General features: G+C 38.5%; 22 protein-coding genes, 1 long non-coding RNA gene and 12 other non-coding genes across 69 annotated transcripts in view; 22 read left to right on the forward strand and 13 right to left on the reverse strand.

Moving 5' to 3' along the window:
• Window positions 1-48,186: 48,186 nt before the first annotated feature.
• LOC127456752 (uncharacterized) lies at window positions 48,187-50,160 on the reverse strand. Its single transcript, XR_007899881.1, has 4 exons — window positions 50,079-50,160; window positions 49,657-49,718; window positions 49,392-49,456; window positions 48,187-49,142 (listed from the first exon to the last, which is right to left on the reverse strand). It is a non-coding gene; the product is annotated as an uncharacterized LOC127456752 (long non-coding RNA).
• LOC127410493 (small nucleolar RNA SNORA26) lies at window positions 49,211-49,332 on the reverse strand. Its single transcript, XR_007892137.1, has one exon. It is a non-coding gene; the product is annotated as a small nucleolar RNA SNORA26 (small nucleolar RNA).
• A 1,430-nt stretch (window positions 50,161-51,590) lies between the features above and the next one.
• LOC127456748 (ubiquitin carboxyl-terminal hydrolase 46) lies at window positions 51,591-84,484 on the forward strand. Its single transcript, XM_051725301.1, has 9 exons — window positions 51,591-51,920; window positions 66,017-66,097; window positions 68,575-68,788; window positions 71,793-72,034; window positions 75,222-75,298; window positions 77,609-77,692; window positions 77,783-77,980; window positions 78,349-78,427; window positions 78,551-84,484. Exons 1-9 carry the CDS (start codon window positions 51,885-51,887, stop codon window positions 78,650-78,652), a joined length of 1,113 nt encoding a protein of 370 aa, XP_051581261.1. The 5' UTR covers window positions 51,591-51,884; the 3' UTR covers window positions 78,653-84,484.
• A 49,768-nt stretch (window positions 84,485-134,252) lies between these two features.
• Window positions 134,253-142,747, reverse strand: LOC127456747 (mitochondria-eating protein-like). Its single transcript, XM_051725300.1, is given in 13 exon segments — window positions 134,253-134,309; window positions 134,602-134,673; window positions 135,140-135,215; window positions 135,217-135,249; window positions 135,909-136,084; window positions 137,090-137,248; window positions 137,640-137,862; window positions 138,513-138,638; window positions 138,814-138,909; window positions 139,112-139,230; window positions 139,829-139,944; window positions 140,782-140,887; window positions 142,625-142,747. Coding segments are annotated over 13 exon segments (1,446 nt in total). The 5' UTR covers window positions 142,712-142,747.
• A 4,332-nt stretch (window positions 142,748-147,079) lies between these two features.
• Window positions 147,080-157,547, forward strand: LOC127456749 (beta-sarcoglycan-like). Of its 2 annotated transcripts, none has more exons than XM_051725302.1 (6): window positions 147,080-147,106; window positions 150,523-150,732; window positions 151,521-151,706; window positions 151,824-152,015; window positions 154,199-154,330; window positions 154,481-157,547. In XM_051725302.1, exons 1-6 carry the CDS (start codon window positions 147,092-147,094, stop codon window positions 154,688-154,690), a joined length of 945 nt encoding a protein of 314 aa, XP_051581262.1. In that variant the 5' UTR covers window positions 147,080-147,091; the 3' UTR covers window positions 154,691-157,547. The 2 variants fall into 2 exon arrangements, with proteins under 2 accessions (XP_051581262.1, XP_051581264.1); XM_051725304.1 differs by lacking the exon at window positions 147,080-147,106 and adding an exon at window positions 149,265-149,343.
• Window positions 157,548-171,172: 13,625 nt separating this feature from the next.
• Window positions 171,173-187,762, reverse strand: LOC127456750 (DCN1-like protein 4). 3 transcript variants are annotated; one of them, XM_051725306.1, is made up of 11 exons: window positions 187,636-187,762; window positions 184,919-184,989; window positions 182,920-182,959; window positions 180,794-180,881; window positions 178,943-179,031; window positions 177,202-177,272; window positions 177,025-177,116; window positions 176,782-176,890; window positions 174,944-175,078; window positions 173,938-174,040; window positions 171,173-173,794 (listed from the first exon to the last, which is right to left on the reverse strand). In XM_051725306.1, exons 1-11 carry the CDS (start codon window positions 187,652-187,654, stop codon window positions 173,739-173,741), a joined length of 873 nt encoding a protein of 290 aa, XP_051581266.1. In that variant the 5' UTR covers window positions 187,655-187,762; the 3' UTR covers window positions 171,173-173,738. The 3 variants fall into 3 exon arrangements, with proteins under 3 accessions (XP_051581266.1, XP_051581267.1, XP_051581265.1); XM_051725307.1 differs by having other exon boundaries at window positions 182,920-183,006; window positions 187,636-187,676; XM_051725305.1 differs by having other exon boundaries at window positions 174,944-175,048; window positions 187,636-187,669.
• A 3,164-nt stretch (window positions 187,763-190,926) lies between these two features.
• LOC127410496 (U5 spliceosomal RNA) lies at window positions 190,927-191,042 on the forward strand. The gene has a single exon (XR_007892140.1). It is a non-coding gene; the product is annotated as a U5 spliceosomal RNA (small nuclear RNA).
• Window positions 191,043-194,582: 3,540 nt separating this feature from the next.
• On the forward strand, window positions 194,583-194,698 carry LOC127410497 (U5 spliceosomal RNA). Its single transcript, XR_007892141.1, has one exon. It is a non-coding gene; the product is annotated as a U5 spliceosomal RNA (small nuclear RNA).
• Window positions 194,699-198,237: 3,539 nt separating this feature from the next.
• On the forward strand, window positions 198,238-198,353 carry LOC127410498 (U5 spliceosomal RNA). Its single transcript, XR_007892142.1, has one exon. It is a non-coding gene; the product is annotated as a U5 spliceosomal RNA (small nuclear RNA).
• Window positions 198,354-201,892: 3,539 nt separating this feature from the next.
• Window positions 201,893-202,008, forward strand: LOC127410499 (U5 spliceosomal RNA). The gene has a single exon (XR_007892143.1). It is a non-coding gene; the product is annotated as a U5 spliceosomal RNA (small nuclear RNA).
• A 3,537-nt stretch (window positions 202,009-205,545) lies between these two features.
• Window positions 205,546-205,661, forward strand: LOC127410500 (U5 spliceosomal RNA). The gene has a single exon (XR_007892144.1). It is a non-coding gene; the product is annotated as a U5 spliceosomal RNA (small nuclear RNA).
• Window positions 205,662-209,199: 3,538 nt separating this feature from the next.
• LOC127410501 (U5 spliceosomal RNA) lies at window positions 209,200-209,315 on the forward strand. Its single transcript, XR_007892145.1, has one exon. It is a non-coding gene; the product is annotated as a U5 spliceosomal RNA (small nuclear RNA).
• A 3,540-nt stretch (window positions 209,316-212,855) lies between these two features.
• LOC127410502 (U5 spliceosomal RNA) lies at window positions 212,856-212,971 on the forward strand. The gene has a single exon (XR_007892146.1). It is a non-coding gene; the product is annotated as a U5 spliceosomal RNA (small nuclear RNA).
• Window positions 212,972-216,509: 3,538 nt separating this feature from the next.
• On the forward strand, window positions 216,510-216,625 carry LOC127410503 (U5 spliceosomal RNA). Its single transcript, XR_007892147.1, has one exon. It is a non-coding gene; the product is annotated as a U5 spliceosomal RNA (small nuclear RNA).
• Window positions 216,626-220,165: 3,540 nt separating this feature from the next.
• LOC127410484 (U5 spliceosomal RNA) lies at window positions 220,166-220,281 on the forward strand. Its single transcript, XR_007892128.1, has one exon. It is a non-coding gene; the product is annotated as a U5 spliceosomal RNA (small nuclear RNA).
• Window positions 220,282-223,821: 3,540 nt separating this feature from the next.
• Window positions 223,822-223,937, forward strand: LOC127410485 (U5 spliceosomal RNA). The gene has a single exon (XR_007892129.1). It is a non-coding gene; the product is annotated as a U5 spliceosomal RNA (small nuclear RNA).
• A 3,540-nt stretch (window positions 223,938-227,477) lies between these two features.
• On the forward strand, window positions 227,478-227,593 carry LOC127410486 (U5 spliceosomal RNA). The gene has a single exon (XR_007892130.1). It is a non-coding gene; the product is annotated as a U5 spliceosomal RNA (small nuclear RNA).
• Window positions 227,594-230,650: 3,057 nt separating this feature from the next.
• On the forward strand, window positions 230,651-236,845 carry LOC127409948 (OCIA domain-containing protein 2-like). The gene is made up of 7 exons (XM_051644940.1): window positions 230,651-231,383; window positions 231,964-232,038; window positions 233,957-234,008; window positions 234,054-234,058; window positions 234,897-235,035; window positions 235,412-235,497; window positions 235,709-236,845. Exons 1-6 carry the CDS (start codon window positions 231,194-231,196, stop codon window positions 235,437-235,439), a joined length of 489 nt encoding a protein of 162 aa, XP_051500900.1. The 5' UTR covers window positions 230,651-231,193; the 3' UTR covers window positions 235,440-235,497; window positions 235,709-236,845.
• A 139-nt stretch (window positions 236,846-236,984) lies between these two features.
• Window positions 236,985-244,231, reverse strand: LOC127456756 (OCIA domain-containing protein 1-like). Of its 2 annotated transcripts, XM_051725326.1 has the most exons (8): window positions 244,006-244,230; window positions 243,773-243,857; window positions 243,622-243,675; window positions 242,213-242,260; window positions 241,117-241,249; window positions 240,415-240,644; window positions 239,491-239,643; window positions 236,985-237,750 (listed from the first exon to the last, which is right to left on the reverse strand). In XM_051725326.1, exons 1-8 carry the CDS (start codon window positions 244,063-244,065, stop codon window positions 237,713-237,715), a joined length of 801 nt encoding a protein of 266 aa, XP_051581286.1. In that variant the 5' UTR covers window positions 244,066-244,230; the 3' UTR covers window positions 236,985-237,712. The 2 variants fall into 2 exon arrangements, with proteins under 2 accessions (XP_051581286.1, XP_051581287.1); XM_051725327.1 differs by lacking the exons at window positions 236,985-237,750; window positions 239,491-239,643 and adding an exon at window positions 239,685-239,821 and having other exon boundaries at window positions 244,006-244,231.
• A 502-nt stretch (window positions 244,232-244,733) lies between these two features.
• On the forward strand, window positions 244,734-451,248 carry LOC127456755 (protein furry homolog-like). 9 transcript variants are annotated; one of them, XM_051725323.1, is made up of 63 exons: window positions 244,734-245,331; window positions 268,041-268,114; window positions 319,579-319,793; window positions 324,186-324,239; window positions 326,697-326,836; window positions 327,295-327,391; window positions 327,614-327,693; window positions 328,061-328,141; window positions 332,972-333,140; window positions 345,513-345,605; window positions 346,094-346,192; window positions 346,911-347,012; window positions 350,440-350,484; window positions 352,358-352,461; window positions 358,513-358,621; window positions 358,934-359,020; window positions 359,145-359,316; window positions 360,845-360,977; window positions 362,001-362,108; window positions 362,479-362,716; window positions 364,446-364,610; window positions 364,729-364,815; window positions 365,414-365,682; window positions 373,512-373,725; window positions 375,035-375,159; window positions 375,319-375,376; window positions 375,520-375,611; window positions 377,383-377,555; window positions 377,744-377,904; window positions 377,991-378,101; window positions 381,331-381,485; window positions 381,597-381,696; window positions 381,817-381,985; window positions 382,372-382,640; window positions 383,005-383,145; window positions 383,353-383,521; window positions 383,638-383,722; window positions 383,889-384,001; window positions 385,018-385,168; window positions 385,471-385,574; window positions 386,475-386,657; window positions 386,921-387,116; window positions 392,136-392,257; window positions 394,356-394,543; window positions 394,627-394,721; window positions 398,213-398,859; window positions 399,264-399,532; window positions 399,738-399,878; window positions 402,567-402,767; window positions 402,970-403,131; window positions 404,427-404,501; window positions 404,593-404,769; window positions 408,970-409,164; window positions 410,857-411,039; window positions 426,513-426,898; window positions 433,029-433,236; window positions 434,055-434,204; window positions 434,990-435,088; window positions 436,717-436,785; window positions 442,375-442,392; window positions 445,471-445,581; window positions 447,618-447,811; window positions 449,230-451,248. In XM_051725323.1, exons 3-63 carry the CDS (start codon window positions 319,674-319,676, stop codon window positions 449,507-449,509), a joined length of 9,291 nt encoding a protein of 3,096 aa, XP_051581283.1. In that variant the 5' UTR covers window positions 244,734-245,331; window positions 268,041-268,114; window positions 319,579-319,673; the 3' UTR covers window positions 449,510-451,248. The 9 variants fall into 9 exon arrangements, with proteins under 9 accessions (XP_051581283.1, XP_051581284.1, XP_051581278.1 ...); XM_051725324.1 differs by lacking the exons at window positions 244,734-245,331; window positions 268,041-268,114 and adding an exon at window positions 286,017-287,183; XM_051725318.1 differs by lacking the exons at window positions 244,734-245,331; window positions 268,041-268,114 and adding an exon at window positions 289,662-290,395 and having other exon boundaries at window positions 408,970-409,125.
• Window positions 451,249-454,211: 2,963 nt separating this feature from the next.
• On the reverse strand, window positions 454,212-463,454 carry LOC127410177 (sodium/bile acid cotransporter 4-like). Its single transcript, XM_051645286.1, has 7 exons — window positions 462,750-463,454; window positions 460,939-461,149; window positions 459,613-460,086; window positions 455,969-456,547; window positions 455,001-455,093; window positions 454,788-454,862; window positions 454,212-454,623 (listed from the first exon to the last, which is right to left on the reverse strand). The coding sequence occupies exons 1-7, from the start codon at window positions 463,307-463,309 to the stop codon at window positions 454,480-454,482; spliced, it is 2,136 nt and encodes a 711-aa protein (XP_051501246.1). The 5' UTR covers window positions 463,310-463,454; the 3' UTR covers window positions 454,212-454,479.
• Window positions 463,455-465,985: 2,531 nt separating this feature from the next.
• si:dkey-90m5.4 (leucine-rich alpha-2-glycoprotein) lies at window positions 465,986-469,121 on the forward strand. The gene is made up of 3 exons (XM_051645045.1): window positions 465,986-466,142; window positions 467,744-468,101; window positions 468,260-469,121. Exons 2-3 carry the CDS (start codon window positions 467,768-467,770, stop codon window positions 468,907-468,909), a joined length of 984 nt encoding a protein of 327 aa, XP_051501005.1. The 5' UTR covers window positions 465,986-466,142; window positions 467,744-467,767; the 3' UTR covers window positions 468,910-469,121.
• A 576-nt stretch (window positions 469,122-469,697) lies between these two features.
• On the reverse strand, window positions 469,698-514,829 carry LOC127410041 (SLAIN motif-containing protein 2-like). 4 transcript variants are annotated; one of them, XM_051645041.1, is made up of 10 exons: window positions 514,131-514,829; window positions 501,959-502,101; window positions 482,538-482,708; window positions 480,810-480,980; window positions 480,086-480,427; window positions 478,126-478,266; window positions 476,495-476,575; window positions 475,534-475,572; window positions 473,009-473,216; window positions 469,698-471,276 (listed from the first exon to the last, which is right to left on the reverse strand). In XM_051645041.1, the coding sequence occupies exons 1-10, from the start codon at window positions 514,604-514,606 to the stop codon at window positions 471,210-471,212; spliced, it is 1,839 nt and encodes a 612-aa protein (XP_051501001.1). In that variant the 5' UTR covers window positions 514,607-514,829; the 3' UTR covers window positions 469,698-471,209. The 4 variants fall into 4 exon arrangements, with proteins under 4 accessions (XP_051501001.1, XP_051501003.1, XP_051501002.1 ...); XM_051645043.1 differs by lacking the exon at window positions 476,495-476,575; XM_051645042.1 differs by lacking the exon at window positions 475,534-475,572.
• Window positions 514,830-516,027: 1,198 nt separating this feature from the next.
• On the reverse strand, window positions 516,028-538,277 carry LOC127410238 (anaphase-promoting complex subunit 4-like). Of its 2 annotated transcripts, none has more exons than XM_051645398.1 (29): window positions 538,125-538,277; window positions 537,403-537,520; window positions 537,107-537,212; window positions 536,851-536,983; window positions 536,449-536,523; window positions 534,908-534,934; window positions 534,687-534,731; window positions 534,516-534,600; window positions 534,303-534,410; window positions 533,784-533,867; window positions 533,601-533,687; window positions 533,352-533,416; window positions 528,462-528,504; window positions 528,270-528,346; window positions 528,094-528,194; window positions 527,785-527,836; window positions 527,637-527,692; window positions 527,496-527,542; window positions 526,188-526,244; window positions 526,039-526,095; window positions 525,853-525,946; window positions 525,319-525,416; window positions 524,706-524,767; window positions 521,595-521,633; window positions 521,354-521,455; window positions 521,134-521,229; window positions 520,842-521,009; window positions 520,461-520,584; window positions 516,028-517,166 (listed from the first exon to the last, which is right to left on the reverse strand). In XM_051645398.1, exons 2-29 carry the CDS (start codon window positions 537,508-537,510, stop codon window positions 516,921-516,923), a joined length of 2,442 nt encoding a protein of 813 aa, XP_051501358.1. In that variant the 5' UTR covers window positions 537,511-537,520; window positions 538,125-538,277; the 3' UTR covers window positions 516,028-516,920. The 2 variants fall into 2 exon arrangements, with proteins under 2 accessions (XP_051501358.1, XP_051501357.1); XM_051645397.1 differs by having other exon boundaries at window positions 534,908-534,962; window positions 536,447-536,523.
• Window positions 538,278-544,628: 6,351 nt separating this feature from the next.
• LOC127410002 (palladin-like) lies at window positions 544,629-701,978 on the forward strand. Of its 5 annotated transcripts, XM_051644972.1 has the most exons (23): window positions 544,629-544,860; window positions 548,639-549,568; window positions 599,566-599,741; window positions 601,709-601,775; window positions 604,990-605,107; window positions 605,829-605,897; window positions 611,959-612,100; window positions 614,467-614,490; window positions 615,225-615,344; window positions 620,713-621,094; window positions 624,181-624,216; window positions 667,498-668,154; window positions 669,552-669,684; window positions 670,555-670,656; window positions 673,271-673,309; window positions 682,126-682,344; window positions 683,922-684,071; window positions 685,805-685,893; window positions 687,627-687,759; window positions 692,716-692,923; window positions 695,759-695,924; window positions 696,410-696,543; window positions 699,845-701,978. In XM_051644972.1, the coding sequence occupies exons 2-23, from the start codon at window positions 548,640-548,642 to the stop codon at window positions 700,003-700,005; spliced, it is 4,254 nt and encodes a 1,417-aa protein (XP_051500932.1). In that variant the 5' UTR covers window positions 544,629-544,860; window position 548,639; the 3' UTR covers window positions 700,006-701,978. The 5 variants fall into 5 exon arrangements, with proteins under 5 accessions (XP_051500932.1, XP_051500935.1, XP_051500934.1 ...); XM_051644975.1 differs by lacking the exon at window positions 673,271-673,309; XM_051644974.1 differs by lacking the exon at window positions 624,181-624,216 and having other exon boundaries at window positions 544,630-544,860.
• On the reverse strand, window positions 701,046-705,990 carry cbr4 (carbonyl reductase 4). Of its 2 annotated transcripts, none has more exons than XM_051644979.1 (6): window positions 705,863-705,990; window positions 704,692-704,843; window positions 703,658-703,778; window positions 703,333-703,466; window positions 702,837-702,971; window positions 701,046-702,707 (listed from the first exon to the last, which is right to left on the reverse strand). In XM_051644979.1, the coding sequence occupies exons 2-6, from the start codon at window positions 704,834-704,836 to the stop codon at window positions 702,529-702,531; spliced, it is 714 nt and encodes a 237-aa protein (XP_051500939.1). In that variant the 5' UTR covers window positions 704,837-704,843; window positions 705,863-705,990; the 3' UTR covers window positions 701,046-702,528. The 2 variants fall into 2 exon arrangements, with proteins under 2 accessions (XP_051500939.1, XP_051500940.1); XM_051644980.1 differs by having other exon boundaries at window positions 705,909-705,976.
• Window positions 705,991-712,026: 6,036 nt separating this feature from the next.
• On the reverse strand, window positions 712,027-720,095 carry LOC127409949 (polyadenylate-binding protein 1-like). Its single transcript, XM_051644941.1, has 16 exons — window positions 719,930-720,095; window positions 719,379-719,572; window positions 719,158-719,273; window positions 718,224-718,287; window positions 718,031-718,126; window positions 717,695-717,946; window positions 716,573-716,663; window positions 716,299-716,399; window positions 713,878-714,021; window positions 713,580-713,664; window positions 713,289-713,389; window positions 713,018-713,102; window positions 712,769-712,921; window positions 712,638-712,678; window positions 712,315-712,386; window positions 712,027-712,053 (listed from the first exon to the last, which is right to left on the reverse strand). The coding sequence occupies exons 1-16, from the start codon at window positions 720,093-720,095 to the stop codon at window positions 712,027-712,029; spliced, it is 1,788 nt and encodes a 595-aa protein (XP_051500901.1).
• Window positions 720,096-723,123: 3,028 nt separating this feature from the next.
• Window positions 723,124-773,554, forward strand: LOC127410307 (serine/threonine-protein kinase Nek1-like). Of its 2 annotated transcripts, XM_051645502.1 has the most exons (36): window positions 723,124-723,165; window positions 724,169-724,311; window positions 725,308-725,404; window positions 726,750-726,847; window positions 727,087-727,170; window positions 727,285-727,352; window positions 727,436-727,522; window positions 728,066-728,120; window positions 729,180-729,380; window positions 729,523-729,595; window positions 730,691-730,845; window positions 731,062-731,127; window positions 733,895-733,954; window positions 734,334-734,381; window positions 734,480-734,560; window positions 734,694-734,935; window positions 738,042-738,167; window positions 739,907-740,009; window positions 740,734-740,820; window positions 741,480-741,563; window positions 741,728-741,805; window positions 742,113-742,208; window positions 742,303-742,482; window positions 742,592-742,657; window positions 744,371-744,620; window positions 744,741-744,881; window positions 745,405-745,575; window positions 745,695-745,910; window positions 746,098-746,203; window positions 756,694-756,770; window positions 756,994-757,202; window positions 767,366-767,505; window positions 767,605-767,948; window positions 769,400-769,533; window positions 770,020-770,152; window positions 772,616-773,554. In XM_051645502.1, the coding sequence occupies exons 2-36, from the start codon at window positions 724,195-724,197 to the stop codon at window positions 772,627-772,629; spliced, it is 4,287 nt and encodes a 1,428-aa protein (XP_051501462.1). In that variant the 5' UTR covers window positions 723,124-723,165; window positions 724,169-724,194; the 3' UTR covers window positions 772,630-773,554. The 2 variants fall into 2 exon arrangements, with proteins under 2 accessions (XP_051501462.1, XP_051501463.1); XM_051645503.1 differs by lacking the exon at window positions 731,062-731,127.
• A 9,138-nt stretch (window positions 773,555-782,692) lies between these two features.
• LOC127409844 (E3 ubiquitin-protein ligase SH3RF1) lies at window positions 782,693-898,516 on the forward strand. 2 transcript variants are annotated; one of them, XM_051644729.1, is made up of 12 exons: window positions 782,693-782,976; window positions 786,809-787,368; window positions 858,522-858,797; window positions 860,083-860,178; window positions 864,963-865,274; window positions 877,310-877,420; window positions 887,899-888,029; window positions 888,813-888,983; window positions 891,359-891,642; window positions 891,803-892,131; window positions 896,117-896,475; window positions 897,665-898,516. In XM_051644729.1, exons 2-12 carry the CDS (start codon window positions 786,943-786,945, stop codon window positions 897,831-897,833), a joined length of 2,664 nt encoding a protein of 887 aa, XP_051500689.1. In that variant the 5' UTR covers window positions 782,693-782,976; window positions 786,809-786,942; the 3' UTR covers window positions 897,834-898,516. The 2 variants fall into 2 exon arrangements, with proteins under 2 accessions (XP_051500689.1, XP_051500690.1); XM_051644730.1 differs by lacking the exon at window positions 877,310-877,420.
• Window positions 898,517-904,805: 6,289 nt separating this feature from the next.
• Window positions 904,806-915,587, forward strand: LOC127409846 (glycoprotein integral membrane protein 1-like). The gene is made up of 8 exons (XM_051644734.1): window positions 904,806-904,972; window positions 905,258-905,320; window positions 905,437-905,536; window positions 905,719-905,876; window positions 906,405-906,564; window positions 913,393-913,601; window positions 913,889-914,052; window positions 914,180-915,587. The coding sequence occupies exons 1-8, from the start codon at window positions 904,883-904,885 to the stop codon at window positions 914,295-914,297; spliced, it is 1,062 nt and encodes a 353-aa protein (XP_051500694.1). The 5' UTR covers window positions 904,806-904,882; the 3' UTR covers window positions 914,298-915,587.
• A 57-nt stretch (window positions 915,588-915,644) lies between these two features.
• LOC127409845 (katanin p60 ATPase-containing subunit A1-like) lies at window positions 915,645-931,253 on the reverse strand. 3 transcript variants are annotated; one of them, XM_051644733.1, is made up of 11 exons: window positions 931,083-931,253; window positions 930,521-930,592; window positions 930,232-930,374; window positions 927,058-927,244; window positions 926,447-926,562; window positions 926,214-926,319; window positions 924,153-924,311; window positions 923,887-924,013; window positions 923,631-923,762; window positions 916,934-917,060; window positions 915,645-916,603 (listed from the first exon to the last, which is right to left on the reverse strand). In XM_051644733.1, the coding sequence occupies exons 3-11, from the start codon at window positions 930,327-930,329 to the stop codon at window positions 916,405-916,407; spliced, it is 1,251 nt and encodes a 416-aa protein (XP_051500693.1). In that variant the 5' UTR covers window positions 930,330-930,374; window positions 930,521-930,592; window positions 931,083-931,253; the 3' UTR covers window positions 915,645-916,404. The 3 variants fall into 3 exon arrangements, with proteins under 3 accessions (XP_051500693.1, XP_051500691.1, XP_051500692.1); XM_051644731.1 differs by having other exon boundaries at window positions 930,521-930,683; XM_051644732.1 differs by having other exon boundaries at window positions 930,521-930,722.
• Window positions 931,254-934,121: 2,868 nt separating this feature from the next.
• On the reverse strand, window positions 934,122-1,016,217 carry mdn1 (midasin AAA ATPase 1). 8 transcript variants are annotated; one of them, XM_051725180.1, is made up of 102 exons: window positions 1,015,952-1,016,217; window positions 1,015,398-1,015,624; window positions 1,014,292-1,014,516; window positions 1,013,942-1,014,049; window positions 1,013,626-1,013,818; window positions 1,013,273-1,013,482; window positions 1,011,799-1,011,930; window positions 1,011,534-1,011,637; window positions 1,010,936-1,011,050; window positions 1,010,100-1,010,275; window positions 1,006,191-1,006,272; window positions 1,005,882-1,005,977; window positions 1,005,452-1,005,564; window positions 1,004,363-1,004,511; window positions 1,004,204-1,004,264; window positions 1,003,848-1,004,059; window positions 1,003,070-1,003,170; window positions 1,002,347-1,002,491; window positions 1,000,903-1,000,999; window positions 1,000,689-1,000,802; window positions 998,045-998,192; window positions 997,248-997,355; window positions 996,928-997,079; window positions 996,012-996,190; window positions 989,748-989,956; window positions 989,435-989,581; window positions 988,967-989,108; window positions 988,709-988,843; window positions 987,725-987,863; window positions 986,818-986,956; window positions 985,803-985,933; window positions 984,082-984,220; window positions 983,762-983,891; window positions 983,053-983,310; window positions 982,065-982,262; window positions 981,591-981,799; window positions 981,230-981,352; window positions 980,899-981,096; window positions 980,413-980,520; window positions 980,111-980,299; window positions 977,884-977,973; window positions 977,486-977,749; window positions 976,010-976,274; window positions 975,716-975,875; window positions 975,375-975,491; window positions 974,735-974,943; window positions 974,421-974,569; window positions 973,663-973,862; window positions 973,346-973,572; window positions 973,112-973,225; window positions 972,363-972,492; window positions 972,170-972,276; window positions 971,450-971,583; window positions 971,194-971,354; window positions 970,733-970,853; window positions 970,270-970,507; window positions 969,676-969,904; window positions 969,326-969,452; window positions 968,857-969,021; window positions 968,444-968,658; window positions 967,884-968,271; window positions 961,961-962,073; window positions 961,210-961,873; window positions 960,389-960,550; window positions 959,877-960,159; window positions 959,434-959,672; window positions 959,180-959,275; window positions 958,952-959,046; window positions 958,469-958,605; window positions 958,158-958,313; window positions 957,712-957,821; window positions 957,529-957,602; window positions 957,173-957,356; window positions 956,788-956,941; window positions 956,277-956,423; window positions 956,038-956,164; window positions 955,849-955,954; window positions 955,567-955,682; window positions 951,521-951,934; window positions 950,827-951,050; window positions 946,270-946,407; window positions 946,004-946,182; window positions 945,615-945,776; window positions 945,083-945,220; window positions 944,776-944,914; window positions 944,502-944,677; window positions 944,181-944,306; window positions 943,931-944,066; window positions 942,540-942,853; window positions 941,939-942,094; window positions 941,738-941,839; window positions 941,043-941,241; window positions 940,615-940,782; window positions 940,363-940,520; window positions 939,468-939,557; window positions 938,430-938,545; window positions 938,106-938,280; window positions 937,853-937,926; window positions 937,558-937,672; window positions 935,758-935,824; window positions 935,480-935,622; window positions 934,122-935,355 (listed from the first exon to the last, which is right to left on the reverse strand). In XM_051725180.1, the coding sequence occupies exons 1-102, from the start codon at window positions 1,016,045-1,016,047 to the stop codon at window positions 935,170-935,172; spliced, it is 16,605 nt and encodes a 5,534-aa protein (XP_051581140.1). In that variant the 5' UTR covers window positions 1,016,048-1,016,217; the 3' UTR covers window positions 934,122-935,169. The 8 variants fall into 8 exon arrangements, with proteins under 8 accessions (XP_051581140.1, XP_051581145.1, XP_051581146.1 ...); XM_051725185.1 differs by having other exon boundaries at window positions 958,158-958,310; window positions 958,481-958,605; window positions 970,291-970,507; window positions 1,003,070-1,003,173; XM_051725186.1 differs by having other exon boundaries at window positions 958,481-958,605; window positions 970,291-970,507; window positions 1,003,070-1,003,173.
• A 689-nt stretch (window positions 1,016,218-1,016,906) lies between these two features.
• casp8ap2 (caspase 8 associated protein 2) lies at window positions 1,016,907-1,030,223 on the forward strand. Of its 2 annotated transcripts, none has more exons than XM_051725188.1 (10): window positions 1,016,907-1,017,132; window positions 1,017,477-1,017,542; window positions 1,017,744-1,017,824; window positions 1,018,285-1,018,388; window positions 1,022,619-1,022,693; window positions 1,022,804-1,022,919; window positions 1,023,032-1,025,994; window positions 1,026,208-1,028,725; window positions 1,028,839-1,028,938; window positions 1,029,021-1,030,223. In XM_051725188.1, exons 2-10 carry the CDS (start codon window positions 1,017,488-1,017,490, stop codon window positions 1,029,081-1,029,083), a joined length of 6,075 nt encoding a protein of 2,024 aa, XP_051581148.1. In that variant the 5' UTR covers window positions 1,016,907-1,017,132; window positions 1,017,477-1,017,487; the 3' UTR covers window positions 1,029,084-1,030,223. The 2 variants fall into 2 exon arrangements, with proteins under 2 accessions (XP_051581148.1, XP_051581147.1); XM_051725187.1 differs by having other exon boundaries at window positions 1,016,907-1,017,116.
• Window positions 1,030,224-1,033,840: 3,617 nt separating this feature from the next.
• Window positions 1,033,841-1,037,191, forward strand: gja10b (gap junction protein alpha 10 b). The gene is made up of 3 exons (XM_051725195.1): window positions 1,033,841-1,033,954; window positions 1,034,573-1,036,008; window positions 1,036,899-1,037,191. Exons 2-3 carry the CDS (start codon window positions 1,034,590-1,034,592, stop codon window positions 1,036,935-1,036,937), a joined length of 1,458 nt encoding a protein of 485 aa, XP_051581155.1. The 5' UTR covers window positions 1,033,841-1,033,954; window positions 1,034,573-1,034,589; the 3' UTR covers window positions 1,036,938-1,037,191.
• A 5,135-nt stretch (window positions 1,037,192-1,042,326) lies between these two features.
• LOC127456698 (transcription regulator protein BACH2-like) overlaps window positions 1,042,327-1,153,433 on the reverse strand; it is a 170,555-nt gene continuing 59,448 nt past the window's right edge. For both annotated transcript variants that reach the window (XM_051725190.1, XM_051725189.1), the window contains 4 exons: window positions 1,103,342-1,103,596; window positions 1,067,634-1,069,127; window positions 1,055,145-1,055,351; window positions 1,042,327-1,048,600 (listed from right to left, as the gene is read on the reverse strand). In XM_051725190.1, coding sequence (XP_051581150.1) covers window positions 1,048,121-1,048,600; window positions 1,055,145-1,055,351; window positions 1,067,634-1,069,127; window positions 1,103,342-1,103,584 — 2,424 coding nt within the window. In that variant the 5' untranslated portion in view covers window positions 1,103,585-1,103,596 and the 3' untranslated portion in view covers window positions 1,042,327-1,048,120. The remainder of the gene's footprint in view (window positions 1,048,601-1,055,144; window positions 1,055,352-1,067,633; window positions 1,069,128-1,103,341; window positions 1,103,597-1,153,433) is intronic.

A 1,153,433-nucleotide genomic window follows, 5' to 3' on the forward strand; every position in this document is an offset into this window, starting at 1 on the left:
TAAACTCAGTTTTTCACAATTCTTGACATTTAATCGTAGAAACATTCCCTGTCTTAGCTCAGTTAGGATTGTCCATTTGGAAGACCAATTTGCAACGAGCTTTAACTTGCTGGCTGATGTCTTGAGATGTTGCTTCAATATATCCACATAATTTTCCTTCCTCATGATGCCATCTATTTTGTGAAGTGCACCAGTCCCTCCTGCACCATGCTTCATGGTTGGGATGGTGTTTTTTGGCTTGCAAGCCTCACCCTTTTTCCTCCAAACAAAACGATGGTGATTATGGCCAAACAGTTACATTCTTGTTTCATCAGACCAGAAGACATTTCTTAAAGTAAGATCTTTGTCCCCATGTGCACTTGCAAACTGTAGTCTGGCTTTTTTTATGGTGGTTTTGGAGCAGTGGCTTCTTCCTTACTGAGCAGCCTTTCAGTTGATGTCAATATGGGACTTGTTTTACTGTGGATATAGATACTTTACCTGTTTCCTCCAGCATCTTCACAAGATCCTTTGTTATTGTTCTGGGATTGATTTGCACTTTTTGCACCAAACTACGTTCATATCTAGGAGACAGAATGCGTCTCCTTCCTGAGCAGTATGATGGCTACTTGCTCCCATGGTGTTTATATTTGCATACTATTGTTTGTACAGATGAATGTGGTACCTTCAGGTGTTTGGAAATTGCTCCCAAGGATGAACCAGACTTGTGGAGGTCCACAATTTTTTTCGGAGGTCTTGGCTGATTTCTTTTGATTTTCCCATGATGTCAAGCAAAGAGGCACCGAGTTTGAAGGTAGGCCTTAAAATACATCCACAGGTACACTTCCAATTGACTCCAATTAGCCTATCAGAAGCTAATTGGCTAATTGCCTAAAGGCTTGACATAATTTTCTGGAATTAAGGTACAGTTAACTTAGTGTATGTAAACTTCTGACCCACTGGAATTGTGATATAGTAAATGAAAAGTGAAACAACCTGTCTGTAAACAACTGTTTGAAAAATTACTCGTGTCATGCAAAGTAGATGTCCTAAACAACTTTCCAAATCTATAGTTTGCTAATATTAAATCTATGGAGTGGTTAAAAATGTGTTTTAATTACTTCAACCTAAGTGTATGTAAGTGTTGTAACTTCAACTGTGTGTGTGTGTGTGTGTATATATATATATATATATATATATATATATATATATATATATATATATATATATATATATATATATATAATGTATATACTGTATATTTATACTGTACACACACACACACATATATATGTGTTTGTGTGTGTGTGTTCAAAAAGCAGTACAAAACCATAATTACTAAAAAATAATTTGACAAAAAGATCTAATGCAATATCTTGGGATATTATATGCAATATGAGAGATTTAATAACAATCTTAGTTGGCCGGTCATTTTTGACCAGAAACACAAAAGGTGTTAGCACAAAACAAACACAACACAAGGGTTAAATAATATCAATAATCAGGGCTGGGAGGGTTACTTTTTAAATGTATTCCACTACAGATTACAGAATACATGCTGTAAAATGTAATTTGTAACGTATTCCGTTAGATTACTCAAGGTCAGTAATGTATTCTAAATACTTTGGATTACTTCTTCAGCACTGGTAGATTTTTTCACTTGTTTTGACTATAAAAACTCAGTAAGACAAAATAGACATGTTAAAAACCTAAATATCTTATGCAGTGTTGTCTCTAAAACAAGATTAATCAAATTTATCTTGTTTTAAGGATTTTTTTATATTTTTACAGGACACCAATACAAAAATTATTGTCAAGAATATGATTTTTGACCTAATATCAAACATCTTACTAGAAAAAAGGAAATTATGATCCAACGTGAATTTTCTTGATAAAAAAATATGATCGCATCATTTATATGAGTAAATGTTTTCCATCTGAAAGGACTAAATATTAAATGACACAAATGACAATAAAATGCAAAGTAATCTCTTCAGTAATCAAAATACTTTTTGAATGTATTCTAATTACCAATGATTTAAATTGTAACTGTAGTGGAATACAGTTACTTATATTTTGTATTTTAAATACATAATCCCGTTACATGTATTCCGTTACTCCCCAACCCTGTCAATAATAAAATAAGAGTACAAATAATAAAGGTTTATGTTTATCTATTTAGTTACAAAAAAAATCTAGGTGTTTTCGCCTGTTGCAATGGATATTTCTTTTATAATATCACATAAGAATGTACATGCATGATAGGTACATTGTGTATTATGTAATATTGTGCCTGTTATACAGTACTTTCAGTATGTGTGTTTTTCCCTTAATCTCTGTATTCTTCAAAATGGCATGATTACCATAATAAAACACAGCACATTGTGGTAGCTCACTGTACATACAGTAGATTGGCCATTGTAGGGCTTTACCGGTTGTTTAGATCAGTGTTACTATCAGAAATAATTAATAATTATTTCTGTAGTTATTAATTAATATTTAAATTAATTAATTGGATCTAACTCATTAAAACCTCGTATGGGGCTCCAGTAAATGTAGTGTGCTACATTTAGGAGCAAGTTTGGTTATTAACAATAATTAATACATTATCAAAGATAATTATTAATTATTAAAATCAATAGAACATTGATGAGAATCAATGTTAGCTTTTTAAAATCCTTTAAATCAACAATTATCAAAGATAATCGTTAATTGTTAACATCGATGAAACATTAATTAAAATTAACACTAGCTTATTGATCATTCAAATTCAATCATCAAGGATAATTATCAATTATTAAAAATCAATAGAATATTAATAAGGATTAACATTGACGGGGCACCACCCTGGAATTAGGGACTAATAACCAAATAGTAAAACAGTCTCAATATTAGATTGTTTTCTTAGGAAAATCGACATCCGAAGAATATCGATTTTCGGGAAAAAAAACAATGAATGAAGGTTTGAATCCGAGCACTGACATCCCGTCAGCATGACACAGGCGTATGCAAAACAAACCAAAACACTTCTCTTTGTAATATAAACAAAGTTTATTTATGCAGTAATATCAATTAATAATTAATACAATGCAGTCAATAAACTTCCGATTTACAACTACAAACTAAACAATGATATGATTAGATATGGAAATAAAATAATCCTATAACACATAAGGTGTGTGTGTGTGTGTGTGTGTGTGGTTAGTACAAGAGAGAGTGAGAGAGAGATGATTAAGTGACAGCCCTAAAGCCGATTTCGCCATAGTGGGAGAGAAAGCAGCTGTCAGTTTATCACTCAGAGACGCGGTGGACAGCTCGTAAACAGTCCCGCATTATTTGACTCTTTAATGGATAAACTCAGTTGCTGTCTCACCCGCGATGATTTGGTTGGACCACAATACAGCAAAACAAATTCGTGATAATTAATACCCTGAGTATTAATAATGAGCGGACATGGTGGTCCATAAACTGTACAAGGAAAAAACCTTGAAACACAAGAATAACACACTATAATATTCTATCTCTGCCCAGACGTAAACCTCTTACTTGAATCGCATGAGGACACAGGTAGAATGTGTTTTCCTCCGTCCTTTAACTCTGACCCGGTTCCTTGAGGCTCGGGTGATGACGGGAGGCCGTTTCCTCACTCTGTCGGCGGGCGGTACGGCTGTTGATTCTCAGCGGGCTGGCGGAGAACTCAGAAATGTCGACTTGATTGAAGATGGAAGAGAAATCTTTAATCTCTTCACTTCTGTAGGCAAACGGATGAAGATGCGAATTGCTTGGCGGTCTCCTTCGGATCCGTTAGAGTGTTCGGTTGAACACAGAGTAATCTCAACTCGTCCAGCGAGATGGAGATTGTATGGCCACAGTTTCAAGTCGGACGTTACTTCCTTGTGCCACGAGGTTGCACCTGAGAGCAGCAAAGAGCTACGTCTATATTCGGTGAACAAAGTCGCTGGAAGTGACTCATGAAACATTTCAGAGGTATTTCAACTCCTGATGATGTCATGTTTGAGGGACGTTCTGTTGTGTGCCTCATCCAATAGGAGTTGAGAGTTCGATCCTTTAGTGAGCAAGGCTTCATGGATTTGTAGTCTGTTTTGGACTCCCTTTGTTTGATTTTGGCACAATTTTTATCAGTAAAATTTACGACTTAGAAGGTGGGGGCTTGAGTTAGGTTTTTACGACTGTATTAGGCCTGCCTTTGTCTTCTATCTGAATACATGAGGCCCAACACCATCACACAATAGTAAAAATGTTTGACATGCAATTTTAACCAGTGTTTACATGAAGCACAGTTATAAGACTCAGTGTCCAGCCAAAGGATTTGTTATTGCATTTATCTTGGGGAGTATTCTTTGTCTTCATCCAGTTCACCAAGAGACAGAGCAGAAGCATATCTTTCTTGTATATTTAGTACAGTGTGTTTAAGTGATGGTAAACATTATAAATAGAGGAACTGTAAAGTATATACTGTCAGTCTGTTGTTTATATGGCCAGCATGTATTGAAGTGCTTGGGCATCACAGAGAAGTATTTAATCTTTGTGTGTGCCTGGTCTGTTTTGGTGTCTTCAGCATGTTCTGACTTGTCTTGGTCTATCAGTAGTAGAAGTAGGGGGAGTGTGAGAGTGTTTGTTATTAGGGGGATACTTATTGACATCTCTCAAAGACCACGTTGACCGTTGACCCCCAAAAACGTATACGTGCAACTACACCCATTCTGAGTATAATCATCCATACAGACTTGAAAACAGCAATTATAGTGAAATCATTAGACGTCATTTACAGCAATTAGTCATATGTAAAGTGCACAGGCCTGCTCATTCATGATGCTTTTGAGATAGCCCCTCTGTTAGCGGGAGGGCTGTGTGTTTGTGTGTGCCGTGCTCATGAAATTTAATGTCTGACTCCATGAGAATAATTAAGACACTGTTTCTCCTCCTGAAGTCTCCCTGATGTTTGATCTTGCTGTGTGTGTGCGTACATGTTTTATGTCACTGTGCTGTAGTGTAACCATCTATTTGAACACTTCAGCTGCATTCATAATGAATATTTTCTCTCCCCTCCTAAACCTCCTCGACTGTTTGTGTATGTATTATTAAAAGGGCAAGGCTATCTTACTGTAAGTGTGCACCAATAACATCTTCCTAGGCCTGTTTTGTAACAGATAATTTTTGTCATTGGCCCCGAGTAACCCTCATGATTTCACCATTCTCTCTCTCTGTGTGTTTGTGTCACTTTCTCAAAACTCTCCTCGACCCCCCCCCCATCTGTTTTTCGTCCACACTCATGCGTTAGCCTGTGCAGGTATCCTGGCAGTGGGCCCTGTGTGATTATGAGCTGGTATGTATATATGATAAGAGGTATGATGACAGGAGGCCTTTGCTGAAATATGAAACTGATGGTGCTGATTCGTCAACAGACAGGCCCTTGCAAGCAATGGGCCGTTAACACAGAGAAACACAAAAACACCTTACCAGCTCTGTTAACCACATCAGAGTCACTTAAATTAGTGTATGGTATGTGGTTTAATGGGTGTAGGGCATGAAAAGGAAACTGTTACAACTATGTGAGTGTGTGCCTGTGTGCATGGATACATTACTAAAATGACTGAAAGCATCACTCCTGTCTTTGTCCATGCAAGAAAAACAGACTTTTTTGTCTTTTAACATTAAGCACTATATATTTTGGCCAAATAACCATGTTAATGCCATGGTACTTTTAGGTACTTTTTTTTGTTAGTGATGGAGCAGAAACAAACTTGTACATAAAATGTTCCTTGACACTGAATTGAATCCATTTTTAGCACTTTTAACCCTTGTGTTGTGCTAACACCTTTTGTGTTCCCGGGCCAAAATGAGCGGCCCATTAAGGTTGTTATTAAATCTCTCGTATTGCATTAGATCTTTTTGTCAACTTCTATTTTAGTAATTATGACTAAAATCTTTTTTGAACATATTTAATATATATATATATATATATATATATATATATATTACAAATTAAAGCTTAGAATCTGGGCAATGCATATAGCTGATCCTACCAATTCTGAAATAATGCTGACAAATTAGAACTGTTTTGTTCTCATAATTTGTAAATTTGTAAACAGCAATTATATTCAGAATTGGTAAAAGCATAAAAAAAAAGATGTGCTACATATTGTTGGAAAGGTCAGTTAGCAAAATGCAATGAGCAAATTAGTTTCACTCAGAGGCCAAACTGCAGTGAATATTAGTGTATGAAATTCCCACTGGCATGCATAAATAAAATAAACAGAAATGTCTTTTGTCAAGATTTTTTCCTTGTTACTTCCTGAAACATACATATAACATAGAAAATGACATATCGTACCTTACAGCAAATGATCTCAATTCAAACAAACCCAAACACAACATGATATGGTAAGTAGATCTTAAAATATTCCTCAAATAGTGTACATGGAAAGACAATGCACAAAAGTGCGTTCAACACACGTTTGTGTGTGTGTGTGTGTGTGTGGGTGGGTAGGTGGGTTTGGGTGGTTTACGAGGACATTTTTTTTAGGTTACAAACTGGTAGTTACAAGGGTATTATGCTATAAATGTGGTTTATGAGGACATTTCTAGTGTCCCCATAATTCAAATCGCTTAAATATATTAAACTATGTTTTTTTGAAAATGTAAAAATGCAGAACGTTTTTTGTGAGGGTTAGATTTAGGGGTAGGTTTAGGGTTAGGGGACAGAATCTATAGTTCGTACAGTATAAAAATCATTATTTCTATGGAGAGTCCTCATAAGGATAGCCGCACCAAATTTGTGTGTGTGCGTGCGCACATGTCAGAGGACTTTTCACATCCACATATGTGCTCATCTAAAGGATTGGGATGCTCCTTAACACTTAATATTTCTGTATTTTGTAGGCTAATTTTTGACCGGGAACACAACAGGTTTTACAAAGTAAAATAAACTCAATAAAATGTAAAGAAAATGGCCCAATGTTTTTTGTGTGTTTTCAGATACCATATGTGAACAAACAGAGTCAAAGAATTTTATCACAATTGGATTAAGTAAAAAAAAAATGACCGGAACACAACATAAGGGTTAAAACCAATGCTCAACATTACGAATGCACAACTGCTTCTTTAAACCTAAAACAAGGGTTAAAATTTTGAGATTTTCATCCAGACACTTTTCTCCAGAAGTGTGAGTGCATGTAGTTAATCTAACAGATTTGCAGAATCTACATCTCACTTCTGTGCCGAAATTCCCACTCTTGTAGCACTGTGTTCTAACAAGATCTTTTCTATGATGCTAATGTTAGCATCAGCTCTCCACTCACTGTCAACGTTAATAAGCTTGTGTTAACTGTTACTATGTTGTCTGATTACAAAAGGCCCAGGTGCAGCACAACAGGAAGTGTCAAAGCACTCGTCAAAGGTGAGGAGAGAGTGCGATGTTAAATTATTTAACATGTTGTTGTGGACGCATCCAATCAGGCCTTTCATCTAATTGACACCTGGTTAGCATAGTGTGTGGTGGACATGAACCAATGTTGTCAAGTGTATTTGCCAGATGGGATTATGTGCAAGATCTCAAGATAATGTGAGAATAAATATTTAGAGTTTTTCAAATCCCATTTTTCTTATTAGAAGGTATTATTTTAATTTGAAGAGTAGTCTATACTGGAGCAGAAACAAAACTAGTTTTTAAAGGACTAGTTCACCCAATATGAGAATTCTGTCATAATTTACTCATTTTAATATCACTAACATCAAACTCCTCGGTTTTTGAGACAGAACGTCATAGTGTCAAACCTGTGCCGCAGTCGCCATGTTTAATTTGGCAGCTGGAAACGGGAGTTGATCAATTATATGATTTGAGAGTGAATAAAAACTTCTGTCTGTTCATCATACAAAGTGATCAAATGGCTTCAGAAGACTTGAAACATAATGCACGAGTCGTATTAATTACTTTAACTGAGTTTGTATGGTATTATTTTGTCCTTTTTAGAGCTTGACAGCCCAGAGTTTTTATTTGTATTTTTTTTATTTCACGTAAGAAAGAAAGTCACGGGTTTGGAGCAACACTAGGGGGACTAAATAATGACAACTGTCTTTTTTTTAAACTTTTCCTTTAATAACTGATTTCCTTTTTTGTGCTGCTGAAGTCAGACGTTATACTGCTAAAGATGATTCACTCTATAGTACTATTATTCCACTTCTTAGAGAACTACAAGTTCTAGTGACTGTCTCTTTCTCTCTTTCTCTCTGTCATTCAAAAAGAACAGAGAGATATGGTGAAAAAGGTAGCAGACACTTGACATGAAGAATCCACATCAAGACAGGCCCAGTTGCCAGGAGATGAGAAGGGAGGTGTCACTACCTGTCCTGGTCAGGGGCGGATCTACCAGGGTGGCAAAAAAAGCATTTCCACCCCAGCATAAGTATCCAAATTTATTAAATATAAATGTAAGTATATTATCATTGATTGTGACATTGTGTAGGGGTTTATTCATGTCAAAATGCCTAAACTCTCACTGAACACACAAATGACTACAGACCCATTGATTGATTACAGCAGCAACCAATCCTGTGATTGTTTACAGTAGCAGCCAATCACAGCATCGACCAATTACTTACCTACTGTTGCAGTGCGTGTACAGTGTTTGGGCTCTCACGGGTTGATGAGCCTATTTCCTCAACAACAATGACCACATGGACAAATATGTGGAAAAAAGAGTTAAAAGATTAATTTCTTAGTTCTTTCAAAGTATTCACTGAATGATTATTAGATACATCGCTGACAGTTATGGGTTGAGATGGGTGAGATGTGTCCTCACCACTTTTGAAATAGCTTTCGTCAGGTATGTGTATAATCCAGATGAAACATCTCCAAATCTTGAGTTGGAGTTTCTATTTCATCTGTGTGTGTTTCAACTGACGATCAGTGTTGGGGGTAACGTGATAAAAGTAATGTGTGTTACGTAATCAGATTACTTTTTCATGAAAATCACAGCAAGAGTTAAGAAATGTGTTCTCATAAGGCAACATTTTGTCAAAAATTTAACATTCAGGTAAGTGATACTTTGTTTCTCGTGATTGATTCATGTAGGCTGCATTTAAAAGTGTGTAAACACACAATTTCATGATGCACAGGCATAAGCCAGAGACAGGGTTGGGAGGGTTACTTTTAATGTAATCCATTACGAATGACTAATTACTTAACAATAAATATAATCAGGAATGTAATACAATTACAGAAATGTGAAAGTAATGTTATTAGATTACTTTTCATTACTTTTGGATTACCACATGGGCACATATGTAAATAAAGTCAAGATCAAACCAAGATAATCTCTAAAAATTTAAATTATGCCTTGAATGCAAACATAACATGTTTGAGTAATATTATGAGTACTATTGTAGCTGTTATTATATCTAAAGAAAAGAAACATGGACACTGCACCCTATCAAGAAAAGAGAAAATTAGCTGTTAATGTTGAACAACTCAGTATTTTTAAAGAAATCAGGCGAGTCTGCTACAGAAAAAGAACATTTATCATAAAGCAAATATAATCAGAACAGATGCACTCAATTATGTCTTGGTTAACATTAAACTAAATCTGACAGGATATACCTCAGATTCAAAAACATTACAAAGTGTAATTCTACCATGTATTGCAGTTAGTGTGTATAGGCAATTGTAATTTGCACTATTCATTAACTTCAGACTGTATTCAATACGTATATCAGAGATTATCATTATCATCATCGTCATTGTTATTATTGTCATAATTAAATGCTGGAGAGTGTCTTTCCTCTGCTTGCTCATGATCCAGTCAAACATCACCAGCTTACAATTTATGGCTGATTTCTATGTTTATATTTATGTTTAAGGAGGATTTTAATGGGGGAAAAAAGGTTTGATTCCAAAGAGAAAACAAAATCTAGTTTTAAAGAATAGATCAAAACAGATTAAAACATTTAGTGAGTCTTTTCAATTACTTATTCCTAATTACTATAAGTGTTGAACATGTTACATTTGCCAGAATGTCTCCCTCACCCAGACATTTGAACTGTTCTCAACAATAATTTAACAAAATCAGATAAATTCTTAATTGAACTTTCTTTCCAAAGAACTTAAAACACATTTTCAATTAATTTGATATTTATTTGTACAATTTGGATTTGTTAATAATGATTAGGGATGCAAAATCATGAGAGGTCAAAAAGGAGAGGAAGTCATAGCAGGTTTTCAATTTTTTCAGTTTTTTTTTGTATTGTTGTTGTATTCAAAACTTTTTTTCTTAAATTATTAAGGTTTAAGTACCATTCACCTGGGGGAGGGGTCATTTTTACAGCTTCAGTATGGAACGGAACAACATACAGGACTTCCTGGCTAATATAGTACAGTTCGCATTTGCAACCATGTAAACCAGGGGATTTTTATGCCGCACCAGCAATGATGCGCAAATCGTGTCAGAATTGGCAGCTATTCCGGCTCTCGCCAAATGATGAGGGCCACGGATTTCTATGAGCACTAAGGCTAACTCATTTTGACCCATTTTAATATTAGCTAATTTTAGCTAACCTTACTAATGTGATTTCTGTGTGGCTCTTATTACTGTCACGTTTAATGTGTTTTTGTTCATGTTTTGTGTTCATGTCTTTTATTTTGGGAGTCTAGTTCCCATTCTGTAGTCATGTGTTTCCTGGTCATGTGATGTCCTGTTTCCCTCCATGTTCATGTGTCTTGTTTTCATTGGTTTATTGTCTTGTTAACTCGTTATTAGTTCTAGTTTGTCATTGGTTTAAGTTTATTAGTCTTGTTATCTTGTTTATAGTTCTGTCTGTTCATTGGTTGTCTTGTTACCCTTGTCCATGTATTTAAACCCTCATGTTTGCCTTTGTCAGTTATTGTTAATGTAACATTGTTTAATTGTTGTCTAGTCTAGTCTAGTCTAGTCACGTCAAGTCCATGTTTATGTTTTTGTTTATGGTTTTTGGATTTCACGTTTACAAATAAACTGCACTTGGGTTCTTCACATCATTTTCGTCTTCGTCTGCCTGTCATTGCCAAGCTACATGACAGAATACCTGACCCACACTATGGACCCAGCAGTTCAGCTCATGCAACTACGTCAGGGGAATCATCCCCTGGAGGAATACGTAGAAGACTTCTGCGCTTTGGCCAACCAAGTTGGGTTTAATGGGATCACCCTCAAACACTTCTCCCGGGCAGGCTTGAATAAGCCGGTGTTCTCTCTGATGCCTGGCGGTCGGAGTACCTTCAGTCTGTCGCAATACATCGACCTCGCCCTGCGGATGAGTGGTTCTTCTTTCACTGTAGGATAGACTGATGAGGAACTATGCACTCCTACAGTGGTCGCAGAGCCAAAGTTCCCCGTCATGGCCACCGAGTCTGCACCATCTTCTGCCCCGGATCCTGAGTCTAGTCCATGCCATAGCCACACCTTGGCCTGCTCCATGCCATGTCACAGCCACGCCTCGGCCTGCTCCATGCCATGTCACAGCCACGCCTCGGCCTGCTCCATGCCATGTCACAGTCATGCCTCAGTCTGATCCACAGTCCAGGCCCGCCTCTGTTCCACGGTCCAGGCCCACGCCTGCCACGTTCCACAAGCCAGCGTCCATGCCTGCCACGGCCAACGAGCCAACACCTGCGCCTGCCACGGCCAACGAGCCAATGACCGCGCCTGCCACGGCCATCGAGCCAATGCCTGCGCCTGCCATGGCCAACGAGCCAGCGCCCGCACCCGTGCATGCCACGGCCAATGAGCCAGAGCCCACGCCTGCCACAGCCAACTAGCCAGTGTTGCAAGCCTCATCCGTCCCAGAGCCAGCGTTGCAAGCCTCGTCCGTCTCAGAGTCAGCGTTGCAAGCCTCGTCCCTCCCAGAACCAGCGTTGCAATCCTCAGTGGCCACGTTATACCATGTTGCCATTCCTACCTCGTCATGCCATGTTACCATATCTGCCATGTCAAGTGGCCCTGCCTTGGTCCTCCGAGCTTCCAGCTCCACCCTGGCCCTTTGAGCCTTCGGCTTCTCTCCGGGTTACCAGTTTTTTAGTTTCGCCCCTCGAACCTCTCACGGCTCCATCTTCCATGGCTCAGCCCCTCGAGCCTCTCATGGCTCCACATTCCACTGGCTCCATGCCCTGTTTTCGCCAGGCCATGCTCCACGCCTCACACCCTATCTCGCCAGGCCACGTCTCAACACGTCCATGTTTATGTTTTTGTTTATGGTTTTTGGACTTCACATTTATAAATAAACATTTTATAAACTGCACTTGGGTTCTTCACATCATCATCGTCTTCGTCTGCCTGTCATTGCCAAGCTACGTGACAATTACCTTCAGATTCACAGGTCCTTGGATAATGAGAGCATCTTCACACCTGGAAGGCATAAATTCCACTAAACCTTAATGTTGTTTCGCTTTTCTCTTTTAAAGTGCGAATTATGTTGAAATTTCCAAGAAAATAATGCATGTTCTAAGTGGCATGCAAATTCCACTCGCCAATTCTCATTGGCCTTTTCTCAAATATCAGAGGTGTTTGGGGCTCCCAAGCTCGACCCCTAATGTCACTACATCGACACAACTTTGAGTGAGTGACAGATAGGGAACGTCTTTGTTACTGTTGTAACCTCTGTTCCCTAATGGAGGGAACGAGACATTGTGTCCACTAGTGTCACTACATCGACACAACGTCGAGTGAGTGACAGATAGGGAATTTGTAATCCTGACTGTAATCCCAGTATTTTGAAAATGTAACTGTAATCTGATTACGATGGGTTTTTATGTAACTTTAACAGATTACAGTTACCTAATTTTTGTATCCTGATTACCTAACACTGTTACAAGTGATCCGTTACTCCCCAAGCCTGGCCGGAGAAGTATTCCCATGGCATGATTATACAGTTAAATACAACATGGAATGATCGCTGACTGTTTGTGCATCCAAATTGCTTTGTTTTAAAGCTGCCCTTAACTACTTATTTAGGATCATTTAACATGCAGCATTCGGTTGAGAGAAAAGCAATTGATTCGGTAAACGTGTTTAGGCAGAGGGGTTATAAGACTAGTCTTCCACTGGCCACGACATGATATACAGGGTGAAAACTCGCTCAGTTCACTGACTTATACAGCCAAACTGCTCCGTGTTAGAGCTCCCAATAACTGGGAGAATGGGATGAGAAAAGCTGACTCTGGGTCAACGTACTACATGGTTTGTGTACGCAGACAAAATGTCTTAATTTCTTAAAATATTCTACATTTTTGTTGTATAATAAACAAGTAATTTGATTCGTGAAACATAAAGATTTGAAGACATTTTGGTAGCATTAAAAATTATTCCATTCAAGTTGTATCAACACACGCATTTGCAGTTGTATGTGATCAACCAGTGGCGTCTGTATGCACCGTGGATCAGCTCAAAACAAGCGTGCATTGAGAAAAATATTAATTTATTCATCAGACTTATTCCTTGAATATGTGAGGTTGGCATTCCCCACTGAATTTTATCCTGACTTTTGAAAAACATCTCAAGTTGACTCTGGCATTGTCGATGGGCACCGCATATGATGACATATATGATGCAGGTTCAGATGTTGAATTTTGCTGCTTTAGGTGGTTATTCTTAATTATTCATGTTGGCTGCCATGTCAGTGGAAAAGCAAATCATGCATATTCCAGTTTTTGAGATCTGTTTGTTTAGTATGTTGTTTTGACATGAGTATTGTACAGTAGCTAGCATGACCTGTAATGTCTCTACATATCTCTTGTATTTGTATTGAATGCACAGCAGAAGAGAGAGTGGCGGTGAGAAAAAAGTAACGCAAAAGTAACGTAATGCTTTACTTTCCATAAAAAGTAACTTTTTAATTAATTTAGTTACTTTGTTTAAGGAGTAACACAATATTCTAACGTGTTATTTTTAAAAGTAATGTTACCCAACACTGCTGGCGATCCGGTGCTGGAATGTGTTATTTTGAATGTTATGATAAGTGTTTGTTGCAGCTGTTATCAGTATCGTTTAGTGTCAGCAGTTTTTCTGCAGCTCTTTTCCGTGTACCCCATTGTGATGGCCTTCTTGACCGTATTGTTTGTGTGTATGTAGTGTGTGTGTGTTTGTGTATGTTGTCTTTTTCTCTTTCTCTCCCTCTCTCTTAATTACTCTCAGGTGTGGGGTAACCAGGTGAGCTGATTGTTGATGGGGCGCACAGGTGAACCGTGTGTTTCCTCCCTCTCCACCTTTTTCACAGGCAGCGAAATTAGCCATTATGCTTAGCGCGTTCTTCCAATGCGGATGCTACAGACTTCCACTTTGCAACTTATTCCCATTACTGAGTACTGAAATATAACTAACAAAAGTCAAAAACGGAAGAAGTCTGTGTTTACTTAACGTAAATCACTTTCTCACTAATGTCTGCGTATGGTCATTAGGTTCTGATGGCAATTCCGAATAGATGAGAACACAATCACACACACATTTGCATGGTAAAGTTACTGGACTCTAGCGCTCTCTGCACACACCTTGTATGTGTGTGTGTGAAAGAGAGAGAGACACAGACATACAACACGCAGAGAGAGAGAGAATCCACGAATATGATGCGCTAGTTTTCATTGCGATTCTTGTTGTGCACTCCAATATGAAAACAGAATTCCTGACATTTAGGGAATCTAGAAATCTGACCGGATGCTTTATTAAGGTTCAAAAAAGAGGACATGTCTGTGAAAAGAGGGTGTATAGTCATCATAGGTTCCATTTAAAAATCTTCCGATTTATGGCATTAGTTCTGCATTTAACAAGTTCTCACACACTCTGCCAACAACTCTGTCTCTAAACAAGCACGACATGAGATATGAACCTCGTAAAGATGATTAATAAAAAAAACAACAACAAGGTGCTTGGTTTAAATGTTTTTCATCTTTGTTATCTTCCAAAATGATGGACATCATTTGGAATGATCTGTCATATTTAAAAAAAAATAGGCAAGTGACAGAGAATTAGTTTAAAGCAACCTCTGATAATTACATGTGGTTTGACTCGAAATGTTTCAGCATTGGCAGCTTTTGGGGGGCTTATTGTTGTGACATTCATTTTACAGTAGTTTTTAAGCCACCTGTAGTTGTTATAACGCCCTATAACAACACATATTCATCCAGACCCTTAGCTGCTCACCATCACCAACATTAGTCTAGCTGATAACAACAACTAAGCAGAAGTGTGGAGCATCCGAGAGGAAGTCTCTCGCCATAATGGAGCCACCCATGGATAAGGTCAGGAAAAAGGTGCATATAAACTGAGTGTTTCATGGCTGGGTTGTGTGATGGGAGACGGTTGTTCGTTAACTTTGTCATCTCATTCACAGGCACTCAGGCGCATTCCAGGTTCTCGCTGCTGAAGCGGAGAGTTTGTGGTTGTCGCTGTCTGAATTTCGGTGTTCGCTGTTTTTCATATACAGAACTATCAATAAATGTGTCTGTGTTTCCGCTACTCTCATCTCCCCGCATCTGTTATTGCATTTTACATTATTAAGTGTAACACCCATCCACTGACGAACAGATGCAGTCTTCAATAAGAGTTATATTTGGGCAAATTAGAATCCATAACCTCTAAAAACTAAAGGCAAAAAGTTACCACTAGATCAATCAGTCATTTTCTTAATCAAAGTGCTGAACTATGTATTCATCTACTGATTAACAAAATCCCAAGACTGATGGATGCATATGTAGAAATGAAATTACCATATAATGTGAAATATTTATTTGGGTGCTTGAATCAGTCATTAAGTATGACTGTTGATCAAAACACGTAATTTAAAAGAATCTTTTACGGTGCATAACATAATTGCACTGCCCCCCACAGTACAAATTTCTGTACAGTTTTCACATTCAAATTGATTATTCCAGCTGTTACAAAGGTGATAGGCCTACAAGACTTTATTAGCAGAATAACATGGGATATGCATGCATTTTCCATCCATGTACATTTAACAAAGGTGGTGACGTTTAGTTCAGATTGCCAGTTCTATGAAGCATAGGAACATTTAGAATTTATTGATGTGTTTAATAGACAATGTCTTGGTGCTCTGGAGATAGAAATGTTGTTACTTATTTTTTTATTATGCAAAAATATAAAAAAAAAAAAAAAATTTATGTTGGCAAATCAGTATAAAAATGGTTACTATATGGTTCTTGTGGAAATGCAGTTGTATCTCAAATTCATGAATTTTTATAATTTGATAGTGACTCCAATTAATGAACTAGTACTTGTTGCAATGAAGCTTGGTACCTTAATCCATAAGAACTACACATGGGTGCTTGCTTTAGTGTTGCCACCCCCTCATAGTCTGCATGCCACCTTGCTGCCCCATAAAAAAAATTCTAGACCCGCCCCTGGTCCTGGTGGAAGGCCAGGTCAGTAGTGGGGTAACAGAGCCTCTCTGTAGGGAGCCAATCAGTGAACCTGGGGAGGTCAGAGTGGTACGGACATGTATTAGATATGAAGAGAAACAGTATGGAATGTGAAATAAATGTAGCCACAGAATAAGAGGGTTTTAGCATTCTAGGTTATGTATATGAGGTGTTGAAAGGATCTGGAGTCCACTTGACAAACTGGAATGACCTGATTCCCACCTGCCCCTAATTCTGATTTACACACACTCTCCTTCTCCCTCGCATTAAAGGAATAGTTCACCCAAAAATTACTCATACATTTATACCGTCTTTGACTCATATGTCATTCTCTCTTCTGTGGAACATAAACAAAGGTATACTCATAGATGTATGATGTATCCATACAATGCAAGTCAATGGGGTCCAAAACTTCTAAGCTCCAAAAAGGAAATAAAGGCATCGAGTGGTTTAATCCAAGTGTGTAGAGCTCCCTGCGTATGCGTCAAGCACGAGGCAGTGTTACTGAGCTTCTCTCATAAACGCTCAGAGGAGACATCTGTTAAATTTTGTTCTGTTCCTGACTGAAAACCATTCGTATCTCTTCAGAAGACATGGATTAAAAAACTAAAGTTATATGGATTAACTTTATGTTGCCTTTATGTCCTTTTTGGAGGTATGTTGATCAATGTTACTAAATGGTAAGGTTAGCCTCAGTCACAAGTTACTTTCATTGTATGAAAAAAAAAAAAAAGGTTCAGTTTTTAGCAATTCTAACATTTTGCCTTTTGTGTTCCATGAAAGAAAGAATCTCATAGGGGTTTAGAACCTCATAAAATAAGATTTGTTGGTATAACCTAATGTATGAATCAGGTTGATTCAGTGATGTTAAATAATATTTTTGACTTGAATCAAACCAGTTAATTTAGATGTTTACACATGAAGCAAAAATTATTTATTTCAGTTACTGTCAAAGTTATAAATGGAGTTTAAAACATTACACTATTGTACATGATGTAGTTTAGCATATCATTACATTAGCAATTAGCATTAAGCTCATCAGAGCACTATGTAAAGCTGAAGATGTTGCTGTTGTCATTTTTGTTGTTGATAATGGATCACTGTCAGAACAAACATTTTGTCAGGCAACTGAACCGCTTTTCCCACAAAACTTCCTATAAGAAAGCCTAAGATCAGCAGATAACTCTATTCTTCCACACTGTTTACCTCACTCACAAGACCGTTAGCATCTCTACAGCTTTTGGAAATTCTTTCACCTACTTCTTTTTCCCCTCCACTCTGACAAAGGATGAGAGATAGTTTTTTCTCATTGAAATGTTAACACTCAAACATGTTTACTCTATTTGCATTTGTCTGCATGTCAACACACTGGAGCAGGCTGAGGATTTGAGGAGAGAAAAGTAGGGAGGGTGGGGCTGCTCTTGTTGCTTTCTGAATTACAGTGCTCCACAAAACACACACACACACTCAAACACACTCTGAGGAATGTGCCCCAGGCTTGTACAGTATTGTGTCCTGGGAGCTCAGCAGGACAGTACTGCATTCACATACCTGAACAGAGCTGAAGCGTAAGACAGATTGGGCTAATAGCACTTACCAAATTTTATAGGATTCACTCAGCCTCTTCAGTACGTGTTACACACTTTGCAAAACCAGAGTTAGAATGTTTTTGTTTTGTTTTTTTATCTGTGGCATGCCTTCATTTATTTGAGAGAGCTTGTGCTGATTTAAGAGTGTGCATGACTGTTGCCTTATTACATTCAAGTGTTAACCAAAAGTCATTGAACATCTGGGATTCAAATTTGAATTTAAACCTGGAAATTTTATTGATGGTGTAAAATTTATAGGAAATATTGAAGATTCTGTTCTATTAACAGTATATCACTGATAGTACAAGTACATCACCCAGATGTCTATTTAATGTGTGTTTACATCTGGAAGACATTTTTTTTTTATTATTATCCCTTTTTTGGAATGCCCAATTCCCAATGTACTCTTAAGTTCTCATGGTGGCATAGTGACTCACCTCAGTCTGGGTGGCAGAGGACAAATCTCAGATGCCTCTGTGTCTGAGACCATCAACACATGCATCTTATCACATGGCTTGTTGAGTGCTTTACCATGGAGACATAGTGCCTGTAGAGGCTTCATGCCATCCATGCACAACTCACCATGTGCCCCACCGAGAGCAAACCACCAAGAGCAAACCACATTATAGCGACCACAAGGAGGTTACCCCATGTGTTATCCCTAGCAACCGGGCCAATTTGGTTGCTTAGGAGGCCTGGCTGGAGTCACTCAGTACACCCTAGGATTCAAACTTGCAACTCCAGGGGTGGTAGTCAGCGTCTTAACTCACTGAGCTACCCAGGCCCCCTGGAACACATATTTTTAACATTGTTTGCTCATCTGCAATATGTCTAAAGACATATGTCAATAAGTATGTCTTGGATGTCAATAAGACATTCAGCAGATGTCTCTGAGACATTTATATTTGTAAATCTAATCTTTTAAAGATGTTCAGCAGATGAAGATTGTGACGCTTTCCAGATGAAAAGCTCTAAAGCAGTGTGCTATCTGGGATGTCACTAATCAAATAAGCAAATCTGTGACATTGAGCATATTAACTTCCTTTTACAAAAGATCAGATATCCTTGCATCCATTGAAGCACACAAGATGCTCCTTGGAACATTCTCATGCTGGGGTAACATGGATCATCAGGTTTTGCACAAACTTGTGGCCAGCTCAAGTGTATGCAGTCATTAAAGGAATATTTTGGGTTCAATACAAGTTAAGATCAATCAACATAATTTGTGGTATAATGTTGATAACCACAAAAATTTAAAAACCAAGGTTACAGTGAGGAACTTACAATAGAAGTGAATGGGGACCCCTTTGGGATGGTTTAAAGAACAATATTCTGAGCCATGGCACAGTGGGCTGTGCTGCGGTGCTCTGGACCTATAAGAGCTGTTTGCTCACGGGGACCCAGGTTTGAGTCTGACCTGAGTCATATCGTGATCCAACTCTCCCATTCCTACTTTCCTGTCATACTCTACTGTCCTATAAATACCAAAAAGTGAAAGATATGTGAAGCTTAAAATTTTATAAAAGCACTTACATTAATTCTGTTAAAAAGTGTGCATTATTTAAAAATCATGGCAACAAAGTTGTAAAATTGTATAATACAGTATAATATATAATATAATAATATAAAAAGGTAATTTCATGTAATTAGCATTTTTATCACACTAAAATCATGTTAACGTGAATATTGTTTTCGTCTTGTGTCTATACTTTTGAAATTATTTTAACATTTACAGATTGGCCCATTTCACTTCCATTGTAAGTGCCTCACTGTAACAACCCAGAACTTGTACTGAACCTGGAATATTTCCTTCAAGCAAATATGAGACATACCAAATACTAAGAAATTCTGAAATTTTCCTTTTACTCATATTGCTATGCTGAATAAAGAATTTGTTTAAATAGAAGCATTTTCACTAGGGATCTCAGATTTTTAACCCCACTACCTGTATATATTTCAAAGGAACAACATGCATAATCTACAGTGCATTTGTTATTACTTTCGAGTTCTGTGCATGCTTAACTGTGTGTGTTCTGGGAGTGAGAGACTTAAGTGTTAAACACTGGGATTATCTTGTTTTCTTCCTCTTTGAAGGGTTTGCCTCAGCATGTGAGTGGATGGCATATGAAATGGATTTTCCAAGAAAATGACAGAAAAATGTGCTTCCATTGAGGAATTACACACTCATCCCTGTAAATTATAAGAAAATTCCGGAAAGATTTACAATTGCTCAGTGGAAATTCGCATTAGCACTAAGTCAGAAATACATAAACAAACAATAGTCAAACACTCGTGCCAGTAATCACAAAAATTCTTGTATAAAAACATTCAAGCCTTTTCACGATGACACGATGCACGTGTGCATACTAAAGCAGAAATGTTATCGTTCTTTAATAGTCGTGACTTGCCCTTTATTGGTGCTTAAAAGCTGAAAACACAGCACTTTAAATGAGCTTGTTTTGCTTATTTGGAAGTTGAGCTTGAAATAATTAGCTCCGCAATCAGAGACATTCACAAAGACAAAAGAGCAGAGGCTGAAAACATTCTTCAGTGCTGCTTGAATTAGATGCATACAAAGGATAATATGCCAGTAATCATCCATAAAGAATGTTGTTAACACTTCTGAGGTAAAAATATAAAGCGTGGATAATTTTCTGTGATTCTAATTTAACTACCAATTTAAGGCATTTTGTGCACGAGAATCCTGATTGGCATCAACTACTTTAACCATGAGAGCTCTGTTTTCATCATATCAACCAGTGGCGTAGATTTGGTTTGAACATTGGGGGGTTGCAGCATGAGGCATTTACATGTTTCCATTGATCATGGTATAAATAATGGGGGGGTTGTACTTGCTTGTTTTGATTATTGAGGGGGGAGGGGGGTTACCTCCCCCCCCGGAATCTACGGCCCTTATATCAACCATGATAGTGTTGTGAATAATGGTCAAAGGTTATCTGCATGGTACACATTAAGATACAATCAGAGACAGTAGATTGTGCCGATGAGCCACACATTCACATGTTCATTTGGTCGCACCGAGTGTACGCACTTTCTATTTTGTTGTTCTTTCATTATTATTCTCTCTTTGCATTTCCTTGTAAATTAAAATACTGAAAAGGATGCTCCACACACCCACATCTTGACATACACACATATGCATATGGCCCGCTCAGCTTTTGAAACTCATATTTGAGTGATGTTCTGTGTCAGACACCCTTGTCATTTGGTTCAGCCTTCAAGAGTTGATCATCAAGTCTTTTTACTACTCCGGCTACACCTACACTGCCTATAGTTACGCCACTGGTCACACTCTAAATTCAGCCACAGAATCAGGACAGGTGTAATTGGGCTCATGCAGTCACTTTTACTGTGTGTGTGACACAGAAAGCCATTGACCTGTGAATTATACACATGGGAAAAAGGGTTATGTACCAGTCTCTCAGAGTCTCTGTGTGTACTATATGTGTGTGTTATGTACCCCTGTGCCACTCTGAGGTCAACACTTTATTCTGAGCTGCACGTAAAAGTCTGAGACTGATCTCAGTGTGAATTTGGCGACAGTAGGTTGAAAGTTCTTCAGATGAAATCCGTCTGTGCTTATTGAAATTCAAACTACTGCTCCCAGTGGCCGACGCTGGAAATGTTGTTGAATGTATGGGCACGTGTCAGTTCCAGTTTCCGGAGGCAACAAGGAGTTGTGCCAAAAGTGAGTTGTAAAGTGAGTTGTTTTTATTTGTAAATTATTTAATACAGTCAACAGGATGCATGTTTTATGGGCTGTTAATCTAATTTTGTGTGATTAATTAACTAAAAATTACGCATTAAAAATGTACACAGTTAACCCCAAAGCTCATTTGTAAAAATTATCAGTTGCGAATTTGCGGCAATTTTGCCACGAACTCTTGATTTTCGAAAGGGTGATATGGGGGGGGGGGCATATATTTAAAAGAATATTCAGTGTTCAATAGAAGTTAAGATCAATCGACAGCATTTGTGAAATAATGTTGATGATAACCACAATTATTATTATTATTATTATTATTATTTTTTTGGTTAGTTACAGTGAGGCACCTACAATGGAAGTGAATGGGGCTAATAATGGATCATTTTAAGACAGAAATGTGAAGCTTATAATTTTATAAAATCACTTACATTAATTCTTCTGTTAAAACTCATGTAATATTTGAGCTGTAAAGTTGTTTAAATCATCATTTTTACAGTCTTTTAGGGTTTGTTGACTACATCATCATGGCAAAAAAGTAAAATTGTCTATAACTTTACACAGAAAAGGTTAGTAAGTGATTTTATTACACTGTGTTAACACACATATGGTTTACATTTTCTGGCTATACTTTTTAAATAGTGAGTATTTTAAAGTTTACGAATTGTCCCCATTCACTGCCATTGTAAGTCTCACTGGAACCCAGATTCTAGATTTTTTTAAAGAAAAGGAGGAGCAAGTCAAAATTAATTTGTGTGATAATCAACATCATGCCACAAATGCTGTCGATTGATCTTAACTTGTATTGAACCCGGAATATTCCTTTAATTCTAAAAATACTGTATATGTAGATATATATTCTACATACTGTAAATTTTGCATTTATAATTATTTGAATTACTGTGTATGTAATGTAATTCATTAGATTAAAAAAAATTAAATTGACAGCTCTAATATTTTACTAACCCTACGCTAGAACCTAAACCCTAAACCTAATTACCAGTTGAGTAAAATTTTTATCTTAGAGGGAAAATGCAACCTCCAAATCTTGCTCATCATTGATTAGGCGATCACAATTACTTCCTGGTTTCCTTAGGACCAGAACCCGTGTCTCTGAGTGTCACTTCTTCCCAATCTGTTAACACAAGATCTCCTTCCCCTGAGTGTTAACCCATAACCAGACTACATTTCCCAGAACCCCCTCCTTCCCACCATTGACTCTCACACCTGATTGCCATTCATTCATCAAACTCTCTGTGTATATAATCCCCGCTCAAACTTCACTTCATTGCGAAGTCTTGCCAATTCACCCGTTGTCTTGCATTTCTGAATGTTATCGTTATCTATTGCCTGCCTGTGTTTGATTATTGCCTGTTCCTTGGATTACCCCTTTGTTTACCGACTTTGATTTGTTACTTTGTTTGGATTGCTTACCTGGTTTTGACCTTTGCCTGTTTAACTACGATTGCATTCAACTCTGCACATGGATCTTCACTCGGTGTCTGCCTCTGACTCGTTACACTGAGGCAGCTCGCACAACACGTTATAAGGTGTACTGAAAGTTAAAAACATTTAAATTGATGCAAAGATGTCTGATGGGACATGGCGCTTGTCAATAACTTGGCAGAATGGAGTCAATGTAAGGGTACTGAAACATTAAGTAGCAACATGTGTGATTATGTTGTTATAAGTATATTTAAGTCAGAAGTTATATTGACAAAGTAGGACCAAATACCATTGAAGTACCTTGGTGTACCATGTAAACACCATGGTATATGACCGTGGTAATCATTCAGCACCATGGTATAGATTAAACACCATGGTATTTATCATTTGTAACCACCACCACAGTACTTCCGTAATTGAAGTTTTCAGATGAATGTGTATTTGCACACATTAGACATGTACTGTGTGTGTAATCACGTTTCAGATACTGTTCTTGTGAGTTATGTCTGTGTAAGTGTTTCTTCATCCTTCTTCATGACTGCCTCCGATCTGTGAGAAAGTGTGAGTGTGCACGCATTTGTATGTGTGGATGTGTGTTTGAGTTCATGAGCATTATACTAATTTCTGTCTTCTGTGTGCATGAGAGAGTGTCTGGAAGAATCTTGTCTGTCAGACATGAAAGACACTGTAGAGGCTGCACAAAATCAGGAGCCTCCTCACTGTGAGACATAAATCAGTCTCTGCACATTGTTTAAACCACACAAAAAAAGACACTTTAGCTAAAAAGTCTGTCGTGATCATGCATATGTATGATTCATTTCTCACAAATGGACTTCCACAGACTTTCCAAGTATTGACATCCTCTTGTGTGTCCTTTTGGTTTATGTGAACATATTGTGAACAGTCACAAAGTGCAGTGCACTTAGTCACCTCTGGAACTTTGGTTTGGGGGGGGCACAATATAAGCTTTTCCAGATGAACATGAGGTGTGTACTGTGTGTATTGATTGTGAAAGAATACTCAAAGGATCATAGTCTGAGATCACAGAAGGGAAATGAATTAAGATTTTTAAAGTATTTATTTTGTGATTTAAACAGGCTATTAGTCATTTCATGCGTTTTGTTTGCTGTTTAATTGGGTATGCACATTAGATTTACACTTGACTACTAAAATGTACCTCTAACAAACAGATATAAATCTTCTCTTCTATAGGGTTGCCACCCATCCCATAAAATACGGGATCGTCCGTATGAAATTATAGGTATAGGGTGTGGTAAGGGACTGACTGAAAATTTCAGCCAGCACAAGATTTATAGTGAAAAAATTAGTTACATTCTGGTCTGTTTCTCACCCAAAACCAATCATATCACTTCAAAAGACATGGATTAAACCAACTGTTTTATATTCTGTGTCACTCTGTAATGTTCTGTGTGCTATCACCAAAAAAAATTCCTTGTGTACGTGAGCACACTTGGCAATAATGCTCATTCTGATTCTGATTCAGTCATATGGATTACCTTCATGCTGCCTTTATGTCCTTTTTTGGAGCGTAAAAGTTTGGACCCCATTGACTTGCATTGTATGGACAAAAACATCATATAATTTTCAAAAAAATCAACCATGTGAGAGAGCATGGATTCAGCACTCTGTGTTTTGAGTGATCAGATTTCTATCCCTTTCAATTGCGTCTTTGTGGGCTTTTTACACTTGGTCTTTATATGATCGATTCGTAAAAATGCATGAAGTAACCAATTGTCAATACCCTCTTCTTTTGGAACCATTTTTGTTTGAAAGGAAAATATTTTCTTCCCTTAGGATAACATCTATCTTGTTTTCCACGATAATGGAAGTAAGTCTAATTTCCCAATATGTTACTCCATATACCATGTTACGTAAATGTAATTACATGTTATTCACTTACCTAAATTGTTGAACAGGCTCAAAAACTAAATCACAAGCAAAACTGTTTCTTTTTTTACTCTAATAGTGATGTTGGGTACAGCTTTTAAACACAAACATGCTTAAAATGTCTTCATTCACTCAGAATTGGCCGTGGTAAAGAAGCTACAGTACATCTGAACACTTAATGACTCACTGAGTCTCTGAGAGTTTCCATTAGTCAATCTGTCTTCATTTTACTTAATTGCAGGGCACATCCCAGCTGCTCCCTGTGGGTCTTTGTGTTTACTCACCTACTAACTCAAATTAAACTCAACTAAGGATGTTTATCAACATCTCTCTTCGCTAAGGTCATGTGCACTTGTCAAGCTCTTTAAGATGAATTTTGCCTCATTTTTCTTGTCTTAATGTGGGTGGCAGAGAGTGAAGACAGACAAAGTATGATTGTTGTTGACAAGCCTCTGAGAAACATTTATTTGAAATAAATGAATATAAGGTGAGAAAATTGTCACTGGGGCAAATGTGCAACAGTAAGTGGTGTGGGGTCTTCTTTGTGTCTGGGAAGGTAATGATGGGGCAATGTAGTGGGTCGGTAGGTTTGGTATTTGGTATGCCCCCCTTTTTCATGAATGACTGCACACACTCGGGCAGGCATGGACTCCACAAGTTTGTGCAAAACCTGATGATCCATGTTATCCAGAATGATTTGAGAATGTTAGTTGATTAGTGACTTAAATAGTGCAGAATCTTAAAGGTAAAGTTCACCCAAAAAGGAAAATTCTCATCATTTACTCACCCTCATGCCATCCCAGATGTGTGTGACTTTCTTTCTTCAGCAGAACATAAACTAAGATATTTAGAAGAATACTTTAGCTCTGTAGGTCCATACAATGCAAGTGAATGGTGACCAAAATTTTGAAGTTTCAAAAAGCACATAAAGGCCGCTTAAATGTAATCCATACGATTCCAGTGGTTTAATCAATGTCTTCTGAAGCAATCCAATCAGTTTTAAGTGGGAACAGACCAAAATATAACTCCTTTTTCACTGTACATCTTGACATCTGCAGTCTCTATGGTGATCATGATTTCAAGCTCACTTTCTAGCGCCATTTAGCACTCTGCGCATGCTTCCTCGAGCTTGAAATCATGATCGTGCCTAGAGACTGCAATGGCCAGTTGTTCAGTGAAAAAGGAGCAGTGACGGGCAGTAGCTTCGCTAAAAATAGTGAAGCTACATTTCTGAATAGCGAGGTGGTAGCTTTGCTAGTTTTTAAATCAAGTAGCTTTTCAGTAGCAAAGCTATATTTTTTATTAGGGAGAGGCATAGCTTTGACAAAAGCTACACCGCTACATCATACATCACACCATTTACTATCGCCAGTTTTGAATCAGAAATAAAGATGTCCAACTCGCAAATGATTCACTCATCATGTTATAGCAAAGTGGTCTGAATCGGTTTGCAATTAAATCATAATGACTCAGAAAGCTCACGTGCATGCTGCTGAATCATTTGGTGTGCACTCTCTCTTGCCAACAGTTTCACAGAATATTTTAAAATACGAAAAATAAAGATAACGCTGGTTGCAGTGGATCTACAATAAATGGAAACCAAACCTGCAAATGCGTCCTAATGTTTGCCAGTGATGAAGAAGGTCTTTCTTAAGTGCAACATCTGTACAGCTTGAATGGCACTGAAGGTAAAGCTTTTACCACCAAAAGAGTATCAAAACACTTAATACACAAAAACACCTAAAAAAGTACCATGGCATTACCATGTTTTTTGGACATTTACCATTACCTAGGAGCACCATGTTAATACAGTTGTATACGAATAAGGTAGTCATATAGTGAAGTACCATAGTAGTACCATGGTATTCTTTGAATTACTTTGAAGCACTATATACATTCAATTGTAGATGAATGTAGTAATCATATATCAAATTACCATGGTAGTACCATGGTATTCTTTGAAGTAATTGAAGCACAATATAAATACAGAGTAGTACATAAATACGGTAATTGTATTTCAAAGTACCATGGTATTACCATCTGATACCATCAGATAGCACATTTTTATTGCCCAGATGTGCTCAAACACACAAGAAATCTGGCCTCTGATCAGAAGCTTCCAATACATACAGAAATACAACAGCAAGACACAGAATTACAAGATAAGATGAATAGTATACTGTATGTACGCACAGTTTTTATATAGAAATGTGCAAATGAAATTATGTTTAAATGGATATGGGTTTGTTGAGGTAGTAGTATAAATATGAAAAATAACGTATTAATTTTGATTTTTCATATTGAACACATGGATTTCTAGCGGTAGTAGTATAAATATGAAGAAAAAAAATAAAAAATACAGATTTTTCATTTTGAACACATGGGTTTGTATAGGTAGCATGCATAAATATGCATGTATTTATATTGCATCATACAGCATACTTGTACACTCTATTGCACTATATTGTACTATACTATGCTGTACCATGGCTTTGATAAACATTATGTGAAAAAGTATTTTAGATGCTTTGTCTATGACAGTATGCTCTGTGCATCTGGTTGAAAAAAATATGAAGTAGCTTAAACTTTTTGCGTGTAGCTTGTAGTGTAACTTGCTACTTTTTCTGAAATGTAGCTTTTAGTTTAGCTTAACTATTTTTTATGTTGAGTAGTTGGTAGCTTAGCTAGCTACATTTTTGAGTAGCTTGCCCAACACTGAAAAGGAGTTACATTTTGGTCTGTTCCCAGATAGCACAGGTACATCTCCAAGATGTCTGTTTTGGAGCATTTCATCTGGAAAGCACTGCATTCTAATTATCTTGCTAAACACCTTAAATAATGCACACAAATAATGTTTGTAAATACAATTTTGCTTCAAAATTTTGGTCACCATTGTCTTGCATTGTATGGAACTACAGAGTTGAGATATTCTTATAAAAATCTTTGTTTGTGTTCTGCAGATGAAAGAAAGTCAAACACATCTGGGATGGCATAAGGGCGAGTAAATGATGAGAAAATTCTCCTTTTGGGGTTAACTATCCCTTTAAATATTTCTTATTCATTTTACATTATAACATCTATTTGTTATACATTTTTTTAAATCCTAAAACTTTCTGTTTATTTCCAGGTTTAACTTAGATTTTAAATCCCAGATTTTCAATGTGGACTTTTGAAACCCACTGTCTATGGCAGAGCTCTAGGAAAAACATATGTGTTACTCCCATTTTAGTGCTCAGAAGAGCTGGCCACAGAGCCACAGCCTGACGGCAATCAATTTGATGATAAATTAAGTTATTTCAGTGCATATAGACCTTGTTGTCATAGTTCATTGAACTGTACATTAGACTGAATCTATCCATCAACCTGAATCACTTTGCTACAGTTCTCCAAAAACACTTCTATAAACTCAGTTTGCTTAAAAAACTGATACAATCATTTTCCAAGGCAGTCTTTTATCTGAATGATGAGCTCTTGGTAAGCAGTACATAAACTGATCTCTATGTCCTCTATCTTATGAAGAAAAAAGAACACATTTCAGAAGCCCATAGTGTGCTCAAAACTGAGGAGCATGTGTGGGAAGAGGGTGGTGAACGAGACTCAACAGACGTTAGGGATTATTCAGGATTTTGTTTATGTAGGCATTCATACCAGACAATATAATTTACTGTGAGCAAGTCAGCAGACAGCTGCAGTCGCACTAACGGGTTCTACACATGTTGACTAGACAGACAAATGTAAACTCTCTCTCGCACACAGTGTTCATAAACCTCATTCACACTGGGCTCTGATCCCGGGATATTGGCGGGATCAATGCCGGGGAGCCTTCTGTGTGAACAAAAGCCAGTGCTGGAATGCCCAAAAATTTTATCCTGGGATCAGTCCCTAGTAAACATTGCCAGGGTCAATCCCTGGACGTGTCTGTGTTTGTGCCCCGCTCTCCCCCCTGCAACATCCGTGAACATCATTCCACAGAATTTGCGAAGAGGAAAATCTGTATTGAAAATACAGTAGGTAGGCTAAAGACCCCTTACATCAACACACTCTCATGGTGAAATTGTCAGGACCTGTACGACTTTTCTAAATTTGGCTAATTCGTATGATATTGTGCGACTGTACTCGTTTGAATTCGTCACTGGACATTGTTTCCATCTAATACGTGACAATTAGTTGCTTCTGTCACACACAACAGCTTCCTATCATGTTTACAAATTCTACTGATTGGTTAAGTTTAGATAAGGTGTTTGGGTAATGGCATAATATTAATAAGCATGTCCTTAATGTCTCGTGCCCGGAACTTGAGCTTACTTCCGCATTAGACATCAGGGAATTTGCACGTGATGAAGTCGTACGAGTTTATGCGCACAACAATGTGCAAGACCATACGAAATAGCCAACTCGTAAATTATTTATGACTTTTCATGAGATCGGGTTGAAACACAACCAGATGCACTTTTATCAGTTTTAAAATGACTCAATATAGCTTTTTACTAACTCGTCACAGCACTTACAACCTTACGACAGGCCAACTGTTTGTTTGTACATTTATAAGGTTAAGAAAATAAAGGGCAAGAACATAAAGATACAGAAAATTAATTTATTGCTATTTTCCAAAACATTAGGTTCCCAATTATACATTTCTGTTTTTCTCCAAAAAAATAGCTTTTATTTTACATTTTACAGCTTGTAGAAATCATGATCGAAAAGTTTGCATTTGTCTCGATGCTTCTCAATGCTTAATCGCAGCACAACATACAATGTGTATATTACTAATATGTTTTATTTGTAAAGTTTAAAAAGTGCTTAAGGCATACAGAAACAAATGGCAGTGCTAGTCCAAAAAAAAGAAAAATGCCAACAAATAAACGGCAAATGAATAATCATTTTTGATTGTAATAAATGCTAATTTCTGAAGAAAAAAATATAGAATTACCATGTCGGTTTATTTAGTTTTCTTTATTTTTAGGAAGGTAGTCCCGTTTAGAATCAAACTAAATTACAAACGCGATTACTGAATCAAATGCACAACTTAACTGTTGCAGGGCAGTATCATTAAAAATTATTCGGTTTTTTTAATTATTTTTTTTAATATATATAATTGTTCTATTATTTAATATTAATAAGACTACAGTGCACCTTAATACTGTGATTTATTATTATTTTTTTGTTATATTTTTATTTATTTTTTTGACAGTTAATTTCACTTTCAATCTTTATTGTTCTTGGGAGGCATTTCAGTTGGTAGACAGCAGCCAATAACACAAAAACAATTAACATCGAACAAAACAAAAATTATCTTATGAACTATTTATAAAAGTAGGCCTAACTGCCGGAATAAAATCAATAAAATTGTCTATCATGAAAATCTCATACAGGGAAAAGGGACAATTAAATTAACCATCAGTTTAGTTGTACCGTATGTGAATGAACAAATTTTGCAGTCCCAGAACAGTTGCCGGAATGACTTTTCCCCGGAATAATACCGGAATCTCTGTGTGAAAGGGCCTACCAGAGACACATGCAGACAGACACGCCATTACAGTAAAAACAATCAGAGCACAAGCTGTCCATTTAAACACTCACTTCCTAAGTCATCCTACAAAACACAGTTCAGTATTTGGAAACACTTTATACTTATCTGTAGTGTTGTATCAAATCGAATTTATAAGATGACTCTTATCAAAGTCAAATTTACATTAACATCAGTTCTTTTACCTTAACAAATTACAGGTTTGTGAGACTTTTTTCATTTATTTGGTGCTGTGTACATTTAGTAAGTACACTAGACCATTGGTTCTCAACACAGGGTCATGACCTAAAAATGGGTTGCAGGTTTGTTCTGATAGCGCCGTGAGCACAGCAAACAATGCTTCATGCAAAAAATAATATAAATAATACAAAAAGCAAATAAAAAAACTTTGTCCCCTTTATTAGCTTCTGCTCTTGTTTATGCATTTTAAAAATTAAAAACTTTCCTATTAAGTCTATATTATGTTAATATTTATTTGTTTCAAACATTTTATATATACAGCATATTTTGCATATGCTGGGCCTATGAAGTTTATAGTAATGTTGAATTACATGTTTGATTTTAAGGACGTTTTTGTTGACTTTTTTAAACAATTCTTCCACTTGATGTCTGATTTGAAATCTGGATCCTGAAATGGTTTATGAAAACAGAAAGTCAGGCACACACACACACACACACACACACACACACATTCAATATATCATAACAACTCACATTTTAACACCTCATTCACAAACCCTCTTCCTCCTTTCAGCATGAGTGTGGCATTGACGTCGATGCAATGCCTGAGATTTATGTGTGTCTCTGTCTGGATTCCCAAGGTCACTCTCTGAATGGGTGTTTGCTCGTGTATACAGTGTGTGTGTGTCATCGGAAGTGTGCTGTGCGTAGGTGAGTGGTTGAACAGTGTAAGCCCCTGGTGCAAATAAAACGCTTACAAACATACCTCCATGCATTGAGCGGTCGCATACAGGATCTCATGCAGTTACGTCACTTAATGACTTAATCTGACCTTACATCACATTATAGAAACCATCGTTAGTATGATGCCTACAATTTCCCCAGATCTGTGTTTTAAAGTGCCAATTTCATAGTTATGTTATGAGATCAGTGTTAAATTGAAAATACCATTAAAGGAATATTTAGAGTTTAATACAAGTTAAGCTCAATCGACAGCATTTGTGGCATAATGTTGATTACCACAAATATTTATTTTGACTAAATATCTGGGTTACAGTGAGGCACTTACAATGGAAGTGAATGGGGCCAATCCGTAAACATTAAAATACTCACTCTTTCAAAAGTATAGCCACAAGACATAAACACTGTGTTAACATGATTTTAGTGCGATAAAATCACTTACTAACCTGTGTAACATTACAGCCAATTTTACAACTTAATTGCCATGATGATGTCAACAAACCCAAAAACCCTATAATGACTGTAAAAACTATGATTTAAACAACTTTACAGCTCAAGTAATACATTGTGTCATGTGTATTTTGTTGATTCATGTTTTTCATGTCTTTTATTTTGAAAGTTATTTCCTGTTTCATGCCATGTGTCCCTAGTCATGTGATTTCATGTTTTCCCTCCATGTTCATGTGTCTTGTTTTCATTGGTTTATTGTCTCGTTATCTTGTTTTCAGTTCTGTTTGTTCATTGGTTATCTTTGTCATGTGTTCTCCCATGTCCATGTATTTAAGCCCTCATGTTTTCCCATTGTGTTTTGTCAGGTATTGTTGAATGTAACTTTAGTCATTGTTTATAGTCAAGTCAAGTTTATGTTCATGTTTATAGTTAGGGTTTATTGGTTCTCACTTTACGTAAATAAAATTGCACTTGGGTTCTTCTATTCATCGTCATCGTCTTCTTCATTGCCAGCGCCAGCCACTTGTTACAGAATACCTGACCTACAATGAACCCAGCAATCCAGCTCCTCCACCTACGTCAGGGGAATTATCCCTGGAGGACTATGTGGAGAATTTTTGCGATCTGGCCTGCCAGGTGGATTTTAATGAGGTGGCCCTCAAGGACTGTTTCTGATTTGGACTGAATGGGCCCATCTCTTTTCTGATGCCAGGCAGTCAGTGTACCCACAGCCTGGCTCAGTATATCGACCTCGCCCTGCAGATTATTGGTTCCACGTTCACTGTCAGGGAGGTGGATGCCGAGCCAGAGTTCCACGTCATGGCCGCCGAGCCAGAGTTCCACGTCATGGCCGCCGAGCCAGAGTTCCTCGTCATGGTCGTTGAACTAGCACCATCTTTTGCTCCTGATCCTGAGCCTGCTCCGCGCCACGTCACGGCCACGCCTGAGCCTGCTCCGCGCCACGTCACGGCCACGCCTGAGCCTGCTCCGCGCCACGTCACGGCCACGCCTGAGCCTGCTCCGCTCCACGTCACGGCCACGCCTGAGCCTGCCCCTAGCCACGTCACGGCCACGCCTGAGCCTGCCCCACGTCACTGCCACCCTTAGTTCTCCTGAGTAGGCAAGGGGAACTATCAACCCTCCGACCCCGCCTGGACCCTCCAAGCCCTGGACTCCGCCTTGGCCTGTTGGTCCCTTGACATTGCCTCAGTTCTGCGTTCCCTCAGCTCCACTGCAGTCCTTCAACCTGTCGGCTTTGCCGGGGTCCGTTTGCTTAGTCCGTTAATGCATCTACAGAAATGAATCCAAAATCGTACATTCAAAAGAAAAAGGAGCAGAGAAAGAGCGGGAGGTAGTCAACAATTTATGAGTTTTTTGAAGAAGAAAAGTGAGCCATACCTGTCAACGTAGCTACTTGGGTGAATATTTGTTTGATATTCATGTAAACATCGTCCAAAATCGACACTTGGCACACACCAAATGCAATATTTTTTTATTTTTATTTTTTATTTTTTTGCTTTTGATGAGAAAATAAAAGGGAAATATTCACCAGGTGATGGGTAACATTGTTAGCAACTGCATCATTACACACTTGGCTTTTCATTAAACAGTGAACAACAATGAGATACTTGCTTAATAAAGTGACATGCACAATTCAAATCAAACTGTCAATATCTGCTGCTACTCACACATCTACTGTATAAACATATTTTACTTAAGTGCAAAATTTACCATCATATGTTTATCTATGTAGCCTAACTGTTTTTTTTTTTTCCAGAACTCCATGAGAGTCATGTGAAATTTTCCTCACATTTAGCCACCAAAAGAATATGTGAGGAACAAAATCTGTTGTTGTGTTTAGATGTCGTTGTCTATTTAAAGACACAGTACAGATTTAGCATGTGTTCTGAGTATCAATGTAAATAATTTTAAATAGAACAATTTATGCATTTAAACAATAAACATGTAACACATATAAATGCAAAATAATAAATGCAGTTTCCAGACATTTATTGATGGAATATACAGAATTTGACAACTTTTCAAAAGCTAAAATGCAACCAATATGATTAAAAAAAATTATATTTTAGATCCCCTAACCTCACCCCTTCGCCTAAGCTTAACAGATTTTCAACAATATAATTTATTTTATTTTATTTTTTTTTACTGTTAGCTGCTTTTATTTATTTATGCTACTGGTCATTGTGTTTGTTGTCACTTTCAGTTATTTGTCATGTAGCAATAACTCAAATCTCATCTTTTTACTTTGTGATGTGTTTGATGATTGTCACCATCATTTTGATTTGCATGTAAAGTGTTGAGTCTCCTTGACATTGACAAACTTAAGTATGAATATTATAGAGGGATCAGATGTTGGTCTTTAATCATCATCTGGCCAGTTACCATCAAATGGCAGGTTATTTTACCTGTCACCTGTATTTTCCCTAATTACTTTTATGGTTATCATAAAAAGTTGAACTACGAAAGTAATTTACGGGATCTGACTGTTACAGTATGTACACTGAGCATTAAATAAAGATTTAAATTTAGATATGTTCCAGACAAAAAGCGATCACACAGCATTGGAAGACCTGGAATATAGCGCACGAATGGAGGATTACTTTTATGATCATTTTTGTGGTGCTTTTCTCATTTTTTTTTTTTTTTTTTTTTTCACAACTTGGACTATCTAAAAACTCCCTTTGTGTCTAACGGAAAAATAATCAAAAATAGAAAATAAGGTTCTTCATGATGTACAGTACCTTTATAGAAAAGTGCTGCCTGTGAAGTCATTGACTTCCTGGTTTGTTGCCTTAGGTTAAAGACAGAGCCTCAGTCTCAGATAATGATGTAGAGAAAGCAGGGGCCAGTTGCACCAGATATACGTAAGTTACAACTTAGCCTAGTTGTGGCGTAAATGGGCACTAAGTCACAATTTACACACTACGAAATATTTGAGCATTGCACCATTAAACTTAGGTAGAACGTAACCCTATGCATGAACTAAATATTTATGGAAGACTATGACCAGGAGCAATGGTTGGAATAAAAAAGCATACTGATATTTTATGACATCAATGAGCTCATGTTTTGCGTGACAGGCTTCAATCCATTCGACATACAGTATGATGTTGACATTTATGAGACAGAATACTTACTTTTAAGGGGCTCTTCAGCATGAAACCGATCTAATGGTGCCATTTTCAGGATGCATTGCCCGGTGACAAGTTTCAACACATTCCAAATATTTATAGGATATTAAAATGAATAAATGTCTATTTTTCCAGCCTGCTGTATTTATATTTATTTATCACCCCTTAATTATTTTAGATACCAGTCCCTATATATTGTTATTTACACAGGGCAAATATACTATTTCTCAAATCTACTTTTATTACGTATCATATTTTAATGGGGATATAATTTATTACAGCTGACAATTACGTGAGAAAACAAGGTTTGAACATCAACCGTCACAAGATCAAATTGAAGTTCACAGCTTTTTAACACTTCTGTGTACAAATTTGAAGGCTGTTTATTGGATAAATACAGGAAAACATCATATTATGTGACTACGCATTACTTTATGGAGAGCTTATGACCTACTAGTTAAGTCATGCCTTAAGAACAGGTTGTGCAACCAAATGAAGCACTGACTTAGTCACAAAATAACTAGTAGTTACTAAGCCCTTAGTGTGAACTTTATGTCCCAACTTACGTGAGACCTTACGTACAGCTGGTACAACCCTACCTAGGAGTGAGCAGGGAGGAAAGGGGAGCAAACAGAGAAATCAAGGGTGAGACATAAGTCAAAAAGTGAATTTGTAAAAGTGTGTTGTATAATAAAAAGTTTCTTGTTAAAGCATGTTGTGAGGGCATAGGAAACGAGCCGCTACAGCCACCGCAAATACTTTTAAAAACCAGCTGTGTGTCCCATTAAAATTGGTCATTGTGCATTGTGCATGGGCTAGTCACAGGCAGTATAGACTGTACCTTCCAGTGACTGGATTACTCAAACAGCATGTAATAAGATGGGAGTATAAAAAGAGAAACATAAAAGAGGACAACACAATACTGAGGAAAGGGAATACATTGCTCAGTCTTTCATAAGAGTAGATTTGCAGTGAAAGAGAATCTGACAAAAAGTGGGACAAACAGACAGACATCTTGACCTCAACTGTTTATTCAAAAACACTTGAAAGGATTCATATTCAACAAATGATGGCACAATTAGCTGGTATAAGAGCAAGAAATGGGGCAGGCAGAGGCGAGATTGAACGAGAAGAGATGATTGCTAGAGAAAGGAGGTCATAGCCAACTGTAAGTGGGTTATGAAAAACACATGCATTTAGATTCTCATCAGGACTATATACTGTACAGTGAGATCCAAAAGTCTTAAACCACATTGAAAATTGGGAGTTTTCTTTTTCTTTAAACCTGGAAATAAGAAGCTCAGTGGTTAGCACTGTTGCCTCACACCAAGAAGGTCTTGGGTTTGAGTCCTGGTTCAACTGGGTCTGGGTGCTCTGAGATATTTTTTTCCCCATTGTGGTAGAAGAAAAAAAGGAAGGGATGTTAAATGGTGCATGGGATGAAAAGGATGGAGAAAGAACACTGAGATAAGATGGAAGGATTTATCACAATTTCTTATAAATCAGTGTCACATTAATGCATTTCAATGTAAATACACACATGTCAACACTTAAAAGTATTTCATTGTTTATGTTTTTGACATGTGAAAGTTGGTCACAAGTCCATCTGTGAGGGACTGGAGCACAATTAATCACTTAACTGTGTGACTAAGCAAATTGTGAGATGTAAACACTAGCATACACTATTGGTAGTGGCCAATATTACCGTTTATCATTGAGTTATAAGGTGGTTTGATCCACTTTGGGCACACTTCTGTGAAAAGCATCCCATAGACACATTTGTTTATATAATGATAATCATTAAAGTTCTGTTAATCTTTTTAGGCCACAAAAAGTCAAACTTCATTATGCATGCCAACACACAGACCCAGAATCAATTGGCATTTCTGCATTCACAACACAAAAAGCAGGTACCAGCTTTATTTTTAACACTCAAATTGCTGAGGCTCACACACAGAGCCAATCTTTACAACTTCCTCTGTCACCACCTGAACCCACATACATGTACACACATACACACTTTTAGTGTGAGATTGTCAGTGTGAACTCCTTTGCCCTTGTACACACTGTACTCTTTGTTAAATGGTTGCTATGGCAGCCATCTGTGACTCTCAGGTGACTGAAACTTGTCACATTTCAGGTTCACTATGAGAATTATGCACTTCTCTTGATCCTTTAATCCCTATCTTTATCTCTTCCCCAGCCTCCTTATTCTCTTACTTTTATTGGAGTTTTATAAGGTTTAATTTGTCCAAGACTGGAGAAATTGTTCACTTAAAAAATGAAAAGTCTGTCATTATTTACTCACTCTCATGTTGTTCAAACACCAAACTCTGACTTTCTTTCTTCCATTAAATACAAAAGGAGATAGGCAGAATGTTAGCCTCAGTCACCATTCACTTTCATTGCAACTTTTTCTGTACAATTAAAGTTAATGGTGATTGGAAATTGGAGAATGCTTTGAGCAAGGAAGGAAAATTGCTGTTGCTCCACTCCACTACACTCAGAGTAACTCAAAGTTTCTGAGTAACCAAGATGAAACGTAATAATGTATATGCAGGGTTGGGCTGTAACTGAATACATGTAACGGAATTAAAGTTTTTAACTTTAACAGAGTTAAATAAAGTAACTGTATTCAGCCCCCATTATGTTTTCAAGCACCTGTATTCAGAATACAGCTACTTTTTACAACTTTTTTTTACTATTTTAGAATACTTTTAGAATACTTCTCTCATAATGACTACAAAAAACTTCTTGTCAATCAAGTGAGAAACTTGTCACAGCTACAGCACATAAGCAGTGTTGCCAGGGTTTCATGACAAATTGGGCTAATTTGAAATCACAGTCGCGGGTGTGACAGGTTCTTTAACTTTCTTCATGAAGGAGGAAGCGGGAGACAAGTAAACAATCCACGTAAGCTTTTATTTTCCACACTTTTCAGTCTACACACAAAGGGTTTTGCTTTTCAGCAACAAAGCACACTCTGCTGTGTGCGTCTCTCAATCCCCCCTCTGGCGGTTTGGACTGCCCTTTTATCCCCCTCCAGCTCTCACTGCAACACAGAACAGCCGTTAGAGACAATTTACCATAGGTGTCAATCCTTGCCGTTCTCCCTCTCCGCTTTCCACAGACATCGCTGAGCCACACCCAGATCACCACAGCGGGTTAAAATTATAGCATCGTGGGTTGTGGTTTTTGGGATACTTTAAAAATGGACCGCGGTCACTAAAAAGTTTGATGGTAGACACTAGATAATGAAAATACGTCTTAGTCATGTATAATGATTCCGGGATTTAATATCTGGCAACCGCACCGGAATGATGTTGTCTTAATCAGTGCGCTGTCAGCTGTGCACCAGAATCAATACAGTCACATTTTTACACAAATACTTCATTTGAGTGCATGATACATTGTTTCCCATAGTTGTAGTTGCTGTGTTAATATATTTATTTAACATACTGTTTCATACAAAGTGATTCAAAAATTCTTTTTTAATTGACTATTAAAATGAAAGGAGCAAAAGAATTAAAAGCACCTAAAAAATAAAAGTGTCAGTAATAAAAGAAGTAGAAAATACAAAGAATAAATAGGCCTAACTATGGAAGCAAGCCTAGTAAAAATCATTCATATTCTACATTGTTGTCACAGGAACTCACTGTGTTGCATGTCTCATTTCTGCAAGTGGCATCTACTTATCATCTCGAAAATATGGTAAATTTGCAATTTTTTTTATCCAATTTTGTCTCAAAATGTATTAATCTTTGTCAGTCCAATCAAATAATGGACTCACTTAGATGTTAATAGTGGAGATGTAGAGGTTCAGATGAGATAATAATGACATATCACACATAATTCTTCCAATTGTTTCTAGCCTTTATCAATATAAGTATTCTTGTATTCTGAATCCGTAAATTATTATGTGATGTAACAGAATATATTACTGAATACATTTAAGACAGAGTATTTAGTATTAGGCCCAGAATACTTTTTAAAATATTCTGCCCAACCCTGTTAATATGTAATTTTTTTGTGGCAACCACTCGTATACATGGCAAAATCTACTAAAAACATAGCAAGACTTTCATATATCTTCTCTTTAGGGTGTAGGAGTCTGGTATGTAGTACACACAGCACAATACTGTTGTTTCATAACTGATATTGTACAGGTTCTTGTGTCAACTTACAGGCACATGCATGAATACATTAGAATACTGCTGGCAAATGTCCCTTGAATTACACAAAACTAAATAAGCACACTCTCTCTCTCTCTCTACCTCATTCATTGTTTCATTGCATCAGTTTGATGGTTGATGTCACAACAGTCATGAATTCATGCATACACAAATACACAGTGTGTTAATAGTGTCAGGTCACACAACAGGGTACATTCAGATGAATTCCAGACAGTTCTTGGGAACACTTTGTCTCTTGGTCAAAATACACACACACCTCAGAGCTACACTGGATTTGACCAGACTAATCTCACAGTGAAACTGGAAACAGTACGTTGACTGTTCTTTCGCTAAAATAGGTCTGTGCCTACCGAAATTCAAAACACTGCCCTCAGTGGCCAAAGCGGTAAGTGTTGTTGGGTGTATGGGCACATGTGAGGTCCATTTTCTCAGTGAAATGTTCATGGAGGGGAGGAATGCATATGTTATAAGCTGTACCCCCCAAACCGAACCATCAGTGAAATAAAAATGTAGTGTTAGAGGGAATAACACAAACTCCAAATCATACCCAGCACTAATTATGAACACAATTACTTCTTGGTTTGCTTCCAGTCACACTACATGGGAAGGTAAACACTGAGAGCCAATGCTAAAATGTCTGATAAGAGATGGCACTTGTCAGTGAGTCGGCATAATGTGGCCAATCCTAGGGTACAGGAACTGTCGTGTTTATTTGACATGTGTCAGTTCTCTCATTTTCACGTCTCTCTTTGCTTCTTCTTTTTCTTTTGATTTGATTTATTGCATACCTTACCTACTTTGTTTCCACCGCATTTTATTTATTTGTTCCAACAAACACTTGTGTATACTCTGAACTTAGTTTTAGATTGTAACATGTTTCATTAAATAAATATCTAAAGACAGCCTCAAATGTAGAAAGATTTATAAAGTGAATTTTTAAAGTGATAAATTACTTTAAAGAATAGTTCACCCAAAAATTAAAATTATCTCACCATGAGCTCACCCTCATGCCATCCCATATGTGTATGACTTTCTTTCTTTTGAACACAAACAAATATTTTAAGAAGAATATTGTGAGATGGGTGCCAACATTTTGATGATCCAAAAAGCACATAAAGGCAGCACAAAAGTATTACTCATGACTCCAGTGTTTAAATCTATATCTTCTGAAGTGATATGATAGGTGTGGGTGAGAAACAGGTCAATATTTAAGTCTGTGAAATGTGAATCACTAAAAACACAAGAACAAAGTGAAAGTTGAATTGAAGATTGACTGAGCAGGGAGGAGAATTTATACAAGAAATACACTTAAATATTTATCTGTTTCTCACCCACACCTATCATATCGCTTCTGAAGACATAGATTTAATCACTGGAGTCATATGGATTACTTTTATGCTGACTTATGTGATTTTTAGAGCTTCAAAAGTTTGGCCATCATTCACTTGCATTTTATGGACCTACAGAACTGAGATATTCTTCTAAAAATCTTCCTTTGTGTTCTGCTGAAGAAAGAAAGTCATACACATATGGGATGGCATAAGGGTGAGTAAATGATGAGGTAATTTTCATTTTTGGGTAAACTATTCCTTTAAGACCCCACGCAATGCACTGGACTTTTGTCTTTTACAGTGTTGCTCTTCTTGGAAAACCGACCAAAAATGTTGATGATGCATCTTACACTCATGGGTGAATCCAAATTTTTGTCCAATAACATGCTTTTTAGAATGAGAATGGTCATCCACTAATACCACTTCTGGCAAACAAAAGTAAGTATAGCTAATAATGTTTCAAAGCTGTGATGTAAACTAAAGGCTATTCACTTTTTTTAAATAGGACTTCAATATGTTCTGCACTTAAAAGTCCTGTTTATTAAGGAAATACATCAACACAGGAGAGAACACTGCACTTGTCAAGTAATTTCATGGAGTCTTTAACATTAACCCCTTTTGTCTTGATCACAGTGTACCTTACGGATAATTAATTAATCAGGATAATCTCTATTAAAAGACATTACTAATTGCAAAGTTTAAATAAAGTTTACATTTGGGAGTTTACATCTAACACCCAGCTATTGTCAACTGTTATACACATACAAAACAGACTGCTTTAAAATGACCCTAAACAATGTCAAATCTCATCCTATATCTAAATGTTTGCTCAGCCCAAAATCTGGCTGTAAGTGACTTTAATTTCATCAGAGGTTTTTAAACACCATGGCATCAAGCATAGGTCTGATTTTGCATCAATTGGAGACAATTAGCCTGATAAATGTGCTTGTGGTATGCAGTTATTTAAGCTATTCAGCCACTTACACATATGTTGTACACACATACTGTACAGTATACAGTACGTACAAGAAGGACGTGTTTAACATTTTGTAGAACAAATGCACAGGCTACACTGGACAAACAAACTGTTTTGAGAACATTTTGGAACATCCTCATTTGGAAAAACGGTCCATACATAAATGAAAAAGTGATTTTAAAATTTTTAATAATGCAAAACAAAGGCAGGTTTAAGTGGTTTACAAGGATTTTTTTTCTTTTTTTGGTTACAGACTGGTAATGACAAGGGTATTATGCTATAAATGTGGTTTATGAGGACATTTCTAGTGTCCCCATAATTCAAATCGCTTAAAAAACATAATAAACTATATTTTACTGAAAATGTAAAAATGCAGAACGTTTTTTGTGAGGGTTAGGGGATAGAATCTATAGTTCGTACAGTATAAAAATCATTATGTCTATGGAGAGCCCCGCCCCAGACTCGAAGCACATGCGGGTTGCCAGAATGTTGACACGCAAATTAGCCAACTCATTATCCGTTTTAAAGGATTTCTGGGCTTTAATCTGTCTCTATCTGTCTCCATCTCCAATATTTATCCTTGTTTTACTATGCCTCTGGTCATGGTGGTTTTTAGACGAATGACGAGGCTTTTTAGGTCAGGTGGAATCTGTTATTTCTGATCCAGTACGTTTGCTGGCTCCCATGGCTGCAGCACACAGTGTTGTTTGCCTGCAAACTTTTCCAAATCTGGCAACCCAGCGGTGTTGGAATACTATTGGTGAGTGGGCAGTGGGCGGGATCACACAGGCCATACACAAACAGAAATTCCGGCCCGGAATGGAAACTTCAAAGTAGAATATACCGGCTGTAGCATTGTTATCGGAGAAGCCAGTATTTCAACTTAGCATGTTTCCTAATTCTCTAATGACATATATACATTTATATTCTGTTTACAACTATTTTAATCACATTTAAGCCTCTAAAAATTAATTTTTCTTTAATATTGAACTTCCATGTGTAATAATATGAGCTGTCACTGTTAGAATATCAACTACACATTTTAACACAAATTATTAACAAGTTGAAACCTACAAATTAAGCAGAATTACACGTATAACAATTAAACGCTTGTATTATGAAAAAGTCCAGTGTGTCATCGCTGTCTGAATGTGATCTGCCAGGTCCAATTTACCTTTAATATTTTGAGTGACAGAAAAAACACCTCACTAGCATTTTCACGAAGTAAAGTGGTGCTGTAGGTTCACACCATCAACTCTTGGTGAAAAATATTTTTTGTGCTCCCACATGTAATCCATTTTGATCGACTCTTCTTAGTAGCGTCAATATAAACAGGAAGTTAGATGACAAAATTCGGAAGAGAGGAGCGTGGAAAAGAGGCAGGGCTAAATGAGAGGATAAACTCAAAAAAAAAAAAATCAGAATCCTAGATTGTTCAATTGTATTTGATTGTGACTAATAAGGCAAACAGTAAAAAGATGTGTGATTCTGAAAGTATTTGTTAATAATCCACAAAGCTGGAGTGTTCAATGTCCCCAGCAGGACCCAAATCTCTCATGAATCAGTGCAGTTGCCACTTAAGTCTGCTGCTTTGAACAATCAGCGTCTGTGAGAAGGTACAGATCGTAAAATCAGAATCACATGTTCAACATACACAAAGTCAGTAGTCTGTAATGAAGTGATTGACAGAGGTTGCTAAACTCCTGCATACTGGACCTTTTGAAACTCATACTTTCTATGGCCAGACACTTTAAAAGACTTGGGTCTATCGTGAGTTAAAACTTACATTAAAGCTGTTTTCACACTTGGTTTGATTGCTTTGTCTAAACATAAGTTTGATTCTACTACCTCCCCATTGCTGGTTTCTCATTTCACATTGTACCACGGTACCTTTGCATCATCAACATGGATGATGTACCTTGAGTACCAGTCACAGCTGTTTAGTATTGCTAGGTAACATCTCAAGACAATAAGACGCCAGTTTCACTGTTTTATTCTTGTTTTTGACTCTTTAGATTTATTACTAAAACTTTACATGCATAGAATGACAAAACATAAGGACATGGGAACTCGACATGTACCCTTACATCGATCCCATTCTGCTATGTTACTTACAAGCGGCATCTCCCATCAGACATTTTTGCATCAATTCAAATGTGTTTAGGGGACAGTAGAGTAAAATGAGCCAATTTTTTACAAAAATCTTTTGTGAAAAAGTCACTCCTTTAGGTCCTCTTTTAATTGAAAACATTATAAACAGAACAGTTAGTTATTAGAACATATTTGTTACAGAAATACCAGTCGCTCAACTTCCCCCAGGATGTTCGGTTCATTTTGCCCAATAGTGTCAATGACGATTTTGGGAAAAAGCACCTAGCTTAGTACTTCAGGACTAATATTGTGTTAATCAAATAATGGATATTTAAAAAACAAACAAATGGGGCCACTATGTTTGATTGCTCATATCTTAAAAATTCATAAAGACGTTTGCACGATTTTTGGCGTACTTCTACGACTTTTTGTAAGCAACAAAATTACGTTAGCAAACAAAGCAGTTTAAAGAACAATATGGCAGCTATCCACACACATAGTATGGCTAGTACAACCTCTGGTAGTCCCAGAACAGATAAAGTGTTTGTTTATGTCTGACTGAGATCCATTGAGTGAGAAAAAAGAAAAAAAGAAAGAAAAAAAAAAACATTCTGAGAAAAGTAGAAGGAATATACATAATTCAGTCTTTGTTTCATCACTGACCTGGAAAAGGTCAAAGAGTTTTTACTCGGTTTACCAGCAGACTTCAAAGAGGATGAAAAAACTGTGGGTTGCATTGTATGATGATCAAGCAACCATCATTTATGTGAGAGCAACACAAAGAGACATATAGAAGGAGTTGAGAGAGGGAAAGGGGAAGCATATGAGTGTTTCTGTATATGGGATATTGAGAGAGTTTTATTTATATGATAGGTGAGAGATCGCACTGCTTTCTGCACTTCTCAGATGTAAGCATACATGGTGTCGCACCCCTTGGTGATGGGTAGTTGTTTGTCACTGCTGTGTGAGTGTGTGTTATCATAACATCCTGTTGTTCCCCTCACCTGAAAAATGTCAAGCCCTGAAAACCTCTTTCCCTGGAACAGTTCTCTCTGCCAAAAAGCATGCAGCTCTGCCTGAATGTGACCCGTCCCTTCCAACTTTAAACCACACATCTGGGTCACATCAAAGCAATGGACCTAGAAGACAGCCGGCTGGCGCTCTGTCCTGTCCAATTATATTCCTGGTAACATGGCCCTACTCCTCTCCACAACATCCCCCCCAACCCTGTTAGACAAATCTAGACCCGTTTCATGGCAAAGAAATAGAGCACAATCTTCTTTGCAGACTTTTGGGTTTGAATCTTGTGCCGTAGTTGAATAGAGTGCAAATCTACATAAATAATGTACAAAGAACTATGGAATTTATTTGAGTTCACTGATGTCAAATTTTAATTTCCTTCCAGTGAAGTGCTGAATTGGCAAATAATAATAATAATTTGAGCAATATTCATAATATTTAGATGAGCAAAATGGCTTCATTCAAAATTGTGATCCAATAGTTAGTCCTGCCAGTTGAAAACAAAAAGTACCCATATGGAGTGCACAGTGTCTACAGACTTCTTGATTGTTTTTTCACAACACTTATGTCCTTCCTTAAATGGACATTTTCACACCTAGTTTGTTTGAGCACTCTAAAGAGTCTGATATGAGTCTGAATGATATAATGTGTACATGTAAACAACCCAAATTATCTCAGACCCCCCTAAAAGGTCCCATAAATGAACCGAACTAAGACCACTTCGGGAAATAAACTCTCCCTTTAATCTTCGGGTGTTCTTTTTGAAAATCTTTTAACATCTCCATTATCGTAGTGCTTGAAATACAATTTCCTCGTTCTCCTTTTTTTGGCCTGTTCCTTTAATGAGAATGAAATTTTTCATGATGCAGAAAAAATGTAACTAATGAACCAATCTGTATAATGGAGTTAGTAATCACCCCTGTGCCAGTAAATTGCACTGCACTTGGCAGAATGTTACTGTAGATAACCAAATTAGAGCATCATTTAGTTAAGCTTCCTCTCTTAACATCAAGGTTTCTGTAATGATGTTTAGCCAGAGCTATCAAAATTTAACAATCCTCTTTAGAACTATATAAATGCACCATGTTGCTTTTATAACTACATTTATTGAACAAGAAATCCATATTTCTACAGCATATGGAGCTATGGAGTTTCAAGAATCTTGTTCATACTGATAGAGATTTAGGTTTATTTTTAGAGCTTACAGAGTGAAAAATCTTAAAATTACCATTCAGCTTGCCATCTATGTTTCATGTGCTTCTCATATTTAGCACTAGCCAATTGAACACTCTAAAACAAAAGGGGAGGGCACTGTGCAGAAAGGACAGACCTATATGGCCATGTGTTGGAGTGCTCTGTTGAACAACATAATGACAGGCGTTGTTTCCATGTGCGGTAAAGGTGAGCTGTTGTGCTATAAAGCTGTGGGGCCCCATGTTTTGTAACCGACCGCTGTTCAGAGAGAATTCTTTAGAAATGTATTAATTCACTCAATACTCTTATTGGGGGCTCTTATTTGAGAATTTCTGTTACTGTAACAAATAAATAATTAACAAACTTTTAAGACACAAATACAACTGACAGACATCGAAAACACATAGCACATAAAACAACAGAGGTATAGAGAAATAATACTGTTCTACCACTAAGTGCTGCCTGTACCGGACTGACAGCGAAAGACGTTTCACTGACCACTGCCTGCATCTCTTAAGTCAATTTAGGATAGACAAATGACTATAAAGTAATCATTAGTCTTAAAATGTAATCCTTATCCTTAAACCTGCCTTAACAATTTGAAAATGTATATAAAATCATGATTATTACACATTATGTATTCAACTAGATAATATTTGTCATACAGAATGTACATTAAGGAATTATTTTCATCTCAATAGCAGTGAGTTACAGAGGTTTGGCACCATGACACTAAATGATTGCCCACCCATTGAGAAAGTCAGAATCTAGGGGTAGCAAGTTTGGAATATGAGGACCTACAAAAAGGTGTTTACGGTGAGGGGAAAGCTCTCAGATAATGCAAAGCTACTGAATCCTTTTAAGGTTGAGAGGTACCTTAGTGGATATGAGAAGAGACAGGCAGCAAACCATGACGTGCTGTTCATTGCCACGCGTGCCACATGCGCTGCTGATACAGTTCTACTCAGCAGTCATTGAGTCTGTCCTCTGTACTTCAATATCTGTCTGGTTTGGTTCAGCTACGAAATTGGATATCAGAAGATTACAAAGGACAGTTCGAACCGCTGAGAGGATTATTGGTTGCCCCCTGCCCCCCTTCAAGAACTACACACTTCCAGAATGAGGAAAAAGGCTGGAAAAATCACTCTGGACCCCACTCATCCTGCCCACTACCTTTTTGAACTGTTGCCTTCTGGCCGACGCTTCAGAGCTCTGAGCACCAGAACCGTCAGCCACAGGAACAGTTTTTTCCCTCAGACTATGCATCTCATGAACAGTTAAAACTGCCCCATTGAGCAATAATTAATGTGCAATATACAGCTTAGTCTTTTTATATTATCCAACACATCCAACCTCTTCTGCCATTACATTCCCTTGCACTGTATATAACCGATTTGTATTTAGATTTGCACTACGTATGTGTATATATATATATATATATATATATATATATATATAAAAAAAAAATGTACATATGTATATTGTCTGTGTATTCTATATATACTTTATATTTTTTTTAATTCATTTTTTAAAAGTCTTTTTGCTGTTTTATATTGTTGTGTACTGGAAGCTGCTGTCACCAAGACAAATTCCTTGTATGTGTAAGCATACTTGGCAATAAAGCTCATTCTGATACTGGCATCTCATTCTAAACTTCCCCAGAATTGACTGCAATTTTTAACACTTGTTAAGAGACTCCTCAGCTATTAAACAACCTTCTGCCCATTTAAACAGCTTTCATGACTTAATTTTGTTGATTCTTGCAGGAGCTGTGGCTTCCTCTTCCAAGAAATAAAATGCTCCGAGCCTGCAGCAAATACAGATCATGTATCATAGGTAAGATTTACTACCTACATTAATTTCCTTTGTTGGAGAGAGGCTCATGAGCAACAACCAACCAACCAAATTATTACGAGTTGGCTCAATCATGTTAAATCTTACCAGTTCGTTCATATGAATTCTAGACGTGCAAATAGTCGGTGTAATGCAGAAGGAAAAGTTCCGCGTGTCAGATATTGTGTACATGCTTATTAATTTTATGCCCCAACCCAAAACTAAACCTAACCAGAGTATGTATGGATGATTCAGAGTGTAGAGTAAGTTTTTTTTTTTTAGAAGACGAGGGCGAGTAATCTGATTGGCTGTTGCAAAAGTTCCAACTCATACAATTTCGCCAACACATATGAATCTGTGCGATTTCTCCGTGAGAGCCTGTTGGCCATGACGGTCTCATGTGTTCAAGACAAATAATGCAAATAATGACAAAGGCAAAGTATCTTTATTGATTGGTAACCAGCAATACATAACTTTATGCATTATTTATAATCGAAACTGCATCAGTCAATGACAATACAATTAGCATTTTTCAAGCTATAACATTGGATAATTGCAGCAACACATTTACTCTGGGATCAAGGTTTGGCTGGTTAGCCCCTGCTGGTAGACATCATAAGTACACATACAGGTAAAAAGCATGTTTCTCCATTGGATGGCCATGCAAAAGTGGCCAGAGTACTTTAACCAACACTACATATTTAATATGAAACAGGAGTTTTAATATAGTGTGATCAGTCTTTTATAGTGATTGGCCTAAATGGTCTCTGGAAGTGCCCATAAAGTAAAAATGGCAGCATCCAGGTCACGCAACTCCCGGGCGGTTGTGTCTAGAAGGGATCGCTCTCTCGTCAATTTCTCATGCATGCACATTCTGTTAAGATGTTTTCACCTGTGCTTTTTTTGACAAGAGAGGGATCCCTTCTAGACACGACCCTCTCGGGCTGCACATGCCAGCCAAGCAACTGCCATTAAGATGAAAGGGACTAACACACAGCTCTCTGTAGGTATTTTAGACTTATTGTCCCAGAGATAATGCTGTCATAAATAGTATCTGTAAAAACAAGTGGGTAAAACTTTACTACAATTTTAATTCAGACAAGTCATGTCACATTTTGCTGAAGTTGGTATGTAACTATTTTATAGGAATGTGTCTTGTGACAGGATCCAGGCACAGAGAAAGGACCTCTGACCACGGTTTTAGCAAGGGGTTGCTGTACCCCCCTTTTATGGCCACTTGAGACACTGACAGCCTCCAGTGGACAAAGCATAGAAGGGATCATGCCACCAGCAGTCTAGTTGTAAGAACTCAGGGATGCTTTGATTCAGATAGACACCATATACTGACATTAACTGCTTACCTAATGCCTGTGGTTCTGTTTCTCCATCTTTGCAAAAAATAAAATATAAGACTTTGAGTGATGATCTTAAACTTGATATGGTTAAATGTTACAAAAATTGTTTCTCACGACAGGATCCGAAGCAAGGAATATACAGCCAATACTTCAGGTTTTTGAGAGAATTCTTCTTCCCCCCCTGTGTTAGTCATTCAAGTCATAGCAGGTCTTGAATGGGCAAAAAAGGGGGCAACTAAAAAAATAAAAAATAAAAAAAAAAAATAAAAAAAAATCACTTACAGGTAATAGTTAGAGAATGACTCCTCCGCATTACTCTGTCCTCGAGGCCTTACAAACAACTGAGCCTAGACATGAAGAAAAAAATATAAGAAGAAACAAATTCCAACATCTCCAAAAATGAGCAGAATTTAGCATGCACACTACATTTAAGTATTCTTTGACAGTCTCTGGAGTTAAAAAGACTGAAAAAGTGTTGTCTTTTGTTAGTCAGAGGAAGCACATGGCTGTTACTTAAATACATTTAACTAGAACCGGACTTCCTTACCTATGCAACTAAGACATAGTAATTGATGAGCCTCTCTTCAGTCGGGGGATCAGATGGCCAATCTATAACATGAAAAATAACAAAAGGTTTAAGCTGCACCAGCAGGCAGACAGGCCGCACATTTACCAAGTGCAGACCGGATCTCGCGCCATACATGGATTTTCTACACTACATTTAAACAACAATAATCATGAAACGCATAAACGCAACTACATTCTTTTATTACACAAACTGTTTGACGCTCAGAAAAGTTTTAATACCTTCCTATTAAAGTACAGCAATCGTTTCAGCACACTTAACAGGTCACGCACATACAGCATGGTTTGTACATTTAAATCTTGCTGTTTCAATAAAACAAGCGAAGAACAGTCTAACTCATATTTAAGAAATAAATAAGCAGATATCTAATCATACACACTCACCAGCACCAATGTTGCGCCCGCTCATGCTGCTTGCGTCTAATCGGTAGATCTGTGCTGAAGAGAATGACCACGTGTGTGATCACAGTGAGGAATCCTGGGATATTTAAAGAGAGCCTCTAGCGGTAGAGAAGAGCCCATTGAACAAAGGGGCCTCCGTTTGTTCCTGAGAGGCAGCAGATGCCCAAACCCCGTCCCCACCCTAATGCTAACAATATGGAGCCTGGAAGGCTGACTACCCTTCAAGGAACAACGAGAGGCACCTTTCTTCCATCGCGTAGAGGGAGATGAGATACAGCTTTAAAAATTAAATAAAGTAACGTTCACATACTATTGGGTTGAAAGGCTAAATCTTATCAACATGCTCAGTTTTAGAAATGGGCGTTTATGCGCTTTAAATGTGGATTATAAAAGTATAAAATATGATTTTTCTAGAGTGATCAGAGTTTAATTTGTGGTCAATAATATTGTTATTTTTTATTTTAATTATTTATTTATTTTTGCAAAATGTTACATAAATAAATTGAGATGTAAAAAAATAAAAGAAATTCACAACATTCCAAAATCAGTTGATGGGTTAATATGCGTAACAAAAATGCACGACAATTATGCTATTTTTGAGTCTTCTTTGAAGATTAACCCCATGTGTTTTCTTTTTGTTTTAATTGTAATTTATGCCATATTTATTTGTATTTATTATATGTTCTTGCTGCTGCTCAGCTTCTTTGTTACTTTGTCATGAACTTTTGTAATTGTAAGGCCTGTTTTTGTTTGACCAAAAAAAGAGTAATTTATAAGGACACATTTTTATTGTGCATTACATAAACAGAGAACAGTTTGCATTGCATCGGAAATTTACAAGAAAAAGGGATAATAATAATAATAATAATAATAATAATAATAATAATAATAATAAAAATGAAAATAGGGCAAGCATCAAAGTTAATCAAAATGAATAACAAATGCTCAGTCAAAAAGAAAAACAAGGTCATAATACTGCAGAAACTTGTTATTCTTTCCATTATGTATGAGTGTAAGAGATTGTACAATATATTTCAATTAAAATGACTTCTAATCTGGGTAAAGAATCAAGAGATCTGCGATTTTTTTAAATGAATTAAGTATTTACACTGCAAGACAAAATAAAAATAAAAATACAACGTGTTCACAGCATGATTATTGATGATCTTTTAATGATAATATTGAAAAGAACACATTACTGACTCGGATTTCAAGCAGTGGACATAGTGTTATTTATGTTCATAAATGTATGGATGGAATGCACAGGAGTAAATCATAAAACTAGACAATGAATAATTTTTATTGTTTGTGTCCGTCATGCTTTATTATAGGTTGTGAATGTGACGTGAACTCATGTTTCCTCATTCCATTGGCTACAACGAAACCTCGAGCGAATGTGTTTCTTCGTTCATTGGTGAATCAATCTGTCAATCAAGCCGCGCAGTGTTTCGTGTCGTAACACTAAATTCACCAATCCCGTCTCGATGGGCGGGGTTTAACCGCTAATCCAGGATGTTAGTTTGTCGTCTAGTATGTGCATCTAGCAACGATGTTTACAATAAAAATATTAGGCATTGGTATTCTTCGTTACAGTGACCATGAACAAAACAACTAGATGACCACGGTAGACGTTTATTTCTCTCATTTGTTGCACTTTGAATGAGCAGCGGGGATTGAATGGTCACTGATTGCTGTCCTCGGTTAGGATTGCAGTTTGGCCTGTCAGTGCGTCTATTACAATCATGCTTATTTCATAACAATGGCAGTGAAGGGCACCTTATAAACTAAATGACTGTCAGAAATATCGCCTCCATTTGTAATATGGTAAGTATGAATGTGTGGCTAGTGCGCTGGCTAGCTCTTACGTGATGATGATGATGATGATGATGATGATGATGATGATGATGATGATGATGATGGTGGTGGTGGTGGTGGTATTTGTTGTTTGTTGTTTGTGTTCACTCACAGTCAGGTGCATGACCTCTCCTTTATGAGCTGATGTAGACATTAATCGCCCTTGTATTAATACGTCTATCATCACTAGACATATTTACGTGCTCAAATAATAAACTTGAGGTGATAGTGTAAGAAAAAACTGATCTCTGTTTAAAAGGAAAGGCTAGCAGTATAAGTGATGCCCTCCTTGTGTTGTGATAGCTTACTTTACTCTTTACGTTATGTATCTGAGGTGTAAATCTTTTATTATTATTATTATTATTATTATTATTATTATTATTTTAATCATATTTAAGAGAAATCACAATCTCAGGGACAAAAAATAGGGGTAATCTGTGTTTAAAGGGTCTCTTTAAATTGTGATCACTGAAAGGTAAGTGGGATGATTCCAGAAATGACAATGTGTAGTTGTGCACTTTACATAATATATCAGAAATTCTCATTATTTATTTGTTGATAATTTTATAATAAACATCTGCCCTTAACATTATAACTGATCTTACATTTAACAATGCTTTTCAAACCTTGCTCAGCACAGAACTAGAAAAACATAGGTGACACATTTATGTTACAATTTGTGTTAAATATAACTGTAATTTTAGTGCTTTTCATGCTTGACCAATTTCTGTTTTCTTTATATACAAAAATGTTTCTACACTTTTGTGCTTAGTGCCTCTGTATGACCCTTTTGCCATTTTGAGGGCTTATCATGTAGGCTATTAGGAACAGAATTTTTTTATGTAATAGGACAGTGCAGTGCTTCAGTTTCTTTGAAGCATTTTTGTGGGATATCTGTCATTGCCTGAATATTTCAGTGCCTGAAACTGGCCTAAGGTCTCACATCCATGTCCACTGTTCATCCTCAGATAACTACAGGTGGCATGTAAATCAGGACTAGATGTGGTTCGCAATATATTATGAATAGTGAATTATTGCCAGCGTGAAGGGACTCAGACTTAACGTCTGACTGCTGTTTAGTGCTGGTTATGTAACCAATGGACAGACAGGGTTCATTTGTTCATCGTTTTGTGTTTGGGGCCACATTTTGTAGTGACTCATTGACCACAGTACTACACAAGCTAATGAAATGTGCTCCTTTATGTCTTCCATGTAGAGTCCTGCTTAAATTACATTATTAATGTGTGTTTGGTGGTGTGCACAGCTGCAGACCTGTATTTCAGTTTGAGAACAAACATCAATTGCCTATCCTAAAGTTTGAGAACATGCATTTATTACCTGTGCTTCAGTTTGAGAACATGTTTATTACCTGTGCTTCAGTTTGAGAATATGCGTTTATTACCTGTGCTTCAGTTTAAGAACATGTTTATTACCTGTGGTTCAGTTTGAGAACATGCAGCTTCTACTTGTGCTTCATTTTGAGAATATGCATCTATTACCTGTGCTTCAGTTTGAGAACATGCGTTTATTACCTGTGCTTAAGTTTTTAAACATGCATCTATCACCTGTGCTTCAGTTTGAGAACATTTATAAATTGCCTTTGCTTCAGTTTGAGAACATGTTTATTACCTGTGCTTTAGTTTGAGAACATGCATTTATTACCTGTGCTTTAGTTTGAAAACATGCGTTTATTACCTGTGCTTTAGTTTGAGAACATGCGTTTATTACCTGTGCTTTAGTTTTGGAACATACGTCTATTGTCTGTGCTTTAGTTTGAGAACATGCGTTTATTACCTGTGCTTTAGTTTTGGAACATACGTCTATTGTCTGTGCTTCAGTTTGAGAACATATGTTTATTACCTGTGCTTCAGTTTGAGAGCATGCAGCTAACATATATCTATTACCTGTGCTTCAGTTTGAGAATATGCATTTTTTTTTACCTGTGCTTCATTTTGAGAATACGTGGCTATTATCTGCGCTTTAGCTTTAGAACATGCATTTATTACCTGTGCTTCGGTTTGAGAACATGTGTTTATTACCTTTGCTTCATTTTGAGAATATGCATCTATTACCTGTGCTTCAGTTTGAGAATATGCATGTATTACCTGTGCTTCAGTTTGAGAACATGCATTTATTACCTGTGCTTCAGTTTTAGAACATGTGTTTATTTCCTGTGCTTTAGTTTGGGAACATACAGGTGCATCTCAATAAATTAGAATGTCGTGGAAAAGTTCATTTATTTCAGTAATTCAACTCAAATTGTGAAACTCGTGTATTAAATAAATTCAATGCACACAGACTGAAGTAGTTTAAGTCTTTGGTTCTTTTAATTGTGATGATTTTGGCTCACATTTAACAAAAACCCACCAATTCACTATCTCAAAAAATTAGAATACATCATAAGACCAATAAAAAAACATTTTTAGTGAATTGTTGGCCTTCTGGAAAGTATGTTCATTTACTGTATATGTACTCAATACTTGGTAGGGGCTCCTTTTGCTTTAATTACTGCCTCAATTCGGCGTGGCATGGAGGTGATCAGTTTGTGGCACTGCTGAGGTGGTATGGAAGCCCAGGTTTCTTTGACAGTGGCCTTCAGCTCATCTGCATTTTTTGGTCTCTTGTTTCTCATTTTCCTCTTGACAATACCCCATAGATTCTCTATGGGGTTCAGGTCTGGTGAGTTTGCTGGCCAGTCAAGCACACCAACACCATGGTCATTTAACCAACTTTTGGTGCTTTTGGCAGTGTGGGCAGGTGCCAAATCCTGCTGGAAAATGAAATCAGCATCTTTAAAAAGCTGGTCAGCAGAAGGAAGCATGAAGTGCTCCAAAATGTCTTGGTAAACGGGTGCAGTGACTTTGGTTTTCAAAAAACACAATGGACCAACACCAGCAGATGACACTGCACCCCAAATCATCACAGACTGTGGAAATTTAACACTGTGTCAAGCAACTTGGGCTATGAGCTTCTCCACCCTTCCTCCAGACTCTAGGACCTTGGTTTCCAAATAAAATACAAAACTTGCTCTCATCTGAAAAGAGGATTTTGGAACACTGGGCAATAGTCCAGTTCTTCTTCTCCTTAGCCCAGGTAAGACGCCTCTGACATTGTCTGTGGTTCAGGAGTGGCTTAACAAGAGGAATACGACAACTGTAGCCAAATTCCTTGACATGTCTGTGTGTGGTGGCTCTTGATGCCTTGACCCCAGCCTCAGTCCATTCCTTGTGAAGTTCACCCAAATTCTTGAATCGATTTTGCTTGACAATCATAAGGCTGCGGTTCTCTTGGTTGGTTGTGCATCTTTTTCTTCCACACTTTTTCCTTCCACTCAACTTTCTGTTAACATGCTTGGATACAGCACTCTGTGAACAGCCAGCTTCTTTGGCAATGAATGTTTGTGACTTACCCTCCTTGTGAAGGGTGTCAATGATTGTCTTCTGGACAACTGTCAGATCAGCAGTCTTCCCCATGATTGTGTAGCCTAGTGAACCAAACTGAGAGACCATTTTGAAGGCTCAGGAAACCTTTGCAGGTGTTTTGAGTTGATTAGCTGATTGGCATGTCACCATATTCTAATTTGTTGAGATAGTGAATTGGTGGGTTTTTGTTAAATGTGAGCCAAAATCATCACAATTAAAAGAACCAAAGACTTAAACTACTTCAGTCTGTGTGCATTGAATTTATTTAATACACGAGTTTCACAATTTGAGTTGAATTACTGAAATAAATTAACTTTTCCACGACATTCTAATTTATTGAGATGCACCTGTATGTCTATTATCTGTGCTTCAGTTTAGAACATGTGTTTATTACCTGTGCTTTAGTTTGGGAACATACATCTATTATCTGTGCTTCAATTTTAGAACATGCATTTATTACCTGTGCTTTAGTTTGGGAACATACGTCTATTATCTGTGCTTCAGTTTTACGTCTATTATCTGTGCTTCAGTTTTAGAACATGCGTTTATTACCTGTGCTTTAGTTTGGGAACATACGTCTATTATCTGTGCTTCAGTTTTAGAACATGCGTTTATTACCTGTGCTTTAGTTTGGGAACATACGTCTATTATCTGTGCTTCAGTTTGAGAACATGCATTTATTACCTGTGCTTTAGTTTGGGAACATACGTCTATTATCTGTGCTTCAGTTTTAGAACATGCATTTATTACCTGTGCTTTAGTTTGGGAACATACGTCTATTATCTGTGCTTCAGTTTGAGAACATGTGTTTATTACCTGTGCTTTAGTTTGGGAACATACGTCTATTATCTGTGCTTCAGTTTTAGAACATGCGTTTATTACCTGTGCTTTAGTTTGGGAACAAACGTCTATTATCTGTGCTTCAGTTTGAGAACATGCATTTATTACCTGTGCTTTAGTTTGGGAACATGCGTTTATTACCTGTGATTTAGTTTGGGAAGATAAGTCTATCATCTGTGCTTCAGTTTTAGAACATGCGTTTATTACCTGTGCTTTAATTTGGGAACATACGTCTATTATCTGTGCTTCAGTTTGAGAACATGTGTTTATTACCTGTGCTTTAGTTTGGGAACATACGTCTATTATCTGTGCTTCAGTTTTAGAACATGCGTTTATTACCTGTGCTTTAGTTTGGGAACATACGTCTATTATCTGTGCTTCAGTTTGAGAACATTTATCAAATGCCTTTGCTTCAGTTTGAGAACATGCGTTTATTACCTGTGATTTAGTTTGGGAAGATAAGTCTATCATCTGTGCTTCAGTTTTAGAACATGTGTTTATTACCTGTGCTTTAGTTTGGGAACATACGTCTATTTTCTGTGCTTCAGTTTGAGAACATGTGTTTATTACCTGTGCTTTAGTTTGGGAACATACGTCTATTATCTGTGCTTCAGTTTTAGAACATGTGTTTATTACCTGTGCTTTAGTTTGGGAACATGCGTTTATTACCTGTGCTTCATTTTGAGAACATTTATCAAATGCCTTTGCTTCAGTTTGAGAACATGTGTTTATTACCTGTGATTTAGTTTGGGAAGATAAGTCTATCATCTGTGCTTCAGTTTTAGAACATGTGTTTATTACCTGTGCTTTAGTTTGGAAACATATGTCTATTATCTGTGCTTCAGTTTGAGAACATGTGTTTATTACCTGTGCTTTAGTTTGGGAACATACGTCTATTACCTGTGCTTCAGTTTTAGAACATGTGTTTATTACCTGTGCTTTAGTTTGGAAACATATGTCTATTATCTGTGCTTCAGTTTTAGAACATGTGTTTATTACCTGTGCTTTAGTTTGGGAACATACGTCTATTACCTGTGCTTCAGTTTTAGAACATGCGTTTATTTCCTGTGCTTCATTCTGAGAACATTTATCAATTGCCTTTGCTTCAGTTTGAGAACATATGTTTATTACCTGTGCTTCAGTTTGAGAACATGTGTTTATTACCTGTGCTTTAGTTTGGGAACATACTTCTATTGTCTGTGCTTAGTTTAGAACATGCATTTTTTACCTGTGCTTCAGTTTGAGAACATGTGTTTATTACCTGTGATTTAGTTTGGGAACATACGTCTATTATCTGTGCTTCAGTTTGAGAACATGCGTTTATTACCTGTGCTTTAGTTTGGGAACATACGTCTATTATCTGTGTTTCAGTTTTAGAACATGCGTTTATTACCTGTGCTTTAGTTTGGGAACATACGTCTATTATCTGTGTTTCAGTTTTAGAACATGCGTTTATTTCCTGTGCTTCAGTTTGAGAACATGTTTATTACCTGTGCTTCAGTTTGAGAACATACGTTTATTACTTGTGCTTCAGTTTGAGAACATACGTTTATTACCTGTGCTTCATTTTGAGAACATTTATCAATTGCCTCTGCTTCAGTTTGAGAACATGTTTATTACCTGTGCTTCAGTTTGAGAACATACGTTTATTACCTGTGCTTCAGTCTGAGAACATTTATCAATTGCCTCTGATTCAGTTTGAGAATATGCATCTATTACCTGTGTTCAGTTTGAGAAAATGCGTTTATTACCTGTGCTTCATTTTGATAACTTACATCTTTTACCTGTGCTTTAGTTTTAGAACATGTTTATTACCTGTGCTTCAGTTTGAGAACATGCATTTATTACATACCTGTGCTTCAGTTTGATAAACATGCATTTTTTTTACCTGTGCTTCAGTTTGAGAACATTAATTTATTACCTGTGCTTCTGTTTGAGAATGAGAATATGCGTGTCACATGATGCCATGCAAGGGGCAGACGTGTGAGCGATGAGCTCTGCGCACTTTGCTAAATTTTTAATTATTTGCATGTTATAATCTGGTGAAATTTGATACACCCAGTTACACATTTGCTCTTTGATGCAAAACATGTCAAAGAAGTCAAAATCCTCGGGCTCTGGAGACATTATAAGACACTTACGTGTTCAGGATGAAAGCCCCGACAGGCCTACAGACCATGGACTCGATTTGGATGGTGCGGTGGGAGAAGGAATACAGGGTCAGTTGTCCAACATGTCGGTGATGTTGACGAAGACTCTTGCTGACTTGGAGGATCTCGCTGTAATACGTCGATCGATTACGGCAATGGAAATAAAATTCTCTGAGCTAGTTACAAGAGTGACTGATGGTGAGAGACGAATCGATTTTTTGGAGTCATCAGAGAGGGAATTAACCGCTAATCCACCCGCGACCAAAGTTGATTTAGAACATCTCCTTGAAAAGCTTGAAGATCTTGAGAATAGAAGCCACAGGAATAACGTTCGAATTGTTGGAATTCCTGAGCATGAGGAGGGCAGAGATATGGTGAAATTCCTAAACGAGTTTTTCCCGAGTCTGCTTGACATAACAGGCCACAAGCTGGAAATCGAGCGAGCTCACAGATTTGCTGAGGGAGACAGGCCCCGACCGATTCTGGCCAGATTTCTGAGATCATCCGATAAAGATCTTGTGTTGCACCAGGCGAGGAGCAAAGGAAAGCTTTCTTGGAAGAACCATAATATTTTCTTGTTCCTGGACTTTGCGAGTTCGACAAGAGAGAAACGCGATCAGTTCAAGGAATGTAAGAAACTCTTACATCAGTGAAAGATCTCGTTTGCTCTGATGTTTCCGGCCAAACTGAGAATAGAAACGAAGGTCGGTCGCAAAGTATTTACATGTCCCAAACAGGCAATGTCTTTTATTGAATCAATGGGTGAGTAAACCGTTGGATGTTTCTCATGTGAGTGGGTCGACTCGCTGTACTTACTCTTGAGGAAGCTGGGCGACATTTGGTTTTTTTGCGTTGGCTCCGCCGTGCGGCTGGAGCTTGTTTTGTGAATAACACTTTTCCTTAAAGAATTTATTGCAATCTTTTGCATTGATGGAAGATTATTTAGGCATGGAAGTTCCCGGCCAGTTTGAGAGTGGACACTACGGATGACCGCAAAATATCTACATGCTCACACAAAGGATGTCTTTTATAAAGTTGATGGATTATGTAAGTCATGGTATATACATTTATGCGGCCTCCGAGTGAATTGACTCGACCATCTGGGGAACCGGGATGCCGGTTTTGTTTCTTTTTGTGTTGGCTCCGGCTAGCGGCTGGAGCTTGTTCTGTTGAAAAACACTCCTTTGGAACAGCTGTGGATTAATCTGTTCGTTCTTCATGCTTATTCCTCCTGCTGGCTGTAGTTTGAGTTTTTTTTACGGGACATTGGAATGATTACATCATCCGCTGAACTCATAACAGCCGGCTCACTGAAAATTCGTCTGTCTGTCCGAGGAATCTGAACGGTTTTATATCAGCTGGAATTTGTTTTGTGGATGATCACACCTTTGAGACAGTTCTGTGAATGAATCTACATGTTCTTTGTGTTCATTCTTCCTATTGGCTGGGTTTATTTTACAAAGTGTTTTCTGTTATGTAATTTTGCCTCACAAATTTGTGAGGCAGAATTGAGCAATCCGATGGCAAAGTTGTCGCGGGGGCTCGTGAGCGTTCATGGACCTTTTGAGTTTAGAGGGATTGTTGCCGGTTGGCGCTTTCGTGCGCGGGGTTAATGCGCACGTTTTTCTTTTTTCTGTTTGTTTTGTTCGGGGGGAAGTTCAGGGCTTGATTGTTTCACTAATGGGGAATGTGGTCTGTATAATTTTGTTTTTGACACACAGTTTATTTTTTCTACTATATCAAAATGTCAAATGTTAATATAAGTGTACTATCTCTCTCCACATGGAATGTAAATGGGTTGGGGCACCTCATAAAAAGAAGGAAGGTTTTTTCTTTTCTTAAACGTAAGAAATATGATATAGCGTTTCTTCAAGAAACACATCTCTCCCTGCAGGAAGCTGAAAAAATTGGGAAGATATGGGGTGGACATGTTTTTTTTAGTGCTGGCTCAAGTAAGAGCAAGGGAGTCATTATATTGGTAAATAAAAATGTACAATTCAAATGTCTCAAACAGACTAAAGATAAATTAGGGAGAGTCATTATTGTTTTAGCTGAAATTCAAGGGCAAAGGTTAATTTTGGTTAATATTTATGCACCTAACGCTGATGATCAGGGCTTTTTTATAGATCTTGAAGGGATGCTGCAAGCCGCTGGCACCCCTCATGATATAATATTGGGAGGAGACTTTAATCTTTTGATGGACTCAGTCCTTGATCACAGTGAAGCAAAAGTGTGTAAAGCCCCTAGAGCAACATTGACGCTTCACAGGATGTGTAAAAATCTTGGTCTTACGGATATTTGGAGACATTTGAACCATCTGGTAGGGACTGTAAATGTTTTTCACCAGACCATAAGATTTATTCTAGAATAGATTTTTTTTTTTAATATCCAAATCCCTCATTTCATCTGTTGTGGATTGCTCAATTGGAATTATCTTAGTCTCAGATCGTGCCCTGGTGAGTTTAGAGGTGTTGCCACATATAGAGAAAAAGAAATCATATAGCTGGTGCCTTAATGTGTCCCTTTTTCAAAATCCTGATTTCCTACAAATGTTAAAGACTGAAATCAGTGTTTATATGGAGACCAACTGGTCCTCAGTATCCTTTGTGAGTGTGGTTTGGGAGGCACTTAAGGCAGTTCTTAGGGGTCGGATCATATCGTATGCCTCATTCACCAAAAAATCCAAAGCACAAGAACTTGTGGAGTTGGAAGGAAATATTAAAAGTGCCGAGGCAGAGCTGAAGTGCCGAATGTTATCTGATGGCCTCAGAGAATTGACCCGATTGAAATATAGATATAATACTATTTTGTCATGGAAAGTGGAGTTTTGGTTATTCAGGGCAAGACAGTCATACTTTGAGTCGGGTGACAAAGCAGGGAAGCTTTTGGCTAGATATATAAAGCAGAGAGAGTCTCTTTCTGTCATTCCCTCAGTGAAATCTGCTGGTGGTGAAATTTTTACCTCAGCCATTGATATTAATAATGCTTTTAAAGAATTCTATCTTGATCTCAATAGTTCCAAGTCTTCGTCTACTGATGAAGATATTAGAAACTTTATGGAACCATTAGATCTTCCTAAATTGACGATTGAGCAAAAAAACTCTCTTGATTCTGAGATAACCTTGGAGGAGCTTGACGAGGTAATTAAGTCCCTACCTACTGCCAAGGCTCTGGGGCCAGATGGTTTTGCAGCAGAATTTTTTAGATCCTATGCTACAGAACTGGCTCCACTTTTGTTAGAAGTTTATTCTGAATCATTAAAGAAGGGAAAGCTTCTGCCAACCATGACACAAGCCTGGATCAGTCTGATTCTTAAAAAGGACAAAGATCCAAGCGAGTGTAAGAGTTACCATCCAATCTCCCTGATCCAATTAGATGTAAAAATATTGTAAACAATTTTGGCTAACTGATTAAGTAAGGTTATGACATCTCTTATACATATAGATGAGGTAGGATTTATTCGGGGCCGTAGCTCTTCTGATAACATTAGGCGTTTCATCAATATCATGTGGTCAGTAGCGAATGATCAATCTCCGGTCACTGCCAACTCACTTGATGCTGAAAAGGCATTTGATATGGTAGAATGGGATTATCTTTTTAAGATTTTGGAAATATATGGGTTCGGGAGTACATTTATTGGTTGGATTAAGTTACTTTATAGACACCCTGTAGCAGCGGTGCAAAAAAATTGATTAATTTCAGATTTTTTTACTCTGGATAGGGGCACTCAGCAGGGCTGCCCTCTTTCCCCTTTATTGTTCTGTCTTGCCCTGGAACCATTAGCAGCCGCGATAAGAAAGGAGGATGATTTTCCAGGGGTGGTGGCGGGAGGTGTGGCGCATAAGCTTCTGCTTTACGCAGATGATATTTTATTATTTGTCTCTGACCCCACTAGATCTATGCCTTGCCTCCACAGAATTATTAATTCCTTTTCCAAGTTCTCAGGATACAAAGTCAATTGGTCTAAATCCGAAGCTTTGGCTTTGACAGCGTACTGTCCAGTAACGGCTTTTCAGCCGGGCGCCTTCCAATGGCCCAAACAGAGCATTAAGTATTTGGGGATTTTATTCCCAGCAAATTTGTCTGATTTAGTTAGTGTTAATTTTGACCCTTTAATAAAAAGATTTTCGAGCGATGTGGGCAGGTGGGCTTCATTACATTTATCTATGATTGGAAGGTTAACGTTATCAAAATGAATTGTATTCCAAAATGTAACTACCTGCTACAGTCTCTCCCTGTAGATGTCCCCCTCTCTTATTTCAAGCAATTTGATAGCATAGCGAAGTCCTTCATTTGGAATGGTAAACGTCCCAGATTGCATTTTAATAAGTTACATAGGCCGATAGACAAAGGTGGGCTAGGCCTACCCAAGATTTTATTTTATTATTATGCGTTGAGTCTCAGACATTTGGCTCACTGGTCACTTCTACCTGAGAGAGCCCCTCCATGGTTATTAAACAAGCAGTTCTTGCCCCTATTTCGCCATTACAAAGCATCTCTATCAAACTAATCGGAAAAGTTAAGTTACACCCCGTTATTTCGCATTTACATTCGGTATGGACTAAAGTGTCCAGATTGTTTAAATTGGGCACTTATTTAAATGTTGCCTCGAGTATATGGCAGAACCCAAGATTACGTATTGGCAAGTCCCCTTTCTGCTGGCCAGAGTGGATTGTGAGGGGGGTTGCTACACTCGGTGACCTATATGAAAGTGGAGTGTTGAGATCGTTTGAAAACTTGGTCCAACATTTTGGGATCCCCAGACCTCAGTTTTATAGATATTTACAATTGCGCCACCTGCTTTGTACTATTTTTGGCAGTAGCACACATCCCCCTAAGGAGGCAGATGCTTTGGGTGAGGTGATTGCGGCTTTTGGAAAAGGTCATGAGGCATCAGTGTACTACTCCCTGTTAATTCAGAGTCTGGGGGACGGAGCCTTAACTTCTATTAAGAGATGATGGGAGAAAGATTTGAATTTGGTATTGGAGGATGGAGTGTGGACTAAGATTCTGAAAAATGTCAAGTCTGTATCTAGAGATGCAAAGGTTCGCCTTATTCAGTTCAAGATTTTACATAGATTCTATTGGACCCCCTCTAGACTGTATAGGCTTGGTCTTAAAGACACACCCACCTACTGGCGATGCCAATCGGAGGATGGAGATATAACCCATGTTTTTGGGGGGTGCGTTGAGATCCAGGGGTTTTGGTTGAGAGTTCAGAGTTTTGTATGTGAGGTCTTAGGCACTCGGGTTTCATTTTGCCCCAGACTCTGTATTTTGGGAGATGGGGCAGAAATTAATGTGGAGAATAAACATGTGGAGGATTGGGTCCTGACCTGTGTAATGGTCGCCAGGCGGGTGATTTTGAGGGGTTGGAAGTCGGTTGGAGCACCCCCGTTTCAGGAGTGGTGCTCGGAGATGGGGAGAGTGGCCTCAGAGGAGGGGTCTTATAGAAGACTGGAAATCCGGATCTGTTTGTGGGAAAATGGGGTGGATATTTAGCATTCTTGGAGGGTTCTCGGGTGGAATAGTGGAGAGAGAGGGGTAATTGTCAGTGTGTGTGATTTTTATATTTGTATATATATGTATTTTTTATTATTATTATGATTATTTTTCTCTTTTTTCCTCTTTTAGTTGTTTGGTTTTTGAATTCTTTTATATGTGTTCATCTAAGACCACAGGGATGTTTGTTGAGGATTGAGGTGGGGTTGGGGAGGAGGAGGGGTGGTAGTGGGTGTTAAAAGTTGATTTTGTGTATTTATAATTATGTTGTGTTTTAATAAATAAAAATGTTAATCATAAAAAAAAAAAAAAAAAAAAAAAAGATTATCAACACATGACATAAAAAAAACAAAATTAAAAAAAGAGAATGAGAATATGCATATATTTCTTGTGCTTTATTTTGAAAATATGCATCTATTACCTGTACTTCAGTTTGAAAACATGTGTCTATTACCTGTGTCTCAGTTAATGAAAATGTATCAACCTGTGCTTCAGTCTGAGAACATGCATCTATTAGGCTACCTGTGCTTTAGTTTGAGAACATACTTTTGTTACCTGTGCTTCAGTTTGAGAAAATACATCTGTAACCTGTGCTTCAGTTTGGCAACCAATGTTTGTGTGTACTTGTATGCAATGCATACACATCTGTGTGCTTTAGCAAGTTTCTGAGTCTTAGTGGAAACAAAGACAGGCTATTTGGCAATTGTAAATGAAGAGAAAATGACCCCTATTTCAAGTCAAATGTTGCCAAAGGTACCTTCACATTATTTAGACAATATAATGGCTCTTAATTTTTTCAAAGCCTTTGAGCTCAGAGGATTTGATATCCCTAACGAATGAATGCAGTGCATTACTTGCCCATTATTAATTATTATGGCCTAAAAACCTTTAAGCTCTGAAGTCTCTGTTAGACAATGCTGTATTTATATTTAAAGTGAATGGGTAGCAAAGATTTCTTAGTACTAGAAATAAAGGTCTTAGTGGATTCATATTTCTTTGAGAAAAAAAAATAGATTTCTGCCTAGGGTCAATAATACTAAAATAGACAATGCACAGACTCAGAGTGCGGCTATTTCCCATCTTTCAGTTGTCAGTCATGCTCCTGACTCCCCTGGCTTGTGACTTTGATCTTTGTCTCAGACCTGAATTGTCTAACGGGATCAAATTGTGGTGGGTGTAGTCATTCTTTACCTGTTCTGTTCATTCCAGAGTTATCAGAAGATACTAGAGTTGTAAAGATAAGTTGAGTCTAAAAAGATGTTCACAGTTCTTTGCTAAATATTCTGGATACATTTGAATAGATAAAGAATGAATAAAGGATTGAATATGAAGACAAAACAGATGTTTTATACAGTAGATGTGGCTTATATTTTATGATGAGCAAATCCACAATTTTATCATCTGTCATTGATTTTGACATTACTAGAAACAAAAAGCTCAAACCAAACTCGTCTCTTAAGTCGAGGTGAAACTCTGAACTTGTCCTGGTGATTTAGTTACACTCTGTAATGAATTCTTATCTAGCAACACATCCTGGTTAGTTCTATTCATTAGTAAGGCTTTGCATACAACGGCTCTTCCTGCCTCAGAGCTCTGTTACAACTTCAGTGTTCTGTCACTCAGCTGTTGTTAAATGGAACCTTCACTAAAACACTTGATACTTTGAGAGTATCAGTTTAAATGGAATTGACTCCAAAATTATACCTGACTGCCCACCGAGTTGACCTAGTTACTATGAAATGTCCACTCATTTGTGTCCAACCATTTTTAGACAACATTTGGCTGTGATCTGTTTGTTAATATTATTATTATTATTTTTTTATTTTTTTCACAGAGCTGAGCAGTGATGAGCTTAATCTGATATTTTTTTGGGGAATCTATTTTAAACAAACTTGGGAAAATCAGTTGTTTAATGAGTGCAGAAAAGCCAAAAAAGCATTCTTTGGCCTGGTAGACAGACAGTCTCTATCAGCATGGTTAGGCTGAAAGACGAATTACTGTTTTATTTCCTCCTAGTCCCAATGAAGGTGAAAAATATGTTAAAGAGCCAGTGTGCACACATTGTCTTTGAAAAATGAGAATGAATATTTCATATCAAATGAAAGTTGATAAAATGGAAAATGTGTTATGACCTTTCATTCTCTCCTCTCAGGGCACCAATGCCTCTGCTCTGGAGAAAGACATTGGTCCAGAGCAGTTCCCCATTAATGAACACTACTTTGGATTGGTCAATGTAAGTATCACACAATGCCAGACCAGCCCTTATACAGACACGTGTTTACACAAGAGCCATTGTGATGAACATTGTACCTCTGAGGAATGAGAAAGGGTTAGAGAACAAATTATAATGTAAACATAGTAAGGGGTTGTTCAGACCAAACATGTTCTTGTAAACATGCTAAAAAAAGCTAGACACAGTGCTCTGAATAGTACAGAACACGTGTCTCAAGATGCATTTTTAAAAGTCTTATTTTAACTTGACACGGCATCTAAAAAAACACTAACCTCCTGCGCAAGATGCTGAAAAAACAGTGAGACACAGTGCAATGGTCAATGATGTTAGTCTAATGCATGTTTACATAGAGAAACAATTGAAAAACAGTGCAGATGGATGTAAAAACATCTAATACTGCAATGAAACATTGAGTAGCTTGGTTTTCTCATTTGCGTGCTAATGATAATGCCATGTTGTATTGCTTACTTTTATTATCTTACATTATTTATTGCAATCTTCAGGGACACCGCAAGATTAAAAAAAAAATAAACAGCTAAAATGTTTGAAATTTGAGCTGGCGAAAAGATTGAAAAGTTTACAATTTTGGCTATCCACTTTGTTTGCTGTTTTCAAGAGAACTGAGTGGTTTATTTGTAGTCATATGTAAAATACATTAACATTTGATTTTTACTGCGGGACAGGTCAGCTTGACAAAGCCAAATTTATTCCGACAGCCATTAGCTGCAGCTGTTATGAATATGAATAACATGTTACTGTTCAGTCTTACAAAGCTGAAACTTTCAGGTCATGCAACCTTTTGTTTTCAGTTCTAGAAGAATGGCAATAATCAGGTTGCAGGTGTAACAGTTGGTTATATCTCAATTAATCATCAGGAGATCTTATAACGGATACCACATAAGTCACATTTAGTGAAATTGTGCGGCATAATTATGTCTCTTTTGTGACTTATTTAAATGCTGCCTGATCTAATGAGTTTATTTTTGAGGGGGAATAACTGCTTTCAGTTTAATAAAGGATTTTAAGACCTGTCATCACAAGGTGACAATAAAAGAACTCATTAAAAGAAAAGTTACTTTATGAGACATTTGATTATAACCAAATCTAATTGTGGTGTTTTTTTGTGGAATTCAAATAGCCCACGATAAGCAGTGATGTCATCAGTGGTATGGCATAGTAGTTAGCACATGTGCTCCGACAAATTAGCTGCTTTTCCACCAATCAAGCCAAACAGTTCTCATTGCGAAACCATGACAATCCTAGCCAGTTGGCATGGTCACGTTGTCATTTTCCACTGTGGTGCTGCGAAATCAGTATTAGAACATACTTCACATATATGTCAGTTGGCGACAGCATGAGAGGTAAACATTGGCGCGAGTGCAATGTGGAGGATGATCACATATTCCAATTTTTAGGACTGGACATACAGAATGGAAAAAGTTGGAAAAAGGACATTTATTGAATAAATTAAATGAGTAATATATTAATATATATGAGTTTTAATGAGCTATTTAGCACAGTCTTCTTCCCTGATGAAAAAGGCATGTAGAAGTACTGTACTAGTTAAACCATAATCATACAATCATGAAAGTACACTAAACATCCACAAAACATACATCTTTATTAACTTCACCCAAATATTAGAGAACTTGGCCAGCTACCTGTATCTAGAAACAATTGAGTTACCTTGGCGTTCATGAAATGAACCCTTTTAGCTTGGATTGGCCCACCCGGCCTGCCGAGAAAAAAATGATAATCAAAATATTAATAACTACAGTCTTGACCAACAGAATAGGTATCGTTTTAAAGTTTAGCTGTAGTCTACAATGCATGTAGGCATTATGACCAAAACTAAACAAGTGCTTTGAAATTTTCAGACAAATCAGAAGTGTTCTTTTTGATAATTTATTAAACATTTTGCATTGTACATATTATTGTAATCGGTAAAAACATCAAACTGATCAAATAGCCATGTGTCAAATGTTGTTAGAAAGCCCTCAAAGAGTAGAAAACAACCAGCCTATTTGTTTTACTTACAGACACAAGTATAGCGAGTAATATCTTATAATTTCACAAAATAAACAGATTATAAAATATCACATACCTTACTTAGAGGAGGGGATTCCTGTTAAAACAAGCCCACACACAACTTAATTGGATGCATAAGATCATTTGATAATCCACTCGAAGCACAATTGATTTAACCCTTTGATTTGCTTTAAACATTGAGTAGGGAGTTGTTCTGTGTCTTCCTTGATCATAAATGTCTTGTATAGCTCCACATTTGAAAGTGATCTCGGTGTTTGACCTATGATTGTTTCTTCACTGGCATGCATCAAGCATGCAGTTTTCCAGATCTTATCTCTCATTTTCATAGATCAGTTTTAATTGCATCCCAAGTTTACTTTGATTGTTTCCAGATCAAGCATTGATTAGCACAACCAAAATGTATTTATCTCTTGTGTCTCTTTCTCTAGTTTGGGAACACATGTTACTGTAACTCAGTGCTCCAGGCTCTGTATTTCTGCCGGCCATTCAGGGAGAATGTGTTGGCATATAAAGTTCAACAGAAGAAGAAGGAGAACCTTCTTACCTGTCTGGCTGACCTCTTCCACAGCATTGCAACGCAGAAGAAGAAGGTTGGCGTGATCCCTCCCAAGAAGTTCATCTCACGTCTGCGGAAGGAGAATGGTGAGTGAACACAGAAGCTTGACCTGCCACCAAACTCGCCTAACTCAATGAATGCCACAACCGTTATACTGTTTCTTCATATACAGTCAAACTGGGATCTTTTATAGACTTTAATCAGTGTAGGTCAGGAAAGTTGACTAGTCGTCCAACAAATGACAAGGCAATTTATGAGTTCTAATTCAATTTCATAGCACTAATTTATCTAGATTTATTAGTTTTAATAGTTTTTGTAGCTTTGCTTAAAAAGGGATAAATTAAGAGATGCAATTTCTTGGAAAAGGCTTTAACTTGCTGTCTCGGTTATGCTTAATCCATTTTTGTAGACCATTTTTTGTGAGAACTATGATACTTTTGTGTTATAAAACATAAATATTTAGCCTCTTTATTTGTTGATATCTGTTAGCACTTCTGCATTCATTCATTGCTGTTTATAACCATTTAATGGTCTAGGTGCACATGCTGTTGGATGTCTTTGTCAGTTGCGTTGTGTCTCAGTGTCTCACACATAGCTGTTTTTAGCACTTATGTGAACGTCCCCTTAGAATTGCATCTAATCAGGGTCTGATGGACATGGTTCTATACAGCCTAATTAAACAGGGCTTCTTAAAGGCCAACTAGTCGATTAGTTGTTCAGATAACCTACCAATTATTAGATTTTGAAAATATGCAACTTTGTACATCCCTCAGTTCTGTGAAGCATGGAAGTAGTGTTTAGAGAAAAGTGTTTAATATGTCGTATTGTTTCAAGGTCTGAGGTCACATGTAATTTTCATAAACCATGTTTTCTTGAGTTTATTGTGTCCTTGGAGATTTTCTGAAAGACATATTTGCAATGTTTTGTTGGCAGAACAATTGACCCCCAAGTACACAACAGTAAGATATATTGAACGAACTGTACTTCTATCCCTCACAGGCTTGTTTCTATTCATGTCAAATTAAAGGTAGTGTTTACTGTGACTAAGCCATCTGTTTTGTGCTAATTTGTCAATTCACTCAAAACGTAAGTGTCCAAAAGGGTCGGGGCCACTGTATTTGTGAAAATGTACAATCTGTCTTCTCCATGTTTCTAATTCAGCATCTTATGCAAAAGCTAAGAGTGATAGTAAAAATATAAGCATGTTATCATGCACTCATAGTAGACTGTCAGGACTGCAAGCGCTTTAGACTATATGAAAAACCAACCTGTCCACACTAACAGTAAGCCTCTGTGTAATATGCTGAATGAGAAGCAGGTGGAAGAGATCAGGTGTGTGTGTGTGTGTGTGTGTGTGTGTATCAGTGTGGGTTGTGAGGGAGGGATAATATGTTGTATAAAAGGGGATTTGTTCTTGTGTCTCATTCCAGAATGCTCTTGTAATGAATTAACAATACAGACCTTTATCAGAGAGAATTTGCTTCACCAGCTACACACGCTCACACACACAATTGCCTATATGATTGCACATGCTATGGCATGTTCACACATTCCCATGTGTGTGTCTATGTGTTAATTAGAGCTCTTCTCAGTTTATTTATTCACTCTATATATTTTGCGGACAAACATGCACCCTCAGAGAAAGTAATTATATATTCATGATGTCATAACAGACTTTGAAAGCTGACATTTAAAGCTAGCTTCTTTAATTGCTGTAATTGTTTCTCCTTTTTATTTCACAGCACTTGTTTATTGAATTATTGTGTTAGAAATGGACATGAAATGGTCTTCATATCAGGTTCAAATGTTTCTGTGAGCTCTAGAAACAATCATTGGATAATTAAATTTTTATAATTGCATCACAACCATTTCTGCGATTTTCTAGATTGTAAAATATATATATGTGTATATATATATATATATATATATATATATATATATATATATATATATATCCTGTTAAATTTATGTTGAACAATTGCACCTGTGGTTGGCAGCTTTTCAGACATTATAAAATAACCATAGATGGCGTTTTAGTGCCTGTTTACACTCACGGAGCACTATGGTCTGCTGATGTAGCCTCTCCGCCTCAAGATTCAACGTGTTGTGCATTCTGAGATTCTATTCTGCGTACTACAATTGTACAGAGTGGTTATCCGAGTTACCGTAGCCTTTCTGTCAGCTCAAACCAGTCTGGCCATTCTTCGTTGACTTCTATCATCAACAAGGCATTTCCGTCCACAGAACTTTTGGCACCATTCGAAGTAAATTCTAGATACTGTTGTGCGTGAAAATACCAGGAGATCAGCAGTTACAGAAATACTCAAACCAGCCTGTCTGGCACCAACAGTTATGCCAGGGTTGAAATCACTGAGATCAAATTTTTTTCCCCATTCTGATGGTTGATGTGAACATTAAGTGAAGCCTGTGACCCGTATATGCATGATTTTATGCATTGCACTGCTGCCACATGATTGGCTGTTTAGATAATTTCATAAATAAGTAGGTGTACAGGTGTTCCTAATAAAGTGCTCAGTGAGTAAAGTTACATTTCACTAGCTGATGTAATGTTAATATACCAATCTGCTGGAATAATTTAATCTGCTTTGTACCTTAAAATACTTATAATCACCAAAATAATATAGGTGGTACAATAGAACAATGAAAAAAAAATGGTGATAAAAATTGGCTTTCCCTGAACAATGGCTAGCTATTTTGTTTCCCTGAACAATATATTGCTATAAACATTATCCAGACAATATAAAAATGCATGATAGATTATCTTAATGTATATGACTGATAACAAAAATAAGAAATTTTTTTAATAAAAATCAGTAAATCTTGTAATTATTTACTAACAGTACTATTTTGCTGTAAAAGTACATGTATTGTCTTGGTATAATATAGATATTTACCAGACACTTTCACTATATTTTATAATAAACCTTATATGGTATGGTAACTTAGAGTTATCTAATTAAAAGTTTTTTTTTTAACTGTTTTTATTTTTATTTTATTTTATTTTTTATTTTTATTTTTTTATAAAAATGTTTTTAAAGCTAACATTACGCTCTCTGGCTCCTTCTACAGACTTGTTTGATAACTACATGCAGCAGGATGCTCATGAGTTCCTTAACTACCTGCTGAACACAGTGGCTGACATCCTGCAAGAAGAGAAGAAACAAGAGAAACAGAATGGACGGCTGAAGAACAACGGCACTGCCATTGCCACGGACACCGAGCCAGAACAGAACAAGATCGAGCCCACCTGGGTTTACGATATCTTCCAGGGCACACTGACCAATGAGACGCGCTGTCTTAACTGTGAGACGGTATGAGATGTTACTTAATACATAAATGCAAACCTTGATGTTTATCATTTTTCAAAGAAATAAGGGCAAATATTTATCTATATGTGATTATACAATTATTTAAAATAAACATTACTTATTATTTATTGTTATAAAAAAATATATACAGGTGCATCTCAATAAATTAGAATGTCATGGAAAAGTTCATGTATTTCAGTAATTCAACTCAAATTGTGAAACTCGTGTATTAAATAAATTCGATGCACACAGACTGAAGTAGTTTATGTCTTTGATTCTTTTAATTATGATGATTTTGGCTCACATTTAACAAAAACCCACCAATTCACTATCTCAAAAAATTAGAATACATCATAAGACCAATAAAAAAAAAACATTTTTAGTGAATTGTTGGCCTTCTGGAAAGTATTTTCATTTACTGTATATGTACTCAATACTTGGTAGGGGCTCCTTTTGCTTTAATTACTGCCTCAATTCGGCGTGGCATGGAGGTGATCAGTTTGTGGCACTGCTGAGGTGGTATGGAAGCCCAGGTTTCTTTGACAGTGGCCTTCAGCTCATCTGCATTTTTTGGTCTCTTGTTTCTCATTTTCCTCTTGACAATACCCCATAGATTCTCTATGGGGTTCAGGTCAGGTGAGTTTGCTGGCCAGTCAAGCACACCAACACCATGGTCATTTAACCAACTTTTGGTGCTTTTGGCAGTGTGAGCAGGTGCCAAATCCTGCTGGAAAATAAAATCAGCATCTTTAAAAAGCTGGTCAGCAGAAGGAAGCATGAAGTGCTCCAAAATTTATTGGTAAACGGGTGCAGTGACTTTGGTTTTCAAAAAACACAATGGACCAACACCAGCAGATGACATTGCACCCCAAATCATCACAGACTGTGGAAACTTAACACTGGACTTCAAGCAACTTGGGCTATGAGCTTCTCCACCCTTCCTCCAGACTCTAGGACCTTGGTTTCCAAATGAAATACAAAACGTGCTCTCATCTGAAAAGAGGACTTTGGACCACTGGGCAACAGTCCAGTTCTTCTTCTCCTTAGCCCAGGTAAGACGCTTCTGACGTTGTCTGTGGTTCAGGAGTGGCTTAACAAGAGGAATACGACAACTGTAGCCAAATTCCTTGACCTGTCTGTGTGTGGTGGCTCTTGATGCCTTGACCCCAGCCTCAGTCCATTCCTTGTGAAGTTCACCCAAATTCTTGAATCGATTTTGCTTGACAATCCTCATAAGGCTGCGGTTCTCTCGGTTGGTTGTGTGTCTTTTTCTTCCACACTTTTTCCTTCCACTCAACTTTCTGTTAACATGTTTGGATACGGCAATGAATGTTTGTGGCTTACCCTCCTTGTGAAGGGTGTCAATGATTGTCTTCTGGACAACTGTCAGATCAGCAGTCTTCCCCATGATTGTGTAGCCTAGTGAACCAAACTGAGAGACCATTTTGAAGGCTCAGGAAACCTTTGCAGGTGTTTTGAGTTGATTAGCTGATTGGCATGTCACCATATTCTAATTTTTTGAGATAGTGAATTGGTGGGTTTTTGTTAAATGTAAGCCAAAATCATCACAATTAAAAGAACCAAAGACTTAAACTACTTCAGTCTGTGTGCATTGAATTTATTTAATACACGAGTTTCACAATTTTAGTTGAATTACTGAAATAAATGAACTTTTCCACGACATTCTAATTTATTGAGATGCACCTGTATACAGCTCTGGAAAAAATTAAGAGACCACTGCAAATGTATCAGTTTCTCTGGATTTACTATTTATAGGGATGTGTTTGAGTAAAATGATCATTTTTGTTTTATTCTATAAAGTACTGAAAACATTTCTCCCAAATTCCAAATAAAAATATTGTCATTTAGAGCATTTATTTGCAGAAAATGACAACTGGTCAAAATAAGAAAAAAGATGCAGTGTTTCAGACCTCGAATAATGCAAAGAAAACAAGTTCATATTCATTTTTAAACAACACAGTACAAATGTTTTAACTTAGGAAGAGTTCAGAAATCAGTATTTGGTGGAATAACCCTGATTTTCAGTTACAGCTTTTATGCATCTTGGCATGCTCTCTACCAGTCTTTCACATTGCTGTTGGGTGACTTTTTGCCACTCCTGGTGCAAAAATTCAAGCAGGTCAGCTTTGTTTGATGGCCTGTGACCATCCATCTTCCTCTTGATCACATTCCAGAGGTTTTCAGTGGGGTTCAGGTCTGGAGATTGGGCTGGCCATGACAGGGTCTTGATTCGGTGGTCCTCCGTCCACACCTTGATTGACATGGCTGTGTGGCATGGAGCATTGTCCTGCTGGAAAAACCAATGTTGGGGAGTTGGGGAACATTGTCAGAGCATAAGGAAGGAATTACTTGCTTTGTCGATTAAGGAAAATACAAATGCATGGCCTCTGTGGGCTTCTATACAGTATGTGCCACTATGAACTTGAAATATCTGTAGGCTGCTTCTCACAGCTCTAGTTCCATACTGAATAAATCAATGAACATTCGGAGGGACTCCAGTTGAAACTGTCTATTTATTTAGCTCCGATTCAAAAATTCTCTAGCTTTTTCACAGCAGATTTTTGAGTTTGCCTTCGATCAGGAGTGTAGAACTAACAATGATCAGGGCACTCTTTAGAAAGTCTTGATCAAAGGATTTGTTTTTTTTTGTTTTTTGACAAAAGCACCAGGATAAGTGCTCTTATGCATCTATCTTCCCTGTTTATTAACCTACTTTCTACTTGCATTAATACACTGTCTCACTGCGGTCAACTACACCGGAGTGCTAATACACCGCTGTGCACACAATAACACCTCTGCATTTTCATGTCCTGTCATATGAGTGAAAGCCCAATCAAAGGCAGAGATAGTCAGTTCACCAGAGTGCAGCCCGTTCACCTTAAACAGTTGAGTCTGCCTATAGAAGGGGGTCATCTACATGCCTTGATAAACATCTCTAAAGAGATGAGTTCCTGGTAACTCTAGAAAATGCTTGGCTCTTGAAGTACGATTATCTCTGTATGGAGGGAGATCACTGGTCTGAAGAGGTTTGTGAGCAGGGAATAGGAGTGCTTACGTGTTTGTGTGCTTGCATTGGTTCTTGTTCTGAAATTGCTTACGCAGGCTTTCCTTTCATTTCAATTATGTGTAAAGTGCTTTGTGAACTCACATCCCCTCTAATTTTCTACAGGTCAGTAGCAAGGATGAAGACTTCTTGGATCTGTCTGTTGATGTTGAGCAGAATACTTCAATAACACACTGTCTCAGGTACACATACTAAAGTAAACACACAAAATAACATAACAATAAGCATGCATCCCACTGTAAATGGGTCTTTCTTCAACTACTTCAACTTTTATTATGTCGCAGCAGTTGGTTTTTATTAAAACTTAATAGATTTAAAATGTTGTCTTTTTGCTATATGACCGTGATATTAACCCTGTCTTGGAAACGTTTTACCAAGCCTTTATCATTTATTTTTTTCTTCTTTTCAAATCCCTTTTATGTATAGATTTGATTATTTTACCCTTTTCACAGAGCCATACTTTAAATCTTAAAATACAAAAACTCATCATAAAATATTAATCTAAGAAAAGTGTGTAATAAACATAAAACATATACGTAAATATTTATTGTGAAAATTATTTCTATCACTTAAAGCTGAAGTTTATGACTTTTTTGATGTTAAAATACTTTCTCCTATCCCAGCTTAAAATGCAGAGGCAACTATTAGTAAGCCTTTCGTAGGTTAATTTTCTCGAAAACTGTAAACACTGTCTCTGTGGCGCTATAAAATTCCTCTCTTTGTTTTGAGCGACCTGTCCAGCTTGACACAACAGCATTAACCACATTTACATGGAATTAAGACAACGGTTTATTACAGGGTTTTTGCTGAAAGCAACATTCTTAAACGTCACATAAATGAGAACACAGTATTCCTTACGCTGTTTAAGGGATTAAGAGAAAGCGGTTTAACACACCTGGGTTTTCCCCAGAGAATGCAACTTATGTGGCCACATAAACGCATAAGCGGTGTTCTTTTTTATTTTTGTATTTTTTTTTATTCTTTTTCTCCCAATTTGGAATGCCCAATTCCCAATGTGCTTTTAAGTCCTCGTGGTCGCGTAGTGATTCGCCTCAGTCCGGGTGGTGGAGGACGAATCCCAGTTGCCTCCGCGTCTGAGACCGTCAACCCGCACATCTTATCACGTGGCTTGTTGAGCGCATTGCCACGGAGACATAACGCGTATGGAGGCTTCACGCCATCCACTGCAGCAACCACGTTCAACTCACCACGCGCCCCACTGAGAACGAACCACATTATAGTGACCATGAGGAGTTTCCCCATGTGACTTTACCCTCCCTAGCAACCAGGCCAATTTGGTTGCTTAGGAGACCTGGCTGGAGTCACTCAGCACGCCCTGGGATTCTAACTAGCGAGCTAGTGAACTCCAGGGGTGGTAGCCAGCGTATTTTACAACTGAGCTACCCAGGCCCCCCCATAAACGGTGTTCTTACCGGTTTTTGAAGAGTGCGCATTTGCTTGGAACAGAACGGAAAACTTGACGTCATAGGTTGGAGCCATATATCATATCAACAAGTCAACACAGTGGAAAGAATTCAACATTTCTGGGAGTACAGTATCGTCTACTGTCCCTCATGTCTGCTTATATGCGCTGAAGTACATTTGGGGAATTCTAGAGTTTGATGTAAAAGGGAAACCCCACTATTACAGCGCAATTCTGCTGCAGGTGGCGATGGAAAGTTAAAGGGTTAGTTCACCCAAAAATGAAAATTCTCTCATCATTTACTCACCCTCATATACAGTATCCCAAGTGTGTATGACTTTCTATCTTCATCAGAACACATTTTCAAAGAAAAATAGAAAAATATTGTGGCTCATTAGGTCCTTAAAATGCAAGTGGATGGTGATACATCCTTTAAAGCTCCAAAAAGAACAGACAGTCAGCATAAACATCATCCATACAACTCCACTGGTTAAATTAATGTTTTCTAAAGCGAAATGATCACTTTTGGTGCAAAAAAGATCAGTAATTAAGTACTTTGTAACTATAAATCATCGCTTCGCTTTTTGAGTGAACCATCCATTTAAAGAAACAAACACAGCAACTACTCTGGAATATCTGGGAATAAAGCGAAGCAACAGAGAATAAAATAGCCAAGTCTTCCTCGGATGCCATGTTTTTTTATCACTAGGAAATTACATAGCTGTGGTGAAAACTTCTTAGTGACCGAGCCACATGTATACAGGTGTAAAGAGAAAGGCGATAATGTGCATATACATGTATCCGCCGATTTTGAGTCTTAAGCAGCTTTCTTGCAATAAAAGTCTTTCTGGCGTCCATGTAAATGATGTCATTGACTAAACCAGTGGTGTGAGTTGGGGGCGGGACTGTCTGTTTGTTCGATCAACGGTGTATGTAAATAAATAAGAGATAGCAATAACCAACAAAAAATGACAAAAATTGCCCATAGTTAATGTAATGTTTTTGCCTTTTCATATGTTTTATGATTTATGATAGTCATTGTGATTATTTTGTCAAATGGCTTTTACAGGGGCTTTAGTAATACAGAGACCCTGTGCAGTGAATATAAATACTACTGTGAGACGTGCTGTAGCAAACAAGAGGCCCAGAAACGGTCAGTATAAGGAGATGTGTGTTTGATATGTCTGGTACAAGTGAATGCGTGCCAAGGATTTGCTTGTAATCCTGTGTGTATGTGTTTCAGTATGCGTGTAAAGAAGCTGCCCATGATCTTGGCTCTTCATCTGAAGCGGTTTAAGTACATGGAGCAGCTGCATCGGTACACTAAACTGAGCTATCGTGTGGTTTTTCCACTGGAGCTCCGCCTATTCAACACCTCCGGAGACGCTGTCAATCTCGACCGCATGTATGACCTAGTCGCTGTGGTGGTCCACTGTGGAAGGTATGTGAACTGTCAAACAGACACATCTGCAACGTAAATAAAATTTGTATGTCATTTAGGTACATAATGTCATTTGTTTTATAAAAATGTATCATATAAACAATTTGAGTCATAACACACTGTGGTATGCACTATGATGAGGTTGAGAAAGTTTATGTAGATTCAAGTTTATGTAAACATTTTTTTTTCTTTAGAATAGATTAAACTGTTGAATTGTACAGAATAAGACATGGGGCATTTCTTAATAAAATGAATAGGGTCAATTTTGATTTCATGTTATGTTTAAAGACTTGACTAGACTTTTATGAATGCATAAATTTTTTGTGACTGTGTGTGCGTGCGTGCGTGCCTGCATGTGTGTGTGTTAGTGGCCCAAACAGAGGGCATTACATCACCATTGTAAAGAGTCATGGCTTCTGGCTGCTGTTTGATGATGACATTGTAGAGGTATGCAACTTTATGTTATATGTAGACAGAATATAAACTATTTTGCACATAGACCATATCGTTTCTCTTTGCTTCTCTCTCACACAATCTCTTTCTCTGTCCATCCTTTCCTTTCTCTCACAGAAAATTGACGCACAGGCGATAGAGGAGTTCTACGGTTTGACCTCTGATATTTCCAAGAACTCAGAGTCGGGATATATTCTGTTCTATCAGTCCAGAGAATGAAGGAGTTGAGGGAGAAAAGGCAAAGAAAAGAGAGAAGAGAGGGTCAGAAAATGAAGGTTTTGATATTCACTAGATTCCGTTCCCACATCCCTCCCCCATTCCTCATCACAAACTCAGGGTCTCCAGCTGAGACTGAGTGCCAAAAGTCCTCTGTTACCCTTTTGCCAATGCTACATCTCCTGGGAGTTCCATTCTCCCAGCTTTGCTGCACTGTGGGAATGTACATCTTCAAGTCTGACCCTTACGTCAGTCACCTGCATCTGGAAGGCACTTTATAGACAAACACAATAAGTAACACTAAAGCAACACAACAAAAACCACAACATATTCAACTTGAAGGAATCAAAAAGCTGCAAAAGGATCAAAGGAAACAATGTTTCTCATAGACTGTTTTGAGTCCTGGTACTTTACCAAGAGTGGCTGTTTCTGTCCATTCAGTGCCCAGGAAAGTGCCTCTCACCCTGGGTATCTGAAACTAGGATTTCTCTCTCGATCCCTGTCTTATAAGGTCAGGGAACCCATTTAGGGTCATTTTAGAGGTTTTTGTACTGTGATGCACACCCATCTGTCTCAGTCTCAACTCTTAGAGAGACTCCTACCTACCCTCAGTTGCCAGCCAGTCAGCACATCCTAGTTCAGTCATAGTCACCGGGCTGTGTGACAATTTGCTTTGGATTTAGGTATGTTGTGGGAATGAGAATTTGGACTCCAAGCAGTCTGTTACACAAATGAGTGTTTGTGGGTACATTTCTGATGCAAAGATTTAAAGGTGTGCGTGTGTTTGTGGTCCACCGATATAGATTTTTTAATAGCTGATACCGATATTTAGACAGCAGGGTGGCCAATATAATGCCAATATAAATAAATACAAATTAAAGGTTCACTCAGTACTTTTTTCCTCATTAAAAAAACATTTACAGTGGCAAGAAAAAGTATGTTAACCCATTGGTATTAGCTATTTTTCTGCATTATTTGGTCATAAAATGTGATCTCATCTTCATCAAAATGTGCTTAAGATAAAAACAGACAAACAATTATAATCTTTCATGTCTTTATGAAAAAGTAAGTGAACCCTTGGATTTCATAAATGGTTGATCCTCCTTTTGGCAGTAATAACCTCAACCAAGTGTTTCCGGTAGCTGCAGATTAGACCTGCACAACGTTCATAAGGAATTTTGGACCAATCTTTACAGAACTGCTTCAACTCAGTCATATTCTTAAAGTGGTCGCATACCGGGCGAGAAGTGCCATGCAGCGTTGCGTCTAGGACACAGCACAGGTATCAAACACAGGACACCTCGATGCGGTTCAGGTGGCAGACAGTACACACAAAAGTTACCAAGGTTTTTCCCTTTTTCAAGAATGAACAAGGCTAGAGTAAACTATATATGTCCATTGATAATGATTTGGGTCGAATTTAATGGAAAATATGCGAGTTGAGCTCCGTGGCATGGCAGAAATTTGAACTGCCTCCGTAGTCGTAGGTGGGCGTACATTCAGAAAACAGTTGCTTCGAATTTTAGAACACGCAATGTCGTCCACCAGACGTGTCCAGTGTGCGACCCCCTTTAGGATGTTTGGTCAGAACAGCTCTCTTGAGCTCATTCCACAGCATCTCTATTGGATTAAGGTCTGGGCTCTTGATGGAAAGCAGCAGCATGCTTCATTGTGTCCTGCCATGGACACCATGCCTGTTTAATATATTCCGTATAGTAGACTCATTAACAGAGATGTTAGCCAGTTCCAATGATGCCTTCAAGTCTTAGCTGTCACTGTAGGGTTCCTTTTACCGCAATGAGCATTCTGCTTTGTGCCCATTGAGTCACCTTGGCTGGACGGCCACTTCTAGGGAGAGTAGCCACAGTATTAAATAAGTCTCCATTTATAGACAAATAGTCTAACTTTGGACAGATGAATATCTTAGCTCTTCGAGATAACTTTGCAACCTGGTCCACGTAAGCAGATGCTGCTTGTAAATAGCAAACTCAAAATGTTTGAGTGCTTTTATAAGTCAAAGTAGCTCTAACCCACACCTCCAATCTCATTTCATTAATTTGATGCAAAGTTTGCATCAGTAACCTTATAAAAGCTGTTTTATTCTACATGGAGAAGGTCCCCTCATGGGGGCTGCAATGTTGAGATCACATGACCAGCCGAATACTACTGGCTTAATCTCAGTAACCACCTTGATATTGGACACTTCCCCTCATGGATTAAATTAATCATTGCCAACTGTGATTGTTGATTTCTACAATTGCATTGGTAACTGAAAACTATTGTGTTTGAAGGATGTTGCATCCACACCCCTAAGTGTCAGTGTAAGTCCAAGATGACATAAACAACATAAAAACGTGAATTACTGAGTGCACCTTTAATGATAACAAATAAGAATTAAAATTGAATTTAACTGTTCACTTTTTTTTACACAACATTTACTTATATTCACTAAAAAATATTGAAAAACAGAAAATGTGCTTTGACAAGGCTGTCGGTCGATATGTAATCTCAGAATGGCAAAATATCAGCCCATTAATTGGCCTGGCTGATATGTTGGTCTATCACTGGTGTGTGTGTGTGTGTGTGTGTGTGTGTGTGTGTGTGTGTGTGTGTGTGTGTGTCTGCATTTAGACTTTGAAATGGCTTTGCTTTTCATTCAGAAGTAGAAGCAGTCATGTAACCATGTAGCGGGTTTGAAGCAAAGTTTTTTCAAGGCAAGTCAGTCCACTAGGCCGCCATCTTTGGACTTGTGTGTGTGTGTGGTTAGTCTAGCTTTACCATTTTGTAGTACACCCAGTCTTGTGTGCCTAAATCTGCCTAGCCCAACTGATGTCTTCTGAGTTAGACATGAGTCAGTGTGCTTTTGTCCCATCTAAACGATAGTGTACATGGTCACTGAACTGTCACCTTTCGTTCAAGCTTGATAATGCAGTATAATAGGATTCAATTAATTTTTGTTAAAAATGTAGCCTGACCTGGTATGTATATTTCTGTATTGGGTAGCAGTACAGAACAGTGGCCAGACTCAGGGCCATCACTAAAATTCACCGGCCTGAGATAAACTTCTATGTGTGGACACCTTGTTCCCTCAGCCCAATGAGTAGGCTATACCCTTTCAGTATGTTTACAAACACTTTAAAAGTTCAATTTCAGTTTGACTAAAACAATAGAAATACCTAGTCTTTTAAAAAAAGTCATGTAAATGCTTGATTGAAATTGTACCAGTCCAAATTTTGGTGAAGTTGGACTAACAGACCTATAGTAGATAATGCATCTTTAGCTTGGTCTCGTTCAGAATGTATACACATTATTGCACCACAATTGGCCTCGCCATTGCTCGCATGCTCCGAAAGAGAGAGGGGGTGCGTGATTTGTATTTAACCCACTGTATTTGTCCTCTTTCTTTAAAAATTCTATTAAGCATTGGGTCATGTATACTTGGACCAGACAGATGAAGACTGTAACTCAACTACGCAAAAACCAGCTGAAGCTCTTTTATAACTGTGCATGTAAGCGTACTGACTGAGGACCTTAGTGGGGCCCCCATATCATAGGGCCCGGGACAATGTTCTTGATAGTTTCCCCTTGCAGTGGCTCTGCCAAACTTCCGCTCTGTTCATTTGTTAGAAGCAAGGTGACATGACATGACATTTTAGCATTACTGTAAGGTAATTTACAATAATTTGAGATCAGTTTTGCAGTGTCTTTTTAATAGGGTTTTGGTAGGAGAAACTTGAATTAAAACAGCAGCAGCCCTCAGATCACTGTAATGTGTTCTGTAAAGTTCAGCTTCACTGAATCTGATAGGACTTGCTGTTACAATAAGAACATGCGCACAATTCTTTCAACTTTGTGAAATGAATGCATTTATTTGAGAGGGCTTTTACTAAGAAAGTAAAGATAGTCCCCCATCTGAGATCATTATCTGAAACATTTGGGAACCTTAAGCCTGAGAATCCCGATTTGAAATTAATTCCATATTTTAACATGTTGGTTTTTTTTTTTTAAACATGAAAGAGAGTGGCTTTAATCTGTTACAGAAGGGAGTCGCAATACAAGTGCAATACAGGGAAAAGATGGACATTCCATGTCGTGATGATCTCATTTTAAACTGATGTTTCTACACGTTTTTTTAAACCAAGCTCTAGTCATAGAAACACTAACAAAGAAACACTTGATACTCCCATTCATTCATCGTAGCTTTTTAAAGACCATGCTAATGTTTTTTTACCTGGTCTCATAGAATCACGTTACTATACCTATATTTTTGCAAAAGTATTTTTACAAAACAATGACCTTTATTCACTTTCACACAAGTCACGAGTAAAAGTGCAAATCATCAGTTCATAAACACTTACTTTTACCCCTGTTCCTCACACAATGCTATCTTATGAAAATTAAACACTTTAGTGCATGACTTGTAAGTTGACATTTTAACGTCTGCATTACTTAAACAACTACATTTATAAGCTTGTTCACGTGCAATCAAATTGTGCGGTTGCTCAACTGATAAAAATTAACACTTGCGATGCAAGGACTGGGGTACGAGTCATGAAGAACACAACACATTCAGCACATAATCGTAGAATGAATGGTTTGAAAATAAGAGCCTGATTAACAATTTGAGGTTTTATGACGATACATGGAGGTATCAAGATTTGATATTCATCCACATTTGCTCAAGAGCCCGATCCATTTGTAGTACCACACTCCTCTAGCACATGGTTTATTACATTGTAACAATGGTGTAATTATATGTTAATGACACACTACATGCAATATGTGTAACAACACAATGTAAGACTGACTATGCAGTGTTTGTGTTAACCTTATTTGTTCTGTTGTTGCTTGACAGACGCTGACTGATTAATTGGTAATTATTATAATTTATTTTGGTTTTTGTTTAATCAAACAAACAGAAATGTGCCAAAATCTTTCCTTCAAACTGGAACACAAAAGAGATCTCTCGAAGCAAAGTTTCATTTTAATAGTGCTTCATGAAACTATACATAAATATTATGTAGACAAAGGGTGAATTCAGGTTTAGTGGAAGCTTGTAAATTAGGAAACGTACATTTTGAAGTGTATAGCATAGCGGAAATCTTTAGCTATTTAAAATGGTATTGTGTGAGGGGTGAAACCATTTGGAATCAGATTTTAAAACAATGGCAATGACAAATGATCAGAAAGTGTCACACTTCACCACTATTGATTAGAAAGACATTTTATTTTTAAAAGACTAGATTAATCTATAAACAATAACCCATTATATGCATGGGGAGGTCAAGTTTGCAAATGAAGATATAAAACCCTTAATGAAAGTGTTTGTCAGAAATGGTATTGTTTGAATATTATTTACAAACTTGGATCATTTTTAAGTAAATTCTATAGAATTAGCTGCTTCTATGGCAAATGCTCTGTTGAGGTGTTAAAGAAGTACTGTATCTAAGTATGCTTAATACTGTGAATTAAATCCCCACACATGTACATAAACATCTTGATGCGTTAAGTGGTTAATGAACCTATTAAATTGTCACTTTACACCGTTAATACAGTTCCACACCTTGTATGCAAAAACTCACCTGTCTGTTTTGTCCTCTTCCAATGTGTGTGTATTTTTTTAGGTCCAAAAAAAGAGATGTATAATGATGCGTGTATGTTTGCGTGTCTGAGAGAGAAAAATACCAGGACTCAAACTCTATTGGAAAGTGTGATAACTGTAAGTGCACTTTATCATAGCAGAACCAAAAAGGTTTCTTGTAGGAACTGGAATCCTTACTGAGATTCTTTTGGTTTATTTTCCTCTCCTCAATAAATAAAAACGCAACTTTACCAGCTGTGGCTCAGCAGTGCTTTTTATTATTCATTTGTTTGTTTTTCCTCTGTGTTCTTCCTTTAATTATTCTCCTGCTCTTTGTTGCAGGTTCGCATATTATTAATTTTCTTAATTAGTGTGTACAAAAACACAAAGGGCCTTGGGCAGAGAATGAGAGAGGGAGAAGAATAGACTCATCAAGAGATTGAAATGATGGGAAATGAGGAGTCTGATTTACAAGAAGCCCCTATATGTACCTAAAAAGATAATGCATCAACAGCAACAACTGTTTTAGGGATGACTTTAGGAAGATGTGTGACTTCCTTTGTGTATTTGTATGTGTGAAAGAACAAGGGAGATGTTTGATGTCTTTACACTCATAAAACATAACACCTGTGACAGTGAGTCGGAGAGAAGAATAATGTTCTAAAAAATCATTTACTTTTTGTTATTTATTTGTGGTTTGTAAGACCTCATCAGATGCGTGTGCATGTATGCATAATAGTATGTGCGTCACATACTGATTATCATGAAAAGAGTGATGAGAGGTGTGTTGAGGGAAAAGGGTGTCCTGAAAAGACTTCCTGGTAGCACATCTATTGCTTTTATAATCAGATTTATTCCTTTTATAATAAGTGTGTTTTTAGAGCATAGCATTATCACCTACAGTAACATTAATTTATATCACTGTTTGATGAAGGGATGTTCTCATCCAAAGGTGGGATGCACATAATTTTTTGAGGAAGCACCAATGGCAGTCCTGGCTCACTTGGTTGTATAGGTGAGATACATTATAATATACAGTAGGTGAAAAATGCAACAGTGTTGTGTCTTACACTGAAAAAAAAAAAGGATGACTTTGGAGTTTTCAATCTCCACTTTCACCTTCACATTCAAACACATCTGGGATGGCATGAAGGTGAGTAAATTATAAGATAATTTTCATTTTGGGGTAACTATCCCTAACATATCACTACTGTATAGTTATGTAATATTCACTGTGATGATAATAATAATAATTAAATAATAGATGTATTATATTTAAGCACTACCTCACATCTGTGATACTGATACTTGTGCAGCACTTTATTTGACAAAAATAGCTTCAATATAAATAAACGAGGACTGAAAAGGAAGTATCGTTACTCGTACTTGTTCCCAAAATTTTTTTACTGGGACATCCCTACTCTTTTTGTTACACAGGAAAAAGTCATGCGGGTTTTGAGCGACACATGGGAAAGAATTTTCAGTTTAAAGCAAATGACTTGGGAAGGTAACTTGATTGGACTGACCAAATTTAGATATGTGAATGAGTGAATTCTGCCACAGCAATTTAAACAAACACTGTTTTAACCTACAATAATTATGCAACATAATTATCAAAGATAAGCAAATAAGTTGCATTCAAAATCCACTTTTGGCTCAGAAATTTCTGAATAGGCTTGACAATTCTGTTCTCATTTGTCCATCATTTGCTGGGTTTCCATCCAAAATGTTTTGCATGTTTTAAGTGCATTTCTAAAAATTTGACTTTACAAATTGTTGCGCATTTCACTTCACTACATAATGTGCATTATCATGAGGGAGCCGCCTCGTCAGTGGCGTGTCCAGGATTTTATACACAGGGTGGCAAACGGGAGGCAAGAGCAGAATAAGGGGTGTCAACACACCACTTAAACATATATATATATATATATATATATATATATATATATATAGCTTTATTGCAGTTGCACTGTCAGGATTAACAGCTATAATGAGTTGAAGAGCCCTTGCATTCCAAATTGGAAGAGAAAAAGGGGAGAAAGATAAAAAATTACTAATATAAAAAAGTTTGCTAGATTTACGCTGCTAAATAAGGCGGAAACATGTCATCACAGTCTGTGAAAAAGGTCTATAAATCAGCCATTCCGCAAAATTGTTCAAAACGGGTTTAGGGGAGTGTTTATAGTCGATTGTACTATCAGAATTTGGCATATTTAAATTTTCTTGTTAGTGCCTTACCATTATGTATGTATGTGCCATGGTATGTATATTGTGGTTGTGTCAGACTCTGCCAGTGTCTCATTTGAGTAACAGCAAAAAAGGAGATTTTAATAAATTCTAAAAACTTGGAAACTTAGCATTATAGCAGTATCCACCTTTTTCCTATGTCCTGTGATGCTTAGCACGAAATATGGGTGTTACTTCCGTTTACAAGTAAACACAGCTTTTGTTGCGGTGTTGGGATTTTGAGGACAGCGTGTCTGATTTCATGACGACCTATATCAATTACTATATCAGTGTGTTACTGAACAATAATAAACTAAAAAAAAAGTCATAAAGACAAAGAAAGCGATGCAGTTGAGATTTAAGGTCTAAGCACAAACGCAACATTTCGAGCAAAATGATCTGTTGTTTTAGTTACTTGAGTACCTGTGTTAGTCGAGCTTCAGATGTGTGTGATTGTCATCTTGTCACCCTACATGTTAAAATCAGACAGACACACTGAGGAAGAGCTGTGAAGTTCTCATCCTTGGGTATGTAATCGCTTTTTCAAGTTTTCCGATCGGACAGTTATTTCCTTTTAATCCACACATAGGTTTAAACTTTTGTTCAGCAGGTGACTGACAGGTGAGAGGTGGTGCTTCGCTGCTGTCTGGGACGCATCAGGACACCGTTTTAAACTTCAAATGCGATGTAGTTTTTGACTACCTCTGTATGTGTTTCTGTGATCCAATCACAAAAATTTTGCACCCGTTTACAACTATACTTAGTGCTAACCATTTGCAATCGGATCATCCGAAACGCGTCTTATTACCAGGGTCTTAAAATGACTGCAGCCAGAGCTAGGGAATGCTTTAGAACGGCTTCCGGTTGAAGTCCCACCCAGTAAGACCCCCAAGAAAAAGGTGGATACAAAAAGTGATAATTTAATGGTTGAAATTGGGGTGGCAAGTGGGATGGCAAAGCTTCTAGTTATGGTGGCAGCTACCACCCCATGCCACCCTTGTGGCCACGCCCCTTCGCCTCGTCATGATGGAGCAGCTGAATGACTTCTCCCTGCTTTGGGAACAGTTTTATTTGCAATATTGGAGCAAGTATCTCATTTTATTACGTACATCCACGAGACATCGCAGAATAAGTGTAATATCTGATATAATGTGGGCTGAAATAGCTGCAATGCCCACACACCGCCAGTTTTCGCATACCTGGGAGCGCCTGCTCTCAAAACTGGCGGATTGTGAGGACCCACTTTATCGACCAGCTGTGTGTTAAACACTTCCGAATGAAAACCATTTCCATCACCTTAATGCACATTTTAATTAATGCGAAACTCTAAAAAATCCACCTCCTCCTAGCACATAAAATTTTAAGTGAATTTAAGAAGTTTATTTGCATATCAAGTTTTTCATTCAGGATTCTTATGCACAATTTCAAAATGCACACAAAAATAGTTGGATGAAAACCCACCCATTCTTAGTGTTTCTCCACCTGCTGTTCTAACTGTCTATATTTGACCTTCATTCATGTCAGTGTCTTTATTCATAATCACCTCTGGCTCATTCCAGAAACTGGAAACACTTTCCACACTATGTGTGTCTTTGTGTGACTGCACATCTTCATAACATTGTATAAAAGTCTATCCTTGGGTCACCCTTGTCTGTCTCTTTGTCTGTGTATATGTGTAAGCATCTGTTTGTACTTGAAGCATCCAAGCACCTGAAGAAATGTAGCCTTGTAGTGGGTTTTATATGACCCAGACTTGGTCCACAGCTGTCATGTTGACAGATGAAATCGTTCATCAATTGAGCAGCCACTGTGACCTTTATTTGACCATTAAGAATGGTGGAAAAACATTTTCAAGAACCTAACCAAACTGAAAATAAGCATACAACATAATTGATACTCAACAGGGAATTTTATACATCCGTAACATGACCATCTTAGTCCCTGTTGTCTCTCCATTATGTCATTAAATGAGTAACATGACTCAGTGCAGTGTTGGTACAGAATCTTGGTCACACTGTAGCAATCCAACTCTTCATTTTTATAATCTTCATTGAAATTTACCAGAAGTCTATCGCTTTAGGTATGCATTGTAAAGCAATTAATTTGTTTGATAATAAGGAAAGATATGGAATATTACTTTGATAATACACTCTTTAAAAAAAAAATTGTTTTTTTTTTAAGAACTAGAGAATTAAAAGTTTTTTTGGGGAACTTAAAAAGTTTCTCCTGTGATATCAGGCTGTAAAACCCTTTTAACCTTGTATTGTGTCAGATGCCGTTTTGTTTAGACAGACACTGCAACACTGGACTTCAATAAGGGTCCACCATACATTTGTAATTACCATAATTACGGTATAGTCAGTAGTTTCTGGCTGTGTCTGAGATTAGGCACTGAAGCCTGACTGAGAGTCCAAAGAGTTCAGGGACTGCAGTGACGTACGAACAAGTGTTTCAGAGAAGTTAAAGGTTGATGACACAAAGAATGCTTTATCATCCTCTGTCTTGTTTGTTGTGTTCTTTTCCGTCCTATATTAATGAGTTTGTAAGGTTGCCTGGATCTTTTAGGCTGTTACACACAAGGCCATAACCACCATAAGCATTAGCAACGTTTCCAGTATCAGGCCAGTGTGAGACAGTGCTATCGACTGGTCAGCCGGGGCCAATAGCCACGGACTTCAAGCTGCGAGACCAAAATCGATCTGCATTCCCACTTTTGGGCCAATAGCCCTGCAGCATTGCCCTAAAATCCGCCCTTAATACACAGCCATGGTGCCAATGTCACACACCCCGTCCATTTCACAAGTGAGAGGGAAACTCAAGCTGAAGTATCAGACTCTGGAGTATAGTAATCCCTCGAAATGAACATGATGAAGACTGAAGCTGCCATTTGTTTGCTTATTTTGGCCTTTGCTTGTTGGAAAGCAAGACCTGACTCAGCTAAACTCTGCCTTTGACATTGACTCCACCTTAAACCCCATTTGGCCTTCGTTGGCCCAAGGGTAATCTGCGGGCCAGGGCACTTGGCCTTTGGCACCGAGGAAGCCCTATGAAGCCCCGGAAGTGACAGTGGGAATACACCCTCATTTGGCCGATAGCGGAAATTTCCGAAAGTTCATGTACCCTAAAATCAACCCCATTCTGCTGAATTCCTCACAAGCATCATATCACATCAGACATTTTGCATAATTTTAACTGTGGTCACCTTTTCCTCTAGTGCAATTGTCAGCGCATTGTGCGAGAAACCTCCAAGGTACGGGTTCTGGTCCCATGGGAACCAGGAAGTAATCATAAACAATAGTGAGCATGATTCGGAGGTTGCATTTTCCCACTAAGATTAAATTTTTACTCCACTGATGCATAGATTTAGGGTTGGGGTTTGGGTTTGGGACTAGGGTTAATAAAAATACATTCCTGTTGACTGTATTACATAATAAAAAATATATATATAGAACTTGCCTTTGGCACAACTCTGTGGACGTTTCACGCAGAAACTGGAGCTCACACGTGCACATATGTTCAACAACACTTCAAGCATCGGCCACTGGGAGCCAGTGATTTGGTAAGCACAGACCGATTTCAGCAGCAACACTTTTGAGCTACTGTTGCCAGATTTAGTCTTTAGTATGTTGTCTTCAATATTTGGTTTTATGCTTGGTTACATATGATGCAGATGAATAGACAGACTGTTTCAAAACACTACTGTTTGATTAGAGGTTTTGAAACTAAATAGGCTTCACGAACATTAATCATCAATAATGCAGTGTAGACATTGACCTGACTGTTCCCATCACATTCACTTTGAGAAATCATTACACACTGCATATACAGCGAGTAACCTGCCTATAGAACAAAAGTGTCCATTTAACAAAAGTGTCCATTTAACATTAATACTTGTAGGGAGAGAGAGAGAGGGGGAGAGAGAGAGAGAAAGAGAAGGGGTGTTTGATCAGAGGAAAGGTCTAGTGTTGGCTGAGTACAGATCAAGGAAATGTGTATGGCAGTACAACTGTGGTACATGGAAATTTAATTGGAGGTTTTTAATTCTGTGTCCTTTTGTGTGTGTTTCTTGGCATAGGAGTCTCGCAGTCTAACTGAAATCAATTATAAAGTTCTGGGACCTCTTTGGTTTGGGAGAGCTTGTATTTGTGTGTCTTTGAGTGAGTAAATGTGCAAACTGGGCAATGTGCAAAATGTGCAAAGTAAATGTGCAAACATTCATTAAAGATGAGCAGATTGAATTTTTGTGTAAATCATTCAAAAAGCCCTTCTGACATAAATTGTCAGATTTATGAAAGTTTTCGTATTTTCAAAACGTTAGTTGGTAAGAACAAAAGTTACACCTGCACCTGACTACGTGTAAATCATGCTTAAACATCCGAACGTGTTGTGTTCTTGAAGGCAAACTGTCATGATTACGTTTTGATAGAATTTAAATTAAATAAGTAATGAAAAAGTTAATATTAAATGAGTTTAACCGAATAACATAAATTAGTCAAAAAGAAGAAAAAAAAAAAGCTTTCTTTTCTTTTTAAAACCATAGCCTGTACTTATTTAGAAACATTTCTTTGCTGCTTCCATTTATTTTTTCAAAGTATAGTTTTTTTCCCCCAACTCTGCTTATCGTTTTTCCAGCAGAAGTGCTTGATTAAATGCTTGAAATAATTAATACCCTCTAACGTGACTGGTTGGGAAGGTTTTTTTTAAATTATTATTTGATATGAGTTTTATCATTTAGATTTCATAATTTAGTATTGGCATTGGTAAATCACGTTCAGTTGATAATGTATGGTCAGTGCTAATGCTGTTAATCCCATAAATAAACACATCGTGGGCAGGTGCCTACACAATACAATGGATAAAAAAATAGAAAAAACCTGCACACTGTTGTATAGCTTACAAATCAAATATCTTACAGAGTTTCATTCAAAGAACTTCTTCAGCTATTCTATTAATTTCTCTAAAGATTCTTCCAGTTACAAGTATATCACTGTTACCATCATGATTTACATGAGAAGTTCCACAAATGAGGCTGGTGAGGTGCTGCGAACTGAACCAGAGAAGGTTAAGGGTGGTGGACATCCTCCTCCCGGCATGAACTGAACATTTTTTAGTCATGTCAAAAATTATTTTTCAACTGTTTGTCTCACAAACGAGCGTCATATGATAGCAAAGACATGCAATGACAGTAGTCCTCACTGTCTTTGAGACTCTATTGTGCTTGCTAAATAAAAATTTATGATGTGAATGCACTTCATTCATAAAAAAGATTTCATCACTGTTCCGCATAGATGTTAAAAGCATTTACATGCGAGCCTGGTGCCTTCCTTATATTGCGTTTTCATGGCCGTGGATTATGATAATTGTGAATGAATGTGCACATGGCCCCTCTTTACAAATGTTTGGAATTCACTATCATATACACATTTACTAACAAAACTGGGGAGTGCAAAGCAAGTGTTTGTGAATCCAGTGGAAAGTTTTCAGGAAGGTCCATTTTACATGCAAATTACTCAGAATTTACACATATTTTAATGAAAGTTTAATGAATGAGGCCCAATATCAGGGTTAATCTGTTTATAAATATCTGTGTATGTTACTGCTGTGGTTTTTCCAATGAAACATTCTCAAAAACACCTCAAATGAAGACCTGCAGTTCCAGACCAATGACTCTGCTCTCTACAGTACATACTTAATTTTGTACTCATGCACCAGGGGATCATGCGCTAGATGAGAAACTGCCATTGAAATAAATGTGAATACTAACAGATAGCTTTCTCCAGGTATTCTAGAAGTCCTTGAGTCAGATCATCACACACAAGCATCACAACAAAGATCAGAAAGCAGACATTAAACAATATCATAGTCACGAATGTTCCACTGTAATGTAAATAGTCTTTGAACTTTAATTTCATAGTAACACTGTACTGATAAGCAATCAATGTTCATACCAGAACCATGTGGCTTGTAGGAAGTGCTGAACATTCCGGTAGCAATTTTTTGGCATTTGTGGTCCTGGTTCCCAGAAGCATACCAAAAAAAAAAAAAAAAAAAGAACAAAAAAAAAAAAGGAATTGGCTTTTAAACTTTACAAAGTGCATTTTTGTGAGGACTTTGAAATCCAGAGTAGCAACTCTGCCTTATAACATTGAGGGTAACAGAATACTGAAACTGATTTATAAGAATTCATTGTCTAGACTCTTTTTCTTTTATATGTGTGTACACAAAATGTCTTGGTTACTTAAACCTGAGACTATTTCCAGTTTCCAAAATTGCAAATGATGTGTACTGGAATTATACAAATGAAAATTTTATTTTTCAATTAATGAACAGAAAGTTACAGAATGTGAAAATTCTCATCAGTAAAACATTCCATATTATTGATTTCGATTAGTTTAATTCTTGTGTGGAGAATTATGGTGTGTAAGGTAAGCTGTGGCCAGTCTTACATAACTTTAGTTATCTTTTTTCATTCAGTTTTAATATTTTTCTATGTAGCAATTGTTTTGGAAGGCACAGACTGACTTTATCACTGTACTTTGAAGATAAAAGTGTATTTACAATGTTTCTATGAGAATGCCCTCTCTTTTCCCAGAGTTAAGTGTACTTTGGAACTGCTATTGTAGTTCCCATCCATTTTTAGGGTGCAATCAATGTTTAATGTGTTAATGTATTATGTAATACTGTCTACTGCTTCAACTGTTTTCAGCCATCTTATGCCAATTGTTGTTATTGGCTCTTACTGACACCCACTGAAATCGCAGTCTTATGTGTTTCTTTATAATGGTCAGCATGAGCCACCTACAGACCTTTAACACAGGTAATGACATTCTCACAGGAATGTTCAGACCTCATCTGTTTTTAATAGGGGCCAAGCACTGAAGGTGCTGTGGCACCTATTGTTTTCGTTAGTATTATTATTAGGGGCCAAGTACCGAAGGTATGTAGCCCCTATTGTATCCATTAGTATTATTATTAGGGGCCAAGCACCAAAGGTTGAAATGTTACATCAATACAAAGTTGATCATGGTGACTTTTGTGCTTCGCTGTGAAAAAACTTCTTACCATAATATGTTCCTTTTTGGTGACTGTTAGCCAGCGGTTGAGTGGAGCAGCGTTTACAGACATGAAATGTCAAACGGAAGGTTCCCCGTTTGATACGCACCTTGCAAGTCATGCATTAGAAATGTGTGAAGTTCTGGAGATTTTTGTATTGTGCGTACTGAATGGAGACTGGGCTTTTTCCAATCAAATGCTGATTTGCATCTTTGTTGAAAAGTTACATGAATATAAAGTTGATCATTGTAAAAGCTGTGCTCGGCTGTGATTCCTCTAAGCTTGGTATGTCCCTTTGATGACTGGCAATGTTGTGGCTGTGTGGTGCAATAGATAGCACACTGAACTGTGGAATGGAAAGTCGTGGGTTCAAATATGTCTGGGGGCAATGTTATCTATGCTTGCTCTGTGAGATCTTTGGGTTGTGCAGTGGTTGCCATGCTGGTGCTTGGACCTGTAATTGCTGCTTGCAGGTATATTATTTAATCTGCTGTTCTTCAGGTGAAAACACCTCAAAGCTTCTTTAGACATCTAATCTGCTCTGTATCTGCACAGGCAGGTATGTGGCACTAATGAGCCGCACTGTCTGGCCTTCTAATGAACAGCAATTAGTGTTGTCTGTTGAAATGGAACTGCAGACACCAGGGCTCATTCTGGAGAACTTTGGATTTATTATTCAGGACAAGAAAATAGCATGACCCATGAGGCACTGTAATTCACTGAAGCTTACCAGTTTGGACAGGTTTTTAAAACAGATGCCTTTCAAAAAATTTTGATATATATATAAAACATCGCCGCAGGGCTTGATGAGACTGCATCAGTTGCATCGCCCTAAGGATGGCCCTGTCTGAATTTGATATTATATCTAAATACATTTTTCAGTAGGTATTTAGCATGCCCTTTTTTCCCAAAGGAACGTACAGCACAATTATTACAGGTACAATCCCCCTGCAAAGATCTGGGCTATATACAGTATATTTAAAGGGATACAGTAGTTTACCCAAACATTAAAATACTGCAATCAATTAATCACCCTCTTGTTGTTCCAACCACATGTGACTTTCTTTCTTCCTTGGAACACAAAAGGGGATGTTAAGAGGAATGTTAGGGACTGAAAGCTTCAGTCCCTGTTTACTTGTACTGTATGGGGGGAAAAAGAGCATTGCGAACAATCTTCATATTTTCTCCTGTTGTGTCACAGAAGAAAACAATTACATGAGGATGAGTAAATGATGATAGAATTTTCATTTCATTAAAAATTATAATCTTAAAACTATAATGAATGGCTTGGCTGTTAATTGTTCATCATTTGATGATTCACACATATTGTCATGCTTAGAAGCTAATTATAATAATTTACAACTTAAAAGTTCCCACTAATGATTTACTATAAACAGCCCTCATCAGTCACGACTGCATAATTACATTTATTTCGGTCATTAAGGTCAGTGAATCACATATATTGCAGACTTTCTCTGAATGCATTCCAACCAAATACAGCTCTTCAGTTTATTTCACTATTATAAGCCAGTGTGATCATTTGTAGCACGCATCATCATTGCTGCAGTCATATGTCTTATCTCTGCACCTTGTATGGAATGCTTAGTTCTGGATCAGGAAGCATTCAGTCCTGACTCATGGCTATTTCTGTGCCACTAAAACATACACAAACATAACCCAGGTCTCAGCAGTGATGTGGGGAATAAGGCTTTATATAGCTTATAAGCTCATGGTTGTTGGCTCAAAATTCTTCTTAACTTCCTCTGAACACACACTATTGAAAATATTTACTCTAAAGCTGTCATTTCCGATTGTCCTTAAACACTGAACTTGCTCTTGTTTGGTATCTCTTCTCCTGGTGTTTCCGTTGGCTAATAAGCGCCATCTAGGAGGATACATTGTGTAATTTGCTTATTTTTATCCTTAATGTTTACATAGATTACTAAATTTGATTATTTCATATTTAGGTGATTTGTGCATGTGTATCTGTGTTCTGATCAGTGTGTTTGAATTTATAATGAGAGAAATCGCCCTATCTGCTTAAAGCAACCTACTAAGTTGGCCTTGCACACACACAGCTAAAGTAACTTTTTTTTGCTATTTTTATCACCCTCTGTTGATTTTAGGTCACCATTGCAGCTTTTGTGCATTTGGGAGATACTACAGATCTTATTAGTTTAAGCATTTATTGTGGATAGTTCACCCAAAAATTAAAAATTTCACATAATTTTCTCACCCTGCTACAATATCAGATGTGTAGGACTTTCTTCTGCTGAACACAAATGAAGATTTTTATAAGAATATCTTAGCTCTGTAGGTCCATACAATGCAAGTGAATGGGTACCAAAAGTTTGAATCTCCAAAAGGAAAAAAAGGCAGCATAAAAGTAATCCACATGACTCCAGTGTTTAAATACATATTTTCAGAAGTGATATAATAGGTGTGGGTAAGAAACAGATCAATATTAAAGTCCTTTTTTACTCCAATTTCACTTTCAAAATCTTCTTCTTTTGTTTTTTGGTGATTTGCATTCTTCGTGCATATCGTCACCTACTGGGCAGGGAGGAGAATTTATAGTAAAAAAAAAAAGACTTTAATATTGATCTGTTTCTCACCCGCACCTACAATATCTCTTCTGAAGATATTGATTTAACCACTGGAGTCTTAAGCTGCATTTATCCTTGCGCCTGGCACCACAGCGCGACTTGACGCACACAGCAGTTGCACTCTTCTCCAAATGACAGAGGGCAGTGCAAAGGAAATATCAGCTAATCCAGCAAGAAACCGCAGTGAATAAGTGCTTTGCTGAACTTTACATGTACCTAGCCAGGTATTATCATAATAGTTCATATTCGCTTGTCATATGCAAGAGGTGAACAAAACAAAAACACTTAAGAACCATTTATAAGCTATTTACACTGTCTGTCTGTCTGTGGCTAAACTCAAGTACTAAGTTTACCGTTAAGATAATAGTTTTACATTTTAGAGCCTAGTCAAGATGATGACTATCTATAACTTTTCATTTAAACACATGTAATAAAATATTGTTTATTTTACACAGTATAAAATAACCAGGAGCTCTTCAGTTATATTAATGAAACCAAACCTTAATGAATTGTTTAGGCCTTTTTATTCAGTGTACAGTACAAAAGGTAGTGGATAAATAGACTTGGTTGTCTTTCTAAACAAGAACAACTAAGGAGCTGCAAAAGGTCAAGTAAAAATGCAGTTCAGTTCACAACAAATCATTTGTGAAGTGAAAAAAAATTCAAATAACATAAGGTTGCTCTGGCCTCTTACTCTCTTAGAGGACAAATCACAGCAATACCTAACCACAACTAGACACTTCAAGTAAATAACAAACTAACTGACTCACTAGACAAGAAACACATTGAATTTAAAGGAGGTGGCCAGCACCATATATATATACAGAAGGGAAAATTAACAAACACAATATTACACAAACACTGAAAACACATGTCCTGGCAACAACATTATATAAATTAACCAAAGCAGAGCTATGGATATAATTTTGGTTAACGTAAACAACATTCTGCTATATTAAATCACATTTACTCAAGATTCCAACTTCCTCAGTGTTCCCTCCAGAAATTTACTGTTGGTCTATTCCATCTACCCTTACAATTTCCTATAAAACAGTTCAATTTCCTGTCCATCCAAATATAATGAAATAACCACAGCAGGTACCAAACATTTTAAATCAAGATATAACAGATTTAGAGTCTTTTCTATAGGTATTTTAGTCAATATAAATTAAAATGTGTTAATCAGGTTTTAGTAACATTTTAGTCTAAATGAATTTTAACTGGTTTTAATATTGTTTTCCTTTAAGCTAGATAACTAAGCCCATGCACTGACTCCGTATAATGGCAAATAAAGATGGTAAACCAAACCAATGGTGTACTGTTCTTTCATTTATTGACAAGTCCAGATATAAAACTATAGAACCTATGTGCGGCCTAAATCATGGCAGTCACACACAGACACATCTGCCCTGCCCCTTTCCTCAAATTCATCCAATGGGATTTAAGCACTAGACATGCACAATGCAAAATGTTACAAAAATTGCCATGTGCACAGCTGCTGAAACAGAGCTTTACGGAGGCTAAGCAAACACCTCAATGACATTACTTCGTGCATGCAAACCCGAGCAAACAAGCGGCTGAATTGAGTATAAAACAGGCTTTATGGGTTACTTGTAAGCTGCCTTTATGTATTTTTCCTCTTTTGCATTCACACTCACAAAAGTTAATTCCAAACCTGGCATCAGTTGTGTTTTTAAAGGGGCCATGACATGCATCTTTATGACATTATGACCTCATGACCCCTTTAAAGGAGTGGTGAGTAGTGATACAATTAGTCAGACAGCATCAGTCACCTCCATTATAATTAGCTGTGTCATAAATACATAACTGTAGGTAGAACAGGATAGGGGAGGGTTGATAGTAGCCCAATCCTCTGTTTTATCCTAACAGGTATTTCATTGGTAATTCAAAGATTATGGAAATAACTTGTTCCATTCAATGAAAGTGAATGATATCTGAGGTAAGGTTAACATTCTGCCCAGGGGTGGAAAGAGTACTGAAAAATAATAATCAATTAAAAGTACTGTTACTTCTTAAAAAAATGTAGTTTGAGTAGAGTAAAAGTACCTGTCCTAAAAACAACTCAAGTAAGAGTAAAAGAGTAGCTCATTTATAAGTACTCATGAGTATTGAATGCAGAGTTGCGAAAGCTATGCCCCTTTATAATAAAAACTCGATGCTGCAATTTAAAAATGTAGCACACATACCGTAATTTACATTCACTTTTATGGCTGTTTGCCAGAAAGAATAAAAATATAGGTATTTTATAGGTGTTTGTGATTGAAAACTTTTAAAATACATCACTTATCTATGATACTGTAAACACTACATGAATCGGATTTAAAAAATAAATAAAAGGGCAACATGATTACAGAAATGAAAAGATGAAAAAGTTATTTTCAATATCATAATGTATGAAACAATTACATTAAAATCAGTTTATGTGTAGGGTCTAACCTACCTTAATTTTCCTTAATGCCGACTGAGAGAGTTATTGTTGCGCATAAAACATGTTCAAAACAATGCAAGGAATGCAAAAAAAAAAACACTGAAAAAGCAGGGTCACTTGGTGCATTATGTCCCGCACAATAGAGGCGGTAAAGCAGTTCTTTGGTATAGGGGTCTCATCAGGCTTTAAAGGAAAAATTCACACAAAAATGAAAATTCTCTTATCATTTAGTCACCCTTATGCCATCCCAGATGTGTTTGACTTTCTTTTTCAGCAGAAAACAGTTTGTGTCAGAAACAGATCAATATTTAAGTCAATTTTTATAAATTCTCCTCCCTGCTCAGTCAATCTCCACTTTAACTTTCTTCTTCTTTTGTTTTTGGTGATTCACATTCTTCATGCATATCGTCATCTACTGGGCAGGGAGAAGAATTTCTAGCAAAAATTGACAAATATTGATCTGTTTCTCACCCACACCTATCATATAACTTCTGAAGTCATGGATTTAACCGCTGGAGTCATATGGATTACTTTTGTGCTGCATTTATGTGCTTTTTGCAGCGTCAAAATTTTGGCATCCATTCACTTGCATTGTATGGACCTACAGAGCTGAAATATTCTTCTAAAAATCTTGATTTGTGTTCTGCTGAAGAGAGAAAGTCATACACATCTGGGATTTCATGAGGGTGAGTAAATGATAAGAGAATTTTCATTTTTGAGTGAACTATTTCTTTAAGTAGCACATGGACCACATTGTCCTCCTTTTGAGATACAATGTTCCACATTGATTTAGTTCTTGTATCTTTTAAGCCCAGAAATTTTTTCTCAAGTTTTGTTCTCATTCTCATGCATGATGCACAATTTTCTGAAGTTTGTGACTGGTGGAATGTTCTGCCTGAAGTATTGCTCTACAAAGGTTGATACTTTTCTATCAGGCATTAGAAAAAACTTGATAAAGGCTAAGCATAATTATAAATTATTTTATTATCTCTACTATCCTGATAATTTATTATACAAATTAACACACTCTCTACATCAGGGGTCAGTATTATTAAAAAAAAAACAACATTATTAAAAAATATTATTGTGAAAAATGTCACTGTTACTCAAGTTATTCCACCAAAAGTAGTGAGAGCTTTTCTCGTTTCCTTGTTATTGTTGTTTGATTAATAGCCTTTTTATGACATAGCTTCTACACAGTGCTCAATTCGGTTACATGTACACTTCAAGTCCAACATTTTGATGCAAATACGCTTTTTGTCCCACTGTTTACGTTCACTTTAGACCAAATCGACTGCGTTTACATTAATGCCTCACCAAGACGGGCACTGGTGGAATTATAAAGTGTATTTGACCATTTAGGAGCATACCCGCATTAGCGCACAAACATTAGCCGCCTGTCAATCAAACAGCATGCAGCTACAGACGTCAGGAAATAAAAAGTCAATCCTTTATATTTTATCTAGATCAACCAACCAGTGGTTGTCTTGCTAACACAATCAATGTAATGAACACCCCTGGTCTAGATGTAGAACATAGGCTAAGTATAGAAAATTACTCAAAAGTTTATCATTGATATCAAGGACATCTCTCTCTCTCTTTTTTTTTTTTCAGGAAAACATCAAGATTGTTTTATCGCCCAGCCCTATTGATAACATTGCCTTAATCTCTCACATCAACCCAATAATCTCAGTGATAGATAGCTAAATTACAGGCTACATTATAGATACACAGAATCTAGTAAGCAGAAATATGAAATTTACCTCGATATGTTTTTTTAAATTAGAGGCAGGATTAACGCTGATATCTGTCTTGAGCAAGTTAAACTCACATGACACAGTCAAGCAACTGGACTTTTTCACTGCGAAAATCCCTTTCAGGTGCAGCCGTGATGTTCAGGTGTTGAAAATGTTTTTGAGGCATCCTCCACACAGTGTTGCCAACTAGTTTCAATGGAAAGTAGCTAAAGCCTGCTCGAAAAGTCACTAAATGTCGCTAGATGACATCATACGCTAATTATCATATTCGTGACGTCATTGCGTCTCATTTGCATTTTGCATAGTGTCCGCCCTTTACATGTGTTTGCTTCTCTGTGCTTACCGTACATACTGTTATACACTATTAATTCCCTATATCTATCAATCACTCAGAGAGAAAGTTAGAAGCGACAGAAACTTTATCTTTTCTGTCACACAGCCATATTTAAAAAAAAACTATGTGCATGTTTACAAAAAAAAAAACTATGTGCATGTTTAAAAAAAAAGAAAAAAAACTGTGCATATTTACAAAAAAATTAAATTAAACTCTTTAAATTTAAAGCAAAAGGGGAGCAAACAATACAGATTCGTGATTGGTCCTTGACAATGCTGTTTGCACATGCACAGCTCATTCACGTCTATGTCAGCTGCCGTGCGGTCAACTGATTGTGCTGCTCCACCTTCTCACCTCTCTCTCTGTCAGTCTCACTGAACAGAGAAGACGCAGAAAGAGGTGTGCCTCCGAGTCCGGGCAGAAAAGCAAGACCATGCGCTCGCGGGGAAGTACTGGCGACTTTCTTCTACGGAAGGTAGCTAAGGTTTGTCCAAAAAGTCGCTAGATTTGTTGCTAGGCTCTTTTTTGAATAAAAGTCGCTAAAGAGTTCTGAAAAGTCGCTAAATCTAGCGACAAAGTCGCTAAGTTGGCAACACTGCCTCCACATCCATAACAGTTGACGCCCCGATCTACAGCTGCCGTTCAAGTTTTTTATGTGGGATTTGATTTGACGGGAGTCACGAGACTCTCTCTAGCCAATCATGTTGATGGAGAAAAATAAAATCAGGACAAGGAAGTAGCGATCACAGACGGTGGGAAAATAGCGCATTAAAAGTACAGTTACAGCACTTAAAATGTAATTAAATTTAGCTGTTTAAGAGAGGCTTTAAAGGAAATAACCATCTGATCAGATATTTTTAAAAAGCGGATACATTCACAATCACAAGAGCTTCAAGGATCTTCTGTGTCTGATATCAACACAGATGAGAAGCACGAACACCTGAAGCTCCTTTAATACAGGTAATCCACTAAAATAATGGATAATTCTGCTTGACATTTTGCATTTGTATTTAGTACATTTGTACATTTCAAATGCATCTGGGAGAAATATTGCACTGTTTTTTTTTTTCGCGCTTTATCTTTTCTGACTTTGTTGTGCTTTAATATCATGGAGTAACACACTGACATAGTAATTGATAGATGTCCTCATGAAACAGAGACCCTCCCCTCCAAATCCAATCACAAGTGGTCACAGGAGACATATTTAAGTGACCAGGTGTAATCAGCCATGTGTCTCACCAAACCACATGTGATCAAATCACCCGAAACTCATCTTAATACCATGTGGAAATGGGGCCTTATACAGATTTGTAACAACATGAGGGTGAATAATCATAACCACGTTAAATTTGGGGTGAAACTTAAAGTTTAAAATACAGCTTTAAAAGTGTATTTCCAAACTTATTCATTTTAATTCATGTATTGTATATTGCAGAGAGTGACATGGTCATTGTTATTTTCTGAAGAGCTGTGTCCAGCTTTTTAGCAGTGAGTTTTAGCAGTGTAAACTAGAGGAAACATAATAGTATCCCAGAGGCAGTGAGGCTAAGAGAGTTTTGGCAGAATCATTTACTATTTCATCTTTAAGTCACAGGAAATGGATGTGACCCTAAATGAGGCCAAAAAAATACGTATATACAGAGACCCATAAAACTGAACTAGTTAATAAGGAATGAATTAATTCGCTGCTGGCACTGTCATTTCTAACAGTGTATGTTTGAGTGTTTTGTGGAAGAACTTAGACGGCAATGTGAACACCTTCCTGGGTGTTAACAATCTGTGATACTTGATATTTAACGAAAACACATTGTGAAACTCATTGTGAAAACACAATGAAAACACATTCATTGACGAATTGCACAGATTTGTTTTAACGGCCTATTGGGTTGTCATAGCAACACTGGATCTTGCAGCCTTGTAAGTGTTCTGTGTTTTTCTGAACTTAGGTTCAGCTCTTTCCTAAACTGAGCCAGAGAAAACAGGACCCCACCCATCAGTGTGATTTTGTTTATGCACTGGGCCTGCTGCTGCACTGAAGGACAAGGTCAAAATCTGATCTGGGATCAGATCCAGTCAAATGAACTTTAACAGCCCCTGAGAGCCTTAAAGGGATAGTTCACCCAAAAATGAAAATTTTGTCATCATTGAGTCACCCTCGTTTAATTCCAAACCTGTATGATTTTCTTTCTTCTGGGGAACACAAAAGATGTTAGCTAGAATGTTAGGGACTGACAGCCCCAGGTAATCTGGTGGTTTCTAGGGCTTGATAAGTGGTTGTTTACTAGCAAAACAGAGTCAAAACAGCCTACCCCAAAGTCATTTTGATATTCTGACCCAGGACCGGTCCGTCCTTCGGCCCCGACATGCCTGGGCGGGGGCCAGCAAGGCGTGAACACATGCAAAGGAAATGAACAAGTCATAAGATTTAGACCACTTCAGGAGGTGGTTTGAGATGCATTCCGTTCGAAACTGGTCAAGTCTAAATGCATCTGGCTGTTCAAGTCACATATGTAAACTTTACCCAGCCCAAACAGCGCTACATCAGCGTAGGAAAAAAGCGAAACAGCTGTCACTGAATATTTGCTTAGGGCTTGCGTCGCACAGTAAATAATAACAAAGAAAGAGACGAATACATGTTGTAGGAAAGACAGAACTTGTTTCCTCATTTATTTGATGCGGATCGCTGAGCGCATGATGCGTCTCACCTACGAGAACCCCTGAGGGGTAAAACAGACAGACACAGATCCATACACAGACACATGCACACTGGGCAAATTCACTTGGAATCAAATAATAAAGAACATCTTTTAAATTCACTGTCCGGAATTAGCATAATCAAAGAAGTGAACTCTGTTTTATTTGCATATAGCGTGGGAATTGAAGATCAGATTTATATCCGTTTGGCGGAGATACACTGATGTCGCCAAGTGTAAATGGAATGAGCTTTTTCAATCGTTTAGCAATCCGATAAGTAAAAACGCATGAAGTGACCAAGTGTAAATAGGCCCATAGAAACATTGATGACTTTTATTTTGAAATTTTCCGCAGTCCAGTGGTTTCTATTGCGCACATATTCGGAACAGTGTGCAAAACGCATGGATACTATCATTTAATATACAAATCACAACGAAGGTGAAAACTAAAAACAACATATTAAGTATAAAATGAGCTCTGAATAATCACAAAAAGACAAATAACTGAAAGTTACAATGAATAATATAACAGCAGTGATCTAAAATCAGCAAGAAGTAAAGCTAGCAGTACACACTAATCTGAATATTTTATTCATAATGCAAAGCATTACTGCAGCATGGCTTTTATACCAGTATTATTAGACACAGATTGCACACCTTGCTCCCTAATGCACATGCCTGACAGAAAAGCAGGAAATAAGCTATGAAAAATATTGATTTGTGGCTTTTTGAGTCTTTGAGGCTTATTTTGTGTAAAGGATAACGGAAACAGTGCTTGTCAAATTATTAGGGCTTTTCAAATTTTCTCAAGAATAATCTTCTGGGGAGGGAATTCATACACTGTCGATATAAAGATGCAAAAAACTAGAACTTAAACTTAGCTTGATTACTGAGGAAGCCATTTGTGGCTATAATTCCACCCTGCTTATAATTGCCACTAATGTGCCATCACAGCTAGATTGACTTAATACTTTGACAAGGAATATTTTCTTATTTAGTATAATGTATTTATGATATGTAAATATTGTTAGGTAATATATTAATCAGGAAGTTAGACTGCTCTATTGAACTTACTAGTTGACAACATAATGCACAATAACTGCATAGGATTGTCCATTTAGTGGATTTTTTAATGAAAACTTTGTGGACTTCTGCGAAGTTAAAACTTCAAGTTTACTACTGTAAGTCTACTAAGGTCAGGGCTCCCATGGAAATGGAAAATCAGGAAATTACAGGGAATTTCAAAGTTTTTCTCCAGTATCCATAAACACTCAAAGTCATGAAAAGGACTTGACAAATTAATGGTTCAAAAGATGTGGGAACCCTGTTAGGCTAGAACTATGAATTTCATATTGTTGCATCTGCTACTGAGCATGCCAATTGGAGAAGCAATTTGTCATGAGGGAAATACCTGTAGTCCCTTCCACTTGAATTTATGTGTGACTGGTCAAAGCAAGGCAGCTTATAAGGACATGTAACTAATTGTTGTTTAGAATTAATATGGTTTTAGCTTTTAGTTTTTATTTAGTTTTTAGTTTTTCTAACGATTTCTTGCTGTAAAAAGTTGTTTTTGTCACCATCAAAGTTATTATACCTTGTACCAAACATTATATTTATGCTCAGCTAAATTTAAAATGCAAGCTTGTTGAACTTGGGTATACTTATAGAAATAACTTATATTTCTGAGTTGTTAGACTTAATTTATTTGGTTAACTGAATGCACAGATTATCTTAAATTGTTAAAGGTATGCAAAAAAAGTATCCTAGCATTTCTTGTAAAAATGCCCTAACCGCATAAAAAACATAGACAAGGCATGTAATCTTGTATTTATTGGATTTATCCAATAAATACATCTGTCAAAGCATTTCCAACTGTTTTTTGTTAAGATGTAGAAACACAATGTAGCCACTCTATTAAGCTGCCAAGGGAAAGTTCCTCATTGACATCATATCCACCTTTTCACTCATAACTGTGTGAAAGCACTCATATGAATTGAATGAAACAAATCATAAAAATTGTTTCACCGCTGTTCAAAAGCTCCTCAGATCACATCATTTATATGGATAAATGTTTTCCACCTGAATAGACTAAATATTAAATAAAAAAAATTACAGCAAAGTAATCTCTTCAGTTATCAAAATACTTTTTGAATGTAACTGTATTCTAATTACCAATTATTTAAATTGTAACTGTAGTGGAATACAGTTACTAATATTTTGTATTTTAAATACATAATCCCATTTCATGTATTCTGTTACTCCCCAACCCTGCAAACTATGACGGTAAACCAATGCAAGGGAATAGAGTGTATATTATTACAAAACTGAATACAACTTTGTATTGGCAGTACAACTGAGTTATGCAAAACTTCAAGGCTCTGAGTTGACCATGAGCTTGTGAGCATCAGAGCTAATATAACTGTTTGTTTCTTTAATGGCCATGCACAGACAGCACACACATAAACAAAATGAAAAGACAGAATGATAATTGGATTACTGATAAAAAGAAAAACTTGAATGAAAGCAAAGAAGTAAATCTACCTATCAAATGTACATCAAGTACCTTTAAAATCTTCAAAACATAATAATTGATACCCCCTGTTAAAAAGACCTGCATAGATTGTCCCCAGCACATGTTGTTTTGGATGCTGGTGTTTTAAAATGGTTAAACTATAAAATAAGTTTCACCAGCTAAGCTTTACTGGTCTACCACTTAGACCAACATCAGACCAGCAAAAACTAGGATGGGCCAACCTAAGCGGGTCTATAGCAGAGCCTATTAAACGCATCAAAACACATACAAGGACATATGTATAAATGCAAAGGTGCCAGCACAGTACACAGCTGAAGATATGAATTCTCTTAACAGGCCATTCATCTTGGTGACATACACACACATGGAGTCTGCAGCTAAGAAAACAGGCAATATGTCTCCCTTTGCCTGCATTTGCAGTCTTTAAATGTTTTGTTGTTCGACAATCTTTTAACTAGGAGACTTTATTGAACTAAATCAGAGTTTAATAGGCATTTTTCATCATGTTTTCTAGTTTTTAAGCCTACCAAAAGACAGTACTCTAAACCCCCATGTAAAACAGAACATACTACCTTGCGACCTCAACAGTTCTAGGAATGCAGACACTCAGTGAGCAGAAAAATATGCAATCAAACACAGATATACAAACGTACCTTGACACATAAAAACACACATGGTATCGCTTATTTCTCGGTAATATGTATTTTGGACACCTGGCTCTTTGGACCTCCAACAATGTGTTCCACAGATCAACAGATCAACAGATCATACATGAATTCTGTTTCTAAACAAACATACAAACACATTCTGTTACATACAGTAGGCCCTAAAAGTATTTGGACACTTAAGTCATATTTAAAAATGTATGAATGCCATAGCATTGCATATAAAAAAAATCTAACCAAATAGCATCTGAAAACAAATGATGCTAAGAATTAATGCTGCATTCAAGTGCTATTGAAATGATCCTACTTCCAACTTTTGAAGTGGCTCTTATGAGTAAGTTATGGTCAAGTGATTTGTTGTTGGAAAAAAAAAATGAACATGGATGACATCAGTTTCATTCTTGCATATTTCTTGGGGAACTTTTATTTTGAAACCATTCAACATGTTAGTCAGATTGCCTTGCTGACTGTAGTGTTCTTTTGGGTTTAGCTCGCACAATTAGTTGCTGCAGAGTTAGACAGAGACTCACAACGTGTCTGGCATTCCACATGTGGCATTTATTTGCATATCACCGTCAGTCTCACGTGAAATTGCAGTTAGCAAACTTTTCACTGTCAGCTGAATAAACAAAAATAACTTAAAAAAAGAGCAACAGATATATGAAATCTCCCGTGCCCCGCAGACATGCTTGTGTTCTCTAGTAGACTGAGTGCTCAATGAAAAAGCAAACAGTAAAGAGTGCGCTGCTCTTAAAGTGGCAGTACCAAATTCTACCTGTTACATGACGATAATGAAATTTTGGTCAAATACATGCTATTTTCTGTGTAAAAGTTGTTGTTTTTTTTTTTTTTTTTACAATATGCATCAAATGCCTTACAAAAAATCTAGAGTTCTGACAAACTTGCAGGCAACTTGCTGCAAATTTACATGTGAAAATAATGAGTGGCGAATTGCTGCAAGATTGCAGAAAGTTTACAGAAGATTTGTCAGAACTCTTGATTTTTGTAAGGGAAGTTACTGATGTATGCAAAAGATTATGACCAAAATGGGAAACGGCAACAATATATCTGCATTTAGGAAAATGAATAAAACCATTATTCACTACAGAAACCATATTGAAAGTTTACATCTCCTTTTCGGAAACTTGGGTATCAAAATTATCTCAGAGTTTCTTAGTTGTGATTACGACTTTGGGGGCTGTTCATGTGCAAGTAGGAAATTTGTATAATTGCAATAGCATGTGAAGGCAGCATAGTTTATTTTTCTAACCTCAAGTATACTAAGTTTGAACAATATTTACTGTTTTATCATTTAAAATCTAACAAACTTCTTTTTGAGGAATATTTAGCTTGAAATGTGTGTTTGTGCTATATTTCTTTACAATAAATTACACTTGGTTTGATATTTTGTTATATAAGGCAAAGGCATGCATACTGTACATTTTAATGGAATATTCCGGGTTCAATACAAGTTGAGCTAAATTGACAGCCTTTGTGTCATAACATTGATTACCACAAAATATAATTTCGAAGCAAAAACGTCTCCGGTTACACATGTAACCTCGGTTCCCGGAGATGAAGGGAACGAGACATTGTGGCAAACTCTATGGGGAATTCCTTCTCCAACAACTAGTTGAAGCCCTTATACAATAATGGCAATGGTGATTAAGCCCTGCCCCTTTAGGCGCACATTTGGCATATATAAGCAGGTGAGGAATCACCATTTCTTCAGAATTTTGACTGAGGGACAAGAGCGCTCTTACCTTGAAACTCTGAAGCAGTAGTGCGGCCAGTTTTCTCATGTCTCGTTCCCTTCATCTCTGCGAACCGAGGTTACATGTGTAACCGAAGTCGTTCCTTTTCGATTCAGTTCACTCAACATTGCGACAAATGCTATGGGGAACGAGTCCCATCACACCGCACTACCTAACGTTATACCCCAGAGGGGTATATATATATATATATATATATATATATATATATATATATATATATATATATATATATATATATATATATATATAGTCACAGGCCAACAGGACTTTGACTTATTAAGACATGCCTTCAAGTGTTTAAATTAATGAATAACTCCACATGGTTAAAACCAGATGGAAACTTGATCTCAACCTGGGAACCTGCATGAATCATAAATACACACAGTATAAATTTAATCCCTTCACAACCAGAGGTTGGGAAAGAAGGTTGTGTTATTCCTTTAATGAAAGTGCTTGTTACTTTTAAGGATAATTTCAACAACAGCTTACATACATGCGGTTGTATTAAAATTATAGCAGTTAGTCTGCCCATAATAATGGGGCTCAAGCTCACCTGTTGGGTGTTGAAACAATAAGTACTCTAGACAGAGAGGACCTGTTAAGATCAGGTTGTAAAAGCTTGTGAGTGCCTTGAGCACCAGGTTTAAATCCCAAATTGGGACTGTAGCAGGGAAAGGGGGGTTTAGGCACCTTACTCCTTGAGGAACTGAAAAATTAGAACATGTCTGCCAATGGAGGAGCCAGCCTCCGGGTCATGTTACGCCAACATAGTCGCTACATAGACCTTAAGCATCAGTGAGGTGAGATCTGCATCCGCCCGCTCTTGAAGGAACGTGTGGATCTCTGCTATGGAGCAATTCACTGGGTTTTCACCACGTGAAGATTGGCAGTTTGTAAACACATGCCACTTAGCGTGTAGATGCATCTCATGGACAGTGCTCTAGCCTGCAGAATGGCATCCAACCCTAGTGGGGCAAGCGATTTATGTAAGCCACCACTGTCATGTTGTCTGATTGAATCAGAATGTGGTGATTCACTACCTCGGACATCTAATATTTCAAGGTGGCTGAAGTGCCAGATGCCAAAAGTCGCACAATGTGCCTCAGCCTGCGCTGGACGTATCCATGATTACCACCGTCCAGAAGACCTGACCCAGCATGATGCTCTTAAAAGGTTGGAGCTGTCCATGGTGCTAGAGCAGCTAGACAGTGATGAGTTATGCCAATTCGCATGCGCCCTTGACGCCAGGCATGCCGTGGTACATGATGTTTGAGCAAGAGCTGGAGAGGTCTTATATGTAAAAGACCTAACAATGTGATGACGGATGTTGCCACCATGAAACCCAGCACTTTGAATGACTTCAGTGGAAGTGATTTCCCCAGTTTGAACTGAGATAGATACTGAAGAATGGTCTGGATGACTTGTTTGTGAGATATGCACGCATGCTCACAGAGTCGAGTCAGTCCCCTTAAAAGAAGCTCTATTGGCTGGGGGAAAGTGTGCTTTTCGCCCAGTTTGACGTTGAGTCCCAGGCTGTACAAATGGCAGAGTTGTAAATTTTCTTGCTTGCACATCAGAGCCTCTAATCAGGCTATTAATAACCAATCATAGAGGTAGTTCAAAATGCGCACGCCGCTCAGCTTCAATGGAGCGAGCGCTGCATCAATACACTTTGCAAATGCAGGGAGCTAGGGAACATCTCTGAACTGATAAACTGTTCCCTCGAACGCAAATCTCAAAAATAGCCTGTGATGAGGTGCAACTTGTACATGAAAGTACGCATCGCCTAGATCTATTGACGCAAACCAGCCCGAGGGCGAATGTGCAATAAGATCTGTTTCTGAGATACCATTTTGAATGGGAGCTTTGCGAGCGTGCGATTCAAGCGTCTCAGATTTTAAATGGGCTGAAGCCTGCCGTGTTACTCCGGAACAATACTGTAGAGCCACAGTTCAGAACAATCTCTATCGCATTTTTTGATTTATGCTATATATTTTTATGAACACAATCACACAGCAACAACATATATGGGACCTAACTGTGAACATCGGCAGGGGAGGGGGAGTGAACAGTGTGAATGTGTTTGCATCTCGATCAGGTGCAATGAACATTTTCTCTTTTGTGTAAGAACATTCTGAAGTGAACATAACACACAGAAATACATTTGTCTACTGTGATGTTATGCCTGATAACACGTAATTTTGGTTCCAGGGTTATGTGTTGCTACCCGGACACTTTAGGGGGGAACACAAGTAGTGCCGTGACTGTACACCAGTTGAAATGGAGCTGAATTGATAACAAGATTCTCCGCCATGCTACGAAAACATAACATGGCATCACAAATAGGGATTGGTGAGCACTGAAGAGTCCGAAAAGAGACTGTTCATGAATAAATGGCCAGCGATATCAGACCCACGGAGAGCGAGACCTGCACGGAGAGCTACATGGGCAATCACGTGTGAACCACCGAGGAAGTGAGCGCAGTCAGCCGGGTGCAGGAGAAGCAGTGCACGGATGCATGTAAAAGCAATTTGGGGAGTCTGCGTTGAAACTAAGTAATGATTTATCATCATGGAAAAGTAAAATCCACCATCACCTATTCAGCTCAGTGGTAATCTGGCTGATAACTGGAAATGTTTTAAGCAAAGATTCAACATTTATTTTGCTGCAAGCAGTGCAGGAAGGGAAGATGAGAAACTACAGCCCTCTATCTTTTTGCACTTAAACGGTGAAGATGAAGTGGACATCTATAATCAACTCGACGATGCAAATGTAACACTAACTGTTCTTATGGAAAGATTTGTGGAATACTTTGTGCCAAAATGAAATGTCACATTTGAGAGATACAAGTTTTTCTCTGCTGACCAGAAACAAGGAGTGAGTTTTGACCAGTACCTTGCTGAATTGCACACACTGAGTAAGACTTGTGAATTTGGAGATTTAAGAGATTCACTAGTGAGAGACAGAGTAGTTTGTGGGATTCTCGATTATAATCTCAGAGAAAGATTGTTACGTGAGTCAGCACTGACACTGGAGAAAGCAATCAATATGTGTAGAGCAATTTAAATAACTTGTGCACAAGCTAAGGGACTGCAGAGAGGAGCGGTGCACAAAACAATTCACAAAGCAACAAAGAGTGAAAATGCCAAAAAGTAAATGCGACAGATGCGGAGGCGCACACTTGCCAAAATCATGTCCAGCTTATGGAAAAATATGCAACAGCTGTGTGAAAAAGAATCATTATGCCAAGTGTTGCATAGCTGGCACAGCAAAGAAAAAAGTACATGCAGCTGAAGAACAGCCTGAGGAATTCTTCGTTGATACAGTACAGACTAGCACATCAGACAGAGCTGAATGGATTGTACTGTTGACCGTAAATGAGACAATAATTCCATTCAAATTAGATACAGGTGCACAAGTTAATCTTTTGTCTATGGCTGACTACAAAACCCTGAAAGTCAAAAGTAAAATACATCCAGCAAAAATAAAAGTAACAGGATACACAGGTGAGAATGTCCCTGTCAAAGGAAGCTGCCTGGTGACACTGAAACACAAAGGACAGATGTTAAAAATCACAGATAATGATTGTGGTAAAAAAGTGTCCAGCCAATTCTAGGACTGAGCACGTGTGAAAAGCTTGATATGGTGAGGAGAGTGCTTATAGTGACATCACAAGCAGAAACAAATGAAACTTCATTTATGGAAGAGTACAACGATGTGTTTGAAGGACTCGGATGCCTGCCTGGGGAGCACAAAATAAGTGTTGATGACACGGTGACTCCTGTTGTACATGCATGCAGAAAAGTTCCATTTGTTTTGCGAGAAAAGCTCAAAGAGGAATTAGCCCGCATGGAGAAGTTGAAGGTCATAAAGAAAATTGACGAACCAACAGATTGGGTGAGTTCACTTTTCATTGTACTCAAGAAAAGCCTTGAGAATATGTCTTGACCCAAAGGATCTCAACAGGGCCATAAAGTGTGAACATTTCAAACTGCCTACAAAAGAAGAGATAATGTCTCAGTTTTCTAGAGCAAAGTGGTTCAGTAAGCTAGATGCATCGTCTAGGTTTTGGCAAATGAAACTGGATGAGGCAAGCTCAAAACTGTGTACCTTCAATACTCCAGAAAGCAGATATCATTTTCTCCGTCTTCCATATGGCATTTTGTCGGCACCAGAAGTTTACCACAAAACAATCCACATGATCTTTGAGCACTTACCAGGTGTAGAGACTATGATGGATGATATAATTGTGTGGGGTTCAAACCATCAGGAACATGATGCACGACTGAGACAGGTCCTGGAGCTAACGAGACATTCCAATCTGAAACTGAACAGAGATAAATGTGAGTTTGCAGTCTAGATCCTAACTTTCGCAGGAGATGTTCTGTCTGAGGAAGGCGTTAGGCCAGACCCAAGAAAAACCTCAGCAATAGTCAACATGGAATGGCCTCAAAATAAAGAGGAAGTGAGAAGATCCCTTGGAATGGTTACTTACCTGGCCAAATTCATTCCCCAAATGTCAACACACTCAGCTCCACTCAGATGTCTCCTGGAGCAAAAGAATGAATGGGTGTGGTCTCATGAGCAAGAGGCATCTTTCAAAATCTGAAGTGCATCATATGATCCACAAAAGAGCACTAGGATTTCAGCAGATGCCTCACGATATGGCTTAGGTGCTTTGCTGTTACAGCAACATGGTGGGAGTTGGCAGTAGTGGCTTACGCTTCACAAGCCTTGACAAGTGCGGAATCCAATTATGCACAAATTGAGAAGGAACTTTTGGCTAGTACATATGCCTGTGAAAGATTCCATCAGTATGTGTACGGACAGACTTTTGAGCTGGAAACAGATCACAAGCCACTTTTGTCGATAATGTCCAAAGCCTTAAATGATTGTCCCATTAGAATCCAATGCATGCTCATCAGACTCCAAAAATATGATGTCAAAATTATCTACACACCAGGAAAATTAATGTTCGCGGCAGATACACTTTGAAGTGCTGTTGAAAAGCATGAAAGATCAGACAATGAGAAAAGTGCAGACATACAAGCATATGTTGACATAATTGTAGTTTCATTGCCTGTGTCCCAAGAGAGAACAGAGCAGATGAGAAAAACAACTGAGATGGATGGAACAATGAAGAAACTGAAAGGGATCATACTGAAAGGCTGGCCAGAGAATAAAAGCGACCTTCCAAAACAAGTGCTTTCAGTAGTTAATGACATTGTTTTCAAAGGAAACAAGTTTGTAATTCCAGCATTAATGCGTAAAGAGATGCTAGAGAAAATTAATGAGGGTCATTTAGGAGAGGAGAGCATGTGAGGTGATGTATTGGCCAAAAATGAACCATGACATCAGACAGAATACAGCATCTTGTGAAATATGCCTCACATACAGATCTAAGCAACAAGCAGAGCTGCTCATACAGTGCCTGATCGTCCATACCAAAAGGTCGGAGTGGACTTGTTCGACTGCAGTGGTAAGAGCCACATTGTTACACTCCAGGTAACATCCAGCCAAGCTGTCATTGCATTCCTAAAAGCAGTCTTTGCAAGAGAGTTCCCTGCGAGGTGTTTTCTAACAACGGTCCTCAATTCTCAAGTTGAGAGTTCAGTTCATTTGTGAAAGAGTGGGGATTTCAACACACCACATCAAGCCCAAATTACCCAAGGTCTAATGGGCTGGCAGAGAGTTCTGTAAATATCATGAACGCTCTCATGAAAAAGAATCATGATGGAAAAGAGAACTTCCACAGGAGTCTAATGATTTACAGGAGTGCTCCACTGCAAAATGTGTTGTTTCCAGCCCAGATGTTGATGGGTCGAAGGATACGCACTAATGTACTTATCCATCGGGATTTGTTGACACCAGCAGAAGCAAACAAAATCAAAGTTACAAAACAAAGTTATAAAGAATAACAAAAATGGCAGTACAACAAGAAAGTGAAAAATCTGCAAAAACTCAAGCCAGGAGATACAGTTCGAATTATAAATCATGCAACAGGCACATGGGCTCAACAGTGTTGTGTAGAGAGAGAACTGATTCCGCGTTCATACAAGATCCAAACAGACCATGGTACAACTCTGAGAAGGAACTGTGTGGACTTGAGACTGTTGAGACCACAAGTGACAGTTCAAGAAACAGATCCAAAACCAAATGATCCAGGGATGTCTGATGCTTCCAATAATGAACAAGCTGATGACAGTTCAGTGGACTATACAGGCTCAGATCTGACCAAAGAGGTCACTGTTTCCCCTGGAAGGTATTGCAGACCAAAACGTACTGTTAGGCCTCCTGAAAGGCTTATTGAGATTTGTTGAAGGTGTTAAGGATTGGAAAAAAAAAAAGAAAGAAAAGAGAGAAAGAAAAGTTGATTATAAAAATGTAACGATGGCTGGCACTGACGATGACGATGAAATGAAGAACCCAAGTGCAATTTATTAAACAAAAGTGATATCCAAGAACCATTAACTATAAACATGAACTAAACAAAACATAAACATGAACTTGACTTCACTTGACTTGACATAGACTTAAACTTGACTTAGACTTAGCATGACTAGACATGACAACGTTATCAAACACACAATACTTCACCAAGGACAATGGAAAACATGAGGGTTTAAATACATGGACATGAGAGAACAAACCAATGAACAAACAGAACTCTAACAAGATAATTAAACAATAAACCAATGAAAACAAGACACATGAACATGGAGGGTAAACAAGACATCACATGACTAGGGACACATGACAAGAATGGGGCATGGGACCAGGGCAGAGTCAATGGAAGGTGTGGCTCTGAGAGTCTCGAGGGGTGGATCTGTGGAAGATGGGGTTGTGAGAGACTTAAGGGGTGGAGCCATGGAAAGCAGAGCCGTGAGAGACTTGAAGGGTGACACCATGGAACTTGGTGCCCAGAGAGTAGCCGAAGACTTGAGGGCCAGGGTGGAGCTGATGGCAGGGAGGACCAAGGCGGTGCTGGAGGCTCAGAGGAGCAAGGCGGAGCTGGGGGATCGGAAGACTGAGGCGGAGCCGGTGGGACTGAGGACCAAGGTAGAGCCGTAGGGAAGGAGGTCCCCGGTCAAGCCGATGGATCGGAGGGATGTGGTGCAGCCAGAGGATCGGAGAGCCAAGATGGAGCCAGGTGACTGACAGACCAAGGAGAAGTCAGAGGGATGAGGGACCCCGGCAAAGCCGACAGGCTGAAGGACTGCAGTGGAGCCGAGGGAACGCAGAGCTGAGGCAATGTTGAGGGACCGACAGGCCAAGGCGGATTCCAGGGCTCGGAGGGTCCAGGCGGGGTCGGAGGGTTGAGAGTTCCCCTTGCCTGCTCAGGAGAACTAAGGGTGGGTACAAGGGCGGGAACCATCTCCAGGTCCTACTGCTCAGATGTGGCCATGACATGGTGTGGAACAGACTCAGGCATAGCTGTGACATGGCATGGAGCAGGCTCAGGCGTGACTGTGACATGGCATGGAGCAGGCTCAGGCGTGGCTGTGATGTGGCATGGAGCAGGCTCAGGCGTGGCTGTGACGTGGCATGGAGCAGGCTCAGGTGTGGCTGTGACGTGGCATGGAGCAGGCTCAGGTGTTGCTGTGACGTGGCATGGAGCAGGCTGAGGCATTGCTGTGACGTGGCATGAAGCAGGCTGAGGATTCGAGGCAAAAGATGGCGCTAGCTCAGCGACCATGACAAGGAACTCTGGCTTGGCAGCCATGACATGAAACTCTGGCTCGGCGGCCATGACGTGAAACTCTGACTTGCCGGCCATGTCTTGGACCTCTGGCTCGGTGGCCATGTCACAGCCACGCCTGAGCCTGCTCCATGTCACGTCACAGCCACGCCTGAGTCTGTTTCATGTCACTTCCATGACTCTGTCATGGCACGAGTCAGCTTGAGTCGACGGCTGTTTTTTTAACCACGCTTTTCTGACTCTAAGGCCAACGCTTTATGAGGCGAGTTAACATGCAAGCCAGATCTCCGGGAAGAATGGCACTTACCTTTGAGACGCAGTTTTTGATCGGCTAGGCTGCAGGTTTATACAGACGAGAACTTTCCAGCTCGACTGGAGGGGACCACTGTAAACCGAGCTCCTCAACCTCCTGTGAGAGAACGTGAATTAGCTCTTTATCAGTGGCATGCTCCTCACCCTCACTGGGGGAAGGGACGGTAACATCCTCCTTGGACCACTCGCTCATATTTGATGCTGCGAAGGACATGACGTCAATCTCATCGTCAGAACCGCCAAACGTGATATACTGTACTGGTGAGGACACTACATTGGTAGATCGAGGGGCTCGAAGGGCCTGTGCCTCCTCGAGTTCATCCATCTCAACCTCACGGCCCGCTGTGCCTCCTGCATGTGATACCACAGCATCTAACAGAGGAGGCGGGTGGGAGGGTGTGGGAGGCGGGATCGTCCCTCAGAACAAGGGTGATTCTTGACCGAAGCGTCCAGAGACTTATGCTCTCACAGTGAGGGCAGTCTGTCTCCATGAGAGCTGCTACGGCATGAGCGCTGCCCAGGCAGCGAATGCATCTCTAATGTTCATCTGACGGCATGACGTGCCACACGCATACGGAACATTTGCAGAATGACATCTTGAAAAAGACACGCTGCATGCAAGCGGCTCTTTTTTTATATATATTAATACATATATATGAAAAGGATACAATATCACCTGCCCGAACGCTGTGGAAGTGGGTGATTTCGCACCTGCTTATATAGGCCAACTGCACACTTAAAGGCGGAGCTTAATCACCATTGCCAATTACAAGATTGCCATTATTGTATAAGGGATTAAATTAGTCGTCAGAGAAGTTATTCCCCTTAGCGTTTGTAGCAATGTTGAGTGAACTGAATCGAAAGGGAATCTGGGTTACAGTGAAGCACTTACAATGGAAGTGAATGGGGCCAATCCATAAACGTTAAAATACACACTATTTCAAAATTATAGCCACAATATGTAAACATTGTGAGTGTTAACATGACTTTAGAGTGATAAAATCGCTTACTACCCTTTTCTGTACCCTTTTCTGTACCTTAAAACGTTTATAAAATGACAAAAAAAATAATAATACATGAGTTTTAACAGAAAAATGAATGTGTGTTTAATAACATTTTAAGCTTTACATTTCTGCTTTTAATCCCTCCAAAATTGGCCCCATTCACTTCCTTGTAAGTGCCCCACTGTAACCTCGATTTATGCTTTTTTAAAAGAAAAGTCGAAATTTATTTTTGCGTTAATCATCATTATGCCACAAATGCTGTTTATCAAGCTTAACTTGTATTGAACCTAGAATATTCCTTTAAGTGTGGCTTAAGTGTAAAAATACTTTTTGGGCAACTGTACATTCTTTTAAACACTCTTTGTCATAATACACCTAACTTTACAGACTCACAATTTTGCAACCATTCTGATCTCAAAAATAGTTCTCCAACAGCAGGTAACCATATAGAGCTATGTGTTCCTTTTCAAAGACCTCAGTGATATGACCAAACTCTGCGAGCATTGACTGTAACAATTGGCCGTGAGTTTCCAGTGTGGAGACCATCAGCGTAAGCCATGCGAACAGAAACATAAATTTTGCAAGTGTCCTTCGGGAGCACTGTAATCGTGACAAACCTACATGTGATCTTTGCCATCAGCCTCAACCAACTGCCTCCAGTTCCTATTGAATTCTATTTCCAGCAATAGAGCTCTTGTGGGTTGTTTGTCTGAAGGCTAACTCTTAAGCAGCAGTGGCTTTATTCAACCCCTACTTGAGCCAAAAACAATCGCACACTAAGGCTGTGAGTATGCTCAATACTGTACTTATCATCTCAAAATATTCATTAAGATGTCACAGAAGCCCTCCATTACAAACACACTGCTTTCAAACGGTTCATCTAAAGTTATATATTTATCCATCTAGAAGATATATAGTGCAAAGAACTGTATTTATGGCTGTGATCTGGATCTGCACTCAAGGCTGGAGTTCTGGATGGTGTACTGATACTGATTTAGGACCAGTCTTCCCAATTTTATTGTCAGCTGTGCACATTTATATGGCCTGAATGAAATCTGATCTTAGATCAGCAATTCAACCAAATTACCTGTCCTGCAGACAGTATAGAGATCAATAGTATGTGTTAATGAGTGTGGGTATATATTGAGCTATAGGTTGGAATACTTCAGGTATAGTGTCCAGGCAATAGTTTGAGTTCTTGAATTAGTTTAAAAAGGATTGATGAAGAGATAGGAATGGGATTGTTTTGGAGATGGCCAAAGAGCGCAGCATTGCAGGGGAGTTGGAAAGAGGCAAGGATTTATAACCCTCTCCTTTTTGCCTAACCGCAGATGTCAGCTGTGTGTGTGTGTTGTGTCAGATTTGTGTTTGTATGTGAGGGATATTAGCTTACACTAATCATTCTGGTGTTGTGCTTGGTATCTCTGTATTATCCCTAAAATGCATATCCTAATTGCTATCCTAAAATCAAAAATGACCCGGCTGTATGTAATCATCTTTCAAACACAAATTGGATTGTGTTGATTTGCATCAGTTTGAAGAAAATAAAATATGTTGCCTCTTTATAGTTACAGAATCTGCAAAATCTTTGCTGAATGTACTTGAGGAGTGTTTGGTGTCTAACTCAGTTTAGTCAGAAACTGTCACTGGATCTGACAGGAAATGACACAGGAAATGTCCTAAATGTGGTTTAATATCTACACTTGCTATTTAGCAATAGTTCAATAGATGAATTGCCATGAATGAAAAGCCTGATGCAAATTGGATAGGAAGTTAAGCATGTTTGTCAGCCAAAGCTTATTACTCATGTTTGAGTTCTCCAAGAGAACTGTCAGGGTATATATAAGGACATTAAAGAAAGATAAATTACACAGGAGAGAAGCTACTGCTGAGATATTACACGGTAGGTTTCCATGTGTTTCCATGTGTGTCTGTGTGTTTGGCATAGTATTGGAACGGTGACTCATGAAGTCTCTGATATGGTGTGAGGCTGCCATCAAGAGTTGGCATTTGGAACTGCAGCAAGTGCTTTGCATGTTTTCACTGAAATAAGCAAATGATTTCTGGATAAACCCACAGAGTGGAAACATTTCTCCAACGACCCTCTGATGTTCCCAAAACGCCTTGCTCTCACTCCACTGTGGAACATAAATAACCTCACAGATGGGCTCCCAGTCCTGCTATAAAGAAATGCCTTTAGCCTGATTCTGCTCCAGAGAACTGTATGTCTGAATATCTTTGTGTGTGTGTGTGTGTGTGTGTGTGTCTGATTGAGTGAGTGTAACTGAAAAAGCTATACGGAAAGAACTGCATTTATGCTTGTGGAGCTTTCTTTGCCTAATGTTCCTGCAGGTCAACCAGTAGGCACCAGTGATTCTGGTCAAATTAATCTTTAATGCATAAGTTGCCTAAGGTATTTGCAAAATAAAGAAATTTAAATAAATAAATACATTTGTAAATTGAAACACTTTATAAAATTAGCCTTCATCATGCTGAATTCTACAGGTCTCAGATGGGTGTTGTCCTATTACATTCCTAATTGTGTTTTTCACTCATCTCTGCCTATACTGAGTGGGGATCATGAACATACTGATCTGTTTTACACATGGTTGAGTGCTCAGCCTTACAAAGTATCCACCTTTTTCCTAAATGCGGAAGTGTTCCACAATTCATAACTGAAGCCTGTTTTCATTTTTCTGATCTCCAGTGTTTTCGCTCAGATCAGCATATTTTCTTTCATGGATAATGTGATTTTTAGAGTATTAAATATGTAAAAATTGTCCAAAAAAAAAGCATGTGGCTCCATAGTGCCAATACTTCAGTGAATGTCAATGGCTTTCTTTTGACAGTGCCTCACTAGTTAAAGTTTAAGGAGTGGGTGGATGGCGTGAAGCTGTGGACCGAGGTGAGTTACATAGATATCATTAACTACTTCGAGTTGTTATTACAGCCAACAGCTGCACAAGATAAATGCATTTTCACTCTAACTAACACGTAAAATGGCTGTTGTTCTCCACCTGGAAAGCTTGTATTAGTAGTTTTTACATTGCTTCTTATGGAGACCGGAACCAGAAATCAGTCCAGCTGCAAACAGAATCATCATGGCGGCACCCAGTGGTTAGTCAGGAAAACAGTGGATACTCTTTTGACCGCACACCCATACTATCCAACTTTTTTCTGGGGGTGTTACTGGGAAACCGATGTGGGTGTGACTTCCTCCGATTGTCTTTTTATAGCATTCGCTAGCTTCAGCTGCAGTCTTTTTAGACCTTGTTTACTACTGGTATTAAGGCGTGTTTTGGATGATCTGATCGCAAATGTCAGCGCTACATATAGTTGTAAATGGGGTGCAAAACGTTTCGTGATTGGATCACAAAAAAAGCACATACAGAGGTAGTAAAAAATGCATGTGACCACATCACATTTGAGGTGTAAACGGCATCCTGAATGATGCATCCCGGACAGCAGCGAAGCACCACCTCTCAATCAACTGCTGCGCCAAACAAAAGTTTCAACTTACGTGTAGATTTAAAAGGAAATAACCATCCGATCGGACAACTTCAAAAAGCGATTACATACCCAAGGAGGAGAACTTCACGGCTCTTCCTCAGTGTGTGTCTGTCTGATGTCAACATGTGACAAGATGACAAGCACACACATCTGAAGCTGAAATAACAGAGGTACTCAACTAAAACAACAGATAATTTTGCTCAGTGTTACGTTTGTGCTTTGGTTACATTTCAACTGCATCTGGGAGAAACAGCACGTGGCTTTGTTTGTGCTTTTTTGTCTTTTTGACACTTTTGCAGTTATTATCATTCCGTAACACACTGACATAGTGATTGATGTGTGTTATCATGAAATTAGACCCTCTCCTAGAAATCACAACACCGCAATGAATGAATGGATGTATGGCGCAACAACAACTGTGTTTACTTCATAATGGAATTAACGGCCATATTTCGCACTATGCGTCACGGGACGTAGGATAAAGGTGGAAACGGTCACATTCAACACGTGCACTTAGACTGCTTTGTGATACTCTTTTAGTACAGTCAACACCAGAAGATGTGCACATATGCGTATTGTCTGCGTCTCCAGAATAACTGGGCTGCACATGCAACAGTAGGCTACAGGCATACTGTGCTGATGACGAAATTTGCACCACTCCAACTGTGTGCGAGACGTAGCAGCTAGCGGAAAACCAAAGTATATTTTAGCCTTTAGAGGTTATTAGGTTCCAGTACCGGTCCTAGCCTTTTTTTTGGGGACCCTAAGCAAAAATGTGTGTGGTGACCCCCGTCAGTATGTTCATAACACTACTTATAATGTCTTTGACAATGTGGGGGGCCCTTGGCAGATCGGGGGCCCTAAGCAACTTGCTTAGTTTGCTTATAGGGAGGACCAGCACTGTTAGGTTCAGTAACTGATACAAGAATTTTCTGGCAAATTTTTGTTTCAAATCTACCTCTTGTCTTGTCCCATTGTCTCACTCTGACACATTCTCTCTCTCTCTCTCTCTCTCTCTCTCTCTCTCTCTCTCTCTCTCGTGTGTAGTGTAAATGAAAGCTCATAATCTCTAACCTTTACAATAAGAAAACCAAAACAAGTTCATGCATTCTCACAGTTCCCATGTTGGGAAAAACAGGCATGAGACAGTGGAACAAACCACAACCCTAAAATTAGCAACAGCAGCCACCACATGAAGTTTAGCCTTGCTATCCTAAATTTAATAGGGCTGTTTATTATGAGGCCATAAAGTGCTTAGAACTGTCATTTGTAATAAATGCTTAACCAATACTTGTGTGGTTTGCTGTGACTAGTGCAAGAGCATTACCATTAAAATCCCTTGATTCTTTTATGTGGATGACCAAAGTAAAACCAAGAACATAAAATAAACAGAAATACAAAACATTCGCTCACTATCACCCTTTTGTGCTGCATTGTAATAGCTCATTAGTCATGTGGTTTTAGCTTCTTTTTTTTTTTCTTCTTTTTTTTTACTTTTTCTTCAGCATAGCACATAATATACATGTACTTGTGCTTAAATGCATTTAAATTCCAATAAAATCTGCAAGTGTTATTTCATCTGTGTGAAATGAACTTGGAACTGTAATGTGCTTCTATTAGCCATTACATCATTTTACTCTCTACTGCCAAATACTTTCCCTTTTTACTAGAAAAATACCCTACTGTACCTACTGCTGCTAAGTACTACACCTTTACTGTTTGGTACTGAAAAAAAACACTCTTCTGGACTACTGAATAAGCCAAGTGAAAATCAGTGCAGCTGGCCCATAAAGTCTTGAAGCTGTAACTGTCAGTGGGCTCTGACTGCGACCATATAACTATGTGAATTGATTTGAAAGTGATGGAGCCTGTTATGTCTGCACTGCACCCCCTTCCAGAGTGACCACATTTACCACTACATCCTCTTTGTAATCTGTACCCAGTCTAAGTAACCATAAAATTTGATCTCTTCTCCTCTCCACTCCTCTCTTCTTCTCTCCATCTACCATTATTCGCATTCCATGTGTTGAAGTGTAATTGCCATAGAAAGAGAGTTGAGGAACACTAACTGTGACAGGTTCTTTAACTCTCTTCGTAAAGGAGGAAACGGGAGCCGGATAAACAATCCAAGTAAGCCTTTATTTTCCACACTTTTCAGTCTACACACAATCACTCTGCTGTGTGCGTCTCTCTCTCCTCCAGCAGTTTGGACTTGAACTCTTTTAACCCCCTCTCACTGCAACACAAAACAGCTGTTAGAGGTGATTTCCCACAGGTGTCAATCCTTACCGCTCTTCCTCTCCCAGCCTCACTCTCCACAGACGTCGCTCGGCCATGCCCAGATCACCACACTAACAAAGCCTTGTGCTCTGATTTCCGTGCAAGTTTCAAATCAGCCTGTTCACTAAAAAGCCTCTTGAGTGCTGTAAAGCAAAGAGACTAACACCTGGAAGGTCTCCGCTGCAGCATTGCTCACTAGCTCACCACTGTTTTACCCATCACCATTATTTTCCATATGTTTCTTATAAGGGCAGCAGTGAGGGACCAATGCAGGTTGTGTGGTCAGTGGCTGAGTACCTGGGCGTGCACTACTCATATGTCCCAATAAGCTGACAGCTGACAGCAGAGCACATGATATCCCCACAATATGTAGTATGGAAATTATGAAGAAAAATGTTTAACAAATCAAAACAATCTTATATTTTAGCTTTTTATAAACAACCACTATTTGCCTAGATACAGCTTTGCACACTCTAGACATTATTTTTCTCAGCCGACTTCATTAGGGGGCCACATGGGATGCTTTTCAAACAGTATTAAAGAAGTTACCAATTTTTTCTGTTTTTTCCTTCACTGTCCAGTCCAAATCATCCAAAATAAATATATATAAAATTACTGATTCAATTACAGTTTTTCTGAATTGCTAAACCCCATTCTCTGAACCAAATGCTCAGTGGCCTAAACCCATTTGTCAAATCAATCACTCTTTTGGCAAAATCTAAAACAAGTTCAGGTAGTTAGACACCATTTGCAAATCTCATCCACTCTTTTTGCAAAACTCTAAACACATTCTCACTCACTAAAACACATTTCACACTGTGATGCACTTGTAAACACGAGTGGCAAAAGTTAAACACAACTACAACACAGTTGTCATCGTTTACACACAACGACTCAAAATTGTTCACACTTGTTTCTAACGATGTGATCAAACCAATTGTACAAAATACACTAAGCACGAAGATGTGATGCTGAGGCAGAATTATGTAATCTCTCATTGACTTTGATTTTGCAGTTGCACAACATTTTTGAGTGAGTGTACTGTAATGTGCTTTTCATTTAGAGTTTTCTTTGTTCTTTGGGGGGTTGTAGTTGGACTACTCTATTTTTACAGTATGCAAGTGCTGAATACACAGACATTCAATACTGTATTACTTCCAGTACTTACAGTATACAATATAGTCACTGTACTGAGTTGTGATTACTAAAATGTGTTTACTATTTACAATTCAAAACAATTCTGTAACTACATGCCCTGGATGCTGTGTACTCCATTTTCTGATATAGTGTCCAATGAATACTCTGTAATATTTATATACTGACTGGCTGTGTATATGATCTGAAAGCATTGTTTGATTTTGAGCACAGATTAAATGTTTTTGAGGCGATTGTCTGATTTTTCCTGAAGAGTCAGGGGTTTTGTGAATGTAGTTTGAAGATTCGGTTTTGTGTTTAAAGTTGTGATCAAATGGGTGAAGGTATAAGAAATGTATCTTTGCAATTGTGAAAAACTGTAATAGGTTTGTACTGAAATTCATACTGTATGTAGGTACAACTTGAATGCCCATATGTCTAAAAGGTCTTTAAGTTCATGAATAACACAATTTCCTTTTTTGAAAGTGTTTCTAAAATTTTTAAGTCTTATCTCTTTCCATTCCCTCTCCATCCATTTCCCCTCTTCTTCTCTGACATTCACTTCTTTAATTTATTTTAAATTGCCCTGTCAGTGTTATTTTCTCTTTACCCAACTAAACCCTTTCTTTTCTAATAAAAGAGGACCATGGTGCCTTTTATTTCAAAATGAAAGGTTTTTACGTGGGCCAGTTCCTGATCTGGATCCATCATGGTTTCTCTCATTGCAGATTGGCCGTTTATTAGAGTCTAAAACACTGTGCATGTGTGACTTTTCCATTAAATCATGTCCCATCTGACTCCACATGAGGTGCATTGGACAGATTTTTTTGTTCCGTTCCGAAACATTACTATTTCAGCATATTTGACTTTTTTACGATGTGCAAACACAGGCTAGAAACATGGCCCCCTTCCCCTGGCACACTATACACTGCTAAATTTAGCTCAATTTCATACCAAAATATTTATTTTGAGTGATAACCCAGCTATAATCAAATTATTATTATTTTTTTAATTATTATTATTGATTTTTTTTGTTGCCATTTTCATATTTTCAAATTCCTCCACAGATGAAGCCAAGCTGGTCAGCTCTAACTATATCCCACTTCGTTTGAGTGAGGAACTGGCCACTGTGAGGTGTGACAAATGAAAAGAAGAAACATTCCTATAAATGTCACGGCTGGTTGACAGAGCTCTTTTTGTTACTGCCCCGTTTTCACTTTATAGAAACCGTCAAACAGCTTCAAAGCTTTTCAGATCATGAACAATTGGATGGGGCAACATTTCTAGAGAAAAGGAGGTGGCTAAATGAACACTAAGGTCTTGTGAAAACTAGCAGATGTGTAATGGCAATGCAGAGAAAAGTTTCACCATGTGGACAGAGAAAGACATTGACCTTCGCTAAGAAGAAGGAAGATGTCTTTGTCTTGGTGGAGAGGTTGGACCGGATAGTTGTCATGTCACGGATAATTGGGTTTTTGATCCCTGAGTCTTGTGTAGCACAAATAATGTTCTTGCAGCCAAGGTATGTTGGCTTATGTTTGATATAACCACATTGACCGCTTGAGAGCAGCCCAGTGCACTCTTCTTTGAAATGATTTTTGTCTCTAATACATTCACACACTCTCTTCTACACACTCATACCTACATGTTGTCATTTCTCCTGTTAGTCATAAACTCTAGCTGAGTTGTTAACTCAGTAGAATTTTGCACCAGATGGAATTAAGGGGCCATGAAAAAGCTTGAGAGACTTTGTTCTATGTAAGTGTGTGTGTGTGTGTGTGTTATTGAGTATTATGTGCCCAGACATGCTGTATGTAACACGCAAAAGCATTTAATCATTAATAAACTTCTTTCTCTATTCTTTCATCAGACAAAAATCATAACTTTTGAACTAAGATGCATTTATAATAAATTTATAATTTATAATGTAGCGTTCCCTCACAATAGCTTTATTCATTCCTTAAGAAAATTAACAGGAAACATAGTTTAACTATGCTATTTGTAGTAAAACCATAACCAAAAAACTTACCATAGTTTTGCAACAGTCACCATATTTTCACTATGATATTTGCGGTAAAACCATAATAATAATAGTAACTCCAGGGATGGCATCTTTTACCACTGAGCTACCCAGGCCCCCGTGTTTTTGTTTTTTGGCAGAATGGTTATATCTGGTATTACTACAAATATCATGGTTAAAATGTAAAACCATGGTAAATTGTGTGGTTACTATGGTTTTATTACAAATACCACAGTTAATTTTTGTAAGGGGTAGATAAAGCTATTGCAAAGAAACTCAAAATAATCATCAGGGAAGTAGACAATTTCCCTCCTTATCACTCTTCAACTTTAGTTGCTCTGTTTTTTTTTTTTTTTTTTTTTTTAATATTGTCCTCTTTCTCGCACTGTATCATTTTGACTGATTCCTTTCTCTTTCCCTCCTCCCTTCGTGATTTTTATATTGCATGTGATTTATATTGTGAGGTGCGGTCACCCGTAACCCCGTCTGTGTGTGTAGTGATAAAAGGATTTGTTAATAATGGACTGTGGAGTTCAGCACAGATTTCTCAGGGGGATGGCACACCAGCTCCCCATGTGTGTGTGATCACCTGAACAGCCCTCACCTAACAGAGGAGACTCCAGGGGAAAGATTTTAATCTTACAAAACATTGAAATGTGACATGTAACATACAGAAATGTTGGACATTTACAAACCTTTCAAGAATAAACTGTGGTCTGGAGCATCTAACAGCTACATTTCCCCATGTCTGTTCTTTGTCTTATGTCAGCAGACAGATTCTGTTCCTTACTCATTGTAGTCAAAAGTATTCAGATACATGGTACAATACCTGCCAAGAATAAAAACATAACATAAAATCAATCTCTGCTGGTATTACAATGCAAAATCCTAGTTACAGTTTTTCTGAATTGCTAAAACACATTTCTTGAAACCTTCACACATTTTCTCACAACTTCAAACACAAAACCAAATCTTCAAACTACATTCACAAAACCCCTGACTCTTCTGGCAAAATCAAACAATCGCCTCAAAACCATTTAATCTGTTCTCAAAATCAAGCAATGCTTTCAGATCATATACACAGCAAGTCAAAATATAAACACTACAGAGCATTCATTAGACACTACATCAAAAAATGGAGAACACAGCGTCTAGGGCATGTTTTTTTTTTTATTATTATTATTATTGTATTGTATATAGTAAGTGCATTTTGCAATTACTGTCAAAAAAAGTATAGTAATCACAACTTACAGTAGTACAGTGACTATATTGTATACTGTAAGTACTGGAAGTAATACAGTATTGAATGTCTGTGTATTCAGCACTTGCATACTGTAAAAATAGAGTAGTCCAACTACAACCCCCCCAAAGAACAAAGAAAACTCTAAATGAAAAGCACATTACAGTGCACTCAAAAATGTTGTGCAACTGCAAAATCAAAGTCAATGAGAGATTCATTCTGCTTCCGCGTCATGTTTTTACATCATTAGAAACAAGTGTGAACAATTTTGAGTCGTTGTGTGTAAACTATGACAACTGTGTTGCAGTTATGTTTAACTTTTCGTGTTTACAAGTGCATCACAGTGCGAAATGTGTTTTAGTGAGTGAGAATGTGTTTAGAGTTTTGCAAAAAGAGTGACTGATTTGACAAATGGGTTTAGGCCACTGAGCATTTGGTTCAGAGAATGGGGTTTAGTGTTTTAGCAATTCAGAAAAACTGTAATATGCATGTAATTGTTTTTATAGCAATAGACAAAAAGACTGAATATAATTAATCTGATAGACTGATGGGTCTGGCCATGCCAGCAAACCTACAAATAGCCAGTGCTGGGTAGATTACTTCTGAATTGTAATCTGGTACTGATTACAAATTAAATGACTAAAATTGCAGTCAGTAACTAATTCTTTGGATTACATTTTTAAGGTAATCTAATTTTATTGCTTTTAGATTACTTCTGACCTAATTCTGTTTTTATTTAATGTCACATTTTACGCATATTTAATTAGGATAAGCTTAAACCATTTTGACAAAATGTTGCTTAAATGTAAAATAAAAAAGGAAAAAAACGTACTTAATGGATCAAATTATGAGAACTGATAAGATTTTTTGTTGTGTTGTACTCCGTTTCAGAGTGAATTAAAAAAGGCACTTAACTTACATTTACAGCACTAATGCAGTTGGTTCTGCCTTTATGTGTGAAATGTGTTCCTAATAAAGTGTCGACATGGTCTTCTGCTGTTGTAGCCCATCCACCTCAAGGTTCGACATGTTGTGCATACTGAGATGCTATTCTACGCACTACAATTGTACAGAGTGGTTATCTGAGTTACCGTAGCCTTTCTGTCAGCTCAAACCAGTCTGGCCATTCTCTGCTGACCTCTCTTATCAACAAGGCATTTTCGTCCACAGAACTGCTGCTCACTGGATGTTCTTTGTTTTTGGCACCATTCTGAGTAACTCTAGAGACCATAGTGCATGAGATCAGCAGTTACAGAAATACTCAAATCAGCCCGTCTGGCACCAACAATCATGCCATGGTCAAAATCACTGAGATCAAATTTTTTTCCCAGATTGGTTGACGTGAACATTAACTGAAGCTCCTGACCCGTATCTGCTTGATTTTATGTATTGCACTGCTGCCACACAGTTTGCTGATTAGATAATCACATGAAAAAGTAGGTGTACAGGTGTTCCTAATAAAGTGCTCAGTGAGTGTAGATTCACTGTAAACTGCCTACATTAAAAAAATGTTTTTTTTTAAAAAATAAAATAAAAAAATGTACTTCTTAGCAATAAGAACATCCTTAAAGTAAAATGTCTTTTTAAAAAAAGTAGTAACTTTTGGCAGTCCAAATCACAGCTGTAATTTCTTCCAGTTAATTTGTCAGAAATGTCAGACTAAAAATGAAAGAGGAAGTCAAGCAAATTGCATTGTGGAATACAGTATTGCACACAGTTTGCTCTGTTGTATACTGCACATTTTGGCAAATAGGTTATGTGGATGTTCATGTATACAGAAGATTTGCATACTGGGCACTGTATACACACTATATACTGCAGAAATACTAAGAGTTGCATGGTAGTATACTATTCTGAACATCGCCACAGTCTATGCAATCAGAGTTTGAAACTGATAGTAATTGTCTCGAGCCTGATAACATAAGTTAGAATAGCTTGTGTCTGCTTTAAAACACTTGTTCTGTGCCCTTTCACTCACCCTGCATCCCTAATGAAGCATTAATCCATCTATCCTACTGCAATTATCTTTCTCTAAAGCCTCCCTCTAGGCAAAAAGCCCAGGAGTTGTTGTCAAGCTTTGCTAATTAGCTTGACTGTGCAGTTCTGCTCATTAGCATGTGTAAATTTGCTGGTGTTAATTAGCAGTCGTGTATATTGCTTCCACATAAATGCTAGGATCACTGTCAGGACTTAATGAACTTGTTGTCATGGCATGCCATGAAAATTGCCCAGTATCCTGCACACATGCTTGCACACGGCTATCAGCTCAGTAAAACAAGTCTGAACTTTTTGTAAGATACACCTCATGACATGTTGTAAAGTGATTGTTGGATTATATATTGTTTCTACAGATTTATACTGTCTGTTTTCTTTTTCATGTTTAAAGTATCTTTCTCTCTCTCTCTCTCTCTCTCTCTCTCTCTCTCTCTCTCTCTCTCTATCACTAAATCTGAGGATGAGCCTCTAATTTAATTACATACATTTGTACACATTCATCTGTAACTAACTGATGGGCCTTGAACTTGGCAACTTAAGAGCAAACCTCAAACTTTCACTCCCTCTCCACCCTTCTCTCTCTCTCTCTCTCTAACACAGCCTATTATTTGTCTCCTAGATTATTTAGGGCCCATTCTGTAAACTTCGCTCTCAGGGTCCAAATGCTGACCTTGTGAGCCTCACAAACCTAGAGCAAGATTGTCACATAGTGTCTCAGCATGATTTCTGTAAATCATGTTGTCCCCTGTGCTTTATTCAAACCAATCGCTCTTCAAAATGTTTACTTTTTTGTTCCACAGAGCAAAGAATGTCATACGGTTTATGAATAACCTGAGAATTGTCATTATTAGATGACAATTATTACTATTTCTTTAATGTCTTCCTCAGTTTATCAAAGCAAATGTGATTCTGAATTCTTAAGGTATGTATTTATGCATGTTGGCTATACACACTCACTGAGCACTTTATTAGGAACATTGTGTTCCTAATAAAGTGCCCGACATGGTCTTCTGCTGTTGTAGCCCATCCGCCTCAATGTTCGACATGTTGTGCATTCTGAGATATTATTCTGCTCAGTTGTACAGAGTGGTTATCCGAGTTACCGTAGCCTTTCTGTCAGCTCGACCCAGTCTGGCCATTCTCTGTTGACCTCTCTCATCAACAACGCATTTCTGTCCGCAGAACTGCTGCTCACTGGATGTTTTTTGTTTTTGGCACCATTCTAAGTAAACTCTGGAGACTGTAGTGCGTGAAAATCCCAGGAGATCAGCAGTTACAGAAATATTCAAACTATCCCATCTGGCACCAACAATCATGCCACATTCGAGATCACATTTTTTTCCCATTCTGATGGTTGATGTGAACATTAATTGAAGCTCCTGACCCGTATCTGAATGATTTTATGCATTGCACTGCTGCCACATTACTGGCTGATTAGATAATCACATGAATAAGTAGGTGTACAAGTGTTCCTAATAAAGTGCTCAGTGAGTGTACTGCATTCATATAAATAGCCAGCATTATATTAAAGAATTATATAGCCTTCTGTAGGTCTGCTGGGAGGTCTCAGATCTCAGCCTCCTTTAATATGAGCAGAGAAGACAGACACAGAAAAGAGTTCAGGTCAGGCAGCAACTGGGCTCGAAATAACACCTAGTCAGGGTATTTCTAGGAAATGGAGCAAAATACAGCATTTGTTTATTTCAGGAAAATTATAGTCTAATAGCCTCTGAGTATGAGATCATGCTGCGCCTGCATGTATTCCCTGCTTTATAATTTGCCAGTATGACTTGGCCTTGCAGTCATTCTGCAATTACAGTGCTCTATTCTCTCTTCTTGGCTCTCCATATGACAGCAGGACGTTATCCGATACCATAACAACTATATGATGCAGCTTTTATTTTATTAGCAGCATGTCTCCGTAGCTGACACGTTGAAGCTGCTGTCCTGTAATCACAGGGCCTACCAAACAATTTATCTTATTCCATGATTCTACTTTAGAAACTCTGCATCTCCATGATCAGAAATAAATGGCTAGATGCTTTTTAGAGTCCTTACCATATAGAGGACAACGTTTCTTTTTCTCCTATAGAGAAATCTAGTCAAATTAATAAGCTGTTCAGCACCTTTGCTTTGTTACATGTACATAAAACAGACACATGTACAACTTTAGCTCAGAAACCTTGTGGTGTCTGTGGTGCAGTATAAAATTAACTTTGTCTTTCTGTACATGTCATTGTTACATGCCTTATATGATCATAACAAAATGTAGGATCCTATATAGACCCTTTATCTATGATGAAAATACAAATGAGCACTGCTTGATTCGTAACTACACGTTCTTCAGAAATGTACGAATACTGTATACTCAAAAATATTATTTTTAATCAATTAAAAAAAAAAAAGATTGTTGAAAATGTATATAATGTGTGTGTGTTTGTATTTTCATAAGCAAGACACTCGTATAACTTTATCCTCTTCTGTTAGGTGGAATGTGAGTGACCCCTAGTGGTGATAATTGGAAGTGTGCACAGATAAAATAAAGTTCAGGTGTCTTTCAAGCTTTGAACTCAAGTATTGAGGTCATTAATGTCACTTTTATGTAAATTTGACTTTCTTAATGCATCCCATTACTACTTCTCAAGGAGGACTGAGTATGTGAAACAGAACTAAGTATGTGACACATACACAGAAAAAGAACCACCTTGGATTTGCTAGCATAGCAGACTATAACATTAAAAAGGCACTATTAGAGATTTAAGAAAATGTATTAATACATGGGATGTATTCAAAAATTATTCAAAATCCTTGAATTTTTATTTTTTATTTTTTATTTTTTATTTTTATTTATTTTTTTTACTGTATATGTTTGTTTCTTTGTACTCTATTGAAATGCCTGTTGAATCTGATATTTTTTTTAGATGACTGTGAAAGTTAGCTAATCTTACTTTGCACAACCAACATGCTTTAGTTCTACTAATGATTCAGCCTAACACATTTTGTGTTTAAACCCCATTTTAATTAATGATATGAGATAACAAAATCAACTTTAAATATAAAAAAAGTACTCTCATTAACAAAGATTTCATTAGAATGTTAAAAGTAGGGAAGTAGGCTGAGCACCGTAAAACCATACAGTGAAACTGAGGATTTGTACGGCTGTGTTCTCCATTGCACAATCCATTCTTTAGTACTGAAGTAAACTCACACATTTAGCACCAATATAAGGAGATAATAAAACTGACAGTACCAAAATAATGGCCTTAAAGGGATAGTTCACCCAAAACTGAAAATTCTCTCATCATTTACTCACCCTCATACCATTCCATGTGTGACTTTTTGTCTTGTGTAGAACACAAATGAAGATTTTTAGAAGATCTCTCTGTTGGTCCTTACAATGCAAGTGAATGGGTTCCAGAATTTTGAAGCTCAAAAAAGCAAATGAAGGCAGCATAAAAGTAATCCATAAGACTCCAGTGGTTAACTCTAAATCTTCAAAAGCAATATCATAAGTGTGTGTGAGAAACAGATAAATATTTAAGTATTTTTTTCTATAAATTCTCCTCCCTGCCCAGTAGGTGGCAATATGTGCAAAGAATGTGAATCGCCCAAAAAAAAAAAAAAAAGTGAAAGTGGAAATTGATAGTAAAAAAGGCTTAAATGTTTCTCGGTTTTTTCAACCACACCTTTCATTTCGCTTCAGAAGGCATGGATTTAACCACTGGAGTCTAATGGATTACATTTATGCTGCCTTCATTTGCTTTTTGTACCTTCAAAGTTCTGACCACCATCCACTTGCATTGTATGGATCTACAGAGCTGAGAAATTCTTCTAAACATTTTCATTTGTGTTCAGCAGAAGAAAGCAAATCATACACATCTGGGATGATATGAGGGTGAGTAAATGATGAGAGAATTTTCATTTGTGGGTGAACAATCCCTGTAAACTGACCATGCATATAATACAGTCTTGTAAAAGATCTACATATTGTTTAAAAAAAATTTAGTACTGTTATTCATGAACTAAATAGATGTAACAATTAATGAAAATTCAGTATATACACACTTTCCTTAAAGCACTGATAGAGTAAGGACAGAAATAAAGATATCATTGCAAGGTGTGACTTTTTCAAGACTAAAAATAATTTATCTAGTTGATAATCCTACTTTAAAGAAAACTAAATCTGAGTCGCATAAATATGTGAAAACACAAAAAACTCTGCATACTAATACAAACAGAAAGTATAGCACCTTACAGGGCTTGTCCAGTTATCATACAGACAAACGAAGCACCTTAGCAAGCACAGTTGCTCCTGTTGTGTAATGTGTTAATATTTAGATGTCTCCACTTTGAGTCATAGATTATTATAATGCATATTCATGGTGCTGCTCTTACTACACATTAAAGTTTAGCTGGCCAATCATTTGAGCCCCTGCAAAGTGCCATTGCCACAAAATATGGGAGTCCACTCATGAAATGTTAGGGTGGAGGTTATTCTTCTTGTAAACTGTGCTTTATATTTCCATTATAAATGACTCAGTTTTCAATAAGTACAGAGTCATTTCTCAAGATATTTTTTCCCTTTTTGTATTGCATACACCACATTAAAAAAAAATAATATTTTAAAGCTGAAAAATATGTTATGTTGTAATTATTCTGTAGATAACATATAATGCTGCTTTTAAGCAAGTTTGGTCCTTTTCCAGTGTAAAAAGTGGGGAGGTCAGATGTAACATTTTAAAGTAGACTACTTGAGAGACGTCCAGGAGAGGGACTTCGACTATGACTGGGCATCTGACAGAGAAACGGAGAGAGAGAGAAGGCTTAAAAGTCACCCACAAAGCAACAGTTTACAAAAACACTCTAATGGAGAATTTATTTAGAACAGAAATTTAAGGAAGAATTTGTAAAGAAATGATACTAACCCTCAGACTCAATGAGGAAGCATGTGTAAGAGTAATATGAAGAAAACTTAACTAATAGACAATAATAAATTAATGATTAATTGTGGACTATGTATTTATTGTTTTCCTGGTTAACTTTTGGAAAGGTTCACTGGAAGTTTTCAGTCAACATAGAAACTCACAAATGACAGGGTGGGGCTTCCTGAGCGAGATTGAGAACGAACAGGACTGGAGCAACAGCTCCGGCTTCTCCACTAGAGAAAAATACATTCACACAAATACAGTATAATGTACAAGTAATTAAATGAAGCTCATTAAAATGCATTAACAACACTTTCTACAGACAATCTGCCTTAAAAGAATCGTTCACCCAAAAATAAATATTCTATCATCATTTACTCACCCTCATGTTGTTCCAAACCTGTATGACTTTCTGTCTTCCATGGAACATAAAAGGAGATTTTAGCATCAGTCACCATTATACTTTCAATGTATGGAAAAAAGATTCAATAAAAGTGAACGGTGACTGTCATTCTGCCTAACGAAAGTAAGTCGGAACAATGGAACAACATGAGGGTGAGTGAATGATGAATGAAAACAATTTGTTTGGGGGGTGAACTATCACTTTAATAATTTTCTTCCAATCCTATCAAGTATGTGTGTGTCGTGACTTGTGCGAATGCTATTTCGATTGATTTTCTCTGAATGGCTTCCACATACCAGAGCTCCTCTCCTAGTGACGGCTTCTCCCTTCAGTATGACAGTGTTGCCCTCCACCAGTGCAGGCCACACGTGGTGCTGTAAACTCAGAGTCAAAACTCCGCCTGTACCTGAGAGTGAGAGAAAGAGTGTGTAAGGTTAAGCCACTCAGCCATTGATTTTTGAGAACAAATGTACTTTTGTGTGTCTCAATTTGTTCTGTTATTGTGGAACATTCATGAAGATCTCATTGTAATACACATCTTAGTATGCTAGATGTTAGTTTTAGAATTAGAATCACTTTTATTCGCCAGGAAGTGTCAGGTCCAGGATTTTGTTCAGGTTATATTTTGTTCAACATTAAAAACAAGTGTCCAGTTTCGACAAATGCTTAAAGTGATAAGTCCTCCAAAATTAAAATATTGTCATGATTTACTAACCCTCATATTGTTGAATTTTAGCCTGTCACATAGGAAAAATGATGCAATGAAAGTGAATAGTGACAGAGGCTGTCATTCTGCCTAACATCTTCTTTTGTGTTCCACAGAAGAAAGAAAGTCCTACAAGTTTGGCACAACATCAGGGTAAGTAAATGATGACAGAATTTTAATTACTGGGTGAACTATTATTTACATAACTTACAGGCAGTTATACAAGGTCAAAACAAATACAGTGAAACAAGGAGACATTACAGTATAATAATGTACAGTATGCACAATACTTTTAGATGATATATTGCTTCTGTTTTTGCTTTGAATGTGTGTGCATGTGATTGTTGAACTCTGCTGACTTCACATCACTGTAGAGTTCTCCATCCGAGCTGAAGGCCAGGTCTAGTGGTGGGTCCAGAGTTTGCATGGCAAAGGCTATTCGACACGCTTCCCTAACGAAGCTGCTGATCAGAACAAAGTCCACCTCCGGAGGGAAAGAGATGCGTGGGTTCACGTTCATCGCATTGATCACGTCCTAAGACATGGAAATTGGACAATTAAATTATGCATCACTCAACATTAGTAAAGGAAACTATTTTCAAATATACAGAGAACATTTCTGGGGCAAAGAAAACAGTTTTGAAATTGTAGAAAAAGAGAGGGGATATAGATTAGATAAAGATAGATATAAAAAAAACATTTATGAAAAGCAAGCATCCATTCAGTTGTTTATTAAAGAAATAGTTCACCCAAAACTGAAAATTCTCTTATCATTTACTCACCCTCATGTCATCCCAGATGTGTATGACTTACTTTTTTCTGCTGAACACAAAGATTTTTAGAAGAATATTTCAGGTCTGTAGGTCTATACAATGCAAGTGAATGGGTACCAAAATTTTGAAGCTCTAAAATACACATAAAGGCAGCATAAAAGTAATCCATAAGACTCCAGCGGTTAAATCCATATCTTATATGATAGGTGCAGGTGAGAAACAGATCAATATTTAAGTCCCTGCCCAGTAGGTGGCAATATGCAAGAAGAATGCAAATTGCCAAAAACAAAATTAGAATGTGAAAGTGAAAGTGGAGATTGATAGTAAAAAAGGATTTAAACTGATCTGTTTCTCACCCAAATTCATCATATTGCTTTTAAAGATATAGATTTAACCACTGGAGTCGTATGGATTACTTTTATGCTGCTTTTATGTCTTTTTGGAGCTTCAAAATGTTGGTACCCATTCACGTGCATTGCATGGACCTACAGAGCTGAGAAATTCTTCTAAAAATCTTTGTTCGTGTTCTGCAGAAGTCATACACATCTGGGATGGCATGAAAGTTTTTCATTTATAGGTGAACTATCCCTTTAATAATTTAAAATCTACCATATATATTTTGAAATGTTCAATTTGAAATGAAGATCAAATGAAGTTTTGTGAGGTGTATGAGATAAGGGATTATTTAGTTACTCTTAGATAAAGACTTTATCAACTCTTAACTAAAAAGGTTGCAGTGTTTGCTGCAGTGGAGGTGTCATACATACATTAACACTGGTCTGCACATCATACAGGTCCAGATTTCTCACTATGTAATCCACCACTGCATCCTCCAGGCTCTCAGGACCAATGTGAGTGGAGGAAAGTGTCTTTCTCACACGTATTTTAAATTGCCGATAGGCCAGTTTAGCAGCCTGGAATGATTCCTATTGGAGAAAACAAAAAACTAGTTACAATACAACATCTTCCCTGCTGATTAGACAGTACAACGAATATAACATTACATCAAAAGTATTTTTTTCCTCATTTGACATTTAAGAGAGGAAATATTTTGATATGGTAACAATAATTTAACTCTTGTAAATTTTAATCAGAAGATATATTGTTTTGTAGTCAAGAAAATTCTGAAAAATGTTGTCTGATCTTGGTCCAGGTTACTTCAAATAGTATACCTATGAAGTATGTTGTTTAATATGTTTTATGAGGTTTTAAAGAAGGGTCATAGCATTCTTCCTGTCACAGGGCTGATAATGTATAACCAGATTATTATCAGTATTCTTAAGTACAACAGCAGTATTCTGCTGTAGGTATTCTTACTATAACAGCAATGAAAATGATCTTCTGGACTGTTTCCAGGTCATCTATGTACTTGCGCAGGAGACTCTGGGATTCCAGCCTCTCTGTGGCATACAGGTCTGAGAAACGGGAGACCAAGCGGGCATACCGGGAGGAGCTGGTGAGCTGGGCGCGTGTAGGAGACACAGGGCTATCAGAGCGACTCCGGTGGAGAAGAGGACTAGGTGAACGGCTCCTGATCAATCTGTACATGAGAAACAGTAAGCTTTGAGAAGGGGAACAGAAGAAGCTACATAGAAATTTACAAGCATTTGAACCTTAGATTTATTATTCAAAGGAATATTCTGGGTTTAGTAAGCTCAACCAACAGCATTTGTGGCATAATGTTGACTACTACAAAAATTATTTCAACTCATCCTTGTTTTCTTTAAAAAAGCAAAAATCGAGGTCACAGTGAGACAGTTACAATGGAAGTGAATGGGGCCAATTTTTGGAGGGTTTAAAAGACAGAAATGTGAAGCTTAAAGTTTTATAAAAGCACTTACACAAATTCTTCAGTCAGAACTTGTGAATTATTTGAGCTCTAAAGTTGTTCAAATAATTGTCGGTTTTGGGTTTTATAGCTTACGGCGCTTCGTCATCATGGCAACGAAGATGTAAAATCAGATTTAATGTTTACAGATTGGCCCCATTCACTTCCATTGTGCCAACTGTAACACTGAATTTTGCTTTTGTTAAAGAAAAGTAGGAACAAGTCAAAATTCATTCTTGTGGCAATTAACATTATGCCACAAATGCTGTCGATTGAGCTTAACTTGTATTGAATCCGAATATTTCTTTCATGAATATTTAAGAACAACACCTTTTAACTGTGTGTGTACATGGCAAACATACCGCTCCTGGAGCACGGTTTTCTCAGCAGTGAGGAAAGAGACCTCATCTTGCAGGATTCTGAGCTGCCTCTCATAGTCATCCAGCTTTCTCTTATACATATCAACCTGATTTTGAGCTGCTTGCAACCTGTCACACACACATTTCCATAATTAAGCCAACATCTGAATATTTAATTCCCTAAAATTTCACCTTCTGGTATACAAATGAACACTCAATATGACTCATACAGCACCACTGTCCATGAGTCAAATAAACAAACATTTACAGTAAATAAGAATTTAGACAACTACTTTTGACTCACTCTGCCTTTAGATGAAGTATTTCATCCTCTGTGGCCAACAGGGTGGTTGCTGATTTATTCTTTGTGGAATCCAGTTCAATCTGAGTGTCAGCAAGCCTTGGAATAAATAAATATCACAGTAAATTGTTTCTGATTTATTCGTATGGAGTATAGAATTGACTCTTTGGGTAAGTCAATCTTTCCACAGTAAGATCAGGTCTAGTAGGATCTAGGTTATTAGTGAATAGAATTTCATATTAACATGCTTGTTTTTGAGTCCTGTTTCAATGTATAGAATTTTAATCTGATTGTTACTGACTCGTGTTTAACTGAATCCAACTTGATACGTGTGGAGCACAGCTGATCTTCTATTTTCTGCATGTCACTCTCATGAGCAGAGGACAGTTCACGAATCTTCCGATCTTTTTCCACAGACTCCTAATCAGCCAACACAGAAATGCACATACATTCATGCAAGTATGGCTAGTGTGACTCAGAATCATAAACTATGTTCAGAATGGAATATTAGTTTACTACTTAATAAATACAGTGCAACAATAAATGTTTCAAACAATAGTAGGCTACATTGTTGTCACATGACCATACTTATATTGCATGTGAGTGGCGTTCAGTTATCACCAAACAAATACGTTTATTTTGCATGTTTGATTTAATATTGTGTAAAAAAAATTAGCAGTCCGAAAAAAAAAAAAGGGGGTAAATAAAAACCATGGCTACAATTACTTCTGGTTTATTCATCACCCTGAAACGGAAGGTGATCTATTGTCTACTGCACATACTGACAAATGCAGTAGGTCATCCATGTATTCCATGCATATAGAAAATATCATACTGTGCTAAGCATACTATATACATAGCAAGAATAGTTTGTTAGTATGCTATTCAGGACATAGCCATTATTTCACTCATGAACATAACTGTGCTTTGATATTAAACAAAACACACAAAGTCAGTTGCTAAAGTGTGGAACAAGTGGTAAAGAAAACTGCAGAAAATTCTGGCATAACCCACTGACCTGAATGAGGCTGAGGCTGGTATCTGTTGAGACGGATGAAGCTGCTATGGTGAAGCAGGAGCCAAGCCATGGTAAGAGGCGAGATTTCAGTGTTTCAACCCCTGTATAATGTCCCCCTGAAGTAGAGAAATGACAGAGAATCTGCTTTTGATCATGTACATTTTATGCATTTGGCAGATGCTTTTATCCAAAGCGACTTACAGAGTATACCTTTATCCAAAGGTATACATTTTATCAGTTTGTGTGTTTCCTGGGAAAACTATTATTGACATTACATACAGTATGTTATACTTTTTTTCTTAAACAGACAGTGAGAAGTAAAGAACATATGGCAGGATTGAAGTGCCTGATGCTTATATGTGACATGATTATTTCATGAGTTTGCATGTCCACCTAGCCCATGAAGTGGAAATGGTAAACAGACTGTTAATGGTAAAAAAAAATGTGGCTTGCTGTCCGTAAAGGAGGGGCTCGAGCATAAGGGTCTTGGGCATGCGGCTCGGCTCGAGCTCCAAGTCCCCCCCACCCCAGGACTACTTAACTAAAATAGGTTAAGGTTAATAGTCAAGGAGGAGTAGTGGTGGTGGAGGGATGCCGGAAGAATCGTCACGGGAGTAAGGTAAGCGGATTCTTATATGTGCTTGCATGATGATTGACGGGACTAGCTTGAGAAGCTCCTCCCGAACTTTTGTTTAGAACCCCATTTAGTTCACACAATCTGGTATGGAGAATGTCAGAATTGTATTTCATGTAGTATGGGAATAATAGTGAAAAGTATATACTGTACATACAGTCAAGCATCATAGACACCTGCTCTTGGAAAGTCACAGGGAAGACGTAGAATAAATATCATATAGAAGACTGGAGGTAGGAACAGGAAATTCAGCCAGTGATATGGTAAAGGTGAATGAGACATTAATGAGAGAAAAGAAGGGGGTAGAACAGTTTGTTACCCTCTTGTGCTGTAAGGTTGTGTATGGTAAACAATTGACCCTGAATTTCAGAAGTGAGCTCCACCAGCTCACAGCAGCGATTCAGGTTCTGGTCACAAGAGAACACCTGTTAGAAAAGATGAACAAAAAAATTATTATCGTTTTTGTTTTAGGAATAGTTCTCCCAGTAGTTGAAAATAAATGAAAAACATTCTGGTTTGGATCAAAAAGAGGGTGAGTAAATGATTACAGAATTTTTATTTTGGGTGAATTATACCGTTACACATTTAATGCATGCCTATTTTATAACTGCTTGGTTACATTATTAAAGATCATAGATAGGTAATAGTGTCATTTTCTTTTCTTTTCTTTTATTTGTGCCTCACTGTGACCTAGATTTTTCTTCCTTTCATTTTTTTTAAGAAAACTTTGAAATAATTTTTTGTAGTAGTCAACATTATGCCACAAATGCTTCCATAAATCATATTTTTATGATTATTTCATATCTATATAAGTTTGCTATTACAGGATATGTAAGACAAATGAGTAATATATTTGTAAAAATAAATACTATATCACGTTTTCTTTTTGTGTGTGTGTGTGACAATGGTGATTTCAGTATTGCATATGCATGTACATATACAGTATATATTATACATGCTATTTCTTAATCAAGGTGGTGCTGATGTGTCAAAGATTTACTTGTTTTACATTTAACATTGCTATTAGAAAAAGAAGCAACATGGAAGTAAACTATAGCAAGTGTAACACATGAACAGTATGAGATGACTATTTTCATTTGAGTGTACTACTGAAATTATGTAAGTTGTGCATCTATTGACTCAATAAGTGCCTGAGAAAATACTTATGGGTACCTTATGTGTTACGTGTAGCTCAGTATGTGTTTGACAGCCAGTTGAGTCTCGTGAAATTTCAGTGTGCAAGTAATGAATCCTGTTCTAGATTTTTTGCATCATCTCTTAATATATGAAAAATAAAACATCAAAATATATCAGAATATATTCTATTCTATTATGTTCCAATTGTCTTGAAAAAGTGACACTATCTGGGCATTTTGTAGATCCATTTGTGATAGATATACTGCCTGGTCTCTAAAGACCCGAGTTTGTTAATGTTTGGCGAAACACCCATGCAGCTCCACAAAAGCAGCACCTTCAGAAAAGCCCCACAACTGATCAGGCAGCATGAAAAACATTTTTTTTTTTTTTTTTTTATCATTACAATAAATGCATTGCCTATTCTGGCTAATTATTAAACAAACACAACTTAATTTAATTAACAAATATGTGTGGGGTTTACGTCTCAAATATTTGAGAACATAAATTCCACGAGTTCCATTCCCATTCAGTGCCATTTCAGAAAACAAGCATGACGGGAGCGCGTGCGTTTGCTTCAGCCTATCAGCACTGCCCAGAAATGGAGTCGGCGATGTCCCGACAACTAGCATCCATAGAAACCAAACTTTGCAGCTAAATCTATGCAATAAAACAAATATTCCAACGTATAACTATTGCTACATAGAAGCACAGGACACTACTGTGCGTTTAAATTCTCTTAGCAACTTCTGGCACAACTGTACATATCCAGTTTATGTTGATTATGTGTACTTTGTGCAAAACTCCAGTCACAAGCCAGATACACTTAAATAGTTTATACATGTAGTAAAAAACAAGGCCAGACAGTCTCCAATAACACGATCTAGAAATGACTTCATCTTACATTTGTACACGTGATAGCATACACAGGAACACAAACTAGGATATTATAGTAAACTGACAGTAAACTGCAATACTATGGTGGTTGAACAACGATTCAAGGGCAGTTTGAATATTTGATGACTTACAGAGTAGTCTTTGTACCAGGCTTCCAGTTTGTCCTGCAAAACAGTGTAGGGAGATGTGTTCACCAGTCTTCGTAAAGTGTCAGCCATTGCTGCAGTCTACTCGCTTAATCCCTCTGCTTCATGACATCCCAGTGCAGTTAATCGTTTTGTATTTATACTTGTATTAAAATCCCACCATTCACACCCTTGACTTTACTGAAACCATGGCGCTTTTAGTTGTAGCAACGGTGTTGGTTTATATAGGTTTCTCAGTTTGAGGAAATATAGCTTAATGTGGGCAGCCTGAGATGGAACTATAAACCTACAAGCTTCTCTTTTTCTATACTTGGCCTCTTATTATGTTACTCCAGTTTCTCTATCTGAAGGTGATCCTCATTTCTTAGTGATGAAATCTCACACTGTCAAGCCACACAAGTGAGTGTCACATGTCAAGTGGAGGAAGATCTTTATTTACACTCACTCAAAGAACAGGTCTGTTGGGTTTATCAGTTCTGATTATCCATTAATTAACTCTGTCACGTGACATATCTCTTTTTCTGTTACAAGCCATTGAGCAATGATCACAAATTAAAGTCGATGAATAGAGATTATTTTATGCATACATTGTAGCTATTACATCACAGATAGATGAAAGATTACCAAAAATATAATACAATTCAAAAAGAGGACAGTTTGCTTAATATTTGTTATATACAACAGTTATTTCTGGTATTCATATTTTCACTATTTTTATCACTCCACTTATCTGTGTTCGTGGCTTTCTGAATAATGGTGGAGATTTTATTGTGATTTCATCCACTGATTCATTCAGTGACCATTTTTGGAGATTGCATATTTACACCAGTAGGTGGCGATAAATTAGTCTCCTCTATGTTATGAGTGAGTCATTCAATCATTGACTCAACTGATTCCTTAAAAAACACCCCCCGCAAAATAAAATAAAAAAGACAGTTGTTCACCCCCGCAACAATAGAAGTGAAAGAGAACAATTCTAAAACACTGGGTGTGCCTCAATCATCTCCCTAGTTCAGATCAAGGGAGGGCACTGATCCGGAAGTTGGCCATTTCTAGGGCTGTCCCAATTGCAAATTTGTTCTAGTGCACTGAAATGGTCGCTTCCTAAAAATTCCCACAATGCACTGTAAAAACCAGGGAGCATCGTTGCTAACTATGTTCCCTTACTGGAAACATTGTTGTGACTTCTTAAGTCTTCCAAGTCATGAGAAGACATGCACAAGTGTGACTATGAAGACAAAGCCTTATTTTCTCTTTAAAGGAGATGTTTTTGCAATATCTTTCATCCATAACGTGTATGGAAGGGAAACAATCTCTTAAACTTTAGAGTTGTTAGAAGAAAGTTGAAAATACTCTCCTTTATATTTTTATTTCTTTATTTATGTCAAATGTAATTTATTTACAATTTTTTACTTGCATGTTGAACTGTTGTATAAAAGCAATATCACACTTGCAGTCATGCTGCTGTTCCGTATTTCAGCATGGCTGTGCAATAATCAGAGCCATGTTGATATCTGGAACAACAGCACGATTGCGAGTGTGGTAGCCTGTTGCTTTTTTAATAAAAATAAAAATAAACCACAATATCTTGGGAACAAAATTAAAAGAAAAGTTATCATAAAGGAGACCACATGTGATTGTCAAATAAATAAATAAATGAATGGACCTTTCTTTATTTGTACTTTCCTTATTCACCTTATTCAGACCCGCCCCTTTTCCGCACTCCACTCTTCCTGATTTTGTCATCTAACTTCCTGTTTGTATTGAGAAGAGTCAATTAAAATGGATTACATGTGGGTGCACAGAAAGTATTTTTCACCAAGAGTTGATGGTGTGAACCTACAGCACCCCTTTACTACATGAAAATGCTAGTGAGGTGTTTTTTTCTGTCACTCTAAATGTTACAGAATTAATACAATTGTACTTTTTAAAATTAACTTGTCACCCTACATTTTTAGAGGCTGAATTGTGATTAAAATGGTTGTAAATGGAGAATAAAATAAAACTTACACTTTCAGGTGTGTATAAATATAGTGTCACCCCTCCCCCGTCCGGTTTAACGCTAAAAAAAATCTGCTCAATTTAACTATAATGCAATGGGTGAAGGACATGATAGGATAGTCAGAGGTGTCTTACAGAGATATTTTTAATGACTTTTACGTTGTTTCTTGGAGTTTTAATGAGCACAGGGCCACATCAGTATGTCCTTGAAGTAGGATCTTGTGTATTTATGACTCTTGTTTTAAAATTGCTTTCTTGTTTCCAGTTGTTATGACATCCCCTGAACACTTAAATACTCATGCTAGCTTTTGACAACTCTATAACCTGTAAATCCACTTCTCTAGCTAATTACACTTTGACATCAACACCATAGATTTCTATATAGCAACCGCTAGAACGGAAGTTCCGAGACAATATTTTCAAGATGGTTGTGCGCTAGATTCTCTGGTGCATAAGGTGAATATGGCAAGTCAGTAGGGATGGGCGGATCGATACTAAAGTATCAATACTTCCGATACTGATGTGGTATCAAGAATATCGATCCTCACATAAAAATAACGATTCTTAAGTTTGTTTGTTTTTTTGTTTTTTTTTAAGTAGTGATCTTATTATTTAGATAACATGAATATGAATGCATCTCATTAGCTTCAAAGTGGGAAAAATGTTTTATTATATTAGCGAATATTTGCATGGCACCGGAACTGTTTTTTCTTCTGCTCATCTTGACCCGCAGAAATGTTGAAATACACCAGCAGACAGCGCGCTCACTCTTTCAGGCATAGTGCTCGATCAAAGAGGGAGCAGTGCTTTCCTGAAGTAATGACAGAAAAACAGCATCTGGAGTTATTCACACTAAGTAATGACAAACCTAAACATGACATGTATTATAATGGACTTGTGTGACCATTTTTACAGGTTTTTTTTTTTTTAATTCAGAGTTGTTAAAACATTGATAATGATATTTAATCCTCGTTAATAAATGATACCCTTATGAAAACTACCCATGGATTTACTGTAGTAATATTGTATTAGTAACCACGAATGTAGTAACCATGTTTTTCTTCTTCTTCTTCTTTTTGGCAGTAATCAAGGTTTTGATACAATTAATCATGGTTTTACTACAGCATTACTGTAGTATCCATATAGTAACTTGGTTTTAGTAATAGTATCAATATAATAATAACTATGGTTAATTTTGAGGTTTTATATGTGGCTTATACTAATTTTGAAAGGGTAAACAAAATAGCCTAATCGTTTTCTGTTTAGGCCTATAAATATATATAAAAAATGTAAGTGAATAATTTAAGTTACTAATTTTATCCAAAGAATTCGTAAAAATACAATTTAACAGAGGTATCGGTATTGGTATCGATATCGGCGATATTGGTATCACCCATCCCTACAAGTCAGTCTATTAGGTATGGGCGAATCGATCCTAAAGTAACCATTCTTCCGATACTGATGTTGTATAAAAAATATCGATCCTCACACAAAAATATCGATTCGATCGATTTTTTTTTAACTAGAGATATTATTATTTGGTCCCATGAACATGCACAATAATCCTAAGATTAAAAGTGAAATATTAGCAAATACTTGTGCAGGATGGGAACTATTTCTTCTTCCGCTCATCTTAACATACCTGCTGAAAGACACAAGCAGACAAGCGATTGCGACATCACAAGGCTCATTCAAACAAGAGGGATCAGTGCCTTGTAGAGAGGTAAGGAAAGAAAATCAGAGAATTCACACTATATAACATATCTAAAGGTGACATGTTTTATTTCTTATAATTGTGTGTAATTGTTGTTAATAAGTAAAAAAAAAAAAAATTGTTAACCATGGTTTTACTAAAGTAATATTGTAGTAACCATGGTTAATTGTGTGGTAACTATGGTTTAACTAATAAAACCATGGTTAATTTTTGTAAGGGTAAACAAAACAGAAGTCTAATAATTTTCTGTTTAGGCTCACAAATGTAAATAATAATAATAAATAAATAATGACCTGAATTATGACTAAAAATTATATTTTAAATTACCCATTTTATCACAAGAAATCGCAAAAAATAAATAAATAAAATTGTATAAGTATTGGTATCGGTATCGACGATATTGGACTTGAAATGACTGGTATCGGATCGAAAAGGAAATAAGTGGTATCGCCCATCACTACAGTCTATTTGATTCACAACTGACGCTTTATAGCAAAGGAACAAACCATCCAACAAATCCGTGCCCTCTGAAAGTAACCCACCTTCTTCTTAAACAGTGGCCCCTATTCTTTAGAAAAACAAATGTTCAGTATAATTATGTTTAAACTGTATAATCTACATGAAGGTTTCGTTGTTTATGATTATTGTTGGGATAACGGTTTTCCCGCAGTGGTGCGGTCCTCCGGCTGTGTGAAGCTGTCAAAGGCAGAACTGTGGTTGGGGAGAGGGAGGGCAACATGGCGTCGGAGCAGGTCTGTTTTGAATGTGAATTGTAAATATTTCCTCCTCTGCATTGCTTTTTAACCCATTCTTAGCGTTAAAACGCGTCATAAGTAATAACGAAAAACTGCACCTTTGTTACGATATCTATGGCATGCCAGTGAATGCGATAGATGAATATTGATGCGCGATTTATGTCCAGTGCGTTTATGGAAATAATGACTCATTATTGGTTTCATCTACTGTTGGTTGAAAAGACTAAATGGCGATACTTTAGTATTTCAAATAAAATAAAAAGTATTTTCTGCGCTAATACGTATGTTCTCATTGCTCAGGAAGGAGTTTGCGTGTCGTTTATTTTTAGGTATGCATGCAGACAGACGGACTCGTGTCCCACACACACACATTCCTGAGACAGCAACACTATCTTTCTTATTTAGCAGATTAATTCCAAAAGAAGATCAATTTGGTTGTGGAAACCCTGTGGAAATAGTGATAAATTGTTGTGATAGACTGATGTGTGACAGAAACATGTGCCTCTTAATAACCTTAAATGTAGTTATTTGAAAATTACTAGATGAAACCTCAGAAGTGACATGAATTTGAAATCGGTAGGTTGAGCACTATATGGTCACTTTGGATAAACGTGTCTGCTAAACGAATAAATGTAAATGTAATTCCAAATTAAATATTCCAAATACTCTTCAAAAGCAGATACACTGAAAAAAATTATTTTGTTGTGAAGTAAATATAGCAGAAAATATTAAGTACTTTCTATATTGAATACGTTATTTTAATCGTGAACTTGAAAATATTAAGTAAATTCTACATGTCTACTAAATTCAAACATGTAAAAATTAATGCTCTAGCTTATAAGTAAACATTATTATCTTTACAATGCACCCTAAAGTAAAAAACTTTGTCATATTTATTTGCTAATTTGAGTAAATTTCACAGGTAAATGAAATAAGTAAATTTGACTAGACTTATGAAGCTGGTGTTCCCAGCATGCACCGGCTTGAATAATTAATGAGCTTGCATAGTTTCACTGTTTGCAAGTTGATTTACACCGTTTTTATGATTGATTTTGTTGTCACGTTTAGGAACCCAGTATTGTCCATACATGAATTAAAAAAAAAAGAAATCTGTTGATCATTGTGTTTTGTGCTCTGCGTGCACAGCTCTGTAAGTTCCCATTGCCATTAAAGCAAGGTGATGTTGTCTAATAGACTACACGTGTTAAACTTCCCTGTGGAAGGCTTTCGTGTGGTACATGACTAAGTATGTTTAAAAAAAGCATTGAAATGGTAGTACAGTTATAAAAGCATGGCTTAATTCAGTGCTATATTTACTTGAAACAGAGTTTTGCAAAGTAAATTTTACTTGAGAATTTCTAATCAAACCACCATTAATTGTGTAAAGCCTTAAGTTGAAAATACGATCTGTTAAATTCACTAACAATTTCTGTGTGGGAATAGTTTCCGAGATTTTTTTAAGTTTCACTGTAGAAATGCTTTGGCTTAGACACTATAATAAATAGTGGCCTCAAAAAGTACATACCTGACATACTTAAAAATGTATATATGTCGTTGCTTTAAGGTAGCAAAATATTTAACCAAGTGGTATTTGTTTTAAAGAAAGCAAAAAAAATAAATAATAATAATACTAATAATTTGTATAAATAAATTCACAAAATGAGGTTTGTTAGTTTTTAAAATATAAAACAATTGATATACCTTCTGGTAAAAAATAACATTATTTTCTTGGGAATAGCTAGCTAGCTTATGACAAAACGTCTAGTATCATTTATTTGCAGATACCACTTGGTTTGAAATTTTGCTATATAACACAATTATAATACATTGCCTGGCCAAAAAAAAGTTGCATACTCTAATATTTTGTTGAACCGCCTTTAGCTTTGATTACGGCGTACATTCGTCATGGCATTGTTTCAACAACCTTATGCAACGTCACAGCATTAATTTCCATACAGAGCTGCATACATTTTTGGCAGAGATCTTGTTTTGATAAAGGGCGAGTCGAACCACTCCAAAAGTCTTCTCCAGCACATCCCAAAGACTTTCAGTGGGGTTAAGGTCAGGACTCTGTGGTGGCCAATTCATGTGTGAAAATGATTCCTCATACACTCTGAACAACTCTTCATAGTTTGAACCTGATGAATCTTGGCGTTGTCATCCTGGAATATGCCCGTGCCGTCAGGGAAGAAAAAATCTATTGATGGGATAACCTGGTCATTCAGTACATTCAGGTAGTCAGCTGACTTCATTTTATTGCCGCATAATGTTAATGAGCCTAGACCTGAGCAATTGAAGTAACCCCAGATCATAACACTGCCTCCAGAGGCTTGTACAGTGGGCACTATGCGTGACAGGTGCATCGCTTCATGTGCTTCCCTTCTTACCCTGATGCACCCATCGCTTTGGAATAGCGTAAATCTGGACTCATCAGACCACATGACCTTTTTCCATTGCTCCACAGTCCAATCTTTATGCTCCCTAGCAAATTTAAGTTGTTTTTTTAGATTAGCCTCATTAACAAGTGGCTTTCTTGTGGCCACACAGCTGTTTAGTCCCAATTCTGTAAGATCTCGTCGCATTGTGCGTGTGGAAATGCTCTTACTTTCACTATTAAACACAGCCATGAGTTCTACTGTTGATTTTTTCGATGTGACTTCACCATGCGTTTTAGTGATCTCTGATCATTTGAGATTTTTTTCCGACCACATTTCTTCCACGAAACTGATTGTTAACCATCTATCCTTCCAGGTTTTAATAATGCATTGGACAGTTCTTAACCCAATTCCAGTGATTTCAGCAATCTCCTTAGTTGATTTCTTTCCTTGATGCAGGCCAATAATTTGCACCTTCTGAAACACAGTAACATCTTTTCCACAACCACGGGATACATCTTCCGACATGGTTGTTTAAGAAATGAGAAGCTACACACTGCATCAGTTAGGGTTAAAAGGATTGTTGCCAGCTGTAACATATTAATCACTGCAATAATGATCCAATCATAGGCTCTTAAGTACCTGCTTATTTGAATCCAAACGGTGACTTTTTTTTTTGCCAGGCAGTGTAATATTATATAATATTATAATAATATATTTTAAGTATGTAGTAAGTATTATATAATAATAATTATAATAATTATAATATTTTAAGTGTGGCTTAAATACTTATGGGGGCTCTGTAATACATAATGCATTCTGGCATAACTAGACATTAAACCCAACCACACAACTCAATACTGACAGAAGAAGGTAAAAAAAATGTCAGGTTAGAAAACCATAGAAGTAAAGATGAGTATTGGCATATTTTGAAGGTGTTTCTTGATGGTACGTCTAATGACAGACCTCTTGCAGCAGTTATGCACTGTCCTGCAATAATTGTAATATTCTAATCTCGCTTTTTCTTTGTTTCCTCAGGAAATCTTAAATGCGCCAGTGAAGAAGTCCATGAGGGAGAAAGCTATAGAGCGCAGGACCGCAAATAAAGAGCACAACAGTAATTTTAAGGCTGGATATGTTCCTATTGAGGAGGAGAGGCTCCACAAGACAGGACTGAGGGGTCGTAAGGGCATCATTGCCATCGGCATTGTCATCCTACTTTTTCTGCTTGCTCTCATTAACCTCATTGTGAGTTTATTGATTGATTTTTTTTTTTTTAATGTCAAGTCATTTTTATTTGTATAGGGCTTTTCACAACATACATTGTTTTAAAGCAACTTTACAGAAAACTATGCTGTAACAGAAAATTATGCTATAATGTCTGTAATGTCTTAAAGTCCTTATTGAGCAGTTTAAATGAAGATGTGATTGAATCAAAAAATAATTATTTAAATGTGAATATATGATACTGTAGGAAATACTATGACATTATACAGAATGCGTTTCATACATCTCTACTATTCACTTGAGCACAGAAATGAAAAGTGAGACCACATTGAGTGTCATGGATTTTTTCATCTAAATTTGGAAATAAAATGAAAGTTTTGCATTTCATTTGCAAAACAGGTCACTAATCAAATGTAAGCAAATTTGTGACATTGACCTTGTTAACTCCTTTGTACTGAAGGTCAGATTTCATTGCTTCCATTGATGCACACAAGATGCTCTTTGAAACATTCTCAAATCATGCTGAGATAACATGCTGTATATCATCAGGTTTTTTAAGTTCATGCCAGTGCGAGTGAATTCTGTCACTAAATCAAAAGGGGGACAAAGCAAATACTAAGAAATTCTGAAATTCATTGAGACAGCTTTTCACTCCAGATTTTATGCTAACATTATTTGTAATGTAAATTAAAAATGTATAAAAGAGAAGAATTTTCATTGGTGGTCTCACTATAAATTTTTACACCTGTAGCTAAGCATAAACAATGTGCATTGTAAATATATATGTTCTCTCCCTCTGTCATCTAAAGATAACACTGGTGATATGGACGGTGATACGGATAGGTCCTGGAGGTTGCGAAAGTATGGAGTTTCATGAGAGTGGGCTGCTACGCTTCAAACAGAAAGCTGATATGGGAGTGGTCCACCCGCTGCACAAGAGCACGGTGGGCGGCAGGAAGGACCAGGACCTTATCATCACAGGCAACAATAACCCAGTCAGTTAACATAGTGTCTGACTCTGTCTATGTGTTGAACATTATTGTCAAATCTTTATGGTCTGTGTGATTGTGAGAAAAGATGTTTTGATTTTGACTGTTGTGTGTGAGTTACAGGTGGTGTTCCAACAGGGCAACACAAAGCTGAGCGTAGAGGAAGACAAGACGTCTATCGTTAGCGACTTGGGCATCTCCTTCACTGATCCCCGCACTCAGACCACTTTCTTCAGCACAGATTTTGACAACCATGAGTTCCACCTGCCCAAAGAGGTCAAAGTTCTCAACGTGAAGAAAGCTTCTACTGAGAGGGTGAGTGTTTCCACCCAACCTCAGGGGTCTGTTAGACAAACTACTTGTGGTGATTTTGATTTATCTCAGTGACTCAGTGATTCTTTTGAATCCGTTCACCAAAACGATTTGTTCAGATTCATTCATTGATTTGTTCATTGACCGTTCCTGCAAATTACACCTTTGTGCCTGTATATGGTGCCAAATAACTGTCTTTTATGCTTGGAATGGTATTTGCATTGAACCAAAAGCAGTCATTCACAAACTGAACAAGTCTAATTATTTTTTATTAAAATTTGTGTGTCAACAAACATACTAGAGACTTGCATCATAAGCGTTTCCCCACAAATGACAACAAAGCATATCTATCATATTCTGAACCTGGTGAGCACGATTTTTATCAAGCTATACAAAAAAGACAACAATACTAGTCTACAGAATAATTATGAGTTTCAATAACATCAATATGCCATTGTAATGTGTGGTTATCACTCACTTTTATTCATTTCATCCAGCCCCTTTTCTTGTTGAACGAGCTGAACGAAGGACTTGCAGCTCCTCCTCTCGTTCAGTCAGTCAGCAGATGACTGATTCATTCATTTCACGAACAAGTTTACCAGGACATTCAGTTAGTTTATGAACAAGATGTTTTGTCTTGTTCAGACTCAAATGATGATTACTAGTTCAGTAAAGGGTGTATTCGTTCAGCAGGTCGAACCAATGATATGATCCTCATAGCCAGCACTCAAATACTATTGGCTCGCACTAAAGTCAGTCTTTAAAAGCAGGTCAAAGCAACACAAAAATAATTTGCATGTCTACTCATGTCTAAGTTAAACACCAAAACCATTTTCAGAACAAATGGCAGGTCTTATTTTTCCTATATTTTGTCAAATGCTGGGCTAAACTTTTATAAAGACAGTTATCCAGACTAAATATCTTACACTGTGCACCAAAGCACACACACCATTTCCATTTGTAATTCATGTTATTTTAACTGTTTGGACTTCAGTCATTTTTACACATTCATAAATTGGGGGTTATGTTTTGTGCACCTCACCGCTTTCTCTCCTTGTTGAATGCGATTGACTCACATGGCGAACTGAATGAACGTCATGAACGAACGAGATGACCGAGCCATTCATTTTGTTCACGAACGAGTATACCAGTACATATAGTTCGTTCATGAACAAGACGTCTCATCTCGTTCAGACTCAAACCACCGACTTAACTGGTTCAGTGAAGGGCGTATTCGTTCAGCGGGTGAAACCAATTATATGCTCCTTCACAGCCCGCACTCGAATGCTATTGGCTCATGCTATAGTCAGTCTTTACAGGCATGAAAAGCAGTAGAGCTCTTTGGCTTCAAAAGGGAGAAACATCAGTGAACGAGAAATAAGGCACATCTTTTCCATGAACACTTGACCATGCACTTATATTTTAAAAAATTCTGATGCAATTGAAACTTTGTAATGCAGTACTTTTCATACTACTGTCTCCTAAAGATGAATCGCTTATGATGTATTATTCCTCGTTTGTAAGTTGCTTTGGATAAAAACATCTGCCAAATGAATAAATGTATGTATAAGTCATATATAAAAAATTCGTTCAAAAGACCAATTCGTTCACGAACAACACATCACTAAGACAAACTGAGCAATATAGTGAGGTTGATATTGCTTTTATATAACAAGAAGTTAGACTTGAGTAACTTACATTTTAACTTACGTGTTTGTTCCGCATCAATAGTATTTCCAAACGAATTCAAACCAGGATCAACCATTGCGTGTCTCAGAGCAATGCACAAAATGGCAGCCCTCTGGAATGCCAGAAACACAGACAAGTGGAGTGATACAAACAGTGAAGTGTCCCAGTTCTGTTGTACTAAAAATCAGCACTCTTGGAATGCTGCCAATAAAATTAAAAGACCGGTTCTAAGTGTTATATAATTGCTGTTATATAGGAAGAAATCTGAATAATTTAGTATGCTATTACAGTGCCTGATAGGTACCAGTAATGTTACCTAATCACATTGCATAAATACCTTGCTTCTTGCTAAACTCTCGACATCAGTGTTGACTCGAATGTCAGAACAACTCTTACAGTCTTGATATATTTGATATATGATAGCCTTAGTCAGTTTCTTTTGATTAGACACATAAAAGAGGTGTATATGGATAGTGACTCAGTGCCATCTTTTGCAGATCACCAGCAATGCGTCCTCTGACCTCACTATTAAAGGAGATGGCAAAGCCATTATTCGTGGCAATGAGGGCGTGTACATCATGGGCAAAACCGTGGAGTTCAGCGTGGGTGGGGGCATTGAGCTGAAAGCCGTAAGTTGTTAAAAAAGATTAATGACTCATTAGTCTGATAAGTTATTGGGATAATGTGAATGGATGAAAAATATTTCTTTATTTTATTTCAAATAACTTTAAAAAATGTTTTTAAAGTGATGTTTATTTTGTTTGTCTTTTTGTTTCCAGGAAAACAGCATTATCCTGAATGGCTCAGTGATGTTCAGTCCTTCACGTATACCAAACTCCTCTCTAGGGGGAGACCTGTACTTCAACGAGGGTCTGGAGAGGTATAAACTTTGCATGTGTGCAGATGGGACCCTGTTCAGAGTGCAGGTCAAATACTCCAACATGGGCTGCCAAACCTCTGATAACCCTTGTGGAGCAGCACACCTATAAAAGAGGGATGAATACCACAGGACAACGCATGCACATGCTCATTCACAACATCTTTATATGTGCAGTTGATCATTTAGAGTGAAATGCCAAAAGCTACTATGAAGATAATCTGTTTTTTTTTTTTTTTGGTATATGCAAGTGCACTCACACCACCATCCTCAGAGAAAAACTGGACAACAGTTATAATATTAATATATACAAGAGGAAAAAAACACTGTATACCCTCACACAACTATCGTCTCACTTTATTGGAGGTCTCAGAAACACACACACCTCTACAATGATAATCAGTCTGCTATAACCATAAACCCGGCCCAGCACAAACAGTCCAGTTTTCTTTTATGTAATAGCTTGGCCGAGAGTTCCTGTGCATTATCATTGGCTCATCTCAGTGTTTTACTGCCTTTAAGCTGCCTACCCTTCACTGCATGTGCTTTTATATAGTGTATCACAGCACAGTAATTTAGTCCTGTAATATTCTGAGCAGTATTACTACACACTTTTACGATCCCCTCCTTTCATTAATAACCATCAAATGGGCACATAAAGAGAGGAATGTTGTTTGATTGGTGTGGTTGTTTGCACTGCCTGCTACTTGTGTTGATGCCGATGTCCTGCACCATGTTAGAATATTCAAACCAGTCTTGATAGATTTTTTTTTTTTTTTTTTTTTTTTTTTTGTAAATGTATTTGCATATACAGTATCCTGTATGAGAGCAGCTTTGAATGAATTTTTCGCTCTGATCTGTTCAACAGGACTCCAATTTTACACCGGACATCAAGTGGCTACCCAACAAAGTATCAAAAAATGTTATTGAACAAAAGTAAACAAAATGTATTTAAAATTCAACATTGAAATATATTCATATGACAAAGAACTGCATAGGCCCAACAATAAAAACAAAAATTATCCCGGGTTTAATACAAGTTAAGCTCAATCGACAGCATTCTTGGCATAATGTTGATCACCAAAAAAACAAATTTGACTCATCCCTCCTTTTCTTTTAAAAAAGGAAAAATCAAGGTTACAGTGAGGTTCTTACAATGGAAGTGAATGGGGCCAGTTTCTTGAGGATTTAAAGGCAGAAATGTGAAGGTTATAATTTTATAAAACCTCTTACATTAATTCTTCTGTTAAAACTCATGTATCATTTGAGCTGTAACAAGAAAGTTGTTTAAATCGTCACTTTAGGGTTTTGGGGGTTGTTAACATTACATCATCATGGCAACAAAGTTGTAAATTTGGCTATAATTTTACATACATAACTATACTTACATTTACATGTATAACTCTACTTTTGAATCAGTGAGTATTTTAATGTTTACAGATTGGCCCCATTCACTGCCTTTGTAAGTGCCTCACTGGAAGCCAGATTTTTGCTTTTTTTTTTAAAGGAGGGACGAGTAGAAATTATTTTTTGTGGTAATCAATATTATGCCACAAATGCTGCCGATTGTGCTTAACTTGTATTGAACCCAGAATATTCCTTAAGCATGACATACTTTAGGCTGAATAGGACAACCTATTCCAGCCTTTTTAGACAGTATTACATTATTTTAATATTCTAAATGGCTTACGGTATATTATGAAAGTTGTTTTTATCACATATGTTTACTTGTCATGATTTTAGCCTTCTGCCTTTCAAAAAAACATATGCATTTCATATTTAGTCTCTTCACAGAATCAGCACAGCCAACTGGTTTCAACCCACAAGTAATTTCATAAAAACAGTAGATAGTGATACATCACTCATGGCACATATTTTCATGGATTGTATAATAGCGCCCAGTTACTGTTACCTTATTAGAGTGCCATGGATTAATACGATTTTCTTTTTTTTTAATAACATGTTCGGAGGTGTGTACCAATAGCATATCTTTTGATAAGATAAAAACGGGAAACATATATGATATACACTCACTGAGCACTTTATTAAAAACACTGTGGTCTTCTGCTATTGTAGCCCATCCGCCTCAAGGTTCGATGTGTTGTGCATTCTGACATGCTATTCTGCTCACTACAATTGTACAGAGTGGTTATCTGAGTTACCGTAGCCTTTCTATCAGCTCGAACCAGTCTGGCCATTCTTTGTTGACCTTTCTCATCAACAAGACTTTTCTGTCCACAGCACAGCCGCTCACTGTATGTTTTTTGTTTTTGGCACCATTCTGAGTAAATTCTAGGGACTGTTGTGCATGAAAATCCCAGGAGATCAGCAGTTACATAAATACTCAAATCAGCCCGTCTGGCACCAACAGTCATCACTAAGATAACATTTTCCCCCATCCTGATGGTAGATGTGAACATTAACTGAAGCTCCTGACCCATATCTGCATGATTTTTTGCATTGCACTGCTGCCACATGATTGGCTGATTAGATAATCGCATGAATAAGTAGGTAAACAGGTGTACCTAATAAAGTGATCAGTGAGTGTGTATATATATATGAGTTATCTCAGTGTGATATTTTGTGCAATATAACCTTTACTTGGCCTGGTTCATCTGGGTACATGTGTGGTATTTATTTTTGCCTTTTTTTAATTGTTATTTCTGAACTAAGTATTGTTGTTACGTTCCAACTTAATCATTACTAAAGATCACCTGTGCTTAAGAGACAAATGTCAGATGTGACTTTAGTCTTTCAAACACTGCAATGGAGTAGTATGTTGTGTTGTAAATCTCTGTATCTGATCTCTAATGATATGTTCACCTATCATATCTTTTAGGGAGCCTCTGTATTGTCAGAAGTTTGTCAGAATTCTTGTTTTGAAAGAAAGAGAAAATCAATGCTTTCATATTGCAATTGTTAATAAAGAGAAATGCAGATTTTGTTTGAAAAAATTATGTGTTTTATGGTTGCTTTGGACTGTCAGACAAACATTCAGATCCTTCATAAAGATAACAAATATTAAGCATATTTTGCCATTGCAAACTTTATCATGTGGCCACTGAGATAAGATATTAATTTGCTTGTCAAGTATTAAGTAAATGATTGGATGACAACTGAAATCACTCAAAGAGCAAATCATATCTTTTTTTTTTTCTCCTTTTTTTCATTTAGTCAACATAACAATTAACATGAACATTTCATGTTTTGTTTTAAAAATATATATATATTGTTACATGAAAATGTCATTTTCTGTCATTAAAATTCTTGGGAGGGAGAAACCTAGGTAAGACATTAACTGAGGCAAGTGAGTGATTGTGGATAGATTTGTGTGTGTGTGTGTGTTGTGTCTCAGGTGCCATAACACTATTCAGACTTTGATCTTAGGGAAGTTGGAGTTAAAGTAAAATAATTTCATGGTCACTTTCAGTGTATTGTTGGTAATTACCCAGAGCTACAGTCACAAGATTACCTGAGCGGAGCATTGCTGTCATAGAAAGGTTAGTTTTGAACTAATACTTCACCCATACTCATAAACATAAACTTTTCACTTACATTTTCCCTTGAGCTTGGTCAAGTATAGAATTGTGGTTTAATATTTTATAGTTTGTACCATTCCACATCTTTAAATGTTTGTATGCTTACTGATTCTTTGGTGCAGTAAAAGTAATGGATTTCAGTCGAGAGAATTTCACCACTTATGTTTAAAGGAATAGTTCGCTCATAAATGAATATTCTGACATAAATTACTCACCCTTATGTTGTTCCATACCTATATGACCTTCTTTCAAATGTTGAACAGAAAAGGAGATTTTTATAAATATCCTGGTCCATCTTTGTTTTGTGTATGTTGTCGCAAGAACTTTTGTGTTGTTTAAAGCTAAAAACAAAGCAAGTTCTCGTGTAATCAAACATGCCACTGTGAATGAGTTTTTCTCATGCACTCATGAACACGCAACAGACGTCAAGATTTTCACTAATAAATTACTTAAATATCGGTTTGATTCACTAAAACCTATTGTTTGCCTTCAGAAGACTTGATGACATACAAGTCACATGGACTACTTTATATTACTAAAGACGGCCCTTGGTGTTCCACATAAGAAAGTTATACAGGTTTTTATGAGGGTGAGTAAATTATGCCTATAATTTTCATAATTGTTTGAACTATTTCTTTAAAAATGTTTTAATGTTCAGTAAAAAGTTTGTCTTTTGTACCATACAGCAGTGACCATAATATTCTGTCACAAACAGTATCATTACTCTCATTTTAAAACTTCCATTGTCTCTTGTTGTGTTCAGGGCTGACTATAATGTCAGCATTCAGGTCAGTGGTTGGTGTGGCCGTGTTCCTTCTCCAACTCTGGGGCACAAACTCTTTCCCCACTTCCCATGGCTGTCCTGTTCCCTGCCTGTGCCATCGAGGTCCTCTCATTAACTGTTCCTCTTTGGGCCTAACCTTGGCTCCTACACGTATCCCAGCAACTGCAGTTTCCTTGAACATATCCAATAATGCCCTGCGTACATTGACTCCTCTCAGTTCAGGTCATGTGAAGTTGAAGGGATTCCTGCACCTCTGGGTGGGAAGTAATGCTTTGCAGAGTCTGTCTCTTTTTTTGAGGAAGGAACGGTCAGGCACTAGGACCCTGTCAAGTGGAGAGAAGGAATGTATGTCCTGGGCACCTGACCTTCAGTTACTGTCTGCTGAAAGAAACCATTTAAAAAATCTTCCAAGAGGTATGTGCACCAGTAGAATTTTTGCAAACATACTAACATGTTACATTTTACCTTCCAGCGTTAGTAATGAGTACGCAACAATGTAAAAGGTGGTAACCTGCAATTATTACCTTAAAGTATTGTTCTGTGTTCAATACAAGTTAAGCTCAATCAACAGCATTTATGGCATAATGATTACCACAAAAAATAATCCCTTGTTTATTTTAAAAGCAAAAATTACAGTTTCAGTGAGGCACCTACAATGGAAGTGAATGTGAACTTTGCTCTGTGCGATTATGGGATTTTCTGAGATGTTAGATTCTATTTAAACTAGTCAGATGTTCCACCCTCAGAAAGTTAAAAATTCACCTGTGACATAATCACGAGGAATGGGCGCTGGCATTCCAGTGCCTCATAACAGGCTGTAAAAGGGTAATAATGGTCTAAAACACATTCCAGAGTAATTTATTATGGCCTTGTATTTTGACCAACCTGCAAATTTAAAGGGACTATGTTCCCTTAGGCTTGATTATAAACGAAGCACTTGAATAATGTTTTAAATTGTGTTCTTTGTTTTAAGTTAAAAGCTTTAGCAGATCCCAATCCAGGAGCCTTCAGGCAGCCTTTGAGCACTGTGAGTTAGGAAAGATGACGGTGTCTCAGTGTTTTTCAGCTCTTTATAATTCAGAGCATGATTCTTTTTGTCTCCCTGATAAACCTCTGTCCAGCAGTCTCTAAGGTCTCAGCTCAACAGTCAATATGTTTCTTAAAATATGCTAAATAATTCTCCATTTCTCTTCTCTGACATGCATACCACAGCTTTTACTGTTACAGTTTTATGGTACAAGCCTTCCACTTTGAATGACAAGATTTTTGGATGTATTAGTTTTGCACACACACCCAAATCTTTCTAAAGCAATTTGTGTATGAATAGACCTAACATTATCTTGATCAACTACTTCATGTTTTCTGGATGATACTGTAACATGAACGCATTCAAGCAGTTTTAACAGTGTCCTGCATTGGTGGAACATGCTATAATTTATCTAAAAGTTTTTGTTTTTGTTTTATTTCCCCAATTTTTCTATAATTTTATACCTGCAGTATTAATGATCTTATAATAGTGGAATTACATGGAATACAGTATTTGCACTTATTTAAAATTAGACCGGTGTAGACAGGGTGTTATATGGAGTTAATATGCAATGATGTATAGAAGCACTGATCACCCTGAAACTGACCATAACCATAACAAACAAGCCCACGAAATCATTATCACCACAACTTACCGCAATGTGTTTTCTTAAGTTGGATCCATAATTCCGTATGCTGAAATTTCCGCTTGTTTTAGTATTAAATGAAAGCATCACATAACGTAATTCTTTTTTACTGTTTGGAGTGAAGAAAGTGTTTGTTTTTTAGCGCTTGCTGCTGCGGAGCTGTAAAGTTCCGGGTGTCGTAAAAGTCCAATTAAAAAAATCTCACAATAAATTACACATTTATTAACACTTATTGAATTAAAACCATAATGTAATGACAGTAATGTCCCCCATTGTAACAAAGTAATAGTATGTTTTTTTTTTCATTACAAATTTACTTGAGTAAGAGTCAAAAGTACCCACAATTAAACCTACTATTAAAAGTACATTATCTCCAAAAAAGTTACTCTCAAGTAAATGTAACTAAATTTCACTGAGTAAATGTAGCGCATTACTACCCACCTTTGTCTTTGTAAGGTGTTACTATGGCAAAAAATATATTGGCCCAACCAGATAGGTACAGCTGAGATATAAGTCTGGGTGCAGGGAAACACTTGACTTGTGTGGGACAATCACCATCCCGAGCCTGGCAAAGCTTGACCTCAAACAATTAAAACCACTTGGAGGTTTATCTTTCTGCTTTGTGAGACCCTCCCATAAGACATCTTATCAGTCAATCTGATAACACCTATCCCATTTCACAGTTTCTTTTCAGCCATCCATTTTTTTTTTTCCATTTTCCTTTTGATGCATTATCTTGTTTTGGATTTTGGCCAAGGATATAGTATACATAGAAACTTTCTGTACAGGCCATATACAGTAGGTATTATGACAATATCTGAGCATGGCACAAACAAATTACACTGATTAAAATGTTTCTGATTTTGCAGTCTAATAAAAAAAGAAATTTTTATGCAACTCCCTAACCCCAAATGTGTGCACTGATATTTTACTAGAAGGTCTATTAGTGTATGGTTGTTAATCATTGCATCATATGTTTACCTTGTCATGAATATTCTTCCATCAGGACTGGGCTGCGTGAAGTCTCTACAGATTCTTCAGCTATCTTATAACCAGATATCTGAGCTAGTCCATGCTGACCTCGCCAACTGCACTCATCTGAAAGAGCTCCATCTCCAGCATAACCTCATCAGAAGCATTCACCCACATGCCTTTATAGACCTAAAACAGCTCCAGGTAAAACCACTTCAAAACTGTTACACTTCTTTATGTTTCATTTTAATATCCATCACATGGTATTGTCCTCTTTTCCATGAGTAAATCATTATGAGCTAAAAGTAATTTGTTAAACATGTCTGGGAGTTTGCTCAACCCCTAGTGGGGTATTACAATTGGCTCAGGGTCTTTTCCAACATGCAAACTGGTCTGACCAAACAAGTCCAAGATAAGCATAAATAATCTTTTCCCCATAATTATTAAAATGCTTCACATAAACAACTGGCCCTCTAAATCAATAAATAAATATTTCTCTGTCGTGCACACATGCACACATACACTTATGGAAAAAAGGAAAACACAGGGCAAAAGAAAAAACAAACAGCAATGAATAATGTCATTATGTAGATTGTGACAGCTATTATTGGTCAGCAGGGTTGTGAGGGTTACTTTTGAAATGTATTCCACTACAGATTACAGAATACATGCTGTAAAATGTCATTTGTAACGTATTCCGTTAGATTACTCAAGGTCAGTAATGTATTATAACTACTTTGGATTACTTCTTCAGCACTGGTAGATTTTTTCACTTGATCTGACTATAAAAACTCTGCCAGTACAGTAAGACAAAATACACGTTAAAAATACATTCTCTGAAAAACCTAAATATCTTATGGAGTGTTGTTTCTAAAACAAAATTAAATCAAATTGATCTTGTTTTAAGGATTTTTAGATATTTTTACAGGAAAACAATACAGAAATTATTATCAAGAATATGATTTTTGCCCTAATATCAAAGGTCTTACTAGAAAAAAAGAAATTATGTTCCAACGTGAATTTTCTTTGATAAAAAAATATGATTGTGCCTGGTAACATGTGGATGTAAAATGGCTAGAAATAGCATTTTATCTTAGCATAAATCTGACAGTTTACACAAGGTTTATTTCTATTTCTTCTGCTCCAAACTTACTTCAAACTTCTCTGTCTGCTCGTATGAATGTAACACATCATAAGAAAGTGTTTCACCGCTGTTCAAATGCACTTTGGATCGCATAATTTATATGTATAAATGTTTTCTATCTGAAAAGCCTAAATATTAAACGAAACAAATGACAATAAAATGCAAAGTAATCTCTTCAGTGATCAAAATACTTTTTGAATGTAACTGTATTCTAATTACCAATGATTTAAATTGTAACTGTAGTGGAATACAGTTACTTATATTTTGTATTTTAAATACGTCATCCCGTTACATGTATTCCGTTACTCCCAAACCCTATTGGTCAGTTATACTTTGTGCTATGGGGATATAATATGTGCTATTATAATAAGTGGACATGGCAACACTGTTTTCCAAGAACCCTCTTTTGACAGTTTATAATTGGTAATCGCTATAGACTTTGTAGTTATGGCATATATCAAAACATCTAGACAAGTTACCATAAAAATGTACATCTTAACTAAAGCTTTACTTAATTTTTGAACAAACATTATCTTTGACTTACTATTCCATCTAGGTCCTTGATCTGAGCTATAACCTCCTGGCCACCATACCTGTCCCTGCCTACCAGTCTCTGAGGAACCTGAATGCCTTGGTGGATGTCTCCTTCAACAAATGGATGTGTGACTGCAACTTACAGACCTTGAGAAGATGGATAGTCTTTGATACTGAAGTGGGTGATGCTTCCTGGCAAGTGGTGTGTGCTTCTCCACTAGAACATGCTGGAAAAGATCTGATTCATCTGAAGGACTCAGATCTCACTTGTCCAACACATGAATACAGCACATCTGCTCACTATCAGAATATGATTGTGGATGAAGGGATGCAGATATTAATTTCCTGCTGTAATGGCAGTCAAGGTGTTATTTCTAATTTTATGTATTCTATGTCTCTTAAAAGGATAGTTCCCAAAACAATTAAAAAAAAAAAATACATTCTGTCATCATTTAAATCACCCTCATGTTGTTACAAATGGGCAACTATCCCTTAAGTATACAACCACATTTTTACTCCTAAAACTCCTAAAACTTGTGCAAACAATTTAAGCTCTGATCTACATTTGGTGATAAATTCCCTGTTGTTGTTTTTTTATTTTATGCCAGATTACATGCAGTTTCACTGGTGGACTCCGCACGGCCAAGTTACAGATAATCAACCAGAGCTTCTAATTAAGGACATCACAGAGGAGTATGCAGGACTTTACATATGTGTTTCAGATCTCCAATGGAAGCACATCTCAGTTTTTGATCTACATGTCAACAAAAAAGGCAGTGAATCAAGACAACGTAGGGAAGCACCAGCTATCACAGATTATAGTACTAGGCAAGATGGGAATACGAATGTGCAAAGGAAAGATGGTTTTGTAAAGCAGGAGACAAGGTCTGAGTCAGATTTTATCCTTGCTGTCTGCCTCTCTGTCATCATCACATTCATTGTAGCTTTTATCCTTGGTGTTCTTTTGAGACCACTGCTGGATAAATTATGGAACAGAATACGACCCAAGAGGCACTCTACTCCTCCAACAGCCTCTAGAGCTTCTTCCACTGGACCCCAAATATATGTGAATGAGGGGTATTCTGATCAGAATGACCAAGAACAAGAAGTGAGAGTCAGTTCGAGAGTTACATTTGGTGGAATCACAGAAGTGGAGGAACAAGGGAATAATGTGCCTTATTATGTCACTGTAGAAGATAATGGTTCAGATGGTTCCTCTGAAAGCAACACTGAGGTTGAGCTTACATATGAGAACATACAGAAAAAGAATGGGAGACAGAATTCCCCTGAGGTGGAGAAGCACAGAGGAAGAGCAGACAGCAGAAGTAGCGCACTACAGGAGAGCGAAGTTAATGCTTTAGTAATTAATGCTAAGACATTGGCATCCAGCTCAACGGAAAAGAGACCATATGCTCAAAATACAGAAGTCAAGGACTTTAAACCAATTCCAGATGCAGATGACATCCAATTAAAGAGAAGCAGTAGTTCATCAGAATCATCACACTCAAGACAAAGCCAGGAAATTAACTTTTCTAAGAAAATAAGGGAATCTGCTGAACAAAGCATTGACCCTCCTACTGTCAATTTATCTGCAATTGAAACAAATAAAAAGGCTATAATATCAAGATTTACAAAAGAGCCGTTTTCAGACTGGTTAACCAGGCTGACAGAACAGAATGTTGATGATTTGGATCCAGAATTGTGGAATGACAGCGGAGAGAGCTTTTCTTTCAATGAAGGGTCTGAAAGATCAAGTATTCAAGATCTCTCCAGCTCTGTATTAGTACAACCATTGAAATATGATGACACATGGAGGCAACACAAACCCGAATCACCCTCTGACAAAATAAACTTAGATAAATCATTTGGTAAAGAAGTTTATGTTGATAGTGTACAGCAGATTGAGCTCTCTGACATACTAAGCTCTAATTCAAGTGAATGTGGTGATAGTGAAGGTGGACCAAACAATTATACAATAAACCCAGTGTTGGAGGAAGAATCAGAGATCCTTACTGAATCAGATACAGGAAATGGTGCCGACCTTGCCACTCTTAACAGATTCAGTACTCTTGAAGATGTCACTATAAATGAAAACTCACAACAGGGTGCTGGCATTCTTATCAAACAAGAGACCATCACCTTGGACCCTTATGACATCCATTTGACTTTTACTCATGGAGACAGTGTTGATGAGGGGATGCTTATTGATGACCCAAAGAGCAAGAGTGAAGATGTGAATGAATCCTCTGTGAACATATCAGGAAAGAATCGCAGTCATGAGGGGCTTCCACTATACCATGTCCATCCTGTCTATAGGACAAATCAAAATAGAGACCATGATACTGATAGATTAAGTACTGACAGTTCCAGTGAAGATGAAGAGCAATTTACAGAGTACCCAAGAAAATTAAATATTAAAATAGAACCTGGGATAAATACAGAATCCATCACATCAAGCAAAAACTTAGACAATGTCCTCGACCTTGACTTTGACAACTCCTCTAGCAGCACAGATGTATCTGAGGAGAAACGTACCAAAGGTAAAACTGGTCTAAGAGCGTTAAGTGCTCTATTGTTTAACAGACACGAAAATGAAGCAGATGACAGGAATGTTCAATCACAAGTCCAAACTGGGACAACAACTAATTCAGATGTTGGAAGAACTGTAGGATTTCTTGGTCCAACTTTCAACAGGCAGTCAAAGTTACCTGAGGAAAGGGTCCAACAAACTACTAATGAGAAGAGTTTCTTTGGCTGTATTGGGCTGTCTTTTGATCAGTTGCCAAGACCTAAAAAATCAATTTTGTTTACAATCTCTGATTCTCAATCACCAAACCAATTATCATCTCTTCCCTCAATAGATACAGGAAATGCCCATAAGGAAAAGGCAGAATCTGAATCAAGAAGAACAAGTCTCAGCTCTTCATCTGAGGAAAGTAGTCTCAGTGCAAAAAATGAGGAGAACATTTTATTTGGACAGAGTTTATCCCTTAATGAACTACCAAAAGTGAAGAGGTACATTCACTTCTCACATTCTGATCCTCATCCTAAAGTCCAATTGCCATCTCCTCCACTAACCAAAGATCCTCAAGTCCAATTGCCATCTCCTCCACTGTCCAAAAAGGTAGTTACACCTGACTTTATAGCAACCACCGAGTCCAGGAGATCCAGTTCCTCATCAGAAGATGACACCAAACAAACCACTGAAGTTGAAAATTTCTTTGGGCAAGTGGATGTTTCTTATGATGGATTTCAGAAACTAAAAAGATACATTGAATTCTCACACACTGAACCTTATTCCACAACACAGCCTTTGAACAAACCCGAATCAAGGTCAAGAACGTCATCTGAAGATGAAATCAAACCCACATCTAAAGAAGACAATTTCTTCGAGAAGATAGGTGTATCTCTTGATAGAGTGCCAAAGGTGAAGAGACACATTCAATTTAATCAGCCTGAATCTTACTTTCCAACTTTATCATTTTCACCTCATTCAGCCATGAAACTTGAGGTGGAGACATGTTCAAGTACACCTATCAGGTCTGATGTCAAACCTGATCCTAAGGACAACAATTTATTTGGGCAAATAAGCATGTGTCTTGATAAAGTGCAGAAGGTTAAACGATCAATTCAGTTTACACAGTCCAAACCTCATTCTCCAACTCTGCCATCATTTTCTTCTACCTCAACAAAGAGGAATGTAACACCTGAGATAACCGAAGATAACACTAACACATCCCCTGTACAGGAAGAAGACAACTTCTTCAGGAAAATAGGGGTATCTTCTAATGGAGTTTCAAATGTAAAAAGATACATTGCATTTAAAGAGTTTGATCCTTCTTCCACAACTCTGTTAGTAACCAGCCCTGCAACTAATGTTGAGGCCACATCTGAGGGGAAAAAAAATTCTATGCATTCCAGCACCTCTAAAGATAATGTCAGATCTCAGAATGATGGTGATACTTTCTTTGATAAAATTGGTGTATCTTTTGATGGTGTACCAAAGGTAATGCAATATCTTCAGTTTAAGGGACCTGAACCTCAACCACACCAAACTCAGTCCACATTTCTTTCTTCAACCTCAGGGGTAGTTATACCTGGGATAGTGGCAACTGAGTTCAGAGGAACCAGTTCATCATTTGAGAATCATGGCAATTCTACAGCAAAGGAAAATGAGTTCTTTGGAGAACTAGGTATCTCTCTTGATAGAGTACCACAATTAAAGAGATTTCTTCAATTTAAACAACCTATTTCTCGTCTCCCAGTTGATCCTCCCACCACTTCTTCAAATACACTACATGGTACACCTGAGGAGCAAATTAAAACAGAATCAACAAGACTGACCACTTCATTTGAGGATAATGTCACAACTACTGAGAAAGACAATTTCTTTGTCCAACTAGGAGTACCAAAAGTTGATAGAGTCCCAAAAGTTAAGAAATATATTAATTTCACACTGCCTGAAAGTCAATTCCCTGCTCAGTCGACAACTGCTCTCTTAGCTCAAAGAGTTGGCATATCTGCAGTAGCTAAAGAAACAAGGAGATTAAGCAGTTCATCTGAAGATGTTGAACCATCTTCTACTTCTAATTATAAATTAATTGGAAGAACAGGTGAATATCTTAACAAAATCCCAAAAGTAAAGAGCTACATTAAGTTTACACAGTCTGAATCATCTTCTTTGACTCCGTCACCTTGTACACCTTCAAACACAGAAAAATCCATAAAGGTGACAGAAAAAGAATTAAAGGGATCCAGAACATTAATTGGAGATCATGTACAACTGGCAACCTCAGACAACCAAACAGTATCAAGAAGACTGGCCACTTCAACTGAGGATGCTGTCACAATAACTGTTAACAAAGACAGTTTGTTTGGGCAAACAGGAGTATCTCTTGACAGAGTACCAAAGTTTAAGCGATATATTAATTTCACACAGCATGAAAGTCATTCTCTGACAAGTGCACTTACAGCTCAAAGAGTTGGCATGTCTGAGGTAGTTCAAGAAACAAAGAGATCGAGCAGTTCATCATCTGAAGATGATGTTAAAGCAAGTACTACTGATAATAATATAATTGAAGAACCAGGTGAATTTCTTAATAGCATTCCGAAAGTAAAAGGGTACATTCAATTCTCACAATCTCAACCTTCAGTAGGTCTGTCACCATTTTCTCCTTCAAGCACAGGAAAATCCATAAAGGTGATAGAAACAGAACTGAGGGAATCCAGAACATTAATTGAAGATGATGTACAACCAGCAACTAGAGAGAACCAAACAGAATCAAGGAGCTTGAGCACTTCATCTGAAGATGAAGACAAATTATTTGGTCAAATAGGAGCATCTTTTAACAGAGTACCAAAATTTAAGAGATATATTAATTTCACACAGCCTGAAAGTGAATCCCCTGCTCAGTCATCAGCTGATCTCTCATCTCAAAGAGTCAGCATATCTGGGGTATCTAAAGAAACAAGGAGATCAATTAGTTCAACTGAAGAAGATGTTAAACCATTTACTAATGATAGAAATACCATTGAAGAACCAGGTGAATCTCTTGACAAAATCTCAAAAGTAAAGAGATACATTAAGTTTAAACAATTTGAACCTTATTCTCCTGCTATGTCAACATTTACTCCTTTAAGCACATTAAAACCCATAAAGTTGACAGAAACAGAATTGAGCAGATCCAACACAATAATTGAAGATGATGTACAACCAGAAAACAGGGAGAACCAAACAGAATCAAGAAAACTGAGCTCTTCATCAGAGGATGACACCACACTAACTGCTAAGCAAGACAATTTCTTTGGGCAAACAGGAACATCTCTCAACAGAGTACCAAAAGTTAAGAGATATATCAATTTTACACCGACTGAAGGCCATTCCCCTGCTCAGTCAACAAGTGCTCTTTCAACTAAAAAAGTCAGCATATCTGGGGTAGCTAAAGAAACATGGAGATACAGCACTTCATCTGATGAAGATGTTAAACAAAGCAGTAATGATGACAATATCTTTAGAGATGTATCTCTTGACGAAAGCTCAAAGGTAAAGAGATACATTGCATTCTCAAAGTCTGAACCATATTCTCAAACTCTATCACAAGCTGAATCAACTCTTCCAACTCTGCAACAATCTCAAAGGTTAAACACACAACATCTTGGTCCAGTGGTAAAAACAGAACCTTGTTCCTTACCTGAACATGTTCAACCCCAAAATTTTGAAAATAATTTCTATGCACAGATGGACACCTCTTTCAATCAACTGCCGAAGGTAAAAAGATATGTTGAGTTCAAACAGCGTGAGCTTCACCTCCCAGTTAAGTCTTCAGTTATGGAGGTATCACCTGTCTTAATGAAAAAAGGGTCTGCTTCAGTAATAAAGACTGAATCTGAATCATGGAGGTCTGAATTTAGTTACAAAGACAACATTATGACAAGAGAGTCTATAGACAGATCGGTAGAACAGACTGGCCTAAAACCAGAATTGAGGGAATTGATGTCAGGTTTAAGTTCCTTGACCAGTGACAACAAAAATGTTGTTGGAGATCTGGTTATGGACGTACCACGAGCCCATCCACAAACACCCCCACCTTCCCTCGAGCAGGATGCCAGAGAGTATCTGAGAGACAATTCTCAAGTCCGTCAGAGGCAAGAACGAAGACGATTACTCCAGCAAAGAAGAAAGGCATTGGACGAATTCAGCATTGGTTCCCTATCTTCTTCGACACAAGAGGGTGACAAGCAGGACAGTAACTCACTTGTGGATTATGGAGGAGCAACATCATTCCACACAGAACACACTTACAGCAATGTCAATACAGGGAATACTGTAACTTCTAGATGCACAGATGTAGCCGAAGTCCCAGGATTACAGGGCCTTAAAACTAGGGATATCTCACCACTCGGATCAAAGTCAGCAACTCCTAAGTATAAAGAGTTTTTAATTTAGATCAAGAGGCATATTTTGACTTGTAATTTTGACAATGTTATGATCCTTTTAAAATATAGTCTTTGTCAGCTTGTGGAACTAATGGGAGGTTACTGACATAGTATTGTAAATACAAATGTAATATAGCTGTGAACATAACCTAAAGTTTTCATAATATAAGCTCAGTACTCTTTGTATTAAGTATTCAAAACGAAGTATGAATTTTTATAATAAGAATGTGTTGTATAAAAATGTAATCACTTTCTGTTGATTTTAGCTATATGAAGTAGCAAAAATAAAAACCCAAAGGCTATTAATTGTATGATGTAATATTATGATGTCACATAGAATGCCATAATAGCTGTTAACAAGGCAATAAACTAATCTTTAAAAAAAAAACTGTTTAATCACAAAGGGGCATCTGTACCCAATTAAATTGTCTTCCATTGCAGACAGACCTCATAGTAAAATCAGTGACAGGAGGTCAAAAGGTTTGTCCACTCAAATCGGTCTATGCTTTTCCCCAGTGGCTGAAGCTAGAACTACGGTGTAGAGCTAAGGTGTGTGCATACACAACAGTACTGAAAGCAAAACTGCTCTTTCACTTACTTCTTTGAATAGAAGTGATGTGAAAGGCACAGCGCGTCTGATTTTTTGGCAACATTTGAGTAGTAATTACATTAATATAGTCCTAACCCTAATGGTGCTGAGAACAAAACAGCATTATTTCACTTACTTTGAATGGATATGAAGTGACATTTTCAGGGCATCTACATTGGGTCCATCAGGTCCAACTTTAGGTGGTAAAACCTTCAGAACTAACAAAGCGATTCCCAGCATTTTTCATCAGGATTCAGCTGTCCACTGAATCCTGATGGCTTCTATTGACTACTAAACTCCACCATAAACTGCCTTTATATAACAGCTTCAAAACAAACTTGAGCATGACCCCAGGATAGTTGTTAGCCCCAGTTTTCCCTTTTTCACAATATACAATTCGGAACAGATCAAAATGACTCCACATTTTGTTAATAAACCCCTTTATATATACTGAATGTAGAGGTTACAGTGAAAACAAACACATATACACACATCCATACATATATACAGTCAAATGAGAATGCTCAACCCTCTGCATTACACACTCCCCCAACTAAAGCAACAGTCAGAACATAGGGGAACTCTAACAGTTCAGACCCTCAAATTTTAAGCAACTATCTCCCACAGGCACAAACAGGTGCAAATGAATGAGACTATGACAAGTGTCGATAGACACTTTACAAATGGATTCTGGCCAGCATGCACATTGCACAACATACATAGACGGCTTAGGTCTCAGATACTTTTCTGCACTTCGTATGTAAATTATTGAGAGCAACCTTCATCCCTCGGCTAAACATCAGCAAACAGATTCTTAAAACAGAACAAAAAATATCTTATAATCAGGTATAAACAATACTGTTACTCAACATAAGCTCTTTAATAAAGGTTGATAATGATTTTGCCTCTACTTTAATTCCTCGTTTTATGAACAGATAACAAAATTCCTCATTAAATTACTGAAGTGCTGCATTCACTCATAACTCATGATCAAGTGGTAGTTTAGCACTTGGTGGAGATGGTGGACGAGGAAATGCAGAGAAGAACATCTCAACAGATGAGGTTACATGTGTTTTTAAGCTCTAAATACCATCACACGATCATATTTTTCATGAAGCGTTAAGACTGCATGACCGCAGATACCCAAATTAAGCAAAAAAAAAAAAAAAAAAAAAATCCACTTCTACAAATACCTGTACAAAACAAAGGAAACAAACAGAAAAACCTCATTCATTCACAAGATGGCTCTAATTGCAGAATGCATGCATGCATTTTTTGCATTGGTCAGATGACAAGTTAGCTTCACGCCATAGCCATTGACAAAACTTAACAGTTTTACAAACATAACTAGAATGTTTAGTTGCTAGGCATTGGTCTGCATGGATTAAGATATACGGAAGAGGGTGCGGCCAAAGGTGTGTTTAGGGCAGGATACCTGTTATGTATTTTGTCGCAATTTATCACAGAAATATTGCACTGTTAAAAGTGCAATGTAAGAGCTGTCTCTCTTTCTTGTCTCTGTTCTATCACTTAGCCCTTTCATTTTCACCCTATGGCATGTACAGTATAGTTACATTGCTAGGGTTTGCTCATGAACTATGCAACAAAATCAGATGTATGAAGAAGTGATATAGTGAATGTACTCTGTAGTCCCTTCTCACACACACTCCTTGGCAAGATGGCCAGATCTATAAAAACAGTCTTGTGAGCCAGGAAAAGAATACTGGGCTCTACGCTCCATTTACGGTAGATTTTAAAAGGGAAGACATAAAAATTCAGTATATAAGGATATCTTACACCTGATCACATTTCAAACTTAGTGATTAGTTATCACACCAAGTAACCATCTTGATGCAAATTCCCACGCCATTTCAGATAAAAGGCCAAAGGTTCAGAGCAGAGAAGACAGGATGGACTACAACATGTAGATGTAGTTTACGTACTGGCACTGTCTAATTTCCATCGCATATTTGTAAGCCTCTGCAGGGATATTTAATGCCTAGTATATTTATGTGCTGTATTTCAACAGAGTATTTCAGTACACTGTTAATACATGTGGATACTCTGGCAAAAGTATGAAATAAGTACAGCTCCATTTTTCATGTTATGAGCAGTAAAGCTCTTCTCTTATCTCATAATCAATATGAAGACTTTAAGTGGTGGGATACTGATAAAACACCACATGAAGTACTTCTCTGTTGTAGCAGAATGTCAATGACACTCTTTCATGTGACATGCTTTATTAAGTGGCAACAAAATGCACTGAGACAATGCATTGTGCAAAAATAAAAGCTGGCAAAGGTCACTGTATAACTACAGTAACATGCTCAGACTGTCATCATCCTTCAACACAGAAACCAACAGTATTTGAACCACATCAGCAGTGACACTGTAGGCCACTTACATAAACCTTTGACATGAACCAAAAAAAGGAGACTTAGTAATAAGTCAAAGAACTTCAGTAAAGGCTAAGCAGGCAAGCTTTCTTTCTCTTCCTTCCAGGCCAAAATTACTTATGATTTCCGAGAAGATGGGAGCTTTTATCTACCCTGCCTTGTGGAGAATCATAATTCATCCTCCTTATAAGGGCCAATTGAAACATTCACAGCAATATGAAACATCACAGTGGGGTGGGAGGGCAGCACTGAGGCTGGCCGTGTGCTTAACCACAATGCATTGCGGGCTAAGGGGGTATTAGGTGGAGTTGATGAGGTGCTGTTTCTCCAACACACAACCACCAGTAACCCTCCTATGGCCCTGGCTGTAAGAGCAACATACAACATGTGCACTGATAATTACATTCTATGCAATCACTCATACACTCTGTCCTCGCCGCCAGGGGCCACCATCAGTTTGTCCCAAGACACTTCAGTTTTGATTTGTACTTTGTTTTCTAGATGTTTGTTTCAAGGCTGTTTCTGTCAGTATTGTCATGGTGATTGTTGGAATTCATTTCTACTTGGTGGTGGTGGGTGTGGAGAAGTTGTCGCTATGACATCTCTCTGTCTTTATACCATTCCACAAACTCATCCAACAGCACTGGCCCTGAGTGGAAAGATGGAGAGAGGAATGAGTGAAGAGGTAAATCTGATGTACTTCCTGATGCCACATAAAACGATGATGGGTGTCTTAATTTTGGAAGTAATACAAGGTATACAGACATGTTAAGTGTGGGTGCTTGTACTCACAGGCCCCATCCTCATCATAGTTACTGAGATCAAGGTTAATAGTCCTACTGAATTCTAGAACATTGCACCATTGGTCTTTATTTATGACCTTATATTTAGATTGCTGCATGGGGAAAAAAGAATAGATAAAAAATCATTGTCAAAGATAATATAGGGCAATCAATCTGTATGTACTATTTAGCTAAAACATATAAGTGGACATTTCCAAAGTGCAAATATCTATATACACAACCAGTCAAAAGTTGACACACCTGACTAAATTTATGGTTCTTATGATCTTAAAAACCTTCTGATCTAAAGGCTTAAGCTTATACACTTTGATTTAGATTTATAGACAAAAATACAATTGTTATGATTTTTTGCGATTTGGAATTACAAAAAATAAATGCATACATGAGAACTCAATAGTTCAATAGTGTTTGAAAAGCATCTAGGTGGAACCTCATGAAGTTGAGAATGTGCAGAGAGCTATAATCAAGATAAAGTTTAGCTACTTTGAAGAGGCTAAAATATAAGATAGTTCTGATTTGTTTTACATTATTGTAACTGAATAATTCCCATACTTCAATGTTTGTTATTTCAGTTGAGTTTTGATGACTTCACTAAAGACCTTATTCACATTAGCGGCATCTGTGATTTTTGACGGGAATGATAATAAGGCTGTGAGGGATATACGCACAGTCTCTTTAATGGATTCTATATCTTTCCAAGAAATTTCAGTAGACAAAAAATCTCCAGATAAAATGCGTTATGGAAAAATATATGTGATCTAGGAGCTTTTGGATAGCTTTATACAGTGCATGTCATTGAAGAGATGGTTAGTCAATCCCTCACAGCTTCAATTTCATTCCTATCAAAATCAAAGAAGGCACTACAGTGAATAAGGTCTAATTTAGTAAAATGTGTAAAATAGTAATAAAGTATGACTGTGTGTTCAAATGTTTGTCTGGTAGTGAAAATAATTACAATGACATTGATAGAACATTGTAAAGATTAGAATATTTACTTCTAGAAACTGGTTAAACACTGGAAACAGTGGCCAGGTCTTCCCAAGTAGAAGTCCCAGCATGCACTTGGCAGTATTCAAGTCTAAACTCCTCTGATCCTTCTCCTGCAAGGAGGGGGAGGGGCAAATTGCAGTCTAAACAATTTGAAAACAAATTCAGAGTTGCAAGAAGCGCAATAAAACTATTCTGTTGGCAATATGGTGGGGTAACAATCTGCAAGTAACCCATGGAAAACAAGGCCAAAGAAATTCCATATGGCCATTATGGTCTAGGCCAGTTGTTCTCAACATTTTTGACTCCAAGGCCCCCCACTGCCCAAGACAACATTCAAAGCCCCCAATTTTTTAAACAAAAACAGTTGTTGAAGGGAGTTGTTGAATTAAAATAAAGAGTTTATAGTTTACATGCTGTATCTTGATTTTTAGCACTTATTTAGCATTTTACATGAAGTGGGCTGAGGCCCCCAGTGGGTCACGGCCCCCTGGTTGAGAACCACTGGTCTAGGCACTTAAGCCCAGGCTGCTCTTGGAGGACTGTTTCAGAAATTAGTGCACTCTGTACTCTAGTTTAAAACCAAAGCTGTTTTAGCTCAAACATATATTAATACAACTGAGGGCAGATAACACAATTCCCCACACCTGAACACAGACGAACATGCTCATATCAAACTGTCTATCATGTGATTGCATAGGGCTTTAGAATACAACAGCCATATTTGGGTCAATTTAAAAAAAATATATAATTGTAATTGATAGAGACACTATAAAGCTTTAAAAAAGGGCCCAAAAGTATAATAAAATAGGCCACGTGACTCAGACGACAGGTTTGTAAAAACATTTTTCTGAAACTTAAGTCATTTTTCATCTTATAAAAAAATCTTGATGTCCATTGCACATTCATGAGCACTATGAGAGAAGTTCTTCAACAATGGCCTGGGTGTTCCCGTGAGAATTTGTTGTTTAGTGCTAAACAACAAATTTTCATTTTTGAGTGAACTATTTCTTTAACCCCAGTTGCTCCTGGAGGACTGTTCCAGAAATTAGAGCACTCTAGTTTTAAAACCACTTTCATAGCAGTCTTAGCTCAAACATACATAAATATAAACAACTAAGGGAAGACATGATTATTGTCCCAAAACCTACATAGCCATGCTCATATCAAACTGTCTATCATGCTATTGCCTAAGGCTTTGAAATACAACAGCAATGTGACTAATTCCAGCAGGATATACAGTAAACGGTGCTTCACAGTTGCTCTGTGTCAATTCTTTAAAAGCGAAGATACCCTGGGTATAAAACTGGATTTGTAATCTCAAATAATTTGTCAAACAGCCATGAAATATGGTAACACTGCAGGAGAATGGATTAAGTGGCCTATACAAGATGAGCCCAGACATTACCAACTGTATTTTATCTAGACAGGATGAATGTAATGTTATCCATTCAAGGTTGCTACAAGCTATTTATTTGTACTCTACTTTATCAGCCCTATCGAATTGCTTCTGTAAGATCCTCACTCAGCAAAGCTCTATTCACTGCACAATTCATATGAAGAGGGCAAAAAACAAAAACAAAAAAAGACACTGGACAAGAGATACATCTGCTGAAACAACCCAAAATAGCAGCAGTCTCAAGTCCTTGTCTGCGGTGAGTGAAGGAGTGTGATGAAGACGGCATGCATGCAGGGGACAAAAAAAAAGGATCCAGATGCACACCCATAGGCAATCATTTAGTAGTGATATGTTTTGTTCTGGATGTACTGAAAGAAGACAGGGAGCTAATAGAGCAGATGATGCTTAGTAGTCATCAATTAACCAACTTAATGGGTATTCGCTCACCCTGGCAAAGTCGAAGGCATATCGGTAAATGAGCTTGAAACTGGTGGCATCGTTGAGGACAGACCTCAGGTAGTCTAGAGAGTTCCTGAGTTTTTCAGTAGAGTCACACCTGTAAAGGACAGAAGAAGGGGGAAACTGAAAGCTGGGACAGGAAGAGCATGAAAGTAAGAGTAAAACTACATGTGTGGTTCACAGAGGATGGGATGTTGTGTATATACGAGGTCCATGTTTAGGAAGACGTACTGCAATGAGCCCATTCCCTTGAGCCACTCCTGTAAAGTGAAGTAACCCATACTTTGAGCATCAAGCTTCCAGGCTAATACCAGCATTACAACCTGCATACATACATACATACATACATGAAAATTACCACTGATGAGATATTTCATCTGAAATTGCAAAATCAGATCAGGTTCTTACATTCTCTGGCTCCACTCCAATGTCTTCACAGAATTTCTCCATGCCCTCTGGTCCAACCACGTCATCACACCCTGAAACATGCAAACAATTATGTATAGAACTTCACTGGGATCGCTGGATCTCATCACATTTTCATGACATGGAAATTGTATCAAAATAGCATTTTGATACACTGTAATATTTGTGTTAATGTTCGCTGATACTTAGTAGCGTAGATGCAGCATTATGAAACGTTACCGATGTCATTGTAAAAATGCTTGATTCCTAATCAACCACGATTTATTTATTCTGGGATTGAAAGTGTCAAATTACAAGGGATTATTGAGATAAAGTGAGTAATATTTGGCTGGTCATATGATCTCAACATGGCGGCACTCATAAATGGGCACCCAGCACCCTTTGAAGAATAAAGCAGCTTTTTCTCTAAAACTGACATAACTAGAATCTTTTTTTTTTAGATACAATTTTTTTATTGATTCATCTGTTAAACAAAGAAAAGCAAAACATATACAAACAGAATCAATATACCCATATATATGGTTCCAGGGCAAGACAGAACAATAATGGGGAAAGAGGGTAACCCTGCCGGGTGCCCCTATCCAGAGTAAAATAATCTGAAATTAATCTATTTGTTTGTACCGCCGCTACCGGGTGTCTATAAAGTAACTTAATCCATCCAATAAAAGTATTCCCGAACCCATATATTTCCAAAATCTTAAAAAGATAATCCCATTCTACCATATCAAAAGCCTTTTCGGCATCAGGTGAGATGGCAGTGACCGGAGTCTGATCATTCGCCAGTGACCACATGATATTGATGAAACGCCTAATGATATCAGAAGAGCTGCGGCCCCTAATAAACCCCACCTGATCTATATGTATAAGAGATGTCATAACTTTACTAAATCGGTTAGCCAAAATTTTTGACAATATTTTTTACGTCTAGCTGGATTAGGGAAATTGGATGGTAACACTTACACTCGCTTGGATCTTTGTCCTTTTTAAGAATCAGACTGATCCAGGCTTGTGTCATGGTTGATGGAAGCTTTCCATTCTTTAATGATTCAGTATAAACTTCTAACAAATGTAGAGCCAGTTCTGTAGCATAAGATCTAAAAAACTCAGCGGCAAAGCAATCTGGCCCTGGAGCCTTGCCTGTAGGCAAGGCCTTAATTACATCGCCAAGCTCCTTCAAGTTTATCTCAGAATGAAGATAATCTTTTTGCTCAATCGTCTGTTTAGGGAGTTCTAATGGTTCCACAAAATTTCTAATATCTTCATCAGTAGACGAAGACGTTGAACTATAGAGATCAAGATAGAATTCATAACTAGAATCTTCATCTCATGTGAGTGTTCATCATTTTCAATATATTTCAAATACCATTTTCTTGCTAAATGTTTAGACATTAGAAAAACAATTACTGACTGCACCTTTAAAATCTGTCAAACTACTCAATCTGCATACTGCAAATTCATTTGAGATGTTTCTAAAGCCACAGGGATGGAATTCTGAATGCAAAAAAAAAACAAAAAAAAACAAAACAAAACAAAAAAATCTAAAATTTGGATTTGACATTATTCAATACCTTCTAGACACTTGATAAAGTCAGATTCTATCAAATGATCATCTTATTATGCCGTTTAAAACATTTCCAATGACATTTAAAATTAAGTTTATGATACACATCTGCAATAGTCCATAACACAAAACTCAATATGACTTACAATGTTGCCCCCATACCTGCATATTCGTAGAACCACTCTAGACATCTCTTGCTAGAAAAAGCCTCAGCTTCCTGGATTTGCAATGTCTCCTGTTTTCTGTAAACACTGAATGAATAGACAGGAGTAAGTGGAGGCCATTTGGATACACATAGACATACTGGACATACACATGTAAACACATGTTTATATATACACGTATACACATTAAATAATGCATGCACATACTGCATCTGATACAAACAAGAACAGACAATTAATTAATTTAACATAATTATGTTGTTGCATACCATGTATACATTGGATATACATTGTTATTTTTAATCATCTAATCATTTGGAAACGTTTTGAATGTGACTTTTTTTATATCAAGGTGCTATGGGAAATCAAACTAAATTTAAATAAATTAACACTATTTCTATCCAGCTAGTTATAATATTCTGTCTGAACATGAATATAGCACCTTACTGAGGCTGCTTTTAATGAAAATGTTTGTTTCTAGTCCTTAACAGATTTTTTTTTTTTAGGCTCATAATGATTAAGTTATCTATATGAATAACTGAAGGCAAAGATAGCAGGTTTGTTTCCTAATATGACATCAAAAATCATTAGAACAAAACATAGATTACAAAGGAAGACAACTTTGCTCATAATTTATTTTCATTCTTGGAGGTCCCAACTTTATAACCCTTTATTGTACATTCTAAATGCTTTTATGTTTACCATAGTTCTTCCCTTGTGGCATTTGTAATGTCATTAAGACAGTTAAGACCATGGATGCCTCATTACTGTGGTAATGAGAAAAATACAATAATATACATAATAAAAATGAGAGATCATTTAATATGAAATTCCTGTTACTGTGATAAATTTTAGTAAGGGTGATGATGTGTGGTTTAAAAATCCTTTATTTTGGCGTATGGCACAGTGTTGTAGCCGTTTTCCTCGTCATTGGTGTAAAGAATGTCGGGGTTGTCGAGACGTTTGAGAGGTCTGACTTACTTCATTGCGCTTTAAAGTAAAAACTTCTCAGTAGAATTCAAATGGGGCATGTAGGTTTTGTGGTCTGCGCCACGATATCGACAGAAGCTGGATTGAGTCGCGCGAATGATCCGCTCTGCTTTCCGATCTCATATCGAGTGAAGCCAGGTAGACGCGTGTGCACCGGCTTGATCCAGAGATAGCGCAGAGCAGGTCATTGGAGTGAGTGATTCTGCAACGGCTTGAACAACACTTGCGTTAAACTAATCGCAAATACATCTTTCAAATGAGAAGCATATTTAGCGCTTATGAAGCATCGAACGCGAGATGAACATCACTGAATTTGCTTCAGATGGCCCAAAATTTCACTTGGATGGCCAAAAAATTTATTGCACAATGAAATGTTAAGCTAGTTGTACAACTTTGGGATACTGTTTAAATATTAATATTAATATTACATTGCGTTCCTTCAGATAAATACAGAACTTCCTGACTGATCTGATTTGACAGGTACCTAGTTTAGCTGTCAATCAAAGATTGGGCGGATATATGCCCTTTTGCAGAGTCGTTTGTGCCCATTTCCATATAGTAATACTTTACAATGCATCCACCATGCACAGAGGAGCTTATTCCATTTTTTATGTATATTTTTTTTTAAATATAGATGTAATATAAAATCATTTTCTATATTTATTGTATTATATGTACACTGTACAGAGTTGACTGTCTGGTTGTTAATGCACTTACATTTCCAATACAGGTTTAATAAAACACCTACTTGGCTACCTATCTATCTTTTTATCTATGTAATTAGTGGTGAGTGTTTGGATGAATCAGAATGAAAGGCTGGAGAGATGTCTGAATAGAGTGGTGAATGTTTGGGACGTACTTATCCTGCCGGCTCTTCTTGGCAGACAGGTCATCTCCAGCAGTGGGCCTCCTCTTTTTCCTGGGAGGCATGGCTCTGGAACAGCAGGCTGGAAAAGGGACAGAGAATGCAGCCCAAAAAAAAACAAAAAAAAAAAAAGGTTCCTTCCCTGAAACCTACAACCCCAATTCCGACAAAGTTGGGACAGTATGAAAAATGCTAATAAAAACAAAAAGGAGTGATCTGTAAATTATAATCACCCTTTGCTATTTAGAGAGCTCTACAACTACACATTATATGAAGTTTTACCTTGTGAATTTCAATGTTTTTTTCAAAATGTACAGTAATTTCAAATCAGATGATTGCAACACAAGTTGGGACAGTCGAGTGTTTACCACTGTGAAACATCACCATTTCTTCTTATAACACTTATAAAGCATTTGGGCACTGAAGAAACAAGTTTAAGTTTAGAAAGAGGAATTTTCCCCCAATCATCCATTATGTAGGTCTTTAGCTGCACAATTGTACGGAGTCTTCATTGCCGCATTGTGCACTTCATAATGCACCACACATTCTCAATTGGAGATGGTCAGGACTGCAGGCAAATCTAACACTCTCTGCTTATTCGGCCAGTATGTTGTTTGAAGTCGTCCTGCTGAAAATTCCAGGACATCCCAGGAAAAGACAGTGCTGGATGGCAGTATATGTTGCTCCAAAATTTGTACATATCTGTTTGCATTCATTGTGTTCTCACAGATGTGTGAGTTACCCATGTCATGGGCACTGACACACCCCTGGCTCATACAGACACTGGCTTTTGGACCTGACGCTAATAACAGCTTAGATGGTCCTTTTCCTCTTTGGCCTGGATAACACGACGGCTGTGTTTTTCAAAACCGTTTTGAAATGTGGACTCTTCGGACCAAAAAACACAGTTCCACTGTTCTACTTTCCATCTAAGATGAGACCGAGCCCAGAGAAGTCGGCAGCACTTCTGGACAGTGCTGATGAAAGTCTCAACTTTCATCTGTGGATGCAGCGGCGAATGGTGTTGACTAACAAAGGTTTACTAAAGTTATCCCAACCCCATGTTCATGATATACATTAGAGATGAATGACGTTTTGTAAGACCGTGACGTCTGAGGGATCAGAAATCACGCGGATTCAAAAGTGGTTTTCGTCTTGCCCTTCACACACCGAGATTTTACCATATTCCTTGAATCTTTTAATTATATTGTGCACCATAGAGGGTGAAATGCCCCAAATCCTTCCAATTTGTCTTTGGGGAACATTGTTCTCAAATTAATGGATTATTTGCAGAAGCATCTGTTGGCAAATTGACAAGTCTCGAATGATCCTTGCTTTTGAAGGTCTAGGCTGTTTTTGGTGGCTCCTTATATACTATGGCCTCACCTGTTTAACATCTCCTGTTTCACACTGCTTTGTTATTTTAACTTGTCAAATTGTTATTAGTCTTAAATTGCCTGTCTTAACTTTTTTGGAGAGTGTTGCAAACATCCGATTTGAAATTACTGTAAAACATTTTTTTTATGAAATTCACAAGGTAAAACTATGTGTATAATGTGTAGTTGTAGTGTTTTCAATTTAGCAATGGGTGAACATAATTTACAAATCACTACTTTTTGTTTTTATTAGCATTTTTCATACTGTCCTAACTTTGTCGGAATTGGGGTTGTAGTTTAAGCAGTGCGTCCTCATTTAATTTGCATGAGAAGTCCTGCAAGCTCAGCAGAACCCTCATAAACCATTAACACAGAAGGCCAAGGAGTCTAAATTCCACAGGGGACAAACATGAGGATTATGATAAAGAGAAAAACTACATACACATTTATAAGTACATCATATACACAACACACAGAAACAACACATAGCCAGACTTGTGATTAGAGCTAGAAATCCATGTAACAAATGTGCTTACTCAGGTAAGATTGGGCAATAACAAACATTCAATAAAATGTCTTGTTGTTGTTAAATTGGGACAAAATCTCACATTAACCTGGAAGATATAGGGCTTATTACTTATTGCATCGCACCTGGTTTAGCCTAAATAAAATCTTGATATTTAGAATTTGCATAATATGTGTTCATAAGTGTTATGGAGATATGGTTAGACTTGAGGTCACTACCTGTGCCGTGAGACTCTGGACCGACGTCTTCTGTCAGGTTCTATGGTGAGAAGGAAACTGCATTTAAGATCCACCCTCACTCTTTCTCTTACAATCAAACAACATTCTGCAGTAAAATAGTAGCCATTACCACCATGAAAAGAAGAAAGTAAGTGCATGTATGAAGTAGGTGGCTGGGTGTTTTATTTTCCTAAGCCCGTAACCTTTACAGAATCTTTTTTCAAAGATTGGTGGAGATTTCTGGAAATAATCTAATGTAGAGCATAATTCTGTGGGAATCAAGGTTATGAGGTTAGTTACAACCAGTAGTGTAGTCTAGGGCAGGGGTGTCAAACTTGGTTCCTGGAGGGCCACAGTCCAGTAGAGTTTAGCTCCAACCCTAATTAAACACACCTGAAGCAGCTAATCAAGGTCTTCAGGAGTGCTTGAAGATCACAAGGAGGCATTTTGGAGCAGGGCTGGAACTAAACTCTGCAGTGCTGCGGCCTTCCAGGAACTGAGTTTGACACCCCTGGTCTAGGGCATACACATATGCCCACCTATCTTTCTTAGGATTTTGCTTATGACCACATGAAATAAGTGATGATACGTATGGCCGCCAGAAAAACGAGTAGTCTTTTGAACCAGAACTTTTTCAATCTACTAACGCAATGCCGCAGCATTGTTGAGTGAATTGTGTATGTGTGTGTGTGTGTGTATATATATATATCACACATTTTTATATATATTATATATATATATATATATATATATATATATACACACACACACACACACACACACACACACACACATTTAAGTTTAACTTATGCAATTCAACTTTGTGAAAATACTGCATGTTATTGTACCCCTGCTAGTTTTTGATGTTTTTTTTGTTTTGTTTTTTTGCCTTTTACTGCTGTCGGTGGTGCCTTTTTCTCATGATATCAAATCATTTCAATTTATATTTCTAAGTAGGAAAACAATTTCCCTATACACAGAAAAGAACATAATAGTACACATATAAAACAAACAGCCATTAATTTTTATGTAGGCTATACAGTATATGTAATACAAGATAACGTGTTAACGTGAACATTATTACACTCAAATTAACTACAATGCTTAACAGTTTATTGCATATTATGAATTAGTTTATTAGTTAGAGTAATAATAAAGTATTAACAATTTTCATAGTAGCCTAATAAAAGGAACATTTGGGTCTTTCATAAATTCACAGTATGCCCACCTCTTCAGACACTACTACACCACTGGTTACAGCATTTCAAAGGTGAAGTCTGTAGATAGTCACAATGCTGTTGAGTGTCCGAACATCTCATTTACCCACACAATGCCATTCTACTGATATGGGAAATGCTGGCCAGTACTGTGCATTAATCTCAATTTAATATACACAACAACTGGCCTTTAACCATGGGATTTATTACAATATATGATAATATTCAGACAACAAAAATTCATATTTGCAAGACAGCTATATTCTTGCATGTGATCCGATAGAAGTTAAATCAAACCTGACAAGGGTCAGACGTCATCTACCAACTGTTCCTATTTTTTGCTTCGAAATGTCCTATTTTAAGACAGTTAAACACATACAAACAAATCTTTGTCCAAGAGCTTTTGCTTCATATCATAATAAATTAAAAATCTCCATTTGCTGGATTCATCTTCAACAATGATTTTCAGCTAACATATCTGGAATTTCAGTGCGTTTTCTAACCAGTTCACTTAATTAACATTGGTAAACTTCTTTATGGACCTGTCAACTGAAAACAAACATGTTTTGGAAGGTAATATGAGTACGAGTACAACTGAATAATATGTTGACCTTTTGGGGGTTAGGTTGCCTTCCTGCCTTAATCACGCTGATATAAAAGAACCAATCTTAAAATGATAAGCTTATAATGAAAACACGGAGGGCACAAGCCTCACCTGTATTAAAGCTCTTGGCTGTGAATGTTGTGAATGTTAAGTGCAAACAAATGGAGGCCTTATTTACCAGCCTGTGCAGAGTGTGGTAGATCTTGTGGATACTGGCCAGTGTTGACAAGTGGGAGTTCAGTTGGAAATCTGTAAGAGAGAAATTAAATAAACATATTTCAATTCTGTCAGTCATTACTAGGCTTCTGGGCTGTATAGGGGTTTCTACATGTTGTATGTGTTTTTTATGTTGAAGCTATTGAGGCTATGGGAAAAAAGCATTTGCTCCAGTCAGCCTGTGGAGTGAAGGAAATATGAGATGACATAAGATACTGAAGCATTTATAATAGGCTAATAATACTGCATGTGCACACGGACACATAGATTTTAACTGCTCTGTGTGTCTTCATTATGAGTAAAGCTGGCTAATAACATAGTCGTCCATAATCTTTATATTACCAAATACAGTTTTGTCATTAAAGAATTATTCCGGGTTCAATACAAGTTAAAGTCAATCAACAGCATTTGTGGCATCATGGTGATTACCACAATATCAAAATATTTTGACTTGTCCCTCATTTTCTTTAAAAATAAAAAATCTGGGTTCCAGTGAGACACTTACAATGAAAGTGAATAGGGCCAATCAGTAAACGTTAAAATACTCACTGATTCAAAAGTATAGCCACAAAACGTAAACAATATGCGTGTTAACATGATTTTAATGTGATAAAATCACTTACTAACCTTTTCTGTCTAAAGTTATATCCAATTTTACAACTTCGTTGCCATGCTGACTTAACGCTGTAAACCTTAAAACGATCAGGGAAAGAATTATTTTTAAAACTTTTTGTTTAAACTTTTTGCTTCCCATTTCTGCCTTTAAAGGAACATTCAGAGTTCAATACACGTTAAGCTCATTCAGACAGTATTTGTGGCATAATGTTGATTTACCACAAAGATTCATTTTGACTCATCTATCTTTTTCATTACAAAAAGCAAAAATCTCCATTACAGTGAGGCACTTACAATGGAAGTGAATGGAGCCAATCTGTAAGCGTTATAATACTCACTGTTTCAAAAGTATAGACACAAGATGTAAACAATATTCATGTTCACATGATTTTAGTGTGATACAATCGCTTGCTAAGCTTTTCTGTCTAAAGTTATATCCAATTTTACAACTTTGTTGCCTTAACATCATAAGCCCTTAAATGACCGTAAAAACGATGATTTAAACAACTTTACAGCTCTAATAATAGACGAGTTTTAACAGAAGATTTAATGTAAGTAATTTATAAAAGTATAAGCTTCACATTTCTGCCTTTAAACCCTCCAAAAACTGGCCCCATTCACTTCCACTGTAAGTGCCTCACTGTAACCTCAATTTTTACTTAAATCAAATTTAAAAATTATTTTATTTATTTATTTATTTATTGTGGTAATCAATTTATGCCACAAATGCTGTAGATTGAACTTAATTTGTACTGAACCCGGAATATTCCTTTAAAACTATGTGTCTGGTCTCATCACATGGTTAAGAGTTACGCATTTATCGAGAAACTACAGTTGAGTTTCACGGAGAAATGACGTATGCTTGTTTTCTTTCGCACATTTCCACGATCCAAAATCAAGTATGTTGCAGCAAGCCTTAGTGTATATGAGCAATGTGTTAGCAGATAAGCCTCCGAACCAACATAAATTAAAATGCGATGAAAGATATCTGATTTAAAGAATGTCCGGAATCTAATCAAGACATAAAATGAGACGTTTTGTGAACCTATGACGCAGTTGTTAGGAATGCCAGCAAATATTTTTAAGAAACCGTATTACTGGAATTTTAACCAGTTTCGTTCATTCGCAGCTCTTTGTTGCCTCCTATTTAAATTATGATCTGCAGACCGGATTTGCCACATTGATATCATTTCATTTCGGTATACACGCACAACTTCCAACGACTTTAAAAAGTATGTGGAGAGTCTATGACTTCTGGGGAATGTAGTCTAATTGACATACAACACGCCTGCGTTTGCCATTGAAAAGGTTCGATTGAATAAACCACATTTCCCAGAATTCCCCAAATCATCATTTCAGTCGGTACTCTCTGACACTCACCTCAACTGATGAATGCAGCCCAAATGGTGCAAAAAAGATTTCTCGTTTTGATTCAAGTAATTTTTTCCACAATAATATGCAGTTGATCTTTAAGAGATGCGTACAGTAATGCGCCGCACCATACCCGACGCGTTTGCAAGCACTAAAAATTTACACAACTGCGTCACAATTTTCACCCCCTGTCATTTTCCGCAGTTTTCTCGAAAAAGACACCTTTAGCTCTAAAAACAATAACCGTAGACATGCTCTTCGGTGGGTTTGCATTACTCGTTCGAGTTGTAAGGAGATGGTTGTCTTTAAAATTGTTTGGGTATTAAAGGTAATTAGTGTGCAAGTGTATTGTGTAAATAGGATCAGATACCTTGCTCAGATTGTTTTCACTAAGTGCGTAAATACTCAAGCAAAGAAGGCTACAAATGCAAAGCTTGCGATATTCCTTGCAAGGTCGCTGTCGCTTGCAAGCGTACAAGACATCGGGGTAAAAACACAAAGAGAGAAAGCTCAGAGTCAATCTGATGATCTGTATGCTCGGGTAACGGCTACTTTACTAACAAAATGCATCAATATAGCGAATCTTACATCTTAAAAGATGTCACGGCGACTTGTAAGGGTGCAGCAAGTTCGCAATTGTAAGCGTAGGTCGACAGAATACGAATAGCAGTTAAAATTTTATATTATACTTACTTGACGCATCTGAGTGCATTTTTAAGAAACACACACAACTGTATTTGTGTGAGTCTGCAGACCGGCCAGTGGGCGGGAGATGTCAATATTTTACATGCCCACAAATGATTTAGGTGGACGAAAAATTTAGCTTCCACGCCCATTCATGTCAATGATTAGTCGGGAGCACTGTCAAATAAACTGCGCAAGAAATGCAGTATATATCCCGCCTTTCTATCAACGTGATTGGTTGAGGCTCGATCATAGCCCCTCCCCTCAAAGCATATGATTGGCTGAGGAATATGTCCACACCCAACAGTTAGGATAGTTTCCTCGTGCATAGAAGAAAGCCATCCCACGATGGCACGCTATTGGTTTAGCTGTGCACCACTGAGCAAGTTGGGTTTGCTATACAATGGTGAGAACACAGTGAAAAACATTACTTTTGTTTGTGTAAGCCGTATGCGTTACTGTCCTCCTAAACATTTCTATGAAAAGTTGCAAAAGTAGGTTATAAACAGCGCACAGAGACAAAACGATATTTATATTTGCCATCCTCGAGGGAAAGCCAATAGGTAGTTTTGCATTGTTTCAGATGCTGTCGTGATGTCAGTTTATATATATATATATATATATATATATATGCATTTTCATTGTTCTGATAGAACCTCTTTTACCATTTACAAAAGCAACACAGCCTTACCTATATAGGGTAGAATGCTTATGTAAACAAAAATACCACAAAGCATGCTCAGGGTAATTTAGAAAAGTGGTCTGGTCTTTGTTTTAAACAAATGCTGAACCCTGTCATTGCTGTTATGATAATTCCTACTCTACACTGATTTTAAGCAAGTACCTGTAAGATGCAACCTGATCAGCCCTTACAGAGCCTGGGCTGATCTCTCAGAATGCATCACTATCTCAAGCCAGTTTATCAACATCTTTCTTCAGACCATTAATTCTCCCACATTTACCAGTGTGCAATATACAAGACGTCCCTGAGTCTTGCTGAAATTATTAGGATGTTAACACCTTGTTAACATGATCATACCTCTTGAGTCAAATGGTTTTCAGCATTGTAGTTGAGAATAATATTTTAATTTAATATAAGTAATACCCAGATATTTTAGAGTGGTGCATTAATTAATATGAACAGTCATCATATAATTGTTAATTTTATTAAGTACTCAGGAGATTTAGGATATCAGATGAAAAATGAGAAGGAAAAAAAAAGGTAAAAGGCAACTTACTATTAATCATAAGTTAAGGTAAGGTAAAGTTATATTAATTTTGGCTTTATACAACATTGATGTTAGTGTAAAAAAATAAATAAGCAAACTGATTTGCCATTTTATAACATCTCAAGTATTCTATTAACAAATTAACTTCCAATGTAATTGGATCAGTCAACGTGAGCCCACATTTTTCATAACAAATATATTCCCTTCCCCCCAAAATAATGTTCAGCAACAGGGGGTGGGGCTTTTACCCCAAATACTATCCTTTCTCTTATTGGGCAGTTATTACTTTATTATTATTATTATTTAATCAACTTGAACAAAACTGAAAATGACAAATAAGTATTTTTTTCTAAAAAAATAAATATGATAATTTCATTAGCTACATTTTAAAAATAATTAAATATTAGAGCAAATTACCTCAAAATCAAACTTTAGACATCGCATGCAACGATCTCATGGATCGGGAATATTTTTCAGTGTAAAGTAACATACAGGTGTTTATTGTGGTAGTTTTTATTTTTTATTGCTGTTAGCTTATTTTAGGAGAAAACAAAATAAGTGATTTTAGCCCCGTTTAACCTGCTCATGGGCTTATGAGTTTTTAAGTCCGTTTCTTTAACCATAAATTGCACGTAACTACACCCTGTAACTATAATATTGTAATACTAGCGTTACAAATATATATGTCTGAATTATACGTTGCTTGTAAAGCAACAATCCGTCATTTCAGAAGGTTACGGAATCTACCAGCAGGAGCGTACAAATCCATGCAAACAAACCAAGAGAGCACAGCCAAACTTTCTACGCCTCGCTATGGTGGCAATCTACTTCTTGGGAGAAATACAAAAATAACATGCGTTTTTAACATGCAACTCTTGTTCTCAGTAGTCAAGACCATCCTAGTACACTTACAAAGAGACTTCTACGGTGAGTTGCTAGTGCTCCACTGTGGGGTTGTGTTGTGATGGGGCAGCCGGTGATATTTGTTTGTTTACTGGAATAGTCGATGTTTATGGTGAGATGGTGATGAGCTTTTCTAACATCGGATGAATTATCGTGATTGTTTTTAAGTTTATTTTTCTCCTACGCTCTCTTTCTAGATTTATTTCTTACTTTTTGCTTATATTCAAACATTACTAACATTACTAAGTTGGTAAATGTTTTAGAGTTTGTAGAGACTACATAGTTTAAAATACAGAGACCATTTAATTAGCATCTATAAATAGAAGAGTTTCGCATAATATATATTACTATATAATGAGACACATTTATCCCACTGCTGCCAATTGGCCATAAGGTGACGCTAGATTTATCACTGACGAAAAGGACCAATCCTGATTTCTCTGAAATGTTATTTTATTGAGTAAACGAATGAAACCGAAGCTGCGTAACAAGCTATTCATTTTATTAGTTTGTGTCGTTTTTGCTTAGAGGGCATAATAATGACGATGCTTATAGTAGAGTTGTTTAGTTACCTGTGTTTATTTGCATGAGCTGAAAGAAATGGATATTTGGGTTGCATTGTTTCTGTATACGATTCCATTTTGTGTTCTGTTTTTCTGTCTTTCCGATCCTGCAAACAGTGGTGATGAAAAACAGTAAACGAAACGTCATAGAATACTATACCATAGAAATGGAAAATGAGAGAAAACAGAAATAAGAGAGAAAGAAAGTGCCTTTGGTTGTTCCTTGCTGGGTAGTCAGCCTTCAAGGCTCCGTATGGTTAGGATTAGGGTGGGGGCGGGATTAGGGCGTCTGGTGCCTGCCAGGAACAAACTGAGGCCCCTTTGCACAATGGGCGAGAAAGAGAGAGAATCACGTGACATTGGGGGAGGGGCTCTGTTACAGTTGTGAGCTCCCATAATGCATTGCTTGCTCAACTTACTTGTACATATTATGCAGTGTTTATATATTTATATTCATCTTAAATTTAAATCCTCATTGCTCTATGTGTTTCTTGCAGTGTACTGATTTGGTTGGTGTTATTTGCCAACTGCCACTATGTAGTAACCGTCAGTGGTGTTTGTGTCTCCATTGGTCTTAAAGTGATCCTGCCCCTTTATCATTTAGTTCACTCATGTTTCACCTCATATCGCATAAATCTTTCGCCTTTTACTAAAGATTTCCGTGGGGAGGAATGCAATGAGTATATTGTAATTTTTTGATGCCCTACTTTATTGTGGGGCTGATGAACTTGTAAAGGGAAGAACTAATAAGTGAATATGTTGATAAGAATGTGTCATTATAGTTAAAGTGAGCACTTCACGTGCGTTGCAGCAGTACTTAACAACAATTAATCCTAAAGCTGGCTGGCTTCCTTTTTTTTGTGTTTTTACGTGAATTCTTTAGAATTGTTAGTTTAGGACCATTGGAGCTACATGTTGTACTGGGAATACATTCCTGAGCATTTAGTAGTAAGAACAGAGTAAGAATCTGTATTCTGTCATTTTGTTAATTTTTAGTTTTTTAATGACAGTGGGGGCTCATTCCAAGTTACAGCAGTTTTATTATTGTAATAACTTACTGTAGTACTATATGGTATTTACTGTATTTATACTGTATTTTCATTAATGGGTAATTACATTGTAAGGGCTAGGCTGAAAGAGAGTTCTGCATATTTGAAAGTATGGGAGAAACTTTGATAACTTCAAACTGCACCCTGGATTATTCCACAAGTAATGTCATGTAGACAGTGTGTCTATAAAGCCACCCAAATGCATTGATTTTTAACCAAAAGGTATTCTGGTTTATTTTAGTAATAGGTTTTATAAATCCTCAATACTGAACTGGTGAGTCTGTCAATTGATCATGGCATTGCATGTGTATAGGCTAATGCTGTCTGACCAATTGAACATTTTTTATGAAATGCAATATATATATTTATGGAAAGAAATTGTTACTTTTATTCACCAAAGTGGCATTCAACTGATCACAATATATAGTCAGGACATTAATAACGTGAAACATTACTATTGCAATTCTTCCCATAAGGCCTGCGCCCCCGAGTCTTCTCTTTACTGTTGTACATGAAACTGATGTTGAGCGGGTAGAATTCAATGAAGCTGTCAGCTGAGGACATGTGAGTCTTCAATTTCTCAAACTAGAGACTCTGATGTACTTATCCTCTTGTTTAGTTGTACATCTTGGCCTTCCACATCTCTTTCTGTCCTTGTTAGAGCCAGTTGTCCTTTGTCTTTAAAGACTTCAGTGTACACCTTTGTATGAAATCTTCATTTTTTTTAAATTTTTTTTGGCAATTTCAAGCATTGTATAGCCTTAATTCCTCAAAACAATGATTGACTGACGAGTTTCTAGAGAAAGCTGTTTCTTTTTTGCCATTTTTGACCTAATATTGACCTTAAGACATGCCAGTCTATTGCATACTGTGGCAACTCAAAAACAAACACAAAGACAACGTTAAGCTTCATTTAACGAACCAAATAGCTTTCAACTGTGTTTGATATAATGGCAAGTGATTTTTTAGTACCAAATTAGCAATTTAGCATGATTACGCAAGGATAAGGTGTTGGAGTGATGGCTGCTGGAAATGGAGTCTGTCTAGATTTGGCCAAAAATGACTTTTTTCAAATAGTGATGGTGCTGTTTTTTACACCAGTAATGTCCTGACTATACTTTGTGATCAGTTGAATGCCACTTTGGTGAATTAAAGTACCAATTTCCTTGCGAATCAGCAAAATCTGTACATTATTTCAAACTTTTGGCCGCCAGTGTATATGTATACTGTATATATTTCTTTCTCTTTTTTTAAGCTTAAATCACAATATACCTGAACTGCCATGGACTATTAGTGCAATTGTCTGGAATAGTATCTTTATTTTGAAACAAAGATGAATTCACTATGAAACAAGCAATCTGTTATCAGTGTTAACATGTACTGTAAACTGTGACTGACATTTATGACTGCTGAAATAGCTATAGGTTATTCAAAAGTTACACTCCAAAAAATTTTTTTGCTGCTTGTTCAGTTTAGTTAATTAAAATGAACTAAAGCAACACAATTCTAGAAAATTTTGTCACAACTTGATTTCATTGCGTTCTGTCTATTTAAATTTGATTTAAATCCATTTGAGTTGGGACTGTATGAACACTTTTTGTGGTGTTAATGTGGCGTTGATTAAACTGGACAGGGGATTTCCATTTCCTAGCATGCTTTTCATGGGACGCCATAAGGAGAGTAAGTGTTCAAATTAAGTGTTATTGTTTGTGTTTTTGTGCAAGATGAATAAATGTGGGGTAGTTGTTTGTGTTTAATGCTTTGTTATGTTGAGATTTAGAAGAGTTTCTGATATGTTGGAGTTTTGGGGGCTACCATTACGGTGAACAGTGGAGCTTGAGCTAACGATGAGGACAGGTAGCTGTTGCATAGTAATTTGATTGCTAACTTGTTGAGCAAATGCTGTGTTAACTAAAGCATAGTTGTTAATGTGTAGAAGGGATGTCATGTATGATTTGAATTGTGTTTTGAGTATGCAGCACGATCTCCAATTAAGGCTCTTTTTGGGGCATGTGTTGTTTTCAGAGAATCACGTTATTGATGACGAATGAAGCCTCATTTTCTGTCCAATCTCGTGCGAACTTCGCTTTACGTGTCGGAATGTTTGAATCCAGACCTTGGTGTGTGACAAGGAGCTTGTATATACAAGCGATAACACCTCATCCACGCTGAGACATTTTATAGCTTTGCATGAGAATGCACGCAATCCTGAGGTTGTAGAAAACTACCCTCTCCTCCAAGTTTGTTTATAATGTTGGCTGCGCTATCAAAATTTCACGGAATATATTTGATTAAAAAAAAAAGAAAAGAAAATAAGAAATTAGCAGCAGATCCTTCAAGTCCTGTAAGTTGCGAGGTGGAGCCACCGTGGATCTGACTTGTTGGTCCAGCACATCCCACAGACGCTCAGTCGGATTGAGATCTGAGGAATTTGGAGGCCAGGGCAACACCTTGAACTCTTCATCATGTTCCTCAAACCATTCCCGAACAATGTGTGCAGTGTGGCAGGGCACATTATCCTGCTGAAAGGGTCCACTGCCATCAGAGAATTCCATTGCCATGAAGGGGTGTCAAATTGACGTCCACATGAATGGCCGGTCCCAGGGTTTCCCAGCAGAACATTGCCCAGAGCATCACACCTCTTCCTCCGGCTTGTCGTTTTTCTACAGTGCATCCTGGTGCCATCACTTCCCCAGGTAAATGGCGCACACGTACACGGCCGTCCAAGTGATGTAAAAGAAAATGGAACTCATCGGACCAGGCAACCTTCTTACACTGCTCCAAGGTCCAGTTCTGACGCTTGTAGGAGCTTTCGACGGTGGACAGGGGTCATCATGGGCACTCTGACCATCCAATCCATATGGTTAGGATTAGGGTGGGGGCGGGATTAGGGCGTCTGGTGCCTGCCAGGAACAAACTGAGGCCCCTTTGCACAATGGGCGAGAAAGAGAGAGAATCACGTGACATTGGGGGAGGGGCTCTGTTACAGTTGTGAGCTCCCATAATGCATTGCTTGCTCAACTTACTTGTACATATTATGCAGTGTTTATATATTTATATTCATCTTAAATTTAAATCCTCATTGCTCTATGTGTTTCTTGCAGTGTACTGATTTGGTTGGTGTTATTTGCCAACTGCCACTATGTAGTAACCGTCAGTGGTGTTTGTGTCTCCATTGGTCTTAAAGTGATCCTGCCCCTTTATCATTTAGTTCACTCATGTTTCACCTCATATCGCATAAATCTTTCGCCTTTTACTAAAGATTTCCGTGGGGAGGAATGCAATGAGTATATTGTAATTTTTTGATGCCCTACTTTATTGTGGGGCTGATGAACTTGTAAAGGGAAGAACTAATAAGTGAATATATTGATAAGAATGTGTCATTATAGTTAAAGTGAGCACTTCACGTGCGTTGCAGCAGTACTTAACAACAATTAATCCTAAAGCTGGCTGGCTTCCTTTTTTTGTGTTTTTACGTGAATTCTTTGGAATTGTTAGTTTAGGACCATTGGAGCTACATGTTGTACTGGGAATACATTCCTGAGCATTTAGTAGTAAGAACAGAGTAAGAATCTGTATTCTGTCATTTTGTTAATTTTTAGTTTTTTAATGACAGTGGGGGCTCATTCCAAGTTACAGCAGTTTTATTATTGTAATAACTTACTGTAGTACTATATGGTATTTACTGTATTTATACTGTATTTTCATTAATGGGTAATTACATTGTAAGGGCTAGGCTGAAAGAGAGTTCTGCATATTTGAAAGTATGGGAGAAACTTTGATAACTTCAAACTGCACCCTGGATTATTCCACAAGTAATGTCATGTAGACAGTGTGTCTATAAAGCCACCCAAATGCATTGATTTTTAACCAAAAGGTATTCTGGTTTATTTTAGTAATAGGTTTTATAAATCCTCAATACTGAACTGGTGAGTCTGTCAATTGATCATGGCATTGCATGTGTATAGGCTAATGCTGTCTGACCAATTGAACATTTTTTATGAAATGCAATATATATATTTATGGAAAGAAATTGTTACTTTTATTCACCAAAGTGGCATTCAACTGATCACAATATATAGTCAGGACATTAATAACGTGAAACATTACTATTGCAATTCTTCCCATAAGGCCTGCGCCCCCGAGTCTTCTCTTTACTGTTGTACATGAAACTGATGTTGAGCGGGTAGAATTCAATGAAGCTGTCAGCTGAGGACATGTGAGTCTTCAATTTCTCAAACTAGAGACTCTGATGTACTTATCCTCTTGTTTAGTTGTACATCTTGGCCTTCCACATCTCTTTCTGTCCTTGTTAGAGCCAGTTGTCCTTTGTCTTTAAAGACTTCAGTGTACACCTTTGTATGAAATCTTCATTTTTTTTAAATTTTTTTTGGCAATTTCAAGCATTGTATAGCCTTAATTCCTCAAAACAATGATTGACTGACGAGTTTCTAGAGAAAGCTGTTTCTTTTTTGCCATTTTTGACCTAATATTGACCTTAAGACATGCCAGTCTATTGCATACTGTGGCAACTCAAAAACAAACACAAAGACAACGTTAAGCTTCATTTAACGAACCAAATAGCTTTCAACTGTGTTTGATATAATGGCAAGTGATTTTTTAGTACCAAATTAGCAATTTAGCATGATTACGCAAGGATAAGGTGTTGGAGTGATGGCTGCTGGAAATGGAGTCTGTCTAGATTTGGCCAAAAATGACTTTTTTCAAATAGTGATGGTGCTGTTTTTTACACCAGTAATGTCCTGACTATACTTTGTGATCAGTTGAATGCCACTTTGGTGAATTAAAGTACCAATTTCCTTGCGAATCAGCAAAATCTGTACATTATTTCAAACTTTTGGCCGCCAGTGTATATGTATACTGTATATATTTCTTTCTCTTTTTTTAAGCTTAAATCACAATATACCTGAACTGCCATGGACTATTAGTGCAATTGTCTGGAATAGTATCTTTATTTTGAAACAAAGATGAATTCACTATGAAACAAGCAATCTGTTATCAGTGTTAACATGTACTGTAAACTGTGACTGACATTTATGACTGCTGAAATAGCTATAGGTTATTCAAAAGTTACACTCCAAAAAATTTTTTTGCTGCTTGTTCAGTTTAGTTAATTAAAATGAACTAAAGCAACACAATTCTAGAAAATTTTGTCACAACTTGATTTCATTGCGTTCTGTCTATTTAAATTTGATTTAAATCCATTTGAGTTGGGACTGTATGAACACTTTTTGTGGTGTTAATGTGGCGTTGATTAAACTGGACAGGGGATTTCCATTTCCTAGCATGCTTTTCATGGGACGCCATAAGGAGAGTAAGTGTTCAAATTAAGTGTTATTGTTTGTGTTTTTGTGCAAGATGAATAAATGTGGGGTAGTTGTTTGTGTTTAATGCTTTGTTATGTTGAGATTTAGAAGAGTTTCTGATATGTTGGAGTTTTGGGGGCTACCATTACGGTGAACAGTGGAGCTTGAGCTAACGATGAGGACAGGTAGCTGTTGCATAGTAATTTGATTGCTAACTTGTTGAGCAAATGCTGTGTTAACTAAAGCATAGTTGTTAATGTGTAGAAGGGATGTCATGTATGATTTGAATTGTGTTTTGAGTATGCAGCACGATCTCCAATTAAGGCTCTTTTTGGGGCATGTGTTGTTTTCAGAGAATCACGTTATTGATGACGAATGAAGCCTCATTTTCTGTCCAATCTCGTGCGAACTTCGCTTTACGTGTCGGAATGTTTGAATCCAGACCTTGGTGTGTGACAAGGAGCTTGTATATACAAGCGATAACACCTCATCCACGCTGAGACATTTTATAGCTTTGCATGAGAATGCACGCAATCCTGAGGTTGTAGAAAACTACCCTCTCCTCCAAGTTTGTTTATAATGTTGGCTGCGCTATCAAAATTTCACGGAATATATTTGATTAAAAAAAAAAGAAAAGAAAATAAGATATTAGCAGCAGATCCTTCAAGTCCTGTAAGTTGCGAGGTGGAGCCACCGTGGATCTGACTTGTTGGTCCAGCACATCCCACAGACGCTCAGTCGGATTGAGATCTGAGGAATTTGGAGGCCAGGGCAACACCTTGAACTCTTCATCATGTTCCTCAAACCATTCCCGAACAATGTGTGCAGTGTGGCAGGGCACATTATCCTGCTGAAAGGGTCCACTGCCATCAGAGAATTCCATTGCCATGAAGGGGTGTCAAATTGACGTCCACATGAATGGCCGGTCCCAGGGTTTCCCAGCAGAACATTGCCCAGAGCATCACACCTCTTCCTCCGGCTTGTCGTTTTTCTACAGTGCATCCTGGTGCCATCACTTCCCCAGGTAAATGGCGCACACGTACACGGCCGTCCAAGTGATGTAAAAGAAAATGGAACTCATCGGACCAGGCAACCTTCTTACACTGCTCCAAGGTCCAGTTCTGACGCTTGTAGGAGCTTTCGACGGTGGACAGGGGTCATCATGGGCACTCTGACCATCCAATCCATATGGTTAGGATTAGGGTGGGGGCGGGATTAGGGCGTCTGGTGCCTGCCAGGAACAAACTGAGGCCCCTTTGCACAATGGGCGAGAAAGAGAGAGAATCACGTGACATTGGGGGAGGGGCTCTGTTACAGTTGTGAGCTCCCATAATGCATTGCTTGCTCAACTTACTTGTACATATTATGCAGTGTTTATATATTTATATTCATCTTAAATTTAAATCCTCATTGCTCTATGTGTTTCTTGCAGTGTACTGATTTGGTTGGTGTTATTTGCCAACTGCCACTATGTAGTAACCGTCAGTGGTGTTTGTGTCTCCATTGGTCTTAAAGTGATCCTGCCCCTTTATCATTTAGTTCACTCATGTTTCACCTCATATCGCATAAATCTTTCGCCTTTTACTAAAGATTTCCGTGGGGAGGAATGCAATGAGTATATTGTAATTTTTTGATGCCCTACTTTATTGTGGGGCTGATGAACTTGTAAAGGGAAGAACTAATAAGTGAATATGTTGATAAGAATGTGTCATTATAGTTAAAGTGAGCACTTCACGTGCGTTGCAGCAGTACTTAACAACAATTAATCCTAAAGCTGGCTGGCTTCCTTTTTTTTGTGTTTTTACGTGAATTCTTTAGAATTGTTAGTTTAGGACCATTGGAGCTACATGTTGTACTGGGAATACATTCCTGAGCATTTAGTAGTAAGAACAGAGTAAGAATCTGTATTCTGTCATTTTGTTAATTTTTAGTTTTTTAATGACAGTGGGGGCTCATTCCAAGTTACAGCAGTTTTATTATTGTAATAACTTACTGTAGTACTATATGGTATTTACTGTATTTATACTGTATTTTCATTAATGGGTAATTACATTGTAAGGGCTAGGCTGAAAGAGAGTTCTGCATATTTGAAAGTATGGGAGAAACTTTGATAACTTCAAACTGCACCCTGGATTATTCCACAAGTAATGTCATGTAGACAGTGTGTCTATAAAGCCACCCAAATGCATTGATTTTTAACCAAAAGGTATTCTGGTTTATTTTAGTAATAGGTTTTATAAATCCTCAATACTGAACTGGTGAGTCTGTCAATTGATCATGGCATTGCATGTGTATAGGCTAATGCTGTCTGACCAATTGAACATTTTTTATGAAATGCAATATATATATTTATGGAAAGAAATTGTTACTTTTATTCACCAAAGTGGCATTCAACTGATCACAATATATAGTCAGGACATTAATAACGTGAAACATTACTATTGCAATTCTTCCCATAAGGCCTGCGCCCCCGAGTCTTCTCTTTACTGTTGTACATGAAACTGATGTTGAGCGGGTAGAATTCAATGAAGCTGTCAGCTGAGGACATGTGAGTCTTCAATTTCTCAAACTAGAGACTCTGATGTACTTATCCTCTTGTTTAGTTGTACATCTTGGCCTTCCACATCTCTTTCTGTCCTTGTTAGAGCCAGTTGTCCTTTGTCTTTAAAGACTTCAGTGTACAACTTTGTATGAAATCTTCATTTTTTGAAAAATTTTTTTGGCAATTTCAAGCATTGTATAGCCTTAATTCCTCAAAACAATGATTGACTGACGAGTTTCTAGAGAAAGCTGTTTCTTTTTTGCCATTTTTGACCTAATATTGACCTTAAGACATGCCAGTCTATTGCATACTGTGGCAACTCAAAAACAAACACAAAGACAACGTTAAGCTTCATTTAACGAACCAAATAGCTTTCAACTGTGTTTGATATAATGGCAAGTGATTTTTTAGTACCAAATTAGCAATTTAGCATGATTACGCAAGGATAAGGTGTTGGAGTGATGGCTGCTGGAAATGGAGTCTGTCTAGATTTGGCCAAAAATGACTTTTTCAAATAGTGATGGTGCTGTTTTTTACACCAGTAATGTCCTGACTATACTTTGTGATCAGTTGAATGCCACTTTGGTGAATTAAAGTACCAATTTCCTTGCGAATCAGCAAAATCTGTACATTATTTCAAACTTTTGGCCGCCAGTGTATATGTATACTGTATATATTTCTTTCTCTTTTTTTAAGCTTAAATCACAATATACCTGAACTGCCATGGACTATTAGTGCAATTGTCTGGAATAGTATCTTTATTTTGAAACAAAGATGAATTCACTATGAAACAAGCAATCTGTTATCAGTGTTAACATGTACTGTAAACTGTGACTGACATTTATGACTGCTGAAATAGCTATAGGTTATTCAAAAGTTACACTCCAAAAAATTTTTTTGCTGCTTGTTCAGTTTAGTTAATTAAAATGAACTAAAGCAACACAATTCTAGAAAATTTTGTCACAACTTGATTTCATTGCGTTCTGTCTATTTAAATTTGATTTAAATCCATTTGAGTTGGGACTGTATGAACACTTTTTGTGGTGTTAATGTGGCGTTGATTAAACTGGACAGGGGATTTCCATTTCCTAGCATGCTTTTCATGGGACGCCATAAGGAGAGTAAGTGTTCAAATTAAGTGTTATTGTTTGTGTTTTTGTGCAAGATGAATAAATGTGGGGTAGTTGTTTGTGTTTAATGCTTTGTTATGTTGAGATTTAGAAGAGTTTCTGATATGTTGGAGTTTTGGGGGCTACCATTACGGTGAACAGTGGAGCTTGAGCTAACGATGAGGACAGGTAGCTGTTGCATAGTAATTTGATTGCTAACTTGTTGAGCAAATGCTGTGTTAACTAAAGCATAGTTGTTAATGTGTAGAAGGGATGTCATGTATGATTTGAATTGTGTTTTGAGTATGCAGCACGATCTCCAATTAAGGCTCTTTTTGGGGCATGTGTTGTTTTCAGAGAATCACGTTATTGATGACGAATGAAGCCTCATTTTCTGTCCAATCTCGTGCGAACTTCGCTTTACGTGTCGGAATGTTTGAATCCAGACCTTGGTGTGTGACAAGGAGCTTGTATATACAAGCGATAACACCTCATCCACGCTGAGACATTTTATAGCTTTGCATGAGAATGCACGCAATCCTGAGGTTGTAGAAAACTACCCTCTCCTCCAAGTTTGTTTATAATGTTGGCTGCGCTATCAAAATTTCACGGAATATATTTGATTAAAAAAAAAAGAAAAGAAAATAAGATATTAGCAGCAGATCCTTCAAGTCCTGTAAGTTGCGAGGTGGAGCCACCGTGGATCTGACTTGTTGGTCCAGCACATCCCACAGACGCTCAGTCGGATTGAGATCTGAGGAATTTGGAGGCCAGGGCAACACCTTGAACTCTTCATCATGTTCCTCAAACCATTCCCGAACAATGTGTGCAGTGTGGCAGGGCACATTATCCTGCTGAAAGGGTCCACTGCCATCAGAGAATTCCATTGCCATGAAGGGGTGTCAAATTGACGTCCACATGAATGGCCGGTCCCAGGGTTTCCCAGCAGAACATTGCCCAGAGCATCACACCTCTTCCTCCGGCTTGTCGTTTTTCTACAGTGCATCCTGGTGCCATCACTTCCCCAGGTAAATGGCGCACACGTACACGGCCGTCCAAGTGATGTAAAAGAAAATGGAACTCATCGGACCAGGCAACCTTCTTACACTGCTCCAAGGTCCAGTTCTGACGCTTGTAGGAGCTTTCGACGGTGGACAGGGGTCATCATGGGCACTCTGACCATCCAATCCATATGGTTAGGATTAGGGTGGGGGCGGGATTAGGGCGTCTGGTGCCTGCCAGGAACAAACTGAGGCCCCTTTGCACAATGGGCGAGAAAGAGAGAGAATCACGTGACATTGGGGGAGGGGCTCTGTTACAGTTGTGAGCTCCCATAATGCATTGCTTGCTCAACTTACTTGTACATATTATGCAGTGTTTATATATTTATAGTCATCTTAAATTTAAATCCTCATTGCTCTATGTGTTTCTTGCAGTGTACTGATTTGGTTGGTGTTATTTGCCAACTGCCACTATGTAGTAACCGTCAGTGGTGTTTGTGTCTCCATTGGTCTTAAAGTGATCCTGCCCCTTTATCATTTAGTTCACTCATGTTTCACCTCATATCGCATAAATCTTTCGCCTTTTACTAAAGATTTCCGTGGGGAGGAATGCAATGAGTATATTGTAATTTTTTGATGCCCTACTTTATTGTGGGGCTGATGAACTTGTAAAGGGAAGAACTAATAAGTGAATATATTGATAAGAATGTGTTATTATAGTTAAAATGAGCACTTCACGTGCGTTGCAGCAGTACTTAACAATTAATCCTAAAGCTGGCTGGCTTCCTTTTTTTTGTGTTTTTACGTGAATTCTTTAGAATTGTTAGTTTAGGACCATTGGAGCTACATGTTGTACTGGGAATACATTCCTGAGCATTTAGTAGTAAGAACAGAGTAAGAATCTGTATTCTGTCATTTTGTTAATTTTTAGTTTTTTAATGACAGTGGGGGCTCATTCCAAGTTACAGCAGTTTTATTATTGTAATAACTTACTGTAGTACTATATGGTATTTACTGTATTTATACTGTATTTTCATTAATGGGTAATTACATTGTAAGGGCTAGGCTGAAAGAGAGTTCTGCATATTTGAAAGTATGGGAGAAACTTTGATAACTTCAAACTGCACCCTGGATTATTCCACAAGTAATGTCATGTAGACAGTGTGTCTATAAAGCCACCCAAATGCATTGATTTTTAACCAAAAGGTATTCTGGTTTATTTTAGTAATAGGTTTTATAAATCCTCAATACTGAACTGGTGAGTCTGTCAATTGATCATGGCATTGCATGTGTATAGGCTAATGCTGTCTGACCAATTGAACATTTTTTATGAAATGCAATATATATATTTATGGAAAGAAATTGTTACTTTTATTCACCAAAGTGGCATTCAACTGATCACAATATATAGTCAGGACATTAATAACGTGAAACATTACTATTGCAATTCTTCCCATAAGGCCTGCGCCCCCGAGTCTTCTCTTTACTGTTGTACATGAAACTGATGTTGAGCGGGTAGAATTCAATGAAGCTGTCAGCTGAGGACATGTGAGTCTTCAATTTCTCAAACTAGAGACTCTGATGTACTTATCCTCTTGTTTAGTTGTACATCTTGGCCTTCCACATCTCTTTCTGTCCTTGTTAGAGCCAGTTGTCCTTTGTCTTTAAAGACTTCAGTGTACACCTTTGTATGAAATCTTCATTTTTTTTAAATTTTTTTTGGCAATTTCAAGCATTGTATAGCCTTAATTCCTCAAAACAATGATTGACTGACGAGTTTCTAGAGAAAGCTGTTTCTTTTTTGCCATTTTTGACCTAATATTGACCTTAAGACATGCCAGTCTATTGCATACTGTGGCAACTCAAAAACAAACACAAAGACAACGTTAAGCTTCATTTAACGAACCAAATAGCTTTCAACTGTGTTTGATATAATGGCAAGTGATTTTTTAGTACCAAATTAGCAATTTAGCATGATTACGCAAGGATAAGGTGTTGGAGTGATGGCTGCTGGAAATGGAGTCTGTCTAGATTTGGCCAAAAATGACTTTTTTCAAATAGTGATGGTGCTGTTTTTTACACCAGTAATGTCCTGACTATACTTTGTGATCAGTTGAATGCCACTTTGGTGAATTAAAGTACCAATTTCCTTGCGAATCAGCAAAATCTGTACATTATTTCAAACTTTTGGCCGCCAGTGTATATGTATACTGTATATATTTCTTTCTCTTTTTTTAAGCTTAAATCACAATATACCTGAACTGCCATGGACTATTAGTGCAATTGTCTGGAATAGTATCTTTATTTTGAAACAAAGATGAATTCACTATGAAACAAGCAATCTGTTATCAGTGTTAACATGTACTGTAAACTGTGACTGACATTTATGACTGCTGAAATAGCTATAGGTTATTCAAAAGTTACACTCCAAAAAATTTTTTTGCTGCTTGTTCAGTTTAGTTAATTAAAATGAACTAAAGCAACACAATTCTAGAAAATTTTGTCACAACTTGATTTCATTGCGTTCTGTCTATTTAAATTTGATTTAAATCCATTTGAGTTGGGACTGTATGAACACTTTTTGTGGTGTTAATGTGGCGTTGATTAAACTGGACAGGGGATTTCCATTTCCTAGCATGCTTTTCATGGGACGCCATAAGGAGAGTAAGTGTTCAAATTAAGTGTTATTGTTTGTGTTTTTGTGCAAGATGAATAAATGTGGGGTAGTTGTTTGTGTTTAATGCTTTGTTATGTTGAGATTTAGAAGAGTTTCTGATATGTTGGAGTTTTGGGGGCTACCATTACGGTGAACAGTGGAGCTTGAGCTAACGATGAGGACAGGTAGCTGTTGCATAGTAATTTGATTGCTAACTTGTTGAGCAAATGCTGTGTTAACTAAAGCATAGTTGTTAATGTGTAGAAGGGATGTCATGTATGATTTGAATTGTGTTTTGAGTATGCAGCACGATCTCCAATTAAGGCTCTTTTTGGGGCATGTGTTGTTTTCAGAGAATCACGTTATTGATGACGAATGAAGCCTCATTTTCTGTCCAATCTCGTGCGAACTTCGCTTTACGTGTCGGAATGTTTGAATCCAGACCTTGGTGTGTGACAAGGAGCTTGTATATACAAGCGATAACACCTCATCCACGCTGAGACATTTTATAGCTTTGCATGAGAATGCACGCAATCCTGAGGTTGTAGAAAACTACCCTCTCCTCCAAGTTTGTTTATAATGTTGGCTGCGCTATCAAAATTTCACGGAATATATTTGATTAAAAAAAAAAGAAAAGAAAATAAGAAATTAGCAGCAGATCCTTCAAGTCCTGTAAGTTGCGAGGTGGAGCCACCGTGGATCTGACTTGTTGGTCCAGCACATCCCACAGACGCTCAGTCGGATTGAGATCTGAGGAATTTGGAGGCCAGGGCAACACCTTGAACTCTTCATCATGTTCCTCAAACCATTCCCGAACAATGTGTGCAGTGTGGCAGGGCACATTATCCTGCTGAAAGGGTCCACTGCCATCAGAGAATTCCATTGCCATGAAGGGGTGTCAAATTGACGTCCACATGAATGGCCGGTCCCAGGGTTTCCCAGCAGAACATTGCCCAGAGCATCACACCTCTTCCTCCGGCTTGTCGTTTTTCTACAGTGCATCCTGGTGCCATCACTTCCCCAGGTAAATGGCGCACACGTACACGGCCGTCCAAGTGATGTAAAAGAAAATGGAACTCATCGGACCAGGCAACCTTCTTACACTGCTCCAAGGTCCAGTTCTGACGCTTGTAGGAGCTTTCGACGGTGGACAGGGGTCATCATGGGCACTCTGACCATCCAATCCATATGGTTAGGATTAGGGTGGGGGCGGGATTAGGGCGTCTGGTGCCTGCCAGGAACAAACTGAGGCCCCTTTGCACAATGGGCGAGAAAGAGAGAGAATCACGTGACATTGGGGGAGGGGCTCTGTTACAGTTGTGAGCTCCCATAATGCATTGCTTGCTCAACTTACTTGTACATATTATGCAGTGTTTATATATTTATATTCATCTTAAATTTAAATCCTCATTGCTCTATGTGTTTCTTGCAGTGTACTGATTTGGTTGGTGTTATTTGCCAACTGCCACTATGTAGTAACCGTCAGTGGTGTTTGTGTCTCCATTGGTCTTAAAGTGATCCTGCCCCTTTATCATTTAGTTCACTCATGTTTCACCTCATATCGCATAAATCTTTCGCCTTTTACTAAAGATTTCCGTGGGGAGGAATGCAATGAGTATATTGTAATTTTTTGATGCCCTACTTTATTGTGGGGCTGATGAACTTGTAAAGGGAAGAACTAATAAGTGAATATGTTGATAAGAATGTGTCATTATAGTTAAAGTGAGCACTTCACGTGCGTTGCAGCAGTACTTAACAACAATTAATCCTAAAGCTGGCTGGCTTCCTTTTTTTTGTGTTTTTACGTGAATTCTTTAGAATTGTTAGTTTAGGACCATTGGAGCTACATGTTGTACTGGGAATACATTCCTGAGCATTTAGTAGTAAGAACAGAGTAAGAATCTGTATTCTGTCATTTTGTTAATTTTTAGTTTTTTAATGACAGTGGGGGCTCATTCCAAGTTACAGCAGTTTTATTATTGTAATAACTTACTATAGTACTATATGGTATTTACTGTATTTATACTGTATTTTCATTAATGGGTAATTACATTGTAAGGGCTAGGCTGAAAGAGAGTTCTGCATATTTGAAAGTATGGGAGAAACTTTGATAACTTCAAACTGCACCCTGGATTATTCCACAAGTAATGTCATGTAGACAGTGTGTCTATAAAGCCACCCAAATGCATTGATTTTTAACCAAAAGGTATTCTGGTTTATTTTAGTAATAGGTTTTATAAATCCTCAATACTGAACTGGTGAGTCTGTCAATTGATCATGGCATTGCATGTGTATAGGCTAATGCTGTCTGACCAATTGAACATTTTTTATGAAATGCAATATATATATTTATGGAAAGAAATTGTTACTTTTATTCACCAAAGTGGCATTCAACTGATCACAATATATAGTCAGGACATTAATAACGTGAAACATTACTATTGCAATTCTTCCCATAAGGCCTGCGCCCCGAGTCTTCTCTTTACTGTTGTACATGAAACTGATGTTGAGCGGGTAGAATTCAATGAAGCTGTCAGCTGAGGACATGTGAGTCTTCAATTTCTCAAACTAGAGACTCTGATGTACTTATCCTCTTGTTTAGTTGTACATCTTGGCCTTCCACATCTCTTTCTGTCCTTGTTAGAGCCAGTTGTCCTTTGTCTTTAAAGACTTCAGTGTACACCTTTGTATGAAATCTTCATTTTTTTTTTAAATTTTTTGGCAGTTTCAAGCATTGTATAGCCTTAATTCCTCAAAACAATGATTGACTGACGAGTTTCTAGAGAAAGCTGTTTCTTTTTTGCCATTTTTGACCTAATATTGACCTTAAGACATGCCAGTCTATTGCATACTGTGGCAACTCAAAAACAAACACAAAGACAACGTTAAGCTTCATTTAACGAACCAAATAGCTTTCAACTGTGTTTGATATAATGGCAAGTGATTTTTTAGTACCAAATTAGCAATTTAGCATGATTACGCAAGGATAAGGTGTTGGAGTGATGGCTGCTGGAAATGGAGTCTGTCTAGATTTGGCCAAAAATGACTTTTTTCAAATAGTGATGGTGCTGTTTTTTACACCAGTAATGTCCTGACAATACTTTGTGATCAGTTGAATGCCACTTTGGTGAATTAAAGTACCAATTTCCTTGCGAATCAGCAAAATCTGTACATTATTTCAAACTTTTGGCCGCCAGTGTATATGTATACTGTATATATTTCTTTCTCTTTTTTAAGCTTAAATCACAATATACCTGAACTGCCATGGACTATTAGTGCAATTGTCTGGAATAGTATCTTTATTTTGAAACAAAGATGAATTCACTATGAAACAAGCAATCTGTTATCAGTGTTAACATGTACTGTAAACTGTGACTGACATTTATGACTGCTGAAATAGCTATAGGTTATTCAAAAGTTACACTCCAAAAAATTTTTTTGCTGCTTGTTCAGTTTAGTTAATTAAAATGAACTAAAGCAACACAATTCTAGAAAATTTTGTCACAACTTGATTTCATTGCGTTCTGTCTATTTAAATTTGATTTAAATCCATTTGAGTTGGGACTGTATGAACACTTTTTGTGGTGTTAATGTGGCGTTGATTAAACTGGACAGGGGATTTCCATTTCCTAGCATGCTTTTCATGGGACGCCATAAGGAGAGTAAGTGTTCAAATTAAGTGTTATTGTTTGTGTTTTTGTGCAAGATGAATAAATGTGGGGTAGTTGTTTGTGTTTAATGCTTTGTTATGTTGAGATTTAGAAGAGTTTCTGATATGTTGGAGTTTTGGGGGCTACCATTACGGTGAACAGTGGAGCTTGAGCTAACGATGAGGACAGGTAGCTGTTGCATAGTAATTTGATTGCTAACTTGTTGAGCAAATGCTGTGTTAACTAAAGCATAGTTGTTAATGTGTAGAAGGGATGTCATGTATGATTTGAATTGTGTTTTGAGTATGCAGCACGATCTCCAATTAAGGCTCTTTTTGGGGCATGTGTTGTTTTCAGAGAATCACGTTATTGATGACGAATGAAGCCTCATTTTCTGTCCAATCTCGTGCGAACTTCGCTTTACGTGTCGGAATGTTTGAATCCAGACCTTGGTGTGTGACAAGGAGCTTGTATATACAAGCGATAACACCTCATCCACGCTGAGACATTTTATAGCTTTGCATGAGAATGCACGCAATCCTGAGGTTGTAGAAAACTACCCTCTCCTCCAAGTTTGTTTATAATGTTGGCTGCGCTATCAAAATTTCACGGAATATATTTGATTAAAAAAAAAAGAAAAGAAAATAAGAAATTAGCAGCAGATCCTTCAAGTCCTGTAAGTTGCGAGGTGGAGCCACCGTGGATCTGACTTGTTGGTCCAGCACATCCCACAGACGCTCAGTCGGATTGAGATCTGAGGAATTTGGAGGCCAGGGCAACACCTTGAACTCTTCATCATGTTCCTCAAACCATTCCCGAACAATGTGTGCAGTGTGGCAGGGCACATTATCCTGCTGAAAGGGTCCACTGCCATCAGAGAATTCCATTGCCATGAAGGGGTGTCAAATTGACGTCCACATGAATGGCCGGTCCCAGGGTTTCCCAGCAGAACATTGCCCAGAGCATCACACCTCTTCCTCCGGCTTGTCGTTTTTCTACAGTGCATCCTGGTGCCATCACTTCCCCAGGTAAATGGCGCACACGTACACGGCCGTCCAAGTGATGTAAAAGAAAATGGAACTCATCGGACCAGGCAACCTTCTTACACTGCTCCAAGGTCCAGTTCTGACGCTTGTAGGAGCTTTCGACGGTGGACAGGGGTCATCATGGGCACTCTGACCATCCAATCCATATGGTTAGGATTAGGGTGGGGGCGGGATTAGGGCGTCTGGTGCCTGCCAGGAACAAACTGAGGCCCCTTTGCACAATGGGCGAGAAAGAGAGAGAATCACGTGACATTGGGGGAGGGGCTCTGTTACAGTTGTGAGCTCCCATAATGCATTGCTTGCTCAACTTACTTGTACATATTATGCAGTGTTTATATATTTATATTCATCTTAAATTTAAATCCTCATTGCTCTATGTGTTTCTTGCAGTGTACTGATTTGGTTGGTGTTATTTGCCAACTGCCACTATGTAGTAACCGTCAGTGGTGTTTGTGTCTCCATTGGTCTTAAAGTGATCCTGCCCCTTTATCATTTAGTTCACTCATGTTTCACCTCATATCGCATAAATCTTTCGCCTTTTACTAAAGATTTCCGTGGGGAGGAATGCAATGAGTATATTGTAATTTTTTGATGCCCTACTTTATTGTGGGGCTGATGAACTTGTAAAGGGAAGAACTAATAAGTGAATATGTTGATAAGAATGTGTCATTATAGTTAAAGTGAGCACTTCACGTGCGTTGCAGCAGTACTTAACAACAATTAATCCTAAAGCTGGCTGGCTTCCTTTTTTTTGTGTTTTTACGTGAATTCTTTAGAATTGTTAGTTTAGGACCATTGGAGCTACATGTTGTACTGGGAATACATTCCTGAGCATTTAGTAGTAAGAACAGAGTAAGAATCTGTATTCTGTCATTTTGTTAATTTTTAGTTTTTTAATGACAGTGGGGGCTCATTCCAAGTTACAGCAGTTTTATTATTGTAATAACTTACTATAGTACTATATGGTATTTACTGTATTTATACTGTATTTTCATTAATGGGTAATTACATTGTAAGGGCTAGGCTGAAAGAGAGTTCTGCATATTTGAAAGTATGGGAGAAACTTTGATAACTTCAAACTGCACCCTGGATTATTCCACAAGTAATGTCATGTAGACAGTGTGTCTATAAAGCCACCCAAATGCATTGATTTTTAACCAAAAGGTATTCTGGTTTATTTTAGTAATAGGTTTTATAAATCCTCAATACTGAACTGGTGAGTCTGTCAATTGATCATGGCATTGCATGTGTATAGGCTAATGCTGTCTGACCAATTGAACATTTTTTATGAAATGCAATATATATATTTATGGAAAGAAATTGTTACTTTTATTCACCAAAGTGGCATTCAACTGATCACAATATATAGTCAGGACATTAATAACGTGAAACATTACTATTGCAATTCTTCCCATAAGGCCTGCGCCCCCGAGTCTTCTCTTTACTGTTGTACATGAAACTGATGTTGAGCGGGTAGAATTCAATGAAGCTGTCAGCTGAGGACATGTGAGTCTTCAATTTCTCAAACTAGAGACTCTGATGTACTTATCCTCTTGTTTAGTTGTACATCTTGGCCTTCCACATCTCTTTCTGTCCTTGTTAGAGCCAGTTGTCCTTTGTCTTTAAAGACTTCAGTGTACACCTTTGTATGAAATCTTCATTTTTTTTTTAAATTTTTTGGCAGTTTCAAGCATTGTATAGCCTTAATTCCTCAAAACAATGATTGACTGACGAGTTTCTAGAGAAAGCTGTTTCTTTTTTGCCATTTTTGACCTAATATTGACCTTAAGACATGCCAGTCTATTGCATACTGTGGCAACTCAAAAACAAACACAAAGACAACGTTAAGCTTCATTTAACGAACCAAATAGCTTTCAACTGTGTTTGATATAATGGCAAGTGATTTTTTAGTACCAAATTAGCAATTTAGCATGATTACGCAAGGATAAGGTGTTGGAGTGATGGCTGCTGGAAATGGAGTCTGTCTAGATTTGGCCAAAAATGACTTTTTTCAAATAGTGATGGTGCTGTTTTTTACACCAGTAATGTCCTGACAATACTTTGTGATCAGTTGAATGCCACTTTGGTGAATTAAAGTACCAATTTCCTTGCGAATCAGCAAAATCTGTACATTATTTCAAACTTTTGGCCGCCAGTGTATATGTATACTGTATATATTTCTTTCTCTTTTTTTAAGCTTAAATCACAATATACCTGAACTGCCATGGACTATTAGTGCAATTGTCTGGAATAGTATCTTTATTTTGAAACAAAGATGAATTCACTATGAAACAAGCAATCTGTTATCAGTGTTAACATGTACTGTAAACTGTGACTGACATTTATGACTGCTGAAATAGCTATAGGTTATTCAAAAGTTACACTCCAAAAAATTTTTTTGCTGCTTGTTCAGTTTAGTTAATTAAAATGAACTAAAGCAACACAATTCTAGAAAATTTTGTCACAACTTGATTTCATTGCGTTCTGTCTATTTAAATTTGATTTAAATCCATTTGAGTTGGGACTGTATGAACACTTTTTGTGGTGTTAATGTGGCGTTGATTAAACTGGACAGGGGATTTCCATTTCCTAGCATGCTTTTCATGGGACGCCATAAGGAGAGTAAGTGTTCAAATTAAGTGTTATTGTTTGTGTTTTTGTGCAAGATGAATAAATGTGGGGTAGTTGTTTGTGTTTAATGCTTTGTTATGTTGAGATTTAGAAGAGTTTCTGATATGTTGGAGTTTTGGGGGCTACCATTACGGTGAACAGTGGAGCTTGAGCTAACGATGAGGACAGGTAGCTGTTGCATAGTAATTTGATTGCTAACTTGTTGAGCAAATGCTGTGTTAACTAAAGCATAGTTGTTAATGTGTAGAAGGGATGTCATGTATGATTTGAATTGTGTTTTGAGTATGCAGCACGATCTCCAATTAAGGCTCTTTTTGGGGCATGTGTTGTTTTCAGAGAATCACGTTATTGATGACGAATGAAGCCTCATTTTCTGTCCAATCTCGTGCGAACTTCGCTTTACGTGTCGGAATGTTTGAATCCAGACCTTGGTGTGTGACAAGGAGCTTGTATATACAAGCGATAACACCTCATCCACGCTGAGACATTTTATAGCTTTGCATGAGAATGCACGCAATCCTGAGGTTGTAGAAAACTACCCTCTCCTCCAAGTTTGTTTATAATGTTGGCTGCGCTATCAAAATTTCACGGAATATATTTGATTAAAAAAAAAAGAAAAGAAAATAAGAAATTAGCAGCAGATCCTTCAAGTCCTGTAAGTTGCGAGGTGGAGCCACCGTGGATCTGACTTGTTGGTCCAGCACATCCCACAGACGCTCAGTCGGATTGAGATCTGAGGAATTTGGAGGCCAGGGCAACACCTTGAACTCTTCATCATGTTCCTCAAACCATTCCCGAACAATGTGTGCAGTGTGGCAGGGCACATTATCCTGCTGAAAGGGTCCACTGCCATCAGAGAATTCCATTGCCATGAAGGGGTGTCAAATTGACGTCCACATGAATGGCCGGTCCCAGGGTTTCCCAGCAGAACATTGCCCAGAGCATCACACCTCTTCCTCCGGCTTGTCGTTTTTCTACAGTGCATCCTGGTGCCATCACTTCCCCAGGTAAATGGCGCACACGTACACGGCCGTCCAAGTGATGTAAAAGAAAATGGAACTCATCGGACCAGGCAACCTTCTTACACTGCTCCAAGGTCCAGTTCTGACGCTTGTAGGAGCTTTCGACGGTGGACAGGGGTCATCATGGGCACTCTGACCATCCAATCCATATGGTTAGGATTAGGGTGGGGGCGGGATTAGGGCGTCTGGTGCCTGCCAGGAACAAACTGAGGCCCCTTTGCACAATGGGCGAGAAAGAGAGAGAATCACGTGACATTGGGGGAGGGGCTCTGTTACAGTTGTGAGCTCCCATAATGCATTGCTTGCTCAACTTACTTGTACATATTATGCAGTGTTTATATATTTATATTCATCTTAAATTTAAATCCTCATTGCTCTATGTGTTTCTTGCAGTGTACTGATTTGGTTGGTGTTATTTGCCAACTGCCACTATGTAGTAACCGTCAGTGGTGTTTGTGTCTCCATTGGTCTTAAAGTGATCCTGCCCCTTTATCATTTAGTTCACTCATGTTTCACCTCATATCGCATAAATCTTTCGCCTTTTACTAAAGATTTCCGTGGGGAGGAATGCAATGAGTATATTGTAATTTTTTGATGCCCTACTTTATTGTGGGGCTGATGAACTTGTAAAGGGAAGAACTAATAAGTGAATATATTGATAAGAATGTGTCATTATAGTTAAAGTGAGCACTTCACGTGCGTTGCAGCAGTACTTAACAACAATTAATCCTAAAGCTGGCTGGCTTCCTTTTTTTGTGTTTTTACGTGAATTCTTTAGATTTGTTAGTTTAGGACCATTGGAGCTACATGTTGTACTGGGAATACATTCCTGAGCATTTAGTAGTAAGAACAGAGTAAGAATCTGTATTCTGTCATTTTGTTAATTTTTAGTTTTTTAATGACAGTGGGGGCTCATTCCAAGTTACAGCAGTTTTATTATTGTAATAACTTACTATAGTACTATATGGTATTTACTGTATTTATACTGTATTTTCATTAATGGGTAATTACATTGTAAGGGCTAGGCTGAAAGAGAGTTCTGCATATTTGAAAGTATGGGAGAAACTTTGATAACTTCAAACTGCACCCTGGATTATTCCACAAGTAATGTCATGTAGACAGTGTGTCTATAAAGCCACCCAAATGCATTGATTTTTAACCAAAAGGTATTCTGGTTTATTTTAGTAATAGGTTTTATAAATCCTCAATACTGAACTGGTGAGTCTGTCAATTGATCATGGCATTGCATGTGTATAGGCTAATGCTGTCTGACCAATTGAACATTTTTTATGAAATGCAATATATATATTTATGGAAAGAAATTGTTACTTTTATTCACCAAAGTGGCATTCAACTGATCACAATATATAGTCAGGACATTAATAACGTGAAACATTACTATTGCAATTCTTCCCATAAGGCCTGCGCCCCCGAGTCTTCTCTTTACTGTTGTACATGAAACTGATGTTGAGCGGGTAGAATTCAATGAAGCTGTCAGCTGAGGACATGTGAGTCTTCAATTTCTCAAACTAGAGACTCTGATGTACTTATCCTCTTGTTTAGTTGTACATCTTGGCCTTCCACATCTCTTTCTGTCCTTGTTAGAGCCAGTTGTCCTTTGTCTTTAAAGACTTCAGTGTACACCTTTGTATGAAATCTTCATTTTTTTTAAAATTTTTTTGGCAATTTCAAGCATTGTATAGCCTTAATTCCTCAAAACAATGATTGACTGACGAGTTTCTAGAGAAAGCTGTTTCTTTTTTGCCATTTTTGACCTAATATTGACCTTAAGACATGCCAGTCTATTGCATACTGTGGCAACTCAAAAACAAACACAAAGACAACGTTAAGCTTCATTTAACGAACCAAATAGCTTTCAACTGTGTTTGATATAATGGCAAGTGATTTTTTAGTACCAAATTAGCAATTTAGCATGATTACGCAAGGATAAGGTGTTGGAGTGATGGCTGCTGGAAATGGAGTCTGTCTAGATTTGGCCAAAAATGACTTTTTTCAAATAGTGATGGTGCTGTTTTTTACACCAGTAATGTCCTGACTATACTTTGTGATCAGTTGAATGCCACTTTGGTGAATTAAAGTACCAATTTCCTTGCGAATCAGCAAAATCTGTACATTATTTCAAACTTTTGGCCGCCAGTGTATATGTATACTGTATATATTTCTTTCTCTTTTTTAAGCTTAAATCACAATATACCTGAACTGCCATGGACTATTAGTGCAATTGTCTGGAATAGTATCTTTATTTTGAAACAAAGATGAATTCACTATGAAACAAGCAATCTGTTATCAGTGTTAACATGTACTGTAAACTGTGACTGACATTTATGACTGCTGAAATAGCTATAGGTTATTCAAAAGTTACACTCCAAAAAATTTTTTTGCTGCTTGTTCAGTTTAGTTAATTAAAATGAACTAAAGCAACACAATTCTAGAAAATTTTGTCACAACTTGATTTCATTGCGTTCTGTCTATTTAAATTTGATTTAAATCCATTTGAGTTGGGACTGTATGAACACTTTTTGTGGTGTTAATGTGGCGTTGATTAAACTGGACAGGGGATTTCCATTTCCTAGCATGCTTTTCATGGGACGCCATAAGGAGAGTAAGTGTTCAAATTAAGTGTTATTGTTTGTGTTTTTGTGCAAGATGAATAAATGTGGGGTAGTTGTTTGTGTTTAATGCTTTGTTATGTTGAGATTTAGAAGAGTTTCTGATATGTTGGAGTTTTGGGGGCTACCATTACGGTGAACAGTGGAGCTTGAGCTAACGATGAGGACAGGTAGCTGTTGCATAGTAATTTGATTGCTAACTTGTTGAGCAAATGCTGTGTTAACTAAAGCATAGTTGTTAATGTGTAGAAGGGATGTCATGTATGATTTGAATTGTGTTTTGAGTATGCAGCACGATCTCCAATTAAGGCTCTTTTTGGGGCATGTGTTGTTTTCAGAGAATCACGTTATTGATGACGAATGAAGCCTCATTTTCTGTCCAATCTCGTGCGAACTTCGCTTTACGTGTCGGAATGTTTGAATCCAGACCTTGGTGTGTGACAAGGAGCTTGTATATACAAGCGATAACACCTCATCCACGCTGAGACATTTTATAGCTTTGCATGAGAATGCACGCAATCCTGAGGTTGTAGAAAACTACCCTCTCCTCCAAGTTTGTTTATAATGTTGGCTGCGCTATCAAAATTTCACGGAATATATTTGATTAAAAAAAAAAGAAAAGAAAATAAGAAATTAGCAGCAGATCCTTCAAGTCCTGTAAGTTGCGAGGTGGAGCCACCGTGGATCTGACTTGTTGGTCCAGCACATCCCACAGACGCTCAGTCGGATTGAGATCTGAGGAATTTGGAGGCCAGGGCAACACCTTGAACTCTTCATCATGTTCCTCAAACCATTCCCGAACAATGTGTGCAGTGTGGCAGGGCACATTATCCTGCTGAAAGGGTCCACTGCCATCAGAGAATTCCATTGCCATGAAGGGGTGTCAAATTGACGTCCACATGAATGGCCGGTCCCAGGGTTTCCCAGCAGAACATTGCCCAGAGCATCACACCTCTTCCTCCGGCTTGTCGTTTTTCTACAGTGCATCCTGGTGCCATCACTTCCCCAGGTAAATGGCGCACACGTACACGGCCGTCCAAGTGATGTAAAAGAAAATGGAACTCATCGGACCAGGCAACCTTCTTACACTGCTCCAAGGTCCAGTTCTGACGCTTGTAGGAGCTTTCGACGGTGGACAGGGGTCATCATGGGCACTCTGACCATCCAATCCATATGGTTAGGATTAGGGTGGGGGCGGGATTAGGGCGTCTGGTGCCTGCCAGGAACAAACTGAGGCCCCTTTGCACAATGGGCGAGAAAGAGAGAGAATCACGTGACATTGGGGGAGGGGCTCTGTTACAGTTGTGAGCTCCCATAATGCATTGCTTGCTCAACTTACTTGTACATATTATGCAGTGTTTATATATTTATATTCATCTTAAATTTAAATCCTCATTGCTCTATGTGTTTCTTGCAGTGTACTGATTTGGTTGGTGTTATTTGCCAACTGCCACTATGTAGTAACCGTCAGTGGTGTTTGTGTCTCCATTGGTCTTAAAGTGATCCTGCCCCTTTATCATTTAGTTCACTCATGTTTCACCTCATATCGCATAAATCTTTCGCCTTTTACTAAAGATTTCCGTGGGGAGGAATGCAATGAGTATATTGTAATTTTTTGATGCCCTACTTTATTGTGGGGCTGATGAACTTGTAAAGGGAAGAACTAATAAGTGAATATGTTGATAAGAATGTGTCATTATAGTTAAAGTGAGCACTTCACGTGCGTTGCAGCAGTACTTAACAACAATTAATCCTAAAGCTGGCTGGCTTCCTTTTTTTTGTGTTTTTACGTGAATTCTTTAGAATTGTTAGTTTAGGACCATTGGAGCTACATGTTGTACTGGGAATACATTCCTGAGCATTTAGTAGTAAGAACAGAGTAAGAATCTGTATTCTGTCATTTTGTTAATTTTTAGTTTTTTAATGACAGTGGGGGCTCATTCCAAGTTACAGCAGTTTTATTATTGTAATAACTTACTATAGTACTATATGGTATTTACTGTATTTATACTGTATTTTCATTAATGGGTAATTACATTGTAAGGGCTAGGCTGAAAGAGAGTTCTGCATATTTGAAAGTATGGGAGAAACTTTGATAACTTCAAACTGCACCCTGGATTATTCCACAAGTAATGTCATGTAGACAGTGTGTCTATAAAGCCACCCAAATGCATTGATTTTTAACCAAAAGGTATTCTGGTTTATTTTAGTAATAGGTTTTATAAATCCTCAATACTGAACTGGTGAGTCTGTCAATTGATCATGGCATTGCATGTGTATAGGCTAATGCTGTCTGACCAATTGAACATTTTTTATGAAATGCAATATATATATTTATGGAAAGAAATTGTTACTTTTATTCACCAAAGTGGCATTCAACTGATCACAATATATAGTCAGGACATTAATAACGTGAAACATTACTATTGCAATTCTTCCCATAAGGCCTGCGCCCCCGAGTCTTCTCTTTACTGTTGTACATGAAACTGATGTTGAGCGGGTAGAATTCAATGAAGCTGTCAGCTGAGGACATGTGAGTCTTCAATTTCTCAAACTAGAGACTCTGATGTACTTATCCTCTTGTTTAGTTGTACATCTTGGCCTTCCACATCTCTTTCTGTCCTTGTTAGAGCCAGTTGTCCTTTGTCTTTAAAGACTTCAGTGTACACCTTTGTATGAAATCTTCATTTTTTTTAAAATTTTTTTGGCAATTTCAAGCATTGTATAGCCTTAATTCCTCAAAACAATGATTGACTGACGAGTTTCTAGAGAAAGCTGTTTCTTTTTTGCCATTTTTGACCTAATATTGACCTTAAGACATGCCAGTCTATTGCATACTGTGGCAACTCAAAAACAAACACAAAGACAACGTTAAGCTTCATTTAACGAACCAAATAGCTTTCAACTGTGTTTGATATAATGGCAAGTGATTTTTTAGTACCAAATTAGCAATTTAGCATGATTACGCAAGGATAAGGTGTTGGAGTGATGGCTGCTGGAAATGGAGTCTGTCTAGATTTGGCCAAAAATGACTTTTTTCAAATAGTGATGGTGCTGTTTTTTACACCAGTAATGTCCTGACTATACTTTGTGATCAGTTGAATGCCACTTTGGTGAATTAAAGTACCAATTTCCTTGCGAATCAGCAAAATCTGTACATTATTTCAAACTTTTGGCCGCCAGTGTATATGTATACTGTATATATTTCTTTCTCTTTTTTTAAGCTTAAATCACAATATACCTGAACTGCCATGGACTATTAGTGCAATTGTCTGGAATAGTATCTTTATTTTGAAACAAAGATGAATTCACTATGAAACAAGCAATCTGTTATCAGTGTTAACATGTACTGTAAACTGTGACTGACATTTATGACTGCTGAAATAGCTATAGGTTATTCAAAAGTTACACTCCAAAAAATTTTTTTGCTGCTTGTTCAGTTTAGTTAATTAAAATGAACTAAAGCAACACAATTCTAGAAAATTTTGTCACAACTTGATTTCATTGCGTTCTGTCTATTTAAATTTGATTTAAATCCATTTGAGTTGGGACTGTATGAACACTTTTTGTGGTGTTAATGTGGCGTTGATTAAACTGGACAGGGGATTTCCATTTCCTAGCATGCTTTTCATGGGACGCCATAAGGAGAGTAAGTGTTCAAATTAAGTGTTATTGTTTGTGTTTTTGTGCAAGATGAATAAATGTGGGGTAGTTGTTTGTGTTTAATGCTTTGTTATGTTGAGATTTAGAAGAGTTTCTGATATGTTGGAGTTTTGGGGGCTACCATTACGGTGAACAGTGGAGCTTGAGCTAACGATGAGGACAGGTAGCTGTTGCATAGTAATTTGATTGCTAACTTGTTGAGCAAATGCTGTGTTAACTAAAGCATAGTTGTTAATGTGTAGAAGGGATGTCATGTATGATTTGAATTGTGTTTTGAGTATGCAGCACGATCTCCAATTAAGGCTCTTTTTGGGGCATGTGTTGTTTTCAGAGAATCACGTTATTGATGACGAATGAAGCCTCATTTTCTGTCCAATCTCGTGCGAACTTCGCTTTACGTGTCGGAATGTTTGAATCCAGACCTTGGTGTGTGACAAGGAGCTTGTATATACAAGCGATAACACCTCATCCACGCTGAGACATTTTATAGCTTTGCATGAGAATGCACGCAATCCTGAGGTTGTAGAAAACTACCCTCTCCTCCAAGTTTGTTTATAATGTTGGCTGCGCTATCAAAATTTCACGGAATATATTTGATTAAAAAAAAAAGAAAAGAAAATAAGAAATTAGCAGCAGATCCTTCAAGTCCTGTAAGTTGCGAGGTGGAGCCACCGTGGATCTGACTTGTTGGTCCAGCACATCCCACAGACGCTCAGTCGGATTGAGATCTGAGGAATTTGGAGGCCAGGGCAACACCTTGAACTCTTCATCATGTTCCTCAAACCATTCCCGAACAATGTGTGCAGTGTGGCAGGGCACATTATCCTGCTGAAAGGGTCCACTGCCATCAGAGAATTCCATTGCCATGAAGGGGTGTCAAATTGACGTCCACATGAATGGCCGGTCCCAGGGTTTCCCAGCAGAACATTGCCCAGAGCATCACACCTCTTCCTCCGGCTTGTCGTTTTTCTACAGTGCATCCTGGTGCCATCACTTCCCCAGGTAAATGGCGCACACGTACACGGCCGTCCAAGTGATGTAAAAGAAAATGGAACTCATCGGACCAGGCAACCTTCTTACACTGCTCCAAGGTCCAGTTCTGACGCTTGTAGGAGCTTTCGACGGTGGACAGGGGTCATCATGGGCACTCTGACCATCCAATCCATATGGTTAGGATTAGGGTGGGGGCGGGATTAGGGCGTCTGGTGCCTGCCAGGAACAAACTGAGGCCCCTTTGCACAATGGGCGAGAAAGAGAGAGAATCACGTGACATTGGGGGAGGGGCTCTGTTACAGTTGTGAGCTCCCATAATGCATTGCTTGCTCAACTTACTTGTACATATTATGCAGTGTTTATATATTTATATTCATCTTAAATTTAAATCCTCATTGCTCTATGTGTTTCTTGCAGTGTACTGATTTGGTTGGTGTTATTTGCCAACTGCCACTATGTAGTAACCGTCAGTGGTGTTTGTGTCTCCATTGGTCTTAAAGTGATCCTGCCCCTTTATCATTTAGTTCACTCATGTTTCACCTCATATCGCATAAATCTTTCGCCTTTTACTAAAGATTTCCGTGGGGAGGAATGCAATGAGTATATTGTAATTTTTTGATGCCCTACTTTATTGTGGGGCTGATGAACTTGTAAAGGGAAGAACTAATAAGTGAATATGTTGATAAGAATGTGTCATTATAGTTAAAGTGAGCACTTCACGTGCGTTGCAGCAGTACTTAACAACAATTAATCCTAAAGCTGGCTGGCTTCCTTTTTTTTGTGTTTTTACGTGAATTCTTTAGAATTGTTAGTTTAGGACCATTGGAGCTACATGTTGTACTGGGAATACATTCCTGAGCATTTAGTAGTAAGAACAGAGTAAGAATCTGTATTCTGTCATTTTGTTAATTTTTAGTTTTTTAATGACAGTGGGGGCTCATTCCAAGTTACAGCAGTTTTATTATTGTAATAACTTACTATAGTACTATATGGTATTTACTGTATTTATACTGTATTTTCATTAATGGGTAATTACATTGTAAGGGCTAGGCTGAAAGAGAGTTCTGCATATTTGAAAGTATGGGAGAAACTTTGATAACTTCAAACTGCACCCTGGATTATTCCACAAGTAATGTCATGTAGACAGTGTGTCTATAAAGCCACCCAAATGCATTGATTTTTAACCAAAAGGTATTCTGGTTTATTTTAGTAATAGGTTTTATAAATCCTCAATACTGAACTGGTGAGTCTGTCAATTGATCATGGCATTGCATGTGTATAGGCTAATGCTGTCTGACCAATTGAACATTTTTTATGAAATGCAATATATATATTTATGGAAAGAAATTGTTACTTTTATTCACCAAAGTGGCATTCAACTGATCACAATATATAGTCAGGACATTAATAACGTGAAACATTACTATTGCAATTCTTCCCATAAGGCCTGCGCCCCCGAGTCTTCTCTTTACTGTTGTACATGAAACTGATGTTGAGCGGGTAGAATTCAATGAAGCTGTCAGCTGAGGACATGTGAGTCTTCAATTTCTCAAACTAGAGACTCTGATGTACTTATCCTCTTGTTTAGTTGTACATCTTGGCCTTCCACATCTCTTTCTGTCCTTGTTAGAGCCAGTTGTCCTTTGTCTTTAAAGACTTCAGTGTACACCTTTGTATGAAATCTTCATTTTTTTTAAATTTTTTTTGGCAATTTCAAGCATTGTATAGCCTTAATTCCTCAAAACAATGATTGACTGACGAGTTTCTAGAGAAAGCTGTTTCTTTTTTGCCATTTTTGACCTAATATTGACCTTAAGACATGCCAGTCTATTGCATACTGTGGCAACTCAAAAACAAACACAAAGACAACGTTAAGCTTCATTTAACGAACCAAATAGCTTTCAACTGTGTTTGATATAATGGCAAGTGATTTTTTAGTACCAAATTAGCAATTTAGCATGATTACGCAAGGATAAGGTGTTGGAGTGATGGCTGCTGGAAATGGAGTCTGTCTAGATTTGGCCAAAAATGACTTTTTTCAAATAGTGATGGTGCTGTTTTTTACACCAGTAATGTCCTGACTATACTTTGTGATCAGTTGAATGCCACTTTGGTGAATTAAAGTACCAATTTCCTTGCGAATCAGCAAAATCTGTACATTATTTCAAACTTTTGGCCGCCAGTGTATATGTATACTGTATATATTTCTTTCTCTTTTTTTAAGCTTAAATCACAATATACCTGAACTGCCATGGACTATTAGTGCAATTGTCTGGAATAGTATCTTTATTTTGAAACAAAGATGAATTCACTATGAAACAAGCAATCTGTTATCAGTGTTAACATGTACTGTAAACTGTGACTGACATTTATGACTGCTGAAATAGCTATAGGTTATTCAAAAGTTACACTCCAAAAAATTTTTTTGCTGCTTGTTCAGTTTAGTTAATTAAAATGAACTAAAGCAACACAATTCTAGAAAATTTTGTCACAACTTGATTTCATTGCGTTCTGTCTATTTAAATTTGATTTAAATCCATTTGAGTTGGGACTGTATGAACACTTTTTGTGGTGTTAATGTGGCGTTGATTAAACTGGACAGGGGATTTCCATTTCCTAGCATGCTTTTCATGGGACGCCATAAGGAGAGTAAGTGTTCAAATTAAGTGTTATTGTTTGTGTTTTTGTGCAAGATGAATAAATGTGGGGTAGTTGTTTGTGTTTAATGCTTTGTTATGTTGAGATTTAGAAGAGTTTCTGATATGTTGGAGTTTTGGGGGCTACCATTACGGTGAACAGTGGAGCTTGAGCTAACGATGAGGACAGGTAGCTGTTGCATAGTAATTTGATTGCTAACTTGTTGAGCAAATGCTGTGTTAACTAAAGCATAGTTGTTAATGTGTAGAAGGGATGTCATGTATGATTTGAATTGTGTTTTGAGTATGCAGCACGATCTCCAATTAAGGCTCTTTTTGGGGCATGTGTTGTTTTCAGAGAATCACGTTATTGATGACGAATGAAGCCTCATTTTCTGTCCAATCTCGTGCGAACTTCGCTTTACGTGTCGGAATGTTTGAATCCAGACCTTGGTGTGTGACAAGGAGCTTGTATATACAAGCGATAACACCTCATCCACGCTGAGACATTTTATAGCTTTGCATGAGAATGCACGCAATCCTGAGGTTGTAGAAAACTACCCTCTCCTCCAAGTTTGTTTATAATGTTGGCTGCGCTATCAAAATTTCACGGAATATATTTGATTAAAAAAAAAAGAAAAGAAAATAAGAAATTAGCAGCAGATCCTTCAAGTCCTGTAAGTTGCGAGGTGGAGCCACCGTGGATCTGACTTGTTGGTCCAGCACATCCCACAGACGCTCAGTCGGATTGAGATCTGAGGAATTTGGAGGCCAGGGCAACACCTTGAACTCTTCATCATGTTCCTCAAACCATTCCCGAACAATGTGTGCAGTGTGGCAGGGCACATTATCCTGCTGAAAGGGTCCACTGCCATCAGAGAATTCCATTGCCATGAAGGGGTGTCAAATTGACGTCCACATGAATGGCCGGTCCCAGGGTTTCCCAGCAGAACATTGCCCAGAGCATCACACCTCTTCCTCCGGCTTGTCGTTTTTCTACAGTGCATCCTGGTGCCATCACTTCCCCAGGTAAATGGCGCACACGTACACGGCCGTCCAAGTGATGTAAAAGAAAATGGAACTCATCGGACCAGGCAACCTTCTTACACTGCTCCAAGGTCCAGTTCTGACGCTTGTAGGAGCTTTCGACGGTGGACAGGGGTCATCATGGGCACTCTGACCATCCAATCCATATGGTTAGGATTAGGGTGGGGGCGGGATTAGGGCGTCTGGTGCCTGCCAGGAACAAACTGAGGCCCCTTTGCACAATGGGCGAGAAAGAGAGAGAATCACGTGACATTGGGGGAGGGGCTCTGTTACAGTTGTGAGCTCCCATAATGCATTGCTTGCTCAACTTACTTGTACATATTATGCAGTGTTTATATATTTATATTCATCTTAAATTTAAATCCTCATTGCTCTATGTGTTTCTTGCAGTGTACTGATTTGGTTGGTGTTATTTGCCAACTGCCACTATGTAGTAACCGTCAGTGGTGTTTGTGTCTCCATTGGTCTTAAAGTGATCCTGCCCCTTTATCATTTAGTTCACTCATGTTTCACCTCATATCGCATAAATCTTTCGCCTTTTACTAAAGATTTCCGTGGGGAGGAATGCAATGAGTATATTGTAATTTTTTGATGCCCTACTTTATTGTGGGGCTGATGAACTTGTAAAGGGAAGAACTAATAAGTGAATATATTGATAAGAATGTGTCATTATAGTTAAAGTGAGCACTTCACGTGCGTTGCAGCAGTACTTAACAACAATTAATCCTAAAGCTGGCTGGCTTCCTTTTTTTTGTGTTTTTACGTGAATTCTTTAGAATTGTTAGTTTAAGACCATTGGAGCTACATGTTGTACTGGGAATACATTCCTGAGCATTTAGTAGTAAGAACAGAGTAAGAATCTGTATTCTGTCATTTTGTTAATTTTTAGTTTTTTAATGACAGTGGGGGCTCATTCCAAGTTACAGCAGTTTTATTATTGTAATAACTTACTGTAGTACTATATGGTATTTACTGTATTTATACTGTATTTTCATTAATGGGTAATTACATTGTAAGGGCTAGGCTGAAAGAGAGTTCTGCATATTTGAAAGTATGGGAGAAACTTTGATAACTTCAAACTGCACCCTGGATTATTCCACAAGTAATGTCATGTAGACAGTGTGTCTATAAAGCCACCCAAATGCATTGATTTTTAACCAAAAGGTATTCTGGTTTATTTTAGTAATAGGTTTTATAAATCCTCAATACTGAACTGGTGAGTCTGTCAATTGATCATGGCATTGCATGTGTATAGGCTAATGCTGTCTGACCAATTGAACATTTTTTATGAAATGCAATATATATATTTATGGAAAGAAATTGTTACTTTTATTCACCAAAGTGGCATTCAACTGATCACAATATATAGTCAGGACATTAATAACGTGAAACATTACTATTGCAATTCTTCCCATAAGGCCTGCGCCCCCGAGTCTTCTCTTTACTGTTGTACATGAAACTGATGTTGAGCGGGTAGAATTCAATGAAGCTGTCAGCTGAGGACATGTGAGTCTTCAATTTCTCAAACTAGAGACTCTGATGTACTTATCCTCTTGTTTAGTTGTACATCTTGGCCTTCCACATCTCTTTCTGTCCTTGTTAGAGCCAGTTGTCCTTTGTCTTTAAAGACTTCAGTGTACACCTTTGTATGAAATCTTCATTTTTTTTAAATTTTTTTTGGCAATTTCAAGCATTGTATAGCCTTAATTCCTCAAAACAATGATTGACTGACGAGTTTCTAGAGAAAGCTGTTTCTTTTTTGCCATTTTTGACCTAATATTGACCTTAAGACATGCCAGTCTATTGCATACTGTGGCAACTCAAAAACAAACACAAAGACAACGTTAAGCTTCATTTAACGAACCAAATAGCTTTCAACTGTGTTTGATATAATGGCAAGTGATTTTTTAGTACCAAATTAGCAATTTAGCATGATTACGCAAGGATAAGGTGTTGGAGTGATGGCTGCTGGAAATGGAGTCTGTCTAGATTTGGCCAAAAATGACTTTTTTCAAATAGTGATGGTGCTGTTTTTTACACCAGTAATGTCCTGACTATACTTTGTGATCAGTTGAATGCCACTTTGGTGAATTAAAGTACCAATTTCCTTGCGAATCAGCAAAATCTGTACATTATTTCAAACTTTTGGCCGCCAGTGTATATGTATACTGTATATATTTCTTTCTCTTTTTTTAAGCTTAAATCACAATATACCTGAACTGCCATGGACTATTAGTGCAATTGTCTGGAATAGTATCTTTATTTTGAAACAAAGATGAATTCACTATGAAACAAGCAATCTGTTATCAGTGTTAACATGTACTGTAAACTGTGACTGACATTTATGACTGCTGAAATAGCTATAGGTTATTCAAAAGTTACACTCCAAAAAATTTTTTTGCTGCTTGTTCAGTTTAGTTAATTAAAATGAACTAAAGCAACACAATTCTAGAAAATTTTGTCACAACTTGATTTCATTGCGTTCTGTCTATTTAAATTTGATTTAAATCCATTTGAGTTGGGACTGTATGAACACTTTTTGTGGTGTTAATGTGGCGTTGATTAAACTGGACAGGGGATTTCCATTTCCTAGCATGCTTTTCATGGGACGCCATAAGGAGAGTAAGTGTTCAAATTAAGTGTTATTGTTTGTGTTTTTGTGCAAGATGAATAAATGTGGGGTAGTTGTTTGTGTTTAATGCTTTGTTATGTTGAGATTTAGAAGAGTTTCTGATATGTTGGAGTTTTGGGGGCTACCATTACGGTGAACAGTGGAGCTTGAGCTAACGATGAGGACAGGTAGCTGTTGCATAGTAATTTGATTGCTAACTTGTTGAGCAAATGCTGTGTTAACTAAAGCATAGTTGTTAATGTGTAGAAGGGATGTCATGTATGATTTGAATTGTGTTTTGAGTATGCAGCACGATCTCCAATTAAGGCTCTTTTTGGGGCATGTGTTGTTTTCAGAGAATCACGTTATTGATGACGAATGAAGCCTCATTTTCTGTCCAATCTCGTGCGAACTTCGCTTTACGTGTCGGAATGTTTGAATCCAGACCTTGGTGTGTGACAAGGAGCTTGTATATACAAGCGATAACACCTCATCCACGCTGAGACATTTTATAGCTTTGCATGAGAATGCACGCAATCCTGAGGTTGTAGAAAACTACCCTCTCCTCCAAGTTTGTTTATAATGTTGGCTGCGCTATCAAAATTTCACGGAATATATTTGATTAAAAAAAAAAGAAAAGAAAATAAGAAATTAGCAGCAGATCCTTCAAGTCCTGTAAGTTGCGAGGTGGAGCCACCGTGGATCTGACTTGTTGGTCCAGCACATCCCACAGACGCTCAGTCGGATTGAGATCTGAGGAATTTGGAGGCCAGGGCAACACCTTGAACTCTTCATCATGTTCCTCAAACCATTCCCGAACAATGTGTGCAGTGTGGCAGGGCACATTATCCTGCTGAAAGGGTCCACTGCCATCAGAGAATTCCATTGCCATGAAGGGGTGTCAAATTGACGTCCACATGAATGGCCGGTCCCAGGGTTTCCCAGCAGAACATTGCCCAGAGCATCACACCTCTTCCTCCGGCTTGTCGTTTTTCTACAGTGCATCCTGGTGCCATCACTTCCCCAGGTAAATGGCGCACACGTACACGGCCGTCCAAGTGATGTAAAAGAAAATGGAACTCATCGGACCAGGCAACCTTCTTACACTGCTCCAAGGTCCAGTTCTGACGCTTGTAGGAGCTTTCGACGGTGGACAGGGGTCATCATGGGCACTCTGACCATCCAATCCATATGGTTAGGATTAGGGTGGGGGCGGGATTAGGGCGTCTGGTGCCTGCCAGGAACAAACTGAGGCCCCTTTGCACAATGGGCGAGAAAGAGAGAGAATCACGTGACATTGGGGGAGGGGCTCTGTTACAGTTGTGAGCTCCCATAATGCATTGCTTGCTCAACTTACTTGTACATATTATGCAGTGTTTATATATTTATATTCATCTTAAATTTAAATCCTCATTGCTCTATGTGTTTCTTGCAGTGTACTGATTTGGTTGGTGTTATTTGCCAACTGCCACTATGTAGTAACCGTCAGTGGTGTTTGTGTCTCCATTGGTCTTAAAGTGATCCTGCCCCTTTATCATTTAGTTCACTCATGTTTCACCTCATATCGCATAAATCTTTCGCCTTTTACTAAAGATTTCCGTGGGGAGGAATGCAATGAGTATATTGTAATTTTTTGATGCCCTACTTTATTGTGGGGCTGATGAACTTGTAAAGGGAAGAACTAATAAGTGAATATGTTGATAAGAATGTGTCATTATAGTTAAAGTGAGCACTTCACGTGCGTTGCAGCAGTACTTAACAACAATTAATCCTAAAGCTGGCTGGCTTCCTTTTTTTTGTGTTTTTACGTGAATTCTTTAGAATTGTTAGTTTAGGACCATTGGAGCTACATGTTGTACTGGGAATACATTCCTGAGCATTTAGTAGTAAGAACAGAGTAAGAATCTGTATTCTGTCATTTTGTTAATTTTTAGTTTTTTAATGACAGTGGGGGCTCATTCCAAGTTACAGCAGTTTTATTATTGTAATAACTTACTATAGTACTATATGGTATTTACTGTATTTATACTGTATTTTCATTAATGGGTAATTACATTGTAAGGGCTAGGCTGAAAGAGAGTTCTGCATATTTGAAAGTATGGGAGAAACTTTGATAACTTCAAACTGCACCCTGGATTATTCCACAAGTAATGTCATGTAGACAGTGTGTCTATAAAGCCACCCAAATGCATTGATTTTTAACCAAAAGGTATTCTGGTTTATTTTAGTAATAGGTTTTATAAATCCTCAATACTGAACTGGTGAGTCTGTCAATTGATCATGGCATTGCATGTGTATAGGCTAATGCTGTCTGACCAATTGAACATTTTTTATGAAATGCAATATATATATTTATGGAAAGAAATTGTTACTTTTATTCACCAAAGTGGCATTCAACTGATCACAATATATAGTCAGGACATTAATAATGTGAAAAATTACTATTACAATTTGAAAAAAATAAAATATGTCAGAGCTTCTTAAATTATTTCAAAGAGTTCTCATCAAAAAATCCTCCACATACAGCAGTGACCGCTTTGCAGATCCTTGGCATTCTAGCTGTCACTTTGTCCAGATACTCAGGTGACATTTCACCCCACGCTTCCTGTAGCACTTGCCATAGATGTGGCTGTCTTGTCGGGCACTTCTCACGCACCTTACAGTCTAGCTGATCCACAAAAGCTCAATGTGGTTAAGATCCATAACACTCTTTTCCAATTATCTGTTGTCCAATGTCTGTGTTTCTTTGCCCACTCTAACCTTTTCTTTTTGTATTTCTGTTTCAAAAGTGGCTTTTTCTTTGCTTTTCTTCTCATAAGGCCTGCACCCCTGAGTTTTCTCTTTACTGTTGTACATGAAACTGGTGTTGAGCGGGTAGAATTCAATGAAGCTGTCAGCTGAGGACATGTGAGTCTTCAATTTCTCAAACTAGAGACTCTGATGTACTTATCCTCTTGTTTAGTTGTACATCTGGCCTTCCACATCTCTTTCTGAAAATGGAACTCATTGGACCAGGCAACCTTCTTACACTGCTCCAAGGTCCAGTTCTGATACTCACGTGCCCATTGTAGGAGTTTTTGACGGTGGACAGGGTCATCATGTGCATCAAGTTCGGACCAGATGGGATAGCCTTAGTTGCCTTCGTTCATTGATGATCCTTTACGCCCAACACCCTATTGCCAGTTTGTGGTTTGTCACTTCTCGGACCACTGTCAGTAGGTCCTCTCCACTGCTGACCTGGAGCACCCTACAAATATTTGCCGTTTCATAGATGCGCTGACCCAGTCATCTAGCCATATCAATTTGGCCCTGGTTAAAGTCTCTCCGGTCTTTACTCCTGCCCATTTCTCCTGCTTTCAACACATTGACTACGAGAACTGATTGTTGGCTTATTGTTGGTTCTGGTTCTACCCAGACCTTGAGACCTGGCCTTGTTAAGAGATGATCAACGTTATTTGCTTCACCTGTGAATGGTATTTGTGTATATATATGGTCTAATGATATATATATATATATCACTGATTTTTGAGATAAGGGACAAAACATGTTTAAAATCTGAGTTTTTATTTTTAATTCTAAATTAATTTGAAATGGATATATTTGTAGACAAAGGTCTCAGCTAACGAACGATGACGCTTTTTTCTTTTTCTGAAAATTGACATTTATTCACTTCATATCTTGCATCTTACTGTCATTTGTGTCAACTCTGTCAGACACACCAAAAGCATGCTATTTTAATTTGATTCATCCCACAAGTGTAAAGTCTTTAATTGTCTAATAATATTGTTCAGTAAAGGAGTTAAGTGATAAAATACATTCAATATTTTTTTTATGTTTTCATACTATTCTGAAAATTCTGACTGAGTTGACCAAATGTAATATTTTTCCATCTTAACCATGTGTTGTACACTGGAGCCATTTTTTTTTTCACTCAGTTGAAGATGCCTCTATAAACTAAACTAAAATGCCAAAATTGATCCCACAATTTTAACAGAAATTATAATAATGAGAATGACAAGTTGAAGCTGTGACTGCAGAGACTTATACATTGTTTGTTTAAAATATGAAAAATATCAAATGTACCAGACCACTTGTCCTACTGTTGCATCCACCATGAGCAGGAAGTGGGAAAGGGGTACTCAGAGTTAAAGCTGTCCAGGACATTTTCTGATTTATTCAGGATTTAAAAAAAAAAAAAAATCTGACGGAGTTGACGCAAAGTGAGGACACAAATTTGATAGGCAGTTTTTTTATGGAAAATATCATTTAAAGTTTTCTTAATGTATTGTTTGATATCTTACAGATCCCTACCTTTCATTTGATATTTATATTTATGAATTTGTTGCATTTTTAAACACTTTGTTTAGCAGTTTAACATTGTGACCTCTTGCTGAGGACAGGTTAAGTTACATGTGCAAGTACAAGTATAGAGCATGTATTTAAAAAATTCTAATGAAATTCTTTTAAAATATAAGAAAAAAAAAAAAATGCCCTGAGTACACACATTTCCTTTAGATTTAACTTTCAGTATTTTTATTGTTATGAATTTCTTGATTTTTAAAATAAAGATATCTTTTGTATGTAAGACATGTTTTGTCCCTTATCTCAAGAATCAGTGAGATGTGTATATATATATATATTATACACACACGGTATATATATTTAGCAATTTACTTTCTCTGCTGGGTGAATATGTTTAAAGACCCCGTGAAATCAAAATAAAGTTTTGCTGCTTTTTTAGAGACTGCAATGCAAGATGTACAGTGAAAAAGGAGTTACATTTTGGTCTGTTCAGAACCAATACCAACTGGATCGCTTCAGAAAACATTGATTAAACCACTGGAGTCTGATGCATTATGTTTATGCTGACTTTATCTCCTTTTTGGAGCTTCAAAGGCCTTATCACCATTCACTTGCATTGTATGGACCTACAGAGCTGAGAAATTCTTCCAACAACCTTTAAGATGATTTCATATTTTATGAACGCAGTTCCAACGTAATGACACATTTATTTCAATTATACATATTCAACTGAGTCTGTTTATATGCCGGTAATTTGCATGACAAGCATGACATTGCATTTGGGGTGCATGCAGCCCTCTGTACTACAGGACATCACAGCACTTCCCCACCAATGGGAGGGGCATGTATGAAGTAAATGAATGGAAGGTGGAGCCCTAATAACTCTAAAGACAAACAGTAAAAAGAGTGAAAAAGCACCTAGAAGACGACAAAAGCAGAACAGACAGCTAGAAAGAAATGAATGAAAAAGACATGACCACAGAAACAAATCAAAGTACAGGTGGAGGAATGGAGGACGTAAAGCACGGCCAAGCTCAGTGGAAGGTAGCAGAGTGTGTATTGGAAATTGCGAGGAAGACGTGGGTGTTGACTGTTAAGGGAAGTTTGTCTTTCAAAGAGACTGCAGTTAATGCAGATTCAATACAATGTGAGTAGTTTTGCTCATCTGCTAAATTCTATTCTGTGAGCTGCAAACTTTTATATAACTTAGGCTATAACTTTTTACTACAGTGAAAAGAAAAAGATGCCTTGATCTTTAGTATTAACATTTATGTGCATCTTAAAGAGGATATGCATTCTGTTCTATTTTAAATGCAGCATTTTATTTGAGTGTTTGTTCAGAGAAAGGTTCATATGGCTGATACCATGCAGACTGTAACAATGTTCACCTCACTTCCTGTTATACTGATTGCAGATGGCTTTCATCATGCCTCCATCTACTCTACGTTCTCCGTGTTTACAATGAGATATGGTTTTACTAGATAAATTATGATTTGTTGTTGTGGATTTTAGATACTTTTTAAATGTGTTCAGATATTCAAATTGTTTTTTATAACCTGCCACCTGGTTTCCAAGTAGCACATGGTGATTGTTTAACGTATTGAAACAACTGTTTGATGGATGGGAGCAATTTCCCAAAACTCTTCAAGTATCTCCAAAGGACAGGAGTATTCAGGACCACTGTTCTGTGACCTGCTTGTTATTATAGCAATTTCAATGCCCCATAGCTGATCCACACTTTCCCAGGGACGATTTAAAGCAGATATGGAAGGAATGCCAGAATGAGAGCTTCTGGTATCAAGGTAAGCAAAGCCACAGAAATATAAGAACATGTTTCATTTTCTATCGCTGTAAACAAGATTGAATATGGTGTTTTTGTCTGTTTTTTGTTCTGTTAAAAAAAAAAAGTGTTTGACTTTACAGCTCTTGTGTTCAAAATGTTTTAGTGATTTGTTTGCATTAACTTTCAAATTATCAGGGGTTCCCACGGTCATGTAAAAGCAGGCCAAATCAGGGAATTTTATAATAGGCATTTCCAGGCCTTAAAAGGTCATAGAAATGAGGTAAACATTAAAGGAATAGTTAAGATCAATCGAGAGCATTTGTGGCATAATGTAGATTACCACAAATTTAAATTTTGAAATTTAAATTTTCTTTAAATAAAAGCTAAAATCTGGTTTCCAGTGAGGCACTTACAATGGAAGTGTATGTGGCCAATCCGTAAACATTAAAATACTAATTGTTTTAAAAGTATAGCCACAAGATGTAAACATTATGCATTTTTAACATTTTAGTGCTTCCTAACCATTTCTGTGTAAAGTTGCAACCAATTTTACAACTTCGTTGCCATGACGATGTCAATAAACCCTAAAACGACTGTAAACATTATTTAAACAAATTTACAGCTCAAATAATACATTCGTTTTAACAGAAGAATTAATTGTAAGTGTTTTTATAAAACTGCAAGCTTCACATTTCTGCCTTTTAAACCCTCCAAAAATTGTCCCCATTCACTTCCATTGTAAGTGCCTCACTGTAACTTAGATTTTTGATTTTTTTTTTAAAGAAAAGGATGGAAGTGTCTAAGGTATTTTTTGTGGTAATCAACATTATGCCACAAATGCTGTCGACTGAATTTAACTTGTACTGAACCCGGAATATTCATTTAAAAAGTCATGGAAATTTTTTATATTAAATGTGCATTTTTCAATTTATGCTATGATAGAACATTTAATTACTTACAAATTGTCCTTTGTGAGTGCGGCCTCTATACATTCTTTAAAAATCCTAATCCAGTAATCTAAGGCAGTGTTTCTAAATCCTGTCCTGGACTATCACCAACACCACATTTTGGATGTCTCCCTTATTTGACACACTCAATTCAGATTAAGGAGGATTCTACTAATGAGCTAATTAGTAGAATCAGGTGTCTTTGGTAAGGGAGAGGGAGACATCCAAAATGTGTAGTGTTAGTGGTACTCTAGGAAAGGATTGAGAAACACTGATCGAAGTGATTAGAAAAACAGTGAAAAAATCATGGAAATTCATTGGTCAAAAGGTGTGAGAACCCTGAAATGTGTATTTGGGATAAAAAATGTCTAGGAAAACAAGGTTTTCCCCAGAATGATCTTCACAGGTAGTTTGCTTTGGTGAAAGGGACTTGATAGATATGTAGTCCTACATAAATGTTCAAGAAAGTCCCCCCCCCCAAATCAGTAGCTCCATTATTATCTACAGCTTATGTTTTGAACTGGAATTTGGCTTTACAGTAGCACTGTGTTTGTGTTGGGTGAAAGAGCTAGATGATGGCAGCTGTCTTTAGTGGTGTAGGGTGGTGGGTATGGGCAGTCTCCTTTTCCGCCATCAGTACTATATAACTATTATAACATTACCTTATCTGTTTAGGTGCTGTAGAGTAAGGGAAGAAATAATTCATTCAGAGCTTCATTCTTTTAGATTTGAAACGGGGAAGAATTCACAAATACTTCTTGTCTTACTTAATGTTTTTAGATTCAGTGCAAACCTCTGAATCTGACTTTACTAAACCAAAAACAAGTGTTAGGCTGATCATCAGTAGTGTTTAAAGGGGCTTCCATGTGCATTTCTCTTCATGTGATGAAACAGTTACGTATAAAGTGTACTGTGTTAATGTCTAAGTTTTGTAGGAGTTATAATGAATAGCTTTTAAGTTTTGACATGTTGTGTTAAATGTTCCCACAGCTCTGCCACTCTCTGTTGGGAGCATGACTGTGACGTGGCCTCATATACAATGGTAGGATTCTGCATACAAATTTATTCTTGGAGTTTTTTTTTTAAGTTTGAGTGCTAAAGTGCTTAAGAGTGTAATGTGACAATAGTCTAGTAGGGATACTTGAGGACTAAAACAATTGTGCTTTAACGAATAGTTCACCCAAAAATGAAGATTCTGTTATTATTTACTCACCATCATGCCATCCCAGATGTGTATGACTTTCTTTATGCTGCAGAACACAAAGATTTTTAGAAGAATATTTCAGCTCTGTAGGTCCTCACAATGTAAGTGAATGGGTACCACAAATTTTAATCCATATGACTCAAGTGTTTAAATTAATATCTTCAGAAGCGATATAAGTGTGGGTGAGAAATCAGTATTTAATTCCTTTTTTACTATCAATCTCAACTTTAACTTTCACATTCTTCTTCTGGGCAGGGAGGAGAATTTAGAGTAAAAAAGACTTATATGATCAGTGCTGATAATATATCGTGAGCGATCGAGAGTTTAAAAAGTCTGCTTCCCCTAAGCAATCAGACTTTTGAACTCTTGATTGCTCACAATATATATATCAGCACTGCACTTTATTAGCCTCAGACTGGACTCACATTTAATATTTCTCAGCTGAATATCAACACAACACATCATATTTATTTCCACTGATTACATTTTATTGTATACGGTCTTATTTTGTGTATACTGTATATTGTATATTATTAGGTGTATATTGTATATTTGTGTTGTGTAACAGATGTGTAAACTGTGTTATATGTAAATCAGATGTTTATGTAATTGTCATACTGCTATGTTGCTTGGAACTGCACCCAAGACTTTCACCCACTTGTGTATGTGGTTGAGTGACAATAAAGGGATTTGATTTGATTTGATTTGTTTCTCACCCACTTGTAGGTTATGCAGTAGGCAAAGCTTCCTACGTCGGGACTTGCAGAGAAAAGTTCAATAAACTGGGACCTGAGTTCACCAAAGCGTTTTGTTCAGATTTTGGGCCTCCTGGATTTGGAGCCGGTGGCTTTGGACCTGGGCATAGGTAAGAATTCATGCATACAGTTCTCCTAGTTTAAAGCTTGTGTTGCCACAAGCATCACTAAACCACAGAACCACAAAAATAATGATTTGGGGTTTCCCAACACACCCCCGTCTGCCATTGAGAGGACAAAATGTTAGTCCCACCCTAATCTCATGCGATTGTTTGAGCCAATCTTGTTGTCGGGATGCTCAAACAAACAGAGCAATATTTTGATCAACCTACAAATGCATTTGCATATTAAGCTGGGATAGGAAAAATATATATTTTAAAATCAAAATTTAAAATTCAAAACTTTAGTTTTAATGAGGATTTTTGCATGTAGGGAACAGAATTGATTTTTTTTTTCATATGAGAATTAATGTTCCCTTTTATACAGACACTGTATCCATGTGTGTGAAAAGTGAAAACAGCAGGAAGCACAGGCAGCGACAACAGCGCCTGATGCTCCCACTCAGAGCTGAGGTAAAAAACACACTACTTGCTCAAACACACCCATATATGCACACACTAATTCATATCAATCAGCACCTGTAGATCTACACTATAAACCACACCTACCGACACCTATTTATCTACATGCTAAGCGACACTAACCAAACTCTGCTTATTGAAGAGGACTCAAAATACTCTCTTATCTAGGCTAAAGTTAAATCTATTCATGTTTCTTTTACAGAGTCTTTAGAATCAGGAGGACACATCTCATTACCCCACATACATGCTTCATGTTATTGTAAGAATTTTTTTAATAAAAATAAATTGAATCTGAAATGTTTAGCTCCTTTGGAAATGATGCAACCATCTTGAATGTGAACAAACTAATCACCAGGGGGCGCCAAGACACTACAAAAAGCAGCTACACAATGTGGACAATTTAACCTTTGAAATAAGAGCAAAATGCTGCTTCAATTGAAATGAAATGCCTGGGGGGAAAAAAAAATCTACATTGGAAATTATGGAGCCATCGATGTGGCAAATACCAGTAATAATTTAGCGGTATAGTGTATATTACTACATGGGCTGGATTTCAGGAAGGCTGTGAGATTATGTAGTAAAGTGTCTCATGTTTGGCACACAAGCACAATGTCAAATCTGGTATAAATGTTAAATAACAATGACATTTACACAACATTGTCTGTTGTTTATAATATAGAGATGGAGTGAATGTTTCGCTTAAATCTTATGGCATTAATCAGATGGTTTTTAATTACAGGTGGAGGGTTTCATTCGTTCATACATAATATTGTACTGAATAAAGGGATAGTTCACCCAAAAATTAAAACTCATAATTTACTTACCCTCATGCCATCCCAGACGTGCATGACTTTCTTTTTTCTGCTGAACACAAACATAGATTTTTAGGAGAATATTTAAGCTCTGTTGGTCCTTACAATGCAAGTAAATGGATACAAAACTTTGAAGCTCCAAAAAAGACAAAGGCAGCATAAAAGTAATCCATAAAACTCCAGTGGTTTAAATCCATTTCTTCAGAAGCGATATGATTGGTGTGGGTGAGAAATGGATCAATATTTATGTCCTTTTTTTTTTTTACTATCAATCTCCACTTTAACTTTTTTCTTCTTTTGTTTTTGGCAATTCACATTCTGCATGCACATCGCCACCTACTGGGCAGGGAGGAGAATTTATAGTGAAAAAAGGACTTAATTATTAATCTGTTTCTCACTCAAACCCATCATATCGCTTCATAAGAAATGGATGAATCCACTGGAGTCATATGGATTACTTTTGTGCTGACTTTGTTCTTTTTGGAGCTTTTGTGAGTTATTGATAATAACATTTTCATTTTTGGGGGAACTATTCCTTTAAGTCATGGAGCTGACATTTTTTAAAGAGTAGTTTTTTTTGTTTTGTTTTGACACTATGGTTGGTTGTTGGTATATGGTAGAATGAATTATTCTTTATATTTACATGTTGGAAAACAGAGCAGCAAATGAATAACAGGCTTTATTTGAAATGTTTGGGTTCAACATTTAAATTCAAAGAATATCTTGTGTAGCAGGGTTAGCAAACATGATCCAGAGAATGAAACTGAAGTTGTATTTAAAAAGGAAACATCTGCCATTAAAACTCAGTACAAGCATATCCTTACCTATTATTGCCGGCTTAAAGGGCGTATTACTGTAGCATCAGTGATGTCATCATTATCGTGGTGCCAAGTTCAAACATTTCTACCGTCATAACATGACTGTTTACCTGGGCACAGTTTGTTTTTTGTTGTGCTCAACTTTCAGCGGAGAAGCAATCTTACTGCAGTTATTTACTACACATACATTTTCTGGGTTTATGGTAAGTAATCTTAATTTTAAAATGATTAATTATTCCTAACAAACAAAGCATTTCCCAATCAATAAAAAAACTGATACTTTGTTCAAATTATTTCTTAAATCCACTTACAACAAGAAGAAATTAAGATAAACATTGTTTTCAAACTACTACATGTATAAACAAAAACAAAGAGAGTAAATTTTTTTATTCTAACGAATTTGCATTTATTCCCAAAACTTTGCTCCTTACAGTACATTCGCCTTCAATTCAGAATCTGATTGTGGATTTTGGCGTGATCTGGCAGAATGAGTCTTGAACAAACTCCACAGAAGTCATTATTCAGATCGTGATGTCTCACTGAACTCCTTTGGACAGTTGATCCTCCAGTTCATGCTTACTCATCCCAAGCATCTCCATACATATTCTTTTTAACTGAAGAGGTGAAAAGGGCACAAAAAAAAAAAAAGATTCTATAAAGATGTCAGGTTTGCCGATTACAATATAAGCAGGACACTGAGGTGATGTAATAAAATAATTATTTAATGATTCTTACAAATGCCTAATCATTACACAATGCTTCCACTGGCGTCTTCACTTGACTATTTGAGTTTATCATCAGGCATAGTTTATCTAGTATATTCTCCATCTTCCTGATAACATAAGGGCATGGATTTCATACTACTTCATACTAAGTGGAAATATCCTCTCCTACTGTACATTTACTATACATGGCTTATGTGGAGCTGGTCTCGTTATAAATGGAAGATAGTTAAAGGCAGCAGGTTAGAACCCACATACTGAAAGTTACTTTAATCTACTCATTATCATTGTGTAATTGACGTAGTAACTTAGTCTCATGTTGCCCCAGTTTATTGGCTACAAAGCATTTGGTTGATAAAGTAATCAAATATGGATGCTAGGCTTTTTATATTTAATCACAATCTTTGGGGATATAAACAAGTTAAATATCCACCTTTTTCCTGACTTCTCCATGGGTGGTGCCATTACGGCAAGACACTTCCCTCTCGGATGCTCCACACTTCCGCTTAGTTGTTATCAGCTAGACTAACGTTACAGGTGATGGCGAGCAGCTAAGGGTCTGGATGAATATGTGCTGTTACAGGGTGTTATAACAACTACAGGTGGCTTACAAACTACTGTAAAATGAATGTCACAACAATAAGCCCCCCAAAAGCTGCCAATGCTGAAACATTTCAAGTCCAGATGTAATTATCAGAGGTTGCTTTAAACTAATTCTCTGTCACTTGCCTATTTTTAAAAATATGATAGATCATTCCAAATGATGTCCATAATTTTGGGAGATAACAAAGATGAAAAACATTTAAACCAAGCACCTTGTTGTTGTTTTTTTTTTTAATTAAATCATCTTTACAAGGTTCATATCTCATGTCGTGCTGAGAGTGTATGTGAATGAGGTAGAGACAGAGTCGTTGTTGGTAGAGTGTGTGAGAACTTGTTAAATGCAGAAATAATGCCATAAATCGGAAGATTTTTTTAAATGGAACCTATGATGACTATACACCCTCTTTTCACGGACATGTCCTCTTTTTCTAACCTTAATAAACTGTTCGGTCAGATTTCTAGATTCCCTAAATGTCCGGAATTTTGCTGTTTTCATATTGAAGTGCTCAACAAGAAACGCAATGAAAACTAGCGCATCATATTCGTGGATTCTCTCTCTCTCTGTGTGTTGTATGTCTGTGTCTCTCTCTCTTTCACACACACACATACAAGGTGTGTGCAGAGAGCGCTAGAGTCCAGTAACTTTACCATGCAAATGTGTGTGTGATTGTGTTCTCATCTATTCGGGATTGCCATCGAAACCTAATGACCATACGCAGACATTAGTGAGAAAGGGGTTTACATTAAGTAAACACAGACTGACTGTTGTTAGTGATATTTCAGTGCTTGGTAATGGGAATAAGTTGCGAAGTGGAAGTCTGTTGCATCCACATTGTACGAACGCGCCAAGCATAATGGATAATTTCACTGCCAGTGAAAAAGGTGGATTTAACAACATAAACTACAAGTTTATTTACTTCTACTTCAAATTTTAGAATTTCAAAGAGCCAAATGTGTTCTTTGGAGGTCTCAAATTATTATGGCTATAGACCAGTTAAAAATGCAGTGAAATCAGTTACTGATGCTCACCTTCCTTCTTAGATACTGGGACATCCGTTTGTGGTTTCAGCAGTGTTTCAGCTTTCTGCGTGAGAGTGACCTCGTAGTTCTCTCTGTTCTTACTACGCAGTTCCTCGTACAACACAGCCTTCTTCTTGGGCACATCTTCATCATAAGGTGGAGCTTTGGGATAAATGCAAACTACTGATTAAAAGATGTACCAATTAGATTCTAGTGTATTTATTTAAAGGAATATTCCGGGTTCAATACAAGTTAAGCTCAATCGACAGCATTCGTGGCATAATGTTGATTACCACTTGTTCCTCCTTTTTTTGGTTAAAATCTTGGTTACAGCGAGGCACTGAAAATAGAAGAGAATGGGGTCCATTTTTGGAGGTTTTAAAAAGCAGAAATTTGAAGCTTATCATTTTATAAAACCCTAACATTCATTCTTCTGTTAAAAGTAATGTATTATTTGAGCTGTTTGTTGTTTAAATCTTCATTTTTGCAGTCATTTCAGGGTCACTTTTGCAACAAAGTTGTAAAATTGTCTATAACTTTACACAGAAAAAGTTAGTAAGCAATTTTAATCACACCAAAATCATGTTAACATGCATATTGTTTACGTCTTGTGGCTATACTTTTAAAATAGTATTTTAACGTTTACGGATTGGCCCCATTCACTTCAATTATAAGTGCCTCACTGGAACTCAGATTTGTGCTTTTTTTAAAGAAAAGGTGGAACAAGTCTGATTTTTAAATTTTTTTTTATGGTAATCAATATTATGCCTCAAATGCTATCGACTGAGCTTAACTTGTATTGAACCCGGAATATTCCTTTAATATGACTCATTACCAGTGTTAGCAAGTGAACACAAAAGAAATACACAGAAGTTCAGATTTTGGCCATGAAATGTGACTGTTGTTCCGGTCTTTGTGTATGGGTGGCAGTACCTTGAGGATTAATGTCATCCCTGATGCCTATAGGTCCAGAATCACTGAATCCAGAGCTAAAAGGGGTAGGGTCATATGACTGGGAGGGGCTGCTGTATGGATAGTCACTTGTGTAACTACTGTGACTCTCTGGCATAGAACTGGATTCTGTCACAGGTTGGAACACTGACGTAGAAGCAGACTGTTGAGATTCTGATAGGTTTGGATCTGCGAACTCTGATTGGTTTAACCTTTTAAAACAAACACAGCAGACACAAGAATACTGTTATAATTTACATGTACTGCAAGTGTATTATGTATCATGAACAATATTTCAATAGGTGTCTTATTACTTGGCTTACAATATGCAAGACTAATAATTATAATTTTATTTATTTATCACACATATAGTGAAATTCTTTTTTTCACATATCCCAGCTAAGCTGGGGTCAGAGTGCAGTGTCAGCCATGATATGGTGCCCCTGGAGCAGATAGGGTCAAGGGCCTTGCTCAAGGGCCCAACAGTGGTAACTTGGCAGTGCTGGGGCTTGAACCCCTGACCTTCTGATCAGTAACCCAGAGCCTTAGCTGCTGAGCCACCACTGCCCCTAAACTTATATTAATGTACTGTTATTTGAAAATGTATCTTCAGATAAGAAACTGAAAATAATATACACAAAGTATGAAATGATGTTTGCATGCAGTTTGAAAAGATGTGCTTACTCAGAAGGCACGGGATGCAGATGTCCCTGTCGCAGTGCCTCTCCAAGTGGGGAGTTCTCCAGTTTCATAAACTTTTCTTGACACGCTCTCATGTAAGACATTTTTCCACTGATGTATCCCACTATGCCAGCAACTACAAAAAGGTTATATACATTTAGAGGTGCTTTGAAAAATGCCCTCCATTTTCTCAAATATGGCCTTGATATTAGCTGTCTTTAAATCTCTATAACATTAACGCTTGCCCGTGTCAGAATCCAAAATTACTTAATTTTTTTTTCTCCCCTTTTCTCCCCAATTTGGAATGCCCAATTCCCAATGCGCTCTAAATCCTCGTGGTGGCGTAGTGACTCGCCTCAATCCGGGTGGTGGAGGACGAATCTCAGTTGCCTCTGCGTCTGAGACCGTCAATCCGCACATCTTATTACATGGCTTGTTGAGCGCATTACCGCGGAGACATGGAGGCCCACGCTATTCTCTGCAGCATCCACGCACAACTCACCACGCGACCCACCGAGAGCGAGAACCACATTATAGTAACCACGAGGAGGTTACCCCGTGTGACTCTACCCACCCTAGCAACCGGCCCAATTTGGTTGCTCAGGAGACCTGGCTGGAGTTACTCAGCACACCCTGGATTTGAACTCGCGACTCCAGGGGTGGTAGTCAGCGTCAATACTCGCTGATTTACCCAGGCTCTTTGAATTGACCTTTTTCAAAAAGGGGCAATAACTGATTTTCGGGAGCATTTTTTTTCTAAACATTTTAAAAAATATACTGTCATTTTTGTATTCAAATATTTAACTTCAATCAATTCATGAACATAAGTTCTCAATCTAAATATTTAGATTGAGAATACATTACCTACTACCCACAAAATTAAATCAAATAATATTTTATGTGATGTATATAACTAAGTTTAGAACAGAATATTAAGAACTATATCAGATGTTATAACACAAAAACAGACTAATTAATAACGGGGGCATTTTTTTGCACCCACATTTTCAATTTCAGGGGCATTTTTGTTACTTTTGGTTGCATTTTTGCCCCAAGCGCCCCTTAGTTTCTGATGCTGGTGCTTGTTCTTGATACTCACTGGCAATTTTGGGAAGGGAGCCAAATCGGGGTGATGGAGAAAGCATTCCTGCGGACAAATAATTATAAAACGATAACATTATATTGATCTCAGTAGGGAAATTTTAGCTGCAGTAGTTGCTCATGGTAAATAGCAGGTACAACAGGCTCAAAAAAAAAAAAAAAAAAAGAGCTAGGAACAAAATGGGATGGTGAGACAACAAATTCACAAAAGAATAGAGTTAACATCCTTAAAACATCACTTCTACACAAAGCTGAAGTATGTAATTTCTGCACCGCTAGAGCCACCGAAAGGAATTCCAAAAATTAATGTTTTCAAAACAGCTTTCTGAATATGCCGCCTATCTGCTGTCGTTCAAACCATCAGATAGTCCCGCCACCAACTCATGCCATAGGTTGAGTAATGTTGTCTGGGCGCACAAAACAAACAGGAACTTATATAGCGCACAGTGTTTACAGTTTTCGAGAAAATTTACCTATGAATGGCTTACTTATAGTTGTTTCTGGATATTAAGCTGGGATAGTAGAAAGTACTTTAACACTGAGAAAGTTACATCAGCTCTAAAAACCAAAATAAGTTGACTTTACTCAATTGATACAGTAAACTCGTTCCCTCAATTTAATTGAGTAATGGCATCTCCAAAACTTGTGTAATTAATCTGATATGAAATGAACTTAACTATTTAAGTAAAGGTGACTAGATGCAAGTAGACTAAACTCAGATTTGCTATTTCAATACTGTTGTTTCTACTTAATAATTTTAATTGAACTGACTCTAATTTAGATCATACAATAACAGCACAAATAAAAGGTATAATTAATTTGAGATGAATCTTAAAATAAACTTCTTTCCACAGAAATGCATATATGCCTGAACTTCAGTTGCACATGCACAAGGAGAACTGAGATAGAGTTAACATGGTCCAACTTGACCAAAGAGCACACAGAACACACGGATGGTGACATAACATGAAACAACTATTTGCAACAAAACATAAATAATACAGCAAGAGTAAAAACACCTATGAAATCTGAAACTATTTAAATGCTCCCATGTGTTCCCTTTGACCAAGGAAACACAATTAAATAAGCACAAGGGATTATGGGTATTCCCCATAGCCTCAGTTTTGTATTACATCGTTTAAATTATTAACACTTAAATTCTTAAGTCTATGGATTTTTAAAACAAATAAGTTAAAGAAGCATAGGTATCTGAGTTATGAGCCCAAACTTGACATTTTAAGTAATGTTAAATTAAAACAACTTGATTTTTCCAGTAATGAAGACAAAAGGGTTTACAGTGATATTCTTTCATATTTTTTACATTAGTGAGTGATCTGTAGTAGAGTCCCTGCTGTCTGCTGGATACAGTAAACCATCTGAATGCCAGTCAAAAGGACTTGACCTCACCTTTAGATACCAACACCTGAGTGACTGTGACTGCAATGGCAGAAAATGGCAAGGCTGCAAATACATGAGAGATATGCATTACACTGGCACATAATCAGACGATACATGGCAAACTAAACAATATAGTTATTTCATATAGAACAGTACTCACATCTATACCAGAAGCTTTCTGAATTGCATTCTCTGAAGATACGCCTCTCTTCCTCATTGGGAATATATGCAGCCCCTAAAGGACCCTGAAAAGACAAAACTGTACTTGACAAAGCTCTACGAAAGTTCCTGAGACAAAAACACATTACACATGGAAGTATTACTGCATAAGAAAGAGCAGCAAGGGACAGAATGTGAAGTTTATAAATACTGTCAGGTGAATTAACTGCCTACCTTACTGGATCCATGTGGGACTTGAGCAGCCGGAGTGAATCCAGACGATGCTTGCGACATGACTAATTCAAGAAGCACAATGCGATTACAGAAACAATAACGTGTTTGCAGTAGCCATGAGATTCTAGAGTAACCTGCCAATCGACACACTTTATTACATGACCTCCAGTCGACTCTTATCAGCAAAAAACGCTAACCCGGAAGTGCAGGCGTAAAGTCGGAAGCCACAGTGAAAAGTCTTCCAATTCGACTATCCTGGATGAGAGATTTTATGATATATTTCTTAATTAATATAAACATGTTTTTTGTTGGAAAAACATAATAATAATAATAATAATAATAATAATAGTAAAAAAAATGTCCCTGCGCTTTAAACACGGAAAAATCCTTATAAAATATTACAGAAAAAGAAAAGAAAGTCCCAAATGCAAAGGGTTTAGAAAGACATTCATTGATAAATATTAATTTTTAAGTGCACTTTGTTATTATAGATTGCATATTTGATTAATGCAACTGTAGAACATATATAAATATCAATGTGCCTTTTCGTTGAATAAATATACCTGAATAAATACAATTATTGTATTCTGAACAGAGTAGAGAAAAGTAGATAAGGATTAGATTGAAATGAAGAAAAGCAGTAATTTATCAATGATTGGAACTTCTTCCGAGAACGCATAACTTTATATTATTATGTCCCTTTTAAGGCACTTTTAATGTGACATCAATAGCCACTGGATTGCATCATCTATCGAACAACACTCGCAATTAAAAACTAAACCACATAAACAATCAAATCTAGACGCGCCTGAAAACATATTTACTCATTTTATCGTGTATTTTGACAAACAGAGGCAAGCTCTCACAGAACCACATCCTTTCAGCCAATCCAGTAGCTGTCTGTATTGATTGATGGCAAAGTTTGCCAATAGAATGGATCCACAGTAAGCGTGTGAATACTGTGCACCAATCGCATCGAGCGAGGGGCGGGGTTTAGCACTGCAATCTTGACATCGCGGCTCGCCAGCAGAAGAGCGGATTGCCAAAGCCGTTAGCTAGCGCTGCACCAATCTGATGGACAGGGAGGCGGGCACGTTGTCATTCGTCGACTTTTTAGGTGTTTTACGAAAAAAAGACCAAGAAAATCATATACAACATCGCGAAAACATGACCAGGCGAGATGAAAGTTAGAGATAAACGGATGTAAGATGTTGTTTTTGTAAAGCTGGAGTCGGTCCCATCATCTTTTGGAAAGAAGAATCAGCGGATTTCAGTGCTAGCGCGAGCAGGCTAACTACGAGGACAAGCGCAGCTGCTTGATAAAAGGTAAGAAGGGCCGTTTTCTGTTTGAATGACGTAAAATTACCAACGTTTCTTTAGAATGAGGGAGCCAGCTTTCACTTTAAACGCTCACCGGCTGTCTTACCACATGTACTTTCCCATCTTAGGATATTATCAGTCTTGATAGGCACTAGGCAGTTACGTTGATCTGCATTTAAAGCGAAGATGAGTGCGTTCGGTGGCTGTCACGAAATCTAGTGAGCTGTCTACCTAAACAGCGTTTTGGGACATCAAGATCTGATGTAATAAACGTACACGAGTTAACCAGCACAAATGAAGCTCAAGTCTGCATGCACAGGCCACTGTGTGACTTTTTATGGAGTGTTTAGCGTTTTGGGAGCTAACATGAGGCAGTCCTGTGTTTAATCAACCAGAAAAAAAAAGGAAAACATGAGAAATTGCAATTTTGTGCAACCTGTATGAAATCTTGGGAGGGAGAAAGTTACAAACCTTCAGCCATAGTATGAAGAACTGCTATTAGTTACAAGATGTTATTATGCTGGGTTTAAAACCCACTAAGTCGTTTTCATTATATTATTTTCTGGGTTCAGTATAAGTTAAACTCAGTTGACAGCATTTGTGGCATAATGTTGATTACAGTAAAAATTACGGTTCCATTCATTCATTCATTCATTCATTCAAACAAACAAAAACAATTTTTGGTTACAGTAAGGCAGTTGCAATGTAAGTGAATGGGCCCTGTACATAAACGTTTAAACACACACTGTTTCAAAAGTATAGCCACATGACATAAACATGTTCATTTGATTTTAGTGTGATAAAATTGCTTGCTGGAATGACAGAGTTTACTGGCATTATACCATCATGACAACAAAATTGTAACATTGGCTATAACTTTACACTGTTAAGGTTAGTAAGCGATTTTTATCACACTAAAATAATGTTAACACGTATAATTTTCATGTCTTGTAGCTCTACTTTAAATTAATGAGTATTTTACCATTTATAGACTGGACCCATTCACCTCTATTGGAAGTTAAGTTCGGTTTTGGCTACTTTTTGTTTTATAAACTAGGGACGAGTTGACTTTTTTTTTGTGGTAATCATCATTCTGCCTCAAATGCTGGCAATTGAACTTAACTTGTATTATTAACCTAGGAACATTCCTTTAGTATACAATCTAATCTCCTCTTGTTTGAAATCATCAGATCATCATACAATGTCTTTTTCTTGCATTTATTTCCTTCAGTGGAAAAGCAAGGGACTGTAGTAATTACTGAAACTGTGAGTGATGTATTAATCTGCAGACTTTGTTTTGTTAACCCAGACAACAACTCTTTTTCCTCTATCCTGCCTGTCTAATAAAATCTGCAGATTGAAAGGTTCACTATCGTTTACTGTGTATCCTATGCAAACATGCATGAGTCATAAATGATGGTAACAACTCAAGCTCCAACCTTTCAGCATTTGCTAAGTGTGAGAGCATCATGCAGAAAAGAGTTCACACTCCTGATCTGAGCTCGTAACTGTGGGCTTTTGAAAGGAGTGTGCACTCTTTTCTGCATACTAGTCAAATGTGGTTTGTGGAGAGACAGATGCAAGGGATTATTGCTTTGCTGTTGAATTCTGGAACTTTCCTCTCTGCAGGTGGGATTTAACTCCAAAATATTAATTAGTGATGCACAGATGTAGACATTTTGGCGGATGCAGATTGTTATTATTGTAGTAAAAAAAGAAGAAGAAAAAACTGTTCAAATCTACAATTTTGTGAAATCAAGCATCAAAACAGTGCGCCATAGATTGGTTTCTGTTTAATACGTTTTTTTACCTGGCATAGAGAAAGAATGTACTGTTTGAATTGGGAAAAAAGTAAAGAAAAAGTAATGATATTAACTACTTCTGATCAGATAAATGTCCATAATTTAAAAAAACTGCCAATATTGGCACATGGGCAATTCTGTAGAAATACAATACAATGGGAAAATAAAGTTTTAAGCAAAGGAACAAAAACACTTAAATTGTTCATTTTGGTTTCTATTTACTGTATTATAGTGCTATAATGAATCTTTTTAGGAATTTGCATTGTTTATTCTTATGAGTGGTGCACCATTTCTAAAACAACATTTCAAACAGGCATATGGGAATGAAAGGACTGTTCATTTTTACTTTTAACAATAATAATTTTCTCTAAAAGACAAGGAAATGTCTGACAAATGTATACAATTTGTCATAACAGCGCTTCTTTTTAAAATGATTAGAGCCACATTTAAGGTCTAATTTATATAATATAATTTATATCACTCAAACAATATTTATTAAAATAGGTTGATACTTTCTGTGTAAAGCTAACTTATGTCGATGTGATCGAAGGGATAGTTCTCCAAAAAATGAAAATTCTCATCATTTACCCACCCGCCATCCCAGAAGTGTATGACTTTCTTTCTTGTGCAGGACACAAAGATTTTAGAAGAATTTCTCAACTCTGTAGGTCCATACAATGCAAGTGAATGGTGGCCAGAACTTTGAAGGTCCAAAAAGTAGCATAAAAGTAATCGACGCAACTCCAGTGTTAAATCAATGTCTTCAGAAGAAATATGATAGGTGCGGTGGGTGAGAAACAGATAAATATTTAAGTAATTTTTTACTATAAATCTCCACTTTCATTTTTATACCACTTCTTTTGTTTTTGGCGATTTGTATTCTTTGTGTAGATTGCCACCTACTGGGCAGGGAGGAGAATTCATAGTAAAAAAGGACTTGAATATAGATTTTTCATTTTTGGGAGACAGTTTGTTAAGTATGATTAACAAGTGGTTTCCCTTCCTTACTTTAAACACCCATAATACAGATGGATATCAATGGGAGGATCATGGAACAAGAGATGTCATGTCCATAATGGTGTTTCAAGGTTCGATAGGGTTCAAGTCCAGGCTCTGGCTGGACCACTCAAGGACATTCACAGAGTTGTCCCTAAGCCACTCTTGCATTGTCCTGGCTGTGTGCTTAGGGTCATTTTCCTGTTGGAAGGTGAACCTTCGGCCCAGTCTGAGGTCCTGAGCGCTCTGAACCAGGTTTTCATTAAAGATATCTCTTTATTTTGCTGCGCTCAGCTTTCCATCAACCCTGATTAAAGTAGTTCAAGATGGCACCGAGTATGACTGCTACATTGTGAGCTCTGACCTAATATTGCAGTTTTTTGTTTGTTTTTTCTACATTTCTTATGTTTTTTGTTTTGGATGTTGTCTGCCTTATTGTCTACTATGACAAACATGTTTGGACATTGGTTCTGCAATAGCACACTGAAAACCAGACTTTAAATACCTCAATGCCGACCCACTGTTTTCAAACATGCCAGCGGAGCCCTTTGTCTGGGCAGCCCGGCCGGAAAAGGGGAAGGAGAGCCGGCGTTCTCATCAGACTAAGACGTCATGCAAATTAACCTCCACTACCCAGTATTCTACTGGCAAATGTTTAGTCTCTGGACAACAAGCTCTGTGAACTGAGAGTGCGGATCTCTTTCCAACAAGAGACGAGGGACTGCTGCATTATCTGCCTTACAGAAACTTGGATGTCTGCAGAGATTCCAGAGTCAGCCATCAAACCCGCTCTCTTTGCACCGAGCGGACAGAGTGAAAGACCTCTCAGGTAAAAGCAGAGGAGGTGGTGTATGTTTTATGATCAACAAATCCTGGTGTGATCAACATGCCAGAATCTGGCCATAATCTTAAGATTGCATGATCGTCCCCTTCAACACAACTGGTAGTGTCAGATTCCTGCTTAAATATTTCAAGAATTATTTTCTAGTAAATTTTTCAGAAGTGTCCTGGTGACAATACTGTGCTCTTTGCATTAATAGCCTTGTAAGTTGTCCAATTTAAGATGTGTTCTCTGTAGAGCTGCCAAAATTATCGCTTTAGTGCATGCAATTCATTTAAAATGTTTAACGCTTATATTTTTCTTACTAGTGATTAATATACATTTTCCAATTTTCACATTAGATTCTGATGTTTTATTCAGCTCCATGTTCTGATGACTGGTTGGAGTAGGGCGGAAACTTTTTGATGTGTCTGGGGTGATTACACTGACGCACATACCTCGTAATTGTTTTGCACAAAACAAACCCTTATGGCACTTGTGATAAGCCACTGTGGTGATGGGGGCGTGGTCGTGTGTCTGTATGCGGGTTGTAATTATCTCTAACACCTGAAAGGATCTTGTTATAGTGATGGCAGAGGGAGACTTAAAAGCCGCACCAGCGCATCAGTTCGGGAGAAAGAGAGGGACCAGAGAGAAACTCTTGATGTGTGTGTACACCCAGTTGAGTGACTTGTTTATGTGTGATTATTTGGCCACTGAGTGCCCTTTTTATTTGAGGTTTGTGAACGAAGCTGAAGAGTAATAAAGTATTCACGTTAACTGTTTTCGCTGCCTCCCTCCTCCTCCATTTGCCCTGAGAATACTATCACTGTTACAGCCACGTTCACACGACCCGCTGGAGTGAAGCATCAGCATTTCTCCAGTGTTGCTTTCCAGACAATTCGGTTGAAGTATCATTACGTGGACAGCGCAAGTGCTCAAAGCAAAATGTTCTCTGCAAATGCTTTTCAGTTGGAGTTCAAAGGGGCAAATCATGAAAATGCAGCTTCACTATTGCTGTAGCAAAATGTATAGCCACTATTAATATTTTGGGGGATGAGGGTTTAAGAGATTTAATGTGCATTGCAATGAAATTGCAAACTACAGGGACTAGATATTTCAATTTGTCAACCTCCCACTTAGACTTTGGGAAATGTTTAATGTCATTTGAATTGGTGATATTTTAGTGCATTTCTATCTTTATACTGTGGAAGGCTTTGTCTGGAAAATGTTTAAACATTTTTGTTACATATTGATTTCTAAGAAGGAACTAAATGCATTTTGACAGAAAATAACTATATATTGAGTCAAATATCAGCACTTTCAAAATCTGTGATTTAATTGTGATTTAAATATTTTAATCAAGTGACCGCACTAGTTCTCAGTAATTGCCTCCTAACTGGAACTAATACCCCTTGGTAATTAGTCCCACATAAATGAAAGAGATATACAGAGCAATTATCCCGTGGGATCGTTTTGTCATTTAGGAGGGAGGGGAAAGGGATTAATTGGTTTGTGACTCTCCGTGTCTAATCATGCATCCTAATTTAAAAATTTGCCTGAGGTTCCAGTTTTTTAACACCCTCTTAAACACACTCTTTTTATTTACTACATTATTCAAGACGTAATCACAACAGAGGCTGTTGCTTATCTCCCAAGAACAGTATAGTTTACATTACAGGTGTATTGCATCTTATTCTGTCTCTCGTTTACCTTTAACCTACATGTTTGGATGGCATGTTGTGAAATGTTTTCTACACTTTTCCTGATTGTTTTTTCTTCAGAATCTCATGTCTTTACTTGTTTTATGAAAGGGTGAAAGAAAAATTCAAACAGTGAGGGCTTGTGATTTTTGTCACAAAAAATGGTGACTTGAAGGAATGGTGCCGGTCAGTCTGGTGTAGGTGGCAAACTAATGTACATGTGGGCATTTTGGAACTCAGACCGCACAGAGCTGGATTTTACCACAGATAAAGAGGGCATTTTTGTCCTATCTCTCTTTTTTTATTTTTTTATTTTTTATTTTTTTTCAATTCCGATTAAATAGTCTGACATATTTTTACCCCTGGCCTCTTATGCCCTTTAGGGGTATTGTGTAGTTGAACATTTGCACAGTGAACTGACAGACTCATGAATCCAGCAGTCCTTTAAGTGTTGTGGATGACGATCATAACCGCATTTTCCATATACCTACTTTGCTGAGAGTTAGCTTGTCATTGTGACAGGGCAGATCTGTTTTCAACTGACTCTCTGAGATTGCCAATAAAATGAACGCAGCATTCTTCTAGATTAAAGACTGAAATAGTTTGGACCGTAACAAGATCAAATTGAAGTTCACAGCTTTCTGACACTTCTGTGTCAAATTTGAAGGCTGTTTATTGGATCCGTACAGGTAAATGTCATATTATGCGACTACTCATTACTTTACGGAGAGTTTACGACCTACTAGTTAAGTCTTGCCTTAAAAGGTGGTGCAACCAAATTGAGCACCGACTTAGTTACAAACTAACTAGTAGTTACTAAGCCCTTAGTGTGAACTTTACGTCCCAATTTACATAAGACCTTACGCACAGCTGGTGCAACCCTACCCAGATCACTGCTTAGAGGTGAACTCTATCTGTCGAACTCCCATCCATACATGCACAAGAATGGGGAAGAACAAGGTCTCACAAGCAAATCAAAACAGGCCTGTCTGTTTCCAAAGAGTTGAAAGATCAAGAAGTGTTTGAATCAGTCTTTCCTACACCGCTGCAAAAAAGTTGATGTGCGCTTGCCGTCCGACTTGGGAAAAAGGCTGGGTGCGAAGTAATGAATAACTCAACTTTCTCATGTTGTCCTGTATTGGTTGGACTCAAACAACAATGATAAAGCAAGATGTTGCGGGGCAACTCTCGTTTTACAAGTAGCCCTCTCCCCACTGCAAAAACAGAGTGCGAGCTAAAAGCTGATGAGCAAGCTGATTCTTAGCGAACTAGAGCGCTTCTGTTAATGCTTTAAAAATTGCTTGTGCTCGTTGAGGACTCCAACCACCCCCCACTGCTAACACAAAATCCTGTAAGAAACACTGGTTTGTATGATTGAGACATGCACATACAAAGAGATGTGACTGAACATGTGAGATGAGACAGGTATATTATAGGCATTTCCTTTATTTCTTAATGCAGTGAGCACATTTCTCACTATTGGTTCAGTTGCCTCTTTAATTAGACAGCAGAAGTAGAAAGTCACTAAATTATTAAAGAGAGAGAGGTGGAAGAGGATCAGGACATATTGCATGCCAGACTTCAACCTGCATCATCCATACGAGCACCACAAACTACAATGAGAATGTGCACTAAAGACTATGCTATAGTTCCATCGGTATGGGCACATTTTCCACAAACTACAAGACAAATCAAATGTTTGGCATTCCCACCTCATCAGGGAAAAACTATTACATAAAACATCCATGGGAGCAGTTTTAATTCTCAAACTGAACCTTTTTCCTCAAATGATAGATAATAGAAATGAGCTCATCCATTATAATGCCAGAACTTTTCTTGCACACAGCACCCTTAATGAATATACAAAAGAGTTCCAGAGAACATAAAACACTAAACTCACGCTTCCCATAAGAGCTGATAAGAAAATGGGTTAAATTTGATGACTAATGTTCAGACACACATGCAAAACACAACACTGTTCACTAAGGCCAAGCTGGTACATGAAATAAAGTGGACAGCTAGGTCATCACTCTGACCTTCGACCCTGAAACTCTCTCTAAACCAAGATTAAACTTTTGCTTTTTCTCAAATACGGTACAGCTACTTTTTACCTAGGGACTTTTGCATCTTTTAGGATTACAGATGCAAAAATAAATACAAACAAAAATCATCTACAGCGACATAGAGATTAAGGGTTGGTCGCAGCTGTTGACTGTATTAGTGAGAAAAGCTTTCTTTTCTGCTATTATCTGTCCTCTGTAAATCTCCCTTTTTTTCTCTCATATGCTGAGAGGAGTTAAGAGTAATCCCTTGACCTTGTCTTAAAGGGATAGTTCACCCAAAATGTATGTTATTATTTATGACTAGGGCGAGGTAAAAATATAGATTTTCTGATGCATTGCGAATTTCATTTGAATGATCTTGATACTGATTCCAAGATCAATATTTTACTCTATGCAGCAAATCACTCGCAAATGTGACAAACTTTTGCACTATGCAACAAAAAATTGGCTGGTAAATTCTCAGATTTCTCTCACCAGTGTTTGAGCAGTATAGTGGTGAAAAACCAAGATCCTTTTATTGCATGTTGAGTAAATGTTTTCAGGCTTCAGACACCTCTCTATTAGAATCTTTACACACTTCTCATGAGCAGAAGTTTCCAGCTCATTGACATTCTTTGGTTTCTGTGCTGCCACTGCTTCCTTAAAATCCCAACAAAGATTTTCAATGGGATTTTAATGATGGACTGAAAGGGCCATTCAAGGACGTTCCACCACCCATCCCTGAACCAGATTTTGGACAACTCGGATGAATCCTTGGTGTTATTGTCTTGCTGGAAAGTCCAGTGATCACTGAGCTTGAATTTACACACTGAAGGCATCACATTTTTGCCAAAATGGCATGATACCTGAAAGAATCCATGGCATCAGTCACATGGTCAGGATAGCCATTTCCTGCAGCCGCAAAACACCCCCATAACAGGACTGACCCATGAGCTTAAATTTACACACTGAAGGCATCACATTTTTGTCAAAATGGCCTGATATCTGAAAGAATCCATGGCGTCAGTCACATTGTCAGGATAGCCATTTCCTGCAGCCGAAATACACCCCCATAACAGGACTGATCCACCTCCATGCTTGACCATGGTGATGGTGTCATTCTTGTCATCACCTTGTCATCTTACTCCAGACATACTGCTGACCCATGGGTCTAAAATGAATTTTCAGTTTAGTGTCATACATCCTTTAAACCCTCTTCCAGGACTCCACAGGTCTTTTCAAATTCCTTGAATATTCAAGTCAACATTTCCCTTGAAGTTTTGCTTTCTTCCACACCCAAGAAGGTAACTGTTATTCCATATTTAAAAAATGTATGAATGGTGCTGCCAACTTTGTCTATTGGAAATTGAAGTGCCTTGGTAATGTACTTTTAGCCATGGCCTTTCTTGTGTAATGAAGTAACCTCCAATATTAGTTTTTGTGACAGATTATATTTAATTGCATTTTTTTTGCATAGAAATACATTTTTGCTTACAACACTAAACTTAAATTGTAAAACTTAAGTGCCATTTGTAGAGTGATGGCTTAATTTTGTTTTAAAACAGTTACTTGTGTTGTCTTACACATTTAAGAAACTGCTGTGTACAGTAGGGGTTGAATAATTATGACATGGCTGTATTTTTAAATAATCCTGCTATTTAGAAGTATTAGTTTATATATTCACACTATGACTTTGAATATGTCACTCAACTGATATAGATGTAATCTTTAAAAATTCTGGGTCATCAGAAAAGCTTACTTTTGTAAATCCTTACTGTCTTGGGGTATTGAATAATTTTGATTGCAGTTGTGTATTACCATAGGCTATTACTATTATCATAATGATAATTTTGCAACATACAAATAAAGGCTAAAGAGTAAACTTGTTCAAGAACCATTTCTGGGGCTGTACTGAATTATGACACACACGACAATTCACCTGTAGTCCCAATGTCGTTATTGTAAGTTGCATGTTATTTGCGTATGCATCCTGAGATAGTCTGTGATCCTATGCAGCGTTCTCATAGACAGCACCATTCTTACAAACTGCTCCCAGATAACTTGCAGAGGAAAAAATGTGAGAACTCACAATATGCGCGTGTTCGGCAAGACACATCCGCACTGCGTGTGTTGGCGTCGAGCGCAAATTAACTTCTGAACAAACAAAACAAATCAGACACGTGCATCGCCGGCATGTCTTTTGTCTGTTCTTCAGAATATAATCAGGTGTGTTTCCTCAAGCACGCGTCTTTGTGTCGCATCATTTCTGGTCTACAGTGGTGGGTAAATATACGAAATTACCCGCCACTGCGCGTGAATACCCTGGCTGTTAAATTATATATTTATGGCATCCAGCAGTATGATGAGCCTTTTTACAGCTAAACTATTTATTAAAGGTGCTATATGTAAGATTTACAACAATCGTTTGAAATGGGTACTGCAGTCCAAATTCAAAATATTGGAGTTGTCTGCCCCACCCCAGACTCGAAGCTCATGCGGGTTGCCAGAATGATGACACGCAAGCCAACTCAGCATCCGTTTTAAAGGATTTCTGGGCTTTAAGCTGTCTCCATCTTCCAAAGGCATGTCAAATATTTATCCTTATTTTACTACGCCTCTGGTCATGGTAGTTTTTAGAGAATGACGAGGCTTTTTAGGTCAGATCTGTTATCTCTGATCCAGTTCGTTTGCTGGCTTCCATGGCTGCAGCACGCAGTGTTGTTTGCCTGCAAACTTGTTCAAATCTAGCAACCCGGTGGTGTCGAAATGATCAACACCAAGAATCGCGATTTGTAACAATATTTTTTTTACCCCAGCCCTATTAAAAGAGTGATCTGATTGCCTCTTAAGGGGCCACATTTGTTGTATTTTATGACTTGATTTGAACTTGTAATGTTCAGATTAACAGTTTTTGATTTCACATATTTGAATATAGAAAAACAAAACATATATACACAGAATCAACAGTAACCCCCACCCTGGCCCCCAACAACATCCCAGTGGTCGTACATGATAGACACACACACACACACAAAATAATAATAATAATAATCGCACATCCATAAACATCAGATATCCGCCCCATTTCTCCACAAACAAGTTAAACTTCCACAGTCTTGTAAATGACCGTTCTTCAAAGAACGCCACCCTCCCCATCTCCGAGCACCACTCCTGAAAAGAGTGTGCTCCAGCTGACCTCCATCCCCTTAAAAGTATCTGTCTGGCGATCATGAAACTGGTTAAGACCCAACTCTTTATGTGTCTATTCTCAACATCGATGACCGCCCCATTGCCCTAAATACAGTCTGGGGCAGAATGATACCCGGGTGCTCAATACATCACACACAAAACTCTGAACCTTCAACCAAAACTCCTGGATCTTAACACACCCCCAAAAGACATGTGTTATGTCTCCATCCTCTGATTGGCATCACCAGCAGGTGGGTGTGTCTTTAAGACCAAGCCTATACAATCTAGAGGGGGTCCAGTAGAATCGATGTAAAATCTTGAATTGCATAAAAAACTGAGATCTGGGGATCCCAAAATGTTGAACCAAATTTTCGAAGGATCTCAACACTCCACTCTCATATAAGTCACTGAGTGTAGTAACCCCCCCTCACAATCCACTCAGACCAGCAGAAGGGGGACTTATTAATACATAATTTGAGGTTCAGCCATAAGCTCGAGGCAACGTTTAGATAAATATCCGAATTAAACACTCTGGACACTTTTGTCCATACCGAGTGCAAATGCAAGATAACGGGGTGTAATTTAACTTCTCCGGTTAGTTTGATAGAAAGGCTTTGCAATGGCAAAATAGGGGCAAGAATGCCCTGTTCAATACAAAACCAGGGAGGGGCTCTTTCAGGTAGAAGCGACCAATGAGCCAAATGTCTGAGACCGAACACATAATAATAAAACAAAATCTTGGGTAGGCCTAGCCCACCTTTGTCAGTCGGCCTATGCAGCTTACTGAAATGAAATCTGGGACGTTTCCCATTCCAAATGAAGGACTTCGCCATGCTGTCAATTGGCTTGAAATAAGAGAGGGGGACATCTACAGGGAGAGATTGTAGCAGGTAGTTGAATTTTGGAATACAATTCATTTTAATAACATTAACCTTCCCAATCATAGATAAATGTAATGAAGCCCACCTGCCCACATCGCTCGAAAAACTTTTTATTAAAGGGTCAAAATTAACTCTGACTAAATCAGACAAATTTGCTCGGAATAAAATACCCAAATACTTAATGCCCTGTTTGGGCCACTGGAAGGCGCCCGGCTGGAAAGCCGTTGCTGGGCAGTACGCTGTCAGAGCCAAAGTTTCGGATTTAGACCAATTGACTGTGTATCCTGAGAACTTAGAAAAGGAATGAATAATTCTTTGGAGGCAAGGCATAGATCTAGTAGGGTCGGAGACAAATAATAAAATATAATCTACATAAAGTAGAAGCTTATGCGCCATTCCTCCCACCATCACCCCTGGAAAATCATCCTCCTTTCTTATCGCAGCTGCTAATGGTTCCAGGGCAAGACAGGAACAATAATGGGGATAGAGGGCAACCCTGCCGAGTGCCCCTATTCAAAGTAAAATAATCTGAAATTAATCCATTTGATTGTACCGGCGCTACAGGGTGTCTATAAAGTAACTTAATCCAACCAATAAATGTACTCCCGAACCTGTATATTTCCAAAATCTTAAAAAGATAATCCCATTCTACCATATCAAATGCCTTTTCAGCGTCAAGTGAGATGGTAGTGATTGGAGTCTGATAATTCGCCACTGACCACATGATATTGATGAAACGCCTAATGTTGTCAGAAGAGCTGCAGCTCCTAATAAACCCCACCTGATCTATATGTATAAGAGATGTCATAACTTTACTTAATCGGTTAGCCAAAATTTTTGACAATTTTTACATCTAGCTGGATCAGGGAAATTGGACGGTAACTCTTACACTCGCTTTGTCCTTGGATCTTTGTCCTTTTTAAGAATCAGACTGATCCGGGCTTCTGTCATGGTTTTCAGGTGTATTTTGTTGATTCATGTCTTTTATTTTGAAAAGTTTAGTTCCTGTTCTCTTGTCATGTGATTTCTGTCTTCCCTCCATGTTCATGTGTCATGTTTTCATTGGTTTATTGTTTAATTATCTTGTTATCAGTTCTGTTTGTTCATTGGTTTATGTTCTCCCATGTCTTGTATTTAAGCCCTCATGTTTTCATTGTCTAGTTGTCAAGTATTGAATGTGATGGATGTGAATGTTGTCAAGTCATAGTCATAGTCATAGTCATAGTCAAGTCATAGTCAAGTCTAGTTTATGTCAAGTTCATGTTTTTGTTAAATCACGTTTTTGGTTAGGGTTTTTAGATTTCACGTTTACTTAATAAACTGCACTTGGGTTCTTCATCTCATCATCGTCTTCGTCATTGCCATCATTGTCAGCAGTTCCAGCCAACAACGTTACAGAATACTTGACCAACCATGAACCCAGCAGTTTGGCTTCTGCGCCTACATCAGGGGAATCGTCCCCTGGAGGACTATGTTGAGGACTTCTGCGGTCTAGCCAGCCAGGTGGACTTTAATGAGGTTGCCCTCAAAGACTGTTTTAGATGTGGACTGAATGAGTCCATTTCTTTTTTGATGCCTGGCGGTCGCAGTTCCCTCAGCCTGGCTCAATATATTGACCTCACCCTACTGTTAATTGTTTCCCTGTTCACTGTGGGGGAGGCGGATGCCGAGCCAGAGGGCCACGTCACAGCAACGCCTCAGCCTGCTCCATGCCACGTCACAGCAACGCCTCAGCCTGCTCCATGCCACGTCACCGCAACGCCTCAGCCTGCTCCATGCCATGTCACAGCCACACCTGACCAGTGGGACCTGGAGATGGTTCCCACCCTTATACCCACCCTTAGTTCTCCTGAGCAGGCAAGGGGAAGTTTTGGCCCTCCGATCCCACCTGGACCCTCCGAGCCCTGGACTTCACCTTGGCCTGTTGGTCCCTCGACATTGCCTCAGCTCGGCGTTCCCTCGGCTCCACTACGGTCCTTCAGCCCTCGTCCCTCCGGCTCCTCCTTGGTCTGTCGGTCACCTGGCTCTGCTTTGGCTCTCCGATCCTCTGGCTGCGCCTCGTCCCTTCGATCTGTCAGCTTCACCGGGGACCTCTTTCCCTACGGCTCCACCTTGGTCCTCAGTCCCACCGGCTCCACCTCAGTCTTCCGATTCCTCAGCTCCACCTTGCTCCTCCGAGCTTCCAGCACCGCCTTGGTCCTCCCTGCCATCGGCTCCACCCTGGCCCTTCGAGTCTTCGGCTACTCTCCGGGCACCAAGTTCCATGGCTCCGCCCCTCGAGCCTCTCACGGCTCCGCCCCTCGAGCCTCTCACGGCTCCGCCTTCCATGGCTCCGCCCCTCGAGCCTCTCACGGCTCCGCCTTCCATGGCTCCGCCCCTCGAGCCTCTCACGGCTCCGCCTTCCATGGCTCCGCCCCTCGAGCCTCTCATGGCTCCACCCCCCACAGACTTTGCCTTGGTCCCATGCCCCTTGCCCTTTCTCGCCATGCCACGCCCCACACCTCAAGACAACCCCCCCAGCTCCCTACAGAACTTTGAATTTATGTCATGTTTTACGTATTTTGTTTATGTGTTGGGGTGTCAGGAGCCACCCCTTAGTGGGGGGGGGATATGTCAGGTGTATTTTGTTGATTCATGTCTTTTATTTTGAAAAGTTTAGTTCCTGTTCCCTTGTCATGTGATGTCATGTCTTCCCTCCATGTTCATGTGTCATGTTTTCATTGGTTTATTGTTTAATTCTTGTTATCAGTTCTGTTTGTTCATTAGTTTATGTTCTCCCATGTCTTGTATTTAAGCCCTCATGTTTTCATTGTCTAGTTGTCAAGTATTGAATGTGATGGATGTGAATGTTGTCAAGTCATAGTCAAGTCTAGTTTATGTCAAGTTTATGTTTTTGTTAAATCACGTTTTTGGTTAGGGTTTTTGGATTTCACGTTTACTTAATAAACTGCACTTGGGTTCTTCATCTCATCATCGTCTTCGTCATTGCCATCATTGTCAGCAGTTCCAGCCAACAACGTTACACATGGTTGGTGGAAGCTTTCCATTCTTTAATGATTCCGTATAAACTTCTGACAAAAGTGGAGCCAATTCTGTAGCATAAGATCAAAAAAATTCAGCAGCAAAACTGTCTGGACCCGGAGCTTTGCCTGAAGGCAAGGCTTTAATTACCTCGTCAGGCTCCTCCAAGATTATTTCAGAATCAAGAGAATTTTTTTGCTCAGTCGTCAATTTAGGGAGTTCTAATGGTTCCACAAATTTTCTAATATCTTCATCAGTAGACGAAGACGTGGAACTATAGAGATCAAGATAGAATACTTTAAAAGCATTATTAATATCAATGGCTGACATAAATATTTCACCACCAGCAGATTTCACTGAGGGAATGGTAGAAAGAGACTCTCTCTGTTTTATATATCTTGCCAGAAGCTTCCCTGCTTTGTCCCCTGACTCAAAGTATGACTGTCTTGCCCTGAACAAACAAAACTCCACTTTCTGCGACAAAATAGTATTATATCTGTATTTCAATCGGGTCTATTCTCTGAGGCCATCAGACGACATTTGGCGCATCAGGATTTTTTGGTGAATGAGGCATATTGTATGATCCGACCCCTAAGAACTGCCTTAAGTACCTCCCAAGCCATGCCCACAGAGGTTACTGAGGACCAGTTGGTCCCCATATAAACATTGATTTCAGTCTTTAACGTTTGTTGGAAATCAAGATTTTGCAAAGGGATAATCCTTTCTCCGTATGTGGCAACATCTCTAAACTCACCAGGGCATGATCTGAGACTTGAGATGTTTCCAACTGAGCAGTCAACAACAGATGAAATGAGGGATTTAGATATATATATATAAAAAAATCTATTCTAGAATAAATCTTATGAACTGATGAAAAAAATTATAGTCCCTACCAGATGGGTTCAAATGTCGGCAAATATCTCTAAGACCAAGATTTTTACACATCCTGTGAAGCATCAGTGTTGCTCTAGGGGGCTTACACACTTTTGCTTCACTATGATCAAAGATTGAGTCCATCAATAAATTAAAGTCTCCTCCCAATATTATATCATGAGGGGTGCCAGCGATTTACAACATCCCTTCAAGATCTATAAAAAAGTCCTTATCCTCAGCGTTAGGTGCGTAAATATGAGCCAAAATCAACCTTTGCCCTTGAATGTCTGCTAAAACAATAATGACTCTTCCTATTTTATCTTTAATCTGTTTGAGAAATTTGAATTGTAGATGTTTATTTATCAATATAATGACTCCCCTGCTCTTACTTGAACCAACACTAAAGAAAACATGTCCACCCCATATCTTCCCAAATTTTTCAGCTTCCTGCAGGGAAAGTTGCGTTTCTTGAAGAAAGACTATATCATTTTTCTTACGCTTAAGAAAATAAATAACCTTCCTTCTTTTTATGGGGTGCCCCAATCCATTCACATTCCATGTGGAGAGAGATAATCCACTCATATTAACAGTTGACATATTGATATAATAAAAAATTGTGTGTCAAAAGCAAGATTATACAGGCCACATTCCCCATTAATGCAACAATCAAACCCCGAACTTCCCCCCTGAACAAAACAAACAGAAAAAAGAAAAAGGTGCGCATTAACCCCGCGCACTACAGCACCAACCGGCGTCAATCCCTCTAAACTCAGAAGGTCCATGTATGCCTACGAGAGCCATTGCGACAACTTTGCCATCGGATTGCTCAAGTCCGGTGCTTCTGCACAAATTTTGTGAAGCAAAATTACATAACAGAAAATACTTTGTAAAACAGACCCCAGCCAACAGGCAGAATAAACACAAAGAACATGTATATTCATACACAGAACTGTCTTGAAGGTGTGTTCCTCCACAAAACAAACTCCAGCTGATATAAAGCCGTTCAGTTTCCTCGGACAGACAAACAATTGTTCAGTGAGCCGGCTGTTATGAGTGCAGCAGATGACATAATCATTCTTATGTCCCTTCAAAATACTCCACAAAACAAACTCCAGCCAACAGGAGGCATAAGCACAAAGAATTATCAGATTGATCCACAGCTGACCCGAAGCAGTGTTATTCCACAAAACAAGCTCCAGCTGCTAGGCAGAGCCAGCACATAAAGAAACAAAACAGGCATCCCGGTTCCTCGGATGATCAAGAGTCAAATTCACTCGGAGGCCACGTAAAAAAATACACCATGACTTACTCAGTCCATCAACTTTATAAAAGACGTCCTTTATGTGAGCATGTAGATATTTTGTGGTCATCCATAGTGTCCATTCTCAATCTGGCCGAGAACTTCAGTGTAAAAGCGATCTTCCGTCAATGCAAAAGTTTCTTGGAGTGTCATGCCACAAAACAAACTCCAGTCGCTAGGTAGAGCCAACGCAGAAAGAAACAAAAAATGGCGCCCAGCTTCCTTAGTCGAGACACTGAACAGCGAGTCAGATCACTCACATAAGAAATGCCCAATGGTTTACTCACCCATAGTTTGTATGAAGGCCAGTGCCTTTTTGGGGCATAAAAATACTTTGCTGTCGTCTTTGGTGTCTATTCTCCGTTTGGCCAGAAACATCAGTGCAAAAGCAATCTTCTGTTGATGTAAGAGTTTCTTATATTCCTTGAACCAATCGTGTTTCTCTTGTCGAATTCGCAAAATCAGGGAACAAGAAAATATTGTGATTCTTCCAAGAAAGCTTTCCTTTGCTCCTCACCTCGCGTAACACAAGATCTTTATCGGATGATCTCAGAAATTTGGCCAGAATTGATCGGGCCTGTGTCCCTCAGCAGATCTGCGAGCCTTGACTCTGTGAGCTCGCTTGATTTCCAGCTTATGGCCTGTTATGTCGAGCAGACTCCGGAAGCCGCTCGCACATCTGCTTCTCGCATGGCATCACGTGACCTCCGCTTTGTCCCCCAACTCAAACTGTCTTGCCCTGAATAGCCAAAACTCCACCACCTGTGGCAAAATAGTATTATATCTGTATTTCAGTCAGGTCAGTTCTCTGAGCCATCAGGCGACATTCGGCCTCTGCACTTTTAATATTCCCTTCAACTCTACGAGTTCTTGTGCTTTGGATTTTTTGATGAATGAGGCATGCTGTATGATCCGACCCCTAAGAACTGCCTTAAGTACCTCCCAAGCCATGCCCACAGAGGATACTGAGGACCAGTTGGTCACCATCTAAACATTGATTTCAGCCTTTAACATTTGTTGGAAATCAGGATTTTGCAAAAGGGATACATTAAAGTGCCAACTATATGATTTCTTTTTCTCCAAATGTGGCAACACCTCTAAACACATCAGGGCGTGATCTGAGACTAAGATGTTTCCAATTGAGCAATCAACAACAGATGAAATGAGGGACTTGGATATAAAAAAAAAAACTATTCTAGAATAAATCTTATGGACTGATAAAAAAGAATGTATAGTCCCTACCAGATGGGTTAAGAAGTCTCCAAATATCTGTAAGACCAAGATTTTTACACATCCTGAGGGGGCTTACACACTTTTGCTTCACTTTGATCAAGGACTGAGTCCATCAAAAGAGTAAAGTCTCCTCCCAATATTATATCTTGAGGGGTGCCAGCGGCTTGCAACATCCCTTCAAGATCTATAAAAAAGCCCTGTTCATCAGCGTTAGGTGCGTATATATTAACCAAAATCAACCGTTGCCCCTGAATTTCTGCTAAAACAATAATGACTCTTCCTAATTTATCTTTAATCTGTTTGAGACATTTGAATTGTAGATGTTTACTTATCATTGTAATGACTCCCCTGCTCTTACTTGAGCCAGCACTAAAAAAAACATGCCCACTCCATATCTTCCCAAATTTGGACGCTGGATTTCCTCTCCCAACGTGCCGTCCAAATTGAGTCCCAGTTCGCAGGGCTGCCAGAGGTTTTGGCTTGAGCACGTAAGTGTCTTTTAATGTCTCCAGAGCCTGAAGATTTTGAATTCTTTGACAAATTGTCTTCATAGAACAATTATGGAACAGAGTGTATCGAATCTCACCGGTTTATGACATAAAAAGTATTAAAAACTAGCAAAGTGCGCAGAGCTCGCCGTTCAAACGTCTGAACCTTGCATGGCATCACGTGACTCCTGAACTTAATGTTAAACTTTTTCTTCAGGCCTTTTTTGCTTCTGTACCTTTCAGACTTCTTTATGTAAATGTCCCCTTGTTATGATTCTCCTCTCATCCTCTCCTGATATGGCCCCTTTAAAATCCTTTGTCAGATACAAGCACCATGTTCCAGAAAAGTATAATGTGGTTGGGTGCCTGATCTAGTACTCAAATGAAGAGCTTAAGGGCCCAGAGTAATCAAACTGTGTGGTCTTTTTATGTCACTGTACACTTTGCTTTCTCTGTGTTAGGCTATGGGCTGTGCTGTTTGTGTGTTTTGTATTCTTTAATTTAGCTCAGCTCTGGACAGACACACTTTCCTCTGTTACTGCTTGGCTTTGGGCCTTGGGCCCTTGGCCTTGCCAAAGAAATCAAGCCCCTCCTTGTCCTGGGAAAGTAGTTCTTTTGTGTGTCTGTGTGTACTATTGGGTTTATTATCACACAAAGACTGTCTCAACGTCTTGTCAGCTTTAGTGTGAGACCTGTGAATGCTCATGTGAGTATGTTTAGGGCTCTCAGACATGAAGCGCTTTCTAAATGTGAATGTACACGTGACGGTGACATCCGATAGGAGTGTGTGTGTTGTGAGAGAGAGAGAGAGAGAGATTCTTTTGAAGGTGAATATTTAGTTCTTTTTTGTGGCTGTTTTGGTGTAACAGGATGTTAGATTTGCATCTCGTGTGACTAAAGAAGAGAAAGAATGGTTGTGAATATATGTCATTGCACTCAGCTGGCAAGTGCTACTGCAGACCGCCTCTCTCTCTCTGTGTGTGTGTGTGTGTGTGTGTGTGTGTGTGTGTGTGTGTGTCCACAAGCCGGTGAACCTAAGTTCTCACAGGGGTTGGGCAGTATTGCTGTAAAATATCTTTTAATTTTAGCCTTTTGATGATATTCAATATATTATCACTACCAATTTGTGTACAGTTGATTGTATAAGTTTGCATCCCCCTTGCAGAATCTGAAAGATGTTAAAATGAAAAAAGAGGGCTCATAAAAATTGCATTTGTGCATTAAGTACTGCCCTGATTAATCAATTTGAAATAACATATGTTTACCACAAGATAAAATAACTGAATTTACACAAATGATCCTATTCAAAAGTTTATATCATCTTGCTTCTTAATATGAATTTTGTTAAGAATTATCGATTCAGAATTGAAGTTTGTGTCTTAAAAGGATAGTCCACCCAAAAATGAAAATTCCCTCATCATTTACTCATCCTTATGCCATCCCAGATGTGTATGACTTTTTCTTCAGCAGAACATAAAGAATTTTGGAAGAATATTTCAGCTCTGTAGGTCCATACAATGCAAGTGAATGGGTGACAAATTTTTGAAGCTCCAAAAAGCACATATAGCCATCATAAAAGTGATCCATATGACTCTATTGGATTAATAAATGTCTTCTGAATTGAAGTGCTAGGTGTGTGTGTGAGAAATAGAACTTAGTAAAAAAGTTCGCTTACAGCCAGCTGTGGTTTGCATTAGAGGTCTGCACGGGCCTTAACATGAAAATGAAATGAAACCTGAACCCGACTCTACCCGGCCCGAATGATACCATCCAATTTTAAGCCCAAACCTGAAATTGCTTACTATCTAATTTCTTCTCCTAGTAAGTACTGTTCCAATAGGCTATATTTTTTGTAACCATATAGGCAACATTCGTAACAGTACAGAAACAGTAAACATACAGTTTTAACAAGGCACGGCATCTCCTTAATACACTAGATTAGGGCTAAAACTAACGATTATTAGAACTATTATTCAACTATTCTGCGATTATTGCAACGATTAATCATTAGCTCTTAACCGATTATTCAGCTTGTGCCCCGACTTAAAAGGTTTTATTAAATGTGCTTACTAACAATAGAGAACAAAATCATTTTTAAAAATACCTCTAAATGACATTCACTGAATTAAATTGAATGTTTAATTCAGTAAAGAAATTCACTGCAAAAAAATCATTGTTATCAAGTTTTTTTGACTTGTTTTCCATTTAAAATTGTCTAAAAATCCTTAAAACAAGATACATTTACTTGAGAAGCAACATATAAAATAATTAGACTTGCTTTATTTGAATGTATCTTAAATAAGTGTATTTTGTATATAAGTGTATATTTTCACTTTGTTCTACTTCTGCGAGTGCAGTAAAGACAAAATATACTTATTCAAGATCTATTCTCTAAAAGAAAGTCTAGATATCTTACATGCTGCTTCTCAGGAGAGTGCATCTTTTTTAAAAGGATTTTTAGATATTTTAAAATATTTGGATTTTTTATATTATATTCAACATTCTCAGATAACAATTTGTTCTTCTGCTTTATAGCTGCTAAAGTAAATGTACATTGTTTTAAAGGAGTTTTAGATATTTATATTGAAAAAGAAGCCAAAACAAAAACAAATCAAAAATTTATTTTGTTTCAGTGTGTAATGGGGTGAAGACTACACTCTCTCACCTTTCTGTTCACTTCAATCCATCTTTAACTCACAATAAAACAAACTCTCTCTTATTAATAAAGCTGTGTATTGCCAATTTTCTTCACGATAAGAAATGCACAGACACACACATTATGAATAATATTATCAATAAGTCGCAAGCCATCATGTTACATGAGATGCTGTGTGACCTCGACCCTTGTAAAAAATATTTTTAATATTGATCTTCTTACACCTAGCGTTTTGCTTCAGAAGACATTAATTATTCCACGAGTCATGCGGATTACTTTTATGATGGCTATATGTGCTTTAAAAATGTGGTACCCATTCACTTGAATTGAATGGTCCTACAGAGCTGAAATATTCTTCTAAAAATCTTCATTTTTGTTCTGCTGAAGAAAGTCCTACACATCTGAGATGGCATGAGTAAATGATGAGAGAATTTTCATATTTGTGTGAGCTATTCCTTTAAGGTTCTTAAACTCTTGAGTTGCGAAACAAGTACAATTTTTGAAACTAACCTAATCTAGTGACACAATCTTTAGAAATCTTAAATCCAAAAAAAGGTGCATAAAAAAGATCGCAATATTCGTGATGGTGCTAATTTTATGTCGCCAGCAAAATCATTGAAAATATTTTTAGAATGGGGCCGTTCCCATCAAACGCATCCTAAAAAAGATAGATGGAGCACAATACTTAATACCTGTGGCTCAGTTGGTAGAGCATGCCACTAGCAATGCCAAGATAATGGGTTCAGTTCCCTGGGAACACACACAAAACTGTTACTAAACCTCTGCCAAATGCGTAAACGTAAATACTCTTGCACGAGATTAACGCTGCAACAGTCTAGCGCATGTTTACACAAGAAAGCAATTGACAAACAGCGTAAACGGATGGACTGACAGTTGCTAATGCAGGCCGCCTTCTCTGATTGTCTGCCTATTTGTGTATATGTTTGTCTGTGGGGATTCTCCACTAGCACATAATGTGCTTTTCCTCTCTGTCTGTCTTCTTCTGTCTTCTAAAGCCTGAGTCGTTCATCTTGGATTTGCTCTGTGGTCCATGTTTGGCTCATTTGATGTGCAGTGTAAATATGCTTCATTATCCGCCCCTGTGATTGAGCCACAGTGTCATTGAGTGCTGCAGGAGCCCTGAGTAGTAATTATAGCTAATTACAGGTAGACACAGGTAGTCCGCCTAACACTTAACACTACTATAAATAAGTCTTTGGCAGCATCTGTGGTTTTTGTTTTAGCTGCAGCGGAACTTTCTGCGCTTGTGTGGGTGGGGAATAGTGTAACTGAGTTTACGTAACTGCCTCTTGGACGAATAGTTGAATGACTGGGTGGAGAAAGGGAGGGAGGGGTAATCTGTAGTTTACTTCCCAGGACGAGACCCTGTAATCCTGCCTCATGCTCAGTCAGATGCCACCAGACCTGCTTTGGGCAGCCCATCACCCTCCATCTTTACAGAACAATCTGAAATCACATATTCATAATGTTTATTTACTATGAGAGAAAAAGTTGTGGGTGCATTGCATCCATTTTCACATGTCTAAGATTGCTGAAATAACAAAACTTGTGTAGTATGACACTTTTTATGTTTAGAGGGAGGACTTTATTTCTAAGCTCTTGATGCTGGTTGATTGATTTACCTGAGTATTGATGGACATGTTTGATTTGCTGCCTAATGAACACATGAAACTGTTCTTTTTTTCCTCAGATTGATGTGACCTGATCCTCATGACCTGCTGCTTAGTTTGACACAACCCCCTCCCTAAACTCTATGGCCCTCGGGTATGTCTGCCACACCTTTTATTTTGCCCCTGGCTGGTTTTGTGTCTACTGAAAGTATTTTAGTTGACTTGAGATGCTGTTAACCTTGTATTTCACATTGATTGCTGTGATGTTGCCAAGTAAGACTTTTGTTGGTCTAACCCTTTCCATATCCCTAAAATCTGTTTCTGATGGTTGATCAATTGGTGCCTTGTTAATCCAAGAACATGGCCTGCTTGGCAAAATAACAGTTAGACCCTTTCACATTACTTCTAAAACTATAAATATTATTTACCCCAACTACATATTGATATCCCATAACTAAGCATAAAAAAGCACATGATTCAACAACAGAGCTTGAAATAGGATATGCAGTTGGTTGCATGCTGAGAGATTTTGCAGATGCTGGCTTGAGTTAAGCCAAATCATGTTGAGTAAAGTCAAATTTGCAGGATGATGGTTACATCATATTGCTTTACAAACTGCTTCATCATAAAGACACAGTCATCTGACTCAGTGCAGATTTTTGTATTGTATTGTGTTAAGGACAAGAATGTGTTTCTTTGTGATCAATGATCAAAGAAGAACGGTAGCCAGAGAGCAGTGGATCTGAAGTCATCAGTCAGATCAAGCTTTGGTGGTTGTAGCATGAAGATTGATGGTTAGGTTGCTACAATAAAGATCTGCAGGGTTGATCCTAATTAGTTGCGACCTATGAACTTTAAAGTTATTGGGGTCCCTTATCCCAAACCAACCAGCTCAGAGGTGAATTGCAACATTAAAGGCTTTGTTTTTAGGCAAAAAATTATTTGAAAATCTGACAAAAAGACAAAAGTACAAGTCTGTGTGCTTACTGGCTTTCCTGAGGGCACGGACTACAATCCCATGAAGCATTGCGAATGACGTAATCGAATATAAAACTATGGAAATATATAAAACTATTGATTTTAAGTTGTTGACTACAAGTATAGAAACAATATTGTTAATGGCGAAATATTCTAATATACACAAATATTTAAGTAGTTTATATATTTATTATTATATATGTATAAGTGGGGTTCCTGTAGCTCAACTAGTAGAGCATGGTGCTAGCAATGACAAGATCATGGGTAAGATTCCCAGGAAACACAAAAAACTGTTACAATGTATAACTTGAATGCACTGTAAGTCGCTTTGGATGCCAAATGCATAAATGTAAGTTTCAGAGTGCAGGGAGACCAACTCATTTGCGTTATTCTGAGTGCGCCATGAGAGTGGGTGATTACTTCCGGGCTTATTTCGCTGGCTTTGTTTGTTGCGGCTCTGTGATTGGTTAAGCTTTCTCTGCTGGTCTATGGGTAATGTTGTTGTTTACCATGAATTCTGCTATTAAAATCGATTTTTAAATAATGAAGTTGAAATAACGGAGACAGATTGATTCAGCAGAAGCATATACCATCAATGAACAACCTCTGAGCTCATGGTAGGTCTGTCTTTAAAGGTTTTTTTTTTTTTTTTTTAAATAGTTTCATTGTCTTCCCTGAGGCCCACTGATAATGTTAAAGATTTTTTTTCTCTCACTAAAACAGTCATAATTTTGTAATATATGATAATTTCCCACCCTGTCTTTGACCATCTTTCTGAAAAGCTTGATTTTTGCCTCAGCTCCTCCTATAAACTTCAACGTAAATGCCCTCTGTTATGATTGGCTAACAGCGTGCAGTCCCTTGAATTCAGCCATTTTTGAAACTCAGTCGGAAGAGAATAAACAAGCACCAAAACATTAGAAATGTACATTTCACGGTTTACACAATGCACATCCATCACATTGCATCTGAATATATTACACTATTCATCTGAAGCACAACTGTTAAAGAGCACCTATTATTGTTTTTCAAATATTACCTTTCATGTAGTGTGTTATATAGCTGTTTGTGAATGTAAAAAAAGTCTGCAAAGTTTCAAAAATCAAAGTGCATGAAATATGGAGTTATTGACACCCAGAAGAAAGAACCGATTCTGAACACCTGAAACGAGTTGTTAGTAATTCCAGACTTCCTTCCTATGTAATTTGGTAACAAAAAACCCGCCTCTGGTCTGTTTACATGTACAGCCAGTGCAGGGTGTTAGCCTCTACTAACCAGCTAAATCACATTATTGTCAAACTACAAATAAACTTACACAGAGAAACATCCTGTTCTCATCGTGCTTACGATGATGGTTCGGGTTGATCTTCCGATGTATCACTATTGGACTTGGGCTCAAATTGGTAAGGTAAAACAGAAATCTTTTCAGACAGAGCTGAAACTCGGATATGGTAGTTATGGTGTTAGTTATGGTGTTGTGATTGGTCTACGTGCTTTAAGCGGTAGACCAATCACAACAGACTGGGACATCTGACCAATCAGAGCAGATTAGGCTCTCTGAAAGGAGGAGTTTAGAATGAATCCTTTAGAACAGATCATTGAACGAGTAGTTTTTGACACTGGGCAAAAAAGGTAATGCTGCAAATTAAAGTGTTTTTTGACCTTGGATGCATGTAAATCTATTGTATGAGACCTTTAAAACAAAATTAGGCACGTTTAAAAATCATAATAGGTGCACTTTAACACACACACTGTCTACACCGGACGCTATATTCGATGCTTTCTACCATGGAAGTGTCCATTGCGGCACGCAACTCCAACAGTAAACAAACAGGTGTCCCGTTCCATTTTGTGCTGGTGCTACTTCTGCCAAAAACACAAAAAGAAACATTTCAGAAAGTTCGTGTCAACGCGCCCAGTGTAGACAATCTCACACTGTAGTGTTTTTAACTGCTCCATATCCTTCAATGACAATTCCTTCGGTTTATGACTGCTTCACAAGACACACATTCAGTTTATCATCCTGCTTTGAGGTGCACATCTCCGGAAACAAATCAAAACACTCAAAGTTGTCCATCTAGTGTGTGTTTACATATACCAACAATTAAAAATAGCACTGATAGGCGAACGAACAGTTTGTTGAGCAGTTTAAGCAACAAAACAACAGGAGCCACAGCAGCTGATGAAACGCATCTTCTCTTCAAAGTTGAAACTTGACACAGTGTCTTTCAAAAGTGTGCCAGAGAGATGACAACAGTCAAAGACGTCTGTGTAGTACATGTTTGTATACAAAAATAATTCAAAATAGTCCAGATGGGTCCCCTTTTGTGTTCAGGAGTAGTTAGGCCACAGACAGTAGGCCTTTTGTCCTTCTCTCTTTCTCTGTTTATGAGCCAAGTGAGCAAAAGTGGGTGGGGCCATGGGTGCAATGATTTAAAAAAAAGGCATTGATGTTGTTGCTGTAGAGGCCGTCTTGAATTGAGTACCCCAAGTGACGTAGGGAAGTTGCGGAGTAGAGAATGGGGTGTTTTGACAGCTTGGTTTCAATAAATGCTTTTATTTCATTGAGGATTAAGTTTTGAGTTCTGGAATTTACAGTATGTTTTTATAGTAGAATGACCTCTTATATGTCAAAGTATCAAGGAAAATGTTATTCCTCATGACATGACCCCTTTTAAAGGGTTATAAGTTACTTTGAAAATCAATTTGTCTATGGAAGAAATGAATGGAATTTTTACTTCCGGAGCCAGACTTTTGTGCTCTATAGAGCGTAACATTGCCCACCCACTTTTGCAGCTGTTTCTGTTCCGGAAGTATTTTTCTCATTCACTTTTTCCACGGGGAATTCATAAAATCCTTCATAAAAAGTTCACTGCTGAGCTTGTTTGGCACGCTTTGATGCTATTCTCTTGATTGGTGGATCTTTCTTGTCAGGATAATGGGTAGTGTAGTTCTTCACCAGAAATTCTGCTATTAAACACATTTTTTAAAAATTAAGTTGAAATAATGTGGGTTGATATCTTAGCATATACCATCAATTAACAACGTTGGAAATCACGGGAGGTCTGTAAATCAATTAATAAAGACTGATAATTGGTATTATTAAAATATTGACAATGCATAATGTTTTTATTGTTTATATTATTTACTTATTAAAATGTGTAAAAAAGCAGAAACAAAAATGGTTCAAGACAGAACATTATGATCTGCCCCCAGAATACCAGATCAGTGCCATTTAAAAAGCCAGTTTGGTGCAACTTTAAAGCTACACGATATAACTTTTGGCCTTCTAGTGGTCAAAAAAATAAAACTGCATGCGTCTTGCGGAAGAAATTTTTTTTGGTTGTGCTTCGGCTCTTCTCCTCTGTGCGGATTAATGTTCGAGTGGTTCGAGGCACCGGTTTACAGATGGATACAGCACATCTTATCAGAGCGAATGGACAAATAAATAACGAAAGAAAGGAAAAGACGGATATCCGAAAATATGTCATCTGAGCAGATAAGTGCCATATTTTATGCTGTTGTTTTGACTTATTGGAAACATTGATGTTTTGAAATAAATGACATTACAAAAGTTAGGCAATGTTCGTTAACATTAGACATCACGATTGTTAGTTTGAGAAGGTCAAACGTTGTAAAGTTTTTATAACTGCAGGATATTCTGGCCAAATAGACCATGGTAGTAACTAGGGTTGCAGCGGTATACCGGTTTCACAGTATACCACGGTATGAAAATTTACGGTTATCATACCATGTACAGTTGCTTATCTACGGTATTGAGAAAAAATGCAACCGGATGGAGAATCTCACCAGTGTGTGCATATCTCCTTTCCTCCTCGTCTACCTGTCAGACTCATCAACTTGCGCCACACACACACACACACATGCAGTGGAGAAAATGAGAGAAGCGAGGCGAGGGGGTCTGACAAAAGTGAGTGTGTGTGTGAGTTAAAGCAGTGTTTCTCAGCTGGTGGGTTGCAGGTCTATTCGGACTGGGTCGCGTACAGCAGGAAAAGAACAATGCCATGGTTCTCCCATTGAAGATATTTCGTCATCGGCCCAAGTGATAGCCTATTTAGGACTCCCGAGGCAGATTTAATGATAATCTCGCAATCAGCTAAAGGCTTCTCATCTGCACTTTCGCACGAGTGTAACGGAACCAGCTCGCGCTAATGATCTGCTCTTCTCTCTGATGCATGCGTGCAACAACCTGGCTTCAAAACTGACCTCAAAACTGATGTGACCAATTTCAGTTCTAGTGAGACTTTTCTAGTTTAAAGCGTTAAGGAGGAAGTCGAACCTCTCAAACAGTAGGCAGCCCTGACATGCCAAACAGCACTGAGGAGGAAAAGAGCAACACTGTGCTATGCGCAAATGTTTTTTATTTTTTTCATTATACATCATCACCTCTACAAAACTGTTTCATGATTTTACATGAGTAAAAGTAACTGTTTCATATGAAATAATCTAAAGGTAGAATCTATTAGACCTCATTTCATAAATAATATAACTTGTTATTATTATTACTATTATTCAAGACTAGCTACACTGACCTAACCATGGTAATGAAGAGCCTTTCCTCCTGTGTAATGTGTATGTTCTGTTTGAATTATGTTTGAAATTATTAACATGGGATAATAATGGGCTCATATAAGTAAATTTACTCTTCAATTTGTAAAAGGGGGGCAGAGAAAACATCCTTTAGATTTTGTTGTTGACATCAACAACAAAAATAATGTCACTTGATGCATGTCCTTGTACTTGAAAACCATGAACAAAACTATGCAACATAAAAGGAAATGCGACCCAGGATACATTAAATACAGGTTATGTTTTTACTATGGCGGGTCGCCACTTGATCTCCAATGTAAAATCTGGGTCCTGAAGCAAAACCTGTTGAGAACCACTGAGTTAAAGGTACAGACAGGAGCAGTCTGGCTGCGCTGTTGCGCACCTACAGCATATGTTAATTATTAATAATCACAGGACATTACTTTAAAAGCTCACACAGCTGGTGTTATTTTTCATTTAACATGTAAACTAACATGCTTTAGTTATATAACATGTTGTAGTTAAATGCAATTTTTTTTTATCATGTTTATAATTCGGTTTATTATTATAATTCTGTTAGCTTTCTTATTTATTCTATTTATTTTCAAAAGGGAGACTTTTTTTTACACATCAATAAAAAAAAAAGGTTTCAAGTTTCAATTATAATAAAGTGTTTGTTCAACCAAAAAAAACCTTCTGTTTTCACTCCTTTTAAGGGTCATTGTAACTGATAATAATAATTGTGTAATACCTTATACCGTGATACCGTGAAACAATGATATATTCTGAGACTGTTTATCGTACCATGAAAATCTCATACCGTTGCAACCCTAGTAGTAACTAATTTATATATTTTCATTGTTATCAACCAGTGGTCAACATCATTTCAAGACTCGCATGTCCTTGGCAAGCCTAGGACTAAAAAATGTATTTATATAAATTATTGCCATTATAAAGAGAAATACACACGTGTGCTAGCAAGTGAAAAGTTCTGCACCAATTACAGTAAAATATTGTATTTCACTACACGTCTGTGTGTGTGTGTGTGTGTGTGTGTGTGATTTACACAACAATACATAAACCATATCAATAAAATATCTCACCTGTTGAGGAAGAAAAAATCCATCTCTGGGTGGCTTTTAAATCCTTTCAGTTGTCACCACCTCTGAAAAGCCAAGCTGATGTTGATTCGGGTTTTATTACGGACTCTGTCGCTTTCACTTTTTGCTTGTAGACTCTGCTCTGTTCAGGGTTTCTTTGTTTTTACAACCGCTGATTTCGGGGAGGTTTGCCGTTTTGAATGATCCATGGTCAATTTTTCTCATTCGTTGTGACAACAAACTTTCAGCTTCACGCTACTCCCCCACCATATATGCGCTACAGTAGCCGGAGCTTATTTTCTTTGTGTGCAGATATGACGTCAGCACGCACAGGTGAATGACATATGTATGTAATTTCCCGCGAAATCTGTCCCAACATTTCTAAAATATAAATGATTATTATAGGAGTGGTGGTGGTGTAGTGGGCTAAAGCACATAACTGGTAACCAGAAGGTTGCTGGATTGATCCCCACAGCCACCACCATTGTGTCCTTGAGCAAGGCACTTAACTCCAGGTTGCTCCAGGGGGATTGTCCCTGTAATAAGTACACTGTAAGTCGCTTTGGATAAAAGCGTCTGCCAAATGCCTAAATGTAATTGTAGGTTTATCAAAGTGTATTTGGGTAAAGACATGGTTTGGTAGATGGTTTTTTGTTGCACTCTCTTATTAATAACAGTTAACAAAAAAAGTTACATAGTGTAGCTTTAAATGTAGTTGGACACCCCTGTGAGATGTGTATATTTACACAGAAACTGTAGTTAGAGTTCTCATCAGACTCAACTCTGTAGGATGTTTCACCACTAGATTAGCCCTGAGTCAGCCAGTGAAGTAAGTTTGTTTAGAGTGTTGAATTAAGACCCTGAGAGAGGAGAGAGCAACAGTTTCCTTTTGTGAGATGTTGCACTTGTGAAAGCCATTTAACAGACTAATGATTGTCAGTTGTGTGCTTCCAAAATGGTTATGGTCTTGTTTAGTGTGTATTTGAATGTGCATGTTCCATTTGGTGAAGGGGTTTCATGGCTTGAGTAGTTCAGTTAATCTGACATAAATCACTTTGGGGTTAAGTGGATGTACCGGTCTAACAAGTTCGATCCTTGACCTCAAATATGTGAGTGCTTTTTGCATTCTTAACTGATGACGGCTCTGGCCCCATTAGAAAAATGTGTCAATCAAACCCAAAACCAACAGGGCTCAACAATAAGGATTTCTGGCTCAGCTGAAAGAGTAGATTTTACTTTTCCTGCAAATGTTTTCACTCACCTTGCCACAGAAAAAAGATTATAATTTATTATTTTTAATTATTTTAAAATGTATTAAAAATATTTTTATCAATTAAGTTTTTTATGTTAGAAATATATTTTAAGTTTTCTTTACCAATGCAAAAACAAACTACAACAACACATTTTTCCTGCTGGTCTGATTGGGCAGGTAGTTCAGATTTTTACTTGCCCTACCAATATTTTTACTGGCCCCACCACATATGAAAAAGTTATTTTTAGTAATGTGTTAGCCAGCTAGATAACTTTACCTTGATGAAATATTTGAATTGCCAGAATTCAGAACAACAATATTTGTTGTAACCAAATGTTACGTTTGTAAGGCATAACATACAATAAATGTAAAAATGTAGTGATCACACAGCCCTGGCCCGATCTCCGTTAATTGGCTCAAAGGAGACTCACACTGGCCCTAGGACATCGGGCCATTCTTATTTATCCCTAAGACCATGAACAGATCAGCAGGTGATCAAAAGGGAAATGGATGGAGTGTGTAAATAAAGCAGAAACTGAAAGAATTGTTAGATAACATTTTGGGTTGTTTGAGCTGCTGAAAAGAGCATCATGTGAAAAACCGTGGCTATGCAACACCGGAAACACGAATGAGGGACAATCTGCAATGACACAGCATTTCAGCAAATGCCTGTTTCCTAAGAAAAGAGATTGTGAGCAGAGATGTGTGCTAATACAATGAAAGGACTCGCCTCTGTGGTTTAGATTTTAGTTTGGATCACTGGACAGAATCTGGACAGAATCATCGTGCTTTTTGAAGACTTGTCCTGAACCAATTAGATAGCCAGTGCTGCTGTTCCTCTCTGACGTTAAAGTGCTGATTCAAGGCCAGTTTCATTCTCCATTTACCTTGTGAGCTGGTTTTCCTGTTTTGCCCATGTGGGTCTTTGTGTTGCTGTAAGAGAGCAGTGTTGAACATTGTTCCTGCTGTTTCCCTTCTGACATTCCTCTGCTGATTTGAATCAGGGAGCGTACTAGGGCTAAACGATTTGGACAAAAAAATGTAATTACGAGTGTTTTGAAAAATATTGCAATTGCGATTTGAACTGTGATAGGATTATAAACATTTAAAAAAACCTTGTAAGCATTTCCTTTTGACCAAGAAAGACTCGCACTTGAGTTTATTTTAGTGAACCAGACTAAAATAAAAAAACAAATTTACATTACCTTCACATTGTATCTGTTGTCTGTGTACCTGTTTTATCAATTTTGTGAAAGGGTCTGAGCCCACTTTTCATCATTATTTTTTGGAACCCAATAAAACTTTTTATGGAAACATATTTTTATTACTATAATTATTATTATTGCTGTTGTTGTAAAACAGTACCATATTTATGTAATCATTTCTTAACTTGCATGCAGTATTGCTATACATTTATATTTGGCAGACGCTTTTATCCAAGCGACTTACAGTGCCCTTATTACAGGGACAATCCCCCTGGAGCAACCTGGAGTTAAGTGCCTTGCTCAAGGATACAATGGTGGTGGCTGTGGGAATTGAACCAACAACCTTTTGCTTACTAGTTCAGTGCTGTAGTCCACTACACCACTACACGGTCCGGTTAAACCTTTAAGCCTTTAGTTTAGCCAAAGCTTTTATTCTAAAGACATTTATTTGGCAATGGCCTTGTTATTCTGAGAAATGTTGTCATCCACTCTTCTGTCCAAAAAAACCCGGTGTTATGAGGTTTCTTCAGATTCAGATAGTAACTTTTACGCCTGTTTTACACCGCACGCCGAAGAAGGACAGAAGCAGTGCATATTTTTTTGCCGTCTATGTTAACAAATGGGTGCATATACATCGGAATCAGAAGAAGCACGTCAGACCGTGGCAGAAGCATTAAAATGAAAGTGCTCTGTTAATGGACGTCATGAAAATGAGTTGACACAAAAAAGCAGATATTGCACAATTAAGCATACATTTGTAGTCTAGTGTGTTTTTATTTGAATTACAGCTCATAGGGAAACTAAAAAAAGAAATGACACAAAAGTAAAAGGTAATTATTTTAATCATTTAGCTTAAGCAGACATACAGTTTTATAATGAAAAACTACAGTTTACTATAAGTCATTTTCTTAAACAAACAAAATGTAACTGCCCTTTTATATACTATTACTTTGAGAGCCGGTCTAAAGGGTTAACAGCAATACCCATATACTGCCGAGTGTGCTACCAAATGTAAACAAATGCACGCAACAGAACGTGTAGTCAGTAAATTCAGAACTTATCTCAGTCTTGTATTGAAAGAAATTTGAATTGAAGTGCTCTATTGCCCTCAGCTTTTTATAAGGATTAATTAACAAAGGTCAAAACGTGTACCTGTCTGTTGGTGAAGACGGTGAGTTAACATATTGGAATTGCACCCATTTTGTGAGGAAAGTACTCGGCACTTAAACGTTTTGGCTGGTGTTTGAACAAAGAGATGTCTCTATTCAGTGGTTGTGCATAATTACTTTTTTCTGACAATATTATTAAGCTATATTATTAAGTGTGATCGAGCCAAACCGAGGGATAAAATCATCCTCTGTTGTGCAAACAACATTCAGGCTCATCGTACTCCCCTTCCACTAAATAATGATGTTTGAAAATGAGCAGAGCTTATTGAGTTGGGTGTCACTCCATGAAATAATTCTATAAGACCGCATTAGATAACATCAACATAATGTAAATAAGATTTCATGATGATCAAGCAATAGCTCACTCCTGATAACCATTTTATAACTTTAATTTCTGTATAGAGTGTATCAGTTTCTGCAGCAGAATCGCTGATGGTGTAAAAGCACACTCTTTGTTTGCTGCGAAATTGTCGTGACGCACTGCTTCGGTTCAGCTCACGCACTGCTTTGGCATGCAACGGAAAACAGGCGTTAGCAGACATGCTTATTTTGAATTATGCAAATCTGCAATTTGTAATTCTGGAGCGCTGTAAGGGTGCTTTCACACTTGTTTCGATTGCTTGGACTGAACCCGAGTTCGTTCCCTCCCTCTGCCCCCACTGGTCTCTGTTCACATCATATTATTTGAGTCCAAACTGTGGTCTGATTGCGTTATCAACGTGAGTCCAAGTGGGCAACTGCTTACCACTGTAACTAGGTAACAACACAAGAAGACGTCAGCTTCACTGTGTTAAGTGAAGTATTAAAATTTGCCTCTGGATTTACCACCAAAACTTTACATGCACAGAACAACACGTGTTTGTCTGCCAAAGATGCACTGAATGAGCAGTAATGTGATAAATGTTAGTGTTTGTCTGCTGCGAGCCCACAGATGCGTTGCAAGTAGGGTTGCTCCGATACCAAAATTTTGGCTTCGGTACGATACCACCCGTGGTACCTCGGTATCGATACTAACTCGATACTTGTGCAACAAATTAAAAAAACCTCGGATTTTTGAAGAAATTACACATTATTTGTATTATACATTATTGACAAAAAATCTGCATAAAGCCTTATAGATACAAATTATGCCTTTTCTGCTTTAATTCTTCTGGATTCCATGTTGTGTTTTAATTAAATGTTATGATCAAATTGTATGTAATCAAATACATACCGTACAGCTTAAATCAAATGAAAATATAATACTTTTCAACTAACAGTACTGTGCAAATGTTTTAGGCACATAAGAAGGTTATTTATATCTTCAGCTATAGTGTGTCAATAGGAAATATACATTTTAAACTCCCTAACATTCCTTTTGCAAATAGAAAAGATTAGAATAGACGTTTTGGTTAAAAAAAAATAAATAAAAAAAATAAAAATAAAAAGATGCGCAACAGAGCTTTACAGTATTATTGAAAACATTAAATGAAAACAATCTGATTACCTGAGGCAAAAGGCTGCCATGGCTGAATCACAACAAGCTGATATTCAGTACACTTGATTATGTGATATTGCTTACAGATAATAATAATAATACTAATAATATAACCATTTAATATTATATTATTGTTACTATAATTATTATTGTGACTGCTTTGAATATTACACTTTTATACAGTAGTAATATTTTTCTGTCATAATGTCTTCAATTTCACGCAATCAGTTGAATAGAGCTCTCATTTCAGCAGAACTTTTATTTTGTAAGATCTTCCTGTATAAGCTTCCTGCAACTCGCGAGCTGAAATCTCCGAGCTGCAACGGAAAAAGAGTTCATTTGAGAGTTCACAGCCGTTTATATACCAAACAAACTGATCTGTGGCTACTATTGGACACACTGCATGAAAGTGTGTCCAGTAGTATTAGTAGTTTGTGTTGTTGTGTGTGTGTCCGTGTGTGTGTCCGTGTCCGTGTCCGTGTCCGTGTCCGTGTCCGTGTGTGTGTGTGTGTGTGGAGGAGATGACAGGGCAGAGAGGCGCCTCTTATACTGTGATGCGCAGCGCATGTGACTGTATATTATTTAATTAAATAACATCCTTCTGCTGTTTAATGATCACACTTGGTCATATAGAGGCTTTATTATTATTATTTTCAAATGGTCTTTGATTTCATCTCCAAACTAAAGTTACATTACATTTTGCTAATGGCAGCATACTTTAATATGGTACCGAAATTAACAACATGATGGTTTCGTACCGTTTAAATTTTTTTGGTATCGCGATATTTTGTTAGTACCGGTATACCACACAACCCTAGTTGCAAGAGATGTGAAGAATATGAGCTGCTCTTTGAAGGCGATTTATTTGGACACAAGCAGGTATGACAAATGCATTATGCCATTACAACTGCGATCACAAAGATGCAAATTATACGTAATCAGTAGCGGTTCACTTCTATGATTTAAGATGATTGAGTGCATATCAGCAGTGAACCGTACTAGAGGTCGACTGATAGCGGGTTTTGCCAATACGATAACTAAGTTTGGAAGACAGGCCGATAGCCGATTAATCGGCAGATAGTTTTTAAAATGTATATGAATGAAAACTTTCCACTCAATGTAAAATAATGCTGAACTTTAGTAAGTATCACTTGCAGTGGCAATACTTTATACATTTCTCCCACACTGGAACCTTCTTCAAAGCCTTTGCCATCTGAAACTAATGAAAATATTCATTAAAATATTACAGGTCAAATGTGTTAGTTGTTCAGCAGTAACATAAAGCACTGCCTTACAAAGCCAAATAGCGCCTGCTTCATCATGTATCATATTCCTCATATTCGATATGTTTCGTCACTACTGACAATATATATTATTTTATTTTATTGTCATATTAAATATATGAATGAATACAAGCAAGGGACAAAGAAAAAGGGATAGAAATAAAATCAACTCAAGTCTCATCTTTTTAAAGGTAATTTTAGAATGGCATTGTATAAATGATATGTGCCCTCACATGAAAACATTGTATTATTTAACAGTGTACCCTCTCATGAATATAAAATTTATATTTTACCCTGCTGTAACGTTTTGTTTTATGTACATAACTATGTAATAAAATTAGGAAGCTTGGACAGAAGGTAAATTTGTCAGAACAGAGAAAAGTTTGGGAAACTTTATAGTAAAAAAAAATATAAAACTATAAAACTGTTCCTGTGCACGTGTTTTAACGCAATGTAATTTGCTAGTGCTTGGTCTTCTGAAGCAAGCAAATGGCCGAGCAAAAGCAACAACTCAGGCAGCATATTCATATAAGTTTGACATTAATGATTAATTTACTACTGATAATCAACTTATAAATCTGCTTCGCAACAAAACCTCTTTGGAGTGCTCATGTTTATTATCTGACTGGAACATATTGGACGCCCCTTAACCCTGGAAAAAAAATCTCAACAGATCTGCACGAATTCATAAGTGTTAAATTATTATCAAACCACCTTTGGTTGTCTTAAATTACTGATTTATTATTCCATGACAGTAATAATAATGCTCATGGTATACATACCTCGGCTTTTCTCTGTCAATGTTTTTATTTATTCCAAATAAACGAGCCTTGTCACATTGCACAAAAAACTCCATGAGTCAATGTTGTTTTTTATTTCACCTCTAGAGGGTGCCATTATATTGTTGGACCAAGGACATTAGACGATAGAACTCTCCAGCACCGGCCATGCAGAAATGAAACCAAAAATAACTATGGGAAATTATCAGAGTTTACTTTTTCCGATAGCCGATAGTTAAAAAAATGCAACTATCGGCCCCGATTAATCGGTTAGTCAGATATATCAGTCGACCTCTAAACCGTACTGAAGTTCACATGAACCGTACCCCAGACCACCTTTTCCAGCAGACTCGGGTGCTGTTTGATGGAGCACACCCGAGTTCGGAAAACAGCATTTACAGAACAATCCACCTGGAGCAACCTGGAGTTAAGTGCTTGCTCAAGGACACAATGTTGGTGGCTGTGGGGATGAACCGGCAACCTTCTGCTTACAATTTCTGTGCTTTTAGCCCACTATGCCACCACCACTCTTGCTAACAGGAGTTTGAATGTATGGTTGCAGTCAAAGGTTGTGCTTTTTGCCAATTCATCATTGAGATTGGCAGAGTTTTAGTGCCATCAGATATGGGAGGACCAGTGGTTTGTGTTTATATGTCTGTTATAGTGAAGTGTGCTGGGAAATAATGACTTTGTGACTTTTCAGAGAAATGTGTGGTTGTTCCACGTCACTGTCTAGTAATGACCATAATGCCACCCGCTTCAAGTCCAGTCTGGCTTACATTGTGTGGTCTGACCTGTGTCGGCAACAGACAAATTGTGAAAATCTTGCATTAATAGACTTTGTATGATATTTATTTTTTTTTTTTGTGCACTTTGCAAACCCTTGCAGGGCAACGTATATGCGTTATGCTTATACATGTAATTTTGTTTCACGTGCCATTCACACCAATAACAGTTGATGAACTCTGGGATTTTCTTCTGGGATGGGATGGTTTTCCTAATTGAATCCATCAATATCCATCCGAGAATGACCTGTAGTGTTGATTGTTGTCATTGCTTTTGGGCACCCCATAGGGCAGGCTTGTAAAGACATTTATGAGCACACGCACGTTTACTAGCCTACAGTATATAAATGTTTTCATATAAAGCTATAAATTATATTTACCATAGACCAACCCAAACCCACACCTTATCCCTACATCTGTAATAAAACTAAGCACATTTAGAATAAAAACAAAACAAAAAACAATATTTGCTTCATTTATGACTGACTTGTCCAGTTGAGGACATCCCACATTGTCCCCCAAGCGTGATTTTGCCAGATGTAGCTATAGGGTTATACGATGCCAAAACGTCCCTGGCTGAAATGTTTTGATTTTGTTGATACTTTTTCTTAAGAAAGATAAAAATAAATAATGAAGAAAACCATAACTATTAATATGGAACCAAAATATGCCATGAATCAAGATTTACTGAGTAATCCATTATTTAGAGGGGGATCAAAATGAAACAAAAAAATTTTGCTTATGATTTTATAGCAATACTACAGGTAAAAAAAAATAAAATAAAAAAAAACTTATAAAGGTGGCAGTGTCATTATTATTTATTTATTTTTATCCAAAATGGGACAAAACACTTTTTTGTTGTTTTTCCAAGTGCCTATATTCTAACTCCAGAAGTATTAAATATGTCTTAATATCCTTTTAGTTTCTGGTTCTGAACAAACCTTTAAGGCTCTACACGATATAATCCCAGAGATATGGGCCTCTAAATATGGCTCCATCTATAAATTGTTACATTTGAACTGTTTTCAATGGTCAAAAACCAAATGTGGGTCACATGATATGAAGCTATTTTTTTCTTGTCCATCAAAACAAAGGTCTGAAGTACAACCAATTTCAAAACTAGAAATGTATTTGCATAAAAACAATAATGTCTTTTTATAAGATACACTATCATAAAAAATAAATAAACACACACACACACACACACACACACACACACAGTTGGCTCAGTCTAAACTTTTTCCCAGTCTGAACTCATTTTCTTGCTACTTAAAGCATGTAACATTATTCATTAGTTGGTCAGTAAATATTAAAGTGTATTTTTGCCAGAAATGGGTAACACATTGGTAACATGAAATACGAATAGAATGAATTTGGTCCACTGATAACAATCTCTGTGTGTATATTTTGTCTGCTCACACATTGAGGAATTGAAACTGTAAGATGGTTGGCCTGACATGTTCACACAGTACTTAAGGGTGTGTGCATTTCCTGTGAATCATTTGTGCACACTTGTCTGCTCTGCCGCTCTGTGTAAGTTATGAAATGCATGGGTCTTGTGAACGAATGAGTTTATATTGGGTCATAGGAACAAGAATCTTTCTGTATGGCTCGGAGGTAATTTAATTCTACTTAAGCTGTTATTTGCCCTCCAGGTTGCATTGTGGTAGTTCATTTACTGTTTCAGATAATACTGGGTCCTATAATTATATACCTTTTAGAGGTTTTTATTTTATTTTATTAAAATTAAATAGCTGGCTGAATTCGTAGTGTGAAACGTTATATCAGAAACCATGGTTCTTTGGACATGGTACTAGAGGTGTGAATCTTCACTGGCCTCACGATTCAATTTGATTACGATTCAGAGGGTAACAATTCAATTACAATGTGATTCTCAATGCATCAAGATGCATCTTGTCCTCCAGTTTTGTTTTATCAATAGGCAAGGCAAGTTTATTAATCTAGCACATTCCATTCACAATGGTAATTCAAAGTGCTTTACGTAAAAATAAAAATGCAAGACACAATTCATTTTAAACCAATTAACAACAAGAAATAAGAGTACAAAGTAATCATATATATATATATATATATATATATATATATATATATATATATATATATATATATATATATATATATATTTTATTTTCTTTTATTTTTTTTGTAATTATTATTATTTGTTAAATAAAATACATACAACCAGATAGACTTGAACTTTTTATTTTCCCTTTCAGCTTTTTAATTTTTTTTCTTCAAAAAATCAGAACAAGTCTCATTACATAAATACTATTAAATACAACTGTTTATAAATAAGTATTATTAATTTTTATTTAATAGTATTTAATTATTAATTAAAATTAATCTATGACAAGCCGGTTAGGGTTAGGCTCATTTCTATTTTTAACCATAACCACAACAAGAAGTTGGGCCAGGATGAGATATCTGCTTCTGTGTGAGTGCAGATGTCAGCTTCTCCTCTCCTCACCAGCACAGGTGATAGTAAAGCGGTTTAAATAACAGGGTTGTTGCTTTAGAAATTTGGCAAGCTTCTCGTATGCACTGCTCCATCTGTTTGTTCTGCAAGTAGAAGTCTCAGGTCACATGACCCCGTCGCAAATGCTACATTGGATTTCAAACCCGAGTCTTCAGGTGTGCGCACTGTCCAGATGAATGAGAGAATGGCAATGAGCAACAGCCAAAGAAATGGGGAGAGCGCAATAGGGAAAAGGCATTGGAAAGCAGGAGACAAAAAATAATTAGAAGATAAAAACATTACACACATCTCCTGACCCGCTGTCTGATCATTATTTTCAGCAGTTTTATTCCAATCTTTCATATTGTTTGTTGACGTGTTATCACAAATATATTCTCCCGTAGTTAGTGCATGGGATTGTGAATGAATTTCGGGATCATAGTTTCATTCGGGTACGAATGGTTGTGTGGTTGATACACCTAGTCTGCAAACAGCTGTGTTTGTGCACTTGGATTTAGTTTATGCATGTCTAACGGGTGTATTTGTTTCTAGCATCTCACTCTGTCTCTGGCGTGCCACTGCACTGCCATGGTTAAAATAAACTCCGAATCGATTTTGAATGTTTTGAGAATTGATTCGGAATTATTGTAGAAAGAATCGCGTTGCATCGCTGAAATAATTTCTTCCCATCCCATCCCTTACAACTACCATGGTAATTTTCTTCTTGGACATTATTGGTGGGTGGTTTGACCAAAATCTTATATCATGATTAGGGTTGCAACGGTATGAGATTTTCATGGTACGATAACCGTCTCAGAATATATCACGGTATACGGTATTACACAATTATTATTATCAGTTACAATGACCCTTAAAGGAGTGAAAACGGAAGGTTTTTTTTGTTTGTTTGTTTTTTTTTTTTTTTTTTTTTTGGTTGAACAAACGCTTTATTATAATTGAAACTTGAAACCTTTTTTTTTATTGATGTGTAAAAAAAAGTCTCCCTTTTGAAAATAAATAGAATAAATAAGAAAGCTAACAGAATTATAATAATAAACTGAATTATAAACATGATAAAAAAATAGCATGTAACTATAACATTTTATATAACTAAAGCATGTTAGTTTACATGTTAAATGAAAAATAACATCAGCTGTGTGAGCTTTTAAAGTAATGTCCTGTGATTATTAATAATTAACATATACTGTAGTCTCCACCCTTTTACAAACTGAAGAGCAAATTTACTTATATGAGCCCATTATTATCCCGTTTGTTTCCTAATTTCAAACATAATTCATACAGAACATACACATTACACAGGAGGAAAGGCTCTTCATTACCATGGTTAGGTCAGTGTAGCTAGTCTTGAATAATAGTAATAATAATAACAAGTTATATTATTTATGAAAAAATAAAATACTAGCTGAAACACATCTTGAAACTTTACAACTGCCACTGTTGATATAAAATGAGGTCTAATAGATTCTACCTTTAGATTATTTCATATGAAACAGTTACTTTTACTCATGTAAAATCATGAAACAGTTTTGTAGAGGTGATGATGTATAATGAAAAAAATAAAAAACATTTGCGCATAGCACAGTGTTGCTCTTTTCCTCCTCAGTGCTGTTTGGCATGTCAGGGCTGCCTACTGTTTGAGAGGTTCGACTTCCTCCTTAACGCTTTAAACTAGAAAAGTCTCACTAGAACTGAAATTGGTCACATCAGTTTTGAGGTCTGCGTTCTGCAATATCAAGGGAAGCCAGGTTGTTGCACGCATGCATCAGAGAGAAGAGCAGATCATTAGCACGAGCTGGTTCCGTTACACTCGTGCGAAAGTGCAGATGAGAAGCCTTTAGCTGATTGCGAGACTATCATTAAATCTGCCTTGGGAGTCCTAAATAGGCTATCACTTGGGCGGCCTCCGAAATATCTTCAATGGGAGAACCATGGCATTGTTCTTTCCCTGCTGTCCGCGACCCAGTCCGAATAGACCTGCAACCCACCAGTTGAGAAACACTGCTTTAACTCACACACACACTCACTTAAGTCAGACCCCCTTGCCTTGCTTGTCTCTGACATTTTCTCCGCTGCATGTGTGTGTGTGTGTGGTGCAAGTTGACGAGTCTGACAGGTAGACGAGGAGGAAAGGAGATGCGCACGTGCAGGTAAGATTCTCCGTCTGGTTGCATTTTTTTATGTATACCGTAAATAAGCAAATGTACATGGTATGATAACCATCAATTTTCATACCGTGGTATACCATGAAATGGGTATACCACTGCAACCCTAATCATGATATGAGTTATTTTATATCACAATAATGATGTATCTCACGATATAGTAAATGTTTTTGGAAAATCAATAAAAAGTGGTTATTATATGAAAATAGCCATATTGTACTGCCTATTTTTGGTGAATGCAGTCAGGGAATTAAATATTTCCTCATATATAATTTTCTATTTATTTGGAACTTGACAATAGTAAAAAGAAAAAGAAAACACAACTTGGTTTAAAAAAAATTGGTTAAATCATTATTACCATATTGCTAAATTTCACATTATGGCACTTTTCAGTGTGATATGTTGTTGACCTGTATTATTATAATGATAAGACTTTTCTCAAGAATCTCAAAATCTTCCCAAAGCAATGCAACAAAGAAAACAATCCATAAGTTAAAAAAAATCTTAAGTTACAAAAATAAAGACTTACACCACAATTATGTAAAGACTTCTTGCAAAAAAATAAATATTAAATAAATATACACTTTTTGCTAATAAAATAAAAAAATAAAAATATCTGTGTCTGTCTCTCGATCTATCGATTGATCGAATTAATGAAGAGTGCATCATTTGGCTTTCATAATATTTTGTGAGTGCTTCATTTGAGGAGGTAAAACAAATAGCTTGTATTAGGAGTGATTATCATCGTGCGACACAGATATTTACATATCACGATATACACGATATTGCAAAATCTCTATCAGTTGACACTATATATCATCGCCACGATATATATCGTCATATCGCCCTGTCTTATTGGACATGTCATGTACCATAATAGTATCTTGTTCTTTGAAGTACCTGGACCAACACAAACATCTCCACTGATTTACCTCAGGACACCTTAAGATTGTCCAGATGATCTATTTCTCTTGTCCATCTGCTGTACCTTTGCCCATTTGACAGTTATGTACTTTATATGTCGAAATAGTCTTTATATGAGTGTGTTTGTGTTTACACACTTGTATGTGTCAGTATCTCACATTTGAAGTGTTTGTATCAATGAGCAGCCAAGCAGAACCAACAAACCATTTAAACTAGTGTTGTCAAAAGTACCGAAAGTTGATACCAAAATAAAAAAGATGTAACGATACCAGTGTTTCTGTAGTACCGAGCACCAACTCTATCCGGTACCAACGCGCAGCTGACACACGAGAGCTTAAAATGCTCACATGCTTAATTTGAACACGTGCTCTGTTACTCCTTTTACACTGAAATGGACAATGAGTCAAATTAAAATTGTGACATGTCCTAGAGTGATTTATTAAACCGCTAAAGGCTGCATACTTTAAATAAATCAGACCGCTCGTCCACTAGAACATGTTGCGAACTGTTTGTCCGGAAAAGAGAAGCCTCCGGCAAAAAACACTCATCATAATAAAAGCATGATTCAAAAGTAAATCTAGATGCCTCAGTTGAAGAAATTGAATAAAAATATACTACAACTGTAGAGTAAAATGTAATATTCACTGTAATAATAATAATAATAATAATATTAATAATATATCAAAATATCACAAGCAAGACAGCTGGCAAAAAAAAAGCAATGACATTCAAGTTTTTTCACAAGTATTTTCACTTGTTAAAAGTTTTAAGAATTTATTGATTAGACACCATTTTGAGGATGAAATTAAACTAATTATTAAACTATAATTATTACAATAATTAGCAAATAATTAAAAATAACTAAACTTATATGTTCAATAGCACATTATCATAATTAGCATATTTTTGCGGTGGTATCTAAATTGGTATTGAAAACCTCGAAATTTCACTGGTATCGGTACCGGCTACTGAAATTTTGGTATCGTGACAACACTAATTTAAACTAATTCATCCATTACACTGATGCAAAGTGGAAGTGAAACAGGCTCTCCAGATGCGTGGTTGAGAAACAACTTTTTGATCGTCTGTTTGACATCATAACTTCTGAGCTATTTTTTGTCCTACAGGAAGGGAATTTATGGTTAATATTATGTGTGATGTGAAGAGTAGCTCTAGTTTTCTGCCTGATAAAACTTATCTGAGTGCACCAACGTGCTGAAGGCCTTGCCTTCTTACTTTTTTTTTTTTGTACACTCCCTCACCATCACTGAGAAACGAGTCTTTCTTTCTCTTTCTGTCCCTCTCCCTCCCTCCCTCCCTTCTGAGAGGAGAAAAGTCTGGGTGTGGCCATGAGTAGCTGTGTTTTGATTGGCTGCTCTCTCAGGCATATGTTATCTCCTGTTGGACACGTTCTATCTCCGCCCAGATAACGCTTGGCAGTCAACCTGAAAGACCCCACCCGCTGTCATCAAATAATCACATCAAAGTGATTTTTACGCTTGTCTTTTCTTGTTCTGTCCATAATACATGAACCAACAGGTAGTGAGGTAGGTCTCTTGTTGTAATACGGCTCCGTATTTGAAGCGGATTTAACTTTTGGGTTGTTTTGGAAGAGCTTGCACACAGCTGGACTGTGGCATGTGGAATACAGGCAGGTGGAAGTACACTCTACAGTCTCCAGCTGCTGGAACTGCAGGTGCTTGCTTGTACCTCATTCCATTGGAGTTGAACAGTAGCATTTGTCTTCTTGGATCACACAGCCGACAGCTACTGCACTACAGCTGAAGAGCACTGCGATCATATGCACTTCATCTTTTTATTCTTGGTTCTTTGCATATATGGACAATTTTAGTTATAACTGACACGACAAAGAGTAACTTGTGGTGAAGTCAGTGTTTGACAGGCCGTGGTTTTGCCTGGGTGGAGGAGTAGTTCTGCAGTCGGTCGTCTGTCCGGTAACACACGGCCTTATTCTTGAGAGGTGATGGTGGGTGGCAGAGCCGTCACTGTGCGCCCGCGCAGGCCCATGGAGTGAAAGTGTCGAAGTGCAAAAATGGAATTCCTGAAGAGCCTCGTTCCCACGGTCATCTCCGGGGATGGCGGGCTGCTGGCAACAGACTCTGGGGGAGTGTGGCCGCGGGAGACCGGCCCTCGCTTACTGAGGATGAGACGTTTGGGGCTGCAGTCTTTTGCACAAGCCAATGAAGAGGAACAAGACGGATCCAGTCCGACCATCCGACCGGCCGTCCGTCTTCAACGGCATCGTGCCAAAGGTACTGACACAAAAGAGGAAGGGACTGGAATTCAAACAGGATTTTAACAATAGTGCAGAGAGGGTTGTTTGTTTAGGAGGTGTGTGTGTGTGTGTGTGTGTGTGTGTGTGATTGCAACTTTTTTGATAATAGTAAGGTGCTATTATAAGATAATTCGCAGACAAAAGTAAACAAACAAATATTTTATGTAATCGGATACTGTTTGCAAAGTATTAAATTGGAGCCCAGCATTAATGTCAGTCAACAGATGGACTAAAAGGAGAATTTATCAAATATCAGTTGTTACAATATCAGAATGCTTTTACATTTATAAATAAATTGAGTGACAATAGATGATTTAGAAACAACTGGCATGCAAGAAGACAACCTGAGGAATAGTTTTTGACAAGTTATGGGTTAATGTGTCATGTGACAGTGTTTACTCTGCAATGCACCTGGTAACAAAAAAACTTTATTAGGACCAATAAAATGGTCCTAATAAAATGCGAGATGTGGTCTTCTGCTGTTGTAGCCCATCTGCTTCAAGGTTCGACGTGTTGTGCATTCTGAGATGCTATTCTGCGCACTACAATTGTACAAAGTGGTTATCCGAGTTACCATAGCCTTTCTGTCAGCTCGACCCAGTCTGTCCATTCTCTGTTGACATCTCTTATCAACAACGCATTTCTGTCCGCAGAACTGCTGATCACTGGATGTTTTTTTTGTTTTTGGCACCATTCTGAGTAAACTCTAGAGACTGTTGAGTGCAAAAATCCCAGGAGATCAGCAGGTACAGAAATACTCAAACCAGCCCGAATAGCACCAACAATCATGCCACGATTGAAATCACTGAGTTCAAATGTTTTCCCCATTCTGGTGGCTGATGCGGACATTAACTGAAGCTCCTGACCTGTATCTGCATGATTTTTTTGCATTGCACTGCTGCCACACAAATGACTGATTAGATAATTGCATGAATAAGTAGGTGTACAGGTGTTCCTAATAAAGCGCTCAGTGATTTTAGGTTTCTATTGTAGTTTCTATAAAGAGATATTTGCCCACTGGGCACTAAAATTGCCATATTTAAATCTTCTTTTTACAGGAAAAGTACAATTAAATAGGAAAAGAACTGCACAGTATGTTTCTATGAAAGATTGTGCAAATAATTTTAATGTAGACATTTTTGGGAAAAATCTGTGCATAAATGGGCTATACTGTAAAAGATACAAATAACACATTATCTAATTCACAAGCATCTAATGTAATGCAACTAATAAACATACCACCACTCTTTTTTCAGAACATTCGGTCTCACCTCTTTTTCCTCCTTTCTTTGTGAACGTGTATCTGAAGCAGATCTGTGCTTATATTTAATAGCTAAATTATTTCATGCTTTAAGACTCTTTCATGACCTTTTTTTGGCATTGAACCAGAACAACATTGTTTTGTAACATGACTATGATGATGAATGTGTCTCAAAACAATGTTTTACACATGAAGACAAAATATCTGAGGTGCTAACATACAGTATATGCAGAACAAGGAGGAGGATGCCAAAGTGTTCATGCAAATGATTACTGTAGAAAATACTGTGGTCTTTATAGAGTCAATTTGAAATGAAATTGACCCTTTAAGTTCCTGGTTTTATTGTGAACGATTCGTCAGTGCATGTTATTTCAAACTGACATCACAAACCCCTCTTTAATTAATCCCCTCCAAACCCGTGTCATATTGAGACCACTTTCACAATCCAGTTAATTCCCAATGGTTAAAACCAAGTCCCGCCCAATATACTGTTTTATAACGTTGCATTGCGAAAGTAAAATTGGTTGTGAACTATCATGTTTCATGTTGACTTTAATGCTATACAGGCTGTGGTACTGGCAGAGAAATCAAGATTGACCCTTGACTGGGCCTTTATGAAAGCTAAAGAAGCCATTTTTGTTTTGAAGAGAGACCATGCTTGCTTAGGATGGATCATATGGCTCTGCATTTAATCGGGGAATACATGCATTCTACAATGTTTGTAGACATGCTCATGGCTTGGCTGCATTTGTGTCTAAACATATTTAAATTTCAGTAGGATATCTCCCCTTCCATTTTGCAGGGTCATACAGGGATAAATGAGGATCTTTGTGTGTCATTCATGGGTGATACAGCTCCGACCACTCTTCTTGGTATGTCAGCTCTTGGGTTACAGGAAAACAGTGTGGGGAGTGTGATCTTGCATCACCGCATGTGACTCTGCATTCAAAATGCAAATTGACCACCACGCATTCAAATATGACGGAAAACACTAGCGCAAGTGGATCGAGAGTTTTTTCTGTATCCTTCGATGGTTGAACACAGAGCTTCTCTCAGTATGCTGATGAGTGAAAATACAGTCGGTGTATGTGTGTGTTTTTACACTGCAGCCGAACCACACCTCGTTATTCCCAAATTGATGAGTCTTGAGTGTGCGAGCGAGAATTTGAGTTTTAAATGTACCTGCCGGGACACGCTCATGTTTCTAAGTGTGTGTATGTGTGTGTAAACCTCCATTCTCCACCCAGTCTATCTTATTGAAAGTGCGCTTCTGATATAGTCTGTACTAGGACTGGGTGGTATGATGGTATATAATGTGCAAAGGTAGAAATGTGGCAACCAGTATGGTTTGTGCTATTTCGTATATACGTAGCACGAATAAGTCCATCACAATCAGAAAACTTTAGTTGACTCCTTAAACTGCTGCAGTGGATGCTTCCACTGTAGACAGCTTTGTTGATTGTAATGGGAGCGACTTAGTTTTGATGCATTGTGCCATGTTGCACACATCTTTGCTGCCAAGCAATGCTGCCTGCGACTTGAAGCGTTGATGTAGAGCTGAACTAATGTGCGGTCATACCGTCGACCACAGTTGTGCAACTGTGCAAATATTTTATGATGCCTTCAAATATGGCTCATCCAGTCGTATTTACGATGTATTATGGTTTTCAGTCAATAGTTATATAATGTAAAATTCCTTTCATTTTTAAAGTAAAACATTATGGAGTTTAGAGCTGCATGATTCTGAATAAATTGAGAATCAAATTTTTTTTTGCTTAGAATAAAGATCATGATTCTCATGATTCTGAAGAAAAGTGCTTATTTCAGTGATTAACAAAACCTGGACATAAGGGTGCTAAACAAAGTAACATGTAATTACTAGAGGTTCTGACAAAATGTTCTCTGCTTCAGTCTATGCAAAAATACAATAAAATTGTAAATCAAATATATAAATTTAAAATGCCCTAAGTCCACAAGAGGGCACAACGAATACATTATAAACCAAACAGCACCTTGTTATTATTGAAAAAGAATAATAATCCTGTTAAAAAAAACTGCAAAAAAAAAAAAAAATTTTTCTAACATGCTAAGTAAAAAGCAAAACGAGCATAAAAAAGCTTCATTAACAGTTCTCTGTTAACTTCGTGTTGTGCTGGTAAGCAAATATGCAATAAAACACTATTATTTTACAATAGTTTTTTTTAAAATAAATAATAACAATTTAAATTAAAATGAGGCCTTCAGTGTTTCTCTTGTATAACTTGCTTCAAGCTTGTAAATGAATTAAATAGAGAACAGAGTAAACAGTGCTTTAAGTTTTTCAGCAACAGTAGCAATTAAATGTTTAAAATTTTATATAAAACATTAAAAAAAGTAATTTTAATGCAAAATGAAACTACTTAAATATTTGACACTCTTTCCTTTGTGATAGATATACATTTATACTGATTTGATGCAATAAGAATGCATGAATGCCTATAACAGACAGCATGCAGCTTATATACATTTAGAGATCGCACAGATCTAAAATTTTGAATTTGTCCCGTCTGCTTATACATTAACGACTGTTTGCTTTATCTCGTCAAGACAGTGCAGATTTAATCCGTCTGTTTTCACTGGTAATTCATGAATAGCTGTGTTTACATTAATATCACCTAAAGAGGGGTATTTTGATTAAGAACTGAGCAGAGTCTTGTGCAGGAGCGCTGCATTCATCACAAGGCAAAAGTGCATGGTCATGTGAGTGTTTGAAAGCAGCCGACTGTGATCAAACAGAGCACGGGTAGTGAATTTAGTCAGATCTTGGTAATGCCTTTATTTTTTTAGCATCGGTGGCTATTAAAATATCAGAATGGGGAAACATTTTGATCTCAGTGATTTCAACCATGGAATGATTGTTGATGCCAGTCAGGCTGGTTGGAGTATTTCTGTAACTGCTGATTTCCTGGGATTTTCACGCACAACAGTCTCTAGAGTTTACTCAGAATGGTGCCAAAAACAAAAAAACATCCAGTGAGTGGCAGTTCTGCAGACGGAAATGGCTTGTTTATACTATCAGAGGGTGTGATAGTGTCTCAGCTGACTCAGTCAGTGCTGATCAGAGGTGCAATCATTGGAAATATTAGGCTAGCACAACCACCGTCCCTCTCTCTCCAACACACTAGGTTTCACCAATTTGCAATAATGTCTCTCTCCCTGCAGATTGAGTGTTTGTTGCACTGTTGCTGACAGGTGTGCTTGTTCCTGACAAGTTGTGTGGTGTCCTGCAGTCTCTAGCTTGCACTGCTGATTCAGAGTTGTGATTCAGCTGAAATGTTTCTGTTACAGAAAGCAGTGTAGTCTCATGGCTAGGTCAGGTTTTCTAGCACATAACACACATAGGTGTAATGGTTGAAATTTCTCACGTTTCAGTTTGTATCTTGGTTCTGTGGTCTGTGGTTATATAAAGTATAAATACTTTACAATAATGAAATAATATATCATTTTGTTTCACATTGCGTTAATAAGAATATATTTTTTGCATTGCGGTAATGAGAATTAGTGGGTAAAATCTGCATAAATGTCATGAAAGTAATTTCACAATGGAAGAAATCTTAATTGCCCTAAACATAGGCTTAATTTTCCCTATGTAAAATACTGTACAATTTATTTAAAGTTTTAATTAAATTTCAGAGGTGCAGTTAGATATGAGATAAACTACAGTTCAAACTTTAATGCTAAACATGGGTAGCAAAAGTATGGTTAACTTTTTTTTTAATGGTAACCATTTCACTAGTAGCACAACATAAACATTTACTTGTTAATGATTTTAACAAATTCCATACAAGTTTGAGGACAGTAAGTCCAAGTTTTGGTGTAGCTTTCCAGGCCAACTCTTTTTACTCTGTTGTCTGCACTTTTGCAATTTTGCAACGTGGGAGTTTCAGTTTAAAAGTTGCAATGTACAAGGGAACCTGCTTTGCTCTGTTCGCTAAAACCTTCAGCCAATAGTACAACCTCAGATAGAATTACTGTTCATATCGATCAGTCTCTCTTTTCCCTCTCCTCTTTACTTCTCTCTCCATTGCTCCCCCTCTCACTGCCTTTTGTTCCTTTTTTGGCTCTCCTTTTCCCCATGCTGGGTGCTGTAATGCACAGTACAGGAAATGCACTCTCACCGCGGCCTCATGGGATTGCAGGCCCTTCCACCGACTGTCTGTCTATCAGTGTCTATGCCCTACTCACTGTCCAAAAGCACTTACAGTTTCTCTCCTCCTGTGACATCAGCAGCTGATCCCTGAATAGAGTGCTTGTTTAATCTTCCTATCAGGTGTTTGTGTTAGATTTGAAAAGGGGTGTGTTTCTGATCTGGATCAGAATCCGGATTTAGTTACTGTTTGTGACTAACCATGCAGTTACCTTATATTAAATTACTTTTTTGACAGTTGTACCTTAATGACAATCGAACAACATTCCTGTTTTGATTAGCAGGATCCCACTGTTTACCTTGAATTTAGTGTGTGTGTGTGTGTGTGTGTGAGAGAGAGAGAGAGAGAGAGAGAGAGAGTGAGTGAGAGATAGCAGTCTTTGTAGGCCTGAACGATTAATATAATTATATTTTCAATTACGATTTTGGCGTACGATTATGAAAACCAGATAAAACTATTATTGTGCTGCATTCTGTTTCGCAATGAAACACCCCGGCGTTACATCTATAAAGCATCCTTTATTAAAGTTCAAATAAGAACTGGGAAGAGATTGAATCTTCTCCTGGCTGATGCACACTGGTGCGGGGACGCTCGTCACTCGCGCGCGTTTGCTGCAGCTGGATTATAATGTGATGGCTCGTGATGTAGTGAATCATAATATACTGTATGTGTCACGTTCACTGTGTGTATCTTATCATGAAGAAAGTAGGCGATATGCAGCTCTATTAAGAAGAAAGTGTTTTTTTGTGTGAGTTAAAGATGGATCGAAGTGAACATAAAAGGTGAGAGAGTGTAGTCTTTGCCCAATATACACGGGAACAAAATACATTTTTGACAATTTTTTTGGCTTGTTTTCCAAAATAATATCTAAAATTCCTTTAAAACAATGTACATTTACTTTAGGAGCTATACTGCAGAAGAAAAAATTGTTATCGGAGAATGTTGAATACAATATTTAATCAGGGCTCGACATTAACGCTGGTCCTTGACAAGTGGATTTTTGAAGGGGCAAGTGAAAGAGAATTTTACTTGCCCGACCGGACAAGCAGACTGATTAAAACGTCAATAATGGAAAAATAACTGGCTATATTTGTGATGGCCTAGGCCTGTGTCACTTATTAGAATGTTCATATTCTTATTCTGCTGTTGAAAGTAATCCAGAGCACGTAATTTTATAATTCACAAGCGATCTAGTAACAGCTGTGCTCTGTTTGATTGACAGGCAGCGTATGTGTGTGTGCTGAACATGCGCGTGTTCCAAAAATACTCACGCTAATGCGCGTCTGAATGGTCAAATACATTTAAAAAATTCCGCCAAAATGCGCATCTTGGTGAGGTATTCATGTAAACACAGAAAGTGATGTCTGAAGTAAACGTAAACAGCGGAGAAAAATGTATTTGTATTAAAATGTCAGACTTGTAAGTGTAAGCTAATAGACCGGCTGCTGTCTAGTGTGTCATTATAATAATCAAACAACCATAACAAGAAAACGAATAAACACTCACTGCTCTTGATTGGGTAACTTTAGTAGCTTTAAAAAGTATTAATGTATTATAAAGTGAAGACCAGTAGTAGATTTATGTTGCATTTCATTTTGAATGTTTCCTTGAATACTTGATAGCCTACTGCTGTTAAAAACTTTTAAAGCTTTTAAAAAAGGCACTGAATTTTTTAATTTTTATTATTTGTTCCATTATGTTGAATCTATTTCTATTCATTGCTGTTTTTTTATTGCTATTTTATAACTGACTGTTTACTAGTCTTGAATGATTACTTAAGAACTTGAAAACATTCTTCCATAATTAACATATTAATTATTTTTATTATTTGTTGTGGTTTTGAAGCTGGTAATGAGAATTGTCAAATTTTACAACCGACTACTGAAATTTTGGTATTGTGATAATGTATAGCCTTTATTGTACATGGTAGATCGTGCTGCAATAACATGATGAAAAAGTAGATCTCTTTCCATAGAACTATGAGCACCCCTGCTGTAAATGATGCCGATGGAGGCTTTCCTTTATTTGACTACCATACGTAACATAAAATAATTATCATAGGACAATAGCCTCCTCCCCTACCCAGTGCAGTTTACATTTAAGGTTAAAGGAAATCCACTGTTAAAAAGACAAGTTTTTTATTTTATTTTTTAAGTTCATTAAATGCATAATGTGACAAAGTCGATTATCGTGTTAAATAATCGTGATTATGATTTTTGCCATAATCGAGCAGCCCGAAGTCTTCAACCAATCATATGATTCTGGACGTACTTATTTGAATGGGTGTGGCGCATATAAGATCGGCCAGGCCTAGCTTACACGAAAATGAAGAGATGTGCTTTTTTTTTTTCAACATTACATTGCAGACAATACTGGCCTGAATGTGTTGACTTTGTAAGTTAGAAGATGGCATTAGCCTAATTGGGAATGCTTTTTGACGAGTCAGAACATTCTTAAGCACTGTACAGCTTTCTCATCCCTTTCACTGTAACATCGCTTTGCTCTGTTGTCATTCACATGTTCACAGATCAGTCCATAGTGCAGTACATGAGAAAGACAGTGATGTCACTTTCACAGGAAGTCTTCAAGTAAAGAGCCAGTCACCTTTTAGATATAGACATCGCCTGTCATTTAACCCAAGAACGTGCATGCGCATTAGCTAGACCAGCCTAAACAATTTCATTTTTTTAGTGTGTTCTGAGCTAAAGAAGCTAAATGTATGATTACCATTACCATTGTTGTTAGATTTTAACCTTGTGTGACATTGAATTTTGGCTTTGCTATTTGCAATGCATAATTTAATTTAATTTCAACCGACTGAATCTTGTTCACAAGACCCTAGACTGTCATTTAAGGGTTAAACTTCTGGGGCACCGAGTCACGTGACACAACAGCATGAAGCGCTACTACGAACGCAGAGCCAACAAAAGTGCCTCAGTAAGAAACCTCTAAGTTTTTTATTGAAACCTGCTTGGGTGTAAAGAGTAGCGTCTCCAGTTGCCTTTGATATGGCGATTTATAAATGTATTTTTCAAGTGTTAGCACGCTAATAAACATGATGTCCACATATGTGGATTTTGGGACATTATTCCCTCAAAAGTTGATAAAAACACGCTAGTTATTTTGAATAACTTTCAACATAAACACATCTGTGGGTCATTTTTAATATAATTGTTATTTTATTTTATCACTGTACAATACGGTTCTATTCATTAACATTAGTAAACGCATTCCTATATTCACTGTGCATTTTCTCATTGAGAATCAATGGGTTTATCCAAAAGCTGAAAATGTTTGCTTTCAGAGGCTTTATATAGGTTTAGGATAAAAATAAGGTGCATTTCAAACTGTTCTGAGACCTGTTCAGACAGACAGCACACTGAAGGTTAAGTCATTCACTGAATGGGGAGCAAGGGGGAATAGCTCTCTATTAAGCCAAGTGCATTCACTCCTAAAATCCAACCAAAAGTTCAGTTTCAGGCTGTAGATGATGTTTGGACTACTCAACATGTTTGGAAGACATGGTACAAAGGTAATCAGTACATGGATTCAGAATTTATCATGTATAATTTTTAGTGCTGTCAGTCGATTTATAATTTTTTATTGCAAATAATCGCACAATTTTTTTTGTAGTTAATCACGATTAATTGCAGATTTTGAAAGTGCTGAAATTTGGACACTATATATACTTATTGTCCTGTCAAAGTTCATTTTTTTTCCATCTTAAAGAAAACAAATCAGTATGTAACAATATAATGTTTAACATTTTCCAAACAGTTTCCATAGTACAAAGATAGAATTGCACTAAAGTAGCACCAATTCAAGTAACATAAAACACTTCCCAAAGTCAAAGTGGGAGTTTGACTGATTGAAAGAACTAGTCCCCACATAGGTTTTATATTAATTGAAATGGGCCTTAAATCTCTTAAACTCTCATCCTCCACACTATTAATCTGTCAATAGACGGTGGCTATCCGCTTTCTTATAGCAAACCTGAAGCTGCGTTCATGATTCACATAAGGACGGCAACGCCAGTGGCGCTTTGATATCCACAAGATCGTTTGTAAACAAAAACGGCTCATTCTGTGTTTTGTGATAGTTCAGAGTTGATAAGCTTCTGTGGTAATTAAAATGCACCTTACACAAGTTGGAAAAATACTTGATTTTTATTACAAGTTCCATCTGGGCTTGTTTTGTACATCAAATAGCGTTACGAGCTTCTTTCTTCATCATTTTATCACAGAAGTGCTGTTGTGTGTGTGTGTGTGTATGCAGAGATTCTTTTATTTATTTAGAAAACAACCTCCACGGCTCTATCATAGTTGAGATCGTAACGGTGAACTATCGTGTTACCATAGAATGTCCATGGCTTGTAGGCTCACCTTGGTAGAAGGGCGCTGTTGTGTGTCTGTGGCGTGTGCATCAGTGTAATGACTCCGGGTGGAAAGATTACAAAGATTCCGCCTTCAAACCAGTGTTTATGCTGCCGTATTAACGGTAAATGCGTTAATTGCGATTAAGAAAAATTAACGAGACTTCTGAGAGTATAAGGAAAGTCGGGACTCAGGTGGCTGCTCCCGGGTCCTAATGCCTGCCGAATACAATCTGTCAGTGCGACTTATACAGAGATGCAACTTAACTGTTTTTTTTTTCTCTCTCTCCGAACAACGTAATTTTGACCAAGTGCGACATATTCTGGTGCGACTTTATTTCTGGAAAATACGGTATATCATAAATATATATTAAACTGCCAGTAATTTTAGCAAGGCACCTTAATACCGTGATACTGCGGTATTTTTTTGTGAAGGATATCGTACCGTGAACATTTCATACCGTTACACCCCTCATAGTGACTGAGGTTAACAGTCTACCTGAACTATCCCTTTAATGTCCCTTTTAATTTATATGAAATAAAATCCATTGTTGTAACTAAACATAATGTGACAGTTTTGTTATTTATTGTCATTTTGGTTACTTATTCGGTTATGCCTCATAATTGTTACTCTCCATTATTCATAAGTTCATACAGTAATGCCCGACCAGCTCAGATCAGTCCATCCGTGAGTGTAACTGCATATAATGTGTTTGTTTGTGCATGTGCGTTTGTTTATGTTAGTGTGAGAGTGGAAACTCTGTGCTCCAGTCTTCACAATATTGGCCTTTGTACCCAGTGTTGTTTACAATGCTGCCTTCTCGCTTTGCATAATTCCTGCAGGGAGAGACAGTCAAGTGATGGATAGAGAGGCTGAAGGAGAGAGAGAGAGAGGAGGGGGAGAAAGAGAGATTGAGTGGTATCAGTGGAATCTGTGTGCACTCTTTTATCTTGTCTCAGACCTCTGGTCAGATAATGTCATGCACTAGCCTAATTGCTTTGTGATCGGAGGTCACAGGCCTTCGGAGATGGAGGAAGGTTATTTCATTAAGTGTAGGAAGTAAAATGAATGCATATATAAATTCAAAATATCAAGACGAGGATCTAAAATATCAATGCAATATTGTTAAAGAACTTTGTAGGCACAAGGCCGCAGATAATCACAGCCGTGCTGATATTCAGTACAACAGCACTCTTGTTTGTGTGATATTGGTTTTATACAACAGTTTTATAAAAAAAAAAAAAAAAAAAAAGTTAATATTGAGTCATTTACTTTTTGGACACAATATAGCCAGTTATTTTATTAACAGACTAGTGGAATGATACAAAAAGTGTTCTAGTGCTGTTAGTTATCAGCACTACTGGAGCACCACTTGTCCAATTGATTTAGAGGACTGGAACTAATTGCTGTCTTATATATGATGTATGATTGTATCAACTCAGCCCTAGTTATTTCAGAGGTTTCAAATATCGTCTAAATGATCCATGGAGATTTCTGCCTACCCAGACTGTTGTCTTTCGCCCAATTCCCTTGAGAACTAATGCATTAGTAAGCAATTCAAATGCTGATCAAGCTATATGCCTATATTTTGTTTTATAAAAGATGTGTCATTACAAAAGTATGAGTAGCTTGTGCTGATTGCTTATAATAATATCAGATCAGAGTTTGCATCAGCTCCTTAAGTCTGTGATCTCACAGTACTGCTCTCTCATTCTTCAATTAATAAACCCAGACTACCACACCCTCTTCTGCAAGCAGGGCATCGGTTACCTCATAGGTCAAGCATCACTCACTCCAGCTGTGTGTGTGGATGTCAGTGCGTCAGTGCAAATTGCAGGGGTATGAGTATTCTAAACGTTCACTGCCTGCGTAATGCTTATACGTTTTTAGCTTGGGGAAAATTTTGGTATTTTTAGACAGATGGTTTCCTCTTTGGAGTTAAACTGAATGAAGTGTGTGTGTGTAGGGTCAGGTTTAGGTTAATGGGTAGAGGAGAGAAAATATTATTAGCCCAGTATAAAAACAATAGAAGTTAATGGAAAGTCCCCACTATTATAGAAAAACGTGTGTGTGCACATAGTTTGCTATAGTTTGTGGAGTTTTGCCCCAAACGTAGGCATATTGTCTTTGATACTTGTATCACTTCTGTCTCGCACTCCTCCTCTAGATTCCTTTCTCTTTCTTTCTCCCTCCCTTTCTCACATTACTGCAGTAATTGGTGACAAGGGCTGGGCGATATGGCTACAAAAATTATACCTCAGTATTTTTCAGCCTGTTAATGTTTTTCTACATATTTCTTGATAATTATGTATTTGCTCTGAAATGGATCAGTTTTTTATTTATTTTTTTTTTCAGAGGAACCATACCTTCATCTAAACAGCCATTGTAGCCAAGTAGATTCAATATTTTAAAGGTGTTGAATAAAAATCTATTTAAAAATTTGCATTTTACCCTACAGTTTTCACTAAATGGGAGAATGAGATTTAATCATTTCCACAGATTTGCTCTTTTATATTTAACTTTTACTGTATATACAATGATGCATAGTAGCTTAATAAAAAGCATTATTTACCTTCATATATTTTTACTAAAACATATTTTTGTGAATGAACAAGGTGTGCAAAAACTACTAGTACTATATATATATTAAAGTAATATATTTCTGTCCTATTTACTTCACCTGGACCTTTTTATTTTGATGCTGATTGTGCAGTGTGTAGTTAAAAATGTCCCGCATCTGGTGAAACACTGTCATCTCCTTTGCTGTTATACTCTACTTTTATTAGAACTTGTATACCGATTTCTAATGTTTGGAATTGCGTGAATGCTTGAACATGCAGTACTTTTTCTTTTGCAGCTTTATAATCACATATGACAGTATTGCCATTTTTATGTTATTTTCATTAAGGGAATATATCCAGGGATCAATACAAGTTCAGCACAACCAACATCATTTGTGGCATAATGTTGATTACCTCAAAAAATTGACTTGTCTCTCCTTTTCTTTAAAAAGCAAAATGGAGGTTAAAGTGAGGCACTTACAATGGAAGTGAATTGGGCAAATTTTTGGAGGGTTTAAAGGTGGAAATTTTAAGCTTATAATTTGATAAAAGTACTTACATTAATTCTTCTGTAAAAACTTGTCGTATTTACGGTCATTTTAGGGTTTACGCCGTATACCGCAATAGCAACAAAGTTGTAAAATGTAATATAACTTCACACAGAAAAGGTTAGTAAGTGATTTTCTCACACTTAAATCGTTAACACGCATATTGTGTACGACTTGTGGCTACACTTTTGAAACTGAGTATTTTAACGTTTACGTATTGGCCCCATTCTCTTCCATTGTAAGTGCCTCACCGGAAACCAGATTTTAGCTTTTTTTAAGAAAAGAATGGATGTCAAAATAAATTTTTGTGGAAATCAAAATTATGCCACAAATGATGTTGATTGAATATTCCTTTCATTGTGTAGCCCTGAAGGATCGTGAAATTAATATACTGATGCACTCTTTATAAAACTAAATGGCCAAATAAAAACTATATATGTATTTTATTTAATTTTTTTCTCCCCAATTTGGAATGCTCAATTCCCAATGTGCTCCAAGTCCTCTTGGTGGCGTAGTGACTCAATCCGGGTGGCAGAGGACGAATCTCAGTTGCCTCTGTGTCTGAGACCGTCAATCCACGCATCTTATCATGAGGCTTGTTGAGCGTGTTACCGTGGAGACACAGCGCATGTGGAGGCTTCACACTATTCTCTGTGGGAGTCACGCACAGCTTACCACGCGCCCCACTGAGAGCGAGAACCACATTATAGTGACTACGAGGAGGTTACCCCATGTGACTCTACCCTCCCTAGCAACCGTGCCAATTTGGTTGCTTAGGACACATGGCTGGAGTCACTCAGCACGCACTGGATTCGAACTCGCGACTCCAGGGGTGGTAGTCAGCGTCTTTACTTGCTGAGCTACCCAGGCCCCCATATAAAAACTACATTAAAATCATCGCAATATTCACAATATTGCTTAATTGTATATCGTCAGCAAAATCATTGTGATTTATATTGTGAATATACAATATATCGGCCAGCTCTATTGGTGACACCTCGTTACTGTTGTAGAAGGTACAGGAAGTATGTATTTTGACGAGTTTCTGAAGAGAAGGATGGAGAAGGAGAGGAAAGAGTGAAAAAGAGCCAAGCAATAGCCATAATGACATGTATTTGAAGCACTGGATAGCAGCCAGAGCAGACGAGCAGTGTGTTGATGACATCACCATCCCCTTCTTCTATTCTGCCATTGAAACAAACCCTCTCTTCACAGAATGAGATAATGAAAGAGAGAGGGTGAAAGAGAGAGAGAGAGAAAGAGAGAGCGCGCGCGCAAGTACTATCAACCAATAGGGAGTCGATATGAGTGTATGGGGTGGGCTCTAGGACCCAACACAGACAGGAAGAGTCACACCAGCGTTGCTGCTCTCTGCTGGGAGTCCTTCCTCACCATTCCCTCTTTCACTCACATGCTCACACATTCCCGGAACAAAGTTTTCCTGTGTGATCCAAGAGCGGCATTCCGGGCTGGATGGATTGGATAATATTCCCGCATGCCTTTGGAATTCCTTCCTGAGGATGCAGTGTCGTCTTGTTTTTGTTTACTCTTTATTCCCTTGTCTCAGTTCATCTTGGAGCTTTTACTCTTTGGAACCTTATGGGCCTTTTTGAGCTATGCAGCTTATCTGAGCGTGTGTATATGTGTGCGTGAAAGCACATGTGAATGTTGGTGTGCATTTGGCAGCATGTGCTTCTCCACAGAGGCTAAAACTTTTCCTGCTTGCAGGCAAGACGGTAAACGCGGGTGAGTGCAACGGACATTTGGAGCGAAGAGCCAGCGGGACTGGCCGAAGTAACCAGTGCCTTATTTTTACCCACAGTCTTCTGGTGGCATCATGCTGAGTCTGCAGGATTCTGTGTTCTTTGAGATCAGCATCAAGTCTCTGCTCAAGTCCTGGAGTGGAAACTGTGAGTAATGCTCTTCGTCAAAGACACAGTGTGCTTTGTGATGATGATATACTATAGCTTGGATGTCAGGCAAGATAGTCCATGGTGGTTAGTTAGAGTTCATTAAAGTGCGCCATTGTCCTGCTGGCTGCGACTGGCCTTCATACACGCCCTCTTCTCTGCGTAAATGCAGACTAGTGCTGCTCAACATTAGTGAATGTTGGTAGTTGCTGAAATTAGCTACTGCATATTTGCCTCTATTAGGATGTGCGTGATCAGAGCACAGCAAGTTCACTCTTAGAGGCATATATACACATGCAAGGGGTATTGAAGTGTTTACAAATAAACTCACACATTACTATTCTAGGCACATGTAAAGAAATACATTTTGTAGTGCCTGGAAGTGCCTTGTTCATTATATAGTAGAAAATCAAAGAAGGTGCTCTTGGGTTGGGTTTTTAAACAGTCATTGAACATAGAAAAATGTTGAACATAGTCCAAGGCACTTCAGATACAAATGTAAAAAATGCTTAATTTAAATTTGATTAATTTAATAAGCCAAAAGTAAAAAATAAATAGTGATAGGTCCCCCTTTAGATTTTAGATTTAGGGTGCATCTCAATCAGCTTCCTAGTTCAGTAGTCAGGGCACTAGAGATACACGGTATACCGATACTAACGAAATATCGTAATACCAAAAATATAAAACGGTTTGAAATCATCTTGTTAATTTCGGTACCATACTACAGTTTATTGCTATTAGCAAAAATTTACGGGATGTGACTTTTTTTTTTTTTAGATTAAATCAATGACAATTTGGCATTTAATCAAATTCAAATCTCGAAATGGCCAGGTGTGATTATTAACAGCCAAAGGATGTATTTTAATTAAATAATGTACAGTCTACATGCACTGCGCTCTTTAGAATGGACTAAAGGTGCCACTGTGATGAGTCGAGAGATCATACGTGATGCTAAATGTGTGTTTAGTGTATGAGCGGCTGTGAACACTCACATAAACTCCGGTGCAGCTCTGATATTTCAGCTCTCGAGTATTTCAACATTTTATTTGGAATGGAGAGCTTATTAAAAACAACTGCAAAACAGAAAGAACTCAAAGATCTGCCAAAATAAAAACTCTGTTAAACTGGATGCATCAAATTGAAGACATGACAACCGTGAAATATTACTACTGTATATAAAAAATATATATTCAGTGTACTAGCAATAATACTACTAATACTAATAATGGTTGAATTATAATAATAAAAATAATAATAATAATATGTAAGCAATATCCCAAAAGCAAATGTACTGAATATCAGCAGGCTAAGAAGCACGGACACTGGGAAGCTCTGTTGTGCAGCATTTTATTTGATCAAAAGTAAAATAGCAATTTTTGTTGACAATTTATTAATATGTTTTCATTTAATTAAAACTTGAAGTATGCATTTGATTAAACACTGTTTTGATGACAATATATAATTAAAACATGAAATCCAGAAAAATTTAAAAGATTCATATCAGCATTTCCATGCTTCTAACCAATATGCAGATGGTTTTAATTTTGTCAATAACTGGCCGATAAATATTGGCAACCGATACATCTGTGCATGCCTAATTTATAATGCAACCCAAGTAATTGATATAACAATAGTGAATTATGTAACTGTCTCAGAGTCTGGCAGATTTGATCTGGTTTGATAAAAATGGTCTTGCTGTGTGTATATGGTTATAGTGAAATAAGTAAAATTATAAGATAAAAGTTTTCTGTTCTCACCTCTTTTGAACTTGTCGTTACACTGCTTAAAGGTGAACTTTTATAAGACAGTGCCTCAACTTTCCATTCCCATGAGTCCAGTCTTTGGCACCTATGCTGCTTTGGAGTGCCAACACCTCTAAGTTCTGTGGATATGATTATTTCTGGATTGTGCATTTAAATTCACAATTTTGACCAAGTGTGTGGTCGCACTACTACTACTCTGTGTTTGAATAGGCGGAATTGTAGATCTAACGACCCTTAGATAAAATATACCATTATTTTTTGTTCTTCCAGTCAAAATTTGTGCTGCAAAAACTATGACAGCTGTAACTAAGCAATTCTGGCAAGTGACCCATGGTATAAACAGGATAACCAACGGCTAGTTGCACATTAAACAGTTTTAAATGCAAATTCGTGTCGGGTGGTTCTTCGCCTCCATGTCGTAGATTTTAAAAAGATTTTTACAGCACACCTAGCTGTGGATTATCCCTTACATATTACACACATTCAGCTGCATTATATTACAGAATATATACAAATCAGTACAAATCATTCACGGGTCACACGGTACTTGAGCCATACTTTATATACATTGTTATACATGACATTCATGAGACTCGCACTACATTTACCAGCAGATAATTCCTAAAGATGTAGCCTAATTAACAAACCAACTGTGAGCAGACAATTTTTCACCTTGCATTTCTCACAGATGTCTGAGCAATCCCTGAGCAGCCATCAGTCCTCTTGCTGGACTTGAGCACTTTGAGATACAGAGGATTAATTGCAGGGTGTAGATGGAGTTCTTTGTGGATCAGTTTTCTGTAGAGATGCATTGAATGGGAGAAATGTGCCTCAGATCCAGCTGCAATTAGTAGCCAATTCTGCTTTTGACAACATAAAGGTGATGTTTTCAGCTAGGATGTTCTGAAACTTACTACTGTGGTTGTGGAGATGCACACTAGCTTCTTTGAGGTGGAAAGAACAAAAACAGATTCAAAGTTCAGCTTTTAAGAACACATTCCATTAGGCTTTTCTTATTAAAGTGAGTTTACTTGTATGAAAATTAGTCGTTTAATGGGTATCTAGACATATAGGGGTTCATTGCCATTTTGTGCTCTCTGAATCTGAGGTGCCTGCAGTGGGTGAAGGCCTGTTCATCTTTCTCTGCCGTGCAGATGTAAGAGATGATAAATCTTTAGCTGGTATGGAGAGATCCTTTCAATTGAAAATGTAATGTAGCAACATAGTTCATGTTGACTAGGGTTAGCAACAGTTGAAGTCAGAAGTTTACAAACACTTAGGTTAAAGTCATTAAAACTTGTTTTTTTAACCGTTCCACAGATTTCATTTTAGCATACTATAGTTTTGGCAAGTCGTTTAGGACATCTACTTTGTGCATGACACAAGTAATTTTTCCAACAATTGTTTACAGACAGACTGTTTCACTTTTAATTGACTATATCACAATTCCAGTGGGTCAGATGTTTACATACAATAAGTTAACTGTGCCTTTAAGCTGCTTGGAAAATTCCAGAAAATGATGTCAAACCTTTAGGCAATTAGCTTCTGATAGGCTAATTGGAGTCAACTGGAGGTGAACCTGTGGATGTATTTTAAGGCCTACTTTCAAACTCGGTGCCTCTTTGCTTGACATCATGGGAAAATCAAAAGAAATCAGCCAAGACCTCAAAAAAATTTTGGACCTCCACAAGTCTGGTTCATCCTTGGGAGCAATTTCCAAATGCCTGAATATACCACGTTCATATATACAAACAATAGTATGCAAGTATAAACACCATGGGATCACACAGCCATCATACCGCTCAGGAAGGAGACGCATTCTGTCTCCTAGAGATGAACGTAGTTTGGTGCGAAAAGTGCAAATCAATCCCAGAACAACAACAAAGGACCTTATGAAGATGCAGGAAGAAACAGGTAGACAAGTATCTATATCCACAGTAAAACGAGTCCTATATCAATATAACCTGAAAGGCTGCTCAGCAAGGAAGAAGTCACGGCTCCAAAACTGCCATAAAAAAGCCAGACTACAGTTTGCAAGTGCACATGGGGACAAAGATCTTACTTTTTTGGAGAAATGTCTTCTGGTTTGATGAAACAAAATGGCCATAGTTATATTTGGAGGAAAAAGGGTGAGACTTGCAAGCCGAAGATCACCATCCCAACCGTGCAACATGGGGGTGGCAGCATCATGTTGTGGGGGTGCTTTGCTGCAGGAGGGACTAGTGCACTTAACAAAATAGATGGCATCATGAGGAAGGAAAATTATGTGGATATATTGAAGCAACATCTCAAGACATCAGCCGGGAAGTTAAAGCTCAGTCGCAAATATGTCTTCCAAATGGACAATGACCCCAAGCATACCTCCAAAGTTGTGGCAAAATAGCTTAAGGACGAAAAGTCAAGGTATTGGAGTGGCCATCACAAAGCCCAGACCTCAATCCGATAGAAAATTTGTGGGCAGAACTGAAAAGGTGTGTGCGAGCAAGGAGACCTACAAACCTGACTTGGTTACACCAGTTCTGTCTGGAGGAATGGGCCAAAATTCCAGCAACTTAATGTGAGAAGCTTGTGGAAGGCTACCCAAAACATTTAACCCAAGTTAAACAATTTAAAGGCAATGCTACCAAATACTAACAAAGTGTATATAAACTTCTGACCCACTGGGAATGTGATGAAAGAAATAAAAGCTGAAATAAATCATTCTCTACTATTATTCTGACATTTCACATTCTTAAAATAAAGTAGTGATCCTAACTGACCTAAGACAGGGAATGTTTTCTACGATTAAATGTAAGGAATTGTGAAAAACCAAGTTTAAATGTATTTGGCTAAGGTGTATGTAAACTTCTGACTTCAACTTTAGCTCATCAACAGCCAGTAATGTCCTGCACAGTTGGAGAAATGTCACTTGAGGTTGGCATGCAACAGTAAGTCTGTTTCGCTTTTGCTCCCTCCTCTCTCTAATCTTGTGTGTTGTTGCCAATTCCTTTGCGTTGGGCCTCTCTGTTCAAACAATGAGGAGTGAGACCTAGTTTCAAGAGCTGACAACATCCGACTTAACCAGTAGACTCTTATTTCTTCTTCTGCCCTGTCTCTGGTTGGAGGTCAAAGACATAACTTTACATGTATGAATAACGGCTAAAGCTGCGTAAATGAGAAAAGTGCGGATAAATCCAGATAAATATGTGTGGGTCGGAGCATTGGTTCTGGAGAGAGATTCTGAGTAAAGGAATCTGGGCATGTTGAGACACTGCAGAAATAATGTTGACACTTTATAAAAGCCATAACAGATTAATCTCTCTCTCTTTTAAACACAAACACAGCCCGCCTTTAATCTCTGTCATGCGTGAAGCAGGTGGAAGCCCACCACAGTGAATCAAGGGGAAGTTTTGTTTGAAGTTTTTTTTTTTTTTTTTAATAGTTACTATGAGAGGAAAAGAAGCAATCACTAATTCTCAGCTATTATATTTATTTTTTCTTATGGTCTTTCTCTGTCTGACAGATTCGGTTACATTTTGCTTTATTAGGCCTGAGACATTCTGTTCTGCAAATACATGAACGCATGCATTTATAATAAGGATGCAACGATATGAAACTTTTTGGCCGATACTGATCTAATAAAAACCCATAGGCTGATTAAGATACCGATATTTTGCCATACCTTATTTTGTCTTTTTTTTTTTTTTTTTTTTTTTTGGAATTATGCTTTGAAAATGTACAAAGAGGTACAAAAGCTTTTCTCTGTTCTAACAATAAATAATTTCTGTTGAACACATGACAGGTCAACATTTTTAAGAGAGCCACAATTAAAGATAAATAAATATGATAACATGATGGTTGATAGGAAAATTTTTTAGTTTGTTCTTCTGAAAATGTTTTGCACTTCTGTTTTTGCAGTTTAAAACAACAGAACTCACATTTTACATGTATGTACTGTGTATGATAGAACATTACGAATTCATACTAGGCATAAGTTGAGCAATTCCACAGAACTGTCAACCACATAATGGAAAAATAAGACATTACCAAAGGAACAAAACTCCCTTTTAAATTCTGTATTATAGTGGTATAATAGAACATGGATAATGCTATCCAGACCTCTAGAGGGCACCTGAATTTGCATTCTTCTTATTGGACAGGTAAGCTTACATAACTGCGAAGCATGTGAAATATAGTGCCATAAGAATTGATATTGCCTGCTAACGCTGACGAATTGCAAGCTACCTTGCTTCGGAACTTTCAAATAATTTCAACAATCTTTTCTGTATACTAAAAGTCAGGTATACAGGATACATTTAAGCAAATATGCTGGTTCCTTGATCATAGTACAACATATGACACAAAACATACAATAGTGCAACATAACAGTGCAGTGCAACAGTAAACTGTCTGCTATAGTTCGGTAGTATGTAGCTGTATGTGTGTGTCAGTATGCTATGTTAGCTGATAAGTAGTTTTAGTTTAGTCTCAAAGTTTGTAGTAAAATAATCATAACTGTGTAATTTCAATTATGCCACCTCATCTGTCAGCATGAGGCCAGCGAATCACGTTCAGTCTCTTTGTATGTTACGTCATTGTTTTGGATGCTCGCTCGCTTGTGTCCCTATGGTGTGTGTGCACGAGCAACAGGTAGCTGGCTGCAGTTCACTTAACGGCCACAGGTGTCATTAAAAACAAGGGTTTCTGAATCTTACATACTGCACCTTTAATTTAATTATTCATGCAGCATCAATGTATATCATACAAAGTCTGCTGGTTTCAAGCGTTTCGAATGGTTTCCCTCATCATTTAGCCTCTAGATTTGTGCCGTTTTCACAACTGGCATGTCCGTTTATGGCAGTTTTCCGCATTTACTTAAGAACAAGAAAGAATAAAAATTAAATATTACATATTCTTAGGAGTGCCAACCCTTCTACATATTGTGGCTATTATTTCTGGATTGTGCATTTGAAATTACGTTTTTACAAAGTGTGTTGCTAATTAATTATAATAAATCATCGTTTTTCATATCAGCGTTTTCATGCTTCTAACCAATATGCAGATGGTTTTAATTTAGTCAATAACTGGCCGATAAATATTGGCAACCGATACATCTGTGCATGCCTAATTTATAATGCAACCCAAGTAATTGATATAACAATATTGAATTATGTAACTGTCTCAGAGTCTGGCAGATTTGATCTGGTTTGATAAAAATGGTCTTGCTGTGTGTATATGGTTATAGTGAAATAAGTAAAATTATAAGGTAAAAGTTTTCTGGGCTCACCTCTTTGAACTTGTTACACTGCTTAAAGATGAACTTTTATAAGACAGTGCGTCAACTTTCCATTCCCATGAGTCCAGTCTTTGGCACCTATGCTGCGTCACATGCACCCTCACACAGTGCAGGGATCAAGAGAGAGTGTATCGAGATCAGTGATCACCACTGTGTTGGGCTTTAACTAGCTGAGTATAATGTAGATGATGATGTCATTCAGGTAATTTGAGCTCCATGTGTGATCGTTCCGTTCCCTCTTGAACGATCCACATCCCCATGACTGTACGAAAATCATCCTGTATGCATGCCTCATTTTTGCATCTCCCTTATGTATTTACAGCAGCTTAGAGTGAGAGTTTTACCTCACAATATTTTATCTATATTCTAATGTTGAGAATATAGATTTTTAGTTACTAAATTTAGCATTTTTTATTTTTGGGAAGTAAAGATGTTTGGCACCATTTAGAACAATTTTGTGAGCAGACGAAAGATACTCCGGCACTAGGTCAATGAACAATCAGTTATTTCTATAAGATTTCTTTAGTAAAGATGCCCTTACAGGTCCTGCATACAGCTAGACTGCAAGAGTTTTTGTGTAATTCTAAACAATGCTGCTATTCCCTCACGTCTTTTTTTATTTATATATTTATTTATCTATTTTTACTGACACTAACGTACCAATGCTCTAAGTTACTTTCATGTCTCTACAATGAAAAAAAGCAGGAAGTTAAGCACTTTTTGCACAAAGTACTAAGTCCAATGGTGACAATATATAACAGTTTGAATTGCAATGCACTAAACATAAAGAATTGCAATTTTATCGATCTGCGACCCAAAGATCAATGTAGTTTCGTATTTCTAGATCCCTGCTGATTCCCACCCCTACAGGGAATCAGATCTTAAGAACACGTTATCTTTTTCAGAGTATCTGAATGTACCAAGGAACACACACTCCAAGCATGTGACTCCATTCTGTGTGACTTTGCCTCACTCTTAGTCACAAATGTGTGCTATGGGGTTAGCAATGCTGCCCAGTGTGTCACAAATCACCCATCATATAGAGGAATGGAGAGAAGGATAAAGAGGGAGAGAGAGATGGAGGGGTGCCTCACATTGTTCCTATTTTGCTTCATTTGCTTAACCTTTCTGCATCATTTAGTGGAAAGTACAAACAACTTTGGTGTGCCTGTCAGTAGGCCTGCCGACCAATTGGAGGAGGACCCATGGACCATGTTATGCTACCAGCCAATGAAAGCTAGCTGTGTGACATCATAGGGATGGGGAGGCGTTGCGAAACAGAAAATAAAGAGTGAGTGTTCTTACATAGACAAACAAACACACAAACAGCCCTGAGGATGGATTACTGTGTGTCTTCCCTCTCTCAAACTTGCGTGTGTGAATGTTTGTGTTTGTTAGTATTATGATGTGGGAGTTGCTAGGTGTGATCCTGTGTTCCCCTCTGAAAAATCCATTACATTTCACATGGATTTTTTTTTTTTAATTTATCCTCCTATTATTGTTTTAGCTTCTCTGGCCTCTACGTGGTTTCCCCACCAACCTGTGGGAGGCAAGGGTTGGGATTTCCTGAATGGAGATAGACATGTGATATACAGTTTTTCCAGTATTTCTGCATTCAGGATTATATTGTAAATGTTTGTGGTAATCCACAGATGCAGTCCTTTATCTGTACCCTAGAAAGTGAACATATGTGTTTGATAATAAGTTAGGAATGCTCTGAAAGATCGATAGTAAATTATATTCACGTCCTATGACTCGATCGGTGGTCTCGTAATTTGGCCGATTACAAAATCATGTCCCAAAAGAGGCGCAGCTCCGCAGCACCAGTTGTAGAGATGACAAATTGTCAATGCAGTGTTTATCTCATTCCACATGGCAGTTAGTTGTCGTTAAAAAATTGATCACATGTGTGACAATTGTTTTATGTTATTTATTTATCTGCATTATTTTTTTCAACAACTGAAGTACCTTATTTTGTTGTGGATATCCCGATGTGGATACTGAATTTGCACTTTTCATAGAGCTCAATACTTATTAAAATAACATTTTGGTTGCATTTGTGAAATAAAAAATGTAATTAATTGTGTAAAATAGGCACATAATATCGAAAAATCGATCACAGGCCCCTGAATCAAATTTAATTGAAATGTTATTGCGGCAGACATTATGTCGGCAAACATCGAATCACTGACTAAGAGAATCGAAATAATATTGTATCATTATGAATGTTGCAATTTACAGTTCTAATATTTAGATACTATAATGTGATGAATTAAAAATTATGTAAAATATAAATGATAAAATAATGAATAATAATAATTATATGAAATAGTGACATTTATAAATAATCAAAAATGTCACATGAAGTTTAATTGCACCTATGGGTTATAAGTACGACTTCAGTTTTACACTAAGCCTTGTTCTTTATATGGCTATCCATCATAATGTAGAGAATATTTTGTGTAAGCCTAGTTTAAAAATGAATATTTTTGTCTTTGTTTATTTGATTATCAATTAATCCAACCTACAGTATTTTTTTCTGCAAAAACTTGGCAACAACTATGATATTACCAACAGGGAAATTCAGTTAACCATGACATTGAGCAGAAAGCTTACATATTAAAGCAGTATCACACGAGCAAGAGTGCTGTATGTCCAGCTATCAGCACGGCTGTGATTTGGCCGCAGGTAATCACAGCTGTGGTGATAGATTGACAATACAGCACTCTTGTTCATGTGATATTTCTTTTATACAACAGTTCATTGAACAAGTAAATAAATAGGGAAAAATAAACTAAGGACTGTCCCAAAAAAAAAAAACACACTTGTGTGTGTGGAACTGCTTTCTTACGCCACAGTATCTACCATTGCGCCCAAGCCTTCATTCAAAAACCTCATTTTAGAACTCGTAACGACAGCTTGGGCTGTTTCTAACAAGTTATTAGAGAAACAAGGACATGTGTGTGTCTAAAGAGAGGGGAAGATAGAAAGAGAGTCTGAGTATGTGATTACCGACGTCTGTAACAGTGATAAACATTCTACAGCTGTTAGTTTAACTCTGTTCCTCAGCTGTAGTGTGGTAGTCCGCTCCAGTCATTTTTGGACTCACTCCATTGGCATATAATGCAACAAAGGGGGCTGAAGTCAACTGATTTTAGTAATAGACCTGCCTATCTCTATGTAAAAATAAAAATTATGCTGCCACCTTTCTAAGGTTATTTTTTGACCTGTAGTTTTGCTTCAAAATCATACGTGAAATTTGTCATTTTGACACTCCTCTACAAAATAATAGATTACTCACTATATATTGATGTATAACATTTAATATTTTGGCTTTCATCATCATTCATGTTTATCTTCCTTCAGAAAAGTATTAACACAATTAAAAATTTCAGTTGAGGACGTTTCTGAAATTTGGTTGATTTGACATTAAATTAACCAATTCTGTTTGGTGACGCTAGTGCTGAAACTGCATACTTCACCTTTAAATATTTGGAACATTCTAATTAAAAGATCAGAATCACTGTTCCATAATGAATCCTTGAATAAATACTTTTTTTGGCATGCGCTCTTTGCAGGTTATTGAAAGGGTACTCCACCCTGTGTGTGTTAGGAAGCAGGATATGACGCATGGTCGAAATAATGTGTATAGTCCATTTTAAGGCATGCTCAGACCTCAGTTCTCAGTTTTTAAGCCATCAGACAGAACAGCATCGTGCCTCAGACTAAAAAGCTGTCAAGTCAAAACATTGTCAAATCTAAGATCTCATCAGACCAAGTTACGAGGATTAGATGAGAATAAATGAACAGCAAATTCTTAGTATGCGAATGGGGCAATGTCTCTTCAAGACACATTGTTATGGTTTGCCAACTTTTTGGAACCTTCATGCAATTCTAACACTTATTCATGCAAACACACTAAAATTGCATATGTATTTTTATATATTATATAAAAATAATAATATATTATATATATAGTCTTTTAAAAAAATTTGTAATTGCGATTAATAGCAAAATTTTTCAACGTTAATCTGCAATTAATCGCAGATTTTGAAGGGCAATTTAAAAAAAAAAAAATATTGCATGGTTAAATGCTCACGAAAAAGTTTTGTCTTTAGCTGTTTTTTGAAGACAGAGAGGGAGTCTGCTTTACAGATTGAGTTGGGAGGATTGTTCCACCACAGAGGTATAGTGAAGCTGAAAGTCCGGGAAAGTGATTTGGTGCCTCTTTGTATTGGTACCACAAGGTGCTGCTCATTGCAGCCTTATGGTGGGGACGTAGTTTTGCATGAATTATTTTAGGTAAGCCGCCGCAGACCCAGTGACTGTTCTGTATGCCAGCATCAGAGCCTTGAACTTGAGACTTGATGCAACTGGCAGCCAGTGTAGAGAGACAAAGAGGGGTGTAATATGCGCTCTCTTGGGTTTGTTGAAGATCAGATGTGCTGCTGCATTCTGTATCATTTGCAGAGGCCTAGATGCACATGCTGGAAGGCCGGCTAAAAGAGCATTACAGTAGTCCAGTCTAGATATGACGAGACGAGACGAGGAGTCGTCGTGTGACATGATCCGAGAGGAAGGGTCTTCCTAATGTTGTAGAGTGCAAATCTACAAGATCAAGCTGTTTTTTAGATATTGTCGGTGAAATTTATTTGGTTGACAATGATTACCCCTAGGTTTCTGACCGTTTCGGATGGTGTTATTGTGGATGAACCCAGCTGAACGGTAATGTTGTTCTCAACAAGAGGGTTGGCTGGAAAGACGAGGAGCTCGGTCTTCGCCAGGTTGAGTTGAAGGTGGTGATCCTTCATCCAGACTGATATGTCTGCCAGTCAGGCAAAGATCTGAGCAGCCACTGTGGGGTCATCAGGAAAAAATCTGAGGAAAATCACAAAACAACACTTACACTGGCGGCCACAAGTTTGGAATAATGTACATATTTTGCTTTTATGGAAAGAAATTGATACTTTTATTCACCAAAGTGGCATTCAACTGATCACAATGTATAGTCAGGACATTAATAATTTGAAAAATAAAAAATGTTAAGAACCAGAACTTAAACTACTTCAAAGTGTTCTCATCATAAAATCTTCCACGTGCAGCAATGACAACTTTGTAGATCCTTGGCATTTTAGCTGTCAGTTTGTCCAGATACTCGGGTAACATTTCACCCCACGCTTCCTGTAGCACTTGCCATAGATGTGGATGTCTTGTCAGGCACTTCTCACACACCTTACAGTCTAGCTGATCCACAAAAGCTCAATGTGGTTAAGATCCATAACACTCTTTTCCAATTATCTGTTGTCCAATGTCTGTGTTTCTTTGCCCACTCTAACCTTTTCTTTTTGTATTTCTGTTTCAAAAGTGGCTTTTTCTTTGCAATTCTTCCCATAAGGCCTGCACCCCTGAGTCTTCTCTTTACTGTTGTACATGAAACTGATGTTGAGCGGGTAGAATTCAATGAAGCTGTCAGCTGAGGACATGTGAGGCATCTATTTATCAAACTAGAGACTCTGATGTACTTATCCTCTTGTTTAGTTGTACATCTTGGCCTTCCACATCTCTTTCTGTCCTTGTTAGAGCCAGTTGTCCTTTGTCTTTGAAGACTATAGTGTACACCTTTGTATGAAATCTTCAGTTTTTTGGCAATTTCAAGCATTGTATAGCCTTCATTCCTCAAAGCAAAGATTGACTGACGAGTTTCTAGAGAAAGCTGTTTCTTTTTTACCATTTTTGACCTAATATTGACCTTAAGACTATTGCATACTGTGGCAACTCAAAAACAAACACAAAGACAATGTTAAGCTTCATTTAATGAACCAAATAGCTTTCAGCAGTGTTTGATATAATGGCATGTCATTTTCTAGTACCAAATTAGCAATTTAGCATGATTACTCAAGGATAAGGTGTTGGAGTGATGGCTGCTGGAAATGGGGTCTGTCTAGATTTGATCAAAAATGACTTTTTTCAAATAGTGATGGTGCTGTTTTTTACATCAGTAATGTCCTGACTATACTTTGTGATCAGTTGAATGCCACTTTGGTGAATTAAAGTACCTAGTTTCCTTCGACCAGTGTAGCTCACTACTAAATATATGTCATGTCAAACATGTTAAAGATTAGCGAACAGTAACTTAATTTATTCAGTGTACTGAGGCGTCTCCTCCATTGACTTCCATTCAAACAGCCTCTTGGAATCCTGCTGTGTTACGCATTTTTAAGCTACCTTGAAGGCTCGTCCCTGGGGAGAGGATTTATAGAGGGATTTGTTTAGATGCATTCCCATGGATACAGACAAGTTGGTGCAAAACAAATTAAACGAATGCTTTGACAGTTTGAGAAGTTTTGGCACTGTTTTGGTGCAAACGTTCTTATACAAAGTCTCTTACACAAATTCTCCCTCTCAGCCCTGGACGTGTCTGTCTTCACCTATTTTACAAGTTTAAGCATGTGATTTTCCTCTGATTTCGTCTTGTCCTCATTTTGCCTCTAGTCCTTGATCAGTTTCTGTTGTGCATTTAGGAAAGATCGTCGACTCTTCCTTTAAACTAGGGGTGCAGCACTAAATCGACCACACAACATTATCAGTCAATGTTTATCTTCAACCTGCGATCATATTTAAATTCAGGGCGATATATTTGTATTTTTTTACAATGAATGTTGTATGTTGATATTTCACAAAATGTAAACTGTACAATCTAAACTAATTTTAGTGTGGTACATTTTTCTTCATCAAATGGCTTAATGCGTGTACAGGTGTAGCAAGGGGCTTGTAAAAACAAAATATATGCATTCGGATAATAACTGCCGGCAATTTGATTCTGATAGATTTAGATTTTGCTCTGAGATCAAAGTCTCTTTAGACAAGTCGATTCACCTGGTGACCATGTTTGTAAAGCTGGCATTTATTTAATGTAGGTAATAGGCATACATGTAAATATTCTATCTACTTTAATGGGGAAAAAAGAAATCTCCAAAAATAAAAAAATATGTAAAGTTTGTTGAAAGGTGTTTTCCTTAATTGAAAACGGACACTTTTGGAAACGCTCTGTATTATCGCATACATTGAAAAATTGTGACGTTAGGAGACTAAAAACTGAAAGGCAGGACTTCTATTCCTACAGCAGCCATATTGAGCAGTTTCTCCAATTCATTTTGTACACAAAACTGTCTTGTCCTATTCTGTCTTCATCCATGCTGATTTCTGACTTGCTGAAGTTTGTAACCGCTATATTCATATGTAATGCTTCATAACTGACTCTTCTCGCTTTCTCTCTCAACAGCCTCTGTCCCTGTAAGCAACAGCAGTGTGAGTAGGCGAGGAACGTCTCCCTCTGCCCCCCCAAGTTGGGAGAAGTGTAGCATCCATCCCGCCACCATGTCCAGCATCACCATTGACCCCGAGCTCAAGCCTGGGGAGTTTGTCATCAAGAGCCTCTTTGCAGAGTTTGCTGTGCTCGCCGAGAAGAAGATTGAGGTGGTCATGGCCGAACCGCTGGTCAGTCCCATCTAACTGTCTGTGTTTGTAAAGTTTAACATAATATGTAGATAGGGTGATTCTCACAGAAGCTGTCAAGGAAACGTCCTGGTCCTAGTTTACTCCAAAATCAAAATAAACAAATGTTTCATATTAATAAAATGAAGCCTGTTTTTAGTGCCATTAAGATTTTTAAAATTGTGACGTAACAGTAATGCGCATTTTAGCCCCGATTCTCATTACTGCAATGCATAAAAAGATGGTCATTTTGATATTCTCATTACTTCAATGGAAAAAAATAAGCAGGACATTTCCCTGACAGGTATCGGGAGAATTACCCATATACTCGAACTTTCACAACACAAAGACTCCTCCCCATTGCAGCAAAAATGGCTGACTCAGATTTGCCAGTGTTGATGTCATAACCATGATTAAGATATGACTGCCACAGTTTTGCATCAAAGCTTTGTATTTAGCAACTTCGCCTACCCTGATGATCAACTCAAAGGTACAACAGAAAATATTGCCCCTTTAATTCTAGAACATATATTCTGGAAAATACGGTAATTGGTCATAAAATGGGATCTCATCTTCATCAAAGTCACAAGTATAGACAAACACATGTGATTAAGCTAACAACACACAAACAATTATAATCTTTCATGTATTTATTGAACACATTGCTAGGGAGTAAGTGACCCCCTTGGATTTAATAACTGGTCGATCCTCCTTTGGCAGCAATAACCTCAACAAAGCGTTTCCGATAGCCATGGATTAGACCTGCACAACATTCATAAGGAATTCTAGACCATTCTTCCTTGCAGAACTGTTTCAGCTCAGCCATATTCTTAGGATGTCTAGTGTGAACGGCTCTCTTGAGGTCTTTCTAAAGCATCTCTATTGGGTTAATGTCTGGGCTCTGACTGGGCCACTCCAAAAGGTGGATTTTCTTTTTTTGAAGCCATTCTGTAGTTGATGTACTTCAGTGTTTAGTGTTATTGTCTTGCTGCATCACCCAAATTCTACTGATCTTCAGCTGGTGCACAACCACCTTGACATTATCATGTAGGATATCTAATAATAATATCTAATATCTAATAATAAACTTGGGAATACATTTTTCCCCTAGATGATGGCAATCGGTCCAGGCCGCAAAGCAGCCCCAAATCATGATGCTCCCTCCACCGTACTTCACCGTTGGTATGATGTTTTCGTGTTGGAATGCGGTGCCCTTTTTACAACTTACGTATTGCTATGTGTTCTTCCCAAACAATTCTGCCTTAGTTTCATCAGTCCACAAAACATTTTTTCCAGTAGCATTGTGGAGTGTCAAGGTGGTCTTTGGCAAACTTCAGGCACGCAGAAATGTTTTTGTGGGAAAGCAGTGACTTCCTTCGTGGTGTCCTGCCATGGACACCATGCCTGTTTAATGTTTTCTGTATAGTGGACTCATGAACAGAGATTTTAACCAGTTCCAATTATTCCTTACTGTCTTTAGCTGTCACTCTATGGTTCTTTTTTTTTTTTTTTTTTTTTACTGCATTGAGCATTTTGCTGTGTGCCCTTTGGCACATCTTGGCTGGACGACCACTTCTAGGGAGAGTAGCCATGGTACTAAATCATCTCCATTTATAGACAGTTTGTCTAACTGTGGACAGATGAATATCTAAGCTCTTCCAGATAATTTTGTAACCCTTTCCAGCTTTATGCAAAGCAACCATTTTAAATCGTAGGTCTTCTGAGATATGAGATCTCTTTTTTGCGAGACAGGGTCCACGTCAATAGATGGTTCTTGTGAATAGCAAACTTAAAATGTTTAAGTGCTTTGTCAAAGTAGCTCTAACCCACACTTCCAGTCTCGTTTCATTAATTAGATGCCACGTTGGCCAACTCCTGACTCTTAATTAGCTTTTGTTGTCATTAGCCTAGGGGTTCACATACGTTTTCCAACCTACACTGGGAATTTTTGAATGATGTATTCAGTATGTACAAGAACAATTCAATAATTTGTATTACTTTTTTTTAAAATTATTATTTATTTATTTTATCCCCTTTTCTCCCAATTTGGAATGCCCAATTCCCACTACTTAGTAGGTCTTCGTGGTGGCGCGGTTACTCACCTCAATCCGGGTGGCAGAGGACAAGTCTCAGTTGCCTCCGCTTCTGAGACCGTTAATCCGTGCATCTTATCACGTGTCTCATTGTACATGACACCGCGGAGACTCCGCATGTGGAGGCTCATGCTACTATGCACGATCCACGCACAACTTACCACGCGTCCCATTAAGAGCGAGAACCACTAATCGCGACCACGAGGAGGTTACCCCATGTGACTCTACCCTCCCGAGCTATCGGGCCAATTTTGTTGCTTATGAGACCTGGCTGGAGTCACTCAGCACGTCCTGGATTCGAACTCGTGACTCCAGGGGTGGTAGTCAGCGTCAATACTCGCTGAGCTACCCAGGCCCTGATTATTTGTATTATTAATTAAAAATTATTGTGTTTGTTCATTATTATATCTTAGATGAAGATCAAACCAGATTTTAAGACAAATGTATACATAAATGCAGCTAATTCCAGGGGGTTCACATATACTTATTCTTGACACTGTACACTAACACAGTATACACACCAGGGTATGAAATGAACACCCGCCACACTCCAAATGTAGGTACTTTTTATCCAGTGGTGCGTAATTTTGGTCATCTGCCTAACACTGTGGCAGGTGACCTGTAAGACATCTAAGAGTACCATAAGAGAAGAAATGCCTTTAGACAAACAAACTCATACTTGAAGAAACGCACCTGATTGTATTTTGAAGAACAGACTATAGAAAAGCAGTCCGATGCATGTGTCTCTTTCACTGTTTGTTTAGATGTTTAGTGGCACTTTTCACAGCATGAGTGTTTCTCGCTGAACAATCACGTGTGAAGAGTTTTCACTCTTTCTTCTCTGTCAGTCGTCTGGAAACAGTTTGCAGGGATAGTGTCATATATGTGAAGTTGAACGCTGCTTATGATCTCATCCGACCATCTCGGGAGCTCCTTGATTTTAGTTTGCTTTATTTCCAAAGAACAGTCCGTGTTTTACATGCATTGTGAACGCAACTCTACAATATTATGCTGCAACATTGTGACTTCAGGTGAATTGTCATATGTAGTCATTAATTCAATACTGCCTTAGAAATTATACTTGGACAAGAAGTTTTTCTTCATGCTTGTCTACTCTTTAGACTTGACTTGATTCTTGGAATGCTGTCTTCTACTCAGTGAAGCATGTTCCCCTCTCTCTCTATGTGTGTGTTTACACAGTGGTAGATTGAACTCTCTCTCAGTTTACTCAGCGAAAGTTTAAACTGGTAATGACCGTGTCAGGGGGCTGCAGAGGAAAAAAAAACACTCTCTCTTTCTCTTTCTCCCTCTGCTCAGCTCTCTTTTGACTTTCAGCTCTCTGTCTTTGAACTTCTCCATCATAGTAAAGTGTTGGCTCAAATATAAACCAGAAAACAGTGTATTCAAGGTGTCTTCAAGGCATTAACAAGGAGTCGTTAAGTCATTTTACAGTCCATGCTAACAACAAAGTCAGTCTTTAAGAAATGTGCTCAAGATATGTTCATTTGCTCAGGGCCTGAAATTATGTCTGAAAATGTAAAATTTTGGCACAGGTATACTTAGTTTTTCCGCATTCCGGGTCATCTCGCACACAGTCGTGCACCCAGCCTTTCCAGGTGTACTCTTTTAACGTATAAAAGTGTAGCGTGTGTAGAATAACGTGTTCTAAAGCATGTGCACTATGACTGCTTTGTGACAGTCACAACGGTAGACCTCTGTGCCGACGCTGCGCTCGGTAGAGGACTGTTCATATGTGGAGAAAATCTGTGCTGTACGCGGACAGTCCACGCAGACTGTGCTGTTGGCGAAATGTGCGTCACGCATACTGCGCGCGGACAACCCAAGGATACTTTAGCCTTTACACGCTAGTCAGAATTTGTAACTTGCTTTGTTAATATGCCGTTACTTCAAGTTTTCAGTACAGTTTTCACATGTTGTTTAATTCTAAATATTAAACATACTAATCTTTAATATGTTTTATACATGTTTAAATAATTGTATGTTGATTTATACATTCTTCAATTTGGTTAAAGTTTGGTCTGCTACAGTCTGTTACATGTTTTTGTCATTTTGCACATTATAGTCATCTAAAATGTTTGACTAATATTATATGCCATTTTAGTCAGAGTAAAATTGACTAGATTTAATGAATATAACGTGGAAATATTAAATACATTTAAAGGGCATTTTCGTCAAAAGACAAAAATGACGGAAAAAAAAAATGGTTTGAAAATGAACGCTGCAGACAGTAAAATCATATGGTGTGAACCCGGCTTACTGTTTGCGTTTTATGTTGTTTCAGGAGAAGCCCCTGTCCCGCTCGCTGCAAAGAGGAGAAGATGCACAATTTGATCAGGTTAGTTGTGAATGTGTGCTTGAGTACTGGCTCTTACTGAAACACTATCATATTTCATATTTAACAATAGATTCCCATCTGTCGTAGGTGGTGTATCTCCCTACCTCTTTGATTTTATAGGTAACCCCTGCCTCTGTCCTCTTCCTCTCGATCACTCACTCTTTTCTGATTGATGCAGAACTTTTAACAAGAGAGCTGCAGCAAAATGCTTTGTTTAGCAAAATGCAAAGCAATTGAGACATCAACTTGCCATGGATCCAGCAAGTGCCATTAGTGTGTGTGTGTGTGTGTGTGTGTGTGTGAGTGAAACTGAGAGAGAAAGAATGTGTGTGTGTGAGTGTAACAGAAAGAATGTGCTCTGTATGCAGAAAGTCAATGCAATATTTGTCTGTGTGTCTATTCTTTTGAATGAACAGAAGTTTGTGTGTGTGTGTGTGTGTGTGTGTGTGTGTGTGTGTGTGTGTGTGCTGTGTCCTCTGCACGGGGTGGGGGGGGCGTTAGGTAGATCAGTTGCATAACTCTCCTTAGCAACATACATCATGCTGTCCCACACACACTCACCTGACTCAGTCCATGTATACGCAAACACCTCCAATCATTCTCACTTCAGAAACATTCACTTTTTCACTCTGTACATTTTTCTTTTTCCACATTACTAATGCACGCACAGACACACACTGATTTGGATATTGGATTTGCCGGTGCCTAGTTTCAGGAACTGCGTGTTCAGTCAGTGACGTGTTGTGACTGCAGAGAGACTGGCTCTACTGAATCACATCACAGTGAACTATACCACACCTCACTCATCAGCATACGCACATAGCTCAAAACTCACAGATACAGTGTGTGTGTGTGTGTGTGTGTGTGTGTGTGTGTATTTGGTGCTGGGTTACTACAGTGAAAGGCTGAGTAGCCAGTGGATGTATCATCCTACGCCCATCCTGCCCATACTTAGGACAGATCAATACCTCACTGCACTTTAAAGTGCTGCCATCACTCTTCCTTTCTTTTTCTTTTCCTTTTTCACTAATTACTATATTGCCTTGTGTTTATATCTCTCTCATTAAGGTTTTATTTTCTCAGTCCACTCTAATTCTTGAATAACTGCATTATCAAATCAGATTACTCGTTTTTCGCTCATAAGGTCTTGGAGACAACATAAAATGTTATGTCTTTATAGTGTCATGAAACCCCCCTAGTTCAACACTAATCGTTCACACCTCAGACTGAAAAAAAGACTCCTGATATGGGTGTAAAAATGTGGGTCGATTACAGGGGTGGGAAAGGGGGTGGACGGGAGGGGTTCAAGAGCTACTTCAAAAACATAGTCAAAACAGAGATGGCTGAACTTCACATTATGAGTGGAGATGAAAACAAAAGAGTTTTGGAGAACTTTGCTGTATATCAGTCATGGGACAAAAGTGTGAAGACGATAGAGCAGAAGGATTTGTATTATTAATTAAAAATAATTGTGTTTGTTCATTATTGTATCTTAGATGAGAACTTTCTTTTAAGAAAGAAGTGAGAAAAGCACTCATAGCAGACATTACCATCAAAACCAGCACTCCTTTGAGACTTTAATTCATAGATATTTATTTTTACATGGAGTGTTTCGGGTTAATACAAATTAAACTCTATTGACAGCATTTGTGGCAAAATGTTGATTACCACAGAAAATCATTTCAACTCATCCCTCTTTTTCTAAAGATAAAAATCGTGTTCAGTAAAGCTCAATCAATGAAAGTAAACGAGTCCAATGCCAAAACATTAAAGACACATTGTTTTTCAAAATTATAGCTACAATACTTAAACGTAATATGTGTTAACATGACTCCAGTGTGATAAAATCACTTGCTAACCTTGTCTGTGTAAAGTTATCCCGTATTTCAACTCCATAGTCATGACAACATAACGCTGGTAAACCATATAGTCGTAAATCTTGGAAAATTTTGCACGATGAAAGGATACAAAAAAAAAGAGAGACATGACTTTGAGTTTTCGGTCTTCATCATTGTCTTCTGTTTTTAAACAAGCCGTCTTGATATCCTATCCATAACACACAGAGATGACGTGATGGAATCAACGTCCCAAACAACAGCCTCCTCATAAACAGCTGCTTCATGTCTGCAGGCAAGAAATAGTTGTGCCGGTTCGGTTATGGACTGCGGTCCGTTCTGACAGGTGATTTCGATCTCAGCTGTATTTAGTTTAAAAGTCCGCTCTCATGTCTGTTCAGCGAATGCTGTTGTTGGACTCACATTGGCCATGAACCTCTGTCACATCCGTGTGTATTTTAAAACCTTTGCTGTAATTCCAGCTCATGCATGAGGCAGTGCTGTGTTTGGATGGAAGCATTCCTTCTCATGATTAATGTGGAGGATCTAGTGATGTACAATTGTGATTTCATATTGTCTTTAATTCCTTATTAAGCTGTATTAATGTGGTTGTGTGTTACAGTTAATAAGCTCTATGAGCTCTATAGCAGAACACTGTTTGCCTTCGTTGTTGCGGACATTGTTTGACTGGTACAGAAGACAGAGCGGGACAGAGGACGAGTCATACGAATACAGACCTCGCTCCAGCACGAAGTCCAAAGGGTGAGGAAACACAAACATGTATAGAATCTCTGGTTTTCTTAGACTCTGTTTTGTATTTGTCATATTTGAAGTTTCATGGTGTTAAGCTGCACAAAATATGCATGTTTCTTGTGATGCTTCATTTGTCACTATAAACATTTCTGTTATACTAACTTATCTCAGCCATCTCAACATTCAAGAACAATCTAAAAACACATCTGTTCTGAGAGCACTAAACCAATCCACACTAAATACTCTTAATATTTAACAATATGGATTTGTATATATATATATATATATATATAGTCTGTCTTTTTATTCTACGCTAGCTTCTATACTACTCCAGCCACTTTGAGAACTTGGCAGTGCGCTACTGCAGATATTTTTGACTTTTGTACGACAAATTGCTTGCTATGTTCAGATAAAAGCGTCTTCTAAATGACTAAATATTTGCTGTTTATCTTTTAACCTCTCTTTAGAGATGAACAGCATCGGGATAAAGACTACCTACTGGAACGAAGGGACTTAGCCATAGACTTCATTTTTTGTTTAGTTTCAGTGGAAGTTTTGAAACAGGTGAGGTTTGCTTGCTATTGTTTGTTTGTTTGTGTTTGTGTGTGTGTGTGTGTGTGAGAGAGAGAGAAAGAGATAAAGCTTCATTGCTAAGGTGTGGTGTCTCTGAAGACAGAGAGAGCTGTGTTGTGGCATTGCTAACAGAATATCAAGGATCCTGATATCCTAAAGAAAAAAATAGACCCTTACATCTCAGTGATGATAATGCTGAAATGTTTTCTATAGATTCCCCTTCATCCCGTGCCAGACGCCTTATTACAAGAAGTCCTTAACCTGGCATTCAAGCACTTTAAACACAAAGAGGGGTGAGTGCATGTACACAGACACACATCTTTCTATGCAAATTAAATTGTGTACACTGGACTTGTGCACACCTGATGACACACACACACACACACACACACACACACAGTGTAATTCCTAAAACTTCCTATAAAATAACTATTTTTATCGCTTATAAGTAGGAGTTTATGAGCTGTCCAGATCTTAACTGACACAATCATGCCAGATTCAAAACTTTAGAAAGTCTTTAACACACAAACATATGCACATCAAATCAGTTTATTTATGTACAAGTATTATTGTAATGTATCAAAATGTTAATATTCCTTTCTTGATTCTGTGTGGAATTATGTGTGTGACTGATCTTGCTTGCCATGTTTTGTTTGACAGGTACTCAGGCCCCAACACTGGTAATGTGCACATCATCGCTGACCTGTACGCTGAAGTCATAGGAGTCCTTGCCCAATCCAAGTGAGTCCATCCCAGAATCACTCATCTGAGTTTACAGGCATGTTCAAACACAATTTAAAGGTTCACTAAGCAATTTTTTTTTTCATTTAAAGTTTTACGTCAAAAGAATTCAATAGTTCTTCTAAAAAGTTTGTGCAAGTTAATGACATAAAACTTTGTGCATCCATGCTGACAGGTGTCAATATAAGTTCAAAACCATGGTCATTTCGGTTGTTCGGACAAATAAAAACTTGCGAAACATAAACATGAAATTGCTTGTTGCCTCTTATCCAAACACCTCTTATTCTGTCACATTAACTGACCTGGACCTGAAGACAGATTCCTCAATGATTTGCACAGACTCTGAACACGTTTATTGGTACTGTAATTCTCTCCTTACCACACGCTAAGACTCCCTCACAGCAACATGAAACTGTCTGTTTAAGCTGTAATGTAATTTAGCTCAGCGCTGTAATAGACTGGGCATGCAATTGATTTACCACCATGCTCAACCTCCCCTCCAGTACATGATTTAATGTGCTGAGCTACTTTTCCCAAGGAATGTGTTTGAAGAGGCCTTTTTACATAATGTGTTGAAGACATAATGCATTGAGTACGTTTACATGGGCAGTTACAATCGAGCTATCGCAGGTTTTTGCATAGTCGAGCTACAGTCTTCATCTCGCTGTCCAAGTATGTATGATTCCATGCGTAATTGAATAGCCGAAGTCAGCCAACTGAGGTGACCTTTTGAGTCATATTAGCGTGTCAAAGAAGTCAGCTAACTAGCATCTCTGCAGCGAGACGCACACAGCAGAAACAACAATATGGAGAACATTCCAGCCATGTGAATTTCTAACATTACGCTTTTTGATTTTGTTGCAAATCAGATGTACATTTTCCGTTGTGTTTATGGTGATGTCCTAAGACAGAAGACGGTGTAATTTGCTCCTGTATTGTTTAACTATCCAAGCTCTGCTGTGCTTCACTTAGTGCAGGGGTTCTCAACGGGGGCGGTACCCATCCCCCCCCCCCCAATGGGTGTTCAAAGGATGCCAGAGGGCACTGAGAGCAAATTAGTAGAGAGGGGGGCGTTAGGTTACAAATGGGGGGCGTTTATCAGTCATGTTAATCAAATATATCGTCATGTTCCTGTTTGCATTAAAATGTTTATCTAGACTCCATTATACGGGTTGGTATGCATTTGTACCACGGTTCATCTGATTCTGAAGTCTAGCGACGCATCTAGTATCTGGTTTAACAGCGTCAAATAAATAGGTAAAGTCACAACCTCCGCTAATGCAACTGTATGGCTCTGTAGGTGAATACGGCTCAATGGATGGAGCAGCGCGAACGCAAAGCAGGCACATTTTTACTCACAGATCGGTCTCAAGCTCTTAAACGCGCACCTCTGATCATTGCAGCGCTGCGTGAACCAGTGAGAAGCATGGCGCGAGACGTGGAAACTATTTGAATTCGGCACATAATTCTACATGACCACCCTTGAATTTACTATAGTAACACTAACTGTACTTGAGGCAGAAGTAGATTCATAATACCTATTATCATATCACTACTTAGTTCTATTAAATTTGCCGTAGGCTACATTAGGGGAGTGAGGGAATATAATACATTTTTGTTACAACTTTTAAATGTTTACATTTTGTAATTATTGTTTTAACATGTGTTTAGAGTAGGCCTTCTGTTTGTAATTACAAAAATGCCATCATTTGTTTTATAGAAATCATGTTACATCTAACCACAGTAGTGAAGAAGATCCATGTTTCTATGTGCTTGCTTTGGTCTTGTTACAAATACCACCATTAAAACTATAAAAATAAACTTAATAAAATAAATAAAAATACATTTTTATTTTCATAAGGGAAAATGTTAGTACACTATTTTTCTTTAGATGAAATAGAAATGTGTAAATCCTAAAAAAATAAAAATAAAAAAAAAATTATTTTGTTTGCCTTCAGAAATTCCAAGAGATGACTCATTTGAATCAATGAGAACCTGATAAAAGGGGTTCCAACTCAGTCACATTGTTTGAATAATTTAGTCATAAATTAGGTGGTAACTTTTTACTATAGATGTTATAGATAACCTTACTGTTGTTGATACCAGTAAATTTACATCTATATCCAACTCAAAATCAATGCTGTAATGTAGAATGAGCATTTCAGTGGGACAAAATATGCTATATTATTGGTCTTTTCACTTATTTTTGAAATAAACAATACAACTTTTATTATTAGTTTCTGTCTTCGCATTTTAATTTTATTTGCCCCAGATATAGCCCTCCATCTGCTTAAATAATAAAAAATAAAAAAAATGCAAGGTTTGGTCTCACATTCATAATGCGTAAGCCTGCTGAATTTATTAACAAAACTTTAAAATTATGCAATGCATCGAAGTTGCATCGAGCAGGCAATGAAGGGGGTTGGGGGGTTGAGAACCACTAACAAGGTTGAGAACCACTGACTTAGCACCTTCAATAAGGATAGTATCCTTATAAACTCTGTGTAAAGTGTAATAATAACATTTAGACTGAGGTGAGATATCGGGAATAAATTGACTAGGGCTGGGCGATATGGCAAAAAAAGAAAATCTTGATTTTTATCAATGTTATGGACGTTTCACGATTAGTTTATTTTTATTTTTTTTCACTTTTTAATGTTCTCCAACATGATTCAAAATGCATGTTCTTTATTAGAATGCAAGGCAACCTGGTTAGAGAAACCCAAGTTCTTTTCATTGTAGGAAAGAAAGGTGTGCAAGAAAAATGTACAAATGCACCACAGGGGGAGGTTGTCAACATAGTGTAAATGTAAAATAAATTAAAATCTATTACATCCATATGTTCAGAAATAATATAATAAAATGAGAAAACTTGCAAAATACATCTTAGCCAGTGTAGGTATTCATTTTATCTAAACCAAGTCTTTTTAGAAAGTTATCTGGAATCAATATCTATAAATTACCAAGTTTATCTAGTAAGTACTCATTGTATATCAAACCATTTGTGTGTATATTCATAAACCCCTGCAGATAGAGACGTGCCCTCTAGCGGTTCATGCTGAGCAGTGCAGCAATATGAAATAATTCCTCCTAATTCAACTCGCAGAGTTTGTCAAAATGATCGCTTGCCAGATGTTGGCTATAGATGCAGTACACTTGAAACAGTCACAGAACAAAGCAATAATTAGCGATCTGTCTGAATCATCATGGTAAAAGGAGTGGATGTTTGATTTTCCTGTAAATAGTCTATTCATATAATTTGAAATGAAGTGCCCGAAACTGTCACTTAACTAATGTTTTTTTTTTTTTTTTTTTTTTATGGGTAAAAAGAAAAGAAAGGAGACCGTTCATCAACATGCGCATGCTGAGGACAGTTATGGTCTTTAAGCCGGTTTATACATGCATGATCGTATACACTGGGGAATATTACTGCTGTATTTTATATCAGTCTCAGTGTTATCAACCTGTCACGCCACACACGTGCAGCTGATCAGATCGGGAGCAGCATTAAGCCAAGTGCAGTGAATTCTCTTCTTTATTCAACCTTTGGTGGATTTACAACATATCTAAGTATAGTGTTGGCAATGTTTTTATGCAAAATCTCTATTTTAAAAAATTAATTAAAAATCGTGTCAAAACGCAAATTTGAATGAATCAGAAAAACCGCCCAGCCCTAAAATAGACAATTAAGAATGTCACTGAAAACTTTAATGGTGTCACTGGACCTGTAATTTGCTTCCTGCTGCATATTCAATAAATATCATGCTTTCTGCCTTATTCTATTAATGTAATCCACATGAGATAAGTAAAAGAAGCTGTTATAACCACTTGATGATAATTGAAAATAAGATGTATGCAGTAGATAATGTGTAATTTGTAATGTTTACATTCTGCATTCATGGTGCTAATGCTAATACTAGCATGCTTACCTTGACCATAATATGCACCTTTTACCCTATTTTATTGCATTTTATGATGGAATTTGTCAAGTAGTTCACGTAAAAACATGAAACATTTTTTTATACTTGTTTTTAAAGAGAGACATCTGATGCTACTGCAAAGATGATTGTTGGGTGATATGGGTGTTACTACAGCAGACAAATAAGATGATTGGTCAATGGGCAGAAAACAGTCAAAATAACAATAATTAGAGCCACATCATTGTGTCACAGGTGTGAACGGGACCTTTGTGTTGTTGCTGCTATCCTTCTCTGCTTTGTGTTGCATTCGACTTCTGGGTCAAATACACGTTGCACGGCACCTCTCTCTTTTTTTTTTTTTTTTTTTTTTTTTTTTTTTTTGGAGCATGCGCATAATGCTGATGCTGATTGTGGTCCAATTATGGTGTATACATGCTGAACGAAGCCAAGCTACAATCACATTATCTAGGTATGTTAGTTCAATTTTGCAAAAACTGGACTGGTACGATTTCAGTCGGACAACAATGCACTCACGATAGAGATGGCTGAACATCAAAACGTATGAGGAAATATAAGCAAAGAGTAATTTACATGACTCTATATTTAATATTAATATAGTGTTCTTTTTTCTTTTTCTTTTTTTTTATTTATTTATTTATTTTTTTTTTGCTCCACCAAAGAAAATTGTTCCAAAAGAAACCAAAGCAGGATAAACTGTTGCCTTTTGCCAAACATCACACAGACTTGGGGGCCTTTCAGGCCGAACGCATCAAACAGAGAGAAGTGGAGTGATCCAAACAGAAATATCAGCACTCTTGGAACGTCCCTTGTCTTTTCAAAATAGAGGGCCAGAACTAAATGTTGTAAAATAATTATTCATTTTGTTTTTTTATATGTTATGTGTATGCAGGTTCCAGGCGGTGCGCAAGAAGTTCATCACAGAGCTAAAGGAACTGAGGCAGAAAGAGCAAAGTCCTCATGTGGTGCAGAGCATCATCAGCCTCATCATGGGCATGAAGTTCTTCAGAGTCAAAATGTACCCCGTCGAAGACTTTGAGGCTTCTTTCCAGTTCATGCAGGTTCAGACACATAAACTGACACATTCTTTTGGTTCCCTTTCTAACACTCGTTCGGTATCTCACTAAGGGAATGCCCCAGGCATGACCGATTATGGAAGCACCAATGACACAACGTCTGTCAAGCGTGAGAGACCAATTGCTGCAGCTTTTAAGGAGTCCCACTTCCCTCATATAAACCACAGGGACTGGTTGCTGCCTCATTTTCGCTCTCTTTGCCGTGATACTTTTTTGGAAGCAGCCCTCTGTTGCACTAGGATTTATTGTTCAATGGTTTGACGAAGAAGCCACTGGTAATGTCCAAACGCAATATATTTTTCTGCGAACTTGTGGACTGGCAATTATTTGTATATAGCTGAGTGAACTAATGCACCACGATGAGTTTATCTCTGCTATTGTACTCTCTGCACTTATTGCGTTGCTCACCACGCTTCAGATAGAAGGAAAATAAGAGTTATTCGTGGCTTGTTGTTTTTTCTGTATACGTTTTCACGTTGTGGTGGGCTTACCTCAGAAATATGGCAACCAAAGAGCCAGAGAGTTCAGGTGGGAAAGGCTGCCCTCCCCGCTTATGTGCATGTGGCGCGTGGATCTCCACAAAAGATTCTCATCTGCATTGCATCTCATGCCTGGGGGCTAAACACACTCAGGCTGCATTTTCCAGCCCGGAGGGTTTCCCACATTGTTCATCCTTCTCAACCAAGGTTTGGGAGAGTAGGTTGTGGGTCACAGTCGTGGGCAAAAAGGACCCGTGTCTCTCTTCTCAGGCCAGAGATGAGTCAGCGGAGCATCACAGGCCCCGTCATGTGTTGAAATGATGGACAATGTGTCTCCAGTCCTTCCCCCACTGTTCAAGGACACATTGGTGGGAGAAGATGATGACAAAGATATAATTTTGCCCATGGATCAGTCCCGGCAGCAGAGCACGCAGGAGGAGTGCTCTCCATCTCTGGTGCAGTCCAAGTTGGATTTGTTTGAGGTCTGTCGCAGAGCCACGGCTAAGCTCTCGATCGCCTGGCCGTCGCAGCCAGTGGGTACTGGAGCTGAAAGGGACTTGTACAATGGCAAGAGGCTCCCATCTTGCCTCCCTCCAGTGAAACAGTGTCTCCCAGCCGTCCCGGCCTGTGTGGCGGAAATTAGGTGATATTGGGATAAGTCTTTTTCTCACCGTTTGCCGGTCAAAGGGTTCTTGAGGCTCGACATGCAGGGGATGGGGAACATGGGTATTTCCCTCCCCAGTGGAATTATCGGTTACCAATCACCTGGACCCGGGCCGTCAAGTTGTTTTCTCCACCACGTGGGCCGTGCTGCCAGGGAAGACGGAGCTTCCAGAAGATATACAAGTCTTCAGCACTTGCAGTTCGAGCCCTTAACGCAACGTCCCTCTTGACGGCTTATCAAGCCGAGCTGTTAGAGGAGATCGGATGACAGCTCGACTCTGGATCTCCCAACCTCACTCTGGGAGGAGATCTGCATTATCGCAGACTTGCGTATGTCTCACGGCACGGTTCAAAGCTGCGGGAGAAGCATGGGTTTGGCGGTGGTAGGTAAGAGAGCCCTATGACTGAACTTGTCAGGGCTCTCTGACAAAGAGAAATTTGAGTTTTTGGACACTCCATAGATCAGAAGGCCATGTTTGGCGCCACCATTATGGCTTATGCGCCAGCAGTGCAACCTGAGGAGAAAGGAGGGAGAGGTGTTTGAGGAATGTCTCCTACGATGGCCGCCGGCTCGTCCTTATCAGCCAAGTCGGACCGGTTTCAGTTCCTCTAGAAAGGGAGGACTCCCACCCAACACCGCTCCAGCAACTGGGAAATGCGGCCCAGCAACCCAAGCTGGGCCATTCAAAGCCAAAATTGTTTTTTGCAGTGGCCGCGGCGAGACACCGCCCTTCTAACCACCAGGGGCATAAGAAGAGGCGGGATGACCTGAGGCGTTTGTTCGCCTTGAGGAGGGGCATGGAGACAGCACCACGGGTTTCTCTCATCGGGCCCCTCATGTGATCAGGGACTATCTCCCTCCTGTGGGGAAACTGAGCCGGATGCCGGAAGTTGGACATTTTCCTGTGTTCAAAACAGACGGTTCAGTTTAATTCCCAAGTGTGTGCGGGGCGATAACACATGTTCCCAAGTTGCCCCCCGCAAATGTTCTCCTCCCTCCACCTGCGGAGTACATTCTGAGGGCGAAAGCGGAAGTTCACAAGCATTCATGGTATGTTTCAAAAAAATTCTCTGGCGCATCCAGGCAGAGTGCTGAGGGCGCAGAGTTGTGTGAAAAGAAAAACAGACATAAAAATAAAACAAAAAACCATGATTATGACTCCCAGTTTAGAGCCACATTCCCTCTCTTTGCCACTAGAGGGTGTTGTCTCACCACTAGTGAGCAAAGGGTACAGACGGAGCGCTGGCGCGCATGCGCAGTTCATCCTTGGAATACAGTAGAAAGGGGTTACAGGCTTCAATTTGCCGTAAAACCACCTCTTTTCAATGGAGTGTTTATGTCAGTGGTGCAAGGGAGTCGGCTCTGATTTTAGAAGAGGAAATATCCTCTTTACTGAGCAAGGGAGTGATAAAAACAATACCGTTGGAAGAACGCCATCAGGGTTTTTATTCCTGGTATTTTGTCATTCCAAAAAGAGGGGGAGGTCTCCGTCCAATTCTTGATTTATGGATCCTCAACAAACATCTCAGAAAGTACAAGTTCAAAATGCTCACGCTCAGAACTTTGTCTCATTCCATTCATCACAGAGACTGGTTTATGTCAGTAGATCTCCAAGACCCGTATTTTCACACAGACATTTTTCCTGCTCACAGGAAATATCTCATGTTTGCTTATCAGGACAGAGCCAACGAGTCTGAGAATATTCCTTTCGGTCTTTCTCTCTAGAATCTCGGGTATTTTCCAAATGTGCGGAATCGGCTCTGACACCCCTAAGGAATGCGGGGATCAGAGTGTCGGCTTATCTAGACGATCTGCTCGTTTGTGGACTGTCTCAGCAGCAAGCGGCGAGAGATACAAACACATTGGTGACAAATTTGGAGAGCTTGGGATTCAGAATAAACCAAGCAAAGGGCTGTCTTATTCCCTCGCAAGTGATAATTAATCTAGGTCTCAGGCTGAACTCCATTCAGCCTCGAGTGTTCCTTTCGGAGGAACGCATAGAGGCGTTTTGCACCTGCATTTTCAAAGGGGGAGATTGGTTTCTCTCAGGACATGTCTCTGGCTGTTGGGATGGATGGCTTCATCAGTGGCCGTGATTCTCCTGGGCTTGTTGAGAATGAGGGAATTTCAGAACTGCACAGCGCCACTGCATCTGGGCCATCAGCGTCGTCTCAGTCGCAGAGTGATCGTCTCATCAGAATGCATGAATGCCCTCCGTCATTGGAGAGCCACGTCTTTTCTCAGGACAGGGTGCCCATTGTGTCCGATTTTAATGAGAAAAGTGGTGACAACGGATGCTTCTCTCACAGGCTGGGGCACTATGTTCGAGGGCAAAACAGTGAGAGGTTTTTGGACTCCCGCACTGAGGGAAAAGCACATACATTTTCTGGAGTTGCTGACGGTGTTTCTAGCTCTCAGACATTTTGTGTTTTTTCTCAGGAATCACCAAGTGTTGATCAGGACAGACAACACAACGGTGATAGCCTATATAAATCGGCAAGGGGGAGCTTGCGCCAGCTTCACAGCTTGGCAGAGAAACTGATTGTGTAGAGCAACGTGAACCTATTACCATTGCGAGCAACACATGTTCCAGGCGTAATGAACGTGAGTGGATTTGCTGTCCAGAGGGAATCCTCTGTATGGAGAATGGAGGCTTTACCCTCAAGTGACGAGCCTCATCTGGCAGAGATTTGGACAGGCAGCCGTAGATTCTTCACATTGCGATAAGACTAGACCGGCCACCATGCGATCTGTCTGTGGTCCTGAATGCGCTGTCTCTGCTCCCGTCAGAACCACTAGAGGGTATTATGTTAAAGCTGTGCTCTTTAAAGACAGCTTTGTTACTTGCTCTCATGACTGCTAAACGAGTAAGTGAATTGCATGCTTTATCAGTTCATTCCTCGTGTATGTGGTTTGCTCAGGGAGGTAAAAAAGTAACCCTTAGACCAAACCCGGCATTTGTGCTAAGGTGAGTGACTCCTCGAGCGCGTGCCAGTCGGTAGACTTGTTGGCTTTTCACCCACCACCTTTTTCCTCCACAGAGGAGGAGAGGATGCATTGTTTGTGCCCAGTACGTGCTTTGACGGCATAGTGCAAAAGACAAGAGCCTGAAGGGAGTAGCTAGCTCTTATAGGGTAAACCTATTTCTCGCCAGCGCCTCTCTCATTGGGAGGTGGACACGGTTGTGCTATGCTAGAATAGCTCTAATTGGCAACCTCCAGAGGGTTTATTGGCTCACTCCACTAGGTGTATGGCCACGTCCTGGGCTCTGTTCAAGGGCATTTCAGTTCAAGACATTTGTGCTGCAGCGAGTTGGTCATCTCTTCACACTTCTTAGGTTTTACAGACTGGATGTTACAGAGCCTTCAGTGGCTCACTCTTTGAGGCGGGAATGCAGCATACTGTACATTAAGCACACACATATATACAGTTGGCTATATAGTAGCAGATCCACATTCTTATGATTCTGATTTAATTTCTTGTATAACGAAGAAAATGATTCAGTTCAATTGTTAGGTTGTGTGTTTTCTCTGCTTGTGTTGTCTGTTTCAGCCAGCATATCTGCAATTCTGGAGTTATCTATATCCCTTAGTGAGATACCGAATGAATGTTAGAAAGAGAACTTTAGGTTACTTGCGTAATCCCGGTTCTCTGATAACATGAAGTGAGGTACCTCACATCATCGCCCTCCTTGCAGTTCGCACAGAGAGATATGCGGAGAATGAGGCAGCAACAGGTAGCTGTGGTTTATATTAGGGAGGTGGGACTCCTTATAAGCTGTAGCGATTGGTCTGCCAATCTTGACAGACATTGTGTCATTGGTGATTCCACAATCGGTTACTCCTGGGGCGTTCCCTTAGTGAGATACCTCACTTAATGTTATCAGAGAACCGGGGTTACTCAAGTAACCTAAAAGTTTGTAAAAAGCTAAGGAAGTTTGGTGTTTCATGATGTTGATGTGTGTCCACTTAAAGGATGTCTTCATAGGAATAGTTCACCCAGAAAATGAAAATTCTGCCATATTTATATACCTTCATGTTGTTCTGAGCCCCTATGCCGACTACTTAAGCCATACGATAGTTTTGTGTGAGGAACAGACTGAAATTCAAGTCATTGTTCACTCTCAAATAAAATCATTCATGCAAATTATTATGCAACTTGACAGCCCGTAGTCACCATGAAATAGATGTGTGTAAAGATTCTTCAAAATTCTCCCTATGTGTTCCATGGAAAAACACGGAAACTGTACGAGTTTGGAACGACATAAGGCTGTGTAAATAATGACAGAATTGTAATTTTTCTGTGAACTATTCCTTTTAATATATATTTTTTTGAATTTAATTTTTTTTATTGATTTGTAGGCATATAACACAAAAAAGCACAACATATATATTTTGAATCAACATTTAACATTTAACCCCCACTTTTGCCCCTCCCCAATCACCAACCCCACCCTGACCCCCAACAAACACCCCTGTGGTCACAAATAAGAATATACACAAAAAAAAAAAAAAAAAAGAAAATTTCCCCATTTCCTATCAAACAAATCCCGAACCCCCAGCCTTCTGCTTGACACCTCCTCGAAAGCTGCCACCCTCCCCATCTCTGCACACCATTCCAGAAATGAGGGCGCTCCATCCGACTTCCATCCCCTTAAAATAATCTGCCTGCCAATCATAATACTGGTCAGAACCCAATTTTTTATGTGTTTATCCCCAAAATTTATGACCGCCCCAGTGCCCAAAATACAGAGTCTGGGGCAAAATTAAATCTGAGTGCCCAAAACGTCACTTATAAAACTCTGAACCTTCAACCAAAATTCTTGGATCTTAACACACCCCCAAAAAACATGGGTTGTGTCTCCATCTGATTGGCATCGCCAGCAGGTGGGTGTATCTTTAAGACCAAGCCTATACAATCTAGAGGGGGTCCAATAGAATCTATGTAAAATCTTGAATTGCATAAGGCGAACCCTTGCATCTCTAGATGCAGACTTGACATGTTTTAGAATCCTAGCCCATACTCCCTCGTCCAATACCAAGTTTAAATCTTTCTCCCATAATCTCTTGATAGAAGTTAAAGCTCTGACCCCCAGACTCTGAATTAGCAGGGAGTAATACACTGATGCCTCATGACCTTTTCCAAAAGCAGTAATGACCTCTCCCAGATGGGGGTGTGAGCTACCCCCAAAAACAATACAGAGCAGGTGGCGCAGCTGTAAATACCTACAGAACTTAGATCTGGGAATCCCAACATGTTGAACCAAATTTTCAAAAGATCTTAACACTCCACTCTCAAATAGGTCACCGAGTGTAGAAACCCCCCTCACAATCCACTCTGACCAGCAGAAAGGGGACTTATTATTACACAATTTAGGGTTCAGCCATATGCTTGAGGCAACATTTAAATAAATGTCCGAATTAAACACTCTGGACACTTTTGTCCATACCGAGTGCAAATGCGAGATAACGGTGTAACGTAACTTCTCCGGTTAGTTTGATAGAAAGGCTTTGCAATGGCAAAATAGGGACAAGAACTTCCTGTTCAATACAAAACCAGGGAGGAGCTCTCTCAGGTGGAAGTGACCAATGAGACAAATATCTGAAACCGAATACATAATAATAAAACAAAATATTGGGTAGGCCTAGCCCACCTTTGTCATACGGCCTGTGTAACTTATTAAAATGTAATCTAGGATGCTTACCATTCCAAATGAAGGACTTCGCTATGCTATCAAATTGCTTGAAATAAGAGAGGGGGACATCTACAGGGAGAGATTGTAGCAGGTAGTTACATTTTGGAATACAATTCATTTTAATAACATTAACCTTCCCAATCATAGATAAATGTAATGAAGCCCACCTGCCCATATTACTCGAAAACCTTTTTATTAAGGGGTCAAAATTAAATCAAAAACTAAATCACACAAATTTGCTGGGTTTAAAATGCCCAAATACTTAATGCCCTGTTTGGGCCACTGGAAGGCACCCAGCTGGAAAGCCGTTACTGGGCAGTACGCTGTCAGAGCCAAAGCTTTGGATTTAGACCAATTGACTCTGTATCCCGAGAATTTAGAAATGGAATGAATAATTCTGTGGAGGCAAGGCATAGATCTAATGGGGTTGAAGACAAATAATAAAATATCATCTGCGTAAAGCAAAAGCTTATGCGCCATACCTCCCGCCACCACCCCTGGAAAATCATCCTCCTTTCTCATCTCGGCTGCTAATGGTTCCAGGGCAAGACAGAACAATAATGGGGAAAGAGGGCAACCCTGCTAGGTGCCCCTGTCCAGAGTAAAATAATCTGAAATTAATCCATTTGTTTGTACCGCCGCTACCGGGTGTCCATAAAGTAACTTAATCTATCCAATAAAAGTATTCCTGAACCAGTACATTTCCAAAATCTTAAAAAGATAATCCCATTCTTCCATATCAAACGCCTTTTCGCCGTCAAGTGAGACGGCAGCGACCGGAGTCTGATCATTCGCCACCGACCACATGATATTGATAAAACGCTTAATGCTATCAGAAGAACTGCGGCCCCGAATAAACCCCACCTGATCTATATGTATAAGAGATGTCATAACTTAATCGGTTAGCCAGAATTTTTGACAATATTTTACGTCTAGCTGGATCAGGGAAATTGGACGGTAACTCTTACACTCGCTTAGATCTTTGTCCTTTTTAAGAATCAAACTGATCCCCACCAGCAGATTTCACTGAGGGAATGATAGAAAAAGACTCTCTCTGCTTTATTTATCAAGCCAAAAGCTTACCTGCTTTGTCCCCCGACTCAAAGTATGACTCTTGCCCTGATTAGCCATAACTCCACCTTCCGTGACAAAATAGTATTATATCTATATTTCAATCGTGTAAATTCTCTGAGGCCATCAGATGACATTCGGCGCTTCAGCTCTGCCTCGGCACTTTTAATATTCCCTTCCAGCTCCATGAGTTCTCGTGCTTTGGATTTTTTGATGAATGAGGCATACTGTATGACCCCTGAGAACCACCTTAAATGCCTCCCAAGCCACACCCACAGAGGATACTGAGGATCAGTTGGTCTCCATATAAACATTGATTTCAGCCTTTAACATTTGTTGGAATTCAGGATTATGTGAAAGGGATACATTAAGGCACCAACTATATGATTTATTTTTCTCCATATGTGGCAACATCTTTAAACTCACCAGGGTGTGATCTGAGAATAAGATGTTTCAAACTGATCAATCAACAACAGATGAAATGAGGGACTTTGATATACAGTTTTGCTCAAAAGTTTGCATACCCTGGCAGAAATTGTGAAATTTTGGCATTGATTTTGAAAATATGACTGATCATGCAAAAAAACTCTTTTATTTAAGGATAGTGATCATATGAAGCCATTTATTATCACATAGTTTTTTTGGCTCCTTTTTAAATCATAATGGTAACAGAAATCACCCAAATGGCCCTGATCAAAAGTTTACACACCCTTGAACGTTTGGCCTTGTTACAGACACACAAGGTGACACACAAACGTGGATGCACAGAGCAGGCTAGATACTGAGCCATGGGGAGCAGAAAAGAACCGTCAAAAGACCTGTGTAACAAGGTAATGGAACTTTATAAAGATGGAAAAGGATATAAAAATATATCCAAAGCCTTGAAAATGCCAGTCAGTACTGTTCAATCACTTATTAATAAGTGGAAAATTCGAGGATCTCTTGATACCAAGCCAAGGTCAGGTAGACCAAGAAAGATTTCAGCCACAACTGCCAGAAGAATTGTTCAGGATACAAAGAAAAACACACAGGTAACCTCAGGAGAAATACGGGCTGCTCTGGAAAAAAGACGGTGTGGTTGTTTCAAGGAGCAAAATACGACGATACTTGAACAAAAATGAGCTGCATGGCCGAGTTGCCAGAAAGAAGCCAATGCCACAAAAAAGCCCTGTTACAATATACCTGACAAAACCTTGACATGCCTCACAGCTTCTGGCACACTGTAATTTGGAGTGACAAGACCAAAATAGAGCTTTATGGTCAAAACCATAAGCACTATGTTTGGAGAGGGGTCAACAAGTATTGTGCTCCTTTGTATTTCTCCTGAGGTTACCTGTGGGATTTTCTTTGTATCCCGAACAATTCTTCTGGCAGTTGTGGCTGAAATTGGCTTGGTATCAAGAGAGCCCTGAATTTTCCACTTCTTAATAAGTGATTGAACAGTACTGACTGGCATTTTCAAGGCTTAGGATATATTTTTATATCCTTTTCCATCTTTATAAAGTTCCATTACCTTGTTACACAGGTCTTTTGACAGTAATTTTCTGCTCGCCATGGCTCAGTATGTAGCCTGCTCAGTGCATCCACGTTAGAGCTAACAAACTCATTGACTGTTTATACACAGACATTAATTGCAATTTAAAAAGCCACAGGTGTGGTAAATTAACCCTTAATTGCCATTTAAACCTGTGTGTGTCAACTTGTGTGTCTGTAACATGGCCAAACATTCAAGGGTATGTAAACTTTTGATCAGGGCCATTTAGGTGATTTCTGTTATTATGATTTAAAAAGGAGCCAAACAACTATGTGATTATAAAAGGCTTCATATGATCACTATCCTTAAATAAAAGACATGCATGATTTTTTTTGCATGATCAGTCATATTTTCAAAATCAATGCCAAAATGTCACAATTTCTGCCAAAAAAAAAAAAATCTATTCTAGAATAAATCTTATGGACTGATGAAAAGAATGTATAGTCCCTACCAGATGGGTTCAAAAGTCTCCAAATATCTGTAAGACCAAGATTTTTACACATCCTTTGAAGCTTCAATGTTGCTCTAGGGGGCTTACACACTTTTGCTTCACTATGATCAAGGATTGAGTCCATCAATAGATTAAAGTGTCCTCCCAATATTATGTCATGAGGGGTGCTAGCGGCTTGCAACATGCCTTCAAGATCTATAAAAAAGCCCTGTTCATCAGCTTTAGGTGTGTAAATATTACCCAAAATCAACCTTTGCCCCTGAATTTCTGCTAAACAAATAATGACTTCCTACTTTGTCTTTACTCTGTTTGAGACATTTGAATTGTAAATGTTTACTTATCAATGTAATGACTCCCCTGCTCTTACTTGAGCCAGCACAAAAGAAAACATGCCCACCCCTTATCTTCACAAATTTTTCAGCTTCCTGCGGGGAAAGATGCTTTTTTTGAAGAAACACTATATCATATTTCTTACGTTTAAGAAAAGTAATAACCTTCCTTTTTATGGGGTGCCCCAACCCATTCACATTTCACGTGGAGAGATACAATCCACTCATATTAACATTTGACATTTTGACATATTAGAAAAAATAGATTGTGTCCAAAATTAAATTATAAAGACCACATTCCAACATTAGTGCAACAGTCAAACACCAAACTCCCCCCCCCCCGAACAAACAAACAGAAAAAAGGAAAACGTGCGCATTAACCCCGTGCACAACAGCGCCAATCGGCGTCCATCCCTCTAAACTCAAACAGTCCATGTACGCCTACGAGAGCCCCCGAACCAATAGGAGGCATAAGCACAAAGAACGTGCAGATTCATCCACAACAGTGTCCGAAGGAGTGTTACTACACATAACAAACTTTAGCCGCTAGGCGGAACCAACACAAAAAGAAACAAAAAAGGCACCCAGTTTCCTCGGACGATCAAGTGGATGTTCAATGAGTCAGGCCGCAAGTATTACACAATGACTTACTCCGTTGACTTTATGAAGGACATCGCTTGTTGGTGACATGTAAATACTTCGCAGCCATCCTTAGCATCTATTCTCAATTTGGCCTGGAACATCAGTGCAAAAGTGACCTTCCATTGATGTAAGAGATTATTGCATTCCTTGAATCAATCACGTTTCTCTCTTGTCGAATTCGCAAAGTCTGCGAACAAGAAAATGATTTGGTTCTTCCAAGAAAGCCTTCCTTTACTCCTTGCCTCATGTAACATGAGATTTTTTTTTCATGAGAATTTGTCCAGAATTGATCGGCACCTGTCTCCCTCAGCGTATTGCTGAGCTGGAACTCGTATGAGCTCGCTCGATTTCCAGCTTATGGCCTGTTATGTTGAGCAGACTCGGAAAGAGTTCGTCAAGCAATTTCACCATATTCTAACCCTCTGCTCACTCAGGAATTCCAACAATTCGGATGTTGTTCCGCTGGTTACGATTCTCCATATCTTCCAACTTTTCCCAAAAGCACTCCAAGTCCACCTTGGTCGCTAGCAGATTAGCAGCTAATTCCCTCTCCGATGACTCCAGATAATCGATCCATTCCTCAACATCCGCCACTCTTGTAACCATCTCAGTGAATTTCGTCTCCATGGCAGTGATCGATCGACGTATTACAGCAAGCTCCTCCAAATCAGCAACGACCGTCGTCAGCATTGCTGACACGTTCATCAATTGTCACTGAATTTCCTTCACCTCATTGGCCAAATCGATTCCCGGGCTTGCGGCCTGCTGCAGGTGGGCATCAGCTTGAGCACATAAGTGTCTTTTAATGTCTCCAGAGCCCGAGGATTTTGAATTCTTTGACATATTGTCTTCCTAGAACAGTTAAGAATCAGGGTGTATCGAGTCTCACCGGTTTATGACACAAAAAGTATTAAAACTAGCAAAGTGCACAGAGCTCGCCGTTCACAGGTCCGAACCTCGCATGGCGCCACTCGACTCTGTTCCTTTAATATTAGACACTAGAGATGTTCTCTGGTGTTACATTATCACTGTGTTGGGGGTCAATAAGTATGTGAGTCTCGCCGCCTCTATTGTCAGTCAGACAGTGCTTCTTTTGTTTTATTTGTGAGCTCTCTGTAATCATGCCTCATAAAATCTCTTGAGTAACAGTTTCAGTGAGTTGGCCCTACCTTTGCCAACAGGACTATGTGAAGCAATATCTTTACATTAAGCCTGTAATAGGCAGTAAAATCCTGTACTCAATATGTGCTGCATTTAACAAGCACCGTAATCCAGAAATTTTTATTGCGCCAGTAGTTGCAAAGAGATGCTGTATTTTATATTGGCCCTCATATCTCTCCAGCCACTGTCGTACAAGAGCTTTAGTAGTGTCACATCCTTTTTAATTTTCATATACTGTAAACGTACGCATTTCTTCTAAGTTCTTTGTGCTAAGATTATCATGTAATTGATTAAATGTCTTGTTTTGTGTGTGTATGTGTTGGCGAGACAGGAATGTGCTCAGTATTTCCTGGAGGTGAAGGATAAAGATATCAAACATGCACTGGCTGGCCTGTTTGTTGAGATCCTCATCCCTGTAGCTGCTGTAAGTACTGCAGAAATCTCCATTCCTACAGATCATATAATATAATTCATTCTTGTGCTCCAATCTTTCCTTTTAGATAGATTTCACATGCATAAGGCAAGAATTTGTTTATATGCGATCTGGTTAAATTGCAGTATTGCCACATGTAGTCTGATTCAAATTAGCCTGATTTTTCAATATTGCAACACAAAATGCAGAACATTTCACTACTTGCACCAGTCCAGATATTAACTGGTGCCATGGAACAATGCATTTGTAAAAAATCAGTTGACAGGCTCATTGACTCTTCTGCAGCCTTCATGATGGTACATGTCCTCCAGAGGATTGAGCTGGAGCTTGTGGAATGATTTGATACAGAAACACAATTTAAAATATATTCCGTTTTGCATTAAAGACCAGATGAATAGCTGAATAGCTCTGAGTGATTTGTGTGTTGTGTGTAGCTCAGCACAAGGACTCATATGTTTGAGCTTGTGTGTGTTGGTTAGGCGGTGAAGAATGAAGTGAATGTTCCCTGCCTGAAGAACTTCGTGGAGATGCTCTACCAGACGACCTTTGACCTCAGCTCAAGGAAGAAGCACTCACTGGTACAGTCTTTTCTGCTTAAATGTGCACTTTCCCACAGTACTCTGTAGTCTAGATCATTCTCCCACCCAACAGGCCTATATTTAATACCCATATAGGAATGTCACAAGTACCTGTGCTTTGTTACCAAGTCGACACTAAAATGAAATAAATGTAACAATGGCAGTCTTTCTACAGTATCAGTAGTACAGTGCACCCACTCATTCAAGAGTGCTGCCTGACTGACAGGCAGCTGCTTTCAAACGCTCATGCATATTTGTGAGCATGCTTTATGAAGAGCATTCATGCTTCGCTGTTATGTGAGGTTGTCTGTTATGTTGCCAGTATTAATCAAACAAAAATAATAATAAAAAGACAATCACACTGCTTCTAATTTACTTTGTTCTTTATATGGTTTGTTTATTTGAATAATTATGAGAGAAACTTTCAGTGTTTAAGTGAGAAACACTTCAAGGATACAAATTGTTTTAATTTGTTAATATTTGTACTCGCATTTAACTTAAAAAAAAATGTTGTTTATTCGTATGTTCATTTTTCTATGATATTGAAATTGGTATTGATAACCTTGAAATTTCACTGGTATTGGTATCGACTACTGAAATTTTGGTATTGTAACAAACCTTAACTCATATGTTGAATAAAACACGATCTTTTTTTATTTTATCTTTGATTATACTATTTCTTTAAACTTTTTTTACTTGTCCCTTTGTCTCTATCCAGGCATTGTATCCATTGGTGACGTGTCTGCTGTGTGTTAGTCAGAAGCAGTTCTTCCTCAATAACTGGCACATCTTTCTTCAGAACTGCCTTTCACACCTAAAGGTACGTGTGCTTTCAGTGCAGTAAAATAACGAAGAATGATTTCCATAATATAGTCATGTGCAGTAAGTAAACTACTGGAGCTGACACACATAGCTTTGCACAATGAAATGTTAAAAATAATAATAATAATAATAATAATAATAATGTAGCTATACAAATGACTAAATTTGTATCAAATTTTGTTTGGGTGTTTAAGTTTGAAGAAAAAAAAAAAAACTGTATGATGTTGCTCCATACAGATTCTAGAGGCAGATTAAGGAAAGAAATTCATCATCCACTCTTTGCTAAATCAAACCTCAGAAACCTGTCTTTATGTTCGTATCTATGTTATTTTTCAATCATTACGTTTACATGCACAGTTATAATCAAGCTACAGCAGGTTTTTGGATAGTCAAGCTTCAGTTTTCATCTAAGTATGCTTGACACAGTGCATATAAAGTTTGAAGGACATCTAAATGCTACAATCACATTATCTAGGTCTGATAGTCAGACTTCGCAAAAAACGAACTGGTACAATTTCAGCCGAACCAAAGCATTTACTTGACATTTTAAAAAGATGAATTATCGTTTTAGTCTTACTGAACTTACTTTTAAAGGAATAGTTCAACCAAAAATGTTATTATGTTATTTTTCCGTCCCAGAATTTTTCTTCTGAAGAACACAAACAAGATTTTTAGAAGAATATCTCAGCTCTGCAATGTTCATACAATGCAAGAGAATGGTGACCAACATTTCGAAGCTCCAAAAAACACATAAAGGCAGCATAGAAGTAATCTATATGACTTCCGTGTTTTAATTCATGTATTTTGAAGCGATCTAATCAGTTTTAGGTGAGAAGAGACCAAAATATGACTCCTTTTTTACAATAAATCTTGACATCAGCAGTCTCCTTGGTGATCATGATTTCAAGCTCGATTAGACTTCCTATAGTGCCATCTAGCACTCTGCGAATGCGTCAAGCGCTAGAAAGTGTAATTGAGCTTGAAATCATGATCATACCTAGAGACTGCAATGGCAAGATGTCCAGTGAAAAAGGAGTTACATTTTGGTCTGTTCTCACCCAAGATCTATTAGATCGCTTCAGAAGACATGGATTAAATCACTTGAGTCTTATGGATTACTTATGTGTTTTTCAGGGTTTTGGTCACCATTCATTGTATTGACATACAGTGATGAGAAATTTTTCTAAAAAACTTTGTGTTCAGCAGAAGAAAAAAAGTCATACACATCTGGGAAGACATAAGGGTGAGTAAATGTTGACATAATTTTCATTTTAGAGTGAACTATTCCTTTCAACTGCATGTAAACGAACTGACTGTCATTGGTTCAACTACCAAGATGATATCCTTTTTTGGTTTTCCCAACTCCCCTTACAAAAAGATTGTTTTTACCTCCAACCGTTGCAAATGTATCATGTAAATCTTGTGGATTGATCTGTAAAGCTTTTGGGGTATTTGATTTCTGATGATTCACTTCGGTGGTGGAGATTCAATGAATGTGTGATCAAACTTGAATACCTCCCTGCGGTACCAGTTAAGTTCTGTTCTCATCATTTATCCAGATCAGAAATGGATGAGAATCGAACTGTAGTGTGAATCTTGCACCTTATCCACTTTAGACTGGCTCTTACACTTTTTTCACAATGTCTGTTGAGCAATTGAGGAACAGAAGTGAAGTTTTCTTCCATGGCCTGGTATAATGTCTTAAGCCCATTTTGGCCAGGTTTATGAGATTTGTAGTCTCAGTGGCAGACAATTCCTCTCCTGATAGATACATGGTCTCCTGCTTGTCTGTCTGCTCCCCTGTCTGTTCTAACCCTCCTTCATTTAATCGTTCCTGGCCAGAAGACCTTAGTCAGATTACATGCCATATTTACTTTGATAACAAACAAATCGTGGCTGCGAGGGACCGATGTGCAGTCCGTTTCAAATGCCATTCTGTTATGTATCGATCAATGAAACATTTAACTACTTTAATGTTAATTTTTTATGTTTTTTGTCCACTAGAAACTTTTGAAAATACAAATTGTTATTGTTTTGTATATTTTAATAATAGAAGCCCAGGTAGACAACAGTATGACATATTGAACAGACTGTACTTCCAAACTTCCTAGCCACCTATTCATTTGCATCAAATTTAATAGAATCAACTAAATCAATTTAGCATCAAATTAAGTATGGTGTCAACCTAAACTAAGGTCCAAATGAACCTTAATCAGGGTAGACACCATATTCAGTTAGATGTTAATGAAAACAAGGCTGTGTGACGTGCGAGGGATAGACGTCTACTAAATGGATTGTATTGTGGTAGCTGATGCAAATTTGAAAATATATCTTTCCAAAAAATGTTCAGGTAAAAAAAAAACAAATCCAGAAAACATAGGTTGTGACACAGGACCTTAAAACACATTCAATGTTTCTGTGTAATCATGTGCTAGATGGACGTTTTTGACCGTTGGGACACATGCGGGTGTTTTTTGTGCATCTCGCACAGGGGCGCCACGTTTTTTTAGACGCCATTTCAAGTAAAAAAGAACTTAAACTTTTAAAAGTGCATCTCAAGACACATGCACTCTGTTCTATTTGTTGTGTTGCATCTAGCTTCTTTTTTGCGCAAAAATGTTCGGTCTGAACGGCCCTTAAGACAATGGGCAAATTCCAGTTGAAAGTGATCTTCCCTATGCCCTACTCACTTCGAAAGACAGAACTCTTGATGTGTGCACTTTGAAGGGAGCATGGCATTACAATTTAAACGTAACATTCACTAAAAGCCTTGTGAAAGGGCCCTTTGTGAAAAAATTAACTAACTTTTTTTTGGAATGACCTTTCGAGTGCCGTTCCCTTCCCGAAGTGCCCTTCAAGGGTGCAAAAATGCTGTTTGGAAAATGCTCAGTATTACCTACTGAACTAGACTATACTTCTATCCCTTACAGCCTCATTTAAATTAGTGTAAAATTAAATATAGCATCTACCCTTAAGGTCTATTCTGACTAAAGTCTTCACAATCTCAGTCTTTTGCTTGTAATCATCTATTCACACCCACTAATCCTGCCTCATATTTGTTTATTAATGTAAGTCCTGCTGTTTGTCCGCTCATGCAACATCACCTTTCTATAAATTAAAATTAAGTTTATTTAAAAAAAAAAAAAAATCTTTATAGAAGCATTTGTCTTATGGGACATTTTTATTCCTTAGTGAAGTATGGATAAATGTTAAAATACTTGTGCTGATTCTGTAGAGAATCTGACACCAAGTGTTACATCCAATAAGCCCTGCGCTTTTGTTTTGCATGTTGTAGTACATACCACATAGCTGAAGCTTTGTTTTATTCTTCAAGTTTGTCTTTTTCTAACCTGCATGTCTTCCCCACCACCATCACCCCGTCTTTTGTCATTTTTTTGTTTCTCTTGCACGTTTATTGACTCCAGATGCCGTCAAACAACAGCATCCGTAAGCAGATTGAGACCCTACAGGTGAGTTTACATGGCTACCTCAGCGGAGCTAGCCCTGCCTCTGAAAGGGTCATGTGATTGACCTGTGTTCCATGCTGGCTTCTTCAGCTGGTCTTTACTTCCTGAGTCATTGGCTTCTGACATCTTGCATAGAAAAAAAAAATGCTAAATAGAATCTTTACTGTCCTGCCACCCACAAGAATTTAAACAAGAACTAACTTTCTCAGCAAATCACCCAAGTTAAATATGTAGTCTTTGTCTAAGCCATGATCTTTTAATCTAGGGCTTGCATTTCTACTCATATTTCAAATCGACTAGTTCTCAAGAAAAATAGTTGACTAGTTTTGGCGGGTCAATGTTTACCTTATGAAAATGACTTGCAGTAGTCTGTGCGACTTCAGCATACTTTGCTTCTTTTATGGACAGAGTATATCCGCGCAGCTGAGATGATGTGGATGAGAAATGAAAGTATGCATATCTCCATTGCCACATTCATGCTGTATGCACAAATCATGAAAAAAAAAAAGCATTAGCCTTCTGTTGACCCTTGATTAGTTTCAGGGCAGTTTTAGTGAGGGCTTTTCGTCTGAAGGTTGATTTTTTTCATGAACACTCCAAATGTGTTTTCACTTGTGTAAATAACTATATTTGCACGCAGATACACTGACATACAGTTTGTGGATTGAGGAATTTTCCTCCTTTTGCCATATAGAACAAGTGCAATTGAACTGATGCAATTTACAACTTGTTGACACAGAGCAAATGCGTCAATTAGTGGCAGAGCTAATTAACTAGTTAAGTGGTATGTGCAACCCCTACTTTGATCTTCCTGCGTAGAAGTTTGAAGACTATAAAATGTTATCAAGTTTTGTTGCGTTTATACTTTTGTTTTTCAAATATTTTAAATATACCTGTAGGCTCTTTAGGTCCGACAAGAACATATACTCTATATAATCCCAGATGCTGTTGGATTTTATCTTTTGGCTTTTGTTTTTTAAAGTATGGTTAATCTAGAAAGATTCACTTTAAAGATCCTATACAAAGTGCTCCCTTTCTCGTTTGATGTAAGCTATACTGCATGCAACCATATCACCCCCTATGGCGAGTGCTGGTCATTACACCCTGTACTGTTGAAGGCTCTCTGGTGCAGACTGATTAGGTGTGTGTGTGTGTGAGAGAGAGAGAGAGAGAGAGAGAGAGAGAGAGAGAGAGAGAGAGAAAGACTGAGTACTTAAAGAATGTGAGAGACAACTGCTAGGTAAGTGACTCGATTTGGACAAGCTGTGATGTGATAATCATAGATTCATTAGCACAGATATTTAATGAATCCCCTTTCATCATCCATTGCCTCTAATCAGATGATTTATAAGTCACCTCTCTGTGCATCAATGCTCTTAAAGCAGAAATAACAGCTCTTATTGGCTTGTGAGTCCAGTGAATCATACTCCTCATTAGCTTACTTGTGATTACCTCTGTTATGAGCAGTAATCAAACTATTGATCACCCATCATGATATACATGCAGGAGCTCTTCATGGCTGAATCTGGCATGAATATTTCCACATTTGATTAAATCTTATTTAGATTTTTCTTTGTAAAGCTGCTTTAGAATAATATGTATTGTACTTCGTATTATCTATGTATTGTGTGTATTGCTCTGTAATTACATTTTAGTTTTGATTGTTTAGGAGGATGCAAATTTAATTTCTGATACGTTACTTTGAAAATGAGGCATAAGTATCAAATTCATCAACAATAAATGCATCCCAAAATTGTTCTTTTTGAGTAAGTGGGTCTTCAAGGGCTTGTGCCATGGGTTTCTGTTTTCTGAATGTTGTTTGTATGTTTTCCAGTTTAAAAAAAAAATAAAAAAAATGTTGTGCCCTTCTTTCTAGAACAAAGACCCCAAAATGTCTCGTGTAGCACTAGAATCTCTCTACAGGCTGCTTTGGGTTTACATCATCAGGATCAAGTGTGAGAGCAACACAACCACGCAGAGGTACAACTCACCCTTATATATACACACACATGTAAAGGCTGATTTATACTTTTGTGTCGAACCTACGCCTTAGCCTGACGTGCACCTCTCCAAAAATACACATTGCATCGATGCAGACCTCAACAGCTGTGATTGGTCTGCTTTGTAACCAGATTGTCCCCCAGGATGATAAAAAGATATTTGAGGTTGCATCACAATTTTCTCCCAAGATTATTTTAAGATCTTTGCATAATATCACATTGTAGTTGGACTTGTGAGCATTGTTTTAATCGGGAACATCTACTGTTTACGTTTCATGAAGTTACAAGTGAAAACGTGACAAAAGATGCACTGCCTGGCCAAAGAAAAAGTTGCATACTCTAATATTTCGTTGAACTGCCTTTAGCTTTGATTACGGCGCACTTTCGTCGTGGCATTGTTTCGACAACCTTATGCAACGTCACAACATTTATTTTCATCCAGAGTTCATTTTTGGTCGAGATTTTGTATTGATGACAGTAGAGTCGAACCACTCCGTAAAGTCTTCTCCAGCACATCAGTAAGACTTTCAATGGGGTTAAAGTCAGGACTAGGTGGTGGCCAATTCATGTGTAAAAATGATTCCTCATGCTCTCTGAACCACTTTTTCATAATTTTAACCCGATGAATCTTGGCATTGTCGTCCTGGAATATGCCCGTGTCATCAGGGAAGAAAAAATCCATTGATGTGATAACCTGGTCATTCAGTACATTCATGTAGTCAGCTGACTTCATCTTATTGCCGCATAACGTTGCTGAACCTAAACCTGAGCAATTGAAGTAACCCCAGATTATAATACTGCCTCCAGAGGCTTTTACAGTGGGCACTATGCCTGACGGGTGCATCGCTTCATTCGCTTCCCTTCTTATCCTGACACGCACATCACTTTGGAATAGGGTAAATCTGGACTCATCAGACCACATTACCTTTTTCCATTGCCCCACAGTCCAATCTTTATGCTCCCTAGCAAATTGAAGTAATTTTTTCCAATTAGCCTCACTAACAACTGGCTTTCTTGTGCCCACAAAAGTGTTGGGTAACGGTACTTTTAAAAGTAACTTGTTAGGATATTGTGTTACTCCTTTAAAAAGTTACTAAATAAATTAAAAGGTTTTTTGCGTTATTTTTGCGTTACTCTTTTTTTCTTACTGCCACTCTCTTTTCTGCTATGCTATGCATTCCATACAAATAAGCCATGCATAGCCATGCATTACATACAAGGGATATAACAGGTCATGCTAGCTACTATAAAACACTCATGTCAAAACAACATACTAAACAAAAAGATATTTAGAAAGTCTACAATCAGTAGGTCTTCACATCATATTTATAATAAAGACTCAATTACTGGAATATGCATGATTTGTTTTTCCATCGACATGGCAGCCAGCGTGAATAATGAATAATAACCACTGTCTTACCTAATGCAACAAAATTCAACATCTGAACCTGTATCATATATGTCATCATATGCGGTGCCCATTGACAATGCCAGAGCCAACTTGAGAAGTTTTCAGAAGTCAAGATATAAATTCTGTGGGGACTGCCAACCTAACATGTTCAAGGTATAAGTCTGATGAATAAATGAATATTAATCTCAGTGCAAGCTTGTTTTGAGTATCCACGGTGCGTACTGCGTACAGCCTACTTCAATTGCGCATGTTGATACAACTTTAATGGAATCGTTTTTAATGCTACCAAAATGTCATAAAACCTGTATGTTTCACGAATCACATTACTTGTTTAGTATTAAACAAAAATGTAGAATATTTTAAGAAATTATGACATTTTGTCTGCGTATACAAGCCATGTAGTACGTTGCTCGCAGCCGCTGATCCAGAGTCAGCTTTGCTCATCCCATTCTCCCAGTTTCAGGGATCTCTAACACAGAGCAGTCTGGCTACATAAGTCAGTGAATTGAGTGAGTATTTCACCCTGTTTATCACGCCGTGGCCAGTGGAAGGCTAGTCTTATAATCCCTCTGCCTAAATGCGTTTACTGATTTATTTTTTTATTTTTTTTTTTTTTTTTTTAAATGTTTTACATTTTTTTTTTTTTATACAGCGTGTATTTACGCGTGAATCAGTCACGTTTTACTCAAATGTTAAATGCTTTAACACGGAGCAATTTGGATGCAGACTGATCCTATAGCAGTAGTTACGGGCAGCTTTAAAACAGAGCAATTCGGATGCACAAAAAGTTAGCGATCATTCCACGTTGTATGTAACTGCATAATCATGCCGTGGCCACTGGAAGACTTCTCCCGGCTTATGCCTGTGCTATATTATACCATGAAAATGTTTTTTTACACACTTTTAAATGCAGCGTACGTGAATCAATCGCGAGAATCAAAGTTTCACTTACCCGAATATTATATACACTATATTGCCAAAAGTATTCGTTCATCTGCCTTTAGACGCATATGAACTTAAGTGACATACCATTCTTAATCCATAGGGTTTAATATGACGTCGGCCCACCCTTTGCAGCTATAACAGCTTCAACTTTTCTGGGAAGGCTTTCCACAAGGTTTAGGAGTGTGTTTATGGGAATTCTTGACCATTCTTCCAGAAGCGCATTTGTGAGGTCAGACACTGATGTTGGACGAGAAGGCCTGGCTCGCAGTCTTCGCTCTAATTCATCCCAAAGGTGCTCTATCGGGTTGAGGTGAGGACTCTGTGCAGGCCAGTCAAGTTCTTCCACACCAAACTCGCTCATCCATGTCTTTATGGACCTTGCTTTGTGCACTGGTGCGCAGTCATGTTGGAACAGGAAGGGGCCATCCCCAAACTGTTCCCACAAAGTTGGGAGCATGGAATTGTCCAAAATCTCTTGGTACGCTGAAGCATTCAGAGTTCCTTTCACTGGAACTAAGGAGCCAAGCCCAGCTCCTGAAAAACAGCCCCACACCATAATCCCCCCTCCACCAAACTTCACAGTTGGCACAATGCAGTCAGACAAGTACCGTTCTCCAGGCAACCGCCAAACCCAGACTCATCCATCAGATTGCCAGATGGAGAAGCATGATTCGTCACTCCAGAGAACGCGTCTCCACTGCTCTAGAGTCCAGTGGCGGCGTGCTTTACACCACTGCATCCGACGCTTTGCATTGCACTTGGTGATGTATGACTTGGATGCAGCTGTTCGGCCATGGAAACCCATTCTATGAAGCTCTCTACGCACTGTTCTTGAGCTAATCTGAAGGCCACATGAACTTTGGAGGTCTGTAGCGATTGACTCTGCAGAAAGTTGACGACCTCCGCTGACCCCGCTCTGTCATTTTACGTGGCTGAGTTGCTGTCATTCCCAATCGCTTCCACTTTGTTATAATACCACTGACAGTTGACTGTGGAATATTTAGTAGTGAGGAAATGTCACGTCTGGACTTGTTGCACAGGTGGCATCCTATCACAATACCACGCTGGAATTCACTGAGCTCCTGAGAGCGGCCCATTCTTTCACAAATGTTTGTAGAAGCAGTCTGCATGCCTAGGTGCTTCATTTTATACACCTGTGGCCATGGAAGTGATTGGAACACCTGAATTAAATTATTTGGATGGGTAAGCGAATACTTTTGGCAATATAGTGTATATATTTTTTTTACAAAATGTTGCCTTATGAGGACACATTTCTTAACTCTTGCTGTGATTGTCGTGACAACGGCAAAGTTTATGACGGCTGCACATGTAAGCTCCAGTGCACAACAAACCAACTGCTGCAAATGATGACTACAGCTGGATTCTACTGAAGCATTGAGATTTACATTCCTTTACCAGCAATCTTTTGCCGTTTTTAAAACATAAATCTCTTAAAACATAAATCTCATAAATCTCAGTGTGCGCTAAAAGAAGACTTGTTGTGTTCTGTCCATTACTGATAAGCATGGCTCATACTCTCTAGAACTACAATACCCATCATGCGCACACATACTACAAATTCATTGTGCATCTCTGGTAATCAAACCTAACACTCTCTAGAACTACAATGCCCTCTAGAACTAATGATGCACTATGTCTCCTTCCTGAAGTTTTCACACTTTTACTCCAGATTTATCACAATACGGGGAAAGGAGAGGTGAACAAAAGCAGTATTTTGACAGTATTATGTTAATAATCATATTTCACAAGTTAATAAAACAGAACATTTCTAATTTGTCGGCAAATTAAAAAGACCTTGTTTAGAGTTTGTTATATTGCCTATATGCTTTGTAAAGTCCGGCTTATTAGCTTTAAAATGACACACAATATGTGTTGGTCAGGATCAAGAGAGTAGTTAGTTAATTTTTTTGTAAATTTTTTTTTGCAGCAGGGAGGGTCACAAGTGTGGCAAAATATTTATGTATTATTATTTAAGTGACTCAAGAGCAAACATACAGTATTTGTTTTATTTTTTCTCTCTCTCTGCATGGCAGACAGTATGTATAATAAAAAGCATGTACCAAAATCTCAACATGTTCACATACTTTGAACTTGGTTTTAATGCTACAGTAATTTAATCAATACTTTTGAATTCACAAATTCCTTTGCTTTTGTTTATTTAAAAAATGTATAATTATTTCAGAAATGCAAGCCACTGTGTTGGCAGCTATGCGGAGCCCACCACGTAGGTTCGGAAGCATAAACCGGCCTGAAGACACGCAACCCTCTATTGGCACTTTTCCACTGCATGTTACGGTTCGACTCGACTCTGCTCTGCTCGCTTTACTTTTCTGAGCTTGCTTTTCCACTGCAGTTTAGTGCCGCCTCAACGTGGATTGGATTATAGGCTGATTGTCATAGTTGCGCCGCCTCTACTGCCGTGACATCATCTTAAACGTGACACAAACATTACTGACCATAAACAATAACACAACTGCTAGCTGTTAGCTACTAGCTCATTGTGCTGCATAAAGCAGTTGTTGCATGGTGATTTTATACAAGTGTAACAGTTAAATTGGCCTGGTTGTTTCAGAAGCAAGCTTTCCAGTAGCTGGTCAACTAAATAAAGTGAAGCTTCAAGCAGAATATAGAGTTAATGTAACAAAAGGTACCATCCTCCATCATGGACTCCAACAACGGCGTGGCCGAGTCCAGGGCACTCTCACTCCCATTGCTCGCCGGTCTATTGCCATAGATAGCATCCATTTGGTCGAAACCACTTCCACTTTCTTCTGTTTGAACCACTCCGGCTGTTGTGGTCCTTGATGGTTCTGTAGTTTTTTTTTTTTTTTACTTTTCCCTACACTGTTGGTAGGTCCGGTGTGGCCAACAGCTGAGACACTTCCTGAAAGACTTTTTCGTTTCGCGTCGTTTCGTTCGTCGCTAACGAGAGGAATGTCTGCACCTCGTTTATTGACCACGGCGTGGTTTTGTGCACATCCATTTCTTTTTACAATTCGAAAGTTGCGTGAACAAATGATATTGCTGCCGCTGTTGCTAACTTTAAAACTAGTGGGTTGATGTCCGTGTCGCAAATCCAGTGACACTGGTAGTGAAGATTCTCTCTGACCAATCAGTGATCTGCAGGATTTTGACGTCACATTTAGTATCGACTCGGCTCGCTTGGAACCTTGACCGAGGTGGTACTAAAAAAATTATCAGGTACCAGGTACTATCCACAGTGGAAAACCCCCAAAAAGCAAGCAGAGTTGAGTTGAGCTGTACCGTGCAGTGGAAAAGCCCCATATCACACAGATATACAAATATGCAGTGGCCACAGAGTAAAAATGTATGCATTTCATTACATTAGACAGCCAAGTGGCATCTGCAAATGATTAAAGCATCTAGAAATGATTCTAGGGCTTTTCTCTGAGCTAACTTTCATGAGACATTTTTGCAGTGACATATGAAGGTAGTTCCCCTCAAGTTCACATAGGTTTCCTAGAAAAGTAACAACAGGTGTAGTTTATCACATTAACTAAGGACAAGTTCCACAAAGTTTGACAACCAGAAAGTGTCCAAACACTTTTTTTAAACCTAACAAACTACTTTTTTGTAATGTTTTGGTATTGGTTATGAATAAAACACCCTCACAACATCCCTTTTCTTTCACAGTCGTCTCCTCAGTATTGTAACAGCACTTTTCCCGAAGGGCTCTCGCAGCGTGGTGCCCAGGGACACGCCCCTCAACATCTTCGTCAAGATCATTCAGTTTATCGCTCAGGTAAAAATCCACTCTGAAGATTCAAGACACAGTTCAGAAGAGCTTTACTCTTTTTAATTCCAGTTAGAATAGTTCGGGTTTCTGTTGAAAGCCGCAGTGTATAATTTTTGTGCCGACTTTTCAAGACAATACTGTCTACTTTCTACTATACTGTGATATAGTACACTGTGTGACTGTACCATAAATAAAATTAAAAAGAGAAATGAACATTTAGGAGTATGGTTTTGGTTTTTCACACTGGTTGGTATTACAGTTTTTTTGGCTTTATTAAGTGACTAGGTGTCATGTTTTTTTTTCTCTCTCTCCCTGTAGGAAAGGCTGGACTTTGCCATGAAAGAGATCATCTATGACCTGCTGTGTGTGGGCAAGTCCCACAAGACCTTTACCATTAATCCAGAGGTGTGGGAAAACACATGCTCACTCTCCCAGATCAACAGCCATGAAGATTTACTCTGCTCTTCTTCCCTATAATGTGCACTGAAGAAACATAGAAGCTAATGATCTCTCTGTCTGTCTCTCTCAGAGGATGAATATTGGTCTGCGGGCCTTCCTGGTGATTGCCGACAGCCTACAACAGAAAGATGGCGAGCCGCCCATGCCTACTACAGGCGTCATCTTACCCTCAGGCAACACACTGCGGGTCAAAAAAATCTTCCTTAACACCACCCTCACAGACGAGGAAGCCAAGGTCATCGGTACAGACCCTACAACTTCCTTCACAGCTCTCCTAATGAGGATGACCATTAAAGAAATAGTTCACCCAAAAATTAGAATTCTTTCATCACCCCCATGTCATTCTAGACAGTATGCTTTTATTTTTTTCCTTGCAACATAAAAAGAGAAATTTCAAACTCCTCCTTTGATAGGTCATATTCACCACAGCTTGAATCGAGAACCAGTTCACTGAAACAAACCAGCTCAAAAGAACCATTCCATGAATCGGATGGATTAAATTTGAAAGTTCTTAATTCACGACTCAATCAATGTGTTAGAGAGTTACAAGCTCACTGAAGGGCAAGATTATCTGCAAATAACAACTTAAATTTGTGTCTGTTCCTCAAACAAAGCTGTTGTATGGCTTTAGAAAACTTGAATATAGCACACTAGTTGTATATCATTGTGTGACCCCGCGTACACATGCGTGGACGTTGTATTTTGGCTTCGCTATATGCAACGCATAATTTGAATTCATTTAAACTGAGTGATGTCAGTTCCGGAGACTCTGTACTGTCAGTAAAGGGTTAAACATTTGATGCACAGAGTCATGTGACAACAACATGGCGCTGACCACAGTGGAGTTTGTCTTGGAAGAAATGGCAACAAAACTGCATCTGTTAAGAAACCTAATTAAGATTTTACATTGAAACCTGTTTGAGTCAAAAGATTAGAGTCTCTAGTTTCATCCGAAATATGCAATTTTTTTTATTTTAGCAATTTATTGCAAAACGCCAAACTGCTAAACACAATGACCACTATAGAGTACAACAGCACAAGGTTTTCATTAGAAATCCTGTATTTACTGGGCATTTTCACATTGAGAATCAATGGGTTCATCCATAAGCTGAAAAAAGTTGCTTTCAGAGGCTTTATATGGAGTTAGGATGAAAATAAGGTGTATTTCGAACTGTTCTGAGACCAGTGCAGGCAGACAGCACACTGGAGGTTAAGTCATTCACTAAATAGGGAGCAAGGGAGCATCCTATAGCTCTCTGTGCATTTAAGTGCATTAAATCCAAACTTCCTATCAAAAGTTCAGTTTCCGGCAGTTTTAGGATCACTGTCAAAACATTCAGCAAACCACCTCTTTGAGCTTTTAGCATAAATGAAACTTTGGCTGCCCAATCAGTACCTTTAAAGTTTTGTGCATTTAACTTTAAGTTGAAGAGTTTGAAATAATTTGGGAATGTCATTGTGGTCCATTCACTGCTGTTCATTTGTTATCTGTGTGGACATCTGTGGTCTTCTGGCATTGTCAGATCTCCTCCAGAATATTTGTGCTTTTCACAGTAATTCTCTGTGGAAAGTTTTTTGATAGCTTGTTTTGCTTTTCAATTGAAACGCATTGCATGCCTGCCTATAAGTTTAGATAGTGGTGTTTTTATCTGGACTCATTGTTCAATTGTTGAGGAAATGCCTCTGTTTGAAGACCGTTGTAACTTTTTTCATGCAAGTTTCTATTTCTCGTGTGAACTAAGCTGTTCTGTTTGTGGTGTGTGTGTGCAGGTATGTCTCTGTATTACCCTCAGGTCAGGAAGGCCCTGGATAACATCCTCAGGCACTTGGATAAAGAGGTAGGACGATCCATGAGCATGACCAATGTTCAGATGTCCAATAAAGAGCCAGAGGACATGATCACGTGAGTTTGATGAACATTTGTTGACGTACATAAGATTTAAGTGAATATTTACAGCTGAAGTGTGTAATTTCTGCGGCAGTTGCATAACCAAATGGAATTGCAAAAATAATGACTTGTTTTACCGGTTTCACTCCATCTGATATTGGTTGGAGAAATGTATAGTCCTGCCCCCAAACTCACGGCACTTTAGCCATTAGCTGGGTTTGCATCAAAATGTTTCTAAATTAAGCACATTATAAAAAAATTGACTAAAGAAAATTAGAATCGTTGCGTGTTTCCATCCATTACATCATGGGCATTATCTTGAGGGTGCTGCCTTGTCATGATGGAGCAGCTGCCCTTTTTTCAGAGAGAGTTTTATTTGCAGGATTGGAGCAAGTGTACCTTGCTTTATTAATTGCTGCCAGGAGACGCCACAGTATGAGTGTAATATCTGATATAATGAGGGCTGAAATGGATGTGATGCCCACACGCCGCCAGCCTCCACATATCAGGGAGCGCCCACTGACTGTGGCGGATTGTGAAGACACTTTAAAGATCAGCTGTGGGTTAAACATTTCTGTATGTACTATGTAAAGGGATATGTTTGAATAATTTTGTACCAATTTCGTTGGGCTAGTCACATCAAGCTATTGCCAATTATAACACGTGCACGAATGGACAAAACACGTCATCGTTTTGCAAATAAACTGTTTCCATCACTTTAATGTGCATTTGAACTGATGTGAAACTCTAGAACTCTTAGCGCATTCATTTTGAATTTGAGAGTTTATTCCCATATCGAGTGTTTCCATTCCATTCCATTTCTTATGCGCAATTTCAAAATGCACATAAAACTACTTGGATGGAAATCCAGATAACATAGCTTTGTCGAGATGGATGGGATGCTAAAACCAACAGGAATGTTTTGATAGTGCCACAGAACCACAATGTTTACACTTTTAAATTATTATTTTTTTGCCTACATTGCTTTCATCTTGTGTGCATTATAAGTTTAATATGTATATGTTTGTGCTACTTTAGTGGGGAGCGTAAACCGAAGATCGATCTGTTCCGGACATGTGTAGCTGCCGTTCCCAGACTGATCCCAGATGGCATGAGCAGACAGGATCTCATCGAGCTGCTGGCCAAGTAATGACTTCTGACCCTCACGGCAACCCTCATCCATCAATTTTCAACCTCAAATTCACTAGTCCTGTTGCTTGTAAAGGATGATTACATCTATACTTATTAATCATTCACAGTTCAGCAGAGAACTAGACTAAACTAGTATAACATACTTATTTCCAAACTTCCTTTGTAATAACCACAATCTGTGTCAGACTTACTTTTGAAGTCATAATGACATGTATTTTTGACTCTTATATCACTGTGATGCTCGGTTGGCCTCTCTGTGGTTATTAGTGATGCATGACAGATGCTGTTATGATGATGATCTTAAATAGTGTTTATTTATTTCATTTATATACAAAGACTCTCCCTCTTTCTCTCATCCTTCCAGACTGACCATCCATATGGATGAGGAGCTGCGTGGGCTGGCGTTCACCACTCTGCAGGCTCTAATGGTGGATTTCCCAGACTGGAGAGAGGATGTATTGTCTGGCTTTGTGTATTTCATTGTGAGGGAGGTGACTGATGTTCACCCAACTCTACTGGACAATGCTGTCAAGATGCTACTGCAGCTTATCATACAGTGGAGACAGGCAGTGCAGAGCAACAACCGCAGCCATGATTCACAGGTGTGTGTGTGTGTGTGTGTGTGTGTGTGTGTATCAGGGGACTGTTAAGTACACTACCAGTCAAAGGTTAGGACATACCTACAAAATCTTTATCATTGCTATTTTTCACACTTTAGAATAATGGTAAACTCATCAAAGCTATAAAATAACACAAATGGAAGTATGGGAATTTAGTGACCAAAAAGTGTTAAACATATCAAAACTATATTATATTTTAGCTTCTTCCAAGTAGCTTTTTAACAGTATCAAAGAAACACATGTTGCCTTCTTTTTCTACAGTGTCTGGTCCAACTCATGCATTTAAATAATTTTAAATTAATAGTTACAAATTAAGTTTTGTAAAGAGATTCATAGCATGTAGGAACAATTTATATTAACTATTTCAAGGCCTTTAATCATAAATCTTTATAGGTTTTTAAAGGTTTTAAAATTCTGTTATCATTTACTCATTCTCATGTTGTTACAAACCTGTATGACTTTCTATCTTCCACAGACACACAAAAGGAGATCCTAGGCAAAATGTTAGAGACTGACAGCCTCAGTCACCATTCACCTTTATTGCACCTTTTTTCCATTCAAAGAAAGCAAATTGTGACTGAGGCTTACATTCTGCTTAACATTTTCTTTTTGTGTTCTATGAACAAAGAAAGTCATACAGGTCTGGCACAACATGAGGGTGAGGAAATGATAATAACATTTTCATTTTTGGTTGAGCTATCGCTTTAAGATCACGAGAAACATATATTCAGTCAAGTGCATCCAAACTTTTGACTGGTAGTGTACTTTGCAAATGATTTATTTCCGTCTTATATTAGGCCTGTCTTTTACAGTTCATTAGAACATATATACATGGATCAGCCACAACATTACACAAGTATCAAACCACCTGCCTAATATTGTGTCGGTCTCCCTTGTGCCACCAAAACAGCACCATCCCGCATCTCAGAATAGAATTCTGAGTTGATATTCTTCTCACCACAATTGTACAGAGCGGTTATCTGAGTTACCTTAGACTTTGTCAGTTCAAACCAATTTGGCCATTCTCTGCATTTCCATCCACAGAACTGCGCTCACTTGATGTTTTTTTGTTTTTGGCACCATTCTGAGTAAATTCTAGAGACTGCTGTGCATGAAAATCCCAGGAGATCAGCAGTTACAGAAATACTCAAACCAGCCCGTCTGACACCAACAATCATTCATGCGATTATCTAATCAGCCAATCGTGTGGCTGCAGTGCATAAAATCATGCAGATACGGGTCAGAAACTTCAGTTAATGTTCGCATCAACCATCAGAATGGGGAAAAAATGTGATCTCAGTGATTTGGCATGATTGTTGGTGCCAGATGGGATGGGCTGGTTTGAGTATTTCTATAATTGCTGATCTCCTGGGATTTTCACGCACAACAGTCTCTAGAATTTACTCCGAATGGTGCCAAAAACAACAACAAAAAACATCCAGTGAGCAGCAGATCTGTGGACGGAAATGCCTTGTTGTTGAGAGAGGTCAACAGAATGGCCAGACTGGATTGAACTGACAAAGTCTACGGTAACTCAGAGAACCGCTCTGTACAATTGTGGTGAGAAGAATATCATCTCAGAATGCTATTCTGAGATGCGGGTTGGCACTGTTTTGGTGGCACGAGGGGGACCTACACAATATTAGTCAGGTGGTTTTAATGTTGTGGCTGATCGGTGTATACATATTTTATTTTATTTTTCTTCTGGCAGGGTCCCTCTCTCCCTCTGGAGCGATCTCCACTCTGGACGGTTCTGCATGTGGTAGAGGGTCTGGCTCTGGTCGTGCTGTGCAGCTGTCGACCTGCAACACGTAGACTTGCTGTCAATGTCCTCAAAGAGGTCCGGTCACTGCACATGGCCCTTGGCATCGCTAAGGTAACCAGAACCTCAGATTAACCCCTTGTTCACCTACATAATGTGACCTTCTTCATATTCAATGGTTTCTGTTGATTTACTCTCTCTCTCTCTCTCTCTCTCTCTCTCTCTCTCTCAGGGAGATGAGGAGTTGGCTATAGATGTGATGGACAGATTGAGTGCTTCAGTCCTCGAGAGCTTTATTCACCTTACTGGGGCTGATCAGGTGAGGCTAATCCCCACCAGTTTTAACAGGAATAGTTCACCCAAAAATGCAAATTGTGTCATTATGTACTTACCCTCATATTGTTCCAAACATGTATGATTTTCTCTTTTCTATGGAACACAAAAAGTATAATTTTTGAAGAATATCCTGTCTGCTCTTTTCCTTATAATAAAAGTGAATGGGGACTGTTTCTGCTAAGCTCCAGTATGATAGAAAAGCACCATAGAAGTATCATAAAAGTGGTCCATATGTTTTGTGTGCTATATTTTAAGTCTTCTAAAGCCATATGATAGCTTTGTCTGAGAAGAGACTAAAATTTCAGTTTTTATTCACTGATAATAATTACTGGGAAAAAAAAAAAATTATCAATAGCTGATGTTTTGCTAGTGAGCATTAAAACAGTGGTCTAAAATAGTGCTCCACCAACTAGACCAGCACTTACCAGCATAAACCAGCATGGAATTTTTATGCTGGTCTAAGATGATCATTTCAACAGGGAATGCTTAGAAACTTTCTGTCCAACACCAATAAAAAACTATTTAGTCTCAATTTCCTTGTTAGTAATCAGTGTTATTATTTTTCTCCCTCTTTCCTATAGACAAATCTGATGTACTGTCCGAGTGGAATAGACCTTCAGACTCTGGCAGAGTGGAGCTCCTCTCCCATTAGCCACCAGTTTGATGTGGTAAGCCCCTCCCACATCTGGGTGTTTGCCCATGTAACACAAGGTCAGGATCCCTGGGTCATCAGCCTGTCCAGTTACCTGCGGCTAGAGAACCTGCCCAAGCACTGTCCCACTGCATTGAGCTACGCCTGGGTCTTTGCCTCCACCCGTCTGCAGCTGCTCTCCCCACAAGTCGACATAAAGTATGTTTTCAAATTCCAATGAATTGGTTTGAATTTGGCAAAGTAAAAAAAAAATTAAATAAAATATTTGGAGATTGCTAGCTTTTAGTCCATTTCCGTAAGCTTTGAGGCCATCTGTCTGCTAGTTGACAAAGTTGAAAAATTGCATTAAAAATTTACTCTCTTTCTCTTCTGGGAAAGTGGCCCAAAAATATTGATGACTTATCTTGCAACAACTCATTTTGTCCAATAAAATGGTCTCTAGAATTAGAATGTCCTATCCCCTAATACCATCTACTTCTGACTAGCAATAGCAAGTGGCAAATAATTTTCAAGGCTGTGACTATAACTTTAGGTTAACCCCGGTTCTCTGATATAAGGAGTGAGGTATCTCACTATGGGAATTTTTCTCAGGCATATCCGACACTGGAAGCAATGACACCACGTCTGTCAGCTGACAGACCAATCACCTCTCTGTATAAGACACCGCCACAGGTCTCTTCATTCTCCGCATATTTCTTCTCCGTGCAACTGCAAGGAAGGAAGTGTGGTGAGATACCTCACTCCTGTTATCAGAGAACCAGGGTTAGCATGAGTAACCTAAAGTTCTCTTTTAAAATTCGTTCGGTATCTCACTATGGGATATAGCCAATTCCCGTATTGCAGATATGCTGTCCGAAGCAGACATCAACCAACTTCTAATGTCCAACGTACACCCACCTAATCAATTTGCAAAGAATGGATGGGGGGGGGGAGAACAAAATAACACACTTGTGCTTCACTGTGTTATTGTTGATTTGTGTGTGTATATTTTTACACATCGGCAGATTGACTACCCACACCAAGGACTGAATGAGCCAATGAAGGCTCTGTAACATCCAGTCAGTAGAATTGGACAAAAGTGTGAGGCGACGCCCAGTTTGCAGCCTCACAAATGTCCTGGACTGAAATGCCTTAAACAGCACCCACGAGGTAGCCATGCTTCTGGTAGAATTAGCTCTCAAGCCCTCGGGAGGTTGCAACCCCCGACTATTATAACTTAATATTATAGCTTCCACTACCCAATGCGACAGGTGCTGTCGTGATATGGGTCTGCCTTTATGAGAATCAGCCCAAGAAATTATTACTTTTCCTCAATGCCTTAGTTCTCTCCACGTACAAATGTAGAGTATGAACTAGACACAGACAATTAAGCCGTTCGTCCTCCGATGAGGGAAACGGCTGTGGGTGAAAAGCCAGCAAGTCTACCGGCTTACAACTGAGTGCGGAGTCGCTCACCTTAGGCACAAAGGCTGGATTCGTTTTAAGAGACACTTTCGACAAATCCACCGCAAAGCGCATACAAGAGTGATGTACCGACAAAGCATGGAGTTCACTAACTCGTTTCGTGGTCGTCAGAGCCAGTAAGAAAGCTGCCTTTAGTGAAAGGAGCTTTAATTCCATACTTTTAACTGGCTCAAAAGGAGGCTGAGAAAGCACGTTCAGAAGCATGGACAGATCCCATGACAGAACTAGGGGTTTTGGCACCCTGTTCAAATGCCGAGTGCCCCTCATAAACCTCTAACACTTCTTAGAGTTGGAAGGATTAAACTCAGTGGGGGAAACGTGTAAAGTAGCACGTATGGCCACGGATGCGTTAGAGCATTCACACCCATAGATGCACCATCTCTCACCAGAGAGAAGAACAGAGGGCAATGAGCGTTTTCGTGTGATGCGCAGACATCTACAGCAGCTCGCCCGTATCTCTCCCACAGCTGACTCAGCACCTGAGTGTAAAGCTTCCACTGTTCGTACAGAGGATTTCCCTTGGACGGGAGATCCGCCCCCATATTCATCACTCCTGGAACATGCGTTGCCCACAATGAAAGCGCGCACCACTCCACAAAATCAGCTTTTGTGCCAAGCTGTGAAGTCGCTGTGAATGCGTGCCCCCTTGTCTGTTTATGTATGCCACTGTTGTCATGTTGTCCGATCTGACAGGAACTTTACAAAGTGCTTCAATGCTAGAAACACTGTCAGTAAAGTTTATGTATGCGTTGCGTAGTGACGCGGGCCAAACCCCATTCACTATTCTGCCTTAGCACACCATGCCCCAATCTGTGAGTGAAGTGTCTGTCGTCACCACTTTCCTCAGAGAAACCGCCCCCAAAGGGATTCCCCCCTCTGACGTCACGGTTGGCCTCATATCGGAATTGACCGCATTTTTACTCGGTCTTGTCTCGGTCTCAGACAAAGAGGACTCTAGATTTTATTTCAAAACTGGTCAAGACCACAACTGCGGGGATATCACTGAATTGCCTGTGCATTGTCTGATTTATTTGTAAACATCATTACTGTGATTGGATGTAAAACTTCCTGCTTCAAATGCGAGCAATAACTTGACTCATTTCTAATTTGAAATTTGTGTTACTGTTAAAGGCTGTCACCCCTCCCCGCCCCCTTCACACGCACTCCAAGTAAATGCGGGAGACAGGAGAAGAAACTGTGGCTGTCTGAGAGATGTCAGCCACATCTTCTGTAATACAATCTGGCTACCAGTGTTTCCCAATCACTGTGCCCACTAGTGTGCCATGAATGATTGTCAGGTGGAAAAATATTAGTTGTTTTCCGGTATTTTAGTGAAGGCATAGAGACGGTAGAAGAGTTTTAAAGTTGCCGATTCAGTATATTTTCCATTACAAAGTATTTTATGCAACCAGTTTAAATATTTTGTCCATCATAACATTATTGTTCTAACAAACTCTAGTCTGCTGTCAAACGCAACTCCTCACATGCCAACAAAATTATGCTTCATCATCACACTTGTAGTAAAAACATTCAGTCACTGAACCGAATGAATGAATAGAATACAACAGGTGTATTGTTTTAATCAAAGACTAAAAGCTGTTTACTTGTGCACAGCATAGAGTTACAGATGTTATGAACAGATGTGGCTTAATTGTCACGTTTCTCTCATGAAACATAAAAAGAATATGAGAAACTGTTGCATACGATTACTAAAAGCAAATTCTCCTGCTTTAAGTCCAAAAACACAGTGATTCGATGTATAGATTCTTAGGTATTGTAATCTTCACGGAGCGCGTTTGACATCTGAATCAGTGAATGGAGGCCGGGCAGCTGCTCTCGGGTCCTAGTGCCTGCTGGATCCAGCCTCTGTCAGTGCGACTTGTGTTTTTTTCTCTTTATCAACAACGCGACTTTGACCCTGTGCAACTTATAGTCAGGTGCGACATTATTTCCCTAAAATACAGTAAATAAATACAAAATAATATATTTATTTGCTGTGCCGTTGCAATAATTAATTTGCAAGAACAAATCTACAAATTGGAAAAGACACAAATTTGTTGGTTTTTCATTATCCAATTAGCGCTCTTGGCATCTGTGACCTCATTAAACAGCGTATCTATGTTACTTGTGTTACTTGCATAGCCGAATTTCAAACATTACGAGTTCACGCTACCAAGACAGACAGAAAACATGGACAAGTTCTTGAAAAGGGAAACTATCGACGATGGTTATGTGGGATAGTAGTGTGCCATGGGATTTTTCTTAATTCTAAAAATTGTGCCATGGCAGAAAAAAGTTTGGGAAACACTGACCTAAACCACAAAGAGTTCATCTACTAAAAAGCGTCCAAAAGAAAACTTTCTGAAAAATTCTGCAATGCAATGCTCACCGAGATGGCTGGGACCACGTTAAACTTTTATCGGCACTTAGAAAGGAAACATAAAGAAAGGTAAGCTAAGTGTAAGTGATGCTAGCAAAGCTAGCTAGCTAACGTTAGCAATCTGCCTCTTGCTGCATTCCATTCAACTCGGAAAGTCGGATTTTCTAACTCCCTTCTGGGAAAAGTGCAATGGAATGACACTTGAAGTCGTAATTACAACTTGGAAGTCATGCGAAAATTTTAAACTCTGATTTCGCCGAGATGCAGGTGCGTGACATCACACAATCTTGTCGGCACCCAGGAAGATGTACAAAATAAGTGATAAACATTCACTTTTATTAAATAATATCGATGAGTCAAAGTTCCTACATTTACATGATTTAACGAGTATTAGCTATACATACTGGCTACCTATGTATTTACTGTTTTTTAGGGTGTTAGTTTCAGTTGCTTGCCAGTTATTTGCCACCTAGCTAGGTGAGCAAGCTACCCAATTTAGTTAACATATATTGAGGGATGTAGCTAATGCCGTGTTAACTTTGTGAGATATCGAGGGGACAGGGCATGTAGTGACAAATTGGTGTTCCCAAGTTACATTTTTGCTTGTGACAAACAATGTCGAGACAGGCCAAATAAAGCTATGTAGCTAATGTATATAAAGTTACATTACATCAACGTTAGCTAATGTCAGCTCCGACATAAACGCTACACGCCGCGGTAATGCTCCCTCACTTGGGTGAGTGAGCTAGAGATGTGACAGCAGAGAGTGGAGACTGAGTAATGGGCCTCCACTTATATGAAAAATTTACATTTTAAATAGGCTGCTTTGCGTTTATGTATGGCATTCTTTGTTCTATTTTCTAGATTTAGCTATGTGGTTAGCAAATTGCACACATTTATACAAGGCTTGTTGTTGGTTCAAAAACAACAAAAAACGTACTATATTGTTTAAGAAAAGACAGAGAAAAGTGAAGACTTAAGTATTGAATAATTGTTTGATATATTCTGTACTTGATGGTTTCTAGGGGAAGAGTCATCCAGAAAACCTGATGCGATACTTGCACAAAATTTTTATTGTTTTAGGTGGATTGTAAAACTTGGAAAAAGAGTGCTGAATAAAGATGGTTAAGTTGATTTCAGCTCCTTAGTGTTTGCTTGAATTTGTTTGCTCATTGAAAACAAAGGAAAATTCACACATAAAATTCACCTCTGCAATGCCTTTTGATTATTTTATCAAGACATTTCTCATGGTACACTGATACACATACACACACACACACACACGGCAATAAAATATTTGTTTTCTGTGGGTGTTTTTATGGGAATGTGGATCTTTCAGATCAATTTGAGGAGTGCCTATGGTTTGCGTGTTCCACATTTTATTGTGTGTCATGCAGTGTGGGACTCGCACTGGTCTGGTCTTGGTCTTGACTCGGTCTCGCCCTGCCTTGTTCACTCTGGTCTTGGTCTTGACTTGGTCTCGGTTTAGGTGGTCTTGACTACAACACTGACTCTGAGACCCATTAATCTCAGCGCCGTTAGCGCTGCTTCCACATACTTGCTGAACACTCGGTGCCAATGACAGTCAGATAGGTGCCATCAAAAATTCGTAGGCTACTCCCTGATAAGTGACGGATTAATGCCAATGTGAAAATATGTATCTTTCAGATTGACTGATGTGAACCCGTCTCTGGGATGAACAGATTGAGTGTTTTGAGCGTGAGCATTTTTAATTTGTACCTTCTGAGGTGTTAGTTGAGGTTCCGCAAATCCAGAATGAGAGAATCCTCCCCCTCTCTTGTGGATGACGAAATACCTGGAGTAAAAACCCTGACGGCTGTCCTCCGCCGGCACCACCCTTATAGCTCTTTTGCTCAGCAAATTGGCTATTTCTTCCTCCAAAATCTGAGCTGACTCCCCTTCTGCTGTTGACAATAACACCTGGTTGAAGAGAGATGGTTTTACAGCGAATTGCAGGCGATAACCCCTTTCTATTGTAGACAAAACCCAGGGGTGGACTGCGCACCAACTTTCTGCGTGAGCAGAGCTGGGGATTGTAGCTCTAAATTGGACATTATTCGGGAGCTTTACCGGGTCCTGAATCCAGATTGCCCACCTCTATAATGCGTTGGGAACCCAGAACGTGATGGCTGTGGAGCTCGAGACTTTTCGGGGAAGGCAATTTTCAAGCGCCTCCCCATCTTTCTTCCTTGAATCGCATTGTTGTCGCATCGTAGAAATTGTAGCCCTGAAAAGGGCTTTCGGTTCCACCGGGGCATCCAGGAAGTCAGTCTTCTCTCTCTTTCAGGCAAACCCAACAAAACCAACCAAAGAGCCCGTTCGGCCGTGATGTCGAGACCCATGCTGTGGCCGCAGCTCTGGTGTCTCCTCTTGACATGCGCAGGTTGAAATCCGCAATGACTCAGATCTACTCCCACAATGCTGCGTCTGGCGCCCCGGCATAAATTTTCTGCCCCATCTCCTATATCAGCTCTGCCTGATACGCTGTGAGGAGCGAGGTGGCATTAAGAGCCCTTACTGCTAAGGCTGAAGATCGGTAGGTCTTCTGATAAATGAAGGCTGACAATCTCTCCATCCATCCCGGCAGTGATGGGGGAGCTGACGAAAAGGCCGCCCAATGATTGAGGTGGAGGTGAATTGCCACCTATGCCTCGACCGGAGGGGCGCTGGACATCCCTAGATCATCCGTCCTGTACACATCCAGCCTAGAGAAATTTTTAACAGGCACTCTGTGAGCACTCTGTGAGAACTGCTTGTCATAAAACTCTGTGAGCACTCTGTGAGAACTGCTTGTCACAAAATGTTGCATCTCTGTGACGCACGCTGGGACGGCAGGAATCAATTGTTTTACCAGGGCAGCACAAGACGGCAGCCATTTACCTTCATACAGGTCAGTCTCTGCACCCTGACCTGCCTGCTGTGACGGCCAGTCAATGGAGAGTTTGGCTGCCGCACGTCTACACATTTCAATCATGTCCAGCTCTCCCTGGACAAGAGGGGAAAGCATCCATTGCGCTGGCTGGCCGAGAATGAGCAGGGAGAATAGCATCATCCTCATCCTCCTTGCCATCGTCCTCCAAAAGGCGATCATCATTATAATCCTCTTCCTCTTCTTTCCTGTCCCCCGCCAAAGAGGCAGATTCAAAGAGGGGAGGCAGATCGGTAGAAACTTCCTCCAATAAATCACCCCAGCTGCGCTGTTCCTGTGGCTGGGGTGGGGGGTCTTTCTCAGCTAGCGGCTGAGGATAAACAGGGATCCACATTATTTGATGCCGCGACCCACACCCTCCTTTCCAAAACTCACCATATGAACCGGGAACAGCGCGGGTAGCACTCTGGATTAGCGAGTGCAGCCTGCGCATATCTGACCCCAAGACAGACGATACAGAGTGGGTAGGAATCCTAGGGTGAAATCATAGATTCACATGGACAGGAGGGATCCTTTCCCTTTGCCCCACCGCTCGATGAGCTCACAGTCGCCATTACAGAATCCTGAGCTCAAGAACACAGAGCCAGTTCACCACAACGTGCCACTCAATTCTGTGTTATTCTGCAGATTTCTCCTTAATGTGATAAGACCAGCCGATATGCCACACCACAATGACGTGCAGGAGAGTGTAGAAGCTATAACCGCTTTTAACTCTACCGAACCCATCTTGACGCGCTGGTTTACGCCCACTCCGACAGTGAATATATTCGCAAAAGAAAAAATCACGCTCTGCAACGTACCTGAACGGCTCGTCTAACTAATTGTTTAGGAACCACTCCTTGTGAGTCCTGCTGAGGATAGCTTCCAGTAATCTTCACAGAGAAGAGAACGAGAATGAAGAAGAGACCTGTGGCGGTGTCTTATATAGGGAGTTGGGTTTCCCTTATCACTGCTGTGATTGGTCTGTCAGCTGACAGACGTGGTGTCATTGCTTCCAGTGTCGGATATGCCTGAATCAAATTCCCATTGTGAGAAACCGAACGAATGTTAGAAAGAGAACTTAAGGCTATTGGCTAGTTTAAAAAAGAATCATGTTTTAATAGGAAATACTTATACACAGAAATGTAAACTGGATTTAGTTTATATGTTCGGTTTTGTATTTTTGCATGCCAGATTATGTGGTGTACCTTCATTATGTACTTTAAGTTTCCTGTGCTACCTTTGAACTTGCAGCAGTCCAATCAATGCTAAGAAGGTGAACAGCATGAGCAGCAGCAGTGACTCATACGTGGGGCTTTGGAGAAACTACCTGATCCTCTGCTGCAGTTCTGTCACCTCTTCCTCATCTTCCTCATCCTCTTCCTCTTCGGCCTCTGGCTCTGTCCGCTGCTCCCCGCCTGATACGCTGGCATCCACTCCAGACAGCATATACAGTTATGACTCAAAGGTAAGAGGTCATCACCCTATTGTCATAACACCCTACCATCTAATGTCAAATGCTGTCATTTGTATCATTAAAGAAATAGTTCACCCAAAAATAAAAATTATCTTATCATTTACTCACCCTCATGCCGTCCCAGATGTATATGACTTACCGGTACTTTACTCTGCTGAACACAAGCTAATATTTTTAGAAGAATATCTGAGCTCTGTTGGTCCATTCAGTGCAAGTAAATGGTGGCCAGAAGTTTGAAGCTCAAAAAAAGCACATAAAGGCAGCATAAAAGTAATCCATACTCTAGTGGTTAAATCCATATCTTCAGAAGTGATATGATAGGTGTGGGTGAGAAACAGGACTTCAATATGTAAGTCCTTTTGTACTCTCTGCCTAGTAGGTGGCGATTTGCATGAAGAATGAGAATTGCCAAAAACAAAAGAAGAATGTGAAAGGGAATGTGGAGATTTATAGTAAAAAAGGACTAAAATATTTATCTGTTTCTCACCCAGACTTATCATATCGAGTCTTATGTATTACTTTTATCCTGCCTTTATATGCTTTTTGGACCTTCAAAGTTCTGGCCACCATTCATTTGCATTGTGTGGACCTACAGAGCTGATATATTTTTCTAAATGTCTTTGTTTGCATTCAGCAGAAAAAGAAAGTCATACACATCTGAGATGGCATGAGGGTGAGTAACGATAAGATCATTTTAATTTTTGGGTGAACTATACCTTTTAAATTATGTTTTTGAAAGACCCAATTAAATAAATACTGGAGATTTTAGTCCATATCTGTTAGCATCTATATGCTATTGTACTCCTAACCATTCACAAAACTCTTTTTAAGTAGATATATGTATTTAAAATTTGGTCTTTCTCTTCCGGGAAATTGAACCAAAAACATTGATGACTCGTCTTGCTTTACGCAGATTTGTGTCCAATCAAATGCTCTTTAGGATGAGCATGTGTCTCCCCTAATACTACCTGCAACTTACTAACAAGGATCAAATCAAGTTTCATGCCTGTGACTTAACTAAAGTCTATTGGCTATAAAAAAAAAATAAAAAAAAAGGCCTTTGAAATGTCCCACCCAAACTTCCTGTTTCTATTAGAAACATGTCACCACAGGAAAGAAAACTCCAATCACTGTGTGAATTCATGGGGTCTTTTACATCTTAGAGTGCTGACTATGTTAAATATTTGTCCATTGCCAGATTTGGGACATGACATTTTGAATGATTTGACTTGATAAAGAATTTTTCTGTGAAATAAACAAGTTTGTATGAATGTATCTATGTGTGTGTTTGTTTGTGTAGATTATTAGCATTCCGTCCCCTTCCTCCTTGTTCAAGCATGTGGTTCCTATGATGCGCTCTGAGAGCATGGACATTACTGAATCTCTTGTCCTGGGTCTTGGCCGGACCAACCCCATTGCCTTCAGGTGTGTCTTTGTGTGTCTCTTCATTCTTTAATGTCTTTTAAGGCTTGTTTTTTTCCGCAGATGTATTTGAGCATTTTAGATTACTTTAATTTATCCTTATTTGTTTGTGTTTCTGTATGTGTGTGTAATTGAGCTTTAATGCAATGGTATATGTTACAGAGAGCTGTTGGAGGAGTTAAACCCCATCATCAAAGAGGCGCTCGAGAGAAGGCCAGAGGTGAGTTGACTCTTGACCCCAGTGTTGCACTTCACTTATGGATCAATGTGTGGCCTACCTGAACAGTTACACATGTTTATGCCCATCTATTCGTAATAAATTAACAGTTTCATAAATCATGTCTTTGTTTTTCATTCATGCAGAACATGAAGCGACGCCGGCGTCGTGACGTTCTCCGAGTCCAGCTGGTCCGGATTTTTGAGCTACTGGCCGATTCTGGAGTCATTAGTCAGATGTAAGTCGCACACATGACACCTCATCGTCTCAAACAAACACTGAAGGAACCCCACAGTCAAAGTCAAGCTGCTAAAACTTACACTGGAACAGAGTAAGAAATTCTAGATTGTTCCAAACATATTGATGCATTTCATGAAGAGAGGTAACTTTGAGGTTACGCTTTACAATAGGGTTGTATACGCAGTTGTAAACATGAAATAACATTGAACAATACCTTTATAACATTTTGCATTTATACATACATTGGTGGCCAAAAGTTTGAAATAATGTACAGATTTTGCTGTTTCGGAAGGAAATTGGTACTTTAATTCACCAAAGTGGCATTCAACTGATCACAAAGTATAGTCAGGACATTACTGATGTAAAAAACAGCACCATCACTGTTTGAAAAAAGTCATTTTTGATCAAATCTAGACAGACCCCATTTCCAGCAGCCATCACTCCAACACCTTATCCTTGAGTAATCATGCTAAATTGCTAATTTGATACTAGAAAATTACATGCCATTATATCAAACACAGTTGAAAGCTATTTGGTTCGTTAAATGAAGCTTAACATTGTCTTTGTGTTTGTTTTTGAGTTGCCACAGTATGCAATAGACTGACATGTCTTAAGGTCAATATTAGGTCAAAAATGGCAAAAAAGAAACAGCTTTCTCTAGAAACTTGTCAGTCAATCATTGTTTTGAGGAATTAAGGCTATACAATGCTTGAAATTGCCAAAAAAATTTTTTAAAAAATGAAGATTTCATACAAAGGTGTACACTAAAGTCTTTAAAGACAAAGGACAACTGGCTCTAACAAGGACAGAAAGAGATGTGGAAGGCCAAGATGTACAACTAAACAAGAGGATAAGTACATCAGAGTCTATAGTTTGAGAAACAGATGCCTCAAATGTCCTCAGCTGACAGCTTCATTGAATTCTACCCGCTCAACACCAGTTTCATGTACAACAGTAAAGAGAAGACTCGGGGGTGCAGGCCTTATGGGAAGAATTGCAAAGAAAAAGCCACTTTTGAAACAGAAAAACAAAAAGAAAAGGTTAGAGTGCGCAACGAAACACAGACATTGGACAACAGATAATTGAAAAAGAGTGTTATGGATCTTAACCCCATTGAGCTTTTGTGGGATCAGCTAGACTGTAAGGTGCGTGAGAAGTGCCCGACAAGACAGCCACATCTATGGCAAGTGCTACAGGAAGCGTGGGGTGAAATGTCACCTGAGTATCTGGACAAACTGACAGCTAGAATGCCAAGGATCTGCAAAGTTGTCATTGCTGCACAAGGAAGATTTTTTTATAAGAACTCTTTGAAGTAATTTAAGAAGTTCTGAATTTTTTTTTCAAATTGTAATAGTAATTTTTCACATTATTAATGTCCTGACTATACATTGTGATCAGTTGAATGCCACTTTGGTGAATAAAAGTAACAATTTCTTTCCATAAGAGCAAAATCTGTACATTATTCCAAACTTTTGGCCGCAGTTGTAAATACTATTCTTTTAGTAAGTTGCTTACATTAACATTAGTTAATGCATAATATACTGACAAATATTAGCATACTTAATTATACAAAATTAACATTAACCAAGATTAATAAATCCTGTTAATATTGTTCATGGTTGCTTCATACAGTAATGCTATTATATTGATTAATATTATTTTATTGTAAAGTGTTACCAAACTTTGTGGACAGAGCAGAGATGCACCCACATACCAATGTTTAATTGTTCACGGTTGTAAGTAAAGCAATTTGTGCATTGTGTGTGCAGTGCAAGTGGTGGTTTGGACGGCGAGTCTCACTCTCTGAACAGCACTTTACTGGAGTATGTGGATCTGACCCGACAGCTTCTTGAGGCAGAGAATGACAAAGACTCAGACACACTGAAAGACTTCCGCTGTCACTTCAGTGCCTTGGTGGCCAACATCATACAGAATGTACCAGGTACATGGAAGGCCTTTATATTTTTTTTAATTTTTTTTTTCAATTAAAGTTGGAGTATGTAATTACTGCAGCACTAATGGTACTAATCGAAATTGCAAACATTTCCAATAGGTTTCTGTTGGAACACCCTGTATTAGGACACAGTTTTGTTAATACAGCTGATCTCATGATTGTTTGTGTTTCTCCAGTGCACCAGAGGAGAAGTATCTTCCCTCAGCAGTCTCTGAGACACAGTTTGTTCATGCTCTTCAGTCACTGGGCTGGACCCTTCAGCATTATGTTCACACCACTTGACCGATACAGCGACCGCAACATGCAGATCAACAGATACCAATACTGCGCACTGAAGGTACATGCACACACAGCACACTTTCACACTTCACTTAAGCACACATATCATACAGTCTGAATTTGGAATGTAATGTGTTTCCATAGGCCATGTCTGCAGTGCTGTGTTGTGGACCGGTTGCTGATAACGTTGGTCTGTCTCCTGATGGATATTTGTACAAGTGGCTGGACAACATCCTAGACTCTCAAGACCGCAAGGTAACAACACTTTACTTACAAATGCACAAATAGATTGAAGAGACTTTTACATATTAAGTAGGTTGAAAGTATCAAACTCTAGATCTTTATATTTCAAATAGGGCTGGGAAATTCAACGTGTTAATATCTGTGATTAATATTTGACTGTTTAACGCATAAAAAAATAAATTAAAAAAAGATCCCTGAAACTTCACTAATGTTTTTCTCAATTTTCTTTGGCTAAAATTGGCATACACGCTCGACTCGACTGCACATCCTAGCACTGAAACTGATTGTTTGGTGCAGTGCATGCTTATTCATTTTGCACGATGCATGTCTGGGGCATAAAAAGCACAGGAGCAGATTTACAGTACTGAGGATAGAGACTTCAGTGGGAGAGATACGGGTTAGCTGCCTTTTGGTCTCTCACTTCCCACAACCGCTGTCAAAAGCGAAACCGTGAGAGAGAGACCCAGCGTGCGTGCGATAGAATTTGAACGGCAGCCAGAAAAAATAATAGTTTTGAGATTTAAAACTTCAGCTAATTAAACTTCAGCATTCAATTTGGTTTATATCTGTATGAATAGTGCTTATAATGCATTGGCAATTTACTCCATGCATCTTGGTTGCTTAGGAGACCTGGCTGGAGTCACTCAGCACGCCCTGGATTTGAACTCGCGACTCCAGGGGTGGTAGTCGGCGTCAATACTCGCTGAGCTACCCAGGCACCCAGCAATTTACTCTTAAGTTTATCTTTGCTTGAAATGAATTGAATCTGCCCATTTGATCCTAATATTTTTTTTAAAAGTCCAATAAAAAAAACACTAGAAGATTTTGCCAAAATTTTAATTGCAGCCTATCTACTGATTTTATGGCACGTATACCTACACTTGTATCAAAGATTTAGACCTGTACAAATTTATAATTTAACTCTATACTCAAAAAACGTAACATTTTAACATGTTTATATTTAAGTAATTACCAGTAAAAATAAATGATGACAAACAGTAGGTTACTGTTCGCAACCCCGGTTCTCTGAAACATCGAGTGGAGAGATCCACCTATGGGAAGGGCATCCGTACCTGACCTCTGCAGAAGCATCCAGTTTCACCAAGTCTGGCTAGGCAGACAGAAGTGCGTGTCCTATCGTAGGTAAGGCCCGCCCCTACCTGGGTGCAAGAGGCGGCCTTGTCCCTCGTGGGTGAGCTCTGAGGATGCACTCCCTTGGATTCATCTGCCAAAATAATAGCTTCCACAAGCCAATGTGAGAGACGTTGCTTAGAACTGGGATTCCCCGTGTGAGGGGAGCCCAAGAGATGAAGAGCTGATCGCTCTTCCGAAAAGTACTAGTCATATCCATGTACACCCGAAGGGCACACACAGGACACAGAGCATTCAGCCTCTGATCCTCCGCAGAGGAGAATGGAGGAGGGTGAAAAGCAGAAAGCTTCATTACCTCACAGGTGAACGCTGTGAAGCATTTAGGCATAAATGTCGGGTTGGGCCTAAGGAAAACCTTAAACCGCCAAAACCGCCACTAAGAGAGAATTTAGTGCACGAGGAATGAACAGAGAGTTCATGCAAATCACTGACATGTTTAGCAGATGCCAAGGCCAGGAGCAAAGCTGTCTTAAAAGACAGCAGTTTTAGGGAAATGCTTCCCAGGGGCTCAAAAGGCTGTTGAGATGGAGCCTCCAGCACCATGGAAAGGTTTCGCTCAGGAACAGTTCTCCTAGTAACTGGGAGTGAACAGAGGGCACCCTTCATACATCTACGTATGAGGGGGTGCCGCCCCGCCACTGTGCCTTCAAACCCAACATGACAAGCAGAAATAGCTGCCAGGTAGACCTTAATTGTGGAAAAAGTCTTGCCCTTATCCATAAGGTCTTGTAAAAAACACAAAATATCAGAGACTGAACACTGATATGATGTGGAACGGCGCCCATCATACCACCCTTCGAACACTCACCAATTACGTATAGGGAACGTGTGGAGGGGGCCCTAGCATTCTGTATAGTGGCAACCACATGTGGGGGGAACCCCATCGTGCTCAAATTTGCCCTCTCACAGGCCAAGCCCAGAGAGCCACCCTGTCCGGGTGAGGGTTGTAAATCTCCCTGTTCACTTGAGACAGGAGGTCTGTACGTAACGGGAGAGGCCACGGCTTGGCATGCCAAAGAGGAATTATCTTTGCCAGCCACGGAGCCTTGGGCCACCTGGGTGCTATCAAAATGAGGGACAGGCTCTTCTCATGGTGGGGGCTATGCGTAGAGCAGCACTTTGGGCCACGGATGGGCTAGTGCGTCCATGCCGGTTGCCTGACCGAATCTCTCCCACAGCACGAAAGTCCAATAATCCAGCTGAGCTGAGAGTGAAAACAGAAGTCACGAGAAGCAAATGTCAACTGAGAAACAGCAGCGCTTGCAGGTGCTTGTATGCACCCAGGTAAGGGGCGGGCCTTACCTGGCATAGGACACGCGCTTCTGTCTGTCTAGCCAGACTTGGTGCAATTGGATGATTCTGCAGAGATCAGGTAAGCATGCCCTACCCATAGGTGGATCTCGAACACGAGATGATGAAAGAGAACCAATTTCTTGCAAGTCCTTTGTAACAACTTATAAAGTAAATATATTTATTATTATATTTTAATGTTTTTATTTTATTTTTTTATGTACGATGTGCCATGATTAATCGTGATTAATCAAAGAAAACTGTGCGATTAATTGGTTAAATTTTAGTAATCGATTCACAGCCCTAATTTCTAACAGAGGTCGACAAATTTATCAGATTTATTTATTTTTGCAGATTAACTGGTACCAGTATGGGTAAAAATGAATGCAGATTGTGAGCTCATACATTTAAAAAAAAGAAGTCCCTAGTGTATTTCAGGCTATATAGTAATTTTTCTACTAATTTATTGTATTTTTTTCCCTTTTTTATTTATTTATTTTTGGTTGCGCACTTGCGCCGTAAACTACACCTGGGATTTTTGTTGATTTTGAACATTTTCATATATTTTGTAGTCTCTATGGGTCGCCGTCACAGGCATACAGATCTATATAAGCATTAAGTATTTATTTTTTATCACATTCAATATATACAATTTTAAAACTGTTGGCAGATTATTCAGAAACCAGCTTCTTTTTTCCCACTTTAGTTATCATCTCTGCAAAATCCCTTACCAATGAAATTTAAAAAAGAGGAGGTGAGACTTATTAACTGTGATATGCATGGATGTTTGTGTGCTCAGGTGCATCAGCTTGGCTGTGAGGCAGTGATGTTGTTGTTAGAGCTGAATCCAGATCAGAGCAATCTGATGTTCTGGGCTGTGGATCGCTGCTACACCGGCTCACGCAGGGTCGCTGCAGGCTGCTTCAGAGCCATCGCTAATGTCTTTCACAACAAGTACGCACCACAACGTTCCTGTGATTAATGGCAAAAAGTTTTTTGTATTTATGTCAATCTGTCGGTTTAAATGTATATTAATAGATTTCTTCTGTTTGTTCTCTTTTGCAGGGATTATCAGTTTGACACTGTGGTTCTGCTGAATCTTATTCTGTTTAAGGCTGCAGACTCTTCCAGAGACATCTATGAGGTCGCCATGCAGCTACTGCAGGTGAATAAATAAACTAAGTTTCGCATATCCAGACATTTGATTAGAGGCTGTCAATGGATATCAAATATTAATTGAATTAATTACATGATATTCATTAACTAAAATATGCCTATATGTTAGATGCTGGAGCCAAAACTGTTCCGTTACGCCCATAAACTGGAGATCCAGCGTGCTGATGGGGTCTTGTCTCCAGCCTCCCCCCTTCCTCACCTGTACTCTGTGTCCTACTACCAGCTCAGTGAAGAACTGGCACGGACTTACCCTGAACTCACTTTGCCCATCTTTTCAGGTACAAATACAGCAGATAACGGTTAACAGAAAACCTGGAAATATCAGGACTTTTTTTTAAATCGTGATTTCCAGGTCTGGAAAAGTCTTGGAAATTAAAAAACATGGAAAACCATGGAAATTCCTATAGTGAATATACTGTAATATTCCTTGCTGTGCTCGGCTCTAAAATATTTCATAGACAAGAAATGGCTATTTTTGAGTGTAATCTCTGCAGAATGAAAAATCCTTCAAACAACTGGAAATGGCAAATGTGGATTGTTCAAGGTCAAAAAGAGTTGAAACCCTGACATATGCTATGTTCAGCATTGCATACCACCTTAGCCATTCTGTTCAGATGAGATTTCCACCAGTGTTTGAGTTAAATGAGACAGCTTCTCATTACAGAGGTGAGTCAGAGAATCCAGACAGCGCACCCTGGTGGCCGACAGGTGATGCTGCATTACCTCCTGCCCTGGATGAACAATGTGGAACTGGTGGACTTCAAGCCTTCAGCACGGCGTCAGGAGGAGCCTTCAACCACAGAGGAAGAGGATGATGCCCATGAGCGAGAGATGATGATGGTGAACAGCCGGCGTTGGTTGAGAGGAGAGGGCTGGGGCTCTCCACATGCCACTACCATGATTCTGAATAACCTCATGTTCATGACTGCAAAGGTAAACATATACATGCAATCTGTGTATTAACTGTGGTACAGAGTTTCTAAGGTCATGACCATTTATTTTTTTGAGTCGAGATTTTCTTTGCGAAGCAGATTGTGTTTGTTTGCAAAACACTCTTTTTGTTTGTTTCGTTTTAGCACGAAATTAGCTTTATACTTTTACTTTAATTCCAAGCATACTGTAGGTGCCTGACATACTAATGGAAAAATGCCCCCATGACGCTCTATAAAATTGATTTTAACTCATAGTAGTAATCATGAACCATGGGAAAAGTGATGGAAATTCATAGGTCAATATGTGTGGGATCCCTGATGGTACTAAGAAGATCCAACCTTGACTTCATTACTTTTTTTTGCAGTATGGAGATGAGTTTGCATGGTCAGAGATAGAGAACGTCTGGACCACTTTAGCTGACAGCTGGCCCAAAAATCTCAAGATTATCCTGCACTTCCTCATCAGCATGTCTGGAGTGAACAGTGAACCAAGTCTCCTGCCTTATGTGAGTGATGCCTATCCCAGCCAATCAGACAAAAGATACCCATTGCCTGAGCAGATTGACTGCTATTGAGATTTTAGTTATATTACTTGACATTGGTGCTATTACTTAAACTTTCTTTGCATTATTATTTCATTGTTGCAGGAAAAAATCTGTGCTGCTGTGTTTCTTAATGTGTAGTTAATGTACTGTTTTTCAAACGTTTTGCAGGTGAAGCGTGTAGTGGTTTATCTGGGCAGGGATAAGACGATGCAGCTGCTAGAGGAGTTAATGTATGAGCTGGAGCTGACAGACCCTGTATGCTCAGCTGTTACTCACATGGATAACCCACCCTACTACCGCATCACTTCCTCTTACAAGATCCCCTCTGTTACGTCAGGTATATATACCTTTAACCACTCTGATTATGTTTCTCAACATTACCAGGTGTAAAGGTGAAATGTGTACATTTTCATTCTGACTGTCAGTGTGTTTTAAATGTTTGCCTCTTATCAGGAACAACATCCAGTAGTAACACTATGGTCCCTGGACCTGATGGACACCATGACAGCAAACTCAAAGATCCCAACATGGAGGACAAGTAAGAGTTCAACAATACGTAGATACACACACACACACACACACACATACTGTATTTTTCCTCTTAAACACAAGCTCTCACATACTTGGTCTCCAGCACATTTTGTGGCCATCATACACTTTTATAATTTAAAAATGAAACCAAAACTTTCTGTATGTGTGTGCAGTTACACTCATTTGGACATCTACAGTGGTCTGAATAGTAATCTGAACAGACAGCACCATCGACTGGAATCCCGTTACAGTAGCAGCTCAGGTGGATCCTACGAGGAGGAGAAGAGTGAGTACATTAACATCACACACCAACTGATGATCCCTTCCTCATTTACATGAACCAATACCATATCTGCCAACACTCCCGATTTTACCGGGTTTCTCCCGTTTTTATACCCGTCCTCCCACTGTATTCGCAATTTACAATTTCTCCCGATAAACTCACGATTTTCCGCATCCACACTTTGCTCATGACACGAGAATGTATTAGACCTTTAGGTTGACTGCCACCCGTCCCATAAAATACGGGATCATCCCGTATTTAAATATGAAATGATGCATCCTATATCAAATTATACTATTTGTTCCGTAAACTGGTCAGATGGCATCAAGGCGAAATTGTTCAAGATTGTTAATTTAACACTGAAATACATGTTCCATACGGTGGATAAGGGGTCGTCTGAAAAGTCCACACATTGTGCTGAAACGTGCTAATACTGCATAGGGTGTGTTAACCGACTGTCTGAAAAGTCCACACATAAAACTAAAACTATGGATTTTTTTTTATTAAAAAACAGAAGTTTCAATATACAGTATGTTCAATAAGGTGTACAAAATTACACAGATCCAACAATGTATGAATACGATCACTGAGTCATAAAGACAAGAAGTACAGGTGAAGGAATCTTTTTTTTTTAATTAAAATACATTAAAAAAAAACGTAATAATGCATATAAACCAACACAGATGTATACATAAATAAGATACATAATTGAAGAAATATTAAGTCATGGGTCAGAGAAGTTCTCAGCATACAAGAAAGAATGTAAACTCTTTACACAGACACATATACATTTACGTTTCTGTAGTTCACTCCGTGTTCCAAACCTGGAAGTGTGAAAAGGGTCTATAAGAGATAAGTCAACACTGGAAAGAAAACTGCACCCATCAAGCAATTTCATGGAGTCTTGAACACACAGTTCCGCAATGACGACCCAAGTCATGATAATGTGGTGTTTAGTTCATGTGTTTTTCTCTTACAGTACATGCATTCAAAAATGAACCTGTTGTTTCTCTCTGTAGGTGACTCAATGCCCGTTTACGCTAATTGGCGTCTGAAGGTTATGGACCATAACCGGCCTGAGCCCCTCCCTTTACCCCCCACTGGTGGCTGCTGGTCACCACTGTTAGATTACCTGCCTGAGACCACCACACCTGGAGTCTCCCTGCACAGGTGACAAACGTACTCAGTGTGACTTAAATGAGGAATTCTTCACACTTTTGTCCTCTTTAAAACTAAACTCAGACCACTTATGTGGACCAAAAAGTGAACAGATTGAAAAATGACTTTATCTTTAAACTCACACATCAGTGTGCTTTCAAGTGGTCTGACATCATTGGGGGCCTTCACGTATAAGCCAAACTTCTTCTGAACGGCTCTCAGACCACTGAAACAAACCACGTGTGAGGATCGGTGTTGTTGTTCTCCTCAATCTTTGACCGCTGCATGAAGCTCATCTCATGAACTCTTTACAGGTGTAACATTGCTGTGATCTTGCTGACTGACCTCATTGTAGACCATGGGGTCAAAGTGGAATGGAGCGCATACCTTCACCTGCTTCTGCATGCCATCTTTTTAGGTAAAAACTCACCTGTACACTATCTAAACCAGTGGTTCCCAAAGTGTGAGGCGCGCCTCCCAAGAGGGCACTGTATTGGAGGTGCGGGAAGATGGTGGGATTGGAGAAGTCCATTTAAAAAAAAACTAGCTGTATTATTATTATTATTATTATTATAAGCGAAACTTTTGAAGCATGCTTCCAATCCAATTGAGTGTCAATTGTGCAACTTATTGATATATTTCAGCTGGATTGTTAAGTCTCTAGAGGACAGAGAATCTCAGTGAAGAGAGATGGCTGCCATGACAGTTTGTTTTGTTGTTTCACATTTTAAAATATTAAATCCACTGTTAAATCCTCTGCTTTTGTGAGAACAGGGTTTTTCCTGCATCGAAAATATTTTGGCGGCCGCCAAAGCGAAATTTCGGGCTGCCGAAGCAAATTCTATGATATTCAAATTCATTTTGCTTTTGCCGTTTTATAAGTGCTAAATATGCTTCTCATCCTGAACGTGGATGAGTGCGGGATTCTTAAAGACTGGTTTCAAGTGAGTGTTGTACGATCCACTGAGAATCACATGCGAGACGCGCTCTGCTCTATCCTACTGTATCTCTGAAGCACGCAGGAGCAGGTGCGTGCCACAGCATCAACCAGCTTCACTCGATATGTGAGCTCCGGTGACAAGATAGCGCAGAGCGGATCACATGACCGTCTCATTAAACTGGGCTTCTCTCAATATCATGGCACAGACGACAAAATTTATGCGACCCATTTGAATTCTTCATGAGAATTTTCTATTTTAAAGCGCTAAGGAGCAATTCAGCCGTTTCAAACGGAAACCACTGATCTAAACCATCACCGTTGAAAAAGAAGTTCATTGTACAGTATGGCTTCTAATGCTGTGTGTATTTGTGTGTGTAGGTTTAGATCATCAGCACCCAGAGGTCTATGAGCACTGCAAGCGTTTACTGCTCCACCTGCTGGTCGTACAGGGAACCAACAGCAGCGTCCAGTCACTGGCATCTGTACTGCTGCGGAACCGTGAGCTTAACGAGCCCAGGGTTCTGACAGTAAAACCTGCTCTTCAAGATTTTAACCTCACAGGTACATAAAAAACAATCAGATAGTCAAGGGATAGTCTTTTCCCCTGGGAAATTCAACAAAAAAGGACTCCACAATTTTGAAAGCGCCATTGTATTTTAGTTATTTGGTCCACTTAGAAATGTTAAAATGCTAAAGGTTACATTTAGAGTAACAGTCATAACAAGATGACGGTCGGTCATTGACATTGGTCTTGAAATAACATATATGTGCATCCCTAGTTGTAAACTAAGAATAATGTAAAAGTGTGTTTCTTTATCTCTTAGGGGTCACTGAGCTGATGCCAGACCACCAGTCATCTCCAATGACGGACTCTGGCCTAAGCTCCAGCTCCACATCATCTAGCATCAGTCTGGGCAGCTCAGCACTTCCTTTGCTGCCCCAAACCCTTCTCAGTGAGGTGGACCTGTCTGCAGAGCAAGATGAGAAGGTCAAGAACCTCATAGAGTTCATCAGCTCAAGGTGAGGGTTTACTACAGGAAAGAACAACAAATTGTTTCTTTCTGCTTTTCTTTTACATTTTAAATGTGCTCACTACGGCACACAGTAATGTGCAGTCCTTTAATCAATTCTCATTCCAAATATTTGTATTTGCTGGAGGGGTTCTGGAAAAGAATTGATGTATTGTGGTGGAATAGCCCAATGGTAAAAGATTTGAGCTGGTAACTGAAAGGTTGTTAGTTCGAAGCCTTGTCGAACCCTAGGTTACTTCAGGAATATTGACCCTGTAATAACATGTAATGGAAAACCCGGAAATGTCAGTGAATTTTAAAACTGGGATTGTCATGGAAAGAAAAAAAATAAAGAAATATTTTTTTTTTTAAATGACTATATAATTTTTTTCTAGCTCAGCTCTAAAATATTTCATCAGCTATAAATTGCTCTCTTTGAGTGCAATCTATATAAAAATGTTATTATTTTTTTAAACCCTTTTCAGATTTTTTTTATTCAGAAGTCATGGAAAAGTCATGGGAATTAATTTAGTCAAAAGGTGTGATAATCCTGTAATAAGTGTACTCTGTTGCTTTGGATAAAACTTAAACTTAAAAAAAAAAATTAAGGACAATTTATAATTCAATTTTACAACGTTTAAATGTACTCAACTAAAAACTAACTCCAACATGATTTAAATAACTCGTTCTTTATTAGAATGCAAGGAAATCTGGTTAGAGAAATTATTTTCATTATAAGCGTGCAAGAAAAATTTACAAAAAAACACTGCACCACATGAGAAATTGTAAACAGTGTAAAAGTAAAATAAATCAAAATCTAATAAACCCAGATATTGAGAAATAATAGTAAAAAATAAGAAAAAGGCAAAATACTACTTAGCCAATGTACAGTAGGTATTCATTTTTATCTAAACCAAGTCTATCTAGAAAGTTATCTAGAAATCAATATCTATAAATTATCAAGTTTATCTAGAAAGTACTCATTGTATATCAAACAATTTGTATGTATAATCATAAACCCCTGCAGATAGAGTCCAGGGCATGTGGCGCCCTCTTGCGGTTCATGCTGAGCAGCGCATCAAGATGAAATTATTTATTACAATTCAACTCGCAAAGTATGTCAAAATGATCGCTTGCCAAATGTTGGCTATAGATACACTACACTTGAAACACGTCACAGAACAAAGCAATAATTAGTGATCTATCTGAATCATCTAATGCTAATTATGGGTATTTAAAGAAAAGAAAGAAGATCGGCCAGTTATGGTCTTAAGCCGGTGTATACATGCATGAAGTTGAGCTACAATCACATTGTACAATTGTACTGGGAATATTACCAGTGTCTTTAATATTATTCTCCATGTTGTTAACCTGTTACATTCATTTGGAGCGCCCACACGTGTGGAGCAGATCACATTGGAGGCGGCATCCAGCCAAGCACTATAAACATTTGTCTCTTCCTTATTCAGCCATTGGTGGATTGACAACGTATCTAACTATACAGTGTTTGCTTATATTTTTAAGCAAAACCTTGATTCCTCGATTAAAACAAAAATAAAAAAAAGTCAAAACGTAAATTTAAATTAATCGAAAAAATTGGCCAGCCCTATATTAGGGCACAAAAATTTCCTAAATAGTGTTGATAATTCTTTTCTTTCTTTTTTTCTCCCCTTTCTCCCCAATTTGGAATGCCCAATTCCCAATGCGCTCTAAGTCCTCGTGGTAGCGTAGTGACTCGCCTCAATCCGGGTGGCGGAGGACAAATCTCAGTTGCCTCCATGTCTGAGACCGTCAATCCGTGCATTTTATCACGTGGCTTGTTGAGCGCGTTACCGCGGAGACGTAGCGTGTGCAGAGGCCCACGCTATTCTCCGCGGCATCCACGCACAACTCACCACGCACCCCACCAACAGCGAGAACCACATTATAGTGACCACGAGGAGGTTAACCCAGTGTGACTTTACACACCCTAGCAACCGGGCCAATTGGTTGCTTAGGAAGCCTGACTGGAGTAGTGTTGATTATTCTTTAAATTTCTAGAATAGAATCGTTCACAAAAAAAAAACCTTGACCCTTTAAATGGGGCTGGGTAAAAATATAGATTTTCCAGTCTTTTTTGAACGACCTGATATTGATTTTTTTAAATCCCTAGATCGATAGAACACTTAAAAGCCCTAGAACATCTTTTTTAACTCTATACGGCCAACGCTCTATAATGTGAGTAAATCACTTGCATATGCAAACATTTTGCGCTATGTGACTTAAACATTTCTGTTTATCCAATGGATATAAATTCTCCGATTTCACTCACCAGTGTTTGAGCAGTATAGTAGTTAAGAAGTTCAGCACTGAGATCCTTTTACTGTGTGTTGAGAGTAAAAGTTTGATTTCACTCATTCTGTGTAATGTTTCCAAAGATGAAATCCACGCAATCCATTCATTGAAAAATATCTCTTTTAATATCCTTTTTGTTCTTTATAGTCAGTTGTTCATCATAAACAAAAGAGAAAACATTTAATTCAAATCACACATAGCACAGATGTGGTAAAGAAGCCTTTAGAATCCACTCTTGTTAATATGCACCAGAACACTTCTGTGGGAGGCTCGCTGATATGCTGCTGTTTTTAAAGAGACTGCTGCAATCGCTGCTGGAGTCCTATTCTTAAAGAGTACCATTTTAGCACTTGTTCTACTTATCAATGTACAGTTGAAGTCAGAAGTTTACATACACCTTAGCCAAATGCATTTAAACTCAGTTTTTCTCAATTCCTGACATTTAATCGTAGAAAACATTCCCTTTCTTAGGTCAGTTAGGATCACTACTTTATTTTAAGATTGTGAAATGTCAGAATAATAGATGATGAATAGAGAATGATTTATTTCAGCTTTAATTTCTTTCATCACATTCCCAGTGGGTCAGAAGTTTACATACACTTTTTTAGTATTTGGTAGCATTGCCTTTACATTGTTTAACTTGGGTCAAACATTTTGGATAGCTTTCCACAAGCTTCTCACAATAAGTTGCTGGAATTTTGGCCCATTCCTCCAGACAGAACTGGTGTAACTGAGTCAGGTTTGTAGGCCTCCTTGCTCGCACATGCTTTTTTAGTTCAGCCCACAAATTTTCTATCGGATTGAGGTCAGGGCTTTGTGATGGCCACTTTAATACCTTGACTTTGTTGTCCTTAAGCCATTTTGCCACAACTTTGGAGGTATGCTTGGGGTCATTGTCCATTTGGAAGACCCATTTGCGACCGAGCTTTAACTTCCTGGCTGATGTCTTGAGATGCTGCTTCAATATATCCACAAAAATTTCCTTCCTCATGATGCCATCTATTTTGTAAAGTGCACCAGTCTCTCCTGCAGCAAGCCACCCCCATGCTTCATGGATGGGATGGTGTTCTTCAGCTTGCAAGCCTCACCCTTTTTGCTCCAAACATAACGATGGTCATTATGGCCAAACAGTTACATTTTTGTTTCATCAGACCAGAGGAAATTTCTCCAAAAAGTAAGGTCTTTGTCCCCATGTGCACTTGCAAACTGTAATCTGGCTTTTTTATGGTGGTTTTGGAGCAGTGGCTTCTTCCTTGCTGAGCAGCCTTACAGGTTATGTCAATAAAGGACTTGTTTTTACTGTGGATATAGATACTTGTCTACCTGTTTCCTCCAGCATCTTCACAAGTTCCTTTGCTGTTGTTCTGGGATTGATTTGCACTTTTCGTGCCAAACTATGTTCATCTCTAGGAGACAGAATGTGTCTCCTTCCTGAGCGGTATGATGGCTGCATGGTCCCATGGTGTTTATACTTGCGTACTATTATTTGTACAGATAAATGTAGTACCTTCAGGCATTTGAAAATTGCTCCCAAGGATGAACCAGACTTGTGGAGGTCTTGGCTGATTTCTTTTGATTTTCCCATGATGTCAAGCAAAGAGGCACTGAGTTTGAAGGTAGGCCTTAAAATACATCCACAGGTACACCTCCAGTTGACTCCAGTTAGCCAATTAGCCTATCAGATGCTAATTGGCTAATTGCCTAAAGGCTTGACATCATTTTCTGGAATTTTCCAAGCAGCTTAAAGGCAGTGTTAACTTAGTGTATGTAAACTTCTGACCCACTGGAATTGTGACATAGTCAATTAAAAGTGTAACAATCTGTCTGTAAACAATTGTTGGAAAAATTAGTCATGTCATGCACAAAGTAGATGTCCTAAACAACTTTCCAAAACTATAGTTTGCTAATATGAAATCTGTGGAGTAGTTAAAAAATGTTTTAATGACTTCAACCTAAGTGTATGTAAACTTCTGACTTCAACCGTAAATACTTGTAAATAGTACAAATTATGCATGTAAATGATAAACATGTAACAATATGCAATATATGCAATTTCAAGGCATTGTATTTATTGATGGAAAGCATTGAATTTAAAAAAAAAAAAAAAAAAAAGCTAAAATGTGACAATGAAAATGAATAAAAAATAAATAAAATAAAAATCTGATTTTTGCAATATACCAAGTTAGACGGTTCACTGTATAATAATGAGAAATCTTTTTTTTCATATGTAAGCAAAATGGACATAACTGAAGTATACCTGAATGAATCAGTGTCTAATCAAATCAAGAGCTTGTGAATCGGAATTGAACTGGGAAAACTGTATCAATACCCAGCCCTACCTTTTAAATAATGTGTGTTTTGTGTTTTAGATACCAAACATAATTGTTTTTGTCAAGTTTCCCTGGAAACATATTTAATATATTTTTATTTTTAAGTTATTGTATTTTTTCCTCTGCCTGCAGCCATGTCTAACAAGAAAGGGTATTGTTGTCTTGCATGTGTGTGTGTGTGTGTGTGCTCAGTCTGATCTCTGTGTGTTTCAGAATGTTTGGTTTAGAGTGTGTTAATAAATAATGGTTGTTCAATAGATAGCTTGAGACGTGTGAGCCTGTTTTGCCTTGTTTTGTTCTGCGTTTGACATTTCCTGTTATGTCACTTTCTATCTCTTAACTCCCTCTGATTGGTTGGCCTTTAGGAAGCGGGGTCCACTGTGGAACCATGAAGATGTCTCTCCTAAAAACCCCAATATCAAGAGTGCTGATCAGCTTAGTGTATTCCTCCGTCATGTTGTCAATGTCTTCAAACAGACACCATCAGGTAAGAGGAAGTATTTTACATTGCAAAAGCTAATTTGTTCAAACGCTTGTTCTTGTGTTCTGTCCGTTTTATATATTTTTTTAATTGACGTATGGGCGCCTTTGACTGTTGCGCTACTTGCTGTATTTTAAGTGTCTCGCACCATGAGTACCTCCTTTTTAAGACATATAAAATTATACTCAACTTTTGATATGCAGTAGATCAATGTCAGTTTTAAAACAGTGGTGTAAAGGATCTCTGTTCGTCTGGGAAAGGAGGACACCGGATCCACATTCAACAAGATTTTTAATTAGACAAAGGCTGAACTGAAAGCGTAATATCACAGACGTCGACACACAGCTCTGTGTCTCTCTCTCTCTCTCTCTCTCTCTCTCTCTCTCTCTCTCTGGCATCCCTGGCTCTTCCCTCATCTCCCTTCCATTGATTAGGCAACTCCGCACCGAGCGTGCATTCTCATGGCGCAGCCACGCCCTCCTCCTCATCACACTCCTCCACCGCCCGGTTCAGGCCGGGTTGCCATCCGGATTGGCTTACAAATTTCTGGAGGGGAGACACTGCCCTTCCGGCCATTCCACCACCTGATGGTCTTCCCTGCCTCCTGAGAATCTAAGAGAGACGAGGGGGAGAGAGAAAGGGCGAGCGGGAGAGAGAGAGAGAAAAGAAAACGCTCTTCTTCGGTTCCCGCGGGCACGCTGCCCACCCGGTCCTTAGCCGCTCCCTTGCCTCCTGGCAGACGGCAGCGAGCCCTCCATCCCCTGGTGGACAGCAACGGCTCCTCCTCTTCCTGCCGGACAGCAGCGCTTCCTCCGGCTCCTGGCTGACAGCAGCGACGACGACGACTCCTGGCAGACAGCAGCGGCGGGTTCTCCCGGACAGCATGCCCTTCCTCCTTTCCTGGGTGTTGGCACCAATGTATAAGATCTCTGTTCGTCTGGGATAGGAGGACTTTGGGGCCGGTACCACATTCATCAAGACTTTAATTAGACAAATGCTGAACTGAAATCCTAACATCACAGACGTCGACATACACACACAGCTCCGTGTGTCTCTCTCTCTCTGGCATCCCTGGCTCTTCCCTTATCTCCCTCCCGCTGAATAAGCAACTCAGCACTGGGCGTGCATCCTCCCGGCCCGGCCACGCTCTCCTCCTTGTCACACTCCTCCACCGCCCAATTCAGGCCGGGATGCCATCCAGACTGGCTTACTCCCCTACACCCAATCTCTGGAGGGGAGATGCTGCTATTCCGGCAGGTCCGCCAACCGATGGCTCTTCTTCGGCTCCCATGGGCACGCCGCCCACCCAGTCCTCAGCTGCTCCTCTGCCCCCTGGTGGATGACAGCCACTCCTCGGACCCCTGGCGGATGGCAGCGGTTCCTCCGCCTCCCGGCAGATGGCAGCGGGTCCTCCGTCCCCTGGCGGACGGCAACGGCTCCTCCGCTTCCTGGCGGATGGCAGTGGCGACTCCGTCCCCTGGCGGAAGGCAACGGCTCCTCCTCCTGGCAGACGGCAGCGGCTGCTCCGTCTCCTGGTGGACTGCAGCGGCAAATTCTCCCGGACAGAGTGCCCGTCCTCCTTTCCCGGGTTTCGGCACCAATGTAAAGGATCTCTGTTCGTCTGGGAAAGGAGGACGCGGGAGCCGGATCCACATTCAACAAGACTTTAATAAGACAAACGCTGAACTGAAAGCATAACATCACAGACATCAACATACACACACATCTCTGTGTCTCTCGCTCTCTCTATTTCTCTCTCTCTGTTGTTCCTGGCTCTTCCCTTATCTCCCTCCCGCTGATTAGGCAACTCAGCGCCGGGCGTGCATCCTCACGGCCTGGCCACGCCCCCACAAATGGATTATATTGGTACTTTATCAAAGGTGTATAGAAGTTAGTGCATCTATAAAGATGCCTTCTATGTTCAGTCCAGTTGAATAATGCAAAAACACCACCTAATACTCTCTGCATAGTCACTGCATTATATAGGCAACCAGCATCTTCTGTATGATGGAGTACATGAAGGAATACTTAATTTTTCACGTCTTTTTCAAGTGTGGTTTTGATTGGTTCTTCTGATGCATGTTCCCTCTGTTTTTTTTATCAGGAGTTCAGTTGGTGCAGGAGTTGAGTGAAGTTGCTCTGCAGACCGCTCTGTCCTGCTCATCACGGCACTATGCTGGTCGCTCTTTTCAGATCTTCAGAGCACTGAAACAGCCACTCGTGGCCTCCACCTTGTCAGATGTGCTGTCTCGTCTGGTAGAGACTGTGGGAGATCCAGGAGAAGAGGCTCAGGTATGCTAGAAATATTTTACTGTTGTAGAAGTACCGATAGGACCGCAACAGTCATAATCAAACATTTCATCTTTCCCTCTCAGGGTTTCGTTATCGAGTTGCTTTTAACTCTAGAGGCTGGGATAGACACTCTGGCTGAAACAATGAAGAACTACGACCTGCTCACTGCACTCTCACAGTAAGACATACTCTTACACAATGTGGCCAAATATAATACAAGCAGAAAACTATATATATATAGTTTGTGAACCCTTTGGAATTATCTGCATTTATGTATAAATTTGTCTTAAAATCTGGTTTGATCTAATTTAATGAACAAACACAATCTGTTTCAACTACTAACAAATTATTGCATTGTTCTTGTACATATTAAATACATAATTCAAACATTGACGGTGTAGGTTGGAAAAAGTATATCCCTAGGCTAATGAAGTAACCACAGGTAATTTGAGTCAGGAGTTGGCAAACTCGGCATCCAATTAATGAAATGAGATTGGAGGTGGGGGTTAGAGCTACTTTGACTTATAAAAAGCACTCAAACATTTTGAGTTTGCTATTCACAAGAAGCATCTGCTGATGTGGACCATGCCTGGCAAAAAAGAGATCTCAGAAGACCTACGATCAAGAATTGTTGCTTTACATAAAGCTTGAAAGGGTTACAAAGTTATCTTGAAGAGTTTAGATACAGGGACTAAAAATTGTTCAAGGATAGAAAACGTTATTTTTAAATGCTGGTAGCCGGTTATAATTGGTCATTTCGTGCCGATATTTTTTCATGAAACCAAAGGCCGAATGGTTTATAACAGTTAATTTTTTTTTGTAGTTTATAACTACATGCTGCCAGTAAAAATGAAACATGTGCTTTGATCCTGAAGGAAACCGCTGCATCACACATTTCTTTGCATAGTTTTCCGTTTTGGATGTTGCATTCTGTGAATGAAGACCTTTTTAACAACTATGTATAATTACTACATATACATGCACGGTTAATCCAGATATAAGGAAAATATAAAGGTAAAAAGCATATTTCTTAGTTCTTTTTAATGTTAGATATGATGCATAAATGCAGATTTGATGCTGCCGGGTTTTGATTGAGAAGCAGATCTGTAATTACAATTATACTTAACTGTTAATTAACTGTATGCTTGTTATGATTTCTCTCCTGATAAATCCACCTCACAGGGAAAATAAAATATTGCTTATTTTTGCTTATTTTGGTGAGGCAAATGACTTATTGGGAATTTGTTTTCCCAGACCAGGTTGCTTGTTTCTGTTGCGAGATCTGACAACATGGCAACTGGTATTTCATCCATCCTTAGCGCAGAGTACTGTCATTTTAAAAAAGAACATTATTAACTGTTTTTTTATTTTGTTGTAAACGGTAATCATTTGGAAAGGAGGCTGTGGAACTTCTGAACCAGAACAGAAAAGTAAGGTTTTATTTCAGAACGAACCGAAATGAAAAACATTTAGTTTTTAGTCACTGTTTAGATATTAATCTGTCCATAGTTAGACAAATTGCCTATAAATGGATACGATTTAGTACTATGGCTATTCTCCCTAGAAGTGGCCGTCTAGCCAGGATGACTCCAATGGCACACCACAGAATGGTCAATGAGGTAAAAAAGAACCATGGAGGGACAGCTAAAGACTTGAAGGAATCATTGGAACTGGTTAACAACTATGGAAAACATTAAAAAAGCATGGTGTCCATAGTAGGACACCACAAAGGAAGCCACTGCTTTCCAACAAAAACATTGCTTGCATGCCTGAAGTTTGCCAGAGACCACCTTAACACTCCATAACGTTACTGGGAAAATGTTTTGTGGACTGATGAAACTAAGGTTGACCAGTTATTATATCCAGGAGTTCACTTACTTTTTTCACAGCACTGTGAATGTTTAATGGGATGTGTTCAATAAAGACATGAAAGATTATAATTGTTTGTGTGTTATAAGCTTAAGCGTATTGTTTTTGTCTATACTTCGATGAAGATTAGGTCACATTTTGACCAATTAATGCAGAAAACCAGCTAATTCCAAAGGGTTCATATACATTTTCTAGCTACTGTTTATCAAGTTTTATACAAGTTAAGCTCAATCAACAGCATTTGTGGTATAATATTGATTACAGTTTTCCCACAGTCATGGAAAACCTGGAAATATCAGGGAATTTAAAAATTTTGTTTTCCAGGCCTTGAAAAGTCATGGAAATTAATACAATCATGAAAAGTCATGAAAAAATCATGGATTTTTTTTTATTTTTTATAGTTAATATATTTTTATTTCTTATGCTTTGTCCTAAAATATTTAACTGGGGTGTTACATTGCACTGGATTAAAAACACACGGTGAAGAGTTTAAAATATATCATTTTATTTAGAATACCTGACCAATTAGAGACAATGACGTGCCGCTAATCCCCTCCCATTTTAGGATTCACATTTTAAGGCTAATTGTCATTTACCCGCTTATTTCAGTAAAGTGTGTCTCCCTTTGCTAATTTTCACGTGAGCTACTTTACCATGTACAGTTTTTTCAGCTAAGTTTAGCATGCCAGGAAAGTGCACCTTAAACAATGCCTGGCTCAGCATGGCCAGGAATGAAAATGCCTGGCAAAGGATCGGGATCCTGCACGGGCAGCGTGCAAATTATGTTGCAAGTCTTTTGATATTTCTAATATGGGGGAGGTGTCTTGAGCAGCCATATGAGGAGCAAAAAAACACCAACGTGCAGGAACTGCTCAAGCTACAGTATCTTCAATTATTATTTTAGCACTAGCTGTACAGAGGAAACCTCTACTGCAGAAAAAGTCACTAACCCTGCAGTAAAGATGTAAAAGCCTATTTCAGATATAATTCTGAAAAATGATGCGCTAACTGCCAAAGTACTTTGGGCACTAAAAGTATATTGCCTCCGAATTTATGGGTCATTCATCTGCCACTGATATCATCAGTATTTTGATTATCAGTATTTCGATATTGATTGTGATTTGGGTGCCATGTTCAGAATGAAAGGCTAAATGTTTGGGCATGGAAATTAGCTTTCATGTCATGGAAGTCATGGAAATTTGTTGATTACCACAAAAAATATAACTTGTTCCTCATTTATTTAAAAAAATAAAAAATGAAATGAATGAAGCCAGTCCATAAACATTAGGATACACATTGTTATAGAAGTATAGCCAAAAGACCTTAACATTATACGTGTTAACATCATTTTAGTGTGATAAAATCGCTTACTGACCTTATCAGTGGTTCGTTGCCAGATGAAACAATGCTAGTAACACGTAACACAGTAGAGTCATTTTAACACGTATAATGTTTACGTCTTGTGGCTATACTTTTGAAACAGTTTGTATTTTAATGTTTAAAATTCACTTTTACTTTAATTGTAAGTGCCTTTCTGTAACTGTAATTTTTAAATAAAGGAGGGACATGTTGCTATTTTCTGTGCTACCCAATATATTGTCCTACAGATACTGTCGATTGAGCTTAACTTGTATTGAATCCAGAACATTGCTTTAAACTTGCTTATTCCACGATTTTTTTTTTTTTACCACCCACCCCTAATACTGCATTACTTAATACACATTATTTACCTAAACATGGATGATTACTTGTTTGATTACACAAAATAATCTTCTGAGGCTCTGTCTCTATCTCCTTTAGGGCCTCCCATGACCCTTTGCAGGGCACCAAGTTTGCCAACAATAGGAAAAGTACTGGTCAGCTGAATCTCAGCAGTGGAGGTTTCTTGCATGCCAATTACAGCCCCGCTCGCAGCAACTCTCTCCGTGCCAGTCTCATGGGTGAGCGCCTTGGAGACCGTCGCCGTAGCAATACCCTCGATGTGGCTGACCGCTTGGGCGGCAGCCACAGCAACTTAGCCCGCACACGCAGCTTGTCATCGTTACGAGAAGGTGGTGTTCATGGCAATGGAGGAGGAGGAGTTGGAAGTGGACCTGGAGGAGGATCTGGGTCTGGTGAGGTGGTGCCACCTACCGACCCTACCAACCTGCTGGCAACGGTGTTCTGGATCGCTGCATCGCTGCTAGAGTCAGATTATGAGTTTGAGTACTTGTTGGCGCTCAGGCTGCTGAACCGGCTGCTGGCCCAGATGCCCCTGGAGAAGGCAGACAGCAGGGAGAAGCTGGAGAGAGTGCAGACCAAGCTAAAGTGGTACAACTTCCCTGGCCTGCTGACACTCTTCCTGAAGGGCTTCACTTCAGCTGCAACACAGGAGCTCACTATTCACCTCCTCAGTAAACTCATCACTGTGTCCCGACACACACTTATAGACCCCTCACAGCTAGCAGGTGTGCCTATGGTTTTGGGAATGTTTGAACCTTTTATTTCCTTAAATGAATAGTTCTCCCCAAAATGAGAATTTTCTCATCATTTACCCACTCTTATGCCATCATTAACTCGTATGACTTTCTTTCTTCTGCGGAACACAAACAAAGCTATTTTAATGGATGATCAAATATCGTCATTTGAACAGATACCTTTCTTTGTGTTCCTCAGATGCAAGAAAGTCATAAATGATGAGAGAATTATAATTTTTGGGTGAACTACTGTGTATACCTTTTAATATAATTTTGTCTGTTTGAACAGTCTAAGTAGAACAAACTTAAATACAGTGAATATTGCTTGTTGCTGTTTTCGCTTATGTATTTAAAAATACTCTGTCCGTCATCCTTTTCATGTCATTTCTTGTTAGGTTTCCCTCTAAATATCCTGTGCCTGCTTCCGCACTTGGTCCAGCACTTTGATAACCCCACGGCTTTCTGTAAGGAGACTGCCGACCGTATTGCCAAAGTGTGTGCTGAGGAGAAGTCAGCCACACTGGCCAACCTAGCACATATGATGAGCCTGTACTCAACTCACAGCTACTCGCGAGACAGCACCAACTGGATCAACGTGGTGTGTCGCTATTTGCACGACTCCTTCTCGGAAATCACCTTTAACCTGGTTACATACCTAGCTGAGGTGAGATGATGCCCATTTATTGAATAACTGTACATTTTTATAACAATTATGAATGTCAGTTCAAAATCTTTGCTTTTAAATTAAATGTCTTACATTTGGCCAGTTTAAGTAATAGCAACAAGCAACAAGAGTAATTGTAAGGTTGTAGACATTGTAATGTTTCAGAGTATATAATCTGTTGACCTTTTGATCTCTTATGTTTTAGTTATTGGAGAAGGGACTGAACAGCATGCAGCAGTCTTTACTGCAGATCATCTACAGTCTGCTGAGTCACATTGATCTGTCTGCTGCACCTGTCAAGCAGTTCAACCTGGAAATCATGAAGATCATAGGCAAATATGTGCAGGTAAATGTAAACCACATTGTGTGCCTGAAATATTTTTATAAACATTCTACTGTTGTCAACACTTAAAATATCAGTCCCTCTAATGATGTATTTTAGCATGCCTGTGAATGCAGAGTAGTCTGTGAATCAGTGTATCATTCGTTCATTTCATATTCAATTAGGAATTCAAAATCAGAAAAACAAATAATGACTTGTTTTTCATAATTTCGATTTAACGCACAAGTTAAAAATAGGAAATTGGCAAAATAGCCACGGGACACTGTGTGTTTTGATTAGTTGGTTTCACTAATATATGGCTTGAATATTTGATTCGCTCATGTGGATGGACCTGAAACGCCCCTTTCTTTTGATTGGTCAGCTTGCACCGTTGTCTTCCTCAATGCTGTGAGACAGAATAAAAGTTCTCTGCTGTTTAATTGTTCAGATTAATTCATCTCAGTTTATTAATTTCTTTATCATTTATTCTCCAAAGCTCGCCACGTTTATTGCACACAAAACTGCCGCGTATATGACCCAGTAGGTAAAGGCTACCCATATTCCCATTCAAAAACATGGATGTCGGAATGATCTGAGCTTGAAATTAGTACTCTTCGCTGCCATGCAAATACTTATTGTCTTATATTAAATATTAAATATAATAATATCTTCCCATGTATTTGTTATTATTATTATTATTAATCATTTTTTATTTACTGTTGTAGCTGTTATAATTCACTGGCATGAAAGCTCATCTGTCTTGGATGCACCCTACTTTAAGTCTGTATATTCCCTGAACCGCGTCTTGCTTTGTTAATTTCACTGCAGTATGTAAAAATGAAAATAAACCAATTATTTCCTTACTCTTTGATTTCTCATTTCAAAAACGCAGTATACACTGATGTCAATTTAAAACGCTTATTTAAAGCAATCAAACTATAGCTGCCTTAGACTAATTACAGTATTAGACAAAAGGTGTCCCGACTGTAAGTCTACTGTGACGCGGTACATGACTTGTAAAATCTGGACTGTCCCCAGATTTAAAGTGACGTCTGTTCACCCTAACTGTGAATGCCAGCCAGTTCTCCAATGCAGTGTGGACCACCAGTGCCCAACTGATCAACTGCACTGCATGGTACCACTTATAAATGAATAAAACAAGAAGGATAACTGTGAGAAGACATTTGGCATACAGAGCAAGGGATTAATTTTAATAAACACTTAATGTGTGTGTGTGTGTATCGGTTTTATCAATTGCTTCACGTGTAAATGATTGTCCTAATGCTGAATCGCATGAAGACGAAACCCTGTCTGCATTCAGTGAACAATTTACGGTTATGTGTAGGCACTGTGTCTGACTACTTGATGAGAGAGATAGCTCAGCTGCAATAAACGTGGCAAGTTTTGGAGAATAAATGGTAAAGAATTTAATAATAAAGCTAGGGTGTGCAATCTTTTCCAGAAACATTTTTTGTTATACTGGTTGAAAGTCTCTTCACATCCTGATAGCAGTCAATAATTTAAGTGGTCTAAATGTAAAACAAAATATATATATCTTCTGTGGAAGGGACAAGACTAAAAAATGATCGACCAATCATTGCATTCGGTCCGAATGTAATGATAGGATGTCCTTCCTGTCTGTCAATCTATATTTGCATACCGCCGTGCAACTTGTTCGCGCAGACAATCACACGTCATCAGCGCGGGTTCCTTGATGCTGTGCAGAGCGAGCGCGAGAATGGAAGGCGAACCGCAGCTACCTTATGTTTCTCCTGAACCACCAGTAAAAGGAAACAAGAAAAGAAAGACCGTGTTAGAAACTTCTACAATGAAAAAAACGTCTAGATCAAGAGCGTGCTAAAAGCAGAATTAACTCTGTTCTGTGTGTTCACGTGTGATAGAGGAGGCGTGGCTTTGGAGACACCTCTGAAGCGAGGGCGGGCTCTATGCTTTCAAAGCTAGCTTGCTAACTGCTAGCCTCTCTGGATTACACACCCTAACTTGAGACAAATTTATATGAACAATTAAACAGCAGAGAACTTTTATTCTGTCTCACAGCATTGAGGAAGTCAACGGTGCAGGCTGACCAATCAGAAGAAAGGGGCGTTTCAGGTCCACCCACATGTGCAAATCAAATATTCAAGCCATATATTAGTGAAATCAAAAAATCAAACCGCGCAGTGTCCCATGGCTATTTTTCCAATTTCCTATTTTTAATTAGAGCATTAAATTTAAATTACAAAAAAAACAAGTAATTATTAGTTTTATATATATATATATATATATATATATATATATATATATATATATATATATATATATTTACAAACAAATAGAGATTTGTTTTGTAAACGAATAATGAAATAAGTAGTTTTTTTTGTTTTTTCTGATTTTGAATTCCTAATTGAATATGAAATGAACGGATACACGGATTTCTGTATATGTGTATTTGAATTCCTTTATCCTTTATTCCTCACATGCCTGTTGTGTTTAAAGTGATAGAGAGAGGACTTTGGTAGTGTGTGTGTTTGTGTGTATGAAAGGCCTGAGGGCTGTTAGCTTTGTGACACACTTTTGAGGAACTATGAGCTGGATCATTGCTTTCCTCCTCTGTGGTCTTTATTGAAGCTTTTCATCTGAAGATAACGTCAAGATAAAAGGGTGAGGGGTGGAGTAAAAATGGCTCAAGTATTTTGTTGTGTGTTTACACAGAGTCCGTACTGGAAGGAGGCTCAGAACATTCTGAAGTTGGTGGTCTCTCGCTCAGCAAGTCTGGTGGTTCCTGATGAGGTGCAGCGCTCCTACAGCACAGAGTCGACCAGCTTGCCGGAGATTGCATTCACTCGCATTTTCAACAATTCATCTAAAGAACTGCCGGGGAAAACGCTGGACTTCCACTTTGACATCTCAGAGGTGCTCCGTTTGCTGTCCTCCTTGACATTTCCGTAGCGATCGGAATGTTCATCTTCAGACACTTTTTATTTAAACCCCTTTACATATCTTTGTTTTTTTTTTCTTTTTAATATGCTGTATTTCTATAAACGTCACAACTTTGTATGAATGACTCTTTAATTCCCTTTACTTTTTTTTTTTTTTTTTAACCTGTGACCCACAGACACCTATCATAGGTCATAAGTATGGAGACCAACGCGGTGCAGCAGGGCGTAATGGAAAACCACAGGCCATTGCTGTGACAAGAAGCACCTCCTCCACTTCCTCTGGGTCCAACTCAAACGGACTTGTGCCAGTCAGCTGGAAGAGACCCCAACTCTCACAGGTATAGTCACTTATTGTTTACAGTGTGTTTTTAAAGACCCCATTAGACCATACATTTTTAATGTATGCATACATGCTAAAGTTTATTTTTTTTTTATTTATTTTTTTTTTGGGGGGGGCTGTGAATTGATTGAAAAATAATTAACTAATAAAATGAATTAATCACAAATTTTTCTTTGATTAATTGCTATTAATCATGGTACATTAAAACTAACATTAAAATCAAATCAGATATATTTATTTTATACTTTGTCTCAAAGAACTTGCGAGAAATTGATTAGTCATCATTTATTTTTATTATTTTATTATGTTAAAATTGTTAATTAGACACATTTTTACAGGTATAAATCTTTGATACAAGTATATGTATAGGCCTACATGCCATAAAATCTGTGGGCATGCTGTAATTAAAGTTTGGCCAAATCTTCTGGAGTGTTCCAGTGGACTTTTTTTTTTTTTTTTTTTTAAATAGGATCAAATGGACAGATTTAATTTATATCAAGCTTTATTGGCAAGATAAACTTAAGTGTACTGTACATTGCCAATGCATTTTTAGACACTTTGCATACAGATATAAAACAAATTTAATACTGGAATTTAATTTGCTAACTTTAAAATCTAAAAACTATTATTTTCTCTGGCTGCTAAGTTTCTATCGTGCACACGCTGGGTCTCTCTCTCGTGCGGTTTCGCTTTTGACACTGGTTCAGTGTCGACTGTGGGCGAACATTTCCGAGCTAACATTTCCAAGCATTGTAAAGAGATACGGCAGCTTGCCCGTATCGGTCCAACACCTGGCTCACCACTTGCGGGTGAAGTCTCCATTCTCCGTACAGTAAATTATGCCTGGGACATGCGTGGCATGTAATGAATAAGTGTGCACTGCTCCACACAATCGGTTTCTGTGCTAGGACGTGCAATAGAGTCGAGTGTGTACCTCGAAATTTATATATGCCAATTTTAGCTACAGGAAGTGGGGAAAAAGATTAGTGAAGTTTCAGGAAGTGGAAACAAAAAAGGATGCTGCATTAATTGCGTTATTTTTTATTTTTTTTAATGCATTAAACAGTCAACTAATAATCGCAGAAATACATTTTTTGAGTAATTTCTCAGCCCTAGTATTTGTTTAATCAACTTTTAAGAAAACACTTGTATAGAAATGGCTTAAAACCTAATGGGCATGGACTAAAGACCACAAACCTACACTCTTCTTTAATCTGGAATAAGATTTGGAATAAGAACATTTAATTATTGAGCACTGGTTTCAAATGCAGTCCTTTTGTTATCTGCTTGCAGAGGAGAACTCGGGAGAAACTGATGAATGTCCTGTCTCTGTGTGGCCCTGAGTCCGGCCTACCCAAAAACCCATCTGTATGTTTCTCTTTATATATTAAAAAAAAATGTTTTGTGTTGCACAATTTGGCTTATTCGATACATTGGCTAATTCCACCTTTGTTTCTAGGTGGTGTTTTCGTCAAATGAGGATTTGGATGCAGGTGACCAGCAGACCAGCCTGATCCCCACTGTAGAAGAAGTGACACGGGAGGAGGAATTGCAAGCAGAAGATGCAGGAAGTGAACAGCAGTTTGGTGTCTTCAAGGACTTTGACTTCCTGGATGTTGAGTTGGAGGATGCAGAGGTGAGGGCCAAGGATTTGGTTGGAATAAACTTCTCCAAGTTCTTCTGCACTGATGCTTTAGGTTTAGCATATTTCCTCATAAAAATACTCCTGAGATCATGTTACAAATATGCCAGAATTCAGAATTTGTTTCAGGCTTTTCAAAGCTACAGTCATGTTTTGCGGTATCATCCTTAACAAAAATATGAACAGAGAGAAATGTGTGTATGTCTCTTTACTGTCTGTCTGTGAATCTCCACATTATCTCACTGTCTTCACTCCCTAACACTTTTGTTATCTTTTCCTCCTCTCTTGCGTCCAGGAGCTTCAGGTAAGTTTTAAGCAGAGCTCAGGGTCAGTAAACCCAGAGAAGCTGAGTATTCTTATTCTCAGTGACTGATTGGCCTCTCGTCATTCCTTTGAAAATATGTACCCATTCATAAGTTTCACAAAACCCTTGAGGATTTTTATTTTTTTTTTTTTTTTTATGATAATTGAAGCTAATGAGTCCATGTCACAGTTATATAGTTGGTGCATGGATGGTGCAAATGCATTTTAATTTATTCTGCTTTTGCTTATTCTTTGGGTTAGTTTAAGCTTACTGCACATTATGGCTCTGTTCTAAAACCTAGTGAGCTTCCTACGCAGGCAGTATTTTAAGCCATCATAGACACTCTTAACACAGAGGCTGTTTCAAAAGTAGATACCTTACTTAAGCCACATTCTAAGGCAGCATTGCATGTGTCTTTTTTGGAGAAGGCAATCTTATAATGCTCTGCAACAAGCTCAGTAATCAAAATCCATTCAAGATGGTGAGAGAAATAGGAAAATATTCATTATAAATACAGTTATAATTGATTCAATATAAAAAAAAATTGCAAATGGATCATTTTACCTAATATTTGTATGTGCCGAGTGTTTTTGTGCCACATTAGCTTAGCAACATAATGTCAAACTCTTTTTGGGATCCATTTCAGTCAGGTTTCTGCCTTATGCCGGCATCACACTAGCTGACAACTCAATTTTGTCCGAGGGTGTCACACCTAACGACTGTTTCGCAGAGATCTTGCACTCTTCAATCGGAGGTCTGTCACACTAGCCAATTCAGAATGGTGGAGGGGTCACAGACATACCGAATCCCTCTGACTTCCTCTCCAAGTCCCTGTCACATGGAGCTCGCTGAAATAACAAGAGTACCAAAACAATTGTAATAGATTGAATTAGGATGCAATAGAGTAACTTTACCCTGTGAATGTGTGTGACTATATTTATCCATACAGGGATTCCCGTAGAAAGCGTTTATACATTCACAGCTTTCAGTGAGTAAAGGATTTGCATTCAAATAAAACAAACTGTTCTGCCTCCACTTTCTGATTTTTATTTAAAGTAGGAGAATCACAGAAAAACACTTGGGACACAATCACAAAGGATTACAATCTGTGTTTGAGGTATGTGGTTAAGTGTGGTCACTTGATAAGACCACAAGAGCCCATTGACTGAACAGTTTGTATTTTTTTAGTTTAATGTTCCAGTTGCTGGAACCATTATCTCAGCGAGGAGTCCAGTCAGTCAAAATATTAACGACCTCCCACAGGCAGATGCAAATGCAAGCTCCAACTCCATCTGACTGGCCGACGTTTAGTTAAATGAAGTTTTTGACTGAAAATCAGAGCAAAAATCAGCTAGTTTGATGATGGCTTTAGAAGACAGTAGACAGCAAGACAGCTCACTAGACTTTGAAACAGAGCGTAGGTGTCCATTCAGAAGTCCCATATTTACCTTTGAGTTTTGTGAGATTTATTTTCAATTCAGTTACCGTACTTTCCGGAAATAAAATCGCACCTGAATACAGATTGCACCTGGTCAAAATCACGTTCTTGAGAGGAAAAGAAACAGAAGTCGCCTTTCTAATTAAATCGCACTGACAGAGGTTACATGCGGCTGCCATTAGGACCCTGGGTAAGGTTGCACCAGCTGTGCGTAAGTTCTCACGTAAGATGGGACGTAAAGTTCACACTAAGGGCTTAGTAACTGCTAGTTAATTTGTAACTAAGTCAGTGCTTAATTTGGTTGCACCACCTGTTCTTAAGGCAAGACTTAACTAGTAGGTCATAAGCTCTCCGAAAGGTAATGCGTAGTCGCATAATATGACGTTTACCTGTATTGATCCAATAAACAGCCTTCAAATTTGTACACAGAAGTGTTAAAAAGTCATCAGCTTCAATTTGATCTTGTTACGGTTGATGTTCAAACCTTGTCTGCTCACGTAACTGTCAGCTGTAATAAATTATATCCCCATTAAAATATGATACGTAATAAAAGTAGATTTGATAAATAATATATTTGCCCTGTGTAAATAACAGAATTATAGGAACTGTATCTAAAATAATTAAGGGGTGGTAAATAAATACTAATACAACAGGCTGGATAAACAGACATTTATTCATTTTAATATCACATATATATATATATATATATATATATATTGAACGTGTTGAAATTTGACACTGGGCAATGCACCCTGAAAACTGCACTGTTAGATCGGTTTCATGCTGAAGAGACGCTAAAGTAAAAAAAAATTCTCTCTCTCGTTAATGTCAACATCATAATGTATGTTGAAAGGATTGATGCCTGTCACGCAAAGCATGAGCTCATTGATGTCAAAAAATATCAGTCTGCTTTTTTATTCCAGGCTTCCGTAGATATTTAGTTTATACGTATGGTTACGTTCTACCGACGTTTAATGGTACAATGCTCAAATATTTAGTAGTGCATAAATTGTGACTTTTTGCCCGTTTTTGCCACAACTAGGCTAAGTTGTAACTTATACACAGCTGGTGCAACCGGCCCCTGGAGCAGCCCCCAGACTTTCCTTTAGCCGCTCAGTAGCATGTTAAGACGCACTCCGTGAAGATTACCATAAGATCTACACATCGTATCATGCATTATCTGTCCTTGTTTTAATCAGGAGCATTTGCTTTAAGTAATCATGTGTAACAGTTTTTCATATTCTGTTTGTTTCATGAAAAAGCACAACAAATAAGCCACATCTGTTTATAACATACGTAACTCTATGCTGTATACAAATAAACAGCTTTTAGTCTGTGAGTAAAACAATATGCCTGTTGTATTCTATACATTCATTATCATTCAAGTTAGCGACTGTCTATCTGTGGATATTTCTGATATTTGCAACCCTCTTTGCTATGCACTGATTATCTGGTTCACTGACTGAATGTTTTTACTACGAGTGTGATGAAACGTCATTTTCTGGAGATGCAAAGAGTTGCGTTTGACAGCGGTCTAGAGTTTGTTAGAAAAATAATGTTATGATGGCACAGAATATTTAAACTGGTTGCATGAAGTACTTTGTAAAGGCAAAATGCTCTGTATGGGCTACTTTAAAACTAAGTTACTCATGTAACACTAGTTCTCTGATAACAGGAGTGAGGTATCATACTTTGAAAATCATCTAGGGGTGTGACCAATCCTGAAACCACCAATAACACCGCAGATGTCAGTTGACAGACCAATGACAGCGGTGATCAGGGAGTCCCGCCTCAATAAGTCACTGCAATAGGTTCCTTCTTTATTCTCCACATATCTCTTTTCTGTGCAGCTGCAAAGAGGGAAGTGTGGTGAGATAGCTCACTCCTGTTATCCGAGAACCGGGGTTATGTGTTTGCTGATATGCTTTCCGAAGCAGGCTTGTCAACCAACAAGTTGTGGCAGACCTAACATAAAAACACCTTTTCTTTTCACTTTTTTTCTTTCTTCACATGGGCAAATTTACTGATCACGCTAAGGATTGAATGAGCCAATGCAGGCTCCATAACATCCAGTATATAAAATAAAAAAGGCTTTGGCCAGCTGACATCAATTATGTGTAAATTATGTAAATAAGTTGCTTCGGACTATAAGTCACAGGACCATTCAGATGATGGAAAAAAAAAAAAAAAAAAAAACTTATATTCCGGAAAATACAGTACATCAATAAGTTTTGGTGCTTTTACAAAATAGAACATAAAGCATCTTGAAATGGTCCTCCTTGTGTCATTTATTCCATTTTACCCAACTTCATTGTTCTCTGTGGGTGTGTGTATTGTATTGTGTTTTGAGTGCAACTTCTCCTTCTGTATAATGCAATTATCAAAGCCTGTGTAGTTCAGGGTTGATCTGTTTTACTCTGCTCTTATTGAATTTCTCTTGGTCCACCTACAGGGGGAGAGCATGGACAACTTCAACTGGGGTGTGCGGCGTCGCTCTCTGGACAGCATTGACAAAGGTGACATCCCGTCCTTACAGGACTGCCAGTACTCTGGCAGCACGCCCAGCCTCATCCAACCGGAGGACACCGATGAGTCATCTGAGGAGGAGGTACTGAGCGCTAGCCAGATTCTCACCCACTCCAACCTTGTAAGTCCCCTCTCCTCTGGGCCCCCTCCCCACAGGGGGCTCCGGCATGGTGTGTCTGTGTGCCAAATTGTGCTTAGACGCTGCAGCGGCCTTCGTAAGTGGGGTTAGATGCTTGCTTTCTGCTCATAACCCGCACTTCTTTAGACAAGTGCCCTCCACACTTCTCCCTGCCGCCAAGCCAACTGTTGATTTTTAGACCTCCAACCCCCTCTGCCCCTTTTTTTCCATTTTGATTCCCTTTTTTTATTCATTGGGGTAAGTAATGATAATAAAAATAAACTTTGTTTTATGTAGCGCCTTTTTTTAGATGCTTTACATAGAAAAAAAAAGAATGAAATATAAGAATAAAAAGAATAAAGAAAAGACAATATAAACATGCATATCAATATAAAGAACACAAAATAGTATGTAATACAAAAATAGATTAAAAAGTAAAAGCTTTCCTAAAATAATATGTTTTAAGGTAAGATTTAAATGTGCTAAGTGTCTGTAAGGTGATGGAGACCAATCAGTTTTATTTCTTTGTTTCTATCTTTTGGTGGAGAGTTACTTTCTGACCTGTTTTCCAATCAGAGTAATGTAATACAAGGGTTTAGTTATCTTGTGTGCTTGCACTAACTTTGCCAGGATTATGTAGATCTGTGGTTCTCAACTGGATTTGCTTCAGGTCCCAGATTTTACACTGGGTATCAAGTGGTGACCCAATGCCAAAATTGTTCATCGTACAGAAGTAAACAAAAATGTCTTTAAAATTAAGCATTAAATTGTATAATATTAAATAATTTAAAAAAAACACAAGTTGAGAACCACTGATTTAGACACTTGATAGCATGATCTTTATTACTGAAACTGCTTTGTATTGTTTTTTCTACATGAATGTTTCAACATGAGCTTAATATTTCTCTATTCTAAGCCTCTAATAAAAACCCTTTCGCTTGCTATGAGACATGAGCTACTAAGCAGAGCTAAAAAAAAAATAAATAAATAAAATGATCCTTTAACGCTGCTGAGTGAAAGTCATCTTCCTTTTTTGTCTTTTTTTTTTAATGTCCTTTTCCTTCCACTTTGTACTCTGTGAATATGTCTAAAGTATCTCTGCTGAAAGTTGAATGTTATTAGTCTTGCCAGACTCACGTTATTCTAAAGGCATGCTGCATGATGTCATAATATAAGAGGAATGAAATGCAAATATACAGACATCATGAACTATTGATCAGTAGAGCTTGCATGTGGTATAACACTTAGTTTGAAAAGTTCAGGGCAGATATTAGTCATTCAAAGCAGATGCAACATGATGATGTTTTAAAAAAATAGTTCACCCCAAAATGAAAATGTAGATGTCGTTTACTCACCCTCAAGTTGCTCCAAAAAATGTTCTTAAAAATGTAATGACTACTTCTGTGGAACACAAAATGGTGAATTTCTGAAGGATATCCTGGCCACTTGTTTCCACATAATGAAAGGACTGATGACAAAAACACCATAAAAGTAATATGGACCACTTTTCTGGTGCTGCTTTGTTGTTGTTTTGGAGCCTGACAGCCCCAGTCCTCATTCACTTTTATTACATGGAAAAATGTTGAGTTGAGGGAAAGTTGTTTCAATGAGTAAATTATGTCTGAATTCACCCCAAAATGAAAATTCTTTAATGTTTGATCTTTTTCTAAATGATTTATTTTCCTCTTTACGCAGCTTAACAGTGATTCCGCTACTGATGACGCTATATCCAATCACATGGACTCTCTCCAGCAGTCCCAGGAGTCCTCCAGTAGTGTCCTGACTGAAGAGGCCACACCCACTCCACCCCTGCCCCTCCTTGACAGCCCCACCCCTGAGACCGCCCACTCTGACAGCAATAGCAGCCAGCTGCCTGAGGTGGGATCAATCAGGAGTCTTGATAAATTATGGTGCACGGGTGCTTTTTAGCCATTGCTTTTTGCTGTTTTCTCTTCTGTTGAGTTAGCTGGTACTGTTTTCTTGCCTAAAATTCCTCCCATCGTCCAGTGGTGTCCCACTGCTTTAGCTTTATAAATGCACACTAAATGATACTAGTGTTTCCAAGTGTTGCATTTTAGATACTGGGCACTGTCACATCTCTTTGTCCTCCAATTGTTTCCTACAGTGTAAAAGCATCATGCCTTTTTCTTTTCCTCTTTCTCTTGGTGTTGCTTTGTGGGATGACTACCAACATTGACATTAGATAATGATTGACTGCTATGCGGGTGGGGCTTGCTTGCTTAATGTGTGATTTGGGGAGAGATTATCATCAGGGACAAACATACACCTCAGGCCTGCTGTGCTAGAACTACCTCATTTGGTCCCCGAAATGTTGAAAAACAAAGAGGTTAACACGAAGACTACTTGCTGCTATCTGGACCTGCAACCTTATTGTGAGTATAAGTGAAGACTATCCCACCATTGCTTAGGGTTTAAAAGGCAGTATCCTCAGACATGGGTTTTATGTGGATTTTCTTCATTTTTGACCCCTTTGAATTACATCATCCCTGGCTGTTTTTCTATTGGCTGATTAAAGCCATAGATATCAGATGATCAGTTTCCAGTGTCCATTTGCCAGCCATCAATGTTACTCCAAAAAGCATCTGGAACAAGTTCCAGAAATGTAAAATGTTATCGGGAGTGCCTGTAAATACAGTCAGGGATGAGGATAAATAGCATGTTAAAAAAAGAACACTCATGTATATTGATATTGTCCTTTTAAATGCCTTTTATAGGGGTGATTCGTCCAAAAATCATTTACCCATTCTCGTGTTCCAAACCTGTATTATTTTTTTTTTTCACAAAATGAGAACATTTTGAAAGAATGTGCACACTGCTTATTTTCTATAAAGTGAAAACACAGAGACCATGGTCTGTCAAGCTCCAAAAATGTAAAAGAAAAAGAAAAAACTTGTGTGCTATATTCCAAGCCTTCTGGAGCCATACAATACCATTATGTGATGAACAGATCGAATTTTAATGTATTTACAGATAACTTACAGATAATGCTCTTTTTTCATTAGCATTTCCACATATTTAAACTTGGTGCATACTTTCTGTTATGAGACAACCAAGAACCAATGCTGTTTGGTAGGGGTGTGTAAAAATATCGATTTTCCGATGCATCGCGATCATCATTTGATCAATCTCGATATTGATTCTTAAATCCCAAGATCGATCTTTTACTCTATGCGCAACCCTCTACTACAATGAGAGGAAATTACTTGCATTTGCAATAAAATTTTGCGGTATGCGACTGAAAAGTATAAACTTAGCAAATGGCTGGTAAATGTTTACATTTCACTCACCAGTGTTTGTGTAGTGTAGTGGTGGACTGCATGTTGAGAGTAAAAGTTACCCGTGTAATGCGTGTCCCAAGATGACATCCACGCAACCCATTGAATAGTGTCTTTTTTTAATACCCTTTCAGTCCTCTACAGTCAGTTGTTGATCAAGAAAAGAAAAAGAAATGTTTAATTCTAATCACACATGAGATAAAGCCATTCGATCCTCTCTCATTAACATGCGTTCATTTAATGATGCTCTTTACAGAAATGCAGTTTTTTGTTAGTTTTAGCACGTGTTCAACAAATCAATGTAAATATGCTTAAATAGTACATTTTATGCAATTAAACAACAATCAAGTAACAACTAATAATATATTAAATATATCTTATTTATTGATTGAATACATGGATTTGTTCATTTTTAGAAAGCCAAAATGTGTCCAAAATGATGAAAAACGAATAAAATATAATTAAAATTGATATTTTAGAAATGTAACTAGTAAGAAGGTCCCCTGTATAATTAACAGCATTAGCTAGGAGAGAATTATTTTCAAATGTAAGTAAAAGGAACATTATAACTGAAAAATACCCATATGGATCTATATCAAATTGAATCGAATCGAAATGGGAAATCTGTATCAATACCCAGCCCTACTGTTTGGTGTCATTGACGTCAAACCTGATGCAATGCTTCAAGTTTGAAGATGCGCAAGTGACGTTTGAGAGTTATAGCAAAAAAATCATTATCATTATTAAAATGTCGGTTTGTTGCTCACACAAAGCTATTATAAGGCTTCAGAAAACTTTGATTATAGCACACAAGTTGTATGGACCACTTTTATGGTAGTTGTAATATTTTGCTGTACTTTTTGGAGCTTCACAGAGCCCCTAGTCGCTATACTGTATGCTTTCATTGTATGGAAATGAGCAGCATGAAGATTCTCCCAATTTTGTTTTTTACAGAAACAACAAAAGCGCACAGGTTTGGAACAATGTGAAGGTGAATAAATAACAGCAAAATTTTTAATTGAAGAGCATCCAAAAGTAATTAAGCAAAAAAAAAGTGGCACAGCCTGACTGAGAGAGAACATTTGAGACCACTAACAGGCTTGAGCCAGCTCTAACATGTTACTAACAGCTAAGTGGTGATATTAGCAAAATTGTATTTTATTCCATTTGATTGCTGTTTAAATGCAAAACACTGGTACACTCCAGAAATGTCTTTAAAGATTTTACCACAGGTCAACCTTTGTACAACCAATATTGCTCAGATGATTCTCAATGAAAGTAAAATGGTGTGTGTTCCCTGGTCACCATTCATAGAAGAACAGCCCTCACATTGATGTTAATGAATGAATAACTTCTGATCAATACTAGGGATGGGCATGAGTAGTCGAGTACTCGGAAGTGACCACAATGATTGATCATGAAAATGATTATTGATAATGATCATGCTTGATGTGACTTTTCACTAAATTCGAAATTCGGTGATAACTATACAAACGTGTAAAAAAGAGGGGCCTTATTTTTAATTTTGAGATTGATTGTCATGAATTTTAGAGGTACCTTTTGGTCTAAGTCATCACAACAACAAACTCCAACACAGCACACAGTGATTATTTTGTTGTTGTTGTCCGTGATAGAGACAGCGCTTAAAAGCTCACCAGTGTTTAAAAGTTTCATACTTTATTGAAATCGAAGAACGAATGGGTGTGACATCATTTTGAACTAAATCTGTCCAAAACAAAGATGTTTTTCAGTTTTCTCAGTAGTTCATAACAGCTCGCCAGCCAGACTTTCAGAAAAACTGTGTACCGGCTGCTAAACACCTTCTAACTGCCATTGGTCCATGTCATCGGGAGGTGTGACCTAGAGCTCAACCTAACGCTAATTCCAGTTAGGTTGTTCAGTCAGTTAAGACCAGTACAAACATGAACACACCAGTATGCAGAGTTATTAGCGAGCTGGTGCAAACTTACAACTGTTTAATTGTTCGCGTAGTGACATTTTCCATGACATTTTTTTCACACATTTGCCCAAAGTGAGAGATGCCTCTTATCATCATTCTTTTGTCTTTATTCTGGCCATTAACACTTTTATACACACTTTTATACATCTTTGCTGTAGTATCAGTGTCATCATAAATTACAATAACAGAATGTAACCGGTGAATATTATGGTCACATATAGCATGTTAGCACATTAGCGCCATGAATTCAGAATGTAAACATAAATAAAATTACACATTATCTACTGCATATTACTTTAAATCATCATCAAGTGGTTAAAACAGCTACTTTTACTGGTCTCATGTGAATTCTACTCATAGAATGAGGCATGAAGGCATTGGTGACAAATTTTATTGTCACATTAGTTAAGGTCTTACATGTAGCGTTCTCATATTTAAATGCATCTATAAACGCCTCCCCCAGTGGTGGACCGGTGTCTGAATGTTTGCAAACAGTATACCATTGCTCAGCTGTTTCAACTTCTTTATGGTTTGGAGGGAAAGGGCTGGGAATCCATTCTAAAAAGAATAGATTTTTTTTTACATTTTACGCAATTTGTACATTAAAGTTAATCTATTAAAAAACAAAAAAATAAATAAGGCTACATTTAAATACACATTATGAAAAATATTTGCCTTGTATGAAATAAAGTTGTACAAGAATAGCTAAAACCTTCCAACTGAAGTTTTTTTTTGGACATTTCAATGTACTAAAGGTAGTGGACAATTGCAAACTATGCATAATATAATCCTCTATCTAAACAAGAAGTGATGAGGGGTAAAAGGCAATTTTGCTGTAGGTGAAATAGTGCTTTAAACATTATTTGCGGTAGTTCTTCGAAATATAGATGCATCTGCTCAGCCAACCTTCCCTTAAAGTCATCCAGTGGCATTGAAGCATTGCACACTGGGAATTGCATATGAACACATATTTATTTTTACAATAGATATAATTTTTCAAACAACTGTTTACAGACAGATTGTTTCACTTTTAATTAACTATATCACAATTCCAGTGGGTCAGAAGTTTACATACACTAAGTTAACTGTGCCTTTAAGCAGCTTGGAAAATGATGTCAAGCCTTTAGACAATTAGCTTCTGATAGGAGGTGTACTGAATTGGAGGTGTGCCTGTGGATGTATTTTAAGGCCTACCTTCAAACGCAGTGCTTCTTTGCTTGACATCATGGGAAAATCAAAAGAAATCAGCCAAGACCTCAGAAAAAAAAATTTGTGGACCTCCACAAGTCTGGTTCATCCTTGGGAGCAATTTCCAAACGCCTGATGGTACCATGTTCATCTGTACAAACAATAGTACACAAGTATAAATACCATGGGACAATGCAGCCATCGTACCGCATAGGAAGGAGGTGAATTCTGTCTCCTAAAGATGAACTTAATTTGGTGTGAAAAGTGCAAATCAATCCCGGAACAGCAGCAAAGGACCGTGTGAAGATGCTGGAGGAAACAGGCAGACAAGAATCTATATCCACAGTAAATGAGTCCTATGTCGACATAACCTGAAAGGCTGCTCAGCAAGGAAGAAGCCACTGCTCCAAAACTGCCATAAAAAAGCCAGCCTATAAACCTGACACAGTTACACCAGTTCTGTCTGGAGGAATGGGCCAAACTTCCAGAAACTTATTGTGAGAAGTCTGTATAAGGCTACCCAAAACATTTGACAAGATTTAAACTATTTAAAGGCAATGCTACCAAATACTAACTAAGTGTCCGTAAACTTCTGACCCACTGGGAATGTGATGAAAGAAATTAAAGCTGAAATAAATCATTCTCTCTTCTATTATTCTGACATTTCAAATTATTAAAATAAAGTAGTGATCCTAACTGACATAAGACAGGGAATGTTTTCTACGATTAAATGTCAGGAATTGAGAAAAACTGAGTTTAAACATATTTGGCTAAGGTGTATGTAAACTTCTGACTTCAACTGTACAGCAACAGAAAAAAAAAATGTGGATCTCCACAAGTCTGGTTCATTCTTGGGAGCAATTTTCAAACACCTGAAAGTACCACGTTCATCTGTACAAATAATAGTATGCAAGTATAAACACCATGGGACCACACAGCCATCATACCGCTCAGGAAGGAGACTCATTCCGTGTCCTAGAGATGAATGTAGTTTGGTGCAAAAAGTGCAAATCAATCCCAGAACAACAGCAAAGGACCTTGTGAAGATGCTGGAGGAAACAGGTAGACAAGTATCTATATCTACAGTGAAACGAAATAACCTGAAAGGCTACTCAGCAAAGAAGACGCCACTGCTCCAAAGCCGCCATAAAAAAGTCAGACTTCAGTTTACAGGCGCACATGGGGACAAAGATCTTACTTTTTGGAGAAATGTCCTCTGGTCTGATGAAACAAAAATGTAACTGTTTGGCCATAATGACCATCGTTATGTTTGGAGGAAAAAGGGTGAGGCTTGCAAGCCGAAGAACACCATCCCAACTGTGAAGCATGGGGGTGGCAGCATCATGTTGTGGGGGTGCTTTGCTGCTGGAGGGACTGGTGCACTTTACAAAATAGATGGCATCATGAGGAAGGAAAATTATGTGGATATTTTAAAGCAAGATCTCAAGGCATCAGTCAGGAAGTTGGTAAGAAGCCTGGTCACAAATGGGTCTTCCAATGGATAATGACCCCAAGCATACCTACAAAGTTGTGGCAAAATGGCTCAAGGACAACAAAGTCAAGGTATTGGAGTGGCCATCACAAAGCCCTGACCTCAATCCGATTTGTGGGCAGAACTGAAAAAGCATGTATGAGCAAGGACCTGACTCAGTTACACCAGTTCTGTCTGGAGGAATGGGCCAAAATTCCAGCAACTTATTGTGAGAAGCTTGTGGAAGGCTACCCAAAACAGCTGATCCAAGTTAAACAATTTAAAGGCAATGCTAACAAATACAAAGTGTATGTAAACTTCTGACCCACTAGGAATGTGATGAAAGAAATAAAAGCTGAAATAAATCATTCTCTCTCCTATTATTCTGACATTTCACATTCTTAAAATAAAGTAGTGATCCTAACTGACCCTAATCAGTACTTCCTCAATCCAGCCAAGACCAGTCTAATGCATTCATACCTCAAGAGCAGCTCAAGGGCATCTCCCCTGTCAATGTCCTGCTCTTAGCGTAATGAGTCCAGATAAAACCATCAATTGTCTTACTCATCTGCTTGGCCAACATTTAAAAGCTTTCTGTAATACTGCATCTACTTTGGCTCCACGCCACCCTCCCTTCTTCTGTTAATGCATTAGACTCATAAATAGATGAAGGAAGAGGTAGAAAAAAAGAACTCAAGTTCGACGAATTAGATGTTGTTTTTTTCTTGGTTGCCTTCTAAAGTAGGTTTGAATAAAACACGAGTCTAAAACAGAACAGTTTGTTCCCAGAGCCGTGTTTTACTATCACTCACCTAGTTTGTTGAAACTTCATATGTGATTTATCTTAAAGATCATGAGTTCAGCTTTTATTTGGCATTGAGCTCCATTGTCAACTTTTGCTTAATTTTTGTTATCTTCAAGAGTTCGAACCTTTAATTTTAAGCAACTAATGCTAAACCACATATTTTCAAAATCAACTAGCCTGTGGGTTACCTGATTGGTTGACTAAGGGGCTGTTCAGACTGTATGTGTCCTTGTGCTTTAAGCAAGACACAGCACAATTAATACAATAGAACATAGGTGTCTTGAGACATGTTTTTAAAAGTTGGAATTCTTTTTAATTTGAAATTAAAAAGAAAAAAGCACTAAAACACTACTCAAATATTGCAATTAGATTTTCCTTTGTGTTTTTGCCTGCCATGGACAACAATGAAACCATTTCTCTCACCAAAATCTTGCCGTTACAACTACGATTAATTGGTTGGTACTGTTGATGCATGACATTGTTAAAGGAATAGTTTACCCAAAAAGAACATTTAAATAATTTTATGTGATTATATCTCTCAAGAAGATTTGGAATGTATGTTCTATTTCCTTTCGTTTCAGACCGCCAGAGGCAGTACTGAAAGCACTGGTGGAAAACTCTTGCGCTTTGACCGAGAATTGTATTAGAAAGTTGTCACCCCGTGGCTTTAGCTATAAAAACCCCTGAACACATCAGCTGTGCGACTGACAGTTCTGGAATCCTCTGCAGAGGATTTTCTGCCTTCTTCGAGTATCACTATGTCTAAGCATAAACTTCAGCATGACAAAAGGAATAAAAAAACTAAATCTTCTGATTTAGCACACAAAGTGGAGCAGCTGTCTTCTGCTGTAGAATTTTTACTGCCACTCCTGGCTAGATCTCAGCCTACAACAGACGAGCAGGACAAAGTGGAGACTGAATCATGCATGCCATCGTCACCAGCTATGCATGCAGAACAGGAGTTAGATGCAATGTCAGTGGCTGCCTCTGACTCGCTTTTTGGCGCAAATCCGGTTGCAACCTCAGCGATTGGTGAGTCTACCTGTGGCCCAGTCAAACCACTCTGACTGTAATAATGTGTCTGACAAATTGGGTGGGTCATGTTTAGTGGTAACGTCCTTGGAGGGAACGTTGAAAGCGATGCTCGCCCATATTTATCTGGACCCCCCACAACCAGCAGTGGGCTTTGAGAATGTTTTTCTGCATCGTGCACAAAGAGCCTCCTTTATGATGCCTCTGTGCCGTGATTTTTACATCCGTATTGGTGTCTGCATTACATAGTTAATCAAAGGCCACACGTCCTGATCAACTGGCCCACACACTGGCTGTAATGCAGAACCTGGAGGCAGTGGGTCTTGGCAGCATGCCACATGTAGAACCCAGTGTTGCGGTGCTCATCATGTCTCCTGATGAGGCACTCTGTGAGAATGTGTGCTACCCCAACGTCGAGTGCAGACGCACAGATAAACTACTGTCACGGGCATACAACTCTACAGCATGACTTGGTTATGTTTCTAATTCTTTGGCGCACATGCTTGTTGTGTTGCACTCCTCCCTGAATGCAACATCATCTGACCCTTTAGTGATGTATCTGACTGAACTTGCGTTGTAGGCGATGGGTGTAATTGCCAACCACTGCGGGACAGCTTTGGGCACTCTAGTGCAAGCATGGCGCCAGGTTTGGTTGGCCCAATCCCCTTTGCCAGAGGTCTGTCGGAACAACTTGAGACGGTTGCCACTAGTACCTGGTCGAATCTTCGGACCAGCAGCACAGGAATCTCTGTATTGGCGTGTTTCGGTCTCAGAGACTCGTTCCTATCATGTAGGGACAGCTTCACGCCACAGGGCACCTACAGCGACCCTGTTGCTCGCTATCAGAATATTGGTGAAAAACCTACATTTAAGCCTCCTCATCAGTTTTGCCGTTGGAGCCCCCAACCTCCACCACCTCCTGTCAGACGTGGTGGCACCTTAATAGCTGTGCATTAGTCTCGCATACGACACCAAGGTCCCCATCGTCGCCCCCCATCTATGCAGACATGCGCAGACAGGAGTGCTGTCATGGTAAGGTCAACTGTGGGCTGTTTTATGGAGAGTCAGCTGGCTCATTGGGGATCAATAACAACAAACTAGTGGCTGCTGACTACCCTCTCAAGAGGCTATCATATACAGTTTCACTGTCGACCCTCTGTACACACTGGCGTGAGACCCACAGTAGTTCATGATCCATGCCAGGTAGACGCCATTGCACACGAAGTTCAGGTGTTGCAAAAGGAGCCATAGAACTTGTCAACCCCCAAGTTCATCCCAGGGGATTCTTTTCCCCTTATTTTCTGATCACAATGAAAGACGGCAGGTTTCGGCCGATCTTAGATTTAAGGAATTTAAATAGTTTTTTTTTAAAGTTCCTGCCATACCAAATGTTGCACACGGCAGATGTTTTCCTGGCCGTTATGCCTCAAGATTGGTTTGTGACGATAAATTTAAGGGGCACCTGCATTCATATTCCAATTGTTCCGGAACACAGGCGATTCCTTCAGTTTTCATTTATGGGTCAAATATTTCAGTTTAGATTTCTCCCATTTGACCTTTCTCTGGCACCAAAGGTGTTTTCGAAGTGCATCCAGGCTGCACTGGAACGACTTCACAGGAACTGCATGAGAATGTTGCCGTACCTGTACAAATAGCTTGTCTGTGCAGTATCACCACAGCAGGCAATGGATCAAATTTGCCAGTTGCTGTACCATATTACGACTTTGAGGTTCACAGTGAATTGGGACAAATGCAGGCTTGTCCCAACTCAGTCTACCCATTTTATAGGTCTGACACTCAACTCTCCCACGATGCTGGGATCCCCCACACTGGAGAGGGTATGTTCAATTCTGACAGTGGTGACGCGTTTTCGGGTGGGCCACTCTCAACGCTATATTACTTTAATGAGGCTCTTAGGGAGGCTCACAGTGGCAGCTGCAGTGGTGCCACTGGGATTACTATGGCTGAGACCATTCAAAAGCTGGCTTATTCAGAAGCAGCTGTGTCCAGTGCGGGACAAATATGCAAGGGTCAAAATCACACAGCGTTGCATTCAGGCCCTGGCTCCATGGTCACGGAAGCAGTTCCTCCTCAAAGCAGTTCCACTGGGTCCTCCACCTTCACGGTGGGAGGTAATAAGGACTGATGCCAGTCTTCTCAGATGGTGTGGAGTCTGGTGCTGGAGAGGAGTTAATGGCACTTGGAGCGGGGCTTTGTGCACAGCACATATAAACGTTCTGGAATTGACTGAAGTGTTTCTCACTCTACTCCATTTTCAGACAGTGCTCAGGGACAAGCATGTCTTGGTGTGCACGGACAACGTGGCAACAGTTTTTTACATCAATCTTCAGGGGGGCACAAGGTCACAGAGCGCATTTCAAGTAGCTCGCAATCTGCTGATATGGTCTAAAGCAAACCTTTTTTCCATTGGAGCGGTTTACCTGCCCGGTCGACTCATCCATGCCGCGGATGCACTCTCACGTGGCAGGATGTTACAGGGAGATTGGAAACTACACCCGGAGATGGTGCAAATGATATGGCAGACTTTGTGCTGTGTGCACGACTGTGGCCACTGTCTGCATTTAGTTGCTCCTCAATGGCCTGCGAGGCCATGGTTTCAGACCCTCCTGTCATTGTTAGCAGGGCCACCTTGTCCTCTACCCAGCAGATCAGATCTGCTGACTCAGTTGGAGAGGAGATTTTGGCAACCTCACCCAGACCGGTTGAAATCGTGGGTGTGGCCACCGGGTCCACCAAGCCTCTCTTGGAGTGTTCACAGGGGGCCAGGGACACTGTTTTCTGTAGAACCCAGGATCTACAAAAAAATTGTATGCTAGTAATTGGAAGGTGTTGTGTGACTGGTGCACCGACCATGCTGCTGATCCACTACACTGTTCTGTAGGACGGATTTGAGATTTTCTGAGGTGAACGGTGTCTCACTTGGATCTGACCGGTTAGTTGTGGCCTTTTTGAAAGGGGCTAATCTTCTGTGCCATCCATGAGGTGTGCGAAGCCCAATGTGGAGCTTGAGTGTAGTGCTCAATTCCTTATGTCATGCACCATTTGAGCCTATAATAGACTCTGATGTTAAATGGTTGTCTTTGAAGACTGCATTCCTCTTAGCCATTACAACTGCAAAGTGTGTGAGTAAGCTCCACGCATAATCAGTTAGCCCTCCCTGTTTGTGCTGGGAGCCTGATTTTAATAATGTTTCATTGTGGCGCAGTCCAGCATTTTTACCATAGACATTGTCTCCACAATTTATGAATCTGCCCATGTGTTGGCTGCTCTGCTGCCAGATAAGGCTGACATGCAGGTTGAGCTATGTCCAGTTAGGTCTTTGAAGGTTTATATTGACAGGACAGCAGCCTGGCACAAGACTGACCAATTGTTAGTTTGCTTTAGTGATGCATGCAAAGGGATTGCACTATCCAAGCAGAGACTAGCGCACTGGGTGACACAGGTTTTTTTTTCTCATGCATACGAGTCTTCAGGGCGTCCTGTCCCCTCATCTATTCACTGTCACTCTACGTATGCTCTCGCAACATCTTGGGCAGCGCTCAGAGGTGTATCGCTCTCTGAAATTTGTGCAGCAGCAACATGGGCTTCAGCCTGCACTTTTCTCGTTTCTACAGACTGAATGTGATTCCCCTGCCAGCAGTGTGTGCTGCTGTGCTCTCTACCTGCACTGATGCATTGCATGGGGATTCCTCGTGACTGCATTGGTATTCGTCTTCCACTAGTGCTTTCAGTACTGCCTCTAGCGGTCTGGAACGAAAGGAAATAGAACGCTGGTTACATATGTAACTGTGGTTCTATGACTGAGTGGAAGACCGCCAGAGTCTCTGGTCACTCGGAATTCGCGAGAATGATCTAGAGATCGAGCTGACGTGTTAAGGGGTTACACGTCATGTGTCACGGGGTGACAACTTTCTAATTCGATTCTCAGTCAAAGTGCAAGAGTTGTCCACTAGTGCTTTCAGTACTGCCTCTGGCGGTCTTCCACTCAGTCATAGAACCACAGTTACATACGTAACTAGCCTTTCTATGTGTGTGCAAATTTTTATTTTCATTTATTTATTTATTTATTTTGGTCATTTTTTTAATCTAGATGTTGTTTATGCATAGTGCTATTTTTTTCATAAGAATACGAGGTTTGAAGGTTGAACTTAAATGCAAAATTTCAAGTAATCGATTACTTTTTTATTTTTTATAATGTGTTAGAGTACTCAACTACAACATTATTCGAAATGCCCATCCCTTATTTGCACATGAACAACCTCTCAAGTCGTAATTACGACTGGGAATTGAGAGGATTTGTAAACTTTTAACATGGTAGAGAACAGGACGGTTTCTGAAATTAATAAAAGATTTTATTAAATTTTCTAAATGCAAATATCTTGTTATCGCCGTTTCGGTCATATACATTTATGTATATTAGTAACCATTTGATGCATATTGTATGTTATTTTCACACAGTAGCATGTATTTGACAAAAAAATTCAATATCATCAGCAAGAATTAACCTTGCGTCATCCATGATTCATTTTCATTCCGACAACGAAGCACTTGAATGTGACTTTCTCATAGTAAAGACTTCAGAAGTGGGAAGTAGGATCATTCACAAGTAGACCTAACTAATCAACTAGTTGGTTGTTGGATTGACAAGTCGACCATCATGAGCCATCCCTACTTATGATAAAATAACTTTTTGTGCTCTGTCCATTGTTATTAAAGCCTCAAAGTAGAAGACAAAATCAGTCATTCCTACATATTGAATTACTTGATTGTTAAAACTGTTGCTCAGTGTGTGACTTTGTTTTAGAAAATATTGTTGCAAGTCCTGTGGAGTCCTGATTGTCAAGGGTTTAATTCATTTTAAAAATGTTTCTCGTGAGTTTGATTGATTTTATGGTCAGTCGCTATTTAGCTCAGTGCTCACATCTGATTTATGAATGGACATATAGTGCTTCCATTTAATAGTTCCTCTGATGTCACAGCATTATTCAACTGCAGATCACATTTGCGTTGTAAGTGAATGGTGAAGAATTAGCCTTATGCCATTTATTGATTTTCCTTTCTTATTAGGAGCACTGAGCACATATAGCAGGGCCATTTTGAGAGTGGCGGTGTTTAAGAGTTCCTTGGTGATCTTAACTCTAAGTGTAACGTTATGACTGGCCACCTGGTTTAAATGTGGGCTCAAATATACTGTCGTATTTCTATAGCCACTGATAAGAGCCATGCAGAGAACATGTTTTGACAACGAAGTAGCTTCTTTGTTCTTCATTATTTGTGACGTTAAGCTGAGATTCTGTTTTTGTTCAATTATTAGTGAATAAAGATCTCACAACGCTGATATTTTCTTTCCATGTGCAGTGGGGTTTTAAAGTCTGAGTCTACTTGTGAAAATGCTTCTTTTTTGTTTACAATGTAGTGTGTGTGTGTGTGTATATATATATATATATATATATATATATATATATATATACACACACACATATATAATAGGTTATATACAGGTGCATCTCAATAAATTAGAATGTCGTGGAAAAGTTCATTTATTTCAGTAATTCAACTCAAATTGTGAAACTCGTGTATTAAATAAATTCAATGCACACAGACTGAAGTAGTTTAAGTCTTTGGTTCTTTTAATTGTGATGATTTTGGCTCACATTTAACAAAAACCCACCAATTCACTATCTCAAAAAATTAGAATATTTTGACATGCCAATCAGCTAATCAACTCAAAACACCTGCAAAGGTTTCCTGAGCCTTTAAAATGGTCTCTTAGTTTGGTTCACTAGGCTACACAATCATAGGGAAGACTGCTGATCTGACAGTTGTCCAGAAGACAATCATTGACACCCTTCACAAGGAGGGTAAGCCATAAACATTCATTGCCAAAGAAGCTGGCTGTTCACAGAGTGCTGTATCCAAGCATGTTAACAGAAAGTTGAGTGGAAGGAAAAAGTGTGGAAGAAAAAGATGCACAACCAACCGAGAGAACCGCAGCCTTATGATTGTCCAGCAAAATCGATTCAAGAATTTGGGTGAACTTCACAAGGAATGGACTGAGGCTGGGGTCAAGGCATCAAGAGGCACCACACACAAACATGTCAAGGAATTTGGCTACAGTTGTCGTATTCCTCTTGTTAAGCCACTCCTGAACCACAGACAACGTCAGAGGGCTAAGGAGAAGAAGAACTGGACTGTTGCCCAGTGTTCCAAAGCCCTCTTTTCAGATGAGAGCAAGTTTTGTATTTCATTTGGAAACCAAGGTCCTAGAGTCTGGAGGAAGGGTGGAGAAGCTCATAGCCCAAGTTGCTTGAAGTCCAGTGTTAAGTTTCCACAGTCTGTGATGATTTGGGGTGCGATGTCATCTGCTGGTGTTGGTCCATTGTGTTTTTTGAAAACCAAAGTCACTGCACCCGTTTACCAAGAAATTTTGGAGCACTTCATGCTTCCTTCTGCTGACCAGCTTTTTAAAGATGCTGATTTCATTTTCCAGCAGGATTTGGCACCTGCCCACACTGCCAAAAGCACCAAAAGTTGGTTAAATGACCAAGGTGTTGGTGTGCTTGACTGGCCAGCAAACTTACCAGACCTGAACCCCATAGAAAATCTATGGGGTATTGTCAAGAGGAAAATGAGAATGAAGAGACCAAAAAATGCAGATGAGCTGAAGGCCACTGTCAAAGAAACCTGGGCTTCCATACCACCTCAGCAGTGCCAAAACTGATCACCTCAATGCCATGCCGAATTGAGGCAGTAATTAAAGCAAAAGAAGCCCCTACCAAGTATTGAGTACATATACAGTCAATGAACATACTTTCCAGAAGGCCAACAATTCACTAAAAATGTTTTTTTTATTGGTCTTATGATGTATTCTAATTTTTTGAGATAGTGAATTGGTGGGTTTTTGTTAAATGTGAGCCAAAATCATCACAATTAAAAGAACCAAAGACTTAAACTACTTCAGTCTGTGTGCATTGAATTTATTTAATACACGAGTTTCACAATTTGAGTTGAATTACTGAAATAAATGAACTTTTCCACGACATTCTAATTTATTGAGATGCACCTGTATAATATTATCAAAATAAAAATTTTAGTGAAAAGTTACATTGAAAAATTAAAGCAATTAGTTTAATAGTTCAATAATGGAACCACATGTAAACAATATGAGGGTGAGTACATGATAATTTAATTCACTTTTTTGGGGGGATGATGATCCATGTTATCCCAACATGATTTGATAATGTTCCACACAGCATCTTGTGTGCTTTAAAAGAAATCTGACATTTCATACAAAGGAGCTCACATGGTCAATGTCAAAAATGTACTTATTTCAAATTCTGCACTATTTCTGGTTCAGTAATCAAATATTTCTTATTTACTTTATGATAAAACATTTCTTTTTTGTATTTTTCTGAACCCAACATGTTTATTTACAGGTTTAAAATAGATCTTGAATCCAAGATATTCAATGTTGACTTAAGCTTTTTTAACCACACTGTATATATTGCCCCCAAAATACGTTTTACCCTTTTGACCCAGCTCCTGACTGCCCTCTGTTGTTGATGTTCAAATGTGCAGGATGCCAGTGTAACTGCAGCAGATGAGTTGAGCAGTAGTGTCAGTGAGGATACGGGGTTTGGCAGTGCCCCTCCTCTACCCTCAGACCCCACTGAGTTGTGCCACATACCTGACTCCCAGGACCCCACCGATGACCTGGATCCTGCCCCCCCTCCACCGCTGGCCGTGGACAGCCCGCCTGGATCCCTCTTTGAGGAGGACTCAGTGTTGCCGCCACCCATCATAGACTCAGCTCTGGGCTCAATGTGTGAGGAGGAGACGTTTCTGCCCCTGCATGCTCTGGACTCGGCCCCTGATTCAGTCTGTGAGGAGGACGTGACACTAGCTCTGAAAGAGCTAGATGAGAGGTGTGAGGAAGAGGAGGCCGATTTTTCCAGCATGTCCAGGTTGGTCAGTGATTTGGTTTTGCAACCTGTTACCCTTCCTTCAGATTTGGGTAACCAGTGGAAATCATCCAAGTGGTAAAATGTTATGCAAGTCAGCCACAGCTCCATTCCAAAACTTAGGAGATCTACCTTGCTGTCTACTGCCTACCTTCTGAGGCAGCATCCTAATAAAATGGAACCTTATAACTGATCTGAAAAACTCTTTATAGGCAACAACTCAGTTAATGGTCACTCATATGCACCACACAAATGGCACTTTTCATATGAAGCAAATAGCAGCCTCAAGTCAAAATATAGTTTGACATTAACATGTTGCCAAGCAACCAACATGAAACTCCATTCATAAAAGACATACAATATCACACACAAATATTGGAAAAAATAAGACATTTTTAATTCGATGGAATTATACCATGTGGCTGTTGAATATTTGATTCTGATTGGTTGATGGATGTTCTAAGGCATGGGTGTCAAACTCGGTTCCTGGAGGGCCACAGTCCAGCAGAATTTAGATCCAACCCTAATTAAACACCTGAAGCAGCTAATCAAGGTCTTCAGATGTGCTTGAAGATGAAAATGAGGCATTTTGGAGCAGGGCTGGAACTAAACTCTGCAGGGCTGTGGCCCTCCAGGAACTGAGTTTGACACCCCTGTTCTAAGGTGTGCAGTTATTTTTCAGTAAATGCACAGCTAGTGTAGAAGTAGTTCCAGGTCTTGACAGCATAACAGTTCCATATTACTTCGCCAAATTATATGTTATTTCGAAGAGCTGTATAATCTACCACAACAAAATAACGAAATAAAAAAAAAAAGACATTGGCTCGGATAAGAATGACAGTCAATTTCTATAATATCTTCAATTTATTTCAATTTCTGTGGAAAGCACCCTTGCGCTCCCTCTTTCTTTTTTGCTCTCACCCATAGACACTCATGGGCGACACACAGAGCCTTGATGTCAATGCACTAGTGTTGTCAAAAGTACCGGTACTTTGATACCATGTTGATACTAAGTCGTTTCTGCAGTACCGGTAGTACTCTACCCGCTACCAGCGTGCAGTACGACTGACACATGACTGCTTTAAAATGCTCATTTTGAGCGTGTGCTCTGTTACTCCTTACACTGAAATTGACAGTTTATCAAATTAAAATCGTGACATCCTAGCATGATTAATTAAACTGCTAAAGGCTGCAATCTTAGTGTGGAAGAGCTGTTTACTTTGTATAAATCCGACAGCTCAAACACTGGAAACTCCACAGACATTGTGAATCATTCAGGACACGTTGTATCAGATGACAGAGCAGAGCACTAATCTACTGTGAACCACGCAGCACATGTACACTATATATTTATATAATTATATCACAGCATTTGTACTTTAATCTCAACTCAACTTTATTTATATAGCATTTAAAACAATATAGTTCACCAAAGTGCTTCACAGTAATAAAATTTAAAACATAACATTTCAAAATGACCACATACACAAACACCAGTAATCTAAAACACAAACACTACAAAACTGTGTCCTACATTTCATTTGTCAGACTCAAAAGCTAGTGTAAAGATATGAGAATTCAGGCCTGACTTAAAAGTCTTCACACTGGGCCGTGACGTGAACTATTTATCCGGAAAAGTGAAGCTTATGGCAAAAAATACACGGAATAAAAGCATGTTTCAAAATATAAGCTAGAGCCCAGAAATTGAAGAATACTGTATAGTTAAATGTAATATTCACTGTAATTATAATAATAATAGTAATAATTAAGCAATTTATCAAGCAAAACTGCTGTTGAATAAAAGTTTGGCAAAAAAATGCAATGACATGTTGAAAAGTTCTATTTTCACTTGTTAAAATTTTATGAATTAATTGATTAGACACCATTTTGATGATGAAATTAAATTCAACTCTAAAACATGGAGTTCTGGAAAATAAGAATGATAATAACAAAAAGGAAAACATGATTTGGTAAAGAATAAAACAGATTTCAGTAGAGCGCTACTTAAAAACAATTAAGCAATGCATCCTTGATTGAGAAACACTTGAAGGAAACATACATTTCTTTTAATTTATTATTTACATTGAAATGTAACTTTATAAATAGGCTAAACGGATGTTCAATAGCACATTTTCATATTAGCATATTTATGCTGTGATACCGAAATTGATATTGATAACCATGAAATTTCCCTGGTATCGGTACTGACTACTGAAATTTTGGGACTGTGACAACACTACAATGCACCCCCGTGACTTAAGTCACTTTTTCAACTGAAAAGCTTCATACTAGAATGGCAACATTACCAGCCTGCTGCTGAGAAGTGTAGTTAAACTAAGTGCTTTGTGATTTGAAGAGAGCTGCAACAGACACAGGTAAAGAAACGCCCGAGCACTCACTTGCTCTCTCTCTCTCTCACACACACACACACTCACACTTATTACTCCAATAAGTGCTTAAAACCACCAGAAGCCTCTGTTTCTAGTTCTAAAGTGATGCTTTTGAAGGCTTGGGCTGTATCAAAGCAAGACGCTGAATCCATGCCATAAAAAAAAAATAGTTCTACTGATAAGAGTGCTTTAGGGACAAAAAGCTGAAATAATCTCAATTTGGCAACAGGCTGCTGAGGGCAGTGAATGCAGTAAGAATTTCATTTCTTATTTACAAATAATTCTTCCTCAAAAGTACTAAATCATTAATGGAACCGTTAAGTTGGATCGGAACCAGAATTGTTCAATTCTTCACGATTCCCATCCCAGTTTATAATCAAACCAGTTCCTCCTCCTGCTTTTTACCATTTTACCATCTATGATATCTTAAAATTCTGTGTAGGTAGCCAGCTTTCTAGGACCATAGCTAAGAAGTGTAGAATATAATTAAAATAGCAAAAATTATCAACAAAAAAAGATATGCCTCAGAATTCGTTTTTTAGCTATTAAATATGCAAACATGTTAATCAGCTTAAATTGGTTTTATCTTACCAAAAATAATTGTATTTACCCTAAATGTGTTATGTAAATGTATTCCATCTGGGAATAAATGTTTTATTTTAATCAGATTGTTTGTACAGAATGCCCCTTTTATATATAAGATGACTTGCTATTTGGTTGCACAACTGCTAACCAGATGGCCGATTTCTGGCAGGAGCTCTGGCTACCCCTGGATACGAAGGGCTATTAACTGTAAATAGGTTAGGAATATTCATCTCTCTCTTTGATGCACACATGTAAATGTATGCATGCATGTAAATGTATTCTGCCTTTTCAGTCCTGTAATATAAATGAAAGCTCTATCCTTTTGAAGTTTTACAATTTACTTTAAGGGATAGTTCACCCCAAAAAATTAAAACATTTCTGACATAATTTACTCACCCTTATGTTGTTACAAACATATTTAAAGGTGCGGTAAGCAATTTCAGCCTTTTTGCTGACCTCTGCCAATAAATTAGGCAGCCCTCGTCACTTCAACCACAAAGCTCTCTCTCCAACCCCCCCCCCCTCCAAAAACATGTCAGCAAACCTGAACGTGCACAATTGTTGATGAGCAGAGAGCATTTCTGAAAAAGCATGGCAGTGATATCTGTCAGGTAGTATGGCAATTGAGTGACATTCCATAAATGTTAAAGGTCTCAAACAATACAATATCAGAAAACCAGTCAGATGTTTACCTACACCTTTGCCAAATACATTTAAACTCAGTTTTTCTCAATTCCTGACATTTAATCGTAGAAAACATTCCCTGTCTTAGATCTGTTAGGATCACTATTTTAAGAATTTGAAATGTCAGAATAATAGTAGAGAATGATTTATTTCAGTTTTTTTTTTTTTATTTATTTTTATTTCAGTCTTTCATCACATTCCCAGTGGGTCAGAAGTTTACATACACTTTTTTAGTATTTGGTAGCATTGCCTTTACATTGTTTAGCTTGGGTCAAACTTTTTGGGTAGCCTTCCACAAGCTTCTCACAATAAGTTGCTGGAATTTTGGCCCATTCCTCCAGACAGGACTGGTGTAACTGAGACAGGTTTATAGGCCTCCTTGCTCGCACATGCTTTTTCAGTTCTGCCCACAAATTTTCCATTTTTGGAAAAAAGCCATTTTGCCACAACTTTGGAGGTATGCTTGGGGTCATTGTCCATTTGGAAGACTCATTTGCGACTGAGCTTTAACTTCCTGGCTGATGTCTTGAGATTTTGCTTCAATATATCCACATAATTTTCCTTCCGCATGATGCCATCTATTTTGTGAAGTGCACCAGTCCCTCCTGCAGCAAAGTACCCCCACAACATGATGCTGCCACCCCCATGCTTCACAGTTGGGATGGTGTTCTTCGGCTTGCAAGCCTCACTCAACCTTTTTCCTCCAAACATAATGAAAGTCATTATGGCCAGACAGTTCAATTTTTGTTTCATCAGACCAAAGGACATTTCTCCAAAAAGTAGGATCTTTGTCCCTTTGTGCACTTGCAAACTGTAATCTGGCTTTTTATGGTGGTTTTGGAGCAGTGGCTTCTTCCTTGCTGAGCAGCCTTTCAGGTTATGTCAGTATAGGACTCGTTTTATTGTGTATTTAGATACTTGTCTACCTGTTTCCTCCAGCATCTTCACAAGGTCCTTTGCTGTTGTTCTGGGATTGATTAACACTTTTCGCACTAAACTACGTTCATCTCTAGGAGACAGAATGCGTCTCCTCCTTGAGCGGTGTGATGGCTGCGTGGTCCCATGGTGTTTATACTTGCGTACAATTGTTTGTACAGATGAACGTAGTAACTTCAGGCGTTTGGAAATTGCTCCCAAGGATGAACCAGACTTGTGGAGGTCTACAGTTTTTTTTTCTGAGGTCTTGGCTGATTTCTTATGATTTTCCCATGATGTCAAGCAAAGAGGCACTGAGTTTGAAGGTAGGCCTTAAAATACATCCACAGGTACACTTCCAATTGCCTATCAGAAGCTAATTGGCTAATTGCATAAAGTCTTGACATAATTTTCTGGAATTTTCCCAAGCTGCTTAAAGGCACAGTTAACTTATTGTATGTAAACTTCTGACCCACTGGAATTGTGATATAGTCAATTAAAAGTGAAACAATCTGTCTGTAAACAGTTGTTGGAAAAATTACTCGTGTCATGCACAAAGATGTCCTAAACGACTTGAGTGGTTAAAAAATTAGTTTTAATGACTTCAACCTAAGTGCATGTAAACTTCTGACTTCAACTATATTTATCAACTATGTGGATGTGTTGCTTGTGTTCTGCTGTGAGTAATTAGTATGAGGTTCACTAGAACAGTGTTTGGTGATCTCATTTGGCAGCAGTCGTGCTTTAGCCTGGAACAAGATCAATGCTTTGAAGGTTAGCCACCTATACGCAAGTACATGACATAACAGCAAGAAGTGCTCCAACAACTCACTTTATTCATTCTTATACACAGACACACATACACTCATTTCCTCTGCAGTGCTTCATCCTTTAAGCCTCTTCCATTAACGATTAATACAAATTATAGACAATGATTCAACAGAGGGGCTCTAATTAGATTTTTGCTCATGCACAGCATGATGAGGGTTTTTCCTTGCTCTCGCCAGCATCTTGAGATCCATTTAACAGAAATGGAGTCTGCAGCCATGTGTTTGTGGGAACTGTTCATATGCGCAGCAGTATTGCCAAGCTTTGCAGTGAGTGGGGGAGGGCGAGAGAGGGAAAAACAGAGAGCGTCACAAATGCAGCGGGAGAATTCAGGCTAGCACGTGAGCTGAAGAGCGGGAGAGAGAACAGGAGCATCAGAGCAGAAAGAGTGAGGATGAAGATGAAGGCCGTGTCCTCCACATCTTTCAGCAGCTCTAGTCTCAGATTCTTCTATTCGGTCTGCTTTATCAAGCTCTTCGGTGCTACAGGCCTGTAAGTGTGTGCTTGTCTTTATGTCCTGGAGCTGTTTTGCTGTGCCTTTGTAGTAGATTCAGACTGTAACAACACTGCAGTATAGGACATCTGCAGAGAGAGAGGGGGGAGGGAGAGCTGAGAGAAGGAACAGCATGTTTCTGTTTACATTTTGTCTTTCCTGGATGATGTAATGCTGTGGTACTCTCCTCTCTTTACGGTATGTAGCTGAGGTTTGCTCTTTCCATATCTGTTTACAGTCAAGATGAGGGTGATGCAGATGGATTTCCTGAACTCCAGGCCTCACCACCTCCGTCGCCCTTTCTCTCTGCTATTTTGGCAGCATTTCAGCCCGTAGCCTATGAAGACGAGGAGGACGCCTGGCGTTGCCATGTCAACCAGATGTTGTCAGATTCGGATGGGTCGTGTGCTGTGTACACTTTCCACGTGTTCTCGCGACTATTCCAGGTGAGAGGAAATGAGTGCGTTTTCAACTATGGTTGTCAATCAGTTACTAGATATACTGATTGATTCATCAATACAATCACAAATAATCACATAAATAAATTTTGTAAAGAAAAGCCCAAATGAAGAAAGCTCATTATATATAAGACATTACATTACTGTGGCTGATGATAGAAACATTGAGTAGACATTACAAAATGTGGCTTTAGTATTTTGTTGTTTTTTATATCATTAAGCAAAAGCCTATCACTGGCCTACAGACCACAGCAGTCCATTTTGTAATGAAGTTTGTCAATCTGTCCAAAGGTAGACTTAAAGGGATAGTTCATCCAATAATGAAAATTCTCTCATCATTTACTCTCCCTCATGCCATTCCAGATGTGTATGACTGACTTACTTCTGCTGAACGCAAACAAAGATTTTTAGAAGAATATCTCAGCTCTGTATGTCCATACAATGCAAGTAAATGGTGACCAAAATTTAAGTCCTTTTTTACAATCAATCCCCACTTTCACATTCTTTATTTGTTTTTGGCAATTTGCATTCTTCATGTACCTACTGGCCAGGAATGAGAATTTTTAGAAAAAAAGGACTTAATTATTGATCTGTTTCTCACCCACACTTATCATATCGCTTCTGAAGAAATGGATTAAACCACTGGAGTCTTATGGATTACTTTTATGCTGCCTTCATGTGCTTTTAGGAGCTTCAAAATTGTGGTACACATTCACTTGCATTGTGAAGGGTGTGAAGAAGAGGAGGCAATTTTTTCCAGCATGTCCAGGTTGGTTTGTGATTTTTCCATGCATCTCTGTCTTTAGCACATTCAGAGGAAATTTGATTCGATTACCCATGCCTCTGTACGCTTCCTTGGGGAGGGGCTTCAACGAATGGGAAACCAGTTCCTGAGCTCTCTAGAGGTCATGACCTCCTGCTCACAATGCCCTACAGTTCTACTGGATGCTGAAACTGTGAGTTTACCGCCCTCCACTCTGGACTCAATGTACACTTCCTCTGCACCTCATACTTGTATAACTGCTCTCGAATCAAGACTTTTTAAGATTGTTTATTGATGTTTAGTTTAGTTTAGATGCAATTATAACTACAAAGATTATATCCATGTCAAATCATTTATCTGCATGTGTGATAGTATGACATTATAATAATTTAAAATGATGGTAGATAGGGCCTTGATAGGGCCTGGGTAGCTCAGCGGGTTTTGACGCTGACTACCACCCCTGGAGTCACGAGTTCGAATCCAGGGCGTGCTGAGTGACTCCAGCCAGGTCCCCTAGCAACCAGGCCAATTTGGTTGCTAGGGAACCTGGCTGGAGTCACTCAGCACGCCCTGGATTCGAACTCGCGACTCCAGGGGTGGTAGAGGGTAGAGTCACATGGGGTAACCTCCTCGTGGTCGCTATAATGTGGTTCTCGCTCTCGGTGGGGCGCGTGGTGAGTTGTGCGTGGATGCCTCTGAGAATAGCGTGAAGCCTGCACACACGCTATGTCTCCGCGGTAACGCACTCAACAAGCCACGTGATAAGATGTGCAGATTGATGGTTTCAGACATGGAGGCAACTGGGATTCGTCCTCCGCCACCCGGATTGAGGCGTTTCACTACGCCACCACGAGGACTTAGAGCGCATTGGGAATTGGGCATTCCAAATTGGGGAGAAAAATAAAAAAAAAAAATAAAAAAAATTATGGTAGATAATGTAGCTCATTTGTTTATGAACTGTTTGTTTGTGTATTACAGCTGGTCTCCTGTGGGCTCTTGGAAACACTGAAGTTCAGTGTTTTGGAGTTACAGGAGCATCTGGACACTTACAACTGCAAGAGAGAAGCAGCTGAACAGGTGAGATCACTGCCCATACCTCACTGGCTACCCCTGTTACAAACCATGGCCATTTGCTAACATCAGTCAGACATCAGACACATTAAAAATAAATATATTATACATACACTTTGTATATAAAGCAGTTACTTCCACGATTTAAATTCTAGCTATGTGGTTGCTAGGTCCTTCTGGGTTGTTGCTTGGGCATTGCTTGGTGGCTGCTTTCCGGCCCAAGTCAAAAGAGTCTGCCCCCTAATATAGATGAATGGATAGTATATAATATCTAAACTATAATAATAACTTTTGTAGGCTATATCATTCTGGCTGACATGGAAGGTCAATTTACAGCCTCAGAATTTTGTGTGCAGTTCATTAGCAATGTGTTTTCTAAACAGCCTGCCTCAAACGTTCTTGAGGTAGGGTTATGTAATGGAGAAGAGAGGGAGGCTTAGACAGCAGAGGAGAATAAGCTGACAGTGCATGCACATAAAGTGCTCCCTGACATCTCTTTGCAGTTATTGTTATGGTTAGTTATTAAATCATATCAGGACATTAGTTGATTCAGCCAGCGTTAGCTTCCGTTAGCACCCATCTAGAATCTATGGCAGCCAATTTCCATGCACAGTAACTAAGAATAGCCTGATGGAGTTCCTAAATCAGTTAGCTGGGTGGACAGCCTACAGGAAGGGGAGTAGAGGGGGCAGATGGGAGAGTGGATGACTAGGGGACAGTAATTGGATGAGACACAAGCACTGCCTCGAGAGCACTGTGTCCCGACCCCCTATGTACTTAAGCAGACCCTCTTTAATTTGCCAAGGAGCCCACTGTTATTAAATTTACCTCTCGCACACAAGCGCACACTCTCTCATTTACACTATTTGTCTTTCTCTCTCCATTTGTTTCACTCTCATAGAAACGGCATGTGTCTTTACCCCCCAATCTCCCATAACATCAGCATCTACCTACTTGTTTATATTGTAATATGTTGTAGATTATTGTAAGAGTGCACATTTTATTTCCTTTATTTGTCTGAATGAGCAGCTGGAAGCAGTGAAGCACTTACATTTTAAAATAAGAGTCCCCGGTGTATTTCAGCCTTTAAAGTTAAAAGTTCTGCGCTATGAGTCAAATCTTTTTATTATTATTATTATTATTTTGTTTTATTTTTTTTTTTTTTGGTCCTGGTAATTGGTATTTTGGTTGCACCATAAACTGCATCTAAATTTTACTCAATTTGGACTCTTGTAGCCTCTGCCTGGCCCATCACAGGAAGGAAAGACTAAAAACATTTAATATAAGCTATCAATTTTAAAAACTATTGGCAGATTAATTGCCTTTCAACACATTATCGTATCAGCAAAATCCAATATTAGTCGACCTCTAATTTGTATTAACCAATTTTAATGTGATATATATATGTGAAAAACACGTGAGTATTTTAAACTTTTTTTAGATCTGGTATGGGGATACAGATAATTTTATCTGTTCAGGTCTTGAAAAAGGTCTTAAAAGTCTTCAATTTGATTTTAAAAACTCTGCACATGCCGTTCGCACTCATTCACACACAAACATAAACCTCTACAGTTCTCTGCTATTATGGAATAGTGTGATTTAAAAGTGTGTTTCATCTCCCCTTCCCCCTGCAGTGGTTGGAGAACTGCAGAAAGACCTTTGGTGATAAAGATAGCAACCTGCGACCCAACACTCAAGCTCAGGTATGAACAAATAACACACTTGTGCTTCACTGTGTTATTGTTGATTTTTGTGTGGTTTTATATTTTTTACACATCAGCAGATTGACTACCCACACCAAGGACTGAATGAGTCATAGGCGGCTCTGTTACATCCAGTCTATAAAATCGGACAAAAGTGTGAGGCGATGCCCAACTCGCAGCTGCACAAATGTCCTGGACTGAAATGCCTTTAAACAGTGCACATGAGATAGCCATGCCTCTGTTAGAATGAGCTCTCGTGCCCTCCGGAGGTCGCAACCCCATGCTATTATAACTTAATTTAATAACCTTTACTACCCAATAAGAAAGTTGCTGTCATGATATGGGTCTGCCCTTAAAAGAATCAGACCAAGAAGATAAAAAGCTGATTACTCTTCCTCAATGCCTATGTTCTTTCCACATACAAACATAGAGTACGAACTGGACACAAACAGTGAAGCCGCTCGTCATCTGGCGACGGAAAACGTGGCGGGTGAAAAGTTAGCAAATCCACCGGCTTACAGCTGAGCGCAGAGTCGCTCACCTTAAGCACATAGGCTGGATTCGTTTTAAGAGACACTCTCGATAAATCCTCAGCAAAGCGCATACAAGGGTGATGAACTGACAAAGCATGTAGTTCACTAACCTGCTTTGCAGTTGTTAAGGCCAATAATAAAGCTGCCTTTAGCGAAAGGAGCTTTAATTCTGTACTTTCAACTGGCTCAAAGGGAGGCTGAGAAAGCGCATTCAGGACCACGGACAGATCCAATGACGGAACCAGTCGCTTTGACTCTCTGTTCAAAGGTCTTACACCCCTCATAAACCTGCAAACAAGCGGGTGTTGACCCATTGTATTCGAGTCAGTCCTCACATGACAAGCCGATATGGCAACGAGATAAACCTTGATGGTAGAAAAGGCCCTGCCTTTTTCTAAAACTTCCTGCAGAATACAAAAAACATCTGCCACTGAACATAAAAATGGAACAGTGTTTCTGTGTGCACACCACTGCTCAAACACAGCCCATTTCCGATCATACACGGAGCTCGTTGAAGCAGCTCTCGTGCTCTGAATAATTTCAATCACCCTGGGGGGTAAACCTGTGACACTCAAATTTAGTCTCTCACAGGCCAGGCCCAAAGAGCTACTCTAACCGGGGCGGGGTGAAATATTTCCCCCCGCGCTTGTGACAGGAGATCCCTGCGCAATGGGAGCTGCCAAGGCTGGGCGCACAAAAGTTTAATTATCTCCGCCTGCTACAGTTTCCCCGGTCAGTTCAGGGCAATCAGTATGACTGAATGGCTGCATTCTCTTACTCTTTTTGAGTGGGAATGATCAGACTCGGTGGAGGAAATGCGTAAAGTAGCGCATTTGGCCAGGGATGCGCTAGAGCATCCACACCCATATGAGCACCATCTCTCACCAGAGAGAAGAACAGAGGGCAATGAGCATTTTTGTGCGATGCGAAGAGATCTACGGCAGCTCTTTGTCTCGTTTATTTTGAATCCCAGATTCGGTAAATGAGACACCAGCATTCTCTTATCTATCTCTGCTTGCTGCTGTGACGGCACGCTGAGCAGTAGATCATCTAGATAAGCAGACACTCTGAGACCCGTTAGTCTCAGCGGCATTAGCACTGCCTCCACACACTTGCTGAAGACTCTCTGTCTATTGAGAATCTGAAAGGCACTGTCAAAAACAAGTTATTCCCTGATAGGCAAATCTTAGGAATTTTCTGTGTAAGGTAGATACCAACATGAAAATACCCGTCCCTCAGATCAGCTGATGTAAACCAGTCCCTGGGACGAATAAACTGAGAGAGTGTTTCGAGCTTGAGCATTTTGAACTTGTACCTTCTGAGGAATTTGTTCAGATTTTGCAAATCCAGAATGGGATGGAAAACTCCTCCTCTCTTGGGGATAACAAAATACCTGGAGTGAAAACCCTGACGACTGTCCTCCAGCGGCACAATCCTTATTGCTCTTTTGCTCAGCAAATTTGCTATTTCCTCCTCTAAAATTCGAGCTGAGTCCCCCTCCGCTGTTGACATTAACACACTGTTGGTGGTTTTACAGTGAATTGCAGCTGATAACCCCGTTTTATCGTAGACAAAACCCAGGGATGAACTGCGCATGTGCACTAACTTTCTGCGTGAAAAGAGAGGGTCATGCTGAAGCTTTCGCTCACCGATGGTGCTGCGGCACCATCTTGCGGTGGAGCTGGGGATTGTAGCTCTTTTGGTATCATTTTGTGATTATTATAAATTTTTTTTTTTTTTTTTTATTTCACACACTGCTGTTCCCTTGGCCCACTGCCTGGATGCACAGATGAGATTTTTATTTTGTAACAGGTTTTTGTGTAAATTTTCCTCCTCTGTTTTCTGATGCCATGGGTGGAGAGGGGGATGCAAACTGAGAGGCACTGGGGGAACTATTGCCAACACTCTCATTAAATTGTTTGTGCATGAATCTTGTAACACAAAACTTGGTTTGATTCCCCTTCCGAGTCCTCTTGGCTGGAGGGGTGCAAAACAAACTCACTTCTTGAGGGAGGAGTGGAACAAAGACTCTGCGAGTGCTGTTCACCCACTCCATGTCCTGAACCAGAACACGAAAGAAGGAAAGAAGCATTGCTTCTCGGCTGGGGCTGTTTCGGGTGTGCTTCTTCCTGCCCTGACTGCTGGGGCAGTGGGGGAGGCCTGGTCTGGGTTCTAAAACCAGATTTTCCACCTCTAAAGTGGTTTGTGAACCCGGAATGTGATGGTTGCGGTGGGTGAGCAGTGGATTTTCGGGGAAGGCAGGTCTAAAAGGCTTACCCATCTTTTTTCCTTAAATCACACTGCTGCCGCATTATGGACACTGTAGCCCCGAAATGGGCTTTCGGATCCACTGGGGCATCGAGGCGATACATAGTGGGTGGGAATCCTTTGGCAAGATCATAGATCCACAAGTGCACGGACAGAAGGGATCCTTCCCCTTCGCTCCGCTGCTCGGTGAGCTCACAGTTGCCATAATTCCTTACATTTATATAGTGCTTTTCTAGGCACTCAAAGTGCTTTACATAGTATGGGGGAATCTTCTCAAACACCACCAGTGTGCAGCATCCACCTGGATGAAGCGACGGCAGCCAAAAAGCGCCAGTACGCTCACCAGCTATTGGTGGAGAGGAGAGAGTAGAGTTATAGAGCCAATTAATTGGGATTATTAGGAGACCATGATTGAGAAGGGCTAATGGGGGAAATTTGGCCTGAACACTGGGGTTACACCTCTACTCTTTACAAGAAATGTCCTGGGATTTTTAATGACCACAGAGTGTCAGGACCTCTTTACAGTATAGTGTCCCCATCACTATACTGGGGCATTAGGATCCACACAGACCACAGGATAAGCACCCCCTGCTGGCCTCCCTAATTCCTCTTCTAGTAGCAACCTTAGTTTTCCTCAGGAGGTCTCCCATCCAGGTACTGGCCAGGCTCAACCCTGCTTAGCTATAGTGGGCAACCAGGCAAGAGCTGCAGGGTGATATGGCTGCTGCCATGACAGAACCCAAACTCAAGAACACAGAAGCAGTTCACCACAACGTGCCACTTGATTCTGTGTTAATCCTCTTAATGTGTCAAGACCGGCCGATCTGCCACACCACCACAACGTGCCGTAGAGGTAGAAGCTATAACAGCTCGAAACTCTGCAGAAAAAACACAAACCCGCCTTGATGTGCTAGTTCACGCCACCTGGAGAAAACAGTATAAATACAACAGAAAATATATTCGTTTTGACAGTGAAAAGCCTGTTAAGCGACCACTTCTTACAAGTTCAGCTGAGGATAGCTTCCAATGATCTTCACGGGGAAGAGAACGAGAATGAAGTAGGCACCTATGACCGTGGTTTATATAGGGAGGTGGGACTCCCTCATCACTGCTGTGATTGGTCTGTCAACTGACAGACTGGGTGTACTGGTGCTTTCAGGATCGGCCACGCTCGAGGCATTACCCATAGTGAGATACCGAAGGAATGTTAGAAAGGGAACTGAAGTGAAGATTTTTATAAGCACATTTCAGTTCTTTTTGTCCATGCAATGCAAGTAAACAGATGCCATTGGGCTGCTGGCTATTTGACAGTCCAAAAGGCATATTTAGGCAGCATAAAAGTAATCCACACGACACCAATTGATCAATTAATGTCTTCTTGTCCTTAATTAATGTCCATTTGGATCGTCAAATAGTCAGCAGTCTAATGGCACCCATTCACTTCATTGTATAGATAAAAAGAGCTGAAATGTGCTTATAAAAATTTTCACTTCGGTTCTGCTGCAGAAGGAAGTCATACACATCTGGGATGGCTTAAAGGTTGGTAAATAATGAGAGGATTTTCATTTTTGGGTGAACTGACCCTTTAAATGAGAGAACATGCATCAGCTTTATGCTCTCCATCTCTCCTTCCAGTTTTAGTTCTAATAGTTATTTTTGTCTTGTTCACTTACTACTGTCCCTGTGTGCGGCACTCTTTATTTTCTCCCAGTTTTAGTGCATGATAGCAACCCTACTGACATCAAAGACAAAATTATTGTTTTAAAAACATTTTAAAGGAATAGTTCACCTAAAAATGAAAATTCGATCATCATTTACTTAGCCTTGTGTTTTTTAGACCTGTATGACTGTTCCTTCCATGGGACACAAAAGGAGATGTAAGGCAGAATGTTAGCCTCAATCACCATTCAGTTTCATTGCTTATTTTATTTTCCATACAATGAAAGTGAATAGTGACTAAGGCTGTCATTCTGCCTAACATCTATTGTGTTGCATGGAAGTCAAACAGTTTTGGAACAATAGGAATGTTCCTAAATGATGACAGAATTTTCATTTTTGGGTAAACTATGCCTTTAAGCTGAACAGATTGAGCTGATACATTGTTTCCTGCAAATGTCAATTATTTTTCTAGTCTTGCTTATTTTAGATGTCAATCTAAACTCTTCCAATGTTCTGTTGGTTTCTCAACTGATCCCTTGATTATAATTACTAAAATATGTTCATAAAATAAAAGCTAAACTGCAACTTTCAAAACTTTGGCTGTTAATTAATAACTGTTCATTAATAAACCAAAATGCAATAAATTTGAAAATGCTATTAAAATAAAAACAAATTTGATAAGCAAAACTATAGTAATCTAGGATGTCAGAGCACTAAAGTCAGATTTTGTAATGATGTCATCTTCTGTTTCAGCCTCACAGGACAGTTAATATTCCTACTTTTACATTAGGCTCTCTTACTGCAACTTAAATTTTTTTCACCTCTTTTACTCTCTTAAATGTTTTTAAAGATTTTTGCAAATCTTTGGGTGTCTTACATATGTTTGAGTTTACATAAAAACAGTGAAAGCATATTTGAAGTTATTTATTTTCCTAAAATTCATTGCATGTGACTGCAATCTTTTTGTCATTTTTAATTACCAATGAACTGCATTATTTCTCTTTCCATCACTCTTATGGTGGTCTTGGGGTGTTATGAACTCACTAATTTTTGGTCTTTCTCTTATTTCCTCTTTCCTTTTTTTTTTTTTTTTTTTTTTTTTTTGTGACCTGCTGTCGTTCTTGCTTAGCAAATGGAAATGCTAGCAGTAAGTGGCTTATCATATTTTCAAGCCTTCCGCAGTCCTTTCAATTCAGCCACACACACTAAACATTAATCCATTCTATACTGATTTGAGCGAGTGTTTATCTGTACCATCATTCTAAACCAATCAGAATTCAGAACAAAGCATACATCTTATCTCCTAACACTGCTAAAGACTTATTCATGATCATTCATCATTACTTTATGCTTCATTAATGGCTCGGATTTAAATGAATTCAGTGTACTTATGGGTTTAACTTTGCTACCTAAATGCTAGGGCTTGGCGATACAGCTAAAAACAATTTTTATCTCAATAATTTTTAGCCTTTTGACGATAATTTATGTATTTGCTCTAAAAACGTTTTTTTTTTTTTTTTTTTTTTTTTTTGATTACTAAATATATTTTATACTAAAACGTTTTAATTAGGACTGTCGATTTTATGTAAAAAAATAAAATTTAAAAATGTAGATCATATGTACAGAAATCAACAATTAAAAATAGCATAGACGGAATAGCATAATCGTGTCCTGTTAGAACACGATTAGGGTTTCCAACTGTTCCATATGAAATACGTATGGGACGCTGTTTGTCCCATATTTTAGCGTATCGTGAATTGTGTGAGATATTGTCTGTGTTAAAGGTTACATGTACATGACACTTGACAGAAGCGGTCATGAAAAAGATAAGTGAAAATCAGTGCACGTTTTCTATCAGAAGCAGGATAATTTTATCAAACACAAAGCATTCGAGTGCATGACCATTGTTTCTCACCATCGTGATTACAAAAACACCAGTAATTCACAATATGACATTACATTGCATATGTCAGTGCTCGTTCTAGAAGAGAGACTAACTCTAATCTGATGCTAAATGACGGTGAGAAAAACAACAGCATTTTAAATACAAAAGTACAATACAGTACAGGTTTAGTTAAAACACCCTTGAGATGAACAATGTTTACTGCCAAAACAATGACACTGTAATCAAAGGAGAAATACACTATTTCATGTTAAGTATTTTCTCTCCCATAAAAATTCATTATAATGCATGGTTGTTTAAAACACTATTTAGACTTGTACTGAGACAGTGGCCGTGGAAAGGCAAATGTATTTATTTTTTTGTGATATACACTCACCTAGCATTTTATTAGGAACATCATGGACATGTTATGCATTCTGAGATGCTATTCTGCTCACTACAGTTGTGCAGAGTGGTTATTTGAGTTACCGTAGCCTTTCTGTCAGCTCGAACAAGTTTGGCCATTCTCTGTTGACCTCTCTCATCAACAAAGCATTTCTGTCCGCAGAACTCCCGCTCAGTGGATGTTTTTTGTTTTTGGCACCATTCTGAGTAAACTCTAGAGATTGTAGTGCATGAAAATCCCAGGAGATCAGTAGTTACAGAAATACTCAAACCATCCCATCTGGCACCAACTATCATGCCACGGTTGAAATCATTGAAATCACATTTTTTTCCCTATTCTGATGGTTGATGTGAACAATAACTGAAGCTCCTGACCCGTATATGCATGATTATATGCATTTCACTGCTGCCACTCAATTGGCTGATTAGATAATCGCATGAATACGTAGGTGTACAGGCATACCTAATAAAGTGGTCGGTAAGTGTATATACTACTATCTACAAACTGATGAGCCCAATTTTAAACAGAAAGCTGGTTCCTAAAGGGAACGGAAAAGGCTTAAACTTAATTATGGGGAAGAAAACGCTTGACAAAAAAATATTGTCTTTATCCATTGAGTGCATAAGTGCTCTAGTTGGACCTCTTTAACCGTTGCACAGTGTCTCTCACTGGTGCCCTGCTGTAAAAAAAAAATAAAAAAAGAGTCCTGGAATGTCCTGTATTTGACACGATAAATTGACAAACTCAATTGCAAAATGGATTGCTGTTAACTGTAAGCTTATGTTAAAAAACATATAAATATTGTCTGCAACAATAATACAATATATTTCAATTCCGAATGTAATATATATACTTGTTATTACATAATAACATATATTATTATTTATTTTATTAAGTTATCTTTATTTGTGGGCCTTTCTCAAATAGCAAATATTGATACTATATATGCGATTAATTTGATTAATTAATCATCATGCATTGATTAATAAAAATCAATACAAATAATCTAATTTTAATATATGAAAACTCTGCACTGACTTCAGTGAACATTTTTTATTGATGATGCAAACAAATTGTTGAATCTGAGTTTTAATCAATTCAGTGAAATGGACAGTTTGAACTGGTTCATGGAAATACTATGCTGTTTTTGCTACTGAAGTTCAGAGACACTATTTAAAAATCAGTCTTAACATTCTAATACTCACGAGTCACTCTACAAGGTGTCGCAAAATTAGTCTGGGATGCTATTTTCAAAAACTGCGCTTTAAAACATAACGATATTCACAATGTTTCTTAGTTTTCTCACCAGCAAAATCATTGCGAATATATTATGAATATTCAATATATCGCCCAGCCCTACTAAATGGTAATTTGCTAACAGGTTTTTTGCATATGCTTTTCAAAAAATGTATGACACATGTATTATGCATTCAGTGTGTGAGTGGAGTGCGTTCATGGACATCTGAGCGGAGGATGGATGAAAAGGAGTTGCTTAGATTCTTTGTTCCTGTCATGTTGCATGCCATCCTGCCATTCTGTCTGGCCCCCCTGATCTCTCCTGACATCATATTGTGTATCACTCCAGTCCATTCTATTTAGTTGCTGATCTGAAGCTTTCCAAAAGCAAAGAGTGGAAGCACAGGGATTATCACTTTCATTCAGGGGTTCGTTCAGATTTGGGAACCATACAAGGGCCATTCTGCACCATCTCTGGCATTTAGATGGGCACAACAGGGTGTAACCCTTATAACCCCTCCTATCCATTCCAAAGCCAAGATATTCATGCATTCATCTGCCCATCCCTCCATTTATTATCCATCTGGCTGTCCGTTCATCTGATCATGTCATGCCATTACTGACAGTGCAGATGATTAAATCTGACGTTGTTAAGATAATGGTGTAATGATCTTTCTCTATCTCTGTCTCTCTCTGTCTAGGAGCTGGAGTTGTGTAGAAGGTTGTATAAACTCCATTTCCAGATTCTGCTGCTCTTTCAGGCCTACTGCAAACTCATAAGCAGGGTGGACACTATCAAGAGAGAGGCAGAGGTCTGTATATCTCCTTTTACTTGCATCATAATTGTCTTTCATATAGTTGGAGAGTACGATTAATTTGCGTGTAAATGTCACAATTACAATTCACGCAAACAGGAAATAGATTCAATTTGTGCAATTCATTGTGTTTAGTCAGCACACGGTTGCATTTGTAGGCCTGTCAGCAGCACTGAACACACAACACTACACTACACACCAGGGTTGAAAATCAACCAGGCCAGCTGTCAGATACTGTATCTTTATTAGGAAAAAAAAATGAAATGCTTTCATCAAGGTAAAAAATGCCCCTGAAAATTAACTCCAGGGGGCAAGACAGACTTGGACACACAGATCTCTGGATACATAGAAGATTTTCTCTCGGACAGTGTGTGTGTGTGTGTGTGTGTGTGTGTGTGTGTGTGTGTGTGTGTCTGTATAGATTCATATAAAGATCTGTCAGTGCATAATGCTCTTAGTGCAGTGTAACTTCATTAAGCTCACTGAGAGAGACTGATATGCTGAACACAGACCAGAGCAAAGCCATTCAGTCTATCGTCCATCAATACTAAACCCACTTATACTTTATAGACTGTACACACAGGCATAGACTTCCTCTGACATACACCGATCAGCCACAACATTAAAACCACCTGCCTAATATCATGTAGGTCCCCCTCGTGCCACCAAAACAGCTCTGACCTGTCGAGGCATGGACTCCACAAGATCTCTGAAGGTGTTCTGTGGTATCTGGCACCAAGACGTTAGAAGCAGATCATTTAAGTTCTGTAAGTTGCGAGGTGGGTCCTCCATGGATCGGACTTGTTGGTCCAGCACATCCCATAGATGCTCAGTCGGAATGAGATCTGGGGAATTTGGAGGCCAAGTCAACACTTTGAACTCTTTGTCATGTTCCTCAAACCATTCCTGAACAATTTTTGCAGTGTGGCAGGGCGCATTATCATGCTGAAAGAGGCCATTGCCATCAGGGAATACACTTGCCATGAAGGGATGTACGTGGTCTGCAACAATCTTTAGGTAGGTGGTACGTGTCAAAGTAACATCCACATGAATGCCAGGACACAAGGTTTCCTGGCAGAACATTGCCCAGAGCATCACACTGCCTCCACTGGCCTGCCTTCTTCCCATAGTGCATCCTGCTGCCATCTCTTCCCCAGGTAAACGACAAACCCGGACATCCACATGATCTAAAAGAAAACGTGATTCATCAGATCAGGCCACCTACTTCCATTGCTCCATGGTCCAGTTTTGACACTCACGTGCCCATTGTAGGTGCTTTCGGCGGTGGGCAGGGGTCAGCATGGGCACTCTGATCGGTCTGCGGCTATGCAGCCCCATACACAGCAATGCACTATGTGTTCTGACACCTTTCTATCGTGGCCAGCATTAAGTTCTTCAGCAGTTTGTGCTACAGTAGCTCTTCTGTGGGATAAGACCAGACGGGCTAGCCTTCGCTCCTCACACGCATCATTGAGCCTTGGGCGCCCATGACCCTATTGCCGGTTCACCGGTTGTCTTTCCTTGGAACCGTTTTTGTAGGTACTAACCACTGCATACCAGGAACACCCCACAAGACCTGCTGTTTTGGAGATGCTCTGACCCAGTCATCTAGCCATCACAATTTGGCCCTTGTCAAAGTCGCTCAGATCCTTACGCTTGCCCATTCTTCCTGCTTCCAACACATGAAATTAAAGAACTGACTGTTCACTTGCTGCCTAATGTATCCCACCTCTTGACAGGTGCCATTGTAACGAGATAATCAATGTTATTCGCTTCACCTGTCAGCGGTTTTAATGTTGTGGCTGATCAGTGTGTGCATGTACTGAAATGCTTGTAATCACAAATGTATAGCCAAATATTGGTATAATTTTGGGCTTGTGTACTGAAATGCTTGTATGCACAAATGTTTAGCCAGATATTGTTATACTGTTGGGCTTGTGTATTGTCAGTTTAGTCACTTTTCAGGAGTGATTTAACTTTAATTGAATCAAAATATTGTCTGATTTAAAATCATGACACACTGTGCTTCTCAGGTGACTAACATGTCAGAGGAGCTGGCCATACTAGAGAGCTGTCTGAAGGAGGCGGAGTCAGGAGATGATGGACAGGAGGGAGTGGTGGATTTTGAGGTGGACCAGTCGAGCACAGAGACAGCCATCCACTCACTCATCGAGAGTCTTAGAGTACGCGACTTCCGCACAGCCATTGCTCAAGTGAAAGCCTTCAGGTAAGCATACATAACTTTGACTCACTCACTCATTAAAAATATATACTATAGGTTGACCAATATTGGATTTTGCCGATAACTAAGGTGTTGGAAGAAAGCCGATAACCAATTAATTGTCCGTTAGTTTTTAAAATAAATATTTAATGTGTTATAAAATGTTCTTAGTCTTTCCTGTACTTTTGTCATTTATTTTTGACAATAACCGATAGTTCCAAAGCAACTATCAGTGTGATTAATCAGCAGAAACAAGTAATTGGTCAACCTCTAATATACAGTGGCAAGATTTACCTGCATTTATGTATAAATTTGTCTTAAAATCTGGTTTAATATTCATCTAAGATTGGATCCCATTTAACCTTTTTTCTAACACTGCTTTCTGGAATACTTGATTCTGAGTGGTCAATATGGCATTCTTTGGTCAAATATATTTGATCATTGTCCCTGGCAACTGATTTCCAACATAGCTGTGCTAGTTTCATGTCTCTCCTAGCATTCTATGGTCCCTTTTTTATCAAAAATCATTTAAACTCAAATCAGTATTTAATGTCTATTTATTATCTTGTTTGGTAAGTAGCCATGTAATAAGCAGGATAATGAATGAATGTTACATTTATATAGCGCTTTTCTGACATTACACTCAAAGCACTTTACACAGTGAACAGGGGACTCTCCTCAACCACCACCAGTGTGCAGCATCCACGTGGATGATGCAACAGCAGCCATAGTGCACCAGTACGCTCACCAGACACCAGCTATTTGTGGAGAGGAGAGTTATAGAGCCAATTAGTGGATGGGGATTATTAGGAGACCGTGATTGAGAAGGGCCAATGGGGGGGAGAATTTGGCCAGGAGACTGGGGTTACACCCCTACTCTTTACAAGAAGTGCTCTAGAATTTTTAATGACCACAGAGAGTCAGGACCTCAGTTTAACGTCTCATCCGAAGGACGGTGCCTTTTTATAGTATAGTGTCCCCGTCACTATACTGGGGCATTAGGACCCACACAGACCACATGGTGAGCACCCCCTGTTGGCCTCCCTAATACCTCTTCCAGCAGCAACCTTAGTTTTCCCCAGGAGGTCTCCCATCCAGGTACTGACTAGGCTCAACCCTGCTTAGCTTCAGTGGCAACCGGTCTTGAGCTACAGGGTGAAATGGCTGCTGGCTAATAATCAAGTCGTCCGGTCATTATTCCAAAATAACCCCCCTCAGGGTGATTCAAGACTTTTTTGATTTGCATCAGGGTCTTGATCACCCTAATAATAATGACCGTCTGACTTTACGTTACCCCTTTTAATTTACCTATTTAGTTTTGCATAAATCTGGTGTTTGTGTACTTCTCAGTCTTCTCTGTTACCTCCATTAACCCTTCTACTCTCTCACCTTCTCTTTCTTTTACTGTCACTAATTTCCCTCAGGTGCCTGTGGCCTAATGACATATTTGGCAGCGAGAAGGACGATGCTGTGCAGACACTGCTGCACATTTATTTCAGGCACCAGAGTCTGGGTCAGACGGGCTGTTTGGCCGTGGTCGGCCCCAGCAGGGATCTTTCTCAGGCCAGCACACGCCTCATGGAGCTCAACCTCCAGATTCGTGAAGCTCTCTGCCAGGCTCAGACACACCAGACACACATCCTTTCCCCAACCCCCACACCCCACATCCAATCACAAAACACTGTTCTCAGCACTGGACTGTGAGAGGTTCAACAGATCCAGACTGGGTCAGAGTGGGAGAGCAAGAACTGAACTCTCTTCCTTGGCCCAGAAAGAGGCCGGGGGTGTAGAAAGGGTTTGGGGATCCATGTAGACTTCACCTCAAAGGGCTAAAGAATGTGTGGACATTAGTTACTCAAAACTTAAGGACGTCCCCTTTTTTCACCCTCCCTTTAGTCTCCTTTCTCAGAAATAGTTCAACTCAACCAAATGTCAAGCTGCAGTCATGCGAAAAAGTACGAAGGACGGAATTGGTCAAGAACCATTCGTAGGAGGGACACTGGGCGATAATGATGCTAAATTTGATGCTTTTTGGCGGAATGACCTATGACCTCTGTGTGGTGTCCTTAGAAGAATCGGTATCCATCTGCCCCACTATGCACTGGGGTTTGGTGACCTGGAACATTATTGGAATCATAGGCATTGCGTTCATGGTGTAGAACGGCTGGATTGGCAAGAGATTTGTCAATCACAAAGAGACAAAGTTTTCAAAAGCATGCTTGAAAGAGAAAAGCCTGCAACAAATATTTTTTTGAGAAATTTATTTTTTAACAGTCTTAGGTTGTAAATGTTAAGATATTTAACATGTAATTGTAAGCTGGGGGCTGTACCCTCTGTGTAAAGAGAGGTTTATCTGTTTAACTTTATTGACCTTTTTTGGGACGAACTTTAAGCTTTCACTGGGATGCTCTTACAAACCCCTTAATCTATTACCAAATAAGTAGCTGCCTGTAGAAAACCATAGTCTCTTGTGTAAGTGTGTGCGAAGAAGTGTGTGTGAGTGTTTGACATAGTCTGATATTTGCACACACGATCTCTCTCAAACATGCACGTTAACAAATTGAGATGCACAGGTGAAGTGCAAACTGGCTGAAACTCATGGAAATATCAATAACTTATTTTACTCTGTATAAATTTTAGAAAATGTATAGTGTAAAAGCAGTATTTTTCCCTTGTACATTTGTGTAATGCACTGTTCAATCAGAGAGAGTTCAGTATAGAGTAAAGACTAATGCAAAAAATAGATAGTTGAATAGCTTGTAAGTCACTGACTACCCTCTCCTTTATAATAATATGCCACCTTAATCTTCTACATTTTCCAAAAAAATTTGCTAGGCTGAGGTCAGAGGTCAGTCATCTGTTCTTTCCTCTGTGACGGTTTCCGTTTCGCTCAGCTGAGCTTTGCCATATGCATTCCTTTAATACCCACTGTGATCTCCATGTTGGCCCAAAGTCCCCCACAGAGGCCACACTCGAGCCCCTGGTGTGGGGAAACTGGGGCTTTGTGTTTGTCCATGTTGGCTCTGTCTTATCCCTACACTCAGGGCTGCACTGAGGGTTTGTGGGCTCTGCGATGCTTCTGAAAGGCACTGCGCTTTGCTTGCTGAGCTCCAAGGGTGGTGGAGCAATGGGGGGGGGGGGGGGAGTGGGTGTAACGTTTAATTTTACATGGCACATTGAAAAATAACATATGTTCACTGTATTCATTCCTCTCAGAGAACTCTTCTGTTGCTTATTTGGTACATTTTGAATGCTGTTCTTAATTATTTAATGGATATATTATTTACCTGGAAGAAAATACATAGTTTTTATCTAGAGGTGCATTATCAGATTTTTTTTTTTCCCCCCTCACATTTCTTTCTGGTTTGTCTTTGTTGGTTATCTGATTTACCCTGTACTGTTAAATAAAAACCTGATAAGCAACACTGTCTTTTGTCAGTTAATTAGTTTTACTCAATTGTTTGTTGTAGATAATAGGGCTGGGTATTGATACAGATTTCTCTATTCGATTCCTATTCACAAGCTCTTGATTCAATATCAATTCATATGGGTGTATAAAAGAGACATTATTCAATGACAAATAGGTCACGTGGATAATTTTAGACACAGAGTCAAACCAAACTTGCTCTCAACACACAGTGAAAGGATCTCTGAATAATTCACCACTATACTACACAATCACTGGTGAGTGAAATCTTAACATTTACCAGCCAGTTGCCAAATATACTGTATACATTTTAGTCGTATATTGCGAAATTTGGTTGCAAATGTGAGCGATTTCCTCATTACAGTGAGGGGATAAAGTGAACAACATTTATCTCGTTACAATGGCACCTGTCAAGAGGTGGGATACATTAGGCAGCAAGTGAAGTCAGTTCTTGAATTTCATGTGTTGGAAGCAAGAAAAATGGGCAAGTGTAAGGATCTAAGCGACTTTGACAAGGGCCAAATTGTGATGGCTAGACGACTGGGTTAGAGCATCTCCAAAACGGCAGGTCTTGTGGGGTGTTCCCAGTATGCAGTGGTTAGTACCTACAAAAAGTGGTCCAAGGAAGGTAAACCGGTGACAGGCTCATTGATGCACGTGGGGAGCGAAGGCTTGTCCGTCTGGTCCGATCCCACAGAAGAGCTACTGTAGCACAAATTGCTGAAGAACTTAATGCTGGCCATGATAGAAAGGTGTCGGAACACACAGTGCATTGCTGTGTATGGGGCTGCGTAGCCGCAGACCGGTCAGAGTGCCCATGCTGATCCCTGTCCACCGCCGAAAGTGCCTACATTGGGCATGTGAGCATCAGAACTGGACCATGGAGCAATGGAAGAAGGTGGCCTGGTCTGATGAATCACATTTTCTTTTAGATCATGTGGACTGCCGGGTGTGTGCGCGTCATTTACCTGGGGAAGAGATGGTAGCAGAATGCACTATGGGAAGAAGGCAGGCCGGGGGAGGCAGTGTGATGCTCTGGGCAATGTTCTGCCGGGAAATCTTGGGTCCTGGCATTCATGTGGATGTCAATTTGACACGTGTCACCTCAACTTCCTAAAGATTATTGCAGACCACATACATCCCTTCATGGCAACGATATTCCCTGATGGCAGTGTCCTCCTCCAGAAGGATAATGCGCCCTGCCCCATTGCAAAAATTACACCAGAATAGTTTGAGGAACATGACAAAGAGTTCAAGGTGTTGAATTGGCCTCCAAATTCCCCAGACCTCAATCCAACTGAGCATCTATGGGATGTGCTGGACCAAAAAGTCTGATCCATGGAGGCCCCACCTCGCAACTTACAGGACTTGAAGGATATGCTGCTAACATGCCAGATACCACAGGACACTTTCAGAGGTCTTCTGGAGTTCATGCCTGTCAGAGCTGTTTTGGCAGCACGAGGGGGACCTACATGATATTAGGCAGGTGGTTTTAATGTTGTGGCTGATCAGTGGAGTAAAAATATTGGGTTCAAGAACCGAAATCGTTCAAATGAAGATCAGGATGCACGGGAAAATAGATTTTTTTCACCCATTCCTTGTAGTGTTTTATACAATATGCATTAGGAAGAAATAATCTTATTTCTGTTATAGGTTTTGTAGTAGTCAGTGTTTATCTTTGTCTGGCAAACTACACACAGGAGGTATATTTTGCATTCATTGTTATTTTTTTATGGCCCATAATTAGTGACAAAAGACTACTACTGTGAAAATATCTTGGACATTTTCTTCAGCTGTTTCTAATCTTAAACTTGAAAGTGTTAATTACTTTTGCAATTGTTCATCTGAAGTATCCTCTTATTTAATCAGGAAGACTAACCCACACCTGTAATGCAGCCAACAATCTCAATTGAAATATGAAATGCATTTAGGCAAATTTTGCATTAGCTTCATAATTGATAGGTTAGGAATATACTACATTAAACTTAAGTTTAAATATATACACAGAATACCTGGATGACCTTTATGTGCAGTCATGGGAGCTTACTGTATCCTGCAACGCACTCCATTTCCAGTGTGAAGGATAAACCTGAACTAACCTCTACTGCAATTGACAGCTTTTTCTTGATTATTTGATGTTGACATTCTTTAAAATCAAACATTTCAAAGATAATAACTGGACTTAAATTTAACATGCAATGTGATAGTCATGACACTTTTATATGGTTTAAAACTGTGGAATAAGGACGTCACTTACCATTTAAAAGACAGTATACATACAATAGTCAGCAAGCATGAAGGCGGTATTTCATTTCAATGCAAACCTCAAACTACACACAAGATTGTCATTTTCTGGAAAACCAAGCTGGAGTGTGACAATGGTTCACAACCAGATTTGAGGACGCAAGGTGTTCTTGTTAGGGTGTAAGGAAAACATCCCTTTGCCCTTCCAGTGAAAGGGACCGTTCACCCAAAAAAACTACTTTACTCACCCTCATGCAATCCCAGATGTGTAGGACTTTCTTCTACAAATGAAAATTTCTAGAATATCTCAGTTGATCCTCACAATGCAAGTGAATGGGTACCAAACTTTTGAAGCTCCAAAAAGGACATAAAAGGCATCATAAATGTAATCCATACAACTCATGGTTAAATCCATATCTTCAAAAGCTATACAAGTGGGTGAGAAATGGATCAATATTCAAGTCCTTTTACTCCCTGCACAGTAGGCTGCAATATGCACAAATGCAAAAATCACCATAAGGGACTGTGACGGGGATTTATAGTTAAAATTGATCAGTTTCTCACCCACACTATCACTTTTGAAAATATGGATTTAACCATAAGTTGCACAGTAAGGATAACTTTTATGCTGCCTTTGTGCTCTTTGGATCCAAGTTTTGGTCACCATTTACTTGCATTGGAAGGACCTACAGAGCTGAAGTATTCTAAAAATCTTTGTTTGGGTTCAGTAGAAGTAATATCTGGTATTCACACGCATCAGCCTTCACTTCATACAAAACCCATGATGTACTGCCCTCCACACAAAAGACTCATGGCTTCAGATGTGCTAGTAATTGCCATTTTATTTCTTTTCAGAACTGGTACCTTCAGTTTAAGTGCAAATTAAAGCAAACAAAAAGTAAATGAGACTGGTGACCGATGGGCCGGTTTCATCAGTGCAGTCTAGGAGCAAAGACTACAGAAGTGGACATTCCAGCTAGGCAACAACCAAGTCAAAGATGTGCTAGATGATGTATTTGAAGCTGAATGTGCTGTCACAGGAGAGCCGCTTGCCTTTGCAGCGGCCACAGAGATCCTGCCGGTGAGGTCTTTTTGGGTCCACATGACGTGATGTTACAGAACACGTGCAGCGGGTCTTCTTGCAAGTCTGAAAGAGATGGAGTTTTGTAATGATTTGTTACTGCAGAGGCACAACGGAAAATTAGCTCTATGGTTCTCAAACTGGCTACTTTTACAGTTTTGCTAAGACAAAGCTAAATTTGTCTAACACAAACTAGGTGGGGTAAATTGGGTCTAGAAGGGCTGGTTTACCTGACAGGTTATGTCCTCAACGCGGTATGGATTAAATGACTTCTGACATGTTCTGCAAAACTGCTTGAAATACACCTGTAAATGAGACCATACAGGTTGAATCACTTTTTAAAGTGGGCATTTACAACACTTCAGATTATATGGAGAAAAACAATCCGCATTTAAAGCTTAAATGCATTACATGGCTTGATCTGCAAGGGTGACATCAAATACCTTGTTTGTGCCTTGGACGCACCACACATAAGCACTTTCCCAGCGCAGGTTGCAGTCTTTGCAGTGATAGTAGCCGTACTTCTGCTCCAGAAACTGCATTAAAAGAAAAGATGTTAGGCATTATGTTAGTCGGTCACCATTAGGGTTGCCACCTTGGCCCTGTAAAATTCCTGGACACCTGAACAATGATAAAAAAAAATTGCTGGCCATCATACAAGAAATAAAACACTTATGATTGTGTACACCTTGTTTGATATGGAAATTACTGCATATAGCATAATTCAAACAACAATACTCCTATTTTAGCCTATTTTTAAGACACGCTCACCAATTTCATATTGTTCCATTAAAATGAGTAATTGACAATTAAATTAATTTGATACATTTGTAAGTCACATTCAATTTGATGGAAAGTATGAAACCAAAATGAAAAGGCCTTTTCCCTTCATTTTTTTGAGTGTTGGCCATTATTAATGTTCTGGAAAACATGTCCAAAAGAGGTAAAGCATTATAGTAATTGTTCATAAGTGAACAATTAGAATTCTGAACAAACTAGTTCATTCAAATTCATCCAAATTTCTTAAGATTCATGAGAATGCGTTTGACTCTCCTCCTTACATAGTGTGCTTATAATCAGTGGTTCACATGTGAGAATGGGTCCGGAAAATACTGAAATTCCGGGACACTTTAGGTCCTGAAATGGGAATTACATTTTTCCAGACAGATGGCCAAAATCCAGGACGAGCCTGGAAAATCCTGGACAGGTGGCAACCCTAGTCACTTTTCACTTTCATTGCATCAATTTGTCATGCAATGAAAGGGATTGGTGACTGAGATAAACAATCTTTTGTTCCACGAAGTCAGCCATACGGGTTAGGAACAACATGAGGATGAGTAAATGACAATGTTCATTTTTGGGCGAACTATCCCTTTAAGAACGCTTTTCACGAGAACCGATAATTTCTCACCTGAAATCTTACTCGAGCCTTGAATTTTGGTTCGTCTTGTCCGGTTTTTACAGGCTCACATCGGTTTCCCTCATTCGTTTCTGTCTGTTTTGCATCTTCATTTTTCTCGGGACTAAGCGTTTTCTTGGACTTCTCTTCGTTCACGTCTCTCTCAGGACTTTCAACCTTCTCAGCACTGTCCACCTTCTCCGAGTCCTCAGGCTCCGTATCCTCTTCGTCGTCGTCCTTAATGAGAGACACTAGTCTCCTGGACGCGACAGGAGAATATACGGCTTGAATGCGCGGGAACCGGACGCCTCCGCTGACAGGGCTCCCGGGTGTCTGGACCTCCTGTCGCCTCTGGCGCAGGGCCTCGCGCTTCTGGGCCAAAAGTGTGCGCGGACCCAGAGAGCACTGGACGGACGCGTCGGTCTTCGGGTTGACTTGCACGCTGATGTCTTTAGTGTTGGCTTTTCTCAGACGCGGGGTGAGGTTCGGGTTGATCTGAGACAGAATGGACTTCAGCTGCGCCCTGTCGTGGTTGTCGAAGTAGGTCTCACCCTCCCCGTAATTGGCAAAGTAAGCTTTCTGTCTCCAGCCCTTGAATTTGGGATATTTGTAGGAATAAGGGTTGTAAGAGGAGTAAATATAGTTGTCGACTGTCTCGTTACCATACCTAGCCATTTTTCGCTTAGCCAATTGTGGCAACGGACTGTAGCAGTTTAAATAGGCAAAGGAAAGCAAATTAAGGTCAGGTGTGTAATTAGGTGCAATTAAGAGTTGACTGAAAAATTCCGAATATTCTGGGTTCAATACAAGTTAAGCTCAATCGACAACATTTGTGGAAGCTGATTACCACAAATATTTATTTTTACTTGCCCATCCTTTTCTTTAAAAAAAGCAAAAAATTCTGGGTTACAGTGAGGCACTTACAATGAAAGTGAATGGGACCAATCAGTAAACATTAAACTACTCACTGTTTCAAAAGTATAGCCACAAGACATAACTAATGTGTTTGTTAAAATGATTTTAGTGCGAAAAAATCACCTACTAACCTTTTCTGTGTAAAGTTATAGCCAATTTTACAATTTTGTTGACAATGTAATGTCAACAAACCCTAAAATGACTGTAAAAATGACTATTTAAACAACGTTACAGCTCAAATAATACATGAGTTTTATAGTCAGGAGTTCTCTTTTAGAGAAGAAATAATGTAAGTGCTTTTATAAAATTATACGCTTCACATCTCTGCCTTTAAATCATCCAAAAATTGGCCCCATTCACTTCCATTGTAAGTGCCTCACTGTGACCTCGATTTTTTTTTTATTTTTATTTTTTTTTTAAGAAAACAAGGGGACAAGTCGAAATAGTTTTTTGTGGTAATCAACATTATGCCACAAACACTGTCGATTGAGCTTAATTTGTATTGAACCTGGAATATTCCTTCAAGGATTATTCACACCAAACGGCATTTTTGCGTCCCTCTACGGTAGTTTTCCCGATTGTTTTTGTGGAGCATTTTTGGGAATCATAAGCGCGTGTCGAGTCAGCTAACGTTCTCTAAAAGTTCTTTCAAACGTATGAACAAACGTTCTTGCAATAACGTTAATAGAACGTTCTTTCAACGTTTTTTGTCTTTGATAAACGTTCTCAAAATGCTACCATGATATTTTTTTTATCATACATCGTTAGTGGAACGTTCTTTAAAAATTCCAACATTTTAAAACTTTTTCCAGAAAGTTCCTATAACCAAGAAAAAAAATGTCTTCGTTGTCCGTTTTGAATGTTCACAGAAAACATACAATTTTACTTTATGTAGATACCCATAAATGCTGTCTACATAGGCGGCACACTATAGGTTTCACAACCCAGTCACAGTCTGGCAATTATATCACAATATATTACAAACATTTCTTCAAGAAAGCAAAAAATAATAATCTAAGATGCTTGTTGTAAACATTTATTAATCTCGCAGGCGTATATATGTATATATTCTAATAAACAAACAATATTTATATTTCGAATACATAAGTATTGCATGTTTGGTTATTATCAGAGGGAAATTATCAAATTATAATATTTTTGTAGAATCAATATATCTATTATATTGCCATAGGCTCTTCACCTCCTTTTTTTTCCAAAACCATATCTCACACTGGCATGCTCTTGTAGTCTTTGGTATTTGCCACATCATGTTTTCAAAGCAATGTTAAACTCCATCATTTCCCCAGTTTTGGAACCAAAAAGAGACTGACAGTGGGTTAAGAGTGCAATATAAGACGAAATTAGTCCTGGCATCCTCTGGGTGCACATTAACACAATCAAATAAGCCAGTGTAATCCTTTTACTGAGGTAAGAGCAGGATTCATTTACAGACAGCAGCATCAATCTATATTAATGGTTTATGATTTGCAGACTTCTGTGACACTCTCAAAGTGTCTTTCACTGTTACATGTTTTATTTTTTTTTAATTAATTAATGAATGACGAAATTAATGAAGGGTCATTCCATGTCAGCTCAACCAGAGGTCTCTGGCTCAATTTTGTTTTAGATTAAAAAAAAAAAAATTACTGGTAAAAGATGAACATAAATGATGATGAAAGCAAAAATATTAAATTCCATGGATCAATATTTGCTGATTATTCCATTATTTTGTAGAGGGGGATGAAAATGACAATTTTCCCTTGTGATTTTGAAGCAAAATTATAGGTAAAAAACCATATATATATATATAAAGTGGCAGCATCATAATTGTATTTTATTATTTTTTTACTATCACTAAAATCAGTTGACTCCAGCATCCTTTTTTGCATTATATGTTATATGACACTTTTGTATATTGGACTATTTTTTTTTTTTTTTTTTTATTTATTTATATATATTTTTTTGTGAATACATAAAGATGCATTTCTAGTTTCAACATTAATTGTACTTCAGACCTTTGATCTGTTGGACAAGAAAAACTAGCCCATTTATCAGGGATTTAACCATAAATGCCTTTTTAAAAAAAGGGTTTTTCACCATTTTTTGACACACCGCTGGCTTATAATGCAACAAGGGGAGCTAAAATATCACATATAGCCATCTATGTGTAAAAATAAAATAATGCTGGACACCTTTCTACGATTTTTAATTAATTTTTTTAATTTATTTTTTATTTTTTGACCTGTAGTTTAAAAAAGAGATCGTTACTAAGCTATTTTGTGTCTAAAGACCTATTACCATTCTGTTTATAATTATTTGAGAAATCTTTCCCAGCATTTGCTTTTAAATTTGGCATTATAATTTATACTGATGTAAGAAAATGCCATTGAATGGTAGGCCTACTAGCTGCATATTTCTAATCTGCATGAACATCAAGTTTACCATCTTGGTAATATCTGACTTGGATCCTTAACTTTAATATTGCTGTGTGATGGCATGACATTAGTTTCCATTATGACAATCTTGCATTATTTTTTGGCACATATTAGTTAGAATGCTGTGAGTGAGTAGTTAGAAATTCAACAGTGAGTGATGACATGAATAATTCTTAATGTAAATACATATCACACAGGTTCATTGTACATAGTGAGTACCAAGTCAGTTGTTTTTGCCCCTTATACAGGCGTGGGGCTTCCAACAACACCCTGTGACTCTAGCATGATGACATTGGGGTCGCTCACTGTTACTGCACCATACGTTGAATCAAACGGCACATCTTCTTCCTTCATTCTTTTGTAGCTTATGTTTGTGTCATCATCATCATCCTCCGTTAGGTCCTGTTTATGTAATACCTCCTTCCTGTACATGCGGTAAACCAGAACGAAGATGCCAGCCTCGGCTGCCTGGAAGAGCGCATAGAGCAGAGGAAACATATACATGCCTCCCATCAGCTGTGGCGGGAATGCCAGCTTCAAGATGGCAGTGCAGAGCTGCACATTCTGGCAGCCAGTCTCTAAAGACACTGTCCTTCGGCTGTTGGGAGGGAGATCAAAGAGCTTTGCCAGGCCATATCCTGATGCATAGCCGGCCATGGGCATGAACACTGCCACCAGGTAGACTGAGGCAGGGATGGTGGCCAGCAGCTCTGGTCCCAGCATAGTTCCAGTCATGATAAAAAGCATCAACAGAGTGACCAGGAGAGACCACAAAGACACCTGGAGCAGAGGCACAAAGCACAGGTAAACACAGCGACCTTCCAAAACACCCAGTACATTGTTAGACATAACCCTGGTCAAGAGGAACTGGTGAGACAATTACTTTGGTTACAAGACTGAGCTGGCATCAGTTAGCTGTAAAGGGTTTGCACTATTAAAGCCACCATATATGGCTACAGTGGGAGCAATTACTGTGACATATATATTTATGACCTGGGGAATTCATTCTGAAAGTAGTGAGAAGCAAAGAGAGTCACATGATGAAACAGTATCATATAAAACACAGCATATATAAGAGAAAAAGAGGAACAGTGACAATTCAGCAGCCTACTTTTATCCACTCAAAAGCATCACTCCGTCACACACATCTAGAACCTCCTCCTTTATCTCTTTATCACAAACTCTCTCTCTCACCCCCACCCCTCCTGCCTTACTCTATCTCACAGTCACCACTGTGCCGTTACCAGGCTGTTCTAAGATAAGCTCAACTGAATGGAGGAACCCATGCGTGCATGTGATGTCACCTTGCCCTAAGCAGTCTGGTCTTCTTTTAATGGCCGGACATTGTGAACATTAACGTCGTTGGAAAGAAAACATATGCGGCCCATAACAACCAGTGATATTTGATGTAAAAACCTAAATAATTTTATATATGCTTGTTTTATTATGATGAAGCTATTCCACTTAAGGCCTACCAGAATATAGTGAATCCTTCAAATCAAGTCAACTTGCATTTTTTTTCTTTTTCCTAAAAATTAAAACATTAATGACATGGCTGTGACACTACCCAAGTGCACTCAAAATGTAAACACTGATCACATTTTTTTTCTTGGTAAAGTTTCTTTGAGTTACCTTAAGGATGATGTCGGCCGCTCGAGTGTATCTGTGTCTAAGCCAGACCCCGAGTCCGATGGGAATAAGCGTGCTGCAGAGGGTGAGAATGATCGCACCAAAGGGGAGCAGGTTTACAACGGGCGTGTTGATCCACGCACGACTGTACATCCACAGACACAGAGGCATGAGCACGAGTGCTAGGAGAGTGGACGAGATGGTCATGATGATACTGGAAAACAAAACCAACCAGAAGCAATATATTACCAAAGACAGTCAAGAAAGAGATATTTTTCAGATTTTAACTGACCTTTAATTAGGTATTATGAACTTCATTATAGGTCCTTTTTGTTGACATCAGTGCATTATGTATCATTAACTAGCAATGAGTTTGTTCATGTTAATTCATAATGCAGTAACGAATGTCAACATATACAACTTTTCATGTTAAATATGTATTGCAGTGTATGTAAAAATTGACCAAGATTAATACAGTAAATGCTGTAAAAGTGTTGATCATTGACAGTTCATGTTTACTTCCCAGCTATCAATTTTTGGTTCCTAGAACGTCTCAGATTGTTCCCACAACAGACATTCTAACGTTCTTTTTTGGTTAGCAAGGACTGTTCTCTTTAGGTTTGGAGAATGTTCCCCTAACATTCTCTTAACCTATATATTCCGGTTTCCTTTCATGCTATACCTCAGTAACAGTGTTGGGTGTAATCCAATTACAAAGTAACTAGTTACTGTAATCTAATTACTTTTAGTCAAAAAAGTAGTGTAATGCATTACATTTTAAATTCTTGTAATCTGATTACATTTACTCTCTTTCAAATAATTTAATTACTTTTAAGTACACTATAGGGTTATGCTTATTTCTAATATACACCGATCAGTCACAACATTAAAAGCACCTGCCTAATATTGTGTAGGTCCCCCTCATGCCACCAAAATAGCGACAACCCGCATCACAGAATAGCATTCTGAGATGATATTCTTCTCACCACAATTGTACAGAGCGGTTATCTGAGTTACTGTAGACTTTGTCAGTTCAAACCAGTCTGGCCATTCTCTGATGATCTCTCTTATCAACAAGGCATTTCTGTCCACAAAACTGCCACTCACTGGATGTTTTTTGTTTTTGGCACCATTTGGAGTAAATTCTAGAGACTGTTGTGTGTGAAAATCTCAGGAGATCAGCAGTTATAGAAATACTCAAACCAGCCTCTCTGGCACCAACAATCATCCATGCAATTATCTAATCAGCCAATCATGTTGCAGCAGTGCAGTGCATAAAATCATGCAGATATGGGTCAGGAGCTTCAGTTAATGTTCACATCAACCATCAGAATGGAGAAAAAATTATTTGGATCTCAATGATTTGGAGCGTGGCATGATTGTTGGTGCCAGAACGGTAGATATTGGTTCGCCAAAAAATAATCAAATGGAAACCATAAGCTAATGTTGGGAGAACGTTCTGTCTTTGCTGGGTCAAGGTAAATTCAATCTTATTGTAAAGTGTTACCACTCAGTTCACTATGCAAACCTCAGTGCTAGATGCTTTGATGAAATGAGCCTTCGTTTATATGCAAGTCATTATTCCACACTGTAAAAATAAATACAAAAATGAAAACTCGTATTGGCTCTAATCTCTGTGCATTTTTACAAGAATGTTGCGTAAAAAGTTTGCATCTTTTATTTGCTGGGTCTATTGAACATATTCTCACAATATCTTTAACATTAAATGTATTATATATATATATATATATATATATATATATATATATATATATATATATACCAATTGGATGTAGAGTTCAACATACAGCTACCTGAGGTTCATGTCTCCGTTGACCAACAGTGACATGATGTTGGACAGGTTGCCCCCGGGGCAGCAGCCGCACAGCAGTACAGCCATAGCGGCCACATCGTTTAGGGAGAAGGCCAGAGCCAGGAGGAAGGCAATCAGGGGCATGATAACAAACTGGCACACCAGCGCCAGCAGAACTCCTATGGGTCTGCGAATGTGCTCGCCAATCTGACTGATCTCCACTGTGCAGCCAAGCCCAAGCATAGTGAAGCACAGGACAAATCCAACAAACACGTTAATTCCGTGACTCAAGGGCGAGTCCCAGAACGCGATGATCAAGTGAGTGGGCTCTTCGGATGGGGAGAATGGTCCGGCCAGTAGCCCCGCTGGAGTCAAGGCAGTCCTGAGGGTGTTGACCACCACAGACAACGGCTCTTCTGTGGCGCGCAACCCAGCCATAGAAGGGCTCTCATAGACGCCGCTACGATCCTCGGAGAAATTAACGACATCATTCGTGAAGTTATGAAGTTGGCTGAGCGTGGCGGTGGACGCATCGGTGCTCGGCACTCTGGAGGTCTCCATCGCATCTCCGGGGGACTGGAGCTCTCCAAAGGATCCTTCAGTCTCCGCTGGTGTCCCCTCCCTGAAACGAGATACGCGTGCAGCAGCGCGATCCCCTAGAGGCGCAGGATCATTTTAATTCTGTCACCAGTGACTGCAGGGGCGAGGCCTCCAGCGCTCTGAGCGCACGGTGGCACCGGGAGGGGTTTGCCAGTATTGCGCACGTCATGAAATGCCATTTAGAGGCGCCATCCACCCAGATTGGCTAAGAAGCTGACCAACACGAAACAGATAACCAAAGACATGGAGTTAAGTTCTCCTTGTCACAGGTATAGGTTGTCAAATATGAAATACAATTTACTTGTTTGATAGCCTATTTAGATGGCAAACAACCTGTTCACATTTATAACATGCGATTTTCACTAACTGCATAGGCAATATAATAATTAGCTTATACAAAAATGAGACATTTAGTTTAAAATAGTTTTAGAGGAATTATACCATGTCATGACACTGCATAATACTGAATGTCAACTAAACATTGCCTCAATACGCAGCGTAATTGCTGTTGAAAAAAAATGTATCCATAAAAAAAAAGAATGTGTGTGTGGGGTGGGGAGATCTTCTGGAAAACAAAAAGCCTACTTTTAGACAGGAAAAATTCATTCATTATAATGTGCGAAAAGATGAATAAAATGGAAGTTGCTCCCAAATTCACTCCTTTTACTCTGTATAGGTCTCCCAGTTTAATATCCACACTTTCGTGTTTTGTTTCGCATCTTACATGTCTTGTGCTGAAATGTTTGCAGTATTGTCATTGGATAAACCACTTCTGCTCACCAGTTGCAAACCAGAGATATCTACATTAGCCTATCAGTGTGCAGATTATCACTGTAAACACTAATGCTCAAAATAATTTATTGTTGGTTAGGGAAAAATTAAATCAGACAAATTAGTTCAGATAAATTAACCTTGATGACTATTAAGAACTTTCTCTTTCTTTTGAGTTCAAGAAACTGATAACCTGAATTGTTTTGTTGTTTTGAGTTAAATTAACTTTGTCTCTTTAAATTTACAGGAACTGTAACAGAAACTGGGCAGGGGATTTCTATTTCCCAGCATGCTTTGCATGGTACTTGAGTAAAGAGAGTACATTTTAATGTGTTATAATGTGTTTTTGTGCAAGATAAATGTGGGGGTGAGGCAGAATTGTTAGTGTTTTATGTTTTGTTGTGTTATAGAAGAGTTTCTGTTATGTTTTGGGGGGTTACTGTTATGGTGAATATGTTAAGGAAGTTATATATGTCTTAGCTCATTAAGTAATTAATGTGCTAATCAAAGCATAGTGTTACCAATTAGTGTGCATTCAGCATGTTAGCATTCTAGCTAGTTAACTTTTCTCTAATGGAAATATTTAAATTAAGATTACCTGGTGATTTTAAGATCAGCTAAGGAGCTAAATTCAAAGTTAAGCGTCATTAGAATTTATGAGTTAGCCTTCTCAATATTTCAAGTTAAAGGAATAGTTCACCCAAATATTGAAATCATTAACTCATGTCATTCCAGATGTGTATGACTTGCTTTCTTCTGCTGAACACACACCAATATTTTTAGAAGAATATCACAGCTCTGTAGGTCCATACAATTCAAGTGAATGGTGACAAACATTTTCAAGCTCCAAAATGCACAAAAAGGCAGCATAAAAGTAATCCAAAAGACTCCAGTGGTGAAATCTATATCTTCAGAAGCAATATGATAGGTGTGGGTGAGTCCTTTTGTACTATAAATCTACCTTTTCACTTTCTCATTCTTATTTTGTTTTTGGCAATTCACATTCTTTGTGCATATCGCCACCTACTGGCAGGGAGGAAAATATATATTGAAAAAGGACTTAAATATTGACCTGTTTCTCACCCACACCTATCATATCGCTTCTGAAGACATAGATTAAGCCACTGAAGTCTTATGGATTACTTTTATGCTGCCTTTATGTGCATTTTGGAGCTTCAAAATGTTAGTATCCATTCACTTGCATTGTATGGATCTACAGAGCTGAGATATTCTTCTAAAAATCTTTGTTCATGTTCTGCAGAAGAAAGAAAGTCACACATCTGGGATGGCGAATTTTCATTTTTGGGTGAACTATCCCTTTAAGAGCAATGAACATGCATGTGTAGTACAAATTAAATCTGAAAGTTCTAACATAAACTTGGGAGTTTATTAAGTTAAAAAAATAATAATAATGTAATTGATTGCCTCATTTTTTATTTATTTTTTTCTGCAAACTTAGGGTTGTAGCCTAAAAACTGATTCTGTTCAAATTGCCTTTAAATATGGTGTTTGGTGTTAATTTTTTTTACAGTCCTCTTAAATAAAGGCCTCTATTTGTTTAGGGCATTTGTTGTGTAACCTCTTGTGCATTGTGCAAGGCTGATGGTGGTGCAGCCAAAACATAAATCATTTACATGTATTGATCTAATACTGGATTGTTATGAAGAGTTAGGTATAAACATTTTCTTCTTTTTACACACAGATATGATGTTTCAGCCACAAATACATCCTTATTTGTCCCCCCCCCCATTTGTTGTTGTTGTTTTTTTGTTTTTGTTTATTCAATATAACAGCAAGTGTAACACCCCTGCATTTCAGACCAAGCTGTTTCAAATCATTTTCTTTTAAGAAAAGTATTCTGTACTTTCGCCCTCTGTGATTTGACGTGAACTGCTCTCTCTCTCTCATTATTTACATAAGTGACCACTGTTCAACTTTCCAGTAAAGAGTGCTGGAGTAACACACAAGTGATTTAGCAACATTTTCGAATAACTCGACATCTTAAAGTCCATAAAATTATAAGGTAAGGAGTCTTATTTTATGTTTTAGCTATTAAAATTGATAGTTCAACCCAGAAATATAATTATGTTCTCATTTTCTCACCATCATGTTATTACAAACCATTTCATTCTTATGAGGAACACAAAATGATAAGTTAGGCAGAATGTTATGCAACTGACAACCAGTCTCCATTCACTTCCACTGTAACTTTTCTCCATAAAATGAAAGTGAATGGTGACTGAGCCTGTCATTCTGCCTACAGGGCCGTTCACACCGAATTCGTTTTTGGGTCCGTCCGCGCTGCTTTTCCTAATTATTTTCCTATATAAAGTATGCGTGAGACGGAAGTCTCGTTGTTTTTGCTGCATCTCGCGCCCGACACCTTTTATAGACGCCCTGTCTCTAGACACCTGCATACTCTATAGCGCAAAGACGCGTTTAGTATGAACAGACCTTAATAGGGTACAACGAGGCTAAAGGCACCCCGGGGCAAAAGGCACATTTGATTTTAGTTTCTCCCAAAACAACAAAAACTACCACAGTACTTTCCTTAACACCTATATGCCACTTTACTCTGCAGAATTATTCCTGATCCATGAGATCATTGTGTGCAATGGCGTGTTTGATTTTGATGTAATTTGAGCTAATATTTAATCATTTTTAAAATGTTGTAAATTTTTGTAGCTAATGAGAATTCCTGAAATTATCACATTTATTTGTACTTATTTGTCATTTTCAGTTTTGTTCAATAAGTGAAAGGATAATATTTGGGGTAAAAAGCCCTCTTGTTGCAGGGGCTAAAAACCTATAAAACACTGAATGAAAAATGTTGACTGACTCACATTGACTGATCCAATCACAGTGGAGATTATTATTGTTTATAGAATACTTGAGATGTTCTGAAATGCCAAAAGTGATTGAAATTAACAGGAAATGTTTAACCATTTTCTGAAGTGGTTACTAATTATTATCTTAATGTGTTACTCAAAAAATGCAACTTTTGGTCTCAAAATGTGTCTATTTGCATTTGAAAAATGTTGCCCTATACCGCTATTGTTACACAATATCACTATAACCCCCCTAGGGGCCTTTTATGCCAAGTGAAAAGCCTCCCTCGCCACTTTTTTTTAAAAAATTTTTTAAAGAATTTTAATCAAAACAACTTTTCATTATTATTTCTTTTCACACAAATGATGTTGCTCCATCAATATTTAATAATAATAAAAAAGTAATAATTTTTCAACGTTGATACATTTTGTGACCAGAAAAAAAGCACAGTTTCCTTAAGGTGTGCCTTTAGCCCGGTTGTACCCTTGCAGGTTTAAAGGTCATATAGGGTCAGGAAATGGCTACAGATTTTTATTTATTTATTTTTTTATGAACTATCCCTTAAATCATTCAAGACCAGTGACGGATAGAAAAACAACATGACCTGGTGAGACTTTACAGGTCAAACTACATGTGATTTTTAACTTTCTACTTCTAAACAAGTGGGCTCTATCCATTAAATTGTCTTCTTGGAATAAAGATCTCTTCAAAAAGAAAAGCAGACAGAAACTCTATAGCTACTCGAAATAAACCAACAGCATATTTGATCAAATTCCATTACAAATTTCTATACAGTATCGCTCTGAACAGCTTGTGAAGATGAATTCCTGGCTCATGCTCGCGCTCGCGGTGATGGTAGTCTTCTGTTGCCATGACGCCCTCTCGTGTCCAAAGCGATGCACGTGCCACTTCAGCACCAAAACAACTGAGGTTGTGTGCCCTGATGCTGGCCTCTCTCGTTTCCCTGGAGATGGTCTCCCAGGCAACACCACCTCCTTAACCATCCAGTTCACCAACCTCAGCGTGCTGACGTCTCAAGACCTGGCAGCCATCCCACTCCTGGAGGAGCTGCACCTGCCCGGCAACAAACTGAGCAGCTTACCAGCAGATCTTCTGAAGGGCCTTCCTCACCTACACACCATAGACCTCACAGGTGAGTGTATATCATACAGGGGGACAAAACAAATACTAAGACATTCTGAAATTCATCTAAAATGTTCAATTCAATCTAATTTTTATTTGTGCAAAATAGAAGAATTTTCACAAGTGAAATACACTGTATTTTCTAACTTTTCTCCAAAATCTGCTCAGATAATGAACTGCGGGAGATTCCCCCACGTATTTTCCATTATGCTCCACTTCTTAACCTGGTGCTAAAAGACAACCGCATCTCCAGCATCCATCCAGACTGGTTGCCCAACAACAGCAGTCTCACTTGGTTAGACTTGTCAGGAAACCATCTTATAAAATTCCCAATGGCCCAACTCCAGAGTCTGAGTCACCTAAAAGTTCTGCATCTCTCGCAGAATAAACTTGAGGAGCTTCCAGTTGGGTGTCTAGATGCTCACTCTGCTCTAGAGAGACTTCATTTGGAGCAGAACAAAATCCTGTCCCTGGATGTAAAGACCTTTAGCCACACTGCTAACCTGACTCACCTTTTCCTGCAGAAAAATAAACTGGAGAGCATCCCACCCACTGTTTTCCAGGGACTCGACCGCTTGGAGTATATTGACCTCAGTGACAACAGGCTGCAGTTTCTGCCCCCTGGCACATTAGATATTAATAGCAGTTGGGTGGAGCTGAACTTTAACCCCTGGCATTGTGATGCTAAAATAGAGTACCTGTGGAAGAAACTGAGCACGGAGTCCTTACAGTCGGAGCCCAAATGTACTTCACCAGAGAACCTGAAAGACCGTACCATTGCGACACTTACCCGCAAAGAAATGGGCCTGCCAGAGTAAGGGGAATCTGAAATGAAATGGTTAGGAAAATGTGAGGAAATACAAATGTTTAAAAGAGTAGAGATCAACTGATAAAAAAGAAGGGACAGTAGACTTTCATAACAACGCACCACATTGGATGTTTATGGTCAAAGCATACCGTGTAACAATTGTTTTTTGTAAACGCTAGCAAGGTATTATACTTTGCAAATAAAACAAAATTTAAGAACGTTGCTAACTGCACACAATTGTGACAAGTTACTTAGCAATTATTTACTTAAAGCTGAAGTGTGGAATTTCTGCACCGCGAGCGCCAGCGAACGGAATTCAAAACAGCTTTCTCAATACGCCCCCCGTCTGCCGTTGGTCAAACCAAGATTTAGCCCCGCCCCCAGCTCACGCCATTGGTTGAGTAACGTTGTTGGGCGGGTCTAAGCGGGTTCCTTAAAAACAGACCGAGTTCACAGTGTTTCGAGAAAATTTACATATGAATGGCTTACTAATAGTTGACTCTGCATATTAAGCTAGAATATGATAAAGCATTTTAACACAGAAAAAGTTAGATATTTAAGCTTTATTTTTTTAAATTAAGACCATCTAATGCTTCTAAAATATAGTTCATATAGTGCAGATAGTTCAAGATAATGATAAATCCACTTTGAACAGTTTTGGTTTGAAATTTTGAACCAAGATCTCTAAATAAATTACATTTTTAAAGGACAACTACAGCCTCAAATGCAACATATTTCTATGGCCAGCAGTGATGTCCTCATTTCAATAAACTATGGGAACACATAAAAGACCACACACCAGTTTTCAGCTTTTATTTGAAATGTGATTTAACGCAGGGGAAACCGAGCATCATGTTTGTGGAGATATAAAAGCCTTTACCAAAAACAATCCACAAAATGTCATGTCATGTATTCATGACCATACTAAGCTCAAGCATCCCACTAACTCTATATCTCACCACACTGAGGCATCTCACCATTTAATAAATAAGCCTCTTATCAGAGCATTTAGTCATAAATATCCAGGGATTTTTATAACGTACTTCTGTTACAAAAAGCATATAAATGTTATCAAAGCAATTACAAAATCAAACTAAAATTGAGCAAGAAATGCAAAAAACCCTGAAGTAACTAACTGGCAAAATAAAGCAATTGGCACAAACCAAAAAAGAACAGTTGTAGCAATCACAGAATTTGATCAATTATAGGCACTCTTTTTTTCTTTTCTTTTTTTTTTAAACAAACTTGCACAGTCTCACATGTATGCTAGTGTGCATGCGGGATGTCATTACCATGTGTTCAGGTGGCACTGCCTTTTATCAGTTTCACTCAGAGAATGACAACAAATTACATGACCAGGTATTTTCCCAAATTAACAGTACATAACCACACTGCACTTTACCCACTGAGACAATATCACTGGGACATGAACAGATTGACTTTTGAACAAAATTTGACAATAACAACAGTTCATCTAATTCAGTTATTCTCAAGCCTGTATATTAGTTAGGACATACAAACACAAATTGGGAAATTGGCCTTGAACATCTTACTGATCTCTGTCTCAGCCTCATGACTGTCTCCTTGAGAAAAAGCATAATTTCTACAGTATATTCGAGGACTCAAACTAAACACATTTGTTCGCAAATTCTAAAACGTGTCCAACATTGTTCAGACATCAAAAGTGCTTTGGAAACTTAGCTTTGCAATTGAGGTTCAATAATGACATTCAGAAAGAAAAAGAAAAAGAAATGTGTGCTCATACATTTATAGAACACAATACTGTGTGAATACTCTTTGAAAGAAATATTTTAAATAATGATTTCAAATAAATAAGTCACATAGATATGAAAGACATTCTGACAGAATGCAATTGCCACATTGGTGACTGTATCGGCAAAGAAAAATCATTCCGACTTGAGTTTAAAGGCCAAATGTTCAAGTCAATTTGCAACATACAAGAGATTGCCACTAATCTGTTACAGAGAAAATTATTCAGTTGTCTCATTTCTTCTGTGGTGGGGTGGTTTGCAAGCAGGATTGATGATGATTCGAAGCTGTTTGCAATACAGGTGCTGTTTGGTAGGTAAGGGTGCACCGAGTGGCCGAATCCAAGTCTGTTTCTTTGGCATTCTGTGGTGTCCAGCCTGCCTTCCACATCTATGAATATCAACTCTGATGTCAACTGGAAGAGGGTATAATCAGTTGTTTGGAAGAATGAGTCTCTTTATTTGTGGGGGTTATAGTCATATCTCAATAAAGTGCCAGGTTGTACTGAAAGCCAGTTTGTGCTGTTGGTTCTGGGCATGCTCAGTAGCAGCCCTCTCTCCAGCTCTCATCTCTGATACCACTGTATGTCCTTGGAGCTGGAAGAGACCTTCAGAACAAACAACATAATTAGTATACACACTTCACATAAATTTACTATGTACATTCTGCATGGATTCTTATTCTATTAGAAGTCATTATAATCATACTTATAGGAATAGTTATCCCAAAAATGATCATAATTTACTCACGGTCATGTTCCAAACCTGTATGGCTTTCTTTCCAATGCGAAACACAAAAGGAGATGTTTCCATGAATATCTCTGTCCATCTTTTCAATACAATATGGACATTATGGGCTTTATTTTCATGAGTCTGCAAAGTGCAGCACAAAGCACTACGACCGTGAGCTACATCTTAGAATTAGCGCTCTCACAAAAACTGGATAGGTGCAATTTTCGTGCCAGTGCAAAGTGCAAGTGGGCGTGGGTGGGAGTGTTTGCGCTATCTTTGGGTATAAGTATGCAAACTGTTGGTGTACTGTATGTTAATGAAGTGGTGCAAAGCGCAATTAGTGCAATGACCTATTTCTCAGGAAACAAATGAAGACTTTTCAAAAGGTGGTCTTAATCTCAGCATAAAATCCAAACTTTGCACTAGCAGGTGGCAATAAAGTCCATGTCCAAACTGAAGTGAAACATCAAATTATGTCCATGACGATCAGTGTTGAAGCCGTTTTATGAAACAAATATTTATGAGATTTGTATTAAAATATCTTTAGTTCATTTTTTTTTCAATTATTATTATGTTTATATTTACAATTGTGTTTATGATCTAATTTATATTGGTATTTTTCCACCAGTTGTCGTAGAGTGATTTTGAAGTCACAGCAAAAGGGGCTGGTGGAAGAAGTTGGAGAGGGTAAAATGTTTGGATTTGGTATGATTTTTTTTTTTTCATGTTTCAATTACATTATTTTCATCAAAATCGTGAAAAAAAAAGTGACGTTTGTTCCGATACAATCACTGTTAATACTAGCAGTATGTCAGTAGATGATGAAAATGATTAATAGTACTTACATTCTCTATAATTTAATGGATCATACATCCAAATTCTGACAAGAATCACATTTTCCATATAAAAGGAGCATGTCACTGTCATAGAAATGCCTGACATTCAACACTGATGCAGCTAATGCACAAAAGAATGTAAGTCCATATTTTAATTCTTCGTATTCATTGCATACAGTCCATTTACACTACCAACTTCTTATGAATGTGCTTTCTTTGTTTATATCGTTGGTGCTTGACAGGGAATGGACTATATCATTTTGGCAGATGGTGCCAGAAAAGAACCTCAGAGTTAACTTGCACTTGATCCAGCCCATTAGTGCTTTGCATGCACAATTTCACCAAACGCGCACCTAGACTTCACGCATGCTTGCACGAAAATAACAAAACTTCATGGCCATGCCTACTGACTTTGTGTGTATGACTAGTGGCATAGCGCTGCGCTTAGCGCTAGTAAAATAGGACCCAAAGATTTACATTTCGGGTTGAAATATGATGCACAAGCCGCATGGGCTACTTTTATGATCCTTTTGGGTCCTTTTTTAAGCTTTAAAGTGAGGCATTATCCTCTGCCCTTGTACTGAAATGACAGACTGAGATATTCATCAAGACATCTAATTTCTTGTTATGCACAAGAAAGAGAGTTTGGAGTGAATAAATTATGACAGAATTTTCATTTTGGGTGAAGTATACTTGAAATTAAGTAAAAAAATATAACAATACATTAAACAATAAAACAGAGAGAAAGGGTGTCACGTCGTCCTGTGTGTACCTGCGCACAGGCTGGACCAGTTTGCTGCGAGGCACCGGTAAACCCCCTCCTGTGCTAGCAGTGGGGCGGGGCAGGCCACTGCGGGGTGGGGCCATAGAGCGTGTGGGCGTGGCTGTGCCTGAACCATGATTAGACATGACCTTCATGGGCTGCCGGAGAGCCAGGGGAGATGGGGCAGCGGGAGTCCGCAACTTACTGGATGAGGGCACTACAGACAGCAAGAATGACACATGGAATAAGAAGTCAGGGAAAGGAATAAAGGCAAAAGACAGAATAAAAAAGGGGATGCCACATTAAAATATGAACTGAAACATTACAGACATTTCATAAAGGTACTGATGCATATTACAGACTGAATAAAGAACCCAGAAGTGCTTTTATTCAGTAGTTTGTTTTCTGTCTGTAAACTACCTGATGCAAGCCATTCAAGGGATCACAATCACAGGTTAATGGGAATAGGGTTTAAATGGCAAACAAAGTCTTTTGATCGGGATGCAACCCTGAATACCAAACCGATGCAATTAGAGAAGTACAATTCATTTCATGAAGCTACTTAAACATCATCATAATGAAACAAACACAGTCCTATGTAACATGTAGAGGAACTAGGGCTGGGTATTGATACAGATTTCCCGATTCGTTTCTGATTCATATGCTCTCAATTCGATTCGATATCGACTCATATGGGTATATGTCAATTAGAATGTTCCTTTTGCTCACATATAAAATAAATTCTCTCCCAGCTAATACTGTTAATTATACAGCGGACCTTCTAACTAGGTACATTACGAAAATTAAAATTGTACTAATTATATTTAATTTATCATTATTTTGGTCACATTTTATCTTTTTAAATTGAACAAATCCATATAATATTATATGTTATAAATTATATATTTTACATGTTTTTTTGTTTAATTGCATAATTTGTACTACTGTATTTACATTGATTTAATGAACACGTGCCAAACCCGGTATTGTCTCTTTAAGAAAACCGGCATTTCTGTAGATGAGCGCATGTTAACGAGAGCGACTCCAACGGCTTTATCTCATCTGTCCTACACGTGATTAGCATTAAATGTTTCCTTTTTATTGTTTTTGATCAACATCTGACTGTAGAGAACAACAAATGTTTTGAAGAGGCATTATTCTCCAGCCAGGTCTCCCAAGCAACCAAGTTGGCCTGGTTGCTATGGAGGGTACAGTCACATGGGTTAACCTCCTCACGGTTGCTATAATGTGGTTCTCGCTCTCGGTGGGGCGCGTGGTGAGTTGTGCGTGGATGCCACGGAGAATAGCGTGAAGCCTCCACACACGCTACATCTCCGCGGTAACACGCTCAACAAGCCACGTGATAAGATGCGTGGACTGACAGTCTCAGACGTGGAGGCAACTGAGATTCGTCCTCCGCCACCCGGATTGAGGCGAGTCACTACGCCACCATGAGGACTTAGAGCGCATTGGTAATTGGGCATTCCAAATTGGGGAGAAAAAAAACCAAAACAAAAAACAAAAGAGGCATTATTCACTGACAAATGGGTCACATGGATCTCATTTTTGGACACACATTTCATGGAACAACTTTTACTCTTAACACACAGTGAAAGGATCTCACTGCTGAGTACTTCACCAATATACTACACAATTACTGGTGAGTGAATGTAAACATTTATCAGCCAGCTGCCAAATATATACATTTTAGTCACATAGCATGAAATTTGGTTGCAAATGTGAGCGATTTCCTCTCAGTGAGCGTGTTTGGTCAAGTAAACGCAATAAACGGCATTCCTTTATCAGTGTAAGGTCATAAACTGCCTAAGAATAAACCGGTCGACACGGGTAGATTTTAGCCCATTACGCCGATTTCGTGTGGCATGCAAGTAAACACCTTTACAGAGTGTTCTCACCAGCTTATCATATGTGCGCACATGTTGAGCACGTCTCTTCACGGTTTGACGTCAAAAGCAGAGAATAACGCGATTATTTCAAATCTCATGTACACACGGTTTTCTTTGTCAGATTTTTTTTTTTAATTAAGCAGATTTTTGGGAGTAATCAGCGTATTGGTGTGCATGTAAACAAGCTCATTGTAGTGGAGGGTTGTACTTGGGAGTAAAAGATCGATCTTGGGATGTAAAAATCGATATCGAGATTATTCAAATGAACATCTTGACACATCCGGAAATCAATATTATTACCCACCCCTAAAAGGAACTTTAGCATTATGAATGTACCACAATCACAGGGATCAACAGAATGCTCACTTGCATTACTGATAATCAACACAAAGTTGATATTAAAAATGAAACACAATAATTTGCAAAACATAAATGAACAAAGAATGGATGGATTAAAACAGCCTTGATTACAGTAGTTGTTTAGAATAATTCTTCACAATACTCAAGTCAAATATGGCCCCCTGCTTGCAAAAATGTGCAAAAAAAAAAAAGTACAAACACAATCCATCATTCACGCACAACAAATATCACTGTAGTGAAAAAACTGCATCATCAGTGTATACTCACTGAAATCTCCTTCCTCTCCAAAGCAACACGAGAGAGGAACTGGGTAAAAGATGGAAAACAGAAGTTGAGTTTGTATCCACTCACTTCGCTGAACAATTCATAGCCAAAAAGTTGTCAAATGGCTCAGGACTTGTGCCAGCATGTATTTATTTTTTGCAGTTACCTTTGCAAATGATTTAAATAATTAGAGTAATAAATAAAAGAATCAAATATCTGGACGACATGGCACATATGCACGAAGATCCCTCAAAAAGTGTTCAGAGGATCATTTGTAAGGCACCTCAACAGCATCTAACTATACAATACTTCAAAGAAACAGAGAGAGTAACTTTAAATCTAAAATATACAACACAATGATCAAATCCACAACTGTTGAACAGAGTCAGTACTGAAACTCAAACAGGCACCACTTGTGTCTGTCCACTGCAGATGTATTGCAAGAGATGAGTGCGAGCTTCTTGCTGAAAGCACATTCTCTTGGTGGAGGCAGTGAGAAATGCATTTCTGTATATAATAATGGGAAAATTAAACTTCATCAAAAGCAGTTCCCTTCCTTCCGCAATTTAGAATGCAAATAGAGTGCAACCGTCAGCTTCCGGAAGTAAAAGTCCCATCCATTTTCTCCAAAGAGAATATGATGTATAAACCTTTCCAGACAGACCTACCAGGTTTATAAGCAATGATATATGCTTCCATAGAATAAACAAGTCAGTGCATGATTTCAACTCCATTTTTAAAAACATTGTTTAATTGTCAGAATTTTCGAAGTACTACACTACCCATACCAACACTGATAAAGTCAGTTCAGAAAACAGCTTTTACACAAAGCAATCTTGGTCTTGGGTTCATACAAAAAGAACCCCAAATATTTCCAAGAACATCTTGTATCATTCTCCTTTACTCTTAACATATGAAAAGGTCATATAGGCTTGGTGTCTGGATGTCCCAATCAGTTCATTACCTCGTAGAGACGTAGGGCTCTGCAGTCTCTCTTTTGGTTTTGGGGAGGAGCGAGCAGGCGCTGAGAGCCTTTGGTGCCGCGCTGAGATGAGAAACAAGCACATATTATGTGTTGATCCAGGCTAACTTGAACTCAGCCACCACCTCCACCTGCAGGCCTCCAACACTTAACCGCAAACCAGAACTGATTCAGAATCAGTATTAATCTAAAAGTTTAGGGTATGCTAAAAGATGGCCAGCCAGGGTCGGGTTTAATTAAAGGCAGAGACAGCCATTCTTCAGAACACCACTTCTAACCAGCCGCCAGAGGGCAACACAGCCAAGAGAAAAAATTAGACCCTGTGAGAAGGAAAGATGGGAGGAAGCACTTAGCAAAGAGTGGATCTAATTATGTCCAGACAACCAGCACCTCAGCCAAAGATAAAGTGGGTGAGAAAGACAGAGGCAGAGAGAAGGGAAGAGAGCATGCTAAGCAGGAAAGAAATGAAAAATGTTGACAAGGGGAAAAGTCTATATCCTTAAACTCTGGAATTCTGCTTCCATTCAAAGACACAATGTGTAAAATCACTTAAGCAAGCTGATGGGGAGTCTTGGCCTGTGCTGTTTAAGAGATTAATGCTGGCCTTTACTCTCAGGCACTGAATGCAATATCTATTATAATCTATTAAACATTCCAGCGACTCCACCCTCTCACGAGACTTGGACTGGATAAGGTAATAATTGAAAAGAAGAAGGCCTCGTTAGGTCCTTATTCATTTTACTTACATGGATAAAATTTCCTTCAGTGAAGACGATCATACAGGTGTAACAGCATATGATAAACGTAATCTAAATGGCTTTTATCACATAAACTATCATCTTTCTGTGCCACATTAAATATGGCTTCAAGATCCAACATCTAAAGCATTCCTAATAAAACATTATTTATAAACAATTAAGTCACCTCTTCATAATAATTTACAAGCGCTTTGTTTGGAAAATAAGTCATGCAAAATTAGTCAGAATGCCAAGATGCCAAAGGTGCAGTTAGAATGTGAATTTGTGTCAAAGCACAGAATCCCAATCCCTTTAACATTTATGCACAGAATAACATTTGTGATTAATATTACATGCAACGGAATCCAATGAACGGTGTGTGTGCGCATCTTCTAAAGTACCATGTATGTGAGGGAAGCTGATGTATATAAAAGTCTGTGGACTTTTATTTTTACTCAATATCAATATTTTAGGTTGAAATTTATATTATCACACAAGGAAGTTCATATCTTAAGTCCTGAAACTGGTCAGCATTTAGATTGTGCTTTTTAAACACCTTTTCTGCCTTCGCTAGTTTATTCAATTAGTTCAGCAAAATAATTTTTACAAAAACTCGAAGTCTTTGAGGTTATAAAAGTTGTGCATAATAATATTATAAAGTCAAATGCTATTTACATTTTTTTAGATGGATACCATGTTACACCGCAACTTCTCAAAAAGTATTTTAAGTCAAACGCGTGTTTATGTGGATGCACGGTTTATGGACAGTTAGAAGCTCTGCATGAACATATATGTGTTGAATGCATGGATGGGAGTGTGAATACTCACTAATGAACTGACTGGTATGTGTGTGTGTGTGTGTGCTTGTACACTCACTGGCAGATTGACTCTGGTGTCTGGGTGACCCTCCATTTGGCACTTGCAGGTTTGACTCACAGCTCCTGCTGTTCTTCACCGGCTCTGCAGTTGGACCAGAGCTGGTTCGTGTGAGGTTAGGGAGACTCCGCCTCAACTTTTCTGTATGTGCACAAACACACAAAGGATGGAGGAAACCATAAATTAAAGTGTAATGATTGTCTTAAAGGGATAGTTCACCCAAAAATGAAAGTTCTTTCATCATTTACTTGCTCACTTTCATGTCATCCCAGATGTGTATGACTTTGTTTCTTCTGCTGAACACAAACTAAGATTTTTAGAACAATATTTCAGCTCTGTAGGTCCATATAATTCAAGTGAATGTTGACCAAAATTTGAAGATCCAAAAAGCACATAAAGGCAGCATAAAAGTAATCCACATGACTTCAGTGGTTAAATCCATATATTCAGAAACTATATAAGTGTGTGTGAGAAACAGATCAATAATTAAGTCCTTTTTTACTGTAAATCTCCACTTCCACATTCTTTTATTTTTGGCAATTCGCATTCTGCGTGCACATACCCAGATACTAGGCAGGAAGGAGAATTTACACTGATCAGTCACAACATTAAAACCACCTGCCTAATATTGTGTAGGTCCCCCTCGTGCCGCCAAAACAGCGACAACCCGCATCACAGAATAGCATTCTGAGATGATATTCTTCTCACCACAATTGTACAGAGCGGTTATCTGAGTTACCGTAGACTTTGTCAGTTCGAACCAGTCTGGCCATTCTGTTGACCTCTCTCATCAAGAAGATGTTTCCGTCCACAGAACTGCCGCTCACTGGATGTTTTTTGTTTTTGGCACCATTTGGAGTAAATTCTAGAGACTGTTGTGTGTGAAAATCTCAGGAGATCAGCAGTTACAGAAATACTCAAACCAGCCTGTCTGGCACCAACATTCATCCATGCAATAATCTAATCAGCCAATCGTGTGGCAGCAGTGCAGTGCATAAAATCATGCAGATACAGGTCAGGAGCTTCAGTTAATGTTCACATCAACCATCAGAATGGGGAAAAAATGTGATCTCAGTGATTTGGACAGTGGCATGATTGTTGGTGCCAGACGGGCTGGTTTGAGTATTTCTGTAACTGCTGATCTCCTGGGATTTTCATGCACAACAGTCTCTAGAATTTACTCCGAACGGTGCCAAAAACAAAAAACATCCAGTGAGCGGCAGTTCTGTGGACGGAAACACCTTGTTGATGAGAGAGGTCAACAGAGAATGGCCAGACTGGTTCGAACTAACAAAGTCTAACTCAGATAACCGCTCTGTACAATTGTGGTGTAGAAGAATAGCATTTCAGAATGCTATTATTTTGGTGGCACGAGGGAGACCGACACAATATTAGGCAGGTGGTTTTAATGTTGTGGCTGATTGGTGTATAGTAAGAAAGGACTTACATATTGATCTGTTTCTCACCCACCTATCATAACGATAAGATATGGATTTAACCACTGGAGTCTTATGGATTACTTTTATTATGTTTTTTTGGAGCTTCCAAATTTTGGTACCTATTCACTTGCATTGTATGGACCAACAGAGCTAAAATATTCCTCTAAAAATCTTTGTTTGCGTTCAGTAGAAGAAAGAAAGTCGTACACAACCGAGATGGCATGAGGGTGAGTAAATGATGAGAGAATTAAAATTTTGGGGTGAACTATACCTTTAAAATAAAATATATTTCTAGCATTGTTATTTTTCCCCTAATAAAAACAGAAGTAATCTGGGTAGTTGATGCATTACATGTCTAAGAAATTTTATTTTGAAATATAAAAATTTTAGGTTAAACCTCATGTAAATATTTACTGAAAAATTTACATCTTAGGTCCTGTACTAGTTGCTATCTCAATTTCAAAATTTTTAAACATCAACTTTTCAACTACACGTATCCATTTACAGAAATTTACTTCTACCTTCATTCTTAATGGCATTGGACTGGGAGTCATGGCCCTGCAGAGAGTGTCGGGGCTGCTGAAGGCGGCTCATGATTGGTTGGGGAGATCCACGGCTGTACTCTAATGAGCGGACGGGTGAGCGAGAACGGGGTGAGTTCCTGGGGGAGACGTGAGGGGAATGCCGAGGGGAGGGGCTAAAGCGGTTGACAGGCGTGTGAAAGGCATGGTGGACTGCGTCCTCGTCATCCTCCAGGCTCTGTGCGTCCAGCTCTTGATCACTCAATGTTCCCCGTCGCAACGATTGGCATGAGGAACCGGAGCTACGACGAGACGCTGTTGCAGCGTATTCTTGTCTTAAACCTATATGGAGGGAAAAATAGATAATATTGAAATTTACAAGACTTTAAATCGAAGAGTTTATAATAATAGTACATCATGATAGTTTTTAATCGCTGTAGTCTGATTATTTAGTCGTTCTTGTGTCAAAAACCTGACATGAAACAATTTTAAATGAACTCTGCATATTGGTTATCGGACACTTCCAGTATAATTTTTAGTAGTATCAGACGTAAAACAACAATATTGTCCAATCTCTAGTTATCAACCTTTTGAGCACCTTGATAATCAAATTTGTAATAATAACTGCTTTTATCAGACTAAAAGGTGATATGAATTATCCAAGCAACACGAAATCAAAGCTCTATAAAAAAATGACTTCTACAGAAAAGACAACTTCACTCACTCTCCTCCTGCATGCGGGCGAGTATCTGCACGTCTGTGACGTCATTGAGTTTATATGTGGTGGACGAACCAACAGAGTCTTCGTCCATCTCTGATGTGCTTAACTCACTATCTACTGAGGACTGAGGGCTCACTGCCTGAGCATTTCTGTCAGCTGATCCACGCTGCTGACCTACACACATACACACAAAATAACAAAGAAGAAACACATTAAATGCATCAACACTAATAAATAATAGAGAACGGGAATAGTTGATCATTTTCAAATAGATAATCATAGGTAGATCTATAAAACCCTGGATAGCTATCTTGCGTTACAGCTGAAGTCATATGGGTTAAGTTTGGAATTGCACACTAGGGCTGTCAACAGAGCTGAGTAACCAAATTAGAATTTTTCCCTGAAATATCACAAAAATGTGAATAATATTCAAATTCTAACGACATTATTTCAGGTGGGGGGGAAAATCTACAAGCCATCTGATTTTTAAATTGACGTTGTCTCCTATGTCAACAAGAGTGCACAACAAATCAATATAAACCAATCTCTGTCCTGTTATAGTGGCTGTTTATTGCAAAGAACATATCTGGCTGTTAACAAATGTGCATAAATTGATAGTCAAATAATGTACCCCGTTCATTTTCTCAAATATTAAGTAAAAAGAGAAAAGAAACGCTTCAATAGACAGTTCTAAGTTAACTTAGTTTTGCACAGTAGCCTATACTGGTGCCATAGTACTAACACGGATACAAGCATCATAAACCCACAGTTAATTGCAGTTGTATTTACATACCTAATGCTTATGGACCGAGGTGCTGATAAAAGAGCAAGGCATAGTCAAGATACAACCGCAAAAGACCTCCACCTCTTAGGGTCTTTCCCTTTTTTGTTATGCAAGCATGCGCTAGATGGACGTCTTTGACCATTATGTGGTGTCTCACTATTTTTTCAGCGGTTTGTGCAGTATTAATGCATATTTTTTTAGATGCTGTGTCAATTTAAAAGGAAATTCAACCTTTAAAACACTTCTCAAAACACCACGCATTATGTTATTTGATTTAGCCCAGGAATTCAAGTCATCATCTGTGCTTGGCACACATTCAAAATTCAAATGCTCATTTTAGCATTCGAATGTGCATTTTTATAATAAATTCGAAGAATATTCGAATTTTAATTTGACAGCTTTACTACACATACTATTCTTAATATTGCTGCAGCATACAGTATGTATACTATGCACAATATGCAAATTTTCTTTAAGCATAAAACAGAGTACATTACACAGAATACTGTTTCACACAATGCAATGTGCTCAACTTGACCTTTAATTTGTAGTGCAATTGATGAACCGGATGTAATAGAGCAATTTTTAACATCTCTTTCTTGACCCATTATTTACCATAAATCACACTACCAAGTATGAAGACATTTCTACAGTGTTGGGCAAGCTACTCAAAAAATGTAGCTAGCTAAGCTACCAACTACAACAGAAAAAAATAGTTAAGCTAAACTAATCACTGCATTTCTATACAAAATAGAATAAAAATACTATCATCTGCAAGTTTTATCGTGGAATGATGCCTACTTTTTTTTACTTTTGTTTTGTAGTAATAGTAAGCAGTATACTGTATAATTTGTAGTGTGCATACTGTGCACAGTATTCAGTGAGTAGTAAGCTTGTATTCCATTCCGAACATGGCCACAGAGTTTAGAAGTAGAGGAGGACTTTACCTGCACTGCCAGGCAGAACTAGTTGCTTGACGATAGGCACTCTAGATGGAGTGGCTGAAGGGGAGTTGAAGCCACTGCTGTAGGGACTGTTTGCTGCGTTTGTGCTGTACGGGCTTCCGTAGCCTACTTGAGGACTGTAGGAACTGTTATACAGACTTCTCCGCTTATTTGCTACAAGAGAAACATAAACATAGTAAAGGCATTAATGAACTTCCCATTGAATGTAATGTGCAAGCATATCTTTTTCTTGTCTTGTTACTTTTAACAGACACCCTTCATTAAAGAGGAACAAATGCCTGTGTGTGCAGATGTACTCAATAAGGTTTGCTTAATATTATTCATCTCTGTGGGTCTATTTAAGCATATGGCATTGCCAATACAAAGTATCCTGCCAGAGTGCAGTTCATTTCAGACAATACAGTCCATTCACAGTCTAAGACAGAGTAAGAGGACAATGCTTCACTATCAGATTCATACACGCAAACACACACACACACACACACACACACACACACACACACACACACACACACACACAAGCCTTACTTAGACATTTAGTGGAGGGAAACGCCATTAACATCCAGTCATTTCTCTCAAACATAGAGACTTAATGTAGCCATTGAGTCTGTATTAAAGTTGCAGTTGCAGATGCAGTTGTCTATGATTCATACGGTCACGCTCTTGTTCCAGCTACAGTAGTGATGCTGGTACACTGCTCAGGCTTCTGTGAACACCAGTAGCTAGAGAATCTAAACTCCATTAGTTTAATATCAGCCAAAAAAGAGACTGTACTGTCTCAGGAGCAGAGAGCATAAATACTGTAGAACACACTTCACCTCTTCTCCTTGTGGATACACTATCACATGATGGCTGGTTCACTGACTTGTTTGTGTGTGTGTAAGAGAGAGAGAGGACTGGACGATAATATACTGCATCTATAATCTAAATATTTTTCAGCCTTTTTATATATTTAATATCTCAATATTCATCTGTTCTGAAATGACTGATGTTGCTTATTTAGCAAAAAAAAAAAATCATTGCGATTATATCAAGTCAATTACATTTTATATATTGTCCAGCCCTAGTTTGTGTGTGTTTATGCAGCTGGACACTCAAGAGGTCATTACAGCACTTTTCCCCAGCCCTCCTACTCTTTCCGTGCATGCATCCTCCCTTCTCTCTCTCTTCACAAATGACTTTCTTTTCCTACCATCACTCAGTGTGTGCTTTATTCAGGGAAACAACAACATGGCCTCTAAACTCACAGTTCAACCACTGAACTGTTAACACAACACCATCAGCCATGCTTACACGCATACATGCACAAAAAAATAGCCATTAAACTCATACACAGGGACAAAATAATGGGAGTATACACATTTGCATGTGTTGTGATAAATTTGTGAGAATGACTGGTCTTCAAAATAATAATGTCGATAGGGGTCAATACTCTAGATTAGCTGCTGTTACTTTAGTCAAGACTATCAAAGCTCTGATGAAACTCTGAAATCTCATTCACATATGCATATATTAAACAATGACACATCAAGACATGTCGTGCCAGGTTTGGCTTCAATGATGCCCATTGGTTCCAATGTGTCTCGCAACCAATTGCATCACAGCAAGTTTGAATATGTGGAAGACCGAATAATGAGACCTACCTATGACTTAAATTTCAGTCTGTTTCTCACTCAAAGCAATCATATGGCTTCAGAAGACTTGGACTATAGCGCAGAAGTAATATGGACTACAGTTATGGTGCTTTTTTGTCTCTCTTATAGCTGATGGAACAGATTGTTACATCCCAGAATCACATCCAGTTCCTTAAATGGATGTTGGGATGTGAAAACTCAATGTGGCATGTCAGCAGTGGCTTCCCTTCAGCTCATCGGTATGCAAAACATTCCAGGAGATCACCTCTGACCATCAGGTTACTGACAGCTCTGTGTGTGTGTGTGTGTGTGTGTGTGTGTGTGTGTGTGTGTATGTGTGGTGATGTGGGCATGGCCGATTGACGTCTGTGGAGAGCGAGGCCGGGAGAGGAAGAATGGTAAGGATTGACACCTGTGGGAAATTCTCTCTAACAGCTGTTTGTGTTTACAGTGAGAGCTGGAGAGAGATGAAGGAGCAGCCAGAGCCGCAGTAGAGGAGAGAGAGCCCAGTTGACAAGCTGTACTGTGTGTTGGGCATTTGCCGTGCTGAAAATCTGTTTATTTGTTTGCCATCTTTGATTTATTGGAAGTTTTTGTTATTTTCATTATTGCTGCTAAGCGAACGTTTTTTGTTATTTTCATTATTGCTGCTAAGCGAACGTTTTTTGTTTAAATAAAATAGTTTTTCCTGTGTTGGAATCGCCGACTCCCGCTTCCTCATTCCCTGGAGCTAAGGGATTTGTTACAATGTGTTAAAAGTGAAGCCAGGAGGAAGGACTGCCCTTATTCAGCAGGGACAAATGAAATCAGGATTGACACAAAGTGCCTGGATATGTGATGTTGAAAGAGCCATAAACCAGGACATTAGCATCAAGGACATTTAGTATGATATGTCTAGAGTCCTATGATTTCCACAATGTGGAAAACAGACAGAATCGCAGAATCCAGTCATAAAAATGGAATTAACTATAAAACACGAAATTTGACATTTGGGATAAAATGAATGAATGAATGCACAGTTAATTAAACTAAAACCACGATATATTCCTAGTGTGATGATTAAAACACAAAAAGCTGCAATATAATGCAATACATATACAGTCGGAATGTGTGAAGCCAGCCGCTCATTCACTAACAAGCATCATGAGCATCAAGCGTGCTGTGTATGTAATAAATGACAGAGAGCAGTACACTTATCAACTGTGAAGAGCCCAGCATATGCAGATTATATAGTTATAGAATTAACTCACAGCCTTTTGCAGATTAATCAGCATAGTATGCCATATACCAAACTGCTTATTCATGGGTGTGAAGCTGTCATCAAACATACAGTTGAAGTCAGAAGTTTACATACACCTTAGCCAAATACATTTAAATTCCTGACATTTAATCGTAGAAAACATTCCCTGTCTTAGGTCAGTTAGGATCACTACTTTATTTTAAGAATGTGAAATGTCAGGATAATAGTTGAGAGAATTATTTATTTCAGCTTTTATATCTTTCATCACATTCCCAGTGGGTCAGAAGTTTACATACACATTTAGTATTTGGTATCATTGCCTTTAAATTGTTTAACTTGGGTCAAATGTTTTGGGTAGCCTTCCACAAGCTTCTCACAATAAGTTGCTGGAATTTTGGCCCATTCCTCCAGACAGAACTGGTGTAACTGAGTCAGGTTTGTAGGCCTCCTTGCTCGCACATGCTTTTTCAGTTCTGCCCACAAATTTTCTGTTGGAATGAGGTCTGGGCTTTGTGATGGCCACTCCAATACCTTGACTTTGTTGTCCTTATGCCATTTTGCCACAACTTTGGAGATATGCTTGGGATCATTGTCCATTTGGAAGATCCATTTGCGACCGAGCTTTAACTTCCTGGCTGATGCCTTGAGATGTTGCTTCAATATATCCACATAATTTTCCTTCCTCATGATGCCATCTATTTTGTGAAGTGCACCAGTCCCTCCTGCAGAAAAGCACCCCCACAACATGATGCTGCCATCCCCATGCTTCATGATTGGGATGGTGTTCTTCGGCTTGCAAGCCTCACTCTTTTTCCTCCAAACATAACGATGGTCATTATGGCCAAACAGTTACATTTTTGATTCATCAGACCAGAGGACATTTCTCTAAAAAGATCTTTGTCCCAGTGTGCACTTAAAAACTGTAGTCTGGCTTTTTTATGGCGGTTTTGGAGCAGTGGCTTCTTTCTTGCTGAGCAGCCTTTCAGGTTATATCGATATAGGACTCGTTTTACTGTGGATATAGATACTTGTCTACCTGTTTCTATATTATCATCACAAGGTCCTTTGCTGTTGTTCTGGGATTGATTTGAACTTTTCGCACCAAACTACATTCATCTCTAGGAGATGCGACTCCTTCCTGAGCGGTATGATGACTGCATGGTCCCATGGTGTTTATACTTGCGTACTATTGTTTGTACAGACGAATGTGGTACCTTCAGGTGTTTGGAAATTGCTCCCAAGGATGAACCAGACTTGTGGAGGTCCACAATTTTTTTTCTGAGGTCCTGGCTGATTTCTTTTGATTTTCCCATGATGTCAAGCAATGAGGCACTGAGTTTGAAGGTAGGCCTTAAAATACATCCACAGGTACACCAATTCAGTACACCTCCTATCAGAAGCTAATTGGCTAAATGTCTAAAGGCTTGACATCATTTTCTGGAATTTTCCAAGCTGTTTAAAGGCACAGTTAACTTAGTTTATGTGAACTTCTGACCCATTGGAATTGTGATATAGTCAATTAAAAGTGAAACAATCTGTCTGTAAACAATTGTTGGAAAAATTACTTGTGTCATGCACAAAATAGATGTCCTAAACGACTTGCGAAAACTATAGTTTGCTAATATTAAATCTGTGGAGTGGTTAAAAAATGAGTTCTAATGACTTCAACCTAAGTGTATGTAAACTTCTGACTTCAAATGTACAAACGGAAAGTGCTTAATTCGATTTTCCGCCAAAATAAAATCTCCATTTAACTAGATGCATGAAATGGAAAAAGAATTGACAGAAATATATTACTAGAAGTAAAATGTAACATTCAATGTAGTAATAACAATAAAAATAATAATATATAATTAATAATTACATTATATTTAGGCAACATCTCTCAAGTAAGTGTGCTGTTGTACTGATTAAAGGTTTTCATCAATGCTTTCATTAATACTGTGATGCTTTGCTGTGGAAAAAAAATAAAACTGATTTCATAGGGCCCTATATGTCAACCCAACAGATAAAACACAAACTACAAGCAGACTAGACATATGGGGTGAAGGACTGTTAATATATAAAAACATGGGCACACAAATTGTGTCATATGAGTGTTTTGCAGTGTCTTCAACAAACAGAAATAGACTTGTCGTTAAAACCTTTCCTGAAACAATGTAGCTCACAAGTCAGACTATTGGCTAAGTCTGGTCAATATTGTAATTTATTGTAGCCTAAAACTGCTGACTTGGACAGGAAGAGTCAACCAGACTGACATAAAGTGACCAACCACAGCTGCTACCATAGTAATAACATAATAACAGACTGACATCATTAAGTGGTAACTCATTCAAATAATGGCATAGTAGTTTCTGAAAAAAGTTGTGGAGATGAAACCAAAGAAATTAGTGGAAAATACAGCGCATTCAGAAAGTATTCAAACCCCTTCATTTTATTCACATTTTGTTATGTTGCAGCCTTATGCTAAAATGCTTTAAATTCATTTTTTTTCCCACAACAATCTACACGCCATACCCCATAACGACAAAGCAAAAACCAGATTTTTGATAACTTTGCAAATTTAAAAAAGAGAGTAAAAAACTGAAATATCACATTGACATAAGTATTCAGACCCTTTGCTATGACATTTGAAATTTAGCTCAGGTGCATCCCATTTCTCTGGATCATGTCTGAGATGTTTCTACACTTTGACTGGAGTCCACCTGTGGCAAATTCAATTGATTGGGCATGCTTTATATAGACACCTTTTTATGTAAGGTCTCACAGCTGAAAATGCATTTCAGAGCAAAAATCAAGCCATAAGGTCAAAAGGAACTGCCTTCAGAATTCAGAGACAGGATTGTGTCGAGGCACAGATCTGGGGAAGGCTACAAAAAAATGTCAGCTGCATTGAAGGTTCCCAAGAGCACAGTGTCTTCCATAATCCTTAAATGGAAGTTTGGAACAACCAGGACTCTTTCTAGAGCTGGCTGCCCAGCCAAACTGAGCAAGCAGGGGAGAAGGGCCTTAGTAAGAGAGGTCACTCTGGTTGAGCTCCAGAGATCATGTATGGAGATGGGAGAAACTTGCAGAAGGACAACAATAACTGCAACACTCCACCGATCTGGGTGTTATGGCAAGAGTGGCCAGACGGAAGCCTCTCCTCAGTGCAAGAATTTGCAAAAAAAGCACCTAAAGGACTCTGACTGTGAGAAACAAGATTATCTGGTCTGATGAAACAAAGATTTAACTGTTTGGCCTCAATTCCAAGCATCATGTCTGGAGGAAACCAGGCACTGCTCATCAACTGCGCAATACCATCCCAACGGTGAAGCATGGTGGTGGTAGCATCATGCTGTGGGGGTGTTTTTCAGCGGCAGGTACTGGGGGACTGGTCAGGGTTGAAGAAAAGCTGAACGCAGCGCCCAGACATGAGACCAATCGAACATCTCTGGAGAGACCTGAAAATGGCTGTCCACCAACGGTCTCCATCCAACCTGACAGAGCTTGAGAGGATCTGCAGAGAAGAATGGCCAAAATCCAGGTGTGCAAAGCTTGTCGCATCATACCCAAAAAGACTTGAGGCTGTAATCGCTGCCAAAGGTGCTTCAACTAAGTACAGGGTTAAGGGTCTAAAGTTAACAAAAATCTTTTTTTTTCTTTGTCATTATAGGATATTGGAGTGTCTGCACGGGCCTTAAAATGAAACCCGAACCCGACCCGTACCTATGACCGTGTGGCCCAACCCTAACTGGCCCAAACGATACCGTCAGATTATAAACCTGAACCTGACCCGAACCCGAAATCGCTCACTATCTTTATAATTTCTTCTCCAAGCAAGTACTGTTGCAATAGGCTATATTTATGTAAGCATACAGGCAACATTAGAAACAGTATTGAAACAATAAACATACAGTTTTAACAAGGCACGGCAGCCCCTCAATACACTAGAGCAGAACGGAAAAAAGCACTGACTCTATTTTTTGCTTGGTGCAGAACAATCTGAAATAATAATAATATGAAACAATGCAACAATCCCCTCTTTAGAGCCTGAATTTGTTTAGAACGTTGAATCTTTGTGACATCTGCGCTAAAAAAAACAATCTAGACGCAGTGCAAAGAATGAAACCGAGCGCAGGTGTCTCGACATGCGTTTTTGAATATTTTAATTTATTTTTAACTTGACACGGTGTTTAAACAGCCCTGGTCCTGCGCGAGACTCTGAAGAAACAGTGAGACATGCCACAACAGTCAAAGACATTCGTCCAGCATGTTTACATAGGAAAACAATGGGAAAACAGAACAGACGCGCACAAAAACATATTTGGTGTGAACAGCCCCTAACTCGTCCGTTCGTGTGAGTGAGAGTGCGTGCGTGAAACAAGTTTGAATAAGACTGTATTTTTTCTGTAATTACAAACCCGAACCCGACCCCGAACCTGAAGTCCTACTTGAAAAACTGACCAAACCCAGCCCGAAACCCGTCGGGTTCTTGGTCCCGTCCGGTTACAGACCTCTAGTCTGAATACTTTATGAATGCATTGTGTGTGTTCACTATTAGGGATGTGATGAACGACTAATTTCACTGACATTTCAATGGAAATTTTGAAGTCAATTAGTCTAAAAAGAAACCAGTCTTCAGAAAACAGTATAAAAAAAATAAAATAAAAAAAGTGTTTATGCGACCCATTTAAAATACTTAATCTATTTCAAATCCGAAGTTATTCCACTGAAAAGGGGTATTTATCTGCAACGTGCTCCCTTGCATTATGATCATTGTACATTAAATAAAGAACATGACACGCAATCACTGAATCAACGTTAGTGAATATTTAACAGGCATATTTATTGAAATCACTTGAATGAATAGTGCAGGACTCACCACGTAAAAGTTACTTAACATATTAAAACAGTCAGTACATTCTTGAAAATAATTAACAGGTAGACTAAGCCAAATCTACGAGAGAGAAAAAAAATGCACTGAAAATGTGTGCGTGATGCAGTCGTCCATTAGCCATTGATCTAATATGACAGCTATTAACCAATAACAGTTACGATGTAAAAAAATAAATAATAATAATTAGGCATAGGATAGAAAAAATAGGCCTGTGATGTAGCCTACAATAAACCTAATGTATTCTAAACAGGGCGTGCACACAGAATAAAAGATAGTATAACCTGTTAAGGAGTCGGCACTTCGTTGAAAATAAACAGTAATTTTTTTCCTTAGGGGTGAAACATTACAAACATTGATTTGAAGCAAACAAGTATTTTTTATAGTATAGGGAATTAACTACAACAATTCTACAAAGGATTAAGAATAATGTAATAGAATTAAAAATGGAAAAATATAAAACTATTGATTTAAAGTTGTTAATTATAAGTATAGAAATAATACATTTTAAGTTAATTACAAAATATTCATAAACATCCATGTGATAATCTAATCAGCCAATCTTGTGGCAGCAGTGCAGTGCATAAAATCATGCAAATATGGTTCAGGAGCTTCAGTTAATGTTCACATACATCATCAGAATGGGGAAAAATGTGATCTCAGTGATTTGGACCGTGGCATGATTGTTGATGCCAGTCGGGCTGGTTTGAATATTTCTGTAACTGCTGATCTCCTGGGATTTTCACACTCAAAAGTCTCTAGAATTTACTATGAATGGTGCCAAAAACAAAAAAACATCCAGTAAGTGGCAGTTCTGTGGACAGAAATGCCTTGTTGATGAGAGAGGACAATAGAAAATGGCCAGACTGGTTCGAAGTGACCAAGTCTACGGTAACTCAGATAACCGCTCTGTACAATTGTGGTGAGAAGAATAGCATCATAGAATGCTATTTGGAAATGCGGGTTGGTGCTTATTTGACAGTACGAGGACCGACACAATATTAGTCAGCTGGTTTTAATGTTGTGGCTGATCGGTGTATCTGTCTATATATTTCATTCATTCATTCATACATTCATACACACACACACACACACACAAATATATATATAAAATATATAAATATATAAATATATATATATATATATATATATATATATATATATATATATATATATATATATATATATATATATTATATGTTTAAGTAGTTTGAGAGTCTAGGGAGACATCCTGAGAGTGCTAAGCTCTTCTGGTGCACTTTTCCACGATTCTCTGATTGGTGGATCCTTCTCTGCAGTATCATGGAAAGTGTAATTACACTTACATTCACCAAAATTTCTGCTATTAAATGCGATTTAAAAAAAAAAATGGCTGATGGCTTCAGCAGAAGCATATACCATTGATTAACAATTTTGGAGCTCAAGGTCATTTTGTCTTTAAAGCTTTAAAAGTTATTAGTGTTGTCAAAAGTACCGGTACTTCGGTACCAAGTCGGTACTAAAATAAAAAAGATGTAACTATACTAGTGTTTCTGCAGTACCGGAAGTACCGAGCACCAACTCTGTCCGGAACCAGCGCGCAGTATGACTGACACACAACTGCTTTAAAATGCTCACAGTCTTATTTTGAACGCATGCTCTGTTACTCCTTTTACACTGAAATGGACAATTAATCAAACTAAAATCGTGACATGTCCTAGTGTGATTTATTAAACCACTGAAGGCTGCAATCTTAGCGTGGATGAGCTGCGTACTTTAAATAAATCTCCACAGACATTGAGAACCATTCACGTTGTTTGAGATGACAAAGCAGAACTCTAATCCACTGTGAACTACACAACACATATAGACTACATAGTTATATAATTAAATCACAGCATGTGTGCTTTAATCTCAACTCAACTTTATTTATATAGCATTTAAAACAACATAGTTCACCAAAGTGCTTCACAGTAATAAAATTTAAAACATAACATTTCAAAATGACCACACACACAAACACCAGTAATCTAAAACACAAACACTACAAAACTGTGTCCTACATTTCATTTGTCAGACTCAAAGGCCAGTGTAAAGATATGAGAATTCGACATGACTTGAGTCTTCAGTGTTCACACTGGGCCCTGTCGGAAAAGTGAAGCTTCCGGCAAAAAACACACATCATAATAAAAGCACAATTCAAAATAAAAGCTAGATGCTTGAAATTAAAGAAATTAAAAAATGGAATAAATGTATATTATATTTGTATAGTAAAATGTAATATTCTCTGTAATAATAATAATAATAATAATAGTAATAACAACAATTAATCGATTTATCACAAGCAAGACAAAAAATGCAATGACAAGTTCTATTTTCATTTATCAAAAGTTTTTTCTCCCAATTTGGAATGCCCAATTCCCACTACTTAGTAGGTCCTCATGGTGGTTGCTCATCTCAATCCAGGTGGCGGAGGACAAGCCCCAGTCGTCTCTGCTTCTGAGACAGTCAATCTGCGCATCTCATCACGTGGCTCGCTGTGCATGACACCGCAGAGACTCCCAGCATGTGGAGGCTCATGCTACTCTCCGCGATCCACACACAACTTACCACGTGCCCCATTGAGAGCGAGAACCCCTAATTGTGACCACAAGGAGGTTACCCCATGTGGCTCTACCCTCCCTAGCAACCAGGACAATTTGGTTGCTTAGGAGACCTGGCTGGAGTCACTCGGCACGCCCTGGATTTGAACTCGCGAGGGTGAAAGTCCACTTATTAAAAGTTTTTATAATTAACTAATAAAAAAATGTTAAAGGGAATTTTACTTCCGGAACCAGACGGTTGTGCTCTATTATGATGAAATTAATATCTCATATTAATAAAACTTCATCTCACTTCACCTACACCCAGACATGCTGTCCCATATAAAACCACCAATGCCCAGGCATTCTGCTATAAATACAACGCAAGTACCCTAGCACTGTTCCATAGTAACCTACCGATTCATGGCCATATGGTCCCATATAAGCCATTTATATCAGAGCATGCTGTCTGTTTTCCAATTTTATCCATGCAAGCAGCATCCAAGCCAGAACAGAAATACCACTAGTCTTTTCCATATTTAACAATATCATTAACTCCACATATGCAGCTGAAGCAAGCCAATGGCCAATCTGTTCCAGTCCATCCGATGGTTTGGCTCATCCAAAGCTTTCTCTCCACCGGCAATACTTTGCATGGAGTAAGAATATTACTGGTTTTGTGAAATAGAAACATATACATCTACAGAAATAGAGAAACATAGAGGGTAATGAAGTGGTTGCACTTAAGAGAATCACTTTTGAAGGACTAAAAAGATCCTTCAAAAACTGTACTATTCTTCTTGGCATGGAAAATATAGGCTAATAAGACAGTGGGGCTCATTACAGGATAAGGGTCCTGGGCTTTAACATCTAATGACCACTGTATGTCAAGCATGACCCATTTTGAAGGGGGGGACAGAGAGAAAACCCCATAGTAATGAAAGGACAGAGCAACATTCAGTTGAAGTCAGAAGTTTACATACAACTTATCCAAATAAATTTAATCTCAGTTTTTCACAAGCCCTGACATTTAATCGTAGAAAAAAATTGCCTGTCTTAGGTCAGTTAGGATCACTACTTTATTTTAGAAATGTGAAATGTCAGGATAATAGTAGATATTATTAAAACATTATTAAAAAAGTAGAATAATTTATTTCAGCTTTTATTTCTTTCCTCACATTCCCACTGGGTAAGAAGTTTACATACATTTTGTTATTATTTGGTAGCATTGCCTTTTAGTTGTTTAACTTGGATCAAACATTTTGGTTAGCCTTCTACAAGCTTCTCACAATAAGTTGCTGGAATTTTGGCCCATTCCTCCAGACAGGACTGGTGTAACTGAGTCAGGTTTGTAAGCCTCCTTGCTCGCACATGCTTTTTCAGTTCTGCCCACAAATTTCGGAACACTAGGTAATCGGACTGAGGTCAGGGCTTTGTGATGGCCACTCCAGTACCTTGACTTTGTTGTCCTCAAGCCATTTTGCCACAACTTTGGAGGTATGCTTGGGATCATTGTCCATTTGGAAGACCCATTGCGACCGAGCTTTAACTTCCTGGCTGATGTCTTGAGATGTTGCTTCAATATATCCACATAATTTTCCTTCCTCATGATGCCATCTATTTTGTGAAGTGCACCAGTCCCTCCTGCAGCAAAGCACCCCCACAACATGATGCTGTCACCCCAATGCTTCACGGTTGGGATGGTGTTCTTTGGCTTGCAAGCCTCACTCTTTTTCCTCCAAACATAACGATGGTCATTATGACCAAACAGTTACATTTTTGTTTCATTAGACCAGAGGACATTTATCCAAAAAGAAATCCCCATGTGCACTTAACTGTAGTCTAGCTTTTTTATGGCAGTTTTGGAGCATTGGCTTCTTCCTTGCTGAGTAGCCTTTCAGGTTATATTGATATATCTTGTTCTGAAATTGAGTTGCACTTTTCGCACCAAACTACGTTCATCTCTAGGAGACAAATTGCATCTCCTTCCTGAGTGGTATGATGGCTGTGTGGTCCCATGGTGTTTATACTTGCATACTATTGTTTGTACAGATGAACGTGGTACATTAAGGTGTTTGGAAATTGCTCCCAAGGATGAACCAGACTCCACAATTTTTGTTTCTGAGGTCTTGGCTAATTTCTTTTGATTTTCCCATGATGTCAAGCAAAGAGGCACTGAGTTTGAAGGTAGGCCTTAAAATACATCCACAGGTACACCTCCAATAGCCTATCAGTGGCTAATTGGCTAACTGCCTAAAGGCTTGACATAATTTTCTGGAATTTTCCCAAGCTGCTTAAAGGCACAGTTAACTTAGTGTATGTAAACTTCTGACCCACTGGAATTGTGATATAGTCAATTAAAAGTGTAACAATCTGTCTGTAAACAACTGTTGGAAAAGTTACTCATGTCATGCACAAAGTAGATGTCCTAAACGACTTGCCAAAAGTATAGTTTGCTAATATGAAATCTGTGGAGTGAATTAAAGAATTAAAGAACTCCAACTGAACCATATAAATAACACTAATAACTAAGAGCAATTCACATGAGTAGCCATAGAAGACACAGTGACAAAGACAGACAGACAAAAAAAAAAAAAAAAAAGAAAAAAAGAGACTATGAAGAACAAAGGAAAGTACAGAGTATGAATGCAAGGATACACAGAGACTAGAGCCCGACTGATATGGGATTTTTGCAGCGTGAAGCATTTACATGGGGGAGGGGGGGGTTGTACTTGCTTGTTTTGATTATTGGGGTTAGGGTTAGGAATCTACGCCCTGCATGGAGAGTGATGTTGAAAGTAAACAAGATAAAACTGAGCTGTAGATGAAAAAACAGAGGGGGAAAAAAATGATATATCAAAACGGAAACAGAGTCCTCCCAAGTGTCTAACAGGATTGAGATTAATTTGTGAATTTCACTGCAGGGGCAAGATAAGTTTAAAGAGAAAGAGTGAAAATTCTTGGCTAAGGGGAATGCAAAAGTATGCAAAACCTGAGAGAATCTGAGAACTTGCACAAAAAATATTTGTATAAACAATTAATATTGGCAAGGATGTTTTAGTTTTGTCAGTGGAGTATGTGATCCAAAGTCCAAATCCTAAGAAAACCTCCTATCAAACCCCTGTGACTCCCTTTGTTCTCATGAGTTATGCAACCATGGCAATGACTTCAACCTTCTGGGATTGTTTGCATTTCTGAGGAAAATGTGAAGCCCTGGGATGGGTTACCATGGCTAGAAAAAAACAGACACAGCACAAAGCAGACACACTGCAATATATCTGCCGTCTAAATATTTTACAAAGCAAAGGAGAACACAGTTATAAACTTTAGAATAGAAGCATCCAGCTCAAAGCTAACTCTGTGGCTCCGTTACAAAACCTGGTGAGATGCAATGTTATCTGCTGCCTAGTAAGGCAGCATCCTAACTGAAATGGAATCTCATAAGTTAGCAATTTGGAACGCTCTACATAGGCAGTAACTCAGTGTGTCACACAAACAAATGTTGGGGGAAGTAATCAATTTTTCATTGAATTACACTTTTTTGTTTTGTTTTTTGTTTAATCAATACCTTTCGGTACTCAATGAATTGTAAGTATATTTATAATCAACATTTTTCTTGCTGTGTCCATCATCTTGGATGTTTTTTTTGTTTTTTTTTACTGGGCTTGTCACAATGTAGGAAGGTATCTTAGAAGGTATTTTACCTTATGGAACAATCTTAGCATCAGTAGTATGTCTATGATGCCTTAAAATCTGGTCTACGTAGGCAGCTCACCAAGTTTTGAGTCTCTATTAGTTTAAAACAGTAACAGTTTATAAGTTGATGTGATAGAACTTCATAAGTGTTGCAGTAGTGCAATGCATAAAATTGTGCAGATATGGGTCAGGAGCTTCAGTTAATGTTCACATCAACCATCAGAATGGGGAAAAAATGTGATCTTGGTGAATTGGAGCATTGCATGATTGTTGGTGCCAGACCTGCTGGTTAGAGTTTTTCTGTAACTGCTGATCTCCTGGGATTTTCACACACAACATTCTCTAGGATTTACTCAGAATGGTGCCAAAACAAGAAACATCCAGCGAGTACAAACTTTGAGACTAAACTAAAACTACTTATCAGCTAACATAGCATAATGATTCACACATACAGCTACATACTACCGAACTATAGCAGACAGTTTACTGTTGCACTGCACTGTTATGTTGCACTATTGTATGTTTTGTATGTCATATGTTGTACTACGAATAAGAAACCAGCATATTTGCTTAAATTGATCCTGTATACCTGACTTTTAGTATAAAGAGAAGATCGTTGAAATTATTTGAAAGTTACGAAGCACTTTACATTACATGGTTATGTAAGCTTACCTGTCCAATAAGAAGAATGCCAATTCAGGGTCAGTTTTGATCCCCAAAACCGAACGAAGGTCCCTCCAAGAATCAAATGCCCTGCCGATGATCACTCTAGTTTTCACTTGTCCACGATCACGTTCCCACTTAGCCAGACGGGATTCAGTAGATACTCTTTTTTTTTTTTTTGGCTTACTCTGAGTTTGTGTAGGAGTCGGTGTTGTGCTGGGAGCCAGCCGTTTGCTGGATTCCATCTCTAAGATAACATTACCTAGTGTTGCAGTTTGTCACTGTTGAATAGCGGAAGCACTGAGGCAAGGCTCTCGGGAGCGCGCATAAACGTCACATCCTTTGATTTTCCCGGCAAAATTGACCCGCTCCCTTCGCATGAAAATCAGTCTACAGGCTTTAATAGGCAACCTAGGAAGTCTGGGAAGGGCTCATTTTTTAAGTTGCGTTACAAGCCGTTCACACATTGGCAAAAAAACAATTGTTACTTATTGCACCTTTAAAGACTGGAAAAATATAGACTGGTCTGATGAATCTCGATTTTTGCTGAGGTACACAGATGGTAGGCCCACTGCAGCCTCAGCTTTCTGCAGCGATGGTGCTGAAAGCCCTTATGTGGGCATGTTTTATGCGAATTACTAACTTGAGGCACACACTCCATTTAGAATAATCCATATTCTTTAACATTAGAAAGAAAGAAAAACAATTTTGTATGTGTACATACGCACCCAATGCTTATCTCATGGAAAGTTCTCGTAAGAACTTTACCTGTGCGTATAACTACGCAAAATGCATGCAGTTATAAGTGAATGAGACCCATCATGCTTAGTATTTATTACGTCGTATGGTCTGTAACTGCACCGTGGTTCCAGTAGTCACTGGATTTCACTCACTTTCCTCCCACACAGGAAATAAATGACAATAAACCAACTCTGACTTAAGAGCTTATAAGAGTGCTGAGTCAGGCCAAAAGTTCAACAGACTCTTCAGCCTACTATGCGGAATTCATTAATCTGTGCAAACATGCTTCTTTCTTACATACTCTCTCTTTCTCTCTCTCTCTTGCACACACACACACACACACATTTATGCACTCTGCAGTAATAACCAGTTCTGAAAAGGGCAACAATAAACACACACTGAGAAACAAGCACTGAGAGAGAGACAAAAGGAGCTAAAAGGTGTGTCCAATAGGATGGAGATTTGACATGCATCCCACACGCCTGCACTGGCTCTCTTCACTGTCTTGGCAAAGGCTCTAGGGAACCAGCGATGACTCAGGTAACTTGGAAACCATGCTACACACCCTGCACAGTCAGCATGGGGTGTATGTCCGCTAGCAATAGGTTTGTATGAGATTTACACAGGATAGGAGGTGAATGAGATCTTTTGTTGCTTTATCAAAACACAATGAAATTCTTTTATCATCATCTCAATCAATGTCTTCTGCAGGTTGTTTGTACTCTAAGTCATAACTGAATAATAATAACTGAAACCCTTCCACTTATATTGGAAATGTGACATGGAAACGATCAAAGGATGAAATTCTGCTGTATGCACTATGATGATATTACAATTCCATTTAGAACAATGACATCATACACCCATCTGTCTCACACAATGTCAAGTATGATTCACGCCTGGACCTGTTCCAAATGGTAATCAAAGGCTGACACTGCAGATTGGATCTTTTAATGGAAAACTCTGATCTATGATCTGGGAGTTATCTGTAATGTCACTCAAGATGATGCCAGTTTAGAAAGCAAAGTCAAGTGTAGGAGAATGCCAAGAATTATCTCTGATAAAAGTAATAAAGTCACTTACTCCACAGTATAAGACATTTGTGTGCCACATAGTGTGTGTTGTGAAAGTCTCGGTTAGGTGGTCACATGTCAGTATGGTGGAGCGTGGACAGTCTGTCTCCTTCTATAGAGAGTTGCTCAATTTAAGGCATGTCACATGGGCATACCTGACTAAAAACAGCAATAGCCCTACAAATAAGACTACAAGTGAAACCTGTCATAACTCTTCTCTACCTACAATTAGAGGAGAGACAGACAGATGTGTACACACACACAAATGTAGAGGCTCTCAAAAGCCCAGTGAACATTCTAGGCCTCATGTTGAAAACATATTCACACATGGTAACAGACTGATCACAGCAAGGAAGGGGGATGAGAGAGAATCAGAGCCAAAATGGAGCTTAGTGGATAGGTAGAGGGCAAAAGAGAGAAAATTGAGGTCAGAGGAAAGGAAGAACTGAGATTGAAAAGAGGAAGCAATGAGTTTGAATAAAATCAGCACAGATAGAGAGCCATGACACGTAGTATAAAAGTGGAAGCTTATGAAAAGGTTCAACTAGGTTCAACTCACTAGTCCTGTTCATTCAGATTTTTGCTTGCCATGCCAATATTTAACACAAATATTGAAAAATAATATTTTTAAGAAACATTATAAAGGTGTCAGGAAATATATATTTCTTTCTCAAAAAAAAAAATTTAAAAAAAAAAAAAAATATATATATATATATATATATATATATATATATATATATATATATATATATATATATATATATATACAGGTGCATCTCAATAAATTAGAATGTCGTGGAAAAGTTCATTTATTTCAGTAATTCAACTCAAATTGTGAAACTCGTGTATTAAATAAATTCAATGCACACAGACTGAAGTAGTTTAAGTCTTTGGTTCTTTTAATTGTGATGATTTTGGCTCACATTTAACAAAAACCCACCAATTCACTATCTCAACAAATTAGAATACATCATAAGACCAATAAAAAAAACATTTTTAGTGAATTGTTGGCCTTCTGGAAAGTATGTTCATTTACTGTATATGTACTCAATACTTGGTAGGGGCTCCTTTTGCTTTAATTACTGCCTCAATTCGGCGTGGCATGGAGGTGATCAGTTTGTGGCACTGCTGAGGTGGTATGGAAGCCCAGGTTTCTTTGACAGTGGCCTTCAGCTCATCTGCATTTTTTGGTCTCTTGTTTCTCATTTTCCTCTTGACAATACCCCATAGATTCTCTATGGGGTTCAGGTCTGGTGAGTTTGCTGGCCAGCCAAGCACACCAACACCATGGTCATTTAACCAACTTTTGGTGCTTTTGGCAGTGTGGGCAGGTGCCAAATCCTGCTGGAAAATGAAATCAGCATCTTTAAAAAGCTGGTCAGCAGAAGGAAGCATGAAGTGCTCCAAAAGTTCTTGGTAAACGGGTGCAGTGACTTTGGTTTTCAAAAAACACAATGGACCAACACCAGCAGATGACATTGCACCCCAAATCATCACAGACTGTGGAAACTTAACACTGGACTTCAAGCAACTTGGGCTATGAGCTTCTCCACCCTTCCTCCAGACTCTAGGACCTTGGTTTCCAAATGAAATACAAAACTTGCTCTCATCTGAAAAGAGGACTTTGGACCACTGGGCAACAGTCCAGTTCTTCTTCTCCTTAGCCCAGGTAAGATGCCTCTGATGTTGTCTGTGGTTCAGGAGTGGCTTAACAAGAGGAATACAACAACTGTAGCCAAATTCCTTGACACATCTGTGTGTGGTGGCTCTTGATGCCTTGACCCCAGCCTCAGTCCATTCCTTGTGAAGTTCACCCAAATTCTTGAATCGATTTTGCTTGACAATCCTCATAAGGCTGCGGTTCTCTCGGTTGGTTGTGCATCTTTTTCTTCCACACTTTTTCCTTCCACTCAACTTTCTGTTAACATGCTTGGATACAGCACTCTGTGAACAGCCAGCTTCTTTGGCAATGAATGTTTGTGGCTTACCCTCCTTGTGAAGGGTGTCAATGATTGTCTTCTGGACAACTGTCAGATCAGCAGTCTTCCCCATGATTGTGTAGCCTAGTGAACCAAACTGAGAGACCATTTTGAAGGCTCAGGAAACCTTTGCAGGTGTTTTGAGTTGATTAGCTGATTGGCATGTCACTATATTCTAATTTTTTGAGATAGTGAATTGGTGGGTTTTTGTTAAATGTGAGCCAAAATCATCACAATTAAAAGAACCAAAGACTTAAACTACTTCAGTCTGTGTGCACTGAATTTATTTAATACACGAGTTTCACAATTTGAGTTGAATTACTCAAATAAATGAACTTTTCCACGACATTCTAATTTATTGAGATGCACCTGTATATTTGTACAACTGTAATTTAACAGATGTAATATACATCAAATACTTTTGCTGGAAAATTACTGCATATGGTCTAGTGGAAAACATTACTGATGCCATGTCCACACTAAAATGTTTTTGTTCGAAAACTCAGTTTTCTGTTTCCTAACGTCATCATTTTCCAAAGTGTGTGGTACTAGATTGTGTTTTCGAAAGTATCAAAAGCATCCTCGCTGGAGGAAAACTCCAATCCAGTGTGGATGAGATCCGTACACACATCAATGCACTTTCAACCGGAAAATTGTGGCCGTGGCCAGATTTCTTTATCATTTTCAACCCATTCTAACTAATTCTTCAAAACAGTCACACATTTTCAACAAAACTCAAAACCTCATTTATGCCAGGCAACTTGATAACTTTACCTTAAGTTACACATTTATATCAGCAGAATTCCCAAAACAACAATATTCAAAACATCACAGCAAATCAAATGTTTAAGTTTTGCAAGACAGAGTAATAAAAGTTGGTAGAATGGAAGAGCAGAAATAAAAAAAAAAAAGAATAAAATAATTTGTGTGTGCTTGGTACCTGACATGGTAAGGTCGAGTCTGTGTAAGAGAGATCGTTTGGCAGACTCCATATCAGGACTGGGGTTATCCAGAGCCTGTCTGCACCACACAATGGGACTCAAGGCTTTCTGCAGAGGACTGTTCAACTTTGCCTCATACAACCTGCAGAAACAGAAGCCAGAGGTCAGTCACATGGAATAAACATGCTCTCATCACAAATTATGCACACAAACATTTAATTAAGAAACATGCTGAGTAGAGACGCACCGATGTATCAGATGCCAATATTTATCGGCCAATTGTGGACCAAATTAAAACCATCGACATATAATAAGCATGAAAACACCGATATGAAAAACCAATGGTTTATTTATAATGAACTAGTAACACACTTTGTAAAAAATCCAGAAATAATAGGCTAATAGCTACAATATGTAGAAGTAGGGTTGGCACTAGGGCTGGGCGATAAAACGATCTCCAAATTTTTCGGAAAAAAATAATTTTCGATATCGATGATAAACTTTAGAGTAATTTTCGATAGTTAGTCTATGTTCTACATTTAGACGATAGAATCAGGTAGGTCTTGCTAAAAATGCGAGCAGTTTGGCAAAGTTATAAACACAACTAGCTAATAATATCACTGTAATGAAATCAGTCTTTTTGGAAGATTTAGCAGGCAGCCCTACTGTCATGTAAACCAGCAATGAGGCTCGGTAGCTGCTAGCTAGCAGCTAGCTATCTGGCTAATTTAACATCATTGTGTACGAACAAGACAACATTGACAATGCAGTACAGCGATATCGACTGAACACAACAACTCCGACTTCAACACCACTGCTGTTTAAGTACTATTTAGTTAAACATTTTTTCATGATCCATAGCACTGTCACAGGCAAGAAAGTTTTTCTTCTTCTTGTGACGTTTATTGGCGGTTGGCAATCTAGCTTATGGTGCATTACCAGCACATACTGAACTGGACTGTGGAGCATCACAAGAAAGTCTTTCAGTGGAGTCAAACGTCAGCTGAAGAGGATGAAATTGGCTAAATTTAATTAAGAGGTTACACACCTTATGTAGGATTAAATCCTAAACTGAGTATACAGTTGAAGTCAGACGTTTACATACACTTAGGCTGAAGTCATTAAAACTCATCTGTTAACCATTCAAATTAGAAAACTATAGTTCTGGCAATCTACTTTGTGCATGACACAAGTAATTTTTCCAACAATTGTTTACAGACAGATTGTTTCACTTTTAATTGACTATATCACAATTCCAGTGGGTCAGACGTTTACATACAATAAGTTAACTGTGCCTTTAAGCTGCTTGGACAATTCCGGAAAATGATGTCATGCCTTTAGGCAATTAGCCAATGTGACTCCAATTAGCCTATTGGAGGTGTACCTGTGGATGTATTTTAAGGCCTACCTTCAAACTCAGTGCTTCTTTGCTTGACATCATGGGAAAATCAAAAGAAATCAGCCAAGACCTCAGAAAAAGAATTGAGGACCTCCACAAGTCTGGTTCATCCTTGGGAGCAATTTCTATACACCTGAAGGTACTACGTTCATCTGTACAAACAACAGTATGCAAGTATAAACACCATGGGACCACACAGCCATCATACTGCTCAGGAAGGAGACGCATCTCCTAGAGATGAATGTAGTTTGGTGCGAAAAGTGAAAATCAATCACAGAACAACAGCAAAAGACCTTGTGAAGATGCTGGAGGAAACAGGTATACAAGTATCTATATTCACAGTAAAACGAGTCCTGTATCGACATAACCTGAAAGGCTGCTCAGCAAGGAAGAAGCCACTGCTCAAAACCGCCATAAAAAAGCCAGACTACAGTTTGCAAGTGCACATGGGGACAAAGATCTTACTTTTTGGAGAAATGTCTTCTGGTCTGATGGAACAAAAATTAAACTGTTTGGCCATAATGAGCATCGTTACGTTTGGAGGAAAAAGGGTGAGGCTTGCAAGCCAAAGAACACCATCCCAACCGTGAAGCATGGTGCAGGAGGGACTGGTGCACTTCACAAAATAGATGGCATCATGAGGACGGAAAATTATGTGGATATATTGAAGCAATATCTCAAGACATCAGCCAGGAAGTTAAAGCTCGGTCGCAAATGGGTCTTCCAAATGGACAATGATCCCAAGCATACCTCCACAGTTGTGGCAAAATGGCTTAAGGATAACAAAGTCAAGGTATTGGAGTGGCCATCATAAAGCCCTGACCTCAGTCCGATAGAAAATTTGTGGGCAGAACTGAAAAAGCATGTGCGAGCAAGGAGGCCTATAAACCTGACTCAGTTACACCAGTCCTGTCTGGAGGAATGGGCCAAAATTCCAGCAACTTATTGTGAGAAGCTTGTGGAAGGCTAACCAAAATGTTTGACCCAAGTTAAAAAATTAAAAGGCAATGCTACCAAATAAAAAATTTTATGTAAACTTCTTACCCACCGGGAATGTGATGAAAGAAATTAAAGCTGAAATAAATTATTCTCTCTACTATTATCCTGATATTTCTAAAATAAAGTAGTGATCCTAACTGACCTAAGACAGGCAATTTTTTCTACGATTAAATGTCAGGACTTGTGAAAAACTGAGTTTAAATGTATTTGGCTAAGGTGTATGTAAACTTCTGACTTCAACTGTACTTTAAAGGTAGCTTACCCTTTGGAGTTTACTTGTAAACAAACAAGATATGTTTAATTCATTCTTGAGGTCTAACAAACATGTGAAATGCAGTTTTGCCCCATTAATAGCATGAAATACATATCGGGATAAATATAATTATCGAATGATATATTATATATTACAAAAATATTGTGATAATTTTTTTGGCCATATCGCACAGCCCTAGTTGGCACTCCTAAGAACATGTAACTAGAGGTAGACTGATATATCGGTTTTACCGATTAATCGGTGCCGATAGTTGCTTTTTGGAACTTTCAGTTATCGGCAAAAATCTATGGCAATAGTTGCTGATGTTTTTCCTCTGTGGCCGGCGCTAGAGGATTCTACTTTATGGGCTCAGTCAGAGTATTTCTTTATGTGCTCTAAAAGTGACTATAGATTGCTCTCATTTTAATGAATGAAGCTTCACAAGTCATTTACATTTACAGTCATTTCTACTCAGATCTCAGAGTAGCTGGAGTAGTATAGAAGCTACCGCAGAAGAAAGAGACACACGAGAAAAGTTTGTTTTATATAATTAAAAAGAAAAAACATTATCTTCAAGTTATGTGCTTGCAGTGTTACCAGCGTTATTTGTTATAATGGGAGAGATCCAATATTCCCGACCTTTCTACTGAGGAAATAATTTTAAGCATCTAAACTACGATACCCTTTCATCACCTCTTTTGCGTAAGCGCGCTCAGTATCAACAACACATCTGGATAAGTCACTTCCGGTAAATCAGATTCCATTTGATGTTCTTTGAGAAAATTTGTTGACTCAGTGTCATATTTAAAGGAACTGGTATTGACACCACATGGTTTATTTTCAGTTTTTGCACATATCTTGTTTGTTCTGTTTTAACTAGACTAAATGTACACGCTAGTCATTTTATTTTGACAGTTCTGGGTCATAAAAGTGCAGCTATCAGAAATACTTCAGGGCAAGACAAGCGCAGCAGCGTTCTTAATCCTTTGTTATTGTTTATGTCCTTGAAATGGTCTTTGTTAAATGTGGTATTGATAGACCAAAAATTTTCAGTGCATCCCTAATGCTGAGTGAAGTTTTAAGATGCCTTGGTTGGTGGTGGCCTATTCAGCAATACACCTTTTCCCTTAAATAAAAGCTGGCCTTCTGCCAAATGACCCAATAAAGTTTCTCTAATCCTCAGGGTAAGGTGTAAACTGCAATCTGTACACAGCTCTTTCATATTGTGCAAGCCAAAGCACTTTGCTTAGTCATTGAGACCTGAATTAATCGGGCTGCATGAAAGCACTGTTTAGATCAGCTGATCAAGGAGTTTGTTTACTATCTGGTAAATATGGGGCCAAATGATTATGACTAAAGTATTTTAGTCATTTATTTTTTAGCACCAAGAGGACAATATAATCAGTCTGCTTGTGGAAATTAAAGTTGTGTCTTTTGTTGATTCATGTACATCCCTTCATCCATCCTAACTGGTATGATTGTAAACTTGGCAATATTTCTGTAAATCAAATGGATTGCTGAAACACACCAGTTAGAGTTTAAAATGATTCAAGGTATGTATGTTAAATGCTTCTAAAGGCAAGACAGTTCAGAACTGGCAACTGTCAGAGACCATATAAGAAATGCATGAGAAATATAAGAGAGAGAGAGAGAGAGAGAGAGCGGGAGGCGGGGGGGGGGGGGGGGGGGGGTAAGAGACAAGATAACAGACAGAACAGCGGCACTGCATAAGTCTTGATTTCTGCTGACCTCAGACAAAAGCAGCTGTTGTTGTGGATCACATCACAGCAAGAAGTGAAGTGGTCAACAAAGTTTTTTACTGCCACAATAAAGAAAACTATATTATAATGTCTTTCAAGTCTATGTTGAACTTGACACAGCGTCCTAAAAACACAGTGCTTAGAGGTGCTGAAAACTAGTGACACAACTAAAGTGAGACGCTCCAAAAGTGTCCGCCTGACAGACGAGTAAAACAACAATTAAAAATAGAGCAGAGGGATGTAGGCCAATAATAGGGTTATGTTCAATGATATAGAAATAAAACAAAATATTTTGTATTGTCTAAATGCTTTACTTGACTGCTGCCACAATATAGATGAATAAGATATCATTTGAATTTTCTGAATTATAGCCTAATATTTAATATATATATATATAATTATTTTAAATTATATATTAAATATATTATATATTTATGTGAGGGCCTTTCGTATTCATGATTAAAATTAATTGACTGACAGTTCTTAAAAAATAAATTAAAAAAAAGTACAGCTCAGGGGCTGTGAAAACAATTACCAATAAAAAATAGTAATGTAGCAGGCATGCATGTTATGCTTCTTTGATTTAAAACTGCAATATGAAAGATTTTTTGGTTAAAAATTAACAAATTGCCATTATTGATAGAGTACATAAACAATCAGTGTTCAAACACTGTCCTTACCTCACCCCGACTCACTATGGTAAGCCTATAAAAATGATTTGTATTTTAAGCAAATCGGGTCCGATTTGGCGCAAAATCACTGGCTTATGACGTACATCCTTGCGTTATTACGTCATGTCCGTGAACATAGGAAAAAAGAACCAGCTGTCTCCTTCCCATGTAAACAGTAGATGGCGGTAATGCACTGTTTTAGTTTGCGAGTAGCCGTTAAAAAGAAGAAAGAAATGGGGGCCTGGGTAGCTCAGCGAGTATTGATGCTGACTACCACCCCTGGAGTCACGAGTTCGAATCCAGGGCGTGCTGAGTGACTCAAGCCAGGTCTCCTAAGCAACCAAATTGGCCCGGTTGCTAGGGAGGGTAGAGTCACATGGGGTAACCTCCTAATGTGTGGTTCTCACTCTCGGTGGGGCGTGTGGCGAGTTGTGCGTGGATGCCGCGGAGAATAGCGTGGGCCTCCACAGTAATGCGCTCAACAAGCCACGTGATAAGATGCGCGGATTGACGGTCTCAGAAGCGGAGATTTGAGATTTGTCCTCAGTCACCCAGATTGAGGCGAGTCACTATGCCACCACGAGGACTTAGAACGCATTGGGAATTGGGCATTCCAAATTGGGGAGTAAAAGGGGAGAACAAAGAAGTTCAGTCAGTCACACTCACACAGTTCCAGACAGCATCGCAACAATCTGGATGGATGTTTATCTATTATCTGTTTGGCGAAGTTGTTTACTAGTTTTAATGCTTGGATATTTTTTCTGGTAGGGTTGTTGAAGCTTATATTGCTTGTCATGCTTGTATGAATCGAACATTACTCGTGTGTTAAGCGATCACAATGTATCTACGTTGTCGGGGGAAGTTACTGTGACATGTTTACTAATATTTATGACTTCTGAAATTGACTTCTTGTAACTGTTATATTGCATTTTAAGCATATTTTTTCATGTTTAATAAAGTATATTTTATCCCCATCATTATTTAATCCTTGTTTTATGTTTTTAGTTTACTGTGTTATTGTGAGCACTGCACAGACATACTATTTTAGTATTACGGTTCACTTGCATTATCAACTGAAGCTGTACAATATAATATAACAACAATTAATGTATAAATACGTAATGTACATATGTTAATTCACTCATATTTAATTCAATAACTGTAGATACAGTTATACCCTACCTTGCACATATTTTACCACTTGCACATGTACATATGTCATTCTATGTTATATGTCCTATTTTTTTTATTTATTTTGTATGTCTATTTATACTCTAACCTTGTTTTATATTCTGTGTCTCAATGTAATGTTCTGTGTGCACTTGCTTGTTTCTCATATTACCAAAACAAATTCCTTGTGTACGTGAGCACACTTGGCAATAAAACTCATTCTGATTCTGATTCTAATAAAGTCTTCCAATGAACTCGTATCAGCCATATCACGAGTATCACCTCTTAAATTGATAAGTGTAGTACAATACAGTGTTTCCTGCACCGCTATTTTGCTGCTGTTGTTTTTGACAACCGTTTCTGCTTAAAATCGGAACTCATTTAGTATCTCTGGAGTGCGGGGTTTTGGAAAGAGGGGGCGTGGCTTATCCAACAGCTCAGTTTGTGGGAATTCTAGAATGGCTAGAATTGCTTACAACCCAGATTTTTGCTTTTTTTTTTTTTTTTGCTTTTTTTTTTTTTTTAAAGAAAAAGAGGGACACGTCAAAATTAATTGTTGTGGTAATCAACATTATGTCTGAAATGCTGTTGATTCAGCTTAACTTGTACTGAAACCAGAATATTCCTATAAACTTCTATCATATACCTACCATCTGCAAATATGCGGATATCTCATTTAAACAGATTTCATTCACAAAACTTGTGCAAATACAATGTTTTCTTCCTGTACAGCGCTCATATATCTTCCTCTGAGAAACCTATTCGATCAGCCTGGATCAAAACTCTGACTCACAAATGTTTCATGACCGTCAGTTCTAACACTGGATAGTCCCTCTTACAAAGAGAGAAAAAGAGAGGAGAATATGCATTTCTTGTGGCAAGCTATTCTCCTGAGAAGCGAAAGAAACTGCTATAAAAGCAGCATTCACATTTCAAAGTCAAACCATAGATCTGATTTTGGATTACTGTGCACTGACTGATCATGTCAAAGGTTCATTGATTTAACACAATTATAAACACATTATCTTGTTATCTTGTCAGCATATTTGCTTACAGAATGCCCTGAAAAGGGATTGATAAGCCTGAGACCCATATGAATCCTTTGTGTGACCTTAAACAACACCACTAAATCCTTTATAAAACAAGCAAACACCATATGCTCTTATCCTTTCAAAACCACGACTAAGAAAATTAAATCAATTACATACACTCTTTGCTGTAATTACTTCTGATCTTTTAGGTTTGATAAGTTTGTTATAGTTCTACCAACTGTAATGAGTAAATCTAATTATATTTTTAGTGCTATAACAGATGATTTTTTGGGGGTTTTTTTACTAAAGTGAGCTCATTCATCTGCTGGAGTCCAGCTGTTGCAGGGATTTCCCAGCGTTGTGCTACCACTACAAAGTATCCGACCAAACAGGATTGAGTGTCAGGATTACAGCATTCTGAGAGGAAAGTCTGAGTACATTGACCTAAGCCACAGAATCTCTCAGACACGTATTAAAGCAAACACAAACAATGGATTACACACTGACAATCAATCCAGCCAAAACATTATGATGCTCATCATGTTCATAAGCATACACCGACTGTATCTGCAAGCACAATAAGAAACAGAAGCCACATCCCAGATAAGTGAGCAAAATTCTATATATATGGACCACAATATATATTCAACTACTACATTAACCCATTATTTTGAAAATAACTGAGGCACACAAGCAGTTGACAAGTACACATTTACTGATGCTGTGTTATCAGTCATAGTGAATTTTAGGATTTTTGTCATTTTAGTGTTGTCTGTTTTTTAAGCATTTGTCACCCTGAGCCAACTTTCAATTGTCTTGAGCTTTTAGTCAAATGTTTGTGTGATTTAAAATAAATCAGCAATGATATACAATGCAGTATGTACATCTAGTGGAGCTGATCTCCTTGAGCCTGTCTGAGGCCTACACAAGACAGATGCAAATGCCTAATTTGTGTGTGATTTAAATGACAATGTTGAAATATGACACCATGGCTGTCATTCAGAAAAGAAAAAGTCCAGGATATATGTACCCCAAATTAATACAGTATAAATAATAAATAAATATATATATATATATATATATATATATATATATATATATATATATTGTCTACAGTTTTGCCCATTAAGATTTTCTGCATTGTGATATTATTTTCAGGGCACTTAAAGGAATATTCAGGTTTTAATACAAGTTAAGCTCAATCGACAGAATTTGTGGCTTAATGTTGATTACCAAAAAAAATTATTTTGAGTTGCCCCTCCTTTTCTTTAAAAAAAAAGCAAAAATTGAGGTTACAGTGAAGTACTTACAACGGAAGTGAATGGGGCCAATCAGTAAATGTTAAAATCCTCACTCATTCAAAAGTATAGCCACAATACATAAACATATTAACATGATTTTAGTGATAAAAACGCTCACTAAACTTTTCGATGTAAAGTTATAGCCAAATTTACAACTTTGCTGCTATGACAATATAATGCCAAAAAACCCTAAAACGACTGTAAAAATTACAATTTAAACAATGTTACAGCTCAAATAATACACGAGTTTTAACAGAAGAATTAATGCGTGCTTTTTTAATTATAAGCTTCACATTTCTGCCGTTAATGGTGCACTCAGTAATTTTTTACTCATTAAAAAGTTCTCATATTCTCATAAACTCATATTTTGCAATATACTGCATGTAGGAAATCAATGAAGTGAAACTCACATGAAGTGAAAGTGAAGACTCCAGTCATATCAGTAACCTTATATTCTACATGGAGAGGGTCCGCACATGGGGGCTGCCATGTTAGAATCACATGACCAGCAGAATACTACTCGCTTAATCTCAGTAACTGTCCTGTTATTTGATGCTTTCACTCATTGATTAAAGTACTCATGGCTGACTGCGAATACTACATTTCTACAATGGCATCTGAAACTTAAAACTATTGATTTTAAATTATGCTGTATCCACGCCTCTAGGTGTCAGTTGCTGGGTTTCCATCCAAAATGTTTTGCATTTAAGCATTTAAAAAAAATGCAAATTGTTGCACGTTTCCATCCACTACATAATGTGCATTATCATGATGGAGCAGCTTAATAACCTCTCCCTGCTTTGGGGACAATTTTATTTGCAAGATTGGAGAAAGTATCTAATTTTATTAAATGCATCCATGAGATAAAGCAGAATAAGTGCAATATCTGATATAATGTGGGCTGAAATAGCTGCAATGCCCACACACCACCAGTCTCCGCATACCTGGGAGCGCCTGCTCTCAAAACTGTTCTGGCGGATTGTGAGGACCCACTTTATCGTCCAGCTGTGCTTTAAACACTTCCGATTGACAAGCGCTATGTTCAAAGAATTGTGCGCAGACCTTTATGTGGGCTAGTCACATCAAGCTATCGCACACTCATAACATGTACGAATAGTCAAAACACGTCATTGTTTTGTGAATAAACCATCACCTTAATGCGCATTTTAATTAATGTGAAACTCTAGAAAATCCACCTCCTCCTAGTGCATTAAAATTTAAGCGAATTTAGAAAGTTTATTAGCATATCAAGCGTTTCCATTCAGGATTTCTTATGCACAATTTCAAAATGCACATAAAAATAGTTGGATGGAAGCCCAGCTACTGTAAGTTCAAGATGACACAAAGGCAAAAGTTACTGAGTGCACCTTTAAACCCTCCAAAACTTGGCCCCATTCACTTCCATTGTAAGTGCCTCACTGTAACCTCCATTTCTACTTTTTTTTTTTTTTAAAGAAAAAGACGAACGAGTCAAAAATATATATTTTTTGGGTAATTAACTTTGCCACAAATGCTGTCGGTTGAGCTTAACTTGTACTGAACCCGGAATATCCTTTAACATTTTACCCCCAATTTCCACTACCGTAATGCATCCAAACGTTTTACTTTTCCAAACGTTTTTTTTTTTTTTTTACTGTATTGCCGTACAGTAAAAAATATGCCAATTTTCATTAAAAACATGAAAGGCAGTACCATGGGAGTACTAATATAATGATGATTAGCATTAAGTTTTTTGTAATTATATTTTGCATACAGAAAATGAAGACTACATTTAGGACCATTAAGATTTTTTGCATTGTGACATTATGTTCAGGACACTTAGGCACATTTTACCCACAGTTCTCATTACTGTAAGGACCCCAGATGTTTTACTTTTACTATTCCCATTGTTTTCAATGATGATTCTCATTACCGTAACGAGCCAGACTTTTACTTTTACTATTCGCACTGTTTTCAATGATGATTCTCATTACCGTAATGAGTCCGGACGTTTTACTTTTACTATTCGCACTGTTTTCAATGATGATTCTCATTACCGTAACGAGTCCGGACGTTTTACTTTTACTATTCCCACTGTTTTCAATGATGATTCTCATAACCGTAATAAGTCCGGACGTTTTACTTTTACTATTCGCACTGTTTTCAATGATGACTCTCATTACCGTAACGAGTCCGGACGTTTTACTTTTACTATTCGCACTGTTTTCAATTATGATTCTCATTACCGTAACGAGTCCGGACGTTTTACTTTTACTATTCCCACTGTTTTCAATGATGACTCTCATTACCGTAACGAGTCCAGACATTTTAATTTTACTATTCCCATTGTTTTTAATGATGATTCTCATTAACATAAGTCATATTTTTTTTCTGTATTACAGAAAAAATATGTTATACAACGATTCTTGTAATTAAAATGAGAATATTGAAATAATGTAATGAGAATAATGTCACAAATTAAAAAAAAAAAACAATAAATAAAAAAAAACCTTAAACGGACATTAAAATAGGCTTCATTTTCTATACCACAAATTTATTTACAATCTTTACTAAATTGATTTATCATCAATCCTTTTCTTTAAAAAAAAAAAAAATCTCGGTATCAGTAAGTCACTTACAATGAAAGTGAATGGGGCCAATCGGTAAATGTTAAAATACTCACTGATTCAAAAGTATAGCCACGAGACGTAAACAATATGCGTGTTCTCATCATTTTAGTGTGAGAAAATTGCTTACTAACCTTTTCTGTGTAAAGTTATATGCAATTTTACACCTTCGTTTCCATGACAACGAAACATGTAAACACTGTAAGTCCGCTAAAACGACGATTTTAACTTAACTTTAAAGCTCAAAATATATATGAACTTTAACGGAAGAATTAATGCAAGTACTTTTATAAAATTATCAGCTTCACATTTCTGCCTTTAAATCCTCAAGAAATTGGCCCCATTCACTTCCATTGTAAGAACCTCACTACAACCCAGAATGTTTTTTTTTTTTTTTTTTTAAAGAGGAGAAGCAAATCGAAATAATTTTTTGCGTTAATCAACATTTCAACAGCTGAGCTTAACTTGTACTGAACTCAGAATATTCCTTTAGGCCCAACTGAAGGGCTGATGAAAATGATCTACAAATCAGAAACAACTGCAGGACAGGCCGTGGCGTGATGCCAACCGAATCATTCCAGTCAGCAAACTGTTGCTTGCAGCAACACATAAACTGTGTTCCCAGAACGAGCCAGTGATGTGATTCGATTCGCAGCTCACTTGGTTTGGAGACACAGCCTTTGACAGACAGACGTTAGGCACTAATCACATTGAACAGAGATGACAACCGGATGACCATCAGTGACAATCGTTCTGCAGTCTACAGATCGAACATGCTCAAACTAACACCAGCCCTTAGCCAAAGGGGCAGTGGAGCTTATACAATGCAGTAACAATGCATCAAGCACATTCCTCCAAAGACTCGTCATTCTCTGTGGCGTCTACACACAGCTGCGCTCGCCTGTCAAACAGTGAAACGCATGAAGGGTGTGTGAGGTTATTCCTCTGATCAGCGTCCAACAGCCGTCTGCCTGTACTCACCAGCTGTCTTCATCTTCGTTCAGGCAATCCATGTCCTCCAGATCGAGGATCTCCACCTCGTCCAGCACCGAAGTTTCCCCGTCCGCGATATAATCCAGCGAATCGTTGTAATATGACGTGACACTCGTGTTGGAGGTGGCACAAGAAGCGCTGTCACTGTCATATCCCCCTCCGTAACTGCTGCCGTGATATGACCGTCTGGGGCTCAGCCGCGAGTTCTCCAAAAGCCCACCAAAACCTCTCGATCCGCCGAACCCCACCCCAGTGAACCCGGCGAGCCCCGCCGCTGCCTCTCCCGGAGAATCGTACCCGGCGCTCACGGGTCTGGGGTTACCCGACATTCCGCCGGAGAAAGAAGAAGAAAGGAGGCTGGATCGGCTCCGGAGCTGCTCATTCTGCTGCTCGAGTTTCTTCACCAAGTCTTGGAGCTTCCGCACCTCCAAGTCCGCGTTTATGTTTGAGTTAATATCCTCCATGATAGAGCCACAGCCGGTTGTGTCCGTTAGATTTGATCAACTGTCACCAAAGTCAACAAGTTAGCGAGCCGTTGTCGGAACGTCTTTAAAGGGTGCACTGTCAACGCCACGGCTCGAAAGTTACTAAGCTTATCGTCGTCATCTTCTCCGGGCATTCGTGCACACCGTCGGCTCCGTCGCCATCTTTACTGTCCGTCAGAGTCGCAAAGTGGGATATCTTTGAGAAGCGAGAGGTGCGAGACGTCATCACGTGTTTCAGCGGGGACGAGCACGTTTTGGGAGCGACCCTTCCCAAGAGCGCGCATGTTTTAACTCCGATAACCCCTACGATATATACAAACAAACATCTAGTTACTTTTGATTAATGAAAGATTGTTGTCTGAAAGATGGTAAAACTCTTCAGAACAACACTCTTGTTACCCTTATACAACCATATAAGGTATAGGATAAAAAAAGGTGACTATTTGCATGTTGAACGATTGCATCTAAAGGCTGTTCCTGAGATGCATGTTGAAATACTCCATTGTCTCGATTTTCTTATTTCCTTTTCTGTTATAAAAATAAAAATTACACTTTAAATTGTTTCCTGTTTATGACAAAAGCAGTACATTTACATTTCAGGCCATTCAAGATGTGTATGACTTTCTTCTTCAGAACACAAAGATTTTTAGAGGAATATTTCTGCTCTGTAGGTCCATACAATGTAAGTGAATGGTGGCTAGAACTTGGAAGCCCCAAAAGCACAAAGGCAGCATAAAAGTAATCCATACAACACCAGTGGTTAAATCCATATCTTATATGATAGGTGTGGATGAGAAACAGATAAATATTTAAGTCCTTTTTTACTATAAATTATCCTCCCTGCCCAGTAGGTGGCGATATGCACAAAGAATGTGAATCGCCAAAAGCAAAAGAAGAAGAAAGTGAAAGTGGAGGTTTATAGTTAAAAAAAAGGATTTAAATATTGATCTGTTTCTCACCCATACCAATCATATCGCTTCTGAAGACAATTAACTACTGGAGTCATATGGATTACTTTTATGCTGCCTTTGTGCTTTTTGGTGGCATGTTCTGGCCACCATTCACTTCCATTGTATGGACCTACAGAGCTGAGATATTCTTCTAAAAATCTTCATTTATATTCTGCAGAAGAAAGAAAGTCATACACATCTGGGATGGCAATTTTCATTTTTAGGTGAACTATCCCTTTAAAAAAAATTGGTCAAGTTCATAGAAATGTAATCTTTGTGTCCATGGTGGTTTCACATATGTTTGAAAAACATTTCAAACAGCATTTTCTAAAAAAAATAAAATAAAAAAAAATGTAGTTTAATTTTTAATAAAAAGGTTTAATGTCAAGTGGTTTAACCATCAAGTAAAAGGTATTAAAATTCTTTACTTGCACCTTCAATACACGTCATGAGAATACATACAGTAGCTTAATCACAAATTTCAGAAAAAGTTTTCAAACATTTTTCAAGGCTAAACAAATTATATATATATATATATATATATATATATATATTTCTTAGGGTTACTAAGAACTGTGGCTTAAAATAAATAAATAAAATAAAAAATAAACTTTTTTTTTTTTTTTTTTTTGCCACTTAAAAACAGACGGATACACCACTGACATTTTTGGATTTAACCTCTAATTAGGATTTATGCCCCAGCACCGAGGGACAAATCTGGATTAGGACTGGATTAAAACCTGAAAGTGTTAGCTCTGTCCTACTCCCTACTCTAGGAATGTCCATCTTGCTAGGTGACAGAAGACAGAAAGAAAAGTTGTTATTGCCCTAAACTTTGCAGGCCCTGTCCCCCACTCAGACTCTCAGCCAGCCCAGGGACCCCCCATATAAAAAATCTATTTTTCCACTAACACTTTATTATATCTTTCAATAAGAACATTAATGACCTGTTGCAAGTGGTATATATGTAAATGATGTAATATTGTTCATCTACAAAATTCACAATGACTATTCTAACTATTTGAAAGAATATTTATATATAATGTTTTATATATTTTCACCAAGGACCCCCTGCAGTACCTTTAGACCCCTGGCCCTAGGGAGACACCTACACATTGAAGTTTGGATTAATACAAAGGGATTACAACCCTACTCACTCATGTAATAAGCTTATTATAAAGTAAATCCATTTATTTACAAATGAGAATGTGAAATGTTCATTAGATTTTTTTATCACAATATATTGTTTTTTAGTACATAAAGTACATGACCAAAACTGGTGATCATGAAGTGATTGAGTTTGTAGAAGAGTGCATAGTTCAGGTGTCAGATATGATTCATGTTCAAAGTGAATCTGACACTGCAGTGTCATCCAGAATGCCTCCTGACCCTTGCCCTGTCACCTGAGAACCTTCAGCCCCGCCCCCTGCATCTCCTCCTTCCCCAGTGTCACTCTGATTGGTTAATGTATCCTCAAGTCTATCCTGGTGTAAGCTCATTTCCTGTGACTCATCAGCACGCTCTTCCTCCTCCTCTTCCTCCTCTGCATCCATTTCAAACACACGTACATGCCTCAGATTGGCACTCAGCTGATGAGACAAGAGAAGAGACATCATTTACATATGCTACACGACAGCTGTAGGAGTGTTGCATTATTGTTGCTCATAATATTGAATGGTTTTTTTTTTGTAACTTCACTGGGTCATGTTTTGGGCATAACAGGTGTAGGTGAGCACACAGGAAGAATAAATCAGGTGTTTTTTGACTGGGGAAGCACACCAATTTTGCTTGAACTAGGAGGTGAAATGTCAGTTTTGAACTTTGAGTCAAGTTTTAAATAAAGAAACTGAAACTATAACAAAAGGAATGTAATTTATCTGAAGTCAAAAGCCAGGAATATACCAGTCACTACAACAGCCTTGTTGAATCCTTGATTTTGATTGGTTGGCAGACACTTAAAAGTGCTGATTAACTGCATGGCTTTAAAATACAGAAGTTCCAGGTTTGTTGAGCGCATTGCATTCTTTCTCGGTAAAAGCGGCATGGACTGTTGGAAGCTGTGTGGGCTGTGTGATAATTGGTTGCATAAGAAATGTCTTGAGATAAAAAAAAAACATTATATAGACATGTACAGGTACATGTGGTATCAGCAGAATAACTTCATGCTATTAAATAATTTAGAACTGATGCACCCCGAAGGTGGTTATGGTAAAGTTACATTAGGCTATTGTCCAAAAAATAAATAAACAAATAAAATTCAATGGTCTGATGTTCATTATTACTTTTGTAAAAAATAAAACATGAAATAAAATAGTTGTACATATATTTCCATATCTTTAAAACAGTTTTCAGTCACTTCTCATTAAACTCTTCAACTCTGCGGACCCAACGGCAGGTCCAAAAGGGGGTGCTATGTCGTGAAAAAACATTATAGTCTCCGAATACATAAGTCAGGCATGTGTGGTATCATTTGAAAGCTTAAAATCTGAAAAATATGATATTTGTAAGACATCAAATACAAACGTCTCTTTTATGCACCAATCACTGCTGCAATAAGCCCCAAACAGCAAAAAACTTGATATCTGCTTTTACCTTAGGCAGTTTTCTAAAACATTTGCCATTTTTTACTTGTCTGTGAGCTTGCATGTGTGAAAAGCATGCTAAACAAATCACTGGAAATATATGTAATGTTAGACATCTTTGCAAAAAGGAGGATCGCAGCTTTCTAATGACACCTAAAGTGGTGGGGGTGGGGCATGAACTGAAAATTAGACTGAATGTCTATGGACAAGCACATCCGTGAGGACTAAAATGTGCTAGAGCACCACCTACATTTCAGATCGGCATTTTGTGACGGAAAGTGATAGAGAGAAAAAATGTCTTGTACTTGCTGCGATCTAGTGGAATAAAATAAGACTTTCTGGAGGGAGATGGTGTGAACAGAACCAGAATTACATGCTTACAAATTTAGGACCACAAAAAAAAGATTTATATACAGTTGTGCTCAAAAGTTTGCATACTCTTGGAGAATTGGTAATATATGTACCATTTTAAAATAAAACATGAGTGAGCAGGCAAAACACATTTCTTTTATTTCTTATGGGATTCATATTCAACTGTAGGTTATAACAGAATGGCACAATCATAAAACAAAACATGGCAACAAGGAAAAAAATGAAATGACCCCTTTTCAAAAGTCTGCATACCCTTAGTTCTTAATACTGTGTATTGCCCCCTTTAGCATCAATGACAGTGTGCAGTCTTTTGTAATAGTTGTCTATGAGGCCCCAAATACTTGCAGGTGGTATAGCTGCCCATTCGTCTTGGCAAAATGCCTCCAGGTCATGCAAAGTCTTTGGTTGTCTTGCATGAAGCGCACGTTTGAGATCTCCCCAGAGTGGCTCGATGATATTAAGGTCAGGAGACTGTGATGGCCACTCCAGAAGCTTCACCTTTTTCTGCTGTAACCACTGGAGGGTCAACTTGGCCTTGTGCTTAGGGTCATTGCCATGCTGGAAAGTCCAAGAGCGTCCCATGCGCAGCTTTCGTGCAGAAGAATGCAAATTGTCTGCGAATATTTTCTGATAACATGCTGCATTCATCTTGCCATCAATTTTCACAAGACTCCCCGTGCCTTTAGAGCTCACACACCCCCAAAACATCAGTGAGCCACCACCATGCTTCACAGTGGGGATGGTATTCTTTTCACTATAGGCCTTGTTGACCCCTCTCCAAACATAGCGCTTGTGGTTTTGACCATAAAGCTCTATTTTGGTCTCGTCACTCCAAATTACAGTGTGCCAGAAGCTGTGAGGCGTGTCAAGGTGTTGTCGGGCATATTGCAAACCGGGCTTTTTTGTGGCATTGGCACAGTAAAGGCTTCTTTCTGGCAACTTGACCATGCAGCTCATTTTTGTTCAAGTATCGTTGTATTTTGCTCCTTGAAACAACCACACTGTCTTTTTCCAGAGCAGCCTGTATTTCTCCTGAGGTTACCTGTGGGTTTTTCTTTGTATCCCGAACAGTTCTTCTGGCAGTTGTGGCTGAAATCTTTCTTGGTCTACCTGACCTTGGCTTGGTATCAAGAGATCCCTGAATTTTCCACTTCTTAATAAGTGATTGAACAGTACTGACTGGCATTTTCAAGGCTTTGGATATATTTTTATATCCTTTTCCATCTTTATAAATTTCCATTACCTTGATACGCAGGTCTTTTGACAGTTCTTTTCTGCTCCCCATGGCTCAGTATCTAGCCTGCTCAGTGCATCCACGTGAGAGCTAACAAACTCATTGACTATTTATACACAGACACTAATTGCAATTTAAAAAGCCACAGGTGTGGGAAATTAACCTTTAATTGCCATTTAAACCTGTGTGTGTCACCTTGTGTGTCTGTAACAAGGTCAAACATTCAAGGGTATGTAAACTTTTGATCAGGGCCATTTGGGTGATTTCTGTTATCATTATGATTTAAAAAGGAGCCAAACAACTATGTGATAATAAATGGCTTCATATGATCACTATCCTCAAATAAAAGACAGTTTTTTTGCATGATCAGTCATATTTTCAAAATCAATGCCAAAATTTCTGCCAGGATATGCAAACTTTTATATATTCATCATAAGACTGTAAACATATACAATATTATTTATGAATAATTGGAGTCTTTTTTTTTTTTTTTGGTGGGGTTTCTGAAAAATCTGACCAATTTTTTGCACTTAGTCCACAGTATGTGTAAATGGTGAGCTTTAAAATTTCAGTGTGAAAAACTGCAGACAGCAGCCCAAAAATGCCCCAGAGCTAAAGAAGTAAAATTAAACTGATACATAAAGATTCAAGTATTTGGAAATGATCAATGACGCACTGAAGGCTGTCACTCTTACCAGACAGGCCACTTTGCGAATCCCATTAACAACCACAAACTGAGCTTTAATGTTCTCCAGATCTCTGCTCTGGCTTCCCCAGGTCAGAACCTGGACAGGGATCCCTTTAGTCTGCTGCTCCAGTCTGAGAGAGAGAGAGAGAGAGAGAGAGAGAGAGAGAGAGAGAGAGAGAGAGAGAGAGAGAGAGAGACAGACAGACAGACAGACAGACAGACAGACAGACACACACACACCAAAGAACACATGTCAAGAGAGCTCTTATTCAGGACCACCAATGTTCACATTGGCAAGCATTGACATTATTACATAGTTTATTTTGTTCAAGCTAAAGATGAGATTCAACAGGTTGCTGATTGGTGTAAATCAATAGATAAGCTGCACCTGAGCATAAGGTCCCAGGAGAACTCCTCCTCCCAGCATAAAGCAGAGTTAAGAGGAAGCTGAACAAGGACACGCATCTTATTCTCATCATCTTCCAGACTTCGCAATATCACGGTCAATGTTTCATCATCATAGAAACAGGCATCAAGGCAACCATACATGGAGTCACTAAAATAGCAATTGTACTGCCATTAAAATAGTGATGCACACACACTAACAGAAATGCATAGTCAAAGATTAAAAACATGGCAATATGTTTTTTTTTTCCTCAACAGGAATCAGATGGACTTACACAGAATTTGATGCTGGCACTTCATCATCTATACTGGATATACTAGAACTGAGAGGAGAGCTGATGTTAAGGGCCACCAGACCATTAGGCACAGACCTAAAATGCACAAATACACACAAATTATTATACATGTCAACTTTACAAAATATGTTTCTTTTTACATCAATAAAGAGAAGTTAAAAAGACAAACTCCAAGCATAAAAGAGCGACGTATGTATACCTGCTAGGGTCTGTTGCTCTCCTTAATATATAGATTTTAGAGGGAGAGATTTCTGGCATGCAGAATACTACATAATGCATACCAGCCTTCTTATCATTCCACCTGCATTGAAAACATTGTTATGATCATAACACTGTTTAGAAATATTATCTGTATTCCATGTGTACTTTATAATAATTCTAACAAATAACAAAACCACCTTCTTTATTTAGAGTTTTACAGATATAACTAAATCACTTACAGTGATGGCAGCTCAAACAGCCTTTGTGTATTTTCAGAGCTATCAAAAATATAATGAAAATAAAGAAATCATCAATATCAACAGTCAGAGATAATATAAACCTTGATTCAGTTAATCAAAAGTATGACAACTGCTGTCAGGATTGCTGCAGAGTTTTTAAAAATCAAATTTAAGACTTTTTAAGACCTTTTTAAAGACCTGAACAAATAAAATTATACTGTATTTTCAGAACAAACCCACACAATCACAAAATAAATCATGTACCACAGACTCTTTTACTAAAGTTGTTGCACACATTCAACAAGGCTACTTATCAGCAAAACAGGGTATGTGTAAGTTTAAGTACTCAAGACTCAAAACTCCATGGAAGAATTATATTTAATCATAGATCATATTAAAATTAGTTTGTGCACAATCAAAACATGTGAATTACAGGTTGACCAAGACAGGTGATAACAGATTAATCTGCCTATAGTTTCTAAAATAGACTGAATGTTAAATGTGTTAAAAAGTGTACTTGGTCTTGACTTTATATAACAGGGCAGCTCAGACAGAGGCTACAAAAGTCCAAATTGAATAAAATCCCAGATGCAGTTTATTGTGCAACCAAAATACCAATAATAGGGTTTCCACTCTTTTCAGGGCACAATTTTCCAGGACATTTTATGTGCCCAACAACTGTAATATTTAAGCAAAAATAGATGTGTCCATTTACATCGAGCTTTTATTTTGGCATTTCTGTGTGTTTTTGACTGTAGTTTCTCACCTCCAGATAAGCAGTTTGCTACATGGCCCAGTGTGATTATTGATTACTGTAAAGCTGTGATTTAATTAAATGCACAGTCTGTATGTGTTGCGCACTTCAGAGTGCTCTGCTCTCTGTTAACTCACGCACACAAGAGTGCGCATGATGAATCATGATGTGGTGTTTTCAGTGTATGAGCAGCCAGCTTCACACATTTATTTTGAAGCGCGCATCACCCACAGATTATACATTTATTAAATTAAATCACAGAACTTTGCAGTTTAAGGACCACACTAGGACATATCACAATTTTTATTTTATTAACTGTGCATACAAACATTCATTTCCATCCAAAAATATCATATTCCATGACATTTTTATGACTAGATTCCGTGATTCCGTCTGTGTATTCTGCATACTACATGTAGTAACCGCAATATAAGCAGACTTTGATCACTGAATTATTAAAAATGTTTTCAAATCCCAAGGTTCCCAACCACACTACCAACTCAGTGTGAATTTGTTTAAAAAAACAAAAACAGTGGTCCGACCATCATCGTTGTCTGAAGTTTATAACTCAAATGTTTTTGTGGTTAACACAACAGCAATGTTGAAACGAAAAATCTTATTTTGTTCTATATCAATACTTAAACCATTATGTTGGAGCAGAGCAAAGATGACAGCAGATGAGCAGAGAAAATATGTGACAGGGATCCGTTCATGTCAGTTGGCCACTTACGTTACACAATGTGCAGCCGCCGGCAGTGACAGAATTAGACAAATTTGTGTACTTGACACCTATACCAAGTCCCGATTGTTACCATGTTTTTTTTTTGTTTTTTTTACATGTAACAAAAAACTTGTCTGCAACACATTCAAACAGTTCTATTATACTAAAATATTTTCAAGGGCAAATCATTATTTTCCAGGCCATTTAGGTAATTATATTTTCATGACTGGAAAACTACACTGCAAAATTCCAGGTTATCCAGGTTTTTCAGGATGTGTGGGAACCCTACAATAATAACCAGAAAAAAAAAAAAAAAAGATCTGGAGATTAACACGGGACTTTTAACTATAAACAAGCTCGAAATTCACAGGGGACTCTTATGTTGAAATGTCTTTGCTCCCAGCTGATCAGGCAAACAGATGAGGGAAATAAAATATGCACCCTTACAATCACCTACAGTGTATTACAATATAAACACTATAAAGTAAACATTATCATATAACAAATATGAGCAGTAATAATGATGTACATCATCAGCAATCACTTGTCTTAAATGTCTGGTACTCACTGACAGTGAAACGCTCTGGAACCCCTGAAAACACTGAATCATGAGCTGCCCATGTGCTTCGAGAATGAGCAACAGTTTACGTATTCACTTTAAAGCATGCAGCACATACAGAATATTTATTTATTTAATTACATTTTACAGTTAAATAATCACATTACGCCATCTTAAAATTCCTGTCTTTCCATCCCCAAATTGTAAGACCTCTTTAAAGGGATGGTTCACCCAAAAATGAAAATTGTCTCATCAGTTACTCACCCTGATCCCATCCCTGATGTGTATGACTTACTTTCTTCTGCTGAACACAAACCAAGATTTTTGGAAGAATATATCCATAGGTCCATACAATGCAAGTGAATGGTGGGCAGAACTTTGAAGCTCCAAAAATCACATAAAGGCAGTAAAAAATAATCCATATTAAATTAATATCTTGAGAAGTTTAGGTTTGGGTGAAAAACAGATCACTATTTAAATCAATTTTTACCATAAATCTCTACTTTTACTTTCACATTTTGAAAGTGAAAGTGGAGATTTATGGTAAAAAAAAAAAAAAGGATATAAATATTGATCCGTTTCTTTCCCACACCTATCATATTGCTTCTCAAGATATGGATTTAACCACTTGAGTCATATGAGATACTTTTATGCTGCCTTTATGTGATTTTTAGAGCTTGAAAGTTCTGGTCACCATTCACTTGCATTGTATGGACCAACAGAGCTGAGATATACTTCTAAAAACCTTTGTTTGTGTTCAGCAGAAGAAAGAAAGTCATACACATCAGGGATGGCATGAAATTGACTAAATGATTACAGAATTTTCATTTTTTGGTGAACTATCCGTTTAAATGATATTTAAGACTTTTGTTATACCATTTAAGATACTTAAGATTTGTATGACCTTAAATTTTAGAAAACTGAATTCAAAACTTTTTAAGACATTTTAAGGACCTGTGGGGACCTTGTATGTTATTTGCAGTACTTAAATGACAGTATGTTCGCTATGACTCAAAGTGGTTATAGGTGGTTCTGTTTCAGACCGTTTCTTGATTTACCATGTGTATCATGGATTACCTCTCAGGCACAGCGTACAGCTTTAAACACACGGCTTGTTTTACTGAACGTCCAATGACCTCCTGAAACACAAACACATAGGCATATGGTCAGGAATCAGACGTATTATTACTATGAGAAGAGTGGCCAGCAGAAAGGGTAAAGCATTACAGTTAATGTAGGAAATGTTTCTGTTATATTAAATTGAGAGATGTGATAGGAAACATCATATTAATGGATAGAGTATCTGTGTGAGAAGGTAAGTTAGAGCCTCCCTGGATGGAGAGATCAAAGTATTCATCAATGTTGTGAAAGGTTGTATATTTTTGAGGGCAAGATTGTGTTTGTATATTACAGAGAGCAGAGAAGATTTAAGCAGATAGCTCTTTGTTGTGGACTCATATTGCAGCTCATGTGTTTTACAACTCTTATGTCTGTCTACAACTCATACAAACACAAAAACACTGACTCAGCAAACACAAACTTACCCAATCCATAATAAAAGGCTGAAAACAGCTCAAGTTTTGTCACTCCAAATTATACGGTTTCAAAACAGAACATGAGTAAAATTGAGTTTGTTTACATTATGTGTCCAACATCAGAGACAGAGAAAGTTTGTGTGATAGAGACTCACAGCTGGTTTCTGTAAGCACAGATCAATGGTGCCTTCCATCATTCTCTTGACAAAGTGCAGAGACTTCTGTGGGTATGTGGGGAAGAGCAGTGGACTGTCTGCAAAAATAAGTAACAAACTAGTAATTACATTTTGTTCTATTCAAAAAGGGCACAAAGGTAGCATAAAGGTAATCCATAAGACTCCAGTGGTTTAATCCATGTCGTCTGAAGCGATCCGATCAGTTTTAAATAAGAACAAACAAAATTATAACAAATTTTTCACTATAAATCTTGACAACTGCAGTCTCCTTGGTGATCATGACTTCAAGCTTGAATAAACTTCTTAGCACCTGACGCATGCATCAAGAGCTAGAAAGCATAATCGAACTTGAAATCATGATCATGCCAAGAGACTGCAATGTCAAGATTTTTATTGAGAAAGGAGTTACATTTTGGTCTGTTCTCACACTAAATCGATCAGATCTCTTCAGAAGACATGGATTAAACCACTGAAGATTTATGGATTACCTGGGATAAGTTGTTGTGACTTTACCTTTCAGGTGAATGCTCTGCTTAACAAATGTCACCCATTGGTTGCCCTCCATGTTGGGTGGAGACACCAAGTCTTCATCTTCATCCTTCAAGTACTACAAGAAATCGATCAAGCATGTTACAAAATGAGGAAAAGAATTTGCACTTCTGTGCAAAACCCCACTATTATGATTATGAAGGCCCTCACCTGTCCGACACGCTCAACGTTAAAATACTTCCCTTTCCGATCAAATAGCTCTTCATTCTGGAATGGGTAAAGAATGCAAGAAGATTAGCTTTAGAGGGGCTCCGCAAATGTTTTTTTAATGTTAAATTATGAGTCTGTCATTCACTCACAGCACTGAAATGCTCAGACAGGAAGTCAGCCACAAAAGCCAGATCCTTCTGAGTCATCTGAAATAAACCACACTAACATTATTTACAGCAGAAATATGACTCATATCAATGGTAAATCTCTCCATTATAGTAGAATCAAAACATGAAAGAAGATGCATCTCTTGTGTGAGCACTTGAATAGAGGTCGATTAAATAGTGGATTTTGGCGATACGAGGTGGTGGAAAAGTCCGATAACCGATTAATCGGCTGATAAAGTTTTTAAAATCAATTTATAGAATGCTAAAAAACTTTCTTAGACTTTCCTTACAGTGACTGGAACAGACATTGAGGCTACAAAAGTCCAAAATGAATAAAATCCCAGATGCATTTTATTGTGCAACCAAAATCCCAATAATAACCAGAAGAAAATGAAGATTTGGAGCATAACGCGGGACAATGAACAATGAATACACATACTTTTTTCGGGACTAATTTTGAAATGACAGAGACTTGGTTCCATTACAATGCTCTATATTTGAGTATTTACCAAATTAAGTTTTTTATACGTTTTTTATATCCTATATATATTCACCAGATTATATATGTGTATATATTTTACCAGATGAGGTTTTTAATTATTATTCATAATTATTATTATCGTCGGAGACACGATGTATGTGCGGACGTGGCACATTTCCATATTGTCGCATTGTTTTTTTCAAGCCATCGCTTCAATTTAGAACACTTGATTTATCAAAACAACAAAATTAGCATTGAAGTGAGGATAAAAATATGAATGAATATTGTTATTCAGTTGAGATAACTGTAGAATCCTCCAGCCCCGGACACAGAATAAAAACAAAACAAAAACAACCTATCTGCAACTATCGGCATAGATTTTTGCCGATAACTGATAGTTCCAAAAAGCAACTATTGGCACCAATTAATCGGTAAAACCGATATATTTCCTCTACATTTGACCCAATCATACTAATGCACTAACTATCTTCTTCTAAAAAACATTCTCATCCATTCTTTCACCACTGTCTCTCACTTTCCTCTCTACTTGTACTTTTCTGAGCAATCTGAAACTTTGTACTACAGTACTTCTCATATTACTGTCTCTTGAGGATGAATCGCTTATGCTGTATTCCTCTTTTGTAAGTGGCTTTGGATAAAAGCATCTGCTAAATAAATAAATGTAAATGTATAATGAATGAGAGAGTATAATTATTTGCATGACTAAATCTCCCACAATCACCATTTTCTTCACCCACAATCTATCACTCTTCATGTCTGTCAATTTCTGATTCATGACACTTTCTCACCTTGTTAAGCTCAGAAGGAACATGATCTTCTGACATTCGAAGCATTGCTGTGAAAAAGCAAAAACTGTGACATTACAAAACATATGCACATTGCACACAGTTAATCTGAAAGCTAATGCTCATCCAAAAGCCACATCTTACCAACATACAGCCAACGGAAAAAAGCTTTAAAGTTCTTCATACTCTTATCAATGACTCTAAAATCAAGACAATAAATTGAGAGGAGTTTAATTATGAAATGTACAGACAATCAAACCCTCCAATGTGGATATAATAAGATTAAACTTACTGTAAAAGTTCACTTGCCTTCAGGGTGAAAGAGCCCACTGCTACAATAGCATCTATAGAGACACATAAAGATAGCTGACATGGAATACTTTTTAGAATCTATTTTGCGGTGTGACATACCCCATCTAAAACTTGTACTAATTTTAAACTTTTTTTAAATGACAGAAAAAGCATAATTATATCTTTTAATAATTGCAATTAAATTGATCAAGTAGAATGACAACTGAGGGAATATTACACCTGCAAGGGATAAATAAATGTCTCAGATTAATCAGGAGTGATAAGAGTATACAAATAGTCAGACTTTTACCCTCGATGACCAAAGGATCCAGGCCAAGAGGCTGAAACTTCTGCTTCCAGAGTGCCATCCCTTTGACCTCACTCAGATGATACAGCAGAGCCTCTGAACCACTGTGTGCACATCGAGACATTCAATGTACATGCATTGATCTAATGTTAGTTAAAGGGCTATTGAATTATACATACCTCTGTAAGTGACTGATAACAAGTTTCTGGATACTTGAGTAGGAAGAATCAATAGACTGGCCCAACATTTTCAAACCCTAAGCAGTTAAAAAATACTTTTATAACAAAATAAATTAGTCATACTTGTGTGACTAATGACAGAAGCTACTGCAATAAATACAGTGAGCCAATGCTAATTCCAGATATATTTACCTTGACTGTGAGTTGATTCATGAGCAGAGCCTGAAGTTCAGGGCTGAAAGAAAAAGACGGAATTATATGTTCAGTAAGTTCACAATTTTAAAACGCTTTAACTGTCACTACAAGGACTACTAAAGGGAAAATCATTTTTCCTATAAAACCTTCTCATTGTGGGTTAAAGACTCATTAACAGTTATCTGTTAAGGCAGATTCTTGCACTTTGTTTTTCCTTCTGACCTTTTTTGAAAACAGATTGACAATTAGTTGAGATGTATTGAGCTCTATGTAATATTGTCAAGTCAAGTCATTTTTATTTGTATAGCGCTTTTCACAACACACATCGTTTCAAAGCAGCTTTACAGGAAACCATGCATTAACAAAAACAAAAAATGAAACTAATATCTATAGGGTCTTAGAGTGATCATTGTGTAGTTTGATTAAATATGAATGTAAATTGTGTATACAAATTAAATAGTTAAATAATAATTGAATTTAGAACCCCTGTGAGCAAGAAGAAGGCGACTGTGGCAAGGAACACAAAACTCCATAAGATGTTGGTTAATGGAGAAAAATAACCTTGGGGGAAATCAGGCTCACTGTGGGGGCCAGTTCCCCTCTGGCTAACATCATGAATATAATGCCAATACATGAATATAAACACCAATATTATTTGTGTGCAGTGCAAGTCATATTGTGAGGATGTCTTTTAGCTTCTGCTCTCCCTTCAAAGTGAAAGTTCTAAAGACCCAAACAAGATTTGAAGAAGTGTCCTGCTTAATTACACTGAGGGTGAGGATTTGATTATCATGTGTCAAAAATGAGCAAAATCAGAGCTGGGCCTGAGTCACAGACATTGTTCTTGTTTTTTCTTCTTTTAATCAGCTACAAAACTATACTCTACCAATCAATTGAGAAAACTGTTAAAAGGATCATGCTTAAGGTCATCTGGTGCCCTCCGCTGGACATTTAGAGTAAACACAAACATCAGTAGATTTAGGGCCCTATTTTTCAGAGCACTACTTTTTAAATGAAAAAAATTTAAATCGTTAATTACTCACCCTCATCCCATCCCAGATGTGTATGACTTAATTTCTTCTATAGAACACAAACAAAGAATTTTTAGAAGAATATCTCAGCTCTGTAGTTCCACACAATGAAAGTGAATGGTGACCAAAACTTTGAAACTTCAAAAAGCACATAAAGGCAGCATAAAAATAATCCATAATACTCAAATGGTTTAATTCATGTCTTCTCAAGTGATCCAATTGTTTTTGGGTGAGAACAGACCAAAATATTACTCCTTTTCATTATAAATCTTGACATCATCAGTCTCCTTGGCAGTCATGATTTCAAGCTTGATTACACTTCCGAGCTCTGCGCATGCGTCAAGCACTAGGAAGTGTAATCGAGCTTGATCACTTTATCATGACCGTGCCTTGAGATTGCAATGGCAACAAGTACAGTGAAAAAGGAGTTATATTTTGGTCTGTTCTCACCCAAAATCGATTAGAATGCTTCAGAAGACATGGATTACTTTTATGCTGCCATTTTGTGTTTTTTTTTTTAACTTCAAAGTTCTGGTCACCATTTACTTGCATTGTATGGACCTACAGAACTGAGATATTCTTCTCAAAAATCTTCGTTAGTGTTCTGTAGAAGAAAGAGTCATACACATCTGGGGTGGCATGAGGGTAAGTAAATTATCCCTTTAAGTGCAGCGCTATGCGATATGTCATATGCGCCAAGTCATTAGGCATTGTCATTACAATTTTATATTTTCGTGCAAGCATGTGCTAAGTCTAGGCGCAAGTGGGTTGGCGAAATCACACGCAAAAAGCACTAATGGGCTGGGTCAAGTGCAATTTAATTCTGAGGTTCTTCTCCACAACCCTACATAGGACAAGCGGCTATAGACGATGGATGGATGGACATTGATCTACTGACACACAAATCATGTCTGGTATTAAAATTGATCGATAGCTCTTGGATTCCATCTGCTGGTGGAATCCCTAAACTGCAAATGCAGGAACTGAGATTAGACTGACGCTGAAAATAGAAGTGGTTCTCAGACATCTTAGCCCAATGACCTATTTCTCAGGAAAATAGCAAACTTTGCACCAGTCCATTAACATACAATACACCTACAGTTTACATGCATATACCCACAAATAGCGCAACCACTTCCACCCACGCCTACTTGCGCTGGCACGAAATTTGTGTTTAGAATTTTAGTGAGCTCAATAAAATTAGATAAGACGCAGAGCACAGTTATTGCGCGTAGCGCTGCAACTAGTGCGGTCACGAAAATAGAGCTCTTAATCATAGTTGCATTAAAACAGGGATTCTCAACGGGGGCGATACCGCCCCCAAGTGGGCGTTCAAAGGATGCCAGTGGGCGCAGAGAGCAAATTAGTAGAGAGGGGGGCGTTAGGTTACAAATGGGGGGCGTTTATCAGTCATGTTAATCAAATCTATCATCAAGTTCCTGTTTGCATTAAAATGTTTATCTAGACTCCATTATACGGGTTGGTATGCATTTGTACCACGGTTCATCTGCTTCTGAAGTCTAGCGATGCATCTGAAGTATCTGGTTTAGCAGCATCAAATAGATAGATGAAGTCACAACCTCTGAAAAATGGATGGAGCAGCGTGAGCACAAAGCAGGTGTGTTTTTACTCACAGACCGGTCTCAAGCTCTTAAACGTGCACCTCTGATCATTGCAGCACTGTGAGAACCAGTGAGAAGCACGCGCGAGACGTGGAAACTATTTGAATTCAGCACCTGATTCTACATGACCACCCTTGAATTTACTATAGTAAATAAGGGAATGAAGTAGGGGGCGTTCATCAAAAGAAGGTTGAGAACCACTGCATTAAAACAATGACAATGACAGAATGATGCAATTGCACCTTTAAATTTGCCTCAAACACTCTTTCCCTAATGGCTTATCGTGAGCACTACCCTACCACCGTGATAGGTCAGAAAGCACATGTACTTTTCAAAAAGAAGAGATCCAAACATCTTTTAAGTAGAGCTGTGAGAATTAACACGTTAACGCATGTGATTAATTAAAAATGTTTAAAGCATTCATTTTTCTTAATCGCGATTAACGCATTTATCATTAATACGCCAGCATAAACACTTGTTTGAAGGGCGGAACCTTTGTAATGTGTCCGCCCGGAGTCATTACACTGATGCACACTTCACAACACACACACACACACACACACACACACACACACACACACACACACACACACACACACACACACGGCTGTCTCTTGTTTGGAAGGATGCATCCTTTGAAGGCTGCAGTATACTAAGTGTCCTCCTTTAACAAGTCTCGTTTAAACGAGACGGCCTTCATAGGACGAACGGAAACGGAATGTAACATGGTTGCTATGACAGCACACCACTCTTTAACAAGCGCGAGCGCTTTGAGTGAGAAGGGAACAAAGTCCCTTTAGAAGGGAATGCATGAGGTACATTTTAGGAGAGTTATAATGATGTAAAGAGAAAAGAAAATAGATTTTACAGGTGTACTACTTCTAATACTTTATTTTAATTATATATTAATATAATTATACATATTATATACTCTGCACCCATCTACTGAGGTACTTCAACTTGGGAATTAACATTACTTGTGTTTGAACATCATATTTACGGGCAAATTGGCGTTATTTTTTTTAGACATTTCCGTTGAAGCAAAGAATTGTGGGTTGTGAGTGCCCATGAAGGATACACCTCATGCATCCTCCAAATTCCTGTGAAAGAAGGTCGCATTTGAAGGCTGCATTCGAAGTGTCCTACTCGCTTTTATGAAATAAGACAGCCTCAATGACGTATGCGGCCGACAAATGCGACCTCTGGAGGACGCATCCTTCCAAACGAGACACAGCCACACACACACACATACACCAGAGCCCTTCTACCAAGGTGAGCCTACAAGCTTAGCATAAAAAAGCATAACGTGCGGTCCCATAGACATTCTATGGGCGGTACTCTCGTAACACACTAGTTAACCATTATGCTCCCTCCTATGATAGAGCCGCGGAGGTTGTTATCTTAGTAAATAAAAAAATCTCTGCACACACACACACACACACACACACACACACACACACACACACACACACACACACAAAACAGCGCTTCTGTGATAAAATGATGAAGAAATGAGCTCGTAATGCTATTTGATTTACACAACAAGCCCAGATGGGACTTGTGATAGAAATCAAGTATTTTTCCGCCTGTGTAAGGCGCATTTTAATTACCACAGAAGCTTAACAACTCTGAACTACCACAAAACACAGAATGAGCTGTTTTTGATTGTAAACGATCTTCATGTGGATTTCAAAGCACCGCTAGCGTTGCCGTCCTTATGTGAATCATGAACACAGCTTCATGATTGCTGTAACAAAGCGGATAGCCACAGTCTACAGGCACATTAATGTTTTGGAGTATTTGAGTTTAAGAGATTAAATGTGCATTGCAATGAATATGCAACCTATATGGGGACTAGTTCTTTCAATTAGTCAAACTCCCACTTTGACTTTGGGAAATGTTTTATGTTACTTGAATTGGTGCTACTTTAGTGCAATTCTGTCTTTGTACTATGGAAGCTTTGTTTGGAAAATGTTAAATAAGCATTATATTGTTACAAATTGTTTTGTTTTCTTTCTTAAGATGGAAAAAATGCATTTTGACAGGAAAAGAAGTATATATAGTGTCAAGTTTCAGCACTTTCAAAATCTGCAAATAATCACGATTAACTACAAAAAATTAAGCAATTAATCACGATTAAAAAATGTAATCGACTGACAGCACTACTAAGATGTTTTGAAGATAAAGTATGTTCTTAGTGTTCCTGTAAAGGGTTTTTAATATGAATTGTGTACCTTGCATGACCCCACAGCAGTAGCTCCAGAAACTCATCCTGAACCTGAGTGCTTGTGTTCTTTTCCTGTGAAACAACATGTCCCATTCAGTTCAGCCAGAAAATAATACAAAGTCTTGAATGCCTCATAATAAACTAAAGAACAAAAAGAGCCTATTACAATGGCTTCCCAGAAGCTTTTAAGGGTCTCATTCATTGAATATTTTATGTTTGCCTGCTTGTGATTGGCTACAGTGTGATGACATCTAACCTGGACAAACTTAGTGAGGCGGAGGTCCATCTGCGTAAGAATCTCCTCCCATGCTTCACACATACAGGTGAGAGAGAGACGCAGGTACTAAAAGAAACAGAAACCAAAAGATAGACGGAAATGTTTGTTCTGTGCATCTACTGACAGGGCAACTGCAAAACTCAGGAGCTTGAAAACCCTCACCTGTAGCAATGTTGAAATATGTGTAAACTTGCGTGCCATCTTGGTCAACTCAGGCAGACACGAAGAAAGCAGCCCAGTGTCCAGCTGCAACAGACAATCCACTGATATTACACTGATTTATGCCACATGATGTAGAGATGCCACATGTAATCTGGTCTTAGTCTGGTCATCAACCAGTTTGCACTTTGTTTATTTGCAATCTGTTACTACTGCAAATCACAGGCTGCAACAAAAACCACCTTCAATAAATAAGAGTCACATACATTTATATAGGACTCATTGAAAAATGGGATATGATTACAAAGAGGATATTTCTTGCAGTTTAGGTGGTACGGTTTCTGGGTGCATGGATTAACCCGTTACATACAGTAAGCGGCCACTGTACACATTAAATTGAACAATCGAACCAAAGAGAAGATATGGTTTTGTAGTAATAGAGAGAGCCCAATGCTGATAGTGAAAAGCATTTAGATAGAAATGATAAGAAATAAATCTGAGGTTTCCATGTCAACAGCTCACCTGTATGTAATGAATCTCAGGATTGTCTTCTGTGGATCTGATCTCTGTAATAACAGAGAGGGACTTGAGGTCACTGGACAGTCCAAGACTACGGCAGGTCCCTGAGATCTGAGAGAGACATTTAAAATAAATCATTTTAAATAACTGTCAGAGAGGGAGGGAGAGTGTATTTGTGAGTGTCTTGATAAAAAGCATGTTTAGATCACATCTTACCCCACCCAGCGTGGCAATCTTATATAGGCCATACGCATACAGCTCTACAAACCCAGATGGCCCACCCACCACGAGAATATTGAGCCTGCAATGCAAATGTAACACATCAATCAAAATACATCATCAGGAAAGTCTCAGGCTTACCCAGTCTTAGAGCATTAGAGCACTGACCTCACGTCCCCCAAAAGGGTTGTGACTTCATCTGATTTCTCTTCACTGCATGAGAGAACACAAAACATAAGGAAAAACCAGAGCATACAAAGCCACACAGTCAATGACACGCACAGTCACATAGCCAGTCACACACATGCAGACTGTCAATCAATAAGTGAAGATTTTGACAAAGAAAAACATACATAATCAACGATTAAGCATATAAAATGTAATCTTACCTAAATATCTTTGATGTTGTGCTGTAGCTGAACACACACACACACACAAAAGGAAACCCATAAAAACAATTGGAAAATGTGAAAAGCTTGTCAAGAAAAAAGGCAGGGAAAAAAATGGGTCAGGCATTGTTCTCAGGCATATAAATCAGAGCTTTCTCAAAGCACGTAACTGGTGTTAAATTAACCTCGTCAACGAGATCTCTGTCAATCACTGAGGAAAACGTTCGTTGACCAAGGGTTTTTTGATTTCCTGCAAAATGAACCGGTTTTATTTTAGGGGATAAAGGGATAGTTCAACCAAAAATGAAAATTAACTCATAATTTCATGCCATCCAAGATGCATTTGACTTTTTTTCTTCTGCAGAACACAAATGAATATTTTTAGAAAAATATCTCAGCTCTGTGGGTCCTTACAATGAAAGTGAATAGTGAACAGACCTTTGAAGCTCCAAAAATCACATAAAAGCAGCCTAAAAGTGATCCATATGACACCAGTGGTTTAATATATGTCTTCTGAAGCGATTTAACCACTTTGGGTAAGAAACAGATCAATACTTCAATCCATTTTTACTATAAATCTCAACTTTCATTTTCACTTTCAGAATGTGAAAGTGAAGATTTATAGTAAAAAAGGACTTACACATAGAAGACGGATTTAACCACTGGAGTCTTATGGATTACTTTTATGCTGCCTTTATGTGCTTTTTGGAGCTGGAAAGGTCACCATTAACTTGCATTGTATGGACCTACAGAGCTGAAATAGAAAAATCTTCTAAAAATCTTCTTTTGTATTCTGCAGAATAAAGAACACAAAAGTCATACACATCTGGGATGGCATTAGGGTGAGTAAAATATGAGAGAATTTGTATTTTTTGGTGAACTATCCCTTTAATTATCACACTCAAACACTTACTATTTATACCTGAGATTATTATCTATATCGACAACATAAAAGTCATTTTACAACTTACATTTGCACAGACAATGAAGCGAATTAACTGGTGTACTTGAACTAAGTTAAGCGCTAGTCATGATATGCGTAACTTGTGTTGTGAATATGCAGTTTCCGTAAAAGATGTGCTACATGCAATGCAATATCCTGATCTGGCTAAACACACAAAATTATTAAGTCTCTAAAGCATAAAGAATTCAGAATACAGTAGGCTAACTTCTAAAGAGTAGTTAATACATAAGTATATTCATTATATGCGATTATTTCAGGAGCTCAGGTTTTAACAACAAAGAATGTTTTGCAGGATTTTGTATGTAGCTTCTCTTATATGTTTGATACATGTTTAAATGAAGAAAATGTTTTTTCTAAATATTTGAATATTTGATTAAAGTTTCTGGTCTGTTGCACACATTTTTGTCATTTTGCACATTATCATCAACTAAAAGAGTTTGCATTTAATTTTAATTTAGTTTAATATAGTTAACAGAATATTGACTACTTTTAAAGGACATTTTCATCAAAAAACTAAAACTATGACTAAGCAGAAAACTGTGTAAAAATTAACACTGCAAGTAACAAAGTCTCTCACTTTTTGGGAAGAGTTGGTAACTTTGGAAGGAAACGGCTGGACTCATCCTCTGACTCGCTGAATGAGGACAATGTGCTAGAGAAAAAATAAACAGGTTCAAACTAAGTCACTTACAGAGAAACAACACAGATCCTCTCTGGGAATGGGGCAGTGGTGGCTCAGCGGTCAGAAGGTTGGGGGTTCAAACCCCAGCACGACCAAGATGCCACTGTTGGGCCCTTGAGCAAGGCCCTTGACCCTATCTGCTCCAGGGGTGCCGTATCATGGCTGACCCTGCACTCTGACCCCAGCTTAGCTGGGATATGTGAAAAAAAGAATTTCACTGTATATGTGCAAATGTATAATGTGTTATAAATAAATATAATTAAATTATAATTACATAAAATTTAAAAGCACACACACCTGCTGTCATCTTGCACCTCCATCCAGTGCATGCAGGACGCGGGGTATTGCACTGGGAACATGTGGAGGATCTCTGCCTTCTCTGCATCACACAGCACCACCTGCTTCACGTCTCCCACACTGAATGCCAGGACTGTTGACAACAACCAAATGTTATAAAATGTCATGTTGTAATGCATCTTGCATACAGGTACCTTAATGCACATAGTACACATTATGCTTTATATACAGCAGTCATAATATTAATTCAATATACTTTTCCCATCAGGTCTCCAGGCCAGTGATGTGATCTCTTTTCCTGTGTTCTCATTGGGTGGTAAACTCCAAACACGCTGGAAGTTGGCAAGGCGATGCAGGAGAAGCTGTAATGACAGATTAGTCTAACGATTCTCCTTCACACTGTTACAGGTGAATGGTTGCAATGTCCTGTTGCATAGTTTCACATAATAGTGTGTTTTAATTGCAAAGAAGACCCAATACATCCTTATGAGAAATTATATTACATAGTGACATATAAAACACCATATAAAGCAAATTAAGTAAGATCCCAACCTCTCCTGCAGTGTTAGCCAGGGCAATCAGATCTCTCTTCGGAGACCAGGCCATGTACAGAATTGGATTTGGGAGCTGTTTCTCCCCGACCTGACGAAAAGCAGGCATTGCTGAAACCCTACGGTGGAAAAGAGGCCAGTTAGTACAGATTAAATGCTAATCAACTCATATCAGAGTCTTACAAATCACTGATCACAGACTGGTGCCATCTGCTGGACATAAGTGACAACTAAGATAATAAGAGACACTTTTAATGTTAACACTTTACAATAAGTTTATATTTGCTAACATTAGTTAGCTACATAAGTTAACATAAGCCAACACTGCACAACACTTTTACAACATTTATTCATCTTGGTTCATGCAAATTCCACTATATATTAGCACATTAGTTAATGCATTATGAACTTTTATGAACAATTGTATATTCATAAATTTACATTAATCAAGATTAGTACATGCAACAACAACAAAAACACACTGTTTAATGTTAGTTAATTATATATAATTAATTTGCTAATGTCAACGAATGGACCCTTATTGTAAAGTGTTACCCTTTAATGTACTACAGCAGTTTACAAAACCGACTTAGTGAATTTCACCAGAAAGACACACATTAAGTGTTACAACAGCATGTATAACTACTGTATAAGAGTACATGTAAGCGTAATACTGCGATGCTGCACATTAGCCAGATTTTGTGCAAGGATCTGTGCACTTACTAGACAGATAGCGACTGACGATAAACTCTACAATCCAGTTCTTCTTCTTAATTCCTCTCTAGCGTATAAAGAAACAGATTTATTACATCTCTAGACCCACACTTTAACTCTGAACAGATGCATGTTCATAAAGCGCATGCTACAAAACAACCGTCTGACCAATGAGAAATCACTCTGACACGCCAATGAAATGATGACTACGGAAACGCCCATGAGACAAAACACTTACCAAAAACGCGAAACGACTTTCTAAATCAGCCGTGAGAAACATCCAACTGCCCCAAAAGCTATTTTTAGGAGGCATTTACTGTATAAAAAAAAAAAAATATAAAATACATAAATATATAAACAACAAGCTAACGTTTCATTGGGTTTAAATGCTATAACAGCAGATATATTGTTCAAAATGACGGGGAAAAAAACTAAAACTAACTTTACTTTTAAACATTTGGACACTTTTTAGCTGTCAAACATTAGTGGGATATGTACATATGTACAGGGATGAACTACACCTGTGGTTGCTCTGCTTGTAGGGTTGCCAACTTTTGAAGTTTCAAAATAAGGGTGGGTTGATATCACAGCCCCTAACCACATCCTCCACAGTTTTAGAAATAAATGCATTGAGGTAATATGCGTTATTAATAACAATTGTATATCCTTTCTTATATGCTAAAATGAGAACTTTCCTGACCCATGACTTATAAAAAAAATAAAAAATACATCATTTATATGTTAAAAAAAGACAATTATTTGTCTTCTTTATCTTATGTATACATTTTGGATGGTTTATACATATTTTGTATTATTATTATTTGTTAATTTTTTACTTTCACCTGTACTTGTCTTTATGATTGTATTCATGCATTGTTTGATCTTATTGAACATTTTATATAGAAAAAACTCCACAGTTTTACCACCATTTGTGGACTTTTCAGACCACCTTAACCACCGTAGCCAAATTTTCCAATTTATATCAATGTTAAATTAGCAATCTGGAACGATTTCACCGTGACGCCATCTGACCAGCTTAAATACGGGACAAATATACGGGACGCATCATTTTATCTTTAAATACAGGATGATCCCGTATTTTACGGGACGGGTGGCAACCCTATCTGCTTGGTCAACTAAAGTGAGCTTGAATTACTTCACTCATTACACCCATTGTGACCTGTTGGTTAAAAGTATTTGCAAAAAACAAAAAACAAAAAACAAAAAAACAAAAAATGGCTAAGAAAACCTCTGAGAAAAGGTCTAGCTTTGTTTTGCTCTGGAAACTCAATGCAGCGTGCTTGAAATTTAATTGGCAATGAAAAAGAGTGTGCTGTGCATGGGGGTTTTAGCTGTGTTTTTATTTATGTATAGATTAGAGTTTTTTTTTTATTTTATTTCTTTAAGCATAATCTCTTATAGTTGAGTACAATAAACTTTATTTGTCCCTGTCTGGAGAAATTGCAGTGTTGCAGCAGCCAAAATAGTTATAGAAATATTCTGGGTTCAATACAAGTTGAGCTCAATTGACAGAATTTGTGGCATAATGTTGATAACCACAAAAAATAATTTTGACTCATCCTTCCTTTTCTTTAAAAAAAGCAAAAATCGAAGTTACAGTGAAACACTTACAATGGAAGTGAATGGGTTAAATTTTTGGATTGTTTAAAAGCAGAAATGTGAAGCTTATACTTTATAAAAGCACCTATATTAATACTTCTATTAAAACTTTTGTATTATTTGAGCTGTAAAGTTGTGTAAATCGTCATTTTTTATGGCCGTTTTAGGGTTTATGGCAATACGTCGCCATGGCAGTGAAGTTATGAAATTGGCTATAACTTTAGAAAGAAAAGGTTAGTAAGTGATTTATCACACTAAAATCATGTTAACACACATATTGTTTATTTCATGTGGCTATTCTTTTGAAACAGTGCGTATTTTAACGTTTACTGATTGATACCATTCACTTCCATTGTAACTGTAAGCCAGTTACTTTTTTTTTAAAGAAAAGGAGGGACAAGTCCTAATAAAAATTTTTGGTAATCAATATTATGCCTTAAATGCTGTCGATTGAGCTTAACTTGTATTGAACCCGATATATTCCTTTAAAGGTGCACTCAGTAACTTTTGTCTTTGTAATCTTTGACTTACACTGACACCTAGCGGCTTGGATGCAGCATAACTTAAAATAAAGAGTTTTCAGATTCAGATGCCATTGTAGAAATTTAGTATTCACACTTTTCACAGTCAGCCATAATGACTTTAATCAATGAGTGAATGTGTCCAATAACAGGATGGTTACTGAGATTAAGCGAGTAGTATTCGGCTGGTCATGTGATTCTAACATGTGAGTCTTTGGAGTTAAACTTTTTTAATGAGGAAAAAATTACTGAGTGCACCTTTAAAAGTCATTTAAAAAATACAATATACAGAGAAATACAGTCATACATGTGTTTGAGGCTGGAGTTATGCTTTTAATCAGTCAGTGGTCTGTACTGTATGTTTGAGCTGTGAAAGATAGTTCCACTTGTTCTGTAAGTGAGGCTTAACTGTAATCAGTGGACTGTTGGGAAACAGGAATAGCTCTGTGCTGTCAGTGTCTGTAAAGTGAATGTGATAAGTGTCCTGAAATAGACTCCTACTGCACCACTCACAGCCACATTTGCCTTCTGTCTCGAACACCTCTCTTCAGCCAGCAGAGAGCCTCACATTTCTTTCTCTAGTAAATAAACTGACTTAAGGTCTTTAACCCCAAATCCAGAGCCATGTGTACTCATAACATGAGAGGTCGGTAAATTGGTTCTGGGTCATTCAGAGAGGGAGTCACAATGCCAAAGAACACGAATTAGCTTATATCATCAAGTATAAATGTAAGAAGAGTTAACTGTCTGCCTGTGGGAGTTTGAGCTTGTAAACTCTGTGATAGGAGATTACAGTAGTAGGACAGTCATTTGTTGTGTCCCCATTCCTATATAAAGCATTCTGTTAATGGCAGAGTGTCTTAATGGAATAACGATGTATTTAGGGAATGAGCTATTGATATGAGGTTAAATTAAGAACCTTGACTGACACACACTGTCATGTCTGCGTCTGTACATGGATTTGTAATGCTTACTAGAGTGAATATTACTTAAAATAGTACTTTACATAAAGTAGTGCACTCCAAAAGGATTTCCAAGGTTTTTGGAATCTACTTATGAGCAGGGGCGGAGCCAGGAGTTTTACACAGGGGTGGCCAGGCAGGGTCCAGCGAGTCTGTGGTGGCACATCGTCAGAGGGGGGTGATGGTTGTTGGTGTAGAAAGACTAACTAAATTGTGCCCAAGACAAAAAATGACCAAAACGGCAATTGTGAGTGAGGTGGCCAGGCTTCGGTCCATGGTGGCCACGACCACCCCCTAGCTCCGCCCCTGCTTATGAAAAGAAACCATAATACAGCAATTAGGAAGCAGAAATTGATATATGTGATTTTAAATACAGGTATGAAGGTTTTGCATGTGCAGAAATAAATGCCACATGTACACATTTAATCACACATTCACTATAATTACAAAAGCTTTTGTGCTATTTTTGCAACGTAAACAATCATTTCTGACTTCTACATTCATAATTGTCCAAAATACAGAAGTAGCAGGCATTTAGGACAAAATCTATTGATATTTCTCACTTTGCAATAATATATATATATATACATTACAATACATTACATCTGGTCAGGCGTTCGCATCTGGTCTAGTCACACAAGCTGAAATATTTCAACGCAGCCGAAGCTCAAATCAGATCGGAAAATGTTGCATCCGGAGATGGTCGAAACTCCATGCAGCCCCCGTGCGACTCTCCTTTGGAAATTAATGACTTCCACTCTTTTGTCTGTCGTTTATCAGATGCAGTGAAAAGGCGGCTTAATACAATTAAAACTGTATTTTGTGTCCTTCCTCATTTTGTAATTCTAAATTTTGTCTGCTAAATGAATAAATGTAAATACATGTAAATGTAATTTTGTTGTGTTGTGGTTTAAATTTGTTGTGTTGTGGGTTTTCCATTGTGTTTCAGCTTTTATTTGCTTTTTTTTTTTTTTTTTTGCAATTAACATTTTTTATTGATTCATATATACACAACAAATAAAAACTCAACACGAACATGAACGAATCAACATTTCACATTCAAACTCCACTAATATCCCTCCCCATTCACCAACCCCACCCTGACCCCCAACGAACACCCCTGTGGTCCCACATAATAACACACACACACAACCAAAAAATAAAAAATAAAAATAAATATATATATATATATATATATATATATATATATAATAAACATACATAATTAAACTAAACTATACTCTCCACATCCCCTCCCCGAGAGTCCCCCAAAAACGCTAAATAATTGTCCCATTTTTTAACAAACAAGTCCCAAAACCCCAGCCTTCTACTTGCCACCTCCTCGAAAGCAGTCACCCTCCCCATTTCCACACACTACTCCGAAAATGAGGGCACTCCATCTGACTTCCATCCCTTTAAAATAATTTGCCTGCCAATCATGAGACTGGTCAGAACTCAATTTTTCATGTGATTATCCCCCAAATTTATGACCACCCCATCACCCAAAATACAGAGTCTGGGACAAAGTAAAATCTGAGTGCTCAAAACATCACACATACAACTCTGAACTTTCAACCAGAATTCTTGGATCTTAACACACCCCCAAAAAACTTGGATTGTGTCTCCATCTTCTGATTGGCATCGCCAGCAGGTGGGTGTGTCTTTAAGACCAAGCCTATACAATCTAGTATTTTTACGTCTAGCTGGATCAGGAAAATTGGACAGGAACTCTTACTCTCATTTGGATCTTTGTCCTTTTTAAGAATCAGACTGATCCGGGCTTGTGTCATGGTTGGCGGAAGTTTTACATTCTTTAACGATTCCGTATAAACTTCTCCACTTTTGTTAGAAGTTTATACGGAATCGTTAAAGAATATAAAGCTTCCGCCAACCATGACGCAAGCCCGGATCAGTCTGATTCAGATCTGTAGCATAAGATCTAAAAATTGTGCCTATAGGCAAGGCCTTAATTACCTCATCAAGCTCCTCAAAGGTTATCTCAGAATCAAGATAATTGTTTTGCTAAATTGTCAGTTTAGGGAGTTCTAATGGTTCCACAAAGTTCCTAATATCTTCATCAGTAGACGAAGATGTGGAACTATTGAGATCAAGATAAAATTCTTTAAAAACATTATTAATATCAATGGCCATGGTAAATATTTCGGAATGGTAGAAAAAGACTCTCTCTGTTTATGTATCTAGCCAAAAGCTTTCGTGCTTTGTCCCCCGACTCAAAGTATGACTGTATTGCCCTGAATAGCCAAAACTCCACCTTCTGTGACAAAATAGTATTATATCTATATTTCAATCGAGTCAATTCTCTGAGGCCATTAGATGACAAAAGCGACCTTATGTTGATGTAAGTGTTTCTTGCGTTCCTTGAATCGATCACGTTTCTCTCTTGTCGAATTCGCAAAGTCTGGGAACAAGAAAATGTTGTGGTTCTACCAAGAATGCCTTCCTTTACTCCTCGCTTCGCATAACTCGAGATCTTTATCGGATGATCTCAGAAATTTGGCCAGAATTGATCAGGACTGTCTCCTTCCGCAGATCTCCGAGCCAGAGCTCTGTGAGCTCGCTCAATTTTCAGCTTATGGCCTGTTATGTCGAGCAGACTCGGAAAGAGCTCGTCTAGGAATTTACCATATCTTGGCCTTCCTCATTCTCATGAGTTCCAACAATTCGAACATTGTTTCGCCGATTACGATTCTCAAGGTCTTCCAGCTTTTCCCAAACGTGTTCCAAATCTACTTTGGTCGCTAGCGGATTAGCAGCTAATTCCCTCTCCGGTGACTCCAGATAATCGATCCGTTTCTCGACGTCCCCGTAAGTGTCTTTTAATGTCTCCAGAGCCTGAGGATTTTGAATTCTTTGACATGTTGACTTCATAGAACAGTTATGTAGCAGGGTGTATAGAATCTCACCGGTTTAAGACACAAAAAGAATTAAAAACTAGCAAAGTGCGCAGAGCTCGCCATTCACACTTCCGACCCCCGCATGGCACCACGCGACTTTCCAGCTTTTATTTGCTTTGCTTATTTTGTTGTGTTGTGCATCCCTGGGACACCGTACTTTCTCGACTCATGCTTGGATGCTGTAAGTACATACTAAGTAGTAGTAAGTAGTAAGAACAAAGTGTTTTTAAATTTTCACAAGTGTTTTCTGTATTTTTGTTTATAAACTGTAAGATTTGTGTAATTATCAGACAGTACTTTGGTGCCATATTTTATAACAAAGTACCACTGTACATGCCTTTGTGTATATGAACATGATGTATGTGTGTTTCTTTGATGTGGTGTGGGCACATGGATGCTCTCTCTCTCTATCTCTCGCTTTCACTCTCTCACTCTGTCTCTCTTTCTTGCTGTGTAACCTGAGCTAGGGGCCAAATTTAGCGGTGCTCAGTTAGCGTCAGGGCCCAAGACAGATGGGACAGCAGGCCACTGTGTAGCTTTTGTACCAGCACACTTTATAGCACTTCGAAACTTAAGAATACAAGAAAGATAAAGGAAAAATTGGAAAAAGACCCACAACTCCTTGGAAAAAAAGCAACAAGTCTTTTTTATTTTTTTATTTTCTGGCATACAGAACTTCAGAAAAACTGGAACCTTTGGACAGACGTTTGCAGAAACTGACTTGAAGGTAAACAAGGATGTTTTTTTTTGTTTGTTTGTTTTTTTGTATATTTGTCATTGTCTTTCTTGTTTGTCTGTCATTAAAAGATCCTGTATGTGAATTCAACTCAACTGTATTAATAGATCTAGAACACTGCTCAAATTGTGAAATGAATGACCATGTGTACTGCACTGTTTGGTTTCACTGATATGTTCAGTTGACTATTTAACTATTTTGTAAGGCATGAGATACAGCAAATACTTCTTGAGTTTCACAGACTATTCTGATAAAATGCTACTTGCGTCAGAGATGGAAAATGAAGCATGTCAGTATGTCAGTCACAATTGTTTGGCCTGTCACTTAGCTTTCATATTCCATTATCTATAATTCATCAATACAGAATAGAAGGCAAAATTTCCACATGAATAATATAGAAGGAGTGTGTGTGATGTGTGTGTGCTTATGAGTAAAAAAAAGGACTCTTGACTGGGAGGTGTTTGCTGCTGTGAAACGCAGCCCTTGAGGATTAAAAATAACAACAGCTGGCCTCCACGACGCCATAATGGGGAGAAAGTCACAGTCACGTACCTTCATAAACATACATACCCTGCACACCTTTAAATACTGTACACCACCTGGTCACTTTACCTAAACCTTGTGTAAACAAAGTCAAAAATTACAATACCTGCACACACACAATTGTATGGCATCAGTTAATAGACCATGAATAATAAATATACAGTACATGCATAAAAAACACTTTACAGTGAAAAAGTAATCATAAAGTTAACAAAAACGCATGAACGTGTCTCAAACATGTGCATGGCTTATTCACACACATTGGCCAGTTCTTCTGCATGTATCCTGCATTGAGGTGTGTATTCTCAGAGACCTGATCTGTTGTTGACACTGTCTCATATTAATGTTTCACCAATGTGCGGTACGCCAGACCAAACACTTTCCTTGAATTATGGTGAAGGCGAAGGATCCTCTCCACAGGTTATTGAGAAGATGATCATTCACTGTCAAGGTTTTTTTTTTTTCATCTGTTTTGTTAGTTAAAGTGAAATCCACAAAAAGAGTAATGAAGTAGTCATTTATAAATTTCAATAGAATATCTGCCTATCCTGTCTATACATAATAAAACTTTTACATTTATTACATAACAATTTCATTAAAAACTTAATTTAATAAAAATAACTAATTTATTAGTATTTGGTATGTTCACCGTTTGCTTTAATGACGACATGCACTCAAGCTGGCATGGATTTCACAAATTTGTGCAAAACCTTGTGATCCATGCTATCCCAGCATTATTTGAGAATGTTCCAAAGAGTACAGGTGTCTTGTGTGCTTCAGTGGAAGTAAGGAAATCTGACCTTACGTACAAAAGGAGTTCACATGGTCAATGTCACAAATATGCTTACACTCACTTTGCACTTTATTAGGAACACTATGGTCTTAATAATAATGCCCGATGTGGTCTTCTGCTGTTGTAGCCCATCCACCTCAAGGTTCGATGTGTTGTGCATAATGAGATGCTATTCTGCTCACTACAATTGTACAGAGTGGTTATTTGAGTTACCTTAGCCTTTCTGTCAGCTTGAACCAGTCTAGCCATTCTCCACTGACCTCTCTCATCAACAAGATGTTTCCATCCGCAGAACTGCCGCTCACTGGATGTTTTTTGTTTTTGGCACCATTCTGAGTAAACTCTAAAGACTGTTGTGCGTGAAAATCCCAGGAGATCAGCAGTTACAGAAATACTCAAACCAGCCCGACTGGCATCAACAATCATGCCACGGTCCAAATCACTGAGATCACATTTTTCCCCATTCTGATGATTGATGTGAACATTAACTGAAGCTCCTGACCTGTATTTGCATGATTTTATGCATTGCACTGCTGCCACATGTTTGGCTGATTAGATAGTTGCATGGATAAGTGCTCACTGAGTGTATTTTGTAATCATTTTGTCATAACATTTCTTTATTTTACATTTGTCCTACGTTTTCTTTTTTAAAAATGAAAAGACTGTGAAACTGTTTTGAATTAGATTTTGAATCCCAGATTTTCAATGTAGGCGCAAACATGTGAACCCCACTGTAGCCTAGCCTACTTGACAAAATAAATTTAAGAAGTTAATACATTCAATAAGTTGCCTCTTATAGTTCATCTGTCACACATATGCTACTTATGCTACTTGAGCAAAATGAAAATGTTTGTTTTTTTAACCAAAGCAGTATGTATTTTGGATGTCTGATTCATCTAAAACACCTAATTCAACTCATCAGTTCATTAGTAGAGGCTCCATGAAATGAATTGGCTGTGTCAGATTAGTGAGACACCTAAAATGTACAGTGCCAGGGGGTTTCCAGAAGCTGTATTGAGAAATACTGGAATAATGAATAGAGCTTGATGGGGAATATTGAAGAATAGCATGACAGTTGAGAGAATATGAGATGAAGGGAGCAGTAATATTAAATGGCTCTCATGCCTTGTTGATCCTCATGACGAGCCATTGATAATGCCGGACAGCTGTGGCCGAAGAATGCCAGCCTGAGTCATCCTACGACAACTGCCCATGATCCATCTTTGGTGTGTTTTACACTAGTTTGTTGAACACATGAGTGTTGTGTATAACATAGAGATGGCTTGTCCTTGTCCTGATTGTTAGTGATGATTATTAGTAAAAGTTTTTGAAAATTAGATTCTGGAATTAATTCAGTCAGCTTTCTTCAACTTTCAAGAGCAGCACATACATAGGAGTCTAAAAGTCTGAGGCCGCATGTCAACATGCCTTTATTCTGCTTTTGACAGCATGCTCTCAAGCTGGCAATTGATTCAAGTTTGTACAAAACCTGATGATCCATGTTATCCATCATGATTTGAGAGTGGTCCAAAGAACATTTTGTGTGCTTCAGTGGAAGCAAGGAAATCTGTAAACATGGTGGTCAATAATCACTAATCTGCGTATTCGATTAATGACCAAGAAATAGTGCAGAATCTTAAAGGAATATTTCAGGTTCAATAATATCAGTCGACAGCATTTGTGGAATAATGCTGATTCCCATAAAAAATTATTTCGACTTAATTTAATAAAAGCATTTGCATTAATTCTTCTGTTAAACTCGTGTATAAGCATGATAAATACTCCTCATGCTCATAAGCATGAGCTGTAAAGTTGTTTAAATCCTCATTTTTACAGCCATTTCAGGGTTTTAGGGTTTATGGTGTTACATCGTCATGGCAACAAAGTTGTAAAATTAGATATAACTTTACACAGAAAAGGTTAGTAAGTGATTTTATCACACTAAAATCATGTTAACATGCATATTGTTTACGTTCTTGTGGCTTGAAACAGTGAGTATTTTAACGTTAATGGATTGGCCGCATTCACTTCTATTGTAAGTGCCTCAATGTAACTCAGATTTTTTTTAAAGAAAAGGAGGGACAAAACGAAAACATTTTTTTGGTAATCCACATTATTCCACAAATGCTGTCATTTGAGCATTACTTAAATTGAACATGGAATATTCCTTTAAATGTTTCTACACGTCATAATTTTTGTTTGTTTTACGTTTTTTAAAATCTTAAAACTTTGTTTGTTTCCACATTTAAAATTTTAATCCATAGATATTTGATCCCAAATATTTAATGTGGATTTAAACTTTTGAACCCTACTGTTTAATCACAATAAGAGCAGCTTATCAGGCATTTTAATGTTCAATATTTGTGTGTGTAAGAGTGAGAGAATGAGCTTTTTTTTCTTACTTGTGTCTCTTTGTGTATTTGTGTGTTGCAGGATGCAGGACAGAGACTGGAATGACACTTTTCCACACTCTCTCCTGATAAAAGAGGCATGTCCTCCAGGGGGCGTGTCTCTGGAGGGGGATGGGGGTGTGCTTTTAGGGGCATCTCTTGATGGTGAGGTTTACTTGAACTCTATGGCTGAGCTGGAGAGTGGGGATGGGGACTTTCCAGAACTTTCTGCTTTCCTGAGCCAAGACGAGATCAATCGCAGTCTGGACCTGGCTCGGGAGGCCATGAGTGACGCAGGTGACCCAAATGACCTTGGTGAACCCGCAGTTCCCACAAAGCACCTCCCCCTTTACTCAGAATCCAAAGACCAAACCCTCCCAGATTCTGGATTAACTCAAATATCCCAGTCAGCTGATGTCGAATCAGGCAAAGTCTCATCCAGTCAGAGCATGCAGTTCAGCAGGCCTAATCAAGCTTGCACTGCCCCTGAATCACCTGAAAAGTTTGTCTGCCAAAAATCGATCGTACCAGTATATAAGCAGGACCGACCCCGGTTAGTCCACGGAGGCTTGGAGCTGAATGAACGATCTGCTTCGGCTACCGAGTTCTGTAGCCGAGCTGCCACTTTCATTGAGGAGCTCTCTTCCATCTTCAAAGGCTCCACACATGTGGATCACCAAGGTGATGAAAACTCCTCTTCACCTGACAGTGGTTACCTGTCTCCAAGGAGCCACCGACTGGCTGCACAGCAGGCTCAGCCACCTTTGTCATCTTCCTCAGAGCCCCAGCAGGAAGACACACACCAGGGCCAAGCTGGTTCAGATATGGCTGAACATCAGGGGCGAGTGGTTACTCTAGATGGACCCATGGCTCCACCACGCTTCACCCAGAAACTGAAAAGCCAGGAGGTGGCAGAGGGTAGCCCAATCCGCCTGGAATGCCAGGTGACAGGGAACCCCCTTCCACTAGTGAGGTATGATAACTATGGTTTTAAGCTACACAAAAGTTTAAAGCTGAAGGGTGTTTAATTTCTGTGTTGCTGATTCCACTAAACAAAATGGCAAAAGTATAGATTATTTTCAAACGCCTAACGAAAGCTCCATACTGCACACCTTAAAGGGATAGTTTGCCCAAAAATGAAAATTCTCTCATCATTTACTCACCCTCATGCCTCGCAGATGTGTATGACTTTCTTTCTTCTGCTGAATACAAATGGAAATATCTCAGCTCTGTAGGTCCACACAATGCAAATGAATGGTGACCAAAATTTCGAAGCACCAAAAAGGCACATTAAGGCAGCATAAAAGTAATCCATATGACTCCAGTGTTTTATTCAATGTCTTCTGAAGCGATCCAGTTGGTTTGGGGTGAGAACAGACCAAAATGTAACACCTTTTCCCAATGTATATCTTGCCATTGCAGTCTCTGGGCACAATCATGATTTCAAGTTCAATTACACCTAGTGCTTGATTCATGCACATAGCACTAGATGGCGCTAGGAAGTGTAATCCATCTTGAAATCATGATCGCAAAGAAGTTATGTTTTGGTCTGTTTTCACACAAAACCAACTGGATCACTTCAGAAGACATTAATTAAACCATTGGAGTCGTGTGAATTACTTTTGTGTGACCTTTATGTGCTTTTTGGAGCTTAAATATTTTAGTACCCATTTACTTGCATTGTATGGACCTACAGAGCTGAGATAATCTTTTAATCATCTTCGTTTGTGTTCAGCAAAAGTAAGAAAGTCATACACATCTGGGATGTCATGAGGATGAGTAAATGATGAGAGAATTTAAATTTTTGGGTGAACTATCCCTTTAAATTTAATGAACATTACAATGCCACCGAAATGCGTATTCCTTAGTGGTGTGCACAGACCTCAGCAGGGACAGGGGTGAAACGATAAAAAAGGGCACTGATTTTTCATTTTATTTATTTTTAAAGAGTAGCACTTATACTATATATACTTAACATTTCTTTGCTTTTTGAGTGTTTAAGAATTTTTCTTGTATTATATATTTTTTTTCTCTGTTATTTCCTTTTTGACAAATAATAGCCAATTCTGTTATATTCCTAACAAAAAGCCACTTTTTATATTCCACTTTTTTTTTTCAGACATGGTCTGAGATAATCCCATGTTTTTGACTTGTGTCATAATAAAACCATGGTATTTTTTGAAGCATCTTGGAGTACTATGACAGTATCATGAAATATGAATATCATTCAGTACCATGGTATTACCCTGGTAATGGCACAGTGTCTTTTATTTATTTATTTATTTATTTATTTTTTTTTTGTCTCATCACTCTTTTCAGTTTTCTCATCTCTGCTCCCTCACTTTATCATTTTATCTCTGTTGCTTCCATTCTGACCTCGTCACCATAGTTTTGAATGGGTAGCCTACATGTCCAAAAATGGTAATTTCATGGTATTTTTGTTTAAACGAAAACCAAACCGGCTTTGTTTGAATCAGACAGCTCCTTCAGTTAATGGCAGTATTTTATAAAAGATGTATTAAAATTCTATCACTGAAAACGACGCAACCTCTCCCATTAGCCTATGATTATTTACCAATTTTTAATAATCTGATTTTTAAACATACGGTCAAATCATATTGCCGAGTGGAAAGTTTGCTAGTAGAATACAAGTCCTTATAGTGCAAGTGAATGGTGGCCAGAAATTTAAAGCTCCAAAAATAAACAGCTTATGCTCCGTGCAAATTCAAAATTAAATTTTTGCTCCCTCTAAGGGCACTGCTGCGGGAGGGGATGCCACTCAAAAGCTCGTTCCAAATGAAAGTGAGAACATGAATGGGCCCTTCCACAAGACGAATGCTACATTCATACAGTAATGCCATGTTCCTTTTCAGAGTACCCACTTCAAGGGCTCTGCCCCTCGGAGTGAGTTGGGCATAGGGAGGATCACTTGCGATTAAAATCCACCCCCGATCTGCTGTAGCGCACAGTCAAAGGCACCTATGCTTAATTTTCTTTAATAGGCCTATGCCCACAATACACAAAGAAACCTCATAACACATTATTACTGTTATTGTGAGATTTTAATTTTTATTTAACTAATTCAATGTAATTATTACAATTTCTACTTTTTTTCTGGACGACCAGAAGGGCACCTTTAGATTTGTGAATGAAAGGGGCTCGCGCCCCTCCTGCCCCCATTCTGTGCATGTCAAAGAATAAGTTCGATCAAAGCGGGCATTGTGGAATACTAGCATTTAAGTTGGGTTAGTTGTGATCTACTACTATTGTTCTGACAAAAATACAAAGGTGAAAGAAATAGGCCTAACTGAATTATGTTTTATGAGGAAAATACCTTTTGAGACCTTTGCTGAACTTCTCGTCCTTGGTTTATTCACCAAGCTCTATCAAACCAAGAAGAAAGAGAAACAGGGTCTATTCCTACTATAACCAATAAATATTTGTTATCCATCAAAGTCCTGCTTGCTTATAGATAGCTGCTGTGTTGTTTACTGTGTGAATGAGAACTTTTTTGGCTTGGGAAAGAAATATGGGGCCGCTGTTACTTAATGATTCAGGAATTTGATATCTTTTTTTCTTGCCAATACTGGAAAGTGAAGTAACAAACACATGCTATTTTTAGAGATTCCATTGCAAGCCAATCATGCCTCAGTCCTCCTCAAAGGAAATGACTCCTTAATATTGTGGAATCTCTGAATGATTCCTGCAGATGACGTCATCAAATTCAAAAATCTAATTTTATCCAAAGGAACACAAATTTCGGACCTTATCAGTGGCTCTTCTCTTTAGGAATTCAAGCTAGCTAGCCAACATGAATCCATTTTGTTAATGGTCTAAACAAGAAAACAGCTAACTGAAATATCTAGAGCAGATTTAGCAGTGTCATTGTGGCACATTCCTGCTTTTACTCCACCTGAGCATTGCAAGCATTGAAATCCTTTATTGTATACCTGTATACAAACACAACAGTGGCACTGAACAGAGGGTCCAGGGGGTTGAAATAATAATTTGAGACAGACAGTGGAGGTGGAGGTTTCACAGATATTCTTGATGGTGCAACTGGCACATGAGAGGAATGTTCCACAGTGTGTGGATGGAGTGTCCAGTGAGACCCCAGCTGAAAATTAGTTGTGGCATTTCAGAAACAGATCACAGCATTTCTTTGTTTGGTCTCATTACTGTATATACAGAGTTGGGAGGGTTACTTTTGAAATGTATTCCACTACAGATTACAGAATACATGCTGTAAAATGTCATTTGTAATGTATTCCGTTAGATTACTCAAGGTCAGTAAATCTAAATACTTTGGATTGCTTCTTCAGCACTGGCAGATTTTTTCACTTGTTTTGACTATAAAAATTCTGCCAAAATACACATGCTAAAAATACATTCTCTGAAAAACCTAAATATCTTATGCAGTGTTGTTTCTAAAACAAGATAAATCTAATTGATTTTAATGATTTAAATTGTTACTGTAGTGGAATACATTTACTTATATTTTGTATTTTAAATATGTAATCCCGTTACATGTATTCCGTTACTCCACAACCCTGTGTATGAATTAGGGTGGTACAGCTGGTGTTTGAGTGGGGATGTTTTTGGGTACTTGCTTTTGGCAAACACTTTTTTCAAATGTTTACTGCACAGTTTGTTATCTTGAGCACAAAAGTGATTGTGATCTCAGTTATTTTCCATCTAGTGTTAATCTGCTATCCCCATCCCTCTCATGAAATCAGAATTTGAGTTTTGTAAATTTTTTATGGTCAGAGTTCTTTTTGGTTTGAGGCTATCAATATGCATATGTACTCTCTTTCGTTAAAAAAGAACCAAAAATATTGATTACTCATATTTTATTCAAATTTCTTATCCAATAAAATGCTCTCTAGAATGAGAATGTTCCTCCCCCATTACCACCTGCTTCTGACTAGCAATAGCAAATCATGATTCACGGCTGTGACCTAACTAAAACCTATTGCCTGTTTAAAGAAAATGAAGCCCTTCGATACAGTGTGTCCTTCCCCAACTTCATCTTTCTATAGGAAACACATCAACAAAGGGAAAAAATGCTCGTCAAGCCATTTCATGGTGTCTTTAAAATTAAAGCTGAAGTAGTAATTTCGGTGACACTAGAGCCACTGAATGCAATTGCAGAAATAAACAATGTTTTCAAAATAGCTTTCTGAATACACCCCTTGTCTGCAGTTGTTCAAACAGTCAGATAGTTCCACCCCCAGCTGATGCCATTTGTTGAGTTGTTGGGGCAGGTCTAAGCGGGTTGCTCAAAACAAACATAGGAATTTTTATAGCACCACAGAGACACATTGTTTACAGTTTCCAAGAAAACTAACCAATGAAGGGCTTACTTATAGTTGTCTCTGCATATTAAAGGAATAGTTCACCCAACAATTATCTCATCATTTACTTACTCTCATGCCATCCCAGATGTTTATGACTTTCAATCTTCTGCTGAACACAAACTAAGGTTTTTAGAAGAATATCTAAGCTTGTAGGTCCATACAATGCAAGTGAATGGTGACCAGACCTTTCAAGCTCCAAAAATCACATAAAGGGTAGCAAAAAAGTAATCCATAAGAATCCAGTAGTTAAATTTACATCTTCAGAAGCAATATGATTGGTGTGGGTGAGAAACAGATCACTATTTAAGTCCTTTTTTACTATAAACTTTTACTTTCACATTCTTCTTTTTTTGTTTTTGGCAATTTACATTCTTTTTGCATATCGCCACCTACTGGGCAGGGAAGAGAATTAAAAAAGTTAGTAAAAAAGGACAACTATTGATCTGTTTCTCACCCACACCTGTCATATCACTTCTGAAAATATTGATTTAACCACTGGAGTCATGTGGATTACTTTTATGCTGCCTTTGTGTGCTTTTTGGAGCTTCAAAGTTCTGGCCAGCATTCACTTGCATTATAAGGACATACCGAGCTGAGATATTTTTGTAAAAATCATAGTTTGTGTTCAGCAGAAGAAAGAAAGTCATACACATCTGGGATGGCATGATTTTTTTGGGGGTGAACTATCCCTTTAAGCTGAGATAGAAGAAAGAATTTAACACTGAAAAAAGTTACATACTGTACTTAAGCTTTAAAAGTCCAACATGTTCTCTAAGAAGTTTTAATATATATATATATATATATTTTAATACAGCTGATCTTACATTTCAACTAATATTACTGAAGAAATATTCTGAAAACAAAACAGAATAACATTTTCTATCAGTCTGATGGTCTATTTAATGCAATAACCACTAGCGCTGTTTTTACGCACATGTAAGACTTGCTGTTGTTGTTTCCTCTGCCCACAATTTCAGTAGATATTCAGCAGTTGAAATATACAGACACTGGCAACAAGCTCTCTGGTGTGGGAAGTGCATGACTGGATCAGGTGAAGCCCTCTGGTTGACTGATTAACAGCTTTTTATTAAAGCTCCTTAATTAAAAATGCTGCAGATATGAACTCAGAAATGTTCATCTCTGATTTGGAATTAAATAATTACCGACAACAGAATGGATGGTATAGAAACAAAGATTCTATAGATTGTGTCATTAATACTAGTGTAAAAATAAAGATTATAATTCATAATAGCCACTTTACTCAGTGTGTTTTACAATGCAGTGTAAATCATAGTGATATGTGTGCTATAGTGGTCTGTGTGCCAGTGAACAAATAAAAGAGTGTTTTGGCTAAACATCAGCTAAGTTTTGCTTGTGAACAGCATGGCTATGCTACACTATCACTTAACCAGCATAAACCAGCTTGGACATGCATGGAAATTCAGGACATTCGTTTCAGCCTGCATTTACCAGTGGTTATTATCAAAATGAAGTACAATTGATACATACAGTACAGCAATAAATCAGTATGTTTTGTTCAAAGAGATTTGCTCAATGTTGAAAATATTAGGAAACATTGTTGTGACTAGATGGAATTTGGATGTTGAAATTTGATCAGAGGTGGCACTTGGGCAGAAACATTTGAGTACCAATGTGTTCTGATCATCACAGCACACACTATTTCCCAACCCAGCAACAGAGGTTTGAGGTCGAGCTGGAGAGGGACAACAGTGAACGGGGATTTCTGCCCACATGGTGTTGCATAATGAAAGGAGACGGAGATACACTTGGACTTCATGGACGTGGTGGTTGCAGACTGGAAATGCAAATCCTTATCCTTCTCCCTCTCCAACTGCAACTGGGCCTCTTCCTGTCAATATAAATAGTCTTTGAGCCGGCATGGAGGAGCCAGGCTCTGGAATGCGGGCCATGCCATGACTTGACATTTTCCAAACGGCTTTACTTTCTCCGCCTTTCTCCACCTTCTTAGGGAATATCTAGGTGTTCAACAGAGAGAGAGATCAGAGAGAACAAGCCAACAGGGAGATACAGACATCCATAAGAGGTGTAGCAGACAGACATAGATTAAGTCTGGTGCTAGTGACATTGCCTCAACACACCAATGTTTCTCCCTAGGGATAAATAAAATGTACTTTAATAACAATGTGTCATCAGGGATCCCACTCCTTTTGACCAATGAATTTCCAGGAAAGTCCATGACTTTTCCAGATGTTTGAAATTACTGTAAAAGGATGCTTTAAAATCATTTGTAGAGATTGAAACCATAAAGAGCCATTTCTACCTGATTAAATGTTATAAAATATATCAATTTATATTCACTGTAGACCTTCTCCATGACTTTCTACGATTTTATAAATTTCCATGTCTTATCCAGGCATGGAAATCACAATTTTAAAATTCTCTGATATTTCCAGATTTTTTTGATGCACTTTCTTTATGCATCACTGTTGTCGGTAACACATTACAATAAGGTTATATTTGTTAACATTAGTTAAAGGGATCGTTCACCCAAAAATGAAAATTTTCTCATCATTTACTCACTTTTATGCCATCCCAGATGTGTATGACTTTCTTTCTTCTGCTGAACACAAACAAAGATTTTAAAAGAATATCTCAGCTCTGTAGGTCCATAGAATGCAAGTGAATGGTGACCAGACCATTGAAACTCCAAAAATCACATAAAGGCAGCATAAAAGTAATCCATAAGACTCCAGTGGTTTAATCTATGACTTCTGAAGCGATGCAATCGCTTTTGGGTGACAAAGATAAACATATATTTTTTAAAAGGATAAATATATCCTTTTTTACCATAAATCTCCACTTTTACTTCCAGAATTTTAAAGTGGAGATTAAGTGGAGATTTATAGTAAAAAAAAATACGAATAAAAATATTGATCTGTTTCTCACTCACACCTAGTATATAGCTTCAATAGGCACGGATTTAACCACTGGAGTCATATGTATTACTTTTATGCTGCCTTTATATGAATTTGGAGATTCAGCGGTCTGTTCACCATTCACTTGCATTGTATGGACCTACAGAGTTGAAATATTCTTCTAAAAATCTTCATTTGTGTTCAGCAGAAGAAAGAAAGTCATACACATATGGGATGGCATGAGGGTGAATAAATGATGAGAGAATTTTCATTTCTGGGTGAACTATCCCTTTAATGTATTAGGTATCATGAACTAACAATGAGCAATATTTTTTATAGCATTTATTAATCTTGGATAATAATAATTTATAAATATACTATTGTTCATTGTTAGTTCATGCTAGTTCATAATGCATAAACTAATGTTTTGGAATAAATAATGTAAACAAACAAGTTACTTTTGCTAATTATGCTTTTTAGCATATTCAAATGGAAGAAAATCTCTTACTTTTTTCTGCAGTTTTCAGTTTTAATGATGATTAAGTACATATTTGAAAGTCTCATAGTATGTGACCTGAGTCTGTAATTTATCCAAGACGTTGTGATTTTTTGGCCTGTAGATGGGAGTGTTGCATTTCCAAATCGAGTCACAAACATTCACCTCTCTGAACATAGCAAAATGCTTCTATATATGTACTCAATATAAATACTTCAGTGATTATATGCAGTAGTTACATATCCCAGGGTTATATTTATTGGGATATGTTTGTCATGGTTTGGATGGTCTGCACTGTAGTCCCTAATAAGTTAACAGAACTCAAAAAGGCAGTCAGTTCCATTAATAATCTCCCAAGTTTAAGTTAATAAATCTTTCAGATTTATATTTTTTACTATATGTTACTTGCTCTAAACTTGAAACATTGAGTAAGCTAACTCACACATTTTGATAGTCCTTAACTGTAAACATAACTCTTTGGTTGAATGTAAAATTAAGAATTAATCAAAACTTTAATATTTCAAGTAGAGGTAACCTAGCTAGCTAGTACAGTGAAGGCTGAGTGCCCAAATTGAGATGTGAATTTCTTACAGATCAGGGAACACCTGTGGATAAAATAGACTTAAATGTGCACATACTGTACATATAAACACCATATTATATATTCAACAAGTTACAAATCAATAGCCATGTAACTCCTGTGCTTACTCTTTGTTAATAATTTTCCAGTTAATGATAATATGTTACCTATATTGTTAATATTTTAAAATAGTTTTGAGCACAATTTGAAATGCAGAAATGTTTGCAGAAAATCTATTTTTAATTGTATTGTTTTTACAATTTAGAGGACATTCTCGTACAACTATATTGTTATGGTGGGCATGGTAGAGGTTTGTTTCACCACACATTGTAGATCCTCTGAACTTTATTTCCAGCATGAGAAGTCATGTCCACTTCCAAGATCTTATTCTACAGTTTCTTCATATTCATACTGTGTAAAAATGGAAACTGTGACAAGAGTGAATCGAGTGTGGCTCCGATTTCAACAGCAGACAGTGATTTATATAAACAGACAGATCTCTCTTGTCTATATCAATATTCAGTCTACATAATTTGAAGCAATTCAATTATTTGAGATAATTCAAAATCAGGCTTACAAAGTACACTTTACTAAGACCTATTTATACAGTATAACTATAATAATCATATTTATACACTGCAAAAAGTGTTAACCTACAGTTATTACCTATTACCTATTGGTAACAGTGGAATACATTTCTATTTTACTTTTTTAAATTACTTTTGTTGGTAACCTAATGTAGTCAAGTTGATTCAGTCAATATTTGACTTAATTCTGCCACATGAATCACATATATTAACTTACTTTACAAAACATGTTTTACAGTGCAATGTCTGCTGGCTAAGGTGGATATCTTTAGTTTGTGATCAAATGTGAATTTCATGTGCATAATCCATTAATAACTTGTGAATGAGCCTATGTAGTTACATAAAATGTAAACACATCTCCCATTATTCAGCTTTGCAGTTTCCCTTACTTTCACAAAGTCATGGGTGTGAATGTATTCTCACGCACTCTTTTGAAATCCAATCATGTGTGAAGAAACAGCGCCATTTTCTTTTGTATCTACCAAACTTGTAAATGACAGGCCTCATGTGTCAGGCCTCTGTCTTTCCCAGTGCAAATTCTGGTCTGATCTCCCATCAGAGTACATCATTTTGAGTCAGTGAGCTAACGCACCATTCAAACTCCTTTAGGTGTTGTTTGTTACACATTCATCATTTAATGTGCAACATCATCAGTCAATGACTGATCACTATCTGATCCAAGCTTCTTTCTTTTTTCTTCTGGGTTTTCTTCTGTGTGTCAGTAGGGAAGACCTCTTGGAGAGCTTCTTGGGACTTATAAGCTGATTATTGAAGTAAAAATATGATACTGCTTTTGTAACCGAATGATATGGCAGTTTGAAAATGTTTTATTATTGGTGCACACCACATGTGTGGTGGATAAATAATGCAATTTCCTAAGAAATTCTATTACAGCACAATAATACAGTAAAATACAGACCTAAGTGTTTACACTACCAGTCAAAAGTTTGGACACAGCTACTCATTCTTTATTATAACTAATTTCCACATTTTTTAAAATAGTAACAAATCATCAAAACTACAAATTAATACAAATGGAAGAATGATAATTATGTACACACACAAAAAAAAAAAAAAAAAAAAAAAGATTTTTTTGCAGGTTGTTGTTTACTTAACTAAAATTAACCAAAAAAAAAAAAAAAAAAAAAAAAAAACACACAGTTCTAGAATTTTGTAACAACTTAATTTCATTGCATTCTATTTGATATATATATATATATATATATATATATATATATATATATATATATATAAATTTAAGTTTACTTAATTGTTGAATTTCAGTCAGGATTTAGGCCCCATCATAGTACAGAGACTGCACTTATCAGAGTTACAAATGACTTGCTCTTATCATCTGATTGCTGCTGCATTTCTCTTCTAGTACTTTTTAGATCTTCAACACCGTAGATCACGATATTCTCTTGGATAGGCTTGAGAATTACGTTGGCATTTGTGGACAGGCACTAGATTGGTTTAGGTCCTACTTATCCGACCACTACTACTTTGTATGTGTAAATGAGGAATTGTAGATCAAACTATATTTAAGTACCACAGGAATCAGTTTAAAGGGATAGTTCACCCAAAAATGTAAATTATCTCATCATTTACTCACCCTCATGCCATCCCAGATGTATATGACTTTCTTCAGCAGAACACATTTGAAGAAAAATATAAAAATATCTCATCTCAGTAGGTCTTTATAATGGATGTGGATGGTAACACGATTTTTGATGCTCCAAAAAGCACAGACAATCAGCATTAACGTCATCCATAAAATCATGGTTAAATGAACGTCTTATAAAGTGATACGATCACTTTTTGTACTAAAAAGATACATTTTTAAGTGCTTTTTAACTATAAATCATCGCGTTCAGTAAGCAGCAGTATGCACGTTCACGAGAGGGCTGAGGTCACGAGGTCTTTCCAGCGATGGCATGGCAACGTTCCATTTGTTGCAGCAGACGCTCTCTACCTCTGTTGGCATTGCCTGGAATTGCTTACATGTGCACCACCACGTCTCCTGAGCTCTCTGTCTATCTGAGGCTTGTTGGTCCAGCCTCCTTCATCTCCCTGTGCTCCTGGTCAGAGTACTCAGGTTCAAATAAAAATCTCCTCTTCTCCTCTTAAATCAAAAACTTCTGACATCTTTGTTTAAATTAGCTTCAGATTGTTTACAGCATTTGGTCTGTAAAGCATTCCTTCCACTAAGTTGTAAACAGCGCTGCTCTCCTGGGTGTGTCACGCATGCATCACTTCTCGCGTGAACATGCTAACGCCAATATGTCACACGATAGACTGAGTGACCTCAGCCCTCTCGTGAACGCGCATACCGCTGCTTAACAGAAGCAATTATTTATAGTTAAAAAGTACTTAAATATTGATCTTTTTCATACCAAAAGTGATCGTATCGCTTTATAAGACATTCATTTAACCACTGGAGTCGTATGGATGACGTTAAAGCTGATTATCTGTGATTTTTGGAGCATAGAAAATCGTGTTACCATCCACATCCATTATAAAGACCTACTGAGCTGAGATATTTTTATATTTTTCTTCGAAACCTGACGAAATTTCACAATTCTCCAAGTTTGCAGATTGTATCAATGATATCAAAGATTGGATGGCTAGAAATGTATTTCTACTCAATTCCAACAAAATAGAGGTACTAATTATTGGACCAAAAACCAAAAAATAAATAAAAAATAAGCCGCTAAAATATAATCTGACTCTCGATGGATGTACTGTAACGTTGTGTCGTACATTTGAGTTTAGACTACATGAATACTTTTTGTAGCACCTATGAAATTGGGCAGGGGATTTCCATTTCCAAGCATGCATTGCATGGGACTGGATAGTTTGAACAAATGTTGATCTTAAGTTTTATTTGATGCATTTCTGAGCAAGATGAGAACAGGAGGATATTTGTTAATGTTTTATGTTCTGTTCTGTTATGTTGGTATTTAAAAAGAGTGTCTGTTAAGCTGGAGTTTTGGGGGTTACCATTGTGGTAAAGATTGGCACTTGTGTTTAGGTTGAGGAGAGACTTTTACTTTTAAGAGATTTTTGATTTGAGTGCTGCTTAACTCTACAAGTAGTTGCTATCAAATTGACAGTACAAGTTTTACTGTCATTGAACCTGCTCACATGACATATACTAATGCTTAATAAAATAAATGAAGTTGGACCAACATAAGAAAATTAATTACATTAAACATCAGTAAATATAGTTTGACAAACCTAATAAAGAACATTGATTTGACCTAATCCAACTAGATTATGTTGGCTGTATGAAACTGATTAATCTAAATAAAAGAAATTAAATTGCTTGTATAAACTTTCTCAAATTCAGTTAAGTAAGGGTAATGACTTCATTTTTTGAGTATAGTGACCAAAAGAGTTTAACCAATTTAACACTATATTATATTTTAGCTTCTTCAAAGTAGCCGTACTTTGCCTAGAATTACTGCACTAGCCGTTCTCTCAACCACTTTCAAGAGGTGCCACCTGTGATGCTTTTTAAACAGTTTTGAAGGAGTTGACATGTATTTTGGGCACTTGTTGGCCTCAAATCAACCATTTAAATAAATAAATAAATAAATACATTTTAGTTTAGTTCTCTTATGTAAGCATGCTTTCTATTTGTATACAACACTAATGTCAAGCATTAAAAACCTGTACATCAAAAAAGGTTATTAAGATCTTATGAAACATCATTTCAGTCCAGTATGTTTAAAATGTGTTTTGTTCCTTCTGTTAAACACTTGATTTTTCCATGCATTGACATTTTCATGCAATTACCCTGTTCAGGAAGTCAGTGTGGCCGGCTGCTTGCTTGACTTGTCTTTTAGTTATCCGTCCTGAACCGAGGATAGTGACCAGGTGACATCATTTCTGTTTGAAAGGAGCATATCTTCCTCTTTTGCATTCTTCCACTTAAACCATTAGCCCCATTCATTTGCAGGTGTGGAGAGGCAAGGCATTATGTAAACATTAGCTTTGGCAAAAGATCAATAGTGCCCAGGCTTTGGAAGGTGATAGAGGTGCCTCTATAGATTTATGCCTCCAAGGAATGCCCAGAGAGGTCTCAGAGTGTTTTTGTTTATGTGTGTAAGTGAGTTTGTGTCTGTGCATGCAGGTGAGAATACCAACATGTGCCATGAAGCTGTAAGTTATTTTTCTTCTGTACACAGGTGTGTATGTGTTTACATACTTAGCTGTAGTTTGGGGACAAACTTGAATAGCAAATTCTGATAAAACCTCCCTTTGGAGAACTCATTTGGAAAAACGATATATATATATATATAATTTTCCTTTTAGGGGTATGGTTGGGGCTAGTATGTAGTTATTATAATTACCTTTATATAACAACAATAAAAGTCTATGGTATGTCCCCATTTAGATAGCTATGTGTGCATGTTCTCCACAGAATTCCACATCTGTTCCTAAGTATTGTCTTTAGGGTTGTACAGCCTTTTGAGAATCTCCTTAGTAATGTTACATAATTACTTTGGTAATTAATCATAGTGATACAATTCATTCTTCATTCATTCATCAAGTTGATCATGCTATCCACCCTAGAGGATTACTGCCACATCCTGATACACAAAGCCAACAGCAAATCCATTCTGCCTTCAGCAGAATACAAGAGCACACATGAAATAGGCAGCATTCAAAAGTGAGAAGAATCATTTTGTGCCATTTAAATGTGCATTGAATTACCTTGAAAGCTAATAACCACGCAAACAGAATTTAAGCTAAGTGAATTTAACCACATTATTTATGTAAATCAACGGTTCTCAGCTGCTTCAGGACCCAGATTGTATATTGCACATAAAGTGTGGACCTAAGATACTGTAGTACCAAGATTATTTATCTTACAGAAGTAAACAAAATGCTAAATGATTAACAAGACAAAGGTTTCTAATGTTTCTTAAATATTGGTGGTTTTATGCTCTCAGCAGCCACATAAAACCATGTTTATCTGTGCTCCTAGTGGACCCGTATATAATGTAGTCCGGGTCGTATTTTCTTTTACCTTATTGTAATACGTTTTGTTTATGGTTTTCGAGGATGACTGCATTTCACACATAATTTGGCTAGCTTCTATGGTTAGTTATACTTTATTATTTGCATCTAGTATTTCTTTTTCACTGCTTTTCTACCAGTTGAGAACCACTTATTTATTTGTTTTCTCTTTTTAATTATTTTTATTTCTATTTTCATTTATAAATTAATTGCATTCTGTTTAACAAAAATTATTTGTATTTTTATTTTACTATGCCATTAGGGAATTTGTGTGTAGATAGGTAATAAAATAAAGTTTCTCTTAGAGTGTGTGTTATTTTGAGTATGGTTTCATTTGTCATTCCTGTTATCTAAACTCTTGTTTATATGCTTTTATCTTTTGGTAAAAATCATAAATATTGCCAGGCACATCGGTCAACAATGGGACTAAAAGTTATCAGGCAACAAGAAGAATGTTCCACTAACTTTGATAAAGTATCTGTCAACTGACTGCATGTTTATGAATCTAGTGAAAAAAAACAAATATCTCTTGTCCGTGAGAAGGTGTACACTTCACAATTTGCAACCTGAAACACAAGAAACACAAACAAACATAACACAAACACCATCAGAACACAGAGACACATAAACACAAGTACACATGCACTACACACAGCAGGAGGACTCTGTTCTCATTATAATAAAACGAATTGGAAACAAAGTGACGAGGAAGTTTTGTTCACCCATGGGAGCACCTTGTGTGTGCGTGTGTGTCTGAGCATATGTGGGTATTCATTACTTCTCTGGTTAACGACTCTATCGCATTTTATCCCTTGAGCATGTTCTTTGATGAGGATGCCAGATCTTAGCAGGAGATCCTCCCTTGTACTTCTAAAAATGCCCCTTGCAGTCACTTTCAATAACAAGCTTGGGTTTCCGTGCCAACATTCTCCCTTTCACACCACCCTATTGAGAGACAGAGACAGAAATAAGAAAGATGTTTAAGATAACACTGATTTCTTTATGAATGAATATGAAATTGTTAGAATTTGCACTATTTATAAAATTGTTACTTTAATCTGATCACAAACAAATATTTTTAGATCAATTTCTCAGCTATGTTGGTCCATACAATGCAAATGAATGGGTACCAAATCTTTGTAGCTCCAAAAATCACATAAAGGCAGCATAAAAGTAATCCATAAGACTCCAGTGGTTAAATCTATGTCTTCTGAAGCGATATGATAAGTGTGGGTGAGAAACCCATCAATCTTGATCAATATTAAGTCCTTTTTTACTATCAATCTCCACTTTCACTTTCACATTCTTCTTTTATTTTAGGCGATTCGCATTCTTCGTGCATTTTTCGCCACTTATTGTGCATATAACACTTATCATATCGCTTTTATGGTGCCTTTATGTGCTTTTTGGACCCTCAAAATATGGTACCCATTCCCTTGCATTGTGAGGACCTACAGAGCAGATATTCTTCCAAAAATCTTCGTTTGTGTTCTGCTGAAAAAAGAAAGACACACATCTGGGATGGCATGAGGGTGTGTAAATGATGAGAGAATTTTCTTTTTTGGGTGTACTATTCCTTTAATGATCAGATGATATTGTGTTCTACATCATGGTCCTGTGTTGTCGTTATGTTTTCTCTAGCTCATTCTGATACTGTTGGTATGATGCATTGAAACTGAGAAACCTTAAAGTGCTGAGATGAGCAATTTTTGCTGTCATTCTTAACCTTAGAAGATATTTAAGTTGTAAACATAGTTAATTTTTAATTGACTCAGAACCAAAGTGTGTCCGTCCCTTTTTATAGAGGTTTTCAATGGATTTTATACCCCTTTTTGACCTGATACTATTAAAGAGCCTTTTGACTGTGTGGTCCAATTGTTGTTAAACATTAAACACCTGGTACTCTCTTTGTTTACATAGTTTCTTCAAATGCTAACGGGACGGAACAGTGATGCATTACCGTTTTGTGTGAGACTGAGTGTACAAGATGTTCAGACGTAATCAGCAGCAGTCAGAAATGTCCTCAAAAGGATGCATAACTGCTTTGTTTTTGCCCAGTACATAAGGACATACCTGCAGTGAAGAATCCTTGATGCCTGTTCTTTTAAAGCCAGAAGTAGAATGAGAGGGAGGGAGAGAGCAAGACCAGCACATGAGTGAATAAGGATGTTTTCTTCCCTTTACCAACATTCTTGGAGTAAACCACAAGAGGACTTGTCATGCAAATAGAGCATTTACTAACCTGAATTGGAATTTAAGAGGGGCAAAAAAGGAGTAAAGAGAAGGAGAAGTGTGGATATGTAGGGAAAAATCTTGCTTGGGAAAAGAAGGTCAAATACAAACAGAGTGAGACACGCAGTAAAAATGGGAGAAGAAAAAAAAAGAAAAAGAAAGCTATGAGGATTTCAAGTTAGGAAACATTTCGGTTTGCTGCAAAAAAATCCACAACTGTGTCACTGTGGAAGCTTTGTTCTGGGGTTAGCATGCTTACATGCACTCAAGGGTGAGGTCATAGAGGATTCAAAATAATATGCCAATTAAGAGTGATTATTTTACTTTAAAATGATCACCAATGCCACCGTTTAGTCTGTGGGAAAAGATCACAGTAATTTTCATACCTGCTCTTGTTTGGTAAGCAACAATAGCTTATGATGTCATCTCATAAACATGAGTCTGTCTGAAACTGCATTGGATGATTCAGGTGTGTATGTGAGTGTGATACATTTGAAATATAACGAACAGTGACCGCTGACCCCATATCTGTGTGTCATGTGCTATTGTGTGTGTTTATGTGCATCAATCACTATCATGAGTACTGAGCTTTGAGCTAGAAGTTTCAACACGCCTCCATAATGGAAATGCTGACCTTACTTTTGGCCTAAATCCCAGCCCATCATAACTTTACGTACAGTAGGTTTTGTCAGGCATATGTACGCTACCTTATGATAAGCATTGGTGTCATTTTCCACATCTTCAAATTTTTTAATAGACCCAAACCTGGTGTTCAAAAGTCTGAGATCACATTGAAAATCTCTGAAATTAATATTTTTTGTATGGAAAAAAGAATGGTGACTGAAGCCCAAAATATACTTTGATTGTCTGCAAATGTCGTCATCAGCACAGTCTGCATGGACTTTTCGCACGCAGCCCAGATTTTCTCGACACACACACATTCCTCACCTGTGTGCATCGTCGGCGCATGCGGCAGCCGTTGACTGTAAAAGATGATCACAAAGCAGTAATAGTGTGTATGCGTCGAACGCGTTTGTATAATGTCACAATCAAAAGAGTATACTTTGAAAGGCAATGCAGTTAACCGGGAACGATCCGATCCAGAACGTACAAAAACAAAGTTTACATGGGTCTAACATCGCCTTTTGTGTTCCTTTGGGAAAAAAAGAAACCCATATATGTTTGAAACAACATGAGGGTTAGTAAATAATAACAGAATTTTCATATTTGGGTGAACTATCCCGTTAAGCTGTCTTTTGTGTATGATAATCTTTTGCCTGCATTATGCAAGCAACGGTTAAAGACTGAAGTTCAGAACAGTATCTGTGTTCAGCACAGGGCACTTAGACACTGGGAGATTGATTCAATTACCGTTACTGTATGATGTAACCCTTAGCAACGGTGTTCCCATAAAGTGCTGTTGTGTTTTGTTTGTGCCAAGATGACAGTGCAGTGTACAGAAGACACCCGGGACTAAGAAACAATAAAAAAGGAAAAACACATAGATATACAATAACACACATAAAAATGTGAACGTGCATATACACTTATTGTAAGAGATCTCACTTGTGAGGACATGCAAGCAAACACATTGACTAAAATACATTTAAATGTACTGCAATAATCAGAATAATAAAATAATATATTCTGATGAGGCTTTTTACTTGACCTGCTTTTTACTAGAGTTATTCCATAAATGCTATAATGCACACTAATGACTTTATTAAACAGTGATTGCTATAGTCTTTGTGTTATAAACAGGAAACTACGGCGATTACTTGACTTCAGTATTCATCTAATGCTCCACATTTCTTTATTTGATGATGGTTATTCCAGATATGACTTTTTTTAGTGAACACTTAAAGGCATACCTCGGGTCTTTAGTGACTCGGGACCTCATTCCACCCCCTGTACCTCATCTATTTTTTCTAGTTGTGCCTACACCTCTTTAGTATTCCTCAATCTTTCTTTTATAAATATTGTAACACACCAAAAAAAAAGCCAAAATTGCAACCAAAAAAAAAAAAAAAAGAAATGTATAATGGCTGCAGTACCAAAAGTGTATAGTGTCATTACAGCCCCTAGGTATGTATTAGTGTCAGGATTTTTTCTTTTTTCCTCTTCCTAAATAACATCTTTATGAGTATAATTACAGATGCCATTGTAGAAATTCACTAGTCAGCCATGATAACTTTAATCCATGAGTGAAAGTGTCCAATGGTTACAGAGATTAAGCCAGTAGTATTCGGCTGGCCATGTGATTCTAACATGGCAGCCCCCATGAGGTGACCCTCTCCACGTAGAATAAAATAGATTATATAATGTTAATTACTAAGTGCACCTTTAAACCAATAACAGTCAGCAAAGGATAAATATGTTATTACGTAGTGCAGTTTTTTTTTTTTTTTTTTGGAATGCCCAATTCCCAATGCACTCTAAGTCCTCGTGGTGGCGTAGTGACTCGCCTCAATCCGGGTGGCAGAGGACGAATCTCAGTTGCCTCTGTGTCTGAGACCGTCAATCCACGCACCTTATCACGTGGCTTGTTAAGCGGGTTACTGCGGAGGTTACCGCCCACATCCACGCACAACTCACCGCGTGCCCCATCGAGAGCGAGAGCCACACATAGGCTGTGTCTCATTTGGAAGGCTTATATAAAGTATTAGACTAAAAGTACACCTGTAAAATCTATTTTCTTTTCTCTCTACATCATTATAACTCTCCTAAAATGTACCTCATGCATTCCCTTCCAAGGGACTTTGTTCCCTTCTCACTCAAAGCGCTCGCGCTTGTTAAAGAGTGGCGTGCTGTCATAGCAACCATGATACGTTCCATTTACATTTATCCTACGAAGGCTGTCTCATTTAAACAAGGCTATTTTAAAGGAGGACACTTGGTATACTGCAGCCTTCAAAGAACGCGTCCTACATAGCATGCAGCCTTTGAAACAAGACACAGCCATTATACCACGAGGAGGTTACCCCATGTGACTCTACCCTCCCTAGCAACTGGGCCAATTTGGTTGCTTAGGAGACCTGGCTGGAGTCACTCAGCACGCTCTGGATTTGAACGCATGACTCCAGGGGTGGTAGTCAGCATCAATACTCGCTGAGCTACCCAGGCCCCCCACGCAATGCACTTTTAAAGGTGAAGTGTGTAATTTCGGCACTACTGGCGGGACAGAGTGGAATTGCAAACTGTTAGTTTAAATGGCTCAACTGGGCTGAACATAACATTGGCACAACCTTTGGTGTGAATTTGGGGCAGGACTACTTGTTTGTTTGAGACACTACAGACTAGGTAGCGTTTGAAATTAGTTTGAAAAAAAAAGTTGATTATTTTTGCAATTATTTTTGGTGCCGCTAGAGGCACAGAAATTACACACTTTGTTTTTTAGGGTATTTACATTTAAACATGCTATTTACATGCAGTTTCAGTCTTATAATATTGTTTTAATGATACCAGTGGTCAGTTGATTGCAGTACATAGTCATTAACTAATCAACAAGTGTGCATCCACTCTCCCTTTCCTTCCTCTTGTGCTGTGAGAACAATTTCCTGTTGATAGGAAGATAAATTATTCCACTGTATGCTTATAGGCAAAGTCAGCAGCCTGTGTGCAAGACTGATAAGAGTCAATACTACCAGAATACTGCATGACAGTGTGAGAGAGTGATGATAATGATGACAATGATGTCATAAGGAAAGTCCATAAGGGCAGTCATATAATATAATGATTGAAAACAGTGATATTAAAGGGATAGTACACCCAAAAATGAAAATGCTGTAATAACTTACCATTCTTCTGTGGAACAAAAAATTAGATGTTAGGCAATCTTAGTCGCCAGTTACTTTGATTGTATGAAATCCAGTGAGACTAACATATTGCCAAACATCTTCTTTTGTGTTCCATGGAAGAAAGAGAAAGTCATAGGCATTTGGAACAACATGAGGGTGAGTAAATAATGACAGAGATATGAAGGAGCACAATATTGCTGGTGTAAATGAGGATAAGATGTGGATAGAAGTCACAGGTCGTGATAACAGGACAAAAAAGCCACCAAGGGTTCCTCTCATAGAGCTGCGTGAAACAGCATGCACACGTTAACTGACTTTGCACACTCACTTTCTTGTTAAGATTCAGACACACACTCATGCTCACACAGCCGACGTAAAGAACAGTATGGTGTTAACAAGGACTCTGTCACTTTGGCATGCTTGAAATCTGTTTGCTAATGCACAAATATGCACACTGACGTCCGGCTGCCTGGTGATTCCAGAAGTGAAAACATTCTGCGTTATCTTAGCTTATGGTCAGGCATGTGGACCGTACCATGTATGGAATAAAGATGTTACATCCAAGGTCAAAGCACAGACACACATTTTTGAGGAGTATGGAGGAGGAGTAGGGCAATGGCATGTCAGGTTCATTGGGTGTACCGTGACGTGGTGTTTGATATGGCTGTTAGGCCTGAATGTGATAGAATTCTTGTGTTCAGGCCAAGAGACTGGAAGTCTTTGAACCTTAACCTGCAATCAATTATGTAGCTTGTATCACCCATATCTAAAATTGAACTTGAGCATTGTTTGTGTCTTCAGTTTAATTGTGACTACTGCATTCAAATTCGTTGGGGTGAAAAGCAGGCGTCTGTTTTTATGACTGGGTTATTGTATTTGCGTGCATGTTTGTGCGTCTGTGTTTATATGTGTCCTGTTGGATGCACGCAGGTGTACGTGGGTGTGTGCATGTGTGTGTTTTTTTGCATGTCTGTGAATGACCCTGTTTACTCCTGGTGTTAACATCTGTTTCGGACGATCTGATCACAACGGGGCAGCAAGCTAAATACAGGCATCACTCAAACCATATGTGGAGGTAGAAAAAAATCCATGTGATCTATCATAATGCGTCCAGGACAGCAATCAATGACCGTCTACTCACCTGTCGATCCATCATAAAACAGGAGTTTTTAACATTTTGAACGGCCTTCAGTGAAAATAACTCTCCGATCAAACCAACCAGCTCCGAGGTGAATCACAACATTACAAATATTGATTTAAAGCAAAAAGGTATTTGAAAATCAGACAAAAAGACAAAGATACAAGACATGTCACTTGAATGGATTTACGGAATGAACTACAATCCCATGAAGCATTGCAAATGACGTAACTGAATAAACTAGTAATATAAAGTTGTTGTTTTAAACAATATATTTTAATTTTTTTACGAAATATTCATATATAAACAAATATAAGTAGTTTGAAAGTGTAGGGAGACCGGCTCAATTACATAATTCGCAGTGCATCAAAGTGGGCGGTCGCTGCAGAGCTCTTTTGGCATGTTGTGTTTGGCACAATTCTCTGATTGGTAGATCATTCTCTGCTGGATCATGAGTAACATAATTATACACCTCAAATTCTGCTTTTTAAATTTTTTGGTTTTACGCTGAAAACATTTTAACTGATGGCATCAGCCGAAGCATATACCATCGATTAATAGCCTGTGCAGCTCATGGTATGTCGGTCTTTTTATAAGTTAATGTTAAAAATCGATTCCCCTGTGAAAAATATAATGAGATTTTTACTTCTGAATCCAAACTGTTGCGCTTTTTTAAAATAAGCATCAGTTGCGATTGGAAGTATATCTAAAAGCAACTATGTGTCAACTTTTTGTCTATTTTTTTGTCATGCAGTACACACAGACACAGTGAGCAATCCATGTAGTCATGAAATCAGATTTCCTCCCCTTGCCAAAAGGCAATCACAGGTGGTCACCAAAAACACACCTGAGATGCATTTTCATACCAGATATAAATGAGTATGTGTCTCACCTGACCTCTTGTGAATGGATAACCTGAGACGGATGGCCAGTGAGGGACAATTATGTATTAAAGGAATAGTTCACCCAAAAATGAAAATGTGCTCATCCTTTTATTGACCTCATGCCATCCAAGATGTGTATGACTTTCTTTCTTCTGCTGAACACAAATGAAGATTTTTAGAAGAATATCGCAGCTCTGTAGGTCCATTCAATGCAAGTGAATGGTGACCAGAATTTTGAAGGTCCAAAAAGCATATGAAGGCAGCATAAAATAATCCATATGACTCGAGAAGGTTAGAAACAGATCAATATTGAAGTGCATTTTTACTAAAAATTCTCCTCCTTGCCCAGTATGTGGTGATATGCACTAAAAAAGCAAATCGCCAAAAACAAAAGAAGAATGTGAAAGTGAAAGTGGAGATTTATGGTAAAAAAGGACTTTAATATTGAACTGTTTCTCATCCTCACCTATCATATTGCTTCTTAAAACATGTATTTAACCACTTGAGTCATATGGATTATTTTTATGCTGCCTTTATGTGACTTTTGGAACTTCAAAGTTCTGGCCACCATTTACTTGCATGGTTTGGACCTACAGAGCTGAGATATTGTTCTAAAAACATCTGGGATGGCATGAGGGTAAGTAAATGATTCTGAATGAATTTTCCTTTTTGGGTGAACTAACTCAGCTGTATAAAAGTGTGTTTCCAGTTCATACAGAAATAATTTAATAGCAGATTGGATCTTTGTTACCCATCACTTTGGGACAGGATTACAGTCTGTCTATTAAACTGTCAAAAGACACAGACCTCCTCATCTGTCCAACTGCACATCTGGTAATTTTTCTCTCTCCCTCTCTGTATTAAACCACAGCCTTCATTCATTTTCCTTTCAATCACTTGCTCTTATCGTGTCCCCATCTGTCTCTCATGTTGTTTTAATTGTTCCTTGATTCTTTTCACACTGCACATAAATCCTCCTTCTTATCGCAATCCATGTCCTTTTACCCCTCCAAGTTCAGGGGGTTTAACGGTGAGGCGCCGTGAGTTCTGGTAATGATGTCACAGTCCTAGGGAGTTCTGTCTGAGAGCGTGTGGTTTTGCCTGAAATGGAGGCTGTTAAACTGACCCCTCTGATATTTGCACTTCACCTCCCAATTCAGCCCAGTAAACCTTTGCATTAAGAGAGGCTTGCTTACACAGGGGTCAGAGCCAACTGAATTATTTATTTCTATTCCAGCTTTACTCACTGTTTAGGAACTCACTGGAGTAAAATGTAGGGCATTACATGTAGGGTTACACGTGATGGGACAAAGGGGGGTCTGTTTTGGAAGTGGTCTGATTATGACAGCTGAAGTCATAAAGTGTGTTCATGAAGATGAATGTATTTTGGCTTGATAAATGGCGTTTGTCAATGTGAAAATTTCTCCATGTTTCCCAATGGATGGTCTCATGTTTAATAGTGTAACTGTAGATGATTTTATGATTGCTCATTCATGAAATTGAACCTTTTTAAATGGCTCTGGTATATCATTTAATATACTTTAAAACTAATTGTTGATTTAAATAAGGAGAGCTGGTTATGCCCTATTATGGTGTATATCAGAAATGTAAGAGGTTTTTAAGATACAGTCAATAAAGCCCTGAAACTGTTTAAAACTCAGCATTTCTTAAGGACATGTTGGTGAAACATTAGTCTCAATAGTGCCACATTCCAGCTGAGGTTCAAGTTTTCCACGGTGAAGTTGTACATTTAGCTTTCCAAGACCCATATATTCACATATATACCTGGGGGTACTTAAGAAGGATTCATGTACACTTGGAAATTTTAATAGAGTAAAATACTTTTAAAACTACTAAAAGATTGAAATGACAACGAATTGTGCTGTTTTATTTTTTATTTTTATTTTTTTTTCAGTTAATTTTTAAAGGAAGAAAAAAAAACAAGTGTAATGTGTGTAAGATTTCTATGTGATGACACTCATAGTATATACTACAGTACTTGGTGTTTTCTCCCACAGGACCGATTGTTTTTATTTTAAAGGTTTTATAATAAACTTTAAGGCTTTAAAGACATTAATGATACTTATTGATATACATTATAATACATAATGCAAAGACCTACTTTAGGCAATAATTAGAGAACATTTTAGAAAGCTCTGAACATTTTAACAGATCCGGTTTAACAGATGTTATTAAACCAGCAAAGCATCCTTAATGTCCAAGAGAGATTACATCAGTGTGGGTGTGTGCATGCATGTGTGTGTCTCTGTCCTTGAATGGGTCTGTTTTACAGCAGTTAAAAGACCTCCATCAGATTGAGATCTTTATGTTTTCTACAACTGCAAATTGTTAAAACTGAGAGGCGAGCATGTCAACTTTGGCTCATAAACAGCCTATTGGCCCCAGCAGTGTGCATAGATCTGCATCTGTGTAATCTATTTCAAAAGAAATATTGTGTATATTTTTTTCACAATGGTAAGCAGCAAAAGGCAATTGTAATGTTTGTAGAAGGCAGATGTCATATAGAGTTTGTGACTTTGTCTCTGAGGCAGATCTAGTTTTATTGCTTTCTTAAGTTTGTGATGTACACACAAACACAATACAGGAAGAGAAACAAACTTTTGGTCTAACTGTATGTGTGCACAATAATACAGATAAACAAGGAAATTTGTTATGTTATTTTAACATTAATTAATGCATTATCCACATGAACTAACAATGATTAATATTTATACTGTATATATATATATATATATATATATATATATACACACACACACTAAGCACTTTATTAGGAATACTATGGTCTATGGTACCTAATACACTATAGTACTGTAACGCTGCTGGCTGCTGGCAATGATGAAGATGATGACAATGACGAAGTGTAGAGAACCCAAGTGCAGTTTATTATATAAGTGAAATCCAAAAAACACTAACCATAAACGTGATCTAACAAAAACATGGACTAGACTAGACTAGACTAGACTAGACTAGACTAGACTAGACTAGACTAGACTAGACTAGACTAGACAGCTACATTCACATCTACATTCAATACTTGACAATGGACAATTGCAAACATGAGGGCTTAAATACAAGACATGGGAGAACAAGACAAACAAGTTAACCAATGAAAAACAGAACTCTAACAAGATAATTAAACAATAAACCAATGAAAACATGACACATGAACATGGAGGGAAAACATGAAATCACATGACCAGGGAACAGGAACTAAACTTTTCAAAATAAAAGACATGAATCAACAAAATACACATGACAGGTACCTAATAAAGTGTGCTATGTGGTCTTCTGCTGTTGTAGCCCATCCACCTCAAGGTTTGATGTGTTTCTATTCTGCTCACTACAATTATTCAGAGTAGTTATCAGAGTTACCGAAGCCTTTCTGTCAACTCAAACCAGTCTGGCCATTCTCTGCTGACCTCTCTCATCAACAAGGCATTTTCATCCGCAAAACTGCCACTCACAGGGTGTTTTTTGTTTTTGGCACCATTGTGAGTAAACTCTAGAGACTGCTGTGCATTAAAATCCCAGGAGATCAGCAGTTACAGAAATACTCAAACCAGCGCGACTGGCACCAACAATCATGCAATGGTCGAAATCACTGAGATCATATTTTTCCCCATTCTGATGGTTGATGTGAACATTAACTGAAGCTTCTGACCCGTATCTGCATGATTTCATACATTACACTGCTGCCACATGATTGGCTGATTAGATAATCTAATGAATAAGTAGGTGAACAGGTTTTCCTAATAAAGTGCTGAGTGAGTGTACAGTATATATACTGTATATATACAGTATATTAACAAAAACCAAGATTATGAAATGCTGTTAGAAATATTGTTAGTTCATGATACCAAAAGCATGAACTAATCTTAATGTATATATAGAATCTCATTGTAAATTGTTTCCAAATATAATTTGTATGTGCTATATAAACTGAAACAAGCTGACATACTAAGAATGAAGCCTTTTAACTGGTTAAAAATCCATGATACCTTTACTCCATTTCAGCTGAGCTTCAGTGCTGGAGGCTTTCTCAATGTTCTCAGTGTTGTGCTACAGTCATTGACTTATCTGAATAGACGATAGTCCTCAGTAATCCTCATGTCTAGCATTTGTTTGGATATATTTGTCAGATTAATGGTTTGTTTTTTTTAGAGAACATAACATTTTTTTAAACTTATAATGTAGAGCATCTTGTAGGTAAATGCATCAGGAAAGGACTAGAACTTGTTTTAGTTTGTGTCATCTGGTCTCCATTAGGAAATACAGAAGTCAACATGGTGATTGGAAAAGCATCTTGAGAAGATGTTGAGTTGATCTTTGAGTTACATTTTGGTCTGTTTTTCACCCAAAACCAATTGTATCTCTTCAGAAGACGTGAATTAAAACATTTGAGTAGTATGGATTACTTTTATGCTGCCTTTATGTGCTTTTTGGAGATTTAAAGTTTTGGACCAACTTGACTTGCATCTCTACTAGTGCTTCTGACTGTTTTTCACGATCAGATGGTTGCTGTGGATGTTACTGTGCAACATTCCCCCCAGGATGTTCATTCTGGTCTTTCAGCTGCAGAAGGTTCTAGTGGGGATTCAGTTTAGTCATCAGGACAAGCTCCGTCCTCTTCGGATGACACTTTGAATTTTCTAACTCCCTCACGGGGTCTAGTGCACCTAAGCGGCGATCAAAGACCGCTCGTACACTAGCGTCTATGGCTGAAGCAGATTCCATCGGGTTGGGCCGCGATCAAGAACTAGAGCAGCCTGCCGCAGCCCTGGTGGTGTCACCTGACAAGGCCCTATGGGGCAATGTTCGATGCTCCAGTGCCTAATGTGGTCGCACAGACTCGTTGCTGAAAAAGGCATTCGAATCTGCTGCCTATATTACCCATGCTGGGAATACAATCTGTCAATTACTCCTCGCTACCACCAGTACATTGGAGTCAGCAAAGTTGACCCCTCAGTTTCTCAGTTCCTGCAGACGACTCTTCCGACTATGTGCCATGTGACCTGTGAACTAGGTACTCTTACCAGCACACTTCAGGCAGCCCGCCGCCAAGTGTGGCTTGCTCAGGCGAAACTGCCTGAGGATTGTAAGAAGACTCTGCGGGACCTCCCAACCGTTCCTGGGCACCCCTTTGGGCCTAACATTCCAGAACTGCTGGAAAAGAGGGTGAAATTGTTTGTGGCTGGTGCAGCGCAATCCTGCCTTTAAGGTGCCGACAGCTCAAGCTCGCCATCGCTATACAAAGCCAGAACATGCTTTGCCATCATCCTACACCACCGCCTCAGAGCCCTCAGAGGCACCGTGCTGCTGATGATGCTCGATGTTTTTGGCCTCCTTATTGGCAGTTGCCAGGGGGACCATGCCAGCACCACCCCCCAAGCCCCCCCCCCCCCCCCGCCCCCCACACCCACGAAAAGTTGCAGCCATAAAGCCTGAAGTGCTTGGGCTGGCAGCCGAAAGTTTTTCAATGCAATACCTACAGTACTGGAGGAGCACAACAGTAGATCCCTGGGTTTTGACTACCCTGAGCAGGGGGTATGCTCTTCAGTTTTGATGCCAGCCACCCAAGTTCTCAAGGATTGTCCCTACAGTGGTCAGGGATGCAGTTTGTTTAGTGGCGCTCTCTCAGGAAAAAGAGTTCTCTGTTGGTGAAGGGAGCCACAGAAAAGGTTCATCCCCTTGTTCAAAGGGAAGGTTTTTATTCAACTTATTTTGTAGTTCTGAAAAAAATGGTGGTTTTCGTCCAATTCTTGATTTAAGGCATCTAAACTTGTTCCTGAAAACTCTGCCCTTTCGAATGTTATGCGCAACCGACGTTCTTCGGTCTGTCATGAGGGAGGATTGGTTTATGAGCGTCGACTTGAAGGACGCATACATTCATGTTCCGATTGCACCTCAGCACAGGAAGTTTCTTTGATTCAGTTTTGAAAACCTAGCCTACCAATTCAAGGTCATATCATTCGGTCTGTCTCTGGCCCCTTGTGTTTTCACTGTATCTTCTATGGTCCAGAGGTATGTGGATCCTTCCTTATTTTGATGACTGGCTGCTTTGTGCCCCCTCAAGGGATCAAGCTGTCCAAGACACCAGACTGCTTTTAGAGCATGTGCAGAAACTGGGTCTCGCTGTAAACGAGACAAAGGGTTGCCTGATTCTGGTGCAATCGGTTACTTTCATTGGAATGACTCTGGACTCTCGTGCAATGTCTGCCACTCTGTCACATGCTTGGGCAGGTAATATTCTGCAGCTCTTGTTTGTTTCTGACTGGGAAGTATGTCACCATACAGAGTGTTACTACAGCTTATAGGGATGCTGGGCTTATTCCACCTCAGACCTCTCCAGTGGTGGAACAACAGTTTGCGGTTGAACCCCACTAGACATCGTCATCGGTTGAATGTTGTTTCCCACCATTGTGCTCATGCATTGACACAATGGAATTGCTGGGAGTTTTTAATGACAGGTGTACCCCTAGGGGTCAATCCTTCTCATCAGGAAGTGGTCACGACTGATGCTTCCCTCTGGGGGTGGAGAGCAACATGGAATCAAAGGGGTATTTGTTGCCGTTGGTCTTCAGATCAGTCCATGGCCACATTAACCTCCTGGAGTTACGTGCGGTTTTCCTAGCCCTGCAGTATTTCTTGCCAGTTCTGGCAGGCTGTCATGTCCTCATTTGGTCTGACAACACCTTGACGGTGTTCCACCTGAACCATCAGGGTGGCACGACGTCGCTCAAGTCCTTGCATCTCACTCACAATATTCTCACTTGGTCTCTTCCCTGACTAACATCACTGAGGGTGGTTCACCTCCCGGGGTTGAGCAATCTGGTAGCAGATGCTCTCTCAAGGGATCTTCTGCATCTGGGAGAATGGATGCTTCACTCCTAGATGTGATGCAGAGCATATGGCATCAGTTTGGCAAAGCAGAAGTGGACGGATTCACATCAGAGGCGACCACCCATTGTCGCTTGTGGTTTGTGAGGACAGAGACATCCAGCCCGTTAGGGCAGGATGCACTGTCTCACCAGTGGCTGAACTGCCTACTTTATGCATTTCCTTCTATTCCACTGTTGTGGGAGACATTACACAGGATCTCCCTGTGCAACCACAGGGTGCTTCTTGTAGAACCCCGATGGCCAGCCAGGCCTTGTTTTCCCATACTTCTGAGACTATTTGTGGGCAGATCGTGGCAGCTTCCACTCCAGAAAGATCTGCTATCACAGATGGTCGGTGGTGTTTGGCACCCGGATCCAGCCCGTCTGCAGCTTTGGGTTTGGCCTCTGGGTCCAACCCTCTTCTAACAGATAGTGAACCTGCTGTTGTTCATACTATTGTTAGTGCTAGGGCTGCATCCACACGTCAGCTCTACGCTGAGCATTGGAATTTTTCTCTTCATGGTGCAGGGATAGTGGGTTCGATACTACACTTTGTGAGGTTCCAAGAGTTTTGAGTTTTTTGTGACATCTCTTTAATGCAGGCAAGGCAGCTTCCACATTAAATGTATACATTTGCAGCCATTTCTGCGTATCGTGTACCAGTTAATGGTTCTACACTTGGTTCCCATAATCTTGTTTGTAGTTTTTTAAAAGGGGGCCAGCCCGCAACCCCCATTTTCCTGTGTGGGATTTACCACTTGTGCTTGACTTTCTCTGTTTGCTGCTGTTTCGAACCTTTGGATTGTGGAGATGATCACTCCGACATACAAGAAAGCCCAAAAGCCCTTGCCAGGAGGTATCTCTTGTCATTCTACCTGAGCTGTGTCTACATCTTGGGCTGCTGTTAGAGGAGACTCTGTGGCAGATATCTGTGCAGCTACTACCTGGGCTTCTCCATGTACCTTTGCTGGCTTCTACAAGGTCAATATTTCTACCCCTCATGCTGTGAGTTTAGAGGTTCTTCAGGGATAGCCTTGACTGTTTTTCAGGTGAGTGGCATTCCTCATGACTATGTTGGTAGTAGTCAACCACTTGTGCTTAAGCACCGCCTCTGGGGGTCAGGAGGAATGAAACAGAATGCTATGGTAACTGTGGTTTTGTGAATTCCAGATGACCACCAGAGTTTTTGTCACTTGGAATGCGTGAGAAAGATGTACCAAGGCTGAACACTGAGCTAATGTGGCTATTATCCTCGAGGCTCAGCCTACGTCACTACATGTCTTTGTTGGTATATTCTCTCAACCTATCTATCTGGTGCTGCAATAATCCACTAGTGTTTAAGCACCACCTCTGGTGGTCATCTGGAATTCACAGAACCATAGTTACATAAGTAACTAGCGTTCCTTAAGCTAACATTTTCAGGTTACCACTTTTTACAGTGTAGGTGGTGTCCTCAAAAGGGAGACAATAATGTTGTTAGGGTTAGGTTAGGGTTAGGGTCATAAATAATGAATATTTTCTTTTTTTAAATTCTAAAAATGCTAAATAAATAAATAAATAAATGGGGTTATGGTAGGGTTAGGTATTGGGTTTGGGACTGGGTTTGGGTTAAGCACAAAGTAGCCTATAATTTGGTTTTGATGCAAACATTTACTGGCTAGCCTTTCAAAATATACTTCATATCAGGGGGCCTGGGTAGCTTAGCAAGTATTGACGCTGACTACCACCCCTGGAGTCACTAGTTTGAATCCAGGGCATGCTGAGTGACTCCAGCCAGGTCTCCTAAGCAACCAAACTGGCCCAGTTGCTAGAGAAGGTAGTCACATGGGGTAACCATGGATTGCGGAGATTAGCATGAGCCTCCATGTGCTGTGAGTCTCCACGGTGTCATGCACAGCAAGCCATGTGATAAGAAGCGCAGATTGACTGTCTCAGAAGCGGAGGCAACTGAGACTTGTCCTCCGCCAGCCGGATTGAGGTGAGTAACCATGCCACCACGAGGACCTATTAAGTAGTGGGAATTGGGCATTCCAAATTGCGGAGAAAAAGGGGGTAAAAAAAAAAAAGTATACTTAATTTCACTGCGCACGCATATACAGGCGGTTGCCGCATGTGTGCTACAACTGCTGTGAGATACTGGACTATTTCTCTTCAGGAGTTTTTAGACACATAAAGATGTTCTTATATTCCTTTAGACTCGAGTTATACAAATGCAGGTATCTCCAGACCTCCTCGCACACGTGCTCTTGATGTGAACATTCACTGTTGTTGTTTTCACCTTCATCTTCTTATGTTTAGCGGCAGTAACATCTTCTTCAAGTGCTTCTTCATGAAAGCAATGGCTCAATTGTGAGTGTTGCCACCTTGTGGACCCACTAATTAGTGCAAATAATTCCATGTGCATATGCATACTGTGCCTTCAGATTATACACATTATAAAAATCGGGCCATACGCTTTCAATGCTTGAGCACTCTGCTGATGACAAAGTGTAAATCACACATCCTAATGCCCCCACATGAAATCACCTAATGACCATAATATTGTTCTACTGCAAATCTAAAATAGCAGAAAGGCTTGTAAGGTTGGTTTAGGGATAGGGGATAGAAAATATCATTAGCCTAGAATAAAAATAATCAAAGTCAATGGTCAATACAAATTTTATTTATCCACAAAAAGAGGGATTATCAGCCGAGATATCCAGTGTTCTTCTTTTGTTATTCTATCAATACAAAAATGTGCAATTACAGTGCTCCATGCATATTAAAATAGACACAAATGTTTCGGTCCCACCAGACCTTCTTCAGTGTTTGTCTTAATCTATATACAATGAACACACTTATATTCTTCAATCATCCAACACACATGTGATCAATTAGTCTAATACAAACACATAGCGATCATATGATCCAAAAGCCCATATCATGTGTCGGCACAGCAACCATCATCTGGAGGGCAAAAAACAAAACAAAATAGAATCATAGAAAACATGACAAATTAAATTCATCATTCAGACCCTGTGGTTCAACAATATCCAATCAGAAAATACACTTACACTCATATTGTAACAATTTCTGTTCAACATTGGTACATCAACACATGGGATGTACCATATCGATTCCACAAAATGACATCTGATCTACTGAATGACATAGCTCTACAAAGTGTCACGCAACAGGTAATTCACTATCAGCTCTATTAATCGCGCTTCTTTTCATTAATGCAAAATCTGAGTTGACGATTAGTTTTTCCAACATGCTGAAAGTCACAGGGGCAAGATAGTAAATATACAACATTGACTGAACGACATTAAATTAACTGTCTAATGATAGGTCCCCATGATAGAAAAAAAAATCTGTGTGAATTTTATAGAAGTGTTGGTAGGGGAGAAAGCAGTCATGTATACATACTGCTTTGTGCCAGACTTTCTTCTAAATATAAAATGGGTGTGGATGCCTCTATGCATCAGTGTGTACCAGTGTGTGTTGGTTTATAAATGCTTGGATGCACGGATATGTGTGTATGTGTGGGAGAGAATGTGTGTTTGTGTGTGTGCGGGTATGTGCACTTTCAGAGCACTCTTTGCAACAAGCTCCATAAATACCACACCCAAATGTTCCACCTGTTTATTGACTGAAAGACTAAGAGTCACTCAGTTGGAGTTTCACTAACTAACTTTGAAGGTCTGCGCTGTTATAATCTCAATATGCCACAACACGTCTAACCTCACCCCAAATAAAGGATTAGCTGAACTGTACACAAAACAATTGTGTTATTGTGCAAATATATAACATGCCTATGCCGGTTCCAAAAACAGTTATCAGTGATAAGGCGGCCTATATACTTCTGTATCTCACTATCCCAGAATGCACTGATGAAGCAGGTGAGAACCATCTGTTTGACCGAGACCAGGTGCTGTTAACTCTGTTTTAGCTCTCTTTCTCTGCTACGTCTATTTTAATCCCGACAAGAAGGTATTTCTGTCTGGGACTCAATGCATTTGGTTGTATATGAACAGCGCTCTGTAGACCGGCATTTGAACAGACCCAAGGTGCCCAAAAGAAAATTGCATTGCTCAGAGTTTGCTCTTTAAAGGCTCAGAAGGCTTAATGGAGATCCCAGTTATGCTTCCTTTAAGCATCAACCTTTTCTCAGTTCTCCTAAAATTCCTTAGGAGAAATAAAAATGGACACAAATGAGACCATCGTTGTACAGTATGTGTGTAGAGCTATAAAAGTAATGTGAATAACATAGTTAAGATCGTTTGGTCTTGGAACAATTTGATGAGAAATGTTTTGAGTTCATACTGAAATCTCAGACATTTGATTGCAGACTTTGTTGATATCTCTTCCTGAAACTCTGAGAAGCAGGAGACAAAATAAATGTCTCCTCTTGCTCTCCATGTAATTTTATTGCCATGTAGGAGATAGAATTGAGAAATTAAAGAGATCTGGGTAACACTTCACAATAAGGTTTCATTTGTTAAGTCTATTGTTAATTACACTAGATACTATGAACTAACAATAAACAGTACTTTTACAGCATTTATTAATTTCATATTAATTTCAACATATACAGTACTAATATATTTTTTACATTTAGTTAACTGTATGTTAACATTAGTAAATGCGTTATGAACATAACTAAAGCTGAACAATTGTATTTTTATTAACTAACATTACAAAGATAAATAAATTCTGTTAGATATATTGTTAAATATATTGTTCATAAGTTATTTGTGATATCTACTGCATTAATTAATGTAAACAAATGAAACCTTATTGTAAAGTTTTACAGAGATCTGATTTGCAGTTTTTTTTTCCAGTCTGTTCACATCAAGATCTTACTAAGCAACACAAAAATATGACCATTTGTTTTTGGGTTTTTTTGCACCAATATTCAAGTTCGATGTAATTTTTTTTTTTACATTCTCTGAAAAAAGTTCAGATACCTGAAAACATTGTTTGGCATCCACATAATAAAAATGTGACCATACCCTCTGAAAAAACAATAAAAATGGATTATTGCTGTATATTTTTGGACTTGCTTGATTCTAAACCTTTGTGTGTGTGTTTTCATGCCAAAAATTTGGACTTAGTTTAAACAGGCCTAAACACACTGAATACTTTCACAAATACAGTACAAGTATTTATACACTCATTGATCACTTTATTAGGAACACCTGTACACCTACTTATTCAAGCGATTATCTAACCAGCCAAATGTGTGGCAGCAGTGAAATGCATAACATCATGCAGATACGGGTCAGGAGCTTCAGTTAATGTTCACATACATCATCAGAATTGGGAAAAAATGTGATCACAGTGATTTTGACTGTAGCATGATTGTTGGTGCTAGATGGGCTGATTTGAGTATTTCTGTAACTGCTAATCTCCTGGGATTTTCACGCACAACAGTCTCTATAGTTTTCACAGAATGGTGCCAAAAACAAAAAAACATCCAATGGGCAGTAGTTCTGGGGACGGAAATGCCTTGTTGATGAGAGAGGTCAGCAGAGAATGCACAGACTGGTTCGAGCTGACAGAAAGGCTACGGTAACTCAGATAACCACTCTGTACAATTTTAGTGAGCAGAATAGCATCTCAGAATGCACAACACATCGAACCTTGAGGCAGATGGGCTACAACAGCAGTAGACCATATCAGCCACTTTATTAGAACTATATGGCACTTTTCCACTGCACGTTACGGTTTGACTCGTCTCTGCTCGCTTTACTTTTCTGAGCTTGCTTTTCCACTGCAGTTTAGTGCAGCCTCAACGTGGGTGGGATTATACGCTGATCGTCATAGTTGCACCGCCTCTACTGCCGTGACATCATCTTAAACGTGACACAAACATTACTGACCATAAACAATAACACGACCACTAGCTGTTAGCTACTGCTGTGCTGCATAAAGCAGTTGTTGCATAGTGATTTTACACAAGTGTAACAGTTAAATTGGCCTGGTTGTTTTAGAAGCAAGCTTTCCAGTAGCTGGTCAACTAAATAAAGTGAAGCTTCAAGCAGAATATAGAGTTAATGTAACAAAAGATACCATCCTCCATCATGGACTCCAACAACTCCGTGGCCGAGTCCAGGGCACCCTCCCGCCCATTGCTCGCCGGTCTATTGCCGATAGATTGTGTCCATTTGGTCGAAACCACTTCCACTTTCTTCTGTTTGAACCACTCCGGCTGTTGTGGTCCTTGATGTTTCTGTATTCACTTTTAAGTTTTTTTAACTTTTCCCTACACTGTTGGTAGGTCTGGTGGTAGCCGTGTGCGGCCAACAGCTGAGACACTTCCTGAAAGTCTTTTTTGTTTCGCGTCGTTTTGTTCGTCGCTAACAAGAGGAATGTCTGCACCTCGTTTATTGACCACAGTGTGGTTTTGCGCACAGCCATTTCTTTTTACAATTCAAAAGCTGCATGAACAAATGATACAGCTATCGCTGTTGCTAACTTTAAAACTAGCGGGTTGATGTCCCATGTCGCAAATCCAGTGACGCTGGTAGTGAAGATTCTCTCTGACCAATCAGTGATCTGCAGGGTTTTGACGTCACATATAGTATCGGCCCGGCTCGCTTGGAACCTCGACTGAGGTGGTACTAAAAAAAGTACCAGGGACCAGGTACTATCCACAATGCAAAACCCCCAAATAGCGAGCAGAGTCGAGTCGAGTCGAGCTGTACCGTGCAGTGGAAAAGTCCCATTTGTGTTTCAAATAAAGTGGTCAGTGAGTGTAAATTAACATACACATAAATAGAAATTCCAATACACACTGACAGGTATGTACAAATGTAGTTAACAGGCTGGTAACAATGATTGCTGCCTGTGTAAATGTGTTAGTGTGTCAGTGTGTGTGTTTGGTGTGTAAGGTGCCCACTGGACTGTGACCTGGATTGACATGGCGCTGGCACGAGAAACAGCTGAAGAAGTTTCTGTGTTTGACTATTGTGTGTCCTTAACAGAGAGAATTCACTGGGCCTCAAATATTACTGATCCCCGAAGATTATTCCTGACCTGATGGTCAGTCTACACACAGACAGAATGCACGCACTATTAAATTAGTCCCATTATTCTCTCTCTCTCTCCCCTCCTCAAACACACCAAGCACACTTCAAGACTCAGGTTTACCTCTTCAATTGCTTCCATGCAATTAGTGGTGCTGACTTAGGCAAGTATTACTACTATTATTGCTCATACTAAGAGAAGGAATTTCAGCAAACCCCTTAACCTTAAGTATTAAATTTTGGAATGTAACTCGTCGCGCAACATCTGTGTTACAGACATGAATTATACCTCAAATAGTGCTGCTTGGGGAGGAGAGGTAATAATAGGTGATATTACTTTTCTAAGTGATCAGATGTTCACTTTTCATCTGGTAGATGATAAAACAGGCAAAAAATCCCATGGACTCACTCTGAAGGAGGGGCCCAAGCTATATCTGGGGGCCAGAATATCATAGAAACTTAGGAGTGTACTCTTTTGACTTGAGCCAGTGGAATTGAGCAAGAAAGTCTTGAATTCAATTCAAGGCCAATTCAAAAAACAGAAAGCAAAGTCAAATATTTCAAGTAACATGGGAATGTTAATTTGAGGAAATGCTGGATGAAGCCACAGTAGCGTTTGCATAAGATAGAATCAAAAAGAACCAATTGAGAATGGGCGAAATGGAAATGTACAAAAGAGTTGGAGTGCAACTGAATCATTATTCACAGTGTGTCTCTCTCTCCCTGTTTCTCTCCTCAAGTAGACTTTTGCATTTCAGCCTTGTGCTCCCTCCCTCCCTCCCTCTCTCTCTCTCTCTCTCTCTCTCTCTCTCTCTCTTTCTACTTAGCTGTGTATGTGTGTTTCAATCAGTACTACTCACAGTGGCTGAGAGTAAGTCTATGTGTGAGTGACTGAAAGATTTCTCGGGCTTGTATAGGCATTCAGGAAAAGTGTGTAGGCATTTCGTACAGTCAGAATCTGCATGTTTAGTCACTGTTTGTGGATATACTTTAGAAAGCAAGTAAAGCATAGAACTCAGGTAAGTTCAACTGAACTTTGAAGTCTAAAAAGTGACTTTACAGAAATCAGTTATTCTTTACCTCCTGTTGCTTCAGTCATCTTAAAAAAAACCATTGAAATTCTGACATTTTTTGAAACTGTAATATCAAATTGTAGATGCCGCTTTGTTTATATTTCAAAATTAATACAAAGAATTCATTTTTTATATAAGCTTTGGGTGCACATTTGTTGCATATTTAAAATGTTTATTCAAGCAAACACGTATAATAAATCTGATACTCATTATCTTGTGGATGATTATCTTTATCTCAGTTTATGTCTTTCTTAATGAGTATAGTACATTTGTCAGAGGAGATCATGTGATTTGTCCAGTTACTGTATCTCTTAACCATTAACTGTGTAATAAATTAATAAATACAAAAGGATGTGCTGAGCATCACATTTAATATTTAGTGTGTACTATAGAAAGAGATTTTGAGAAGAATTAGTAGATTTTGTGAAAGTACTGTGCCTATTATACTACCAAGTAGTCAGTGAGATGGCAAATACCATCAGAGTTATTCAGACAATGTTTATAAAACAAGTGTAAGAGTGTGGGTTTCCTATTAGACACAGGCTGGTAAATGTCACATGGACTGTGGATTGCTGGCATAATTCAGCTGCTGTTTGTTCATTTATCAGTATTTCTATTTGGGGCATCTCTCTCTTTTTCTCTTGCGCTGTCTTCATTCCTGTCAGCTACCCTCTGTTCTATCCTCCCTCTGAAACCTCTCACCTTTAACCTCTGACCTATGATGTAAATTGTGAACAGGGTGGAAAATGACTCTTCCACTGATTGCACTCTGTGTGACTTCAGCATTTGTCATGAACTTCAGGAATAGGTTTACGGGCAGAGAAATATAATACCCAAGGCAAACACACACAGACTATAACAGAGGTCACCAATTAATGGACCGCAATCCTGACCCGGACAAAAGATTGGTTCCACTCAGGAAGAGTAATTTATCATAAATGTATAGAATTATAAACAGAACATCTGATTTGCATCTGATCTGATCATATATAATGTGAAAAGAAGAATTCGTTCACACCTCCAACACACAAATACACATCACACACACTAACCGATAAGGTTGTATCTTAGATCTATGTTAAGCCAAATTTAGGAGAAGCCAAACTGATTATTTCAGGTATTCATGCATGAGAAGAAAGGAAGTAAGAAAGAAAGACAGAAAGAAGAAAAAGTGGGAGACAGTGTACTAAGCAGATGACGTACATATGAGACACATTCTAGCAAAAGAGGTCAATAGAATTTCAAACGCATATGCCCAACATCTCACAATCAAACGTATATATTCTCACATACACTTACGACCACTTTATTAGGTACACCTGTACACCTACTTATTCATGCGATTATCTAATCATGCAGATACAGCTCAGGAGCTTCAGTTAATGTTCACATCAACCATCAGAATGGGGAAAAATGTGATCTCAGTGATTTCGACCGTGGCATGCTTGTTGGTGCCAGACGGGCTGGTTTGAGTATTTCTATAACAGCTGATCTCCTGGGATTTTCACGCACAACAATTTTCTGAAGTGTATAGAGAATGGTGCGAAAAATAAAAGCATCCAGTGAGCAGCAGTTCTGCGGACGGAAATGCCTTGATGATGAGAGAGTTCAGCGGAGAATGGCCAGACTGGTTCGAGTTGACAGAAAGGCTACAGTAATTCAGATAACCACTCAGATAACCACTATAATTGTAGTGAGCAGAATAGCTTCTCAGAATGCACAACACGTCAAACCTTGAGGCGGATGGGCTACAACAGCAGAAGACCATGTCGAGAACAGAAAGCTGAGGCTGCAGTGGGCCTACTATCAGTGTACCTCAGCAGCAATCAAGATTCATCAAACCAGGCGATGTTTTTCCAGTCTTTCAATTTTAGTGAGCCTGTGCCACTGTAGCCTCAGCTTTCTGTTCTTGGCTGACAGAAGTGGAACCGTACGTGGTCTTCTGATGTTGTAGCCCATCTGCCTCAAGATTCGATGTGTTGTGCATTCTGAGATGCTATTCTACTCACATTGTGTAGAGTGGTTATCTGGATTACCGTAGACTTTCTGTCAGCTCAAACCAGTCTGGCCATTCTCCGTTGACCTCTCTCATCAACAAGGTGTTTCAGTCCGAAGAACTGCCGCTCACTGGATGCTTACTGTTTTTGGCACCATTTGGAGTAAACTCTAGAGACTGTTGTGCGTGAAAATCCCAGGAGATCAGCTGTTATAGAAATACTCAAACCAGCCCTTCTGGCACCAACAATCATGCCACGGCCCAAATCACTGAGATCACATTTTTCCCCCATTCTGATGGTTGATGTGAACATTAACTGAAGCTCCTGACCCGTATCTGCCTGATTTTATGCATTGCACTGCTGCAACACAAAAGGCTGATTAGATAATTGCATGAATAAGTAGGTAAACAGGCATACCTAATAAAGTGGTCGGTGAGTGTACATTCAAAACTCGACATAACATTACCTCACCAAGTTTTAAACACAATGATGGTGAATTTTAGGAATATAATGACAAATTTCCTTCAACTCTGCATCACATGATCAGTCTTAAAGTGATAGTTCACCTAAAAGTGAAAACTATTATCATTTACCCTTATGTTGTTTCAAACTGGTATGACTTTCTCTTTTCCATACAAGACAAAATGAGATGTTAGGCAGAATGTTAGGAACTAACAGTCTCTGTCACCATTCACTTTTACTGTATGGAATGAAAGAGCAGTCTCAACATTCGGCAAGGTTGGGACAACAATAGGGTATATATATTAGGGAGTAATTGGAGAATTTCCTTCATTTTTGGGTAAACTATCCCTTTAAAGAGCTTTTTTTTTCCCTCACATGACATTTAAAAATGACATTCATTGGTGTAACTCTATACTGTCAGGTTGAAATTTATAAGGTTATTGACGAAACATTTTTATAGTGCTTCTGCACTGTCTATATCGCTATAAATGTATTTTTATAGGGCAAACTTACATTTCCTTTTAAGAAAGCTCTACATTTTCAGAATAAACAAGCAGCATTGCTTTAAAAACCTCACCAGTATTTAGCCCTGACCATCAAAATATCCCTCGGTCTGTACTCTTGGGTTTTATACACATTTGACTCTTGCCAGAAGATCAATATGCCTTGGTTTTGAAGATAGTTTATAATTATCCATGGAAACAGTGTTTTGAGTGGCATTTTCTTATTTCTATCCCATTTCTATGCCTGTGGTCACACCTCACAGTACACACAAATACTTGCAGGAAAGTTTTCATTTTCTGAGTGTTGTCGCATGGTGGTGAAAGTGAGAGAATGAGAGAACAACCTTGACAGTTGTGTATGCAAGAGATGCATTTGGCCCTTTCTTGGCAGGACAGCAGGTTTGACTGAGAAACACATGTGTGTGTGAGAGAAAGAAAAAGAGAGGAACAGTGTGAATGAGTGCAGTATCCACACACATTAACTTTGTGACTTGTTATTATTTGCTGTTGTAGATGGAAAGTTTAAAAAGAGAGGCTGTGTTACACTGGGCGCATCATGGCCAAACCACAAGAGGCAGAGAAGGAGTTAGTATGATTCTCACTCGCTTTCTCTCTCACAGACACACATAGTTTTGGCTGTGATATGTGCTGGGGAATTGGTTTCTATGGTTCAGTAATTGCCCTTAATGAGTGTTCATTAGGTCCGGTTTGTGGATATGACAGATGTATTCCTGTGGTAACATTGGCAGATCTTGCCATACTCTCTATTTAATGTCTTCCACCAGCCATTGGTGAATTTTGTACTTGTGTATATTTCTGCATGCTTCTTAACCTCGTGCGACCTCGCATGTACACGATTTCATATCGTATTGTATCGTACGATACAACGCTCACTATACAATACCATATGTAACATACGATACATAAACACATTATAGTGTAATTAAAACCAAGCACCGCAATATTGAGAGCTGCAGAACAGTCACAGGAAAAAAGAGCAACACACCTACAGTACATAGGTGAGAAGATCGATGGCAAATGTCAAGTATGTAGCGGTACAGCTTGTCGAATTTGCCAAACAACGGTGTCATGTCCTGGTGCTACAGTACACCAAACATGTCAATTTATCTATGCCGACATCACTGCGCAAATCGGTGGATTTGTGAGGCAGAAACAGCAGCAGTATGTTTAACAGCCGCCTCTCCCAGCCGACACTGAGCATGAAATGCACAGCAAGACGCTCATAAGTTGAATCTATGAGTCATATCTATCAAAAAACAGCTTATTCAAAAAAATGACAAAGTAAGAAACCCACGATTACATGAGACTTATAATTATCTATTATAATTATTCGAAATGTAAACAGCTTTGAGAACAACACTTGCGCACATGTTATAAGCCGGTAATAATGTCGATAAAGTTTACATGCAAAGTGAAACAAGTGAAGAGGGCAAAAAAAAAAAAAAATTACATGTGCCAGTCGGGTTTTGATCAAGCCACTAATTAATATTGAATTATGTATATATATCGTAAAACCAGAGGTCAGGTTCCTCTCAAGTTTTTTTTTTCACCACTAAAGTGCTATACTTTTCACAGTACATTTTTCTCAAGAAAAACATGAATATTGTGAGTTCATATTAGTTTTTCTAAACATACAAACTAAATAAATGCAGTGCTGTTGTTTAAATTACTTAGAGCTCTGCTTTTTGTTGCCATTGTCAGACACTTTTGTGGCATTTATGATTTAAAACACATTTATGTCAAATCCTTGAATACGTTTGAGCGAAACATTTGTGGGTGCTCGTATTGTATTGCTCGTACACGCTATTCTTCACAGCATCTGCGCACAACTCACCATGCGCCCCACCGAGAGCGAGAGCCACATTATGGTGACCACGAGGAGGTTACACCATGTGCTTCTACCCTCCCTAGCAACCGGGCCAATTTGGTTGCTTAGGAAACCTGGCTGGAGTCACTCAGCATGCCCTGGATTTGAACTCGCGACTCCAGGGGTGGTAGTCAGCGTATTTACTTGCTGAGCTACCCAGGCCACCATCGCCACCCCCCCCCCCCCCCCCCAACTTTTTAAATTGTAGCGATTTATCGTGAAACGCCAAGCTGCTAAACACAATGTACACTAATGTGTACTTTAGCCCATTTTTTCCTTAGAAATCCTTTATTTACTGTGCATTATCACAATGAGAATCAATGGGTTCATCCAAAAACATAAAAATGTTGCTTAAAGAGGCTTTATATGGAGTTAGCTTTTTGGATTGTTCTGAGACCAGTCCAGACAGACAACACACTAGAGGTTAAGTCATTCGCTAAATAGTGAGCAAGGCAGCATCCTATAGCTCTCTATGCAGCTAAGTGCATTCACTTCTTAAATCCAATCAAAAGTTCAGTTTCAGGCTGCAGATGATGTTTGAATAACTCAATATGTTTTATTTCAGAAATAATTATAATACAATGTCTGTAACATCTCAAAAACATGAATAACCAACACTCCTGGAAATATAATAAACAGTTTGATAAAAAATAAAAAATAAAAACAAATCACACTTTCTATAGCTTAGTATTATTTAAACTTTCACAACTTAATCCTGCTGTCCATATATGTTGCCATAATTTTTAAGGAAAAATAATTTGCTCTAGATAATTGCTGCTAGTTAAAATCAAAAAGGGAAATGGAAAATGCACACAACAGCAGTCACGCTCTGATCTCAGTAAGTTAGTTAAATGAAATAAATGTATAAATTAGCCAAATACTTCATGAATCTAGACAGAAAAGCCTTACTAATCTAGTAGCTTGCCAGATGGTTACTACAAATAAAAATCCATGTAGGAAATGTATATCCATATCCCCAATTTACAAAATCATAAATGCTGTAATTAAAGTTTATTTTACAAATATACAGATTTCACATGAAAGGTAAATGCAGCACAGTTGACATGATAACCTCTTTAAACTTTAAGACTTTGGAATATAGTGATATTATTTGGGGGAAAATGGCTTTAGGTAAGTAAATAAATATGTTATGAACAGTTTTGGCCCATTTTCCGTTGATTTCCTCTCTGCAGCTGTTCGATATAGGCCTTGTCCAATTTCCGGAGCTTGCAACTTAACCAGGCTTTCTCGCTTGCACCCACACACTGAAAAGGCAAGCTCCGCCACTGTTTCTAAGCCTTTAGACCCACATGTACTGTACCCACTTCTAATTAGTGTAAAAGCATGCAGTGGAACTCCTGTGGAAAACTAAACAAAGATCCCTGAACAAGAATATGTTGTGTTTATGCTTTCAGGTGTTTATGGCAAACAGAATGTTTGTTTGTTTCCAGCACAGTTACAAGCTACATTCTCCCCCCATGGATCTGGTCTCCCTCAAACCTTTTTTTCAGTCATTTAATCGTTTATTTTTGACATATCCATCCATCCATCTATCTGTCTGTTTATCTATCTGTCTATCCTCTGATGAAGGCTTAGAAAAGATAATCAAGTCTTTTCCATTAAAAAGTGAAATAAAGTGGCATGTGATGATTTTTAGAATTGCCTGTAGGGCACTGAGAGACAAGTCAATTACATGAGCTGCATCACCAGTCTGTGAGTTGTGGTCGAGGATGTAGACAGACACAATTAAGTAGTTGTGAAGCAATGCAGAGAGGCCTTTATTTCAGAGCATATTTGGATGAAAAGAAAGTATAAGGAAAAATGTGTCCAGGGATGGATGAGCATCCAGCTGATAGTGCAGGAGATGGTCTGAATGGCTGATTATCTAACTGGTCTAATTTGATTAAAATCCTTATTTAGTAATCACAAACAAATTGAAAGGTCATTGGTATTGATTGGTCAAAAAGTGTATAGGAACTCAGAAAGCAGGTTTGGCATTTTTTTCAAGACACGGCATTTCAGACAGTCATGGCCTTGATTTGTTTCTGTATTGTCCAGTATAAGGAGCACACATATGCACACATGTATGCTATGGATATGTGTGATGTATTGAATAGAGCTTTGTTTAGTTCTGATGAAAATGTTATGGGCTTGAGTCATCTCAGATATGTGTGACATTACGGGCACTTCATCAAAAGGCTTTCACAGCCAGCCTCAGTTCTTAAACCATGCTTACAAAGTGGTAACTTGAGAAAGAGAGGAGAGAATTAATAAGGAAGAAAAATGAGGGAATAACTCCAGACAGAGAGAGAGGACATGATGAAGACGACAAATGCCCTTGATGCCAGATCTGGGTTTGATTTTGCTGCACTTGTGGTAAAGCACACAAACACTTTTGGCTTCACACAGGACTTTGCAAAAGGAACCAAACCACATAGACATGTTGCTTTAGTCAAGCAATTAGAACCCTCTCCATCTGAATGTGATCACACATACACATTTTACTCTGCTTCATGACAGTAATGTTTCACAAGCAGAATGAAAATAGACTGATTTCCTCACACAACAAACAGAACATGTCTCCCTGTCTGTGTGATTTATGCCACATATTCCAGCTGTTGGACAAAGATGACCCAAGCCTTTGTTCACTATTGTATCCTGTCATGAGAATAAATGGGTCACATGCATTTACAATAACATTTATTCATGAAGCAGATGATTCTATCCAAAGTTTCTTACCAAATAGGATAAACACAAGCAATTTATTATAAAGGATCTAACAATATTAGCAGTGCTTCAAAGTTATCAGTAGTAAACAAGAAAAGTATACAGCTAGAGAAAGGGAAATTGCAGAACATAAGAGAAAAGACAGAATATTTGTTTAGAATAATTATTTTTTTTTTCTCTCTCTGTGTGTGTGTGTGTTGTTTTGCTTTGCTTTGCCTTTTTTGTTCCACACTTTAAAAAACATTTGTGTTGTGGTGCTTTGTTTTAGTTTGCTTTGCTTTTTTTTTGTTTTGTTTTTTTGCTTTGCTTTGTTTTGCTTTTCTTTGTTTAGTTTTTTGCTTTGCTTTGTTTTGCTTTGTGTTGCTTTGCTTTGATTTGTTTTGTTTGTTTTGTTTTTAAAGTGCCTTTTTTTGTTCCACACTTTAAAAACTTTTCGTTTTCGTACCTTGCGAAATTTTCAGTCCCTGGTTACATCAATGGTTAGATATACTTTCCAGACAACATGTAATCACCATTTAGACTTTCTCTTCTGCCTTAGGTTCTAAGACTTTAATTCGTTTTGTCAGCTATTTTGTGTTTTGGAATTAATCCAAAGACCAACAGTAAATCTTTAGGGGAAAAATCCTCCTCACAGACTGCAACTAGTTTGAGTCTGTGGTGAATCAGACACACACCTGTCCTGGCACTGTAAATTCATCCTTCACACTTTCTGTGAGATGAATGTGTGCATTAGACTTGCATGAGCCTGTAGATAAGTGCTGAGACAGAAAGAACAGAACATAGAGAGACAAAGAGCTGAACCATTGACTTAATGTGTTTCATTTGTTACAATTAAATAAACAGTCAACCATCATTTCTGAACATTGTTGAAAGATGTTGATCAAATTTAAAGCAATGGATAAAGTATGAAGTGTTCACATACTTGCTTGTCTGTTTTTTCATTGTGTACTGACGAATCAGAGAGCAGCTCAGCTGAGTGGTGGATTTGGGGCTGTTGTCTGAGCCATCTGATTGGTAGAGTAGTGTGAAATGGAGCTGCCAAACTTTGGAATGTCTTGAAAATTATCCAGGATTCGCAAAGGTGTTCTAATGTGACCTAAACAGATCTAACATTTCAGACACTTACAAAAGCACACAGAAGAGACATTTTGGCTGTAATGTTACAGACATTCTTCAATTTTATAGCCTTGGAGAAATAAACAATGTTATGGGATCTGACTTCAGATTCAAAGATAAATGGAAGTACATCTTAAAAGGATAAAAACTTAATAGATAAAGGAACTTGATAGGGTACTGAGAATAAAGCAGAAAATGGAGATAAGGTCTTTGAGTGCCAGGATGGAATGAAATGGACTCAGCCGGCACCGGAATTTTGGGATTCATTATAAAACTCTTAATGATATCCTGGGTATTTCAAGATCCGGAGATGAGCAGAGTGAACAGCTGTGGGCCTAAAACAGGACTCAGTCCAGACATTTTTAGACAGCATATTCAAAAGTGTGTGTGTGTGTGTCTGTGTCTGTGTTTGTGTGTGTGTGTCAGGTTTTGCCTATACTGTGGGGACCCCACATGGAAAATGTGAAAAATAAACATAATTTCTTAAATGAAAATGTAAAATTGCTGAAAGGTTAGGGTTAGGTTAGAGCTAAGAGATAGAAAATATCATTAGCTCAGTATAAAAATGATAGAAGTCAATGGAAATTCCCCACCACTATAGGAAAACAATTTTGTGTGTGAGTTGTGTGTAAGGGTAGATGAATAGAAGAGATAGGACATATGGGTTATGGACACTTGGAGTACAAAGAAAGCTTAAATGAATCTCACAGTATGATATATTGGGGAGGTCTGGTTTAGGTTTTCTCTTCACGTTTGTGTGTTTGTTGGCAGAAAAGACACAAGCTGTGCTTCCCATAACATACACTCACAGGTGCTCAAAAAAGTATACACTGAAAAAAATGACTAGTAAGATTTACTTAATTTTTATTTAGCAAGTTTCTGCACAGTTTTTCTACGTAAATTGTAATGGTAAAGAATTAAGTAAAATTTTCTTAACAACTTGATATTGATTAAAGTTAGTGAGTAAATTTAACTTAAACATTTCAGTTAATACAATCATTTTTACTTACAAATCTGATGGACATGGTACTTAAGAAATCTTAGTTAAATTTAAATGAACATTTTGTTTGAACATTTCACATTCTAAATTTTCCTTATTAGCACACGTTTAATCATGTGCCACATGACATATGGAAGTCTTCCACAGGAAAGCTTATTGCATGCTATGTAGGCTACTAGATTACATCACCTTGCATTACTGGTAATGGTAACGAACTACAAAGCTGCACGTGCAGACCTTAAAACTTGGTGCACAAAACACGATGATGGTAACAATCAACCGATAATATTTTTGATAATGACCTGTTCATTTTGAGTAGAAAATTAACTTCATACTTCACAAATCAAGACGTTACCAAACATAACAACAAAATCAACAATAAAAACCATGCAAGCTGATTAATTATTCAAGCCCCCGGCATGCTGGTAACACCGGCTTTAAGTCAAATGTACATATTTCATTTACCAGTGAAATTTGCTCAAATTAGCAAGTAAATAAGACAAGGTTTTCTACTTTAGGACTGGTACATGATGACACATTGTAAAGATAACAAACAATCATAAATAATATTTACTTATAAGCTAGAGCATTCATTTTTACATATTTGAATGGAGTACAAATATAGAATTAACTTAATATTTACTTAGTTAATGTAGAAAGTACTTAATCTTTTCTGCTTTATTTACTTCACCCCAAAATTATTTTTTGTTCAGTGTAGTTCACTTGCATATTTATGCCTCAAGGGGTTTAACACACAAAACGCTATAAGCCAGCTCAAGTAACTAATTTATAGAAATAGAAATTGCATTTGGAGTGAACATGCGTGTGTGTGTGTGTGTGTGTGTGTGTGTGTGTGGGCAGGTTTAAGTGGTTTACGAGGACTTTTTTTTAGGTTATAAACTGGTAATTACAAGGGTATTATGCTATAAATGTGGTTTATGAGGACATTTCTAGTGTCCCCATAATTCAAATCGCTTAAAAAAACATACTAAATGATGTTTTATTGAAAATGTAAAAATGCTGAAAGTTTTTTGTGAGGGTTAGGTTTAGGGGTAGGGGTAGGGGATAGAATCTATAGTTCATACAGTATAAAAATCATTATTTCTATGGAGAGTCCTCATAATGATAGCTGCACAAACATGTGTGTGTGTGTGTGTGTGTGTGTGTGTGTGTGTGTGTGTGTGTGTGTGTGTGACTGGTGAGTAAAGGACTTTCCCTGTAGACTTTATGATTCCAGATCTATGCGTAACAGTGAAGTGCGGTGTCCCCGCTGTAGGTGAGTGTGTTTGGTGTTTGATGTGTCATATTCTGCCAACAGCACACACATAAATCTCAACATTCCTCTCTGTCTGAGAATCACTCAAATTCATGACAAAGCAGTAAAACCTGCCCGAGGCACAGTTTTTACTTCTGAGACTGCCATTACTTCAGCTATTTAAGAGATTTTGCTTACTGTTTTACATTCATTGTCTAGATTGTTTCCTTTGCTATGATTTTAAAAGACTGACATTCACAGATCACCCAGATAGCATACGTGCATCTCCAAGATGTCTGTTTTAGATCTTTTCCTCTAGAAAATCACAATCTAATTAACATCTGATAAACATTTGAAAAAGTTCAGACTTATAAACATTCTAAATGTCTCTTGGAGCACCCTGTAGCTCAAGACCGGTTGCCACTGAAGCTAAGCAAGGTTGAGCCTGGTCAGTAACTGGATGGGAGTCCTCCTGGGGAAAACTAAGGTTGCTGCTGGAAGAGGTAATAGGGAGGCCAACAGGGGGTGCTCACCATGCGGTCTGTGTGGGTCCTAATGCCCCAGTATAGTGACGGGGACACTATACTGTAAAAGGCACCATCCTTCAGATGAGATGTTAAACCGAGGTCCTGACTCTTTGTGGTCATTAAAAATTCTAGAGCACTTCTTGTAAAGAGTAGGGGTGTAACCCCGGTGTCCTGGCCAAATTCTCCCCCCATTGGCCCTTCTCAATCATGGCCTCCTAATAATCCCCATCCACTAATTGGCTCTATAATTCTACTCTCTCCTCTCCACCAATAGCTGGTGAAGGTACTGGTGCACTATGGCTGCTGTTGCATCATCCAGGTGGATGCTGCACACTGGTGGTTGTTGAGGAGAGTCCCCTGTTCACTGTGTAAAGCGCTTTGAGTGTAGTGTCAGAAAAGCGGCATATAAATGTAACATTCATTCAAAGACATCTGTTGAATGTCTTGTTGACATCCAAGACATATTTATTGACATACATCTTATAGATGTAAACACACACATCAAAACAGACGTCTGGGTGATATATGTGTTCTACCAGGGCAGTATGTTTTCTTAAAGATAATAATTCTTATTCATGAAACACGTATTTCTGTGTAGAAATTGTGCATACAACCGTTCTTGGATAAACTCAATTTGATGGGACAATTTGCTAAGAATTTGCATGGATTTATGTGTGATTTACACAGAAATTCATTCTGCTTGTGTTTCATGAATAAGGCCCGGAACCTGTCATTTCTGTGCTACCAGCATCATCCAACAAAATGTCAAAAATCATGATGGTTTCCAAACAGGTTTCCCAAATACTCTTACTCCATGATTGTCATGTCAGACAGCTCAAACAAATGATTTGTGCATGGTTTTGAATGTGCACAAATGGCTTACTTATTCTTGTCTCTGTACATAAAACGGGATTCAGTAGTTGTTCTTTGGAATATTCTTATTATCTGCTAAATCAATGTACTGTATGTATGTTTGTTTTGACCTCAGCATCATTTATTCAGATTGAACTTCATTTAATAGAGCACTATTTTAACTGTCACTTACATTTGAATATTTACTAGCATTTATCACTTACATTCAAAACTATATGTAACTTACCTTTCATTTCATGTGTTTACTGTTGGACTCATTCACATTCAATTAGATGACCTTTGTTTTGAAATATAAACAAAAATAATTAGACTACTTTGTATAAACCTGTAATGCACTACGTTCTGTTTCAGTCTGGCAAATATCAACTCATGGGCATCACTAGAACGGACACTGGCTGTGTTCAGAATTGGATAATACCATACTTGTCTTACTATTGCTTCAGTATATATTACCTATATGTGAACAGTATGCACATTTTCTGCCTGCATGGACTTTAATTATCTGAATTAAACATGCAACATAAGGTCATGTGTGACAACAATGTAGCACACTATTGCATAAAGTTATCTCTAACTATCACCAATGCATGTAATTGTCTGCTTCACTTTTATTGATATGCCATCCTCTCTCTTTCATTGGATAGGTGGTTCTGTGAGGGGCGGGAGCTGCACCACTGTCCTGACATTCAGATCTGTCGTGATGGTGATCTGCACACACTGGTGATAACTGAAGCATTTGAGGACGACACCGGCAGGTACACCTGCGTAGCTTCCAATGCACTAGGAGCAGACAACACCTCTGCAGAGGTCTATATCGAAGGTGAGGGCCCAGGTAACAAATGGATTACTGAACAAATGTTTAAAAGATGGAAAATAGCATAATATATGGTAAAACTTCACAGTGTTCACATTAAAGGAATTTTACAGGTTCAATATAAGTTAAAGTGACAGTTCCCCTCTCTCATTATTTAATCACCCTTATGTCATCTCAAACTCAATTGACTTTTTTTTCTTCTGCGGAACTCAAAAGAAAATTCTTTGATTGAGATCTGATGTGAATATTTCAATGGGATAAGTCAGTTAATAGATATTTTGGACCCCATTGAATAAGTCAATGGGGTCCAAAACTCCAAGCTCCAAAAAGGTCATAAAGGCAGCATTATTACAATTCTACATCCTGTTTGCTAATTCAGTTCAAATTAAGCAATTGAATTGGAATTTAAAATCAGTCTCAATTAACTTCTGAATGGCACACAACCTTGTACGTAAAGGAATAGTTCACCCAAAAATGAAAATTCTCTCATCATTTACTTACCCTCATGCCATCCCAGATAAGTATGACTTACTTTCTTCTGCTGAACACAAACGAAGATTTTTAAAAGAATATCTCAGCTCTGTAGGTCCATACAATACAAGTGAATGGTGACCAAAACTTTGAAGCTCCAAAAAGAACATAAAGGTAGCATAAAAGTAATCCATCCAATTCGAGTGGTTTAATTCATGTCTCCTGATATGATCGGTTCTGGGTGAGAATCAGACAAAAATGTAACTCCTTTTTCACTAAATCTTGACATTGCAGTCTTCTAGGCGCGATCATGATTTGAAGGTCGATTTCACTTCCTCACACTTGATGCATGCTAAACACACTCTCTGCCCATGTACAAACTGTGCATATGTCAAGCACAAGGAAGTGTAATTGACCTTCAAATCATCTTCATCAAAATAATTTTTTTTTTGTGGCATGAAATCATTTTGTGGCATAGTGTTGATTACCTCAAAATAAAATAAAAAATACGATAAAATTTGACATATCCCTTGTTTGTTAAAAAAAAAAAAAAAAAAACATTTTACATTAAAGACATTTACAATGGAAGTGAATGGGGCCGATCCATAAAGGATAAAATACACACTGTTTCATAAGTATAGCCACAATAATTTAGATTTTAGTGTGATAAAATCACTTACTAACCTTATCTGTCTAAAGTTAAATCCAATATTACAACCTAGTTGCCACAATGACGTAAAGTGGCAAACCCACCATCTCCTAAATGCCATTAAATCCCTGATTTTATCACACTAAAACCATGTTATCACGTATAATGTTTATGTCTTGTGGCTATATCTTTAAAACAGTGTGTATTTAAACATTTAAAATACGTTATAGTACCCCATTCACTTCCACTTACCATAACTGCAATTTTTGCTTTTCAAAATAATCGAGGGGTAAGTTGAAATAATTTTTTGTGGTAATCAGCATTATGCCTCAAATGCTGTCAATTGAGCTTAACTTGTATTGAACTTTGAGTGTTTTGTTAATTACACATTCATAAAATTAAATTACAATACAGATGACAAAAAAAAAAAAAAAAACAAACCAAAAAAATATGTGTAGGCTTTTTTACACAATAATTACAAATTACAAGTTACATGTTCATTAGTATTAGAGGTCATTCACACAGTACGCATTCTTGTGTCAGTCTGCACAGTTTTGAGTTATTTTTCAATGTGAACTAACACTACATGGACTTCTTTGGTGGTTTATGTGTAAAGAAGTTCAACTTTAAAAATATGTCTCCGTTCTGTTGTGCTGCATCTAGCTGTTTTTGAACGCAAGGACGCTTTGTTGTGAACAGCCTCTTAATACTACTAAATAAGTAATTTCATTACATAAAGTAATTAAACTGCAATATGAAAGCTGTGTTTGTTGCCAAACATTTTTCAACACTTCAGACCTTGATGTAACAACTATTTCTTTCTTTGTTTTCTTATTCTGTTTTTTCTTTTAAGGTGCTTCTTCCTCTGACTCTGAAGGTGAAGGATCTGTGTCAAAGTCTAGGTCCGGAGCCATGCCACAGTATGTGTGTTTCAGCATGTTCTTCCTGACCCATGACCTTTGTGTACTGTGACCTCAGTCCTCAGCTGACAGATTAACTGGCCCTGGCTATGTATTATCTAATATTATTTACCCACTGCCATACAAGTTCTTATTGCTCCACTCAAAGCACAATGTAGGTTGTTTGGGTATGAACTGACCTTAAATAATGGCCAGTGCCTAAAGACCTCATTAAATACTGTATTGATGTATTTCTTTTAAAACCGGATGTTTGGGCGTGGCATTTCAAAGGGCTATTTTTTTTTAAATAACCAATAGGCTTTAGTTACGTCACAACCACAACAAGTAGCTGCCATCTATTCTAGAGAGCATTTGATTGGACAAAAATTTGTGTAGAGTCATCAATAGAGAAAGGCTGTATATTGTACATGTTAAAACTCTTAAAAGTTAATTTTGGCAACATAATTTTGTCTCTTTCTTCCTTCTCTTTGCCTACACATGACCTGTCGTCTAGCCTTCGTTATTTTGTGGCATTGCTTGAGCTCTCTTTCCTCACCTCTGATCTCATCCTCCCATGTCTCTTCCTTTCCTCTTTTTCCTTGTCTGGCCTCTCACTCTTTCTTGTCTGTTTTCACAAATTATTAAGTGCTTGGCTTTGGTTTCCAGTGACATCATTGCACCCATTAGGGATTAAGCTCCATTAGCTCTAAAGTCATTTATAAGGTGCAAGTCATTTATTAGGTGCAAACTGCATAGGGCATATTCAAACAGTGTGAGTGTGTATTACTTCACTGTATGTGTGTGTATTAGTGCGTGTTAGAGAGCTATTACCCCACAAAGAGTTTGGGTAAACAGTTTCCAGTATTTTATCATTAACGTTCCTCAATTCACCTTTATATTCAGTATGTTTGCTGTTGGACACATTCACATTAAGTGAAATTACCTTTATGTTTTGAAAGCCAAACAAACACTTTAAGATTACTTTAAATATACTTACAGGGATAGTTCACCCAAAAATGAAAGTTCTATCATCATTTACTCACCTTCACATCGTTTCAAACCTGTATGACTTTCTTACCTCTGTAGAACATAAAAGAAGATGTTAAGCAGAATGTTAGGCTCAGTCACCATTCATTTTCTTTGCATCTTTTGAGGCTAACATTCTGCCTAATATCTCCTTTTGTGTTCCATAGAGGTAAGAAAGTCATACAGGTTTGAAACAAAAGAGTGTAGATGATGAGAGAATTTTAATTTTTGAGTGTAATATTGATTTAAATAAATCTGTAATGCCCCATTAGAAATAGAGATTGCTTTGTTTTGTTGGGATATCAATCTTAAAGGCATATTCCGGGTTCAATACAAGTTAAGCTCAATCGACAACATTTGTGGCATAATATTGATTACCATAAAAATTGAAAAAAAGAAGAATTAATATAAGTGATTTTACAAATTATCAGCTTCACATTTCTGCCTTTAAACCCTCCAAAAATTGGCCCCATTTACTTTTACCAAATTTTTTTTTAAGAAAAGGAGGGACGAGTCGAAATTATTATTTGTGGGAATCAACATTATGCCACAAATGCTGTCGATTGAGTTTAAAGGAATAGTTTACCCAAAAATTTAAATTCTCTCATCATTTACTCACCCTCATGCCATCCCAGATGTATATGACTTCCTTTTTTCAGCAGAACACATTTGAAGAAAAATAGAAAAATATTTCAGCTTAGGAGGTCTTTTTTATTATTTATTTATTTTACTATTCTCTTTCTTTTTTTTCTTTTTATCCCCTTTTCTCCCAATTTGGAATGCCCAATTCCCATTCCCATTACTTAGTAGGTCCTCGTGGTGGAGCAGTTACTCACCTCAATCCGGGTGGCGGAGGACAAGTCTCAGTTGCTTCCACTTCTGAGACAGTCAATCCGCGTATCCTATCACGTGGCTTGCTGTGCATGACACCGTGGAGACTCACAGCACGGGAGGCTCATGCTACTCTCCGTGATCCACACACAATTTACCACACACCCCATTGAGAGCAAGAACCCCTAATTGCCACCACGAGGAGGTTACCCCATGTGACTCTACCCTCCCTAGCAACCGGGCCAATTTGTTTGCTTAGGAGACCTGGCTGGAGTCACTCAGCATGGCCTGGATTTGAACTCGTGACTCCAGGGGTGATAGTCAGCGTCAGTACTCGCTGAGCTACCCAGGCCCCCTAGCTCAGTAGGTCCTTATAATGGATGTGGATGGTAACATAATTTTTGATGTTCCAAAAAGCACAGACAATCAGCTTTAAAGTCATCCATACCACTCCAGTGGTAAAATTAATGCGATATTATCACTTTTGGTGCAAAAAAGATACTAATCATAAAGTACTTTTAACTATAAATAATTGCTTCCGTTAGGCAGCAGTATGCACGTTCACGAGAGGGCTGAGGTCACGCGGCCTCTCGTGTGATGTATTGGCATTGGTATGTTCACGCAAGAAGTGACCAAAAGTGATCGTATCACTTTATAAGACATTCATTTAACCACTGGAGTCATATGGATGACGTTAAAGCTGATTGTCTGTGCTTTTTGGAGCATCAAAAATCGTGTTACCATCCACATCCATTATAAAGACCTACTGAGATGAGATATTTTTCTATTTTTCTTCAAATGTGTTCTGCTGAAGAAAGGAAATCATTTACATCTGGGATGGCATGAGGGTGAGCAAATTATGAGAGGATTTTCATTTTTGGGTGAACTTTCCCTTTAACTTGTATTGCACTTGAAATATTCCTTTAATTTTGGTCAAAATCACTAGAATAGACATCTTTTTCACCAGCACTGAAACAAATTCTGACCATGGATCTATTCTGAGGCAAAATATGGCCCAGCTGGAAGACTGAAAAAGGGCTGTTTGGGTCACTGTGCCCAGTACCTCCTCAACGGGGTCACATGTAATGAGCTGTACCTTCACTTGGTAGTTTAAAGATGGAATTTCAGTGTTAATGGACTGTGATAGACCAAAAGATTGATGCAGCTGTCATCACTATAGAAAGTGTCCTGGATTTTTGTTCAAAATGACTCACAATAACCATTTCTTTCAGCTACTAAGTTTTATTTATATATCTGGTTCAAATGCACATGAATGTTGCAAGATGTGAGATGTTTGCAGTGTTTCTACATCGTGACAGTTGTTCTAAATGTTTTCTGAAAGCCTCAGGTTTGTTTTGTTGGTGATATGTTCTTTCAGGGCTCAGAAGAAAACCACCTCAGTTTCCTTTACGATACACACGGGATCACCAAAGAGCCCAGAGGCCCACCCTCATCGCTCCACGCTGGTCCAGCCGCTTTCTACTACACCACAAAGAGTAAGACATAAACACACGCACACATACTCTGCCTAATTATTGCACTGTTTATCTCCGTACTGTTACTCTAAAGACTGAGATACATAAATAGTACAAACATGTAAACACACACAGACTCTGTTATATAACAACTTCTGTTGAATTAAAAGTGCACTCTGTCATTTCTTTCCTCATAATTCTTATTTATTTATTTATTTTTACTCTAAAAGAATGATAGTAATTTTGAAACACATTTATAAAATAATGAGCACTCACATGAGATGAAGACTCCAGTCACTGAAGTAATCTTATAAAAGCTCTTTTATTCTACAAGGAGAGGGTCCCCTCATGGGGGCGGTCATGTTAGGACCACATGACCAGCTGAATTAGCTTAATTGCAGTAATTTTCCTGTTATTGGACATTTTTACTCATGGATTAAATGAATCATGACTGACAGTGAAAAGTTAATTTCTACACTGGCATCGTTAACTGAAACCTTTTTCATTTGAATGATGCCCCTGGATGTCAGTGTTAGGCCTTTGCACACCAAATGCAAATGTTGTCGAAGCAATGGATTACTTTGGAGCCATTCACTCCTGGAGCGAACATCTGCGTGCTGACAAAATTAGTTTTTTTTTTTTGTTTTTTTTTTACGGCACACACTCTCTGGAAAGTTGAACTTCAAAATGAACGTCTAAGTATCATAACCATACAATTCTTCTTTCTCTCTCTTTGTGTCAGATTCAGAGTCCAGTTTCCTCACTCTATGCTGGTGATGCTCTTCCGAAAGCTCCCCCTACTTTTACTAAGGTAATGATATGGCCATATGTTTTTCCATCATGATGGGTGTTACGAACAGAACTAACTGTTGACTAGAAAAGGTAGACATAAGTCCATTCAACCTACCTGACTTTCATTTGTCTATAGGATTATTACCAGGGCTCGAGTTGAGGGGGGATGCAAGGGAATGCCATCCCCCTTGTTGCAAGAAATACCAAAAAGCATCCCCCTTGTAAAACCACCATCCCCCCTTACCATCCTCTTTAGATCAATTGTGTCATGTAATGCTTAGAACTAATCATGCAATATATAAATAAGGGTGATTAGAATTAGATTTCAACATGTGTGAAGTTGCCAGATTTCTATAGGTGAAATCCCCCAGTCAGATCTGGACACTTGTACAGTTTGTATATACGCTGCCAGGGTGACGCTTTAGTCCCGCAATCTGGCAACCTTAAGCGTGGGAGCTCTCTCTCCACTGCGAAAAGACAGCTGTTTTATGAAAACACTGGCAGGTATTTTTGAGTTTGCGATGGGTTGATTTGTCCTTCCTAGCTTTCACATGAAACTTACCCCACAAGTTTTCAAATGTTTCACGCACTTTCAAACATGGTCAATTAGTAGACTGGAGTAGAAAAAAATGCATGTCTGCAGTGGGCGAGCGATACAGAACAAATCTTTTTCATGATCATAACGTGGATTCTTTTCACAAAATTAATCATAAAATACAATTACAGAGGGTAACGTGCATATTATGGCCATGTGTCCTAAGGGTCAATGAAGTGACGCTCATTTTTGTCCTTATCTGTTAAATTAATAATACATAAAAAATGCAATTCACACAAACCATTTACTTGAATACACCTCTTCTATGATGAACATTTTTCAATTGCTGAGTTTAGTAATATTGATATTTTTTTCTGGGGCTTAAAGTAAAAAATGTGATGTGGTGTCCAGAGACAGTAAAAAAAAAAAAGTCAAAGTCTCGTTAAAATCTGAAATTCCTGAAAAAAGAAATGTTGCATGACTAGTGCAGAATAATATTTTATTGTTATTTCTTAAAGAATTATGATTTATGATTCATAAATTATGATTCATAAATTATGATTAATCTTTTTTTAATGCTTTTTGTCCACCAAATCAAAATCTTTGGGTGTAACCAACATGTAGGTAGCCATTTTGTTGTTTATTTTGTTCATGTGGTGTAACTGAGAAAAATTCTTGATGTTTTTGACTCAAAAATTCACAATATATATATTTTAAAAAAAAATTCCTTGAAATTTTTTTTGAAAATTTTTGTAAATTAATGAATAAATTGTTTATACTCTCATGCATTCAAGGTGCAAAGAAAGTATTATAATACTTTTTACTTAATGGTTACACCACATGACAATTTGAAAGTGTTTTTTTTTTTTTTTTACAAAAAATGTATGAAACCAAATTGGACAAAGAATACATTTCTGAGAATATGACATAAGTGTTTTAAACTTGATTTTGTACACACTGTCCAAAACGAAAACACAATGATTAGACGTGCGGTTAGTACTCCATTCGGCAGTTGCACCGCAAAACATGTCAGAACGTACCGTGCCTCTTCCCAAGGCTGGCTTCCTTCCACACTTGCCCGCTCTTTCCACGCACATGCCCTTTCGATGCCAGCCACACACTCTCTGGATGCCACGAAGGTGCCTCTGAAACCACCCTTTTTACTGGTATCCGGGCAAGTGAGCTCTACCCTGTCTGCCCCCAGTGTATGGAATGTGTCAATGGAAGTGTGGTGTCTAAACTAAAGTGTACCCTCTCTGTAACACAGGTGTTTTCCATTGACATGGTGGGGGCTTTACCATTTCCTAAAGCTAACCTTCACAGAAACCTTTTTTGGGGTGGGGGTTTAACAGATGAATCAAGTTGGGAGCTCTTCTGTTTTAACAAAATTATCCAAAGATTCATGTCCGTGTGTGTCAGTGTGTGTATGATTTGTCATATGACTCAGTGCTCAAAGCAGGTCGAGGCAGAGCTTCAAAATTCAATGCCAAATTCAATGTTTGCTCAGTCTGCCAAATTATTTTCCACTTCCTTAAAGAAAAAGGTTTGTTTTTCTAGAACCCCCTCTTCCCACCCTTCATCCCACTGTATCTTTCTTCTCAAAGACTTTAATCTTCCAAATGAGAGGATGCCTTTAATATATGGTTATACAGCCTTAAACAAAAACACGTATACATGAACGTACAGGCACACAAATGATTTGTCTGGAGTGTATGTAGACGTATTTCTTGATTTTGAAGTAAACTTTTACCTTACATTTAATTTACACAATTAAATCTTTGATTTATATATATGTGTTTTCCAAATTCTTTTATCCAAAGCGGCTCAGGGGCCATTCAGATCGAACACATTTTTGCACTAAAAAACCTAGATGCAGTGCAACTATGAAGGTAAAATAGTGCCTAAATGATTTGCAAGTACAGTGTAAGATTTGTAAAAGCGTAAATCAAATTGCAAGCTTAAAAATAAATTGCCTGTGCACAGGTTTTTGTAAAGGTGTAAATCAAGTTGCAAGCATAAGAAAAAAAATATTAGCAATACTTTAATGCTTTCTTAAGTGTAATTCATGTGTTGTAAATTTGCAATTTCATATTAACACAAAGTGAATGTGGTCTGTATTCTTCTGATTTTTGTTCAATTAAAATAATGAACAGCAACAAGAAGAAACATTTGAAAACCAGACTGAGAATCATATATTTATATAAATAAATGTGTCGGCTCAAATGTACTCTCACAGTAAAATAATGTGTATGTATTAATATTTAAGTTTAATATTTAAAAGAGGAGAGATACTCAGAGGAACAACGCTGAGCCATATGAAGAAAAAGCTGTCTGTCACATTGTTAAACCAATCAGGTCAGAGTAAACTGGTCAAGGAAAACCTCATTTGATTGGTTACTAGAAGCAGGTAGACCCGCCTTCCCCCTCGCACTTGCAAAACTCTTTTTAGTGAGAAATTTGTGCCAAAAGTGTGAGCGCAACAAAGGGAAGATGGAACAGTGTATATCGGATTATTTCAGGAAAACATTTAGGCCTATGGCACTAACACAAGTCATTTACACGTTTGTAGTAGTTTATTTTATACAAACAGACTGATTCTACGAGGTCAATCTGTTTTGCTTTTTTCCCTTCCTTTGCTTGCATATCGCTGATTGGATGTTTGCAATGTTTTTGGCCATGTTTAGGCGCAAAAACAGTGCCAAAAGTGTACGCGTGAAAAAAAGGAAGTCAGAAGAGTACAAGACACATTTACTTTGTGATAATATGAAATTACAGATTCACAACACATGAATTACACTTATGCAAAGCATTAAAGTATTGATAATATTTTTTTCTCACACTTGCAACATGATTTACACCTTTACAAAACGTTCTGTGCGCACACAAAACAAATTTTGCTTGCAATTTGATTTGCGTTTTACAAATCTTACTCTGCGCATGCAAATTATTTAGGCACTATTTTACCTTCATATGCAACAAATAGAATAAAACGTAGGAGTCTCAAAACGTGTTTTTAAATTGAAGTTCTTTTTAACTTGGCAAGGCATCAAACGTAGCACTCCAGCGCAAAATGCTGAAAAAACAGCGAGACGAGGCACAACAGTCAAAGATGTCTGTATAGCCTAGCACATGTTTACATATAAAAACTAGGGCTGTCGATTTACCGTGTTAATTCATTGCGATTAATTATATAAAAAACAACGTGTTAAATTTTTTTTATGCAGATAATCGTGTCCCCGGACTGTAATAAGGAATATTTCTACCATCTGAGCAATTCAAGCTTGAAGTACCACCTGTTTTCAGCAGGGGGTAGTAAGTGAAACTCCAGCTGTCTAGGCAACATGCAGCTAGGGCTGTTAGATTCCAGAAATTTGGGAATCGACTCCGATTCCTGGTTTTGGAATCGATTCCAAGAGTCGATTCCAGACCCATTTAATCGATTATTTTTCAATTCCGAGAAAGTTAAAAATCTCATAATAAACAGCTCACTGCAAATGAATGAATGAATGAATGAATGAACGTTACATTTATATAGCGCTTTTCTGACACTACACTCAAAGCACTTTACACAGTGAACAGGGGACTCCTCAACCACCACCAGTGTGCAGCATCCACCTGGATGATGTGACGGTAGCCATAGTGTGCCAGTACGCTCACCAGACACCAGCTATTGGTGGAGAGGAGAGAGGAGAGTTATAGAGCCAATTATTGGATGGGGATTATTAGGAGGCCATGATTGAGAAGGGCCAATGGGGGGAATTTAGGCAGGACACCAAAGTGTTCTTTGCACTGTTTATAATAGCATGAATGACATTTAATATTAATAGGTCCATTCTAAAAAGAAATCAGGGCCTGTATGTACATACCAAAGCGCTATGCTTCAATCCCATGAGATAAATTTGAGGGAAGCTTGAGTAGATGCGCCTGTATTTCCAAGAATTATCTAAAATAATCTTAAAAGCACCATTGAAAATGTCTGTTACCACTCATGAGTTCTTTTTTAGAAAGAGAAAGTTTATATTAGAATGTACAGTAATTGTCCTTTACCTTTTGTACACTGAATAAAATGTGAAAACAATATATTTCAGTTTTATTAAAAAATCCATTGCTGAACTGGTTTACACAATATAAAAAATATATATACATTTTAACGTGTATTTAACATTTTTGTCTTTTAATTATTAATTATTATTTTTATATAATTTGAATGTAAAATTGTGTAAAATATAGGCTAATAAAAAAATGTATTATATGCAAAAGGTTTTAAACACTGTAAAAATGTCGAGAACGAGTAAAGAAGTGTTAGATTCTCGCTTTTATAAGTGCAGCACAATGATCATTTAAACTTTAACATACCGATTTATTGATGTGAACTGGGAAGCTAACTCAACTCTGCCATCTTCTTATTGCAGATTTGTGTTGTAACATCGGGGAAGTTATATAAGAAACTAGTATGTATTGCCTTCTAAAGCCACTTTTTGATTTGTCTTGTATAAATGTATAATTATTTAAATATAACTTTTTATAATTAGTTAATCATTACATATTGAATTATTGTTACTTGATGGCCTTTCTCAGCAAATATTTATATATGCGATTCATTGTGATTAATTCGATTAATTATTTGCCATATCATGTAATTAATTAGATCAACATTTTTAATCGATTTATAAACTGAAATGAAAAACAATGCAGACAGACACAAAAACATGTTTGGTGTGCCCATACAATGCATTCAATGTATACCCTGCATTTTTATCAGTTCAGGTATTCCCTAGGAAGGACTTTGATGACTCTGGTTTGATAGCGCTCTACCAGTTGAGCTAAGGGAACACTCATGTACACGTGTACAAAAAACATCAATAAGAAATTGCTTTGTTGAGAACAATGCCCAGAACACTCAACAGACCCATATGCACATGTATAAATTACTCGATAACTTTTAACCTTTGTTAGTTGCTGACAGCTTCTTGCCTCTGTTGCTGTTATGTTTTCAGTCCGAGAGGGTATGTACTTCAGAAAAAAAGAGATGCTGAAAAAAAGAGTAGAACCTTTTCATCTGTCTTCCCCTACTATTTCCTTCATTTACTTTCATTCACCTCTCTAGTCTCTGCCCTTTTCCACTGTTTACTGTTCAGTCTACAGTATGTACCTGTTCAGTCTGTAGTCCTAAAACCTAAAGAGAATTATCATTTGTGAGCCAGTGGTTCCATCTGGAATTTCCAGTAGGTTATTGAATAGCGGTCTGTGGTTAACCTTACTTCATGAAACGTTCCTGTTTTGTTTTTCAAAATAAATCACACACAGTCATACCTCAAATTTGAGTTTTGAAGCCGCTGTGTTTTTAAAAAACAAGTTGCTACATAAGGACTACAATGGTTATCCAATTCATGCATGTAAGCTCACATCTTTGCGGTAGTTGTAATCAACACATAGCAGCTTGTAGTTCTTAGCTCCATCTGGACTTGTTTTAAATAATGTTGACACTTTCCTCTGCCTTCAGTAATACCTTTTAGTGTTAACATGTGGTTCTCTCTCTCTGTAGATGTTGCAGGACGCACAGGCATCTGAAGGTCAGGTGGTGGTTTTGGAGTGCCGGGTGAGAGGAAGTTTTCCTTTGAAGGTCCAGTGGTTTCGGGAGGACCAGGAGATCCAGGACTCCCCTGACTTCCGCATTCTGCAGAAGAGTAAGAATAACAACCCAGGGAACTATTTAAGCCATTTGAACAGGGTTGGGCTGAAGTCAGAATTTAAGAATTGGCTTCCTTTCCATTCATGATTTGGAATTTGAATTGAATTGGCCATGCCCTATTGAATGTTGAATTGGAATGACAGGAAGAGAATTTTACTGACTCGCAACTCAAAGAAATTCAACACAATCACTCAACAGAGGCATTTCCTTAGCCCAACACAAGTTTTACTTAAACATAATTTCTTAATTTTGACTAATAATGTAAATTATAAATATTAAAACCTACACTTACAGCAGTTATAAAATGATGGATTTCAGATTCCTTTTTCATTTAATCTGTTATCTGTTGCAGTCTGTTGAATTACAATTCTTCATCCTGTTTGCTAATTCAAGTCAAATTTAGGAATTGACTTGGAATTTAAAATCAGTCTCAATTTACTTCTGAATGGCACACACGCTTGTACTTAAAGGGATAGTTCACCCAAAAATGAAAATTCTCTCATCATTTACTCACCCTCATGCCATCCCAGATGTATACGACTTTCTTTTGTCTGCACAACACAAACAAAGATTTTTAGAAGAACATCTCAGCTCTGTAGGTCCATATAATACAAGTGAATGGTGACCAAAACTTTGAAGCTCCAAAAAGAACATAAAGTCTGAATAAAAGACTCCAGTGATTTAATCACTAACTCCTTAACTCCTTTTTCACTTGCCATTGCAGTCACGATCATGATTTCAAGCTCGATTACACTTCCTAGTGCTTTTCACATGCGAAGGGCACTAGATCAGGGTTTCACAACCTTTTGCCCACTGCGACTCACTTTTTTTGAATGCCAGTCATCTATGACCCACCTGGGTCCCACATTCATTGCAATAAATAAAACAGATATGATCAGTTCTGTTGTCACTCTCAAAGACACTGTCAACATTAAGCTCCACGAGTGTTCAGCATCACACTCACCTGAGATACTACGTTCCAAAACAAGAGATATAAATCCACTATTAATTCCAAAACTGCTCCAGTGAGAAGTCATAAAGATTCGTTCACCCTCTTTAGTGTTTTGCGGTGAACTAACGCATATCACTAATTAGTGTTTGCATGAAGGCGTCTCAATGCAGTTAAAAAAGTTAAACTTTTATTTTTTCCTGTTATGACTGTTTTCATGACAAGCAAATATCTCTAGTCAAACAAGTTTGACAGATTCACACTGATGAGTGACTCTCAGGTGAGACTGAGAGCGCGCATTCTTGATTGACAGACAACGCGTGTGCGCACATAATGTTTCAATGAACGATGAACAATGCTGATGGACTGCTACTCTCATTAAACATCAGCTGTGCTCAGATATTCTTTGTTGTTTATTTCATTCGTTACATCCTTTTGCAGTTTATTTCCCTCTCTAACTGTGCTGTGCTTCAGCCATTCAGAGAGCTAACGTAAACCCTCTGATAAAGGAACACCTCAATTGAATTCACGCACATTTGATAGGCTATTGATAAATATATTTTTAATGATGAAATCATAACACAGGCCACAAAAGCTGGCTCAAGGGCCACATGCTGCCTGCATGCTGCGTGTTGAGTAGCGCTGCTAGCGCGTGCAACGATACATAAAGAGACCTTGTCCAGAAAGAACGATTACAGCACTTATGGATTATTGTCATTGGACAACTAATAATTGACATCAGAGAAATGCAGCCTCTGACTTACGGTCATTTACGCAAACCTGAAGATATTAACACGAGAGGTTACTGTTGCCCCAAACACTGCAAATGAACAGTTCTATCCTTCTAATTGGTAATTTTTATTAATGACAGAAAAGATCTCATGACACAGCAGACAATGATCCACGACCTTCTTTTGGGTCTTGATCCAGTGGTTAAGAAACCCTGCGCTAGATGACGCTATAGGAGCTTGAAATCATGATTGCCAACGAGACTGCCGATGTCAAAATTTATAGTGAAAATGGAGTTATATTTTGGTCTGTTCTCACCCAAATCCGGTTGGATAGGTTCAGAAAACATGTATTAAAACACTAGATTACTTTTATGAGGCCTTTATATGCTTTTTGGAGCTTCAAAGTTTTGGTCACCATTCACTAGCATTGAATGGACCTACAGAGCTGAGATATTATTCAAAAAATCTTTGTGGGTGTTCTGCAGAAGAAAGAAAGTCAAACACATTTGGGATGGAAAATATGTAAATGATTGGTTTCTTAGTGATTTATTATGGTGTTTTATTTATTTATTATTATTTCTCTTTTTTATTTCTCTTATATATATATATATATATTTCTCTATTATTTCTATATATATTTCTCTTATTTATCCTTTTTTTTATTTTTTTTTTTTTTATCAGAGCCAAGATCAGCAGCAGAACAAGGTAAACTTTCTATTCATTGCTGCTTCCACTTTCCCCTCTTGCAGCTCCTCTTTTTCATAAAAACACCTTCCTCCAAGTACATTAAGATAATGACATTTCCTCACTCTGCCAGCCAACACTTTCGGTGTCACAATACTATTTGTATATGATGTAATCCCAACAGCTGTGATATCATCAGTATGCAATATGGCCTAGATTTGACTCCAATTGCCAAAGGCAATGAAAAACAAAAATCTCTGGTTAACTGAATGATCTGCAGATATGACACACTTGGGCTGAAACCTCCTATGAGTCACATTCTTTCATACATCTGTGCATGTGTACCTTCTCTCTTTTGAAAATGAGACTGTCACCTCTGTCTGTATCTGAGGCAGTAGGTCTCTCTCTAATACTGAATCACCTCCATAACCATCAATTACCTGTCTACATTCACCACACCTCTCTGTCTACTGTTCTATCACCTGTCTACATCCCTTACTCATAACAGGCAATGTTTACGGTATGTGATTGTCACGTCTCAGTATACGCTTAATGTCTACTGCTACAGTAGCATATAACTGTTGTAAAATTGGCCAATTAGCCTGCATATACAAGCTCCATTTAAGTCCCATGCCAGTTAATGTGTGTGTCTCTATATAAGTAGACCTCATTAAATCCATTTCTGATTGTCTGGTATTCCTTGTGAATTTCACAACACTCTATGTAACTGACATCTCCTCTGATTGGTTCTGTAGAGGAGATCTGCACTCTGGTGATTGCAGAGGCATTCCCTGAAGATGGAGGTCTGTTCTGCTGCACTGCAACCAACCAATACGGCTCAGTTAATAGCACTGCACAGCTCACTGTCACATCAGGTACCTTTACTTTTGCATTTACAATGACTATATGCTAGATCAAAGTACTTGGCTATGTAAATATTTAAGTGGCATGAAGAGCCATACTGTCCATTAAAACATACAGTACATTGGTGTCAAAGGATGGTGAAATGTAAAGAAACATGTTATGAGAAAAGTTAACCAGTGAACTGTTTATACAGTGGCCCGTTAAAGTATTTTGACCTTATACCCACACTTACTAAAATGTATGAAAGTTTTTGCATTATATAAGAAAATATTAAAAAGTGGCATTATTTTAAAGAAAGATACAAGCACACTAAAGTATTTGGACACCCTGTGATTGTCAAACTTAGTGGTACATATCCATAGTTAATGTGATGAACTACACATGTGTAGTACTCTGCTAGGACAACTGTGTGAAATTGAGTACATTTTGAGTACAATTGAGTCTTCATATAGTACATTCACTTAAAATTACCTAGGGACCAGATGGTTAAAAGTCATTGCAAAAATGCCTAAAGAAAAAGTGAAGTTAGCTTGAAGAAAAAGTCTAGAATCATTTGTTTGCAGATGCCAGTTGGTTTGATATTTTGTGATCTAATGCTATGTAATCCATACATTTTAAATGTGTGTGCATTGAAAAAATTTATAGCAGTAAACAGGGTTGGGAGTAATGGAATACATGTAACGGGATTACGTATTTAAAATACTAAATATTAGTAACTGTATTCCACTACAGTTACAATTTAAATCATTGGTAATCATAATACAGTTACTTTCAAAGAGTATTTTGATTACTGAAGAGATTACTTTGCATTTTATTGTCATTTGTTTCATGATATATTTAGTCTAATCAGTTGGAAAACATTTATCCTATAAACGATGCAATCCAAGGAGCGTTTAAACAGCGGTGAAACACTTTTTAAAGATGTGTAACATTCAGACGAGCAGACACAGAAGTAAGTTTGAAGTTAGTTTGGAGTAGCCGAAATAGAAATAAACTTTGTGTAAATTGTCGTGTGAACATTTAACTTTATGCTAAGCTAAAATGATATTTCTAGCTACCAGGCATGATCATACCAAAAAAATCCACGTTAGATCATAGTTTTCCTTTCTAAGACCTTTGATATTAGGGCAGAAATCGAATTCTTGATGAGAATTCTTTGTATTATTTTGCTGTAAAAATCCTTAAAACAAGATCAATAGGCTTTTTTATTGTTTTTGAAGCTACACTGCAAAAAATATTTAGACCTTTTTCAGAGAATGTATTTTTATATACGTGTATTTTGTCTGACTGCACTGGCAGTTTTCACTTTTTATTAACTTGTTTAGTCAAAACAAGTGAAAAAAAAAAAATCTGCCAGTGCTGAAGTAATTCAAAATATTTAGAATACGTTACTGACCGTCAGTAATCTAACGGAATAAGTTACAAATTACCCCCCCTCCCCCCCCACAACCCTGGCAGTAAATATAGCAGGAAAGATTAAGTGCTTACTACATTAAATAATTTAGTTATTAGTAATTTAGTAATTTATCCTACATTTGTATTTAAATTTCAAACATGTTAAAATTCATGCTCTAGCTTATAAGTAAATATAATTCAAGATTGTTATTTTTACAACGTGTCATCATGTATCAATCTTAAAGAAGAAAACCTTGTCATATTTATTCACTGATTTGAGTACATTTCCTTATTCTACTTGGAAACTGGTGTTCCCAGTATTTACCGGGCTTTAATAATTACTGAACTTGCATGGTTTCACTGTTTGCAAGTTTATTTACACCATTTTTATAGTTGATTTTGCTGTTACGTTTGGTAACTTCTTGTTTTGTGAAGTCTGAAGTTCATTTTCTACTCAAAATGACCTGTTCATGATCAAATAAATTACCTTTTGATTGTTACTGTCATCGTGTTTTGTTCACCAAGTGGTGAGGCCTGGGTGCGCAGCTCTGTATCTTGTTTCTATTGCCTGTAATGCAAGGTGATGTTGTCCAATAGACTACTTAGCATGCATTAAGCTTCCCTGTGGAAGGCTAAATGTATTAATTTTACTAAATGTACATCAGATTTCAAAGTAAAAGTTACATTTACTCACTTTAATCAATTATTATCTCATGAAGTTAAGTAGATTTAAATAAATGTTATACCATTAAAATTTACTAAGAAAAACTGTGGGCAAAAACTTGCGAAATAAAAATTAAGTCAATCTTCGTCATTTTTTTTCAGTGTGGCTAAAGTTTCCACATTTTTCTTGGGGCCACTGTTTATTACAGACATATCTGTTCCACGGAAGTGTGTTGCTCAATGAGAGTGAGTTCCGTTTATGTTCTGAGTGCAATATAAGCAAATTCAATAACATCATGGTTTGAAGTGATACCAAGGAATGACCCTCTAAAAACAACAAAATGAATCAAAGTAAACAGTGAAACTACTACTTGATTGTTTTAACATTACAACAACCTCTCAGGTTAACTGATAATGATAATAATGAGGTAATGCTTGATTCATAATGACTTCATTTATTTACAAAACCTTTTATGGGGCCCTTAGTAGTGCATCTTGAAAATATGGCAATTGCATGTAGCCAGCCAGCCACATCATGTCCATATCACCACAGGGTCTTAGTGAGGATACAGTAAGTGTTGATAACTATGTGTCACACTGCAAAGCCAGGGGAGGTATAAATGTTTATACCCAGTGATGGATTAAGTGCACTTATGGAACAATTAAAGCAGAGTACAGAGCCAAACATACATGCATTCAGGGTTTGACACAATCCAGGAATCTGACAGCAATGACTGAACAAGACAAGATTACTGCAACGCTGTTTGAATACATTTCAGAGAATCTAAGCCAGATTTGAGTGGTATTGTTGCATTAAAGTTCAAGTTTGGGATAGTAGTCAAAGTTTAAATTAGAGTTTAGCTGTGGATTAACTCTTGATCCAGGATTATAATCAGGGCTGGGTTGACATTATACGTCTGTTTCCCATGTAGGTGTGTTTGTGTTTTGCAGTGAGTGTTTAGAGTCTCTTTGAATGCAATTCAGAATAGCACTCCCCTAAACAATTTTCTTGTCGAAATGTGAAGGTTGACCTGGTTTGGCCTCTCTTACAATACAGTACAATTAATATTGCCAGGATCAACAATAAAGATTTTATGCTCAGATAGCACTCACACACAACTGATTTATTTGATGCTTTCAAGACTATTTGTAGTCATTCTCTCAGTTTCAACAAAAACTCATCAATGTTAGCCAGCTAAGATAAAGTTACCTTGGTGACATATTGAAATTCACAAGAACAATGTTCAGTTCATCACACAAAACCACATTTTTATGTTTGCAAGGCAAAAAAACACAAAACACATGTATATGATCAACAAATTGTTGGAATGTAAGAACGTACTGTAAGCCTTGGCCCAATGCTAGGGCATGTGACAGCTCCATCAACACCAGTCATGCCATTAAAGGAATATTCTGGGTTCAATACAAGTTAAGCTTAAGCAACAGCATTTGTGGCGTGATGTTGATTACCACAAAAAATGTGAATGGGGCCAATCCATAAACGTTTACATACTCACTGATTCAAAAGTATAGCCACAAGACATAAACAATATGTGTTTTAACACGATATTACTGTGATATAATCGCTTACTCTCCTTTTCTGTGTAAAGTTGTATCCAATTTTACAACTTTGTTGCCTTAACGACAAAACACTGCACACACTAAAACGACTGTAAAAATGACTATTTAAACAACTTACAGCTCAAATAATACACAACTTTTAACAAAGGAATTAATTTAAGTGCTTTTACAAAATAATAAGCTTCACATTTCTGCCTTTAAACCCTCCAAAACTTGGCCCCATTCACTTCCATTGTAAGTGCCTCACTGTAACCTCGATTTTTGCATTTATATATATATATATATATATATATATAGAAAAGATGGGACGAGTCAAAAACTTTTTTTTTTTTTTTTGGTTATCAACATTATGCAACAAATGCTGTTGAATGAGCTTAACTTGTACTGTACCTGGAATCTTCCTTTAAGCCCATTATTAAAATAAACATCCTAAAAATTTACTTTTCTAATTTTTTGTGTGGTTCACCTGGTTTGGCCTTTTTTAAACACAATACAATGAGTTAATTTAATTAAATGAAAATTAGCTATTGTGATTAATTTTAGATTTAAAGCAGGGGTTTTCAAACTGGAGTCGGGGGGGCCACAAGGGTGTACTAGGGAGTCTGCTGAAAATTTCAGGGGAAAAGAACATTCTAAAAATTTGACATTATTACTGTATCTTTCTAAAGACTGGAAATACTTAGATAAATTGTTATTATTTTATTATATTGACAGATGGAATTTTTAACAGTATGAAATAAAAACAAACCAGCATATACCTTAGTTACTATAGTCTACGGTGGCGATTGCAGCAACTGGGCCCCCCATCCTGGGAGTTCGGGGCCCCCCCTGCAGCTGCAGGCCCCATGGCTTAAGCCGTGCCTTAATACGGCTCTGGTCCTTGGCATCAAAAAGTTAAAAAAAACCCTCATCTAAAGCATTGTTTCCCTGGTTTCAAAAAGTTAATCATTGACTTACTCATTCTTTGCTTATTCCATTAAAGGGATAGTTCACCCAAAAATTAAAATATCTTCATCATTTAGTCACTCTCATGCCATCCAGCCACATAACAGATGTTGTGTTTGACTTGCTTTCTTCTGCAGAACACAAACAATTTTTAGAAGAATATCTCAGCTCTGTATGCCATACAATGCAAGTGAATGGGTACCTAAACTTTGAAGCTCCAAAAAGCACATAAAGGCAGTATAAAAGTTATAAATTTGACTTCAGTGGTTTAATCCATGTCTTCTGAAGTGATATGATTGATGTGGGTGAGAAACAGTTCAATATTTAAGTCATTTTTACCATAAATCTCCACTTTCACTCTCAAAATTTGAAAGTGAAAGAATTTAAGAAAGTAAAAGTGAAGATTTATATCAAGAAAGGACTTAAATATTGATCCGTTTCTCACCCACACTTATCATATCATTTCAGAAAACCTATATTAAACCACTGGAGTCTGGATGGATGGATTACTGAGTGCTTTTTGGAGCTTCAAAGGTCTGGTCACCATTCATTTGCACTGACCAACAGAGCTGAGATATTCTTCTAAAAGTTTTGCTTGTTTCTGAAGAAGAAAGAAAGTAAATGATGAGAGAATTTAAATTTTTGGGTGAACTGTCCTTTTAAAATGTAATCTGGTCCATCTGTTGTGTTTGGGCCTTGATTTCATCACTCACTTACTGTAATAGGGAAAATCTGTTCCCACCCTAAAATGAACTGTACTATAACATTTACTCTTATCTTGGTTCTCCTAACTAGTTGCTGAAGAGTTGCCCAGCAACGGCGTATCTAGGGATGATAGCGTGTTTGAGGACAGCCAACCATTCCCTCCTCCTCCTCCTCCCACTGAGATCAGTTTGTTGGAAGTCCCGCCCAAAACCCCGCCCAGTGCTGAGGCCTTCCAGATAAATGAACTGGACATCTGGCCCAGCATCACGGCATTACCTGTGCAGATCTCCACCGATAAAGAGCATCATGAGACTCTACCCAGCAAACCTCTACAAAATGGCCAGGCAGAAAACAAGCCACCAAATGAGAGTCTACCATCACCTTCAAGTGTAAAGGAAACAGCGGCTCCACCTCCATCGCCGTCACAAGTTAAGAGTGCTCCACCTCTCCCCACCAAACCCAAACCCAAACTGTGAGTACTGCAACTGAATCCTGTACAATAACACAACCACACAGATTTAAAATGGTAAAGATTTTTTAAAAGTCTCAAAGATATGTAAAGATGAAGTGTGTAATTTTTGCACCACTTTCTGCTTCACCAATAAAAATGCAAAAATCATGACTGTTCAAACAGGTTGCCTGAACACCTCCCTGTCTTCCATTGTCGAACATACAGGTTGTTCTGCCCCAAATGCCATTGGTTGAGCCAGTGTTGCTGTGTCGGTCCAGACGGTCACTCAAACAAACAGATCAAAGTTTTGATAGTCTCTTTGATATTGTAGTTCTCTCTGCATATTAAGGTAGAATATGAGAAAGTGTTTTTTGACATAAAAAACAACACACTTCAGCTTTAAACTAGATCTAACTGATCCCATTGAAAATTGCTGCACAGAAGCTTGAATTTAAAAGCTTAAAATAGTGTTTTAGGAAATATTTCGATATGCATTGCAGACAGACACAAACCCTTCTTATTCAAAGAATTTGTCTTTTCTGTTGTTACTCTCTGTTGCCTGCCAGACTAAATTCTCAATGTTTCTCCACTATTACATGTTACTTAAAGTAAAATGGACATAAGCAACTCATAGTTAATGATCCAGCTACTATAAGACAAAGCTTCTATATTACCCTGCTGGGAAGACTCGCATAGGCCAGCATGAATTTATGCTGGTTTATGCTGGTTTGGTGTTAGTCTCTTTAATGAAGCTGATTGATCAAGTTACAAGGTACTTTGCTGGTTAAGCTAAGCTGCTTTTCCACCAATGGGCAGAACGATTCTTGTGCAAACACCAAGCAATGCCCTAGCGACCACCCAGAACAACCTAGCACCGCCCGTGTGACAACCCAGCACACCCTAGCATCCGCCTAGCAATCACCTAGCAAAACCTTAGTGACCACCTAGAACACCCTAGCAACCGATTAGCAATACCCTAGCAACCACCTAGCTATGCCCTAGTGACCATCTAGAACACCCAGGCAACCACCTAGCAACGCCCTAGCAACGCCCTAGCAACCACCCAGAACACCCTAACAACCACCTAGCACCACCCATGTGACAACCCAGAACACTCTAGCATCCACCTAGCAATCACCTAGCAACGCCCTAGCGACCACCCAAAACACCCTAGCAACCACCTAGCAACCACCTAGCACAGCCCTTGTGACAATCAAGAACACCCTAGCATCCGCCTATCAATCACTTAGCAATGCCCTAGCGACCACTCAGAATACCCTAGTATCCACCTAGCAACCACCTAGCACCACCCTTGTGACAAGACAGAACACCCTAGCATCCGCCTAGCAACAACCTCGCAATGCCCTAGCAACCACCCAGAACACCTTAGCAACCGCCTTGCAACCACCTAGCAAACCATCTATCAACCACCTAGCAACCACTTAGCAACTGCCTAGCAACCACCTAGCGACACGCTAGCTACCACCCAGAATGCCCTAACTACTGCCAAGCAACCACCTAACAATGCCCTAGCGACCACCCACAACACCCGAGCAACTGCCTAGCAACACCCTAGCAACCACCCAGAACACCCTAGCAACCGTCTTGCAACCACCTTGCACCACTTGTGATAACCCAGAACACCCTAGCATCCACCTAGCAATCCCTTAGCAAACCATATAGCAATGACCTATCAACCACCTAGCAGCTGCCTAGCAACCAGTGACCACCCAGAACTATCTATCTATCTATCTATCTAGATAGATAGATAGATAGATAGATAGATAGGGCACTGGTAGGTGGTTGCTAGGGTGTTCCTGGGTGGTAGCTAGGTGGTTACTAGGATATTCTTGGGAGCAGTTTGGAATCATATCCTACCAAACCTGTATTTGTAGTGATGAACTACTCCCAGCTATCTAGGCATGTCAGTTTGTGTGTTAATGGGAAAGGCCCAATTAGAGTACAAATGCATTCCGTCCCTTTATCACCATGTCAGAGGCAGGTCATTGCTGCATGCCATAAATCTCTGGGAGATGTGCATGGTATGTGTGTTTGCATGTGTTTGTTTGTTAGCAGTTGTGCTTTGGCTCCTGCCACATTGTACAGAGGGATAATTTGCTGCTATATCAAATGTATCTCATACTATACTAACATTTAATCATCAAGATTTTACAGCAAGATGTATAGTGAGATACAGAGGGTTTCATGTCAGCACTGATCTGACAGTGTGTTTAGGTGTATTGTTCAATGCTTCAAGGTTGTTTGCTTTAAATTACTCAGTAGGTGCAATTTGACTCTCACAATCACTGTTCCAGGTTTTGCAGAAAGCCTCCCTAAATTTGAGGTCAACCAAAGTAGACTGCCCAATGGCACAACACCAACATACAAGCAAATCAGAGCCAACAAGCCAATACATGCTTGGCATACCATTTAATTCGAAGGTACTAGCCCTTACTCATGCACTTCCTATTGGCCTTTTGTCCACATCAATCTAAAAGAGCATTGTTACATGAGCATTTATTCCGGCTGAGTTCTAAGGATGACCTTCTAACAGAGAGCTATAAATAAGATGTGAATGGCAAAAACTTAAAAGTGCCACTGAGGGAGGGACAAGCAATGTTTAAAAACAGGTCAAAGGGGATTTTGACTTGTTTAAATGTAATTCAGTGCTGTAATCTTGCCTAGAATGGATTCAATTGGCTGTTTTGTGTGTGTGGCATAAGAGTATATTTGGGTTCCTTTATGTGTGTTTGTGCACGTGGCATTAGGATATTGTGGGATATGGGGATATACAGAACACTATATAGGCAATGTTTGTTTTCTGAAAAGAATCAAAGAGCTATTTGTCTCTGTGGTTATTGGCTGATTTCGGGTGGATTCAGGTGCCCTTCCTTCTTTACATACTACTGGCAGAGTAGTATGTATGTGTTTAGTGGGTGGGTGTTGGGATGAAAGAAGAAAAAGGTCGATTGAGTGTATGCCCAATAGATCATGTAAATAGCAAGCTATACATATTTCTGTATATGCTGTTCTGGAAAGACAATTGTTTACATGGCATTTTCTACAACCTTTTTCCATCCATCTCCCCATCCATTCTGTGATTCCAGATCAAATGAGCAAGCAGACGACTTCTCAAATGAAAGGTAAAACAAAGAAGAGGTTGATGCAGCCTGAGTGTGAATAAAGTGTGTGTGTGTATGAGTTTGATGGGCATGTGTAAGCTATGAAAGGGAAATTGTTTCTTTTCGTGGATGAGGTCCAAACTGGGGTTTAAATGGCATGCAATTTGGCAAAAACCCTGTCTTTGCCTGAGCCTCTGTAAATCACAGCATTGCCATAAAAAGCTGCTTCCCCAACTGATTTTCAACCATAATGTCACATATCAACGGCTGGTAAGGCTGTGTTCAAAATAACGATACGACGATACATCGTCATGTTCTTCTTGCCGATGCATGTACAGTATCGATGCAGCTGCGTCCGTTTCGATATTATGCACCACACTGAAAGTTTGAGTGTAGCCTATCATGTCTATCACATGACAAAAGTTGGCTTTCAGGCCACGCCCTCACTAATACGTTTTCGTTTGAAAATGCATCTTTTCCTCAACATTTTCTTCTGACCACACTGAGATGACGCTTTTGACAGCGAAAACGGAGTGTGAAATGATCGAAGTTCACGGGCAATGGAGGAGTCATGAGACAGTGAACAGTTGAGTATTTTATTCACACACTTCAGATTCAAAGCAAGTAAAACAAAGAAACAGCTTTTGGTGGCCAATTCAAATAGGGCTCTCAATATAAACAGCTGCTGTTTCTTCAGACACCACTGCTTTGAGCCACTCTCCCTCTCCCACACTGATGCTCTGGCGTGCCTTTTCAGGTCTCCCTCTGACATCGCTGTAATTAGAGACAGGTGTTAGGGTACTCACAACCCAGGTGACGAGCCTTACCGCTCTCTCTCTCCTGCAGACTGACACATGACCACACCCCCCCATGCCACATGGAGCTTTTCGAAAACGGTCTCCCAAGTGGATACATTTGAAAATGCCGTCTTCGTGTTGAAGTGTGGACAGGGAAAACGGAGATATCTAAAAATATGACATATTTGTTGTCTTGTGATGCAGTCGAGTGATCCATTCAACCCAAAACAATCAAGATGGCGGCCCATGTTGTAGCATCGTTGTTGCGCCTGATATTTACTTTGATAGCATTGTTAAAGATAAATGTTAATTTGTACAACCTTCACATTGAATTCATTCAAAGGCGATTGGAAGTTTACTCAGAATTGCTGTCGAATGGAACACGGGGAAAATTGCGTTTCAGACTGTACATGGAACTGCAATTTTTCGCATGCTTAGTAAGGGGATTTAAAGTTTTTCTCAATCGCTTTTGCTAATTTTTTGAAACAGTCTTAACATTCTCTAAACTGTAAGTGCAATTGTCACAACTGTTTTATGGGACATCACAACTCTGTTGCATGTCTGCAAAATGTAGTAAACTCACCCAAAACATTTAATTCATGCTTCAAAACCTAGTTATTGTGTCTGTAAATTGGCCAATGCCACCAAAATGAAAAGTTTTTTTGTCATCGTGTGAGCTGTACTGGTCAAAATGTTTAGCTGTTTTCTCAACATGGCAGTCAACCCTGGAAATTTCATTTTTGTTCTACTTTTTTGTTGACACTGACTGCTTACTGTACCATACAAGAATGTCAGTTTTGTCTAGCTGAATGCTATTGTGTATCACACTGAGCTTTTTAGATACTGATTTCAACAGTAGGTAAAAGTTTACTGGGAAAAGTCAGTATTGTACAAAACTGTAGTACACAGAAAAAGGATATGCACATTTGTATGTATACAGTACATTTATTTTTGTAGCAATGTGTTACATGTAAACAGAAAATTCACATTTGCATGTCCATTTTTACACATTTCTTAAATGTAAAGTCATATATAGTGAACAGAAAATTGCCAAAAAAAACGCAACAGTGGAAAAACCTGCAGTAGTTCTGTAAAAAAATAATAAATTGAACCTCCTCACAGTACGTAACACTACAAGTTCCCATCTTCATGGTGGACATCCTGTCATTCTTGTTGGTCTGGCCAGAGATTTAGCAGACATCACAAACATTCCATGTCATAGATATTTATGGAATATACATGTATGTCTGACAGATTTTTATAACTGAATGGATCATTTTGCATGTGATGGCTCACACGATGAAAGAATGTTTAGAAGTTGTGAAGAGTATGAAAATTTCACTGAGAATCAACTCAGTTTTGATCAGCAAGCCATGAGCATTTAGTTATTTTGCAAATTTTAGACAATTGTACTTACTCTTTTGCACACATGTGCCAAAGCAATTTGCTTAAATTAATAAGAAATTCAAATCTGGTGTGAACAAGAAACTAATTGTTCAGAGATTTGAACTTATTGTTTTGAAAAAAATAATTGAGAATTGAGCCAAAGAGATTTTTGAAAAACTTGAGTTTTCATATGTTTCAGTGTGGACGAGCAACTTTTGGGAAACGCTTCAAAATAGCAATGTGGACGGAGAGTGTTTAGAAAATGCAATTTTCAAATGTATCCGGATTAATGTGGACGTTGCCTCAATCACTTGAGAAGTTGTTGGATGAGACTCTTGCCATCTCCGGCAAAACTTAAATCTAAAATATATGTGCATTTTTACTTTTTGCCTAAACCCAGCAGTTGGGAGTGAGAAATTACTTACTTGATATCGAAATACCGTTGTAACAAGTTTTACAGCATAGGCAAGGAGGAGGCGGAAACCGGCTGAACAGCAACGCAAACTTTATTGACAGAACATAACTCAAACATAACATAAAAGTGCTTTGCAGCTAACAAAACAAAGATGCGCACACACACAACAGGTGCATCTTTCTCTCTTTCGAACTGGCATCCCGGCCCCTCCTTATCTCTCTCCTGCTGATTAGACAACTCGGCGCCAGGCGTGCGTCATCACGGCCCGGCCACGCCCTCCTCCTCGTCACACTCCTCCACCTCCAGATTCAGGCCAGGGAAACCTCCAGCCTGACCTACTCCCCCCCTCCCTTCCTGGAGGGGAGGTGTTGCCCTTTCGGCCGTCCATCCTCTGGCCGGCCTTCCCTGCCTCCTGGGAAACTAAGAGAGAGACGAGGGGAGGGAGAGGTGAGAGAGAAAGAGCAAGTGGGAGAGACAGAACGAGAGAGAGGACGCCCGATGCTGAATCAGCTCAATCAGCCGGGAGAGGGATAAAGAGGAGCCGGGGATGCCAGTTCGAGAGAGAGAGAGAGAGAGAGAGAGAGAGAGAGAGAGAGAGAGAGAGGAGAAAGAGAGAGAAAAACTGGATCGCCAGTCTCCGAACACACTGTCGTCTGGTCCTCAGCCAGCTGTGCAGCGGTCCTCTGCGATGCCAGGCGATGGCACTGGACCTCGTTTCCTGGGGACAGCAGTGGGCTCCTCCGCCTCCTGGCAGACGGCAGTGGCTCCTCCGCCCCTAGCGGCCGGCAGCAGCTCCTCCACTTCCTGGTGGACGGCAGCGGCTCCATCGTCTGCTGGCGGACGGCAGCGGGCTCCTCCGCCTTCTGGCGAACCGCTCCAGTACCACCGGACCATACCTTCTCTGCGTTACGACCTTCCATCAGTGGCGGGAGCTTTCCAACAGCGCATCCCTCCTCCCTTCCGGGTTTCGGCACCAATGTAACAGGTTCACACAATGGGCAAGGAGGAGGCAGGAACCGGGTGAGCAGTCAACATAAACATTTAATGACACATATGAACAAAACAACATAAAACTGACACACACACACACAACTTCGTGCATCTCTCTCTCTCTCTAGAACTGGCATCCCCGGCTCTTCTTTGTCCCTCTCCCGGCTGATTGGGCTGATTTAGCGCCGGGTATCCATCATTACAGCCCGGCCACACCCTCCTCCTTGTCACATACCCCCAACACCCGATTCAGGCCAGGGAAATCTCCAGCCTGACTTACTCCCCCCCCTCCCTTCCTGGAGGGGAGGTGTTGCCCTTTTGGCCATCCTTCCGCCAGCCAATCTTCCCTGCCTCCTGGGAATCTGAGTAGGACGAGGGGAGGGAGAGGGAAAGAGTGAGCAGGAAAGACAGAGAGAGAGAGGGGAGAGAGAAAGTGAGAAAAACGGACTCGCCGGTCCCCGAACACGCTGTCGACTGGTCCTCAGCCAGCTGTGCAGTGGTCCTCCGCAACGCCGGGTGAAGGCACTGGACCTCGCCTCCCAGCAGATGTCAGCAGCTCCTCCGCCCCTTGGCAGCCAGCAGCAGCTCCTCCACTTCCTGGTGGACAGCAGCGGATCTTTCGTCTCCTGGCGGATGGCAGCGGGCTCCTCCGCCTTCTGGCGAACCGCTCCAGTACCACCGGACCATAACATTTTATGTTGACTGCTCAGCCGGTTCCCGCCTTCTCCTTGCCCATCGTGTGAACCTGTTACAACGACAAACCTCCATCTACCAGTACTTATGCCAGCATGTGAATTTCTTTTACTCTCAACCAGAGTATAAAATTAACCAAAAGACACCTGCTTTTCTAACAGTGGCCGGTAATTTAGCTCATCTTCCTGCCGACCTGTACGTTTCTGACCCTGTCTGGATCTCTGGGATGAACAGGCTAAGAGTGACATTTGATAAGAGATGTCGTTGCTTAGACATGAAGGAGTTGCACACTTGAAGGAACACATTTAATAAAATTTTAAAGAACAGATATCTGATTCGCTGTTTGATGAGATGTTCAATGGCTCATGAGCGCAGTGTGAGCACTTCTCACAGAGTTTTTTCAATGGCCTGCAAACAGTTTTGGTTTTTAATGATCTCTGGCCATCACTTTAAATCCAACAATTTGCAGTTTACTGTACATGGATTATAAATAGCCTATATATTGTGTATATGAATCAGATCAAAGTGGCTGTAAAAATCGAAGAGGCTGGTAAAATTGGGTCAAAAAATTTTGTTTCGTACCCTGCTCTCAACCAAGGTGCGGAAAAGGGAAAAGATCTGCAGTAGAGGCTTCTTGGACATCACATGCAAGTGTTAGTTAGACCAACTATATTAAGAAAACATAATTGCAGGCTAATATGTCTTTTCACTTGGATCTTAACACAGCATGTTTTGAACTGCCTATAATCTGTGACATGTCCTGTGCTTTTGTGAATGTGAAATACACTCACTGAGCACTTTATTAGGCACACCTGCACACCCACTTATTCATGCGATTATCTAATCAGCCAATCGTGTGGAAGAAGTGCAGTGAATAAAATCATGCAGATACGGATTAGGAGCTTCAGTTAATGTTCACATCAACCATCAGAATGGGGAAAAAACTTTGATCTCAGTTATTTCGGCCTTGGCATGATCATTGGTGCCAGACAGGTTGGTTTGAGTATTTCTGTAACTGCTAATTTTGAGCCAGAATATTTATTAGTAAGTCTATCACAAAACACTTTAAAAGCAGAAAGGGCCAATAAAAGTAATTTGCCTTTTGGTAACAGAATAATCTATTTTCCTTTTCTTAACTTTATGGACCTTATTGTGGCACACAATGAACTGTTATACAGTTTACAATAAACAGCAGTCATACTAAATTAAGCTCAGGAGAAATTCATTTCAAAATTAACATGTATTGTGACGCGTATCATATCGTGATGTTGTTTGTGATACCCAGCCCTAACGGCTAGATAAAATCGGAAATGAGTGCCAAGAGCAACGGGAGACCCAGGTAGTGAGACTACCCCCATCGAAAAACAAACCACCCCACTGCTATCTTTATAGCACTCACTCACTTTACATGGTAATTTGGTTGTATAAACAGGAATCTTATAATTGTATAATTACCCAGGGGTCACTGCTGCATGCCGTGTGGCATCCTTCTGTTACTGGTCTGATTTCATGCCTGCTCTGCCCTCAGGTACAAACACAACTGAACCTTGCCTTCAATCCAGTTCACACATTCCAGCTGATTTCCTCTGGATATTCCCATAACTTGCTGTTCACAAGACTGTTTTGAATAGAATGATGGTGTGGGCATTTGAGGCCATGTTGTAACTGCTGACATTTACTTTTTACAGGTCCCTTGTGATATGAGCTCTCTTTTTGTTGAACTTTATTTCAGTGTTACAGTGATTTCTCACTTACGCCTGTGATTAAGTTGTTTGGTGAATTGCAGTAAAGCAATTACTGTAGAGAACAAGTGGAAAGTATGAGTTTGCAGCTCTGGTAGCTCAAGTTCTTTGGGTCTATTAGTAAAATGGTGATAATCTTTACCTGATCTCATGTTTTACTGCGCATGTAGTCTTGAGAGCTGACTGAAATGTTTGTTATCTTACTCTGCCTGCTGAACAGGGTTTAATATGAAATCTGATTGCTTGTTTGTTTGTTTGCATTTCAACATTTTTTCATAACATCAGGAAGAGATCTCACAGTAAAAAATAAGATATGAGGTGGCATGCAAAGTTAAAAGGATAGTTCACCCAAAATGAAAATGTTGTCATCATTTATTCATCCGTATGTCATTTCAAAACCGTATGAATTTTTGTTTTCTGGGGAACACAAAAGTAGAAGTTTAGTAGATTGTCCGTTCTTCTCTCTTACATACACTGAAAAAAAATCTTACAAAAAAACAAAAAAAAATGTGTTTCATGCAGTAACATCTAAATTAACTGGCAAAAAATATTATTTAATATCACTGAATCAAATTGAATACATTAGCTTACACCGACAAAACAAATTTTAAGAGTTAGATCAGGTTGAATTAGGGACGGCATGGTGGCTCAGTGGTTAGCACTGTTGCCTCACAGCAAAAACTTCCTTGGTTTGAGTCCCAGGTCGACTGGGCCTTTCTGTGTGGAGTTTGCATTTTCTCCCCATGTTTGTGTGGGTGCTCCGGTTTCCCCCACATGTCCAAAAACTTGCAGGTTAAGTGAACTGAAGACTCTAAATTGCCCCGTAGGTGTGAGTAAGAGTCCCCCAGCCACTGGGGGTTGCATCAGGAAGGGCATCCAACATAAAACCTGTGCCAAGTCAAATATGCAGATCACAGATGGTCTGCTGTGTTGACCCTTAACAGGAGCAGCTGAAAGAAGAAGATCAGGTTGAAATAGTAGTTGCAGGCTACAGCTTTTTACAGTGCAAAATAAAAGGGAATGTGTACCGTGGTCTGTCATGCTAGTACCATAAAACAGTGATTACTACCCCAGAGGGCACGTAAGCAGGTTTCAGGGGGTACGTGAAAAGAATTGGATTTTGCTATGTTGAACCTAACAAAATCACATGTATGGCTTAAAATTAAAATAACAAAATTAGTAATGGGTAAAAATATTGATTTTCCAATTAATAGTTATCTTCATTTGAACAATCTTTTACACTGCGAAGTTTGGCACTGAGATCTTTTCACTGTGTGTTAAGAGTAAAAGTTTGTCCATCCATTTGTCATTGAATAATGTCTCTTTTCAATCACAAACAACAAAAAAGAAACATTAATTCTAATCAAACTTAGCAGGGATGTGCTAATGAAACTGTGCGAGTTCTTTCTCGTTAATATGCGCTCACTGGCTGAACTGCCACATGTAGTCTTAAATATATGTAAATACATGTAAATATTAAAATGATGCATGTAAATAATAAACATGTAATAAAATATATGTTTGAAATATATGCTATTTCAAGACATCATATTAATTGATGGAATATATGGAATTTTTGCATTTATAAAAATCCAAAATATGACCAAAATTATGAAAAACTAATGATAAAATATAATTTGGAAAATGTATATTTCGTAATGCGCCAAGTTAGAAGGTCCCCTGTATAATTAACAGCATTAGCTGAGAGACAATTGATCTCATATGTAAGCAAAATGGACATTATAACAAAAATATACCTGAAATAAATAAATAAATACTAATGATAATGTTAATAATAGACCTTGGTACACATCTTTGGTTTCATGTCAATGAAGGGGTACTTAATCCTTACTGATGGTGCTGTGGGGGTACTTACAGCAAAGGTTGGGAAACACTGCCATAAAAGTATCATAAAAGTACAATACAAAATGTGTCCATACAACTCATGCAATTTATTCCAAGTCTTTTTAAGACATGTGATAGCTTTGAATGAGGAATGAACCAAAATGTAAGTTGTTACTCACTGGAAATCTTGTCTTGGTCACCATTCAATTGTATTGTATGTAAAAAGAACAGCATGGACATTCTGCTATAAAGGATTCAATTTAAATTCAATTTATGTTGGTGGAGCAATACACATGCTTGGTTATTGTTTCTAACCAAATGATGCGTTATCTGTTCACATCCTTCTACCTTTAACACCTTTGCACTGTGCAGCTTGATTAACATGTTCATATCACTTCACATTTAATCCCTTGTTCAGTCTCCCTGTCTGTGACACTACATCCTGGAGTGATACACACCATACAGGAAACTGTGCAGTGTGTTTTGGCAGACTTTGGTGACAGCAGGAGAGCCCGATTGAGATAGCCAGGGCCTGATGTCCTTCAGCACAGGAAGGGAAAGACAGATAGACAAAAAAGAGGAAGGAGTGAAAGAACGCAGTGTTTAGTGGGTGTTTGACTTCAGAGAAAAGGCTTTGTAGAAATTAAGAGATTTTGAGGTGAACATGGTATATAATTTTGGTATACAAAGGGTTAGTTTACCCCAAAATGAAAAATGTGTCATCATTTACTCACCCTTGTGTCATTTCAAAGTGTGACCTATAACCTTGTGACGTATAAATGAATTTCTTCCGTAGAATAGTAAAGGATTATTTTTTAAATAATGTACTGGTTGCTCTTTTCCACGCAATTACAATGAATGGGGACTGGAGCTTTCAAGCTTCAAAAAGGATGCAAAAGCCCCATAAAATTATCATAAAAGTGGTCCATATGTCTTGAGCACTATATTACAAGTCTTCTGAAGACAAATGATATTTTTCTGTGAGAGACTGAAATTTATGTCATTGTTCACTGATAATCTTGAGCTGTTACCTGCTGCTACCGAGTTCAACGGATCATTCGGTCAACAGATCAACGGTCAGTTTGTGAATTAATCATTCAGACTTATTCAGATGATTAATTGAAAAGATTCAACTCAAAAGAATGATTCAATCAAAAAATAGCCATCGCTACTTTTCTCGTGAACTCTCATTAATGTGCCAAGTCAGGGTGGATGTCAAGCTTTTCAGTGAATAACGGCTTAAATTTTGGTCCGTTCCTCACACAAAGTTATCGTATGGCTTCTGAAGATCAAGTCATATGGCCCTTTTTTATGATACTTTTATGATGCTTTAGCATCCCTTTTGAAGCTTGAAAGCTCCTATCCCCATTTATTGTAATTGCATTAAAAAGAGCAACCAGTACATTCAAAAAATCTCTTTTTGTGTTTCACATAAGACAGAAAGTCATACAGGTTTGGAATAATATGAGAGTGAGTACATTATCACAGAATTTCCATTTTTGGGTGAACTATCCCTTTAAGCTCTCAGAGAGTCTACTTTATAAAGAAGACATACTAAATGTATGACATTTATCAGAGCAACTGAATCCAGGTTACAGCTAAAGTTTTATTTTCAGAGGCTCGGAGCATCTGTGTAAGAAGAGACTTGTTGGTTGTGTGTGTACCTCTGATTTATGAGCTTAGTGGGCTGAAATCACAGAGGTTTTATGGGAACATGCTTCACAGTCCATACCACACCGAACTGATAACACCTGGAGCCTATAAAGAATCAGTGAGACAGAGAGAGAGAAAACTGTCTACATTATGCTCTAGGGTGTATGTGCTGTCACATTTGTACTTCTTCAGTATGTCCTTGTGTGTGTTTATGATGAATTAAATACATGCAGCAGGTGGTGTCTGATATCAGCGTGTACAGGTTGATGAGTGTGTGTGCTAACACAGTGAGATATTTCACAATGTCACTTGGAATTAAAGTTGGATTATAACGTATTTGTAGGTTGTGTAAGTTTGAGTGTCGTGAAAAACTTTTTGTGTGTTTAAAGCATAAAAACTAGGCTTCTTTGTCAATTTTTCTTTCTATGAGACAACTTTACTTTAATACTCTAATCTTGACATTATTCAAGGCTGACACAAAATCTAACATTATATTTGGGAGCATGTCTGCCTACACAGGATCTGTTTTTGTAAATAGGTTACTTTACTATCTGTTTACTTTATTATATTTTCTTGGCATGAGAATTGTTATTGTTATGTGATACCACCACTTACCACATTATCTGAAGATTTTTGCTAAGATAAATACTAAACTGAGTACTTAAAGCACTAAAATCTGCTAAATAAAGTTTGATAAATCACTGTAATGCGTTCTGATACCAGTTGGTGAACGCTGAACCAAATACCAAAATAAACCAAAATCATGTCAATATAAATGTCAGTCTAAATTTTTTGTCCTAACCAACTACGACGAACGGGGACAGGACATTTTGTCGATGGCTTGGTGTCTGTTTCAGTGCCATTGTTCTGTAGCCCTGCCCATGGTGAAATCTCATTGGTCCAAAATCCTGCTCCTTACAACTTTTCATTACACATCAAATATCTTCTGATCTACTGTGACTGTGCCGCTTCATACAGCAGTTTTGTGTTTAGTGTGGACTGACAGATTTTCGCTTCACTGCAAAAAAATAATTTTCTTACTGAGTATTTTTGTCTTGTTTTCCAGTAAAAGTATCTAAACATTATTAAACAAGATAAATCAAGATATTTTGTCTTGTTTTCAGAGAAATCTAGAAATTTAGCTTATATGAAGAAAATACTATTTGCCAATGGGGTAAGAAAAAAAACTTGATTCAAAGAGAGAAAAAAGTACATTTTTCCCACCCCATTGAAAACAATTTTTTTCTTGTTTTAAGCATAAACCCCACAAAAGTTTGTTAGATTTCTCTGAAAAAAAGTATCTTATGTCATTCTGCTTCCCAAGTAATTTTTTCTTGTTTTAAGGATGTTTCAATATTTTTACCGGAAAACAAGACAAAAACAGTCCGTAAGAAAATTATTTTTGTAGTGTGGAAACTTGTTGCAACATGCATAGTTAGGTTGAATCTTTATGAGATTTAAGATCAAACATAAGTGACAGTAAATGGTATTGTGGTAACTATTTGTTTTCTGTATCAATGTGTTTAGTGGGGTGTGGCGGGTCTGTGTAGAAGTGAGGGGTACAGCAAGGTTCAATCCTTAGACCTTTTACAATTATTCCAGGAAGTGAAAGGTGTTGTATCCTGCCAGTGCCACACCAGAGATACACAGTCAGACAATAATCATTCACTTCCTGTGACAAAAGGACCAGCATGACGTGTAAATACACCACTTGCCTTGGGGTAAGAGTTAGGTCATGCAATCCTTTCCACACCCTGATTCATCAGAATTCAATGAGACAGATAGGCAGACACAAACGCACAAATAAGTTGGTTTCACTATATTAGTGGGGGCATTTCATAGACGCAATGGTTTTCGTGCTAAGATAATGGCATTTATCCCTAAACCTAACCCTCACACAAACCTGTTGACATAATTCAATTTTAAAGCAAAACATGATTTGGTAGATCAAGTCTAGTCAATTTAATTTCTATAGTGCTTTCCACAATACACATGGTTTCAAAGTAGCTTTACAGAAGGTCATGCCTTAAAGGGATCATGGCATGCATTTGTTTTTTAATTATTTTAAAATGTTCCTTGAGGTTCACTTATCCTCGTGCGACCCCGCGGCCTCATGTGAAGACTCGCTATTTTGGATTCGCTATACGCAACGCATAATTTAAATAAATTTAAACACATTACATACTGTTCAGGACAATCTAAGGAGTCATTTAAGGGTTAAACTTCTGACACACGGAGTCACGTGACCAAACACCATGGCGTCGATTTCCGTGAACTGCTTCTACGGCCGCAGCGCCAACAAAAGTGCATCTGGCAAGAAACCTCTTCAAATTTTTTCACTGAAACCTGTTTGGTTGTAAAGAGTAGCATCTCTAATTTTGTTTAATATGCTGCTTTTAATATTTCATTCATTTTTTGCACTTTGGCACACTGATAAACATGAAGTACATGGATGAGTGCTGTGGAGCAGTGTTCTGACAGTCGTTCCAAAAACATGTTTGTTTTTTTGAAGAACTTTTCACAGTAACAAATCTGTGGGTCATTTTGCTTCATTTTAATAAAAAAAAATATATATATTTTATTTTGTTATCACTGTACAATATGGTCTATTAATTAACATTAATAAATGCATTCCTATATATTTATTGTGCATTTTCACATTGGGAATAAATGTATTCATGCAAAAGCTGAAAAATTTTGCTTTCAGAGGCTTTATATGGAGTTAGGATGAAAATAAGTTGCATTATGGACTTTTCTGAGACCAGTGCAGACAGACTGCTGGAGGTTAAGTCATTCACTAAATAGGGAGTCAGGGAGCAAGGGTGCATCCTAAAGTGCATTCACTCCTAAAATCCGACCAAAAGTTCAGTTTCAGGCTGCAGATTATGTTTGGACCACTCAACATGTTTGGCAGACATGGGACAGTACATAAATTCAGAATTTTATAATGCAAAATTTTATTTTAACATGCTTGGTAGTGATTTGATGATGCTGGCCATTACTTTTAATCAGAATGATTTTTTCAGCTTTATAGAAAATCAGCTGTAATGTCTGTAACGTCTCAAAAACATGAATAATCAACACTCCTGGACTCATAACAAACTATCTGATGAAAAAAAATCATCAGATACACAAGCTTGGTATTACTTAAAATTTCACAGCTTAGTCCCACTGTCCACATATATGGACATCAGTTTTTAGTAAAAACTGTTTTTTTTGTTTTGCTTGTATATTAGGTGCTATTAGTTACAAACCAAAAATTGAAATGAAAAATTCACACAGCAGTCACGTGGGGGTCTCAAGAGGTTAAAATATTAGTAAAAAAAAAAAAAAAAAATTTGCACAAAATATTTGTAAAACATGATCATTTTCCACCCTCATTCTGACGCTGTGTTAGAAACATTCGGTTTTGGTGCTGCATCTCCTTTAAGACTTGACAGCACATGCCCACTGTTATGATTGGCACTCTGCTCTTGACTGACTTGCTCTCTCTACTTGCCATCTCACTGCTCAACACTACTGGGCGGGCTACGTAAGTGATAAGGTAAAGTAGGCGTTGATGTTTTGTTGTGGAGGCGGTCAGATGCAAATGTCAGAGATCAAAATTCAAGAGTCATTTTGTTAGCTTGGCATCAAGAAATATTGTTTTTTGCATTGAGGAGGACATTTTGAGTTCTGAAACTTACAGTATGTTTTTATAGTACAATGACCTCTTATATTAAAACATTTGGTCATGTCATGACCCCTTTAATGTACCCAGTGAACAGATTTATAAGAAATCATGCCTGGTTATCTTTAAGCCCCCAGTGAGCAAGCCAAAGGTGACTGTAGCAAGGAAAAAACTCCAAAGATTTTAGTAAGCATATGGAAACTCCATAAGATGTTTAGTTACTGGAGGGAGACTCCAAAGATGTTTATTTAGTTAGTGGAGAAAAAAAAAAAAAAAAAACTTGAGAGGAACCAGACTCAGCTGGGGGAGCCAGTCCACTTCTGGCTTCATGTTAAATTTATATTTGCCAAAATTATTTTTGCATAGTATGTGTAATACAAGTCATGCATTCATTGAATATAAGCATTTCAAATAGTGATGACCACTTCAAATGTCCTCAAGTCAGTTTTGGGGATTTATTGTTTATTTTGGATTAATGGATAAATACCCATGGTGGAAAAATAAAATGAGAGCGAGATAAAGAGACACAGAGATAAAGAGCAAGACAAAGAGGATAACAGAAGAGAAAGGAAGTCTTTAATCCTTCCTAAAGTGCTATGTATTGCTATCTTCATGCTGACTGCATTGCTGCCATACCGCACAGATTTAACCACCCGCCTGCAACAAACCTCCATGAGCTGCCGTGGGGTCGTCACCATGGACACTAGACCACACTTATTTTTGACCACAACCACACCAGCTTCCTCTCAAACTCATGGGGTTTTCAGCTTCACATGTTGTGCTCGTGTTTGTGGATGCAATGCAGTTTACAGTGCTGCTGTGGTCTCAAGCTGTTAAATAGATTCTGATCAATTTATCAGCAGGTTGGTGAACTCTGCTATGGACTCTTTTCACATTTCTTGTTTGGAATGTGGAAGTAAATGTTAGCAGGATAAACGACACAGCGGTCGGTCAGAGTTAAAATGGCAGACCATAACAAATATTCGACCTGGTCTCATAGAATCAAGTTACTACACCTACATTTTTGCTAAATATATTTTGCGCAGCTCGTTGTACTGAACGTATTGTACCAGTTTTCTGGTGAAATGAACTAAAACAACAACAACTTTTATTTCCTTTCTCAAATCACAAGTAAAACAGCAGATTATCAGTTCATAAACACATACTTTTTGCTCTGTTACTCACACATTGCTATCTGAGTCAAAATGTGAGCCAAAAGTATAATCGAAACACCACAAAATGACGTGGTTGCTTTAGCAATCGCGCTTTACATCTCACATTTGATTTTATGACACTATCGGTTAGGTTTAGGTTTAAGGTTTGGGGTTAGGAGGTTGGTTTTGTTGATTTAAAACTCGATAAAGCATTAACCTAAAAAACCTAATCTGTTTGAGAATTTATTTATTTTTTTCGTTCAGGGTGTCTCTTTCAGTGCCACACAGTGGACATTTCACCACCCACGTAATACCATTTTGCAAAACTGCTGACACAGTCGTGTTATTTTCATGAGATCAGGCTTCAAATATTACAGTGTTCCCTTGTGCTCTGACAGAGAAAGAAACAAAACTATTTAGTTTTCATAACTTTCCAAAAGAGGAAGAATTAAATGGATAGTTCACCCAAAAATGAAAATTCCCTCATCATTTACGCACCCTCATGCCATCCTAGATGTGTATGACTTTCTTTCTTCTGCTGAACACAAGTGAAGATATTTAGAAAAATATTTTAGCTTTGTAGGTCCTCACAATGCAAGTGAAAGGGTATCAAAATTGTCAAGCTCCAAAAACACAACATAAAAGTAATCCATAAGACTCCAGTGATTAAATCTATATCTTTAGAAGCAATATGATATGTGTGGGTGAGAAACAGATCAATATTTAAGTCCTTTTTTACTATCACTCTACACTTTTTCTTTCACATTCTTCTTCTTTTGCTTTAGACGATTCACATTCTTAATGCATATCACCACCTACTGGGCTGGATGGAGAATTTATGGTAAAATTGGAGAAGGGTATAGCTGCAGGCATTGCTCCAAAAAGGGGTGTAAGCTTCAAATCGCCATTAAAGATGTACGGAGCCCCATACCTTTTGGAGTTGGCGCAACCCCATTTTGGAGTAAACCCGGCCCCTTTTGGAGATTCCTCCCCCATTTGGAGGTCTCTGGCCTGCAGCTATACCTACTTGTAAAATTGGACATAAATATTAAACTTTTTCTCTCCTACACCTATCATATTGCTACTGAAGATATAGATTTAATCACTGGAGTCATATGGATTACTTTTATGCAGTGTTTATGTGCATTTTGGAGCTTCAAATTTTGATCACGATTCACTTGCATTGTATGAACCTACAGAGCTGAAATATTCTTCTAAAAATCTTTATTTGTGTTCAGCAGAAGAAAGTCATACACATCTGGCATGGCATAAGGGTGAGTAAATGATGAAAGAATTTTCATTTTTAGGTGAACTATCCCTTTAAGAGAGATGGATAATAACAGTCAGAAGATAGAAAGGTGCGAAACTATTTGTAAAGACGTATCATTGAAAGGTATGTAACCATTTTTTTTATGATGCAGTTCATTCTTGTCAACACAAGTAAACAATTTTATGTCCCAATTATCGAATCGCATTTCTCACACAACATTAAAATAACACTACTTACGTAGATAACACTAGATATATGTAGCTAACAAATAAGAAAATAATACTCACAGTCATCCTAACTTCATAACTTAAGAGATTTCCCACCCTCATCTAAGATTTTTCGACTTTTCGGCTTTTGATATACAGTATATTATGCAGACATGTTCATTGTACATTAAGAGAGAACAATGTTTTTTGCTTGAGTCACCCTGCTAAATCAAATCGTAAATATGTCATCAACCATGTGAAGAGGGTCCTTTGTAACTGTAGTCATGGTGACTTTTATTATTACTGTCCCGAAATGACCTACTATAACAGTTCCAATAGTATTGCTCTAGTTTTGATACTGTGATGGTTTTTCATCATGGTTTAGCAACAGTTAGTGTTTCTTTAACAATAGTTTAGCCAGAACTGTGGTGATGCGAGTCAGTATTATTATTGAGACTGCAGCAGGTTTCCTAGAACACAAGGGTCAGTATTGCACTTCGCTGCTTCAATCAAAGCTTTCTGGTCAGTTTTCTGTTCAAACCTTTGTGGTAATGAACACAGATAAAGCCTTAACATTGGTGGTCTGACTATAGTGTTAATACCTTGCTGTTTTACCCAGTATAATGGTTAAATCTGCATTGCCCTGTTCAACCGGTTGCATTTCTGGCATGACTCACTTTTGTTTCCGAAGCTGGTCTGTTTATGAGGTGTTGCTTGTAAAGACCCAAATGGTGTATTAACAATCACCGTCTTACACAGGCGTTGAGTGTGGTTTAGAAACATTTCCAAAAGAAAACAAGCATATAGAGGCTGCTTTCTATAGGAAAATAGTGTTTCATACTACAGATAGGGTTTATTGAGGATAGTTTTGGTAAATGATACAGCATGTATATGTATATGTATAAAGCCTTAACAATTAGCTAATGTGTAAATGTTAGATGGAATGCATAATGTGCATGAAAGTATTGCTAATGCTCATATGTAGCAGTTATGGCATAGCATACACATTTTAATAACACCAGCTTGAAGAAGGAGCCACAGACATATCACTGATGACTTATGGAGGAAAAACATCAGCTTTATTTTAGACCAACTGAGACAGTTTACTTTAGAATGATTGAGCAGGACAACGTATACAGGAACAGAAGCCAAGAAGGCCAGAATGAGACTGAGAGCACTATTGACCTGTGCAGTCCTTATAAGGAAATGGGGGGATGCGGGATTGGCTGGGGGATTGGAGGCTCTGCGCTGTATTGGCTGGCGATGCTGAAGTGACCCTCAGGGAATAAAGCAGCCTTCCAAATATGGAAGAGTCTAGAACAGGCCATCTCAATAAAATATCTGTTACTGGAAGACTGGAGAGAAAGAGAGAAAAAGTAACAGAGTGTAAGTAGGAAGGAAGTGAAAGTGGTTTAAGAAAGGAGTTGAAAGTTTTATCAGAAGTTGATTGGGAAATGCAGAGTGGTAGTTAAAGGAATATTCCTGGTTCAATACAAGTTAAGTCCAGTCGATAGCTTTTGTTGCATAATGTTCAATACCACAAATTGTATTTTTTTACTCATCCGTCCTTTTCTTTAAAAAAAGCAAAAATCTGGGTTACAGTGAGGCAATACACTGGAAGTGAATGGGGACCATTTTTGGAGGGTTTCAAGGCAGAAATGTGAAGCTTATAATTTTATAAAAGCACTTATATCTGTTAAAACTAATGTATTATTTGAGCTGTTTAAAAGTTGTTTAAATAATTTTTACAGTCATTTTAGGGTTTTAGGGTTTGTTGGCATTACAAAGTCATGGCAATGAAGTTGTAAATTTGGCTAAAACTTTAAACAGAAAAGGTAAGTAAGCGATTCTATCACACTAAAATCATATTAACATGCATATTGTTTATGTCTTGTGGCTATACTTTTGAATGAGTTAGTATTTTTATGTTTACGGATTGACCCCATTCACTTCCATTGTAAGTGCCTCACTGGAATCCAGATTATTTCTTTTTTTAAAGAAAAGGATGGGCAAGTAAAAATAATTTTTTGTGGTAATCATTATTATGCCACTAATGCTGTTGATTGAGCTTAACTTGTATTGAACCCGAAATATTCCTTTAAGAGAAGGGATCTCTTTCATAGATGTTTGAGAAACTAATAATGTTAATTTCAACAACTTTATTGGCATGACTGTTTATAATAGATTAATATATATTATAAACACATATTATATTATAATAGAACAAATAAAGAATAGTAATAATGAATGTATTACTATTTTTATTAGCGTTTTGACTGGATGGAAAGATCTTCTGTTTAAGAGCTTAAAAGTCTTGAGTGAGATGTTTGGCATATGAAATAGAAATGGAAAACTTTTTATCTCTCTCTCTCTATCTCTCTCTCTCTCTCTCTCTCTCTCACACACACACACACACACACACATGTTGGTGCAGCTATCATTATGAGGACTCTCCATAGACATAATGATTTTTATACTGTACGAACTATAGATTCTATCCCCTAACCCTACCCCTAAACCTAACCCTCACAAAACAACTTTCTGCATTTTTACATTTTCAAATAAACGTGGTTTAGTATGTTTTTTTAAGCAATTTAAAATATGGGGACACTAGAAATGTCCACATAAACCACATTTATAGCATAATACCCTTGTAATTACCAGTTTGTAACCTAAAAAAGTCCTCGTAAACCACGTTTTTAGTCTAAAAAGACAGTTGTGATCAATTTAGGATGTGATGTTTTGCAAACTTGCCATGCTAAATTATTTCATTTTTGAAATGCTCACAAACTTTGAATGTAAATGGCAAAGTGTATATGTTAGGTGCCACTGTTTCTAATCACCATTTGCCATCATTAGTTAAATTTAAATGGTCCAAATGAATTTTGGACAAATTATTTTTTAAGGTACAAACACTCGTGCAATCTCTCTGTGAATATAATCATAAAAAATGCATGCATAATAATTACAACAGAAGCTAAATGCAGTTTAAAATAGTTTTAGATGGAGTAAATATGTCACAAGTTCCCAAAAGTAGCCTATGTCAACAACTCTCAGACAAAAGAACAGAAGAAGCAATAGCACAGTCTTTGTATTGTGGACATTCCATTTGACCATTCTTTCAATTCTACAAAATAGTTGATGATGGCCATTATAACGATTGAAACCAGCAGATATGGACTTGCTCTTTACTGACTGTTATGAGTCACTCCTGAGCATTAGTCTGAGTATTGAACAGACCCCTTCCTCCCTGCCAGCTCTTGCTCATAGAGGCGACTCATCTGCACCCCTGACACAAGCACACAAGCGAGCCAGGAGAGGAGCATAGAAGAATACAGAACACCACTAAAAATAGACATTACAAATCCACCAAGAAATGATAACTGCACCCATACTCCCATTAGTCTTCAAATCAGAATGCATTCACTCACACATAAACACAGCAGAACACAATTGTGAAATTGAACTAGGAGGATAAACAGACTGGAAAATGTTCCAGAACAGTTTATCTACAGCAGATTTAGAAATGATCCAGGAAACAAAGTCTACAAAGCAAAGTATACAGAATTCCAAACAAAAAGACCGACTAAAGGACAAAAATAAGCAATAAGTTAGACAAAAGCTCTCTTACTCACTGTCAAACTCTTAGTCCTCCAAATATAACTTTGTTATATTATAATGTGAAATTAAGAAAAGTTTGATTTTAGTCAGCTGAATGTGTGCGTGTTCAGTTTCATTTCCAAGAGATAGATGTTATTAGATTTGAAGATTTAAACAACCGAGGGTATCCCGGGGCAAGCACATGAATTAGTATTGATGTGTGATCCGTGATAAATAGTGATCTGAAAATGTTTCATTATAATTCTCTATAATGTTCATTGTGACAAAAAAGACGCTTCTGTGTAGTGTTTTTTGACTGGTTGGTTTAATACATATAAATCTATGTATATTGTGTCTACCTACTATTTCATTTTGTTGGGTTTCCAAATGTTTGTGGACTGTTAAAACAGTAAAAACGCCAAGCTCAAATTATCAATTAAACTAAATGTATCTTGTACTAAGATTGCTTTTAACAATTTAATTCTTAAAATATCTGAGCTCAAATAAAGTCGAGCAGTGGGACTTTTATTACGGACGTTTTCTAGTTGCTGGACTTTTATTGTGACAGTCATGCAGGCAGACAGGAGTCTGTGTGAGTCACACACGAGCACTGGCTGGAGCGAGACGCAGCCGTCACTCAGCGCGTGTCTGCGCGTGCTAATATAAAGACAAGAGCACCTGACGGAGCGACGCAGTCTCACTCATACACACAAACACACACGTGAGGAATTACTTACATGAAACGGGAATAACTTTGACCAGGTCATAGAGAAGGTAAAAACTTTTTCATCTTTCTTTGGGATAACTTTTATGGATTAAAAACTTTAAATTAGGCAGCATTTTCCCTCTTCGTTAACATATTGGAAATAGCTATTTGTTGAAATTTAACATTTCAGTGCTGTTTGTTTTGTTTTATTTTTCATTGCATGCAAGGATTTGTTGCGTTTTCAATATTTAGGGCACATTTACATTGGGTATGTAGCAGACTTTCATTGGAAAAAAAGAAAAGACGTTCAAGTTCAGGAACACAGAAGAGAATAAAGAGATAAAGTATTAGTATTTACATAAGTACATAAGTGTTTTTGCATACTCGTACTGTGTGTTGCTGCTGTTAAATACATATGTGCATTTATTTATTTAGCAGATGCTTTCATCCCAAACAACCTGCAAATGAGAATAATACAAGCACAGGAGAGCAAAGAATATATCTTGAGAGGAGGTTGAAAGAAAGGAAGAAGAAGAAGAAGAAGAAGAAGCAGTAAATTGGTCAAAATACTGTTTTAGTCAGCGCAGCAGGGCTTTGGCAGGAGAAATTGGCTATTCAAACTCGAAGCATCCAAAACACCTGGACTTTTTTTTATTTATTTTTTTATGTTAGTGTCTTTGTCTTTTGCACTTTAGTCCAAGTTTGAACAGTTAATGTTTAGTGCTTTAAAGTTTGTATGGGTTGGCAACATTCATTAATGGTTTGCTTAGTGAAGTCTTGCTTCATATAAACCATTGTACAATTTGTTTTATTGCCGGCTAAGACTGGTTTGGGCTCTACAGCTCTCTCCTTGTTGCTCCATTTGCCTTGTTTAGGGCTGATTTCTCTTTTTCTCTTACCCCTCCCGTCTCTCTCTCTCTCTCTTTCTCTCATTTTCCCTGCTGGTAATCCCATTTGATGGTGATGGGTGATGTCCTCTCGGCCAATCCAGAGAGGAATGTTTTCATTCCTGCAATCCAGACATATACACACTTTGAGGGAGAGAGAGAGAGAGAGAAAGAGAGAGAGAGAGAGAGGGATGCAATAAGACATTCTGTTAAAAGAAAACAGTCTGGTTCTATTTTATGTGCTTTGCATGCAATTAGAGGGAGAGCGAGGGAGAGAGTTGGGGGAGGGTACTGAGGGAGATGGGGTGAAAGAAAAGAGAATTGCAGTTCAAGGTTTTTAGTCTACACGTTATTAGAGCGGAAGAGAAAGAATTAACAGTGAATGGGTCAGTAAATGGAGCGCTGTAACTTTAAACACTTTTCATGTTACTTCCATTACTGAAGGTTCCATTCATGCCTTTCAGACAGGGGAGGACAAGAGTGATGGAGAGAGAGCGAGAGAGCCGAAAGGATGGAGAGCAGACAGGCTAACGAAGAAAGGGAGAGAAAAATTCAGAGGCAGAGGGAATGCAAGACTGTGAAATTAGAGAATATAAAAAGAGAGCGGGGGAAAGAGTAAGCATGAAAGTTAAAGTGTGGGAGCTGGAAGAGAGAATGAGCCTTTTTTTATTTTGGCCTGTCATCTTTATGGAAAGTTGGACATTTCCTCTGAGTCTAGTAGGGAGTGCAGAGAGTGTAGAGCTATTTGGCTTGGGTGGGAGCTGCATTGTGAGATCAGATCTGGGTCAAGCAGCCCTGAGCTCCTAAAGCAGGAACACACTCTACCAATGCCTGTAATCAGAAACCGGGCCTGAAACCAGCATTTCCAGACCCTGTGCATACACATGAGGTCCTCTTTATGTTCACTTTTGACCCCTGGGTACTTGATGCATAACATGTCCAGGGGCTTTTTTTGTCAACATCCAGATTTTAGATTACAATTTATATGAATGAATAGGGGAAAGTGTATATCTCAGGACCTGTAACTGCTCACTATTTCTTGTAAGGTTTTTTTTTTTTTTTTCTTCACTAGTTCATTTAAATGTTCCTGCGTTGTGAGAGATGAATTTGTAAAAGTGCATATATTCCATGTATTCCCTCAATTAATATGAGGTCATAATTGTCCATGCAGAATAATTCTAAAATTATTGGCAAAATGCTGTTTAAAATAGTTTTTGATAGAGGATAGCCTGTCACCCCACAGGACATGTCAACTTTACAATAGTATGTCAACTAACCTCCTAGAAACACGAGGGCAAGAATTGGGAAATTTCTGGAAATTTGTTTGGAGTAACATGGCAAACATCCAGATGATTTTATGCACATTAGTGGCTGTGTGTGTGTCTGATTTGGCCTCTGTGAGTGACAGCACTGCTATTACATTTAGACATAATGGAAGGATCAGATGTAGTCTCCTGCTCCCATTCTTTACTCTGTGGCATGAATAGACTGTGTCTCGAAGGGTGTGATTTTGTTCAGGGAATCAGACGCTAGTCGGATCCCAGTTTTTCCTGCTGACACATGAATCTTATTGCAAACTAAGAACTCAATTTTAGAGCACTGCAGTTAAATGGAACAAGATCTACATCTGTTTGAATGGGTTAGGTTCATGGTAGATGGTGTGGATGTTTGGATTCTGGTGAAAAGTGGAGCTAAGAATGCTGAAGTCTGTGCACTGAGCAGACAGGGTTTAGGTGTGGTTATAATTCAGATTTTAATGTAAGAAAATAGTTAAGATTTATTTTTTTTGTAAGTATAGTATTTATGAGTGAGAGATTTATATGGGTAGTCTTATTGGAAATTAGGCACTGTCATTCAACAAATAAATGGTCTAAATAACAAACACACGAAGATCTACGGATTATGTTTAATAACACGAACATTGCTCTTTGCAGGGAATTTGAAGTCTGACAGTAATTGTCTCAATTTATTGTTTAATGGTGGTGAATTTTTTTACGAAAGCTGTGCTTTGAGAGCTGTATTGGCGGTGCTTTAAAAGAGATGACTTGAGACATCCCACCAAACATCTATCCATCCGTCCCACCAACCAACTAACCATACATCCAGCCATTCGTCCATCAGTCCCACCATCTATCCATCCATCCATCTAGTCAACTACCCATCCATCCCACCAACCATCTATCCATCCCACCAACCAACTAACCATCTGTCCCACGACCACCTAACCATCCGTCCATCCATCCATCCATCCATCCCACCAACCTACTAACCATCCATCCCAGTAACCATCCATCCATCCATCCCACCAACCAACTAACCATCTGTCCCACCAACCACCTAACCATCCGTCCCACCAACCAACTAACCATCCGGCCGTCCGTTTTACCAACAACCAACCATCTGTCCATCCATCCCTCCAAACAACCATCCATCCATTCATCAATCCTTCTGTCCCCACCAACCAACCAATCAACCATCCATCCTACCACCAAACCAAGCAAGCATCCATCCATCCTTCCCACCATCCATCCATCCGTCCCACCAACTATTAACAGCCTGTCCGTCCGTCCAACCAACTAACCATCTGTCCGTCCGTCCCACTACCCAACTAACCATCCATCTGTCCATCCATCCATCTGTCCCACCAACCAACTAACCATCAATTCTTCTGTCCCACCAACCAATCAACCATCCATCCGTCACACCAACCAAGCAGCCATCTGTCCCACCAACCATCCATCCATCCCACCAACCAGCTAAACGTCCGTTCATCCATTCAACCAACTAACTGTCCGACTGTTCGTCTCTTTAACCAACTAACCATCCATACATCCATCCATCTGTCCCACCAACCAACCATCCGCCAACTTGTTAAATTACTGGGTAGTTAGCTGATCTATGAATTATTTTTGTCGAGATGCTTAAATGGAATCAGTCTACTGATTCAGTCATATTTCAGCAGAATCAAACATCGAATCAGTCAGGTAATTATTAGTTATCAGTTTAGGGGTGTAATAACAGTTCCAGAGAGTCGTCCAGGGGCATGGTAATGCCTTAAAGGGTGTGGTTACATCTTGGTTAAGGTGTTTGGAGTATGAACCAGTTGTGCTGCATTGCATTTTGTAGGAGTGCCTGAGCATGCTTTTGCAGAAAAATCTCAGTCTCTTCCCATGTGTTCCGTTATCTTTGTTTGTTTACACTGTTGGATAAACACATTTAAGCTCCAGCACATTTTGAAATCCACAGTGAAGTATATGTTGCCACAGTAGCTAAAATACTGGTGTTTGTGTTGGCATGTGGCCTCTGAATATAATTAAACTGTTTGGAGATAAATCTTTATATGTGTGTTCTTTCATACCCTAATATAACGCACCCACAAAAACACAGCACACACGTGCTCACACAAAGCCAGATCTAATTTTTAAACAGCTTAACAAAAACTCAGTCTCTCCCACTCTCCCTTGCTTGCTAAGAATAGACTTTTCTTCTCTTTTTTTCACACTCTTTTAACCAAGTTATTCTCTCTCTGTCTCACTGCATTTCTTGCACACAGACACAAGCACACAATGCAGGAGCTTCTCTGTAAACACAGAGAGTCCTCTAATTATCAAGTATTTAAACTCAACAACTTCCTGGCCTCTTTAAACTACTTCCTGTGATTGCAGATGGTTAAAAACAGTGAAATCCATACACACAACTCAACTCACGCACACAGATAGACACAAATTTAGACACAACACAACATTGTCTGAAATCACACTTGTATCAGTCCTCAAAACATGTTTAATACACAATTAGTAAAAGTAAACATCTGAAAACATTTCTGCAGGCTGTATTTTCAGCTTGTCACTCTTCTGCAGTGACTTGTGGCTGGAACAGTCTGATGACGTGGCCATTAAGTACTGACAGAACAGAGGTTAATTAAAGGGGTTAGACATAAGATTTAGAGAATATTACAACAGGATAGCGTGAGGAGAAGAAATGTAAGAGATAAAAGGAAAGAACAGGCTGTTATGATCTGGAACTTTGTCAGGTTAGATGCCATATTTAATTTGACTTGAAAGAAAACAGGGCTGTTTGGGATAGGAGAGACAGTCTGTTCAATGGGTTGTACCGTTTTGTACCTAAGCATTGATTGATAAGTTGGTCATACATTGAAATTCTCTCTCTCTCTCAAAAAAAAAAAAATAATAATCCAGAGGACCAAATGAAAAAAATAAAATAAACGACTGTAAACATGGGTTGTAAGAATTATCCCTCACTGCCCGTTTAAATTTTTGTCAATTAAAAGATTAAGTGTGTAATTTCTGGGGATCTAATGACAACTAGCAAAGCTGCAAAAGGATTGTTTCCAAACAAGTTTCCTGAAAACTCCCACAATCTTCCATTAGTCGGACAAATGGACAGTCCCATCCCAATTTCATGCCATTAGTTGAGCCAATGTTGCTGTGTTGGGCTGGTTGGGATGCTCAAACAGAGCAATATTTTAAGAGCCACAGATAAGTATTTACACTTTTTGGGGAAATTAATCGATTGGATTACTTATAGCGGACACTGTATATTAAACTGGGGTTAGAAAAATCATTTCAACATAAAAATTACACATGAAAAATAGTAGTGGATGTTTCCCAATAATGAAAACATGAATCATGAGTTCATGTTTTCATTATTGAGAAACATCCACTGCTATTTTTCATGTATTTTGTACCCTTTCCGGAGCACCTGTGGCATTTTTTTGAGTACCAGATGTGCTATTGGATGTAATTCTTTTTTAATGATAAAAATTACACACTTCACCTTTTAAAAAGGCATTTACCATTAAGGTCCATTACACAATTAATCTAATTAGAATCATCATAGGTCTTGGTATAAGTATTAAACTGCAAAAGTATGTGATTTATTTAAATATACTGTCTGCGTGTGCTGCGCGCTTCACAGTGAATGTGTGAAGCAGCTCGTGCTAAAATCACCACATAAAGAGCATCAATCGCGCTGTGTGTGTTGTAATAGATGACAGAACAGAGTACTTACAGTATTAACTGTGAAGTGCATAGTGCCGGTAGAATATGTTTATATAATTAAATCGCAGCATTTTCCACTTTAATAATCACACTAGGCCATTTAAACAACTGCTCACCCAGGGGTGTGAAGCTGCCGTCAAAAACATACAAACTGGAAAGCCTTCATGTCAAAATAAAAGTTTGATTCAACTTGTGACACATATTTTAAAATTGTATAGTAAAATTTAATTTTCACTAAAATATATATTCACTATATTAATGTTTAACCAATATCTCACAAGTAAGATTACTGAAAAAAAAGTTTTTATTAATGTTTTAATTTATACTGTAATGCTCTGATGTGCAGCACTTTATTTGATAAAAAATAAGACCAGTGTTGTGTTTTAGATTATGCTTAACAGAAACACAATTTCCTGTCATGTCTGCATAAGATTCAGACACTGTGCAACAGGCTTCAGAGGAAGATAGGAACAGAAAAAGATATGTGCAGTGTGGCGAGCAAGACAGCAGAGAGAGTGAGAAGAAAGTAAAAGCGGAGAAAAACTGACTGACCGACACAAAGAGCGAAAGCAGAGTAGATTCCCAGAGCTCTGTGGGCAGGTTGGATTTAGAAGTGATCTGTTGGCATGACCCCATACAGTAGTTCTGTTTGCTCTCGGCCTTGCCTTTCTATGACATAATATCAGAAATAAATGGAGACACAAGTTTTTAAGTAAGCTCTACTTGACAATTTCTATAATCAGCTGAGCTACTCAGTTACGGTATGTCTAAACACTTTTCTCTGATGCAAAACAGACGACTTCGACAATTATTTGTGTGATTTTATGTAAGGTCAAGCGTTTCTCTGGGGTTCCCATAAAACAGTAGGAGCTGCATTTGTATAAGTGCAGTTTATAGACATGTACCTAAAATTAGACAGGAATGTTTGTAAGGAATGTGTGAGTGTTTTGTGTCTGTGTAAAGAGGTCTTCTTTATCTCCACAAGTAACAAACTTTGTAATTTGGTAGAAAATTAATTGAGAGAGTTACTTCATGTAACCATTTGACTGAAGGCTATTATTATTTAAGCAGTGCTGTATACTATGTTTGCTGAACCTCTCTTCCATCAGTGTCTCAAAATCTTTCAGACTTTGTTGATTAAAAAAAAAAAAATATATATATATATATATATATATATATATATATATATATAATATAATATAATATATATATATAAAGGCAGGAACCTCAAACCTGAAGCACCATCTCCACACTGTAAAAAAATTTACTGTAAAAAATTTGCAGCTGTGGTTGTCAGATATTCACCGAAAAAATGACGGTAACCTTGTTTCAGGCTTTATGGGATGTAATTTTGATGCCTGTATATTTTACAGTGCATTGCCATCGTTTATATTATTAAATAATAAACTTGATATATTAACCTACTGAAACTGTAAAAATCTGCTTTTCACTTTAATGTATTGTCAATCACCGTAGTAATTACACAAGGGCACATGATGACATGAAGTTCATCAATAGTGGCCTTTCCAAGAGCAATGACCAATAAACATGAAAAGACAGCGCTCAGTGTCACTCACACAAACACCAAACACCATCAGTGTAACACATGTGAAATTAAAATAATGCAATAAACATCAACTAAACTACATCAAATATAACACAGAACACCCCAAAGTACATACAGTAACTGATATTAAAAATAAGAAGAAACATGACTATTCTCATAAAATATAATGAAATGAATACTCTCTTGTTAAACATAATATACATTTGTACTATTAATTAAAAATCATACTTTTTATATACATTTTTTTTTTCATTTTACCGTAAAACTACATGTATTGTCTTTTTAAATATATTACACATTTTTACCGTTTATTTTAAGGTAATGACCCATTAACCAATTAACACTTTTTTACTGTAGCATTTTTACAGTCTTTTACCGTTAAAATAAAAAATAAATGTACAGTGCACGAGCATCTTCACATGGAATTTGCAGATATGAATGTAAGTGAAAATATATAGTAAAAAATTATAGACCCCCTTTAAAAAAAAAAAAAAAAAAAAAAACCTAAAATACATTTTTCTACATATTTTTTGTAATGACACATTTGGTAGGCTAACATTATGTTTCTGCTCTCTGTCACACAAACACAGCAAACCGATTTAAGGGTGTATACTGTATGCAGCATGATGTTTGTTCATACATTTATTTGTTTAAGTACAGCAACAGTTGGCCTAATGTGTGTTAAATAGGCTACTACTAATAATAAGTTTTATTTGTAAAGGTTTACAATGTGCTTTAGAGGCATTCAGGAAAACAAAATGACAGTAGGTCCTACTGGACAAAAACACACAAAAACAAAAATACACTGAATGAATGAGGGATTATTTTTAGTAGGTATTGTTTAGAATCAGCTTGTATGATGGCTTTAGGTGCTATCATTTAGATGTTTAGATCATCATTGTTTTTACAATCATCTTAACCAAGGTCGTTGGTTTTTTATGATGGAGTAACTCCTGTTTCCCAAACCAGCATGCAGATCACTCATATAAAGTAGAACTTAAAGGATTAGTTCACCCAAAAATGAAAATTCAGCCATTGTTTAGTCACCCCTGTGTTATAACCATATATGACTTACTGTATTTTTCTTAACAAAGGGAGAAATTGTGAAACATTTTGTTCTCAGTGACGTCATACAATGGCAGTTTATGGTGACCACCTCTTCAAGCTTCAAAAGGACACAAAAGTATAATTCAGAAGTCTAATAAATTATTCCAAACGATAAAGTTTAGTGTGAAACAAACTGAAATCTAATGTATTATTTAGTAAAAATGTTCACTGACCGTTATTCTCACATCAAGTCATTTTTATTTGTATAGTGCTTTTCACAACACATAATTTCAAAGCAACTTTACAGAAAATTATGCTTTAACAGAAAAAGCTGTAATATAGTAATGTCTTCGAGTCATAATAGTGCAGGTTAATAAAAAAACATGATTGTAAATTGCGCCTTAAAATACATAAAAGAAAATAATTATATTTATACCCCCAGTGAGCAAGCTTAAGGCGACTGTGGCAAGGAACACAAAACTCCATAAGATGTTGGTTAATGGAGAAAAATAACCTTGGGGGAAATCAGGCTCACTGTGGGGGCCATTTCCCCTCTGGCTAAACAGCATGAATATAATGCCAATATTAGTTATTTATGTGTAGTACAAGTCAAGATTTAAAATTAGTAAACTAAGTTAGTGTTAGGAGCCAATGTTTAAGCAAAAAGCTTTTGTATTAACTGTAATATTAATGACTAAAGTCTTAGAATTTACATTCTTATTTAACTGCGGAAGTGCTAACAGATGCATTGTCCATTGTTATTTGGCTGTTGAAGGCTGCAATTAATTTATTATCTATGTATTCAATTTTAAGGGTGTAATCCATACTTTGACCAAGGTGATGCAGGCAGAGGTCAGTAAGATGCACTGCAGTTCAACTGTAAGCTTGTGGCAAATTAACTTCCGGTGGAGTCCATTTTAAGTCCAAGTTTCAGGCAGTGTCCAGTGAAGTATCCCATGTCTGACTGCTGGTGCTGGCATCAGTTCATCCTCTGTGAAGACCATCATAGTAGACTGAAGTGATATCTGGCTGGCACAGACTGCAGTTTGTCGTCATCACTTAGTAACATGTAGAAGTGGGAGTTGCACATCAGGCAGGACCAGAGCTGGATCTTGGCAGGCTCTGGTAACCTCAGAATATGTATCCCGAAGTTAAGACACGGAAACAAATAGAATAATATTAGCGTATAAAGCCATTCACTTTAAAATAGAATATGAGAAGTATTTCCGGTTCCGGCAGACCTAACTAATGCAGCATAATTATGAGTTGATAGATAAATTAGGTGTATGCCTGGCTGAAAAGATGAGTCTTTAGTCTAGATTTAAACTGAGAGCGTGTGTATGAGTCCCAAACCATCTTCGGAAAACTATTCCATAGTTTAGGAGCCAAATAGGAAAATGATCTACCTCCTTTTGTGGATTTTGATATTCTAGGTATTATTAACAGACCAGAATTTTGCAATCTTAGTAAATGTGATGGAATATAGTGTGATAGAAGGTCACATAAGTACTGTGGAGTTAGGCCATTCAAAGCTTTGTAAGTAGTTAGAAGTATTTTAAGATTAATATGAAATTTAACAGGTAGCCAATGTAGCGACGCTAAGATTGGGCTTATATTATCATATTTTTTGGTTTTAGTCAGCACGCTAACTGCTGCATTTTGAACTAACTGAAGTTTATTTATGGAACCTACAGGACATCCTCTCAGTAATGCATTACAGTAATCTAGGCTTGAGGTCATGAACGCATGAATGAGTTTTTCACTGTAGAAGACATGACCGTACATCCGTCAAGAGTCAAATTATATTTTAGTGACTTATTTTTAGAAGTTTTTGGTCCAATAATTTGTACCTCTTTTTTTTATCGGAATTGAGCAGAAGGAAATTTCTAGCCATCCAAGCTTTGATATCATAGATGCACTCTGCTAACATGGAGAGTTTTGAAATTTCGCTGGGTTTTGAGGAAATATAAAGTTGGGTGTCGTCGGCATAACAGTGAAAACTAATGTCACGGTTCCTGATAATGTCTCCCAGGGGTAGCGTATATAAGGAGAAAAGGAGAGGCCCTAAACTGATCCCTGTGGCACTCCATACTTAACTTTTTTTTGATCTGACAATTCCTCGGTTACACAGACAAAGTGGTATCGGTTAGATAAATAGGACCTAAACCAAGCTAATGCCTGTCCACAAATGGCAACATACTGAAATTCTCAAGCCTATCCAAGAGAATTTCATGATCTGCGGTGTCGAAGGCAGCACTAAGATATAAAAGCACTAGAAGAGAAATGCAGACGCGATCAGATGATAAGAGCTGGTAATTTGTAACTCTGATAAGTGTGCTATAATGGGACTTAAATCCTGACTGAAATTCTTCATACATACAATTTTTTGTAAAAATGAACATAGTTGGGAGTAGTGTTGTCAAAAGTACCGATATTTTGGTACCAAGTCGGTACTAAAATAAAAAAGATGTAACGATACCAGTGATTCTACAGTACCGGTAGTACCGAGCATCGACTTAATCCGCAGCCCTCTACATTGCGAGTAAATTTCGCTCTATGCGACCAAAAAACGTCTGTTATTAGCCACTGGCCAGTAAATATTAACATTTCACTCGCCAGTGATAGAGTTGTGTAGTGTCCGAGGCTCTTTTACTGAATAAAAAGCAGTTGATTAAGAAGCTGGATTCAGCCTCATCTTTCCCTGCATGCTGTCTCATGCGCGCAGGAAAAAGCACTTGTGTCTCATTCAGTTGAACTCCGAGCATTTCAGGGAACCGCACCGCAGATGTCACGAGCAGCTCTCTTGAGAGCGTGTGAAGATGAACTACTTCTCAAGCGCTCTGATATGCACGCCGTCTACAGAGGCTTGCGCCAAACTCCCGCATATAATATAAACGAGGTATAAATGTATTCATTTTGTGAACGCAAAGCGCTCCAGTTTCACTTAACGGCCATGTAATGGCAATGTCCATGGTCATTGTGGGTTTATTCACACAGTGTTAATAACACGCAGTGAGACAGAGGAGATGCCCTGCTCTATTTCTGTGGAGATGATAAAATGCAAGAAACAGAATCTCAAAGTCTTCCTTCAAGAGAAATATGGGCTTATGAGTTAATCAGAGAGCCTTAAAATAATGTGTGAAAGTGAAGAATTTAAGGCAGAAATATTTTACTATTGCATAATATAATATAATATAATATAATATAATATAATATTATAGTTATACAGGTTGGCTGGTTTACAAAAGAAGCAAAAGAAAACAAAACATTGAAAAAGTCCAATAGATCAAAAGTAAATCGGACAAATAAGAGAGAGATATTTTAGTTATTTAGACATATTTTGAAAATTAAAATATTTTAATTATTTTAAATGTTATACTTTTATATTTGACTGTCATTCATACATTGTTGAAGCCTGAAAAGGAAATCATATACCCTTATTTTATTATATGACCCAAGCTAAATTTGTATAAATGACTTTGTGTGCATGAAGCACATATAGTGAGTTTGTATGGTAATTAATCGTTATATTCGTGAAACACCTAAAACAGACAATTAATCATCATAGCCCTAAAACAGGCAATTAATCGTCATAATCGCAATTATTTGTTTGACAATTAATTGTCAGCCAGATTTCACAATCGTGACCCCTAATTTTCATTATTAGGTTCCTACCTTGTGAATTGTTTTGTTAAAAATGTGTAAGAAATTTCAAACAGTGACAAAAGCTTGTATCATTATTAAAAATGTAATTTCATGACATCATATAAATTGATAGAATGTGAAATTTGTACATTTTTAAAAAGCTAAAATGTGATTAAAATCATAAAGCAAAATATATTTTAAAAAATTACAATATACTATATTGCATGAATGTATATGAAGAGGCCCCTTCTCTCAGTTTGCTTAATATATTTTTTAGTTACATTATGCTTGCATGTCGTCAAACGTCTGGTGAGTAAAAACTAAAATTTACTAGCCAATGACGATTCTTTCTCCAACATTATCATAGAGGGTTGATCCGGTTCCTGCACACTGTCTTACTGACACACGACTGCTTTCAAATGCTCACACATTTATTTGTGCGTGTGCTCTGTTACTCCTATTACACTGAAATGCACAACTAATCAAATTAAAATTGTGATATGTCCTAGTGTGATTATTAAACCACGAAATGCTGCAATCTTAGTCTGTATGTACTGTATGAGCTTTAAATGAATGTGTGAAGCAGACCGCTCATACACTGGAAACTCCACAGACTATGAGAATCATTCGCGTTGTATGAGAGATGACAGAGCACTAATCCACTCTAAAGTGTTTTTTTATAGCTTTATATATAATTATATAATTCACAGCATTATCACTTTAACGATCACATTGGGCCATATAGCGAACTGTTAATCTGGAGAAGTTAAACTTCGCCAAGAAGACACTTCAAAATAAAAGCACAATTTATAATAAAAGCTAAATGCCTGAAATTGAAGAAATTGCAACAGGAATATATTATAACTGTATAGTAAAATGTAATCCTCACTGTAGAAGAAATACTAAATAATGATGAATTAATAATGATTGTAATAATAATAATAATAATAAAAATTAAGCAATATATCACAAGCAAGAGTGCTTTTGTACTGAATAAAAGGATGTTAAAAAATGCAATGGTATGTTGATAAGTAATTGTTCTTTTTTTTTACTTGTTAAAAGTTTTTAAATGTTTAAAGAAAATGTTTTGATTAGACACCATTTTGATAATGAAATGAAATTAAACTTTAAAACATGGATTCTGGAAAAATAATATATATATATATATATATATATATATATATAAGGAAAAACGATTTGGGGAAAAAATTAAACCGATTTCAGTAGGGCCCTGCTTAAAAACAAACAAGTGTTAGAAACACTTGTAGGAAACATGCATATCTTTTATTTACATTGAAATATAACTTTAAATAGGCTAAAGGAGTGTGTTCAATAGCACATTATCATATTAGCACATTTTTTCTGTGGAATCAAAATTGGTATCGAGAACCATGAAATTTCACTGGTATCAATTCCGACTACTGAAATTGACAACACTAGTTGGGAGGACACTACCTTTTCTAGTATTTTCAACATAAATGGGAGATTTGAGATCAGTCTATAACTAACCAACTCTCCAGGATCAAGCTGTGGTTTGATAAGTGGTTTAATAACTGCTATCTTAAATTTTCTAGGGACATGCCCTAAGGATAATGAGGAGTTAATAATATTAAGAAGAGGTTCTGATATTACAGGAAACACCTCTTTTAATAGCTTGGTAGGTATTGAATCTAACATACATGTTGTTAATTTTGAAGATTGTTAAACTCTTCCTGTCCTATGACAGCAAAGGAGGTGCTATTGCAGACAAATTTTGTTTCTGATGATTTAAATGTTATCATTAAAGAAATTCATAAAGTCTTTACTACTGTGCTGCGATGGAATATCTGGTTCAGTCGAAGCTTTATTCCTTACTTATTTATCGACAGTACTGAATAAACACCTAGGATTATTGTGGTTATTTTCTGTGAGTTTGCTAAAATATGCAGACCTGGCCATTAAATCTAACGTATGATTATGGTGATGAGTTGATCCTGTCACATTTTGTCTGACCCCAACAAAGTTGAGAATATCGATAAATGCTAATCCCAGTGTATCATTTTCTTTATCTGTGTGAATGTTTAAGTCACTCACCAATGATTAAATCTCTGTCCACAGTAACTACTAGATCTGACAAAATCTGCAAATTCTCTAAGGCCCTGGTGGTCTATATGCTATAGCAAGAACAAAAGATGAGATTTTTATTTGTATCTGATGATGTCACATTAAGCATTATCAGTTTAAATGAATTGAACTTATATTCTGACCCCTGAGTAACACCAAAAACATCACTCCTCGACCTTTCAGGCGAGGCTCATGTTTATAACAATAACCTTGGGGAGTAGACTCATTTAAACTAACATATTCATACAGTTTAGGCCAGGTTTCAGTCAAACAGAGCAAATCTAAACTATGATCTGTAATCATTTCATTTACAATTACTGCTTTTGGATGAAAGCGATCTAATGCGGTCTCAAAGACCGCAAGATCATGTAGATTTACACTCTACAATATCAGGAAGATAAGACCCTTCCTCTCTGAACATGCCATACAACTGCTTGTTCAGTCACTTGTCATAACTAGACTGGACTACTGTAACACTCTCATTGCAGGCCTTCCTGCATGTGCAATTAGACCCCTGCAAATGATCCAGAATGCAGCAGCACATCTGGTCTTTAATGAACCAAAGAGAGCGCATGTTACACCACTCCTTGTCTCTCTCCACTGGCTGCCGTTTGATGCACGTATCAAATTCAAGGCTCTGATGCTGGCATACAGAACAGTCACTGGGTCTGCTCCAGTATACCTAAAATTATTTTTGCAGAGCTACGCACCCACTAGAAGCCTGTGGTTGGCTAAGGAACGTCGCCTTGTTGTACCAACACAAAGAGGCACCAAAACACTTTCCCGGACTTTCAGCTTCATCATACCACGATGGTGGAATGACCTTCCCATCTCCATCCGTGAAGCTGACTCGCTCTCTGTCTTCAAAAAACTACTAAAAACATTCTGATGCTAGTGAAACTTTAGTATGGCACTTTTCATACCACTGTCTCCTTAAGATGATTCGTCTTTTGTAAGTCGCTTTGGATAAAAGCGTCTGCCAAATGAATAAATGTAAATGTAATGTTTAATAGCCCTACCTTTTATATGACGTTTATCTTAAATGTTTTTTATTTCCAAGTTTGATATCAAGTTTTTTCAAGTTTATCAAGCTTGTGAGCTCTTTGCACGAGAGCAACAGTAGTTACGCAGCACGTGCGAGATGGGGCGTTCAAGAGAACTCGTTTTGTTTCGCTTCAACAGGACCACTAGGGATGCGCACAACATAGCTGCACACAAACCACAGAACAGAACTTACAAACATGTCTGAAGAGTTTGTAGTGGAAGAATAGATGCATTTCAATGTCCATTTCAAATGTTTCAGAGTCCTCCATCAAACAGAGAGATGAGGCTGAAGGTAGCTACCGTCACACTGTGTCCTACTCGGATGGTAAACGTCACACAATAAAAGTGATATTTTCTATGTTAATCAGAGTTTTTTGTCCTAAGCAGCTGCACCAATCAACGTAACATTCTGTCGATCACTTGGTTTCTATATTTGTCATTGCGCCTGGTATCCCCATCCGCTATGAACTGGCATCGGTCCGAAATGAGATGCGTGGTGTGAACTCGAGGCGATTGTCTGTGTTCCGTGACTGCTTTCGGGTCCTTGAATCAAGTATAACATGCGAGTAAGGGCAGCCGGTGGAGTTTCTGGTGCCCCCCTCAGGTAAGATGGTGCCCCCCTAGGGAGTTGGTGCCCTGCGCAGTTTGTGTAATGCGTATAGGGAGCAGCGATACTGGAAACTACCTTCAGCCTCCTCCATCTCTCTGTTTGATGGAGGACTTTGCTTCAAACAAATAAGGCTGGACATTAAAATGCATCCATTCTTCCACTACAAACTCTTCAGACATGATTGTAAATTCTGTTCTCTTAATTTATGTGCAGCTATGTTGTGTTTTCTGTTGTTAATATCAGTGGTGGTCCTGTTGAAACAAAACGAGTTTTCGCTTGAATGACCTATCTCACGCGTGCTGCGTAACTACTGTTGCTCTCATTCAAAGAGCTCAAAAGCTTGCGTGCAGACCCATGAACGCGCACATGAGAATAACAGTGAGTGAACATTTTTCTAAATAATATATTAAATTTTGGTTTGTTTCGCACCAAACCTTATCGTATGCTTTCAGAACAATCATGAGTCTCATAGAATAATTTATTAGACTTCTGAATTATACTTTTGCGTCCTTTTGAAGCTTGAAGAGGTGGTCACCATAAACTGTCGTTTAGGGGTTCACCGATCGATCGGCCACCAATCTAAATCGGCCAGTCTTCGTCTTAAGTCTGTGATCTGTGATCGGCTGATTGTGCCTAGAATCAGGGCCGATCTTTTTTGCAGCACGCAGAGAATCACACATACACTGCTACTCTAATGAATGAGCGCTTTCTCAGCCCTTGATGCATGACAGTGTGGGCTCTAGAGGGTGAATTGTTGGCAGTTCTAAGTATTCACGAATTTAAACTTCCAGGCATGCTGTTATTCAGATGAATCTGCAGGTTTGTTTTTAAAAATGTGTAAGAATTACACGTGTATGACTATTAAGTTGCCCATTTTCTAGAGTCAGTATGGTAGTAATTCTGACACTGCACTGTGAGCACGGAGAGGATAGAGTCTGTAAACGGGTATAAAAACTAATTAAACAACAAATAAACGTGTATACAAATCTGAGTATATGTGATGTAGCATGAGTCGTGACAATCAGACGTTGTGTTGAGCGATAGAGACTGTTTGAGCGATCATGAGAACTTTCAGCTTCACTCCCTTCAATATGCTCACTCGCTGTGTCAATCAAACATGCACGCTCTCCAGGTGCTCTCAATATCTCATCAGTCACTCATCTCAGTGCTATTCTGTGAGGATCCCAATTTAAATCAGATTAATGTTGGTTAAATTACCACTAATCACAGCAATTACATTTTAACCATTATTGCACCGTGTCGTCACGCATTTGCTTAATAATTAGTAATATGTTTTACAGCAAATCAGTAAACAAATCATAGATATTAACGATTTCTCACTGGAGCAGTTTTAGAGCTTGTAATGGATATATTTTTCTTATTTTTGAACATGTATCTTCTGTGTGTGATGCTCTTATGGTTTTTACTGCTTACCAGTATGTCATAATGACCTGTAAAAATGTAAATTTGGTAACTTTATAATAAGGTTCCATTCTTTAACATTAGTTAATGCATTAGGTATCATGAACAAACAATGAACAATATATTTTTACAGCCTTTAATTGTAATGTTAGTTAATAAAATTACAATTGTTCATTGTTAGTTCATAGTGCATTAACTAATGTTAACTTATTCAACTTTTGATTTAAAAAATGTAATAATGTATGTTGTAACTAACATTAAGTTCATTAGTTCATGTTAACTACAGTAATGTTGTTAAATAATGTTAACAAATGGAACCTTTTTGTAAAGTGTTACCGTAATTTTACTGTGTGGGGCATAAACATATAATTGCACAACATAACTTGCAAAAGTGTGGCAAAGGGCACTTTTTCAAAATCGGGAGATCCGTATCGGCCTCAAATTTGCTGATCGGTGCACCACTACTGCTACTGTATGACATCACCGAGAACAACATTTTTGCACAATTTCTTCCTTTGTATTAAGAAAAAGAAAGTCATATGGGGTTATAACGACACAGGGGTGAGTAAACAATGACTGAATTTTCATTTTTGGGTGAACTATCCCTTTAAGTACTTCGTTATGGGAGCTGTCCGCTCCAAAGATGCTTGTCCAAAGAGTTCTCAGTATGAAAATAATTCAGAAATATTGGCATAAATGGAAATTGTATGTAACCTTGTAGAGGCATCGAAAGTGTTCCTGAATTAAGGAAATAACAATGGCTTTGGCAAGAAAGGGTTTCAGATGTATTGAATTCATAGAGATTTATGGAAGTGATGTAAGAAAAATGCATGTAATGAGAATGCAGCAATATCAGTAATAACTATGGTTTCATTTGCTTATAACTAAACAGATGTGCATAGTACGGGATTAAAATTATGGGCATCAGTATTAAACTACTCGTAGACCTATCTAAATATTAAGTATTAATATTGAGTTCTTGGCACTCTGTACTTGTAGCCTTAATGCCTGTATGCATCATGAAATTTGTGACTGCGATATAAGCAAACTAGGGTACTGGAGATGATTTGAACCAGCCATTGGAGGAAGGAAGAAGAGGAAGAGGAGGGGAGAGAGACAGGGGGAATTGCTCATTCTCCTTTGTTAATTATTTATTTAACCCTATTTATTTAAGTTTTAAAACTGCAGGGTCACTTTACGTCTGTCTTAAGAAATGTTTTTATTAAACATATCATATTTCTATTGCCATTATAGTTATGCTTCGAAAAGAATGCCAATATAATGTTATACTGTATTACACCAATAAGCCACAACATTAAATCCACCTGCCTAATATTGTGTAGGTCCCCCTCGTGCCACCAAAACAGCGCCAACCCTTATATCAGAATAGCATTCTGAGATGCTATTCTTCTCACCACAATTGTACAGAGCGGTTATCTGAGTTAACGTAGACTTTGTCAGTTCGAACCAGTCTGGCCATTCTCTGTTGACGCATCAACAAGGCATTTCCATCTGCAGAACTGCCGCTCACTGGATGTATTTTGTTTTTGGCACCATTTGGAGTAAATTCTAGAGACTGTTGTGCATGAAAATCCCAGGAGATCAGCAGTTACAGAAATACTCAAACCAGCCCGTATGGCACCAACAAACATCCATGCGATTATCTAATCAGCCAATCGTGTGGCAGCAGTGCAGTGCATAAAACATTCAGATATGGGTCAGGAGCTTCAGTTAATGTTCACATCAACCATCAGAATGGAGAAAACATTTGATCTCAGTAATTTGGACTCTGGCATGATTGTTGGTGCCAGATGGGCAGGTATGTGTCATGAAAATGTACCTATAATTCATGTCGACAGCGGAGAGTATTGTTTTCAATGTTGTTTTTGTTTTTTTACAATTATTTTTATCCTCTTAAATGGTGTACAAAGGCTTTCCAATGATCAAAATACATGAATACAATTTATTAAATGTTCCTTTGTCTCTGATAAACTGAAAGATACGAGAAACGTGTTTGTTGCACTATATGGACTTATAGTAAGAGCGGTTTCAAAGCTCTCATTAATTAAATTTTTATGATGATGCTTAGATTCTTAGATGATGCTTTATTTTAGTGGTTTTAGGTGTTACTCCAGATCCCAACCCCTGGAACCATGTCACCTTTTTCACTTTTGCAGGTATGAGGTTTACTGATTTAAAATGTAAAGTCTTTTTCACCTGGGAAAACAGACCAAAAATATGGATGACTCATCTTGCACAACACAGGTTTTTGTCCAATCAGATGTGTTTTAGAATGAGAATGTTCCTCCTCCTAATACCATCTGTGATGTAATAAAAGCTTATTGGCCATTAAAAATAACTCTTATTTACAGTATAAGTGATTAAAGATCTCTTGTGTGTAGACATTATATGTAAGATACATGTTGCACAGTTCACACACCATTGAATCTGTGCTTATGAATAAAGAGAGTGCATGAATGAACATGATGTTAAGGAGGTAGTTGGCATTTTCTATTCACAGACTAAGTGCCTTTTAAGGCAAACTGATTATGTCAGTACCGACTGACTGCCCTCCATCAACTTAAGTTTACTGGTGAAGAATTCCAGAAACGCAAATGGAAAAATAAGCAGAGAAACCTGCAACAGCTATTTTTAGAAAATGGGTCTGTGATTGGACATTGTGATATTCTTTGAATGCTGGAAACTATTATGTGGGATATAAAAAGTAGGAGTGATGGTTGGAGGGAGGATATTACTGGAGGGGCATGAAATGCCAGATGTCCACTAGCTGCTAAAAAGCAGCTATCACTCAGGGGAGGAGGAGAAGAGAGAAAGATGGAAGAAAAGAGACCTATTTTGACGTCCTTGTGGTTTCTGATGTAAAAAATTAGATAACTAGAGAAAAAGATAAAGAAAGATGGACGATGGTGACAGACCTTGAAATAGTGGGAAAGGGTTGAAAGACTAGATTTTGAAAAAAGGGAGAGAAACAAAGACAGAAAGAAGAGTCTGGTCATTGGTGCTTCGGACTCAAAACAGAGCCAAAAAAGGAATGAAAGCAAAGCAGCACAGGCGGTTCAAATCCAAGAGCCTTTCACCAGCTGCCAAAGTATTCCTTTAAAAGTGCTCTTTTGATGAATACTCAAACTACCAGGCGGTTAAAAAAGAGAAAGGGAAGATGAAAAAGAGAAAAACCATAGAGAGGATGGTTTTAGATGGTCATTACTGCATTTAATGTGGTCCAATTCAGTGTCTGTGCTGCCAAAACAAAGCCATATAATTTTCTTCAATGAGAAGACCTTGGGTTAGACTGCTTTCTCGAAGTACCAATACAAACTGAATACTCCCGTTTGTCTCCCTTTTCTCAGCCCAAGCTACAAGGATTTATCAGCTCCCTCAAACAAAAGTTGGATAGAGGGAGGGCTTCCACCTTAAAAAAAAAAAATGGAGAAACGGAGGGAAAACACAGTGTCTCATTAGTCAACATCTGGCAATAATTAGGTTAAACAGTGTTTGGAGTGTGGCTGGCCTCCCACCACAATCCTCTGTTAAAACGCATACACATAGAGATCTAATTCAGTTTCAAGTTTTGAGATTCTTTGATTTTACAGAGCGACTGGCAGAAAAACACTGCAAGCTAATGTGGACCATATCTTTAGCTATAAATGTTCAGTGAAAAGCATCTGGAATTGGTTATTGGTTCGTTTAAGGTTATCCATTTGTGGAGGCTCACTGAAAGTGTCTATGAGTTTCCAAAAAAGGCAGTGAGGGAGTCAGGGTAAGAATAAGAGAGACAGATTGTGTTTTGTACACAAAAAATATCTTCCAAACCAGGGACAGAAGAATTTTTAAGATGATGCAAAACTGTGACTCTGAGCAGCAAATATCTGATGCTTTGCTAAGTAAAGGACAATGCAGATGTCACTCCCATGTTTGTGCATTTGTGTGTGAGGGGTAACTGTGACGGGAGACCACACATTTGATGGATATAATACTCAATCATCAGCCCACACCCTTGTTAATATGCCACAACACTGAGATCTCATTGTCTCTCCTTGTTTTGGCTGTTTAGATGTTGTTGACGGTAGAGTTTAAACTCTTAAACAGTGGATTACTCAAGATAGCATATCAGTCTCTATACAGTGGGGTTTAGTTTCCTTCCCACAAATGTAGCACAGACGCACACACATACCATGCAAACAACCGCATTCACATTTTTAGGGTAGTAGCTGTACAGACACACTCATAGAAGCGCTTCCATGCAAACACATACCCAGGCATACACACTATATATACGGCACCCTCCGTATCTTCTGGATTGTATTTTCTCTTGTGTGATGGGCCATCTATACCTCTTTTGATGACATCACTCATTAAAATTTGTGTGTGGCTTTCAATCTCGAATAAATCAATAAAGAAAGCAATATTTAAAATGCCAAATGATCAAAATAGTATTTGGAATGCCAAGTATAGTTTTGCAAATTCATAGCCTTAGTCTTCATTGTGTACTGTATGTAGCGATGTTATTGTTCGAAACGTACTTTACACAAGTGTGTTAACTTGAATATTTCTAGCTATGCAAGCTTGATTTTATGCATCGTTGCTTTCTGGAATGTGTCAGACCACAAATCATAAGGCAATGCAAGTACACATTGCATCATTCGCATTGCCGCAAGTGTAAACTGTCTTTTTCTACGGTCAGTTTTTTCTGTTTTAGTTCAAATGCTGCCATGGCTTGGGATGGGAATCGTAAGGAATTTAACGATTCCGGTTCCTTTACAGTTCCACTACGATTCTTAAAGTACTTTTGAGGAAGAAATATTTAAGAAATTTTACTCACTAATTTTGATATAATACCACTAATTACAACAAAACTCATATTGTGTATCTTTAACTTCCCAATTACCATATCAACAACCGTCCAGTAATTACTCTAAATTCTTGGGTTTATTTCAAGTCTGATATAACAAGGTGAATTGATTGCGTTTCAGTAAGTTTTTGATTTACTAAAAAGAACAGATTGATAAGGCATTCATTCGGATGGAAGCACTGTATAATTTGTGATGTAGATTCAAATGAACCAGATCACAAGAGTCATTCATTCCAGAATCGGACTGGTTGCAATTTACGTTTTGCATTGCTGATTTAGTAGTGGTGTTACGGTGCTACTGAGAGGTCACGCAGGAAACCCCTTTTAGCACAGTGTCCAGTCAGCAATAGCGTAAGAATGCATGTTCTAGCATCGATAACAGAAACAAAAGTAAAAAAATAATAATTTGTTTTCAGTATTTTTCCAAAAAAATGTAACCATTTCTAAATAATAACAGGGTCTCTATTCCCAACCCTAGTCATTGCGGAGCAACAGTTTAAAAAAAAATCTTGACCAAGATTTTAATCAAGTTGACCAAGTTAGTGAATAAGTTTGTAGCTAGCTACCTGAGTAATGTCACTTGGTTTAATTAGATTTTTTTTTTATGGTAACTCTATCACCCCTTGAGTGCTGAGATTTGTTACTGCCACATCAACACAAGAGTGCATGTTAAGTTTATTCAATGGCCGAGACAGCACTCTTGAAATCCGTTGGCCAAGCATTTGTGTTTGCATATTTGTGTAAAATATGGTTGTGGCCTTAATTCCAGCAAACAAGCTCTTTAAGCATTATTTTAAGATGTGCTCAACTTTGGTTCAGATAATGTTTTTCCAGGTTGTACGACTGTACAGATAGGTGGAACTATTAATAGTAAGAGTTTTGTAGTAAGTTGTCTGTGAACGTATGTATCAATAGTTGTTGATGCTAAACAGTCCTCTTGTTTGAATATTTTCCTGCAGAAACACTGCACAACTAAAGCAGCTTCAAGATCAGATCCTCCTAGAGCAGCAGCAACAGCTAAGGCAGGAGGTTTCCCCTCCCCACCAAGACTTAAAGGAAGTCTCGCCTCCATCTCTGCCTCTCCCACCTCCTCCCTGCTTCCAAGAGCTGGAGTGTAGCACCATGCAGACAAGTACCTTCAACTATGCCCGGCCCAAGCAGTTCATCGCTGCCCAAAGCCCCACAACAAGCGGGGGACCACTTGGATACAGCACCCAGTCCTCTACATCCTCAGGCTCCAGCCTGGCATCCCCACTGTCCCCCACCACAAGCCACAAACCCTTCAGCCGTGTCACCCTTCCGCTCTTCCAACAGCAACCGTCACTGACTAAAGGAAGTAGTGTGGAGTCTCCCAACTCGCCCTCTTTCCCCCCGCCCCCTCCACCCTTTTTCAGCTCCAGCAATCTCTCCTCTCCTTCTGGCCTGGCACAAGACTTTCCTCCGCCCCCTCCACCACCTCCGCCACCTGTCAAATCAAGCCCCACACGCTCAGAAAGCTCCTCTCCCTTCACATCCACGCCACAGTCACCAGCCGGGTTTCTGGTATCAGTGCTCCCATCCTCACCTCCTCCGCCACCGGTGAATGCCCTGGGCCTGCCCAAGGGTAACGGCACAGTGTGAGTACTCCTAATCTTCTGCCATACTACACTATAACACACTTTAACAGGTTGCAGTCTTCTGGAAAGGCTTTCCTTCATGTTTGTTGGGATTGGCTCCCATTCAACACGAGCATCAGTGAGATCAGGCACTAATGTTGGCCGATGGGATCTGGCTGGCGTTCGGCATTCCAATTCATCCCAAAAATGTTCAATGGGGTTCAGGTCTGGGCTTTGTGCAGGCCGGTCAAGTTCTTCCAGACCAGAACCTGGTTAACCATTTCTTAATGGACCTCGCTTTTTGAGGTAGCACACTGAAAGTATTTGAGCTCTTTGGTAGACCCCATCTACTATAATTGTTTGCTTAAGCAGATTACATGGCTGTATGTCTGATTTTATGCATCTATTAGTAATGGGCTTAGCTGAAGTGGCCGAACATATTGATCAGAAGAGGGTGTCTGCATATTTTTGGACATGTGTATGATTTCTTTTTCTGCTGAACACAAATGAAGATTCCACTTTCGCTGTATGGAAAATAGCAGCTTGGACATTCTGCAAAATATCTCCTTTTGTGTTCCACAGAAGAAAGAAAATCATACAGGCTTCGAATGACGATGATGCTTGTTATCTCCTGCAAGTGTTGCAACAAGCTGATCAAGTATTGGATCTATCTGTAGAGTACTGAAAGTGTTTCCAGAACTCAACAAACTCTCAATTTGTGATCAGGATTTTAGTGAAAATGATCTTGGATGCAAGACTGATGATGAAACATGAGTTTAAAACCCATTCATAATCTTTGATGGAAGATGACCAATGCGGAGTGTGAGAGAGAGCTTTCCTGCTCCAAAGCTTTTGGCCATATCCTCATTCTCTTGATCTCTATTTTCTTCAATACCTCCCATTAAATAAAATCTCTGTCTCCCTCTGTTCCTGGCATTCCATAGCCAGAGAGGAAAAAGATAAGAGACCGCTATGGAATTTTAAAACACGCACATAGACAAACTGATCCCAAAAATGATTCTCGCTTTTTAATGCATATGAAAAAAAAATCTACATTCCTCTCAGAAATGTTAACTTTCATGCTGCAGTTTATTTTTTTTTTAATTCTGAGTTGGGCATATATTCCTAACCTCTATCTGAATATATTTGATGACTAAGTTAATATTGGGCCAGTCAGTGGTCCATCTGGCTCCCATCTGGCTCCTTGATTGGGCAGTGAGGATGTCAGTTATAGCTGTGCTTCCTGTGACCATGCTTTCAACCTCACAAAATCAAGAACAAACACAATATATTTTAAGTATTCATTCATAAATCAATCAAAATATGATTTATTAATTCATTTCTCAAAAGTGTCTGCATTTAAATGAGTCTGTTGACTTAAAATGTAAAGTCTCTTCTCATTGAATGTGCTTTAACAGGGCACTGCCACGTAAGACTACACCTCGCACACCGCGCATCATCTCTGATTCTGACATCCAAGGCTCCAAAGATGCTGTCATACAAGATCTGGAGAGAAAACTACGTTTTAAAGAGCTCAGCAATGGACAACAGGTGTGTGTCTGTATGTGTGTAAGGGAAATTATGTCTGTGTTACTAAAGATTTAAGGTGTATTTTTAGTAGACCACTAATACAAATTAACACATATTAATACTACCATACTAGCCTTACTAGCATTAACATATAGAATATAATGTGTATTACAGTCTTAAGAAATAAGAGGCAGTCACGTTTTCATTTAAAGGAATAGTTCACCCAAAAATTTTAATTCTGTTCTCCCACTCATGTCATTCCAAACTCATATGGCTTTATTTCTTCCATGAGAGTATCCTAAAAGTATCATCACAGTGTTTCATACAACATATGCACTATATTCCAAGTTTTCTAAAGCCATATGAAAGCTTTGCATGAGAAAGACCGACAGAGTTTGATTTGAGAGACTGAAGCTCTCAAAAATAATTTGATTCTTGGTTCATCGTGATTGGTTACAAGACATGAAAGAATCAATGTTATTTGGCATCATATATGAAAAATCTGGCTCATCTTCATGCACTAGGTTTGAATATGTGTATGGGTGAATTGGGTGAACTTTACCTTTGTAATTATAATTGGAATTTGCTTTGATGTTTTCTTTGAAAATTATCATTTTTTTTTTTTTCATAGTAAATATTCATTCCAACAAAATACAGCTAATAAGTTCAGAAAAATATCCTTCACCACCAACTCTTCCTGCTGATGTTTTTAATCACGGTAGAAGCCCAAGCCCCAATGTCTACCAGTAATGCACAACAATGCTCAGTACCACTAATAGCTCTCAATGCATTAGTACAAGCCTCCACGTAATCTGAATGCGTGTGTGTGTAAGTGAGTGTTTTCTCACACACTAACCCAGGCTCTGACAGATTAATCCTGCTTGCTTTCAGAGGTTAACCTATGAGGAGAAGATGGCTCGCAGGCTGCTGGGCGCTGACAATGCTGCCACAGTACTTAACACACAGCAGGTGGAGGAGGAGCCAATTACACAGGTACACACACACAGGCACATATTCACACATACACACAAGCACATCTGTGAGCACAACACTGTTTTGAACACGCACACCCATATAATGTTTCCACTGTGTCACATGGTAAACAAAACAGTTGTTTTTAAATGACTGGCCCTTTAATTGTCTTCTTTATAGCTAAAGTGTGTAGTTTATGCACTACTATAGTGTCACCAAATGGAATTGCAAAAAATAACACCGTTTTCAAACGAGTTCCCCAAAGTTCCCCATCTTCTGGTTGAACAAATGAGTAGTCCCACCCTAAACTTACACCATTGCTCGAGCCAATGACACTTTGTTTGATGCTTAAACAGAACAGTTAAAGGGGAAAGCAACCTACAAATGGTTTCCTTATAGTTGTCTCTGCATAATAAGCTGGGAAAGGAGAAAGTAAATTGTAAAACAATTACACATTTCAGATTTAAATGTCTTTATAAACAAAATGCATCTGTTTCAAATCAGTAAACACACTTTTTCCAACGACTACCATGATACTGCTAAGCTATTGGAAGTAGTTTAGAGCATTGTGATTTGCCTTGTGTGCTTGTAAAGCATCTTAATTCAGCTAATAGCTCTGAGCTTCTGCATGTGTTTGCCCATATGCATTTGGTAGAAAGTAAAGTGAATACATTTTAGCAACGAGTGTGTCGGAGAGGGATTTTAGAGGTGTTTGAGAAGGTAAGTTCATAAACACAGGATTAGCAACCCATCACAAACACACACTAACAGTGATGTGTGTGACTGCACATTTGTGCAATAGAGCTGTTAAGTCATGACGTCAGTTTGTAGGCTTACCAGGAAGGCTAACTCACCATGGGTTCCTTCGGGAATTTCCAGTGCAAATAGAGGTTTTCGATAAATGAGTAAAATAAGGTCTGTGGTTAACATTACTTGAAGAGACTTTCCCATTTTGTTCTCGAACATAAACTGTACATTTTGAAAACATTGTGTGCTTTAAAAACGTGTGTTGCTAGCAAGTTGCTACACCTCTACTGTTTAGGGGTTTGACAAATACAGTACAGGCAATTCATTTGACAAACATTTTTAAAGCTGCACTACGTAACTTTTTGGGCTTACTATCTGTGGTTAAAACTTAAAATTGCAAGTAATTTGTGAACATTTTATGTCAGTTGTGTTTCAGCACTGCTCTTCTGCATGGATGAACCTCATGGTTTTTAGGTCATTTGTGATCAGATCCTCTCTGAGATGCTGTATGCTCACTAGTAGAGCCTGAGTAATGACATGCTATTGTCATGTTGATCTTTTGTGATTCAATTAAAAAAATGTAATGGAGATCATCACTCTTTAATAAATATTGATTTAAATATGTAAATAAGTGTTACCTACCACACATTCATGTTTGTATTGTACTACACCTAAAAAATCCCAAATTTAAGAGGTGAAACCTTTTATATGTATGATACGAGTTCAACGGAAGACCCTTAATTATTTTTACATTACAATTTATAGCCTCAGTGGATGATGCAAGTAAACCATAATATTAAAATAGTATGCACACAAAACCGTAAACTAAAAACACAAAAGGATTTAATGATGGGGATGAAATGTATTAAAAGATTTAAATCATGCAGAAATATGAAGTAAAACAACTACATCAATAAGCAGTTTCCTTAATCGTTTCTTTGGCAGTGAAGTTATAATGAAGAAATGGTTGCATGCTGAACAAATTAAATGGAGATATGGTTATATAACCATTTTTATATGGTTGTGGCCTTAATTCCAGCAAACAAGACTAAAGGAACAACTGTGCTAAGAATCCAAATTGGTACATATTTATAAACATCTTGATGTGTATACATGCATGGGGAACTACCTTGTAGTATATTGTACTTATAAAAAGTATATAGCTTTTAGATGTTGTTTTTAATACATCAACTTAATGCATTTCTGCGACTGGAGTAAAAGGAGACCATCCTACCAGAAAACACATCTAAGCATTATAGCAAGTTAATGACTTCGCCAAACAGTGAAACATTAATCTGTTGCCTGCTGTCCTGACGCTGCTGTTTTGATACTGCTGCGCCTTCCCAAGCCGCCACACATGCGCTATAGTAGCTTAGCCGGCCCTCCTTTTCTGTGTTTACGGACATGATGTAAACACACAAGGATGAATGCCGTAAGCCTGCAATTTCCCACCAAATCCTAACTGAAAGCTCAAAATATAAATCATTATTATAATGGACTTCTCGTAGTGAATTGGCCAAGACCACTGTTTTGAACACAGATTATTGTGTAAATGCTCAATATTGGAATTTTGTTAATTTTTAACCAAAAATATTCCATAATGCAGCTTTAAAGTGCACAACAGCAGTCAAATGTAAAGTTTAAATCTAGTTTTTGTAGAACAAAACCGAAAGGCTCAAGTCATGCTAATCAAAGAACTTATTTCATTCATACATTCTTTATTCTAAAAACCCATGGGAAATTCCAGAGGGAACCCAGGGCCCAAAAACAGCTAGTTCTCTTTTGCTGTTTTGGACTACAAACTGAACAACTCTATAAGTGTGTAATCTGAGCACAAGATGTGACATCATCAGACAAACCCTCCGCCTTTTTTCTGATTTCTCTACAGGAAGGCAGCACAGCTGGTTCAGAGTCTGTCCCTCAAAAGGTTATTCATACTCATCCTGTCTATTACAACCATGACACAGCAGCATTCCTCTGTCTGTCTTTATTATAGAGCACTCTTTCACTCCTCTGAGTCTAATCTTGTTAAGTCAACCTCTTTGTTTTTATGTATATTCTCTCTCTTTCACCCCCTCTGTGTGCGGTCACCCCCATGTTTTGGCCAGTCACTACTGTATGTGATTGATTTTATACACTGTCCACTGTGTTTTCTTCTGTTTATGGTACAATTGGGTCCTGATTCAGCACCGTGATGTTTGTCCCCATGCCTTACAAAAACGATTCTAGATTTTTAATGATTTTGAAATGATTATCAAGAGAATAGCTACACTCAGACTTGTATTATCCTAAAGAGGTTTATTTTGCAATAATGAATCTCTGACAGTACATTTTCCTACTTATTTCACAACTACTTCCCAAAGAAATAAATAAATAGACATGAAAAATGTATTGATTGATTGAATGTTGTGAGAAGTAGGAAATCGGTTGGTTCAATATCAAAAGTATTTGGTGTGTGAATGCTGCAATTGACCAATCGAAATTAAGTGTTCCAAAGAGCAATGTAATCATTTTGGAATGATCCATGAATTAAGTTGAATCTTGAAAAGAAAACTGAATACTTGAAATGTTATCAGGCATGGTTATCATGTGTCTGCTTCGCACATTTCCTACCCTTAAGTGGAGACGCTAAAATGCGCATGGTTCTCTTCCTCTGAACTGTGAGAAGTGTATAGGCTGTTAATGTTGTGTCATAAATATAAAGTCTGCTTTGCTCTCAACATGTTCATAGGCAAACAGCGGTTGTCTATGTGTTTGCATAGGCAATGTGCATGTGTGTGTGCTTCTGGGTTGATGTGGCTGTACATGCAAGCGAACAAGATACAGTATGGATAGGGTGCCTTGTCTACATGCAGTTATTTCTTGCTGCAGCTGTGTCTCAAACCTGTAATTACTGTTGTGATGTGTCATCAGTGCACATCATGCTACAGACGTTCCTGCTGCCTGCACAGAGTGAAAGAGAAAAAAAAAGAAAGGAATAAAGAAATAGAAAGACAGAGAGGGAAAGAAAGAAAAAGAAAAGGAGAGGGAAAAAAGCAAGAAGAAACAGAAGACTAGGCCAGATGAAAGAGCATTAAGGATGAAACTGTAAATAAGATTATAACACAAAGTAATGAAAAGTGGGGGTGGGGGGTTGCGCATTTTGTGTGTCTTTGCACTATCATGTCTACAATCTACAGCACACTATATGGCCACAAGTATCTGGACACCCAAACAATGCACCCATATGTGCTTGTTGAACATGCAATGTTCACATTATTGTGAAGGGTTCGCATGCTTTTGGACATGTAGTATATTTACTATAGCTGCAACTAACAAATAATTTGTTCATCAATAAATTGATATTATATTGATTGTAGAGCTGTCATAACGCGTTAATGTATGTGATTAAAAAATTTTAACGCATTCATTTTTCTTAATAGTGATTAACGCATTTTACCATTAATAAAGCATAAACCAGCAAAAACACTGGTGGGACTAGGGCGGAACCTAAGGACCTCTTAACACTATTTGAATGTACAAAACAAGCCCAGATGGGACTTGTGACAGAAAGCAAGAACCTTGCAACCTCTGTAAGGTACAATTTAATTACCACAGAAGCAGATCAAGTCTTAACTATCATGAAAACACAGAATAAGATCTGCAGCACTTTTCCTGTGGAGATCAAAGCCGCAGTTGATGCCTTGGCGTGAATCATGAATGCTGCTTCACGATTGCTGTAGCAAAGTAGATAGCCACAGTCTTCTGGCTGATTAATGTTGTGGAGGATTAGAGTTTAAGAGAACGAATGCCCATTGCAATGAATACACAACCTTTGGGGACTAGTTCTTTAACCCTTGTGCTGTGTTAAAATTTGTTACCTAATTTGGTGTTCGCAGTCAAAAATGACCGGCCTGTAAAAATTGCTTATAAATCACTCATTATGCTATATTATCACTAAGTATTGGATTCAGTGTTTTTGACAACTTGTTTTCTTTCAATTAGCAAAGGTTTTGTATTTCTTTTTGGAACTTATTGATCATAGGCCTTATTGACCTGAGCTTATGCACCTCCGTTTTTTGGTGGATCATTTTGACAATATTAAATAAAATATGAAAACATTGTGTATTATTTATCAAACTAGTGTGCTTTGAGTGTTTGCTTTAATTTAAACATTATTGCCCCACAGTGACCCCTCTCCAATAGAATCTTTCTTTGATGATCTCTTTCATCAAGCATTGTGTGTTTCAAATGCAGAGCACACATTTGCAAGGCACATGCAAAAAGCTATTTTCAGCCATGTGCATGAGGACACAAAACCACCAGGCGTTGTCTTTCTAACATTCATTCGGTATCTCACTATGGGAATTCGCTTCAGGCGTATCCGACACTGGAAGCAATGACACCACATCTGTCAGCTGAGAGGCCAATCACAGCAGTGATAAGGGAGCCCCACCTACCTAAATAAGACACTGCCACAGGTCTCTTCTTCATTCTCGTTCTCTTCCCCATGAAGATTATTGGAAGCTATCTTCAGCAGGACTCACAAGGAGTGGTCGCTAAACAGTTCGTTAGACGAGCTGTTCAGGTATGTCACAGAGCGTTGCTTTTTTTCTTTTGCGAATATATATATATATATATATATATATATATATATATATATATATATATATATATATATATATATATATATATATATATATATATACTGTCAAAGTGAATATACTTTTTCTCCGGGCGTAAACCAGTGTGTCAAGGCAGTTTTCGGTAGAGTTAAAAGCAGTTATAGCATCTACCCTTTCCTGCATGTCGTGGTGGTGTGGCAGATTGGCTGATTTTATCATATTAAGGAGAGATCCGGAGATTAACACAGAATTGAGTGGCACATTGTGGTGAATTGGCTCTGTGTTCTTGAGCTCAGGTTTCTGTAATGGCAACTGCAAGCTGACCGAGCAGTGGAGCGAAGGGAAAGGATTCCTCCTGTCTGTGCGTGTGTAGATCTATGATCTCGCCCAAGGATTTCCACCTGCTCTGTCTCGAGGTCCGACATGCGCAGGCTGCACTCGCTAATCCCAAGTGATGCCTGCACTGTTCCCAGTTCGTGCAGCGAGTTTCGGGAAGGAGGGTGCGGGTCGCAGCATGGACGAAGTTTCCACTGATCTGCCTCCCCTCTTTGAATCTGCCCCTTTGGCAGGGGACAGGGAAGAAGAGGAAGAGGATTACGATGATGATTGCCTTTTGGAGGACGATGGCACGGAGGATGAGGATGATGCTATTCTCCCCGCTCATTCTTAGCCAGGCAGTGCGTTGGACGCATCCCCCTCTCCTGTCCAGGGAGAGCAGGACCTGGTTGAAATGTGTAGATGGGCGGCAGCCAAACTCTCCATCAACTGCCCGTCACACAGGTGGGCCAGGGTGCAGAGAGAGACCTGTATGATGGTAAATGGCTGCCGTCTCGTGCTGCCCCGATAAAACATTTGATTCCTGTCGTCCCAGCATGCGTCGTGGAGATGCAATGTATTTGGGACAAGCAGTTGTCTCACAGAGTGCCTGTTAAAGGTTTCTCTAGGCTGGTTGTGCATGGGATAGATGATCTAGGGATGTCCAGCCCCCCTCTGGTTGAGGCATCGGTGGCGAATCACCTCCACCCCGATTGTCGGGCGGTCTTTTCGTCCGCTCCTCCTTCATTGCTGGGACAGACGGAGAGATTGTCGGCCTCCATTTATCAGAAGATCTACCGATCTTCAGCCTTAGCCGTAAGGCCTCTTAATGCCACCTCGCTCCTTACAGCATACCAGGCTGAGCTGATATAGGAGAGGGGGCGGCAAATTGACGCCGGACGCGGCATTGTGGGAGGAGATCTGCGTCATTACTGATCTCAACCTGTGCATGTCACGAGGAACCGTCCAGAGCTGCTGCCGCAGCATGGGTCTTGCTGTCGTGGGCTTTCTTTAGCTTTGTTTGTCTGAGAGAGAGAAGACGGACTTCCTGGATGCCCCGGTGGAACCGAAAGCCCTTTTCGGGGTTACGGTTTCTACGATACAACAGCAGTGTGATTCAAGGAAGAAAGATGGGAAGGTGTTTGAAACTTGCCTTCCCCGAAAAGTCACTGCTCGTTCCTCAGCCATCACGTTCTGGGTTCCCAACCCATTTTAGAGGTGGGCAATCTGGATTCAGGACCCAGACCAGTAAACGCCTCAGAAGGTACAAATTCAAAATGCTCTCGCTCAAAACAGTCTCTCAATTTGTTCGTCCCAGAGACTGGTTTACTTCAGTTGATCTGAAAGATGCATATTTTCACATTGGCCTTTACCAATCACACAGAAAATTCCTACGTTTTTCTTATCAGGGAGTATCCTATGAATTTTTGATGGTGTCTTTCAGTCTGGGGAAACTGTGGCTGGCAGAAATAATACAACTCTTGTACGGCCAGCCTTGGCCCCTCCCGCTGCGCAGGGACTTGCTGACGCAAGCACGGGGGGAAATATTTCACCCAGACCCGGACAGAGTAGCTCTTTGGGCATTGCCCATGAGAGGCTAGATTTGAATGTCACAGTTTACCCTCGAGGGTTATTGAAACGATTAAGAGCACGAGGGCTGTCTCAACGCGCTCCGCATACGATAGGATATGGAGTGTGTTTGAGCAGTGGTGTGCACAGACACATTGTTCCATTCGATATTCAACATATTCGGTGGCAGACGTTTTGTTTTCTTCAGGAACTTTTGGATAAAGGCAGGGCATTTTCTGCTGTCAAGGTTTATTTCACTGCCATATTGGCTAGTCATGTGGGAATTGACTTGAGTACAATAGGTCAACACCCACTTGTTTGCAGGTTTATGAGGGGCGCTCGGCATTTGAAAAGGGTGTCAAAACGTCATGGGACCTGTCCGTGGTTCTGAACGTGCTTTCTCAGCCTCCCTTTTAGCCAGTTGAAAGTATGGAATTGAGGCTCCTTTCGCTAAAGGCAGCTTTGTTACTGGCTCTGACGACATCGACGCGAATTAGTGAACTCCATGCTTTGTCGGTACATCAATCTTGTATGCGCTTTGTGGTGGATTTGTTGAGAGTGTCTCTTAAAACGAATCCAGCCTTTGAGAGTAAGGTGAGCGACTCCACACTCAGTTGTAAGCCAGTGGACTTGCGAGTTTTTCACCGCCGCCATTTTCCTCATCGGAGTATGAGTGGCTAAATTGTCTGTGTCCAGTTCGTACTCTACATTTGTATGTGGAGAGAACTCGGGCATTGAGGAAGAGTGATCAGCTTTTTGTTTCTTGGGTTGATTCTCATAAAGGCAGACCCATATCACAACAGCGCCCGTCGCATTGGGTAGTGAAAGCTATTATATTAAGTTATAATAGTCGGGGTTGCGACCTTCGGAGGGCTTGAGAGCTAATTCTATCAGAGGCATGGCTACCTCGTGGGTGCTGTTTAAGGGCATTACAGTCCAGGACATTTGTGTGGCTGCAAATTGGGTGTCGCCTCACACCTTTGTCCGATTTTACAGACAGGATGTTACACAGCCGTCTTTGGCTCATTCAGTCCTTGGTGTGGGTAGTCAATCTGCCGATGTGTTAAAATATACACACACACAAATCAGCAATAACACAGTGAAGCACAAGTGTGTTTCCCCTCCCCCCGAAACCCCAGTTCTCTGATAACAGAAGTGATGAATCTCACCACACTTCCCTCCTTGCAGTTGCACAAAGAAGAGATATGCAGAGAATGAAGAAGAGACATGTGGTGGTGTCTTAAATAGGGAGGTGTGGCACCCTTATCACTGCTGTGATTTGTCTGTCAGCTGACAGATGTGGTGTCATTGCTTCCTGAGGCGAATTCCCATAGTGAGATACCTAACTCCTTATAATAGAGAACCGGGGTTACGTGAGTAACCTAAAGTTCATTGATTTGGTGATTTGTTGATTCGAAAATATAACAGAAATATAAACAGTGTTGGTATTTTTGTTGCATGAAATGTTCTTTATATGACAGTGTTAATGTGTAAATAGGCTTAGGCCAGTTTTCTTTGTCACAATGATCAGATTTGAAAGGGAACACCACAAGTGTTACTTTGTGCCCCCTTTCAGAAAATCAAAGCGTTTCAAAATAAAAGTCCTGTTTTTTGTGATCTTTCCCATTCATTTTGAATGGCCGGTCATCTTTGACCAGGAACCCCACAATTCTATTGATTCTATTGGAGAGGAGTCATTGTGGGGCAAAGACAGTTCTGGTGTGTGTGTGTGTGTGTGTGTGTGTGTGTGTGTGTGTGTGTGTGTGTGTGTGTGTGTGTGTGTGTGTGTGTGTGTGTGTGTGTGTGTGTGTGTGTGTGTGTGTGTGTGGTATTGTTGAATGTGGTTCAGGGTAGGATAATGTTCATCTGTGTGAAAAAAAGCATGTAGTACTCAAGAGTTTGTGCGTGAACATGAGTATGTGTGTGTTCGTGTGTGTTCGTGTGTGTGTGTGTGTTCATGTGTGCAAGCACACATGCACATATGTGAACACGAACATGTAAGAAAGCATGTAATGCTCAGAGTTTGTGCATTTACGTGAGCATGTGTGTGTTTGTGTGTGCTTGCGTGTGTGTGTGTGTGTGTGTGTGTGTGTGTGTGTGGGTAATGTTGGATGGATGAATGAAGGATGTTGGATGCAGTTCAAGGAAGGATAAAGTTCATCTCTGTGAAAAGAAAGCATGTAATGCTCAAAAGAGTCTGTGCGTGTACGTGTGCGTGTGTGTGTTAGTGCACGTGTGTGTATGTGCCCATGCACAGGTCCGAAGCCTTTGTTTGCAAGCACACATGCACATATATGAACATTAATGAAACATTAAAGCACACTAGTGTGATAAATAGTACAGAATGTTTTCATATTTTTTTTAATATTACCAAAATTATCCACAAATAATGCTTTTTTTCACTCAAAAACAGAGGTGCATAAGCTCAGGTCACTGAGGCCTATGATCAATAAGTTCCAAAAAGAAATACAAAACCTGTGCTAATTGAAAGAAAACAAGTTGGCAAAAAGATCTAATCCAAAATTTGGTGATAATCTAGCATAATGAGAGATTTATAGGCCGGTCATTTTTGACAGGGAACACCAAAAGTGTGACAAGGTGAGAAAAAGCACAACCCCCCCACCCCCCATAAAAAAAAAAAAAAAAAAAAAATACCCTGTGTGAGCAAAGTCAGTATGTTTTAGTTCAGTAGGATAACAGTAACTAGCATTATCAGGCAAAAGAAAATCCTCTTCGGGTCAAAATGACCAGACCACATGAGTGTTAAATTAGTCAACCTCCCACTTAGACTTTGGGAAACATTTAATGTTACTTGAATAGGTGATATTTTAGTACATTTTTATCTTTATACTGTAGAAGGCTTTGTTTGGAAAATGTTAAAGCTTTATATTGTTACATATTGTTTTGTTTTCTTTCCTAAAAAGGAAATAAATTAATTTTGATAAATAATTATGTATAGTCAAATTTCAGCACTTTCAAAATCTGCAATTAATCGCGATTAAAAATTGTAATCGACTAACAACACTAAATGATTAATCTGATTTAAAAAAGGCAAAGTTATCCTGTTTTTGTTTTGTTTTTTAAACTAGTGCTGTTAGTCAATGTAAAATTGAAATGAATTGCCTACTTTGAAAGTGCTAAAAAAACAAATTCTTTAGGAAAGAAAACAAAATAATGTGTAATAGTGTTTTATTAACATTTTCAAACAAAGCCTCCCACAGTTTAAGGATAGAAATGCACTTAAATTAAACCAATTCAAGTAAATTTAAACATTTCACAAAGTCTAAGTGGGAGGTTTATTAATCGAAAGAACAATATAACAGTTAATTAATTGAATAGGTTACGTATTTGAATTTTGAATATTTTAATTTTGATCTCCGCATAAAAAGTGCTGCAGAGAACGGCAGATATCTAATATGGCAGAAGTAGTAAGGTAGTATGCATTCTGAACACAGCCAATGTCTTGTTCTGCTTTTAGTGCTGGCACTTCATCTGAATTCAGTAATCATTAGCTGACACTTCAAAAGATCAGCGGCAACTGGGTCAAAATTGAAATTGTTTTAACTTTGAGCGGCGCATCAACAGATATTCCACTGGATTCCACTTTGGCTTTTTAGGTGATTTACGTGCTTCTGTGGTAAATAAATTCCGCCTTACAAAGGATGCAAATTACTTTATTTTTGTCACAAGTCCCATTTGGGTTTGTTTTTGTAAGAGGTCCTTTCTCCACTTGATCATTGTGGACAAACAGCACAGAATCGCTATTGTGTGTTTTGATTGTGGTGTGTACATCAGTGAAATGACTGCAGACACATTGCAAGGGTTCTGCCCTATTCCAGCCAGTGTTTAGAACTTGGAAGGACCTGAATAAAATGTCAGAATCTAATGTCATTTTCATAAATGTGTTGATTTTGTTAAAAAAAAAAAATGAATGCATTTTAAATTAATTGCATGCGTTAATGTTTTAATTTTGACACCCCTTTAAAAAAAAAACAACTAACTTTATACCACTTTATAGCCTTTGTTTTGTTTTTGTTTTAATTGAAATGTGTTTTTATAACTGTGAAATGAAATCAATAGCAGAGTTTCTTCATGCTACAGCACACATATCCAACTATTGTCCATAATGAAATTCATGATTGATTTTAATTGATTATGACGATTAGTTTTTGCAGCCCTAGTATTTAGAATCCATGCTTATTATACCCAGCATTTACAGAATATCTAATCTTCTCTTCCTCTGTGTATGTGACAGGAGTATAAAGTTTCGAGCTTCGAGCAGAGGCTGATCAGCGAGATTGAGTTCCGTCTGGAGCGCTCGCCTGTCGAGGAATCTGACGATGATGTCCAGCATGATGAAGACATGCCCGGAGAGGTTGCACCGTTTTTTGATCAGAAGCTGAAGCACTACAAGGTCTTCGAGGGCATGCCTGTGACCTTCAGCTGCAAGGTCATGGGAGACCCAAAGCCAAAGGTGAGAGGTCATCACACATGCAGTCTAGCTCTCTTAGCATATTTACATCAATGTTGGTGATAGACAATTTTATACTAAAGCGACTTACAAGAAAATGCAATTATTGTTTTTAACAAGAACCTCAGCAACTAGTTAAGGATACAACGATCATGCCATGGTCTAAGTCACTGAGATCACTTTTTTCCCATTCTGATGGTTGATGTGATCATTAACTGAAGCTCTTGACCCGTATGTGCATGATTTTATGCACTGCTGCTACACGATTGGCTGATTAGATAATTGCATGAATAAGTAGGTTTACAGGTGTTCTTAATAAAGCGCTCAGTGAGTGTAAATACATAATGTTTTTAATATTTTAAACTCTGAATTTTGAATGGCTAAAGTCAAGAGTGGTTATGATTGACAGTGAACCTGACAGTGAACCTACTATTGCGATGGTGAGCGTGCCATGCAATGTAGTATTATTATTATTATTATTATTATTATTGTTGTTGTTGTTGTTCTGGAGAAATGCCAGTGGCTCATGGTATACGGAGTTGTTTTTTTTGTTTTTTTACAGTTAATGATGCTTTACAAAGAGACATTTATGCTGTGATAAGGAATTGGAGGAGGAGTGTTATGATGGGGTTGATGGTAGAGTTTATCATCTGTTACGTAAGGCTGGTTTCATCGGAAGCTTTGCTTGCTTCAGTGTTGAGATTCCTTCCATATATGGCTGTCTCTCTTTAATTGTCTCTCCCCTTCTTAGGCCGTGTGTCCAGCAAAGCATTTTTTGCCAGCTGAAAATGCCAGGCGCTCTTCTGAAAACGCCCAGCTGGGAGCGTTTGAGAGTGCTTTGGAGGCACAACATTTTTTCATTTGAGATGCATTGGTTGCTATGTTACGGAATATCTGCGGAAGTAATGGGTTGCAAGAACCTAATTTCACAGATAGTTTGTGTTATCAAAAAGTACTGAATGTAAAAATGTTGGCCCAAGGAAGAGTACTTGCTCTGGCCCTTGCTCTGGATGAAGGGAAATCTGAAGCATTATTTTTCATATTAATATTGTGGTAGTCCGGGAATGACATCTGGTAAAGACATGAATACTCAGAGACCACCAAACTTCTCCATTGTTGTTCAGTTGTTATACAAGTAGGATGTGACAGTTGGTCAGTGTGATATTTGTCCCGCCCCTCCTCCACTGTGATTAGATGGCTGGGTAAAAAGTGACAGTGACGAGCGCTGCGTTTTACCCAATGTTGAAAATTTTTCAATACTCGGCGACCAGAAAAAAATGGCAAGCATTCAGCACTCAGTGTGGAATAGACGCTCAGTGCCTCGTCACGCTGCTGGCTTTTTTAAATACACGGCGCTCCCATTGCAAACAATTGAAAAAATACACTGGCCTCAGGAAAAAAAAATGCTTTGGTGGACACACGGCCTTACTCTCTCACTACAATGAAACCACTGTAATGACTGTGGGATGACAGCAGTCTTTATAATAACACGAAGGATGAGGAATAGAAAAGGAGAAAGACAAAGTTACTTTGGAAAACATGTTGCATAATGGTGTTTATATGTTTGTGTGTGTTTAAAGGTTTACTGGTTTAAGGATGGAAAGCAGATCTCAAAGCGCAGTGAACACTACCGGATCAGCCGCGAGGCGGATGGCACATGCTCCCTGCACACAGAAGCTGCCTCTCTAGATGATGATGGAAACTACACTATAATGGCAGGCAATCCAGTGGTGAGACACACACACTTAATAGAATGCACAAAAACTAATTTACTCTTCATAAATCATTAGAGCATTAAAGGTGTTGCTATTTTTTTCATGGAAGGGTATGCAAAACAGTTGTTCTACTCCCTGAAAGATATAGAAGTCAGTGTTGTGAGCTATCTCACCGGTCTCCGTGACAACACTAGACTCAAACAAAAATGTATCTGTGAGCCGTGGTTTCAGACTCTTTCTGCCTGTCAATCATTTTAGGCTTTTTCTGTAGTATTGTAGTTGCAGCAAATTATTGAGGCTTAATGCCATTTTTATAACATGTTGCTCATAACAGCTGTCACTTGTGGGTGCTATTTTATCTGCTGTTGTTTTGAACAACCACTTCTGCTCTGTGTCGGTCTCAATAAAGCTAATTTGGTATCTTTAGAATGCTGGGTTTTGGAAAGAGGGGGCATGGCTAATCAAACAGCTCAGCTTGTGGAAATTCCAGAACGGCTAAAATCGCTTACAGCACCTCTTTTTTTTTTTTTTTTTTTTTTTCTCCCCAATTTGTAATGCCCAATGTGCTGTAGGTCCTCATAGTGGCGTGGTGACTCGCCTCAATTCGGGTGGTGGAGGACGAATCTCAGTTGCCTCATGTGGCTTGTTGAGCGCGTTACCGCAGAGACATAGCACGTGTGTAGGCTTCACGCTATTCTCCGTGGCATCCATGCAAAACTCACCACGCGCCCCACCAAGAGCGAACCACATTATAGCGACCACGAGGAGGTTACCCCATGTGAATCTACCCTCCCTAGCAACCAGGCCAATTTGGTTGCTTAGGAGACCTGGCTGGTGGCACTCAGCACGCCCTGGATTCAAACTCACGAATCTAGGGGTGGTAGTCAGCGTCTTTACTCGCTGAGCTACCCAAGCCCTGCTTACAGCACCTTTAATTCTTAGGATAAAGTGAATGAATCATTTCAGTCTCATTTAATTTTACTGAAAGGTTTTTATCTGATTTTTCTCTCTCACATACACACAAACGTTTACATAGCATCTAAATGAGGGCATGCCATTGACTCCTATTGTTTTTATATTAATAATTATTAACTTCTAAAAGAAAACATTTTGCACTTTTATATTTAAAAAAAATTGTATTACATTTATCTGTTAATTTATTTTTTCAAATGGGGGCATCCCCAAATATTTTGAGGTTTTGTCAGATTTAGTTACCTTCTGGGGACAAATTTGTCCCCAAACTATAGCCACAGTCAGTACATTTGCATGCATAGGTATAGTTGAGCTACAGCAGGTTTTTGTGTTGTCAAGCTATTGTCTTCGTCTGTCTGTACACGTCGCACGTCATCTGTCTTTTGGAGCATGTGCACAACGACAAAGTCTACTGTGGTCTGATTAACGTGTATACGTGCTAGACAAAGCTGAGCTACAATCGCAATATCTAGGTCTGTTACTGTTACCAACAAAGTGCTCACATCCATCTCTCTCTCTCTCTCTTTAATGTTGCCTCTACTTCCAAGGAATTCAAACAAAATTACCTCTGTAGTGTCTCTCATGCGTGTCACTTTTCAGTTATCTTATTAACCCTCTTAGTATTCTTCGAAGAAATGACTTTTGTGTTATTATAATGATAATATAATGCATTGGTTATTTTCAGATAAGTGTTTTTTTATTCTGGATTTTTTTTTTTTTAATCTTATGAAATATTTTGACTTAATTCTCACCCTCTCTGTTTCTCCCTCTTTCAGGGGAGGGTGAGCTGTACTGGAAGGATGATGGTCCAGGCTGTGAACCAAAGGGGGCGAAGTCAACGCTCGACACCTGGACATATCCGCAGGTAAATAAAGCACTGCTGTCTCCGATCAAACAGAGACAGATGCTTCTACTGGATACAACAGGTCCAGGACCAGGTTTATCCCCATAGCCTAATTTGCTGAGATTCCGATTAACACAATGACAATCAACACATTGTCATTACTACTATCAATAACCTGAGTTGCTCAATGTTATTAGCACTTAAAAAGGGTGTGCCCCAAAGAACACCTGTATATGTTGGACCATGAAACAATAACCATTTAAGAAAGAAAGTGTTTTGTTAAGAATAGAATTTGTGTGTGGGAATGTTTCCCAAAGGGTGGGGTTTCCTTTAGATAAGATGTTATAACATATCCAACCTTTCAGGTCTTTTGAGTTCTTTACAAATTTGATTGACAGAGTCAATAGTGTCTGAGGGTACTGCACAGTGTGCCAGCCTATCATTCATGACACGTGGAAACGATTCCCTACACACAAAGTAATCTAAGCTTCTCTCGATCAGATTATTGATTCCGTATGCATTGTAAACTTGACATATGAGTGTTTTTTTTTGGTTTTGTTCTTGCTACTTTATCTGGTAGAGTTGAGTGTGAAAATATTCTAGTGTAGCTGTGACAAAGTCTGTGAATGATCTTGAATCATGTAGCTCTACTGAAGAATGTGTTATTTATGCTGACACTCCTGCGAATAAAATATCCACAATGAAACGAAGAAGAGAATGAGTAATGTGGTCCAATCACTGAAACCACATTTAGAGATAATGAGAAATGAATGACCACATTGCATTTGTTGTGTAAATGGTAATCCATACTCATGCATCCCAGGAAAACAAATGTGTGGCTTTCAAAGTCTGGGCCCGTTTGCAAGAAGCCCCTTAAGTTAAAGGGATAGTTCACCCAAAAATGAAAATGTCTCATCATTTGCTCACCCTCAAGCCATCCCAGATGTGTATGACTTTCTTTCTTCTGCTGAACACAAAAGAAGATTTATAGAAGAACATGTCAGCTCTGTACAATGCAAGTGAATGATGACCAGAATTCCAAAAGCTCCAAAAAGGAGAAAAGGTCAGCATAAAAGTAATCCGTCAGACTCCAGTGGTTTTATCAATGTATTCTGAAGTGATCCAGTTGGTTTTGAGTGAGAACAGACCAAAATGTAGCTCCTTTTTCACTGAACATCTTGTCATTGCAGTCTCTAGGCACGATCATGATTTCAAGTTCGATTACACTTCCTAGTGCTTGATGCATGTGCAGGGCACTAGATGGTGCTATAGGTCAATCAGTGTATTAGGGTTTTCTTAACTTGAGGGGTTTCTTGCAAACGGTTGCTGATCCTTTGATATGCACAATACAACTTACAACTACTGTACTTCAGTTTGTCTGACATCAACATGCAGTAAGTCATGTGAAGCATGCACATCTGAAGTTCATTTAATATAGGTGATCAACTAAAATAATAATGAGTATTCCAGTCGAAAAGTCATGTTTCCAGTGAATATTTAATTGAAGAATTACAGTGAATTGAAATCATAGATTATTTAGAAAGCAACAGTCAACACTTTGTGCCTGATTTATTACATAGTACAGTGATGTACGTGTAGTCATGCAATCCCATCACAAGTGGTCACATTTGATGCATGCCAACATCAGGTGTAAATGGTGTTCTGTCTCGCCTGACCACTGTGTGATCGTATCACCCAAGAAAGATGTTGATGTAATTTGTAAACAGGGCCTTTCTGTTCTCTCTTTCTCCCAGACCACGCTCGAGGTCCAGAGACAGTGGTGATGAGAATGAGAATATTCAGGAGCGTCACTTCCGCCCTCACTTCCTGCAGGCCCCCGGTGACCTTATTGTGCAGGAGGGCAAACTCTGTCGCATGGACTGCAAGGTAACTCCACAAGCACTGCCCCACTCTCATGTTAACCACTCTTACAGCTTCTCATGCACTCCTTATGAGCAGATCTCTAAAAAGAGAGGAGGGGACTTATTTATGATCTTAGCATGCTTTCTTGCTTGCTTATCAATGTGAATTGCCATAAACTGCACATACTGAGCAGAATAGGATGCTGACAGTAAACATTCCATGCTCAAAAAGACTTCAAAAACCAAGAAAAAACTAAAAGGAATATTCTGCATCAAATACAAGTTAAGGTCAACCAGCTGCATCTGTGGCATGCTGTTGATAACAGAAAATAATAATTTTCTGAAAATATCCCCCAGTTTGTAAAAACAGACAAAAAGTGTGTTGTGCACTTATAATGGAAGGCTGTGTGGCACACGAAAAGTGATTGTGCCATAGACGTGCATTTTAAGTACATTTGTTGTTGTTGTTTCGGCAGTTCTGTTTAGTGCTGCTAGTGGCATAAAAATTGCACTTTTTACCTTAAAGAAAACAACTAGAAACATCATAAACACAAAATTGTCAAACAGATGTTTCTCATGATGTTAAAAACCTTTTGATCTAGAGGCGTATGGTTAAATGTTTGAAAACAATTTTGTAGACAAAATATAATTGTGCCAACATATTAATTTATTTCATTACAAAATTTACATTTTATTTAAAAAGAAAGTTTTTTTAAATGGATGGCTTGGAACAAATAATAAATAAAAGTAGCTAATAAGTGCCCAGCATAGATGGGAACTCCTTCAATACTGTTTAAAAAGCATCCCAGGGTGATATCTCAAGAAGTTGGTTGAGAAAATGCCAAAAGTACATTTTGGCAAATTCTAGGTAAAGGGTGACTACTTTGAAAACGCTAAAATATAACCTAGTTTTGATTTATGTAGTATTTTGTTTAGTCACAACATAATTCCCATAGTTCCATTTATGTTATTCCATAGTTTGATGGTTTTACTATTATTCTAAAATGTGAAAAAAAAAAAAAAAAAAAAAACAATAATAAAGAATAAGTGACCCTAAACTTTTGACCGGTAGTGTAGTATTAGTTAGTCATTAACAAACATTGTATAATCCAATAAACAAAAAGATATGAATATATATGAAAATGAAAGTTTCACAACAATTCTAACTATTTTAATGCTCATGAACTAATGATCGATCTATATTTATATACAGTATTATATGTTCATCTTGAAGAGGTGTGCTTGAATGTGGCTAGAGTCAGTAGTGCTGAAGAAATGGACAATAGTAGGGACATATCAGATGCAGAAGGATAGGTTCTATTTGTATTCTCTGCATTCTGAGGGCAAGAAAAAAGCTGAATTAAAGTTGAAGTGGCATGTTTCATCCCTTATAAGATGATGAATGACCTTCAGTGAAAAGCCGGAATTATCGTCTGTTTTCTTTCGGTCTCTCTTTCTCATGTTATTCAGTTTTCTTCTTTCTCTCAGATCTATTTCCATTGGCTTACCGCTGTCTCTAAAAGACTGTCCTCTCTGTATCTTTCATTCCCTCTGTCTCAGCTGTTTTTTTTTTTTTTTTTTTTTTTTTAAATGTCCTGTATTTCTTTATTTCTCTTCCTATGCTTTCTTATTTACCCCCCTTCGAGGACAGAATAGATTTGCGTTCTCCCTGCTATCTGTCAGAGTCGCTGAGACAGGCGAAAGCTGAATCCAGATCATCCGTCCTGATTCTGCTGGACCTTTCTGCAGCCTTTGACACAGTCAACCATCAGATCTTACTCTCCACCCTCTCTTCGCTGGGCATCACAGGAACTGTGCTTGACTGGTTTAATTCCTATCTCTCAGGTAGGTTTTTCAAGGTAGCCTGGAGAGGTGAGGTATCCAAGCCACATCAGCTGCTTACTGGAGTACCTCAGGGATCAGTGCTTGGGCCACTTCTCTTCTCTATATACACAACATCACTAGGACCCATCATTCAGGCACACGGTTTCTCTTATCACTGCTACGCTGATGACACACAGCTCTACTTGTCTTTCCAGTCCAATGACACCATGGTGACAGCTCAAATCTCTGCCTGCCTGGCAGACATCTCAGCCTGGATGAAGGAGCACCACCTGCAGCTCAACCCAGCCAAGACAGAACTCCTTGTCTTTCCAGCCAACTCTGCTGTTGAACACAACATCATCCTGCAGCTGGGTGCAACTACAGTAACGCCTTCCAAAACAGTCAGAAATCTAGGGGTAACCATCGATAACAAACTAAATTTCACAGACCACATCTCAAAGACAGCAAGATCATTTAGATTTACACTCTACAATATCAGGAAGATAAGACCCTTCCTCTCTGAACACGCCAAACAACTTCTTGTTCAGTCACTTGTCATAACTAGACTGGACTACTGTAACGCTCTCATTGCAGGCCTCCCTGCATGTGCAATTAGACCCCTGCAAATGATCCAGAATGCAGCAGCACGTCTGGTCTTTAATCAACCAAAGAGAGCGCATGTTACACCACTCCTTGTCTCTCTCCACTGGCTGCCGGTTGATGTACGTATCAAATTCAAGGCTCTGATGCTGGCATACAGAACAGTCACTGGGTCTGCTCCAGCATACATAAAATATTTTCTGCAGAGCTACGTGCCCACTAGAAGCCTGCGGTCGGCTAAGGAACTTCGCCTTGTTGTACCAACACAAAGAGGCACCAAAACACTTTCCCAGACTTTCAGCTTCATCATACTATGGTGGTGGAATGACCTTCCCAACTCCATCCGTGAAGCTGACTCGCTTTCTGTCTTCAAAAAACGACTAAACACATCTTTTCCATGAGCACTTAACCAGTCACTAATTAAAAAAAAAAAAAAACATTAATCTGTTTTGAATACTATTCTGATTTTAGTGAAACTTTGTAATATGGCACTTTTTGTACCGCTGTCTCCTTACGATGATTCGCTTATGTGTTCCTCTTTTGTAAGTTGCTTTGGATAAAAGCGTCTGCCAAATGAATAAATGTAAATGTAACAAGTTTTGCGTTCCCTCGCAATAGTTTTGCATTCCCTCACAATACATTTACCATGGCTTTATTGTAGTAACCATATTTTAACCTTGATATTCATAGTAAAACCATAGCAATAATGCAGGAAAATTAAAACTATAGTAATAAAAATGATAATTTTGTGGTTATGGTTTTACTACAAGCCAAAAACAATATATGGTTTGCCTACAACAGTCGTGATTTACAGTATTACTATAGAAAAATGATTGCCACCAAAAAGTATGGTTACTACAGTCTACAATATTACTATAGTAAAACCATAAAATTATGATTTTTATTACCATAGTTTTCATTTTCCTGTATTATCACTATGGTTTCACTACGAATGGTTAAAATATGGTTACTGTAGTAAAACCATGATCAATTTATTGCAAGGGAACACAAAACTATTTCGAGGGCACGCAAAACGTATTGCATGGGAACACAAAACTATTTCGAGGGCACGCAAAACTAATTCGGAAAAAAATAGTCCTCTAAGGGGTTCCGTACACTCTCTCTCTCTCTGTCTTGCTCTTTTGTTTTGAGTCTAAAACTTTTAGGATTCATTTGTCTGTCCTCACTGCTTTGACCTCCTTCACCACACCTCCTTGTGTTTTGGTTTTAGGGTTTCCACAGTTATGGAAAACCATGGAAATAACAGGGAATTTTTAAATTGTGATTTCAAGCCTGTTCATAAAATCTTACCAAGTCATGGAAATGTCTATGGTGAATACAAATCTTTTGCCATGCTCATCTCTAAAATATGTACATCATTTTAGCTAGAAAATATATTTTGCTTGGACATTTTCTGTAAAATAATTTAAAAACAATTCTTATCCAGTGATTATGAATATCTGGAAATATCAAATGGTGTGGGAACCCTTTGTTTTTCTTTGTCTCTCATTTTGCCCCTTACTCTAGCCATGTCTCTGTTTTTCCAGTTCGGATTGATTGTATTTCATTCATTTATACCATATAACTCTCTTTCTTGTTCTTTAACTGTAGTATTAAATTCTGGGTCTGAACTGCTGCCCGTGTCTGGCTGTGAAACCAAATAAAGAATAAAGGCTCAATGTACCATAGAGGGATTCACACGCTATAAAAAGACACTGATCAGAAATGTGCACACACATAGAGCGCTTAATGTCAGTGGTATTTATAGAGCTGATTTCTTTCCGCTGGCTTTGAGGCTTTCCAAACTTTCCAGGCCAAACATGTCCCTAGTTGTAGGAAGTTCAAGAGGTCTGAAATCAAAGGATGGAATCGAAGTGGGGTTTTTTTATTCATTTTCAGTTTTCTGGTTTTTCACTTACACAGACATTAGGAATGAAATTATACTATTTTGTCTGTGAATAAAAGTCACACAAACACTCAGACTGACTGTAGTGTTATATGTGATGGCCATTCAAAGCATCACACAGGGAATATGCACACCCATGGAAACAGTACTTCAACAGTGAGCTCAAACTTGAACATTCCCAGGAACATCACAATAAACATCAACAGATAAACAAGTGTTATAAACATCTTAATTTTTTCCCTCTCTGTTCCATGCATAAGCAAACATAAAAACGTACACACTTGCAACCACAAATAAACACACAGGCACATTCATTGGTGGTCTGTCCCTGGCACACCTTTGGGTGGGGCAGGTGTTGTGTTTCTCAGGAATGCAAGGGTTGTTGAAAACAGCCTTGGCATTGTGCACAGACTCATTTCCCATGAGAGTCACGCACACATACAGCTAACAGGCACAGGTCAACAAGTGTGCACGCACATGTCGGAAAAGCATATACACTAGCATTAGACCTGGGTTTAAATACTTTAAAGGGCAATGCAAGGTACCACATTACACTTTAAAATGCATTTTTATAATGATGCCAAAAAAGTGGAATCTTTTACAGATTCTGTAGAAATTAAATCTAATATTGTCCTGCCTATTGTCCTGTAGGTAAGTGGTTTGCCAACACCTGACCTCATCTGGCAGCTAAATGGCCAGACCATCCGTCCAGACTCCTCCCACAAGATGCTGGTAAGGGAGAACGGTGTTCACTCATTGGTCATCGAGCCGGTCACCAGCAGAGATGCAGGAGTGTACACATGCATCGCCAGTAACCGGGCTGGACAGAACTCCTTCAACCTAGAGCTAATTGTTGCAGGTATACACACATAAGCACTATATCTTCTTCTGGATAGGGACTATACAGAGGTTTTTTTTTGTTTGTTTGTTTTTTTTCTTGTTCTTAGTAATTAGAACATGACTTTGATTAGATTCATAATTAATTCATTTTTAATTATTATAATGTTGACAAACTGAATACACAGCTACAAATTCTATTAACATGCAGAGCATAAATGACATGTCTTTAGACCAGTGTTTCCCTACCTTTTTTGCCATAAGTACAGCACCATCAGTTCGACTCAAGTATCCCTTCATTGACACAAAACCAAAGATGTGTACCAAAGGCTAAATATAATTTTACATTATTATTAATATTGTAATATCTCTGATGTACAAAAGGAAAAGAAGTTGACAGTTATGAAGTTTCATTAAAAAGCAAACTAATGCTGTTAATTATACAGCATTTATTTGTGTGTGTGTGTGTGTGTGTGTGTGTGTGTGTGTGTGTGTGTGTGTGTGTGTTTATATATATATATATATATATACATGGGAGAAAAGGGGATTAAAAAAACTGAAATATCACATTGACATAATTATTCAGACCCTTTGCTATGACACTTGAAATTTAGCTCAGGTGCATCCCTTTTCTCTGGATCATCTTTGAGATGTTTCTACACTTTGATTGATTGACGTTTGGCTTCAATTACAATTGTCATGTCTGGAGGAAACAAGGCACCGCTCATCACCTGCGCAATACCATCCCAGCGGTGAAGCATGGTGGTGGTAGCATCATGCTGTGGGGGTGTTTTTCAGCAGCAGGGACTGGGGGACTGGTCAGGGTTGAAGGAAAGCTGAACACAGCAAAACACAGAGATATCCTTAATGAAAACTTGGTCCAGAGTGCTCAGGACCTCAGACTGGGCCGAAGGTTCACCTTCCAACAGGAAAATGACACCAAGCACACAGCCAAAACAGCGCAAGAGTGGCTTAGGAACAACTCTGTGAATGTCCATGAGTTGCCCAGCCAGAGCTTGGACTTAAAACCAATCTAACATCTCTGGAGAGACCTGAAAATGGCTGTCCACCGATGGTCCCCATCCAACTTGACAGAGCTTGAGAGGATGTGCAGAGCAGAATGGCAGAAAATCCCCAAATCCAGGTGTGCAAAGCTTGTCGCATTATACCCCAAAAGACTGGAGGCTGTAATCGCTGCCAAAGGTGCTTCAACTAAGTACTGAGTTAAGGGTCTGAATACTTATGTCAGTGTGATATTTCTGTTTTTTCTTTCAAAAATCTGTTTTCTGCTTTGTCATTATGGGGTATGGAGTGTAGATAGATGTGGGGAAAAAAATAATTTTAGCATAAGGCCACAACCATAACAAAATGTGGAAAAAAATGAAGGGGTCTGAATACTTTCTGAATGCACTGTATATTCAGTATATACTGTGTGTGTGTGTGTGTGTGTGAATATATAATATGTCAGGCCTACATTTTTATTGTTTACCTGCTTTGTACTATTTACAAGTATTTACATTATTTACTGTAGAACAAGTACTTAAACGGTATTGTCTCTTTAAGACTACCAGCTGAGCGCATATTAATGAGAGTAAAGTTGCACGGCTTCTTTATTAGAATTAAATGTTTCTTTTGTTGTTGTTTTGATTAGCAACTGACTATAAAGAACAGAAAGGATATTAAAATAGACATTATCAATGAAAAAACGCATTACACACCGTATATCTCACCTTTGAACATGCATTACATGGAACTAGTCAAAAGAAACTTTTACTCTCAACACCCAGTGAAAGGATCTCGGTGCTGAAATTTGCACATTAAAAGATTGATCTAATTTTGAGAATAGATATCGAGATCGTTCAAATGAAGATCATGATTAATTGGAAAATCTATATTTCTACCCAGCTGTAATCCTTATTATTTTTATTTTAAGTCATACATTTTGTATTATAGGTTAAACAAACAAAAATCCAATAATTTTTCTGTACCCCCTGGAACCTGCTTACGTATTCCCTGGGGTACGCGTTCCCTCAGTTGGGAAATCACTGCTTTAGACAGTGGATACTTTAAAGAGAAATATGTTCTGAAAAAAATATTTTTACCTGTTTATATAACTTTAAAATAAAAAACCTTATATAAACTTATTTTTGTAATTTATTTATTTATTTTATAATATTAATGTGTAAAAAAGAAATTCTGATTTTTAGGGTTGGGAACCAAGAATCGTTTCACTTTTTTAAACCAAATGATTTGGGACACCGTGCTAAAATATTGTGACAGTGTTTCCTGCGCTAACATTCAGCGGCACTGAAGACCAGAGAAACCCGATTCCCGAACGAATAACTTTTAAGTCTGTTCTTTTGAATCTACACTGTAAAACATTCTACTGATCAAATGACTTTTATCAGCTCGTTCTTATTAGTGAATTAAAAACTGAACCGCAAGTTATTCATTTCTTCATGTCCAACTTGAAATGAACCAAGAATTCAGAGTAATTACTGGATGGTTGTTGATTTGACAATGTGTAGTTAAAGATACACCTTATCAGTTTTGTTTGTAAGTAGTGGTATTTTATAAAAATGTATTACTAATTCTGTTTAAAATATATAATGAGTTCATCATTTGGTAAGAGATTGTTTCGTATTTCCTAATATTTTTTCCGTAAAAGTACTAAAGAATCATTAATTGAACCATTTAGAAACCAAAATCGTTAAATTCCTTAAGATTTCCATCCCTACTTATTTTTAAAGTCATGAGTTATTAAAAAGAAATTGTAACAAAAATGTGTGCACACAAGTGTATATATAAATATATAACAGTTTTAAAGTTGTTGTTCTTTTTATCATCTTTTATTTAGCCAAAGAGATGCATAAAGCCCCATGTTTCATTGAGAAACTCCAGAACACAAGTGTCGCTGAGGGTCACCCTGTGCGTTTAGAGTGCCGTGTGTCTGGAGTTCCTTTCCCACAGATCTTCTGGAAGAAAGAAAACGAGTCCCTCACTCACAACACAGACAGGATAAGGTATGACATCTCTGCCACTCACAGCCCTACTACAGCCATTCCACCAATCAAACTGCAGATATATGAACTGAATCTTTTAAAATACTTGAGTCAAATCTTCATCTCTCTTTGTCAGCCACACCTTTTCACGATTCACTTTGTGTGCACCTTATGCATATATACAGTATGGCAGCTCAAGGGAGTTTCTTACAATTTATGTACACAAACAGTGACAAAAAATGCCTTGTAAAAGAATCGCACACACAGTAACCTACTGCAGGTGCTACCTTCTGTGCCACCTCGGAGAGACGAGACCTGTTAGTCAGTGTAGAAATTGTAAAGTTTGCAATTTCACTGTTTGTGTATGTGGTTTACTTGTTGATTAAAGTCAAAGTAATATGTTTAAGTTCTTGAGCTGTTTGCCATAGATGCCCCTCATTTAATAGAAATCCTGTTTTAAGGAATACTATGTTGTTGTTGTGTCATCCTGAAATTCTGTTTTACAGCATGCACCAGGATAACTTCGGTTACCTCTGCATGATCATCCAGCCGGCACTGAAGGAGGACGCAGGATGGTACACGGTTTCAGCAAAGAATGAAGCTGGCATCATCTCCAGTACAGCACGTCTTGATGTGCATGGTGAGTCAAACACACAGCAGAAACAAACCTTGATGAATGCGAAGTATATCAAGGATAAGAGGTTATTATTGGTAAAGGTCCAAACTACACTAAACCGAGACAAAGTACATTTTAGCAGTTTATCTAATCAAAATGTGATATGCTTCCATAAATTAATTCAGACCAGGAATAAATCTGTATTTAATCCAATAAAAGCACTCTCGATTTCTTCCACCCAATGGTATTTCTATAGTAATCCCATCGACCAATACTGCCATCAACAACATGTTAAACTCTATGGATGCATTATCTAAGGTTAAATCAACAGTGGTCTGGAAGTATTTGTACTGGAGTCTTTGAAAGTGTTTTCACAGAAGGCTTGTAGTTTAATTCTGAATGTTATAATCTCAGTCACGATAACGATGGCCAAATGCTACCAGTCTGGAATGAAAGAGAACATTCCAAGCAATTCACGGTTTTCCTGAGCAACCACTGGGCGGCACCGTGATGATTCTAATTGCATGTTTTTTGTTTCTGGTCTCCAGATGCAATGTAAAACAATCCGTAACGAGCAATCCAGACGAAGAACAACAACCATTTTAGTGTTATTTGGAATAAAAATGTATTTCACGCTCAACTTGTGCAGTTGTTGGCTGTCATAACTCAAAAAAGTTAATGATATCAACGTAACTAACCTCGGACCTCACTCAGGTGAGGAACTGTTAAAAAAAAAAAGGTCATCTTGATTCTGTGAAGTGTCGGCACCATAGAGCCACATGTTTTTGACAATTTCTACAAATGTAATGCATTACCCACTATGAATACTGTATATATGCCGATGCGGGTAAAAAAACTGGAAACTGGAAATTAAAAACTGGCAAATCGTGGCGCACTTCCGCATTCAGGAAAGAGGTAGATACAAGAAAGTCTCCATTTCTTTGAACTTTTTGTAACTATGAGGAACTACATACTGGGGGGATTTCAGTAAGAATGAATTGCATCCATTGATAGTGTTGCTTATTTGCACATGCTGTCTGTGTTTTTTATTAGCTCCCAGTTCACTAAAGCAATTATGCAAATCAAGTATTTGCACAAAAACACCCAAAAAGCATACTTTGCTGGGACTGTGCAGCATTGCTCTATCACAGCTCTTTAGAATGCCGAATGTGCAATTGACTATATTACACACTTATAACACTCTTAATTATTTAATGATTTACTGCTGCCATTATCAACAAAAAAAAAAATGTACATGGATATCTATTTTTAATAAAATGCAATTTACCACCTGCTTTTCATGGGCGCTCATGGCGTTACGTTAATTGCGACTGCCAAAAAATGCTGAGTTTTGTAATAAGGCACATTCTATCATTAGCCTGATTTAAGGTGTGTTTGCACTGAAAGTAATGAAGTTACAAATTTGATTTATGCAAAAAATCTGAATATCGAAAAAATAAAAAAAAATATTTGCTAATAAAGCAGTGCTTCGGGGGGCCTGGGTAGCTCAGTGGTAAAATACGCTGGCTGCCACCCCTGGAGTTCGCTAGTTCAAATCCCAGGGTGTGCTGAGTGACTCCAGCCAGGTCTCCTAAGCAACCAAATTGGCCCGGTTGCTAGGGAGGGTAGAGTCACATGGGGTAACCTCCTCGTGGTCGCTCTAATGTGGTTTGTTCTCAGTGGGGCGCGTGGTGAATTGAGCGTGGTTGCCGCGGTGGATGGCGTGAAGCCTCCACACGCGCTGTCTCCGTGGCAACGCGCTCAACAAGCCACGTGATAAGATGCGCGGGTTGACTGTCTCAGACACGGAGGCAACTGGGATTCATCCTCCGCATTCCGGACTGAAGCGAATCACTATGCGACCACAAGGACTTAGAGCCAATTGGGAATTGGGCATTCCAAATTGGGAATGCCCAATAAAAATTTATTTATTAAAATAAATAAATAAATAAAGCAGTGCTTCCCTCACATGTTTTAAAAGAACAAAGTCTTCACTTCTGGGGAAATTGCCGCACAATTGAAATGAAAACGGAAGTTGAAGCCACTGTGGCTCTTTTATGACATGTAATCAACTCCTAGTTGAGGTTTAGAGTACACAGACAAAATGCTCTAATGAACGTCACATTTGCTAGCCTTCAGCAGCACTTGCCTTATTTCTGGGACAGTTTCTGGGAGGTAATAGGAGCCATTTTGATGACAGGCTTTGGTATTTCAGAATAACTAGAGCAACATTTGAGATGCTATGCGTTGATATTGATAAAATTGTCTGAGCTAATTATGTGTACATATGGCTTGTTAAGGCAAAGTCACATGACTTTTTAATGTGCATCTACACTCACTGAGCACTTTATTAGGAACACTTTGGTCTTTATAAAGTGCCCGATGTGGTCTTCTGCTGGTGTAGCCCATCTGACTCAAGATCTGACGTGTTGTGCTTTCTGAGATGCTATTCTGCTCACCACAATTGTACAGAGTGTTTATCTGAGTTACCGTAGCCTTTTCTGTCAGCTTGAACCAGTCTGACCATTCTCTGTTGACCTCTCTCATCAACAAGGCATATCCGTCCGCAGAACTGACGCTCACTGGATGTTTTTCATTTTTGGCACCATTCTGAGTAAACTCTAGAGACTGTTTTGTATGAAAATCCCAGGAGATAAGCAGTTACAGAAATATTCAAACCATCTCATCTGGCATCAACAATCATGCCACGGTCAATCACTGAGATCACATTTTTCCCCATTCTGATGGTTGATGTGAACATTAACTGAAGGTCCTGACCCGTATCTGCATGATTTTATGCATTGTACTGCTGCCATACGATTGACTAGATAGTTGCATGAATAAGTAGGTGTACAGGTGGTCCTAATAAAGTGCTAAGTGAGTGTATATTCCTATATAAATTCTAGAGGAATATATTCAGTAAATGTGTTTCCTTCGTAGTTTGTGTATATTGTCTTATCGAATAAAAAAATGTATCCTCCTGAAGAGAGGGTCTAAGTTTTTTTTTATTATTATTATTATTATTATTGTCATTTTGGAGATTTTATTCAATGCTTGGTGTTTCCTTCCAGCTTTTTTTATGCGATATCCCAAATTTTTCATAAAAATATGTGGATGGAAACCCAGATAGTGACAATTTAAATACTCCATGATGTAGTGCTATTTCAGTGCATTTAGCGCCTGATTTTGCTGGATTGCAGGTGATCAATGAGTACTGGAAGTCGCAGGATTTTGCACCCAAAAACGCCCTCATTGTCTAGATATTTATTGCAGCTTGTGAATTCTTGTAACTGAGAAAGATGTTCTCCTCTATTCCATCCCTCAGCCCAGTGGCAGCAGACTCACACCCCGAAGCCCAAGAAGGTACGTCCATCAACAAGCCGCTACGCTGCTCTGACAGAACGGGGTCTGGATGTGAAGGCAGCCTTTTTCCCAGATTCCAACCCTCTTCTTCCTGGTGCCCTAGTGGAGAGTGATGACCTGTAGAGACTAGCACAGAGACTATCCCTCGATTGCATTGGCAATATCCAGTGTACTCAATAATCCCCACCCATTTTCCAGTACAAACCTCTTTCTGTTCTCTTAACGGGGTTGGATGAGCAGAGAAAAGTGACCGGATGACTTTAACAGCCATTCATTCAGTCAGACTCAAGGGGAGAAAGGAAGCTGGTCAGCATTTCCTCAGAAATTTTGAATAATGATATTTAAGATCAAGAAAAAAAGACCATTAACTATACTTTTGTCAAATGTTTTCTGAGGGGAAGTAATGTGGGTGCTTAAGTGAGGTCATATCCTGCTTGTAAACAGACTTAATGGTTCGCTGGCATACTTAACATACCCACACATGCTATCGAACACAAATACACACACCAGCACGTGCTTTGAGGAAGGAGGTAGTATACCGATGATCACCTTGTTTTGCCATCTCTTCATTATTTCACAAGTGCCTAAGATATCTTTAATGATATTATAAATATAGCATCTAGCTCTGCATGTTACTACAGTGCCAATATGTAACACTTTTTATGTATTTAGTAGTTACAGTGCCTTAGGTTAGATATATTTATGAAACGCTGGTGGAAATATTTTCTCTCCAGAACAGGAAATAGAACTTTTTTGAGGGAAAGGCTTTGAAGAAATGGGGAAAAGCAGAGGACGCACCTAAAGCTGTAGAGACCTGATTGTCCCTGGAGCTTCAGGGTCCTTGCAATGACAAAAGAGATTCCAGATAATATTCTGCTTCTTTCTGTCAACCGAAGTATTGACCGATGCACACTGCCATTGAGATGAGCTGTGTCTGGATCCAGAGATGTTGCACAAGGCCGGGCCTTTATGATCTTTTTCCACCCCATCTTTTGTTAATTTTTTGGAGAGATTAAAAGCGGATACTGATATGTCATTAACATGAGTAATGAAATTGCAAAGAGTTTTGGCTGAATGACAGGTTTTGATGACTACAAATGTTTGTTGTGTTTCCATGGAAGCGAGAGTGATGAGAAATGCCTATGATGGAAGTACAGGAAGCAGGTTTGTGGGCTGTGCAAAGAAAGAGGAACTGCTGGTTATTGATGAAGATAAGATGTTTATACACGTATGATTGATTCAGAATGATTTTAATGAGAATGGTTGTGCATGGAATGAATAGATGGTAATACTTTGACAAGTAGGCTGCAGTTTTCAGGTTTGGAATTACAGAAACATGCAAAAACTTGCACTCAAAATGTGACATTGATGGCAACGATTTGTAAAAGGTGTAGTTTACCCATTTGCTCACCCTTTTGTTGTTCCAAACCTGTATGATTTTTTTCATCTTTCTGATGGAATGATTTAGGCAGAATGTTAGCTTCAGTCACCATTTAACTTTAATTGCATTGGAAAAAAGATGCAATGAAAGTGAATGCTGACTAAGGATAATATTTTGCCTAACATATCTCTTTGTGCTCCAAACAAGAAAGGTATACTGGTTTGGAACCGCATGAGGGTGAATAAATGATGACAATTATTTTTATTTTTTATTTTTTTTTATGGGTGAACTATCTCCTTTTGAGTATTTACAGTTGATTGTGACTTATTCCTCTCAGAAAATAGTTTAGAAAGAACCAGTATTTTCTGTATCTCATTCACACAAACTTTCAGATACTGTTCTCACAACATTTGCTTTTATCATTATATTGAATATAAAATACTTTTTGGGTAATTCTATAACTTCATCTCATACACACACTGACGTTTGCAGCATATATAAACAATATAACAGAAATATATATGTATAAGCCTTTTATTACATATGTTCTTTCTTACACAGCCATTTTATCCTTGAAATAGACAAAAGAGACAATAAGGGGCTCTTATTCTGCAAAATATTTTCTGTTTTCCATGCCAATCTGTGCCTGTATATGGACTGTACTCATTCTGTTTTGGTTTATGAATAGTAACATAAATAAACATCTCTGAAAGTATGAAGTCTGGGTTGAGTCCAAGTGCTCAATTAGTCAATTAAGCTAAATAAGCTTTTCATGATGGTGAGAAGGCCAGATCTTACTTAGTCTATCTTAATTACTTTTCTCTATACAGAATTAGGTTAATGATAAAAAAATGATTTTATTAATCTGGCTTGCCCTTTGGGGTTTAGCTCATCTATAAGGGCACCAACACATTGCTGATGTAAATACAGAATAGAACTATGATATCAGAAAGTGAATCATATCCTCCACACATTGACCTGTGACCTCTGTCATCCTAAATATAGAACGTGAAGCCGTAACCACAATCCAATGAGCTAAATATAACCTCCACCTCCCTTAATCCAATCCAGCTGGGCCCATACTACTCTTACACAATGCTGTGGGTGTGGGTGTGTGTGTGTGAGAGAGAGAGAGAGAACTTCAAGGAGTCACAGTTTTCAGTTGAGAAAAACTCTGGTCCAGTATGGAAGAGAAGCATAAACTCTTTAAAACTCAGTAAGTTTTCATTCAACTGGATTCATGTGTGGATGTGGCCTAAGAGTCATTACATGGCCAGCTGCAGTCCTCCGTCCACTAGCAGAATTTGCCCTGTGATATAAGGTGACTCCAGGAGGAAAACAACAGCCTGGGCCACCTCTGCAGGTTCCCCAAATCGACCCAGTGGAATTCTCCTAACAGCTTCATCATTCTCCAGCCCTGCTGTCATATTTGTACGAATGAATCCTGAATGTCCAATTGAGAGGTTGGAGAGAGGGCAGAATAAGAGTGATGACCTGTACTCATATGGCAGAATACATACTGGTTAGTCTGGAGAGAGTAAGAGCAGTGGGGAAAAAAAGGAGGGCAGCAAACCTGGAGCCACTAAGTTGACTCGTATATTTCGGGTAGCAACTTCCTTCGCCAGAGAGCGGGTGAATCCTTCCAGTCCTGCTTTACTAGCACTGTACACACATTGACCAGCATTACCCTTCACACCCACCACAGAGCCTGAGGAAACATGACATTAACATTCATATAACAGTCATAGACCCAGAAGATGTTTACACACTCTAAATTATATCGAATAAATATATGTCATTAACTTGTCATTTGGAATATAAAAATGTAGTTTATATTATCTAACTGTACTCATTATGAACTATAATTTATAAGAAGAGAAAACTGCATTGTTGATATCTGGTGTTCTTCCGCCATCTAGAGGTGATTAAGAGAACACAAATCTCCCAGCTGCTGATAAAGCATGAACTTTTTCCAGCTTGAACTGTCATGCCGTCTCTGAATTTAAAGAAAATGTAAATCTATAGCAGATGATCATAGATTAGAGGGATATAGAGGAGATATGGCTCACCTATGTTGACAATAGCTCCTCCGTGGCCGAGCATGCTTCGTAGAGCAGCTTTACAAGTAAGCATTGAGCCCAGCAGGTTGGTGTGCAGAACAGATACCATGTCTTCAGATTTACTCCTCAATAATACTGCATCTCTAGAATACCAAAAAAAAAAAAATAAAAAAATAAAAGATTTACAGACAATTACATTCAAATAAAGCCTTTTTAAATAAATTTAAATCGCCACCTCTTCTTCACTATCATCAAGCACATGGCTAGTGTCTAAAAAAATAGGACTGGTAGCTTACATTCAGTCCATAGCACATTTTTCTGCATCACTGCTGACCTGTTGATGCCAGCTGCGTTAACCAAGTATCCCACAGTGCCGCAGCTCTTACTGATGGTCTCAAATGTTCTCCGAACTGTCTCTTCTTTAGAGACATCACAGCTAAGGCCCAAATGCTGTCCTGCAATGAAATATATACTTCAGAGTTATAATTGCTATTATTATAACTCATTTTGAAGGAATATTCCAGGTTAAATGCAAGTTAAGCTCAATCAAAAGCATTTGTGGCATAATATACTGATTACCTCAAAAATTAATTTCGACTTGTCCCTCCATTAAAAAAATTAAAAATCTGGGTTCCAGTGAGGCACTTACAATGGAAGTGAATGGGGCCAATTTGTAAACATTAAAATACTCACTGTTTCAAATGTATAGCCACAAGACATAAACAATATGTGTTAACATGATTTTAGTGTGATAAAATAGTTACTAACGTTTTCTGTGTAAAGTTATATCCAATTTTACAACATTTACAGTAAACGACAATTTAAACAACAGCTCAAATAACACACGTTTTTACAGAAGATTTGCTAAAAGAACACATGTGCTTTTATAAAAATATAAGCTTCACATTTCTGACTTTCTATCTTTAAAATATTGGCCCCATTCACTTCCATTGTAAGTGCCTCACTGTAACCTCCACTTTGCTTTTTTTAAAGGAGGGACGAGTCAAAATACATTTTTTGTGGTAATCAAAATTATGCCACATATGATGTCAATAAAGCTTAACTCATGAACGGTGTAAATGGTGAGAAAGTCATAGCAGGTGTTCTAGATGTATAATTTCTGTTGATCTGTTTGTTGTATTTAAAGCTTTTCTTTTAAGTGTTTAAGCTTAAAGTAACCCTTTCAAGTGATTTTTTATGTAGAAAATTATACCAAACAATTTAGGGAATAATTCGCTTCAGAAAAGGTGACTTTAGCTGAAAGGTGAGTAGTTTGCGTCCCTGTAATGGATTTTTTCTTAAGATTAATAATGCACTCATTATAGTTATGGGTAATTCAAAATGATTCAAAGTGATTCACTGATTCACCTCCAGGTAGAGTATCAGCAGCAGCCTGTGCAGCCTCCTGATTCCTAGACAGCACCACAACCCTATGACCCCTCTGCGCTAACCGCTGAGAAACTGCTCGCCCGATGCCACGGGAACCCCCAAACACTACGACCAGTCTGGACATCAGGATACTACAAGACACAAACACAGCACAAAAAGAAGACTGCTTGCAAGAAACCAGACATTGCATCAAAGCAGGTGTAGAACCAGATTCTCTGAATACATTAAAACAACGGGTCGTGGTTTTAGGAAACAGGGAAAACCTTCAGAACAGGATTCCTTAAGCGGAGTAAAGGTGTTCCAACTAAAAGTCGTTAGGGAAAAAAAAACCACAAATCTCCTCTCAAAACTTCCCATTTAATGATCTTTGACATTTGATTGATTGATGTTTGACCTTTTATTTAAAGGCTTTATGAGGGAATGAGGGGCATTTAAAACTACCAACTACCATGCAGCATTATTTAAAATCAATAGTTTTCATTGTAGGAATGTAGTATTCACTGTCAGCCATGGTTACTTTAATTAATGAGTGAAAGTGTCAAATAACAGGATGGTTACTGAGATTAAGTGAGTAGTATTCAGCTGGTCATGTGATTCTAACATGGCAGCCCCCATGTGCGGACTCTCTCCATGTAGATTAAAGCAGCTTTTATAAGGTTTATGATATGACTTAAGTCTATATTTTAATGTGAGTGCTCATGAATCCCTACGGATATTGCAAAATTACAATTCATGTCTTTAGGAGTTACTGAGTGCACCTTTAATATCATGGCATTAATAACCATAATAATTATAACAATAAATATTATGTTATCAATAATTAATTCATATTTAATAATCATTCAGTACCACAGTATTACCATCTGAAACCATAACTATACCATGGTACCCCCACAGCAACCCGACAGAGATTTGTTAGGGGATTATCAGACCTGAAAAGATACCGATACACTAAAATATAGGGCAGACTTGACTGTTCAATCAGGAGTTAAGATTGCCACTGAAAATTATCAATAATCACTTTTTGGTTGGTTCAAAGTGACTGACCAGTACTTTCTCTTTGCCATGCATAGACTCAAATGACTGTGCAAAAACAGCCAGTTTAACAGCAAAATATTCCGATTTTTAGACGACAAGGTGTGAAACTCACGTTATATCGATTATACCACACGTTCGAAGCGCCCTTTCTCATTCACCTGAAATTGTGCTTGTCGCTAAATGTGAGGTTTTGATGGAATGGGCGCCGCCATATTGACTGCACTATCCGCCTGGAGCCGGTAGGTGGAGGCAAACGCATTGCCACAGGAACTGTATAGTTGGGACAGTAAAATAAATAAATAAAGTAGCGACAGTACAGTATGATGCTCCTTGAATGCAACTTGCAAATTGGCATGACATACTTAAGTACGTATTGTTAAAGCATTACATAAAATTAAAACAATAAAAACAAATAATAAGTATATCAAAGACAACAATACTAAGTAACAAGATAAAAAAATAAATAAAACAAAGACAATGTATTCAATAGATATAGTTTATACTTTGTTTCATTCTATCTAGAATCATGCTCTTTTTAATCTCTCTGCATTAACCCTTGTGCATTGTTCTTTTGTGAGTCACACTTAAGTTGTTTGTTAATTTTGACCTGAACATAGATGTATTGTTATTTTTTTATGATAACAACACTATTTTCACTCAAGTAAAAAGACTTGAGGGGGGATTCTTTGGTATCCTTTAACTAACAGATAAAGCTCAAAATCCACAAGAAAAATGTAACGAAAACTGTAAAAAACTGTTGTGAAACTCTGAACGCGGTCCATTGACGTCAGCCGTTATATGATTGGCCAGAGAAGACTCACGTGATCCAAGTTGACCGTTACGCTCTCTCCAATGTTAAAAAAGCAGAGGTTGTTATCTATGTATAGAAGATCTCTGGTACCGGCTGTCTCATGTTCCAGCTGGAGCAACTAATTACGCTGTTCAGCTCAGTTCAGTAACACTCACAAAGTTCAGGAAAGCATCGTTGCAGTCTAGATGGATGTTTATCTGTTATCCGTTTGGCAAAGTTGTTTACCTGCTATAATGCTTGGATATGTTTTCTGGTACAGCGGTGCCTCCAATGGGGGGCTAGGGGTGGCCATGGGCCCCCCCATCCACCATGATCATTATCTATCCATCCATCTTCGACCGCTTATCGAGGACCGGGTCGCGGTGGCAGCAGACTAAGCAAAGTAGCCCATACGTCCTTTTCCCGGGTACGTCCTCCAGCTCATTCTGGGGGATCCTGAAGCATTCACAGGCCAGCCAAGAGATATAATCCCTCCAGCATGTTCTGGGTCTTCCCTGGGCCTCCTCCCTGTTGGGCATGCCTGAAACACCTCCGCAGGAAGGCATTCAGGAAGCATTCTAATCAGATGCCTGAACAACCTCAACTGGCTCCTTTCAACACGGTGGAGCAGCAGTTCTACTCCGAGCCCCTTTCGGATGTCAGAGCTTCGCAACCTATCCCTTAGGGTGAGCCCTGACACCCTACGAAGAAAGCTCATATCGGCCGCTTGTATTCGCAATCTTATTCTTTCGGTCACTACCCAAAGCTCATGACCATAGGTGAGGGTTGAAACGTACACCGACTGATAAATTGAGAGCTTTGCCTTCAGACTCAGCCCCTTCTTCACCACCACGGTCCGGTACAGCGACCGCATTATTGCAGATGCTGCACAGATCCACTTGTCGATCTCACACTCCAACTTTCCCTCACTCGTGAACAAGATCCCGAGATACTTGAACTCCTCCACTTGGGGCAGCTATTCTCTCCCTACCTCAAGAGAACAATCCACCCTTTTCCGGCAGAGAACCGTGGCCTCAGACTTGGAGGTGCTGTCCCTCATCCCAACCGCTTCACACTCGGCCGCAAACCTCCCAAGTACACGCTGGAGGTCACAGCATGATGATGCCAACAGGACTACATCATCTGCAAATAGCAGGGATGCAATCCTGAGGCCCCCAAACTGGACACACTCCACACCTCGGCTGCGCCTTGAGATCCTATCCATGAATATCACAAACAGGATCAGTGACAAGGAACAGCCCTGTCAGAGTCCAATGCTCACTGTGAACAAGCTTGACTTAATGCCAAGGATGCAGGAACAGCTCTCGCAATGGTTATGCAGGGACCAAATGGCATGCACTAGCAGCCCCGGGACCCCATACTCCCACAGCATCCCCCACAGGAGATCCCGGGGGACACAGTCATATGCCTTCTCCAAGTCCACAAAACACATGTAAACTGGATGAGCAAATTCCTAAACTCCCAGCTGATCCACTGTTCCACGACTGGGACGGAATCCGCATTGTTCCTCCTCAATCTTAGGTTCAACAATCGGCTGAAGTCTCCTCTCCAGCACCCTGGCATAAGCTTTCCCTGGTAGGCTGAGAAGTTTTAAAAAATGGGAACCACCACACCTGCCTGCCAATCCCTAGGTACCATCCCAGATGTCCACACAATGCTGAAAAGGCGTGTCAGCCATGACATCCCAACAACATCCAGAGCCTTCAGCATCTCAGGGTGAATCTCATCCAGCCCTGGCACCTTCTCACTTCAGAGCTCTTTGACTAACTCAGTGACCTCTGCCAGGGAAATGGGTGTCAACCCTCCCAAGTCCTCCGTCCCTCCCTCCTCCTTAGAGTACATGTTAGTCGGGTTTAGGAGTTCCTCAAAGTGTTCCTTCCACCGCTCGACTATGTTTCCTGGGCAAGGTAAACAGTTCCCCACCCCAGCCAACAACAGCCTGGACAAATCCCCGCTTTCCATGCCTGAGCCATTTTACGGTTTTCCAGAACCTCTTTGAGGCCAACCAAAAGTCCTTCTCCATGGCCTCCCCAAACTCCTCCCACACCCAGGTTTTTGCTTCCACAACCGCTGCCCCTGCAGTCCTTCTGGCCTGCCAGTACCTGTCAACTGAGTCCGGAGTTCCGTGGGCTAACCAATCCCGAAAAGCCTCCTTCAGCCTGCCGGCATCCACTAGGGGGTTCTAGGATTGCCACCCCAACAGGCACCAACAATCTTCCACCCACAGCTTACAGTGGCCGCCTCTGCAATGGAGGCCTTAAACAGGGTCAACTCGGACTCCATGTCTCTAGCCTCCTCCAGGATGTGGGAGAAGCTCCTCCGGAGGTGGTGATTAAAAATCTTCTGGACAAGGGTCTCCAACAAATGTTCCCAGTTCACCCTCACAATCCATTTGAGATTGCCAGGTCTATCTGTCAGTTTCCCACACCATCTGATCCAACTCACGACCAGGTGGTGATCGGTTGACAGCTCAGCTCCTCTCTTCATCCCAGTGTCTAAAACATACGGCCGCAGGTCTGATGATATGACAATAAAGTCGATCATCGACCTTTGGCCTAAGGTGCTCTTGTACACTTACAAACAACCTTATGTTCGAACATGGTGTTTGTTATGGCCAATCCATGACTAGCACAGAAGTCCAATAACAGAGCACCGCTCGGGTTCAGATCAGGCATTCCGTTCCTCCCAATCACTCCCCTCCAGGTATCTCCATCGTTACCAACATGGGCATTGAAGTTACCCAGCAGAACTATGGAGTCCCCAGGTGGCACCCCCTCCAGGGCCCCTCCTAGGGTCTCCAAGAAGGCCGAATACTCTGGATTGTTGTTCGGTGCATAAGCACAGACCACAGTCAGAGCTTTTCCCTCTGTAACGTGAAGTCGCAATGAGGCAACCCTCATCTACTGGGCTAAACTCCAAGATCGTAGCACCAAGCTGGGGGCTTGGGGAGTATACCTATACCGACTCGACACCTTTCACACTGAGCAACTCTCGAGAAGGAGAGAATCCAACCCCTGTCCAGGAGTTTGGTTCCAGAGCCAGAACAGTGTGTAGAGGTGAGCCCAACTATATCTAGCTGGTATCTCTCAACCTCACACATTAATTCTTGCTCCTTCCCCTCCAGTGAGGTCACATTCCATGTTCCAAAAGTCAGTTTCTGTAACCAAGGTCCAGTCCGCACAGGCCCCCACCTTCGTCTGCTACCTTTTGGGCATTTTCTTCTTGCTGGCCACATCATAGGGGAGTTTTGGATCGCTCTTCATTTGGCCTCTTGCCTGGGATCAATTTGCCAAGGGAGCCAATGCTCCAGACACCACAGCTCCCAGGGTCATTGGGGCATGCAAACCCCTCCACCACAATGAGGTGGCGATCCATGGAGGGGGAGGGAATTATCATTATGATAGTTTATATTTAACTCAGAATAATATTCTATGTATGTAATATATATTCAGAATAATGTCTATATATTATCAAACTTTAAATAATGAACCTTAAAAAAATCAACAGCAAGGAGCAGCATTTATTTATTTAGAATTGCCCTCTTAAACTCCATCCCCAATTTTCTCGAGTATGCGCGTTATAGGGCACCACTTGAATCATCAGCAGTGGTTGTAAGAAGAGCGCTGTGAACTTGACAACAACACAACAAGCTCGTGGACAAAAGGCGTTTAATGGGTGAAACCCTGAAAATTGTTTGAGATAAAAACATGTACTTGCTGTAACTGTACACTTGTCATCAATATCTTACCTTCTGTTCTCTTCTTATTAATGAAAGACAATTTATTTCCTTGTACTGTTCTCTTGGCCACATAGTCCGCGTAACATTTGAAAACTTTTGAACTCAACCCATCGCTAAACTCCGATACACCGTCATGCCGGTGAATTCAGAAAACCGGCGCCTCTTGTAGTGGAGAGAGCTCGCGTGCTCAAGGTTGCCAGATTGCACAACTAAAGCGTCACACTGGCAAAATATTTCCAAACAATGTAAGTGTAAAGATCTGATTGGGGATTTCAACTCTTGAAATCTGGCAACCCCAAACGTGTTGAAATTAAAGCCAATTACTTATCAAACGTAGATAATTTAATATTTTACTTGCATGATTAGTTCTAACTAGACTAATACATTACATAATGAATGTAAAAGGGATGGTAAGGTGGTTGGTGGTTTTACGAGGAGGATGGTTTTCGGTGTTTCTTGAAACAAGGAATCTCCTCTCATCCCCCCTCAACTAGGATGATCATACGTCCTCTTTTTCCCGGACATGTACTCTTTTTCGGACCTTAAAAAAGCGTCCGGCCGGGATTTCTAAACTTGCGAAAATGTCCGGGATTCGGCTTTAGTTGCATTATGATGTGCATCTGGTCTAATACTTAATTGTGTGTGCGTTCATATTTGCATTGCTTTAACCCCCTCTTTGTAAGTCCCGCCTTCTCGCACACCAGTTGGTCAATTATAAGACGCTTGCAGCAACTATTGGCCAAATTCCTGCCTGTCAATCTCTCCGCGAACACGCGAACGCTGTTATGTTCAGCATCAAACAACTGCTTGAGTGAAGCAGCACATGACAGCTGAGTGGAAACAATGCCAAAATGAAAGTGCAAATTTACAGAAGATTTGCACAAAAAATTCCCATGCTTTCATCCAGGTCGAGATCCGTGGGAAGCAGAATGTATGACATGTAAAGCTTGCACTTACGTGTCAGTTGCTAATAAAGGTGCAAGTGATTTAGAAGCACACATTAGCTCTGCGAAGCATAAAGGCTCAGCAAAAGGTGAAAGTTCATCAGGTGAATTAACGGACTACTTTTTGCGACCAGGTAAAATTGTTATTACATTGCTTCATTTTCCATGGCCATTCAAAATAATAGTAACAGTAAATGAAGGTACACTCATGGCATCAAATGTTTTATTCAAAATAATGTTGGAAATTTATAGATATACACATGTTATGCTAATAGAGTGTCTTTTTCACTGTATTAAAGTTTGCATTTATAGTAACACTGTTTTGAACCCTATTATTTCACCCCACCCCTAACAAAGTGTTGTCCCTGAACAATTCTTATGGTGAAGTCTCTCCCATTCATTTCCTATGGTGGATCAAATTTGACCCAGAACAACACAAGTGTTACTTTTTTGGTCACCAAAGCTTCAACTCATCAATTCCAGTCCATTTGTGTTTTGTGTGTGTGTGTTCAGATGGCAAAGGTAGGACAAGTAACCAAGTCTTGGAACACTCAGATGAAGGATACCATTTTTATTAAAGAAACCAAATGAAAATGGGTCCAAAATGACCTGAACAACACATGAGGGTTAAATCTGAATATACTGTATATGTATAAATTAATATCAACTTTTTATAAAAGCAGTTATTAAGATCAGCGTTATAAAGATCTGAATGAATCTTAAAGACTTTATGAAGAGAGTCGAATCAACACAGCTTGAAAATAACTGAAAAAGTGGGGTCTTCAGACTCCAACAGCTACAGCTTCAATCTTTAGGAAACACAAACATCACTGATTACACTCTGAAACAATGACATGCATTATCTGTATTACAGTAAGGTCAAGATTTACTGATTTGTGGTTTAATGACTTAATGACAATAGCACAGATGTATGCAGCTACTGCTCTATATCAACACAACGACACCAACGTCAATAAGAGTATACCATGAACCTGCAGAGGCATTGATTTTATAGTGCAGAGCCTCAGAATGGTCCAGCTTGTGGGGCAGTTCAAATGTCCTGATCTCACACAGCTCTCAAGTGTCTTTCCAAGCCAGAATCCCCACATTGATCTGGGTGACTGAATACGAGAATCACATACCTGTTGTTATAGAAAGAGAGATGTAGTAAGTGCATATAGTCAATGTATAAATAGGGTGACAGATGTTATGTGGATTATGTGAGGTGTTAATCTGTACCAGACGAGGAGCTGCTCTCACTAGAGCTGTTCCTGTGTCATCATCTACTCCTTCGGGAATGATTTGAAGAGTCCGGGAGGCTGGCAGGAAATGAGAGAAAGAACATTTAGGTACAATGAAAACACTGAAAAGAGCATTTATGTTTGTACAATACCAAAATGACCACAGATGTGTATGTGTTCTCCAAATCTGCTGCTGTACAACAACAAAAACACATGAAGGTGAACAACATGAACTGTTAAAAAGTCAATTTAAGAATTTAGTATTAGGTTTTCTCAAACTTACAGTAAATGTGATGGCATGCAAATTCATTGCGATTGCTCGGTGCTGTCCAGTGAGGACTGAATTTGACCTCACAGCTCACAGTCTGCACTTGTGATGCTGTCATCTCACAGGACCTGTGGTCATCCATGTCCTGACTGGTTGGGAGACTCTCACCTGGGACAGGAAACAGATGTATTAGGACCTGCTATGAGAAGGTATGGGTGATAGAAACATATTTAAACTACTGCAGAGATCAGAGGTGTTACTCACAGTGAGGGAGAGCAGCCTGTGCAGTCTGGCGGAGCTGAAGAAGTTCTCTCTTTGGATTGTCAGCTCCCTCCAGAATCACCGTCATCTGATTATTGAAGAGAATGAATATGCTTTAGTTAGAATATGAGCATTTTTAAATAAACAAATTGTGAAGAGATGATATATATTTCATTCTACTTTTTTAAATCTTATTCCTTTGAAAACAAAAGGATTATTTGTAACAAAGGAGACCAACATGTTTGGTAAATGAGAATAGGACATTGGCTCTGACCCTGTAGTCTGGAGATACCAGTGACACCAACATAAGTGGGAGCAGTGCTGAGCTCACAATGTCCAACAAGCTTTCAGAAATGAGTGGATGGAGACACTCACCTGTGGTAGAGACAGAGATATTGTATGTAAGGACTTCCTAAGTCAATAGTCAATAATGACAGAACCAAGTAATGATGGATGCAATGAGAATATGAAATGCTGAAATCTATTAGCCTTTCCTCTGTTGAAGTATCATTACAGGCTCTAAGTGAAAGAAAGAAGAGAAAGGTCAGTGAGTGGGCCAACTCACAGTGAGAGAGGACACCCACTGCAGCCTGTCGAGAGACGGGATGGAGCTGCATGAGCTGATTGGCAGGGGAGACATCGACATGGACCTTTAAAACACATAGAATAAAGTTCAGTTAGTTGCATCTCTTTGCAGACAACAAAACATTTACATGCTGTGCTGAACATTTTAATACTAGTGGCCCCTGAAATGCAACGAAGCCCAAAAAAATAAAGGAAATCACTAAAAACCTCTACAATGGTCAGTCATTATAATTTGTTGTAATGTATTTTAAAACATGTGTTATTGTGTCATATCTAACCCATGGGAAAATGTCCATAAACTGGCCAAAGGGCACAGCAGGCTGGCAGGAGGGCAAAACAGGGACTTGTGACTTATCACTACTGTCCTGGTGCTGAGAGAGTCCTCTCATTGTGTTGCCAGCACCCTCCGAATTCACCATCATCTGAGAGGTAAAGAGTGTTAATATGCTTAACTTAACATTCTGTTCAATGTGACATTTTCTTTTAGACACAAATACTGTGGATATGACATACTTTATTCTGCTTTTCCAAATGGATTCTTTACATAGGAGACCAAAATATGGTTTTGATTTTAAATATGTACAGTATATCTATACAGTATATATACGTACAGTACTGTGCAAAAGTTTTAGGCACTTGTGAAAAATGTTGCATAGTGAGGATGTCTTCAAAAATAATGCCATAAATAGTTTTCATTTATTAATTAGCATCACACAAAGTCCAGCAAACATAAAAAAGCTAAATCAATATTTGGTGTTACCACCTTTGCCTTCAAAATAGCACCCCACAAACTTTGCCGTTTCAGAGATACTCTGACCCAGTTGTCTGGCCATAACAATTTGGCCCTTGTCAAAGTTGCTCTGGTCTTTACTCCTGCCAATTCCTCCTGCATTCAACACGTTGGCAACGAGAACTGATTGTTGGCTTAACATCTAATCTACCTAGAACTTGACATGTGGCCATGTTAGGAGATGATCAATGTTATACGCTTCACCTGTGATTGGTCATAATGTTTTGGCTCATTGGTGTATTCACTGCCTGGCCAAAAAAAAAAAGTTGCCATTTGGATTTAAATAAGCAGGTACTTAAGAGCCTATGATTGGATCATTATTGCAGTGATTAATATGTTTCAGCTGGCAACAATCCTTTTAACCCTAACTGATGCAGTGTGTAGCTTCTTATTTCTCAAACAACCATGTCGGAAGATGTATCCCGTGGTTGTGGAAAAGATGTTACTGTGTTTCAGAAGGTGCAAATTATTGGCCTGCATCAAGGAAAGAAAACAACTAAGGAGATTGCTGAAATCACTGGAATTGGGTTAAGAACTGTCCAATGCATTATTAAAACCTGGAAGGACAGATGGTTAACAATCAGTTTCGTGGAAGAAATGTGGTCGGAAAAAAATCTCAAATGATCAGAGATCACTAAAACGCATGGTGAAGTCACATCGAAAAAATCAACAGTAGAACTCATGGCTGTGTTTAATAGTGAAAGTAAGAGCATTTCCACACGCACAATGCGACGAGATCTTACAGAATTGGGACTAAACAGCTGTGTGGCCACAAGAAAGCCACTTGTTAGTGAGGCTAATTGGAAAAAATAACTTCAATTTGCTAGAGAGCATAAAGATTGGACTGTGGAGCAATGGAAAAAGGTCATGTGGTCTGATGAGTCCAGATTTACTCTATTCCAAAGCGATGGGTGCATCAGGGTAAGAAGGGAAGCGCATGAAGCAATGCACCCATCATGCATAGTGCCCACTGTACAAGCCTCTGGAGGCAGTGTTATGATTTGGGGTTGATTCAATTGGTCAGGTCTAGGCCCAGCAACGTTGCGGCAATAAAATTAATTCAGCTGACTACCTGAATGTACTGAATGACCAGGTTATCCCATCAATAGGTTTTTTTCTTCCCTGACGGCACGGGCATATTTCAGGATGACAATGCCAAGATTCATCAGGTTCAAACTATGAAAGAGTTGTTCAGAGAGTATGAGGAATCATTTTCACACATGAATTGGCCACCACAGAGTCCTGACCTTAACCCCATTGAAAGTCTTTGGGATGTGCTGGAAAAGACTTTGCGAAGTGGTTCGACTCTCTCTAGTCATCAATACAAAATCTCAGCCAAAAATGAATGCAACTCTGGACGGAAATAAATGTTGTGAAGTTGCATAAGGTTGTCGAAACAATGCCACGAAGAATGTGTGCCGTGATCAAAGCTAATGGCGGTCCAACGAAATATTCGTTGTATAAAATTAGAGTATGCAACTTTTTTTTGTCCAGGCAGTATATATATACAGTGTGTATATATATATATATATATATATATATACTCACCGACCACTTTATTGGCTACACCTGTACACCTACCTATTCATGCAAACAGTTTTAATTTTTTTTAAATTCTTTTTTTTATTTTTATTTTTCACTTTAAGAGTGATCATGTGATTCAAAGTTGAAGGAAAACTGGCATGATATCCCTAAAATTCACCATCATTGTGTTTAAAAACCTGTTGAGGTAAAGCTATGTTGAGTTTTGAATGTAAACTCACCGACCACTTTATTAGGAACACCTGTACATCTACTTATTCGTGCGATTATCTAATCATCCAATCATGTGGCAGCAGTGCAATGCATAAAATCATGCAGATATGGAATATTTGTATTTGTTTAAGAGTTTGATGACATGATCACTGACCCTGTTGTCCAGAGACACTGGAAACATCAGCATATGTGGTGGCAGTGCTGAGCTCACAATATCTAACAGGGTAGCACAAATGAGTGGGTGGAGACTCTCACCTGTGGTAGTAAAGGCAATAATGATTAAATCATGATAGAACCAATGAATGATGGGTGTAATGACACTGGAAATATAAAATGCTGAAATCTATTAGCCTTTCTTCTGTTGACACATCATTTACAGGATTTGAGGGAAAGAAGGAAGAGAAAAGCCAGAGAGTGGAACTACTCACCCTGAGAGGGGACACCCCATGCAGCATGTCGAGGACTGAGATGGAGTTGCATGAACTGGCTGGTGAGGGAGAAAGCAATACGGTTCTGGACCTGTGAAACACATAAAAAAAGTTCTTCTAATTGCATCCCTTTGCTAATATATATACACCGATTAGCCACAACATTAAAACAAGCTGCCTAATATTGTGTAGGTCCCCCTTGTGCCACCAAAACAGTTACAGAAATACTCAAACCAGCCCGTCTGGCACCAACAATCATCCATGTGATTATCTAATCCGGCAATCATGTGGCAGCAGTGCAGTGCATAAAATCACGCAGATATGGGTCAGGAGCTTCAGTTAATGTTCACATCAACCATCAGAATGGGGAACAAATGTGATCTCAGTGATTTGGACCGTGGCATGATTGTTGGTGCCAGATGGGCTGGTTTGAGTATTTCTGTAACTGCTGATCTCCTGGGATTTTCAGCACAACAGTCTCTAGAATTTACTCAGAATGGTGCCAAAAACAAAAAACATCCAGTGAGTGTCAGTTCTGTGGACGGAAATGCTTTGTTGATGAGAGAGGTCAACAGAGGATGGCCAGACTGGTGCTAACTGACAAAGTCTACGTTAACTCAGATAATCACACTGTACATTGTGCTGAGAAGAATAACATCTCAGAATGTAAGCCATATATATACAGTATATACATACAGTATATATATATATATATATATATATATATATATATATATATATATATATATATATATATATATATATATTCTTCTAATGGCATCCCTTTGCTAAAATATATATATTTATATTTATTTATAATATATATATATATATATATATATATATATATATATATATATATATATATATCAATGGCTCCTAAAAATGTAAGCAAGCCAAAAAACAAAAACAAAACAAAAAAAAAATTAAACATGCAAGCATTTTAAGTAAGGAATAATTGACGACGGATCTTGAATTATTGAAAAATAATGCACACCCGGGGTGGTAATGTGGTCACGAAGCGGAGTAACGTTTGTCAACCAACCAGAATCAAGCATTCAACAGCTCACTGGTATAATTTGTTTCAATGCATTTTGTACATGTTATTGTGGCATGTCTGACCTGTGTAATGTCCATGAAGTGGCCAGAGGGCACAGCAGGATGGCAGGGGTGCAGGACAGGGACTGGCAACTCATCGCTGCTGTCCTGGTTGCCAGGTTGGGTCTCCTGCTCTCTGCATCTGGACAGAACAACACGCAGTGCCCTGCCACCAACCACAGAGCCATTCATCTCTTCCACAGCTTTAGTGGCAGCTGCACGGGTGGAGAAGCTTACAAAGCCAAAACCTTTGCTTCGGCCACCCTCCCTCACCACCTGAACAGAGAAGAGTCAACATGTTATGACTGAGGGATGTGACGTTCTCTTCAAACACATCACTTTGAGAAATAACCATCATACCCGGGCATATAGAATGGTTCCAAATGGTGAGAACACACTATGCAGCTGCTCATCACTCAGCCTGTATGGCAGGCTAGAGATGTAAACACTAACCCCCTGTATTGAGATTCACAGGTCAAATTAGTCTACACAGTCACATTTCAACACTGACTGAATAACTGATAACTGATAATAAAGGCTTTGAGATGGATACCAGGTGTTGGTTCTCATTGCGCTCTGCCTGACGCTTCTCAAAGGGTCTAAAGTGGCAGATGGACCTTTAAAAAATAAAAAATAAAAATGTTATTGTGGCTCAACTCTGGTTGCTTCAGTGTGTCCATGTGAAGTTTGAAACATTTCATTTAGCATCAACAAACTATATTCAGCAGAATGTTTCAAACGACAAACACGAAAAGAAACAGACAGGGTACTTTAAAGGGATAGTTCACCCAAAAATGAAAATTCTCTCATCATTTACACTCATCCCATCCCAGATGTGTATGACTTTATTTCATCTGCTGAACACAAACAAATAATTCTAGAAGAATATCTTAGCTTTGTAGGTCCATACAGTGCAAGTGAATGAGTACCAAAATTTTGAAGCTCGAAAAGGCATACTGTATAAAGTCAGCATAAAAGTAATCCATTAGACTCCAGTGGTTAAATCCATGTCTTCAAAAGTGATATGATAAGTGTGGGTGAGAATCAGATCAATATTTAAGCCCTTTTTACTATCAATCTCCACTTTCACTTTCATTTTCACATTCTTCTTGTTTGGTTTTTGGTGATTTGCATTCTTCAAGCAAATCGCCACCTACTGAGCAGGGAGGAGAATTTATTGTAAAACCCACACCCTCATTTATCCTATCGTTTCTGAAGACATTGATTTAACCACTAGAGTCTTATGAATTAGTTTTATGCTGCCTTTATGTGATTTTTGGAACTTTTGGTCACCATTCACTTGCATTGAAATTAAATATTCTTCTAAAAATCTTCATTTGTGTTCAACAGAAGACAGAAAGTCATACACATCTGGGATGGCATGAGGGTAAATGATGAGAGAATTTAAATTTTTGGGTGAACTATTCCTTTAAGTACAAATTTATATTATTAACAGCACAAGGATCTAAATATTGGATCACACTTACACTATTTGGTTATTCAGTAACATGCCATTCAATGTCATTATGGCCCTCTCGGCAGCCTCGTAGGTGGTGTAGTGTACGAAGCCATAACCTTTAGAGCCGTTCTCATCACTGATCACCTTTATGATCATAACATGAAATTCACACATACACATCAAACTGCTGTCATAAAGGTTGACAAACATTTGCCATGAATACAAATTGTGCCGAACTAAACTCAATACCTTGCAGGACAAGATGTTTCCAAATGCTGAGAACATGTCATACAAGGCAAAGTTATCAATGCTCCTGGCCAGCCCCTTAATATAAATGTTGCCAATGCCACTCTTTCTCAATGAGGAGTCCCGTTGAGACCACATGATCCTCATTGGCCTTCCCATCAGGTCTGCAAACATTAACTTGTCCAAGGCATGAACAGCTGAAAAAAAGTTTATGGTTTATGGTGCACTGTAAAATAGTTTTGTCAGGTAACCTAAAAATTTGCATATGGTGACATCTAAATCAAATGGTTTTATTCAAGTCAGCATTATTTAATATGACCAATAGTTAATTAATCAACAACTAAACATATTCACTTTTTACAGTAAGTGTGAAAAGGATTAAAGCAAATGCTATAACTAACACAATCAATATATGACAGGTTGTTTGAAGCTCTCCTCTTTACACCACATTTGTAATATTTCAGGCTGCAACCAACCAATCTGCTTAAAGCAAAAACAGCAGGTTTCACTATATCTGATTAACACCCAAAAACAACATCTCTAAGTTCACTTACCATCAGCCTGGTGGACAAAATTAATAAAAGCGTATCCAAGGGAGCACAATGTCTCCCTGTCCCTGCACACCCGTATGGATTGGATGGAGCCGAACGGGATGAACCTCCACTGCAGAATAACTTCTGTAACCTCCGGATGAAGGTCACCGACGAAGAGAGATGCCATCTGAACGCCGGAGATGATTCTTCTTCTGTTTGTCCAACGATGTATCGACGATACTTTGTTAGAAGATTTTTTTGTCGCTTTTTTATTTTATTGTTTTTTGCCAAGAAGTGACTCTTGAGATGTGTAGTGAAATCAATCCGATGATGGAATGTCATTTTTTTTTATTATTTCAAATATAAACAGTTTAAACAATTACGTAACTCTTTCTTAACATTTTGAAAGATCGCTCTCTTGTCATGTAGGACAATTAGAAAAATGTGTAAGAAATTCTTTTTTTACAAAAAAATCGACAAATCGAACATTAAAATGAATTAATATACAGATTATTGTTTTACAGTTAGACGCATGCATGCAGCATGCAGTTATTATTATTGTTGTTGTTATTATTATTATTTCCGAATATTATTAGGCCTACAATATTTCTGAAGGTCTGCATGCCCATGATGGGTATTGAACAGCAACTTTCTACAGAGTGTGTAAGGGTGCGTCACATTCATTTAATAATAATAATAATAATAATAATATAATAATAATAATAATAATAATAATAATAATTTGTTTTAATTAATAAATAAACAAATAATAAAAACAAATTTTATTTTTAAATAATTACAAAAATGTATTCATTAATTAAAGTGTTTTTTTTTTTTTTTTTGTTTTTTTTTTACTTAAACAGATACGTTTTAAACCGATCGTTAGTTAAAGGAATAGTTCACCTAAAAATGGAAATTCCCTCATCATTTACTCTATGCCATCCCAGATGTGTATGACTTTCTTTCTTCTGCTGAACACAAATTAGTTTTTTAGAAGAATGGACCCTTTTCACATATCCGGTTTGGAGAGCGGAAGTAGACGCATAGCAGGGTAAATTTGAATGTTGGTGAATGGGAGACACAGCAAATTAAATTTTTGCTTTCACGTATGCTCCAACAGCAAAAGAAAAGAATACAACATACCATACCTCTTCTGCCATACATTCCCTTGCATCTGTATATAACAGATTGTATTTGTATATTGTACACACACACACACACACACACACACACACACACACACACACACATACATACATACATACATACATACATATATATATATATATATATATATATATATATATATAGTCTTATTGTGTATTTCTATATATACTTATATTTTCTATTGACTTTTTATTTTTATTCTTTTTTTTATTTTTTATTATTATCTCTGTCTTGCTGTATTGTTTGTGCACTGGAAGCTTCTGTCACCAAGACAAATTCCTTGTATGTACTTGGCAATAAAGCTCATTCTGATTCTGAATTTTCTGTTACCCCCTCAGCAGCTGTGTTAGAAGCCTCATCGCAGCTGTGGCACATGTAACTGATTTTGTACAACTTATTCCAGGGTAATATAATACAAAGTACAATGTTATAAATTGTAAATACTAAATATTTAAAAAATTGGAAATATAAAAAAGTTCGCTAAATTTACGTTGTTAAAGAAAGTGGAAACGTGCCGTAACAGGTATGTAAAAACTGAATGTTGACCAAAATTTTGAACCTCCAAAAAGCACATAAAGGCAGTGTAAAGGCAATTTATATGACTCCAGTGGTTAAATCCAAGTCTTCAGAAGCTATATAATATGTGTGGGTGAGAAACAGATCAACATTTAAGTCATTTTGTTTACTATGAATTCTCCTTCCCTGCCCAGTAGGTCGCGATATGCATGAAGAATGCGAATCGCCAAAAACAAATGAAGAAGAATGTGAAAGTGAAAGTGGAGATACATAGTAAAAAGGGACTTAAAGGTGCACTCAGTAACTTTTGTCTTTGTGTCATCTCGGACTTACACTGACACCTAGTCGCTTGGATGCAGCATTATTTAAAATCAATAGTTTTCATTGTAGAAATGTAGTATTCACAGTCAGCCATGATTACTTTAATCAATGAGTGAAAGTGTCAAATAACAGGACGGTTACTGAGATTAAGCGAGTAGTATTCGGCTGGTCATGTGATTCTAACATGGCAGCCCCCATGTGCGGACCCTCTCCATGTAGAATAAAACAGCTTTTATAAGGTTACTGATATGACTGGAGTCTTCATTTTAATGTGAGTGTTCATGATTTCCTACATATATAGCAAAATTACAATTCATGAGTGCACCTTTAAAGTGGAGATTGATAGTGAAAAAGGATTAAGTATTGATCTGTGACTTACAAAGCTGAGAAATTCTTCTAAAAATCTTTATTTGTGTTCATCAGAGGAAGAAATGGACATACACATCTGGGATGGCATGAAGGCGAGTAAAGGATTAGAGAATTTTCATTTTTGGGTGAACTATCCCTTTAATGTACAATCAAATAGCTTTAAGGAAATGTAAATGAAAGCCTACATGGAATATTTGAACTTCATTTGAAATTAATTAATTTGTCGCACCACAGGACTATTTAAGTGAACTGCAAAAAATAAAATAATAAAAAATAAATAAAATATTTCCTGAAAGCTAGGCTAATAAAAATTGTGAAAAAATTGTAAAAACTTCACTTACAGCAGCTAAAATATATATAGGCCTACTTTCACACACACACACACACAAACACATACACACTCACTCTTTCTCTCTCTCTCTCTCTCTCTATATATATACATATAGGGTGAATATGGGTAAAGTGGGAGAAAGAAAACACAAACAAATATAAATAATTAAATCTTTTTCTTAACAAATGCGATATGCGTTGTAGATCACAAATGCTGTGCACCAGAAAATCAATTATTTAATTTAATCATTTTGTCTTGCCCTTTTCTAAGCTCTTTAGTTAAGGCCATGAAAGCAGATAGTGGACTCCATGACCGTGTACCAACCGGCGACGGTTGCTAGGGGAAAATTTGCACCAAACAGTGACAGACAAAAATTAGTTTTGACTGACATTTGTTTTACCCTATCACCTCAGAGATAACGTATGCGATGACCAATCACAACGCTTCTCTCAGTCAGCTTGTCCCGCCTGCCCGCTTGAGACCGCCCAGTCGAAAATATTCATGTAAGATTCATTGATGCTGCCAGTGCTTGTTGCCTGTTCGCTAATAAAAGGTAAGAACTGATTATTTTTCTCTGTCTGTTTGATCTATTATATATGGCAGTGCTCTGCTTTAAAGTTGCTCTCAGTGTCATTTTGTTGGGTGTCAAAGCGAATGCTCATTTCTCTTCGCAGTTTGCGAAGCACTCTTGTTGGTATAGTGTTTTATCATTAGTTTGGCTAGCGACTAGCTGTTTGTTCAAGGCCCCGTGATAATAAAGCAACAGTGTTATGTATAGCTGTCTTTTGTCAATCCTTATAACATATCTTGTTTGTAAGCGCAGTAATAACTGCTGTAGATGGGCAAAAACACACCGTCTAAAGTCGCTCCAGATTTCCAGTAGTGTCTCTCTGCTTAATGTCTTTGCTCTATTATTTGAATGGAGTGGAAAGCTTGGAAGTTTCTAACATGATTGGTCTGCTTGGTGCTTCAATCTCTAAGGTTAGATCCATCTCATTCTGTCTGATCCTCTCCCTTATCTCTTCTTTGGTCCCCTCTCTCACCCCCTTTCAAGGGTGGTGAGTGAGTAATTCTTCATGACATGTCATATTTAATTTATTAACCTAGTTACAATGTCTGGACCTCTTTTGCTTTTTATTTGGCTTAGTTTTCCACCCTCGAAAGCTGAATCCCATAGGTTGTTTAAAATTGTATGTTTGTCTTTGCTGTATCTAGGCCAGATGGCTGTTGTAGTGATTCCCAGCATGCAACTTGATTCTGCATGGAAATAAAATTAACCTTTCACTCATCAGGAGGTGCTCCGCTTGAGTTGGTTTAATAATTTCTGCTGGCACCATGAATGAATGACGGTATTGTGAAGCCCCCCAGATGCAGCTGAATGTGATATAGAAACATAAGAGACATATGTCTCTCTTTTGCTCCAGTGTTATCAGACAAAGGAAGCTATCATTAGTATAGTTTTTTTGCTTGTTTTGTTTTGTATGATTTTACCTTTGAATGCTCCTTTGAATGTATTATTTCACTGATGCTTTCATTTTTTTGTGTTTTGTTCTCAGCATGAGAAGTCTTCTACTGCACAGACATGGATAAATATGAGAGGTTGAAGAAAATTGGGGAGGGATCCTTTGGGAAAGCCATCCTGGTCAAGTCAAGGGCAGATGGACGACAATATGTTATCAAGGAGATTGGCATTTCCAGGGTGAGCCAATGACGTCCTACTCTTAAACATCACATGACTGTGTGATATGATAATAGGCTAGGGTTGGGTATTGATACACATTTCCTGATCCGTTTCACAAGCTCTCGATTAGATTCCAGTCTCGATTCGATATCGATTCATATGGGTACATTTCTGTTACAATGTCCATTTTGCTTACATATAAAATACATTTTCTCTCAGCTAATGCACTTAATTATAAAGGAACCTTCTTGGCAACCCTTCTAGGTACAAATTCAAAAATAAAATTTTTACAAATTACATTTTATCATTAGTTTTTCATCAAATTGGTCACATTTTAGCTTTTGAAAAATGTTCAAATTCAGTCTATTCCATCCATAAATTGCATATATTATGTTGCATATATATTTCTGTTACATTATTATTCTTTACTGTACTTGAATAATTTGTACTTTTAACAAGTATTTATATTGATATGAAGAACAACGTGCTTAATCTGTACTGTCTCTTGAAGACTAACGGCATCAGGCAAGAAAACGCTTATAATGGGAGAAGTTTTTATTCAACAACTGACTGTAAAAAACAGAAAGGGTATTAAAAGAGACATTATTCAATGGCATATGGATCAGTGGATCTCATCTTTGGACACAAACTGAGTTAAACCAAACATTTACTCTAAATACGCAGTGAAAGTACCTCTGTGCTAATAACTTCTCCACTATACTACTCAATCACTGGTGAGTGAAATCATAGTTATTTTTAGTTGCATAGCATGAGATTTGGTTGCACATGTGAGTGATTTACTTGCATTATAGAGGGCTGCCACATAAACTGAAAGATCGATCTTGGAATTTACGAATCGATATCGAGATCGTTCAAACAAAGATCGTGATGCACCGTAAAAAAAATCTATATTTTTACCCAGCCATAAAATAGGCAAATTCAAAGATTTGCTAAACTGGATGGACAGTCAAAACATGATCTTCCCTTTACATACACTGTTCGTTTTGTCATCAGATGTCCAACAAAGAAAGACAAGAGTCACGTAAAGAAGTGGCAGTTCTGGCCAACATGAGCCATCCTAACATTGTCCAGTACAAGGAATCCTTTGAAGGTAAACACATCTCATTTGAAATATGCATAAGTGATATAAAAATGTGACACTTCGCTTCACAGCTCTGGCATGACAAATGCATGTTTAAGAGTGATCAATGTTTAGCTGACAAATCTTGATTAATCTGAGAACATTAGTTCTGGCACAAACTAGACTGCTTGTCTGTTGCTAAGGGGAGGTCTCTGATTGATAGCCAGATGACATTTGCATGATCTGGTGGAGGTCTGGGCTCTTGAATTAAATTGTGGAGATGATGTCATTGAGCTAATGACAGTTCCTCTTCATAAATTCATGCAGTGTTTCTGACATCCAAATTGCTGGGTAGATAGTGATATAGAACTTGGGTATACAGTTAAGTGCAAAAGTTTTCACCCCGTTGTCTCATAAGTTTATACATCCCTTTAACGTTGACAAACCCTAAAATGTCTGTAAAAATTACGATTTAAACATCTTTATAGTTCAAATAATACCTGAGTTTTAACAGAAAAATTTATGTAATTGCTTTTATAAAATTATAAGCTTCACATTTCTGTCCTCCAAAAATTGGCCACATTCATTTGCATTATAAGTGCCTCACTGTAACCTCGGTTTTTGCTTTTTTTTTTTTTTTTTTTTTGAAGAAGAAGAAAATACAGATATGTTGAAATAAATTTTTGTGGTAATCAACATTATGCCACAAATGCTGTCGATTGAGCTTAACTTGTATTGAACCCGGAATATTCCTTTAAGAACAGTTGGCAGCTTCACTTCTCGGGACAAAGCAGGGACTCATGCACAACTTTCACAAAAGACACAAGCAGTCATTGATCATCGAGGAAGCAACACACAACATTAAGAACCAAGGGGATTTAAACTTTTGAATAGGATCGTTTGGGTACATTTAGTTATTATTTATCTAAATATCGGTTTTGTCAAATAGCTTCATCAGGACAGTACTAAACAAAAACCAAATGCACATTTTATGATCCCTCTTTTTTTTTTATTATTGATTTTCATCTTGCACATTCTGCAAGGGGCATGCAAAACTTATGCTCTCAACTGTATACAGTATGTTAATGAAATTAACTGTAGAGGAGTACTAGCCATTGTTGTCGGGATAGTCAAACAGACAGCAATGTCTTGATAGCGTCAAGTGATAAACAGTGTTTACATTTTTTGTGGAAATCAACTTCTGAATGTTTACTGATTTTCTTTGCATATTAAACTGGGAAAGGATACAGTACTTTAACATAAAAAATGCACACTTAAGGTTTAAATGTCAAGGAGCCACTTAAGCTGTGAACTGAACTGTTGACTGTTAATTTGTCATTAAAGAGCAGTCATTTTTTCCTCTCTCTTTCTGCAGAGAGTGGTTGTTTGTACATAGTAATGGACTATTGTGAGGGAGGAGACCTGTTCAAGAAGATCAATAATCAGAAAGGGTCTCTTTTCCATGAGGAACAGGTGAGAGGATCAATATAAAGATCTCAAGTCAAGTTCAGCACCCAAACACTGGAAATATATAAATAACAAAACGGAAATATGGTATATAAAGATCTAAATGTAAAGTAGTTAGTGTGCGGACACGGCACAACTGTTACTGAATTTTGTTCACTATTATGATGGTAAGATTTAAATCACCAAGAATCATCTAAAATGTTGTTGTCTGAGGAATTGACTCCTTGTCTGTTGTTTTCTGGAAGATTCTCGACTGGCTTGTGCAGATCTGCCTGGCTCTTAAACACGTACATGATCGCAAAATCCTACACAGGGACATCAAATCACAGGTACTGTTCTTTCTCTTACAAACAAACACCGGTATTGGAATGATGCCTAATGCACAGTATCCTTAGATTCTGTTATATGCCTAATGCATGGTTTCTGCTTTTGTTTCTATCAAGAATATTTTTCTGACCAAAGATGGTACCGTACAACTAGGGGACTTTGGAATCGCAAGGGTTTTGAACAGGCAAGGCGCTGTAATATTCACTCACCATTTCAAATTGATTTAATAAAAAAGTGCAGTCATGGACAGTGTGGTTATTTGTATAGCACTGTGGAGTTGGCAAGGACCTGTATCGGCACACCTTACTACTTGTCACCAGAGATATGTGAAAATAAACCGTACAACAACAAGAGGTAAAGTAATTTCTCTGTACTGTATGTGTTTTATGAATGCATGTCGTGTCTTGGATTTGTAGCAGTACAGTAGATGCAGTCATGCAGAACACTCTGTTACAGTTTGCAGAATCATCAGAGAGGTGAAGCTAGTTTATACAGGTGTATTGTAGTGTGTCTGATATCAGCAGCTACTGAACATATTGATCCCCTTCGAGTTCTTTTTTCCTGCCCTGTATGTAACTTTATCAGTCTGAATATTCTTAGCCACTACTGATGAACACAGGCTGTATTAGTTACATGTGTTATAAATGTGAATTATTAGCTCAGTTTTTATGCATTTTAGATGAGTTTGTTTGAAGTTTAAGGTTGTTTGATGGTATTCTAGATGGTTTTATATGTTTTATGTTGGAGTGTGTGCATTTGCATGTGTGTGTGTGTTATGCACATATGCTCTACTCCACAATTTACCCATTTGTCCCACTTTCTCCCTCTCTGTCTAATTATATTTTTTGCCTTCTCTTTCGATTTCTTTCTCCCTCGTTCTGTCGTGTCTCACCCTAGTGATATCTGGGCCCTGGGATGTGTCCTATATGAAATGTGCACGCTTAAGCATGCTGTAAGTACCTCAGGCTCTCAGTAATGTTTTTCTGTGTATAAGAGAGGTTTTTGCATAAGTGTGCTTTTTTATGTGAATGATAAAACAGAACCAGCCCTTTATTGTCTTTTTAATCTCTCACTGTATGTAGGACTCCTCTTTCTCTTCCCCTCCCTCTCTCCCTTTCCTTCTTTCATTATTTACACCATAAATATTCTGAGGAGACTAATATTTTACAGTCTGACAGTCGAGGGTTGAGTGAAATTTCACCGGCTTTAAAGTTGAGATGATTAGCTCTGTGGAGACATTTTCTAGCTGCAAAGAAATAAAACCTACTGTCGATTCTTTTGAAAGTCGTCTTTCTACACTCAAAAAAAAAAAATTATTTAAATTGTGGAAAGATTTTCTATGTAATTTAAAGTAAGCAATTTCAACAACAACAACAACAAAAGTTTGAATTTATTTGTTATAGTCTTTAGTAATTTAATTTTGTTATGCCTACTAGATGCAATAAAAAGTAAAAGGACCAAGATTCGAACTCGGGTTGCCACGCAACTCACCATACCACATGCACTGCCTATATTTTGTTTGTAAATTCACACTACTTTAACACAGCATTAAAAATATTACTACATTATATTACAACATAATACCAATGCACATTTTAACAAATTTTTTACCATACATTTTTAACGAAGCCAAACATTGACTATTGATAATTATTTTTTTCTTTCTGGCATACAACAAGAAATAAAAGAATTAACCATATTTCAGTTTAGTAGAGAACTATAATAAAAAAACTACATGGACGTATGATGTTCAACTATAAAAAACGCTTGCATTAATGTCTATTCCAATGTCTGTCCTGATCTGCATTTCCGTACATCCGTTTATGGCCACCGAAAATTATTCATGTAGTTCCAAAGCAACTAGATTAAGGAAACGTACATTTTACAAATGTAAATTTAATTGCACGCAATAAAATTACATTTTCATTTAAAGTTCTGTTATATATGACTTGAGTGAATATGCTCTTTGTTAGATGAGATGATCATGATCAGTTATGTCTTTCTTGCTCAGTTTGAGGCAGGAAACATGAAGAACCTGGTGTTGAAGATCATTTGTGGTTCGTACCCGCCTGTTTCAGTGCATTACTCACAAGACCTGCGCTCTCTCCTGGCCCAGCTGTTCAAGCGCAACCCCCGGGAGAGACCGTCCGTCTCTGCCATTTTGGACAAGCCTTTTCTTGCTCGCAGGATTCACAAGTTTCTCAGCCCTCAGGTGAGACACACACAAACTCAATTAGCAGTTTGATTAATCATATCAACAATCTGTCCCTGGTGACTCAATTGTTCTATAACTGTAAGGTCTAATTCCAGACCCACTCCAGTATGTTTTAAGTATGTCCTCTTGTGTGTTGCAGCTTATTGCTCAGGAATTCAGCCGCTCACTTCACCTTAATCAGCCTAAAATAAGTGTGGCCCAGGGAGCACCAGGTAAGCACGTTCTCTCACTCCGCAATGCATCAGTTTACACTGGCTTATTCAGTGTGCAGTATGGACTCATTGTGATGAACATAGAGTATTTTGTTAAATGGTTCTCTTGATCTCCTGTCAGTCAAATACCAAAGTTCTCTTATGCCCTGTTTACACATACAATGATTTTATCACTCGAGGTAGCAAAGTCGCAGTTCTGTTGGTCACTATATCTTCTATACAGAGAAAACAACCTCCGCATTTTTAACATTGAAGAGAGTGTAATGGTCAACTAGCGTGTTACGACAGTAAGTCACCTTTTGCGGATACAGTACAAATGAATGGGGAGAGCTGTAATCTGACACCTACCTGTTGCAAAATTGTCCGTGTCTACTCTTATAAAACAGCAATTTTATAGTAGTAAAAACGCATTGTACATTCCAAAAGGATTGTTTAGTGTAAAACATATTGTAGATTAGCAGGCAGTCAATTCATTATATAATGTGCTGTTTCCTGCCAAAAGTAGTTTATTCAGCATAATGAAGCATCTTCTCCATAGACATCCATTAAAAACAAACAGCCTCTTGTCTCCTCGCCAGTATACCGCCCATAGAATTTCTATGGAACCGCCATGTTATGCTATTTTATGCTAAGCTTGTAGGCTCCCCTATGTAGAAGGGTTCTGTTAATATTGCTGAATGCGTTAACGTTATTGGTGGATAGCTTTTGAAAATATGGTCATAAATGCCATGTAATGCTGGTAAAAAATAAGATGTCATTTTAATTTGACAAGGAATCAGTTTCTTTGCTGCTGGGGGGGTGATGCTTTACAAATGTATATAAAATGCAGCATTCAGTACTCAATCCATAAAATCATGAACAAGATAAATGATTATCAATAAATTAATAAAACTCTCTTGGAGTGCAGACAATTCCTGAGACACATGATTTTTTTATTATGCCCCTTGCGTTTGAGCAGAAACAAATCACATTTCACTGATTTCGTATCGCCAGACACACTTACAACTCAGCGTTGTCATCTTATTGAAAATGAAAGAAAATGAAATACTTTATGTAATCGCTTTATGTAAATGCTCCTATCTTTTCACTCTCCAGCCAAATGCCCCGCCCCTGGCCCCATCCTTGTCTTCCCAGCTCAGAAAATCACCAAGCCAGCTGCCAAATATGGAGTGCCTTTAACAGTCCGAAGACCATCAGAAGCTATCAGGAAGGTCCCGGATGCTGCAAAGAAACCATTCAAACTCAAGCAGGTGAGAGCCATGGGCCTGATGGGGAAAAAAAGGAGCACCATGAATTCCACTGGCTAATCCATCCTCATGTTTTGCCCTTGCATTACCACTGAGCCTGAATATTCGTAGGGGCATTGAGGGCGAGGTTTTCTGAGCAAGGAAAGCAATACTATGTATGTACTATGTATGAGAGCGAGAGACCTCTGATCCTCGCCTCCGATGTCATGTGTTGTCCAGGCCCCCCCTCCCGCAGCTGCTCAGAGGAGACTGAGTCGAGTGGAGGAGGAGAGGAGAAAGCATGAGGTACCTCAGAGAGTGCCCTCTATCTACACCCCCCCCACCCCCCCCACCATCCTAAACACCCAGCCCTACTCCTCTCAACCCACTTACCACAGCACAAATCCTTTCTGACCTCCATTAGTTCATTCTAAGCCCTATCTCAGTAAATCCTCAGATAATTTTACCCTGTATGTCTCATTTAGTACAGGTTTTGATAAATAATGGGGTGGTATAGCCTAGTGGTTAAAGATCTGAGATGGTAATCATAAAGCCCGAAGTATTCTTCAATCAGAACGCTAGGCGTCTGCGTACAGGACGCGTGTCAAAAATTTTGTCATCGGCAGAGTGCTCGAGCACTGAATGCATATAGCCCGATTTTTCTAGAACGCGCATGTTCCTGAAATTATTTGCACTAATTAGTGGGTCAGCAAGGTGGCAACACTCACTGTTTAGCATTTGCTGTTACGAAAATGCACTAAAAGATGTAATCGCTGTTTAATATCAGGTGACGAAAGTGGATACAACAACAACAGTGGATGTGCACGTCAAGAGTGTGTGTTAGGAGGTCTGGAGATACCAGCATTTGTATAACTCGAGTCTGAGGGAATATAAAGACATCTTTATTAACTGACTTTGTACATGCGCAGTCAAATGAAGTATACTTTGAAAGGCTAGTGTTCGATTGTACAGAGACATTAAGCGTTCGCGTCAATACTGAAGTATATTTGGGCTTAAGGTTGTAGGTTCAATCTCTGCCAAGGACAATCCATCAACTTTTAGCATTGTACCTGTGAGCAAAACAATTAGATACATTTGTCAGCTAAATGACTGTTATTAGAGTCTGTGATAAGGTTGTCTGAGGTGATAAAAATGAGAAATCTTTTAAAAATCTAGTTTAAGGGGGGGCCTGGTTAGCTCAGCAAGTAAAAATGCTGACTACCACCCCTGGAGTCGCAAGTTCAAATCCAGGGTGTGCAGAGTGACTCCAGACAGGTCTCCTAAGCAACCAAATTGGCCCGGTTGCTAGGGTGGGTAAAGTCACATGGGGTAACCTCCTAGTGGTCGCTATAATGTGGTTCTCGCTTTCGGTGGGGCGCGTGGTGAGTTGTGCGTGGGTGCCGCAGAGAATAGCGTGAAGCATCCACACCCTGTGTTTCCGCGGTAACGCGCTCAACAAGCCACGTGATAAGATGCACGGATTGGCGGTCTCAGATGCGGAGGCAACTGAGATTCGTCCTCCGCCACCCAGAATGAGGCGAGTCAATACACCACCACGAGGACTTAGAGCGCATTGGGAATTGGGCATTCCAAATTGGGGAGAAATTTGATTTTCAGTCAAAGAAAATCTTGTTTAAAACACTTGTCAAGTTCGTAGAAATTTTATCTTTGATATTGATTTAATTTGAAATTTGGTTTCACAATTTTTAAAAAAAACATTTATAGCATTTTCTACAAAAAAAATTAGTGAATGACTTTTCAAAATGTTAAGTGGTGTAACCATCATGTAAAAGGTATTCAAATACTTTCCTTGCACCTTGAATACTGTGTGTACACAACTGTGAGTGTACACAACATAATTATTCATTTCAAAAATGTATTTCAAAAAATATATTTTACAAATATCATGAATTTTTGAGTCAAGAATATTAAAAGTTTTTCTCAAGGTTACACCACATCACCTGAACAAAATGTGCCTTTTCATAAGAATGTCAAAGTGTTGATTTTTAATAATGACTTTACAAACAGTCCTGATGGTCTAAAGGGGTCCTCTCTTGTTGATGACTACAACATGTTGGTTACATCACGTAACTTTGATTTGATTGTCAAAAGTTTTTCAAATATTAATCATATTTTTAAATAAAATTGTTTCACTACTTATTTTTAAAAGAAATGATAAAAATTGTTAAAATATTATTCTGCACTAATGCCAACATTAAATTTTTCAAGAATTTCAGCTTTTTAATAAACGGTCTCTGGAGGGTTACCCCACATTACTTTTTGCCACAGAAAATATCAAAATGACTATGAACTCTAACTCTAATTGACGTTCATCATAGAAGTGGTGTATTCGTGTAATTGTTTTGTGTGAATTGTATTTGTAATGTATTTTTGAAGAATTTAATAGATCTGGACAAAAATATGAGTGTCACGTCATTGACCCATTATTGATTTAATTTGTACTAAATAAATGATAAGGGTTAGATAAATTTAGGTTTAGTTCTTTCCCCCCGTGTTAGTATCTAATCTAATTTTCACTGTTCTAATATTCTGAACAACACACACCTGTTCTGTCATTGTTTTTCTCTTCAGTAGAAGCAAAACATTTTTTCTCTTTCCTCTCCTCTTTGTTGATGTCCTGCTTCTCTCCACCAGTCCTTCACTCTGCCATCAGTCTAATGGTGGAATCTCAATTAAATCCTAAATCTCAATTTCTGTTTCTTTTTCATCCCTTTCATTACTATCCCTATCACCAACTCAGTGTTCATAACTTGTGATAACAAATTCCGAGCTTCAAGATGTTCTATACAGCTGTCATACAGTATAACTGGTCTGATTTAGGAATATATATATATTTTTTTTACTTCATGTTCATTGTGTTCAAATCTACTGATTATATAAATGGACATTTCAATATGCTTGTCTCTTTTCTGCCACATGGAGTTTTACAATCAAATATTTACTCAAATATTATCGCTATGGTCTTAATTTAAAATGATTCATACATCTGTTGCAATACTTATTGTTTGTTGTATTTGAGCGAGGACTAAAGCATGGTAATGTTCTGTTTTAGGAAGGAGTGAGGAAGAAACGGATGGAGATGATGGAGAGGGAAAGGAAACAAAGAGAACAGGTAAGCTCAAGAAATAATCTTGGCATGTGTGTTTCTTAACTATTCGTTAAATACATATTGTCATTTGGTTTTAAATCATTTTTACTTAAGCTCTTTATAAACAAAGTTTAACAGGACTTTCTTATTTAAAATCATATTGGTTCTTTAGCTTTGAGGGCTTTCTTGATTTCTGAGTCTTGGGTGGTAGCATTTCTGATTGAATGAATGGCAATTTCTTACAACATTTTGTATCAAGTTCAACAGATGGCCTCACTGGTTTCATTAGAGTAATGGATAATTATGGAGTAATGCATCTCTTGAGTAGAAAGACATTTAAATGTCTCTCTGAAAGCTTATTTATTGATTTAATGATCTGCAGTAATTGTGTTTCTCTCTGTAGATGCTGTTACTGAAGGCTGCACAGATGAAGAGATTTGAGAGGGAAAAGGTGAACAAATCAATTCTAAACATATGAAATCAGAATTGAAATCTTTTAGTTTTATTGGTTTCTATGAAAACCCTAAACTTTGACCTGTTTCACCTTAGCTGAACCGAATCAATCGGGCTCGGGAGCAGGGCTGGAGACATGTTCTTAGTTCTAGTGGAGGCAGCAGTCCTGAGCGCAAGGTACAAGGCTCCTTCTTGTTGCTTTATTGATGGATATTTCAAGAACACTTTACAGATCAGTTGATAAAAAGTTTATAATATCTCTGTCATTCTTACTATTCCTCTTTCTATGCTTCTTTCCCTCTCCCTACAGTTTTATGGGGCTGGTGGCATTGGAGCTGCACATTCCCCTGGAATAGCTCCCACCCCTCTCCCTGGACCAACTCATGCCACACCTTATCTCCCTGGTCCCACCCCTATTCCTGCCTTTACTCCTGCTCTAGCTCCAAGCAGAGCTCATTATGACCATGTCCTCCCTGCAGCTGATAAACCATCCAAACCTACACCTAAAGATGGTGCAGTAGAAGGAGCCAAGTCTTCAGGAGACAATAGCGGGTGAGATAAGGAATAAGATGAATGGGAGAAGGATTTTTTCAGGTGGCCCAGTCAGGCCAGTTGTTCAGATTTTCACTTGCTTTACCAACATTTTCACTGGCTTCACCGCAAAAATTATACTTTTATTTTTTAGCAACATATAAAATATGTTTAGGAAAGAAATATTAAAAAAAAAAAAAATATATATATATATATATATATATATATATATATATATATATATATATATTATACATTGTTTTCTTGCTACAAATAGCAAGCTGTTCAGCCGTGACCTCAATTTGTAGGCGAATCCGGAAGTATAATTCACCACTGGTTCCCTTGAGATTTTTTTATTGGTTTTTATAATGGGGTTTTTCAACTTATGTGTAAAACAAGGTCTGTGGTAAACATTAATTGAGGATACATAGGATGGATTGAGTCACGTGGCACCATGCGAGGTTCGGACGTGTGAACAACAAGCTGTGCGCACTTTGCTAGTTTTAATACTTTTTGTGACATAAACTGGTGAGATTCGATACTCCCTGTTCCATAACTGTTCTATGAAGACAATATGTCAAAGAATTCAAAATTCTTGGGCTCTGGAGACATTAAAAGACACTTGCATGCTCAAACTGAAGCCCCTGAGCAGCAGGCCGCAAGCCCGGGACTCAATTTTGCCAGTGAGGTGAAAGAGATTCAGCGTCAACTGTCGAACATGTCGGCAATGCTGACGAAGGTCGTTGCTGACTTGGAGGATCTTGCTGTAATACATCGATCGATCACTGCCATGGAGACGAAATTCACTGAGTTTCTGAGATAATCCGATAAAGATCTTGTGTTATACGTGGCGAGTAGTAAAGGAAGGCTTTCTTGGAAGAACCACAGCATTTTCTTGTTCCCAGACTTTGCGAATTCGACGAGAGAAACGTGATCGATTCAAGGAATGCAAGAAACTCTTACATCAGTGGAAGGTCACTTTTGCACTGATGTTCCCAGCCAAATTGAGAATAGATACTAAGGATGGCCACAAAAAATGTACATGCCCACAGCAAGCGATGTCCTTTATAAAGTCAATGGAATGAGTAAGTCATTGTGTGGTTCTCTCGATTCTCTCGAGTGGGCCTGACTCACTGAACATTCACTTGACTATCCGAGGGAACTGAGCACCTTTTTGTTTCTTTTTGTGCTGGTTCCGCCTAGCAGCTGGAGTTTGTTTTGTGGAATAACACTCCTTCGGGACAGTTTGTGGATGAATCTGCACGTTCTTTGTGTTTATGCCTCCGATTGGATGGAGTTTGTTTTGTGGAATATTTCTTGCAAACATTGGAGTGATTAGGGCATTTGTTCCATTCATGTAACAGCCAAGTGGGCCTGACTCACTGAAGATTCACTTGACTGTCCAAAGAAACTGAGCACCTTGTGTGTTTCTTTTTGTGTTGGTTCTGCCTAGTGGCTGAAGCTTGTTTTGTGGAGGAACACACCTTCAGGACAGTTATGTGGGTGAATCTACACATTCTTTGTGCTTATTCCGCCTATTGGCTGGAGTTTGTTTTATAGATAATTTTCTGTTGTGTAATTCTGTCTCACAAAATTTGTATAGAAGCACTGGACTTGAGCAATCCAACGGCAAAGTTTTCGTAGGGACTCTCATAGGCATACATGGACTGTTTGAGTTTAGAAGGATGGACGCCGGTTGGCGCCGTGTACGTTTTTCTCTTTTCTGTTTTTTTTTTTTTTTTTTTTTTTTTTGTTCTGGGGGAAGTTCGGGGGTTGACTACACACGCCCGGCCCCCAGTCGGGCTAATCAGCTGAGGAGAGGGATAAGTGTAGAGGAATGCGGCAGTTCAGGAGAGAGAGAGCCACATACAGCTGCCATGTGTGCGTTTATGTTTTTTGTGTCTTATTGTTTAAGTTCCTATTAAAATATTACTTTGACTGTTCAGCTGGTTCCTGCTGCCTCCTTTCCCATTTCAACCCTGTTACATTTATTTAATGTAGGAATCAATAAAAAATTTAAATTACAACAACAACAAAAAAATTGACAATACATGGATGTTTTGCTCTACAACATAAATTACACACAGTCATACCTCAAATGTGAATTTTGAAGTCTTATTGTATTGCGTACTTTTTTTTTTAAAAACATTGCGGCTTCGGGGGCCTGGGTAGCTCAGTGGTAAAGACGCTGGCTACCACCCCTGGAGTTCGCTAGTTCGAATCCAAGGGCGTGCTGAGTGACTGCAGCCAGGTCTCCTAAGCAACCAAATTGGCCCGGTTGCTAGGGAGGGAAGAGTCACATGGGGTAACCTCCTCGTGATCGCTATAATGTGGTTCCTTCTAGGTGGGGTGCATGGTGAGTTGAGCGTGGTTGCCGCGGTGAATAGCGTGAAGCCTCCGTGGCAACACGCTCAACAAGCCACGTGATAAGATGCGCAGGTTGACGATCTCGGACGCGGAGGCAACTGGGATTCGTCCTCTGCCACCCGGACTGAGGCGAATCACTGCGCGATCACGAGGACTTAAAAGCACATTGGGAATTGGGCATTCCAAATTGGGAGAAAAAGGGGGAAAATCTAAAAAAAAAACAAAAAAAACATTGTGGCTTCAAAACTCTTGTTTGAGGTATGAAAGTGTGTCATTTAGTAATTTTACTCTTAAGTTGAAAAACCCTGAACAGCTCTATAACTAGAAATTATACAGCTATAATTTAACCTCATGAAAGCTATAAATTCATAAACATACTTAAAAAACATGTTAGAAAATGATGGCATACGGTGCAAATCGTAACTGATTTGTTTCATGCTTCCACGACTATCAGAAATCATTTTAGCAATTTTTGAAATTTTCATCAACCGGTATGTTAGTCATAGTTGGTGACATATTTATCAGCAGAATTCACAACAATAATTTATACATCACACAAAACCAAATGTTTAGGTTTGCAAAGCATAAAAACACATGTATTTTAATTAAATAATAATTAGTAAATTCATGTTTTTTTTTTTTTGTTTTTTTTTCAGGACTGGTTTGTGTTTTATGTTTTGGTGTTATGTTTAGGAATTTTTATTATTTTCCTGATAATTTTTTGAAGGTAACATTGTTTTATATGTTAATATTGATAAAGGACTCCAACAGTCTCAGGGACGCTGAATGGTCATGCCTGCATCCCTAAAAAGAATGTTGTCAAGAGAGAACCACGCAAAGCAAGTCTCCAAAATGAGCTGATTCCAAAGAACGACTATGTCAATAGGTCAGTAGGCATATGTGTTTCTTCAGTGATATCTGTCACCACTACTACATCCTGTAAATAGGTAGAGGCCACATACAGTGGTGTGAAAAAGTGTTTGCCCCCTTCCTGATTTCTTATTTTTTTGCATGTTTGTCACACTTAAATGTTTCAGATCATCAAACAAGTTTAAATATTAGTCAAAGATAACACAAGTAAACACAAAATGCAGTTTTTAAATGAAGGTTGTTATTATTAAGGGAAAACAAAATCCAAACCTACATGGCCCTGTGTGAAAAAGTGTTTGCCCCACCTGTTAAAATATAACTTAACTGTGGTTTATCACACCTGAGTTCAGTTTCTCTAGCCACACCCAGGCCTGATTACTGCCACACCTGTTCTCAGTCAAGAAATCACTTAAATAGGACCTGCCTGACAAAGTGAATTAGACCAAAAGATCTTCAAAAGCTAGACATCATGCCGAGATCCAAAGAAATTCAGGAACAAATGAGAAAGAAAGTAATTGAGATCTATCAGTCTGGAAAAGGTTATAAAGCCATTTCTAAAGCTTTGGGACTCCAGAGAACCACAGTGAGAGCCATTATCCACAAATGGCGAAAACATGGAACAGTGGTGAACCTTCCCAGGAGTGGCCGGCCGACCAAAATTACCCCAAGAGCGCAGCAACGACTCATCCAAGAGGTCACAAAAGACCCCACAACAACATCCAAAGAACTGCAGGCTTCACTTGCCTCAGTTAAGGTAAGTGTTCATGACTCCACCATAAGAAAGAGACTGGGCAAAAATGGCCTGCATGGCAGAGTTCCAAGATGAAAACCACTGCTGAGCAAAAAGAACATTAAGGCTCGTCTCATTTTTGCCAGAAAATATCTTGATGATCCCCAAGACTTTTGGGAAAATACTCTGTGGACTGACGAGACAAAAGTTTAACTTTCTGGAAGGTGTGTGTCCCATTACATCTGGCGTAAAAGTAACACCGCATTTCAGAAAAAGAACATCATGCCAACAGTAAAATATGGTGGTGGTAGTGTGATGGTCTGGGGCTGTTTTGCTGCTTCAGGACCTGGAAGACTTGCTGTGATAAATGGAACCATGAATTCTGCTGTCTACCAAAAAATCCTGAAGGAGAATGTCCGGCCATCTGTTCGTGACCTCAAGCTGAAGCGAACTTGGATTCTGCACCAGGACAATGATCCAAAACACACCAGTAAGTCCACCTCTGAATGGCTGAAGAAAAACAAAATGAAGACTTTGGAGTGGCCTAGTCAAAGTCCTGACCTGAATCCTATTGAGATACTGTGGCATGACCTTAAAAAGGCAGTTCATGCTCGAAAACCCTCCAATGTGGCTGAATTACAACAATTCTGCAAAGATGAGTGGGCCAAAATTCCTCCACAGCGCTGTAAAAGACTCATTGCAAGTTATCGCAAACGCTTGATTGCAGTTGTTGCTGCTAAGGGTGGCCCAACCAGTTATTAGGTTTAGGGGGCAATCACTTTTTCACACAGGGCCATGTAGGTTTGGATTTTGTTTTCCCTTAATAATAACAACCTTCATTTAAAAACTGCATTTTGTGTTTACTTGTGTTATCTTTGACTAATATTTAAACTTGTTTGATGATCTGAAACATTTAAGTGTGACAAACATGCAAAAAAATAAGAAATCAGGAAGGGGGCAAACACTTTTTCACACCACTGTATATAGGCCAATATAGGCCTTTCAGGTGTGTATCTTTTTTCTAGATTACAAGGCCAGCTGGTGGCAGAGAGGGCTAAACAGGTGGAGGAGTTTCTACAGCGGAAAAGAGAAGCCAGGCAGAATAAAGTCCGTGCAGAGGGACAGCTGGTATGAGTTTTTTTTCCTCTGGTTAAAGGAATGTTCCTGTTTAATACGTTACAATAAAAATACAGGCAATTAAAATACAACATTAAACATTAAAAAACAATTTTTGGAGGATGTGAAGAAATGTGAAGCTTATAATTTTATAAAAGCACTTACATTATTCTTCTGTTAAAACTTCTGTTCTTCTGTATTATTTTAGCTGTAAAGTTGTTTAAATCGTAATTTTTAGTCATTTTAGGGATTTGGGTTTGTTTAAATTACATCGTCATGGCAATGAAGTTATACAATTGGCTATAACTATACACGGAAAAGGTTAGTAAGCGATTTTAACACACTAAAATCATGTTATCACGCATATTGTTTACATTTTGTGACTATAGTTTTATAATAGTGAGTATTTTAACGTTTACGGATTGGTCCCATAAATTCTGTCGATTGAGCATAACTTGTATTGAACCTGGAACATTCCTTTAATACTAATCGATATTATGTAGCAAATGCTGTCAATAGATCGTAACTTGTATTAAGCCAGAACATTCTTTAACTCCCAATTTAGTGCACAACTCACTCTAGGCCAGTAATGTGGTGGATCTGATAGTAGAATCAGTTGTCTGTTCAAGGATTTAATTACCTGAGAGTGTTTGTTTTTTTGGAGTTGGTGATGTGATTGATATTACATTTAATTATGTGGCTTTTGTAATGTCGGGTTGAACCAATGGGTGAATAGGGGGCTCGGCAAAACCTGGCCACCTTCTTTGCAAGCTGGACAAACTCGTCCCGATGCAGGAGACCCCGAGTCAACAAAGAGGAGGAGGTAGGATTCCAGTCTGGGACAGAACAAAGCTCCTCATTCCATTCTTTCCTCCATCGTCAACCAAATCCCCATTGCTCGGTTCCTTATTTTATGTTGTGTGTGTCCACCCGAAGTTGCTGAAGCCGCTCACCAGTGCCACCTGATATCCAATCCCTGCACAATGGTGTTGATTCTGTGTGTGTTTTTGTTTGTGAGCGGTACACACACCATTTAATTATTTTTCATTATTTCTGTGTCACTTTTAAAATTCCCTATTGCCTCTCATGTAACATTTGTTTTTGTTTTTTTTAATCCTGCTTCAGTACCCCTTGTTTTTGATCCTCTATTATTTTTTCATTATTTTTAGAGGAGATGCGAGTATAACTACAGAATCATGGCAGGATGCCAGCTGAAGACCTTCTAACTGCTCTTTTATGGTTCTCCTCAATGAATGGCTTTGACTTCTGTTCTGTAAACTTTCAGCAGCTCACCTGGTTTTTTTTTTTTTTTTGCTGTTCTAACGTTACATCCTCAATGTTTAATGTTGTTTTTATTTCTCAATATATACGTATTTCATCAGTTGTATCTTTATATGTGTCTTGCCCATATTGTTGGGTGTACATGTTACTTAAAGGGGAAGAAAAAAGAGAGAGATGATATATGATCTGTGTGTTTCTCAGGAGTACTTGGCGAGATTGCGGCAGATCAGACTACAGAACTTTAATGAACGTCAGCAGATCAAAGCTCGCCTCAGAGGAGAAAAGGTACATGGGGAAACACCCACATACATGCCCTGATTAAAATGACAATATTGGCAGCAGCATTAGAAAACTTTCTTACAGACATATAGTATTAATATGATAAACTGTGTCAGTTCTTCTATATTACTTTGATGTTTTTCCTTTAATATTTGGACTGTGTCTCTCAGTATGACAGTGATGGGTCAGACAGTCAGGAGTCATGTGAAGAGGCAGTGCTCAGGAGGAAGAAAATTGAGGCATTGAAGGTGATCCTTCTCATTTTACTTAAGATGTATAGGGTGTTATTTTGTATTAGTATGTGTAGCTTTGATTATATTTCTCTACATAAGCAACCAAACTGTTACATCAAGTCCTAACCAGGTGCAGTGCAATAAGTTTCCAGCAATTTGTCCGTCCACACTGAACATGAAACTGCTGTGTGACCGTGATGTGACACATTTACCGTACAAGACTGCTTGTTGCTTCATATCATGTCCCGTCTGGTTAGGACTCAGTGTTATTTATGTAAACAATTAACAGGTGTGCGCTTTGTATTTATGTCTTTTGTTTTAGGCGCAATCAAAGGCTCGTGCTGCAGTGCTCAAAGAACAGCTTGAAAAGAAGAGAAGAGAAGCATATGAGAGAGAGAAGAAAGCATGGGAGGATCATGTATGTCAGCTTTTTTTACATTTGCGTGTTGTATACCACCTTTTATAGGTGATTTTTTTTTTTTTTTTTTTTTAATTGTTTTGTCTGTGTCCAGCTTTTTGCACGAGGAGTGAAGGTTGGTATTGGAGCCGTTGGTGTAGCGCCACCTCCAGCAGTCCCTCCCACTCAGCAGACTGATCCCGCCCCTCAGGAAGCTGCCTCCAAAGCCACACCCTCCTCTAGACCAACCACTCCAGCCATTTCTATGACCGCTGCTCTGAAGGATGTTGGCGCTGTTAGTCACCTTTCACACTAAAGAAATAACTTACTTTTTGCTCTAATACCAAATACATTTGTTAATAGAGTAGCCATCCCATGATTCTCCATGTGCTCTGTTTTGGTAGATTTCATCCGGACAGAGTTCTCCTATGAAAGAGGACCCTCTTAAAGCAGAAACATCAGATGTACAGGTGGGAATTGCATATTTGTGAGAAAAACAAGCAGAGTAAACTGAACAAAACTGTTGAGGTAGTATGTTTGGAAATCATCACTATTAATTAGGGCTGGGAAATTTAACGCGTTCATTTCTGCGATTAATAGTTGACTGTTTAACGTGTAGAAAAGCACAATTAATGCAGTATATATATATATATATATATATATATATATATATATATATATATATACTGTCACCTGAACCAGTGTCAAAAACGAAACTGCACGAGAGAGACCCAGCATGCACGATAGAGACTGAACAGCTGCCAGAGAAAATAATAGTCTTGAGATTTTAAACTGCAGCATTCAATTTATTTTGTATCTGTATAGTGTCTTATAATGCATTGACAATATACACATAAGTTTATCTTGCCAATAAAGCTCGATATAAATGGAATCTGCCAATTTGATCCTATTATTAAAAAAAGTCTACTGGAAAACAGCACAAGATTTTGCCCAACTTTTAATTACAGCATGTCCACTTTTATGGCATGTATACATATTAGTGTATCAAAAATGTATACCTGTAAAATGTGTGTAATGAACTCTATCCGCAAAAACAATTAACATTTTAACATGTACATATTTAAATAAGTGATGACTACTAGTTTTTTTTTTTTTTTTAGACAAAAGTAAAATATAATCATAAATAAATGTACTTTATAATGTTTTTTTAATATACCATGATTAATCACAATTAATCACAGAAAACAATTAATAAGTTATATTTTTTTTCACCCTTCCACCTCTTATTGCAGCAATCTGAATCCTAATACAATTGGTTTTGTGTTCCATGATGCTAGACATCGTACTACATCATTTGATCCAGGAAAGCTAACGTGTCTTTAGCCAGATAGCACATTATGTGCTGTGTGCACATTGTGCTTCGTGTGGATTATCTAATGTGAAAAAAATGTGAAATTTTATGTTCTGTTTATTTTTTGTGAAGTTATAAGCGAAAATGTGGCATATAAGCAAAACCTGTTTACGTGTAACGTATGTCAAAGACATATAATTATCTATTACTTGCTATATTTTTGTCTGTGAGTAAAATAAAATATGCTGGTTGTATTCTACTCTTTGAGAGCTTTCCAACAACATATGATACATGGTTATTTGAACAGTTTGATGTTTTTGCCAATTACAATAATACTGTATGTGCAGTGCAAAATTATTTATAAATGATAAAAATGGAACACTTCTGATTGGTTTGCAAATTTCAAAGCACTTCTTCAGTTTTGGTCATAATGCCTACATGCACTGTTAAGTACAGCTTCTAAGCTACATTTTTTGTGTTGGTCAAGACTGTAGTTATTAATATTTTGATAAAAAAAAATTCTGCAGGTCTGCCGATGGGCTGAGCTTACATGGATAAATGATTCACAGCCCTGCTATTAATATGTGGCAACATTTAATGAAATAATTGTCAATGAACATGTTGATTAGGGATGTGCAAAGCTACATACTGTATTTTCAAAATCGAATAGTTGGAAGGTTGCCTGAATAACTAGTCAACTAATCGCTCAAAAGCAGTCAACTAAACACTGCCATCTAAATAAACTAGTTGACCTTATTAATCGACCATTAGGTTGTTGGACTAGTCGACCAATGTGACTCCTCTCTAATGTTGATGACTATAATGATAATGTAGAGGAACATTAGCAGTAAAGAGTTTCTTTTTTCTTTAGAGTGAAAAGAAGGAGATTCTTCGCAGACTGAATCAGAATCTAAAGGTCCAGACCCATGAGGAAGATCCTGTGAAAAATGCTACCTCACCTTGTAGCAATGCACCATGCTCCACTCCTCAACCAATCCAACCTTTCACCACAGAGGAAAGGCCACCCACAGGTGGTGATAGGAGAAAGTGGGAGGCTGTAGCTCCACCCATACTCTCTGTAGCTGAACAAACTCTGGAGGAGACCTGTGGAACTCTGGCAGGTACATACACACCTCATCAATATGTTTTAAAAGTTTTTGTGTGTGTATTGTAGTTCAGTAATAGCAGATAAGGTTCATATCCCATATCTACTCTTTTGTTTGCTCTTTTTTTTTCCTCAGTGCCTCAGGAGGTGTCTCCAGATGTGAGTGCTCCCTCTGGTGGAGACAGGAAGAAATGGCAGACTGATGCTGTCCCTCTGCTGTCTGTGGCTCAGCAGACACTGGAAGAAACCAGCCTTACAACACAAGGCCAAATAACAGGTGTACTTTCTCATCCTGAGATTCTCTACCTTTGTTTCTCCTATGTACCCCCAAAGCCCTATCAGTAAGACTCAAGCACTCCTTTATCGACACTCAAACCAAAAATCTGTTCCTTTTAAATGATATTATACTATGTAATTTAGTATTATCATTAACTTTACTAAATTAGCCCATATTGCAATGACTCGCTTAATCATAAAATTGTTATTTGTTATTTCACAGGGTGAATAGTGTATGTACTGGTGTGTGTTTTGTTTTGTATCCATGGTGGGTGTGTTGTGATGCGTGCACTGGGACTCCAGGCCACTCTATAGCAACCGGCTTAATTACAAGTGCAAACGCAGCTTTAGTTCACTTGCTAGATCTCTAGTCTTCAATTACAACTTCCTTGCCAGGAAAGCCAAAAAGCATGTTTTTATCCCCAGTATTTCTTGTGAATTAGTTTTTGTGTGAGTATATTATACAGTACAGTTGATGTCTTGCTTATTTGCAGTAATCTGTTTGCTTTTAACATGTATTTCAGAGCAAACAGCAGGTGAAGTCATTTGCATGGATGTTTGGCAGGGGGAGCGGCTAAGGAAGGCTTGGGGGCAGAGCCCAGACTCAGAGGTTCTGAAGGTGTTGGAAGAGGCAGAGATTAAATCCTTTACTTCTCAACTGGCTCACGCCAGCACTTGTGACAACACACTGACTGGTGAGTCATTAATCAAAGTGTTCTGTTCATCTATGTAATGTGATTTACTGACAATCTGACTATGTAACTCACAACAGTTTCCTGTTAATCATCTGTTTGTTTCTGTGTCTTTTGATCAGAAAGCCTTAATCCCATTGAAGAGTCTTCAGATGCCACTAATGAAGCCAAACAAGTGCCTGTCCCTCAGCCCTGCCAGCCTGATATTTGCCATGCCAAACAAGAAGTGACATGTCAGGAGACGGTGCCAATTGCAACAGAGGTTAAAAGTCAGGAGCTAATCCCAATAACGCCAGAGGAGATACAAAAGCCTCAGTCTGGAGAAATTGATGCTGAGGGTGAGAATATTATGTATAATATATTACTAAACATTGCAAACATGTTATTAAAAAAAAAGAAAGAAAAAAAAGAAAGGAATTAAGATCACCAATTGTTAGACTTAATGTTCCTTAATGTGTAAAGCTATTTATTTTTCTATTTTTTTATTTTTTTTACAACAAAAGCACTTTTTATCTTTCCTCCCAGTGTTTGATGATCTGGAGTCTGTGGTTCTGGAGGAAGCCTCTCAGCAAACCTCAAAGCCCTCAGCAGAAGTAATGCAGGCATGGACAAATGAATCCCCTATGACTGTGTAAGCACAAAAGGAAATTTGAAAATTCATATAGTAATTTTTGCAATTTTTAAAATTCAAGTTTTTTTTTTTTTTCTCAAACTTGTCATAAAAAAGATTTTTTTTTAAAGTCAATTGCAGTGACAGTATGTAGCAATTTATTTTAACTTTTTTAATAATTTGTAATGAAATTGTTATAATTTTTTTATTATTTAAAGGAATAATTCATCCAAAAATGAAAATGTCATCATTTACTCACCCTCATGTCTTTCGAAACCCATATACATTTTTTACACAAAAGGAGCTTGGAAGTAGAATGGTGTTGACAGCTGTCAAGGCAAGATTTTCAGTGAATAAGTTTGTTTCTCACCCAAAGCTATCGCATGGCTACAGACGACAGTGCACAAGTCATATACAAGGTTCCTGGAAAACCTGGAATTTTGCAATGCAGTTTTCCAGTCATGGAAAAGTCATGGAAAATTAGAAAAATACCTAAATGTCCTGGAAAGTAATTATTTGTCCTGGAAAATATTTTAGTATAATATAACTGTTGCTAACAAAGTTTTTGTTGCATGTACAAAAACATGGTAATGATCAGGACTCGGAATAGGTGTCATATACATATACTGTCCACACATTCGGATTGTTTTGTCACTACCGGCGACTGCGCATTGTGAAACAATGTCAATGGTTAACTGTCATGAAAAAATCCCTGTCATGTACTTTATCTGCTTATCTGCTCATCTGCTATCATCTCTGCTTTGCTCTGACAACATAGTTTAACTATAACTATAATAGTACAAAATAAGATTTTTTCCCTCCAACATTGCTGTTGTGGTGATGTTTTTGTCACGAAATCTAGTCATAAAATGGCATTAGGTATAAAATGCAGAATGTCATGGAATATGACATATTTGGATGAAAATGAATGTTTGAATGCACAATTAATCAAATTAAAATTACAATTTGTCCTAGTGTGATAATTAAACTGCAAAAGTTTAGCTGTTTCTCAATGTCAGTTCTTTTTGCGTTCTTACGTTCTTGTGAACTTTTGACGTCATTACCCACCTCCAAAAAAAGAAAATTGTTCTGGAGTCACGAGTTCGAAGCCAGGTCTACTAAGCAACCAAATTGGCCAGGTTGCTAGGGAGGGTAGAGTCACATGGGGTAACCTCCTCGTGGTCGCTGTGTGTGGTTCTCTCTCTCGGTGGGGCGCGTGGTGAGTTGTGCGTGGATGCTGCAGAGAATAGCATGGGCCTCCACACGCACTACGTCTCCGTGGTATCATGCTCAACAAGACTCGTGATAAGATGCGCGGATTGACGATCTCAGATGTGGAGGCAACTGAGATTCGTCCACTGCCAGCCGGATTGAGGCGAGTCACTACGCCACCACGAGGACTTAGAGCGCATTAGGAATTGGGCATTCCAAATTGGAGAGAAAAGAAAAAAAAAATAGTTAAGAGGTTGTTGAATCTATTTCTCAAAACTTGCAAAGATGGGTTTTATGTCCTCATGTCTTCCAAGTTCGCTCTTTAAGGTAGTTTGTCAAGACTGAGTTTCACAAGAACGCAAGAAAAAGAATGCATTCTTAGCATTGAGAAACACCCTCTGTGGTTTAATAAATATATAATCTGCAAATGATGCATGCATCAAAATAAATGTGGGAAGCAGGCCACTAATACACTGAAAATAACTCATCATGATCATCACACGCGCTCGTGTGTGTGTGTGTGTGTGAGATGACAGAGAGCAGAGTACTTTGAAGAGCGCAGCTCATAAAGACTATGGGGGGAATTCACTAAGAATTCATTGCGCCTGGTAAAAGCACTGTGTTTTTTGCATGCGCTGTCTGCGCATGTTTACACTGGGCCATGTAGCGAACTGCTTATCTGGAGCTGAGAACCTACATTCAAAAACACACAGAAACGGCAAAATAAATCTCGATTTAAATGGATGCATGTATTTTTGCTTAAATATTACACTTGTTGGTCACATAAAATTGTGCCTTGAAAACAGTGGGAACCCTGCATATGTATTATTTCTATGATGCTTTTATGGTGTTTTTTTTTTTGTCCTTTCTGGAGCTAGACAGTAGGGGTGGGAGAAAAAATATTCTAGATTTTAAAATCTTCTCAATTATAAATTGTATTTTAAATGTAATTTACATTTAGCTTAATGTGCTAATACAATTATAGATAGATATAGATTCATTATAGATATATGAATGTATACATCATGATGGCGCCGCAGATGGCCACCTCGGTGTGGAGCGCTCCTATTTTTCTGTTGTTTTTGTTTGTTTGTCCTGTGTTTAGTAATCTTTTTCCAGTCAGTTTTACCAGAGACGAACTGCTGAACATTCGACAGCTTATACCAGACAGTCTTTTCCCAGTTTTTGAATATTCAGATGTTCAAAACTACATCTCCTCACCCGCACAAACAAGGACTTTTCAACCTCTGCTGCCTTGTGCTTCACAGAAACCTGGCTGAGTGAAGCCATTCCGGACAGCACATTACATCTGCCGGGCTTTCAGCTGTTCAGAGCAGATCGCATCGCGGAGTTAACGGGGAAAACGAGAGGTGGTTTATTAACTGTAAGCCTTTCTACTTGCCGCGGGTGTTGTCCTCGTTTATTCTGGCGAGTGTGTATATCGTGCCAAACGCGTGTTTGAATGTGCCGCTGCAACAGCTGGCTGATCAAATCACAGACACAGAACAACAATACCTGGACTCAGTTATTATTATTCTTGGGGATTTTAACAAAGCAAGTCTCACACATGAACTGCCCAAATATAAACAGCACATTACATGCCCCACCAGAGACAGAAATATACTGGACAACAATAAAGGATGCATATCGCTCTGTCCCTAGAGCAGCTTTGGGACTGTCTGGTTCATCTTCTTCCAACCTATAGGCAGAAATTAAAATCAACCAAGCCAGTAGTAAGGACTGTAAAGAGATGGACCAATGAAGCAAAGCGGGAACTACAAGCCTGCTTCGATTGCACGGATTGGAGTGTTTTTGAGGCTACAGCCACAGACCTGGACGAGCTCACAGATACTGTTACATCATATATCAGTTTCTGTGAGGATATGTGCATTCCTACTAGGACTTATTTAAATTTCAACAACGACAAACCGTGGTTTACAGCAGAGCTCAGGCAGCTTCGTCAGGCCAAAGAGGATGCTTAAAGGGGTGGGGATAAAGTCTTGTACAATCAGGCCAGGAACACACTGAACAAGGAAATCAGAGTGGTTAAAAGGAGATACTCTGAGAAGCTGAAAAACAAGTTTTCAGCTAACGACCCTGCATCAGTGTGGCGTGGCATGAAACAACTCACAAATTACAGGACTCCTACCCCCAACCCTGTGGTGGACCAACAACTGGCTGACGACCTGTATGTGTTCTACTGCAAATTTGAAAGGCCCAATCTCACATCCCACACCCACTCTGACCTTCACTTCACACAAACACCAACACCTCCTGCAACCCCTCTCCTCCCTCCTCCTGCTACTCAACCTGCACTTAAGATCTGTGAAGATGATGTGTCTTTCGGAAAAAAAAAGACGAGGTAAGCTTCAGGCCCAGATGGTGTCTCACCAGCGTGTCTTCGATCCTGTGCTAACCAGCTGGCCCCCATCTTCACACAGATCTTCAATAGATCACTGGAGCAGTGTGAAGTCCCATGCTGCTTCAAACGCTCAATCATCATTCCTGTCCCAAAGAAACCAAAAATCACAGGACTTAATGACTACAGACCTGTCGCCCTGATGTCTGTGGTCATGAAATCATTTGAGAGACTGGTGTTGGCCCACCTGAGGAACATCACTGGACCCTTTCTAGATCCCCTTCAATTTGCTTATCGAGCAAACAGGTCTGTGGATGATGCAGTCAACATGGGATTGCATCATATCCTGCAACATCTGGACAGACCAGGGACATATGCAAGGACCCTTTTTGTGGACTTCAGTTCAGCTTTCAACACCATCATCCCAGCTATACTCCAGAATAATTTACACCAACTCTCTGTTCCCATGTCTATCTGTCAGTGGATTACCAGCTTTCTGATGGACAGGCAACAGCTTGTGAGACAGGGGAAACTCACTTCCAGCACCTGTACAATCAGCACTGGTGCCCCCCAGGGATGTGTGCTCTCTCCACAACTCTTCTCCCTCTACACCAATGACTGCATCGCCAAGGACCCCTCTGTCAAGCTCCTGAAGTTTGCAGATGACACCACTGTCATCGGCCTCATCCGAGATGACGATGAGTCTGCCTACAGAAGAGAGGTTGAACAGTTGGCTGTCTGGTGCAGTCAAAACAACCTTGAGCTGAACACGCTCAAAATGGTGGAGATGATTGTGGACTTTAGGAGAAACACCCCAACACTGACCACCCCCCCCCCCCCATTTCTAAACAGCACTGTGGCAGCAGTGGAGTCATTCAGGTTCCTGGGCTACCATTTCACAGGACCTGAAGTTGGAGACCCACATTGACTCCATTGTGAAAAAGGCCCAGCAGAGGTTGTACTTCCTTCGCCAGTTGAGGAAGTTCAACCTGCCCCAGGCACTGCTTATACAGTTCTACTCAGCAGTCATTGAGTCTGTCCTCTGCACTACAATAACAATCTGGTTTGGTTCAGCTATGAAATCAGACATCAGAAGACTACAAAGGACAATTCGGACTGCTGAGAGGATTATTGGTTGCCCCCTGCCACCCCTTCAAGAACTATACACTTCCAGAGTGAGGAAAAAGGCTGGAAAAATCACTCTGGACCCCACTCACCCTGCCCATTACCTTTTTGAAATGTTGCCTTCTGGCCGATGCTTCAGAGCTCTGAGCAACAGAACCGTCAGGCACAGGAAGTTTTTTCCCCCCAGGCTATCCATCTCATGAACAGTTAAATTGCCCCATTGAGCAATAACTATGTGCAATACACAGCTTAGTCTTTTTTATATTTATCCAACACATCCAACTTCTTCTGCCATTTCATTCCTCTGGGGGAAAAAAACAAAAACATGTGCACTGTACATAACAGATTTGTATTTGCACTGTACATAACAGATAACAGATTGCACTACGTATGTGTATGTGTGTATGTATGTATGTATGTGTGTGTGTGTAAGGGGGTTCAGTGGAAAGGAGGCGGCGAGAAGCAGATTTCCTGGTTCAGGTAAGGGTTTTTATTTTCCTCTCTGCGACAGATATACTCTCTCAGGGCTTTTATGTTGTTCACTAAGTCAGTCAAAAAAATAGCGTAAGCTGAATGCGGTCTGAGGATTCGGTCCATGAGATGCTGAAACGTAGCCGGGGCTCCAAACAAACCGAACGGAAGTGTCACAAACTGGTGTAATCCAAATGGTGTGTAGAAGGTGGTTTTCTCATGGAAAATTGGTGTCAAGGGGATCTGCCAATAACCCTTCGTCAAATCCAATGTCGAATAAAATCGAGCAGTGCCCAATCGATCGAGCAACTCATCAACGCGAGGCATTGGATACGCATCAAATTTAGACACCGCGTTGACTTTCCTATAATCCACGCAGAATCGCACAGACCCATCGCTCTTAGGCACTAGAACAACAGGGCTGGACCAATCGCTGTGGGATTCTTCTATTACCCCCATATCGAGCATTGCATTCAGTTCTTCCTGAACGATTTTCTTCTTGTGTTCGGGTAATCGATAGGGGCGGCTACGTACCATGACCCCCGGCTCAGTCTCGATATGGTGGTGAATGAGATTTGTACATCCCGGTAGAGGGGAGAACACATCCGCAATCTCCTGTTGCAACCTCCGCGAGTTGACTTGGTGAGAGGTGGTCTCCGCAAGTGAACGGGGTGAACTGTTTATGTTTTGAACTCACCTCCAGTCCGAGCTCCGCCTTCTCAGGAACTACCGTAGCCAACGTCAAGGGAACCGCCTCCCTCCACAATTTCAGGAGGTTGAGGTGGTATATTTGATGTGCGCCCCCTCTATCGGTTCGTGTAACCTCATAATCGAGATCTCCCACTCGTCGTGTGACCTCAAAGGGTCCTTGCCACTTGGCGAGTAATTTAGAGCTCAATGTGGGAAGCCATACAAGCACTTTATCTCCTGGTGCAAATTCCCTTAGCTGAGTTCCCCTGTCATACAGTCGGCGCTGTCGTTCTTGAGCTTGGAGCAAATTCTCCTGTGTTAGCTGTCCCAAAGTGTGGAGTTTTGCTCTAAGATCAAGAAAGTATTGAATTTCATTTTTGCTGTTTGAAGGTCCCTCCTCCCAGGCCTCTCGCAATACATCAAGCACGCCGCGTGGGCGTCGCCTATACAGCAGCTCGAATGGGGAGAAGCCAGTGGAGGCTTGCGGGACCTCTCGTACTGCAAATAACAGGGGGTCGAGCCATTCCCAATTTCTAGCATCGTCGTACACAAACTTATGAATCATGTTTTTGAGGGTTTTATTAAATCGTTTCACCAGGCCATCCGTTTGAGGATGGTATAAGCTGGTGCGAATCGATTTAATATTTAACAACTCATACAGTTCGTGTAGTGTCCGTGACATAAACGTTGTGCCCTGATCGGTGAAGATTTCTTTCGGAATCCCCACCCGGGAGATTAATTTGAAGAGTGCCTCCGCAACACTGCGTGCTGAGATGTTGCGAAGAGGCACTGCTTCCGGATATTGCATTACATAGTCCACCAGGACCAATACAAAGCGACGTCCGCGTGCTGACCATTCTAATAGCCCGACGAGGTCCATTCCAATTCTCTCAAAGGGGACCTCGATCAAAGGGAGAGGGCGCAATGGTGCTTTTGGGGTGGCCGGTGGGTTAACCAGTTGGCATTCGCAGCATGCCGCACATCACCTGCGGACATCGCCGCCAGTGCCCGGCCAATAGAAACGGGCTATTAGACGGTTCAGTGTTTTCCTTTCTCCTGAGTGACCCGCCATAGGATTATAATGCGCCGCCTAGAATACCATTTCCCGACGGCTCCTTGGAATCAAAAGTTGGGTTGTATCCTCTTTAGTTTGAGTGTCCTGTGTCACTCTATACAACCGCTCATTTATAATCGCAAAATAGGGGTATGAAAGGGCAATGTCCGGCTGGAGTTGTTGACCATCGATGACTCTCACTTGGTTGAAGGCATGTTTTGAGGGTTTCATCTCGCAACTGCTCCAAAGGGAAATCCCCCTCAGGGAATTCCCTGAGAAGGGGAGGGGCTGCAGCCTCTCCCCCTCTCTCGTCATTATGACGTGGAGCTGTCGAGGATGGCATCGGCTCCGCCTCCCCTGCCAGAGCATCGCACATTACACATCTCCCTAACTTCATACAGGACCCATCTGTGCAAATTTCCTTTAATAAAACTCTAAAATCAGGCCAATCAGTCCCCAAAATCAGCGGATGGTGAGGCGGGAACTAACCGCGGCCTCCATTCTATGCTTTTTCCCCCGGAATTTAATCGTCAGGGTCACCACCGGATACTTGTGAATATCCCCATGCACACATTTCACCCTCACCGTTTTAGTGGTGTCCAACGCCTCGGGTTGAACTAAGCGTTTCTGGATAGTGGTTTGATTACACCCGGTGTCCACCAACACTTGGTGAGTACCCCCCTTACACCTTGACCGGTATGCTCCGGCCCGGTTGGGGGCAGCCTGTAGGAGGTCAGAGACCCGCACCACCGTCCCCAGCTCCATCAGAGGGCACTGATCCCGGAAGTGGCCCGGGTCTCCCTGCACCTCCAGCAGGCTGTCCCAGGGGCTACGCCCGCACTTGCGTCGGCGGGCGCCCCCCCCCCCCGAGGGGGAGAGCGGCGGGGCATAGGGGAAGGTGTCGCCTCCCACACCCAGGGAACTGGTCTCAGGGGCTGAAGTCCTCCTCATCTGCGTGGGGCAGGAACGGGACCTGGAGAGAGAGCAGAACGAGAGGAGAGAGGGGAGGGGGATGAGACAGAGGGAGGAGAGAGAGTGTAGGAGGGCTCTTCCGCCCTCGGGATTGCCGTCATGTGGTCCTCTGCAAGCCGGACGGCTTCCTCCAGCGACGCCGGGCGGTGGCACTGGACCCACTCCGCCGTCCCTATTGGTAGCCGATGTATTAACTGTTCTAGTACCACCTGGTCGATAATCCCATCGACGTCGCGGTCCCCCGCTAGCAACCATCTTCTCTCCAACTTCAAGCTTCAGAAGAGTTGACGACTTTCCTCCGGAGTCTGACCGTAGGCCAGGAGACTCATCGCTGGCAGTTGTTGAGCCACGAGCTGGGCTTCCCCGGACAACAGCGGGATAAGTCGGGCCGCCCATTGGCCGATCGGCCAGCCCCAGATCTCGGCAGTTCGCTCAAACATATCCAAGAAGGCCTCAGGGTCGTCCGCCGCCCCCATTTTCTGTAACGCGGGCGAGGGTAACGGCGTGTGAGTGTCCGGGGTCGCGGCTGGGGACGCCTCCTGGCTGAGGAGGCACCGGATCGCTTCCTGGCTGAGGAGGCTCCGGATCGCCTGCCGGTCCTCGCCTTGAGCGCGTAGGAGCTCGACAAACCGGCGATCTTGATCTTGTCGGAGCTCAAGCAGTGTTTGCTGGTGGCTCCGATGTAGGCCAGAGAGGGCTTGGAGGATCTCCGCCAACTGGGAGGACTCTACGGGGCGACTTCCATCCATCTTCAACCAAACTTCGTTCCCGGGTTTCGGCACCAGTGTAACACTTCTCAGTGGAAAGGAGGAGGCGAGAAGCAGATTTCCTGGTTCAGGTAAGGGTTTTTATTTTCCTCTCTGCGACAGATATACTCTCTCAGGGCTTTTATGTTGTTCACTAAGTTAGTCAAAAAAATACACAAACTATTTCACAAAATAAACTCTCAACTTTTCAATAATAAACTCTTCGCTTCACACTCGGGTCTCTGGTGCCCAGGCTCTCTCTCTTCTAGCTGCGGTGTGGCTCTATTTATGCCGCTCTCCCTGTGCTCACTAAAATTAGAGACAGGTGTTAGACATAATTTAACTCGGGTGTAAGCGCCCTTACCGCTTGACCACGCCCCTGCTGCCACAGTGTGTATGTACGTATGTGTATAACTATTTTTTTTATTTTTTTATTATTATTATCTATGTCTTGCTGCTGTTTTTGTATTGTTTTGTATTGTTGTACACTGGAAGCTCCTGTCACCAACACAAATTCCTTGTATGCATAAGCATACTTGGCAATAAAGCTGATTCTGATTCTGATTCTGAAAGCTATATTTGTGAAGAGTTCCACGTGAACAGGTTTTCTCTTTGAGAAGTTCCGTCTCATTAATTCTTGTTTAGTCCTTTAATGCATCGCTGCTACAGCCATTGAAGTGCGTCGGACATCAAGTACTCTGCTTTTGGTAATGTTCCTGTTATTATGCATAATCCACAGGTTTATTTGTGAGTGGTTGTGGGGAGTATTTTTCAGCAGTCATTCTGCAGATTCTGTTTGATACTGCCTTCATAAATAGTTGCAGTAAAAAAAAGGCTCATCGGACTGCTGGATATGGTGTACTACATGTTAAACCCCATTCAATATTTATAATCTAACAGCTATGCACATTCTGCATCTGGGTTTTGTGCTGCTCTGTATTGGAGCCTTTCTTGTTACCTACTTTTCTTACTTTAATAGTTTAGTGCGATAAAGAGGTTGTAGTTATTCAGCCTATTTATTTGTTGAATATCCATTAGTAAACCTGTTAAAGGGCTGTACTTAATGTACATACAGTATGTCCATAAGAAATGCTTCTGATCAAGTTCACATGGACAAAATGCAGCCTAATTATACATGGGTTCCTTAAAGGGATAGTTCACCCAAAAATGAAAATTCTCTTATCATTTACTCACCCTCATGCCATTCCAGATGTGTATGACTTTCTTCTGCTGAACACAAACAAAGATTTTTAGAAGAATATCTCAGCTCTGTAGGTCCATACAATGCAAGTGAATGGTGGCCAGAACTTCTAAGGCAACATAAAAGTAATCCACACAACTCCAGTTGTTAAATCCATTACTTCTGAAGCAATATAATAGGTGTGGGTGAGAAACAGATCAATATTTACAGTAAGTCCTTTTTTACTGTAAATTTTCCTCCTAGTACGTGGTGATATGCAGGAAGAATACAAATTGCCAAAAACAAAAGAAGAATGTTAAAGTGAAAGTGGAGATAGATAGTAAGGGGTTAACAGAAGGGGTTAACACAGCTAAATAAATCATAACATCAAATAGCAATACTTACAGAACTGCAATACTTTAAAAGAATCACGATACATATCAAATTGGCAGATAAATATCGTTGTAATATTGAATCGGGAGGTCTGTGGCAATTCCCAGCCCTACTAGACAGCTCATGGTCCCATAGCACTCTTTTTGTATGAAAGAGAGCAGATCAGACATTCTGCTAAACTCCTTTGTTTGGGTTCCATGGAAAAAAAATGTACAGGTATGGTATGACATAAGGGTGTGTAAATGATGACAGAATTTTCATTTTTGAGTGAACTATCCTTTAATGATTGTTACGTCACTTTTGTACTAGGCCAGAAGAGGGCAGAGCAATACAACAAGAGTGCACAGAGATACCTCAAAGAGAAGAGAAACCGCCTGAACCTGCAGGTAATCTCAAGAGCAATGCTAAGAACCCTTATCTCCTTCACACACACAAACATGTCTCATTATGCAGCACATCAAAGAGCTGCAGGCCTTTGCTTTTCACTTCATTTTCTTTCAAAAGATCCTAAGCCTCAGAAGCTTACAGAACACCAGTCTGAATAAAGCTCTGTTGTCAAACTAAGCTCTAAAAGTTTTTGTATTGACCTCTTCCTTTCTCTCTCTGTAGCTGATGAATCTCTGTTTGTGAAGCTAAGCAGTAGTTCGGCTCACAGACGCACAGTAGCGTTGGCCCTCCTGTCTGCCCAGTCCTCTGTGGAGGACTCCTCCTCCGTCGCCTCTCGCTCTCGCTCAGTCTCTCCACTTCGATCCCACCGCTATGACAATGCACTCCTTATTGGCCTCTCCACTGGTCTCTTTGACACAAACAACCCAAAGGTGAGCATTACCATTGGAACACCACTGGACCACAGATAGAAGAAATCCTCTTCAGTGTGTTAAATTGGTTGTTCAATGCCAGTATAACATATTAACAGATTTTTGCATGTGTGCCAGTCTCAAAAACACATTATGTATGCGTTCCAAATGGCATAAATGATGTATTCAGAGGGCACTTCGAAGAGAGAACAATCAAGATATCCATGCTGTAGGTTCATACCAAAATGAATATCCAAGAAGAATGATGAAGTGAGTTATGAATTACCTTTATTTTTGAACCGCTTGTAAAAGAAACAAACCCTTTATAAAGCCCATTTTTGGTACTCTGAAATAAGTAAGACTTATTGTAGGGTGACTTAGATATTTAAATTCTAATAATAATAAAAAAAAAAAACAATTGGCTTAACAATTTCCATATTTCCAAGCCCACCAGGAAAGATTTTTGAATATTTGTATTTGAGCTGATTCTAAACGTTGTCCTATATTAATAAAGAGTATTAGTGAAAACTTATTGAGGAATTATGATTTCTGCTTGGAAGATTTTACATGCATGTTTTGTGCACAAACATGGAATGAGACTAACTAGTATGTCCATATTTTGGAAATGGCAGATGATAAATTACAAAGGCAGAAATTTGCCAATGGCGCAAAGCACCTTTCAGCTGGTCTGCCCTTCACCCATCACAGATGAGAAGAAGAATTACTTAACAAATTTGCGAAACATCTATGAAATCGAAATATGAGTTCTCTAACGAGCAGATCGAAAAAAGAAAACCGATTTCTCTACAAGCTGCAGCAGAGATGAAACATGTTTTCAGTTGAAAAAATACTGATTTTATGCCACTGCACGCATACTTATGTTATTTATATTTCTTTAAAGTCACTGTGTAATGCACACACATAATGACTGTTAAAACAAATGTTGTCAATTGGAACAATACTGATTGTATCTTATTGCCATGTATGTCTATGTAAAAGATGAAGCGAGGAGCAGTTTTTCCTTCTTCAGGTCAGGCTTTATTTTCCCCTCTTGGCGACACCAATTTACAGTTTACCTTCACACACTAACCTAACACACACAGCTTTCATAAACAAACTTTTACTACTAGAAAAATCTTTGCTCGGCTCTGTCGTATCCAGTCTCTCTCCCGACTGAGTGTTGTGTTGCTCTATTTATGCCGCTCTCCCCGTGCTCACTGAAATTAGAGACAGGTGTTAGACATAATTTAGCTCAGGTGTAAGCGCCCTTACCGCTTTCTCTATCCGGAGAGATGCTTGACCATGCCCCTGCTGCCACAGTCTACTTGTTATACATTTGCTCAAACCCCTGCATGTTACAAATTAAACATGATGACATCTAAACACAAAACCCATCTTCTATCTGATCCATTATTAGATACTTTAGTACTGCTAACGACAGCTCAGTTGTTAACGACTTAATGGCACAGCAATAACATACAAAATTTTGTGGAGGAAAACACCATGTTTTTGGTATACAAAGGCACACAGAGTGCACTGCAAGTCACAGCAATAGTACTAATATTAACAATATTTGGGAGAGTCGCGTGACGCCATGCGAAGGTCGGACGTGTGAACGGCGAGCTCTGCGCACTTTGCTAGTTTTTAATTCTTTTTGTGTCAAAAACCGGTGAGATGCTCTGTTTCATAACTGTTCTATGTAGACAGTATGTCAAAGAATTCAAAATCCTCGAGCTCTGGAGACATTAAATGTCACTTATGTGCTCAAGCTGATACTCCAGACAGGGCTGCAGACCAGGGACTCAATTTGGATGGTGCGGCGGGAGAAATTCAACGCCAACTGTCCAGCATGTCTGTGATGCTGATGAAGGTTGTTGCGGACTTGCAGGATCTTGCTGTAATACGCCGATCGATTATGACGATGGAGGTGAAATTCTCTGAGTTGGTTACAAGATAATCGGGGATGTTGAGAAACGGATCGATTATCTGGAGTCATCGGAGAGGGAATTAGCTGCTAATCATCTAGTGGCCAAGGTGGATTTGCAGTGCATCAGGGAAAAGTTGGAAGACCTTGAGAATCATAATCAGCGAACCAATGTCCGAATTGTTGGAATTCCTGAGGACGAAGAAGGCCAAGATATGGTGGAATTCCTAGATGAGCTCTTCCCGAGTCTGCTCGAAATAACAGGCCATAAGTTGGAAATCGAGCGAGCTCGCAGAGTCCCAGTTCGAAGATCCGCTGAGGGAGACAGGCCCCGATCAATTCTGGCCAAATTTCTGAGATCATCCGATAAAGATCTTGTGTTACGCGAGATGAGGAGTAAAGGAAGGCTTTCTTGGAAGAACCACAACATTTTCTTGTTCCCGGACTTTGCGAATTCGAAAAGAGAAACGTGATCGATTCAAGGAATGCAAGAAACTCTTACATCAACGGAAGATCGCTTTTGCACTGATGTTCTGACCAAATTGAGAATAGATACTAAGGATGGCTGCAAAATATTTACATGCCCACAGCAAGCATTGTCTTTCATAGAGACAATGGGGTGAGTAAGCCATTTGTTGTTTCTCACGTTGCCCCTAAGTGAGCTTGACTCGCTGAACATACACTTGACTGTCTGAGGAAGCTGGACGCCTTTTTTTTTGTTTTTGTGCTGGTTCTGCCAAGCGGCTGGAGTGTCTTACAAAATTTGTACAGATGCACCGGACTTGAGCAATCCGATGGCAAAGTTGTCGTGGGGGCTCTCGTTGGCATACATGGACTCTTTGAGTTTAGAGGGATGGACGCCAGTTGGCGCTGTTGTGCGCGGGGTTAATGCGCGCATTTTTCTTTTTTCTGTTTGTTTGGTTAGGGGGGAAGTTTGGGGTTTGATTGTTGCTCTAGTGTTGGAATGTGGTCTTTATAATCTTGTTTTTGACACAATACATTTTTTCTAATATGTCAAAATGTCAAATGTTAATATGAGTGTACTATCTCTCTCCAGTGGAATGTGAATGGTCGGGGCACCCCATTAAAAGAAGGAAGAGTTATTTCTCTTCTTAAGCATAAGAAATATGATATAGTGTTTCTTCAAGAAAGGCATCTTTCCCCACAGGAAGCTGAAAAATTTGGGAAGATATGGGTTGGACATTTTTTCTTTAGTGTTGGCTCAAGAAAGAGCAGGGGAGTCAATACATTGATAAGTAAACATCTACAATTAAAATGTCTCAAACAGATTGAACCCATCTGGTAGGGACTATACATTTTTTTTAATCAGTCCATAAGATCTATTCTAGAATAGATTTTCTTTTATATATATATCTAAGTCCCTCATTTCATCTGTTGTTGATTGTTCAATTGGAAACATTTTAGCCTCAGATCACGCCCTGGTGAGTTTAGAGGTGTTGCCACATATGGAGAAAAAGAAATCATATAGTTGGCGCTTTAATGTATCCCTTTTGCAAAATTCAAAATTTTGGAGATAAACTGGTCCTCAGTATCCTCTGTGGGCATGGCTTGGGAGGCACTTAAGGCAGTTCTTAGGGGTCAGATCATTCAGTATGCCTCATTTATCAAAAAGTCCAAAGCACGAGAACTCGTGGAGTTTGAAGGGAATATTAAAAGTGCCGAGGCAGAACTGAAGCACCGAATGTCATCTGATGGCCTCAGAGAATTGACTCAATTGAAATACAGATATAATACTATTTTGTCGCGAAAGGTGGAGTTTTGGCTATTCAGGGCAAGACAGTCATACTTTGAGTCGGGGGACAAAGCAGGGAAGCTTTTGGCTAGATATATAAAGCAGAGAGAGTCTTTTTCTACCATTCCCTCAGTGAAATCTGCTGGTGGTGAAATTTTTACCTAGGCCATTGATATTAATAATGCTTTTAAAGAATTCTATCTTGATCTTTATAGTTCCACATCTTCGTCTACTGATGAAGATATTAGAAACTTTGTGGAACCATTAGAACTCCCTAAATTGACAAATAAGCAAAAAAATTATCTAGATTCTGAGATAACCTTGGAGGAGTTTGGCGAGGTAATTAAGGCCTTGCCTACAGGCAAGGCTCCAGGGCCAGATGGCTTTGCCGCTGAATTTTTTAGATTTTTTTTTTCCTTTTTTCCCCCAATTTGGAATGCCCAATTCCCTATGCGCTTTTAAGTCCTCGTGGTCGTGTAGTGATTTGCCTCAATCCGGGTGGCGGAGGACGAATCCCAGCTGCCTCCGCGTCTGAGACCGCCAACCCACGCATCTTATCACGTGGCTTGTTGAGCGCGTTGCCACGGAGACATAGCGCGTGTGGAAGCTTCACGCCATCCACCGCGGCATCCACGCTCAACTCACCACGTGCCCCACTGAGAATGAACCACATTATGGCGACCACGAGGAGGTTACCCCATGTGACTCTACCCTCCCTAGCCACCGGGCCAATTTGGTTGCTTAGGAGACCTGGCTGGAGTCACTCAGCATGCCCTGGGATTTGAACTAGTGAACTCCAGGGGTGGTAGCCAGCGTCTTTTACCACTGAGCTACCCAGGCCCCCTGAATTTTTTAGATCTTATGCTACAGAACTGGCTCCAATTTTACTAGAATTTTATATGGAATCATTAAAGAATGGAAAGCTTCCGCCAACCATGACACAAGCCCGGATCAGTCTGATTCTTAAAAAGGACAAAGATCCAAGCGAGTGTAAGAGTTACCGTCCTATTTCCCTGATCCAGCTAGATGTTAAAATATTGTCCAAAATTTTGGCTAACCAATTAAGTAAAGTTATGACATCTCTTATACATATAGATCAGGTGGGATTTATTCCAGGCCACGGCTCTTCTGAAAACATTAGGCGTTTCATCAATATCATGCGGTCAGTGGTGAACGATCAGACTCCGGTTGCTGCCATCTCACTTGACACCAAAAAGGCGTTTGATATGGTAGAATGGGATTATCTTTTTAAGGTTTTTAAATATATGGGTTCGGGAATACTTTTATTTGATCGATTAAGTTACTTTATAAACACTCTGTAGCAGGGGTACAAACAAATGGATTAATTTCAGATTATTTTAATCTGGATAGGGGCACCCGGCAGGCTTGCCCTCTTTCCCCATTATCGTTCTGTCTTGCCCTAGAACCATTAGCAGCCACGATAAGAAGGGAAGATGATTTTCCAGGGGTGGTGGTGGGAGGTGTGGCGCATAAGCTTTTGCTTTACGCTGATGATATTTTATTATTAATCTCCAACCCCACTAGATCTATGCCTTGCCTCCACAGAATTATTCATTCCTTTTCTAAATTCTCAGGATACAGAGATACAGATGCTTGGCTCTGACAACATACTGCCAATAACGGCTTTTCAGCCATGCGCCTTTCAGTGGCCCAAACAGGGCATTAAGTATTTGGGCATTTTATTCCCAGCAAATTTGTGTGATCTAGTTAGAGTTAATTTTGACCTTTTAATAAAAAGATTTTCGAGCGATGTGGGCAGGTGGGCTTCATTACATATATCTCTGATTGGGAAGGTTAATGTTATTAAAATGAATTGTATTCCAAAATTTAACAACCTGTTACAATCTCTCCCTGTAGATGTACCCCTCTCTCATTTAATTTGATAGCATAGCGAAGTCTTTCATTTGGAATGATACATTTCCCAGATTACATTTCAACAAATTACATAGGCCGATTGACAAAAGTGGGCTAGGCCTACCCAAGATTTTGTTTTATTATTATGCATTTGGTCTCAGACATTTGGCTCGTTGGTCTCTTCCACCTGAGAGAGCCCCTCCCTGGTTTTGTATTGAACAGGAAGTTCTGGTCCCTATTTTACCAGTGCAAAGTCTTTCTATCAAACTAACTGGAGAAGTTAATTTACACCCTGTTGTCTCACATTTGCACTCGGTGTGGACAAAAGTGTCCAGAGTGTTTAATTCAGACATTTATTTAAATGTTGCCTCGAGCATTTGGCTGAACCCCAAATTATGTATTAATAAGTCCCCTTTCTGCTGGTCAGAGTGGATTATGAGAGTGGAGTGTTGAAATCCTTTCAAAATTTGGTTCAGCATTTTGGGATTCCCAGATCTCAGTTCTATAAGTATTTACAGCTGCGCCACCTTCTCTGTACTGTTTTTGGGAGTAGTTTACACCCCCTAAATCGACAGATACTCTGGGAGTGGTGATTACTGCTTTTGGAAAAGGTCATGAGGCATCAGTGTATTACTCCCTGCTAATTCAGAGTCTGGGGGTCAGAGCTTTAACTTCTATCAAGAGATTATGGGAGAAAGATCTAAACTTGGTATTTTACAGGAGGGAGTGTGGGCAAGGATTCTAAAAAACATCAAGTCTGCATCTAGAAATGCAAGGGTTCGCCTTATGCAATTCAAGATTTTACATAGAGTCTGTTGGACCCCCTCTAGATTGTATAGGCTTGGTCTTAAAGACACACCCACTTGCTGGCAATGTCAATCAGAAGATGGAGACACAACCCATGTCTTTTGGGGATGTGATAAGATCCAAGAATTTTGGTTGAAGATTCAGATTTTTATGTGTGAGCTATTGGGCTCTCAAATTTATTTTGCCCCAGACTCTGTATTTTAGTTGATGGGGCGGTCATTAAAATGGAGAATAAGCACATAAAAAACTGGGTCCTTACTAGCATTATGATTGCCAGTCAGATAATTTTAAGGAGTTGGAAGTCGGCTGGAGCGCCCCCATTTCAGGAGTGGTGTTCGGAGATGGGCAGAGTGGCTGCTTTTGAAGAGGGGGCAACCAGAAGACTGGGGAATTTAGACTTGTGGAGAAATGGAGCAAATATCTGACTTTTTTGGAGGGCTTTCGGGGAGGAACAGTAGAGAGAGTGGTGTAGTGGATGTGTGTGATTATTATATATATTTTTTGTTTTGTTTGTTTTGTTTTTTTGTTTGTTTGTGTGTCTATAATTATGTGACCACTGGGGTGTTGTTGGGGGTCAGGTTGGGGATGTGGGCAATTGTGAGGGTTAAATATTGATTCTGTTTGTATATGTTTTGCTTTTCATTGTTTAATAGATGAATCAATAAAAAATGTTAATCACAAAAATATTAACAATATTTGGTAAAGAAAAACACTTAAGATCCATAAAGCTGTTTATTAAAAAAAGGTGATACAAAGGCAAATATGGCACAATATATGTTATATTAAAGATATAAGAAAACTCATGTAAAATGAAATGCAAAGGCCAAAACAAAGTAAAAATAAAATCAGCAATATGGAATAAATTATGAAGACAATCCACATAAGATCAGATCATTTTTAAAGGTGGTGCAAGGTAGGGATGCAGCAATATAATTTGCATGTGAAGAGGACCAATATGAGAATGTTTTGTTTGTTTTTGTTTTTAAGGCATTTGAAGCAAATATGAAGCTGGTTCAGGATTTCTTTCAACGTTACTTCAACGTTTAATGTCGGTGGTCAAAACAGCTTTCTCTGCTTTAGCTCCACCAGTTGCATTGGTGCAGCAGCATCTGACACGTGATCCATATTTGACACGTGAGCTAATATTTTATTGGTCCGGGCATTTCATCACCGGGCAAAGGAAAAAAAATTGACACACTCACCGTAAAAATCTGTGTCAGCACCGAATGTTTGCTCCAGGTATGAATGGCTTCATAGGAATCCATGTTTCTATTCAAAATGTAAATCGCAGGGAAAATTAGCATTTTGTTTGAGTGACCACTGTCTTAAATATTTACGCAAACTGTTGGATGTGTTTAACTACATGTTGCACCCCCACAATATTTATAATCTAACAGCCATGCACATTCTGCATCTGGGTTGTGCATAAGTGGTTTTGTGCTGCTCTGTATTGGAACCTTTCTTGTTTCTTACTTTAATAGTTTTGCGCAATAAAGAGGTGGTAGTTATTTAGCCTATTTATTTCTTGAATATCCGGCTCGACAAATGATGTGAGTTTTTTTTTTTTTTTTTTTTTTTGTGCAACCAATGGAAGATATGGAGAGTTTTCTGGCAACAATGATTATTTTTGCCATTGCCTTTGTTGACTCTAGTGGCACAGAAATTACATACTTCAGCTTTAATAGAAGAATATGAGACTATTACAGAGCCTAGTAATGGAGGCTACCATCCATCACACTGATTAGAACCAAAGTTTTTATGATTGACAGGGAGGAAGAGCAAGAGAGCTGGAAGAGAGGGCTAGAAGATGTCATAGCAATATAGCAGGAGAAACAGATGGCAATCTGTGATGATGTGTAACACTTGAGAGAATGCAGAGAATGATGTAGAGAATGATAGAAGAGCTCCTTTGGGTACATCACGACAAGTTTTGTTTGTGGTTATTTGTTTTCCGCAGACTGAGATTTGTGTTTGCGTGCAAAATAATAGTGCTAATGATGTGTGCATGCAGGGATAGACATATGGATGTGAGCCTTTGCTTTGCTGGAAGGTCTGATGTATATGTGTGTGTGTGTGTGTGTGTGTGTGTGTGTGTTTGAGCTCCTGAGTTGAGCGTTATTAATGCGATTCTTCCACATCCTTGATATTCCAGTAAACCAAAGGACTTTGCACTGGCCTGTGTACTCTTTCACCCACCCCACAGGCACACACGCACACACACTGTCCTCACAAAAGCACATTAACATTCACACCCGTGCTCACACTTTCACAAACACACTTACATTTGGCCTTTCGGATTGTTTACACCCTCCGGACAATTGTACAAGCAGATCACACACACACACACACACACACACACACACACACACACACACACACACACACTTGCACACTAAATAGTGTCTTTCTCAGAGCAGGCTGTCAGTCTGTTTAATCAGTAGTTTAGCACTCCTCTCTTGTGTGCAAGTGAGAGAACACAGTGCATCTCCGAACTGACGGCTGTGCTGGAGATGGATGACTGTGCAGAGAGTTTTAATTCCCTGCAGAGTGATAAATAGCTAGATTGTTTTATTTTTGCACACAATTTAGATTTGAACTTCAAACTGCAGTTTGGAGATTGTTTTGTGCATTCTTGTTTTAATTCAATTCAATTTGATTAAAGGGGCTGTTTTCTACACTTTAGTAAGATTTTACTTTTTTCCCTGAAGTCTATTATTTCTAGCACCAAAAACAGTTGGAATTTAGTTTTTCATTACCATTTTCCAACCTCTCTATCTCGTGCACAGTGCATGTGGCATAAATTTCATCATCAGCACAAGATGCGCGGATAGGCCATTGTTGTCAGATTTTATTGCTAATTAAGCTGTACTTGCATTACTAGAAATTAGCTACCGGTAAGAATTACGGATATACACATCTTTAAAACGGGATGATTTTTGCTGCATTGCCTTTAAAACTTCTATAGAAACACATTTTCTGCATGTGAAATGAATAATGACTCTTACTTGGGATTGCTGTCGATACAGTATAGTTGGCACTGCCTCAACTTTGCATAGCCTGCATTACACTGAGACAGGTTTACAAACAATCTAAGGTGAAATATGCCATACTGTGATGGTCGGAAATAATCAGGACCTTGTTAAAAATAAACTTTAGGTGTTTTTTTTTAACATTGGTGTCCTTAAAGAGGCTATACAGAGATAATGGTGCTACCTTACAGCTAGGAACAGTACAGTGTTTGGTGAATTTCCTCTATATCTAGATACCAAATGGAATATTTGGATGTGGGCAGACATTTGTTAACATGCTCATGACTGTGATGTCACAGCTGAAATGATTTTGGAATGAACCTTTTCTGCAGCTTAGTTTTCATATATAGGGTCTATTCCAAAACCCGGAGGCAGCACTTTTAGGCATCATAGGTGCACACAAAATGTAGGTATCTTAATTATGCTGCCTCCTAAGATATCTAATTTTGGCCAAATTCTAAGGAAGAATAGTATGTGGATAGTATTCCACCAAATGGGGGTGGAATCTCCAAATGGAATCTCGCCACTCCAGAAGGGGGTTGCGCCAACTCCAAAAAGGGGGCTTCACTTCCCCATATGGTTGGGGAAAGGGTTAGGTTAGGGGCTCCTTATATCTTTGCTGACGGTTTGGAGCCTCTGCCCCTTTTTCAATGACTCATGGAGCTGCCGTCTTTGTAGAGTGTTTCAAATCGGTCTCTTATGAGGCTCCATTTCAGTTAGGATGCTGTCATAGAAGTGAGGCAGCTCACTAAGTGACCCATAGTCTTTGTGAACTTGTATGTGTGTGATTTATCAGATGCTGAGGACATGCTCCTTACCAGACCTCAGTAAAGTGTTCAATGATGCTTCAGAACCTGAAGGTGCTGTGGCTCCTGAAAGCAACTTGGAGATAGAGGATCTGGAGGACAAGGCGGATGAGCAGTCAGAGACTGAGGAGTAAGATGCACACAGACACACAAGTACATGTATGCATGCATGTATACCTGCTAACACACGTATCAACACAAACACTCACTTATAAACTCTCCCTCTCAGTGTGTATGAGGATGATGATTTGCGAGAGCTCAGAGCATCTATGAAGAGGCTTCTCCAGGAGCAGCGCAGTGAAGATGATTATGATGAAGAGGAGAATGATGGTGGTGGATCCAATAGCAGTCCTGCTGATGAAGAGGCAGCTTGTCTACCAGCTGGGCTGGAAGATGCTGGTGACAACAAACACAGTCCAGAGAAGGAGTGTTGTAATGGGATGGCTGAGGAAGATGATGATAGTAGTCATGATGAGGAAGAGCCAGGAGGACATGTTACTATTGGAATGGAAGTTGAGGAAGATGAAGAGCAGAACAGCAGTGAAGGTCTGCTCAATGAGGAGTGGCAAACAGGTAATGTAATCACAACCACATGTGTAAAGTATTACAATCACTTATCACATCCATGAACACAGTACAACACAACATAACAGCTAACTGCATCCACAAACTCAACACAACAGCTAAACACATCTGACTGCATCCACGAACTCAACAAACGAATTGCTAATCACATCCACAAACACACTACACAAAAGCACTGCTAACTGCATCCACAAACAGTGCACAACACATCTACATCCATAAATGTTTAAAGTCCCCGGATACATAAGTTAGGCTTATGTGGTATAATTTGAAAGTTTAGAATCTGAATTTTTCATAGAATACCATCAATTTAGCATTTCTGTTACATAAAATTAAAGCTGAAAACCTCTGCGTCACAAAGAAGCACCACCTAAGTAGCCAAAACTTTACAAAATGAGAAATGTTTTACTTGTCTATGAACTTGCTTTTTTTAATAATCCAATGTTATATCTTAGATATTTAGAAAACAATATGCGGTCCAACAGGAAAAGCATGCTAAACAAATCATCGGAAATATATGTGATCGATTATTGGTAATAAAAAAAATTATATCATTGCAAAAGGTACAATCTCATCTTTCTAATGACACTTCTAGTCCATTCAGAAGCCGAGATATTCGATGAAACAATGGGGGTGGTGCATGAACTGAAAATTAGACTAAATGTCTATGGACGTTCACATCTTTGAGGGCAAAAATATGCTGAAGCGCCACCTACATTTCAGATCTGCATATTGTGATGGAAGGTTATAGAGAAAAAATATTTTTCCTAGGACTTGCTGCTGTCTAGTGGAATAAAGTAAGACATTTTGGAGAGAGATGGCATGAACAGAACCAGAATTACATGCTTACAAAGTTAGGACCACAAAATGTTTTTTTGTATTTCTGCTCATCATAAGACTGTAAACATATATAATATTTTTTATGAATAATTGTCTTTTTTTATTTGGGGGGTTTTCTGAAAAACTTCACCATTTTTTTGCAATTAGTCCACTGTTTGTGTGAATGGTGAGCTTTTACATTTTAGGGGGAAAAAATGGCAGGTGGCAGCCCAAAAAATTTTTAAATCCATAAAACTCTAAATAATTGCTGGCCACATCCACCAATACAATACTGCAGCACTGCAAACTGCATCGACAAATGCAACACAATAGAACTGTAACCTAAATGCATCATAAATTAACTGTTTATTTTGAAGACTGTTACTTTGTTGCATAGAAATGAAAGCAGGTGCTGAGTTCATTGTGCTAAAGATATTGTTCTGGCTAATTAAATCTGATGATTGATTGGCTTTAAATGACTACAATGTGTCGAATGACGTTAGCAGATATCACTCTCACCAAAACAGATCAGCATAGCTTTAGCCAGTACTCCACAATACATTCTTACCTGATGGATTTAGCTGTGTCTGCATTATATCTCACTGTGGGTATGAATACAGATGATAGTGAGGAAGAGGGTAATGAAGATCTAGACCAACAGGACAGTATCTTCTGTCGTCTGGAGGAGCTGCGCTTTCATCTAGAGCAGGCTATGGGCTTTGAGAACTTCATCCAAGCCTACAACAAGATCAAGGTCTGAATTCCTGTAGTGCCAATCCAAAAAATATTTAATATTGTATTGTCTTAGACCAGTTTTGCATTATTATGTCAACTTTCACCATGTCCCTAATGATATTCAGTGGTTTTGTGCTTGGAGAAATGCATCGTGGAAATACAGCAAATCTGGGAAGTCTGTAGTAGTCATACACCACCATTAACAATGCTGCCACGTACTTCTGAAATGAGGATACTCATACATTTTTAAACACAAAGTGTTGTTTTAGCCATCGAATTCATTCTGGCGACTGATTCATTTGATGCCGATGTTATCCTAAACTTTTAAGGATTTAACTTAAAAAGCTTTTTTTATACAGTTTGTTACACTGGAAGTGCAATTAACTGCTTTAATTCTCTTATCACTGTATAATTTGAAATGTTATGGGCTTTAGTTGGCTTGCATGGTGCCATCATATTAGATGTTGTTATTATTTGTATAAAGTTTGCTTGTTCATTCTGTTAGGCCATCCATGAGGATGAAGATGAGAACATTGAAATGGGCTCTAACATGGTACAAAGCATTTTGGGAACTGAACACCAGCACCTGTATTCTAAAATCCTCCATTTGGTGATGGCAGATGGAGCTTACCAAGAAGGTAATGTATCATTCAATACCATTTCATCTAATGTTCTTTGTCTAACACAATCATAAAGACATATGAACTCGTTCATTCATACTTAATATCTGAAGAAACAGAACAATGAAAAATAGAACTGGAGTGGGTTTAGGACAGAAACTATTTCATACAATGCAGTAAATCAAACACTTCAGAGAATGCCCTGATTACAGACACTAAAACCACACTGCCTCTGTTTTTATTCAGTCTTAATGTGTTCTCCTTTCGCCCAATCAATATCCTAAATCGTTTTATGTATGTGTTTTGGTCTAGGTCCCTGATAGCTAGCCTCACATAGCCAGATTTTTGACATTTGCGGCATTAAGTCTGGTTCTCATTGCAGCTAATTCTATCTAAATGAAAAAATTGCAGACAATGTTTATGTACTTTTGATTAGAATGTATGTCCAAAAGTAATAAGTACTCATTATTTCTTAGACTCAAAGCTTAATATAAATTTCTGCTCGTGGATATTGAATTACCTTGCTATTAAGGGAATGTTCCGGGTTCAATCTGGAGTTCTCAATCAAACAGAGAGATGGATGAGGCTGAAGGCAGCCACACATACACACCCAAATACTACAGTCAGACAGAGAGTACAGGAGACACAGTATTTTGGAGGTTTTGCTTACCGAAAGTGAACTGGAAGAACCGGAGAGAAAGGTGGAGGGAATGGTTCAGTCACCTCTTCTCTATTTTGAACTGGTGTGTGTGTGAAAGACCTCCACCTGAAGAGACCTCAGCAAAAACAGTCGGTAGGTTTAACATTCTCTGACAAAATTAAGTATTTTTAACTGGCAAGTGAGACGCGGGCTTCAGTAATATGTTAGGAGAATGATTTTGGACCGGTGCCAGTTTATAGCGAACGGGGTTACCCGTCTCGACGCCAAAAAAAGTGATCAGAATGTCCCATCGCTCGAAGCTGCTGCTTAGGACAAAAAACAGATAGGTCATGGTGTGGCAGCCTTCAGCCTCCTCTATCTCTCTGTTTGATTGAGAACTCCTGTTCAAACAAAAAAAGGCTGGGCATAGAAACGCACCTATTTTTCAACTACAAACTCTTCAGACATGTTTTGTAAGTTCTGTTCTCTGGTTTTGTGTGTGACTCTAGGGGCTGTAGCCTTTAGGCTCCTCGTTAGTGCGCCAGCCTCCCATGCTGGCTGACACCGGTTCGAATCCCACTCGGAGCAGGTCGAGCAGGACCGGTTACATGTGCAGCTTTGTTGTGTTGTCTGTTGTTAAAATCGCTGGTGGGCCTCTTGAAGCTAAACAAAATTAGTTTTGGCTTGAACACCCTATCTGGCAAGCGGGTGCAGCATAAAAACTGCTCTTGTGCAAGGAGTTCTAAAGCTTTTGCATACTCATGAACGTGCACAGGAGATCAACGGTCGGTCAAGAGTTTCACTTAATACATTTGATTTCGGTTTGTTTCTAACAAAACCTTATAGTATTCCTTCAGAACAAGACATGAGTTGCATACAATCATTTATTAGACTTCTGAATTATTCTTTTGTGTCCTTTTGAAGCTTGAAGAGGTGGTCACCATAAACTGCCATTGTATGACACCATTGTATGAAAAACTGTGGTTACAGTAAGGCACTTACAATGGAAGTCACTTATTAACCTTATCTGTGTAAAGTTATATCCAATATTACAACTTCATTTTCATGAAGACGTAAGGCCAGTAAACCCTGCAATCTGTTAAACGCATAATGCCGGTAAATTCCTGATTTTTCTCACGTTAAAATCTAATTAATATGTATAATGGCTTGTGGCTTTACTTTTGAAAAAGTGAATATTTTAACGTTTACTGTACTGAACCTTAATTCTTCCTCAAATGGGCTCATTGTATCAACCCTTAACACATTGTATCAAGTCTTAACACAACATTGTTTCTAGGCAGACTGCTATGAAAACTTTTAACCTTTTACTCCCAGATTGGAACTGGCGATTTTAGCATGCCCTTGCCATTTTTGTGTGCCATATGCAGCAGATGGTCATTGGTCATTGAATGGTCTGTTGGCAGTCTGTGGGCGCTCTGTCTTTGGCTAAGACTACCCCATAGTTATTTTTCCTGTTTTTAGACCCTTGACTTACTGATACAAGGCATGCTGCGCAAGTGTCTGAGCAGTTCCAGGGCATAAAGGTCAGGTTAAATAATTCGGCTAAAGAAGTGTGCGTGTTTCTGCTTGTGTGTAGCAGCCTCTGATTGATGTGAGGGTATTCCTGGCATTTGCAATGTGTTCAGGGCTAACTCCTGATTATTAACTTTAATGGGACCTCTGACATCAGACATATAGCCTGGAAGTTTTTTTCTCCGATCTCTGTCTTGTATGTGAGTCTTATAGTGTCTTATCCTAACAGCTCTCTCGCTCTCTCTCTCTCTCTCTCTCTCTCTCTATCTCTTTCTCTCTCTCTCTCTCTCTTCCCCTTTCTTTCTCAGATAATGATGAATAGCAGTTATTCATCCGTGCCGTTGGCAGCCTTGGACAATCTGCTGGCAGGCTGAAGTGTTCCCATGATGCACTCTGACAGGCCAAGTTGCACATGGGTGAAGGGGGAAGTAAGAGAGAGGGTAAAAAAACGGGGTAAATGGGCCACTCAAGCACAGGCAGTTCAGAATCCACGGTTGACTGTAGTTGTACTTCCATATTGGTAGTAACTGAAGCACTTCTATGTAAATCTGTATATTTGTGTATATAATATTTAACCAATGCATAGCAGAGAGAAATACAAATTCTCAGAGATATACGTGTGTCCTCCAAGCTGTTGACAGACCGTATGTGAAACCACTGCTCCTTGCTGTATTCACTAACAGCTGAAGCTATGGAAACTGCTTTATAAGGATCAATACTGGCCAGGGAGGTCTAGTTCAGGGGTCAAAGGTCAATTATCTGCCCAGTATCAGGTGCTTGCACACAACAGGCAGCAGGTTTTAATCAGCTGTCTACCTCAGACAACAGACCAATCTAAACTTTGTCTAAAAATTCCAGTCTTCTCAAACAATTTTCAGAACCTCTTTTTGTACTTTTTACATGCACATCAGTCGTTTACATAACATGCTCAGAAATTATTTTGCCTCTTTCAAAATTTCTTACAAATGAAGTTTATATAATTTCAGGGCTTGTGGAAACTGTTACTTAAAAATATTGTGTAGAGTTACTATCTATGCATATAAAGCAAGATAACACGAGTGTGCACAAGCATACGTATGTTTGTTTTTGGATATATGAAATGTTGTCTACATTTTAGTTTGCTGGCAGAATGTGGCACTTGAAAGTGTACAGAAAGGTGTATAGCATTCTAAAGCAATTGTTAAATAATTTGCAAGCATTATTACTGTTTGTTTGCATGTAAGAATATGTATCTTTGTACTGAGAAATAAAACAAATTTTTTTTTTTTAAACATTTTTTTGATAGAATGTGTTTTGTGTGTCTGTGTGTGGGTATTTGGCAATGAAAGACTCTGTTTTGGATGTGGAACAGCTGAGCTGAAATCAGTTGCTATTATCTATTTTCAGCTACCTATGTGGGAGGGCTTTTCCTCAACCTGATGTAGTGTAGTGAGCTGTCAGTCAGTAGCAGCTGTGCAGCGGTAACAAGAATTGGCTGGAAGTATGTAGGGGTTTCCCCTTATCAAAGAACACCCACGCATTCTCAGACAACCACAAACTATTGTGGGTGTGTATAAGTTGTGTCTTTGCCAGATATCTTAGGATGAGTCACATATCATTTGCTTTCATTAAATGAACCGTCCATGACTTCATTCATTTGGATTCGAAACAGGATAATTGCATTCTGTTCTGTGACAAACTCTTTTGCGTGTGTGTGTGTGTGTGTGTGTGTGTGTGTGTGTGTGTGTGTGTGTGTGTGTGTGTGTGTGTGTGTGTGTGTGTGTGTGTGTGTAAGTGTGAGAAATTAACATCTTTATTGAGGGGCAATACATGCGTTTCATAATTTTATGAGGGCACATATTTTACCATATTAAAAACACAGTGTGTGAGAACATTTATGTCAAATACTTCAACTGAATCTGTAAATTGAAATGAATTCCCTATGTCAACATTTATGGCTGTTACCAATGTCAAATCAACAACAAATACTAAAGTAGCTGTTAGTAATGCACAAGATGGCTTAACACAGTAAATGCTCTACTAGAATATATATTTTTTTAAATAATTAGCCGATCACTATGCCTTCGGTCTGTTGTCACTGTAGTACAGAGCTAATCTGACAGCACAATTCACTACGTGTCTGCAGAGGTACTAAACCCATAACTCGATAAGCTTCATAATATTCTATTCTAGGCCTAAGACAACAGATGCATTCACTATGAGGCCATTTTTGTAACTCTGTGGCATTTTTTGCCCTAGTCCTGATTCATTTCTGACCCTGCTATGTTTGTGTATATGTGCACTGGTAAATTGAACCTGGACAACCTCATGGATCATTCCGCTACTGAATTTTCCTGAACTCTTACTCCGCAATAACAGTTTAGAGTAGCAGTATAACAGCATGTGACAATTTCTCACTGCTTATGTTTATGCATTAAGCATAAAAGCACTGCATTTTGCACTCAGCCTCCTTCCACTTCATCTTCACGACTCAGTTAAACTGTAGCAGTGAACATACTTTCTGTGATTTGTGCATATCAATTTTCCTTTTATTTCTCACTCTATTTCGTGCTTTGTTATGCATAAACTCAACTGTCTGTTGTTTTACATCCAGTGTCACAGTTAATTATTCCTGCTTGATGGCCCAATGCTTGCAAATAAATTTACCTGATCCAGAGGGAGAGGATGGAAGGGAATAAATCACACTAGGTGGAGGAAGCACTGATGGATGGAAAAATGTATTTTTATTCTCTTTTTCATTGCTGTGTTTTACGCTTATTTGAGTGTGGTCTGCTTTTTAATTTTGAGAAGAGAAATGGTCATTTAGAAATAGCAGAGCATCATAAATCACAGGGATAATGCTTCTTCTGAAATGCACTTAATTAAAAAAAAGGCAATGTAATTAACTATTTATTATCAAAACTACTATGTTTAAAGACATAAGGATACCATTGTTTTGTATAAGAAATTTGGGCACACATTTCTATGATATCACAAAATATGAGTGGCGCCAAAAAGTATTTGCACACTTTAGCCACACTTGAATGTATGAAAAATGTATGGATGTCTTGGCATTATATAACTAAATATTAACTCAAGTGGCATTTATTTGAAAGAACTGTAGCACAGACACAGTTTTCTTTCAAAACATTTAACAAAAATAATACAAGTCTTGTATGTATTAAATGGTAGTACATAGTAGTTAAGACCACATAATATAAAGTGTGACCAGTGAAACTTACCATTATCCATAGTTAATATGAGGATCTGCACTGCACCTGCGGTTTCTCTGCCAGAACTGTGACATAATTTGTTTGCTGTAGATACTTGATTTGTTAACTACTGCAGTGAAAACCATACATTTTAAAAGGGATAGTTCACCCCAAACTGAAAATTCTCCAATCATTTACTCACCCTCGTGCCATCCCAGATGTGTATGACTTGATTTCTTTTGCAGAACTCAAATGAAGATTTTTAGAAGAATATCTCAGCTCTGTAGTTCCATACAATGCAAGTGAATGGTGACCAGACATTTCAAGCTCCAAAAATCACATAAAGGCAGCATAAAAGTAATCCATAAGACTCCAGTGGTTAAATCCATATCTTCAGAAGCGATATGATAGGTGTGGGTGAGAAACGGATTAATATTTAAGTCCTTTTTTACTATAAATCTCCACTTTCACTTTGACTTTCACATTCTGAAAGTGAAAGTCGAGATTTATAGTAAAGAAATGACATAAATATTGATCTATTTCTCACGCAAAGTGATTGCTTCGCTTCAGAAGACACTGGAGTCATATGGATTACTTTTATGCTGCCTTTATGTGCTTTTTGGGGCTTCAAAGTTTTGGTCACCATTCATTAGCATTGAAAGGACCAACAGATCTGAAATATAATTCTAAAAATCTTCATTTGTGTTCTGCAGAAGAAAGAAAGTCATACACATCTGGGATGGCATGAGGGTGAATAAATGATGAGAGAATTATAATTTTTGGATGAACTAATCCTTTAAGTGTGACAAAAGTGTCCAGAAACTTTTTAAAGCATTGCAATGATTATGGTCTAGACTCTAGAGTCATGGGGGTCACATGAGAGGGAAATCTGGAGGACAGTTAATCAAGGCCTTTGGACACTGTGGGAATGTTTAATATATCCATGACTGATGCGGCAACAAGAATAAGGCAATGAGGAGACAGCAGAATGGATTGTTCAAGAAAAAGCTGTTATCCTCACCTCACCCCTCGTTTCTCTAAAATATTTTACCCATTTATCAAATCCCAGAGGTTGAGTTAATTGACTTCCTGGTTAGGTTCCCCCAAAGGCATTATGAAAGTCAATGAGGAAGATTTCCTATGCATACAGCCTATGCATACACAATACATATACAGTATATATATATTAATGTTCCATCTGCCAAGCACACACATGAATAAATAGCTTAGGCCTTATATTTAACCTCTCACAAACGTTATCTCTGGTCTCGTGTCTAATCTGACAAGTGTTTTGCCTGGAGGTATAATTTTGCAGAGCCTTTCTCTCTCTGGAAGTTGAAACACAGATCTAGTTTATATGTATAATCTCTCTATGGGTCTATAAAAGTAGGTTAGTTTGACTTTAAAACCTCCCATCTAAAGGGAGATTATTAGTGCTCTTTCATTAACCTCTGCACTATTTAACTGCCTCTGTTGTGGAAACAGAATATACCACAACATTCAATATCCAGCTGAAATCCTGCTGAGACAGGAACAATAAGATTATCAATAATACGGCCTGTAAAGCAAGTATTGATAGAGGTATTTGGGTGTGTTAGAGAGACTGAGAAAGGGATGACGAAGTGCAAAGAACAGTTGGTGCATAGTGTTTATATACATGAAACAATGGGTTTGGTCTCAAACCTGCCTGTAAAAGTGCCCATTTTAGTTCTTATTGTAGTCAAACAAGGAATTGGGATGAAAATGCTGCTTTTAAGCTTCAAAAGGATGTCTTCTTAAAAGCATAACTAGTTTAAGTGTTTGTCTCAGTTTTTTCTTCTTATTATTTGGAATCAAAATTAGCAGTGCCCTTGATTTGAAGGGTTTTAATCACCTTTTTTATATGAATATATTTTTTTTTTCATTTTTCCAGTTCATCTACAACAGGAGGGACAGGAAAATGTGTCTGATCAATTTTATTTCAGTGCTTAAAGGGATAGTTCAACCAAAAATGAAAGTTCTCTAATCTTTTATTCACCCTCATGCCATCCCAGATCTGTATGACTTTCCTTCTTCTGCTGAACACAAACAAATATTTTTAGAAGAAGATCTCAGCTCTGTGGGTCCATACAATGCAAGTGAATGGTGACCAGACCTTTCAAGCTCCAAAAACCACAAAAAGGCAGCATAAAAGTAATCCAAATGACTTCAGTGGTTAAATCCATATCAGAAGTGATATGATAGGTGTGGGTGAGAAACAGATCAATATTTAAGTCCTTTTTTACTATCAGTCTCCACTTTCACTTTCTTCTATTGTTTTTGGCAATTCGCATTCTTCGTGCATATTGCCACCTACTGGGCAGGGAGGAGAATTTATAGTAAAAAAAAAAAAAAACATAAATATTGATCTGTTTCTCACCCACACTTATCATATTGCTTCTGAAGACATGGATTAAACCACTGGAGTCTTATGGATTACTTTATGCTGCCTTAATGTTCGTTTTGGAGCTTCAGAAGTTTAGTACCCATTCACTAGCATTATATAGATTTGCAAAACAGAGATATTCTTCTAAAAATCTTCCTTTGTGTTCAACAGAAGACAGAAAGTCATACAAATCTGGGATGGCATGAGGGTGAGTAAATGATGAGAGCATTTTCATTTTTGGGTGAACTATCCCTTTAACACTAAATCATTCTGATTATTTCATTGACATTGATCTTAGCCCTAAACAGATGGGATTGAAAGGTGTGGTCCTCCCCATCCCCCATAAATGCCCCTCATCCATCTATTCATTCATCCATCTATTGCTTTGGGTTGAAGATGGTTGACCATTTTCTGGGAAGTAGAGCCTACAGTGAGGTTATATAAATGTTTAGTTATTTATAAATTGACTGCTTTATGACTTATAACTGGTTTACTGAAAACATAGCTTTAAGAATTAATGATTATACCTTTTTTATTGTTGTGTTGGTCTTTATTGAGAGGAAAATCCTATATTGAAGCCTATATATGCAATAAACACCCAAACACACTAGCTCTTATTCTATTAGAGTATAAAATCACAGTTTCAGAAATTCAGTTGGTCGTAGTAGTTGTCATGGCCTTGGAAAACAGATGTGTTCAAGCTGCAAAGGATCACAGCATCCATTATTCTGTCCATCAGGATTGCCTTTTATGTTTTGAGAAACAAGCATTTCTCACATCTCTTTCTCTCTCTCTTTCTCCTATCTATTTTCCTTGCTCTCCCCTGATGCTTTTTATTGCCAGTGGCACAGCTGCCATCTCAAACATGGCAGAATTGTATGCACTTCAGTACATGAGTGAGTGTGATCACAAACTCACTAAAAGGAAAAAATAAAACACCAAACTAACTTAAGCCCTTGCTGGTAATTTGTCTTTCAAGCCAATAAGCTGTCGAGTATAATGGCATAATTTCACCCATTTTGCATGACCTATTGCTGAAGAAGGGGACTATAGTATGGCTATGAAAACACTCTTTGCATGTATATGCTCGTAATTATTGCGAGAATCAGCGCCACTGTTATTCCAAGTTCAAAACAATCCAACCTCAGACAGGGCCGTGGCAGGGTCAGTGATAAATCAAAGCAGGCCTTCCCTTTGGGGTTATCCAAGAAATTTGCACCAGGCTTTACAGCCTCTGCCCCTCCCTTACGGGGGTGGGGTAAATGACCCCCAGCAACAGTGAAATATGACCGGAGGGCTGCTGCCAGGTCCAGTGGGATCACTTCTGACATCCAAAAGCTATGTGATCATAAATCTAGCTTTTTTATTATTCTCTCTCTCTCTTTGCTTGGAATACTATTTCTCTCTCACCTCTTTATTTCTCTTTATGTTTCATACACATTCGCTTTATGCTGATTTATTGTTCTCATTAACCGAGACATAATACATATTGTTAATATACACGTCTTTCACTGCACTCAAATCAGCCCTTAATAAACTTCAGCTCAAATGCACATACTTCTTACTGAATGTTGACATAATTAGTGGCACTATTTAGTTTAGAGTGCAAATTGTTCAGAACTATTTGTTGTAATTTTTCCTCGGGCAGACACAGGAAGAGCCAAACACTAATAAAGGGCAATTTCAAAATCAAGTCTAACATTGTGTTAACACATTCCTCATGTGTGTGTGCTGTGTTGGTGCTTACATCCTCTGTGGGCTCTGTAAAACAGATGAGTCAGTTCATAAATTGTTAGCTTCCTGCTTATGGCAAAGCATCTAAAATATATGCACTAACATACTATAAATAAACCTTGCCAAGAACAAAGACAAGCCGGTTTTGGGACAATGACTGAACAAATAGGCTACACATTTGACTCAGTTTCTGTTTATGCTGTAAGCAATAAATTCAGATACGTTCAGTCATGATAAAGGCCAATTAACCTGAGTGGAAACCGTATGATTCAACTCCTTTAGATTTGACTGAGTACTGTAGAACTTTGTAATAAGGCTTTTGGATAAGGCATTTTGCCACTTTTAACACAGAAACCCAAGTCACTTAATCAGTTTTTTCTTCCTGCAAGCAGTCTTAGTAATGTATCACGAAACATTCCTTAGTTCCCGAAACCTTAAAGAGTACTGCCTGAGGCTTCAGTTTGTAGGATAAAACCTGCCTTTGTCAAATGAAAGCAGGGGGTGTTTTAAGAATGAGTGTTTAAAATGTAAAATACTCCCTGTTATCTTATAAAGCACGAGATATTGACTCATAATCGTGTAACAACTAAGAATCTTATCTGATGTTGAGCTAAAAATCAGACTTCAGGGCTCTCTGTAATGTGTTTGATGATCTCAGAACAAGAGGGACAGTGTGAGGGTGACATGTCATGCTAAAAGGTCTCTCACACAGTTTATACACCAGTGATGTAATGAGTTGATCTGACAACCTTACTTCCACTTTAACCTTTGTGTGTGCATGTAGGAAGGTAGCGACAAATTGATCTTTGAGCCATAAGGTGGAGGACAGATGAAAAGCTTTGTGAATTAAACTGCTAAAACTAAAGGTTTCAGAGGAATATGGGAGAACATTATATGCAGGCTTGAGCAAAAGAACATTCACCCATCTAACTAACTATCCATATATTTTGACCACATGATCATTTCTATCTCAAGGGCTGCGTTAAGTACTATTCTATATACGCAATACTACCATACTGCTTACTGCATAGTCTGCTGTGCAATATAAACTGAATACTGCATACTATCTTTTACAAAATAGCATGGTAAACAGTATGCGTTATGCAAAAATGAATAATTAACATCAAATTAACATCCTTGAAATAAAAATGGTGATTTTGAATTTTCAATACAATTTTGTGTAAATGTGCCTTAACTCTTGAAAATCCGATCAAATAATTAGTTAAAAAAGAGATTTGGTTAAATTATCACACTGGAAGGAAATGGTGGGTCAAGTTGAACACACTGCATTGATGGAGAGAGTATTCCTTGCAGTGTGCTCTGTTGTATAGGTCTACTGCACATTTTGTCAAATGTAGTAGATCATTAGGCACTTTTCCACCATCTGTCCAAATGGTTCTCGATGCGGAACTGTCCTGTTCCGATCCGGGCCTGTCGACATGGTTACACTTTATTTTTCCATAATGATGCTGTAAAATCAGAATTAGACTGCATTCCATAAGCACAGTTGAGTATGTTTAGATAGGGACGGTTTGTAATCGTACCGTATCAAACAAACTCAAATATAAATTCTACTGGAACCATTAGGGGCAATGGTTAAATTGGGATTTTTGATGAGGAAAACACTTTAAATGTGTTTTGAGCGAGCACACTAAATGGAGATGGAACTAATACAAAAATAAATAAATAAATAAATAAATACAATAAAAAAACAAAACAGAACTGATCTGCCTGCAGGAAATAGAATGAAGCAACGAACAAACTGCCGATATTTTTTTCCTTTTTTGAATTGGAGGTGCCAGAACGACCGTTCCACCCCGATTTAAAGGAATGTTTCAGGTTCAATACAAGTTAGGCTCAATCGACAGCATTTGTGGCATAATGTTGATTACCACAAAATATAATTTTGACTCGTCCGTTCTTTTCTTCAAAAAAGCAAAAATCGAGGTTACAGTGAGGCACTTACAGTGGAAGTGAATGGGGCCAATTTTTGGAGGGTGTAAAGACAGAAATGTGAAGCTTTTAATTTTATAAAAGCACCTACATTAATTCTTCTGTTAAAACTTGTGTATTATTTGAGCTGTAAAGTTATTTAAATCATCATTTTAGTTGTTTTTTTTTTTTACTTCATCATGGCAACAAAGTTGTAAAATTGGCTGTAACTTTACACAGAAAAGGTCAGTAAGCAATTTTTTCACTAAAATCATGTTAACATGCATATTGTTTACGTCTTGTGGCTATACTTTTGAAACAGTGAGTATTTTAACGTTTATGGATTGGCCCCCATTCACTTCCATTGTAAGTGCCTCAATGGAACCCAGATTTTTGTTTTGTTTTTGTTTTTTAAAGAAAAGGAGGGGCAAGTCTAAATTTATTTTTGTGGTAATCAATATTATGCCACAAATTCTGTCGATTGAGCTTAAATTGTATTGAACCCGGAAATGTCAATGTGCAAAAAATAAGCTAGACATCGAACCACGAACAGAGCAGTACACGTTTCCCCGAGATGCGTTTTTAAGGTGAATCTTTTTTATTTATTTTGACACAGTGTCTAAAAAGGGGGCACTAAAAATTGAGAAACAGCTAAATTTCATGTTCAGAAAAGGCACATACACAGTCTACATAAACTATACTGAAGAAATAGTGAGAACAGTATGGTAGTATGTTATTCCGAACATAACATTGGTTTATTAAGTTAGTTGTTATCTCTCGCTCCATTTAAACCTGCTACCATGAATTTGCGAGAGCAATGTCTGAAAATCTCCACGCAATTATCTGATTCTCGTCGTTTGTGGCACAAATTGAAAGCAGGCGGTGATTATAAACAAACTATTTATCGAAGGAAAAAAATATTTTCTAACATATGGTAATCAAAAGTGCTCAAGGCTCATTCAGAATTTTAGTAGTCTGAATCCTACATTTCGCAAGGACATGACAAAACCTAGGATTTAATGTCTCAAAACGGCTTGCTGTTTTCTCTCAACTGTTCCTTTTTGAAAATCCTCCCTCCCGATTACACATCCGCTGCAGTGTCCCACAGAATCAACGGAGCTCGTCATGGCGCTCGGACGCTGGAACTTGCTTCTCTTGTTTTCCTTTGCTTTCATCAAAAATTAATGTACCTGAATCTGTCGGACTCTGATTTATTTTTTATTTGCTCTTTCGACTGAATGACTTCAAAGCGACGACCCATTCCTTGCTTTGATACACCGATCTGAACGTGTAAAGCGACGATCAAGACTTCAGGATCCCTTTCCCAAAACGAATTCCCTAGTTTGAGGAACTCGGGAAAGAAACTGTTCTGAAAGAAGAGGAGGAGTGAGAAGGGCCCTTATTTAAGGTAGCGTTTTAAAGCGTCGCTGTAATAATACATTATAATAACACTGCACTTCGGATCAAAGTTTGTAAAGGAATACGGTTACCGGAAAACAAACGTGTATACTATCTACTCATGAGTTAGACAAACGTGTCGATGAAAACCTCTGTTGCGTCCCCTGTGACACCGAGGCCAAATCACATCACGCACTACAGTTTAGTGAAAACAAACGCTATTTGCAGTTTTGTTTTTTCATTGTGTCGTGGTTACTTTTCAAATGAACTAAAACACTCGCTGTGCTCGCAGGAAACAATGTACGGTCAATATATTTGTAACGCTACTCGGAAACAGTGTCGCGAATATTGGCTTTGTAGTTATTGAAACACAAGGTTATTGTTTTTATCCATGACGTTACGATAAAGAGTGCAAGGTTTGTCGAGTGTTTGCATTGTAGGCTTAATTGTTTACTCGATGCAAACTACGCAACCTACTCTCACAATGTTGCTGTGTAAACAGGCTTCTGCGTAAAACAACACAACTCCAACTGTTCCTGTTGTAAACGTTAATTCTGCGGCGTATATAACTATTTGATATAAGTGTCAGTTCATTTGTCAAAAGTGTTTTTTTTGCTGGTCTTTGGTGAATATTCTCGTCTTTCGTTTTCGTGGTAGTCTAGTATAGTGGATGAGGCACGGGACGGGCGCGAGCACCACAGCCTCGTTTACAGTTGAGGCACGAATGCTCATCTCGCTAGCTGACCATACGTGACGGTAAACTCCGTTCAGTTGTTTCAGAATAATTTCTGTAGTCAGGCCTCTGGGGACTGTGTTGTTTTTGGAGCTTATCGTTTGCTGTAGTTCTTAATGTTTATGCAGGTTTTGGCAAGTTTGCTGCACCTCAGAAAGACCAATTTAGTTGCAGATTCAGTTCCTTCCATCTGACGTTTACATAGCTTTCAGGTGTAACCCATACAGACATCTGATATATCACAATATATGTAAAACACATACGTATGTTCATGTACGGGTTTCACATACTTGTACATGGTTGCTACAATATATATTGAAAATACTACAAAAAATGGCTGTTTTCATATATATATATATAACACATCTTTTTCCAAATAAAAGTGGAATTTCAATATGTATGACCAAATATATGCACTTTAGTTGAAATGTTCATGGCCATATATCAGAGTTCTGTATGGGAAGGGGTATGGAATATCCTTTAACTGACACTTTTTTAAAAACAAAAGTTCAGTACTATATAACGTATATGATGTTTAGACTTTGGTACACATCTTTGGTTTTGTGTCAGTAGTAGGGATGTGCCAAAGTGGTCGAAAAATCAAGTTGTCCAACTGACTAGTTGATTAGTAGGTTATACTAGCATTAATATTTTTATTGGTGATGGTTTTAACGGGAGTTGCATTTATTATAATTTGTTTTTATTTTCTCCCTTTTTCTCGCCAATTTGGAATGCCCAATTACCAATGCGCTCTAAGTCCTCGTGGTGGCATAGTGACTTGCCTCAATCTGGGTGGCAGAGGACGAATCTCAGTTGCCTCCGCATCTGAGAAGGTCAATCTGCGCATCTTATCACGTGGCTTGTTGAGCGCGTTACCGCGGAGAATAGCGTGAAGTCTCCACATGTTCTATGTCTCTGTGGTATCCACACACAATCCACCACGCGCTCAACCGAGAGCGAGAACCATATTATAGCGACCACGAGGAGGTTACCCCATGTGACTCTACCCTCCCTAGCAACTGGGCCAATTTGGTTGCTTAGGAGACCCGGCTGGAGTCACTCAGCACGCCCTGGATTTGAACTCACGACTCCAGGGTTGGTAGTCAGCGTATTTACTCTTAGCTACCCAGGTTCCCCGGGAGATGCTTGTTGTGTTTAACAGTGAATAACCGATAAAACCCTCTGCAAGAAGTTTCTTCTCTTTAATGCTTTAGGTTTAGTCTTTTTATGTGCTGCTGTTATGGCAGTCAAAGCACCGAATCAACAATACATTTCAAGACGATCACTGGCGGATATTAAACCCTCTGCTGTGAGTAATGGTCCCGTATTTGAGGTTCTTTGGAGAGATTAAAGTCTGCTGATTCTGTCTGACACTGCTTAAATAAGTAGTTGCAGTAAAAAGGTTTTAACTGCTTGGTGTCGTGAACTAAATGTGTACCCGCAATATTATCTTGCAGTTCTGCGCTTGTGAATGTGCAGCAAAGATCTCCCTGAAACTCTCTGTTTACATTGAAGCATGTCATAATAAGCCTTTCTTATTTCTTACTATTCTTACTTTGATAGTTTTGTGCATGATGATATGGTTATTTAGCCTATTTATTTATTGAATCCATTCGTTAATATGTTGAAGTGCTGTGCTTTGTGTCCATATTTTCCTGTGAAAACCGTCTGATCAGGGTCACTTAAACATAACAGAGCCTAATAATTCATTAACACCGACTAGTCAAATAGTCATTCAAACGACTGACCGACACGTCGATTATGAAAATTGGTAATTTTGCACATCCTTACCAATAGCCACTTTTCCACTATCAGGCCAGTACGAACAAGGGCTAGCAACTGGTCAGCCAAGGCCAATAGCCTCGGACCTCGAGCTGTGGGACAAAAATCAATCTGCATTCCCACCATCGGTCAGATAGCCCTGCAGCATTGCCCTAAAACCTGCCCTTAATAAGCTGCCCTGGTGCCAACGTCACAAACATTGCCCATTACACAATTGAGAGAGAAACTCAAGCTAAGGTATCAGACTCTGGAGATTAGTTAGCCCTCTAAATGAACATAATGGAAACTGAAGCTGCCTTTTGTTTGCTTATTTTGGTCTTTGCTTGGTTGAAAGCGAGACCTGACTCAGCTAAACTCCAGTGTTGACATTGACCTTGCTTCAATCCCCAGTTGGCTTTCTTTGGCCCCAGGGTAATCGGCAGGCCAAAGGTGCTTGTTCGTTGGCCCCGAGGAGGCATGATGAAGCCCCAGAAGTGACAGTGGGATCGCAACTGGCCCTGGCATGCACTAGCGTATCCTCATTTGGGCCGACAGTGGACACGCAGCTAAGCCCATACTAATGGTGCTGTGGGGGTAGGTGCGGCAAAAAAGGTTGGGAAACAGTTATGTAGACTGTGTATGCATCATAATAACACAGAGGTGAGCCTTTAAATGAGCAGAAGTGCTCACTAAAACCGGCTCGCTCACAGACCATTTCATGTTCTATTTCAAGTAATTTCAAGTTAATTTTGATTCTGACTTGACCAGAAATTATGTTGTCCATGTCGGTTAGTTGTTTACTCTGTAATCATCTGCCTGCTTACACCAGTCTGCTACGTTTACGGCAATCTGCGAATCCGCTGCGACAATGATAGGCGGGCTAGGTATCGCATTGACAAACGAATCAATCAAATCCAAGTTGAAGATATTGCCTCATCACGAGACTTGTTACCTAACTAACATTCATGCGATGCTATAGGAGCTCAATGAGATTGCAATGAGTTGAAGGGAAGCAAGAGAGGCGACGCCTCCCTCTGAATCTTTATCCACTGGTGTGTCTGTTGGACAGTGTCATTTTACAAATATGACTGCTATACACATAATTTGAGCTCACATTTCGCAATATTTTATTTTATTTACAGTAGATTATTTTTCTCATTTGAAGTTTTTGAGGAGGCACTGCCTTTCTTGCCTCCTTGGAGAAAATGCCACTGTTGCATTGTGTGTGCATAATGTGCCTTCAGTTGTGATGTATTTGATGTTCCCTTTTCTGTTTCAGTGTGATATTGTTAGTAATGTTGTGTATGACAGTTGTGTTACAATGATATTTTTCTTTGCCTCTTAACAGTGAATGCTAGAGACATGACCATGACTTCGGCATGGGAGTGACGTGACGCTCTCATTAGACTTTCCCTCCAAACTACCTTAAATCCATGCACCCACAACATGCCCATCTCTCTTTAGAGAGATAGAACTAAGTGAATGAACGACCACATTGAAAAAGATTGTGCGAGTGTGAAAATGGACGAATCTGCGCTCCTGGACCTGTTGGAGTGCCCTGTATGTCTGGAGCGTTTGGATGCCACAGCGAAGGTGTTACCATGCCAACACACATTTTGCAGGCGATGCCTGCTTGGAATTGTGGGGTCACGTGGAGAACTGCGCTGCCCGGAGTGCCGCACACTGGTGGAGAGTGGCGTGGATGAGTTACCTAGCAACATCCTCCTGGTACGGCTGCTGGACGGTATCAAGCAGAGGCCAAGGAGGATGGGAACTGGGCACGGCGTGTGCACTAATGGATCAGCAGTGGTGGGTGTCCGGGCACAGGGCGCAGGGGGAGGCCAGAGAGATCAAGGGCCCCCTGGGACACAATCTCAGAGGGTCCAGGCCAAGAGCACTACAGTGAGGGTGAGTTTAGAGAGCTGTTAAGCTGCCTGGTCCCCATCAGACACACACAGATGTTGTAACATCAGACCATTCTGGTCAAATGCAATTAACATATGTTTATACTTAAAAAAAAAACTGAAATAGAGTGATTGCATAGATTTCAGTAGATTAATATCTTAAAGACCCCATGAAATGGCTTCTTCTTTTTTTTTTGGCCCAGTGTTGACGTATTTCCTATCGAAACAGGAAGATTGGGTGGGACATATCGAATCTTTTTTTTTTTTTGTTTTTTTAAAAAGGCGAATAGGCTTTAGATTCCTCATAGCCAAGAACCATGATATGCTAGGGCTGAGCATCGCCAGCCACCTCACGATATGACAAGTTTACGATTTATTATATTTGCAATACATCACAATATCATAATTGGATTGCAATTAAATATGAAAGAAATTATCTCCCAGATATTGTTGTTAATATATTAAGAAACTATTTATTTTACTAATTACATTTATTAGACCTTCATCATTTTGGTCACATTTTAGCCTTTTAAAAATGAACAGATCCATGTATTCTGTCAATATATATGATATTATATAGCATATATTATATTTTGTTACATATTTATTGTTTACATGCATAATTTGTGCTATTTACAAGTATTTGCATTGCTTGTTTGAACGTGCTAAAAAAAACGGTATTGTCTCTTTAAGAAAACCAAAACTTCTACAAAGAGTGTCTCTGTAAATGAACGCATATTAACGAGAGAGGACTCAAATGGATTTATCTCATCCGTGCTATGCCTGGCTAAAATTAAATGTTTATGTTTTGTTGTTTTTGTTCAACATCTTATTGTAAAGAACAGAAAGGACAGTGACAAATGGATGTTGTCTTTGGACACACACACAATGTGTCAAACCAAACTTTTACCCTCAACACTGTGCTGAACTTCTTGCCCACCAATACTACACAATTACTGGTGAGTGAAATTTTAACATTTACCAGCAAGTGGCTGTTAACAGACATTTTGAGTCGCATAGCACAAAATTTGTTCGCATATGTTAGTGAATTAGACAAAATTGGTTTCTTTTTTCCCAGAAGAGAAAGACATTTTAAATGTGTATATCTTCTAAAATGGAATTTTGTCAGTGTGAAACTACTATAAATGAAAACTGCTCCCTCTTTATTTGGAACATGACAAAGAATGTCAAAGTAAATAAATAAAAATCAACTTGTTTTCAAAAATCAACCTTAACAAAATGCTAAATTTCACTGTATGCCACATTTCAGTTTGAAATTTTGACCAGTATTATTATTATTATTATTATTATAAACTTTCCTCAAGAAACTTAAGATCTTCTCAAAGGAATGTGACAAAGAAAATATAACATAAGTAAAAAATAAACACTTCTTGAAGAAAATGAATATCAAATAAATATCACCTTGTAAAAAAAAAAGAAAAAGACAATTTCATAATATTCTTTTGCGTGCTTCATTTTGAGGTGGTAAAACAGATTGTTTGGATTACGATTTGTTATCGTTGTGTGAAACAGTTTGCAGATGACATCTTTCTGTTCTGTGACAGCTTTTGTGAACCCACACCACAGATGCGTGTGCCACAGTCACTTGAAACATTTGCGTGTCAGATGAGAAGAATATTTCGTGCCTTTGAAGTGCCAAACGTGAAATGATGGTCATTAAGTTTGCTTGGGCGGCTGCAAAAAAAATTAAATGCCGGAAAAACCCTGTCCATGTTTCTTCAATTCTCACAGTCTCAGGTGAAGCCCTGCCCATTGATAGATAAGCCCACACTGCGCACATGGATATTTACATATCGAGATATACACGATATAGCAAAATCTCTTTCGATTCACACTTAATATCGTCACCACGATATATATCGTCATATCGCCCAGCCCTAAGGAACACTCTACCATATATTTGACCTCAAAACAAACACGTATGGACTTAAAGCCAAAAAAAAAAACTCTAATTTTGATTTCATGGGGTCTTTAATGGTAATATCTTTGTCATATGGCAAAGAACAGACTCTTTGGCCTAACCTGGACATGGGAGGTACAACACAATTATTGTGTATCAGACCTTGGGTACTTCCTGCAAAGCCAAGGCAAATATGAAAGGAAGCTTTACCTCTGATTTCATTAGGTGTTTTGTGAAATGTGAACAAATCCTAACCTTGCTGTAAAGGTTTTTTCTCTCTTATCTGTCATTTTCCTGGCTAATGAACTGTGTAAATCAAGATTTAGTTTAGGATGAGTGTAATTCACTTAGTTTAATGTGGACTTTAAAGGAGACCGCTTTTGTCTGATTTAGGAATAATGTGGAAGTAATTTGTTGTACGTGTGTGTTTTTTGACCAGTTTGTATAGCAGACGGTACTAGAGGGAATCTTGTTAGCTCAGGGCATTGTGTTTGCTTCTAAAGCAACTCAAGCAGCTGAGGTAAGCCTGCATCCCTGCTGAGAAAAAGCTTATCCCACACATTTGTTTTTTGTTTCAGTGTATTTGTGTGTGTAAACTTTATTTCTTTCCGTGTGAGGAAGAGGAAAAGCAAAAACATTTTCAAGCGAACACAATTGTTTGTGGCCGCACGTAATTATGTGCCTGTCTCTGAGCGAGAGTGCACATGTTCCTGCCAGCATAACTTTCAGACAAAGTGTCTCGGTGGATCTGGATAGTTGTCATAGCAGCAGTTTTGTGATTGTTTGTTTTTGTTGTGTTCCACCTTTTGGTTTTTCGCTGTAACAAAATACAGGTGTCCCTACAATCAAGCCCTTTGTCATCTCTCCCACACATACTTCTGAGTCAGAAAGGGGACTCCACCCACAGCGTGATGGGAGATGTTAGTCTAAGTCAGACATATCCGGTCTATAATCTTTTAATATTCATCCTTCTTTTGTTTTTCATAATAAACAACTATTAGTGCTGTTAAATGACAGCTAGATTACCCTAATAAGCAAGCCCTCCCTCTTCTGGCCAACTAACGAAGTTTAAAAAGTAGTTAACCTCATTTTCCTGTCTTCAAAGAAATTCGTCAATGTTTTACTCTAAGATTACCTAATGATTATCTTTGGGTCCCACTGTCCGTTATGGAGCTGTTTTTTTTTTCACAATGAGAAACTACATAGTACAATACCTGCTTATCCCAGCAAGCTTACATATCTGAAAACTAGATTTTTACAATTTCAGATTAAAATGTGATTGGTGTTTGCACATACAAAATGCACAAGTGATCTACATTGGTATTTAGCACATTGCTATGCCATTTTTCTGGGTGGATACTAGGTGGTTGCTAACTGACCCAAGTCAGAAGAGCCCCAGCCCAGGTGTGGTAACACACACTGGCTGCGAGCCACCACAATGTGATGAGGTTGAATGTCTCACGTGAATACGTGACCCTTGAGCATTTTGAGCACTTTAATACAGGACGAGGGTCCTCTTGAAAAGTCTCGCTCTCCGACCCTTTTATGCTTCAATATGCAACGCAAAGCCTTCAATACGGGACGTTTTGCTACCTGCTAAAATAATAGTCGTGTCCCGTTTGGGATAAAATACGTGACGTCTGGCAAAAACGGGACAGTTGTATCCCATAGCAGCAATAAACATTGCATATGCCACCTCTCCTGTTTTTAAACCATTTTCTGTGAAGAATGTGTTAATATTTGGATGCCCTCATGAAAAACATTGATAAACACTCACGCATGGTCAGCATTCGCAAGAATGCATCGTTACTATGACAACTAATGTAGACGTGCTAGCAAAAGCGACTGCATTCTGAACCGCACAAATACCACATATAACCTGCAGTTTGAACAGTCAGTCTAAAGAATCGGATTTTTCCTGTAGTGTGAACAAAGCCTATGATATTCTGGTCCTTAGATATTGCTAGGGTCTCTCCTTCAGTGTAAGTCTATGGGATTTCTTTTGGTTGTTTTATTGTGTGATTGCTTAGAAAAGGTTCTCTTTTTCAAGCTGCACAATTTCAGTTATTCATGTCCATAGCGTAAACGGTGCGGAACAAGTTATGTGCCAAATTAAATACTTACGGTTAAGGGTTTGTTTAAATTACTAACAACAAGTAAGCAGAAGTAATAATGAACATCTTATAAACTTTCCTGACCTCTTCTCTTTTCTGATTTCATTATTGTTGGGCTGTTTGCTAGTGGTGCACTGATCAGGAAATTTGAGGCCGATACTGATCTCCGTTTTTTTAACACTAAGTTTGACCGATACCGATTTTTTCTTAAAATGCCCTTTGCCACACTTTTACAAGTTATATGCTGCTGTAATATGTTTATGCCCCACACAAATTATGGTAACACTTTACAAAAAGGTTCCATTTGTTAAAATTACAACATTACTATAGTTAACATGCACTTATGAACTTAATGTTAGTTTCAACTAGAGCCCGACTAATTTGGGATTTTTGAGACTGATGCTAATTTTAGAGGGTGGAAATTCACCCCTTACCGATATGGTGGCCGATATAGTTAATTTTTGAGCTGGAATGAAAACAGACCTTTTCTATGTGGATTTTTCACCGATTTTGCACCGATATGAATATTCTAAGGTACTCAGAAGGCTGCTTTCTTAAATATTTTTATCAAAGAATATTTGACATTATTATTACACATTGTCAACAAATTCTAGAAATGAACACTGAGAAAATAAACAATAAATACCTAAATAAACATCCGTCTGTATGTTCAGTATCAGTCAGTTGCTGACATTTAAATAAAGAATAAATAAAAATAAAAGAAATAGCTAAATAAACATCAGTAATACTGTTTAGTATCAGTCAAATGCTGACTATTTTAATACTGCCAGTCAATTAGGGGCAGGTTGTAATACAAGAAGCATTTACACCTAACGAGTCAAGAGATAAACAGTGGCAGCGGTGTTGCACCGTATTCTGTTATACAGGTTCAGGAAAAATGTTCAACTGTGGAAAACCAGTCTTTTAAATATTACATTTTGTAAATGCAACAACTGTTATGCAAAATTTGAAAAAATTGTTTAGTTGAAGGGGGTACCAAACTGTGAATCCTGAACAAAACAGTTTGGTAAATACATGTTTACACATTAGCTTCCCCTCAGCTGACAAGCAATGAAAGTAGCTACGTGGTTGGCTAGTTAGCTATAAGCACGTTGTCACGGAGAGTAAAAGATGGACATTGTTTATATACTTTCCAGCATTGCATCTCACCAACTAGGTAATAACATAGTGTGAAATCAACACTCAACAGACACAATCCACCACCGCACCATTGTCTGCTGAGCTGCAAAAAGATGCTCTGATGTTTACCTTTCAATCTGCTACATTACTGACTGCACTGACAAACTATAGCTGGCTAACAGCAAACAGACATGAGTGACATGGTTGTCAGGGACAGGGTTAACGTTATATTAGTTTTATTGAAAAGGGAAAATTATGGGGTCATTGTTTATTAACTTTCCAGTATGTATTTCACAAACTTAACTCTGCACTGTCTACAGAACCACCGTCATCTCAGCTCTGTAAACAATGGTGTCGGAGCGCGCTTTGCTGGACAAACTGACGATAAATCGGTCGGACACTAGTTTCAACATATACTAATACATTTTTTAAAATATATTAGTATATGTTGCACATTGATGCACTATGAAATAACATGAACTAACAATGAACAATTGTATTTTTATGAACTAACATTATGATTAATAAATGCTGTAAAAATATATTATTCATTGTTTGTTCATGATACCTAATGCATTAACTAATGTTAAAGAAATAAAACCTTTTTATTAAGTGTTACCAAAATTACATTAAAATTACATTAATTGTGAATTGCTAACATTTATTTGTATTGAAAACCATTATTAATAGTTCTGTTGCCAATATCAGAAGGTCACTGTGACATACTGGCAACCAAAAACCATGAGAGCATCACACACAGCAGAGGGCCCAGTGACGAATAAGGTTTTCAATTGACCAAAAATTAAAATAGGTTTAAACTGCACATCAAAGTAGTTTTTGCCTTTGAGGATGTTATTGCCTTATTACTAAAATCTTATTTTCAAGCAATGTATTTTAAGTGTTTTAATTGAGAATCATGTGACGACACCAGTCAAAATGTCATACGGGATAACGTTAATGAATTTTCAAAATATTATCATATTAAAACTTTTTTAATCAATAATACTTAATGAATATATAAAGTGAGGCAGTAACCAATATTTAGAGCTCGGAAAATAAAACTTGCACAATTATTGTTTCTCATTATAATGTGTTTGCTTTAAACGTGACCCTACTTGTTAAAGTTCTTTACCCACATTTTAACACTGCAATGTGATTTAAGCTGCAAAATGTCTCAATGTTTTACAGTACTTGGCATCATACTATTATTGTTTTTAAGGGAAAAAAATCAGCATTATCCCACCTGACTGAAATTGTTACTCAGTATGACACCTTATGAGTTTACACATGAATTGTAATTTCAACTTACACATAATTGATGTTGATAATCAATTTTTATGTTTTGCAAAGGGAGTCACACTGAAAATAGTTTTTTTCAAGGAAATTAATTAGGCTACGCTGTAAGTCACTACAGACTAAACAATGTTCATAATAATGTGATATCACAATAAGAATGGAAATTATACAAATAAAAGCTGAAAACTGTATAAAAAGAATATAATGTCAAATGTGTCATCCGGGATAACGGATGACATTATGGGCTAACATAATGTCATAATGTCATAATTTCATATCCTGTATGACAAAATTGTTATTCAGTATGACAAAATTGTTATTCAGTATGACAAAACTCAGTTTGAACCTTAATCAGGCAGTTGTTTTGGCTACCTATAGAAATCTGCAACCTTGACCTTCAACTTCCAAGTATGTAAATTCATATTAAATAAACACATTTGCATAAAAGTAACATTATATATGTTTTTTTAGCATTATCCCAAACGACACAGGATTTTACTACATAGTGTACCAGTGAGTGAAAAGGGTAAATTAAACACATTTTAAGAGAGACTTACCTTTCACCATTGTTTGGGGGTCCTTAAGGGTCTTCCTGATTGTGTAACATCCTGTCTGATAACATGTCAAAATACAATGACCCATAAAATTGCTCCAGATTGCTTGTTATCCCGGATAACATTGGCTGACTGCCAGTTTTGGGAGAGAATGCTCCAAAGCATAACAATCAACTGAATGTCATATGTTTTTAAATATTTAAATATATTGTTGGCAACACTCAAACAATAATGCCTGTGGCAGAGATTTTAGGTTTTATTTGATTTTTAACACTTTTTGTAGCTTTTTTGCATTTCACCATGAGGTCTGGACAGTTATCCGGTATGACATTGTGTGACTATAATGTCTAATAATTCTTAAACTTTGTACAACCCTATTTGCAGCAAAATTGTCTGATTTAGTTAGTGTTAATTTTGAGCCTTTAATAAAAGGTTTTCGAGCGATGTGAGCAGGTGGGCTTCATTACATTTATCGATGATTGGGAAGGTTAATGTTATTAAAATGAATTGTATTCCAAAATTTAACTACCTGCTACAATCTCTCCCCGTAGATGTCCACCTCTCTTATTTCAAGCAATTTGATAGCATAGCGAAGTCCTTCATTTGGAATGGTAAACGTCCCAGATTGCATTTCAATAAGTTACATAGGCCGATAGACAAAGGTGGGCTAGGCCTACCCGAGATTTTGTTTTATTACTATGCGTTCAGTCTCAGACATTTGGCTCATTGGTCATTTCCACCTGAGAGAGCCCCTCCCTGGTTTGTTGTTGAACAGGCAGTTCTTGCCCCTATTTCGCCATTACAAAGCATCTCTATCAAACTAATCGGAAAAGTTAAGTTACACCCCGTTATTTCGCATTTACACTCGGTATGGACTAAAGTGTCCAGATTGTTTAATTTGGACATTTTTTTAAATGTTGCCTTGAGCATATGGCAGAACCCAAGATTGTTTATTGGCAAGTCCCCTTTCTGCTGGCCAGAGTGGATTGTGAGGGGGGTTGCTACACTCGGTGACCTATATGAAAGTGGAGTGTTGAGATCGTTTGAAAACTTGGTCCAACATTTTGGGATCCCCAGACCTCAGTTTTATAGGTATTTACAACTGCGCCACCTGCTTTGTACTATTTTTGGGAGTAGCACACACCCCCCCTAAGGAGGCAGATGCTTTGGGAGAGGTGATTGCGGCTTTTGGAAAAGGTCATGAGGCATCAGTGTATTACTCCCTGTTAATTCAGAGTCTGGGGGACAGAGCCTTAACTTCTCAAGAGAGTCTGGGAGAAAGATTTCAACTTGGCATTGGAGGAAGGAGTGTTGGCTAAGATTCTTAAAAACGTTAAGTCTGCATCTAGAAATGCAAGGGTGCATCTTATACAATTCAAAATTTTGCATAGATTTTATTGGACCCCCTCTAGACTGTATAGGCTTGGTCTTAAAGACACACCCACCTACAGGAGATGCCAATCGGAGGATCGAGACATGGCCCATGTTTTTTGGTGGTATGTCGAGATCCAGACATTCTGGTCGAAGGTTCAGAATTTTGTGTGCGATGTGGTTGACACTCGGGTTTCGTTTTGCCCCAGACGTTGTGTTCTGGGCGATGGGGCAGTCATCGATGTGGGGGATGGCCATATAGAGAACTGGGATCTGACCTGTGTGATGATCGCCAGGCAGGTTATTTTGAGGGGTTGGGGGTCAGCTGGTGCGCCCCCATATCCGGAGTGGTGCACGGAGGTGGGGAGGGTGGCAGCTTATGAGGAGGTGTCATCGGGAAGACGAGGTGGCTTGGATATGTTTATACGGAAATGGAGCAGGTATTTGGAGTTTTTGGAGGGCTCTAGGGTGGGGTGTGGAGAGAGTAGTGTAATATACTACTATAATATAAGTTAGTATGATTATTATGTGTGTATGTATGTATGTATGTATATATTGAGGGGCAGTGGTGGCTCAGCGGTTAAGGCTCTGGGTTACTGACCAGAAGGTCAGGGGTTCAAGCCTTAGCACTGCCAAGATGCCACTGTTGGGCCCTTGAGCAAGGCCCTTGACCCTGTCTGCTCCAGGGGCGCCATATCATGGCTGACCCTGCACTCTGACCCCAGCTTAGCTGGGATATGTGAAAACAAATACATTTCACTGTATATATGCAAAAATGTATGTATAATGTGTGACCAAAATAAAGGCTTCTATACTTCTATATATATATGTGTATATATATATATTTTATATATATGTATATATGTGTGTCTGTTTGATTTTTATTTCTATATTTACTCATGTTTGACCACAGGGTTGTTTTTTGGGGAGGGGGAGGTGGGGTTGTGGGGTTTAAATGTTGATTTTATATTTATGTTTTGCATCTCATTGTTATTGTGTGATTTATTAATTAAAAAAAAAAAATAATTACAAAAAAAAACTTTGTAAAACCCTCATTACATGTTCATATCATTTGATAAACAGAGATTAATAGATTCAATAAATGTGTTTTTTTTTTTTTTTTATAAACATTTTCCTTATTTTTACTCCAAAAAGGGGTTTGGACATCAAAATTGCATGTCACGTCATTGGTCCAGACATACTTTCAAAAAGAAGAAAAATATATCCATTGCAAGCTCTAAAACTGCTCCAGTGAGAAATCATTAATATCTATTATTTGTTTACTGTCTTTTGGTGTGTTGTTGTAACACAAATCACTAATTATTAAGCAAATGCATGAAGACGCAGTGCCATTATTGAAGGTTAAACAGTTACATCTGTTATTATTGGTATTGTGACCAACATTAATCTGATTTAAATTGGGATCCTCACAGAATAGTGCTGGGATGAGTGACTGATGATGAGATATTGAGAGCACCTGCAGAGCGTGTATGTTTGATTGACACTGAGAGCACTCTTGAGAGTTCATGAGAGTGAAGCTAAAAGCACTCATGATCACTCAAACAGTCTCTATCGTTCCACACAACGTCTGATTGTCACGTGTACTCAGATTTGTATTTGCATGTTTATTTGTTGTTTAATTAGTTTTTATACCCATTAGCAGCCTCTTTATCCTCTTCCTGCTCACTGTGCAACGAGTCAGAATAACAACCGTAATGACTCTAGAAAATGGGCAACATAATATTCATACACGTGTAATTCTTACACATTTTTTAAAACAAAACGGCATATTCATGTGAATTACATCATGTCTGAAAGTTTAAATTAGTTAATGATTAGAATTGCCAATGACTCACCCTCCAAAGGCCACTCTGTCATGCTTCAAGGGCTGAGCAAGTTCTCATTCATTAGAGGAGCAGTGTGTACGTGTGATTCCCTGCGTGCTGCAAAAAAGATCGGCCCTAATTCTAGGCATGATCGGCCGATCATGGATTTAAGATGAATATCGTCCGATTTCAATCAGTGGCTGATTGATCGGTGCACCCCTACTGTTTGCCAGAGCTGGCTGAATCTAGGGAAGTGAGGTAAAGTATGGTAATGTAAAGCCCAAAGTATATGTCGGTCAGATGTGAACGCTGAGCATCTGCGTACATGACACGTGATGCAAATCTCGTTATCAGCAGAGTGCTCGATCACTGAATGCCCACATCCCAATTTTTTTAACTGTGCATCTTTGAATGTGCAAAATGCATATGTGAATGAAATTATTTGCATTAATTGGTGGGTCCACAAGGTGGCAATACTCACATCTGAGCCATTGCTGTCATGGAGAAATGCTAGAAGAAGATCGTAGATAAACATCAGGAAATGAAGGTAAAACCAACAGCAGTGGATGTGCACATCAAGAGCACGTGTATGCAGAGGTCTGGAGATACCTGCATTGGTATAGCTCGAGTCTGAAAGAATATGAAGACATCTTCTTTATGGGTCTAAACTCCTGAAGAGAAATAGTCCGATGTCTCATAGCAGTTGTAGCGTGCATGCGGCGACCGCCTGTGTATGTGCGCACAGTTATATGGAGTACACTTTGACAGGCTCGTGTTCGACTGTACGCAGATGCTGAGTGTTCACGTCAAAATGGAAATATACTTAGGGCTTAAAGTTGATCAGCACTCCAAGCTTCAAAACTGGACAAAAATGGTCTTCTCCTTTCTCGCATGAGAAAACTTAGCAGGGATCACTTCTTATCTACTCTGTCTTTGTTTTCATGTGCCAGCCTATTTAAGGTTGTATATGAGGTGCTGTAAACAGCCTGGCTGTTTGTAGTAGTTGTAGGTTCAAACAGGGCCTGTGATTCAGAGGTGGTGTAAGGACCAGGAATGCATCTGAGACAGCATGATAACAGAGAGCTGTGTGAGTGGCAGGTCTGTTATTTAGGTCTTTAGGGGGGTTTTGTTAAGTCTGACACATGATATGCACTGCTTTGTAGATCCACAAAACACACTCACGCATGGAAGCAAACTAGCGCTAAGGATAGTATTCCTCAGTTCGGGCATTCATACCTGAGATCTTAGTTGTCAGATCTTTTGTAATGTGGCGGTTTCAGTACCCATGTAGTATTAGTGTGTGCATGAAGGTGGTGAAGTTGTATGTAAAACAGCTCTTTCCTGTCTGTATGGTATCGTACCTAGTCTCTTGTAGACTGACTTTTGACTATGACCCTGTTTACATATGGTTAAGATGCGTTTTAGGTGATCCGATCACATGTGGTCAGTGCTAAATACAGGTCTAAACGGGGTCTAAAATGTTTTGTGATCGGATCACATAAACCACATATGAATGTGATAAAAAAAACGAGGTGTAAACTGTATGCGGGGTCCCGAGAGCAGTGAAGCACCAACCCTCACCTGTCAGTCAATCAAAAAAACTTTGCCTGTTATGAGCGGGCTTAAAAGGAAATAACTGTCTGATCTCAAAATTTAAAAAAGCAGATACATAAGAAATATTAACATGCAGAGATACAGATGATAAGCACGAAGACCTGAAGCTCCTTTAATACAGGTAATTACACTTACAGTTGAAGTCAGAAGTTTACATACACCTTAGCCAAATACATTTAAACTTAGTGTTTCACAATTCCTGACATTTAATCGTAGAAAACTTTCCCTGTCTTAGGTCAGTTAGGATCACTATTTTAAGAATGTGAAATGTCAGAATAATAGTAGAGAGAATTATATATATCAGCTTTTATTTCTTCCATCACATTCCCAGTGGGTCAGAAGTTTACATACACTTTGTTAGTATTTGGTAGCATTGCCTTTAAATTGTTTAACTTAGGTCAAACGTTTTGGGTAGCCTTCCACAAGCTTCTCACAATAAGTTGCTTGAATTTTGGCCCATTCCTCCAGACAGAACTGGTATAACTGAGTCAGGTTTGTAGGCCTCCTTGCACGCACACGCTTTTTCAGTTCTGCCCACAAATTTTCTATTGGATTGAGGTCAGGGCTTTGTGATGGCCACTCCAATACCTTGAATTTGTTGTCCTTAAGCGATTTTTCCACAACTTTGGAGGTATGCTTGGGGTCATTGTCCATTTGGAAGACCCATTTGCGACTGAGATTTAACTTCCTGGCTGATTTCTTGAGACGTTGCTTCAATATATCCACATCATTTTCCTTCCTCATGATGCCATCTATTTTGTAAATTGCACCAGTTCCTCCTGCAGCAAAGCACCCCCACAACATGATGCTGCCACCCCCATGCTTCACAGTTGGGATGGTGTTCTTCGGCTTGCAAGCCTCACCCTTTTTCCTCCAAGCATAACAATGGTCATTATGGCCAAACAGTTCAATATTTGTTTCATCAGACCAGAGGACATTTCTCCAAAAAAGTAAGATCTTTGTCCCCATGTGCACTCGCAAACTGTAGTCTGGCTTCTTTATGGTGGTTTTTTGAGCTGTGGCTTCTTCCTTGCTGAGCAGCCTTTCAGGTGATGTCGATATAGGACACATTTTACTGTGGATATAGATACTTGTCTACCTGTATCCTCCCGTATCTTCACATCTTCACTTTCTGGCATTGATTTGCACTTTTTGCACCAAACTACGTTCATCTCTAGGAGACAGAATGCTGCATCTTCCTGAGCGGTATGATGGCTGCGTGGTCTCATGGTGTTTATACTTGTGTACTATTGTTTGTACAGATGATCATGGTACCTTCAGACATTTGGAAATTGCTCCCAAGGATGAACCAGACTTGTGGAGGTACACAATTTTGTTCTGAGGTCTTGGCTGATTTCTTTGATTTTCCCATGATGTCAAGCAAAGATGCAATGAGTTTGAAGGTAGGCCTTAAAATATATCCATAGGTATACCTCCAATTGATGCCAATTAGCCTATCAGAAGCTATTTGGCTAATTGCCTAAAGACATGACATCATTTTCTGGAATTTTCCAAGCTGCTTAAAGGCACAGTTAACTTATTGTATGTAAACTTCTGACCCATTGGAATTGTGATATAGTCAATTTAAAGTTAAACAATCTGTCTCTAAACAGTTGTTGGAAAAATTACTCGTGTCATACACCAACTATAGTTTGCTTATATGAAATCTATTGAGTGGTTAAAAAAATGAGTTTTAATGACTTCATCCTAAGTGTATGTAAAGTTCTGACTTCAACTGTAATTAATGGATAATTCTGCTTGACATTTTGCCGTTTTTTCACGCTTTGTCTTTTTTTACTTTGTTGCGATTTATTATCATGCAGTAACACGCTGACATAGTGACTGATTTATGTCTTCATGAAACAGAGACCCTCTGCTCCAAATCACACAAGTGATCGCAAGAGACGCATTTAAGTTACCAGGTGTAAATGGCAATGTGTCTCACCTGACCACGTGATCGGATCACCCGAGACGCATCGTAATACCAGGTGTAAATGGGATCTATTGGCATGAATTGTGCTTAACATTGCAGCTTAGTCTGGCCAAGAACCACCTACCTTGTAAGGAAGAAACCATCTGACCAACATGTAACCTGAGTCACCACAGTTTGTTTTTTTACTTGATGTTTAGTGGAGGTAAATCTGAAATTAGAAACTCTGCAAACAAGAATAAACCGTTGTGGTAAAGGATGTCTTGTTTACGTGCTACAGTGTGTCTCATACAAATCTTCTGAATACCTTTCAAAGATTAAATGCCAGGAGCTCTACAAACTTTGACAATATGATGATTAGTTCGCCCTCCGAATCACTCATTGTAGCAGCCTGGGAACTTATAAACTCTACTTTGTTTCCCAGTGGATTAATAAAAATATCTGCCCCCAGGTTAGGGTTGGAAATCGTAAGAAATTTAATGATTCCGATTCTGGTTCCTTACCGGTCCCATTAACATTTATGTACTTTTAAGGAAGAAATATTTGGAAACAAGAAATGTGATTCTTATTGGAATTACTGCACTTATCAGCCTGTTACCAATTGATTAGATGATTTCATATTTTAGGAGAACAGATTCTTGCAAAAGGTGTATTTACAAAGATGTTTTAATAAGATATTTATTTAGTCTTGCATTTTTATAAAATACCACTAATTACAACAACATTCAGTGTGTATCTACTTGGGTTCCTCCAATACCAAAATGCTGGCTTCAGTCTTCTAAATGACCCTTCTTCAAAGCATCTCTGAGCACCACTCCTGATATGAGGGCGCTCCAGCAGACTTCCATCCTCTTAAAAGTATCTGGCTGGCGATCGTGACACTGGTCAGGACCCAACTCTTTATGTGTCTATTCTCAACATCGATGACCGCCCCATCGCCCAAAACACAGAGTCTGGGGCAAAACGAAACCCGAGTCCCCAACACATCACACACAAAACTCTGAACCTTCAACCAAAACTCCTGTATCTTAACACACCCCCAAAAGGCATGGGTCATGGATCCTCTGATTTGCATCGCCAGCAGGTGGGTGTGTCTTTAAGACCAAGCCTTTACAATCTAGAGGGGACCCAATAGAATTGATGTAAAATCTTGAATTGTATAAGGCGCACCCTTGCGTCTACATGCAGACTTGATGTTTTTTAGAATCCTAGCCCACTCTCCCTCCTCCAATACCAAGTTTAAATCTTTCTCCCATAATCTCTTGAGAGAAGTTGAAGCTCCATCCCCCAGACTCTGAATTAGCAGGGAGTAATACAATGATGCCTCATGACCTTTTCCAAAAGCAATAATCACCACTCCCAGAGTATCTGCCGCTTTAGTGGGGTGTATGCTACTCCCAAAAATAGTACAGAGCAAGTGGCGCAGCTGTAAATATCAAGAACTGAGATCTGGGAATCCCAAAATGTTGAACCAAATTTTCAAAGGATCTCAACACTCCGCTCTCATATAGGCCACCGAATGTATTAACCTCCCTCACAATCCACTCTGACCAGCAGAAAGACATAATTTGGGGTTCAGCCATAAGCTCGAGGCAGCATTTCAATAATGTCCGAATTAAACACTCTGGACACTTTTGTCCATACCGTGTGCAAATGCGAGATAACAGGGTGTAATTTAACTTCTCCGGTTAGTTTGATAGGCTTTGCAATGACGAAATAGGGGAAAGAACTTCCTGTTCAATACAAAACCAGGGAGGGGCTCTCTCAGGTGGAATCGACCAATGAGCCAAATGTCTGAGACCGAACGCATAATAATAAAACAAAATCTTGGGTAGGCCTTGCCCACCTTTGTCAGTCGGCCTATGCGGCTTACTGAAATGTAATCTGGGACGTTTCCCATTCCAAATGAAGGATTCCAAATGAAGGACTCTCAAATTGCTTGAAATAAGACAGGGGGACATCTATAGGAAGAGACTGTAGCAGGTAGTTGAATTTTGGAATACAATTCATTTTAATAACATTAACTTTCCCAATCATCGATAAATGTAATGAAGCCCACCTGCCCACATCGCTCAAACATTTTTATTAAAGGGTCAAATATAACTCTTACTAAATCACACAGATTTGCTGTGAATAAAATACCCAAATACTTAATGCCCTGTTTGGGCCACTGAAAGGCGCCTGGCTGAAAAGCCGTTATCGGGCAGTACGCTGTCAGAGCCAAAGCTTCGGATTTAGACCAATTAACTCTATATCCTGGGAACTTAGAAAATGAATGAATAATTCTGAGGCAAGGCATAGATCTAGTAGGGTCGGAGATGAATAATAGAATATCATCTGCATAAAGCAGAAGCTTATGCGCAACACCTCCAGCCATCACCCCTGGAAAATCATCCTCCTTTCTTATCGTGGCTGCTAATGGCTCCAGGGCAAGACAGAACAATAATGGGGAAAGAGGGCAACCCTGCTGGGTCCCCCTATCCAGAGTAAAATAATCTGAAATTAATCCATTTGTTTGTACCGCCGCTATTGTGTCTACAAAGTAACTTAATCCATTCAACAAACGTACTCCCAAACCCATACATATCCAGAATCTTAAAAAGATAATCCCATTCTACCAAATCAAAAGCCTTTTCGGCATCAAGTGAGATGGCAGCGACCAGAGTCTGATCATTCGCCACTGACCACATGATATTGATGAAACACCTAATGTTATCAGAAGAGCTGCAGTCCCAAATAAACCCCACCTGATCTATATGTATAAGAGATGTCATAACTTAATCGATTAGCCAAAATTTTTGACAATATTTTAACGTCTAGCTGGATCAGGGAAATTGGATGGTAACTCTTACACTCGCTCGGATCTTTGTCCTTTTTAAGAATCGGACTGATCCGGGCTTGTGTCATGGTTGGCGGAAGCTTTCCATTCTTTAATGATTCTGTATAAACTTCTAGCAAAAGTGGAGCCAGTTCTGTAGCATAAGAGCTAAAAACCTCAGAGGCAAAGCCATCTGGCCCCAGAGCCTTGCCTGTAGGCAAGGTCTTAATTACCTTGCCAAGCTCCTCCAAGTTTATCTCCGAATCAAGATAATTTTTTTGCTCAGTCGTCAGTTTAGGAAGTTCTAATGTTTCCACAAAATTTCGTATATCTTCATCAGTAGATGAAGACAAACTATAAAGATCAAGGTAGAATTCTTTAAAAGCATTATTAATATCAATGGCGAGGTAAAAATTTCACCACCAGCAGATTTCACTGAGGGAATGGTAGAAAAAGACTCTCTGTACATTATATATCTAGCCAAAAGCTTCCCTGCTTTGTCCCCCGACTCAAAGTATGAAAGCCTTGCCCTGAATAACCAAAACTCCACTTTCCATGACAAAATAATATTATATCTATATTTCAATCGGGTCAATTCTCTGAGGCCATCAGACGACATTAGGCGCTTCAGCTCTGCCTCGGCACTTTTAATATTCCCTTCCAATTCTACGAGTTCTCATGCTTTGGATTTTTTGATGAATGAGGCATACTGTATGATCTGACCCCTAAGAACTGCCTTAAGTGCATCCCAAGCCACGCCCACAGAGGATACTGAGGACCAGTTGGTCTCCATATAAACACTGATTTCAGCCTTTAACATTTGTTGGAAATCAGGATTTTGCAAAAGGGATACATTAAAGCGCCAACTATATGATTTCTTTTTCTCCATATGTGGCAACACCTCTAAACACACCAGGGTGTGATCTGACACTAAGATGTTTCCAATTGAGCAATCCACAACAGATGAAATGAGGGACTTGGATATTAAAAAAAAAATAAAAAATCTATTCTAGAATAAATTTTATGGACTGATGAAAAGAATGTATAGTCCCTACCAGATGTGTTCAAAAGTCTCCAAATATCTGTAAGACCAAGATTTTTACACATCCTGTGAAGCGTCAATGTTGCTCTAGGGGGCTTGCACACTTTTTCTTCACTATGAACAAGGACAGAGTCCATCAATAGATTTTTTTTTTTTTTTTTTCACCCAATTTGGAATGCCCAATTCCCTATGCGCTTTTAAGTCCTCGTGGTCGCATAGTGATTTGCCTCAATCCGGGTGGCGGAGGACAAATTCCAGCTGCCTCCACATCTGAGACCGCCAACCCACGCATCTTATCATGTGGCTTGTTGAGCGCGTTGCCACGGAGACATAGCACATGTGGAGGCTTCACGCCATCCACCGCGGCATCCACGCTTAACTCACCACGCCCCCCACCGAGAACGAACTGCATTATAGTGACCACTATATAGGCTCCTCCCAATATTATATCATGAGGGGTGCCAGCGGCTTGCAACATCCCTTCAAGATGTATAAAAAAAAGCCCTGATCGTCAGCGTTAGGTGCGTAAATATTAGCCAAAATCAACCTTTGCCCCTTAATTTCTGCTAAAACAATAATGTCTCTTCCTAACTTATCTTGCGTTAAGATGCGTTTCTTGAAGAAACACAATATCATATTTCTTTCGTTTAAGAAAAGAAATAACCTTCTTTTTATGGGGTGCCCTAACCCATTCACATTCCACATGGAGAGAGACAATCCACTCATATTAACATTTGACATTTTGACATGAGAAAAAATTTATTGTGTGTCAAAAACAAGATTATAAAGATCACATTCCAACATTAGTGCAATAATCAAACCCCGAACTTCCCCCCGAACCAAACAAACAGAAAAAATGAACTGTCCCAAAGGTGTGTTCCTCCCCAAAAAAAATCCAGCCTCCTAGCGGAACCAGCACACACACACACACACACAAAAAAGTTCAGTTTCCTCAGACAGTCAAATGAATGTTCAGTGAGCCGGCTGTTACAGGAGTGCAGCAGATGACCTAGTCATTCTAATGTCCTGCAAAAAATACTTCACAAAACAAACTCCATCCAATAGGAGGCATAAGCACAAAGAACGTGCAGATTCATCCACAAACTGTCCCGAAGGAGTGTTACTACACAAAACAAACTCTAGCTGCTAGGCTACCAGCACAAAAAGAAACAAAAAAGGTGCCCAGTTTCCTTGGACGGTCAAGTGAGTCAGTGAGTCAGGCCCGCTCAGCTACAAAGCGAGCACCGCACAATGATTTACTCATTCCATTGACTTTATGAAGGACATCGCTTTTTGAGGACAAGTAAATACTTTGCGGCCATCCTTAGCATCTATTCTCAACCTTGCCGGGAACTTCAGTGCAAAAGCGACACTCCGTCGATGCAAGATTTTCTTGGAGTGTTATTCCACAAAACAAACTCCAGCCGCTAGGCGGAACCAGCACAAAAAGACCAAAAAAAAAGGTGCCCAGCTTCCTCGGATGGTCAAGTAAATGTTCAGTGATTCAGGCCTACTCAGCTGCAACATGAGAATCACACAATGACTTACTCATTCCATTGACTTTATGAAGGACATCGCTTGGTGAGGACAAGTAAATACTTTGCGACCATCCTTAGTATCTATTCTCAATTTGACCGGGAACATCAGTGCAAAAGCGATCTTCTGATTTCTGTTTAGTCATCAAATTGTAGTGATTTATTTGCACATGGAGAAATTGTTAATATATTAGGAAGAAGGATATAACAGTTCACACATTAGTCCAGCAACCATAGACGGCATGTCCACGTTAGCAATCGCATTTTCTCTTAAAATACCGAATCAAACCAATTGTACATACAGTGCATAGTGAATAAGACAGTTACTTGTAGCGCACGTGAAGCTCTTTTACTTTGAAGTTGCACCAGAGACTATTTATTAGAGACAGGCAACTTCCATTAAAATGAATGGGAAAAATTAGAACACCCAACTGCAGTCAACAGATGTATACTGAACAAAAATATAAACGCAACATGCAACAGTTTCAAAGATTTTACTGAGTTACAGTTCATTTAAGGAAATCAGTCAATTGAAATAAATTCATTAGGCCCTAATCTAATCAATGCATATGGAAAATTTCTAGGATCTTTTATGTCAGCTCATAAAACATGGGACCAACACTTTACATGTTGCATTTATATTTTTGATCAGTGTATATAGGAAGTCCCGCCTTACAGGTAAAAGAGCCAGTCACCTTTTAGATACAGATATCGCCTGTCAGTCAACTCGAGAACGTGCACGCGCATTAGCTATGAAAAAAATTCTCATTTTTTAGCGTAATTGATGAAAAGAAACAACATATATTATACCAGCGTTGTCAGATTTGACTGCTGATTTGAAATATGTTCTTTGATCGTAATCTTGACCAACCGTTTTGGAGATTTTGGTCTTTCTCCATCAAGTAGATAGGAGCTGAACTTCCATGACTGGAAATAGCCTCCCGAGAGCATTCCAAACATGGCCGACTGACTTGCTAGAAAGACTTTGTTCGCACTCACGTGCTTGTGAGTATTGAGCGCGAGCAGCAATCTCCTGACAGTTTAAATGGCCTGGATCGCCTGCTTGGATTTTCGTCATGATTTGTGAATAAGAGGAACTTTTGATCCTGTTCCTGAAGTTTTTGATTCTGGCCGATGGAATACGCGCTTCAGAGGAAGACATTAGATGAGCGCCCAATGGGCAGAAAGCTGGATTTTCGTGAGGTTTGTGAAATACATCTGTTTAAACTAAATATCTGCATATTTGCAGATGGTATATAATAGAAGCTATATTATATTTGCCTTTTATCATTAGAAAAGTGACAGGGAAATGTTGAGGAGAGACTGTTAGAATATGTGCTTCAGAGGATGATTTATATTAGTTTGATATTTGCCTTTTTATCATTAGACAAAACAGTTAAAAGTTACAGTGAACTGTTGAGGAGAGAGAGGGAGAATGAAACGCATCTGCCGCGGCTCTGGTATGCGGACCGTTTAAATGAGACTGTGTTGCACACCGGTCTGTTATTGTAGTAACACGATGGTACGTAACAACAAAATGAACCGTGACTGGTTGTTTACATGTCTCAGTTGCTTCACATGCAAACAGGCGATTCTCAGCACCCTCAAGAAACAAATCGGCCAAAGGGGAAAATTTATCGGCTGATGCCGATAATGAAAAAAGTCAGAATATTGGCCGATTTATCGGCCTCGGCGATATTTTGGTTGATCAGTAAAGATGATATCGTATCGTTTTAATTTTTTTGGTATTGCGATATTTCGTTAGTACCGGTAAATTGCGCAGCCCTAGTATCTACACATTGTAATATCAACAAACATCCCGTAATTAGTCTGATTTAAGTCTCACTAGCCTTAAAGACACCTAACAAAGTAACAGTTCTTGTATTATTTCGAGTCGGACATGACAAAATAAATGAAAGATTGACGGTTCAGTATGCTTTTCATTCACTTAAAAGAACCGCTCATAAGAGTGATTTGTTTGGGAATCGGGCTACTGTGTTCACGCTGTATATTTCACGCAGCTGATTCAATAGCAGTGTTGCAGTGAAGGAAACATTATCATGGGCCACATTCACACAGCAGCAGTATACGGTTGTCAGTCCTGTATTTGATTGCTTAATACGGTTACGTTCACTTATTTACGAGAGTGACAACCGCATTTTATAACCGAATTGACAACCGCAAATGTTCAGGACTCACAAGCGCATTTATGGCATGTCATAAGTGTATTTAGAAAGTATTCACACATTTTTTTTCACATTTTATGTTGAAGCCTTATGCAAAAATGCTTTATTATTTTTTTCACATCAATCTACACTCCATACCCCATAATGACAAAGCAAAAAAACGAGTTTTGGTAACTTTTATTAAAAAGAAAAAACTAAAATATCACATTGACATAAGTATTCAGACCCTTAACTCAGTACTTAGTTGAAGCACCTTTGGCAGCGATTACAGCCTCCAGTCTTTTTGGGTATGATGCGACAAGCTTTGCACACCTGGATTTGGGGATTTTCAGCCATTCTACTCTTCAGATCCTCTCAAGCTCTGTCAGGTTGGATGGGGACCATCTGTGGACAGCCATTTTCAGGTCTCTCCAGAGATGTCCGATTGGGTTCAAGTCCGGGTTCTGGCTGCGCCACTCAAGGACATTCACAGAGTTGTCCCTAAGCCACTCTTGTGTTGTCTTGGCTGTGTGCTTAGGGTCATTGTCCTGTTGGAAGGTAAATATTCGGCCCATTCTGAGGTCCTGAGCACTCTGGACCAGGTTTTCATTAAGGAAATCTCTGTATTTTGTTGTGTTCAGCTTTCCTTCAACCCTGACCAGTCCCCCAGTCCCTGCTGCTGAAAGACACCCCCACAGCATGATGCTACCACCACCATGCTTCACCGTTGGGATGCCTAGTTTCCTCCAGACATGACGCTTGTAATTGAGGCCAGAAAGTTCAATCTTCATTTCATCACACCAGAGAATCTTGTTTCTCACAGTCTGAGAGTCCTGAAGGTGCTTTTTTTATGTGTCTTGCACTGAGGAGAGGCTTCCGTCTGGCCTTTCTGCCATAATGCCCAGATCAGTGGAGTGTTGCAGTTATTGTTGTCCTTCTGCAAGTTTCTCCCATCTCCATACATGATCTCTGGAGCTCAACCAGAGTGACCATCGGGTTCTTGGTCACCTTTCTTACCAAGGCCTTTTTCCCCTGATTGCTCAGTATGACCCGGCGGCCAGCTCTGGGAAGAGTCCTGGTTGTTCCAAACTTCCATTTAAGAATTATGGAGGTCACTGTGCTCTTGGGTACCTTGAGATCTGTGCCTTGACACAATCCTGTCTCTGAGCTCTGCAGGTAGTTCCTTTGACCTCATGGCTTGGTTTTTGCTCTGATTTGCATTTTCAGCTGTGAGACCTTATATAGACAGGTGTGTGCCTTTCCAAATCATGTCCAATCATTTTAATTTGCCACAGGTGGACTCCAGTCAAAGTGTAGAAACAGCTCAAAGATGATCCAGAGAAATGGGATGCACCTGAGCTGAATTTCAAGTGTCATAGCCAGGGTCCGAAATTAACACCTGTCAAGCGCTAAATGTGGGTACATTTTCTATTTGGCTGCCGAATTCCACTGTGTCATACGGCACTTTGGTGGGCGCTTTTTTGTCAGTTTGTAAAATAATGTAACATGTTCCAGTTTTGTCATCAAGGGAGTTCTGTAGGTCTTCAGTCAGTACAGTTGCAGTTCTTTACATGGAATGGCTCTCAATAGCTAGTCCCGCTGCTCATTGAAAGTCTCAGTTAGCAGTAGGGATACCGCGCTCATATACTTGTATGTGTGGAACCGGTGTTGTGTTGAATCTGGCTGCTCTTACGAGCTCCTTGTCTCACACTTAAGTGCTCTTTTTGTAGCAGAGTACCGCAAGCAGTGCGCTAATTCACTTCATGCAGACTACATATTTAATTAAATAGTAGCCGTTTGCAGTTTAATAATCACTGAGTCATGTAGCAACTGGCTTTTCCGGAGGTGAAAACTTATGTAGGTTGTGTCTACAACATTTACTCACTGCTGTCACGCTTAACTGACCTATTAGAAAATGTATACTGTGCTGGTTAATTATGCAGGAAGTATTAAACATGAGCATATACTGTATCTGTGATTATTAGAAGAAATTGATTGGAATATCTGGCTAAATACAACATAACTGGTGACATTAACAAGCCTGTAATCTTATATTACTCTTGAATTAAAAATATGGACAAATAAGCCCTTCACATTATTAGGGGTACACGATTGATTGGCCACCGATCTAAATTGGCCGATTTACATCTTAAATCCATGACTGGCGATCAGCTGATCGTGCCTAGATTCAGGGCCGATCTTTTTTGCAGCACTCATACACTGCTACTCTAATGAATGAGTGTTTGCTCAGCCCTTGATGCATGACAGTGTAGCCACTGGAGGATGAGTTGGTGGCAATTCTAAGTATTCATGAATTTAAACTTTCAGAAATGCTGTAATTTAGATGAATATGCCAGTTTGTTTTAAAACGTGTAAGAATAACATGTGTATGAATATTAAGAGTCAGTACGGTAGTTATTCTCACTGCACAGTGAGCACAGAGAGGATAAAGAGACTGCAAACGGTCATAAAAACGAATTAAACAACAAATAAACATGCAAATACAAATCTGAGTATACGCGATGTAACTGAGTTGTGACAATCAGATGATTTGTGGAGCGATGGTGACCGTTTGAGCGATCATGAGCGCTCTCAGTGTCAATCAAACAAGCACGCTCTCCAGTTGCTCTCAGTGTCTCATCAGTTACTCATCTCAGCTCTATTTCCAATTTAATTGAGGATCCCAATTTAAATCAGACTGATGTTGGTCGCAATGCCACTAATAACAGATATAACTGTTTAACCTTAAATAGTGGCACCGTGTCTTCACGCATTAGCTTAATAATTAGTGATGTGTATTGCAACAAAATGCCAAAGGTGGTAAACAAATCATAAATACTAATGATTCCTCACAGGAGCAGTTTTGGAGCTTGTAATAGATGTTTAAACATCTAATAGATGTTGTAATAGATGTGTAATAAAAAATTGTTTGTTATTGACAACAGAATTATTCATAACTGTTTTCAATACAAATAAATGTTAGCAATTCATAATTAATGTAAGTTTGCTGTGTGGGGCATAAACATAACTGCAGAATATAACTTGCAAAATTGTGGCTAAGGGCACTTAAAAAAAAAAAAAAAAATTGGCCTCAAATTTCCTGATCGGTGCACCACTATGTTCCAAAACACGGGGCTCAACACAATTTCTCGCACTCACACTAATCAAATCATAATCAAAAGCTGCTTGTTTCTCTTTTGCATGGGTAAATAAACACTCGACAGCAGAAAGAGCTTGAGAAAAACATGCATCAGTCCAAACGCAACAGCCAGCATTATCTGAAGTTGTGAAATGTGTCTAAAGCCTTATACGGACGGGATTAGTTTTATATGGGGACGTGGGGTTGTAATAATTACCAGAGCTTCTCAGTAACTTTAATCCCATGCAAATCGGTCATGTCAGTCATTTTTACGGACTGCGCATCCCTGTGCAGATAAAAATTACAGCGTGTTTTACCTACTATAAAACAGCCAGTAAAAATAACCCCTGGTAATATAAATCCAGTGCGAATTGACATGTTAGTAAAAGGCCTGTAAATTTGCACTTTCTAGCCATTGAGCCCTTTAAATATCACTGTTAAGTTCTCCAAGAGCCTGAAGTGGATGTTGGTATAGGGAAGACACCAGAAAATGTAAGATGCGCTTCACGACTTGCGCTGTTGCATGTTTTTCTGCATGTTTGGACTGATGAGTATTTATTTACCCATGTAAAAGAGATACAAGCAATTTTTGATTATGATTTGAGCAGAGTGAATGCAGGAAATTGTGTTGAGCCCTGCATTTTGGAACATAAATATACATAATGTGTGAAGGGGTTGTCCATATTTTTAATTCAAGAGTAATTTAAGATTACGGGCTTGTTAATTTCACCAGTTATGTTGTATTTAGCCAGATATTCCAATCAATTTCTTCTAATAATCACAGATACAGTATATGCTCATGTTAATTATGTCCTGCATAATTAATCAGCACAATATACTTTTTCTAATAGGTCAGTTATGCGTGACAGCAGTGTTTAAATGCTGTAGTCACCCCCATGTCTGCGGTTTTTGCAGACATCTCTTATCCCGTGTGAATCGACTGTAAATATTACAGATGTCCACAGTAATAATTACTTTATGGACATATGTCTGTAAACTAATGCTGTCCGAATAGGGCTTAATATTTTCTGCTGTCTTCTCTTGACCAACATCCAGTTCAGACACTTGGAGAACTTCAGAAACAGCAATATTTAAAGGGCTCAAGTGCTGGAAAGTGCAGATTTACGGGAATTTTGTTAACATGTCAATTCGCACTGGAATAATATTACCAGGGGTTATTTTTACAGGCCGTTTTATAGTAGGTAAAACACGCTGTAATTTTTACTGGTGCGGAAACACGCAGTCCGTAAAAATTCTGGGAAAATTGCTGACATGACCTATTCGCACGGTATTAAAATTACTGGGAACTGAGAAGCTCTGGTAATATTACATTAACCCCACATCCCCATATAAAACTAATCCGAATAGGGCTTACTACTACTACTACTACTAGTAATTATAATAAATCAATAGTAATTGTATAATATTTAAGCAATATCTCACACCTGTGATGCTCTGTTATGCAGCAATATATTTGACAAAATAACTCAAATGTATTTTGGATTGTGCTGTGAGGTTCTGAATAACACCACCTCATTTGATAGAAATAACAGTATTATGTTGAAAATGAATTGTTCTATTTTCATTTTATTAATTTTAATTAAGTTACCTTATTTAGACACAATTTTGATGATAACATTGAAATAAACTGTTGATATGGATTTCAGAAAAAAAAATGAAACAAAACAGGTATCAGTATCGGTGAGTACTGAAAAGGAAGTATCTGTACTCGTTCAAAAAATATATATATTAAAAAAATGGAATGAGGACATCCCTAAATCTATGAGCCGGCTCTTTTTAGTGAATCAAAAAGACTTATGAATCAGTTCAAGCTGACTGAATTAATTGACTCACTCCAAATAGATCTGTTACTGTGTTATGTGTACTTAAGGCTCATGAGACTCATGGGAGTTACTTACTGGTCATTCGTATGACAACATGTAGTTTCAAATACAAATGTAGTTTTGTTGTAATAAGTGAATAATCAGAAATTTTTTTCTAAATGGACTATCTAGCAATTAAATATTTCATAAATAATAAAAAAATACAATTCTTTAAAAAAGCGGTTCACTTATAAACATGCATACAGTATTGTTTATTTGTCTCTCATGTCTGTAAAATCCACTTGTAAAATGCAATAAAAAAATAAAAATGGCCCGTAAGAAATCTAACTGGCTGGTAAATGTTTTCATCTACCAGCCACCTTTATTACCAATTCCTCAATCCGATGAACAGCTCCAAGTAGAATCTCTGAGTTGTTATCTCTTAATTAAAGCAGACACGACATGAAAGCAACATTAATACGAGAAATAATAGTGTCACAACAAGGAGTTCTGGAGAAAATTTAACTTTTGACATCTCAATTAAACTTTTGATGGTACATTTTTCCACTTGGGTAAAAGATTTTAAAAGTTGTGACATGTTTTCATTGGTAGATTTTAATCAGTTAAAATCAGATTATTATTTTTACAGTTTGATTAAAAGCATATATTAAGTTGTCCATTTTATTTACTTGCAAAAGTCAGTTTTTACTTCCATTTGGTGCTTGATAAGTGTTCATTTTGGACCCTGTCTAGAGTAGAGAAGCATTTAGGAAAAACAGTATTCTGGAAAGAGAAATGAAGACAACAGAAAGATGCTCAAATGACTAAGGAGACAATTGTCAACTGTTTAGGGTGACTCTCCCTACCGCAAAGCTTCAAAAGCCAATTTGCTGAAACAACTCAGCATGACTCCTGCTGACTAATCACAGGGAGCTGTATTGTGCGTTTGTGTGCATATGTATTTGTATGTTTGACTGACTGGATGTCACCCAGGGTTCACCTTTTGTGAACAGGCTTTGAGACAAGGCTTGTGTTCAGCCAACTGTGACTCTACACATTTCTACTGTGTGTAGGAGTGAGAGTGTTCATTTAACTGCATGACTTAGACTAATTGAATGCAGATCTGTGTCTCCATCCCCTCCATGAGATGCAGCGAACTGCACACCACCATAATGATGGTTTAAGCCCCATCACTTTCCCCTCCCGTTCCGAGACAACGTGACTCAGCTTTCCGTGGCCAGCGTGTCAGCCGGGCTGTCAGAGATGAAACAAAGAGGAACAGCGTCTTGGTCGTAGATCAAATGTGAGAGGTGATGTGACTGGGGTCAGGAGTTGAGCAGGAGGCAGAGTGAGCAGTAATGTAATTCAGAGCTAATCTTTGATCCTTCTTGCACACACAAAATTTATTAATATTTAATCAGACTCTGAAGTAGCTTTGGATGTGCGAGTGATGATCTCCATATCTGGCAGAGAGAGAGTGTTAGCAGCTGTGTTGTTAGCCTAGAGCGCAATGGACACGCGTTTCCACTATTAATATCTCATTATGAGAGGCAGAATGGATGAGACCTTGCATTTAATTGATGAACGGGTGCTTGGTTTAATTTCCTTTTGGGCCGAGGCTTGATCTTCACTTTAGACGGTATGCCCATGGACTGTTCATGGGCCATCTGATGCATTTTGCACCTCAAACAAGCAAGCTCAAAGCTGATTGGCTAGCATTATGCAGTTGTAATGAGTTCGCTGGGAAACAAAGTTCCCATGCTGCTACATTAATTGCATCAGAATAATTTGTTGATTTTGCTAACATTTGAGAGTTTTATGCTGTCAACTCTTTGGAAGATTTTTAAGACTGTTGTTTAAGGCACTTAGTGATCAAGGATATTTCATTAACTTGCTACAATGTTTTCAGATTTTTTTGACACTAAATGTCACTTTAAAAAAGCAAATTGTGTTTGATAATTGTATATGTTGTTTAGAAGGTCTCTTCCTGTCTAAGTGGGTGGTTTCTGGCTGGGATAAGCTCTAATGTGGACAAGACAGGTCATGACACGCCTTTTTTTATTATTTTAATATGTTCCCTGAGGTTCACTTATAATATGACATTATATAAAAAACAGTCATATATCTGTAAAACATGAGCATTTTCCACCCTCATTCTGACCCTTTTTCAGAAACGCTCGGTTTTGGTGCTACTTCTCATTTAAGACTTGACAGTAAACGCCCACTGTTATTATTGGCTTTCTGCTCTTGAATGACCTGCCATCTCACTGCTCAATGCTACTGGGCAGGGCTACGGAAGTGATAAGGTAAAATAGGCAGTGATGTGTTGTTGTGGAGGTGGTCCGATGCAAATGTCAACCACGATGTGACATCACAAGGTGGAGGAAGTTGAGAACGAGTCGTTTTGGCAGCTTCCTTTCAACAAATGCTATTTTTGTAGTGAGGAGGAAGTTTTGAGTTCTGAAACTTACAGTATGTTTTTATTGTACAAATACCTCTTATATGTCGAAAATTTTAATCCTCATGTTATAATACACTTTAATGTCGACTAACAAAACTAGATGCATTAGCTGCAACTTCTGCTTTTGTTTTTGTGTTTTTCATTTTTCACTCTAGAGGCTAGGGTGTACTTTTTCCACTAGCCTTTCAAAGTCTGTTAGTACAGTCAACTTCTTGCACATATGCAGACGATACATACATATAATATGCGTGTACTGTGCTGAAGACGAAATTTGCATCGCACACGGCATGCGGAAAACCGAAGTACCCTTTACCCTTCGGATGTTTTCTCTTGGTCTTTTCTGTCTTTCCCCTCTCTATCTTCTGCTCTTCCAGCATCATCTCTTTTTTTTTTTTCACACCCCTTACAGATTACAAGAGAAAACCTTAACATTTCACCCAGTCACACACCCACACGCATCGCCTGGTTCCATTTATCTCAAAAGCCCAAGAGTTTGTCCATAAGTGACAGTGTTTCGTGAGACTGACCTCCATAGCGGAAACTTCCCAAACCCCAAAAGCCCTAAAATCTAAACTCTCCAGGCCGCCTGTTTGATGTGTGAAGCTTTTCCTTTCTCCCTGGTTCCTCTCAGCATTCTGTTTGCTTGTGTTCGCTTCTCTGTGTCTCTTTGGTGGTACTTGGTGTTTTTATGCAAGGAACAAGGAATGCTGTTTATTGTGTCCTGGCACATATAAAAGTTTTTAGTGAATTTCCTTTAACCCCACCCCTCCACAGCCCTGTAACCGTGTGGGCTGAGTTGACTCACACCGGCCTTTTCTGATTATATCATGGTTGCCGCAGAAACCTCTGGCTGACCCATGCCCGTGTTGCTTAAACCCTTCATTAAGGCTAGAACCCTGTAGGCAGGCCTGTTTTTACTGATCTTAATGCACACAAATCCCCCTCTCTCACTTTCTCAGTCATATCTCCATCTTTTCCTTCTGCCGTCCTGCCGTCCTTCCTGTGAGAGTATCAGCTGGTTTCTCTACCCTCCCTACTCTTTATTACCCATTACTCCCCTGCTTCCATTTTCTTATTCCCTGCCTTTTCATCTTTTTGGGAAGTCATTTTTAACAGCATAATGTTTCCCAGGCACAGGCTTCCAGATGGGTTGTATTTGTGAGTGTGTGCGTATGTGTGTATTAACACGATAAATGAAGCTGATCTGCCCATGAGTTTTATTGCTTAGTTTGGCCCTCAATTTGTGAAAACATAAGCTTTGCACTTTTTTGTTGTGCGAGTGTCTTAAGGCCAAAACATACTCTACGCAAGTACATAAACGCAGATGCTTTTAGCTACACAAACTCGATTTCATGTTTTGTTGTTTCATTCTGAAATGTGTCAGATCACAGTAATGATGGGTAAAAATATAAATTTATGATACATCGTGATCTTCATTTTAACGATATCGATTCTTAAATCCCAAGATCGATCTTTTACTCTATACACAACCCTCTACTACAATGAGAGGAAGTCACTCACATTTGCAACCAAATTTCGTGCTATGCGACTAAAATTGATATATTTGGCAATTGACCCTTCGCTAAGCCCCACATTAAATTGTTTCTGATCAATCCTGTCTTAGCAACTGTTGCCGGGATGCCATTACTCTGACATGCTTTTGCTATTTTCCAATGAGAGCCTACGGGAGTAATGTGTGTTTGAGTAGTTTTAAGCAGGATATTATCAAAATGATCCCAAAAAATTAAAACGCGATGTTGCCCGACAGATTTATTGATTTAGATTTAGAATTGGTGTCATAATGTAGTTTGTTCAGCAAAGTGTGCTCGGACTCCATTGTTTACAGAGCTGAGCTGACGGTGGTTCTGCTGACAGTGCGGTGATAAGCGGTGTCTTCGCGGTAATTTGCTAACTAGTTTGTGAAATACATACTGGAAAGTGAATAAACAATGACCCCATAATTTTCCCTTTTCAGTATAACTAATATATCGTTAACCCTGTTCCAGACAACCATATCACTTATGTTTATCACAACTGTTTGCTGTGTTAGCCAGTTATAGTTTGTCAGTGCAGTATGTAATGTAGCAGATTGAAAGGTAATCATCGGAGCATATTTTTGCAGCTCAGCCGACAACGGTGCGGTGGTGGATTGTGTCTGTTGAGTGTTGATTTCATGCTACGTTGTTACCTAGTTGGTGAGAGCAATGCTGGAAAGTAAATAAACAATGTCCATCTTATACTCTCCGTGACAACGAGCTTATAGCTTACCAGCTAACCACGTAGTTACTTTCATACCTTGTCAGCTGAGTGGAAGCTAATGTGTAAACATGTATTCACCAAACTGTTTTGTTCAGGATTCGCAGTTTGATATCCCCTTCAACCGAACAATTCCAGTCATTGCATTTACAAAATATAATATTTAAAATTCTGGTTTTCCACCGTTGAAAGCTTTCCTTGAACTTGTATAGCAGAATACGGTGTAACACCGCTGCCGCTGTTTATCGCATGACTCGGCAGGTGTTAATGCAGAGAAGCTGTGCTTCTTGTTTTACATCCTGCCCCTAATTGACTGGCAGTAATGAAACAGTCAGCATTTGACTGATACTAAACAGTACTACTGATGTTTATTTAGCTATTTATTTTATTTTTATTTATTCTTTATTTAAATTGTCAGCAACTGACTGATACGGAACATACAGTACTGATGTTTTTTAAAGCTGTTTATTGTATTTTTATTTATTCTTTATTTTCTCAGTGTTCATTTCTTGAATTTGTTGACAATGTATAATAATAATGTCAAATATTCTTTGATAAAAATATTTTTTTAAGAAATCAGCCTTCTGAGTACCTTTGCATAGTCATATCAGTGCAAAATCTGTGCACAATCCACATAGAAAAGGTCTATTTTCATTCCAGCTCAAAAATTAACTATATCGGCCACCATATCGGTAATCTGTGAATTTCCCCCCTTTAAAATCAATATCAGTCTCAAAAATCCCATATCGGTCGGGCTCTACTTTTAATAGTGACACGAGGCACCCAGAGAGGATACACACAGTGTTTTTCTTTCTTTAAAAAAAACAAACAAAAAAAACAAAACATTAAATGTCAAGAAGAACATATTATGGATTCAACTATGTCAGTCCTCATTCCATAATGAGCATGAATAACATTAGCGAGGACATTTCCTTCAAGGTAAATTAAAGCTAATAACGGAACGTTACTTCATTTATGTATTGATTCATGTAATAGTAAAAGCTATAGTAAATAAATATTTCTCAACATCAAAATGAGTGTGTTATGAGACTTTAAAAGTAGTTCTGTTCACTTACACTGCCGGTCAAAAGTTTTGAAACACGACTGAAATGTTTCTCATGATCTTAAAAATCTTTTGATCTGAAGGCGTATGCTTAAATGTTTGAAATTAGTTTTGTACACAAAAATATAATTATATACTTAGATTATAAAAATATCATTATAAATCTAAAATGTAAATAAAAAAAAAGTTTTTGAAATTGATGACTTGGACCAAATAATAAAGAAAAGCAGCCAGTAAGTGCCCAACATAGATGGGAACTCCTTCAATACTGTTTAAAAAGCATCCCAGGGTGATACCTCAAGAAATTGGTTGATAAAATGTCAAGAGTACATGTCTGCAAATTCTAGGCAAAGGCTGACTACTTTGAAGATGCTAAAATATAACACAGTTTTGATTTATTTTGGAATTTGTTTAGTCACAACATAATTCCCATAGTTCCATTTATGTTATTCCATAGTTTTAATGACTTTACTATTATTCTAAAATGTGAAAAAAAAATATAATAAAGAATGAGTAAGTGTTTCAAAACTTTTGACCGGTAGTGTACATTAATGTTATCAGTTGTGGAATAGCTGTCAAATGACGCTTTTCTCTTTTCAAGGACTGTGATAATCGTTTTTCTTTATTCTGATTCACAGTCTCAGCAATTTTCAGTCAAATTACTGTAATTTAAATTTCTTTTACAAAAAAACGTCAGATAAATATGACTTTAGAACTGCACGGTTAATCATTAAAAGATCGCGATCTCGATTCAGACACTCGCGTGATCTCATTTCTAAATGACAACGATTCTACAATGTATATTAACGTTCTAGTGGCTTGCATTTGTAAGGTGGACAAATTTCAATTTGAAATGCACTTCAAGACACCTTTTTAAATGTTGATAAACTTTATATGGCATCTACAAAACACAGCACTCCTTCACGAGACACTGAATAAACTAAAACGCAACGGCCAAAGACGTTTGTCCAGCACAGTGGTTTACAAACTGCAGGGTGCAGCCACGATTATCTAGGAGTATGACAATCTCTGTTCAGTTCATTATTTTAATAGCCACCAATGCTAAAAAATGACAGCATTACTAAGATCGGACTAAATTCACTTCCCGTGCGCTGTTTGATTACAGCCAGCTGCTCACATGCGTGCGTCTGCCCGTGCGCTTGTCTTGTGATGAACGCAGCGCTCCTGTATGAGAATACCCCTCTTGACGAGATATTAAAGCAAACACAGCCATTAATGTATAAGCAGATGGGACAAATTCTTCAAAATTTTTGATCTGTGCGATCTCTAAATGTATATAAGCTGCATGCTGTCTGTTATAAGCATTCATGCATTCTTACTGCATCAAATCAGTATTAATGTATATCTATCACAAAGGAAAGTGTCAAAAATTTAAGTAGTTTCATTTTGCATTAAATTACCTTTTTTAATGTTTTACATTATAATTTTTTAAATGATTAATTGCTACTGTTGCTGAAAAACTTAACACTGTTTACTCTGTTCTCTGTTTAATTACTGGCTGTTGAATAATTCCTTTACAAGTTTAAAGCAATTTTTACAAGAGAAACTGAAGGCCTCGTTTTAATTACAATTTTTAATATTTATTTAAAAACAACATCTGTAAAATAACAGTGTTTTATTGCATATTTGCTTACAAGTGCGATACCAATTTAACATAGCACTGTTAATGAAGTTTTTTTCTGCTCGTTTTGCTTTTTACGTAGCATGTGAGAAACAGGTTAAATAGTTTTATTATTATTATTATGATGCAGTTTTTCAACAGGATTGTTTTTTTTTTGCAATAATCACAAGGTGCTGTTTGGTTTATAATGTATTTGTTGCAACCTCTTGTGGACTTAGGACATTTTAAATTTATATATTTGATTAACAACTTTATTGCATTTTTACATAGATTGAAGCAGAGAACATTTTGTTTCCAATATCCAACAAGCACCCTTGTTTAGTACCCTTTAGTACCCAAATACAAACACCACATTACGTGCCCAACCAGAGACAGAAATATACTGGATCATTGCTACACAACAATAAAGGATGCATATCGCTCTGTCCTTGGAGCAGCTTTGGGGCTCTCTGATCACTGTCTGGTTCATCATCTTCCAATCTACAGGCAGAAACTAAAATCTGCTAAACCTGTAGTAAAGACTGTAAAGAACTGGACCAATGAAGCAGAGCTGGAACTACAAGCCTGCTTTGACTCTACTGATTGGAGTGTTTTTGAGGCTGCAGACACCAATCTGGATGAGCTCACAGATACTGTGACATCATATATTGGTTTCTGTGAGGATATGTGCATTCCTACTAGGACCTTATTTAACATACAACAACAACAAACCGTGGTTTACAGCAGAACACAGGCAGCTTCGTCAGGCCAAAGAGGATGCTTACAGAGGTGGGGATAAAGTCTTGTACAATCAGGCCAGGAACACACTGAATAAGGAAATCAGAGTGGCTAAAAGAAGCTATTCTGATAAGATGAAAAACAAGTTTCCAGCTAACGACCCTGCATCAGTGTGGAGCGGCCTGAAAGACATTATTAACTTCAAGAGACCTTCCCCTAACACTGTAGGGAACCAACAACTGGCTGACAACTTGAATGTGTTCTGCTGTAGATTTGAAAGGCCCAATCTCACACCCCACACCCGCTCTGACCTTCATTTCACACAAAAATCAACACCTCCTGCAACCCCCCTCCCCCCCCTCCTTGTACTCAACCTGCACTTACGATCTGTGAAGAAGAGGTGTGCCGTGTCTTCCAAAAACAAGACAAGGAAAGTACAGGGCCCAGATGATGTTTCAACTGCTTGTCTAAAATATTGTGCTAACCAATATTGTGCTTCAAACGCTCAATCATCATTCCTGTCCCAAAGAAACCCAAAATCACAGGACTTAATGACTACAGACCCGTCGCTCTGACGTCTGTGGTCATGAAATAATTTGAGAGACTGGTGTTGGCCCACCTGAAGGACATCACTGGACCCTTTCTAGATCCCCTTCAATTTGCTTATTGAGCAAACAGGTCTGTGGATGATGCAGTCAACATGGGATTGCATCATATCCTGCAACATCTGGACAGACCAGGGACATCTGCAAGGATCCTTTTTGTGGACTTCAGTTCGGCTTTCAACATCATCATCCCAGCTATTCTCCAGACTAAATTACACCAACTCTTTGTTCCCACGTCTATCTGTCAGTGTATCACCAGCTTTCTGACGGACAGGCAGCAAGCTAGTGAGACGGGAAATTCACTTCCAGCACATGGTGCCCCCCAGGGATGTGTGCTCTCCCCACTACTCGTCTCACTGTATACAAATGACTGCACCACCAAGGACCCATCTGTCAAGCTCCTGAAGTCTGCAGACGACACTTCTGTGAAAACAGTGGAGATGATAGTGGACTTTAGGAGGAACACCCCAACATTGACCCCCCTCACCATTCTAAACAGCACTGTGGCAGCAGTGGAGTCATTCAGGTTCCTGGGCACTACCATCTCACAGGACCTGAAGTTGGAGACCCACATTGACTCCATTTATGAAAAAGGCCCAGCAGAGGTTGTACTTCCTTCGCCAGTTGAGGAAGTTCAACCTGCCACAGGCACTGCTGATACAGTCCTACTCAGCAGTCATTGAGTCTGTCCTCTGCACTTCAGTAACTGTCTGGTTTGGTGCAGCTACGAAATCGGATGTCAGAAGATTACAAAGGACAGTTCGGACTGCTGAGAGGATTATTGGTTGCCCCCTGCCCTCCCTTCAAGAACTGTACACTTACAGAGTGAGGAAAAAAGCTGGAAAAATCACTCTGGACCCCACTCACCCTGCCTACTACCTGCCCACTGTTGCCTTCTGGTCGGTGCTACAGAGCACCAGAACTGTCAGGCACAGAAACAGTTTTTTTCCCTCAGGCTATCCATCTCATGAACAGTTAAAATGCCCCATTGAGCAATAATTAATGTGCAATACACAGCTTAGTCTATTTATATTTATTCAACATACCATACCTCTTCTGCCATAACATTCCCTTGCCCTTGCCAATTGGGAATGACGAGTCAAGAGATGAATGAGCAGGTTTCATTCATAGCCAGGTTGCAGCAGTGTGTTCAAGGGCCGAAGGCAGTTGAGGCGAAGTAAACTACTTTTGAGAGATTTTGCGGAAAACAAAGACTGGATGATAATGCTAACAGCTCAAAAGAAAACAGAGACTCAACGTAGACTTTGTGTTCAGCGTAGATTCGGTGTTCAGCATAGACTCAATGGTTCGTTCAGTGACATGAGGTTTTAACCTTTCTGACTGGTCACAACCCAAAAGACTTCTGACCAGTCAGAAATTAACTTGACCATGGGGCGTAAACAGCTTTCCCCCCCCCTCAAGTTAATTAGCATGCCATTCTCTTGTTACATGCTTTTCCTTAGTTTCCAGCTCTGACTAAAGGTATTTCAGTCCTACACTTTGATAGCAACAATACAATGCAAGTTATAGGATTTTACCCAATATCACCATTCTGGAAATTAACTATGGACCTCATAGATACCAAACATGAGGGTAATAATAATAATTGGAATGGTAACAACATGCATGATAAGCGATTAAAAGAGTAATAAGAATAAATCATATGGTTAAAGCAAGGATAACATTACATGAGGTAGTATGACAATCTCTAAGGTAGATACATATGAGAAAGACAAGAACAATGTTAGTTCCATGTATTTAAGGAGGTAAATGTTAGTAAACCCAGTCTTGGAATTTCATGGCTTCAGATCTCGCTCTCTTGAGTATAACTTCAAGAAGGAGGGGGAAACTCCTCCTCTGTTCCCAGACTGACTAATAAGAATACCAGTGTAAGGGGGAAGTCACCCACTGGCCCAAGGACGGTATCCAATGGCGTGGCTGAAGGTCTCTTGCGTGTTCTGTCTTATCGTGCGCGACATTAAATAATACTTTGATTATTTGATTTGAGTTCCATGTTTTTTTATTAATCTTATCATTAATTCTTTTCTTTATTTCATCTGACTCCAATTATGAATAACCTCATTGATGTATCTATGCTCTGAATTTGAGTAATTCTCTCTTCTAGACTGCATTTGTTATTTCAATGTTATTTGGGTCCTGTGCTGGTCAGACACAGGTCCTTTAACTACAAATTCATCAGTTTCAGATATTAGTAAGTTTTAGACTAAGTCCTTATAGGTTCTCGGCTTTATCCTTTTAGTCTTATTTGGCTAAGTTCTATTATAGATTCTCGGTTTACCGTTTAGCCCCAGTCAATTAAGTCCTGTTTTACAGGTTCTCGGTCCTACATTTAGTATTCCCATTTAATTCTACTTGGCTAAGTTCTATTATAGATTCTCGGTTTACCGTTTAGCCTCAGTCAATTAAGTCCTGTTTTACAGGTTCTCGGTCCTACATTTAGTATTCCCATTTAATTCTACTTGGCTAAGTTCTATAATAGATTCTCGGTTTACCGTTTAGCCCCAGTCAATTAAGTCATGTTTTACAGGTTCTCAGTCCTACATTTAGTATTCCCATTTAATTCTACTTGGCTAAGATCTATTATAGATTCTCGGTTTACCGTTTAGCCTCTTACATACTTTTGGTTACTTCTGAAGTAGCTTAATTAAGCCAACTCTGACCATAGATTTGTAGTTAACAAGAAATATACTAGAAAACAGTCCTTCAGAATGAATCATAATAACAATTTATTTACCAGTAATAGTAATACATTCAAACAATCCAATTAAAATAATAAATCAAACTCAAAGCTATCAGTGAACCAAGCATAATAATATAATTAAAGTTGTATTCCATTCAAACATTTACCAAACATAAGAAATACAAATTGCAGTTACCTGGTAGTGAAAAAACTACATACAAACGATGAAGCATGGGAGATCTGATTTACACCAGATTAAAAGGTGTAATGGGTACTCCATTAACTTAGAGCATGGTGATGCTTGATTATCTGTTATTGTAGATGATATAGTCAGGCTAAGCCTGTTGTATAAAATTATCTTGTACGCTTTGTCCAACATGCATAGAGTCAAAAGTTCGGTGCCTGTGTGGAAAAGTTCAGAAGGTCATACTGAGTATACCCTATGTCACTATCCTGTGGGATGCAGGGCCTCCTTGACCAATGGCCCTTTTGTTTTAAATCATGCTGTTTTGCTGTTTTAGCAGAATGTTTAGTCTCCTTGACCAGCCATCTTTCTGACAGTTCTTTTGTTTAGTGATGGGTGGCAGGATGCAACTGGGAGAGACTTTCGGCACCACATGTATAGATTCATAGTTTTATGGCCTGGAAAAGCCCTAAGGTTATTCCTCCAGAAGGTTTCCGCTTATTGATTTTTGTGTCCTTTGGAATGTTTGCTGCCTGTTGCACTTAAATCCTACAAATGTATTTCCTGTGATACAGTGATGAGAGGAGGGAGACGGTTGAATGAATATAGACTGCAGCCTGAATAGCCGAATCAGTTGGAAAAAGATGATAAATAGTTTCTGTGTATATCATGTTTTGACTGGTTGGAAAACAGACCATACAGAAGAGGTAAGAAGCATTATTAGAGGCAAATGTAGATTTACACTGCAGTGACATAGTTTCCGATTCTTGTGAAAAATGGTTATTACTGGTACACTGGTAAATGTTAAGATTTCACTCACCAGTGATTGTGTAGTATATTGGGATTCAGCAGCGAGATCCATGTGTTGAAAGTAAAAGTTGTTCCGTGTATGTGTCCAAAGACTAGATCCAATACCCTTTCTGATAGATGCAATACCCTTTCTGTTCTCTACAGTTAGTTCATGGATTTGTTCAATTTAAAAAAAAGCAAAAGGGTCATTTTTGATGGAATATACCCATATGAATCAATATTGAATCGAATCGGAATCAAATCAAATGGAGAGCTTGTGAAATCGAATCGGGAAATCTGTATCAATACCCAGCCCTAGATTGCAGTTCCTAATACAATGCACGTACATGTTGCTTTCTCATGTTTTGCCGCAATAATGGGCATTAGTGGAAACTGTCGTTTTCTACCGTAAGTTTTCTTTTTCAGGTTAATTACTATCATGACAGAGCACAGAATTCTCATGGTATTGTAGTTGCAGCGAATTGAGGCATACTGCATTTTTATGCCATGTTGTTCATAACAGTTGTTAGTTGAGCGCCATTTTACTACTCTTGTTTTTAACAACCATTTCTGGCCTCAAAGCTCATTTATATTTTAAATGAAAGTCACTATATTTATAGCAATTTACCAGAAAAGAACACATCCGGTTTAAAGGCACAGAAATATAAAGGTAACTCTTCTTTCTTCTTTGAATACTGAGGTTTCTTACCACCACTGTAACGCGAGAGTGCATGTTAAGTGTGTTCAACAAGTCCCTGCGTTGACAATGAGCTGGCCAAGCGCTCGCATCTGTGTTTGCGTAGGTTTTGGCCTTACTTTTTCCACTATTAAGTGGCTATTTGTAGCCTCAGGAAAATGAGCACAAAATTGCTGAAATGAAAAACCATGTATTTAACACAATATTTACATTAGAAACCCTTTATTCATTCACAAGGTTATAGGTAGATTTTGGAAATGGCACAAGGGGGAAGAAGCCCTTCTGTTAATCTGACACTCTCAAAATAATCTCAGGATGCCAAATATCAGCCGATATATTGGTCTGTATGAGACTCATATAAGATGAAATATTTAATTTGATGATATTAACATCTGCTACACGTGTTTTTACACAGAAATTGGCACCATCTGCATTTTATGAGTCACATCTGCTAATTATTCACCAATAAATAAGATCTAGCCAGTCCATATATCATCACACCACTGTGTGTTGTGTGTGCGTTTGTGTGTGTTGGGTTGCATATTCTTCAGACACCTGAGCTCTTCTTGACAGCTGTGATTGAAATGTTTTCCTTTTGGAGCTGTTTTGTAGTAAATCTGTTATACCTGGGATGGCCCAGCTGGACTAACCACACGCACACCTCCACCTCACTGCGGAGTCTGTGTGTGGTCTTTTGGTTGTTATTGGCAGATGCTTTCAGCAGAAACAGTTGATTTGCATTATCACACAGTTTGTGTGTCTGTTTATCTTGATTTAGCTCTATAGCATCTGTCATTACTTTGTGTGATGCTTTTAAAATGAGCTGTAAATAATGGCTCAGTTTCAAGAGTTTGATTCTCTGTGATATGTTTAATGGCAGAGATGCTCCCTCAGGCTTGATGCTGATTGATGAGCTTGTTTGATTGACAAGTCTTCTGCCTCATGCTGATTGATGGGCATTTTTTTGTTTCACCTTTGACACTGTACCAAAAAGAAGAAAGCTGCACATAGTTGAGAATTTCCAGTGGATGTATGTGCTTCAAGCAACTCCCAACCGTCTATGGACGAGTTGGAGAAAGATTTGCCATTTGCTACTAAATTTTAGTTTTTACTCACCAGACGTCTGACGACATGTAAGCATAATGCAACTGAAAACTGAAGAAGATATTAAGCAAACCGAGAAGGGGGCATCTTCACATATTATAAAGTATTTATATATATGACTCCACACGATATACACTCACTGAGCACTTTATATACCCTACTTATTCATGCGATTATCTAATGAGCTAATCGTGTGGCATCAGTGCAATGCATAAAATCATGCAGATACAGGTCAGGAGCCATCCAGTGAGCTGCAGTTCTGTGAATGGAAACGCCTTGTTGGTGGATGGTGGTGGGTGAGGAGAGTCCCCTGTTCAGTATGTAAAGCGCTTTGAGTGTAGTGTCAGAAAAGCGCTATATAAATATAATGTTCATCCATTCATTCATTCATTCATTCAGAGCGGTCAACGGAGAATGGCCAGAAAAGCTATGGTAAGTAGTGTGCCGAAAAGAATCTTAGAATGCACAACACGCCAAACCTTGAGGCGAATGGGCTACAACAGCAGAAGACCAAGTCGGGCACTTTATTAGGACCGTAGTGTTCCTCATAAAGTGCTCAGTGTGTGTAGTACACGAGATTGTACATTTTATTTCTTATTTCACTTTTTGAAATTGCAATTATAGGAATGATACAAGCTGTTGTCACTTTTTAAAAATGTAATACACCTTTTTAGAAAAAAAAAATAGCAAGATTGGAACCTAATAATGAAAATAGAATTCCACATATAACAATAATTTAAGAATTTTTTTTCTGTCATCCGATCAATGTATGATTATAAATAATGTTTCATTTGAACTTTTTGATCATCAACTGACTGTAAATAACAAAGGATTTTAAAAGAGACATGAAATGAAAATTAAGTGTGTGGATCTTGTCTTTGGACACAATATACATGCAACAAGCCAAAAGGAAACTTTTACTTGCATAATGTGTATTGACTTACATGTTCAGAAACGAGTTTTGCAACACTTACCTTCTAACAGACATCCAACAGCCATGCTACACTGGTCTGTAGCCATGCTGTAAAACAGAGAATGTTATGAAAACAGTCTGTGGAAAGTTTAAGCAAAATCAGAGTTAACGCCATTATATTCAATGTAAATGTAACTATGGCATATCACTGCTCATTTAAACCTAAATCCAGCTTCTTAAATGTCAGCTTTTTATTCGGCAAAAGGTTAGCTGTGCTTAAGTTTGAGTTACTACGCAACTCAATCACTGGCCAGTAGCTAGTAACAGACATGTTTTAGTCGCATATGCGAGTGATTTACCTGCAGTGTAGAGGGCTGACTCCAAACTTTCGCTTCCACCAAATCAAATCTTTATACATTCAAGTGGACATGTGCCATTGCTGTATATGGAATATTGCAGAAATGGCAAGTATGTACTGTATATATGTAATGCATTGTAGCATATAAAAAAGGAAGACTGTGACTTTTTGGTTGGTTATTACACTTACATTAGTCTGTGGAAATGATCATTAGCCTGTATAATTAATTACATTATACACTAATTATACAGGAACCATCATGCAAAGTGTTACTGTTCTAGAATAAATTAACAGACACTGGTGAAGTTCGCTAAAACAGGGAAAGCATGTTAACAAAATTTAATGATTGTTTAATGATAAACTACACCCAGAGAGTGACTTTCAAATGTCTCATGGTATAGGATTGCAAATTTTTGGTGTTTGATGTATACAAGTCATTTCACCACTCTTTTTGTCCTTGTGGTTTGGGAATATTTTGCAGTGTTCAATTGAAATATGTCAGTGTGTGGTCAGGATGTGGTTGGACGTGATTCACAGGCATACTAAGGCAGCTCCAATGAGATCATTTTTATGTTTTAAGGACTTTTTTCTTCAAAAGTATTGCTCTGCTTTGTGTCACGCACCCCCTCTGCGGCCTGCTGTAGCTGTTTGTGCTGATTGCCTGAACAGTTTTGCTTTGGTCCTCGGGGGGCTCTAGATCTCACTTTAATATGCATTTGTCCCGAGTGATTTTTTTTATTATTTTTATTTATTATTATTTCCCTCCTGCTTTATTTATCCAGTCTTTTTCTCCTTTCCTTTCCACTTCCCCCTTCTTTCTTTCTTACGCTTTCTTTCTTTAGCTCTCTTTTTTCTTCTGTGCTTTCTTTCGCACTTTCTTTAGCTCTTTTGCAATTCATCTTTTGCTCCTTTCTTTCACTCTCTTTCGCTCTTGCTTTCGCTCTTTCTTTTGCTCCTTTTTGCTTTTGCTTTTCACTCGTTCTTTTCGCTCTTTCTCACTTCATTCATTCTTTTCTCATTCTTATCTATCATTCTCTTTCTGTTGTTGTTCTTTCACTTTCTTTTGCTCTTCTTTTGTTTTTCCTTTTTATTCTCTCTCTTTCTTTCTCTGCTGATGGTGGTAACTTTAACTTTAGCAATGTGACCCCATTTCCACCTGGTAATAAGATGCGTTTTTGGTGATCCAATCACAAGTGGTCAGTACTAACGGGGGTCCAAAATGTTTTGTGAATGGATCACAAAAACCAAAAGTTTAAACTCTCTAAAACAAGAGTTTAAACTTTGCTGGTTATGTGTGCCTTTAAAAGGAAATAACCATCCGATTGGAAAATTTGGAAATGCGAATACACAAGCACAAGAACTTCACAAATCTTCTTTACATTTACATTTAGTCATTTAGCAGATGTTTTTATCCAAAGCGACTAACAAATAACACACTTCTTCAGTGTGTCTGATATCAACATGCAGAGATATAGAAGACAAGCACAAACATCTGAAGCTCTGGTTAATACAGGTACTCCACTAAAACAATGGATAATTCTGCTCGAAATGTTGCATTTGTGCATTGATCAAATTTCAGCTGCATCTGGGAGAAACAGGGAACAATTTTTTTTTTTTTTGTGCTTTCTTTGTCTTTTATGACTTTTTTGCAGTTTATTATCGTTACGTAACACTTGACATTGTAACTGATGTATGTCTTCATGAAATCAGAGACCCTCCCCTTGAAATCCGATCCCAAGTGGTCACAGGAGACACATTTGAGACGCATGGTAAAACCAGGTGGAAACAGCAATGTGTCTCGGCTAACCTCTTGTGATCAGATCACCGAAAATGCTTCTTAACACCAGTGGAAATGGGGCCAATGAAGTAGATTAGAGAGGAAGCACTGTGGGTGGGCATGAAACTGTAGGAGTCTGCTCTAAAATTTACTGCTAATCAGACCCGGGAAACTCAGTTGGGAACAGCCTGACTGTTGGTTGTTGGCACTGTAGTGCAAGTGTGTGTTTAACGCTCTAATAAAGCTTGCTACGCTAACCTCATTAGCCTTTTATGTCAGGCCTCTAACCACCCCAAATGACATTAGCCTTTTACTTGTCACCATGGCAACCAGCCCACTGTTTTCTCTTGTTTTTCTTATTTGCTTTCTCTGATAGCTCAGTTCTTGAGGGGAGTATTGAAGATACAATGTAACCAAGTAACTCTGCTCTATTTAATTTTTTTTTGTTTTTTTTTTGGTTATGATAGAGTATTGGACAACGTTTCAGGCCTAGTTACTTATAGTTTAGTCTCATTCTCAGTCGATGCTCTAACATCTGATGCACAAAACGCTTTCTCAAACCATCAGCACAAATCTTATTGGCTGGTTTGATGGTACTTCCGTGAATTGAAGCACACAGGACTTTTTATCAGTGCACCTGGAAACAGAGTTGTGTTAGCAAGCTTCTGCGTTGCTACACTGAGCGCATTTTAGGACAAAATTATAACCTGATTTGCCCAAGTTTGGCAGGCTGGTGACATCAGATCTTTTAAAGATATAGAGCTGTTTAACCATGATGTAAATTTGTTAGCAAACCCCAAAGTCTAATTCGCCATGGGTTCCCTCTGGATTTTCCTATGGGTTTTTATAATGGATGTTTTCAACTTGTGAGTAAAATAAGGACTGCGGTGACGTTTTTGTATACAACATAAATTACACACTTTCATACCTCAAATGAGAATTTTAAAGCCATTATGTTTTTTTAATTCATTTTATTAAAAAAGTATGCAATTCAATACGGCTTAAAAATTCACATTTGAGGTATGACTGCGTGTAATTTATGTTGTAGAACAAAACTTCCATGTATCGTCAAGTTATGTTTACCACAGACGTTATTTTACCCATAAGTTAAAAAATCTCATTGTAAAAACTCGTAGGAAAATCCAGAGGAAACTCATGGCGAATTCTCTTCCGGGTTTGTGGATTATAACTTGAACAGCTCTATTCAGAGTTTATTTTGAGGCACTTTGCAAAAAGTAAAGCTGAAATCCACAAGCAGAGCTGCATATTCTGCTTTGTTTACTTGGTTATGTCTGTGAAATTCTCGATGATAAGGTTTTCTGTGCTGTACTTAGAGTCTCTAATTTCCTGTGTGTTTTCTGGGCAATCACTGGCAAAGATTGCCATGCCATTATATACATTTTTCTTTCCCCTTGTCTGCCTTTTATTATGGCAAACAAGGGGAAAGTATATCTCTGATCGTATATCTCCGATAACCCTGTCCTTAATCCTCACGTAATGGCAAAACAGACTGTGATTGATTGCTTTACATGTCAGTTTGAAAGCTTTCCCTGTCTTATTGGCCAGTTCTTGGCCAGTCTTAGCTTCTATACGGTCCAGACCTTTTCCGTTTTTGTCAAAGGTTTGGCTATGCAAAACTGTGTAGCACACATTAAACTGTATGTTCCAAACGTATCCGAGTTAAAATTGTATAAGTGCTGATAGTCTGCTTGTTTTGCATTAACACTGAGCTTTGCACTCAGCATTGTGCATCCAAAACCTGGCCAATGAAACTTTGACATTTAGGTGTGAGATTTGATGTATGTGTGACAATGAGGGGGTTGGGGTCTCTGAGGGAAAGCTGGATAAGAATGGAGAGATGAAATGCATGGATCTGGAGAGATGGAAGGAATAGATGGAGAACGGGTGCACAGGCACTGGTAGAAAAACAATCGGTAAAGTGAGGAGTGCACTTTCTGTTGATCTCTCTCTTAGTGCTGATGCTAATTGCCTCGCTCTCACTTGCACCCTCTATTTTACTCAGTCTGTCTTGTCACAAATGTGCACACACAAATGCGTACAAACACATACACGCATGGCATCCCTTTATGTCTCTCACAGAGCACAAGCACACCGCTTCCTCTGTCATTATTCCTGCATTTGTAAAAGCTCTGTGTTGCGGTGGAAAATGGAGAGAGAGAGAGGGAGTGTCTGCAAAAAGTGTTGTCAGCCAAGTAGGCAAACAAGGAGTGTGAGAGCTAGAGTGTGTGGAATTGGACAAAAACAGAGAAAGAGTTGGAGAAAAAAATAGCAATTATTTATTTTTATTATCTCCCCTTTTTCTCCCCAATTTGGCATGTCCGATTCCCAATGCACTCTAAGTCCTCGTGGCCTCAATCCGGGTGGCGGAGGATGAATCTCAGTTGCCTCCGCGTCTGAGACAGTCAATCCGCGCATCTTATTACGTGGCTTGTTGAGCACGTTACCGCGGAGACCTAGCGCATGTGGAGGCTCACACTATTCTCTGCGGCATCCACGCACAACTCACCATGCGCCCCAACGAGAGCGAACCACATTATAGTGACCACGAGGAGGTTACCCCATGTGACTCTTCCCTCCCTAGCAACTGGGCCAATTGGTTGCTTAGGAAGCCTGACTGGAGTCACTCAGCATGCCTTGGATTCGAACTTGTGACTCCAGGTGTGGTAGTCAGCTTCTTTACTTGCTGAGCTACCCAGGCCCCCAAAAATAGCAATTATGATACGATACAGATACTGAATGCCCAGAGTAGGGATGTGCAAGAATGGTCGACTAGTCGTTCAACAACTGACTATTTGATTTTTGACATTGACTAGTAATTTTTTTATTTTAATATTTAAGACAGCATGTTAATATTTTATACTGTAGTTAAATTATTATTATAATTTTTTTTTTTTATCACAGATACCATTACAATTAATAGGTATAAATATGACATTAAGTTCAAGGCACTTAACTCCAGGTTGCTCCAGGATGATTGTCCCTGTAATAAGTGCACTGTAAGTCTCTTTGGATAAAAGCATCTGCCAAATGCATAAATGTAAAATGTAAATGAATTTGACTATTGATTAAGGTAGGCTATCTTTTGTAATTACATTTTTGGTAGGATAGTTATAATAAAGTTGATATTCGATATATTTGATGTGTCATTTTATTACTTCAATTTTTTTAAGTGTAGGTTTACACCGATCATCCACAACATTAAAACCACCTGCCTAATAACATGTAGGTCCCCCTCGTGCCACCAAAACAGCTCTGACCTGTCGATGCGTGGACTCCACAAGACCTCTGAAGGTGTCCTGTGGTATCTGGCACGTTAGTAGCAGATCCTTTAAGTCCTGTAAGTTGCGAGGTGGGGCCTCCTTGGATCGGACTTGGTGGTCCAGCACATCCCATAGTTGCTCAATCAGATTGCGATCTGGGGAATTTGGAGGCCAAGTCAACACCTTGAACTCCTTGTCATGTTCTGCAAACAATTCCAGAACAATTTTGCAGTGTGGCAGTTGCAGTTAAGCTGCTGAAAGAGGCCACTGCTAAGGTTTCCCAGCAGAACATTGCCCAGAGCATCACACTGTCTCCACCAGCCTGCCTTCTCATGGTGCATCCTGCTGCCATCTCTTCCCCAAGTAAACGGCACACATGCACCCGGCCGTCCACGTGATCTAAAAGAAAATGTGATTCATCAGACCACGCCACCTTCTTCCATTGCTCCATGGTCCAGTTCTGATGCTCACGTGCCCATTGTAGGCACTTTCAGCAGTGGACGGGTCAGCAAGCTGCAATGCACTGTGTGTTCTGACACCTTTCTATCATGGCCAGCATTATGTTTTTCAGAAATTTGTGCTCTTCTGTGGATTGGACCAGACGGACAAGCCTTCGCTCCCAACACGCATCAATGAGCCTTGGGTGCCCATGACCCTGTCGCCCGTTCACTGGTTGTCCTTTCTTGGAACACTTTTGGTAGGTACTAACCACTGCATACCGGGAACACCCCACAAGACCTGCCATTTTAGAGATGCTCTGACCCAGTCGTCTAGCCATCACAATTTCGCCCTTGTCAAAGTCGCTCAGTTCCTTAAGCTTGCCCATTTTTCCTGCTTCCAACACATGAAATTCAAGAACTGACTGTTCACTTGCTGCCTAGTATATCCCACCCCTTGACAGGTGCCATTGTAATGAGATAAATGTTATTCACTTCACCTGTCATTGGTTTTAATGTTGTGGCTGATCAGTATAAATACTCTGTAGTTGGAAAAAAAAAAACAATTTGCCCTTGGAATTCATTTATGAAGAGGATAAATTTGCTGCTCATTAAATAACATTATTTCACGTCTATGTAAATTTACTATTGCAGCATATCTATTGCTATGGCTATATTATTAGTGCTCTCTTATTTCTTGTTTTGTGCTCAGTTTATACATCTGCATGCTATCACGTCGATTTTATGAGCAACTAGTACTACCCACATGCCGTTTTAGGCATTTGTTGTGCTATTTTTAGTTCTATTGCTTTTACTTCATTTATATTCAAATTCATGTTTTTTACTCGAACAACAAGAGGTGATGGCAAAACATGCATTTAAGGGTGAGAAACACCACTACAGCAAACAAAGAACCACAGCAATATTTTACTTTCTGACTTTTTGGCTCGTAGCAATGTTCCCTTTGTTATCATACATAATCCGTAAGTCTCTGTTTTGATGACTTTGACAGTTTTGTGCAAACAAATGTTATAGTTATTAAACGTATTTCTTTTTTAAATATCTTTTATTGCATGTAGCAAAATGTGTTAAACTGAGCTGAGAGTATGGCACACTTAATGGTAGCTGAAAAATTATACAGTATATTTAATAAACAAACTAGCAAAGGGTGAATTATTTCAAGGACTTTGTGAACTTTGTATTCTGTGTTCTCAGAGTGGTTCACAATATATGCTCCCTCCTAGTCTCAGCCTCAGACAGCATGCCCACAGTCTGTGTTCTAACCGTCCACAGTCTGTGTACTAACCGTCTGATGCTTATAGCACACAAAACTGGTAAAGGCTTTCTCGAACAATCAGCACTAATCTGATTGCCCGGTTCAAAGGAACTTCCGCAAGGAGACATACACAGAACATTTTATCAGTCCACCTGGAAGCCAAGTCGTGTTCACAAGGGTCCGTGTTGATTCAGTGAGTGCTTTTGAGAATTAAATAATCACAGAATTTGCCCAAGTTTACCAGGGTAGTGACATAAAATCTTTAAAGATATTCAGAGTTTCATTTGAGGCACATAGCAGAAAGTAAAGCGGATAACCATGAGCAGAGCTGCATATTCTGCTTCATTTACTTAGTTATGTGAAATTCTTTATAATGAGATTTTCTGTGCTGTACTGACTGTACACCTTTTTTTTTCCAGCTATTTTCCTGTGTTTTCTGTGCAGTCACTCGTGGAGACTCGTGCGCCATTATATAATTTTTTTTTATTTCCCTAAGTCTGTCTTTTATTATGGTGTGATACATCTCCGATAATCCCACCCCTAAACACCCCGTCATGACAAAACTGACTGTGATTAACATGTCAGTTAGCATGGCTTTTCCTGTCTAAATGGGCAGATCTTAGCCAGTTGAAGCGGCTACAGACCCCAGACCTATGCCGCAGTCATAGGTCTGGCTCTCTAGGAGACAGAATGCGTCTCCTTCCTGAGCGATATGATGGCTGCGTGGTCCCATGGTGTTTATACTTGTGTAATATTGCTCCCAAGTATGAACCAGACTTGTGGAGGTCCACAATTTTTTTTCTGAGGTCTTGGCTGATTTCTTTAGATTTTCCCATGATGTCAAGCAAAGAGGTGCTGCGTTTAAAGGTAGGCCTTAAAATACATCCACAGGTACACCTCCAATTGACTCCAGTTAGCTTATCAGAAGCTAATTGGCTAATTGCCTGAAGGCTTGACATCATTTTTTGGAATTTTCCAAGCTGCTTAAAGGCACAGTTAACTTGGGGTATGTAAACTTCTGACCCACTGGAATTGTGATAGTCAATTAAAATCTGTCTGTAAACAATTGTTGGAAAAATTATTTGTGTCATGCAAAAAGTAGATGTCCTAAACGACTTGCCAAAACTATAGTTTGCTCATATGAAATCTGTGGAGTAGTTAAAAAATGAGTTTTAATGACTTCAAGTGTATGTAAACATCTGACTTCAACTGTAGGTTCGAACCCCACAACGAGCAATTCATTAGATATTGCCTATCAGTAGATTATAATCAATAGATTTGCAGTGTTCTCTGACAAAGTGTAAATTATTTATAAGCACATAAAAGCATCTGTTGAATGACTGCTTATGTAGTCATGTATGATCAGACAAAGAGAGAGGAAGATGTGGGGAATTAAAGGTTAAAATTATATGTTATCATGTAACATTTCCATACTTGTATGACTTTTTTCAGTGGAACACAAAAGGAGATGTTAGGCAGAATGTTAGCCTCAGTCACCAGTCACTTTCAAAAGTATAGTAAGTGACATGAAAGTGAATGGTGACTAATGCTGCCATTCTGCTTCTAACATCTACTTTTGTGTTCCACTAAGGAAAGATAGTCATATGAAATTGGAACAACATGAAGGTGAGCATGTGATGGCAGAATTGAATTTTTACATTTACTATCCCTTTAAAGAAAGGTTCTACTTTTTTGTCTGTGTGGCTGGAGATTGAGGGTTATGTTATGCTACTCTTGCTGTATTTCAGTGCATATGAAACCACCTGCATTTAACATAGGAATGAGGTCAGGCTGGTGTACACACAATGAGAGTAAAAGATTCCAAGAGAGATCACATTTAAATTTAATCACATAATATGGCTCTCAAACTGTCAACATACCAAAAAGCAGCACAAATTTGCTTCATTTTTCCTTAGACTCAGACATACACACAATTACATACACACTTCAAGAAAGCCACATGCTGCTCCTCCCATAATTCCTCTATAAAGCCCAGATCCCCCTCCCTACTAAAAGAAGCAATCCCCGCCTCAGCAATGTCTGTGCTTTTACTCCCATATGTTTAGTGTTTTACACAATGAAAAAGTATATTCTTCTCCCCTTAACTAGGGCTCTGCTTTTAGTTTGACATTTAGCTTTACACATGACTGCTTCATGGTTCATTTGTCCACACATTTAGGCCAGGTGGCTATGATCACACGAAAGGACTCCAACTCCCATGAGAGTTTGCACACCGGTCTGATGCATCTTGACTCAATCAAGCTGTAATGGCTGTTGTTCCCATGAGCCCATAAAATGTAGTCCATTTCCCCATGGCAAGGTGAAAAACAGGAATTATAGAGGTCAGTGGCTGTGGAACAGGTGTGTGTTGTAATGAGTTGGATGTGGACTGGGATGGTCACAGGGACACAAGTCAAAAGTTTGTCAAAACGATTGCTTACGAAAGTAGAAGGTAAATGGAGAGGGCTGGGAAAAAGGGACATCGTTTAAAGAAGAGAAGGATAAAGAGAAACGAGTTAAAAAGACCAGAGGTCATTCTGCGCAGGTTCATGTGTGATCCAGGTCCAGATGCACGTCTGGAGTCCAGTCAGATTGCCATGTGTTTGTGAGTGTGTTTTCAGGGCATTATTTTGCCTCCTGTTTTTGTGATTATCTTTCCTCCACTGTTCTGTGGTCTATTAATGTTTGGATAATATCTCACAGTTATGGATAAAGTTTGATTTCTGTGTGTTTGAGGATTTATACTAGACTTGCCATGATATCATAATTTTCACACCGTTCACGTTCAAACCGACTAATACCGGTATTACCACTGGTTGGACGCTAAGTGATACTATGGGGTAATTTTCATTAAGCAATAGCCCACACAATAACGCAAGGCAGCTTGATTTCAAACTTTGAACTTTATTTTGTATTTTAACTTTAAAAATGAAGTGCAATTAAAATGTGTGGTGTTCAACTTTTTGAAAGATGGCTTTTCAACAGTTGTGAAGGGCAACATCTCTTTGGCAATGAACCTACTTCATCCGTGCATACTATCATGGGCTATCGGGCGGGTATTTCGTTGTCCGGTCAAATACAGGTGCATCTCAATAAATTAGAATGTCGTGGAAAAGTTCATTTATTTCAGTAATTCAACTCAAATTGTGAAACTCGTGTATTAAATAAATTCAATGCACACAGACTGAAGTAGTTTAAGTCTTTGGTTCTTTTAATTGTGATGATTTTGGCTCACATTTAACAAAAACCCACCAATTCACTATCTCAAAAAATTAGAATATGGTGACATGCCAATCAGCTAATCAACTCAAAACACCTGCAAAGTTTTCCTGAGCCTTCAAAATGGTCTCTCAGTTTGGTTCACTAGGCTACACAATCATGGGGAAGACTGCTGATCTGACAGTTGTCCAGAAGACAATCATTGACACCCTTCACAAGGAGGGTAAGCCACAAACATTCATTGCCAAAGAAGCTGGCTGTTCACAGAGTGCTGTATCCAAGCATGTTAACAGAAAGTTGAGTGGAAGGAAAAAGTGTGGAAGAAAAAGATGCACAACCAGCCGAGAGAACCGCAGTCTTATGAGGATTGTCAAGCAAAATCGATTCAAGAATTTGGGTGAACTTCACAAGGAATGGACTGAGGCTGGGGTCAAGGCATCAAGAGCCACCACACACAGACGTGTCAAGGAATTTGGCTACAGTTGTCGTATTCCTCTTGTTAAGCCACTCCTGAACCACAGACAACGTCAGAGGCGTCTTACCTGGGCTAAGGAGAAGAAGAACTGGACTGTTGCCCAGTGGTCCAAAGTCCTCTTTTCAGATGAGAGCAAGTTTTGTATTTCATTTGGAAACCAAGGTCCTAGAGTCTGGAGGAAGGGTGGAGAAGCTCATAGCCCAAGTTGCTTGAAGTCCAGTGTTAAGTTTCCACAGTCTGTGATGATTTGGGGTGCAATGTCATCTGCTGGTGTTGGTCCATTGTGTTTTTTGAAAACCAAAGTCACTGCACCCGTTTACCAAGAAATTTTGGAGCACTTCATGCTTCCTTTTGCTGACCAGCTTTTTAAGGATGCTGATTTTATTTTCCAGCAGGATTTGGCACCTGCCCACACTGCCAAAAGCACCAAAAGTTGGTTAAATGACCATGGTGTTGGTGTGCTTGACTGGCCAGCAAACTCACCAGACCTGAACCCCATAGAGAATCTATGGGGTATTGTCAAGAGGAAAATGAGAAACAAGAGACCAAAAAATGCAGATGAGCTGAAGGCCACTGTCAAAGAAACCTGGGCTTCCATACCACCTCAGCAGTGCCACAAACTGATCACCTCCATGCCATGCCGAATTGAGGCAGTAATTAAAACAAAAAGGAGCCCCTACCAAGTATTGAGTACATATACAGTAAATGAACATACTTTCCAGAAGGCCAACAATTCACTTTTTTTATTGGTCTTATGATGTATTCTAATTTTTGGAGATAGTGAATTGGTGGGTTTTTGTTAAATGTGAGCCAAAATCATCACAATTAAAAGAACCAAAGACTTAAACTACTTCAGTCTGTGTGCATTGAATTTATTTAATATACGAGTTTCACAATTTGAGTTGAATTACTGAAATAAATGAACTTTTCCACGACATTCTAATTTATTGAGATGCACCTGTACATCAATTATTGTGGGTTGTTGCGGGTTTAATGTTGGTGTTTTATTACCTTTCATACAAGGACCCAGTTTAGCTGCTTCAGAAGGGTAATGATTTTGAATGTGTGTAAATAAATTTGTTTTGTTCCCTCCTAAGGCTGTGTGATTATGCAAGAAATACGTTCATGATATTTTTATAAAAAAAGAAAAATATCACAATATCCAATTACATCAACCCCCCAGCTGAGGGATCTGTGAATATTCTTGCTTTAGTGATTTTGCATTGAAAATTAATTTAATTAAAAAATGAAAAACTTAAACCAAAGACATTTCGAAATTTAAATTGCACTTCAAACAAAACAAAAAAGCAATTAAAATAATGAAGTGGTCAAAAAAACAAAACAAAAAAAATCATATATCCACCTTTCCATTTACCGTCATGCAAGTATCCGTCTATGACAACAGGTGGAAAATTACTAATAAAAATTAAGATCTAAAAACAATTATAAATGTAAACATAATTATAATGATGGTAATAGTCACTGAAATATAAATCATGGTTTGAGGTGAACGTGTTTTTGTATTATTTTTTTATTTAATCACAGATGTATAGGCTACATATAAAGTGACCCTGCAGAGTTGCGCTTACAATGAACTGCTCTGTGGAAATAAAGCGAACTGAACTCGGAGTACCTCCTGAGCTGAGATGGTCTGAGGTCATTTGCAGCATTCTCATAGATGATACTATTCTTGCAAAAAAATTTCAGAAGACTGAAACAAAGAAAAAATTAGAACCCTTTACATGCGCGTGTTCCACAAGACTGCACGCCTCCGAACAAACAGCGTGTCAGACATGCGCATAGCTGGCTTTTCTGTTATCTGTTCTTAAAAATATTATAAAGTGTGTTTCTTAAAGTGTGCGTCTGAGTGTCACACAGCATTTCTTGTCATTCTGAATCTGAGACGTCTTACAGTTACCCACTATGCACATTATATTCACTACCTGCAATTAAATGTGCACTTTGTTGCCTGTGTAATTTGATATGTTGGTAAAGAACATTTGGCTTTCAATGCGTTAAGTTCATTTGTCATGGGTTGCAAACTCTTTATTTGGCAACTATTCTTTATTCAAGGCTATTCTATTTGTTAGGCTATTGTATTGATATGGGAAGTTCCATTCATAATTTTCCCCCCTTTTACCCAGTATAAAATTTCACACAGGTGTTGTCCCTTGTATCAAATAAAACCAGTAACACCGTGGCAACCCTAATGCATACTCTGCTTGGTAAGCTAATAAAATAAGACTAGAAGTCATTAAAACAAACCACCCATTTCCACCACGCTATAAAACGGGTCAGCAACCTTTTTGACATGGAGTGCCATTTTATTTTTTTCCTGGTCAATGGCTGTGCTGACCCCAAGAAATATGTTTGAATGAACCTGGTGTCATCTACGTTTCCTGTTCTTTCTGACAACAAAGCACATGAACATGACGTACTCGTAATTACCACTTCAGAAGTGGGAAGTAGGATAATTCCGATAGCAAACAAAGGCAACATAATAGTGGTGTTTTCCTTATTACGTGATGTGTTGTTCTGAAAGCAAAATGAAACAAATGAAACACGGAATGTAGGCATCCGCGCAGCATGACTGAAGCAAAGCAGGCGCGTTTACTTGTGCGATTAACCAAAAGTAAAGCACTGCCGGCTTGCACGCGCTGCACAAGTCTGTTGGGTATACTGCAGTCTAGTCACATTTTTACTTTTTGTTTAGCCCCCCATTCAGCTCATGAAAACACATTGCGTGATCATGAGGATGGATTACATCAAGATGTAGATTGGAATGCAGGTGCAGAATTTATATAAATAGTCTGCTGCTCTCTTGCCGTTGCTGGCGTGCCAGTGATTACCCCTCCGTGTGCCAATGTTGGCATGCATGCCATAGGTTGCCGACCCCTGCTATGAAACAAAATAAGATTGTATGTCTGTATTTTGTGTGTAAAGGGTTAAAAGAAAGTGTTACATGTACTGTTATTAGTGGTTCTTCCTGAGTCAAGCGTTACTATTAGCCTACTATTGCTCAAACTTTGGGTTATAACGGGTGATAACAGCCAAAAAATCCTATAGACCTACCATATTTTCTGGATGTCACTTTTTTTTCCTGTCATTCCAAAGGTAACTTATAGTCCAGTTTAATGTAAAACACACTGCACATACATATGTATACGCTTACAATCAGATGAAAACCTCTGTCATAGAAAAGGTAGTCTAGTAGCATTTTAATTAGATTTAACTATTCAGCTTTTCAGCTAGTAGATATCCTTGTTTACTAGATGATTTCCAGTGAGCCTTTGTTATTTTTCCCTCTCAAAGATTGTAAAAATTGCACATGAAACATCTGTATTTCATTTATATTTTTGGCTGAGAGGAGGACAGAAAGAACTGTGCAGCCTTTGCAGATGTTGCCATGGAAACCTTAACTACTTGGTCTCACTTTTTACCACAGAAGCAGACTGCTCATCTGCCTAAATTGAAAGGTCAAAGGTCGAATGCAGAAGGAAAGGACAGCTAGTATCACATATGTGACCTGATAAGCTCTCTAACTGTTCTGCCTGTCTCTCTCTCACTAACACGAATGCTGTTCTTTCCATTCCTCATCAAACTCTTGCTGTGCTTTGATCACCGTTTGCTTCTTATTGGGTCTGTGACAGACAAAAATCATTGCAGCAGATGAATATTTATTTCCTCTGCCTGGCCAAACCTTGTGTTTTGTTATTCAGATCTCATTCCTGCATCGACTCACTCACTCATTCCCTTGGTCGTAAACACCCACTCAGCGTCCTCCACACCTGATCTATCATTCTTTACAATGTAATTATCCACTAAAACTTCAACAGGGTGTCCTGCTAGTCTGGAGGTGAGAAGTACAGGGTTTCTGCAAGAGCTGTAGGTGGGAGTCTGTTTTTAGCAGAGGGCTCAGAAGAGGGACAGGTCAGGTCATTTCCCAGTGGTCATAAACGGAGCCATTAGCACCCCATTTCAACTAATGTAGCCCTAATGAAAACATTATGGCCGGCCCACTCACAAACTCCTATGCCAAAAACACAGCGTCATCTTCAGTTGATGTTGAAGATCTGTAAAGTGTGTTTGGAGTAGGGCTGAAATGATTAGTCAACGTTATCGACAACGTCGACAATAAAAAATATTTTAAAAAATTATATAATTATAGATATAAAGTACTGTGCAAAAGTCTTAAGTGCATGATATTTTTCACAAAAACAATTGTCTTAAAACAGTTCTTTTATATATTCTGGTTTGATTTTATCAGTAGGAAATATAAATTTTAGATTTCAACATTCCCTTTGCAAATAGAATTGAATAGAAGAAGAACAAGGAGCCCGGATCTCAGTATCGAGTCAGTCTGGGATTACATTAGGGGCGGTGGTGGCTCAGCGGTTAAGGCTCTGGGTTACTGATCAGAAGGTTGGGGGTTCAAGCCCCAGCACCGCCAAGATGCCACTGTTGGACCCTTGAGCCTATCTGCTCCAGGGGCGCCGTATCATGGCTGACCCTGCACTCTGACCCCAGCTTAGCTGGGATATGTGAAAAAAAGAATTTCACTGTATATGTGCAAATGTATAATGTGTGATAAATAAATATAATTATAATTAATTATAAATTATGAAAAAATGGAATCAATTGAGACCGCCTAAATAGAAGATCTGTGGCAAGGTCTCAAAGAAGCTTGGAACATCCTATCTGCCAAAAACCAAGAAAAACTGTGTCCATGTGTACCTTGTTTATTTGGTGCTTTGTATGACGTTTATTGATAAATTAAAACTATTTATGGCATTATTTTTGAAGACATCCTCACTATGCAACATTTTTCACAAGTGCCTAAAACTTTTGCACCCCGTGCCAAAAACTTTTGCACAGTACTGTAAATATGCACCTGTATATACAGGTGCATATTTACAGTACTGTGCAAAAGTTTTTGGCACTTGTCACAAAAATTATATGTCTCATATATACAGTACTGTGTGTGTGTGTATACACACTACCGGTCAAAAGTTTTGAAACACTTACTCATTCTTTATTATAATTTTTTTCTTCACATTTTAGAATAATAGTAAAGTCATCAAAACTATGGAATAACATAAAAGGAACTATAGGAATTATGCTGTGACTAAAAATCCAAAATAAATAAAAACTGTGTTATATTTTAGCATCTTCAAAGTAGTCACCCATTGCCTAGAATTTGCAGACATGTACTCTTGGCATTTTATCAACCAACTTCTTGAGGTATCACCCTGGGATGCTTTTAAACATTATTGAAGGAGTTCCCATCTATATTGGGCACTTATTGGCTGCTTTTCTTTATTATTTTGTCTAAGTCATCATTTTCAAAAAAAATTTTTGTTTATTACATTTTAGAATTATAATGAAATGAATATGGTGGCACAATTATATTTTTGTCTACAAAACTAATTTCAAACATTTAAGCATACGCCTTCAGATCAAAAGATTTTTAAGATCATGTGAAACATTTCAGTCAAGTGTTTCAAAACTTTTGACCGGTAGTGTGTGTGTGTGTGTGTGTGTGTGTGTGTGTGTGTGTGTGTATATATACAGGTGCATCTCAATAAATTAGAATGTCGTGGAAAAGTTCATTTATTTCAGTAATTCAACTCAAATTGTGAAACTCGTGTATTAAATAAATTCAATGCACACAGACTGAAGTAGTTTAAGTCTTTGGTTCTTTTAATTGTGATGATTTTGGCTCACATTTAACAAAAACCCACCAATTCACTATCTCAAAAAATTAGAATACATCATAAGACCAATAAAAAAAAACATTTTTAGTGAATTGTTGGCCTTCTGGAAAGTATGTTAATTTACTGTATATGTACTCAATACTTGGTAGGGGCTCCTTTTGCTTTAATTACTGCCTCAATTCGGCATGGCATGGAGGTGATCAGTTTGTGGCACTGCTGAGGTGGTATGGAAGCCCAGGTTTCTTTGACAGTGGCCTTCAGCTCATCTGCATTTTTTGGTCTCTTGTTTCTCATTTTCCTCTTGACAATACCCCATAGATTCTCTATGGGGTTCAGGTCTGGTGAGTTTGCTGGCCAGTCAAGCGCACCAACACCATGGTCTTTTAACCAACTTCTGGTGCTTTTGGCAGTGTGGGCAGGTGCCAAATCCTGCTGGAAAATGAAATCAGTATCTTTAAAAAGCTGGTCAGCAGAAGGAAGCCTGAAGTGCTCCAAAATTTCTTGGTAAACGGGTGCAGTGACTTTGGTTTTCAAAAAACACAATGGACCAACACCAGCAGATGACATTGCACCCCAAATCATCACAGACTGTGGAAACTTAACACTGGACTTCAAGCAACTTGGGCTATGAGCTTCTCCACCCTTCCTCCAGACTCTAGGACCTTGGTTTCCAAATGAAATACAAAACTTGCTCTCATCTGAAAAGAGGACTTTGGAACACTGGGCAACAGTCCAGTTCTTCTTCTCCTTAGCCCAGGTAAGATGCCTCTGACATTGTCTGTGGTTCAGGAGTGGCTTGACAAGAGGAATACGACAACTGTAGTCAAATTCCTTGACATGTCTGTGTGTGGTGGCTCTTGATGCCTTGACCCCAGCCTCAGTCCATTCCTTGTTAAGTTCACCCAAATTCTTGAATCGATTTTGCTTGACAATCCTCATAAGGCTGCGGTTCTCTCGGTTGGTTGTGCATCTTTTTCTTCCACACTTTTTCCTTCCACTCAACTTTCTGTTAACATGCTTGGATACAGCACTCTGTGAACAGCCAGCTTCTTTGGCAATGAATGTTTGTGGCTTACCCTCCTTGTGAAGGGTGTCAATGATTGTCTTCTGGACAACTGTCAGATCAGCAGTCTTCCCCATGATTGTGTAGCCTAGTGAACCAAACTGAGAGACCATTTTGAAGGCTCAGGAAACCTTTGCAGGTGTTTTGAGTTGATTAGCTGATTGGCATGTCACCATATTCTAATTTTTTGAGATAGTGAATTGGTGGGTTTTTGTTAAATGTGAGCCAAAATCATCACAATTAAAAGAACCAAAGACTTAAACTACTTCAGTCTGTGTGCACTGAATTTATTTAATACACGAGTTTCACAATTTGAGTTGAATTACTGAAATAAATTAACTTTTCCACGACATTCTAATTTATTGAGATGCACCTGTGTATATATATATATATATATATATATATATATACACACACACACACACTACCGTTCAAAAGTTTGGGGTCACTTGCCCCAATGATCTGCACCCCCAGATCATTAACAATCCTGTGGTTTGAAGGCCTCTCCAGGTCTCAGTCTGACCATTAGATGACCAGGTGGAGGATCGGTGATGATCTGGGGGTGCTTCAGCAAGGCTGCAATCGGGCAGATTAGTCTTTGTGAAGGGCGCATGAATCAAGCCACATACAAGGTTATCCTGGAAGAAAACTTGCTTCCCTCTGCTCTGACAATGTTCCCCAACTCTGAGGATTGGATTTTCCAGCAGGACAATGCTTCATGCCACATAGCCAGGCCAATCAAGGTGTGGATGAAGGACCACTGGATCAAGACCCTGTCATTGCCCGCCCAATTTCCAGACCTGAACCCCATTGAAAACCTCTGGAATGTGATCAAGAGGAAGATGGATGGTCACAAGCCATCAAACAAAGCCGAGCTGCTTGAATTTTTGCACCAGGAGTGGCATAAAGTCACCCAACAGCAATGTGAATGATTGGTAGAGAGCATGCCAAGACGCATGAAAGCTGTGATTGAAAATCAGGGTTTATTCCGCCAAATATTGATTTCTGAACTCTTCCTAAGTTAAAATATTAGTATTGTGTTGTTTAAAAATGAATATGAACTTGTTTTCTTTACATTATTCGAGGTCTGAAAACACTGCATCTTTTTTGTTATTTTGACCAGTTGTCATTTTTTGCAAATAAATGCTCTAAATGACAATATTTTTGTTTGGAATTTGGGAGAAATGTTTTCAGTACTTTATAGAATAAAACAAAGATGTTCATTTTACTCAAACACATCCCTATAAATAGTAAATCCAGAGAAACTGATAATTTTGTAGTGGTCTCTTTTTCCAGAGCTGTATATAATTTTAATATAAAATTGTGTGTGTGTGTGTATAATATATATATATATATATATATATATATATATATATATATATATGTATGTGTGTGTGTGTATGTGTGTGTGTGTGTGTAAAAAAATACAATAATTTTAAAATATCTAAAAAAAGATGCATTCACCTGAGCAGCATATAATATATTTAGACTTGCTTTTATAGAATAGATCTTGAATATAGGTATATATTGTCTTTAGTGCACTCGCAGAAGTATAACCAAGTGAAAAAAAATACACTTATATACAAAATATCTTATATGTTGCTTCTCAAGTAGATGTATCTTGTTTTAAGGATTTTTAGACCATTTTAATTGGAAAACAAGGGATTTTTGCAATTAATTTTTTACTGAATTAAACGTAATAAAAATTATGTTTTTCCTTTAATTCACTGAATGTCCTTTAGAGGTATTTTTAAAAGATGATTTTGTCCTCTTTATTGTTAGTAAGCATGTTTAATACAACCTTTTAACGCCGGGCAGAAGCTGAATAGTTGTTAAGAGCTAATGATTAATTGTTGCAATAATCGCCCGAATAGTAGAATAATTGTTCTAATAATTGTTAGATTAGTCGATTATCAAAATAATCATTAGATGCAGCCCTAGTTTGGAGCCGTTCACACAGGATTTCTTTTGTTTAAAAATATCTAGGTGGAGTTCCAATAGAATGGAACAAAATGCTGGCGTCACAAGACAGTTTTTAAAAAAAAAAATTTTTTATTATTATTATTGTTTATAACTTTGACCGGTGTGATGCGTTTTTGAGATACCGTATCAAGACGTCCATCTATTGCATGTTTACACAGACAAGCAATAAATAAATAGCGTGAATGCATGTTACGAGGAAAGTGTTTGATGGGTTTGGTTGCTTAGTGCCCTATGTTTTCCGCAATGCTGAAAACACAGACGGAATCGCAGAATCCAGTCATAAAAACTGTATTTACTATGAAACTTTGGAATTTGACATATTTGGGATAAAATGAATGTATAAATGCACAGTTAATCAAATTAAAATCATCTTAAGACCTAGTGTGATTATCAAACCACAAAAGGCTGAGATTTAATTAAAAAAATAAATGGTCTGCTTGAGCTTCAACAGCAAGTGAATGTGAGAAGCTGGCAGCTCATGCATACACTGCATCATTCACATCATGTGCACTCCGTGTGTGCATAAATGACGAAGAGCAGAGCACTGTAATCACTGTGAAGCGCAGCACATGCGGAGTATATATTTATATAATTAAATTATAGCCTGTTGTAGTTTAATAAGCACATTAGCCAATATAGTGAACTGCTTTCCGGAGGCGAGAAGTGAAGTCCAAAACATCCGGTTTTCCGCCAAAATAAAAGCTCCATTTAACTAGACGTGGTAAATTAAAAATGTGACAAATATATTACTTCTGTATAGTAAAATGTAATATTCAATGTAGTTGTAGTAGTAATAATGATAATATCAATAATAATTACATTTATATTTAAGCAATATCTCACAAGCAAGAGTTTCATCACTGCTTGCATTAATACTGTGATGCTCTACCAAAAAAAAAAAACTTTTTGGATTGTGCTGAGAGGATCAGAATAGACGCTTTTCATTTCATAAAAAAATAATGCAATGATATGTTGACAAGTAATTATTCTGTTCTCATTTGATTAAAATTCTATGAATTAATTTGATTAGTTTTATTTTTATGATAAAATGTAATTAACTTTAAAACTCGCAATTCAGAGAAAATAAAACTGAAAACAGAATTTGTAAAAAAATAAAAACGGAATTAATAAAATAAAACGGATTTCATAGGGCCCTAGTTGCTTGTGCCTATTGGAATTAGTGCTTTCTTTTCGTGTTGGGGATTTCTCAGGCTGAATTTTTCTACAGGAGTTCAGCCTGTCTCTTGTCTGAACTACTACTGTAACAGCCCTTGTAAAAACCAACAGAGCGACATGACATTGCTCTGCCCTTTTGCTAAAATGCACACACTGAGAGGGCAGTGTTGAAATACATCCTCTGTTACTCCCAACACTCACTGATTCATTCAGTTAATGTGGGGAGTGTTTGTTTGCTATTGCACCCCAGGTGGTGTAACCTTTTTTAATGTCTTGCACAGCTGAAGAAACTGACGCTAATTTGCCATGAGCTTTGACACTTAACTGACTATAATATACCATTTGTCTTAAACATGACATAAACAGTGATGGGTTGCAGATTAAATGACTTTTGTGAATCATATAAAGGAAAGGAGAGATAAGGACAGATGAAAAGATTGAAAGGGTCATGACTGAGTGAGGTAAAAGCCTGTGTGGTGTGACATTAGATGGGACTAGAAGGATAGAGAGTCAGTGATAAAGATGGTATGGTTGGGGATATTTGTGTATACTAGAGTCTTAATAGTGATTGATGCCCCATGACTGGGAGAGCTCATTAGTGTTGGATTACACATTTCTCATTAGTGGTGTATAAGGCACATCCAGCTGTCACATAGTGACAAATTGTCAGATTCCACTCCGCTAAGAAACGCCAAACATCGCCGCCAGCCTAATTGTGTGATGGAATCTAAAGGCAGCACTCCATTCATTTTGTTTATAGTTCTGTTTTTTTATTTAACGTACCACTACCATTAGTTTTATGTGAATGAGTCGTGGTACTCATGTGGCTGACTCAAGTTCAAGTTCAGCTGGCTCCATTTCCAATCACATTTCTCCTACTTCTGGGGTGGTGTGGTTAAAAATCTGTGCTAGTAAAGGCCTGTTCACACCAAATCGGTTTTTTTTTTTTTGTTTTTTTTTTTTTTTTTGGTGCTTTTTTTTTTCTAATGAGCTTTTGAATGGGAACAATGGATTCACATCGGGTCTGATAAATCGTCCGCCAACAATCTGAAGGGTTTTAAAAAAATATATATATATTATTTCTTCTTCAGACTGCGATGGAAACTGACTGACCAGTGAGATTCATTTTTCCAGAGTCCCTGTGGCTGCTCAATCCAGCATGTTGGTGGCACTAATAAACTGCCAAACACCGGCACTGGACATGCAGCTAATACACACACTTCCAGAAATTATATACTTTAAAAATAGTTGCAGTTCATGAACCCTTTGTACTGCAAACCTAACTCTGGTCTGTTTTTGAAAGTCTGCTAATGGTGTTTTGTCATTATTTGCTATGTGTATCACTGTGCCTGTTATATTCTCATGGTGTTAATCCAGGCATTTTAAAAAGAGTAGTTGGTTTCGGGAGTCCGTTTGGAATATGCTCGTAACAAAATACATGTGCAAATATAAGGGATTTGTGGGACTAATATCATAGTTGTGGGCGGTGCTGTTGCCGTACCAGGCAGTGATGCAGCCAGTCAGGATGCTCTCTACAGTGCTGGTGTAGAACCGTGTGAGGATGTGGTGGTTCATTCCAAACTTCCTCAGCCGTCTCAGAAAGAAGAGGCGCTCATGAGCCTTCTTCACAACGGCCTCAGAATGGACGGACCATGTGATGTGGTTATTGAGGAACTTGATGGTGATGGGGCTGTGTTCTCTGTCTTTTCTCCTGAAGTGCACCACAAGCTCCTTGGTCTTAATGACGTTGAGGGAGAGGTTGTGCTCCTGACACCAGCGTGTCAGAGTGTGCACCTCCTCTCGTTAGGCTCTCGTTTCATCATTGTCAGTGATCAGACCTACCACCGTCGTATCATCAGCAAACTTCATGATGGCATTGTAGCTGTGTGTTGCCACACAGTCGTGTGTACAAGGAATACAAGAGTGGGCTGAGAACACAGCCCTGTGGGGCTCCAGTGTTGAGGGTCAGTGATGAGGATATGTTGCTGCCCATTCTAACCACCTGGCGTTTGCTTGACAGGAAGTCCAGGATCCAGTTGCACAGCGAGCTGTTTAAGCCCAGAGCCCGGAGTTTCACATAAAGCTTGGAGGGCACTATGTTGTTGAATGTTGAGCTGTACTCTACAAACAGCATTCTCACATAAGTGTTCCTTTTTTCCAGGTGGGAGAGAGTAGTGTGTAGTGTAGATGCAATGGCATCATCAGTGGAGCGGTTGTTGAGATAATCAGACTGCAATGGGTCCAGTGAAGCAGGCAGCACAAAGCAGATGTAATCTCTGATTAGTCTCTCAAAGCATTTTCTGATGATGGGGGTCAGAGCAACAGGAAGCTAGTCATTTAAGCAAGTGATTTTGGATTGCTTTTGTACATGTTTTGAAGCATGTGGGGACTACAGACAAGGAGAGGGAAAGGTTTAAAATGTCCGTAAAAACACCAGCCAGTTGGTTCGCGCACACTCTGATGGCACGGCCCGGAATGCCATCTGGACCCGCGGCTTTACGGATATTCGCCTGTCGGAAGGATCGGGTTACATCCGCTACAGAAATGGAGAGTGAACTAACCTCTGTAGCTTCGGCCACGAGAGCTCTCTCCACAAGGGCAGTGTTATTTCCCTCGAAATGAGCATAAAAAGTATTTAGCTCATCCGGGAGAGAGGCAGCGGTGTTCACAGCGGAGTTTTTATTCCCTTTGTAGTCCGTGATGATATTAATTTCCTGCCACATGCTTCTAGAGTCGGTGGTGTTGAACTGTCCTTCAGTCTTGTCCCTGTACTGGTGTTTGGCTGCTCTGATAGTTTTGCTGAGGGTATAACTGGCTTGTTTATGCTCCTCTGCGTTCCTGGAATTAAAAGTGGAAACCCGCGCATTAAGTGCCACACGAACATCGCTATTAAACCATGGTTTCTGGTTGGGGTAGATCCGTATTGTTTTGGTCGGAACAACGTCCTCTACACACTTTCTGATGAAACATGTTACACTATCAGTTTAAACCTCTATGTCGTCATCAGAGGTGGACCGGATCATCTCCCAGTCCGCGTGATCAAAATGGTCTTGTAGCGTAGAATCTGATTGGTCTGATCAGCACTGGATCATTCTGAGGGTGGGTGCTTCCTGTTTCAGTTTCTGCCTGTAAGCGGGCAGAAGGAGAACAGAAGAGTGGTCTGATTTGCCAAATGGTGGGCGGGGGAGGGATTTGTTGCCATACCGGAAGGGAGAGTAGCAATGGTCCAAAACCCGGACTCCTCGTGTGTTGAAACTGATATGTTGGTGGTATTTTGGTGCGATTGATTTGAAATTGGCTTTGTTAAAGTCCCTGGTCACAATAAATGCAGCCTCAGGGTGCGTGGTTTCCTGCTCACTTATACTCCTATACAGTTCCTTGAGTGCCTGGTCTGTGTCGGCTTGTGGGGGGATGTACACAGCAGTGATAATGACCGCTGTGAATTCCCTTGGTAGCCAGAATGGTCGACACAGAAGCATGAGAAATTCCAGATCAGGAGAGCGGAAAGACTTGATAGAATGTACGTTCCTCTGATCACACCAGGATTTGTTGATCATAAAACATACACCACCACCTCTGCTTTTACCTGAGAGGTCTTTCGCTCTGTCCGCTCGGTGCACGGAGAACCCCGTGGTTTCGATGGCTGAGTCTGGAATCTCCGCAGACATCCAAGTTTCTGTAAGGCAGATAATGCAGCAGTCCCTCGTCTCTCGTTGGAAAGAGTTCCACGCTCTCAGCTCGCAGATCTTGTTGTCCAGAGATTGAACATTTGCCAGAAGAATACTGGGTAGCGGGGGTTGATTTGCACGACATCTTACTCTGATGAGAACGACGGCTCTATTTCCCCTTTTCCTTCTGTGTTTCCGCAGCCGGGCAGCCCAGACAAAGGACTCCGCTGGCGTGTTTGTAAACAGCGAGTCGGCATAGAGGAATTTGAAGTCTGGTTTTCGGTGTGCAATTGCAGAACCAATGGCTAAAAGTGTTTGTCTATCGTATACAATAAGGCAGACAACATCCAAGACAAAAAACATAAGAACTGTAAACAAAACAAACAAAAAACTGCAATATATTTCTCTGTTTGCATAATAAACAGATTCTTTCTAGCACTGGGGAGAGTGTTAACATCATAAAGTTGCTGTTGTTATTCCCTCTAGCGAGAGAAATTTAGTGCAGTTGCACAGTGGTGAGTAATTTCAGGCCTGTGGACTCTCAGAGCTGTCTTACATTAGTGTGTAATATCCTGTAGCTCTGATCCAGGCTCATCCAGCACTAGATCTTCAGTGAGATGGACTGATACTGATTCAGCTGAGCAAGGTGTTTATCTTTCCTATCCCATAGAACAGTTTTTGGACCAGGATGAGTTTTAAGATCAAAAAGCCTCAATGGCCACGAATGGCCTCACTTTCTTTGAATAGAACTGTTGAGGTTCATGTAACCTGAATGAACGGGCACACACGCCTACCTTCAGTGCTCTGTTTAGGCTGGATAAAAGCCTGAATGTGGTGCTTTCATGTCGGTCCAGTTCAATCAATCTCTAGCACCCTTCGTTTCCACACGCAAGGCTTAGACCAGACAAACATGCTTATTGACCCCCCTAACATTCATTAGATCAATGTATTTCTCTTTTCCAACTTTTCATTCTAGCCCTCCCACTCTTTTTGTCTTTCTTATCCCTCCCTCTGATCCCTTGGTCTTTCGTCTCTTCTGGCTCACTCTTTCTCTTTGTCTCATGCTTTAAGCTGAGCAAAGTGGGTAAATGTGCAGATCTGCTGACAGCTGCCTTTGAGAGAGGCCCACTGAGGGGACAGGGGAGGAAGAGTAGAGAGTGAAAAAATAAAGGTGCACAGGCGAATGGAGCTTTGATTTGTGGGTTGTTAAAGTCAATGGACTCAGGAACAGCCATTACATCAAATAAAGCTCTTGGCCCAAATTACATTTGCCAAATGGAAATAGAATTGTGAGCAAATAACATTTTTTTTGTCTCATCTTTATTTCCTATCTGGTTTGTTTTAAGTTTGAAGAAGTTATGTGATTTCTAAAAGGTCAGATTGGCCCTTTAATTAGTTGTCTTGGTTTCTGGCTGGCCGTCTGTCCTTTACGATAAGTGGTTCTTTGTCAGTTCCACTGTCTAAACCTCCTCTGAGCCAAACAGAATTTCAATGGACTCTCACTTGCCTCATTTCCACTATCGGCCCAAATGAGGGCGTGCTAGTGCGTGCCAGAGCTAGTTGCGTTCCCACTGTCACTTCCATGGCTTCGTGCCTCCTCGGGGCTTTCTCTGAGCCAACGGCCATTACCCTTGGGCCAGACAAGGGCAACTGTGGATTGAGGCGGGGTCAATGTCAAAGGCGGAGTATTGCTGAACTTGCCAAATTGTGTATTCAATGGTACAGGTTCGGGAAAAAATGTAAAAATTGCAGGCACAGAACAAATCTATTAAAACGCACAGTGGACAAAGTGGTGCCTAAAGCAAGAACTTTCCATGGTTCAAAATAATGGACTGTGTGCTAGAACATCATCCCGCTGTTAGTGGACACCAAGGCAGTTACAGTTGGTGAGTTGTCAGTGCTAACTTATCTTGCATGCTAGCTAATGTTTACATTTGATATAAACTCTATGTTCTAGATAACATGATACCTCAGCTTTAGCTTCCCTCTTGCTTGTGAATAGGGTGGGGTGTGTGATGTTGGCACCAGGGCGGCTTATTAACGGCAGGTTTTAGGGCAATGCTGCGGGGCTATTGGCCCGATAGTGGGAACGCAGATCGATTTTGGTCTCACAGCTCGAGGTCTGAGGCTATTTGCCCCAGCTGGCAAGTTGATAACCCTGGCTCGCACTGGCCCGATAGTGAAAAAGTGGCTACTGACTTGTTTCATGCTTTTTCACTATTTCTTATTATTTTGCTTTCTTTCTCATATTCGTTTTCTTTCTTATGCTCTTTCTTTCCATTTTCTATCACTATTTCTTTTGTACTACTTCTGTCTTTTGCTATTTCGCTTTCTCTTATCACTCTTGCTCTTCCACTTTCTTTCACTCACTCTTTCTTTTGCTTTTTCGTTCTTTTTCTTTCCCTCTTTATCTACTATTCCAATTTACCCACTTACCTACTTGCATACATACATACCTATCTAACTACCTACCTACTTATATACTTACCTACCGGCCTACTTGCGTACTTGCCTACTTACAGGAAGGAAAATTCTTGTTTGCACTTTTTTAGGTTTCTTTTTCATTTCCCAAAATTCCTCTCTCATACTCTTTCTCTTTATCAATGGTGTTGTAATTATCATTCCCCTCACTATGCGCTAGGGATGTGTGCTACAGTGGAGGAAGCCCATGGTGCTTTATTCAGAGTGGGGTGGGGGAATTTTGGACAGAGGGCCCCTCTCTTGAACCACCTGCCTGAAAGAGGCTCATTCAGTTGGATCGGACTGCATCTGCAGCCTCCTCCCTCTTCCTGGCCATGGATCATTGTCAGGTCTGAAAGGACCTTCAATCAGTTCCAGACGACTGGTTCTGCACCATAAAACTCCACACACATTGATAAATGGACTTGCCCCACAGCATTGTGGATCCAATGGCATATCCCAGGGCATTCTGGGATTGTCAGACAAGTACACTGTAAGTGAGTTAAGCAACACAGACGGTGCAAAACAGACAGAAAAAGTAACTTAGCGCTGTCAAACAGAGAGGCAAGCCAACAAAGTCAGTCTTAAAGACAAGCCAGCAGACAGACTAACTGGTCATTGCACTCACATGCAGCACAAAAGCTAGCATTGAGCCTATGTGATTGTGTTCTGACTATATAGCTGTGAGAAGATCATAGATGTGTGGGTCTTTATTTTGTATTCATTCTGCAAATGTCCACAGTGATAGTTCACCCAAAAATTTAAATGCTGTAATAGGGGGGCCTGGGTAGCTCAGCGAGTATTGATGCTGACTACCACCCCTGGAGTTGCGAGTTCGAATCCAGGGTGTGCTGAGTGACTCCAGCCTGGTCTCCTAAGCAACCAAATTGGCCTGGTTGCTAGGGAGGGTAGAGTCACATGGGGTAACCTCCTCGTGGTCGTGATTAGGGGTTCTCACTCTCAGTGGGGCGCGTGGTAAGTTGTGCGTGGATCATGGAGAGTAGCATGAGCCTCCACGTACTGTGAGTCTCTGTGGTGTCATGCACAGCAAACCACATGATAAGATGCGCAGATTGAATGTCTCAGAAGTGGAGGCAACTGAGACTTGTCCTCCGCCACCCGGATTGAGGTGAGTAACCACGCCACCACGAGGACCTACTAAGTAGTGGGAATTGGGCATTCCAAATTTTGAGAAAAGGGGATAATTGTTTTTTTTGTTTTTTTTAAATGCTGTAATAGTAATCGGCTATTATGGCCGATTAGACCAAAATCTTATATCATGGTATTAATAATTTTATATCACTATAATGCAGTATATCACAATATAATAAAAATAGGTTCATATATTAAATAACCATATTGTAATGCCTATTTTTGTATAATCCAGTCAGTGAATTAAACTTATACTGTAAACTACGTCCTCTTATATAATTTTCTCTTTATTTGGATCTTGACAAAGCCAAAGTAAAAAAAATGATTTGTCAAAAAGAAACTCAATTTGGTTTTAAATCAACCTTACCATAATGCTAAATTTTGCATTATGCCACATTTTGGTTTGATGTTGTTGACTTATTGTTATTATTATTATTATTATTATTATTACTATAAACTTTCATCAAGAAACTCAACATCTTCTCAAAGCAATGCAACAAATAAATAATACATATTTTTTTTAATACTTCATTAGGCTCTTAATGATTTGTCATCTCTGTAGAGAATATTTGAATATCTGAAGGCAAACATGGCCGGTTTGTTTCCTAATATCTAATATAATTTGTAATGAATTTTATTAAGGCTGATAATGTGTAGTTAAAAAAACCTGCATGACAGAATATAATTGTTGGCTCGAGTGTTTTAGCTGTATTCCTTGTCCGTTTTGGTTAGAATGTCAGGCTGTCTAGCCATTTGAGACGTTTGACTTTCTCCATAGCGCTTGAAGGTAAAAACTCATTAGAATTCAAATTGAGTAGTGCAAATAATCCCACTCTGCACTCTCCTGTCTGTGGAGCACAAACTGGAAGCTTGCTGGACTCGCGTGCACTTGCACGACGCAGAGATCAATCACGCTGCGTGTGTCAGATGAGAAGCATATTTATAACACGAGATGAATGTCATTAAATTTACTTCGGCGGCCCGAAATTTTGCTTGAAAAACCATGTTTCTTCAATTCTCTCAGTCTCACGTGAAGCTGCTCCACCGTCCTCCTGTATTTCTCCAATAGAATGTGTACTGCATATGTGTAACATTAATAGAATGAGGTGAACATTTCTTGCCACTCAGGAGTGATTTTGCCCTTATTGTCAAATTTCAACCTGTTGATCATGTCTACCGGTATATCGCCCACCACTATGCTGTTTTTTCACTCTAATGTTCCGATTGTATGTCTGTTTCTTCTGTGGAACATAAAGAGTTGTTTGGCAGAATGTTAGCCTCAGTCACTATTGCATGGGAGGAAAAGTTGCAAAAATGAATGGTGAGTCATTTTGCCTAATATCTCCTTTTGAGTTCCATGGACAAAAGCAAGCCGAACGGGTTTGAAATGTCATGAGATTCATGTTTGGATGAACTATCTCTTTAAGAATAGTTTGTGATAGCCTCCAAAGCTGGCTGCGTATAGGCTTTTTAAAAAGTTGTAGCATAGAGTTTATTATAGAATCGCTGCCTTCACTTTACACCCTCCTCCACTCAACACACGTTCACGCTCTCTGAATGGTCACCCTTGCCTGTCCTGTGAGTTTGAAAAATAAATGTGCTTTTGAGTGCTAATCTTGTATTATTCATGAATACAAGTTACAATGAAGAAAGTGAACTCACATTTAGTAACCATCCCTCTCTCTCTCTTTACTGCAGGGAGTGCCTCAGCTACCCTGTGCCAAGGCCTTATATAACTACGATGGCAAAGAACCTGGAGACCTTAAGTTCAGCAAAGGTGACATAATCATCCTTCGCCGGCAAGTGGATGAAAACTGGTACCATGGAGAGATTGGTGGAGTCCATGGATTTTTCCCCACTAACTTTGTCCAGGTCATCAAACCCCTGCCACAGCCGCCACCACAGTGCAAGGCCCTGTACGACTTTGAACTCAAAGACAAGGAGGCTGACAAAGACTGCTTGCCATTCTCAAAGGTGAAACCTGGTCAAGTGAAAAGACTCACTGACACTGGCATTCATCTTTACTGTCCCATTCACACACACATCTTCACTCATCCACAAGTTCATTAACAAATGAATGAATGTTAATGTCCCTTTAGTAGTCCACAGGATGTATTAGTGTTCTCTTTCTTCTCCCAAAAGCCAGCACGCTCTCAAACTACTGCATGTGTGATTTTAGCAGCTCTCTTGCAGGGCTAGTTTACCCCTCATTCTATCATCATATTCCAAACCTGTTTGATTTTCTTTCATACACTGAACACAAAAAAAGAGATTTAAAACATTTTACAGCATTCTCTTATCCATAAAAATAATTACCATAAAAGTTGTCCATGTGACTTGGAATGCATTATAGTTATTCCATCAACGTGCGCTACCCCGATGGCTTTTGCTGTATGCCTTTTCATGTTTATATTCGCGTCTCCCGCTAATCGCGGGACAAAAGGTCAATTTATCCCTTATCGGTGGCCCTGGACATGTGGGTGACAATTAGATGATTATAATATTCATTTAATGCTTTTGTTGAAAAAGGAAAAATAAACTATTTTGCTTACAGCACGAGTTCCCTTACAACCATTTTTGTTTTGGAAAGATTTTCTTAAAGAGCACCTATTATGGTTTTTCAAATATTACCTTTCATGTAGTGTGTTATAGCTGTTTGTGAATGTAAAAAAGTCTGCAAAGTTTCAAAAATCAAAGTGCATGACAAATGGAGTTACTGACTCCCAAAAGAAAGAACCGATTTTGAACACCTGAAACGTGTTGTTAGTAATTCCAGACTTACTTCCTGTACTAACCTATGTAATTTGGTAACAAAAAACCCGCCTCTGATCTTCACCGGCTGCTCGCAAACAGCTTTGACCCGCCCTCAAACACTACACAAAGTGGTAGACCAATCAGAGCAGAGTAGGCTCTCTGAAAGGAGGAGTTTAGAATGAATCCTTTAGGACAGATAATTGAAGTCATTTTTGACACTGGGGAAAAAAAGGTAATGCTGCAATTTAAATAATGAGCAAATTAAAGTGTTTTTTGACCTTGTATGCATGTAAATCTATTGTATGAGACCTTTAATACAAAATTAGGCATGTTTAAAAACCATAATAGGTGCTCTTTAAAAAAAAAATATTTATAAAAAAATGTTGATGCCTCGAGTTGAACATTATATTTTATAAAGTGCCTCTTGTTAACTTTGTTAACAGCTTGTTTTAAAGGCTTCTGGCTGAATAACAGAGAGCGCATAATTTTTTCTGTCTGCCCTCAGGATAATATTCTCACTGTGATTCGTCGTGTGGATGAGAACTGGGCCGAAGGGATGCTGGGAGATAAGATTGGCATCTTCCCCATCTCTTACGTAGAGGTTAGTCATATACTGTATGTGCATTGAATCCTGTCATTGTTCCATTAAGTCTTCACGTTTAATGTTTTATATTTAGTTGTGCAAATGTATTCTTCTGCAGCGCTTTTGTCTGGGAACCTTTCAGATTATCCTCATCCCTTTAAAGGTTTATCTCCCTAAAGTATTCATGGTTGGCATTTTGTCATTGTCACATCCTTTTAGTTTTGCCAGTCTGTCCACCTCCACCATTTCCTTGTTTCTACTCTTGTTGAAATGTCACAAAGCTCTTAAAACATGCAGGTCTCCAAGAGGTCTTAAATTGTTGCTTATTATTTTAGCAAGGGCTGCACAATTGAATAAATAGTCGAGATTACTATTACAGCTGCCATAATCAACTAATCTCAAAAAGAGTCAGTTACAGCATTCCATTTAGCCTTTACTTCCATTGTGTCAAGAATTTCTGTTTATAACAGCTGAGCATTGAAACCAATCACAGACATGTCCGTTGCTAGTTTTCTAATTTTTTCAAAATTTGAAAAGCTTTGTTTTTTGAAAAGCTTTGTCTCTATTTACTGAAGTATGAAACATCAATGAAGTCATTCTTTAAAAATTTCAGTTTGTTTTGGATGTGTAGTCTAAAAAAAATTGATGACATTTGTTTATCAAAATTAATTGCTATAACAATATAAACAAAAATAATTGACAATAATGTGCTGCCCAAATTTGAGCTGTATTCAACTCTCATCATCTTGTTCATCATTCTGACGCAAGTGATCATTTTGAAACACACATAAAATACGCACATCATCATCAAAGACACAACAGCTCATGTCTCTTCTTTCAAAAAGCACAAAACATCCCTCCTGTAAATGTACGTGCAAACCATTCTGAACCTTGGCAAAGCCAGTATGAGCTCTCCACCATCTACGTGTCTAACCTGTGGGGAAAATAACCATCAAAAGACATTCAAAAATAGCAGAATAGTCCTGCTCTCAAATAGCATCTCTCTCACGCAGAGCGAGAAGATGAGGGAGGAGAGGGGCTGAGGCTTTGAGCTTATACAAAAGCCACAGCAATTTTCTCCAAACCAGACTTTTTTCCAAGTGAATGCTTTTGAAAAGGTCATCTCTGATACCAGTGACATCAAATGTGACACTCAGGTGTTTGAAAGTTTTTCTGTCCCCATGTCATCATCCTGCCACACTAAATTTATATATTTTCAAAGAGTGACTTAGAATTGTAATAATGCATGTTTGGCTGTCATGTATACAGTAGTACATTTTTCAAATCATGGAAATAAAATATAAAAGTAATGAAGAAGTCATTAACAAATTTAATATTTCTAGTTCTGCTAAGCTCTAAAGCATTTAATTTGCTAGAAATTGCTTTTTGTTTGTGCAATCTCTGTAAAAGGATTTCTAAAAATCCATATCCAGTAATCACAAACAATGGGAAAATAATGGGAAGTACTGGAAATTTGTTGGTCAAACAGTGAGGGAATCCTAGCTGTGTCCCAAATGACGCACTATAACCTATGCACTTACAAATGCACTCAGCCATGTAGTGTATAAAGTGTTGTATTGTGCCAGATGGAACACTTAACGGTTTTTTACTACACTGAAGCATTCGCCAATTAACAGCTGATGGAAGTGACGTTTCAAATGCACGTGCTGTGTTGCAACTCAGTTTAACACTTATATCTAAAATAATGAACATATTCACACAGCAAGGGTGATGGTAAAACATTCAACTCACATTTGTAAGGTGCTGTCTTCATAGAAGTTTTGCTAGTTGCCACATTCTCTAATGTTTACAATTGTTTTGTCAGACCAGCAATGCAGCCAGGTAACACCGCCAGCGCTGAGTGCATGAAGTGTCCAACAGCCACACTCCGTTTTGATGGTTGAAGTAGTGCATCGTCAGTATACTCGTAGTACACTTAGTTTTTGTTGCATTTTCAGTGTAAACCTACTATTTGCACTACATACTACTACACTACAAAATGGCATATAATAGTGCAGAAGTGTGCTGTTTGGGATGCACCTCCTGTCTTACTACAATAAGATACAGCTCTTATTGCAATCTTGTAGTTTTTAAACAATCCAAACATTGTGCCTTTTAGATATTGAATTTTAGTGCAGACTGCTAGCTTTTATTTTATGGTCATTTCCATTCAAAGTGAATTATATGAAGTTACAGCAGTTTTTAGGACCCTTGTTTTGATTTTCTTGTTTTAATTTTGGGATTTGTTGTTACTATGTGACCATCTCACTGGCTGATATGACGGAGGTCTTTGACTTAATACTGACACCTAAAAACAAAAGATTGATTATCAGTGCCGTTGTAGAAATACCCTAATTGCAGACATATTTGTGTGTGCATCATGAATGTATCCCTTAATCAAAAGTTAAGCCAGATACCAGTGGGACTACTGATAAAATAGTGTTCAACATGGCGGCCCCCATGAGGGTGCACCCATCTCCATAATTAATAAAACAGCCTTTACTAGGCCACTGATATAATTGCAGTATTCACAAGTGAGTGTTCATCATTTTAAACATATTTTTCAAAAGTACTATTTATTTTTTTTATTTTAAGTAGAAAAAAATACTGAGCATAACTGTTAATAGATAAAATATAGGCTATGTGAAAAAAATACTAGAATGCATTACCTAAGCACTGTACCCTATAGCAGCATTCAATTTATCCTCTTGGCCTCGATCAGTGTGTTTCTATACTGAGACCTGCAGATGAACGTCTTCACCTGCAGGTCTCCAGGGTTCTTCATGTGAGTGCTCTGATTGGTTGCTCTCATTTGTATAAGTAGGCAGTGAGGACATCGCCAGTGGCAATGTGTGTCACTCTGTCACTAGCTGGAGCCTTTCTGCTCACCTGCTTTGATTGTAGTTTCACATGAAAGAGAATGTGGCCTGCAGTTCCATCACACCCACTGCCCCACATACTGTACACCGACACCAATAGAATCCCTGAGTCTTTGAACTCTTTCCATCACTTTTTACTGATCTCTTCTCTCTCTATTCTCTTGCTTTTTTCTGCTGTGTACTGTTGATGCATGTAGCCCATTTAAATTAAGCAGGTCCCATTACGATCTCACTTATTCAACTATGTGGTCTTCGTATCTTTTTTTTTTTTCTTATTCTGTCCGTTGCTTGAAAACCCAGTGAAATCAAAATTGAAGTATTGCTGCTTTTAGTCCACATTTGTTAGCTTTAAGTTCATCTACTGTATATGCTAGTGTAATTCTAACATTGAAAAAATTAGTTTTCAGAAGATATTAGCATTTCAAATCTGCAGTCTCTCTCTTCTGGCTAAAAAGACTCAGAAACATCAGTGACATCACATAGAGGTTGAGAAACCTTGTCCAATCAAATGCTTTTTACAACGAGAAAGCACCCTCCCCCTATGACTGTTCAGTGCTTCTGGCTGTGTCCTAACTGCCACTGATCATGCCTCCACAGGGCACTTTGAAGGCAGCACAATCAATGCTGTAGGATCGTTCCAAACAGCTTATTTTCCAATAAAAAATGCTTAAAAAAGTGAGTTCTGTCTGACCATTATCACCTTTCAGCCATCTGAAGCTCTCACATTGGAGGGTTATTGTCTTTGTAGGGAATAGGGCATAGGCATATACACTTCTGAATGTAACACACCAATGCGGGAGCTGGAGTTGAGGAAAGTTGCTGGAGTTTATTTATATTTTTTGTGCAGCCGGAGGTTTCTTGGGATGTTCAGCTAGAGTAAGTGTTCTTAATTCTTTATGCTTGGTGTACTGTGATTCAAAACATGCATAAATTATCTTTTACTTGCTTGTTTCTCATTCATCTGCATTGGACTTAATGGCACAAGCCTCGTTATAAGCAAAGACCACAATGTGCTGTGTGCGTTTGTGGGCTGGTTATGGATTAATGTTGGTAGTTAGATGATAGTTTGGTTCGCAAGTATCTGGAAAAGCTGGCCAGTATTGAGAGAGCTTCTCAAGTTTCCTGGTAAGCAGCTCTGACATAACCAACATGATGGAAATGGATATGTGTGTGTGTGTGGATTTAAACTAAAGCATATTGGCTATTTAAAAAACGGGACGTGTCATTCGACATATCACTGCCCCCACTTCCTGTTTCAATAGGAAATATGTCAAAACTCCAAATCGAATTGCGCTCATCAAGGCATTTTACAGGGACTTTAAAGATTCATCACTTTCTCTGTCCTTCACATTGTTGTTGTGCTTCACCTCGTTTCTCTGTCCTTCACTTATTTCTCTCTCTTTCTCACACTCACTCTCTTTAGTTTAAAATGCTTTATTGGTATGGCAAAATTGCAATAACATAGAAAAAAGAAGAAATTGGGAAACAGAAACACGGTCATGGTAACTGGGATTCGTTCTCTTCATTTACACTGTTCATCTGCGCCACTTCTTATTATATTTTTAAAAGAAATGTGGAAGCCGTGACCTAGTGATTAATACATATGCTCTGTCACATTGAGCTATTTTAGTTAGTGGGCAGTGTGAGTTTGAATCTGCCTCACAACATTTCCCATTCTTGTTCCCACTCTTTGTTCCATTTTCTGTCATCTCGCTGCTCTAAAGAAAAAGTGGCCAAAAAAGGAAATAGAATAGAATATTTGTTTATACAATAACATTTTCTCTCAATTAAATTTAATTTGAGTTTCCTTAATTGGCATGACAAAAACTGTACAATATTGCCAAAGTAAAATTGAGCAAATGGAGTAAACAAGTAGTATTATCTAATAAAAACAAAACTGTGTATTCTCTCTCTCATTCTTAGTTCAACAGTGCAGCGCGCCAGCTCATAGAACTGGACAAGCCATCAGAAGGTGTAGGAGACTTCAGTGAAGGCCCCTCGTCCTCGGGCCCCCAGGCCAATGGCTCCCAGAAGGCCACTGGGGAGAAGAAGAACAGTAAGAAGCGGCACTCCTTCACTTCCCTGACTATGTCCCATAAGCCCTGTCTAGCCCCTCCACCCCAGAGACACTCCATGGAGATCAGCGGCCCAGTTCTGGTCAGCTCCTCCAACCCTACAGCAGCGGCCCGAATTGGAGAACTCAGCGGAGGCCTCTCTTCCAGTGCACCTTCACAGGTGAGAGAGTGATGGATGGATAGGTGCTAGGTGTGACGATTTGCTCTGACAATGATTCGATTCGATAACGATTCTTTACCTAATAATTACGATGCATCGTGAAATATGAAATTTGGTGATTCGATTATTTTGGAACAATTCATAATTATTTTCCAAAAATATGCAGAAAAATTATAGTTTTTACTAATCATTCTTAATTTAGATGGCACAGAAATGCACCAGACTTGAGCAACAGAGTCACAGATGCATTTAGGACCAAGGAGGTTTGGCTTATATGTGTGGCTGCATATATTAACAAAAAATGCATTACATGATATGCACAATAGATATTATGAATATGTTACATATAAACATAATGTGGTACATATGTTGCTTGCATAATAGATATCTGACAGTAATACAGTATAACATAATGTCAGATGCAATGTAATGACTTGATGCTCACGCACAAACAGACAGTAAACAGTTAAATAAGCATAATAGACTTGCATATCATGTAACGTTAAGATATTGCACCAATAATTAAAGATGAAATGTCATGTGCAGGCAGATAAGATCCATGTTTAAATCAAGCAGGGTCATTGATTAAAAAACTGTCTATTAATAGTGTGTAAAGGCGGTTGTGGTATGTGATAAACAATTTCCCTATTCATTTTACGATTGGGAGAGAGGCGCGAGGCGGCAAAACGGTGGCACCTCCGCTTGTCAAGCTCGTTTACGAGAATCCAATCGCATTTTCATGCAGGAATGTTTGCGGCACACACTGCGAAAAATAATAATTCTTTATATTTTCACGGCTGCCATGTGTCATTGACCAATCACAGGTGACTGTAATCCCTTCAGAACAGTCTGAAATTGCTCCCTATTTTCTAGCATTCACTAATAACTACTGTAAAGAGAATGAATGAATGAATGAGTGTTTTTGTTCAGAGCCAATGCTGCCCACCTATCACATTTATTTAAGCTAAGTTCTATTTGTGTTTTAACGTTTTATGGAAATATAACACATTTAATTCAGATAGGCAATAGGCTATTAGGCTAACATAATACATCACAATCAGGGAAGAAGGCAACAACAATAAACTTTTGTCAGATGGATGCAGACAGTTTTGAATAATGACACAGAAAGCCGACATCCATCCATCAATTTTATCTTATGTAGGTTTACGGGGGGAACTCGGGAGCATAAACTTTCTTTATTTCAAAATGTGCTTTCCCTTCAATCTCACATGCTCCGCTCCGCTCCGTGTCTGTTCTGAGAAAGTTTGTGTAATATGAGACAGTCACATTTGGTATTAATATAGTAATAATCAATTCTTAAATTCCATAATCGATGCATCGAAATTTCTTTGATAGACTAATGCACTGCGATGCATCGATACATTTTCACACCCCTAATAGATGCATTGTGATAGATGGTGAATTGTGATGGGAAAACATGAGGTACACTACGGTACTAGTTAAAGGTTTGGAGTTTTGTACTCATTCTTTATTATTGCTATTTTCCAAATTTTAGAATAATGGTAAAGCCACAACACTATGCAATAAAATTAGAAGTGTGGGAATTATACAGTGACGAAAAATTTTAAACAAATCAAAACTTTCTTATATTCGAACTTCTACAAAGTCATCACCCCCTGCCTAGAGTCTACACAGTCTGGGCACTCTCAAACAACTTAATAAGGTATCAACCTGTGTGCTTTTTAAACAGTATTTGAGGATTTCCATGTGTTCCCTTTTAATTTACTGTACAGTCCAGTTCATCCATTTAAAATATAGTAATTCACATTTTTGTTTTGTGAAGAAATGCATGTGTAGACCCAGTTTGTTTGTCTCCAAAACAAGCATTTAAACATAAGCCTTTTTATGAGATTTATACATTCAGTCAAGTGTGTCAAAAACCTTTGACTGGCAGTGAAGATATATAAAATAGAAAGGAGAGGAAGTTGGGGAGAAACTACTCTCTCCATGGTTATTATTCTAGCATGACAGTGAACTCTGACAGTATGGATACTGAGTGCAGATAAGGACATCTTCTCTCTGCCTCTCATGGAGATGAGAGCCTCCAGATGTGGCCATGGTTACACACCCCAAGTACACACACACACACACACATTTTAATGCTTTATTTGATAACACCATGAAGATACAAGCACATCAGGTATCAAATATGGGATGATTCACAAGTCTTGATATTTACCCACGAGACATACTACTACCACAGATCAAATTTGCAAGCATTACCAAAGGCAGCATATACATTTCATACATCTTAAAACAACCAGAACACTTTATACTCCATTCACTTATGGATATAAATAACAGCATCTCCTCTAAACTGCTTGGCTTCCAATTACACAAGATACAGAACAATACCTTGCGAGAGATTTTGCTTTCTTCTTAGTTTGCCCAGCAATCTGTAACCCTCTGACTACCATTCTATGCACCAAACTCCCAAACACTAGCAACTGACACATATACACACACACACACATACACAAACACAAAGTACAGAAGAATCTGCAAAGATGTATTTAAAGATAAACTCAAGGAAAAAGGGTAAATCTTAAATCTGACTCTCACTAATACCCTAATCTGACTCAATTTTGGTGTCTAGTCTCAAAGCATGTGTGACAAGAACCTAAACAAAAGAACTAAAACAACAGGCTTCCTAATTTTCTAGGAGCAGGGCAAGATGTGAGTGCTGTTGACATCCTTGAAGTCATTAAGTCATTCTTCATTAGATATCACTATGTTTGTTGTTATTTTTGTTTCTGGTACAGTTGGAATAATTAAGAAGATCAAAAATAATTAATATAGTGTGACCATCACAGCTGATTGACCTTAAAGCTCATTCAAATAAATCTCTCAAGGAGAGGCATAGAGAGAGACATTGACAATGTTCAGAATTGAATACTAGCTTACTATTTACTGAATTCTGTGGAGGATACATTGTATAATGCAAACTATACTTCAAAAATACTAATTGGAACTGTAGGCAGTATTTCATAATAAAAATTCAAATAGTAGTATGCCTAATTTTTGTCACATTACCTCACATTACCTAATCATGTTGCATGTGAGAGTTGTCATCTTGGAAATTAAACTGATATTGAGGCTTTTTAATTAAAGTTTTGGCAGTCTAATCAAATAATCTGTCACAAACCACAGCTTGAATTACTTGTTCATTCATCACACTGTAAACTGAAGGTCAAGCCATGCACATTGCATTGTAGGACACAGTTCTCTGTGCTGCTTTATGCTCTGTTGAGTATTGCACATTTTGTGAAATGTAGTAGGTTATTCAAGTATTCCATGCATATAGAAAATGCACATACTGTGCATGCCATTAACTGCAGGAACAGTAGAAATAGTATGGTTGTCTGTTATTTTGAACATAGTCTATGTTGAGATTATGAGAATATTGGTTGTCTTACAAAATTGAGGGAATGCACATAAGTAGGTAAATGCCAAATGGTGAAATTTGTGAAACAACTGCAAATGATAGCTTGAGAGGAAAGGAAAGCATTGTCAAACATCCTGCCTATACTCAAGAGCCCTGATGCTTTTCCACACCAACTTACTGTTCTCTCCTGTTCTGTCAGCACTTTCTCTCTCTCTCTCTCTCTCTCTCTCTGTCTCCGTCTCCGTCTCCCTGTCTCCACCCTCATTCCACAAAGTCCGACAGTCTGTCCGAGCGTTTGAAATCACTGATGCGTGACAGCGCTCCACCACATCAAACCCTCCCACCCACACACACACACACACACACACACACACACACACACACACACACACACACACACACAAAACCACCAATCACTTACAATGATGGGCATTTATGGCTGTGTCTAGAAGGTATCACCCGGCAGCCTAAGTCTTGCGAGAGACTAATTTGCTGTTACTAAGGTTAGGTTTAGGGTTAGATTTACTGTTAGTGTTAGTTTTAGGAGTAGGATTTCTGTAGAACTCCAAATAAACACAATAAACACATTGTGAGAACATCGCATGCTGCTCTCGCAAGACTTAAGTTAAACAGGGTTATCTTCTAGACATGACCGACATTAAGGGTTGCAAACATTTTTTGGACAGGAAGTGGAAGTTCTGAATTCACAGCAGTCAATTCAACACAAGCAGTAAAGACAGTAAAGAGAAATTTGACTATTAAAAAAATGATAATGATTATTGATATTGATTAATTATTTGCTTGTATAATCAAAACAATATAATTATATTCATATCTGTGTAATTTAGTATATTTAATATACCATGAAAACCATAAAACAAAGATTTTTAAATAATGTTATAGCTCAGAAAATAGCTGAAAATCATTTAGAACAATTTATATGTGATTTATTGCATAGGCTCCACTGTGTAAATGTATAAAAAGCTTGACCCACAAATGCCCAGCGTTGCGTTTTTGCTACTCTTAGAACAATTCTCAGATTTAAGAAAGTTAATATTTTACATCAGTAAACATGTTGGGAATTTAGAAAACAAAATATTACAGGTCAAATATTTGCTAAAAACATGCTTTCAAAAGTGTTAACAATTGTGTCAACTAGCTTTTTTCCTTTTTGTGTGACTTCAGCGAGCTCTGACAGTCAATTTGCATTTTTTCATGCCAATATTGTTGTTGAGATACAGTTCAGAGTGTGAGCTATTGTAATGTGTAGTTTTATCCATATTAAATAATTATTATATTTTTGTTTAATTGCTTTAAGGGAATAGTTCTCCCAAAAGTGGAGTAAATGATGAGAGAATAATAATTTTTGAGTAAACTATTCCTTTAAGCAAACATTGCAGTTCTACTATGCTGGGTCTCTGAGGGTTAAACTGTTTTGAAAGAGTCCTTGGTTGTTCTTTTAAGTGTGAAATAAAGAATAAGAAGAACACTTAAAGATTGCCTAGTGGTTAGCATGGGTTCCAGACATGTTTGGCTTTGGTGCTTATGTGGGAAATGTATGATTGAATCTGACCTGCTTCATGTCCCATTTACCCTCTGTGAATTTTTTTTCTTTTTCTTTTTTTCTGGTTTCTTTTGTATGAATGTCTGTACAGTTTCTTCGTAGAGCTAAACTGCAAGAGTTTTTGTGTAATGATAAAAACAACACATCACATTTTTGTATAACAGATATTAATATATTATCGTATCGCCAGGTCATTGCTGATTCCCACTCCAACAACAAACATTTTAAAAAATCTGAAAATTGCCAAAAATGACTGTTTCTCAATGATAGCCTCCTACTAAAGCCGTCACCTGCCTGATAACCTCTCTGCATTTGTGTAAAGTCCTCATTCCACACTTCTATGGCACAAAACATTGAAAACAATAGGAGACATGTTATACCTTAGTCATAGTTTCGGTTGTATCTTTGTGCTGATCTGTTTTCATGTTAATAAAGGAGAAGTTCAGGCAGGGTGTATTGAACACTGACCCTGACATAGTGTTTTATGAGAGTGAATTATTTGCGCCAATGGAATGAGGAAGCATATGTAAGTGTTAATACTTAATGAACATGAGTATTATTACACATTAACATGTGTGTTAATATGGAACCAGGACAGTGTTTTATACCCAAACCCTCTGTTTTGTAGCGCTACCCAGTGTATTTACACAGGACACAGACCATTTCCTGTATGTGTAACCAGAATGTTTATCATATGCACTGTTTTTGAGTCTATAATTAGGCTCTCCTTTTTGTCCCAGTTGTTTTTTTTTTCCTTTACCTTTCATGTACTGCAGCAAATACTTTCATCCATCACTGTTGTTTTCTCTTTCCACTCACTATTTTATTCTCTGTACTTCTCATAGCCTTTCTGCTTGCAGACTGCAATTCACTGCAATTCTGTTTGATAAAGTTTCAGTGTCTTTTTTTTATTTCATATGACTGACCTGTAATGTGGCACCTTCTAATGTTTCATGTTTATATATGTTCAGTAATATAAATTTAGTTACTTGTAATAAGTTTGTAATTGAATACTAGCTATTTTACAAAAATAAAACAGTAGGGCATTTTCCTCAAACATTTCAAACAGCAGTATGCTTATTTTTGTCACATTACCTCATCACATTGCATGTTTATTTCAACAATTGCCTTCCAGGTATCATATTCAATTTCGTGTAAAAATGTCTCAACATTTGGCAGTCCGATCAAATAACAAGCCAAGAAAGAGCTGCAAACATAGTATGGTGGTATGCTCTTCCGAACATAGTTTGGCTCAATCCCCCATTCTTTTCTCTGCCTCTCTATCGTTCTCTCTCCATTTCTGTCCCTCTCTTGCATGCCTACGTTCTCTCTCATGCTGTTTTTAACATTCCTGTCTGGCCATTTTAGTGCTAATAATTAACCAGACACTCCAGATCTCATAAAAGGCTGTTCGTGCCTGTAAAGTGATTCCCCTCCTGTGTGGTAGCAGTTATGTTCTCTTTAGAGAATGATGTATCGATTTACACGCTTTTTGTGACACACTTGGAATATATAAACCACAAACAAAAATTGCTCCCTCATATTCTTCTGGTTTGAGGGAGAGAAAGGAAAAACTGAGGAAGAGGCCATTTGGAAGGATGAGATGGAGATGAGAGTAGGGAACAAGGGCTAGGAATATAGTAAGAAGTGAATAGAAGTGGTAAATATGAGAAACCTACTTCACATGGTTGAAACTGATGTTGTGATGGGTCCTGGCTCGCAGTCAGCATTCCAATACTCCAAAGGTGTTCAGTAGGGTTCTGGCCTGGGCTTTTTGCAGGCCAGTCAAGTTCTTACACACCAGACTCCGTAAATAATTTTGTTGGACCTCACATTGTCCGCAGGGGCATTGTCATGCTGGAACAGTGAAGGGCCCTCCCCAAACTGTTGCTACAACATTTGAAGTACATAAGTCTCTAGAACAGGGCTACTCAACTTTGGAAAGCAAAGGGGCCGCAAAACAGGGCCCCTAAAGCCTTGAAGGCTGCACTGTTAATTTTAGTAATTCTTATATTATTAATTTTATAGTGAGAGTTCATTTTTAAAGTATAAAATATAAATTAGGGGTGTTACAGTTAAATTTCCTTGTGGTTTAGTTTTAGTTTTTCAAAGAGCCACTTTTTCCGCTACGTTTATTGCAATATAGAAAACAGATATAATCAGTTCTTACAAAAATGAAACATGGTTTTACTATAGTAATATTGTTGTTACCATGATTGTAATAACCATGGTCTTTTGGCAGAAACCATGGATTTACTATAGTAATGTTGTAGTAACCATGACTGTAGTAATGTTTTTGTTGTTGTTTTTTTGGCAGAAATCTGTTTGGCACAAATGGTTTTGATTACTATTAACCATGGTTTAACTATAGTAATATTGCATTCATATAATAGCAATGGTTTTACTATAGTAATGTTGTAGTAACCATGACTGTAGTAACCATGGTTAATTTTGTGGTTACTATGGTTTAACTACAAATACTATGGTTACTTTGTAATTACTATTATAAAACCATGGTTAATTTTCCTAAGGAACTGTCAAAGACGCTGTCAACAATAGACAAAGAATGTTCAGCATCACACATACCTGAGATATGTTCAAAAACAAGAGATATGTTTCCTGTACTTACTCCAAAATGCTCCAGTGACAAATCATTAGGATTCGTTCACCCTCTTTAGCGTTTTGCTATGAAGTAATGCAGTTCATGAATAATCAATTGTGTGAAGACGTCTCAACGCCGTTATTGCTGGATAAACTATGACTTTTTCTGTTATTGTGATGATCATGCATATATGGTGAGCTATTCAAACGGGTTTGACACAGATTTGCACTGTAATAAGTGACTCTTGAGCATGCGCATGTTTTGAAGCTAGTGCTTGGCTGCTTGCATACTGACTGCCACTCTCCTGTAACATCAGCTATACTCAAATATCCTGTTGTGTTATTAATTTGTTACATTCTTAACTCGATTTAGGGATACAGAAAATTACCGTAAATATTCTTGAAAATGGGCACCTTACAAATCATACACATATTGATAAATCTATTTTTGATGATGTCAAAATAACGTGGGCGGCAAAAAATATCTCGAGGGCTGCATGCGGCCCCACGGGCTACGTGTTGAGTAGCGCTGCTCTAGCATATAATTGTATGCGAAGCATTAAGATATGTCTTCACTGGAATAAAGGGGCCTAGCCCAAATCATGAAATACAGCCCCACTCCATTACTTCTACACCACCCAACTTTACAGTTGGCATTATACATTCATGCAGGTAGCGTTCTCCTGGCATCCGCCAAACCCATATTCTTCCATCAGACTGCCAGATGGTGAAGCATGATTCATCACTCCAGAGAACACATTTCCACTGTTCCAGAGTCCAATGGCATGTGCTTTTTGTGCATTTTGATGTGAGGCTTTCTTGCAGCTGCTGGGCTATAGAAACCCAGTTTATGAAGCTTACTATGAATAGTTCCTTCAATAAGTTGCTTCAATAGGCAGTTTGGACTCAACTGTGAGTGTTGCAATTGAGGACATGCTATTTTTATGTACAATATGCTTCAGCAGTTAGCAGCCTCATTTCGTAAGCTTGTGTGGCTTACCTCTTTGGGTTGAGCTGTTGTTACACCTAGATATTTACACTTCACAGTAACAAAACTTACAGTTGACCAAGTGAGGTCTAGTAGAGCAGAAATTTGACAACCTTTGTTGGAAAGGTGGCATCCTATAACAGTGTCACATTGAAAGACAATGAGCTTTTTGGTATGACCCATTATACTAAATATCTTCATCTAAGGAGATGCATGGCTGTTTGATTGATTTTATATACCTGTTAGTAATGGTTGTAGCTGAAAAAGCCAAACCTGTTAATTAGAAAGGGGCGTACATATACTTTTAGCAAATGAGATGGTGAGATCGACAGCAATGTAAAATCTTGCTCAGATTTCAAACCCTTAATCAAATCTGAATACTTGAGAGTTCTTTGATACCCTCAAGAGGCCTTGTAAGATTAATATATATATATATATGTATTCGACAAAGTAAATGTGTGATTTTAGGCCAGTGGCTTTGATGGTGTGTCCTTTGTTTTGGAAATGCAGCCCTGTACACTGCTTATTTCACCCAATCATTGATCTCATAATAGTGGTAAAATATATGTTAAGTGTTTGTGTGCCCTCCAGCATGTTGCAAATCACTCACACTGAATTGAATTTGTAGGGTGCGACATACACTGTTTGCAGAGACACATACATGCAATAAATTACCTTTTTTATTAATTTTCTTTTGAAATTAAATGAGAAAACGCTTCCCATATCTTTTATTTGACATCAAATGATGTCCATCCATTCACACTCTTTGGTATTGTGCCTTTAACTTGGTAAACCCAGCCAAATTAGGTAGATGCCAACAATGATAGGTTGATTGACAAGCCCCCATATTCAAAAACCATGAACAAATCTACAGTGACATAAAACAGTAGGTAATCATTTTTGATGTTTCATGTTCAATGTTGGATTTTAAAGACATTTTTTGTTTACTACGATAAACAATTTTTTTATTGTTTTGGGTCACCAGTTGATGTTCAACGTCAAATCTGGGTCTTGCGGCAAAATCAGTTGAGAATCAATGATCTAAAGTAATAAAATGCATACATTTTTAAGTGTGTCTTTACTGTTTAAATCCTTTCTGGAACCACTTTGTGCACACACACAAGAATCCTTCATTCTTTAAGTAAAGCTCATTGTAAGTTGTTACAGGTTTTATATAATTTTTTCTTATGTCCATTTCATGAATTGTAATGAATTTAGTAGAGGCTAAGATGGTGAAACCTGTTGTTAGGGCTAATTGGCATTGGGTAATGAAGCGAAGTACAAAGCTAAATCTGGATCTGAGGTGGAGAGAGAAAAAATAATAATGTCATTGATGACAAACAGCACCCCAGGACAGTCATACAATATGCAGAAACGTTCAAGAGCTACATATCCTGCAGGTGCTGAGAAGAGGAAAGAACGGGAAATTGAATCAAACTTGAAAGTGAATTGCAGATGTTATCATTTTTGTATAATTATGTCTGTCTTTTTTCAGATAAGGACTGTTTTGGGCCTCTTTTTCTCCTGCATAGATTTGTACATTGCTTTTGGAATAGGGAGCAGAATTTTAAGGACTTATTTTGTCTGCGTCCCATATAATACAGAATCAGCCTGTATTTAAAGGAACTGAATAATATCCATATTGAAAGCGGGTTGTATGAGAATGCTTCAGTATTTATTGAATTTGAATCAGTTTTGCATGTAAGTGAAATTACAGATTAGAACGTAGAAGAAATTGGGAAAGATGATAGCAGTGACTCGTATACATGGCTGCAGGCATAGACCGTGACTGTTTCATTTTGTTTTTGTTTACAATATGGTAAGTTTTCACCTGTTACTAATGGTTTACTTAAATGTCAAATGACATTTATGATGAGACTATGTCCACATTAATCCGGATACATTTGAAAACTGCTTTTTTTTTTTTTTAGAAATGCTCTCTGGCCGCACTGCCGTTTTCAAGCGTTTTCCAAAAGTTTAAATGTCCACACTGAAACTTATGAAAATGCTTAAATCCCCTTACTGCGCATGCAGAAAAAAGCTGTTCCATGTATAGTCTGAAACGCAAATGTCCTCGTGTTCCGTCGATGGACAGCTATTCCAAGTAAACTTCCTGTCACCTTTGAAGGAATGCAATGGGAAGGTTGTACAAAATAACATTCATCTTTAACAACTCTATCAAAGTGAATAACAGGCACAACAACGATGCTACAACATGGGCCGCCATTTTGATTATTTTGGGTTTAATGGAGCACATGACTGAGTCACATGACAACAAATATGTCATTACGTTTTTAGTCATCTCCGTTTTCCCTGTCCACACTGCAGTGCTAAGACTGTGTTTTTAAATGTATCCACTTTGAAGAGTGTTTTCAAAAAGCTCAGTTTTCGCTGGACAAAAATGCCATCTCAGTGTGGACGGAAGGCCGAAACGTAGTGAAAAAGATGCGTTTTTAAACGAAAATGCATTAGTGTGGACGTGGCCTAAGAAATAGTGTCCTTTTATTTTCCTAAAACAAACTGAGAATGTCTCTTATTTTCCTTTGCTGAAGTTGGCAACTCTAGTCTGAAGACTATTTCCTGAGTGAATGTGATGAATTGAAGCACAGACTTTTAAGTGTTTTCCCTCGAAAAGACGCTCTCAGATAGCTGACTTTTTCTAGTTATTGAATGTGTCAGCACAGATGTCTCTTTTGAAGTTCTACAATGCGCTCCTTTGAACCTTCAAATCTCTTTGATTCTGACTTGTTTGTTGTGTCTTTCAGAGGTTCTGTTTATTCTGAAACTGTGTGTTTGTTTCTGTAGGTTCTGTGTGAAGCCCTGTTATCCCAACATCTGAGAACTTAATATAAAATACACAAGATGCACCACCCCCACTTAGTAGATGCACTTGTTGGTCTATGCATGTCTTGTTTTTGAAGTGTGCTAATAATATTTTCTGAAAACGTCTGGGCTTAAAGCTGTTTTTTTAATTGTTGATTTGTGACTCCGTTAGTTTATACAAACGTAGGGCCTCATATAGTCTCTATTAGCCAATCATTAAGCGGTTTAGTTACTCATGCATCCCCAGCTGACCACTCAGGCTAAATGTTAGTTTGACATGTGACTAAAGTCACCAAGGAAATGTTCGCATTGGTTGTGACATTTTTAGGCCACTAATGTTGGTCTTGAGGTGGATTGATTTCAGGCATGAATTGGAATTGAATTGGACCAAAGTAAACGTGTTTGTGTGTACAGTCAGTTTTACAGATGTCTCCTTACATTGAAGTTTGTTGGTCTTAATATCAGTTGTCAGGTGCACATATGTGTGTGGTTATCTTCCCACATTTTGCTCAGTTGTATGCCTTTCTGTGTCATCCCTTGAGCAGAACAGAATCTTACTGTGTCTTAAATATGCCTTCATTTCCCAGATGTTACAATAGAGTATCAGGAATTGTTTTATTAAACGTCATTCCTTGTCATCTGTCTTCTCTTAGGTTCACATTTGCACAACAGGACTTATTGTTACTCCTCCACCTAGTAGTCCTGTCACCACAGCGACAGTTTTCACGTTTCCCCCGGATACCAGCTATGCCTCAATTACAGTGGTGAGTCCGAAAAGGTCCTTTAAAGTGACACAGCATATCAAAGATCTTCATCGTCCTCTGTTTATTTACAAATATAATTACAGTCTTCTGACCTGTATGTATCAGGAGACCTTGCCTGTATATAAATGCTCAGACTAAACCCTGTTACTTGACACCACTGGTCGAATAATATATCAGCCAGACTAAATAACTGTCCGATATTTGACATTTTTAGATTTTCTGTAATAACCAGGCCCAGAAAGACTTTTTTTTCTTTTCTTTTTTTTCTTTTTTTTTCTATGCTGATTTTGAGGGACACTCTTTGGAATGGATTTAAATGTAAATTGTGTTAATCAGGGCTGTAATCATAATCAAATTAGCTAAATTATTTAATAAATTAATAAATTAATATATAAAGGGTGGGGGATGTGTGGATAGTACATTGTGATTGATTTAATGATTTAACAGAATTGTGAGCTCCCCCTTGTGTCAGTTTAAAATTAATAACGACTTATAAAATTCAGGTTAAGCTTAATAGTTGAAAGGTTTCATTTTACTATATACTCTTATTATATACATTTAAATTAATAGTTGGAGAGAGTGATCTTACATTAGCCATTGACAAACCCATATTGGTCAACCACAACTCTACACATTGCATGTGTGTTCATGCTGTTGTGCATGCAAATTCAAAAGCTTGGCCTGAGTGCTTAATTGAGAATCCTACACAAGGAACTTCTCCTTGGGCAAGCAGATTACCTCATTTTGAGCATCATCAGAGTGTCAAACACAAACTCATTACACTATTGTAGCAACAGAAAAAGGAACCATTTCACTCTCTCTATTTCTCATATACATATACATGCAACCAGATACACATTCCAGCTCAAACAGTAACTCTGAAACATGACAGTTTGCCATCTGATAGCCCTTTATCTCCATCAACACAAGCACACAGTATTTTCTGGGACTAGTGTCTGCCTCAGGCTGGACACTAATGGCTTGCTGAGATTGATGTGTGTGCGTGGTGGGTACTGTTTCCTTTTGTTTTAAATGTATTGTTTTTATATAGTGTGCATTGCCTCTCATCTCTGTATGTGGGGTGATTTTAAAGTCAACTTGAAATCAAAACAGACCCTATTTACTTTCTTTATGCAAATTCCTGGTCTTAGTAATCCGTAACTTTTGAATAAAATGTAACAACTTGCTCTTCCTCTGAAATAACTTTCCCTTTCCACTGATATGCCACATGGGCTATTGGATAATGTTAACCTATAGCCAAATAGCTATTTAGACATTGATTTAGCAAACTCACATTCAGTCTGCCTTCATCCTGGTATGTAACGGCCACTTTTCTGAATCCAGTCGATCACGTTTAAAAGCATCAAAGCAATTTACATCAACTTTAAAAACATCAAAGATATAAGTCAAGAAACAGGGATTTTTTTTTTTTTTTTTTTTTTTTTACAACTTTGCCATTTGCAATAAATCTGCATTAAGCAATTAACACAAAAGACAAATAAATTAATACAAATATGTTATACATGTGCAGTGCTAGAGCATTATAGGATAATTCTAAATTAACTTTTTGGCACATCTTAACTTGCCAAACAGAAAAAAATTGTTGTTATTTTTTTTTATTTTTTTTTTTATCCTGTCTGCATTTTTTTTTACATCTATTTAGTCCTTTAAAACAACAAAACTACCAAAACTGTGCATTATAGAGTGAGAGATGTTTTAATAGTGGTGCCACTGGGCTCATAAAGTCTGTTTGCAGATGTGTGCTTTAGTCCATATGGAACCAATTTATCCTTTCTCAGCCAGACGTTTAGCCCGTGCTGGAAATCCACCAATCACAACACCTGCCACAGCCAAAATACCCGATTTACAGCAACCAACACACAAGCTGGAAAGTCACAGTCAGAGGGATTATGACTTTTTGGTTTTGTCCAAACTTTGTGGGGATCTCTACAAAATCCGAGGCACTCACGTGGTATGGATGAAAAAAAGCCTTCATCAGGGTAAAATTCCCCAGTTACAAGAGGCAAAATATGTAGTTGTAGCCATCAATGGAAACATCAACAGCTGATTAGCAAGTGGGAGTTGCTCATAAACTGGCTCTAAGGTTGCCAAATATTCCGATTTGAAGTAAATAAAAAAATAACCAACAAATTGTATACTTGAACAAAAACAAAAATAATGCACACCCACATACACAAGCCAAATATAATAATAATAATAATAAAATATACAGTATATACATATACTAAAATAGCAATTCATTCATATCTATACTTGTAAAGACCTACAAAAAAGGTGTAAAATCTATTTATTCATAAACTCCAGGCAACGTAGTGCCACGGAGTTTTTATATTTAATACGTTTCTCATTGTAGTAGATGTTTTAGTCTTTTACCTCCTTTTAACGAACATGGGACATATTCTGTTCCAGTCACTCTGAGGGAGCCATCACTGCAATAGCCGGCTTCCTTGTAATGTTTTGCCTGGAGATATTAAATTGGAAGTATGAATGGCATTTTTGTATCTGACCACTCTCATTTTGAGCTTCCTTTTTGTTTGACCAATGTAAAAATGTAAAAAAACATTCCAATTTGTAGACAACATAGGAAGAATTACAATTGATGAAAGATTTGTATGTGTGTGTGTGTGTGTTTGTTTTTGTTTGAAAAAGCATCAGCTGTCGTCGTCCCTCCATTGTGATGTCTAGATCTTTGTTGTTTGGCAAAAAGTAGATCAGCTTTTTGCCAAACAAAAATCTAGACACAATAATCTTACAAAGGTGCTGTTGTTGGAAAAGATCAGTATATTCAGGAGGGATAACGACAGCTGTATTATCAACCTTTGACTTCCAATCCCTTGGAAAGATGAAAAGGGAACTCATGGATCTTCTATCTTCATGTCTTCTTGATTTGGTCAGGTTCAGAAAAAGAACTTCATACTTTTCATGAATTTGTTAATGGTATCAATAATCATTTGAAACTGAGCTTGGAATATGTATTTGAGATACATTTTCTTATTTGAAAATAAACAGAACTCCTAATGGTGATTTACATACCCCGATTTTTAGAAAACCAACAGATATCCTCAGCCAACAGCCTCCATCCGCCTTTGTTGATTGAAAATATAGCATTTGACCTTAAACAAATTTGTGATTTAGAGCATGATTTTGAAATTCATCTGAGTGATATGTTTCTTAGGCTCTGTCAGATGGGATATGATTTACAGACTCTTACCTTCACCAGTGTCAGATCTATTAAATGAGACCAAATACTGAAGAAAAACAAAACAATGGCACTCAAATAATCGTGTGCATTTAGTGACTGCCTATAGTCGTGAAGCAGCACAAATAAAACTAATTATTAAATCTAATTGGGATATTGTCAATACCGATAGTGCTCTTCGTGCTGCTTTTCAGGAAATGGCATCTGTCAGCTACGGACGTGCACCTACTATCAGGGATGAGGTAGTTTGTAGCTATCTCCCTGCTCCTGAAAAGAGAATATGGTTGAGACCCTCAGCAGGCAATTATATTTGTGGGGATTGCAATAACTGCATTAACATGGTTAAAACAAATAGTTTTACTGATGCTTTTTTAAACAAATTAACCCAATCAAGTCTTTCATCAATTTTAATTCTTCCTATGTTGTCTTCAAATTGATATGTAAATGTGGCCATTTTCTTATTGGTCAAACAAAAAGGAAGCTCAAAATGAAAGTGGTCGAACACAGATATGCCATTTGCACTTCCAATTTTCTATATAAAGGCAAAACATTATAAGGAAAGCTGGCCATTGCAGTTATAGCTCCCTTCAAGCGACTGAAATAGAATCTATCCCATGTTCGATAAGAGGTGGTAATAGATTAAAACGTAAATAGATGCACACTGGAGTTAAGAAATACAAGACTTTTTTTAGGTTCTTACAAATATTGCTATGAATTAAAATGTATAAACATGTTTACACACACACACACACACACACACATATACTCAAACCAGCCCATTTGGCACCAACAATCATCCATGCGATTACCTAATCAGCCAATCGTGTGGCTGCAGTGCATAAAATCATGTAGATATGGGTCAGGAGCTTCAGTTAATGTTCACATCAACCATCAGAATGGGGAAGAAGTGTGATCTCTGTGATTAGGACCGTGGCATGATTGTTGGTGCCAGACGGGCTGGTTTGAGTATTTCTGAAACTGCTGGTCTTCTGGGACTTTCATGCACAACAGTCTTCAGAGTTTACTCAGATTGGAGCCAAAAACAAAAAACATCCAGTGAGCGGCAGTTCTGCGGACGGAAATGCCTTGTTGATAAGAGAGGTCAACAGAGAATGGCCAGACTGGTTCGAACTGACAAAGTCTACAGTAAATCGCATTACTGCTGTACAATTGTGGTGAGAAGAATAGCATCTCAGAATGCTATTCTGAGATACGAGTTGGCGCTGTTTTGGCGGTACGAGGGGGACCTACACAATATTAGGCAGGTGCTTTTAATATTGTGGCTGATCGGTTTATACTAGCAGAGCAAACAAGAGGACCAGCGCATACAAGATACTTGATAGCAGGGTTGTTGCAGAGTTTTTTAAATCAAATTTAAGACCTTTTTAAGACCTTTTTTGAGACTTGAACAAAATTGATACTGTATACCCATCCCAAAACAAATCCACACTATCTCGAAATAAATCATGTATCACAGACTCCTACTTAGGCAGGGGTACACATTCAACATGGGCTTAACATTGCTTATCAGTAAAACAGGGTAGGCTGAATGCAAGTTTAAAATACTCAAGACATGTTTTCCACATTTATTTCACATTAAAATTGGTTTATGTACCATTATATAAATAAATACAAATTAGAGGTTGACAAATATTGGATTTTGCTGATACGATAATGTGTTGAAAGAAAAGCAATTAATCTGCAAAAAGTTTTTAAAATTAGTAGACTATATTAAATGTTCTTTGTCTTTCCTTCCTGTGATGGGGAGGGCCAGAGAGAGTTTATGTTGCAACCAAAATACCAATAACTAAGGATAAAAAAAAAAGAAAAAAAGATTTGATTTATAGTGTGGAACTTTTAACTATAAAGGCTGAAATACACCGGATACTCTTATTTTGAAATGTTTGCACTTCACTGCTTCCAGCTGCTCATTCAAACAGATAAGGGAAATAAAATGTGCACTCCTACAATGATCTACAGCGTATTTCAATATAAACAATTAAAAGTAAACATTGTCATATTTCATCAGCACTATATCATCATCATCAAGAGTTGATCATTAGTGATCGCTTGTCATAAATTTACAATATAGCCTAATGATTGTGAACTGCTCTGAAACAGCTGGACACGCTCACAAGCCCCCACGTGCTTGGAGAAAATACAACAGTGCTGTGTTTTCACTATGAAGGATGCAGCTCATGCACTTCTATAATATATCATATTCTTTTCAAGTTTGATACATTAGGTCATATCACGATTCCCATCTTTCCGCCTCCAAATTTAAGACCTCTTTAAATGATAATTAAGACTTTTGTTGTATCATTTAAGATATTTAACACTTTTCTGACCTTAAATTTGGGAAAACTGAATTTAAGACATTTTAAGACTTTAAGGATCCGCAGGAACCATGGATAGATCTTTTTCAAATAATAATCCCGCTATTTGTGCGCTTTACCATCACCCGTGGTGAAGATAGCACACGTACATCAGCCAGACATCTATTTGATGTGTGTGTTTACATCTGGAAGACATATTTTTTTGGTTGTTTGCTCATCTGCAATACGTCTATAAGACGTATGTCAATAAGTGTGTCTCGGATGTCAATAAGACATTAAGCAGATGTCTTTGAGACGTTTATGATTTAGAATGTTTATAAATCTGATCTTTTTAAGATGTTTAGCAGATGTTAATTAGATTGTGATGCTTCATATTGAAGCATCACAATCTCAGATGAAAATATTTAAAACGCACATCTCTAAGGTGTACGTGTGCTATCTGGGTGACATCTGCTCTCGCACAGAAGCAGATATCTCATGGACCAGCAACCTCTAGTTATAGTTAAAATAAAACTGAAAAGGCAGATAGATTTATTCTAATTAATAATGTAATACTATTGGAGGTCACGTGACGCCATGCAAGAGGCAGACGTGTGAGTAACGAGCTCTGCGTACTTTGCTAAGTTTTTAATTATTTTCATGTTATAATCTGGTGAATTTTGATACACCCAGTTACACATTTGCTCTTTGATGCAAAACATGGCAAAGAAGTCAAAATGCTCGGGCTCTGGAGACATTAAAAGACACTTACGTGTTCAGGATGAAAGCCCCGACAGACCTACAGACCGGGGACTCGATTTGGATGGCGCGGTGGGAGAGGAGATCCAGGGTCAGTTGTCCAACATGTCGGTGATGTTGACGAAGATTCTTGCTGACTTGGAGGATCTCGCTGTAATTACGGCGATGGAGACAAAATTCTCTGAGTTAGCTACAAGAGTGACTGATGTTGAAAAATGAATTGATTTTCTGGAATCTTCGGAGAGGGAATTAACCGCTAATCCACCCGCGACCAAAGTTGATCTGGAACGTATTCTTGAAAAGCTTGAAGATCTTGAGAATAGAAGCTGCAGGAATAACGTTCGAATTGTTGGAATTCCTGAGCATGAGGAGGGCAGGGATATGGTGAAATTCCTAGAGGAGCTTTTCCCAAGTCTGCTCGACATAACAGGCCACAAGCTGGAAATCAAGCGAGCTCACAGAGACCCTGCTCAGAAATCTGCTGAGGGAGACAGGCCCCGATCGATCCTGGCCAGATGTCTGAGATCATCCGATAAAGATCTTGTGTTGCACCAGGCGAGGAGCAAAGGGAAGCTTTCTTGGAAGAACCATAATGTTTTCTTGTTCCCGGACTTCGAGTTCGACAAGAGAGAAACGCGATCGGTTCAAGGAATGTAAGAAACTCTTGCATCAGAAAAAATCTCGTTTGCTCTGATGTTCCCGGCCAAACTGAGAATAGAAACGAAAAACGGTCGCAAAGTATTTACATGTCCAAATCAGGCAATGTCTTTTATAGAATCAATGTCTGAGTAAACCATTGGATGTTTCTCATGTGAGTGGGTCGACTCGCTGTACTTACTCTTGAGGAAGCTGGGCGTCATTTTGGTTTCTTTTTGCTTTTTGCGTTGGCTCCGCCTAGCGGCCGGAGCTTGTTTTGTGAATAACATTTCTCCTTAAAGAAATGTTGCATGGAAGTTCCCGGCCAGTTTGAGAGTGGACACTACGGATGACCGCAAAATATCTACATGCTCACACAAAGGATGTCTTTTATGAAGTTGACGGATTATGTAAGTCATGGTATATACTTTTATGCGGCCTCCAAGTGAATTGACTCGACCATCCGGGGAACCGGGATGCCGGTTTTTATTTATTTTTGTGTCGGCTGGAGCTTGTTCTATTGAATAACACTCCATTGAAATAGCTGTGGATTAATCTGTTGTTTCTTCGTGCTTATTCCTCCTGCTGGCTGTAGTTTGTTTTGTTGAGTTTTTTTTACGGGACATTGGAATGAATATGTCATCCGCTGAACTCATAACAGCCGGCTCACTGAAAATATCTGAACGGTTTTATATCAGCTGGATTTTGTTTTGTGGAAGATCACACCTTTGAGACAGTTCTGTGAATGAATCTACACATTCTTTGTGTTCATTCTTCCTATTGGCTGGGTTTATTTTACAAAGTGTTTTCTGTTATGTAATTTTGCCTCACAAATTTGTGAGGCAAAATTGAGCAATCCGATGGCAAGGTTGTCGTGGAGGCTCGTGGGCGTTCATGGACCTTTTGAGTTTAGAGGGATTGATGCCGGTTGGCGCTTTCGTGCGCGGGGTTAATGCGCACGTTTTTCTTTTTTCTGTTTGTTTTGTTCGGGGGGAAGTTCGTGGTTTGATTGTTTCACTAATGGGGAATGTGGTCTATATAATTTTGTTTTTGACACACAATTTATTTTTTCTACTATATCAAAATGTCAAATGTTAATATGAGTGTACTACCTCTCTCCACATGGAATGTAAATGGGTTGGGGCACCCCATAAAAAGAAGGAAGGTTATTTCTTTTCTTAAATGTAAGAAATATGATATAGTGTTTCTTCAAGAAACACATTTTCCCCGCAGGAAGCTGAAAAATTTGGGAAGAAATGGGGTGGACATGTTTTTTTTAGTGCTGGCTCAAGTAAGAGCAAGGGAGTCATTATATTGGTAAATAAACATTTACAATGCAAATGTCTCAAACAGACTAAAGATAAGTTAGGAAGAGTAATTCTTGTTTTAGCTGAAATTCAAGGACAAAGGTTTATTTTGGCTAATATTTACGCACCTAACGCTGATGATCAGGGCTTTTTTATAGATCTTGAAGGGATGTTGCAAACCACTGGCACCCCTCATGATATAATATTGGGAGGGGACTTTAATCTTTTGATGGACTCAATCTTTGATCATAGAGAAGCAAAAGTGTGTAAAGCCCCTAGAGCAACATTGACGCTTCACAGGATGTGTAAATATCTTGGTCTTACAGATATTTGGAGACTTTTGAACCCATCTGGTAGGGACTATACATTTTTTTCATCAGTCCATAAGATTTATTCTAGAATAGATTTTTTTTTTTTGATATCCAAATCCCTCATTTCCTCTGTTGTGGATTGCTCAATTGGAAATATCTTAGTCTCAGATCACGCCCTGGTGAGTTTAGAGGTGATGCCACATATAGAGAAAAAGAAATCATATAGTTGCCGCCTTAATGTATCCCTTCTGCAAAATCCTGATTTCCAACAAATGTTAAAGACTGAAATCAATATTTATATGGAGACCAACTGGTTACCTGTTAGCGGTGCCAGTCAGAAGAGGGGGACACAACACATGTTTTTGGGGATGTGTAAAGATCCAAGAATTTTGGTTGGGGGTTCAGAACTTTGTGTGAGGTATTGGACTCTGAATTTTAATTTAACCCCAGACTCTGTATCCTGGGTGATAGGACAACTCTTGATATTGGGGACAGTTATTTAAAAAGTTGGGTCTTAGCCGGAGTCTTGATTGGTAAGAAAATCATCCTCAGGGGATGGAAGTCAGCTGGGGCACACTCATTTAGAGTGTGGTGCGGGTAGATGGGCGAGGTGGCAGCGTTTGAGGAGATTTTTTTTAGAAGGCTGGGGAAATGTGATTTGTTTGTCAGGAAGTGGGGGGGTTATTTGGCTTTTTTGGAGGGTTCTCGGGGAGGGGCTGTGGAGAGGGATTTGTAGTTTAGTTGGGTATGTGTTTTATTGATGTTGTTTGAATGTATATCTTGTTTTTATTTTATTTTTTTATGCTGTAGTTGTTGGTGACCACAGTAGTGCATGTTTTTGTCAGGAGGGAATGTTTCGGGGGAGGGGGTTTAATCTGGATAATTGATTCTGTCTTTTATGTTATGTTTGTATGTTTTTATATTTGGAATCAATAAAATTTGTAATAAAAAAAAATAAAAAAAAACCCTAAGCAGCTTGAACCCGATAATTGCTGCTTGAAGCTATATTTTTTATTAATTTTGTATTTATTTATTTTGGTCTTGTAGAGACGTGTATATGTATACACCACCGGTCAAAAGTTTTGAAACACTTGACTGAAATGTTTCTCATGATCTTAAAAATCTTTTGATCTGAAGGTGTATGCTTAAATGTTTGAAATTAGTTTTGTAGGCAAAAATATAATTGTGCCACCATATTCATTTATTTCATTATAGAACTCAAATTTAATAATAAAAAAAAAGTTTTTGTAATTGATGACTTGGACCAAATAATAAAGAAAAGCAGCCAATAAGTGCCCAACATAGATGGGAACTCCTTCAATACTGTTTAAAAAGCATCCCAGGGTGATACCTCAAGAAGTTGGTTGAGAAAATGTCAAGAGTACATTTCTGCAAATTCTAGGCAAAGGCTGACTACTTTGAAGATGCTAAAATATAACACAGTTTTGATTTATTTTGGATTTTGTTTAGTCACAACATAATTCCCATAGTTATTCCATAGTTTTGATGACTTTACTATTATTATAAAATGTGAAGAAAAAAATGATAATAAAGAATGAGTAAGTGTTTCAAAACTTTTGACCGGTTGTGTGTGTGTGTGTGTGTGTGTGTGTGTGTGTGTGTGTGTGTGTGTGTGTGTGTGTGTATATATATATATATATATATATATATATATATATATTTGTGTAATTTTTTTTTTTATTATTTATTTTTTTTTTTTTAAGTATACTATTTGTTGTTGTTTTTTTACTTCATCAGAATATTTGGCAACCTTTTTACTGGGGAATTGTACCCTGATGAAGGCTTTTGGGGGGTTTTTTTTAGCCGAAACGCGTTGGCCAAAAAAATATATATATTTTCACGATTTGAAGCCTTGGACTTTTTTCACTAACTCAGGTGTGTTTGATTTTTTTTTTTTTTTTTTTTTCAGGATGGTCTTCCCCCTCCTCCACCCCCTCCACCTCAGTCACAGCCTTCAGCAGTGGGTGCTGCCGCCTTGACTGCTGGTCAAAGACCTTCACCCGCTGTAGGTGACCAGAGTGGGCGTCAAAGACCCACAGTGTAAGTACACTTTAATGTAAAACACTTTTTATTTGAAAATTTGTAACTTTCAGTTTGCTGTTAAAAAATATGTGGAGATAAGTAATGCTGGAGAGACATGTTGTTATCCAGAGCATTGATTATTTACCATTCAGTGGTCCTGTTTGCATCTTCAGTCATAAAGTATCTCACACACAGCATAAACAGTAAGCGTATAAGTGACCACTTTGAACTCTTAACTTACCTCTCTGTCCTTACCTAATGTCAGCTGAGCGTGACCAAACACATTCAGGTGAGGGGTCAAAGGTTATTTCCAAGGGGAGTCTCTGGGGCCCTGACCTGAGGTCTGACCCCTCACCTTTCACCTTTCACCTTTATCTCCATTACAACTCAGAATTGTACTAAACACACCTAATTTCTATTGGATTCACACATAGTCCTCTGAGTGGACTATATTTAAAAAGTAAAGGTTATATTACATAAAGTTCAGTTTACATATAATTATCACATTAGGGTCAGACCTTTTCAAACAGCAAATGCTTGTTAAAAAAATAACAAATGACTTGTCTTATATAGGAGCTGTTTAGAATTTCTCATTTTATTGTCCAATGTAGACAGGAGATTTTGTTGTGATTCAAGACAACAGTGTGAAAGCAGTGCCCACCCCTGTTCGATTTCTGGTATTGCATCTGAGGCCAACTTACTTAAATACATGAAATAGAATGAATAAAACTTCTTAAGAAGAGATAGTTGCATTATTTACAGTATTTATTTTATTTAATGTTTTGTGTGATTCTCTCTCAGGTATGTGGCAATGTTTCCGTATACACCCCGTAAGGAAGACGAGTTAGAAATGAGGAAAGGGGAAATGTTTTTGGTGCTGGAGCGCTGTCAGGATGGCTGGTTTAAAGGAACATCCATGCACACTGGCAAGATTGGAGTGTTTCCTGGGAACTACATGAGTCCTGTCAGCAGGTACGATAAACACTCACTCACTCACACATGTTATCACTCAGACATATACACCCAGTAAGCTAAGGAAAGATTAGATTGTCCACTGCCTTTCCATTGGAGTATATACTTAAGACATACACGCACACCACACAAAGTCTTCACTTGCAGATAAATATGAGTTGGACATGTTTACACATAACACTGAATTGTTTAAGCATTGTTCTGGGTTCAGTACAAGTTTAGCTCTTTCAGTAGCACTTGTGGCATAATATTGATTACCACAGAAAATATCTTTGACTCATCCCTCTGTTAAACAGGATAAAGAAATACACACATGGGAAGTCTTTGAGGCCAGCGTTATGAAGAGTTTAGAAGATGTTACACTCTTTTATAAATATATATATATATATATATATATATATATATATATATATATATATATATATATATATATATATATGAATGATTTAATAAAATAATTTGCTGTAAATTTGCTTTAATTACAGTTTCTGAAGTGGGACTACATTTCTATATGGATGCACTTCTGCATTAATTATGTATTTCCTGTGGATGGATTTTTTTCACAAATTCACAATAGAGCTTAACTTAGTTTTAACCTGGAACATTCCTTTAAACTAGATTTTTTCCTTGTGGGAGGTATGAAAATTACAGACACCTACAATTATCAGTGCAATCCTATTTACAGGAATAATAATAAAAAAAATCATTTTTTTACGACATGAACACAAAATATCTAAAAACATGCTTAATTGATCAAGGTCAGATTAAAGCTTGTCTGATGCAGGTGCATTCAACGTGAGAATCTCATTTACAGTCCTACAAAAGAATGAACAGCTGCATTTTCAGCCTAGAAGTATTCAAAATATCTCCCTTTCACACAATCAAGCATCTTTTTCTTTATGGCCTAAATATAGCTTCCATTATTGTTCCAAGTTTTTAACTGTAAAAAAAATTAAATAAAACAGACTTGAAGACATAAGGGATTAGCTAAATACACTATATTGCCAAAAGTATTCGCTCATCTGCCTTTAGACGCATATGAACTTAAGTGACATCCCATTCTTAATCCATAAGGTTTAATATGACGTCGGCCCACCCTTTGCAGCTACAACAGCTTCAACTCTTCTGGGAAGGCTTTCCACAAGGTTTAGGAGTGTGTTTATGGGAATTTTTGACCATTCTTCCAGAAGCGCATTTGTGAGGTCAGACACTGATGTTGGACGAGAAGGCCTGGCTCGCAGTCTTCGCTCTAATTCATCCCAAAGGTGCTCTATCGGGTTGAGGTCAGGACTCTGTGCAGGCCAGTCAAGTTCTTCCACACCAAACTCGCTCATCCATGTCTTTATGGACCTTGCTTTGTGCACTGGTGCGCAGTCATGTTGGAACAGGAAGGGGCCATCCCCAAACTATTGCCACAAAGTTGGGAGCATGGAATTGTCCAAAATCTCTTGGTATGCTGAAGCATTAAGAGTTCCTTTCACTGGAACTAAGGGGCCAAGCCCAGCTCCTGAAAAACAACCCCACACCATAATCCCCCCTCCACCAAACTTCATAATTGGCACAATGCAGTCAGACAAGTACCGTTCTCCTGGCAACCGCCAAACCCAGACTCGTCCATCAGATTGCCAGATGGAGAAGCGTGATTTGTCACTCCAGAGAACGCGTCTCCACTGCTCTAGAGTCCAGTGGCAGCATGCTTTACACCACTGCATCCGACGCTTTGCATTGCCTTGGTGATGTATGGCTTGGATGCAGCTGCTCGGCCATGGAAACCCATTCCATGAAGCTCTCTACGCACTGTTCTTGAGCTAATCTGAAGGCCACATGAACTTTGGAGGTCTGTAGAGATTGCCTCAGCATCCGCTGACCCCGCTCTGTCATTTTACGTGGCTTACCACTTCGTGGCTGAGTTGCTGTCATTCCCAATTGCTTCCACTTTGTTATAATACCACTGACAGTTGACTGTGGAATATTTAGTAGCGAGGAAATTTCACGACTGGACTTGTTGCACAGGTGGCATCCTATCACAGTACCACACTGGAATTCACTGAGCTCCTGAGAGCGGCCCATTCTTTCACAAATGTTTGTAGAAGCAGTCTGCATGCCTAGGTGCTTCATTTTATACACCTGTGGCCATGGAAGTGATTGGAACACCTGAATTCAATTATTTGGATGGGTGAGCGAATACTTTTGGCAATATAGTGTATCTTAACTGAGCAGAGGCATTTAAGTGTTTAGTCAGATCGAGTGATTCTCCTATTTTGGAATATGTTTTGCAACCAATGTATCAGGAAAGATTCAGGGTTAGATTTAAAATAAGAAGTGTGAGTTTAAAGGGTCTTGAACTTATCTCTTTTTTTTTTTTTTTACTGCAGGACTGTTTCTGGCAGCAGTCAGCCAAAAGTTCCCCTGACTCTGTGCTCCCAAGCTGGACGTGGTGCCAATATTGTTAGCCCCTCCTCTACTCCTCTCGGGGCAGCTGTAGGGAGTGCTGACCCCAACAAACCCCTCCTAGTCTGCCCAAATGCCAATCCATCTTGCCCACTGCCTGCTGCTGTAGTAACAGCCGCACATATACCCACTGGTCAGCACCCCAAAGTGCTTATGCATGTGACTTCACAGATGACCGTTAATCAGGCACGCAGTGCAGTCAGGACAGGTATATATAATTAAATACAATTCAAACCTGGAAATAAACAAAGAATGTAGTTTTAGGATTTTGAACATTTTTAAAGAGAAATGTTATGACGTAAAATTAATACGAGATATCTTTTGGATCTTAACTTCTTTAATCACAAATTACTCTTTTTCTCCACTAGCTGTGTGTCATAGTCAGGATCGGCCTACAGCAGCAGTGATGCCTATCCAGTCCCACAATCCTGTGGCCTACCTTCCTAGCACAGCTGTGTGTCTTCAGCCGTCACCTGTCCTCGGCTCCAGCCCTGGATCCTCCTCATCCAGAGTGGGTGTGGCTATGGGCTGTGCGGCTGCCTCCTTGACCCCACCTAATGTTAGTGCTGCTTCTTTAGACAATGATGCCATGAGACCTCTGGCTGTGGTAGCTCTTCCTGTGGCCCCCAGCAGCACAAAGTCTCTTGGTGCAGTCTCGAATCATGGTGTTGCTTGTAGACTGGATAAAGATTGCAAGGTGAGGCTGAAACTCATTGAATTCATAGGATCTTAAAAGTCATGGAAATTTGAGTGAATGTAGAATTTGTAAACTAATTTTGCTCTTCTCTAAAATATTTCATCAACTAAATATTGCTGTTTGTGAGTGGTTGTAGTAGTGATTAATAACTGTTTCTTGTTGTACGCAAAGTGGTCTTCCTCAAGCCGAAAGAGGCTCAGAAATCCAAATCATCCATTGAGGCATGTGCAAATGTCACAACATATTTTTTTATCCAGAGACATTTATACCCTTATAAGTTTATAATAATTTAAATCTTTTAATTCCAAGAATTGGTACCTGTTACAAATGGAAATCCACCTCAGAGATCTCTTAATATATATATATATATATATAAATATATTTAAAAAAATATTCATCCAGTAATCACATACAAAGGGAAAAGTCATGGAAAAGTTTTGGAAATTCATTGGTCTAAAAGTGTAGGTACCCTATTATTGACATGTAGGTGTCATGGCCTTCTGAGTACCACTTGTGCAATTTGCAGGATTTTTTAGAACACTGAAAACTTGTTCCCTCAAATGAATTGAGTAATGGCATCTCCAAAACTTGTGTAATTAAGCTCACTTGGTGATCAAATAGAATATTAAGATAAATAGATGCAAGTAGATTTAGATTTGCTTTTTAAATGTTGTTATTTCTACTTAATAATTTAAATTTAGTGGACTCAAATGTAGGTCATACAATTACACAGCCTAAAGAAGAATGTGTTGGGCCTCATGTATTCAGATAGAAGACAAAGGCAGGCCTAACAGTCATAAAAAACATTCCTCAAGCCCCCTCCTTCTAAGTCATAAATCTTACTGATAAAATCGCGCCAAAATCAAACAAAGGGAGTCCTAAACAGACTACAGATCCATGAAGCCTTGCCCACTAAAGGATCGAGCACTCAACTCCTATTGGATGAGGCACACAACAGAACGTCCCTCGAACATGACATCATCCGGACTTCAAATAATTCTGAAAATGCTTCCAAAGTTGCTTCCGGCTACTTCGTTCACCGAATACGGACGTAGCTTTTTGGTGCTCTCCGGTGTAACCTCGTGGCATAAGGAAGTAATGTCCGACTTGAAACTGTAGCCATACAATCTCCATCTCGCTGGACGAGTTGAGATTACTCTGTGTTCAACCGAACACTCTAACGGATCCGAAGGAGACCGCCGAGCAATTCGCATCTTCATCCATTGGCCTACAGAAGTGAAGAGATTAAAGATTTCTCTTCCATCTTCAATCAAGTCGACATTTCTGAGTTCTCCGCCAGCCCGCCGAGAATCAACAGCCGTACCGCCCTCTGAGAATCAACAGCCGTACCGGCCGCCGACAGCGCGAGGAAACGGCTCTCGTCATCACACGAGCCTCAAGAAACCGGGTCAGAGTTAAAGGACGGAGGAAAACACATTCTACCTGTGTCCTCATGCGATTCAAGTAAGAGGTTACGTCTGGGCAGAGATAGAATATTATAGCGTGTTATTCTTGTGTTTCAAGGTTTTTGCTTGTACAGTTTACGGACCGCCAGATCCGCTCATTATTAATACTCAGGGTATTAATTATCACGAATTTGTTTTGCTGTATTGTGGTCCAACCAGATTGGACTGTTGTGCATTTTCGCCATCGCGGGTGAGACAGCAACTGAGTTCATCCATTAAAGAGTCAAATAACAAGGGACTTTTACGAGCCCCGCTCGTAAAACCGCGTCTCTGAGTGATGAACGCGGCTGCTTTATCTCCAGCTATCGCGAAATCAGCTTTCGTGCTGTCACTTAATAATCTCTCTCTCTCTCTCTCTCTCTCTCTCTCTCTCTCTCTCTTACTAACCACACTGACACACACACACTGATACACACACATCTTATGTGTTATAGGATTCTTTTTATTTCCATATCTAATCATATCACTGTTTAGTTTGTAGTTGTAAGTCGGAAGTTTATTGACTGCATTGTATTAATTATTAATTATTACTGCATAAATAAACTTTGTTTATATTACAAAGAGAAGTGTTTTGGTTTGTTTTGCATACGCCTGTGTCGTGCTGACGGGATGTCAGTGCTCGGATTCAAACCTTCATTCATTGTTTTTTTATTCGAAAATCGATATTCTTCGGATGTCGATTTTCCTAAGAAAACAATCTAATATTGAGACTGTTTTAATATTCGGTTATTAGTCCCTGATTTCAGGGTGGTGCCCCGTCAATGTTAATCCTTATTAATATTCTATTGATTTTTGATAATTGATAATTATCTTTGATTGAATTAGAATGATCAATAAGCTAGTGTTAATTTTAATGTTTCATCGATGTTAACAATTGATAAGTGTTGATTTTAAAGGATTAAAAAAAAGCTAACATTGATTCTCATCAATGTTCTATTGATTTTAATAATTAATAATTATCTTTGATAATTATTAATTATTGCTAATAACCAAACTTGCTCCTAAACGTAGCACACTACATTTACTGGAGTCCTATATGAGGTTTTAATGAGTTAGATCCAATTAATTAATTTAAATATCGATTAATAACTACAGAAATAATTATTAATTATTTCTGATAGTAACACTGATCTAAACAACCAGTAAAGCCCTACAAATGTAAATAATTATTGGTGAATCTGAAATAAAGTATTTTTGCACAGAAATGCATGGGCATGTACTGTCCGTTGCACGTGCACAAGGTAAACTGAGATTTTGTTAACAGGGTCCAATTTGACCAAAGGGGACACAGGTCACTTGAATGGTGACATCACACCAAACAATTATTTGCAACTAAACAACGTAATACTACAAAAAGAGCTAAAACCTCTATGAATTCTTAATTACAACTATTTAAATGCCCCCAAGGCATTATGGGAATTCCACATAGCCTCAATTTTGTATTTAATAGTTTTTTTTTAACAATTAAAATATTAAGTCTGGATTTTTAAGAAAAATAATTTCAAGGAACATACAGTAGATAGTTGAGTTATGAGCCCAATACTTTTCAAGTTATGTTTAAATAAGGCAACTTAATTTTTCCAGTAATGGCAACATTAGGGTTTACAGTGAAGGACCACTAAATAAAATACTAAAAATAACCCTGAGACTATATATAATGGCTTGTCATGGTTTGCATTAGTTTTATGTCTTTTTGTTATTGCCCCCAACTGTCACTAATTCATTTGTGTGTGCTTAACATGCATTTTGTAATTATGAATTCACTCAGTTTCAAATAATTTGCTGAGCTGGATGGCTAAGTCTGCTGATATAGAGCTTAAATCATCATTTTTTTATAATGCAGGCTGTTCTGCAAACCCAGAGAACACAACTCGGAATGTTGTCCACTTTGGCTCAGTGTTCTGGGAGATTTCTTGGTACTCAGTACTTCCAGAGTTACACTCACACTGATGTGTTTTTCTTTGTTTCAGATAGCTAGAGGAATTTAAGGTTAAATGTGTTAGAAACATTAGGTTTAGGTTTTGTAACCACACCTCTCTCCATCTGGAAATATCTGATTTTTCAGTGATATTCAAATTCAGTCACAAATGTACAGATTAACTCCTCTGTCAGCCAAGACGCAGGAGCAGGAGAAGATTAAGTAATGATTAGAAATGAGCAGAGTTCATTGAATAACCTTAGTTGTGTCTGACTTTGTCTGGCTAGAAACAGAAATCTACTGAGCTCTCAGATTCATAGATCCTTCAACCTCCAAAGGATAAAAGAATTAGGAAGAAAAATATCAAACAATTAAAAAGTAGGATGAACGATAAGTACAGAAGAAAAAATTATTATAAAATTGTGTTATGACAATAAAATGTCATTTTATTTGTCTATGGCTCTCTCTTTGATAGCTGATAATCTCCAAAGACCCTGTGATGTTGTAGAGTTATTATTACCAGTACATACTGTATGTTGGAGTCAAAATAAAATTTTTGCTCTGTCACTTCATTTATAAAGAATTAAATCTTTCTTTTCAGAGGGAAAAAAAAGGCCTGTTGAAACTGCTGTCTAATAAAAAGAAGCTCCGCCCATCTCCCCCATCCTCTCCAACACTGGAGGCGGAGCAAACTGTTGCCATGGACATGCCACAGGGGGCTGTAGGACCCGAAATGGCCCCGCCCAACTCAGCAGTCATTGTGGTGGGAAACAATGGCCATGCAGGTGCCTGTCCATTGGACTCTGAACTCTCTGCGTCCTCATCTTCATCAAATACAGAGGCAGCATCACATAGGAACAACTCCCATGACAACACTGCTCCAATAGCCCCACCTCCACGGCAACCATGCTCCTCCCTCCTGTCCATGCAGCATGACGGGCGGCCAATCATGTGTGAAAGGTACAGTAACGCCTTCCCAAAACTGATTGACCTGTAGGAATATGTTCACACTCCATATAAATCCGATTTGATTTTTAAATCTGATTTTAGGACAGAGTGTGCACACTTTGAAATCACGTTTGTAGACAATGCAGTAAATATCCATTGTATCCGGTGTATGTGCAATACATCAGTTGCAATAGCAGTGATGTAAATGTCAGCACAACTGAGAAAGAACATAAGCAGAAGAGGCATTTTACTCATTCATTCACATACTGTGCCAAAACCAATGACTCATTCACTTATTCATTATTTTCTGAAAATGTGTGTATTTGGACAATACAATATTGCAAACTTTGTATGATAATAAATACAGTACACATTGTGTCCTGAATGATGAAAAAATCTGACCATTCAGACACAATCTAATAAATCATACTTGATTCGATTGCTTGGTCTGAACCCAAGTTTGTTTCCTCCCCCTGCCCCCACTGGTCTCTGTTTACATCATATTATTTGGGACCGAACCGCGGTCCGATTGCGTCATCAGTGTGAGTACAAGCGGGCAGCTGTTTACCACTGTAACTAGGAACAACTGAAGAAGACGTCAGCTGAACTATGTTATTGAATTATACGTTTCTTTGGATTTACCACCAAAACTTTACATGCAAAGAACGACATTTGTGTTAGTCTGCCGCGGATGCGTTGCAAAAGATGTGAAAAATGTAAGCTACTCTATGAAGGCAGTTTATTTGGACGCAAGCAGGTATAAAAAAAATTATTATACCATAATAATTGCGATCATGGAGACTGCAAATTATACATTATCAATAGCGATTCACTTCCGCAATTTAGGATGATTGCGTTCATATCAACAGTGAACCATACTGGAGTTCACATGAACCGTACCCAGACGGGATACGGTTCCCGGGTGCACACCAAAGTTCGGAAAACAGCATTCACATCATCGAAACGAACTGAACTTTGGCGTCAAACGAACCCGGGTGCACACCAAAAGTGCTACTGTGAAAGCACTTTAATGTGGCTTTTTGCTGTTCACACTGCAAATAACTCAATGGAGTTGGATATACCAAAAAATCTGATTTATGCTACCTGTCAGAACAAATCCGTAGAGTATTCTTTTAACATTTAATTAGCATTAACTTTTTTGTTTTGACTTTTAATTTTGCGGTTTTCTCCATCTCTCCAGGTACCGCGTGGTGGTGTCCTACCCTCCCCAAAGCGAAGCAGAGCTGGAACTCAAAGAGGGCGACATTGTATTTGTGCACAGAAAGCGAGAGGACGGCTGGTTTAAAGGAACACTACAGAGGAATGGGAGAACAGGCCTTTTCCCTGGCAGTTTTGTTGACAGCATCTAACAGTGTCAAAATACATAACTCTTAGATATTAAAATTCTCCATCAAAGAAAACACCAACACTGAATTTCAGCCTTACCAACAGCTCCGTTTTATTTTCAGCAGTATACAAGATCAGTGGAAGTGGACTGCTTGTGTGATTTGATCATACATGTGTGAGCCAACTGCTGGAGGGTTCTTGAGGGTCAGCAGTAGCATGGAGTTGACCACAGTCTTATGAATATACCATAACCATCTAAACAGGTCCTAAAACAAACACTCAAAACATTTCCTGAAACACACGGAAGCAGTGGAGTTTCATTTTAGTCGTTCTCTAAACTCTAGGTGCCCTTGTTCTAGCACAGTAGATTAAGTCGTGATAGGATTTGTTAATTTATGCATCTGTAACATTTCAAAGACATTTATTGTGTGCCTTGTACTGTCTCACTTTACTGTATATGAGCAAACAAAGCTGATCTGAGTCATGATGAGAACAATATGAATTTTTTCATCTGAAAAACACATTTAACTTATTTTTGTTTTGTAGGAATGGTGCTTTGGAGGGAAGGTTTGTTATGTGAGATGATTGGTCAAATGCCAGTAGAACCTATTTACATGAAATCAGTAGTCAAATTGATGAGCCAAATGAACCAAGATGGTTTGCCTAATAAAGGAAATTTTTATTTTTAAAAAAAACAGGATTACACTCCAGACATTTTAACTGAATATTAATAATAATCTTTTTGTGATAACATCTTGGTTCCAGTTGTTTAATAGAAAAGGCCCATGTCACAAGCTGTAAAACAGAAACAGTCACCCATACTCTAAGCACAAATACCCCCAGTATATATCAGTAATGATGCTGTTATGCTTTTGTGCACACTTATTTGACTTTTGTGTGTACAGTATATTTGTTCCCTCTCTAGTATTGACCGCTGCTTTATAGTTTCCTTCAGAATGCTGTATCATACCTTACAAAAACACAACTGACCTGTTGGCCCCTTATTTTTTTTAGCTACTTTATTTCTTTATAGGGGTGATGTTTCCTTAAGTTATGCACATAAAAATGGCTGGTAGCCATATAGAAATGACTTCATAAACATTGGCTGTTCTGGTGATGTCTGCTGTACTTTGTGATATCATGTTTTATATACTTGAAAATGATGGTGTTTGTGTATTTTTATGCTTCATACAGTAGATGAAATATTTTATCATATTATTTCAAAAGCACAAATTTGATGTTTGATAGTTGTTTTTTTATTTTTTAGAATTGATAGATTTAATTTCCCAAGTATGCCCTGTTGCAAATTTCAGTTATTTTCTGAAATTCAATTCACTTTACTTTTAATTAATCTTGATGCCTTTGCAACTAACACAATGGCCTTCATTGGTTGTATTAATGAAACTTACCAAACTACTTTTTTTTTTCTTCTTTTTTTGATTATTGGTTTCCATTTCCAGTCATGGATAACCTTGTAACACAACTGATTCTCCAGCTCCGAATTACTGAATCCTTCTATAGATTGAATCACTCTAAACAACGAGCATTCTCGAGAACAAGTTGCATACTAGTAACACAGCAGAACAAAATCTGATCACTGTACGTTTAATTTAAACTCATTAAATGGCTTGCTAGTATAAGGGGTATGAAATAAAGTAATACCTTTTATAAAACATGTTTTGGGGATACCTGTTTGTGTGTCTTTAAATGTGTTTGAGATCTAAGTGAACTTGATTTTTGCCAGTGTTTTTGTAGTGATGTTAGATTAGAAGGATGGAAAAAGCTGTATAAAGCAAGAAAACAGTGTATAACTTCTCAGACTGAGTGCAGATCTCACACTTGTGCATGGTGTTATTTGCTTCAAGAACATCATGCGCGTGGTCACACACAAATACAAAAGCATCACATCCAGATGGTTCTTTAGCACTCATAAATCTATTTATCCATTTGTCTCACATGCAGGTTGCACCATCGGCTGTGTACATTTTCATAAGTTTTAAAACTGCCTGTTTCACTCATCCACTCATCTGACCCAGATAGAAAGCAACTATTGAACCAATGCTAAGTCAATGTTGATGCATCAACATTAATGGCATTGAATTAATGTTGCAAGGTGATGTTGGTTCAACATCACTTTTGCACCCTCAGTTAATGTTGAAATTTCAACAAAAAATCAATGTGAATGTCATTGAATCAGCGTTGCACTGCAATGCTGATTCTATATCACTTTTGTTGAATCAGTGTTGAAATTTCAACAAAATATCAATGGTAATGTTGAATCAATGTTACAATCTGATATTGGTTCAACATCACTTTTGCATCCTGTGTTAATGTTGAAATGACTTTAAAGTTTCAACAAAGATTCAAGATATTTGGTGAAAAGCAATTATATAAATAAAGCAAATTTCACATAGTTTATTTATCTTCATCACAAAAGTAATACAAAAAAGAGAAAAAGATTATTGCTGGAGGCACCGGGGGAGCTGCTCCCAAACTCATTTGCTGAATCAAGGCATTTAAAACAATAGATCAAAGAGAAAAAACAGTAAGATAAAAATCAATGGAACAGAATAATTATCTTAATTGTAAGATAAAAGTATAACAAAAGTGGAAATTTGGTTTGTACATTTCAGCAGTCACGTTTTGACAAATTAATTATGCAGTGTAGGCTAGTCCAATCCTGGGTACACAAGATCCTGCACATTTTAGATGTTTCCATTAATGAACACACCTAATTCTACTCATCTCAATTGTAGAGGCTGCATGACCTGAATTGGGTAGCAGATAAGAAAAACATCAATATGCAGTCTGTGGCATATATATATATATATATATATATATATTCTTTTAGCAGTCTATATATTTTCTGTCTCATTCTAATGAGAATCCATGTAAGATCACTTACGTTTTTTGTAAGAGCCGGTTGATAAAAAAAAATAATTGCCCAAAAGTTTACATTTCATTCTAAAAATGGCTAGATTAAGATTGTCAAAATAATCATTAGTTGCAGCTATACATGAAGTTCAGGTGGTTAAAAATTATGGGGACAAAAATAATGAGGAACATGAAAATTAACTTGAAGTTGGCTAACTCACCAAGCAATTGCACCAAGTCACCACATAATTTTGGGATTTAATGTTAATTCACACAATGCACTAATAATCAGTTTGAAACAATCCATAATTGAAACTTTGTAATACAAATCAAATACATTTAAATACTTTCCTTACCTGATATAACTGCAAGGATATGAGATATAGGCTGGTACTTTCCAGATCCAAGGTGGTCACATCATAAACAACACTTAAATGTATATTTTAAAATCACTCCATGGGATGCTTCTCATTTCTTTTGTGTATCATTATGTTTTTTCTCTCTCCTTCCTGGTAAGATAAAAGAAAGAATGCAAGGATGCTGTTGCATGCATTTCAAAGAACTTGAATACATGAAGATAATTTCAAATGAAGAAGTTTATTAGATAAAAAAATAGCAAGAGGCATTTTGGCCGCATGGTTACAAAAAAAAAAAAAAAATGGAGGCTCCACCCACCCAAAGTCTCCACCTATTTATAGGCATGGGTAATAGTAATCCCCAATCAGTCCCAGCTAGATAAATATGTAATTGTAGCAGAATACTGGAAGCTATGCAAGTGCAGAATCAAAGAATGAAATCAAAGCAATACATGTGTAAAATGGAATATCCTTGCTCTCTCAAGTGTCAATTCTAAGTGACGTCAGTCACTGATGATTTTGCACAGAATGTATTACCACTGCACTTTAAGGGATCAACCATATTGTTGTCTGAATTTTTTAATGAAGGCATTTCTGATAATTCTTGATAAAACAAGATGCACTTTTGAAGTAGCCTATATGGAAATGTTTATGTCACAAACAGAATCAAATTGTTACAGTCAGACGACTGGGTCAGAGCATCTCTGAAATGGCAAAGATTGTGGTGTGCTCATGGTCAGCAGTGGTGAGTACCTACCGAGAGTGGTCCGAGGAGGGACAAACCACAAACTGGTGACAGGGTGTTGGGTGCCCAAGGCTCATTGAAGTGCGAGGGCAACAAAGGCTAATCTGTCTGGTCCGAACCAACAGAAGGTCTACTGCGGCACAAGTCACATAAAAGTTTAATGATGGTTATGGGAGGAATGTGTCACAACACACAGTGCATCACACCCTGCTGCGTATTGGGCTGTGTAGCCGCAGACCAGTCAGAATGCCTATGATGATCCCAGTCCACCATCGAAAGTGCCTACAATGGGCACATGAGCATCAGAACTGGACCTTGGAGCAGTGGAAGAAGGTCGCCTGGTCTGATGAGTCCCATTTTCTGTAACATCATTTGGATGGCCGTGTACGTGCGCACCATTTACTAGGGGAAGTGATGGCACCAGGATACACTGTGGGAAGACATCAAGCTGGTGGAGTGTGATACTCTTAAATGTCCCTGGGTCCGGCCATTCATGTGGACGTCAATTTGATATGTGTCACCAACCTAAACATTGTTGCAGACCAGGTACACCCCTTCATGGCAATGGTATTCCCTGATGGCAGTGGCCTCGTTCAGCAGGATAACACTGCACACATTGTCCAGGAATGGTTTGAGGAACATAATGAAGAGTTCAAGGTGTTGCCCTGGCCTCTCAATTCTCCATATCTAAATCCGATTGAGCATCTGTGGGATGTGCTGGACCAACATGTCCAATCCACGGAGGCTCCACCTCGCAACATACAGAACTTGAACGATCTGCTGCTGATATCTTGGTGCCAGATACCACATAGAGTTTATGCCTCCGCGGGTCGGCGCTGTTTTGGTGGCACACAAAGGACCAACAGCATATTAGGCAGGTGGTCATAATGTTTTGGCTCATCTGTGTATAAAGTTGAAGTCAGAAGTTTACATACACCTTAGCCAAATACATTCAAACTCAGTTTTTCACAAGTCCCGACATTTAATTGTAGAAAAGAAATTGCCTGTCTTAGGTCAGTTAGGATCACTATTTTATTTTAAAAATGTGAAATGTCAGGATAATAGTTGAGAGAATTATTTATTTCAGCTTTTATTATTTTCATCACATTCCCAGTGGGTCAGAAGTTTACATACACTTTGTTAGTATTTGGTAGCATTGCCTTTAAATTGTTTAACTTGGGTCAAACGTTTTGGGTAGCCTTCCACAAGCTTCTCACAATAAGTTGCTGGAATTTTGGCCCATTCCTCCAGACAGAACTGGTGTAACTGAGTCAGGTTTGAAGGCCTCCTTGCTCGCACATGCTTTTTCAGTTCTGCCCACAAATTTTCTATCGGACTGAGGTCAGGGCTTTGTGATGGCCACTCCAATGCCTTGACTTTGTTGTGCTTAAGCCATTTTCCCACAACTTTGGAGGTATGCTTGGGGTCACTGTACATTTGGAAGACCCATTTGCGACCGAGCTTTAACTTCATGGCTGAAATTTTGAGAAGTTGCTTCAATACAGTATGTCCACATAATTTTCCTTCCTCATGATATCATCTATTTTGTGAAGTGCACCAGTCCCTCCTGCAGCAAAGCACCCCCAAAATATGATGCTGCCACCCCCATGCTTCATGGTTGGGATGGTGTTCTTTGGCTTGCAAGCCTCACCCTTTTTCCTTCAAACATAACGATGGTCATTATGGCCAAAATGTTCAATTTTTGTTTCATCAGGCCAGAGGACATTTCTTAAAGTAAGATCTTTGTCCCCATATGCACTTGCAAACTGTAATCTGGCTTTTTTATGGCAGTTTTGGAGCAGTGGCTTCTTCCTTGCTGAGCAGCCTTTCAGGTTATGTCAATATAGGACTAGTTTTACTGTGGATATAGATACTTGTCTACCTGTTTCCTTCAGCATCTTCACAAGGTCCTTTGCTGTTGTTCTGGGATTGATTTGCACTTTTCGCATCAAACTATGTTCATCTCTAGGAGACAGAATGCGTCTCCTTCCTGAGCGGTATGATGGCTGCGTGGTCCCATGGTGTTTATACTTGTGTATTATTGTTTGTACAGATGAACATGGTACCTTCAGACATTTGGAAATTGCTCCCAAGGATGAACCAGACTTGTGGAGGTCCACAATTTTTTTTTTCTGAGGTCTTGGCTGATTTCTTTTGATTTTCCCAAGATGTCAAGCAAAGAGGCACTGAGTTTGAAGGTAGGCCTTAAAATACATCCACAGATACACCTCCAATTCAGTACACCTTCTATCAGAAGCTAATTGGCTAATTGTCTAAAGGCTTGACATAATTTTCAGGAATTTTCTAAGCTGCTTAAAGGCACAGTTAACTTAATGTATGTAAACTTCTGACCCACTGGAATTGTTATATAGTCAATTAAAAGTGAAACAATCTGTCTGTAAATAATTGTTGGAAAAATTACTTGTGTCATGCACAAAACTATAGTTTGCTAACATGAAATCTGTGGGTGGTTAAAAAATGAGTTTTAATGACTTCAACTAAGTGTATGTAAACCTCTGACTTCAACTGTGTGTGTGTGTGTGTGTGTGTGTGTGTATATATATATATATACACACACACACACGTAAATATATACACATTCCTGTTGTCTATTTTACACAATGCAGTTTAAAAACCTATTTTTAACTCATTATGCAATACACTTTTCAGGTCTGTTCACACCAGTATGAAATTTGTCTGTGAAAAAGACGATACAAAGAAAGACCAATAATTGGTTTGACCTTTTTTTTCCCTTTAATGTAATATTCACACTGTTTCAAAATGATGGAACAGGTCATAGATGTCTTAAACATTTATGCTCAACATATAAAGCATACATGCACACAGTCACTCTTTGTTAAAGGGCATGTATGAAGAGACGCTATTTTTGTTGCTGATGCAAAAAAGGGTTGGGAATCCATGAGTTAAATCATCTTAAAATAGTACCTCTACAGACCAATAGGGGCACAATAGTTTTCAATAATATTCTGCGGTCACGTCATATCGGAATTACCGTAATTACGACATGACGCACAGTACGACATGAGCGTATTTGATTTCACGTATGTTGTTGATAAGTAGCTAGTAGCTTGATAAAATGGCGTCTACTTGGAAAACACATTTAACGGTTGCGCATTTCATCGCCTTGTGTATCATCACTAAAACCCAATCAAGACAAATAATCAAGGTGGGTGATTTTTCGTTTTATCTGGCGTAGTCTTATTTATTTTCACGTTTAGTTTAGGCCTACATGCATTCACATGTGAACATGGCTAAACCAGTATATTAGAACATAAGCTTACCAGATAGATAACTTAAGTTATTTGGCATTTATTTAATTTAAGATGTTTACACCATGGCTTGATTACCATTGACACTTTTAGGCTGATGTCCATTAGCACTGAAAACAAGGTTTTCGTCCAGTCAGAATCATGTAAACAAACGAGTCTTGATTTTGTGTTTGTGTTAACAGGAGACTGTCGTGTTAAACGTGACAGCATTTAGTGAAATTAACCAGACAAAGTACAGTGTACAGGTAAGATTAAATATAATTATTTCACAGGTGTCGCATTTGGGAGGAGTGTGTCTCATCATATTCATGTTTTGTGTTGTGAAGTGATAAATTAAAACACATCGGTTTCTTTGTTTCAGATTAACTTGAGTGTAGGTCTCTGGGACAATGAAACATTCATTAATGGAGCTCCTCTCAAATCCTCAGGAGTCACAAGGCTTTCATGTCCTGCTCTGCTCTGTACGTATCCTTATACATGGTCTTCCTTCTTTTTGAAATGCTAATCTAACTTATTCTTTGTTTTTCTTGGGACTAGACTCTAAATACAGAGTAAACCTAGTAGGGTAGTTACTAGAACATACTATAATCCAGATGATTATTCACATTGGGTGTTTACTGTAGGCTATTCTCTGTCTTTGCAGTGGATGGCTATAATGTGAGCTCTGGTAAGACAGCTGGTGGGTTGGTCAGCAGTGAGCTGAGGCTGATGTTGAATCAGTCATATATTCAGAGCAATGCAGGAGAGAAGGTTGTGTTACTCATCCTGAGTCAGGAGATAATCCAGCTGGCGGATGAAAAGGTTAGTCACATATGTTAGTCTTATCCATTGCAGCCAGCCTACATCTGTTACCCTCTAAACAAAAATCAAACAGTTTTTCCTTTGATATGTGTTATATGCAGGGTTCCCACGGTCATGGAAAACCTGAAAATATCAGGGAATTTTAAAATTGGAAATAAACATGGAGATTTCTGTTGTGAAAATATTTTTTCTAGTTATGCTCAGTTTCTGAAATACTTTATAATCTTGCTTCTTTTGCGAGGACAAACTTTATAAATGTTTATTTGTTTTTTATAATTATCTAGAAATCATAACTTGAAAAATTATGGAAATTCATTATATAAAGATGTGGGAATCTTATCTTTTTCAAGAGTAACTTAGTCAAAACTTGTATATTTATACAAGTTTTTCTTCTTTCTTTTTTTTTTTTTTTTAAATTAAATTAATTAATTTAATGCCATAGAAAGAGATTGAACACTAGATTGAAACTTTGCAGATTAATATGATCATGCAATGGATGTCATAACTCCACAGCCTTAAATTTTGTAGGTCCAGCAGCCTGACATCTGTGAGGTGGAAATCCTTTGGAACCAGAACTCTGAAGAGATCACACAGGTTACCAATTTTTACCCTTCATCGAGAAGCCAGCTCTCTGCCGTCCCACCAGAGAATGATGTCTTAATGACTGATGCATCAATAGACAATACAGGTAGATTATGTGGCATAAAGTGTTATATAGTGTGTGCTATAGGTTTAAAATGAAATAGATGCAATCTCCAAGAAGTGACTGTCCTGCATAAACTGGAAATTGTTAGTGGGTGACCGATGTGGTTTTTTTAACCGATGACCAATATAATGTGTTTGTGTATATATAATTATAATATATACAGTTGAAGTCAGAAGTTTACATATACTTAGATTGAAGTCATTAAAACTAATTTTTTAACTACTCCACAGATTTAATATTAGCAAACTATAGTTTTGGGTTAGTCATTTAGGACATCTACTCTATGCATGACACAAGTAATTTTTCCAACAATTGTTTACAGACAGATTGTTTCACTTTAAATTGACTGTATCACAATTCCAGCGGGTCAGACGTTTACATACACTAAGTTAACTGTCCCTTTAAGCAGCTTGGAAAATTCCAGAAAATGATGTCAAGCCTTTAGGCAGTTAGCCAATTAGCTTTTGATAGGCAATTGGAAGTGTACCTGTAGATGTATTTTAAGGCCTACCTTCAAACTCGGTGCCTCTTTGCTTGACATCATGGGAAAATCAAAAGAAATCAGCCAAGACCTCAGAAAAAAAAAATTGTGGACCTCCACAAGTCTGGTTCATCCTTGGGAGCAATTTGCAAATGCCTAAAGGTACTGCGTTCATCTGTACAAACAATAGTACGCACGTATAAACACGATGGGACCACACAGCCATCATACCGCTCAGGAAGGAGACACATTCTGTCTCCTAGAGATGAACTTAGTTTGGTGCGAAAAGTGCAAATCAATCCCAGAACAACAGCAAAGGACATAGTGAAGATGCTGGAGGAAACAGGTAGACAAGTATCTATATCCACAGTAAAACAAGTCCTATTTTGACCTAACCTGAAAGGCTGCTCAGCAAGGAAGAAGCCACTGCTCCAAAACCACCATAAAAAAGCCAGACTACAGTTTGCAAGTGCACATGGGGACAAAGATCTTACTTTTTGGATAAATGTCCTCTGGTCTAATGAAACAAAAATTTAACTGTTTGACCATAATGACCATCGTTATGTTTGGAGGAAAAAGGGTGAGGCTTGCAAGCCAAAGAACACCATCCCAACCGTGAAGCATGGGGTTGGCAGCATCATGTTGTGGGGGTGCTTTGCTGCAGGAGGGACTGGTGCACTTCACAAAATAAATGGCATCATGAGGAAGGAAAATTATGTGGCTATATTGAAGCAACATCTCAAGACATCAGCCAGGAAGTTAAAGCTCGGTCGCAAATGGGTCTTCCAATTAGACAATGACCCCAAGCATACCTACAAAGTTGTGGGAAAATGGCTTAAGCACAACAAAGTCAAGGTACTGGAGTGGCTATCACAAAGCCCTGACCTCAGTCCGATAGAAAATTTGTGGGCAGAACTGAAAAAGCGTGTGTGAGCAAGGAGGCCTACAAACCTGACTCAGTTACACCAGTCCTGTCTGGAGGAATGGGCCAAAATTCCAGCAACTTATTGTGAGAAGCTTGTGGAAGGCTACCCAAAAGGTTTGACCTAAGTTAAACAATTTAAAGGCAATGCTACCAAATACTAACAAAGTGTATGTAAACTTCTGACCCACTGGGAATGTGATGAAAGTAATAAAAGCTGAAATAAATAATTCTCTCTACTATTATTCTGACATTTCACATTCTTAAAGTAGTGATCCTAACTGACCTAAGACAGGGAATGTTTTCTACGATTAAATGTCAGGAATTTTGAAAAACTGAGTTTGAATGTATTTGGCTAAGGTGTATGTAAACTTCTGACTTCAACTATGTTTGTGTGTGTGTGTGTGTGTGTGTGTGTGTGTGTATATATATATATATATATATATATATTATATAAAATAATATTATAATAAAATATACAACATTTAATAACAGCAAATGAGATGCACACAAAATTGCTTTTATTTTACACAATTATTTTACAGTTAAAAGGATAGTTCACCTAAAAATGAAAATTCAGTCATTGTTTACCCACCCCTGTGTTATAACCTCATATGACTTTTTCTTTTACTTAACACAAAGGGATAATTGTGAGAAAAAAAAATTGTTCTCTGTGATATCATACAATGGCACTTTATGTTGACCACCTCTTCAAGCTTCAAAAGGACACAAAAGTATAATTCAGAAGTTTAATAAATAATTCCATGAGACTCATGATTGTTACGAAAGCATACAGTTAGGTTTGGTGCGAAGTAAACCGAAATCTAATGTGTTAAGTAAAAATGTTTACTGACCGTTATTTTCCTCTACGCGTTCATGAGTCTGCAGCTCTTTGCACGAGAGGTACAGTAGCTATGCAGCACGTTCAAGATGGGGCGTTCAAGTGAAAACACTAGTTACGTAAGTAACTGTGGTTCTGTGAATTCCAGATGACCGCCAGAGCGTTGCTTAGCCCTAGTGGATAATCGCAGCACCAGCCAGATATGTCGAGAAAATTTATCAACAAAGTCATGTCATGACACAGACCAAGCTGCAACGATAAAATCCACAGCAGCTTGGTGCCCAGCCTCGGAACACCTTTCTCGTGCATTCCAAATGGCAAGGAACTCTGGCGGTCATCCAGAATTCACAGAACCACAGTCACATACGTAACTAGCATTCTGTTTCATTCCTCCTGACTGCCAGAGGTGTTGCTTGGCAATAGTGGATGACACATACCAACACAGTCATGAGGATCCGTAACCCACCTGAGATCATCAAGGTTGCTCCAGAAGAACTGCAGAGCTCACAGTATGTGAAGCAGCCACGTTAACCTTGTAAAACCTTGAAAAGGTGCATGGAGAAGACCAGGTAGCAGCCGTGCAAACGTCCGCAAAGGAAACTCCCCGGAAAGCGGCCCAAGACAAGGAGACTGCCTGGGTAGAACAGCAAGTAATACCTTCTGGTAAGGGTTGTTGAGCCTTACTATTGTTGCAGGGCGGGGCCGGGTCATGATTCCGCACACCTGGCCACTAATTGGGCTGATTAGCCCGAGAGAGATAAGGGCCGACTGGAGACGGCAGTGTGACAGAGAGCGAGTTACGGACAGCTGTCTGACACCTGTTTGTGTGTGTCTTTTGGTTCGGTTTATTATTAAAACCTTTTTATATTATCAAGCCGGTTCTCGCCGCCTCCTTTCCATTGATGTGTTACAACTATATAACAATTTTATCACCTCCAACTTCTAACGTGACAGTCTCTGCTTGTACAAAGGTGCACCTTTCCGCACACCACCATGACAGACAAATAACTGTCTGTTTAAATGAGGCAGTAGAATTCACATAAAATCTCAAAGCACATACAGGACACAGGAGATGAGGCCTCATATCAATATCAGATTGAGATGAGGGCAGCTGAAATGTGGCCAATTTAATGGACTGATTCACACAAATTGCTGTAAAAGGACTTTCGTAAGAGGTCGGATTAGGACAGAGAATGACACGTGAATTCTCTGGTAACCATCGCAAACACAACTCCCTCACTAATTTCTGTTAGCTGTTGCTTTGCTTAGTGGAAGCAACAGCCAACAGAAATGCTGTTTTCTTTTTTCCTTTTTTTTATTTTTTTTATCCCCTTTTGTCCCCAATTTGGAATGCCCAATTCCCACTACTTATTAGGTCCTCGTCGTGGCACAGTTACTTACCTCAATCCAAGTGGCGGAGGACAAGTATCAGTTGCCTCCGCTTCTGAGACAGTCAATCCGCGCATCTTATCACGTTGCTCGTTGTGCGTGACACCGCGGAGACTCCCAGCATGTGGAGGCTCATGCTACTCTCCGCGATCCACAAACAACTTACCACGTGCCCCATTGAAAGCGAGAACCACTAATCACGAAGAGAAGACTCAGGGGTGCAGGCCTTATGGGAAGAATTGCAAAGAAAAAGACACGTTTGAAACAGAAAAACAAAAGAAAAGGTTAGAGTGGGCAAGGAAACACAGACATTGGCAACAGATAATTGGAAAAGTGTATGGATCTTAACCCCATTGAACTTTTGTGGGATTGGCTAGACTGTAAGGTGCGTGAAGTGCCAGACAAGACAGCCACATCTATGACAAGTGCTACAGGAAGCGTGGGGTGAAATGTCACCTGAGTATCTGGACAAACTGACAGCTAGAATGCCAAGGATCTGCAAAGTTGTCATTGCTGCACTTGGAGGATTTTTTGATGAGAACTCTTTGAAGTAATTTAAGAAGTTCTGAATGTATTTTTCAAATTGTAAAAGTAATTTTTCACGTTATTAATATCCTGACTATACATTGCGATCAATTGAATGCTACTTTGGTGAATAAAAGTAACAATTTCTTTCCATAAGAGAAATCTGTACATTATTTTCTGTACATAACTTTTGGCTGTGTGTGTGTGTGTGTGTGTGTGTATATATATATATATATATATATATATATATATATAACTCAGCAAAAAAATAAATGTCCTCTAACTGCTTTTATTTTCAGTAAATGTGTAAATATTTGTATGAACATAAAAAAGATTCAACAACTAAGACATAAACTGAACAAGTGTCACAGACATGTGACTAACAGAAATGGAATAATGTGTCCCTGAACAAAGGGGGGGTCAAAATCAAAAGGAACAGTCAGTATCTGGTTTGGCCACCAGCTTTATTAAGTACTGCAGTGCATCTCCTCCTCATGGACTGTACCAGATTTGCCAGTTCTTGCTGTGAGATGTTACCCCACTCTTCCACCAAGGCACTTGCAAGTTCCCGGACATTTCTGGGGGAATGGCCCTAGCCCTCGCCCTCCTATCCAACAGGTCCCAGACGTGCTCTATGGGATTGAGATCTGGGCTCTTCGCTGGCCACGGCAGAACACTGACATTCCTGTCTTGCAGGAAATCACGCACAGAACGAGCAGTATGGCTGGTGGCATTGTCATGCTGGAAGGTCATGTCAGGATGAGCCTGCAGGAAGGGTACCACATAAGGGAGGAGGATTCTTCCGTGTAACGCATAGCGTTGAGATTGCCTACAATGACAACAAGCTCAATCCGATGATGCTGTGACACACTGCCCCAGACCATGACAGACCCTCCACCTCCAAATCGATCCCGCTCCAGAGCCTCGGTGTAACGCACATTCCTTTGACGATAAACGCGAGTCCGACCATCACCCCTGGTGAGACAAAACCGCGTCCTGTCTGGTCCAGTGAAGGTGGGTTTGTGCACATAGGCGATATTGTTGCCGGTGATGTCTGGTAAGGACCTGCCTTACAACAGGCCTACAGGCCCTCAGTCCAGCCTCTCTCAGCCTATTGCGGACAGTCTGAGCACTGATGGAGGGATTGTGCGCTCCTAGTGTAACTCAGGCAGTTGTTGTTGCCATCCTGTACCTGTCACGCAGGTGTGATTTTATTTTATATATATATATATATATATACATACACTATATTGCCAAAAGTATTTGCTCACCCATCCAAATAATTGAATTCAGGTGTTCCAATCACTTCCATGGCCACAGGTGTATAAAATGAAGCACCTAGGCATGCAGACTGCTTCTACAAACATTTGTGAAAGAATGGGCCGCTTTCAGGAGCTCAGTGAATTCCAGCGTGGTACTGTGATAGGATGCCACCTGTGCAACAAGTCCAGTCATGAAATTTCCTCGCTACTAAATATTCCACAGTCAACTGTCAGTGGTATTATAACAAAGTGGAAGCAATTGGGAATGACAGCAACTCCAAGGCCACGTAAAATGACAGAGTGGGGTCAGCGGATGCTGAGGCGCATAGTGCGCAGAGGTCGCCAACTTTCTGCAGAGTCAATCTCTACAGACCTCCAAAGTTCATGTGGCCTTCAGATTAGCTCAAGAACAGTGCGTAGAGAGCTTCATGGAATGGGTTTCCATGGCCGAGCAGCTGCATCCAAGCCATACATCAATGCAAAGCGTCGGATGCAGTGGTGCAAAGCACGCCGCCACTGGACTCTAGAGCAGTGGAGACGCGTTCTCTGGAGTGACGAATCACGCTTCTCCATCTGGCAATCTGATGGACGAGTCTGGGTTTGGCGGTTGCCAGGAGAACGGTACTTGTCTGACTGCATTGTGCCAACTGTGAAGTTTGGTGGAGGGGGGATTATGGTGTGGGGTTGTTTTTCAGGAGCTGGGCTTGGCCCCTTAGTTCCAGTGAAAGGAACTCTTAATGCTTCAGCATACCAAGAGATTTTGGACAATTCCATGCTCCCAATTTTGTGGGAACAGTTTGGGGATGGCCCCTTCCTGTTCCAACATGACTGCGCACCAGTGCACAAAGCAAGGTCCATAAAGACATGGATGAGCGAGTTTGGTGTGGAAGAACTTGACTGGCCTGCACAGAGTCCTGACCTCAACCCGATAGAGCACCTTTGGGATGAATTAGAGCGAAGACTGCGAGCCAGGCCTTCTCGTCCAACATCAGTGTCTGACCTCACAAATGCGCTTCTGGAAGAATGGTCAAAAATTCCCATAAACACACTCCTAAACTTTGTGGAAAGCCTTCCCAGAAGAGTTGAAGCTGTTATAGCTGCAGAGGGTGGGCCGACGTCATATTAAACCCTATGGATTAAGAATGGGATGTCACTTAAGTTCATATGCATCTAAAGGCAGATGAGCGAATACTTTTGGGAATATAGTGTATATATATATCTCGATCACAAACTTATTCAATGAATATTTTTGCAAGAACACAAGTTTAAGGCAAATGGGATTCTCAGGACAAGCACCATGCAGCTGTCAAACAAACTCGGCATCTTCCGCAAAACATCCTGTGACCCACAAGTGATTTCATGTTAGTGAAATTTTTTGTTGTGTTCACAGGTGAAGCCCAAGTGCTCAACACCACCGGCCACTATTTATTAAAACATGCAGAGACCACTCAAGAGGAGATTGCAGCTCCAGGAAAGCTACCTGAAACACCCTTGCGGATGGACCCTGATACCCTGTATGAGTCTAGAGAGGAAGAGGAAAGGAATTCAGATTACTTACTGCCTGAGGTTCCTCTTAGAGAGTCAATGTCCTCTTACAGTGTGAGTGCTTGTGTTATGGCAGTTTAAGAGTGGCAACATTTATGCCAATACAAATCATACATTCGAATTTCTAAATTTGGTTTAATTTGCAGTTTTGCTGTAGTCTTGAACAGAGCAGTAATGATTGACTTAGATATTTTATATCTATTTTATGTACTTAAAGACAATACTGATGAAGGGAAGAATAAAGGGGGCAAGGTTCAAATTAAAAAGGACCTTAATTAATTCATCCTTAAGTTGGAGTATAACTTTTGATTGCATCTCTTGTTATTTGTGTGTTTGGACAGGTGGCGTGCCAATGGGTTGAAGAGCTGAAGGATAAACTGAGGAGATTCTGGTCCGATTCAATCCCACTCTTCTTGTTAATCATGTGGGTGGCGGTTGTTGGTGTTGCAGGCTCTGCTGTCATTATTAAGATCCTGGATCTTCTCTTCCCATCCTGTGAACACAGGTACAATCTGCACCAACCTATTACCTATCATAAACTGTACATTCATATAGCTGATATTTGAATGTTTTTCAAGCACTGAATTGAAAAGTATCACTGATTTATTTATTTATTGTTGTGTCTTTTGTAGAGGAACGTTTCATCTGAATCTAGAGACACTAATGCCAGATGATGAAAAACAGAGGCTAATCAATAACACAGAGAATGAGGGGGAGACAACAGAAAAAAGCATTTTGATAGAAAAGTGATGGCCATGGATGTGTTCTCATCAGTTTTGTCATGTGGCTTTATTTGGTAAATGATACCAATGGCTTCGGTGTAGCACTTTAAAAAAAAAATAAATAAAAATAATTCTGTAACATTTTCTAATGAAACAGAATTCTATTTTCACATGCTCTGTATGAAAGCATTATCAGCTGATTGTTTAGTTTATCGTTTTGTATTCACTGTTGTGCGTTTTTGAGAAGAGAAAACATATGTGGTGCATTTTTAAACTCATTAAACACAGTACCACTTAACAAAAATGCTCCTGCCTGAATTGTAAATCTGAAAAATGTAAAATCTAAATGGGTATGAAACAAATGAGAAAAAAAAAAAATAGAATTGAATCCAGTTAGTTGTGTAAAATTTAATCCAGCTGATCTTGAACGGTCCTGCTTTGACTATTTAATGCATGTTTTTCTTATTTCTTACTGTGGATCTGTTTTTAGAAGTGGCCTGTATTAAAGGTGCTGTAATCGTTATCCACGCCGCCTCTCACAAACCCAGCACTCCAAAGATACCAAATGAGCTTTACTGAGACCGACACGGAGCACAAACAGTTGTCAAACAGCAGCAAAATAGCGGCCTCAACTGACAACTGTTATGAACAACGTAGCATAAAAATGGCATTATGCCTCAATAATTCGCTGCAACTACATACTATGAAAATGTGCAAAATGATTGACAGGCAGAAAGACCGCAAACACGTTTTTGTTTGCTCTTTACAGAGTCTAGAGCTGTCACAGACCGGTGAGATATCTCACGACACTTATTTAAATAATATCTTTCAGGGTGTAGAAAATTTTTTGCATACTTTTCCATTAAATATTGCTTACAGCACCTTTAAATTCCTATACTGTTTACCTTTCATGTAATATGCATTTTGCTTCAGTCAGCTATGGATGTTGCATCAAGCATGCATACTAGCAACATATTTCAGGTTTAACCTGCATTATATGACATTGACTTTTACATTTTGGGTTGTGCTTTCTGTAAGTTTCCCTTAAGACTTCAAATGACTGAAATGTTTCTCTCAGTGCAGTTTAAGCATTGCTTCGTAGCATTAGAGTAGACAAATGTCCCATTAAGAAAAGTATTACAGCTGATCTTAAAATGTCAATTTTAACTAGTGTCCTAAATTTCATTGTAGCCCCTGAATGGAAAGACCAGCTGTTATTGGATTTTAATTAAATCAAATGTGTGTCACTTGTAAAAATAACTTTTTTCACAGTTTGTTATATTAGTAAATTCTGCACAATAAATGAGTTTGAATCTCAGCAAGTCTCCTGATGAATGCATTTAGAAATAGATTTTCCTCAAAAGAAATAATCCTGTTCAATTTAAAAAGTTTATTCAGCAAAATATAATACTACAAACTGATCATAGCAAAGGAATAATTAAGAGAAAAACCAGAACTGGTGTTTATAAAAGCGCTGAACACACTGACAATCTAATGCTGGTCTGATAATTGTCACAATTCATTAGAAGATTTGTGATAACTGATAACTTTGGCCTTTACATCAACCACACAATTGGCACAGAAGGAACAGTAAACTTGGTAACTTGCATAGCTCTTTGCCTAAATAAGGTAGCATTTGGTGACTTAACAGTGAATAGAACTGTTCACTAGTCTTTGGTCAGTGTGGTTTTATAGGTACAGACAAAAAACAAGCCATCACTGGAGTATAAAAAAAACAAACATAACCCATTATTGTGCTAGCAACCTAAATGGAAGCACTATTGTCTGTGCACACTATAGCTTTAGGCTAGACATAGTGGGGCTGTTTATTATTAGTGCACCAAAAACTGAAAGTTCTGGACAAATTTGAACAGTCAATCCATTCATATGCTTTGAACAATGTAAACAAATCATTTTGCCTGAATATCATTTACGCCTTGGTCCTTGATAAAGTATTTTCATGGGAAAGTCTCCATTTCTGCTATTAAATATTTTTACCTACAAACTTTAAGGCAAGACCTGTCTGGGCACAGGGAGCCGACCCCTGAAACTGGCCCTCAATCATTCAAAGTGCTGATGTTGATTGTAAGCAGGAGCAATAGAGATTGTTTAACACCAGTATAAGTCAGGCCCCATCAGCAGGAGCCAAACTCGGCTATCCACTTCTCATATTTCTCTAGGTCAGCAGCAGATACAGACTTGGATACTTTCTTTAGTGCAGTCTCGAAATCCTCCATTGTAGTAGGCATGTGCATCTCATCCTTTGGTAAATTTCGAATCTCCTCTGGGGTCAAACCCTCGATCCGCCTTCTCATTGCCATCAAAGAAGCATCTCTGAAATTCATATACAAAAACATTAAGACTCAAAGCTGAAGTAAAATGCCACTGGTTGAGCCAACATTGCTTTGTCAGGCTGGTCAAGATGCTCAAACAAACAGCAATGTTTTGACAGCGCTACAGAACCTCAGTGTTTACAGTTTTCAGGGAAATCAACCTGCAAATGGTTTGTCTCAGCATAATAATCTGGGATAGAAAAGTATTTTAAAAGACAAAAATATACATGTCAGCTTTCTAAATTGTGGAATTTGAAGGATGTGGGTAATAATCCCCTACAAACTTACTTCTTTTGGATTAATGGTCTATGGGACAAGTTGACAGCTGTACCTGCAAACATTGGTAATATCAGCGCCAGAGTATCCCTCCATTTGCTCAGAGATCTTGTCCATGTTAACATCATTAGCCAGCTCCAACTCTTTCAGACTGATCTTCAGCAAATCCACTCTGCCTTTAGCTACAATAAAGTTTGCATACAAACACATCCCTGAGCACTCACGTAGGGATTTATGATTTTTTAATACATCCATTATGCATACACATGTATTACGTTAAAATTGCGGAAGGGCTGTCAGCTGTTTGACAATATCTCGAAATGTATGCATTTACTCTGAAATGCCTTTAATGGTGTCTTTTGACCAAAAAGCCACTGCTGCCATGTAAATTCAAAATGTTTAATATAAGTAAAATATAGTAAAAATCGTGTAAAAAAAACTGTTTAAGGCATGCTTTCATAGTTTTTTATGATGCCATTTTAATGCCATGTCAAAATTTAATTTCGAGAATAAAGTCATAGCGTTACGAGAATAAAATTGTGTGCTTACACTCAAGTGAGTGAATAAATAACTGGAACTGCTGTAAATTATTATGGAAGCCCAGAACTGCAAGGTGAAAAAAATAAGTTTCACTCTCTCTCTGAAATCAAGACGCAACACACTTTCTTGCGTGAATTAATAAAAAAACTATTTTCTTGCTAGCTAACAATTTGCATGTGGTACCAACCTCGGCCACCAGGTGCCACTATCAGTAAGTATGAAATCTTATGCTTAATCTTAATATCTGTGCTATTTTATCTGTTGATTTATAGATTTATAGTTATAGTATAATACAACAACAAGAATGTTTTGCAAATCTCCATCAAGGAAAAAAAAATCCTTTATTACACGAAAACCCACAATTAAATGAACTTTAGGTTACATATGTGCTAATGTTCTAAAAGACCAAGGATTTCTTTATTGCTAAATCCAATTCTAAAGTATAATTTAACTAAATCCTCCACATCCATTTCTTGCATTAATAAAGCTGCTGGCTTGGCTATTATGAGATTATTCACTTAATAAACTCTAGACTTAATTCTCATAATACTATGACTTAATTCTTGAAGACAATTTATTTTCACGTGGCACTAAAATGCTGTCGTAGTTTTTCACCATGAATACAAGAATGATAATTAATCATATTATTTTATATGCACCAATTTAACAGTAAAACAAAGCAATATTTATTTACATATTTTTTTTCCATTGACACTTTTTATCGATTCCAACACATGAAACAGAAAAGCAAAACATAAATGCATAGAATCAATTTTAACCCCCATTATTCCCCCCTCCCAATCCCCAACCCCACCCTAACCCCCAACAAACATTCCTGTGGTCAAAGCCAAATCACACACACACACAAAAAACCTATACATTATATATATATATATATATATATATATATATATATATATAAATAAATAATCACACACATTCAAACTATAAATCCCTCTCACCTGCCCCTCCCCGAGAACCCTCCAAATAGGTCAGACAGCTGCCCCATTTCATATCAAACACCCTCAGGTTGCCCAGCCTTCTATCTGACATCTCCTCAAATGCTGCCACCCTGCTCATCTCCAAGCACCCCTCCTGAAATGAGGGCGCACCAGCCAACTTCCATCCCCTCAGAATGATCTGTCTACCGATCATGACACTGGTTAGGACCCAAATTCTTATGTATTTATCCCCTATACTAATGACCGCCCCAACACCTAAAATACAGAGTCTGGGGCAAAATGAATCTTGAGTGCCCAATACGTCACACATAAAACTCTGAACCCTCAACCAGAATTCTTGGATCTTAACACACCACCAAAAAACATGAGTTGTGCCCCATCTTCTGATTGACATTGCCAGCAAGTGGGTGTGTCTTTAAGACCAAGCCTATACAATCTAGAGGGGGTCCAATAGAATCTTTGTAAAATATTGAATTGCATAAGGTGAACCCTTGCGTCTCTACATGCAGACTTGATGTTTTTTAGAATCTTAGCCCACTCTCCCTCCTCCAATTCCACATTTAAATCTTTCTCCCATAATCTCTTGAGAGAAGTTAAACCTCCGTCCCCCAGACTCTGAATTAACAGAGAGTAATACACTGATGCCTCATTGCTTTTTCCAAAAGCAGTAATCACCACTTCCAGAGTATCTGCCGCTTTGGGGGGGGTGTATGCTACTCCCAAAAATAGTACAAAGCAGGTGGAGCAGCTGTAAATACCTAAAGAACTGAGACCTGGGAATCCCAAAAGGTTGAACCAATTTTTCAAAGGATCTCAACACTCCACTCTTGTATAGGTTACCGAGTGTATTAACCTCCCTCACAATCCACTCTGACCAGCAGAAAGGGGACTTAATAATACATAACTTTGGGTTCAGCCATATGTTTGAAGCAACATTTAAATAAATGTCTGAATTAAACTCTCTGGACACTTTTGCCCATACCGTGTGCAAATGTGAGATAACGGGGTATAACGTAACTTCTCCGCTTAATTTGATAGAAAGGCTTTGCAATGGTGAAATAGGGGCAAGAACTTCCTGTTTAATACAAAACCAGGGAGGGGCTCTCTCAGGTGGAAGTGACCAATGAGCCAAATGTCTGAGACCGAATGCATAATAAAATAAAATCTTGGGTAGGCCTAACCCATATTTGTCAATCAACCTATGCAGCTTACTGAAATGTAATCTGGGACACTTACCATTCCAAATGAAAGTCTTCGCTATGCTATCAAATTGCTTGAAATAAGAGAGGGGGACATCTATAAGGAGTGACTGTAGCAGGTAGTTGAATTTTGGAATACAATTCATTTTAATAACATTAACCTTCCCAATCATTGATAAATGTAATGAAGCTCACCTGCCCACATCGCTCAAAAACCTTTTTATTAAAGGGTCAAAATTAACTCTAACTAAATCAGACAAATTTGCTGTGAATAAAATACCCAAATACTTAATGCCCTGTTTGGGCCACTGGAAGGCGCCCGGCTGGAAGGCCGTTACTGGGCAGTACGCTGTCAGAGCCAAAGCTTCGGATTTAGACCAATTGACTTTGTATCCCGAGAATTTAGAAAAGGAATTAATAATTCTGTGGAGGCAAAACATAGTTCTAGTAGGGTCAGAGATGAATAATAAAATATCATCTGCATAAAGCAGAAGTTTATACGCCCTACCTCCCGCCATCATCCCTGGAAATCATCCTCCTTTGTTATCGCAGCTGCTAATGGTTCCAGGGCAAGACAGAACAATAATGGGGAAAGAGGGCAACCCTGCCGGGTGTCCCTATCCAGAGTAAAATAATCTGAAATTAATCCACTTGTTTGTACCGCCGCTACTGGGTGTCTATAAAGTAACTTAATCCATCCAATAAACATACTCCCAAACCCATACATTTCCAAAATCTTAAAAAGATAATCCCATTCTACCATATCAAATGCCTTTTCGGCATCAAGTGAGATGGCAGCGACCGGAGTCTGATCATTCGCCACTGACCACATGATATTGATGAAACGCCTAATGTTATCAAAAGATCTATATGTATAAGAGATGTTATAACTTAATCGATTAGCCAAAATTAAATGCCTGTAGGCAGGGCCTTAATTACCACGTCAAGCTCCTCCAAGGTTATCTCAGAATCAAGAGAATTTTTTTGCTCAGTCGTCAATTTAGGGAGTACTACATTTCATAGTATGTAGTAGGTTCCACAAAGTTTCTAATATCTTCATCAGTAGACGAAGACGTGGAACTATAAAGATCAAGATAGAACTCTTTAAAATAATTATTAATATCAATGGCTGAGGTAAATATTTCACCACCAGCAGATTTCACTGAGGAAATGGTAGAAAAAGACCCTCTCTGTACTTTATATATCTAGCCAAAAGTTTTCCTGCTTTGTCCTCTGACTCAAAGTATGACTGTCTTGCCCTGAATAACCAAAACTCCACCTTCCGTGACAAAATAGTATTATATCTGTATTTCAATCAAGGCCATCAGAGTCCATGTACAGTGCATCCGGAAAGTATTCACAGCGTTTCACTTTTTCCACATTTTGTTATGTTACAGCCTTATTCCAAAATGGATTAAATTCATTATTTTCCTCAAAATTCTACAAACAATACCCCATAATGACAACATGAAAGAAGTTTGTTTGAAATCTTTGCAAATTTATAAAAAAAAAAAAAAAACACACAAAAAAAAAAAACACGTACATAAGTATTCACAGCCTTTGCTCAATACTTTGTTGAAGCACCTTTGGCACCAATTACAGCCTCAAGTCTTTTTGAATATGATGCTACAAGCTTGGCACACCTATTTTTGGGCAGTTTCTCCCATTCTTCTTTGCAGGACCTCTCAAGCTCCATCAGGTTGGATGGGGAGCGTCAGTGCACAGCCATTTTCAGATCTCTCCAGAGATGTTCAGTCGTGTTCAAGTCTGGGCTCTGGCTGGGCCACTCAAGGACATTCACAGAGTTGTCCCGTAGCCACTCCTTTGTTATCTTGGCTGTGTGCTTAGGGTCGTTGTCCTGTTGGAAGATGAACCTTTGCCCCAGTCTGAGGTCCAGAGCGCTCTGGAGCAGGTTTTCATCAAGGATGTCTCTGTACATTGCTGCATTCATCTTTCCCTCGATCCTGACTAGTCTCCCAGTCCTGCTGCTGAAAAACATCCCCACAGCATGATGCTGCCACCACCATGCTTCACTGTAGGGATGGTATTGGCCAGGTGATTAGCGGTGCCTGGTTTCCTCCAGGCACGACGCTTGCCATTCAGGCCAAAGAGTTCAATCTTTGTTTCTCATGGTCTGAGAGTCCTTCAGGTGCCTTTTGGCAAACTCCATGCAGGCTGTCATGTGCCTTTTAGTGAGGAGTGGCTTCCGTCTGGCCACTCTACCATACAGGCCTGATTGGTGGAGTGCTGCAGAGATGGTTGTTCTTCTGGAAGGTTCTCCTCTCTCCACAGAGAAACGCTGGAGCTCTGTCAGAGTGACCATCGGGTTCTTGGTCACCTCCCTGACTAAGGTCCTTCTCCCCCGATCGCTCAGTTTGGCCGGGCGGCCAGCTCTAGGAAGAGTCCTGGTGGTTCCAAACTTCTTCCATTTACGGATGATGGAGGCCACTGTGCTCATTGGGACCTTCAATGCTGCAGAAATAGATCTGTGCCTTGATACAATCCTGTCTCGGAGGTCTACAGACAATTCCTTGGACTTCATGGCTTGGTTTGTGCTCTGACATGCACTGTTAACAGGTGTGTGCCTTTCCAAATCATGTCCAATCAACTGAATTTACCACAGGTGGACTCCGATGAAGTTGTAGAAACGTCTCAAGGATGATCAGTGGAAACAGAATGCACCTGAGCTCAATTTTGAATGTCATGGCAAAGGCTGTGAATACTTATGTATATGTGATTTTTTCGTTTTTTATTTTTAATAAATTTGCAAAGATTTCAAACAAACTTCTTTCACGTTGTCATTGTGGGGTATTGTTTGTAGAATTTTGAGGAAAATAATGAATTTAATCCATTTTGGAATAAGGCTGTAACATAACAAAATGTGGAAAAAGTGAAGCGCTGTGAATACTTTCCGGATGCACTGTACGCCTACTAAAACCCCCGCGACAACCTTGCCATCTGATTGCTCAAGTCCGGTGTTTCTATACAAATTTTGTGAGACAGAGTTATACAACAAAAGATAATCTATAAAACAAACTCCAGCCAATAGGTGGAATAAACACAAAGAGCATGTAGATTCATCCACAAAACTGTCCCGAACCAGCACAAAAAGAAAGAAAGAAAGAAAGAAAAAAAAAAGGTGCTCAGTTTCCTCGGACAGTCAAACGAATGTTCAGTGAGCCGGCTGCTACATGAGTGCAACAAATGCCCTAATCACTCCAATGTCTTGCAAGAAATACTCCACAAAACAAACTCCAGCCAATAGGAGGCATAAACACAAAGAGAGTGCAGATTCATCCACAAAACTGTCCCGAAGGAGTGTATTTAATTATTTTTTTTTTTTTATATATTAAGAATGCCATGCAGAGACTTCAATAAACATTACTGAGTGATGCTGCAAATGAATCACTGAATCAGAGTTTTAAACCAATTAACTTAAACTGACCATTTAAATTTGATTTACAGCAATGGATTGAACTTACCAACTCTGAAACCATCTACTGAAATTTAGAAGAGACAATATTAAAATATCTTTGTCTTAACGCTCTCAAGCCACTCACGTCACGAGAAAAGGAGGGACTTTGAAACTAGTCTAATGGAACAGTCTTTAGGAACAGTTACTTTTCCTTTAAGTTGGGTACAGTTAATACCCCAAAATGAAAATTCTATCACCATTACCTCACCCTTGTGTTGTTCGAAACCTGTATGACTTTTATTCTTCAGTGGAACAGAAAATAAGATGTTAGGCAGAATGATAGGGACTGACAGCCTCATTCGCTTACATTGTATGGAAAAAAAGATGGAATGAAAGTGAATGGTGACTGAGACTGATGTACGGGTTTGGAACAACATGAGGGTGAGTAAATTATGACAGAATTTTCATTGTTGGGTGTACTACCCCTTTAATGACGCATGCGATATTCACAAAGTCGCAACATTTTTTATCACTGCCAATATATCATGAATATTCAATATTACCGCCCAACTCTAGATGGCCAACTTAGAAATGTAACACAGTATGATGCAGTGAAGGTTCTGAGTAACTGAGTACCTGAGGGCAGTGGGATATAAATTCTTTTCTCTAGTCGACGTCTCAGAGCTTCGTCAATGTCCCAAGGGAAGTTGGTGGCTGCCAGAACCATCACCATTTTTGATGGGTCATTGTCAGATGTCCCACCAACACCTGGATGACACAAGAGAAGTATATATAAAGTTAATTATTTTTTCCAACCAAAGAGAGGGTGCCTGTGCTAGCCACTAGTTAAAGCAGTTCACAAACAGTGTTTTGTAAAGATATACAGCAGTACCATCCATTTGGACGAGCAGTTCAGCTTTGACACGTCTGCTGGCTTCATGTTCTTCTGAGTTTCCTCTACGGCTACATATGGAGTCTATCTCATCAATGAAGATGGTGCTGGGGGCATAAAATCGGGCCTGTATGTACATGCAAACAAAAAGATGCAAATATATTTACAATACTACAATAGAACACACATTTGGCCATCATGCTAAAAATTCCATGTGATAATAAAGGCCAAGCATTTACGTCTTCAGGAACTATGTGTTGTTTTACCATTTCAAACAGAAGCCGTACAAGTTTTTCTGACTCTCCTCTGTATTTAGAGGTGAGGGTGGAAGAGGAAACATTAAAGAAGGTAGTTCTGCACTCAGTGGCAACAGCTTTGGCCAGCAATGTCTTTCCTGTGCCTGGAGGCCCAACCATTAACACTCCCTGTAAAACACATTTGATGACATGTACAGAATACATCAGTCTAGAACAGATGGTAAACATGAAAGTATATTTTGTTACACTGCATTTAAATAATGGTGTAACAAAGTTATTATACATGTGTAAAAACAAAAGTGCATTAATCAGAGAAAGTTAAAGGAATGGTTCACCCAAAAATGAAAATCAAATCATTCATAAAGTGATCAAATCAAATATGGCAGCTACATCGATGACCTCACTAGATCTCAACACTGATGTTTTTGACCAAGCATCATGTAGTAAGAACCAGTGATGTTTAACGTTATTGACATAACCATCATATTCGACATTGGTGCTAGAAATGTGCATGAGTAATCGACTAATCGAGTACTCATTCCACACAAACTAGACTATTAAAACACTACTTGAATATCGCAAATTTATTTTTCTTTGTGCATTTGTCTGCTGTGGGCAAAGCTGCATTATACTGCACTTTCCATCTGAATCGCTCACCAAATCTACCAGTTACAATTGATTTCACTGGGGGGCACTGTGGATGCGTGTCATCGAGGTGGATCAGAGAATGTATGATGGCGTCTGTGCTTTCCAGCAAAGCCAAGCGTGTCAATACTTGTAATATTTTGATTCTTATTGAATAAGAATCTATTGGTTCTTGTTGGAGTCATGCAAACCAACAGACGAGGATCTGCTTTTATGATGGAAAGAGAATGCGAAGTGGTACAAGAAACTCAAAAGCTTATCAGACCAGTATGTGTGTATATGCGTTAAATCTCTGAACACAGACATAGCGCATTTTATAAAAAGCCAACACTCAGCACTTGTTTTCAAAATTTTAACATGTGAAATGATAAAGATGTCATAGCCTTTATGTAGACTCAGTGTTTATGTTCATTACCCTAATGCTGTCAGTATTGGTTTCCATGTAAGCTCCAGGTGAGTTCAAATGTTTTTGACTGTTATTTAAAAATATATATATATATTTTTAGAAAAAATAATTTTATTATTATTATTATTATTATTAATTGTTCATTAAATTTTTGTTCCCAAAAGAAAATTATAGTTTGTTGAAGTTATCTTATTTTGAAACTGTTACTGGCAACTTTTATTTTTTTATTAAGGCATTTTGTTCATTAGATTTTTTTCCCCCAAAAGAAAAGCATAGTTTGAAGTTATCTTATTTTGAAACTGTTCTTGGTATTGTTTGTGAATAATACAAAATATGTGTCACATTGTTTTTTTGTTTTTTTTACTTTTCACGATTACTCATTTTTTGTAGGTTAGACTAAAGTACTCGGCTACAAAATTCCCATCTCTAATTAGCACCATATTAATTATTTGATTTGTGAGTGAATAAAGACTTTTCAATCTGTTCATAACACAAAATGATTGTATGGCTTCAGAAGACTTGGAATATAGTGTGCAAGTAATACTTATTACTTTTACAGTGGTTTTATGGAATTTTAGTTGTCTTTCCAGCTTGGCATTCTGGAATCACTAGTCACTGTCATATACTGTATGACCAATAAAACCTGTAAAACTCTTTAAAGTTCACCTTTTAGGTTCCACAGAGGAAAGAAAATCATACAGGTTTGGAGCGACATTAGGGTGTGTAATTTTTGGGTGAACTATTCCCTTAAGTTTCCAGAAGTTTTTATTATGTAAAAGGTAAACTACATTAAATGCTGGTTAAAACAGCAACAGACCTACAAATGCATTTCCATGATCTAAAACAAGTTTGGGCTTTCCATATCTTGGCCTATCAGTTCAACTAATTTGCATTGTCCTCCACTAATGTCTAAAATGTTTAGGATGAGCTTATTGCAAACATGTTTTGTCAACAACTCTACATATACTATACATACAAGCATATATGATTTTCTGTGGGGTTTTTGTCACCATTCATACCTTCCACGGTCGCCTTATTCCTTTAAAGAACTCGGGCATCCACATGGGCAAAACAACTGCCTCTTTCAACAGCTTTTTAGCCTCCTCCAGGTCAGCAATGTCATCCCTGTATTAAAAATGATTAAACTGCATTTTCTCAAACTTTGTAATGCATCAGATTTATCAGAGGACATTTAATTAAGTAAAATGGCTTAGAACTAGAAACACTTTGGGAGGAAAGTGGAAGAACACACCATGTCACATTAGGGTTTTGGGAGATGATGTCTCTCTCCAGAGTGTCAATCAGGTCTCTGTCCTCTCCTCCTCGGTCAAACTTCTTTACCTCTGTCTCCACACCTTCTGCTTTGTTCTGTGGATAATATATGGGGGCAAAGTGCTTTGTCAAATCTTCTTTTTGTTTTTATTTCTTTGCTAAATGTTTCTGTGTATTAGTTGTCAGCAGGATTAATCTCATATAAGATGTATCTTTGCAAAGATGGTCCAAAATCATACACATCAGATTGTTCAGGCTTCATCCAAATTACCTTAAAGTAGCTTTGAAAGACTGCAAATACAGCGAGTACCGTTATCTCAGTCTTTAGTAGAAACTGAATTGCTTATAGTCAAATGTATAAAGCGAAAACCAGTTAAACTTAGTGTTTACTTTTATGTAAGAAACCGGTATTACAGGTTTGAAATGTTAATCCAGCAAAAGACATTAGATTCTTTGAGTAAATATTGTGAATATTTTATTATGCTATGAGACAATTGGGATTGTCCAAACAGCAGAAAGAAATGGGGTAATGGATCATGTGTAGCCCACAAGCTCATTTCACAATGACCTTTACCAGCCACCTGTCCTTACCTTGTCATCTTTTGGCTTTGATGGGTTTTCTTTCTTTTCTTTGCCTTTCTGAGGTTTTCCCTTGTCACCGTTGGCGATGCGCGTTGATGGCCTCTGCAGACCACGGGGGCCAACGCTTATCCGGTTACCGTGGCTTTTACTGTCTTTATGAGGCCCAGAGGATTTCCGCACTACACATGGAGAAGACCTGTTCACAGAAACACACACAATAGTAGCAGGATATATAGTGAGATTGTGTTGACTTTGAAGCAGCCCTTTAAAGGAATATTCTGGGTTCAATACAAGTTAAGCTCAATAAACAGCTTTTGTAGCATAATATTGATTTCCACAAAAAAAATTTTTTTGACTTGCCCCTCCTTTAAAAAAATTGCTTACTAAACTTTTCTGTGTAAAGTTGTAAAATTGGCTATAACTTAATTGCCATGACTATGTAATTTCAACAAACCCTAAAACAACTGTAAAAATTTAGAGTTTTAACAGAAGAATTAATGTACAGTGGCAAGAAAAATTAGCTTGTTTTCTGCATTAATTGGTCATACAATATGATCCCTTATGAAAATCGAGAGTTCATGGCAAATTTGCCACTAATAATTTTCACATGCAAATGAGCTTTGAGGCAAACTTGCGGCAAATTGTCCATTGTTGCCAAAGGTTTGCCGGAGGTTCACTACTACCGGCGAAGAGCTGCAAACTTCTGGCAGACATTTGCGGCGAATCAAAAGCTAATTTGCATGTGAAAATAATGAGCGGCAAATTTGCTGCATGTTTGCAGCTAGTTTCGATTTTTAGTAAGGGAACTCATTAAAGTCACAAGTATAGACAAACACAATGTGCTTAAGCTAACATACAAACAATTATAATCTTTCATGTCTTTATTGAACACATCCCATTAAACATTCACAGTGCTGTGGAAAAAGTAAGTGAACCCCTAGGATAAGATGTCAACAAAAGCTAATTAGAGTCATGAGTTGGCAAACCTGGCATCCAATTAATGAAACGAGATTGGAGGTGTGGGTTAGAGCTACTTTGACTTATAAAAAGCACTCAAACATTTTGAGTTTGCTATTCACAAGAAGCATCTGCTGACGTGGACCATGCCTCGCAAAAAAGAGATTTCAAAAGACATACGATCAAGAATTGTTACTTTGCATGAAGCTGAAAAGGGTTACAAGGTAATCCTGAAGAGTTTAGATATTCATCAGTCCACAGTTAGACAAATTGTCTATAAATGGAGACGATTTAGTACTATGGCTACTCTCCCTAGGAGTGACTTAAAGGGCACACTGCAGAAAGTTCAATGAGGTAAAAAAAAGAACCCTAGAGTGACAGCTAAAGACTTGAAGGAACCACTGGAACTGGTTAACATGTTCAAGAGTCTACTATATGGAAAACATTAAACAGGCATAGTGTCCCTGGCAGGACACCACGAAGGAAGCCGCTGCTTTCCAACAAAACATTGCTGCAAGCCTGAAGTTTGCCAAAAACCCCCTTAATACTCCACAACGCTACTGGGAAAATGTTTTGTGGATTGATGAAACTAAGGTTGAATTGAACACACAGCACTACGTGGCATTAATTTATGTGGTAATCAATATTATGCAACAAATGCTGTCGATTGAGCTTAACTTGTATTGAACCTGGAATATTCCTTTAAGAATTGTATTGAGCTTGTTCTCTAATCAAAGGTGCACTCCTGAAAATATGAATAATCATTTTGAAACATATGTATAAAATCATGAGCAGCACTCACATGAGATGAAGACTCTGCTGCCATGTTTGAATGCTACTCACTTAATCCCAGTATTTGCCCTGTTATTGGACACTTTCAATAATGGATTAAATTAATCATGGCATACTGTGGATAGTGAATTTCTACAATGGCATCTGTAAGTGAAAACTATTGTGTTTGAATGATGCTGCATCCATGCCCCCAAGTGTCAGTGTAAATCCAAAATTATATTTCAAAGAATTACTGAGTACACCTTTTAAATGGCTGTAATCCCACATTCAAATGTTACCTGATAATCAGGTTATGGTTTATATAACAGGCTAAACAGACTTCTAATAGCTTTGAGCGAAGCATAAAATGGAATGTGAGGGACTGAGAAAGTGTGTGACAGAGAGCAAGAGGAAAGCCAACTCTAGCCATTCAGATCTTAATCTAACTCACATGACAGGGGCTCTGATGGGGTTTTTTTAAACTCAGCAACAACAACTAAAAACAGGGTTCCACCACAATTAGGCCAATGCATTTTACAGTTATTTGAAATCAATGGCTAAGGATGTTTTTTTTTATTTTTTATTATTACTATTTTATAGAGATTGCTGGGGCAGAATAGACATTTCCATTACTTTTTCAAGACTTTTTAATTCCAATTACTTTTCCAGGCATGAAAAAAAAAAAAAGAAAAATCCTTAATGTTTTAACTGTGAAATTAAACAACTCCCTAATGATTTTAGACAAAAATACACAAACACTAGACAGTGTTCTATGAAACATGATACACCATCTAAAAAACTGTTCTGTGCAGAAAATATGTATGATATATTCAGTAAGTACTGTGCAAAAGTTAAGCAGTTGGGAAATATGTTGTATAATGAGGATGTTTTCAAAAATAATGCCATGAATAATGTTTATTTAAAAATCAACTTCATAGAAAGTGCAGTAAACAAAAATGTAAATCAATATATGGTGTGACCACCCTATGACTTTAAAACCGCACCAATTCCCCTTTGTACATTTGTGCACAGTTTTTCAAAGTTGTTCCAAGCATCTTGGAGAACTTGCCAGTTCTATGTACAGTATTTAGGTTGTCTCAACTGCTTCTGTCTCTTGTAATCCCAGACTCACTCAATGATGTTGAGATCCGTCTCTCTGGGGGTCATACAGTCTGTTGCAGGACTCCTGGTTCTACTTCTATTCTTTTCTATTTGCAAAAGGAATGTTTGGGAATCTAAAATTGATATTTCATATTGGCACACTAAAGCTGAAGATATAAATAACCATCTTAAGACATGTTTTGTGAAACATCTAATGTGCCCAAGACTTTTTCACAGTACTGTATGTACACAAGAGGTAAAAGAGCTTGCGGGATCTGTGTTATCTTGTAATGACATAAAGTTGGGACAGTATTAAAGCAAAAGAACAAAAAAGACTGCACATGTACTACATACCTGTGTTCCACATGAACAGGCAAAATATCATTCTCCTGGCCAAAACTGCTGGGTTTGGATGGTGTCGATTCTAACTGGAAGCTCTCGAGTGTTGCCATGATCTCCTGAACTTGCTTCGTTTCCTCATTTATCTCCTGCCAAACCTGGATGAGACACATGTACCATTATGTACCAGCTGTTGTGCAATGCAGGACTATTATAATAAGTATAAAAACATTAAATAGCCTGAATCGTCCTTCAGCACGGTAGTGTCAGGAAGTGTACAGTATCCAGAAGCAGAAACACTAACCTGTTGCCATTTGTGCTGTAGAGAGGAGTCTCTCACTGAGTAGAGGTATTTTCTGATCTGCTCCAGGACCCCCTGATAACAGACCACTGCAGAGCTGTAGTTCCCAAGCAGGGCATATTCCCTAGCCAGTTTCACATTCTCATTGATCTCCCCCAAACTCATACTGCAATTGTTCAATTATATATGAGTGACAGCTGAAGACCTTTTAAAAACATATGGAGAATAAGCGTACACGCCCTGGATGTTTATGTTATGATCGCCATTTGAAGTACATTATTAAGGAAATGGAGATGTTAATCAAAATAATATTTTAGAAAAGCAACTAATATCAGTTAGGCTAATAGCACAACCAATTAGTCACAAACCACATAAGCCTGTAAAAAATAAACGAGGCACTTTCAACATCTTTATACAGATATATCAACGTTTCATGAATTGACTGGACAATATGACAAACAAGTTTACGGCAAAATAAACACATTTTGTCGGTATAGTTGTGACGGTTTATGTAGTTACAGAATTAAAACGCCGTTAAATGTCGAATGAGTTTAAATATACAAACCTGTACAGTTTGTCAAACTATCCTGATAGTGGCATTCAGCAATGACTGGCTTTCAAAACTCATGTGTGAGCTGCTGTGGACGAGGAGAATTATAATTAAACAACTTTAGATCCATAAACACACACACATTTGTTTAGGAAGGGCACTTGTGAAGTAATTGTGAAGGCAGAAAGAAAGGTAAATATTGCAGCCTTTCAAGATAAAAGTCAACAGAACAAAAACGCTCTTTTCAAAACAAAAGTCATTATTATCGAGTGACAATATTTGCAAGTATCTAAAACTGACAAAAAAAAAAAAAAAAAAAAAAGTCTATTCATCTATCTATAAGCAAATTAAAAGTTAAATATGCTGCATTAACCCTTTAATGCATACCTCGGGTCTTTAGTGACCCGGGACCATTTTTGGGAGTTATGCCCCCACCTCTTTAGCATTCCTACAAATTTCTCTTATGAATAGTGTAACAAAAAAGGCAAATTTACAATATATATATATATATATATATATATATATATATATATATATATATATATATATATATTAATAACTTAATTACCAAAAGTGGATAGGGTCATTAAAGATATAGTTACTTTTTTTAGCGCTTCCATGAATCATTTCATATCTACAGGTGCATCTCAATAAATTAGAATGTCGTGGAAAACTTCATTTATTTCAGTAATTCAACTCAAATTGTGAAACTCGTGTATTAAATAAATTCAATGCACACAGACTGAAGTAGTTTAAGTCTTTGGTTCTTTTAATTGTGATGATTTTAGCTCACATTTAACAAAAACCCACCAATTCACTATCTCAAAAAATTAGAATATGGTGACATGCCAATCAGCTAATCAACTCAAAACACCTGCAAAGGTTTCCTGAGCCTTCATGGTCTCTCAGGTTGGTTCACTAGGCTACACAATCATGGGGAAGACTGCTGATCTGACAGTTGTCCAGAAGACAATCATTGACACCCTTCACAAGCAGGGTAAGCCACAAACATTCATTGCCAAAGAAGCTGGCTGTTCACAGTGTGCTGTATCCAAGCATGTTAACAGAAAGTTGAGGGGAAGGAAAAAGTGTGGAAGAAAAAGATGAACAACAACCGAGAGAACCGCAGCCTTATGAGGATTGTCAAGCAAAATCGATTCAAGAATTTGGGTGAACTTCACAAGGAATGGACTGAGGCTGGGGTCAAGGCATCAAGAGCCACCACACACAGACGTGTCAAGGAATTTGGCTACAGTTGTCGTATTCCTCTTGTTAAGTCACTCCTGAACCACAGACAACGTCAGAGGCGTCTTACCTGGGCTAAGGAGAAGAAGAACTGGACTGTTGCCCAGTGGTCCAAAGTCCTCTTTTCAGATGAGAGCAAGTTTTGTATTTCATTTGGAAACCAAGGTCCTAGAGTCTGGAGGAAGGGTGGAGAAGCTCATAGCCCAAGTTGCTTGAAGTCCAGTGTTAAGTTTCCACAGTCTGTGATGATTTGGGGTGCAATGTCATCTGCTGGTGTTGGTCCATTGTGTTTTTTGAAAACCAAAGTCACTGCACCCGTTTACCAAGAAATTTTGGAGCACTTCATGCTTCCTTCTGCTGACCAGCTTTTTAAAGATGCTGATTTCATTTTCCAGCAGGATTTGGCACCTGCCCACACTGCCAAAAGCACCAAAAGTTGGTTAAATGACCATGGTGTTGGTGTGCTTGACTGGCCAGCAAACTCACCAGACCTGAACTCCATAGAGAATCTATGGGGTATTGTCAAGAGGAAAATGAGAAACAAGAGACCAAAAAATGCAGATGAGCTGAAGGCCACTGTCAAAGAAATCTGGGCTTCCATACCACCTCGGCAGTGCCACAAACTGATCACCTCCATGCCACGCCGAATTGAGGCAGTAATTAAAGCAAAAGGAGCCCCTACCAAGTATTGAGTACATATACAGTAAATGAACATACTTTCCAGAAGGCCAACAATTCACTAAAATGTTTTTTTTATTGGTCTTATGTATTCTAATTTTTTGAGATAGTGAATTGGTGGATTTTTGTGAAATGTGAGCCAAAATCATCACAATTAAAAGAACCAAAGACTTAAACTACTTCAGTCTGTGTGCACTGAATTTATTTAATACACGAGTTTCACAATTTGAGTTGAATTACTGAAACAAATTAACCTTTCCATGACATTCTAATTTATTGAGATGCACCTGTATATAAGTTTACTATCACAGAATATTTACATTTATTACAAAACAAAATAGTAATATATTTATACAAATGACTACTATATCACATTGATTTTTTGTGACAGCTGTGAATTATCAGTATCCATTTGAGTATACACAGTATTTTAGTGCTCCTTGGTGTACACAAACTATATATTATAAATATTATAAATGCTATGTGTTACTCATGGTGGCGCTGTTGTTTCAGTGATTGACTTGATATACATTTGATGTTGCTATTAGAAAAAGAAGCAACATGGAAGTAAACTATAGCAAGTGTAACACATGAACAGTATGAGATGACAATAATGTAATTTGTGCATCTATTTAGATTAAAAAATGCCTGAAAAAACAAATGTGTAGCTCAATATGTGTTTGATATAAAAATTTCATGAAATGTCAGTGTGAAAGTAATTAATCCTGGTCTATATTTGTTGAATCATCTCTTTGATATTTGAAAAACAGAATACATTATAGTCTGATATATTTTGATATTTTATTATTTCTAATTGTCTTGAAAATGTGACACTATCTGGGCATTTTGTATACCCATTTGTGATAGATATACATGCCGGGTTGCTAAAGACCAGAGTATGTAATAATGTTTGGTGAAACATCCATGCATTAAGGGTTAAAGAAAAATCCAATAAAATATAAAAATATATTCATTTATATTAGTCCTTGAGCTATATAATCCTTTTTTAATTTCGAAAGACACTGTTCTAAATAAAAGTCCACATAACTAGACTATCTTTGCAAAATAAAAGTCATTATCTGTGTCCTTTTCCAAACCAAAGTTCACCATCAATTCAGACCACAATGAAAACAATGTCCAAACTTGTTTTATTGTTATTTTCACGGTTATGAACAAATATCATTTCCTCAACCATGATGAGGAAGATAACAAGAGACCAAAGACGCATACCAGGATACTGCTGTATGTGGACAATGATGAAATAGTCTGCTTTTCGATGTTGCCTTCTTGGACACAGAATGTACAAACTGAGCAGAAAATGTGTGAAAATTGTAACTGAATCAAAATCCTTCTAAATGAAATGTTTAAAATTAGATATGTCTGGCATGATATGCACTTATTGTCAATGAGTTTAAATATCTAAGGTCTGTTTCAAGGATACAGAACAGTGTTGACTGAAATCACAGAATATTCCAAAGATCTTTCAAAAGTTTCCTTCACTGGCAGCAATTGTGCTCCTTGGTGTGTTTTGAAACGACCAGTGACGCAACAGTACTCAGAATTCTTTAAAATATACACTGCGAATGATGAGTTTTCTTTGAGAATTGTCTACATGATGAGCATGTAGGTTTTGTAAAGGCACATATTTTTCTGGATAACCATAAATGTGTCTGGAGGCAAATATTGACATGCAGTTGGACCTCCTTTTGCGCATAATATGATCAAAGAATACTGGCATTCACACTCAATGGACTGTATTCACATTTAGAAACGGAATCTTTAAAGGACGAGAGAGAGGGTGGGCAATACTGCAGTGGATTAGAGGTATCTCCAGTCAACATTTACTCAGTTCAACTGAGGTTCATCCACGTGAGGGCATCACATTTTCTTACAGTTTTGAAGAAAACCAACAAAAAATAAAAGGACGTGCAAAGTTGACCAATTGATTCGATTGTAACGAGATATGATTCCTACTCATTATGGCAATCAAATAGAGAAATCACTTCAATCAAACTACAAATTCAATAAAATAATACTAAAATTAAGAAAAAAAGGCACATGTACAGCAGCCTGTCAAATCTGTGTGTGTTCATCCATGTTTGGGAGGACTAGCAGCACTGAAACCTCTGTCGTACAGTTGTGTCTTCTGGCCCCTGCAAAATGGCTTCAATGTGGTCCATTATTGGTCTGTGGCGATGACAAGCTCAAACCACTGTCTCAACGCATCACTTAATGTCTCTGGAAGGGCATTCACATTTCGCAAGATAATGTAGAAAGGGAAGGGGAATTCCTCCATGTAGGACCGAATCTCTGGCAGCTCACCCGGACCTTTAAATATGGGCACTTTTATATCCAAAATAGAGTCCTGGCATGAGAGATGAATGTAATAATATTAGAATTGCTACACATATTTCATTTTAGTTATTCCATATATTTGGCTAAACTGCACTCAAAAACATAGATCCTGGAGAACCAAACTGATTCCTTACCCTGGAGTTGGGGTTGTCCAGTACTACAAATACGACAAAGATGTTTGCACTGCGAGCAGCCTGAACAGCAGCTGTGACTCTCTCTTTTCCCTCCAAGAACAAGCCCCTACCATCAGACACTACCAGCAACAACTGAGATGATTCTGTTCAGAAATGGTGAAAAAGCAAACATTGATGAGTATATTAAACCATAAGACAATATGAACCAATAAAATGAGAATCATAAGGCACAGAACTTCAGGTTGCTTTGCTGACATTAATGTGATAAACTCTTATACCTATGTTTGTCGAGCCAGGGTTGTGCTGTTTGGCTGCCACAAACATATTTGTTGAAGTCTCTAAAAACTGAAAAATAAAGAAAGTTACTTCAATTTTCTGTGGGATATAACTTGACAGTCATCACATTCCAAATCAATTTAAGAATTCAAATACTTTTACCCTCAGAGAGCCAAGCATTGAAATTGATTAGAAAATCTTCTCCTTAAGGGTTTTAAGGAAGCCACAGGTTATTTTAGGGTTGATAAATGTTACATTTGTTTTTTAGACAGTAAGTAAAAGTTCTAAATTCACATCCAGGGACTAAAAACAAAATGTGTTTTATTTTGGGTCGTTCTAAGAAGAAACTGTATTTTTTTGTTCTGGTTCCAGTGGAACGCTACCTCCTTTGCAATTGGTAACCGGTTAGAATGAAATTAAAGAACGGTTAACAACATTCTTCTATTTATTTTTTACAGTACTCTGTGCGGTCACAGAGTACTGGTGGGTGATATACCAGTTGCCAGATCTCAAGAAAAAAAAGGGACCTGGTCCGGAAAAATAAGCTCAGAATAAGGGGCTTGCTTCAACCAAAGTAAATAATAAGCAATTAAATTTTTTTTCCCCAGCATAGAAATCATAACAAGCAAAGGATACAGTAGCCTGTATATAATAACATCTTTTCAATAAATGCATTCTTAATATTAAATATATCCCCAAATATATATAAATAATAATAATAATAATAATAATACATCTGGCCATCTAAAATCAATATATAGCCAAATTCTTTCTCTCCTGCATGCATGCACACAATGCTTGGGCAGTAATAATCATGATTATTACATGATTATTACATGTAATAATCATGTAATAATTACTTAATTTGTTTTAATTGCAGATCTGCTTCACTATCATAACTCGGCAGCTTCAAATCTGTATCAAGGCATCATTTCTAACAATAATTCAGTATTGACTTGGAAACAACTGAGAAATGTACTTTAATTTTTTGGGCAACAGGAAGCGGAGTAATTCTGATAATGTACTGTAATATACCATTTAGACTTTGATTTCATGAGAAACAAAAATATCTGAATGAAATTAACCGGTTATTAAAATAATTTTTTACAAGCAGTAAAAAGTAAATTCATGAAGAGTTAAGAAATGTGACTATTTAAAACTAATAAGGACCATTGATATTGATGATATATTTTCTGGTATAATCAAAATAATTAAAAGACAATGAAATATGGTACATTTAATATACCATGAATACCATAAAACAAAGATTTTTTTTTTTTTTTTAACAACAGTACACCACAGAAAATAGCTGGAAATCATTTGGAACAGTTTATTTGGGATTTACTGAAAAGGCTCCATTATGTGAATATAGAAAACGTTTGACCACTAATGTCCAGCATTGCATTTCCGCTATGCTAAGTTTTTTTGGGGAAATTTAAACAGTGCATCAGTAAACATATTGGAAATAAAAAATAAAATAAAAAATGTTACAGGTCAAATATTTGTTTGAAAAATGGCTAAATTTTGTGTGTGACTTCAGCAAGCTCTTGACAGTTGATATGCAATTTTTTTCCCCCTCCAAAACTGCTGTTGTGATACAGTTCAGAGTGTCGTCTATTGTTACGTGTAGTTTTTATCCATATTTAACGTATATTATATATTATTTAATTGCTTTTTCAGCCATCATTGCAACTCTGCTACACTGGGCCTCTAAAGGTTAAAGGGAATTTAATTAAATTAAACTCACTATTGCAAAATCAACACAAAACAAGAGTGTGATAAAAATATTGAGAGATTTTTACTTGAGCTATTCTGGTCTTTTTCTGTTGGAACTGACAGAGCCGCAGTATTTTTGCTCCAGCTTGGTCGTTGAATTGCTGGTGGAATGGATGCAGTAGTTGGACACTCTCTCCAAAGCTAGAAAGATAGAAATGAATGAGTGAATAAATCAATGAGTCAACCACACATTCAATAAAGCTTTTCAAAAATAGCTACAGTATACTACAATAGGCAAGAAGCATTTATAAAAAATAAAAAAAACTTTTTTCAATATGAAGCATTTAGGGACAAAATAATAATAAATGGTAATTGACTCACCTGCACACAGAAACCTGGCCCACTTCCAGAAGAGTTAGAGCATTCACTATTACAGAGACAGACTCAAACGCCAGCTACAGAGTACAGGTGAGACACACACACACACACACACACACAACACAAAATTGAGACAAACATCAAACATGTTTATTATTAAAGTAAAGAAGGCTAACACATTCGTTTCAAAAGGTTCACATGAATTCAGCAGGTAAAGTTTCATTTCTAAAGAGTAAGAGTACATTTTTTCCTGTACCTGTTTTGAGTGGTTGTCCACCATGCTGGAGGAGTCATCCACGGCAAGGCAGATTTGGTAGTTTCTTTTGCTGGGTTTTGTTCTCCTCAACCAGATCTTATCTTTGCGGAACTGACTGGCGATGTAAGGAATGACCTTACGCATGTTCAACCGTTTGCCTGTGCGGAAGTCTCCCCTGTTCATATCATCCAACAGGCAGTGTTAATGGCCAAGTTAAATCTCGAGGAGAACTAAAATGGTTTCTGTTGACAGTCACATAGTATTTGTTTTCTACTCATTATCTTTCTCTCTCAACTCTCTCATTCCTGCTATCTTGAGACCCACCTGAGTTTGGCAGCCTGCGTGGGCTCCAGAATCAGACGGAGCTGCTCACAGAGCTGCTGGGACAGAGGAGACGTCAGGGCCTGATACTGATGCCACATCGCTGCTGCAGCACTCTCCTGGGGGACAACAGTGAAGGAAAGAGGAACAAGGAGGAAAGACAGAAAACTGGCATGAACGAAAATACAAATAAATTACAAACTGTCATTAAGAAGTTGCATCTCAAGTGATCTGATTACATGTGGTGAAGCGAGACACAACTGTTTAGACCTGGATTTACCATGCATCTCAAATGCATCTCCTGTGACCATTTATGTTCGGATTTCGAACGGAGGATCTATAAATTTCATGATAACACATCAACCACTATGTCCTTGTATTACTGCATAATAACAATCCCCGAAAAAGTCTGAAAAGACCAGGAAAGCACGAATAAACTGGCATGCTTTTTTCCCCAGATGCAGTTGAAATTTAATCTAAGCACCTTTTCGCAACATTTTGAGCAGAGTTATACGTTGTTTTAGTGGAGTACCTGTACTAATCTGAGCTTCAGATATTTGTGCTTCTCATCCGCATCACTGCATGTTGATACACACTGAAGAATATCTGCGAAGCTCTTGTGCTTGTCTTTGTATTCGCTTTTTCACATTTTCCAATAGGACTGTTATTTCCTTTTAAAGCCGCACATAACCAGCAAAGTTTAAACTCTTGTTTTAGCACAGCGGTTGATTGACAGTTGAGGGTTGGCACTTCGCTGCTGTTTGGGAAGCATTCAGAAGCATTGAGAACGTTTCACACTACAAATGCGATGTTGTCACATGCATTTTTCACTACCTCCATATGTGGTTTTTGTGATCCAGTCACAAAATATTTCACGCTGAACACATGTGACGGATCACCCGAAATGCATCTTAATACCAGGTTTAAATGGGGTTTAAAAGACAATGAGAATGTACCTGGCCAGTAAACTGATATTTTTTCAAAATTTAATGAACAGTGATATTTGTAATGTGTCATGTTACTGCCATTATGATGTCACACCTCTTCCTGTGATCCTAAAGTCTGTCTCTGCCAGGCCTCCAACTGCAGCTCCATCTCTCTTCTCAGCTCTTCTGGGTTCTTCAATGGTACCTGGTGTAACACACACAAACTTCCCATAAAAGCTGTTTTTTGACGATATATATTTTATAATTGGTGTCATGTTTCAAAAATACCACTACAACCATTTTAGTAGTTTGTAACTGAACTTGTCATAATGAATCACAGTCATAATTTCTATGTAAACTTCTGAACGCCGAAATGTTTTATACAGTGAGATCCAAAAGCAAGTTTTGAAAAACTTAAAAGCACTAGCGAAACTATTTTCACTAGTTTCCAGTCTTTTGGACCCCACTGTACTAAAATGGTGGTTAACAGGGACTGACTTTAAAGCTAAAAAAAAAAAAAAAAAAAAAAAAAGCCAAATCATAAAAGTAGCCCATGCCACTTGTGCGTCATATTCAAAGTCTAATGAAAAGGCATACAATATGTTTTGGTAAGAAACAACCCAAAATTTAAGTCGTTTTTCTGTGAAAATCGTTTACGTTTGTTGTGCGTTCATGAGTGCATGAAAGTTTTTTTTTTTTCAGTGGCTTGTGTGTTCACACAAATAATTGGTTTGTTTCTAGAGTTAAACAACGCAAGTGGCTTCTCTTTAAAATCTGTTGTATGCATTCAGAAGACTTGGAATATGATGCAGGAGTCACATGGATTATTCTTATAAAACTTTTAGGTCCTTTTTTTAAGCTTCACAGTAAGTCCCTATTAACTTCCACTGTATTGAAAATTGTTCCTTTTGTGTTCTGCTGAAGAAAGTCTTTGTGAGGGTGCGTAAATGAAACATTTTGGGTGAATTATCCCTTTAATTGATTTTTGGAGTTAGTATGAACAGACATACCTTTTCTGTTTCCATCAGTAGTTCAGGCACAGTGTGAATGGTGGACTCAATACTCCTCTCTTTCCTCTCCTCTTCATTACTGCTCTTCTCCATCTCTGGTTTCTCCTCCTCTTCCTCATCAGCCTGTTTCTGTACCTCCATATCCCCTCGCTCCAGACCTGAGAAAGCAGGGGACAAATAAAAAAAAATGAACACACAAGCATGTACAAACCTGTGTATAGATATTCCCATAAAGACACACAAATATTGCACCTTTCTGAGAAGCTTTATTGTCATCTAGCTTTTCTGGCTTGAGCTCCTGGGCTTCTACCGCCTGCAGGTCCTTCTCTTCCTCCATCTCCATGGAAATGTCATCTTCCTCATCATCCTCCTCTTCCTGCTTCACTCCAGTTGGCTTCTGTTGCTCTGCACTGGCAGCATCTATAAGGAACAGATAAGCCAACAGGGGCATTAGTGGATGTGATTAGGGTGGGGCCTCCTTTGGAACACTAAATTAATGGATTGGGACACATTCTGCTGTAAACATTGAGCACCATGGCTCAACGTGTCTAAAAAGCATGTATGCTAACTGCAGTGCCACATCTCTGACAAATTAGCAATTTTTAAACATTTCTTATGTATTTTAAATGAAAAACAAAAAATGAGAGACATAATATACATAATAATTTTACAGTCCATACCATATGTCTGAGCATCGTATCTGTCCTCTTCCTGTTTTACGTGTTCATACAGGTCAGACTCCTGCTGCGTGTTGGGCTGAGTCTGATCTTGTGTTCTCTCCTCTCTGTCCTCTACTGTACGCAAACGCTTATTTACACGCTCGTTATAATCACCCATTGAGCGTTCGTTATCTGCCTGGCCAGGTTTGCGTTTGAAGCTCTGTTTAAGAAAAACATTAGAATGGTCATCAGTTTCTCAAACCCAAGAATTAACAGTGTTATAAAAAAATCTAATGTTTAATTTAGGGATGCACCAATATTAAAATTCTGGCCAATACCATTAAGTAATGGCAAAAATCTGATAAAAGGCTATAGCTTTAATATTTTGTCTAAAAATTAAATTAAAACAAAAACACAAAAAACTAAACACCAATGCAACAAGTGAATTTAGTCGTCACAACAATGCGCAGTATGACAGATAGATATTAATTTTAAGATCCGATAAACATTCAATATTGATGTTACTTATTAATATAAAAAATTTCCAGTAAAAGCTGACAGCCTATATGTTGTGCATACCAAAATATTATGAATTGGTATCATTACGTCTTAATGTGCTGCTTGAAAACTGCAACATTATATGAACCAAAATGAAAAGCCATCATTAAAATAAATAGTAACAAAAATAGTAACCAGAATCAGTGTTTCATGCTGACCTGTGTCTGTTTCTGCCTTTGTTTTTGTGAGCTCATCCGTGCCATCAGCTTGGAGTCATGTCCCTCAGACTGACTGGCATCAGCTGCCCCGCTGCCGTGTTCCTGTGTACATCAACAGGAGGGTGAAATAAAGAGTGATAAAACTGTCCCATTTTGCATAACAATATACAACAGTATGTGTTAAATTAGATGACCGTGTACCTCTTTGGCCTGGTCTCTCTCTGATGCGGCTCCAGCCAGCTCTACTGCGGTGTCACTCTGAACATTCTCCTCTCCTGTCTGTCCATCTGATGCATGTTCCTTCCTCTCCGCAGACTCCAACTTAGCTTCATTATCCTCACCTCCATCCTCTTCCTCCTGAGGAATGTCATGGAAAATTATTGAGTGATTCAATGATTTGAAAAAAGACTTTTAAAAAATCATTTTATAGAGAGCAAACATAAAAGAGCCATTTCTAGTCAATGAAATATTTTAGACCAGAGCATAACTAAAAAAATATATATATTTTCACAATAGAAATTTCCATATCTTTTTAGGATTCTATTAATTTCCATGACTTTTACAGGACTGGAAATCACAATTTTGAAATTCCCTAATTTTTCTAGTTTTCCATAGGCAAAGGAACAGTTTAATATAAGATCATTTATTTTCATAATGCTCGTTCTTTTTTCATTGCACATTTCTGTAAAATTGTAAACAATAAAAAATAAATAATAAAATATCATTTTACACTTTCATTTAATTCTGCATTACAATCCAGAGAGGATGAATGAGAGAAAATATTTTGAACATGAGAACAAACCTTTGGTCTCTGGCCTTGATCAGCTGGTATGGACTTGTCCTCCTCTTGCCCTTCTTCTTGTCCTTTATTCTTTTCTTCCTCATTCTCATTCTCATCTCCCTCATTCTCTTCTCTCTCATCTGTTTCAGAGGCTTGGTCTTCCTGTTTTTCTCCTGGTTCCTTCTCTGTTTTCTCCTCCTCTCCATGTTCCTCCATCTGACCATCTTGCTGCTCCTCCGTCATATCTTCCCTGCCTTCTTCTGATCCATCTTTCTCTTCTCCAGTGTTCTCGTCCACCTCCATAGGCTTGTCATCAATGTCAAATGGATTCTCCTCTGAAACAGAACAAAGGCAAAAAATATACAATTAAAGAAACAATCAAAATTAATCGTTAAATAAATCAATATTTGTTATTTATCTATAGAAGGCTTTTCAACTTTTGTGTCTGAAAGGCGACATGAAATGGCATTTAAACCCATTATCTCCCATAATTTACATGTTTACAAGTTAATTCGAATAAAAAAAAAAAATGGTGGGTAGGAATGTGGGGTTATATCCATCAGGAACTGATTGGATCATGAAAAATGGTCTCTATATGACAGGTGGTTGGAAGGGGCGGTTGAAAAATAAGTGATTGGTGACATCAGCCAAATAAGTCAATTCAGAGACAGAGAACGTTTTTAAATTTGGATGATTTTTTTTTCCTTGGGAATAACATGATGAATTGTTCACAATAAGACCAGACATGTGTATTTAGAAAATAAAAGGGTTAACTTTGAGATATGTAGTTACTATAGATTGACAATATGAAGGGGCCAGCAATAATAGGCGTTATTTCAGGTGAGATGGGTTGAACATGTCCCCCTACCATTTTTTGACTTTGTCAATTTTGCCCCCACCACTTTTTGAAATAGCTTTCGTCAGGTACAGTAAGTGTCTAATGCAGAAGAAACATCTCCAGTTCTTGAGCAGGAGTTTCCATTTCATTCGCGTTTGTGTTATAATAAGTGCCAATAATAAGATGTCTGATCAGGATATACATCCTTTGACGTACAGATGCACTCTTCATTTATTTAAATAAAAAGTTTTATTAGTGCGAATAATAACCTGGAACACCTTGTACTGGAGGTGAAAACTTTATCATAAGACCAATCAGTCACTGTGGCTAAAGTTTACTGATCCATGACTAACAAAATCCCAGTGCTGACAGTATTAGATGTACAGATCAAGTTATCAAATTAATTATGTGAAACATTCATTGTAGCTCTTAAATTGGTCATCAAGAACGATTACTTGACATTATCTGCACATAATATAGTCATGAGTTTCACCACTTTGTGATGTCAACACCCCTCAAATTTCCCCACCACTTTTTAAAACAAAGCCAACACCTAAAAGTCTGTTGAACGTACCATCTCCTTCTCCCTCCTCTTCATCTTTGCCATCTTCATCGAGGTTGAGCTCATCTGGCAGGTCCATGGCTTCTGGTTCTGCATTCTTCTCCTGCTTACCGTGGTATGGATCTACTTCATTTTCATCGAACTCACGCTACAAATAAACACACATATACACCTCCACATTATTACACACTATTCTATTGGTTGTCAGTTCTGATAATGTGAGCATGTCTTCTATGAGGGAAGGAAATGGAGGAGGACTCACCTCATCCAGCTGTTCATTTATTTTCTCTTCCTCATCTTTTGGGTGATCTTTGTCCTGGTTCTTCTTATCTTTGTTTGACTCTCCAGCATCCATGTTGTCATCCTTAGCAACCAGCTCTGACTCTCCCTTTAAAGATATGATTTGACAAACAAAAGTCTTATCATCATTATAAAGTAATTGACAAAATGTGAAAATATTCAGATTTTTGTGTTAACATGTAGTAATTCCTTTTTTTTTTTAAAGTCATTGATTGAGCCCTCTAGAATCTTTTAGTAGAGTCCAACTAGAATTAAAAGAAGCCTTCACCAATCCACTCAGTACCTGATCCATTCCTGGACCTGACTCTTCCTCTTTATCACTGTCGGCATCATCATCATCTTCGTCATCATCACCCCACATTCTCTCGTCCAGAGTATCTGTCTGCCCATCGCCCAGATCCCCCATCTTCTTATCCAGCTCCTCATCTTCCTCCTTCTCAGAGTCTTCTTCATCCTCTCCTAAACAAGAGATGAGAGATTAATGTTAATTAAGATTTCTCAAATATTTGATTGAGATCAAATTTACATTTGCATCTACTGTCAATGCATTCAATCACCTGGCTCCTGTTCAGTGCCATCATGCATCTGTCCATCAAAGTCTTCAGACATCTCGATGGCATTGTCCTCCTCTTTAATGTCCTGTTTGTCCTGCTGCTCTTCCTTCTTATCCTGACCCTCCTGAAAGGTGTCTTCAACCTGGACAAAGGTCACAGGGCAAGACTTTAGTAACCTTTAACTCAAATATATTGCTTTGCTCCCTTCAGGTGTGACCTGCATCATTAATGTTAACAGCACATCCTAGCTCAGAAGCTCAGAATTCAGTGTAATATCTCTACAGTATGTCATTTAGACGTGCTAACTTACCTGATCCTCATTATCGATCTTGTCGCTGACATCTTTCACTCCTTCTCCCTCTCCAATTCCTCCACCCTCATAGTCATGGAACTCTGTTGTTCCCTCACCGTCTCCTCCTCCCATAAGTTCCTGTGGCAGACAGAAACCCTGCAGTGCGATAACAGAGACAGTGGAGAAATAGATGAAGAGAGAGTTAGAGATGGACAGACAAACAAATTTAAAAGAATAAATAAATCTGACCTCTAACAATTTGAGATTTGAAAGACGCTACAGCTAGCTATGGGCTGTAATAAAATCTGTATGGGTAACTGAAAGGTTGTAGGCTTGAACCTCACAGGGGAACTATCACCATTATGCCTTTATAGCAAGAAACTGTGTTTCTCCATGGGAAATTGTCCCCATAATAAGTATGAGTTAAGAAGCTTTGGATAAAAACATCAGCTAAATTACAATGTAATATTTAGGAAATCCTTTAGTTTGAGCAGTTTTGTTTCCTACAGGCTTCAGTGATAAGAGTGAGGGTAGGTAGAACATGACATACCTTCTGTGCGAGTTCAGTGAAGACGTTAGCGAGGACGGACAGCAGCTTGCCTGTGGTACGGTGAGCTCCCATCGATACAGCCAGATAATATCGCACCAACTCAGAATACACACACAGCATGGGCTCCAAACGCACCATACACCTACAGGCCTCTTTCAGTTCCTTCACACATTAAATGTACACACATTTGAAGTATTCTTTTTGGAACTGTAGATAATAAAACATCAACTGTCTGTGACAAATAGCAGGGTAAATACAGGGAAAGTAGGAGACTTTCTCAGAGAATTTGATGAGTAATAGAAGAATATGTAATGATATACGATTGAGTTCAAGTGTTCCACTTTACCTGTATTCCACTTTCTGAGTATTGTACGTCATGTGCGACTGACCTGTAGCTGGTGGGGCTGACAGTCGTCCCTGTGTGATCGAAGCCTCTGCAGCAGCTCTGTCACCATTCCATTGATCTCCGGTAATGAGAGGCAGGACACATCTCCACTCAAGTCCTCTTCCAGTAACCCGCTCAAGTGTCCCGGTTTCAAGAACTCCTCTGCAATCTCTGAATCACTCTCTATACACAAAATGTATTCCCTAAGTCACCAGACAAACAACTATAGAGCAGTATATGCTGTGTGTAAAATTCTGGGTAAATGCCCACCTCTCTTGCCATCTGACCGCTGACCCTCCTGCTGTTCTCTCTCTTTCCTCTTAACTAGAGCCTGGACAGCACATAGAACCATGTTTATTGCTTTCTCCAACTGCTCTGAGAACTCACCAGAAAATGGATGGGAATGCCCTGCATGGGGACAAGAATAAGATCAGAAAAAATAAGAAGGCAAGTCCTGGTTATCACCTGTGCTATCCTCAATAATTACACTGATTATGATGCAACCATGTCAAACCAGCTGGTTTCATATCAAACAAAAATTTCACAACTGCTCATATTTACCTTAAAAACAAAATTGTTTTTAAAGACCCCATGAAATGCCTGATGAGTGGCTTTCTTTCCTGTGTTGATGTATTTCCTATTAAAACTAAAATGTTGGGCCAGTAAATATTGAAAACTTGACATATATGACTGTTTTTTGTGCAAAAAACTTTACTTATATTATAAATAAACCTCAAAGAAAATATAAAAATAAACAGACATACTTCACCCTCACTTGGAGCTTTTATTTTTGCAGAACACTGAAAGTGTAGTGTGTATTTGTCAGTATGCAATGTTTCTACTTTTCTGTGATACCGTGTCCCATTTTGAGATTTGAAGAATAACTTAGTTTACTTAGGAATAACTTATACAAATGTTTGGAAATCAGCAGCACTTTGTTTTCACAATGCACATGAACTGCTCAGAGAGCACTAAAAACAGTGTATCATCACAGAACACGTCACCTGTTCACACAAAAGCACACACAGAACATGTATCCATTGGATTAAATCGCATCCTTTTTGGCTTAATAATCACATATGACAATACTGAATTTTTGATGTTTTTTTGATTAATTGTGCAGTCCAGAAGGATTGTGAAATTACTTTCATGACACGTTCTTTTGGAAATGTAGTGGTCAAATAAAAAGCAAACAACAATAATCATGATATATAAGAGCTGGCAACATCCGGCAACACGAGTGAAAGCGACCCCTGGCGACTAGATGTGGGCGTGTCTTACGACTTCAGAAAGTTGAAAAAAAATTAACTATGCAAATGAGTAGTGACTTTCAGCAGCCTCAACCAATAGGAGTGAAGACGAAGTCAGTGGAGCTTACTGTACGTCATCTGTCTCCTATGAGATAAAGGCATCGAGGGCAGTTAGGACAGAGGAGAAGTAAGAGTTCCTTTGAGCGTTTTCACTGTTCTATATGATTTTTCTGTAAACATCTACATGGATACAATAAAAATGTATTGAAAAGAAACAAGGTTATTATAGATAACTGAAACTAAATATGAAATTCCAAAAAATAAGCTAGAAAAACTAAATTAAAACTAAAACTATCATGCATTGCTTCAAAACTAACTAAAACGAAATAGAAATGAACAAAATATTTTCAGTTTTAGTTTTTAATACTTTGACTTGTGCATGTTACAAAATTGTTCTGTTTATTTTAATGTCTCCATATGCTGCATCGCATACCTACTGGCCATGAGTTTCATGTGTGTGTGTGCGCCCACATTCGGTTTTGCGCTGACTGTCGATGAGGTGGCCGAAAGCATCCTGAACAACACGAGACCTTTGTGAGGCCTGTGAATGCTGGTTAGGGGGTTGATGGGAGTGTTGTTCTGGCATTGCATAGTGATGGCGAGCCTGAGCGGTCAGAATCCTAAAGGTAGGATTTCGCTGCACCTGTGTCAGCTGATGAGAAGCCTCTGACAATTTCACCCTCTCCAACAGTTCTGGGATGTTCGGTCCAATGAGGTGACCAGGAACAATTGGGAGGTCCCTTAAGGTGTTTTTGCGGTCCTCAGGCAGCCTTGCTTGGGCAAGCCACACTTGACGACATGCTGACAGAAGTGTGGCGGTTAGCATGCCCAGCTTGTGGGCCACATGACCCATCGCCAGCAGAGCCGTCTGCAGGAATTGAGGAACAGAGGGGTCAACGTTAGCTGCCCCCAATGTATTAGAAGTGGCAAGAAGTATCTGGCAGATCCGTATTTTCTGCACGTGTTATGTAAGTGACAGACTCGTAAGTTTTTTTTAAAGAGCGAATCTGTGCGTCCGCACTGTGCACTGGGAAAGTGTACATTGCCTTGCAAAGCCTCGTCATGTGATACCACCAAGGCTGCGACAGTTTGTTCAATTTCAGGCGTGCAGCCCACGCCGATAGAATCAGCCTCCACCATGGGCGCTAGGGTACAAGCTGTCTTTGACCGTCGCTTAGGAGCGCCACATCCTGTGAGCGCATTAGAAAGTTCCACCACGAAGTCCTTACATGGTGGCATAATAAAAGAAGTCGAGAACTATCTAAAAAAAGATATTGTACTGGGTGGGTTGAACAGGTGGTTCATCAAGCCCTAGCCAAGCAACTGCCATCTGGAGTACAGCCAGAGTGTCATCAGAAGACGATAGAGCATGTCCTGATGACTGAACTGAATCCCCACTAGAGCAACCTGCCACTGACAGACCAGCAAGAGCATCCTGGGGGGAAAGGTGAACAGCAGCATCATCCAACTTTGTCTAGAAAATGTGAATTGGAAGCGTTTGTAGACAGGACCTGGACAAGTCTGGGTGATGTAAGGGTTAGGATGAGTTGTGGGGCTCTACCTCTGTTCCCTGACTGAGTTTTCATCCTCTGCTGGCACTGAAACAGATGGGGCTGGAGTGAAGGAGACGTTTTAGCTCAGCCATCTCCAAAGAAAGGCTTGCAATGGTCTTCGATAGTGAAACAACGTTTCTGGGACCGCAGGGGGACAAATTCCTGTTGCAGACGTTTAACCGTCGAGTTAGGGTCCAACTCAGCGAGACGGAGCCATCTCTCTGACATGGGCAGGAGACTGCAGTGAAAACACGGTCTGTAAGAGCATCTCTCAGGTGCTGAATCTCCAAGCAGGATGGGCACACATCGTGTCTGTCGTCAGGGAGGAGAACATTCGGACACAGTGGCGGTGGCGATCGAGCTCTGAGCCATATCAACCCAGTTGCAAACACTTACGGATAGAACCATACGGCTACAAATGAGTAGAGCGATAACTCACTCGAGACAAAAAACATGATGATATAGGGGCCAAAAGGAAAACCAAATTCCCCCGGATAGGCAATTAAAATCAGGCAGAAAAATGTCTTAAAGAAAAAATAATAAAAATCCCTCAGTTAGAACTGAAGGAAACTGAAATCACTCAGAAGAGAGGAGAAAAAATTCTGGAGAGAATGTCCAGTTCTCCAATAACTAGCCGCTGGATTGCACCGAGGGGTAGGGAGAATCACCACAATAAACCAGCAAGAGATGTAAAAAGTTCACGGGGAACCGCAACTATAAACGCGGTAAACACCAGCCACCAGATAGCATAGAGTGTTACCTACGACACAGAAAAATAGGCAATAAAAAATAAACTCACCGAAGCGATCACCGTAACGATGAACAAAACTCCAATCCGTCAAATGTAACCAATGGAGAGCCCCGTCAGCATGTGAGGTCGAATAATTCGCTGCTCATTAAGCAGCACCTGACAGCGTGAACAGTCCATGAAGAGAAAGCGAAAGAGGTAGAGGGCTGAGCTGCTGCAATGTATATCCTTCACGGCTCAGCCCACGTCACCACGTGACTTAGTTGGTATATTATCTTGACCTATCGTGCTGGCGCTGCGATAATCCACTAGTGCTTAGGACCGCCTCTGGTGGTCAGGAGGAATGAAACAGAACTCCACATTTGTAAGTCCTTCTTGGTTATTTCACCATGTTGCATGTCAGCCTAGCTATAAACTATGTAGACCTATGTCTAATCTGGACTGGATAGGGAGTAGTTTAATTTAAAGAACATTGCATAAAGTTCTCCCCTGCCAAGTCATTTACTCATCTGTGTTAACTGAAAAAGAAATAAAAATAAAAACTACAATATATTGATAGACTAAAAAAAAAAAAAACTAAAACTAAAATTAATTGAAAAACTAAACTAAAACTAACAAAACACAGTTGCTAAAATAACCGAAACTAAATAATTTGAAATTGAAAACGAAATAAAGAAATAAGAAAATTTAAACTAAATTTAAAACCCAAAACTACAGTATAATAACCTTGAAAAGAAACTGTAGGCAGTCTGAGTTAGTTTAATACATACATGGATAGATCATTCATCTTGTTAATGATATGATGCAGAATGTTCATTTTTAGGGACAAGAAAACTGATTCTTTGTCAAATTAGAATGACATTTCAGAAATTGTTGGCAGTCTGAGTGAGTTTGATTTTGTACATTTATAGATAGTTTATCATCGGGTTAATGATTTAATGCACTTTGCACTGCTGTTGTTTATATAAAAACAAAAAGAAAAAAGAAAAAGAAACACTGTAAATATTTAATGCATATATCTGCCGAAATTTAATTGTCACTTTTGTCACTTACACTAGCATATAGATGGCCTCAAATCTAACAGAAATGCAATAAAAGCCACACAACTTCAATTCTGATTTCATGGGTCTTAAAGATTTTACGTCAGCCTAAAGCGTACATCTTCAGTCATTCATCCTTAAAATCTTAACAGCGTTCTTTCACTTTGTGCTCTTACGTTTCTGTGACTGTCTGATAGAGAGCAGGTGAGTCTTCCAGGTGGTGAACTCTGTAAGGCATGACTCCACCTCTGTCCTTACAGCCTGAAGACCACGGATGAGGGCAGGTTGGGTATGGAGTACCGGGACCCCATCAGGAATAAAGAGCTGTTCTAGAGCTGGCATCTGGGCCACCACAGCACACAACCGGTCCAGAGAGGAACAGCAAAGCATGAAGTGATCCCTGTGTGGAGGAGAATGAAGATTCATGCTGAGATAGAATCATGGTTGACACTGTAAACCTAAAGGTGGATGGATTTAGACACTGAACTTTGTACATGGTCCAAGAACCTCCATAGGTTACAGAGTATGCGAGTGGAATTGAGCAAACGCAATTTCCTCTTCCCGCTCAAAGTATTCTGTATTCACTCTGCTCCAGAGCCATTCCAGGTTTTTTTCATTTGCAAAAAATGTATGCCAAGTTACAAATTCACTGTTAAGCTTGATTAATATGTTTGGTTTTTAATATCACGAATGTCTGGGCACAAGATGTATTAAATGAAAAAAAAAAACAAAAAACAATACTTAGAGAAATGGTTACTAAGAAAAAAAACACTAATATTAGCCCACTGATGTGTTACACTCATGGTATAGAAGCACTCCTGGGGAACTGACACGCTTTCTTCCATTGTGATCTGTGTCTCTCTGACTCACCAGCTATGGATTACTCTTTCTGTGGATTCCTGTGCCAATCCGTCCAGCTTTTCTTTCAGGTCTTTCACCTCCTTCATTAGGTTCTCCACTCGCTGCTCCACCTCCTTCCATGCCTGCTCCCCTCTCCTCATCAAACACACTTGTGGCTGGATGTGTGGGGCCAGGGGAGAAGGGTGGCTCAGTGTGGCTCGCCCTTGCACGACCTCCCCCTCCCTGGCCTGAGTGTGGGCTGCAGAAGACCCTTCAGGACAGCACTGAAGGATCCATGAGAGCTGTTGGAGCGCGACAGAACAGTGAAGGGCTGAAGACTGAGCCTTGGTGATCCAGTGGTGGAGAGGCTCCTGGGGAGGCAGACCACTGGTGTCGTCTTCAGGCATGTGGGACTGAATGCTCTGGACACTGTCTATCAGCTTCCTGTAGTTTTAGATGGAAAAAAATGTCATTGCATAAGAGAAGGCTGGCACATTGGTGTGTATCTAATGGATTTTGTTTATTCTATTTTACTAATTCTATTTTATTAGTTTTTCATCATTTTGGACACATTTTAGCCTTTCAAAAATGAACAAATCCATGTATTCAATCAATAAATATAATAATATATTGCATATATTATGTTGTTACATGTTTAATTACATAATTTGAACTTTTACAGATATTTACATTTATTTGTTGAACAAGAGTTAAAAAATGGTACTGTCTCTTTAAGAAAGCTGGGCATTTCTGTAAACAGCATCTGTAAATGAGAACAGCTTTAACTAATCTGTGCTATGATTGATTAGAATTAAATGTTTCTTTTTTTGTTGGAACAGAAAAGGTATTAAAAGAGACATTATTAAATGACAAATGTGCCATGTCGATCTCTTTAGACACACAGAAAGAGTCAAACCAAACTTTAACTCTCAACACGCAGTGAAAGGATCTCACTGCTGAATATTCCACTACTATACTAACAAATCACTGGTAAGTGAAATTGCTAGTTATGAATGTAACTGCGATTCTGTGAATTTCAGATGACTACCAGAGGCGGTGCTTAAGCACTAGTGGATTAATCGCAGCACCAGCCAGATAGGTTGAGAGAATATACCAACACAGTCACATGGTGACGTAGGCGGAGCTCTGAGGATGATAAGCCACAGTATCTCAGCATTCAGTCTCATACGCCTTTCACGCACATTCCGCGTGACCAAGAACTTTGGCAGTCATCTGGAATTCATAGACCCACAGTTACATTTGTAACTAGCGTTCTGTTTCATTCCTCCTGACCGCCAGAGGCGGTACTTAAGCACTAGTGGATGACTCATACCAAAATAGTCATTAGGAATGCAACTCACCAGATAAAAAGTCAAGGCTGCTCAAGGAAAACTGCTGAACTCACAGCATGGGGGGCAGCAACATTAACATTGTGGGGGCACTGACGCAGCCCTCCAGATGTTTGTCGGTGAGGAGGTCGATAGCCCAGAGCAATCTCAGTGACCCGAGGTGTCTGTGGGGCTTGGGGTTGAGGAGTATGGTGTTGGCAGAAGCGCTGCTCTGGTGTTGAAAAATGGTGGCGAGCCTGAGCTGTTGGCATTCTAAAGGCAGGAGCATGCTGCACTTGTGTCAGCTGCTGAGTGGCCTTCGACAACTTCACTCAGAACTCTGGAACATTTGGCCCAAACAAGTGCCCCGGAATAATTGGCAGGTCCAGCAAGGTCCCCTTACATTTTTCAGGCAGCCTCGTTTGGGCAAGTCACACCTGATGATGGGCTGTCAGAAGTGTAGCTGACAGTGTACCCAACTGACAGGTATAGCCCTTTTCCACCAAAACTGCGATGGTTCTCGTGCCGAGCCTGTGCTCCGCTGGTTTACGGCTGGGGCAATCTGAAACCTATCGTAAACCGGCCAACACTGACCTGAGAGCCCAGCGGTGATGTAATGGGTTACTGTCTAGGTGGTAGTTTCACATGACTACCTCAAACATAAACAAACATGGTGAGTCACAGTGTGTTTGTATACAGCTTTCACTCTTGTTTTTGAGGACATATTTAAACATACGGATTAATGCAATCCATCATTATTACATTGCTCAACAAGATTGTCAGAGACGACATCTACGCTAAAGACGACAGGTAATGTAACTACATTATATTGTATGAACTATGGCTTAACTTTCTAAGTTCTGTATACTGTTACAGTGGAATCATTAACATTGGTGTAGCAGATGGTTTTATTTGGATTTTTGACATAGCATTAAATATTACTGATTGAGAATCCCACTGTTTTACTTAACAGATAGCCGCGATCTTCCAAACTTAGTGAGTATCTGGTCAAAAATCCCCTTACAGAACAAAGCAACTCACAAAATATGATGACAACAGTGTAAGAAAAGTTAACAAATTGGCAAATATAACAACTTACTGAGATCAGCTGCTGAGGATACCGGCGATTCACTGTTTATCATGAGCGTTACTGGCTGAATTCAATACCCCATTTAGTTAGCAGGCTGGTCGGTGTCCGAGTCCAAAACATTGTTGCTCCGTCCACTGTCGCTTTTGCTTATGTCCATCTTATGATCCCTATACTCCCTTAAGTGTTTTTTAATTTGTTTATGATTTGGTCAACTGTCCGATTGAAGGCGGCGTGCATCATTTCGTGCTGTATCTTCATTAGAGCATTTTTTCCTTTGCGATCTCTCTAGTTTATCGCAATACCATATGTTTCATCGTGTTACCTGAACGCTTTTGATGTCTGATAATTTGTGGGTTTTTATTGTTATAGAGCGAAGAATACTCCTTGCTGCAGATGGTGGCTACTGTTGTTGTTGTTTGGGAAAACTTTACCATGGTGACAAAACATGATCTCGCCCTCCGTCCCCTGATGTAATCAGTTCCTGCGTAGAGACCAGCAAGCTTTTGGGGCCAGTGCAGAACCAGGTTTTCAGCCATGGAATGGCCTTTTCTGCGGTGGAAATGCGTGGAACAGTTTGATAATTCGCACCAGCCCAGGAACATGCACCCGAACCATGTCGGTGGAAAAGGGCTAGCAGTGTTCTCCGCACAGGTTATGTTAGACGACTGAGATTTTTCAAAAGTGAATCCGTACATCTACATTGTGCACTAGGACAGCGAACATTACCTCGTAGTGACTCGACAGGAGATACTACCAAAGCCACAACAGCTGGTTCTATCTCTGGCATGAGCCCCACATTAATAGAATCAACTTCGGACATAGAAGCTAGAGTACAAGCAGTCCTTGAATGCTGTTTAGGGGCACCCGAACCCATAAGTGCATTAAAAATATAGCCAAGAATCCCTTACATGGCAGAATAGCAAAATAATTTGATGTAGAAGGTTGCCTAAAAAAACATTGGACTGAGCAGCCTGGGCAGGTGTCTTATCAAGGCCCAGCCGGGCCAATGCCATCTGGAGTACAGCCAGAGTGTCATCAGAAGAGGATGAAGCATTCACTGACGAATGAACAGAACCTCGACTAGAACAATCTACAAATGTCAAATCACCAACAGAAACATTCTGAGGCAAAGGGTTCACAGTAACATCATCCAACTCTACACGATCACGGAAAAAAAGACTTTGAAGCATATGTAGACAGAGCATCAAAACCCAAATTACATGTGAGATTGGGAGGAATCATGAAATTCCTTGATTTGAACCATGCTCATTCTCTGGTGTAATTTCTACCACCGGGGCTTGAGGAACGGTTTGAAGTGATTGAAGGAGACGTTTAATTTCCGCCATTTCAGAAGAGAGATCAGCAACCGTTTTAGATAGAAAATGACCAATCAAAAGGTCTCTTTTAGCTGTGGACTTCTTTGTTGGGGGATGCGCCGACTGCTGCAGTAGCATGACGTTTCTGAGCGCATTGTAGTGGAGGGTTGCGCATGGAGTAAAAGATCGATCTTGGGATTTAAGAATCGATATCAAGATTGTTCAAACGAAGATTGCAATGCATCAGAAAATCAATATTTTTACCCACCCCTAATAGTGGCACTATCAAAACAATGCTCTGATTGATTTTGTTTCACTTTACACTGTGAGAAATGACAGTACCTGAGCTGGACCCAGTGCTCTGTGAGTCCAGAGAGTCTTCGTCTTTGTCTCAGCAACAGTTTGAACAGGTGAGAAGAGAAACCTCGACAGCGCTCTACATTTCCCAGTCCCAGCTCCTATAGGACAAAGCAAGAATTAAAAATACAAATCACTAACTGCAGCAGTCTGAAGACCACATAAAACCAGCAAAGTTCAACTAACATTAAAATCAAATATAAAGCAGACACTTAATCTTGCTGATTATATTGGCGCTCCACATCAAAGTTGATTTAAGGCCCTCACCTTAACAGAACTTTGTAATGCTGTCATCATGGCATTGCGCCTGGCCCAGGACCGATAGAAATACTTTTCACAACCCTCCCATGCGTTCGTAATCTCCGCAAATAACCTGTAAACAATAATAACCATCAAAATCAGACTATGAACGTCAGTTCTCAGAAAGACACTTGTGTGTAGATGTTGGTTACATACATGTGCTCTGTGTTGTCCTGAGTCTTTACTGCAGACAAAGCTGTCTTCATCTCAATTGGCTGCAGACTCAAAGTCTCCTCTGGGTCTGCTGTACGACCCCATGTCAAACCTTTACGGTATGACAGACCTAGACAGACACAAAACACAAAAATGAAATTACATTTTTGGCCATCACTCTGAATCTCTAAATATTTGAACAAAGCTTAGCATCTCAGGGGAATGTGTTGAATCCGACTGACCGATCTGGGACAGCATCTTGAAGAGGTCAGCTAGCGCTCTCTGTTTCTGCCGGAGGATGTGTTTCACTTCTGCCTTCTGCCTCTCCTGCTCCATGCTGCGGTCCACCGTCAGGCTCTGCAGGGCCTGCACATTCCCAATGATCTCAGCTGCAACAAATTGGAGAGCATTTTACATATAGGGCTAGGTGTACTTAAATAAGTCACAAAAGTTTTAGTTGTGGGACTTCTTGTGCAGTCTTGAATTCTACCGGACTACAGCGGCAGTGCCCTTCTGCTTTTTAAGTGTATTTCATTGGCTCTGTACTTGTACTCTGTACAATGACAAAGTTCAATCTTATCCAATCTTAGCTCTTGGCATAAAGATTAACCTCACAAAGGCAAATAAGACAACATAAAACAGTCTAATAAGATTAAACATGAAAAAAAATAAAAATAAAAAAAGAATGAAAATTAGGACAAAGATAGCTCCTTATGAAGTTCTGAGCACTTGAATAAGTGCAAACAGTGATACCTGTAAACTGATCCAGGTCTTCAGATAGCTCAGGCAGAGAGGTCTTTTTTATCAGCTGCACACATAACTTTTTCATCTTCCTTGTGAGGACAGGCAGACGGGCTTGAAGAGATGAGGGCTTTGTTTCAGATGGCAGCTCCTCTGGACCATCAGACTTATGCATAAAAATTGTTTACAGTAAATGCCAATGCATTACAAAAACTGACACAATAGGAATCAAGATATGGGCAAGAGAGTTTAAATATGTTAGATAACCACATATTAGATGCACAGAAGTCACATATGTCTCACAGGCAAAAGGGACACTCCAAAATTAAGATTAAGATATATTTAACTTTTCAGTAAAAGTTTAAATAGAATTCATCTTTGAACTTGGTTACTGTACCTGCAGATCTCTGCCCTTTCCAGGCAGGGCACCTCTCAGTGCCCGGTGAACCCTGTGTAGAGGAGTCTCTTCAGGCTGAGCATCCACCTCATCCATGCTGCTGTTACTGCCCTGCTCCACCAGACATGGTGTACACGGCTCCTTCAGTGCCGCCTCAAACTTCTTCACAAACTTAAACAGGGTCCTGACCACACGCACAACACAATGTCATAACATTATTGGAAAACCATTATAGCCAGGTATTTAAGGTCCATTACCACTGCACTGTGTTAAATATACATCTGATAAAAAAAACAGCATAACACCTTGAAGCTTTGCTTTAAGATGAATATAACGTTTAGTAAAATCACCCTCACCTGTGTGTTTTCTCCACTGACTGCTTGATAGACCAAAAATTGACATCATTCCACTTGGAGATTTTGACAAAGTCCTTTATAAAACAAGATAAATGTAACATTAATTAATAAAAAAAAAGCAAGATATCAAACTGTTCTGAAACTGAAGCAGTGACAGTATTGCTGGGCTTTAGTTTCACCTACTTTAAGTTCTTTCTCTATAGGAGACCTCAGCTGGGTGATTTTGCTCTGGATACTCTCTGAGAACTGGGTGTAGTATTTATAGAGATTCCACAGCAAACTGCACAGCAAGTCTGTGAAGGTGACAGGAAGAAGTCAGTTATAAAACAAAGACTGTGGCCTACAGTTTTAATTTTGTCATCACATTACTGATACACAAAGTAGCAAAGAAGTCCGTGTAAAACAAACTGCATCACCATTCTATTTCCTGTTCTCTCCATGTGTGATATGAAAGCTGGAATCAAAGTCAACTCTTTTACAATATGAAATTAGTGTCTGCCTAATAACATGTGCAACCAACTAGTAATATCTAGTAGAAAATGGGGTCTTTAACAAGGGAATATGCTAATAACAAACTCATCACTAAACTGTTGTCACATAAGATTGCTTCAGTGTAAGAAGTCTCTTACCCTGTCCTTCCTGTTTGGGAGCCAATAGGATATGGCAGTGAAAACCAAGCATCATGGACAAGCGGGTATGAAACTCTCCAATGGTGGAACCTTCTATGAAGGCCTGCAAAGTGGTTGAGACTGAGGAGAGGCAAATATCTTCTTCACCGCCCTCTACTGGACAGGAACAAAAATGATCAAAAGCAAACTGATTAAATGTGATGTTTTGCAATTACTAATCAATTACTAATATTGAAAACGAACAATACAAACGAGAGGAAGATACGATTTACGGCTTATTTAGAGGTACAAATGTATAAAACAGTGCATACTCTTTAGATTACCATGTCTGGAGTCTGTCTTCTGCTCTTGTAGGTATTTCTCTATGAGTTGGTAAATGGAGAACCAGTGCTTGGTTGAACTCTCAGCATGGTGCTTCAGTGCATTATCCAGACTGTTTGACCAGCAGCTGCAAGATAGTGTGTTGACATTAGCTAATAAAATCTAACAGCATTATATCTCCCTCCAGTGCACACTGATGCAATGCTGCAAACAGCAAATAAACAGAAACCAACAGAAGAGCTTAAAGCTGAAACTTATTCAGAGCAAGGTTTTTGATTGTATCCAAAGTGACTAACAGCCTTTTTTCAGTACTTCTATTACAGCAATTTATTGCATGCACAACCTCCTTGGAGAAACCTGAGGTCTTGTTGAAGGGCACAATGGTGACAGCACCAGGATCAGGTTTGAACCTACAACATTTTGATTACCATATTTTCAACCACTATGCTATCAGGTGTAGAATTACCACTTACTTCAGCTCAAGTTTTCTCCACTGAATGATGAGTTGTGTAATGGCTTCTAGCTCATTCCTAAGAGACACCGAGCGGCTAGCATTGTTTTCCCAGTCCTGTGAGTAAAAGAGATAATGAATGAAAATTACAACTAAATCTAGACTTATATGATGACCCAGGGCATGCACAAATGGCTAATATACTAGACCAGTATGTAAATAATATAACTGCATGAGCTGGCTGCCTTACCTGTGCCTTGCTGAGCAGGATCTCCAGGCCATTCAGGAACTTGGCTAGAGGGCTGGACAGACTGAATGCCAATATCCTGTCTATCACCATGGTGATCTGAGATACATCATAATTCATATTTATTTAAATTAAATACCCAAAAGGGTTGGGGAGGGGGGTTAAAGACGAGTCTTTATTAAGTTAGCACAAGTGCCACAGAAATTATTGTCTATGCATTTTAACATTACAGGTATGACAGTGATGGACACACTCACCTGAACAAGTGCAGGGTGGTCGGGCCAGTCATCCAGGCGCTGTCTCACGGCCTTACTCAGTTGTTCTAACGCTGGCAGACAGAGCCGGGCCTGACTCATATTAGACTCTCTGTAAAAGTCATACGGAGGATCACTCTGCAGGATCAGACAAGCTGGACCTCCAGAACCGGTCACTGTGTTCTGCAGCAGAGTGCTGAGCAGGAGCTGAGAACCCATCAACTTAGGGTCCAATTCACAGTCTGAGACAGAAAGAGACTATTGCTTTAAGACCGATTTACACGATTTAAAAATTCCCAGCACCACAAAAGCTATATTTTTCATCCAAGAGCAGATTTCTAAAGAAACTATAGACTTGAATATCAAAATACATATATAAAAATCTCTTTTTGGTCTTTAATTGTCAGAAGTCATTCAATATTGTTCAACTTCTTCAGTGTCCATACCCATTAGATTGTAGAAGCGGGCTATCAGTGGAGCTGTGATTTGATAGGATGAGACCAGGGCACTGATGTGATCTTTGGTGTGACTGGTTGGTGGGTTGGGCTGGTACCACAGCGACTGAGTGTATGACAAGCAGAGTCTCTGATGGACCTGAACCACTGTGCTCATGCTGCTGACCAATAGGAAGCTGCTCATCTCATTAGAATCCTCCATATCCACATCATCGTCATCCTCTATGATTATTGGCTGATCAAGACTAGGTTCTGAGGTGATGTCAGCAAAATCCTAGAGAAGAAAACAAAACATATACTTTACATAATGACAAGCATTGTGAGATGTCCCATAGAAAAAAATACACACACTTTATTGGCCCAAGAAACTCGTATTGAAATGACTACTACTAAAGATGCAACAAAACATGGAAATGTCAATGAAATTAATAAAACAAGCATACAAACACAGTTGATCGGTTAACTGTATCTTAAGGCAGAAGAAAAGCATAATCATTATTTACCTTGTGGTAGGAGGGGAAAGAGCATCTAAACTCCCTCTCCTCCTGCTGGTCCTCTGTAAGGCCCGTCCCGTGCAGATGAGTGCGACTGCGGTACAGACTGGCTTCCATCTGCTCTTTTTCTCTTGCTCTCTTTTCCTGCTCATCCCATTCATTCACTATAGCCTGAACAAAAGCATAACAACATATTCACAAAATTGCTCTCAAGAGTACCCTGCTAACATAAAATTATTTTAGTGGAAGACTGAAATGAGATCATATAAGACACTGCGGCTGACCTAAAATAAATATTATAAATTATATTATATTGCATCATAAAATATATATATTTATATAATGTAAATATATCAGAATGTCAAAATATTGTATGTAAATATATCAGAATATGTGAAAATACACACATAAATGTATATAGTGTACATTTATATATGTGTATATAAATTACAATTTAAAGGGATAGTTCACCCAAAAATGAAAATTCTCTCATTTACTCACCCTCATGCCATCCCAGATGTGTATGGCTTTCACATCACAGATGTGTATGATTTCAGAAGTGATATAATAGGTGTGGTTGAGAAACAGATCAATATTTAATCCTTTTTTACTCTCCACTTTCACGTTCACATTCTGAAAGTCAAAGTGGAAATCTATAGTAAAAAAGGATTGAAATATTTATGTTTCTGGGATGTGAAAGTCATACACATCTGGGATGGCATGAGGGTGAGTAAATGATGAGAGAATTTAAAATTTTGGGTGAACTATCCTTTTAATTTGTTAATTACTTCAATGTATTCCAAAAAGTGCTGAAATGAAATTTTCTCAACCTGGCAAACGTGTCTGAAGAGTTTTCTCGTCTCTGCACTTAGATGTCCAGCACTCAGCGTGTGACTCTGGACATAGAGCAATGCAGTAAGCAGCAACACAGCAGGATTTGGCACCACATGGCTGACCTCTGCTGCCGGCAACTGCTTTCCCAGGCCCTTTAGTATCTGTATGCATTCCCTTGAGCACAGAAAGTCTGCACAAGCCAGATCAGAGGCCGCTGCTGGGCTTGGAAAAGCTAGCATGGTGGAGACCAGGCGAGTCAGATCTGGGAGGGCAGTCCATGAGGAGGACACCTGGGAAGCCAGCAGTCGCATCCCATGCTGCACCTGCAAAATCGCGGCCCGCAGGGGCACCACCACATCAGGATAGAGCGGGTACTCCTCAACCAGCCGCTGTTCGAAACGCTGCTGTGAAGCCTGCCATACAGCTTCCTCCTTCAGCAGACCCTGAATGCCCAGCCTGGATTTTGGCCCCGGGCTGTGCAAGGCCTTCAGGAGGTGGGAGAGCAGGTCGCCAACTGCAGCTGGTTGACCGATGCTGCACAGGTAATGCTGGAGCTCTTGATACAGACGACCATACTGGGGGTCAGGGGGTCGGCAGGCCTGTTTACGGCTCTGTTCACAAATCTGCTCTTTTAACTGTTGCATACGGATCCATAAATACCTACAAACACACAAAAGATTTCAACTTCCACTCTAATTTGCAATTAGTAGTATTTTGAATCATAGGGGATGCTGGATGTTTATTTACCTGATACGAGGATGCTGGAAGTTGTCAGTAGTGCTGCTTTCCTCAAGCTCCGCCCCTGTTAGCTGCTGGGAGGAGAGACTCCTCCCTCTCCACTCTTCCTGTAGCAAAGCAAGCTGAAAGAGACAGTAACATGGTGATGTGTGGTTTAAGAGCTATAATTTCACAGTACCATGTTTTATATTTAGGGATGGGCAAAATCTAAACGATTTCACAGTATATTTGTGATGATTTTCCCCGTAATATACATTATAAAATAACAGTTTGAATATTATTCACAACATCATGTCAATTTTGGCTAATTTTGCGACTCTATTGTTTCATGGCTTGTGGATATGATAGTGCTAAGGCAGAGATGTATTAGCTTCTCTGATTTAAACTTCAGTAGCACAAACATTGTTAGAGTTCATTTCCATGAATTAGATTAAACTCTCAATTTCACTGAATCAATTTATAACTTTTATTCAAGGATTTGTTTAAACCATCACTCGGAGATGTTCACAGAACTGTCTGCATGGCATTTTTCATATAAAAATGTATAATTAAAATACATTATTGCTGTTTATTTTTTATGTATTGTAAAATTGATGCATATAAATGAAAATGATTCATTTTGTGAAAAACTGTGTGGAAAACGCTGGTTACGTATGTAACTGTGGTTCTATGACTGAGTGGAAGACCGGCAGAGGCAGTACTGAAAGCACTAGAGGAAAACTCTAAAACTGCGCTTGACCGGGAATTGAATAAGAAAGTTGTCAATCCATGACGCATGACGTGTCTTTAGCTATAAAAACCCCTGAACACGTCAGCTCAATCTCTAGATCGTTCTCATGAATTACGCATAACCAGAGACTCTGGTGGTCTTCCACTCAGTCATAGAACTACAGTTACATACGTAACCAGCATTCTATTTCCTTTCGTTCCAGACCACCAGAGGCAGTACTGAAAGCACTTGTGGAAGACAAAAACCTACGCAGTCACGAGGAATCCCCTTGCGATGCATCAGTTCAGACAGAGAGCACCGCAGCCACCACTGCTGGCAGGGGAGTCACATTCAGTCTGTAGAAACGAGAAAAATGCAGGCTGAAGCCCATGTTGCTGCTGCACAAATTTCAGAGAGCGATACACCTCTGAGCGCTGCCCAAGATGTTGTAAGAGCACGCATAGAGTGACGGTGAATAGATGAGGGGACAGGACGCCCTGAAGACTCGTATGCATGAGAAATTACCTGCATCACTTAGTGCACTAGTCTCTGCTTGGAGAGCGCAGTCCCTTTGTGTGCATCACTAAAGCAAACAAACAATTGGTCAGTATTGCGCCAGGCTGCTGTCCTGTCAATATAAACCTTCAAAGACCTAACTGGACATAGCTCAACCCGCATGTCAGCCTGATCTGGTGCAGTCCACACAATGGGCTGATTCATAAATTGTGGAGACAATGCCAGCACAAACAGGGAGCGCTCACTGATGATGCGTGGAGCTCACTCACGTTTCGCTGTTGTAATGGCCAAGAGGAATGCAGTCTTCAAAGACATCAGAGTCCATTATAGGCTCAAATGGTGCTTGACATAAGAAATTGAGCACCACACTCAAGTCCCACATTGGGCTTCGCACACCCCGTGGAGGGCCCCTTTCAAAAAGGCCACAACTACATGGTCAGCCCAAGTGAGAGACCGCTCACCTCAGAACGGTTGGCTGCCAAAGCTGCTACATACACCTTGAGTGTAGACGCCGAACGCCCAAGGTCCAAAAGATCTTGCAAATAATTTAAAATCTGTCCAACAGAACACTGTAGTGGATCAGTGGCATGGTTGGTGCACCAGTCACAAACATCTCCCACTTACTAACATAACATTTTCATGTAGATGCTGGACAAACATTCAAAACACTGTCCCTGGCCCCCTGTGAAGACTCCAAGAGAGGCTCGGTGGACCTAGTGGCCACACTCACAATTTCAACCGGTCTGGTGAGGATGCCAAACTCTCCCATCCAACTGAGTCAGCAAATCTAATCTGCTGGTTAGAGGACAAGGTGGCCCTGTTAACAATGACAGGAGGGTTCTGAATTTCTCGCATTTGAGGAGCAACTAACAGCAGACGGTGACTGCAGTCACGGACACGGCACAGGGTTCTCCAAATCAGTGGTAATGGGGGAAAGCATACAACGTTATGCCCGGCCAATCGTGAGCCAGTTCATCCAGGCCCAGTGATCCTGACTCGTCCATCAGAGAGAACCAATGAGTGCAGTGAGTTGTCTGACTGTCTGCGAACACATTGACCACTGCGGTCCCATAAGTCCGCCATATCATCTGCACCACCTCCAGGTGTAGTCTCCAAAATCCCTGTAACACCCTGCCACGTGAGAGAGCATCCGTGGCACAGATGAGTCGACCGGGCAGGTAAACCGCTCGAATGGAAAGAAGGTTTGCTTGAGCCCATATCAGCAGATTGTGAACTACTTGAAGTGCGCTCCGTAACCTTGTGCCCCCGTTGTCTCTGCACACCAAAACATGTTTATCCCTGAGCACCTTCTGAAAATGGAGTAGAGTGAAAAACACTGCAGTTAATTCCAGAACATTTATATGTGCTGTGCACAAAGCCCCACTCCAAGTGCCATTCATTCCTCTCCGGCGCCAGACTCCACCCCATCTGAGAAGACTGGCATCTGTTCTTATTACCTCCCACGTGAAGGTGGAGGACAGAGTGGAACTCCTTTGAAGAGGAACTGCTTCTGTGACCATGGAGCCAGGGCCTGAATGCAACGCTGTGTGATTCTGACCCTTGTTTATTTGTCCCGCACTGGACACAGCTGCTTCTGAATGAGCCTGCATTGGAATGGTCTCAGCCATTACAATCCCAGTGGCACCACTGCTGTTGCTGCTCTGAGCATCCCTAAGAGCCTCATTAAAATAATGTGCCATTGAGTGTGGCCCTCCTGAAGACGCTTCACCACTGTCAGAATTGAATGTACCCTCTCCAGTGTGAGGGAGGCTAGCATCGTGGGAGAGTTGAGTGTCAGACCTATAAAATGGGTCAACTGCGTTAGGACAAGCCTGCATTTGTCCTAATTCACTGTGAACCCCAAAGCCGTAATATGGTCCAGCAACTGCCATGTTTGATCTATTGCCTGCTGTGGTGATGCCTCACAGACAAGCCAATTGTCCAGGTATGGCAACACTCATGCCATTCCTTTGTAGTGGTTCCAGTACAGCCTGGACGCACTTCGAAAACACCTTTGGTGCCAGAGAAACACCAAACGGGAAAACTGAACTGAAAGATTTGACCAACAAAAGAAAACCGAAGGAATCGCCTGTGTTCCGGAACAACTGGAATATGAATGTAGGCGACCCTTAAATCTATCGTCACAAACCAATCTTAAGGCATAATGGCCTGTAAAACATCTGCTGTGCGCAATATTCGGAATGGCAGGAACTTTAGAAAACTATTAAAATTCCTTAAATCTAAGATTGGCCAAAACCCGCCGAATTTCTTTGTGATCAGAAAGTAAGTAGATAAGAATCCCCCAGGATGAACTTAGGGGTTGACAAGTTCTATGGCTCCTTTGCGCAGCAACACCTGAACTTCGTGCGCAAGAGTGTCTACCTGCCGTGGATCGTGAACTACTGTGGGTCTCACGCCAGTGTGTACAGGGGGTCGACGGCGAAACTGTATACGATAGCCTTGAGAGGGTAGTCAGCAGCCACTGGTTTGTTATTGATCCCCAATGAGCCAGCTGACTCTCCATAAAACAGCCCACAGTTGACCTTATCACATCAGCACTCCTGTCTGAGCTTGCCTGCAGAGATGGGAGGGCTACGATGGGAGTCAGAAGATTCGACCAGGTACTAGCGGCAACCGTCTCAAGTTGTTCTGACAGACCTCTGGCAAAGGGGATTGGGCAACCAAACCTGGCGCCATGCTTGCACTAGAGTGCCCAAAGCTGTGCCGCAGTGCTTGGCAATGACACCCAATGCCAGTTCAGTTAGATCCATCACTAAAGGGTCAGATAATGTTGCACTCAGGGAGGAGTGCAACACAACAAGCATGTGCACCAAAGAATTATAAACATGACCAAGACATGCTGTAGAGTTGTATGCCCATGACAGTAGTTCATCTGTGTGTCTGCACTCGACGTTGGGGCAGCGCACGCTCTCACAGAGTGCCTCATCAGGAGACATGATGAGCACCGCAACACTGGGTTCTACAGGTGGCATGCTGCCAAGACCCACTGCCTCCGGGTTCTGCATCACAGCCAGTGTGCAGGCCAGTTGATCAGGAAGTGTGGCCTTTGATGTACTCTGTAATGCAGACACGAATACGGATGTAAAATCACTTTATGAGGCATCATAAAGGAGGCTCTTTGTGCACGATGCAGAAAAACATTCTCAGAGCCCACTGCTGGTTGTGGGGTGTCCAGATTAATATGGGCAATCTTCGCTTTCAACGTTCCCTCAAAGGACGTTACCACTGAAGATGACCCACCCGATTTGTCAGACACATTATAATTATCACTGTCTGAGTGGGATGACTGGGCCACAGGCAGACTTTCACCAATCACTGAGGTTGCAACCGGATTTGTGCCAAAAAGCGTGTCAGAGGCAGCCACTGACATCGCATCTAATTCCTGTTCTGCATGCATAGCTGGTGATGATGGCAGGCATGATTCAGGCTCCACTTTGTCCTGCGAGTCTGTTGTAGGCTGAGCTCTAGCCAGGAGCGGAAGTAAAAGTTCTACAGCAGAAGACAGCTGTTCCTCTTTGCGTGCTAGATCAGCAGATTTAGTTTTTTTTATTCCTTTTGTCATGCTGAAGTGTTTGCTTACGCTTACGATCAGACATAGGGATGCGTGAAGAATGCAGCAAATCCTCTGCAGAGGATTCCAGACCTGCCAGTCAAGCTCGACGGAGAGGCATTATGAAGCACTCAGAGCATGGGTCAGACATGGTCTCTTTAAGATGGTCCACACCAAGACAAGCAGGGCACTGATTATGTCCATCCATGATATCCATCACATTAGGGCATGTCGAACATCTAGATGTATCCATACTGGCTTCAACACTCACCTAAAAGCAATCCAATGAGTTTAAATCCAGCGCTCGTTATCGACACTCACGTAAGTTTCACGTCCAGCGAGAAACAAACGATGATCCTGCACTCATTAAACCTAGGCAACCAGGGCTTCAGAGTATATGTGTTTACAGAGGTATACAAATTTACAGGCAACCAGAAGTTTGAAACTTTTCAGAAGCGCGAGACCATCTCGCTGGTGCTTCCCGGAGAAAATGCTCATAAACCGCACTTCCCGGTCACTAGGGGCATTTCACGGAGAAAACCATTCGTAATCAAATCTGTAAACACGGTGACGAAACAGTTCACGGATGTCAGCTGAAGCACTCTTCAAAAAAAGAACTGCACAAAATATCGGCACAATCGATTCCGTCAAGCGAGAATGAAGAAGAGATCGAGCTGACATGTTCAGGGGTTTTATAGCTAAAGACATGTCATGCGTCACCCGGTGACAACTTTCTAATTCGAATTCTCAGTCAAAGTGCAAGAGTTTTCCACTAGTGCTTTCATTACTGCCTCTGGCGGTTTGGAACGGGAAGAAATAGAACAGGCATTTACTATTATTTATTTTACTAACTTTTTACTGTATTTTACTTCTGTCATTAAACATTTTGAATGTCCTTCAAATGAATGTACTTGAAATGATGGTTCAACCAAAATGATGGCCTTTTAAGCAATTTCAGATACAAAAACAATACAAAAACATCGGGATATATATTGAATATCTACAAAAGGCTGAAAAATATCAAGATATAAATGTTTTTAAAAATATATTGTACAGCCCTAATCATATCCATATTGTTACAAAAAGTCATCCATACTGTATGAAGTGTCATAAATTAACCACTCACAACCACATACCTCCTCTTGTGCATAGCGGAGTTTATACGCCCTCTTCACAGCAGGGTCAAAAATTGTTTGTGGAGCCCAAACTTGGATTTGCAGCAGACCCATATTCACCCAGAAAACTCCAGACCGGGCAAGCTGGACTGAATCTTGTGCATGATTATGGACAAACTGTGTCAAGCATGTCACTAAGGTATCAAGAAATCCCTCTGGGAGCAGATTTTCAGGCAGGCCTTCTCTGAGGGCAGTTTGAATCTCCTGGGCAGCCCTGACTGGGTCAGGGCCTTCAGTCAGATTGTCACAGGATTCAGCATAGCTCTCCTGTAACCCTGGAGACAGTAACTCAGACAATGACTGCAGCTGTCTACGCAGAACCAGGCCCTGCAACCTGCAGTCAGTTAATCTACAGACAATGAGAGAGAAGGAATGAGAGACACAGAGGAATTAAAATCATATTTTAAAACAGAAGTGACTTGAATTTGTGAATTGTATCTACAATTAAACATATTTACAATCTGTGTTACACATCTGTAACAAAGAATGTAAGTGATGTGGGTGCGATAAGGTCCCTCTACCTGAAGTCAGCAAGCTCAGGCATAGCCATGTTATCCCAGATCACAGCACTTAGATCCTGCAGCTGCCCTGTTCTCTCTCTCCACTCGCCCAAGGTCACCCTTGATGATGACAGGAAGTGTGAGCCTGATGGATCCCACCGGCCGGCAGTGTCAGTGCTGCTTAGAACTCCCAGCATACACCGGGACCACACTGCACGACTCAGCATGCCAGGACCCTTAACATCGAAAACATATTCCTCTATTACTTCACATCATAAGAAAGTTACATAGCAGGTATTAGTGAAGACAACTTTGATGAGAAGTTATTTCTGCATGTTTCATCAACACACACAGTTTTTTTTCCCCTCAATCAAATGTCATAAAAATCTATCGTTAATTAATTTAGCTCTTCCTCCACACACACACACACTTACTGTATCAGATGGTCCCAACAGTGATCTGGAGGTTCTGTGTTCCTCAGGATTAAGTGGATTCCACTTCAGCCAGCGCTCGGGGTCAGAAGTCACACTGCCACTCCACAGTGCAGCCAGTGTCTCAGAGAGTAGCTCACACCACACCAACGGTAGCTCCTCCACAGGCTGGTGACGGAGTTACAACAGCGTTACAAGACTGCTAAGATATGAACTAAAAATCTGAAAATCTTTTTTTTCATTTAGACCTGAAAATGAACTGATTGATGGATATCATGACAAACCAAATACAAAGATAGTCTAAAATTAATTATTCTTTTAAAATAATATGATGATATAATTTGTAAAGAAATATTTTGTATTAAATTAGAAAAATGCAATACAGAGGCATTTTCACTGTTAGCCTCAGACCTGAATGTATATATAAACACTGCTTGTGTGTGCAAAATAATATAAAGGGGAAATGACAGACCCGCTCTGTACCCAGCAGGAACCAGAGCGGCTGCAGCTGTCTGATGTTCACGGGGGTGGACTGCATGCAGAAACGCAGATGATTAGAGAGGGACCTGCACAGACCAGCTTCTGCCTTTTTATTGCCTCTGTAGAGCACAATATACAATACAAAGTGAATAAAACATTATACACATTCTATAAAAGACAGTCTTATTAACAACTTTGAGTTACAAGTTACAAAATCAACAACTGCCAATTTCACTAACTGTCTAAATGAACCGTTTTCAACAAACTTTAACATGAGCCGCAATATTGCTTATGGCTACGTTGGATAATCAATAATAATTTGATGGAGATATATCATCATACCGCGGTGTGACTGCAAGGTATAGTAGGTCTGTGGTGACTTTAATCTGATTGAGCACTGCCAACTGCTCCAGTGCAGGCCACAGTTGAGCACGGCGTGCAAGCTGCAGTAACACCTCCCTGTCTGGAGCGGCGCTTTCTCCCACATCCTCCTCATTATCTTCCAGCAGGCCACAGGAGGCCATGTGACCCTGCTGCTGATCCACACAGCTCACAAGCCTCTCCAGAACACCTACAAATATGACAGTGATAAAAATAAAAAAAGGTTGTTGAAAACATTGGTAATAGAATAGTATATTCTGTGTGACTTCCAGCTTGGCCAAGCTGGTGTTGAGCTGGCTTAGCTGGTTGGCCAGCTGTTCTCCCAGCCTGACCTGCTGACAAGTACCCAAAACTCCTCAAAAACCAGCAAACCAGATCAGCCTGACCAGACAAGGAGATCAGCTTAGACTAGCAACCCAGCTTTAGCTGGTTTAAACAGTTTTTAAAACAGCAGGATTACCTTAAACTTTACTTTAACTCAACCCTAAAACTGACTCAAAAACAGCTCTTTATGCCCAAGATGCTTATGCATTACAGAAAAGCAAGGTAACCTACTTGTGAAATTGACTGGTTTACCAGAGTTGTGAGGTTCCAGGAGAAGGTTGGCCTGGAGCACCAGACCCCAAGCTTCCAACAGAGCCTCCTTAGAGTCAATCCCCATGGCTACACCCCGGAGACGAGACACCTCCTGTTTCCATAGCGATGTGAGGCTGTTGTCAAGGCGCAGGTCTCGAACATCCAAAGCTCTGCACAGCACTCGCAAACGGGCTGCGCATTCTGCCACCGCCTCCAGCTGCACAGAAAGGTTTGTGGGATTAAGTAATTTAGATTGCTTGGGAAGAATGAACTCAAAATGAGTATTTCTGCTGGCCTTTCTTTGTGTAGTTTTTGGGAACTTGTCTCTTTATTTGTTTCAGACAGATATACAGTGACCCCAATCAATAATTGGACATTGAAGCCATTCTTAATATATGAATGTCTTTTCATTATCCAAATTGTATGCTATAAATGGCCTAACCTTATAGGGTAGTGGTTTTCCTAGTGTCTTTTGGATGCCCTTCAGCGCAGAGGCCACAGCTACAGAGCTGGAGAGAGCGTTCTGGATCGCTGTTGAGATTGTGTGTAGTTCCTGTTGCCCTCTGATACAAACATAAAAACATATAAACACAAACCCATATACAGAGAAGCTTTGAAAAAATGTGACTAAAATAGACTAAAATCATAAAAGCATTCATTATAATTATAAAAACATTAGCAAAATGCTGTTGAAAATAGTTTTAGATGAACTATATCATGTCACACTGCAGGACATGTCAATTTCCCAGACTATTTCAAGTTAACAACCCAGTTACAAGTTGTTAACACCAAAGATTTAATAACACATATAATGGATTTAATGCATAAGCAACTATGGTCATATTGCAGCTACAGAGAATATTTCATTAAGCCTTTTCATCATATAAAAAAGGCATTACTCACTCATAGTCACTGTCCCCCATCAGAAGCGGAGGCAGCCGCATTATGAGGTTTTTGTGGACCCACTGCCAGTGCAGTGACAGCACACACACGCCTCGAGCATCCGCAGACAGAGAGTTACAAACAAGCCAGAAACGATCCCTCCACTGCAGAAGCTGCAAGATCTACACACAAACACACACACAATCACGATGAACTGTCAGCAGAACAGAGCAGCACTACTATAATAAAAGAATTCTTTGAGTAATGGGGTTCTGACCTCAAACATGAGGTGATCAGAGATGTAGGGCTGGCCCGTCTGTACAGCTTGCAGTACAAATGAATCCCACAGGTCGAAGAACGAGCGCAGGTGGACCAACACTGGATGAGGCAGGTGACCGATGTCCACCGTCCCTTCAACATGTAAATAAATATGAGATTATTAGTGGTGTGACACACTACCAGTCAGATGTTTTGACACTTCATTGAAATTATGTTGCCCATGATCTTAAAAACCTTGCTTAAATACTTCGTTTTGCTGACGAATATAAATTGTGCCCTAGTACAAATTTATTTACTAAACTCCAATTTGAATTATTAATATTTTTAAATTTAATAGTACTGTTTAAAAAAGCCTCCCAGGTGGCACCTCATGAAGTTAGTTGAGAGAATGTGCAGAGCTATAATCTTGGCAAAGGGGGGGATCCTTTTGGCTAAAATATAAGAATTTTTGTAATATTTTTGGTCACTAAATAATTCTCATACTTTAATTTCTCTTACTCATCATGTTATGGCTTTAATATTAATCTAATGTATGGAAGACAGTTATAATAAATAATAAGTAGGTGTTCTAAACTTTTGACTGGTAGTGTAAGACCAAGGATCAAATGTTAATAAATTTGTTCATAAATGTCACCTAATGTCAACAACATATACATATATATATATATAAAAAATAGGGTAATAGTTCATGTAACTGGTTATGAATGTGTGTTTGTACCTTTAGAAAAGGCAGTGGCCAGTCTAAGAGCACTGTTATGAGGTGAGGTGTTTCCAACACTACTGTTAATAGCTGCTTTGTCCTCTCTGTCCATCAGCAATATGATTCTTCCAAGACAAAAAACAGTCATTTCTATACATAGATTTATTAATTTTTTAACAATGTTCAAGTTATATCCAATTCAATGGTCTACCTGTTGGCAACAGCATTCAATGCTTCCATGAATTCCATGTATCTCTCCTCATCCTCAAAGTTGCAGGTGTTGGCCAAGATGTCCAAGTACTGCTTATTCCAGCGCATGTCTAGCAGTATCCTGTAGTCATCTGGTATTGAAATATTTGAACAGTGATGGTCATTTAGAGTGTAGTTTTCAAAAGTCAACAGGTTTGAATTTAATGTTTCTTTTACTTTATAAGTAAGGATGTTTAGTGAGTTTGATTGTAGGTATTCCCAAGTAAATGTTAAAGTCAATGAAACAACATTCCCAACTTCCAAAATGTGACGTCAAAAAGAATATTCAGCAGAAAATAATCTAAGGCTGTACTTGACTTTATCCATCAGGATTTAATTGGACTGCATGGTCTTTTTGTAAAGATTAAGCATTGGAGTGGTGGTGGCGTAGTGGGCTAAAGCACAGAACTTGTAAGCAGAAGGTTGCTGGTTCTATCCCCACAGCCACCACCATTGTGTCCTTGAGCAAGGCATTTAACTCCAGGTTGCTCCGGGGGATTGCCCCTATAATAAGTGAACAGTAAGTCACTTTGGATAAAAGCATCTGCCAAATGCATAAATGTAAATACAACATTTCAAACATTTTTGTTTCCTAGAGTAATGTGCATAGATGAGTAGTGCACAATAAGACCAGGGGCATTTATAAAGTACACAGGGTCAATTTTGATTTCAAGTTGTCTTTAAATGTATATACGTATGTATGTACTGTACCTGTGCTGTGTGGCTGCAGGAGCTCTGCCAGGCATTTGCCTTTACCGATGAGCTTGCTGCTGAATACAGCCTTCAGCGCTGTACAGCCTGCCTCCAACTGCATCAAGGCTGCATCTGCAATAAAAAATCTGATCTCTGAACTGCAATAAATTAGGGGAGAAATCTGCATGCAATTCCCCATCATGCTCTATCAGACTCATTATAAAAAGGCATTTTTCCCCCTATATAGCTTACCTGGTGCATATTTGTACGTTTTAGCGAGGTAGGAGAGCCAGCTGGTTCTGAGGACCCAGTCACCGTGAGAGGCTCTCTCTGTCAGTATTTTGACTGCCGTCGGGAGGAGGCACAGTGCATTCTCTGCTCCCTCGTCTAAAGCTCCACCTCCAGAAAACTGCAGACCGTCCAGCACAGCGCCACTTTGCATGGCTCTCTGCAGGTCAACCAGGCTCAATGGACGATTCCTGGATGAGCATAAATATGAAAGTATTAATACAAATTAAGCTTACAATGGCCGATTATGAAATATAAAATTATTAGTGTTGAGTTCTGACCTTTTCCCGTAAAGGCTTAGAGTGTTGAGGCAGAAAAGAAGGACCTGTCCATCTCTCTGGACACTAGAGAAACACGAGTCTTCAGTGCACAGAAGGGCTGAGGGGATGCGGTCTGGCCACACACCTGTACACAGCAGCCCACTGCCCCAGTCCTCAGAGTCCAGCACTGCCAGCTGCCTCTCTATGACTTCCTGTGCCAGCTGAGAAAAGAGGTAAAAGGTGTGGTTGATTAAGAAAAAATTTAATTTGAGAAATTATGGCATCACCCTGTATTTGGGTAGTTGATGCATAACATTGTCTATGGACTTTTATTTACTGTATAAACAAAGATTTTAGATTAAAATTTGGGAAATAATTTTCTTGTTGCCTTCATTAGTTCATTTGAAATGGTCCTGCAGTGTGACCAATGAATATTTAACAAATATTCCATGTAGTCTCTCAATTAATATATGGTCGTAAAAGCTTTTGAAAATGTTAAAACAATTATCAAAACGCCGTTTAAAATAGATTTAGATAGAGCTTAACATGTCATTCTGCAAGACATTAAGTATTTTATGTCAACTACCCATATACAAAATACCCAGAAAGAATTCTACCCTATATTACCCAATGAAAATACATTTCATTTTTAGATTATTATATATTAAATGTCTTTAAAATGCACAGACAAACCATAAAACAAGCACTTCTGAGTTCATGCCATGTGTGTATGTATTGATCATTGGTGGAATTGGCATGCATGAAAACTATCTATGTACCTGCTGGTTAGTGATGGTACGCTGACAGAAAGCATATGCCTCTCCACAGGCCTGAAGAAGAGCACTGGGCAGATCCACTCCTCTCTGAAGCTGACCGGACAACAGAGACGCAGCATAGAGTAGAGAGGACATGGAGGATGCAGGCGAATCTGAAGAAGGTTGAAAAGAGAATATCCATTAAAACATTTCTAAATAATGAACCAAAAATTAACCAGTCAAACCCACCTATATACGCATAAAATAACCATAATTACGGTGTGCTTTCTTAAAAAAAAAAAAAGGTAAAATCAAGGTTGATTCAATCATAGACGCACCCCATATGGCCCTCTTGATTTCTGAATGAACGGAGATGAGGAGGTCACACACACAGTCTCCTGTCACACCCAGGGTATGTAAAACCATCTTTAGATCCAGAGCATCCCAGCACAAGCCCTCATGCTCGCCAGGGATGTATATCTCAACACCTCGGTTCCTCATGGCTCGAGAAATTTCACCATTTGCAGGATCCATAGTAAGAAACAACCTGAAAAGCAATGTATTATAGGAGTGACAAAAAAATTGGTTTCCACAGGACTATACTTACACATGGCTATTATCAGATCTACTAAAAAATGTGGCAGAATCCTGGTCCTCTTGAGAAAGGCCCTGTCTTAAATGACACCCTGCTCCTCTACGTCTACATTTTGCTCCATGGGCTGTTGGGTAAAAGTTTGCTGTGGAGTCTGTACCAGTTTGGGCTCAACCAAAGGGTGCATCAAGGGAACTTAGTGACCACAAAGGGGTCGTGAGCACCCTCCTGAATCATGAAATGATAAATGGGACACCCTACTTTCTCGTGGACTTTACAAATGCAGGTGAGCGAATCCAAATAAAGTATGGCATTTGGGACAGAGCCAATAATGTTTAAAACAGTTAAGCATGAAGTGTTGTCCGTTTGTTTCACTTTGATTGTACCTGAAGTTAGGGTGGGGGGTGATTGTGGGCGTGGTTCCATCAATGATTCCTCGTTCATTAATTGTTAATGACCCACCAGGCTCCAGGAGGGCATTGAGTCGATCCAACACTGAGGGGCTAAAAACACAACATACAACAATTAATATAAAAGGTGGCAGTTAAAAAATAACACTTTCTAATAAATAAATAAATAAATAAATAAATAAATAAAAACAGCATTCTGGTTAAAATAATTTTGTTTAATGACCGTTAAAACTGTATATTTGACTATATTTGGCAACCAATCTCCTACACTGCGCTCATTTTTGGTCATAGATCTCTAGTCTTGTGTTTCAGCTGACCTGCAGAAGTTGACATTGTCCATGAGCAGCCAGTCTCCAGTCTGCAATGCCTGCACTAGTGTTCCATCCAGCCACTCAAAGCCGCCATGAGTCCAGCCGTCCTGTATCTGTGCCAAGCGCTCCTTCAGTAGAGTAAAGTCCATCTGCAGCTTTGACATGTCTGCAGAGTTAAGTAGATATTACATGACTGAAACACACATTGCTATCAATGGATTATATAAATTGCATGAAACATTTTATGTTTTTGCTCTCAGGAGTAGTTTCTTATACCCTCAAAAAGTACAGTGTCCTTACCTGTTAAGACCTTGAGTTTGGTATTGAGTTTATGTAGCAGAACAATAATGACCTCCAGCTTGTTTAGGGCCTCAAACGTGACCGTGCCCTCAGTAGTATCAAGACCCTCCTCTCTCAGCCAGCAGCGGAATGCGCTCCATGTACTCAACAGAAACTCTGTATCCTGCACCGCCCCATCCAATGACATCAGGCCTCGCCTGGTCACCATGGCAACCACGTAGTCCATGCTCTCCAAGACCTGCTGCCATGGACGTATGATGTCCACCTAGAAAAATTCAATAGGTTAATGATAAGACATACAGAGATGGTTTTACCCCAAAAAATGAATAATAATATTCTGTCATTTATTCACCCTCATGCTGTTTTAAGCGTGTATTAAGCACAAAGTACACTTCGGTAAGATGCAAATACTAGGCGTCTGTGTACAGGAAGCATGCAAATTTTGTCATCAGCAGAGTGCTCAACCACTGAATGCGTGCAGACAGATTTTTCTAACAACACATACTGATGTAATCAGTAAACAGGAGACGAATGTGGAAACAACAACAGTGGATGTGCACTTCAAGAACATGTGTGCGAGGAGGTCAGGAGATACATACTTTTGAAAAATTAGAGTCTGAAGGACTAAAAAATTGTGCTGTCAGTCAATAAAAAATTTTAATCGTGCTTAAATCGCATATTTTTTCGCAGTTAATCACGGTTAATCGCAGATTTTGAAAGTGCTGAAATTTGACACAATACATATTTTTTTCCTGTCAAAATGCATTTATTTCCTTATTAGGAAAGAAAACAAAACAATATGTAACAATATAATGCTTTATTATCATTTTCCAAACAAAGCCTTCCACAGTATAAAGATAGAAATGCACTAAAATAGCACCAATTCAAGTAACATTTAACATTTCCCAAAGTCTATGTGTGAGTTTGATTAATTGAAAGAACTAGTCCCAACATAGGTTGCATATTCATTGCAATGGGCATTCAATCTCTTAAACTCTCTTCATCCACAATATTAATCTGTCGGTAGAGTGTGGCTATCCACTTTGTTACAACAATTGTGAAGTCGTGTTCATGATTCATATCAGGGCGTCAGCGCCTGCGTCAAGTGCCGCTTTGGACTCCACATGAAAAGCGCTTGCAGACTGTACTCAGACACTAGGTGTTCGCGACAAACTGAAGAATACTTTGGGCTTTTCTTTCTTTTTTGCACAGAACACAAAAGATGATGTTAGGCAGAATGACAGCCTCAGTTACCATTCACTTCCATTATATGGAAAAATAATGAAAAAAAAATAAAAAAATAAGTTAATTGTGACTGACACTAACATAACTGCCTAACATCATCTTTTGTGTTCCACATAGGAAAGTCATATGGGTTTGGAACAATATGATGACAGAATTTTTATTTCTGGGTGCAGAATCCCTTTAAAGAATCCATAAGACAGACACCATCAGCTTGCTTCAATTGTTACTGACCTGCTCAAAGCCACCTAGTAGCTCGGTAGTATCCATGGCGCTGTTCATGGCCATGACCCTCAGTCTATGTCCTGTTAACAGTGCGAGCAGATGCACTAGACTGCTCTTTCCACTTGCAGTGGGACCCACCAGTATGGCCATCCAGCCCATCTCCACACACTTCATCAGAGCCTCCAGCGGATGCAAACACTGGTGGGTGATGGAGAGAGGAGGGTCCAGAGCAACAGGTGCTCCTCCACTACGCTGGAGGACTGAGTAACCCAACTGCATGTGTGTGTAAGAGAGAGACAAAGATCACACCCAATGCTTTTTAAGACTTCTTAGGGCAATAAGAGTTTGCATTATGTGTACTACATACAAGTTCATTGTTGGTACAGTATATTACATTTCCAACAAACCTGCAGATTCAAAGGTGTGATATAGAACTGTCTGGAACCCAAATATGGCTCAAAGTCTTCCCCAAAAACCTTTCTAAAAACAGCTAATACCTGAGGATAAAAAATTCACATCATTGATCAACAGGAGTATCATCATAACTCATTTTGACAGATTATGGTTATTACTGCAAAATAAACTCCAGACAAGGTTTTCATGACCAAGGGGTTTATTCTGTGATAATGAATATTCATTATTTTGCTTATTACACAGCTACTTACCAAATAAATAAACTCATGGACATTAAATATTGATTTGAGTTGAATTTGTTTTATTATTATTATTATTGTAGTTTAGCATAAAGGTGCTGTAAACGATTTTTTCATGGAAAGGTACGCAAAAAATATTCCTACTCCCTGAGAGATATTACTGAAATAAGTGTTGTAAGACATCTCACCTGTTTCGGTGACAGCTCTAGACTCTGTAAACAGTGAACAAAAATGTGTCCCCGGACCACGGACAATGACACTTTCGATCTGTCAATCACTTTGCACGTTCTCAGTGTTGTAGTTGCAATGAATTATTATAACATACTGCCATTTTTAAGCCATGTTGTTCATAACAGTTGTCTGTTGAGGGCACTATTTTGCTGCTGTTGTTTTTAACAAACATTTCTGCATGATGTCTCAAAGCTCATTTGGTATATTTGGAGTGCAGGGTTTTGGAGAGAGGTGGTGTGGCTAATCCAGTGGCTCAGTCTTGTGGAAGTAGAATGGCTAAAAATAACTTAAAGCACCTTTAAGCTTTTGCACAAAAAAAAATAGCCAACAATAATAATAATAATAATATCAAAAGGATGAACGCAGCAATAATATTATAAAACTGCAATCTAAGTTACTTTTTCTATATACTAGCTAGATACCATATTCACAGTACATTCAGAAAGTATTCAGACTCCTTCGTTTTTTTTACATTTTGTTATGTTGCAGCCCTATGGTAAAATGCTTTAAATTATAATTTTTTTCACATCAATCTACACTTCATACCCCATAATGACAAAGCAAAAAACTGATTTTTGATAACTTTTTAAAAAGAAAATGTATTAAAAAGAAAAAACTGAAATATCACATTGACATAATTATTTAGACCCTTTGCTATGACACTTGAAATTCAGCTCAGGTGCATCCCATTTCTCTGGATCATCTTTGAGCTGTTTCTACACTTTGACTGGAGTCCACCTGTGGCAAATTCAAATGATTGGAAATGGTTTGGAAAGGCACACACCTGTCTATATAAGGTCTCACAGCTGAAAATGCAAATCAGAGCAAAAACCAAGCCATGAGGTCAAAGGAACTACCAGGGTTGGTCAGGGTTGAAGGAAAGCTGAATGCAGCAAAATACAGTGATATCCTTAATGAAAACCTGGTCCAGAGAGCTCAGGACCTCAGACTAGGATGAAGGTTCACTTTCCAACAGAATAATGACCCTAAGCACACAGCCAAGACAACGCAAGAGTGGCTTTGGGACAACTCTGTGAATTATTCCTTGAGTGGCCCAGCCAGAGTGTGGACTTGAACCTAACATCTCTGGAAATACCTGAAAATGGCTGTCCACCGACAGTCCCCATCCAAACTGACAGAGCTTGAGAGGATCTATAGAGAAAAAATGCTGAAAACCCCCAAATCCAGGTGTGCTAATCTTGTCGCATCATACCCAAAAAGACTGTAATCGCTGCCAAAGGTGCTTCAACTAAGTACTGAGTTAAGGGTCTGAATACTTATGTCAATGTGATATTTCAGTTTTTTTCTTTTTAATAAATTTGCAAAGTTATCAAAAATCTGGTTTTTGCTTTGTCATTATGGGGTATGGAGTGTAGATTGATATAAAAATAATAATAATTTAAAGCATTTTAGCATAAGGCCGCAACATATAATGTGAAAAAAAATTAAGGGGTCTGAATATTTTCTGAATGCACTGTAGCTACAATGTAACACATTGCCCTTTATTTTAAATTATCTCTCATTCAGCTCATCATTTTGAGTTTAAGTGTTATAACTTCTGTTGATATAAACAGAGAGATAAATTGTGGAGTGATACAAGAGACATGGTATTTTCCCATGGATACATGTAAATATACAGTTTAATGGTCATTATTACAAAAAATATTCTGCTCAATAGCATGATGACTAAATCACAATCAAGTATTTCAGAGAGCTGTGTAATACATGGTAGCAACATTAGTGTGGCTACCTGCGCCTTGTCAGCCTCAGTCCTCATGCGGTCTGCATACACGAGTCCAACATGCTGGCCAGGGTTGAAGAAGCCTGGTGATTGGTCTGTCTGCATCAGCTGACACCAACGGAAGAGATCACGGAGATTAAACTCCCATGGCCCTCCTTTCTGACCCCACTTCCTCTCAACTGTCACCTCTTGGACAAGCTTAGAGAAGAAAATCAAAGTGTTAAAAAGATGCACAGAGGAAATAGCTAACTTGTCAATCAAAAGATTAACCAAAAAAAATACAACGGGGGAGTGAGGCCTCTTCCTCTTACCCGGTTGTTGAACTGCACCATTTTTGAGATGATTTTGTTGTCAATGTTAGGAAAGATGGAGTCACCAATGAACTGCATGTCTTCACTGGTTAATGCATCCACATATACCTGAATCAGATGAGCATAGAATGCAAATCAATGTACACCACAATCATTACTGTATTTGTATATGTATTTTGGTCCCCTTATTTTATGTCCAACATTTCAGACCATGACATACAAAAGAATACAAACTACTGCAATATTATCATATATTAATGTTGTCCGTAAAATAGAGGACCACCTTTAAAACAGATTTTAAGTTTTGTGCCACCGAGAATCCATATTTAACATTTTCAGCAGAGATATTGGATCATTAGTTTTGCTCTTCTAAACTCTTCTTAAAAAAAAAAATAAAAAAAAAAAAAAACAGGCCTAGTTTTGATTCAATGTTTTATGCTTTTTGGTCATATTTCTTTTTTGTAATTGCTATAGGTAAATATTGACCTGAGTGAATCTGTTAAGGAAAGACTTGGGAAGGCCCTTGCGTCCTCCACCCTGAGTGAAAGGGTTCTGGCAGCCAAAGATCTTTGTCTTCTCTTGCTGAACATGGAAGCTCATACCCAGCTCAGGGATGTAGATCTCAGCTCGATGATCGAAGCAAGCGTTAAGGCCCTCCAGCACTGACTGAGAGGCAAGATTCAGCTGTGGAAGGGAACAATCAGCAATTAAAGCTACTCAACTAATTTAGAGGCAGATTTAACAAAAACATAATTTAGAGCAATCATTTCAGACTGGAAAATAAAGTGACATACATCCATCAACCATTCATATGTACCTCATCTAGAACAATCCAATGTCCTGCTTTCAGCCCAGCAAGGAGAGGACCATCACGCCAAGCAAACTCCCCTCCTTTACCCCCTTCAACTGGCAGGTCTGTCCCAAACAGATCTGTAACATCCTGTGCAGAGAGGACAAAACAGCACATTTATTTCAACTTTTCATTTCGACATCCCATCAGTGGCTCACAAACAGAGTCTGTGTAGTTTAAGTGTTACGCTTTCTTAATCTGACGTGTATGTACAAAAAAAGGTTCTAGATAATACGCTTTTTTTGTTTTGTTTTGTTTTTTGGTAGCGTTCTTGATTTGATGCTATGCAATGTGCTAAAGTAAAAGTCTTTAAACTTCTCTGACATACAGTTTGTTCAGAGAGGTTGATCCTGACAAGGTGGTTCCCAGAGGCCTTGGCAAGAGCAGCGACCAGGCTGGTCTTGCCCACTCCAGGTGAGCCCTCTAAAAGTATAGGTCTCTGGAGCTTTAGTGCCCGCAGAATCCTTTGAGCATTCACTGCAGTAGTGCCTGCACTCAAGGCATAGTCTGACAGATTCCTGCCCTCACTCTCAGGACCTGTGAGAAGATTAGGAGTCAGTGTGTTTGTATAAAATGCTGTAATTCTTAAAAAAGTGTCAAATGGTACTACCACAGAACTTAATGATTACCATAATCATGTGCCATTGTATTTACATGGTACTCCAAAGAATAACGTGGTACTTTCAGTAAAATGGTAGTACCATGGTACTTTTTTGTCACTGAAGCAAGAAAGGAATATCTAGGCCATTATTTAAAAAGTCAAAAATTAAACTGTCAGACCAAATTTTAGAGACATTTTCACCTGCTGCTATGTAGAAGGGGTCAATGCCAAAAAAATCTTCACCCCACTGGGGCTCTCTGGAGACGGTGGTGTCATAGACTCCAAGTGCGTCCTGCATCTCTTCATCCAGCTCAGTAATTCTGCTCAAACTCTTCTCCAGGTAGTTCAGACATGCCTTCCGTGCCACCAGCGCATTCTCTGCAGCCGACACTGTGGTTCCTGCTCAAGAGAGAAGAAAACAAAGAGGCCATTAACAAGGATGTACGGGTTACGCTCAGTAAATAAATGGAAGGAATTACAGTTACACTAAGTAAATTAATGGAAGGAATATTACACCATTAAAAGCTTTAATGAAATATATACAGCTTTTGTTTTATTTTAAAATGGCATTTCCTAGTGTCATTCCTCTGATATTTGACTGATCAAAATTGTTTGTTACCTAAACAATTGAACGTTGGAATGTTGGAATACTTGTGAAGTGTTACAGAATTTATTTTCATAATTGTGTCCTACTGTAGAAAAACAAATACAGCAAAATAGGCTACAAAAAAAAAAAAAAAGCTACATTTAAAATCTTCTTTAAGGGGGATTTAGTAACTTTTTCCTTATAAAATAAATCTTACACACAAAGAAAGTATGTACACTTGTGAGATGAAGACTTCAGTCATAATTTTACACTGAGCAGGTTGTCTCATGGGGACCGCAAATTTGAGATCAAATGACCAGCTGCTTTATCTCTGTAACCCATCTGTTATTGGACACTTTGGTTTGCAGAATAAATGGTTCAAGGCTGACTGCATATAGGGCATTTTGACAATGGCATCTGTAACTTAAGACTTTTAATTTTGAGTGATGCTGCATCTATGGCGAAAACTGTCAGTATAAAGTCCAAGACCTCTGTCATATTAGCCAGTGAAACATTAAATTACTAAGTGTACCTCAAAGTTCTTAATCATTTTGGTGGTAAATTGGTACCAAAACAAGAAAAAAGCACTGTCTCTTCTCCCACCTGAGCCGATTCCATCCACATACACAAGGCATGCTGCATGAATAAAGGCTGTTATGGTGTCCAGTCTAAGATCCCATTCAGGTTCCTCTTCCTCCAGCTCGCCCATTGTCATGAAGCCATCCTCGTCCCTCTCACACACAGTGTTCATAAAGTTCACCCATGACAGAATGTCTCGCACGCTTAGAATACACCGCCGTCCAAACTCCTGATTGGTCAGCCAGTCGATGAAGTCCAACATGAGCTCTGCTACGTCTTTACCTGGATTGGGAAGAGAGGAGAGACAATTTTCAAAATGCTTTTGCAATATAAATGCTTTTCCAGTTCTTAAAAGGAAAAACAGATTGTGATAGCCTGATTGTGAAATAATTTACTGTATACAGTATAAAGGCATATACTGTAGTGCAATAACTACACTATACAGGAAGTAATAATGTAAAGTAAAAACATTTCCAGATTACTGACCAGTTGCACATCAAAAACACTACAAATGCACAGACAAAATTGGACACCATAGAAAAATGGGAAGACAAATCTCTCAAGTGAAAAAATGAGATGTTAAGCAGAATGTTATCCTTGGTCACTATTCACTTTCATTGCATTTTTTTTTCTCCATACAATGAAAGTAAATGGTGACTGAGACTAACATTCTGCCAAACATCCTCTTTTGTGTTTCACAGAAAGATTGTTATTTTGTTGCAAAATGAGTCACCTTGGTGGTCATTCTGGTCCAGAGATAGTCCGGGCCGCAGGTTATGTTGGATGATCTGTATCAGATCATTGCGGCTGTTACTCTGGGGGCACCAAATCTCTGTGAACCTGTTCCTTAGTGCTGGAGACAGCTTTAAACAGACAAACAAAAAAGTCAGTACCACTTGCTTGTTTTTCCAGGAAAACATGATCCATCAATCCATTTATTTCACTATTACTAAATATCTTTAGAGAATCCAACTACTGGTCAATGATACAACAAAGATTTTTTGAAACCTCAATTATATAATTGTTAGCCAAAATAATTCTCCATGCTCTGACCTCTTTCTTTCCAAAGTCACCTCCAGGGTTCATGGTAGCAACAAGTCGGAACTTCTTGCCAGCGATGATGAGCTCAACATCATCATCATCTCCGCTGCCTTTCTCTGCCAGCACCAAAGACTTTTCAGTCTCCAGCACACTATATAGAACACAGACACACCCACAAAGTCACACAATTGCTTCAGGAATGAGAAGCAGCAGTATTATTGATGTAGAAGTTTGATGTATATATATATATATATACACAGCACTGTGCAAAAGTCTTAGGCATATGAGATGTTTCACAAAAGCATTTGTCTTAAGATGGTTATTTATATCTTCAGCTTTAGTGTGTCAATAGGAAAAATAAATGTTAGACTCCCAAACATTACTTTTGCAAATAGAAGAACAGGGAGCCCTGCAACAGATGTCATGCCCCCCACTGAACATAGTGTCAGTCTGAGATTACATGAAGAGACAGAAGCAATTGAGACAGCCTAAATAGACAGCAGAACTGTGGCGAATTCTCCAAGAAGCTTGGAACATCCTATCTGCCAACAACCAAGACAAACTGTGTCCAGGTGTACCTAGGAGAATTGGTGCTGTTTTAAAGGCAAAGGTGGCCACACCAAATATTGATTTAGCTTTTTTATGTTTACTGGACTTTGTATGACATTAAGTGATAAATGAAAACTATTTATGGCATTATTTTTGAAGACATCCTCACTATGTAACATTTTTCAGAAGTGCCTAAAACTTTTGCACAGTGCTGTATGTGTGTGTGTATATATAAATATATATTAGAAATACACACATATACATATACATATACATACACACATATACATACACACCGATCCGCCACAACATTAAAACCACCAGCCTAATATTACGTAGGTCCCCCTTGTGCCCCCAAAACAGTGCCAACTCGCATTCAGAGATGCTATTCTTTTCACCACAATTGTACAGAGCGGTTATCGGACTTACCGTAGACTTTTGTCAGTTTGAACCAGTCTGGCCATTCTCTGTTGACCTCTCTCATTAACAAGGCATTTCCATCCACAGAACTGCCCCTCACCTGATGTTTTTTTGTTTTTGGCACCAATACTCAAACCAGCCCATCTAGCACCAACAATTATGCCAAGCTCCAGATCACTGAGATCACATATTTTCCCCATTCTGATGGTTGATGTGAACATTAACTGAAGCTCCTGACCCATATGATTTTATGCACTGCACTGCTGCCACATGATTGGCTGATTAGATAATCGCATGGATGATTGTTGGTGCCAGACAGGCTGGTTTGAGTATTTCTGTAACTGCTGATCTCCTGAGATTTCACACACAATTGCCTTTAGAATTTACTCAGAATGGTACCAAAAACAAAAAACATCCAGTGAGGGACAGTTATGCGGAAGGAAACGCCTTACAACAGAGAATGGCCAGACTGGTTCGAACTGACAAAGTCTAAGGTAACTCAGATAACCACACTGTACAATTGTGGTGAGAAGAATAACATCTCACAATGCTATTCTGAGAAGCGGGTTGGCACTGTTTTGGCGGCATGAGGGGGACCTACACAATATTAGGCATGTGGTTTTAATGTTGTGGCTGATCGGTGTATATATATACTGTTTAGATGCAGAATTAGAAAATGGTCCTTAGTCTTAAGTTTAAGTTGACACAGCAAATTGATATAGACTGGAGGAATTGACTTCTTAATATTCTGTGTAAATCCACACCTGTTGAGTCTCTCCAGCACAGAGTCATCTGCCAGCGAGATCTCATCCATCAGAAACACACCATCCTGTTTCATTGCCAGGACCAGTGGGCCATCATTCCACTCAAACAGACGGCCGTCTTCTACATCAGCCTGAAAAATATTTAATGTCCAATCAAAATAAACAACAGCATTGATGAATATATGTAATCAGATGTTAGTCTGAGAATGGGTTTAAATTTCAGTTATAGACTCATAGGCTGCATTTACACCTTGCAGTCAAATGTGTCTCCACTGTGATCGGATAGAGATCCAATCAAAGTTACCTAAGCAAAATTAAAAACGCTACTTACAAATTTCATCAGAGGCTATGGTAACTGAAAATTCTCCATCTTATAGTAATTTTAAAAACATTGATGGATAATTCAAACACTTTTCATAACTTTGACAGTTAGGGTTTTACCTTCACTGAGCAATTTTTAGCAGCTGCAAAAGCCAAATTTCGGGTCGGCTAAACAAATTTAATGATATTCATCTCGCGTTCTGCACTTTGTAAGTGCGAAAATATGCTTCTCATCTGAAACGCACGAGGGAAGCCTGGTTTCACGTGAGTGATTTGAGGAGAAAGACAAGATATTCCAAGTGTATTTCAATTGAATAATTCATGGAATATTCTTCATGGTTCTGGTGACAGGATTGCAAGACGGCAGTGTCTGTTGCATTCTTTACATTGCAATGGCAGATTAAACCGCAATATAGCACATTAACAATGGATGACTATAGCATAACCTCATCACATAATTACTTACATAGTTTTATCCGGTTAACGAAAACGCATTTTGAATGTGGTCAGAATCCGTCCCTGACCACCTCTGAATGTGGTTTCAGTGATCACAAAGTGTCATGGGTGGATTTACACCTGGCATTTAATGTGGTCAAGTGCTATCCGATAGTGATCAGATCACCGAAAGCGCATGTTAATACAAGGTGTAAATGGGGCATCCTGACTCAATAATCTGAAGATATCTGTATTGTACCTGTTGTGTTCCTGTGTGACGAACAGGTCGGAGGCCACCAAGAAAGTCAGACGTCTCCATATGTAAATGGCAGTTAAGGGAGAAAAATTTCTGACCAGCTAGTGCCGCAAACAGCTGGCAGATCGTTGTCTTACCACACCTGCAGGTGAGGAGAGGAAAAATGAGAGCCAACTGAGCTTTAGCCATTTGATGGTCTATTTACAAATAACCAGTTAAGTCACTAAAAGTTTTACAGATGCAAAGAAGTGGCTTGACTTCTTGAGCTCAATTTTCTTTCCTTTGTTGACATATTTTCTCTTAAAATGGAAAGATGGGGTGGAACATAAAGTATCTAAGAGTATGTTCTTTTTTTTAAACAGTCAAAAGCCTTTATTTTACATCACAGTAAACTATTGCATAGTATTGCTAGTCAGAGTGGTATTGGGAGACAGGGGACATAGTCATTCTAGAAAGCATTTTATTGGACAAAAATTGGATACGCCCAAGTGTGCAGGATGGGTCATCAATATTTTGGTTTCCCAGAAGAGAGAAAATGTATATTTTTAAAGTGTATATGTGCTAAAAGTTAACTGGTTACACTTTTAGGTGTGCACTTGCATAGAGAAGACCTCAAAGCTAGCAAACATTGACTTAAAGCTACAAAAACTTTTTATTTCATGAGATCTTTAAAGTGAATGTGATAGAATGATTGTAAACAATTTTACAAATTTTATTTCTAATGTAATACTTTAGATTGCAATATGCAGAACATTTTGATTAAAAACATCACAAGAAATCTAACAAAGTATCTCCATTAGGACTCTTCTATTAGAATTTAGAGGCAGTGTCATGGTAGCTGGTCAGTTTTTGTCTCTCTGATTAGTAATGTACTCATTCAGGTTCAAGTAAGGATTGCATCACAGCTTACCCCGTGTCCCCTACAAGCAGGACAGACTCTCCAAAACGAAGCGCTCGTCCCACAAGCACAGCCAGTCTCCTCATGCCTTGGGTCCACACCACATGACCAAACTCTTCAGGGACGCCCGCAATACTGTCCACAAAAGGGCCTGCAAAAAGCCAAGCATCAATATATCAAACTGAGCCAAGCAAACCAATCAATATGGCCATTAGTAATACAATGAGCTAATCAAACAGACCTGTGGGTAATGGGGAACATAATATACAGAATTGCAGAGAGGAGATTTCGCCATCTCAAAAGAATAGTTCACCCCAAAATGTAATTTCTGTCATTATTTACTCACATTCATGACATTGCAAATGCATCTGACTTTCTGTCTTCCATGGAATACAAACAATTAATTTAAGAATATCCTGGACACACGTTTTTCCATACAATTAAAGTGAATGAGGACTAGGGAAAATCCAAAATGTTAAAACAAAAAAAACATCATAAAAGTGGTCAATACAACTTTTGTTCTATGTCACAAGTCTTTTGAAGCCATATTATAATGATGAAAAACAGACCGAAATTTAAGCCGTTATATTCTGGATACCCTTCAAAAAATTCACCTTTTTGTGTCCCTTAGAAAAAAGAAAGTCATACAGGTTTAGAATGATTTGAGGGTGAGTTTTCATTTTTGGCTGAACTATTCCTTTAATTTATCTGCATTGATGGGAAAAGGTTCACAACGTTCAGTCAATAAACTCACACTCAAAAACTTTACATATTACATAAGAACATGCTGGAGGTGAAAAGTGCTAAGATACCTTATCATTAAGGGATTGTCATTAAACTGCCCTGTGCAGTATTACTGGTTTGTTTATGTGATACAGCAATGGAACACCCAGTGAGCACAAGGTTCCTAATTGAAAGTCATCGACCTGATGTCAGAATGTGATGTGCTACTGTGTTTAAACTGTGTTTGAGTTGTGTCTGTGCTTCCAAACTCACTGAACTGAGAGGTGACCTGAGCTTCAGAGAAAAGAGTATCTGGGTTCACTGTTCTTTTAAAGTGCTTCTCTAGAATACTCTGGATGGTCTGTACTTCCTCTGGCTTCCTGACACGGCCAGCCAACAGCATGTAGCCTGAAAGACAGAACAATTTGTATAAATAATAAAAAATAAAAAAATGTATAACTATGTAAATACAGAATTTACACATTTCTGATATTTAGTATTACAAAAAAATGTTTTGTCGCTGGATGTTACCGTCATCGGCCAGATGCTGTAGCCAATCACGAGAAGAGTCATTCTGCTCCTCCAGCCTATAGCGTTCAGCCCAGCGGAACAGGTCTCTTAAAGTGATGAAACCATGTTTCCCAGCAAACACACTGGATCCACTACGTAAAGACTGACACATACAAATACACACAACACATGAAGTTCTCTAGAGCACATGTAACAGCAAAGACTTAAAGACCCTATAAAATCCCTCCTTTTAGCAGTATGCTAGCCTACAGATTTCTTCAAAGCTAATAGACATGGACTAAAAGCCATAAAACTCCAATTTTGATTTCATGGGGTCTTTAAATGACATTTTTCACAAATCTGACAAAACACTATAAAAAGCATCATGAACTACTAGAGAGATGGTGGTATTCTTTGTGAGCCTTTAAGACGTTGGCCTAAATCTTGGGAAACTGTTGCTGCATTAGACCACATGTTTGAGATACAAACCTGGAGGTTTTGCATAACTTTGATGAGTTTGGAGCAATAGGAAGGGGGCAGACTGCAGCGCTGATGGAGAATGTTCTCCAGCTCTGAACTGGGCAGCTCGTTAAAATGTAGCTCCACAAAACGATTCCTGAATGCTCGGGACAGAACCTACAAGACACATAGGTTAGACCCCAAGTGATCTTTAGATACAGTATCATTTAGATACATTCTTTACAGATTAGAAAAATTGCATACTGTGCACAGTATACATAGTATATACTGCAGCAATAGTAAGTGTAGCATGGTAGTATGCAATTTTGAAAAGCTAATGCACCTTTCTGCCCCCGTAGAGCCCAGGAGGATTCTGAGTGGCAAAGAGCATGAATCTGGGGTGGGCTTTGACCACTTCTTGTGTCTCAGCAATGAAGAGCTCTCTGTTGTCATCCAGCAATCTATTGAGGGCCTCGAGCACATCAGTTGGTGCAAGGTTCAATTCATCCAGAATGATCCAATAACCTTTCCGCATTGCATCGATAAGCACGCCTTTAGGGAAAAACCATACATGTTGTTTGCATAAAATCTTGACATATATTTATAAACAGATGGTAAAATCTACAATTCAACTTTACATAATCAGTAAGGATGTCCCGATATGATTTTTTTTTTTAAGAACGAGTACGAGTACCTATACTTACTTTTTGGTACTAGCCGATACCTGTTTTTTTGTTTTTCTGTTTTTCTGTTTATTTGTGGTTAAATAATCTCACTAGGACATAGCATGATTATAATTAGTGTGCTGAATGTTTATGTAATGACATTCGTGCATCAGATGGTATCAGTTTTTGGTATTGGAGCATGAGTGCGGTATCGGACCCGATTCCGATACCAGTATTGGGACATCCCTAATAATCAGGGGTAACAAAATATCATCTGACATGGCAGTAATAGCTTGGAATAAATATCACTGGCAAAAGGCACTCAAGTAGCACAAACTCTAATGCCTGTTGCACACAGCATTTCGAAGCAGTACGTGAGCAGCAATGAAGCAGTGTGTCTGGACAACTTTGCAGTAAACGACGTATGTGCTTTTACACCAGCAGTGTTCCTGCTGCAGAAACTGCTGGGGTTTATACAGAAAATAAAATCCAGAGCAGCACGGTGCTCAGCCTCTCTCAAATTCTCACTATAAGTTGTTGTCTTCTCTTGTACTGTTCAGTACAGCGTACTTGAGTTGTGAGGATTCGACCTTTCAAGCTGTGACAGCTCGCTCTACACCATCATCAGAACGGATTTCTCATATTTTAATGTGTTTTACTTTTTACTAATTGTTAGTGTCGGCGGCACCCTGTGCTTCACAATACTGTCCTGTGGCTGGTGTGTGACCGTGCAAAGGTTACGGTTTCCCCGCAAACCTACAATTATTAGGGGCCAAGCACCGAAGGTGCTGTGCCACCTAATGTATCTGTTAGTATTTTCATTATTATTTCTCCGCAATGGCATTCTATGGCAGCTCATAGAACCGTAAATAGGAAAATGATTACATTTGGCACACTGATAGTGGTGTGGGCATGAATAGTGCCCATAGCAAATTTGGGACCTCTAGCACAAACTCTATAGCGCCACCACCAGTTCAAAAAATCACTATTCTTCTGTGCATATCTTTTGAACCATTTGTTCTTGAGACACCATTCTTTTTTATTTTTTGTCCAATTACTCTGCACCTGATGATTCATATGAAATACATTAAAACTCCACCCATTACAGTGGCTGCCATCTTGGTTTATGATGTTTATGCATCCTAATTACAATTTTCCCAAACAATGTCTTGAAATATTCTCCAGACCGAGCCGCAAAGAAATGATAATACAGAATTCAGATTTTCGCCTTTGTTCGCAAAGTTACCGAGGTCAATGTTAAATGGAGGCTGTATCTTGGGAACACTTTGTCCTATCAAAACTAAACTTGGCATGCGTCACGAGGACCATTGTCTGAGGGCACATGCAGAGTTCCGTGACAGTGCCACCTATGGGTCAAGAATTGTGAGAAATTGCTTTTTTTGCCCATAACTTTTGAACTGTTTGTCCTAAATTCATGGGTTGGTGTCTGTGGATTCCTTAGGTCATGCGGATTTCAACTATATCAGTTTTTCCCATATCGGCCATACTGCCTCTCCACCATATTGAATTTTATGAAAAAGTGATATACATTTTAAATGCATTGTCGGATTTGAAAGAAAATAGGTATGCATTATCGACATCATGTCCTGAGAATACCGGAGCAGTTTAAAGAGAGTGCCACCTATAGTTCAAAAGATAACCCACACTTGTGTGCTTGCTCTAAACTCTGGATGCCTCTTTGCCATTTTTGAGCTATGTCAACTGAGTGGGACAGTCTGTAGAGTATTTGACTATAGTTCCAAGGATCGTGGGTTCGATCCCCATCTAGACCAGCATTAAAGTTGAATTTTGTTCTGGATGTTTTTGTGTTGTACTTACTGAATAGTTGTAATTATCCCTGATAATTTCTGCTTGCAGGTATTCTTATTGTTCTTTTTTTTCTCCCCAATGGAAGTTTAAGTCAGCACAATGAAGCATTGAACCGTATGTCCTAAAATCAGGAGCTATTTTGAAATCATATAAATTCATATGGCCGAAATGCCTGTTGTATGCATTCCCTCCTTTTCCACTGTTGTGGGAGATGCTACACAGAATATCCCTATGCAACTGTAGGGTACTTCTAGTGGCGCCTCGATGGCCAGCCAGACCATGGTTCCCTCTCCTTCCGAGTCTGTTAAGAGCATGAGCCATGGCAGCTTCCCACCAGGAGAGATCTCCTCTCCCAGATGGACAGTCGCGTTTGGCATCCGGATCCGGTTCGCATTCAGCTTTGGGTTTGGATGCTGGGGCCAACCCACTTCTAGCAGATTGTGATCCAGCGATAGTCTTTACTGTGGATAATGTCAGAGCTGTTTCAACGCAACAGCTTTATGCTGCTCATTGGAGAATATTCTCTTCATGGTGTGGAGCTCAGAGAATTGATCCGTTTCACTGTGCTGTGCCAAAGGTCTTGAGTTTTTTGCAACACTTACTGGACAACAATAAAGCGGCTTCTACTTTAAAGGTGTATGTCGCTGCCATATCTGCACATCATGCCCCAATTGATGGTTCTTCTGTGGGGTCTCAATTTTGTTTGCAATTTTTTGAAGGGGGCAAGGTGCTTAAAGCCGGTTCATGGGACTCTTTTTCCTGTGTGGGACTTGCCACTTGTCTTAGACTTTCTTAGTACATCGCCATTCGAACCAATGGGTGAGGCAGATATTAAATGGGTGTCTTTAAAGACAGCATTCCTGTTAGCTGTTGCTTCTGCTAAATGAGTAAGTGAGATCCATGCACTCTCTGTGAGTGAGTTGTGTTTGCGCTGGTTTCCAGAGGATTCAGGGGTCATTCTTCGTCCTAATCCAACCTTTCTTCCAAAAGTACTGTTACCACAATTTGTGAATCAGTCTATTAATCTGTCTGCTTTTCGTCTGCCCTCATCTCCACCCAATATGGTTATGAGAGATCATCTCCTGTGCCCCGTACGTGCTTTAAAGTCTTGTTAATTATACCGCGTTGTTCAGACAGACAGACCAGTTATTTGTCTGTCATGGAGGTGTGCGTAAGGGTGTGCCTTTGTCTAAGCAGAGACTGTCACGCTGGATTGTAGAAGTGATAAAATTGGCATATGATAAGGCTCAAATACCCTTACCAGAAGGTGTTTCTTGCCATTCTACTAGGGCAGTCTCTTCATCTTGGGCTGCCTTTCAAGGTGTTTCCTTGGCAGATATCTGTGCTGCTGCTACCTGGGCTTCTCCATGTACCTTTGCATGGTTCTACAAGGTTAATATGGCTGCTTCTCATGATGTGAGTTCTGCAGTTCTTCTGGAGCAACCTTGATGGCTTCAGGTGGGTGGCATTCCTGTGTTGGTATGTGTCATCCATTAGTGCTTAACACTGCCTCTGGCAGTCAATAGGAATTCACAAAACGCTAGTTACGTATATAACTGTGGTTCTGTGAATTCCGGATGACCGCCAGAGTCCTTTGTCATTCGGAATGTGCGAGAAAGCATTCTGAGACTGAGTACCGAGCTACTGTGGATTATATTCTTGCGTTATATGGTCTACGTCGCGACATGACTTTGTTGTTATATTTTCTTGACCTATCTAGCTGCCGCTGTGATTATCCATTTGTGCTTAACACTGCCTCTGCTGGTCATCCGGCATTCACAGAACCACAGTTACATACGTAATTAGCGTTTTTCATCTTGGTTGAAAATTTACATGAATATGAAGCTGATCATGGTGACTGCTGTGCTTTGATGTGATTGCTCAAAGCTTTGAATGTCCCTTTGGTGTGGTGCAGTGGATTGTGCATTGACCTGTGGAACGGAACGGCATAGGTTCAAATCCATGCTCGGGCAACTTGTAATGTGTTTGCTCTGTATGTCATATGCACTCTGTATTTTTTGGGTTGTGCTTAGTGTTGTGCAATGGTTTCTATGTTGGTGCTTGGCCCTGTAATTGCTGCTTGCAGCTATATTTATTATAATTGTACATTTTTATTTATATAATTACTATTTTGTATAAAATATCGTGTTCATTTAGTGTCACGCGGTGCAATCCGACGGCCAGATTGATTTGCTTACTTGTTGTAGGTGCTTGTCATAGAACTATCTTTTGCTTCAATCCAAAGATCATATTTGGCTGCTCAATTCTCGGGGCTCGCTGTTACCATCACAGCTGCTTCTTGATTCCCTCAGGTCCTAACTAAGGGCATATATTATTCAGTTGAATCATGGCTCACGGCTCCCGTCACTGGCTTTCCACCGAGTTGTAAACGGTGTCCGAATAATGATGGACACGATCACTGCCCATCGTGTTTAGGGATTCAACATTTACGGAAGACTTTGACGATCCGTGCTTGCACAGTTGTGTGCTACCGATGACAGAGAGGCAGCTTTGCCTTGGCGAGTTGGATCCTCAGTTCCTGTTAGCCTTGCACAGCCAGATTTAGCCCCGGGACACGTTCACAAGTGCTGTACATCTGCCACGGCTGGCACTCCATCAGCAAAAAAGAAAGCTGTGCCTCAAACTAACAGTTCTGAACATTTGCTTTTGAAGACTGTTGCTAATCTTTCTTCAGAAATGGCCAAGATAAAGCATCTTCTTCAAGCTCTCCAACCGCTAGAATCGGTCACGCCTACTGAGAACACACCAGTGGATGCGGATTAACTCCTAACTCCACATAATATTGATTTGGATGCTCTTTCCAGGAGCGCCTCCAATTCGCATTTTCATGATAAGGAATTGATTGATGCCGCTGTGGACGTACGGACACTCTACTGAATAAAGCATTCGAGTCAGCAGCCTATATAACTCAAGCATAGAAGACTATCTGCAAGCTGCTTCTTGCCTGCAACCAATTTGGGGTTATAAAATGTGGACTCAGTTTCTACTGACAGCTCTATTGGCCATGGGTCATGTGACCCGCAATCTGGGTACACTCTCAGTCACTCTTCTAACAGCCCGACGCTAGGTATGGCTTGCTCAGAATAGGCTGCCTGGAGATTGTAAAAAAAGACCCTGAGGGAACTGCAAATTGTTTCAGGGTATCTGTTTGGCCCCAATGTCTCTGAGGTATTACAGAAGAGAATCAAGTTGTCGGAAACCTCCCAAGATCAAGTTTTTCTGTTCAAAGTCATACAATTCGGTCTGTCTCTGTCTCCTCATGTTTTTACGAAATGCATGAGTTCAGCCCTGTCTCCTCTTTTGTCCAAGGGCATGAGACTTCTGCCCTATTTAGATGATTGGATGCTTTGTGCCCCAATGAGACTGCATGCTCTGCCTCGCTGCTTCTGCTTCTGATGTAAAAACTCGAACCCATTATCATGGGCGGCGAAAGAAATACCCACCGCTTCTCTGCTTCACCATGTGTCAAAAAACATTCAGATTAAAACAGTAACCACTGTAGTGCAACCAGCTAAAGCAGTTCTCAACTGATTTTCGCTTCAGAACCGAGATTTTACATTTGACACCAAGTGGTGACCCAACTCAGTAATAAAAAGGAAGAAAAAAAAAATGGTTTAAATTCAAAATGGTTTCTTGAATCTAGATGGTTTTATGCTCTCAGCAAACAACACAAAACACATTGTGGTCATCACAGACAATGACTATTCTCATTGCAAATTACCTCTTATTTTATATTTAATGCAGATTGGGCCTATTTTCTCTTACCTTGCATAGTTTTGTTCATTGTTTTTAAGGATAAGTGCATGTCACATAGCTTCTACTTAGTTACAGATTTTTATTTCAGGCCTTTGACTTCAACAAAAGATATGGGAAGCCTTTTGATAAGCCTATTTATTTAACTTTACCAACTATACACAATTTTATAGTTAGCTGCATTTTATTAGTTGCATTAACATTATTATTTCCCTGCTGTGCGTGCCCTTAGCAGAACAGATTTGATAGCTAATTTTGAGTTCTCTTCACACCAGAACCAGAAACACTGAACTAAACTACAATTATGCATTTGTAAGCCCGTTCTAAAGACTCTTTACCTTCTTTGAAGGTAAGTTTGCCATGCTCATCAGATGAGTAGCAGCCAATGTACTCCTGGATATCTGTGTGCTCATGGTTGTTGATTCTCACACACTGGTTTCCTGTGGCAGCTGCAAGCCATTTTATTAGACTCGTCTTTCCTACAGACGTTTCCCCCTGGATGAGCACTGGATGGATCCTAACAACACAAACAATTTACAACAACAATGGTAAGAAAATACAGGACTTGTAGCAACAAACTTGAGAGAGTTAAGACATGAAAATAAAACTGAAAAGAGCCAAGGTGCCTAACGATCGATGAAGGCAAAATACTGATGAGAAATTTCTGTAGAATTTAAATGGCCTTCATTCCCAAAGTTCAAAACATCCCCCACCACTTGTGTTCGTTTCTGAAATATTTTTGCTAATTTATGATTTTAGCTTCCAATAATGGTGTAATGTGCTCCATTTAACTAATTTTACCATGTTTAAGTCATCCCATAATTAGTGCAGAAAAAAAATAAATAAAAAAAAAAAAAATAAAAAAATTTGCAGATTCCATCCGGACCTAATATAATAAAGAATTGTTTTTTGTGCGATTTCACCAGATATTTTGAGGTACAAAAGGCTATTGATGATCATGTGATCTGGTATGAAAAGGCTAATGTCTTGAAAGTCCTTAATTCACCCTCATTATTGACAAAAAGATCAATCGATAATTTAGTCTAAAAAATAGTCACAGCCACTTGGTGCCAAAATAAAATGGGGTCAAATTCACATTAGTTTTCACATTACCTCTTTTATCTCTTACGATAGTTACACACTATCCCACCCACCCACAGATATACAGAGAGCTGCTCCATAAGTTATTTGTATCGACAGGGTGATTGATCTACGTAACAACACAGGGGGCATATAAGGGGTGGGTTTTCCTACCCGGCGGCCACCACCCGTGCCAAATCTTTAAGGTTGAGTCTGACGGAAGGTGTGAGGATGTAACTGGGGTCCACTGCAGGCTCCTTGTCCCCCCGACTCAGCCAGTACTCCTCCATCTGTACACACACGCGGTCCTTTGGCTGAGGAATAGACTGAAGAGAAAAATACAGAAAGAGTAAATGATCGAAGATGGATCTCTATGAGAGGAGAGGATATTTTGTAACACTTATGGCAAAATATATATCTCACTTGTTTACAATTCAGTCATTCAAACTAAAACTACAAAATCAACGTTCACTGGAACAAAGTGTCTCGCTTACCTGTTTCAGACATTTCACATTTCCTCCTAGTATGTACTGACACACCAGTTTCTGCACAATGGGATGAGAGCTGCGATCCAGCTGAGTGAGAAAACTCAGGCAGAAACCCTGCAAATAATATTAAACATCTCCATAATATACTTACAATATTCAGACTTGCTTTCTTACTGTACTTTGAGTTTTGGTTTTCATTTCTGTTTTGATACACTAACAGTCAAATTTTAAACACACTTTACAGAATTTATGTTTCCCATGTTCTTAAAAAGCTTTTGAGCTACAGTCTTAATAAATGCTGAAAATTTGTTTTGTAGATAAATATAAATTGCGCCTATACATAATTCTTTAAAAAAATTGGATGTTGGACCGTGTATACATGGAACTACATCAAAATGGTTTCAAATGCATCCCAGAATGCACCTCAAGAAGTTGGTTGTGAGAATGCCAAGAGTGTGCAGAACTGTAATCAAGGCAAAGGGTGGCTAATTTGAAGTAGCTAAAATATAAAATAGCTTTGAATTAGTTATGTTCAAACCTTTGATTCGTAGTGTAAGATGTGATACATAATAGACAAGTAAAAAGTTTTCAAGAACTAAATACTGCCAGACAATGTAATTTGGCACGGTAGCTCAACCCAGGTCAGATTTACCATACTATTTGTACGTTAAAATCAACAGAAAATGTAATTTCAATATTGCTACACGTAACTGCACTTCACACTTACAATTGCTATGTTTCTGACTCCAAAGATACTACCAGTTAGAGTAAAGCATAAAGTATGATGAAGACAATTTTATTACCTCATAAAGGGAGCGTTGGATGTTGTAGCAGGGGTCAGAGGCCACATACTTCAGAGCTCGGCAGAGAGTACGCAAGCTGTAGTGGGGCTTGTGACCTGTACCACCTACTAGCCGAGTGTTAGCCTCCTTACGAACAGCCAAATAAAAACTGGGGAACAAAGCAGGGAAGAAATAAATAGAAAAAGTACAGCTTAGTTCTGTGAATTCCGAATGACCGCCAGAGACAGTGCTATAGTAGTGGATAATCACAGCACCAGCCAGATGGGTCAAACACATACTAACGAAGCCACATAGTGATGTAAGCTGAGCTGAGGGAAATATAAGCCACTGCAGCTCAGCACCTCACACCCCGAACATCTTTCTCGCATCTTTCGAGTGACGGGGAACTCTGGTGGTCATCCGGAATTCACATAACCACGATTACATCCGTAACCGGCATTCTTTTTCATTTCCAGACGTCTGGACCAAAAAGATGCCCGGGGATAATGGGTAGGTCCCTCTGGGTTTTCTAATAGTCCTCTGGCAATCTGGCTTGAGCAAGCCACACCTGACACGAGCAGTCAGAAGCGTTGCAGCGAGAGAGCCCAGTTCTCGTGTCATGTGTCCCACGGCCAGCAAGGCCAAGGACTGTGAAACAGAGGGATCCACTTCCACAGACCTCAAAGAGCTAGAGGCAGCAAGAATCAATTAGCAGATTGTGTTCTCAGCATGAGTGATGTAGGCAACTGACTTGTATGCTTTTTTAAAGAAAGGAATCTGTATGGCTACACTGGGTACTTGGGCATCCAACGTTCCCCCGAAGTCCTTCATCTGTTGACACTACCAGCGTGGCGACCGGCTGTTCAAACTCTGGATTATTTTGCACTCCAGTGGACTCTGCTTCAGCCACTGAAGCCAAAGTGCATGCAGTCTTGGAATGCCTTTTGGCTTTACCTGATCCCTTAAGGGCATTTGAAAATTCTGCTACAAAGTCCTTACACGCAGCCATAGCAAAGGCATCAGTAGGAGACCTGCAGAAAAACACACTGGACTAAACAGGATGCGCAAGGGCACTCATCAAGGCCAAGACGAGCCACTGCCATCTGAAGTACGTCCAATGTGTCATCCACTGGAGGTGGAACAGTCCCTAAAGAATGACGTGAGCCTTCACCAGAGCCACCTGCTATTGTGGACCCCACTGGCATGCCCTGCAAATGATCAAGCTCAGCAGCTTTTGTGTCAAGGCGGTCTTGATATGTGTGTCAGAAGCATACATAGACATAGCATCAAGGTGGGGGCAGTGAGAAGGGTAAGGAGAACCAGTAGCTTCTTAATTTGATGAACGGGAATGAGTGTCCTCGGTGGAACCCGTAGCAGCAGCAGGAACGAAGTCTGCTGGCTGAAGGGTCTGCAGAAGACATTTCATCTCCGCCATACCTGAAGAAATGCCAGCAACCTTCTTTGACAACAGGTGCCCTGCCAAATGGCTGCCTTTAGCAGCAGATATTTTCTTGGCTGGGGGAGCGCCAGCAGCTGCTGAGGCACAACGCTTCTCTGCCATGAAGCCAAATCCGCTTGCAAAAGATTAGATTCCCGGCTGTGGTCCATTTCAGCCAAATTCATCTGCCTCTTAGACATAGGTAGCAAACTACAATGCAGGCATAGGTCTGTAAGTGCTTCTCTCAGATGTTAAAGCCCCATGCATGATGGGCAGAGATCATGCCCATCATCAGAAAGGAGCTCATTAGGACAGAGCCTGAAATTCAGTGGCAAGCAGTAGAAATGGAGTTGTAAGCCATTTCAACAGTGATAAGTAGCGCCATTCGGATAGAACCGCAAGGAAAATCGCTAAATATGCAAATATACCACTACCTCCAGGTGAACTGTGAGGAAGATTACTAAATATTCATATATATACACTACTACCTCCGGATGAACCGCGAGGGGCAGAGAAGAGGGAGTGCACTGGCTCTGATTTACAGGTTCAAAAAACACCCACGTTTAGGACTGACAGGCTTAAGCGAAATAAAACAAAAACATACGGGCGCGAGACCCACGATAAATACAAAACTCCCTCAAATAACTCAGTGACTAACCCAATAGTGCAGATGACCACATTATATATATATATATATATATATATATATATATATATATATAAAAACTACCGACCAGGTCGTGAAGAAGAAAAATAATCCAATCCAATGCAAACCCGTATCGTCACACAGCTTGGGAGGACGAATGTTCGCTGCTCTGAGAAAGCTGCACTGACGATTGATGATGAAAATACTCTATGACCTAAACCGAAGGTGGAAAAGTGAAAGAGGCAGGGTGCCGAGCTGCAGTGGCTTATAAATGCCTCAGCTCGGCTTATGTCACTACGTGACTTCGTTGGTATATGTTTTCGACCTATCTGGCTGCCGCTGCGATTATCCACTACTATAGCACAGTCTCTGGCTGTCAGGAGGAATGAAACATAAATAAATTATTACTAAAATGTGCCATCCGTAATTGGATAACATCCAGTAACATCTATCAAGAGATATTGGTTTGGTTCATCAACATGACCTCTCTAAGGGTTCAAAAGCTGTCTGTGTTTTTGAAGAGATTCAGCTTGTTGATATATGGGTGATGATGGAGACCCACTCAGGAGCTGTGCACAAACCTGATGATTCCATGGATGATCCCTCTGGTCAGGTTAAGGCCTTTGAGGTAGTCTGAGACCAGGATTCGTAAATCACTCTCACTCTCCAGCTCCTCCACATACAACTCTGTAAACCTGACACAAACACAAAACACATTACCTTCACATAAACATGTATATATGTATGAAACATGCAATGACGGAGAAATGCTAAGAAGTAAAACAACCTGCTCACCTGTTCCTAATGCCCAGTGGCAGGTTCCTCTTGCCTACATCAGTGGCTGGGTTCATGCAGGCAAACAAACGGAAGTCTGGGTGACGAACCAGAGGCTCTACAAAGAATGGCAACATAAACACAGTAAATTACCCCACAATACACTATTGAAATAAATGTACAAAACTAAAATACATAAACCATGAATCATTCGCAATATACTTGGTCATGTGCAGTATAACCTAGTATGAAGCTCAACAGCTACTTTAGCCATTTCAACTATACTGCTGTCAAATCAATGACTTGAAATTAATGGCTGAAATTTCATGAATGAATGAAATTTTCATAATGTGAAGGTAACCGTTATTTGTCACTAATGAGAAATTTGTTTCAAAATGCTTTACAGTACGCTCACTACAATCCTTTTAGAGCAACTTTGGGTTAAATCTAAAGTGTGCAATTTCTGCGACAATAGTGCCACCAAACAATTCCGATTCCAGAAAACTCTCTCCATCTTCCATTGGTTATACAAACAGATAGTCCCCCACCCTAAAGTCTCAATGTTGCCGTGTTGGGTCGCTAAAAAGAGGTCTTGATAGAGCCAAAGAGTTACACTTTTAGGTAAAATCAACCTTTAAATGTCTTACAGTTGACGCTGCATTACAAAGAATTTTACCATCCGTTACGTCCAGTGACGTATTGTTGTATATACGTGTTACTGTGTTGTCCTTTTTGTTTATTTCTCTCTCTGTGTTCTCTCTCTCTTTCTCCTGTCTCCACTTTCCACAGGATTCGACCAGCCAGGATTAATCTCTACAGGAGTATAAAAGAGACCACCACATCTACAGGGGAAGCTCTGTTGAACTCACGATTTCCTGTTGTTTCCATTGCTGTTGTTAAAACCTTGTTGTGCTAAGAGTGTTTGTTGTAGTGTGCTGCTGTTTGTTTGATTGCTTGTTGCTTGCCTGTTGTTGTGACTGTTAAAAATAACGTTGTTTGTGTTGATAGTTGATCAACCTTATTTCTTTTTGTACATAGTGTAAATAGCTAATTCACCTGTGGGAAGCTGTAGGGGGTGGATGCTAGTTTCTTTTGTATGTATCCTTTTTCTCTTGTTTAGTGTTATTCAGGGAGTAAGGGTGTTTATTGTATTTTATTTATAATTTATTTGTGAGTTTATTCAGTTGTTTGTCAGGAGTTAGTGGGGCTTTGGTCTGTTGTTTTGGCTTATGCTCACCCCTGAAGTTGTTGTTTCCACTGTAGTGTTTTTAAATAAAAATCACAAAAAACCTCATTCTAGACGGGGTTGAAAAATAATCGAAAAATAATTACGCACATCAGCTTTAAGCAGGGCATCACCATGGTTTGAACCGATACCTTTACACTTACCAGTCCACATATTTAGCCATTATACCACCACCCCCAAAATGAACATTTCTTTTAATTCATCATGAAACTGACTCACCGGTGTCGCCACGGTCCAGCAGCACTAGTGACCCAGCGCTGCCCTCCAGTAATCCACTCAAACATTCCAGAGTCTCTGCTGCAGCCAGATTAATCTCATCCAGCAGGATCCACTCTCCTTTCTTCACAGCCTGAGCTAAAGTCCCCTATAAAAAAATCAAATCACTTTATTGTCACACAGCCATATACACAAGTGCAATGGTGTGTGAAATTCTTGGGTGCAGTTCCGATCAACATAGCAGTCGTGACAGTGATGAGACATATACCAGTTTACAATAACATAAAATTAACACAACACAAACATCTGTTATACACATAATTACACTCAACAATATACAAATAATAACATACACTGTACAGTATACAATACGCTGTTTTTTTTTTTACTATGTAGATACATATTATTCAATAAAGATATATAATAAAAAAAAAAGTATATATATATATATATATATATATATATATATATATATATATATAAAAATAGAATGTACAGTATTGTACTGTATTGACATTCAGGCTGTCGGTTGATAGTCAGTTGTTAAGAGAACATAATATAATAATAATAATATAATTTATGACAGTATACACAATACCTCAGTCATGACAGGTACAATTCAGGTAAGAAATACTGCTATTCAAGGTATAAAAAGAGAAGTGGAAAGGATAAGAGAGAACAGAAAGGAAGAGGTGGAGTTAGGATGGGAGAAGGGGTGAGAATTACCTCCACAAAAGCAAAAACCATAGCAGATTCACAGGCTCGAATCTGTTCTTGTGTCTGGCTGAGTTTGAGAGCCAGAGCCTCCCACTGCTCCAGCAGCAAGGCTGCTATGAGACAAACGCAAACAAAAAGACAGAAAAGTCAAACCTTTTACAAAATTTTAAAGACCCCATGAACTGGCATGACAAGTGCAGTTTTCATTCGTGTTGATGTATTCCTATTTAACCAGGAAGCTGTGGCAGGACATTTAAAGGCTCATACTTTATTTTTAAATAGCCAATATGGTTTAGCTTGCATCACAGCCATGAACATGATTTGATACTTACTTTTGCTAGTCACTGGCAGGTGGTATTAGGGGGAGGGGCATAATCATTCTAGTATTTGACTGGACAAATGTCTGTGTAGTGCAAGACGAGTCATTCATATTTTTCATTAGTATTCCCGAAAGAGAAAGACGAAACATCTTAAAATGCATATTTCTGGTCATTTAGATTTTATGCTGTCTTTAACCTGTTGAAGTACATGCACCCCCCCCCCACCAGAACTGATGTTACTTTGCTTAATTTAGTTCACATATACTATATAGTCTAGTCAAAAAAAAAGAGTTAATAATTTTGACATATTATAAAGATGTATAATTTGTCAACATTTTGAACAGCACACTATATGGTAAATGTGAACTAATTTAAGCAAAGTAAAGTCAAACCCATGGGTGAGGTCAATGAGTCCAAGGTACAGATAAGATGAGAGATTCTTTTAAGATGAGAGTGATCTGTATTACCATTGGGTTTATCTTGTAGTTCCTTGGTTAGTGCTGATTTGCAGACATGGTCCATGAGCTTTAGAAGGTCTTGCCAACGCTTGCCTCTGAAGCAAGTCTGGACGTGGCCCAGGAATGTCAGGTTCTGCTTCCGTGAGTACGTCTGAGAAAAGAGGTCCTCAAACGCCTCCCGCAAGGGCAACAGGATCAGCTTATGGTCCACTGGTTTATACCTTCAATCATCACAAACCAAGTTTAGCAATGGTGACCACACTACAATATTCAGTTTTCCTCAAAACAACCTGAATTAAAGCTTGTTGTTCTTTTAGCTTATAAATGCTTGAAAAGCTGTGAAATAAAGAAACTTCTCTACTCACCCTCCAAGCAGATCAGCAGTGTCACTCTGTTGGTTCATGTTGATCACTCTGAGTTTATGTCCTTTAGGAGTAGAGCAGAACAGGAAGTAAATAGTGAAGCACAAAAGGGCATTGAGGTAAGTGTTACACCTACTCAGTCAGTGTGTTCAGGTGTGTTACCTGTCATTCCAGCCAGGTACTGCACAGTGGAGGTCTTTCCTGTGCCAGTCTCCCCAACCAACAGCACAGGCTCTCCTTTAGTCACACACACTGAAAGCTGCTCCAGAAGAACGGAAGAGGGGCGCGTGGCAGCAAATGTTTGTCTTTCTCTGTGAGGCAAACACACACAAATGAATAATTCTGTCCCTTAAAGTCAACTCGAGACAGCACGTCAACTAGCACTGAAGCCATTTGTATGCTTGTGTCCTCCTAAAAGTTGACAAAATCAACCTTTACTATATATACACACACATTTAAAATGTACAGTCTCTCTTTTCGTGGAAAACGGACTCTTCAATATGTAACGCCCAAACTTCCTGTTTCAATGGGAAATACGTCAACATAGGAAAGAAACTGTGCTCATCTTCAAATAATTTCATGTAGTGAATTATTTCATTTTGTTTACTATTTCTTCAGATACTGCACATCTATACAGACCAGTCATATTAACCTAACATTAATATTCAACATTAAATAGCATTACTTCAGGAAATTAAGGATTTAAAATCTCATTGCCTTTGTAAGCACCACTGCTCAGTGCATCAGAGCATGTGTACCAACCACTAGGCCATGGCTCCAAATACCAATACTTTAACACTGTGCATCTGTCTGGAAAGGTATCTTCCAATAATCAATAACTTTAACATTTTGTTTATAACCATCAGAACCATTGGACGTATGAAGCCCTGTCTGCCACATTTCCCTCTCATATGCTCAAGGCTCTTGTATTTCCCCATCTTAAATAGCACAGTTACCAATCAATCACGTGTTGATTCAATTTCTCAGCAGGGAGCCCTTTGCCTATGGGTCAGTGCTGCCACAGCTAGGCTGGCAGTGACACCATTTGTAACAGAGCAGATTTAAAGAGAAAAAAACAGACTGAGAAAAAGTGAGCAAGAGATATATACAGTTGAGTGCATATGTTTGCATTCCCCTTTGCAGAATCTGCTAGATGTTTATCATTTAAAAAAATAAAAGGTATTATAAAAATAGCATTTTGCTTTTTAAAATGGGAATGGGTTCATTTATGCTCCAATTATGCAGTCTTACATGTTGAGTCGCACCACGTCGCTCTGCTTGCGGAGTAACATTGCACGACCCACTGCCACCTCCAGCTCTGTCACAGTGATAGCAGGCAGGTACATCTGGCAGAAGTGCTGGGCCTGAAACGTCAATGGAGGAATTGTGTTGCTTTTGAATGTGCAGTATTAAAGCAGTTCATGGATTTTAAATTATATAATATCATATTGTAATTACAAGACATTACATCGTAATTACATGTATAAAGAGGCATAGTAATAGTTTGTCTCAGTAAAGACATACCACTTTGGTGCATTCAGAAATCAGCACACAACTAACAGTGCTTGCAAATACTTTAGATGCTCATATGAAGTATTAAAATGTTTGTGAAGATAATTTAAGTATATGAGAACTGATATACGAGACCGTTAGTACAGAATTTGTGGGGTAACTTTCCCACCTTCTCTCTGGATATGTTGAGCTTGCTGCCAATGATCTCCGCCATCTTCAGTCTGTTCTCAGATTTGGAGAGCATTGCAGTAAAACAATCCAGAGCCTGAAGAAAACAAAAACATTACTTGGAGCTTTATTATTACACATCATTTTCAGTATTGGTGCTTTTTTCCCCTCAACAATTTAAAAAAATTATAAAAAATGATCTCTATCACATAATCCATCAATAAGAAAGAATATGTCTCAATCTGTCTCGAAGAAAAATAAGCACAGTGACAAGATAGCAATGGTTACTACAGCCCACATAGCAACTCACCTCCAGGAAAACATTCTGTGCTGTGGAAGCAGATGAGCAGTCAAAGTCTAAGCAGATTCGGTCGCACCATTTCAGCAAGTCCCTGTGCATTAGATTTAAAAAAGAAAGACAACAACACATTACCTATCATGCGTTTGCCAACACAACATTAAGGGCAAACGAAACGCAATTCACCTTGAATCAGATTTGTGTTTGAATATATACAGGGTAAATAATAAGGGACATTTTACATATACAGTCCAAGTATATATATATATATATATACATACACTATATTGCCAAAAGTATTCGCTCATCTGCCTTTAGACGCATATGAACTTAAGTGACATCCCATTCTTAATCCATAGGGTTTAATATGACGTCGGCCCACCCTCTGCAGCTATAACAGCTTCAACTCTTCTGGGAAGGCTTTCCACAAGGTTTAGGAGTGTGTTTATGGGAATTTTTGACCATTCTTCCAGAAGCGCATTTGTGAGGTCAGACACTGATGTTGGACGAGAAGGCCTGGCTCGCAGTCTTCGCTCTAATTCATCCCAAAGGTGCTCTATCGGGTTGAGGTCAGGACTCTGTGCAGGCCAGTCAAGTTCTTCCACACCAAACTCGCTCATCCATGTCTTTATGGACCTTGCTTTGTGCACTGGTGCGCAGTCATGTTGGAACAGGAAGGGGCCATCCCCAAACTGTTCCCACAAAGTTGGGAGCATGGAATTGTCCAAAATCTCTTGGTATGCTGAACCATTCAGAATTCCTTTCACTGGAACTAAGGGGCCAAGCCCAGCTCCTGAAAAACAACCCCTCACCATAATCCCCCCTCCACCAAACTTCACAGTTGGCACAATGCAGTCAGACAAGTACCGTTCTCCTGGCAACCGCCAAACCCAGACTCGTCCATCAGATTGCCAGATGGAGAAGCGTGATTCGTCACTCCAGAGAACGCGTCTCCACTGCTCTAGAGTCCAGTGGCGGCGTGCTTTACACCACTGCATCCGACGCTTTGCATTGCACTTGGTGATGTATGGCTTGGATGCAGCTGCTCGGCCATGGAAACCCATTCCATGAAGCTCTCTACGCACTGTTCTTGAGCTAATCTGAAGGCCACATGAACTTTGGAGGTCTGTAGCAATTGACTCTGCAGAAAGTTGGCGACCTCTGCACACTATGCGCCTCAGCACCCGCTGACCCCGCTCTGTCATTTTACATGGCCTACCACTTCGTGGCTGAGTTGCTGTCATTCCCAATCGCTTCCACTTTGTTATAATACCACTGACAGTTGACCGTGGAATATTTAGTAGCAAGGAAATTTCAGTACTGGACTTGTTGCACAGGTGGCATCCTATCACAGTACCACGCTGGAATTCACTGAGCTCCTGAGAGCGGCCCATTCTTTCACAAATGTTTGTAGAAGCAGTCTGCATGCCTAGGTGCTTCATTTTATACACCTGTGGCCATGGAAGTGATTGGAACACCTGAATTCAATTATTTGGATGGGTGAGCGAATACTTTTGGCAATATAGTGTGTATATATATATATATATATATATATATATATATATATATATATATATATATATATATATATATATATATATATATATAAAATACACACATTTATATACAGTCCTGTGCAAAAGTCTTAAAAAGTCCCACATAAGAAGTCTTAAAAGGGTTATTTATATCTTCAGATTTATTGTGGCAACAGGAAATATGAATTTTATATTTCCAAACTTTCCTTTTGAAAATAGAAGTAGATCAAGGAGTCCAACAACAGATGGTATGACCCCCAAAGAGCCCGGATCTCGGGCTGGGATTACATGAAGAGACAGAAGCAATCGAGACAGCCTAAATACATAGAACTGTGGTAAGTCCTCCAAGATGCTTGGAACAACCTTGAAAAACTGTGCGCAGGTGTACCTAGGAGACTTGGTGCTTTTTTAAAGGTATAGGGTGGTCACACCAAAAATGTATTTAATTTTTTAATATTTATTGCACTTTGTATGAATATAAATTATTCATGGCATTATTTTTGAAAACATCCTCACTATGCAACATTTTTCACAACTGCCTAAAACATTTGCACAGTAATAGTGCTATTGATCGATTATTTTTTATCAATACTTTTAATCGAATTAATTACATGACATGCAGATTAATAGCATAAATCAATATTTGCTTAAAAAAGGCCATCAAATAAAGATAATTCAATATAAATAATATATAATAATTCAAATCATTATCAATATACAGTATGTAGGGCCTATAATAAGTGTAATAATTCAGATTTAAATATATTGCATTACAGTGGCAGATGAGTAAAGCAATGATTAGATCATTCAAAAAGTGGCTTTAAAAGTCAATATATTGTTTGTTTTATTCCCGTATTATTGAATAAAACTAGAGTCGACAGCAATCCATTTTGCATCGAGTTTGTCAATCTATCCTGCTGCGTTAGACACTTTGAGCATCTCACTGGTTTTCTGCGTCATAAATGTTGCATTTCTAGGACACTATGTCAAGTTAAAAGTAGTTAAAACGTTGGAAATCGCGTCTCGAGATCCCCTTTTTTAAAATGATTAAATCACACAATTAATGTGTTACATCGACAGCCCTTATATATATATATATATATATACACACACACACACACACACACACACTCACTCATGATTGTAGGCAGACTGACAGGTTAAACTGTTTTTAATCCAGCCATGGTCTGGGTTTCGACAAACGCTCTCTTGTCTGCTTTTACTTTCGTAAAAGCAGGGTCTCCACACATTTAACTTCTCCTTATAGGACAGCCCCCTCACCAGGCACTTTCAAAGGCCTTTAAATATGGGCATATTCCAGGCAACACTAAATTTTATTTAATACAACTAATAAATGCTGCTCCTGTTATTCAAGTAATTACTTTAGTGGCCCCTGAAGTGCAAAACAAGAACAAGCCAAAACAAAATTAAAAAATTTGAAACCACAGCAGCAAACACAGAAACACAACAAATCAGACCGTACCATGTTCTGAATGCATAGAAACATTATAAACATAACAAATGGAAAAAAAAACAACCACTTTCAACTCTCCACAAGGCAGGTATGTTACTATATTTAAACAAGAAGCGCAGGGTGTACAAAGCTTGTTACGTAAATGATTTGCCCTGGCCCAAATCTCACACTGCATCTCTGGCCAGGGTGCCACAGTGGGGACAGAGAGATGATCAATGTGTCATCGACTGCAGCAGGATCCAGTGGAAAGCTGATGAACAGCCTGAGGCCCAGCTGCTCAATGGATGAGTGGGCACAGACTGAAACATCACAACTCTGCCCTAATGCAACACTGGACGTGAGGGTCTTACTGTAGTGCATCAGTTGTTTAGTTGAAGGCAACTGTTCTGTTATATGCAGAGCACCTAACTGACATTCATTATTTATTGATGAATCTATGGTGTCATTTTCCAGTGCAGAGATAAGTGTAAATGCCCACAGGCATCATAAAACATGCAGAAGATTAAAAACTGTACAACTAGAATTCTGCCCAAATGTTTAACAATTTAGAAAGAGGTTCATTTTGGGACCCTAGAGCAAGGATTAATTATGAATTTCACAACATCTTTGCATGTTCACTCCCTCACGATCTCCTGGTTGGGAAACTCTGCACTAAAGTATTTAACATACTGATACAAATATCCTTATGCTATATGTTAATGTATAATTGTTTATATTTTATTATTTTTCAAATGAAATTGTAATTCCAGCTTTACAATTCTTGAAAAAAAATTCTGCAAACTATACATAGAATAAAGGCACAAGAAAACTATTTTACCAAAAAAAAAAAAATAAATAAAAAAAAAAGAATTTAAAACAATATTTTGCATTTTTCTAATTTATTTAGTGAAAAGTGTTTTGATGATATCTTACCTCAGTGAAAGGCCTCTGCCCTCCAATGTTATGATGTGTTCATCTGATGTGCTTTGACCTGCACTGGAACTCTGAAGACCAGAGTTGACCTGGTGTCTGTCTCCTGTTAGTTGGCAGTATATGTCCAAAAGACGCTCCACCACCACTACCAGGTTGGGGTACCTTTTTGTTAAGACCTGAATAGAGAGGTAGGCAGAGACAGAGAAATCAGAGATTTAATAATAGTTAGTTAATTAATGATTTTACAGCATGCCAGCTTCCAAGGCAATTTTCATGACGAAAAACAAGTTAAACTATACTAAACGTTAGATTTTAAAATGTATTTTCGATAAGAACTCTAAAACTAATTCAGGATTGACTTTGTTAAAAATCTATTCAAAAGTGTTTGCTGAGTAAACCAGTTTCCTAAGAGAAATAAAACCAGCACAATCCAATAAAATATGTTTCAAGGATAGTGGATGTGGCATGCGGTGCATAATCGGATCCTCGTCTGATATTAAAAACATATGTGTGAGTCTGGAATGTCCTATTCGGCAACGGGTGTAGATGATCTGATCCCAGCGATTACGGAAATTAAAGATGTGTCTTTTGCCCACTACAGGGTTGATATCATGCAATTTGTTTGTAATACACTGATCCCATTCAGTTTGCCATTTTTTGATGATGTAAGAGATTATGGTAGGTTTCAGATCTGAGAGTGGTATGGAGCATTTTTTAAGATCTGTAGAAAGTGCTTCTTTAGCAGCAGAGTCTGCTTGTTCATTTCCTCGGATTCCACAATGGCAGATTTAATAATAAAGTAGATGAAGGTGGCGGATAAAGATGATGAAGCTTGCCTGTTTGAGTTCGTCTCTGCTCATGTTACCGATCTGCAGTTTACTCCAGTATTTGTCTAGAAGTGCTGCATGGGTACTCTGAGGTCGATGCCAGGCTCCTCCACTGTAAAACGTCCTGAAAATAATGATGAGTTAATAGAGTAGTAATAACCGATTTAGTGTAATACATCTTATAGCACAGAGAGGCTTGAATAGACTGTTTGTGATGGATTCTTTGTCTAATCTGTCCTTTGGATAAGACATAAACTGAGATCCTGACTCTCTGTGGTCATTACAAATCCCACTTACAAAACTCAGACACTTCTCGTAAAGAGTTGGGGTATAACCCCGGTGTCCTGGCCAAATTCCCCCATTGGCCCTTCTCAATCATGGCCTCCTAATAATCCCCATCCATTAATTGGCTCTATAACTCTCCTCTCTCCTCTCCACCAATAGCTGGTGAGCGCACTATGGCTACCGTCACATCATCCAGGTGGATGCTGCACACTGGTGGTGGTTGAGGAGAGTCCCCTGTTCACTGTGTAAAGCGCTTTGAGTGTAGTGTCAGAAAAGCGGCATATAAATGTAACGTTCATTCATTAATTCATAATGTAAATACCTTCGTGTTGCAAAGAACTGGAATCCTGGGGTCATCTGAATGCAGTCCTCTCTTCCTGGAATTGTTAATTTTTTGTTCTCCATAAGGGGGAGTAGAACAGATATCTATAGAGAAAAAGACAACAAGACTGTTGATGTATAGCTTGTCCTTATAATCATGAAACATTTAAACCACACAAAAATTACAAGTTTTTTTTTATAGATCTAGAAGGCTTTCCTATTAAAGGAAAAAAAAAAAGAGATTTGTTTATGTATTTGGAACCCACCACATCCAAAGGAGCATGATCAATGTCCTCCAGCAGAATCCAGTATCCTTTTGAGACTGCTTGAGTCAGGGATCCTGGCTGCCACACAAACTTTCCAGGAATATCTGTGCAGCGGTACATACCTAGCAGCATCTACAGAAAATATTGGCATCATCAAAAAAAGAACAGGTAAATAATCGGCAGAAACTCATAAAGAATACATTTAAACCAGGGTTGTCGTTTTACCGTGTTAATTTAGTGCGATTAATTATATAAAAATAATGTGTTAAAAACCAGTAACGGAATTAATCATGCTCACTGACACGTATGCAAATACAGTAATAAAAGTACGGATTTTCCTACCATTCGAGCAATTCAAGCTTAAAGTACATCTGTTTTTATGAGCAGTGTCAACAGAATGAGAACCGCTCATGGTGGAAGCACGACATGTGGGCAAAGCACAACAGAAAACAGGAATCCTGAGACATGATTTTCAAAGTTTTCACTACTTTTAACTTGAAAAAGTGAGATGCTCCAAACGCGTCCGTCTGAACATGTACATAGAGCGACAATTAAAAATAATCGCAGACGGAATGCAAGAACGCGTACTGTGAGAACTAGACACATCGACAAACTCGATGCAAAGCAGATTGCTGTCAACTGTAGGCTTGTTCAATGATATGAGAATAAAACAAACAATATATTGAGTTCTTAAGGCACTTTTTGTATTGTTTAATCAATGCTTTATTCATTTGCCACAATAATGCAATTTATTTCAATCTGAATTTCAATCCGTATTAAATATTTATTTTAGGCCCAATGTATTATATTTATAAAACTTTGAATTATTATGCATTATTTATTTGAATTATCTTTATTTGGGGGACTTTTTCAGCATATTTTGATGTATGCAATTAATTCTATTAATTAATCGACATGTCATGTAATTAATTCGATTAAACATTGTAATCGGTTGACAGCCCTAATTTAAAGTTGCACTCAGTAACTTTTGTCTTCTTGGACTTACACTGACACCTAGAAGCTTGGATGCAGCATAATTTAAAATTAATAGTTTTCAGTTTCAGATGACATTGTAGCAATTTAGTATTCACAGTAAGCCATGGTTAATCAATGAGTGAAAGTGTCAAATAACAGGACGGTTACTGAGATTAAGTGAGTAGTATTCAGCTGGTCATGTGATTCTAACATGGCAGCCTCCATGTGCAGACCCTCTCCATGTAGAATAAAACAGCTTTTATAATGTTACTGATATGACTGGAGTCTTCATTTTAATGTGAGTGTTCATGATTTCGTACATATAGCTATTGCAAAATTACAATTCATGTCTTTAGGAGTTGCACATTAGGAGTGCACTGCAGGAGTGTTTAAACGCATTATTTGTTAAAATATATGGGTAAAACTGTAAAACTTAAAGCTGCAAAGTGAAAACAATGATAATAATCTTGGCACATTAATAAACTTAAGTGCATCTCACCTTGCTGTCAGTCTGGTCCCCGAGTTGAACTTTAAGGATGTCAGGAGCTTTAACATGTCCAGTCACAGCAGCTAGATATTCAACGAGAGCAGTTTTTCCACATCCAATAGGCCCTTCCAAAAGAACAGGTTTCTGGGATGCCACAGCCATGGCAAGCCTTCGTAGATTTTGACAGGTTGAATCCACCATAACCAGAGTTCTTAAACATGTCTAAGAATAACAGAAGATGTTGTGACATTACAAATCACAAATGTTGACCCAAAATACACTAAATGAGGAAACAAAATAGTTAAAAGTAACAGATTCAGACAGTCTTACACTACAAAAGAGTTTTTTCTGTTTATGGATCTTACCTGTTCCTCCTGTCTGGGGGTCCGTCTGGGAAGAATCACCCCACACACTGCAGTAACACTCCGAGTCAGGTCTTCTGTCACTACCTGACCACTGGTGACCTTATTTACCCTCTCTTTCCACCACATTACTGAGCCCTGATTAGCCAAAACCAAAGCCTTTTCTATCTCCAGCTGCTGTGTTTCCTCAAGTGATCTATAAAGAAACAATAATGTAATTTTCATTTTAGAGTTCACTTCCAAATTAGCCACAGACTTCTAAATTTAATTGTCAAGCACTATTTTTCTCAAAAGGTTTTAGCAAGTTCAGCAAACTTACTTCATTTTCAGATGCAAAATCTCTTCACTCGAAAGAACCTTCCTCAAAAAGATTGTTTTCTGGTTATCTGTCATGTGGGACACCAGGGCAAGACACTGGGCAGTATAACTAAAAAAAAAGCATGCACACACATACACATTAAATGTAAACTTGGACCTTGCTGAAAAGCTAGAAAGAAATTCTGTAGGTACTGGATCCATCATTAGACTACAGATAGAAAGTACTAGCAAATCTGTGTAAATGATCATGTTGATTTAGGAGATAATCAAAAAATCTGGTAATACTTCTGGAAAACTACCAAGTGTCTGATCCATTCTTTAGCAATACCTCTACATCATCATCAGTCATACCTTCTGACCATAACGTCACTGGTGAGAAGCTGTGAAACACAGGCACTCCAGTCCCACAGGACACGGAACTTCTCACAGTCACTTTGAAGGAAGCGGAGGGTGGCCCCCATCAGGTCCCGTAGCTTCATCCGTCTGGGTCCATAATGGATGGAGGCAGCCTCTTCACTTGTGAAGAAGAGCCTCTGAAACACAGGTGGAGCACTGCTGAAGTACCTTGCTGCGAATCTGTGTGAGAAAAATTCAAACTTGGTCATGAAATATTTGTCAGGACATTTGTTCGAGGTGGTACCTCGTGAATCTGTATACCTGATGGGGCAGCATGAAAAAAATGCTAAATGCAAATAATAAAAATTTTTTTTAAATAACTATATAATTGTGTATGGTTAAGAAGGCAGAGTAGGGATATACATTTTTACAAGGGAGGAGAAAACACTTCTCAATTCCCATACAGTATATTTAGTTAATATCCAAGGTCATGCGTCTGATCGAGGGCAAATTCCAATCGAAAGTGATCATCCTTATGCCCTACTCACTCCGAAGGACAGAGCTCTTGATGTGTGCACTCTGAAGGGAGAATGGCAATACTGTATGAATGTAACCTTAGCTAACAGTTCTGTGGAAGAGCCCTTCCTGAAAAAAATGTATTTCTTACTTTTGCAGTTTGGAAAATGCCCCAAATTTGAGGGAAAATTCATTTATCACTTGGAAGAAGCTTGCCAAATAAGGCAGACACCAATCTGGACAGGTTACATGACATGCCCTCATCCGCAAAAACTAGAATAAATACTGGTTCACTTGCAATGAGTAATAAATGTGCTTTGTGCATACCACAACTGGCTTTGCGCAGTGAATTGTTGGCAAACCTACACCAATTTTCCTTTTCAGTCTACGTCATATTATTAATTTAGCATTTTGTTAGGTTTAAGCAGTTCATGGTAATACCAATACATTTCAATATTCTATTTTAAGGACTTTTTTTGTTGTTGTTATGTTACTTTTTTATGATAAATAATTTTGGTTTAGAGTCCTAAAGCAAAACCAGCTGACCTAACACCTGTGAATAGTTTTCCCCTATATATGATCATGACTCCTGAAAGATTACTTACGTTTGAGCATCTGGACTGATGTTGAGAAGTTTGCTTAGAGCCACACACAAGCGCTCATGGAGGTCATGATTTAACCTGACATCTACTTTGATCCTCTCTGCGTTCCTCTCCAACAGGTCCAGAATCAGTGGCCGTAAGTGACGTGCAATGAGAAGAGTGTATTCCTTCTGCAACAGGAGCTGAGCAAGACATTCCAGTATACACTGCCTGTCCTGCTGACTCCATATCTAAAGCAGAGCAATTCATAAGTTCACACCAGTCTAAATGGCCATGATGTCTGCAAAACTAGCCAGTGTCTCTTGTATATAAACAGTTAACAGGAATATTCAAACAATAAATGAATAGGTAATAATATAATAAATCTCAAAACTTATTTCTGATGCAAAGTGTTTCAGCAGCTGAAACCAATTGGTACATCGTGATTTAAGAATCGTTTCCCAGCTTTAGAAACGTGGGACTGTACAATGTGACATCCATGTGGTACTCTGCATATCTTAAACAGACGAAAGCCTATTTTTAAAGAACCCAGGTAAATAGAAGCGCACCATTCTCACCTGTTTTGCCAGATATTTGCTGAGATCGTTGTGACTTTTATCGATATGTCTCGAGATTGCGCCCAGAGATGTCAGGCTCAACTCCAGATTATCCATTATATCATTTGTCGTGAATATAGGGATTTCCGTCGATGTCTCTGCGGCTGGTTAATGTTTCGATATTTCAAGTATTCAGCGTGATGGGAACCATAAGACTCACAACTCGCTCGGCTGTCCAGGTTGTATCACAGCACAGTGAGCACGTTCCCGTCAGTGTTAAAATCCCTGTCCACATGTGGGTAAATGAAGAGCACTTCCGGGTCGTTTGACTGTGTCACTGAGCTCGCGCTCCCCGTGCTGAAACACATTTGATGTTTTGATAAAGGGATTTTCAGAATACACTTAAAATGTGGTCGACCCTTTTATCCGATTTTATATGCCGTTTAAGTTTGCACTACCTAGTTGTATTAAATTGTAATTCTACGTGAAAAAGAAGCTGAATTTGACCATATTTACCATAGTTGTTACCATAATTTCACCATAGTACTGTGTAGTGCTGTTTTGGTAGCATTTATTTATTTTAGGCATAAATAATATTGCAATTTGCCTGTAGTTTAAAACATGGGAAATTACACTAGCTCAGCTCTCTCAGATAGTGCGCTATAAAATATAGCTTTGCAATCTGTATAAATATTTATCTACTATAACTTGAATTAAATTAATAAACTGACAATATCTATGACCATAAATGATTGAGACATGCTTCCCAAAGCGTTCGAATCCATTAATTAAAGGAGTAATTAGCCAAATAATTAACTGGGCCTATAACTTATAACGATGCTATTATTATACACATGACTAAACTCATATGATTCAGTAAACTAGTGGTGTATTGTTTTATTACCCCGTTAAACCCCGGAACAAATGACATCCTTTTAGAAGAGGAGAGACCGCGGGAAAATGAGGTAACTTCCTGTTTTGCGAATGTACGAGGATGGCGCCGAGCTGGTGGAAATATGCTTCAAGAAATGTTTAAATCGTTGTCTATAAGCAAATAGAATATTCATATGTCCTTACAAATGACATTATACGTGCGTGACAGCATGGATGTGAGATCCTGAACTTCGATCTATAGTTTTTGGATCATCTTTCGCCTGTTGTCGCTTGCTTGCTACCACAGAAACGGGTATTGTTCACGAGAAGTATACTTGTTTTTAATATATTTTACTTTGGACACTTGTAATGATATGTGTTTTTGCTCTTTTTACGTCATCGGAGTTTGGTATCTTTATAGTTGCAAGTGTAGTTTGTGCAAAAATTATATTGGGAATTGAAGGATGATTTATTATTTTTCTTGCTCAATAGTAGTCATATTGAGGTCTTTTGTTCCTTAGTATTATGTTCCATTGAGATGATTTCAGTGCACCTTTTCTTCAGTATATGATAGAGGAAGTGGTGTAGATGAACTGACACATTTGCTATTACTGTTGCTGCCACTGCTGCTATTATTACCAACGTCTTTTGCTATTGTCTGTTTTTTAAAAAGCTGACTGAAAAATGGAGGATCATTTAATGGATGAACTCTATGGTGATCTGGATGACAAACCATCTGGTAAGATACATTTTCCATATGTATATGATTTGATCTTGATAACATTATTTCTTTTTTTTTTTTATTTCTATTCCAATTTGTAATTTAGTTTATCAGGTTCATTTCCTCACCTCTGAAAACATAATGTTCATGTTTAGGTCAGCTGTGTATGTTGGAATTGTTGTTGCAGTATGGCTGTATCAGTGTTTGTGTTTGATACAGGTACTTATGTACAACATGATGAGGACTCAATGGACATATACTCTGGGTTGGAGAACAGCCCTAAGAGTTATGGGCACAGAGGTGAGTTTCATTAATGTATTATGGCAATTATGACCCTGTAGCCTGAAGGTAAATGTATAACATTTCATACAGACTTTATATATTTGTTGATAAGCACTGGTTTATAGGATAGGATGCATTCACATTTCCAGTCGCATGTTAACAAAAGCCCAGAACCAAATGATCAGTCAATGTGTTTGTTGTTGTGTTTCTGCATGCTGTTCCTAGTTTTAGTGTTAGTGATTATTCCTCATGATTATATATTTATTGCATTTATATTAACACCAGTTTCACCAAGTCTTTGGCTTTCATATTTTGGGGGGGGGGGTCTTTAGATATTATGTACATTAGTATGAGTGACTCTTGTGCTTGTGACTGATGTGCTGCAATGTATTTTAAGGTAGAGCCTCCTATCAGAAAAATAGGATGATTAAACTCTTTAGATTGTAATAACCGATGTATTCATGTTTGTTTTTATTAGGTAAAGTCAATCCTTTTCTTTCCCCATGTACAATGGAATCAATGGATATGTATGAAGAAATCATCAGGGAAGAACAAGAAGAAAAGGAGGCAACGTACAGTGAGGTCGGTATGATGATGATTAAACTTTATTATCCCGAAGGAAATTTGTCTTGGACATACACTGCATTGTTGGAAAAAACATATTACATACACATTTGTCATCCATACTCACACTCAGATTGCCACTGACAAAATCTTGCACAATACTCATACAATGTAACTTCATTCGGAATGAATTTGTACAGAATAAGATTAATATTACAAGTCTCTTACATGCTTTTAGCTAGCACTTAAAGCTTTGATGGACAAAGGGACAAAAGAGTTCTTAAAACCATTCAGTCTGCACTGGGACTCTAAAGCATCTGCCTGAGGGTAGGAACTGGTACTCTGGGTGGAGGACATGGGTGGGGTCTGAAATGATCTTCTGGGCCTGTCTGGTGATTAATATGCTGAAAATATCCTGTGGGGTGGGATGCTGCCTGACTCCCATAATTTTCATAGCTCTCAAGATGAAGCTGTACACTAAAGTTGCATAACCAGGCTGTAATTCCATAGCGAATAATGTTCTCAAATACAGCATGGTAGGAGAGAAGCAAAACTTTCTGGTGAACACCAAAAGCCCTCAATCTATGGAGAAAATCCAGTCTCTGATGTATTTTAGAGCAGACAGTGTCCACCTGAGAACTCCATCTCAGTTTATTGTCAACATGTACACCCAGATATTTGTAAGAATCAACCTGGGCTATGTTATTCCTGGGTATGAATAACCACTGGTGAGTGGTCACCAAGGCATTTGTAGTCAAATACAATCTCCTGTATTTTTTTTAACGTTAAGGTTTAGGAAGTGCTCATCACACCACTGTACAGATTTCTGGATATCGTATTTGTCTGCAGCTGTATCTATTATGTCTGGCATGAGGCCCAGGATAGCCATGTCATCAGAAAACTTTGTCTTGTATGTATTGGCCTTGCTACATGTGCATTCATTGGTGAACAGGACTGGTGAGCTCACGCACCCCTGGGGGGTGCCAGTACTGATGGGAAGAGTATTGGACAAGGTCCTGTTCACCCTGACCTGTTGAGTGATGGGTCAGAAATGAATGGTACCACTTAATGATGTATGGGTTGACCTTCATCTGCTGTAGTGTCATCAGAAGAACACGACTTTGTAAAGTTTCAAAAGCTAAACTGAAATCTACAAACAGTCTTGCATAGGCCTTAGGATTCTCTAGGTGTTTAATCACTAAGTGGACCAAGCTGTTGATTGCATCATCAGTGCCTGTTTTGTGTGTGTGTAGGCAAACTGATAAGGATCTAGTTGAGGGCCTATATCCACTTTCAGCTGCCTCACTATAAAGTTCTCCATACACTTAATTACAACTGAAGTCAAAGAAATGGGTCTGAAATCATTGTTCTCCTGTGGACACAGTTTCTTAGCAACGGGTACGATAATGACCTTTTTTCAATTTGCTGGTACAGCGTAGAGATCTAGGGACCTCTGAAATATAGGGCACCAGGCAGGTGTGAGTTCATCTGCGAATGTTCTTAATAGAAAAGCAGAGATACCGTCTGGGCCTGTGGCGTTGTTGACATTAATTTGCTTAAAGACTGTGTTGACAGATTTAGGCTCTATCACAATCCTATCTGCATCATCCAGAACAATATTGTCCAGCACTAAGTCACATTCAACAGAGAAATCACAATTATCATACTGTTTATAGAAGAAATGTAGTTCATTTGCTTTAGCCAGTTCATCTATGACAGGTATGGATTCTTTTGCGGGTTTCAAATCGGCAGCTATTTTCATGAAGTTCCACAGTTTTTTAGAGTTCATAGTCTGAAGTTGTCCTTCTATCACCTCCCTATGGCGTTCCTTTGCGGCTCTCAATTTTTGGTTCAGGTCCTTTTCTGCAGCTCTTAATTTGTTGGTGGTTGTTGCTCTTAAATGCCTGCTTTTTCCTATTAATGCAGTCCTTTACATTCTTTGTAACATATGGTTTGTTATTGGGGTACTGCTGGGTGATATGGCAATAAAATATAATCTCGATTTTTTTCAAACTTAAGGACGATTTATGATTTTCGATTAGATTTTCCTACATTTAAACGTATTTAAAAAAAAAAAGTAACTCCAACATGATTCAAATAACATGTTCTTTATTAGAATGCAAATCAGCCTGGTTAGAATTTTTTTTTCATTATAGAAAACAAAGGTGTGTAACAGAAATGTACAAAAAAGTGCAACAGACAGAAAGTTGTAAACAGCATAAAAGTTTATTTAAAATACCAGTTCAGAAATAATAATATAAAATAAGAAAACTACAAAATACCTCAAAGCCAATTTAGGTATTTATTTTTATCTAGATCAAGTCTATCTAGAAATTAATATCTAGAAATAGTCATGTTTATCTAGAATGTATTTTTAGTATATCAATAAATTTGTATGTATAACCATGAACACCTGCAGATAAAGTCCAGATATCAGAAAAATTTCAGTGTAGCAACGCACGAAGCAAAAATCCCAGTTTAAAATAATGACGTCAGTCAGTGCTGTGAGCACGCGGCGCCATCTAGCGGTACACGCTGAGCAGAGCAGCAAAATGCAGTAATATCGCTGTTTGTCAAAATGATCACTTCGCTTCCTAAATGTTGGCTAAAAATGCAGTACATTTGAAATGCGTCACAGAACAAAGCAATAATTAGCGATCTATCTGAATCATCATGGTAAACGGGGATGTGTATGATTCTCCCATTTATAGCCTATCCATTATATAATTTGATATGAAGCGCTCATAACTGTCACTTATGTTCTAACACTTTATAATAAATGCATACATTTTTGTTGACATCTCAGTAAATGTAGCACTAGTGCTTCTTAACTTACACAGAACATAGTTATTGTTACAGTGTAAACATGCATGATGGACGAAGTCTACCTACAATCACAATGTACAATCGTACTGGAAATATTACCGGCTTTTATAGCAGTCTCCATGTTGTTAACCTATGTTTCGTTGGAGCGCGCAGTCGTGCATATTTCAACACATGTTCAGCTTATCAGATTGAGAGCGCTGTGAACATTTGTTTTTCTCTTTTATATTCAGCCATTGGTGGATTGATAGTGTATCCAACTACAGCGTCTGATAATATGTTATGCTAAACTCGATTCCACGATTTAAAAAAATAAAAAAAAATTGTGTAAAAAAACGAATATTTAATTAATCGAAAGAATCGCCCAGCTCTATATTGGGGTACACTTTTATCGACTTTTGGAACCAGTGTCGACACAGAATTTTATGTAACCTGTGGTCACTTCTGTGGCATTGTCCAGGTTCTCTTCTCTGAGGAGGGTATCCCAGTCTGTGCACAAGAAACAGCCTGATAGTACCTCTATGCTGTCATCCGTCCATACATTAACTGATTTAATTCATGGTTTGCGACTCTTTAAGGCTGTCTTGTAGGTGGGAATCAAGTGAATAGTATTGTGGTCAGAGTAAGACAGGGGTGGTTTAGCTATGGCTGTGTATGCATTAGTCACATTACCATAACACTTGTCTAAAATGCGTTTTTTCCTGGTGTCACATTTTATATACTGTGCCAGGTTTTGAAATGCCGTGCTTAAATTGCTCAAAACATCCCCTTGTCATGAGTCATAGTTTGTCGAACTTATTATTGAGTGATCTTGCATTACTCAAAATCATCGATGGCAGAGGCGGTCGGTTGGCTCTTCTCCATAGCCGCTGTCGAGCACCACCTCTCTGGTCTCTTTTCCGTATTCGCTGCCATCGTGTGGCCTTAATGATGCATTTTACCGAGAAGCGGTCCAAGATTGTTACATTCCCGTAATGCCATAGAGACAGGAGCACTTCCCTTGTATAGGAGAGTGCCTGGTTGCTACTCTGCCAAGCTGGTAACGCAGTGCAACCGATGAAAAGTCTGTACCACAGCAGTAATGGCAGTAAAAGTCCTGAAACACAAGCCATTGAGGAATACTTTGTTTACACTTATACGTAATTTATTCAAGTCTGGATCCAACAGCCAGAGTCATAAGAAGGACAACAAACCCACAAACAAAACGCAGTGCAGTGTGTCCATGTCGCCTGCAGAGCAGCGCCATCGGAAGTAATTGGCTTCAGCTGCCTGAGGGCGTTACAAATATGAATACGGTAGCTTGCACTTTGTAAATGGTTCCATAACATGCTGTTGGTTTGTGGTCAAAAAAGGAAATCCCTCATAGATTAAGAAATGGCCATAATAATTAAATTCTCTCATTGTAATGTCTGCCTTTCATTACAGTTGAAACAAAAATTTGATGAAGCACAAAACCAGGTTAAAGAATTGTTCTCAAAGTTACAGCTACTGCAGACAAAGGTTTGTTTAATTTTTAATGGTTATTCTGTCTTATTGATGCTGAATGAATACCACAAAATGTTATATTAGTTGAACAGCGCTTATGTACTTTTGTGCTTTTTTATTTGAAGAATTCAAGTTTGAACACTGAAAACACACTTCTGAAGAAGAACATCTGTTCTCTCATCAAGACGGCTAGAATGGAGATTGTACGTAAAGATGAGGAGATTAGCAGACTCAGCAATAGGTAAAACTCTAGCTCTGGTACTAAGAATGATCAGCAGATTGGCTGAAGTCTGGCTGGTGTCAATATATGTATAAAGTAAATGCTACTTTGCCTTTTTGTGTTGTCATCACAGGTTCGGTCGAGGAAGCTATGGTCAAAATTTCCGCCGATCTGAAATGGAAAGTGGTCAGACAAACTCAAGGCACTGTTTGATCAATGCTACCAGTTCTCTTTCAGAATCTAGAGAATGTGGACAAGACAAGGTTATAAAGGAAGTACATCAGCACAAGAGAAACACTGTGCCGGGTCACTGTGCTTTTCCAGCAGCAACATCAGCTGTAGCATCACAATCTTTTGAGGTACTCTTGAGGTGCCCAAGAACTGATCTTGAAAGTCCTTTGCCTTGTCAGAAAAAAAACGATTCTGCTATATCTGACAGTAAGACTGTCACTGTTCAACCAGAGCACGAGGTTGGACATGTCCATCCTAACAAAACATCGGGGAGTATAAAAGATCACACCACGTCCACAGTGACAAATGTTTCAAACTCTCATAAATCGTACAACTCTAGATCGAATGTTGCTGATACAAATTCTGACAGTGGTATTAGTAGCTTGGAGGACAATAAGAATTATTCTTCAAAACGGGTAGACAAGCCAGAAAAGTCCCAAAAACGCAAAAACCATGACAAAGAGTGTAACTCACAGGAGATGGACCTGTTGCAAAGATCTCAGAACAGAGTGGATGGCAACTTGAGCCAGTCTGGAAGAACTGAAAGACAGCTGACAAAAGATAGCTGTATGTATATTGAAAACAAGAATCAGCAACCTGAGGTTCCAGTCATTCTTAGAAGTTCCGAACGATCTAAAAGCCCTTCCTTCCAGTCGCACAAAACCTTGCCATCTGAAGTCTCTTCCCAGTCATCCAAAAGTTCAGTGAAGACTGCTGCAGATATGGAGACACAGGGTCAAGAGTACATGCATAATCAATTTCAAGACAGAACAAGCAGTGGAACAAGACAGTCTGGATGGAGGAGTACAGCTTGTGCTGTGGTGGATGATGCTAGCCATTCCCAAAACCACAAAATGGAAAAAAGAAATGCAAGTGGCCATCAAAGGAGAGAGGAGAAAAGCCAACGGGAGAGTTCCAGTGCAGAGAGGAGGAGCGCTAGAACTGAAAGATGCAGAGAGCATGAGCTAAAGAAGCAAAAAGATAGTGACAGGAGTAAAAAACATCAGGGCAACAGATGCAGTAGAGAAAGAAGCAACAGGTCAGACGGCAACAAAGAGTATAAGCGAAGGAGTGCAAAGGAGGCAGATTATAAACATAAAAGATGTAGAGAATGGAGATCTAGGAAACAAGTTGATGCCTCAGACAGTAGGCATGCTATTTCTTCTCCCAAGTGTGATTCTAAAAGAAAGGATATTTGTAAGGGAAGAGCATCAGGAAGAATCGAGGAGCCATTGTTAAACAGCAAAAAGTCTCATAGCCATGAAAATTCTAGAAAGATGGAAGATTCTATATGCCCTGTCAAAAATGCAAGTGCTGAAAAGGATTATAGTAGAGGAAAGGGTGTAGGCAAGGACAGGAAACGAAAGGAAGAGGAGCGTATGGTACAAAAGGATGGAAAATCTAAAAATGTAGCTCTTACCAAAGGTGACATAAAGAACCATTCTCCAGTAAAGCACAAAATTGTCAGAGAAGGTAAACATAGTAAGAATGTTCAGGACACACATCTTGAATCTGTTCATACACAATCACCATCAACTTTAGCGATCAGTAAGGGTCCGTGCAAATCAAATGAGGATAATAGTGCAGACAGAAAACTGACTTTCATGGAAACACTGAACCTCACCTTATCACCTCTTAAAAAGCAGAGGCCGCCCTCTGATCCTATGGAACCTACTGGAGCAACTTCTGAAGAAGCCTCGCCTGATAATAGCAGATTATCTGAGTTTGGAAAGGATTTCATTGTTATAGATCAACTAAAAAACAGCCAAAATAGCATTGAGGAGAAAGATAAGGACCCTGAGCAGACAAATGCAATTGAACAGCTTGACCTTACCAGTTCTTGCAAACAATCAGAACAAGTTGATTATCTCTTCACAGCAGTGTTCTCTGAAAAGCCCTCAGACGAAGAAACCAATATAAAGGTACAGGAAGAGAATGTCCCTGAGAGTCATGAAGCTGTGGATAAAGAACCAGCCATTTTTTCCACCTCTGAGAAGGAAATAGGCAATACAATAGACTTCAATGTATCAGACAATGGTTCCTTATCAAATTTAAACCTTGAAAGAGAATCTCCAAGTAGCATCTGTCAGAACTGCACAGAAGACTCTCCAGGAATTATAGAGAATATTGTTGTCTCTAATGCTTTGCCCACTAAAATATCAGAATTGACAGTCTTGGATAATACTCCTGATTCAATAGTTGATGATCATCAACAAAAAGTTCCTTTCTCCACTGTGTCTGAGGAGATTTCTCAGAAGAGAATCCAAAGGCATTCTCAGCCCAAGTCTCAGGATTTAATACCAGCACAAAATGGGATTTGTCTTGAGGACATGTTCACTGACAAGGCACGCAGTATTCCTGTGAGTAATTCTGGGACTACTGAGAGTTCTGTAACCATGGAAGTTTCCCTTAGCAATAATAGTGCAAATCTTGATGACCAAAGCAAAGTTATTTGTAATGTTGAAGTGGGTACTTCAAGACAATACAATGAGAAAGCAGGTGATGCATTTGAAAGTCAAAATTTTTTTGAAATATCCCAGGCATCTGAAAATATGAAAACATCTGAAATAAAGTTAAGTGATCATGACACTACAGCTCCAAGTGATACCACTGTCAGAGAGGAGGCAATGTCTTCTGTGCAAGGTGGTTCCTCAGAACCAGATTCAACAGATAAAGAGAAACAGATCTTGAAGCCATCTAGCCCTCTTGTGTTTCCCCATGATGAAGACTCCATGATGCTTACCCTGAGGAACCTCAGAGTTATTCCAGAACCAATTAGCCCTCTCACAAGCCCAGTCCGTCAGGTGAAAAATGTACAGCCTCAACGTGCTGACAAGCAACCACATGTCAAGAGTCTTAGCAAAGGTAAGTGCTTTTGTTTTTTGGACAGAGTGGAGTGTTTAATAATGCACCCAGTTCAAAATAGCACTGTATTATGAACATTTTATTAAAATGCATAGCTGGGGTACATGAATGTTCAGAATATTATTCTGAAAATTATTAATGTAATATATAAAAGATTTTTCAAGTTAATGCATATACAGCTTACTAATGTTAATTTGTCTGTTTCCCGTAAAGACCTCTCTACCACAACAAGTGGCGGTGATAAAGACAGTGTGAATATGGACATGAACAAAGAAAATGAGTCGCCTGACTCCTCTGTCACACCTACTTCCCATAAAGGGACAAAAGACGGCCTCTCAGCTAGTGGAACTGAGCAAGAAGAGCTGGAGGATGGTGAGATAGTGAGTGAGAGTGAAGAAGAGGGACCTCTGTTTATCCAGACTCCTCCAAGAGAACAGGACAAATCAACCTCAGGGACTCATCCAAGTCCCAGGATAAATGCAGGTGGGAAAAGAGTGTCCCAAAAGAAATCTAAGGTCCCTACTAAATCTGCTGAGCAAACAAAGAGCCCAATGACTGCTGCTGCTGATGGCAGTCCCACTTCAAGTAAGAGACGCTTTAAAACTGTCAGCCCACCATTAAAAGCAGCAGTCCATACCTTAGATGAATTCATGGGCATGTTAGCAACCATTCGAGTTGAGCTGAGGAAAAAGTACATGAAGCTTCACAGAAATGTCACCAAGACTGCCTTCTGCTGTATTGTGGATATGTCTCATGCCTCTTTTACAGAATTCATCGATTCTGTTGACTTGGACAAATTGGGCTGCCAGGGTAATGACATCAAAGTTAGACTTAATGAGATTATATCTTCTATCATGAGCAAGGTCACCAAGAATGGTATTGTCAATCGTATCTTTGAGCAGAGAGCTGGAGACCTCAAGCAGAAGTTGTGGACATTTGTGAATGGGCAGTTTGATTTCTTGTTCAAGGAACTGAAGGCAGCCCTTAAAAATGGGTCTGAGCCATCTGTGAATGCATGCTCATCTGAACATAAAAGTACAACTCTTAAGGGAAAAGGGTTTGAAAGTGAGGTTAAAAAAGAGCTGTTTAGCACATCTGTTCACAGGGTCAGGAAAGCTAAAGTTGACACTGGAAATTGTGGCAAAGAGGCCCCTACAAATAATCTTCCCCACAGGGGCCTTGGTAGCAGGGGTAAAAATATTAAAGCAAGCATGACAGAAGACGATCAGCCGGCAAAGATGACATTGCAACAACTTCCTAGCTCATCGTCTGAAAATTCTGCCTCTGAAAGTACCTCTGGATCTGAGAATAAAATCTCTTCCTATGTCCGTCGTCTCTCTCATAATGGATCAGCACAGGATAGGTCAGACTTTGAAATTCTCACAGAGCAGCAAGCATCAAGCTTGACCTTTAACTTGGTCTCTGACTCTCAAATGGGAGAGATATTCAAGTGCCTTTTGCAAGGGTCTGATTTGCTTGATCCCAGCATTCCAGTAGGGGACAATCAGAGCTGGCCAGTCAGTACCCCCCGAAAGGAAGGACTTCCAGGAGAGAGTTTGATTGGGATTATGACCCCCAACAAGACAACCCCATCTAAATTCATAACATCCTGGTCTTCCATTTCCCCTTACAAGTTTGCTTCTAACAGCAAAATGCTGGTAGATCCAGCAATTCTTGATGAGAGCTGCTTATTAGAAGTCCCCTCTAATTCTGAACCATCCCAGGTTCCTTTTCAATCATCTGTAATATCTCAGAGATCCTTTTCTATTTTGGCAGAAGATCTAGCTGTGTCCCTTACCATTCCCTCACCTCTGAAGTCAGATAGTCACTTGAGTTTCTTGCACCCTGGAACTGGTCAGCCATTGTCTGCCCCAAATAGTGTCCTTAGTGCCCATTACAGTGAAGATGCTCTTCTAGACGGAGAAGATGCCACAGAGCAGGACATCCACCTTTCTCTGGATACGGACAACTCCAGTTGTGGGTCGAGTCCCAGCAGAACTTGGGAGGGTTCTGATCCATGTGGTTTCCAGTTCAAACCCAATTTACCAATGCAGGCTGAGGTAATGGAGAGGTCAAATGATCATTTCATTGTGCGAATAAGACATACATCTACTACTAGCCCAATCGAATGTAATCAAAATGAAGGAAAAAGAGAGCCAGCATTAGATGAAGGTCCAGAGCCATCTTTGGAGCCTAACCTCTCTCTTACTACACATAATGACATAGGCTCTGCCTCTGGAGAGACAGACAAAAGCCCAGCCAAGGCAACTGTGTTATGTGACATTTCAGATAAAGGAATAGAAGCTCGACCTTCAAGCCGAATATCCCCATCTGAAGGTGTCTGTAATGACAGCTTGTTTGGTCTATCCAATGTGCAGCATGTTTCCAAAGAAGCATGTGTTACTGTTCTTGAGGCAAGCAGTGCAACAGAGCCTGAAACAACAGAGAAGGTGTCAGGAAATGCAAGGAGCACCACTCGGAGCCAAAGTGCACCAGAGGCTGGAACGGAGGGGGTTTCAAGGAAACGCAAGGGACATCACTCGGAGCCAAAGGCAAAGCATTCCAAAATGGAGAAATCCCAAGATAAACGGCACAAGTCCAGGCATAAAAAGAGGTCAAAATTACCCAAAGAAAAAGGCTCAAAAACTGCAGTTACTCAGGTGTCCCCTAGCAGCCTGTCAGCTAAGAATGTAATCAGGAAGAAAGGGGAAGTGGTGGTGACATGGACTAGGTGAGTTGACTGAATGTTTGCACATTGTTTCATTAAGTCTATGTACATAACTTGGTAGTTAAATCATAAAATAAACATACATTTTAAACAACTATTGGATGGTGTTTTTGAAGGGATGAAGACCGGGATATTCTCATCGAGCTGAAAATGAAAGGTGCTTCACCCAAGACTTTTGCTGTTCTTTCAAAGAAGTTAAAGAAGTCAACAGAACAGGTATGCATTGTTATTCTGTCTCATTAATATGTATTCAACTACTAATAATTGTCACAAACTAATAATTGTTGCTCTTTGACAGATTGAGGAGAGATTCACCCAGTTGATGAAGCTGTTCAAGAAGAAAGAGAAAATGATTAACTGATTTAAAAAGACAAAAAGACTCTCTAGCTAATGCACATATAGTAATAGACTATGGAAGGAAACATAAAAGTATCTGAAAATTGGATGGTAACAAATGTGTAAATGTTGACCTGTTTGAAAAAGCACTTACAATTGCAACCCACAAAAAAAAATCTGCAGTAAACAGTATAAAGTGGACTTCTTAGCACCTCTTTTTTTTTTCCTTTGGTTAACATTGTGTTCTCAGATCACCAAAATTCATAAATTACTACACCGCATACATTGATTTGGTTTGATCCTAATATTTTTTTAACCCCAAATATATTTATTAAACAGAGAACCATAAGCAGTGTGGTCTATTCTGAAATTTAACTTGCATACTCTTGGTGAAAGATATAAAGATACAGCTAGTCAAAGCAGATAAATTGGTTTATAGTGTTTTCTGTGCATAAAACCCTGTATATAACATTTTCATCTATTATATTTTGGTAAGTTTGTGATTGCACAAAGTACTGCAGTTGCTGACCATTTTTATTCAATGAAATGAGCAGCAAAAAATAAGTATTTGAAGAACATGACTTGAATTATGTTTTGTAATTACTTAAAGTTACTAAATTGTAAAAAGTTTTGCAGAGTTCAAAATGCCTTTTTTAAGACCTACCTCTGAAGAAAACAACTGCTTTTAAAATGTTGACATAAATGGTTGTAAATCTAAATGGTTTTATATCTTTTGTAATGTGAATGAGGTTGATATCAGTCACAGGTTTCTGAATATAGAGACAGAAAAAAACCTGTCAGTGTCACTTTGTTTTGTAATGGTCCAAATTTGAATTTACAGTCTTTGTTCCATCAGTCATTTTGATTTTATAACTTATGAGTAACAAGTTTTTGTTGCTTCATAGCAATTGAATGAAGGGATTGTTCCCGTGTGTGTGTGTGTGTGTGTAAAGTGGAATTAAACTGAAAGATTTTTTATGTATTAACAAACTGCAACATTTCTTTGTTTTTTCACCTTTTCCCAAAAATAGAGAAACCTTGATGTGGGAAAAGTACCTTTTTGAAACTTGTTTTGTAAATATTGTAAGTTCTGATAAACCTTTTAATTTTTTGAAATAAAGCATATTTATTTAAAGAAGGAAGTCCTTTTTGAGACACAAATTGCAATAAACCTGTTAAATATTTTTTTAAATTGCATTTACTTGTATAATTCTCAATCATCACCTTTTTTTATTTTTATTTTTTAATTGTATGAGTATTGTGTAAAATTTAAAATATGGAACTGGAAACAAATGATGCCAGACATTTTTCTATTTTTTTTATTTATTTATTTTTTTAACTAAATTCACTTTTCTTTGCCATTTTTGCAATTACAACTAACGGATCTCAAGGTATTTTATGCATAACATCAGTACCCCGCAGATTCACACAGGTGTCCAACCTGAGTAGCAAGTGTGGACATCTTTCACCAAGTTTGACAACCACAAAATGTTCAAATACTTTGTTCATTTTAATAGTATAGGAACTCAGCAAAAAAAAAGAATCGTCCTTTTTTTCAGGACACTTTATTTTAAAGATAATTTAGTAAAAATCCAAATAACTTTACAGATCTTTATTGTAAAGGGTTTAAACACTGTTTTCCATGCTTGTTCAATGAACCATAAACAATTAATGAACATGCACCTGTGGAACGGTCGTTAAGACACTTAACAGTTAACAGATGGTAGGCAATTAAGCTCACAGTTATAAAAAATTAAGATACTAAAGAGACCTTTCTACTGACTCTGAAAAACACCAAAAGAAAGATGCCCAGGGTCCCTGATCATCTGTGTGAATGTGCCTTAGGCATGCTTCATGGAGGCATGAGGACTGCAGATGTGGCCAGGGCAATAAATTGCAATGTCCATACTGTGAGACACCTAAGACAGCGCTACAGGCGGACAGGAAGGACAGCTGATCGTCCTCGCAGTGGCAGATCACATGTAACAACTCCTGCACAGGATCGGTACATCCAAATATAACACCTGCGGGACAGGTACAGAATGGCAACAACAACTGCCCGAGTTACACCAGGAACGCACAATCCCTCCATCAGTGCTCAGACTGTCTGCAATAGGCTGAGAGAGGCTGGACTGAGGGCTTGTAGGCCTGTTGTAAGGCAGGTCCTTACCAGACATCACCGGCAACAACGTTGCCTATGGGCACAAACCCACCTTCGCTGGACCAGACAGGACGAGTTGCGGTTTTGTCTCACCAGGGGTGATGGTCGGACTCGCGTTTATCGTCGAAGGAATGAGCGTTACACCAAGGTCTGTAATCCGGAGCAGGATTGATTTGGAGGTGGAGGGTCCATCATGGTCTGGGACGGTGTGTCACCGCATCATCGGACTGAGCTTGTTGTCACTGCAGGCAATCTCAACGCTGTGCGTTACAGGGAAGACATCCTCCTCCCTCATGTGGTACCCTTCCTGCAGGCTCATCCTGGCATGACCCTCCAGCATGACAATGCCACCAGCCATACTGCTCGTTCTGTGCGTGATTTCCTGCAAGACAGGAATGTCAGGGTTCTGCCTTGGCCAGCGAAGAGCCCGGATCTCAATCCCATTGAGCACGTCTGGGGCCTGTTGGATCGGAGGGTGAGGGCTAGGGCCATTCCCCCCAGAAATGTCCGGGAATTTGCAAGTGCCTTGGTGGAAGAGTGGGGTAACATCTCGCAGCAAGAACTGGCAAATCTGGTGCAGTCCATGAGGAGGAGATGCACTGCAGTACTTCATGCAGCTGATGGCCACACCAGATACTAACTGTTCCTTTTGATTTTGAACCCCCCCTTTGTTCAGGGACACATTATTCCATTTCTGTTAGTCACATGTCTGTGAAACTTGTTCAGTTCATGTCTAAGTTGTTGAATCTTTATGTTCATACAAATATTTACACATGTTAAGTTTGCTGAAAATAAAATTAGTTGAAAGTGAGAGGACGTTTCTTTTTTTTGCTGAGTTTATATTGTGCTCATATTCAAAACCTTTAAATAAACCTCTTGTGACCCACCAATTTAATTGTCCTTTACAGAAGACATTTGTTTTTAGTGAATTTTTCAGTGTATGTTAAATCCAGGGCTTTTCAGAGATACCAGATCTTTGAGGGTTTGGTGATGGCTTTCTCTCTTTGGTTTTGAAAAATGATTCACAATTCAGCAGATTTTATGGAAAGAGCAATAGCAGGAATATTGTTTTTAATCACTTAGATTTGATTCTCAGATTTTTTTCTTAAACATCTAAGGAAAACTTTAGTGAATTTCTAAAGCAGAGCATGATCTTTTTAAAATGAAGAGATACATTTCTTAATTTAAGGGAAGCACACTGGTGCATTTTGGGTAGGTTAGTATTACATGGGGTCCTGCAAATGCAACGAATCTCCAAAACATTCACAGTTCATTGACAATGCTGCATGTTCCAGGCAGTAGGCAAAGACTAAGTATTTAGGTCGCGGTCTATGACAGCTGTTAACCTTACTTCACCTCCAGCAGAGCAGATTAAACTTGTCCACACTGATGTAACCTGACTGACTTGTGTGTGCTAGTACAAAATAGATCAAATTAATTTAGTTTTTAGCAATTTCTAAAATAATATGTTAGAATTTCTGAACTCATATCTATTGCATTATAATAATTATATCAGCAACTTTAAATGCAATTTTAAGTATACTGTATATTCAGCAGATTCAACAGATTTCTTTTAAATCTAAATCAACATGGGAAAAAGTTACTGCAGCAGTAGTATAATTAAATCTGAACATTGCACTAGTGGAGTGTAATTTGTTAAAGCTGAATGGTATTCAATTGTTGAACTCAGTTAATTACATATTTATCTACTGTCTCTTGTTACATCACACTGAGATGACAGAAAAGCCACAAATAACCCTTCAAGCATTTGACTATGAAATTGGACATGACTCATTGATCATCATGTCTGGTCTAGACCCTGAGGGTATGTTCAAAATGGTATACTAGCTTACTACTTACTGAATACTGTGCAGTAGACACTGCACTGCCTGCTACATTTTGTTTTTTAAGAATTGTATGTAAAAACAGTAGGATTTATACAACGATAAACGTTTCAAACAGTTGTATACTACGTTGTTGTCATATGACCTCATAATTTTGAATGTGAGTGGCATCCAGTTATCATTTTGGAAATAGAGTTGGTTAGTTTGCATTTTAATTAAATTTTATGCTAAAAAGTTCTTTTAGCAGTCAGATCAAACGAGTCAATAAAAAGAAACAATTGCGGCTGATATTACATAGTTCGTCACGCTGTAAATGAAGGTGAAGTCGAGCGCATTACAGTGTGGGATATACTGTAGTATTGTACGCAGTGTGCGGTATTGTATACCACACATTATGACAGTAGTCATTCGGGTATTCCATTCCATACAGTATACATACTATATACTGCAGAAGTGGTTAGAGTAGTATGTTAGTATTATACTCCGAACATAGCCAATATTTTAATTGCATGCACATATTATATATTATACTCAGGTGTGAGATGATGTAGGATGTGTTCAGATTTTACAAGAGCCCATTATTATTTAGTTCAACATATATTCTTTGGTATATTTCCACACATAAATATTTGGGATTGTTGCTAACATGACCTACCCTCAGCGGTTGTGATGCAAGTTAGCCCCCTCAGGGAAGCTACTGTCCAGCCCACAGATCGATGGCAGCATTGTATGAGTTCAATGCAGAGAGAATCTGGACTTCATTCATCAAAGTGATGTTGACAGAGAAGTGCTAATTTCTCCCAATGAGGGTGAAAGGATACTGGACTTTAATGTTATCTTATTAGTAGTGATGTGTTGATGCTGAGAGTTCTCTGTGTGCACCACAAAAATGTAAGTTTTCCTTTTTATACATTAAATCAATCTAACCTTTCCTATCTAATCAGGTTTATCTTATTTACATGTAGTGATAAAAGTCACTCATGATTGAAAATACGGTGGCCAAAAAGTGTTTGGGCTCTTAAGCCATGCTTACAAATGTATGAATGTTTTTGGATTTTATAACAAAATATCAAAATCTATGATATTTATTTTAAAGAAATATAGCACAAACCCACTTTTCAAGCAAAACATGTCATAAAAGATGTTTATTTTCAAATTATAAAACAATAGCTACTGTATAGTGTACAGACAAAAAGTATGTGGACACTTTCTGTTTGTCAAACTTTGTGGAACAATTCTGTAGTTAATGTGTTGAACTACACCTTTGGTTGCTCTGCTAGGCCACCTGTGTAAACTTGAGGGGGACTGACTTCATACATCCGCTAAAAATCACTCTGAGACCAGTTGGTTAAAAGTACTGTAATTGAAAACATGGCAAAGTGAAGTTAGTTTTGAGAAAGGTCTAGCAGCATTTGTGAACCACTTGTTTTGATATTGATCTAATGTAATAAAATATGTATACAGTTTTTATGTCCTAAGGATTTATAACCCTCATTAAAACCCTTCCAGTTTTAGGCCATGTGAAAATGGGAGATTGGAACTTGTTGGGGAGCATCTTGGAGGAAGTTCACATTCACTCCACAATTGTGGGCAAAATCTGGCTTACTCTTCTTTTCATCTTTCGCATGCTTGTGCTCGGAGTCGCCGCTGAAGATGTTTGGGATGATGAGCAAAGTGAGTTTGTGTGCAACACGGAGCAACCTGGATGCAAGAATGTCTGCTATGACCAGGCGTTCCCCATATCCCTCATTCGATACTGGGTCTTACAGATCATCTTTGTCTCCTCACCATCCCTGGTGTACATGGGACATGCACTCTACCGACTCCGAGCTTTAGAGAAGGAACGCCACAAGAAGAAATCTCATTTGAAGGCAGAACTGGAGGATACGGAAGCTATTTTTGAGGAGCATAAAAGGATCGAGAAGGAGCTTAAGAGGCTGGAAGAACAGAAGAAAGTGAGGAAGGCACCTTTGAGGGGTTCCTTACTGCGCACATATGTGTTGCATATCCTTACCAGGTCAGTGGTAGAGGTGGGATTCATAGTGGGGCAGTACATGCTCTATGGTATTGGACTGACCCCGTTATACAAATGTGAGCGTGAGCCCTGCCCCAACAGCATTGATTGCTTTGTTTCCCGGCCAACAGAGAAGAATATCTTCATGATTTTCATGTTGGTCATTGCAGGGGTTTCCCTGTTCCTCAATCTCCTGGAAATATTCCATCTTGGTGTCAGAAAAATCAAGCAGAGCATATATGGCTCCAAGTATGGTGGGGATGATGACAGTATTTGCAGATCAAAGAAAAACTCCATGGTCCAACAGATGTGTGTGCTTACCAATTCCTCACCACAAAAACATATGCATTTGACACACACTTCCTTTGCAGTGGTGCCTGATGGACAGATGGAAGCTTTGCCTCTCTACATGCCAATGCTTGCCCCTCCATGTGGTCAGGAGGTGCCAAACAATGACACTCATGGATCTGACCAGCACCCCAGGCAAACCCGTCTTCCAAGCCAGCCTGAGGTTCAGGCTCTCCATCAGCTGGGTGTCACAGAATGTCGCCCCACTTTAGACAACCGTCCACAATCCTGCAGCAGTGAGGACTCTGGGCCCAAGGGCTCTGGACAGCCCCAAAATGTTAATCAGCAGCCCAGAGCCTCTCTCCGAGCTAGTCACATAGAGATACCAGCAGCCCTAAGGAACGCCCTGCGGAAACAGAGTCGGGTCAGTCAGTGTAAAGACTTCAGTGAGGAGAGTGATTCTCCAGACAGTGGGAACTACCCCACTGCGAGGAAAGCCAGCTTTATGTCACGGGGGCTCTCTGAGAGTCCACCGGGTAGTCCATCCTCCAAAAGTGGATCGGATGCAGAGGCCAAGCGTCTTGTTCAAGGGGAGAGTCCAGCTATGACACCACCCCCGGCCACTGGACGAAGAATGTCAATGGTAAGTAGAAGAATACATAACCCACTTTACATGGCTTTGGGGTACCCAACAATGTAACCATTGTGTTCAAAACACATTTTTTTTTATTGTTGGGTAAACACAGTTAAAATCTGAACAAATTAAAGCAAAACATTATAATGTATGGTGAATAGATGTAAAGTGAGACACTTTCTGATATGTGGCCAAATGGCTGAGCCCATCACACAATACCATTTTAATTGTAGATAGCTAAAGATCTCCACTACACTATAAGAGGAAATAAATACAAAACCTTAAAGGAATATTCCGGGTTCAGTGCAAGATAAGCTCAGTTGACAGCATTTGTGGCATAATGTTGTCCCTTTCTACTTTTTTCTTTAAATAAACAAAAATCTGGGTTACAGTGAGGCACTTACAATGGAAGTGAATTGGACCAATCAGTAAATGTTAAAATAGTCTCTGTTTCAAAAGTATAGCCACAATACATAAACAATATGCATGTTAGCATCATTTTAGCATGATAAAATCACTGACTATCCTTTTCTGTGTAAAATGATATCCAATTTTACAACTTCATTACAACGACGACATAACACCGTAAACCTTAAAAAAACCAAACAAACAAAAAAAACAAAACAGCTCAAATAATACACACATTTTAACAGAAGAATTAATGTATATGCTTTTATAAAACTAAGCTTCACATTTCTGCCTTTAAACCCTTGTTAAAGAAAAGGAGGGACGAGTCTAAATTATTTTTTGAGGTAATCAACATTATGCCACACAAGCTGTCGATTGAACTTAACTTGTATTGAACCTGAAATATTCCATTAAGCCAGACAGTTGATTTTAAAGATTTATTTGTAGTTTAATTATATATAAAGTAAATACAAATTATTTTACTTTTTCAGAGCATGATCCTGGAACTGTCTTCAATCATGAAAAAGTGACAATTTGGAGATCTTCGAAGAATCAACTATCTGCTAAGTGGATAGCAACGAGATGGGTTGCAATGAGATTGTGAATTCCTCTGTCTTAATTTCCATCAACAAAATTCATAATTACAGCAAAACATTTGTGTTTGACAATTAATAATGGAAACTTCTCCATGTTTATCTGACTCAAATTGTGATACTCTTAATAAATCCTAAAAAAAAACTTGGACCCACTTTATATTACTGTAGGTGACTTTAACTACTATGTACTTAAGCATGTGATACAATGTACTTATTATGTACATATGTGTTGTCCCATTGTACTTACATTTAAAGTAACTCCATTTAGTTACATCTAGTCACACTGTTAACCTTACCCCTAATCCTAAACCTAACCCTACCCCAATCCTTCTGCTAAACCTTAACCCTAACCAAAGTAGCAGTAAATGTGATTCTTGTGAGAGTTTTGCAGAACAACATGTAGTCACACAATAATTACGTTGTATTGTATGTATTTTAATATTAGTAAATAGTATTTAAAGACACCTAATATAAAGTGGGACCAACAGCATACCTCTTTACAGTGCTACTTGTCAGGAGTGCAGCGACTCAGGACCCAAATGCAGAGTTGGGGGGGGGGGGGGGTGGGGGGGGTGGAAGACATAAACAAGCCCATAGGGGAAAAAAAAAACAAAGGAAGTAATCTGGGCTGGGGAAGAAGATAAACAGGACACAGGACTGACCGGACCGAACAGGAACAAGGTAGGGGAACAGGACCGAGAAGGAATGTGATCAAAAACACATACAGGACCTAGATCACAAGATGAACTGGCACTGGACAGCACACATGAGGAGGCTAAAATAGGGAGAGAAATCAATAGGTTAACAAGACAGGGCAGGTGTGACTAATAAACTAATAATGGGTAAACAAGGAGGCGGGGTATGACAAAAGACAGAGAGACAAGAGGCGATACAGAAACAAAACAAAGCCACGTGCTCTCAAAAGACAACAAAACACCCGAATGTCATGAGTGCACATCGGCAAGACAATGAGGCAATATACGCCCATGCCAACCAACAAACAAGAAGAGAGAATGCATAGCAACGGCAAACAAAGCGATGCCACGCATTCTCATACTAAACGAAACCTGAGCACACATCACGAGGTAAATGCCACGTGATGCACGCAACAGGCGACAAAAACAAGACAGGAAACCTTTGCGAGAGGTCGGCTACACACCCGACACCTTAGACCAAAGTAACTGAACCTCAGCACAACATGAAGACAGCTCGTGACCCAGGCTAGTGTTTGCAAGAGACAGACAAACTATTGACGCAAGTGTCAATAACAGACAGACATGGAGCACGAGTGTCCAGATCCCGACACAGACCGAAACCGAACCAGACAGGAAGTCAGGATCCAGACACCGTGCTCCCGACATGAAACAAGATGGACCGAAGAGCGCACGGCAGGGAATACAACCCAAACCGCCCGCTCACACAAAGACAGACAACGAAACACAAGACAGATATGGGACGATAATGCCACGTTCCTGACAGACAAAAACCCAGACTGACAGAGTGACAGGACCGTGACAGTACCCCCCCAAAGGTCAGTACCCCAAACACCTCCTGGCATCCCAAAACGGGAACATCAAACAATACACAAGACAGACAAAATGAGCACTAACATTAAACAGAAAACACAACAGGAAGGGAGGGAAACCAGGGAGGAAACTTAAGGAAAGGGCCGTGGTCCAGTGGCCTGGGGGGAGGCCTCAGGGCGGAGGTGGGGTCTGGCAGCCTACGAGGAGGCCTCAGGGCAGAGGCAGGGTCTGGCGGCCTGCAAGGAGGCCTTAGAGCAGAGGTGCGGTCTAGCGGCCTGTGAGGAGGCCTCAGGGCAGAGGCGGGGTCTGGCGGCCAGGGAGGAGGCCTCAGGGTAGAGGCGGGGTCTGGCGGCCTGGTAGAAGGCCTCATGGCAAAGGCAGGGTCTGCGGTCTGGGAGGCGGCCTCAGGGCAGAGGGGACAGAGTACTGGGTGGCGGCCCCTGGACAGGGGTCAGAGGACTGGGCGGCAGCCGCTGGACAGAGTTCAGGAGGGAACAGCTCAGGGGGCGGAGCTATGGAAGGCTCGGGCACTGGCCGCAGCTGGGGAATGGTCTCTGTGGCCGGGAGAGCTGGCAGCAGCTGGGGAATGGCCTCCGTGGCCAGGAGCACCAGCAGTGGCTGGGGAACAGCCTCAGTGGCTGTGGGCACGGTCAACGACTGAGGAGTGGGCGCCCTCCTCCTCCTCCTCTTCCAGGAGGGAAGTACTGCTGCTGTAGCAGCCTCTGCCTCCTGGCGGTCAGCAGCAGTGGGCTCGGCCAAAGTGTCAACATCCGTGTGGGGGTGCCCTTGTCCTCGTGTTGGGATGAGGATTGGAAGTCCCCCAAGGCACAGTCTGTGATATTCTCCTCCCATTTAAGGGCAAGCCTGACTGCTTTGGGAAACTTTGCATCCTCACCCCATTCTGGGACAATGTATCTAATGGGCTCGTTCATAAGAGATCAGTTAGGCAGGTCTGATCGTATCCCAGACCTGAGGACAATGATAACAATTCAAGGGCATACCCCCACACAGACGTATCATCCTGCCGTAGCCCGTAAAGCTGCTTAACCAGCATTGTGAGCTGGTGGCCAGTTGAAAAAAAAAATCTCTGCTGGGTTCATCTTGACCAGTTCATACAGTCTGGAATGCAGAGGCTCAGGACCCAAATGCAGAGTTAAAATAAATGAATTTATTAACAAACAAAAAGGGCAAAAATCAAACCAAAACTCCCACAAGGGGGAAAAGCAAACAAAAACAACCCCATAGGGGAAAAATAACAAAGGAAGTAATCCGGGCTGGGGAAGAAGGTAAACAGAGCACAGGACTGACCGGACGGAACAAGAACAAGGTAGGAGAACAGGACAGAGAAGGAATATGATCAAAAACACATACAGGACCAACTAGATCACAAGACGAACTGGCACTGGACAGCACACATGAGGAGGCTAAAATAGGGAGAGAAATCAACAGGTTAACAAGACAGGGCAGGTGTGATTAATAAACTTATATTGGGCAAACAAGGAGGCAGAGTATGACGTAAGACAGAGAGACATGTGGCGATACAGAAACAAAACAAAGCCACGTGCTCTCACAAGACAACAAAACACCCGAATGGCATGAGCTCACATCGCCAAGACATTGAGGCAATATACGCCCATGCCAACCGACAAACAACACAAGAGAATGCGTAGCAACGCCAAACAAAACGATGCCAGGCATTCTCACACTAAATGGAAACTGAGCGTACATCACGAGGCAAATGCCACGTGATGCACTCAACAGACGACAAAAACAAGACAGGACACCTGTGCGAGAGTTCGGTCGCACACACACCCGACAGCTTAGACTAAAGTGACTGAACCTCAGCACAACATGAAGACAGCTCGCGACCCGGCATGCAACGCGAGGTGCACCCGTGTTCGTGAGAGACAGACAAACTACTGACACGAGTGCATGCTGCCAAGATGACATAAGCACGATGCACCCATGTCAATAACGGACAGACATGGAGCACGAGTGTCCGGATCCCGACACAGACTGAAACCAAACCAGACAGGAAGTCAGGATCCAGACACTGTGCTCCTGACATGAAACAAGACAGACTGAAGAGCGCACGGCAAGGAATGCAACTGAAACAGCGCGCTCACACTAAGACAGACAACGAAACAAGACAGACATGGGACGATGATGCCACCTGTCAGACAAAAACCCAGACTGACAGAGTGACAGGACCATGAAACTACTAGCATTCTCTGGATCTAACACATGCAATTCACAGCACCCAATATAAGCATTTGTTGTTATATTTGTTATAAAAATTTGTAATGAGGGCAATTTTGCTCATGAAATCTACTATGTCAAAGCTCAAAGAGCGGCCATTAGATATCTATCAAAAGAAATCAAAATCAATCTTGTGAAAAAAAAAATGTGAATTGATTTGAGCCATTTAATTCACAATAATTACTCTTTTTTTATTTATTAGTATAACTTTTGATGGTGGTGGTTATCAGTGAATATGTTTCATGTTTGTTTGTATCCTCTACTTTAAAGGTGCATGCAGTCATTTTTTTGGTATGTTGAAGTATGGCTTACACTGACACCTAGTGGCCTGGATGCTGCATCACTCAAACACAGTAATTTTCAGTTACCGATGCCATTATAGAAATTCACTATGCACAGTAAACCAGGATTAATTTAATCCATGAATGAAATTGTCCAATAACAGGTCAGTTACTGAGATTAAGCGAGTAGTATTCAGCTGGTCATGTGATGCTAACGTGGCTGCCCCCATGAGGTGCCCCTGCTCAATGTAGAATAAAACAGCTTTTATAAGGTTACTGATATGACTGAACTATTCATCTCTCACAAGTGGTCATGATTTTATACATACGTTTCGAAAATTACTATTAATTTCTTTAGATGCAAAACCTTTTTAAAGAGGAAAAAAATTCTGAGTGCACCTTCAAAGTATGCTTTCAAATATTTGTAGCAGATGTTCAAACCCTAAAATGGAATAAAGTGCTTTTGTATTCACTGTGATTATTATTATCAGAATTTTGATCATCCTTCTTCATTATTTAAAGGGATAGTTCACAAAAAACATTCTGTCAGTTAATTACTCTCATATTGTTCCAAACCCATATGACTTTTTTCTTCCATGGAACACAAAAGGAGATTTTAGGCAGAATGACAACCTCATTCACCATTCACTTTCATTGTATAAAAAAAAAAAAAAAAGATTGAAAATGAATGGTGACTAATATACTGCTTTACATCTAATTTAATGTCATACGGAAGTCATGTGGATTTAGAACAACATAAGGGCGAGAAAATGACGGAATTGACAGAATTTTCACTTTTGGGAGAACTATGCCTAATTTTAAAATTGTATTTAATTTTCTTAGTATAATCTGTAAAACTACCATATTTTTTGTCATAAACAATGTGACAAAATGCTTTTCACAAGGATGTGCTTTTCTGCCATCTAGTGGTGAACGACACATGAGAGTGTAACTTCTAACACCGTATCCTTCTATATTGAACAGTTTTTTGCGTTTGTATCATGTGATCGAAGTATTTTGTTGTCTAAATTACATTTAAACAAATTTCTTTTGGTGGCAGCATCACATATTTATCTATAAATTGATTTCAGCAAATTGGCTGACCCTGGCCTCATTACCATGTACACCAATACAAGCTAAGTTTATACTCTAAATTTAATATTTTAAATCTTATAATTGAACTACAGTTTTAATGTACTGTCTGCCAAATGGTGTCATCATTATGGAGAATCAAGCAACCATGCAACAACGTTCATGATATGTTTCTTTATTTCATAAACAGAAATGGTGTCTAGACAAAATTTGTCATTTATATAACACTAGCAATTGAAATGCATGAAAACGAGTCCTGCACAATACCGTATGTACAATGGTTTTGAAGTCATTAAATTCATTAGGGTCATGAAGCATTTTATATAAAAAAAAATAAAAAAAATAAAAATAAAAATAAAAAAAAGGAAAAACTCTTAGTACAGAATAAGCAAAGAAACAGCTACCTCAAATCGACAATATTAACACAAAACAGTCTCCTAGGGAAAAAAATAAAAAAATAAAATAAAATAAAAAATACCAAGATAAAGAGTCAGAAAGAGAGATAAAGAGAAAAACAATGTTTGTGACTACAAGCCAAAGAGCTAATCCATTAAAAATGATGCACCAAAATCTACCAATACAATAATCCATATAATCTGTGTAAAAAGCATGTAGAAAAACACCTGATGCAGTTTGCTGATACAGTCATTGACCAGTTATGAGAGGTATGAAGGATTTCACAGGTAGATAAGTGTGAGAGAGAGTCCGCTCTGCTAGCCGAAATATGGGGGCTCATTGCCCCTGCATACACACTTCACTTGAATGTGAACTATGGCCTCTGTCAGTTCTAAGGCAAAGTTGGAGGTGCACTTTGTATTCAGGAGCATCCCCGTCGGGTGAAAAGACAACTTGAGGAAAAGGAGCATAGTTATCAAACGGCCATTTCTCTTGATATTTTAAAAACATACAAAAACAAAAAGACAGAATACTAAACCTACCCATTCAAATTAGCCGTGCAATTTCTATGTACATGGCAAAATTCTCATAAAAATGTGACACCTTTTTTTTTTTTGTAAACATTTTGCCTTTTTGTTATGCTGTTTTGATGAGCTCATGTGTTCAGTCGGAATACCAAATGTTTTAGTTAAGCAAATTGTGAAAAAATGCAAGTTTTATCCTTGTCAAAAGAGCAACCTTTGGAACACCAGTGTTAATATTTCAGAGAAGCAGCACAATTTAAACAAACCAACCACATTAAACAATAATTTGAACTCAAAACAGGAGCTTACGAAGAAAAGGGTGTTTTCTTTTACAGTATTGGTACTCAATACTAAGTAACATTTACTGCAGCTTAAAATATACTTCGAATAGGCATTTGCTTTTAGCTGATTGCAAACTGCAGATTGAAAGCTTAGCTTAGAAACAGAATAGCTCTAGCAGCCAAATTTAAAACCAAAAACTAATGACTGGATTTTATTTTGAGATACCCCATAGCCCTTGTTGGGTTTCATCCAAAATAATTGTGCAAATCAATTTTTTTTCTATCTATGCATTAATTAACCCTAGCTTAGAAACTTTTAAAAATCATGCTTATCACCCATTAGCTTTATAAGAATCAAAAGACACACACATAAAAGCAAAACACAAAAAAACAAAAAACAAAAAAACAAAAAAACAATTATGCAGAGAAAGCAAGCTGAGCTCATCAGCTACCATCCGAAATGCTTAAGTAGATCCTAAAACCAAATAAAAAAACCTGTTGGCACGGACCCTGAGACAAGATACAAGAGCAACCACGAGACTGATAAGAAAATAAAACCTCTGTAAAACAACAAAAACTAGCAGAAGTGTTGTTGAGAGGAGAGCTAATAAGCTTATTTAAACCTGTGAGGCTTTCTGTAACTGGGCGACCAGGTTGAACCCTTGAAGTCACCATAGAGGCAAACATGATGCAGTGTTTAGTAACAGAGGCTAACAGAGGTCAGAATTCCACCACCATGTGATCAAATTCCTAGTCTAACCATCTCTTCTATCCATCTACATCTGCATCGAAATGTCAGCCCGAACCAAAAGATCCCCAGGTTCTTAAGGCCAAGTGTGCAAGTGTGATGAGTCAGCCATACCACGTACAGCCCACAAATACATGACAAATACATTGCTATCTGAGGAACACAAACAGCTATGGTCATAAAAAGTGGATTTGGGAGAATCTCTGGAAGATTTTTGAATGCCTGTTGTTGTAGCTTTGATGCAAGTGGGACCTTTTTCCCCCACTAGAAATGTCAAAACTGTTTATTCATCTCAAAGGTGGACGTAGATTCTCAAGTGTACGACAGTGTGCTTGTCAAATGGAAGTTCATGCTTTCCACGTTTCATTATTCATTATTTATACAAAATCAGCAAAACAAGTATCATTATAGGGATGATTTGCATATGTGTGCACAAATGTCCACTTGGACCCATAAATCTTTAAATCTAGTCTTGTACCTGATTACAATTTAGAAATGTCAAATATTGTTTAAATGTCCTTAGAAAAAGAGATGGAGAGAAAGAACAGATCCACAAGAAAAACAACAGCACAACTAACCATCACAACACCTCTAGATTCTATATCCCTAGGAGAGAACACTCCATCAAGTATGAGTGTGTGGTTGTGTGTGTACATATGTGCATGTGTGTACATGTGCCTTGCATACGAGAGGGAGAAAGAAAGGTATGTATGTCTGAGAACTTGAAATGCGTCTGAATATCAAACAATATCAAACAATCAGACTCACAAATACACAAGCATGCACACATACACTGTATTTCTAGGGGACCAATGGCATTCCCAACTGTGTTGCATTACTCATTGGGAGATCACACACACACACACACACACACACACACACACACACACTGCTGGGGCTTTCTCCGACAGACAAATCTTTATAATAGGGATGCACTGATATGAACATTTTTAGCCGATACTGATTTTAACAAAAAACTATTGGTCGATACTGATGACGATACCGATATTTTGCCACTTACATTATTTTGTCATCAGATCACAGTTTGGGAGATACAAAAGCTTTTTTTCTTACAATAAATAATTTCCATTGAACATGGATTGGATCTGTTGAACACATGACAGGCCAAAAATGAGAGCCACAATAAAAGATAAATAACAGATGAAAAAAATTATTGAAAAATAACTAAATATCATAGCATGATGATTGATGTGAACAAAAGATTATTTTGTACTTATAAAACATTTTTGCAGTTCTGATTTTGCAGTTCAAAACAACATAACAGAACATTTTACATGTTTGTAATGTATAAAATAGAACATCACAAATTCATAATATGCATATGGTAGGCAATTACACGGAAATGTCAACCACATCATGGAAAAATAAAAAGTTACCAAAGGAACAAAACGTCCTTCTAAGTTCTATCATGGTGTAATGGATACTGGAAAATGCCATCCAAACCGCTAGAGGGTGCCGCTTGCTTACACAATGCTGAATTGCTGATTGCAGTCTATTTTTATATGTAGGCTCTCAAGCTTTTGCAATCGTGCAAGACCATAATGCGATTTCAATCTTAACTCAATCAATCGTGAAGCCTTAATGGATACCATATCAATGTCTCAGAAGTCAAAGTTTGCTGGTTTCAAAGCATTTTGGATGGTTTTACCTCATCATGTGTACTGTAGGTAAGTGCCACTTTCACAACTATCACGTCTGTAACAACGTTTTTTCCTCATTAATGTAAGAACGAGAAAGAATAAAAATTAAATATGACATGTTCTTAGGAGTGCTAACCATTCTACATTCTGTGGCTATCATTATATCTGGATTGTGCATTTGAATTCAAAGAGTTTCTACAAAGTGTGATGATAATTAATTATAAATGAACCATCAGTTTTTCATATCTGCGTTTTCATGCTTAATACCAATTTGCCGATGGTTTTAATTTGGTCAAACACTGGCTGATAAATATCAGCGACCAATACATTGGTGCATCCCTACAACCATTTATAACATATTTTTAACCAGTTATTCAAGTCATTTTTGCTCATTGAAACCAGAGTGAACTCGTCAGGATTAAAACCATTTTTCCAAAGACTACATCTTGAGGTAAAGAAAGTCTAAACAAACTATATAAAATATACAGGCAGCATGCAATCCCATTAGTATGGATATACTCGTCTAACAAATGTACAATTAAGGGAAATACATAGGACAACTTAAAAGAATGGGTTTATTCCATCCAATTCAGCTTTTTTCAGCTTTTTTAGTGTCTTCCATAAATATTTGATGTGAACACTCCCTCGTATTGTGATATTGAACTTTCAATATTTTTTTTAATGATGCAAATGAATCAAAGTCCTGAAAATGTTCTTTATGTCATTAATATAACTTAAACTTATCAGATAATCTGCCTGTTGAGACGCTTTTAAGCGTCTGTGTTAAGTGCTTCAATTTCAGACTTTTCAGGGTCCTGATAATGAAATCTACCCTTTCAGAAGTGCTAAACGGTCAAAGAGTGCTGATAGAGGAAAGAGAGAAAGTGCCGGTGGTGAGGGCAGGGTCCTTTCACTGAGCTCTGTCGGCCCGAGACTGAAAGGGTGTCGGTTTATGGAGACCTTTTCTAACATAACACTGAAATTGTTTCAGAAGGTGACTGTGAGAACACCAGCCCATGCGCAGCATCTGTAAATACTGATAACAAACAAGGTTTTCTCAGAAAAGCACATCAAGCTGGGACTCTTTTCACATTTAAAGAAGAACAGCTCACTGAGGGCGGTGAGGTCACTACGCACATGACATCATCCACACCATTAACATCCAAATTACATGCAAGGGGCTCTTTGCACTGCACTGGGGGTCTGTGTTCCTTTTGTATACGAGCATGTGTGTGGGTGTCTGTGCATGCGTGTGGATGCTTGAGCGTAAGAATGCTAGTTTCCTGAGTTTAAGCGCGGCCATTGTCGTGGGGAATTCATTTGAGACAGGAAACAGCAACGATTTTCCCTTCGTGACAAAAGGTGCTTGATCAAACCCCAGAGAGAGAAAAAAATGAACAAACCATCTAAGTTTCTACCTGTACAATATTACTCAGACTGTCTCCATGCTCCATAGTATTTACAATACACTTTCTGCCAAGCAAAGCACTTAGTACATTATCCTCAATAACATCCAAATTGTACAATATTGCTGATGCAAAAGGTGGCTGAAACAATTATTTGAATCATTCTTTACTCGTCTGTCTTTCCATCGTACTTTCGTATTAGTGCTGTGGAAGGCAAAGAAGGAATGTTTTTAGATACCACCATCTGTACAAATTAAGTGTTGCGGTACACAGACACTACAAACATATGATGCAGAAGACATTTTTGCATATGGACATTTACAGTCTAGCTGCTGTAGAAAAAAAAGAATCTTTTGTGTATACAGAATCTGTATACTTACTTTTTTTTCATGAATTATACTGAACATTCAGAATATTTCCTGAGTTTGAATTTACTGTGACAAGGGCCACAAAGAGAGAGAGAAAGAGAGATAGAGATTTGGAGGTAGAGGGAAAGAACAGTGAATAGATGTCAGAGGGGGGAAGAGAGAGAGAAAGAGATAGCAAAAACTGCTGCTAGGTCCGTAGAGGTCTGAATTTGAGATGTGGTCAGTGCCCATCCCATTTGAATGGACTGTAATAGGAAACAGACAGTGTGGCCACAGAAGAGGTCACTGTCATGGAAAGGTGTAGCACCACCGTGAAGTTCTGTGAGAAGGTCTCAGCCACTCTGCCATGGCTGAATGAGCAAGAACCTGGAGAACAGTATTGCTGCTGTTAAGACAACTGTAGTGTCAACCTTTGTTAAAAAAAGACATAAATATATATATAAAAAAAAAAAAAAACACTGGCAGAGGCTGGCCATCTCAACAGCCCTCGAGTTTTGAGGGTTTGTCAGAAGACATAACTAAATTAAATAATAAAAAAAATACACAAACAAATAAACACAGAGAAACCACCATCATTAGGTACAGTCCTTTCTGGGCTGTTCGTCGGTTGTACATTTATCTGTCATCTCTTGACAGAAGTCTACTGTCACTGTCTGATTGGACTGTTCCAAGGAAAGCCCTGCCTCAAGGTAGACAGAGCCAGCTTCTTGCTCCTCCCTGTCATTGCCTGCGTTTTCTGACCCGTTTCCGGTCTTCCATTGTGTTGATCCTGGTCGCTTTTTCTTGTCTGTTGTGGTGGCCGATTTGAGAAAGCTCTGCTCGGGGGTGGGGCAATTAGTGAGGTCAATGCTGCCGGTGGGCAGAGCCTGGTTGCCTGGGGTGATGGAGGTGGCATTGCCGGGATGCAGTACGGGGCAGTAGTGATGGACCTGTTCTGGGCTCAGCTGCACGTCTCGACACACCTCTTCAGATAGACAGGAGAAGTTCTCCCACAACTCTCCCATACACGCCTTCAACTGGTTACGCTCCGTCAACAGCTTTTCCTTCTCACAAACCTGGGCACACATAAAAACACACACCCACTCATAGATTTTAGACCTGCATGTATGAAAATGCCAACCTAGTCTCATAGAAACATGTTACTTTACCTACACTGTTGCCAAATGAGTTTTACGTGGCCCGTTGTACATATTGCAGAAGTTTCATGGTGAAACGAACACTAGAGGTGCTACAACAACATTGACTTTTACCAAAGACTATTTAGCAGAGACAGGCTACTTCTATTAAAATAAGTGGGAGAAACTGGAACGCCCAATTGTCAACAGATGTAGAAAGGAAGTCCCATCTTACAGGTAAAAGAGCCAATCCCCTTTTGATACAGACATCGCCTGTCAATCAACTTGAGAATGTGCATGTGGGAAAATGTTTTGTGTTATCTGAGGTAAAGAAGCACAATTTATGATTCCATTGTTGTCAGATTTATTCTTTGATCGTAATCTTAACAAACCGTTTTTTTTTTTTGTTTTTTTTTATCCTCTTTTCTCCCCAATTTGGAATGCCCAATTCCCACTACTTAGTAGGTCCTCATGGTGGTGCTGTTTTTTTGGGGGGGTTTTTTTGACAAAAGGGCATGCCATTTAATGGTATTACATTTATTTTCTAAATCCTACTGTACAGTTATAACCTTTTGATATTAACAATTTTTATTGATTCTATTCAACAAATTAAATAAACATCACAGAAAATGCGGAATCAAATTATGTACAATTAAACCCTTCCCCACGAACACCCCCAGCCGACACAAACACTCACCCCAGTGGTCATAAATATAAAAAAAAAAAACAAACAAACAAACAAAAAAAAACACAAAACACACACACACACACACACACACACATACACACACACACACACACACACACACAATAAATAAATAAATAATTAAAAAGCATATTTTCAAAAAACAATCAAATTGCACACACATATTTAAAAATAGAGATCCCTCTCTACTGCCCCTCCCCGAAAGCCTTCCAAAAAGGCCAAATATCTGCCCCATTTCCTATCAAATAACCCCAGATTTCCCAGCCTTCTATACATCCCTTCCTCAAAGGCCCAAATACTTAATTCCCCTTTTGGGCCACTGGAAGGCACCCGGCTGGAAGGCCGTTACTGGACAGTACGCTGTCAAAGCCAAAGCTTCGGATTTAGACCAATTGACTTTGTATCCTGAAAACTTGGAAAAGGAGTTAATAATTCTGTGGAGGCAAGGCATAGATCTAGTTGGGCGGTAACTTTTACACTTGTTTGGATATTTGTCCTTTTTAAGAATCAGATTGATCCGGGCTTGTGTCATGGTTGGCGGAAGCTTTCCATTCTTTAATAATTCCGTATAAACTTCTAACAAAAGTGGAGCCAGTTCTGTAGCATAAGATTTGAAAAGCCGTCAGGCCCCGGAGCCTTGCCTGTAGGCAAGGCCTTAATTACCTCATCAAGCTCCTCCAAGGTTATCTCCGAATCAAGATAATTTTTTTGCTCAGTCATCAGTTTAGGAAGATCTAATGGTTCCACAAAGTTCCTAATATCTTCATCAGTAGATGAAGACATGGAACTACAAAGTAGAATTCTCATTTCTCAACAGCATTATTAATATCAATGGCCGAGTAAATATTTCACCACCTGCAGATTTCACAGAGGGAATGGTAGAAAAAGACTCTCTCTGCTTTATATATCTAGCCAAATGTTTTCCTGCTTTGTCCCCCGACTCAAAGTATGACTGTCTTGCCCTGAATAACCAAAACTCCACTTTCCGTGACAAAATAGTATTATATCTAAATTTAAATTGGGACAATTCTCTGAAGCCATCAGATGACATACGGCACTTCAGCTCTGCCTCGACACTTTTAATATTTCCTTCCAACTCCACAAGTTCTTGTGCTTTGGATTTTTTGGTGAATGAGGCATATTGCATGATCCGACCCCTAAGAACCGCCTTAAGTGCCTCCCAAGCCACGCCCACAGAGGATACTGAGGACCAGTTGGTCTCCATATAAACATTGATTTCAGTCTTTAACATTTGTTGGAAATCAGGATTTTGCAAAATGGACACATTAAGGCGCCAACTATATGATTTATTTTTCTCTGTATATGGCAACACCTCTAAATTCACCAGGGCGTGATCTGAGACTAAGATATTTCCAACTGAGCAATCAACAACAGATGAAATGAGGGAATTGGATATAAAAAAAAAGTTTCCAAATATCTGTAAGACCAAGATTTTTACACATCCTGTGAAGCGTCAATGTTGCTCTAGGGGGTTTACACACTTTTGCTTCACTATGATCAAGGACTGAGTCCATCAAAAGATTGAAGTCTCCTCCCAATATTATATCATGAGGGGTGCCAGCGGTTTGCAGCATCCCTTCAAGATCTATAAAAAAAGCCCTGATCATCAGCGTTAGGTGCGTAAATATTAGCCAAAATCAACCTTTGCCCTTGAATTTCAGCTAAAACAATAATGACTCTCCCTAATTTATCTTTAGTCTGTTTGAGACATTTGAATTGTAGATGTTTATTAATCAATATAATGACTCCCTTGCTCTTAATTGAGCCAGCACTAAAGAAAACATGTCCACCCCATATCTTCCCAAATTTTTCAGCTTCCTGCGGGGAGAGATGTGTTTCTTGAAGAAACACTATATCATATTTCTTACATTTAAGAAATGTAATAACCTTCCTTCTTTTTATGGGGTGCCCCAACCCATTTACATTCCATGTGGAGAGAGACAAACCACTCATATTAACATTTGACATTTTGATATAGTAGAAAAAATAAATTGTGTGTCAAAAACAAAATTATACAGACCACATTCCCCATTAGTGAAACAATCAAACCCCGAACTTCCCCCCGAACAAAACAAACAGAAAAAAGAAAATCGTGCGCATTAACCCCGCGCATGAAAGCGCCAACTGGTGACAATCCCTCTAAACTCAAAAAGTCCATGAACGCCCATGAGCCCCCACGACAAATTTTCCATCGGATTGCTCAATTTTGCCTCACAAATTTGTGAGGCAAAATTACATAACAGAAAATACTTTGTAAAATAAACCCAGCCAATAGGAAGAATGAACACAAAGAACATGTAGATTCATTCACAGAACTGTCTCAAAGGTGTGAGGAAAGGTGTTCCTCAGACAGACAAACGAATGTTCAGTAAGCCAGCTGTTATGAGTTCAGCGGATGACGTAATCATTCCAATGTCCCGTAAAAATACTCAACAAAACAAACTCCAGCCAGCAGGAGGATTAAGCACGAAGAACGCACAGATTAATCCACAGCTATTCCAAAGGAGTGTTATTCAATAGAACAAGCTCCAGCCGCTAGGCGGAACCAATACAAAAAGAAACAAAACCGGCATCCCGGTTCCCCGGATGGTTGAGTCAATTCACTCGGAGGCCACATAAAAGTATATACCATGACTTACACAATCCGTCAACTTTATAAAAGACATCCTTTGTGTGAGCATGTAGATATGTTGCGGTCATCCGTAGTGTCCACTCTCAAACTGGCTGGGAACCTCAATGCAAAAGTAATCTTTCGTCAATACAAAAGTTTCTTTAAGGAAAAGTGTTATTCACAAAACAAATTCCAGCCGCTCGGCAGAGCCAACGCAAAAAGAAAAAAGAAACCAAAATGATGCCCAGCTTCCTCAAAAGCCAGAGTAAGTACAACGAGTCGACCCACTCACATGAGAAACACCCAATGGTTTACTCACCCATTGATTCTATAAAAGACATTGCCTGATTGGGACATGTAAATACTTTGCGACCGTCCTTCGTTTCTATTCTCAGTTTGGCCGGAAACATCAGAGCAAAAGTGATCTTTCGCTGATGTAAGAGTTTCTTACATTCCTTGAACCGATCAAGTTTCTCTCGTCGAACTCGCAAAGTCTGTGAACAAGAAAATATTATGGTTCTTCCAAGAAAGCTTCCCTTTGCCCCTCACCTGGCGCAACACAAGATCTTTATCGGATGATCTCAGAAATTTGGCCAGGATTTATCAGTGCCTTTCTCCCTCAGCAAATCTGTGAGCTTGGACTCTGTGAGCTCGCTCGATTTCCAGTTTATGGCCTGTTATGTTGAGCAGACTCGGGAAAAGCTTGTCTAGGAATTTCACCATATCTCTGCCCCCCTCATGCTCAGGAATTCCAACAATTTGAACATTATTCCTGCGGCTTCTATTCTCAAGATCTTCAAGCTTTTCAAGGAGATGTTCCAAATCAACTTTGGTCGTGGGCGGATTAGCGGTTAATTCCCTCTCTGAAGACTCCAGACAATCAATTCGTCTCTCAACATCAGTCACTCTTGTAACTAACTCAGAGAATTATATTTCCATCGCCGTAATTGATCGACGTATTACAAGTCAGCAAGAACCTTCGTCAGCATCACCAACATGTTGGACAACTGATGCTGGATCACCTCTCCCGCCACGCCATCCATATCTTTGCCATGTTTTGCCTCAAAGAGCAAATGTGTAACTGGGTGTATCAAATTTCACCAGATTATAACATGAAAATAATTAAAAATTTAGCAAAGCGCGCAAAGCTCGTCGCTCACACGTCTGCTTCTTGCATGATGTCATGTGACCTCCCATGGTGGCGCTGTTACTCACCACAATACGGGTGGTCGAGGACAAGTCTCAGTTGTCTCCGCTTCTGAGACAGTCAATCCACGCATCTTATCACGTGGCTTTTTGTGCATGACACCGCGGAGACTCCCAGCATGTGGAGGCTCATGCTACTCTCCGCGATCCACGCACAACTTACCACGCGCCCCATTGAGAGCGAGAACCACTAATCGCGACTACGAGGAGGTTACCCCATGTGACTCTACCCTCCCTAGCAACCGGGTTGCTAAGGAGACCTGGCTGGAGTCACTCAGCACACCCTGGAATCGAACTCGCGATTCCAGGGGTGGTAGACAGGGTCGATACTCGCCGAGCTACCCAGGCCCCCAACAAACCGTTTTTGAGATTTCGGTGTTCCCCCATTCAAGTAGATAGGAGCTGCACTTTCATGACTGGAAATAGGTTCCAGAGAGCATTCCAAAGATGGCCGACAGTGGACTAACTTGCTTGAAAGACTTTGCCTTCATTCCCTTTCACGCAAATTACAAGTAAAATGGCAGATAATCAGTTCATAAAGTTGACTTATTTTTCGCCCTGTTCCTTACACAATGCTATCTTATGACATCAAAACACTTACTTTAGCACATGACTTGTAAGGCAATGCATTTTAATGTCTGCAGTATGTAACCAACTACATTTACAAGCTCGTTCAAACATGATTAAATTGCGGCATCTCAAATGATAGAGCGTTGCACTTGCATAACAAAGAACAGGGGTACGAGTCCAGAAGAGCATGCGGGTCGACATGCGAGTCTAAAGTGTCATAAAAGCAGTGTCAGAAATTAACTTTTCCATTAGGGCAATTTTGCATTTTGCATTTTTTCTTAACTTTAGGAGTGCATATATTTATAAATCATATAAAAATTAAAGGAATAGTTCACCCAAAAATAAAAAAATTCTCATTATGCCATCCCAGGTAGGGTTCCTATTTTTTTCAAGGCACCATTATCCAGGTCATTTTATGTGCCCAACGGGTGTAATATTTAAGCAAAAAACACACGAGAGGTCATGATGTATAATGTAGTTACTGAAAGGTTATTTTTTTGAATTCATTACACACATTCATTTTGAAGTGCACAGTACAACACATGCAGATTATATATTTATTTAATTAAATAGCAGCCTTTTGCAGTTTATTAATCACACTAGGACATATCACAATTTTAATTTGATTATTAGTGCATTCAAACATTCTTTTTCGTCCCAAATATGTCAAATTCCGAGGCATTTCGTGTTTTATAGCTAATGCCATTTTTAAGATTGGATTCAGTGATTCCGTCCCTGTTTTCCACATCCTGGAAATCATAGGGCCCTTCATGTGGCAACCGCGGTATAAGCGGACTCAGATCGTTCATTTATTATTGAACATTAATTCACATCCCTAGGTGTAAAGGGATGTCCCTATGCTCAAAGTGAGGTGCATAAAAAAAGGATTTGCTGAGTCTGGTGTGGAAGAACTTGACAGTCCTGAACAAAGTCCAGATCTGAACCCCACCGAAAACCTTTGGGATGAATTGGAACTGCAAGCCAGGCACCATCACCCAACATCAGTACCTGACCTTAATGTACCTGAATGGGAGCAAATCCCTACAGCCATGTTCTAACATTTAGTGGAATGTCTTTCCAGAAAAGTGGAGAAATCATATGGAGGATGTGCATGTGGCATCAAAGTGCATGCTGTCAGGCTTCATGCACATAAACCACAGCACACATCAAATACAGCAAGGAAACAGCACAGGACTGACTCTCTGATTGACAGGTAGCGGTGCCGCCATAGGTGGGTGGACTAGGTGATGGGGTCCCCTGCCACTTATGATGGCTCATACTGTAATAGCCTTAAGGTCAACTTGTACAATGAAGATGTTTTGGCACATTTGAGGAAAGAGAGATACATGGAGACGTGTTTGTTTCCTTACCAATTTGCGAATTTCACACTCGAGGTTGAGGATGCAGTCCAGTTTCCTCTTGCGGCAGCGCTGAGCTGCGATGCGGTTTTTGCTGCGTCGGCGCACATCGTGGATGAATTCCAGCTGTTCTGTGGTCAGCTTGTGCATTTTCACCATCATTTGGAAGTCATTGCGTGGAAGATTTGTGATTTGATCAACAGGGAAAGGAAGCTTGACCTGTGAAGACATTCACAAGCAAATTATTAAGCTTCTGCTTGAGGCCATAAAGGTGATGTGTAATATTTTGCGAAGTTCCAATACAGTACTTCTCCTTTTGCAGCTTTAATTCAGAGACAAATACAAGTAAGCCATTTGCTGGTTGTTTCCCCTGAAATGTGTAACACTGTTTGTTAGAGCATCCCGACCTGCCCAATACTGAAACATTGGCTCACCAATGGCATGAGTTTGAGGTGGGACTATCAACATGTTAATCAAAATAAAACAGCACATTTTTCATAACACTGACATATTTTTTGTACAGTACGATATATTGTGATCACATTATGGTATGTCATTTTTGTCACTAGTGTCACCAAATGGAATTGCAAAAATAATCGCTGTTTTTAAACCGATTCCAGAAAACTCCCTCATCTTCCATTGATTGTACAAACAGATAACCCCACCTCAATCTCACACCATTGGTCGACTTAATGTTGCTTTGTCGAGCTGTGGCCTGTACCATGAATCTGGTTTTGGTGGCTAGCCAGGTAAGTTTTTGTTTAGTTTACCTCAAAGCTGCTATTCTGATTACCCTAAATATATTTTGTTCAGTTTTATTTCTTAAGGACAAAGGCATTTTACCCAAAATAAGGTTTTTTGGATGTATTTCTATTGTGCAGTTAAATATTAAATTAACTATTAAATATTAGTCTAATCACTTCCAATAATTTGTCAATTAAAGGAATAGTTCACCCAAAAATGAAAATTTGCTGATAATTTACTCACCCTCAGGCCATCCAAGATGTATCTGAGTTTCTTTCTTCATCAAAACAGAATTTAAGGTTTTTAGGATTTCATTTCAGGCCTCCTTTAAACAATGCAAGTGAATGTACTCCATTTTTTGACAGTCCAAAATGCATATATAGGGTGCATCAAAATAATCCACACGACTCCAGTCGACAAATAAAGTTCTTCTGAACCCAAACGATTGATTGTTTTAAGAAACAAAACAATACTTATATACTTTTTAACTACAAATGTTCGCTTCCGTACATCTCTGTGACGTGCGCTCATGAGATGGATGATGTAAGCCCGTTGGTAAGGTCACGTGTCACGTGGAGGAGGAGTCAGGAAGCGCGTCATTGTTTACATTGTTTTTTTATTATTATTTGGAAATTATTTTTTATTTTATTTTATATTGTTTTGAAATTGTTTTGGACTGTTATGGTTTGTGAATGGTGCTTGGTCTGTGCTCTGTGCAAGTTTCTCTTGTAAACAATGACGCGTTTCCTGCCTCCTCCTCCTCCTCCTCCACGTGACGCGTGACCTTACCAACGAGCTTACATCATCCCTCTCATGAGCGTGAGTCACAGAGATGTACGGAAGCGAACATATGTAGTTAAAAAGTATATAAGTATTGTTTTGTCTGTAAAATATTATCTATTAATTTAAATTTGTTGCTTTGTTTGGGTAGGAACAGGGATATATTCCATCTTCCTCCATTTCACTTTAGATTCTTCATTCATCTAAATCAATATAGGTTGAATTTGGGCAGCTTTATAATAATTTATTAAATGTGGAAATTCTAGTCCTCCTGGCCTTTTTGACAACTCAAGAATTTTAAGACTAATCCTAGGTTCCTATTATCTCATATATATTTACATTAAGTAAATATTACATTATATTTATTAAGTAGTTTATTCCATTGTCTAAAAACACTTTTTGATATACTAACTGGTAGATTTTGAAAATGGAAAATGAACTTAGGGAGACTATTCATTTTTATAGTCTCTATTTGTTTTGTAATCAAAAGTAGCCTATATTTATTTGTAATAGTTTTGAATGATATATAAAGTTTTCAAGTAAAATAAATATACAAGCTTTTACATTTTAAATACATTTAAGCTTTTAAAATGATTAAGCCTGTGTGTTCTTGTTGTGGGCCTATATGAATTTACTTATGATATACCAGCTGTTTTATATGTATATATATATATATATATATATAATCATATTAAGAATTAGTTTGCAGCAGTCCTCTTGAGCTCTCGTAGCAGCCACTGTTTCGTCTTGTTGTGTAAATGTCTTTAATTGCTTCATCATCAAGTTATCCCTTGTAAGGTGTAAATCATGTGTTTTAAGTCTTCCTGATTTCATGCTGAACTCTTGAGCAGTGTAAATGCATTTTATTTTATTTTTTATATTTTCAAAACAATGTCTTGTGCACAGTTTAAATGAATTTAAATTCTTATTTTCATAATCATCAGCTCTCAGCAGAGAGGTAAATCCTGCTGAGTCTCTCATGAGAAGTGAATCGCGTTCTCTCACACGATTGGTTGTGCGCTGCAAACGTCACTCATTCATGTGCACGGGCGCGTAATCTAATCTTAAAGTCAGGATCAAAGCCTGAGTTGACAGAGAAAGTTGATGAGCTGCATCATGGTACCAAATAAGCCTGATTTGATTGGTTTGAATTTGTCAACCTGAAACCAATCCTGAAACCCTGAGTTCGTTCAGCGACCTTTATGGTGTTTTGAAAACACCAAAGAGCCACAGCATTTACACTTTTAGATGAAATCAACCTACAAATGGCTTACTTATAGTTGTCTCTGCATATTAAAAGGACTGTTCACCCAAAAATGGAAATTCTCTCATCATTTACTCACCCTCATGCCATCGCAGATGTGTATGACTTTCTGTCTTCTGTTGAACACATACAAAGATTTTTAGAAGAATACCTCAGCTCTGTATAAAAATGTATCTGTTGCTTGCAGACACTTAACATATTGCTTATGAAGACATAGATTTAACCACTGGAGTCATATGGATTACTTTTATGCTGCCTTTATGTGATTGTTGTACCTTCAAAGTTCTGGCTACTATTCACTTGCATTGTATGGACCTACAGAGCTGAAATATTCTTCTAAAAATCTTTGTTTGTGTTCAGCAGAAAAAAAAAGTCATACACATCTGGGATGGCATAAGGGTGAGTAAATGATGAGAGAATTTTCATTTTTGGGTGAACTAACCCTTTTACGAAAAATAATTTGAACACTGAAAGCTAATTTTAACATAGATATGCACACATCAGCTCTAAAGGTTTAAAAACAAACTTGCAATTTCTTTTATCACCACTAGATGGAGGCAGAAAACAGTTCTTCACAAAGACGAAGAGGTCTAACAATACAAGCTTTCAACACTTAACAGCATCACTTATTCACAAAGAGATCAAAGAAGCAAGAAAGACATCAAGACGGAAAGACTGAGAATGAAGAGAAGGACAGAAAAAAATCTCTCTATCTGTCAGAGTAACAGAAGATAAAATATTCAATGGCAGAATATGGCAGCATAGGCGGTTTAGTCTTTTCTTTCTCTTTTTCACATTCCTGTCAGGTGGATTACCAGAGGGCATGAGTATGCAAATTACAGCTGTTAACGAACTAAGCTGTCAGCACATCCTGAATATAGTGCCACTTACATGAGCATAAAAATGAGCTCTCCTTTGTCAAATGAGTTTGATACCCAGATTGTTTGACTATATGAAGTATAATTTTATTTCTCTCAGTCATGTTCTGGAGGGCATTCTTAGAGGAGATTTTTCCATATTCTCATGACGAGAAATATCAGGTTAACAAAAGAGAGGGAGCAAGTCTGACAGAGAGGTGGATTACATTTTCTGTATAGGTGAAGCTGGTGAGGTGGAATGGAAAGTCAATCAGGGTTTGTTCTCTGTTCTTCTGTGACTTTCTACATACTGAACTCAAGGTGATGTTCCCTGATGACCTCTGTTTTTCCAAATTAAGAATAAAGAGTGATGTTTACAGTTCTGGGCAACTAAAACATTGTTTTATAAAAAGGATAGTCTTCATCTGTCTATTCAAGTATGCCGAGTCCAGCTGTGGTTCGATTAATGTATACATATGCTGGATGTAGCCGAGCTACAATCATGGTAACACTTTACAATAAGGTTCCATTTATTAACATAAGTTACCATGAACTAACAATGAACAATACTTGTACAGCAATTATTAATCTTGGTTAAGTGTTAACATTAATTAATGCACTATGATCTAACATTAATAATGAACAATTGTATTTTAATGAACTAACATTAACAAAGATTAATAAATGCTATAAAAATATATTGTTCATTGTTATTTCATGATGCCTAATGCATTTACTAATGTTAATGAATGGAACCTTATTGTAAAGTTTTACCACAATTACATTATCTAGGTCTGTTAGTCAGATTTTTGCCAAAATTTGTATGTAAAGTATGATTTCAGACTAAAGTGTTTACGTGATATTTTAAAAAGACGAATTATTGTTTTAGTCCGACTGAAATCAGACTTTTAAAAGTGCATGTAAACGTACTGAGTGACCTCAAACCCGACGTGACGCATCTAAAGGGGCTATACTGGATTAGAGGTCTGGAATGAAGGAGAGGATTTTCAGTGAATAACAACTTAAATATTTCTGGTTGATAAAGATATACTGTATATCATGATATACACATTTTATGGAAAAGTCATTAAAAAACATCTAAAAATATTGCTTAACTGCAATATAGATGATACTCGAAAAATTGTACCGACAGACAAATTTCTACTAGTTACTAGTTTTAACCAGAATATCGCCCACCCCTAGTATTACTTTAAAATACTTGGAATATTGAACATAAGTTGTATGGGCTACTTTTATGATGCTGTTTTGTCATACCCCATTCACTGTCATTATAAGCTTCCACAAAGGCCTTGTTTCATTACTACAGTATATTCACAATATAGCACAGTATCAAATGCCTTGCTTAAATAAAATGTTAAATGTAGTTTATACTTTTATACTACTGCCATCAATGAATGAAGCAAACACAATACAGTGTGTATCAGTATAGTGGCTATAGTACTGCCCTACTTAACTCACATGGGCTTAGTGTTATTATGACCCAATAAACCATGCTGAACCACAGCAGTGCAGTTCCATGTGAGGTGGACCACTCTGCTGGGAAGCCCATGGCGACTCTGGTTGGAACTGAGAGAAGATGAAAGTGTAAATCTGGCCCCGTCTCGCACAGAGCAGCAGGGGGCCCAGAGCACTGGCAGGTCGGCCCGTTCTGTCTCCACGGTATCATTAATAAATGATGGACAGACCTTTTTCTGCTCTTACTGCTCAGGCGATGCTAAGAACTGCTCTATACATGCACACACACACATACTCAATGTTCATGTTGCCTTTTTTTGAGGGTCAATAATGACAGAATTTTCATTTTTGGGTGAACTATCCCTTTAATTATCAGACTTATAAGCTAGACTAGACAGAAATGTCTAGAAATGTCTTTTTTACACGCTTAAACTGTTCTCTCAAACTCCATGACCTTGTCATGTTTCCCCCCTTTCTTCCCCTTTCTGGTGTATTGGTTAGAGGTGTGTGTGTGGGGGGGGGGGGGTGGAAGGTGGTTTGGAGGGTGTAATAGAAGAGTGATGTCTATATTTAGTATCTTACCAAGAGAACCTGTTTAAAAAACACGACAGAGAGCACACCAGCGGCACTTCTAAATTCAAATGTGATCCCGATTCTCTCTCCATCTCTCTGTATCTCAGTTCTTGTCCCTCTATTCACTCTCAGTAGATCATTATTCTAGAAATGGGTCTGGAGTAAAAAGTAGGACTCATCCATTACTGGGAGAAAAGTGACCCCACTATTTTTGTCCCTTCCTTTTTTCTTTTTTTAAAACCCTCTCTCTAAGCATGGACATCTGCAGCAGGGAACTGTTAAAAAGCAACGGACAAAAGAGAAAATGGGACTCAGAAAGGGTGAATGCCTGAGGTCACATCTCAGACAGATTTGGTTTAGTGCAGTGGTTCTTAACTGGTTTTGCTTCGGGCCCCCAGAGTTTACACATTTGATTTGGACATCAAGTGGTGGTATCATACAAAAGTAAACAAAAATGTCCTTAAAATTCAAATATTGAAAAATATATTTATTTGTATTTATTACATTCATTAAGCCAGTAATTCATTGCACAAAACATGTTGTATTATTGCTGTAAGTTAACCTTTATTTAATGTAGTCTGGGTCAAAGTTTATGTCCATTTTTGCATTTACCTAATATAGATAGCCTCTACCAAATGACAGATGAATCTGCACTAAAATTTGTAGAGTTTGATTGAACGCACAGCATTTAAGGTCAGCACCAAACAGTATGGGAAGCATTTTATCCTTTGATAAGTGTATTTATTTTGCTAGCCTAACTAGGCACAATTATGCTTTGTTGCATTATATTATTTGCATTTAGTAGGGATGCACCAACGTGAGAATATTTTGGCCAATACAGATTTTAAGAAAAAAACTTTGGGCCGATATTTTGCCACTTACCTTATTTTGTCATCAGATCACTATTTGCTTAGGAATGCTTAAATTATTTTTATTTTTATTTTTTTTTTTACAAAAGATGTACAAAAGCTTTTTTACTGTTCTAACTAAAAATTATTTCCATTGAACATTGGACCTGTTGAACACATGATAGGCCAAAATTTTAAAGAGAACCACAGTGAAAGATATAAACATAAAAAAAACTAAATATGACAACAGGATGATAAACCTTTTAAGGCACTTTGGATGGTTTCCCTTATCATGTAGCCTATAGGTATGTGCTGCTTTCACAACAGTCACGTTCATTTATGGCGTTTTTTCTGCATTAATGTGAGAATGAGACAGAATAAAAATATTACATGTTCTTAGGATTGCCAACCCTTCTACATAGTGTGGCTATTATCTTTTCTGGATTGTGCATTTGAATTCACAGTTTTTACAATGTGCCTTACTAATTAATTATAAATAAACCATCGGTTTGTAATATCAGCATTTTCATGCTTATTACCGATATGCCGATGGTTTTAATTTGGTCAATAATTGGCCGATAAATATCGGCAGCCGATACATCCGATACATCGGTGCATCCTTAACATTTAGCATTGTTTTTCCTTAATGTCTGTGACCCGATCAGACCAGACCTGCTACCCATTACTGGATCGTGGACTACTAGTTGAGAACCACTGGTTTAATTATATTATTTTCACACTGCTTCAAACTCTACGACCTTTTAATTTTCTCTCTTTTCCAGAGTGAGAGAAAATCTTTCAGAAATGTATTTTATTGTGCACTGAATGTACACAACATGTGCCAATAGAAGAGAAGTTACCCCTTTTGGTCAGTTAAAACTGCTTTTAGCCATAATTAGATGATCTATTTGCTAAATGTCATTACCGTCCTTCAGACATTCTCATAGACATTGCTGTACTGCCAAGTATTTCTCAGTTTAATGAGACACCATGTGACACAGATAAGAAAGCAGTCTGAAACTACCCCTAAGATGGTCCTCTTTTTTCCTTTTCCCCTCCTTTCTTCCCTTGTTTTTTTCTCTCAGCCCTGTTGCTATTACTGGAATGCTCCATAGGGGCTGAGTAATGGGAGAAAGCTATCTGCAGACACACACACGTACCCCCCCACTGAAAGAAACAGGACAGGCACACATGCACACGCTCGCTCAGTCTAATGGAGTGATGGACCTGTCTGTGGTCACCACGGGGCTTCCTCCCCATCAAGACCAAAGTGTCTGCATGTGCATACAATCTCAGTTGTTTCTCTTAGACAGCTATTAATGGAGAGCAAATGGAGTCTCCTGCTTTATAATATTTTCTTCTGAGAAATAGACCCCAGTAATCTTACATGTATTCCCTTGAGTTTCAGAGATCTCAGCAATGTCTCCAACTGTGCTTCAATTTGCCAAGATTGCAAAGCCTGCAATCAAAAGTCATATTTCAAATCAAATTCCTCCAAGACCAAAATATTTGAGCTACGCTATCCAAACTTGTTTTATAGCTCTATACTTTAACTGTATGTCAACAATTTTCTCATTTCTATTAAATTTTTTTCAACGAACTTTTAGGAGACAAAGTTGATACAGTACTTAAATGAAAGACTTTTAGAGATCCGAAAGAGCAACATCTGAGCACTTTTTCTCTGGGATACAATTTCTCACCCTAAAATTTTAAATCTAAAACTACTACTAGGATAATGTATCCTAAAGAGCTCAAAAAATCTGTAATAATTTTGCCAGTGTATTTAGTCTGCACTCTTATTATGAAATTCTTAATGTATTTTCATATTTACCACAGCTGTCTGGGTTTTAGGGTGACGTTAAACATCCATTCATTAAGTAACAACACGTGATTTCCGAATGTACTTCGACAAACAAATAATAAACTTTAGCGTATAATTTAGGCGTGCGGTTTTACAGCACACCAATGCGACGGCTGACGAATAATTTTTAGACCACAGTCGGCTCATATTGAGAGAGCGGCTCTGCTTTTAAAGATGGAACGAGAGGAACAGAAATGGCTCAGACTTCACTCCCCACTTCCTGAGACCCACGTTTCTTTACTAAAGGGTTAATATTACTTTCATTGTGATATCGAAGAGTGAAAATGAAGAAGTGAGAGTGAAATTGTTGTCTCTGGGATTTTTCTGATCACACCCACTCACCCTGAGATCAATACTTCACCCAGAGTCACCAAATGACTAAAGTGTAAAAATGGAGGATAAATCATCTCAAAGATCTCAAGATATGATAATGGACATCAGTTGGATCTTTTTACCTTAGGACTTTTCTTTGATGCATTTCTCGAAATCTTCGAGAGTTCTGCTGATATTGACTGAACAGTTCTTATATTTAAGGTCCCACAGACACTAATGCTGCATGTTTAAAACTTATTACAGTTATTTAAAAATTTCAATATTTTAATATATTCCTCTGGCTAAATTAAAACCCTGTGTACTGCACAAAAATGAAAAATTACAGCGTATTTTCATCTTAAAAATATCTGATCATCCTTAAAACAAAAACAAAAAAATTACTTGAGAATCAGAATGACGTCCTATTCTTTTTTTCTTTTTTTTTTTTATGAGAAACTAACCAAATTTAGTGGGGTTTATGCTTAAAACAAGAACATTTACCAATGGGTGAAAAAACAATGACCTTGTTTTACCCTTGAATCAAGATTTTTTTGTTATAACTATGAACATTACTACATTTTGTTAAGATTTATCTGAAAACAAAATATCTTATCTCATTTTGCTTAAGAATCATTAAGAATGTTTAGATATTTTTTACTGGTAAACAAGAAAGAAATACTCAATAAGAAAAGTTTTTTTTTCAGTATAGGTACATAGATATACACTACCGGTCAAAAGTTTTGAAACACGACTGAAATGTGAAGGCGTATGCTTAAATGTTTGAAATTAGTTTTATAGACAAAAATATAATTGTGCCACCATATTAATTTATTTCATTATAAAACTAAACTTTAATTAAAAAAAAGTTTTTGAAATTGATGACTTGGACCAAATAATAAAGAAGAGCAGCCAATAAGTGCCCAACATAGATGGGAACTCCTTCAATACTGTTTAAAAAGCATCCCAGGGTGATACCTCAGAAGTTGGTTGAGAAAATGTCGAGAGTACATTTCTGCAAATTCTAGGCAAAGGCTGACTACTTTGAAGATGCTAAAATATAACACAGTTTTGATTTATTTTGGATTTTGTTTAGTCACAACATAATTCCCATAGTTCCATTTATGTTATTCCATAGTTTTGATGACTTTACTATTATTCTAAAATGTGAAAAAAAATATAATAAAGAATGAGTGTTTCAAAACTTTTGACCGGTAGTGTAATTGAAGATTTAATTAATCTGTTGTATCAGCAGTATTGTATTAGCAGTTGGTGATTGTTATTCAGTAAACTAACTTTAATTCTGTTTGAGGTAAATTTGAACCCAGCAAAAAACACATTGCAGAAAAATACAACAAAACAAAGTAAAAAGATGGAAGGACTGTATACTTGTGGAAATGTGAAAATGTATTTTTTGTTAATTGTATTTAGTTATGAAGTATCAACCTGATACTTGAATGTTAAGTTTGCTTTTTGAGCTATTAAAACAGCCTTCTCAGACACAAACAGAACATGAAGGTTAAGAGTGCTAAGGTTTCACTCCTCCAGTCTCTTCCCTGGGGGTGCTGAATTGGCCTTAGAAAGTATGTATTGAGTATGAATGTGTTAAAGTAAGGCCAAATCAAATTATACATGAATATACAGTTGCTCTCGGATCTGAGTGCTTCCTGTTAGAATATGTGTCGGTTACTGAGGGTAAGTGATACTGCCTATGACTCATGCAGAAGACAAAGAAGTTCAAAGACCTAGTTTGACTCCAGTATCTAGACTGGCCTAAAAGGACTAGACTAGTGCTATGATTAGTCTACAGTTTAACAACTTCCTTCCTCCATTGAATACACTGTTTCCAGCAGAAGGCTAAAGCTATTTTTGATACTGTATTTCCTTCACTGTATATTGCTTCTCCTCTCTTTCCTCTCTCTCTGAGTTTGAGTTTAACAGAGAGAGAGAGAGAGAGAGAGAGAGAGAGAGAGAGGGAGAGAGAGGGAGGGAGGGAGGGAAGAGTGAGAATTACATGTACTGTGAGAAAAAAGTGACAGTCAGACAATGTGAGGTAGCATTTTCTCTCGATAAAGTGTCTGAATGGAACGAGGTGGGCTTTCAGTCATTTTATCAGACTTTCATCAGCTCAGCTACATAGTACCACTTACGTTAAGGTGTAGGTGAGAACATGAAACAGCGAGAAAGCAACCGGGAGAGTGCAATGAGTGTGGTAGTGAGATAGTGTATAAGAAGCTGGGGAGTCATGAGAGCTTCCAAACAGTGAAAACAGCCAATGCAAAATTAAAATCTTCAGGCAGAAAGGAGCTATCTGAGACCTTGATTATGATTTAGAACATGTGGAGATTACAGCAGAAGACCCAACATATACTGTACATATCAAAGTCTTGGACTACAATGTACTTTTAAATCAAATTATGCCATTTAGTGAATCTGGGAGTCTTTAAGTGATTTTGGGTCTGTTACTGATTGAAAACTGGAGAGAAAAAGTAAACTGGCTCCATTCAGAAGCCAAAAGATGAATCAGATGCCCTGTGAGTGTGTTTGTGTGTGAGGGGAGGGCAAATGCTTGAGGCAATAATTACACATTAGCGGCTGGCTGGTTTATCTAGCAGTTCGGCTATTGCAATGTGCCTCAAGTCTTTTAAACACAACACTGAAACAATACGCAACTGCTGAAAACTAGCCAATTCATTCCAGTGTGCCATGTTACCATAGCAACGGATTGAAATTACATCCAATTATCTATTTTCAATGTCTTTTCTTTGCTAGATTAAAAATATGAAAAATATTTTGCTCTGGTATTTAAATGAATAAAACGTTTTATTTGATTAAATTTCTTTTATTTTTAGAGAGAGAGAGAGAGAGAGAGAGAGAGAGAGAGAGAGAGAGACAGAGAGAGAAATCTGCCTTTGTCACAAGACTAATGCTATAAAATCCACACTGTGTCTTCTTTACTGTCATTTTTAGATATAGATAATGAACATATATTGGCCATTGAAAAATAACATGTCTGGTTTCTTACCAACCTTATTTAATAAAAAGTAGCTAAAGACCATGCACCCTACACACTAATGAAAAAAAAACAAGCTTGCAACATGAATGCTATGAATATCTTGATTAGCAATAGCCTGGCCAAGTTACTCCTTAGTAATTTGTTCTGCAACACTACAGCAATACATAACAGACAGATAGACAGACAGATGTATAGATGGATAGACAGATACAATAGACAGACAGATACAATAGACAGACAGACAGACAGATACTGTAGATAGATACTGTAGATAAACAGACAGACAGACAGACAGATAGATAGATAGATAGATAGAGGCTCTATATTTGTCCTGCTCCTCAGAAGTGGTCTATTCTGTTGTATTCTACTCAACTAAACTGTATGGTACTTGACACTAAAGCAATCCATACTTGATTGTTTTCAAATCCAGTTTTCTCCCCTCTGTTGATTCTACTCTATTAGCCTTTCACAGACAACACACTAAGGGTTATAGTAATATCATTGCAGTTATTCATGTTCATGTCTGTCCAGACATGAAAATGGTTACAGTGTTTATTGGCCCATTAGGAGTCTACAGCTTTATTCAATGATTCAGTGAGTAGGGATCACAAGGGAAGTCTCTGATATCATGAGGACTGCAGTGCAAAACAGATGCAAAATCTAATCGGTTTCTGCATGAATGGACACTGGGGTATGAGATGCATAGTATGCTTCAGAAGGGACAGTTTGACATGTGGTAAACACAAGAGGAAACAAAAAAACAAAAGGCTCACCTCAGGGCCTTGCTCCCGAACAGAACATGATTCGCTGTCACCCTCTGAAAAGGACCCTGACTCATCACTGGAATTGGTTCCATACGACTGCTCACACTTAATCTTGGGTCGCACCCGTGTGTATAGTGCCTCTGTCCCGCCACCTGACTCCTGTGGATTGGCGGGGAGACATTGCGTCACATTGGGGCACGGTGAGGAGGAAAACTCAAACTGCGGCAGGCTACAGGGGGAACCGCCACTCCCGTCTTCAGCGTAAGAGTATGAGGAACAGGAACTGGAGGTCCGGGTGCGGGTTTCTGAAGGGGGCGATCGTGGGCATACTTTGATTGGCACTGGGCAGCTGGTGTTGGGCCTTTGGCGGCAGAGCAGGGGCAGGTCGCTGACTGTGGTGCTGGGGGAGTAGGTTTGGGAGCTGGGGAGGGACTGGCTGGCACCAGCCCACAGTCCCTTTGGCATGTCCTTTGAGAGCTCCTTCTCCAGTGAGTTACTGCTGGCGTGAGAGTGGGTGGGTGTACCCATTCGGTCACAGGCCCCTGAGGAGAAGATGACACTGCGGCGGTCCAGCTCCACCTCTTGTTTGCACACTCCATCACAGGAAGCTGATTTCAGCGAGATCCCTGGCGGGAAACCATCAGCATCTTTGGGGAACACCACAGGCATGCCAGGCTCGCTGCCGAGCGAAGGCCTGTAGTCTTTTTTGTGGTCTTCCTGAGTGGTTCCTTTGTCCTGGGCATTGACGAGTCTGTTTGCAAATATCTGCTGGGGTGGGCTAGGCAGATCTTTCTTGAAGAGATTTCGTAGGCAGGTGGGTGACTTGCTGCTGCCTTTAGGTCGATCCATTGCAATGGAACCATCCAGCTCCATCTCAGCCAAACCGTCATTTTCCCTTCCATCCTGCTCATCCCCTGACAGGCAAAGCGAGATAGACTCTTCCTCACTGCGTGGCTCCTGCTTGATTTGCATCACTGCTGGCCTGCTCATCTCCTTGAATGTGCTTGGAAATCCTGAGGTACTGGTGTGTGAGGAGACATCATTATTGTGCTTGTTGCATGCCCACTGGTACTTCCTATATTTAGGGCATCGTGGCAGGTCCGAGGTGCCATGTCGCTCAAAGTCCATCGGCCCATCAGCAAAATCTTCTGCCGCTGCCAGCTGCTCATGGTCTGGCCGTCGCAAGGAGTTCAGGGCCTCAGTGCAAAGACGAGAGCGTGGAGAATCAGACAGGGTCACTGAAGTTGTCGATGTTGTCAACACCTCAGGCTGCATACTCTCGTCCTCAGAGTGATTGTTCTCAGATACCACCTTGCGACAGAGGAGAAGACCATCCTCCTCACTGCGCAGTTGGGCCTCCAGGAAGCGAAAGCAGGAGTCCTCCAGGTTGTGCATGCGCAGGAATTCGGCACAGCGGATGACCTCCTGGATGTTTTCTCTGCTGAGTAGCAGCTTAGCCGTGTAGGCAAACTGCAACAATGGAGCGAATCCCTGGGCACTGACCTGCGGGGACACACACAGAAAAAACAGTGGAAATTGCCAGTGTTACCATCAGCACTGCCATTATTCAGGGCACTTGGAGTGTGCTGAGAGAACTCGACAGCTCAAATGACCGTAAACAAACACTGTAAAGTGCCAGTTAATCTTTTATCAGGTCAGCATCGAACATTCTATATAGTGGGAAATAAAAATTGAAACACTGGCGGCTGTCGGCAGGTCAAGAGACTAGCCTCATTTATGTAACAATGACATCTGACATTCCACTCCCTGCCCAAGTCAGCTCTCTAAGTTCAGCTCAGCTGGCGCCCCCTGTTTGTTGTAAATGTTATTACAGAAACAGGTAGAAGCATATAGGTTTGTAAACGTGATGTCACATCTGTCCCTCAGGTGAGGCATCTTTAAGCTTAATGGGCTCTAGGACTCTTATGGCTTATCCCTGCTACAGCCATCCTGAGCCTGCCGAGAGAGTGAGAGTGAGAGAGAGAGAGAGAGAGAGAGAGAGAGACAGACAGACAGACAGACAGATATGGAAGCCTTCTATTTGACCTAATGCTAGATAATTAGGTAAGTGACTGCGCCTGCAAAAGCTTGGCTGGCCCACTATGTGTGAGAGTAAGCAAGCGCATTAAGGTGGGGAGAAAATAATTACCTAGGGTTTTTTTTATTTATTTATTTTTAATTCCCCAGAGGAAGTGTGAAGCACATCATGAGGTCTGTTTATGCTCAACTCTCGAGATCTGTATCAGGCTAAACTCTACATATCTGCAAGAGGTGGGGGAAAAATTGCAAGATTTTCTCTCACATTACTTTACTGATATTCTAATGGCAAAAATCAATCATTTTAGCTACATATTTCACATTAACATTAACAAGACTGACATTACTCAGAGCAAGTGTGTGAGAAAGGTCAATAAACAGTCAATTGTTTCTATTCAAACAAAATTCAAACTCAGAACAAGCTAAGAGTCTAATGAAGTTGAATGACAAACAAGAAAATAAAAGATCGCAATATACTAGTTTTGAACTGCAATACACTAAACATAAATTATAACAATACTATCGTATCGCCACAGAGATATTGATATAACAGCATCGCCAGGTCCCTGCTGATATCCGCTTATTTTTAAACATTTGTCTTTATCTGACGATTAGTCAGAGTCTGCTTGTGTTATGCTGGATCCACAAACAAACCTCCAAGTAGGTGCTCTTCATTCACAGACACATTACAATGGCTGGACTTTGATCTGGGCTAGCATTGTTCGGACCACAAAGCGCTCTCTCTTCTCCCTCAATGATGTAAAGTGCTCAACAGCACAAGTGAACTTGTGCTCATTGATGTGAGGGAATGAGATCAACACTATGTTAAATGAATGGGGACAAGACACTGTTTACTATGAGTTTGTTTTTTCTCTTGGTAGCAACAAAAACAGCCAAGTCTCCAGAGATGTTATGATCATCAAGACATTTCTTGCGGTGAGAGGAGAGAACATTTACACCATGCAACCCACTAGTTACCTACTGTCTTTTTCCTTCTATAAAGTCAGGCACCAGAACCATAGAATTTGTTTTATAGATTTTTTCCATTTGGGAAAATTTGGGGATTGTGTTTACAGCCAGGGCAAAGGTATGGAGGGAAAACCCAGGCTTAAGGTCAAGCAACCATAATTCAAAGCACAGCTGATTAAGTGAATACTGCTTTCTGATCAAGCTAGATGAGGTCTCCTTGATTAAGGTAAAAGCAAACACAACAGCCACTAAGCTCATTTTTCAAGAATTCTTGAAGGGATATATCACCCAAAAATAAAACTTTACTCACCCTCATGCCATCCCAGATGTGTATGACTTTCTTTCTTCTGCACAACACAAACCACATTTTTTGGTCACCAACCAAGATTATTTCAGCTTTGTTGGTCCTTACAATGCAAGTGAATGGTGGCCAGAACTTTGAAGCTCCAAAAATCCCATAAAGGCCATGTAAAAGTAACCCATACAACTCCAGTGGTTTAATATATGTCTTCAAGCTATATAATATGTGTGAATGAGAAACAGATCAATATTCAAGTCCTTTTTTACCATAAATCTCCACTTTCACTTTCAAAATGTGAAAGAATGTGAAAGTGAAAGTGGAGATTTATATATATAAAAAAAGACCTAAATCCCCCACACATATCATATCACTTTTGAAGATATGGATTTAACCACTGGAGTCTTATGAATTACTTTTATGCTGCCTTTATGTGATTTGTGGAGCTTCAAATGGCTGGTCCCCATTTACTTGCATTGTAAGGACCTACAGAGCTAGAATATTCTTTTAAAAATCTTTGTGTGTGTTTAGTAGAAGAAAGAAAGTCATACACATCTGGGATGGAATGAGGGTAAATGATGAGTATATGATGAGAGAATTTTTCATTTTTGGGTGAACAATATTTGCAAGGCAGAAAAATAACAGTGCCACATCAAATCAAAATATGCACAAGTGATATGGCACTGTTATTTTTCTTGTTTATTTTAGTAAATTATTATTTTATTGTTTTCATCAGAGCTGCATCAGAGACGCTGAAAGAAAGATAAGGAAAGAAAAATAGAAAAAGAAAGAATAAGGAAAGAAAAAGAAAGAATGACTGAAAGAAAGAAAGAAAAAGATTTGAATTAATAAAATGAATAACAGATAGACTCTCATATTTATTATGGAACATCTTCAGATGGAAATCTCCAAAACTCCACTTCAGTCATACACAAACAATGGATTCTATAGCATCCACAAATATGCACACAAACAAAACTGATGACTATTCAGTCTGAGTCATCCGGGGCTGTCTGTGTCCAGTAGACACATTTCAGTACAGAGAGAGAGACAGAGAGAGGCTCATCTGCCCGCTGGCAACACAACAGCACCAATAAGTAATTACTGAAAGGAAGCTGCTGACTCTTAATCTTTGTGGGAGATGGTGTGTGTGTACTTGTGTGTGCATCATAATGTGTGTGTACAGTGTACAGGAGTGGGGGAGGATCGCAAGAAGAGTGTGCATATGTGTGAAGGAGATGATCATGGCTCTTTAAAAGAGGGTGAGATTTTAGAGAAATGCACATTTAATCCTATGGATTTGCTAAAGTAAGACCTGTCAGAGCACCCTTATTTTGCAACAATTATTGCAGGTAAAATTTTATTTCTGGTGACTAGAGTCACCAAACGGAATTGCAAAAATACCAACTGTTTTCATAGACGTCTCTTGAATAATCTTCTGTCTGCCACTGGCAAACAGATATTCCCTTCCCAAACTCATGCCATTGGTTAAGCCAAAGTCAATGTGTCGGGCTGGTTGGGATGTGTTTACACTTTTCGGGAGAATTAACCTACCAGTGGCACACTTATAGTTGACTTCACATATTAAGCAGGGAGAAGGTATCTAAACATTGAGAATTGATTGAACTGACAGTGTATAAAATCTGCCAATAGTGATGAAGGTGGTTTGATGCTTAAAACACGTTTACATATTGCTATATTCATATTTCAAATTAAGATTGTACGCTTTCATTGGGGCTAGGCTGTGGCTGGGTTAACAAAAGTGCATTAAATTGACACTGTATGTACACTTTCGTCATTCGGAAAGAAATGTGAATTTTTCCAAATGTAACTGTGTATATATATGATGAATTTATTGATTGTTTATTGAAAGCAATCATTGTCTATACTAAAGACAACTATGCTGTTTTGAATTTGAGGGTATTGTAGGGTAAGGACAGAGTGAGACAGTAATAACAGGGGGTGTGAAGGTAGGCAGGGCACCATATGGAGAGGCTAAGCCTGACAAACAGCCCTCTCTGCTGGGGAAAAAAGTGCTGAAACGTGCTTTTCAGCTGACATCAGCAGACACAGGCTGCAGAGGCAGCATCAATGCCTGCGCCATCTGTGACTGCTACTACTCTATGACAAACACACTCACCAGCCTGATAGAGAGAGAGATAAGCCATGTGAACAGAAGAAGGAAGACAGAAGACAGAAAAGAAGTGAGAGAATAAAGAAGATGGAGGGGTGGAAATGTTAGAATAGTGAGGAGAGAATGAGAGCCAGAGGAGCAGACGGGGAAATCCATGCTCTGTTTCAAAACCTTGCAAGCTGCCTATGTAGGCAGCATTTTAAGGCTTGGTAAATGGTCTGCACTTATATAGCACTTTTTTGACCTTACCGCTAAGGTTAGGTTTACAAAGCGCTTTACACTGTGACTCATTCATCCATTCACGCACACACTCACACACCAATGATGACAGAGCTGCAATGCAAGGCACTAGCCTGCCACTGGGAGCAACTTGGGGTTCAGTGTCTTGCCCAAGGACACTTCAGCATGTGGAATCATGTGGGCCAGGAATCGAACCGCCAACCCTGCAATTAGTGGCCAACCCGCTCTACCACCTGAGCCACAGCCGTCCCCATAGGTGCAATCCTGACGACAAGTCTGTTCTAAAACCTATGCATCTTAATTATATAGATACTTCGTTTTAGTCAAATTCTAAGGCAGCATCACATGTATCTTTTGTGTTGAATGTAATACCACAATGCATTTCATTGAACTCTGTAAACAAAAGATGTGGTGAGAGATATGTTGATTACAAATAAAGTTTCAGTGTAGTTCTGTTTTTAAACATAGAATATTTTACCCAATTTTTGTGTGTGCAATGTAATTTCATGCTTACCCTTACAAAATATCTAAACTAGCTGAAAACTTGCCACAAATTTGCAGCAAAATTGCCACTCGTTATTTTCACATGCAAATGAGCTTTTGATTCACAACAAATGTTTGCCAGAAGTTTGCAGCTCTTCGCCGGTAGTGGTGAACCTCCAGCAAACCTTTGGCAACAATGAACAATGGACTGCAAGTTTGCGGCAAATTTGCCATGAACTCTCGCTTTTCGTAAGGGTATTTAAGTATGATACTGTTAGCTTAGCAACTGGTAATGGCAAACTCCTAAAAATAAACTGTGAGTTGAGTCTCCTGAGTGCTATTTGTGTAGCGTACGAAGTTGGTCCCTAAGCAGAGCATTCAGAATCAGTCAGTTATGAGAGTCCATGATGGTTAGGATGCTGCCTTTGTAGGCAGTAGGCAGCTCACAAGGTTTTGGAACTGAGCTACAGGGCTATAGCACTACAGCGTGAAAGAGAAAATCTTAACTGTGTAGCACAACATTTACAACAAAAGAGAAGATAAAAGGTGCACAGAAAAGGAAAAATAAAGCACTATTGCTGCTCATTAGGGGATAAACTTTGACATATGAGGCACTGGATCTGTTAACATTTATTATGTGGGAAGCAAACAAAGAAACGAATGTATCTCCACGACAGATCTAGGCCGTTTATGCTAATTCCGACTACAAGAGTATTCGCTCTCTCAATGGGTTTCAAAAGGGTCATATTGTTACAGAGCAGGAAATTACATGAATTGTACATCATGCATCCTGACAACTCCTGACAAGTTGGGAATTGTGCCAAGTGATTCCTCCATAAAAAGGTCATGGAATGCTATAAAGGCCTCACACCTGCCCTCTCGTTCACTCATTCTCTCTGTCTTTGATCTTCTGCCTTTCCCCTCTCAGTAGCAGAGACAGCTAATTTATGTAAATTTGCTCCGGCAAATTCCTGCATATCATGCATGTTAATGAGACAAAGATCAGCATGACAATGAAGCGAACGCTTTACAGAGTGTCTGAAAAAAACAAAACCTCGAATGAAGATGGGACGCCTGCGATATGAAATTTGCTGACTAACCTGACATTAAACTCCACACCCAGACACAGACAAATTAGCCGTGGCGCAGCAAAAAGTCACAGTTCACTTTGAACAGAGTATGCGGGGGCCTATGTTGAGGGCGTTTATTGGCTATGCTTCAAAACCTACTGAGACAACATTTTCATAAGCAATGTGAATGTTCAAAGATGCCTGTGATGCCAAAAAAAATAAACTGTTGTACAGGTAGTCAGCTCAGCAGGTTTTGAAACTTTGGCATTGACACTACCACAAATCCCTGTGGTATGGTGGCAGTTGAACATTTTAGATTATTTATTTAATATTGCATAAAAAGATTTTTTTTTTTTTTTTTTTTACTTATATTTGAGTACTTTAAGGGTAATATAGACAGTTAAGAGTGTGAACATTTCAATGCACATACATGCACATAAACAGTGTGGCCCTAGAAAGTATTTGAACACTTAACAACATTTAAACAGTCATTGCATAATGCTGCCTTTACGTGCTATCAGAATTATCATAAATACGAGTTTCCCCACTCGGAAGTTGCACATGAATGACCCCTCAAGTCGTAATTACGACTGGGAAACTCTAACATAATTTTGATACCCGAGTTTCTGAGTTGGGAGTAGTCATAAACTTTTAACATGGTGACGGAAAGTACTGTTTCTCTAGAGAATGAAATGTTTTATACATTTTTCTAAATACAGCTAATTGTTAGCGCTTGCCATTTAGGTAAAATACATTTATGTGTATCACAACCATTTGATGCATCTTGCAAATTTTTACGCTGTGAAAATACCTTGTATTTGACCAAAATTTCATTATCGTCAGCAAGCTAACTGAGCCCTATGTAATGTGTATATTGTGTCAAAATAAAAGTTCCTCAAGAAATATGCATGAATGAACCTGGTGTCTTCCATGCTTCCTGTTCTTTCCGATAAGAAAGCACTTAAACACAACATACTCATAATTGCCACTTCAGAAGTGAGAAGTAGAATAATTCGGATAGCACATGAAGGCAGCATTAGATATAAGATATAAAGATATTTAAAATCACATTTTTCAAGCAAAACATTTCACAAAAGGATTTGGTTAGGGTTTTAAATTATAAAACAATAGATATACCATTTAAGCCCAAAGTATACTTCGGTCGGACACGTGACGCAAATCTCACCATCAGCTGAGTGTGCAAGCACTTAACGCATGCAGCCCAATTTTTCTAAACATGTGTCTTTGAAAGCGCAGAATGCACATGCACCTGGAGTTAATTGCACTAATTAGTGGGTCCACAAGATGGCAAAACTTACATTTTGAGCCATTGCTGTCACGAAGAAGCGCTAGAAGAAGAAGTAATTGCCGCTAACATCAGGAGATGAAGGTAAAAACAACAACAGTGGATGTGCAATTCAAGAGCGCGTGTGTGAGGAGGTCTGGAGATACCAGCATTTACTCGAGTATGATAAAGACATCTTTATGGGTCACTCCTGAAGAGAAAGTCCGGTGTCTCATAGCAGTCGTAGCGCGCATGCGCCAAACTCCTGAGTATGTGTGCACAGTAGCGGTTTTAACCACCACGCAAACCACGCAATTGCATGGGGCCCCGGACATCGAGAGGGCCCCCGGTAGGAAAGCTCCGCAAAAAAATGCTTGAGGGGTGACATGATGTTCTGGGTACATGCGCAAATACGCTGTTGTCAGCGCTCTTAGAGCGGTTCACTTTAGAAGCCGCTGGGATCGGGAAAGGTGAGTTTTTTAAGTAGGGTTCAGGTTTGTAATTTATGAAAAAAAAAAAAATATATATATATAGGCCATCCGAACTTGTTTCGCGCTCTCACTCACGGATATGCGTGAATGGATGAGTTAGGGGCCGTTCACACCGAACGTGTTTTTGCCTGCGTCTGCTCTGTTTTTCCATTGTTTTCCTGTGTAAACGCGCTGGATGAATGTCCATACATGCTGCACCGCGTCTCGCTGTTTCTTCAGTGTCTCACAAAGGACTGGCACATTTTTAGACACTGTGTCAAGTTAATTTTCAAAAATGCATGCCGAGACACCTGCGTACTGTATCAGTCGTTGCACTGTGTCTAGATTGTTTTGTTTATTTTAGCGCAGGTGTCACAAAGATTTAACCTTCTGAACAATTTCAGGTTGCAAAGAGGGGACTGTTACAATGTTTAACATTATTCCAGATTGTTCTGCAACAAGCAAAGTTTCAGCGCTTGATAAACGGCAACGTTTTTTTCCCCTTCTGCTCTAGTGTGCTGAGGGGCTGCCATGCCTTGTATGTTTATTGTTACAATACGAACATTGCCTATGATGCTTACATAAAATACAGCCTCAGCATCAGAATATAAACTCCAGGTGAAAGTAAATAAGACAGGAATATATTACTATTGTATACAACAAATCCTCAAAGTAATAATAATACTGTATCATATTATAATGGCAAACTGGACAACAATAAAAGAATTGGGGTTATAATATTAATAACAACTGAATTCCAAAATGTTACTGGGTGAAGTAGTAGGTTTTGCATTAAAAAAAAAGAAAAAAAGAAAATTGTTTTGTATAAATATATGTAGGTAAATATATATATATATATATATTTTATCACTGTATTGTGGAAAAACTGGAAAACATGTATTATCTTTAACAAGATTTTTATTTCATTAAACATTCTGAATGTACTTGGCTACAATGGTTGATAGGATGAATTTAAAATTATGATTTAAAATACATTTTATGTAATTTTTTAAGCAAACATTTTTTAAATGGGGCCCCGGCTTGGTCGGATGCTTGGGGCCTCAGAAATCATAAACCCGCCCCTGTGCGCACAGTTATATGGAGTATACTTTGACAGGCTCGTGTTTGACTTTACACAGATGCTGAGTGTTCGCTTTAAAATGGAATATACCTAGGGCTTTAAAATGAAGACACAAAGTATTTGGACACTTTCTGGTTGTCAAACGTAGTGGAACATATCCATAGTTTGTGATGACCTACACCTGCAGTTACTTTGCTAGTGTTAACTTGAGGAGACCTGACTTCATAAATTCACCAAAAGTGACCTTGACACCAGTTGATTAAAAGTGCAGTCAAGTTAGTTCTGAAAAAATCTCTAGCATTATTTGAAGCTGAAGCCACTGGGTTTTAATATTTTGTTATATAATACCAAGAGATCCAGAAAGTTTTATTTGTGTCTTGAGTGTTCAAATACTTTTTGGGGCCACTGTCTCAGACATACAGTACACACATGCAGACACTCAAAAGGGTAAACACTTGACAGATTTAGAGTCAGCCCTCCCTAGTGCAATGGATTAAATCAGCTACTCTACTGGCTAATCCTCTCAAAGTGAGGTTTATGGTATACAACCAGACAGAGAAAAGTACATTACCTCGTCGTCCTTACAGTAAAAGGTGGACATTGTCTCAGTCTTTGAGCCTTTAAGACAAGGACTGAGCTCTTTCACTCCCTTCCTGAGTAATTTCACTCAGATTTAACAGATGGACATCCTCTTTCACTGACTTTCTCTCTTGTACTCTCCGCCCAGCCCCCCACACGGTGATAGAAGTCAGATCTAATGTGTGATAGTCTTGAGCTCCTCTAAATGATAGCATTCACATCAGTGTGCTGTTACTTCCTCCCTGACCTGCTCTATCCCACAGGATTACTCCTCGAGTAATGCCCCAGCCAGGTCCTGAACTGCTCCAAAGCCTCTCTCTGTGTTTGTGTATACCACCTATTAACTCTAACACCTGCTTAACATTTACCCTTTCCCTCGAAGGTGACAGTCACTAGGATATTTTTGAATATGTGGTCAAGATGTGACATTTTTGAAGAGTTAATGTAATGGAAACAGTGTTTTCTTTTTGCTTCCCTGTAGACATACTCTAACTTTCACAACACAACTCTTTTTGCCGAGACCACCACTTATTGAAATTCAGACATTTAGACACATCTTTATAGTTGTTACCTTACAATGGTACAAAGTGTTACAGTGGTAAATACTTTCTCCTATCTGAGCTTAATATGTTGAGATATTATGAACTATAAATTAGACATTTAGATGAAAATTTTTAAAGCACTGTGTTGTTATCAGAATTTTGCTCTGTTTGTTTGAGCAGTCTGAAAAAACATTATTGACTATGTTTTTATGGACACAAGAAAGCGGCTTATTGCAAGAAAGCCACGTTTTGGTTTACATGCACTATATAAGCTGCGTATTTTTTACTCCTGTATATATACGGCTCGGTCAGTAAGAAGCTTTCTCCACAGCAACATAATTTCCAAGTGACGCTTGTGTAAATAGCAAACAAGGTATCCGAGGAAGACTTTACTATTTTATCCTCTGTTGTTTCACTTTATTTCCAGATATTCCAGATTTGTTGCTGTTTTTGTTTCCTTAACGTTCTATTGAGACCTGCAGCAAAATCGCACAGGATTCCCCCAATGTAGGAGCGCATATACACGAAAGTGAGGGACCATCGATATTTTACACTGAGTGTATAAATGGGTATAGTTTATAGTGTATGGCTTCTCCCACTGTAGTCCCAGAAATATTGAATACTTTCCACTGTGTTGACTTGTTGTTAAGCTCCATCCTTTGACGTTTGTTATCCAGTCTGTTCAAGCACATGCAAACTCCTCAACCTGTTAGAAAGCCGCTTTTGTTTATTCATGACCACATTAAGCCACGCTCTTCGGGAGAAACCTGGGTGTGTTAAACCACTTTCTCTTAATCCATTAAACGGCATAAGGATATCAGCGTTCTTGTTTACATGACGTTTCAGAACACCGCTTTCTGCAAAAACCCTGGAATAAACCGTTTTCTTTGGTGCATATAAACATGGTCATTGGCTCAAACAATGGTATGAGATTCGGACTACAGAAAATGTACACCATTGTCCAACCAGTGGTGGACCAGTGAAGTGTTTGGACAACCTGTTTGGTAAGTTGATATTTTGCAAATACGTTTTGCACAATTTTCGCTAGTGGAAGAGAAATTACATACTGAAGCTTTCCCGGTACAAGTAGCAGTGTAGCAAAAACAGGCTGTTTAATTCTAAAGGCGGTCACACACCAGACGAGAGCGCCGCGTTGCGTTGCGGCATAGGACATGTCACAGGTATCAAACACAGGGCATTCGATGCGGTTCAGGTTGGAGACAGCACACACAAAAGTTACCAAGGTTTTTCCCTTGTTCAAGAATGAAGAATGCTAAAGTAAATGATCTATGTCCTTTGATAATGATTTGGGTTGAATTTAATGGAAAATATGCGAGTTGCGCTCCATGGCACGGCAGCCTCCGGAGTCATAGCTGGGTGCTGCCGACAGACGTTGAGTGGCGGCGGCGGTGTGTGTACCTTCATTGAAAACAGTTGTTTCTAATTTTAGAACACGCCATGTTGTCCGCCAAATGTGCGACCCCCTTAAGTGTCAGAGAAAGGGTAGAAAATGTTCATGCAAAACTTTTCAATGTTAAAAAGTTTCTGGAGCATGAATTCTTAGACTTTATACTTTAGAAGTGGACTTTGAATACTTGAGTGCGACAATAAAAAAAAAAAAGAGGAAATATAGACATTCATTTGAATTCACTGAGCGGAAAAACTACAACTTTTCTGTGAAAAGTGTTTTAGAAAGTAACAAAATTAATTAGTAATGTGATTACTTCGATGCAGACAACACTGTCAAAACTAAGATAGAATTAACTTTTCACAGTTTATTGTAGTACAGAATAAAACAATTACTCTGATAGGAATCACTTTAACATTCAGAAACCCAAACCGAGATGAAATGGTACCGTACAGTTTTAAAGAGCTTTAGTGCTATTTTGCAATTCGCTGTATGAATTATTGCATTTACTTTTATGTTTTGATGAATGCATGTTTTGCAGTGTGTGTGTGGGCATTGGTGTTTGAGAGAGTGTTGCAATGGTGCTGAATTTCATGTGGTTGCTGTTCACAAATGTCTCCATGTGGAAGACTGTAAACTTTACAACAGGAGATGGTTTGAGTTCGCTGTAAAGACTAGTGCTGAATCAGACTTACAGAGAAAGATATTCAGTATACAAAAAAACAACAAAAAAAAAACAAACAGACACAGACCTATACTGGCTGTCTAAAGCAATGCTGAATCACAGTGACACATACTGATTTCACAGCTGCAGAGGGACTCGAGTATTTGGATACACAAGGCCCCAAAAAGGAAAGAATACCATGGGAAAGAAAAACAAAGTTTTTTTTTTAAATTTTTTCCCCCCAGATATGACTGAGATTAAATGGAGAGACAAATTGAGACGTTTTGGTCTTTTAATACTTTTTCCAATCCCAACTTTATATGGGCCATTGGTAACTTGATTTTAACATTTCTGTTACTAGACTGGAAACATTTACCTGTGCATTCTCTGATTAAGCAATGTGCTGAACTGTACCTTACTGACTGCACTGCTTTACTTTTACAGACCTTTATTTATTTATTTATTTTTTTTTACCATGCATATTTAAAGGCCCTATTATGCTTTTTGGGATTTTACCTTTCCTTTAGTGTGTAATATAGCTGTTTGTGCATGTAAAAGGTCTGCAAAGTTACAAAGCACAAAGTCCACGCCAAAGGGAGTTACTCTGTCCCACAGAAAACACTGCTCCTGAACTGCCTGAAACGCCTTGTTTGCAGTCCAGCCTTTACTTCCGTGACTTAGCTATTTCACTATGTAACACATTTGCATAATGACAGCCTAAGGGCTACTTTAAGCTGAAACTCAGTTATGGTAAGGGCCGTTACATTTCTGACACATGCTCTAAGCGGTTGACCAATCACAACAGACTGGGCGAGCGGACCAATCGAGCAGACTGGGATTTTCGGATAGGGGAGCTTTAAAGAGACAGGAGCTAAAACAGTGTTTCAGACAGAGGGTGAAAAGAGGTGCTGCAGCACTGTACAGTATGAGAAAAATGATGTGTTTTTTGAACATTAATGTATGTAAACTTATACTAGAAGACCCTCAAAATATGGACAAAATATGGGCTCTTTAAAGTCCTTTGAATTACCATTGCAATATGCTATATAAATGACATGTGCTATTTAAATAAATGTGTCGTGCTTTGCCTTAAGTAAATGCATGAATCAAATGAGAATCTGTGAGGGAAAAAAAAAACAAAAAAACAGAGATACGCATAAAAACATGAGCTCTTGTGTGGTGTCAGACAAAAGAATTACGAAGAGAGAATCACTCGAATCAGCAGAGGTGAAAATGGCACTGCAAATTATGTGATTAAGGAATTATAATAGAGGAAGAGAGCTGGTGAACCAGCTTCCTTTGAAAATTACAGTTGCACTTAATACTGTTTATGCTGAACTCTGTCTTATCTTCAGAGAGAGCAGGAGAGAGAGAGAGAGAGTAGCACATACTGAAAGCTAACATCTGGGAGGAGATATAAGCTGACAGACCTAACACTTACACATGGTTCATGTGACGAATGGCTATACATATTGGGTGTTGACAGAGCTCAGATCTAAAAGCGACAGTTAATAAAGCTGATTCGCATTCGTCTGGGTATATAGTGTGTTTGTGGTTTGTCTTCTGATGATTGTGGCTAAAGAGGATCCAAAATCATCACCACAGCCAAATCTTTTGATGGGAGAGTCAAATATTAACCACAGCTGACAGAATAACCAAATCAACCTGATATAACACCCAAGACATAAAAATAAATAAATAAAAAAAATAAAAAAATAAAAAAACCTATTCATATGTATGTACACTGCCTGGCAAAAAAAAATTTTAAAAAAAATTGCATACTCTAATATTTCGTTGAACCGCCTTTAGCTTTGATTACGGTGCGCATTTGTCATGGCATTGTTTCGACGACCTTATGCAACTTCACAAAATTTATTTCCATCTAGAGTTGTGTTAATTTTTGGCCGAGATCTTGTATTGCTGAGCCTAGACCTGACCAATTGAAGCAACCCCAGATGGCATAATACTGCCTCCAGAGGCTTGTACATTGGGCACTATGCATGACGGGTACATTGCTTCATGCGCTTCCCTTCTTACCCTGACGTGCCCATCACTTTGGAATAGAGTAAATCTGGACTCCTCTGACCACATGACCTTTTTCCATTGCTCCACAGTCCAATCTTTATGCTCCCTAGCAAATTGAAGTCGTTTTTTTCCAATAAACCTCACTAACAAGTGGCTTTCTTGTGGCCAGACAGCTATTTAGTCCCAATCCTGTCAGTTCTCATTGCATTGTACATGTGGAAATGCTCTTACTTTCACTTTTAAACACAGCCATGATTTCTACTGTCGATTTTTTTTATGATGTGACTTCACCATGCATTTTAGTGATCTCCGTTCAAGATCATTAAAGATTTTTTTCTGACCACATTCCTTCCACAAAGCTAACAGTTTACCACTATCTTTCCAGGTTTTAATAATGCATTGGACAGTTCTTAACCCAATTTCAGTGATTTCAGCAATCTTCTTAGTTGATTTCTTTGCTTGTTGCAGGCCAATAATTTGCCCCTTCTGAAACACAGTAACATCTTTTCCACAACCACGGGATACATCTTCCGACATGGTTGTTTAAGAAATGAGAAGCTACACACTGCATCAGTTAGGGTTAAAATAATTGTTGCCAGCTGAAAAATATTAATCACTGCAATAATGATCCAATCATAGGCTCTTAAGTACCTGCTTATTTAAATCCAAACGGTGACTTTTTTTTGTTTTGGCCAGGCAGCGTATATACAGTATATGCTATAGATGATAATCTGCTCACTAAAATGGTACAGAGTTGTTATATGAATTACCATAGCCTTTTTAGTTTTTAGCACCATTATGAGTAAACTGTAGAGACTGAAAATCCCAGTATATCAGCAGTTACAGAAATACTCAAACCAGCCCATCTGGCACCAACAATCATGCCACGGTCGATTTCACTGAGATCAAATTTTACCCCATTCTGATGGTTGATGTGAACATTAACTGAAGCTCCTGACCCATGTCTGCGTGATTTTATGCACTACACTGCTGCCAAAGGATTGGCTGATTATATAATCGAATGAATATGTAGGTGTACAGGTCTTCCCAATAAAGTGCTCAGTGAGTGTGTGTATGTATATATACACTACCGGTCAAAAGTTTTAAAACACTTACTCATTCTTTATTATACATTTTTTTTTTTCACATTTTAGAATAATAGTAAAGTCATCAAAACTATGGAATAACATAAATGGAACTATGGGAATTATGTTGTGACTAAACAAAATCCCAAATAAATCAAAACTGTGTTGCATATTTTAGCATCTTCAAAGTAGTCACCCTTTGCCTAGAATTTGCAGACATGTACTCTTGATATTTTCTCAACCAACTTCTTGAGGTATCACCCTGGGATGCTTTTAAAACAGTATTGAAGGAGTTCCCATCTATGTTGGGCACTTATTGGCTGCTCTTCTTTATTATTTGGTCCAGGTCATCAATTTCAAAAACGTTTTTTTTTTTTTTTTTTTTTTTTTAATTACATTTTTGTTTTATAATGAAATAAATTAATATGGTGGCACAATTATATTTTTGTCTACAAAACTAATTTCAAACATTTAAGCATACGCCTTCAGATCAAAAGATTTGTAAGATCATGAGAAACATTTCAGTCAAGTGTTTCAAAACTTTTGACCGGTAGTGTATGTGTATATATATATATATACACACACACACACATACATACATTTTAGTATAGTATAGTATATACACTGTATATATAACCCTCAGCTATTATTGAAGCTTTAACACTCAGTTGTATCATAAAGTGAAAATGCAATAAAAAATATGATAAAAGAAATCCATTACATTACATTTAGACATAACTTGGGTCTTGGTATATATATATATATATATATATATATATATATATATATATATATATATATATATATATTTATGTCTAAATGTAATGTAATGGATTTCATTTATCATATTTTTTATTGCATTTTCACTTTATGATACAACTGAGTGCTTAAAGCTTCAATAATAGCTGTCAAAATGGGCTTTAACAAAGTGAGAAGAACATACTGAAATAGTGAAATTATTAGTTTCATTTTAAAATTAATATTATAATTTTTACACATAAATAGTAGGTCTCAACAGAATATGAGGGTTAAGAAGATACACTGCATAAAACAAAGTACAGCCAGAAATTCCTTATGCGATTCCTCAGTATCGGAATGCTGGGTGTCTAATAAAGGGCTTCTTCCATCTCTGTGGGGGGTTGAGGGGGAGGTTGTTTTTCCTTCACTCTTCATGATCTGATTTCCAACAAAGAGCCGATTAAGGGCCTCTCTCTCTCTGCGCTCAACATTCACTGGCTAATGCAGATGATGTCACTAACCCGATGCAGTCCCCAGGACTCAACAATAACAAGGTCATCTAGGAGGGGTGGGGGCTGGGGGGTGTTGCGGAGGGGAACAGGAGGTGGGGATGCTCTTTGTTTCACATTTCATCTGCAGTAGAATTTTTTTTCACTAACCAACCCATCAGTATACCCCCACCCCAGCTTAAACAACCCCTTATTCTTCCCACCGCCTTGCCTTATGTTATATATAGGGGTGATGTTCAGCAGGGGTGAGGCAAGCTCTGGCTGTCGAGCTGCAATCACTAAGGCTGTCATAAAGGCTACTGCTGCATATGTGCCCACTACACACAGAGCACAATGTCTATAACACACTTACAGCACAGCAGATACATTACCTTAGTATTTCAAGATTTTGGTGGCTATATACGTTCAATCTTAGAGGGATAGTTCACCCAAAAATGAAAATTCTGTCACCGTTTATTCACCCATGTTAATTTAAAATCATATGACTTTCTTTCATATGTGGAATACAAAAGGAGATGTTAGCCAGACTGCTGGCCCATTTATTGAATGTTTTTTTCTACAGCAGCCCTCTCCACTGTGAGTAAATCATTTGCATATGTGACCAGATTTCACGCTATGCGACTAAAACATGTCTGTTATTAGCCACCGGCTAGTAAATATTGACATTTCACTCGCCAATGATTGAGTTGTTTAGGAGTGAAGAAGAACTTTAGCACCGAGACCCTTTTACTGCATGTTGTGTTTCATGAGCGTGCACTCTAAAAGAAATGTACATTGTTTTGGCTGCATTAGGTCCTGAATTGTTGCAGATCACGGTGTCTCTATCACTTTGTTGAGCCGTGATATGCCATAGTTACATTAAAATTGCATTTATCAACTTCAACTCTTATTTTGCTTAAACTTTTCCAAGGACTGTTTTGACAACATTCTCTGTTTTACAGCATCTACAGACCAGTGTAAAGCACCTGTTGGACATCTGCTGGAAGGTAAAAGTGTTCCAAGTCTTGAGAGCTTGAAGATTTGAATTTGAATAAATATTTGTACATGTAAGTCAGACATTATGAAATGTTTAAAATTCAACAAACACTGTAAATTTATAAGAATTTAACAAACAAAGGTCACGTGATGCCATGCGAGGTTCGGACATGTGAACGGCGAGCTCTGCGCACTTTGCTAGTTTTAACACTATTAATGACATAAACCGGTGAGATTCGATACACTCAGAATCAGAATCTGATTTATTGCCAAGTATGCTTACACATACAAAGAATTTGTCTTGGTGACAGGAGCTTCCAGTGCACAACAATACAATACAGCAACAAGACAGAGATAATAAAAAAAATAATAAAAAATATATAAATAAAAATAGAATAAAAATACAAATTGAATAGAAAATAAAGTATATATAGAATACACAATAAGAGTACAATACTGTGCAAAAGTCTTATGCACATAAGATGTTTCCCAAAAACATTTGTCTTAAGATGTTAAGATCGGCCCCACACTTTGGGGCCGATCAGGGGAGCACTGGCCATTGGGAGAACCGGGCGGGCCGGTGGGCCGGCCACGAAATGAGCTGAATGGGCTGCGATAAGCTGAAATGAGCCACTGCGTTATGCAGAACGGGCCACAAAATGCCGCTGCGATATGCCGAAGGGGGCAGCAATATGCAGAATAGGACAGCGAATAGAATAGAATAGAAGAACTGGGAGCCCTGCAACGGATGGCATGGCCCTCACAGAGCCACCCATGTGGGATTACAGGAAGAGACAGAAGTAATTGAGACAGCCTTAATAAATAAAAGAACTGTGGTGAATTCTCCAAGAAGCTTGGAACATCCTATCTGCCAACAACCAAGAAAAACTGTGTCCAGGTGTAAGTAGGAAAATTGGTGCTGTTTTGAAGGCAAAAGTGTTGGCAAATATTATATATATATATAAAAATCAACATTTAAACCCCACAATCCCACCTCCTCGCCCCCGAATTTCTGGATCTCGACACACCACCAAAAAACATGGGCCATGTCTCCATCCTCCGATTGGCATCTCCAGCAGGTGGGTGTGTCTTTAAGACCAAGCCTATACAGTCTAGAGGGGGTCCAATAAAATCTATGCAAAATTTTTAATTGTATAAAACGCACCCTTGCATCACTAGATGCAGACTTAACGTTTTTAAGAATTTTAGCCCACACTCCTTCCTCCAACGCCAAATTGAAATCTTTCTCCCATACTCTCTTGAGAGAAGTTAAGGCTCCATTCCCCATACTCTGAATTAACAGGGAGTAGTACACTGATGCCTCATGACCTTTTCCAAAAGCCGCAATCACCTCTCCCAAAGCATCTGCCTCCTTAGGGGGGGTGTGTGCTACTCCCAAAAATAGTACAGAGCAGGTGGTGCAGTTGTAAATACCTATAAAACTGAGGTCTGGGGATCTCAAAATGTTGGACCAAGTTTTCAAACGATCTCAACACACCACTTTCATATAGGTCACCGAGTGTAGCAACCCCCCTCACAATCCACTCCGGCCAGCAGAAAGGAGACTTGCCAATACACAGTCTTGGGTTCTGCCATATGCTCGAGGCAACATTTAAATAAGTGTCCAATTTAAACAATCTGGACACTTTAGTCCATACCGAGTGTAAATGCTAAATAACAGGGTGTAACTTAACTTTTCCGAATCGTTTGATAGAGATGCTTTGTAATGGCAAAATAGGGGCAAGAACTGCCTGTTCAATAACAAACCAGGGAGGGGCTCTCTCAGGTGGAAGTGACCAATGAGCCAAATGTCTGAGACTGAATGCATAGTAATAAAACAAAATCTTGGGAAGGCCTGGCCCTCCTTTGTCTATCGGCCTATGTAACTTCTTAAAATGCAATCTGGGACGTTTACCATTCCAAATGAAGGACTTCGCTATGCTATCAAATTGCTTGAAATAAGAGAGGTGGACATCTACAGGGAGAGATTGTAGCAGGTAGTTAAATTTTGGAATACAATTCATTTTAATAACATTAACCTTCCCAATCATCGATAAATGTAATGAAGCCCACCTGCTCACATCGCTCGAAAACCTTTTTATTAAAGGGTCCAAATTAACACTAACTAAATCAGACAAATTTGCTGGGAATAAAATCCCCAAATACTTAATGCCCTGTTTGGCCCACTGGAAGGCGCCCGGCTGATAAGCCGTTACTGGGCAGTACGCTTCAGAGCCAAAGCTTTGGATTTAGCCCAATTGACTTTGTATCCTGAGAACTTGGAAAAGGAATTAATAATTCTGTGGAGGCAAGGCATAGATCTAGTAGGTTCAGAGACAAATAATAAAATATCATCTGCGTAAAGCAGAAGCTTATGCATCACACCTCCCGCCACCACCCCTGGAAAATCATCCTCCTTTCTTATCGCGGCTGCTAATGGTTCCAGGGCAAGACAGAACAATAATGGGGAAAGAGGGCAGCCCTGCCGAGTGCCCCTATTCAGAGTAAAATAATCTGAAATTAATCCATTTGTTTGTATCGCTGCTACAGGGTGTCTATAAAGTAACTTAATCCAACCAATAAATGTACTTCCGAACCCATACATTTCCAAAATCTTAAAAAGATAATCCCATTCTACCATATCAAACGCCTTTTCGGCATCAAGTGAGATGGTAGCGATCAGAGATTGATCATTCGCTACTGACCACATGATATTGATGAGACGCCTGATGTTATCAGAAGAGCTACGGCCCCGAATAAACACCACCTGATCTATATGTATAAGAGATGTCATAACTTTACTTAATCGATTAGCCAAAATTTGAAAAAAAATGTTAACATCTAGTTGGATCATGGAAATTGGACGGTAACTTTTACACTCGCTTGGATCTTTGTCCTTTTTAAGAATCAGACTGATCCGGGCTTGTGTCATTGTTGGAGGAAGCTTTCCATTCTTTAATGATTCAGTATAAACTCATAACAAAAGTGGAGCCAGTTCTGTAGCATAGGATCAAAAAAATTCTGGGGCAAAACCATCTGGCCCCGGAACTTTGCCAGTAGGTAGGGACTTAATTACCTCGTCAAGCTCCTCCAAGGTTATCTCAGAATCAAGAGAGTTTTTTTGCTCAGTCATCAGTTTAGGAAGATCTAATGGTTCCACAAAGTTTCTAATATCTTCATCAGTAGACGAAGACGTGGAACTATAGAGATCAAGATAGAATTCTTTAAAAGCATTATTAATATCAATGGCTGAAGTAAAAATTTCACCACCAGCAGATTCCACAGAGGGAATGGTAAAAAAAGACACTCTCTGCTTTAAATATCTAACCAAAATCTTCCCTGCTTTGTCACCCAACTCAGAGTATGACTGTTTTGCCTTGAATAACCAAAACTCCACTTTCTGCGACAAAATAGTATTATATCTGTATTTCAATTGGGTCAATTCTCTGAGGCCATCAGCTGACATACGGCGCTTCAGCTCTGTCTCGGCACTTTTAATATTTCCTTCCAACTCCATAAGTTCTTGTGCTTTGGATTTTTTGGTGAATGAGGCATACTGTATGATCCGACCCCTAAGAACCGCCTTAAGTGCCTCCCATGCCACGCCCACAGAGGATACTGAGGACCAGTTGGTCTCCATATAAATATTGATTTCAGTCTTTAACATTTGTTGGAAATCAGGATTTTGCAGAAGGGATACATTAAGGCGCCAACTATATGATTTCTTTTTCTCTATAAGTGGCAACACCTCTAAACTCACCAGGGCATGATCCGAGACTAAAATGTTTCCAATTAAGCAATCCACAACAGATGAAATGAGGGATTTGGATATCAAAAAAAAAAAAAAAAAAAAAATCTATTCTAGAATAAATCTTATGGACTGATGAAAAAAATGTATAGTCCCTACCAGATGGGTTCAAAAGTCTCTAAATATCTGTAAGACCAAGATTTTTACACATCCTGTGAAGTGTTAATGTTGCTCTAGGGGGCTAGAGTCCATCAAAAGATTAAAGTCTCCTCCCAATATTATATCATGAGGGGTGCCAGCGGTTTGCAACATCCCTTCAAGATCTATAAAAAAGCCCTGATCATCAGCGTTAGGTGCGTAAATATTAGCCAGAATCAACCTTTGCCCCTGAATTTATGCTAAAACAATAATGACTCTTCCTAATTTGTCTTTAAACTGTTTGAGACATTTGAATTGTAAATGTTTATTTACCAATATAATGACTCCCTTGCTCTTACTTGAGCCATCACTAAAGAAAACATGTCCACCCCATATCTTCCCAAATTTTTCAGCTTCCTGCGGGGAGAGATGTGTTTCTTGAAGAAACACTATATCATATTTCTTACATTTAAGAAAAGTAATAACCTTCCTTCTTTTTATGGGGTGCCCCAACCCATTTACATTCCATGTGGAGAGAGACAATCCACTCATATTGACATATGACATTTTGATATAGTAGAAAAAATATATTGTGTGTCAAAAACAAAATTATACAGACCACATTCCCCAATAGTGAAACAATCAAACCCTGAACTTCCCCCTGAACAAAACAAACAGAAAAAATAAAAACATGCGCATTAACCCCACGCACGAAAGCGCCAACTGGTGACAATCCCTCTAAACTCAAAAGGTCCATGAACACCCACGAGTCCCCACGACAACTTTGCCATCGGATTGCTCAATTTTGCAAGGCAAAATTACATAACAGAAAATACTTTGTAAAATAAACCCAGCCAATAGGAAGAATGAACACAAAGAACGTGTAGATTCATTCACAGAACTGTCTCAAAGGTGTGGTCTTCCACAAAACAAATTCCAGCCGATATAAAACCGTTCAGATTCCTCAGACAGACAAACTAATGTTCAGTGAGCTGGCTGTTATGAGTTCAACGGATGACGTATTCATTCCAATGTCCCATAAAAAAAAACTCAAAACAAACTACAGCCAGCAGGAGGAATAAGCACGAAGAACGAACAGATTAATCCACAGCTGTTCCAAAGGAGTGTTATTCAATAGAACAAGCTCCAGCCGCTAGGCGGAACCAACACAAAAAGAAACAAAACCGGCATCCCGGTTCCTCGGATGGTCGAGTCAATTCACTCGGAGGCCACATAAAAGTATATACCATGACTTACACAATCCGTCAACTTCATAAAAGACATCCTTTGTGTGAGCATATAGATATTTTGCGGTCATCCATAGTGTCCACTCTCAAACTGGCCGGGAACTTCCAAGCAAACTTTCTTTAAGGAATAATGTTATTCACAAAACAAGCTCCGGCCGCTAGGTGGAGCCAACGCAAAAAGAAAAAAGAAACCAAAATGATGCCCAGCTTCCTCAAGAGTAAGTAAAGCGAGTCAACCCACTCACATAAGAAACATTCAATGGTTTACTCAGACATTGATTCAATAAAAGACATTGCCTGATTTGGACATGTAAATACTTTGCGACCGTTTTTCGTTTCTATTCTCAGTTTGGCCGGAAACATCAGAGCAAATGAGATCTTTTTCTGATGTAAGAGTTTCTTACATTCCTTGAACCAATCGTGTTTCTGTCGTCGAACTTGCAAAGTCTGGGAACAAGAAAACATTATGGTTCTTCCAAGAAAGCTTCCCTTTGCTCCTCACCTGGCGCAACACAAGATGTTTATTGGATGATCTCAGAAATCTGGCCAGAATCGGTCGGGGCCTATCTCCCTCAACAAATCTGTGAGCTGGGACTCTGAGCTCGCTCGATTTCCAGCTTGTGGCCTGTTATGTCGAGCAGACTCGGGAAAAGCTTGTCTAGGAATTTCACCATATCTTTGCCCTCCTCATGCTCAGGAATTCCAACAATTTGAATGTTATTCCTGCGGCTTCTATTCTCAAGATCTTCAAGCTTTTCAAGGAGATGTTCCAAATCAACTTTGGTCGCGGGTGGATTAGCGGTTAATTCCCTCTCCGTAGATTCCAGAAAATCGATTTGTTTTTCAACATCAGTCACTCTTGTAGCTAACTCAAAAAATGTTGTTTCCATCGCCGTAATCGATCGACGTATTACAGCGAGATCCTCCAAGTCAGCAAGAATCTTCGTCAACATCACTGACATGTTGGACAACTGACGCTCGATTCCTTCTCCCGCCGCCCCATCCAAATAGAGTCCCTGGTCTGTAGGGGCTTTCATCCTGAACACGTAAGTGTCTTATAATGTCTCCAGAGTCCGAGGATTTTGACTTCTTTGCCATGTTTTGCATCAAAGAGCAAATGTGTAACTGGGTGTATCAAAATTCACCAGATTATAACATGAAAATAATTAAAAACTTAGCAAAGTGCACAGAGCTCGTTGCTCACATGTCTGCCTCTTGCATGGCACCACGTGACCCCCATAAAAAGACTAAACTATGTATTGCATATAATTATTGCTCAATGGGGCAGTTTTAACTGTTCATGATGGTTCTGGTGCTCAGAGCTCTGTAGCGTCTGCCAGAAGGCAACAGTTCAAAAAGGTAGTGGGCAGGGTGAGTGGGGTCCAGAGTGATTTTTCCAGTCTTTTTTCTCACTCTGGATGTGTACAGTTCTTGAACGGAGGGCAGGGGGCAACCAATAATCCTCTCAACAGTCCGAACTGTCTTTTGTAGTCTTCTGATATCCGGTTTTGTAGCTGCACCAAACTAGACAGTTACTGAAGTGCAGAGGACAGACTCAATGACTGCTGAGTAGAACTGTATCAGCAGCGCCTGTGGCAGGTTTAACTTCCTCAAATGGCGAAAGAAGTACAACCTCTGCTGAGCCTTTTTCACAATGGAGTCAATGTGGGTCTCCAACTTCAGGTCTGCTGTAAACCATGGTTTGTCATTGTTGTATGTTAAATAAGTCCTAGTAGGAATTCACATATCCTCACAGAAACTGATATATGATGTAACAGTATCTGTGAGCTCGTCCAGATTGGTGTCTGCAGCCTCAAAAACACTCCAATCAGTGCAGTCAAAGCAGGCTTATAGTTCCAGCTCTGCTTCATTTGTCCATCCCTTTATAGTCTTTACAACAGGTTTAGCAGATTTTAGTTTCTGCCTGTAGGTTGGAAGAAGATGAACCAGACAATGATCAGAGAGCGATATGCATCCTTTATTGTTGTGTTTCAATGATCCAGTATATTTCTGTCTCTGGTTGGGCATGTAATGTGCTGCTTGGATTTGGGCTGTTCACGTGTGAGGTTTGCTTTGTTAAAATCCCCAAGAATAATAATAACTGAGTCTGGGTATTGTTGTTCCGTGTCTGTGATTTGATCAGCCAGCTGTTGCAGCGCTGCATTCACACACGCATGACGGGATATAAACACTCACCAGAATAAACGAAGAAAACTCCTGTGGCAAGTAGAAAGGCTTACAGTTAATAAAGAGTGCTTCCAAATAAGACAGCACATCTTCTTGAATGTTGTTACATCTGTACACCAAATTTCATTGATGTAAAAGCATGTTCCACAGGCTTTCGTTTTCCCCATTAAATCCGCGATGCGATTGGCTCTTAACAGCTGAAAGCCCGGCAGATGTAACACGGTGTCCGGAATGGCTTTACTCAGCCAGGTTTCTGTGAAGCACAAGGCAGCAGAGGTTGAAAAGACCTTGTACAGGTGAGGAGATGTAGTTCGTCCATTTTGTTAGGAAAAGAGCGAAATGTTGTAGGAGGACAATATGTCAAAGAATTCAAAATCCTCGGGCTCTGGAGACATTAAAAGACACTTACGTGCTCAAGCTGATACCCCTGAGAAAGCCCCGAGCCAGTAAGCCGATCTGGTCAGAGAAATGAGGGAAATTCGGTGAGAAATGTTGAACATGTCGCAAAGCTGATGAAGGTCGTTGCTGACTTGGAGGATCTTGTTGTAATATGTCGATTGATCACTGCCATGGAGACGAAGTTGTATGAGGTGGTTACAAGAGTGGGGGATGTCGAGAAACAGATCAATTATCTGGAGTCATCGGAGAGGAAAATAGCTGCTAATCCGCTAGTGACCAAGGTGGATCTGGAGCGTGTCTGGGAGAAGTTGGAGGACTTGGAGAACTGTAGCTGGTGGAATAACATCCGAATCATCGGAATTCCTGAAGCCAAAGAGGGTCAGGATATGGTGAAATTCCTGGAAGGGCTTTTTCCAAATCTGCTTGACAAAACAGGCCATAAGCTGGAAATCTAGCGAGCTCACAGGGTTCTGGCTTGTCGATCCACTTAGGGAGACAGGCCCGATCAATTCTGGACACATTTCTGAGATCATCCGATAAAGATCTATGTCTGTCTTTATCTAAAGGTTTATCTAAAGGTCACAATCTATGTTTTCTCATATGTCAAAATGTCAAGTGTTAATATGAGCAGATGGTCTCTCTCTCCACATAGAATGTGAATGGGTTGGGGCACCTCATAAAAAGAAGGAAAGTCATATCTTCATAAGCGTAAGAAATATGATATAGTGTTTCTTCAAGAAATGCTTTTTCCCCGCATGAAGCTGAAAAATTTGGGAAGATATGGGGTGGACATGTTTTCTTTAGTGCTGGCTCATGTAAGAGCAGGGGAGTCATTACACTGATAAGTAAGCATCTACAATTCAAATGCCTCAAACAGATTAAAGATAAATTAGGAAGAGTCATTATTGTTTTAGCAGAAATTCAGGGGCAAAGTCTTATTTTGGCTAATATTTTCACACCTAACATTGTCATGATATAATATTGGGAGGAGAATTTAATCTTTTGATGGACTCAGTCCTGGATCATAGTGAAGCAAAAGTGTGCAAGCCCCCTAGAGCAACATTGACGCTTCACAGGATGTGTAAAAATCTTGGTCTTACAAATATTTGGAGACTTTTGAACCCATCTGGAAGGGACTATACATTTTTTTATATAGAGGATGATTTTCCAGGGGTGGTGGCAGGAGGTGTGCCACATAAGCTTTTGCTTTATGCAGATGATATTTTATTATTCGTCTATGACCCCACTAGATCTATGCCTTGCCTCCACAGAATTATTAATTCTTTAATAATTGGTTAATTGGTCTAACTGGTCTAAATCCGAAGCTTTGGCTCTGACAGCGTACTGCCCGGTAACGGCTTTTCAGCCGGGCACCTTCCAGTGGCCCAAACAGGGCATAAAGTATTTGGGTATTTTATTCCCAGCAAATTTGAGTGATTTAGTTAGAGTTAATTTTGACCCTTTAATAAAAAGGTTTTCGAGTGATGTGGGCAGGTGAGCTTCATTACATTTATCTATGATTGGGAAGGTTAATGTTATTAAAATGAATTGTATTCCAAAATTCAACTACCTGCTACAGTCTCTCCCTATAGATGTCCCCCTCTCTTACAAGCAATTTGATAGCATAGTGAAGTCCTTCATTTGGAATGGTAAACATCCCAGATTACATTTCAGTAAATTGCATAGGCTGATTGACAAAGGTGGGCTAGGCCTACCCAAGATTTTATTTTATTATTATGCATTCGGTCTCAGACATTTGGCTCATTGGTCACTTCCACCTGAGAGAGCCCCTCCCTGGTTATGTATTGAACAGGAAGTTCTTGCCCCTATTTCACCATTGCAAAGCCTTTCTATCAAGCTAATCAGAGAAATTAAGTTACACCCCGTTATCTCGCATTTACACTATATGTTCAAAAGTGTCCAGAGTGTTTAATTCAGACTTTTATTTAAATGTTGCCTCGAGCATATGGCTGAACCCAAAATTATGTATAAATAAGTCCCCTTTCTGCTGGTCAGAGTGGATTGTGAGGGAGGTTAATACACTTGGTGACCTATACGAGAGTGGAGTGTTGAGATCCTTTGAAAATTTGGTTCAACATTTTGAGATTCACAGATCTCAGTTCTTTAGGTATTTACAGCTGGGCCACCTGCTCTGTACTATTTTTGGGAGTAGCATACACCCCCCTAAAGTGGCAGATACTCTGGGGGTGGTGATTACTGCTTTTGGAAAAGGTCATGAGGCATCAGTGTATTACTCCCTGCTAATTCAGAGTCTGGGGGACAGAGCTTTAACTTCTATCAAGAGATTATGTGAGAAAGATTTAAACTTGGTATTGGAGGAGGGACTGAGGGCTAGGATTCTAAAAAAACATCAAGTCTGTATCTAGAGATGCAAGGGTGCGCCTATATATTATATATATATAATTATTCTTATTTTTTAACATTTTTTTGGTGAATACTTATATGTGACCACAGAGATGTTTGTTGAGGGTCAGGGTGGGGTTGGGGATTGGGGAGGGGAAATAGTGGAGGTTAAATGTTGATTCTGTGTATATATGTTTTGCTTTTCTTTGTTATCTGTATGAATTAATAAAAAATATTAATCAGAAAAGTACCCAAGTAAAAACCTGGGTAGCACTTTATTTTACAGTACTGTTCTACATTTACATACAATATAATTGCAACAACTACAGTAATAACTAGGTACTAACCCTAACCTTAACCCATATTAATTACATGTAGTTACCTAATATTAATGAGTACATTCTTGTTACGGCCCAGGGTGTGTTTTTCTGTTCTGTCCACCAGGTGGCCCTGCGCCTTGTTCTCCAATTACAGAGCGAGAGCTGAGAACAGAGCTGTGTCCGATATGGCTCACTTGTTCACTCATTCACTATTTCCTATATAGTGGATGTCTGTAAGTGCCCTATATCAGGCAAGGACTGAACGAAATGAGTGAGTGAATTTGGATGCTGACATATACACGGAGCGTTGGAGAGAGCACTGGAGATGACATAGAAACAACTTCGTCACATGAACTTTTATCTTACATGAAGGATAATAATAATCATAATAATAATAATACTTTTTATTCTTATAAAATGGTATATACAGTTAATCTTATTTCTGTTTGTCATATTTAACCCGTTATTTCTATAATGGTTAAAATACTGATACAGCTAAAAACTGCCAACAAGAATAAAAACATTTGTACAAGTGTACATTATTGTATTTATATTTATTATTTTACCATCTTGACACTCTCCCATTCAAACTCGGCAGCATTTCAAAGCACGGAGAAGACATGACATTTGCACATAACGCCCTCATGCGACTGTAGTACAGTACTAAAGTTATTAATAACAACATCCGTTGATTATTAGATGAATTCATGTGATTCATGTGATAAATGAATATCTGAATAACTTCCACTGTGCGCAGTCTTCTGAGTTAACAATAATATCACCTCAGTGAATTAGTGAAGAAATAAATCACTTAGCATTTTAATAGCAAAAAACATCAAATATTTATTCTATATAAATAATAAATTGTTCAATTTATCTTTATGATTTTGGATCGCTATATTTTATTATGTTATTTTTAATCAAGTTTTGATATGTCAAAAAGTAAAACATTACAGCCAGTGTGAAATAAAACATTTCAGGAATTAAATGAAGCTGGCGTCTCTCGCGCTCCCTCTATCTCTCTCGCTCACCCACTCGCGCTTTCTCTCCCTGCATGTTAGTCCTCCCCGTGTTGGATTATGGGCAAGATAGCGTCGACTTGTGTTCATCGACTGTACACTCTAAATCGGATTGCATTGTGGGTAAGAATGAGTGAAAAAAATGTAGGGAACGAGATGTAGGGAACGAATTCAGACACTATCAAACTATACAAAATGGCCGACACCCAGAATAGTGCACTATATAGTGGATAGGGGGCGATTATGGACACAGCTCAGGTAGGGAGTGTTACCTGTGATTGAGCTGTGTATAAAAGGGTGAGAGACTTTGGCAGACTGGGAGATTGGGAACAAGCAAGTTGAAGGTCTGGGAATGTTTTCTCTCCAGTTCCAGGATTATTGTTTTCTTTTTTGTTGTTGTACATCTTTATATTTTTTGTGTATTATTATTATTCTGATTTATTCTTTAATAAATATTTATGTTTGTTAAATTGAATTCCACCTGTGGCCTCCCCTTTTATGTTACATCGCCTTGAGCCAGGTGGTCGTAACACATGGGTAAGTACACTGTAAGTATACTGAAAGTACACATACTGCAACCAAAACCTGTTGGTTCTATTGTCATTACAAGGTTCCAACCTTGTGAATATTTTGTGTTAAAATGTGTATACAATTTCAAACAGTGACAACCCGCTTGTATCATTATTATAAATGTAATTTCATTTCATATGCATAGATACAATACAAAATGTGTTTAAAATGATGAAAAGCAAAATATGAAATAAAATAAATCCTCTCACATACTATAGCGAGTGGACCGAGCGCACCTTTCGGTTATATATCTATTTCACTTGCATTACACTTAAGGCTAATTTATACTTACTGGGTGAACAGGCTTCGATTAGCTCACCTACAAATGATGAGGAAAGGCAGTGACGTTTTTGTTCTGCCAAGGTGTTCGTTTGGTGAGATTTCTCCTGTTCGCACACATCTCTGAAATTCTTGACCCAAGAGAACCTGGCTGGTCGAAGAGGGTTGATGATTAGTTAAAACTATTCGTGGGTGTAGTTTGGACGTGAGGCTTTTTATTTACAATCGCGTGTGCCAGCTGAGGAGTTGTTACCAAGGTTACTGTCGTTAAAATGGATAAGTTTGAAGCCCATCTCTCAGAGATTGTGTGGAAGTATACTTTTTTACATGATTTGCAACACAAACTCTACAAAGACAGCACGGCCGTGACAAATGAGTGGAGAGAGATTTGAGTTTTAAAACGACATCGTGCGTAGTATAAATTGCGGCTTCGTTCGCCTAGAGTGCTTTAGTTCTTCCAGGAGAAAAAAGTTTGGCTTCTTCCAAAGTATAAACCAGGCTTTATATATTATCAAAAGTCTGGCAAGTAAAGACAAACATTTGCTAGCCAATGGCAATTCTTTCTCCAACATGTTTGAAGAGGGTTGCAATAAATGAAAGAATGAGGCTGTCAGTACCTAACATCTCCTTTTGTGTCCCACTGTAGAAAGAAAGTCATGTGGGTTTGGAACAACATGAGAGTGATTAAATGATAACAAAATGTCCATTCCATTCTTCACAATATCAAGGCTCTGTAACAAAAAGGAACTATTATGTGTGCACAATATGTAATGCTCATAATTTTCCCATACATTACATTGCGCTGTTGATGATAAATGATCTTATGAAAATGGCATGAAATAATTTAAAAACAACATAGATTTATATAGAATCTAGATGACATTCACCAGTATAAATAGTAAGAGACAGTAACACATTTTCTCTCACATCAGAAGTGAAGACAGGCACTGAAATGTTTTTCTTTTTTAAATCCTAGAAAGATGCAATCCCGCTCTCATTCACACTCACACCTGAGCGACAGAGTGAGAAACTGATGAATAATTAATGAGGGAGGCAAGAAGCGAATGAAAGAAGCATTCCATTTTGTATTTAGAAGTCTCTAGAGCTGTTTACTTCTGTTGAGGCATATTAGACCTCTCAACATTCCTCAAACATTCCTCAATATCTCAATCAAATAACATTATTATAGATAATACATATGTGTACTCTCAACACAACTGTGGTCATAGCCCACCTTAAAGGAGACCTATTATTGCCCTTTTTACAAGATGTAATATAAGTCTCAGGTGTCCCCAGAATGTGTCTGTGAAGTTTCAGCTCAAAATATTATATATTATAATACCATGTTGTAAATGCCTCTTTTAAGGTGGAATTAAAAACACACTGCTCCCAACCCCCTATTATTATACAGACAGTATGCGTAAAAATAACGACATAGCTCTGGTCTCCGTGAATACAATCAGAGACAATGGTAACTTCAGCTGCATTAGCCGTGGAATCAGCTAACAAGCACATTCGGAAAGGCGATTTGCAAACATTAACAAAATATAAAGTGCGATACTAAAGCTGGAACACGAACAGTTGGTACTGATCCATGCTTGAGAATCAAATACTTGGAAAATCCTGATTTATATTTGTGGCAGCGGGGGCGTGGTCGAGCACCTGTCCGGAGAGAGAGAAAGCGGTAAAGGCACTTACACCGGAGCTAAATTATGTCTAACACCTGTCTCTAAGTCCAGTGAGCTGGGGAGAGCGGCATATAAACAGCCACGCCACTGTCAGAAACAGAGAGAGAACGACACGTCAGTCCAGTGTTGGCGTGTGTCCTGAATGTCAAAAAGCTGCATGTCTTTAAGAAGTTTATGGAGAGTTTTTGTTATTGGTGAAGCTATCTGAGTGAACCCAGGAAAACACTAGAGAGAGTGTATAGGCTGTGCAGAGGGCAGAAAATAAAAGCCTTACTTTGACGGTGTCTGAGCTTCCCGACTCTTCCTTTCCCGTGCAACCTTCACAATATTGATCCTCATTCACAAAGCAGTCCGGTGTAAAATGATTTAAACAAACATAAACAAATTTTTTTATGTTTTGGGGCACATTTTCTTCAAAAACAAAACTTGTCCACTGCGTCTTCAGTGGCTCTGAGTATATGAAGACACTTATGTTCAATTTTACAGCCAACAACAGAACACTTATTACGCTTACGAAGCTGAGACATTATTTTTCCCACCGTAGCTGCTCCAGCACGAAGAAAAATGGCGGACTGTGTGTAGAACACTCGGGGGAGGATCTATGATAATAGGGTGGAGACCATCACCAGTCGTGGGCGAGGCCTGCTCTAAAGTGACGTCACTTTAGAGCAGAAACGGAAACCGATCATTTTGAGACACTGTTTTTGATTAATAGAAATATAAGAAAGAGGAGTGGGTGGACTTTTAACATTGTAGGGTGGTCGTGTACACACAGTGCCGACTCACATTTATGTTCAAGCACATGTAAAAGTGAATTTTGCATAATAGGTCCCCTTTAAACTACATGCCCCCTAGTAACAAGTGTCCCACTTCTGAGCTTTTGCATCTGTATTCACATGACCCCCATGAGTAGGGGTGTGAAAACATGACTGGAAGTGTTCATATGTGACACAAACACCTCTGTGGAAAACTCAATCACTCCAGAGCTCCGAAAGTAGAGGTGTGTGTGTTCGCATTTCTGTGTATGCCAACTGACAAATCACAGCATGCCCTTCAGCTACAGTTTTAATTGTCGCATTCAATTAAATCTCATGAAGTCAGCAATCATATTATTTAACATACCTAAAGGTACAATATGCAATGTGCCATTAACTAGCAATCTGTAAAATTAACACATCTGTCAGGACAGGGATGTGGGTTGCAAACGCTAGCAAGTTTGCTTACTAGCATAATGTCTGTCACTACAGACTTTTCAGAGGTAAGTGTTTAAGTTAGTCTTACTATCAGTATTAGGGTGCAAAATCTTTAACATTTTACTTTCATTTTAGCAGTGCCAATAGCTCATGAGTGGATTGTTTGCTAGCAATATTTAATAACTTTTGACGCACTACTATGCACTTACAATATAGTGTATGAATTTTCAAAGTGTAGTATCATCTAAAATGAAACGCTAAAGTTTTTTTACTACGCAGAATCATACATTGTTTTCCAGCTGATGGAAGTGACATTTCAAACGCAGGCGATGCGTTGCCGCTAGCTTTAGCATGTTAGCCACCTCAGTCCAACACTTATATTTCAAATAACAAAAAAATGTACACAGCGTGGGTTGATGGTAAAACATTCAACTCATATTTGCAAGGCGCTGTCTTCACAGAAGTTTCGCTAGTCACCACATTCACCATTAATTACAATTGTTTTGTCAGGCCAAGTTGTGACTGTTGAGTGCATAAAGTGTCCAACATTTCACACTCTGTTTATTCAGTTGAAGAAGTACATTATCTGGGTACATCGTAGTACACTTTTTTTGTTGCATTTTCAGTGTAAATATACTACTCGCACTACTAACGCTACAAAATGGTGTAGCATAGTGCAGAAGTGTGCGATTTGGGCCGCACCTAATGTCGACACATGCTAACTTGCAAACATTAGCATTGTTGAAACCTCTGCCTCTGTGTTTTTGTTCTATGTGTAAATACTTGTAACCTTTCGGCTACAGTGTTTTTAAAACAGTTGACACAAACTTTAAATGTCCGAAAATGTCATCAATACACTAAGTAGCTACTTTAGGCTAAATGAAGGAAATTAATCAAGTGCTGTCCAATTAAAATCACACAAGTAGAGTTGTGTAATGGAACTCATGATAAATGCATCGGTCTGTTATGCTAATGCTTTGCTTTTGAGAAATCTAATGAACTGCAGAGACAAAGATACACAAAATCTAAACTAGAGACTGCTGTGTGTGAAAATCCCAGGAGATCAGCAGTTACAGAATTACTCAAACCAGCCCGTCTGGCACTAACAATCATCCATGCGATTATCTATTCAGCCAATCATGTGGCAGCAGTGCAGTGCATAAAATCACGCAGATATGGGGCAGGAGCTTCAGTTAATGTTCACATCAACCATCAGAATGGGGGAAAATGTGATCTCAGTGATTTGGACTGTGGCATGATTGTTGGTACCAGAAAGCTGGATTGAGTATTTCTGTAACTGCTGATCTCCTGGGATTTTCAGCACAACAGTCTCTAGAATTTACTCAGAATGGTGCCAAAAACAAAAAACATCCAGTAAGCAGCAGTTCTGTGGACGGAAATGCCTTGTTGATGAGAAAGGTCAACAGAGAATGGCCAGACTGGTTCAAACTGACAAAGTCTACGGTAACTCAGATAACCTCACTGTACAGTTGTGGTGAGAAGAATAGCATCTCAGAATGCTATTCTGAGATGTGGGTTGGCGCTGTTTTGGCGGCACGAGGGGGACCTACATAATAATAGGCAGGTAGTTTTAATGTTGTGGCTGATCGGTGTATATAGCTGAGTCAAAATCAGTGACGAACAGCAGAATTTTGCTGGTATTTTGAAACAACAAAGATATAAAATACTGCACAAGGACTTTTGTGCAGCGAGTCAATGACAGTGTTCATTTAGGACCTGTTTACACCTGGTACATAAGCAAGGCACATCACTTACTTGTAGTCTCTTTGGACCACTTTTGTTCGGATTTTGAGGGTAGGGGTCTCTGGTTTCATGACAACCTACTGTTCATCAATTACTACACATGTTGATATCAGGCATTCTGAAGAAGTTCTATGAAGTCCTTGTGCATGTATATGTATGCGCCTTCTGTATTTTCACATGTACATGTGTTTGTATGTGAGCATCCATACCTCGTCTGGCATGCTGAGAATCAGTTCATTGTCACTTTGGGTGACAAAACCCTGTAGGAAGTACTCGCTGCAGGCTGCTAGGACCGCCCTGTGTGCGCGGAACTCCTTTCCCTCCACCAGCACGGTCACATCACAGAGCAGGCCCTGCTTCCGCTGCTCATTCAGACCCAGTAGGATGTTGGTACAGTGCACTGTCGACTCATACACGTACATGGGAGCTTCAGACCTCTCATCCACGGACATACCGCTCGCACCCTGTACAGAAAGAGACAGAAATAATGGGGTCAACTTGTGTCTTACAGATGACAACGGTGTCACTTATATTAAAGACCCAATAAAAACTAAAAGGTTTGTGGCTTTAAGTCCATGTGTGTTTGCTTTGAGGCCATCTTTATTTTAGTGTATTCCTAAACGTTGAAAAAGTCACTTTTAGTGGAGATACACATTTAAAGGGATAGTTCACTCAAAAATGACAATTCTTTCATAATTTACTCACCCTCATGCCATACCAGATGTGTACACAAACAAAGATTTTTAGAAAAATATTCCATTCAAAGCAAGTGAATGGTGACCAGAACTTTTGAAGGTCCAAAAAGCACATAAAAGGCAGCATAAAAGTAATCCATATGATTCCAGTAGTTAAATCCATATCTTTTGAACCGATATGATAAGTGTGGGTGAGAAACAGATTTTTTAAAGTCCTTTTATACTATAAAAGTCTACTTTCACTCTCTTCTCTCCTACGAGTTCTTCTTCTTTTGTTTTTGGTGATTCGCATTCTTCGTGCATAACGCTACCTACTGGGCAGGGAGGAGAATTCATAGTAAAAAAGGACTTAAATTGATCGGTTTCTCATCCACACTTATCATATCGCTTCTGAAGATATGGATTTTACCACTGGAGTCGTATGGATTATTTTTATGCTAAATTTATATGCTTTTTGGAGCTTTAAAGTTCTGGTCATCATTCACTTGCATTGTATGAACAAACAGAGCAGAGATATTCTTCTAAAAATCTTAGTTTGTGTTCAGCAGAAGAAAGAAAATCATCTGGGATGGAAAATATTGATGACTCATGGTGCACTACACAGATTCTTTGTCCAATCAAATGCTCTCTAGAATTAAAATGTCCCTCCCCCTTATACAATCTGCAACTGAAAAACAAGTAGTAAATTATGGTTCTTGGCTGTAATGTAACTAAAGCCTATAAGCTATATTTTTGAAAGAAAAGGGATGAGCCCTTCGATATGTCCCACTCAAATTCCTGTTTCAATAAGAAATACAACATATGAAAGAAAACTGCCCTCATCAAGCCAGTTTATAGGGACTTTAAAGGAGTAATTCACCCAAAAATTTAGCTCCAAACACATATTACTTTCTTTCTTTTGTGGAACACAAAATAATTTTTTTTAAAGAATGTTACAATCGCTGATTTCATTTTGTGTTCCGCAGAAGAAAGTCATGGGTTTGGAATGACAAAGGTAAATAAATAAAGACAGAATTTGCATTTTTGGGTGATTTATCCCTTTACAAACACACATGCACACACAATGCACCTGAACCTGTTAAGCTAGTTTCAGCAATCTGACCACGACCACCTCCTCAAAGGTCTCACCCACAGCAAGTAAACACAACCACAGACACACTCCCACAAAGCAACAAGCAAAAACAAAGGCCTAAACCCTCCCACACAATCCACGTGGTGATCAGCCGCCATCACAGCATTCACACTCCCTCATTTAACATACACCCCCACGTAAGCAGGTGCAGATTCACACTTTAAACAATGATCCTATGCACGTACTCAGCGGTAGATTAGCTGCACATCATGCAAGCTTGCAAGGGTGATTTAGCAGTCAAAACAGTAGGGTTTCTGCTATCGGTTCTTATGTAGGAGGCACATGGAGAGATGCTGGTGCAAGCGATCTTCAGACATACAGTCACAGAGATTACCTTGAGCCTCAGTATGAAGCTCTGGAGATAATTCCACAGACATTGCTTTTTTTTCTAACCCCCTATTTCACCCATCAAAATGGTTAATGGCATGTGTGATTAGAGACTTAGCTTAAGTGTCTCTGCCATTCTGACTGCCATTCAACTCTTTGCACACAAACATGTCCTGCCCCCATACCCCAGGTCCTCTATCAAAGCTCTTTGACAATCAGACCACACAATGACTCGAGACGATTTTAATCTCATCAGTAAGGGCTGACTGGGAGCGGAATTCTCTTTGGAGAAGGCAGTTGGACTGCATTTTGGCTGCCAAGTGAATATCACTAACCTAAATTATCATTCAGCCCTGCTGATTTGAATAAGTGCAGAGTGAATATGATGACGACTGAGTTAGGAGCAGAGCTCAGCATAAATATTTGAAAGCACAACCTCCAGATCCTTGAAAGAATGTTTCTTTTTTTTTTTGCAATATTGGCAAGGTGTGCATATGTTCTCTGAACTCTCACCAGGCCATGCAAATCCTTTTTTCTTAAAGAGAATCTTTCTTTGGCTTCTAAAGGAAGAAAGAGTTTGAGAATTACGCTACTTTATAACAAGGTTATAACGACATGTCATGCATTTCAGTCTGAAAAAAATAAGTAAATTAAAAATAAGGAAGAAGCCACACAAAAACAAATACACAATGAACAATGGAAAAAAGCTTTTTCTTTCTGGTGTACCAGTGAATAAGCATGAGTAAATATACCTGCATCACTTTTAAACAACCTTTATGATTTTATCATGCCTGGTATCTGGCAAATTATTAATACTTTGCCAAAAACAAATCGCAAAGGGTGAGTCATTAGATTTATTGGCTATAAGATCTGTCATACCTAACAAATGAATATTATTGAGATACACCACAGAAATTTGAGTAATTTCACTAAATCATTGCTTTCCATCTTATTTCATGTCGATACGCACCTGCCAACTTCAAAACTCAGCAGCTTGGATATCATCTAGAATTCTGAGTTTCACAGTAGGAAAAACAAATTTGTTTGGTCATTCATGTGCCAAAACTTGCAATTACAATATTTCCAACTCAAAGGTTTCATGAGGCACACTTTCTAATCCACTGTATTACGTTTAGAGAGGTAAGAGAGAAATTCTTTGGAAAAACTCTCAAAACTCTTTCTTTCTTTCTCTTTCTTTCTTCCATCCATTCATCCATCCTTCCATCCATCCAAAGTTTGTCTTCCTATTAAGTTATTATTATAATTACTAATGCTTTGGCAGTGTAAAGCTTCTTTTTTTTTTACCATGCAAATAAAGCTACTTGAATCAGAATATGAGAGAGAGAGAGAGAGAGAATTCTTAAGCTCTGATTCAAGCAAATTTCCATTGTTTTTTCAAATGAAACAATCTCTACTCTCAGTTTCTGCCAGTGTTTATTTCTCTCTCCACAACACACTAAGCTATTTAATTTGTGCGGGTCCAACTTCTTCTGCTCGCGGAATGATCAGTGCATGACTAAACAATTCCTACAGAGCTCCAGTCCCAGCAAACACTGCCGTTTCCATCCCTCTTGAAGCCAGGACTGCCTCCGTCTGCCTCCCTGTGGTGATGGTTCTGCAGCCAGCACCCCTCCCTGTCCCACAGACTCCAGCGACTGCACCTTAGGCAAACTCTAACCCACAGAGACACTGGCTTAAAAATTCTTACCCTTGTCATCTTGATTTAACTCCTGACTGGGAAAAATGGGCAGTTTGTGTACTCCAAACAAACGATGCAGGCAGGCAGTTGACTTGCAAAGCTTAGCTCCATTTGAGTCAGGTTTCATGTGGCAGTTACCGAGGTAGGCAACTTCAATCAGAACGAGCAGCCTGTAAAAGCTGTGAGCCTTGAGTGAGGGGCAGGTTGACAGTTGAAAGTTGTCCTCGGTCATTGGAAATGGCTGTGTGTGCAAATGGAAACTCCTCAACCAAGAGACTGGAAGCAGTGGGCCAGACACCTCCCTCTCCCTATCTCTCACTCTCAGAAAATCAAACCACACGGCATGTGGGTTTGATGATCCTACACCGTGTGTGCACATATGTGCATGTGTGTGGGAGGAGACTGTGGTACCATGAAAAAGACAAAAAGAAAGACCAAGACAGGTAAAGAGTGGCTTCATTGCATCTGTGCAATTACTCCCATATCAAGCCAAGCACTATTTTTTCTAACAATAAAATATCAAAATTCATAATTAAGATCAACAATCAATCAAACACACAATAAAAAAAAAATTAAAAAAAGCAGCAATCAATCAACAAGAAACTATGAGATTTGAACTGAGAAAATATCAAACCGCAGTACTAGTCTAAGAATTTTTTAGATGATGTTTGGCAGAATATAAGCCTCAGTCACCATTCACTTTCATTGTATGGTATAAAGATGCAATGAAAGTGAATGGTCCCATAGAAAAAAAGAAAGTCATAGCGGTTTAAAACAACATGAGGTTTAGTTAATGATGACAAAATTATCATTTTTGGGTGAACTATCCTTTTAAGGGGCAATATTTGTCCCGTGGATTGATTTTCAGGGGGATTTTTGGCCCATATAGCTAAAAATCACACAGCATGTCAAATAACTGAATCAATTAAATTAAATTAAATCTCAATCTAAAGAATTATTCATCAAAAACCACTTCATATTAAGTACACATTCAATAAACCTCGCAAATACAGATAGGACTGCTACAGGTTAATAGATAATAAAGAAATATATAATGGTAGATAACACATAAAAACGGGAAATCACTAGAAGCGTATTTCTTGCCCCCACAATTTAAATATCTAGGGCATTTATGTCATTTTCAGTTGCATTTTTGATCTGTGCCCTAGTTCATTTCTGACTCTGAACTGTACCCAAGTTTAAGTGATCAAGAACAGTTGATGTGGCACTGTTCTTTTGAGTTTTCTTCCCCTGTTAGGGCTAGGTTATACCGTGCATTCCCAAACATTCACAGCATCAGTTGTACTGGTCACTCCGATTATTGTTTTTCATTTTGTTTCTTTTCCTCACTCTAAATATGTTTTCATTGCTGCCTTTAGAGGATAATGACCTGCCTTCCACGAATAATGTTTCCAGATGTGGTTGCAAGCTTCGTAAGTATCCAAACACACTATTTCAGAATTGGAATGTGCTTTCTTTCTGTGCTGGGATTTTCAAACATGTGCATTTTATGCTGGGGAGAAAAGGATGATGCATATACACACAAACTTACCACAAATTACTACTCTCGCTCGCGTTACTGATTAACTGCTGAGGGATGCAAGGGATTCTCACTCTTTCTCTGTTTCTCTTCGTTCCTTTTTTATTTTTTATTTTGCAGGCCTTTCTCATTCTTGTCAAGCATAGCAGCAAACTGGTTTTGCGAAGAACACTCCCACACACATCAAAAGCAGAGCTCTTTCCGACAGCTGTCCCTGGCGTTCTAATTTTTCCTGCATGCTCAAGGGGCTGGAAGACTACCAGAGCCTCACTTTAGACATGAGTACCCCCAGAGAGAGTGACAATTTATTGTGCATCCAACTTTTCTCATTACAATTTCATCTTATTAATGAGCAATGCAGAATAGCTTCATTGGTTATTATGAACATGGGACTAAAATGACCATTTATTGAAGCAGCAGTGTGCACTACACACTAGGGCAAATACACTAAACAGTTGCACCACTTTTGGGTGTTGTATTGCAGAGCAAAAACCTATGTCTTATATACCAACCACCAACAATCCAGTTTAACCAGGCACTCTGTGCACCAGTATGCACCATGATCATTTAAATTGAGTAATTTATTGTCATCCTTTTCAGCAAAAACATGCCCTCTACCTATGTAAATTATGTTTTTTATAGACTGTGCCATATTCAGAAAAGTTGTTTACATTTTCTAGCAATCATGGCAGCAGTAATTCATCAAATAATGATCAAATGATGGAGAAGAGTGTTATAACTGGGCATATATCCAGACAAGCTGTGTGCAGGGCCAGTAGGCAATTGCCTAGGGCCTCAGCATTGCCGGGGGCCTTCAAAAGACACTGTATATGAGCCTGGTAGTTAGTCGTACCGATGTTGTGTCGATTTTCCAAAACATAGGACGTATTCTGCTCACTTAAATTGTACAGAGTGGATATCTGAGTTACTGTAGCCTTTCTGTCAGCTCGAAACAGTCTGGCCATTCTCCACTAACCTCTCTTATCAACAAGGCATTTCAGTCCACAGAACTGCTGCTCACTGGATGTTTTATGTTTTTGGCATCATTCCGAGTAATCTCTAGAGACTGTTGTGTGTGAAAATCCCAGGAGATCAGCAGTTGCAGAAATACTCAAACCAGCCCATCTGGCACCAACAATCATGCCACGTTCGAAATCACTGAGATCACATTTTTCCCCCATACTGATGGCTGATGTGAACGTTAACTTAAATTTTAATTCTCTGATAATTTACTCACCCTCATGCCATTTGAGATGTGTATGACCTTCTTTCTTCTGCAAAACACTTTTGAAGATTTGTAGATAAAGATCCAGGCTCAGAAGGTCCTTAGAATAGGAGAGGATGGTGATTAGATATTTGTAGGTCCAAAACGCACACATTGTCCGCATAAAAGTAATCCATCCTGTCTCCAGCGGTGACATTAATGTCTTCTAAAGCGAATTGATCACTTTGTTTGTGAAAAAGAAAGATATTTAAGCACTTTTTAACTATAAAAAAATCACCCGAGTACTCCCGTGATGTAAGCATGATGGCACGTGAACTGACGCGTGACAGACACACAACCAGTGAGTCGAAGGAACGTGCCAATGCGCTTGCATCACTGGAGCCCTCGGGTAAATTCGTCCATTCGTCAACGCCTGACCGGAAGCTATCTTTTATAGTTAAAAAGTGTTTAAATATTGTTCTTTTTCGCAAACAAAGTGATCAATTCACTTTAGAAGATATTAATGTCACCACTGGAAATAGGATGGATTACTTTTATGTGGACTCTCTGTGCTTTTTGGACCTACAAATATCTAATCACCATCCTTTCCCATTCAAAGGACCTACTGAGCCTGGATCTTTTTCTACAAATGTTCAAAAGTGTTTTGCAGAAGAAAGTCATACACATCTCAGATGGCATGAGGGTGAGTAAATTATCAGAGAATGTTTAGGTGAACTATCCCTTTAAGCTCCTGGCCCATAGCTGCATGATTTTATGCATTGCACTGCTGCCACACAATTGGTGGATTAGATAATTGCATGAATAAGTAGGAGTACTGTATATGTGTTCCTAATAAAGTGCTCAGTGAGTGTATATTAAGTGATTAGGTGTGTTTGGCATTAAATGTCCCTTGCCTACCAATTGATTTGGGATTTGCAGATTTTGAGATTTGCCTGTTGCAGTCGGGGGAGGAGTTGTAAAGAGAGCTGTCGAATTTCTGCTTCGAGTATGTCAACAGGAACAACCCTAGCAACATAAAAGTGCAAATAATTCATATTCAAAGAAGCAAGCATACTACACAAAGGTCTATATTTATAGTTTTTAAAGAATTAAATCAAGCTGTATATCCATACAATTCTAAAAACCACATTCTAAATCTTTGCATTAAGTTATTTTTGAAATGTGCTCATATTTTATATCATTATACCAAATGGCTTTTTTATTTATGTGCATTATTTAATTTATATTTCTATCCTCAAATCCTGTGTTATATCCTCATGGTAATAAAATTTGTAACAAGTAAAAAGAATGTGTTTATACAGTATACCAATAAACTGGAGAGATGTTTCATCCATTTGTTTATTTGATAAACATGACACAGTATAAGTTTAAGATTAATTTATGATAGTTGCGAAACTGAAGGTGTCAGAATAAACATGAAATGCATGTTATCCAACATAAATTTTGACTAAGGTCTCTTAATACCTATAGACGGCCCTTGTCGTACAAGCACAGTTTCAACATTTTAAAGAGCTGATTCATGTCAACATGATCTTACGGGAAATCAACATGATGCTTTTGAAAGTTCATGTTACCTGAAATCACTCCCATTCAGTCAAATTACTGACAAGCGCCATTCCCCATCAAACGTTTTTGCAACAATTCATTGTGCAAACAACCTCACCGACACAGGCTCTGGTCCTGTGTAATCCAGGTAGTAATTGCGTTCACATAACCAATAGTGAGCACGATTTGGAGGTGGCGTTTTGCTCTAAAATAAAATTTTCATTCTGCTGACGGTTAGGTTTACTGTTGGGGTTTGGGTTCAGGGGTACAACAAATAAAATGTACATTCCTTTTGACTGTATTATATAATTAACAACTAAAAATACAGCTCGCTTTTGATGCCATTCTGAACATTTCACCCGGAAACTAGAGTGCACACGTGCCTATATGTTCAATAACACTTCCAGCTTCAAACACTGGGGGTAGTGATTCAAATTTTAATAAGCTCAGATCAGTTTCAGCAGCAAAACTTTCAACCTACTGCCACCGAATTTACAGTGGGATCAGTCTGTTGCCTAGATTGCTAAGGGGGAGTGATGCTGTACAGACCCAGTAAAGTATGTCAGATCGCGGTAGTCTGCCGTATTCACAACTTAGCACAATTCATTCAATGATGGAGAAGAATGTGCCTTTAGGATGGTGCTACCCCTTGAGCTATTGGAAGAAGCCAGAATTTGAGCTCTTTTTTAACACTGGCTCTAAAAGAGCTAAGAGGTCTTAAGAGGTCAAGAATACACGCTCTCTCATCTCTGTGATTAAATTCTATCTTGAACTACAACCCTTCTCTTCCACTTCTTCCATTCTTCTATTTTATTCTCTTTCTCTCTCTTTCTAGCTTTCCACTAGCCTGGAGTGGACAAAGCAGTCGTTTTCCTTAAATACAGGACACTGACCTAATGTCCTTATAATTAGCACTTGCAGGAGTCCTTGTCTAAAGACGCTCCAGTCACTGCACTGGCCAAAACCAGTGGCTTCAGATTTCAGAGAGCTCATCGCAAACCCTAAAAATAAACAAAACCATGAGAGGCCCTCTTTACTGCTTCACTATACCCACAAAGCAGATCTGGGTGTTTCCATGCATTTAAACCTTTAAACCAATTAAAACTCTACAATATTCTAGCTAACATTAGTAAATGTGGTTGAAAGGTCAGATTCAGCAACAAAATAGTCATGATAATGGTGCATGTTATGTGAAGAATGGGTGTGTAACATAGGACAGTTGTAAAATATGTTCCCGCACTGCAGGAAGGTCTGACATGGTGGTTTGAGAGGGGATGACAGCATATGATGTGCTGTGATGTGGGTCCTCTCTCCCCTGTCTCCACAAACACAGTCTGTGCTGCTGAGTAGAGCACTTCTGACAGAACAAAGCCGCTTATGCTGCTACGTCAACAGAAACACACAACTCACCTGTGAACAACTCCACACTAGGAATGTGCACGATAGTCATTATTCGGTTAACCGTTCGAAGTGTCTGTATTTGTTATTCTACATGTAGAATTTATTACTGTCTGATTTACAAATAGGTTTTTTGCTTCAAATCAAAGTTTGTAATCAGAGCTGGTTAGTTTATGGCTTAGAACTCTTATATGAAGGATTTTATGAAAAGCCTGCAAAAATTAAAAGACTCTGGATGATTGGAATTATTACAAATGTAGAGAAACGTATAATATTTGGCGTAAGCCCCATCCTACGGTTCAGTGCTCAGATACTTGCTTGAACCATCAGATCCTGCCGGAGGCGATGACGGCAGGGGAGCGAAGCTTAACCCCGCCCAGGATGGGACCTAAACTGGTAGAGATGGGGTGGAGGGGGGTGAAAACAGTGGAAGTATGCGAACAATAAAGACAGGTGTGTAGGCTTATAAAGCAGAGGCTGTATTGTGATTGAATGAGATGCCTGAATGAATTAAAGTGTGAGGATCCAGAGTCTTCCTGCTAGAACTACCATTTATGCTCCCGTTTCCGGAACTGAGACAGCTGAAAAAGTGGGCAGGCACCAGGGGCAAGGCCAGAAATTTCCAAATGAGTGGACCTTGGTGAAACAGGGTGGACCTCTATTCTGTGCCTAATTTCATCGTGAATATAATGAAGCGTGCCCCTTTCCTCAGCCTTTATGAGTCAATATTCACTCATTTACCTAATACTTAGAGTTTCATAATTACATGTACAATAACAATTATTAAGTTATTATTAGAAATGTACCTTAATAGGTCTTATTGATGCAATTGTAATGGGGTTGTCTCTGCGTTGTATTGAAAAAAGCACTCGATTGACACCATCTCACACCTTCGGTGGATTTTATTCTGTTTAAACACATTGAAAAGTGGTGGTCAGTCTGAATAATCATGCTCACGCATGTTGTATAATGAGGATGAACATTAAATCAAACATTACTACACATAAAACATGGTAGCTTGAGAAGAGAGCATACAATACACTTTCATACATGACAAAAAAAAAATACATGTCAATGTTAACCCCAAAAAATAAGATAAAATTAATTACAATATTTTTATGGGGAGCACTCACCCACCACAACCACTCTCTCAGCTGGCATGAATCTAAATGACCAACCAGAACCAGTTTGCTACACAGCACCAGCCAATGGGTGGAGAGTGCAGCTTAAAAATAATTAAAGGGTCATACACAAATCTAAGTAAAGCAAGTGGAAGCACCTTTCTGACTCTGTTACACAATGAAAAATGAAATGGCCATAGAAATAAATACAATAAATTAAAATAAGAGATATTGCAATAAACATTATTATTAGACACTTTTCAGTCCTCCTGCTTTTCACAGGTGTTGGCTGGGTTTCCCGAAGCACTAAGAAGAACGTTAGTAGCAATTAAGTATTACTTAATCTCTATGGTGTGTTTCACAAAAGCATAGTTATCTAAGTAAAAATTTTGTAAATTAACGAGAGCTTTGAACCACACTTAAGTCTATTAAGTACAACTTAAATGTATCTTTCTTGCATCTTTCACAGTTTATCAGAGACAAAGGGACATTAAATAAATTATATTAATATATTTTGATAATTGAAAAGCCATTGTACACTGTTTTAGAGGATAAAAAATGTGAAAAAAATAAATAGATATCGCACTGAAATCAACTGGCATTCTCCAAAGTCTGCGAATGCAACGTGATAGGTCTAAAGATTAATCAACATTTACATAACACATAATAGTGTATAAAGTTTAATGAACTTTATTTGATAATCACAACTATGATAGCAATAGAAAGATTATCTTATTAAACAGATTTCTTTAGACATACTGTATGTGAGTAAAGTGACCCTGCAGTTTAAAACGTAAATAAATAGGCCTAAATAAATAAATAAATAATGTTTATCAGAGGAGGTTAGAGTGAATGTACAATGAGAGATTCCCTTCATTCTGTTTAGAAAGGTCTATGAGTAGTTCAGTACTGATGTCTGTTATTTTAATCCTGTTCTGTGTGCATCTGTTCAGTTTCTAGCCAAAGAAACAACACAGGCTACATGAGATCCCCTTATTATGATGTGATGCTCATCGGGTACATTCACGTTACATGCACTCCTTGCGTCACTTTTATTAATCTCTATAAGCTGAGCAAACATCTGAAACCCTGTCTTAACAAAGCCGTAATTATTTAATTAACAGTTAATAAATGTCGGCGCCTCGATAAGGTTACAACCAACTTTCATGTCTGCTAGTATTTCCACATTATTTTCATTTTGAGAAGACAAACACCTGGACATATTTGCCAAAGTGATCAGCACCTTTGGACCGGACAGCTCCCGTGACAAAGCACTTAAGTTCTACTTTATAACGAGCAATCTACGTGCTGGTTTGGGAAACAGGCATTACTCCATTGTAAAATAACGAACGGTGTCTGTTAAGATGATCGTAAAGGCTTAAGTTGCACTGTTATCGGGAAACCCAGTGTTGGCTATCTCCCCAAAGATCGAATCTTTGAACTCTCCTTTGGCTTACGTTCTGGGCTTCATGGAGCGGCTGCAATGTCGCAAAATATTTATTTTGATAGTAGTCTATGTAAAATAAGAGGTCTGGTGAAAAACACGAGTGAATCAGATGTTCTATTTAACAGCTCCCCAATCCACCTTATTTTTCTGCGAAACTAGTTCGCTGCCATTATCAACCTTGAATGTGAACCACTTCCGGTATAAGCCAATTCCAACTATTTTAGCTATACAAAAACTATGTAGTAATACTACATTATGCTGCTTTATATTATAGGCTGGCAATAAATGTTGACATATTATTATCATTAACTACGATTTTCATAAACTCATTGGTTTTGAGTGTGTTTATCGCATTTTGTCATTGTTTTATCACACACTGTTGCACAGGCAGAATGAATGAAATCAGGCGCTGACAGGACAGTCTTCTACAAACTTTACACAACCAGCAGAGAGGAGAAAGCTGCCGGGAAAATGTTGTTTCAACTTTCTTTGCATTAAAACTGCATCTTGTTTCATCTTGGCAAAATAATAAAGGTTCCTGTCAGAGAGCATTCTCTCTTTCTTAGTGGTGTGTAGTAAGCAAACAAGCAGATCTCACATTCAGCATGGCTTGTGAAATATCACCTTTGGAAATAAACAAATAAAGGCATCATCGGAGGTTATGCAGGTATATATGAATGGAAGTTTACATAGATACAAGAAACACTGCATCGTCACAATCTCGGTAAAGAAAGAAGCAGATTTTATTACTGTCTCTTCAATCCAACAACACAGCAACAACTGAATGATTTACTTACTCTTTTACTATAAATGCTGATGTTAGAAAATGATCTGGCATTGGCACATAATTCTGCTGTACATCCTGTGATTGTGTGATAGTTTATAAGCCCATATCACTAAATTCCGGTATTATTATCCTTCTAGTTATTTACACTTCGGTCAATAACAGCGGAACTTTTTCACATTCGCCGGAAATGCAGCTGCTGCTTACTTCCGCGTTGCAAAATATGGTGTATAGAGTTGGGGAATGTTACATTCAAATGGAGGCTAAAGAATAGACAAGCACAGAAGAGAAACTTCTTGTTCAAGAACCATTTCTGAGGTTGTAGCTAATGAATTGTGACACATACGACAATTCACCTGTCGTCCCAATGTCTTTGCATCCTCAGATGGTCTGAGATCATATTCAGCATTTTCATAGATGACACTATTCCAGAAAATTGTTCCCAGATTACGAACAGGGAAGAAATAGTGAAAACTCGTCATATGCGCGTGTTCTGCAAGACACACTCGTGCTGCGCGCAAGCGCCAGAGCACCAATAAACCTCTAAACACAAAGCGAATCAGAGACGTGCATTGACGGCTTCTCTTTCATCTGTTTTCCAAACTACGATCAAATGTGCTTCTTCAAACATGTGGATTTGTGTCTAACAGCGTTTCTTGTCATCTGTCACTAAGAGAAGTATTAAAGGTCGCCTGCCACACAGTTGCGGGTTGATGATGAGCAAAATTATCTGCTAATTTCATACCATGCCATCATCTACAGAAACATCTACCACACTCCCACGTAAAACAATAATAATAAATTAAGTGAGACAAAGCATGGATACATTATCTTGGTGCTAATCGCAGTAAGCGGATCTGTTTACAGACATGACTGCTGCGCAGTGCAGAGAAAATAAGCGACTCAGTTCAACATAATCATATCAAACTTTTTATTTGAAATAAAAAAATTAAAAAAAATTCTAACTATATTTATAACAGGAATATGATGATTATCTTGCATGTGACCTATTTTGTGTGTGACAAAATGCAGTTTCTTTGTATTTGCAAACTGTTCTTATATTCCTGCAGTTTTGATTGGGTGGACCTGCCGTCAATCTGGGTAGGCTAGTACAACTCTGGCCCATTGTCGTCCCTTGCGAGAAGCTGCACTAACTCCTTGCAGATGACGAGCCAAATGATCGAAATTGAGGTAAGCTTGTAAAACTAAAAACAGAGATTTGACATTTGCTGCGTACGGCGCCATGTTTGTGTTTGTTGTGTAACTTCCACATTGTTGATGACGTAGTGGGTTCAGCTCACTTGTCAGTGGAAATGCGAGCCGGTTCTGAGCGTGTGCCACCCTCTGGCCGAGCACTGGCTCCAGCTCCTCCACCAGCCCCGGTGGAAAAGCGGTAAATGTGACCTCGCGCCTGGTGCATCCCTACTCCATACACAACCCTGGTACACAAAAAAATGGTAACCATGGTAACCACAGTTTCCACCCAAATATCATAGTTCCTACTACTGTTGCTACCACAGCAAATGAAAACTGTGATAACTGGTATTAGCCAACACTGTCATCTAAGTTTTTTTTTTTAAGGAATAGTGTGGTGATGGGGGCGTGGTTGTGTGTCTGACTCTGGGAGAGAGAGAGCGGTAAGACTCGGCACCTGGGTTGTAATTATCTCTAACACCTGTCTCGTTATAGTGATGGTGGAGGGAGACTTAAAAGCCGCACCAGTGCATCAGTTGGAGTGAGAGAGAGAGAGCCCTGAGAGCACGAACTCGACGCTTGCTGAGTGTATTTGTTATCTGATTTTATTATCTGATTGAGTGTTATGAATCTACGTGAATTGACTGCATTAAGTCACCCCAGAACCTGAGGCAGAAAATAAAAGTCTTTCATTGCCTCCTGACTCCTCCATTGCTCAAGAGAACCGATCTTCTTACAAATAGTTTACTCAAAAAGAAAAATTCTGTCATCATTTACTCACCCTCTTCCATCTTCCATGGAACGCACAAGAGGACATTTTGAAGATTGCACCAGTTATTACAATTAATGGGGACTGAAGCTTTCAAGCTTCAAAAAGAACAGAAAAGCATCATAAAAGTGGTCCAGACAATTCTTTTGCTGTCAAAATAAATTTTACGAATCGGACATCCCTACTTCTCTCATGAATGGTGTAATATTACTTAAAAGATACTTTCAGTCTGTTTCTCACTTCAGAAGACTTGGAATACAGTGAAAGAGTCATATGGACCATTTTTATGATTCTTTTATGATGCTTTTGCATCTTAATTTAAAGCTTGAAATCTCCAGTCTCCATTCATTGTAATTTCATAGAAATGAGTGAATAATACATTCTTCAAAATTTCTCCTTTTGTGTTCATTGGAAGAAAGTCACAAAGGTTTAGAACAACATGAGGGTGAGTAAATGATTTTTGGGTGAAATAATTCTTTAAACAAAATGACAGGAAGATTCTGAAATATTTTTACACTCTTCCAAGGAAATCCCATATTTATTTATTATGCTTTTACAGTAGTAACAATAACTTTAGTAATTAGTGTATGTTGGCAAAAGCTGTTGTTACCATACATTGAATTTTCTTTTTTAAATATATAGTAAATATAGCGGAAAAGATTAAGTACTTTCTACATTAAATAAATTAGTTTAATCGTGAACATGAAAATATTAAGTAAATTCAACAATCAACATGTAACATAATGAATGCTCTAGCTTATAGGTAAATATTATTTATGATTTATAGTTATCTTTACAATGTGTCATCATGTATTATTCCTAAAGTAGAAAACCTTGTCATATTTATTTGCTACGTTAAGTAAATTTTACTTAAACTTTTCGAATCTGGTGTTCCCAGCATGCACTGGGATTGATTAATTAATGAGCCAGCATGGTTTCACTGTTTGCAAGTTTATTTACACCGTTTTTATGGTTCATTTTATTGTTAAGTTTGGCCAATTATTGTTTTGTTCAGTCTGAAGGTCATTTTATACTCAAAATTACCCTTTCATGATAAAAAAAAACAATTATTATCTGTTGATTGTCACAGTGATCGTGTTTGTGTACCAAATGTTCAGGTCTGCATTCTCTGTAACTTATTTCTATTGCCAATAATGCAAGGTGATGTTTTCTCATAGACTACAAACCATGAATTTGGTTTGCACTGAACGGGGGCAGTGGTAGCTCAAGCGGTTAAGGCTCTGGGTTACTGACCAGAAGGTCGGGGGTTCAAGCTCCAGCACCGCCAAGATGCCACTGTTGGGCCTTGAGCAAGGCCCTTGACCCTATCTGCTCCAGGGGCGCTGTATCATGGCTGACCCTGCACTCTGACCCTAGCCTAGCTGGGATATGTGAAAAGAAGAATTTCACTGTATATGTGCAAATGTATAATGTGTGATAAATAAAGAAAATTATTAAATTATTATTCATTATTAAGCGCCCCTGTGGGAAGCTTCCTTATGTTCATGACTAAACATGTTTGCAAGGAAAGTTCAAAATGTGACATGCTCTAATAATATGTTCATTTAAATTTTACTAAGTATATTCTAGTAACATATATATCATATTTGTAAGTAACAGTTACTGTATTTACTAACATATTTAAGTTAAATTTACTCACTTTAATCAATATTATAGCATGAAGCTAAATAGATTTTACTTAATTTTATACAATTAAAATTTACTTAAAATTGTGTGCAAAAAACATGCGAATTAAGTAAATCTTACTACTACTTTTTTTCAGTAAATTTTTCTTAGGGAAGTCATATTGTTTTTTTTTAACAAGCTTCTCACTCCGTTTCAGATGCCATGACAACAGGCTTCTCAAATGGGTATTTAAAGTTGCTAATGCAGTCAGTATCAGTGGATATCGTGACTAGCATAACAGACTGCAGCATCATTACCATGTCTCATTTTACCATTATTACGGATGAAGTACTAAAAGCCATTTATTTAATTTATGCTAATTCTCCTCCAAAATCCACATAGCATGACCCCTTTACATTAAACTCAACCATTTTTGGAAAAGAACTACATAACGATTTTTGGGTGAAATGACACCAATCAACAAAACATGCAGTTTGACAGGTTTGCTTTCCACCGGTAATTATTGGCTATTAATTGTTAAAATCACATTTACCTTGTGAAATCAGAGTACACATGTGTGCACAAACACACAAGCTATGAGTCACAAAGACAAATGTACACACACAATGTCATACAGGCTTTTTGAGCATATTGTGATCTGACTGAGTCCAGTATATGCAGATGAAGTAGTACATTTCCTTTGGCCCTCTGACACCGAAACTGACTTAATGGCTCATTACATTCCAGCTCTGCTGGGTATTAATCATCACTCTCTATGACTAATCCTTCTATTCCACACACACATACGCATATACTAGCAAAAGTGCACACTCACTAATGGAGCCCTTTTAATGGTTCTGTCTCAGTGGGTTTGACTGACAATAATGGACTTTTATAGGAGTGTTTGATAGAGTGTTTTCCGTGGCAGAGGACAGACTCGATTGTTACCAACAAATGCTCCGCTGTGAGATCTTAAAAACTCTCCTAGAATTATTTATCCTAACTGGTTAAGAATCTTAGCAACTCCCTCTTTTTACAGAGGGTAATGTGTAAAGACAAGGGCCTGAAATGAGTATAATGCCTCCATGATGTTTGAAACAATTAACCACAGGTTAAAGCTTCTTATTTAGATTCACGAGTAGCAGTGTGGCAATGTGCTTGCAAGAAGACGAGTGTTGTTGTTCTTAATTATTAAGTCAACTGGAGATGGATTTTTTTCTCATGAAACACTCTTGACTACCGTAATAAAGGTAAATGGTACTTCAGTCATTCGAAGGGGAATCATTCAAGCACTTTCCAGGAAGTGCATGCACTGAGTGTGCTTGTCTGAAAGAGATCAGAGGCATCTACGTGCCTAAATGATGCCAATTGCTCCTTAACAGTTTTGTATGCCAAGCATGTGCATTAAAAGACATAAAAGCGATAATGAAAACAACGATTGGTGTGCAACACACACACACACACACTGACCAATCAACTACACTCTATTATTGATCACAGAAAACCTAGAAATATCAGGGAATTTGTTCAGGCTTATTTTTCAATGTAAATTAATTAAATCTTTTTTTTTTCACGCAATTTGGAATGCCCAATTCCCAATGCACTTTTTAAGTCCTCGTGGTCGCGTAGTGATTCGCCTCAATCCGGGTGGCGGAGGACGAATCCCAGCTGCCTTCGCATCTGAGACCGCCAACCCACGCATCTTATCACGTAGCTTGTTGAGTGCGTTGCCACGGAGACATGGCTTCACGCCATCCACCGCGGCATCCACGCTCAACTCACCACGCGCCCCACCGAGAACGAACCACATTATAGCGACCACGAGGAGGTTACCCCATCTGACTCTACCCTCCCTAGCAACTGGGCCAATTTGGTTGCTTAGGAGACCTGGCTGGAATCACTCAGCACACCCTGGGATTCAAACTAGCGAACTAGTGAACTCCAGGGTTGGTAGCCAGCATCTTTTACCACTGAGCTACCCAGGCCCCCCTGAAATTAATTACATCTTAAAAAGTCATGGAAATGTCATGGACATTTCTATAGTCAATAGTTATATTTTTCTAATTATGCTCTGCTCTGAAATATTTCATCGGCAAGAGATTGCTCTTGTGTAGAGTAAAACTTGCTCGCAAGCCATAGTGATGTCCAATTTGTGAGTGAATCGTTCTGATTTGAGTCGGTTCTTTTCAGTGAATTGGTTGAATAGATTCACGAATTTGTCTGAATGATTCATTAGCGAATCTGTCTGAATATGAATGATTAAAAAAAAATCCTTATCCAGCAGTGACTGAAAAGGTCATGGAAAAGTGCATTGGACAAAAAGTGAGAACCTGTATGTGAATTATGGAAATGCTGATTTAGCATGCATACTTCTCTCCAAAGAGAGGGCGCAGACAGAGATCAAATGGAGGAAATGACAGACTAATAAGCTTTTTCAGTGTTAAGGCGTGGTCACAATTAGCTTTGCATGGTGAAATTACGTGAAACCAGCAAAAAACTAATTGTCAAGCAGCCTCTTTTTAATGCTGCACTTAATTATTTTTGGAGAAGTGAAGTTACAGAGAAATTTGCCTCTAAAATGATATCCTTTGTCCACTGTGAATATTTAGTGAAGCTATGTACAAAGCACCGCCAACACAGAGGTCACTGTCAAACCAACATCTTCCTATCGGCCAACGCGACAAATTCGCCTTGTCAAAGCTGAACTCCTCGCAAAATCTGCGAGGGAAAATTGTTCGCCACCATTTTTCATCGCACAAAATTCACATTTCCCATTGAAATTACTGTATTTCGCCTGCGGAATTTCAACGTGAGAAGGTAAATGTGACCGCGACTTTAAGTACAGTGCATTCATTTCTGCACAGAAAGAAAATAAATGAATGGATAGGGTTGGAATAAACACACCTCTGCTAAAGTTTAGCTTATTGAGTGCTTTTGTTTAAATTGTCACAAGAGAATATTTGTGACGTTTATTTATTATTGGATGTACTAAAGGGATGAGACACCAGGTATTAAAATAATGATCCTCTTCTTTTATTCATTAAAATTCTTTACAACTTAAAGGTATGAGACTACAGGAGCGCCAGCCATTTACTGAATGAAAAGCAGTATAATCAAACACATTCACAAATGCATCATCAGGAGACCCATTTTCAGGCTCTGCCAGATGTTTTTAATTAGGCTTTGAATGAATGTCTCTTTTTTTTTTAAATCATACTTGACTAAGGAATTTGGTGAAAATAATTAAATTATTAACTGCAGCCTCTGGGAAATATTACAAAGCTACACGAGATGTAAAAAAGGGGGTATTGGGTCCTACTTATTGCTTGATTTATGTAGAAGATGGTGTGCAGTTGTGCAAGTTTATGCCTCTTAAGTCATGCTGTTTAAAGTGTTCAGTTTTTTGTTTCAGTTATACAGTTCTCAGGAATACTTAAGTCTAGTTGGTCAGTCACAGCATTCTGCAGTCAAATGTTTTTTTTAATGGCCACTGATTGAACATTTGTTCCAGGCAACCAATTTCCTACTTTTTCACACATTTCTTACTTTCTTCTCACATAATTAAATATTTAAACTGAAGTTAATATTTCATTTCCATTTATTTATTTGGCGATAAGCCTTGTAATAAGCAGGATAAACTACAATCAGCTCATTATCACAAAATAATACAGCACCCTTTTTTACTAATTCAATATAAAAATGAGTTCCTAGATATTCTCATATCCTGTTTTTTTCTCTCTCATTAATTTGTATACGCGGAGTCTTAACCTTGGACAAACGTATGAGTAATTAACTCTTGATAAGAATAAATTGACTTCCTAAGTATACTTTCAGTGTGATGTTCTTCATGAAATTCAGCTACAGTTCTCAATGCTAACTGAATATCCACGATTCATGCTTCATTAGTGCCAAACATAACCAGTCTATCATTTCTCTATGCGCTTCTCCTACGCAGTGAAGAGGAATGCACCTTTTTCTTTCTTAAAGGTCAAGAGACTTTACCAACTCACTTCGTATTACTGACAAGAGTGGAAAATTTCCACTTTCCCACTAAATTTGTTTCAATTTCATCATTTATGCAAAAGCTTAAGGTTTAGTAAGTGGGTGGCAAGCTTTTGATGTGTGATGGTCTGAGCACATATCCAAGATATTGCGCTGTCTTCACCTACCACTATCTGTGCATCTGTGCAATTGCTGTACAATTAACAGAATAGAATAGAATAGAATAGTATAGAACAGGAGGTGTTGTTGCATTCTGTCTGCTGTATATTTTTAATTGTTTGTATTTGTACATATAGTACAGTTACAGTATGTGTCAGATGGACATCTTTAGCTATTACATTGAGTCTCCCTGTTTTGCACTGCATATTTATCTACTGTGTCAAGTTAAAGTATTTCAACTTCGAAAAACAGGTCTCAAGACCCCTGTGTTTTGTTCCATTTCAATGTGCTCTCTCTAGCTTTTTTAAAAGCAAGAACACATTTTGTGCAAACAGCCCCTACCCACCTCTTTCACTGTTTTCTCAACCTAAAGGCCTTTGCACACCAAACTGAATTTTCTCCGCAATTAACATTTTGAAAAGAAACAATGGATTCCTATGAAGCCATTCACACCTGGCGCGAACATCCACTCAACGACAAAGTTATTTTTTTATTATTATTTTTTTTCCTGCCAAGTGATGAAATGCCTTGGCCAATAAAATATGAGCTTTGGATTGTGTGTCAGGAGCAGTTACCAAAACCAGTGCAACCGGTGGCGCTAAAGCACGGAAAGCTGTTTTGACCACCATTAAACGCTGAAGTAACTCAATGAAGAGATCCCAAACCTGCAGTGAGGAAGTGTATTTCATTTGCATCACATGCCTTAAAAAAGAAATTATCATATGGGTTCTCTTAACATGTAAATGATATTGCCGTATAACTGCCTTGCATCCCCTTGCAAGATCTTATGTGGACTGCCTTCATAATTTATTCCATATTGATGCATTTTTTTACCGTTGCATTAAATCTTATGTGAGGTCTCTTATATCTCTTAGTTATCTCTCTATATATTATATATTGTAGCATCTTTGCCTTTGCATCACTTCAAAAAAAAAACTTTAAGTGTTTTTATTCGCCAAATATTATTAACATCAATACCATTGTTGTGGCTTGCAGTGCACTCTGTGTGCCTTTGTCCAGCATACCAAAAACATGGTGGTTTTTTCACAAAATTATGTCATCGTTATTGCTGTGCTACAGTTAACAATAGTTTACAGCTGTAATGTAGTTAAAGTATCTAATAATGGGTCAGACTGTGTTTAGATGTTGTCATTTTTAATTTGTTACATGCAGGGTTCTGAGCAAATGTATAACATATATACATGGCAATAAGACACAATCAGTATTGTTCCTAATGACAACATTTGTTTTAACAGTCATTATGTGTGTGCATTATGCAGTGATTTTAAACAAAAGTACATAAGTATGCGTGGAGTGTCATATAATCAGTATCGTTTCAACTGAAAACATGTTTTAACCGTTAATATAATTTTTACACTCTGTTCTTTCTAATCACCCACAAGACTTTGTATACATGATAATACTTTCAGTCAACTTGTCCAGCAGGTGAACTGAAATAGTTTGTGAAGTGAACAGCGATCAAAATTTGAAAGGACCATTCGTCTGCGATTCCTTTCATATTAACGCATCGCCTCTAGTATGCAAAAGCCTTAACCTAAACACTTTCAACAATATCCGTAACTTTTTGCAGTTCACACTCATTCACCCTCACTATCTTTCACCAGGGAGCCATGTGCTACATTTGTATTTCCCTTATCATCATTACACATTTAATGGCTCTTTCATAGAAACTTAACTGTTATCGGGCCCTTGTATTAGACCACGGGGGAGTTTCATCCCCAATAAATCTATGTGAGACCTAATTAAAACCTCTTTAAATTTGGCAGGGTCTTGACACAATAATTCATAAATGATCACAGAATTTAGCATCGCACGTACATCACAGGGCACCTCCAGTGAGCAGAGGTGAATGAGTTCTATTATGTGCGACAGGATGCTTGTGTTCTGCTTCTGCGTTATGGAAGAGGTATATTAAGGTCGCAGTGGCATTGCCACAGGCCTGTGTGCAGATATAGTTCAAAGTCACACCTACCCAAACATTTGACAAGAGGAACTACGTTTTGTGAAAGTGTAAGAAACCAAATCGACTTGCGTCGTTGCCTTCCGCTCCATAAAACACCCTCCTTTCAGTATTACTAACTGGCTTGTCTGTGATTTACGTGAACATAACAGGTACTGACAGACAGAGAGACAAAAAGAGTCAGTAGAGACAGAAAGAGAAAGCAAGAAAGACAAACGCTGTGTATGTGTGTGTGAGAGAAAAGCAGGTAACTAGAGACTGAGAAAAGTCATAAAAAGAGAGAAAAAGATATGAGAAGGCAGGAAGAAGGGATTTTTCTTCATTCTTTCATTGGGGCTTTCCAGTTCAGCCACATACAGATAAAGAACTGGTGACCTCTCTGTGTGCACACACAAGGCTCACTTGCTTCCACAATAGACACGCATTTGTCTGTTCTTGTACACTGCACTGAGAACAGTTTTGTAGGCTCATTTATAATGGTATCAGACAGGGGTCTTCCTGCTTTTTCATGCCAAGGACACCTTGGTGAATAGAGCGATGTAGAATTACATACGGTTACATATTGTATAAAACTGAGGGTTGCAATTTAAGCCTGGACCATAATGCATACAGTGTGTGTATAGTATCATACTAATGATTTACATAATTTATGCTTACATTGCAAAGCCATTAAAATAATCAGTATTGCTTTACAGAGTCATAAACGTTACATTTTAATCTTTAACTTAAATTTAATGTTGGAGGGATAAAACATTTAGCTGAAACTTTGCTTTGGTTAAAGTTACCTTAAAGGGATAGTATTTAAATTCGCCATCCACTTTCATTGCATATTTTCTCCCTTACATTGAAACTGAATGGTGACAGAAGCTGTCAGACCCCAACATTCTGTCAAACATGTCATTTTGTGTCCTTATTTCACAAAAATTAGTTTGAGATCGAACAATTGCTGACCCCCTGCATTACTGACCTGGACCCCTGTTGAAGATACCTGGATTAATCCTTTTATTAATAGGTCATTAATAGGTTCTTAACTGTTCACACATGTAAAAAATATTTATATTTTTGGCATGTTAACTGACAAATATAAAAGTTATTAATTAATAAGCCATTTATTTGGTAAATAATAAAATGTAGACATTTCAAAATATACATTAACTACAGCAAAACCAGTGTGAATACATCTTTTTTTATTAACATTTCTGTGAAATTTTATCTAAATATAATATAATATACAGTTTATATTAACATCTAATGTGAGAATTACTAGTAATTTGAATTAATTACCTATTACTCATGACTGCGCAATACAACTTGTTGGTTAAAGGATATGAAACCAGCGTATTCTTTTTCAACTAAACTTCATCAATACAACTTGTTGGTTAAAGGATATGAAACCAGCGTATTCTTTTTCAACTAAACTTCATCAATACAACTCAAGTATACAGAATTAATACTTCTTTATTATGTTTTTAAGTAAAATCTATTCTATTTACTTGCACAAACTGCCGAATGTTGATGCATGAGTATGTTGTATGCTGGCATCAGATGGCTGCGGAGTAAAAATGTGGACAATTTCCTCTTTCAAGCCCTGTTTAGACTAATGTGTGCGTGAACTTTTGCTCTCGCCACACCCCCTTTAGACAGTAGTACCTTTGATTTAGTTTATTTGTTATGTTTGTTACATCTGTTATGTCTGTTTTGTACAGGAATGTGTTTGTGTGTGTCTGTGTGTGACTGTATGTGTATGTGTATGTGTGTGTGTGTGTGTGTGTGTGTGTGTGTGTGTGTGTGTGTGTGTATGTTTGTAAACAAGATGCAGTCCCAGTGAGAGACAAAACAGTGTGTGAGAGAGTATGGTAAGAGGCTAAATGTAAGTGAAGTGCTTATAAGTAAAAATCGAATTCATAAATGTACAAAACAAATCTACATAATATCATATGTAAAACCAAAATTGATGCCTGGGTCAAAATTGACCTGCAAACACAAAAGATGTAAAACAATTTTTAAATGGTTATCTCTCTTAACTGTATTTTTTTTATTCCCTTTTCTTCCCAATTTGGCATGCCCAATTCCCAATACTTACCAGGTCCTCGTGGTGGCGCGGTTACTCACCTCAATCCGGGTGGCGGAGGACAAGTCTCAGTTGCCTCTGCTTCTGAGACAGCCAATCCACGCATCTTATCACATGGCTCCCAGTGCATGACACCGCGGAGACTCACAGCATGTGGAGGTTCATGCTGTTCTCTGCGATTCACACACAACTTACCACGCACCCCATTGAGAGCGAGAACCACTAAACGTGACCACATGGAGGTTACCCCATGTGACTCTACCCTCCCTAGCAACCGGGCCAATTTGGTTGCTTAGGAGACCTGGCTGGAGTCACTCAGCACACCCTGGATTCGAACTCGTGACTCCAGGGGTGGTAGTCAGCGTCAATACTCGCTGAGCTACCCAGGCCCCCTCTTAAACCATTTTATTAAAAAAATCAGATAAACATTTATTATGTGTATTTTAATAGTCTTGACAAATTACCAAAGTTTGGTTCCTGTAGTAAAAATTATGTGGTACCTCTCCCGGGTCAAAAATGACCCAAACGCAATAGGAGGGTTAAGATAGGATCCAGCTGGTTGAGGCCATGTAGATAACATGGGATACCAAGCATGGCGATGAAGTCAATTACATTCTTGCATCGATTGCGAGAATGTGCCTGTTCGATTCAGACGGCCCATAATGTCTCTTGACCAACATCCTGACTGAGTTTTTTTGTGCTGAATACACAACTAAGTGTTATCTGAGCTCACTTCAGTCATACGTAAGACACGCTTATCAGATTAAAAGCAACCTGACCGTATGGTTTCACAACCGGCAGCCACACCAGACATAATAAGGATATTCTCCATATATTACCAGATAACAAATGCCAGTATATGACCTCACTGTATATTTAGGTCATATTTTTCCTTCTTTTATATTTAAACGGCAAACTAGATAGGTAAAGTTTGTCAAGACAAACTTTGATGTTGGCTTGTCAAAGCCTTGTCTGAAAGTTTCAACTAGTTTTGAAGTTTGATAGCCAGCTAGTTAGGTAATCAGTCAAGCCAACATAAGAACTTCTTAAAACACTAAGCTGGTTTGCTGCTCTTAGCTGGTTTCCCAGCCTGCTCTTTTTACTGGTTTTAGAGGGGTTTTGGGCACTTTTCAGTTAGTCGAGCTGGGAAGAATATCTAGACCAGCTTGTTCAGGATGGTAGACCAGCTATACATTAAACCAACTAAGACCAACAAACCAGTTAAGTTTTTTTGTCAGCAAGGTTTTAACACCAAGATCACATCAGTACCAAAGCCTTCCTTTGTTTTATCGTTATAGTCCTGTATTGTGCAATATTAAAATATTAGGTCAACGGGCAAAATACAGTACACGGTCATCAACAAAATGTTGAGGCACCAAGTCCTGTCTGTGTTCATTAAGCCCAGCTCCATCTCTAAAATGGATCCAAGTGCCTCTTGCACAGGTAGAAATCAATGGTATTGTCTACCTGTGCTACACCCATAGGGAGATAAAAAGTAATGCATCATCCTTTTCTCTCTCTCTTTCCTGGAGTACACTGAGACGTTGTTAATTATTCATGACTGGGACTGCCAGCAGTGTGTGTGACTGTTTCTTATTCATAATGGAAAATGTAGAGGGGGCACAGCTTTGCTTGAGTTATTGTACAGCTGGGGTAGGAGGAAGCTGAGATCCCATCATCATCAATCTATGACACCCGCTACCGCCCGAGGATCTGAATATTGTAGAAATATTGCACGGTAAAAAAAACTAAAAAAAACGAAAGCAAAAACATAACAGCACACATTACTGACCATCAGATGTTTTTGCAGTTTTAATGGTAACTGAGACAATTAGATAATGTTTTTTTGTATTTTGTTTTTGCTCACATTTTGGTTTGCACTTACTGAGGTAGGCGCAGACTGAAACCCTCCTTGAATAAATCAATACTAAACACACACATGAGATTAGCCATCCAGGAAAAACAATTAGGGAGAAACACCATGTAAGTCCTGGCTTCTGCTGTGGACAGGCAGTGTTTATCTCGACTATAATATAAAACACTCAGATTGAGAGACCATCCAGAGGTCAAATTATGGGATGTGCTGATTGTAGATGATTGATACAAGCATTTTAAGCATCTTTACTATAGGTCAACAGATTGCTTTGTTTAGGTTGTTTAAGATTATCTCAGAAATATTAGACTGCTTACTTGTAATTAAATGAGACCTATTACTTGTATAAGCTCAGAACATTGTTGCAAAAAGAGAAAATATACAGTATAGTAGTTATATTAGTGATATTAGATTAAAGGGAAAGTTTACCCAAAAATGAAAATGATGTTATCATTTACTTAGCCTCATGTTGTTCCAAAGCTGTATGACCTTTCTTGTTCCGTGGAAGAGAAAGGGACAAATTTAGCAGAATGTCAAAGCTGCTCTCTTCCACAGAATGAAAGTGGATGGGGACTGGGGTTGTCAAGCTCTAAAAAGGACAAATAAGCACTATAGAACAGTATACCCAATACTGTTCTATAGTGCTTTTTTGTCCTTTTTAGAGCTTGACAACCCCAGTCCCCATCCACTTTCATTCTTACAAGTTACTTAAAAATAGCAATCCACTACAAATTACTTATTATTTCTCTAAAGATTTAATCAGATTACTTTACTAGTTACTTAATTGAAACATTTATCACATTATTAGTTACTATAATTACTAATTAATTAAACACTTTTCCGTTCAACAAATTCAAAATAATGTCTATATTTCTTCCTTGTACATTGTTACACACAAGTCAACACCTCACATTTCTCCTTCACAATGACTCGTTACGGGGCCATAATTTCTGTATTCTACAGAAATAATATATTAGAAGTAAGCATAACCCTATAATGTTCTTAAATATAATGCAATTAATTGAAAGTCAGTAACTGTAATCTGATTACAAGAATTTAAAATGTAATGCATTACACTACTTTTTGACTAAAAGTAATTAGATTGCAGTTACTAATTACTTTGTAATTGGATTACACCAAAGAATGCTATAGAAGCATCATAAAAGTAGTCCATATGACTTGTGCGCTATATCCTAAGTCTTCTGAAGCCATATGATAGCTTTGTGAGGAGAAAAGACTAAAATTTAAGTCGTTATTTACTTACAAAATTTGCCTTGAAACTCTTGCTTGACAGTCGTGGTCACCATTCACTTTTATAGTATGGAAAAGAGCAGCTTGGACTGCATTAAATAACTTTTTCGTGTTTGATAAAAGAAAGAAGGTCATACAGGTTTCCAAAGACATGAGGGTGACTAAATGATGACAGAATTTTCATTTTTGGGGGAAATATTCATTATGCAAAATATATTTGTGGGTACATCTAAAATTATAATAAAAGTATTCATGGTCACAAACAGCAAAGGGACTAATTTGTGAACTATTATTCTTGATAGTCTGTTACTCACAAAGCATTATTTTTGGTATTTGTTATGAATGTAACATTCTTAAATAAGGATTCCATTCATAAACATGAAAGATATTCTAACAGAAAATCCATACTCTAATTAAATTAGACAATTACTACTGTCATAAATGCCCTGACAACAAAAAACACGTGAACTGACTGAAGCAGCGTTAGCTCTGAATGATGTCACAGCAGAACCATGTCAATGCAAGGCATGATGGGATAGTCTGGAAATTCCAATGATAAACAAAAGCATTTCAATGAAATAAACAAGACTGATGTTGTTTTAAATCTGCATAACCTAAATATGGACTCCTACCATTGCAGAGCACAATGACACAAGTGTGTTGGCATCTAGGGAACTGATCATTTGCAAGTGTGTGTCTGAGTGTGTGTGTGCAGGGGAGGGGGTCATGCATGCCGGAGTATTTTGAGCTGATGTTGATTAAATGTAGCGTGTATGAATCATGACTTCCTACACTGCAGGTCACAAAGCGGCATGAGTCATGAGCAAGTCTTATATGGAAACAGACAGGGCACTGGACAGGCGTGCGCACGCACACACTATGTTATGCCTGAATGGGTGCAGGGATGGTGGGCTGTTGGTATGCAAGTCTACTTCAACAATAATTTATTGAATTAGAGAACTTATACCCAACCTGCTCAAAAGTAAAGGTAGTTACTTTGTACTCCGACTCTGATATGCAAATGATTAAAGGATTAATTCACCCTAAATGAAAATTCGGTCATAATTTACTCACCCTCATATCATTTCAAAACTCTTATGACTTTTGTGTTTTATTTTGTGAAACACAAAATGGTAAATTTTAGAAGATTATTCTGGCCACTTTTTTCCATCTGTATTTAAAGTGAATGAGGATTGGGCCTATAAAGCTTCAAAATGATAAAAAAGCATCATAAAAGTAAAAGAAATTTGGTTCATATTACTTTTGCACTATATTCCAAGTCTTCTAAAGTTGCATGATAGCTTTGTGTGAGGAACAGACTGAAATTGTAGTTGTTATTCACTGATAATAATCTCCGGTGAGTCGGTGAGTTCCTAAATGAGAATTCAAGAACCACATCAGTCTGATTCTGAGCAAATCATTCAGACAGATCTGTGAGCCAGATCAACTGACTCAAGAAAGATCCAACTCTAATCGGACAGCGCTACTTCTCTCATGAACTCATGAATGCCCCATGGAGATTTAGGGTGGATGTCAAGATTTTCAGTAAATAAGGATTGTTTTTAGCTTTGGGTGAACTATTCTTTTAAGGCTTTTAAATTTTTTCCAACACACACATATGCATTCATACACAGATCAGTCTGCATCAATCCTCCAATCCATTGTTGCATTATCACCAGCACTTTAGAGGTTAGCAGACATCATAGTTCTGACTTACACCTTTACATCATACATGCACGCACACACAATCCCAACCGCAGCTGAATCAACAAACCCAGAAAACTGATGGGTGGTCAGACTTATTAGAGGACCAATATCTATTTTAGAAGGTGGGATTAATTAATTTACACATACTGAATTCATATTAAAGCTGACAGGATTTTATTTTGCACAAAACAAACCTCAAACCAACAAAGGAAATGTAGACTGATGGAAAATCTCCCCATAGGAAAGAAATGACACTTAGCGCCACCCACGTCCTCACTCGCACAGAATGTGTGTTCCAAACTGTGTTTTATGTGTGTATTAATTTGCCCTTGGTAGCGACACAATTATTAATGTAATATATACAAGGCCCATGATCTATGATTTGACTACTTTGGTAGTTGTTCCGCATTTGAACGGCTCTCAGTGAGTTCCTTTCTCTGCATATCCCTTGTTCTTATTTAACACACACAGAAAGCGAGAGCGTTTTTGTCCGTTCAGAGTGCGTCTCTTGTGTCACGAATGCATTTCTTTTTCATATTTGATGGAAATGGTGACAACAAGTGTTGGCCAGTGTTCACGGATCACCCTGTGGTCACAACAATGACCGTTTCATTGATAAAGTAGCTAGTTCCTGTTCTGCAAACCAGTTCTTGAGAAATTCTGTATTCATTCAAAGCACTATTCGTACAAAAGTGAACTATAACTATGTACTGAGGTTTTAAAATATAGTAGAGTAGTATATTAATACAAATATAACTACAAACTGTTTACTCTTGAGGAAAATGCATAATGTGGGGTCTTCAGCTGGTTTAGAGAGGTTACATGGCAGAAATAGAGCACGGACTCCCTCAGGATCAGATAACTTGCTGGCAGCCCTGGTGACAAAATGCTCAGAGCTAATAAAAGCCGCACATTGGCAGTGCTGGGTAGATTACTTCTGAATTGTTATCCAGTACTGATTACAAACTACATGATGCAATCAGCAACGTAATCCCTTGGAATATTTTTGGGGTAATCTAATCTTGTTTATTTGATGTCACAAGTATTTAAGAATAATCTATACCATTTTGATTTAATGTTGCGTAAATGCTTTTAAGAAAACATACTTAATAAATGAAAATATGAGAATTTATATAATTTGTGTTTTACTCCCTATTTGTCTGTTACTATGTGAAAAAAAGCACTTAAAGGGCCATGAAATACAAAAACAAATTTGATATGCATGTTTTGTCCAAGATGGCAGGAAAGAATTTTTATTAGAAAAAAGATTCTTATTTAGAAGAGGATTAGTTACAGGAATAAGAACTTCCAGGTTTTAAATATTTATTTCCAGACTTCCAGAATGAATAATCAGTGAAGGTCACTGCATATGTAGACATAGTGTTTCACAGCTATACATCAGCAGTGTTTATAGAGACTTGCATAATTATTCACATGAAAAGTCATGGTCTAATCGTATGAGTGGTGATTTTTTGCTCAAATTCAGAAGCATGTTTCGCAAATGCTTTTTACATGGTTTAAAAATGGAACTTGGAGTTGCATGTTTTCCCCCATGATATAATGTTTAAGTTAAGGGAGAGTTTCCAGAATTATGGACAGGTACCCCGGAGTGCGTTTAACAAACGTGGTCTTCCTTCGGCAATTTTGGTATTACAAATACCATCTATGTTTGCTAACAGATCAGACCAGATCATCATCACCAAAAACATTACTAAAAGTTATCACAAAAGCGAAAGTGCATTCATTTACATTTTTGAAGCAGAGTACAAAATCAGAGTACAAACTAAAACTAACGTTACCGCACTAATGCAATCCGTTTGGCATTTATATGTTGATTACATTGCAAATATGAAATGATATGTATACAGAGTGATATTTCAAATGGTAACACTTTACAATAAGGTTCCATTTGTTAACATTAGATAACAACATTAATTAACATGAACTAACAATTAACAATATTTTTTACAGCAATTATTAATCTTAATGTTCACATTTCTGTGTTTAAACCCTCCAAACATTGGCCACGTTCACTTTAATCTTTTTAAGAAAAGGAGGAATGAGTTGAAGTTAATTTTTGTGGTAATCAACATTATGCCACAAATGCTGTCGATTGAGCTTAACTTATATCGAACCTGAAACATTCCTTTAATTTCAAAATGTAGTAATACATTTTTAAAATCAAAAGTTGTGTTTGTTAACATTAGTTTATGCACTATGAACTAACATGAACAATGAACAATTTGTTCTTGACACAATGCATTAACTAATGTTAACCAATGGAACCTTAGGTAACACTTTACAATTTCACATACAACTTTAAATATGTTTTTTAGGAGTTGGCTATACAATGTAAAGTTGAGAAAAAATTCAAGCACACCTCCAAATGCTTAGACTATTTATATTTGACATATTATGTTTTGGATGGCAGAGTTTACATTGCACTTTAATGTTTTTGCCCTGTCTCCTTAAAAGTGAAATGATTTTTGTAAATCAGCCATTATTAATCTTAGTTAATGTTAAAGGAATGTTACAGGTTCAATACAAGTAAAGCTCAAGTGACAGCATTTGTGGCATCAGTATCAGGTCTGTGTGTGCAATTCCACAACCCTCCCCCTCTCTACCAAAAACACTCAAAGACTTTTTAATTTACAGTATGTCAGTGGTAGGCTGATTTAGAATGAAAAATAAAAAAATAAAAAAATAAGGGGGGGATCAATAAATTATAAACTTTTAACTGCCGTTAACATGTAATCATGTAATTTATAAAGAAATAACTGTAATCTGAGTTTGAGTATTTGAAATGTAATATCTAATTAATAGATATTTGGAATCTGATTACAAAATCCTGATTACATGTAATCTGTTACTACCCAGCACTGCAAATAGGAGTGTGTGTGTGTGTTTGTTAGTGTGTGTGTGTGTGGTGGGCACACATTAGTTTCCAAAACAACATGAGCAGTTCACCATTCATGAGAGATGGGACAAATTTAGCAAAAGCAAAAATAAAGGCCCAAAAATAACACACTTCACCTTTAAAGGTCTTGAGACATTGTGAGAAAGCACACTGAAAGCAACATTTTAAGACAATATTACACACAAATTATTTTAAGTAACTTTCTTGTTCCTCCTCCCCTAATATATGAAGTCATAACCTTCATTTTTTTCCATTCTAAAAGGCTTTGAATGATCAAGTGCGTATATGCTCCTTCACAAAGTTTGAAAGGTTATGATCCCAAGTGTGCGCAACTGAGACTAGCTGTGGGTTTGGGGTTAAACACATATGAAGCTGACTCAGAACGAAAGGACAAATATTTCTCTCTCTCTCTCTCTCTCTCTCTCTCTCTCTCTAACACACACACACACACACACACACACACACATTGAGATATGTTGGAAATATTCAGATCAGCCTAAACCCATAGTGTGTAACTGATGTCAGTCTGTGGGAGGCTCCTGCCTACTGGTTGCTTTGTGTTGGTGACAGGGTTTCCTTTATCAGCCATCTGACATTTGGGAAAGGGATATTGGCTGCTGACCTATTCGAATATTAACCGTTAAAGGAAGAGTTCAACCAAAAATGATGAATCTAGAATAATTTACTTACCCTCATGGTGTTCTAAACAGGAGATGCGAGGTAGAATTACAGCCTCAATCAACATTCACTTTCATTGTATGTACAAAAGATGCATCGAAAGTAAATGGTGATTAAAACTGAGTGTTCAACTGAAGAAAGGAAGTTATTCGGGTTTGGAAAAACATGAGGGTAAGTAAATGTTGAAACGTACACACAAACACCCACACATACGCACACACACACTTGCCCAGGCCTGTTTTGTATCAATGAAGTCATAGCATCTGATTTCACAATCATTATGCCGCAGAATTTCACTAGCCGATGCAGTTACCAGCAGCATAGAGAGATCAATAAAATCTTGTAGAGTATTGATTTCATCTTGATTAAAACACTGAATCTTAACACGGCCTGTAGCCTGAGAGAACAGCACTGCAGATCTTTCTGAATTCCATCGCTATACATTCCAGGGATGCAGAATGTGTTCCCACATACATTTGTATGAATGAGGAGCCCCAGGGCCCCACTGAGGGTGAACCGGTCAAAATGCTAGCCCCAGGTAAGGGCATCTGAAGAGTTAATGTAGTCTTGAGCATGACACTTAACCCAAGGTTGCTCCACATTAACTTTAAATGCATTTAATATACTGTTTGTTATTCTGGTTGACATGTGTATGCTAATTAGCTCAACAAACATTTGACAAGCCAGTGTTAATCTGCATTTAAATAAGCAAGCTTAGCAAGCCTAGATTCATTTTGGAGTCAAATACATTTTTAAAGCATTAGTGATTTAAAAAAAAAAAAAAAATCTTAGATAAACAGCCTGATCTCACGAAAATTAAGTGACGGCAACATTTTTACAAAACAAAATTGTGTGCTTCATTACATGTTTCGCTGCAGTTTCCCAGTGAAATGTCCAGCAGGGGGCCGCCAAAAGCAAGTGAAATGGAGTCGTAATCAGACAAGGTTTTTAAGGTGAATATTAGATGGATGTTTAAATGAGTACAACGTACCTCCCTAACCTAAACCTAACCAATAGTGTTCTAAAAGCAAATCAGAGGTAAACAAAACAGACATCCTTACCCCACACCAACACCTAAACCTAACCGATAGTGTCCAAAAAAATCAAATGCGACATGAAAAGTACATTTTCTGAAGCAACTATGTCATTTTGTGATGCTTCTATGACACTTTCGGTGGCTCACGTGTCAGCTTGCATGAAGTCCAATACTCTTCTAAATAGAAGTGACTCGTCTCTCTCTTCTAAATAGTCTCTGGCCTCACACTCAATAGAACTACAATGCTAATCATGCACTATGTCTCCCCCCTCCTGATTTCTCTCAATACAGGGACAGTAGATGTGTGCAAAAGCAATGTGTTACTTTATTTAAAAAGTAACTCAGATATTATGGTCTAAAATAAAAAATATTGCGTTAAAGTAATCTGATTATGTAACACACGTTACTTTTATCTTGTTACCCACAACACTGTTTATAAAGTCATAATCAGCCGCTGTTCTCGTGATTTTTATGAAAGTGAATAAAACGCACAGTTGTTGTAGCACCTTTAATGTTAATGTCACCAGGAAACTGTGGCGAAACGTACAATGTGGCACATAAAACTCAGTTTGCAAATATGTAGTTATAGTAATGGTCATTCTATAAGAATAGGTTGCAGCTAAACTATTATCTAACATACAGTTAACCTAGCCTGAAAAGTAGCTAGTTTTAAACACATCAAAGGTCTGAATCCCCTCGCTAAAATTTAGATTTTGGCAGTTGAATTGATTTTCAATCCATTGTAATAAAACAATTTTAATTACTAACAAATTTAAATGACCAAAAATGTATTTTCTAAAAGTGCCTGATCTAATCTCCATATATTTACATTTTGTGAAAAAAAAAGAAAATAACCATCTTGGTGTGCGAGAAACATTTTTGACTTATAAGAAAGGGCCATATTTATAAGAAAGTGAAGAAATGGTATTCATAAAGTACTTATGATATTAGCAGTGATCGTTCATGTTTCCACACAATAGAGCATACAGTTACAATAGAATGATTCAACGGGTGTGTGGAGTCAGCCACTGATTAGTCATTAAATGGCAGGTGCGGTACTAGAGCAGAACTTAATAATGACTCAGTGCTACAGTGAGGACAGCTAAAAATGAGACCCCCTTTTGAAGCTACATTTTCCACTGTAGGTGAGAAACTTTAAAAAAATAAAACAAGCCGTTGTTTGACTAAATGGAAATAGAGCTTAAGAGCGTGCCATTTGCTCAACATGTTAATTATTGGGCTCCACAAATCAAACATAGTTTCAATTTTCTCTTGTTGTTTGAAAAAAGGGAGGTCCATCCCATTCTTCTTTTTTTCATTTTTACCATGTGCTGCTTCAAGTGCTGAGTAATAAAGAATGCCAGTAAAATAGGATTTAATCACTCTGTCTTTGTCTGAGAGGAAAAAAGGAGGAGATAATCTGCATTTCCAATGCAGTATTCACTACTCCCTGTACACTGAGAAGGGAATTTCTGTAGTAGTTCACTTCACTTAAAAATGTTTTTTATTTAGAATGCCCTAAAAACATCAAATACAGATGGAAAAAACTTGAGTTGCACAGATTAAGGATTTCGGGTATTGTTACATAATATAGTGATTCATGTATTTCAATGTATATTATACATTCATGCTTATTTAAATAAAATGTACATGATTTTATCAACCAGTATATTATTTTATTATATTATTACACCCATATGACTTTCTTTCCTCTGTGAAACAAAAGGAGATGTTAGACAGTATGTTAAAGAGAAAGTTCACCCAAAAATGAAAATTCTCTCATAATTTACTCACATTCATGCCATCCCAGATGTGTATGACTTTCTTTCTTCTGCAGAATAAAAACAAAGATTTTTAGAAGTATATCTTAACACTGTAGGTCCTTTCAATGCAAGTGAATGGTGACCAGACCTTTCAAGCTTCAATAATCACATAAAGGCAGCATAAAAGTAATCCATTTCAACTTCATTGTTTTAATAAATGTCTTCTGAAGTGATGCAATCACTTTGGGTGAGAAACAGATCAACATCTCAATCCTTTTTTTTTTTACTATAAATCTCCACTTTCACTTTCAGAATGTGGAAAAAATGTGAAAGTGAAACTGGATATTTATATATAAAAACATTTAAAAAAAAATATTGATCTGTTTCTCACCCACACCTATCATATCGCTTCTGAAGATGTGGATTTAACCAGTGGAGTCGTGTGGTTAACTTTTATGCTGCCTTTATGTGATTTTTGGAACTTGAAAGGTCTGGTCACCATTCACTTGCATTGTATGGACCTACAGAGATGAAATATTCTTCTAAAAATCTTTGTTTTCTGCAGAAGAAAGAAAGTCATTCACATCTGGTATGGCATGAGGGTGAGTAATGATGAGAGAATGTTAATTTTTGGGTGAACTATCCCTTTAAGTCTCAGTCACCATTCACTTTCATTGTATCTTTTTCTATACAATGAAAGTGAATGATGACTGAGGTTGTCATGCTGCCAAACATCTCCTTTTGCTATTTCACAGATGAAAAAAGTCATACGGGTTTGGAATGACTTAAGGGAAAGCAAATTACTACAAATGTTACATTTTTGGGTGATCTATCCCTTTAAGATGGCAAAATACCCTGTCAAGTCCATTTCACAGGTCACCATTGGGTCTAATGGAACATACCCAGAGGATGACAGAAAATTTGAAAGACAGAAAAGAAAAAGAAAGTTAGAAAGCAAAAGATCCTTTCTGAAACCAGTACAGTAACAGCCCTTGCTAGCTTTGCCTTTTAGTGAAAATGCTCACAGAAGCTGTTTCTATTTGCAGATGGGCGACAGCTTGAAATGACACGTCTGAGACTGCCCGGTCCTATCTGGTTGTTCTGATCCTAGTTCAGTTCTTAGAAGGTTGGTGCGTGCTGCAAGCTTCGGATGCGGTCTAGCATTGCTAAGCGTTTTGGCCCGTCTGTTGCGTTACAACTCCCACACGCTGGACATCAGTCTCCAACCCAGATCTCCATGTCTGCAAGAGAGAGAGGGACTCATGTATCCAACAGCGCCTGACCGAGGTCAACCTCCCACAGGCCGCAAATCACTCCCTGTAACCCCGGGCAGACAGGCCCATCTAGGCCAGCAGAGCACATCCACACTTGTTTGTTTATGAAGCAGGCAGCGCACTAAGTCCTGCTCTGCGTAAGTGGCTATTTTTAGATGCTTTAATCCTTCAATGGATTTGTGAAGGCTCAGACTGCATAAACGAAAGAGCATAAATAACTTGGAAAAAGAATGAGGAAAACTACAAAAATAATGGTAAGAGGTTTTTGTCCAGACACTCATTATATTCTACTCCTCTACTCCTGGCTTTTCACAAACCTGGGTTTACAGTATTTTCCAGTGTCATGTTCAGGTTAATAACTGTGTCATATTTAGATTCATCATTATACTATCTAACATAAAACTATTCCAGGGATGATTACTAAGTACACAGGGAACATGGTGAGCCACAATGGACAAGATTTTGTCTGCTACAGAGAATAAAATATAGAATCTCTCCATCTTTGTGGCATACTGTCTGTCCACCCCATGTGTCTTATTCTGGACGTACACAAATTGCTGACTGTGAAAGATGGCTAATCTGCTTTCTCTTTATTAAACAGGGATGTGAATTCCCACACTAGACAACAAGAAGTATTTTCCTAGATGAATGAATGGAAATAAACTCATCTTAATTTATATAGGCTTAGGACATTGCGTGTATTAAATAGAACAGACGCTAATAATAAAAAAAATACAAAACAAAAAAACTTTATCCCATGTCCACAATGCGCATCGTGCCACAATAAACTGTTACGCCCCTAATATATTTATACTGTGTTTGTTTCTATATATATATATATATATATATACACACACACACACACACACACACCCACACACACACACTGGCAGCCAAAAGTTTGGAATAATGTACAGATTTAGCTCTTATGGAAAGAAATTGGTACTTTTATTCACCTAAGTGGCATTCAACTGGTCACAATGTATAGTCAGGATATTAATAATGTGAAAAATTACTATTACAATTTGAAAAAAAAAAAAAAAAAAAACAATTCAGAAGTTAGACTTACTACTTCAAAGAGTTCTCATCAAAAATCCTCCATGTGCAGCAATGACAGCTTTGCAGATCTTTGGCATTCTAGCTGTCAGTTTGTCCAGATACTCAGGTGACATTTCACCCCACGCTTCCTGTAGCACTTGCTATAGATGTGGCTGTCTTGTCGGGCACTTCTCACACACCTTACAGTCTAGCAGATCCCACAAAAGCTCAATGGGGTTAAGATCCATAACACTCTTTTCCAATTATCTGTTGTCCAATGTCTGTGTTTCTTTGCCCACTCTAACCTTTTCTATTCTGTTTCAAAAGTGGCTTTTTCTTTGCAATTCTTCCCATAAGGCCTGCACCCCTGAGTCTTCTCTTTACTGTTGTACATGAAACTGGTGTTGAGCAGGTAGAATTCAATGAAGCTGTCAGCTGAGGACATGTGAGGCGTCTATTTCTCAAACTAGAGACTCTGATGTACTTATCCTCTTGTTTAGTGGTACATCTGGCCTTCCACATCTCTTTCTGTCCTTGTTAGAGCCAGTTGTCCTTTGTCTTTGAAGACTATAGTGTACACCTTTGTATGAAATCTTCAGCTTTTTGGCAATTTCAAGCACTGTATATCCTTCATTCCTCAGAACAATGATTGACTGACGAGTTTCTAGAGAAAGCTGTTTCTTTTTTGCCATTTTTGACCTAATATTGACCTTAAGACATGTCAGTCTATTGCATACTGTGGCAACTCAAAAACAAACACAAAGACAATGTTAAGCTTCATTTAACGAACCAAATAGCTTTCAACTGTGTTTGATATAATGGCAAGTGATTTTTTAGTACCAAATTAGCAATTTAGCATGATTACTCAAGGATAAGGTGTTGGAGTGATGGCTGCTGGAAATGGGGTCTGTCTAGATTTGATAAAAAATGACTTTTTTCAAATAGTGATGGTGCTGTTTTTCACATCAATAATGTCCTGACTATACTTTGTGATCAGTTGAATGCCACTTCGGTGAATTAAAGTACCAATTTCCTTCTGAAACAGCAAAATCTGTACATTATTCCAAACCTTTGGCTGCCAGTGTATATAAAATGCAAATTTTCTGTATGCATGGAATACCCAAATGACCAGTTATGCTTGGCAAAATGCGATGTGCTGGACTTCACTTTCCATTTCCAGTGTGACGAATGAACTATAAGTAATATCAGCCATAATTTTACAACGTCTTCCTCTTGACTCATTATTACACAAACTTGGATTAAAAATACGAAATAAATATTTATTTCCGAGATGATAACTGGATGTCATTTTCTGAATTAAATGCGTAACATATTTACCTCATGTGATAACAGTGTGCATACTTCTGTTTGAAATATTTATCATTGCATAATTCGTTCATGGACGAATCTATGTTTTTGAATGAATCATTTAAGTGTATGAATCGTTTTCATACTCATTTCTTGTTCATTCAGGTCTCTCACTTTTGGAGCCAAATAGCTCTAGTTTGAACATGCATACTGTTTCATATACTATTTAAAAAAATATAGTGGTCTGTATACAGTATACTGCACAGCATGCTGTAAGAAGTAGGCTAGTATTCCATTCTGACCATAGTCTAAATGTTTTTCCATACATGAAGATTTTAAATGAGGGTACCACTGGTAATTCGGAGAGATAGGTCTCTTCTCTTATTGCAATACTACTATTCTCTCTCTCTCTCTCTCTCTCTCTCTCTCTGAACTTGAGCCAGCAGCAGTAGGGAGCAATAACAGGATCTTAGTCAGACAGCTGGTCTGTTAATGTTTCTTGCTGATAGGATGCTGCTCAGCCTGATGAGGAGATAGTTTGCAAACGTCCACGTGGATGTGATGAGTGGACTGTATTCCATTCCTCTGTAGCATCTTTACTACATAATTAGAAACCGTATGAACTCGTTTCCACAATCATACACACAGTTATCACACTGTTGGTCTATCATCATTACCATTTATTTCAGGATTGTCTCTGACTTGCTGAAATCACAGAGAGCTGTTATGAAAGCAATCTGCTGTTTTCCACAGTCAGCCATCACAACACTGCTAATAAAATCATTTCACAGCTCTGTGCTCTCCCAGCTTGTGTGTGGTCATTTACAGCTGTGTCACTCACTCTGCTCAATTTGACCCCATCTACACCCTGGCCATTGATTTCCTATGTCGTATGTGTGCAATAACATGCTATGTGATGCCACGCATATGATAGGGGGAGGATGGGAAATTAACACTAATGAGCTGCATGAGGCTTATATATTAATGCATTAAATGTGCTACAATCATGCTGTGATTCTTTTAACAGCCACCCCCTACTACAAAGACCAGCTTAACCTGAATGCAATTCCCATGCTGGTTTATGCTGGTTAGTTCTGGTTTGGTGCTGTTCTAGCTGGTGGACCAGCATAGTCTTTCTTATGAAGCTGGTTAAGCTAGTTTAAAAGCCTGGTAAGGTCACCAGCACACCAGCATCCCATGCTGGGAACCAGCACCCAAAACACATCATATGCTGATGACCAGCTTTTCTGGTCTTTTCAGCAGTAGTGAAAGTATGTGTATGTGTGTTTATGTACAGATTCTGTTCAAACTGAACAAGAATGTTCATCTAGACATACCCAACAAGGAATGAATCACAATGCTTCAGGCTCTGCCTCTCATACTGTAATCATTGAGCCCAATAAAAGTCTTTTCACAGCCTGCCACCTGCCAGCAGTCTTGAGTGATGACTCACCGGGCACTCACCGAAGTGACACAGTTACAGCAAACTTGCAGGTCATTTGAGGAAAGCGCTGACACACCGCCAGACCTTAAAAACACCTGTGTAGAACATGTATCCAAACTCACCCTTCCCACTTATAACAGCTACAATCACAGACCTAAAATGACCTATCAGACTTTAGCTCATCAAAATTAGTTTTCTGTTTACATGAGTGTTCTTGTAGGGTTTGTGTAGCGTGTTTAGCAATGACCTATTGCAATAGGAAAGATTACAACACCCAGGTATATTTTGATATAAACTAAAGATTTTTGATGCAAAATCACAAATGATTGTCCAAATTAGTGAATGACCAGGCATATATTTTGTAAAGAAAACCCACAATTTTAATCTTAATATGACTTGAATATACAGTATATACACTTGTAGTATACATCTAATACTACACTGAGTGTGACTTACATATTAACCCTTTAATGCATACGTTGGGTCTTTAGAGATCCGGGACCTCATTTCACCCCCTGTACCTCATCCATTTTTTGGAGTTGTGCCCACACCTCTTTAATATTCCTCAATCTATCTCTTATAAATAGCGTAACACACAAAAAAAGGCAACATTTCAAAAACACAGTTAAAAAAAATAAATAAAATAGTTTAAGTACCAAAAGTGTATAGGGTCATTAGAGACCCTACTGTGGTTCTTTATTTGTTTGTTTGTTTGTTTTTTGCACTCCCATAAATGATCATTTTTATGATTATTTCATATCTATATACGTTTACTATCACTGTATATCTATTTCTTTGTTTATTACAAGATACACTGCCTTTCAAAAGTTTGGGGTCACTTACTCATTTTTTATTATAATTTTTTCTTCACATTTTAGAATAATAGTAAAGTCATCAAAACTATGGAATAAAAGAAATGGAATTATGGGAATTATGTTGTGACTAAAAAATATATTTTATATTTTAGCATCTTCAAAGTAGCTACCCTTTGCTTAGAATTTGCAGACATGTACTCTTGACATTTTCTCTACCAACTTCTTGAGGTATCACCCTGGGATGCTTTTAAAACAGTATTGAAGGAGTTCTCATCTATGCTGGGCACTTATTGGCTGCTTTTCTTTATTATTTGGTCCAAGTCATCAGTTTAAAAAAAAATATATATATATATATTTTTTAAATACAATGTTAGTTTTGTAATGAAATAGATGTATATGTTGGCACAATTATATTTTTGTCTACAAAACTAATTTCAAACATTTAAGCATACACCTTCAGATCAAAAGGTTTTTAAGATCATGAGAAACATTTCAGTCAAGTAACCCAAAACTTTTGAACGTCTGTGTACATTAATACTATATTTATACAAATAAATACTATATCACTTTGATTTTCTGTGCAACAATGGAGAACTATCTGTATCCTGTATGTGTATACACATTCATAAAATACATGTGGCGCTGCTGTTTCACTAATTGGCTTGTTTTACATTTGACATTGGTATTTGATGAAGAAACAACATGGAAATAAACTATAGCAAGTGTAACACATGAACAGTAAGAGATGACTATTGTCATTTGGGTGTACTACTGAAATTATGTAAGTTGTGCTTACATATCTATTTAGACTCAATCAGTGTCTTAGAAAATACTTATGTGTGTCGTATGTGTAGATTATGTGTTGTGTAACTCAATATGTTTTTGAAAGCCAGTTACGTCTCATGAAATTTCAGCGTGAAAGTAATGAATCTAGATTTGTCCTGATTTGCTGCATTATCTATTTGATATATGAAAAATAAAACATCCAAATATTTCAAAATATATTTAATTTTATTAGTTTCTAATTGTCTTGAAATATTTTTGAAATTGAACACTATCTGGGCATTTTGTTGATCCATTTTTTATATATATGAATGCCGGGTCTCTAAAGACCCAAATATGTAAGAGTGTTTGGTGAAATTCCCATGCATTTAAGGGTTAATATGACATATTAATATGGAAAAAACATTCCATAAAATAAATAAACTAAAAAATTCTATGAAGGACATTATGTTAGATAACAAAATATCAAACCAAGGGAAATTTATTTTAATGACAAATAGCACAAGTACACTTTTAAAGCCAAACAATTACAAAAAGAAGTTTGGGTAACACTTTATAATAATGGTCCATCATTAATAGGTAACTATGCAGGAATTAATGCAGGACAAATGAGTAGTACTGCATCAACATTTCAGTTACTACTATTAACTAATATGAAAACACGATTAACTAATCGGTAAGTAATAGCGAACTGATGACTGAGGTAGTTCACTGTTAGGAAATCAATAATTACTGAATTTGGTTTGCCTCATCGAGAACTATTAACTACCTATGGCTTATTAAATTAAATTAATTACTAATCACAACATTAACATGTGTCTAAAATGTGAATGATTATGTTTTTATTGTGAACAAGATCATGAAATGTGCCTTCAGAGAAACATACGCCTCATGTGTGTTCTTTGCGGGAATTAATGTATGAACATAACAGCTCTCTAAATCATGGCTACTGTGTCTGGTAGAGCATCATAGTCAGCTTACAGATATATTTGCCCAATGTGTATTCCTTGGGATATCTCTTCTGTTCATTACAAATTATTAACTTCTGCATGTTTGATATTGCTAAAGGTCTTTTTTAAATAATTTTGGTAACCCATAAGTAATGAGTCAAGTGTTACCACATAAACATGAAGGAATTACTAATTATCTGGGCCATTATTTTAAAGTGAGGGTCATGGTAACACATTATTAATTAATGAGATCTTCCTGTTTCCTTCCTTGGGAGTTAAAGGTTATCTGGACCATTATTCTAAAGTAAAAACACATTATAAACCATTAATAGTAACTGAGGCATTATTTGTCAGTTAGTAATGAATACTCAAGTGTTTGCTCCTACATTTCATTCATTTAATCAAACAGATAGTTAACAAACATTCAAAGACATTCAAACACTTTTTCTGGCATTGAATTATGAATCATTGAAATAATTTAACATAATTGTATAGGCTACAAACCTTTAGCAGGATAATGCTTTGAATTGCTGGTGCTCACGGTTACTACGTGTTTTAAAAGTCATATCTCTTAACATAAAGTAAAATAATAAATCAAGACAAATATTAAAATTATGTGTCTAAAGGACAAGTGTGTTGATCTCCACAAGACTTCAACAGAAAACGGAGAGAAAACCAGTGTGCAGCTATGAGGCCGATTCCATCTGTGTACTTACGCCATACACAGTCCACTCGGTAAATAAGTACAGTTTTTATCAAATTTATTTTACATGTAACCTCCTTTGCCTATGTTTGGTCTGAACAGAATGTATATTGAAGTTTACCACGTGCAGGCGGAGCGACGGGAGGGTGGAGCAAAATCGCACTCGCGCTTCTTTCAGCGCAAGCACTGAATATGGCGAACCCTGATTGGATTAGAAGCTTGATGGACGTGACACTCATTCTTTTTTTTTCATTGGATCAATTAAGTTACTCCAAAAAAAATTAAACACTTCTTTTAAGATTAACAGTAAAGAATCTATGACAAAAAAAATTAATTGTAAAAATATTTTGTAAACATTTTTTTTGTGTATAATCAAGTGTGTATTTATTAATTAATAATGCATTACCATGTTGTTACATTCATTTATTAATTTCCACAAAGAACGCACGTGAGGCACATATTTCTCTGAAGGCACATTTCATGATCTTATTCACAATCTCGTTCACATTTTAGACACGTTAATGTTTTGATTAGTAATTAATTAGTAGTTATTTTAAATTAGCCATAGTTAGTCAATAGTTCTCAATGAGGCAAACCAAATTCAGTAATTATTGATTACCTAACAGTGAACTACCTCAGTCATCAGTTCGCTATTACTTACTGATTAGTTAATCAAGTTTCCATATTAGTTAATAGTAGTAACTAAAGTGTTAATGTAGTACTACTCATTTGTCCTGCATTAATTCCTGCATAGTTACCTTTTAATTGCGGACCATTACTATAAAGTGTTACTAAAGCTGATATGCTTTAAATAATTAAACCATATATATGTCATTCAAAATTAAGTATTTTGAAAAAAAAATTTAGTTGTCAAACTTAGTGAAACTTGTCCATAGTTAATGTGATGAACTACACCTGTATTTACTCTGCTAGGGCACCTGTGTGAACTTGAGGGGAACAGACTTCATACATCCACTAAAAACCACCTTGGGACCAGTTGTTTAAAAGTAATTACAAAAATGGCCAAGAAAAGTGAAGTTCTCAGAAAAGCTCATTAGCATCACTTGTCTTCAGACGTGTGGTCCTTGCACACTCCACAAACCAGTGCGCATACTTGAGAAAAAAGGTGCATGAAACACAAAATACGTGAGTTTTACAGGATGATAATCCTCTTTTCGACTTTATGTGGAGAAATCCCCTCTTCCTAAGCTCTGGGGGCAGTGCTGTCCCCTTTAAGAGGGGAAAATGACAGGTTGCGGAAGGTAGAAAAGGGGCAGAGGGTTAGAGACGAGATGAGGAAGGAGACTGTGCAAGAGAGGGTGAGGGATCTGACAGATAATTGGGACCACAGCTCTCATTCAAAGAGCCTCATAAACTCCACACACACCCACTGCACCGAGGGGGCAGATACAGTCTGTCTCGTAAACACACTTGCATGTGAGCATGGAAAAATGCTGGCGCGTTTGTACCTAGAAAAAAGAATGCCACATATGCACGCACACCCACGTGCAGAACACACATGTATACATGCGACACACACTAACAACACACAATTACTAAGCAGAAGTGTTTGGGAAGGGGGCGTAAAAACCCGTAAGAAAAACAATTAAATAAAAAAATTGCATGCAAATAATCTTAAAATGCTAGAGAGACAGAACAAACAGCTTCACAACTAACAATTGTTCTGATTCATATGTTTTTTTCAAGACACATATAATACACAAGAACAAAAAGTCTCTCACCACAAACACTGTGCGACTTCCTCTGAGTCATAATTTTTCAGTGGGTGCCAGAGATGAGTCACAGAATGTTCCACAAGCCCAATAGTACAGACTCGCTAGAAACACCTGAATGACTTCCAAATACACTATTCATATTCTGTCCACATTTTGGTAAACAAACCACTTTCATGCAGCTATTATTTACTGAATGAATAAACATTGTAAGCCATTTGTCATAAGTGTCTTCTCAGGTGTAACTTAGGTGTTTTCTCTTAATAAAGAAAAATAATAGAGTTGATATTATAGCTCTAAATACTTTATTATTACTATTATTATTATTGTCATATATGATAACACTTTACAATAAGATTCTATTTGTTAACATTAGTAAAAGCATTAGGTATCTTGAACATACGGTATATTTTTACAGCATTTATTAATAGCTTTGTTAATGTTAATTTATAAAAATACAATTGTTCATTGTTAGTTCATAATGCATTAACTAATATTAACATTAATGTTAACATATACAAATTTTAATTTTAAAAATGTATTAATATGTGTTGAAATTAACATTACCCAAGATGAATAAGTGCTGTAAAAGTATTGTTCATTGTTAGTTCATGTTAAGAAATGTAGTTAACAAATGTTTTAAAGTGTTACCATATCTTTGTTTGCTGCATTGTGTCAAGCACCTGTGCCTAATTTGGATTGGATGTGTATAATTTTTTCAATATTTTTCCTCATATAAGTAACTTGAAAATCCTAAAACTCCCAAGGAGAATTAAATATAGACACAAATGAAATGAGATGCAGTTTATCATGCAACCAAAATACCAATAATAATCAGAAAAAAGATTTTATGCACAACACAGGACTTTTACCTATAATCAAGCACGAAATACGCCTGGGGACTCTTATTTTGAAATGTATGTACTTCACTGCTTCCAGCTGCTCATTTAAACAGAGAAGGTAAATAAAAAATGCAGTCTTACAATATAAACATATTACAATATAAAAACTTTAAGGTAAACATTGTCACAATTCAACAACAGTAGATAATCATACATTTCCAGGACTCAAACTTACATTTTAAGACTTTTTAAGGGATGAGAAGCTGAGCACTTGTCTCAGTTTGCACTTAATTCCATCTCAGTGCTGTCTAGGAAAAAAAAAATGAGATCTCACTTGTGATGTTTTTCCTATGGGCAGGGCCGTAGCTAGTTGGGTGAAAGGTGCAGAATTCCTTGCTACGGTCCTGTCTATGGGTCACCTCAAGTAATGTCTTTGCTGCTTTACATACATAACAGGATTCAAGAATATGCATGAAAAAGATCTGCTTCTGCTTAATGTGGTGATGCATAAGCAGAACTTCAACATTAGTGTTGTATTTTCCTCTATCTGCAGTCTTTGAAATTCAATTCCGTTAAAGAAATTAATTGGCTTTGCAGATGAAAGCAAGAAATGTATTGTTAAATGTTGGGTCTTGAATAAGGAGACTTAGCAAACATGTATGACATCAAAGGAAATCCAATTAGAGCAGGCCTCCCCCTGCATTACAGATATTTGGGAGTGCAGTTGAAGTCAGAAGTTTACATACTCTTAGGTTGAATTCATTAAAACTCATTTTTTAACCACTCCACAGATTTCATATTAGCAAACTATAGTTTTGGCAAGTTGTTTAGGACATCTACTTTGTGCATGACACGAGTAATATTTCAAAAAATTGTTTACAGAAAGATTGTTTCACTTTTAATTGACTATAATCACAATTCTAGTGGGCCAGAAGTTTACATCCACTAAGATAAGTGTGCCTTTAAGCAGCTTGGAAAATAGACAATTAGCCAATTAGCTTCTGATAGGAGGTTTACTGAACTGGAGGTCTACCTGTGGATGTATTTTAAGTCCTACCTTCAAACTCAGTGCCTTTTTGCTTGACATCATGGGAAAATCAAAAGAAATCAGCCAAGACCTCAGAAAAAAAAATTATGGACCTCCACAAGTCTGGTTCATCCTTGGGAGCAATTTCCAAATGCCTGAAGGTACCACGTTCATCTGTACAAACAACAGTACACAAGTATGAACACAATGGGACCACATAGCCATCATACCGCTCAGGAAGGAGACACATTCTTTCTCCTAGAGATGAACCTAGTTTGGCGCAAAAAGTGTAAATCAATCCAAGAACAACAGCAAATGTCCTTGTGAAGATGCTGAAGGAAACAGGTAGACAAGTATCTATATCCACAGTAAAACGAGACCTAGATTGACATAACCTGAAAGGCTGCTCAGCAAGGAAGAAGCTACTGCTCCAAAACTGCCATAAAAAAGCTAGACTACAGTTTGCAAGTGCACATGGGGACAAAGATCTTACTTTTGGAGAAATGTCCTCTGGTAGGATGAAACAAAACCATCCCTAACACCATCCCAACTGTGAAGCATGGGGGTGGCAGCATCATGTTGTGGGGGTGCATTGCTGCAGGAGGGACTGGTGCACTTCACAAAATAAATGGCATCATGAAGAAGGAAAATTATGTGGATACATTGAAGAAACATCTGAAGACATCAGCCAGGAAGATAAAGCTTGGTCGCAAATGCTTCCATATTCCACAGATTTTGGACAACTTGGATGTATCCTTGGTGTTATTGTCTTGCTCGAAAGTCCAGTGATCACCGAGCTTCAATTTCCACACAGAAGGCATCACATTTTTCATGCCAAAATTGTATTTGTGACCCCAAGCATACCGCCAAAGTTGTGGCAAAATGGCTTAAGGACAACAAAGTCAAGGCACTGGAGTGGCCATCACAAAGCCCTGACCTCAATCCGATAGAAAATTTGTGGGCAGAACTGAAAAATCATGTGCGAGCAAGGAGGCCTACAAAACTGACTCAGTTACACCAGTTCTGTCTGGAGGAATGGGCCAAAATTCCAGCAACTTATTGTGAGAAGCTTGTGGAAGGCTACCCAAAACATTTGACCCAAGTTAAACAATTTAAAGGCAATGCTACCAAATACTTACAGTGTATGTAAACTTCTGACCCACTGGGAATGTGATGAAAGAAATAAAAGCTGAAATATATAATTCTCTCTACTATAATTTTTTAAATAAAGTAGTGATCCTAACTGACCTAAGACAGGGAATGTTTTCTACGATTAATTGTCAGGAATTGTGAAAAACTGAGTTTAAATGTATTTGGCTAAGGTGTATGTAAACTTCTGACTTCAACTGTACCTGATGAGAAGGGCGTGGCAGAGAGGGGACCCCGCTGATTATGTATTCAGGTACTCCCCCTAGATGGCTCTAGTTATGGGAAGGGGGTGTGCCCACATCATTGCATGGATTATACAGACAGCTGTGCATAAATATGCCCAGTCCACAGCCATTCTCACAAATAGAACAGCATGTGATAATATACAACATGATCTAATTTGGCTTGGGTGAAGTGGACCGCTGAGAAAAGCCTCCTGTGAACACACTGTAATCACATGGTTGACGTCTGGTTCTCAGTCACAACACGCTATATGACCTGATGTTCTGAATGGCATCTCTTTATACTTTCTATATATATATCCTTTCTCTATCTATCCATCCATCCATCCATCCAACCAACAACAATCTGTGTAGTGCATGTTGAATTATCAATATTTTTGCTCCATTTTCCAAAAAGAAAGTGACTGAATTTCAAATGAGGCGACTAATGTCAGCCTCTGTTTGCTTGAAGTGTGACATGCTTGCTCATTGACCTTGCAAATAAACCATGCCCACCTGATGGTATTTCTGTCAAATGAGACTGCCATCTAGTGGTAGCTGCTTTGCTCACACAAAGTAATGTGTGGATCATGCAAGGCAAAACCAGCGTGAAAAAAGTCTTAAAATTCAAATGAATCAAAGGGAATTGACACAAATGTCAATGAATGTGTATCTCTTGTTCCACAAATGCACATTAAGTGCTTCACAAGAACAATTTGTGTTTGATTTGGAACATCTCCCTTTGGTTGCACACACAAATTGTGATGTGTTTATACAAAAAGTAACACTTGTATTCACAAATCTGTCTCTATTTGTTCAAATTCCAACACATTTATTTAATGATACATTTCACAGATACAAGTGGAAATGCATTTTTTTGAGGGTTGAAATACACATTAAGTTTTTTTTACAAATTAATGGGTAGATATGCACACATTTATGAATACATTTAGGACTTGTCCATTGGTAGTTGTTGGTGTGAGTCGACCATGGTAAAAACAGCTAAACAAAAGTTTAAAAATTTGAATGAATCAAACAGAATCAACACAAATAGACATCAATGAATGCATGTGT

Source organism: Myxocyprinus asiaticus, chromosome 19 (genome assembly GCF_019703515.2).
Source record: "Myxocyprinus asiaticus isolate MX2 ecotype Aquarium Trade chromosome 19, UBuf_Myxa_2, whole genome shotgun sequence".
NCBI lineage: Eukaryota > Metazoa > Chordata > Actinopteri > Cypriniformes > Catostomidae > Myxocyprinus > Myxocyprinus asiaticus.

Bases quoted from the DNA above. Each gene is read 5' to 3' on its own strand.
- LOC127456749 (XM_051725302.1), top strand. The intron at 151,707-151,823 runs GTCAGTTAACAT...TGTGAGTTACAG, and splicing joins TCACAGGCAACAATAACCCA to GTGGTGTTCCAACAGGGCAA. The intron at 154,331-154,480 runs GTAAGTTGTTAA...TTTTGTTTCCAG, and splicing joins GGGGCATTGAGCTGAAAGCC to GAAAACAGCATTATCCTGAA.
- LOC127409949 (XM_051644941.1), bottom strand. From the start codon at position 720,095: ATGGCATCTCTCTTCGTCGGTGACCTTCATCCGGAGGTTACAGAAGTT. The intron at 718,288-719,157 runs GTAAGTGTGATC...TATTTTTTAAAG, and splicing joins TTACTGAATAACCAAATAGT to GTCCATCTGCCACTTTAGAC. The intron at 713,665-713,877 runs GTTAGATATGAC...TGTGTTTTAAAG, and splicing joins TTATGGACATTTTCCCATGG to GTCCATGTCGATGTCTCCCC.
- LOC127456756 (XM_051725326.1), bottom strand. From the start codon at position 244,065: ATGTCGCAAGCATCGTCTGGATTCACTCCGGCTGCTCAAGTCCCACAT. The intron at 243,676-243,772 runs GTGAGTACTGTT...ATGTATTTGCAG, and splicing joins AGAAAGCTTCTGGTATAGAT to CCTTGCCATTTTCTGCCATT. The intron at 239,644-240,414 runs GTACTGCCACCC...TTTATCCCAAAG, and splicing joins GGATGACATTAATCCTCAAG to CTCCACCTTATGATGAAGAT.
- LOC127410238 (XM_051645397.1), bottom strand. From the start codon at position 537,510: ATGCCTGCTTTTCGTCAGGTCGGGGAGAAACAGCTCCCAAATCCAATT. The intron at 534,411-534,515 runs GTAAGATGTGAT...TGTCTCTCTCAG, and splicing joins AGATTGCCACGCTGGGTGGG to ATCTCAGGGACCTGCCGTAG. The intron at 524,768-525,318 runs GTGAGTCTCTAT...TTTGTGTTTCAG, and splicing joins TGTGCTTACAGAAACCAGCT to GAGGTCATTGGACGTTCAGT.
- si:dkey-90m5.4 (XM_051645045.1), top strand. From the start codon at position 467,768: ATGAATTCCTGGCTCATGCTCGCGCTCGCGGTGATGGTAGTCTTCTGT. The intron at 468,102-468,259 runs GTGAGTGTATAT...AAATCTGCTCAG, and splicing joins ACACACCATAGACCTCACAG to ATAATGAACTGCGGGAGATT.
- LOC127410002 (XM_051644972.1), top strand. From the start codon at position 548,640: ATGCAGGACAGAGACTGGAATGACACTTTTCCACACTCTCTCCTGATA. The intron at 673,310-682,125 runs GTTATTCATACT...TGTATGTGACAG, and splicing joins CAGAGTCTGTCCCTCAAAAG to GAGTATAAAGTTTCGAGCTT. The intron at 684,072-685,804 runs GTGAGACACACA...TCCCTCTTTCAG, and splicing joins TAATGGCAGGCAATCCAGTG to GGGAGGGTGAGCTGTACTGG.
- mdn1 (XM_051725179.1), bottom strand. From the start codon at position 1,016,047: ATGGATAATCTGGAGTTGAGCCTGACATCTCTGGGCGCAATCTCGAGA. The intron at 973,863-974,420 runs GTACATAGATAG...CTCTTTTCTCAG, and splicing joins GTACCATCACTAACCAGCAG to CTGGCACAGGAAGTCATAGA. The intron at 940,783-941,042 runs GTATGGACTGTA...TGTTCCTTATAG, and splicing joins ATACGATGCTCAGACATATG to ATGCTGCCAGTGCAGAGCAA.
- casp8ap2 (XM_051725188.1), top strand. From the start codon at position 1,017,488: ATGGAGGATCATTTAATGGATGAACTCTATGGTGATCTGGATGACAAA. The intron at 1,025,995-1,026,207 runs GTAAGTGCTTTT...TTTCCCGTAAAG, and splicing joins TGTCAAGAGTCTTAGCAAAG to ACCTCTCTACCACAACAAGT. The intron at 1,028,939-1,029,020 runs GTATGCATTGTT...GCTCTTTGACAG, and splicing joins TAAAGAAGTCAACAGAACAG to ATTGAGGAGAGATTCACCCA.
- cbr4 (XM_051644979.1), bottom strand. From the start codon at position 704,836: ATGTCCAGACTGGTCGTAGTGTTTGGGGGTTCCCGTGGCATCGGGCGA. The intron at 703,779-704,691 runs GTGAATCAGTGA...ATTTCATTGCAG, and splicing joins TGCTGATACTCTACCTGGAG to GACAGCATTTGGGCCTTAGC. The intron at 702,708-702,836 runs GTTTGCTGCCCT...TTGGACATTCAG, and splicing joins AGTCAACTTAGTGGCTCCAG to GATTCATTCGTACAAATATG.
- LOC127410177 (XM_051645286.1), bottom strand. From the start codon at position 463,309: ATGGAGACCTCCAGAGTGCCGAGCACCGATGCGTCCACCGCCACGCTC. The intron at 461,150-462,749 runs GTAGCTGTATGT...TTTGTTTTCCAG, and splicing joins AACGGAGACATGAACCTCAG to TATCATCATGACCATCTCGT. The intron at 454,624-454,787 runs GTAAACCAGCCC...CATCTCTTTCAG, and splicing joins TTGAGGACATAACCTGTCAG to ACTTGCAAGAAGACCCGCTG.
- LOC127409948 (XM_051644940.1), top strand. From the start codon at position 231,194: ATGAATGAAAAAGACATGACCACAGAAACAAATCAAAGTACAGGTGGA. The intron at 231,384-231,963 runs GTGAGTAGTTTT...AATGCCCCATAG, and splicing joins TAATGCAGATTCAATACAAT to CTGATCCACACTTTCCCAGG. The intron at 232,039-233,956 runs GTAAGCAAAGCC...ATGTTCCCACAG, and splicing joins TGAGAGCTTCTGGTATCAAG to CTCTGCCACTCTCTGTTGGG.
- LOC127456750 (XM_051725306.1), bottom strand. The intron at 177,273-178,942 runs GTATGGGGGCAA...TGCATGTTTCAG, and splicing joins GTGGTTCTACGAATATGCAG to GGTGTGATGACGTGGTTGGA. The intron at 176,891-177,024 runs GTACGTCTTCCT...TGTCCTTTACAG, and splicing joins AAGGGAATGGGCTCATTGCA to GTGTGACTCTACTGAAAAAC.
- LOC127456748 (XM_051725301.1), top strand. From the start codon at position 51,885: ATGACTGTCAGAAATATCGCCTCCATTTGTAATATG. The intron at 51,921-66,016 runs GTAAGTATGAAT...CTCTCCTCTCAG, and splicing joins TCGCCTCCATTTGTAATATG to GGCACCAATGCCTCTGCTCT. The intron at 77,981-78,348 runs GTATGTGAACTG...TGTGTGTGTTAG, and splicing joins GTGGTGGTCCACTGTGGAAG to TGGCCCAAACAGAGGGCATT.
- LOC127410307 (XM_051645502.1), top strand. From the start codon at position 724,195: ATGGATAAATATGAGAGGTTGAAGAAAATTGGGGAGGGATCCTTTGGG. The intron at 744,882-745,404 runs GTGTACTTTCTC...CATGTATTTCAG, and splicing joins AACACAAGGCCAAATAACAG to AGCAAACAGCAGGTGAAGTC. The intron at 746,204-756,693 runs GTAAGCACAAAA...CTTTTGTACTAG, and splicing joins AATGAATCCCCTATGACTGT to GCCAGAAGAGGGCAGAGCAA.
- LOC127456755 (XM_051725316.1), top strand. From the start codon at position 290,176: ATGGAATTCCTGAAGAGCCTCGTTCCCACGGTCATCTCCGGGGATGGC. The intron at 359,317-360,844 runs GTACAGACCCTA...GTGTGTGTGCAG, and splicing joins CGAGGAAGCCAAGGTCATCG to GTATGTCTCTGTATTACCCT. The intron at 387,117-392,135 runs GTGAGGGTTTAC...GTTGGCCTTTAG, and splicing joins ATAGAGTTCATCAGCTCAAG to GAAGCGGGGTCCACTGTGGA.
- LOC127410041 (XM_051645041.1), bottom strand. From the start codon at position 514,606: ATGGAGGATATTAACTCAAACATAAACGCGGACTTGGAGGTGCGGAAG. The intron at 482,709-501,958 runs GTACCAAGCACA...TTTCTCTTGTAG, and splicing joins ACTCGACCTTACCATGTCAG to CAAATAAGCGGAGAAGTCTG. The intron at 480,428-480,809 runs GTGAGTGAAGTT...CCCTCCATATAG, and splicing joins CGCCCGCATGCAGGAGGAGA to GTTTAAGACAAGAATACGCT.
- gja10b (XM_051725195.1), top strand. From the start codon at position 1,034,590: ATGGGAGATTGGAACTTGTTGGGGAGCATCTTGGAGGAAGTTCACATT. The intron at 1,036,009-1,036,898 runs GTAAGTAGAAGA...TTACTTTTTCAG, and splicing joins CTGGACGAAGAATGTCAATG to AGCATGATCCTGGAACTGTC.
- LOC127409845 (XM_051644731.1), bottom strand. From the start codon at position 930,682: ATGAGTTTGGGGGAGATCAATGAGAATGTGAAACTGGCTAGGGAATAT. The intron at 930,375-930,520 runs GTTAGTGTTTCT...TGTCTCATCCAG, and splicing joins TACAGCACAAATGGCAACAG to GTTTGGCAGGAGATAAATGA. The intron at 924,014-924,152 runs GTAAAACAACAC...ATGTACATACAG, and splicing joins TACGGCTTCTGTTTGAAATG to GCCCGATTTTATGCCCCCAG.
- LOC127409844 (XM_051644729.1), top strand. From the start codon at position 786,943: ATGAACGACCACATTGAAAAAGATTGTGCGAGTGTGAAAATGGACGAA. The intron at 860,179-864,962 runs GTTAGTCATATA...TCTCATTCTTAG, and splicing joins TCCCCATCTCTTACGTAGAG to TTCAACAGTGCAGCGCGCCA. The intron at 896,476-897,664 runs GTACAGTAACGC...CCATCTCTCCAG, and splicing joins CGGCCAATCATGTGTGAAAG to GTACCGCGTGGTGGTGTCCT.
- LOC127409846 (XM_051644734.1), top strand. From the start codon at position 904,883: ATGGCGTCTACTTGGAAAACACATTTAACGGTTGCGCATTTCATCGCC. The intron at 905,537-905,718 runs GTACGTATCCTT...CTGTCTTTGCAG, and splicing joins TTCATGTCCTGCTCTGCTCT to TGGATGGCTATAATGTGAGC. The intron at 905,877-906,404 runs GTTAGTCACATA...TAAATTTTGTAG, and splicing joins TCCAGCTGGCGGATGAAAAG to GTCCAGCAGCCTGACATCTG.